This window comes from Patagioenas fasciata, chromosome 4 (assembly GCF_037038585.1).
Source record: "Patagioenas fasciata isolate bPatFas1 chromosome 4, bPatFas1.hap1, whole genome shotgun sequence".
Taxonomy (NCBI): Eukaryota; Metazoa; Chordata; class Aves; order Columbiformes; family Columbidae; genus Patagioenas; species Patagioenas fasciata.
The window spans coordinates 4,550,030-5,703,462 of NC_092523.1; the positions used below are offsets into that span (position 1 = coordinate 4,550,030).

Consider the following 1,153,433-nt stretch of genomic DNA (forward strand, 5'->3'; position numbering starts at 1 on the left):
GGCCACTCGCATCCTACGTTAAGACCGCGCTGATAAGATAATGGATATTGAAACAGCCGCGGCACTGCTGACGACTATTCTCTCTAAGAGAGGTATTGAATCGTCACAGGAAAAGCTAATCACATTGATTTTTTTAGCTCAGAAGTGGGGACACTTTGGGGAAGTTCCACTTTTGTTTTCCCCAACGGAATGGAGATCAGTGGGGGACACTATGTGGGACAAAACTATCAGAGGGGAAGAAGAGAAAGAAATTAAAGCTGTGAGAGAATTGTGGAAAACCGTATTAGAATCATTAGAAGTTTTGAAATCGGAACAACGTGCCGTCCTAAGAGCCGCGGAGGCGCTTGTTCCAGAACAAACCTGGACTGATAAAACTTGTCGTCCAAAAGAAAAGAGGGGCCTGTGGGCTACTCTGTGGGGTCTGCCTGCCGTTCGGGGTGGTCGCGGGGTCCCGGCTCAGCCAATACTTTCACAATCCGATCTGCAACGCGGATTAGAAACTGCGCGGTTCGTAAACAAAGAACCGGAAGTTTCCCCCTCCGAGTCTCTGGGGCAATGTCCCAAGAAGGCGGAAGTGCAACTAGTCGACTGTCCGGATGTGGGAGGCCCTGAGTGCCGCCCTCCTCCTACCGCTCCGCCTCTGCCCTGCCCCGAGCCGGACGCCCCCCCTACCTCCGAGAAAAGCGTGGGGGCCGGGCCCGGACCGGCCCGGCCCGGACCGGCCGCGGCGCAGCCGCCGGGGCCGGGGCCGCCTCAAACTTTGCCTCCGCAAGCACCCGCGGAAGTTTTTTGTGAGCCTCCTCCTACATCATTGGGCTCACCCCAAGCAGTAGAGCAGTTACTGCAAGTTATTACCAACAAGCTTGAACAACTTAACTTAAGAGTGTCAAATGTAGAGAAAAATAAGGAACAAATTGAGTTTCAAAAACCAGCTTGCCCTTCACAAACAATGCAATCAAAGGTGCCTATAGACTCTACTGACCAGCCGCAGCCCCGACGTAGCAGATGGTCAGGGGTCATCAAAGATGCCATTCTAGAAGGTGATTGGTCTCCAGCAAAATTAGCCCTACCGGTAATTCAAAATATGAACACTCAGACAACGGTATGGGAACCACACGATTGGAAAATTTTGCAGCAAGCAAAACAAACAACCACAAGCTATGGTATACGTTCAGCAGCTACCAGACACAAAGAACATCTCCGAACCTGTATCACAATCAGCGACCAACCGTGAACCAGGCTTCTTTCACCTCAACAAGCCAAGCACCGCAGGAAGCCTCGGAGTTGATGTGGAGACAGCAGTAGATATAACATTGACCAATACTGCAATTCATAGAATACCAACTAATGCTAAAGGACCTTTATTTAGACAAGATAGTCTCATTGGAGGCCTATTGATTGGCCGTTCTTCTGCTAGTATCAAAGGTCTTATAGTAATACCAGGTATAATTGATGCAGATTTCACAGCAACTGTTCAAATCCTGGCCTACACTCTGCATCCGCCAATTTTTATTCCTTCTGGGAGTAGAATAGCTCAGGTAGTAGCACTGGAAAACTGCCTACCAATGCTTCCAGGAGTCCCTCCAGCATCCTCAACAGAAAGGCGTGATAAAGGATTTGGATCGACAGGTCCTGCAGTTTGCTTCACCTCATCAATGACTCAGCGTGCCATGTTACGTGTGCAACTATTTCAGTCTGATTCTACTGTTGTTGTAGAGGTAAATGCAATGCTTGATACTGGAGCTGATGTCTCCATCATTAGTCAATTCAAATGGCCACGAAATTGGAAACTTCAAAAATCAATCTCTTCCACTGTAGCTGGAGTAGGGGGTCAAACTACTCCAAATATAAGTGTTGATCCCATTTCGATTAGTTTCCCTGAAGGTCAATGTGTTACCCTTAGGGTGTATGTAATGGAATTGCCAAGCAGCCTTGAGGCGCTTATTGGCCGTGACGTCTTGGGGCAACTTGGTGCCGTGTTAACTACTTCACCTTTTCCTTAGTGGTCACTGGAAAGCAGTTGCCCAACCCTCCATTGACCTGGTTAACAGATAGCCCAGTTTGGGTTGACCAGTGGCCATTAACAGAAGAGCGACTGCAAAAGGCACGTGAATTAGTAGAAGAGCAATTAGTTGCAGGCCATATCAAGCCTTCTACTAGTCCATGGAATACCCCAATTTTTGTAATACCAAAAAAGAGTGGAAAGTGGCGATTATTACATGACTTGCGAAAGGTAAATGATCAAATGCAAGCCATGGGTGCTTTACAACCTGGATTACCATCACCTGTAATGTTACCAGAAAATTGGCATATTCTAATTATAGATTTAAAGGATTGTTTCTTTACCATTCCTTTACATGAGCAAGATACACAGCGTTTTGCATTTACACTGCCTTCAGTAAACAAAGCGGAACCAGCTAAAAGGTATGAGTGGGTAGTGCTACCGCAAGGTATGAAAAATTCTCCTACACTGTGCCAAATGTATGTTGCATGGGCACTTCAACCTATTCGTGCATCATGGAAACAAACAATTATTTATCATTATATGGATGATATTCTGTTCTGTCAACAAGCTGAGTTCACAGAAAGTTCCATAGTCCAAATTACAATCAAACTCAAAGAAAAGGGGTTGGTCATAGCTCCAGAGAAAGTTCAAAAGTCTGCACCTTGGAAATACCTTGGTTGGTCCATTTGTGATGCACAGATTCGTCCACAAAAAATTGAATTACATACTGATTTACAAACATTAAATGATGTCCAAAAATTGTTAGGGGACATACAATGGATTAGAAATTGCGTAGGCATTACTAACAATGATATAGCACCTCTTACTTCACTTCTAAAAGGAGGTGATCCAGCTAAGAAAATAAGCTTAGAGTCCGTGCATCTCAAATGTCTTTCTGATATTACACAAAAAGTACAGACAAATTGGTCTAGCCGAAGACTTTCTGATCGACCAATTTCCCTCCTTATTAGCAATCTAGAACATCCGTGTGCAATCATCTGCCAGTGGCAAAACAAAAACGGGGAATTCCCCATAGATCTTGCTACAGATTCTTCCTTTTGTGCCACTGTCAGATCAAAACCAGAAAATGATTTACGATTATTAGAGTGGATTTTTCTCAGTGTCCAACCAAAATTCAGTATTCAAACGAGACCAGAAGCAATTGGAGAATTGATTCGAAAAGGAAGATCTCGAATATTAGAAATTAGCGGTCAGGAACCAGATGACATCAGTATTCCGATAAATGGAGCCGATTTAGAATGGTGGCTGAGACATTCGATGCCTATACAGAATGCATTATTAGGATTTATAGGCAAGGTACATTCACGACAACCAAAAGGTAAACTATGGCAATTCCTTAGAACAAATCAGTGGTTAGAGAGAAGCAAAGTAAAAGCAAAACCTGTTGAAGGCCTTACAGTATATACAGATGCAGGAAAACGAAGACACCAGGCAGCATGTGTCTGGCAAGAGAATAGTCAATGGAAACAGCATTTAATTGAAGGTTCAAAAGAGGATTCATTGCAGACTTTAGAGCTCACGGCAGTAATATGGGCCTTAAATAATTGGCTGAAATCTGCTTTAAATGTTGTCACAGATTCTTTGTATGTAGCAGGTGTAATACCCAGAATGGAAAATGCCCTGTTAAGACAATCGAATAATCCTCGATTAGGAAAATTGTTTGTACAATTGAGAGCTATTTTAAATCAAAGAAAAGAACCCTGTTGTGTGATTCACATCCGCAGTCATCAATGGAATCTTGGTCTAGGTGAAGGAAATCAAATTGCAGATAGTTTAGTAAGTTCAGTACAGCACATGCCTCCAACAGATAAATTCCAACAAGCGAGACAAAGTCATGAGAGCTTTCATCAGAATGCCAGAGGTCTCCAAAGACAATTCGATTTAACTTTAAATGAAGCAAGAAGTATTGTACAGGCATGTCCTCAGTGTGGAAGCCAGATGTTAGGTATAGGAATCGGTGTCAATCCTCGAGGTTTAAAAGCCTTAGAAGTATGGCAAATGGATGTGACACATGTGCCAGAATTCGGAAGACTTAAATATGTGCATGTCACAATTGATACTTTTTCAAAAATGATATGGGCTACTGCTTTACCAGGGGAAAAAGCACTACATGTATGTAAACATCTTACAGCTTGTTTTGCTGTAATGGGTGTCCCAGAAAAGATTAAGACAGACAATGGCCCTGCCTATGTTAGCCAGAAAGTTAGAACTTTTCTAATGAAATGGGGAGTGAAACACGTTACAGGTATACCTCATTCCCCAACAGGTCAAGGAATCATCGAGAGAGCACATCAAATGATTAAAGGGTATTTGAGCAAACAGAAGCAGGAAGAGTCAGATTGTCAACAGCGTTTAGCAAAGGTGTTGTTTACCTTGAATTATTTATGTCTAACTGGAGATCATGAGGAGCCTCCTGTGATCATTCATCATTATCAGATCAGACTAGGAAGGAAAAACACTTTACCGGAATTCATGGTGAGATATCGTGATCCCACCACTGGACTGTGGAAGGGACCAGTACCTGTTATTTTTAATGGTAGAGGGTATATGTGTCTCTCCACAGATCAAGGTCCATTGTGGGTTCCAAGCCGAGCAGTAAAGCCGGAGTTGAAACAAACTCAACCAAGTCAACTCCCTGCAGCAGAACCTTCGGAGGTCACAGAGTGAGGTGTAACCTTTGCATTGATTTAGCTGTGACATGTATGCGTACTATAGTTATATAAGTAGATCTTTAAACACCACTACCTCTTGAGTAAGTTTATCAACACCCAGCACATCGTTTGTTATAAGTTGAGTATCTTTAAACCAAAGTTCTTGGAATTTGTTTAATCAATCCATTGCGATATTTAAATGGCAATGGAATACCTCAGGTTTATTGCAAAGTGCACTGTTTACGTTGATTGTTGTTGTTATTTATATGTTATGTATAAGTTGTTTTTTATCACATATCAAAAAAGGATTAGAACACACAGCTAATCAATCCTGGCTTGTCCAAAAAGAAAAAAAAAAAGGAGGAATTGTGGAGAGTCTCTGGCTGTGTGCTGTGAACAAGCCAGGGCTTGATCCAGCTGTGCTACACGGAAGGATTTCCCTGAGACACCAGAGACAAAAGGAATGTAAACAGAAGCCGCTCTGCTCTCGACCCAGGCTGCAGGAGGGGCGTTGCCGCTGCGCATGAACAGTCTGTGAACAGTGCCCTGCAGCCAATCACCATAGTGGGGGGGATGAGTGACTGTGAGTGTAACCAATTGTAGCCTGCACTTGCCGCATGGCCTTTTGGTATAGAGTATATAAGGCTTGGAAAAACGTGGTCTCGGGGACATTGATATTCAGTGTTGTTTAAGAGTTCATTAAAGAGTACGGATGGTAAATTCACATTGAATTAGACTCCTTACTCTCGCCCGGCCCGCCCGTTCGATCAAAGAGCTTATGCCGGCGTCTGGATTCGTCGAATTTGCTACCGCCACAGGCCACAACTGGACACAATATTCCAGGTGTGGTCTCCCCAGGGCAGAGTAGAGGGGCAGGAGAACCTCTCTGACCTACTGACCACCCCCTTCTAACCCACCCCAGGTACCATTGGCCTTCCTGGCCACAAGGGCCCAGTCCTGGCTCATGGTCACCCTGCTGTCCCCAGGACCCCCAGGTCCTTTTCCCCTACACTGCTCTCTAATAGGTCATTCCCCAACTTACACTGGAATCTGGGGTTGTTCCTACCCAGATTCAAGACTCTACCCTTGCTCTTGTTATATTTCATTAAATTTTTCCCTGCCCAATTCTCCAGCCTGTCCAAGTCTCTGGATGGCAGCACAGCTTCCAGAGTCACCACTCCTCCCAGCTTGGTGTCAATAACATTCAAACTTAGAAGTGAGTATGACTAAGAAGGGACATAACCAACCAAAAGGATCCCAGCCAAATGGCAAATAAGGACATTTGGGGGAAGCATCACCTCTGGCCAGGTTATTGAATATATTTCATATTCATTTAAGACATTTCTGGTTTTTGCATTGCAGGTTCTCCAATCTGCCTGGTATATCCTAGAGAATTTGATGCCATTTGCAGTGGATGCGTCACATGTGCAGAGTGATCATAGCCAGCACATGTAGAGGTACATTACTGGCAGAACATGCTAAAATTTTTTTGCATTATTAGATATTATACCCTAATACTATATTCCAGTGTTTTTTTCCTATTGCGAGATTGCTTCATTGTGCTATATTTTTTTGTGCTGCATTGCTTTAGAATAACCCACCGGAAGCAATGACTGGTGAATTAGCATTGCTCCACACCAATTTCTTGCAAGAGAATGCATCACGCCAAAATGTTAAAACAAAGATGTCAAAATAAGTGTTAAAATGCAACAAACTCCAAAAATAGAAGGAAAGGTAAAATGTAGAACAAAAGACTTGACATATGAGACTGAAGTTCATATCCTTCAGCAATCAAAAAGTATAAGAAAAAGGTTCAGTGAAGGAAAAGACGTATTAGCCAAATACAGCTTTGGGAATCATTTCCCTACCAAAAAAAACATTTTTAGGATCTGAAGCACAAAAATCTATTTTATGCTTCTCTGTGCAGTTGATCATGCATTCCTCCAGGCAGGCAAATCCTATTGACTAAACAAGATTTATGTGCAGAGAGCAATAATGGGATCAAAACTGAGGTAGCAGCCAGTTAATATCAGAGCAGGGCAAGAAACAGTTTTTTCCGCCTTTGCAAAAATGTGTACGATTTGAAGAATGGTACCTGTGTGTATAGAGACAAACTTCAAAACAACATTAAACATGAAAAATTCGAGAGGGAGAAAGAAATAAAGCTTTATCTCTGGCTAAGTCTGCTGGTTAGAAGACTGGAAAGGAACAGACTGAAAGATAAGTCCTAATAGGTTCTAACAAATATTCGCTCAGTTTTATGTAAAGTAAAATGCAAAATATTTCCATAAGAACTTATGATATCAACCCCTGAGCAGCCTCAAGGGGAGGTGGCTGGAGCTCAGGTTCCTCTTCAACTTGTAGCATGAAGGGCCTTAGCCTATTGTCTCAAGTAGCAAGTGATAGGACAAGAAGAAATGGCCTCATATTGCACCAGGGGAGGTTTAGCTTGGAGATTAGGAAAAACTTCCTTCCCCAAAGGGCTGTCAGGCACTGGAACAGGCTGCCCAGAGCAGTGGTGGAGTCACCATCCCTGGACGGGTTTAAAAGGCGTTTAGATGAGGTTCTTAGGGACATGGGTTAGTGCTGGAGTTGGGTTATGGTTGGACTCAATGATCCTCAGGGTCTCTTCCAACCAAAATGATTCTGTGATTCTCTGAACTCCCTTTCCAAACTGGTACAAACAAAAAATGTAGACAGAGGAAAGCAAGTGATGTTGTATGCTACTACTTTATACCACCCAGACAACCTACTTGTCTTATAAATACCAAATGGAGCACATGGTATCTTTTTATCACCAAACTAATGGCTCTTTGGAATAGCTGACAGTCTCTTTGTGCCTCTTCTCCCCATTCTTCTTCAGTTTGGCAAGAAATTCTGTCTGCACCCCAACGTCTTTTCTGAGAAAACTGATGTGTAGTTTGCTTCAGGGAAAAGGAAAAAAAAAAAAAAAAGTAAAGGTTTTGATGAAACTGCACTTTATCAAAGAAAAGGCAATTTCTTATAAATGTCCCAAACAGCCCTGGGTAATACTTTGTTTTCTTTCTTTAGAGAGACCTACCTTGCCTTAAAAATGTACACACCATAGAAATACACTGCTAGCCAGCTCTTCTTTCAGACACATAATCTCTCCATGTCCACATGGTAGATACTCTCGTAAATATAGCTAAGCAATAAAGCTATATTTTGGTGCATTCAGCAGTTATGAGACCATGTCCCTGCAAAAGGTACTGCCATGACCAACATAATCTATTTGGTACTATATACGTAGTGTTAAATATTAAAGCTACTCTGCAACTGTACTTAAATTAAGACTGAACTAAATTTATGAATGCTACTGTATAAAAACCTGATGCTAGTCCATTGGATGCTTGATTATTTACTGCAATTATTGTAGTGTTCATTTCCTGTTTTTCCAGTAGTATCTAGAAGCTCCAAGCTGGGTCAACAGTCTCTTCAGTTAAATATTGTTCGTATAGGTCGGTCCCTCAGAAATATTGCAAGTATTTAGGTTACTGTGGTTAACACAGTGCCATTCATCAGCTAAACTACACTCACTGGTCTTTCACGTGCTCTTATCCCATTGCAAATACAAAGTAAAATAAGTTAACTTAGAACACCTTGATTTAAATGAACACATTTTATTTCATACATGCAACAGATAAGAGCCTGAATATGGGAACACAGTGTGCTTGAAGGTCTTTTAAGAACTGAACAGACAAAGCATTGAGCAACCTGGTCTGATCTCTCAGTTGACCTTGCTCTGAGCAGGAGGATGGACTAGAGGTCTCCTGAGGTCTCCTCCAACCAGGGTAATTTTACTGGCAGTGATTGTGGTTGAGAGAATGGTCTGTAACTCATGGTAAAACACCTACAGGTGCTTTTTTACCAATACCTTGAGTTTGATTTTTTGGGGATGATTTTATTATGCATCAAGGAAAACTGATACAAATTGATGATCTCAAGAGCGAACCCAGACACATCAAGAAGTTGACTAGTTCAAATAAACTTAGTAGCATCACAGTCAAAGTACTACTTTCTGAGAAGCTTATTCAGACACAGCTTTGTGGCATTGAGTTTGGTGCTCACCTCTCAGAACACAGTGTAAAGAACACAGCACTTTCTGGTTGGTGGTATCTAAAAATGGGGGAGGGGGGGGGGGAGAAATATGAGGTTTTCTGATGTTTTCTTGTCCAACATCCATCTATCTTTCATGCTGTCTTTCAGCTCAAGATCAATGTGAGAGTGAAGTGGACACCACGATGTCATCCTGCACCCCAAAGCAGAAGCAGCTATTGACAGTGGGGGTTACCTCATCACTACATACAATGAGTCCTTAAAAGAGAACATAAATAACACATGGGACAACACCATTAAACAAGAAGTAAAGGTTTTATTCTGTAAGGATAGCTTCAAAGTTAGATGACTGGAAAACTAACCTTATACTATTTTGACAATATATGAGCCAAATAACATATGGACTATACTTTATTAACCTCTGCACCCTGTCTTTTCCCTCCTGTTCCGGAGATGTTTCTCTGCCCTCTGGTTTATTAGCGTGACAAAACAGACAATTGCCCTTAATTACACAGTTATCATCTCTTAATGCTGGTTTAGTGGGATTTGTTTTCTGTTACCTCTTGCCATATAAAAGGGAGAGGGTGGAAAGAATTAAGGCAATAAAGGAGGGTGTTAATCTGTTTATAGCTTGCATTTTCCTGATTGCAATTACTTTTTTTTTTTTTTTAAATCATTATGAATCATGAATATTGCTGTAAGTACTTAGATAAATGGAAAGATGAGTTTAAATTCTATCCACATGTATTATCCTATCTGGGTGGTGATAACTATTCACTTTTATTCACTAGTCACTGCACAGTAGTCCTGCTAGCTTAGAGAATAACCAACAAATTCATTATAGCAAGAGTAAGCAAGTTCCTTAAATTCTTAAACATATCCCTTTTTAACAGCAGGCATATCTTCCTGATCGAGTGATCAAGATAAATCACATTGTTTTTGAAAACAGCACTCACATCTTTGGCTTTAATTTCAAATTGACAAACTTACGCTAGCAGTCATCCATTTGTGAATGTCTCAGTACTTGCGCTTCAGATGTGATATGCACCAAGCTGCCACACAGCTATAATAACCTGGATGAGATGTATATCTGCTCCGTGAGGTGCTCAGAGTTGGCACAAGCACTGCATAATCAAAAGGGAATTATGTTACACTGTCTGTCTTGATTCAGCTGGAAAGCCACGCTCCCGTTCCCTTCTGAATCCACTTGCATCCTCTATATATTGAAATCCTATTTGGGCAACGCTATATGGATCTCTCTATAGAACTCAGTCACAGAGGTAAGACCACTGTTTTGAGGACAAATTAAATGTGTTTTAACTGCCTCTGACAAAGACTGGTTTAATTGTTTCTTTAAAGTATATAGTCATGAACAACCCATCTTCTACTTCTAGACCAATTTTTATCGGATATGTCATCATGCTCACATGGTTTCCTTCCTTCCTTCCTTCCTTCCTTCCTTCCTTCCTTCCTTCCTTCCTTCCTTCCTTCCCTCCTTCCTTCCCTCCTTCCCTCCTTCCCTCCTTCCTTCCCTCCTTCCTTCCCTCCTTCCTTCCCTCCTTCCTTCCCTCCTTCCTTCCCTCCTTCCTTCCCTCCTTCCTTCCCTCCTTCCCTCCTTCCTCCCTTCCTTCCCCACTACCTCCCCCCACCCCAGATTTTCTCATCAATTATGAATCAACCATCGTTTTGCAAACCGAATCAAGCCTCCAGGTTTTGGAGTTTTCCAGCCTCCAGTATTAGGAGTATAAATGCCATTACATTCCCCTCTGTTCTCTTTTTGACCATCCATCATGATGCAGACAGTGCACAATTTCAGTGTGTCCCCAAATCATTTTCACTGACTCGCTAAATCTCATCACATGCAAGGATGAGGCATGGCCAAAACACGACATAATCCACTTGCAAAGTGATTTTTTTGAAAAGAGAGCTTTCCCAAATGTTTGTGAGAGCAATCCCATTGAGACTGTTCTGGCACGCTCACAGTATCGGGGAAGCTTTTGTTTTCTGCCCACATTGTGATAAATATCAGTGCATTCACCTGAATGTTCTTGAACAAAACTGAGTTACAGATACCTCAGCAACCAACTGGTCAGCCTTTTATTCGCATAAATGTTCAAAATACTATTTTGCTATTTGTCCCGCTCTGTTGCACAGTGCTACAATTCATTATGCTTGCGTCAAAGTGCTCTAATGAAACTGTTCTAGAAATTAATGCATACAGTCATTGGCTTCATTTATTCTGTGTATTTCTCATGGCCATTTTTGTGTGGCAAAAATCTGATTTATTTCTTTGTAATTCTGAAGTGGGACATTACGTTTATATGTTTTTTTTCAGAACAGTAGAAAGCTGATATTTTTTGAGCTTGTTGGAAAAAAAAAAATGGAGAAAATGGGAGCATTTGCCCCTTGGAAGATAAAGCACGACTAAGCAAAAGCAATTCAGTATTACATTGCAATTTGATATAATAATGTTCCAGCACTGACCTGGTGAGCTGCCATAGAACTGTGTCTAGTACAATATCAGTTTCTTTCAGCATAAGAAATGTTAAGCAAATGGACACACTGAGAGCCAGCAAAATTTTACCAGCCACTTAAGCATGGTAAATGGGCAAAGTAATTATGCTACATGCACTGTATGGAAGAAGACAGATAACACAAAATAAAAAATAAACATGTCCATTGAAAACCATTTGGGAGTTATTCTGCAGGCATCAAAATTAAATTAAACTCACTGAGATTAAATCTGAGTACCCTTAAATACAGAGCACCTTTGACAAAAATGAGCAAGTGAACCATGAAACTCTTTCTTAGGGACAGGATATTCAACAGAAGTCTCCTATAGTCCTGAAAATTACAAAAATCTCTGGTTCCCATGTGTGAGTGTGCATCAGAGCTAAAGCATGAGGACATTAGAGGTGTTGCATGCACGGCTGAGGGTAGAGGAATCCCAGAATGTCAGGGATTGGAAGGGACCTGGAAAGCTCATCCAGTGCAATCCCCCCATGGAGCAGGAACACCCAGCTGAGGTTCCACAGGAAGGTGTCCAGGCGGGTTTGAATGTCTGCAGAGAAGGAGACTCCACAACCTCCCTGGGCAGCCTGGGCCAGGCTCTGACACCCTCACCATCAAGAAGTTTCTTCTCAAATTTGAGTGGAACCTCTTGTGTTCCAGTTTGAACCCATTGCCCCTTGTCCCATCATTGGTTGTCACTGAGAAGAGCCTGGCTCCATCCTCATGATACTCGCCCTATATACATTTGTAAGCCTTGAGGTCCCCCCTCAGTCTCCTCTTCTCCAAACTAAAGAGACCCAGCTCCCTCAGCCTTTCCTCACACGGGAGATGCTCCACTCCCTTCATCATCTTTGTTGCCCTGCACTGGACTCTCTCCAGCAGTTCCCTGTCCTTCTGGAACTGAGGGGCCCAGAACTGGACACAATATTCCAGGTGTGGTCTCCCCAGGGCAGAGTAGGGGGGCAGGAGAACCTCCTTAATGCGTTATTTGTCTGTCTGCAAACTGCTTAATGAATGATGAGCTAGTCCATGGTTGCATTTCTGCTACATTTTAAAAGTGCATTTGGTTCTCTCTAAAAGCTCTTCCATTGGTCCTTTCAATGTCGTCTTCACATTCTGACATCTCCGACCAGTTCAGCCTTCGGGAGTGGGTACCATTCATTTAGCAAGGTGCCTTGGTTTGTAAGGGTTTGTTGGGAGACAGAGTAAAATTGATGCATTGAAGGATTACTCACTGTACAAATGCGAGAGCTAAATGCATATGCCTTGCATTAGGAATGGACAAATATTTAACCTGTCCTTGTGCAAGACGAGTCTACCAAATAACCTCCCTCCGTTTGAAAAATATGATCAGACTTCACTGCTGTCTTTTAAAACTGTGCTGTGGCTCAGCTCACTTTTCGCGTTGTTTAGTGGTGGCTGAAGAACTCAACATGAAAGCAAAAGACATAGCTCGCTACCCCTTTCATTCAGAAAGGGTTTCAGCCCACATCTTTCACCTTACAGAAGAGAAGTTCAATATTCTTTCAACTTTGGGCTACTCTGGCTACTTTGTACTTCACTTCTTCATGCTACTACTCAATACATGTGTAAAGGAGAGAAAAATGGCAATAAATGCATCTTTCTAACCTGGTGATTCATGTGAAATCGAAAGGCCTGGTTCGCAGTTGCTTCCTGGAACAGTTTCTGTAATTTTACAGTTATCATGTAATATAATTGAACTGTCCAGATAAGATGGTTTATCTCCCAGAGAACCCAGAATTACCTTTTATTTTTGTTTGTCAACAAAAATTTGTAGTCACTTCTTTTTTACATCATTAACTTTGCTGTCCTCTTGACTTCTGCATTCTTCGCTGGCAAGAGTAGCAGCTTCAAAATAACACAGGTAAGTACCTCACCTGTAGAATTCCTGCATGACTCCATATATGATCAATACATGTCAGCCATTGATTGTTGTTTTCTTCTGCAAGGTGGAACAGATGAAATTGAAAGCTCTCAGGCTGAGAACAGACTTTAGCTCAGGACTCACGCCTCTCTGATGAATGTAGTGTTCATCAATTTACAATATTTTAAGGCAAAGATCACAATCATATCTATCCTTTGGAATCCCATGAAGGTGTTTGTTAGTCAGGGGCCTTCAATTTTCCTTGATTCTTAAGTCTGAGACTGATGTTAAAATTCTTGTTACAAGACAGATGGATCTGTATGAGGACATGCACGTTCAAGATGTTTTTAGGCAGAGTTAGAAACAGATCCAGGGATTCTATGGGTCATATTTTGTAAGCTATATTCTTTAATTTTACATAAATTCTTCTCTGAGTTTCCATCCTTCCCTGGGACCTGCCCTCCATCATCTACATCAGGAGTCATCACCACCAAAGTCTCCAGGCTCTTGTGCCAATCACTAAATATTGGATGTGGGTTTTGCCAAAGGGCAGTAGCGATGGATTAATTGAAATGCCTGAAGTAGGAAGGGCTTCAATGACATTTCTGTAGCATATCTATGATTTTATTTTTTTCTGTATGTATCTGTGTATATTTAAGATTCACAGATTTTCTTTTTATCTGCAAGTCAAATCAAGCACCAGCTAATACTTCCGACTTTAAATACCTGTAAGAGCACTTTCTTTAGCCTTTCATATTCTGTTAGCTACTTTAGGGGGTTTATTATCTCTTCTTGAACATGCTTGTTGTCTCACCATTTATATCCAGGACTATTAAAAATGAGCAATTCACAAGTGTTGTTTTCATTTGGATAATTTTAATATTGTACAAGCATCAGATTTTGCCTGATCTCAATTGCTTCTATTCCTTCATTACATAGCCTGGCATCCCAGGCTTCTGATTAGACTTTTTGACTCCAAAAATACGTCAGAACTTCTATGTTACAATTGTTTGAAATAGCTAAGCATAACAGGTAGAAACACAGGGAGGTTATTTTCCTGAAAATTGAAATGGTTTCCATTTTATTCTGTGAAATAAACACATACTTTTATTTTTTAATTCTCGCATCCTTCTGTGTTTGCAGTGCCATGTATTTTTGCTGTAGTAAATTACTCTTTCATTTGCACTAAAAATATTTGCACTAAAAATATAAGCCACATAGCAAAAGTCAATTATTTCAAAGGGCATTTTTTTTCTCAGAAGCATTTTTTTAAAACCAATCATTTTTCAACAAATATGTTATATCCACAAGGGAATAAAAGAATACAAACTAAATATGTTGTAAAGCTTTTGTAATCTCCTGCATTAAAATTCTGGAACATTGCTTTTTGGAAGGCATAGTCAGTCCGTTTTCCTTTTTTAATTTTTTTTTTTTTTGCTATGCTTTATTTCTTCTAGTTTTGGTCTCTACTTTTCAGAGAGGGCTCATCCTGCTGAGCAGCTGTGATAACAGGCTGATGGACACTGGACAGGCTCAGGGGAATCTGAGAAAAGAGATCGTTCTTGATGTGTGTGAGGTTTTGCCATGGCTTTATTTTCTTTTTCTCTTTTTCCTTTTTTTTTTCTTTTCTTTCTTCTTTCTATTTTTTCTTTTCTTCTTTTCTTTTCTTTTCTTTTCTTTTCTTTTCTTTTCTTTTCTTTTCTTTTCTTTTCTTTTCTTTTCTTTTCTTTTCTTTTCTTTTCTTTTCTTTTCTTTTCTTTTCTTTTCTTTTCTTTTCTTCTTTTCTTTTCTTTTTTCTCTTCCCTTCCCTTCCCTTCCCTTCCCTTCCCTTCCCTTCCCTTCCCTTCCCTTCCCTTCCCTTCCCTTCCCTTCCCTTCCCTTCCCTTCCCTTCCCTTCCCTTCCCTTCCCTTCCCTTCCCTTCCCTTCCCTTCCCTTCCCCTCCCTTCCCCTCCCTTCCCCTCCCTTCCCCTCCCTTCCCTTCCCTTCCCTTCCCTTCCCTTCCCTTCCCTTCCCTTCCCTTCCCTTCCCTTCCCTTCCCTTCCCTTCCCTTCCCTTCCCTTCCCTTCCCTTCCCTTCCCTTCCCTTCCCTTCCCTTTTTTATTTCTTTTTCGTGAAAAACAGCTTTCAGATGAAAAAAATACTAGCAATGATCCAGGAACATGTAGCTGTGTCCCTCTGGAAACTGGAAACTGCTGATTGCTACAAATCTGCTTAAGGATGGAAAATCTGCAGCTGGCAGAGGCAGCACTGAGGTTTATGATGCTGTCCCTGAGGCTTTGCAACTACTGATGGAAAGATGCAGGATTTAAATGAGTGGGCATGTGCAGGTGTCATTTAGCCTCTTTTCCTCACACCGAGTAGTGGTTTATTCTGGAAATTGATCCCCTAAATTCAGCCACGAAACATAGGTAGTGATGGGAATGAGGGCAGCTAAATGAGGCTTGTAGAGAAGTGGCTAAAAAATACATGTTGCACCTGAAGGAAGCTTGACACAACGTAAAGATAAACCGCAAATATCAAATCAAACTCATAGATTGCCCTGAGTTGAGAGGTACCCACAAGAATCATCAAGTCCAACTCCTGTCCTTGTGTAGGACAACCCCAAATTCACACTGTTCTGAGGGTCTTGTCCAATTGCTTCTGGAACACTGTCAGGTTGGGGTTGTGACACCTCCCTGGGGAGCCTGTTCCAGTGTCCAGCACCCTCTGGGTGAAGAACCTTTTCCTAATGTCCAACCTGACCCTCCCTGACGCATCTTCCTGCCATTCCCTTGAGTTCTGTCATTGGTCTCTAGAGATAAGAGGTCAGAAGATATCAGCACAAACTCAAATTCATTTGTACAACTATGTTACGTTACATTACGTTACGTTAACTATGTTGTATTGTATTAATTTTTCATTACATGAATCATTGCTTCCCATACTCCACCTCTGCAAACACACAAAGGTTATAAAGTAGGGTGGAGGTTTTGATGGAGATGAACAGTTTTCAGCTGCTGGTAGGTGACCTGCAGCCAAGTTCGCCCATAGCATCCCACAAGGAGATGATGTAAGGCTGAATTAAAGAGGATAACGCAAGCAAATGTGACTGATCACGGGTTGCTAATGTGAGCTGCTGCCATCACGAGTGCTCGAGACAGTTCATGTTTCTGCGGCTGCCATTACTAGTGAACGTGGGACTTCACTGAGGAAAAAAAGCACTTTGCTTAATTTATTGCACTTGCTTTGAGAGCAAAATGCTTTGAGTTTAAGAGAATAAAAGGCAAAAAATACCGCTTATCCCAGACCTGGAAATTTCAGTCCTTCAGAGAGACGAAAAAGCACTAATGCTTAATGTCTGTGTGCACTTCCAGTAATTACTGAAGAATAAAGTCTGATATGAGTGGTACATGAAAGTTAGGTTGTGTTAAACTCGCATTAAATTGAGTTTTTTTGGGGAGAAGGATGTGCATTCATGGCTTCTTTTTCATTTGAAAAGTTTTACTACCACTAATGAAAATATGTCAGCTATCCTTTAAATAAAATGGAAAACGTGCCATTTCACTAGAAATACTCCAGAAGAATATTTTTCTGATTTAAAACAGGGAGTTTGCATTCTGGATTATTTTTCCTGCTTTATAATAACATCACTTCTGTATTTTCTTGACTAAATCATTAGATCTTTAAAATTCTAGAAAAAACATCCCTTTTGGTTCTGGATGCCGTGAAACACTGCCAAGGCTGCCAGTTTCCAGATGGACTCAATGCCAACAAATTTGGTTGAAATCCGTGAAATCTGCAGATATTCACAACACAGTAAAGGCAATACAACATTGAATAGAAGTACAAGGGGAAAAGGACTGAATCAGAGGAGCTACTCCACCAAATGTTGACAATTTCATCCGATAAATTCAGTATCTATGCAACATGTCAGCAATATTCTATTTATTTTTTTCATTACTTCAAATATTTGGCACTCTTGTAAGCACCTTTTGAGCGCTAATTAATTATTTTTGCATTCCCTTCACCTGAGGAGCATCTCCTGCTTCTACGTGGAGAATCAAGCTTTATAAAGGTGAGAACACAAGCCAGAAATGGGAGATTTGGGTTGTCTGATGTCTAACTTTGATTCTGGGAGTGGAACAATAGATTAGCGTCACAGGGGCACTCCTTGCTGCTTCGTTGTTTGTGTTTCACGGAATCAGAGAATCCCAGAATGTCAGGGATTGGAAGGGACCTGGAAAGCTCATCCAGTGCAGTCCCCCCGTGGAGCAGGAACACCCAGCTGAGGTTCCACAGGAAGGTGTCCAGGCGGGTTTGAATGTCTGCAGAGAAGGAGACTCCACAACCTCCCTGGGCAGCCTGGGCCAGGCTCTGACACCCTCACCATGAAGAAGTTTCTTCTCAAATTTAAGAGGAACCTCTTGTGTTCCAGTTTGCACCCATTGCCCCTTGTCCTACCATTAGTTGTTACCGAGAAGAGCCTGGCTCCATCCTCCTGACACTCACCCTTTCCATATTGATCCCCATGAATGAGGTCACCTCTCAGCCTCCTCTTCTCCAGCTCCAGAGTCCCAGCTCCCTCAGCCTTTCCTCACACGGGAGATGCTCCACTCCCTTCAGCATCTTGGTGGCTGCGCTGGACTCTCTCCAGCAGTTCCCTGGCCACAACTGGACACAATATTCCAGATGTGGTCTCACCAGGGCAGAGTAGAGGGGCAGGAGAACCTCTCTGACCTACTGACCCCCCCCTTCTAATCCACCCCAGGTACCATTGGCCTTCCTGGCCACAAGGGCCCAGTGCTGGCTCATGGTCACCCTGCTGTCCCCAGGACCCCCAGGTCCCTTTCCCCTACACTGCTCTCTAATAGGGTATTCCCCAACCTATACTGGAACCTGGGGCTGTTCCTACCCAGATACAAGACTCTACACTTGCCCTTGTTATATTTCATTAAATTTCTCCCTCCTGTGTGGTTTTTCTCTCTTCCCATCATTCAGTGGTGTTCAGGCATAAATTTTCTGTTCTGCCACTGCCAAAAGAGAAGCCTCTTGATGCGCTGAGGTGTGAAAGCGGTAAGAGCTGTTTATTTGAGTGTGTGGCAGGGTGCCAGGTGGGTGGGATGGAGGCAGAAGCTGCCTCACACACCAGATAAGAAATTTTGGGAGTGAAAAATCCAAACCTTTCTTGTGTCTGGCTGACCCTCTGGTTTAAAGATTAAATCAAAACCAACCCTCCCACGGCCCTCAGCACAACCAGATGCATAAAGAGATTGAGAACTTTTTTAGTATTTTGTCACAAGAAAACAAAATCCTGTGGCAGGATGGAGCTTCATTCTTTCTTTGAATTGCTCTGGTATTCAGTTAATTCTCTCAGGGAAGACAATGTGCTTTGTGAAGATGTCTATGACAGACATAAGAGAATTTATTATGTTCCCTTCATTTTCACTCTGCGAGGCGCAGTAGCAGAAGAACTTCAGAATGCCATGGAATCTCAGCGATTTGAAATTATTTTAAAACCACAAGACAAAAAACCAAACACCTCCTGAGCAAGTTAAAAATTAGAAATGCAAAAGAGTGAGAGGGGGAAATGATTCACCCTAAAGTCACACAGCAGCTCGGGGGCAACAGAGGTGAAAGAATGTGAAAATCCTTGTTTGTTGCCCCATCCTTCCTGGGCAGAATCACTAGAAAGTGGCTGGAGAATGAAATAGTCTCTCCCTCCCTGTTTCCTTGGAGATGGAGAGCAACGTCTGGAAGTTTCCTTCTTAAAAGGGAAGTTTCCTTCTTAAAAGCAGAGCTAGGTATCATCTGGCCCTCGGCTTGCTTGGATCCTTGTGAGCAAAATGTCCGTGGTGTATAAAAGCAGCTTCTTTCAAGTGAACCTGTAGGACACGGTGATGGGAGGTGAGGTTATTTCAGAGCAGGATGTAGGAAATCCAAAGTTAAAGTTACATCTTCCCCCAAAGCCTGTGCTTTCAAGTTGCTAGGAGTAAGGTGCATTGAATATGCAGGAGATTGGAAGAGGAAGGAGTTTGCCAAGTTATGTAATTCAATTGGATGTTCTTGCTTTAACTACTGACCTGGATCAAATCTGCTGCCAACTTGCTCAACAGAAGTCAGCATCTGGTTCTAGTACCGGCCTGGGACATGTTATTGCACGCATTTTCCACTGGAAAGTTTATTAGAGAAATCAGAAAATAATACATTATTTCACAGATTTTATATATATAGCTACTCATTAAAGCTAAAAAGATTTATTTTTATGCACCTCCATAGAGTTTCGAGACTATTGGCATTTTGTGCAAGCATCTGTGTTTGTTACAGGGTGTTTGGTGGATGAGTTTGAGTCTTGTGGTGTGACAGAAAGGGATGTGAGACTTTGCTGGGCTTAGGAATCTGTTGCCAGATCACTCGCGCTGGGGGGACCGGACGATGAGCACAGAGCATCTCTTCCAGAACTGCTTTCCGAAGAGCTCTTCTCATTAACCCCAGTGTGCTGTGGCCATGCGGTCAGAAAATATGCAGCTTTTATAAGGCATTACCTGACAGATTTCTATTGTGTATTGGTATCACTTTGCATTAAGCCATCTCAGATTTATGGCTCAAGGTAATTCAGCTCTGCACAGCAACATCCCAGTTTACCTGACCTGGCAGTTAACTTTTTTACCCAGTTTATCTGATCTATCAGTTAACTTTTTACCTTTTAGCTCCTTTGTTCATTTTTTTGCCCCCTCCCTTTGTTTTCTATTAATTTTCATTTACAAGAACAGATGTTTGCATAGACTGAAATCACTATTTTGGCTGGCTGGTCTACCCCTAACTCTGTTGTGAAATAACCACGCTTTGAAATGCCGGGAGGCTGAAATTTCTCCATCCTCCCACTACCTCCACAACTCAACTTCTCTCAGCCACCTCAGCTGCAACAGCAACACTGTTCTAATATCTTTGAATTGAAACCAAACTCATTGCTCATACTTGCAGGCAGACATAACAATCCCAAAGAATCATTGTTGTAGATAAAAGAGTAAATGAATTTATGACAGCCAGTTAAAGGACAATTAAGAATGAAATGGGGATGTGAATTCTCAACATGAATAGTGTTTTTTCTAGAAAGAATGCTGGCATTTAGCAGTGGAGTCTGTGGCTATTAAATAACACAGCACACCAAAGAAGTTGAGTCATTCCACTGAAGTTAAAGAAATATTACAGCCGAGTCTGATCCCTTTTACTCACCTTCCAAATAAAGTGCAGAGATTTTTAGATGATAAATCAGATGTGAAAAATAGGTAACACATTTTGGCGTGTTTTCAGCTTTGTGGCTGACCCAGTCTCTAACACAGATGTTGAATCTCTGTTGGATTAAGGTTTGGCATAGACTCACAAAAGGCTCATAAATGAAACAAAGAAATAAAGAAGGACAAAAAGGAACCTGCAATACAGTTATACTTTCCCTCTCCAAGCATTTGACTTAGGAAGGCAGATCTTTGTCCAAGACAGAAGGTTGCGTGTGGGGTTTTGGCTACCACAGGAGTAAGGAGGAAGGGAATACACTGCGGGTTATCAAGCACAGACTCCAAAAACCAAAACCCATGTTGCCCAGAAAAGAAATACAGATAGAGTGGGTATAACTGAGTCTCTGGTCACCAAGGAATACAGAAGTCATGAACATCCTCTTCCTGAACTTTTGTTATAGGAGCGAAACATTTACCGGTGACGTATTTTTTTCTTGTTTGCTCTTTCCCAAAGCTTCACATTTCAGCAGTTCTGCTGTTAGGTTGTTGTTACTCTCTCTGTTTTTCTGCCCCCTGTTTATTTTTTAACAGCTTCCCTTTTAAAATTCTAAAATAACTAGTTTTCTGTATGCAAGCCGTGTGAAAGCATAGTCTCCTACCTCAACCCAGGTGGTTAGAAAGTCTTTTTATTTAAACTGCTCTCTCACCCCCTACTTCTTTTCCGTACAAAACCAGCCCAAACAAAGAGGCTCTCTTGGAAAGCTGGCAATGGTTTTCAGAGCTCCCACTGTCATTTCTTCTTTAAAATCTTCAACTTGTTTGTTTAAACGTTCATGTCTTCAGGCCTTTCTTCCTGATTTTATTGTTGGAAACCACAAGAGCTGGTATTTGTTCCAGAAAGCAGATTTATTATTTCTTCTCTACCCCACCTATGACTTTCCTTCCATTTAAAGTTAAAAATTCAATTTACTCTCCCAATACACACTTCATCTCCTGTAATGTAGAGCCCCAAGCTGTTGAACAGCACATCTTTGGTGGGTTGTTGCAATTGAAATTCAAGGGTGGAAGACACTTCATAAGATTTAGGTGATGCGTGGCCACAAACAGCTGCGATCTCATCAGTTCCATGGTATGGTCTGATGATGGGAGTCAATATGCCATAATAACATTTATATATATATAAATATATATATATATATATATGCATTTTGCATTACGTGATATCAAACCTCATCAGAATGGAGCTCAACACGATACTCTGGCTTAGCAGAGAGAAGAACGTGCGCACTAAAGAAAAAGGGGCACCTTCACACACACCGCTACAAAACTTGAAATAATTTGTCCAAATGGAAACTTTCCCAAGGAGTGCATGTACTTTGGTGAAAAAATTACTCCATACAAACCAATATTTTCTTAGTATTCTGCAAGAAAAAGCCCAGTGTCGGATAAGAACAGAACAATCCACAAGACTCTGAGAAGGTGAATGCCAAGAATCAGTTATTTCTATTCCATGTGAGCAGACAAATTCGTATCCAGTCATCCCACACTGGAGGGATGGGATGTAAGGTTCTAGACACCAGCAAGAGGTCAAACTTTATAACATTTCCACATTTGCAACTTTTTTAATAATAAATTCTAAACTTTAAAGGTGACTAGGCAGGAGCAGGGTTCTAGACATCAGCCTGTCAGTGTATTCTAGGAAAGGCAAGGGGTTGTTTTGTATATGTAGCTGAAAATACATTTGCAAAACTTCAGTTCTGTTCTGCATCAGACTGGAAAATATATTTTGAAAGCTGAATTAAACTAAACACAATTCCAGACTTCTTGCCATTCTACTTCAGACATCAGCATCTAAAATTGCACAGTGGTCTTTTGATTACCTACAGAGCCTTGGTTCATCTATATATGTTAAAAAGGTAGTTGAGGTCATTGAGTTGTAAATAAAAAGATGATTTCTGGCAGGCACTGAAATGCATGTGGGAATTTATTTATTTTCTACACTGAATGAAGTTCTTCAAGCTAACCATTCCTGCCTCAAACACAATCACAGTGGCAGCTGAGCATTCACCATGCTGCTCTTTTGAGACACATAACCATCATGATAAAGAAGAATTAGTGATAAGAAAGCCTTGGTTAAAATGGGTTCTGTGCTGATTGCATTTAAAGATTTCCAAAATCAAATTGAAATTGCTAAAAAGCTCATGATGAAAGAAATCCAGCTTTTAATGAAAGCTGAGCTGTGCACAATCACTTTGAAAAGAATAAGCATAAGGCAAATAATCTGAAATGTTTAAGGATGTCTATGAGCATATAGTACTACAGATCGCAATATCAAAGTGTTGGAACTTCTAGTGGCTTCTTACACTCTTCATGATTTTTCTTTTTCCTGTGAATATTTATGTTAATATAAAAACTCAAAGCAACAAGCCCATTTTTTCCAGCTGTTTGTTTTGGGGTAACCTTGGTATTGTTATAATTTTACAAGGTATCAGCAATTCTGTGAGTGTCTCGCATGGCAAGAGGGGATCAATAAGAGAGTGAAATTGGTAGAACGTGGAGATGGTCACATTTTATCCACACATTGCACAACAATGAATGACTTTCAAGAAAATAAGGAATGTGGGCCAGCATATTTGCAAGTGTATATATGCACGTGTGTTTGTGGATTTTCCTTCTGTCACTTTGCATCTCCTGATTTTCCCATGGGAGAATGTTTGTGTTATGATGAGTCACTTAGATCAGGATTTCTTCCTACAACAGGGTATTTTCTGCAGTTTGGTGTTTCCCATTTTGTTCATCTTCTAGATTTTTTTATCTCGTCTCACTAGCCGCTATGGAAATGGCACACATTCGTTGAACATTGTCGAGGGTTAAGATTGCGGGGTGACAATCAAACCCTGGCAGATGTATTGTTGACCTCCTCTCCCCCCAACTTCCCCCTTTTGCCCCTTCCTCTCCCCCCTTCCCACTCAGGACAGGCGATCGGGAGGGAAAGAAGGACAGAGAGAAGAGAGTTGGAAAAGTTAAAGATGTTTTACTAATGCTACTAATAAGAATAGAGAAAATAATACAAAATATACAAAACCAATCTTGTAAGTCTCAGCAACTGCAGAGCCAGCACCCAAAGTCCTGGATTAGACTCTGCAGCCAACCGGAGCTGGATTCAGTCTGTCACTGGCCTCAGTTCGCAGGGACGACCAGCAAGGTCCTCTCCTAATGCTGGCCATAAGCAGAACGGAAGGAAAAAGGGACGAGATCCTCGTGATCTCCCACTTTTATATGAAGTATTCACGTGAATGGAATGTTATACACCGTTGGTCAGTCTCTCGGTCATCAGTTTCTCGTTGCCCCTCTCGCGAGATGTCCATCCATGCTTATCAATAAGTTTGCATTCCATTGCTAGGTTTAACCAAAACATGTGTTGGGTTCTCCAGGAAAATGCAGCTAATATGAAGGCTTTAGCTGACAGGCAAATTCACTAAAAGAGAAACTTGTTTTTAACAAAACCAGGACAAACATTAACTGATACTACTATTAAATTTTATCTGCAGATAAAAATGCCTTTTGACCAGATTGGCACATAGGTGTCTGATCTTCTTGTAGGTCTGTGATTTGTCTTCTCAGGTATCTGACAACAGTAGAAGTCACATCTTGCTCTCACATAGTGTTAACACAGCTTAGAACCAGTCAAACTGAAAAGGCAGGAACGCAACCAAACTACAAGGAAAACGAGCAAGAAAAAATGGCAAAGCGTATTGATTTTCCCTTGTTGTGTGTCTTTTGCAGTTGTTACACTGAAAGGAATACAGAAGAGAAGGAATCTCTAGCAAATTGGGAGGATGACGTTCTCTTTTCCAAGCGGGATGTGAAGACTACCTACAAAACTATAGTCTGAGCTGAAACTCATCTCTCTCACTTACTTATACAAGTAGAAGGACACAATCGCATCATGGTTATTTACAAGAAGAAACTTTAAAGGTTTATAGGTTCTACCATTACGTTTATTGTAATAGAAAACCACTTAACTAGTGCAAGAGAACTCTATACACAGGAAACCTCAAGCGTTCTCCATGAGGCAAATGAAGACTGTACAATTTCTTGCTTATGTCCTTGCAAGTCAGATTATGTTCCTCGGTACTGACTTCTATCTTTACTGTGTTTAAACAGATTGTAAAATGTACGTGTGCTAACAGAGTAAATTGTACAAGGACAAATCAAACATCTTTACTGTCCGTCACAGATGTAGACAGCTGGACATGAGGCAGTTGGAACTAAAGCAAAGACGTGAAGAAAATACAGGAAAGTGATTCAGTCAAACTCGTGACTCCAGACTCATCGGGATCTTCCCTATAAATAACTATTATGTTGTTTTCATTTCTTTTTCTGGAGTTTGACTCGACTCCCACAGGCCCGTATGTGTATTTCCCACAGTGTCTCAGTGGAAAAAAGTCTGATTTTAATGTGAAGAAAACTGGTGCGTGCCAGCAGCTCCAGTCGCACTCAATTCAAGCTACCCAGTAAGGAGCCATTAATCAGAATTCAGTCATTCCCATCAAGGTGAGGAGTGATACCTGGGTATGGACTGAATGGGGTGAGGAAGAAAAAGATCTATGTCTTCTCCTTTCCTTTTGTCCATGTAATTTCACTAGAAAAAGAATTCTATTCAGCTTCTGTTTATTTGCCTTGCCTGTACCCAAACCATTAGTGGGTGAAGGTCTGTTTTCTATCTCATATTCACTGTTATAAAATTTACAAACGAGTCTGCTATTTCAGTATGCTCTGCCTCTGCGTTTTGATCCCTGAATCTGAAGAAACTAGGACCATACGGTTGAAAACATCAGCAACTGCAGTTGATTTTTGTTGCTTTAAAAGTTGTTTTAAGGCTCATAACATGCCATGGGCAATAAGCGAATATAGTTTCAATAGAGCCTGTCTGAGGCAACCAACCAATACCATCCTATAAGTGGATCCCTGCCTAAAAAAGTAAATAAAACTGCATTAAGTCTGGCGAGAAGGAAGAAGAGCTTAAGTTAAGAAGCTGTTTCTTCTTTGCAGTGGTTTTATTGCGTATCATCTTACAGTGTAAAACTCATGTCTTCTTCTGAGATCACCAGTGTGGGATTCACCCACAGTTGACAGAGGCAAAAAGCAAAAAAACACACTTTGTATTTCATTTAAGAATTGCCATGTGACAGGATATTTCATAATCCATCAGACTCAGAAAGGAGTTGCATGTCTAGTTTGGATAAGCACTTGATTTGGGGTTGAACTATGTCCACTTAGCACATATTAGTTCACATCACTTGCTTTGGAGTAGCCACTGCACATGATGTTTGGAGAACTAGTACCTGAAACATATAGATCATGGACACTGGGTGATCAGCACCAAATGTATCACCCTATAGATCTGTTCATTTACTATCACCTTACTTGGCAATGCATTAGTGGCCACAGACCATCACAAAAAGCCACCGTTGTAGAGAACCCATTGTCTTTTCATCAGCAAAGTCACCTCTAGAAGGGCGGTAGCCACACAAGGACCTGAACGTTGAAATCCTGAATGCCATTTCTTATTCTTAACAAGTACAATGGGTCCTCACCAATTCTTCTTAAAAAGCGGGATGTTAATTGAATTTTTTCCCCTCATTCTTAGTGGGATCACAGTTTGCAATTGTCCTCCCGTTGCATGCCTCACTGCAATTTTACTTTATCTCACACACCGTGATTATGAAAACTGGCTGTGTCGCGTACAGTGAATCATGCTGTGATTTACTTTGGAGAGGTCAGCTTACAAAATTTCCTGAGAGGAATTTTATTAGATGCGAACCGCACCACAACTGAATTAAAATGCAGCCTAAGTATTCTTATATCCATTTCATCAATACCATTTTATTTCACTCTCTGTTTCACCATTATAAACTGATTGGAGGTGTTTTGGTTTTTTTTCTTCAAAGTGGATGGGTCAAAAAAAGCTTTCTAAAAACACAAGGTCAAATGTGTTCCACTGAAAAGGATAATAAATGGCTCAAAGCCTCAGTTACTCTCTTTGATAAGTGGACAAGATGGGCAAAGAGTGTAATGGAAGGGCAGGTGTGGAAAAGTATAATTTAGGAATCACTCAGCCCAGAGGTTTGCAAGCGTTTTAACAACTGGCATTTCTCTCTTTCGTTCGAGCCTGACCCTCTTGAGTCACAGGTCTGCGCATGTCTTTCCCAGCTAAATAGAATAAATCAAAAGTATTAATGTAACACATGGTACAAAAGTAGCGATCAGTGCTCCACTAAGCTATGGCTGTTGTACCTGATCTCATCAACCACCTTCCCCTCGAAGACAAGACCCTTACCCAGAATTTTTGGATCAATTCTGTAGTGTCTGTGTGACATGTGTGATGCTGTAGATAAATGTAAGTGTTTAATTCAAACGTAGTATAAGAATCCCTGCTCCATGTCTAGGGCAGCTGGGAAAGACAATAATAATAAATAGATAAGTAAATAAAAAAGGTATAAGTAAATAGATAAGGTATATCTAAATGATGCAAAAAACAGTGCAGTAGGTATTTTTGGTTTGTCATTCAATTTGCTGTTCTGTACCAGGAATGGATGCCTTTTGCCAGCCTACATATGCTCTTCACAACCTTATTTTTTATTGTTACTAAGGATACTGCAGAGCTATTAAACAACAAAAACGTATCTGCAGTTTTGGCTGAACTGCCATTTTTAATCGCATCACTCCAAAATGGTTTATGTACATCAAAATTTTACTTGAAGCATCCATTAATCTCTACTTGTTGGGATTGAGATGGTCAGTGGAAATGCAGCATTTCCTGGCATGGCTTATCATGCTGGCAACGAGCCTGCAGATCTGGCAGCATGGAGACAAAGACACCTGCCAGTAGGAGAGAATTATGAGGTATTTTTAGGATTGATGCATTTCTGCTTTGAATGTAACGGTGGTAATACTGTAAGGAGTAAAAACTTCTGTACATACATGCATTTTGACATGTCCTAATTCTATACGTGCCACCAACACGCAGAAAATACTTTGATAACTACTAGTACAATAATAAGAAAATGTTTTAAAAATATATTTTGTGAATTCTACAGATTTCTGTTTCTTGAATTATCCATGTTGTGATTTATTTTTTAAAACATTTTTTGTATCCATACCTGTATATTTTCTATGGCTCATTAGTCAATGTTTGATTGTAATGATTCTGAATTCAAAGACACAGTGATACTCAAAGAAGCCATTTGATATGCTTAAAATTGCTTTTTGGATGACTATAACTCATAGAATTAGCTTTACAATAAGGCCGTAAGTAATTTCTAAGTTGACTTCCAAGACTCTGCTCTTTCAGTTGTCTGTAAGAATCAGAATTATTGAAAATACCACACTGATTTAAAAGCACTTAAAACATTCATGCAAACTTCCCCTGATACTTTTTGTCCAACATAATTAAGAAGTCCCAGCTTTCATTTTTTTTTATTATTTGCAATTCTTAAGCCAATGAATTTCAAGGTATATGATTAATTGATTTTAGCTTAGTTAATATCTGTACTAAACCAGAGCTTTATGTCAGAAAGGCAGCACTAAAAGTTAAGGAATCATTGTCATTTGAATCTCTTTAAAGATGTAATTGCATATCATCTGCATATAATTAGAAGCAGGTGCACTCTCGGGCAACAAAGAGGTAATACTAAAAATTCAGTAAAACAGAAGTCTGAGATATGCATAGCACTTACAGAAGATAATTAATCAGCCTGGGATAAATTAAATGGTGTATCTGATATAAAATGTTTAGAAAGTTCATTTATAAATTTTCCCAAGTGACGTAAATAAAAACTGTCAAAACGTCAGGAATGAAGTTGATATATTAAATGACATGCTACATATAGTAAACTGGAGGTGGCTGGAGAATTTAGCCGTGTGAAAATGCAAAGTTTACGGGTCACTGCTTCATACTCCTCAAAGTGTTTGCAGGATGCCAGTCCCTCCGCTTTGACACCTATTTGGAGTTGTGTTGAGAAAACTGAGGCTTATGCAACTACCAACGAGAGCCCAGTCATGAACGGGTTTTACCTTCTCTAACACTTGTTTCCCGTACAACTAATTCTTTTCATTTTACATTTCATTATTTCCTTTCTTGACCCTAAGTCCATTCATATCAAAGGGAATTTTTCCACTGACATTCAATGGGCACTGGATGATATCCTGATTTACCCATTCCCAAGAAAGTGCGTCTAGAGCTGCCCAACCGCTGTAAAATCAGCATTCAGAAACATTCATTTAGCCTCAGAATGGATTTTCAATTCAGCCAAGCCTCCATCCTTTTTTATTACTAAAAACTATATAATCAGGTATTTGCCCAATGAACAGCTGTTGTGTGCCTATATTCTTATGTGCACAATATTATATTATTGCTGCTTGTCATTCATTATTCATTACCCTCCTATGAGACATCACTATTTTTTTCTTCCTTTACAAAACCACCATTTCTCGAAGAGTCTTATTTTTCACTTTCCCCAGCATTTTGCAACTATAGTTTTTCTGAATTGAAATATAAAGACACACTAATACTTTTGGTGATTGTCTTCTTTATTTTTCCCTATCTTCCCTTTCCCTATGACTTCTAACAGGTAATAGGGAAGGAAAATGAGAACCTGAATACATTTTATTTGGTTAATAAACAAAATGAGTGTTTCAAATGAATTCTGATAATTTCCGTTTGAAACATCCCCATCTTGAATTTTTCAGGCAACTATTCAAATGCAGAAGAGTGGTGTGTCTCATTCAGAAATGGAAAAAAAAAGACCCTGAAATCTAAATAAATAGTGCATGAACCCGTCATGAGCTGAATTGAATTAGTCATTGAACAATTGCAAACAAGAAATAAGTATGCAAGGAAATCAACGTGATTTGCAAAGTATTTGTGAGCAGAAAAAGAGCAAATGAATACAGCAGGTAACTGATTAATTATAATTAGAATGTGGACTGCTGATCATGCATAGCAAATTTCTTACCGATCTGATTTCAGTGAAAATCAGTTTTGGTCCATGCTGATGAATTTTGTCCTCAAATTGACTGATTTCATTTCTCCCAATGGAAGTATTTTATTCACTTCCGCAATAAAACCTGTCCCCGTTACTTAAAAGGCTTCATAAAAATTATCTGTTATTTCAGTAAGAAATTGTCACATATAGAAGAAGTGAGAAAAATAGAGAAGATGGTTCTCCAGGACCTGTTGATGTGTGTTTGACAAAGGTGTTTGGGTCTCCGGTAGCACAACACAGATGGGCATGACAACATCAAATGCTCCAAATCAGCGCATACCAAGGGATTTATTTTATTTACCCAAACGTTTTGCACCCACATCCTCAAAGGTGTGTGTTTATAACTACCTCTTTCTCCATTAGTAGAGCAAACCAGCAGCAGCATTTGATTTTTCTAGAAAATTTATAAGTTTTATGCATTGCTTGATAGATTCAGCATTTCATTTGGAGAACTGGACTCCGAGTCCTGTTCCAAATGAAGTTGTCAAGAGTTTTTCTCCTGATCTCAAAGAGATCAGGAATAGCAGGGATGTCTACATTGCCCGCAAATGATGGATATATTAGTTCCTTCAAGACCAGAACCACTGGCAATTTGCACAAATGTGTAGGAATTGCAATGAAGTAGTGATGAAGAGAAACTAACCTAAATTCACCAAAGTTCCAATGTTTCTCTTCAAACAGCAAATTCAGTAATATTTCCATCTTTTTATTGCGTCACTGCTCATGTGAGAGTTTGGGTATGAATTCTGGGGTGCAGATTGGTAAATGAGACTACTGCTCATAGGTCTGAAAGGAGGAACACAGGAAATCACCAACGTTAAATCTGAGGTTAAAAATTACTTTTGCTTCCTGCTGTGTGTGAATGCAAATTAAATAAGCAGAAAGAAGCCAAAGGAAATGCTGCTCAGGTAGAAGCAGAAAGTCCTTGATTTTCCAGCTCTAAAAATGAAACCTTTTTTCTGTAACAAATTAGAGGTAGAATATTTCCACAATTCTGATATATGAATTGTCCAAGTGTTATAAGACAACTCCTGAAGCACAGAATTCATCCAGGTAATAATTAGTCCAGGAATTGAGTCTGACACCAGTTTAACCATGAATTAACACTGAGGATTTGCAGTGGCACGGAGGGAGAACCCAGAACTGGGAGAGCTGGTGGAGTTCTCACAAAAAGTACAAAAGGGAAAAGCGCATTATGAAAACAAATTAACTCCAATAATTTTGGAGAGGAAAAAAATTGTGTGGATAAAAGCGAAATGTACTGAAGCAATATACTGCAGAGCACAAAATTGCAGAGCTCTGATGAGCAACAGAGACAGACTTATAGTAAATAAATGTTATTACACTGCTACAATTACAGCGTCTTCCTGTTTTCAGGCTGGGTGAGCCATCTGGCATGGGCATCCGGATTAAAGTTACGCAATTATTAAAACAAGCTAAATTAAATTAATTTAAATTAATCACAGCGTATGAAAATAACTGACCAGAAGCATCACATCATGGTTGTTTTGAACATGATGACCTATTTTTCCAGTTTTGCTGGGCTTTCTCTAATTATTGGATAACATGCTGTCTTCAAAACCAGTGGCAAAAGTCCAGTTGAGTGAAAAGAAAGATTTGCCCAGAGTAGTTTCCCTTGTACACTAGCAGTGATGCACTTCATTAAACAATATGCACACACAGCACCTAATGAAGGATACAGATACGTTTTAATTACTGTGTCTTAGCCTGTCATGTAGGATGCGAAGTTACTCCATTGCTTCAAAACGTTTCCCACACTATTTTGGGAAGATCCAAGAGACTTTTTCACTCACTTAAATGTGATGAAAATTTTGTGTCCTTCAAACTATTAAAAAACTGTTGTTGTTGTTGTTGTTTATTTATACATGTACAAAATTGTCTAAATGCTCAACTTGCCACAAATGTAGATTTTCTGCTATGCATTCAGTCCATATTTTGGTGACAATGTGTTTAAAAAACAGTGTAGAAGATGACTAACTGAAAATGGCTTGTTTTAAAGTGCTGAAGAAAACGAGAAGGCGTTCAACTAACAACCTCCCAGAGCTGCTTGGAATCAAAGCAGCTGAGAAGGAGAATCCCAAGAAGGAGAATCCTAAAGAATCTCTTTCTATATTTACCAAACCCGCTTGCCAGCACATGGATGGGAAAAGCAGCATCTTGCCTTCTGCTTGATCTGAGGCAGCCTGGCTCCATGTTTAGGAAATTATTTGTGTCTTAATGATACAACTGTATGTCCTGGTATATTTTTTTAGGCTCCCGATACATACCTGAAACCCAGCAGTGGATGCGCTGAGGATGAAAGGATATCAGCTCAAGTCATGAGCATCCCCAGCTTTAGCTAACGCCCCCAAAAATGCTTTCCTGCGTCTTAATGACCCATTAAAAAGAAATAATTAAAATTAAAAATTTAATGAAATATAACAAGGGAAAGTGTAGAGTAACAAAATAGAACAAGGGCAAATGTAGAGTCTTGCATCTGGGCAGGAACAACCCCAGGTTCCAGTGTAAGTTGGGGAATGAGCTATTAGAGAGCAGTGTAGGGGAAAGGGACCTGGGGGTCCTGGGGACAGCAGGGTGACCATGAGCCAGCACTGGGCCCTTGTGGCCAGGAAGCCAATGGTACCTGGGGTGGGTTAGAAGGGAGGTGGTCAGTAGGTCAGAGAGGTTCTCCTGCCCCTCTGCTCTGCCCTGGGGAGACCACACCTGGAATATTGTGTCCAGTTGTGGCCCCTCAGCTCCAGAAGGCCAGGGAACTGCTGGAGAGAGTCCAGCGCAGCCACCAAGATGCTGAAGGGAGTGGAGCATCTCCCGTGTGAGGAAAGGCTGAGGGAGCTGGGGCTCTGGAGCTTGGAGAAGAGGAGACTGAGGGGTAACCTCATTCATGGGGATCAATATGAAAAGGGTGAGTGCCAGGAGGATGAAGCCAGGTTCTTCTTGGTGACAACCAATGACAGGACAAGGGGTAATGGGTACAAACTGGAACACAGGAGGTTCCACTTAAATATGAGAAGAAACTTCATCTCAGTGAGGGTGGCAGAGCCTGGCCCAGGCTGCCCGGGGGGTTGTGGAGTCTCCTTCTCTGCAGACATTCAAACCCGCCTGGACACCTTCCTGTGGAACCTCAGCTGGGTGTTCCTGCTCCATGGGGGGATTGCACTGGATGAGCTTCCCAGGTCCCTTCCAACCCCTGACATTCTGGGATTCTGTGATTAAAAGCCACCCAGCAAGGATGTCCTTATCCTACAGCACAGACAAAAGCTCCCTGTGAACTCTATTTGGCTTTCAGCTTTTTCCTTCTCTTTTGCCATGTTTTTCACAATTACATCGGATTTAGGTAAACCCTTTACCAGAAGTCCTTCAAATCTATAATTGCATTGCATAAGGACTGATTGGAATCCAAGCAGCAGATAAAATATGCTGGTTATTTGTTTTTATGCTCCTGATGTGATGCTCCCTACCATGTGTCACATATTAAAGGGGATTTTGTGGGATGCAGGGAAAATCTGTGCTAGATATTGACGGGGAGGAGGTCAAAGCTGTTTTAAAGCAAATCATTTCTCCTAAGTGAGATCTCTGCTTCTCAGAATAAAGCACAGGCAGGAATATGTGTCACTGGCTTGTTTTTTCGGTCTTAAATAGGAAATGGTAAAAATGCATTCAGCATAAGGTTCTATTCAAAAACCTGGCCTAGACTTGCCGTTCGTCACTTACCTGGCAAAATCCAAATGCAGAGGTGCTAATAGATACAGAGGAACCCTGGTGTGGAACATGCGACTTGGACCAATATGAAATAAAATATTAAGCAGAGGGGACTCTCTAACTGTAATTAGATTTTAAGCTTAAGTAGTTGCAATTTTCCAAATTTCCCCCCATTTCCAAAGTGCAAAGAAACTCTTTTGAGTATAGCTGATAATCAGCATACTTTGAGTCTAAGGAAATTAAAATGAATAAATTTTTAACCCAGAATGACACAGGCATTTACAATGAGAGTCTTATCTCTAATAGCATTGTTATTACCATTATAATTGTTACAATAATTTTCTTTTTAAAATCTCATACGCTTGTTTCTCACACGTGCATTTAATTCAGGTTCCTTTTCAAATAAACATCACGCTTATTATATCTAGGCCTCGGTAGACTTGCTTGAAATCTTTTATTTCAGAAGTTCTCACCTTCTGAGAATGTTATAGATCCTTAAAGGTAATGTGGTTATCTATCCAGGAGATGGAGAAACAGAATAACAGCCCATATGTACCTTCTCCGCTTACATCAGTGAGTTTTGCAGAAGGAATGGATTTAATGTAAGACTAACTCATTTTTTACCAATAAGGCTTCAGATCTTGAGCTGAAGGCCCCTAGAAGCATTAATTATTTTTATTCCAATATCTACGTATAAAGCATCTGCTGAACAATCAAGTACTGCAGGCTTTTGTATTTTATTGTGTGGTTAGTTCCGCTAGGATTACAGTTATTTCAAAATATACATGAAAGACAGTAGCTATTAGCAAAAGCCTTGGAGATTCATAGCATCATTTTAGTTGGGAGAGACCCTCAGGATCACTGAGTCCAACCATAACCCAACTCTGGCACTAAACCGTGTCCCTAAAAACCTCATCTAAATGCCTTTTAAACAGGGATGGTGACTCCACCACTGCCCTGGGCAGCCTGTTCCAATTCGTATTGACAACAAGGACCGGAGGGTTAAATTCAGCAATTTGGCAATGTCCGTATATAAAAATACCCACCAGACACATCAGGCACTCAGGTGTGCATGCAATGGAGAATCATGTCAGCTACCTGTATTTGTAAGCTAATAAAACCCATGCACAAATACCTGATTTATATGGATACCTTGGGGTTTGCACACATAGAGAATGGCAAGGGCAAGTATCTGTGAACAATTGCATTTGCCTCACTTTGAAAAATCTGCCCATTAAGATCAGTCTGTATATTTTGAGCAATAACCCATCTCCCTCCTTCCTTTATTATTGTCATGACCATGGTAGCTGGGAAGCAAAGTGAAAACAGGTGAATGTTTAGAAGGGGGTAAGAGAGAAGAGTTCCCATCATATGATTAATCACACAAACGAGGTATTTGGAGAGAACTGTTTGCATGCAGCTGAGTTTTCAGAAATGTTAGGAAGTAATTGCATTATGAAAATAATCAGCTGCTCTGCATTCTGATCATTAGAAGCTGATGATATAATTGTGTTATAATGAAAAGCACTCTGGTGATTATTCCATAGAGAACTTTACTGCAGATAACATTCAAATTCACTTTATTTTGGCATCATTTCAAAGAAGCTGAAAGCACAATGCAAACAGCTGGACTGTGAGGTAATATTATTATAACTCCTGAAGTATGTCTCTTTTTTTAAACTATTATCTTGAAAAAGTTCTTTGAATTTATCTGCATAATGCTAACTGAACTTGTTTATGCTTTATGGTGGCTCATTAAATAACTTTGTTCTGTATTTCAAATGGGACCCAGCAGTTTTATTCTTCTTTTATTTTTTTTTCTGAATAACTAGTTAGAAAGCATTCCAAAGCTAGAAAGAATCAATAATACTGTAATTCTCTCATACGCTCAATGGTGTTTTGTCACATACTCTACTGATACTCTATGCCAAATCTTAACTGCACGTACTACTTCGATTTGTGGAATTTTGCAGGGTATAGCACAAGACATCTTTTTTTTTCCCTTTGTATTCGCTATTTGTTTAAAATAAGCATTTCCTCAAGTTAATCATCAATCTCAAAACTGGGCATCTGGTATATAAACCCTTCATATTGCAGACAACGATTGACTGCCAAAGACAATTTAATCCACTGGGTTTTGATGGGACAAACAACTCAGTGGAAGAATCTGCTTTCCTACTGAATATCTGGCAAACTGTGGGGAAATTAATCTCCCAGACAAATAAGAAAACTAAGTTATTCTGCTGTCTGGTTAAAAGCTGTGTATTTTCTGCTGCTGCTGCAGTATTTGAATGCGCCTTGAACAGTAAACCAAAGTTTTATGCTCTGCTGACTGTATTGCTTGCAGGGAGACGTCTGGGCTACAACTTGGGCTAATCTTTGACTTGGAACAAGCTTTCCACTCACAGTTTCTTTATTATCCTTCCCCAGATAAATATGTAACCACAGTCCTGTTTGATGAGGAGTAGGAGTGAGAAAGCGAGAGGTGAACGTTGTTCTACACACTAAAAGACATTAGTTTCCCTTTGTTACAAACGAGCATTTCCAGTCGCGGAATTTCCCAGCTGATTTAAATCCCCTCCCTACCTTTTTATCCATGATACACATGGCTGTGTTTTGAATTTGTTGTTCAGTGCAAAGAAGAAAATTGCCAATTCAGTACGTAGTGGAGCCAGCCAAGTCTAGTAGTAGCAATGCTAATTGGGGGAAGAAATAGATATAGTAACTGTTGGACAGAGGGTGCAGAGATCTTGACCAATAATGTCCCTATGATGTGCTGAATCAAGTGAGAAGGTTGGGAAAACAAAAAAATGTTTCATTTGATAATGTTTTTACAAGTAAAAGCCCACACCTCTCATTGACTCTAATTACAACAGCACGTAATTGGCAGTGCTGCAAATAAAGCCACTAACACAGATGTTCCTCGTCATCTTGGAAATTTAAAAGAATTGGAATTTGAAAGGGATCTGTAAGCTTCTGAAAGGTATTTAGTTGCCTAATTCCAAGTTGCTTTAGTAAAACTTAAGCACCTAAATATGCTTAAAGCCATGTACACCTATTTGTCTATGATCACTTAAGACAATAAGTAGATCTTAGACCTTTAGAGCCAGAACTCCATTTCCTGCTTTAATTCCTGAGTGCCGTTGCCAGATGGAAAGAGGCAGAAAAAAGCCAACAGGATATAAAAATGTTGTTTTCCTCCCGCCTCTGCAGTTCAGCCAACAAAGAACTTCTGCGAGTCCGAACTCACTAAAGCTGCAGTTGATGTATCGCAGTCCATCACCCTATGAGGTTGATTGCTGACTTGCCCTTTCTTACTTTCATCCTGGAAGGGTTTCCAAATGCCATTGGAATAATAAAGTGCTGTAAGAAGGAGTAACAACTGTGACTCCCTAGTTATTATGTTTTTTTACAGGGAGCTGGATTTTTCATGTAACTGCGATGGTTTTGAGATGCTGCTTTTTCAGTGCTTTTTATTTTACTGCTGTAATCAAAGAGAAAAATCATTTCTCTGACATGTTATACGAATCCAGCAGAGCACTGGGAATTGCTAGCTGCATATTCTACTGACAACAAAAAGGAAGGATTGGGGTAATTCCTGCACCTTCAATGGGACTTGTGCCATTTCCAGATCTCAGTGAATCATTAAGGCCATAGAACTTCCACCTGGAGCTCATAAAAACTTTGGGGGCGAGCAGCATTTCTGTCCATAATTTACCACACTGAAGCGTGTATTGGATCAACTTTTTAGTTCCCTTTTTTAAAATGGAGAAAATCACCAGATATACCTACAAGGTCTTTTCTCACTGCCACCCCCAAGTACATCTAGAGACATAAATGGAAGCTCTGGATATGCAGTTCTTCTGGAAAAAAAATAATAATATTTTGAAACTTTGTATTAGTTTATAAATTTATTTACCAAATACCATAGCACAAAAGAACTCTTAGTCCCTTATTGGGTCTCCTTGATTTCACTAAACAACAACAGGACTAGATCTGTGAATGTCAAAGTGAGATAGTAAGAGAAATCATGGACACAATTATGCTGTGGGAAAAGCCTTGGAAACCATTGGTGCTGCTGTTACTAGACATGGTATATTAATACAATTAGACAGACAGGTTACACCTCTATTATCAATTACACCTATGAGTAAGGTCCTTGGAGAAACTATAGAAGAACATCTCTCTATTCTAAAACCACGTCTCTGCTAACAGTCTCGCTAATCTATACCTATGGTTGATTATCTTAATATTATTACGTGTACTATTATGACACGTCATGCTGTTAATATTAAAACATGCATTTCAGCAGCACCTACACATTGGCCAAGCTAGATTTTCCTTCCTCCTATGTCTACTGCACTAAGCAAATGACAGGTATAATTAAAAAAATATAAAATAAATCCTACAGCTCTTACCCCTAAGCCACACAGTTATTGCACATTATGCATAGCAGGGTGTTAGTAACAGATGGACAATTACAGTGTATGCCATGAATACCTAGTAAGAATTGACTATAATATTTATCAATATTGTGGTTGGGAAATAAAACACCTCATGATGAGTATTTGTGAGCAAGTGGTATAGTCTGATGGTTTTAACTGGGGGGGTTGTGAGGAATAACAAAAGCCAGCATTACATTTAATGGAATAACTACCTGCACCAGCTCTGTTGACACAGGCAGTCAATTCTAATTAGTAAATAGCACACAAGTTCAATCAAAGGAAACATCCATGGTTCATACATTGAAACTTTGCACAAGAAATTTTTGATGTATGGCGAAATTTTGCAGCCTATTTAAAAAAAGTATTAATGGAAGTTTTGAAAGACCTTTAGTTCAGATAATATAGTTTAAGGGAAGCCTTTGCAATTCATGCTGATTTCTTTCTCATAAACGCATCATACATATCCTCAATATCTGCCATAATGTTATCATTTCCTCTGGAAATTATAACTTCTGTGTAATCAGTCTACATGTCTATAAAGCTTAATATTTCACATCCCATTTTATTCTCCCTTGATAACGGCAGTTTGCTGCTACCATTGGCTCTTCGTTATACAGCCCACCATTACTGAATATGGTTTGTAGGAGCCCATTTCCCTATTCCTAACTTAAAAGCAACTATTTTTTAATGTTTGTAATACGCATGTCACTTCAAGGTGAAACATTTTGCTTATGGCCAAATTCTGGTCTTCAGTGCCAGGAAAACTCCTGTTTGCATCAATGAAGGTTGGACATAAGGAACAATTTCTTTCCCAAAGGGCTGTTGGGCACTGGAATCCCTAGAGGGTTGAACAGACGGAGATGAGGTTCTTAGGACATGGGGTAGTGCCAGGGGTGGGGAAATGGTTGTAATCCATGATCTTGATGGTCTTTCCAACCAAAATGATAAAATGATTCTAAGGCAGGATTTGTCCACAGCTGTTTGGAAAAGTGGGCTTGGGTTTGTGCTCAGTGGCTTCGGTGTGTCCTTCCAAGAAGCCGATAACCTTGCTGCAGATGCCCTTTCTGAGCGGAAACAATCAGCAGAACGAGAATTAAAATGAGTTGAAGCAGAAAATTAATCAACCAGGAGGTGCTAATGGATTAACTGCTTTCCAGGTAGCGTCCTTTCCACCACCCTTCCACCTTCCCAAGGACAGGTTGAGCATCACAACTGTCCCCTAACCTGGAGATCTGCCTGGCAGGAGACTGGCTCAGCTGCTCAGAAAAGTGTGCACCTTTTGCTTAAGAAATGATCATTTAATCGCTGATTAATCAGGAAACTTGTGCGAGTGCTAAATTCACCCCCAATATTTCTTCCTCTGACACGTGCAACAAAGTGCTGAAAAGGCTTAGGTCCTTTGGGCTTTTCTCATGCAGTTCTTGTTGTTCTTATTGTTCTCGTTGTTCAAGTTTTATTATATTTTTGCATTAAAATCAAAGAAGGCCACCTGATTAAATTATACAATAGAGTATCTGACTCACCCTTATAAATATCTTTCAGATTTTTGCAAAACCCAGGACTGCTGATGTTTAAATCAACAAGAAACAAAATTAGTTCTAACACTCTTTTCTTAAGGAACTCAGACATTCAAAAAGAAAATCACATGGCAAAATTGCCACCCACTCTTAAATCGCGGGCTGTGTCATGAGCTAAATAATTCTAAATTTGCGTAAAGTCTATCTGTTTCTGAAGGAGGTAATCTATCAGCTTGTATTTTATTTGCAGGTTAAATATTCATTAATGCCTTATTAGCACATATAATGTAGACGATCAGCTTTGATTAATGCCCAAGTTCTACAGAGTTTCTCATATTTAATAAATATTTTCGGTACTTCCTTATTGCTTTATCAACATAAATTATAATAACTGTCTAACAATTGCAAATCAATATAAACGCTGCAGTAAATCATTCTGAAGCAGGGAGCTGTTAAGAAATGAAATGCTAGTCCAAACTTCTCTTTCTCTGCTTTATTATACTTTCTTTGCTGATTTTATATTATTTTAATGAACCCCAACAATACTCCAACAGTATATTGGTTGAATCACCTCACATGAAACTTTTTATCTCAATTCATTGAGATTAGGACCACGTTCTTATTTTCGCCATAGGCTGAAGAGGCAAGTGTGGTTCTTGATGTCTTGTGGTTAGAAGAATTTTTTCTTATATCTAATCTAAATCAATCTTCTTTCATTTTAAAGCCATTAACCTAATTTTACTTCGGCTCTCTACTTTTTCTTCTTTTTAGTTATTTTAATTGAACCTTGTGCGTGGACTGAAACTAATGCACCCTGAAAAGGTACATTTCACCTCTGAAAAGGTACATTTGAATCCTCAGAGATCTTTCTAGTGGGACCTTTGTTTTCATTTCAATAAAGAGTCCTTTGTAATGGATATTTGCTAGAAATTTCTCCTGCAAGTACTAAGAGTCTTCTGTAGTGCAAACTGGAAGTATATTATGCATCTATCCATTTTTACCTGTCTGTGAGAGCCTTGTTGGCAGAGATTAATTTAAGGAAAGTTCTCCATCCACAACCTTACTGTTTTCACAAATTGATTATACCATTTTCTTCAGCACTCCACAGAGGCAGTGCAGGTTGTGCAGGCACTGAGGAGTGAGAATTTACCCTGGCTTTATATCTAAAGGCTCACCCACATAAGGAAACGTAACCGACTGCTTATGGAGTAACAGCAAGTTTTTGACAATTTCCTCTATTATTTAAGCATTATTCACATTTTTACCTATTCTGCCTATTAGCATCATGGACTGAAACTAATGCACCGTTGAACAGATTGAACCCCTCATCCTTGGCTTCAACAGCATGAACCTCAAGAGGAAACTTCTTGTTTAGATTTAAATTGGAAGATGGGGTTTTCCAGTGGCTTCTCCCTCGGGTGTCCTCCACCAGCTACGAGGAGGAAAGCCTTTCTAAAGAGCAATTCCCAAAGCAGCCGTCTAAAGCAGGCGGGATACACTGTCCTCCACAAGCGACAAAAAAGGAATGACTAATTGGGATTCAACACCTTCCTTTAGGACAGCTAAAGTTAAGGAGGATGAATCATACCACCAGTGTACTGGTCTCCCTCCTCTTTATAGAACAAGAATTTTTGGATTTAATTCTGTCTTTATGTAGTCCTTGCCCAAAATGGTTTTACTGGTTTTACAGTCTTCCAAAACCATATTTTACAGAATCGTGCTATTGAGTTTCAATCACAGGCTGGAGTCTCGGCACATGGAGACCAAAAGCCACCACGTTTAGCTGCAGGATATGTTACTCAGTGAATAGGCTTTCGATAAATTTTAATACGGTTATTTGCCCTAGGTTGGTCAATCCGTTTAATGCTTCCTCCTCTTTCAAAGTGAGCTGTTAAGTCTGGGGTGATTTCAGGTACTCAAAATCCTAATTGTGAGCAAAAGTACTTGTAACAACAGGAGTTTTACTGTGTTGGGCTGAGTCAGCCCCTGCCAGCTTGTCAAAATTACTGCCAGTTCCTGCATTATTTGTGAAAAATCACTTCTTGCCCATTCTATTTACTAGCACTGATGCACCCTCTCTGAAGATTTCTGCCACCAAACCTCTTCCTTATAGCTGAATATCTACATTTTCTTTTCTGTATGGAAACAGCCTATTTTTCTAAATGAAATGAAACAATTATAAACTACCGATATTAGCAAACCCTGTTAAATTCCTGCCTGCTGCTCAATGAACCGAACTGTCAATATATTTCTTCTTAGCGCTGTCCTCTGATAATCCCACAAAGATTTCTCCTGCTTGAGACTTTTAAAATCGTATCCACAACTTCAGCTGCAGGCAATAGGTGCAAAGATGAAGCAACATATCGCTGAAATGAAGCTTTTACGGTGCAGTTTGTCTGTAGGAAGTTTTCTTAAAAATATTAGGGACGAGGATCAAAAAAATAAAGAAGAAAAAAAAGAAAACAATATTAAGTGTGTAAGAGAATGAAGGACATAAGAGATCAATTCCTAAAGTCAGTGAGCTGTAGTGCACAAAATGAAGCCTAGGAACATATGCCACATGTTTGAAGTGCTGAATGACCCCAGCTCTCCTTTTCAGCAGGCACAAACAAGCCAGGTAGATTAGAAGATGCCATGAAATTAAAAGGAATAGAAAACAATAGAATTATCTACTTTGATTTTCCCCAAAGGACAGTGTAACTTACCACAGAAGCTACAGATGTGCATAAACCATGGCCTAATATTGAAGATTTATAACGTACAAACTCAGAAGACTGCATTATGTTCATCTAGTCCAACCTTTGCTGTAGTTCATCATAGATACTTTCAATAAGCACTTTTTGCATCAAGGCTATAACTTTTGGCAGCATTAGGACACTTCTCCTAGAAAAACATCCCAATATAGAGGCTTAAAAAGATGGCGAATCAATAACATACTTTAGTAATTTGTTACACAGAACCATCGCAGTTTATAAATGTGCTTTACTTCCAACATGATTTAAATGATTGTGTCCATTGGTTCTTGCAATACTTCTGTCAGCTAGATTAAAGAGCTTTCCATTATCAGAAGTCTTCTCTCCATGTTCCTACTTATAGATTAGAGGTGACTTAATCATAATCTTGTCTCAGATAAACTAAATGAATCGATCTTGTTTACTCTGACTGTAAATAAGGCTTTCCACACCTCTATAAATCCCAACACTCTTCTGGACGCTTCGCTTTGCAAGCTGCACTTTTATATCTGAAATATCTGACGTATTTTCTGCTTCTACTTGTATGACTTTTCCTGGTTTTATTGGAATGTATGTAGCTTAAATCAGGTCACCTCATCAAGTGATTGAGAATGCTCTGTGAAATCATCCATCCATTGCAATTATTTCTTATAACTCCAAGCTCTCATTGATAATTAATGTGGGGATGCTATCTGATCAGTTAACCCCAGATCTACAAGAGTGGTACATTTTATTTGGGTTTTTAGAGTTTTCTGATGGACTATATTCACATTATGTTTGCAAAGGCTCCTCTCAGAAACATAGAAAACTATTCTTTGCATTTATTTTTAACACAGTTCCATATACTGGTCCAGCTTTTTACCTCTGGATGGTTGTGTCCTATCCAGCTTCTGCTGACAAAACTTGGAAAACACTATGATTTGATTCACTTATTTGCTTTTAATTAAACAGATTGTGTGGTCTTGGTCTAGTTTTAGCAAGCAAATATCCACCTCTAAGATTTACCATAATAATTAATACAGAGGAGCACACACCCAACATTAATATTATCACCTGCTGTCCTGGAAGGTGGGAATAAGGTGATTTGGCTTCAGCTTGTCTTGCTCAAGACTTAGGGAGCACTTGCTAATAGGAAGGTGATTTACTACTATATGATAGTTTCTGTAAGTACATATTAGTTAGACATTGCCATTAATGCCATTGATTACCATCACCGTAATTAGACTAAGAATCGAGATTTTCTGGTAGAATTTTCTCAGTTAATCTCTAGTCTGGCAGGCAAATACAAACAGACAAGTATTTCTTCAATATGCTATGTAAGCATCTAAAAAACTCCCAAATCACAATTATCCCAATGACGTGACAAGCATCAACTATCCTCTCAAGCAGGCTCCCAGATATCTAAAAATTTACCTGTGTGGCGTATGACAAAGTTGTGATTAGAAGAAAACTAACATATTCAAACTCTGTTTTACAGCCATGATCTGGATCCAAAATGTTTAGTGCTTCCTTTTTAATAGTGAGGCAAATTTGGATAAGAGTTCTTCCCCAAATTCAGACAAATTTATAGCAATGACTGCTGAAGCCCAGCAGTTCTGCACACTAAGGTTTTTACCTTTGGAGACTCTGGGTCTCATTCTACTTTATTTGCACATATGACAGATGCCAACGGTATTTGTGACAACACGCGGCTTAGTTTGACATCATTTCTAAAATATTTCCAAGCTATCTCATACAGGGAGTAGTCAGAGATATTTTGACTGGGTTGCTCTGTCACATATACGAGTCAAGGCTTTTGTAGCTCTAAGTCTAAAAGAGACAATGTAGGGATGTCTTACTATATCACCAATTATTTTTTTCCAACTTTTCTTCTCATCTACATGTGTTTCAACAGTTTTACAGAAGGTGGTAGCAGCTACCCTAAAGAATGCTCTTCCTCCTATAGGAAATACATGGCTTTTTTTCCCTTGAAGTGCACTTTGCTCTTTAATCTGATATGTTTTTTTATGTAGGGAACAGTTGAAGTAATTCTCCTCAAGTGAAAATATGTGAAGGAATTGGAACACTTCATGTGCTCTTCATGTGCTTATGGCCAAAAAAGTCAAATTTAAATCAGAATCTCAGCACTGTAATCTTCTAGCAAATGTTACCAGCTGTTCATTTCCACATTTTCTGCCTTCTAAAAGCAAAGAAGAAAGTGAAAATCCATCGTATCAGTCAGCCGGTGGTTGTTAGTGCCCTCACCTTGACGGACGACCCATCAGAGCGCCTGTCTTTCTGCAGATTTGAGTTTTAATGGGCTGGGATCCATCTTCCTGCAAATACTAAAATAAAAATATGCATTGAGTCATTTATATATACTTGAGCCTATAGTTAAATAGACTGAGTTTCAAAATGTTTTTCTGAGAAACAGTACTTAATTTTTCTTCCGTGTCTATTATGCTTGATCACATTTTTCTTCATGGAAAGGGCCAATGGAAGTAACATGGCTGCTCTAATGTCTTGGTACCCTTCCAAATGCAAAGAAATGTGAGAATATTAAAAAATTAGTAGAGATGTATAATAGGTAGAAAAATTCTGAGAAATCTACCAAAAAATTAATTTAAGGTGGAAAAAAAATCCTCATAAAATATAGAACTAAAAAAATACCCAAAGAAAGTATTTTCTAAGCGTAACAGTCAATGGAATCCTAGAAAAAAACCCTTCTTCTTCATACTACTATAATTCTAAATTTTAGATGTATATAATCATATAAATATAGTGTTCCCTATATTCCATATTACCTAGACTGCATTCTTCTCTCATAGCTGTGCACAGCCCTGCATGATATAGATGCTAAACAGGATGTTAGATGCCACTGCAGTAAATATCAATATATACATTTACTGTAATAAAGGCAAATAAACTATCTGGGGGTGGATGTTGTTTTTAAATACTGTAATATTTGTCTACACAACAGCAAAATGCTGTTTAAATAGCTAAAATACACTAGGTAAAATAGCCTCTAATCTCATCTTTTGGCCAGATAGGTGTGACCTCAGTGGCAATGAGAAATAGCATATATGTCACTGGGATTTTGGCAGCAAAACTGGAGTACGTGAGCAAAACAAACATTTAAATCCAGAAATTTAGTATTTTCATTTCTTATATAGGGGAATAACTCAAATGCAAGCTTCATTTGTGAATCTATATCAAATAATAACTTCTTGTCTTTTAAGTCAATCCCCTTTGTCACCCAACTGTTTGACCCATTAACCTGTCAGGACACTGACCTTTCCCAATATTCTCTGAATTTACCGTCCAGTTGTCAGCTTATCCTGTACATCCACACATTCCCTTGTACTTCTCTTCAAACACAGGAAAAGGTCCACACTAAAATTGAAACATGCGTTACCTTTCTTCAAATCCTGATTTAAAGCTCATCTCTCCCATGTAACTCACGTCTTATTTTTTTGCTACTTATTTACTTCCAACCTCTACACTTGCGTTAGCGGCAACAAAAATACTAGAAATGCGTGAATACTTGATTTCATTTTTGTTATTGTCCGCTGACTGAAATGAAAAAATGAATCAATATTTGCTTTCAGTGATTCATTTTACTTTGATTTATAGTCCGTCTGGCAAAAATGAAAAGAAATACAAAATTATTTTGTATTTGTACTCTAAAAAAAGTAATTAAAATAGTTTCTTATGCTCCTTAGTTTATGATAAAGGAATTGATTTTTTGAAAGATTATTTTTAAAACATTTTCCTTAGCTTTTTCTGGTATTTTTTTTTCATATAGCATGCACATATTTTGGTTGACATGATTAAGCTTCTTGTTGTTCTCATGAAACAGATTCAACGTGAAAAAAATCCCCATACACAGAGACATGAAGGGAGTAGAAAACATTGCACTATTTCTTTGCTATTTTAACTTAGGTGCAAACTCAACCTCTGTGTCTTGTTTCATGTGTTCGTGTCTTGATGTGTAAAGTTTGCTGGGAGATGATGTCTCCATTTAGTGTTTTTTGTAACACCTGCCACAAAAAAAGCCTGAACCTTAGTACAGTCCTTTTATTTATAGTTCAAACCAAATGCCGACAAGGGATGGAAATCACTTACCTTTCCAGATTTAAACTTAGATCAGGTGTCTCACAACAAATACACTGAACAGAAATACTCACACGAATCAAATAATTGTATTTACATTTACAAGTGGGAGCACTTGAGGTTGTTTAATGTGTAGGTACAATACTAATAACAAGAGCATAAATTTTGCCAAGAATGTTGGCAAGAGATTATGGATTTGTCTCTCCCGTTAGTTTAAACCTTTAGCAAGATAACATCAGAGAATTGAGTTAAGGTGTCTGCTTCAAGCTCTGAAAAATGCTGGAGAAGCTTTGGACAGGAAAATTCACCTTTTTGGTGCATTTTAAATGGCTTTCAAAGGCAAATCCTGTTGGGCACAATGTGCAATGACTTGGGTAGTATTGAGTTGACTGCACATGGCTGCTGTTGGGAAATGTGTGTAGAAGAGAAAACATCCAGTCAAGGAGCAACCCATTATCTATCTAGGTATCTGGTGCAGTTAGATAAAAAATGGGGACGGTACATATCGATATTATTATTATTATTATTGGCAATTAGATAGGCAATATTCCTGTTGCGTCTGGACTTGCTCTCACAGGTCGCGTTTATCTAAAGCCATCAGTGCTCTGCACTCACTCCATAAAATGACTATACTAATTATAGCTGAATTATGGAATGAAGTGATCCTGTTCTTTTTTTTTTTTAAATTAATTTATTTTTTCCTCCCTCTCTCGTCCTCCTCTGATCTTGCAGCACTTTGCAGGTTTAGGACTATAATCAGCAATTCTATGTGAAAACTTATCATCTGATTAAGGTTCCAGCTGATAGGAAGGATTGCCTAAAAATAAGGAATCGATTGGGAGCCAAGTGTTGTAATTTTAAAACCGCTACTTAAAAGGTATACAGTAATGTAATTAGTCGGGGATGTAATTAGAAACATTTTGATGATGGCTTGAGTGAATGACATTTCTTGCTTATCTGTGCATTTTGGAAATGTTAGAACCTGATTCAAGTTCTCAATTTTTGTCTTGAACTCCGTAAATTGTAGAAGTGGAGAAAATAATTGGCAATTCCTTCGAGGTGATGCTCTTCTGACGCTCCCCCCAAATTTCTTTGCTCTTGTATCACAACCTTTATTCAGATCAAAAAGCAATTTCAAGCAACCCAGCTTGGTGTCAGATTGAGCTAAAACTAATCAGACTTTCAATCTGGAAGATGCTCTTTAGGGAAGCCTGTGATACAGACACATTTAGCACATGGTCTGCTGATTAGCTTTCCATTTCTCAAGCCATCCAGTAAGGCTTCGTGGCAAAAATACCGACTTTTCAGCATGTAACCGCATCTGACAGAGTTGTGGTTTGCTGTCCTGTTGTGCACCCATTGTAAATACAAGTTAATTTGACTCAAGCCATTCTCCAATGAAAGAGAATCAAACTTACCTGCAGTGACTTGCTGTTCTCACAGGGCAAGGGCACTCACATGGAATCATAGAATCATTTCAGTTGGAAGAGACCCTCAGGATCATAAAGTCCAACCCTAACCCAACCCTGGCACTAAACCATGTCCCTGAGAACCTCATCTCCGTCTGCCCAACGCTCCAGGGATGGTGACTCCAGCACTGCCCTGGGCAGCCTGTTCCAATGCCCCACAGCCCTTTGGGGAAGAAATTGTTCCCCACATCCAACCTCAACCTCCCCTGGCGCAACTTGAGGCCGTTTCCTCTGCTCCTGGCGCTTGTTCCTGGGGAGCAGAGCCCGACCCCCCTGGCTCCAAGCTCCTTTCAGGCAGTTCAGAGATCAGAAGGTCTCCCCTCAGCTCCTGTTCTCCAGCTGAACCCCCCAGGTCCCCCAGCTGCTCCCATCACACTTGTGCTCCAGCCCATCACCAGTTTTGTTGCCTCCTCTGCACTCTCACCAGCACCTCAATGTTCTTGTTACAATGAGGGGCCCAAAACTGACCCCAGGATTTGAGGATTCACCAGAAATGTCATGAAGAAATGTCACACTGTAACTCATAAGACTCAATACTTTCCTTTTGAATCTAAACACCAGGATACAGATTAGACACAGAAAGTAATACTTGGGCTTGGACTATTTGGCTGAAATTCAAATATCTGGCTGCGGGATAAGCTTTAAATTCAGGATTGTTGCTCTTTTGCGAATGAGACTCATAACTTAGAAAAATTAGGTGGTACTTTGTAGTAGCGGAGGTTATGTTGCCAGATGTCATAATCTTATTGCTTTGATGGAAACTAGTAAAGAAAGATGATTTTGAAAATAACTTATTCTTTTAAAAGAAGTTAATAAATGTGAACAGAGCAATATGAAATGGATAAGGATAGGAAACACTTCACTGAGGGTCAGAGTGTAATGGATGGTTCTGCATGAAGACTAGGAAGGAAAAACAGACTGGGACAAAAGTTGCAATTAGAACCATAAGAACAGGTTCAAGTTTGGTAACGTAGTTCTACAGCCCTTCATATGGAGGGATCTGAATCTGTAGGTTTATCTTTAATTAAATTCTTAAAATTAAACCATATTTTCTTGGTATGTTTGAAAACCGTTCCTTCTAGGAGAAAACAATTTATATTTTTAATGATTAGTTGTTCAGAAACAGCCTAGTGTACAAAAAAAACTACAGAGCATTTTGTTTCTGTGTACACAAAAGAAAAATTGGATATTTTCAAGGTTGTCTAACCTGTTCCTTTTGTTTTCTTCTATAAAAGCTGGATGGTAGGCCTCTATACAATTTGCTGAATCTAATGTTCTTTCCCATAACCAGTGATGGATGGAATGTACAGATGTTTCATCATCTTTTACGACTGAGTAACCCCCTCTCCAGAGTCTCTCCAGATCTCCTTATCTCTCCTATACTACCCTGTATAAAACTATGACTGATTTTTCCCATCCTAAACCCTTTCCACAGAGTGACTTTCTTTAGCAGTATGTCATTGATTATTTTTTTCCAATGGCATTCTGTTTTCAATTCTTTAATGGTCTTTCCATATTCAGTGGGAATGTTGGATATGGTGAATTATTTCAAGGATAAGCCAATCTTTCAATGGAAGGTAGTATCAGTTAAAATAATCTTCTGTTTGCTCCAGACTTTGTATTTATCGTGGTGCAGCCGAGCATAGGAAAATATTAAACAGCTGTTTTATGGCAACTCTTTGGCACAAGGCAGTAAATGCACAAGTCAGATGGCACCACTGTCACTATGAGAGGGACAGTAACAGACTGATTAAACACCAATGCCTTGGAGGAAAGCTTTGCCTTATTTTTCTTGCTTGTGACATCTTTTTTTGTTGTTTAACATGTACATAATTTCGTAGATACAGTACTCACAGGCTTTAATCAGCAGTAGGGATAAAACAGTATTGCTTTTGTTGCCCTGCTAAAGCTCTTTTTGTGTCATGTCACTAGATGCTCAATGGCCACATTTATTCTGGATGCCTTGTAGAGCCACAGGAGCAAGGAGGTTTTTCACTTTTTTTCCTAAAATAAACACTTTCAACACATTTTCTACCCCAGGTTTAGGAACCACAGTTAATCCTGACATAATGTTTGGCCTTGTTCATCCCATAGCTGCACACAACCCCCCAAAATGTCAGGGCATGACTCCCCCACTATTCCAGAATCCTCTCACTTTGCTGATGGTTCTGATTTGGCTAAAAATTCCCCAAATCTGAAGGGTGGAGGAGGAGGTCAAACTGATCCCCGAGAAGACAGTTCTGACAAAATTAGGTTTTCCTTTCAAACCTGGAGGCGTATCATAGACCAGAACAAGTCCCAGGTATATATAGATCTCTTTTTAGTTGAGTGGAGTAACGCAGCTTTGTCCCATCTGATGATTTGACCCTTCATTCCTCATTAGTAATTAATAAATATAGCATTTTATAGACAGAAAATAAAAAACCCAACACATTAGCTCTGAAGACTGTTCATCAATTCTTGTGTAACACCCTTTGGATAAAGTTGGGCAAACTTATCTAAAAAGAAAATAATTTCTCATTAAAATTAAGTGCAGTATATGTGTCTGGCCCTCTTATGTCTATTTACTTTCTGCATTATTGTAAATTATATAAAGAAGAGACAATGAGTGGACCAAAATGACACTGTGCTGGGGTCAAAATATACTGGGGTCAAAAACCCATTTACTGTAAGAGCTGGGGATGTTTTAAGATTTTGAGGAGCACGTATTGAAATTATAGGACAGAAATCCACAGAAAGTCTTTTGATACTCTTCATGGAAGAGCTTATTGTACCTTATGCATGAATAACTGAATATTTCAGTCCTTTTTATAGAATCATGGAATTGTTTCAGTTGGAAGAGACCCTCAGGATCATCAAGTCCAACCATAACCCAACTCCAGCACTAACCAATGTCCCTAAGAACGCCTTTTAAACAGCAATGGTGACTCCACCACCGCCCTGGGCAGCCTGTTCCAATGCAAAACCCCTTTGAAAACCCTTTCCATTAAGCATTTTTTCCCTAATATCCAATCTAAACCTCCCCTGGCGCAACTTGAGACCATTTCCTCTTGTCCTAAACATGAGCTTTCCTAAAAACGCTGCAATACTTTGCCTGTCTTTGGGTCTCTCTTAGTTATATAATTTTGAGTTGATTTTTATACATATGGAAAAGTCTATGGCTGAAAACTTTTTCTTCCATTTAAATTTGCAGCTCAAGAAATATTCCCCATTCACATTAGTACAGGTTTTTCTCTGGGAAAGGGTTTTTGCCCCTATAGGACCATGAAGAATTTGGCAAGGGAAGAGGTGATAAGGAATTTGGGTGCATTAGGACAGTAAACCCAGGAAAGGGGCTTATCTCTTGGTTCCAGATAGGTTGCACCTTATTTTTAATTTCCTCTGTCCTATCATGATGCAACTTTCCACGCGTACATCATTTACTTCAGTAATTTGGACTGACTCATTAAATTACTTCCTTTTTGTCTTTACAGACCCACTGCATTTAATGGCAATATCACATAATACACATCTACCAGGGCTACTCTGAACTTCAGTTTAGTTCTGTCCTACCACATCCATCTAAGCATCCAAGTCTCATTTCGAAGATGCCAAATGTTCTTTCAATTATTACTCTGGTCACTTTTTATTATAATTTATAATGATACAGTTTTCAGAGTGAAAGTGGAGATGGAACAGATTAGGCAATTTTTCAATGTCCACTGTCACCTTATAAAGAAAGATTGTTGTAAAATAAGTCCCCGGTATATTAGAACATACTGGAATAACTGTTTGCTTACTAAGAAAACACTCTTCTCGGAACATACTTTTTGGAAATAACGCTACCAAAAACCAGGAGAAGTGAGATGTGTAATACAGTAGTATTAAAACTTATTTCCTCAATATTTTACTTATACAGTTTGACCTTAAATCTCATGTCCATGCAGCCATAACCCATCAAGCTACCTTGTACTCTACACCTTTATAATCATAACTGATAAAAGGTACAACATTTAAGGTCTTCAACAAGCAACTGGACAACACATGGTGTGAATTTTGGGGTTGTCCTGTGCAGGGACAGGAGATGGACTCAATGATCCTTGTGGGTCCTTTCCAATTCAGGATATTCTATGATTCTATGGCTGGGATTTATTTTTTAAGGATATTCATGTTGTAAAGGGAGGCTACTTTTGGGAAAGGGGTGGTATTACACACTACCTAAAAGGCCCTTAAGAATTTTTTGGCCACTCAATAAATAATGAAAACATATATTCAATGCTTTAATGCAGCATACTAATGGGTCAAGGCACCACACACACTTTTTAAATCATGATAATCTTTTATGATTGTTTGCATGTCTTTTTCTTACATCATTAGTATGATTTTAATATGTTTATGGAGTTAAGTGAATTTGAACTACTCCGACAGCATTTACTATTACATTGAGAAAGTACTGGTAATGTATAGCTTGAGCACCTTTCATGGGGTGGCCATTATTGCCCATCTACTTCTGGAAATTCAAATACTGACTGGTAAGATGTCATTATTTTTTTCCTTTCAACATACTTCTGAACATTGTTATATTTTTTTCATAATGATGGGTATATTTCTGTGGTTGAGCTCCCTCAAAAATGTTCATAGCAAATGCACTAATTATAGATATTTTTAGTTCTAACATCATTTTTACAGCTACATAAATTTACACCTGTTAGGTTAAACAAATTGTCCCGGAGCCAAATGTCCTTTAACAGAGTCAGAGCCCTCACATGAAGCACTTGTTTTTTCATCAGCTTTATACAAATAACTGATTTCCCAGGAGCACTTTCCCTTTGACTTCCTATGACTCCAGGTTCTCCCAAACCATGTGCTAACAGGACAAAAACATTGAAGCATTAAAACAAAAGCATTAAATAAAGGCATCTGTTCTTGCAAGTCAACTGCAAAAGTGTTATTAATGTCAACATGTATAGGGGGGAAGAAAAGAGTGAAGGTTGCTAGAGTTTTGAACATTAAAACAAAATAAAAATCAGGGTTTTCTCTTAAAATTCCACATGCTCTCTGGTTATTTTGTTTCTTGCTTTGGGACAATTCCTTTTTCTTCTTTCTCGGCAGCTTCAGAGCACCAGGAATAAGCTGCCATTAATCAAATCATCTCTAATTTCCTCGACAGAACTCAAGCACATATTGCTGCTGTGGTCTGGTTCTCGGGTCACATTTTGAGAGACTGCAGCATAAACCAACACTGTTAGGAGATACAATCGACAACCCAAAAAATCCCCTTGATTTAAACCCCACGATTAACCCGTGTGTATAGGATGTCTCGGTTAATTTCTAGAAGGCATATCTATGAATTCTAATCACAGAAATATCTTTAATGATAATTTATCAACCTTATTGCTCCACACTGGTGAGCTCTATGTTTGGCAGCTCCTTCTCCAAAGTGTAGTTCTTATATTTTAATGCCCAAAAATGTAAAACCTGAAAATACTCAGTCCTTTCTACACCTCTGAACGTGAAGACTCAACTCCCAAAGTGGTAAATACTATACGTAACCTTACTTACTATTTTATTACTATTACTTATTATACTACTAAGTATACTTGCTTACTCTTGACTAACACAGTGAGTTTCTTATTTCCAAAGGACTAGATGCAGTTCCCTGTATCCACTTAAGATTTCACTTGGCATTTGGGAACAAAACCGGGACTGTTCCCAATTTCTGACAATAGCTCTTATCTATACCATTGACTTCCACTTCAGAAACCACTAGAAATGGCTTAGCCCATGTTAAATGTCATTTTTCAATCATTTGTTATAGAGAGCAGTAAACAAAGTCAATTAAATTAACAATACTGTATCTAATGACATTATTCATTTATAAGACTAAAGCTATGCTCTTGTGGGTTTAGGATTACGCAGATATGAGAGCATTTGAAATAACCTTCATCTTGACTTTGGTGAGTACTGAAAATTAAGGCATTTAAAAAATGCCTGGAAAAATTTCCCATGAGGAAAAAAATCTGTTTTGACAGAAACGGCTTCATCTTGACATATTTATAATACAAAACAAGGCTAAAATAGAAATATTTGTAGGAACTGTCATAGCAACCTGTTTTAATTTAATTTGCCAAAATACTGTTATGGAAAGCATTCACTTTTTTTTTTTTTTTAAAAAAAAGGTATTTTATGCAGTTTGCATGAAGAATTCATGAAGTGGAATGGATCTTAGCACTTGGACAGAAATTTCCAAAACAAGATAGTAGTAGTTTTATTTCACCCCACAACTTCTTATTGCAAGTCATCACAGTTTGCTTCAATATTTTGAGCAGGATTATTAATTCAATGAAAAATCGCTCTCTGTTTTCTTTTCTTTCTTCTTCTGTTGTCACTGAAACCTGAAGAATACTTTGAAGGTGTAAATATTCCTGCAGTGTCATTCCCAGTTGAGTTGTGTTTTACGCAAGGCCTCGTGTAACTCTTGACCCAATCGATCAAGAGGTTCAATCATTTTTTGAGAAGCAACAAGCTGCATAATTAAATTCCACTATGCATTTTTGCTGTTGAAAGCAAGATTTTTTAATGTAAAGGTGGCATGCTTGTTTTCCATGGAGAACTTTTCACAATTAACGGGTCCATGTGGATTTTCGGAATGTCATTTTCTTTCTGTTTGAAGCTAAATTCATCTCCAAACTGGAAGCGGATGAGCTTGCTGCTACATAATTGCGCATCGTCATAAGCCTGTGTGATTATTCACATTGGTCACGCCAAATTCTTTATATCATTAACTGTCAGAGAAAAGTGAGGACAGGGCAAAGGGGTATGAAGTAATGTGATCATAATCAACCCCCCTGGATTTTATCTTGCTGTATTGCTATTGCAGCTGATGAAAAATTTCCTATTGAAGTACACGACCTTGAGCAGAAGAAGAGGTTCGACCTTTCTAAAAAAAGTTAATTAACGAGATGGTCAAATGTCCATTAAGATAGAAACCTCCAGTTTGCAACAGATTGGTCACAATCAGTAGTAGCTCTTGCCATCAGCTTTCTTTTTTTTTTTGTATTCTTGATTTTCCTCCTCTTTTTTACTTACAGTTGCTGTTCCTTTAGAAAAGTCAATATTCTGTCCTGATTCAGCAAGGCCTGAAGGAAAAGACCAGAGTCATTTATAGTCTTTCATTTGTGACGCAGACTACTAACAACCTCATTAACTTTCTTCAGGCCATGTTTTAGTTAGAAGTCTTGTGTGTGTTTTTACAGATGTAAATGGAAAGATGCATCCTCCTCTGTCAATAGAAAAAAACAAAAGGAAATTAGAAATGTTACATACTTCAAAATGTGGCAGATAATTTCCAAAACCATTATTGTGTCTAAACCAAATCTTGATTCTACCTCACCACTACTTTGCACCCACAAGTTAGAAAATATATTTAAGTGACAGCATTTCTTCTGCTTAAAAATGTTTAGCAAGTGATATATCACAAATATCTGGTTTAAATCTTAAGGACAGATAGTCTTTAATGTAATGCAAACCAGAAGTGATAAACAAAAGAAAGGTTAATAAAAACAAGTTTAGTTTTCTTGTAGACCAAAAGTTGTACAGCTGGTTACCTCTAGATCACCGAGATGCAATGTCAGATACGGATATTCCTTGCCATGTTTTGTCTACTAAAAACCCCATTAAGACAACAGGAGCTTGTATAATAAGGCCTGAAAAAGGATCAAAGTTTAACGCAATACACTGAAATCACATTGCAGAGAAGTGCTATGATTCAGTGAAGGAATCCAGCAATTTTTATGTGGATGAGCACGTACCAGACACTTTCCACCCTACTTCATATGTACAGAAAACACAACTGGATGCAATAATCAAAGAAGCAGAAGGTTAAGGACTGTAATTTCCCTGAGTGAAGCAAATCCATTGGCTGTTTTCTTCAAGAGAAGGATAATGAATGACCTGCATTTGGAACTATGGCCTCAGAGAAACCCCTTCTGTTCCTTAGACTGAAAATTTTAAAGAGAATTGTTCTTACTCTGTGATAGTTATTAGCATCTGGAATATTGTGTCCAGTTGTGGGCCTCAGTTCCAGGAGCACAGGGAACTGCTGGAGAGAGTCCAGCGCAGCCACCCAGATGCTGAAGGGAGTGGAGCATCTCCCGTGTGAGGAGAGGCTGAGGGAGCTGGGGCTCTGGAGCTGGAGAAGAGGAGACTGAGGGGGGACTCATTCATGGGGATCAATATGGAAAGGCGGAGTGTCAGGAGGATGGAGCCAGGCTCTTCTCAGTGACAACCAATGATAGGACAAGGGGCAATGGGTTCAAACTGGAACACAAGAGGTTCCACTTAAATTTGAGAAGAAACTTCTCAGTGAGGGTGGCAGAGCCTGGCCCAGGCTGCCCAGGGAGGTTGTGGAGTCTCCTTCTCTGCAGACATTCAAACCCGCCTGGACACCTTCCTGTGGAACCTCAGCTGGGTGTTACCACACTATCGATTGTGACTACTTACATTTGTTATATGGCCTAACACGCATATGCCATGATGAATCTGATCAGATTTAAACGAGTTCTTGCCTAAGAAATTGTTTCCCCTGTTTCAAACTCTCCCCTGGACTCTGTGCCTTGATAAAGCAAATTAAGGTTCTGATTCAGCTCCCTTCCTTATTTGTTTTTTGTAAGAATGAATGTAGATCTTGACATTATTTTTTCTCAGGCTGTGGAAGAGATAAGAAAAAGACAGATACCTGTACTACTAACATCATTCCCTTATAGCCTGAGGGAAGGCAATTGTTTTGGCAAGTCCCCTCTGAGCCTAAAACAGACAAGAAAAGGTAGAAGCATGTGAAGACTCATCCTCCTCCCCTCGTTTTTGCCTGCGAGTTTACACAGAAGCTGATGGAGCAGATGGATGGCAGAAGAAGTGCAAAGGATGCACAGAACAGCACGTCGTCGGGATTCGCGCTGCCTCGAAATGGCAAAGTCTCTTCAACGACACCTACTGCACAGGGATCCTCTGTCACTGCGGCTTCAGGCTCAGGGATTTTGGAGCAGGACGGTGGCAGCATGTTCCATCTGAAAGAAACAGCAGGAAAAGGTGCTGCAGCGTGGCAAAAAACCCCAATCCTTAGTCACAGTAAGATAAGTGATAGAAGTGAAATGACAGGAAGAAAAAGAAAAGTGCAAGGCTTTGCAGAGTGGGACAAAACCTGACATTCAGTACAGAGGCTGTAGGGCTCTACGGCAAGTAACAAGAAAGCTGTAAGTGAAGTTTTCATAGTTTAACAGAAGAGGAGAAACAAAGGTTTTGCAAATGGTCCGTATGGTACATTCATGGAGCAATCGCCTGCCCCCAGCGTGGTATCTGGAGCAGCACAAGAGACTGTTACACAAACAAATCATAGAATCATTCAGGTTGGAAGACACTCAGGATCATTGAGTCCAATCATAACCCAACTCTCGGACTAAACTGTGTCCCTGAGAACGTTGTCTAAACGCCTTTTAAACCCCTGCAGGGATGGTGACTCCAGCACTGCCCTGAGCAGCCTGTTCCAATGCCCCACAGCCCTTTGGGGAAGAAATTGTTCCCCACATCCAACCTCAACCTCCCCTGGTGCAACTTGAGGCCGTTTCCTCTGCTCCTGGCGCTTGTTCCTGGGGAGCAGAGCCCGACCCCCCCTGGCTCCAAGCTCCTTTCAGGCAGTTCAGAGATCAGAAGGTCTCCCCTCAGCTCCTGTTCTCCAGATGAACCCCCCAGGTCCCTCAGCCGCTCCCATCACACTTGTGCTCCAGCCCCTCACCAGCTTTGTTGCCTCCTCTGCACTCTCTCCAGCACCTCAATGATCTTGTTACGATGAGGGGCCCAAAACTGACCCCAGGATCCGAGGTGCCGACTCACTTCACGATCACTTCTCCCGTCCCGCTGCCCGCTGACATCTCTGTCCCTTTGCGGCCGCGCTGCGCTTGCGAACAGCCCGACGCGGCAGCGGTCTCTGTGCGGCCTTTCCGTAGCCCCCCCGGGCTCCCACCCGCACACACCGAACCCCCGGCCCCGCTGCGCTGCCCGTGCTCTCACCTCCGCTCTTCACCTGCCGCCGTGCTCCGGGCCCTCCCGTCCCATCCAGCACCCTCCCGGTTGCTCTGCTCCCTCCCTCCCCAGCCCCGCGGCTCCCCCGCACCGCCCCCTCCGTGCATCCCTCCCCCGGCCGCCTGGTAACGCCGTTTCCACACTCACAGCCACTCCGCGCTGCGGCGGCCCCGCCGCGGCCTGGAACCGCTGCACCGGGGCGGGCTGCGCGGCCCCCCCAGCACGGCGCACCCGCGGCCCGCAGCGGCGCAGGCGCGCTGCCTCCTCCCCTAGTGGCTGCCGCGGGGAGCCCGGCGGCGGCGGCGGCTCCCGGGCGTCCGTACAGCCGAGCGGACGCGGGTCGGGCCGGTAGCGGCGTGGGCGGGGGCCGGGAGCGGAGCCGCACCGCACCGCACCGCACCGCACCGCACCGCACCGCACCGCACCGCCAGTTCCCCGCGCTGCCGGGGAGGAGGAGGAGGAGGAGGAGGAGGCGGCAGCAGAGGAGGCGGCGGCGAGAGATTCTCCCACCCCCACCCAGCGAGCCGAGGTGAGGCCAGGGCACAGCATCCTCCTTTCTTCCCCTCATCCCGTTCGTTCCTTCCCTCCCCCTTCTCCGAGCTCCTTCCTTCCATCCTGCTTTCCTCATCCTCCTTCCCCTTCATCCTCCTTCCCTTCATCCTTCCCCGGGCTTCCTGCTCCTCCGTTCCTTTCTTCTCAGCCACCTTTCTCCACTCCTCCCCATCCCCCAGACTCCTTCCTCCTGCACCCACCAGAAATAATAACCGTGCTTTTCTTATTTTTACCCCTTATCCCCCTTTTTTTAAATGCAATTTTATTTCTCACGCGGTGAAGGAGGTAGAGTCGCTCACACACAGAGATAATCCCCCTTCCTTGAAAGAATGGATTTGAATTAACGGTCGTTTTATGGTGTGTGTGTATTACGAGAAGACAGGGATTATATGTGGGGAAGAAAAGAAGGGGTCAAAGGCGTGGCGTTTCGCTTATTCATCTATTTACCTAGCGTTGCTTCGGGGTGAAACCTAGTGTTTCGTTGTCTCTTTTTTTGTTGTTTTAATTATTTTCCTTTCTTCAAGCATCAGAGGTTTCTTCCTCCCTTTTCTCCATCCACCGCGCGTGTCTGTAATTCAGTCGCTGCTGCTCCGATTGTCTCGGCCGGAGCCGGCGGGGAGCGGAGCTGTGCCCTGGGGAGGGGGAAAAGGAGCAAAAAGGAGCTTTTTCAAATCCTTGCCTTTAGGCCTCTGCCAGGGTCTGAACCCTTTTGAATCACCCGCTTCTCATCCCACCCCAAAATCCAGCCCTAAAGGTGCCAGCTCCCGTCTTAGGGATTTGCTCCGGTGGCAAAGAGCGAAAGTTTAAAGTGTGGCTTTGTCTCGCCGTGGGGATGGTGAGAAGCGGCGCGGTTGTTGGCCGGAGGACGATGGCCAAAGCGTCTCGTTGCGTGGCTCGCAAATTGGAAGAAGTTTTGCTTGGACGCGGTGGGAAGCGGCGTGGCGAGGCTTCCCTGCTTGCCTCATCCCTTTGGGAATCGGGGCTGTGGATGTGTGTGCGAGAAGCGCTCGGGAAGGGAACTTGTACGCACTTACAATGGGGTGTAATGCGAGGAGTAGGTGACACGCACCTGCTTCTCTGCAGATTGGAGGGGCGAAGGTGCTTCTCGCCGGTTGTGTGCGATGCTTTTCTTTTCAAGGTGATGCTCCATCGGTTGAAATGACGGGTTGGTGGTCGCGTTTCTGTCCTTCGTGCTGTGTAGTGGCAGAATGGTTATTTCAGCCTCTTTTCAGCTTCCCTTTGCTGGATTGGAAGTTTCTTTATACTTTACTATCAGGGTAGGGATGTTGCAAAACCCCTGTTCTTGCCCACAGCTACAGCAAAACTCCATCAGCCTGATTAATACTAAAACACGCATTATATGCTATTTTGGCATGTATTGCCTAAGAAATTTAGATTCTGCAGGCTTGTCAAAGATCACAGTGAATATTGTGTGTTTTGGAGGACAAGGTAGATATGTAACATCAATAATAGTCTTAAATGATATTGATGTGAACAGATCTCACAGGCTTTGCAGCTGTTACGATGCTGCTGGTTTCCCTTTTTACCAAGCTGTGATTGATACTACGCATTGTATCAGGCTCTTTGTACTAGAATTCTTTCTAGAGGAGAAAAAGTACTGACGTGAAGGCTGAACTTTGCCACTCCATTGTGTAAATCATGGTTTACAGAAACAAGGCAGCTGTAATTCCATTAACGGGCTGTGTTGATGGTAAAAAGCCCCACCAGGAGAACCCCAGTGTCGCTTGAGTCCTTACATGGCCATGCAACCCTCATTTATGCAGAATTAATATTAATATGCATATTAACATCGAGCATTTATTGCACTACTGCAGTGCCTTTGAACCACTGAAAACCAGGAGTATTTGTAGACTGAGACTTGAAAGCCAAAATAAGCAATTAGATCTTCTACTCTGACCCCTTTATTATAGCCAGTTGGATTTTATCCAGTCACTTTTTGAGTGCAACAACTTGCATTTGGCTGAAATCCGTTTTTCCAGAAAAATTGGCTTTTTGGTCAGTAAGAGGTGGAGAATCTGCTGTTTATTAAGTTCTTTGGCCTCAGCTTCCAGTTGCTGGTTCCTGATGTGCTTTTCTCCCCTATGCTGGAGAACTCAAAGTGTTTTCTTATTATGAGAATATTTACCTGCTCTAACTTAGTATTCCCTCCCCTTTCTATTTGAAAAAACCACAAGTGGACTAAAATACTTTACATTTGTCACTGTTTGTGAGTTTAAATATTACCTCTCCGGTGCTGCTCTTCCCTTTATATGTTGCATTTCCATATTAACCCTTGATCTGCAGCACTGCATTTGGATTTTGCATTTTGCAGGGCTGTTTCTGTCCACAAGAGTTCATCGTTCTGTCGGCTACCGTGTGTTTCGGGATTATTGTGGCTTTATAACTTTGTACATGGCTTTTTTTTTTTTTAATTTTAAAGAATGTTTTGTTTCTAGCATAGCTTGAATATATTAAATGCTCGGGATTGCTTTTTGTAACTGATTTATCTCAGTTATGTAGCATTCTGTCAATCTATAACTTGCACAAATTTTGTCACGATTGAACGTGTAGGCTTGCAAATAATTATCATTTTGTGATAGTAGTTCCACCTTTGGGCAACTCCATGTTAATCTGAGTTATGTTGTGATGTGTTCTTCTCAAAAACTGTTTTTTTTCCCTTTCTGAGATATCACTTAACTCATTCCGAACCTATTTGGTGCCACTTTGTCAGGGTGTCATAGGATACCACACCAAGTTCCATGCAAGTTTATACATATATACAGATATTTTTACTGATTTGAATTATCAGTTGTATCAAAGAATAAAACCAGATTCATTTAAGATCTATTTTAATTAATTTTACTTCCTATTTTTTTGTAATATAGCACTTATCAGTAGAATCTCATTTATATTTTTAAAATGATTATTTTGCTACCACTCCAATCTTCCTATAGCCACACACACTCCCACCAGCTCTTTTAAACTATGCTGCTGATCAAAAATGTTCATTGCCAAATAATATTGTTTCTAACATCGTACTTGCAGTAGACTGAAGGAGTAATTCATCATTCTCATAAGGGACCAGCAAATGTTCTCACTTATTTACTAATTAATTAAGAATTAATTATTGAATGCATCTGGTGGCTTGCACTATCAGTGTGGATCAGAGTCCCTGTTCAGTAGCACAGCTGGGAGAGGGTTAAGAATGATTTGGTCCTTACAAATCCCCCCTCTTTTCTTCCTGTTGCTTATAAGTATCTTAATCCTCACCTATCAGTTTTTTAGACTTGCACTGATTCAAAACCTCTAGAATTTGTTATCTCTTAATACTTTCTTCTCAATATATATGGGTTCTTCCTTCTAATAATACTATTTATTGAAACCTGCTTTGTTGTCAAATTGCAGTAGTTATGGCAATGCCTTCCAGGTGTTACAATTTGTCTGAACATCAGTATGAGATTCTCCTTTTTATTTTTTCTATGTATAATGACACAGCCATACAATTAATTACATTTCAAACATTTTGCTTTTAATATGGCATGTTTCAAAGCCTGGCTGAAGAAAGCTAAACTCTTCCTTTATTTCCTCTGTACTTTGTTGATAGGCAGTACAACGCATAGAACATACTTTGCTTTTAGATATAATACCAAATGGTATTGGGAATACGAAGGGCAAGTATACAGAAATAATACAATATGTAGTTGGGAATGGGAAGGATAATCATACAGAATAACAGCATTAACCTGGTAGTAATTACAGCGACATGCCTGGGTCATAAATTAATTGGAGTTTTTGTGGCTCAGCTCTGTAGGAATCGTTCCTCTACGGCTAATTTGAGGTAGAGATGCAAGGAGAAGATGTAAAAAGAGCAGAATTGAAAGAAGATGAAAAGAAAGCTGGATTTTGGAGGCGAACTAAGAGCTTCTTCTTGTCTAAAATAAACTTGCTTGGTCTATATAAATGTAACGTTTCTTAGGATCAACTTTCCTGAGGAATTAGATAAAGACTGAAGCGGATGCGTTGAGCAGGGAGAACTTTCCCAAGGGGCGGGGGCTTGGACCAGATCAGCTTTGAAGGTCCTTTCTGACCCAAATTATTCTGATTCTCAGATATGGGAAGCACAAGTGGCTGAGAAACTCTGGTTCCTCCATAGATACCGTTCTGGATGGGTAAGATCCTCCAGCTGTATCTACACCACCCTGAACCCGACTGCGGTCAAGCTGCTTCTAAGTCTATCACACCTTGAACACCATTGGACAAATAATAGTGTTTGTATTTTAATGTGAAAGAGGAAAAAGTGATAAGACTTCCATAGCTAGTAAGTTGAGGATGTGACAATAAAGATCAGAAACCAGGTTTTGGCCCATTGAAAGAAGTGGTTAATAATTGTTATTCTTGTATTCCAGCTTCTTGCTGTTTCATGGAAATTAATATCAATACATCTAAGTATCGAGTGATAATGCTGTTGTCTTGAGTCTTCAGCAGTACGGGTGTAAATGAATTTGGGGTCAGGTTTCTCTCTACATTTCAGTTTTCTAGATGGTTTCCTCAACATCCGATGTGAGCCATTGCAAGAGTACTAGGAAGTCTGGCTCCAAGCAATGGTTGTGTACAAGGAAGCTTTCAAACAGTAAGACATGAACTTGTGGTGAGCATCATTCACCATTACAGCGGGTTGAAAAACCAGGATTTGCACCTTATGGAAAATCATTACTTTAGGAATAGTGTTTTATTTTTGGTTGTAACAAGGTGTTGAGGTTTAACATTTCTAGCAAAATGAAAGTTATTTCCCCAGGTAGGAATATCACCACCCCCACCAAACGCTGCTACACATATTTTGTTTCAAATTCCATCTCTTTTGGGCTATTTTTTTGGCTAGCTGCACTTTTCGGTCACATCACCCCTTGCATCACTATTCTAGGACTGAGAACAGAGAAGCAAATTTGAACATTGCTGCAGAGACTGCCCAAGTCTTCAGGCTCCTTAAGTAATGGGAATTATTCAGTGAAGTGAAACCAAATCCTTTAACAGCCAGAACATCTCACAGGGTTTGAATTTGAGAGATAAAAAAGTAGTAGATTTTGCGGTTACCCTAAAGAATCTCTGTATTTCAAAGCTATTTTTATAGATATTTCAACCTGTTATCCCCGGTGTTATAATAATTATGACGTGACATTTCTCCTGTGTACTTGGTCCTTTTCTTTGCAGTTATGTATTTTAAAAACAAGTATCTGTTACATCATGCTTAAAGTCAACAAGAATATGAGAACAGAAGACAATTTGGATATCAAACTTAAATTCTGAATAGATTTCATAAGCAGAAAGTGGAAGCGGTTTGGGTCTGGTGAGGCTCCCAGGTGACTTCTGCAAATGGGACTTAAGCTTTTAAGTGACTTAAGGCTTCTTGTAAATGGATTAATCAGTTTGGCCTTTTCTACAACTAATCAACTTTAATTTTTAATGCTCTATTATTTACTAATAGCCACCATTGAGTCTGTCTTTATGGAAATTCTCTATTAAAGCCCAACCAGCACAGCACGGACAGTTAAATCTCTCAGTTCACTAAGTTTTACTTACAAGAAATTGATCGATTGGAAATATTTTATTCCTTATATTTTAAATGCATAAACTCTGCTCCTCTCGTGCAGACCTGAGAAAACCGTTTATCAGTTCTCTTAGTCTTTTCAGACATCAATAGAAAGTCCAAAGGACCTTTCCGTAAGGATTTAACTTTCAAGTTAGATTATGGAGTAAAATACTATGACAAAATTCTCGTAACACCAGTTAGGTTTCTATTGCAGTATCATGCTGTCAGTAGCAATAGTTGTATCCTTTCCAAAGGAAACACCTTAACAAATGTGAATAAAGCTTCTTGAAAAGTGACGTAAAGATATTTACAGTTTTAATTTGCTCAAAATATATTGCAGCTATATTTGTCCGATGAGTTTTGTTTTTTTAATTGCTCCTACATTCCCTCTGGAAAAACATCTTGGTTTTCACTCCTTGGTCTATTAAGATGTTCTGTTTAGTGTCCTGTAACTTTTGAGTCAATTTAGAGATTTTTGTAAATAATTAAATAGAAAACAAGTTAATGAACATAGAGAATAGAGGTGATATCCTCTGTCACTAAATATTATCTTCCTTGAACTTTGATTGGGCGATCTCTCTTTCTGGTATAAAATCCGATCAGCTGTGCTAAGTTACCCATGGCTAATTCTTCATATCTGAATCCCTACAAATCCCCCACCAGACGCAATATCGCATTTGTAAGCAAGATAGGGTGAATGCATGGGGTGAAATTTCTTTATGGCCAGTGTTGTGGAATAGAACATCTGATTATTTGTTAGATAAAAGAAACATAATACATATTTCCTATTAAAATGATTAAATCTTGTGCTTAAACTCCTGGAAGCAAAAGCTGCAGTCGCTTTGATATAGACCACCATATGTATTGAGAAACTTTGAATATAGAGGCTAATTATTTCTGTTTTTGCCCTGTATATCTGTTAAAAATCATATCATGCAAATGGTTATTTCAATTTTTACCCAAATAGAAAAGAATCCATTTATAACTTTTAAAAATTGCGCCACAATATCTCAGTAAAATCGATTATATCATCTGTGCTTGATTTTGATAAAGAATTTACCAAAACTCTTACTAAATGGTTATCCACTATCACTCATCAGCATTAACAGTCTTATTCAAAATAATTTAGCAGATTCAATCTGGGAGTAGAAGAATAGTTCTTCCATTTGTAAAATACAGGAAAGCTGGTTAATTTTAATCCTCGCAATTAAAATCTGCAGGTGAATCTTTACAATGAAGTTACGGGATTGCAAAGAAACAACTACCGTTCGTCACCAGTTAGAAAGAAACGAGTGCCGTTTATTATTGTCAAAGTGAGAGAGATACGTATGTTTTTTTGTGAACTCATTTCTAGTTCTTACACAAATAGTCCTGAGTGCTTACTATAATCAAGTCGGAAATGCAAATGCAGAATTACAGCTGCTCAGTCTAATTTTAAACGGATCTGTTATCTTTGTAATCTACATTTCCAGAGCTCAGATACTGTGTGGAAATACTTCGAAGAAAAAGAAATGGTCAGGAAGTCCGTGAATGAAGGAGAATGAGGCTGTGGAGGGGTAGAATAGGAATAAATAGATTCAAACAAATATTCCAGTTCACTGGGAGCACTGGTCGGAGGCCACACCAGTGTGCAAAGCTACCACTTGTACTGGGATGGGCCTCGTCTTGCGCCGTCACCCATCGTCTTGCACCGTCACCTTTCCCTAGAATTCAAGCCTGTTTCATTCATCTGACATAACATTTTGGACTTTTGCTAAATATCATTTCTGGGTCATGTCTGTTATCTAGCAAGAAGAGGAACACTAAAAAAATATAGAAGAGAAGAACTGTTGCTATCTTATGATTTAATTTAACTTGCATGGCGTAGGGAGAATTCAATGTATGGCTAAGAGAGCTGGAATACTGGATGCTTTAATCCGCTCTAAAATGTGTTCAGGTGACTTGCATCCTTGGACAAAGTTTTTTCTTTTCTATTCAAATTCAAAGCTTTATATTCAGGCTCAAGCCCAGGGAATGTTTGGTCTGTACAGGTCAGAATCATGGAGCTGTACAGGTGTTTTCTATATGGTGTGAACTGTGGGGTTGTCATATGCAGGGACAGGAGTTGGACTCGATGATCCTTGTGGGTCCCTTCCGACTTGGGACGTTCTGTGATTCTATGACATTGCCATGAGTCTCGAGCAGAATTGTCTTCTAATCATATTCTGTTTTCTTTTAAAAACCAGCATCAAATGTCATATAAATTTCATCGTTCCCCTGCATTTTTTTCCTCATCTTCTAAATAACTTGAGTGCATTTCCAGAGCATTTTCTATAGCAAATACTTTTTGACTCATTTTGTTCTAATTCTGCGTTTAGAACCAGCAGTAATTTTGATTACAAATGCAGCCTAAGAACCAGAAAATGTATGGGGTAACCATGTTCGATATTGACCTCCAGCTGTCAGAGTAAGAAACCCTATTTTACTGTTAATTTTAATTATATTTAATAAATTATAATTTCATTAATGTGACTAGAGACACTATCAGCTCGCTTTTTGCGGAGTCTTCTTGGAGGTATTCCATGGTCCCAGGTGACCTCAAATGCTGTAGCGTAACCTAATTTATATGACAGAGTAATATGGAAGCATACATTTTATGCAAACATAGCCAAAAAGCCTTCAGAATTAATGTCGTCAAGTAGTAGAGAAAGCTGTGTGATGGTAGTAGCCATGGTGACTTTATTTTTAAGTAGAAACATCACTGATTTGTAGCCTTGATGTGAGCGTTTTGCCGGGTATCCATTCAGATTCAACACATGAAAAGCAGAGTGGTTTGAATGCAAAAATAGGCTTGCGAACAAAATTAGGTTGCCACAAATAAAGCTGCTTTTTTGAGGCTCCGCGCTCTGTGTTCCACTCGGTTTCGACAATTTTAGGGCTTGATGGGCACTGAAGTTGAAGCCTTTAGCTCAGGTGTTTCACAATTTCAGATTGACAGACCCTTCCTAAGTTGGTTGCAACCAAAGTGTGGAGTCGGCTTAACTTTGTTTTAATTGTTTTATGGCTTTTGGGTTCGTGAGAATGATGTTGAGATGCACTGAGTTTATTATTGATGGGGGGTTGACCATCAGCCAAAAGAAATGGAAAGAAAATATTATATAGCACAAGAAGAGCTTCCTGGCTTTTTTGCTATAAAAAGATCAATCAGGAAGAAGGGGAAACACTAGAGGTAACTACTTCTTCTTCATCTTCTTCTTCTTCTTATTATTATTATTTTTCTTTTTAAATCACTTTTCTGTAATGATTTAAAAATTGGGATCTTTTATTTTTCCTCTTTCTGCACCATAAGATGGTGTGAGATTCATTCTGTTGCCGCGATTTGTTGTACCCTAAGGATGCTGCAGCACTTGGGATGGCCAAAGCCTTTCCAGATCAACCCCTGGGTGCTAATCCACAATAATTAAGCATTTATTGAAACAGAGCATGAATGAGTTGGAGTCTGTAATGATCAGGACATGGGTGGGTCAGAGCAATTAGTATTTCCGTATAAAAAAGCAACAACTTCAAAGGACGGACCAAAAGCCACGTTTCCCAAGGAAATAAGATGTAGTTTGAACACTTCATCAGGTGTGCTTGAAATTAATGGTCTGAATGGGGAGTTAGAACCTGGATCTCCGAGATTTTGAGTGACTTTGGCCACTCAGCCCTTGGTGATGTTGGTTGAGATGTTTGTCTTTCATTGCTGTTCTTCATCACGTTGTGGTTTTCTTTCATTGGGTTGAAACCAAGATCATGTGAGGAAAAAATTTTGAAATAATTATTTTAAAAAATATGTTTTTTAGTCATTTCCACCTAGTTTTAATGAGAAATGGCTACTAAATGGTTAGAATTGAAGTCACCTCTTGGTTACAAGAAGACTTTGAACAGCTTCAAGCACTGAGCTCTTTAAATGAGAGGGAAGTATGTAAATACAATAAAAAATACTGTAATGTCAGTAGATGAACTTCCCTTCTGCATTTAAAAAAAAGAGCACCCATATTGACTCTTAGCTACATTCACATAATACTCCTTTTGGGATAAATTGCCCTGAAACTGAAATATGTTTCTCTGATCTCAAGAAATGTGCAAAATATGAGAAAAACTTCACAATGAATAAGTAGGAAGGTTTATTTTAGTGGGAGCCTCTTCCAGCATTGCAGGTGTGTTTCTAGGTATTTTAGATAAGGGGTTGCTTTGGGTATTTAGAGGATGTGAGATTAAACTCTCGGTCCTTTAACAGTAATTACGGAATTTCCATTTCAATAGCTCGTGTCTTTTTTTTTTAAGTAGCAGCATGTCCAGTACATCAGCTCTTGTTTGCCTCCAATTTATCTTCTGCTACAAATATTTGATACATATCGCTCAAACTTTTATTTTAATGAGCTATTTTTTTGTTCCTATTTTGAACTCTTTTGAAGCGAGAAACTCATTGTGTTGCGTTGGGGCACAACAAAACACTACAGATGGACTCGGTTACCTAAATGTGAGCTTGTAGGACATTATTGCAGACACCTGATGGTGTTGAGCTTGCTCTTCATTCAGGTCATTGGTCTTGTGTAGGTCCTGGGTTGTATCTGTATAATGTTCTGGGTTATAGCAGCTCAAGGTGAAGAGTTTCATTGTATTTGAAGGGCACAAATGTGCTGGGGTGCAGTGGCAGTTGTTTTCCCCTAGAATGAACTGTTTTCAAACATACCAAGAAAATGTGTTTTAATTTTAAGAATTTAATTAAAGACAAACCTGCAGATTCAGATTCCTCCATATGAAGGGCTGCAGATTTATGTTACCAAACTTGAACCTGTTCTTATGGTTCTAATTGCAACTTCTGTCCCAATCTATTTCTCCTTCCTAATGTTCATGCAGAACCATCCATCACTCTGACCCTCAGTGAAGTGTTTCCTATCCTTATCCATTTCATATTGCTCTGTTCACATTTATTAACTTTATAAAAAAACCCACTCAAACAGTGATAATGTAGGGGGAAGAACATCTTGGAAGAAACCACAACTCTTGATTAGTCTTTATTTAATGTGCCTTGCCACAATAATTATGAAACTTGGTGAGAATACCGACATTTCCGAGATCCGTTGGGAAAATGGAAATAGGGAGAGTTATGAATGTTGCCTTAAAATTATGGGTATTGTAGGTGTGTGTATCTCATACACAGAGTATCCTGTATAAAGAATTGGAATTCATTGTGGGCTCATGTTTCTAAATCTGGAGAGTGCTATGGAAAATATTCAACGGGGAGATGCGGGATGTGCCAAGGATGATGATCAGAGTCAATATGTTTGAAAGGTTTCATTATTTGTTCTTCCAGGGACATTTTGGTGTCTGAAGAGCGACAATTACATTTTCATTTTTGGTTTCCATTAAATAAAATTGATGATTTGGATGAAGTTGTGTAATTTGTTAGGTTTCTTCTGTTACCATAGGGAAACTACCATGTGCAGCTGTTGCACGTGTTTAATCACCACTAAAGTAACTGTTGTTTGTCAGTCGTATTTATCAAGGTCATCTCATTTGAAAGCGCAAAATGAAACAAAACTCCACCACATTTTACATCCATTAAAGAAAATATTTGTCTATTGTAAATCCTAAACGTCAGCCCAAACTTCAGTCTGAGAAGTCTATGTCTAGGAAAGAAAATTATACGTTGCTGGTGTTTTTAAAGTTAAAAACATTGGAATGTATTAAAATTGAGTTGTCAGGATACTGTGGAAAAGATGAAAAATAGACAAACTTATTTTTTTATTATAATAAGTTACACTTCAGGTGTTTTCTGAATATCTTATGTGTTAACATCATGAACGGTTCCAATGCTAAACATTTTATACTAAGTTATGTTCTTCAGCCGAAAGAAAATGATAGTTTTTAAGAGTTGTATTTGTCTTGTCATTGAAGTGGAGCCTCAGTAAAGTGTGATTGATTATTTGTCACGTTTTATTTCAAGGCAGCTGAATGTAAGGAGCTGCTTTTTTGCTTCACCCTTGCTCAGAGTTGCTACCGTCCAATATTTGCGTCCCGTTGCTGTTTTTCTTTCTGCTTTTTGGGGAAAGTCTTGTGATTTCATTAACGGTTATTTGAAAACTCGGAGAACCTGACAGAGGGCTAACAGAAAGTAATTCTGTTTCCCATTTAGATAAGCACAGAAATACATGAATAAAAATTGAGGTGGCCCCGCTCTCCTCCCCGCTGCGCGAATCACCTTTACGAACCTTTGGGAAACGGGCCATGTTATCTTCAGTTTTGTAAATCATTAACATTCTCTTCATGGTTCTTTTAATCAAGAGCATTGGACACAGTCTCCCACAGCATCCTTGCTGCTAAACTGAGCGAGTGCGGTCTGGATGATGGGGTAGTGAGGTGGACTGGGAACTGGCTGAAGGGAAGAAGCCAGAGAGTCATGGTCAATGGGGCAGAGTCCAGTTGAGGCCTGGATCCAGTGCAGTGCCTCAGGGGTCAGTGCTGGGGCCGGTATTGTTCAATATATTCATCAATGATTTGGATGAGGGAATAGAGTGACTGTCAGCAAGTTTGCTGGTGACACCAAGCTGGGAGGAGTGGTGACGCTGGAAGCTGTGCTGCCATCCAGAGACCTGGACAGGCTGGAGAGCTGGGCGGGGAGAAATTTAATGAAATAGAACAAGGGCAAGTGTAAAGTCTTGAATTTGGGCAGGAACAACCCCAGGTTCCAGTATAAGTTGGGGAATGACCTATTAGAGAGCAGTGCAGGGGAAAGGGACCTGGGGGTCCTGGGGACAGCAGGGTGACCATGAGCCAGCACTGGGCCCTTGTGGCCAGGAAGGCCAATGGTACCTGGGGTGGGTTAGAAGGGGGTGGTCAGTAGGTCAGAGAGGTTCTCCTGCCCCTCTGCTCTGCCCTGGGGAGACCACACCTGGAATATTGTGTCCGGTTGTGGCCCCTCAGTTCCAGAAGGACAGGGAACTGCTGGAGAGAGTCCAGCTCAGGGCAACAAAGATGCTGAAGGGAGTGGAGCATCTCCCGTGTGAGGAAAGGCTGAGGGAGCTGGGGCTCTGGAGCTTGGAGGAGACTGAGGGGGGACTCATTCATGGTGATCAATATGGAAAGGGTGAGTGTCAGGAGGATGGAGCCAGACTCTTCTCGGTGACAACCAGTGACAGGACAAGGGGTAATGGGTACAAACTGGAACACAGGAGGTTCTACTTAAATATGAGAAGAAACTTGTTCCTGGTGAGGGTGTCAGAGCCTGGCCCAGGCTGCCCAGGGAGGTTGTGGAGTCTCCTTCTCTGCAGACATTCAAACCCGCCTGGACACCTTCCTGTGGAACCTCAGCTGGGTGTTCCTGCTCCATGGGGGGATTGCACTGGATGAGCTTTCCAGGTCCCTTCCAATCCCTGACATTCTGGGATTCTGTGATAATAATAGTCGTAGTTATTAGAAGGTTTTTATTTTTAAGTTGGTTTTGACTATATTTGTGGCATAAGAGAATAGGATCTTCTTCCATTAGCCACCGGTGGGAAGCCATGTGATCACTGTCACATCTGGACCTTCTCTACCTTAAGTGCCATGTGGTGGTACTTCTTGTATTAATTTAGTATGATTTGTTTAATATAAGAAAGCAAGCCCGTACTACATTTATTTTGAAACCAAGATTAAAAAAAAATTGACTTTCTCTGCAATGACTACAATGAGCTGTTTATTACCACAAGCTGTCGGTTCTATTTTCTTTTAGTCAGAAAGCAGTGATTTGTCGGAAATTTTTGAGTGGTTTTTAAGTGAATAATGATCTAAGAGCCTTCTTACTTGAGGCTTCTTAGAAATGCAGTTATTTATATGAGGAAAAATTGCTCAAGTAGGGATTATTTATGCAGGGGAGAAAACTGGCTCTGGATTAATATAATTTTTCTTTCCCATCTTCTCTGAGTTAATTTGTTTTCTCTGTGCAGCGAGTGCCCGATATTCTTGCAATTTTGTTTTAGACACTTTAGGAGCTCCTGGTGCCATTTCCCTTCAGAAAATGATCTGATTCAGACCTCACCTTCTGTTCAAGTAAAACGTGATCGCCTTATGGCTTCATATAAAAGTGTTAGAGCCTTTTCTCTTGTGTCTTGAGCAGACCTGGTTTCATCATATGTTTAAAAAGTAGAACAGACTTTTTTTTCCTTGATCTAGTGACATTGCTTGTTCTTAATTTTTGTATTTTTGTTTCTTTTCCTCTTCAACAACTGAGAAATGGATGAAAAGATTCATGGCACTTTTGCCCTGCTCTTTTAATTTCTCTTTTGATTTAGTCCCCTCCTAAGATGGTCCAGCCTATGCCTGGAGCTTCGGCTCAGCCTAAAAACTGCAATGTGAATCCACTCTGTTCATCCACCAGGTTGGTTCAAAGTTGATCATTCTGCCCTTGGGAATGCGCAGTATTGATAAATAGAGCATCCGAGCAGCTTTCCTTAAAGCATTGTTAATTTTTGACAGCAAACATAAAAAGAAGGCGTAGAGAATTTTATATCTATAAAGATCTACCTAGAGCCAAGAATGACCTATTTTTGTATTGTTTTTTTAAAATACACCAGCAGGATCTGTCTGTAAACAGTTTCTAAGCAACAGCTGCTTGTCCTCTAGAAAAAATGTCACTTTTTATCCACGACTTTACAGCCCTTCTGCCCAAATCAGTGCCCTCGATTACGGAAAGGTTGAAATGCTCTTGTCAGCACTGATAATTCTCCCTTTTTTCTTATTTTCTAGTAGCAACCACCTGCGGTTCCCTGAGGTGTGTTTGAAATTAAATCACAGTCTCCTTTATTGTTGGTTTCCCAGCTTTGCTGTTGCAGTCCAGCGCTGTGGGTTATTTCTGTGTGGTTTCACAAACAGTCTGTATTTCTAATTCCATTTAAATCCGAGAAGTGACAAAAAAGAAATGCTTAAATAATATATATATATTTTTTCAATGATTGCATGGTTCGAACTGGTTTTAAGGCAAAACCTGAATTTTCTTCACAGCACAGCAGGTCTCCTTCTTCATTAAGGGTTGTGTAGCATCTATCTCAAAGACGGGGATAATTCAGAGAAAACAAGAGCCCTTTGGGATGGGATTTTTATGACCTGGGAGCCTGTAGCTTAAGTGACCAGCACTGTTGAATAATTTGCTTTGAGAGGTCAAGCAGTAACTACCACCTTTTCCATGGTAATATAGTGGTAAATAGGAGAAAAAAAGGGAAAATAGAGAGACAACAACCTCAGTGGACATTTGAAGTTCTTGTGATCAATTTTAAACCGATATAACTTGAAATAGCAGTAATTTTCTTTTAACCAAAGATAAGATGAAGGATATAAAAACAATTTTCAGAGTGGTTTTGTTGTGGTTTAATATGGGTAACTTTTAAAAGAATGTCAACCTGGGCACTGTGGAGATCAAGTAATGGGTTCAGGCTGTTCGAACTACTAATAGTCGCAAATGTCAAGTTCTCTGTTTTGCAGCTGATCTACCATGTCTTGCCTTAGCCGAGACTGATTTTCAGAGAATCTCAGCCTGGTTGTGGTTGAAGGGACCTCTGGAGATCACCCAGCCCAACCCACCTGCTCACGCAGGGTCACCAGAGCAGATCACACAGGGTCGTGTCCAGGTGGGTTTGAATGTCTCAGAGAAGGAGACTCCACAGCCTCTCTGGGCAGCCTGGGCCAGGCTCTGGCACCTCACAGGAAAGAAGTTTCTCCTCATATTCAGATGGAACCTCCTGTGTTTCAGTCTGTGCCCGTTGCCCCTCATCCTGTCATTGGGCACCACTGAACAGAGTCTGGTCCATCCTCTTGACACCCACCCTGGAGATATTTATCAGCATTGATAAGATTCCTCTCAGCTTCTCCAGGCTGAACAGCCCCAGCTCTCTCAGTCTCTCCTCATAAGAAAGATGCTCCAGACCCCTCCGCATCTTTGTAGCCCTTGCTGGACTCCCTCCAGCAATTCCTCATCCTTCTTAAACTGGGGAGCCCAAAACTGAACACAGTTCTCCAGATGTGGCTTCAGCAGGGCAGAGGAGCAGGACCTGCTGGGTGGGGAAAGGTAGAACTTGTAGAAAACAGATTTTGCACCCAAGGACATCAGAATGGAATATCATAAATTCACTCAGCAAGAAGTGGCGAAGGGTCAGCTGGACCAATGGTAGGACCTACCAATGATAGGACAAGGGGTAATAGGCTCAAACTGGAACACAGGAGGTTCCACTTAAATTTGAGAAGAAACTTCTTCATGGTAAGGGTGGCAGAGCCTAAACCAGGCTGCCCAGGGAGGTTGTGGAGTCTCCTTCTCTGCAGACATTCAAACCCGCCTGGACACCTTCCTGTGGAACCTCAGCTGGGTGTTCCTGCTCCATGGGGGGATTGCACTGGATGAGCTTTCCAGGTCCCTTCCAATCCCTGACATTTTGGGATTCTGTGGTCTGTCTCCCATTATATTCCAAGTTTGACTAGAAAAACCTCTCTCAAGAAAATACGGTGGAGGTTGCTTATAGAAAAAGAGTGAATTTTAACATACATCCCATCTGTGAGTTGTTTGTGCCAACTATGTCAGCCAGCCTGAGTGAACTTCCAGTTTATTGAAGATTTGGGCGAAACAAGAGTAGCCTCATCAGTTAACACAGGTTGGTAGGAACGGGTAAGCGTATGGACCATTTTACTTACTTATTTTTAATTCACTTGTCTGCTCCTTAATGGTATTTCAGTTTGAAAAATGATTGTAGTACTTTTACTAACAGCACCTGAAGAGAAAGGCTGTTACTTTGATTTGAGTAATAGTTATGATTGATAATATAGGCTGTATCTCATGGCATGATTTAAGGGAATTGTAGGATTGATTTTGGCCTCAGAAGGGGTAAAATCATAGGTATTTGAGTTCTTTTGAGAAAAACAGGGATCTCTGTAGATGTTTCCTTCGTTAACGCAAGGAGCTGTCTCGTTTCTTACAACTGTATATTGTTTGATTTGAAATTTAGAGCTTTCTGCTGGGAGCAGAATAGGGAGTTAGAAAGTAATTGAGGCTTTTTTCTGGCTTGCATTGAGAAACAAAAATGAGTAGAAGGAATTCTGACTTATGGAAGAGAGCTTGGATGTGATTATGTGCGACTGGGAAACACAATGAGAAAGGCAGTTGAAAATACCTGTGTGCTTAAAAAGCTAACGTTAAGGAAATGTTGAGTAAGGAGACGTATGAAACATGAGCTTTTATAGAACTTTCTATGAAAAGGGCAATAAAACTGAGATTTGTGACATTCTTGCTTTTTAGGAGCTGCTAGGGTGGCTTCAGGTCAAATAACATAACATTAAACTGTAGTGAAAGACTGAGAGTGAATTCTGGTTTTGACTTTTTCAGCATGCTCGCCTTCTCCATTACATTTTGGCAAAGAGTAGTGCATGGTTATAAAATCCAGACTAGAAGTAATTTTTGTGGCTTTATTTCTGTTCATTGCTTACGTAAATTAAATGGTCATCTTGGTCGATCTCTATCAATAATTGGTTGATATTTCCCTCCAGATTTGGGCCCAACTTACTTGATAATTTTTCTTTCATGTAGTAATAATTCCTCGTTAATTTTATTTCTCTGTTATCCTGTAGATAGAATTCTCCCATCTTTTGCAAGATCTCAGTTTATTTAAAAAAACCCTCTTTTTGTAAGCAAACTATTGTAGCTCTATTTCCTGCATACATTAACAAAATATTTGAAGACTGAAGGGAGCGAACATACAATGAGTCATCTTGTGTTGAGAATAGAACCTGATGCATTTGTGAATGAAATCCGGCTTTGGGAAGTAGAGCATGTAGTTTGTTATTATTGTGTTTTGGAGGATTTATTTTGGTGTATTTTTGCTTTTAACAGATGTGCAATTTAGGGAAGTTTTAATTAGACTTGGAAAGCGCTGCTCATGTATTTGTAAATCTGCTAATACTGGTCTTAGTAGGACTTTACTCTGACTATAAATATGTGCCTAAGGTGTTATGAATAATTTTGGAGGTGCCTGTGTTGCCAATATTTAAGGAATTAAACCCAAACACAAATACTAGGATGCCTAAAAAGTTTGGAAACGCAGTGTGAATCCCAAAAAGCTTGATGAAGCTCTTTGGCTATTGAGTAGTTTGTCAAAGCATTAGAACACGTTTAAGGTTTTAGCAGAGATTTCAGTTGGTCTGATGACACCATGAAATGAGAAATTCTGTGGTGTCCAATGACTTTTGCAGTTCTTTTTGATTAATATTAAACACGATGATTACAGGCAAAGTTAATAACAAAATCTGGTATTCTTTCTATATTTGAAAACAAAGAGGATGTGTATGGGTTGATTCATCCATGGTTATTCCGTCCCGATTCTTTATGGAGTTCTGGAGCCTCAGGGTAGCAACTGGACAATAGTTTTTAATTGCGGGCAGATGTTTTATTGTTCCAGAATTTTTCTTGTTAATATTCTCTTCACTTCTGAAACATCCTGCTGCAGTTGGTTCCACAAATTTGAGGGAAGAAATAACACTATTTGCTGCTTAGAAACCCGATGACTGAAGAATTCGAGGTGCGTTTCTTAGGTCTGGAGGTCTATTTCTTATAGGAAATATTATGAGTTCTATTCATGTCCATGCTGGCTGTCTTTACATTGTTTTGATCATATTTCTTCTCTGTGATTTATATTGAAAATCGAAGTGTGTTTGTGCGGGTTTTCAGAGACTTCCAACACCAGGATCAGTTGCAAACTTCAAACCAGTTGTTTTACGTGTAAAGTTAGGGTTGCTTTTCCCATGTTTTCCCCATATTTGGCACTGGTGGAAAATGCATCTTCATCTGCCATCTTTGCCCCTGGCCACCGAGCTTGATAAGATCTGTAATTTGGTATAGTGAGATTTATTTTGCAGTATTCTACTTTGATTATTCTTATGTTTTGATCATTGGGAAATAGTCACTTCATTCTCCATCTCTATTTTTTTCAAGGGGTGGCAGGAATTCCCTCCGTGGATTAGTGATACTCTACGAATTACATTGGGAAGATGTGCTTTACCTTCCAGAAAGCTTCAAATGCAGTTAGATAAAACAAATTAACTAGTTTAGTAAGCACTTGAGTTAAATTATTAAGGGCTTAGTCTCTATGATGAGGTGGGAAAAGCTCATTGATGATGAGGCAGAAGTTTTCTGTTTGAAGAGCTGTAGTCAAGGGTCACAGAAGAGAAAGACTTGGTTTTGAATGAGAAAATATATATATATACACACACATATATATACATATATATATTTATGAGCATATATATTTTGGTTCAAAGTCTTGTAGGAGGTGGGGGAAAAATCAAATTCACTATAGTAGTGTTTAATATCCAAAAGGAACTACGTATAGAGGGAGGCACGCTTAAAAGACAAATAAAAAGAACACTAAAACTTATTATTCTTGGTGGGGTTTTTTGCTGAAGGAATTTCAAGGCAGTAAAGAAAACCAACAATATTCATTAAAACAGAAAATGAAGACAAGACAATGAGAAATCAAGACCAGTTATGAATCTCCTTGAAATCCTTTGGAAGCCAGTAGAGATGGGAGGTAGAGAAAGTGGGATGGAAGAGCATGAGGTCCAGCATATAATAATGGAATAAATAAAATAAAAAAATGGAATAATTCCATAAAATAATGGAATTATTCTTTTTTTTTAGATTGCCATGTATTCATTTGCTGATTGATTCCATACTTGCTCACTGTGTCTCAGATCCATTGACCGGTTGAAGTGCCGGGTTTTGTGCACAATAAGCATTGATTAGTTTCATCTTTTATAATTCCTGGCTTGATGTTGTCTGAATTTTGCCAATTTTTATTAACGCTTAATGCATTATTTTGTTTGCAAAGGTGTATAAAGTGACAGTTTCACCTTGGTGTGTTTTTGATTTTGTATTTTATCTTTAAACCAATTCACTTTCTCTCCTAATCCTATATGAAAACTATTTGTATTCCATTGAGATGCCCATAGTAGTTTATTTACCTGGTGACCTGAAGTTTCATTGCCATTTTCAAGTTCATCTCGGTTCCTTTGTTCTCTTGATCTTTACAGAGATTATTTTTTCAGACACACTGATCAAAGATTCGCTATCAAGACAGAGACTGTGTATGAAAAGTTCTGCCATGGAAAAATGAACCTGACATGAGCTGAACTGCTTCTTTTGAAGAACTAGCACTTTGTTGTCACCTGGTTACTTTGTGCATTTCCTCCTGCCCGCAAAGACCATTCGCTTGTTAATTAATCTCATCGTAATTTGCAGATTTTTATGCATTTATGCAAGAAGTTTCTTCATGTTTTAACGGCATTGAGGAAGAAAATGCATTGTCTTCCTGTCTTCTGGTCTGTCTTCCTGTCTTCTGGTCTGTCAGTCGATTGGACTTCCTGTCGGTTGGTCGGTCTTCTGATCAGTTGGTCAGTCTGTCTTCTGGTCGATCAGTCGGTTGGTCTTCCTGTCAGTCGGTTGGTCTTCCTGTCAGTCGGTTGGTCTTCCTGTCAGTCGGTTGGTCTTCCTGTCAGTCGGTTGGTCTTCCTGTCAGTCGGTTGGTCTGTCTCTCTTCCTCTCTTCCTCTCTTCCTCTCTTCCTCTCTTCCTCTCTTCCTCTCTTCCTCTCTTCCTCTCTTCCTCTCTTCCTCTCTTCCTCTCTTCCTCTCTTCCTCTCTTCCTCTCTTCCTCTCTTCCTCTCTTCCTCTCTTCCTCTCTTCCTCTCTTCCTCTCTGTCCATCTATTCCCATCCGTATTGCTTCTCCAGATCCATTAGTGGTGAAATGAGTTTCCTTCTGAGCAGAGCACCACAGCACCAGTGAAAAACATGCTTTTAATTTTTTAAAATGGCCTCATGTAGGATCTCGTGCAATAAAGTTTGCATTTTTATGGTTGAATTTCCAGTTTTCTGGAGAATATTAACTTTGAAATGGCTACGTACAGAACTCGGCAGCGTAAAACCACAAGCAGCTCAGATTTAAGTGATCTGACCATGTGGGTATGGCCGTTACTTTCCCAGATAAAGCAATTTTGAGGATTCTCAGTGAAATATCTGACAATATCTCTCTCTCACTGGAACCATTTAGCCCGTATCCATGCGTCTTTGTATAAGTCTGCTGGTTCAAATAGTACAGTTGTAGAATGATGGATATTTTAAGGATCAAACACTCTTCTTCAGACCTTTTTAGGTGATACAGAAGGATGCTCTAATTAAATGCTACTTGTTTTCTGGAGTAATGGATTTTTCTGAATTTTTAAAACGGTCAACCAGTTTTTGGGTTTGTTTTTCCCTCTTCTTTACTCATTTAGGACAAAACCGATGAAGCTGAGCATCTTTCGTATGTTTATCTGCTACCCCTTTGCTCCATCCTCCTCAAGAGCAGGCATTTATATCTGGAAAGAGAAATATATTCTCTCAACCATTTCTTAGGTGCTTTTACCAGACAAGTGCTGGTACAAATGGATGCAATCAAGGCAGTTTCTAGCCCACGATTATTACAGGTGTCTTTGAAATCAATGGGTATTCTGAGCATCCTCTTGCAGGCTCAGCAGAGGGGATGTTCGAGCAGCTTTTGAAGTGGTGTAGGCTCCTCACCAACTCCTATCTGTTTAAAATTCATGTGCTGCTGGCTTCTTAAAGCTGATCTTTATTTTCTCCCTCTGTGTTCATGATTCTTCCACCTTCAGTCAATAGTGGGAAATCCTGTGCGGATTGAAGAGCCGCCAGTAGTTGATCCCTGTCCTAGAGGGTTCCCTCAAGTCGGTTGTTTTCAAAAGGGAAAGGAATTGCTCATTCTAAATATATTTAATAAAATTGCACCGCTCATTGAGTTTGGTTTGCCTGGGGGTGTGGATAAAAGCACGACGGACTTCAACACAGCATCACGTTTTCAACATTACTCTAAGAAGCATATTAGGCTTTTCATTACAGTCTTTCCGTTTTCAGAGTTTTACATCACCCGCTAATTTACCTATTATAAGAACATTACATGGAAGGTCTATGTCAAACCAAGCAAATTTTATTCTCAGAAAAATGCTCTTCAAACAGTTTTTTCCACCTGCTCAGGAAGACAGAAGAGTTTGCAAAAATTATATTAAAGCATCCAGACCTATTTGTTCAGAGAGAGGGAAACATCAGATTAGGGTTCTCTGTAGGATGAGAATAAGAATAGTTAAACTTACGGACTAAATTCAGTAATTATTTTTCTTTTAATTCTATCCATATGCTCCAAGTTCAGTATACAGTGATATACATATATTTCTTGATTATTTTTTTTTTTTAAAGCTCAATCTAAGTTAAGTAATAGTTACTAATCCCTGAAAAGGCTATTTTTCTCTATTTTTCATTATTATCCGTTCACTTATTTTGCTTCCTATATCTGCGTCCATATAGCAAAATCTGCGTCCCTAATGCATAACATGATGCTAGTGCTTCCAGATTGAATCACCCTTTTAAAAAGGGGAGGAAGCAAGAGAACCTTGGCTTTGTAGTTGTATAGATGGTTTTTATGGTTCTTCGAGGATGGTTTTCATATTTTAGTAGTTTCGGTTTTGAGTCTTAAACAGAGTGTGCGAAGTGCTATGGATATACCAGACTCAGTTTCTCTGCTCAGAAAGACAGATGAGAGCTGGATTAGGACAGATGGAGCTCAGACACGGACTGAGTTAGAACTGATCAGCAAGGCAAGGTTTAGTGACAACAACCCACCCCAACCCAACCGCCATTGAGTTTCTCTGTGTAGCACGGCCAAGAAAAGTATCACAGAATCCCAGAATGCCAGGGGTTGGAAGGGCCCTGGAAAGCTCATCCAGTGCAATCCCCCCATGGAGCAGGAACACCCAGCTGAGGTTCCACAGGAAGGTGTCCAGGCGGGTTTGAATGTCTGCAGAGAAGGAGACTCCACAACCTCCCTGGGCAGCCTGGGCCAGGCTCTGACACCCTCACCAGGAACAAGTTTCTTCTCAAATTTAAGTGGAACCTCTTGTGTTCCAGTTTGAACCCATTACCCCTTGTCCTATCATTGGTTGTCACTGAGAAGAGCCTGGCTCCATCCTCCTGACACTGCCCCTTTCCATATTGATCCCCATGAATGAGTCACCCCTCAGTCTCCTCTTCTCCAGGCTCAAGAGACCCATTTCCTATAGCACACCACACAGATCCCATATGTAGAAAGAAGTTCCTCCTTTCTGGTTGGTTGAGCTGCTATGCTATGGCAAGCCCACACCAGTAGTGTAATTACCAGTAGCGAGTGGGAGCTGCCTGCAGGCTCCTCAGTTACAGCACCCCTGTGCCGTTAGACCCGTGCAGCATAACGCAGGCCTGAAGGGCCACATCGGACATGCAGCACAGCACAGTCCTGCACCTGCTCAGGGCAGCTGTGATGTGGGTCTCTGACTTCTCAATGTGCAGTGGTCTCCTGGTCAGGATCAGTACATTCCACCCCTTGATCCACATGCACGTTACCTTTCCCAAGGATACTAGAGATTACATTCATAACGTATGGGCTTCTCTGGCCCAAAATGTAAGCCCCAATAGAACGGACATGGTCTGTTCAAGTTCCCTGACTCCTCGCATATTGTCTTCCACAAGTCTCCCCATAGAGGTTGTCAGGTCCCTGCCTCACATGCTGCTGGGGTAGAAAGTTGAGTCAAAACCAACTGCCACCACATCCCCTCTTGCAGTAGATGGACGTAGAGAGTGCGCATGCATTTGAGACGCTTCCTTCCTCTTCTTTTTCCCTTTTTTCCTCCACCTTGACACAGACTATTTTTGTTTCTTGCCACAGAGTCTTTTAGCCAACCAGCTTTTTCTTTGTGAAGCTGTCATGTTGCAGAGCTTACCTAGACACATGAATTGTGTCTCAGGAGTAGTTAACCAAGGAAACTTCTCTAGCCAAGTGTCAACTCCATGTCACACCCAAGAGAGGAGACCCCTGGTCTCTGAGTCCAGTGCTAAGTCTGCTGGTGCCCAAATGAGCATTAACCAAAAGGTTTTCCATTAGTTGAAAATGGCAATGAGATCTCTTGAGGCGAAAGAAGCATACAGACATTTGAAATATTTTGATGCAGTAGATATAAAAAAACAAGTAAAACAAATTAAAAATACAAATCCAGTGCCACGTAAGTGTCAAAAGAATAACTCATGAGAGTTGGGTTTGTGCTTTACATGGGTCAAGCCGCACCAGGAGCGTTAAGATCCTTTCCATGGAGCTCCAGCCTTTGAGGTCAATGTAAAGCTGGGAAGAGATGGTGTTTAGGTTGTTATCATCCTCTCTGGACATTTTGGGCAGAATTTCCATGATTTACATTACTGTGGAGAAATGTAGCTTGGAGACCCGTTTCACTAAATAGGGAAAATAAAGGTGAGGATTTGGAGAAATCATCTGTACCTTTCTGTTTAGTAAAAGATGCCAAGTTTCCCATCCTTATTCCAGTAAATGAAAGAGCTTAAATAAACTGAAATTTGGTAGGAGAACCTTTCTTTGAAGTTAGAAATGTGCCTTGTGTGGAACTCGGTTTTCAGACCCAAGAATATTACTTACCCCCTAACTGAATCTAGTGGCTTGTGGAAATTCTGCCCACGGGACATCTTCCCTACCCAAAGCATTTTTGGACATGGAATTATTGAATCCCTAATTATTGGAACTTAGATGGATGTGTCTCTATTTCCTTCCCCTGGGGCTGTGTGTTAGAAATCCACTGAATCAATCCTGTTTAAAAAATCTGTCTCTCAGAAAATACAGATGCAAACCAACCACGATCAACATGAGGCAGAGCTGATGTCGTTCCAACGGGCCAAGCTCAACTTTATAAGAGCCTGAAATTAAAGGCCAATAGTGAGGTATTTTATCCCACCTTTGATTTGGAGATACTACACATGAGAAAGATGTTTAACCACTTTGATTGAATTTATTGCTTATCTCTGTTTCAACTAGGTTTTCCAATATGTTCTGTTACAGCTAAATTTTAAAATCCAGAATGACTTCAAATCACTGCTTTAAATCGACATTTACGACGACGTAAAATATTTCTTTATTTTCTTGAAGAAGATAAAGGTCGAAAGTAGCTTAAAACACTAGTCTGAACTGTAGAATAATGTTTGGAATTAGTGCAAATAAATAATGAACGCAATAATTTACTTAAAAATCCGTAAGTTTCATTCAGCAGAGATATTCCTAGGTAGTTAAAGAATAATAAAGACTTACTCTATCTGAAAATAGTTGTGCCATCATTATGATTTAACTGTATATATTTTTATCACTACGTATTTTATATAGAAAATATGTATATATTTCTATATAGAGTGTATACAGCTTTATAATTTTACTTTGATTAGCAGTATTCTTGCAGCTATGGGGGAGTTGTTCCATATTTGATATGGAACTCAATGGCATTATGTAAAAAGATAAATAATATAGCTCTAATTTTGTGTTTTCCTTTTCTTATTTCTTATTCATTTTAAAGAATTAGAATTTAAAAAACCCCACAAACTTCTTTTTTTATTATTTTTTTCTCCTTATCAGTTACTTTTCTAAGAGGCAAATCATTGTTCTGGATCAGTGACCTTTAAAACTAGTTGATTTACATTTAAATACAGTCATTCATTTACATTCCTAATAAAAATAAAACCAGGAAGCTCCACGGTATTCATAGTTAAACATTAATTTTTGTCTATCACCATAAATACAATTTATTCTAAACATCATAGCTATGGAAAATACTACCATTAAAATTAATTTTAATGAGACTTATTTTTCATGCAGAAGACAAACTGATCCAATATATTTATCTTCTAAATTTCCTCTCTGGTCTTTCACTTTGGCTGTTTGCTTCTGTGCTCTGTATATTCTTTGTCGTATTTTTTAAAATAATTTACATTTAAAGAGTGCTCAATAATGTTATCTAATAGATTGATATTTTTTGTTGAACCTTTGAATTGTAATTAAAATGCAGGAAATTGACATTGAAATATTTCTCATTTTAATAAAATACACGTGTAGGATGAATGCCTTATTTTTTTTTTAAACTTGATTTATACTTCTTTAAATGGTACCTGTAGTTATAAATTTGTTTTGTGGGTGTGTTCGTGGTAGATTTGTGGTAGATTTGTGGTAGATTTGTGGTAGATTTCCGGTTATTATACCGATGTTTATTCATTATATTTTTATTTAATGGCCCAACCAACTGGTGATCTGAACTTTGAATGGAAAAGATGTTGAGTTAGACTAAATAGGTGGACTGAAAGAAATAAAGGCAGTTTTATCATTGCAACAGCTGTGATTTAGGGTATATGTACAGTTTAATTCGCATGAGGTAATAAGTATACTGAAGCTTGGCTTAAAATTTAATCTTGTATTAATGGCAAAAAAAAAAATCCCAAAAAATAAAATATGATTTTGAAAAGTATTCCTGGAAAAAATAAGGAAATAGAGATTTAATTTTTTTTCAGTAAATAATTTTCTGAATCTGCCTTTTTTCTCCCATTTATTCATTTCCTTGGGCTGACAGTTTTCCATCTCTTTCCCAAATCATCGATTGAATTTTTAGAATGAAGTGTTCTACAACCGCTAGCTAAATGGATGGACTCGCAAATTTCAATTAGCTTTGCTCATTAATTTTCATCTTAACGAGGTAGAAGCGCGTTGTATTGATCAGAAGCTCTGTGATTAAAAACCGCAAGGACTAATGTGACGACACAAACCCGCGTCGATCTCTGAATTCTATTGCAAAATACAACAGAATCTCGTTAATTGCCTCAGATGGATGATATCTACGCAGGTTGAATAATGTACAGGTATCAAGGAAATGGAGTAACACATCAAATCGTGTTAATTTTAATTTTGGAGGCTCAATTTACCATAATATTGATAGCTTGGTAGTAAATGCTTCTTTTTAAGTTAATTTAAAATCATCTATTGGGAACGCGAGGTCAAGTTTCACTCCAGAACTGTGTTACGTAAAATTGAAGAAGGTGGAACAAATACATTTGCTTATAGGGAGATATATTTTTGTCTGTATATCCAACTTTGAGTATGAAAGGCATAACCAGAAGGTTTTGATTTATTTTCCTTACTGTAGCTGCCATTATGGCCATAAGCAGCTTCTCCTATGCAGAATACAGGCAAAAATACTATTTTCTCCCAAAATATGATGGATATTCTATACATTGCAAAGCTTGATCGCAAATACTGATGCTCTATTTTATGTGGAGCAGCGGAAAAATGATTTTACCTCCAATCCTCCTTTAGCAACTACCTGCTGACAAACCATCTGTTCGGTTTCTTGCTCATTGTAGCAGGTTTTGGGGAAAAAACACACTTTTCAAACCTTGGAACAAGAGCATCGCAGAATAAAAGGTGTTGAAACATGTTTGAGAGGTAATAATTGAGAGCAAGCCACATGGGTTTTGAAGCATATAAATGTCCATGTTAGGTTAAAATACACATTTCTGTATTGAAAACATGGCAGAAAGCTGAAGAGCAGCAAGTTTTAAAGGTATTTTGTTGGGTAAGGTTGGAAAAGCTTTTATTTGGTCCTGCCATCGACTCTTTTAATTATTTGATGTTTTATCCGTTCTGTTTTATTTTTGAGTGACCTCTCACTCTAGAGTAACCAACTGATTGCTTGATTAAATTTAGATGTTTTACATAATCAAATGAGCTTTTTGGCCCTTCTTACCAAGGCCGGTAGGATTGTGTTTGACATGCATTGATGCATTCCTGGAACCGATTCTTTTCGAGAGGTTGACGTGATTAAAGAGAATATAAACTGTGGTTTGTATACTTAGCCTTTTCACGTTCTACCTTTTCCTTATTTTCTTTTTTCGTTACGTCAGAGTTATATATAGACTTTTAATGCGAATAATTCACAGTTCAAAGCCTTTGGATTTAATACCTTGGGATATATTTGGATATCCTGGTTCTGTGATTTTTTTTTAGGATCATCCTCTTCAAGTTCCTTGATTTCTCCCTCTACTCTTTGTAAAGCTTCTGTTGTAATTTCCCTTTTCTTTTTGCCATGACTTTGTGGTCCTCCTCAGATCAACACATTGCAAACTCTCCTTTTCTCCTTTCTACCGCAACTTCTTGCTTTAATCTTTCTCTTGAAGTTTATATGAATTTATCATGTTTGACACGTTTCATTTAAACGAAATAAAACTATTTTGTTGTGATGTGGCAGCCGAAAGCAAAGGCTGAGATGTCTGTAGTCATTTCTCTATCCCTACCAGTACTTAAGGTAATAACCAGTATTATTTATGAAATTGTAAATGGATTCACCTCTGTGCTTTTAATCAAACAATTAATAGTTTCTGTGGTCACTGAGTTATAAGAACACACTTTGTCTTGGTTTTAATTGAAGGCTTTGCTTTCAGCATTAGCTAATTGTTTCTTTAGATGTTGCTGGAACATTAGACACTTCGATATCTCTAAGTGTCATTATCTATTAATGAATGTAATGAAAAAACCACCCACCACTATAGTGTCTTAACACCAGAAATTCCTCAGACTGTTCTGAATTTTGAGGTAGTTTCAATCACATTGTTTACATATCCTCCATCATAATTAATTTTACTGATTAGGGGGTTTTAATCACTTTTTCAAGAAGTTGTGCTCTCAGTAGCACACGTGCAAAAGGCAAGTCAGGGAGTGTTACCACTGTAAGGACAAAAAGACCAGGAAAATGTAGAAGAAATGAGGCACTGGTGTCTTGCTTAGGACATTTTTCTCAGGAATAAAAACTCGAGGCTGAAGAAATTATCAGAGGTAGATTTGTCCCAGTCTGTACAAAGACTTGTAACCCTGAGCTGACTGATGAGATGCAGGGACTGCTGCTTATGTCTCTAACTTCAGAGTGAATGTCACTCTGGACGGGGTGGGATTAGTGCCCGTTCTGGATCATGATGTGCAGCACTGTCTGGAGCTGAGTCCTAAAGCCCTGAAGAGAAAGTTTGCTCAAGATATAAACTATTTTTGTTTCCAAATGGCTATTGCAGGAGTCAAATCCAGTTATCGACCGGTCACGAGTGGTGTTCCCAGAATTCAATATTGGGGCCAGTTGAGTTTAATCTCTTTCTCAATGATGTGGATGAGGGGATTGAGTGGACTCTCAGTAGGTTTGCAGATAATGCCGAACTGGGTGGACTGTTGACCTGCTGAAGGGTGGGAAGGATGTACAGAGGGATCTGGACCGGCTGGATCATTGGGAGCAGTCCAATCCCCCCACCAGAGCAGGAACACCCAGCTGAGGTTCCACAGGAAGGCGTCCAGGCGGGTTTGAATGTCTGCAGAGAAGGAGACTCCACAACCTCCCTGGGCATTGATGAATATATTGAATAATACCGGCCCCAGCACTGACCCCCGAGGCACTGCACTAGATCCAGGCCTCCAACTGGACTCTGCCCCGTTGACCACGGCTCTCTGGCTTCTTCCCTTCACCCAGTTCATAGGCAACCTCACTACCTGATCGTCCAGACCACACTCCCTCAGTTCAGCTGTGAGGATGCTGTGGGAGACTGTGTCAAATGCCTTACTCAAGTCAAGGTAGATCACGTCCACCGCTTTGCCATCATCCATCCACCTTGTTATGTCCTCATAAAAGTCAATGAGGTTGGTCAAGCACGACTTCCCCTTGGTGAAGCCGTGTTGACTGCCTCTAATGACCCTCTTATCCCTGATATGTCTTGAGATGGCACCAAGGATTAATTGTTCCATCAGTTTCCCAGGGATGGAGGTGAGGCTGACCGGTCTGTAGTTACCCGGGTCCTCCTTCTTGTCCTTTTTGAAGACTGGAGTGACATTTGCTTTCCTCCAGTCCTCAGGCACCTCTCCCGTTTCTCAAGACTTGGCAAAGACGATGGAGAGCGGTCCAGCAATGACCTCAGCCAGCTCCCTCAGCACCCGCGGGTGCATCCCGTCCGGACCCGTGGATTTATGGATGTCCAGATTGCCTAACTGCTCCCTAACCCAGTCCTCATCAACCGAGGCAAACTCCTCCATTGTCCTGCCTTCCTCTGGGGCCTCAGTGGTACGGGGCTCCTCAGGACAGCCCCCGGCAGAGGAGACAGGGACAAAGAAGCATTCAGTAACTCTGACTTCTCTGTATCGTTTGTCACCAGGCACCCACCTCGTTCATCAGTGGGCCTACGTTGCCTCTGGTGTTAGTTTTATCTACCATGTTAAAAAGCTCTTCCTGTTGTCCTTGACCACTCTTGCTAGGTTTAATTTTAAGGAGGCCTTAGCTTTCCTAGTTGTCTCCCTACACCCTCTGACAACAGCCTGTGCTGAGCTCTGGGGAGGCCAAACCGTGAATCCTGGGGGCAGTTCTGGGCCACTCACCCCAAGAAAGTCCTTGAGGTGCTGGAGCGAGTTGAGAGAAGGGAACGGAGCTGGTGAGGGGCTGGAGCACAAGTGTGATGGGAGTGGCTGAGGGACCTGGGGGGTTCAGCTGGAGAACAGGAGGGGAGACCTTCTGATCTCTGAACTGCCTGAAAGGAGCTTGGAGCCGGGGGGGGTCGGGCTCTGCTCCCCAGGAACAAGCGCCAGGAGCAGAGGAAACGGCCTCAAGTTGTGCCAGGGGAGGTTGAAGTTGGATCTGGGGAACAATTTCTTCCCCAAAGGGCTGTGGGGTATTGGAACAGGCTGCCCAGGGCAGTGCTGGAGTCACCATCCCTGGAGGGTTGGACAGATGCACAAATTAGGTTCTCAGGGACATGGTTTAGTGCTAGAGTTGGGTTATGGTTGGACTCGATGATCTCGAGGATGTCTTTTTTTCCTTCAGAAAACTTCAATATTGCAACAAAGAATGACATGAGACTTTATTTGGTAATAAGGAAGTTTTCCACAGATTCTCTAGTGATTCTGGTGGCTTCAACAGAAGAACACGCAGGTCTTGTAAAAACAAATTAACAATTGAATGTGAGGTGTCTACAGTTCTGTGTTTCTGATCTCCATCCTGGTTTACCAACTTAGTATGAATTTTCATGTGAAAGAGAAGGTAAAATGTTCTTCCTAAATTAGGGGAAAGCCCTAGCAGGGAAAATCAATGGTATTTTGTGGTATGGATTGGATACTACACTTTTTTTTTTTAATCAAGAAAACCATAAATATCTTTTTAATAATACAGCCATGTACATTTTAAGTAAATAATCTCACTCAGATGAAGTAATTTAGGAATGTCATATATGTTGTGAACTAGACTGTCGTGAACCTTATATATCCCCTATTCTGAGACTAAGATTATACTAAAGATCTTTCTGGTCACATTACAATCGAAATCTGTTCTGAGGTGTTTGAGGCTGCTAATTTAATAATTCTTTATATTGGTTTATCTAAAAGAACACTACATAGCACACTGGCATTTGTATGTTGCCATGAGAGAGCAAAAGGATAGTATATAAATCCCCAAAGGATTTGCAAAACAAACCTACCCCAAACCTAAAAAAAAATTCTAGATGGCAAAATAACTTAAAAAAACTTTGCACTCAGTCTAAATATAGATTCTGGCTTCTTAATCAGAAGCTTTGCTTCTCTTTTTGCTGCGGATAATTTGTGTTTTATATACAAATCCGTAGTAGTTCTCTTTGTATTTTTATGTGATGTCACTGTAGACGTTTCAATTATCAAAGCAAATTCTTGCTTGAAATGTCTTTACAATCCCCTTGGAGTTTTGGAAATCCTCAGCTTTGGAAGGTTGACATGACTGTTTCTCTCGGGATCATAGAACATTCTTCTGGATAAAGTTTAGTTTTTAATCAAGTGCTAATAGGAAACTCTTCATGACCAACGTTAGTATTTCCACTTGAACACAGATAAAGGAATCCATCTAAATAAAGAAAAGCATTGGTCAAAGTACATAAATTTTTATGGTATGAATTGCTGAACTGTATTCCTTGCAATAGTTGCTATGGAAATTCTCTTTTTTTGGCTGACTCTCTGTTTTGTATGCAGCGAAGCATTTAAATAACAGAAGAAATTACAAATAAAGGCTAAAAAATAGAAGTAAATCTTTTAGGGGGAGTATTTAGAGTAATAGTCAAATTCTACATTGCGTGGGACTGTCCCGTTCCTTTTTGCTTTATCTATTCTGTTCACAAATTGACTTTGGTGTCAGTGGTATAATAGGTTATTTTACAGGACCATTTGGCTAAATAGAATAAACAGGCCAAATTAGCTATGAGCTTTATAACTTGTGTTTTTATTTCTGTCTCTATGAAACTGGGAAGAATAAAATTGTTATTGACCCAGCACAAATAGGACAAAGGGCACCACTCAAGCTCAGGACACCATCAGCTTCATATGATAAAAGGGAACGAGAATGAATCAAAATCCACCTTCCTTTTCTTTGTTTTTTGGTATGTACAGAATTAACTTTATTTTCAAACATTTAAATACGCCGTGTTCAACGTACAAATGACTTTAAACCAAAGAATTTGCAATGATGATAATCAGAAACTGTCAACAGAAAGCAACTTATATCTGTTAAATACAGTGTTGGTGAGAAAAGGTTTTAGACAAGTTTTTGAGAGCTACTAAGAGAGAGAAGAATTGGGACAAGTCATCTGAAAACCCAAATTTAGAAGTATTTTCCAAAGATTGTGCAATGGGTTGTGTGTGTGATAGGAAGGGAATAGGAAACAGGGAACATATGAAAAGAAAACAAGAAAAAAAGAGAATTGATTGTCTTCAAAAAGATTAAGGGGTAATTTTTGGTGCTTTAGTCACCGTGTAGTCATCATCAATCTCACCTGATAGGAGCTCAAATCCTGTTGAAGACAATAGTGAAAATTACTAATGGTTTGGAGCCCGTATCATCCTCTCTAAAAGGAGAAAATATTCCCACTCTCGTAAGATCTCTTTGTGTTTGACACACTCTTTTGAATTGCCAAACTACTGATGAATCTGTCATAATCTGAGGCATTTGGGTCATAATTATAACTTAAAGGTGGTGGATTGGCTGTAGCAGCACCAACCTTAGTGTAAAAGTAAAACCGAAGTTATTTCAAATAATCTGAAGAATTATAAAGTGTCATTTGAGACTTGAGTCTTGGGTTTGTCATTAGGCTTGTGATAAAACTCTGAAAATAATGCAATTAAAAGTCTGGTTAGTCTTTGAAATATATATGGTATGTAAAGGGCCAGATATTTTGAATTATACTTGGCCAAGGTTTTTGATGAATCTACTGAGCATGGGTCAGAGGATTAAAAAATCGTATGCGTTGTTTCAGTTATTGCCAGTAAATTGGTGTTTTATTAAAAAATGATACATTTAAAGGAGTAAGGAAGTATCCCAGAGCAAATACAGGTTCCAATTTTCTGATACTTTTATTTTACTAATGGAGTGTTATCAGACAAGTGATGGGTGCCAGATTTTGTTGTTGTGAAAGAAAAACAGTGAATATTAGACAAGTTGTGTTATACAAAGATTTACATGTCTGAAATATAATGGAAAATGATCCTACTACAGCCCTCCTTTAGTTTCTGGATGAATGAGATGCTGTCACTTTAGGTGACCAGGTCCACTTACTTTGAGTACGTAAAAGCTTCATTGTATGTTTCTGTTTTCCAATAAAAATTAATAGAAGTTAGAAGACAATAGAAATAGAAGAACAGAAATTAATAGAAAAACTAAATTGTATGTTTCTATTTTCTTGCATAATACAATACCTGTCTAACTAGAATGGTTCAGACATCATAATGTTGAATGTCTCACAATCACAAAATAGTTTTTTGCAGTATTTTGGTGAACTGGAGGAAACACTGTGTTTATTGCAATGAAAGAGAATTGCGTGACTGAGGTGATATATTGAAGTTTGGAAAAAAATACAAAGCTGGTGAATCATAGAACAGTTTGGGTTGAAGGGACCTTCAAAGTTCATCCAGTGCCACCCCTGCCATGAGCAGGGACATCTTCACCAGCTCAGGTTGCTCAGAGCCCCGTCCAGCCTGGCCTGGGATGTCTCCAGGGATGGTTCATCCGCCACCCCTCTGTCCAACCTGGGCCAGACTCTCACCACCCTCAGGGGCAACAATTTCTTCCTCATGTCCAACATGAATCTCCCTCCTTTACGTAGAATCCCAGAATGTTAGGTATTGGAAGGGACCTCAAAAGCTCATCCAGTCCAATCCTCCCACTGGAGCAGAAGCACCCAGCTGAGGTTCCACAGGAAGGTGTCCAGGCGGGTTTGAATGTCTGCAGAGAAGGAGACTCCACAACCTCCCTGGGCAGCCTGGGCCAGGCTCTGCCACCCTCACCATGAAGAAGTTTCTTCTCAAATTTAAGTGAAACCTCCTGTGTTCCAGTTTGAACCCATTGCCCCTTGTCCTATCATTGGTTGTCACCGAGAAGAGCCTGGCTCCATCCTCCTGACACTCCCCCTTTCCATACTGATCCCCATGAATGAGTCCCCCCTCAGTCTCCTCTTCTCCAGCTCCAGAGCCCCAGCTCCCTCAGCCTTTCCTCACACGGGAGATGCTCCACTCCCTTCAGCATCTTGGTGGCTGCGCTGGGCTCTCTCCAGCAGTTCCCTGTCCTTCTGGAACTGAGGGGCCACAACTGGACACAATATTCCAGGTGTGGTCTCCCCAGGGCAGAGCAGAGGGGCAGGAGAACCTCTCTGACCTACTGACCACCCCCTTCTAACCCACCCCAGGTACCATTGGCCTTCCTGGCCACAAGGGCCCAGTGCTGGCTCATGCTCACCCTGCTGTCCCCAGGACCCCCAGCTCCCTTTCCCCTACACTGCTCTCTAATAGGTCATTCCTCAACTTATACTGGAAGCTGGGATAGTTCCTACCCAGATGCAAGACTCTACAGAAGAGTGGAGTTATTTTCTTGGACACAGTCACTGCTGTTATTGCAAGATTCTGTGTTAAACGACTCAATTTAGTGAATTGCATCGCTAGTATCCCAAAGTGTCACTTTCTTCAGGCTCATTGGTGTCATCTGTAGGACGGACACTTCGAGTGATGGGCCCTGAAGGATTTTCTAGCTAACTGTGTCTCCCCTGGGAGGTGATACCTGTGACTGGGATTAGAGGTAGAATTCCAAGTTATGTGTTTATGTGGAGGTTCTGCAGTGAAAGAAACGTTCCTGAGAGGTCAAATTGAATGTACGCTGTCAGGTCTGGCCCCGTTCCCAGCTTTTATGAATGAACACATATTATTAGGCTTGTAAAATCCTACCCTTTCTCGTTGAGCGGAAAGTAGCCCTTTTAGCGTAATTCCTTTAGAATTTGCTTGTGTAATCTGGTGTGAAAACCGAGATGCTTTGCTGTTCTGTTCCCTTGGGTACAAGATTGTCTCCTGTGCGGTCCTTATTTCAGATGATTGCTTCTTTTGTGTGCATAGCGAATGCCGGTAAAACACTTTGGCATGACTGAGCATGACAGATACTGAAATTCTTTCCATCCAAGAACTTGCTTGGATGTCTCCTTGATACCCAAGGCTTAGGTTTCTGTAGTTAGCAAAGGAGAGCAAAAAAATAATAATAATTAAATTGTATTGTATTGTATTGGGAAAATTTAATGCATTTTGCCGCAGTACAAGAAAACGACTCAGTAGTTTCTGCAGGAGTTACACAGCACAAGGCAAAGCTGAAGCGCTTTATAGTACTGAAGTCATAAGTGAAACATATATATATTTAACCTTGGTTTGTTCTGCTTATTACTTGATGAAACTTTATGAAACTTTCCTTTAGATCGGTCATAAAAAATCTGAAAAATAATAATGTGGCCGTCTATGGGAACTTGGCTTTTCATTCGACCTTTCTGGAGTCACTGGTGTATTTTAGCTAATTTTCCCTTTGCATTATCCATATGAATAGACATTAGAGAACCTGCCTCAATATTTTACTTATAATCTTGTTTTGGACATGGTATCGTATACAAACTACCCGAATTATGCGTGGAGTCAATACCCAGGGTATAAAATAAGTACCCACAAAATCAAGCTATGGCTTGATTTGATTAATGGTGGAACCATTGGGTTCCACCATTAATCAAATATAATTCCTTATTTTCTTGATAGGGATGGAAATTATTAAGGTAATATGTCTGATGGTTCTGTCTGGAAAACCAGTAGATACTGGAAAGCTGAAAGAAGATGATGAATGGAACCTCCCAAAACATCTTTGTTAGAATTCAAACAACTTCAAAATTTTGAGCGGAACTCGTAGGGAATTTCTGATTTTGGGCACAAAAATGAAATTGTGGGTGAAAAGTTTTCAATGTGCTTTTAAAGCTGTTGTACGATTTGATTTATAGACACTTGAGTAATTACCATATTTGAGGAGGAGGTGTTAGAAAGGAGATAAACGCTCGGTAAATAAATTAGTGCTCTTTCTTGTTTACCAATGAAAGGCACAAAAGTGTGGGATTGTCTTTAATATTAGGAAGTTGGGTTTGTACAGTTTTCTAGTCCTAATCGAACCCGTTCTGTGGTGAATGCGGAAATGAGGAGTAACTCGTCAAATTGATCTTATTAATTTCAGGAAGAACTATACATGTTTTATTTTCTGGAAATAATAACTTGAATTTCCTATTTTAAAATACACACTGTTTGTTCATTCTTTGTTTTGTATCTTGTGGGGAGTGGGAATAGGAGTCCGAATAAAGATGAGAAAATATTTCCTAAAAGAGCAATAATCAGTCACAGATCAATATTCATAGTATCTCGCAAGAAGGTGAATGAAATCTTTAATATATAACTATATTTCCTATTTTAAGTTGTAATTTTAACCTGTAGTTACAGGGTATGGATTTTATCTGGCCAAGATAAGCTGAGCTACTTTTCATTCCTTTCTTACTTTTCGATTATTTTAAGACATTCTAAGAGAATGGAACGGTGAATGATGGATAGATAAGTCTCAATGGCAGCAAGACACAGCAGTGGTGATTCAGACATCAATTGAATCCAGAACATTTAAGAAATTGTCATTTTTCCCCCTTAGACACTTGTCTCACTAACAACAGAATCAAAATTAATCCCACGAAATCATCTCTTCTGATTTCACGCTTTCTTCTCAGGCGTGAATGTTGTGTTTCTAAATAAAATATGCGGCATCTTGAAAAATATTAATGAAAAGCGATAAGTTTGTGGCTCCCAATCTGAAGAGCATTGTGTAGAAATTGTAAAAGGTGACATTGCAACTCTAAAAGTGAAGATGAAGAGGTATTTACCGTGATGACGTTGTTTGATCATCTTCTTGAACTCAGGCTTTGAATGGGATCTTTCAGTGGCAACAGAAATAAAATGTCGAGCTTTTCTTCTTTGTAATTTTTATTTTTTATTATTATTTTGGTAGAAAAACCAGAATAAGTTGAGTTGTCTAATTCTATTTAAACTAATGCATGCATATGTATTTCTGGGATATACTTGGCGAAAGCATCTGACCCATAAATCTTATTTCCAATATTCTAATTTTTAGCAAGTACTGCTTTAAATTACCCCATGTATATAAATTTCAAATGTGTGTTTCTATAAACCAATTTTCTATGGAGAGGTAGGCAAGATAACGGTAGATTTTGGGCATTAACCTTTCATATGACTCAATACTATATTGTATAATATGCCTTGAATTTCGCGTATGTTGAAAGGTTAGATTACTTTACGGATTTGATTAAATGTGCTCTTTGTTGTGATGCGTTATATTGCAAGGCTTGCATGGCAAAGATTTAACTTCACTTAATATTTAAGTATTTTAGTATTTTAATTTATTCTGCTTACTTGCAATAAACTAGTGAAGTTACGTAGAACTATATTTTAATTCCAAAAATGCATCGATGGTTACCAAACCTTCCTAAAAAGGTTCCTATGATGCTAAATGTGTTCTGATGTTCCCAAAATCCTACCTGGATTCCAAGAAATCCCAAGTAATGGAAGATTCAGTATTTCAAATTCCCCATGAACTTCGAGGAGAAGCTGAAGAAGTGGCTTTAATGGAACGATATAAAAACCAAAATGGGTTAAAACCCAGTACATTTCTGATGCTTACGGCTCTTGGAAAGTTTTAATGTCACCAGAGAGAACTTAAGGGAGAGCTAAGTAAAAAGAAATGAATGGATGGATTTATTTGGTTGTAATTTTTGGGGTATTTTGCACAAGCTATTTTTTCTTTGGAGCAATTAAACATGTAATCACTTCAACAGAAGGAAAAAAAAATGGGAAATCTGGGGATAATTTGTTGGGATTTCATAATGTGACCTCATAGATGATTAATTTCCCCCCCACTGTGAGAGTTTAAAAATGTGTGGGAGTTGTGTTTTGGTCTTTTTTATTTATAATGTATTTTATGTGTAAATTGTAGGAAAAAGTGGCATAGATTTTGAAACAGTTTATTAAAAGGAAATCAGAGGGTTAATTTGATTATAATTTGTATTTTGAGAAGAGCAATGAGCTTTATAGTAGGTGACAAATGAAAGACAACTGCAAGAGTCATGCAAAAATGGAATATTTATTGCTAAGGATTCTGTTTGGTTTGTCAGGTTATATTATTTTCAGTTTTCTAGTGGGATAATTCTCTATTTGTGACACATAGAAATGCAAAAAGAAAAAGTTTCAGAAGACAAGTATTTTCTTCTGGTTTCCGAAGAGTTTGCCCTTATTACACTAAAAAAATGAATTGCTGGTATGAATGTTTGAGTTCCTTTCTGTGATCTAAGCAATTAAATACTGCTAAATAGAATTCTACTTCTTGAAATGACTTTCTTTTGAATTTTCTCATTAGCTGCTATCTTACCGTTAAGTAGTTGTGCAAGATCATGATGGTGTGGAAGTAGAATAGAGGATTTAAATCTATATTGCTGCTTTTGAGAATGAGCGAGCTATTGAGACTCCTTTAAAAGCTGGGACCAGAGGAGGGAAGAAATGCAGAAAATAATGTGAATATTTGCCTGAAGATGATGTTTTACTGTCAAACTGAACGGCTAGGAAGGATCAGATCATCCTGAAATGGTCTAGCAACTCATTTTGTTGCTGAGATGAGATGTAGTTGGAGAAGGTCACGTTCATTACATCTATGGGCAAGAGAAAGAAAAGGGTCCTCATTTTGGTTAGTAATTCATGTATACATCTACACATCTTACATATATGTAGTGTCTGATGTGTTTTCTCTCTCTTTTGGCACCAATAACCCATAGAGCATCCTCTGAACAGAATCCCAGAATGCCAGGGGTTGGAAGGGCCCTGGAAAGCTCATCCAGTGCAATCCCCCCATGGAGCAGGAACACCCAGCTGAGGTTCCACAGGAAGGTGTCCAGGCGGGTTTGAATGTCTGCAGAGAAGGAGACTCCACAACCTCCCTGGGCAGCCTGGGCCAGGCTCTGTCACCCTCACTGGGAAGAAGCTTCTTCTCATATTTAAATGGCACCCCCAGGTCCCTTTCCCCTACACTGCTCTCTAATAGGTCATTCCCCAACTTACACTGGAACCTGGGGTTGTTCCTACCCAGATGCAAGACTCTACATTTGCCCTTGTTATATTTCTGAAGTCAAGGTAGACCACGTCCACTGCTCTGCCATCATCCGTCCACCTTGTTATGTCCTCATAAAAGTCAATGAGGTTGGTCAAGCGCGACTTCCCCTTGGTGAAGCCGTGTTGACTGCCACTAATGACCCTCTTATCCCTGGTATGCCTTGAGATGGCACCAAGGATAAGTTGTTCCATCGCTTTCCTGGGGATGGAGGTGAGGCTGTCATCTCTATATTTACCCTCCCTATCTGCTGCATTCTTTCATTTCTGATCTGCCTTGTCAGGGCAAAGTTTTCCATGCTGCAATAGCTTGGCGCCATGTGTCCCGGTTATTTTGTCACACAAGGAGAGAGAAGAGAGGAGATTTATCTTACTCCAAAATGTTGGCCCAATCATTTATTCCCTTACAGTCACCTTAAATTCCTGAAGGTTGTCTCCAAGTGATTTCTCTTTATACCATGGTAGACTATAGGCCAGTGTGTCAAGAGTTTAAAAGTCCATTTAACGACATGAAACAGTTGATTCATCAAAGTCCAGCGAAAGCAGCTGGTGATGTTCTACTGGACTTGAAGAACACGCTCAGGAGGTTCAGGTCAATCTGTTGGGTTTTTCTTGTTAGTTCTGTGGTTTTTCCCCCCTCCCTTTCCCTTTCATTAGTGCATTGAGTTCATTTATGAGCCAATGCAAACTTCTAGTACTCGGAATTCCAAAACCTTTGCTGATAACTTAACATGCAGATTTTTTGACACTTCTTTTTCCATAAGATTTTTTCACTTTATCCATGATATTCCAGGTTTTCCAGGCCATATTATATTCCCCCTCAGTGTCTTTTTCTGCATAATGAAGATTTTTAATCTATTTAATTATTTTTTGAAGTCCTTGATTGTATTTGTTGCCACCACGTATTTCTCAGTTCTGCAGTTTTTCTTTGTAGAACAGTGATGGCCAAATAGAATTCATGCTGTGGATTTATAATGGGATTTTCTGTTTTATTCTATTTCCTTGCCGGAATAATTCCTCCCTTTATTTTTGGCTGCTACTCTGCGTTAAGCCGACATTTCCATAAAGCTATTATAATTTACAGATTAATAACTCATTATATTAATAATCAATCCCAGAGTGTATTGTTGTGCATGTAATCAGGATCCTGGTCATTTTTCCTGCTTTTCTATCACTTTTAAAAATCAAAATTAAATTTCAACTGTCTTTTTCATAACCATTTTAAGAATTTTGAAGCAATTCTGTTCTATGGTTCTTGGTTGGAAGGGAGAGGGGAAAGACAATGGGATTATGTGGGTTGGAATTCTGCACTTCAATAGATGTTGTATTTAGTCCTGAGATCAGTTAATTTATTGTCAGTAACTAAGGAAAAGTAAAAGAAAATAACAAAAAGAAAAATAGAAAGTAGGAAAGAAAATAATAAAATAATAAAGCTTGAGCTATTTATGTTTTGTTTAAATTAGAAGAGTATAGTGGATCAGGGAGGCAACGTGAGACACAGAATCAAGTCAGGAACGTGTAGCATTACCAGAAATCTGATGCCTTAATAAGTAATGAATAGACAGCCAAGATGATTTGTTATAACACTGTTGGAAATGGACTTTTTCAGGCTATCAAAGACATAGTAAAACGTTGTCCTACCCAACAAGCCCCAACAAAGCATTAGACCTGAGAGCAAGACTAAAGTAAGAGATCTAAGAGATCTACACTGGAAGAAATGGTACAAAGGAGAGAAATTGCTATAAATCTGTTTTGTTTCTATCTTTCCAAAATTTTATTTGTAACGGCCAAGCTGCGTTCTAGGAAAATCTCATTTTTACTGATTCGGAGCCCTCGTGGTGTTTTTGGTTTGCTTAATTGAAAGAAAAACCACAAGTAGATGCGTCTTGAAGGGGTGGTTGACGTGGGACCCAGTTGCAATCACAGTGATGAAGGTGAGAAATTCTGTCCACCTGTCGGGAATTGCACATGTAGCCACTAATTTCACTGGAACTGTGGCCACCTGTGCTCATAGCACAGATATCAGCGGCAAATTTAAAAGAAGTTTCTAAAGGGTTCTAGAACAGTGAGTACATGAGTTCTAGCTAGTATAGATAAAATGTCCATATGTCCTTCCTGGATGCCTGGGTCCTTCCCAGGCTCCTGGGTCCTTCCTGGACACCTGGGTTCTAGATCAGTGAATATAAAAGTTCTAACTAGTATAGATAACATGTCCATATGTCCTTCCCAAACTCTTGGGTCCATCCCGAACATCTGGGTCCTTCCCGGACTCCTGGGTCCCTCCCGAACGCCTTCGTCTCCCATGGACGCCTGGGTCCCTCTCGAACTCCTGGGTCCTTCCCAGACGCCTGGGTCCCCCCTGATCTCCTGGGTCCCCCCCAAACGCTTGGGTCCTTCCCGGACACCTGGGTCCCTCCCGGACTCCTGGGTCCCAGACTGCTGATAATCTGTTAGATACGATGTGCAGACTGGAAGCTGCCACATCTATTCTGCTCTCGGACATTACAAATCTGCAGCTGCAGCGATAAGAATTATTAAAATAAAAATACATATATGGCACAGTGGAATGATGTGAAGACAAACAGGGAATTTAAAGAATGGGGTGTAATAAATAATGTAATAAAAAGGAACTGAACAGCACCAAAATAGGCACAAGGGCCAAGCTTAGAGCGCGTTGCAGGTTGCAGCAGAACAAGTGACAGGATACTGTGGCTTAGCGAGAACAGCAGAAGGATGAGATATTTGAATGTACAAACCTCAAAACAACTCCGGCTTAAAGAACCAACGCACCATGAGCAGGGATAAATGACAATATTGGATACTTTCCAAGTGAAACAATAATGATATTTGCCGTGGTTGAATTCTCTTGGTTTTATTCAATTCTCCAGTCAGGACCCCGATAAAACCCAAGAAGGTTCGAGCATCGTTGTGCTGGTTGGTGACACAAACTTAGCTTATTGAAACTGAGCACGTGAGCCAAATAACATCAACCTGTGTCTTGAAAACAGGCTAATTGCATAGTGTGTATAAAGATAGAAACTTTAACGTAGAGATTTGATTAAGAAATTGGCTACAATGAGAGTAAATTCTTATTCTACTGCTCTGTATGTGTAATGCAAATATGAATGGTCATTAGGTTGTTATCTTTCCATCTCTGGCTTTGGTAACTTGTCCATTTACGTAAAGAGGGAAAAATTGCTGGAAACAAACCAACCCTCCCATGTTCAGTCTTCACAGCGACTAATTTGTTGTGTTTTATGGGGAGTTTTGAAGAAATAGTGGATGGTGCCGTCAGTGCTGATGGATTCAGCCATACGGGTGATACTGCCATGGGGCGCAAATCTCTGAGTGGCACTGACCTGGCTGGAGCTTGGAATTAGAGGGAGCTCTGAAATCTAAATGGGTCAATATGGGTCCCTCCCAGACTCCTGGGTCATTCCCAAACTCCTGGGTCCCTCCTGGACACCTGGGTCCTTCCTAGACACCTGGGTCATTCCCAAACTCCTGGGTCCTTCCTAGACACCTGGGTCCTTCCCGAACTCCTGGGTCCTTACTGAAGACCTGGGTCCCTCCTGAACTACTGGGACCCTTCCGAACTCCTAGGTCCCTCCTGGACACACAGATTGTTCCTGAAGTCCTGGGTCCTTCTCAGATGCCTGGGTCACTCCTGAACTCCTGGGTTCTTCCCGAACACCTGGGTCCCTCCTGGATGCCTGGGTCCTTCCCGAACTCTTGGGTCCTTCTCAGACACCTGTGTCCTTCCCAATCTCCTCTGTCCTTCCCGAACATCTGGGTCCCTTCCAGATGCCTGGGTCCTTTCTGAACTCCTGGGCCACTTCCTGGACATCTGGGTCCCTCCTGAACTCCTGGGTCCCTCCTGAACCTCTGGATCCTTCTCAGACATCTGGGTCTCTCCTGAACTCCTGCGTCCCTCCCGGACACATGCATCATTCCCAAACTCCTGAGTCCTTCCCGGACACCTTGGTCCCTCCGGGACACCTTGATCCCTCCTGAACTCCTGGCTCCCTCCTGAACTCCTGGGTCCTTCCCGAACTGGGTCCCCCCATAACTCTTGGGACCCTCCTGAACTCCTGGGTCCCCCTCGGACACATGGATTGGTCCCGGACGCCTGGGTCCCTCCCGAACTCCTGGGTCCCTCCCGAACTCCTGGCTCCCTCCCAAACTCCTGGCTTCCTCTCGAACTCCTGGGTCCTTCCTAGACAACTGGTTCCCTCCCGAACTCCTGGGTCCCTCCTGAACAATTGGGTCCTTCCAGAACTCCTGGGTCCTTTCCTGACACCCGGGTCCTTCCCAAACTCCTGGGTTCCTCCCAGACACATGGATTGTTCCCAAACTCCTGGGTCCATCCGATACTCCTGGGTCCTTCCCGAACTCCTGTCCTCCCCCTTTTCCTTCTCCCATCTTGGGGTTTGCAGATTCGTCGCTCCCACTTTCTCTTCTTCATACTTCTAGGCAACGTTTTTTGCTTTCATAAATGTGTTTTCCCAGAAGCGTCACCAGCATCAGGTGCCTCCTGTGATGGGTCCATGCTGTGCCAACATGGGGCAGTCCCTGGCCCACAAAATCTTGCCTTGTACACCCAATACAGCATGTGTGCAGCATGATATGGTATCTGTTCTTAAGTGGTATATGATGGCAACAAATTCTGAATATAAATGTTTAAGCACTCAGTGGGCATGACTGTGATGCACCTGGGAACTCTCAGGAGCCGACAAACTCTAGCAAGATTATGGAGAACATTGTATATGTGAACGGGAATGGTGTATATACTATTCTCTAAACAAATTACGGGGAGTATTTGGGTATTACACTCATAATTTTAATGGACTTTGTGTAACTTTGTCTGTTGTAGGGAGTATGACTTCGGCAACGTCACCCATCATTTTGAAATGGGACCCCAAAAGTTTGGAAATCAGGACTCTCACAGTAGAGAGGCTGTTGGAGCCACTCGTTACCCAGGCAAGTATCTCTGGTTTGTTTTCCTTCTTTTAATCTGAAGCTATATTTGCTCATTTTACATTAATTAACTTCATAACCTTCGATAATAAAAACTTGAACAGTTTTTGTTTGTGATCGCGGGTGGAAAGCTCTGTTCAAACAAGTTTAGTTGTTCTTGCTCTGAATAATTTATAGTCTCAAAGTATGAGCACAAATACAGCAGCAACAACTATTTACTTACGTTCGTCTTAAAAGCAGCTTAGAAATGTATGAAGCAGTCAATTTAAGACAGGGATCTGAGTCCACACTCTTGCCTTGTTATATATTCAAAATGAACAAACTCAACCAAATTAAATAAACTGTTAAAACTTGTTTCATTTTATGCTGCCTTGGATTAGGAGCATATGCTCAACCAGTTGTCTTTCAATTGAGTAAAGTTTGCTAATAGAAGCTAAAACTTTTGTTCAGTGGTCTAAAAAGGGCCAAATTAAAGTGATTCTTGTTAATGTGTCTAATGTGATATTAGCGCCGTTGTTTCGAATACACACACAAGTCATTTTTCTTCTAGGAATGCTCATTATATTAAAAATGAATGCCAGCTAAGCCCATCTGTTACTAACGATTTTCTAGTACGCGTTGTGGATCTTGAGGCTGCTCTGCTGGATGGAGATGTAGGATTTCTTTTGAGTGCGAGACCAGATTTGGTGTTCTTGTTTTTGGAATAAAACAGAAAATAAAATCGCTACTTCTTTAATTCCCCAATATGTTGTCGCTGTATGGTTCCTGTGCTCCTTACAGTGAGTCACTTTCCAATGAAATTACATCTACTATTTTAATTTGTTTTTTCAAAAAATATATACATTGTCCTTCTACAAATTGTTCTGGATATGAAATCCTCTAACAACATACCCAACTTTACACGCTCAAAAACAAAGAGAGAGGAGTTTCTGTTCACGTAGCGGCTGCTAACATGGGAATAAACTTTCATTATAAACCTTGATAATTTTGTTGATGATATGGAAGATGAACTAAAATCCCAAACTCATTGTGGTGCCAACTGGAAATTATGTTACGAGCTCTCTGTTATTCCGATCCTGGTGTTGGCGTAGGAAGCAAAGCTGCTGTGAACCATCATTTATTGTGAAAAGAGCAAATTCCTGAGTTTTCTGTGAGTGAATTTCTTGTTTTGCTCTGTTTTCTTTTTCCAACACCTTACCCAAGAAAGAGAATATATTGGCCAAGAAGTGGAACTACAACTGTTGATTCTCAAGTGGTTTGAGATCACTTTTGGTTCAGCTAGATTTGTGTTTGATAGCACGTCTCAAGAAATGTACATAAAGAAATACAAATTGAACTACAGGACGTGGATTATTTCAGTGGTGGAAACTAAGGTGCCCAAGTTCCTTACCTTTGTATTTTTGATGAGGAGCAATGCAATTCTGGTTTAGCGGAAAAAATGCTACCCAGGAGGGGCAGAAAAAGTTGGGCTATTGCTTTATTCAATGTTTATGAATATTTCCATTCTGGTTTCTTTATTTTATAGGTTTCTAGATGAGTTGGACATAAATACATATATATATATATATAAAGCAAACCACAAAACAAAAAAATCCATAAACCACAAACAAACAAAACCCACAACTTTTTGAACATGTAATTGAATTTCTTGTATTGGAGAAATAAGTAGTTTTACTTCATTTCCTCTTCTTTGAATCCAGTGAAGAGAGAATTCTAAATTGCAGTGCATATTGTTTGTTTGTTTTCCCCAATAAATTGAAGATGCCCATTTCAGTAAGTTAGAATGGAACAATATTATGTCATAAGGCAGATAAATAATTGATTAAGGATTTTACATTTTTTTGTATATAGTATCACTCAGTAAAATTACATCCCTATATCTATAAAATAAAAATCATTAGATAGAATTCCAAATAGTTTTAATTAGTGCAAGTTATTTAGTAAATTGTAATAATTATGGTTAATGTTATAGCTCATGGTCTTGTGCTTATCTAATCCCTTGTGCAGCGTATTTGGAAAATGGACCAATTTCTATATTGCCATGAGAAAAACAAATCTATTCCCAACCATTCCAGTTAGTTGGATATAATTTATATTTAGTGAACCTTGGTTTTATTGCATTTGAACCCTTAATCTGGTGTGCTAACTAAGCTCTGTAGGAAATACAGTATTGATTTCTATTGTCAGGGAGCTACATCTGGACCACACTGGACCACTTGACAAGCAAGTTGGACCTAAGGGAAGCTGAATTATAAAGATTTATTTTTGGATCATTCGAGCTCAGTTCAGCTGCATGATAAGGTTATTTTTTTCTTCTGGAACAGGACTATTTTCCTGATTGTGCAGTTAATATCTGTTTAAGCTCTTCTTCTATCAGAACACTCACAGATCTGTGGTGTTTCTGAGAGTGCAGAAGGTTGGACTGTGCACAACTAATTAACTGATGGCCATTTACACCAGGGAGGTGAAACCAAATCCTATTAGAAGATGAATATGGAATTTTTCTAACTGAAAATGAACTTTAAACGATATTTATGAAGTCATTCTTTTGGATAGGAACAGAGTAATAGAATCATAGAATGTCCTGAGTTGGAAGGACCCACAAGCATCATTGAGTCCAATTTCTGTCCATGCATAGGACAACTCCACAGGTCACCCTGTGTGTCTGAGGGCGTTATCCAGTCTCTTCTTGAACACTGTCAGGCTTGGCATTGTGATTACCTCCTTTCTCCAATGTTATGCTAGGTATCACTTAATAATAATAATACATTAAATTCTGCAAGAAACATCCGCTGCATTCTGGCCATCGTCATTTCTTTATGCCACTAACATCTGCAGCATTCTGCCAGCACTAGCTGGGATCTCCTTAGTACAGAGACTTTTTGTGCTGTTAGCTACTTTTAGCTAAGTTTTATCTTTTCTATTTTTGAAAATAGAAAGCTGCAGATTATTTATAGCATGCAGTGCCCTGTAAGGTCTGGACCTTGTCAGTCTGTGCCTCCTGGTGATTTTATTCCCTGTTTTAAAGTGTTTATGTATGTTTGTACTTCAGAGTTTATGCATATGCACGTTAGCATTTGGTGGGGACAGAGTGAAGACTCAGAGGGCTTTAGATCTCATCCATTATTCCCGTGTTCTGTTTTTATTCAATAACAGTGCTTAAATTCAGAGCAATGCAATACAGTGGCTACTTTTTTTTCTCTTCTGCCACACAAGATATATGGAGAGATGGTGAGATAATTTGTTATTGGTGTATCATAGCTGGAAATGCAAGTTATGCTGAGAGTGTCATACCTGTGCTGTAAATGGTGACTGAAAAAGCTTATGGTCAGAATGAACTTACTCTAGTGTGTAATTCTTTGGATTAGATTTTCTGTCCCTTGAGGAACTCTTCCATCTTGTTCATCATTAGCAAATTATTGGTCATTTAGGGTTACCAGAAGGTACTGCTGGAGTAACGCCACATCCATTTTGAGCACTTGAGATTGGTTTTGTATATTTTGTATATATTCTCTATTTATTAGTAGCATTAGTAAAACCACTTAAAACTCTTCAAGTTGAAGTCTAAGTCTCCCTTCCTTTCCCCTTATCTTTCTTATCATCTTTCCGATCTAAAGAAAGGGGTGGTGGGGATAACAGGGAGCGTCAGCCACAGTTTATTGCCACCTTGCCTTGAACCATAACAATGTGGCATGGACGAAACATTTTTCTCATAGTTTAACTTAAATAAAACATTTAGTGCTTTGACTCTTCAGTCGGACAGGTAGCCTGACCTTACGAAGCAGGTTTGCTGTGTTTGGTATGAGTCTATCCAAGTGCGATGAGTAAATCCTGAGAAGAAATTTGCTGGATGCCTTTGCAAACATGGTGAATATATAAACGATCCAACTCGCTGCAGTTGTGTACGTTGTGTCATGGCCTTGGCTCTTATATGAGCAGAACAAAGATGCTCTTTGCCATTTACATAGCTGATCTCACGGATTGAGATCACAAACTGATTGGGGTTGAAGGGACCTCTGGAGATCATCCAGTCCAACCCACCTGCTAACGCAGGGTCACCTGGAGTAGGTGGGCTCTGCATTCAGGCTTCTAGCATCTTCTCATCAAAGCCAAACCAAGAGAAGAAACTGTCTTCATCCTGTCTAATGAAATAGTATAACCTGGAGTTCTGAAACTTGTCTGACCATTTTCCTAACCATATTATTTTCTCACATATGGTTTTCTCGCAACTGATCCATGAAAGAGTTTTCGGAAAATTAGAATCACAGAATTCCAGCCTGGTTGGGGTTGGAAGTGACCTCTGGAGATCACCCAGTCCAACCCACCTGCTCACGCAGGGTCACCGGAGCAGATCACACAGGGTCGTGTCCAGGCGGGTTTGAATGTCTCAGAGAAGGAGACTCCACAGCCTCTCTGGGCAGCCTGGGCCAGGCTCTGGCACCTCACAGGAAAGAAGTTTCTCCTCATATTCAGATGGAACCTCCTGTGTTTCAGTCTGTGCCCGTTGCCCCTCACCCTGTCACTGAGCACCACTGAACAGAGTCTGGTCCATCCTCTGACACCCACCCTGGAGATATTTATCAGCATAAACAAGATCCCCCCTCAGCTTCTCTTCTCCAAGCTGATGTTATTGCTTGGGATTTCCAAACTCTAAGCAAGAAAATCAAACTAATATGAATAATTATCATAATATCTTTTATCTGCTTGTGTCCTTGAAGTTACATAGCAAGACGCAGCAAAGCAGACCTGAGACTTTTCTGTTCTCAAACATACAGCTCAGCATGTTCTTAAGAATCTTGTTGATTTAATTGGAGTCATCGCTGTAGAAGGGGAACATCTAAAAGTTTTGAAGGAAAATTGGCTTTGGTTGCATTTTTAGTTGGTTGTTTTCAATTTGCTCGATAAGCAGTTGTTTATATGTGGCTTTTTTTTTAAAGTGTGTGTGGGTTTTTATTATTATCTTGTGAGATACATGTCACTCCCAAAAGTTCTCGCAGTCAACAGATACATTAGCAAATCACAGTCTCTTTTATGTCAAAAATGCTAATTAAAGCAGGATAGGTTTATCAGCTTATGTTGTGAAAGCTGATTGCGCAGTTAATAGATGGTGGCCTTGTTACAAAAGTAGTAATGGATATTCATTTTGGTTGTCTTGTTTTGTAAACTTGTACTCACTAAAAGCATTTGACACTTATTTTTTTGTCCCAGTGGTTAAAATAAAAAACTTCAAAATTATTGCAGCAGATATAACTGCTAATATAATGATTTGTGTAACCAGAATAATTCGAAGTCTAGGATAATTTTCCATTGTAATTCAGTGCTTTAACTTGGAAAAATAAAATTAATATCACTAAATGTGAATCCAATGCATTGTTACGGGTTTTTAAGCAGCAACTTCGAATCCAGCTGAATGGGAGCTCATAGTAGCAAAAGATAATATGATCCTTAAGTGGATCAACTGTGGGTATAAAGTAAATTTAGTAAGGCGGTATTATTGTTATAGCATTGAAGAGATTATTATTGGAAGGATTCCCCATTCTTAAAAAAGATGTTGATAAATTGGAAGGAGTTCAGAGAAGAATTATACAAATGCTTTGTCTTTTAATGGCAGACTGAAGACTTTGGATGTATTTCATTCATGTGCAGGCTTATCAATAAAAGGAAATTGCCTTAAATTAACTAGCAGTATAGATTTTAAGGCTATTTCTGCTAGCACTTCAGTGTAAATAATATTCTGGAATTAATTTAAACTAAATTCAAATGTAAGAATCACAAGCTGGAACTAAAACATCTCAATGTCAACTGATACTCAGCTGGAATTTTGGAGTAAGTGCTACGGGAGTTGTAATTTAAGAGGTATTATGTTCTTAACCGGTGTACATCGATGTATCAGCAAAAAAGGTTTCTTGAAGTGAAGGATTTTTTTAATCCGACAAAATCCTCCGACTGGAAACTGAAAAGATAAGTAAATACAATCTATAAATAAAGTGTCAATAACACATGAGCTGGAAAAGTTCTTCTAGAATGGTGAGCAACCCAGTGCTACCAGAATCTTTGGTTAGGAACTGGATATATTTTTGAAGGATTTGGCAGAAAAAAAGAGAAAATAGATACACAACCTCTGTGATTCAATATGTACGTTTCTAATGACTTCAGGAGCAATTTAGTTATTAAAGCTTATAATCCATCTTAGCTTCATTTTTCAGAGTGATGTTACTTCAGATGATCTTACTCACATTTGTATTTTCCACTAAATTTGCTCTATGTCACCAATCCAAAAAAGTTAGAAATGCTACTAAATAATATTACAAAATAATACGCTAATTACAAGATTTTGCTTTGAGGTGTGAATTAACCTAATTACAATAGATCCCTGTTCTGAAAAGCAATGACAATTTTGGTTCCATTTCCCTTCAATACATATTCCTGAAGACTGACTGATTTATTTGCAGTTCAAAGAATTCAGGCCATGGATATGTGAATATTTTTTTCTTTTTTTATTTATTATCCCTATGTTATTTTCTTTGAAATATTAATTCTATTGCTTATGCACCTTTTAATGGATCCGAACAAATGTTTTAGCAATCCTTGCATGTTTTTATAAAATGTAATAGTATGGAACTAGAGAGAGCTGAGCTCCTGGTGTATTTTAAACAAAGCATTGATTTTCAGCCGAAGAAATGTAGAAATACATTGCAGTTTTGCCTTAAGCACGCGGTCAAAATGACCGTATTTAGTTTCCTGTTCGGTAAATTAAGTTTTAGTATCTCTTCCCACATCCTCAGAAGCGGTTGGTGTTCTTGAATATTATGTGTTTGAGCAGCAAGTGCTCAGATTGTGAAGAAATGTCCTCTTCTTTTTGTCTCTTCAATGAGGTGATTAATATTTTCCCCTTGATTTATTGAACATTCTCTCTTATACAGTGTATTTCTATGTGCTGCTGTAGTCATTCATGCTCACTGATGAGACTTCTCAAACCTTTTACTACCATATAATGGGGTTATTAAGCATATGGAACTCATGCTTAGTGTATTCAACACAGATGCGTTCAATGTAGTGCAGGTGACCTTTGAAGAATACACAAGCAATATTGCTCTGCTGAGGAGAGTTCTTCCTTTCTGTACATACCTGTTCTTTAGAATAATCCTAAATTAAGTCAGTACTGGAATTTTCATTCTCATTTAGTTCGTTGGGTCAGTGTGGAGCAAGGGACTAGTTGCTCGAATTTTCACTTGTGGCCAATAGCAAGCTCATAGATAACAAGTGATAGGACACAAAGTGATGGTTTTAAACTAAAGGAGGGGAGATTCAGGCTGACCCTGAGGGTGGTGAGATCCTGGCTGTCCTGGTTTTGTTAAAAGTAAGTTTGTCTTTTAGTGAATTTGCCTGTCAGCTAAAGCTTCATATTAGCTGCATTTTCCTGGAGAACCAGATACATGTTTTGGTGAACATAGCAATGGAGTGCAGGGTTATTGATAAGCATGGATGGACATCTCGCGAGAGGGGCAACGAGAAACAGGTGACCAAGAGACTGACCAACAGAGTATAACATCCCATTCACGTGAATAGTTCATATAAAAGTGGGAGATCATGAGGATCTCGTCCCCTTTTCCTTATGGCCGACATTAGGAGAGCACCTTGCCAGTCGTCCCTGCGAACTGAGGCCCAGTGACAGACTGAATCCAGCTCCAGTTGGCTGCAGAGTCCAGTCCAGGACTTCGGGTGCTGGCTCTGCAGTTGCTGAGACTTTCAAGATTGGTTTTGTATATTTTGTATTATTTTCTCTATTCTTATCAGTAGCATTAAAAAAACATTTTAAATTTTTCCAACTCTCTTCCCTCTGTCCTTCTCTCCCTCCCGATCCCCTGTCCTGAGTGGGAAGGGGGTAGAGACGGTTAACAATACATCTGCCACGGGTTTATTGTCACCTCGCAATCAAAACCACGACACTGGCCCAGGTTGGGCAGAGAGGTGGTGGATGAACCATCCCTGGAGACATCCCAGGCCAGGCTGGACGGGGCTCTGAGCAACCTGAGCTGGTGAAGATGTCCCTGCTCATGGCAGGGGTGGCACTGGGTGAGATTTGAAGGTCCCTTCCAACCCAAACTGTTCTATGATTCTGTAAAAAGGTATTTAGCAAAAAAAGTGTAATAATAACAGAGTAGCTATGACATCTTATTTTATGTTGTTTTGTGTTTTTTTTCTTTAGAAATTAATTTTAAAGATGAAAATAGATTTAATTGCTTACGCATAGGCTTTCAAACCGAGAAATATAGCTTAAGTTTGGTTTAATAAACTCATCGTGTGGAAGAATATAAACCAAAAATAAATATGCTAAAAGTTACTGCAGATGTGACTCTTCAGATTGCACTCAGTCTGCTCTCCTTTTCCAAATCACCCACAGCAGCACTGGTGTTTGCGGTGGGTGCCATGTCCTGTGCTCTGGGCAGTGTCTGGTGTGCTGGATCCTGGAGCAGAAGAGCTTTGCAGAGCTCTGGGCTGTACCCAAGCCAGGCTGGTGCCTCTTGCGTGCCCATTCATAGAATCATAGAGAAGTCTGGGTTGAAGGGACCTTCAAAGCTCCCCCAGTGCCACCCCTACCCTGAGCAGGGACATCTTCACCAGCTCAGGTTGCTCAGAGCCCCGTCCAGCCTGGCCTGGGATGTCTCCAGGGATGGTTCATCCACCACCTCTCTGCCCAACCTGGGCCAGGCTCTCACCACCCTCAGGGACAACAATTTCTTCCTCATGTCCAGCCTGAATCTCCCCTCTTCTAGGAGAGGCAACAGCCAAAGACACTTGGTTGTTGACCTGGCATCTTGCATGACTTTCACATAACCTGACTTCTTTGAACACTTCTCTTATCCCACATGCATCTCATGTTCCAGCGTTTGAAGATTTTTCCACCTTTTGCCCCACCTTGAAAACTCTTGACAACATATGGTGTATTCAGCCCATTTCATTTTTCTATGTGTTTGTCTTTGCCCCCTCCTGCCTATTAGGATGAATTTGAGGTGGAGGGGTGGGCAACAGATGGATCCTTGACTCTTGTCTTCCTGGTCATATGTTTTCTCTGGCTTTACCAGGGAGCACTTGTTGCACCAAGCCCAGGTTTAGTGCAATTCCCTTCTCAACGCAACCATCAGCTTGCGAGTCAGTCAGTCTTTCAGAGTTAGTTCACGATCTTTAGGATGTACAGCGATAAACTGACCTTTCAAATTGTGGAATTACAAACTAGCCCCGTGCTTGTGAGCATCATATTATAAGTCATGCACTTTCTTGTTTTAAAACCTTATCTGCTTGTACAAATGGTTGAACTGCAGGTTTTCAAAGAGGGATTTTGGAGAAATGAGATTTACAACAGGAATTTATTTTTGGGATTCATTTCATTTTGCTCTATAGTATTGAAAGTGTATTGTATCTGCTTATGCTAATAGTAAATTCTTTTATTAGAAGGTATTCATGCAAAAGCATAATGTTCAGTGTACTGAACAGCTGCTGAATATTGGGTTGTTTCCAAGGGATACGTATTAACCTATTCAATTTTTCCCAGCGAGTTACACATATCTGCATTCTGTAGTGCAGAACAATTCAGCTTTTACTACTCTGCTTGAAATACTTTAATTGCGAGGTAGATTTTTACTTTTCTGAAAAAGCAATTGGCTCCAAAAATTGTGAGAAATGCATTCGTGAGGCACAACATATATATATATATATTTTCATTCTCATCTTCTCTTCAGTTCATATTTAAATCTGCTTCATTTGTATGTTCCCACGACATCAGATCTTTTGAATGCTCCCATGGACCTATAATAGTTATACTTTATATTGCTTTTTATACTGAGGGACTCAGTGTTTCCGTATCATATTGTTGCCTGTAGGAATGCGATGGATTGATAACGTTTGTGATAGTGTTTTTATCCTTTATTAAAAAAGGAATGGGCTTTATTTGAGAAGTTCTTGTCTGACACAACTGAAGTAACTGAAAACATCCAGGTGTACTCTTGGTGTAGTACTGATTATGATCAGTTAGTTCATTTTATAGTGGGGTCCATGCCCTGTATGAGCCCCCATGTGAAGAATGAATTCACTGTCAAATAGATATCTTTATTTGGGAGTTTCTGAATTCAGCAGCGTTCTAGCTTGTTTCTTCAAGATGTAACCTGGTTACGCCATTTATTTCCAACCAGAAATGAATGTAATTTAACAAATATGCCTTCTCATCCAGAGCATATTTTTAATCGTATTATTGCAAGAATTCAGGGAAGGTAATTTAATAGTGTGTTTGGACATGGAACAGGAAAGTCCAGGCTGTGGACTGTGTCTGTCCGCTTCCCGATGTCGCAGACACGTCCAGACACAAAAGTTTCTATTAATACTTCATTGATAGTTTGCTTGGCGAAGTAAGAAGGAGTTAGGAACATTATTATATTTCATATTTTCATATGTTTGTTGGTATGTCATCGTGGTGCCATACGGAGAGCGAAAAGTTGGTTTTCTGTTCTCCATCAAGTTAAATTTAAAAGCCTCAGCACTATATCTAATGTAATTTATCATCATCATTCCTTGGACGTTGTTAATTCGGATCATTACTTGAAAATGAAACGGCCAGACCTGGTTTTTGAAGTACGTGTACCTGATAACATGACAGGCCAAGCATTTATTTTTATTAATTATACCCTGTTACAGAAATATTCTAAATAAAATGGGCAGGATGACTGAAGTTGTACTTTTGACTTGATAGATGCATACCAGTAGTATAATGTACAGAAAGGACTGATGCAGCTCAAAGCTGTTTCTTTTTCTCTCTCAAAGGGCATCATGTGAGTGCTTATCTTTATTTATGTTTTACGTTTGTTTTGAATATTATGTAGAAAGAAGTGAGAGATTTTTGTTAAAGAACAAGTCTGTGACCCTCATAGAATTGCAGCCATTGTGTTGGTCTTTACGAAAATTGACTTTCTTCTTGTAGCTGACAAACTGCAAGAGTGGAAATTGTTATTGAATTCATCACCCTTGAGGTTTTTCAGGCGTTTAAATTTTACTGAGCAAAAGTTACTAAGTGCTTTGAAACTGAAGACTGAAATTCTGAGCTCAGCGTAGTAGTCACTGCGCAGTCTTTTCTACATCTCTAATGAGAGCTTAGTAATGCATAGGTTCTTTACATCTCTCATCCTTTTTCAATGAACTAAAAATATTCCAAGAGTAAAACTGTTATAATCAAGTTACACAATTATGTTTTATTTTCAAGTGTATTGCTCTGCATTTTTCTCTTTAGACTTAGGACAGTGTCCTCAATTAATGTGAGGGATTTTGCCTTTTGTGACCATTTTGGTTTTACAATCCAACAATAGCCCTTTAGGCTGGGTGAACCAGAAAGGCCATTAAACATCCATAGAGCATTCATTTTACATCTCATGGAAATGAGATAGGAAGCCCAGAGTATCAGTTCAAAATGCGCAGTGCGGGTTTAGTGTATAATCAAATAGTTAGAACGGTGTATTGTTATACGTGTTTTTGTCAGAAGAGAAATTCAAACCCAATTATGTCACAAACTATGTCAGAATAAGTTAAGATGCTTAGGTGATGGTTCACTATTAATTGTGATGCCCCTAAAACTGAATTGCCTTGAAGCAACGGTTGCATCCAGTTTGAGGTTATGGACTCAGCCAATATAAAGGCATGTAAAGAGAGGCCACTAGAATACATCTAATGGCCACAATGTGTGGTTTTGAGCATCCTTACAAAAATAATCAAACCCTTTCATTTTTGGGTAGTGGTATCCTCTGAACTCCCAATTCTGGAGAACCATTTGGCTCGCTAAAATGTTTTAAAAGTGCAAAATCTTGGTGCTTTTCTGGAATCTGTATTCTAAGAGCAGAGAAGTAATTTTACAGAGAGAAGTTCTCTGTCTCATTAGAATCAACTGCAGAGCTGCTATGAAGGACAAAACTTTGACCCAAAGGGATTATCTGCTGCTGCTTCTGCTGACCTGCAGCTTTTGGCTTCCTCTGGACTTCATACCAAATGTTAAGCTTTGGCAGAGAAGCCAAAGGTTCTGTAAGTTTATGTAATATAATGTAATCCTCTCATCTCCTTGTCCTCCTGGCTGCCCCATCCAACCCTTCCCTTTTGCCAATTGCTCAGTTTTGTCCCCAAGCACCATTCTGTTCCAAAACACCGATAAAACTTATGAATTGCACGTCAAGAAAGTGTAATTAAATACTTTTGAACTGGAAGGAGAACTACTGAAAATATTTAAGCTCTCATTCTTTATGGAGTGGAAATTCAGTACAAAGATGCACTTTTAGAACTTTGGGCTTGATGGCTTTAGAAGTTTAATTTCAGTTTTTAGCTTCCTGTAGTAATTTTAAACAGGACTGGCTTACTACTCCCATTTAACCAGACCGTTTCTGTCTACTCCTTCAAATGCTTCCCTTAGCCACAAAATTTCTAGTTATTACATTGTTATGTCCTGTGATAATTTCTTCTCCTTTTCTTCCTTCTGTTCTTCCTGGTTAGAACATCTGGATACTCTATATTGTTTTAAAAGTATTGCCTTAAAAAAAATCACTGCTCCTTGTCACCTAGAAATTCTTGTGCTTTTCTTCAAGCCGCACTCTTTGGTGGTCCATGTTTTTCTCTGCCAAACTCTTAGTACGTCTTTGATTTTATGGTAAGAATGTCATTAGTTCGTTAAGGGTCCCATGGTGACATCTGGTTCCTAAGTACTTTACTCTTCGCTGTGACACATTTGAGCTCATGTGTTTTTATTACAGAACAGGGCAGGAATCAGCAGGGTTGTTGCATTTTTTGGTTTCGAATTTCCTGGTTTAGAGAAAATTATTCTAGGTTAACAGGCTGAATTCACCGGCTTGTTATATATTGAGTTTCGTAAGTCTCATTTAAAGAAATCCCCTTCATTCATTGGCAAACCAGTCACGTTACAAACGTTCTGCATACTTGGCAGTCCAAACTGCAAATTTAATTACAAATTTTCTATTGAACTGCTGGCAAATACTTAGGTAATGTATACTCTCCATAGAGTCAATTTTATTTCGGCGAACCGCCTGCTCTTCTAACATTTGTGTCTTTCACTGGTGTGGCCATCAGAAAGCAAGGGGTTCAAAAGCCATATATTGAGATATATATTGGAACTTAACATATCATTCTTTACATATCCTCTTCCTCTATCGCACTACCCAGCACTATAGAGAACATTATCTTCATTGACTTCCTTAGCGGTGGCTGCTGTGTTTATGGTTTATCTTTTGATGTGATATTATTTGCTTTGTACTGTCACTGTGCACTCTCTATAGGAGGTGATATATTTGTCACCACAATATCTGAACACTCTGCAATAAGCTTATTTAACCAGAAAATGAATAGATGTAATCAGCATCTGATTTCACAAAAGTCCAACAGGGAAGGTTACGCTAGGTTCTTGCATTTCCATTTATATAGGTTTGAACTCGTATCAAAAAGCTAATTGTTTCATCAAAATGGGCCTTATGCTGGATTCATTAAGTTCTGCGTTTGTCCACTGAGAGTGTGTGGGCAACTTGATATTCATGAAGTCTCTATTAACATTTATAATGACATTTTATACTACTGCATAACTCATTTTTACTCTTCATGAGATCTTTATGATGTTGCCTGTCCTTGTAAATTTATTTGCTGTGGTCTTAATTTAGTCAATCTTATACAAGACACTGAAGAGCTTTACATATCTAACATGTTTGGAGGGTTTTTTATTGAGTTTTATTCTTGTTTGACATGCTTTCTTTTTAAGTAACTACATCTATATATTTCTAGTGTTTCTGAGACTTAGTTGAGATCTAGGTTTAATAGATTACGGGTTTAGTAAAGATTAGCTGAATATAAGGTGCATATATGAAAAACCACAAGTATTTTCCATTGTGTTTTCCATATTGATCAAGTCAATGTTCTGTTGACCATATTGATCAGTTCCGATTTACTGCCTTAGCCTTGAATATTGAATTACTTTTATGGCACATTACTCAAATGTTTTCCATTTTAAGGAAGGCCTTTTAGAGGGCTGTCATCCGTCATCATCATTCCTGCACTAACAAACCAAAACAACAGTTTTACTTCGTCATTTGGAAAATGTCTTTTGTGTATTTTTCTCCCCCATGTAAGACTTCATATTATATTGTATCCACCAGCACAATTTATATTCTAAAATTGGTTCTACATAGAAATGAAGCGCATGTGTTAGTTCATTATCTATCGCTTCATTTTTTACAAGACATTTCACACAGGAAAACATAAGCCAGCAGATCAATTCCCATGCAAGCGATAGCGAGCCAGTCAGCCCATCTGCAGCTGGAGGGATGTAAACTGGGCATACTGGGAAGCAATGGGGAGCTGGGAAAATGCATCAGTTTAGAGACTAAGGAGCTCATAGAACTGGTGCTCACAGAACAGCCTTGTCTTACTTATTCTGAGCACTTCCTCCAAAACAGTCTACCTTGACTTGAGGAAGGCATTGGACACAGTGTCCCACAGCATCCTTACGGCTGAACAGGGGGAGTGCAGACTGGACGATTGGGTAGTGAGGTGGACTGTGAACTGGCTGAAGGGAAGAAGCCAGAGGGTCGTGGTCAATGGGGCAGAGTCCAGTTGAGGCCTGGATCTAGTGCAGTGCCTCAGGTGTCAGTACTGGGCCGATATTATTCAATATATTCATCAATGATTTGGATGAGGGAATAGTGACTGTCAGCAAGTTTGCTGGTGACACCAAGCTGGGAGGAGTGGTGACACTGGAAGCTGTGCTGCCATCCAGAGACCTGGACAGGCTGGAGAGCTGGGCAGGGAGAAATTTAATGAAATAGAACAAGGGCAAGTGTAGAGTCTTGAATCTGGGCAGGAACAACCCCAGATTCCAGTGTAAGTTGGGGAATGAGCTATTAGAGAGCAGTGTAGGGGAAAGGGACCTGGGGGTCCTGGGGACAGCAGGGTGAGCATGAGCCAGCACTGGGCCCTTGTGGCCAAGGTGATTTTAGTGACATTTGGAGCCCTGAGGTGATTCAGGTGCCGCCATTTTGAGGCAGCTTGAGGGTCACTCCCTTGTCCTTCTCCCCTCTACTCTGCCCTGGCGAGACCACACCTGGAATATTGTGTCCAGTTGTGGCCCCTCAGTTCCAGAAGGACAGGGAACTGCTGGAGAGAGTCCAGCGCAGCCACCAAGATGCTGAAGGGAGTGGAGCATCTCCCGTGGGAGGAAAGGCTGAGGGAGCTGGGGCTCTGGAGCTGGAGAAAAGGAGACTGAGGGGGGACTCATTCATGGGGATCAATATGGAAAGGGTGAGTGTCAGGAGGATGGAGCCAGGCTCTTCTTGGAGACAACCAATGACAGGACAAGGGGTAATGGGTGCAAACTGGAACACAGGAGGTTTCACTTAAATTTGAGAAGAAACTTCTTCATGGTGAGGGTGTCAGAGCCTGGCCCAGGCTGCCCAGGGAGGTTGTGGAGTCTCCTTCTCTGCAGACATTCAAACCCGCCTGGACACCTTCCTGTGGAACCTCAGCTGGGTGTTCCTGCTCCATGGGGGGATTGCACTGGATGAGCTTTCTAGGTCCCTTCCAACCCCTCACATTCTGTGAAACTTTAAGACTTAACCTCCCAAAATAAATTTTTATGACAACGACGTTGTCCCTGAGTGTCTTACCAGACTTGGATAAAAGATTAGCATAATCTAGTGATAATGAAAATATGACCTCCTTTCGCCTTGCTTCCTAAACAGCTGTTGGCGGAAAAAATCATGCCTAGATGAGATGGATGAAAAGTCTTCTAACTTCTTGAAAGGATAAAAAAACTAACAAAAACCTAAGTGTTTGGACACTGCCATAGGCAAACTGAAATTTTTAGAGCTTAAAAGAGAGATATTGGTATTTTGTCAGGTCTTTTTTGAGGTGCTACTGCAATGATGATGTACCAATACGCTTTGAAATACACTTTCTGTAAAATATCAGTGTTTGTTTCATAGGTTCTTACCAGTTGTTTGTTTTGTTCTGTTTCTCTTCCTGTATGGCTGCCAGCTGTGGGATACAACTATGACCCATATTTTTCATCCAAATTTTATCAGCTAACGCAAAATCAGAATACTTTCCAAGCATTACTTTGCTATGACCTGCGCAAAAGAGCGTGGTTTAGTATCTTCATTACTTAAATTTGGTACAGTCTGATATAGGAGAGTAGAGCAAAATTATTTTTTGAAGTACGGGTGAAACACTAAGAAGTTAGGAAAAGGTCCTGTGAGTTTTGAATTGTTCCTGTTTATTGTTCGTTTTGAGATTTCCACAGTAAAGAGACGTGGAAATCACTTGGCCGTGTTTTAGAAAAGATGCAAGAGATGGGGACACTGGGTCTGCTCAACAAAGGGGCTGTGGGATCTTGGCAAAATAATGCATTTTGAGTAATATTGGTCCAGAAATAGTAAAACCATCATTGACAATCCTTTTCACAAAAATGTGGTGTAATATTTACATCCAGAGTGGGAAACTGGAGCAAGGAGAAAGATATAATTTCATGGAAATCTATAAATATTAATAGTATTAATAGTAGATTGTCTCAAGTCTGATCCTAATCACTTATTTGTTTATGAGCTGAGAGTAATTCAAATGTATGCTTTCTAGTTCTTACAAGCTTGTATTGTTAGAAATATTGTGGTTACGAAGCTATCTTTCTCATTTACAACATGGTTTCTTGTAATTCTGTTACATGATTCTGGGATTTACTGCAAGCGATGCGCTTGTTCATTTTCGTTCACTTGATTTATGAAAACAATTGAAATTCGTACTAATTCTACTGTAAGTACTTGTTCAATGCTAAGTACATACTTAAGTATTTCCTTCCGATGGCTTCCTGATAAGAACTTGAACTTTCAGTCCCCTGTTTCTTCTGAGCTCTGGTTTGTTAAGTGCCAGTTAAAAAGAACAAAAAATAAAGAGAGAGAGAAAAAAAACCCACAAAGTCAGAATTCAATTCATTTTACCTCATGACTGGAAATCAATAGGGCTGTCTTGCATTGATTTTTGTACCTCTACTAAATAAATAGACATTTTTCTTAAGTGATACAGTCTTAACTTTTTATAGTTGTGTGACATCATTTGAAACATTGACATTCACTTTGTTGTTAACAAGTGACCATATTTTATTATTTTTTTTCAAATTAGAACTGATCAAAGTTTAACTTGTAGATACTACAGTTATCCCTAGATTTATTTTAAATCACACACGCCCTTAGAAATTGAATCCTAAGTGTATGTGTAAAATTAGTTTATTCAAAGATTGAGTAAATGCAAGTGGTTTTTTAGTGAAGGAAAGTTATAGATAAAAACCTTTTAAAAAAATTCTGTATATTACAAAAAGAGATATTCAAGTTTAAAAATTCTAGATGTTAGAATAAAAATACATGGTATGTCCATAACTATGCAGAGCCTCAAAAAGGTAATTAAAAAACGATGCGGCAGAAGAGGCATTTGTTGCCATACCTTGCCACTGCAGGGATGTGTAATGTTTTTTATCACTCATTCAGCTACTCTAAACTGTCTTTGCTTTCGTCACCGTCAAGTGCAATAGTAGACCTGGGCAGATTTATTACCATTTGTTAACATATCAGTGGAGCTGAATGACCCAGTTGCTAGGCAATTTTAAAACAGATTTTTCAGGTAGGACCAAAGATATATATGCATATATATATATATATATATATATATATATATATATAATTTTTTTTCATGGCAAAAACCAGCAAAAAAACACTTAAAGACAGATGCTTTGATCAGCACTTGATTCTTGTAAGAGCTGCCAGGTATCACAAAGGTGTGTGTGCGGGAAGGAAGGTTTACTCTCTCTGGTCACTCTTCTTATTTGGTTTCTTGTTCCAGTTCTACTGGACCTTGTTTTGAAGGAGTAATTTGAATTTCAGCTCATAGACAACGATAGTTTTTGTTGAGTTTGTGCAAGGGTACAAGAAACACAGATTCTTGCAATTATCTCCTGTACCAGGGACTAGACTTGACTGAGTAGAACTTGGTACCATCTGCCTTGACTTTTAATAGTGCTTGAAATGGAAGCCATTATTTAGGTGAAACTTCTACGTAATGAGATTTACCCCAAGGTTTCAGTGTCAGGATAGATGAGTCAACTGAATGGTAATCTGATTTTTTCAATATTTTAACTAATGGTCCAGATGATGGAATGGAGAACACCTACAACCTTTGCAGAGAACACCCAGCTGGGGTTGAGGCTGTAAGAACAATGGTAGGCAGAATTAAGAGTCAACATAACCTTGGCAAATTGCAGAAGGGAATCTGAAAATATAGAATGTAATTCAGTACAGTCTAGATACGACGAAGTAACGTAATGAACGTTATGTTACGTTGATCAGTAACGAAGATCAGGCGTCTAGAAAACATGACATTCTGAGAAAGACTGGACAAATTGGCGCTGTTATTCTAAGGAAAGAACACTGAAGTGGAATGTAAGAGTTCTCAAATACATGAAGAGGGAATGGGCCAATTTGTTCTCCATCCCTGTAGTGGATGGGATGAGAAGTAACGGGGTTAAATTGCAAAGGGGAAGATTCCAGATTGACATCAGAAAAAGCTTTCTCATAGTAAGGCTAGTGAAGCATTGCGATAGATTTCCCCGCAAAGTCATCCAACGGATGGCATTCCAGGTCTGTAAAACTGGAATGCACAACGGTTCTGCAAACCACCGCTGGGAATGGCAGAGGTAGCGGTGAGTCTGGTTTGGGTGAGATAATCTAGACTGTTTTTTACAGGTCTTTTCTGAATTTCTTTCCTGTTATGTCTTTGACTTTTGGACCAACACGAGTAGTAACATTTAGCACGCAATGAGTTAGTCGCAACATCTCTTTGATCTCTTCTGCATAGGGATAGCTTCCTATATAACCTTGTTTTTTCCACATTCTGCATACCTTATATTTTCAGTATTAAAGTTTATCTACCATTTTCATACTAAATGCAGCAAGTGTCCTGCATGCTTGTGGTCAGCTTGAGTTCTGACTAATTTCTTTAACATAATATTATAATTTATGCTTGTTGTGTCATGTTTCTTTTCCATTTATTCACATATCAAACGCAAGAATTGCTCTTGAATTCTCCAGTGTCTTTCCTACATCTTTTGCTACATTTGAAGGTTGAAGTATTTCAGTTAAAAATCTTGATCACAGGCCTAAGAGAAAATGATGGAGACCTTTGATGATCAGAGATATTCTGTGTGTAAGATCTCAGGTCAGGGAGATGTCAGGCCACATTTTAATTACTTTTGTTATTGAGTTATATTATTCTGAGGCTTGTGAAAGGTTATGGCTCCAATCTGAGCGATTTCCTGATAAAAAGGCTGTGAACAAACAGAAATAATATTAAGATTTGTGTCACAGAAAAAAACAGGAAAGTTCACAATGCTTTTTTTGACCTTTCCTTTCAATTCTCGAGACATTTTTCTTCAAGGAGAAAAAGATTGACAGATATTACTGTTCTAAGAAAGCTGTAAGATTTTATTAAGTGTTGGGATCAGGATCAACGACTGGGTCAAGAATAAACAACCGCAAGGTTTGTCCTCATGCAGAGAATGATAATCAGAAATAACAAGTAAATTTTAACCAAATATTGTGGGAGTCTTCATGGTGTTTTGCCTTTTTTCTGTGAAAATTCTCTGCTATGTCTTGAAATAACAATTCTTTGTATCAAAAATAAGCAGGCAATGTGATCCCAGAGTGTGTGTGTGTATGAGTAGGTGTCATGGTTTCTCTTATCTCATCCCCATACACTCTTTGTCTCTGTATGATCTCGTTTCTCCTGTATGGTCTCGTTGCTCCCCACATGGTCTCGATCCCCGTACGGGCCACCAATTAAATCTGTTATGGCTTAAAGCAAGGCGGCAATAAACCGTGGCAGACACTCCCTGTTATCACCTCACTTCCCACCACCCCTTCCTTTGAATCGGAAAGATGATAAGAAAGATAAGGGGAAAGGAAGAGAGACTTAGACTTCAAGTTGGAGAGTTTTAAAGGGTTTTACTAATGCTGCTAATAAATAGAGAATACATATACAAAATACACAAAGCCAATGTCAAGTGCTGGATGTGCAGCTGCGTCACTCAGCAGCAGAGCTGGGTGTGCGGAGCCGGCGGCTCCAGCAGCTGCAGCTCAGGGCCCGGGAGTCACGGGCGGGACTGCACAGCAACCGGAACCTGGGTGCAGGATGCAGGGCCTGAGGCCTGTGGGTCACAGACAGACAGACAGACAGGGGCCTCTCCAGATGGTCGAAGAGAGCGTGACCCTCGTGATCACCCTCTTATATAGGGGTATGACGATTATGGGATGGAATACTTCCGTTGGTCAGCTCCAGTCACCTGTTCCATCCACCCCTCCTCAAACACACCCCCTCACAACGGAACATGGGAAAACTTATCAGTCTTTCTTGGCTTCCATAGTAATAAATCTAAACACGAGCTTCTTCAGCATCCCGTTGGTCTCTGATCAGCACCGAGTGCAGCATCCGAGGAGAAATATGCAGCTAAAACTCAGAGAAGTGCAGCCACCTAGAAGAACTGAGCTGGAAGAAAAATCACTAAAACAGAACTGGTCTTGTTTTTAACAAAACCAGGACAGTAGGTTTTCATTTTTAATACTTTTAGAGGCTCTTTCCAGGAGTCTTTTCCTTGCTTGCTCTATGCTGTTTTCCTGTATCCTTAGTTCTTTGTACATTTATCTTTTAAATTCAGCACAGGGAATTTTTGTACGGCTCTTCAAGAGTGGATTGTTGGAAACAAAAGGCCAAACCGTTCCTGAAATTACAAATTATCTTTTCAAAGACACCAAAATGGGGGAAAACATCCTTCAGAGCATCCGTGCTTAAATAGGAGATGTTTTCGTTTGAAAAGGTAATGGGTGTGAAAGCTTTGCTTGTACGATCAAACATCACATTTAATCAATTTTCCATTCATAACCAATTATATTAATGGGATCATAAATACTTAACTACTTGAATTAGTATTCTGACCAAAAATATTTAGCGACTGTAAAGTGGATTTCTAGGGGTTGGTGATTTTCTAAAGTTGTCTCACTTGATGTCTTTTCTGCGACTTCAGTTTCATTTATAAAATCAAAGCAAATATTGAAGCCTCTTGAACACCTTACTTCCACCTGTGTTTGTCTATGTAGAATTTCTTTAGATTTAGGCTTCAAGTTTGGTTGGTTGTGTCAGATAATAGAAATATTGAAGATCTGTGTGTAAATTCTGTTTGGTGAAAAGAAAAAGACATTTTGAGGCAAATCCATTCTTATTTAGAGGCAAGGTTTGTTGATTGCCACTTTTTTCATGCTATACTATCAATTTTTATTTGATGTGTATCACAGTATCACAGTATGTTTGGGATTGGAAGGGACCTCAAAAGCTCATCCAGTCCAATCCCCCTACTGGAGCAGGAACACCTAAGTGAGGTTGCACAGGAACATGTTCAGGCGGGTTTGAATGTCTGCAGAGAAGGAGACTCCACAACCTCCCTGGGTAGCCTGTTCCAGTGCTCTGTCACCCTCACTGAGAAGTTTTTTCTCAAATTTAAGTGGAGCCTCTTGTGTTCCACCTTGATCCCATTACCCCTTGTCCTATCATTGTTTCCACTGAGAAGAGCCTGACTCCATCCTCGTGGCACTCACCCTTTATATATTTATAAACATTAATAAGGTCACCCCTCAGTCTCCTCCAAACTAAAGAGACCCAGCTCCCTCAGCCTTTCTTCATAAGGAAGATGGTCCCGTCCCTTAATCATCTTTGTTGCCCTATGCTGGACCCTCTCCAGCAGTTCCCTGTCCTTCTGGAACTGAGGGGCCCAGATCTGGACAAAATATTCCAGATGGGGTCTCACCAGGGTGGAGTAGAGGTGAAGGAGGACCTCTCTCGATCTACTGACCACCCCCCTTGTAATACACCCGAGGATGCCATTGGCCTTCCTGGCCACAAGGGCCCAGCGCTGGCTCATGGTCATCCTGTTGTCCACCAGGACCCCCAGGTCCCTTTCCCCTACACTGCTCTCTAATAGGTCATTCCCCAACCTATACTGGAACCTGGGGTTGTTCCTGCCCAGATGCATCTACTTCATAATCAGTGTAATTTTTTAAAAAACAGAAAACTTTCTGTGAATTTTGAATTCCGGAACAATTCTTTAGGAGAGAATAAACATACCCTTATCTATTCCAGTACTGAGTAGTATCCAGTAGTATGAACAGAAACAGTCTCTGTCTAATACTGCAGAATATCTCTGCATTCTAATTTAGGCTGATTTTGTTACTTAAGAGTGGAACGTTTCTTGCTGATTGTATTTTAATTAATCAATTTCCACACGGTTTGTATTCACAGTCATGGGTGCAAATTTTTCCAATTATTAAAAGCAACAATAACAACAAACCTTGAATATATAGAGAGCTATTAGATAAGAGAGAATGACACCCAGGGAATGTAAATCTTCCTAATTATTCCTAAACGGCACGCCAATCTGTTTATCTTCCTGAAGAGAAACATTTCCTGCTATTCAATGTGTATAATCCCTTTCTCAATTTCATATAAATACTTCCAAGAAAGACATTCGTTCTCTTTAAACTCATCTTTCTTAACTGCTGATGTTGTCGAGATGTTGAAGGTGCTCATGAGGCTTTACAGAATTTCCTGTTAGCTAACGACCCAGTAGTTGAAGCAAAAATCTCTTACTCTTTCCTCAAAAAATAATAACTCAATAATTTTGTTAATATATTTCTGAATTTAACCTCTGTGTTGCAGACCTGTGTGACATTTATTCTTCTTCCAAGTTCCTCTTGAAGTTGTAGATTAACTCTCAACAATTCACCATAAATTAAGGTAATTTTTTTGTTGCTGGAGCTTGTTTTCCTACTTAAGAAGCAACTTGACCAACCAGCTGAAAAAACTTACTTAGCGGACTTGAAGGACTTTGTATTGTAATGCAGGTTCTTTGTTTTCGTGGCAAAACAGGGATATTTCAGGAATCTCTTAATTTCTGGCGTTTCAGAACACTAAGAATTTCATTTGGCTGAAATATATGCCCCGAGATTTCTCTTTCTTCTTTCTTAGGGGTCATGAGCTGAGATATTTATTTGGCCTAGAATTCAATGGAAAACTAGTTCAATTAACAAAGGCATTTTTGATACTAAATGGTTTATTTAATAAATAATACCGACTAAGTATAATTTGTAAGGCTGATATTTAGTCTTTAATCTTTAATGCTGCTACTCAGGAAACAACTTTTAGTCAGTGCTCTTTCATGAAAAATTGTGTGTACAGAAGAGATTTGCATGGTTTTCTTATTAGAGAACTTGATAACAAAGCAAAAAAGAAACTGGAATAAAAGAGTAAAATCATCTTGCAGTAGGATCCTCCTTGAACTTTTAAATGTAATGTTATAATGGATAAAAAGAGAGTCTGATTGCTTTGACTTGCACTAAATATAAGAAAGTTCATTTGCTCCTTGTGCCATTATTAGATTTTACAATGTGAAGGTGACCAGAGAAAATTACCTTGAAGAAGTCTAAGATTTACCTATTGAATGGAAAAAGTTCAAGATCATAATTTTTATTAGCTAGATCCTGAGCAGTATCTTAACATTGAGTAATATAATCTGTCTTGGCATAAGGGCTCTTAGATATGCTGACTAATGTTACATTATTAGGTTGGTGCAAAAGTAATTGCGGTTTTGGACCGTGAATTTTAAATCATAACGAGACTCGAACACATCTTTATTAATCAAAATAGGGACCGTTATAGTCAACACACTTTTGCCAATGAGAAATCGATTTGTTTGTTCCTGTAGCATAAAAATCCGTGCTTTGGGATTCGATGAACTCTTGGGAAAGCATTTTAAGAACATATTCCAATGTCAAATGTTGAATTTCAACAATTCAAAAATTGCAATTCCTTTTGCACCAACTTAATCATATTTATTTTAAACCATTTCTGGCCGGGAAAAACCATAAGGCAAAATATTTTTGATTTTTGAATTCACAATAATTGGCCATAGTGGGCTCTTGTGCTCGTTTAACTCAATTTGTAAATAAGACAATTTCAAGAGTGTACTTAGGTTAATCTATATATTACTGTATATAAATGTAATTCCCTTTACATTTATAAGGGAATGTTCTGTGCAGTAACTCAGTGCTTCATAAAAAAACAGAAGGAAAATGAGTTTTGTTCCTTCCTTGATAATGACGTTCATATAGTTTACAACAAATAGCAAAAATGAGAGGTTACCTAGAGACAGTGGGGCAGATGCATTCCTATTGAAACGCAACTCTAATCAATTAACATGATTAATTAGAGAAAAAGAAATTCACTGTATGTTAGAGAATTTTAGCATTGTAAAAAGGCTTTTCTTTTCATAATTAAAGGAAACGCACTTAGGAGGTGCTTGGTAGGAAGCTGACTGGGGAAATAAATATAGTTTCTAAGGTTTTTTTTAGCAGTAACAGCCTACTGAGATAATTGGTATAAAAATGTAATATGGAATTATATATTGTTAAGGATGGCAACTTTGTTAAATAGCTTATTGTTAAAAATTCAGCCCGAAGTCTATATTCTTTAATGTTAATTGATACATTCAGTCTTTAATTAAAAAAAAAAGCTTATTTTGTGTGCCTTTGCTTGTACCGGCATGAGTTGAAAAGCAGATTAACGTCACTTTCTGTGTTTCAGGTGTAACACCTTCCCTTTGGCACCTGCTGTTCTGCCAATTGCCACTTACTGCTGGCAATATATAGATGAGATTCTTTTCTTTTACATCTCTAAGACTTTTATTGGCTGTCACTGCCAGTTGGGGTTATTTCCCTCTAACTTGTAATTTCGTTCTTTCCTTCTCCATATGGTTAAATTTAATCCAAAGTTATTGTTATTGCATTACTATAGGGAAAATTGATGGTGACAGTAGTAATGGTAAGAGACAGTGGGTTGGGAAGGACTATTTCATTTGTAGCCAGAGGGGAAAACAATCTGTTCTCTTTAACACGGGGGGGAAAACACAACCCCAAATTCAGTTACCAGGTAGACAGACAAATGCCTAGTACTGTGGTGATTAGAAAGGTTTAGGTACCATATGCAAGCGGGATAATTAGATGTATTACTCATGGTTTTGTTGAAACAAACAATGAAAATATTGTTGATGTCTTCTCAACTAGATCAGTCTGTGCAACGTGCGGGACAGAAGTAGCTGTTAGATCTGTGTGGGATGATGTTGCTGTTCTTCTGATAAAATATCAAGATCAGCAGGAGAATGGTTTCTGCTTCTGGCAAATCCTGGGAGAAAATCGGTGCTTGACCAAAGGTGGTTTCTGGGAATTTTCTCTTTTGCCATGTCCAGAATTATGTCTTTGAATAAACTGTTTGAATTAGAGAGCTGTACTACTGTGGCTGGTCTCCGGTGATGAACTTCTAAAAATAAAATCAAATATATTTGTGTGCCAGCATAGCAGAATACACTACTAGCCTATGAGAAGGATGGGGATGGACTTTTTGGAAGGGCATGTTACAAGAGGATAATGGGTGATGGTTTTAAACTAAAGGAGGGAGATTCAGGCTGGACATGAGGAAGAAATTGTTGTCCCTGAGGGTGGTGAGAGCCTGGCCCAGGTTGGGCAGAGAGGTGGTGGATGAACCATCCCTGAGACATCCCAGGCCAGGCTGGACGGGGCTCTGAGCAACCTGAGCTGGTGAAGATGTCCCTGCTCATGGCAGGGGTGGCACTGGATGGGCTTTGGATGTCCCTTCCAACCCAAACTATTCTATGATTATATGATTCTATTATTTAATAACTTTTAATGCATGGAATATTATCTGCTGAAGAGTTATTTTCCCCCCAGCCCAAGTGGATGGAGTGGTTGTCCTCTAGTGGCAGATACGCCACATATATGACCATTAGAAGACAGCATTGATTCTCCTTTTAGTTGAATAGTAGTGAGTTAAAAACTCAGTCAGTTGTTACATAGAAAAAAACCAAACTCCTTCAAGTTTCTCACACAATTGGTTTGTCATAACACAATTGTATATATGTATATATTTTAGCATAGCTTTCTTTCCTGTAGTGCTGTGCAGAAGGTACACAATAGAGAGAAACCCTGCTTTGTCAGGGGAACGGTTCTTGATAGCAGATGAAATACAGGCCTTGCCTTCTCAGCGTCTGTTCAGTGTGTACGGCCAGGTGGACACCAAGTAGGTCAAAAACTGGCCAGACTCCAAGAGTAATGGTCAAAGATTGACCAGCTATTGCCATGGGTGTTCTACAGGGTTTGCTGTTGAGCTGGTATTGTTGATGTCTTGCCATTGATTTGGGCAATGGGATGAAATGCACTCAATGGATTTCCAGACATCATCAATTTTGGAAAGAAGGTCGATATTGTCAAAAGCTATGACTGTTCTCAGTTTTGGGCCCCTCATCATAAGAAGGACATTGAGGTGCTGGAGCGAGTTGAGAGAAGGGAACGGAGCTGGTGAGGGGCTGGAGCACAAGTGTGATGGGAGCGGCTGAGGGACCTGGGGGGTTCAGCTGGAGAACAGGAGCTGAGGGGAGACCTTCTGATCTCTGAACTGCCTGAAAGGAGCTTGGAGCCAGGGGGGTCGGGCTCTGCTCCCCAGGAACAAGCGCCAGGAGCAGAGGAAATGGCCTCAAGTTGCGCCAGGGGAGGTTTAGATTAGATATTAGGAACAAATTCTTCATGGAAAGGGTTGTCGGGCATTGGAACAGGCTGCCCAGGGCAGTGGTGGAGTCACCATCCCCCTGGAGGGGTTTAAAAGGCATTTAGACGAGGTTCTTAGGGACATGGTTTAGTGCCAGAGTTGGGTTATGGTTGGATTCGATGATCCTGAGGGTAATTCCTGCTGTGATGATTCTATGATTTTATGAAATGAGCTGACAGAACCCTAATGAAGCTCAACAAAATCCAATACAAAGTCTTGTGGTGGGATGGAGTTATCTGGTGACGTTGTATGTGCGGGGGACAGGCTGTCTGGACGCTGCTCTGCAGAAAAAAAACCTGAGAGACCTAGTGAACAACAAATTGAACACGAGACTGGAGTATGACAGTGTGGGAAAGAAGAAACTTCTCTTCTTTGAGGTGCCAGAGCCTGGCCCAGGCTGCCCAGAGAGGTTGTGGAGTCTCCTTCTCTGAGACATTCAAACCCGCCTGGACACGACCCTGTGTGATCTGCTCTGGTGACCCTGCGTGAGCAGGTGGGTTGGACTGGATGATCTCCAGAGGTTCCTTCAACCCCTGCCAGTCGGGGATTCACCTCAAATCAGTAGTTGCAAGACCACATTTGCAACACTGAATCCTGTTTGGGGCTCACGACCAAACTAGACTTTGCTTTACTGGAATGAGTCATTATCTCACATGGAATTTGGCCCTGTGTTGATGAGGGGCTGGGCTAGAGAGTTCCACAGATCCCTTCCTGTCCAGATTAACTTATGATTGTGTATAGATAACAACATGATTTTTGAATTTTAAGTTGGTGAATGTGTTTTTATACAGTGTATGAAATGTGCAAAATAAGCAGTTTTAAAAAGCCCTGTTCAGGGAATATTCAGTTTTTAGTATTTCTAGGTGCTCTACATTTCCAATCTCTGCAATGTTTTCTTTGCTGTTCAGAATGTTATCATGACTGCAGCTGAAAAGTGGAGGTATGACTATTGGTGCTGGTTGAGATTCTTTCAAGGCTGCATTTCAAATTATTTTGGAACTGAAATTAGCAAATTAAAATGGAAAACTTGGGATTGACTGATGTCTGCCTGTGTCCTTGAAATGGGTGGCTGATGGTGAAATGGGCCAGCATCTCAACATTCATGGTTAGAAATGTTATTTTGTTCAAGCTCTGCAATTCAAGTCATTCTTTATCCAAACTGGATACCTGTGTGTGCTTATTGCTTGATTACAGGTAATAAAGGGGTGGGGAAAGAGAATAAAAAGTATAATAGTCTGGTCTCATCTGGCCTGTCTCGGATCATATAATTTTAAATAGGTCTGATTTCATTTAAATAACTTTGTTATGAGTAAGGATTGAAATAACATGGTAGTAATACTGGCTTTAACTTGTCCACATTTTGCCTTAAATGAGTTTATCTGATCTTGGAAAAAAAAAATCTTCATGTTCTTGGCAGTAATTTGAAATAATTTTCCTCATTTCCCCCAGTCGTTAGTTATTTAAAAAGGAAAAAAAAATTGTGTAGAATAAGTTAATTCCATTATTTTTTATATTATTGGAAACAGAACTCGCAGAAAATTAAATAATATCCATTTTGGGGGCATTTTGATTTAATCTGTTATGTAAGTAGAATGGAAGACTGTTTGCTTCTGTTTGTTGTTGTTTTATATGGGAAAGGTTTTCATTAAAGAAAAGATGTATTACTTGTTAGAGAGAAACCAGAGTACTAAGTCGCTGCATATGTCTGAAATATTTTACTTCCTTCATTTCCAGTATTTTACATTAACTGAAACTGAAACTCCTGGGAATCTTTTCCCTTAGGTTTTTGGTGATGTAGAAGATTGTTTTAAATGCTGTTTAGGATAGCGTTTAAAGGATACTCAGCATTACCTGTGTTTCTGCAGAGAAGTACTTGGGAGTTCTGGTCAACAACAGGTTGACCACGAGTCAACAATGTGTCCTTGTGGCCAAGAAGGTCGATGATATCATGGGGAGCATTAAGAAGAGTGTGACCAGCAGGTCGAGGGAGGTTGTTCCTCCCCCTCTGCTCTGCCCTGGTGAGGCCACATCTGGAGAACTGTGTCCAGTTCTGGGCTTCACAGTTTAAGAAGAACAAGGAATTACTGGAGAGAGTCCAGCAGTGGGCTATGAAGGTGCTGAGGGGTCTGGAGCATCTTTCTTATGAGGAGAGACTGAGAGAGCTGGGGCTGTTCGGCTTGGAGGAGAAGCTGAGAGGGGATCTCATCAATGTTTATAAATATCTCCAGGGTGGGTGTCAAGAGAATGGACCAGACTCCTTTCAGTGGTGCCCAATGACAGGATGAGGGGCAACGGGCACAGACTGAAACACAGGAGGTTCCATCTGAATATAAGGAGAAACTTCTTTCCTGTGAGGTGCCAGAGCCTGGCCCAGGCTGCCCAGAGAGGCTGTGGAGTCTCCTTCTCTGAGACATTCAAACCCGCCTGGACACGACCCTGTGTGATCTGCTCTGGTGACACTGGGTAGGCAGGTGGGTTGGACTGGATGATCTCCAGAGGTGTCTTCGACTCCAATCCGTCTGGGGTTCTGTGATAGTTGACAACCGGTAGGTGATGGAGAGCACTTCTGAGGGTGTCACCTTCTCTTCTTTGGCCATTGGAAGCCTGGGGAGATCATCCTACCAGTGAGAAACTTCAACGTAGTGCTATCTGCCTTTCTAGCTGCCTGCTATTTTGGTTTACTCTCCAGTTAACGATTATTTAAATCCTCTTATGTTGTTTCCTCTAATACAATGTCACAGTCATTGGGGGATAAAAAATAAAGGCTAACAAAACTAGATAATATTAAAGCATCTGGTCTAGATACAATATTGGTAAAATTAGGAATTAAAACTTTATTTTTGTAATTTCTCTTCAACATAAATAACCCCAGAATTAGTTAGAAGAAGCTGTAGAACTTTACTAAGGAAATTACCATCTCTCTTTTGTCCCCACATCCCCCTTTTTTTTTCCTCCAAGCCAGTACAACCGTTGCCTGCTTTTTGGTTCAGTTCCTTTGAGACCTAATCTGAAGTAGTGCTACCTTGAAGACTGTGAACAGATTTTTAAACCAAAAAGTGTTAAGAAAATGATAGGTTAAACGTCAACTAAGAATTTCACTTTGTCAAGTGTGCGCTGTTTACAGTGCCAAGTCTCATACAGATGCAATAGTACAGCACAAAGTACAATAAATCCAGGGATTGCACAAGGCGTGTTTGACTGTTACTCTAGTTTGGTGTGCCCTCATGTGGCTAAATGAATATCTGTCTTAAATGAGTCAGCCTATTAAATAACTGAGAGAAATAACGACACTTTGCTAAATAGGGGATACTTTGATATTAAGAATGTGTGCTGTGTTTTTTTTTAAATTTTATTTATTGTGTTTTGGGTTTTTTTTTGATGTACAGTTCTCAAACAACTTGGTATTTGGAGATGACTATGAAAATGCTAGCTTTTGGTTCCGATTCAACAGGAGATGTGTACATATTGCTTGTCATCTTGTTGAGATTTTGAGGCTCTACTTATCAATCACACAGTATCACAGTATCACAGTATGTTTGGGATTGGAAGGGACCTCAAAAGATCATCTAGTCCAATCCCCCTGCTGGAGCAGGAACGCCTAGGTGAGGTCGCACAGGAAGGTGTCCAGGCGGGCTTTGAATGTCTCCAGGGAAGGAGACTCCACAACCTCCCTGGGTAGCCTGTTCCAGTGCTCTGTTACCCTCACTGAGAAGAAGTTCTTTCTCAAATTTAAGTGGAACCTCTTGTGTTCCAGCTTGATCCCATTGCCCCTTGTCCTATCATTGTTTGCCACTGAGAAGAGCCTGACTCCATCCTCATGGCACTCACCCTTTATATATTTATAAACATTAATAAGGTCACTCCTCAGTCAATATTTAAGACAAAGTGGCTTCACTTCCCATTGGTTAATCCTGATAACTCTTAATTGTGGAAATGGAAACTTGTTTGTTGACTTTCTCCTGCATAATATAGAATGCTCCTAATAATTTACTTCTTATACCGGGGTGTCAAACTCATTTTCAGTAGGGGCCACATCAGCCTCATGGTTGCCTTCAACGGAACGAACGTTATTTTAGGACCGTATAAATGTAATTACGGCACCCCTGTCTTATACCATTTGTGATAATAATACCTAGCTGGCTACTCTACATATCTCACATCATGGACGTTACGTGTTTGTAAGCTAGACTATTAGCTCTGTACTCATTTTTGGGAGGAATTAGACTTAATGAGCTGTTATTTTTTTTGTTTTTCCTAATTCACATAGGTTGCTAGCAGCTTTTCTTGAGGGCTTCATATCCTCACAGCAAATTGCATGTGATAAGGAAGTTTTCTCGTACTTATGGAAGTAGTGTAACGAAGTTTTGCCTTGAATTAAAAACTGGTAAAATTGGAGAAAAGGAAGAATTTGAGCAAAACAGGAGAATACACTTACAGTGACGTTTACTGTTACTGACTTACTAGCTTTCTGATCATTTTTAGCTGAGGTAAGAGAAACCTCATGTTTTGCTGTTGAAGGGAACGTTTTTTTTGCGTTCTAGGCTATTAACCTCTGGTGAGTTGCAGAGAGATGATATTTAGGAGCTAACTTGCCTTTACTGTTTCAACATTTTAAGCTCCCACATGGATATATGATGTTGTCTCACTAGGACAAGGGTAAAAAGAAGGAAGATGGTCACAAGATCACAAGCAAGAAGGATTGGTATCTCCAGATGTTGCTCCAATTCAAATTCAATCTATGCTATACGAAACACGTAAGCATCCTTGATTTAGAAGTTTGGAAGACTCAAACGTATGGAGATGCCAGGTCCTTTTCGGCACCCAGCTCCTGGAGTATAAGTCATAATTTGAAATTATATGATTAGATTCCCTGTGCAACGCAGAGACAAGAGCGATGCTTAGGAGTGAAATTTATAAGATGCCAAGTGGGAGAGATGGCAAAGGAAGTGGAGATTTTGAAATTCCACCCCTTCTGAAACTTATATGCTTAATTCTGCGCTCAGAGAGGGGACCCTCTGTTTTATAGTGATTAGTTTGCTTGGAGTTAGTCTAAGTCCTCCATTAAGATGGAAAAAAATGGCTTATTCTTCGATTTTCGAACATCAGTGTTGCTGCCCACCTTCTTATATAATATTCTAAATATTAAGGTATTCATCCATGAAGAAGAAGACTTGATTCTCTTATCTCCTGAGCTTGAGGTGTACTTCAAACCCACATTTCTCACCTCCTCAAGACAATGCAGCACCCATCAGTTCACAACCTGGTCTCTAAAGTTGTATAAGCTCATCCTGCTAAAATGATGCCATTATGAGGGGAGGAGTTCTAGTTCATCTATCCAGTTTAGTCATCAGTTATTCTTATCCATAACAAAGAAACACATGACAGAAAATGCATGTTTAAGACTAATCACAGGCTTGAAGTTTTGAAATGGTACGGTCTGACTTGCTTGGTCCAGCCTAAAGAACTGAAATAACGGGAGTTTGTGTATTTTGTACAGTCCTTTGCAGTTGCATGGAAATAGGCGCAAGAACCCTTCTGCAATTAAAAGAATCACAGTGAAAGAGAAATAGAGAGGAATATCTTAAAATTTGACTTCTATATTTTACTTATATTACAGATGTTGAGCGGATTTTTTTAGGACTCAGATTGAGCTGCTGGTTTTGTTGAAGACTCTTCTCAAAAGCAATAGTAACCCATTGTGGAATTGGTCCAGTTAAACACCTACTTAAGCTTTCCTAGCTTGACGAAAGCTGGAATTATCAGAATTCCTGACAAGAGAATAGAAACCTCTATCCAGGAAGGGGATTATTTAGTTCTTAAAAGAGAGGGTTTGGAACAGCACAGAGAGGGTGTCTTGTAATTAATGTCGCTGTTTGCACTGCCAGTTCCATGAGATGATCTTGGTCCCAACGATGTTACCGGTTGACAAATGTCCACTCCACGGTGCGGCGCGACCATAAATGGCATTAATTGGCATTCTTCTTGTCACACTTTACATGGAGGATGAGTGAGCAATTGAACAAATTGAACAAATACTTAGTTATTTTTAGAACTTTTCCGAGGTCACATTCAAGGCGAATTTTCTGGGTGGTGTGAGGAAGCTCAATCCATGTACATGAGCAAGTGGATCCGTAGCAAACTTCATGAATATAAACCTGCTTAACTTTCATGAATAGAACATTAACATAACCTGTTTTTCCTGTCTACCAGGTTACCTTATGTGATGGAATAAGAAAAGGCGCTGAAATTCATATTAACCCTCTAAATAGCATCACAATAGTTTAGTGCCAATCAACAGTAGAATTTTATCACAGAAGGACAATTGAAATATTTTTTTCTCCTAATTTAGTACAAATTGGAGGCAAATTGGAGCAATATTTTATTAGCTTAACTTACAGAATGCCAGAATGTCAGGGGTTGGAAGGGCCCTGGAAAGCTCATGCAGTGCAATCCCCCCATGGAGCAGGAACACCCAGCTGAGGTTCCACAGGAAGGTGTCCAGGCGGGTTTGAATGTCTGCAGAGAAGGAGACTCCACAACCTCCCTGGGCAGCCTGGGCCAGGCTCTGCCACCCTCACCAGGAAGAAGTTTCTTCTCAAATTTAACTGGAACCTCCTGTGTTCCAGTTTGTACCCATTACCCCTTGTCCTACCATTGGCTGTCACCGAGAAGAGCCTGGCTCCATCCTCCTGACACTCACCCTTTATATATCTGTAAACATGAATGAGGTCACCCCTCAGTCTCCTCTTCTCCAAGCTCAAGAGCCCCAGCTCCCTCAGCCTTTCCTCACACGGGAGATGCTCCAGTCCCTTAATAACTGAGTATAGTACTCACTTAGTAATTGAGTATAGTAACTTATAATGATTCTTTTTTCAGTTGTGGGAGAGTCAATGAAAACATATTGCAGGTTTGTATGTGTGTTGAGAATTTTTTAGGCAGATTTGTAGGATGGAAATAGGTGTGATGGGGTTTTTAAATTGTTTTTCCTTCTTTTTGTTGACAGAATAAGTAGTAGGAGATTCCACAGAGAATGCATATTTACTGGAGGACTTTAAGATACTTTCTGAAGAACTTTAAGATACTAGCTGAAGAACTTTAGGAATGACTTGCATGATATCCATTAACGTTGGTTAAGCCTCTTCCCATGGTGTGAACACTGATAAGAAGAATATAAATGAGCAGTAACGGTGTTGCTATCTCTAAATTACATCCTAAAGGGTACAGCATGAAGACAGAACAGAAAAATGCAAATTTGTGCAGGAATTTGTATTTGGCAGCGGAAAGGTGAATCAGAGCAGCCAACTGTCCTCCAACTGAATTGAATGGAAATATATTGACTCTAATCAGTGTTACCTGGGTTATATATGTGCTTTACATCCAAAAAGTAGGTGTATCGCTGGCAGTTGTTAACATCTTAGCTGATAATTTATACATCAGGGAGAATAGTTTGCTTATTTATGAATTCTTCTAACCAGCAAGTGTTTGCAAACACTGAATGGTACTGGAGAAAATATGAGACAACTGTGTTAAAACACTGGAATTCAATATGGATGGTGAAAGTTCTATTTGTCAATGAAAATTCAAATATCTATATGGAATAGAAAAGGAATTAAAGTTTTATGAATTAGGTAGACAGCTGGTGCTAATTATGCAGAGATAATTACAAGAGTTAATGATGTAAGCTGTTAGGAGAAAACTAACTTACGATTTATTGGCTAAGGACAGTGGCAAATTACTGAAGTTGATACAGAAAATTGAAGAACAATTATTATTAAAAAAAAGGAGTTATATTAAAGACTGAGTCGTGCTCAGCAGAACATCTTTGTTCAGAATAACATTGGTGGAACAAGGAAAAAGACCAAGTTTTTTATGTAGTACTAGAGAACAAGCACAAATATGAAAACCAAACAAAACAGCCCCAAAAACCTTCAGTAGCTGCTTCTCTGATTTGTATGTGAATAGAGAAGTAGTTTGTTTAAAGTCTTTTCGATGGTATTTTGTTTGATAGTTGGATTAGGATTACCCAATGATCTACTGCCATGAGCCGTACCATAAGGTAAGTTTATGTTGTGCAAAGTAGGAATATATAAAGCAAAGTCCCGTGTGTTTTTCCTCTGGTTCTGCCTGGTCAAACTGAAGGTCCCAAACACAGTATTCAGGTCTGTTCTCTACTTGGTTTTGAGCAAGGAATTGAATCTGACCTTTGGGCAGCTGTGCCGCTGCTTTAACCCTAAACACAATGTATTTCTTTCACAAAATATTCTGAAAAGTCCCCGTTTTACCTTCTGCCCAAAGAAAACCAAAAACAAAAAGAGAAAACCAAACCATGAGACAGTTTGGAAAATAAAATTCTCATTTTCTTGCGTATTTAATTTTTTTTCCTTCTTTTGGAAAAAAGGTTTTGGAAAACAATGCTCAGGGGGATGCCATTAGTGTAACCAGCGAGGCAATAAGATAGTGCATTCAAGTGGAAGCGTAGCTTTATACCTAGGAGCAAAAGGGCCTTTACTCTAAAATGTCAGGGCTGTCTTTTTTCAGGTCATTGAGTGTTTCCAGTGTTGGTGATATATGGGTGTACAAGAAGAGAGGAATGACTTGTAGCTGTTCACATTCAAGAAATGCCACTGGGAAGAGCAAGGAATATTTATTTGAAAATAGATGGGGCAGAAGACAATAGTGAAATTTCTTGCAAATAATTAATGATCTTACAGACAACCCCCTTTGCATTCATTTATTTTGTTGCAGCCAAACCGAAAAGTATTTGTGTGAATGGTTTCCATAATGTGCATGTTTGCGTAGCCATACATGAGGGACCCCAATGTCAGTTTGGGGGTGGGCAAACAAGGTCCAAACCAGACTTTTCTTCTGGCCAGAAAAGTCAGGCAAAACAACCGACTAGAAATAGGGTTTATACAATTAGTTAGCACTCTGGTAACATAAAATACAGGTTCAGATATCAGCTGAGGAAATTATTGGGGTGAAACAAATAAGAATAATGGAGATCCACAGCATGTGTGCATGCACTCACAAGAAACAAAGGCAGAGCTCTCTGACTCCAGGGTACTACACTCGCCTGAATTAGGCAAGGAATGGCTTATATAGCTTATATAGCAAGGAATACACTTGCTTGTCTAGCAGGGAGCACACTTACCTGAGTTCGGCAAGGAATTATTCAAGGGTATATTTAGTAAGTTATCACTCACCGAAATGAGGAGGTGAGGAGCTCCCAGTCCTGGGAAGTTTCCTTAGACGGTGTTCCAGCCTAAGGGGAGAGCTCCGGCACAGACCCGCTGCTCCGAGAAGACCACACAAAGGGGATCCTCGTCGGGAACCCCGTTTTATAGTCTGATCAGATCTGGCTGTGGGTGCCCCAGAAGCTTCTGGGTTTCTCCGCACCCCACACTGACTATGGGTGTTCAGAAGCTTCTCGGCTTCTCTGCACCCCACCTCCTCCCCTCTCCCCTCTCCCCTCTCCCCTCTCCCCTCTCCCCTCTTCTCCTCTCCCCTCTTCTCCTCTCTCTCTCCTCTTGGGGGGAGAGTGTAACTGCCACAAGGTCCATGTGTGTCCTGTGCTGAGGACTCGGAGCTGGACCAGCACTGCAGGGGGTTCTCATCAGAGTGACGTAGAATCACCTCCCTCCACCTCCTGGCTGCACTTTTGATGCAACCCAGGGTACAGTTGGCTTTCTAGGTTGCAAGTGCCCCTTGCTGGCTCATATATCATTTTTCATCCACTGGTACCCCCAAGTCCTTCTCCACAGGGCTGCTCTCAGTTCCTTCATCCCCCAGTCTGTACTGGGAAAGATAATAACGAGGCATCAGTCCTAGGTGAGTCAGCAGTGATAAACTATGAGGATTAGCAGTATAACAAAGAGAAAGTGCGTATCAATAGTGTCCTCAAAAAAATGTCAATATATTTTGTAATGTGGTTATGGAAAATCTTGAGGAACTAACGCAATTCAAGCAGCTATTGGGGAGGAGGGGGAAGTATTACAATTCTTAAACTTTTGGCCCCTGTATTTAAGAAATCAGTTCAATTCGTGGAGCTGCTGACTGGAGCTTAATTTGATGAGTATGTGATCGAGCACTATCCCCTTTCACTTCTGGCACCGCTGCCCACACATGACCCCTGCAATAGGGAAATCCACACTAAAAGAATTTTCTGCTTTAGCAAAGACATCCTCACCTTTCTTTTGTGCTGCTGGAGCTGTGTAAGGAAGACTTAATTTGAGATGGGACCCAACTATTAATTAGTGAAGTTCTGTTTTTCCAACAGAGATCTGTGCTGGAACTGTGTGGAGCTGCTGTAATAAAAGAAGAGAGCAGGTTCCCTAGTGTGCTCACAAAGTCAGGATTATTATAGGGTTGCCAAATGAGCTTATGGTAATTATCAAGTGATATATTTGATAATTGTACAACATTTTGGGTGAGGTCTGCATTAAGTAGTAACAGATAGAGACACTCTTTTGTTTGTACCAACTTAAATGGGATATTTAAAATAAACCAGTTAGCTTTAAAGCCTTGCTAGAAAATAGAGATACCTTCTTTTATTTCTAACATAGATGTTGTTAAAATCTGGGTAGAGACATCAGAAAAACCCAATCATGGTGTTAATAAGATAAAAGGGGTTTTGAATTTTTACTCAAGCACAGTGTTAGTAAGATAAAAGGGTTTTTAAATTTTTATTATTTATTATATAACTCACATTATGTTATAGGTGGCTGCATGGCTTTGTTTAAAAGGGAAAGTAGCTAATGCATTGTGGTTTCTTCTTTTACCTATGCCAGAAGTTTTCCTCCTCCCTTTCCTTTCCCCAATACAGCTGACTTTTCTGAAGGGTGCTTCTAATTTTGGAAGACACTTCCTTTCTTAGCATTTCAAGCTGATAATTTAATGTAATTTAAAAAAAAAGCTGATAGAAGGTTGGCAAAATTGCAAGATTCCAGTTTTTGTGAGTGATTTTCTGCCTGTGAGCACTCTGAACTTTGCAGAATCCAACCTCTTAGTGCAAGGCCTGGAATCCAGAATTGCCATTTCCCAACCCCAGACTGGAGAACCATTTCTTTTCTTGTGTGCTACCTTTTAATCTTATGAATCATAGAATAGTTTGGGTTGGAAAGGACCTTTAGAGGTCCAACCCCTTGCAATGAGTAGGGTCATTGTCAACAAGATGAGTTTTCTATCTGTTGCTGTGTGATGGTCACATTCAGTTCACTGATTCCAATCCTTCCTCCTTCGCATCAGCAGGGTCCAGAGTTCTGCTTTCTTTTCATCTTTTAATTGGACCATCATAGCAAAGTTTACAGAATATTTTAGGGGTCCTTAAGTAAAATCTGCCTTATAAATGAAAATCATGTGTTTTCTTGATGTCCTCAGCCCTGTCTAATTGCCAGAGGTTCCTTCTTTATCATTGCAGGACTTTGCACTTGTCCTCATTGACTTTTTTAGGGTTCCTATGAGAGACAACCCTGCCCTGAAGCACATCGAGGGGTCCCCCAATCCATCATATGCAGCTTAATGAGGGTGCGCTCCATTGTTGGCACCGGATCATCTTTGTCCATAATATGGAGATTAAAAATAGATAAGGGGCAACCAAATACGTATCACTATAAAATTATTTCAGTAGTACAATAAGTTCTTGAATAATAATTTTAACGGAAAACTAATAAAGAAAAGGTTATTTCTAAGTATAAATAGGGGGAAAAACAAATCACAGTCAAGCAAAAACTAACAAAAAACCCCAAACAAAGAAACCAACCAACCAACAAGATAATGGAAGAATATTGCCTTTCTGGAACCAGGCAGATTCCTTTCTGAAAGAAGGCTCTGGAATACGTTTTTTCACCCAATACATCCGTTCATCCATGCATATCATATGGTATTTTCAAGCCCTTATTCTTTTGATTCTTCATAACAAAAAGAGCGTGACACAAAGCTCCTCGCTCACCACTGTACCAAACACCTTCTCATGATTCTTATCATATGGATGGGATGACAGTGAATTTTTATACTTGATTTTGAAATGTTTTGCTTTGTAGCGTGCGCTGTCTTTTTAGCAAAGGTTTTTACTTATTTTCTTACCGTTAATTTCTAGATTAACACAGGGATAAGTCACTTCAGCTGCCCTGGTGTGTGTTGTGGTGTGGATGAATTGCATCCGTGAGCATAATGGATCCATTGCAATTTATTTATGAGTTGAATACCTGATGCTACTCAATTAAATATTGCTGTTTTACAGAAGTGCAACTTTTTACTGGTAAATTGATATAGAGCTTCTCTTTGGTCCAGCAAAAATCTGTGGTACACACTGTACTGTCCTGCTAAGCTTTGTGGTTAAAGTTTCTAATCAATTTATTAACAGCTCAGTAAGGAATTCCTTTAGGAGATTCTACAAACATGGAAACAGATCTTCTTCCTTTTTAAAGACTGGGGAGAAAGTGGGATCATTTAATTATCTGCTCTTGTCTTATGCCAATATGTTAGAAATATACTGGAGCAATACTACTCGTTCCTTAATGCCTGGAAAACAGCCACAGTGTTTTTGTCACCACCTGAATGTGACGGTACTTATCACAAGAAATTGCTTTTTGAATGGTTTCTGACCCACACATGTTAGATTTTCATTAAAAAAAAGATGAAAAGCAGTGAGAAAAATGATGTTTTAGCACCAAACCCCTTCCATATCGGTTTCTTATCATTTTTTCTTTCACTGCTTGACCGTGATTTGCTTCACCCAGATAGAGGTTGAAAGGAAAAAACCTTTTTTGAGGTCCGTGATGCCGTGCTTTGGATTTTAAAACTTATATGTTTGATACATGTGACTTACATCATTTCAAGGGTGAAGAAAATAGTGGCGTTATTGAGCCAGGTCAATTTGTGCAATTGAAGAGTCAAAAACCCTTGTTTTTCTTGTCCAAAGGTAACAACGCTTGTGAACACAAGCAATAAAGGGCCATCTGGAAAAAAGAAAGGGCGCTCTAAGAAGGCTCATGTGTTGGCAGCTTCGGTGGAACAGGCCACTCAGAACTTCTTGGAGAAAGGGGATCAAATCGCTAAAGAGAGCCAGGATCTCAAGGAGGAATTGGTGGCTGCTGTAGAGGATGTCCGCAAACAAGGTATGTGGAACTAAATGCTTAACTGGGGAACTGTTTTATTTGATGATTTCCAAGATTTCTTCCAAAACACATGTATCAGCTGCTCTGATAATGTAATTAAAGCGATGTCCTACAGTATAGCTGTAGTATGATGTAGAAGTATTAAAATACCTGTATCTTTGGAAATGGCAATGGGTATAAAGAATCACAGAATCCCAGAATGTCAGGGGTTGAAGGGACCTGGAAAGCTCATCCAGTGCAATCCCCCCATGGAGCAGGAACACCCAGCTGAGGTTCCACAGGAAGGTGTCCAGGCGGGTTTGAATGTCTGCAGAGAAGGAGACTCCACAACCTCCCTAGGCAGCCTGAGCCAGGCTCTGCCACCCTCACTGAGAAGTTTCTTCTCAAATTTAAGTGGAACCTCTTGTGTTCCAGTTTGTACCCATTGTCCCTTGTCCTACCATTGGCTGTCACCGAGAAGAGCCTGGCTCCATCCTCCTGACACTCGCCCTTTCCATATTGATCCCCATGAACGAGTCCCCCCTCAGTCTCCTCTTGTCCAGCTCCAGAGCCCCAGCTCCGTCAGCCTTTCCTCACACGGGAGATGCTCCACTCCCTTCAGCATCTTGGTGGCTGCGCTGGACTCTCTCCAGCAGTTCCCTGTCCTTCTGGAACTGAGGGGCCACAACTGGACACAATATTCCAGGTGTGGTCTCCCCAGGGCAGAGCAGAGGGGAGGAGAACAAGGGAGTGACCCCCAAGCTGCCTCAAAATGGCGGTACCTGAATCATCTCAGGGCTCAAAATGGCGGCAGCAGAATCACTTCAGGGCTCTAAATGTCACTAAAATCACCTTGGCCACAAGGGCCCAGTGCTGGCTCCTGTTCATCCTGCTGCCCACCAGGTCCCTTTCCCCTGCACTGTTCTCTAATAGGTCGTTCCCCAACTTACACTGGAATCTGGGGTTGTTCCTGCCCAGATTCAAGACTTTACACTTGCCCTTGTTCTATTTCATTACATTTTTCCTGCCCAACTCTCCAGCCTGTCCAGGTCTCTGGATGGCAGCACAGCTTCCAGTGTCACCACTCCTCCCAGCTTGGTGTCACCAGCAAACTTGCTGACAGTCACTCTATTCCCTCGTCCAAATCATTGATGAATATATTGAATAATACCGGCCCCAGCACTGACCCCTGAGGCACTGCACTGGATCCAGGCCTCAACTGGACTCTGCCCCATTGACCATGATCCTCTGGCTTCTTCCCTTCAGACATTTTCTAACTTTGATTAAAAGAATGTATTTGTTGTTTTCTTTTGTTTTTCCTTTCAGCTATTTTGTCACCAATTAATGAACTCAAATATATCTCAGCATCCATGCTGCCCAGTGCCAAAGCTTACTGTTGCATTTTCAACTTGCTTTTTATTCTGCTGGGACATGATGTTTTACCTTGTTAAATTTGAGTGGTGGTTTAAAGCCTTTGGATGCAAACTTAGAATTAGGATTGTGACCCGTGTACTTGTGAACAATGTAACAATTCTCAACCAAACAGTACAGCAATATAGAATTACTTGTGTTTTCAAGTCTATAGTGAAATATGTACAGAGATTATAAAAGTCTGAAAATATTGAAGTATGTACAAGGTTATAAACGTCTGAAAATATACAGATAATAGCAGTATTTAGTAAAATCTAGGTGTGGATGATAATAAGATAAATGTTAAAATTAGTTTGCATACTGTGAAGATTAAACAACAAGTTTCAAGATACACAGTGTTACAAAAAAATTGTATATCAGATGCTTTCTAATTTATGTGTGTGGTAGGGGAAAAATAAGATTTGAATATATGCCCATAACAAAACTTTTCCCTTTTATCATCTTTGATTGTAATTATTTTTATTGTAGCAGATTTAAATACCTTTCCACTCTAAATCCTATAATCTAAAGGTACCATCTGTCAGTATTGGTTTTAACACAAGACTGGCACATCTCTGGGTGAGCTTTTAAAAAGAACTTAAAGGACTTAGGTATAAAATACTGAGTTTTCAGTGTGTTAGACCCACAGCACTTATATGATGTCTTTTTAGTTTGGCAAAATTGGACTCAAATGATCATATGAGCAGGCAGGGTTAAAATTTTGTGTACATGAACGCTGGTTTGTAAATATTCCAGTCTGTTCTGTCCTGGGGCTGTTTTTCCCTCCTAACCACTATTTGGATATTTGATTTCACTGTTTTACTATTCTTATTTTTTTCCTGTTTTGTTTTCTTTTTAATATTCAGTTGCCTGTACATCAGAATAAGTCAAGCGATAGAATCATTTTGGTTGGATCATTGAGTCCAACCATAACCTGATAACTTTTATAACTGATGTTTGAGATAAGCTTCAGTTTCAAAGGGTGGATATTTTCCAGCAAGCCACGTTTTCTTAACAAAGTTTATCAAAAATTCCCAACGAGCTCTGAGAACAGAAGGAGCAGCAAGTTACTCAAGTAGAATCATAGAATCATTTCAGTTGGAAGAGACTCTAAGGATCATTGAGTCCAACCATAACCCAACTCTGGCACTAAACCATGTCCCTAAGAACGTCATTTAAATGCCTTTTAAACGCCTTCAGAGGTGGTGTCTCCAGTATTTGCTTTATGCTCTATGTATGGTGTTATCCCGGTATTCTGGTGGGGGTTTTTTGTTTGAGTTTTTCTGTGAGTTTTTCCAGCTTCTCCCAAGGGAACCTTCTCCAAATTCAGAGCACCAGCCTAACCTGTTACATGCTCTTCGATCTCAACAAATGTACCCTATTCATTAGCATGGTATCACAGCTCCTTATTATCTCTCATATTATCCTTACAGCTTTGTATTAGTTAACAGTGATTTCATTGGAGATTCGTGCTTTGTAAAGCTAGAGGCATCTGAGAGGATTTGCTGTGGAGAGTTTTGATTTTCTTCTTGACTGAATTTCTGACTTTTTAATTGTTAATAAGCCAATTCTTCTTTCTGCGGCTTCTTCTTCTACGGCTGCTTCTGCTGCGGCTTCTGCTGCTGCTTCTTCGGCTTCTTTTTGTGCTGCTGCTTCTGCTGCTGCTGCTTCTGCTTCTTCTACTTCGCTGGATTAATGAACTGAGGCTGTGTTTTGACAGAGTATTGCTAGTTCATTTTCTGGCAACATTTCAGCTTGGATAATTACACCGTCAACCTAAAAATGCAGTTACAGCTGGCTCGGGTGTGCTCCTCGTTTCCTGCCCTATAGTGCTGGATATATATATTCTATGTATATGCTACTCTAGACAGTTGTTGCCATTCATCCTGGAGAGAGTTGCTTTCCATTGATAGGTATTGAATAATACACTGCATTATTTGCAGAAATGTCAAAACAGGAAAAGAAGCCTCGGTTCAAGTGAAATTAATACAATTGCTATGGTGTGGAATACTTTGCTCGGTGGGTATTTATTCCCATGTTGGCAAAGCTGTGTAAAAGATCTCGCAGTCAGGGGATAAATGAGACCTAAGAAATGCTGATGTTTGTCATTCATATCGTCTTACATTAGAGGGATAGCAGACAGTCTCCTGCAGATGGAAGTTTTGAGAAGAGTGAGATTTTTGCGTATTTTTTTAGTTACAATAACCCTAAACCCTGAAACTACAAAGCCTGAAAGTTGCCGGGAAATGAGGAAGAACTCAGAAATAAGAAATACAGTCTATGGAGGGGAATGGTGTCGTGGTCCATTCGGTGATGGACTCGTGATGGTTCGTTTACTTTGATCTCGAAGCACAAAATTAAGGCAACCAAAATACCAAGGGGTTATTCAATCAAACAGTGTTACTTCATTATTTTGCCCGTAAAACGGCATGTGATAGAGAGAGAGTAGAGAGAAAGGGAAAGAAAAAGACGAAGGGGGGGAAAAGAGGATTTGGTTACCACCAACGAGTTCCAAAGGTGTCCCTCTGGTCTGCGGTCCCATAGAGTCCTGCTGGTCCTGTGTCGTGATCCAGGATCCTCTGGTGGGAAGATCTCAATGATGTCCAGTCGAGAGTCATCTTTTATGCTTCTTCATGCCCCCTCACTCCCATTGTTTGAGGCCAATCTCCGCCTTTGTTCTGCAATTCAGGCTTAACTGCGCAGGCCCAAAAGGTCCCCGCTTTGCTTGCCAGGACACATCTGTACCTGCATGGCCTCATGGTCAGGGGTCTCTTTCTGGTCCATTGGGTGACCTCAGGACCCTTGGAGAGCTTCTGGGCACGCTCTTCTTCGTTGGCCTTTGTTTCAGGGACGAGGTGGGGGGTCAGGTGTGACCAAGGTAGCAGGTGAGAATCCATCTTCTGGGCAGCAGCTGTTGTCCCCGGGTCAGAGAGACCTGTGCAACACAATTCTTCTCTCCATGCTTCTCTCCAAGTCATTGTCCAATTCTTTCTATCAGGACATCTGTTCCCTGATGGTGATGGTCAGGCAGATGCTGTTCAGACTGGCTCTTACAAACCATTGGGCATATTCTCATAGCATCAGTGTCTAAGTGCAACTGGTCCCCTATTGGTAACTAAAGAAGAAGGAATTTCCTGGTGGAGAAGACTTTCAAGTTGTGATTCACATAAAGTCTACAAAGAATTGCTGGTCTGTTGGGCTCAGGTCTAATTTATTAAAAAATAGTCTAGGATGCCAAGAAAAGCAAGATAAGGGAATAGATTATATTTATGTAAATTTATTCTATCTATCAAATGACTTCAGCAATGTCTATCTTGTAGATATGTTCTAGTGACTGCTTGATTGTAATATGATTTTCCTAGAAGTTTTCTGGCATATAGCTAAAACTCCCATTAAAAACATGATTTAGTCTTGCAGCTGGTTAATGAGTTTTAGATGGTTGCTTTTCAAGCAGAGCAGGTACAACTTCACACCATAATCTGAAATTTATACTTCAATCAAGGGTTGGAAAATAGATGCTGATGTTTTTTGTGTTTGAAGACAATGTAAACTTGAGGTAGGTTTAGTTCTTTGTTCCTATAGATTTATGTATGTTGCGTTAACATAATACGATCCATGTACTCCATGACTGTCAGTAATCCTGAAAGTGTATATCAACACTTGACACACCAAAATGACTTTAACTTTCTTGATAACATTTTTCCTCTGTGATGGACCATACTGAAAAGTAGTATTTTTAATTCTTTACTTTAATACTCTTAAATACCTAGTTTTAAAAAGTTTTTTTATACAATCCCTACAGATTCTGTGTTGGTGTGTGTAATCTCACGTGTAAGTGTCCCAGAGACTGCCGAACCCTTAGCCAAAGGCACGACAATCTTTGAGTCTTAAACCAGTACCCCAGTTCAACCATCAGTTTGTATTATAAGAGACCTTTCCTAATTGTACGATTTTATTTCAGTTACAGCATCTTAGCCCAACAGTTCTTCTGCAAATCCCATCCCCACAGTTGGGCGTTATCCCAAGTCTTTAAGACTTGTTGCCTGGAAGTCCTGACTTTCCCAACCTGTGCTGCTCTCCTCTATAGTTTCCCTCAATTTTTCTCTCCTTTTCCTTGCTTTTGGTGGTCATACACTTATTTGTTTCTTCCTTGCAATTCAGGGCCTGAAATTTCACTTATCACATGGTCTCTTTAGATCTCCCATTCCCTGTTAACCCGTCTTACTGCCACCTCCTTCTCTTACTCTACTTCTGTATTCTCATAAAGTCCTTCTGCTTATCTCTCATGTTCTCACGGAAAAGCTGAATACATTATATTTTGTTTCATTTGGTTAATAAGAATCCAACTAATGGATGTAGACTTGCTCTCTCTTCCTCTCTGCTGGTTCTTTCACCATTTTTCTTCGTTTACAAATGTATGGAAGTGGAATTATTAACGAGGGTGTTTCTGTAGAAGCCATTAGAAGCCTTGTTGCAATGCAAAGGATGATGTATTGTCTGATTTCTGCATCTGTTTTCAACTCTGAGTCCCAGTGGCAGGATTCAAAATGAAGAGTTGGTTTGCGATTTAATATATTTTAAGGTATCTTATAGTAATAACTGAACACTGATTACTTCAGGGCTTTTTTTTGGCATTTTTCTGCCTCTTTCTGGCTTATTGTTTTTCTCAAAGCGTGAGCTGAATGAAAGAACTGTAGGATATTGGGTTTGAATCTGGCAAGTATGAAGGAGGAAGAATAGATTCTTGAAAAGAAAATAATAAATCTGATAATATTGTTTTTTGCTTAGATTTTTTTCTACATAACCTTTTCCTTACCTGGCTTAGGGGCTAGAAAAATCTTTTTTAGAAAAGAAATTATCTGGTCTTTTCACTTAAACCTCTGTTCTCTGTGTGTTTATAATGCTCTTCACTGAAGTGTGTAAGAATTTCTTTCTTTTTTTTCTTTTTACTTATAGAAGTTAGTGGCTGCTATTTCTATATAGAGGAAAAGTCTCTGTGTGTGTTGAAAGAAGTTACTGTAAAGCAGTTATTTGAGACAATGGACTTTCTATCCATTTCTGAAAGATGATGTGAGGCCTGTGATCCATTCTCCTTGATGGGAGGTTGAGTCTTGGTCTGCGCTTTGGAAGAACCTGTGTGTATAATAAACATATTTTCTATTTTGCCAAGAAGCATATCCTCTATTTTACCAATATTGCAGCTTACTTTTTTCTGATCTCACCAATGGCCAATCTCACACCTGCCCAACAGGCAACTTTGATCATGGAGAGATAAAAACTTACATTCAGCAAGTCACTGAAGCTGTGGCCTGAAAACTCTTATCTTGCTCTTCAAGAATATTCATAATCTGTTGTAAATTGCTTGTTACATTTGGAAGCTCCCTCAATTGTTATTCATGTTTGCGGTGCACATCTTAAGAAATATGGCATGCTAAATGTCATTCTATGCAAATCCTCTTTGAGAACCTTTTCAAATCTGTTAATTATCTTTCAGCTCTCAGACAATTTAGCTTCTGAGTGATATTAAAGTTCCTTTTCTAAAATGATTTAAAACACTTCTGATGGAAGAGCAGACATTGTACGGAATCTCCAAGAGCTGTTGTACAGATGAGTAGTATCAGGGGTTCCCAAATCCAATAGCGGGGCCCCAGGTCCAAGCAGCAGTGAGGCTGAGCGTGGATTCCCACGTGCACACAAACACACGTATGCAGCTCACATATCATAAAATCCTTTGCTTAGAAAAAACCTTTAATATCATTGAGTCCAACTATTAATCTAACACAGTCTATTCTTAAGCTTGCTTAAGTGAGTCAAATATTGCTTCATTGGCCTTATTGTCTTTGTTTGGAGGTTGGTAGCAGATGCCTACTGTAATACTTCCCTTGGAGATGACCCAGAGGTGTTTCACAGGGCTTCCACAATCACTGTAGTTGACTTCTAAATATCCCAGGTTCTTCTCAACACAGGGTGCAATGCCTGCTCCTCTTTTTCAAGACCTGTCTTTATCTAACAGCCTATAGCCATCCAACACAATCCTACAGTCACGTGAGTTGTCCCACCAAAGAATCATAGAATCATTTCATCTGGAAGAGACCCTCAGGATCATCGAGTCCAACCATAAGTTGACTTAAATCTAGCACTAACCCATGTCCCTAAGAACCTCATCTATGTGTCTTTTAAGCTCCTCCAGGATGGTGACTCCACCACTGCCCCAGGCAGCCTGTTCCAATGCCCGACAGCCTTTTGGGGAAGAAATTATTCCCAATATCCAATCTAAATTTCCCCTGGCACAATTTGAAGCCATTTCCTCTTGTCCTATCTCTCTTGGGACACACATAAACATGGCTGACCACACACGTCAACCGCTTGGCCCTCACACAGGCCCAACAGCACCAAGTGTCTTATCCTCTTCACCTTTCAGGCTGCTGAGGCTTGAAGGTTCATTGATGGGAAGTACCTATATTTGTATCTATCATGTGGATCCCTCCAGTTGCTGGATTTAGCTTCTCAGTCTATCCCATAGCTGGCGCCTTGGTCCTTGTCTCTCCAGTTGCCTCACTTCCAAGGACACACTTGACAGCGAACACATGGAAGCGAATGTGTCAATCAACCTCCAGATGCCATGGTCTTTCCAGCAGCTGGAAATCAGAAAATCTGGCCCAAGGCATGGCCAGACACGTGCTCTGACCAGCCATTTATTTACATGCAACCAGACCCTTTTATCCTCTTGTCCCTCCATTTTCCCACGCTTGTTCCTTCCCAAATCATCTCCATCCTTCCTTTTCCCCACCTTGAATTCCTCCCCTAAACACCGCACTACAAGCCTTGTCCTAAAACATTCTTCCCTTGCATCCCATAGTGAGTCTGTATAATGAGCAGGAAGCTAAAACATAGAGAAAAATGAAATGCATATATTTGATTTTCCATAACACGTCCTTAATGGTTCAGGCAGCTGGGGAGGTCTTGAACGGATGATAATACCAGTGCTTGGTAAAGCCGGCTTGGTAAAGCCCATACTTATTCTCTGCACCATTTTCAAGATTTATTTCTGTTACAACCTTGGTTGGAGCTTTTCTACTATTCATTTCTCTTTTGAATATTTTGTTAGTTTAGATTTATAAAAGCAGCTTATGTCTCTGAGGAATGTTTTTTATAAAGGGTGGTTGACATCGGATGTATTGCCCAAATATGACAGTCTGAGACAGATTTTACGAAAGCACAATGGTATATGTTTGAAAAATAATATAAATGAATATATTAGGTGATTTTTCCTTTTTCATACTATTTATTTATATTGTATTTCTTGAAGATTTTATTACTACTGTGGCTCTATAGCAGGGAAGAAAGAAATTTTGACTTCGGACAGCTGCTAAAAATTAAATTATACTCACAAATTTCAAGTCATAGAAAGAGTGTTTCTTCCAGCAATATTTGACTTGAATTCTAAAAATCAGATCCTGAAATTCCTACTTGTTCTTTTAGGAGCAACATTTCACTTAAGCAAGGGTTTATTTGAGAAAGGATTACAGAAATACACCACAATTAAAAAAGATAAAATGAAGGGATGGTAAATAGGGCACGTTTTTCAGTAAACATTTTACTCCATCATCGTGTAGCGTTAGTATGCATGAAACTTCTGAATTCCGGTAAAATTTGGAAAATGCTTTCACTAGGATTTTTATATATATATATGTATATATATAAAATAAATAGGGTCTTACAAATTGGAAGAGGCACCATGGGCTGTAATTCCGAAACCAAGTAGGCTTAGTCCACAGTCAGTAATCCCCAGCAGTATTAAATGTACAGCCTTTTCAGTTAACTTTTGTGTGAACCGTAAACAATGTTTTGCAAGAAGATTTTCCAGCGTGCAAGAAGTCGGGATTTAAGTCCTCTCTGTGCATAATTTAATGTAGAGGTTTGAATCGAAGCCTCTGAACGCTGTTACTGTGAAGCTATAGAGCACCATGGGATGAGCATCTCGACCTCTCCTTTTGAAGCTGCTCTGATTTTATGTGCCAGTGAAACATCATCTGGATCACAACTGATTCCTCGAATAGAAATTCTGAACTGAATTTCTTTTTGTTCAAAACCAAGTTTGATTCACTCTTTGAACTGGAAAAATCAGTTATTTCTGTGCGTCGGATGGTAAGTGTTTGGACAGAGATCTGTTTTGGATTGGCAATGGAGTGACCTAAGAAGATTGTGTGTAAGTTTTAAAGGGAGCAAAGGTAAAATTTCACCAGCTGGCTGATGTAGCGATGGACAGGGTTAGGGACACTGGTCTGAGGGACATCTGGAGGGGTGCAGGGACACTATCTTGGAGATTGGGAAGTAGTCAACCCAAGAAGGTGAGCTTGTGATTCTTCCTGCATCACCACCGTTATCCTGTCCCGTTGCCTCCTCTTGAGTCCTTCCTCCTCACTTTGCTGAATGATGAACACGGGATTTTCAGTCCTTCAAAAACTGTCACTAGAAAATTTCATGAGTGAGGTTTAGATTGGATATTGGGAAAATATTCTTCATGGAAATGGCTGTCAGGCATTGGAAGAGGCTGCTCAGGGGTGTGGTGGAGTCACCGTCCTGGAGGGGTTTAAAAAGCATTTAGATGAGGTTCTTAGGGGCATGATTTAGTGCCAGAGTTGGGTTATGGTTGGACTCAGTGATCCTGAGGGTCTCTTCCAACCAAAATGATTCTACGATTCTATGATTTAGTAACAATTACATAGAAAAAAAGTTACCAACAAACCTATAATTCATTTTTTTCTGTTGAGTTGTAAATGATGTATTAAAATATATTTTTAATTTAGAAAAACGAGGGGATTTTTGGTTTGTTTTTCTTTTTTGTTCAGAATGTAATTGTAAATGACCTAACCGACCTAAAAAGTGGAAATCTTGAGTTCTGATCTGTGTTGTCAGCATTATTTCTGCTACTTACTCACGTTTAATGAGAAAAATATGAGCAGTCCTTGGAGCAATTAACTTTATCCAAGAATTTTCCTTATGCCCTCCTCATTTTTCCTCCTTGCCTAAAGAATGGTTCCTTCTGTGATCTTTATTTTTGGCTGCATTTTCGATGGCAGTCATCCAACTTTAAAAACAGTCGTGAAGAAGCTTCATTCTCCTATACAGGCTTTAATTTTGGATATGACTTCAGAAAGTGTTCGTTGATAAGAGAAGTAATAAAAATGATAGCATGAAAATGTGCAATACACTCCTTAATGTCTGAATCTTAAAAGTTGCTTACTCAATGTATAAAAGACTTAAATTTATTGATTTCCATTTTGCATTTTGAATACGCCTTTGCCTGCAGTACATTTTACCAATACTACAAAGGCCAGATATACTTTACAGATGGAGGGAATATAAAATGTTATAATGCCTAATTATGTTAAATGTCTTATGTTAAAATGTCTAATTATAATGTCATATATAACACAGAATCACAGAATCCCAGAATGTCAGGGGTTGGAAGGGACCTGGAAAGCTCATCCAGTGCAATCCCCCCATGGAGCAGGAACACCCAGCTGAGGTTCCACAGGAAGGTGTCCAGGCGGGTTTGAATGGCTGCAGAGAAGGAGACTCCACAACCTCCCTGGGCAGCCTGGGCCAGGCTCTGCCACCCTCACCATGAAGAAGTTTCTTCTCCAATTTAAGTGGAACTTTTTGTGTTCCACTTTGTAACAATTGCCCCTTGTCCTGCCATTGATTGTCACTGAGAAGAGCCTGGCTCCATCCTCCTGACACTCCCCCTTTCCATATTGATCCCCATGAATGAGTCCCCCCTCAGTGTCCTCTTCTCCAGCTCCAGAGCCCCAGCTCCCTCAGCCTTTCCTCCCACGGGAGATGCTCCACTCCCTTCAGCATCTTGGTGGCTGCGCTGGACTCTCCCCAGCAGTTCCCTGTCCTTCTGGAGCTGAGGGGCCACAACTGGACACAATATTCCAGGTGTGGTCTCCCCAGGGCAGAGCAGAGGGGCAGGAGAACCTCTCTGACCTACTGACCACCCCCTTCTTATCCACTCCAGGTACCATTGGCCTTCCTGGCGACAAAGGCCCAGTGCTGGCTCATGGTCACCCTGCTGTCCCCAGGATCCCCAGGTCCATTTCTTCTACGCTGCTCTCTAATAGGTCATTCCCCAACTTATACTGGAACCTGGGGTTAATATTGTATATATAATATATATATACACACACACATATATATAAAATATACAAAATATATAATATATAATATATTATATATATATAATGTCTAATTAAATGTCTTATGTTAAAATGTTTAATTATAATATTCTGATTGTCAACTATCTCTTTTTCAATTTAAGTCTTGATCAGAGGCAAAGACTTTCCAACTTCAAGTCTGTACATTCTTATGGGTGCTGTTTATGTATAAGGAAGCTGGAAAAGGAGGCTGTCCTCTAGTGCTTATGGAATTTAGAATTATTTTTGCAACTACTAAAAATAAAAATCTGGACACTCCACTGATTTTGATTTGTGATGTTGACAAATCTCATTCATGCATAATTGTTCCAAATTTGACTTTCAGAGCTGTTCTTGGCTTTTTTTGGTGTGTGTGTGTTTTAATTGCAGATAATTCAGTTTATATCCTCTGTTTATATTATTATATGATTTCTACAGTATTTGATGAAACATATGTTGCTTTTCTTAAGAAAACCATAATAACCGTATCTGCTGGTATTTTATGGGTAACTTGCTAGATAGGAGTCTGTATAGCAAATACAGAAAAATTACTGTTGGAGCAATAGGACTCTCCATTATAGACACCTGACCATACAGAAATTATGTTGATTTTATAGTATAAAATTGAAACAGAGGGAAATAGGTATAAATTAGCTCTTGCAGCTTTGAAACATTCATGCATTGTGTGCAGTTATATAACAGGCTATGTTATATTAACATCTGTATGATATATGAATTACAATTTCAATTAGCAATGAAATTTGAGGGTATTAATATGTTTCCCAGTCAAGTTTAGATGAACTATCATTATAATATATCAAGATCATTATTTTTTGAATGTAATTTCCAGTTTTGGAAGGATAGACTTAGTTTTCACCTAGGTTGATGTTGTGGGCATGATTTCAGAAATCCTTGGCAAGTTCTTTTATGGTGTGGAATTAAACTGCATTCGGTCTCAAATGTAGGTTATCGTAAATAATGTGCAGATAATGTGGACAGCTAGTAGAAATGAAATCACTTAATTCTTCAAAAGTTCTGTTGTACCTTCTATCTCTTGCTCTACCAAGCCTGCAAGTGTTCTGCTTTGTATTCTTTGTAGTCTTCTTTCTCTTTTACCATAAGGCTATAAATCCCATAGATTTTCCCCGTGCTAGTGACCCTCCTTGGTCTGCTTCTCTCCTTTCTGATTCTGTCTCATACTGGAGTACCTTTTCAATTTTGTATTTAATCTTTTTCTGTTCTTTTTCTGTCTTGACCCAAAACCACTCAGTTGTCCAACATTAACATGCCCGTTTTCTTAATCCCAGTGTTGCAGGAAGAGTTTTGTACTTTCAGCAGTGTTTGTTCCCCATGTTTTTAATAACAACGTTAAGAATATGCTACGAGTTCTTATCATTTTCACAGTTTGTCCACTTCCTTTATCTCAGGCTGATCAATCCACTGAACTGATCAATCGCAGCATCAATCTTACCCATCTCCTCATGGTGCTGCCCACGAGTTGATGTGTTGTTCTTCTCCCAAGTAGCAAGTGATTGAACGAGAGGAAACGGCCTCAAGTTGCGCCAGGGGATGTTGAGGTTGGATCTGGGGAACAATTTCTTCCCCAAAGGGCTGTGGGGCACTGGAACAGGCTGCCCAGGGCAGTGCTGGAGTCACCATCCCTGGAGGGTTGGACAGACGGAGATGAGGTTCTCAGGGACATGGGGTAGTGCCAGACTTGGGTTATGGTTGGACTCAATGATCCTTAGAGTCTCTTCCAACTGAAATGATGCTATGATTCTACTTGAGTAACTTGCTACTTCTTCTGTTCTCAGAGTTTGTTGGGAATTTTTGATGAACTTTGTTGAGAAAAAGTGGCTTGCTGGAAAATATCCACGCTTTGAAACTGAAGCTTATCTCAAGAAATATCAATTTCAACTCAGCTTTTCACCGTGCAATTTTTTATGTGATAATAAAGAATGATGGAACTGATTCTAATTATGATCTTGGACTTAGTTCTCAGTGCCTAGGGCACAGATTTAATCTACCCGCTAACTTGCTTGGCTCTATGGTATTTGGAAGCCTCTTCAAGCACCGGAATAGAAAGTAATATCCAGAATGATGGATTCTGTCTGCCTAATGGAGAAAGCTACAACAGTTTTCTTAGGGTGCTTCCTTTCCTTATCCTTTTAGAAAGTTGTGGGTGCTCTTCAAATGTTGTTCCTTCCAATACCTGATACATTTTGCTCAAATTTAATAATTATAATTCTCTTTATAATTCATAAATTTCTATGCAGAAAGCCGTTAAGTGATTGAAGACTTCAATTGCTAGGACCCAGAAAACAGAGTCTTTGTCACATTCATTTTAGTCTGCTTTCACAGTAGTTGTTTTATGAATTTATTACACACAAGTCACCAAAAAGATGGCAACTTTTCCTAGTAGTTACCACTGTAGTTACTTGAATAGTGTTGTCTTGGTTATGTGGTGAAATATTCTAGTTATTTTGAATATGCTTCTTGTCTCAGTTTTGCAGCTATCACGTAAAGAAGGAAACACTTGTTTTTTTCCTATTTTTAGTTAGAATTTTCAGTATCTGAACTACAAACAAACACACCCAGGTTTCCTTGGAAGAAATATTATTGGTTCAGTCCTGGATGTTTTAGCAATCAGAACACATAACCACGGGCGTAGTTATATGCGGTGCTTTATTCCAGCGCTGGGAAACCAGGGGTTCGCACCCAAAGCTGGCTTCACCAGTCAGTTTAAGTTACACAGTATTTATACAGTCCATTCACATACATATTCATATATTCAAGATACGTAACAGTTACTCAACATTGACTGCAACATCGATTGCAACATCTTGGAACTATTTTGATCATGCGCAGTGTCCTCTGGTGGTCGTTCAGGGGGTCTTCAGGATGAAGTAAGTAGTCTTCATCACTTCTGTCCTTTTCACCTTTGGGTACTGCACAGGCGTACTACTTCTATAGTTAGATAACTGCTGGCTTGCTCAGCCTCCGGAGTTACTGTATGTACTTCTTCTCACTCTATGCATGTTTGGGCTAAGATAAAAGCTAGGTTGATAAGAGTATACTTGAATCCCTTGTTAGGTAAAACACGATATGCTTGAACATCCTTTTAGGGACAGTTTACAAAACTGATTCATCCTTTCAGGAACATTTTGTAAAACTGATTCTGTTACTAACAGATGGAGTGAGAGTAAACTGCCCCATGTACGGCGTTGTGCAATCAGGTTTATCAGGCCATTGGGCAAAGCAAGGAGGGAGCTAATTTGACGATACAAATACTACTTTGGGATAAAACTATAGACATTTTCATTGTCTCCTGTAGAACGCTGAAGTTTGGCTGTGTGACTTTTGTTAGGATACAAATAAAGCCATGTTATAATTGAGTTACCTTTGGATTTTTCATGTTCCCTCGCACCAAGCTCAATGTGAAACATCTAAACCGCTCGTGTTGATGTTCCTGAGCTCTCTGGTTCAGTAAAGACTAATGAGTCGCTTGGTTTGTCCCTGAAGGTTGTTCAACTGTGAAGCAGCTGAGAGCTGCAAACAAAGAGGGATTAGAAATGGTAATGCGTCCCCGCATCCAAACCAATTTCCTTTGGAATTGAAAATTAATTAATGCTTTATTGTACTTAAGTGTATCACTGATGTGTCAAGTGCGCTCTTAATCTGGCTATTAATTAGAAAAGTTATTTCTAAAATGGAATGTTTGTGAAATAATTGGCTTAGATTGTCATAGATATGTGACTAAATGTCTTAAGGTTCTGCGTTCTTGGTATTTTACTGTCCCTTAGGAAAGAAGTAGTTGGGTTAATTAAAGTTATACATTTTAATGGTCTGAAGTGAATAAGATGTGTCTAAATGGAAGAAGGTGGATCTAAATGTGAATATTGAATGTAAAATACATACTAGTTTTAAGGATATCCATTCTGCTTGAAAATACATAGTGATTTCTCTTCCATCATTCTATGTAAATGTCAAACATAATGTGAGACAAATTGAAGTGAAGTAGATTTTCTGTATATTAAATTCCAGAGAGACCCAGCTCTAGTAGCTGAAAATAAATAGGAAAAGATCAGGCTGGATCATAAATGGCCTTTTCTGGCCTTGAAATCTGTTAATACAATGAGAACAGTGGAGATTCTTCCACAGACAGAGCAAAATCCCAAGTGCAAGTGAAAGGGGAAATGAGTTTAGGGGACATAGTAATAGAGATGGAGAAGAAAAGTGTTAGGAAAGGGGACATGAGGGTTTAACAGCCATTTGTGTGAAGCTTTGGGAATCCTGAATAGCATTTTTTAGGCGTATTTATATTTAGTAAATATACTGCATTATTCAATGTGAAAATACTCTACAATTTATTTCCCAAATAAAATATATATATATAATGTCAATAGAGATTACTATTGAAATGAACTATTTTCACTTATGAGAATAGATGTTAAAGTACTGTAAACAAAATAGGATGTTTTAAGATAAGGGGCAAATAATCCATATGATTATGAAGGCAGGAGGAATTTAGAGAGTGAGAAAAGAAGCATTGAAGAACAGATTTAGTTCATTCTTCCTACATGAGAAACTGGAATGGACAGTGGCTGGTTCTACACTATATTTGTTGTCCAGGACCGTGTCCAGACAGTGTTTGAAGATCTCCAAGGACGGAGCAACCTGTGCCAGAGCTCGGTCACCCTCACTGTTGAAAAGTGTTTCCTGATGTTCATGAGGACCCTCCTGTGCCTCATTTTGTGCCCGTTGCCCCTTGTCCTGTCACTGGGCACCAACAGAAAGACGCTCCATCCTCTCTGCACCCTCCCATCAGGTGTTTACTGGTAGTAGTACTACAGCAATCGTTAGAATTCAGGAATCAAGCTGAATTTGGCTGTTATGTTTTGTTGTTGTTGCTTTTTTGGGTGGCGCTTTTTGGTTGGTTTCGACTTTAGTTTGGTTTTTGTTTCTTAATGATAGGCATTTCCCATGTAGTTAATAGGGGCTTTCTCCACTGGAAGTTCTAGGTTGTTTTTTAGCTCACTTTCTAAACCAACTAAGACACTTCATTTACAAAATGTATGTTAAATACACACCTTTTTCTCAGAGCCAGGTAGTAAAGAATTTAGTACGTAGGTCTTAGCAAGACTCTGTCTCTAATGAAAAAGGTTCATGAATCCTGCAGGGTATCAGGTGAAGTATTTCTCATAGTGGCACTCCAGGCTGGGCACAGAGTGGCTGGAGAGCAGTCAGGCAGAAAGGGACCTGGGGGGACTCATGGACAGGAAGCTCAACGTGAGCCAACAGTGTGCCCAGATGGCCAAGAAGGCCAATGGTGTCCTGCCCTGTACCCAAAATAGCGTGGTCACCAGGACAAGGGCAGTGATCCTTCCCTGTACTCTGCATTGGGGAGGCCACACCTGGAGTATTGTGTTCAGTTCTGGGCCCCTCAGGTCAGGAAAGAGATTGAAGTGCTGGAGCGGGTCCAGAGAAGAGCAACAAGACTGGGGAAGGGACTTGAACAGAAGCCCCATGGGGAGAGGCTGAGGGAGCTGGGCTTGTTCAGTCTGGAGAAGAGGAGGCTTAGAGGTGAGCTCAGCACTCTCTAGAACGACCTGAAGGGCAGTTCTAGCCAGGGGGGATTGGGCTCTTCTCCCAGGCAGTCAGCAATAGGACAAGGGGGCATGGGCTTCAACTCTGCCAGGGGCAATTGAGGCTGGAGATGAGAAAGCAATTCTGTGCAGAGAGAGTGGTCAGCATTGGAATGGCTGCCCAGGGAGGTGCTGGACTCACCGGTCCTGGAGGTTTTGAAACTGAGATTGGCCATGGCACTTAGTGCCATGATCTGGTCAATGGGCTGGAGTTGGACCAAGGGTTGGACTGGATGATCTCTGAGGGCTTTTCCAACCCAGTCCATTCTGTGGATGACAAATCCTACAAAACTGCAGTTGTTATCACATGTATTCCAGAAACAGAATTGTTTTATAGGAATGACTGTAGGAATGGATATTCTGTGCAATAAGAGGAGGACTTTGCCTTTAATCTGTCATAGCTCATCGCAATTATTCATGAAGCAAACCAGGGATGATAGCGAACACAATGGCAGAATACTTACTTAAATTGAAGGACAAATGGGGCATGAAAAGAAATGGTAATAAATTACCTACAAATACAGTTGGTATGGAATTAAAATGCCTCTAATGAAAGAAAAAAACCTGTCAGATTCTGGAGTTCATTTTGAAATGAGTTTCCTATTTCCAGAAGGATTAATTGGGGTTAAATGTCTGAGCTGTTTTGAAGATGGCAGCTTGATAAGTCTGTGAGTGTAGTTATTATCATATTAAAATTAATATTAATTATATTATGACATGGCTGTCTGCAGTGGCAAGGAAGCAGACCTGATGACTCGAGATGTCTGTGTTTCTTGCGCTGACCTAATTTTCACTGCAAGTAATTTAATATAGATTACAGAGTAACTTGAGATGAACTTGGAAAGAACTGGAGAACTCAAAGTAGAGATGGCTTTTTCCAGATAAAAAGGTTTCTCTGAAAAATAATTTGAGTAGCTGTAGCTCCAACATTCCCTTTGGCCTGAGAGTGGTTTGATACCATTGCTGTACAAGGATAAAAATACGTGAATTGGCACTGAGATATAGACAATCCTTCCTCCCCAGTAATGGCTGGTTTTATAGGTTATTAGACTTGAAATTGTGAGCTATTAGTTCTTCATGAGGTTTAAACAACCCGCTATGAACTTCTACATTAATACTTTTATATTTACTTATTTATTTCCGCTTACTACTTTTTTTTTTTTTGAGATTTATTTCATTTGACTTCCGCTTTATAATGTTAAATAATTAATCCAAACTTTTTAATCTGTTGTTTTGACCCTCCATGTGTTTTCCTTCTGTCCACCAGTGTTGATTTCAAATATATTAGTAGTTGCTGCTTTTATCTCTTTGAATAGTCAAGCCCAAGAAGACAATTTTCTTGCTTGCTTGGCCGGTTACCAGATATCAACTCCTTCTTTCACGGTTCAGTATTAATATTTATCTGTAGCTACAGGCTGGTAATTTGGCTGAAAACTACCAAATCTCTTCAGTACCAAAATGGGAGTTACACGATTTATAGACATCTGATTCCAAAATGCAAAGTTTGCTTTGGCTGCCGTTTCATCTTGGATAGACCTCAAGTTTGAATACTTTCACATGAAAAACTTGTCTTGCTGGATGCTTCGAATCACTTTCAATTCATCTGAGTCCAACTTAGAGTTTAAATATCGGAAAGTCTTGCTGGGCTTTGAGTACCATTGTATGTGGTTTCACCACTTATGCTCTAAGAGCATGCTCTGGATACAAATTTCTATGAAAACCTGCAACAAATAATAAATAACCAAAGGGAAGATGATGCCTTCCCAAATTTTACACTTAGATGAATCCAGAAAGCCACAGTTTGGGTTCCAGGTTAGGAAATTCAAATCTAACCCTTTTACCCATGGATCCTAAGGGATTCTGCGGTCACTCTCAGCCTCTTCTTTTACAGGGAGTATTTTGTGTCGCTCACTCAAAACCAACAACAATAATAGTAAAATTTTTAAAAAATTGTGGAAATTGAATTCCCAATTTTTAGCACACTCCCAGCCAATAGTTGTTGATTATTGTTTCCAATAACTGATTGATTTAAAGTACATGTCAGATAAAATATAAACTCCTGTGGCCTCAGAGTTCCTTGCTCCTTGTTTCAGGGATTTTTTTGACACATGGGCATGATACAGGGAATTGACAATTAACTAATTAACACTTAAAAAACTAACACTTGACACTTAAAGAACTAACCCTACCCCACATTACTAAAGACACTCAGAGAGGTAACCCACATCACTGTTGCCTAGCCTTGCTTAGCTCTGTGTAACTTATTGTACGTGAAACAGGACTTCACTGACGCCTTGCAAAGATAATAATCCTTGGGTGCATCCTTGGTGCATCCTTGGTGCATCCTTGGGTGAACTAGAGAACAGAAACTTGGGCACAGGACAGGAGATACTCCAGTTCTAACCAACTTAGCAGTCTGAGACCTAACCAACTCATCACACTGAACCAGAGGTGACCGTGTACAGACATAGAGGACCTGGGTTCATGATCACTGCGCAGCTGCAACCAGGAGGAGCCAGAGGTGGACACTATGGAAATGGTCTCCTGAACTCATTCTAATAAGAACCGCCTTCTTGGGGACAGGTTATGAATATGTATAGGTGTTGCTAAATCTTTCATGAATATGTAACACTTTACTACATTTAACCAAGCTCACAGCTACTGTAATTTTATACACGTATTAGGTGAAATGATTCCTCGTGTGTCCGGTGTCGTAAATGAATACATCCCTTCCTTATAACCTCAAGGGTTATAAGGTCATTCTGCACCTCAGGCAAATGCATGGGATTGTTTCTCTGCAGAGACCAGGTACCCAGAACTTGGTGATGTTGAGCAACGATACATTTTAATATACATTAATAATACATTTGAACATGTTTAGAAATTTGTTTTGTTGTCTCTTAACCTGATAGCGATCGTTTGTTTCTTGTCTCTTAAGAAATCTTTTGAGAGTTTTGGCAACATCATAGGAATTCAATAAATGTATGCAGCTTTAGAAATGAGCCATTTGATTTTTCCGACTGAAATTATATATAATCAGCTTATCATCCAAGATATACTGCAGACAAATTACAATAAGAACATACAGTCCTAATGGTAATATAATAAGGATAATTTTTCTAATGGGAATTATTTACTGTGAGTGTCTCAAGTTTTTCACCCAGTATTTGTGTTGTCTTATGGGAACTTATGCCATCTGAGATTTTTTTTTTGGTGTTATTATAATGGTCTGAAAAGCAATATAAATATGCTTTGATTTCACATTAAGAAGTATTTTCTTTCCGAGTTTCTACCCTGGAGACAAACAGGATTTTTTTTTTCTGAAATAATAGGAAAATTTGAGTTAATATAAAATCTGATTTCCTTAAGAAACGAGGTTTGCGTGATTATTGATCTGTTGTTAACTCAAATTGTTGGTGAAAGTGTCATGGAGAAAATGCGATGGAGTAGGTTTAAGGCAATGAAGTAGCAAGGTAAGTGAAAATTGATATAAACGTATTAATTCAGCTGTACGGACATATTTTTTTTTATTGTATGAATAAATAACATTGAGATTTGAAAAGAAGGTCATTACCAATGAACTTAAATATAGAAACTGCTGAAAGTTTATGATGCATTTAGAGAATACAGAAGCTTTAAAAAACTAACTTGCATGTAGAGCTGTCTTGCAGCAACAGATAATGCTATAAAGAACGCTAAATCTGTTCATCATCTAAAAAAATCAGTTCTTGTTTGACAGAGAATTGCAGGCAATATATTGATGGGATTGTATTGCGTAGCTAGGCTGGCTGATTTTAAATGCTTTTAACAAATCTACACGGCAGAACACAATGCAGTGGTGGAGTCGCCATCCCTGGAGCAGTTTATAAGATGTGGACATGAGGTTCTTGGAGACATAGTTTAGAGGTGGACTTGGCAGAGTTGGGTTAACAGTTGGACACGATGATCTTAAAGGTCTTTTCCAACCAAAATGATTCTACAATTCTCTGTTAGGGCCAGGGTTTAGTGGTAGACTTGGCAATGTTGGACTCAATGATCTTCAAAGTCTTTTCCAAGTTTAAATGAATCACAGAATGTTAGGGATTGGAAGGGACCTCAGAAGATCATCTACTTCAATCCCCAATCTATGCACAGAGATTTTATCCATCCCCAGTTTCATCTTGGAGGCTCTTAATTCCCCTCTGGGTGTCTCCAAGAACCTGTACATCATTACATGCTCTCTACAATCACTGCCTGATTTTCCTTAGGACATAACTTTACTCCCTTTTTAATGGTTCTAGCAGGCTTCATTGTTCTTGTAACCAGCGGTTGGTTCTCAGCCATTGTGTGCTACAACTGTCTCACCTATTATTGACGATAATTTTACTTCCTTCTGATAAAGGTGGAGGGTGTTCACCAAAAAATAAAAAAGCACTTGATCCTAAATTTAAACTTTACTGTCTACAGTAGCATCTTACAATTTAGACGAGGTTCTTCGGGACATGGTTTATTACTGGGGTTAGGTTGGGTTGTAGTTGGACTCGAAGATCCTGAGGGTCTCTTCCAACTGAAATGATTCTATGATTCTATGACTGGGGAAAAAAAGAAATGCAAAATTCCCCTTTAATAGAAGCGATAAGTCTTCTAGGTGGGGGAGAGCAGAATAAGTGAGCAAGAAGGACTGGAAAGCAGGAGTGAAGGAGAAGGATGTAGTTTGAAGGCAGAATTGTAGAGAGATGCAATTGGGATGATGTTGTTGGGATGCTCTGTCCCGTCATCCGACCAGTGCAGGTGAGTTCCGTATTTCTCCAACAAGTGCTGGTTGGTCTCAGCATGTCTTGGTACTTTGATTTCCTTTTGAATTGTTACAGCTGACTGCTCTAGAAGAAGAACAGGTTGAGAATTAAGTATTGAATATTGAGACAGTTGCTATACATGTTAAAAGAAAATATTTCTCCGGAGCAATTCAATATTCAATAACTAAGCCATTCATTTTTTTCTTTACAGCAGTTAGTTTATGTAATGAGTTCTTTATACATTCTGGAAAAATCTAGAAGTGTAAAACTGATCTTTTTTGCTGTTATTCTAGGAGAAACAATGCGGATTGCCTCTTCGGAGTTTGCCGATGACCCGTGCTCCTCGGTGAAGCGTGGCACCATGGTGCGGGCCGCCCGCGCCTTGCTTTCCGCTGTCACCCGCTTGCTCATCCTGGCTGACATGGCCGATGTCATGAGGCTCCTGTCCCATCTGAAAATTGTATGTGTGTGCATTTTTAACCTTCTCTACTGGTTTTGCAACTTTTGTCCCTAGCAAAATTGGGAACAAATCACTAATAGGTTTCGCTGTTCACGTTTCTTGCCCTGTTTCACTGTGCTGATAAAGAGATAGGAGATAACACATTTCTGCATTAGTCTCATTCATTTTCTAATTTTTCAGAATTTTAGTTTTGGAGACAAAGTAAAAATTGTCAGATCTCTTCAACGACTGGACTAATAACGGCATTAAGCAGCTCTCTGATCTAAACAGATGCATTCACTCACATCTTATCCCCGTGCTTTGCAAACTCAGGACTTGTAAAGCATCGCTATCTTGTGGCAGACTTTAGGTACTACAGTAATTCTTCTTGTTCTAATCCTCTTCATGGCTTCTGGATGTGTCAGAAGATTGAATCTTTAATTGTGAGTGAGACAATAGTACAAGTGCCTAATCAGGCATCAAAGAGGAAGAAAAGAAGGCAGAGGAATTAAAGATTGTCGGATAGTTTGGTTTGGATTTGTAGACGCTTTTGGCTGCCGCCACTCACATTTTTATACAATGGTATTAAAAGACTTCACAGTTGAAACTGATGCATTAAAAAAACCCAAAACCCTGAAACAGCAAAAATTTCAAGAACTCAGATACAGAATATTTAAAGCCTGCAGAGTCTATGTGTTACTTTAGCAGAGGAGATGGAGAATTATTTAATAACGGCCCAAAAAGTTGGTGTTGTTTTGAGGGGTTTTTGTGTCTTTTTATAGTGTAATGGTACAACTATATTATATTCTGGATAAAACAATGAGAACTCTTCTTGCAAAATGTGCAGAGAAGCCAAATAGTTTGAAAACTGTTTTCATAATGAAAACATCCCGATTTTTCTGCCCAGCTCTGCCCTGATGAACAGAAAGCTGCTCCTGTAGTTGTCAGCACGTGGCTCTGATTCTGTGCAGTGTCAGCACTGTCTACGTTTAATTTTCCCCCACTATAACATTCCATGCAGCTGTAATTCAAAAAATCCTTTGCTCGTGAGACTAATACTTCAATATTATAAACAACAGATTTTTCGAAACATTACGATTAAAATTCCAATTTGAGCTCTTTCATATTGTTCTCACAGCTGAGATTTTTCCCTTCTCTTATGGCCGTGTACTATGTCATTTCAAACACAGATGCCTAACACTGTTTAGGACGTGGGTGTATTTATTGAGACATTTTGCACTCTAGATTTGCCAGGGCAGTGTATGGCAATGCGGTTTGTAATATCTACATTTGTCAGATATTATTATTGGGTCTGTTTCCAAGAAGCCAGAGATCTCTGGTGGTTTTTAACAAAATTTAACTTAAAGATTGGGGTTTTTTTAGGTTAAAAAGGGTACTTTATGTCTGAGGATTGACTGTGTATATATATTTTACTATTTTATAATGCAAACTAGTTTGACATGAATACAAATTGAAGTATTAGCATAAAAAAACCCCACTTAGAAAATTGCTGAAGGAACAGCTCTTGTATTTACTCAATGACAGCATTCAAAGAGTGGGGTGAGTTAAGCTTAAAATTAATAAGCCATAATCATTCTACATGTCAAAGCCATGAAGCCTGATTTATACTGAAATGTACTCGAATCAGTTTTCACTGGAAGCTTGTGAAAGGAGTGAGTCCTGCTTCAGACTTCAGGGGAAATAGTGCATTTTAGTTCACGTTTTAGAATGAATATATGGAGATGCTTTCTGGAAAGACAGTTGGTCATTTCTTGTAGACTATATCTTGCATTACTAAGATTAGTAACAGTGCTTGTTGCGCGGAATCTTGTTTAACACTCCTAAAATAGGATATGCTAATATATGTGATCACGCATATACAAAATTACGAGTCTATTGCAATTAATGCTTGTTAATCAATCAGAGGCACACATCTGCACAGCTGGCTGAAGTTGTGTTTTTCTGAGGACACTTCTTGCTCCAACGTGAAGTTGTAAAAGCAATTCTAATCAAACAGGGGGTTGTACTCATGTCCTTTGTGATGTTTCTCATAACCAGCATCTTCATTTTGGAATTTCGTGGGTTTGAGCCCCGATTGACATGAAAGAGTATGATGAACAGCTTTCAAAATCCGATTAGCGGAGTGCAATCTGTAACAAATTCTCTAGCAATTCTATTTAACAGAGAGCTGGCAGGACTTAAAAACCCGTGTATCAATTTGTCATACGTGTGCTTGGCCTTGCAAACAGATTAAAGATGAATATTTCAGGTAGTTTAATATAAACGCTTCTGGATATGAAAGGAAGATGTTCATATTTTACAAAGAATCCTGCGAGAATGAAATAGTTAATACAATGATGCTTTTGTAATTGGTATTAGTGGATAAGGCAGGCCGTTCAGCTCAAAAAAACGCTGCTCTTTTAAAGAGTAAATGAAGAGGTAATTGGATTCTGAATAAGGTAATTGGATTCTGAATAAGGTGGAGATTGGAACTCTCAGTATAAAATTTCCAACACAACAGCTATGGATTTATGCGCTTTAGTTATACGTTTTCCCATAGAAATGTATGGATTTACTACTCCTCTGCCCTGTAATTTCTGGATATTCTTAAATCTGCAGTAAGAAGGTAAAAGCTGACAATAAAAACATCCTCCCTCACTGTAGGAAAACACAGAGCAACACAAAGAAGTTGTATTTCCCTCCCTCCCAAGATAGAAATGCAATTACAAGCAAAAAGATTGAGAACTGAAACACTTGTATTGAACAATATTTCTAGAACCTATCGCTTCAGTTACGAGAATGTATGTAACAACAGATAAATTACAACTTTAATCTAATCACAGGAAAATTTCCTTTACTTCTTGTATAAAATCAGCGTTTTATCCCTTCAGATACTTGTTTCTTGCTGTACGTAAGGTAAAGTTTCATGGTATATTTGGTAGGTTAACTTGTTTCTGTTACTGATGGTTTATATCTCAACCACAGCATGATTGAGTAACCGCAGATATATTTTCTTTGGTAGATTCTTTTCTCAGTTTAAAAGTAACTGCAAGAGGAAAGCTGAGAAAATAATAACTATATTCTGAGTTGGATCTACCATTGCTTCATTTATTTCCCAAGGATACAGTATTTTGCGTATATCAGGGTAAATTCAAATTTTAACGCTAAGTTTGAGTTCCCTTTTCAAAAGTTATTTCTCATCCAGAATTAATAACTTCCTCTTGTTTTCCCATAAAACCTGCACCACGCATTAAGAATATATTCATCTATTTTGTTTTAAAACCCGCAGATATTAAACATCTCATCCAACAAGAGTGAGCGGGGTAATTAATATAGTTGTGCCTTTTACATTAGCTTTACGTGATACCAAAGTATAGTCAATGGAAAGTAATGCAGAATGACAATCACCCAGCTTCTCTATTAAGAAAACTAATTAAAGTTAGTGTAACTATCATAGCGCCACTGTACAGTGATGGACATAAAAACTAAATTGAGTGCATATAATAGAGAGTATTGGGCAGAATAGCTATGGACTTTGTCAAAGAGCGCACCCAGATTAAAATGCTAACGCACTCGATATATCATGTTCCAGGTGGAGGAAGCACTAGAAGCCGTGAAAAACGCAACAAACGAGCAAGATTTAGCAAATCGCTTCAAAGAGTTTGGAAAAGAGATGGTCAAACTGAACTATGTAGCAGCAAGACGACAACAGGTGAGTCCATTATAAAGCAGTGGTTAAGAAAGTTAATCTTGGTTCTAAAGATCTTGTACTTTATGGCTAAGTCTGATTTAACATGTGCGATTGCTGTGTCGTGGCCTATGATTTAATCACATTGATTATTTTGAATGTGATAATTTTTTTTTAAATGTAGTTTCTTTAAGAATATTTTCCAAGCGGTTTCAATTAATAACAGAATGAAGAGTGAAAAGGCAAGTGATTCAGGAGGTTAAGGATACTTTTCACTTGATGATTATTCCTATTCAATTCTAAGCCGTGCTGATTTGAGGTCACTCTTTGGCACTCTAATATAACTCAAATTCAGGAAGAACAGAAACCTACTTTGTGTTGAAAACCATCATTATTAATTTTCAGATGCTAAAAAAGACCAAGTACTCCGTTCATTACTAAGGCGGGTGAAATAAAGATCAGAAAGTCACGATAACATTTGTTCAGTGCCTGCAATTACCCAACTTTGCAATCAAGATAACTTTATCCTGGAAAAACGTTGTTTTTAAGAGTCCAGACAGTGCTGTCACTCTGGAGCTTTATAAGGTCTCTCTAAATTCAGATTTTTTGAACACCACTAATCATCCAGGAGTGTAGACTTTGTATAGCACAGCACACCAGATTTAGAAACCCGGCTTTCCAGATTTATGCTTCTATTTCTTTCTTTTCTATATTACAGTGTCGAGGGTTTTGATTGCGGGGTGACAATAAAACCCTGGCAGATGTATTGTTAACCCCTCTCCCCCCTTCCCACTGCAGACAGGCGATCGGGAGGGACAGAAGGACAGAGAGAAGAGAGTTGGAAAAATTAACAATGTTTTACTAATGCTACTGATAACAATAGAGAAAATAATATAAAATATACAAAACCAATCTCGAAAGTCTCAGCAACTGCAGAGGCGGCACCCAAAGTCCTGGACTGGACTCTGCAGCCAACCGGAGCTGGATTCAGTCTCTCACTGGCCTCAGTTCGCAGGGATGACTCGCAAGGTCCTCTCCTAATGTCGGCCACAAGCAGAAGGGACGAAAAAGGGAAAAAGGGACGCGATCCTCGTGATCTCCCACTTTTATCTGAAGTATTCACGTGAATGGGATGTTATACACCGTTGGTCAGTCTCTTGGTCACCTGTTTCTCGTTGCCCCTCTCGCAAGATGTCCATCCGTGCTTATCAATAACTTCACATTCCATTGCTATGTTTACCCAAACATGTATCTGGTTCTCCAGGAAAATGCAGCTAATATGAAGGCTTTAGCTGACAGGCAAATTCACTAAAAGAGAAACTTGTTTTTAACAAAACTGGGACATGCAGTAGTCACAATTAACTCCCGTATTTAATGAAATATAATATTTTCAGAATTAGACTGAAATTAAAGAAATTAAAGATGTAAAATCTGATCACTGCATGAACGGTGCTGTTATTTGTGGGCAGACACTTCCCTTGTGTAGCTATAAATATGGGAAAAAGAGAAAAACGTGAAAGCTACTGAAGATATATATGGCTCTTAAGTTCTTAAAGGAGGTATGGAAAGATAACAAAATATCTTAGTATAAACCTTTTAAAGTTGTTGGTCTTAAGGGTCATTTTTATAATGCCAGTGGGGTGTTCCATGTAATTCCAGAAAATCTTGGTAACGTGAAAAGTTACTACTTAGTTGTTCACAGATTTTTCCTTTCCTCTCTTCTGTTTTGTAGCCTGATAAAGTTTTTAGTAACTTAGTTCTCTCTGAATACCGGCAGTTCTGTGTGGTTGAAATTGGTCAATGGGTAAACACTTTAAATCTGGAATAATCTGATTTATTTTTTAATTTTTGCTGTAGATTCCATGTGTAAGTAAACTTAAAATCTCCAAACGTCTTTGTTAGTAGTTTTAAAACAGAAGTGATATTTTCTTCCTCTTTACGAATAGTGTCAGGATTAACTTAACTAATGTTTGAAAGGCTTCCATTGACAGTTTGATATATCCTGTAGATAAATAGATTCAGGGATTAAATAGCCATAATACAGTGGCATCTTATTCTGGTAACGTTGCACAGCATCCAATGCTTGTTGTCAGGGGAAACAAAAGTATATTTCATTAAAACAAATGCTACATGATAATGAGGAATAGGACAAAATATGAAGGCTAAAACCAAAAACAACCTATTTATTAGGGCTTAAAGAACTCAAAACATATTCATCATTGTGATTTTTTTATTTTGATTTTTAAAGGTCTACCTTACAATGATTTTGTGAGTGACACAGATGAGTACTTGCAAAGCTATGGCGCTTGCTGCAACAGGACTGTCGCACTCGTTTTGCCTTCATGTGATTGTCAGATTGAATCCGGGAAGAATAATTTTGAATATTTTCTATAAATTTTCTGACAGCCTTTGAATAAGGGAAGCGTAAAGGCTCGTTGATGAGAAGACACTGTGAGCAGAATGCAACCACTGTATCTACACAGCAGTAAAGGGCACGCGAAGAATTTCATTCTGTGATTTATAGTGGATTCTGTCATTGATTCCACCTCTGGACGGTATTGACGCAGGGACACTTAACTACATTCTAACATAAAAAAATCCATTACCAAGTATAAAAACTGTGTGTTTCTTGTGTAGGAACTGAAAGATCCTCACTGCAGGGATGAGATGGCAGCAGCTCGAGGTGCTCTGAAGAAGAACGCCACCATGCTCTACACCGCCTCCCAAGCCTTCCTCCGTCACCCCGACGTTGCAGCCACCAGGGCCAACAGGGACTACGTCTTCAAGCAAGTGCAAGAAGCAATTGCTGGGATCTCCAACGCTGCCCAGGCCACCTCACCTACTGATGAGAACAAGGGGCACACCGGCATAGGAGAGCTTGCCGCTGCATTAAATGAATTTGATGTAAGTATCAGAAGTGCTTGGAAAATGAAGTGTTTCTCCATGCGATTTACAGTGCTTTTAACTAAGTGGTTCTTGAACGGGATGCAGATTTCCCTTTTCGTTCAGGTCCATTTCCTTGGATTGCAGATTTGTTGTTTTTAATGAGGAATGGTCGTTTGCTGCTGATGGACTTGAATTGTAAGGAGTTATTTGTGGAACTGTGATAAAGAAGTCCTCTTTTGTCCCAATGTCCTTGCAAAATCTAGCCACGTGGTTCTAAATAATGAAAAGTCTGATTAATCTGGCAATCCAGTTCTGTGACCGAGACCTATAGTAGGTTGAATGGTAGAATCATGTTAGTCTGACAAGTCAGGAAGTCAGAACATAAAGATGGTGATGGAGCTGGGCAGCCTGGAAACATGAATGTTCAACTTATGGCATGAATTATATTAATCAAAGATATGGAAAAAGTGTCTTTCAAACACAGCTGGTGCCAGTCGCTTCATCTGCAGGCAAAGTGCTCCAGCCTCTATTCCAGCAGCAGCTACAGTCTTGATTAAGCAACTTTCTCATCAGTTAATTGTTTAACTGTTCATTTCATTGCCAGTCCTGTTATGATTATTCCCTATCTCATGCTTGAGAACTCTTTAGAAAGTGAAAAAATCGGGAAATATTTTCCTTTTTCATTCTGACTTTCGGTAAGGGTCTGTTAAAATTATCATTATTAGGAAAGAGTGTCCTTTTGACTTAGATTCATAGACACATGCTGGTTGGAAGAGACCCTCAAGATCATTGGGCCCAACCATAACCCAACTCCAGCACTAAACCATGTCCTTAAGTACCTCATCTAAACGCCTTTTAAACCCGTCCAGCGATGGTGACCCCACCACTGCCCCGGGCAGCCTGTTCCAGTGCTTCACAAAGCCTTTGATTATATACACCAGGTTACAATACAAGCATCTTTCACACACCATCAGGAACTATTCATTATTTAGGGCAACTCAATTTCCCTTTGATTGCTGTGGGCCTGTTGCTCTGCAGCTGAGATAGCTTAACTTTTCCCTCTGATGAAGAGATGAATGGATGCTTACAAGATCTTTGCTTATGGTTAGTACTCCTTAGTTTTATTCCCTGCACAGATGTCCCAGCAGAGCCTTTTCCATCAGTCTCCAACTTTTCCTGTCTGAACAGCATGAAATTTCTGAGAGGCAATCCCTCTTCTGCTCTTATTGAATAAGGAGATGTCTGTGTTGGTGTGGACATGGTAAGCAGGGTCCCTGCAGCTGGCAGCAGCCAGTTACAGTTGGGTTAACTTCACTTATAGATTTGGAAGGGACCCACAAGGATCATCGAGTCCAACTCGTGCCCCTGCACAGGACAACCCCACAGTTCACACCATGTGTCTGAGGTCGTTGTCCAGTCTCTTCTTGAACACTGTCAGGTGTGGGGCTGTGACACCTCCCTGGGGAGCCTATTCCAGTGTCCAGCACTCTCTGGGTGAAGAACCTTTTCCTGATGTCCAACCTAAACCTCCCCTGGCACATCTTCCTGCCATTCCCTGGGTTCTGTCATTGGTCACCAAAGAGAAGTGGTCCGCACCTGTCCCTCCTCTTCCCCTTGTTATGAAGCTGTAGCCACCATGAGGTTTCTCCTTAGTTTCTTTTTCTCTGGGCTGAACAAACCAAGTGACTTTAGCTACTCTTCATATGGCTTCCTCTCCAAACCCTTCACCAAATTTATGGCCCTAAAGTGGAGATGTAGTGTGGGTGGTTCATCTCACGTTGGGCTGGACTTGTCTTCTGCATCTACGGCTTGCTGTTGTTGGGTCTGCATTGGAGATGGTAGTAGAAAAGGTGAATTATACAGGATCAAGGGAAGCTCCAGGACTGAGTAAGATATTGAAAAAAGGCAGGGAATGAGTATACAATAATAACAAAAGGGAAATGGAGTTAGAGGTGGAAATGTGACCACAGGAAATGTGTGGATAAGTGTAGGAAGAAGCAAAAAAGAAGACTAAAACCATTCGGAGCTACTGCAGGACCCAGAGGTTGACTCCAGTTCCCTTGTACTTTTCAAGTAAATGAAACAGGACTACCTGCATCAACTATACTGATTTTATTTATTTCTTTTTAAATACATGTATTTCTAGATCTATAGTTTTTCATGTAAAATTCTTGTGAGTCAAGATTTCAGGAATTCTGCCTGGTTTTGAGGGCCTTGTCACTCACCGTCCCTCATTGGTAAAATACTGTGAAAAATATCCTTGTTTGGTCTGATTGCACTCTGGCTTTTGTTGGGGACTTTGCATGTTCTGGACAGCAGAGGTTTGACAAAAAATAACAGCAAACATGTGGCTTCTCAGTCCCAAACTGATGATGCTGCTGCTGCTCTCTGGAAAAAGCTGCGGTTCAATGCAAAGAGAGTCGTGCTGAGTGAATTTAGTGAAGACCGCACAGGACATCTGATAGAGTCCCCTGCCTCTTTGTGACTGTATTTGTTCGTCATTTTTCTCCTCAGGTAAAGACTTTTCTACTTTATGTGACGTTGCAGGCATCACGGATGACTATGGGAGATGTATATCCATAGTATTGTGTGCTATTCACAATTACATGTGGAAAAAAGTAGTTCTCCTTTTTGAGAATTTTCTCTTCCCAATTTTAAGAAACTCCATGGAAACTTTCTCCTCTTACTGAGGATGCAAAGATTGAAACTATTATTTTATCTGTGTTTTGCCTCACTGCTTAGCTGTTGAATGAGATTTATTCACACCAGATTTTGCAACAGAGATGACATTCCCTAAACTCCAGGGAAAGCCCAAATTTAAAGCTGCAATGATGGGTGATTGTGAATTTATCCTTAAATTACACAAGCAAGGAAAATGACCAGACTGGTAAAAGGTGGTGGAGAAAATCTTTAATGTTGATACTGGTAAATTATTACTGCAGCAAGAGAAAGGAAGTTTCTATTTTCTAGTTAAAATAATTTCACAGTATATTTACTTTACAGTATCAGTTATATTGATTGTGATCAGTTTGTATTTGGTATGAAGTGCATACTAAACCTTGTATCAGATGAAAAGAGAATTCCTCTATACCAAAATTAAGTTTACAGGTTTTATCCGTAATATTTAACACTTCTCAGCCTTCGTTATTTTTAACTTCAGAATCAGCTTTCTGTGGCTTAACGTGTCAAATGACAGCAGTGTAAATCTTCTGAATGCTTTCTCAATCCAAATATCATCACATAGAACAGAAATCGTTATTCTACTTGTTTTAAGCACTTCAGCTATTGTGTTTAAATAGGTGTCATGATAATGTCATACTCCATACAACGGTGACTTGCGGTGTAAAGTTATTAACAGCGAACTTTTGGAAAGAGTTGTCATTTATTGCTTCTCAGGGATAATTTATGTAGAAACGAGGAGAGTTCGCTGATCTGTTTCTTATTAGATTTGCTGCTTGAAATTACTCTTTGAAGTTGATTAATTGCAAAAGTAAGTGTTTAACAACTCACTTTTCATCCTTTGACTTAAATGTTCCTGCTTCAATTTTAGATCATTTAAATCCAAATATTCCGGGGTTTATTAGTCAAGTAATTTGTTAATAAAATTTGGTATGTATTTTATGCACATTAAATATTTCTGGGTTCTTATTGCAACTAAGGATGCAGCTTCTACCTCCCCTCATGACACTTTCCTAAGTTTATTCAAGTTACGTAGAGAAATTTGTTCAGATTTTAATGTGAATTTGGAGAACATTTTGGTTTCACTCAAGAAATGGCAGTTTTGCTCTGGCAAGACTGAATAGAAAAGGAAAAAAAAGGATTAGTGGGCACTTGGGGTTACTGATGAATAGGAGAGTGATTTCTCAGATTCTGGAAGAGTAGTTGTGTCAATGGGATGTGCTGACAACACTTTCCAAATGCTGATCACTGCCAAAATTCACATTCTAGGGGTTTCAAGCAGGGCACCCTAGGATATTTACCGTTTCCAACAATTCTGAATATTTTGCTTTAGATTTTGACACAAAAAATTAGGCTAATAATTCTTGTACAGAGGATGCTGCCATCCAGAGACCTGGACAGGTTGGAGAGTTGAGCGGGGAAAAATTTAATGAAATAGAACAAGGGCAAGTGTAGAGCCTTGAATCTGGGCAGGAACAACCCCAGGTTCCAGTATAAGCTGGGGAATGACCTATTAGAGAGCAGTGTAGGGGAAAGGGACCTGGGGGTCCTGGGGACAGCAGGGTGACCATGAGCCAGCACTGGGCCCTTGTGGCCAGGAAGGCCAATGGTACCTGGGGTGGGTTAGAAGGGGGTGGTCAGTAGGTCAGAGAGGTTCTCCTGCCCCTCTGCTCTGCCCTGGGGAGACCACACCTGGAATATTGTGTCCAGTTGTGGCCCCTCAGTTCCAGAAGGACAGGGAACTGCTGGAGAGAGTCCAGCGCAGCCACCAAGATGCTGAAGGGAGTGGAGCATCTCCCGTGTGAGGAAAGGCTGAGGGACCTGGGGCTCTGGAGCTGGAGAAGAGGAGACTGAGGGGTGACCTCATTAATGTTTACAGATATGTAAAGGGTGAGTGTCAGGAGGATAGAGCCAGGCTCTTCTCGGTGACAACCAATGGTAGGACAAGGGGTAATGGGTGCAAACTGGAACACAAAAGGTTCCACTTAAATATGAGAAGAAACTTGTTCCTGGTGAGGGTGTCAGAGCCTGGCCCAGGCTGCCCAGGGAGGTTGTGGAGTCTCCTTCTCTGCAGACATTCAAACCCGCCTGGACACCTTCCTGTGGAACCTCAGCTGGGTGTTCCTGCTCCATGGGGGGATTGCACTGGGTGAGCTTTCCAGGTCCCTTCCAACCCCTGACATTCTGGGATTCTGTGATTAAGTACAACAGTTTTGTAAATATGAAGATGTTTACGATGTGTCCACTATAGACTCATATAAAAGGAGTGTAATAATATCTATGAATGCAATAAACAAATATTGTGTTTAAATGTCTACATATAGTGCTTGCTTTTAATACATGATAATCTAGACACACCCTATACTTAATGATATTTTAATATTCCGGTGATTGTTTCTGTGTGTGCTCACACATTGATTTGTCTGTAAAGTTGCTCCATGTTACACCTGGAACTGCTGGGCCTCTGTGTCACCCCTTTATTCTCCAATATCAACATTGTGTTGAGTCTTGGTTGAGTATAAAAATATTTTGGTTTATAAAGGCATTGATATGACTGAGAACTGAAAGAGGTGCTTAAAATGATTTGTGGTACTTGAGGTGTTCCTATATTTGGGATAGGTCGCAGAGTATTGAAAATGGACCATTTTTTGTTACGAGAAGGACAGAGTAACTCAATCTTTAATATATTTTTGACCATTGCAAGTCTACAGTTTGGAAGATGGCTGTGTTTGATGAGAAACAAAGTGTTCGGTGACACTGGTCACCATCCTCCAGGCTGCAAAATGAAGTTCATACTTAATAAATGGACTATCGTGATGTATTTCTTGAAGATATTAATAATCCTTTAGGGATATTTTGCCGGGCTGGTGAATGCAGCGCTTGTTAAATGCAATGAAAGAGGTAGTAAGTGTGTAATGTAAAAATATATATATATATATATATGTATATAAACTGAAAAGACACACTATTTAGGTACAACAATAGCAAAGGATGCTTTTTTATAATAAAATTAATAGCAGTCAAAATGTGACATAAAGCAAACAGAAGAGATGCTTTATTGTTCAGTGATTACCTTTAAAGTGTTGTTGCTTTTTGGACAGATGACTGCACTGGGTGTTCAGTCCCAGAATGGATTTTGTAGAGTATTTCAATTTACTTGTAAATATGTTCTTCAGAGAAGTGATTTGTGATGCTTGAGATAAGGATTCAACGTGAGCTTCGGAATAAGAATTGAAAACGTGTTGGTTTCAGTATTGAAATCATAAGAAACAATTGCAAAAATATTACCGCGTGGCCTACATAGCGGTTTAAGACTAGACTTGTTGAGCTCTGGTGTTTAGGGAAGCACAACCAAATGGCAATTTCTGTATAGAGACACTTATATATTGAATTTAAATACACGTGTGTTAGTGTAGACTGGAGAAAGTGTGTTGTAAATTCAGGTGACATCATATATGACTTTAAGTTCTTCCCTCATGGAGCTCAAGCAACTTTTAAACTGGAATGGTGTCAAGTCCATCATTTAACCTGTGAAGTCAATAGAGCTGCAATGTCAATGCTTCAAAAGCTCCTACTCAGTAGCGAGACCCTTTGGCACTTTTTGCACTCCTTGGATGTTCCCCAAATGGGGAAAAAAATCACAGACTGGTCATCCCTCACATGTTAAGAAATTAGTGAACAACAGTGCAACGCTGTATTGCACAATGTGCCTAAAAACTTTACCTGTGTGCAAAAATTCTGTCATGCAGAATGGGAGTTTTAATTTTAGTAGTGGGCTTTATGACATACGGTGAACGTTTTATCTGTGCTTGTGTGCATGTGGGAATGTATGGATGGTATTATGGATATAGCAGCTCCGGAGTACCAGAGGCAGCACTGAAAATAAGAGGATTTTGGTATCAAATGTGCCCTTTAAAAAGTGAAGCATCCTTTCTTTTTGCACTTAGGATCATTCACCTTTATTCACCTTCATTCACTTTTAGCAGTGAGAATGGGGCTGCTACTCTCTATTTTCTGTATAACAGCACCATCTAGTGGGTTTCTTCATTTTCCTTTATTTTTCTTTTCTCTAAAATGCTCCTGTGTAGTACATTATTAGTGAGAAAGATTCAGCAATCGAAAATGCTGTTTCTAAGTTTAATCATACCACATTGCTACCAATTCTTTTGATGGTAGAAAAAGTCACACACCAAACACAGCAGGTGCTTTGTGTGTTTTACTGTCAAATACAGTTAATCTGTTTGCAGTAGGACAGTGACTGGTTTATTTACAAAGGAGTTTTCTAGCAAATAGTCATTCAAACAAATTTGTTAGAGATATTAGAAGCGCACAAAAGAAATGCACTTCAAACAACCCCTAATCAGTGTTTCTATAGAGAAGTGTGTTTTCTGTAGTAACACAATTGTTCCAGTATCGTTCCATTTATTACAGTTTGCTTATTTTGTCATTAATAATAAGCCTGAATATCTGAACTGTTAAATCAAAAATGTATTAACATTTTGTCAGGTTATGTAGAATAGCTCAAAAATAACACTTAGTGAAATTTTCCAATTAGACTGCACTTGGGACTAATTTGAGTATCGTTATTTAGAACCTCTGAGATACTTGTGTAACTCCTGTGTGCGATCACTGAACATCAGAAGTGTTTCTGGGAAACAATATCTCCCTTTGTGTTTAGAGAATGGAGTTAAGATGTGCTGGAGAGGGGCCAGAGGAGCCACAGAAATGACCCAAGGCTGGAACAGCTCTGCTGTGGGACAGGCTGAGAGAGTTGGGGTGTTCAGCTGGAGAAGAGAAGCTCCAGGGAGACCTTAGTGTGACCTTTCCAGACTTAAAAGGGGCTGATAAGAAAGATGGGACAGACTTTTGAGCAGGACCTGTTGTGACAGGAAAAGGGGTGATGGTTTTAAACTAAAGGAGGCTGGACATGAGGAAGAAATTGTTGGCCCTGAGGGTGGTGAGAGCCTGGCCCAGGTTGGGCAGAGAGGTGGTGGATGAACCATCCCTGGAGACATCCCAGGCCAGGCTGGACGGGGCTCTGAGCAACCTGAGCTGGTGAAGATGTCCCTGCTCATGGCAGGGGTGGCACTGGATGAACTCTAAATGTCCATTCAACCCAAACTATTCAACTATTCTAAGACTGTGGAGGGCTATGAAGCTGAGGGCTGTTGCTCCTGCTCTTGGCTCTGCCCTTCTATGTCATTGTAATATTAATCAAACCACGGAACGTTTTGAAAAGATGGCCCAAATTTCAGGTCACAGTTGTCTTCAAATTGGGTCCACCTCTTTTGAAAAACCCTGTGCTATGAATTTAGTCATCGCCCTTTCCCAGCAGGAAAGACAACCACTTATTGCTTTGAATTATTTCTCTTTTAACACGTCAGACCAGCAGATGGAAAGCTGCCGTGCTGCAGCGGAGTGAACAGGGGTGTGTTTTGGGGAGCTGGAAAAGGCAGAGGAAGGGGGACCCTCCTCTTCCTCCCTGGGGCATTGCACTGTCACATTTTCACAGTTATTCACACTGCAGCAGTACCGTTTGTCTGTGAAATGTAGCATAGGGACAGGTAGAAACATTTAATTTATCACGTAACAGCAGCTAAATAGCTTTGTTGGTACTTTGGGCGACATGGACAGCATCAAGGGTTGGACCAGTACTCTTCAATATATTCACCAATGACTTGGATGAGGGAATAGAGTGACTGTCAGCAAGTTTGCTGATGACACCAAGCTGGGAGCAGTGGTGACACTGGAAGCTGTGCTGCCATCGGAGACCTGGACAGGCTGGAGAGTTCGGCAGGCAAAAAATTTAATTAAATGTAACAAGGGCAAGTGTAGAGTCTTGCATCTGGGTAGGAACAACCCCAGGTTCCAGTATAAGTTGGGGAATGACCTGTTAGAGAGCAGTGTAGGGGAAAGGGACCTGGGGGTCCTGGGGACAACAGGATGAGCATGAGCCAGCACTGGGCCCTTGTGGCCAAGGTGATTTTAGTGACATTTGGAGCGCTGAGGTGATTCTACTGCCGCCATTTTGAGCCCTGAGGTGATTCAAGTGCCGCCATTTTGAGGCAGCTTGGGGGTCACTCTCTTGTCCTCCTCCCCTCTGCTCTGCCCTGGGGAGACCACACCTGGAATATTGTGTCCAGTTGTGGCCCCTCAGTTCCAGAAGGACAGGGAACTGCTGGAGAGAGTCCAGCGCAGCCACCAAGATGCTGAAGGGAGTGGAGCATCTCCCGTGTGAGGAAAGGCTGAGGGAGCTGGGGCTCTGGAGCTGGAGGAGAGGAGACTGATGGGTGACTCATTCATGGCGATCAATATGAAAAGGGTGAGTGTCAGGAGGATGGAGCCAGGCTCTTCTCGGTGACAGCCAGTGACAGGACAAGGGGCAATGGGTGCAAACTAGAACACAAGAGGTTCCACTCAAATTTGAGAAGAAACTTCATCCCGGTGAGGGTGTCAGAGCCTGGCCCAGGCTGCCCAGGGAGGTTGTGGAGTCTCCTTCTCTGCAGACATTCAAACCCGCCTGGACACCTTCCTGTGGAACCTCAGCTGGGTGTTCCTGCTCCATGGGGGGATTGCACTGGATGAGCTTTCCAGGGCCCTTCCAATCCCTCACAGTCTGGGATTCTGTGTTTCTGTGACAGATGTACATAGATCAAATCTATGAGCTCACTGCATCTTTTTTCACAGTGGCACAGGCTCTTCTGCTAAAGAAATACATTGAATACTCTTATTTTTACTGTCTAGTCTCCCACGTTGTTTTGAAAAACTCTCTCTCAATATATTACTCTCTCTTTTTACACAATGAGAGTTTTTCATACTGCTCTGTGGTTGTGACATTGTTTATCTAAGATATCTATGCCTTTCAGGTTTTAATGGGCATTTTTCACTTAGTTTTTGGTTCTCTCTTCTAATATGATTCACTCTGCAGTGGCATTTGCCTTAAAATCAGTGTTTTCATTGTGCTGAATGGCTGAGAAACCCATCATGAAACTTCAAGGTTTTCATGTTAAATAGATGAATTAATGGAGTATGAAAAGTGAAATAGAGAAAAGAAGGATTTGTCCAGAGTCACACAACGGATTAATACAGGAATGAATAAATGAACCCTAAAGCCCTAAATTCTAAATTCCATTAAGGTGTCTCTCCTGCTGTATTGTGCTGCTTTTCATGGTATGTGATACCTCACTTGACGTTACTGGGTTTGTCTTAGATGCAACGTTTTGGAAAACTATTATAATGAAGTTTTTAACTTGAAAGATACATTGGTTCTGTTTAGGATTATTGCTCTTTTAACATATATTTTTTTCTCAATTACAGGAGGAAATTACTTTTGTTTAATTGGGGGGTTTGTGTGTTTTAAAGACCAGAGCACAGTCAATTGTTTAAAGGGCCAAATAAAGGCCGTCATTGCATTTGTCGTCCTTTTGCGCCACAGAAAAATTAAAGAAGCACAAGGAAATATTGAATTCCTTCTTCTCTCAGTCAGCAGTTGGATGGGAGATAATTGAGTGGGGAATTATAGAAAGAAGTATATGTATGAGGGTAAGAATCTAACACACAAACGTAACTGTACAGACAAGAAAACTCTGCAAACCGGTTTCTTGCCTTATGGGTTTTTTTCTCTTGTATGAAAATATTGTTCCCAACTGGTATTGAACCTGCAGTTTATTAAATGTTGCCGGAGTGGTGAAGAATTATGGATAAACCCCATTTCCAGTTGGTTCTCCACTAAACAGATCTGGTCAGAATAAAGTCTGTTTGGAGCTTATTGCCGGCCTAAATTGATTTCTGGACTGCCTCCGTGACACTATTATTGAATTAAATACACTGTTGTGAAGATGAATGTAAAGTTGACTTGTGAAAATCCCAATGCTTATGAACAAAAGTGTGTCAATCAACTCTGTTCTTTAAAGTATTATGGTTTGATGGAAAAGCACAGCTATATCGATACGCATAAGCCCAGCTCCTGGAGAAGTCATTTCTGATTTAGATGTTTCTAAAACATAGACCCTGGAAGACACTTGTGAGATGTTATTCCAGATTCCGAGTAACGCTGAATTTATTTCTGTGGAGTCAACAGAAACAATATGGTATCTAATTAAAATACTTCTATTTCTCCTTTTTATTTAATAGTGAGTCTTCATAAATTTCCTGATGTTGTGTTTGTTACTATTTAACTGCTACAGATTCAGTTAAGTTATGGATGTCTCAGAGCTTGATCCTCTATGTATAGTAATGAGAGTTCTTGTTTTTGTGCGTGGAGTTAATTGGAAGTTTTATTGAGAAACAAGATCTTTTATAAAAGCTTTGTCCCACTAAATGAAAGAAAATATATTCACTTGCAATCAGAATTTAGCCTGGAATAAGTTCATTTGAGCATGTTCTACTTTGTAATAAATGGATACAATTTTCAACATTAAAGGCAGGTGTTGGTTATGTATCATATCCCCAAATCCTGATTTACATTTTAATACGCTGGGTTGTATTTTTTCAAATTAATTGCTTCATTTGGCTTGCACTTGTTGATTGCTCTTGGATATTAAAAGAAATAGACTAGTCATAATGTTATCAAAATGTTGTGAAAATTAAAATGGTTCATTAACAAAAATCAAATGTGCTTCAGAGTAGGTGTGATTATTAGAATACAGAATGCTTAAACTTTTCCAGATCTGCCTCTTGTATTCCTGTTTCTTCGTTTATTTTTTATTAAAGCTCAAATGAGAAGTGCGTGGCTTACAGAGCATTTTTATACAATATCCAATAATGAAACTGATTGGTATGATTGCAGCAAAAGGTTACTGAATTACACGGTATTGTTAATGTGCCTCTAAGTGGTACCAGGTGATTATTTCTTTTGTATTTGTTACCTTGAAATACAAAGGGACAAAACCAACTCAGAATATAATCTAGCGGTGACATAAACCTCATCATATCGCATATGTTTCTACACTAATAGGGTAGAATCTATGCGGTTTAGCTCTCAATATTTGGTAATAAGTTTGATATATAAAGTACACAAGTGTCTATCAGTGATCATAATTTAACAATGAAAATATCAGCAACAGAAAACAGTCGTCTAAAATCAGGAAAGAGTAACATTAGTTTACTTCAAGATTCAATATATATGTATAATATACGAAAACTGCAGTAGTTTGTGTTGAATTGTTTTTACTCATATGCTTCCCAAATACTGACTGTTGCTCTCAGCAGAAGTCTTTTATAACAATAGGTTGTGCATTATTTTTAATATTATTTATGTGTTGAGATTTTAGAGCAACCAGATACTTCCGTAATATTGATTTTCTTGGGAATCTGAAGAGAAGTTGCCAAATTCATGTATACTGTGATTAAGTTACAAAAGATGTACCTGTCATTAACCAATTGACATGGTCAATGCTTTCTGACCACCTGCAAAACAAGGGGATATTTTTCAAGTTTTAGATCCTTCTGCATGACGAGAGAGACAGAAGATTAAGTGATAAATTGTTTAGAAGCAGAGTACTTAGTTTATATTTAACTAATAATTGAGAGAAGTATTGTAAGTAAGAAACTAAACAATTGCAACTAACATCTTCAGTTAATTTTTAGTATAGATGTATCGTATGTCAAAATTTTCAATAGATTTATTGTAAGAACCTAAACAGTTATAACAAACACTATCAATTATTCTTAGTATAGATGTATGTCAAAATTTTTAAAAAATGTATGCATATGTAGTAATTATGTGAATACAGGCAATGCAAGAGCATCCGGTCACTGGAGCACTTATGGAGGTGTCAAGGTTTAAGGCAAGGTGGCAATAAACCATGGCAGATGCTCCCTGTTACCCTCTTACCTCCCGCCACCCCTTTTCCTTTAGATTGGAAAGATGATAGGGAAGATAAAAGAGAAGGAAGAGAGACTTAGACTTCAAGTTGGAAGGTTTTAAAGGGTTTTACTAATGCTACTAATAAATAGAGAATAGATACAAAATATATGGGCGGGACTTGACAGCGAACCGGAAACTGATTGCAGACATGCAGGGCCTGAGGCCTGTAGATCATGACAAGGCCCTCTCCAGATGCCGACCATGGTTGAAGAGAGCTTGACCCATGTGATCACCCTCTTATATAGGGGGTATGACAGTTATGGGATGGAATACTTAATTGATCCTCAGTTGGTCAGCTCTAGTCACCTGTTCCATCCCCCCCTCCTCAAACACGCCCCTCTTATGATGAAACATGGGAAAACTTATCAGTCTTTTCTGGCTACCGTAGTAATAAATCTAAATGCAAGCTTCTTCAGCATCCCGTTGGTCTCTTATCAGCACCGAGTACAGCATTTAAAGAAAAATATGCAGGCTAAAACGCAGATAAGTGCAGCCACCTAGAAGAACTGAGCTGAAAGAAAAATGACTATAAGAGAACTGGTCTTGTTTTTAACAAAACCAGGCCAGGAGGATGATCCCCAGTGTTTCCCAGCTCTGATAAAATAAGGAATGCCGCTTAACAGTATAACCGACTCTGCTGTTGTTTATTTCTCAGTTTCATGGTAGACAATTTTACTTATTTTATATGAAAGACTAACAAGCCCATGAAGCCGCTGAAACAAGAGACACTTAAAAAAATACCGAAGACCCGTGTGCTCTCCTAATTTAAATGTATACTGAATTTTTCCTAATTTCTCCTAATTTTTTTTTTTTGTTTAGAACAAAATTATCTTGGACCCGATGACGTTTAGCGAGGCCCGTTTCAGGCCATCCCTGGAGGAGCGGCTGGAGAGCATCATCAGCGGCGCGGCGCTCATGGCCGACTCCTCATGCACGCGTGACGATCGCCGCGAGAGAATCGTGGCCGAATGCAACGCCGTGAGACAGGCCCTGCAGGACCTGCTCAGCGAGTACATGAACAACGTAAGTCGTTCTCTCTTATTCCTGCCTTCTTTTTCAGTGAGTGATTCAACCACGCTAAGCCTAACGTTACGACTTGACCCAAAACGCCAATGCGTCTTTATACCTGGAGGAAATGTGCTGCTATTTGAATTATTTAGCTTGGTAATGGTAGTGCTGTTTGAATTATTGAACTTTTTAATGGTAATTGTTTTTGAATTATTTAGCTTTTTAATGTATTGCAAGCATTTGAGAGAAGTTGGGTACATTCAGAAGCTCATGGGAAGTGAGCTCCATGCTCCCCATAGCTTTGGGATTAAACTTTCTTCTTACGTAATTAACAGCCAACAAGTATTCCTTTTGAGGTAAAATACTCTTTTTAATGAAAACTGATGGCGAGCAATAGAAGTGGAAAATGACCTAAGAATTATTTTCTTAATGAAAGTGAATACCGTTAATTTCCAACACGATTTCCACCGTATGCTAGAGGTCGCTGTGTTTGTTAGCACATCACTCAGGTGAGATTGTGTGGGTTAAACCTCTGAAGCTCTTCACTTGCTGTTGGAGCTGTGAAAGACTCAGTTGCTGTGAAATTAGGGAGTTGAACCGCTCACACAAAGAAACGTAACCGCAGTATCTCAAATACAGCTGTGTGGGTTTCGAGAGGTGTTAAATTGTTCTACCTGTCGTGCATAATCTTTGTTCTGCACAGCTTAGCCCAGAAAATTCTCTCTGCCTAACATTGTGTATTAAAACTCATAAACATTGTCGCTGTGTCCTTTGGAGATGCGTGAAAAAGTCCTAAGCGACATCAACGACCTTTTTTAAAATGGAAATGTTTGCAAACAGGTGTCAACTGAGCATCTGATGCTTGGCTGTTTCTTGCCTGTCATTGATACTGAAGTATTGGGTGGCACCTTTTGATCCTATTTTCGTAGAATCATCGAAATGATACTGAAGAGACTGCTCAAGGATGAACCTTTAGCATTGTTATTTTCATTGATACTGTTACAGTCAGTCGGTAGAGTATCACTAGTGCAAAACTTCACTCCTTTTATTCAGTCATTTTATTGTGTAGTTCAAAATTGACTATTACATTTTTTTAAGGTATTATTCCATATACTAGAGTCAGCTCAAGGCGTAGCTGTTTCTGCTGGTGCACAATTGAAAAGCGTGTATTATTTGCTTTTTGATTTTTCTGAAGTGATAGTTGAAAGGTTCTTGTAGTGTGAATGAAAGCAAAGTCTGCTGTTGTGTTATGTGTTAGAAATTATCAAGAGAGAATTAAATAACAGGTGATGAGACTGGTGGAAGAGGACTTGCTGGATTGCTTCTTACATAATCTTGCTTTGTAGAACTATTACAATAAGGTGAAATCTTGAAAGGTGTTTCAAAAAAAACCATGGAGAACGAGTGGATTTTAGCTTCTTATTTTATTGCGGTGCCTCTTCTTAAGTACACAGGATTTTGGTAATGATGCAATTTGTCCTCAGACCAGAAACGTATTTGCAGAGAAAGAAGAGTTTTAAATGACCGTAGGCATTTATAATCACACTGGTCATAGCTAATAGAGCTTCATCATTTTTACCTAAACACATAATGGTATGAGCATCTCTTTTTATGGTTACCATCGTATGTCTACATTTTTTCTTGTATATAGTCTGGGCTGCACAATTCCAATCAATTTTGTTATTTCCTGCTTTGTATTGGAAAGTAAACACTTTAATCTGTTTTTTACAGCTATTTAGTAAACTTTATAAGTACCGAATGTATACTGAAGTTACATAAAGTGAAGTGCTTCTGATTCGAACACATCTGGAATGGTAGAATTTGAGAACGATATTGCATTAAATGTTGCTCAGAAGCATTTGGATCTGCCATGGGTCTTGTGTTGTATCTGTCAGCTCCATGTCCATGTCATGGATGTTCTAAGGAAGAACTCAAGACCAGACTCCTGCCTTTATCGAAACGTTTGAGCCTCAGTTGCTTAAACTCCTGTTATAATTGACGGGGATTGGTATCAATACTGGAGATGAGATCAATAGTGCCAAGGGAACCTGAAGAGCCATTTGGATGAGTCAGTGTTGTAATCTAATACGGGATAAGTCAAATAACTCTAGACACTTCTGACTATGTTAACTAAATCCCCATTAAGTAGGACAGAAGATTAAATACCTGGCTTGGAGGCAGCTGCTGTTTAGGCATCTATCTAGAGACTGAATTTCACCCATTTATTTGCCGTGGGAGAAATTTCATCTGATTCAACCATTTCAACCTCGGGGGATGGATTTTCTTGGTTTGCAGCAATGCTCCACATGTTCATTCTGACAAAATATTTCACTTGGAAAGAATTTTAGAAGCTTTGATAAGTTTTGAAAGGGTAAAACTGAAAAGCGTATAGCAAACATGACATGTTTATAGGTTTGATGAAGCACTGGCTGGACTGTCAGAGCACGTTACCTTTGAGATGACTTAATGAAGATGGACATCTTTAACATCTTCTGCCCATATTGCCTTAAACCAGCAACCTTGCTCTTGCTTTAAAGCTTTGAAATTAGTTGGATATTAATGTGGGTTTTGGGTTTTTTTTTTGCTGTTTGATATCTGGGAAATAATGGACCATTTTTTTGGCACACTGCTCGCCATGGGACGCAAAGAACATAGAACAAATTAAATATATTTTTTGATTGTATTTAAAATATACTGACAATGAAGTGCAGAGTATTGGCAATGTACTGTACAGTCAATGTTAGTTCAGTCCTTCTCTGGCTCAAAATTGTTTCACTCCAGTTATCTACTTCTATGATTTGGGTTCAGAGCGGTGTTTCTTTTTATATACATATCTATTTTTTGATTGTTAAGTAGATTCCATATTCCCTTATATCTGTTGGGTATTTGCACTGCAAAGTCCCGTGTAAATCAGTTGTGCTTTATGGTCTGTCTTGCATTAAATTCTCATAGAAGCTGAGTGAAATGTTGAGTGCAAGAGAACATACTCAGAATGGAGACGTCGTTTCCTGAAGCTTCATTGGTCTTTTTTTCTGGTGAATGGGCATGAATGGGAAACGGGGAGGTTTCCAGGCAGCTGTATGAACTACAAGGTTGGCTACGCAATTCTGCGTATTTTCTAGCATAGCGAACGCTGAATGTGACACAAGGAATAAAAAGGGTTTTCTCAGGTTTTGTGTGCAAGAAAAAGGAAATCGCTTCCACCTGAACAATGTAGGAACTTCTACCTTTCAAGTAGTATAAGATGTATTAAAAGAACCCTCCTCTACTTGCAGACCACCCCCTTGCACATCCCTTTCTTAGAAAGTTCCCCACGGAGATGCGTGTGTCTTATCTTCTGTGTTCCTGCTGGGCTTTTCAAGTACATCCATCCTACCTCATGGTGTATTCTCTGCACCTGAGATCTGTTTTGTCACTAGTTGTTCTATCAGACTTTACTGGATCAATACGTTCTGCTACATAAGAAGGGAAAATTTAATACATACGACAATGTTTTTCCCACTTGTCTACCCGATTTTTATGGATCCATCACAGACTAACAAGTAGATAATGATGTTCTTACAATTAGATATATGCCAGGAGTAAAATCTTTCTGTGTATTATCCGGAGTTTTACTGGGGAAAGTTAAAGCTGGTTTGCAATTCAGAGAAGTAGACAGAGAGATGCTGCAGATAATTTTCTCATTTGGTGATGAGAGGACAGATTTCAGTGCAGATGGATAACAAAGAATGCTGGTTTTGCAGTTGTGTTATTTTCTGTTACAAAGGTTTTAGGAAAAGTGACAGGAATGTATGTTGAGGATTGTGAAAAACCATGGTTGGAGAGGTGTCTTTTGGTTCCTCCTTCCTTCTCAGAGAATGCTGATTTCTTCCATTTCCTACATGTCAAGTAATATTGTTTTATCCAAGTTGTCTTCACAAATATTCAGAGTTCTGGTCCCAATTCAGAGGTTATTTAAGCAATAATCGTTCTGGGAGCTTTTTGAGTTATTATTGCTGCAGGAAAATTAGTCCTTAGGATCTTTACCTGTTCTATGAATAATTATGCATTTATATATTATATATTGCATTGACTGGAGTCTCACAGTGCATAAACCCTCTGCAAGAACTTTTATCGAGATATAAACAGTTTCATTAGTGTTTGTATATCTGGTAATATGTATTAGTTTCATTTATCAGTAACTGCCGTAATATTTTCTCAGCATGGTGTCTATTATTTCTATGCTGAACTCAACTGAACTTTAAAACCTTTTATTTCTGGGAAGGAAGGGCGGGAGAACTCAGTCATACGACTTTTGATTTTCTATCTCTTACAGAAAATTGGTGGGGATTTTTCAGACTCTTACGTACGTGCGATAAAACTCATCATTTATTTCAAAATAAAATTACATTTCTAGACTTCTGTCCTACAGCAATGAACTAAATCCAGCTCCACAGAAGCTGTTAATGCAGTCGCTTTCCATTTGTCCGAATGCAAAAGGAAAATCATGTAAAGGATGGTTAGCTCTGATTGTGGTCTGGTTTCCTGCTGCTTTACTCTCCTGGATCCTTCGTGATTTGTATTGCAGGCTGGCAGGGAACAAAAATCCCTGAAACCTGGCACTTCCAGCTTCTAAACTCAGACTCTTGGATCAGAAATACGCTGCCAAACACATCTAACCCAATGCTGGGCGGCCTTTCTAGCAAGCATCAGGGTGCTGCTGTGTTCATGTCTGATTAAGAAAGGAAGAAAATTATATCTTTGGAAAAGTACGGTTAAAAAAGGATGATTTGAATTCCCTCAGACATCATCGGTTTCAATGCCAAGAAGAGACAAACTGAATGTTGGGTGGCTGGGGTGTATCAAAGAGAAATTTGGAAAGCAGCTGCCAAGTGAATGAGCCATGGCTGTTTGAGACCTCTGGATGCTGCCTTGGCATTAATTCAAGTTCACATTGGAAAAGGCGTTTCCTATCTGGTTCAAATACACGGTTTTGCTCTCAAACCCTTGGACTCATCATTAAGCCAACCTTCATTCTCACACCTTCCATCTCCTCTCCCGCAGTTCTCCTGCTCCCAGCCTTTGCCAATGTTTCAGAACATCTCGTGTGTGTGTTTTGTTATTTATTTATTGGATTTTTATTTTTTTTAATTGTAATCGGGGTCTGAGGACAGAGAATATTTCTCTGTATCCCAATGGAATGAACAGTCCTTCATTTGAAGTCCTTGTATTACTACAGATGATTTAACGTATAGACATGAGGATGAGAGCACTGCAGATTAGGCTTTTTTGTTTTGTTTTGTTGATATTTTACTGATAATACCATAAAAATAACATTGCTTACTGGTTTTTATTTGTAATCTTTTTCTCTAAAGTTACTACCCATCCCTGATGTCTCTTCACTGTAGGTGAGATGCTATAGGCTCTAATTCCTGTTTCTTACAGAGAGGAAAATGTCATATCTTGATAATGCAAAATATAAGAACAAATGAGAAAACACAAGTCTACGGGCAGCTTTGCTTCACAAATATATCAATAAAAAATTCAAATTGCTCCAAGTAAAATTATAGTGCTGCAATACATGAGAATGAAGCGTCCTTAACAGGCAGCTGAAGTTATTGTGCTTGATTGGAGAATGAAGAACATGATAGCAAATGAAAATCTATAAACTCTCAAGAGACTGTCAGCTTCTGTATTTAACAGCTTCACCTAAATTCATATTTAAGAGAAAAGTAATAATTCTTGTGTACGTTGCAGTTCTGGTACTGACTTGCAGAAGGTTAATCTGGGCAACAGTAAATTCCAGTTACGAGACAGAGAAATGTCAGAATCTGTGTTGAGATGAATGATCAGGGATGAGCGACAGGATCGACTCACTTAGGACCAGCTCAGCAGGACAACTTTTCCATTGGTACCGTTGTTGAGTTCCCAGCTTTCTGAGTAATTTTAAAAAGAAAACGACTTGTTTAAAGCTTCCTACTCCGCTTCAAGCTGGAGAGAAGCTATTTTACTAGTCACTTTGCTCTTTTAGAAGTTATATGAACAGTTTTGGCTTTCCAAACTTGGAAGACACAAGTAGAAACACAGGAGTTATAACTGGAGGAATAGGATGTGTTCCCAAATGGGCAGATGTTTTACGATGTGTCACAGCGTTGCTTCTCAGGCAGGTTACTATTGCACAAGTGAGTTTTGATTTCTTTGTTCACTTACGTACGTATATATATTTAAGTCTGTGTTTGTTTGATTTTTCCTAGCAGAGCCAGAGAACCATGCTGATATTTTCCATGAGAAACAAATAGAAAAGCTCTGTGAGAAGCTAGGACTTTATGGCTTGGAAATGACAAATAAGCTAAAAATTTATCTTGACTACAGGTTCTGGTGGTTGTAAATTTACACAGCCCCGTGGTGCTTCATCTGTTTGGACCAGCGGATGTTTAAATTCACTGAATTAATATTGATGGGAGGAAATGCTGTTTCTGAATCACGGTACTGACAGCTTCTCTATGGGGGTGTCCACTGGAAACTGTTTTTTAGGTACTTCATTTAAGCTCTTTGTCTTTAAAAGCAGACCATGATATGTCATGAGAAAAGCTTTGTCTTTCTTGTTAAAATGTGTATAAATCACACAAGGATTTTGGAATCTAAAACTGAATTGCTATGATAGGTCAAGTGATGTTTCTGACAAGATATTTCCTTCTGGGTTAAGGTGGAAATTTTCAAGAATGCTGGTAAATCCAACCAAGTGCCTGCTTGTGAGGACTTATTTGTTTTTACTTTATTTTATATCTCTATACAACTAATTAAGCCCAGTGATTGATTTGAAGGGTTGGAAAAAAAAAAAAGGTCTAAGTCAGGCTACATTCCAATGCCTTGAAGAATTATCTTCCTTATTATCACTTCATTGTTATTTGATTATTAAGGAAATTGCACTTTTGAGGATCTGTTTAAATCTAAACATACCGAGTAGTACTTTGCAAAGCAAACCACCTGATGTAGATCTGAAAAGAAATGACGGAGCTTCTTCTTACAACATGTGTATTTATCCAGTCTATTCCACTTAATATTCCCGTTGCTTTGGATACTACGATTGGGACTGTTGTTAATACGTGTAGACTCATAAAATATTTAGGAGACCTGTGAGAAATAAAGTACAAGGAAAATGGAGATGGAATAAGATTACTGAAAGATGTCAATAGAATTGACACAGTTTTGTTCACACATAAGCAATATCTACGTTCTTTCTGTTGTCTTGTCCAGGTTCCACTGCAATGTATTTCAAGAAGTATTAAAGATAATTGTTGCATATTTATTTTCAGCTGCTATGAAACAGTTTGTAAGAAAGATTGAAAACAATATCCTTTCAGAAAATATTTATTGCTGTATATAGTAGTAAATATAACTTCGTAATGATAGTAAATTGTCATGTGACATAAGTTATGGGAGATTTAAAAAATATAGATGGACCAGATTTACAATTAAAGCAGAAATAATTGTCTTCACAACCGTGCTTTTCAGGTTGTTGGTGATGGGGTTTAATATTCTTCATCCTTTTTTGCTTCTCAGGTCCCAGTATAACCTATGCACATTTAAAATTAAGACTCTGTTAAGTTTCAGTGGGATTTAGTCACAAGTTTAAATGTTTTGCCCAAGAATATTATATTAAGAGTCCCATTTCCTTGGGGTCACAAGGGCTGACAACTTCCAGACCATCAGTTCAGCCTGAGATATTTTATCTTCCGTATCCCTTGTGACATCCATGTCAATTCACAGAAGAAAATCAAAGTTAATCCAGCATCAGCTCACTCAACTTCTAAGAATTATATTAAATAATATATATTTCTTGGTGTCTCATATAATCTTTTAAATCATTAATATGCCCAATATATTCTAAATGTCTATCAGATTCTTTTTTCTTAAGCTAGATATCCCACTTTTTTCCTCTCTTTGCTTTTAGAAGTACTGGACACCCAATCAGGAAACGCTGCTTTTTCCACATGTGAATTGAAATCTTTCAGTCTCATAAAGAATTGAAATATACAGGAGAATTCTATAAATTATATATGTTTCTTTCTTTGCTGTTTATCTTGGTAGGAAGGAATGACCAACAGTCAATCACAGACCTGAAAATGAAGTTATTTGCCCTTTATCACTCATGTGGTTTGTTCATATAATGCTCAGTCTTTCTGGGGATCTGTTACTCCAGCATTAAAATTGACATAATGTCAGTTTTAATTCATTAAAGAGCCTTGAAATTTCCACATAAAAACAAATTCTGTAATAATATTGCAGTATTTGAATAATTGTGGTATTTAACTGTTGGAGGGCGTGTATAATGTCTGTTTCTTTGAATACATAGGATTTCTCTCAATTTAGTTTCTTCTTTAAAGACTACCTGAATCTCCTTAGCAAGTGTATTGAATATTTGCTATAACTGGGCAAATAATGAATTCCTTTGGTTTGCCTGTTGAACTGAAAACTGGGAGAAGAATGACATGGGATGCAATAAAGTGGGCACAAGAGTAATGGGATCATGTGGGATTTCATTGTGATTATTTTGTTTGTTTCTAACAAACAACCCAAGCTGCTTTCCTATAAAATGTGATATGAATTTCCTACAAGATATCATTTGGAGTAAATGATCTATTAAGTGGACTCCAAGTTGTTCAATAACTTGCCTTCAGGAAACTCGCCTTTTCTGACAAATTTATATATTATTCCTGTTTGTTCTACCTCATATACATATGTATGCATACAAAATGCTTGGCAATACTTCTGATACTTTATTAGGCTATGTGCTCATTTTCAATTCACTGGATTCAGCCAAAAATATTTCCTAAATATATATATTGTATTTTCTTCCTGTGATTTTCATATTTTCACTCATTTTATTTTGCTTTGATTAGTTTAGTTTAGTTTTGTTTTATCTGAACTGTGTTCTTCCAGAAATAATGACTTCTGCATCAGTGCTCTTACTATGCTGGAAAGCATCACCTTCATCTTTGCAAGACTTAGGCTATCTGAAAAGAATGGTGTTAAAGCTATTTGTCACCTGTAGAAAAGTCCTTTATCAATCTTGTCTATACGGTGCGATTCATAACTTCTGGAATTGTTCCTTGTACTGAAGTTACCATTTATGGGTCATTAATTTGTTGTTTTTCCATGTCTGCAAGTCGATACCAGTATGAGAAAAGTTTTTCATGCATTTTATGCCATGCCAATAGCAATACAATTATTAGCTCTATGTTTACCTTCTTTTGGGGCAAGGGATTTTACTTTCAATATTTGCACAATGCAGAGAAACGATGTGCGTTATATCCTTTCAGATGCAAAGCAACATATTCCTAAAGCTTTGAGAGTTATTTGGAATGCATCAAAATAAAATAAACATGGACCTACTGCAATTAGGGAGCTTTCACAAATTAATGTCAAAAATCTGTGTCTCCTCGAGGCTCCACAACATTTTCTGTTCGCTTAAGGTTGTAGGGTTTTTTTTGATAAACATAATGTGTCCAAATTCTGGTAATCATGTGGAAAACCTGAAGGTAACAATGGAAACATAAAGGGTAAATTAACTATGCACACTTATTTCTCTGAAATATTATAAATCTGCAGGTGAGCAGAGGAGGGAGTAGCAGTAAGGGGCTTGGGCTTTATAGTTGTGCATCACCAATGCATGGCTGGGTGTGTTTGCCCTTGTTTAGGAAATAAATCTACGTAATACCTCTTTGACTTTTTAAAAATCTGTCACAGCCAACCGTATTAACATCATGAAATGTATTAAATCAGCTCTTAGCACTTTGTAGCAGTCTTTCTTCACTCTCGTCGTGATCCCAGTCTGGAACAGCTCTGCTGGGAGGACAGGCTGAGAGAGTTGGGGTGTTCAGCTGGAGAAGAGAAGCTCCAAGGAGACCTTAGTGCGGCCTTTCTGGACTTAAAATGGGATGATAAGAAAGATGGGGACAGACTTTTCAGCAGGGCCTGTTGTGATACAACAAGGGGTGGTGGTTTTAAACTGAAGGAGGGAGATTCGGGCTGGACATGAGGAAGAAATTGTTGCCCCTGAGGGTGCTGAGAGCCTGGCCCAGGTTGGGCAGAGAGGTGGTGGATGAACCATCCCTGGAGACATCCCAGACCAGGCTGGACGGGGCTCTGAGCAACCTGAGCTGGTGAAGATGTCCCTGCTCATGGCAGGGCTGGCACTGGGAGAGCTGGGAAGGTCCCTTCAACCAAGATTGTTATAAGATTCTATGATTCTTTAAAAGCTGGTAGGAAGTCACACTGAAATAAGGGAAGTTTGCTGATGACACTAAGCTGGGAGGAGTGGCTGACACGCCAGAAGGCTGTGCTGCCATCCAGCGGGACCTGGACAGGCTGGAGAGTTTGGCGGGGAATAACCTGATGAAATTTAACAAGGGAAAGTGTAGAGTCCTGCATCTGGGCAGGAACAACCCCGGGTTCCAGTATAGGTTGGGAAATTACATATTAGAGAGCGGTGTAGGGGAAAGGGACCTGGGGGTCCTGGTGGACAACAGGATGACCATGAGCCAGCACTGGGCCCTTGTGGCCGGAAAGGCCAATGGCATCCTCGGGTGTATTACAAGGGAGGTGGTCAGTAGATTGAGAGAGGTCCTCCTTCCCCTCTACTCCGCCCTGGTGAGACCCAATCTGGAATATTGTGTCCAGTTCTGGGCCCCTCAGTTCCAGAAGGACAGGGAACTGCTGGAGAGAGTCCAGTGCAGGGCAACAAGGATGCTGAAGGGAGTGGAGCATCTCCCGTGTGAGGAAAGGCTGAGGGAGCTGGGGCTCTGGAGCTGGAGAAGAGACTGAGGGGTGACCTTATTAATGTCTATAAATATATAAAGGGTGAGTGCCATGAGGATGGAGCCAGACTCTTCTCAGTGGCAAACAATGATAGGACAAGGGGTAATGGGATCAAGCTGGAACACAAGAAGTTCCACTTAAATTTGAGAAGAAACTTCTTCTCAGTGAGGGTGTCAGAGCCTGGCCCAGGCTGCCCAGGGAGGTTGTGGAGTCTCCTTCCCTGGAGACATTCAAAGCCCGCCTGGACACATTCCTGTGCGACCTCACCTAGGCGTTCCTGCTCCAGCAGGGGGATTGGACTGGATGAGCTTTTGAGGTCCCTTCCAATCCCAAACATACTGTGATACTGTGATACCGTGAAGAATAGAGAATGTGACGTGAAATTTGGCCCTTTTAGTACAATAGATCATCATTTTCATAGTCAAGGATACACTTTCCCACAGGCAAAAATCAAAACTCTTTTCATATTAGTAATGTCATTTCCAGCATTTACACTTCGATTAACAATCAAAGCTACAAAACTAGAATATTACATATGCTTGTAAATCATTGGTTTGAGTATCATGCACTGATTTGTATTATTTGTGGGGTTTGTCTTGTTCTGTTTACACAAAGAATGTTTTTACAAATAAGAACAAGACACTGTCAGTATTGGAAGAACTCAATATCATTTAGAGAGTTGTTATCTGAAATGATGGTATTTGATGTCCAGAAGAGGGCACGCTTGCACGCCAGAAGTGTGATGTGCATCACTAAAGATCCTCTGCCGATGTGGTATAGCTGTGATCAAAAATGTAATAACATAGAAAATGAAGGAGTTACCTTGTTAGTAGCTATGGAAAATTTAGAAAGAAATGCCTTGAAAGGTTATATGGGGAATACATATATATTTTGTAATCAAATTAAGTGCATGATTTAGGAAAGAGAAATGAGATCTGAATTTCTACGTGCATTTTTGAGAGATATTGATGTTTTTATGTCAATAAAGAATATAACAGGCAAGGGGCAAAAGCCTCTCCTACCATTTTGGAAATTATTTCGGAGGTAGATGTGTGATGCAGAGCTCAGGAACACATAGATCGTCATGCCTGCTCATTTACCAGTTGCTTTTTACAGCAATCACATTTATGATAATGCGAAATGAGATTTGACCTGGGAAATTCTCTTACAGGTTAGTAAATGCAGTAGAACTGCATGGACATCATGTCTTGTGGGAGCACGTGTGGTTTGTTTTTATAGTTTTATTTGAGAAATCAAAGAGAGAAAAAGCATCTCTACCATAATCGGTTCCCTAAAACTTCCTTAGTGAAATAGTAGGAGAGAGAGAATAGTTTAATTACTTTTAAGACGACTGAGTCAGAGGAAAAAGCAATTTTCATTTTTATTTGGATTCTTTTTTGAATCTTAAGAATTGATCCAATTTTAGTGACATTTAATAACATTTGGAAAGTTTGTCGGAACCCTTCCTTTAAACAGATATTGCAACCCTTTTAAAATATTTTAGCATGCGTTTGGCTTCAAGAATGAGAGAAAACATTTTGTGAAGTTAATTTGTCTGTAGTAAAACTTTAGCTTATCTGCATTATAAAGTAAGCTATGATTAAGTTAGGGTAGCATATTGACCACACATTTTCACAATACATACGTTATGTATTAGATTGACTACCATGTTGACCAATTATTTCCTTTTTTTAAGCAATTATTAAATCAAAACAGCACTAGGGGGTGACAACCGGGATGGATGCATTATAATTGTAATTAAGCATTAACATTACAATGAAAATTATACATTTCAATGTAGAATCTGATATCCTCAAAATAAAATTCTGTAGCTTTAAGTGGGGAATGACTGAGCTCTGACATAATCTAAAATACCTTGGGGCATGATGTGTAGTAATGTAGTTACTATAAGGCTGTCAAATGCATTGCCAGATAGTGTTTGAATCCTGGGATCAGATAAATTCGATTTTAATTGGGTTTTAAGGGTAAGCTGAAGAAGTAGATAAGGTAGAAATCACCAGAGACATATTAACGTAATGGAACCTTTGGTTCTCTTAAAGCCATTGTATTCAACACCACACAACCTCTTGTTGAAGAGGGACGGCGTGGTGGAGATGGATGGTTGATGAACAGTGGGATCTGACTTAATCATAGGAAAATGTACGGACATAATAACACCTGGAGCAGTGTTTGTATTTTATTAGAGCATTTGGAAGGGAAAAGTAAGGAAATCAGCAGCCCAAACCTGAGTTGTCCCAAGTTGGTGGGACCTTTCACCCAGGGAATTTCCTGAGGTCATTGAATGGTGTTTTCTGCTTCTTATAGAGCAGAAGAGAAGCTGGTGCGATGTGAAATGGCCAGCACACTTGTCTCTGTATTTCTTTTCTCTATGGAACACCTTGTGATGCTTTTGCTTAGTGGAATTTTTATTTTTTATTGCCTTTTATCGCCCATATAGGCACATTCAGATGATGAACATTTGTAAAAAATTACAGAATTAAAGTGCTTGAACTCGTTTGTCATTCCATTATTTAAGCTTTAAATAAATTTGTTATCATTTTAAGCAGAAAAACAATCACTAAAGGCCTTGTGATGCAAAGTTTAATGTAATTTATTACGTAAATAAAAAGAGGAGTCTATGGCATGAATAAGACTTCATAATTGTAGTTAAAAAAAAGAAGTTTTTTATTGTATTTTCTTTTTTAAAATTTTGAACATAAATAAGAAAAAACCAAATAAACTCAAAAGAAACTGAACCAAAACAACAAGAAAACTTGAAACCAATCAACCAAACCAAACAAACCAACCAAAGAGAAACCAGGGGAAAAAGAGCCATAAAGTGAGAGAAGCAATTGTTTGTTGTTGATGTCAGTCTTAAATACATTAGTTCATTACAAAATTACTCTCTGACTGGGTAGGTTAGGAGAAGCCCTTATCTGCATGCAGTATTTTTGATTTCTCCATATCAGATGAGGACTATAGAGCCAAATCCCATGGATGTCAGTGAAGGGTTGTTCACTGTTACACAAATGAGTAAGGGATTCAATCAGAATATAAAATGCCTGGTTTCCATTATATAGATATGCCCAGGAAAGGCAGTAAGGGTGACTCGCAAAATTCCAAGCTTTAATTATATACATTGTTCGATTTGGGTCTTGGGTTTTATGAGGGCTGGTTCATCCTGATGTGTTCTGCATGGATACCTATCACCCCATTAATCCAAATGTTCAACTGTAAGCATTTTTTTCAGTATGCATTTAAATTAAAGTTATGAAATCAGATGTTTAAAAAAATGAAGCATAAAGAAGTGAATGTTTTGGAATTTCATATTGTAGTTGAATCAGTGAGATGATTTTTTTATTGTCAGAAATTATTGAGGAACTTTGTGTTAAGGAAATCTGCCATCACCTTTGATGAACATAAATTTTCTCTCCTTTCAGTTTAAATATATACATAAGTGAATGAATAAATAAAAGGTGTGCCTGATTGTAAGTGCATAGGACTAGTTTAGATCTACATCCAGCCATTTGTATGTGCCGGACAATAAAACTTGAAGGCTCATTAGCTTGGAATGACCCAACAGTGTTTTATGCGTAGGGGTCATTTCTTTACTAATGAGCCACTAAGCCAGATGGTAACCCCATAGTAGTCTGAGCACATTAGTGTGAGATTTTTAGGCAAATTGCTTTTATTTTTATTTATTTATATTTTATTTTAGTATTTTTTTACAAAGAGGAGCTAGAGGGACATCACTGTGTAAAATGAAGTATTTTACCCTAACAGATCAATGGCTAAGGTGACTGTGTTCTTGGGGTTTTATCTCAATTTCTCATCTTTTGACTGGTTTCTAATGATCAGAGTCTGTTAGATGCAGTCTTCCCTGGAAACTGTTTGGGGTAGAAAGTTCTTTTGACCATCTTTATCTATATTAGATTTTGTTTCAATACATAATTAATCAAACCCATTCTTATTGCTTCATATCGGGGTATGTATAAAATATTTATGTGGAAAAATGCAAAAGAAGAATGGTTCTGCATGGATGGCAGTGCATGAATAATATTTGCTTTTTAATGTCTGTTTTCTGATGGAATGTTTGCTTGTCTTTATGAATTTAAGACGGTTCAAGTGATTAGGGTGAGGAATGGTTGCTTGTTTGGGCCCGGCTTCATATCTTTGAGGCTTGTAAGTGAGGAACCAGGTTGTTTTGGATGCCTCCAACTCAATTGAAAGAGCTTGATACCTTCAAAACACACATTGTGTTGAAGTGGCATGGATTATTGCCTGGAGATGCGTTTCTCTGACCGTCGACTAAATCATACACAAGGTAAGTTTGGAAATGACGGCAATCTATGAACGACAGTGTCACCGTTACGGTTCTGGAAGTGTGTTTTGAACAAATTCTGCAAATGAGCAACCATGACCCTTTCAGCAATCCTGTATTTGAATGAAATTTTGGTGTAGCAAATCGTTAGCGTCTCTTACTGTGAATAAATTCATATGGGGATTTGCTCGTATCTTATGGGAGTTTGTGACGATGATGTTAGATAATTTTATATAAGTTTTTTAGCGCTGAATATTGCTCTTAGCTTTAAAGAAGGCGGCTGCGTTTGGGGGAATAAGAACATAAATAGGCTGAGAATAAGGATTTACCTGGCCTAGTATATGATCTTTGATAATGGTCGCGGGGGATGGCGAAAGAAGAGTATGAGAAGCTGACAAACATACTGTGATTGCGATTCTTCTTTGCAAAATTTATTATCTTAGCCTCCAGCAATTTATGGTTCAGGGAGTTCTTGAACCAAAGGTGATATTTATTGTTTAAAAATGAATAATCTAGGATCCTTACTTACACAGCCTGTAGATATTAATATTTGAAAGGATTTACACAGGTCTCTAGAACAGATATTTTACATCATTTTGATCCTTTTTTTCTTTTTTAACCCTTTTTTCCCCCTCTTGAACTTTGCAAGATATTCAGTTCAGGATGAATTAGAAAGGGGAGAAACTGAGTCAGTCAGTAAAGATGTTAAAACTACTACACTTTGGTAGTTATATTTGTAGAGATCTCTAAACATTTCTAAACCACGTTTTGTAGACATTATCAACCTTAATCTGAAGTAATTTACATTTTGAACACCAAAACAAAACTGAACATGCTGAATCTTGTCTTTTAAATGTATCAAGCCTAATACACTAGATTTGCTTGTTTTATTTGCTAAAATAGCCGTGAAGATGTGGAGTGGGAGATGATCAGGAACCCTATAATTTTATTATGCATTTCTTGAACAAACCCTGTTGGAAGAAAACCTGATACGAAAAAATAGAAGAGCTGGTGCAGCATCTTCAGGGTGACATGGCCAATGCACTTTTCTTTGTCAGAAAATATTATAAAATGTTTATTAAAGCTTTACTTCAATAAAAGGGGTTTCGTCTAAGGATTCAAAGTCAGAATCAGGGCCAAAAAATGCACAGGACTACTTTCTCTTGAGAGGAAGAATAAAATAGTGTCAAAACATTAGAAAAGTAAATGAATTTAAGATGTGAAAGTGCAATAAAATGTTAAGACTGTTGTGAATTGTGAATCTGTCTACAAGAACTATGACTTGGGTCATTTTCTGATGGAGATACCAGTCACAGTGAAAAGGCTTTCTTCTGTTTTACTGTGATTTGAGCTCATATTTCTATGAATTCGCATTTCACGATGTATTGGGTGTGTGTGCATATCTCACATTTTTAACTTCTTAACCAAAGACAATAAACCTCTCACTGAATATCATTAGATCGAAAGTTTTGTTCAAGTCCATCGTTGCTTTTAAGATTTATTTGTGAAATGAAACTTCTACTTTCTAAGTGAGAATGTGAATCTGGTCTCCAAATCATACCTTAATTTATAGTCTGGGAATTGTAAGTGGTATTTTTTTCTTTACTTACTGTTACCAGGCTAACAGATCAACAATAATATAACTGGGGTTTTTTTGGCAAACCATGTAATTAAATGGCTATGAAAACTAAAGAGCATTTCATTCACCAAAGAGTGGCTACACTTTTACTGCCATGTAAGCAAAATTGTAATAGCAAAATGATAGAGTCACGTGCAGTGTGCATTTTTATTTGTTAGTAACAAATATGAAAGGATAAATACTTTTCCTGCTGTTAAATTCTCTCTGAAACTCTCGAGAATTTGGCAGCACTGTAAATGTAATCTGCAATTCTTTACAATTATAGTTTCAATAGACCAAGTCTAAAGGGAGTCTGCTTATTTGATTTCCAGATTTGCATCACTTAAAATCCAATCAGACCAACTGTTCGGATTTGTATTAGATATGAAATACACCGATGCCTTCAAGGCCACACTATGTGTATATATAGCAAATACATACATTGTATGGTATGTGGATCGTCTCACTTGTTACTTAGCATGTGGTTCAACCTTCAGCCCACAAAGCCAACTCACAGACTTCTCGAATTGTTACTATATTAATCCCTTCGATTTTCTGTAACTGGTGTTTTATAGGCCGGCAGATTGCATTTGATTTTGTGAATTTGCTGTAACATATTGAGTCGAATGGATTTATGCAGGAATGTAAAACAGAACTAATACAGCAGGCGCTCGGAATTTTAGAACACGAGGGCATTAGGCTTGCAGATGGCCGATACGGATAATGACGTGGAATAATTTAGTGTGGAAGGTAATCTGGTTGTGACAGCATACATTAACATTTAGGCAACGCGTGCAGGTGTTTGGGTAGTGATCTGATCTAAGGGGGACCAGAGTGACTGTGTGAAACGGAGCATTAAAATCTCACTGACTAGGCTTAGAAAAGGAAGATCTGTTCAGAACGTGCGAAAATTTGAAAGCCCCTCAGTACCACGGTCTTTCAAAGAATTTCTCACTGCGTGATGCCATTTTTAAATTTTGATCATGGGAGAAAAGGAGGAATGTTTATTCAATGCTTTGATTGTAATTATGTGTTCTTTACAGGGTGGACCTAAGAAAACAAGGAGGAAGAAAACATAGCAATTAATATAGGAGGTTTCTCTTCTGTTCATTTCTGTTATGTCAAACCATGGCGTGCACCTTTTCCATCAAATGCCTGAGGAGACATTCCAATCTTTTTGCCATGGCAACGTCTTTAAAATACAGTAGATGCAATGTTTGTCTTGGTAGTTGCAAATTAGAGAGAAACCATCAGACTAATACCCTACTCCCTGCATTGCACTTTCTCAGATGTGTATTCATTCCAGTAACGAGTTGTGTCATATTTTTGCAGATCTCCCTGCCATGCAAACGCACAGAGCATCCCCCGCCATGTTAGTTCATTTTATTTCAGTCTTGAAGTCACTTTACCATAATTATTACTTTTGTTAAATGTCTGGGAGAGTAACCAATTCTTCCCGACTCTTCAATGAAATATGTTTCTCTAAAATCTGCATTAATAAATGTAACAAATCTGTGCACAGAATCCCAGAATGTCAGGGGTTGGAAGGGACCTGGAAAGCTCATCCAGTGCAATCCCCCCATGGAGCAGGAAAACCCAGCTGAGGTTCCACAGGAAGGTGTCCAGGTGGGTTTGATTGTCTGCAGAGAAGGAGGCTCCACAACCTCCCTGGGCAGCCTGGGCCAGGCTTTGCCAGCCTCACTATGAACAAGTTTCTTCTCAAATTTAAGTGGAACCTCCTGTGTTCCAATGTGTACTCATTACCCCTTGTCCTACTATTGGTTGTCACCAAGAAGAGCCTGGCTCCATCCTCATGGCACTCACTCTTTCCATATTGATCACCATGAATGAGGTCACCCCTCAGTCTCCTCCAAGCTCCAGAGCCCCAGCTCCCTCAGCCTTTCCTCACACAGGAGATGCTGCACTCCCTTCAGCATCTTGGTGGCTGCGCTGGACTCTCTCCAGCAGTTCCCTGTCCTTCTGGAACTGAGGGGCCACAACTGGACACAATATTCCAGGTGTGGTCTCCCCAGGGCAGAGCAGAGGGGCAGGAGAACCTCTCTGACCTACTGACCACCCCCTTCTAATCCACCCCAGGTACCATTGGCCTTCCTGGCCACAAGGGCCCAGTGCTGGCTCATGGTCACCCTGCTGTCCCCAGGACCCCCAGGTCCCTTTCCCCTACACTGCTCTCTAATAGGTCATTCCCCAACTTACACTGAAACCTGGGGTTGTTCCTGCCCAGATTCAAGACTATACACTTGCCCTTCTTCTATTTCCAGCTCTCCAGCCTGTCCAGGTCTCTGGATGGCAGCACAGCTTCCAGTGTCACCACTCCTCCCAGCTTGGTGTCACCAGCAAACTTGCTGACAGTCACTCTATTCCCTCGTCCAAGTCATTGATGAATATATTGAATAATACCGGCCCCAGCACTGCCCCCTGAGGCACTGCGCTAGATCCAGGCCTCAACAGGACTCTGCCCCATTGACCACGACAGCATTCATTATGGCACTGAATAATGAGTAAGTGGCTTGAATCATGTACACCATCTTTATAAAATTTAATCTCAATGTTTATTGAGGCAAACCCTGAATAATTTTTTGTTTTGGTGGGAAAGAACCTACCAGTTTGAATATTTGGAGTTAAGGAGCAAACCAATATCTATGTCTAGTAAATGGTAACTTTTTGATCTTGTGCCATCCATCATCTCTTGCAAACCCGGGGACTGAGCTAATCTGAATTTCCAGCGTTCTGCAGAAACAAGCTTGATGAAGGAGACATTCAGGTTTGATTTCAGATGAAGCCTTGTGTTGGTTGGATCATTTTCCTGACCACTCACACGCTGTCAGATTATCAGCATTGAACCCAAATAAGAATCTGATGAAAGAAAGAGAGGGAACTTTCAGCAATGCATAATATAGGGGTTAAATTGAGTTAAACTTACTGTTTTCTGCATCTTTTGTCTTGCCTGTTGAAAAAGGCAATATCTATCAGATTCTCTGAAACTAACATCTTAGCCAAATGTGGAGACTTTTTTTTGAACAGCTGAAATATTTCAATATCATAAGAAACTGAAAACTAGAGGATATAAGGGAAAGAAACCTTAATACAGTTAACACTCACTATTTTTATAAAATAAACTATAAATATGAATGCCAAAATAGCCTAACCGTCGTATTGATTTTATAATGTTGTTCCTGACTCTGGTATTGCAGTGCAGTGACATTTCATTACACCCTTTGGAACGATAATAACTGAAGTGCAACACCAGCTGACTGGAATGGAATTAAATCTGTCTTCAGTAATAAAGGAGTGATGTCCACGAAGAATCGAATTCCAACCAGTTTTCTAGATTTATAATGTTCACTTACAACAAGCTATGAGTAAAAAGTAGGTATTTGTTGTAGAAATACTTTTGGTAGAGCAGCTAACAATCGGATAAACTAATTTCTCTTCAACTCCTCATTGTGTGAAATTTGTATTCTACTGAATATTTAACAAAGTTTCTTAAACATCTTCACTTTTGTGGTGACAGACACACACAAAAAACCTCCAGCTCTTTGTTGGGAAAATATAAATCTGGCCCTGTTTCACGCTTACACAGTTACAGTATCTGGAATTTTCAAGAGCTTCAAGTACTAAATATTTAAGCAACATCAACTATTACTTTGGATAGGAAATTCATCCTGTTAATTTCAACCACTGAGTGATAATTTGTTTAAAATAAATAAATTTTAAAAAACCTAAGAAGAAATATACACTCTATATATTTGTAGTGATAGGGTTGAAATATTACTACCTGTACAACTCTCAAGATACTGAGAGGAATTTGGGCTCTTAAAGCATTCATAATTCACATGTTGTCCTTGAATATATTATCTTGACGTTTTCCAATTTCTGCTTTAGTATTTAGTAGCGTCTTTAACAACCTGCTACTACATGAGCAGATAGTAGGATCCTATTTTCATATCCCATGCACATTTTGGCTTGCGTAAGAGGCCTAGTAATGAGAATGAAAGAAGGATAACTCGAAAAGAGATTTGAAGCTAGAAAGATAGGGAAAGATAAAGAGAAAAAACAAATATATTTATTTGGAGAGGAAAGTTAATTGATATTAGGCTAGAAATTAGGCACAAGACAGTTTTGTAAATAGCATGCAAAATTTCCATTGATTGTGGAGCTGGTTGGCATTGAGGCCTGTGAAAAGTGATGTTATTTGTTCATTGTCTTGAGGGCATTAATTTTTAGTTAATGAACTGAAAAACAACAAAAAACAGCCAAATATCCAACTAACCCCCATAAAATTAAGTTTATAGGCCCCCGTTTAAACCAAAGGACTTCAGCTCTTGTCAGGGAATGGTATTTTCCCACCATAACTGTCATGACTCTAGAAAATACAAATAATAATGGGTTGTAAAAGAAGCATGATGACTTCTTTAAAGCTCAAACTTAAGGCAGCAGCTTGACGTATGTTTGTATATATACATATATATATATATATATATATATATATCTCGTGTGTATGTGTGTGCTTTATGTGATTCAGATCATGGATATACAAGGAGTGGGCAGGGACAGAGGTATTAGATGAAGCTTCTGGAAACATTAGGCCTAAATTTAATACCTGATTTTAGTACTTGCCCAGGCTTCTACGACTTGGCTTCCTTATTGACCTTTTTATCTGAATATCAAGTGAAAGAAGTTTATTCTTTGATTCTGGACCTCCAAGTTGTCACTTGAGATTCCAATTTTGCTTTCATTGTTTTACTGGGTACCAAAGGCCTTTGCAAAGGTCTTGATTATGGTGCATCTGGTTCATGGCATTCGGCTAAGGGTTGTTATAACTAGATTTTGTGAGTCCCAAAAGGGGGAATCTTGGATCCTTTGTGGGGTCATCATAGGCTAATGCAAAAACAAAGAAGTACTACTGGACTACAAAGAGATTGGACTTCACAACAAATATACGCATGGTTTTAGTGCCCAGTTCTTTAGTTCATGTTGTCAGCATTTTTTTGCCTGGCTTTTTGTGAACTGTAAGTCCTCTAAGGCAAGAGGATAGATTTTTAATTTTGTGATATGTTACGGCAAAAGTAATTATACACTGTATGCACGTTGTACCATACACAGCAAATGATGCAAAAGGGTATATTTTAGCTAATTTAGTAAATTGTGGAAAAACAAAGTACTAAAAATTGTCTTTTTTTAGCTCATTCCATTCTCCTTTGTGGAGGAAGGACCTAAACTCAGAGCTGCAAAATGACCTTTAGAAAGAGTTATTAAGAATTCAGAACAATTCTTCCCATTTTCCTCTCGATCTTGATGTCTGTATTAGTCTTAGTAGAGTCATTTTCATTTCCCTGTCTCCTTTCAAAATTTCCTGACATATAACTGACAAGATCTACCTGGAACACAGGCGTGAAGGCCTCAGGAGTAGAAGCAACCTGACACTGGGATATGAAACGCAACCTTCGCCTGTCACATATTAAAGTATGTCTGGCACCTGTGAACACATTTCTCCAAGGGGGATGCTAATAAGTATAGAAATAAGTAATAAAGTGATCTTTTTTTTTGCTTTATAATGATACTTTTTCTGTTTGGTTGGGGTTTTTTTCGGTTGTTTTCCTCGTATCTTAAATTTTGTAGGTTTGTAAGACTATTTTCAATTTTTCTCCAGGTTCTAGAAAGAATATTTCACAGAATCCTAGAATGTCAGGGGTTGGAAGGGACCTGGAAAGCTCATCCAGTGCAATCCCCCCATGGAGCAGGAACACCCAGCTGAGGTTCCACAGGAAGGTGTCCAGGCGGGTTTGAATGTCTGCAGAGAAGGAGACTCCACAACCTCCCTGGGCAGCCTGGGCCAGGCTCTGACACCCTCACTGGGAAGAAGTTTCTTCTCAAATTTAAGTGGAACCTTTTGTGTTCCAGTTTGTACCCATTACCCCTTGTCCTGTCACTGGTTGTCACCGAGAAGAGCCTGGCTCCATCCTCCTGACACTCACCCTTTAGATATCTGTAAACATGAATGACGTCACCCCTCAGTCTCCTCTTCTCCAAGCTAAAGAGATCCTTCCTATCCTGGTATATTTACTTTCTTAAAGGGTCAGAAGTAAGTCATGGCTGTTGGGAAAACCTGCTTGCTTCCAGCTTTAAAACTTCAAAACATTTTGGAATCATAGATCATAGAATAGTTTGGGTTGGAAGGGACATTCAAAACTCATCCAGTGCCACCCTTGCCATGAGCAGGGACATATTCACCAGCTCAGGTTGCTCAGTGTTCTGATCCTATGCAATAGAACAATTCCAGTTTAAAATTAGTGGAGAGCTTTATTGAAAAAATATCCTATTTGTCATTCCCAAAGTATTTTCTGAAGGACTCAGGTGGCATTGGAAATTTGGGTTAAGAAACCAGTTCACATTTGGTTATTTTAAAGAATTTACTGAAATTAATTTAAAGGTAGTTTACTGTGAAATGGTCATGTTGTTAGACCGCCACCGATTTTAACTTCATAGTAAAGCCACAATAAACTTTAAATCACGGTGTTGGTGTTCACATATTTAAATTCTTTATTAACCGTATGTATTTAATTAGTAAAGGAGATAGTAGAAGTAATTAATTAAGTATGAATACTGTAAACATTCATTTAGGAACAGAAAAGTCTTGAGACATTCTTTAGATGTTGATCATGTGTTGGAGGTTGAACGAGCTGCATGTTCTGTGTAAGGATGAGAAGAATTAACACATTTTAAAATATATTCAAAGATGTATAGTAGAAATTATCCAGTCGTGCCTGCTTTTGTCGTGGGTAACAAGCCACACAGGTAAGATTTGACTGGAGCTGTGATGTTGAATAGAACATTTGATTTTCAAATATTGGTCAGGAATAGGAACTTTTTCATTCTGTGTTCAGAAATTCTGTTTTAATAATTTTTACTTTTCATTTCTCTTTTTGGTGAGGGCAATAGTGTGACTGAGGATTAGTAATGGCATTTCGTTGCTTTTCTACCACTTCAGCATGTGGCCAGGAGGGGGAAAAGTTATTTACATCCTCCGCTTGGAGAGGATTTGAATCCCAGTCTCCCTTCAGCATGTTAACCAGGGTTCTGGCTGGTTTTGGGGGGACTGAAAGCACCTTTGATCTCTATAATGAAACCAGTTGAATTCAGGAGAAATTTTGTTCACATTGTGCTTGTTTATGTCTTCTGTTCTTATATTTTCTTTTTCTGTATGTGTCGTGTTCTTAATTTTTATTAAAAGAAAAAAACCTACAGACTTTTAAAGGTCCAGAATAATAAAATGAAAAGTACGCTCTAGCTTCTGAAAGAGTCTTCAAATCCATATTCATTGTGCTAAAAGCAATCACAACTTCTCTGATCGCTCCTTTTCTTCCCTGGGCTTTGTGGAAAAAACAGGTTTCTTGTACGATCTCAACAGGCTTACAATACTTTTCACAATCATTGTTATCCAGTCTTCTAAGGCAGGCACTTCAGGTGAGTGTTTAAGGCATAACAATTATGTTATTCAGTGTGTAAATTGAAATATGGGAAAGGCAGAGGGATTGTTCCTTTGTTCTCTGCCTTCACCGAGGCAAAGCCAAGCAGTTCGTGACTGATCTGTTGCTCACAGCCTTGTCTTAATGCTCTACAAGTTTGGCAAAATCCACCTGTCTGTTAGAAATGTAGCGAGACATTAAGATCCTGCGTGTCTTTAATGAGCCGCTAACTCAATTTCTTAATGTGTAAGTAATTTATCTTATAGATCAGTGCAGAGATTAAAATACATACAAGCATTGAAGATGGTGGTTTTTTCCTTCAGGGCTGTAGCATGGAAATGTAATCACCCTGGAAGAGGTCTGGTTTCTCAGAAATGGGGTCACCTTGGCAACAAAATCTTCTATTATTTTCTGAAAGAAGCTAATCAGTGATTTAGCAGAGCAGGAGGATGATAAAAGGGATCTCTGAGCTGTTTCCTCTGGTTCGGGTCCTCTTCTGCTGTAGAAGACGATGGTGAGGTGCTTGTATCAGAAGCTGGAGGAGGCTTCTGTCTTTCCTGATTTCATACAGACTCTCGGGGCACCAAAGGGAATTATTGAACCCCCAAGAGGAATGGGAACTATTCAGATTTTTGTACTGATCTGTTTTATTCAATGACTGAAAACGCCAGAGTGTTCAGAATGATGTAAAACCTTTCTGTATGTTCCCCCGCACTTGTTCATTGTGTTGTGTTTGTCCCAGAGAACTGGACTGAAACCATCAGTTCCCCGTTTTTGGTGGGATTCTCAGAAGTGAATGAGGACATGTGGTGGGTATGTGAGGTCTGGTGAGTCTGGATTGATTCCTGGGGTTAGGTAGCTTGGCTGTTGCATTGCAGGATGGAGTCATGTACAGTACTATAGCATTCACAAATTTCAGATTTATTTTTAAGTTTTCCTTTGTTTTTTGAAAAAATGTTTACTTTTAACTCCGCTGTCAGAAACCTGCTTCGTTTTCCTGAAGTCTTAAAGCACTTCGATTGAGTCTTGTAGCAATAATGTATTTTTGGACCTGTGATGTATCTCCCAAAACATTTACAGAGGCAACTTTTAGAGATGAAAATATAATCGAATCTTCTCCAAACCTAGGTGGGCAGAGAAACTTGAAATGCTTGCTTTATTTGTTTGCTTTTGCCTTTCTCTCGTGCCCTTGTGCCAGTTCTCTGCCATTGCTGTTGTCAATGCCTTTTTTATTTTCTCTCTGTGATGTGCTTTGTTTGTTAGTTTGGGAGGATAAGACAAGAAGGATTTAAAATATTTAACCCAAGAGATTCTTTCTTTACATAGAATATTTGGATGAAATGTAATCGTGTGAGTCATGCTATGTCCTCTTTGGCTTCACTTTCTATTGATCTATGGATCAATCGCAACGCAGTATGTATGTACTTGTCTGAGTATCAGCACGTTTCCTCACCCAGAAAACAATTTCTGCTACTTGTCAATAGAGCTCACAGTTTACAATGGACTTCGTAATGATGTGGTTGTCGCGGTTGAGATGGATAAACGACATAGACCAAGTTCTTCCAGGATGAAAGCAGTAGATGCCTTTTATTGCCACAAGTGGATTTTTATATGGTTTTACGAATTCATGTGACTCCACTATTGGTTACAAGTTACAGCAGTAACATCTCATTGGCTATTTTTGCTATCATCAATGTTACTCTGTTACTCCCTTCTCTCTCACGGGTACATCCTCCACATCTCCAGATACTCCTTTACTCCCATCTTTCTCATGGGTAGGTCTTAATTTCTTCAAGGCTAATTTCTGTTCCCATGCCCTCCGTTAGGGAATCCATGGACCCACCGTAGTCCCACATGTGGTGGAAATAATTCAGGAACAACAAGCTCAATCTCGCCATGCACTTTCCCTTAGAAAAGAAATATTGAAGTTCAATCAGGTAAACAAGTTACTGTACCAAAAATCGCCATAGAACCTCTAGAATGAAATTCAGTGCCAAAAGAGGAATTTTGGAGTGCAGAACTATTTTCAGTGTTAGAGCTATTTTGTTGGATTTTCAGCCACTTCGGTGGCTGTGGTCAGAAAAGGCAATTAGAGCCTCTGGAAATGACCTTATCTGTTAATATATAGACTGGACATCATGTTGAGGGGTTAGACACCAAAAACATTAGTTTGTGGAGCAACTTGTTAAGAAATAAGCAAGAAGAGAGAGAACTGCTTATCTGGGCATTCTTAGGGACCAGACCTGCTTTAAGATATTGCGACTGGGTAGTTGATTCATAATGGTTGCCCAAATTTATTAGAAGGGATGAAAAGTGCCCCCCACCCCAATATTTTCATACAAAAATGAGTCATTAGACTCCATTGGGAAACATGTTTACAAATGGTACGGAGACATTTTAAATACACTGATAGACATGTAGTTATGTGCAAATCAGAAAACTCCCAAGAAATAGTCTTAATGAGCACACACCTGCGTGATTCAACAATGAAGAAAAGGTGTCTCAGAAATAGAAAGGCATTATTTAAAAAGTTGAAGTCAACGCTAATGAGGAAAATGGATAACTGCAAGGTAAATGGCATGGAAAATCACAAGAGAAGAGTAATATGTTGCTGAGGGCAAGCTGATTTCAAATATACAAGAAGAAGGGAATCTCTCTGAGATAGCAAATGAGTTATGGTATAAAAGAAGTCCTGTGTGCAGTTAAACTGATTTCTAATATTGTGTGTGGGAGCTGAGGGAGGTTTCCAAGCCGGAGCTATTCTTTACCATGGATAAACTGCTGAAAGTTCTTAAGTTGAAATGTCAGGAGGAGATCATATTGTATTAAGCAGTAATTTATCAAAGTAAGCCAGAAGCATGGAAATGTCTAAAAAGAGCCTACTTGTGAAATAGTTGCAGTATCAACTATGATTTTTTTACCTCTTGTCTAATTTGACATTGGCGCTAGCGGAGAGAAAGATGGTAAATACAACTCAGATTTAAAGAGAGACCTAAGGAGTAGGTGACAGAACCTAGAACTAGTAAGGCTGACTATGTAACACACTAAAAATGTATACATAAATAATTTAGAAAAGGTGCAAGTAATAATATAAGGAAGTTTTCAGGTGGTGGAGCATTGTTTAGAACAGTCAGGATGGCGTCAGAGAGGCTCAACAGAAGGGAATCAAGTATAGCTCAGTGGTAGCAAATTCAGCGTTGCAGAGACGCATCAGGAGGTTAAAGAGACAATTCCCAAATATCCTTTCGCAGTTCCACACTCTACATTAGCTGTTATCACTCAGGCCAAGGTAATGGAGAGGAAGAGAAGACTTGTAGTCATTTGGAATACTTCTGCAAAAACATCCGCACAGGGAGTTCTAAGAATTATTAGTGAAGGAAGAGAGAGCAAGGTGGTAAATGTCTTGTTCCCGCTGTATAAATTCATTGTACATTTGTATATTGAATAATAAATGTAGCACTATATATATTAAGCGGAATAGAGAAGGTTCAAGCAAGATTGACAATGATGATTAGAAATATAGAGGTGCTATGAAAAGGAAAGAGAAATTATTCTTCATCTTGCTTAAGGGATGATTGAAGCAAGACATTGTAGGAGATCTGATAAAACCAAGTATGTTATGGCAAAAGTAAATTGGGAATGATTATTCACTTTGTACTACGATAAAGAAAAGTTTAAGAAATCAGATTTAAAGCACACAAGACAGAAGTAATTTCTTTTGTGTATCAAATTTGTAGAATTCTTTGCCTTTAGGTGTTTTGAATGCAGGAGTTTAAAGGATTTCAAAGGAGGATTATATAAATCCAAGGACAATATTTGGTGGCCTCTAATCCTGCTGATCTCTGTGATCACCTCAAGAGTTTCCAACCTGTGGATTGCACGGAGGAAGAATTACAGCCAACAGGTCTTACGTTTCTTCCACTTTTATATCCAACGGTCATTGACTGAATTTAATTAATATTCCAAGGCACTGGTATGATCAGTGCATTCTTATTGGTTTCAAGTGTGTGTGTATGGTGTATGTTTATTATACCATTTTCTAATGAAGCTGGTAACAGGGTTGCATCCTATTTTTCTTCTATTTCATGCACTTAGATTGAAAAAAGATTGAAAAAAAAAAAGTAGGGAAAATGTAATTTACACGAGTCTTGCCACAGATAAGATTTCTGGTTTCTACTATGAAGAAATGTTTATTTTGAATTAATATTTTTGTTATTTATCTCTGAAAGATGCCTTGTGTGTTACTTGCAATCTTAACCTGCAAGTTCTTAGAATTGAGCTTGTAGGTGAAATCTTGACCTCATGCAATCAGTAATGAAAAGTCTTTTGAATTCCCTGACATTGAATCTAACTATGGGAAAGGCAAACACGCAGTGTAATTTGGCTACAGTTGTGTAATGATGAGGATTTCCCTCTGCTAGCCGTAGATAACATAAATAAATAATCAAGCATTTGCATGTTCTTATGAAAAGCAAATTAGGTAGAAGTCCCATTTCTTTACACTTGTTTTTGTGTCGCTATAACCAGCGGTAGTTACTGAAAAAAACCTGATGCTGATTGAAAGAGAAACTCTAAGCATAAAGTGGACATGAAATTCATTGCCCATTTTACCTTTTATTCCCATTTCCTCACTGGTTTAATCTTTTTCTGACTTCAAAACATTATATACACATTTCTGAATTCTTGAATTCCTTGTGTTAGGTTTAATTCGTTAGTAGACTGATGGCGTCTTTACAACAGATCTATATTCTATTTCATGGAGATATGAAGTGCTGCAGCTACACAAAATAAACCTTCATATTTTAACTCACTTGATGTGCTAAACAGGAAAGTTGACTGTGTCAGCCACACAACTACATAGAATTAATTGTGAAAGTAAGTCAAAACGGCTTTTATCAGTGAGAATCTAGAAAAGGTGTTTCCAAGGGGAATATACATTTTTACAAATAAACATATATATTTTTTTGTAGAAATTTGCAGGTCAGAATCCTTAGATATGCACATGATCTTTTTCTATTTATCCTATTCAGCCAACTATGTTTTCACATATTTTTATAGAGATAGATAGATAGATAGATAGATACATACATACATACATAGATAATTTGACAGGCTTATTTTGATCAGTGATGTGGACTTACTTTGATCAGTGTTGCAATTAATGGTCTTTAAGTTATGAGTTAATTGAAATAATATTAACTTCCATGCATTCAAGGTGTAGTTTGTAATATACATATTTTTCCTATTTTGTTTTAATATTTATTTGTCATTTTCCTTCTCTTGCATTGTATGGATATCTATATCTATATCTATATCTATATCTGTATCTGTATCTGTATCTATATCTATATCTATATCTATATATCTATTAGCTTTCTTGGGATATTGCAAAGTAGAATAAGGTATCGTAATACTGAGCGTTAAGTCAGGATTAGTTTTATCTTTTGCTTCAGTCCTCTTGTTCTAACAAGAAGTCTTTTCTTTAGATGAATTCACAAGGCTGAAACCTGTATCTGACCCCTTAAGTGTCTTATCTTCAGTTTTCCTCAAGCATTATTGATATTTAATTTTGCCTCCCGTCCTCTGTTTCTCTCTTTGGGCTCTTCAGATGTGACACAAGGACTACCCTGAACAAAAGATTATTAAATACTCAAATTAATATGGACTGGCAAGGCACTGAGCCTGATAGTTCTCTGCGATTATTAAATCAGTTAAAAAATATTGCATTAAATGTTGAAGCCCATAACAAAGCACAAGACTTTATCTATTCAGAGCAGGAAATTAATTATTTTCTGCACACAGGTAACATGTCCTTTTATTTTCACCCACTTTTTGGTTATAGCACTGGAAGTACTTATCTCTTCACCCTCCAAGCCATTAACTCATTAAGGTGCTAATTTTTGGCTACCCTATTCCATTAGAGTTGTTCTCACCACAACAGAAGTCTCACTCTTGAAAACCCTTTTCTATTAAAGATACAAACAATCACAGTGGGATTGAGAGGATAATGATCAGAGAAAAGGTTGCAAATTGCAATTTGTTCATTAAAATATTGTAGGTCTTGGAATTTTCAATCAGCCTTGCAAAAGGTGGATTTTTATTCCAGCTTTTAAAAATTGTTTTTATCATAGCAAAAATATATTTAAAGGGTGCTTATAGTGTTGAGCATTAGGGCATTTTTAACAACATAGCAAAAATCTTGACTTGAAATAACGCATTACCTAAACAGAGAAAAAAATTCTAAAAAATATATCAACTCATTCTTATAGTTTGAATTTTAGTAAGTTGCAAACTTGTGATAGAAGTTTCTTATTAACTTCATGAATTACAATTTTCTTAATAATTTAGAAGCAGCTTAATAACACTGGGCATGCCAGAAAAAAATGTGTGTGCATTAGTCTGCTTTAAATTTGTTTTTATTATAGTTTATCTCTATCTATAACTATATCTACCTATACCCCCCTGCAGCGCTCCAGGCTGGGCACAGAGTGACTGGAGAGCAGTCAGGCAGAAAGGGACCTGGGGATATTGATTGACAGGGAGCTCAACATGAGCCAACAGTGTGTCCAGGTGGCCAAGAAGGCCAATGGTGTCCTGTCCTGTATCCAAACCAGCGTGGTCAGCAGGACAAGGGCAGTGATCCTTCCCCTGTGCTCTGCATTGGGGAGGCCACACCTGGAGTATTGTGTTCAGTTCTGGGCCCCTCAGGTCAGGAAAGAGATTGAAGTGCTGGAGCGGGTCCAGAGAAGAGCAACAAGACTGGGGAAGGGACTTGAGCACAAGAGCTATGGGGAGAGGCTGAGGGAGCTGGGCTTGTTCAATCTGGAGAAGAGGAGGCTTAGAGGTGAGCTCAGCACTCTCTAGAATGACCTGAAGGGCAGTTCTAGCCAGGGGGATTTTGGGCTCTTCTCTCAGGCAGTCAGCAATAGGACAAGGGGGCATGGGCTTCAACTCTGCCAGGGGAAACTGAGGCTGGAGATGAGAAAGCAATTCTGTGCAGAGAGAGTGGTCAGCACTGGAATGGCTGCCCAGGGAGGTGCTGGACTCACCGGCCCTGGAGGTTTTTAAACTGAGATTGGCCATGGCACTTAGTGCCATGATCTGGTCAATGGGCTGGAGTTGGACCAAGGGTTGGACTGGATGATCTCTGAGGTCTTTTCCAACCCAGTCGATTCTGTGATTCTGTGATCTATATCATCTGTATCTGTATCTATATCTATTTATTTATATATCTATATGCTTACATATCTATATATTTATATATCTATATCAGCCTTTCTACAGGTTCAAACCTCAATGGTCCTGACTGCCCTATTTTAATACCGGCCTTCACCACCAGTTTCTGCAGCTTTTTACTAAATCTCGACTGTACTTAGCAATAACACAAATCATGGCTATACTGTGAAAAAGTCAGATTCATTTGACCCAATTTCTCTTGTGATAGTTAAGATATATGAAATCGTAAAATGTACCATAGGGAAGGTGGGTGATGAGGAAGATCACTGGATGGAAAGTGCCACCTAATGTGAATAGCTAGTTGAAAAAAAATGTGTATTTTTAATGTGAATATTCTATTTGAGACATGAATTTACACTGTTTATTGTTTTTTTTAATAGTATTGTATTTGGGAACATGATAGATGATCCAAGGTGGGACAGTTTTGAGTTTAGTATAGACACAATCTATTCTCAGTTTTATTACAGGACATCACTGTGTATTAGTGCTTGGAGGTGTAGATTAGCAACAGTTTAGATCACTTTAACCCAAAATACAGGTGATCCTACTGGAAGTAGGAAAATAATACACCCTCGGTAGGGACAATGTCACAACAACCTGCATAGTGCCCAGTAATCTGTATGAGAAAATGGGTTTTTCTGAAGAAGGCAGCTGATTTTATAAGTGGTACTTGTCAAAATCTGAATGAACAGGCTTTTCTTATCTAGTACCATCTTTTACCGTCAGTGATTCAAGGCAATCTCTCTTCTTTTGTTGGTTTGGTTTAAATTATTTTTTTAATAGCCAATGCAAAATTAAACACTTAAAACTTGCAAAAATTGAGGACCTAATTTTTTCTGGTATCTTAGTGTGTAAATCTACTTTCTTCTATGAAAAGTAAATTGTACATGTAGGGGGCACAGGAATGGGACGACTCATACACAGTCTTATTTGATTAATCTATTTTTTGTTGGCGTTTTATAAGGTGTGATACTTTGATGTCATTGAATTCCTTCATAATATTTCCACTGATTTCCACATGCCTACCCCAGAAATTCTTTAGTTTTAATCAGTATTTGTGCTCTAGTTTCTTGTTGGTGTCATAGGGAATCTACATAAGTAATTACAAAGGGAATGTTTTATTCACATATTCAGTATAGTGTCAATATCAATATCAAACTTTCATGGTAGTCAGTGAGGCAAAGATTTCACCTTTTGTAACTGGTTTCTATAGAACTAAATGTGGCCTTTTTGCCATGACGAGTCTGAAATTTATTGCACCCAATGTAGTGCATATATTGCAGTGATAATGTGGATTTATTAGAAGTAATTAAAGTAATAGCTGCTATGATTGTCATTGGTAGACCTTTGACATCTTTTATTACACTTGAATATTTTCTTGATGTTTACATCACGCTGAGGATTGTCTTGTTTCTTTTGGCTTAGAAATAGCTCGAATTCCATCTTAATGGTGGTGACTATATGAGCATAAGCTGGAAACAAAAGACAGCTTTTGCAAGTAAATCTCAAATTTCCATTGAACTTTATTAGACTTTCATATGAATATAAAGTAATTTTCCTTCACACAGGAATAACTATCTCTCAAAGATGAAAAAGAAAACAAGGCCATCTTTATTTCATTTAAAAAATATAAACTACTTATAAGTATTTCCATTAAATATGAACTACTGTGATTCATTTTCTCAAGACTGCAATAACAGATGAAACTAGGAATTAGAGAATGTTAGAAAAAACTGAAATAATTTATTATGGTATTTGTATTTTTGATCTGTTGACGTTCTCCAGTGAAAAAATCAGCGCAACCCTGAAAAAAATACAGATGACTTTAAGACTTATTTTTTTAAGTATTATTATTCAGACAAAATTACTTGTAAAACATACATGTATTCTCCTTTCTTTTTTATTTTTTGGTTCTCACAAGATTTACGTATTGAAAATTGGCCAAAAAACCCAGGATGAGTTTACTTTACATCTATTATTATTATCCATGTTCCCAGACTATAAGACGTAATAATTTTCTATAAGCAAAGTTGCAAACTCTGGCTCTACTGAAGCCCCACGTGAAAATTGCTTGAAGGATCTACTGGAATTTTTTGCTTGCTACCATCTGGTATTCAAACTAATATGATAAGAGGACAGTAAACATTTCAATGCCTTACCATGCTTGTTTAATAATAAGCAGCATTTGTTTGTTAGCTATGGAAAAATAAACATTTTAGGGACCCTCTTCTTAAGAGATAGTAGTGCCCTGTTGAAAACAGAACGACAGACATAGGAGTTCTAACAGATATCCTGGAATCACAGGGATGCTGAGCTATGGAATGATGGGAGGGATATTCATGAAATGAGGGGAACAGGATCCGGAATGTTCATTGACTTCTTGAAAAATTCAAAAGAAAAAAATAAACAAACAAGCTCCCTATCACGGTTTCTCTTATCACATCCCTGTACACACTCTCTCTCTCTGTATGGTCTCGTTTCTCTGTACGGTCCCGTTTCTTTCCCCATACGGGCCACCAATTAAATCTGTCAAGGTTTAAGGTAAGGCGGCAATAAACCATGGCAGACGCTCCCTGTTATTCCTTTACTTCCCGCCACCCCTTTCCTTTAGGTTGGAAAGATGATTGGAAAGATAAGGGGAAAGGAAGAGAGACTTAGACTTCAAGTTGGAGAGTTTTAAAGGGTTTTACTAATGCTACTAATAAATAGAGAATATCTATACAAAATATACAAAGCCAATGTCAAGTGCTGGCTGTGCAGTTGCGTCACTCAGCAGCAGAGCTGGGTGTGCGGAGCCGGCGGCTCCAGCAGCTGCAGCTCAGGGCCCGGGAGTCACGGGCGGGACTGCACAGCAACCGGAACCTGGGTGCAGGATGCAGGGCCTGAGGCCTGTGGGTCACAGACAGACAGACAGACAGGGGCCTCTCCAGATGGTCGAAGAGAGCATGACCCTCGTGATCACCCTCTTATATAGGGGTATGACGATTATGGGATGGAATACTTCCATTGGTCAGCTCTAGTCACCTGTTCCATCCACCCCTTCTCAAACACGCCCCTCACAATGAAACGTGGGAAAACTTATCAGTCTTTCTTGGCTTCCATTGTATTAAATCTAAACAGGAGCTTCTTCAGCATCCCGTTGGTCTCTGATCAGCACCAAGTGCAGCATCCGAGGAAAAATATGCAGCTAAAACTCAGAGAAGTGCAGCCACCTAGAAGAACTGAGCTGAAAGAAAAATCACTAAAAGAGAACCGGTCTTGTTTTTAACAAAACCAGGACTCCTCCCCTCCCAAAAAAAACCCAGAAAAACAAACAAAAACCTCAAAATTAAAGTTTTTCTACTTTCATTTCATTGCATGGTGGAATGCATAGAGAAGAAGGGTATGTTGTCAGCCTATATGCATTGGAATCATAGTGAAATAGTATTCTAAAATGTATGTAGAAATATAAACCAAAATTAGTAGATGCTGGATGTTATTCTTCAATCACTGAGCTGTTTTAACAACTGCCTGCAGAGGAAAATGTACAATTCGCCAATGAATACCGGTTCCAGATTGAAACCTTTATCCGTGCTTCACTCACTGGAATGTGATTTTGCTCACTGTTTTCAGGTATGCTGTAATTAATGGGTAGTTATACCTATTCATTCGTGAAATAAAGCCTCCAAGAACTTGTTATTTTTTTTTGTTGATCCTTTCGAATAATATCAAACAAATCATTTTGTTCTGTGAGGCACATTTAATGAGATACTAATGCACCCAGCAGATTAAAGAGGCAACAATTAGATTCTAACTCTTGTTTGATAATGAGGAAAGTGCTTCTCTAAGGTAGACAATATATTGGACCTGTAATAGTTAACTAATACTTTCAGTTAACACAACATTTTTAATTAAATCTGATTGTGCCTATAGTGGCAGAAAGAGCTCTTACCATGCTTCTCTCTGATTGCATCACTTGCTACATTAAGTTCATTAGAAACATTAAACAGTGAATAAAGGCCAAGGGAGATGAATCATTTTTAATGAATGATGAATGTTACTGAGAACATCTATTCAGAAAGGAGGAATAATAGTTACAAAGAATGTTTTTCTTCTCCAAGAGTCTATTAATATATATATATCTGCTCTGGTGAACCTGCTTTAATAGGTGGGTTGGAATAGATGATCTCCAGAGGTCCCTTCCAACCCCAACCCCCACTATTCTGTGATATACATTACAGGTGTTTTAGGGTTTTTTTTATTAATTCATTAAATGTCTTAGGAAAACAAAACAAAACTTAACAACCAGAGCTCAAAATCATCTAATATTTCATTTTAATTTCCTTCAAAGTTTTAACAATGCAAGGATAAACATCTATGAGAGCACTTCTATGACAGAAAAATCATGAGAGAACACAAGATTGCTTGTAAATATATCAGCCTCCTCTGAACAGAGTATCTTCGGGGAAACCTTAGAGAAGAGGGAGAACACAGGACCACGCAAGAAGGTCAGAGATCAGCTTTGGAAACCAAGGACTCTTCAGAAAATTCAGTGCTAGCAGCTTGGTTTCATGTATAGGGGAGAAATCCACCGTGAATGCCCAAGTAGGTCTTAACAACGTTGTCTCGACAGCGTAAAGGTGGAGGAAATCTATTGTAACCCCATTTTCAACACTTTTAGACTTTGCATGTTATCCTCAACATTCTCTGTTCAGAAGAACTCGTTTTAGGCCTCAGTGTACCCCAAATCTACTCAAAACCAAAAAAACCGCTCAAACCATCAAAGTTAGCTTTATAAGGATAAGATTGATTAATTCTTCATTCTTCTTGCCTACCACAGAAGTGTTGAGGTTGGAAGGTGCCTTTGGAGATCTAGTTCAGCCCCTCTGCTCAGAGCAGGACCAACTAGTCCAGCTTTCCCAGGTCCATGTCTAGTAGAGTTGTGAATGTCTCCAATATCTCCCAAATTGTTTCCTTCTGAACCCATTGTTGTACAATCCTCGTGTCGCTTAAATACAAATGTAATATGTTATTCCATTGTGAGACGAGGTTCACGCTGGTGGGTTATACGTAATATACACTTTTATTCCCGTTCTTCTTGACTCAGTCTTTTATAGAATTGTTCTGTCTTGCCTTCTTACTTCATTATCATTTCACCGCTCTACTTTTGCAATCATCTTTCTGCATATTGACAGTAATTTCAGTTGGTACAAGAGTCTGTGAATCTCTTTCCTTAGGCAAAATCAGGTAAGAAATGAAAAAATGCTAAGTAGAAGGGATAAATCATGTTTGCAGAAGCTATTGCTGGATGTAAGACTCCAAGAGCTTTGACATTTACTATTCCTGAGCTTGCTATTTACTATTACTGAAACAGATTTTTATAACAATATTGTTTAACAATATTTTATGAAGTAGTTTCTCAGTAACACAGCCATACCTATATCTGAGGGAGCGGGTTGCATTTTTAATAGCTTAAAAGGAAAAAAAGAATGATTAATAGTCTCTGAAACTATTTTTCTTACCTTGTATACAGTTTTGACTCTTGTCTCTAACCAGAATTTTAGCTGTGTAAGCAGGTTTAGGGAAGCCTATGACTTTAGTTGGGAAACATTTCAAGACAGGGAATCAGACTTTCCATACAAAATTTTGCCTTGTATACCTTGGGTACTGGTAAAGATAAAATCATTGCTACTTTTAATTGCAAACCACTAACATTGGAACTTTGTGTGCATTTAGGTTAGGTGAACATTGCAGCATTTAGGAAATCTTTTAGTTGAATTGGTAAATTTTCCCCAATTTACTACCCTTTTGAGCCCTGGTATGTGAAGATGCTGCTAAAATTCTACCATTGTTAAAACCATTTAAATTAAATAAATGACCCTTAAATACAAAGTTATAAGCTTTTCTGGATATGGAAGTCTCACATTGATTTCATAGTCAGGATTTTGGTGTGCACAAACTTCATGTTGCTTGATAACAGAATATTTAATGTTTCATTTAGGAATTGTACTTTGGAATTTTTCCCCAGCATTAACATTTGTCTTCAGCTGAGCTGTATTTCAATATTTTAATGTTTCTATACAGCTTGTGTGATTCAAAACTGGGAAACCCAGGAAAATGCATCTGCATATTTAAGAAAAAAATGATTTGCAATGACTGGCTGCTTATATTTCATTTTAAATTAATGGAGTGGAGAATGCATATGTATAAATGCATCCAGAATTAGTCTGATTTTTATAATTATTATATTGGCCTGTGTTGCTCACTTTTCTTTCCATGCTTCATTACATAAATAGTTTAGCGAGTCGTTAGAACACTACATGCAGAATAAAATACTTCAGGAACCGAACGAAGGTGTTGGACAGTGAGATATGTGGATGTCTACAGGGATTTCCAAAATTCCTGCTCTATCGTCTTCTGAAAGTACTGGAGATGACCAAGACAAGAATCTCAAAGCAGCAGTAAAATTCACAATATAAATTAAGGAAAAAAGTGAAAGGGAAGGGAAGGGGAGGGAAGGGAAGGGAAGGGAAGGGAAGGGAAGGGAAGGGAAGGGAAGGGAAGGGAAGGAAAGGAAAGGAAAGGAAAGGAAAGGAAAGGAAAGGAAAGGAAAGGAAAGGAAAGGAAAGGAAAGGAAAGGAAAGGAAAGGAAAGGAAAGGAAAGGAAAGGAAAGGAAAGGAAAGGAAAGGAAAGGAAAGGAAAAAGAAAGAGTCATTGAGGTTTTTCTGGTGACCTAGCAGTACCTCACTGGCAATGAAACAATTTCAGTTCTTTAAGAGTCTTTCTCCAACCTTACAAAATTTTAAAGTCAAAACACCTCCAACAGATACATACTTTTGATTTGTGCATTCAGATGATAATCTAATTACCTTCCTGTGCAGAGCATTTTGGCTATTTCGTGCTCAAACTGTTGCAGGTTTTGATCTCGAACGCCTGGTCTATCTGGCAATCAACTGCTTTTTGTTTTCAGGATGAGAGAAGCTTAAGAAATTCATCTTTTTATCCCCTCATAAGAAATCCAGAGCCTTTTATTAAAGACTGGTTTTCTGTCACTGAACCACATCCTTTGTGTCCTTTCTCTGGCCGTCAGCTTTCTGTCCCCTTGAAGGTTGCAATGCCGAAGTTATTACGGGCAAATACATCAAATGGCTTGTCCAATCATGCTGATTCCCGTTCTAATCTCAGTTCAAGCTTTCACCTCAGCAGAGGTCCAGTAAGGTTATGAAATGAAATTCAACAGTTAAAGGAAACTTCTTGCAAATACAGAAAAATCCGAGGTTCAGAGCCTGTTTTTTCCTGTGTGCTGAAAGACTGATTTGTTATCCCAAAGCGAGGGGGTGGAATGAAAATATTAAGCAGTACCAAATAATCAAATGCAACTTTTTTTTTCTACTTTCATTTGAATGCGTTTGCTTTCTAAGAGTAAAATATAAAAACTATGTTTAAAAATATATACATTACACTCCATGTCTTCTCTAGTCTTTTTGAGATTTTTGAAGAAAAATAAAATCCAGAGGTTTTAATTCTCAGCCTCTTACTAAATATTTTTGGTTTTCGACATAAATTCAGGGTAGAGAAAGTTCTGACGTCCTAATTATAAAATCTAACACTTTCTTCATTTTTCTGATCCTTTTCTCATTTTTTGCATTCAGTTTAGATAAGTAGTGTCAACTAATTACAAATAAAAGGATATTACTTTAATTATCTTCCACTATAGGTGTGAAAATAAACGAGCAGTTATCACAGCCATTACACCAAATGGTGCAACATTAAATTTCTGACCCTGCTACCAGCAGACAGAGCTGTTCAATTGTAATAGCGTCTTAGTATAGTTGAGTACTTCTAATTATTGTCTTCTTTGAATGCTCTATTTTGAACTTTGTACCCTGGACTATTTTGTTCACAACTAAGAAATAGCAAATGCCTTCATCAAAATGCAGTGAACTCTCTGATATTTTGAAATAACTGCTAGAAGCAGCTGGGGGATAGAAAATAATTGCCATTCAAATATTTCATTTTTTGGTGTGTTTTCCTTTTTGCTTCACCGGTTTCCTGTGCAGTGAAATTTAGTGAAGTTCCTAAACCGTACATAGGGACAAACATTTGGGAGGAAATCAATTCTGTTTAATTAGGTCCTTCTTGCAGGTAACGTCTCACTGAAACTTTATATACCTGGATGCGGATGGAGACGTTCGCTGTAAAACAGCAACTGTTCTTGTCTTTATTAGTGAAAGGTCTGTTCTCAAACATACCAAACCGTGTATTTTCCATTCCCCATCTTCCTCTGAAAGTCTGGGGAACGAGGAGAAATGTGACGTGTCTTGCCCACTTTGGGTAGTGTCAACCTAGAACCTTTTCTAAGGATCGGTGCCTTGATGGTAATGAGAGCCTTTATATAAATTCTACCTGTGCTTTTCAAAATGAAGTTGAGGGTTTCATATTGTATTTAAGTCTGGGGGAGAGAAAAAGGCAGAACGTGTAGTATTTCATCACATAAAAACATGCAGTTGTTGCCCTCAAAATACGTATCTTAGAAGTTAAATGTAAAGCTTTATAGCCTAGCAGGCTGGGAAATGGGTTCTCTGGACTGCAAGAGGAAACGGAAAATGTTCTTCGAGTGCTAAGAGCTGGGAAAATGAGGTTGCTAGGGAGAAAAAGGACATATTTTTCCATCTTGGGCAGGACAGGATGAGCTGTTATTGTAGCCTTTGTGAGGAATCATAGAGTAGTTTGGGTTGAAGGGACATCCAAAGCTCCCCCAGTGCCACCCCTGCCATGAGCAGGGACATCTTCACCAGCTCAGGTTGCTCAGAGCCCCGTCCAGCCTGGCCTGGGATGTCTCCAGGGATGGTTCATCCACCACCTCTCTGCCCAACCTGGGCCAGGCTCTCACCACCCTCAGGGCCAACAATTTCTTCCTCATGTCCAGCCTGAATCTCCCTCCTTTAGTTTAAAACCATCACCCCTTGCTTGTCCTATTGCAACAGGCCCTGCTGAAAAGTCTGCCCCCATACAATGAGATCCATGTATGGCTGTTATATATTTCATCAGCCCACACTCTGTGGTCTTGATTCAGAAGATGCACGTAAGTGTGAGTCCCATTGCTTTTGGTGAAGCATCTCGCACAGATGTAAATACATTTATCTTAAACTGAACCATAAGTGAACCACCTGGTGACCCTTTGTCCGGGTCTCAGGGCAAATTATGTGATGGTAAACTGCTTTAGCAATTATACAGCACAAAAATCTACTGAATTGCTTCATTTAGAGATACGTGTCGCTTGTTTCTGAAGTACGTTTGACTATCTGAAATAATATGTCAATAAATAGAAACAAGGCATATACATATTCTGATTTCTCTTCATTTCCTCTATCAGAGATTATAATCATGTTTAAAAACACTGAGTGGAATTTCACATCTGTTTTTTTTTTTTTAGACTTGAAGGCCAAAAAATGCGCTCAGAATTGCAGCTTCTGCTGTTAACGTCTTTAAACCTGGGCATAATTTCTAATACATGCAAAAGTTTTCACTTCATTCTTGTTAATTAACTGAGAAACTGACTTTTTTACCCTGTTCAATGAGAAATGGGAATTTTTTACTTTGCTCATTTTAAGAATAGTCGAGGTGTATTGTCTTTTTAGTCTTCATTATACTTCTCTGCATTAATGTAGGCTTCACCTGTATTTTAATATAGTCACAGGTTTGTTTAGTGCTGCTGTAAATAAGAAGTATACCAGCAATCCCCAGTGATTCAGAAACTTCTTGCTTGATTGCTCATATGCATTATTTTGACTTAATCTCACTGATATTTATTAATATGCACAATATGCACACATTCTGGAAATGGAAACATAGACATTCTAGTAACTTTGTTTTATCACCTGTCTCCGAAATACTCTTTATAATACTGTGGAAGTTTTATGGATGGCATGAAAATTTGGAAAGGCAGTCAATAATATTTTCCTTATGTTGTGTTTTCTCCTCACTAACGTGCAGACTGCCTCCTGTTTTAATTTCCTTTTATACATATTCTAACTTCTTATTTAACGGGCAAAGAATGTCTTTGCTCGATGAAATTTTAATCAAAAAGAACATTATTCTAAGTTTTAAGCTCAGCATGTACAGAAGATAAATGATTATGCTTGTGCTGGATAATCAGGAGTACATAGTTAATTGCATTCATTATTTAATATTATTATTGTTCCACTCTTTATGATTGGAGTGCGTCTTTTTGTGTTTCCTATATAGTCAGTGACAGATTTTACAGCAACTGAAATAGGTTTTGTGGTCAAGGGGGAAATGGCAACTTTTTGCAAAATGAAAGCAATCTGTTCTTGATGGGCCAATGATATAGAGTTTCTCTCTGGTCTAAACTTTCCTCTACATTAATATTTATGCTCCAGCATAAGTAGCAGCAGGGAAGGGAATGGGAGTCCCATCTATCGGTAGAAACAATCACTATTAGCAAAGACAGAAGTAGTGACAACAAGTAGGTGTTGGTTTGTTCCCAGACTATGGATCAAGAGAGAATGGAATGGAAACAAGATTTTCATTTTCTATATGCTAAGGGTGGCCGGGGGGTGAAAGACCTACAGGGGGATAAGGCCGGGCTTTGTCTGCATGGACTTCCAGCTGAAAAGTAACAAAACTCTTAAAATATAACACTCTGATAAGTGGTGCAAGATAGCTGGGTATTTCCCCCCTTTTACTGCCTATTTATCAGAAAGAAAAATATGAGTCTTTAATTAGATCTCATCTTCGTTTCATTATTCCACGTGGCTTGGAGAATCTAAAGGAACTTTACCATAAAAAGTGCTTTAAATCATCTCTTTTAAAGCAGTGAGCAAAACACAGGCCGGGATGTGTATCTGCCTTTTAACTGCCAATGCATGGCCCCAAGGAACACAGTTGTGGTTCATTGCTATGAGTTTTATTCTAAGTCCCATATAAATGTTCTTCCTCTGGAAACATAGTAACGAGGTGATTATGAAGTTGCTCTGAGGTTTTATGCCATCCACCAATTCATCTTGCGGAATGAAAACCTTTGAAGGCAATCTGTCCTAGTTGCTTCTAAGACTATAGCTTAGCTCATGTCTTCCTTTTCTTTCTTTTTTTGTGTGCTTTCATCTTGTTGCGATTAACAAAATCAGAATCAGGTGCTACAGTTCACTTGGATGAAAAAGCAAAATAAGCAAGCTTCATTTTTAATGCCATTCCATTTTACGTGGCGTTTTACAAATAAATGCTGATGGTAATGCAGAAATGAATTGAGAATATGAATTAAAGTTTCTCAGGTGATCTTCTAATTCATCCCTGTTTTCTCTGAATTACGAATAGACTAATTCTGACAAAGGAATCAGTGCATTTTCTAGTGTGTAAAAAAGACGTGGGAAGAGTTGTGAGTTTAAACTCAAGGAAAAAGCCAACAACTTCACTTTAATATACATAAATATGCTCTAGAGCTGCTTATTTTCATGTTCTCTTGTCCCTTTAAGGTTTCAAGAGACTCTTATGTAGAAATAGGGTTTAACCTCACTGTTCAAGATAATACTCCTCTGGAATATCCAAAGGTGATATAGACAATGCAGATATATTCATTGAAGGATTTCTTTTATAGACCAAATATGACCTTTCCATTTCTTTTGTCTAAAATTGTTGCCACATTTCTGTTTTATCTATTTGACTTTGAAAGCGAATTCACAAGGAAATCTATATTTAAGATTTTGGAATCTCGGTACATTTTAATAAGGTTTAAGTATAACATTCTGCTAAACAGTGTGGGAAGAGGCCAACTGAACTCACTAATTGCCAGCCCCTTTTTTTAGAATGGCAGAATTCTTTTTTGCCTGTAATAATCCTCAGTAGTTTGCTTCGCTATTGTCGGAACATGTTTGACTACCAGTTGTTAAATGAGCCTGTATCATTGGAGAGTGGGAGAAGAACACTGGAGAAAGGAATTGGAGTATATTTATTTTAAATAGGCAAATTAAACTGTCACACATACCATTTAGAATAATTTCTAATAGACAACCTTCACACAGTTTTTGAAATTAACAGTTTAAAAACCCTTGTGTGTGTTTTTCTTTTATAAATTCCTTTTGGAATGATATGGGCTTCTCTAAATGTCGGTTTTCCTTGCTTTTCTTAGTGTTTAGTCTATTGTTATATATTCCCAGCTCTGAGACTTATTTTTTCTTTTTAACCTCAATTAAATGTAAGAGAATGTACAATTCCGGACAATGTATTTGCAAGTGCCCTGATATTAAACCCCTTTTTATTGCAATGGGTTATTTCCCTGATTGAAAATTTCAATGGAAAATCATTCAGACTCTTAGAAATACGCTATGAACACGATGGACCAAACTGATACTTCCCACTCTTAGAGAGTTTCCTCTTAGCAGTTTTTCAGCCTTTCTGGGTTAAAATAATCCATGGTGATTATCCTACCTGGTGGACACATCCATCCTCATCACTGGTACCATCATGGTGGCTTTATAAGGTGTCAGGTAGGAATCGTATCCCATAAAGCTGCTCATACTCTGGGTTTCTAGGGCTGAGCCACACTGTTCTTGCTCTTAATAGGTATTTGACCTTCCCTCACTCCGAGCTGTTTCCGTCTTTTCTCATTTTGTTTGGGGTTTTTTGGCTTCCAGCTTATTTGAGAAATAATCCTAGTGTGCTGGAGTCTGTATTCCCAGCCCTAAAGACGTGCGTGCTCTTTGTCTCTTTGGAATTTCGTGCAATGACATGTTGGCAGGTGAGGAATAGTATTGCATTGTATCAGAAAATAGTTCTTTAAAACTAATGTTTAAATAAATGAGAAATGATGGACCCGCAGAAGTGAAGCATGGAGTGCCAAGGGAACAGAGAAAAATGAATATAAAAGCTATTGAGTAACCAGAAGAATAAAGGAAAGGGCTTGAGATTGGTCTGACTCCAGAGTAATTATTAGTTCCAGTTTTTACATGTATAAAACTTCAGATTTATCAATACAAGAAGCCCTATAAACAGTCTTGTCCAGAAAACACAGAACAACTGTGTTAGAAAGAAACATGTAGTGAGGCCACACCTGGAGTATTGTGTTCAGTTCTGGGCCCCTCAGGTCAGGAAAGAGATTGAAGTGCTGGAGCGAGTCCAGAGAAGAGCAACAAGATTGGGGAAGGGACTTGAGCACAAGCCCTATGGGGAGAGGCTGAGGGAGCTGGGCTTGTTCAGTCTGGAGAAGAGGAGGCTTAGAGGTGAGCTCAGCACTCTCTAGAACAACCTGGAGGGCAGTTCTAGCCAGGGGGGATTGGGCTCTTCTCCCAGGCAGTCAGCAATAGGACAAGGGGCATGGGCTTCAACTCTGCCAGGGGAAATTGAGGCTGGAGATGAGAAAGCAATTCTGTGCAGAGAGAGTGGTCAGCATTGGAATGGCTGCCCAGGGAGGTGCTGGACTCACTGGCCCTGGAGGTTTGTAAACTGAGATTGGCCATGGCACTTAGTGCCATGATCTGGTCAATGGACTGGAGTTGGACCAAGGATTGGACTGGATGAGCTCTGAGGTCTTTTCCAACCCAGTCGACTCTGTGATTCTCTGATCTTCCAAAGTGCCATGCTTGCCTTGCAATTAAATGCCGCTTTGTTTTTGGAAAGAACTGCTTCTGGAAGAAAACAGTCTTGTCTAGTGGAAATTTATTCTTTCATAGGTTTCTAGAGGAAAAACAAGCTTACAGGTTTCAATCCAAACTCCTTAATATGGCTTCTAATGTGAAGAATTCCAAGTAAGAGTGATAGAGCTGTGTAGTTTAATCTACAGAAAATTCTCATCAGAGGGCAAGGAGGCCTGAAACATTCAAAAATTAAGCTTACACCAGAAATTACACCTTCACAAACATTCAAAATGAAGAAAACAGAACACTAGGCCTAAAAAGAAACACAGATGTACTTTACTAAGAAAAATGTGTCGCGTCATATATTACTTTCTGAAATATAATTCAGTGTATCTTTATATCATCATTTTTTCGAAAAGTACCTATTGGCTAAGTGTTTACAGGGGGAAAACAATGAAATTACTCACAAAATATCTCTAAAGATGGATTACTCAAATGACAAGAACTCCATTATGAACATTAAATAGGTAGTTAGATATGCAATAACAAGCCAGTATGCGTATTTTTCTAGAGACAAATCAAGTAATAGATCATATTAGCTTTTAAACTCTTGGCACACGCATTGCGGATTTCTTATTAATAAGAAATCTTCATGTCAATAGGTTAATTGTGTAAGCAGTTGTAGACATGGGATGGAAATCAGTCGCTAGTAATGTCCGCTTTTCTAACATTTGTCATTTTCTTATAAAGGGCTGTTTGAACACGTCACCAGAATTTTAATATTAGAAAACTTGGGTTTCTTTGGCTGTTTGTATAAACTCCCTGTGGATCAAAATACAATTTAAGGGTTAATTATTGTTCAACATTGTATTTGAAGACCCAACTATACATAAGAATGATGTTAATTTTGTGGGCATCTTGATCATTTAAACAATCTCACACTTAATACAATTTGCAAGAGCGAAACATTGGAGCTTTTCGCATTGATTACAGTGGTGGTGGATCTTTTGTGGCCTAGAAGTAGAGAGGAAAAAATAGCCCAAAAGCTATGTGAACCTTTCAAATAAGACATATTCTGCATAGGCAGGAAATAATCAATTTTCTTATAATTTCAAACTAATTTGAATTTTTGAAAGATGGTATACAATTTGTTTAAATACAGTATGGAATAAATTAACAAGGTTTAAGGGAAATATTTCATCTAAATCATAGACTTGGAATTTCTAGGTTTACAACCTTCTATGTGAGTACATATACTTGATACCTGAACTCTCTGAGAAATAGTTCTCTAAATATCAGTGTACCAGCATTTATCAAATTATGAATACTGAAGCAAGAAATGGAAGGAGGAGGCTCACAGCAAATTTCTCAGTCTAAAAATGGGACCAAAGGACTTGAAAGCGAGAAGCAAAGCTTGAGGCAGAGTTGACTCAGCTTTGCTCTAAACCATTTCTAAATTAAATTTAAAAAGGGGGAAGTGTGATGTTTTGGATGGTTTTGTCCATTATAACACTAAAAAAATGTATTTTGTTTCGATGTTAAGTAATCTCATATAAATTCTAAAAAAAAATTGGAAAGTCCGGTTACCACTCTGGAATCTTTTCAAGTGAAATATAACCCTGAAACACAACCTTGTAACCATTTTCAAATAGTTTCTTGAATTGAGATTTTTGTTGTCTCACTGTTCTCAGACATACACACAAGAAAAGTCAACCTGACCCCCTTATTAATTCACTTTTACCTAATTCGACAATTATTTTGGATATCCCCCACCTTCCCTTTTCAGAGGAAATCTGTTCACCAAAATGAAGAGGCTGTGGTGCAAGGGGGAAGGAAAATTCAGATTTATTTCACTCCCACAGTTGGAAATGCAAAGGTATCATAGTTCGAGCTCCCCAAATAGCATGTTCTCTTCTTAAATTACGCTGGCATACGCACCCGTATGTACTTTTTTTAGCATTGTATCGAATAAATATAGTGTGTCTTTGTTAACATGAGAGAGTTGGGGATGTCTGCTATGGATCCATGGGTACTTCAGGAGAAGGATTTTAAAAAATGGAATGAATTCCTTCTAGTTAAATTCTAAATTATTTGTACAATGAACAGTGCTGGGTCCTGCACTTTGACCACAAGAACCCCCTGCAGCGCTCCAGGCTGGCACAGAGTGGCTGGAGAGCAGTCAGGGAGAAAGGGACCTGGGGGTGCTAATGGACAGGAAGCTCAACATGAGCCAACAGTGTGCCCAGGTGGCCAAGAAGGCCAATGGTGTCCTGTCCTGTATCCAAACCGGCGTGGTCAGCAGGACAAGGGCAGTGATCCTTCCCCTGTACTCTGCATTGGGGAGGCCACACCTGGAGTATTGTGTTCAGTTCTGGGCCCCTCAGGTCAGGAAAGAGATTGAAGTGCTGGAGCGGGTCCAGAGAAGAGCAACAAGACTGGGGAAGGGACTTGAACACAAGCCCTATGGGGAGAGGCTGAGGGAGCTGGGCTTGTTCAGTCTGGAGAAGAGGAGGCTTAGAGGTGAGCTCAGCACTCTCTAGAACGACCTGAAGGGCAGTTCTAGCCAGGGGGGATTGGGCTCTTCTCCCAGGCAGTCAGCAATAGGACAAGGGGGCATGGGCTTCAACTCTGCCAGGGGAAATTGAGGCTGGAGATGAGAAAGCAATTCTGTGCAGAGAGAGTGGTCAGCATTGGAATGGCTGCCCAGGGAGGTGCTGGACTCACCGGCCCTGGAGGTTTGTAAACTGAGATTGGCCATGGCACTTAGTGCCATGATCTGGTCAATGGGCTGGAGTTGGACCAAGGGTTGGACTGGATGATCTCTGAGGGCTTTTCCAACCCAGTCCATTCTGTGATTCTGTGTGATTCTGTTTCAGTTACATTTTTAGTGCATCTACCAGATTCTTAAGCTGTGGTGGTTCCAGAATTCCTTTTCAAACCAATAAGCTGTTAAAGAAAAACTCTGTCCTTTGAGAAGGGTTAAAAATGGAGATGTTGCATAGGCTTCTTCAAGAGAAATTCTTGATTTTTAATTTTAGATGCAAAACTACATCTATTCTTATATTGTAGATCCGCAAATTCTTGCCGCAATATCAAGACTTTAACAAAAAAACCGCAGAATACACTTTGGAGGTTATCCTGAAGCTACATAATAAACTCTAACACTTAAGAACTCTAGTTAAATAGTTTAACTTTTTCTCCCCATTGGATTATACTTTCTCACTTTCCCTCTATTTTTGTTTTTAACATGATATCTTTAGAACTGTTATTCTCAGTTTAAATGTTTATGAAGATGAGCTTACAAATAGCTGTTAGCTATTAAGTCTTCGTGATCACATAATGAGTTATTGTCCTGACTCTTGCATCATTCTCTGGGGGATAAGTGATACTATTTTTCTTTTTTTCTTTGTCGTCTTTCCAAATTTTCTGTAAAAAAGAAGGAAATACACAGAGGATATTTAATCTTTTCTTTTGCTGGCATTACCATGGAAACATTAAAAGTAAGAGGGACTGTAGGAAGAAGATGAAAAGGTAGAGACGAAGAAGGAGATACAGAACAGTGAAGAAAAAAGGCAGGCATGCAGCAGTTCATTAAGACAATCAATATTTGGATATGGTTTGGTTCAGAAATTCTGTAATATTTGTCAAAGCTGTACTTTTTAGACCTGAATTGCAGGTTAGTTTGATCAATTTGTATAAAAATAAGATATTTTTTCCATTCAGTAGAAACACTGAAAGACCCACTTCATGTATTTTTGGATGTTTTCATAGCATTATAAGTGATAATGATAGAGATTTATGGCTGAGTTGCATTATTCTAGGGTGAATGCTTCTGGGCTAGGATGTGCTTTCTGTTTGCACTTCTATCTCTTTTTCCATGTCTCGGACCATTGCCCAAACACTTTGGGCATAAAAAAGAAAAAGACCTTCCTGGTAAGTGTAGAGAAGTCACTGAAGTCTGGATCCTTAAACACAATTTGGTCTGAAGGACTCGGGCAGCGTATCATTGTTCTTTTCTCAGACGTGTGAATCTCATCCAGTTTTCTCTGGATGCATTTACTATAAATATCACGATTTCCCTTGCAACCAGCCACTCCCTCTTCTTTTTCTCCATGCAGCAGTCACTAATTCCTCTCTCCTCTCTTTATAGTTATATATTATCAAGTTCCAGTAGGTGGCAACCCTGCAGCATTGTTTGTAGCTTTGTGGGCTGAATAAAACTTACTGTGCATTGCAAATGGCTTCTTTTGCAAAACTCTGCAATAATCCTGAAGTTCTCACCCCTTTCATGCCTATGATTTATCACTTGGAGAGAATAACATCCTCAAATCTCCATTCTCTGTGTATTTTGTCCTATTAGGATGCTTGGTGTTATCTTGCATGGCAAAATACATGTCAGGTGTGTGGTTTTTTTGTCTTGCTTTTAGTTGTTATAGCTATGAATCTGTTCCTCAATCCCATGCCGTGGGTCAGCTCTAAAACACACGCAGCGCATTAAACTGATAAAGCCATACTGTGTAGAAAAACCCATTCTCTGTTTTATTTTTAATAAACGGGTGTTCCGTGACTTTTGGTTTTGGCAATCGATCTCCTGTTTGCATAGTCCAGTTTGGTGTGGGAATGGAGTGGGTTGTTGTGAGAAGACAGGCTGGCACAAACATCTCTGCATCACCTCTCCAGTCCCCTCTTCATGATCTGATATAGTAACAGGGCTCCCACTGCATCTATTTATTCCATCTGTTAAGCAAACCTTAACTTTATCCAGTTTTCAAGACGTTCTGGGGTTTCATAAGCACAAGACAGAACCTGGTAAAGCAATAATTTCTCTTACCAAAGGAGAAACAGTAAGTTTAGCGATCACCTTTTTTATTAGGACTGCGTTCTTAAGGATTTTAAAGTGCGTGTGGTCCGTGCAGCATTATTTTAGTCTTCGACATATTGAACCTATAGATGTTAAATGGGCTGTGGGATGAGAGGCTGCTCCTTTAGGGGAGGAAGGACACAAGGCAGAAGCACCCAACTCTCTGAATAAAGCCCTGGGTGAATGTCATGAAGCTGTTCTTTTCTGGACCTACTCATACATACGTTATTGTCACAGCCCTTTAAATAGCAGTGGTGTTGCTAAGCAATATTCAAATCATTTAAAGCTATTTTAAAAGCAATGAATACCTGTTAACAATCCTTTGGGCTATACTAGTTGATTTACTACTGAAAACTGCAAGAACTGAAAACAGTGAGTTAGAGGAGAGAACCAGAGGGGCAGAATTGGGGAGGAAGGTACACAAACGGGAATGCTCTGCTCATTAACACGTTTCCTGCTGTTCTGCTCCGTGAATTTGAGAAATTGAAGAAGTGGAGATAAGAATTTCCAGCCAGCGCGTTGTTGCCGGGCAGCCTCTAGAAATCACACCATGCTACATGAGGCTGCCCGACCTAAGAGAAATAGATATTTTTGCCCCTTTCTTCTTCCTATTTAGTCTTGAAAAAGCTGTTGGGATACTGCCTGCTTATATCGCTAAAGTTTTTTTCCAGCGAAAGAACAAATATAGATATAAATATATTTTTAATGCAATTAATGTTTCAGTTAAGGTAGTATATTTTTAAATTCTTACCTGGAAGCGAAAGCAGATGTTCTCATAAAGAAAGGCTTTGTTGCAATTTGTGATGGTAGTATGAGCTGCTACTAATTGTGAACAATATAAGAAACCTATGGATATTTTAGCTGTCTCTGTGTTGCATAGGTTGTATTTCTCTTTAGAACTAAGATGCGGTATTAGCATTTTTGCTTTAACTTCAAAATCACTGTAGTCTTCTCCTTTAAATGAATTAAATCTATGCAGTCAATCATCCTCTTTAAATCTTCTTAAATTTTAAATCAAACTCACACTAATAGCAAAACAGAGAAATTCTTACTTCAATATGCTGCATATGAATCTCCTGCATGTCAGTGCAGCTTGTTAAAGCAAGATTTAAAGAGATATCTCATTGAGTATATATGAATTCCTCTTCATATTAGCTACTTCTATTAAGGAGAGAAAAAACAAAACCGAGTTTTAAATTTGTGGGACTCGTTTATTAACTTACTGAACCTGTATCTTCTTTTTTTTTTTTCTTTCCTTGCTAATTGGATCTCGAAAAAAATAACTTCCCAAAGAGATGACAGTTTTAAAACCTGGTGTTTTACCAACGTGTTGTAAAACGTCTACACTGGGTCGCCGTTGCAAGTAATGATGATGACAGCAGAGTCTATTACAGAAGGAAGCGGGTACTGGCACCACGGTTCAGAGCTCGGTTATGTTGAGCGCCATACGTACTAATTGGCACAGTGTTTTTAGGAGGTGATTAATGAGTTTTCTGAGACAGCCTGGAGCACTTTAATGAATAGCAAGTTAAGGAACATTAGGGGAAATAGCTTCTGAGGAAAATATTTGAAAATCTAAAATAAACCTTATATATACAAAATATATTTAGGTTGCTCCTTGTTACATTTCAATGTAGTTTGCCTCAAAGAGTAGTTGCATCATGTTTTCTCCTACCAAAAGAGAAATAATATGTTGAGTGAGAAGCTATGATTTAATTTGTGAGTTCTCAGCTATTGTCTGACTTGGTTTTCTGTGTTTTAAAGTCTAAGATGTTTTATAATCAAAGCAGCTCAGGATAACAGCTCTGGATTGTGCTAATTTCTTTCCACCATTGATCTCTGTTTCTCCCTCTCTTCTCAGGTCAATTTTTTCACGAGTTGAAGCTTGTGCTGCCCAGTTGCAGAGCGTCTTGTGGTTTAATTGATGAGATCCTTTATCAAACTGCATTTCCTCTTTCATTTTTCTCATGGTATTTGCAAAAAATTGCAACACTTGTGTTTTTAACCTGGCCAAGTGCATGGTCAGATAATCTGGTCCTAAGCTTTTCGCTAAATATGTTTTGACAGACAACATTTGGAGATCCAGAGAATTCAGTAATGCCAAATGATAAATTTAGAAAGGCCAAATATCTCAATTGATACATTTGACTTTTTGGCACAAAATGATGATAATCCTGCCTTGAGGTAGTGTATTTAAATGCACATTTCTTTCATGAGCAACTGAGCTCATCAAATTGTATGTTTGGCTATTATCTTTCATCATGGCTTTTGTAATTTTTAACAAGCACACGAGATAACATCTTCAGCAGCAGTGGTCACCATGCGCCTTCTTGTAAGAGTCTAGAATCAATATCTATTTTTTCCCAGCATACAAATTCAAATCCAACTTTGGATTATGGATCTATACTCTTTGAGGGGTGAGTTTATATTTTTAAGGATGTTTTACATGGACAGTTCAAATCTCTGATCCATCTTCTAGTAAAGTTTGCCGGAGTCCCACCTATAAGTAATAAGCAGGCTGTGGGTTTTTTTGGATGTTAACAAAACCCAAAGAACTTATGTATCAGCAGAGTTTGATCTTACTAACTAGTCCTGTTGAAATCTTACATTTGTCTCAATTTCTCCTCTCACTATTACACTATGCTACTCACTCATGTAGACACAGCCAGTAATGAACCAAACTAACCAGAAAACCATCTCCCTCAAGAGAAACATGAATCTAATGTTTGATGGAAAAGATGGTTCTGGAAGAGCTCCTGTATGTTCAGTAACCACGCTTGAATAAATTGATTGGTTGGGGATTGAGGTCAATTCATGTCGTGAATCAGGGCTGTCACATGGCAAAACACAACTGTCCTTGTAATTAGGTAACTACTTAAGTAACAAACAAGGTAATTTCTTAAGGACAAGAGTTTGGCTGTTTTAAGAAGAGAAATAAGTGCTGCTGTTCAAATACTCAGGTGCTGGTATCCCAATCTCTGTAAATTCAGTTCTCTTCTTGACCCATGATTTTCCAAACTGTGTGGCTTCAGAGCATAATGCAGGTGGGGAAAGTATTGAAAAATCTTTGTCAATGAATGAGTCCCTGTCAGTGACTCAGTCTTTTGTGTCAGTGCTGTCAATGAATCCCATTCCTGTCTTTGAATTGCTAAAATTACCCAGCACTAGGTCCTCAGAGGAGCTTACTGATCTTATCCCATTGTAACTATTCCAGTGCTTATGTCACCCATACGTTCTGGATTGTCTTGCCAGACACGTCTATTATTTCATGCCAGTTGAGGAGGCAGTTACCTTCACAATACTGCCAGATATTCTGAGTGTATCACAGGTGATGAGGCTTTTCCTTTTATAGTCTTGTAGCAGGGCGAGAATACTGAGTCCTGACACTATTTTGGGATAAAAGAAGAGGATATTTTCTTCTTCTGCAGAACTCCTATCTATTTCAGTCAAGAAAAACATATTGCAGTACTTGTAACTATCAGTGCCAAAGAAACTTTCTGGTTTTTGTATATGCATCATAGATACTAATGAGCCATATAACACTGCACATTTGTTACTAACTTCGAGGTGATTGATCATTTTCATCATGTGTAGATAATTACTTCCCTAAATAGAATTCCTAATATCATGACAAGTCACACAGCCCCCTCAAACTGATTCACTCATGTAACTATGGCAGCTTCTTGTTGTACTGTGCGGCAAAGATTGTCTGATCAGTAAGAAATTATGATTTATTTAAATAATCAAACTAAATGTACTTAATTAACAAGGAAACTTAATGGTCTCTTAGAAGTTCTCACTGTGAATTATCTTCTCAATCGCATAATAACATTAGTTTTTTTTTTTCCCTCAACATTAGCACATGGAATTGAAGTTTATGAACAGCCATTACTGCACTAATACAGAATCAGAGAATAATTTTGGATGGATGGAACCAGCGGATGTTATCTGGTTCAAATCTGCTCAAAGCAAAGGTACCATCGGCATTACATTAGGTTGCTCAGGGCCTTGTCCTCTCACACTGTCTCTCGAAGGGTGGACACACCACGGTCTCTTTGGGCAACCTTTGGTTAGCAGTATCTAAGGCAGCAGGCTGGCCAACTTGGTGAGGTGGGCTTCAAAGTGTAGGACTCAAGGGACAAGGTGCAAAGTGGCAACACTCACACCATCGCAACGAACTAAGCAGCGACAAGTATTCCTTACCTGCCTCCCAAGATGAGAAGCAGAAGACCAACCACCTCAGGTGTATGTGCACTGATATACACAGCCTGGGGAACAAATAGGAGGAACTAAAGCTCCATGCCCAGAGAGTTATGATATCATAGGAATAACTGAAACAGGACTAGAGAAATGATTGTGCTGCTGTGCTTGGCAATGGGGAGGCTGCACCTTGAATCCTGTGTTCAGTTTTGGGCCCCTCATCATAAGAAGGACACTGAGGTACTGGAGAGAGTGCAGGGGAGGATGATGAAGCTGGTGAGGGAGCTGGAGCACAAGTGTGATGGGAGCGGTTGAGGGAATTGGGGCTGTTTAACCTGGAGAACAGGAGGCTGAGGGGAGACCTTATTGCTGTCTACAACTACCTGAAAGGAGATTGTAGCATGGAGGGTGTTGGTCTCTTCTCCCAAGTATCAAGTGATAGGACAAGAGGAAACGGCCTCAAGTTGTGCTGCGGGAGGTTTAGATTGGATATTAGGAAAAATATCTTCCTGAAAAGGGCTGTCGGGCATTGGAACAGACTGCCCAAGGCAGTGGTGGAGTCACCATCCTGGAGGGGTTTAAAAGACACATAGATGAGGTTCTCAGGGACATGGTTTAGCACTAGGTTTGGGCTAGGTTATAGTTGGACCTGATGATCCTGAGGGTGTTTTCCAACTGAAATGATTCTATGATTCTATGGTGGGACAACTCACGTGACTGTAGGATTGCGTTGGATGACTATAGGCTGTTTCATAAAGTCCGGCAGGGATGAAGAGGAGCAGGCATTGCACCCTGTGTTGAGAAGAACCTGGAATATATAGAAGTCAACTACAGTTTTGTGGAAGTCCTGTGAAATACCTCTGGGTCATCTCCAAGGGAAGTATTACACTAGGCATCTGCTACCAACCTCCAAACAAAGACAATAAAGCCAATGAAGCAATATTTGGCTCCCTTAAGCAAGCTTTGCATCAACAGAACCTGGTTCTTTATGCGTGATTTCAACTACCCAGACATTCAACAGAGGATCAGTACAGCAGTTCATGTCATCTGTCAAGTTCCCGGAATGCTTAGAGGACTTCTTCCTCACACGAATGTTAGGTGTGCCAACCAGGAATGAGGCACTACTGGACTTGCTACTCACAAACGGAGAAAACCTCAATTGTAATATCTCAGTGACAACGTTGGCTACAGTGATCAAAATACTGTGGAGTTTGGGATCCTGCTGAGTGCACCAATGGTTAGTACTAAGACAAATGTTTTAGATTTACGAAGAGCGAACTTCAACTCAGTTGGCATGGATTCCAAGGGAAGCTTCCCTGGAGGGTAAAGGAGCTGGTGAATGCAGGTGTTTTTCAATAACACTCTTCTGGAAGCACAAAACCGGTTAATCCCCTTTAAAAGCCAGGGAAGTATGCGGAGCAGGAGACCTCCTTGGTTCAACTGTGAACTTCTGAGTCTGCTCAAAACCAATAAAGAAGCATACTAGAGATGGAAAAGCAGGTGAATACCCATTGCAAACTACAAAGGCATTGCCAGGGCATCTAGGGATGCAGTTAGAAAAGCAAAAGCTCAGCTTGAATCGAAATTGACCAGAGATGTCAAAAACTAGAAGAATTCTTCAGGTACAGAAACATATGGAAAATATTCACAGAGGTGAAACAGTCACCAACAACACTGCAAAGGCAGAGGTTCTCAACAGTTTCTTCACCTCTGTCTTTACCAGCACTGTTGGTCCCCCAGACTGGGGAAGAAAAACCCAGGTTGATGCAAACACAAACCCACTGTCAATGAAGGAAGAGTTGGTATGTGGACTGTTACAGGAGCTCAACCCCTACAAATTGATGGGCCCTTACAATATCCACTTGAGGGTATTAAGAGAGCTGACATTGTGAGGCCACTCTCATAATCTTTTAAAAAGTCTTGGAGATAGAGGCATGGCCCAGATGGAGACTCCCCTTTTTCATAGAAAAGATGAGCGGCAATAGGTACAAGTTCCTCCTGGGTAGATTCTGACTGGATGCAAGAGGGAAATTTTTAACAATGAGAACAATCGGCTGTTGGAATCATCTTCCCAGGGAAGCAGTGGGTTCCACAACACTGGATGCTTTCAAGATGCAGCTGTGCAGTGCGCTGGGTCATCTTGTCTAGACCGTCCTTTTACCAAGAAAGGTTGGACCAGATGATGCTTGAGGTCCCTTCCAACCTGGTATTCTCTGATTTCATGAAAATATTTGTACCTAAACTGAAAGAGGTGTTTTGCCATAAGGCTGAACTAAGTCGTGCATAAATAGCAGACTCTGCTCCATCCAGGCTGGGTTTTGTATACCGACTATGGGTTAGCAATAGTAAACTGATAATACATTTGATTGCCATAATTAAAGGCGTTTGATTACATCAGCTTGGAACGTTTTCTATAATATGATTAAAATCTCACTGGAACACATTCAGCAGTTTTACACTTCAATAATATACAATATGGAATGAAAACCTGGCAGCAAAGTGATGAATTCAATGTTGCGTGCAGGAATACAGAGTAAGCACAATTACAGTGTTGCAGAAAGAGTGGACAAGAAATGCATTTCAACAAATTTTGCCTTTGTCTTTGCTTAGTCTTCAAAATGAAGCTTCAGCTTTCACAAGTGCAACTTGTAACTCATTCAAGGTTGTTTTAATAGTTATTTTTGAAACTGTTCGGAGATGAGGATACATGCTTTATTGTTTGTACATCACATTTCAAATGAAATGCTTAGCTGAGTTCTTTTCTTCACTGTAACGTTTTGTTTGCTTCCTTCTTTTCTCACGTGTTTTCAAAACCTGATCTATATTACTTATTTTTGAATTACTTTATTTTTTCTTCTTTTTTTTCTTTGAATCTCCAATTCTTGATCTCTTCCACTGATACTCTTGCATTCTCTGGTTTCCTCCCCAGTATAGAAAGCATCCATACTGGTATCACTAAAAGTATATTCTTTGAAAGTGCCTTTCTTCTAAGTTAAAGGTCCAAGGAAGACCTTTCTATCATTATGCAGTTTGATTCCTCTGCTTCCTTCAGTGCTATCAGGTTGTCTGTTTTCCTTTATTATGTCTAAATTTCCCCCAAAAATGGAGAAAGAATCAATGGGAAAGGACATGTTGAATTGAACCTTAAGGGTAATCAAAACTGAGACACCATGGAAAGGGAAAGAGGGTGTAGAAGATAAACTGAGTTGTCAGCAAGAAAATGGTAGAATGATGCAGAACTTCCCTGAAGGTAAAATCATATAATTTTTGCCTTATTTGCATGTCTCGATTTCCTAATAACGTAAAATTTGTGAAGCAGTGTGTATGTGTATATTTTATTGGTACTAAACACCGTACAATTATTTGCTGACCATTGGGGTAATAATTTAACACATTTTGGCAAATCTGTTACTCATATTTTCTAATATTCATCAGATAAATTCTAATGTATAGAATAAGGGTAAATTTTTTTGCATAGCTTTACTAGTATAGATCAACTTAAACCATACTGAAAGTGTAAGGTCTCAATGTGCTATCTTACCAATCTCAAGTTTTAGTCTGAAAAAATCACTGAGAAGATTGTATCCAAACCAAAGCATTCCCCTGTATCTTTGAAGTGATGGAGTCACAGCACCAAAAGGTGATAGAACAGGCTTCCCTTGGCAACAGTTTTAGCTTAGCAAACTGATTGCAGAATAACATTTGTGTTACTCTATGGTAAAGCAAAATTTTGGTGTCAAAGCTGAGAAAAGCTTGGTGGAAAGTTGTGTGATGGTGCTGAGGACCCGATGTCCACATGATACCCATTTAAGAAGGATTTGTGAGGACCTACGTCTAGTCTCAGCTCATGTTATGAGCTTCAGAATCATATCACCTGTTTAGTTTTATCTGGAATGGGTCCAACCCGTATACCTGAAGACCACATCATGATATGAAACGCAGTGCGGTAAATGGGACCCAAGGGAGACACAATCCTAAAATGCAGTTGTTGGGTCACTCTTGGTTCCCAAATTGTTTCTCTGTGGAGTTTTATCTATGACGAGACCTCTGTGCAGGTGAATCTCCATCCCACCCCAGCTTTGGAGTCACATATTGTAAGCCTGTTCCTCTGGTGGAACATTTTGTCTTTGCTGTGAAGTTATGAGTAGGAGTTTCCACTTGATGCTGTGAATTGATGAATTATTTTCAAAAGAATACCCAAATACTATGGAATTCCGAGTGCCAGGTGTTGTTTCTCAAATAACACAATTACATTTAAAAAGCTGTTGCTACAAAACTAACATCAAAAATGAAAATACTAAAATTGAAAAAAAAAAGGTGTTATTGTTCATAATTTGATTTACTGCATTTTATATCCCTTTTCTGGTAGGTGGTAATCTTCTCCAAAATTAAATTAAATACTCTACTTTGTCATGCAGATAAAAACCACACTTTCTTGGAACTGATGGATAATTCTTTTTCAGTCTTAACCAGGGAATTTAATCACACTAACAAAGTACTGAAATTTGATGATATTAAAAATTTACTTGTAGTGCTTTGAATTTTGATTGTTGTATTCTCTTCAAAAAAATGTTTAGTCATGAAGTAGTTTAATTCATTAAGTGAATATGATTTTGTGGGGACTTTTACCAGCACCATCAGCAGATATTGTTTGTATCCATTCAGACCTTCAAAAAGAAATTGCCATCTCACGTATTATAATCAAGACCTTGTGTGTCATTCTTGCTCACTGCAAATTTTAATTAAGCCGGAGTGAATTTAAGGTTCGCTTATTACTATAGGCTGCCCAATATTCAGTATATAAACAAAATGTAAATGACTTGGGATATAATTGGAGGGTAATAGAATTCTCTCACACAGACTTAAAAGTCATTATTGCTATTTATATTTGATACGTCAATATTTATTTATAGGGTGAAACGGTGGTGGTGATTGAATTTTAAAAAAATATTTTTAGAATTTGATCGGATTTTAATACTGCTCAATGAATGTAAAAGCGGTAGAAATTGTCAGAATCACTGTGAACTTAATGTCAAAGTTGGGAAAACAGCATAGACATGAGATAGCGTTGTAAAAGAGAATTAGAGTGGAAAATGCCGGTGGAATTTTTGAGCTTTGGTTGACTTTTCACTGTAATTCGTGGGAGAAATGTGACAAAACCCCAACTCGTGCCCCAAAAAAGAGTTTCTTATTGGTAACTTTATATTGTGTGTTGGTGACCCTTACTGTTGAAACCTTGGTTCAAACTTAGGAAGATCCTAAGAGTACTATGTGGAAAATGATAAAATCTATTTGCATACACCACCACATGAGCCACGGGTAAATAAACAAGCCCATTCTTGGAAATTGAGAACCATCACTGGGAAAGATTTCCGAGTGTATCCACATGTCAAATTAAGCAAAAGATGTTTGCTTATCAGCTAACTCTAAAGGTGAAAGAAAAGCCACTGACAAACAAGCATCATTTTTCTTTTAAGAGAGATAATAATGCAAAGTATTGTTTTCATTTCTTACCAGTTATTAGAAGACAAAGGGCTCAATATTTTCGTTTATTTTTAAAGGGAAAAAATACACAATGAAAATAAAAATACCATCCGAATCATTGTTTTAACAGCCAAAAATGGACCTATAATCCACTCATTTTTCGAGACTTATTGAAGCCACTCATGTGTAAGCTTCCCTGCAACAGTGAGTTTCTGAAATTAATTATATATTGTATGGAATAGTAATTATTGTTGTTCATTTTAAATGTCCTACCTGATTATCCTATTTTAGATCTCCTAATTTTTTTATTAGTGGTCAAGTTACAAAATAATGGTCTCTCCCTTAATGACCATTTTCTTTGTTTAAAACCCGGACTGCGGCATCTCCTAGTCTCTCAAGAAGACGCTAAGCCCTCAAATATGTATTTTGCTTTGACATTTTATTCTTAAAGAATACTCTGGTCTGACAATGTGTATATGATTATCTTTTTATCCTTTACTTTTTCATATCATGTTTAGTAACTTGGTGCTATTTAATAAATTGGTTTAAAAGATCTGGAGGCAGTGCTCATATTCAGTGGAATAATATCTTCAAAGAAAGAATTGATAACTCATTCACAGAATCCCAGACTGGTTGGGTTGAAGGGACCTCTGGAGATCATCCAGTCCAACCCAGCTGCTCACGCAGGGTCACCAGAGCAGATCACACAGGGTCGTGTCCAGGTGGGTTTGAATGTCTCAGAGAAGGAGACTCCACAGCCTCTCTGGGCAGCCTGGGCCAGGCTCTGGTACCTCAAAGGAAAGAAGTTTCTCCTCATATTCAGATGGAACCTCCTGTGTTTCAGTCTGTGCCCGTTGCCCCTCATCCTGTCATTGGGCACCACTGAAAGGAGTCTGGTCCATCCTCTGACACCCACCCTGAGATATTTATGAACATTGATGAGATCCCCTCTCAGCTTCTCTTCTCCAGGCTGAACAGACCCAGCTCTATCAGTCTCTCTTCATAAGAAAGGTGTTTTAAGCCCCTCATCATCTTCATAGCCACTGCCAGAATCCCTCCAGTAATTCCTTGTCCATCTTAAACTGGGGAGCCCAGAACTAGACACAGTTCTCCAGATGCAGCCTCACCAGGGCAGAGCAGAGGGGGAGGAACAACCTCCCTCGACCTGCTGGTCACACTCTTCTTAATGCTCCCCATGATACCATCGACCTTCTTGGCCACAAGGGCACCTTGTTAACTCATGGTCAGCCTCTTGTCAACAAGAACTCCCACGTCCTTCTCTGCAGAGCTGCTTCCCAGCAGTCAACCCCAACCTGTACTGGTGCCTGGGGTTGTTCCTCCCCAGTTACAGGACCCTACACTTGCCCTTGCTGAACTCCATCAGGTTCTTCTCTGCCCAGTCCAGCCTGTCCAGGTCTCTGGATGTCAGCGCAGCCTCTGCTGTGTCAGCCCTTCCTCCCACTTTGGCATCATCAGCAAACTTGCAGACAGTGCACTGTCCTTATCCAGCTGGATGATAACCTTAGGTGGACAGTTAGAGAATTGCTTTGCCTCTTCACAGAACTGAAAAGAATGAGGTCAAATTCAAATCTATACAGAGCTTGTTTTCAGTTATGCTATGTTTTTTTTAGCATTTTCTGTGCTGTTAGTAAGAAATTACTACTAGAATGGAATGATGAGTATCTAAGGAGGTTATCTGCTTTGGTGTTCACAGTCGCCAGCCTTGAAAAGCAACATGACAAGTTTATGCTGATGTTACACAGTTTCTGATCTTTGAGTGACCTTTGGCTGACAGTTACTACAGCTGAACAATATTGACAAATCGGGGTGGATCAGTTTAATTTGGTTTTACTACAATTCACTAATTACTCTTGAAATTAGATTTTTGGGAGGTTTCATCGTAATGTTGGAGAAGGATATTGAGGAAGGAATTTTAAACTTGCGGCAATAAGCACAATGCCTTAATTTTAGGCTATTTCTGTAAAACATTAGTGCCATTTTAACAACAAACAGGGGATCAAAATAAGAAGTAGATGCCTGGGAAAAAATGAGAGAGAGTAATAAAGTTATAGCTATCTGTTTAATGGGATGTGATGATGGGGAAAATAAGTGTATAGATTTGACATGTATTCTCTCCATTTTGCCTAGATTCATTTGCAGTGGTAAGCACGTTCCTTAGATTTTCTTAATCCATGTATATATTTTCAGAGGAAAAGTCTTTAATGTGAGCCATCATACATTAACTTGCAAAGTATTAAGGTGATTTGCTTTTGCTGGCATTCCAGGAATAATTATGGTAGTGTAAAATAAGTTGCTTGTTTCCCAAATTAATTGAAGAACACTGAGATTAATCATGAGAAGGAGGGAGTCCGACAGGGTTTTAATATGGAAGAGCAATATGGGATTGTGCGGAGCATCCCATCTGGGAAAGAGCTGAGGGGAGAGGTGTCCCAGGCATCAGTCTGTCCCTAATCCTCATGTGACAGCAATCTCCTCTCACCCATTGCCTTAAATAAGGCGAGAACCACTCATGACGTTGTCACTGATGTTTTAATTTGCACAAACAGACGTATATCCATACATTCTTCGTTCTTTCTGTGTGCTCAGGAGTATCTGGGTTTTCTTTACTTACAGCAAATTAACGTGATGGAAAAGTACATGGTGACTTAATAATTTTGGAAACTTAATTTTATTTCAAAAAAATAAACTGAGCTAATTAGATGGCTGAACTTCACAGAAATGTTTTGTCTAACCAAGGTCTTGGGCAACAGGGGATTTGCAGTAATGAGCAGGTCTTTTCTTGTTAAATATTGTCAAACTATGAGATGTCATATTGTATATTAAGCAAGACACTTGTCCAATCACAGCCATCACTTTGCCATTTTAAGTAATGCAAACAGAAAAGTTGTGAAAACTTAGAAATTAATTAGAAAGGCAATAGGTAAAGTAAGGTAAGTGGGAAGTTTGACTTTCCAATTAGTTGAACTTTTCTCATTAATGAGGTAAGTTAAGACCTGAAAAAAAAAGCTGTCATGGGCTGTTTGTTCTAGAACAGGATCTGCATAGAACAGACAGCATCCTGGGCTTTTCCTTAAACTACTTTTTTAAAGCATTATCATTTTCTTCTGATAGAGTTTATTGATAGGGTGAGCATGCAGCAATAAAACCTGGAGACTGACCCAATGTTTTGTATTTTGAGGCTGTGCCTTTTTAAAAAACAAAAACGAAATCAAACCAGCTTTGGACAAAGAAATCTGCTTTTGTTATTATAGTAGATATGGCATAACATTCTTAGACATTTTATTTTTAATCACAGCTACTTATGTTATTGTGGCATTGAATACTTTAGCAGCTTGGATGGTGAGATGTTAAGCAGCTCAAGAAATATCACAATAATTATGAAGTTCTCAGTTAATGATCTGCTTTAAAATTAACTTTTGAAGCTATGGGAAAGAAGTTAGACCCATGCAAGTGACATGAATGCTAACAGAAGAGGCAAGTTTTCTTTTGGAGCATTTCCCAATGCTCTAGACTAGCACCTCATTCGGGTTGTGTTCTATCAAGTGGTGGCTTCCTGAGATTTCCAGCGGTGTGTCACACGCTGTTACAGTTCCTATAACAAGTACATGTCAGACTGCTTTAAAGCAGCCTCAGAAAATAAATCAGATAGTTCCTAAATTGTCGAAGGATGTCAGGACTCTGGAATTGTTCTTTTTAGTACAACTGTGCTGGCCTGTCTCTTGCCCGAGGTTATTTATGGAGCATTCCCTAGGTGGTTTGTATTTGCCAAGAATACAGTTTTTATGCCCTAGACACCTGCGTCTGTCCCCACTTATGTCACAAAACATTACTTTTCTTCCACAAATGATGCTCGTTCCAGATACTGGGCATCTTTTAATTTCCCCTTTTGGGAGATGTTAGACAATGGTTCTTTTAGATGGTTTTGAGTCTCTTGTGCGTGTCGCTCTTTCTGTTCCACCTTGGGAAAACTGGGAAGTGTGTTCACACATCATTGTTCTAAATCAAGCCAGATTGTAAACTACCTGTTCATGCATAGGCTGTGAGATGAGGAGGGAGGCCGAGGTGGTAAGGAGAGCTCCAAGACAGACTCACAGACTCACCCAAATACAGTGAATCTGTATATCATAAAAGGGGGATGTATTGCTAGCGATAGGACCTTGCAGGAGATGCAAGAAGCACTTATGGCAAATCTGGTATTTCTGAAGTTACCTCTGTACGACAGAGGATGTTGGAATCGTGGAAGTAATTTTTAGGGTGCACAGAGGGTACATGCAAGATGCTGCTGTGGATACAGCTCTTGGAAGCAGTAGAACCAGCACCAGCTAAGACATATTTTGGATCTAAACTGCAGAGTCTAAAAAAGGACCTACTAACTTTTTATTTTTTACATTCGTTCTAAAACTACACGGTAAGTAAACTGGTTAGTTTGAATCACTGATCTTAAGCATATGAATTATTAGAAGATGTACATTAAAAAATAGTTACAACTAGGTATTAGCTGTTAACTACTAGGCCAGGTAGGAACTGAAAGTGCAGGGCTATGTGTTCTTCTTTGTGCGTGAAAATTGTTGATAACAGAAGCGCAAAAGTTCCTTGTTATTCTTTTCCCCACAGAATCATTTCCCAGAAATAGTGACAAATTTGTTCTGAAAAATACTGAATATTCTGGAACCTGAGCAGGAGCAATGTGTCTGTTATGTGGGGCTCTGTTCATCGCCGAACAGCTGGTCACACCAACACTGTGGTTTATGCTTTGATATAATTCATTTCCTTCCTTTCCTTCTTCTGTACTACAAACAGCCCATCTGTTAAAGTGGGGAGATTGTAGACAGCATTTTAACTCGCGGCATGTGAAGTATTTCTGATGTTTGCTGTAGAAATATGAAGCCCTCATAAATCTGCAATGTGCTGATTCACTGCGGTGAAGGGTATTTATTTATTTATTTGCAACTATGAGAGTTGAAAAAGTATAGATCAGTATAAATAATGATAAAGAGAATAAACAGCAACCATTGGCTTATTTCTGATTTTCTCCTTTTTGGAAAAAAAATTGCAAAACCCATGACAAGAGCTATCATAAACCATCTGCTGTTGCCAGGTGATCTTGATCTTTTTCATTTTGATTTCTTTTTGGTGAACATGGCAGACAAATTAGATTTTTTGGGTTGACTGAGTGTCTCCAGCGTGGTCTCACCTTCGATAGCTGATACTTTCATTACAGAGTTGTAATTAGACATTAGAATGGAAGCATCTCCTAACTCTTTATAAATGATGGTACTTGTTGCACAAATACACTATCAAATTTGACCATAATTTTAAATGTTAGCAACATCACTGAATAATATTTATATTTTACAAGTTTTATGGTATTTGTTTGATTGGTTAGGGTTTTTTTTTGTATTTAACCTCAAGACTGCTGGTTCACAAGCAAAGTTTACATCAAGTCTTTGGTGTAGGACTCCAGTAGGAGTAACTGGCAACATATGTCGGATACTTGAGACTGAATTAAGCATCAGCTTTTGCCTGGTTTATCCAATTTGCAGTAGTTCAGTTACATATTGGCTCAGTCCCAGTGAGGATCTTGGTACTTTAGGTTGTTGTGAATGTAGCTCTGTGAAAGCACCAAGGATGGAGGTTGAACGCATTCATAGACTTGAACACTTCATACCCACACCCCTTCTTTTGTACTACTGAATCACAGATTCATTTTGGTTGGAAAAGACCCTCAAGATCACCAAGTCCAACCATTAACCCACCCCTGACATTACCCCGTGTCCTGAGAACCTCGTCTCTGTCTGTTCAACCCCTCCAGGGATGGTGACTCCACCATTGCCTGTTCCAATGCCCAACAGCCCTTTGGGGAAGAAATGCTTCCGAATGTCCAACGTGAATGTTCCTTGGTACAAATTGAGGCCATTTCCTTTTATCCTATCGAAGTAAGATAAGATTTTATAAAGCCCAAGTAGAAATACGTGTTGTAAATATTTGTTTTGCTTCTGACTTCTCACAAATCTCTTTGTTTTTCAATCAAAAACCAAAATCCCTCAGTTTGTTGTAGGCGCCTGGGCATGGTCAGTTTGCCATCACGTAGATGATCAATTAGGAGCAGGATTAATAGTTTTATCACTTTTTTTTACACAGTAATATAATGGAATATCTGGTACTGAATCAGTCTTTATTATTACTATTTTCTTTAATAGTATATTTCTGAGGGGGTTTTTTAATTATTATTTTGAGTTAAGACTATCTTACTTTCAGACTGTATTATTTTCAGTTAAGACCACACCAGAGGGAAAATTTTTAAAATGTGGGTTTTTTTCACATAGCCATCAGCTTCCTTACAACATTGTGCAACCATTCTTAATTGTACTTTTCTGCTATATATTTTCAAGTTTCTTGGTACTGTGTTTTATGAAGATAAGAGTGAAATTTATAGCATTAACATTTCATCACATTGAATATCTTTATTAAGTCTTCCTTCAACAGTATTATTTTTGTTCACTATTGCTGGTTGTTCTTTCTATTGCTACTCTTGTTATTACAGTGATTGTCAGATCGTTGTTCTCAATTAAGCCAGATTGTAAACTACCTGGGGTAGTTACTGTAGGATGATATGTCTCTCAAAACTCTGTGTGTATTCTTGAATTACCAAAGGTAATTTACATTATGATCCTTGGAAAGGACAAGAAAATACGCAGTGAAAAATCTGATTTTGTATTTTGAATTTAGTCAGAGGGATTCAGTGCTGACCATCAATAGGTCTCCTTCGTATATTGGATGAGTTTTGTTGATTGTGAGATTGCCAAGTCTTTCTCTGAAGGTCACAGTCCTGAAGTTAGTGTGGGACTAAAACCCACACCTGTTTATAGTATTTTAAAGATGTTTCTTTTCCCAGTGTGAGTAAAAGACTCAATTGTCAATCTTCCTAACATGGTGAGATTTTCCTAGGAAGCTCTACATGATGCCATCTTGTGGAGCTCTTAGACTCCTGGAATAACAATCTACATGATAGATTAGCAAAATATTTAATTTTTGTTTTAAATTTCAATTTAATTCCTTCTATAATAAAAATTTAAATATATTAAACTTTCTTCTTTTTTTACTCTGTATTTTCTTTTACTTCTTTCATTCAGCAGTCGACAATTTTCTGCAAGGTTGATTTAGCAAACCAGCAGTCCATTAGAATTGTGTTGGGAAATTAAACCTCTAAATATAATGGTACTGCTTGGTATATGAAATATAAAAATTTGGAGTCTTCAAAATCTTGAAGAATACCTTATAAATAATAATGACTTAGAAGGAAAATAAAAATCAGAATAATTTAGAAAATGTGTGAAAACAGATTGAAGGAGGAGGACGATGATGATGATGATGATGACTATCCATGCTTATAATAATTAGAGGGAGCACTACCTATGCTTAAAAAAAATTATATATATATTTATACATGTTGATATATATACATTGAAAATTACCCAAAGTATTAAAACCCTTTTTGCATTGTTTTTATACTGACATCTATTTGGCTGTAGATGACAACCCAAAATGACTGTTGCTTATGACTGTAATAGGAACTCCTGCAAGAAGGAACATAATTAGAGTGCTATATGCAGTTTTTCAGTATCTGGTGTAGAAATTCAGTTACAATTTTGCAAGTTCTCCAGTAAGGTTGTCCAGAAAGTTCATCCTCCTTTCCCACACAATAATACATTGAACCAAGCAAAGTGAAGAGAATATGTTTATAGAGGCTTTAAGAAAAAGTGTTTAGTTATAACCATGAATTTTCTAAATAATCTTTTGTGTTTGCTGAAGAAGAGACACTTAGCTAGAAATCTGAGAAGTTGTATTTGTAACACGTAAAGAAGATGTAGATGACTACAAAATAAATGGGATAAATGGGATAAATCAGAAACTCATATAATGTAGATATTTATAGTGTGGCATATTTCACTTTAATATCACTACTTTAAAAACAGAGCATGGAAGCAAAAAAAACCCAATCTCTTCCTATTTTAGAACCTAGCAGTTGCAGAGGCTTAAGAATTGGAATCTTATTAAAATCATATTCCTAATTATACAACCCACAACAAACAGACTTCAAATTACTTTTTATTTAGCAATTTGGTTTTGGTATTTGCAGCAGAGAAGCTTCCTGTTGCATTTAATTTTCCCAGTTAGTAAGGACTGGGGAATAAATGCATCAGTTTGTAGCATCTCATAAACTAATGATTATTAAACTTTGATTTTTTAATTTTTTTCTCTTCTCTTTGGAAAGTTTTCATTGCTCTACCTTGCTGTAAGATATAAGGAAACACTGTAAGAGTTCACATAATTAAAATATATTCTTTTGATTTGCATACTTTTCTTCTTCTAGATATTCACATCTATTCCAAAAGTAATTCACATCTGTTCAGAATGGATGCTTGTACCACATTCATGTGATAAAAGTTAATTAAAACACTAAGACATATAAGGTGTATTAGAAAGGGCATGGTCAGCAGGTCAGAGAGGTTCTCCTGCCCCTCTACTCTGCCCTGGGGAGACCACACCTGGAATATTGTGTCCAGTTGTGGCCCCTCAGTTCCAGAAGGACAGGGAACTGCTGGAGAGAGTCCAGCGCAGCCACCAAGATGCTGAAGGGAGTGGAGCATCTCCCGTGGGAGGAAAGGCTGAGGGAGCTGGGGCTCTGGAGCTGGAGAAGAGGAGACTGAGGGGGGACTCATTCATGTTTACAGATATATGAAGGGTGAGTGTCAGGCGGATGGAGCCAGGTTTTTCTCAGTGACAACCAATGATAGGACAAGGGGCAATGAGCTCAAACTGGAACACAAAAGGTTCCACTTAAATTTGAGAAGAAACTTGTTCATGGTGAGGGTGGCAGAGCCTGGCCCAGGCTGCCCAGGGAGGTTGTGGAGTCTCCTTCTCTGCAGACATTCAAACCCGCCTGGACACCTTCCTGTGGAACCTCAGCTGGGTGTTCCTGCTCCATGGGGGGATTGCACTGGATGAGCTTTCCAGGTCCCTTCCAATCCCTGACATTCTGGGATTCTGTGATTCTGTGCATATCTTTTTTCCTAATAAAGTTATGTAGGGAGAGCTTTTTATGATTGAAATGATTTGAAAATATCCTTAAGAAAGTAGAGGATTTACTGATTTTCAGTCTAAAAATATGATTCCAATAGTGAACTTAAATTCATTTCTTACAGCAATAGCTGAATTTCATATAAAACTTAAAGGAAATATTAGTTTGCTATTTTCTGAACCTTCTACAACTACAAATGTCTGTGAAAGAACCTTTCCTAAATACTTTGCTTACTTTGTCGAAGGAGACATTGTGCATATTAAGCATCCAGAATATTGTTTAGAATTGCCTACACTTCAGCTTTGGGGTGCTCAGATGTTAAGGAGTCTTTCAATGTAGCTAGAAATTATTCAATAGTTAATTTACGTTATGTAATGGGATATCTTTTCTGGATTGGGAAGCTCCTGATGGTTTATCAGTATCTTCTGTAAAACAGATTCAGACATTATTTCAGATCCTTGTGACTTCAGTGTTCAAAGATGGGCTGAACATGGCAGGGGAGAACAACACAACTGGGGTCACGAGGCAAAACCAGGAGGAGAAGGGATGTGGGATCTTATAAAACTGACGGAGTTGAACTGGTTGGACAATCCAGTTAATGTCACCAAGCGTGTGTGAAATGTTATTTAATTATATTTCGTGATTCTTTCTCTGTTTGTGCAGGAAAGATTCTTCTTCTTCTTCTTCTTCTTCTTCTTCTTCTTCTTCTCCTTCTTCTCCTTCTTCTCCTTCTTCTCCTTCTTCTCCTTCTTCTCCTTCTCCTCCTTCTCCTCCTTCTCCTCCTTCTCCTTCTCTCTTCCTCTTCCTCTTCTTCTTCCTCTTCCTCTTCCTCTTCCTCTTCCTCTTCCTCTTCCTCTTCCTCTTCCTCTTCTTCCTCTTCCTCTTCCTCCTCTTCTTCCTCTCCCTCCTCTTCTTCCTCTTCTTCCTCTTCCTCCTCCTCCTCCTCTTCCTCCTCCTCCTCCTCTTCCTCTTCTTCCTCTTCCTCCTCTTCTTCTTGTTATTGTTATTATTATCATTATTATTATTATTGTCTCCCTCCAACTCTTGAGACAGTGTGTATATAATGAAGCCCTTGGATCATGGCAAAATAGAACTAAACATCTCCTGATATTTACAGTTTCTGTGCTGTGCTGCCTTTGTGATAGTTCTGGGAAAGCACAATTAGGAAAACCTTGTACATTTATAATATCAATCTTAGAAAATAAAAAGTACTCCCTTTGCCAGGGTTGTGTTTCACTCAGTGTCGCTGCTGATTCAAAGTTTTAGACAGAGCATAACAACAGAGATTTTTCTTCCTCTTCTAATCACTGTTTCTGACAAATTCCGACCTGATGGAATATGCCATTAAGAAAGAAAGAAAAGTTAAAAGAACAAGCAGAACCACTGCTTTGTGCCATTACGGATGTTTTTTTTTTTTTCAGTTGGGTAACATTTTACGGATAGGCTGCAATTATTTGTTGAATATTGTGCTTTTGCCTTGAAGGAGGAATAAATGTTCTCTCATTTTCTATTTTTCTCCATGTGCTGATGATAATATTTGGTACATGTTCTTTTGTTTCCCTTTTATAGCTTGTTATTTGTATACTGCTACATCCTATTTGATCAGCTAAGCCATTGCTTCTTATATTACCGCTTTAACCTACTTTTTCTGTGGAAATGTCTAACGTTCCTCACAAGTCCCTGTCTTCTTCCCACACTTTGCCATTTTTCCACTTTCTTGTTTTTGGAAATGTTTTAGTTCTGTTGATCCACATAAACAGCTTTTTTTACTATTTCCTTTAACAAAATTAAGACCATTTAGCCAACAGATATTTACCTGTGTCTTTCTACATCTATAGGAACTTTTTTGGTTTCTCTGCAAAAAGATACAAAATAAATCTTATCCCATTAATCTTCCCAGCCTTTCAGGCAAATGCAATAAATGGGCCTTGTAGCAGAGCTGGTAATAGGAGAACATTTCTAATGTAATATTACGCTATGAAATAGATTATTTCCTACCATAAGGTAGGTTTACCATTTATTATTTATTGGGACAGGCTGCCCAGGGCAGTGGTGGAGTCACCATCCCTGGAGGGGTTTAAAAGATGTGAAGAGGAGGCTCTTATGGATGTGGTTTAGCACTAGATTTAGGTTATGGTTGGACTCGATGATCTTTAAGGATCTCTTCCAACAAAAACGGTTTTATGATTCTATGATTCTAAGCTATGCAGACAGGTTATAAACCTAAGAAAGAACAGGAGAAAAAGTCTTGTGCTCCCTTTCATCATGTTAGTTATCTGGGAGATGGTGGGACTTATCTAATGTCATGTATAAGCCTCACTATGGTATAGCTGTTTTACAAAACGAGAGAAAAGAAAGGAAAAAAAAGTGTCAGATTATAAACCATTCTTTCTCTTCATTTGGGGCTTTATCCAGAAATGATTAAAATCCAGTTAAATCAGTGAAGTACAACATGCACGTTTAAAAATAGGAGAGGTGATGGGTGAGATCAGCAAAGCTACTTGAAGCTACATTTGCATTCTTCCATCAGGCTGAGAAAACACCAAGTTGCTTGTATCCACACAAACAGCTATTTCGATCTGTAGATAACATTGAAAGCCAAGCCCATGCTTAGGGAGGAGATTCTTGGTGAAATCACCCAATTAATTTTTTCTTTCAAGCAGAAAACGAACCCAAACCAAAAATGCCCCTTTCAGCAAGGATTTAGCATCTTAAAGAGAAATATCAAACTGGTTTAAGCTTTGCAAATCCATGCACCTTGCAAGTGCATTTTTGTTCATCTTTCTTCTCTGCTATGTTACTTCTCTGCTTGCAATTATTTGTACTATATATAATAACATAATTGTTTAATTTTACGGCGATGTTTATGTATTCAAAATTGTGCTCAAGTTTCTGCAGGAACTGGTACATTTGTAGCAGTAGGAGGTTATGGAAACATTTCTGACAAACACAGGGCAAAGCTATTGTTGTGCTTACTTGTAATATTTAGCAGGTTTTCTGTTGGTGTTGTTGCTCCTCTTCTGCCATTGAACAGGGTAGTTGCAGTGGAATGGCAGACAGATGTAATTTAATGAAAAAGAGCATGCTATGTTGAAAGTAACTTCAAAGCTATGATTAAATGTACTTAAAATAATTAGTTTCAAAGCATTCTAATTCCTAGCAGCGTTTGAAGAATTCAGCATCTAATGAAGTAAAATAAATTACACACCACTTTGTTCATTGAATAACCAATTTTCTTCTCCTAACCACCATTTATCAACAGAGCCTTTCACTTGAAAACTTCTCAGCTCTCCTTTAAATACACTCAGAGCCAACCACACTCCTCGTTCCCCATCACACAGACACAATGAGCTTGATTATAATACCTTAGTTGGATTATAATGTACAAAAACTAATAGTTCGCTCCAGATTAAGACTTTAATCAAGCAAAAAGAAATGTTCAGTGCAAGCTCTGCAATGCTTTGCTTTAAAGAACTGCTGTTAGTATTGATGAAAGCTGAAAAACTGCATTTCCAAAACTCTATTTTCTTATATTCTTAATACTAAATTGTGAAGCTCTATGTGCTGCATAATTTGAGTTGTGTTTTCTTGAGGAAACATTAACCTTTGTATTTGTCGTTGTTCATTTGCATCATGTCAATAGGTTAGTGTTCTGGATGACCGCAACTAAAAATACAGTATTTCTATATCCACAAACAATCTCAATGAAAGTAGTGAAAAATCTTTATACTCACGTTTTGACCAGAGGAGGTGAAGTCTCATGTAATTTCCTTCCCAGCAGCCCATGTCAGCAGCAACAGGAACATTTAAGAGAGAAATGGAGAAATCCCAGGTTCCAGTATAAGTTGGGGAATGACCTATTAGAGAGCAGTGTAGGGGAAAGGGACCTGGGGGTCCTGGGGACAGCAGGGTGACCATGAGCCAGCACTGGGCCCTTGTGGCCAGGAAGGCCAATGGTACCTGGGGTGGGTTAGAAGGGGGTGGTCAGTAGGTCAGAGAGGTTCTCCTGCCCCTCTGCTCTGCCCTGGGGAGACCACACCTGGAATATTGTGTCCAGTTGTGGCCCCTCAGCTCCAGAAGGACAGGGAACTGCTGGAGAGAGTCCAGCGCAGCCACCAAGATGCTGAAGGGAGTGGAGCATCTCCCGTGTGAGGAAAGGCTGAGGGAGCTGGGGCTCTGGAGCTTGGAGGAGACTGAGGGGGGACTCATTCATGGGGATCGGTATGGAAAGGGTGAGTGTCAGGAGGATGGAGCCAGGCTCTTCTCAGTGACAACCGATGACAGGACAAGGGGCAATGGGTACAAACTGGAACACCAAAGGTTGCACTTAAATTTGAGAAGAAACCTGTTCCTGGTGAGGGTGGCAGAGCCTGGCCCAGGCTGCCCAGGGAGGTTGTGGAGTCTCCTTCTCTGCAGACATTCAAACCCGCCTGGACACCTTCCTGTGGAACCTCAGCTGGGTGTTCCTGCTCCATGGGGGAATTGCACTGGATGAGCTTTCCAGGTCCCTTCCAACCCCTGACATTCTGGGATTCTGTGTTTCTGTGAAATTTCCATGTAACAGTGCAACAGGAAAAGGTCCAAGCTAGTGGTCATTCTGGCTTATTATATATTTCAAGTAGAATGAGAATGTAAGTTTACTTGAAGTGACTTTTGGACTATAAATGATTCGTGGAGTTTGCAGCATCTCTTGGCATCTGTACATCCTGAACACATAGGATCAAGAAAGGAAAATCACTGCTTTCTTCCTTCTCCAGTTTGACTTTTTCTTAGTAGGAAAATTGGTCCAGACCTTTACCCTCTCATTTATTTATTCATTCTTTTATTTTGTTTCTGTTTCTCTCTGTATATTTATGTCACAGTTCATATAGGGCCTAAGCTTAGATTTCATGTATTCATGAGCAATATAGCTAACCACTCCTAAGCCTATTAACTTGAATAATAGAAACTAAAAGGACTATTTTGTAAGGGTGATAAAGTTTGAGTAAGGGTTTACTGTATTAAACAGTCTGTTGAGATGCTAGAGTAATATTCAAAATGACAAAAACACCAGAAGATTAATTTAATAGTAATTTTGAGAAACAATATAACTTATTTATTGCTAAGGACCGTAACATATCAAAATGAGCTTGCTTGCACTTTTAAAATGTTAATCTTAAGCCCCTTGGAGAATAGAGATAATTTTTAAACAAGCTTCCTCATTAATTTTCCATTTATAATGAGTTTTTGTGCAGGAATGTTTAAAAACCCTTGGGAATAGTTTGTCACAGATTATCCTCGTGACGTAATATTTCATTTAGGTAAAGTAATGAATAAGCAGACATTTTAGATATATATATCATAAACTATATATAGATATCTCGGTAATTACGTTTTTATTACCAGATATAAGAAAGAAAGTAGAGCTAGCAGAACAATTATGATACAAACCAATGAAACTTCAGAGATTAAAAAATTAAAGGAAATATTTGGTCTGTGCCCTAGATCACTTACTGTCACGCTCTGTGGATTATTGTATCTGGATTATTTATTTGAAGAAATAGCAACAATAAAATAGGTAGTTGACACACTCTTCACTGCGGACATGAACGTTGTTTTCCAAAGTTTTAATGGATGGTTTTAGCAAACCTAGTTTTGATTTATTATCATTATCATCATCATCATTATAACTCTGTATAGGTATAAAATGTGATGTCGAATGTAAAAGAACGAAAGCACGGTGTTAAAGTTGTTCTTGTTTCACTTTGAAAGCTTTTGCAGAAATTTTAGGACTAGACTTGGCTATTCCGTGACCATATGGGCCAGGTTTTACTTTTATTTTGATTCTTTTTATTTCCTTTATAGAGAATACATTCTGTTCTGCTCGTACTGAATTACCAGACCTAAATATATATATATATATATATTTAAATACATTGCAGCCTTTGCACATGGAAGCTGCTGCCTTTAAAAGAAGCCTGTAGGACTAGACTTTTGCATTTGCCTTTTATTATTTAAAATTCTGGAATTCAATATGCCAAATGAATGGCATCGTTTCCTTGGAAAAAATAAAACTCTAATAAGATTCTTATGACTTTGTGAAAACATAGAACAGAATAAAATATCTCCATAGAACAAGTGGGGGCGATGGCTCCCTAGATTGCTTTCCCAGGCTGTGCTAAATCACAGCTTGTAAAGTAAGATGAGATTGAAACAGAAAACGCATTTGTTAAAAAGTTACGGGACAAGTTTTATTTCAAGTTATCTTTTTCTGTGCAGATCTGAAAAATGTGACTGTAATGCACATGGGTCTGAGCTGTTGTGGTTCACAGGCTACTGATATTCTTTGGTGTTTTGGTTTTTTTTTTTGGTAAGTAAATCCAAATTTGTATCAGGATGCATAAAACAGCATTTTCGCTTCAACCTGAATCTTTAAGGTGCTTCCATATATGTGTTTTTCAAAATGAAGATGTATATTCATGCTGACTTAATGTCATATTTAGAAAGTTCAAACACATTTAGATTTGTTTTTCCCGAAGCTTAAATTTCATTGTTGTCTCACCTTCTTTTATTTCGTAGAAAATATACCTTTATTGAAAGCCATAGGTTATCAAGATACAGAACTGTGCAATTAAAAGCGGTTTTGAATATCTTTACTCCCTTTGTTGCTTTTAGCCTATTCCCATGATTTTTTCCCTTTGCAAGAGTCAATGGATTCTTGTGTTTCATTGAGTTATCCAGCACCATCACACGTGTTATTAACAACTTAAAAAGTTAGCAGGAGAAATGAAAGGAAAAAAAAGCCTGGTATTTTTTGCTGTGTCTGATCCTGCTTTATGTACAGAAATGGGTGTTCGAGGTTTTAAGGCGTTCACGGTACTGAACTCCCCATTTCGCTATTGTATTTCTGTGTTTCAGTATCAAGGCTGATGTGAGCTGTGCCAGTTCACGCTCCACTGGAAGGTGCTAAATTAACCTTTTGTAGTAATTAAGATTGTGTGAGAGCACGCTCAGGAAAAGTAAGAAAAGACTCTTAGCTGCTGAATCTAAGCCATTTGTGCTCGGAAAATGAGAAATATCCAGATGCTCTTTACGCAGACAGAGTTCTTGCTCTGCCAGGTTTCATGTGTCCACAGCAGAGAATGCAGAACTTCGTATCAGTTTGATGGCCGGTACCAAATGTTCTGTATTTTCTAGATTTCTTTTGAAAACTACATTGAAAAAAATATATATTGTATGAGTTTCCTGAGATCTTGTAAGATAATTTTCCTCAGACATCAGGAAAAGCAGGTGAGATGGGACCCAACTGACGTATCAGGGATGATAAAACAATCTCACAGGTGATTTAAATGCATATAAATTAGCGCTTTCAACAGAAAACTGTGCTCAAGCTACGGGCAAGTTGTACTTTTTCTTGATCATATTCATAGGTCCATATTATGTGAAATGAACCCTTAATTTATTTTTTTCTACATAAGATATAAAATGTGGGAGATTTGAGGGACTTTCTTGAAGTTAATGGACATTGTATGGGACTGAACTGAACAGGCCTTTGAGGCCTACGTGTTCAGCAAGAGAGCAAGAGTCAAGCAGCCTTCGTGATTCTTGTGGCTTTGTAGAACCTTGACTAAAACAAAAGAAAGACTGACTAGTGAAGAAAAGAGTCAGCAGGTTAGCTATAATGTAGATACATTTTACTTCATGTTAGAGCTCGTGCAGAAATGTGCAATGCAATCATCTATTAGTTTGTGGCACATTAACAGTAGCTACTCTCCCATTATATGCACCTTTCCGGTGCATGGACAGCCTGTGAACAGTACATGTAACCAACCAGATACTTGCTATTAATTCAAAGAAAAACATAGAGTTTTGTGTTCAGGATTTTATTAATACAGTTTTTTTCTTGTTTTTTTTTTATTTTTTTTATTTATACAGTATTTTCTTGTATTGAAAAGTAATAACCTGTGAAGGTTACAGGCCCTCTTGTTACTGAAAATCAGATAGTTAACCTGTATTCCTGAATATGTACTGTGAATCACAGAAGCATAAATAAAATTACTTCCAGAGGTCATCCAAAAGGAATAACTGAAATAATGTATGTGTATATGCATGAAAAATATATTCTGTAGGGCAGGAGCATATATAGTGTCTCCAAACTGACTGCCTTGTGTATGTGACACCTTATGACACCAAGTTGGGAGGGAGTGTCAACCTGCTGGAAGGCAGGAGGGCTCTGCAGAGGGATCTGGATAGACTGGAAAAATGGGCTGATTCCAATGGGATGAAGTTCAACAAGGCCAAGTGCCGGGTCCTGCACTTTGGCCACAAGAACCCCCTGCAGCGCTCCAGGCTGGCACAGAGTGGTTGGAGAGCAGTCAGGGAGAAAGGGACCTGGGGGGACTAATGGACAGGAAACTCAACACGAGCCAACAGTGTGCCCAGGTGGCCAAGAAGGCCAATGGTGTCCTGTCCTGTATCCAAACAGCGTGGTCAGCAGGACAAGGGCAGTGATCCTTCCCCTGTGCTCTGCATTGGGGAGGCCACAGCTGGAGTATTGTGTTCAGTTCTGGGCCCCTCAGCTCAGGAAAGAGATTGAAGTGCTGGAGCGGGTCCAGAGAAGAGCAACAAGACTGGGGAAGGGACTTGAACACAAGCCCTATGGGGAGAGGCTGAGGGAGCTGGGCTTGTTCAGTCTGGAGCAGAGGAGGCTTAGAGCTGAGCTCAGCACTCTCTAGAACGACCTGAAGGGCAGTTCTAGCCAGGGGGGATTGGGCTCTTCTCCCAGGCACTCAGCAATAGGACAAGGGGGCATGGGCTTCAACTCTGCCAGGGGCAATTGAGGCTGGAGATTAGAAAGCAATTCTGTGCAGAGAGAGTGGTCAGCATTGGAATGGCTGCCCAGGGAGGTGCTGGACTCACCGGCCCTGGAGGTTTGTAAACTGAGCTTGGCCATGGCACTTAGTGCCATGATCTGGTCAATGGACTGGAGTTGGACCAAGGGTTGGACTGGATGATCTCTGAGGGCTTTTCCAACCCAGTCCATTCTGTGATTCTGTGTGATTCTGTGTGATAACTTTGCCCTCAGTGTACTATTCAGCTTAACCTTGGAAATCTGTATGATCACCAGGACTCAAAGTGTAGACAGTTTTGAATAATGCAGAGTTTAGTGATAAGAACCAATGTTTTTGTCTGTATATTACGGTGTGGCTCCTGTAACTCTTTGAACAGGTAAGGTGAAAGATGTGAAAAATCTGAAAAACAGTGCACCATAAATGGCAGTGAGACATTAATAATTAAACACATTACAAGCTACACAAAAAATAAAAAAATCTAGTACAACAATTCTTAATGATATCTTCCATGGACCATATATGTCAATGAATTTCAAGTTCAACCATTTGTGCTAAACAAGGTTCAAATGGCTAAAAGACTGACTATATTTTAACGTGCTCTGAAGGAACTAAAAGCCTCCAGCAGTCCAGAATATATCGTCCTTCAGTTCTGAATGCAATGCCCATTACCACAGAAAGATTTAGTCAATCATAGGGCAATAATTAACTCTGTTGGGCTGCTGTAATTGCAAATGTAATTGTGTAGCTGAGGTTTACCCACTTTTAATTCTGCTGTTGCCTGTTCCTTTAGCAAGAAATAAAGTTTCTTCATTCTCTAAAGAGGTACTATATTTTATGCTATTACATTTACTTCATTCATTTATATACAACTGAATTTTCTAATTACTGATGATGTGATGTCCAGTATTTAGTTCATTGAAAAGAAAATGCTACGTTCATTTGTTTTGCTCATCTACACATTTGCAAATAATTGCAATAAAAAGGGATTACTTTTAAATGTTTCATCCCATTATTGCGTTGACCTTTTGACTGTCAGGATTTTGCTGATACGTTATGTGGTGTTTTTACCGTGTCGCACTGGTTTAACACTCTCAGTTCACTAATGTATTTATCTGTCCTCTCAGAAGTAATTTAATCAGGTAAAACTCATCAGCAGCAATATAACCCATGTATTCGATTCCCTCTATGCTGAGAGGTTTGGGGTTTTTAAAAATTTTTGGAAATAAGTGCTTTAGAATTGGATTTGAAGCCTTGGATTCGGATGAGTTAACGTTTTCTGTCAAAGAGAGATCTACAATATCAGTTGGTGTCGCAACCATCACAAGGTAGAGGATGATGCACCGTCCTTCCCTTCCTCCCCTCTGATCCCAGCTCTTTCTCTTTTTTTCTTTGCAAGTCCAGTTCTTTCTAATTGTCTCTTTTTATCATCAGACACCGCCACATTAGACAAGCAGAAAAGAAAGGAGTTTTTTGTTGTTTTTTTTTTGCAAGTTCGTTATGAGCAACAGCAAATGGGGAGGAGGCAGCGTGAGAAAGGGAGAGAAGTTGCTTTTGTGTTTTGTTTTTAATTATATATAACATTATATCTTCTTTTTCAAATGACACTGTCTGCTTGGCATCTCCTTCTCGGCAGCAGCAGAAGCACTGCAGCTGTCAGGCTTAGGAGGCAGCTATGGCATTGATATTCCTGCTTTCATGTTTGAGCAGTTATCTTTGCAACTATAAATGACAGAACCTCTTTTTAATATCGTTTAAAATAAAAGCTAGAGTTCTGTAGACATTGATGGGAATCATGTGGGAAGTATTGCTACTTACCGTGGAAATATGGCTTTGTTAAGCTTAGGGTAAAAAGTGTATGAGATATTTTGAGAAGAAAAAATGAGATTTATTTCCTTTTTTTTTTTACAAAAAAATAATGAGTATGATTTAATAAGCACAATCAGTTTTGAAATGGTTGATCCTCTGCTCCTGATACAGGAGGCTTTACATAGAATGAAGCTTTACATGAAGAATAAAAGAGAAAATAATGTATAGTAAAGAGAAAAAGGTCATAGCTGGGTATTAGAACCTGTGGATGACCAAGTAGGGTGCACAGCATGTGCATTTTCTTACAGCACGATGAGGATTGGAGCCGTGCAGCAATGCTTGCTGTGCCAAACCAAGGAGGCAGGACTGAGTATTTTACCAAACGATACTAAATTGAGAGATAATGACCTTAAAGACATTGTAAAGGTGACAAGAACCAAGAAGAGAAAGACAAACTGCACATTTGAGAAGCACAGATAGACAGGAGGACTTTGGGAAAGTAGGTACTCTTTATTAGTCGAGTATAAAAATAATGAATGAACCAAATTTTTATTACATGCATGATGTGTGCTTGCATCTGTTGAGGAAGAAATATGGAAGAATAAATTACAAACACATGGAATCTAGACCAGATTTTTTCTTTTCACAAGGTGAAAATAAAGCTACAGTTGAGTGCATCCTAAAACTAAGAGCAGAAGGAGAGTGGGAACAGAAGAACATGATTAATCTTTAACAGTAAACTTTTTGCTTGTCACTCTGAATGTCTTGAATCGGAGGCAACCATGCGTCAGATGTTGAGTTCGCGCTAAATAAATGATAGAAATGCATGATTTGATGAAGTCAGTGAAAACTACCGATTACTGATATCTGCTCTCACAAAAATTTCTCTTGTCTTTTATTTTGAGTTCTTAACCCCTTCCGTGATTCTCATAGCTAACTTCTGATTTATTTATTTGTTTTTTAATTACTTGGTTTTACAAGGGAAAGGGAAGAGATATTTTTGAATCACATGGCTTTAAAGGTAGTCTAGATACCATGGACTAGTATACTGTGTTGCTCGAGTTATATCTTGGATTTTGCCGTTGAGGAACAATCTTAGAGTAGCTGTAACTTCATTCCTGCCTGAAAACTGTAAAATCAATTGACAATCACCTATTAGCACAGGTTAAATTGTTAGTGCCACCAGAAACAGAAGTAGAGCAAAGAGCCTCTGCAGAGACATGGAGTCGTCCAGGAGCTTTAGTTCCATGTTGCAGTGATTTAGGAATTGATTTGCTTTGCGTGAGAATGTCTTTGCATCTCCTTGACCTACTCCAGATGGGAATATTTTCCTACATGCAGTGAGATTTGTGTTTCTGGGCAGTCACACTGTTCTCCGTGCAGTTGCCACCAGGCAACACTGTCAGACCAAATGCCATGAACTGATGACACCACTGAGAAAACACACTAGGAAATTATAGAAATATACTGGTCTTTCTGGTCTCATTCAAGGGCTGAACTGGGATAATTCCTCCCCCTGCAGTGCTGGTCCAGCTCTGGGTCCTCAGCACAGGACACACATGGAGCTGCTGGAGAGGGGCCAGAGGAGCCACAGGAATGATCCGAGGCTGGAACAGCTCTGCTGGGAGGACAGGCTGAGAGAGTTGGGGTGTTCAGCTGGAGAACAGAAGCTCCAGGGAGACCTTAATGCAGCCTTTCTGGACTTAAAAGGGGCTGATAAGAAAGATGGGGACAGACTTTTGAGCAGGGCCTGTTGTGATAGGACAAGGGGTGATGGTTTTAAACTGAAGGAGGGAGTTTCAGGCTGGACATGAGGAAGAAATTGTTGTCCCTGAGGGTGGTGAGAGCCTGGCCCAGGTTGACCAGAGAGGTGGTGGATGAACCATCCCTGGAGACATCCCAGGCCAGGCTGGACGGGGCTCTGAGCAACCTGAGCTGGTGAAGATGTCCCTGCTCATGGCAGGGGTGGCACTGGGGGAGCTGGGAACGTCCCTCATTCTATGAATGCCAACAGGAGGTAAAGCTCTCTGATATAAAAATGTGCATTTCTAAAATAGTACCTGAAAGCTGAAGATTTTAGTTTGGCTCTTTTATATACTGCAAGACATATTGAATGTTTAGCTTGTGACAGTATCTCATGCTGCCGCATGTTAAGGCTTATAAACAAAAGCTGTGTTATATTTTTATGTGATAAAGGTTTGTTGGGGAAGCGGGGGGGGAAGTGATATTGCTCTCTCTCATAATGACCTCTGTCTCCCCATGAGCCAAGAGAAATGTGAGGGAAAAGGACAAAAGCACCCACCAACAAAACCCTACCTGCGGAGTCTGAGTGACAAAAATGAAACATAATTATATGTGTGAATTGAACGAAATTGAATTGCATGTTGAGGGCTGAAACCCATCTATAGCGCTAGAGCAAATTAATTCCAGCCTTGTCTCTTCTTTCTGCATTACCGAGTACTTCAGAGTCAGCGCCGAAAGCTATGTCGGCCCAGTAAAATATTTTTGTGTATTTCAAAGCCAACACAAAATTATACTGCCAATTTTTGGTCTCCAAATTCATGGAGATATACTTAGAAATAGTGTTTTGCCCAAGAGGTTAACAGCATGCTGCGAGAATCTATATTCTTGCTGAAGTTGCCAGAAATTTGTTTTGTAAGAAGAAAATGAGCCACAGCACGTGCTCTGAGTTTCCTGTCTTGGTGTGGAGAGAGAGTGAAATCAGGATAAATCCTCTCACATACTTATAAAGTGCATTGTGGAAGAAAAAATTGTGGATACGCCGTGAAGTAGAAATGAGATTTAATGTACTACAGAAAAGGTCTTGACTGTAGTGCGTATCTCTTCTGTTTTCTTCAATTACTTTTATATGATATTCATTATTATCTTAATAGATTAATGTATGTAAGAAAATTGGCTTAATGAGCAGCAGGTAGGGATCTGCCCTTTGTTTTTGGTTGCAGCTGGAAGCGCATATCACAATACAAACAGCAATTAAAAATATCTCTACTACCATATTCTGCATTCCGGATGATTTATTCACTTTTTCCTCTTAATAGTAGATTTTTAACCATCTACTGTATTACTGCTTTTTGCTAGATGCCATCTTTCCACTAAACAACAGCAGGAAAGGGTTAAAAATACAAATAGTGTCTGTACATATGTATCATGTGTTCTCTTCAAGTTTCACGCAAATTTCTTAACTAAATCAAACCACAACAAGGAATGGGAGAAAGAGCTGTAGCTAAAGCACTTATGCACTGGGACAAGTTTCTTCCTACTTTTGAGATAATAGGCTATAAGTAAATAATAATCTGTATTTTAATTGGTTTAAATGAATGAAAGAAGCCACCATGTTCTTTATTTGGTAGGTAAATCTCTTCTTCCAAGGTCTTGAAGGTCTTCTTCCAAGTTGTTTGAAGGTCTTTCTGGTGAGCCCTGTGACCATGTAAAGAGGAAAGGGAGCATCAGGGATTGAGTAGAAGGAGTGTGTGCCAAGTAGGGTTCTCTCCTTTAAGTAGTAATTGCAAGGGGTTCTTATTTCACATCAATATGAGCTTTTAATTTGCTTACACCAGGCATATGCCTACAGACAGTGTAGATTGGCAAAGCCCCCTGTGCATGGCCAAGCATCTGTGGTCTTCTGCAGCCCTTGGGGTGCTGTCAGCCAACTGTAACATCAGGAATGTGATGGGTTGCAAGGTCCAACATAGAACCATAGGATCACTTCGGTTGGAAGAGACCCTTAAGGTCATTGAGTCCAACCATAACCTAAGTCTAGCACTAACCCATGTCACTAAGAACCTCATCTATACATCTTTTAAACACCTCCTGGGATGGTGACTCCACCACCGCCCTGGCCAGCCTATTCCAATGCTTTACAACCCTTTCCATGAAGAGTTTTTTCCTAATATCCAATCTGAACCTTTCCTGGCACAACTTGAGGCCCTTTCCTCTCGTCCTAAATGTGAAATGTGTCCTAGTGTCTTCTGGTAGGTCTTCTTTCCAACTTTCTGTAGAACAAACAGCTGTTGTGTCCCTGCAGCGCTGGGAGGTGCTGATCAGTGACCATTGTGTAGGACTTGAAATAGTGATGATTGAACTCACACAAGTTTATTGTGTTTGCACTGTTTTATGAACTCTCATGACTTTGCCATCTCTGACCCCTATTTTCCTACCTGTGTAAATAAGTAGCTGTTTTGCTTCTTAACTGGAGGTCTATTTTCTTTGCATACAATAAGCTCAGCCCTTTTCTCTCCACACTACGAAAATGTTTCCAGTTCCCTTCAAAATCATAACAGTGGTGTCATCTGTGGTGGCATCATCACAGCTGACTAAAGAAACTGAAAATATTTTTGAAAGACGGGCAAAAATGATGCTTTTTCTCCATCGTAGCTTAAAGAAAACTCATTATTGTCAAAAGGATTGCCGAAGGACGGTTGCATTAATAGTATAAAGCGATGTGGTGGATGAGTTTCCTTCAGCTGGTGCCTGCTATATAGTGACATTTTGTTTTTTTAGTCAGACTTCTCTCCTAGGTCACGATTTTAGTTGTTTTAAGTGGTGTGATACTTGCTGAATCAGCTCGTGGAGTGATGGATGCGAGTGTAACGTGTCTGCACTTTAGCACTGGGAAAACAAACCTGTTTGTTAGGATGGGAATTAGAATTCAGAAGTACAACCTCTCTCCAAAAAACTAGGTGTATGTGGAGGTGTGAAGGGGAATGTAAAAACAGAATCACAAAACTACAGAATGTCAGGGGTTGGAAGGGACCTGGAAAGCTCATCCAGTGCAATCCCCCCATGGAGCAGGAACACCCAGCTGAGGTTCCACAGGAAGGTGTCCAGGCGGGTTTGAATGTCTGCAGAGAAGGAGACTCCACAACCTCCCTGGGCAGCCTGGGCCAGGCTCTGACACCCTCACCATGAAGAAGTTTCTTCTCAAATTTAAGTGGAACCTTTTGTGTTCCAGTTTGAACCCATTACCCCTTGTCCTATCATTGGTTGTCACCAAGAAGAGCCTGGCTCCATCCTCCTGACACTCACCCTTTATATATCTGTAAACATGAATGAGTCCCCCCTCAGTCTCCTCTTCTCCAGCTCCAGAGCCCCAGCTCCCTCAGCCTTTCCTCCCACGGGAGATGCTCCACTCCCTTCAGCATCTTGGTGGCTGCGCTGGACTCTCTCCAGCAGTTCCCTGTCCTTCTGGAACTGAGGGGCCCAGAACTGGACACAATATTCCAGGTGTGGTCTCCCAGAGCAGAGGGGCAGGAGAACCTCTCTGACCTACTGACCACCCCCTTCTAATCCACCCGAGGATGCAAAATATCTCTATTTTATGCTTTAGCATTTAATATAGTAAAGATATTTAGCACATTCAATCTGGTAACTATCAAATTTTCTATATATTTATTGATGAATACTTGTTTTCTAGTCTGTCTTTTAACTAGAGGTTGTGAAAGGAGGGCAAAATCCCACCCAGATATCCCCCAACTGCTGAATTATTTGTAAATATAAGAAGGCAAAACCAGCCACTGTTATCTCCATATTTCACATGCATATTGCCCCTATTTTCATGAGCAAGAGAATTTTAGTATTCTCTTTATTGTCTTCACTTCCTGCCCCCCCACCCCAAGGCAGAAAAAAACAAACTCAAGTTTTTATTTTTTCATCTGCTTCTCAGTATCTCTCAACCAGCTTTTTACACCTTCAGGTAGATTTATTTCACGTACCTTTACCACCTTTGATCTTCTATAAAGTAAGGTGGTCATTAGTGATAATTGGAGGGTGACCATAGCTGTGCAGTGGAAATGAGCTGTTAGTTGTTGCTGCAGTCGAGTAGACCAGGGAAAGCGAGGCAAAGGTTTAATGTGGATTTATTTAAGTAGCTCACAATACAGGAATTGGGACACATGTCCACAAAGTTATTTAAAAACTCAAGCAAGCAGAGGTAGATGAGTAAATTAGATATACTGAAATTACTTGGTAGATCTGGCCTTTTCTTCATGACAACAAGTTTTTGATGGAAGACCTGAAGACTAACTGGCATCAATATAATTTCATTTACCATTCATATTTGCAGTTATAATTTGATCACATGTTTATTTTATCATCATTCCCCATCACTCTGTGCTTTAGCATTAAACTATATTACTGTCCTTTTCAACATGAGCATTAATGTACAATAAAGATGAATCCACCGGGAGACAATTCTGTATTTTAAGATATATGAATTGTCCATCCCAAATTTTCATGCTCTATACCAGAGTTGCTTATTCCTAAGATTTTTATTGCTAGATAGGCACTGCCAACAACCAAGTGTAACCATGCATTTTGATACCATAATAAATATGTTTATCTGAGAGATCCCTATTCCCCTTTGCAATCAGCAGGAGCAAGAGCTGGGATGTGGTTAGTGCACAGCGAGCGGAATGTCGAATTGTCAACGGCATCTTGCACTCAAAAGCAGCAAAACAGGTGATTCGTGGCTAAACTAAACCAGGAGAGCAAGAAGGAAATGCCAACATAAGTTGAATTTTCAGACAGTGAGTGTCAGAGCTCTAGATCATTAAACAAAGGGTTGCTTTGGAAACCTGACAGCATTCAAATCCTCCCTTTGCATTCTACTTTCATTCACTATTTTAGACCTTACTCCGAAATTCATCTTGTGGGGTATTTTGTTTATTTGTTTTGGAAATTCAAGGTTTTGTTTCCAACATTAATTCTTCCAAAGGAGGATCTTCAATTCTGTGACTCATTGTGCTTTTGTTCTTATCGCAAGCATCATTATTCAGCTTAAAAATATATTGTATTTTAATTTCTTTTCTAAAGTGTAGTTATTTTCTTTCTCCTACCTATTTTTTTTTCCTCATTCTCTGCATGTTTTTGATAAAATGAGTAAGAAGTTGTGCCCTGCCTGCTGGGTGAGAAGGGTTTGCTAGAGAAAAGGGGACAGGGAGAAGGAAAGGGGGGTGGATAGATTAAAGAAATGTAAATGTTTCAATGAAATAAAGTAAGATAGAAAAAGGGAAGTGAGGAAGGAGAATAAAAGGAGGGGGAATAGGCGAGAAGAATGCCATGTACACTGTTCGTAAATCTTAAGCTCTGGCAGCTTTTTCTTTCAAGTATGGGGGAAAAAATCAATACACAGAATATTGCTCAAAACTAAGCTTATTAGCAAGCAGAAAAGATACTGTTGGTTCCTGCTTTTCCATAATAAGACTGTATAAATCTATGAAAATATATTTTAGAGACCTAAGCATAATATAATCTCCCTACGTACCAGAAAACAGCGCTAAAAGCCGCACAAATGAAAGCAACCCCGAAAACGATTGTACCCCAGATACAATAGGTGGGAAAAAAGCTTCAAGACAATACCAGCACCGTACTAGTAAGAAGAAATATTTACATTCAACTTCCCAAAGAAATGCATTTTTGTGTATTTTTGAGAGTACACATGCGGCACAAGTTAGAATCTGTATTACTTTCTGTGCAAGTCCAAGGTGTGTCATTAAGATATTGTACATCTCCTAATTATCAGATAGGTCACCATATATAATTAGGTTCCTCTATTTTTATATCTTTCTGTATGTCTTATAACGCTATTATTTAGTGTACCATTGAATATCGCATCAAGTTAAAGAGAACTTTACCCTTCATTATTTCAGTTAAAGATTTATGAACAAATTGATTTTTTTCCCCCCAAATTAAGGCTGCTTTTACTGTAGTTGATACTGAATAATAGTAAATGCATCATAGCCTTTGCACAATAGGTTTCTTTAACTACATAAAGGTTACTTTGCTGTCATTGGTATAGACTCCAGCACAGCACAAGCAAAATTCCCCAAGATTTTAATTCATTCTACCTCAGTGAATTCTCTTTCATTCTCACCCTCCTTCAGAAGCTCATAAATACAATTCCTAGCAAAAGACAGACACAGATTTACAGGCAGTGAATCAGGGAGGGATCATTTTCATCATCGCTTTTGACCTCTGCATAACACAGAACAAAGAATTTCCTTCATTAAATTCCCATTCAGCGTAGAGCGTATCTTCCAGAAATAAATCCTATCTTCATTTTTAAGTGGCCCATTATGAAGAATTGAGCATAATCATTAGCAGGCTTTTCTAATGATCAATTATTCTCATTGTTAAAAAAAAAAATATATACTTATTTCTTGTCTGAATTTGATAGGTTCAACATTCAGTAATTGTTTATTCTCATATTTTCCCTGTTATTTTACCTGCTTCCCTCTTCTGAGGCCAGAAATTGAGCAGGAGGTGTTGAGGGTTTTGATTGTGGGGTGACAATAAAACCCTGGCAGATGTATTGTTAACCACATCTCCCTCTCCCCCCTTCCCACTCAGGACAGGCGATCAGGAGAGAAGGAAGGACAGAGAGAAGAGAGTTGGAAAAATTAAACATGTTTTACTAATGCTACTAATAATAATAGAGAAAATAATGCAAAATATACAAAACCAATCTTGAAAGTCCCAGCAACTGCAGAGCGGGCACCCGAAGTCCCGAACTGGACTCTGCAGCCAACCGGAGCTGGATTCAGTCTCTCACTGGCCTCGGTTCACAGGGATGACTCGCAAGGTCCTCTCCTAATGTCGGCCATAAGGAAAAAAGGGACGAGATCCTTGTGATCTCCCACTTTTATATGACGTATTCACGTGAATGGGATGTTATACACAGTTGGTCAGTTTCTTGGTCACCTGTTTCTCATTGTCCCTCTTGCGAGATGTCCATCCATGCTTATCAATAACTTCACATTCCATTGCTATGTTTACCCAAACATGTATCTGGTTCTCCAGGAAAATGCAGCTAATATGAAGCTTTAGCTGACAGGCAAATTCACTAAAAGAGAAACTTGTTTTTAACAAGACCAGGCTAGAGGAGCAGGTAGCTCAAGTGGTTGATAACTCTCAATGTCTGCAGATGATTTTGGAGCCTTTCTGAGGGGCTCTCTAGAGAAAACAGAGGATACCCAAGCAATCCTTGTCAACTCGCAGCTTGGAGAACTGATTAAACAAAGTCCGTCTTCCTTAATATTTTCTTTTTATCTGTTGTTTTTAGGAGCGGGAAAAGGTATCATTTGTCAAAAGGGTCCTATGTGACTGTCACATTTTGAACACTCTGTGGTAACTAACCAGTGCTTGGCCAGCTTTCATTTCTTTTGGTTCTAGTAGCTTGGAGGCTGATTCCAAACTCATTATCTGTTGTGGTTGACAGGGTGATGCTGTACTTGCTCTTTATCAAAACTAGGGTTTTTTTTTCCCGGTACTGCTCATACAGCTTGTTCTTGAGGTTCCTTGTGTTTGCATCTCCAGGAGGGTTGTTGTGAGACAAAGCATCAGAGTGGTTATGGAGTGATTACTGCCTTGGCAGCAGGAAAAACTAAGGCTAATTATTCCGAATGGAAAACATAATGGTCGCTGATGTAGCTGTTGAGTGTGGAAATTCAAGTTTCTCTTTCTGGAATGGTTGATACAGGCGTTGCATCCACATTTTATCAAATTTGGTCTCTGTGCAAGAAACACCGATACAGGGCAAAGAGCCACCGAGCCATCACCTACCTGACAGAAGGCAGAGGAATCTAAAGAAACAACATGAAAGGCCAGGACAGGTTTGTGGAGTGGGAAGATTGTAGAGGTGGGGTAAGAAAACCAGAAGAACTCAATCAAATCAGAGCTTTAAGGAAAAACGAAAGATTCCCAAAAAGCAGAGGACATTTCTGTACCCTCTGAAGAGTACACAGGACACAGTCAAATATGTTGGTGTTGTGAGGCTGCAGAAGTATCACTTACTTTGGCTTTTCTAAAGTGAAATTTGACAGTCTTGACCTTTTCCAAGAGTGTCAGCAGAACCCAATTGCCCACTGAGGCTTGTTTCGGGTTTTGTTGTTTCTTTACAAAGTGGCACTTTAACACAAACCTGTTACTATTTTTATGGAACAAACACATCATGAAACACATGAATGTTCCAAGGGATTTCAAGTCTAAAAAGACAAGTGTCTGGTTTTACTTCAAGTTCTTGAATAGTATACAGAGGTAAGTTGACATGGTCTTCATCACAAGGACCAGTTAGGGCTCACCCATATCTAGACATTTTATTCGGAGCTAGGTGCAAATAATCTGAAATCACAGTTTTTCAGCGATCTTGCAATTAAACAGAGAATAAGAGAATGTGATTCGAGGTCAGTAGGTCATTATTTTTACTAGTGGATTTGACTGTATGTTGTTATGTGGCTTATTTTCATTAGGAATATGGAAACTACCACTTTGGATTAGACTAATTGTCTTTCAGTTCCTTTGTGCTCTTACAACTTGTGTTACTTACAGCTTTTTAAATATATCTCTGTCTCTATCTCTGTCTCTATCTCTGTCTCTATCTCTATCTCTATCTCTATCTCTATCTCTATCTCTATCTCTATCTCTATCTCTGTCTCTGTCTCTGTCTCTGTCTCTATCTCTATCTCTATCTATCTCTATCTCTATATCTATATCTATATCTATATATCTATATCTACCTCTACCTCTACCTCTACATCTACATCTATCTCCATCTCTATCTATATCTATATCTCTATTTATATATCTCTATCTATATATTTTTATATATATATATATGTATATATCTCTATCTCTATCACTATCTATATCTCTATGTATCTCTATCTATATATCTCCTCATATATTAATCCGTTGTTGTTAGAATCGCCTATAAAACTGATGATCACCTCCAGCTCACGTTTCAGTACTTTAATTAGTGTTAATTTGTGATCTAAATGAAGAAACATTCCCTGTAATCTCATTGCTTTTTTGCCAAGTCCTTTACATCTGAAGGTTAAAAAATAACTGACTGGTACCTCAATAGGTGGATGTGCTCCTGTCCAAATTGATCAGACAGCTAGATGGAAGAAACTGTAATTTATCTAATGTATTTGTCAATCTGCAAAAAAACATTTCAGTTAATTAGAGCAGCAGTTTAGTAAAGGCACCGTTCCCACATCTCACAGAGATGAATGTAAATGGATTATGTGTTGCTGAAAGTCAGCTGAAAGCAAACACAAATTAAGAGCATGAGAGGAAGTCCAGAAAGGTGTTGGATTGATTGAATTTTTTAAGGAAAACATTCGCAACTCTTACTGTTAATATCTGATTGTAGAAGTAATTTTGCAGCTGGAAAAGGGTACACACAAAACTAAAAGGAGGCAGATTTGTTGTGTGCCCATACGCAGAGCTTTCAAAGTTTAAATAGGCATTTTGGTGGGAATCAGGGCCCTTGGACTGCATTCTCACCATAATTTAGAGATTCATTTACTTAGATAGGGCACTTAATCTCACTGGGTCTGTTTCTCTATGGTACAACAGAAATAATAAACCTCAGCAGTCTAATTATGGGTGTCTTGTTAAGCTTAATTAATTTATAAGGAATGTTAATATCCCCACGTGAAAATCGGCATGTGTTGTGAAGTTTGTGTGTGTGTAATTACATTTAATACACACCCCCATCCTCCTTGTTGTTGGAAGAGAGCTGTTAGGCTTGCAAGGCCAACCAGTCAGAAAGAAATAGGAGTTTTGCATATGGACACTCCCTTGTGACTCCTCATTATGGTAAATATTTAATTATGCTATCATATGCTGTCAGCCCAGCAGGAAGCCCATCTCATTCACTTCACATCAGCTGCAGATCTTCACCTCTTTTAGCAAACCCTCCTGGTACCGCTCAGTTTTGCCATCCAATCTTCCTTCTTTCTCCTTTCTGATCCTATTTCCAGGTGTCTTCCCCATCTCTCTCATGTCCTTTGGAAGCTCCTGATGAAATAGTTATACCACGCTATTATTTCTTGGTGTCTCAGGAACAGTTCCTTGGCATTCAACAGACTGATGCTCATGTGAAAACAGTGTCTTCCTGATTACAGATACATTTAATGAACCTGTTTCTAACTTGGCTTGTGGAAATTTAGGACTAATTTTGACCCAAAGTTTTGCTCGGTTGGGATGTGCATTGGTGCAACACAGCTTCAGATACCTGGGCTTGAATGTTGTAGTGCGAGTACAACAGATGCACATTGACTTTGGAAAAGATCATAAATGGACCCATTTTGTGTAGGTCGAAGAACAATAAGACACCGATTTTTTGCAACAATTCCTATTACTTTCCAGTAATCTATGAACCAGGAATTCCGTGCCAATGCTCATTGTTTTTTTATGGTTTCCTCTAAGACAGAATAACTCTCTCTAGTACATGTTGGGGGGTTGACATCCATATTTCACACTCCTAGGAATGACTCTTTTCTATTCAAGAAACTGATGAATGAGACAATTGTTTTTTAAAACGAGGAAATAGGTGGAAAAAATCCCTGAGCTAAGGAAAATGGAATTACACAATATATTATTGGGGACCTTAAATTGCATTTCCCCAAGCTGTATGGGTTCACTGGCTCTTTTCAAATATTCTTTCTAAAGACTACGGCGTTTTTTGGTGTTTTGTTTTTTGGTGTGGTTTGGTTTTTTTTTTAGTGTATTTTTTTTTAATAATTTGAAATTGAGGCTTTCAAATATAGCTAATCAATTATGCTCTGCAGCTAGCTAAAATATATGTATTTGCACTGTTTAGATGTGCTGTATGATGCTGTTGCAATGGTGCTGCTCTATGGTGCTCAAATGGTTGAGGTTCATTGACTAAAACCTGTTTCACTCAGCTGGGAGAAAGGGTTATGAAGGTAATAGAAATGCCATCATTAACACCTATTGTACTTCAATAGAAGGGAACCGTGCTCATTGCTTTTCAGAAAATAGAGGTCTTGTTGTTTTTTTTCTTTTTTTTCCAGGACAGAAATTACAACTTTCTTTTCTCTTTGCTTTAAAACTATTCATTATTTTGAAAATAACAAGGAAAATACAGTGGGTGAAATGTCATATTTCTCATAGACTAAAACTTCTCTGAAAGCCAGAATTTTTGAAGAGGAAGAGAATTGTTACATTAAATTGAAACTATTGCTAGTTTTACGTCATGATGGAGACCAACTCCTGTAGGCTATTTAAAACTTCTTATTCTAATAGTAACTTGTTCTTAAGATCCAGCCTGCATTTTAACTCCCCATTCAAGGTGCACATAGGACTCTAGGGAAGCAATAATAAATGACAGAAAAAAATACAGAAGACTTAAAGATATATCTGAACAGAAGGATGCAGGCGTGTTTCCAGCCCTTAGATCCACATAGAGCTCTGCATTACTTATGCATCAGGATGAGCTTCGAGCACTTTCTGCCCCAGCTTCATGTCACCACCTGAATGAATTTGGTCCTGTGTTGCAGACTGGAGTGTAAAACCATCCCCAAAGCATCTTTGATGTGGATCTTGCCATGAATTTAGGGGATCTACTGATTCCGTAGAGTTAAAAGGATGCTGCCATGTTCTGTTACTGCAGCTCTGTGCTGGTAATCTAAATGTGCATCACTCCCTTGGTTTGGGAACTGTATCACCATTACTTCCTGCACTCTTCAGATGAATTATGCACGTTCAATAGGAAAAACAAACGTTGGTAACTCTAGGTTTCTCTTTCTTAAATTGCTACATAGAAAAATAGCTGAATAATCCATCTGCCATATAGATCACATGGGCAGTAATGCTGGGTGGCATCCTTCAGACTTGAATTCTCACATGAAAAAGGACTATAGAATATGTTCCTTAGAAAAATAACTTTAAAACAACCAACAACAATGACAACCAACCTCCCGCTCAAGAAAACCTACCAACCAACCAACCAACCAACCAACCAACCAACCAACCAACCAACCAACCAAGAATAAAAACCAGACCAACACAAACAAAACAAACCAACAAACAAACAGAAAAAGAAAAAACCAAAGCAACAAAGGAGACAGCATTTAATGAACTACACAATACGCCAGCTTATTGTTTGATTTTGCAACCAGAGATAATAATGACTTCAAAGGCATTGTAGCCAAGAACATCGCTGCTAACTTTGGGATATTAATGAAATCTGTAGAAGTATCTTTGAACAATGGGAAAGGTGAATTATATTGTTGGCTACTGTCATAAGTATTTAGAGTTGTCTAACTGCATTGCCTGTTCTCTGTGCAAATAGCTCTAGGACTAAGACTTCAAATAATTGCAAATGATCTAAAATGTCAAAACCGTAATGATCATTTTCGAACTGACCTTTAAAAGGTATTTCTAGTCACTTTGTACTCAGATCATTTTGAACAATCAAGCTTCTATTTTAAATTCTAAATCTAGTCAAATAAGAAGGCAGACCCTGTGTTAATACGGTGATAAACAGACACTAAACTTTAGTTATACATTTTTAAAATACCTGAAAACCGCTAACATCTATATGCTAACAACTTATGAGCAATTTAGAAGTATAATTCTCCCAGGTACTGAACAATTGCAAAGTAATTCTAATGTATTTCTCTGAGTCAACTGGGTCTTTAATGCTATGAAGTAATTGCAGGTGCATGGGATGTGGTTTGAGAGATGAGAGAGGTTTTTCAGAATCACTGAGCTGGAGGCTCAAACGCTGCAAGGTCCACGAGGGATCCTGTCTAATCTTGAATGTGCAGATGGTGAGGATTAGGTGCGAAAGGATGTAAAACCCAAGTGCAGCCGGGGACATTAAAGTTCATTGTAAATCTGTTGAGTATTTTCAGCTGCTAGGTGAGAGCTGTGTGAAATACACAGCAAGAGATGGCATTTAATTGATTCAGTATATGTATTATTAAAAAAAAAATATCACTTAAAAGCAAAAAACTATTTGATGATCATCTGCAGCACCATAAAGCTTGAATGTATTTGTTAAAGTTAAACCGGTTGAGTTCACCATGGAACCACTCCTTGAGTTTCCTGGATCTTGGAGATTGAGTATAAACTTTAAACTCAGTGAGAAACACTATAACCCCTATAACTCCTACCAAATCTCTTTAACTCCCTCCTACTCCACAAGCAAATGCAGAATGAAGAGTGGGACAAAAATAAATTAGAAAGTCTGAGGAGTCAATGGTGGAAAAAAAAAATCTCATTTCAGCTGCAGACTTCAAATGACTTTATAAAAGATTGAGTATTAATAACTCCATTTTAGATGGCAAACTGAAGGACAGAAAGGTGGTACGACCTGTACAGCATCATTCAACAGCAAATGGCAGAACTGGGAATAGGGTCCCTGTATCCTGAGTTACACTCCTGCTAACGTTTCCTGGGGTAATCTGGTGTTATTGATCCGCTTCAGCAGTGATTTACCAGTGGAGAAAGTCCCTTTTACTGGTTAATTCAATGCTACTGATTTGGTGAAGCAAGAAAATGAAGCAGGTGGATGGAAGAGAAAGAAGAAACCAGGGCTGGTATACAGGGTAGTTACTTGAACAATGGAGACAAGAATCAGTGCAGCACTCAGTTCCTTTGCTAAACTGGCTTTTCTCCAGCAAAATAATGTTCATTGCTCCAAGACTTTGGTTTTATGGGGTCTGACATTTTCAGCATTTCAGTGGCACTGCCTGACAAAAAATGAAGGGCTGTTATGAGTGCAGTTACTAGTCACCGAGGGAGAGACCTAGGAAACAAATATATGAAAAAGAGACATCCAAGTATTAGGTCAAATCATGCATGTGGAGCAAAATAAGAAAGACTCATGTTATGTTAAGATGTATATTAAATGGGCCTGTAATGTTTTCTTCAGGAGACAGAAGCTTAGAATTTGGAGGCTAAAAAAAAAAAAAGGTGCCTAAAAATATTTCCATTAAATTTAAAATTGGTTCTGTCATGGTCATAAAAAACCACTCATCTTCTCCCTAATATCTGAAACTCTCCACTAATACTGGTGAAGAATATCCTCCTCACAAAGCTGTCCGAGCACTGAGACTCAAGCACATTATGGAAGAGCAATCTTCATCACAGAATCATAGGATGTCCTGAGTTGGAAGGGACCCACAAGGATCATCGAGTCCAACTCCTGTCCTTGCATGTGACAAGCCCACAGTTCACACCGTGTGTCTGAGGACCTTGTCCAGTCTCTTCTTGAACACTGTCAGGCTTGGGGCTGTGACACCTCCCTGGGGAGCCTGTTCCAGTGTCCAGCACCCTCTGGGTGAAGAACCTTTTCCTCATGTCCAACCTAAACCTCCCCTGGCACGTCTTCCTGCCATTCCCTTGGGTTCTGTCATTAGTCAACAGAGAGAAGAGTTTGTTCCCTGTCCCTCCTGCTCCCCTTGTGATGAAGCTGTAACCACCATGAGGTGGCTACCTCTCAGTGTCCTCCAGGCTGAACAAACCAAGTGACTTTGGCTGCTCTTCATACAGCTTCCCCTGCAAACCCTTCACCAGCTTCGTAGCCTCTGCTGGACACTCACAAGCAGCTTTGTGTCTTTTTTATCCTGTGGCACCCAGAACCACACACAGTGCTCCAGGTGAGGCTGCACCAGTACAGAACAGAGCGGGACTATCACTCAGTGCTGGGCAATCATTCATCAGTTCTATACATTGTCTTTGGCAAGAAAAATGGGACAGAAAAACACTCCCTGTGCATTCATGAAGGTGCACCTCTACACGCCATTCTGCATGACATCCCTCTCCCCTGCAATGATTCTCACCTTAGTCTCACTCTGTAAATGAAGAAAAAGGTGAGTTTTCTTAAGGAGAAAACTGCCTCATGACTTCACAGAATCCCAGAATGTCAGGGATCAGAAGGGCCCTGGAAAGCTCATCCAGTGCAATCCCCCCATGGAGCAGGAACACCCAGCTGAGGTTCCACAGGAAGGTGTCCAGGCGGGTTTGAATGTCTGCAGAGAAGGAGACTCCACAACCTCCCTGGGCAGCCTGGGCCAGGCTCTGCCACCCTCACCATGAACAAGTTTCTCCTCAAATTTAAGTGGAACCTTTTGTGTTCCAGTTTGAACCCATTACCCTTTGTCCTACCATTGGTTGTCACTGAGAAGAGCCTGGCTCCATCCTCCTGACACTGCCCCTTTCCATATTGATCACCATGAATGAGTCCCCCCTCAGTGTCCTCTTCTCCAGCTCCAGAGCCCCAGCTCCCTCAGCCTTTCCTCCCACGGGAGATGCTCCACTCCCTTCAGCATCTTGGTGGCTGCGCTGGACTCTCTCCAGCAGTTCCCTGTCCTTCTGGAACTGAGGGGCCCAGAATTGGACTTCTCTTAGAGACATTTTTGAGAAACAAATATCGTAGCCTGGAAGTTTAGGTTTCTTCTTATTGACTATAAAGACACTTCAGACAGCTTGTGCTGCTATAGACATCATGTGCTTGTCTTGGAGACATGTCTGTTTGGTTAGAGAAGTCCCACCCTCTGTCAAGATACAGCCATAAAATTGAGAATACGCTGAGCTGGTGAGAGCTGACTGATAACTACACCATGTACAGTGATTTTCTGTTGAATAAATTCCCTTCTCATGTATTCCTAGGAAAGTGGAAGGGAATGTTTTAGAAGTGCTGTTGATGTCTCTTGTATCAGTACACTTGCAGTTCAGATCGGCACTGCTATTACTGAATCTGATTGTTCACAACTTTATATTATTTCCATAAAACTCCTCTTTAAAATAGAACTTGACATAAAGTTTTGACAAAAGAGAACTTTTCTTTTGCTTTTTTTTTTTTTTTTTTTTTGCAAATTGGTTTGGTCCAGGGCTGAAAATGCAACTTTTTTAAACCATGAAATAATGTCACTTTTTTAAAGCTTTTGAAAATAATGCAAATACTTTGGCTAATAATACCTAGTTTTTTGAGCAATGTGTTGGTCACTGAAGGTAACAAATTGACAGTCCTGCTAAATAGCAACCTCCATTAACAAATGAAAGCAATAGATACAGTGGATTGTGATGCTAATTTCCGTATTTTGAGCTTTAAAATTGCTCAGAACATACTATTTGAGCACAAAAGGTTTCTTCAGACAAAGCTGGTGCTATGAAATTTTCATTCTTTCCACCTTTAGCTTGAAATGGCGACTTAAAATTGGTTCTCCTGCCAAACTTCTCTTTGTAGATGTATCTCTGCTGAAGATTCATGCTGTGATTCTCATACATTATCTAAAGACGTTTGTTATTCTTCTTTTTCCCAGCTTTATGTATTTTCATGTATAACTGTTGACTTTAATGGGGCTGTTCCCAGTGTTCCCTGCACGTCTAGCATGTATTTTATTTTCGCTTTGACTTAGGCAGTATTGTGAAATGAGAAGAAAGCCACCAGGTTTTCTTTGCAAGTATCCAACATTATTCCTATTAGAGGCATGAAAACTATGAGATAAATGGAGACTATGTAAGGAGAATTCTCATTTTACTGATACATAGAATATAGCCATTTGGGAAATGTTTCCTCTCATTTTGGGGATCAGTTTGATTGTTGTTAAATATATAAATGGAAGATGATTCATGTTTTCTTCTTTTAGTATGTTAATAAGTATATATTGTTGTGCGTAAAACTGATTTTTTGGTGGTGGTGTTCTTTTGAGAACTCCGAGCTAAATTATGAACTTTGTATCTCTTCTTCTCTAATTTATGAAAGAAAAAACAACAGAGAAAAAAACCAAAAGACTGTGAAGTAAGACCTATTACAAATGGTTAATTTTCAAAGCAGAGTGGTTTTAGCTATATAAACCCTATGCGTAAAGAAGAGCTATATAAAACCTCAGACCGTATGTTGAAAATAACAGCAAAATGTCTGCCTCGTTTCCGACCTATAGGCACTGCACAGCACTTGTGTCAAGGCTATAGGTAAGCAGTTTGTATTTTGTTAGTTGATCCGTATTATAAACTATGCGGATGCTCTGAAAGACTCTCAAGTCCCAGAGCCTGTTCTTCGTGAGGTCAACACCAGAAATAACCTTGTTGGCAGCAGGACAGGGTGGCATCACTCAAATACATCCCAGCTGCTATTTTAATTGAATGAGAATTTTAATGAGCAATGGGAGGTTAATGTATGGTCCCAGCTTTCCAGCCAATTAGATTGACAGTGTTTCATTTTACTGTCAGAGTTATCAAAATGCGTTTCTTCTTCCCTGTGATATTCCCTTACTCTAAGTTTTGAGGTAGTAGGGGAATGCAATTGATACGCAGTCAAATTGTTGCTGACAGAGAGATTTTAAAAGCTTTTAGAGTGGATGTAAAGGAGGAAATTTTGTCTTTGCCGAGTCCGCTTAGCCCATCTATCTGCATTAAGTGTCTAACAGTTACATTGAACAGAAATGACATCTTAAAGAAGACTAAGTGCTGCTTAACTTTTTAATGTCATTCTTGGGAGATCTGGAGTTGATGGTTTTTTCCTGCTTGCTGTATCACTCCATCATAGCATTTTATGAAAATAAACCAGCACCTGTGTTCCCAATAGTGGACTTTTTATTCTTCATGGAGAAAGGAGTTTGTATCTCAGTAGAGGGAGCGAAAGCACCACCCTCATAAACAGTGGATGCATGCATATATATGGATTTGTAAGAGAAGAAATACAAGCCAAAAAAGAAGCCTCTTACGTTTCTTATTACCAGACCCACACTACTGCAACATGTCTTTTAATCCTGCTTGTGAATCCATGAAGATTCTCATTAAAGGTAAGGGTTAGTTTTGCACCAATACTTCCTGAAGGGCTCTTTCAGAACCCCAGCCTTGTTATTGTCAGTAACTTAGTATTTTCTGGATTGTATTTATTCCTGGCCAATTCATACATCATTAATTTTCCGCCAACAGTGTCCTTCATCTTAAAAAAAGTCTTACTCTGTACAGTTGTGTTTCACATTATCTTTCAGCAGAGCAGTCCTACAGTGTCCTTTTGCAGCCTTCCTTTTCCTAAAACTACACAATCCCAACTTTTCCAGCCTTTTTCAGCAATACCACCCTAGCACAGTCTCCTCACCCCTTTCTTTTCTGCTTTGTTCATTTAAATCCCTCTTTTTTAACAGAAGTGATGAGAAGTGCACAGTGTTCCAGATGAAAACTCACCACTGCCTTATGCAATATCGTCAATATTTCCTATCTCCACTCACCCAACACTCCTAGTATTGCATTTGGCTTATTCACAGGCACATTATACTGCTATATTACACTTATTTACAGTAATAACTCTTCCCTCCTTTACCATTTGCACCTGATGATCATCTGACTTAAAACAAATTCTTATCAATAACCCCTAGTGTAAGAAGTTGAGCTTCAAACTCTTAAATTCTAAGCTGCTTTTTACGTTTAAACCTCCTGGTAATACAGTTCTTCACAGTGTTAGTCATTCAAATCTGTACTGAAGATACCTTTGCTTTTTTCTGCGTAATCAAATTTCACAACTGCCGGCATGTATGTCTGAGGGTGCTATATGCTCAATATCATCTACATTAAGTTGAGGTATATGATGCTAAAAAAGAGTTTTTTCTCCATAGTTATTTAGTTAAATCAAAATTTAAAATATCCTATGCCAAACAACTTTTTATAAAAATAGTCATGCCAGCAGCCTGGATCAGATAATAACACATTCTCTGTATGTCCATCTCCTGCTCATAGTGTTTGGCAATAAGTTCACTTCTCCACTGCACTGATTTTTCTACTTCTCCCTTGCCCAAGCTCTGCCCTGCTGTTTCGTCCTTGGGCATTGTCCTGGTTTTGTTAAAAACAAGTTTCTCTTTTAGTGAATTTGCCTGTCAGCTAAAGCTTTCATATTAGCTGCATTTTCCTGGAAAACCAGATATATGTTTTGGTAAACGTAGCAATGGAATGCAAAGTTATTGATAAGCATGGATGGACATCTCGTGAGAGGGACAACAAGAAACAGGTGACCAAGAAACTGACCAACTGTGTATAACATCCCATTCACGTGAATACTTCAGATAAAAGTGGGAGATCACGAGGCTCTTGTCCCTTTTTTCCTTTTTTGCTTATGGCCGACATTAGGAGAGCACCTTGCAAGTTGTCCCTGCGAACTGAGGCCTAGTGACAGACTGAATCCAGCTCCGGTTGGCTGCAGAGTCCAGTCCAGGACTTCGGGTGCCGGCTCTGCAGTTGCTGGGACTTTCAAGATTGGCTTTGTATATTTTGTATTATTTTCTCTATTCTTATTATTAGCATTAGTAAAACATTTTTAATTTTCCCAACTCTCTTCTCTCTGTCCTTCTTTCCCTCCTGATCACCTGTCTGCAGTGGGAAGCGGGGAGAGGAGGTTAACAATACATCTACCACAATTTTGTTGTCACTCCGCAATCAAAACCCTCAACAGTCATATTGCAGCACCCTGCAGATAGGAGCCAGTGATCGCCTGCCTCCTAACCCTGTCACTAATGTTTTGTGCTCAGATTTCCCATTTTTGCCTTATTCCTGCCCCTGTTGCCTTTGGATGAGCAAAGTGAAGATGTGCTCCCTCACCGGCTCCTTTGCACAGACTGAAATGTGCGTTTCTACTTCTCTAATTCCTGTCTTCAGTCTTTAGCCCATCAAGGCACAAATATATGGGATGAGCCAGAGGAAGCTCTGAGAAGACTGGTCTGATCTCTTGTAGCCGACCCTTCTTTGAGCAGGATCTTGGACCAGAGACCTCCTGAGGGCTCTTCCAACCTCAGTGTTACTACGATCCAGGGGCTGCTTATTTTGAACTCCCTCCTTTTGTCTTCTCCCTCTTTTCTTTAATCACATTTCTGCCTGGACTCAGGTTATTTAAACATGTGAGTAGCCTTCCTGAACATTTTTTTTATTAAGAAATAACTCTAAAATGGAATATTTCCTAAAGTGTTTCTTTGTATTTAATATTACATACAAAGGCTTCATCTAAACTGATATTTCTGCCCCCGAGTTACACTTACAAGATGTACAGGAAAGGTCTATGATTGCTTAATGTGCGATAGATATTGCAGCTAAGAATAGTCCAAGGAAGTTTTACATTGGAGAAAGATTTATTTGAGGGAAAAAAGTACTTAGCTATTCACATGAGCTAGGTCATATAAGTATGAAAGTTATTTTCAACATTGTGCTGAATTCAAGGTTAAAAGCTCATTCAACTCTTTTATATTAAAGGTAATATTTATAGTATTGGTTACATTGCATTGTGCTGCTCGAGACATTTTAATATTAACAATGTAAATGGTGCAACAATGGTACCTCTGAGAAATATGTAATATATGTATGTGCTACTAATACTTTTCTTATTACCATTATCTACTTTATCTCATTTCCATTAAAGTGATGGATATTAAGCAGTATGAAATAGAAATGGCCATTTTCGCTATTTTCTGCTTTGCTAGCTGGCAGTACGTAACTGATGAAAAGTCTCACTTTATCAGGCACCTTTTATATCCCGAAACCGGACTGCAGTGAGTGAATAGCAGAAATAATACTAACAATGAGTTTGGTCATTAGTAGATAGAGATATTTATGAGTTGTGCTAAGGGTATTCAGTAACTTGCTTGAGAAACATGGTAATTCTTGTAGCCATACATAATTTATTTCTTTTTCTATTTGTAGTTGTGTAACAATTATATAGGAAATAATGATTTATGTAACTTAGAAATGAAAGGTGATTAACTTCTGTAGAACTTAAAAACCCAGATGAAATAGTTTAAGGCTTCTTTCAGTCTCAGATTTGCCTTTTCATCTTCTTTTTAAAGAATCATAGAATTGCCTACAAGACACCTGAAGAAAACACCCTGTTCCTTCTTCTCATTTGAGGAGTTATAACTCCAAGAGATGTTATTTTAAGGTCTTCTGGAGGTTGTAATTATTCACGCTGTACTTGACTAATGTGTAATTACCTATCCTATTTTTTATCTTAAGAGTAAACAAAGAATCTTCTCTCACAGGACACTGCCTGCATCTCTTCAACATGCTTGTGGTTCCTCTTTGTACATCCCCCAAGAAGTCTGCAGTTCTTTTAAGAAACGGTGCCCTAAATGGTGCTTTATCCGTTCAGTGTATTCATCAACTAGTTGGATGAGGGAATAGAGTGACTGTCAGCAAGTTTGCTGGTGACACCAAGCTGGGAGGAGTGGTGACACTGGAAGCTGTGCTGCCATCCAGAGACCTGGACAGGCTGGAGAGTTGGGCGGGGAAAAATTTAATGAAATAGAACAAGGGCAAGTGTAGAGTCTTGAATCTGGGCAGGAACAACCCCAGGTTCCAGTGTAAGATGGGGAATGAGCTATGAGAGAGCAGTGTAGGGGAAAGGGACCTGGGGGTCCTGGGGACAGCAGGGTGACCATGAGCCAGCACTGGGCCCTTGTGGCCAGGAAGGCCAATGGTACCTGGGGTGGGTTAGAAGGGGATGCTCAGTAGGTCAGAGAGGTTCTCCTGCCCCTCTGCTCTGCCCTGGGGAGACCACACCTGGAATATTGTGTCCAGTTGTGGCCCCTCAGTTCCAGAAGGACAGGGAACTGCTGGAGAGAGTCCAGCGCAGCCACCAAGATGCTGAAGGGAGTGGAGCATCTCCCGTGTGAGGAAAGGCTGAGGGAGCTGGGGCTCTGGAGCTGGAGAAGAGGAGACTGAGGGGTGACCTCATTCATGTTTACAGATATATAAAGGGTGAGTGTCAGGAGGATGGAGCCAGGCTCTTCTCAGTGACAACCAATGATGGGACAAGGGGCAATGGGGATAAACTGGAACACAGGAGGCTCCATTTAAATATGAGAAGAAACCTCTTCCCGGTGAGGGTGTCAGAGCCTGGCCCAAGCTGCCCAGGGAGGTTGTGGAGTCTCCTTCTCTGCAGACATTCAAACCCGCCTGGACACCTTCCTGTGGAACCTCAGCTGGGTGTTCCTGCTCCATGGGGGGATTGCACTGGATGAGCTTTCCAGGTCCCTTCCAACCCCTCACATTCTGAGATTCTTTGGTTCTCTTCCCCAGCCACTGTCACCTTTATTTTAGTCTGATTTTATTGTTGACTCTGCTAATTCTGGAAAATATTTGAATATTTCCCTACAGTACTGCTTTTGGCCATGTCATGCATGGGTGTGCACATGTGGGGCTCTCTTAAAAGCAAGGAAACAATGATCCTTATAAAATTCATAACTACTTATTTCCAATAGCCACTGAAAAAGAGTGCTGCAATTTATGTAATTATCATGTTGCACAGAATATTTCTAAGGAAAAAAAAAGAAAAGGAATATGAGCCATTAGTATGCAAAGCTGTAACTGAATACAGTAAAAAGAATTTATGGGCTTGTGGTTATATTCAATACAGTTAATTGACTCCCACTTCTTTATTATTTACAAACTGTGACTAAAATTTGAGAAAGGCGCACACACACATACACACACATGGATTTTATTAGTCAATGTCGTGGTTTAACCCCAAGCAATAACTAAGCTCCACACAGCCACTTGTTCATTCCATTCTGATGGGATGGGGGAGAGAATTGGAAGAGTAAAAGTGAGGTTGAGGTGAAAACAGTTTAATAGGTAAAGCAAAACCCGTATTTGCAAGCAAAGCAAAACAAGGGATTCATTCACCACTTTCCATCGCTAGGTAGGTGTTGCCGTTTCCAGGAAAACCGGACTCCATCATACGTAACAGTGACTTGGGAAGACAAAGGCCATCACTCCCAACATCACCCCTTCCTTCTTCTCCCCCCAGCTTTAGATGCTGAACATGACATTGTATGGCGTGGAATATCCTTGGGGTCAGCTGTCCCAGCTGTGTCCCCTCCCAATTTTTGTCCCCCCCAAGCCCACTCGCTGGTGGGGGGTGTGAGGAGCAGAAAAGGCCTCGACTCTATGTGAGCACTGCTCAGCGATAACTCAAATACCCCTGTGCTATCAACGATTTCCAGCACAAATCCAACACATAGCCCCATACTAGCTACTAGGAACAAAATTAACTCTATCCCAGCCAAACCCAACACAATAACTTCGTTTTGTCTTCCAGTTAAACCCTAAAATAAATAGATCCAGGAATGAAATGATATATTTAGTTCCTCAGTTTCCTGTTGCTGTCACCAGCACAGCAAAAACTTGGGATGACCAAGAGCCCCATGACCACCCCACACACTATTTTTTCACTTTTGCTCACATGCAAAACCCTTAACAGATTTCTTTGTGTGTGTGTTTGTGTGTGTCACTTGCTTGTGGTGTTTCATTGCTGATCTATGATGCAAAGGACTGCAAGAAGTAACAAGCCCAGGGTGACCAAGATTGCTTAATATAAAGCCTTAGTAAATATAGCGTCGAAAATTGTAATCAACTTATGTAGTTATATCCCTAATTTTCAGAACATTTTTGTGTTAATCCCTAGCCAAAATTTGAAATCCATTCTTCTGGGTTGCTTGCATGTTGTGAAGACAGGATATTAAAATCCTTTGGATTATTCCCTTGCCAGATTATGTACTATGAAGATGAAACTGTACAAATATAATGTGCTGGGACAATTCAACCCTAAGCACAGCAGCCACCCTGCTATTTGAATGCTGGATAGCTCTCAAATAAAAATAATTAATTTCATATCACATTATTTTGAATAATTTGAAGAAATAGGGAAAAGCAACAAGACATTAATTATACAGCCCCAGAAAACTCTGCAACTTTGAACGAAGTGTTTTAACGCTCCTTTGCAAGACTTGGTATTGAAATGGTGCCAAAATCTATATGTACCTTGTGGGTGCAGCTGGGTGCCATCAATCTGGAAAGTGCTTCAGGATCAGCAGTGACACAGAAAAAAAATCAAAATATTTTACTTATTTATTAGTCCCCCAGCTTTACAATCCCATCACGTTCCAAACTTTGCTGAAGACTGATGTGCACAAATGCACTGAAGGCTAAACTGAGGGATATGGACAGAAAGTAATATGCCTAGATGAATTCTTTCTCAGCTTCTCCCTCTGTTCTAACTGAGGTCTTCTTCTGAAACCTGATTTGAAACAAGATCCTTTGCAGTATTTCCTTTATGCCTGCTTTGTTATTCACCTCGAATGCTTAGAATTAAAAGCTGCTTTTTCCCCCCTTATTTTTTCTTTATATATTTTGGGGTTTTTTTCCTCCATTGCCACATCTGAAGTGCAAAATTTAGTTATTGGTCAGATGTGAATGAAGAATTTCCTTACATTGTGTTTCAGCAAAATCTGGGCTAAGATTGGGTGAGTCTAGTTCTTAGAAAATATAATTCTATGTCTCCCCAATTAGTGAAGAGATCTTTTCTGGGAAAGCTGTCAAATTCTAGGAAGGGCTTTAAATACTGCTTCACTAAGCCACTCTGCAGGCTTACTATAAACCAAGTTGTGCTTAAGGTTCCCTGCGGTGAGATAGGTGGTACAGGTGTGTTTCTAAATCCAGAGTCTAATTTAGTGAGAGGAGAGCCCTTGACCTATTTAACAGTCCCCGACAAGGGTCTGAAAAGGATGTAGGAACTCTTGAATGTTGTTTATACAACACAGTTCCCAAGAGGACAGATCACAGAGTGCATCCTGGTGGATCTGCATCCCGCTCCTCCTGCCCTTCCCTGTCAGGCTGTGTGCAGGCAGACAAAAGCAAGGCCGGCCTTGCGCTTTGACTTTCAGACCATACAACTATTTTGTCTCTTTTTATGGTTCTCATCGTTATTCCTTGGCTACTTCAGTTCGATGGGACTTCAGGCAAACAAGAGTGGGAGAGATGTGTGTCTCGGCTGACCGTGAAAGCTGCTTTTGTTGCGTGGTTTCAAGCGCTCTCTGCAATCTTGCCGACATCAACTGGTTTCAGGATGTCTAAGACTTTGAGTCATGGTCTACTTTGGGTTACCGTAGATTCAGAGGGCAGGGTGAAGCCCTTACCCCACCTCAGTTTGGTGTCAGTTCACCTCTTTAACATATGTATAGGAAAACTCAGCTGAGGGTTTGGGGAATGTTTGTACCCAGCAATTACTTTCAATCTTTATAGATGCCGAGCCAGAAAAGATTGCAATTTCTAAAAAGGCTGGCATTGATCTACATTATGTGTAACCACATAGGAACCTTTTTGTTTGGTTGGTTGGTTTGTTTTGGTCTTTTTCATGTTGTTCTTTGGGGGGTTTAAGTAGAGAGGGTGAAACAGCCTTGCACTGGAGAAACAACCTCCATTCTTCTCACGTTGTGTAGTGCTTGAAAATATCTCACCCAAGGACTGAAACGGTGAGCGAACAAATGTCAATGTTACTATAGCATCCATTGAAGAACTGCTAGAAATGCTGATGGATTTGAGCTGATTATTTTTGTGTGTGTGTTTACTTGCAAGTTTTTATGCTGCAAGAGCTCTTGCATCTCCTTTTTCCTACGAGTACTATGTTGTCAAATTGTGTTTTCTGGACGTGCACTGAGAGATTCTCAAATCCAAACCATGTTCTTTTCACCAGAAGGGGCAAAGTGGGAAAACCACATTCAAATATCAAGAAAGATTAAAAAATAATAATTTAGAGAAAATCAGTGCAAAAATTCCTTGGATGTGTTAGAAACTACCAAATGAAGTGAATGCTCAGGTGAGCCTCAGAGATTATGCTGCTGATTTTAGTAAGTTATATCTACTATGATATAGAAAGCTATGCACTGCCAAGTAATTGTGATAACCCATCTCAAATCCTGCGAATCATTGTTGGGCTCTGGTTATTTGGATCAACGTATTTCAGGAAATTCAGAGAACAATAGAGAAAAAAGGCAATTATGTTGTGTTTTTAAGTAAGAATGAAAAGATGAGATGGGTAGAATTAGAAGAGTTTGGGTTTTAAAATATCTGAAGGATACAGAGATAGGCAAAATAATGTTTGCTTGTTTGTTTTTTCTTGTAGCCCCTTTTGCGTTGCACAACAAGAAGGGAAACAAAACACTCTGGCATTGTGTAAAGATTTCAGGACCTTTTTTTTTACATAGGTAAAACTTCAGTCTCTTCCAATCAAAGATCCTGACCTCTACTTATAAACAAGACCCTAAAAAAATGCAGAAAAATGTCTGCTTTTACATATTTGCGCATTAGTTAAACCATTTATCTTAAATTTGACTCAACTACCAAAACCTCTACCTTTTTTTTTTTTTTTTTAGATGGAGAAAAAAATCAATCTAGAGTCAATTAATTTTGTTTAGATTTCCACAGGAACAGGTAGACAGCTGTGTTGAACTTAATTAGCAGCAGAGAGGTTGCACATGTCAGTACATCCCACTGCCTCAAAGCTAAGAGCTTAAAGACTCTTGTAGCGATGGCGGTAAACGGACCACACATCCTTTAATTAAAAAAAAAGGGACATTAAAGAAAGTGATTGATGTCATGGCTTAGTGTGGTGTGTGGGAGCCTTTGAGACTGATGTGCCTTTGGCTGTTTTCTCCGCTCGCGATTTGCGAAACCTTTGTCAGATTCAGCTCCCTGCAGGGGAGCCCGACAGCTGTGATGAGCACCGAGCCCCCACTGCTGCACAACGCTCCTTCCAATCGGCTCGGATCCAGCGGTCACGGAAAAAAGGGTGTTTAATGGAATAAGGGAATCCCGTTCAAAACGCTGAATAAGTGCCGTGGTTTATTCAGATCAGCAGAAAATGTTGCTACGCGGTTGCAAAATGGTGGGGAAGAACGAGCGGTACCATGGTTGGGTCACTGAAAAGGAGGGGAGCAGGTTATAAAGGGAAGTTTTAAAAACAACCACAAGCCTCTAAAGTCTAGGAAGGAGTTTTTAATGTGTTCTTTTGGTAACCTAGAGCCACTGTAGATATTTAGAGTGAAGCTTTGGAATAAATTCACTTAAACAAGGTGGTGTTGACTGAATATTTCCTCTATGCATACCAGCTCATCGTACAGCCAGTTGACTGCCCAAGTGTGTGTTCGAACAATTGTGGTAAGTCGTGGGCAAAAATGTACAGAGATAACCAAGTATTTAACCTTAAAATTTGCTGTCACTGTAGTCTAAATGTGGGCGGCTTTGTTTTGGTTTTCTCTTTGAGTAGAGTCCCGTATAGGATGAGCTTATTAATGAAAGAATTGGGGGTATGAGCTGGTCTCATTCCTTGTCAAAGAACGTATTTACTGGGTTTTAGAAAGCACTAACCATTCAGTGCTCTATTTCCCACCTATAGTTTTTACTGAATTCTACATCATGGAAATTTTGCCTCAGTAAGAATGGGGGAGGAGGAAGAGATCCAGAGGGGACAAATTTGGGAACGCACTAAAGACACTGTCTAAGCAACCATGGTTGTGATGTTAATAGGAAAACAAGACAGTGCCTCTGAGCCCCATACTTGGGTGTGAAGAGCATTTACTAAAAGCCTGGTGGGTATTAAGGTGTAATTTGAAGTGAGAAACCAAATCTGACATTTAAAAAAAAGGAAACTTTGACATAGTTAATAGAAATGATTAGAATTGTAATCTCCCTGAGACACATTAATTGAAATAACACAACAAATGGTGCCTCAGTGCCGAGTTTGACATGCACTGTGGCTTTAAGTTGTTTTTAATAAACATAGCAGACAGTAATATCAATTTAGGAAAAAAAGATAAGCAAGAATAAAATTCAAATTTAAATGCAAAGGTTAGGGTAGAACAGATGAGTCATGCTTTATCTATATTGAAGTAATTATACAGTGAGAACTCAGAATACTGGCTTTGGACTTATAAAGAGCAAATCACCATAGTGAGATTTATCTTCTAGCTAATTTTATGGGCAATACAAAAGTTTCTAAAAACTGCTACTTGAAGGATGAATACAAAAGGTCATTGCTTCTTCAATTTCCCCTTTTTCCCATTGAAGGACTTAACAATTATTCATGTTTACCAAATCGCTTCACTTTTTTCCTGAAATTTCCTATGGAGGCTGTTGATTGTTTTTTTTCTCTGCGTCTCTAAACTTTTCAAATTACATTAACGTCTTTGCATGTGATCCCCTAGAAGTGGTTGCCAATACGTTTATAGTGGAAGTCTGCAGGCATGGTGATAAACAACACATTCTCCAAGGAGATTTGCTAGATTACTGTGCTTTTTATTGCGCCTTAACTCACCTGTGAGCATCTTGAGTGCTTGCTGGGACTGGTGGCTGTGCTTTCACAAATGTTTGATCATAGAACAGAACAAAGACATTTTAGTTGGGAGGATTATACAGATCTCGATTGAAGCATTTTTAAAGCCTGATGCCAATAGATGTCAACGTGCAGTGCGTTAGGAAAGTCAGAGGAGTGGGAGGCTATAAGGTGGTTTGCAGATGGCTGAAATGCTGCATCAAAACATTAAAAGAAATGATTTATAGAGTTTATTTTCCCCTCAATCACAGTTTCTCATTTTAAATGGATTTCTCTTTTTTCCCCCTCAAAATCAAGGTTAAAAAATTACTGATGTCTAACCTATTTTCTCTCTGCATTCATAAAAAAAAACACCTAGTTATTAAATGCTATTATTAAATGCTTTGCAGATCAGATTCTGCCTTATTTGGCAAAAGGAAGAACAGATTCATTTATTCTGTGGTATAGAGTAAGTTTTCGCCATTCTAGGGCAACAGTTCAGGAATGCAGGTGGAAAGATAAATTTTGGGGAGATGTAAAGAGACCATCCTCCTTCCTTGTGGTTTCTTCTTACATCCAGTTGCAGACCTGGGTGAAGTGCAATGAAACTGGGTGATGGCTGGTGAGGACATGAGGATTTAATACTGTTCTGGGCAATTAGGATGAGGTTTGGTCTCCAATATCTGCCACCTGTGTGCTGTAGAAAAAGTTACTATGAAAATACTTGAAGTAGTTATAAGGGAAACACGTGCAAGCATCTCTTCCAACCAAAATGATTCTATGACTCTATAATATGGTTCTGTGATCTAACCTAATACCTTATGTCATATTTACTGGCTTGGAAATAATTGACTCCTTTGAACAGTATTAAGTATTTATCTACTGCTGTCTGTCTTCAGATTCCTAAGACACATTTGTCAGGCTTTTAATCCGCTAACCAGACTGTTTCCTCCCTCTAGCCACTCATGAAATTTTATCAGTTTTCTTGGTAAATTGCCTTTCACATTAAATTTTCAGTTTACTCCTCTGTTTTCTATAAAGCTGAACAGAACTCACTTTGCTCAGTGGTGTGCTGGGGTGTCATTCATAAACAGTTTCCATTTTCACTTTACCTAAGAGTCCATTTAGCGTGTCGCGGTGGGAAGACGTGGGCAGCTTCCCTCTTGGTGAGCATCACCAATCTGTCTGCAGTTCTGCCTGCAACAAGTGGAGTAAATCACTAAAAGACGGAATACATGGGCTAGAGGAAGGGCGGAACAATTTTCTTGATGGATTAATCCGTAGGCCTGGATGTGTCGAAGAAATCAGTTGGTTTCTTCACAGTTTTGTGACATTAAATTACGATTGTTCCTAGCATTTCTATAGGGTTTGGGTTTTTTTGACACTTCAGGAGGAAAGAATGGAATAATTTTGAAACATTGTTTAGAAACCTGAGTTTTCAAAATGAAATGATGCTTTTGTACATATATAAAAATATATACATTAGACTATATATATAGTGTATATATATAGGTTCTTAGGGACATGGTTTAGAGCTAGAGTTAGGTTAGGTTCAAGACAGTGCCTCTGAGCCCCATACTTGGACACAATGATCCTGAGGGTCTTTTCCAACCAAAATGATTCTATATATTCAGACACACACACAATACAATATCCTTGACATTTTAGCATTTTTAGCTGTATTGTTAAATAATTCACACACTGGAATATGGAGAGTGTTCTTGTGATTCAATGCAAGACTGACACTGGTTCCTCTTACATTGCAAAAGACTTGGTTGGCTTTTTTCTCAACAAAGCTCCTACTTATATAATTTAGGATTATGCATCTTTGCATTGTACTGTCTGAAGGTTCCACCTTCGTTCCACACTAGCTCAGATGTTGTTGCACTGTGTTTTTATCCAGGGCAGATATACAGTATGTGTCATTTTACCTTATGCTGAGGCGCCATAACCAACGGAGTGAAGAACTTTCTGTTAGATAATTTGGCTGGTACCTCAGGCAAAGTTTTTCTTGTCAAGATGGTGGGTAAAAGCAAGAAAACAAAGCATTTTGGGACTCTGAGTCTAGTGTGGCCAGCAGAAAAGTACTGCAGAGAGGTAGCTCTTGATTTATTGTATATCGGTTAATAAACCGGACTGCAAGAAGTCCTTGGGATAGCACTCTTTATTCCTGGAGTGGGGAGACATAAGAGAAGCTTTCCTCCATCTTAGCCTCACAACAGGTTGTTCTCTTCAATATCTTTCTTTTACAAAAGCAATAACTGTATTTTTATTTCTTTTAGAGGACTCCTGCATCTACCATAAGCAAATCACCAGAGCCAGAACATAAAATGTTAGAGATGCTGAGATTCTCTTGAAAGGTTTCTTGTTTAGCGTTTGGACTTTTAAGGGAAGAATTACAGTAATACACACCTTTACTAAAGTTAATAACTTTTGGTTTTCAGGACTACAGTGTCAAGTGATGCTGGAACCCCAATGCAGTTAGATGCATATAATAGCTTGAAGGTGCTTTGTTGCATGTGACATAATCCTTGAGTTTGAAGATGAAAACATAAACATGTGGAAAAAGAACCAAACAGAACCTGCAGTCTCCTGTAGTATCAGGAGATTTTGGTAGGTAATGTTAACAGTGCACTCAACCACAATAATTAGTTGCGTTTCACAAGATTTACCTATTGCTAGAATCAATATAAAACTCGTTAGGCATTTTAGATCTTCTGTTCCACCTTCCCTACGACTTTACCCAATGAGTCAATTTATCCATTAAAAAATAAAATGAAATCCTTAGATGATACAACCTTTCACATTCCGTCTTGTTTTCTTTGGAAGGTCATTAATGTAATTTTAAATGGAGTTTTGACACATGGGCTCAAAGGCAGATCTGGTTCTGTGGATGTTCAGGTAGTTGCTATGACACCATGAGCCCTGAAATGTTGGTGGGAGGTTGATTTTGGAGAAAACACTTGGCATGCATAAGCTATTACCTGTACTATGCCATTAATAGTCTTTTTGGAGATCTGACAGTGAAATGATAACTTGGAAAAGATGCACATTCTTTTAATAAAAATACCCCTACAAACATGAAAATGTTGCGAAGGACAGGAAACCTGTTCTAAAAATTATCCTGCTGCCAATGTGTTTCTGGGGTCCTGTCTTAAGCAAGGAAGGATACAGGTACACAAAACCAACTAGTCCTGGACTTGAAGTGTCAAACAGATAGGAGTCATCATTCTTTTAAATTGTTTTAAAGGTCAGTTTTGAAAGGTTGCTGCTCAGGGACGGAGTGCAGCTCCATCCCTTTGCCTGCCCCTCTCAGGTGACTTCACAATGAAATCCTGTTTGGCATCTTGAAAGCGAGATTGCTTCATGATGTTGTGTTAAATGTTGATTTTCTGGAACTTTTGGAAACAATAATTTAATCATTCACTATCATTTTAATCGACATTTTTGGTATTGAAAAGAGTTGAAATGAATGGCAGATATAAGACATTGTTTGCACGAGAGCAAGGAATTCAAGAGACCAGTATGTGCAAATAAATCTATTAATTATGCAAAATAACCAAAAATCTTTGGAGGCATAGGAATGTGAGGTACTTATGCCACGTCAGTGGAAGGACAGTTTCACTAAGGTCTCACAGAATCACAGAATCCCAGAATGTGAGGGGTTGAAAGGGACCTGGAAAGTTCATCCAGTGCAATCCCCCCATGGAGCAGGAACACCCAGCTGAGGTTCCACAGGAAGGTGTCCAGGCGGGTTTGAATGTCTGCAGAGAAGGAGACTCCACAACCTCCCTGGGCAGCCTGGGCCAGGCTCTGACACCCTCACCATGAACAAGTTTCTTCTCAAATTTAAGTGGAACCTCTTGTGTTCCAGTTTGCACCCATTGCCCCTTGTCCTATCATTGGTTGTCACCGAGAAGAGCCTGGTTCCATCTTCCTAACACTCAGCCTTTCTATATCTGTAAACATTAATGAGTCCCCCCTCAGTGTCCTCTTCTCCAGCTCCAGAGCCCCAGCTCCCTCAGCCTTTCCTCACACGGGAGATGCTCCACTCCCTTCAGCATCTTTGCTGCCCTGCACTGAACTCTCTCCAGCTCTCCTGTGTGGGGTGTTATCAGGAAGGGGTAAGCAGCAGAAAACCATTTTCAGATGTGACAGTGTCCACACTTTGTTTTGTCCCTTTTCTGAAGTAGTAGATTAAACAGAGAAATACGTGAAGATGTTTTTTTATCAATATGCCTGCATGTCAGCTACACTCCATGGGCTCAGTTTTGCCGAATTTCTAGGGACAGTGATATCTGGCAGAGGGATGGGGTGGGCAGCTGGAGAACAGGAACATCTTAAATCGCTACAGCTGTTGGCTTCAGTGCGGCTGAGCCAGAACGTCAGTCAATTCCCCATTAACTCGAACTGCAACAAGATAAATTGAAATAAAGCAAGGTTGCATTTAACTAAATCAAATTGTGAACGGGTAAATTGAAACAGTGTTCTCAGGTAGATGAATCCTATGACACATTAGAAAGATAATTTAGAATAGAGTTAACTGCAGGAGGACTTCATTTAGGAGTCTGGATTAAGAAAAACAACAAAAATAATCTGTTTTTGAATGAGATTTTTATTATGTGGAATGGTGAAAGAGTATGCTTTGGAAAACAGCTTCATCATAATTTAAACAACTTCTAAGGAAAAATGAAACATGAATCTAGCCTTTTATTCTTGGTAACCGGTGTCTGAATCGCCAACATGAAGTAAATGCTTGGTAGCCAGGTAGAATAAGCTGTTTACTTCAGTAAAGTCCATCTGAATTCTGGTTTGGGGATTGGTATGAAGGGTCAGCTTCTGTGTTGAAGTAAATGGTCTTGTCCTATGCACAGCTATGCCATTGAAATTCTGGATTCAGGTATAAGGGACAGCATAGAAAACCAGACCAAAGGACTGTGAACTGGCTGAAGGGAAGAAGCTGGAGAGTCATGGTCAATGGGGCAGAGTCCAGTTGAGGCCTGGATCCAGTGCAGTGCCTCAGGGGTCAGTGCTGGGGCTGGTATTATTCAATATATTCATCAATGATTTGGACGAGGGAATAGAGTGACTGTCAGCAAGTTTGCTGGTGACACCAAGCTGGGAGGAGTGGTGACACTGGAAGCTGTGCTGCCATCCAGAGACCTGGACAGGCTGGAGAGCTGGGTGGGGAGAAATTTAATGAAATAGAACAAGGGCAAGTGTAAAGTCTTGCATCTGGGCAGGAACAACCCCAGGTTCCAGTATAAGTTGGGGAATGAGCTATTAGAGAGCAGTGTAGGGGAAAGGGACCTGGGGGTCCTGGGGACAGCAGGGTGACCATGAGCCAGCACTGGGCCCTTGTGGCCAGGAAGGCCAATGGTACCTGGGGTGGGTTAGAAGGGGGTGGTCAGTAGGTCAGAGAGGTTCTCCTGCCCCTCTGCTCTGCCCTGGGGAGACCACACCTGGAATATTGTGTCCAGTTGTGGCCCCTCAGTTCCAGAAGGACAGGGAACTGCTGGAGAGAGTCCAGCGCAGCCACCAAGATGCTGAAGGAAGTGGAGCATCTCCCGTGTGAGGAAAGGCTGAGGGAGCTGGGGCTCTGGAGCTGGAGAAGAGGACACTGAGGGGGGACTCATTCATGTTTACAGATATATAAAGGGGGAGTGTCAGGAGGATGGAGCCAGGCTCTTCTTGGTGACAACCAATGGTAGGACAAGGGGCAATGGGCTCAAACTGGAACACAAAAGGTTCCACTTAAATTTGAGAAGAAACTTGTTCCTGGTGAGGGTGTCAGAGCCTGGCCCAGGCTGCCCAGGGAGGTTGTGGAGTCTCCTCTGCAGACATTCAAACCCGCCTGGACACCTTCCTGTGGAACCTCAGCTGGGTGTTCCTGCTCCATGGGGGGATTGCACTGGATGAGCTTTCCAGGGCCCTTCCAATCCCTGACATTCTGGGATTCTGTGACAGTAAGAAGTGCAGATCGAACAGGTTCACAGCTCAGCTTAACCAAACTCAGATGGAGTCAGCCACTGATTATTATTATTATTATTATTATTATTATTAATAATAATAATAATAATAATAATAATAACAACAACTTTTCAGTAAGGTGTTAAAAAAAAAGAAATCAAAGTGATGGTAGTGAAGGTGAAATGACAGTAGAGAGATGTCAGTGCTTCATTCCAGTTGCTGTGATTTGTTCTTTCCAGAGTCAGAACATTTTTTTCTCAGATTTTCTTTTTCATGTAATGCATGGCATAAGCAGATTTTTTCCAATCAGTTTGTTATACTTCTGACATTTGCAATACTTTGCTGCAGATCACGTCGATGTGTTGTTTTTGTTGTTTGTATTTTTCTTTTCCCAAATGTTAAATCTTTGTAGCTCTGTTGCATTTGGGAATTTTGCAGCCAATGTCCTAATGGATAACTTTTATTTTAGTTTAAATTATACACATGGAGTCGAATTCACATATCAGTCATTTTAAAAGATACATATGTGGAAATCCCTAAATTTTCTTGCCCTCATGCTTATCATCTTCTTCTTCTTCCATCTCACTGCCACTGTGGAGGAGTGTTTTCCAGCAATGTATATTTAGTGATATGTCAAAGAGCTATGAACTGTTTATGCTTCTCAGAATATAAATACTTTTGTTCATAAGATAGGCATCGCATTTTTAAGGTTTAATTTTCTCCACTGTCTTCTTTAGATCTGCTTCCTCATCTTCCTATAGATATAGCTTTATTTTTTTGTCTCTACGTACCTGTATCATCTTTATATATCCTTTAGTCTTCTCTATATTTTTCATAGAGCATAGACATTTGTGGGTTTTTCCGGTGGTTATTATTTTTCCCCCTATAGTTTCCAGCTGAGCAATAAAAACCGTCTCCTGCAGTGAGGAGTTTTACCTTTGTCAGAGGAATGAAGGACAAGTTTGCTGTTTTCCCTGCATCCTGCATGGCTGAGAAACCAATGCCGTTCACTACGCCGCTCTCTTCTAGCCAGAGCTTCCAGGAGGGTGATGGCATCTTGCCCAGCAGGAAGGGAGAAAGATGCTTGCAGGTTTTATAAAGGAAAAATATCCTTTAAGTTCCTGAGCTAATGTCTATCTGAGGTTTTAAGCTGTATAACTCACTGGAAAATTAATTCTATTCAAGTTTAATTAGATAGACTTTTGTTATTGCTTTAAGATACTTGTTTTGATTCACTTAAAATTATAGGTAATAATTGAAAGTCAAAGCGTGTTGGATGGCGGGGAAGAGCTGATAGCAGTTTGAGGTGTTCCAGTCGGTTAGCATGGGCACAGGGCTGAATTACACATTACATTGTTTTATTTTGACCTAGAAAAGTGTTATTCTGGTAGAGGATCATTGCTCGTGGCTGGCAAAAGGCCAGTCCTTAGTCATTGTGGACTATTTGCCATTGCTAGACGAGTCTCGCTGGGAAATTTAAACATTATTAATCATAAAGTAAAGCATGTGTGTTAAGGATCATAATCAGAGGATTGAAACGAACTGAGGGAGGTGATTTTGTAGACCAGATGTATGTTTTGATAGGGAATACTAGATTTCACTGTCAAATAAACATTTATTTAAAGGCATGCATATGTAGCATCTTGTGCTGAGTATGAGAAGATTTCTTTCATGGCACAAGAATAGTGAAGTAAATGTATCTGTAAAGTTAAAGTATCTGGTTGACATTTGAGAAGATTTGAGGCAGTTAATCCCACCTTCAGGTGAACTGTTATTAAAATTTCCAAAAAAATCTCTATAGTCATGGACGAGGTGAATTTTTGACCCTTTTTGAATCAAGGGAAGATCAGCTTGAGGGAGAAGAGACACTAATTAAAATGAAGTCTCCAGGCCCGCTCATCTCTCTGCAGATCTTGAAAAATGACTTTCTGCTGTCTGGCCAAATGCTGGTTAGTTGCTTGGCTGGATGATAAAACCATCCATGACCTTCAGCAATGTAGAAGGCTACGAATCTTTTGTGGCAGAAAAAAATGCAGAAGCAGTAAGAGGACATCCTTACAATTTCTGAAGTGGAAATTCTCAAATCCTTTTTTTTATACTTATGTAAAAGCATTGTCAAAGTGTAGTCTGTAGGGAGAAAAATGCTATGGAAAAGTCCAGGACAGGTTTATGTCTAAAGCATAATTTCATATAGTTTTATTTTAATAAGCTTAACATCTTTGGGGTTTTAATATTTAGATTTATGTAGATACATAGCCTATTACCTCTTGAAGTTGTATGGCAGTATATTAGAAATTGGTAAATAGGCACTGAGTACAGATAATTGGCCAAATGCAGATAATGTGGAGCACCAAGCAATTAAAATATTATAATAAAACTATAAAAGTACAAAGTTCTGGCTTTATAGTAGCACTGTCTGGGTTTGCTAGTACTGTGATTCAGCTTTTTTTCCTGTTCAAACTCTCTAGTGGTTGCCAGGGCAAGTGATGTCAAAACCTCTTTCTGACCTTAAAATAAAGCTGTGCCAATTACTGATTATTGTGGCAGTCCACAAAATTGTTCCGATGTAGGGACTTGCATTGTTTTCCCTTGGTAATTGTCTTTGTTTTCTGTTTTGGTATAATAAAGCTACATCCAGTGAGTAGTGCAGCTACATATACCTTTTCTTACGAAAAGACTTTCCGGTCTCTCACAACGGTGTAGATGCTTTTCTGATGATGATGGTGATGATGCTGAAGAACAAGGGCTCATCAATTGTCTTTATTTGGGTCATACTGCCACTAGTAGCAGCAACAGTATTGTTTGTCTGTACATTAAATTCAGGGAAAGATATAACATGAGTCAGCAGGGCTGCCCTTGAAGTCAAAAAGCTACAACTTTTTCTAGGGCTGCATCAGCAAGAGAGCAGCCAGGAGACCAGGGCATGGTTATTGTGCTGCTCAGCACTTGTTAGGCCACAGCTGAAACAGAATGCAAGAATTACTTCTGCATATGCATGTAATATTAAATATCATTGCATCGCGTATACATAGATATCTGGAATATTGGTATATGGAATTTGGTACTTATGCGGAGAGATTTCATGATTTAATCCTGCTGTGTGTGAGTGTGTCCCCTTACAATGTATTGATGAGCTCAGTACATATGGGAATGAGTTACCCAAAAGCTCTGAGGTATGACTATTTGCTATGATCGTGTTGGCAGTGGTATAATTAAAAACAGCAGAATGGGGTTTCCAGAGCTTTCCTGGCTGCTCTGCAAAGATGTAGAGGGAAAGGATGAGGCATTCGGGACCATCACACCCTGGTAATGGTGCAAGCACTGGTGTTCAACTCTAGAAGCAAGTTATTTAACCCCATGATCAGTACAGCCTTGGGGCAGCAACCAGAGGCACAAGTTGTGTCCTCGCTTGCACTGGGGCAACTGGGAGCACTGGGAAGCTCAGACATCCGATACTGATGCACTTACACCTTGGGTTGTCACCTTCTCGGTCCTTGTATCGGTAACTTGACTGTACCTAGTAAATAAAATCATCACTAGGCTCCTTTCAGCCTAAAATAGCTTCAACTTAACCATTCTAATTCAAAATAATCAGTGTCGTTTCCTGTAGCCCTTTATCATCAGCAGAATGCATCCTTTCAGATATATGATGGAAAATGTGATCGGAATATAAATGTCGAATTAATTTTAAATGCATTAGTTTTAATATAGAGATGTCTCTATAATGGTTCAAAATATTGGAGAGAAGAAAACAACATATGTTATTGCTGCAGAACAAATATTGGCTTTAGCCAGATTAGCAGTATTAAAATGTCTTTGTTATTTTGAGTAGCTGAACTGTATAGAGAGAATTATTTATATCAGCTTTTCAGCTCGAAAGGGAAGACAACTCTAAGCATGGATAATTACATATATTTGTAAATGAGTGGAAAAGTATATTTTATTTATAAGGGAGCTTATGTGCACTTTAGTATGCAGGTTTTATATCCAGATAATTCACTTGAACACTTTCTGTTATTTTCTTTCTCTGAAGGCAGTTGATACTAAATAATGAGGGGCTTCATATAGGTACCTCAGTACCTGTCTCTGTGCGGATGGATTATTTAAGATTTTAAAAGGTTAAGTAGAATTCATGAAGTCATCGAGAAAAATGGAATGTGTTTTGTTGTTGTTTTGTTTGTTTATTTATTTGTTTTAAACTTAATTGAAAACAATGCGATAGAAAATATTAAGACAGTTTAAGATTCACTAACAAATAATTATATCAAACTTATTTTATACCCTTGATGATAAGAAAGTAACAGAAAACAGTGATTCCACAGACATCAATTGAACAGTGATCAATAGCTCCTCTAGACACCTGCAAGTAATAATCCATAGCCAAAAAAACCTATTGGTGATAAACTCTTAGAATGCACAGATCAAGACCCTACATTATAGTCTCCTGTATGCTTTTATTCCCTTCCAATTGAAAATTTGATTGTGTAACACACCAGCAATAAAATTCATCTCCTCGTGTCATCACTGTAATGATACTGAAAAAGTAAAGAACATTCACACTTCCATTTTTTTAATGTGTTTAGCTTCAAAATTGCATACTATAAGCACCATGCACTTTGGAGTTTATAGCCCAAAAGCTGTGAGATTGCACCCCAAATCCTGATTTTCGGAGTTTATAGGGTTCTTCTCATTTTATGCAGCTGTATAAAGGTTGTGCACCTACTGTAAGAAAATCATCTTTTTGTAGTCAATGGAAACATACACAAAGGAGGAAAAAAAACCCCATAGACTATTTAAGACACCTATTTGTGATGGGATTAATTATCCCTTGGAACTGTCAAGTATAATGTTCTTTTATTCTTTCTTTTTCTGAAATAATCCCACTTAGCATAATGTAAAGTTGGATTTTGAAACTCCCTGTAACTAACTACTCAGGCCTAGAAAGTTGTGTGGATGAATATAATTACATTCATCACAAATAAAGAATTTAGTGTTACTTAACTGCCTTTATGCCTTCAATCTAGAGACGTCAAAACACATGACAAAGGATAATATCACTATTGAATTGTGCACGTAGGGAAACTAAGTACTGTCTGTTATTTTACTCAAAGTCATGGAAGACTATGATCATATCCCGAGTTATTTTACCATGTCTAATGCCTTGTCCATTGGAACATGCTGCTTCCAATAAGTTTTCAGCCTAAATTGGATTTCCATTATCACTTGTAATAGGTTGAATGACGTATAAATTCCATAGCGCTGTTTAAAAGAAGTAATAAACTCTAAATGGCTTTCTCATTCATGGGGTCACATTCAGATTGATACTTTTCAGAATTACCATTTCTTACTTTTTTTCAGGGAAAGAAAGATTCAGCTTGTAGCACCCTCTCCTCTTTCTTGGCCTTTTGCTGCTCCTAGGAGGTTTTTCTCTTATTCCTTTAATAGTGAAATTTATATTGGTACTTCATTACAACTAAAGGTGCTTTGTGTAATAGCCGTAGGCTTCTTTCCTCTTTTTCTCATGCCTTTAATAAATATCTTTTGTATTTAATTCTTTCTCTTAACTCTTTTTCTTTCTTCTGTTATTCTGCAGCCCAAGGGCAAATACTACATTAAGCAGGACTTCCTAGAAAATACTTTACAAAGGCATTTTGATATTAAAATGGGAAGGCATTTCTAAAACAGAACAGAAACACAAGACACATTTGTAGTCACATTCATGCTTAGTATTTATTGCAGTCCCCATAGCAAATATTCATGTTTTGATACTTATCAAGGAAATCATCATGATTTTACGACATCTTGTAGGGGTTTTTTTCCCAAAAAAAATCTTTACTGTGAACATTAGAGACTTTTGTACAAAATTTAATATTGAATCTTTTCTCAACGTGTATTTGTATGCATCACCCAACCAAGCCTTGATGTCAAGTTATATCGTCTTTTTTCTTATAGAAAAATCCTTATCCATGAGGCTTTTTCATGTTTCCCAATCACGATTGTCGAGTGCTTTGTGAATTGTTAGGAACATCCATGGAATTCAAACATTCAATAGTTTTCAAAGACCAAGAACTACAGTTTAACGACAACAACAAAGTTTTCCAGTTGCTACCAATTTTACAGCCTAATGAGGCTCGTGTGTTATTTTTCACTACTCACAGGTCTTAGTTATAGTGAGAACTGGATCAGAGCCTCATCTGAAGAGCATCCTCTGAAACACAGGTTTTATTTCAAACTGAGGGAGGGACATGGTCATGTTGCACCAAAAATTAAAATACATCAATATTTTAATAAAATAATAACATTTTTTAAGTGTCTGAATTTTACAACAAGAGCAAAAAAAAAACATTTGAAAGTTGGGTTGCTGTCTTTCAATAGGTAGCAAAACACAGGTGTATCTAAATGTGTGTCTTCATGTGAGGAGACTTATAGCCTATATAAATATATATACAAAAAGCACAAATATACATGTATATATGAAATAGAAAACCAGAGTGGTTGGCAGCAAAGCTGAGTATTTACTGCTTAAGGTGCTTTCCAGCATTATCAGAAAGCAGCGTAAATATTGCATCTGTTGTCCCTGGAAAATGCCGGAAAATATTGCTGCTTTATTATGTGGGAGGAAGGGAGTGAAAAGAAGATACGGTGCTGAAAAATTGTACATTGTAGGAGAAAGAATTGACTAAACAATAATTTGTAAAGTTTTACACTTGCTGTATAAAACCTCCCTCCACTGATTTGGATTTTGAGTTTATAAATCGTCCGTCTCTTCTCTATGTATGTGCTGTACGGGAATGGACTGTTGGGTTTTTTTGTTGGGTTTTGCTGTATTTTTAGGGTTTTTTTCCTAATGGAAAGGATGAAACTATTTAGCTGGTATAGAGTCCTCCTAAGAGAAATCAGTGCTAAAGCTATGATGTCCCATTTTCCCTTTCTAATACTTTATTTTACACATGATGTCTTTGCCTTTAGCCTAAAATACTGATGTCTGTTTTGTCTGTTTTGTGAGTTTAGGAGTTAACTGGCAGTTTTTTCAGTTCTCTCCTCAGTTTTACAGTGTCTAAAATTGCATTTAATTGTCTTCTCTTGCAAACTGCCCTGTTAAGCTTTAAGAGTATACGCTAAACAGAATAAACCAAAAATCTTTGATTTTCAATAATAAAATACTTCTGCTTTTTATGATTTTAAACCAGTGTCCTGGGGGTCTTATAACACAATTTTGTTAAAGAGATAACGTTAAGAAATTCGATTACTATGAAAAATAAGCTGGAAAGATCTTAGGATCTCAGTCCACTAACAACATTCAGATACATAGATCTGGTTGTTAAAAATACATATAACGAAAGATTAAATAGGGGAAGGGACCCCAAAATTAAACATAGAAAACTCCTGAAGTGAATGGCTGAATATTAAGGGTGATTTTCAGCTCCCAGGTTAATTGGCAGGGATTAGCCTTAGCATGACTTGTCTTTTAGTTAAATAGTTAAGAATATAGTCATAACTACAGACCAGTCACTTTTGTTTTGAGATCAATTTGTATTATGTAATGAATGAGGCTGCTTCTGAAGGCTTCCTCCTTCGTTAACTGTATGAGTTGAATAGTTGGAAACAGGAATAGTCAGCGAGAAGTCAAAAGAAAATGATAAGAAGCCTTGTGGGTAGAGCCTCGGGGTCCTGCCTTCAGTTTTGATGCTAAATAATTGCTTAATTTTTTCTTGCCTGGTACTTGTCGAGGTGTGCAGCCTTTTCCCAGTGCCCAGACTCAGCTCATTTGCTCCTGACAACTGCTTTGAAAATGATAATATATGGGAATGTGAGTTAGGGCTGATGTTGATGTATGTTCTGAAGGAAACACGACTTCTGGGTCTGTCTCCCCTTTGATTTGCAGTGTGGTCGAGCTCTCTGAAAACAGGAAAAATGAAGCTGATTGAAAATTTTCCAGTATAACATATTTTCCATTGGAAATATTGAGATGGAAAATCTCCATTTTGTCTAAATTCGGATCATGAAAGATCCCTTTTCACTTTTTCAATGCTTGCTCATGGCGTGGATACTCCAGACAGCTCTAGGAGACTGAAAATATTTGATAACTGAATGTTAGCCTGAGTTTTCCTAAAAACCAGGCATTTCCACCTGATGAGAAATGTGGTATTTGTTCAAAAATACTCTCCTCTGCATCTCCAGGGATTTTTTGCTCTGAAATGGCATTTCCAGTTTCCACACAACTAGAGCATCTCTGGGTTGGATGAGACACTGTTCCCATATTAGAAATAAAGTTCTGTTCCCAGTTTGTGGAATTAGGGGCAATGGTCCCCCAATAAGTATTTTGGCAAACAAAGTCTAATCAAATCAAGTTAGTTGGAAATTATGGAGCTTATGATAAACTTGAAAGGTTTTAACGGCATGTTTCTGGCAAGCCCTTGCAGTCACGGCAAACAGCGCAAATAATGCTTTCCTGAAACTTATAATTTAGCCAAGTACAAACAGGTTAGCTTGAGGACATCTCCTTGATGGCTGCTAACTCTTGGATACATTTCAAAGTGCTATTGCAAATTATAAATGTATTAGAGTTATTAAGAAAACAGCTGGGGAAATGAACATCATGAGAATTCTTAAATGACCTTAATAAAGGGATTGCTACTGTTTCCTCCTATCTCTGACAATTCTCAAGAGGACCTGGGCAAGAAATTGAAGTCATCATGCAGAACTGAGGTTGTAATATTAAATTGTGAGGACATATATTTCAAAACCAGAAAAGCTTAAGATTCCCACCCCCCCCCCAAAAAAAAAAGGAAAAGGGAAGCTGATAGCAGGTAGTTTAGCAAAAATTGAGTCAAAATTATGCTGCTTTTCAAAGTGATGTTTGGAGATTCAAGTATTTTCCTTCCACTTTCAGTCACCTTCATGATATTTACATCATTTAACTTTCTCTTTGTTATTGTCTTCTTCTCCTTTCCCCCTTTTTTTGTGTCTTTCCCTCTCTCTTTTCTTCTTCTTAGGTTTAAAACAGCAGCAGAAGAATAACTCCATGTGCCTCTTAAGATGTACTTCTTTTCATTTTTTTTATAATAATGATGAGCTATATACATCCCTTTTTCCTTCCAAGCATACAAAACATTTCACTTGCACAAATCTTTTTGCTATTACCACAATGCAGTCATTAAAATATAGTAGCAGCTTCAAAAAAGATACAACAGCCTTTGGAAAATATGGAAGTATTGCAGAATATGAATTATGGTAAAAGTATGGATAGAGAAAAATAATTAAACAAATTAGAATGTGGTGAAAATATAGATTTTTATTGGAATTACCAGAAGAAGCTTGGAGGCCCATGGAAGTAAACATCACAAGATCCTAAAAAAAAATAGAATTGTGCTCTTAAGAACATGCACTCTAAGCATAGAATGAATAAAGGATATTTTATCAGTCTAACTGTGCAGAGCTGGGCTACAGGAAAGAAGACTCTGCTGATAGATAGTCCCATGAAATAGCTCCTTACTATGCAAGCAGATCCATCAGTTAACTTGGACATCATCATCTTTGTTTCAGAAAGCTAATGACATTTCCCAAGTCATGCAAGACATCTGTTCATCAGCAGAGCGTCTTAATTACACCATGATTTCTGACTTTTTTTTCTTGCCAACACTTACCTTGCCATCTTCATTGACCTCAAGCTGTCCAGATTATATTTGATTTGATGTAATTTGATAATAGTATGTGTAATAGCTCACCACTGTCTCAGGTTGTCCTAAGTCTTCAGTTTACTATTGGCATGGCCCAGTTGCAATCTCGCATCAACACCACCAGTTTCTGCAACGCCCTTGATGGCTCTTGAAGGCTTTTCTATGTAAGTACTGACTGCTACTGGGCTGCTCCATGCATGCACATAGTCTCACTCTTACCTTTGCTGTAGGCAGTAGTTGAAGGCATGGTAGTGAATACGTTCCTTCCTGTACGCTCAAGCATTTAAATAATAGAGAATCATAGAATCATTTTGGTTGGAAAAGACCTTTAAGATCATCACGTCCAATTGTTAACCCAACTCTGTCAAGTCCACCTGTAAACTCTGTCTCCAGGAACCTCATCTCTGCATCTTTTAAACCCCTCCAGGGATGGTGACTCCATCACTGCCCTGGGCAACCTGTTCCAATGCGTGACAACCCTTTTTGGGAAGAATTTTTTCCTAATTTCCAATCTAAACCTCCCCTGGCACAACTTGAGGCCATTCCCCCTCATCCTATTGTTTGTTATTACGGAGAAGAGACCAACACCCTTCATGCTACAACCTCCTGGAGGTGCCATTCTGTGCCGATTGAGAAAGCCTGAGATTGTATTTAACATTGCTGCACTATGAGAAGTGAGCAGAGAGCTGAGCTTAGGCAAAGTTCCTGAGTGCTACAGCAACCTGGAGGATCACACAAAACTCTGAGATAGTCTTGAAACAGTATTCTTCAGCTGTGTTACACCATTTTAAGTTCTGTATTACTAATTTGGCTGATTTTTATTTTTGAAATCTGCTCATTGACAAGAAGGTTGAGGCGCTTTCTCCAGAAATACACTTTGCTAAAATAAGTTATATTACTCTCTGTAGAATGGAGACTGCAACCATTACTAAGATGGTTTCTGTTTTCAGTAGGTGTTGTAGGTGGTGATGAATTTGCTTATAGCAATAGTTAACCTGTTTTACTCCCAGCAGAAGACAGGTGAGACTAGCATGCAGAACAGAAGAGGAATCAGGAGAAATTCTCACAATAGGGACAGAATACATAGAAATAGGCTTTGAAAATAGAAGACCCATAGGGAATTATTGGCGTGTGTTTACAGAGGACAACGGGGATGACAAGATGAACTCAACACAGTCAAAGCTCAGGGCATAACAGGAGAAACGCAAGACATTTTCGTGGACAATTTCAATCATATGAAGGTATCAAGGTGAGGTAACAGGTGAAATAGTGTGACGAGGGGAGACGTGGATGTGGTAGAGGAACATTTGGTCCATCTCATGTCTCTCATGTCTCTCTAGTACTAGTTGACTCAGGAAATCTCCAGTTGTGGGTGGGCTTGTGAAGTAACAGAAAGAGATTGTAAAATAAAATACAGACGAAAGACTGTTACGTAAGTTCAAGATTAAGAGACTGAACTTGGAGAAAAGAAGAAAATGGGAGGAAAAACAAAAAAAAAAAAGTCAGAATAGTGCTAGAAAATTGATATAAAGGGAGAGGTAACATAGAACTTGCCTTTTGTAGCCCCAGGGAAGCATGTGTTTTTATAGATACTGTGAAGACTCTGTTTGATGGGGGATTTTTCCTCAAGCAAGAAAGGAAACAAAGTTCATGTAACGTTATTTTTGACATTCTTTCTTCAAGTTTGCCTTTACTGCCCAGAGTATCCCTTATTTTTTTCAGAATCAGAGTATACATGTCATATACTTTAAAGTATCCGAGAGAATATTGTAGATGTTCAAGAACAGATAGAATCCTTTTTTCTCTTGAGCTTACCCTTATTCCGCTTCACTTCAGTAACTCACTGACTTAGACATTATTATTTCTGTGTTATTTTCTATAACACATGTTCTACTTTATGGTTGCTTGTTAGTGGATGAAATTACATGAATTAATATAATGAAAATCAACAGTTTTTGAGCATTTTCTTCTGCAACACAAGATCCTAATGAATTTTTGATAACTGAAAGTACTCGATATAGTCTTCATAATTTCCTAAAAGAAAGTAATAACAGATTATCCGGTATTGTATTTTTCAAAAAAAGGAAATGGCAAGATTTTCGGATTTATGTTAGTGTTTTACATCTCCACCACAATTCCATTTGTTAATCTTTCTATCAAGTCCCAGCTGCCTCATATATAACACGACTGTAGACGTTGCTGGTATAGAAGGTCAGTTTGCAGGACTCTTTGTTTTGAATTATTTATTATGACACTTTATGCTGATTAATTAGATGAGTCATATACCTACTACAGAGTTTCATAGAGTTTCTCTTTACAAATAGACATGAAAGAATTATTCAAAGGTGACAAGGTAGAAATCTAAATAGAAGCAGTCTTCTAAATGCGTGATGCTAAAATGCTGGGAACTATTAAAAACAAACCTAACCAACCAGCAAAAAACCTTCAACAACAATAAAGCGAGAAAGAATAGACTTTAGAAATGTGTAATAGAAGCAAAAATATAAGGGAAGAAAAAATATGTATGCATTCATATAGATGCCATGATGAATCATCTGTTATGTAAATAGAATTCTTACATCAGTTTTAAACATAATTAATAACATATATAAGAATTACTTTCAAACTATTACAGTTTTAAAATTAATAGAACAACTTTCATGGAATCATTCTCAAAAATGGAGAAATATCAAGTCACAAGCATTAAAAATTAGATGATATTGTGCAGTTATGCTGAATTAAGAGACTTTGCATTTACTTATCTTTGTATATCCTACTATTAGTAGAAGAATTAAAGAATAATCATTATATTTTGTGAAATATAGTGGAAAAAAAAAAAACAAGCAAAGAGTATTAATAACTGAATATTATACTGGAAACATTTCTGCTTTTAGCAATATGCAATGCATCTACCCAAAGGGAAGAGGTTTTGAAAGAATAATAAATCTAGATTGGAAGTTGATTAATCCTAGTGGATAGAACCTCGATTCTTCTGGGAGGGATGATATAGATGGATTTATTATTACTTCTTAAAATGGAGTAGGTTGTAGCCGAGGAAGGGATAAGTCTGCGTCAATGTTTGTGTACCTTTGGAGAAGAGAAGGGGATTTAATTGATTAAACCTCCAACCACTTTTTCTGTAAAAGGTAGGAAAAGGAACACAATTTTTTGTTACAGAACTTGATTCTTCCATCTTGAGATATTTATCACAATGCCAAATACAGCTGGCGTTTGCTTTTTACAACTTGTGAGAACTAAATGTTTCCGAATTGGTTTGTGTGCTGTACGAGAGGCGGCAAAGTCAAGGCCAGAACAGTGGATGGACAGGACAGTGTGGCTTTCCGAGCTGGGTAGAATAAGATGTTCCATTTAACGCAACCGAGCTGACAAACCAGGTCTGTTTTCTTACATCTGCTCAGCATCACCAGATCTTGCTAATTCAAAAAGCGTATTTGTAAAGAGCGTGGTGAGAGAGCTGTAATATGTGGAAGCTTCTGTTTTGTCCTTGACCTTTACATTTCAGCACTTGCACGGTTTGCTGGAGGCTGTTGTTAAATGCCAGCCTGGAGTTATGAAGGCACGAAGGATTATCAGTTATAAAAAGAATTGCCTTTCAAATGAGGATCAATACAAATCCTCATATTGAGGTGAACAGAGATACACGCAAAAGCATTCAGATGTGGGAACGCAGGGAAGTATTTGTATTTTGACAGCAGGGTGAAGGAGGCCACTTGCTACTCTAAGTCTACATGAAGAGCATTGCAACCTGTTGGGAGACCGACATTCAACACAATGCTTGTAGTTTCTAGCTCTGCAAACAGGGGAGGGATATTGGGATATGATGGTGACATAAGCCGTCTATCAAGGGTTTTAATGCACCTATAGCAGTGAAGGTCACCTATCAAGTGTCAGTGGATGTGTAGGAGGATGCTTGGCTCCAAAGTAGATAATGGTTCATGTGGCCTTCCAAAAGGCCACAGCCAACAGTCCTTTGCAAGAGCAGTAGGCGCCATCTCACCACACTTTCAGCTTTCACAGTGTGGAATCCTTCATCTGAGCTGGCTATGATCCTCTAGTAATTAATGGGAAAACTGGGAATTTTAGCAGGTGATTCATCTCATGTGTTCCACACATCTATTTGCAGATGCGTTCACAGGGCCCTCAAAGTGCTGTCCTATTCACTATATAAGGAATTTAGACATCTATCAGAGTAGAAATCTATATTGTAACTGTATTTCTGTTCTCAGATTAAAGTATTTGTATTTTCAACAATCACTATGTTTCCCCACAATTGTATTTTATTACAGTCCTCCTAGTTCACTGCTCTTCAAGCTGATGTTTAGTGTGAGAAAAAAATCCGCATTGACAGACATGGAAATTCACATTGACAGACGTGGAGTTCAGTTGTGGATTTATTTGTGGAAAAATAAACCTCAAATGATGGTAGCATGCACACCACTTAAAACCTTTGAATATACAATCTGTGCTCCAGATCATGTTATATGCAAGAGTCTTTGCAGTTAAAGATCATATTTTGCACTCCAAATGGAGCTATATGCAGCCTCGATCCAATTTACACTGGAAATAAAGGTTCTTCAAGAATTTTAGGGTATAGAAAATGCTCCATAACTACTGTGAAGTAACATAACTAATAATAAATATTACTTCAGAATGAGAAGGATTTAGGAAATTTGGAAGAGAGAGTGAAGGCACGAGATATTTTCACAGAGATGCTGACTCTCTCATCAGGTGAAAATGTTAAAATGTTAAAACAAGATTTTAACTTTTTGAGAAGTATTTTTCACAGGTGGCTTTGAAGTTTTTTTGGGTGGTTTTTTAGTTTGTTTTGCATTGTTTTAAATTTTAGCCTTAGCATTTTGCCACTTGAGATCCTCCCTCTTACCCAAGTACCTGCAGACAAACTTGGGAGTGCAAACATCTATCAGGGTTTAGGAGCCCATACTCATTGCATATATTGAATATATTGTCTAGTGTTGATTAAGAAAAAAAAGGAAATATATGTTTTCAGAGAAAACTCCTGTATTCTGAGGACAGACGTATATTCAAATACAATGAAAGCACGATTTCAGTTTGTGAATCTTCTAATTAAGCTTGTAGCATAATCTTTTAATAGAAAAAAGTTGGCACATTAGCTGTGATTTAGAATTGGTAGACTAACTAATATTTTAATATTATTTTCACAAAGCTTTTCTAATGCTTTACAATGCTTACAAGAAAATTATATGATCCAGCATAGGCTGTCCATAAGTCGTGAATACATGAAATTTCATCTTTAGTAACTATTTGTTCTTCTATTTATTGAAGACATGGAAATGTCCAACAAAAATTAGAAGACTGTATTGAAGACAAGAAAAGTTATCACAATTGAAGAAATCACCTGAGTTTTCTTTTCTGACCTGCAAATTACTGCTTGTAATAAAATGTGGCAATAGAACAAAACATATGAGGGAAGGTTTAATTATCTTCAAAACCCTCCAAAACAAAGGTTTCTATTAGAAGGCTGCCTGGTATGATTTTTTTTAAGCACTTTGGCAAATTGCATCAGAGATGAGATAAATGCAGCTGCACGTTTAAATTAAGATTATCTTTAGGCTAGTAATCTCATTTACTGTTCAGCAATTTCCATTCAAGTCAAGACAGTGCAATTAGTGTCATCATCCGGCGGGTATTTCTCATTGCTTTGTAGCTGTATTTACTGTTGTTAAGACAAGACAACTCATATAAAGTATAAGTCAAGATAATACATTATTAAAGGGAGGATACGTGAGCAAGCGTTTCTGGTGCAGCCTGATGAGCAACACTTCTCTTCAGACGTCGATTCTTTGTTAGCTCGAAGAAGAAGGGCTCATTAAAACACTTGGCAAACTTAATGAATTTCCATTTTAACATGGAAATAAATTTATTTCAAATGACATTCTGACAAGTATTTTTTTTTCCTTTTCTCTTAATTGCCAGCTTAAAATTATGGTTGTTTTGAATATATTATGGATAGTAAAACTGTTAAGAACCTTTTTCTGTATGATGGATTTGATGCCCCCTAATAAGAGGAGATTTTGTTGGTGCTTGGCTGGTCAGTGTTTAGGAAGGTGCTGGTTTGGAATATCAGCTATCATAGGTATAGAAAATGGACAGTAACTCTGAACATACTTTGCCTTCCCAACTAGCATATGTTTGGGGGCTTTTTACTAGTAGTATTCTTTATTTTCAAAGTCTATTATACATTAGTGGGTCTCAGAGGAAACCAGATTTTCTTGGGTGGGTGATTTTATTCAAGCCTGCAGCGTTAATTACATTTTTGAATTTGGAATCTTGGCAGTCTAATTTTTTTTTTTTTTTTTTTTTTAATAAACATGTTATTTGTTATGAATGATTTTGTATGTGATCTGGCAAGATACGGTGCTTCCACTTGTTTTCAGTAGCCGTGTATTCCCCGAGCCCCACTAGTGATGTATCCTTTGCAAAGAACTGTGCAGTCGCTGTGAGATGCCCATTCCAGGAAGAGTAAAGAAGGACTGGTTTGTCCTGGTGATGCTTCTCTGAACATATTGTTGTTATACTCAATAATTTCACAACAGCGAAGTTGAGATCTCACCACTGTACAATCTACTAAGTCAGATAGAGTGTGAGCATGAGTGTTTAACAACGAAGACACATCAGGGAATGAATCAAAAGCATAGGAAGGACACTTTAAACAAAAGCAGGATACTTTAGGTTACATTTGCACGTTTAATGCATAGTTTAGTGTCAAAGTTATAAATGTACATGTCATTTAAAAATAGGTAGAGAGATGCAAGATCAGGACTGTATATATTGTTGTGCAGCAGGAGATGTAAACTGTGCCAAAAATATGTTGCGCCAGAAGTGGTTTTAGTTGCTTACCACTCGAGTTTCTTACCAGAAAGGTGCTTAATATATACCCGTCTGTAAACTTACGAGGAATGGGATTCGAGTGGACTATCCATGTCTACCTGACTGCTACCGAATACCTTACAGCTTCAGCAAACAAAAGCATATGGTGCTATTAAGACCTTGAAGTGCACTCAGCGCCAAGTGATAGTGTGTACTATACACACATCTATCTCTCTCTGTATATCTATATATTTATATATGTTTTCACAATTATGGAATTTATTAGAGAAAGACTTCCCTGCTCTTGTATTGATTCTCCTCTATGTGTATTTTTGAATCAACCCTGCATAAATGACTTTTATCCTGGCTAATAAATGTGCTTTTCAACAGTTTTCTTGATTTGCATTTTCTTCTTTTTGGAATATGTAGTATTTGGCTTAATAGAGGGTATTCGGGGAAAAGAGGGAAATGATGAAAGGGTAATTCCGTGCAGCATGGAGAATGTCACTATATTGCACGGGCACTCATGCCTCCTTTCTCTGTGAATTATTGAGTGTATTTTGTACCATTCATAAGATAATGCTCTGGTATTTTAAATCTAATAATCCTCTTCTGTAGCAGGAAAAACTGTTGGAAAGTGGCAGGATTTAGCAGATTGAGCAGAAAATCAAAGATAAACCAGTTCCTAATTGGTTGACTAGAGAGGTTCTTGCAAACATTTTAAACCAGAATCACCTGTTGGTTGTTTATATTCTAATATACTAAATTGGTTTACTGCTCCTTGCCCTGATTATAATTCAAACCACATGAATTTTGGTCTTGTTCTTTGTATAACTGAATGGCTTGAGCAACAACTTGTTGAGAGTGAAAAGCATCAGCAGAACTTCAGGTTAGTTAAGTCTGATTCAAAATGTACCCAATGAGTTTTGGACCAGGCAAAGTCACTCAAGAAAAGGGATCACAAATTAATTAAGGAAGTCATTTAAGAACCTCCTCTCACTCTACAAAAATTAATCAGATAAAAGCAGCAATTGCAAGAGCCATTCGGAGTTATGAGCAGGATCAGTTCTACTGCGAAGCTGGGAAGAAAGAAGAGAAAATATCCACTGAAGGTACTGAAGTATTAAAATGTTTATTCTTTGGGTGTTAGTTCAGTGTTTAACCACTTTTTGTAATATCAGTAGTGACAGAGGAGGAAAATATGGTGGTTAGTGAGATTTGATTCTTCATAAAGGAACCTAAATATCAGCATTTCAGTTGAGATTAGTGGGAACTGGACCAAACCCAATACTAAAAGCTCAGTTTTTCAGGGAACCATCATTGGGCAGACAAGATTTCATCTCCAAATGCAAAATTCATTAGCTAAGTTGAACTTAAAAGATTTATGCCACTCAGTTTAAGTCAACTAGTGTATATGTTGTCTTCTCTTAAATCTAGTAAATTAGTAAATAATTAGTTGTGATAAACAAGTTGATTGAAAGCATTGGGATTTACTGGAAAAGGCGCTTGTTTGGCCAGACATGTTTATCAGCCAGATTTACATGGTGCTAAATGCTCTATACTGAAAGCAAACTGCATTTTCTGCACTAAAGCAACAGTTTCATTTATGTCTTTTCGTAAGCAGAATTTTGGATGCAACTTGCTGCTGTTGCATTTTTCACTTTTTAATCAAACACTAGGATTTATTTTACAGTTACTTATGCAGTAGAATTAGATGAATTATAGAAAGTTGTCATAAGATAGCTAAGATCATGACTTTATTTTTTTGCATTGTGGAAGTGGTTGCCTGTGTAGACAATGGGAAATTCTTCATTAGTAACAGTTTGTAAATATTTAGTTCTAGTGACAGGTCCAATGCACAAAAACTTCTCATCCCGGTCAGAGGTCCAAATAGTCCCAGTTTTTCTCAAACTATGCCATTTGTATCTCATTTCTGTGATTAATGAAACAAGCCATTAAGGTAGGAAAAAGCTGAATAAAACCAGTTTATTTTCACTCCAGTTTGTCAATGTTTCATAAGGGATTTGCAGAGTAAGGTGTTTCAACAAGGGATGGAAATGCAGGCGTTAGCAGGTATTACCCCCAGGTCCCCCTTATGGGTTAAGTAGTGCAGAGTTCACTATTCAATATCACATTAGTTTTTCGGAGCAATATACTCTAAGCAGACACAAGTTATGTTGGTTTGCAGATAGCTCAATATGCATAAGTTTGCATAGGTCATAGAGAATTTCATTTTTTCCCTGCCCACAATTAAGAAAATAAAAGTTACTGAAGTATAGGAAAAAATAAATACTAAATTCTGTTTGACACCACCTTCTGTAGTCATCGGGAAAATATCTCTGTGTGTTCTTAGAATATGCAAGTTAATAGGACTTTATGCAGTGAATGCCAGAATGTGGATCACTCAGGTTGTGGTCTCCATGTACAACGTAAAAGTAAGTAATAAATCTAGAGAATGTGCTGGTATTATGATTTGGAAAGGAACTGTTTTAGCTGGAAGGAATTGTTCTCATCTGAAATGATTTTGGGTTTTTATCACTGCTGTCCCTGTAGATTTCCTTTCCGAGGTTTTCTGAATATGCATGGAATGAATTCACCGTTTATACGCTGTTCCTATATGTCAAACTATTTGCAAAGACTGTATTATCACCTGGACTTTAGTTTTAAAACCTGGGTACATAATTTTTTCCTTGATACATTGTTCTGCTTTTGACAAACACAGTCTGTAGTGAAAAGTGTTAAATGGGTACAAATGCATTCCTCAGTTATATTACCTGTGCTCTAAGTATGGCATACATTATTTATTTTGACAGACTGAATTAAACACAAATCCATGCCAAGTGATCACCTGACCTATTTTTCATATTTCAGTTAACATGATGCTTAGACCAACTTTGAAAGAGTGACAGTGGAGTAGAGTTCATACCAGATACACTTAGGAAAACCTGCCACGGTGTTTTGCTGTATTTATTTTCTGTTATGCATGATCAAAAGAATGACAACCACATATGTTTGGGGGATTGAACTAGATGATCTTTTGAGGTCCCTTCCAATCCCAAACATACTGTGATACTGTGATATTTCACCTGGAAAAGGAACAACCTGTAATTGTGCTATTTCTGGGGCAAGGTACGAATGATTTTATCTGTGTTGCTCTTTCTATGCATGGGGAAAATCAATTGAAGTCTTACTTGGAGACTGTTCATCGAAATTTCCATCCAGTGCTGGTTTGGCTGAGCTGGGCTGTTGCAGGTACAAATTCAAAGCTCTGCCCTTTCTCCACTTCACCTTCTCCTTAGACAATTAAAATTAAGCATCTCCGTGTTTTCCGTATTGTCAGCAAAAGGAGGATAATTTGATGCACTGCCTTAGGATAGGAAGAATCAGCCTCTGAATATGCATTTCTCTTTCTTGACTATGTAGTTTATAGGTACAACTTTAGGGTGGCTCACATCAGGTAAGATAAATGTTGTGCTTCTTTCCTTTCCCTGCTTTTGATGCTCTCTTTTGTGGGAATGTCCATCCCAAGTTGATGTGACAACTTCTTATTCACTTACAGAGGACCATTACTGATTTGGGCAATAATTTTGCTCTATCTCTTGAAAATGTTTTCACACGATGAATAAAAAGCCAGGTTAGCTTATTCATTCCATTTTCCTACAAAATCTGGCTGTGATGTTCTAAAATCTACCAATTAAAGATCCTCTACCACTAATTCTGGGAGTATATTCCACTTCCAATCAGACATCACTTGGCAGAGCTTGGAAATATTTAGGTTTCTTTTTGACTTGGATTCAACCAGTATTATGGTTACAATCACAACTGATGTTACAGTATTATCTGTAGAGCATTCTTAATTGTATATTTTAAAAGGCAATATAATATGGCTCATTGATATTTACATTTTGCTTTACTATTGTCACAATTGTTTTCCTCTCAAGTATAAGTTTACCTGTGATGAAGAATCTCGTGTTCCATCTTGTGCATGTTACACTTTCATTTTATTAATTATATTTTAGTTCTATAAAATGTGTCCAGAAATCTTGTTTTGCAGTTAAAAGAACTCAAAATAGTAACCGATTTTATTTGCACTGTGGATATGCCACCTGTATTATTGTATCTGTATGAACTACAGGAAGTTTCAAAAAGATGGACCCAGTTTCAAAGCAGTACAGATTTAAATGGGCTCTATCTTTTTGAAACACCCTGTAGTGTTAACTAATATTTGTGCAGCAATATTTATAGATAAATGCCATTTCCAATGGAAATTTGCTTACAGATCCTCTATTACGATATAAAACTGACTTCTGTAGAATGTTTAATCAGTCTCACATATTGGCTTCTGGTCTTCCCTACAATTTATGTCTGTTTCATTTTAAATCAAGCCCTTTATAACAGGGTTTTGTTAAAGCAAAATCTCTCTAACACTAATTTACGTTTCCCAGAAATCAGTGTGCCAAATATTGGCAATGTTAGATATACAAAGAGCAAGCGATTTTCCTTTAAACTTCTATACAACTTCTTGTTCAATACTCACATGGCAATGTTAGATTACTTTTTGTTTTTATAAATTTATGAGTAACCCCTCTTTTCTGCCCGTAAGTAAATAAATACATGAAGTTAAGTCATCAATAGAATTACTTGATAATTTGCACTCCTGTATTTAAAAGAAGAATAAATTCTACACAACCTGCATTATAATTCTGGCACTAAGTTAAGCTAAGTATCCCTATGTTTTTATGCCTGCCACCTAAGGGATAATTAAAGCATCATGCTAAGCTTGATATGGAAAAAGCAAATGTATTTTACATCTGACACAGGCATTGACTGTCTGAAAAACCTTATAAACGTCCCTGTGGGCGGAGAACCAGTAGTGCTGATGTTGAGATTTGCTTCCTGCACTCGCATTGACACGGCTTGGCACAAATGTCAGTCTTTGAAAAAGGTTTAAACACACCACAAACTTTATTTATAACAGGTTGAAGCTTCAGTGCATGTCATTTCATGATCTTTCCTGTATAGAATTGGTGCTCTGTCAAAACCTGGAAGATTTTGTTGTCTTCTTATGTTAGATTTGATAGGAATTTTATCAGTTTACATATCTATTGTAGTCTCAGATAGAATCATAGAATAGATGTCTATTATTCAGACTTCTCTCAAGGACTGGGAGTCCTTTGGTCGCTAGGACAATGTGGACAGTCTCCAAGAGTTATCATTGTCCTGGGTTACTCCAAATAACTTAAAGGGAAATAATTTGATGTAGAACCACAGAATCATAGAATAGTTTGGGTTGGATGGACCTTCCAAGCTTATGCAGTCCAACCCCTGCCATGAGCAGGGACATTTTCACTGAGGCTGGGCTTAGTCTATGCACGCAATAAAGTGCTTTGGTAGGACTGGGGCTAAAATGCATGCCTTGGTAAGAACTGATTGCTTCTGCTTTCTGTAGCTATTTACAACATTTCTTATTTGTACTGTGCCTTGTTTTATGTGAATTATAATAGCAGAGCTAATAAAAAAGTGCAATAAATACTGATATCGGTGACATCAGATCAGCAAAGGACATTAATATTCATTGCGAAAAATTTCTGCAAGATAAATTATTGGAGGAAGGATAGGCATTTTACATTATTCTATTGAGACACAAGAAATTAAAATGCAGTGCAATATTGACATTAAGTTATGCTCTTCTTTATTTGATTTGTTCAGTAACACAATCAGTGATTGTTTGGTGTATTTTTCACACTTAGAATATAATAACTTTGGTCAAGTTAAAAACCAAAGCAACAGTCCCCCCTCCAAAACCAGCCCCAATTCTGATGCTTAAATACTTATTTACAAATCCTTTTCCACTGAAATATTTCTACTCCTGCCTATCAATTCAATCTGGCATGCTGACATTATTGATCAAGCTATGAGTTGCTCTCAGAACCCTGTTACCCCTCGAGTCTTTCCACAGGGCTTGCTTTGCTGCCTTTAGCAGCAAAAATACAGATCCCACTGTGATCTGCAGGCGTGTGTCAGCTCACCAGCTGAAAGATGTTTAACCTACGTCTGAAAAAACTTAATCTTAAGCCTAGGAGGAATTAGGCTTAGGGTAAGATGATTTTTTGTTTGTGTTTTAATTTGAGGAAAGGGAAAGAGTAGGTTGTTGGGTGTGGGTATATCACAGAATCCCAGAATGTGAGGGGTTGGAAGGGACTTGGAAAGCTCATCCAGTGCAATCCCCCCATGGAGCAGGAACACCCAGCTGAGGTTCCACAGGAAGGTGTCCAGGCGGGTTTGAATGGCTGCAGAGAAGGAGACTCCACAACCTCCCTGGGCAGCCTGGGCCAGGCTCTGCCACCCTCACTGAGAAGAAGTTTCTTCTCATATTTAAGTGGAACCTCCTGTGTTCCAGTCTGAACCCATTACCCAATGTCCTATCATTGGTTGTTACCGAGAAGAGCCTGGCTCCATCTTCCTGACACTCACTCTTTCCATATTGATCCCCAGGAATGAGTCCCCCCTCAGTCTCCTCTTCTCCAGCTCCAGAGCCCCAGCTCCCTCAGCCTTTCCTCACACGGGAGATGCTCCACTCCCTTCAGCATCTTGGTGGCTGCGCTGGACTCTCTCCAGCAGTTCCCTGTCCTTCTGGAGCTGAGGGGCCACAACTGGACACAATATTCCAGGTGTGGTCTCCCCAGGGCAGAGCAGAGGGGCAGGAGAACCTCTCTGACCTACTGACCACCCCCTTCTAACCCACCCCAGGTACCATTGGCCTTCCTGGCCACAAGGGCCCAGTGCTGGCTCATGGTCACCCTGCTGTCCCCAGGTCCCTTTCCCCTACACTGCTTTGGGTTTTCTTCAGGCTTCTGTATGGATCCTCCCAACATTAGTCTTTCCGTGAGCCCCTGTTCTGGAGGTGATCTGTCATCTGAGGGATTCCCTTGGGCTATGGTAGTTTTCTGCGTGTTTTGCTCAGGAAGGAGGGAGCGTTCTGCTTGGGAGACAGGGAAATGAAGCGAATCTCATTTAGAGAAGCTGTGCTGGTGCCTAATTTCTGTATTGTTAAAGCACAAAATTAAATTTTTGGTAGCTATGCGGTTTTGTATAATTACCGCCATTTTTCACCGAGCAAGGGGAGCAGGAAAAAAAAAAAAGACAAACAAACAGAAAAAACCAAACCAACAAACCAAACAAAACCAACAAGAAATAATCAACTCTGTTCACATTAAGAACCATGCAATGACACTGCAGAAGTGGTTGAGGTTCAGGTCCTCTAGAATTACAAATATTGATGAGTTCGCACCCTCTTGCCCTTCATCTTTTATTCCTGCAGTCTTTCATCTCTCGACAACGTTCTACTCTGAAATTCATGATGTCTTGCACTGGATCGCAAACCAGCTACCGCATCCCAATTCCAGCAGCCGTAAGAAAAGATGATGTTCAGATTCAAGATTCATGATCCTAGCTGACCCGACATTTGTGAGGGAATGAGATTTCACTGCTGTTTCTTCTCTGATGAAAAAAAAAATCCCATGTTTCCTATCACAGCATTCCTGTAGTTTTAATCAAGTATTGTAAACGTGCTCACCAGTTCTTCCCTGGCGTGTTTTGAAAGTGCAAGCTATGAAATCACTCATAATCCCTAGAGGAACATACTGCATTTTGGATTAGGTTTTTTCAATCTGTTTGTAGGTAAAGGTTTCCACCTTAAAGCACAACCACTTCTATCAAAATATTTCTCTTAGCTGCAGTAAGAAAGTTCCTCAAAGAATTTCAGTACTGTTGATTTGGATGCCTCTCAGCCCCAGTTAAGCAGTGGCATCTGAAAAACTGATTTATCCCCTAAAGAAAAGAACACGTGCTCCCAAGTATATTCTGTTGAGAAGCTGAGAGCTGCATTGATAGATTATTCCTCAAATCACTGCAAGAAATAAACAGCCTTGCAAATTTAATCAAACAGGGATCAGCAGCGGTATAAAGCTCTTTAAATGTTTCAAACCGGAGAAAAGGGATATGGGAGTTAAATAAGGAGAAGAAGAGGATATGAAATTGTTACTTAACTACCAGTTTCTGAAGGGAAATATGTTTAGGGAGTGCATTTTGTCTTGTATGTATTGAAAAGCAGACAGCATTATGAGAAGACTTTTACACCTACTGGGACTTTTATGTTGTTGTAGACAGGAATAGAAGAGCAGAATTGATGCTCTGCGTGTAGGAAGCGCATCCATTTCAAAATTTCCCTCGATTTAGCAGCGTAACCTGTTCTTTCCCCTTTAACATTTGCAAACTTTCTTTTTTGCTGGAATTCATTGCAGTGCCAGTACAAAAATACATTGAGCTATAATACAAACCTTGGGCTTGATCCAGTATGATGATGTCCGTAGGAGTCTTCCTACTGACTCTGGATGAGACTTTTGATCGTTCTCCCAACAATTATTTATGCCTTCTGGAAAAGAAGCATTTTTAACACACAAGCCTAACCCATCCACAAGCTTGTTGTGGAGTTCTCAAGGTTTTTTTTAAGCCTTTCTAAGATAAGATGCAACAGTACAGAAACCATTGAATATCAGTGTACTATTTTTTTTTTTTTAAGCTGACAGAAAGGAAATAATTTCCTATTATATCCGTTTTTAGACATTTGAATAAATCGCCTGATTGTTAAAGATACTAAGCATTCACACTTCAGAAGAGCATTTTGTGTTAGTAAATGACGCAGGATGTTTTTTGCCCCCTAAACAGAGCACTGAAAAGAGAAGCAAATGTTCTGAAAATTAGTCACCATAACCTATTCTGCCTGGAAACGAGCTATACCTGGAGTTTTTATCTGTCCTCCTTTTTGACTTCCAGAGTCTTTTTTTTTCAATAACGTCTTTCTACCTGGGGAAATCATTGGATTTTGGGTTTTGTGAGAGCGAGTGCAAGAAAGAGGTTCTCCTTCCCCTCTACTCTGCCCTGGGGAGACCACACCTGGAATATTGTGTCCAGTTGTGGCCCCTCAGTTCCAGAAGGACAGGGAACTGCTGGAGAGAGTCCAGCGCAGCCACCAAGATGCTGAAGGGAGTGGAGCATCTCCCGTGTGAGGAAAGGCTGAGGGAGCTGGGGCTCTGGAGCTGGAGAAGAGGACACTGAGGGGTGACTCATTCATGGGGATCAATATGGAAAGGGTGAGTGTCAGGAGGATGGAGCCAGGCTCTTCTCGGTGACAACCAATGATAGGACAAGGGGTAATAGGTTCAAACTGAAACACAGGAGGTTCCACTTAAATTTGAGAAGAAACTTCTTCCCAGTGAGGGTACCAGACACTGGCCCAGGCTGCCCAGGGGGGTTGTGGAGTCTCCTTCTCTGCAGACATTCAAACCCGCCTGGACACCTTCCTGTGGAACCTCAGCTGGGTGTTCCTGCTCCGGCGGGGGGATTGGACTGGATGAGCTTTCCAGGGCCCTTCCAATCCCGAACGTTCTGTGATTGTGCAAAGAGCTCAAGGTTGTATGTGGAAGGGTTTGGGATGGATGGTTTCCGTCACAGGCTGAGAAGTTTGAATGGGAAGAGATGTTGTGAATGACTTAGGGAGTATCTAGGGACAGCATGGAGTGATGGGTCCTTTGTGGAGAGCAAGCTGAGATGTTGCATTGACGCAACAATGATATGTTGGGGACTCGTATTAAGGAATGTCAGAGCAGAGAGAAGTTACCCAAACTTCATTTGCAATAAAGAAAGAAAGTAGTTATATCTGCAGTGGTAGAGAGACCAGAGATCTCCAGGTTTAACCTGTTTCTGAGAGTAATTTCTACCAGCTGCTTAAGCAAACAGCAAAAGAAGACAAGTGCTGAGTGATCCTTCTGGTTTGGATTCAAGGAATTTTGGAGATAAAGGTTGCATCTGGGACCTCTTGTGTAATAATTCTTGAATTTGTTTTACTGCTTTTTGAGTCCTTTTATATATGGCTCCAAGATATCTATGACAAATGTTTGTAAGTGAGAAAGTATTTATTTTCTTCTGTCTAATCATTCAGAGCAGTTGTCCCTGAGGTCTTGTATAATGAGAGCAATGAATAATTACCTTCCAGTCACCTTTTCCATTAAGTTTATAAATGCGTATGTCTGCCTTTTTATTCTGTTCTCCACAAGGCTCATTTTAAATGGAAGAATTTTTACACCTATATTAATCTCATCCGTATTTTCTATTCTTTGGTTCATCTGTGGCGTTGCAGGCACAGGCACATCTCACATCTAAATAGTTTCATGGCAATTGTTGTTCTCTGTTCCTTCCAGAATAGTTCCTTCTCTTTGTGTTCTTGATCATCCAACAACATTATAGCTGTGCTTTTGGAGAACAATTTCAACTGGCACAAGATTTCCTTCCTGAGTTTAAGTAGGAAATATTGCTGTAAGTGTGATGTTTGGATGCCTCAAGCACTTAAATACTGAATTTCAGATGGATGTTTTTGTTTCCAAGCTCCTTGCAGCCTTTCACACTGTTGATTAATTTTGACTACGCTGAATATTTTGGTATCACAAGCAGATTTCACTACCTCACCAGCTCTAGGTCAACTACGGACATAAAGACGAGCCAAGACCCTATTTGGATCCCTGTGGGATTCCACTATTAACTTCCCCTCAGTGGGAAAATTTCCCGTCTTTGATCTTTTAACAGATACAAATCTATGTAGGAATTCTACTTTGCACTGAGGAGTTTCTTGTAGAGCTTCTGTTAAGGACTCAATCACAAAATCCTACTCACGTGGTGATACTGTTCAACTGCCTTAAGAAGCAGAATTATACCTTGCTCATCTACACTTGCCTGGTGACATATCTGTGTATGGTGGAAGGATCTTAAAATCTCTAACTTAAGACACTAGATATGGAGAGACGAACAGACTAAAAAACTTATTGGTACAATTAAATAAGAGAATTTTTATAGTAAGTGGAAGGGGAAAGATGGTGAATTTAATGAAAATTTGGGGATGATTGTAACAAAATACTTTACCCATTTCTAGCCGTGATTATGATGATAAGAATAGAAAGGCTTTTTATTTCCAGAGAAAGTTTATATTGAAAAAATGTTCTGAAATACGTAAGATTTGTAGCGTGTTTATACTGTATTCATCTCCCAATCCAAAGATTTTCATGGTTATCAAGGCTTTACTCTTCTTCCTACTTGGGTTTCATCATTTTTCTGTGTCTTCTTGACTTGTGAGGAGCTATTGGAGAATCTCACCTACAGATGTGTTACAGACAGGATTGTGCTACTAAGTTCTGTAAAAATTCACAAGATTTGGGGTCAGTGAGATTTTTTTCTCTCTTAGAAAACATTAACAAAGATTTTTGGGACTAAGTTTTCTGGTCTACATTTTGGAACCACTTTGTTTCATGGAAACCATATGGTTGAAGGAAGTGAGGACAATGGTGATGGTTGTGAGCTGCCGTGTTCTCTTCCTGCTCTTGGGTTTATGTGTAACTTTTGCATTCGGAGTTTAAGCTTTAACTTTATTGTAGTTTTATTTTGGGAGGATTTTGCTTGTTTTTTAAGTGTTTTGTAATCCCAGAAGCAACTGTTGCGGGCTCCCTAATGATCCAGTTCAATTCTAAGTTTTCATGTTCTTCTGAGAGTCCAAATTGTTTTTATAGTAACTTTTATAGTAATTTCTTAGTCGTCTTCAGATATTACTGAAAAATGAAATTATATTAACAATACTTCAGAGAAAATTGTAGCTGTAAGGTCTGGCTTCCACTATCCACTGAACATCTCTACCCTTCACAGCCAATATGAAATAATAATTTCTCTTGTGGTTTATTATTTTGTTTCAGTTATGTCAGTGTATTAATAAAAATGTCAGTGTATGACTAAAGTACATCGTTCTGTTTTGTCAATGGAGAATTTCTGCCTTAAAAAAAAAAATGCAGAGAGAAAAAGAGCCTGTTTTATTGTTCTGAAAGGAAAATAATAATATTTAAATATAAATCATGAAGATGCCAAAACATGAAGCATTTATAGTACATGTTTTAAGAAAAATATGTTCCCTGATTCTATTGTGATGTATCTATTTTACCAGTAAATTCCAGCGCTGTACACAGTTATATCTCATTCCTGCTTATTTAGGTGCACGCATCTGGCAAATCCCAGTGAAAACATCCAAATGGAATGGGGTAAAATATTACAACATTGTCAGACAGCCTTTATTTTAAAAGGATGTAAATCTGAGGTTATTCAGCTTTCCCCACACACACTCTACTGAGTTATTATGTTTATTAAAGCTCTTGTTTGCGTTATTTCCAGACACAAGTCAAAACCCAATATTCTATACAGATAAAATATATTGGTTTGTTGGGAAATGGAAGAATTTTATATCATCTGTCTCTTGAGACAGTATTAATATTTATTGGGTTAAAAAGTCATTTTTTAAGAAGTGTCAGCAAGTACAGGACAGCTTGGGATGAATTTCTCTGATGCACGGTACAGACCATGTTCTCAGCTTTATGTACCTGATAAATGTTGTTCAGATTCTGTCAATGTCATAGGAGCCATTAGCAGATCGCTTCAAAAAGTTCAGTCATTTAAAAATGAACTGAGCGGTTCTTTATGGACAGCCATTATGAAAAAGAAATATAACAGAGTTGTCATGAATGACTTTCATCTCTCATCAATTCCCCATCCATGTAACTGCATTGCCTGCAAGGGAGCTGTTCCTAATCCATAACCGTTATAGATTTTAAAGTCAAAAGGACCATTCTGATTATGTGTAATCTGACCTTTGGCATAACATTTGACATAAATTTCCACCTGCATTAGGTGTGATGATTAAGCCCATGCTTCTTGGAAGGGTGATGAATAATGTATCTCACCCAACTTCATCTCTCAAGCAAAATACTCATATAGACTCAGCTTTCTTAAGCAAGTGGAAAAAAGAAAGATTCATCCCATGAGTTCAGTTATTTAAAACATAATAAATTGATCTGCCCACTGGGGATCTTGTCTAGCCCCACTGCCTGTGCTCTGGTTTAGGTTGGCCTTATACTTTAACTACCTCAAATGACTTGATATGAATCCTTCCCATGCAGCTTTGATCTTAAATTTTACTGAGCCTTGATCAGTTTTCCTCTGGTTTTATTATTCTCACTTAAAAGTTTATTGGTGTTCTGAATTTTAGCTCCAGTAACCAGGTATTGAATCTTGTCAATACATATTAGCCATTGCAGGTAGAGTCAGAATCATTTCCCTCCTATAGAGAGGAGTAAAACTGAAGATGAAACTGGATCAGAAAGATTGAAACACTATTTGTGTTTCATCTCAAGTCTGCAGGCTATCAGGGATGAGTTAATCCATAGACAGGCTCCTGCTTTTGAGTCAATTCGTCAAAATAAAAACACATTTTGCAACATTCAGTTGGAATATTTTGTCTCATAGAAAGCACTCGGCTTATCAGTGCCTCAATTCTACTTAGTGTATTCAGTGAAGCCATTTTTTAATATTTTATATAAAAATTAAAATTATTATTAAATATAAAGATTATTTTTATATATTTTTATCCTTATGTGCTACTGTTAACTTGTTTCCCTTCAGAAATCAATAACCAAGCGTTATTTAAACAAATCATATAAATCAAAGAAAATCATTACAGAGTTATCACTTTCTCTCTTCTTGGGGTTTTACATTTTGGTATTGAATTGTGGGGTTTTTTTTCCAAATCATTTTGCATTGATGTTGATAGGAGCAGGACTGCAATTTTGGCAGCAAGCAGTCCCTAAGTGCAGTTGTCCTATGTAAGAGACATGCTCAAAACATGTTCAGAGCTGCTATTAGTGAAACTAAGACTAGTAAATTCTTCTTAGTTACTGATTGCTGCTGGTATAATAATGGAGCCTTCTCTATCAAGGCTTTTCTAATCAATGCATCTGATAATGCATTTTAAAATCAATATACTTATGTTTGTGGGTTGTTTGTTTGTTGGTTATTTTGGGGGTTTGGTTGGTTGGTTGTTGGTTGGTTGGCTGTTGGTTTGGGGGTTGGTTTGTTTTTTCTCCCAGTGTATCTTGATGCTAAATTTTCTGGCGTTTATTCCAACTGACCTCAATTTGGGCATCTTCCCTGTGATTATGGCCAACTCCCAGCCTGGTCAATGGAAAGGACTTTCACATTTGGGACTGTTATTTTCAGTTATTATCTTAAATAACGCTGTTAAGAGATAATGAATCGACTAAAGGAGCCTATTAGAAAAAAAATATATATATGTATATATATATGAACCACATAAACCTGGCTTTTTTGAGATTCTTCTTATTTGTAGTCTTTCTGCAGAAGCAGCCAGGCTAGATGGCCACTCATGTTCCTTTACTCTCTGATATTTTGGAGCATAGGATCGGGTGACTGTCCCATCCCAACAGATGGGATGAGGGATGAGTTAAATCTGAAGGCGACACGTGCCCTGACCCAACAAGTGAGACCAGGTGTGAGTTAACTCCGGGTAATTCTGAATGGCAGACAATCACTCTGGGGGTCCAATTATGAATTTACTAAAAGCACATGGTGGTATACAAATTACAGTGATCAGTGACTCGGCAAAAGTATGTTATAGTACCACAAAAGTTATCAATACATTGACAGCAAAAGCCCTTCTGAAAATGGTGGATTGGCAACAATTAGTAACTGTAATGCAAAGCTTAACAATACTTTAGCAGCAGAACTTGCAATGATATTACTTTATATGTTTAAGAAAGAGAGAGAGAAGGAAAACTAAGATATCAGGAAGAGAAAGGGAGAAAGAAAGAGAGAGGGAGAGTAAGATATCACCACTCCACAGGTACATCGGTCCCATGACGACCTCTGGATGGGGGGACACATTGAAGATTTACACGCCGCCAACCCGTATCATACGCAAGGTTGTTTTATAATCCGGTTCATTTACATGCAAGATAGGAGAAGGCGGTACATCTCCTCCCTCTGCTCACTCTTCGTGGTAATTAGGAAGACTCTTCTGGAAATGGGTCTGGGGTCTTCAAACTAGGGGAAAGTTCACAGTACTGACCAGAAGTGAGTTGTCTTGCCTGTCAGGGATAGCTGTTGGTTCGTGGCTTCTTCTCATAGTTGGTTATCCAACAGATGGTTCATCTCTATCATCCCAATTAGGCCATAAGACCTTTCACAACAATACTGTTAATTGCCCCTATCTTACAAGGTGTGTACCTCCATGGCCATAAAACTTTGGAAAGATAAGATGAGGTGTCATCTATCTTTTCCTCCCAAGTAGCAAAAACCAGATGTTTAAGGCATAACAAGGTCTTTGTTCTGCTAAGGATGGGAGTTATGCTTCAAGGTTGTCACAGTGACCCGGGAAAATCTGCAGGGCAATGAAGGGGTATGAAAGCTGACAAGCCCAAACAGAACTGAAATCGCCTTGATCTACAGGATTTCACTGTGTCTGTGGTCCAACAGGTGATTATAGAAACAAAAAAACCCTTAGCAGGGAGCAGTTTTATTTGGAGAACTGTTAAAACACAGCCCTGGATGAGAAGAGATATAGATGTGCTACAACTTATTTCATTTACTATATTATACAAGTGGTTTTATTTATTAACTGAGAGTGGAATTCTGCTGGTAACCGAGTGTAGACAGTTTCTGTGACTGCCAGAGCTTTGTGCAGGGGGCAAATTAAACCCCACATTGTTTTTATTATTTGCATCAGTAGCATTTAAAGAAACCTTTTCCAAATATTGCCAAAACAATGATGTTGTTGCTTGTTTTAAATTAGAAAAAAATAGTAAGATAGTTAGGAAGCAGGCTCCTGATTTGCTTCTGAAAGGCTCTAGAGACAGATACCATCACCTGTGGAATGAGAATTACTGAATAGTTGTCGAGCTACGATATGAGTCTACGAAAGAGCTCCATAAATTGCTTTATTAACAGATATTAGCCCTGCACAATCCAACAGAATTGTTACATGGTATGATTAAAGTAGGTACTTGTATACATCAGAGGATTTTCTAGTTGCTCTATTGTTCCCCGGTGTAAGCGCTAAAATTGGTAAAGCAAGTCAAAGGCACAGTGTAGTGGTAGGCAATTTTTCTTACATTTAGGTCTTTTCAGTGCTACCACCACATATCTCAAAGTCAGTTTTTTGCTCCTGTATCCCCTTTGGCAGTGCAGCTTGGCCACCGCTTTGCTGTGCACATACAGCATCAGGCTCCAGCCACAGCCATAGGGGCTTCAACCACCTTACAGCATCTTCCCACTGTATCCTTTAAACCCCCTCGATTCAGCCAGCATGAGTTTTTCTTATTAATAAGGCCAGGCGAGTAGTGATGACCTTATTATTCCTGCCTTATAATAAACTTGTTAAATGCTTGCTTGTAGATAGCAACTGGATCACAGCTTTATTAACATCTTTCCGTGCCGTCCATCGGGTCACATCAGCGCTGTGCTCTGCAATCAGAATATCTTGCTAAGGACAGCTCGGATCATGCGGTACTGGTAAAAAGAACAAATGATTTTGTGAAGGTAGGGAGAGAACAGGGTGTCTTCGGGTGCTCAGTGAAGCTGTTTAATGTAACAGTGGTTTAATACGCTGCTTTATGTCTGTTCACGGACCACGGCGAGGCGACGCTGCCTACAGGTCATTTGTTAATTGAAGTTTCAAAGTGTTCAGCTGATGTATATTTTCTGGCAGCGGGTATATTGGAAAGAACCTGTTTTATTCAGGAGGCACGGGTGAAACTTCAGAGCGACGTGAATATAACTCTGCATCTCTCCTTCACAGTGAGTGGGCAGTCTGCACTGAGAAGGGAATAATGCAGGATAAAGAAAACTGCAAGAGAAACTTTATCTATTTGTTTGAACTTTAATAAGAAATGCGTCTCGACTCAGAGAGCCAGCCCCAGCCACTTTGTATCTTTTAATGAAGAATTATATTTAATTGACATAGTCTCTGACTTCAAATCTGAGAGGCTGCATGTAAGGCTTTCGGTTCTTCTCTAAGAGATATTAGTCCTTTTTCACAGCAAATGAGAAAGAACTCCTAATGACACCAATTAAGAGATGTGAAGGTCTCGTTCCGCTCTTTATGGTCTGATAGGTCAGTCGAAATGAGGCAACAAAACATACGGTGCAGGCGGGAACAATTTGGGCTCTTTGTGGGAAGATGAATGTCCGTGACTTAACTAGTGGGAGGAAGAATGAGCTTGCACAGCCCAACCAATTACAGTCTCTCTCTCTCAAGAAAATGAGATAATTTGGAAACTTTGCAAATGTTGCTGTGTATTTACGTACAAAGATAAAATGGCCATTTTCGTGTGAGTGGGAGCGAGGAGGTCTGGAATCTCTTTAACTAATCTGTAGCTTTTTCTGGACCAAAACTGCCATTATCTCGCTATTATTATAAAGAATAAGCCCCGTAAGTAATGCCTGTTTGAACTGCTTATCTGAGTAAAGCTGGTAGGACTTTGAGGGGGATAGTTACAATGTTGATGGAGTCATCTCTTCAGTGCAAGTCAAAAATTTAGCAGTTTTTTCCTGCCATTGCATATGTCAAGTGTTAATGAGAAATCAGAAGCACCATTAGATTCCCCTTGTAATTACACACCTGTGGTTTAATGTTTTAAAGACACGCTTATTTTTAAATTACAAAAATAACTATTATTCTTTTTCTCTTTTTTGTTAGCCTGTTGTTGTAGGTGTCTGCACTAGTCTCACTTTTGTAATGAAGGATTTGGGTTCAAAGAGGAAGGGGTTATAAATAATTCTTGCACCTTGATAATTACATTGGTAGACAGTGTATGGTGTGTATGGAAAATCAACCACAAGCAGGTCTTCCCCATGCAAGATTAATGTTTCACCTTAATATAATATTCTGTTCTGGTAAAGTTCCATTTTTGATGTCTCGTGTTAGAAAAACCCATCACCCGGTTCGTGGCCTCGGTTTTGTTTGTTAAAATGTCACGGGATCTGGTTCACATGAGGGTTTCTGGAAACATTTCTTCATTAAAACTGTTCTTCAAGTTGTACTTTCTCTTCCATTTTCCAACCAATCCATATTATTTAGTGCTAGATTTTTTTTTTTAGTTGATTTTATTTTTCTGGATGTAGAACTTCGTACAAAAGTGCATGGTCTCAATCATGGTTATGATGTGAATCCTTCTGTACTTGAGGGGCAGGTCATGAAAAGCCAACTTGCAAACAGAACAAATCTTTCCTTATACTTTAATCGGGGAGCCTTAGATTCATCTTGCAATTTGAATTTTCACCAGTTTGCTCAAATCTGTTAGAGATTCCTGTGTGCTCTTGCAGTCCTTTTGGAAGCTGTGCTCTTCACGCTTCAGAATAACAAGATGTTTAGTAAGTTGGGATGTTTCTGGTTAATACTAATAGTGAGTTAATTGAGTGAGGAAAGGGGGAACATGACAAGACCAGCTCTTATTAGGATGTGGGTTCCCCATCCTGAGGGGATGGGGATGTGGCTTTTAGGACAGACCTACTGAAATTATGGGTAACTGTTATTTTATTGAAAGGGAAGTGCTTTCAACAGCCCTACTTCTGCATCTTTTGTAACGTACTACTTATATGGAAATAATACAAATAAATGTACATGAGAGGTGAGCTTTCCATAGTACTAGGAATTTAAGCTGATTCAGATACTTTGGTGTATGTGGGCTATATAAATCTTGTCAGTAAGTAACTGTTGAGAGAAGCCATTTGAAAAGTCATGTGCAAATTTAACATAGGAAATTTGAAGTATAAATATATGGTGTGCCACTGTATTATTTGTTCAATGCCCCGATATTTTACAGGCGTTCTTAATACAAACACCCGAATGAAGGAAATTGTTGCTAAAAAATGGTAAAGAGAAACTATAGGAATAGAGGTACAATAGAGATGCATTTGGGAAGTGACCCAGGGAGCAGTATCTTTGTTAATAATAAAGGAAATATTTTCCATTGAGTTAAAAATTGATGGTCTTAAAAGTCATTTGTGACCTAAACAGTTCTATTATTCTAGTCTATGATTCCAGTGTGTAGCATGAAGTCTACTCAAAAGAAGATAACTACTAATTTTATAGCATTTAAAATAAACATTCTAAAACCAGTAGGTCTGGGATTATAAGCATGTTATGATATTGCTGCGACATCTAGTTACTAACATAGTATACTTAAATATAAGTTATAGTGTTGTATATATAAATATAAAGAATTAATTAAAATATCTTAGAGCCCCACTGGTAGCTGCTCACACATGAGTTCTTAATAATGTCATAAGAAGGAATGAAAATGATTTTTGACTAGTACCCTCTGGTTCCTTATCACGTAAATGATTGCTCCATTATAGTGTGGGGTTCCATTGAGGTAAAGAATACATGAAATGTTTTGAGAGACTAAAATATTTAAGCATAAAAAAAAATAAAATGAAATATAATTTGTGATATACATGAATTTCGTGGCTTATGTCAACCATGAGTATAAGAAACTATGATGAACAGAGGAATGTTCACCTTAAAAATAGTTGGCCGGCTACTGTTCCCAACTGAGAAGACATTTCAGAAACCTTTAATATTTTAATGTTTATTTATCTCTTGTGAATGAACCTAAGTTAATTGATCTAGTTGTTCTTGGGCCAGAATTGTCATCTAGCTTGACTCAGTCTTTGCTGCTTCTCTCTTCTAGAGCTATTGGCTGTTCATAATATTATATTCTTCTGGTTTTACTTGCTTTTCTAAAGACAGCAAGTTCCTCAGGGTCCCATTCCTTGCCTAGACCTGTGCTTCTGAGTGCTCTGACAGCAATTTTATTTCTGTACTTATATTTGATGTTTATATGTCTTGAATGGGAACAATGGAATTTCTTCTCATGTTTCGGTACCAACGCCTTGCACAGCAGCAATTATACCTTTCTGTACTGGCTAATACATAAACTCCATCGCACATCTGAAAACCGTATTTATCTTGTGGTTTCAAATCTCAGCAGAACATTTGATTTGCATTAATTATGACCAGATTCAAATTATATGGGGTTGGGGGTTGTAAAGATTGTATTAACGTGCTGGAAGTCAGAATGCTAAAGGTACATAGTTTAGTATGCCTGGACTAATGTGGGATTTGCACTATCCCGCTCCAGCTACTTCTAAAACAAATATCAGCCTCTCAGCAACACAATTTTAATGGTGCTGCCAGAAATATACATCGAATTACATGCCCTGAGCACCATCCAGGGTCGTATTATTACAAGACTGAAATAATTTCTAGCTGTATCTCAGAAATGATGTGTTCATCCAGAAACAGCACTGTTGGAGCATAAGGAACGTCATGTAAAAAGGTGTGGAACAGGTTTTGTTTTCTTTTGGAGTCTGCGTGGATTTTTCTTTCCTGAAAATGCAACAGCTTCCCATACTTTCAAGAAGGTACATTTTCTTTACAAAATAAGCTTAATTAAAGTAATAATTGTGGTTTTAATAATAAGAGATGCGCAAAAGTAATGTATAGAATGAGGGTTTATGGATACATCCTGAGAAATGAACACAAGGAATGACTAATATATAGAAATATTAACATGAGACAGTTTGAAGCCAGCGTCTCGATGTTCTCTGTAGAAACACAGTGGTAGATGACACCTAGTGGGATTCGGCATTAACTACAGGAATGAACCTAAGCCTACAAAACTGTTCATGATTGAAGTTAAAAGAAAAATAATTTATTCTTGGAGCTCTAAAATTCACCATTCAATATTTATTTTATTAATACAGTTACCTTTACATGAGAATTATTATACTAAACTATACTATAGAAGGAAAGAAAAGCATTTTCCTGACAAAGAATGGAGCACCTGTTGTATTTGGCTGTTATCACAGTCTTTCTCAAGGTGTAGTGTCATTACACAAAGGGATAACTAATGAATTATACTGGGCTTCACCTCACCAAATAACTCAGTTATTCTTTAGTCTGAGGAGGTGTTTTATAGGGGTTCTTTTGAGTCGTCCATTTATGAGGATCCTTTAGCATTGTTTTACCGGTAGGTCAAAACACCTGGAAATAAAAATATGGAATATGTTTTCCTTCTTCCTCGAGTTAGATCAATGTTAAGGAAACAAATGTATTTGTCAGACTTCATTGCCCAATAAAAATATAGTTCAATTATAAAAATACAGTTTATTTCTTAATCTTATTAAAGTAAATGAAAAGAATAAATTACTAGAAGCACCATTTGCAATGTCAGGTGCTCACCATGCATGTACTTGGCTGAGAGCTCAGTGGATACGCGTTGATTTCTGTTTACAAGACGATTTGGGTTCATGTTGAAAATTATACTCTTTTGGGATGTTACTCCATTTATTTCTTTCATTTATTTAGTTTAGGTGTTACTCATGTCTCTTGTACTCATTTGCTTATGGGCCTCACTGAAGAATTATCAAGAACTTACGTGTTGGGTCTGATCATCAAGCGAGCAGGTGTGTGCCACAAAGTTTTGCGTAGATTTAGGTAAGTTTCTACTTCTTAACGGGATAGACATGGGATGGCAGTCACATCAGTGAACAGAGTTATGATACATCCAAGGTTGTTTGTGGGAATGGTGGATCAGGAAGATTTATCCCAGCAAGAGGCAGCTGATGCATCACTGTGTCTTTTATATCTTTTTATATCTCTGGAGAAACTTCATTTAATAACCCAAGTCCCCTGAAAGCACCGGTGGTTGATGTTCCTCCATGGCAGATGTGCTAAACTGGCCAGAGTCCATTTTAATCTCTCATTTACTGGTTCTGCTAATGAAGCCTTGACCTCTCAGCAGATGGGACATGCAAAGCAGTTCTGCCTACTGGGCCAAGCTGTGCCTGAGCATGTGGCTTTTGTATCCAGTGGAGTGGCCTGTTGGGTCAGGGACTGCAGGGTGCTGAAGTCAGAATAACTCATGGAATTGTTAAATAAACACATGCATGTGCACCACAGCAAAATGACAACAGTAGTCTCTGCTTTGCTGTGGTCTAACCACGTATTATTGTATTTACTGTGTTCAGTACAAACCTGAGCTTCCAAAACTGCACAAAAACCATTTAGATCAGTAGGCAACTCGAGAGAGCAGTCCAAGTTTGCATACTATATCTTCTTATGGGGTGATTAAAGATGTACTGTAGCTTTGATATGATGAATTTTAACAAGAATATTGTATCAATTTGCAAACGGAAAATGTGGCAGTGGGAAAGTGGTGGTGTTTGCACATCTGTATCCTCTGCTTAAGTTTCTTGGAAGAGTTGATTTAAAATGCATGCTTAGGAAATAAAAAAAAGTAATTCTGATGCAGTAGAAGGGAAAGAATTTAATATATCCATTGATTTGCATTCATTATAGTGTGTTTAATTTACTCTATAGGAAGTTCTGTTATTTCATCAAAATGCAGACCGCAAATTAAGATACCCAAGACTAAACCCCATTGAACCTACAGGCAGAGTGTATCCTCAGGCAGCTATGGGGACTCCAGCTGCTGTCACTGTGTGGCACTTGCTCTATTGCCATGCGATGCACTCGTGGCCATCTGTGGTGTCCATCCCTCAGGAATACGGGTGACTGTGCTGGTACTCCACAGAACTGGGTTTGTACTGTGACCACATCACAGATGTAATTTATTCAGACCCCAAATTAACATAGTGCCGGGTGCGAACGCAGAGCAGATGGGCTGTGTTGGGATTATAACACACTTGGACACCGCAGAGGCAGCGTCTCTTACATTCAGAGGCACAAAAGTTGCATTGCACAAAAATATTCATGGAGAGCACCAAGGAATAGTCATACTAAGTTCCACATCTACCTTGGGAAAACTTAGAGCACCTGTGGCAGACAATAATTTGATTTCTGCTCTGAATGGCCTTCTGATAGCACCTATCTTCCTCCATTAACTACATGAGGAACTCAAGCTATCTTGTATGCCTGAAGTAGGTTGGCAAGTAAGTTTTCCTTCTATGTTCCATGCAAGGGTTTGGTAATACAGACCATATGTAGTTAGCACTGATAAAAGATGATAGCACTTTCAAAGTTCTCTGGTGAGTAATTTCTGGAACTGTTTGCTTACTCCATCTCTCCTGAAGAAAAGAGAGCAATGAGTGTTAGTTTCATTACAACTTGGCTGATTTGGAAGTTGTCACATCCTTAAAGCAGTTGCCTATAATGCCATGGTGTACAAACATGATTTCTGTAGTATTTCGCATCATGATTTCTGTAGTATTTTGCATTTGGGTGGGTGTATGTGTGTGTGTCGTACCCAGCTGAAGCGGGGGTGAGTTTGGTGTTTGACATCAGGTGGAGGAGGCAACCTCATTGTCCCAGGGGCTGGGTCCATAAGGCAAAATCTAAAATTAGGGGTTTGCATTCAGTCCTCACAAGTCTTCCCAACTTCAGTAACATCAGGGTCGTATTCTTGAGGTTTTTACGCCGTCTCAATGTCACATTACCCGGTAGGTGATGCTGCCATCAGAGTTACTGAGATATGGCTCTGCAAACCCATTTGCAGACCCTCTCCTGGCTGGACACACAGACAGGCAAGGTCACTCTGCTGACCCTAAAACCTCAACAACTTAAATTCCAAATTCACCCAACGTGCTGACACAGCTGTCACCACCAGGAGTAAATCTGAGCCCCAACAGTGAGATCTGTATTTATTTAGTGTGTGCTAAGGACAGATTTGCCTTGAGTCAGCGCTTTGGGCTCAATGCATAGTGAATGTATGTAGAAGAAAAAGGTGTAAGTTCTGCCCTGTCCACCAGGTCACAAAAGCCTTGATATGAAAAGGAAAACTGAAAAGCGAGCTTCCTGCCCTGGTGCTGGCCGTGATAATATAGAGTGAAAGTAAATCAAAGACCTTTTTGCGCTGCTAAAGATTTTCAAAAATTAATCTTGCAACAGCCCACAAAGCGCTGAGGGCTTAAATACTTTATTGACCAAATTAGCGTTCCGAGTCTGTAGGAAGGGCTTGCATCAGTTTATCTTTCCCACGTAATACCCTTTCAGTCATGAATCTTCAGGCAGGGCTGGTTCTTTGAGCGTTGATATTAAGCTGCCGATCTGCATTTACTTTTGTTTGATACGAGTGAGATAAAAACAGGTGCTCAGAAGTGAAATGTTTGCTGTGGCACTCAGGTAATATGGGGGGCGATTTTACCGTGTGCTCCACGTTTTGTAAAATAAACTGTGGACTTCAGAGTAATCCCAGCAGATGGGCCAGGGTAACAGGAGACCTGTGTAGGGTGGGCCAGAAGGGTAAAATCACATTGTTATCTGTCAGGGAAAAGAAAAGAGAGAGGAGAGAATGGAATGAGAGGCAGAAGAGTGAAAAATGGTGTATGGGGAGAGGCACAGAACAGATTTGAGAAAAATGAGTTTGAAAAAGCAAAATGGAGGAGGCCGGTATGTGAGAAGTCCAACAGTAATACAGAAAAATCATATGAAAACAGATGTTGGTTCTTATTTGTAAGCACCAAGTGTATTTATTTTTTAATCTATATTTCCCTACATTTTTCCTTTCTTTATCTTTCATAATAGTTGTGAGTGGTTTTTAGTAGATGAAGTTATGCTTTGTCTTGAGAATCTTAAAGCTGAAGTCTCCTCATGAATGCCTTTAAGTCAGGAATGTTTTGCAATCATAGTTTTCATAGTTTAATTTCATTTGGGAAGATTTAACTTCACTTGACTACTTCAGAAATACTCTTCTTAAACTACCTTACCATGCAGCTGAGCACCACTTTTATTGCTCTGAATTTGTGTTGTATCTTTTGTTGATGCATGGAAAACTAAGGTTTTCAGTTGTGATTTTCCTCTTGCTGTTAAATATTGGTGAAAAGAGACATTACTTCACTTGCTACTTGTAACGTGAACCTGAAGTATAAAGCTACAACTCCATAGTAAGATAGTGAAAGTAGCAACTCCGTTACAGGATTTGCCTTCTTGAATATTTTAGGGTATTAAGAAAATATCAGGGGAAAATAATCCAGCGCAGTTAATTAGATATACTGCTGAATGATCTATAAGAAATTAAAGTGGGATAAATCAGTTGTAGTTGAATATATTTTTAATTGAACATATTCAAAACGTGCTTTTAGCGTATAAATTGCGGAACAATTTATAAGCTAAAGTTGTAAGTTCCTCTAACACAAAAACTACTATTATAATACGAAAGAATCAAGTCCCATAAAAATCAGTTCAACCCTTCTCACAGGTAGGTGGGGTTTTGGTCAAACCATACGGTTTTGGCATTGCAATCTTTGTAGCATTATACAGATGAAGAATTTCAGGAGAGTTCTGAGAGATTCTAACTTCTGCAACTGTATATCTATATTTTAATAAAAGAACAACTGTGGCCATACTGGTGATTCATTCTGGTTTACTTGAGAATTTCCTTTAGTGTAAAGCTTCACGTTCCTCTTTCTCTGGTTAAAAAATAAATGAGATTCAAGAATTTCAATTAGCCTCAATTGCTCATTTTCACCCTCATGCCACACAAAGCCTGCCCCCCAGTTGCACTTTTCAATGACATTGAGACTGCATTAAGACCTTGATCAATGGAAACAGCCAAATTAAGAGAGAGACCATCCTGAAGGAGTCTTTTTTCTTCTTAATTCAAATATTCTAAAGCTAAATGTGAGGTTGTGGAGTCTCCTTCTCTGTAGACATTCAAACCCGCCTGGACACCTTCCTGTGGAACCTCAGCTGGGTGTTCCTGCTCCATGGGGGGATTGCACTGGATGAGCTTTCCAGGTCCCTTCCAACCCCTCACATTCTGGGATTCTGTGATTCTGTATTTGTGAATCTCTGCTCCCCAACATTCCGTGTGCAAACTATTTGCATCTTTTAAATTATGTGTTTACACTGGTCTATTTTAAAGCTGGAGAAATGGTCAGGTGTAGGAAATAAAGGTTTGGAGGAGATGAAGGGAAGTCCTGAAGGCAACCTGACAAAGTAGAGAGTTTCACTGTACTGGTACGGAGTATCTTAAATGTTACCTGAAACAAGCTAAAGGGAGTGATCACTGTCTTGTTAATCCCAAAATGAGAAAGGAAGTGTGATTGACAAGCAAAAAAATTCCAGGAGTGTTGCTACCAGGGTCATTGGGCATGACCAGCACAAAAACACTGAGTGTGTAGAGGCAACAAAAAGGACAAGTTCAGAATTAAGAATTTTCTACATTTCTGAAGAGAAAATAGGATGGGAAATTATAGAGGTACTAAAGTAAGGAGTTATGTGTGTTTTGATGACTCTTGCCCTCAATGGGTTGGGATCATTGGTCATGAGCTCTCTACATTTTTCTCTTGCGTGGAATAAAAGTGTGAACGAGTAGACACTGCAGTGTTAGAACTGTGATATCTGGGAATAGCCTGGAAAATGTTATCAAATCTTTAATTAGAAGCGGAGCGTTCATGGGAGTTGTGAATCATTTGCTGAGAAAAGCAGATCTGAGCAAATGAAATGCCTCCAAATAGCAAGGACAGAGAGCTATACATGGAAATGGAGTGCAGGATGACTTCATCTCCATAGCCACAAAGTAACAAAAAGGCGTTGGTGGCGAAGGAAAAAAAAGAGTAAGCAAGATTTCAATACAAAAGAAACCAAGTCAAGAAAAAATAGAATGAAGTTGGGTAGCGCTGTACAGATTTTAGGGATAATACCCCGTGCTGAGACAGAATGGACAGCCCAGATTCCGCTTCCTGTTCAGTTGGACATTGTGTGGTTAGACATGCAATCACAGAATAGTTAGGTTGGGAGGAACCCATGAAGGTGTTTGGTCTAAGCCGTTGTCATCTTAGATCAAATTACTAAAGGTCTTATTTAGGTGAGTTTTGAATATCTTTAAGGATGGGAATTCCAGAGCAACAAAGAAAGAGCAATACCAGAATAACAGAAATATAGAAAATAGACATAATAAAAAGGAGACAGAACCTACTAAGAGATAATGAGGTTGTGTTGGCAGCACAGTACAGCAAAGAGGACAAGAAGCTGAGATGGATGATATAGGTTGATGGTCCAGTTCTCAAAATGTCGCAGATGTTGGGAGAGACAGCAGCTGAGGCTGTGATGAGCCTGAAACCGTATGCAACAACTATAGACCTAAAACAGCAGAGCAGATGAAGCCAAAGGAGATTGGAAGTGTAGTAGAAAACTCTAGAAGTATAGTAGTATGGTAGTAAAAGAGGGGCCAGCAATAGAGACAGGCAGGTATAGAAAAACTTGGTGCAAGTAAGTCAAATAAAACTGAACATAAGTAGTTCGGAGACCTTCTAGGCTGCGGTCTGGTGGAGAAAAATCATCAGTGTCAAGTCAAGTCTCATCCAACCATGAAAAAATAAACCAGAATTAATTCTTATTTGAGAAGCACTTGAGTGCACTTGAAAGCAAATAAATTAAAATATGCTGGCAGTCAATACCACGTCTTTGTGATGAACTCTGTACCAATAACCCTGTGACCCTGCAGGCCAGGGAATGCATGTGTGGAAGGAATATGAACAGTGCAAACAGATAGAATAGGGCAAAATGGCATGCATGGTGCTAAGAGAAAGGAACATGGGTTGCAAGTGACTAGGATATGAAAAAGAAACAAGAAAATGTATATACACACTGTGATGCATATAATTGCAATTTAGCTGTTGATACAGCATTTCAGTATATACTGCATTATATACTTACAGCATGTGCACCAATATTTGTGTCAGTAATGAACCAGTCTAGTTGTACAATCAAGAAATTACCCAGTGTAAGGTGTATAATTATTAATTATCAACAATACATGTTTTACAGTAAAAGTGGAAAGAAGGGATTTACAGTTTATTGCTACAAAATGTAAATTTTGCTTCTGTCCAGTGAAGCTGATGCTTGCTGTGAAATGGCAAAAATGCCTACAGTATATTGAAGCAACAGAAGTTCATGGCCAGCATTTTCAGTAGGAATGAACGTTTTCAATGCCTTTCTTTTTTCTTCCTTTGGATTGTTTTTCTTTCTAATCTCAGCGCAACTTCAGTCAAGTCATTTGGGACCACTGAGGTGCTCCAGATCTCTAGAAATCCAGGGCTTAAACTTTCCTAGCAGCATTTGAAGCATTTTGGTATTCATATATTCCTTTGGGCCCGTGTGAGCTTGGGCAACGGTGGGATGTGGAGTTTTCTGCCTGTCATTTCGGTCCTCTAGGATTTTCCCAGAAGGAAAATTATGTCAATGAGAGGAGTCTCGCTGTATCCTACAGCTTAGCTACCTCGCAATTCAAGTATATTCCAGCTCCTGCAAAAATACATGAGAAGCACAGAGTAACAAAGAAACCAGATTGCTATCATGAGTACATTTCCAATTTATTTTCTGTTTGTTATGTGTTTGGGTATATTACCAGTTTTTCTTATTTTATTTTTTTCTTCAAAAGCAAATGGAAAATTAAAATCTGAACGATATTCCACACCACTGACAAATCTTTTCTTCCTGACTTTCTCTTCTGAATTCATTATCAGAGGAGATTGTTTAGGTTTCAAGACCTGCCACACTCCATACAAAGAATAGCTTATGCCACCTCCTTCCTTTAACTCAGTGTGAATATTAGTCACACGATAGCTGACACAGAGGTGTGATATTGTCAGCATCATTTAGCTTTTTGCTCTTAATTTACCTCATTAACATTTTGATTGAGTTTTGTTACTATTATATATTGAGAAAATAGAGTTTTAAAGTCATCCAGTTTGGGCTGAGCATCTATATATGGCTCAGGGACGTCAACATGCTTTCATTGTCGCATTAAATTGAATTAAATAGTTAAGCTTTCCAGTTGCTCCAGTACCGTCCAGTTGGCAACGTGTGAAATAATCTACAACTCAAGGTTTTCAAGTTTTCGAGATGACGTTTCTACAATCTGACCAAATAATGTGCTAGAAAGAAAAATGGTGCATTGACCACAGGGCCGGGATTTGATTTCAAGCCCTGATGCACCAATACTTCAGTAGGAAATGATCTTGGTAGGATGGCAGTTTGCAATCTATCCTCAAACAGCATGAAGGTTGTGAATTACCCTACCTGGTGTTTACCGTTGTTTCTTACTGGTAATGGGTGGGATTTTTGGTGTGCATTTATGATATTATATTGATAGTTACTGAAGGTCAAACACACAAAAATGTAATTTCTTCTACAGTGAAGTTGTAAATTTTAATAAGCTTTTTAAAGTATGTTGGCTTAATATCTCTGATTCTGATAAACATATTTGATCATCCAAATTTCAAAAGAACTTGATCTCTTACATTTTTGGGAGTTCTTGGAAATGCTTTCAGCAAGTTGTTTTTTTGGTTGGTTGGTTATTTGTTTGTTTGTTGTTTCTTATTTTGTTTGTTTGGTCTGTTGGGGTTTGGTTTGGTTGCATTTGGCTTTTTCTGGGGGGCAATGTTAATGTTATCTGGATTTTAGGAGCATGTAATTTCACTGAAGGTCATGGCATTTGTTTCAAATTCTCTTTTCCTTTTAATTTTCAGAATGGGCTTTGTGACTGAATGTCATGACTTTTTAATGATAGAAATTATACAGGACACCAAAAAAACCCTTTTTTGTAGAGTTCCTAACAGTTTGTAACTTTACAGTAGGAAGCCGAATTTAGCCTTTAAAACTGAGTTTATGTGAAGTGGTCAAACCAGTTTTTTAGGTTAGTAATCTCAGATTATTTAATATATAACTAGTGTCCTCTAGATAAATAAATAAAATAACGACATTCACTTTGGAAACCAAATCATTAGGAAAAGGATATTGTAAAATAAAACATTGTTATGAGGCTTCTGCAGTGAAAAGATGTTTCAAAATTCTTTAAAAAAAAAAAAAAACAAAAAAAGAATCTTTGTAGAAATTTTACTAGGGAATTTTCCTTTTGATTCTTTTACTGATTAGGACTGATTAATATTGTATTTTCTAGTCTAGTGATTGTTTATTGGGCTGCTTAACCTGACCGTGACTACCAGTGTCTCTGCTTTATTAGGGCTTAATTAAACAATTGTGGAAACCTGAGTACAGATAGGGGACCTCCCTCTGTAACCTCCAATACAACCCTTAGAACTTTTTTCAATTTGTTTTAAGAATATCATTGATATATCATTTCTGTGCTTGAGCATCTTTCTCAACAGCCATCAGAATCGGCATCCAGGTTTATTTTTCCCTAAATCGCTGTTTATTCATACAGAGAATACGGATTTCTCTGCATTGCATCCACATCCAGTTATCACTGCTGTGCTTAGAATTAGACTTTAATTCATCCTGAATCAATTATTTCTAACAGGTGCAAAACCATAATCCCTTTGGTACCTGGCATCAAGCAGAGTTAAATGGACAAGAGATGTGTAGGTTGGAGGAAAGTTAAGAGTATTTTAAATCAACTAGATCTGGTTTGGTTACACATAATCTCAGTTGAGGTACCATGTGAGAGCTTTTTCTTTTACTGCTTGTTTTTAGCATTAAAATGTCTCAATTGCATGATTTGCTGTCTCAACACAAGAGATTTCAGCCTCGATGGTCTGCAGTAGTTTATTGAAAGGATCCAAGAGGAGCTTCCTGCTTGATGAATAATTAAGCATTGCAGTTATTTAGGCTTAAATTAATATAAGTAGAGTGTTATTTCGTTTTTATCAAATCACAATTCAATAGGTTGCTCTTTGTGATTTTCACTTACGCCTTTCATTTATGTGGTGCCTGTTGTTTTATCTACATGTATATATACGTGTGTGTGTTTGTTTGTCTGTATACAAGAAAAGAAAATGCTAAAAATGAAGGTAAAAAAACCCCATTCTTTATCCCGTGAAGCTTTCTTGTCACATGCAAAAGGTATTTTGAAACACAGACCCATATTACTCTTTGAACACAGAATAAATGAGTGATGTGGGAAACAGTTTGCTGTACCAGAACTGATACAGGAATTTGAGCCTGGCAATCGAAACATTTTCCAGGACCGTAAGACTGTGGAATTAGTGTCTCCCATTGCACCTTTCAGTTTGTGTACACAATTAAAGATTCATTGGTCTGCATAGAGAGGAATTATTCTGCCCTTTGTCTGTCTGAATGATTTTATGTCTGTCTTCCCGCTTGCAGAGAGTACATTCAGGAGACTGAAGAGAAGCCTTGGCAAAATTGTCAAATCCCGATGAATCAGGATTTTCTAATCAAATAAATAAATAAAAATCCCGAACATTTACTTTAGGCGATATATAGTGTTTATTTGCTGTTTGCAAATCATTTACAGAGACAAAGAGCTCCCTTTTTCTTTCCGTTGTGGAAGATCACAGCATCTTTTGAGATCACATTAGAAAAACGTGCAGGTGGAAGAGTTATTGAGTTGTGTGATTTATGTAGGAGTTCTCGGCACCGTTGTTTATGGGGCTTTTGGAGGGAGAGGATTAGTGTGGGAAAAAAAGTGTGTCTGTAGCTCAGTTTATCTTCCTAGATGAGCCCTGTTGTCACCTGGTAGCTTGAGAGATGGAGCATCGTGGACAGGTGGTGAAAAAGTAAATAACAATGCTACTAAGTAAGCTGAGAATGGGGGTTTGTGTCATAAATATCTTGCCCGTTTTAATGAATTAATTAAAGTAATTAATTTACCTGAATTAATTCCCACGCACATGCCTTTGCAGGGTAAACTCTGAAAGGTTTTGAATCTACGGAATATTTTGTAACGCTGCAAAAATGCGAAGGAGCCGCTGCTTTTTCCTCACAGTCCTGATTTCAATTTATCTTCAAAGCCATGGTCATTATGCTCAGAGGACTTTCACATCACGTTCGCTGCTGTTTCTCACATTTCAGATGCGCTGCGTTTATTTTCTGGCTTTGTTTTCATTTTATTTTGCCACTGTTTTTCATGTTCTTATTGGAACTATTTATTCCATAGAAAGAAATAGAAATATCTTCTTGACAAACACAAATATGAGGCGTGTGAAGGTTTGCAGAAGTGATGAGCACAGGGAATCAGGACTGTAGCAGGTATTGTTCTGGGGTCTCTCATAAAGCATCTGCTGTTGAGCACCCACATCAACAATGTTAGTAAGCATATTATTACATACTTATATAAAATACTCATTTTTAACCCATTCTAAGACCTCAAGATGAGAAAGCAGGGAGCAGGAAAGATCTCCTCGATTTACAGAAACACGCGACATTTTATAACATCCTTAGATATCAGCTTATACCAACTCTTTCCTAAGTAGACCATGTTTCATCTTGAATGTCCAAATTCCACTCCCTCATGCTAGGATGTATTTTTCATTTATTTTGTCCACTTGTTGGTATGTACTATCAACTGAAATATTTTGATATATATAGAAAACCTTTCCTTAACAGCAAAGACCTCCTTATCTCATAGCATGGAAGGAAGGGAGAAATGCAATGTTTTTGACAGATCTTAATGACTTCGTAATTCAGGGATGATAAGAACAAAGCTTGTGTATGTGTAAATTTGGCATTCATTAATGGATAATGCTACATCTATGCTGTAACTGGCCAAGGTTGGCTGGATGAATTACCTGAGAAATGTCAGTGAAATTCCATGCTGTTCCCTTTACACTGAATTTTATGTAGGTATTTTGAAGTCAAAGATCCGCAGACACAAAAAACTTCAGGCTTTTGATTAGCAGCAATGGCTTTTTCATCTTGGAGTGACCCTGAGAGCTGAAAACAAATTTCTCTTTGCAAAATGCGAAAAGAGACATCTAAGGCGTCTGAAAGGCAGCAATAATAACCGGTATGTAGAAATCCCACTTACAGCCAAAGGGAAGATGTGAGGAGAAGAGTTAACTGTATGCGATTGTACAATAACGCTTTATATCTGCTGTATTTTTGTCAGATTTAAATAGGTTTTGTCACTTTGATATGCTCTTCCAAAAAAGTGGAGTATATGGCTAACTAGCATTGGACTTCTGTATGAAAATCAGCACAGTCAGACTCTGGAAAGTCATTTAAGAAGGAAGATATTCCTTTTTTTAATTCTCCTGATGATCAATTTTTTCCTGTTTTTAATATATTATTTAAAAAAATAAAATAAAATAAAATAAATGAAAAAAAAAAAACAAAACAGAAACAACACTTTCTCTCAACCGAGTTTGAAATTATCCACAGGAGGAGAAGGCATAGGCCACCTACTCACAGAACTGCGCTTGAACGCCCTCTAAGAAATTTCGATTCATTAGGGAAAGTCCAAAAGCTACAGGTACAATGTACTATGAAAAATTGGTCCAAGACCTTTGCGAAAAGGGAACATTAGTTGAAAATGATTCCCAAATACGCAGGGAAAGCAGACCAGCTGATCCATCTTTAAGTGAAGGATTATAAAGCGACCTGGCAGGATTGTTTCTTCAGAGTGGTGCCCAGCTATCTGTGCCATGTTTTTTCCATTTGAATGAAAGATCTGTTGCCTTGTAGACTTATTGTTCTCTACATCTTGCACTGTTGTAGATGTGGGAAGGTTTGAAAGTTGCAGCACAAGATGGAAGACAAAATAGCGCTCATAAGATAAAATGGAGTTGTTAGTCGGCGTAAATACAGCAAGTACTTACCAAGCTGCTGCAAAATGTTGACAGGGGCTCTGATTTTTCTCTGGAATGGTGGGATTTTGGCTGGGATTGGGTTGTCCTTGTGGTGGCATAAGACTGTGGGTCACCAGTTCTATCACTAGTAAAAACGTTAGGAAATTTTAGATGAGAAAAGCCCTAGTTGGTTGCCTATGTATCCCTTTCTACGCTGCTTTTGTCTGGGCATCTTTTGCTGTGTACGACTCTGCAAACAGTATACACACGATTTAAGAGTAGAAAGCTAATATTCATTGGTTACTACACAGAGTGGATTTCTAAGCTAAATACTATTCGTTTGAACATTAATATAGTCACTGGCCCAGTGCTGGCTTGGAGGATTTCATCCAAGTGTGGACGGGTTCTCCTTCATTGCCCTTTGGAACAGGCACCCAGTTCCTTGTTGCTGTGATTTTTCTTTTCCTTAGGATTGTAGCAAGCTTTCCACAGCACTCGTTTTCTGCCTGAGTCTTTGAGCTGTGCCTTTGACTCCCAGAGACGAGATGAAATCTTGAAAGAGTGATGGGGAGAGGAGCAGGTAGGGAGGTTGAAGGGCAGAACTGATGATGGAGATTTCCATGGGGGGAAATGAATGGATGTGGGCTTGACAGCGCCAGAAATGGAAGCTGAAATATAAAAATAGTAACAATGAAGCTAAGAGATTATTTTTTTTCCCTGGTAAATTGAAGAGCGAGCACAATGATTAATTTTTACGCATGCCATCAGGATGCAGATCAAAGCAAAACCAAGATCAAAAACTCCACAATAGTATTATTTTTTTCTATAAAGTATTGGTTTATAGGGGTTTGGGCCATTAACATTTTTCAGTTATGCATCAGGTTTCTGTATTAGTGTGATGGAAATAAGCACAGCTCCTCAGAAGTTAATGACATTCAGCAGCTCACATAAAGTGTGAATTTTGCCCTCTAGATCTGATCTGTGTATCGACACCAACACACTTCTGTGGGCTTCAGGGGTGTTAATCCTACCGCAGGCTTATAAGAACTTCACTGCTTATTTCAGAAGAAAGTATTTCTGAGGACATTAACCCAACTTGTAACTCTGGACAGTCACTCACTCTCCTAATTTTAGTAATTGCTTCCTAAAATTGTCCAATTTTAAAACCCTGACAACGTTTTGTAACTACTGTATATACACATCACTTCTGTGCAGAACTGACAATATCAGTGGATCAGGGAGATGGGAAATTGGATCATTTTGGGCTCTTTAGTGTTTTTAAACTGCTGATTCGTCTTTGCAGCTGCCTTGCACTTTATAGGTGCACTAAATTTGATGACTGTGAAGGGTTGTTAAACAATATACTCTGATAAAAATAGTTCCCTTTGCTGACTTTACATGTTTAGCTTAGTTTTGTTTTCTAAACTAGCTCCATAAATGACATCGACCAAAGGTATTTGTGCTTTTAAATATTTGTCAAGAATTTGAGACAGGTAAACTAACACATCTCTGTAGGACCAAGAGCAAAAAGAAACACATAAAAATAACAGACCAAGCCCTGCAGTAGTTACTAATACTAAATATCCTCATTCTTGCAAGTGCTGTTATTTAAAGATATTGCACTTTTCCACACAGTTGTTACTGGACCATATACCCAAGAAACTCTTACACAATATCCTTCTTACAAGGCTTTTGTAGAGCTTGACATCTGAATACAATTAACAAATTCCTGTATGTATTTCAGGCTAAATGAAGTTATAGGATGCTTGACAAGTGAATTGAAAGCATTAACTGACCCTGGTATTTCTGAGGAAATTTCATATACTGACAGTTATAGAAGCTGCATATATTATACATAGCATGAAATAAGACTGATATTAAAATAAGTCTTTAAATAGTATCATTTAAATAAGAGATAAGCAGTCAATTACCTCAATCTAATACCTTGATCTTGGTCAAAGATTTAGCACTTTGGGAGATGCTGACAGTTTCAATAGAAGAGAAGTGATGGAGAGAATGTATTCTCCTGAGTCAAGAAAGAAATTACAATAGAGAGAACAGTATTTAGAGGAGAGTTAATGTGGGGAAGCTGATAATAAGCTATATCATAACACAAAAGGTCATTTGAAGAAACAACGGCTTGATTATTCAGCTAATCAAAAGAATCAGGTAGGCACTTTTACCTTCTGTCATTTCCCAACTTCATACAAGGACATATATTGCCTACTAATAAAAGTATTGTAATTACAAGTCTTCCAACTCTTCGTATTGAAGGGATGAGGTCAAAAAGATTGTATAAATTGTAGGAGATAATGGAAGGACAGACAAGAAGAACAGAGTGGTATGGTTTATTTTGAGAAGTTAAATGCTGGGATTTTGCGAAGTTTGGGAAGAAGTTCAGAGGTTCAGTGAGATTTCACTGTCTAAAAAGTAGTTCTAAAAATTCCAGCCTGAAAATAACTATGTTACAGAATTCCCCTTTCCCCTTCTGTTTAGTTCAATTTCCGAAGTTCATTTCAGAGGGCCACTCTTCTTTGGATGCTTGTTCCTCTTACATCCCAGAGCACTGACTAGTATATTAATTAATGATCCAACCACTCATTTGCTTTTCATAAGAATCCTTTTATTTGGATAGAACAGGAATAAATTATCACAATCCCTCTGAAAACAAAGCCAAAACCAACCAACCAAAACTAAAAAGCAAGAACCTACATATGGTAGAAGACTGGACTTTTGGATTCAGAATGACTTTTCATACCTGTTGTGCTTTACTTGGTCCTAACGAGCAATCCTAGTGAAGTTACTCATGGTAGTATTGTCTTTGGAGTGAGAAAGCAAAGAATGGTCCTGTCTTACTTTTGCTTTCTCATTACTTCCTAGTGTTATAATAGTTGAGTTATAGCACCCAGGCAAAATCTGTTGAGTTTCAAAAGCCAGTTATGGATTTACACAATTTGATAGTGTTTCTTGAAATGTTGCCATTTGTTCTGAGTGAAAAAAAAACTGCCTCAACTTGTATAAACAACGTGGGGAGGGGTAAAAAGTTGACAAGATGAGCTCATAAATCAATGATGATGAAAGGAAATCTGTCATCAGCTCAGCTGAATTATAAATTGAAAATAGTAGTTTCACAGTTGTCAAAAGAGTAAAACTATGTCAGATTTATGCTTGTGTGGCCTGCCTTGATTTTTCCATATTATTTTCTTAAGATGTGTATATAAAAAATGCTTTGGCGATATATTACAGCAATTTTTAAAATAAATCCATTTTATTTTCATAATTTTGTTTTCCTCTTCCTGTAATAGCATGTATTTATGAATCATCCACCTTGGCAATGCTTGTTAAAGTGCATTTAATTCAAAAATTAAAGACAATTTGAAGCTTCCTATTTATTTTTCAAGAGCCCATGAAAAACTCCTGTGAACAGCACCATCGTATCATCTCCATTATGTTTGTGAAGGAAAAGGAAAGTAGACCATGTGTTATTTGTCAAGAGCTTCTTTGCTTTTCTCTTGGCTTCATAACCTCTTCTGATCCAATGAGGAAAATTGAAAATCATTTTCATATAAGCCCTTACTGCAATAGACTGTTGCTCCCTTCAGAATAAAGAAGCAGAAACAATCCTTACAGAAAAAGGGAGGTTAAAAAGCTGTTCTCAGAAATGTAGGTAACTGCCACTGAATCAATCCCTTCCTACAATCAGCTCTCAACTGATTGCTATATAATGGTTGGGAAGATGCTTGAATGTTCCATTTGGCAATCCTTGACTTTGTTTAAGGCTCAATAATACTTGACATTGACATACTGTCATGAAGAATTAGCTAAAACATTGGATCTAGAGCAACTAAGGAGGATGTGATATATATGTAGGTGTTTGAAAAGTGTGGATATGAAAAAAAAAAGATAAATTGTTGAAGCTGATTATGTAACTGTTACTGGTGTGTAAGTTGGTGAGAAGAAATGAGATGAATCCAAGAAGGCTTTAGGCTGAAGATCAATAATGTCTTGATTAGTAAGATCAAAACAAATATGGAATTAGTCCAGGCTGGTTCAGTAAATATAATGAGTGAACATCCCTTGAGCGGTTTACTTATAGGTAAAAATAATTTCCTGGTAATGGAATTAATACACCTGCTGAAATCAGTAAGAACGTACCGTTGCCTTCTCTGAGAGTTGTATAAGGACCAGATGACTTTGCAGATATCTCCTGGTTCATTTTTTTTAATGCATCTGTGAAAATTAGCTGCTTTAGTCAGGTTTCCCTCACTAGAAGAAATCTCTTGCAAAGGAACAGTCTTTACCAATCTTTTTCTATTAATTTCTTGGAGTGAAAATTTACTGACTGAAGAAAACTCAAATTGCTTAAAAGTCTGAGATTCAGAAACAAAAAAAATCCTATGGCTGGCATAGGGTCATGAAGCAACGGCCAATGAGAAATGGAGACACTAAATGCTCTCCAAAGGTCTAATGTACATCTGTTTTCTTTGATTCTCTAATTGCATCAACTAATTAATGATACTTAAGTCTCTCCAGATATGCGGTTGGTCCGGAGTCTTTCTTCTAAAGTTAAAAACAGTAAAGCGGTGGATTATTATCTGATAAGATTGCGGATCTCTTTGGGATCTTCACCAAATTTTGACTGGTAACCACTGGGAGGCCTTCACTAAAGATTATGTTTGGAAAAGGCAAAACAATAGCATCAGTTAAAGAAAAAGAGATAATAATGAGGAACTAAATGAAGTATTGTCTCTGTCCTTATAATAAAGACTCCTCCTAAAGGCTTGCTCTCTTCAATGCATCTGTGTTTTTAACAGGATGAGCAGACTCTTCAATTTGCTGGTAAAATTAATTCCAAGAACTCCAAAGAAAGGTGAAAAATATTAACTCCTTGATAATATTAAATTGCTGTAAACAAAATACGAGTAATTGAAAAGAATCAGTGATATTATAATGAATTCACTATAATGAATTATAGTGAATAGAATGTTTGGAACAGGAATATCGGTCAGCATGAATTGATATCCATCTCACTCTCTCTGTATATTGGTATATATAAGCTTATATATGGACAGAGAAAGAGGTGGTGGGGAGAGATTAGATGTGTTACCCTGCCTGTGCTAAGCCAAATAGTGAAGTTTGAAGGCCAGGCTGTGAATTCATTAATTCAGCTGGTGACTGCATTGGTGCTAAGAGATGAACTGCTGCTTTTAGCAGTCTTGGAGTGCCTATGTGAAATATAAGCACAGTTTATACAAATTACTCATGTGACCTCCCAAATAAATTGATTGAATTCAAACTCTTGGCAGTCCTTGCTCTGAAGTCTGAAAATGAGGCGGTTAAAAAATAATGTTCATGAAAAATATATTTAATCCTGAATATACAAAATAAAATTTCTAATGTGTGGTAATCAGCATTTCTGTCTGCTTCCACACAGTAATCATTTTTAGGAATAACTGTAATGAAAAAGCAGTAAGTCAGGAAGTACCAGGCTATGGTTACTTGTACACACATGTACAAAAAAAAAGTATATCCAATCAGATAGATTTTGGCATTAAATTACATATATATATATATGAACAAGAATACTTATATATATATAATGTGCCTCTAGATTATTTCTCTGGATTCATTTACGTAACGGAAAATTTCCAATGTTCACAGACCTTAGTATTACGTCAATCTGAATTTAGTGAGGGATTTCATTAAATCCAGTCAAATTTTGCCTGAGTTAGGACTAAATATAAACTTTCTATAGACTTTTCTAGATCGTAGCTATGATACGGCTTTAATGCTAAAGCCACAAATGACAAGAGAAAACCTCCACATTTTTTAAAAGATAATTTATCAAATGTTATGTACAGAATGCAAATAAAGACACAAAGTATGTCCCAAAGAAATTACAACCCCAATAGAAACTGGAGAAAACCTGATTGCACAGCTACACTTAGAAAGGTGATAAATTTGGAAGTCATTTTAGCTTAATATATGCATCGAGTAACAGTGAGCCTCGAGAACGCAATGCATTTGCAGGAAACATATGCAGCGGCTTAGCAAAAAGAGGAGGAAGAGGAAGAGTTGTAGTAAAGGAAAATGATAAAATGGAGATGTGGTTACATATGGGAAATTAGTGTTAAAAATCAGATCTGTAGGCAAGGGAGATACACAGTGAGAGATCTTTTCTAGAGAGCATGCGTGAAGATGTTTTGGCTGGTAATAATGTGAAAGAGTGTCAAGGTTTAAGGCAAGGCGGCAATAAACCGTGGGAGACGCTCCCTGTTATCCACTCAGTTCCCACAACCCCTTCCTTTAGATTGGAAAGATGATTGGAAAGATAAGAGGAAAAGAAGAGAGACTTAGACTTCAAGTTGGAGAGTTTTAAAGGGTTTTACTAATGCTGCTAATAAATAGAGAATATCTATACAAAATACACAAAGCCAATGTCAAGTGCTGGCTGTGGAGCTGGCGTCACTCAGCAGCAGAGCTGGGTGTGCGGAGCCGGCGGCTCCAGCAGCTGCAGCTCAGGGCCCGGGAGTCACGGGCGGGACTGCACAGCAACCGGAACCTGGGTGCAGGATGCAGGGCCTGAGGCCTGTGGGTCACAGACAGACAGACAGACAGGGGCCTCTCCAGATGGTCGAAGAGAGCGTGACCCTCGTGGTCACCCTCTTATATAGGGGTATGACGATTATGGGATGGAATACTTCCATTGATCCTCAGCTGGTCAGTTCTAGTGCACTGTTCCATCCACCCCTCCTCAAACACACCCCCTCACAATGGAACATGGGAAAACTTATCAGTCTTTCTTGGCTACCATAGTAATAAATATAAACATGAGCTTCAGCATCCCGTTGGTCTCTGATCAGCAGCGAGTGCAGCATCCGAGGAGAAATATGCAGCTAAAACTCAGAGAAGTGCAGCCACCTAGAAGAACTGAGCTGGAAGAAAAATCACTAAAAGAGAACCGGTCTTGTTTTTAACAAAACCGGGACGAAGAGGACAGAGCTGGAGATGAGGAAGAGATGCTGGTGCCAGGTGTGAAAATGCACAGGAAGGTGGAAACAAAATTTTTCCACAGGTGGAAAAAAATTCAACCAAGGAAAATGTGGTGAAATGAAAGGTGTTTAAATGGGAAGGTATGTAAGAATGGTGGAGAGCCCAAAGTCTCTATCTCTTGGAGACAGAGAAAAGGGCAGGTTTGTGTGTGCACACAGCAATTTCAAGGCAGCAGGAAAAGAAAAATACAGAGAATTAGTGACAAAAATCAGAAGTCTGTGTGAGGTACCTTTGTATTTATTGACTGTTGAGTCTTTCTTGTTTCAATGGGCTTTGAGTCAGGATGTTAAAGGACTTTATCAGGCTCACCTGTTAAACACATTTGTATCTCCCCTCCGAATATTCATATTCTCATTAAAGCTTTATGTATGGACTTACAACAAAGATCAGAGCTGAGAGCTACATTTACGGTGTAATTTAACCCCAAAGTGTGTTATGCAATACTGAATTACATGAAGTTGTTGGAGATACTCTGAACACAGCTTTGATTTTTTCATAATAATTAATATAGTTCCTCTCAGCTCTGTAATGTCTCTCAAATGTCACCTCACTTGGGTCAGGTCCAGAAGCAGCACTGCAGTGCTGTCAGGAGAGCTGCCATTGGGATAAGAAAATTAAATCCCTGCCTTTGTAAAATGGAAAAAAATTCTTAATATATTTTTTAAAAAATTGTTTTGTAGTGTCTTGTCCAATATTTCTTCGTTCCGATGACTGAATTATTTTCTGAAATAAAATGATTGTCTTAAAATAATTTTTAAAAGTTCTTTCCAATGCAACGTATATCCAGACTGTGGTTTGCAAGAGCAGGGTTTATTATTTTATATCGAATGATTGACTTGTTCCCAGTTTGAGGTCCTTGTAAAGTCCATCTCCAGTTAAGGATATGGTTCAATGCCTGGCTGAAATAGGTAAATTAACAGCTCTGCTTGTGCTAATGTATTTATGCGTGGTCAAATTAGGCATATGAGCTGTTTCATTAAAAGAAAAGTCGTTCTTTAAAATAATGTAGTTTGGTGTATGCAGAGTGTTGAGAGAACTGAACTTTATAAATTTACCTGAGGTTTTATGTAAACTGAACACAGACTGTAGTGGGAGAAAAAAAAAATGTATTTTTAATTTTAAGCATAAATATGCGTAGTTTCAATATTTATACATAACATAGCAAAATTCTAAACGTTTCCTTGATCTACTTATCATCCCTAAATCTCTTTACATAACAAAATATGCATCTTAGAAAAAGAAGCAACTAATTAAGGAAGCAGAGATTCTGTAGGAAAGGATGTAGGTGAGTTACAGCACATCCCAATCTGTTCATAGCTCAGCCACCTATAAGCGGGATTTATTACCCGACGGCATTTGTAAGACCTTTCCTGAACTACTGTGTCAATTTGGGGTGCAGACTGCAAGAGAAGTGAAGTCAGATGGAAAAGGAAAGGAAAAATAATGATCAAAGAGCTAGAAAAATACAGCTGATGAGAGAATATTGAATGAACTAGTGGTGTTTCATCTAGAAAAATGAAAATTGCTGCGATTTTTTTCCTCTAGGCCCTGAACTATGTAAAACTCTGCTGCAAAGCGAAATAGAATAAACAGGTTTCATTTTCTTGCTGGACAGGAGAAATAGTTGTGGAATAACATTGCAGCAGGGAAGGTTCAGATTAGAATTAGGGAAAATGTGTTTGGAGTAAAGATTGTTCAGCACGGAAGAAATTGCCTGAGGATGCTGCAAAATCCTTATCAGTGCAGGGTTTTGATAATAGCCCAACATTTGTCGGGAATGATACAATTGGTTTTACCTTGTTGCGGGAAAGTGAGCTAAATAGCTCCTTAAAATGCTTTCAATTATACATTTTTTTCTATCATTTTAGCAGCTGAATAAAAATATTTAATACACTTGTATGCAATATTATAGAAAATGGAAGTCTAAAGACATATTTGCATTAAAATGTACCTTATCCCTGTTGTAGAACCCATCTGGAACTGCTAGACTTCTAGTCCTGTTCTGAATATGAAACATCTGAGTTAGTGATAGCCGTTCTTTCTCCTGGCAATCTTTCTCCTTTAAACTACTGAAAAAGGACAGAAATTCTTAGAAGAAAAAGGGAATGAAAAATACAGGGATCGAAACGAGTCTGATTTATAAACTAGTAGCTGCATAAAATAAAACGAGGGTTTTATACCTCTGCTCTACTTTACCTTTATGTTATGTATAAAATAAGCAAATAGAGTAAAGCTAATATCATAAGTACTTGTTTCTGTCTCAAACTTGCACTTTATTTTTAAAATCACTAAGTGGTGATGTGACTGTGCTGCCGAGTGTACAGGAATTTCCATTAACCTGAAGATCAGTAGTGTTAAGTCTATCCTGAATATCTAAAAAGAACTGTATTGTGTTAGTGACAATATGTGGATGTATTTACAATGAAGACTCTGAGTTTATGCTTGTATGAGTGATACCACTTTTTAGATCAAACATTTTTATATTCTCATTAAAGCTTCCTACTGCCCTGGTGGCCACTCAGGAATTTTGCCGTTCAAAATCGTTCCAATATACATCCCAATCCAAATGTATGGATTTCTACGCGCTAGCTTTAAAGTAAAGGTTAGTGGTTCACTGCAAATTACCTTAATTCAATTTAATGATTTCATTACATTTCAGTTTGCATGCTGTCAAAATCTTACAAATACACATGCATGTATATGTATTTTTCTTAAATATTTGTGTGTATAGGTAAGTTTGAATTAGGAAAATCAATGAGGCAGGAGTAAGTGAAAAAGGCCTTCATTTGCAAAGCAAAATACAAAGTGTACTTCTTGTTCCTAAAAAGCAATATAATACTGACGGTTATTTGGAAGAGTCCTCCTACAGTTCAGTTGCAATAAAGAATAAAAATGCCGAAATTCTTGGCACAAGTAGAAGTTATCTCAACTTCTGTACTGAACTGTATTGTCAGTTAGAAAATGCTTTCTAATACATAACCCAAATCTCTTTTGTTGCAATTTGAGCTGATTACTTCTTATCAAACCCTGTATAGACGTACAGGGCAATTGAACAGTTTCCCTTACAAAAGAATTGTGGTTTTAATTTTCAGAGCCCCTTTTGTCTAGAACAGAGTTTCTTATCCGGTGAATATCATCTGACGCTGTTCTGCTGGCTGTTCAGACTACTCTAAACCTGAAGTTTTCAGTTAGCTATAATGCAACCATTTGATGTGCTGATGGTGATACCTTATTACAAGGAATTATTTTTCTTTTCTGACATTAACCAAATCTAGATTTCCAATCTCTTTAAAAATCTCTTTATGCTACAACCAACCTCTTTCATAGTGTTCTAGAAGAATGGTCTAAACATCCATGCTGCCGAGCAGTGTCTAACAAAGGCAGCCACTGACAGTGAAATGAAACAAGGTCATTTAGGAGCTCTGTATTGGTAGATGAGAAGTAGAGATTAGTATGAGATTTAACCAAGCCCTTGATGGAGTGATGTGTCTAAGGAAGAACAGAACTTTCTCTGGATCCATCCAGACGTGCTCCAGTTTAATCAGCAGCATCAATGCGAGGCTCCCATCTGTAGAAGTGACGCTCACTCCCACCAGAGAGGAGAAGGGAAAAAAGCTTCGTCACCGAAGAGGTCTGGTTTCTTTTTAAATTCCTGTGACAAAATCAGACTTTGAAATGAACTGAGCTGAGCTACCAGTTTCTCAGGACAGGTCTAGAAATAAGCTGTTGGCTATGACAGCCTACACTGAATTAGGAAGATTTGTAATCGAGCTCCTGTTATGCGCAATTAGCTTGGCTTCCAGCCAGGCTCCTGTAGGCAGGAATGTAACCAGCTCACCTAGAGACATTGTGATTTCGGATGTTAATGCCACAGGATTTCTAGGCCAACCTTGATTCCCTGGGAAAACGCAGCACTTGATCCGTGTTTGGGTAGGGAGACGTCCTACTGGTCACATTAGGTGGAAACTGCTGATGGCAACTTCTCAGCGATGACTTTGGGGTTTTGTTATAACAAAAAAATTTTGAAATAACAGTGGCAGAACCAGTCCAGAAATATGTTCCACCAATTTTCAAAAATACCTACAAACTTGGACATTTTGCTTTAAATTCAGGTGTAGACAGTGCTCTATTAACAACCACCAATATAGTATTTAAAATCTTGTGCATAAAACCGGGATTCTTGCCTGTGAATACTCCTACTCCTTGGCAAAGCTCGAGAGTCAAGACTATGTATCTTGATATAGGTTGGTGGCAAATGCCAAATGTGTTCCTGCCTGGTTTGTCATGTCAGCTGCCATTCTGCCTGAAGAGCTGTTGAGGAAATGAGGCAGATTTCAGTTGCGAAATACTGAAGTATTAATTCGGTTATCATGCCAGCAGAGGTATCCTTGTAAGATAAGGTTAAGATAAGATTATTTGAGATATAAAGAAATGAAGAAGACTGATATTTATTTCAAAGAACGCATAACCTTTTGCACGCATTTATTTTTGTTCACTTATATTAAGATGCTTTCAGTAAAAGGCACTGAACTTGCACATATAGGTGCATTGCAGAACATAGACTCTTCCCATTCCCATTTTCTTGCTTCTTGATTCAGTCTTGTAGTGAATCGTGTGCAAGAAATTTTAGGTTTTCACCAACTGTCTCAAATGATTTGTAAGTTTTGCATAAAAGTTGTTTGCCTGTTTTACTGTTGGCATTTTGACCAGCTTTCCAGTGATCTTTCTGGCTTCTGCTGGTCTCCATAGGTCCCTCAAGTGGTGACAGACTAGTCTGTAGCATATTTTATTGTCCTAGATTACCTAGGAGGTATCGTTTAATAGTTATGTGATTATGTTTCCAAGTGCACAACTGTCAGTAGCTGTTCTGTATGGGAATTAAATATTTTAGACCTTGTAATATGCAGTTTCCTTAATTTTGTGTTTTTCTTTAACATATCACTTCGCACTTAACTATAAATAATAAACTACTTAGCTCATACATATCAATAAGAAAGTCTGTTAGAAATGAGGGATTGCTTGTTCTATACCAACAAGTACTTTGGAGAACATCAAATCCCCTGACAGATGAGTGTTGCCACAAGGATTTATTTTATTCAGGCTTTAACTAAAATAGCTTCAGTTGCATTCTGCTATTTAAGGAGATTGAAGTAGAAGGTTATAGCAAAATGATTTATAGATAGTAATTGCATTTCCCAGCTTACCTGTTTCCATAAATGAAATCACAGATTCAATTTGTACTTGATCTTGAGCACAACAATGTCAATATTTGTATATTCATCAGTTTAACTAGAAAATAGTTTTATTTTGTTCCTCCCCAAAATATTTAGAAGTTCTAGGACACATGCTAGTGTTGATTTTCTTTTTCTCCTCATAAGATACACAGAAATGTGTTTAATTAACAGATTGTTAATTAAAAGAAGCGCCTGAATTTTAAAGCGGTGAGGGAAACATAGCGCAGGTACGTGTTCTTAAAATGTATTTTTATATGCTATATAATCAGCATCCTACGTGAGGGGAATCAGAAAAAATATTGAGTCCTGTCTTGTATCTTCAAGTTTAATCTTAGTTAACTCATGTTTAGTTGCAGAGATAACAGACAATCAAATCTGTTATTTCACTAATTTGATCGGACAAAAACGTGCTCAATTCAAGGAACAGGAACCATCTTATTTTGGCCATTTAGTGTAGAATAAATGCTCACAGTGAATATCACAGCACTCTGGTGTAGGGTGAGCAACTCCATTCATTTTCTGGTAGAGAAATTCTGTGCTTTAGGTACAGCTCCAATCCAGGACAAGGAAATTACCGGGCAACTTCAAAAGCTGAACATGGAGCTTAGCACTTCAGTGAATATAAGCATTTCCCATCCTGTGCTAGAGATAGACGAGTGTATGGTACATAAAATGACAGATTTACTCCAAATAAAAAGTTTCTTATGAAGACCAGGGACAAAGGGAGGTGTTACGGCAGGATGGAATTTCCTAAGTCTTTTAAAACATTCTGCGATGTCCTCCTTGCTAATGTCACTACTAAAAGAGAATTTTCCTGGATCTCTTTCCCTCCCATTGCTTCATGGCTCTCTTTTTACTGTGTAAGTTGTTCCTTTGTTATCTCCCCAGGTTGTCCATACTTGAAACTGCAACCAGACCAACAGACCAGTCTGGGAGTTCTTGCTACTTATGCTTGCTGTCACAGCTGTTTAGATACTTGAAATTTCTTTCAATTACCCGGTTTTATCGGGATCTGTTCCTATGGCCTGCTAGCCAAAACAAGGACTTCACTAAAAAAATAACAAATTGCTGGCTAATATTATTTGCATGGTAATTGCTTTGCAGTGCCTATTAAATCAGTGTTTCTGGCACAGCTTTCTGATAGGAGAAGTAGGGATATTAATATACTACGACAAAAAGCTGTTCTCTTTTTTTTTTTTTTAATTAATTACTGTTTTCCCGTGGGGGGGAAATATATCCATTGTTACCCTCAGCTTTGTGGGATTCCGATGAGGGTCATTGCATTGGCTGGAAAACTGGTGATAAGCATCCGACGTTTAGGAAAATGTTTAATGGGACAAGGTCAGCTCTGCTGTAGGCTTCTTGTACCATTGTAGCCCCGCTGATCTGCACAGCAACAGAAAATCCAGCCTGTTTCCAGCATGAAAATGATGGATGACATGTGCCATTCATCAATCTGAAATGTCCACCGTGCATCCTCAGCACAATTAATCTGCATGTGTGCTGAGACATCTGGATGAAATGGACTCTCTGGCCATACCCTGGATGACAAAAACGTCCGTATTTCCATCTGGGATTTACAGGCAGGAAATACATGAGCCTTGGATAATTCCTAATTCAGGATATATGAACCAACGGCTGTCTCATTATTTGATCTCGGTTTGATTTCTCCCTCCAGAGCATTAGTGGTGATTATATAGAATATATGTTGCCTGGGAAGAGTCTTCTGAACCTGACAGCATTTGTTAGGTCTGGTCACAACTCTTAGCTGTTTTTAGTAAACATTTGGAGAAGTTTGGAATTGCAAAACATAATCTTATAGGAATATTTTTTAATGTTGTGTAACGTATCCTACTTTAAGCATCTCTAAGATGCTTCATACCAAAGCTCTTTTGTCTGCAGTGCATCATTGCAGACTTATTTTTAGCTTCCATGATTTAAAAATGTTACTGTAAAGACACCACCACACATTTTCTATACGATTTTTTTTCCTCTCTTAAGTACTCACAGGACTCAGTGCAATTTGTAGCTAGAGTTTAATTAATTATTAGGCATATGTAACTGTCAATCAATAATTTAGATACTTCTGGCTCGCAGGTTTTGGAATGAAGCTTGGTTTTTGAAGAGTGAACAAATATACCATCCCATCTGTTAGCCAAAGCCACCTGGCACAGAATCATTTGGGGCATAATTATGTAGTTGGCAAGAGTTTCAAAAAAATGTGATTTCTAGAGTTTTAATCCCAATTGATGCTTTACTTTGTAGTGATGGAAACCTGACTAATGCATCAAGGCTCAGTTCTTTTTTTCACACCTCTGAATGAAACAACTTGTGTTCACCTTGCAAAAACAACCCAACATCAATGAACACAGGAACCACAAGACAGACATGAAATAATCCTGAGAGCATAATCGCAGGACTGGAGCTGAAGCTGCTCTGTTGTTATAAGCAGTTGAAAGGAGTCACGTAGGAGTTGCATCATTGTCCTTTTAATCTCTGTAGGAAGAGACTTGGGGCAATTTGGGAAATTATTTCGCCTTCTTGATGGAAGTGCAAATGCTTTGCTGAACTCTAACTCTGGGTTTTACAAGACTGCTGCATCTGCAAATCTATTTTCCTATTCTTTCCCTGATACAATTTCTCTTTAATTCTCTGGAAGCACAGAATACACACACATAAGAGACTTAGCAAATTGTATTTGAAATAGGAAGAAACTTTCTCTTCTTAACTCCTAGAAGGGGGAAAAATATAAAAAATAAAAACTTCTACAAGTTTAACTATATGTTAGGTAAAACCTCTGAAGAAGAAGCAAATAGATAAACTACTTAAAAAGAAATTGTTCCAACTACGTATTTACTGCTGGTTGTAAATAGTGTGTAAGTGTACAGTTGAAGATCATGCAGAAGTTGCACAAGATGTATATATTGTAAAGCTGCAACGAGCAGTGGTTTTAAGACACACCAGGAGGTTCAAGCAGGTATTTAGCTTAAAACTTAGTCCTTTTTGACTAAAATCAGTTCTGGACATTGCTTTGAATTTGTGCTGTTGGCTCTTCTGCAGAGCACCTGAACATCTTGTTGTTCTGTGTGCTACAGAAAGACACAGGCAAAAATGTGCCCTTGAAAATGCAGAGAAGTGAGGCTATTGAAGAGAGGCCTGGTTTATGAATAAGAAACACCTGCTCCGAATAGTTTGCTTTATTAAGGTTTTTATCCTTGTGGTAAATCATTGCCACGTGATATTTTAGTGTCTGGGTAGAGAGCATCCATAGTGTGCTTAAAGTCATTCAGTTATCATTTATACAGTTATTATTAGTTTAATTAAATGGCTTTTTAGATTTAATTTTAGTGAAGGGAAAAATGATCTGGCGTTAAGATGATGGTTGAATGTTTTCTGAGTATTTTGTTTTAATTGTGGCAGATCTTGGGGAAGAGCCTTTGAGATAACTTTAGCAATAAAAGATGCTTCTGGTACTCTGCAATGTGTGCTATCTGTAGTGAAAAATTAAGTGTCGATATTATTAATTAATAAGTGATGAATTAGTCTGGAACCTGACAATTTACCCTAGTAATGGCATTCAAGGGAAAATCACAGATGACACTGGGCTCTCAATCTGAAGAAGCCCTTTTTCTGCAGTTTGTAGAAACTTTTGGTTCTTCAGCTGAAAACTCGGGATGCGCGTTTTGTCTGTTGTGAGGGAAAAACTAGGAAAAATAAATATTGATGATTTTGACAGAGTGACATTGAGAAGAGTAAGTTCTATGTATGAAATATGCATTTCCTGGATGAAACTCAGCATATTATTGCACTTAAGAAACAGGTAAAGAATTCCCACACAGCGTTAGGTGCTCAGACAAACACTGTAATACATATTGTACTGTACAATACATACTGTAATTGCCAGAAATATGTGTATGCCTATATATGTACGTATTGGTGGAAAAAAATTATCCTTATTGGATCAGTATGGATGTCTTTCCATATTGAGCAAATAATCCATTTTCTTTAGGTTTCTCTGTAAGATTTTCCTTCTACTTGCACCCATACCCGTAGTATTCAAGTACCTTTTTTGTTTTTAAATTGTCTGTACAGTTCATTATATTCTTATCACAGAATCACAGGATGGACTGGGTTGGAAAAGCCCTCAGAGATCATCCAGTCCAACCCTTGGTCCAACTCCAGCCCATTGACCAGATCATGGCACTAAGTGCCATGGCCAATCTCAGTTTACAAACCTCCAGGGCCGGTGAGTCCAGCACCTCCCTGGGCAGCCATTCCAATGCTGACCACTCTCTCTGCACAGAATTGCTTTCTCATCTCCAGCCTCAATTGCCCCTGGCAGAGTTGAAGCCCATGCCCCTTGTCCTATTGCTGACTGCCTGGGAGAAGAGCCCAATCCCCCCTGGCTAGAACTGCCCTTCAGGTCGTTCTAGAGAGTGCTGAGCTCACCTCTAAGCCTCCTCTGCTCCAGACTGAACAAGCCCAGCTCCCTCAGCCTCTCCCCATAGGGCTTGTGCTCAAGTCCCTTCCCCAGTCTTGTTGCTCTTCTCTGGACCCGCTCCAGCACTTCAATCTCTTTCCTGACCTGAGGGGCCCAGAACTGAACACAACACTCCAGGTGTGGCCTCCCCAGTGCAGAGCACAGGGGAAGGATCACTGCCCTTGTCCTGCTGACCACGTTAGTTTGGATACAGGGATCCCTCTTGAATCTCTCTTGAATCTCTCTTGACAGCAGGTATTACGAGTACAAGAGTTGTCTGAAATCGCATCAGTAAGGGATAAAGTATCAAAGCGGCTCTGACTGTGGATAGTAATGAATTAATTTTACGCAGGAAGAGCAAACTGCTTACGTTAATATATAGAAATCACTTGAATAGCCTTTTTTCAAAATATTTTTAATTGGGTAAAATTATTAAGACACCGTGGAAATGGGTTCATTTTTAAAGTTTCGACATGAGAATTCAAACTGCTTTGTTGTGTTATTCTTTAGTTTCAGTTGAACAAATTCACAACAACATATTAAAATTAATGTTAAAGTAATAGGTCTTAACTCCATCTAAACTAGCAAGCAGTCCTCACCAAAAGCCAGCGGCAAGGCGCGTTCTTAGGTGGTTAACAGGTAATCTCAGAATAATCTATAGAAGGGCAGTACCACACTATTTAACCTTGCTTTAATTATTCAAATGCATAGTGTGTTACAAGCCTTAATTAGAAGCACATTCTTGGGCAATTTCTTAGCAAATGACTTGTAGGGTTCCTTAATTTGTCTATATGATATGTAAATTATCCTACATCTATAAAAATACACTAGTAAGGATGATATTTGAAGAAGAGGCTGATAAACTGAAGTGATGGAAAGATTTTGTAAGAGAAAAACATAATCACTTGTTACTGCTCATCTTCCCTATACCTATATATGTATATATTTAGGGTTTTTTTGGTAGATAACAGGAACTTAACCAAAACATATAGTCCTGATAAAGTGTTTGGTGTTATTTCAACCAAACAGAGTACAGCTCCTTTTCAGTCTTCAGCAGCATCCCAACTCCTTTGGACCACAAAACGTTCTAGGGTAGGATTGTGAAAAGACAGGAACAGTTACATTATGCTGTTACATTATGCACAGAAGTTGGTAAAAATGGGGTTTCTTCCAATTTTAGCACCTGTCCTACAGCTGATGGAAGAAGTAACTGACCAAGGAGAACCTGTGTGTTTCAAACATGGGGATGCAAAGGGTTCATCTGGCCTCAGTTTCTCCAGGTGACTGAGGCTGTGCAGGTTGGGAACGCTGGAATTCATTGAGTGGTCCATGAATAGGAAATTAAAAAGACGGTTTCCACCCCATGGTGTGCCTTCTCTTCCCAAAAAGCACCGTTTTTACTCTAAAATGTGTTTTACAAAATTAATTTGGTTGTTCCCATTTCTGTACAACTGCGCCTTTTTGAGCGCCTATTTTTTGCATCACTGGTGTCTTGTACAGTGAGTTCCAAAGTTTGCTTTTCCAATTTGTGATTATTCCTGATGCTCGAGTTTGGACGGGCCCCTGTTACACTCCATATCCTCTTTTTGCGTGTAGATACAAGCATATCGCACAAAACAATTTATCTCTGCTGTAAAACACCTTTGACGCTAAGTAATGACAAGAAACAACCCAGGAATGCAGCAGGCAGCTTAGTGAGGAACAGCAAATAATAATAATATAAAATGAAGCAGCATAAAGTTGTGAGGGGAATAAAAAAGCAGGGAGTGTATGCTTGTTTTAAAATCAATGGCCAGTGCATTGCTTTTGCTGTTTGTGATTCTATTTTTGCAATGGCCCTATGTGGACTGGCCGCTAGAGGGGGAATGGATCCACGATTTGCGCTTGTGCTGCAATTTTAGGTCTGGATTCTTTGCCTGTTTCTTTACGTACAAACTTTCCCAAATCATTTATTATTTACTTGTTGGTAGCTTCGCTTTATCCAACAGTTTCATCCTTTCCTAACTTACCCTTAACAAAACTGGGGACTGTTTTTTCTCTGAAAGCATAGCAGTGATTTATATCAAGCTATTTCATTTCTTGAGAGCTGTTCTCTTACATATACATTTGAGATGTTATTTCACTTTTTTCCTCCTCCTTTTTCTTTGCACGCTGAGCAGGGATTTTCAATGCAATATCCAGAAAAACAGCTGTCCAATGTTACGTATAACTTACCTCTCCAAGGCATGGATAAACAGTTTTCCTTACATCTTGTCTTTTGCTTTGTATTTGACAATTCAGAATTTCATCCATCAAAGCTTAGATAATCTTCAGCCTTTGGAAGTCGCTTTGCACACCCTCATGATTTTCATTACTTTTTGTGATAGCAATAATCTGTCACTTGAAAAATGCCATTTATTTCCTGATTGTGGCTTGGATGATTCAGCATCCCTGGCCTTGGGGCCACACTTTAGCCTTTTTATTTCTGGACTGAGCAAAAGACCGCTGTATTTTTGGGTGTTCAGCTAATTTTCCATGACCATAGACCTTATCTTCTGGGAAACAATATTTTTAAAAGATATTTTGTCAAAAACTATTTACAAGTCCAAATCCAAAATTCCTTTTTTTTTATAGAACACTTTTTAAAATATTATCATGGTATTTCAGGACCGCAGGTTATTATGGAAACAGGATGTTACCCCACAGACTACCAGTTCATTTATCCCTGTTGTGTGGTATTACACACTTTCATAAATCTTAAAATGAACTTAACAGCTATTGAGATAAGACTTACCAGTCCATTATGGTCATCTCTAATCAGCTTTAAATTAGTGGAACTGCAGCATATTTAGGTTTTGGTGTAACAGTAGCTATTGCAAGAAATCTATCTTCATTTTTTACCAGCTCCCCCACCTCGTTTTACACCATTTTTAAAAAAATTGTTGATAAATACTATTTGGACCTACTGACTTGTTGTTTTAAATGCCCTGTTTGCTTTAAACACTCTCATTGTTATTTCCCAACATCTCTATTACTTAGAAACAATAGATTTGAGATAGATTTTAGTGTTTGTTTCAAGTTTGATTTTGCAGGACTTAGTCATCAAATCCTCATTAAGAGTTATCATTAACAACCATAGCTTGACTCCTTTGCTAATGAAAAGTGACAGATTGGGGCCAGATTATGGTACAGAATGTGAAAACATAACCAGGGAAAAAAAAGGATATAAAAAGTTTTCAACTCCCTTTTTTATAAAAGATACACACTATAAATTCATAAAACTACTTAGGGGAACTTTGTGGTAAGATCTTCTTTCCACCCACTAGAATAACCTCGTTTAATCCTGAATGGTTGCTGGAATCAGTGCAATGCATTCACAAAGCCAATACAATAGGGCTTCCTTCAGCATAGAAGTGCCACCCATTTAAAGAGAAAAACCAACAAAACAATTACTGGTTTAGCATATAAAGTGCACAATCTGCAAGGGTCCAGTTCTGTGCATAACAGCGATAAATAGTTAAGATTTTTTAAAAAATATACAAAAAAGCTCATTACAACAGGGCAAGGATGGACAGAGGAATAAGCTCAGGGTTCAGCTCCAAGGCAATGCATGTCTGGCTGTTTCCCCCACTGCAAATACACCTTTCCAGTGACTCATTTGCCCATCAAATACCACCTCAGTGCTTTGTTGTCCCCTGATGAGTTTCTCCTATGTTGGCTACCACCTAATTCTGATTAATCTGCTATGGGTGCCATCCCCCTTTCCAATTTCCCCCTTTATTTTTTGGCAGTGATTTTCTCTGTCCCGTGTAATTCACCTGTTTGCAGGTGATGCTCAGTGCCCTCCACCTTCTGCAACGCAAACTTGGTTTTGTTTTCGGGGGTGTTTTCCCCACAGAGAATATGTCAGCTACGTTTCTTCTACTGCTTTCTTGTCTCCAGGATTTCTTTGTCTTTCAGGCCGTAGGATTCACATTCGATTTATTAGACTCCAGCAATTCCATGATAAATTCATTACATCCAGTTGTTGTTTGGGAATTGGATCTGACAGTAGCAGTGGGGTTCTGGGTTGTTTGTAAAGGTAGTTAAGGGAAGGTTTGCGAAGATGGAGGCAGCTGCAAAGAAATACAGAACATCCAATATGGAGTGACATTTACATGAAATTAAGGCAAACATTTGACATGCGGTGGCCTCTTTAGCATGGGGATTGCAAACCTTTTAGCAGCAGCCACAGATTTCTGTTTGCCGTTGAAAAATTGCTTGGGGAAATAAACTGGATCAGGGAAGTAAATTTTCTGTCAAGATAAACTTTAGTACGGAGCCAAGTTTAAAAAATAGAGGGAGGAGAATAAATCCCTCGGTAGTTTATTTCATTATTATTATTATTATTAACATTCTTTAATATTTACTAGGCTCTCTAAGTAAGGTAGAGTGTCAGGAGAGGCGCTGAACTAGAGACAGATGAAGGTTTACTCCTGGTAGGTGACTTTACCTCTTGTCTTGCACAGATGTTTGACAGCAGATGCTTTTCAAAGCACTGGCTGTTATTAAAAGAATCAAAACCTCTGCAACTCAATAGCTGTGGAGCGTTCTTGCAGTTTAGTTCGGGATTTTCAAGGTTTCCCTCCCCACCCCCTCTTTGATTCACTCGACCTGTGAGCTTCTGAGAATGAAAAATGGGAAAGCGGGTAAGAAGACGTAAAAACTAGAGGGAAATAGGTTTTAAAGCGTTTTAAAGTTGGAGTCACCCAGCTCTTAGGAGGATATTTGCTCATTCCGTGTTGTAACCACTAGAGTACAGAGGTGTGCTGCGTCAGGGAGATTTGGGATATAGAAGCTGCATTGCCTTCATTGGATAAACCCTTAAATCAATTTGATATGTCCGTGCATATTTTTTTTTAATCTCAGATTTTACTGAAAATACGATTTTTAGTCCTCTCTCCGGTGTCGCGCTCTGGTTTGCTATTAGAAGAAAGGTACATCGTGAAAAAGCCAGGACAAAGTTGGCAATAAATGAATGACTGAGCTTAGTGTCTAAACCACGTCAGCCAGAGGAATCTGCTGTGCTGAAAACACTAATTCAGTGATGAAGGAGATTTGTATCCTTACCTACTACCTCGGAAATCTTGGATTTCATGTTTGTTAGCTCAAAATGGAAGGGAATCGGTCGTGTTCCCATAGCGCCCATATGGAAAGGCATCATTCTGGTGGCGGTTACTGTGTCTGGTGGGGATGTGAAGAACATGAGAGCAGCAAAATGGTTTAAAATAAAAAGTGCCTTAGCAGAATAGCATGTGCTGTTTGCCAAGCACAGCCACACATTACCTTATCCTTTAAGCCACTGCTGGTTATCTCTAATTTCTATAAGTGATATACGTATGTGGATTTTTAGGAAGAGGAGAAGTGGAGGGAAAGGTGAAATGCTGATTATTTTAAGCTGTTCTTTTCACTCTTGCAATGCAAATCTGGCTACTTTGACCTCAACCTCCTTTCAGTGCCGCCTGTTACATTTGACTGTCTCACCAAACTACCGCACCAGCAAACAACACTAATCGCTTTAAAGGCTCAATAATTGTGTCTGAATGCCAACAAGTGACGTTAGCGTTATAACAAAAAACAATTGCCCTGTTCTCAGGGAAATACAGATTTCATTGCAAATACGTTCCCTTCGAAGCAGACACACTGCAATAAAATTACAGTGCTCTGCAGCATTCATCTCAGATCTTCACAGCCACCCACCCAATTACAGGCTGTGTCTTGCCAGCAGAAGATTGTTGCTTGGTTTCTGTAATATTTTTGTAGCCTTGCTTTCCTCTACATAACTTTAGAGATAGACTGAGCTTAGTCTTTTCCTTTAACCAGGTTTTCTGCGGTAAAACAAAAAGGCTGATATGGAAAGTCTTGCATGGCTCTAAATGTTTGGTTTGTTGTGGTTTTTTATTTATTCACGTGGAATATACTCTGAATAGTTCTAATACCTTAATAGCTCTGCTTTATGTCAGTAATTATATGAAAGGTTAATCTTTAAATCACCAGCATTTCCTAAATTCCTAATCAACTTCATGCTTGGAAAGGAACCCATATAAACGCTCAATTTGTTAATATTAGACTGGGTCGAGCAGGTCAAGGAAAAGTATAACCTTGGTGCATAATGATAAACTGAACACAGCAAAAATAGCTCAGATCTGTTTGTCATAATAACTGTGAACATGAAAGCTGAATGTGAGGGAGTATGAGTGTGGGTATAATTAGCACGAGAATTTGCTATAGCTCAGAATCACCCCTGTCTCTAAATTGGGGTTTGTAAAGGGATGGGATGTGGGGGGGAATAGAAAAGTCTGATTATGTAGGGAGTCTGTAGTAAACTGTGACTAGGATAGCAAAGAAGTCCAGCTGAAATAATTAGTGGATGAGACATGGTGCTGGAGTTCAGTGAACAAAATGATGGATGAGGGGACGTTGTGCCCCTGGGAGCAGGAGGTGGCAGAGGAAGTGACGGGGGAACGTGCATGCGTGTGTTTGGGAAAACGTGTCCGGATGCGCCTCTAAACGAGAGCGCGTGTGACTGAGAGTTTGGGAAGATGGGCAGAAAGAGAGCGCGAGATGCTGGGTATCCTCCTGAAATCTCTGCTGTTGTGCTTGCCGCAGTTTCAACGTGGGAGGTGGAAAAAAGTCTCATGTTCCATGTGTGCACAGCAGTCCCCTTGACTTCTCACTGGTTCTCATCTTCCCTTTCGTCCTGTCCCCTCAGCTTTTCCTTTTCTTTTTTCTTGCTCAATGAAGCTATTTAGTTGTTGTACCCTCCTTTGCAGAAGCTGTTTCATCCCTGCTTGCAGAGTTTTTAAAACTGATTTCTCCACCCACCTTCAGTCTTGGTTTTGCATCTGTGCTAGTCCTTTAGATTTACCAGCTTTAAAAAAGAAAAGGCAAAGGGAGCCAGCAACAACCTGATTTAGTTGTCATTACTCCGGTCTTTCATCTTTTGTCTCCTCTTAAATTATTTTATTATTATAACTGTTGTTATTATTATTATAGCACTAGAAATAAGCTTCCTAATTAAATACTCCTTCTATTTGCCATTCTGAATACCATTGGAGAAGCCGGAGGGAAGAGGAGGGGTATTCACAGCATTCTGCTATTAATGCAGAATGAGACACATACAAGAAGCAAATTCCGTCCATCTCGGAAGCGAATGAGGGACTTTTTATCAGAACCAAAGAAAATGGTCCATAAAAACTTACAGAATATATTATAACATACAAAAATATCCTTAGGTATCATCGACCATCTGCCTATTGCTGTGCACTTGGAGGAACAGATCATCCCCTCAGTCTAACCCCCTGCAGTACTCAAACAGCATGGTAAAGGAGGGAATTTGCAGCTTTAACACAGAATTTCTTTGCATTTTACATATTCAGGCCAGAAACAGAATGTGACACATTAGCATTGATTCTGTGGTTTCATATGACTTTTTAAAGTAGTACAGAAAGGAAAAGAAATCGTCCTTTATATACATTCAAGGCATACACAGCAACAGTTCCTTCATCACTGGGTGCACTGTGAGTGTGCATTGATGTTAGCAGCAAGAGATTGCATATTAGAGATCTATGACACTGGTAGTGTTAACCGTCATCAAAAAAGGTTCTTTTACTTGCCTCTCATCCTGCCTTGTATGTTAAAAGCCACTTAAATTAAAAAAAAAAAAAATGTTAATTATCTAAGTATAAAAGGGAGATATTAAGTGGAACATTAACAGGAGAATATTCAAAATATTTTCATTCCTTCAGTATTCCCCAAGCATCTCCCGAACAAAAAACTGTCACAGTTAACCCCAAAAGCATTCCTTTTGCTTCTCATTTTATTTTGGAGCCAGCACAAGGCCATCAAAAGAGAGGGAATGACCTATCTCTGGACAGTTGGAGAGCATGAAATTTGGAGAAAGAGTTAAGGCAAATCTGTCCCTGCAGCAGCTATAAATGCAGTGCAAATATAATAACTCTCATATATACCAATGCAAGCAGCCTGGAGCAGGGTGAGTAACTGGATTTGCAGTAGCCGGATTGAAATGAAATGCTTGCTCCTTTATTCCTTTACAATCCATATATTTTTCATGTAAACTTTCAGAATAGATGTGGTTACCCTGTGTTGCACCTTCCTGCCATGGAATAGCAGTGATAATACCTCTCCTTCTACCAGGAGATATTCAGAGGGTATCCAGATCTCCAGATATCCTCTGGAGAATATGAGGAGGTTGCCTCTGGAAGATATGGACCTTAGGAAAGATTTCTATGTGAAGATTTGAAAATATATGGTTTCCTGAAGTTTAGTGAGTGCTGTGCTCTACATGGTGGATCCATCTATCATCCTGCTAAGGATGGCAAAGCATCAGTGGTCATTACCTCTCTTTGGGAGAAATGGCAACAGGCAATAGTGAAATCAGCGTTCGCTTAGGAAATCACTGCACCTTTAAAGAAAAATGCTCTGTTTGGTTTACTTGAGCTGTCAATGCAAGATGCATGAAGCACAGGGGTGAATAAATTCCAGAGGCGGAATTGCTCACGTCTTTGCAAATGTAGCTTGAGGTTGCTAACACCAATAAACAGCAGGAATAATTCCAGAGGGGTGCAATCAGTAATGTGTTTAAAATACAACCCACAAATGTGCTAAAAATACATAGAAATACAACCATGGGATGATTGTTTGTCGGTATCAGTCTTGCATCAGATTTACAGGGGCAAAACCAAGACTGCACTATATTCCTTATAGCAACAGGAGGTCACTATAGAAATAATGTTAATTCATATATATATATGTATATTTATTTATTTTACGATATGCAGACAATGTTTTAACAATCTTGGTTGGTTTTGGAAGCTTCCTGGCAAGTAGCTGTAATCAGTTCTGGTTGCAGTGCTGCATGTTGACTTGAGGAAAATATAATATAATCCTAAGTCGGAGAGCCAATTTTTCACAGTTAAATTCCCTTTACATTTCAGAGAAGGGTTTAACGGGGAAAATATATGTATTTTGGCCCTCAGTTAGCATGGCATAATGTATTTTCACTTAAAATGGGAGCAGGCACCCCAAGAGACACTCTGCCCTCGCTGGTGGGTTCATACATGGCCACTCAAGCCTTCAGATCTCTTGGGAGATTCAGGATGGATCAGGCCCTTCTGGGTCTGAGGCACAGAAATGTGCATTAGTTTAAAGAGAGAAAAGCCAAGTTTTAACAGCCGTAGCTTGTTTCAAAGATGTGGGTGAATTTTCAGTGGCTTTAGTAAAAATGCTGTTGATTTTCATGAGATTTTCTATGAGAAAAGTCCTCTCCTAATACAAAATCTCGTTGCTTTCACAGATGACGTTATAGTCTCACTAAATAAAAAATGTGATTTAGAAGCTATCACCCTGTTTAATATTAAACAAGGTAAGATTTACCAAATAGAGGAAGTTCTGACTCCTAAAAAATAGTGTTAGTCAGAAAAAAAGAAAGGATATTCTTTACATTCGAAATAAATAGATAAAATTTGCTGTGCAGGGAAATAAATGGGTTATTCGGTGCCTGTGCTCTGCATTGTAAGTCTGCTGAAGCTTTTAAAGAGTAGGTGGCAAGGTGGCACTTCGATGCTATAAAATCAGAGGAAAAACCTGTATTAAAATACGTGTTAGATTCCTCTATTGATGGTAACCTAAGAATAGCGAAATATTACATAGAAGTGTTAGCCAATTCATTATCATTAGCATTTTATTAGTGTGTAATACTGTATGAAGAAAATTTCAAGATGCTCTGCCTGCTGTTACAAAACTACCTCATCTTCATTAGTACGAGAGGGGTTGTTGTAAAGATCAATCGGTAGGTTGTTCACATGCTGGAATGAAAAATCCAAAATACAAGGAAAGGAAGCCTTTATTTAAGGGCAGTCAAATAAAACAGCTGTGTGATTCTACATGATTAAATCACTGCTTATAGCCATCAAATGCATTTATCACTCTTAAATAAGGAGGGTTCATGTACTTTCAGCCTCTGCAGAGATTTTGCGAGTTGTTTTGGTAGTGAAGGCGGGTGGGGAAAGGGGGGGACACGAGACAGGCTTTGCTAGCAGTTTACTATAGACCCAGTAACCCAGCATTGAGTAACTCTCTGTCTTACTCTGACAGTGTTACAGCTGAGGTTTTGCTCTTAAAAGACACCCGGATTTCACCGCTGAGAACAGAACAGCTTTTGCTCTCTTCCCTTCACCACAGTGCACAACACAAGGGTAAACTCAAGCATAAAAGTGGGGAATACTAGTAAAATCCCTTAAATTTGGATCTGTAGATATATATATATTTGTCTTTTTATCTTAAAGGATATTACGATGAGCACATTTGGGCAGTGTTTCAGTTGAGTTTTGTTATTTGTTGTGGTTTTTTGGTTTTCTAGTGAGACTTTGCAACAACAGTTTTGATATAAAATACTTTTAGGGCTTCCGATGCAGTTTTTTATGGATCTTACAGCAAGTAACAAGTGAGCTGTAGTTAAAAATACTCAGAAACCCTGTCCCAGGGACACGGTCAGAACTTCAGCCTTTCTGAGGTGCACTGGCTCCTTGGACTGACATCCAATTACAGGTAGCACATTAACAGAAATATAATTCCAGTGTCATGCTTCATATTTCCAGCAACACGATGTAAGTGAATGTGTACTAATTACAATGTGAAGCCATCTGGTTCATTTTAAGCTTTCTAGTTTACGTGGCTTCTTTGCTTCTCGACTTTCACTCAGTATGAAGAGAAAAAAAAAAAGAGGTTAAACTGTTGCATTTTGTATACAGGGAACAATTCATGTAACATACACCAGGCTGTAAAAACTGTAAATGCTATTTTTTTTATTTTAAACAGTTTTCTTAGTTTACAAAAGATCTATAATTGGTACCTTTTTACACTCTCGGATTCCTGAATATTGACAGATCTTCAAAGGGAGTATTAGCATATGAAATCTTAAGATTGACTGTCCTGAAGGTTTTTAAGACACCATAAAGCTAAAATGTCGAGTCTTTTAGACAGCCCCTCTTAGCAATTTTGGCGGAGGGGCTTGTCAGAAACCACCAGCAAAGCCCAGCAAACCCCCCTCCCGGTGCCACTGTCTGCCTGCACGCTGTTATTTGGTTGCACACTGTTTAAATCCCCCAAGGAAAATCACACCTCGCATTCCCTCGCTGGCTGCTGGTGACAGGAACAAGATCCGTACTCATTAATGATCACCAGGGCTCCCTCAATGTGGTTGGGTTTATAATCAACGTAATATTCCTGGGCTGACATGGCAGCCATTTGATGCATGGTCTGTTTTTGCTTCTGCTTTCTGCGCTGTGTTACAAAGCACTGTCTTAGTTGCCTTAAGCTGGCTGGAAAGCACTTCCAGGAGACGTACAACACTAAAACCACGATAAGGAAGGAAAAAATCAGTGCCATGGTCCCCGTCACCACTTTGTGGATCTGAACGGCGTTCTCCGAGTTCTCGCCGGGCATGGTCACGGTGATGCCGTACGTCGTTTGGTCCTCGTCGCCGTCCTGCACGTCGTACGTGGCGGTGGCAGAGCCGTAGCTGAACGTTTGGTCGCTGTTGTTGGTTACCGGGGAGAGGGTGTTAACGCTCGTGGGGTCTGCCTCGTCTTCGCACAAGTGGAAAGCGTACACGGCGTCCAAAACATCCTCGCCCTGCGCGTAGTCAGGGGTGGCACAGAGCAGGTTGCTGTCGTAGCGCCCCTTGAAGTTGCTGAGCCACGAGGCCAGGGCGCAAACGTTGCGGCTGCAATCCCAGGAGTTTGCAGAAAGGCTGATGCTAGTGAGGGACTTCCAGGAGTCGAGCACCCGGGAGTCGATGTAGGTCAACCGGTTGGAATCCAGCTGCAGGGATTTGAGGTGAGGTACGCTCTCGAAAACGTGAGGTTCGATGTATTCGATTTCGTTGCCGGAGAGGTCCATTCTTTCAAGTTGCCATATCCAGTCCAAAGTGTTGACTACAATGGTAACTTTATTCCTTCGCAACCAGAGGGAGTGCAGGGAGATGAGCCTGGGAAAATGAGCTAAATTCACCTTCACCAAGTCATTGTGCTCAAGGTGCAGCTCAGTGAGTTTGAACAAGCCTGCAAAAGAGTTTCGAGCCAGGCTCTTTAACTGATTGTATCCTATGTCTAGAAACTTCAGGCTGCGGCAGTCCTGAAAAATTCTCACTGGCACGAACTTGATGGCGTTGGACCGCATGTGCAGAGTTGTCAGTTTTCTCAGCCCGTGGAACAGGTCGGGCTCCAAAGCCTGTAGGTTGTTGTATGATAAATCCACACTGCGCAAGTTTGGCATGGGTCGGAAAGTGGTGTTGGGCAGTTGGGTGATTTTGTTGGAACTCAGGGTGAGCTCTTTAACTCGCCGCAATTTTTGAAAGGCATTCCCCTCCACTGAGCAAATGTGATTGTGATCCAGATAGAGCCACGTGAGCTGCATTAACCCTGTGAACTGTCCATCATGCAGCTCTGAAAGGCTGTTGTACCGCAGAGACAAGCCCATCATGCCCGACAGGTTGCGAGGCATCTCTGTGAGATTCAGTGATTCACAGTACAAAAGCCTGCCCTCACACCGGCAGAGCTGTGGACACCCACTATTCACGGCTGGAAGCATTTTAGAAAAGATACCCAGCGTACACAAAATCAACCCCGGGGGCTTCCTCAGCAGCCAGTTTAAACAGAGACCAATAAGAAGGAAATCCATTAGCAAGAATATTTCCAAATAGGCTTGAGAATGTCCATTGAATCTTTTCAAATTCTACATCATATTTTATTTAAGGAAAAAAAAAAATATAAATAAAAAAAAAAAAAGCCAGAAAACCAAAGCAAAACAGCAAACAGAACAAACACAGAGGCAAATATTTCACTTTACAGCATGCAGAGCTGTGCAGCATTAAAGTTCACAGACATTCAAAGGTAAAATGATAGTGATTTTGTTCATGTTAAATGCTGCAGCAAAGGAAAAAAAAATCTTTCTTCACGAAAGAATTTAATTAAAAAGTGTCTTACCCACCCTTTTCCAGAGAGTGACAACCTCCATTCAGTTGCTTCCTTTGTGTTTGGACTAATTATATGCAGAGCTAAAAAAGACCCCTCTGTGCTACAAATTCAGTCCCTTTCAATTTTGTGCAGGGCTGGCAAGCTCACAATGTCTCACTTCGCTTCTGCTCAAAGAGCGAAAGGCTTGTCCAGCTTAGCTTTTGAGCTGACTCCTAGGACCTGCAAGTTTCAGAACTATGTACATGAGCTTGATCTTCTCCTTCTCCCTCTGTCCTTTTTCTCTGCGGTTAACACTGTGGCGTGAAAAAAACTCCAAACTCTTTACTAACGCCTCCACGGGATTTGGCAATCTCTTTAATGTCCGTCATTTGCAACGACCATTGACCGGCACAACCTTTGCTCCGCAGAGAGGTTACCGTTCAGTCACTGACCGGCTAAGGGTAGCTTTATTTCCCATTCTTTGTTCGCTTTGCTTGTTAGGTGATGCTTAGAGCAGAGAGAGACAGCAAGAATCCCTTCCCTTCAGCTGAGCAGTGTGTTGCTAGAGCATGCAGAGGCACCTAGTGTTCACTGAGTGTCGTAAGCTGCTCATGGTTGTACGCCTGCACTCCGCATCTCAGACATGGGCAGATTGAAAAGGGGCTGGGCGTAGAAAAGGGGAAAAAAAAAAAGAGAGAGAGAGAGAGAAACCCAACATTCGAGCGAATCCAGGAAAGTAATATATGCTCTTTGATGAAATGGAAAATACTTTAAGCCTATCTCGCCATTTCTCAACCAGGCACGCACACACAGCCGCACAAATCATCAAGAGCGAGGCAGTGCTAAGTAGGAAGCTTGAGAATTAGGATTTTTTGATTTGGTTTTTTGCTTTTGTTTAAAGTCTGAATTTATAAGCTATTAGCCGGGAGAGGGAGATACTTGATTTCCTGGTTTGCGAAGGAATATATAAACCAATATCTCCGGATTGCTTTTTCTCGCTAATTCTGATGAGGAGATTTGCCTCTTGGAGTCTTGGGGTGGGGGAGTGGGGGGGAATGTGGTTTTATTCTGACATTGTCTAAATAGAGCATGATTTGAAATTCTGTGTGTTCTTTCTCATAGAAATGCAGCCAGAGCTCTGCAAATAGGAATGTCTGGTTTCATATAAGCTTTAATTACATTTGGTCTTTTTCCATCCTGCATATTTCGTGTGTGTTCAGCACATGCCTTTCCTAAAGGCTTTTTTTTCTTTGCAGTGTATGCTACGCCACACAAAAGTATAATTTTTGCAGCATAAAGATTACTGTGCTTTTGGAATAAGATCAATGTATAGGTTACTCTGACCATGTCGGCAGCATGCAAAGAAGGGGTTTGAAACCCAATTAGTTAATAAGTTCTGCAGATTGTGCTGGTTTTTGTTCCGTGCACCAAAAAAGAATCCTTGCCTGCTAATTTGCAGTCCCCATTATCTATGGGAAATGCATCGACAATGAGATCTCTCTGTAATATTTACTGACTGGAAAATATATGATACTTCTGTCAGGAAAACGCTGGCCATCTTTTGCTATTATGAGATAGAGTCTAAAGGCTGAGTGCTGGTGAACGCGATCAGAACTGACAGCTCACAATTCTGCATGAATCCGCTGTGAAGAAGTTTCACATGGAAATCCAAGTAACGCCGAAGATTGTGCTGATTTTAAAGCAGCCTCGGTTGCGAAACGCTGGAGGCAGGGCAAAACCGTTCCGTTTGCTTTCTCTTTCACAACTGTATTAATTGGAAAAAAGATCTTCTTTTTGAAGTATCCGTTGCAGAGCTGGTGGTTGTGTCTGCGTGTGGCTGGGTGCTGGGGCTGCGTGCTGGTAGACATCAAGGAATGCAGTAATTTGATGCAGTAAAAGTTGTTTTACAGGAGTCCTGGAAAACTGAAGCTCTCGTGCATAAAAATGCGTGAAGGAGATTCATTACATATGTATTTACCAAAAAGAAAAGTCTTAAATAAATTACCGATACAAACCACTCCGTGATTTCAGAACCTGGGAATCAATGTGCTTTTATGCTCCTAATTCAGTTTATTTACAGTTTGCTGCTATTCATAGCCCTTGCGTTTCGGTGGTCTCTAAGCACAAATGTGATGTTTTAATAGTGTATGAAACTCTTGTATGTTTTAGCATTTGGGCAGGAAAGCTGAGCGTGTTTTTCCTCTCCCAGGATCATGCAGGTTTATTCAAAGCAGGCTGTTTATGCAACAGTCCACTGGTTGCAGTGCACCTTCATTCTTTTTCTCAGTACACAAAAGTAGCAGCTAAAGCAACGACAGAACCAAAGGGAAGAGCATTGACGAAGGAGAAAAGACTAAAAAAATGTTGTCCAAGAATATATTTCAGGTTACATTTCTGAATATCTTGATGCAATTAGCAGGGAAAAAAAAGATAGAAAGATGACCTGAACTTTACAGATACTGAAAAGCAATAAGGCTGTATCCCTTAAAAGACAGCTACCCTATCTATGAGTCTTCATGGGGTAGGGCTTAATGCCTTCTCCCATATAACAATTTGGGGAGAGATCTGCAACAGTACCCCTCAAAATTTCAACTATTTCTTTCTTCAAGGAAAGCTGACGTTTTCTGCAAATCAGATGACGATAATGATCACTTGGTTACCACCTAAATGCTGTGTATAAAGTGAAGAATTCCTCTAGAGGAGATGAAACTCATCGATAAATCACTGTGGAGAGCTGAATACTTTTATTTTTGTTTCACTCGTTCTTCCAATCACCTGGGATACAACCTGGGTCCCAACCAATCTACCTATTCCCACAGTGCCATATAATCTATTACCATTTGTTTCCATAGGTAGAAATTAGAGCAGACAGTAGCAAACCTATACAGCATGAGCTGCAAGACTGAGAACTGGAATTAGAGACCCAGAATTAATGGCCCTAAGCACACTATCGTGTAGCTTTGTCAGAGCTCTATTGCATGGGAGACTTTGCTCTTACTTGTCCAAAATTTGTTTGTAAAAAAGAATCCAGGTAGCCTTAAAATGAGAGACCTCAATGTATGTTTGGGGCTGTGATGCTGAGGCAGAACAGTGACTGAATTCAAGAACTGTGGCACATGGATCCGAAAAGACAAACTTGGGTGAATAAACGGCGTAGCCCTGAAATATCTTCTGTAAATTTGTTTTTCTTCTGTAGTTTTGAAGTGTACTTTTTTTGCCATAAAACTAGGAATCCAATTTGAAGATGATTGTAATGCAAAGGGCTTAATTTCCACTGTCTGAGCTGTTATCACAGCCAAACTGTTAAGTTTACACATTTTCTGAAGTTTCAAAGCCTCTGGCAAATCTCTATAAATTAGCGGATTTAAATTAGCTTTATTAAATGTGCTATTATAAAACATTTGAAGAAGTGCAAACTAAGTTTATATGTGTTTAAGGGGGATCGATTAAATCAACATAAAGTAGGTTACAGAAGGCAACATGAGTAAAGTTTTAGGAAGTTTAGCTGAGGAGCAATTTCTTGGAGTCTAATTCACTGGCATCACCCTGCAGTGATTGTCAAAATTGTTCAGGTTGAAGAAGGAAAACATTTTTCAATGTATTTAGCCTACATATTTTTAATATTGTATTTGGATTAATGTCATATGCCATTTAACTAGCCTCAGAATCATTTCATACTTACTAATTTCACATATTCCATGGCATTACAGTTTGTGCCTGGGTATTTAACCTGTATTTGCAATACAGTACAGCTGGGGTTGGAACGGAGTGAATAACATCAGAATCTGTCCACTAATATCTAGCTACGCATTTATACATCTTTTAATAAATTAACCAACAAAATACGGAAAGAAAAAAATCAGTATATTAAATACTGAGTATATTTCTTCCTTCTGGTATTTTCTGAGTGGTTTCTATCAGCATAATAAAAAGTGGTACTTCTAGCGGTGATTTTAATTTCCTTTCATGAATGGACAGACTCAAACCTTGATCTTACATGGTAGTCTTTAATTTTCAAGTGCACTGAACCATGGCCTTTTCTAGAAAGGAAACATTTAAAAACAGAAAAGGGAAGAAGAAAAAAAAAAAAAACATGACTCCAAGTTAAAGCAAATTAAATCTGGTATTTCTCAGGTATTTATATCTTGGTCATCCCTGGCATTTGGCTGGATGTCCCTTCTGTACAGAACTTAGGGTTTTTGCTGATAAGAAGTCCATCGCCTATAGAGCATACATCTTTCAGTATATATAAAAATGCCCTATATTAATCACGCTTTTGACCAAAATACCCCGGTGATTCAAGATGTCAGAGTAATAATGAGAACTAGCATTACATACTAGCAGTGCAAAACAGATCCATTGGATTTCTTACTACCTTTAAATAATAGATATTCTTATGTAAATCACCTTATTGTTTTTGACAATGTGAGAAACACTTTTCCGTCTCATTACAGTCACTCCATTCTCATCATCAGCTGCATTCAATAGCAGGTCATCATGTATAGCTCTATGAAGACCTGTGTTCAGGACTGTCAATGCAGTGCAGAAATGTCAATTTTTACGAAGATATATCATTGGAAGTGTCTCTCTCCTCTGTTCATTACTTGTTGACTACTTGAATAAGCTAAAGAGTTACTGACGCTCTTAAGTAGCTGTGAAATTGCCTATGGATTTCTGGATGTGCTGTCAAAGCTCTCACTGGTGGTTTTGGTTGTGGATGTCCAGGTATAAGGGAAAAGTGATGACAAGTGAAAACCCTCCTTTCGTGATTAATAAACACGTTGCTGAAGATCACGTAGCATCCAGATTAAGCAAAGACTGGTGTGTTAGAGTAAAGTTACTGGATTGTTGGAACTCCTGGTTTATAGAGAAAGTGGAAATTGAAACCTTATTTTTTAATTAACTCTTGCTAATTGACATCTCTGAAAATGTCTTGGGAGGTCTTGGAGGAAGCATGTGTAGAGTACAATGATTACTAATTGTAAAGGTGTTAGTCATATTTAGCTGGAAATCAATTAGTTCCACCTTCAGAAATGCTAAGCTAGGCACTCCAGAAAGGTTCATATCAAGACCTTCCCCAGCATTTCTGGAGGTGTCAGAGAATGAAGTGTAACTGATTTCCAATGAGCTTAAGAGCAAAGAGGACCACAGCTTATCCATACACTTGAATACATCTACTTTGCCCTCTTCTGCTGTTGAGAGTTCATCTGCAAGGATTATTTTTTAATAAACTGTAATGCTAAATGGTCTTATTTGTGTTTTATGACTCCTTTTTACGGAAAGGATTCTGTTCTTCCGTGGATGTAGCTAATCCAAGATGACTGTTAATGTCATTGCATCTCATACTGGTTGGTTGGTTGGTTGGTTGGTTGGTTGGTTGGTTGGTTGGTTGGTTGGTTGGTTGATCGATCTTGGTGTTTACTCAAATTCATCAAACCTATGAGAGGTTGGATGATGATGGAACCATGAATCCACTACGAAGTGACAGAAGAGGAGAGTTGGTTCAAACCCTGAAAAATCTCCCCTGTAGCCGTATCGATTATGGCCCTAAACCCATCATTTGTCCATGACTTACTGGAATTATGTGTCCATCTCTGGAAGAACTTCTGTTGGTCAGCAAGATGGCAAATCCCACCTAGGGATGCAGGCATAACCATGCAACAAACTCCTGCTGTAGAGAAGTAATTCATGTTATGTTAGTAGAACCTTCCTGATGCAAATCAGTTCACTCTTTTTATCAACAACATCACTTTGGTGGCACTAAACACTTCTCAGACTTTCAGGTTGCAGAAAGTAGAGTGAATTTATGAAATCAGTTATAAAAAGCTAGGATGAACAAGTTAAAAGCTGTTCCTGGCTGTCTCCTGGAAAGTTTTTACAAATGGATAAACTGCTTTTGGAAACTTTTCCCAGAGTAGGAAAACTGTACTTCTCAGTATTGGACAATCAGTTGCCCTTAATCTGTTTCTTTTGCTCCTTTCCCGTTTTCAAGCACAGTCAGAAAAGATGACAAACCTTATGCTGGCCTTTGTAGATACATTATTTAAAGAAATAAGGTCAATGATAAATTTGGTGCTAAGCTAGTATTTTGAAATCGAATAAAGACTTTTCTTCAACTCTCTTCCGTCACAGAGGGTACCGTTTGAATTGACTCCAGAGGGAGTTTTACAGTTAAACTTCACTTTTGGATAATATTATCTGGAAATTGTATCATCTGATATACTCTTAGATCTGATTCCTGGAATTGCTGAAGACCCGAACAATATGAACAGGATTGTGTAGTCATGGAAATAGATGTTGGACTCTAGCAGAGTGCCTATAGCAAAGAGGCAATTGGATCTTGGGCAGACTGTATTATTCTCTGTTGTATGTGCTTCTTGGTGTATTTTGGCAAATAGAGAAGAGAGGATTTTTATGTTTTCATCCTTCTGCTCAGACAATATCCATAATCTGAAGGGAAAACTCAGCATAAAATTGGTGCAAATCATGGTTGGTTGTGTATGGCATCTTATGGGGAGATTAGCAGGAATCTGAATGATTAGCTCACCCACCGAAGCAATAGTGCAGGAACCAGGTTGAAGACTTAAATTTCAGATAGAAGCCATTGTGATTTTCTGCAAACTTGAAGAGGTTTTGTTGACTACCTGAGATATTTATGGCTTCATTACGTATTATTTGCAACTGATGTAATGTCTAAGAGAAATAATCATGGGTCAGGAGTCTCAGGAGGACATATTTAAAGGCATAACAAAAGATAGTCATGTCTTCTAAAATAAGAGAATAACCTAACCTTTTTCTTAAAAAACAGCTTAAAAATATTGAAGCAATAGCAAAGATGTTCATACGATGGGGGTGGTTGGTGTGTGGTGTGTGTGTAATCTCAGAAAATCCAGCTTTGCTCAACAGCTAATTCAATTTTGTGAGCTCCAATGACAGTATTTGAAATGTGCCTCCCTGACTCTTGTTTGGTTTTGTTTCAACGTATTTACGTGTCTGTGCTAAATACTTTTTATATCTTCTAAGGAAGAAGCATACAATGTAATCAAACCTTTGTGTTGCTTCTTTACTCTCAATAAGTGTATAGAGAGGTGTAGTAAATTCTAATAGCGTATCCAAAGATCCTGAATTTACCTGCGATGATATAGAAAGCATACGTGAACTACATTCTCAACTTACATAGAATAATAGGAATGTAAATTACCTTCAAATTTTATAAGTTTTTTAAAGGTGAAACAGCAGATTTGGGGGGCAAATAGTAACAAGTCTGTAGCGCTTGCTTCAGATACGTGTCAGAATCATATTTCCTCTCCTACTGTTGTAGTTTTGAAACTTCAATATCAATGTAAAATGAAGAGCTTATTGTTTCTTCAGACTCAATTTATATTTTCAATGCGTGGAAATATGCATAATCAACTTGAAAAGACGGGAAAAGATCTGCCTGTTTTTCAAGATATAGGACATTTTACTGTGTGTTTTGAATTCTAGAGACCATTTTTAAAGAACACTTGGCTTCCTTCTGCTCTTTTTTTTGTAGTGCAAATTAATTATAATTTGACAAGAGAGTGCTTGATTTTCTTCTTCAGATTTGGTGCAGAGCCAAGCTTTATTAGTTAGAGCCTCTAAATCAAAATCAAAGGTCAGTATCTGTGAAATGCCCGTGGCTCAAGATATATTGTAGTTCTTTGCCCATTATTCGGAGATTTTTGTCTGTGCAAAGGTGTTTATGTGTTTAAGCGGATGCTGTATGGCTGCAGAAAAAACCAAAACGGAACATTTTTCATTGTTATATTTTTAAAGCAATCCTAAATATATGGGAAATCGTTGGTATGAATCTCCTGAACTCTGCACTTCCTTAGTGTAGTCTATAAATGCTGACTGAGGGTTCATGTCCCACCGTACCTTGTACCCAGTCATTCCCCTTCTCCCCCCAGCCCTGTGGATGATGAGCAGAGAAGCGGCTCCCAAATGTCCCCCAGCATCATCCTCCAGCCCCCAGAATCTGTACTGGATCCACCTTGTAGGTTGCTCAACGGGGCCCATTAGGGGAATCAGCAGGTAGGGGACAAAAGGTGATTAAGCAGCTACGGTAACAATTGCCAAATATTGCAAGAGAGATCAGAAAGGGAGTGAGAATAGCAAATTGGCATCATTTATGCACTTAAACAACTGGGTCTCGCAGTTTCTGAGCAGGAAGACATAAAGATACCGAGCCTTAAAAAACAACAGCAAACAAAATAATCCTAGAAGCAGTACTATGTGTCCTGATCTTCACCCTGCTTCTTTTAATTGTGTATCATTTTTTGGTGTGTTCTATACCTTTGTTCTTCCTGCATCTAGGGTTGTTGTGGTTGGTTGGTTGGTTTTGGTTTTCTGTTTCCATCTCTTAATTTTAGGGATTGTCTCGTTGTATGTCCCTGCGTAATGCCCAGCATGGGTTATCTTTCGCTATGTCCTAATGAACATAAAAATAATCAACAGAGCTTGGGTGTTCAAATCAACAATTTTGTACAAGAATTAGTGGATTACAGTGCTCCCAGATGTGTAATCTGTACAAGTGAGGTTTGGTCACGTTGTCTTTCTCCAGCTGAGCTTGGACCATGCACTGATAGAAGCAGCCACTTCTGGCTGTTTTCATGGCCATGAGGGCCACAAAGGCAACGAGCATCGGAAGACACTGAAGATGTAGTGGGAAGAAACTTCCCTAGTGCCAGATGAAGTTGGGAGGTAATTCTGCCCAAAGAAAATTACATTTACAGCAGTTATGAAAACATCTATTGGGAAAACAAATCAAAACAACCCAAAAAACCAAACAAATATGATGTTTTTTCTTGGGCCGTGGAGCCTGTTGGATGCATCTGCAGGACTGCAAAGTAATGCTGACCTTGGGATACTTCCCTGAAACACATTGAGCTCTGAGGCTTTTGAGATGTGCTCTCTGACTTTCTGGATTTGCTGGCACCATTCTATCCATTAAATACTGATTAGATTTAAGGAATGCAAGAGACCAAATAATGCGATCATCTGTTCCCTACTTATCTTAATAATATTGCCAGTAATATTCCAATATATCAGTTCTAGGATATTCTATACCTAACCCAGTGCATGAAAAATAGGGACAGCATGTTTTTTTGTTGAAGAAGCAGAACAAAACCAGTTTATTTATTGATTGGATCTTGCAACATTGCCTAGAGATGAGGGTAAAAAGAGAATAGCTACTTTCAAGGACCGTTAGAGAAATACATCATTTCTCATAATGTTTGATGAATTGCTTACACTAGTTGTTTTACTTAAAACTGCAATTAAAGATCGCCCTCTAGTCAAAAGAAAAATGTGATAAAAATGTGACTTGAAACCGGGTAGAAAATTTTCTAAAGCCCTTTGGGATTAATTCCAGTAATTATTCAATCTGACATTTTCTAGAGAAATAACCCTTTATGTATGAACTCCATTAATCATAATGACATAGTTCACATGTCAGATACTTCTGACCAGTCACTTCATCCTCTGCATTTAGTGAGAGACTAATAAGCATCCTCACTAAATTTGAGACAATATTAAACTGTTTCCAAAAAATCCCAGTGCATGTGTGTGGTTTTTAACTGGGTTTTGGTCTTGTGAGGTGGGACATGTTGTGCTCATGTCTACAAACGCACTGAATTTCTAGGCTGTACCTGTCATCAACATGATGTCTCCTGCTAATTTTGTGTAATTTAACGACTTTAAGGACTTTTTCACCCTTGTGTTCTCCTCTGAACTTCCCTGGAGAGATCTGGTTTGTCTGTCCAGTTGTAAACACTTATTTTATTCATTTGCTTATGGGAATAATTGGTCTTTTGCAAAGAAATAAAACCTCTGCTTTAGATCATCTAGAAACATAAAAGTGAATGCTCTTTTTTTTCCTTGCATATGAACTTATTACATATTATTGCAACTGCACAGTGAATATTGAGTAACTTTCTTTGACGATAAGCAGCTCTCAGAAGATTTTTGTTATATTTGTCAGTGTTTCATCAGCTGGAGATGTTCCATAGTGGTATCTTGTGTTACAAAGTGGTGGTTTAAAAATGCAATGATTAGGCGCTCGTATTTGACGAATTTACCATTCTTTTCAGATTCTGACATTGTTTTTTGCTTTTGAAGCTCCAAAGCGGGAATTATCTGTGTTCTGATGAGAAGTGATAAATATAATCATTTGCTGAATGTGGGTGAAAGGTGCAAGCAAATGAGATTTGTTTTAACGCAGTCTCCTCATGCATCTTCCGACTTCTCAAAAGCTAAGAGTGGGGAATAACTCCTTTTCTTTGGAGATTTCATATGTATTTTTATGTTACTTATGGAGCTATAGACGACGTACTTAGACTCTTATTGTGACTAATGCTTTCGGCTCAGGATTTTTGCATGTCACTTGTCATTCTTTGCACACTCCAGTAGATGGCAACTCCAGTCTTCCTGACATTTCATCTCCATTCCAACTAGAAACGTTTTCTAGACTCTCCCCCCACATCTCATCTATATAAGTAGCGAAGAGTTTCACAGAAAGGTGATTCAATTTTACTTTCCTTGAAATCACTGCGTAGTATTTGATTTGAACTGAAATGGCGCCAAAAAAAGGGAAAAAAATTAACAAAAGAGTCCTGTAAGCACCAATCGTCCTGAATCATAAAACACACACTGATTCCCCTGTAACTTTTAAAAATATTCCAGGAGTTTTCATAAAAAGGATTAGTACCCAAAACTTCTTTTTATGTGAAATAAATGAATGGGTTGGCTGCAAACACAGCATACTGGCTTTAAGTTTGCTGGGCTGACTGTAAAGCGTATAGCCCATACCTCCCCATCAATAATGTTAAAGCATTTATTTTTGCTGTGCACGGTAAACACTTCCTCAGGCTTTTAAAACGTTTAAAATTATATGTCTTGGTGAAGTTGATAATGATGTATCTAGATGTGGCTTATCTTGGGTGAGGGCAAGAGCAGGACCAGGGGTTTACTGCATCCTATTAGATATTAGATGTTAGATGCCCCTCTTGCTCAAAGCACTGCTATATCCAGCCTGTCTTCTTCCTGCTTTTATTCCATCCCATCAATTGTATTAGCAAAGCATCAATGCAGAGGAGTCTACTTCTCCGTTTCCCTCTGCTGACTTTCACAACTTAAATAGTTGCCTGTAGAATTTGAAGGCATAAAACAAAGCGTCTCTCTGTGAGTGAATGCCAGACACCAACAACAGGCACAAAAGATTGTGATTGCTCTGCCTGGGATGGAGAGTAATGATCATAACAGCCACACAAAAGATTCTTTCTCTGTATCAAGACTGTAGTTTAATTTTAAAATCACTTCCACTGTGTTTAGCAAAGTTCTCTTTTGTGGTTGATGGTTAAAAAGAGGCAGAGCGAGGCATAGCTAATTTTTATCATTTTTTTAAATAAATACATATCTAACTTCAGAAGAATATATACTGCTTATCAGGTTTTGTTGTTTACCTGCTTCGTCCTTAGAGAATTTTCAGTAATTACATAAGAAACTTTCAAGCCACCACAGTCTGTAGCATCAATGATGCTATTTGCTTATGGTCACGGATAAAAACATTTATTGTTCTAAGTAAAAGTCCTAAAGCAGAGTGATGTTTAAGGCCAGATTTAGATATTCACATTTTCACTGGTTTAGTAAAAACCTTGGGTTTCAACCCAGGCTTGATTACTCCGTGGACATTTTTACTCCACAGAAACAGTAGTAAAATAAATTATGCTTATATAGGACAAGCAGAATATTGGTCCATTTAAGCCTGACTGATTTTTATGTAACAAATTAGTGAGCAAGGTAATTAAATCTCTTTTGGATGCCTGTTTCATCTCTGGAAAGAATCCCAAGAACCTCAGAAAACTGGCTTTTGGGTTATATACAGGTCCTGGGTCTACTGCAGCTAAGTGGCTTGTTTCTCATTATTGCATTTAGTGCTACAGAAACTACTCCACCAGAGTCTTTATTAAAAGTTGCTTAAGGCTAGCATTTTCCCTTGGGTCAATAATGACTTTAGAGGAATGGATGTAGAAGCTGGATTTGTTCTAGCTACTGGAATGAATTATGTCTCACTGGGGCCCTCAGGCTAGTATTTCAAATTCGCCACCAGGCACTTTGTCAAAAACTGTATTCCAGTATTGAAAAGACCTTGTGCTCCTATTAGTAAATGAAGAGCATACATTTAAAGATCTTCCCCTCCACCCAAACTATATGACTGTATATTTTGCTCCACTAAGAACCCATTGAATTGCCACACGCATCAGTGAAGAGTGAGGTTTACAAAAGTATCCTGAAGACCTCACGCATCAGGGAGGAGGTTGTCAGCTATTTCCAGTTAAACCATGGAGCAAAAGCAAAGCATTAATCTAACTTCCATGGTGCTCCTACTGGTAAAAGCCATCAAAATCCTACAGCTCATATTCCTGATGTGAGTATCCTATTTATGAGAGGGACAGCGTGGAAATACCATTTCATCATCCTTGTTCACAGGTAATCCAGTCAAGATCAGCATTGCTTCTTCTCTTACAATGTCACAGAATCATAGAATCATAGGATAGTTTGGGTGGGAAAGGACCTTCAAAGCTCCCCCAGTGCCACCCCTGCCATGAGCAGGGACATCTTCACCAGCTCAGGTTGCTCAGAGCCCCGTCCAGCCTGGCCTGGGATGTCTCCAGGGATGGTTCATCCACCACCTCTCTGCCCAACCTGGGCCAGGGTTTCACAACCATCATCATAAAAAATTATTCCTTAAAATTTCTGTTCTACTCCTATAAGTAGAGAGCAAGTATTTCTGAAATGTGGTTTCTCAACAAGTAAAAACAACTGGGTTTATTTTGAGGGTTGTTCTGTTTCTTTTTTTCTAGTTTGGAAAATGTGCTCATGTTTATCATAAGATAAAATATTGACTTAGGAAAGACGTTGAATTTATGATCCCAAAATCAAATTGCTAGATTTCCCATTACCGGTCTGGCTTTTCAAAATGATCATGTGAAGTTTACAAAATGTAGATGTATAGAAGCATTTGTTCTTTTTCAGTGTTTCTGCAGTCTGAAGTTTCTGTTGAAATGCAGAGGTGTTTGATATTAAAAAGAGATTGGTAATGGATAACAGCAGACAGGTGTTCATCTTTTCTTTGTGCTTATCAAAGTCTTCCAGTGCATTACTTGAACAGCTCACAAGCGCATTCACATTCTCATCTTATTTTTTCTTTTTGACTGAAATTTTCTTGAGTGCTACGTTCAGAGATTTCAAATGCAACGTTACCTAAGAGTTGCCATTAAAATCGGAATCAAACAGCCAATGTTCCGATGGATATTGCACTTTCACTGCTGTCTGTAGCCCAACATTAAATATAAATAATTATTTTTATATATGCAGTGAAATTTCCCCTGTAGCTATTTCTACAGTCTGTTTATAGCCTAACAATAGCAGGAATTAATTAATTTTGCTACATACCATAATTCTTCTCCTTTTGCTCTATACCATAATTCTTCTCCTTTCGTTCTGTACCATACACCACACTCCTTACTTTTCATTCCAAAGTAGATTTTCCAGATGTCTGTCTAAAAAACATAATAGACTGGTATAAACACTACAGAAGACTCTAAAAATGTGTTTACTCTGTTGCAATGTGTTTATTCTTTATAGGAATTTTAAATAATACATTTTTAGACAACGGCATGGCGAGGCTAATTGAGTAAATTCTGTGTATGGGTAAGCTTTTCTTGACAATTTATAAGGCTGAAAAACATTTCACATGGTAGGAAGAAACAACTATCTGTATATGCAATTTGCTATCCAGTCAGCTTAATCAAAATATCAAGAAATAGAAAAACTATGTGTAGATGCAATATATATAGAATCACAGAATCGTTGTGTTTGGAAAAGACCTTTACGATCACCAAGTCCAACCATAAACCTACTTAACACTGCCAAGTCCACCACTAAACCATGATCCGTTTCTCTTATGATGGAAAGAAATGCAGAGTATTAGTCAAGATATGAGACATCACCTTTTTTGTGGACTTTCTTAATTTACTTTCTGCTTTAAGCAGTAGTGGTCCAATACAATAGTGGCACTTGTTTTAAGTGCTTATTTTATTTTTATATTTTTTAAATCTTTGAATCAAAAATAAATTAGACTCCAGTGGGGTTTGGGGTGTTTTTTGTTTGGTTTGTGTTTCTGGGGTAGGGTTGGTTTGTTTGTTTTTGTAATATGGAGAATAGACACGTTCTGATCTTCTGAAGATCCTCTGGAGCTGAAATGGATTCTCACCAAAATCATGGGATATGGATTTCTGAAGCAACTTGAAAGCTTTGAGTCTCAGCCTTGATAGTAGTTTGGAGCCTTCCTGTAAATCATCTTTTACTTGTAGTTTCGCATCTAACCCAGTCTTCTCAATGAAATATAAACCACTGTGAATAAGAGTGAAGAAGCTCCTCTGCTCTAATGTGTTTCTTTCTTTAGATTGTAGATGGACAAGTCATTGCAACATAAAGGCACTTAGTTCATATAAGTGCAGTGGATTTAAGAAATCACCTAGTCCATCTTTTTGCTGTAATGCAGTCTTAGTTTTGTCATTTCTGACAGATCAGCTCTTCCTGTAAACTCCAGAACTCAAGATTTCTCAAGGGAATCTATTCCAATGCTTCACTTTTCAAGTTCTGAGAGTTTAACAAGCCCAGTGTGTCCAAGCTTTTAGTAGTTGGGGGTTTTATGCTGATCTTTGGTAACTTCTTTTGAGCTCTTTGGGACCCATTCTAAATGGTCCACATTTCCTTGATACACGGTGCCAAATACATCACATCGTATTTGAGCTGAGATCTTGTTAATACAGAGACCAGTTGGCTGCAGTTGGTTTGTTCTGCCTTATACTGGTGTTTGCTGTTTCTGCAGGTGGGTGATACTGGTGACACCTGTTCACTCCATGATGCACAAAATCCCCTGAATTTCTACATAGCTACTACTCATTCTGTATTTTATAGCTGGTTGTTCCTGACTGAGTGAACATGTTGCACATGACCCTACTGGATAACATCTGTCTTTTTTCTTCTCTTTTAGGAAATAAGTGAAATTTTTCAGAATCATTTTGAATTTTTATTCTGCCCTCCGGGGCACTTTCAGTGCTTCTCAGCTTTGTATCACCTCCAAATTTAATAAGTGTATTCCGTGTTCTATCACCTAGGTCATTAATGACAACATGAAACATTGATGGACCCAGAAAAGACATTTCTCTGCCATTTCTAAGTGAGTCAAAGAATTGCTTTTAGGTAGCAAACTCATCATATACCATGGCTAATTATATTATATTAATGAAACTGTGTAACATAAGGAAGTATCCACATCTAACAATGATGTTGGAAGAACTCAGCTACACCAAGATTTCCTTTTCCCCTCTTGATTTTTGCCTGAGCTGAGGTTGTCTGACTGTTCTTCATTACCATCCAAGCTCACAGGCAGGACACAGCAAGAACAAAATAGATTTTCTCCTTCTCACTCTAGGGCAGAGCTGGAAATTTAGACTCTTGTAATGAGAAAGAAAGAGCACTTTGGTAACATTCATAAGCAATGTAAGACATGTTTCATTCCTGCCTGCCCAGAAAGATGGCAGAGTAAGAATAAACTCTTCAATTTAAACAAGGAAACCTGCAGGGACTTAACAATAAAAGGGCTTTTCTTCCTATTTTCTCTGGTCACAGGGATGCTTACACAACTGCAGTCCGCATCCTCACCATTCCCATCCTGTAACACCTTCTCCCACAGAGCTCGGTGATCCTGAGCATTCACTTACATGCACAAATTGCTCTGTGCTGAATTATGTATTTTCCTAACTTTTATTTTAATACGAAATAAGCTTCTAAAAAATATTTCCAATGTTCTACTATGGAAGTAGATACATCTCATTTCTAGCTGTAAAGTTGCTGTGAGAAGCCGTACTGCATTCATATATCCTGTCTCTATGAGCTCGACATAACATTTGAATTACTGATTACCCACATTATGTGTAAAAATTCATGAAGCTGGACAGCTATGCCCTTGAGGACTCTCAAAGGCATTAACTATTTCATTGAAGTCCTGGAATATGTTATATCCATTAATTTGCATGGACATTTGCCTGCCTTAAACTGTAACACCTCAATGTCACCCCAGTTAGTGACCATCATATATGCAGAATATGTTCGCCTAGCAGACTCTTTAACAGCTTTGGTTTGCTGAGTTGAAATAAAGCTTCTGTTATTTTTTTTCAGCAGCATTATACTCCTGGGAATATACTAAACGAGTTTTGTTTTGCTTTTTTGGGATGATTATTTACAAGCCCACACACGCACAAAGTGAATGACAAGCTGATATGATTTTTGTTATCTAAACAGCATTTTCATGAAACTTTGGCTCATGCGGAGTAATCTATGATATTATTACTTTCAATTTGTTTGACACCTGCCCAATACTATAGACACTTTTAGCTATCTAAAGTACATCTGCAGCTTCCCGTGCAATAGTATTTCTGCGTTTTGAGTATTTTTCTTTATGTCGTTTATCTTCAAAATACCTGTGTGAAGTATTCCTGCTTATAAATAGATAGGGAAGGTAGACAGAGACTAAACTAACAGAACAGACACCGCACAGGAATCCTATGCTGAAGCAGAGATTTTGTGCTTCAGAGGCCAAAACCGGCACCCCAGGCATCCAGCCCTTTTCTTCTGTGGCTTGTTGCATAAAACTCATCGTGCTCAGCTCATCCCCATGTAACAATTTGGTTTTTGTGATTATAGGGTCATAATAACTTGATCAGACATGTAAAGAAAGAAAAGAGCAGCTTGTCCAGACCTGGCTTATTCTTTTTTATTTCTCATTATTTTATTTTTGTCTCGGGTTTTCTTTCGTTGTATCCTGTCTCTCAGAAGAGGTCGGCTGTCTCACAAGGGCTATTTAATGACTCTCCGGCATCCGGACACTCACAGTCCTCATCCCTTCAGCCCTTGGTAGACCAGAAATGTCCTGCTGACTTCTAGGCAAATGTTTCCACTGTGGGGCCTGCGAAGGGCTGGCAGCACACAGACTCTGAGCTATTCTGCTCAATCCTTTTGATATCAGAGTCTTAAAATCTCTATAGAAGTATTCTGCTAAATCATGGTACAGTTTTTAAATGTTCTGGATAATATGAAATTTTCCCCAGTGCAGCTTCAAATCTCATGTCTCTTACTAAATGCTGAGGAGATTTTTTTTTTCCCCAGTGTGGTAAAATCCATCATTTCTATCACTAATTATGATTTTCTTCTAATTTAATCTTGCTGCTACTCCTTCCCGTAGGCCATGAGACAATCCTACTGATTTGTTTTGGGCATTGCAGAAGGAGGCAGCTATATGCCAATGACAACACAGATTTGAGGTGGGTTTTGTTCTGCACCAGAGCATCACCCATGCAGAAGCATTTGCTAGAACAATCCCAAAGGTAGATCACAAAAGCAATTCCAGTGCCTTTGGGCTTTGCGTACCTCTAGAAACAGGTAAAGCAGAGTGTGTCTTATGTCGCACCGTATCATAGAATCACACAGAATCACAGAATGTTAGGGAGTATCATAGAATCATAGGATAGTTTGGGTAGGAAGGGACCTTCAAAGCTCATCCAGTGCCACCCCTGCCATGAGCAGGGACATCTTCACCAGCTCAGGTTGCTCAGAGCCCCGTCCAACCTGGCCTGGGATGTCTGCACCACCACCTCTCTGGCCAACCTATTCCAGTCTTGGTTGACTGGCCTAGGAAAGGGAGTTAGACCAACTTCTGGATGGCAGCTGAATATTTTCAGATGCACCACATCTTGTAATCACTCAGTGTCACAAATTACAGGTTAGGGAGCAGATCTCTGCACCATCTTTTGTTTCCTTGGTCCTACCTGTGTCACAGACATGGGGAACACTTGGCCAGGTGGAGTTTTGCCACCGCTGCCTCTGAAAGGATCATTTTGCCCTACAGATGAGTATGTATTTTGGGTCTGAACTTCTCCCTTATGGATTACATGTTCCCTCTCAGTACTTTATCTAAGCTCCCTTTTCTGTGCCCCGTAGTTTTTTTTCCCCCAAGTCAGGAGCTCCTTTTCCTGCCCAGAATGAAATCTCAGAGCTGGAACTGGACAAAACACCTATAAACTGGCAATTTTAAGGCAGACACCACCAACACTTCTTAACTATTTCTCCTCTCTCTGGCAAATCTGCATTTGTATGGCCAAACTAAGCCTGAACTTGTCCTTCATTCTTTATGAGGAGCTGGGTTAAATCACAGCTTATAAATTGAGGGTCAGAAATAACAGCTGGCTTTGAAAGGCAGGAAAGTAAGGGCTGCAAATTTGTGAGGTCAAGATTGTGAGCAATGAGAGAAGAGAGAAAATAGGGGCAGAATAGATTCAGAATTGATTTAAAGCAGAAAGTTATTGATATCGAGACAATATGGGACAATAGCATGAAAAAAACCCATAAATTTAAAGGTATTGCGAGAAAGCTGCAGGAATTTGATAGGACTGGTAGAAACAGTTTAATTTTGAAGACAAGAGTTATATTAATATAGTGTTTGTAATTTTGGGAGAAAAACGTGCTGCTACCTTGGTGTGTTGCCTAATAATTTGGGACTGACAGAGCAGTCAGCATCAGGTCCCTGTGAGTGCTGGGGGATGCCCCTGTAGAACAAGCACTTGATTTAAGTGGGGTAAATGAGTTAAATATGGGTTCGTGTCTGTAGATGCAGAAAGCCAAGCTGAAAGTCCATTTCTCTTCCTCATGGCAAAGCTTCATCCAGTTGATTCAGTGTGAGCACCCCAGAGCCGAGGAGAAACTCATACAAGCGGAAAAGGTCACATAATGCCCCAAATAAATTGCTCTAAACTGTGTAATCAATAGGGACGATAAGGAAGATACAGATTTTTTTGTTTTTTCTCCCTCCAGAAATTCACCCTATATTTCTGCTTTGAACAGATCTCTTAAAATAGTGTGAGGGAAATTTCCAGGAAAGTCTCATATGCTTGAATTTTATTCTGCTTCTCAAGTGCAATAATGATTTCAGAGATGACTGATGCTATTATTTTGTTTGGCTTGCAACATTTTGTGTTTCGATTCTCTTTATTTGCACAAATACAAATAACTGTAATGCTAATCACTGTACTAAATTGCTGAAAAAAAGAGAAAGAATATATATAATTTCAAATTTTAAATAATATTTTCCTAGGCTTGTGAAATGTTGCCATACATTTTTTGCTCCCTTCCCAGATTTAAGTGATGTTCATGTCTATGAGGGCAGTCATTCTAGTCATTAAAAAGCATTCAGGCCTGCTGTTCAAAATAAACCTTTGTCTTTATCTTGTACAGCAGACGAGACTGAAGGCTGAATAGCCAATTGGTCCAAATATTGGGGGCAGCACTGAAGCAAAGAAATGGAAGTGATGAAGCAAAGGAGAAGTTTTAACTGGGGTATTTTGAGGGACGGCATTTTCAGCAGAAAAGCTTAACAAACAAGGGGGTGTCTCCATTGAAGCCTCGTAAGCTCTTGAAGTGTTGTCACAAATCCAGAAACTATTTAATGTATGAAAGAGGATGACTTGGTGAGCGAGGAGGCATAAGAAAGCATGTTGACCCATGGCAGCATCTTAACTCAAGGAACAGAAACACACTGTGGTGGAACTGAAGCAAATTGTTGAACACCTTCACATAGGCGTTCTGCAGAATATTGACTGTCTAATGGACAAAATGTATGAAAAAGGGGAAATGAAATTATGAAAAACACCATGAAGATAGTTCTGATTCAGTCGAAAGAGAAATTACTCATAACACTAGCTAAGCAATCAACTTAAGATTGTTTCTATGGAAAGAAATTAGACAGGAAACAATAGAAATTTCACTAACAGGAGTAAACCTTGAATCATATGACTGATGTGGGCAAGAAAAAGTAGGAGAGATGCAAGAGCCTAGGAACTGAAGAGACAAACGACTAAATTACCAAGCTCTCCTGCCTGTAATTAGACTTTGTGACAATATTATTATTATTAATCTGCCTTCACCCTGCCCTTCCCTACATCCCAGACTCTTTGGGATGGGAGCAACGAGTCTGAAGACACCGACCTCAATGGAGGGATTTGAGTTTTATTCTGGAGGTGTGTCTTTGTGCTTATACATAGGGATAAGCATTTGCATATGTTTGTGTAACAGAAGATAAATGTTAGATAGCATTTACAAGCTTCGCTGAAGTGATTTAGCGGGAGTAGGTGGTTACTGCCCCAGAATGTGGAAGGGGTTTGGTGACATGAGAGAGTAGGAGGATAATTAAGATTGCAAATATTATTTATGTCTTGTAGTTACTGTAGCTAACTCTTCTGTTTCTGGATCTCCAAATCTTTAAGTTCACTCTACATTTCCTTATCTTCGTTTCATGCAAAAGGTTCTTAATTTCATTTTAGTAAAAGAAACTTCTAACCAATGGGCGTACGTAGAGATATTTGAAACAGTTCCTTAAAACATAAAGCCAAAAGACAAATAAAGAGAACACAAAGTATTATTTGTTTAAAACTTGTGTATTTTAAACAGTGTATATTTTCATAGTGTATATTATGATTTTAAATTGCCATTATTAAGTCTAGGGGTTATGTCTTTCTCATTTTCATCACAATATGCTGAAGGGATATGAAGAGGGGAGTGACTCTACAAGGGTGCTCAGAAAGGAATTTTGAAAGGTATTAAAAATCAAAATGTGTTGAAATTTTGGTATAATATTTATAACATGTTCCAGGAATCAGTAGAGGAGATTCTTCCCCTTCCCCTGCTTTACTAGTTCAATGCAAATCCTACAGCTGGATCAAATGCGAAGTATTTTATAGATACACCGTTGCGGTCATAGAACATTTATCATAACAAGCTAGTGAAAGCATCGTTTAGCTGTATGAATGCTCTCTGATGCTATAGTAATTGACATTTAAAAGAAAGACTTATGTAGAAGAATGTTTAGGTTGTTGGCTTTTTAAAATAAATATTGCAGATCATCATTACGAAACAGAATATTTCACCCCCTGTTTATGAAGCAGTAAACAGATCTGTTCATTTTCATTGCACTTTTAAAAAGATTATTTTGTCTGAATACTGGTTTTACAGTGTTCAATTAAATACATTGCATTACTTTCAAAGTTAATAATTTTTTACGGGGTGTATCTACGCAGAAAATCACAAAGTGGCTGTTCTTATTTATTACAGTTTAAGTGAAAACGTGTCTCTTGTTTACTGGTAAGAAGTACAATATGTGCCCAAAGTCTCAGTCCAATTCACTGAATTACCCAGTTGATCCTGCCACTGTTGTGCATGGTTTCCCAGCAGAGCTCAGCTGGGATCTCACAGCTCCTACACAAATACCCCATACAGTAGGTGAGAATTCAGAGGAGAAATAGGTGCCGTTTTCAGAAATGGAAATTTTGTTCCTTAGACTGGTGGATTAATTCTCATTTTGATAGTACAGAGGTCAGAATTTGATTCATTTTAATTATTCTGATTAGGGAAAAAAAAAAAAAAAAAGGAATAAAACATATATACCAAAATCACAATGAATCATAGAATTATTTGGGTCAGAAGGTACATTTAAAGTTCATCTGGTCCAACTCCCCTGCCATGAGCAGGGACATCTTTCTCTAGATCAGGTTGATTAAAGCTCTGCCCAATGTGACCTTGAATGTTTCCAGGGAGACGCTTCCACCTTCAAAATTTGAACTTCGAAATTCCTGAAATGCTTGTGGGGGGCGGGAAAAAAATCTCCATTTGCTCACAGTTTCTTTATTTATATCAGTGTGTCCTCTGGGGAATAACACAACCTATAAAATCCATGCAGTTAGAGCAGCACGAAAGGCAATAGGAGTATTTTTCTGTTATTCTTACTAATATGCTTTATTTATTTATGTATTTGCTAATAACTGTGATGTATAAAATGGTTTATGATCTCATTCAATGACCTCTGAAGTCAGTGAGCTTCTCCATTCACCGCCAAAAACTTATTGTGAGGCATAGGAGATTAGATGCAATCACGAATTCTCGTCCCAGAAACTGAAAATTGGTCTATATTCATGAACGTGCTATAGAATAGTCTGATATAAATCCAGTTGGGTTATTAGGTTTTATTTCCAAAGGGAAAAATAATGGTCACATTTAATGCCCTGGATTCAAGGTTTACAAAAATAACCAGTTATTATAATACTTCTCCTGATAGCAAAACCAGTTAAGTCAATATAATTCAAAAGTCAATTTAGTTCACAAGTCGTAAGGATACCAAACCAAAACCTTTTGTGATATTCTATATTCAGAAGGAAACATTTTTCCAGACCAGTTTTTGCTGTGCTACAGCATTTCACTGCAGATATTTAGTAGTGAATTAATTTAATGAATTTTAGATACCTTCTTGATACACAGAATCCCAGAATGTCAGGGGTTGGAAGGGACCTGGAAAGCTCATCCAGTGCAATCCCCCCATGGAGCAGGAACACCCAGCTGAGGTTCCACAGGAAGGTGTCCAGGCGGGTTTGAATGTCTGCAGAGAAGGAGACTCCACAACCTCCCTGGGCAGCCTGGGCCAGGCTCTGCCACCCTCACCAGGAACAGGTTTCTTCTCAAATTTAAGTGGAACCTTTTGTGTTCCATTTTGAACCCATTACCCCTTGTCCTATCATTGGTTGTCACCGAGAAGAGCCTGGCTCCATCCTCCTGACACTCACCCTTTCTATATTGATAAACATGAATGAGTCCCCCCTCAGTCTCCTCTTCTCCAGCTCCAGAGCCCCAGCTCCCTCAGCCTTTCCTTACACAGGAGATGCTCCACTCCCTTCAGCATCTTCGTTGCCCCGTGCTGGACTCTCTCCAGCAGTTCCCTGTCCTTCTGGAACTGAGGGGCCACAACTGGACACAATATTCCAGGTGTGGTCTCCCCAGAGCAGAGCAGAGGGGCAGGAGAACCTCTCTGACCTACTGACCACTGTGCTTCTGATCCACCCCAGGTACCATTGGCCGTCCTGAGTGCTGGCTCTTGGTCATCCTGCTGTCCACCAGGACCCCCAGGTCCCTTTCCCCAGTTCAGTCCAACATCACTGCAGCTCAGCTCTCCCCCCATCACTCCTGGGGAGCATGGGGAGCAATGGAGAACAAATCCCATATTAATGCCAACTTGAACAATAACATTTTGCTTATAGGAACATTCTCTCTGATAAATCAAAAGAAAAATCTCTGCTCTGCCATGCCTGTAATCTTAAATACTATGTTTTCTGCAGCTAAATTGTGGTTTTATAAGAAACTGTTGAAATATCTAGCAACATTTTTAGACTACTACATTAATATGTGTTAATTTTGCAAACAACATATTTTTGCTGTATAAACAACTGAGCAACAAATGAGGCTCATCTATCGTATGCACATTAGCAGAGTTCCTGTGGAAAAATTAAGATCTGAGCATATAATTGAGGAGCGTAAAATAACATGTGGAGAAAAAACGGGGAAATTCTAGTTGAACAGGCAGCTGTGATACTAATATTTTATTTTCAAGTGTGTGGTTCTGCAATTTGAACAAGTTTTTTCATAAAAAAGAAGTGGCAGTTGAAATAAGATATTTAACATAGTGCCTGATATTGGACATTGCCTGTCTTAGCAGTGAAATTATTAAATATAACAGTCAAGAAATCATTGTCTATTTTGAATTCTGATTTATTTTGATTGTGTGAAGGTAAAAATACAGTGAATTTGAATGATAAAATTGTAATACACACGCACAAATGCATAAATATGTGTCATCCAGATTTATTTTTGTCTTGTTAAAATTTGAAGTTACGTGGAATATTTGAAATAGCTTTCTGAGGGAGCAGCTCATTCTTCTGTGTCTTGTTACAGTTTGTTTCTGATGTAAAAAACGTGTATATTTGGAGAGCAGAATGATATTGGAAATAGAGAATTTTACTAGGAGATTATATTTGTTGTAATAATCTACTCTGGAATTTATCAGTCAAAATTAATGCTGGCATATGCAGCCATTCTGCTAGCTTCATTTATCCAGAATTTCTACTCTTTAAGTATAGCAGATGATTGATGGACATTCTCATCCTGATTTAGGAATTTATCTGAGAGATGAAGTTTTATCCTTGAGTATACAAATATCTGCAAATGTGTGCACACACTTGTGTGTTTAAAGCAATTTTGTAAGGGAAAAGAAATTAATCTAAAGAGAAGCACGTGAAATATTAATTTCTCAAACACGGCCTCTTTTGTTTTGTGTGGGCATGTGACATTAGAAAAACAGGCTCATCAGAAATGTTTATAAGTACCATGCGTGATGTTGTCGTGAATTTCAAGTTGTCCACTCCCCATCTTGTCCAGGTATATCAAGGCTACATCCATCGGTGGGTGAACGTGATGGCCAGAATAACCATCCTGCTATAGTATTGTTACCTTTGCCTAATTTTCTTACATTATTGAGAAGCTTCCAAAATCACTTGGCATTGCCCAACGCTTAGCCCTAAGTACAGACTAACCCCATCTTATAATTATTGTATTAGAAAGTATACAAATTTCTAAAATTCTTAAAAATATAAAATTAAACTGTTACAATATTACGTTATTAAATGCTAAAGTATTAACAATTTCAAATTATAAAATCTCAAAGCTCTGCATTGAAACTGGATGATCCTTTGAGGTCCCTTCCAATCCCTAACATTCTGTGATTCTTTGAAATTATTGTGTTCTATCCATTCCTCTTCTGGAGGTAACACTTTGTGATCCCAGAAAACAAGGTATTAACATATAGATATTTCAGCAGAGAAGAGAGCTCTTGATATATTTAGAGGCTTGTTCTGCATCTTTCCAGAATACTTTGCAACACTGACTTGTTAAATGCTTTCCTGTGGCCAACCCCGGTCAACCCATCTGTGTTATGTGAAGTTCTTCTGAAGGTCAAACCTCCAAAACAGTTTTAGGACCGAGGCCAAAATGAATTTCCACTTTGCAGATACGCTTTTGCTCTTTCTACTGAACAGGTCACTAAATGGCTCTGCGTGTGTTCCAAAATTTTGCCCTCACAGAGTCTAAATCTGATATCCATATGATATTTAATCTGACAAAATATAACCATTTCTGATCTTTTTGAAATGAATCTCCTATGTATATGAACAAAAGAAAACAAAAGCCTGTATTGCCTGTTGTTGAAACAGCTTATTAAGGGAAGATATTTTCTGTAAATTGTGCTCGTCAGTCATTAAACCCAGACTAATACTCTCTTATTTAATCTCTACTACCTCTTGATTTTGATCTAGATGAACTCTGCATAAATATTTTAATGTATGTGTAATTATGCTTTAAATGGACAGCCATTTTAGCCAGCTAATATACACCATTCATTACTACCAATTTGTGTCACCTTTTGTCTTAGCGAAAGCTCTTATTTTGATTCTTATATGGTTTTCCACTTTCTTTTCAGTCCCTGCAACTTTTAGTAACAGTTTTCAAAAAAAAACCAAAGCAGAACAAGTAAAACAATAGGAGAAAAAATCATATTTTCTTCCTGTTGAAATAGCCTGTTGTTATGCATCTAGGTATTAATTAATTGCGAGAATCCCCTCTGTTCTCTCAGAAGCATCAAAAGGGTATTTTCGTAACCCATGCTGTGATCACAACTTTTTCATTAAAATGACCTTTTACTACTGGTTTTCAAGACTGAAATGGGTGTGCAGCGTGATATACTTGCAAAACACACTTAAAGGCAAGTTGTGTTCTGTGTTGTTTCACAAATTAAATCTTAACTGAGGTGTAACTCTTAACACTCCCAAAAATGCCGGTCTTCAACATGGGGAATCACGTCTCCATCATGCGTTCCCTAAATAGGTAGCATTAGCCAAATATATTTATAATTTACTGGGCATTTCCTGAGAGCTCATGAAAATCTATAAGATTCTTCCAGAGACGTGAGTGCGGCACACAAGTTTTCACAAGTTGACTCTTTACACTTCTCTCCCACATAAAAGATCGTTAGAAAATAAAGTTCTCATTCTTGCGCTTGCTCTTGCAGGATAAAGAAAATGTGAAATATAAAGACTGTTCACTTTTGACTGGAGAGGTAATATGCATCATGGTCCTACTTTAAGATGAGATGCTTCCTACCCATTTCACACTTTAGAAATAATTGCTTAACACAGTGCAGCCTATTTTATTCACAGTAACTTTTTCTTGGTAATTTACTTAGTAGTTTTGAAGTGAAAAGCATCATGCGGTGTGGAAAGCCACAGAGCTTCTCCTGCTGGGCTTTAGTTTATTTTTTTAAAATTTCTTTAGGCGTTTGATCATCATGGAATTGACTCACCCTTAATGCTAATTGCCATACTAAAGAAAACTTTGCTAAAATATAGTCTATTAGAGGCAGAACTGGACTGGGAATAGGAAGTAGGGTCTAGTTCCCATAGACTGTAGATTCAGTTGTTATCTTGTTGACGTACATCATGACCATGTGTAACATGCAGATTCTCTACAATTGTTCCTGTTTTACTGCAATAATTGGTTTTTATAGGAAACTTTTATCCAATTCTCATTTTATAGACAAAGCCAGGGAAATGTATAGGGTATTGCATCTAGGCAATAAATAGGAAGTGTGGAATGCTACATGGTGTTACTACTGAAATTGCTATTGAAGTTACCGCAGACCCAACTTAGTGAATTATTAGAATGATACTATTTAAAATAGTTTATAACCTTATATATTAAAAACAGGTTTAATTTGGAACGTCAAAGTTTAAGTTATAAAGGAGGGAAAGAAGAAAACGAGATGTAGAGGTCAGTTGGCACTTTTACCACTTGCAATTATTTTCTGTATGTGTCTGTCATTAAAAGGTATTCCAAAGAGCTGTAGGTGTTTGTGGATAACATTTAGTAGTCCTTAATTTGTAATGAGACTTGTAAACTACCACATTTGTCTTGGTACAAACCACGAACTCTTCCCCAGTAGAAAATCTCCTGTAGTGAATTACGTGGTGCAACCTCAGATTGGTAGTTCGCCTCCAAAGCCGAAGCCAATGTTATCAATTGATAACACAGGCATATCCAGGATAATTTAAGAATTTGACTTCCACAGACTTCCACCCCTTTTGAAAACATACACACTTGTCTCATTGGATGAATTTTCAAAAGCATCTAAATAACTAAGCAGGATATAAATAACTTTGGAGCTGACAAACCAAATGTCCTTTGGATGACTGGTCTGCCTTTGGCACCTTTAAAGGCTTGTTCAGTTTCATTTATGAACATCAGAATGAAGGTGGTGCCAATTAGCATCTGTTTCAAAGTTATTTCAGGTCTTACACTGGAACCACAGGTTTCAGTCTGTTGTGATTGCATTCAACATTCTTTATTTTTCTTTTTCCACTTAATTTCCTACAAGAAGTCTTTGTGGCAATCTGCCAAAAGAACTGTCTTGCTTTTAACCCTTTTGTAATATTCTGGGAGTTGTAGCTGTGACAGAAGTTGAAAATGTATTAAGGAAATTTGAATAATAGGATTAATTTATTATCATTATTATTATTAAAGACTAAGCGGAGTGTAAATACTATAGTGGTTTTGTGTTGCATATTCATATCCTTTCATTTCCGTTAGCTATTAGATATGCTCCAATGGCACTTACCTTAACAGTTTCAATGCCATCATTATCAACATAACAGGGTTAACTCTTCATATTGCATATTCAAAGTAATAGCTCTTTTTGGAGGCATTTATATGGATGTACAGAGCTATTCATTCAATTACCTTGTGAACCAGGTAGGGATGGTCAAATTAATTACTGTCTCATTAATATAGAAGATAAAGGGTCAAATCCAATTAAAGACCTCGGAGTCTATAAGCTTCGAATTACAAGAAGAACATTTTAAGTGATTTTTTTACCGCAGGGTACCAGGACCTGGACTATGCATTGTGACTCTTGAAGAACTGAAGTCACCTCAATCCGGGAGATTAACTGTGCTGAGCACAGGCTGGGCTCCAGTGCCATCTGGATCTTAAGAAGCAAGTTAGGGCTGGAAGAAGGCTTTTTCCAGCTCATGGTCTGTCCTGGGAATGGGTATTGAGAGTTATTCCTTTGAAACGTCTAAGTGAGCTTCCTTTGTATCTAAATCACCCAGAGGTCATTCTACCAACTATATTATTTTTTTAATAGTTGAGTACCACTCAGGTAATGAGAGGGCTTATCTAATTCCCTGTTGTGGGGATTCACGAATCTTTATTGCCTTTATACCTCCAGACTGGGTGTATATTAATATTTTTACCGATCCTGCTGTGGTGCAGCTTGGGACCAAAGGGCCGGAGGGATTCGAGGAACCCACCCTGTCCTATCCCACCTGGGGACACCAGACAGGGCTTTGGGGACGGGTTTGCATTGGTTTGTCCTTTTGAATCCATCAGTCTTGCATCTCTGCCTTCGGGGCAGAGAAGGAGTCAACCCTTCCTTTCCTTGCTCCCATTTCATCCACTGAATCCAAGTCATCTCTTTGATGATTGCAAAAATATCACTTTTATTCAGTGGGAATTTGGAGTGTCTGCAAAAAGTGAATGTTCCAATCATTCAGTGGAAATAATGGTAAAACTCCTGCTGACTTGAGAGGGAGCACAGAGAGGCTTTGTAAATGCACCAGTTACTGTTTCAGTAAAGGTCTTTGTGCATTTAGGTTTTTTGCTGAGAACAGAAGAAAAGCCAAAAAAGATTCTGCTATCTACATGAAGAAATAAGGACTCTAATCAGTTTATAGATTTAAAGCATTATTCTATGCCTAATTAGTTTGTAATAACATTTACAAAGGGTTGGGGCGCTTTTTTTTTTCTGTAAAAAGACTTGATGAAAATGTCATAGAGTTATTTTCAACAGGCCTTGGCTTCAGATATCCCACATGGTCATTCTTTTATTTTGTGGTGGCTTTTACACTAATGCCCTGTAATTGTGTTTCACTTCCTCTGATTAAACTGACGAGTAATTTGAATGGATGTCACTTAGCACATTGATCTGAAGTGGCGACAGGAACAGACCATGGCTTTGCTCTGTAAAAATAGAAGGATGCTTGGGATTTTAAGGAGGATGCTTGAATGTCTGCTTGGGGTTTAAATAGTTCTATTAATTTTATTTCATTTTGTTTTATTCCATCACCAATGCCTCATGGTTGTGATGTCCTACAAAGGAATGTGTGGACACAAAGAAGCCAGTACTCGAAGTGAATGATTAATTACTGTAATGAGGATTGAGTTATTTTCTTTCCCAGGGTTTCCTCTATCTCCCTTCAAAATGGTAACTTAAATTACAGTGTGTGTTCAATTAAACCTCATGTGCATAGTTTGCTTACAGGTCAGACTGAAAAATCTTGCTACCAGACACACGTCACAGCAATGATGAATTTGAAAAAGCTTTTAATTCTCTAAGTACAAATATTGAGTTAGCATTGACTTCCAGCTGCATATATCGATGAACAGATTTTTGATAGGAAATAAAATCTCATTTCCTTGTGGATCATCCAAGCAGTATAAGCATGATACAGTTAAAAAGAAAGAAATGCAGATATAATACTTCATATATATTTCGCGAAGAGCTCGATTATGTAGTGACTGATGCAAACAACTAGTTGAAATACGATCTTCCAGTGATATTTGATAATCAAAGCACTGTAAACACAGTCAAGACAATCCTACAGACAGGCCAGGTTTGAGGGTTTTGAACTCTAAGGTTATACAACTGTCTTTGTGCCACTAAGATCAACTCTACATCCAAAGAGAATGGTGTATTTGGAACTCAAATATGTTCATTAAAAATGTTCATTTAATACCTGTAAAGGTTGTGATGTCTTTCTTGTACTTCCAACAGTCACTACATTTGTCAGAGATGTCTGTTTGTATAAACAACCCCTCCGCACTACACAAGTCAACCTAATGGTCAAATATTGGCATCAAATGGAGCCTTTTCTTAAATGTGTAAACAAATAGGAAAGTCTTTTCTTGCAACCAAATAGCATGATGCGCTTTTCCCATTCTACTGAAGAGCGATGCCTGAAAAATACTGAAAGCGTGTTTTCTAGGGATGCTTAGATGTCTGTGTTTAATTCAGTGAATAACACTCATCCCTGTGACTCATAATTGAAGAATTATTGTCAAGCCAACTAGGAAGAGTTTGGCTACAAGGGCTTTCTAGTGAATGAGTCATAAAACTGAGGCCAGTGGTCATACCAGGCACCAATATCACTTCCATTAAGAGTTCTAACAAGTATTGCCACTAATCTGTAACAGAGACATAAAAAAGATTTACTCAATAGATTTTCTGAATTTAGGTGCCTGTGATATTGTTCGTTACTTATCGTAGGATGTCCTGTACTTCTCTACCACTCCTCTCCTCTTAGTTGCTGGTATAAACATTTTAATAGAAAAAATATTAATGGAAAATATGATAGAATGCTTTATTAAATATTTCATTAGTTAGCAACATTAATTATTATACTTGTAATGATAGAATAAACTTTTCTCAAGACCTTGTATTAAAGTGGATAAATTTTACCACTTTTTATTTGCACAGTCCTTAACTATGGGCTTCCCATAGTTGTATTATCTCTTTTTCCTCCAGTTATTTTAGATTAAGAGAAACCATCCAGAAGTGATTTAAAAGCATATTGCAATTTACAGCTGAAAAGCAGCTGGTGGTTAAATGAGGAGATTGTAGTGGACCGTTTGCAAATGGATATCTGTGAAAAAAATTAGAATAATCTCAAATTCTGGGGTAAACATTTCTGACCTTCTAAATGGAAGTATCTGCAAGATTTCATTTAACTGATGAGTGGGGAGATTGTCAGCAGGTGTAAATTAGCGTGGCTTCAGTGAAGCTGATGGTTTTGTAACAGTTTACACCATCCAAATTTCTGTCCTCTGCAATTCTATTTTTTATATGCATTTAAGTGTAACAGCATCGATTATGTGTACTGACATCTGAATAATGTGCAGTTTATTCTATGAAAACCCTGATGTTTTTTTCCCTTTGAGTCCTGTGACGTCCATCGCAAAGGAAAAAATATCTTTAATTAAAAAATACTCTGCAGATCAGTGTTCTAATACAAATTGTTAAAACAAGAATGGAGTGAAGAGAAGCTTTGGAGGCATCAGTTCTCAAGGATTTTAGGACAAAAATCTGGATCAGAAGTACACTGGGATGCTAACGCTCCCGTTACCTGCATTTGCAGTGATATAGATCACATTATACATGACTTGGAGTGGTTTATTCAAGACTTATCAGAAAACCTGTCTCAGATTGTCAGTCTTGGCTCCTCCAACTGCATTTCCTTGTTTTCTTCTATTATCAACAAACTCCTGTTCCAAATTAGGTGAGTGTTGTCATATGTCTTTATCTGAGAAAGCTCAGATTAGAGAAATCCAGCTATAACTGGGGGTTTTTTTTGTTGTCTTCTGCATTAGGTTGTGATGTTTCGGTGACCAGCAACTGTCTCTTGCAATCACACCTATAATTACAAAGATAAGAAACAGTTTTTACACAGCATTGTCCCAAGGCCATTGGTAGTGATGCCCAAAATATTGAAGTGGTGTATGAGTGTTTTAAGGGTTTTGAAGGATGAAAATGAGCGTTGAGAAGCAAGATTGTTAAGATCCAATGCCTAATCTAATATTTATGAAGTGTACCTCTTTTAGACAGTGGGAAGAAAGTGAATTATTTACAGGACCTCAAAATATCATGACCTGAAAGTACAGGAATGTCTTTTGGGGGAGCTTGTTGGTAGCCTTTATGGTGCTAATATTTTTTAATTCTCTGGAAGAAAATAATGAAATTTGTCCAAGATGCTGTCTCTAACCTGGTCTTTAGGAGGGCTACAATCTTTATAGTTATTCAGAAGGTGTTTTATCTCGTAAAATTAGCTCTTTAATAATTGATCATCTAGTACCACAAAACCCCCATCCACTGTCGATACAGAGAAGCCACCTCAGGTGGTGATATATATCCCATATTAAAATAAATCTTCAAGACAGATTGGTGCTCTAAAAATGTGTGTTACTATGCATCGAATACAGAAGCATAGAATTAGTAAGATAACTAGATTTTATTCAATATTTCTAGATGGTAAAATTATATTAGACGGTCATACCCTGAAAACTATGGCTGTTTTATTGAATGGCAGTGCACTGCATTATGATCTGAATTTAATTAAATGACACAACTCTTAAATGATGGCAGGATATTCTTGCTGTTAGGAAGAACTTCTACGAGGTGCACAATGTGTATGGTTTACCTACTAAAAATCAATGAGATTTATATGTTACACTTGCCTTGTGATTTAGTAAAGTCCCACTAGTTGCCCTTTCTGCATTTGTGGTACCTCAGAATGCTGTTAAATCCAGTCTTAGCTAGCAGCTATTATAGAAGAGGAGAACTGTATCCTCACCACAGTGATCTCGGAAACTATAGTTCAAAAATTCACAGAAATATTCAATGTATTTCCATAAATGTAAAGAAAGAAAAAAAAAATCATCAAAATCAACACATTGCTGCCTCATTCTCAAGAATGAAAAAATTCTCAATTTTTGGTAACCTCTAATACCCCATTATAAATATAAAATCTTTGGGGAAGTTTAGATGCCAGTACGTGATTATGGGTAAATATCAGTTAATAGTAGCAGCTACCACTTGGGAAGTAGTAAGATCGAGCCCTGATCATAAATCATCTTTGAAATCAAACTGCTGTCATTGATAACGCTTATTGCCAAAAGACAAGAAGTAGTTACTCAGAGAGTTATGCAAAACAAGAAAAGCAATAGCCACAAACCAGCCAAAGTAAAACACACACAAGTTGTCCCTCTGGTGAGAAGATAAAAGAATAAACCACACATGGTTGATATTAAACACACAGTTTAAATCACCAGTTCACCACTTGAAGGCATTTAGACTGCTTAAAAACATACATAAAATAGAAAAAGAGTCTTCTGCAACCATTGACACCTCCAGTTTTCATAATCTCTTTATTTCATTACATACTTAGTTTTAATTGTCTGCAGAGCTAGATAAAAATTGCTTGGATCCAGGCCATGTTCAAGATTTGTGCACCTGAGGTATTGATATCATGTCCAGCTCATGGTTCATTTATATCTTATTGGGTTTATTTACTATCTGGGATTGCAGGGATGTGGCTTACCCAGTTTTCTGCATAGTTGCAATTATTTATGCTACACTGGAACCAATTACACTCGCTGTGATCTGGTCACAAATTTGTAAGGTAATTAAAAGCTGCTGAAAGCAATTGTTTTGTTTCAGGAGAACTTGTCTGTAGCACACATTTATGAGCAGGTTATTTAGTGAATGGCATTCTAGAACTGAGTAATATTGTGGAAGCACTGTGAAGAAAGCCTATAATTCAGTGTTTTATTGCAAAGTGCAATAATATACATACTGGGATCTTTCTGTCTTGCCCTTCCTCTGTTGTGACTGAAGCTTTTTCCTTCACAACTGCATAAATAAAAGCTGAAAGACCCAAGTAGAAAAAGGATATCTAAGCAATCTGTTTCTCCCCTGTATATACAAAATTATCATCTTCCTTTTTTCTTTTTCCTTAAGAAAAAAGTGATTGACTAAGAGGAAAAGGAAACACAAGTTTTCATTCCATATGAGCTGATTCTCTAGATCTAGTCACTTAGAATAAATGCTAAAAAAACGCCAAAATTGTCTACAGGAATAAACATAAAGAAGGGATAAAATTGCTAAGTTGAGTACAACAGTAATTCGTGTTCCTAAGAGCTTTCCTCACCATGCCATTTTATTTTATCCATTGAGAGACCACATAGATTCAAAATATATGTTTTTCTGAGCCATCTCTTAGCTATTAGTTGGAATTTTCAGTTTCCAATGAAAATTAGTCTCTGTTCATTTCTGCTAGAGTATATAGTTTAGCCTTTTTTTGACCCAAAATTAGTCTTCTTAACCTCTCAGAAGGAGACTATGTATAGGTATGTTTAAACCTACTTTTCTGGTTAAAAGCACTGATGCGGCTTATGTCTGTTGTTCAAAATGTTTTTCCTCTTAGTACTAAGCTTCCCTTCATCACTTTTAAAAGGGTTATTGAACATGAGCATAGTTTTTAAAGAGTGATGTTGTCCAGCGTTTAAAATAAAATATTAGGACAGATATATTTTTGAGCTGCTATTTACACCTTAATAAAACATTGTGTTATCAAAGTTCCAAATAAACTGTAAATAATAGAACCATCTACCTAGGGGATGATGAAAATATAGAAGTATATCAAGGTTTGGAGGCTTTTGGATCAATAGATAATCTTTCCACCTGTCTCCTAGAGGCTAAATTACCCGATTAATGGCAGTGAAGATGTCTTGGACATGCAACACCTAATATGTTAGGAGACTGAGCTCTCCCAGCTATTTTGGCTTATATCTACAGCTGCAGATAAGACAGGGGAATGGGTGAAAGCACCGGTCCCAAAAATTCTTACACAGCTTTAGGCTATTACTGTAATTATTATTACTGGTAAATTGGATGACTGAGCTTCTAAATTATACACTCTAATGACAAAGGACAATAGTTCTCTCTAACGTCTCTCATTTAATTGCCATACACGTTGAGTCCTTGTCTATGCCATCATGTTGTAGGTCTGCAGTTGCTGTACTTTTTGTGGGGCTTTTTGGCACTCCATCCCCTTCTTTAATAGGCTACTATTGTCAGCCATGTTCATCTGACATTGCTTATATATATATGTATTTTTTTTTAAATATGCTCGAAGTAGTGGGTTTGCATCTCACACAACTGTAAGTAAACCAAGCTTGTAAATACAAAGATATTCCTTACCATAATGAAACTCTTCTCCCAAGTAGCAAGTGATAGGACAAGAGGAAATGGCCTCAAGTTGCACCAGGGGAGGTTTAGATGTGTTCAGTCAGGAGATTATGATCTGGTGGCAATTACAGATACATGGTGGGACAGCTCACATGACTGGAATGTGGTCATGGATGGCTACGTCCTTCTCAGGAAAGACAGGCCAGCCAGGCGTGGTGGTGGAGTTGCTCTTTAGGTGAGAGAGCAGCTACAATGTATTAAGTATTGTCCAGGCACAGATGAGGGGCCAGTTGAGAGTCTACCTGTGAGAATTTTAGCTTCCCTAATGTTTTGTGGAAGGACTGCTCAGCCAGCCACAGTCCAGGAGGTTCCTCCAGTGCAGTGCATTGACGATAACTTTCTGATGCAAAGGGTGGAGGAGCCGACCAGGAGAGGTGCACTGCTGGACCTCATCCTCACTAACAAGGAGGGTCTGGTTGAAGCGGTAAAGGTTGAGTGCTGCCTTGGTTGCAGTGACCATGAAATGGTGGAGTTCAGGATCTCATGTGGCAGGAACAGGATAACAAGCAGAATTGCAATCCTGGACTTCAACAGGGCAAACTTTGGCCTTTTCAGGCAATTGCTAAGGGAAATCCCATGGGCAAGGTTGCTTGAAGGTAAAGGGGCCCAAGATAGTTGGTTAGTGTTCAGGGACTGTGTCTATCGGGCACAAGATCAGAGCATCCCGACACGTAGGAAGTCAAGGAAGGGAGCCAGGAGACCTGCGTGGTTAAACAGGGAACTGCTGGGTATGCTCAAGTGCAAGAGGAGAGTTCATAGATCATGGAAGGAGGGGCTGGCCACTTGGGGAGAATATAAAGCCATTGTCAGAGGGTGTAGGGAGGCAACTAGGAAAGCCAAGGCCTCCTTAGAACTAAACCTGGCAAGAGGGGTCAAGGACAACAGGAAGAGCTTTTTCAAATACGTGGCAGATAAAACTAACCCCAGAGGCAATGTAGGCCCACTGATGAACGAGGTGGGTGCCCTGGTGACAGAAGATACAGAGATGGCAGTTACTGAAAGCTTCTTTGTCTCCACTGTCCTGAAGAGCCCCGTACCACTGAGGCCCCAGATGAAGTCAGGACAATGGTTGATGAGGACTGGGTTAGGGAGCAATTAGGCAATCTGGACATCCACAGATCCATGGGTCCACATGGGATGCACCCGCGGGTGCACTCTTGACTCTGTGATATTTTCAAAGGGTTAGAAAAGAGTCTCCAGTTACGTACCTCATGCTGATCAAAACAATTCTGTAATGCGCAAGTTGTGGGATATAAATATCCTTAATAGTTGTGAAAAATGTTTTGGGGGATTTTTGTTTTGCTTCAGCAGTACAAACTGTGAACAGCTCATGAAAAGAAGGAAAGGAGGGAGAGAAAAAAGTCCTTTTTCAAAAGGAAAAATGGCGCTATGTCTTAGCAGAGATCATTGTAGCAGATGCTGAAATTTCTTAACATCTTTAAGTGCTTTTTGATATTATTTTATTTATCTTCCTAATTGAATGAAGTTGAAGATCCCGGTCTAAGTAAGTGTTTACTATTATATTATTCATTTTTAACTGTGAAGCTTTTTGCACTTTGCTTAATATAAGGAAGGTGACGTTTGTGTTCTGTATTTGTTCTATTGTTGAAGTAATATTGTTGGCAGTGGTTGTGACTGTTGGCATTTTCTAGAGTATAAATATAAGACCGCGATTTCTTCTGCCATCTGGACAGGTGACAAATCGGTCTTAAAAATTCTTGAGAAATGTATTCAGAGAGCTGGATTTTACATGACCTGAGCTGGGAGGGAGACTGCAGCCCTGGGTGAGAAGTGCATTGGAAAACCCATTCCTGACCTTTGCAGACAGCACAGCCCTTGGTTGAGAACCCATGGAAATTATCTCAACATGATCAACTGAGAATCAATCCAACAGGCAGGGAAAAGCTTTGAGGAAATTAGGATGAGAGTAACAAAGATTGAGGGAATAAGTTGAAAATATCATGGTTAAAACCAGTATGCAAATGCTGTTAATGGTCACTAGGAATCAGAGACCTGATTAATACATTCTTCTGGAGCGAAGTTCTCCTCATTACACCATGAAGAGATGTAATTATGTCCACAGGAACACTGAATACCAGTATTTTGGCACTCAGGGAATTCTGTGCATTTCTCCTTTTTCTCTTTTTAACCCAATGCCAGCAGCAATTTTTACTTCCTTTTTATCCCATTTCTAAGGTATCTTTCTCCTCTTTACAGAAAAAGATTAACAGGGAAGCGCTATAAGGTGCAATACCAAAAAATGTATGTTGGGGTTTTTTTTCAGAAACACAGGAAACCACTAAATTCCTTTCTATCCCTTCTAGGAATGAAGGCCAAAAAATTATCACAGAACAACATTAATACAAGAGTATTTAAGGACTTAAATAAATAAACTTTAATAAACTTATATTTTCAGCACATAGCAGATGGTGTTTGACAGACCTGCCTGAAGCTATGTAACATCACATGCCACGCTGTTTATTTTTCAATAATGTGATTTACTAAACAAATTTCTCCTTCTTTGAAATCATGCGGTGAGGAAAGGGTTTTGTATCCGGATGAAAAGGCAGTAGTCATTCTATAACAGGTGAAGAACACTTAAAATTCCTGGCTAACTAAAAGCTGTGCAGAACATACAAAGTGTCTCGGACTTCATCTGTATATGTATGTGTTAATAAAACATTGCCATTGAGAGACCTCAAGTGGATCTCTGTCCGCTTGGTCCGACCACTTGTTTTCCAGGAGAGACTGGTTCTTGCTATTTAACATCTTAGACAGTATGTGGACATGATTCAAGCAATTGCACAGAGCAGGGAGGTTTTCGGGAAGTGACACAGAACAGGCCTTACTCTGTTTTGGAAGGAGAAGGGGTTGGCCAGATGGATGTCAACAGTTTGTGTTGTGTAGCCTAAGGGTCACAGAAGGGTCCCCAGTTGTCTTGCATTTCACAATAGGATGTACCTTAAGGGCCACTGTTTATTTAATTTAAAACTGGGCTAAAAAAGTTACAGGATAAATTTGAAGAGAGGCTTAGGAGAAGTGTGAGATGTAGGCTACTACAAACCTAGTCTCAGTTTCCTCCTATGAGCAATACAAACCACTCAAGTTAGGAACCTAAATTACAAACTTTTAAAGCAATATGAAAATGTCTACATTTTTCACATGACCCTTTAAGGAATTTCAGGAGCCTTCGCTCCTAAATGGAGCAAAAACCTAATTTATTCAGTATCATTGTGTCCTGTAGCTGACAACCCTGCAATTCCCAAGTTGCCATTCAGGACAATTTTCTGACCGCTTAAATAGGTGCCAAGCAGCAAGTGCTTGATCTCCCACATCGGAAGGGAAAACAAAATAGCATCTGCCCTGCATGAGATCAGTGAAGAAGAATTGTTAGCTACTTGTTTTGCTTGAGAGCTGTAAAATACCATTCCAACGTAGCCTTAAGTGTCAATATTGATTATTCACATTGTGTTAATATTCACTATAATTTGCACAGTTTAGCAAATTATTCCCTGGTTTTATGGAAGAAAAACAGGTTTTCTTTACCCCAGCAAAAAATGTCTTCATACATTTTGTGTGGTTATGTATCTTTCTAAGCCAATACGTTAAAGCTGAAACAATGAGAAGGAAGAGAATAATTTAAACAATATTACAGAAATTTAATTATTTGACTGGGAAAATAAAGCATCCCAGAACACTACTGTCACCAAGGATATGTGGTTCAGCCAGTACATAGCTGGAATAATTAAAAACCTTCTTAAAAAATAGCTTTGTAGTCTAAGAAAATAGGAACCTGGCTGAGACCAGCTCGGCCGGCACTCCCCAGTGCATCATTTCAACAGGTAGGAGCGTCTTCCTGTACCAAACTTATTAGCCTCATTTTACTTGAGAAATTTTAGCTAGAAGAACTATAGGTTGTGTACACAAATGCCAGCTGCTCTCTTGGACAAAATACCAGGAACTGAATTCAGGGCATCTACAACTAAAAGCATGTGCTGAAATTGCCTAAGCTAAAGAGCTGTAGTTCTTTAGCTGGGGACCAGAAGAAGTCAGGGAAAGGATGAACACGAGAAAAATGAGAGAAAAATATCAGCAGGTTACACAGATGCCTCCTCTTGTATCATAGCAAATGCTTTCTCTCTATTTCTTGGTGTGAATTTGTGTTCTTTGTGGAAACCTAAGAGGGAAATTTATGTTTTACATTAAAGTCTCATGGTGGTGCTTGATATTTTTGTGGTTGAATTTCTAAACAAAAAAAGCAAATGGGTTTTGCAGACATCTAAATGGTCGTAGATACATTGGCCTCATATCATAATTAGAATTACAGACAATAGTAGAAAGCAGGCGTTCCCTCGAATGAATGCTTAAAGCAGAAGACTGGAACACAGGCCACTTACCAACGTGGCCTTGTAGAGCTGATAACAGCACTGTGCATTTGAGGGTTCATTATTGAAAGGGAATGTTTAATCCTCATCCAACCCCAAAAGTGACTTCTCAATAGTTACCAGAAACATGTGCTATTAGGCTCAGCTGGAAATAGAAAATCCCTCTTAAGCATATGCAAGAAACAATTCAAAATAGGAGTATTTGAAAACAGTGTTGGGAAGGAGAAAGTGCGGCCAGAAAGAATGGAAGATCGTTTTGACTCCTGATGAAAAGCTACCAAACGGAGTTCAATGTGATGAGAGATGTGACAAATCTTTAGAGAAGCAGTTTTCTCTTAAGAGAAAGGTAGTACAGCTGACAAATTCGCTTAATGTTTTTTTGTAGCATTGAACCTACAAAAAAATTCTTTTTCATTGGTTATAAGCCACAAAAAGCTTTTTTCCACCTTTTTAATCTTCATGAGGGTTTTTGCTTTGAGACTTCCTGCAGGAAAGTGTTTTAAGTGGAATTCGTCTTTATACTGCACCTAATGTCTGCCAATATGATTCCTGTTACAGGCATAGGGACCATTTTCCTTCTGTCCTCAAGCTGTGTTGCTGCTTATTATCATGTTTAACATTCCCGCTGCCTGGCAGGATGGAGATTAGAAACTCTTAATATTCGTTTTATAGTGAAAGGTCTTGCCAGATTTTGGGAGTATAGGCTATAATATATGCACATTATTTATTGGTGGAAAAGTTCTGAAGTCTCCAGTGAGTCACCTTAATCTTTCTTCTTCTCTTTTTAGGATTGTTTTAAAATAATCTGGTATGTCCTCGCATGTAAACATGTTAAAATAAACACTACAGTGGAAATAACAACTTGATGGAAGCAAACAAAAAGATATGCACAGATTTCCTTTGATAAATCAGTACTTTTTTTTAGAAAAACGTCTATATTTTCTGGACTATTTTTCTCTAACTCCAACATTCATTTTTAACAGACTGGAAGGAAAGAGAAGGGGGACCCACTCAACATCGCTATTGACAAGATGACCAAGAAAACACGAGACCTTCGAAGACAGGTAATCTGTGCTTTTTATAACGCTTCTTGATTTTCAAAGGAAGCCATTGCTTTTTACCTTCAGATTGGTTTTGCCACTTGTAGAGGCATAAAGAATATGTGTCCTTATTTAGATATGACACTACATTACACATGGCATTAAGCAAAAGAGTAGTATTTCCTGAGCCAAAAAGAAAAAATGGGAGACTGAAGCATATTCCAAGTGTAACTCTCAATGGCCTTAACATGTGGGAGGGTAGGCAGATCGGCCAGACGTTCACTGCCTTTGCAGCCCAGCAACCACAGTCATAAAAACACTGGCATATGTGCGTATTTGTATTTATTTGAATGCTCTAATTGAAATAACAGGAATGATGAGCAGATTATGAAAAAGTTTATAAGAGCGGAATGTTTTCAAAGAAAACTTCTGGGGTATGGTGTTTAAGAAAGATCCTATGAAAATATAGAGAAGGCTGATAAATAACAGGTTGGCCAGAGAGGTGGTGGCTGAACCATCCCTGGAGACATCCCAGGCCAGGCTGGACGGGGCTCTGAGCAACCTGAGCTGGTGAAGATGTCCCTGCTCATGGCAGGGGTGGCACTGGGGGAGCTTTGAAGGTCCCTTCCAACCCAAACCATTATATGATCCTACGAATAACTCTAAAGCATAGTTTCAACCATAGAGATCAACTTTCTTATATTACATTTATCATTGCATGTGATAATAAATCTGAAAGATTTGTTCAAAAAGCTTGAGATGGAAAAGAATAGAAGGGAGATGAGTAAACAAAAGGTTTCTCTTTACGTTTTTAAAGTTAAGGCACGAGGGATTGCCTCTTTTTACCTCTTTTTTTTCTGCTTTTGGTATGATCCCAATTTTGTAATTTCTGTAAAAAATTATTTAAAAAAATCTACAATTAAAATAATTATTCAAAATTATTCAAAGTCCACAAATCTACAAGACTAACCAAGGACTTAAATATAGCTTCAAATACCTATTTGCAACATGATAGTTTCAGAGTGGCCCCTACAGACGTTTTGAAATCAGTGCTCTGCACTGCTAAAACTCAGCTCATATCATCTCCTGCTTTAAGTCTCAGCAAATGTGTTTGAGGATCATATTCTCAGAGCTTATTTCTCCAAATTAAAAAAAGAAATATTGCAGTGGACTTGGAGACAATATGAATCATTGAGTGTCCTGTATAAACCTCCCATCACATCTGTTGATCAGCTAATGAGAGAAGAAAGATTTCCATTGTCCTGACCTCCTAATTTCTGGGATCCCAGGTTCTGCAGTGGAGCTTGTACCATGTGTTGCCTCCCACCTCTGTTCTTCTTGCTTGAAGGAAGTAGCAGACTAACACATGAGTTGCTGTTCTGTGTGAGGTTCTCAGCAGTTGCCTGAATTACTCATCTCTAAAGCCAAATTTACTCCGAAACGTGATATAAAAGTGGCACCTTTCTTAATAAACTGTCTGCTTCTCATGTAGATTCAGCCCCATGGGTGTTGAATTCAACCTCAGAAAGGATGGAACTCTGTATGTGGGTAAAGTGGAGCGCATATATAAATATTTTCGCACTTGGAGATGAAGCTTTTAATATAGTTTCTGATATTTATGAAGGTTAATCATGTAGGTATTATGTTTATTAAATTTTGGCAGTTGCTAGTAAACTAATCAAGATTAGATCATAATTGTGCTAGGTTTTGCATGGCATAGAGGAAGATGGAGTCTGCTTTCAACAATGTATATTCCGACTATACATCATTATGTTTTAGAAGCATAATCAATGTTCTGCTTCATCACATGTATAATCAACAGGATACATGTGTGTGTCTACCCAGACCTGCCTATATACCCTCTGCTAAATTTCAGAAGACGAGGATATCACTGAGGGCTTAGTTTAACGGCTGGGAAGAGGAGCTTGAGGATTAAGAAGAAATGAACCACAGCTGAGATTGCAGTTTTATACCATTTCAGTCTGTTTTGGGCTAAATCATGGGAGAGACAACCACCTTTCAATACCATAATGCCTTTTGGTTTTAATGAATCGCTTTTAAAGCAGCCTTGCTTGTCAGATTTATGAAGCTTAATGTTACCACAGTAAAACTGGACAATCTACAAAATACGTTTCGGTAATGAAGAAGGTACATATATTTCATTTGGTAGGCAGGCTCCCTTGCAAGACTTCAGTAGTCAGCTATCTAAGACTGATTTTAGTTTCTCTGTCCAGGTTACTTAGCTTTTTATTTCTGAGATTTTATTTCATTATCTACAGAACATGCAGACGTGAAATGATTGTGTTTGGGATACAGGGTGCTAAAATTCCATCTCACAATTTACAGTCACATTGATATTTCCTATTCTGATGGGATTACATCTTTTATCCTCTTCTGGGCATTGGAAAACTATTATGGAGATCTAATTATATCTTAATATAAACTGCCTGTGAGAACATCAACCTAAGTCAGACTGCACAAGCTGTTGGAGGCAGACAAGTCTCACCAACCCATAGCTTGCCACTGCCATTTCTTACTTGATTGTGAACAATGTGGGAAAAAAAAGCATGGAATTCTGTGTCCGATAAGAAGTTGTGCCAATTGGCAGGATTTGGGGTCTGTTTCCCCACTGGCACGCAAGTCTGTTGTCAAAAATAAAATAAAAATAAAAAAAAAGAAGAAAAAAGTATCTTTCGTCGTGTAGTACAGCAAGCTAGAACAGCAGTGGGGTGCTTGTTGATGCCGGTTATTTTGTTTGCTTGTTTGCATAGGGAGAAAAAATAATGCTAACCTATAGTTTCAATGCTACCACTGATCATAAAGCAACATGCACATGTGGCGTTACAACCACTGCAACCCTAGGATGACCTTGAAACAAAGATAAGCAAGAAGGACTCACCAAAGTGTTTGGCTGAGATGCACACTGGGTGCCTGGCGAGGACCAACACGCTCTATAGATCATTTGGAGTTGTCCGTGGAGGGCACCAGCTGTTCTGCTCTCACCACCCCTGGTGTCCCACCTGTCGGTGACGTTATCTCCTGCCCTGCTGCCATCAGCTCTTCTCCTTGGGTCCTGCTCCGGTTCAGCTTGTTCGCTCTGTATGAGCCCATTGGTTTCGCCGCAATGTAGAATAACCAAACCCATTAGTTTTCTCTTAAAGAGCAGATATCTGTACTGCTATTAATTTTAACGGAGCAGCCTGTCCGCAGTATTCTATGCAGTAGATTGAAATCAAATAATTCTTCATTTTTGTCCATTCAAGCCAGGCTAATACTTTGTATGCCTCCAAGCGGAAGGAACTGTAAAGAAATAGGAAGACTTTTTACCAGCAATTCTCAGTTTATCCTGGAAATGATGCTGTCATGTACCTGTTAAGGAGAATTCATCCACCTCCTACAAAATAAGCTTCATTTCATTACTGAAGCTAGGTAGAAATACTTTATGAAATTAATACTTTACAGAAAATTTTCACATCAGAAATTATCCAGAAATTTGATGTTGAAAATTAAAAGAAAAACCCAGTGGTGTTGAAAAGTCCCATTTGCATTTTTTTCAGTAGTTTTGAACTTTCATTTTCAAGTCGGCAGATTAATTTAGCTTAGCGTTGTAAATATAAATATATATGTGTAAATAATTATTGAAAATTAAAAACACATTTTCAGAATTTTGAAGACAGTTTTCCATTGCTTTAAGATGTTTTAATCATTTTCAAGTTTTCAGATTTCATTCCAAAGTTGAATGAAACAAAAATTTCAAAGTACTATATTTTTCTTAGTGTTGGATTTCTGGTTCTCCTTGCAGTTTTAGGCAACAAAACTTTATTAAAATTATATTAGTAGGAACTGTGAATTGGAAAGGCCAGAAATCACCCCATTACTGGTTGCATTTCAATGACTGCATTTTGTATTTTGAACGTTTAGACTGGTTTAGTTGTCACATGCAGGGACAGGAGTTGGAGTCGATGATCCTTGTGGGTCCCTTCCAACTCAGGACATTCTATGATTCTATGATTTCCAGGTTTGTTTTCTCTAATGGAACAAATATCTAATAGAAGTTAATGCTATTGTTAGGTATCTGTGACCCTGTGTGCAGTATCAAAATGTATTTTTTGCCTTCTGATTATTATTTAGTGACCTTAGATTATGTGGTTTTGAGTGCAATCTAGTTCAACCTGCCAGGCAGATACCACAAAAAGCAAAATAATGTCAACAGTGTATTAGTAGCTACGTACAGTTAGTAGCGAGGATGGTGATTTGGGATATAGAAAGCTGTCATCATTTCTGGACTCAAAATACCTGTGCTTGTTCTCATGGCTAAGTGAATTTTTCACACCACTTTATGGGGTAAAACATTTTGATTTAGCATTTATTTTTATCAAAAATGCCCTCTTCTCAGTATTTTGAGACAACATCTTACAAACCTTTGAGGAATACGTATTGTGTGGACACAGGACTCAAAAACAAGATTGTCAACAGCTGAATTAATTATTTAGCGTCTTTTCTGTTTGTAGATGGTTTTAAACTTGGCCAATAAATAAAATGTATTTGAAAAAAAATGGATAGACATGTAGTAATGAAACTCATTTCCTCAGTCTAGAAACGAAAGTCTTTAGGGTAAAAGCTATGATCCTGTTCTGCTTTCTCTCTTATCTGCAAAAACACTGCAAGTTTTCAAAAGTATATTTAATTTTAGGACCTGCTACTGTGCTGCTTAGCTAGTAATATTGGCATTGTGTAACTATAGCATATTATTATCTGTAAATAAACCCTTCAATATGATTTCTACAGCAACCTGTAGCTCGTTTTCACCTCTGATTTTCCAAGAATGAGTTTCACATGTGGCTGTGAATTGACATTTGAAAATTCGTTATTTAATCTCAAGCTACTGTGTAGGCTCAAAGCTGAAAGCCAAGCACTTCTACAGTCTCTATATTGGGTTGGATGAGCTGTCTCCCTCTTTCTTAGGAATACTGATGAAGGTTTGGATATTGATTGTTTCTTCTGAGTCTGCTTTTCCCAGTAACCACCCTAGGAATGGTGTCACACTTTTAGGGATCAGTTTTAGTAATTTAGACATAAACTAATATTTTAATAATAGTGACTGTCCTATGGTGTCTTTCTATCAGCCACACACTCAGACGTGTTCAATCACATACTTTGCAGCAGTCTAAATTAATATATATATATATCTATCTCCAAGTCATGGCTGCCTTTTCTATACCTCTAATCAATTCTTTATGCATCATGTAATTAATCTATCCTTTCACACAACCCTCATGTATTTTTGATTGCTCTTTTACATTATTCTTGTGCTAAGCTTTATAATCACAAATACCTTTCTAAGACACTCGGTGGGCTGCAGACATGGTATTTATTAGTCTGTTTTCAGCCGTATTCTCCAGAATATCTCCCTTTGAATTCCTCCCTTCTATTGCATAGCCTCAATTATTTTACTCTTTATCTTTCAGTCCTTGATGATATTCTTTCAGTAGCTATATTGGGCTACATGTCAAACTTTTAAAAGGTTAAAGGTTGATGAGAAAAATCCCTCCTGTAATTTATTAATGCAAGCGGTGTAAATCCAAGATCCTGGGGAGAACTTCTTGGTCATACTCAGTTTTTACCTACTTCAGAGGTCTCTGAAAGTATTCACAATTCAGTGTAGTTTCTTTAATATGGGTTACAACAGTTTGAATTAGATAGGAGGCTTCATAATATTCTTAAATTTATTTGTCTTTTTTTTTTTACTAGCTCTTTGCGGCAGTGTACTCCATTTGCTTTTATGTCAGTCACTTCCACTTCAATTAAGTTGTATCACTACTATTTGTGAATGATATTTGCTATTTAAAAAAAAATGTTTAGCACATTCAAACCTGTCAAAAATTGATGTAGACTCTAGGGAGACTCTCAGAATAAAAAAATAAAAGCCATGAATACTAACTCATACAATTAGACTGAAGGGACACCAAAAATGGAAAGAATGTGTTCCGTTGGAACAGATTTTATCACATCTAACCTGTACAATGCGAATTGTATTATGAATAGACACATAAAATGCTTTTGGTCTGTGGACTTAAATCTCTCTTCAAGCATAGCTTGGTTCTTTACAGTGTGTAAACTGTTGAAGAAAACACAGAATCCCCTACAAAAGTGGAAGTTTTGTCATAATTTAGCAGCCAAGATATTGTCTTCTGTGGAGGTAAAGCTGCCTCAGCTTACATATTCTGTGTTGTACCAGCTTGAAAAAGTACATAGCATCTGTACGTTAAGATACGAACCCAAGAGAAGCATGAGTGCTCAGAAAGCAAAATAAGATTCAAAACTGCCAAAAAAAACTGTGAACCCAATTCTAATCAAAATTATTAGATAACCAATTCCTTTCAGCTCCTTTGAGAAGCTGAGCAGCACACCCAAGGAAATAAATGGACCTTACCTAGCTCACGTAACACTGAGAATTTGCAAGAGAGTTAATACAGCATTTTGAAGATGCAAAACTTCACAAAAGAGTCAAGCAGTAGCAGAATAGCCAAGAAGGTTGTAACTTCAAAATTTAGTCTGGCATTAATGCTTTCTAAAGAGTTATTTTGCAAAGACAAACTTGAAGCAAGGTCATACTTGAATAGATGATCCACAGGAGACTTGCTAAGGTTGTGCTGTATTACCAAAGAGGAGATACCAGTTGTTCCCAAGGGAAAGCGCAGTGGAATTGGTGATATTGCTTCATCCTGTTGCATAAAAATGCTTCTTGACAAAATGTTGGCATTTTTCAAAGGAAGCCAGCCATAACTCAATCTAAATGTCTTTGAACCTGTGTCACAGAATCACAGAATGTTAGGGATTGGAAGGGAGAGTCTTGCATCTGTGTAGGAACAACCCCAGGTTCCAGTATAAGTTGGGGAATGACCTATTAGAGAGCAGTGTAGGGGAAAGGGACCTGGGGGTCCTGGGCACAGCAGGGTGACCATGAGCCAGCACTGGGCCCTTGTGGCCAGGAAGGCCAATGGTACCTGGGGTGGGTTAGAAGGGGGTGCTCAGTAGGTCAGGGAGGTTCTCCTGCCCCTCTGCTCTGCCCTGGGGAGACCACACCTGGAATATTGTGTCCAGTTGTGGCCCCTCAGTTCCAGAAGGACAGGGAACTGCTGCAGAGAGTCCAGCGCAGCCACCAAGATGCTGAAGGGAGTGGAGCATCTCCCGTGTGAGGAAAGGCTGAGGGAGCTGGGGCTCTGGAGCTTGGAGAAGAGGAGACTGAGGGGTGATCTTATTAATGTTTACAAATATAGAAAGGGTGAGTGTCAGGAGGATGGAGCCAGGCTCTTCTTGGTGACAACCAACAGTAGGACAAGGGGTAATGGGTTCAAAGTGGAAAACAGGAGGTTCCACTTAAATTTGAGAAGAAACTTCTTCCACCTGAAGCATCAACCCTTGCTCGTTAGAAACTCATCACCTTTTCCTTGTTTTTGCCTCATTTTCACCTGTGGTGACCCTAGCACTCTTGATTATGGAACTCTGGAAGCTGGCTTTCTGAAAGTGGTTTATCAAATGTTAATGCGGTTTTATTTCTGTGCTACCACTATGTATTGGTGGCACTTTTGTTTTCTTGAGTTCATTTAATATGGGTGCACCGCATTGTATGTACATCAGCGCTTCTTTACTGGGTTTCTCAAGCGGTTTATACAAAGGTATCAGGAGTCTTGTGTAATACTGGGTTATAAAGCAGAGATAGTAATGCTCCACTTGATAAAGTCTTTTGCTCTCTCAGCTTCCACCGAATTTGTAGGCACTGCTTAAAGCCACAGAAGCAGGCAAACTCAGAATTTCACCAGCTTGGACTGAAAGAACTGTAAACCCCTGGAATGCTGTTCAATAGCGCATTCCACTTTTTGTCTGATCCCATTTGATAGAATAACTGGCGTATTTACTTTAGGAAAGAAGTTTTAGAAAAATGTCTAAAATCTGATCTAGAAAGTTAGAGGCAGTGGACTGTTATTTAAATTGCACCGAATTGTGATTTTTGAGTGCGCATGTCTTTGTCTCCCTCAAAATGCGTTTCTTCTAGATGTTTATCACTGTGACATTGGGGTTTTTATGGTGCTCTGAAGTGCTTCAGAGGAAATGGAGAGTGTTTTAATACTGCTGATTTACTCTTCAGGTCTGCAGTAATTTCCTTACTGCCTAATTATAAGGCAGGGTTTAATTTACTCTACACATAATGTTTACTGATGCACATATGGCACCATATTTCAGGACAATATACCCATATCAGGTAGTTTTGTGTAAGGCTACACGCAGCGTGTAACATTCTCATTAAATGAAGGCAAGGTTGATCTGCAACATAATAGTAATGATGGCTTATTTTTGCCTGGCAATACCCAAAGAGTGTAGTAGCTATAGATGCTTTTGCTTTTTGAGATAGAGATTTGTTTGTTTTTTATTTTATTCTTTTTTACCTGAGTGAAGTTGTGAGCACAGAGGGTTGATCTTTCAAAGTGGCTTGTGAGGAATTATTGGGCAAAATTCAGTGACAGCTATATTGCCTTAGAGCAGATTATTGCACATAGTTTGTCTATTAGCCCACAAATAATGAGTGAAAGCTCACATATTTCAACAGATCTTTGTCCTCACTCCAGGAACTCCATAAGATGTTTAGCTCTGTAATCACTGCAGATAAATAAGTACGGAGATTGCAAAACTCATTTTAATGAGAGACACTGTATGTGCAAGAAGTTTAACAGAAGCGTATAATGTAGATACTCAAAAAGAAAGAAAAAGGTATTCCAAGAAATTTCTATTGATGATAGTTTTATGCAAAAAAGATCTTGCTGTTCTGTGGTGTCAACCAGAGAATGACCTGTAATAACATCACCTAAAGAAACTTATAGAAGCTTGGATTCATCAAGACAGCTTCGAATTTTGATATTCATTATGAATAATGCAGTAGCATGAGGTAGGGAGCTCTATCAATGTAAAGGAAAGCATAGTCCTTTCCCAAAGACTTCTGTAATTCTGTCCTCCTAATGGATTTATGAGCAATGGCAAAGTACATAGAATTTAATTTCCAAATGGGATCTCAACATTGTATTTGTTTCTCAGCTGACATTAATTTTGTTCAGTAATGCTTTCTAAAGTATTATAAAATATATTTAATGTTACTTGTTAAGCAATCAGAAATACAAAAAGTTTCGGTTTTGGTTTTTGCTTTATAGAAATTACTAAAAAGGAAAAAACAAACAAAACCACAAATAATAAGACAACGATAAAAACTGACAAAAACCTCAATAGAACAAACTCAAGAAAAAACCCCAAGCTGTGATCAGCCTTTTCGAAAGGTACAGCTGATAATTGATAGTATCAGATATCAATCATCTTTGTCCATGGGGCAGGATCAGTTTCTTAAAGTCACTCTTGGAAAAGATGATGAAGAACCCATTTTTGCAGAACAGAATCAATTCTTAATCTCATTTCAGGCATTGTCTGCAACTCCAGTAGATAGGTCTACCAAAGACAGTTGTCAGCAGTTTTCAGTGGGGCTAAATCTCTGGGTCTTAGAGAAGCTGATGACAATATTCAATGTGCCAGCCTGCTCATGGCGCTGAGGTAGCTGGGAATGCAAGTGTGACACATCTAGTACGTATAATAGAAAACCTTTAAAATGTATTGGATCTAACTGCTTTTAAATGATGTTACTATGCCTGCTTATCACAGTGACAATAATTTCATGAAGGGCTTTCATAGACAACTTCTTTCCCATTTGTGACTGAGAAGCTATTTAACCTATTTACCATATATATACATATATATATGTATGTAAATCATAAAGCTCCAAAGCCAAATACCATTTCAACAAAGCCTGAGACAATGCACGGAGATACACACCTGTGTTGTGGTTCTCTGTTAATCTGTGGATGTTTAATCCATGATTTTTATTCTTCATTACTCTCCTCTTTGTCACACCTCTCTTCTTTTGCATCAGACCCTCTGGGCTTGCAGTGTTCGGGACATTTTTGATACTTCACAGCCCTCAGTTTTCACAAGGGTATTTTTCAAAGTCTTATCCCTTTTCTTCTCTGCTGGGTTCACCTCCTATGGTCTTTCCTTTATTTCTACGTGCAGTGTCTCATTCTGCACCTTCATCCTCCCATATTCTCCTTGTCACAACTCTGCACCCCCCAGGTCATACAGAATATGAAGGTTAATCACTGTCTTTCACTTCTGCATTATTTTGACTTCACTGTTCAGTCACTGCTTGTATTTCTGTCCTCCTGTTTTTACATTTTTCAGTAGTAATCTCCATACTGTCCTCTACCTTTTCAAAGCCCTGTATCATCCTTTACTGTTAGAAATAATAACTATTTGGTACTATCCCAGCACTCCAGTCAGCATTAGGATTTTATTGTTCTGTCCAGACATGAAACAAGACAGAGTTCTTGCCCTGATAATACTCATATATTGGAGGATATGTGAACATCTTCTGTCCTCTTAGCTTATATACTTTTCTCTGCTTTTATGTAACTGTCTAAATGTTGTTAGCAAGCCTGAAGCTTGCTCTTAACCAATAAATAGTTTTTGAGAAGACAGTATAAAATTTCAAAGTCACAAAAATTTGTAAACATTCCCTCCTTAATATGTGTATATATATATATAAATAGATAAATATATATGCACCATATACCAGTTTGAGGAATTCTTTGTACTAACCTACAACTAGGAGGAACTTTTTGTGTGTCTTACTGTCTTTCCAAATTCTGGTCAAAACTTGTTGTTTTATGTCCCTTTACTTGATAAATTCATGCACAGTCTCTCCCTGACTAAGGGAGTTTCTCTTTAGGGAGAAGAAAGCTTGCCCACAAAAAAATACATGAAGGATTATGATGAGTTGTCGTAATATAATTTCTTCCTGAGTTTTAATCTTAGGCTCAAATCTTAAATATTTGTATGTAGTATATTCCAGAAATCTGTAGTCTGGGTATCCAAGTGTGATACATGCATTAAATGTTAATCTTTTTGTTGTTTAATCTATCAAGACACAATTCATGGCTTTAGTGTCCACATTCCCAAATACACCATTTTTGAGTCACATCTTCAGGGGTTGTATTGTGCAGAATTGACTGAGACTTTCTCTTTAGTGTGACATTGTAGCAGCTTCTAATGATCTTATGGTCTTATTTTCCAGAGCTCAAATTCCTAATATATTAGAGGAGACATTAACTGCAATGGGGAAGTCTTTAGTTTCATCTCTTTCAATTAAATTAATACTTGTTTGGGAGTGCTCAGCAGCTGCAAAAACTGAGGTTGGGTTCAGCTTGTAATGCACATTAAATAGAAAATGGTGAATAAGGTATTCCTTGGTAAACTTTTGTTACAGATAGCTTTATACTGCCAGTATTTATAAAGTTTAACAATCTGTTAGAGTCATTAATCTCCTGCTGTGACTTTACTTTCCAGTGTCAGGATTAGACATTTAATTCTCTGCTAGACTGTAAGTAGCACTGAGACATTTTGGTTCTAAAATTGTTATATAGCCATGGAAAACATCATTTCAGGGGGCAGTTTAACCTCTTTGAGCTCAATTATAGCTGTGAACTGGCAATGATAAAACAGCCCAAAATAGTGCTTAGAACAGTAGAACATGATGCTATCAAAACCAGCAACTGACTCTGCGCCATAAACTGACTTAATTGACTGAACTGGAAAGACATAAAATCTGCTTTGTGGTTCACCATTCATACTTGCAGGTCTTGGTGTTTTCCTTTTGTATCTTTGTGCTGGGCTGGCAAACTTATTGTTCTTTTAACTATATGTTAATTAATAAAGTTTTCTCCATGACAAAATGAATTAAGCAAGACCTTTATTTAATGTGCCTTCTCCTCTAACGAATGCAGTTTCATGTAGTGAAAACTATCCACACTTGGAAGTCACCTCTAACTTAAAAATTCAGTGGGGAAAGAATCCTAGAGCATTGTCTTATGAGTAATAATTGGTGTCATAATAATTACATCAGAATGTGAGGTAAATTAAGGCATTGCGAAGACATTTATTAACGCACATATTAGTGGAAGATCTCATGCTGGTTTTAGAATAAAACTTGATGTGTTTTTGCCGCATGTTTTATGACCATTTAAATTCAAGTCACAGACTTCTCCCATTCCCTCCTGAACTGATGTCAGTTGTAGGAAACAGTAAAATCTCTGGATGCATAAGTCATCACTTTGGCTGGACTTTGCTGCTGTACGCAGAGGAACATACAAGATTAGTTTTCCAGTAGTTATTTACCTTGATGAATAGCCCTAATTGGATCAAATAGACTGGCAATGCTCAGCTAATACTATCAAATGTCTTGCCTTACGCAATTAATATTACCTTGTCATGTATCCGTTTCAGCTGTTGGATGAATGTCTAATGTTCATACTCCTGTCACATTTAACAAATTATTTTGTCAAGTCATTCTTTATAGCTTGTGATGATGGATAGAAAAATTTGTGGTCTCCTGCATATATAAAAACCGTTAACTACACCTTTCAACCTCAATGCACGGGTGTCCTAAAATTCAGATAACCAATTTCTAAAAAAATTATAATATGTTTTTACATGAGGGGTCAAAAATATGCTGCTGACGTCTATGATTAACACAGCATGGGAAAATAGAATTTGATAATTCTATATTTATCAAACCTGTGACAGTCAGAACTCAGGGTTTTTTTTGCTTTTCAGTTGCTGCAATTCTGAACTGCAGAAGGCAGCATATAGTGGCCATTAGAAACAAGATATCAGTTTTTTCATTCATTCATTTTTATTCAGATATAACTCTACTATATATTTATATAGTTAATCCCAAATTGCTGGTGAGCTGATGCTCTTACTGTCCTTATGGATTTCTAGTATGTGATTGAAGACTGAAGGTATTTAATACCAATGAAAACAAGCTGTGTACTTCAACATCTTGAGACATTTCTTACAGTTCCATGGGGCGTATTGTTATAATCAGGTCTATAATATTAATAACACATTTACCTTGATTAAAAATTGAATTCCTAATTCATTCAACATAACACTTTGAAACAGGTGTGTAATTATGGACAGAAAAACAGAAAAATCTTGGTGTTCCTTTAACAATTGAAGTATTTTTTTTTTTCAGTGCAGTGGGTGGATGGTTTTATTGGTAATGACACTGAACTTGAGCTAGTGGATTTTTTTAAGGGTTTTCCCTGAGAATGAAATGGAAACCACATCGGATTTTTAACACCTTGGTGTGTTCATTTGGAAACACTACCATTTGGCATATTTTGGTCCAGTGGACTTCAAAAAGTCTGAACTGTAGGTACCCAAGTGAGGCATCTCACTTGGGAGCAGAGCTTCTCAGCAAGTGTTGGGAGATGAGCAGCAAGAGAGGGTGCTTAAGCAAATGTGAGACAAACCTTTTAGAATCATGGAATCATTTTGCTTGAGAGAGACCCACAAGATCATTGAGTTCAACCATTAACTAAACCACGTCCCTTAGAACCTCATCAATACATCTTTTAAACCCCTCCAGGGATGGTGACTCAACCACTTCCCTGGGCAGCCTGTTCCAGTGCTTGGCAACCCTTTCAGTGAAGAAATTTTTCCTGATATCCAATCTGAAACTCCTGTATAAATATATATAAACCCATCATTTAATAGGGAAGAATTGATATAAATTGTGATTGGAAGCCTGTCAGCCATCTAATGCAGAATCCTATGCTGGTGGCGCTTAACATCTTACTGTATCTTTTCTTTTTTTTGGAATATTTATTCAATATATTCATCAATGATTTGGACAAGGGAATAGAGTGTCAGCAAGTTTGCTGATGACACCAAGCTGGGAGGAGTGGTGACACTGGAAGCTGTGCTGCCATCCAGAGACCTGGACAGGCTGGAGAGTTGGGTGGGGAAAATTTAATGAACTATAACAAGGGCAAGTGTAGAGTCTTGAATCTGGGCAGGAACAACCCCAGGTTCCAGTATAAGTTGGGGAATGACCTATTAGAGAGCAGTGTAGGGGAAAGGGAGCTGGAGGTCCTGTGGGCAGCAGGGTAACCATGAGCCAGCACTGGGCCCTTGTGGCCAGGAAGTCCAGTGGTACCTGGGGTGGGTTAGAAGGGGGTGGTCAGTAGGTCAGAGAGGTTCTCCTGCCCCTCTACTCTGCTCTGGGGAGACCACACCTGGAATATTGTGTCCAGTTGTGGCCCCTCAGTTCCAGAAGGACAGGGAACTGCTGCAGAGAGTCCAGCGCAGGGCAACAAAGATGCTGAAGGGAGTGGAGCATCTCCCATGTGAGGAAAGGCTGAGGGAGCTGGGGCTCTGGAGCTTGGAGAAGAGGAGACTGAGGGGTGACCTCATTCATGGTTATCAATATAGAAAGGGTGAGTGTCAGGAGAATGGAACCAGGCTCTTCCCGGTGACAACCAATGATAGGACATTGGGTAATGGGTTCAAACTGGAACACAGGAGGTTCCACTTAAATTTGAGAAGAAACTTCTTCATGGTGAGGGTGTCAGAGCCTGGCCCAGGCTGCCCAGGGAGGTTGTGGAGTCTCCTTCTCTGCAGCCATTCAAACCCGCCTGGACACCTTCCTGTGGAACCTCAGCTGGGTGTTCCTGCTCCATGGGGGGATTGCACTGGATGAGCTTTCGAAGCCCCTTCCAATCCCTAATGTTCTGTGATTCTGTGTGCTTTGATATATTTAAAGCAATATTTGTGTCCAGCTTTGTGTTGAGATGGTACCTGTGATAACTGTTCGTGGCTCAGGATCTCATTGTAGATGCTGTGCAAACAGATTCAAAGGAAGGTCTGAAAGAGCTTTCAATATAAGAATAAAATTCAAGTCAGTGAGTGGATATCAGCAGATTGATGAGAGGAAAAAAAGAAAGACTACAATGTGACAATGTGATAGGTAGTAGCAACCACACACCAGCTTCCTAATTGTTGGCAGGTCTCTTTGATGTATTCTTTTTTCTTTTTGGTCTTTTGTTTCCCCCTTTTTCATATGTATTACTGTGTAAGCTATTCCGAGTGCCTTTAATCACTTTGGAAGCATAATAATACTTTCCAGGTAGAATCCGAGTAGAATTAATTTTTAAGGGGAGTTAAAAATTGCTGTTCTTAATATGTTGGCTGCTTTATAACAGAAATAAAAGGAATACCTCATACAAACACACATATGCTGTTTTGCTTTGCTTGTTTTTACTGCAACACTTGAATGGAAATACTCAAATCTAACTTTCTCCTTAAGCAAATAGAGGTGGCAAGAGCTGCTGTCAAACAGCAAACACCCCTTGGATCACGTATTTACAGTGCCTATCATATTGTTATACCAGTTTTCAGTTTGACTGGGTGTTTTTATGCCACATTGTCTATGTAGAGCTTTCTTTTCTGGCCTGCAAACCACAGAAAATTACCTTTCCTAATGTTTCATCTGACTCAAAAAGCATGATTTAAGGAGACTAATGGCCAGCCAGACCTCCAGGCTGAATAGCTCCCAGTTTGTGTTCGAGTCCACAGTTTCTCGTTCTTAATAACCAAAATGCTGGAGAAAATGTGGTAAAAATGTTTTGGATCCATACTCCTATAGAGCAATTAAGCTTCCAGGAAGAATTACTGAAGATTTCAGTCATCTTTCTAACTCTCTTTCAAATTTTAGTGAAGTTTGACATTAATTAGTAGTTATTAGCAAGGCAGAGAAAAGTTAGCCATCGTTCTTACAGTATTATTGTTTCAAACAGATGTCTTTAAGAAATAACAGATGTTCAATCTTCAGTAACTTGTAAGGTGGTGTGTTGACTGTTTTATTGTGTTTTTGTTTTTTGTTTTGTTTTTTTTTTTTGTTTGGTCGGTTGGTTGGTTGTTTTCTTTATTTTCCTTTGGAATAAATTGTAATATGTTTTCTACTCTGCCTGGTAAATGATCAAAAAGGTTTTCTGTTTATGCCTGTTGGAGGTATTTGAAGGAGAATACAAAGCCCAAGCCGTGTGCTAAACTAAATACTCATTATTGCTCAGAATACTATTCAGTGCTTGAATTAGAAAAGGCTTGGAAATATTCCGGCTAATATTGTTAATGGTTGCTCGAAGTTCATCTCTTTAATCCATATTTGGCTTCTAAGTGAGCGGAACTGTTTTTTAAAGAAGTGTGCAGCTCTCAGGTCTCATCAATTTGCAATGTATTACGTGGGTATTCACCATCATCCTATATAGATCCATTCAGTCCAGTAGGATTAGATGTATGTCAGCACAAATCTCAGCAGTGTTTTGTAGAGCCTAGGCCACTAAGTGCTTGATATTCAGTATATAACTTGGAGGAAAGAAAGAGAAAAGCCCAGCCTCCCATGCAGTACTGTGAGATGCAACACATCAATGCTTAAATATAAGTAGCCAACAAATACAGTGAGAATGTATATTGATAGTTCTCCTTTTATTTACTGGTCCGCTTTCTTTTGTCACAGCTACGGAAGGCAGTAATGGATCATATATCGGATTCATTCCTGGAGACCAATGTCCCATTACTGGTTCTCATCGAAGCTGCAAAAAGCGGTAATGAGAAGGAAGTGAAGGAGTATGCTCAGGTCTTCCGTGAACACGCCAACAAGTTAGTTGAGGTAAGTGATCTTATTGCCATGGCTAGATTTCCATCCTGCCTCTCTTGAAGAGGCAAGGAAAATGATATACAGCTGAAATGTTAGAGGTAGCATTTCTGTAATGCAGGTTTCAGGAGTTTTGACCAGCTTTATCCCTCTGATTGCACAGCAAATGTCTGGATGACTGCCAGGGAAGAGCATGCGCTGTATTTCGGTAGTTAATTAAAGCAATTAAGCATGTTTAAAATTGTATTTCCAGTATTTTGTCGAAAGTAGTGGGCAACAGTAAGTAAACTTCAGCTCAACTTTATGAACAGTAGAATAGATCTTAATCTCTATTAAGTAAAGACCCAAATAGGTGCTTCACAATACTGTATCTGGTACTGGCTCTAAACTTAAGAGCTTGTCGTGCTGAACTAAAATAGGGAAAAAGGCACTTAAAGAAGGCACAGCCTTAAGACCGTGTTTACTCTTGAAAGGTCCATATTACAGATATATACATATAGTATCTTCTCTTCTTAAGAGACTTACTGTGCAAAGTCAAATGATAATTGCAGATCTTTAGGGTCTTGATTGCAATGGCTCTATACTAGCATGAGAGGTATAAAACATAATGATTGAAACCTGGATACTCATTGAATGGGCTTTTAATAAAATAATAATAAAGTTCATGTCAGTTTGCCTTTAACAGATCAAGAACTATGAAAAATACTTGTATTTCTTGAAGAAAAATAACCGAATGATTTGCTTGATATTATGTGGCGTTATTGGCTTCTCTATACTAGCATTATTTTGAAGAATATGGAGCCCCTTTGCAACATCCTTTCTCTGTAGCAGTACTATGTGTTCTTTACAAAGGAAAATACGATTAGGGAGCTGCTGATTTGATAAATATTGAACTGTAGTTTTGCGTGGGTTTTGTTGTTTAAACAGGCATTGTCCTAATTCTCTGGTACTTGAGATGTAGCAAGGAGTGTTTCTTGGTTACTATTGACCAGAGCTACACAGTTCCCTGACAAATGTGTGTGGGATGTATTTTTATTGAGAGTAAGATGCTGTTCTGGAGCATCTTGCTCTTCCCATGTATGAAACAAGGAAACAAGGTACCTCACTTAGGGTCTGGGAGTCAGGTCTTTGCTATAGTACTTAACTTGTAGGTACTTAAAGGTAGGTCCTGGGTTTTAAAAGCTCTTTGTGAATTCTGTATAATGCAGTGTATAATAAGGTTTACTACTGTTATCCGAAAGAGGAGCACAGGACTGTCACCAGCTTCCAGTCCTGATGCCTCTGCATTATGCAAAGATTTGCTACTGTCACCTGGTGACTGGAGCTGTGGAAATGAAAAAGCAAATAGTCAGTAGGTACATAAAGAGAGAAAAAACAAACAGGAAACCCCTGTGCAACAGTCACATTTATATTGTAGTGGCAGTCAGAGTTGTAGCCCGATACATCATATGCAATGAATGTATGTGGTTAATATTATAGCCGTCCCCTCTTCCACAGACTTGCAACAAAGCATTGCAATTATGGGTCTAATAGAACTATTAACAAGTTAAAAATAATTAAGAAGATGTTTTTTAGAAAGAAAATACGAGGTAGTGACATAAAAAGAGGAAAAATACCTATTAAATGCTATAGTTAAAAAAAACCAGCCACCCCAATTAAAAACAAAAGAGCCAAACCAAAACAACCAAACCAATCAAACAAACAAATAAAAACAAAACCAAAAACATAAAACACTTTCAACTGAGAGAGTCATTATAGTTATAGCTTTGGTTTTACAAGCCTAACATTAATTAGACTTGTCCTCAAGACCAAAGTAGAGTTTGGTTACTGTTTTTGAACATTATGTGGTCATCTTTAGGCAGTCCACCAACAAAAGAATGATGATAGTAACGATAGGTGTCTTAGCCCTAATGCCTGATATTTTTATTCCATTTAGGTTTTTCCAGACTGTTAGAAGCAGATCTTTAATTGGTTCTTGTATGTCTCTGACATCTGATATGAACCTGTGGGTCCACTATTACTCTTTTCCAAGGATGGGTCCTTTTAGTTGTATCTTTGACTTTTATTTATAAAAATTCTTTCGGGTTTGGGTAATAAGGTATCTTGAAGAAATGATTTTCGATTGCAAGTGGAATTTTGAAACCTACATTTCAGTTTCGTAAAACTGCACAAGAAAATAAATATTTGGAATAGATTTACGTCCCTTGTTCTCTAGATTTTGCACTTAAAACAGTTTCAGCATTTTTACTGAACAATGCCTAATGGTATCTTAGCAGATGGGCTTCTATGGTTTTTTGTGGGTCAAGTATTTTGGAAATAGTAGAATGTGGTTTGAAGATGAGACATAATCAAGTGACTGTGGAATGTAAGATCCTTTCTCAGGCACGGGGCCAGAATTGCTTGCTGATGTATGCAAACGCGGTTCCGCTGAAGTACGGGGAGTTACACTTGCTTATGCTAGAAGAATTTGGAACTGCAGATCCAATACTGTGAAAACTCTGTAACATTAATCATTAATTTTAAAATCAGAATCTGAATTTCTTTCCAAGCTCAATAGAAAGTCTATCAAAAGGTCAGGAAAAATAACCCATGTTTCTGTAATTCTTTATATAAAAGCTGTGTTTTACCTTTCTGAGAGAAAAAAATACATTTCTTGATATTTGATGAATACAAATGACAAAATTTTCTTTTCACAGCCAATACACTTTCTAAAGTATGTTCTGTAAGAATGAGGCTTATGGAACCTAACTTTCTTTTATAGTTCACATTGCAGAACACTTCAATCTTCTCTTAAGAGCTGTTTTAATTATTTATGTATTTTCCCTGCCTCTTATGGTAACTTTTTTGTCTTTTGCTTTTCACCTGACTTGCTGTGATGTGCCTCGTTTGAGAATTACAACTGCAAAGAGGAATTCTCATTTTTCTAACCGTTGACTGACAACCAGTTTTGTCAATGGGTTGTGTTGGAAACTCCGAGTTAGGTGTCACCTCATGAAACCTGAGGCACTTGGTCTGTTATAGTTATGTGTAGAAGCCTTCCTGGCTCAGGCTCCCTCCAGAGTCCAAGAAGACAGAGCATCCTGAGAATGAGACCCAGCTTAACTGTGACGTAAATAACCCAGAATGACTCAAGTTGTCTTACAGTTATTTGGGGTAAAAAACAATAATCAAATAAAACAGAATTTAGATGGTACCACTCCAGGCTTGGCTGGCTAATTCCTTTCCTTCAAATCATATTTCAGCAGTCCTTTCTCAACTTTTCTGCCTTTTGAAACTGAAGTTAGAGAAATGATGGTGCCTTTCCAGGTCATGATCTTTACCTCATGAATCCCTTTAATGCCTTTTCAAAAAAATTATCTCTAATGATTGAAAGTCAGTAAATGCCTGAGTTGTGTTGCCAGCTTCAAATGTGACCTTGGGAAGTCATTTAACTTCTGTATCCTGGCACCTTCATTTGTAGCATAAGGTTAATGACAGATAATTCTAATACCTACTACACAAAAGCACTTGACTGATAAATCAGCTCAGATTTATTCAATGCATCTATCAAAGCACTATATGGCAGCTAATTAATTATATTTTTATTATTCCTTTTAGCGAAGCTTCCATAGTTTAACTGTTGGACCTCTGGAATCTTTTTTGCAAAATTCAGGTATTAAATCCAACCATTTTTCCTGGGAGATGAAATTCAGCAGCCAGTAAACTCTTGATAGCATGATAGTCATGATAGCAAGCTGCCTACTTCCTTTCTATAGGAAACATCAACATATTTGACATTTAATTAAGATCTGTGAAACTTCAGGTTACAGGGCCTTTTGGTTAAGTTAGTGAATTGGATCAGAGTTTCCATCCTCACAAAGATGGAGAAAAGTCCGAGAGAGCCTTCCTGTGGAACCTCAGCTGGGTGTTTCTGCTCCATGGGGGATTGCACTGGATGAGCTTTCAAGGTCCCTTCCAACTCCTGACATTCTGGGATTCTGTGTGATTTAAGTTGTGAGTTTTTAAAAACTATTTTATGGAAGGACTTAAACATTTAGTGATCAGTGAACATTTACAACAGTTAAGTCCAGCTGCTTTATTCTTACTTGAAACTTATTTCCAACAAAACTGGATTGAAGGGGATGTTTGTTCTTTAGCATGAACTGATGCAGCACCAAAGCTGAAATGGCTACAAATAATCTTTTTAAAAACAAAACGAAACAAAAAACAGTGCCTTACCAATTTTGTATGAATTAATTTTTATGAATAATTTTGTGAGACCTACATGTGTTTATCAGCTTCATCTCATACAAACTTAAGACTTCTGGAGACAAAACAATCAAAGCTACCTTCTAAGAACACTTGGCTAGTGGAAGGACTGTGTTAGGCAGTGGTTTATGGTGATTAAAATTTGATACAGTGCAAGCAAATCATTAGAATCACAAGGCTGGATAGTAATTTGTAGCAGATGAAACCTTACAGCAGAGTTTCCGTTTTGTAGTCTTTTTGTTCATTACACTTGTAAGAGTCTTTAGTAACTTTTTCCTGACCATGTAATCACTACTTCGAACAGGATACTGAGGTTACTTTGGGGAGTTTACGGATTGGGTTTTTTGCTCTTAAAATGTCAAGGGAGAAAAAAAAATGTTGATATTTGAACTCTTTATAAGACACAGTGTGAACTGCCCTTCATTTTCCATAGACTGTATTGTAGCTCCTTAATTCTGACTGATTGTATGTTTTCCCATCATAAATGTGGAAAGAGGCTTGCACACTGAACACAGGAGGAATAAAACCAAACACAGTTAGTGTGCACAGCACACAAAATAAGCAATTGGACCTGCTCAATGTGTACTTGATTCGGTAATGTGTGCGTGGAGCGGAAAAGACATGAAATAAATTTAACTATGGTGGTCAACAGTGAATTTAATCTCTCAGAAATCATGGAGAGCATTTGGCGTCTAAGAAACACAAAGTTAGGCTTTCTCCTAGGCAGTAAAGATCTTCTGTGTAAATCTGCAACACGCTTGAGATCGATAGAGCTCTGACAGTTTACACTGTGCAACTCTATCTCACATTCAGATAACAATATTTTGTTTGTGCTTTTGTAAGTGTTGTATAAGCTTATGAACTGAGGTGGATTTTCATTTAAGATAGGCAAAACTCAGAGTAGCAAGCCTAAGAGGAAAGAATTTGGCTTATTTTTCTCTGCAACTTTGGTTTGAGGAACAACGAGTGTTCCTACTGGCATATCTCACAAATACTGTCCAAACTTGAAATTTTCTATTTTTTTTCTTTTATTTCAGTGCACATCAATACATTATCAGAGTATACAGCTAGTTCTTCTGATAATGAAGAAAAAGTGTCAATATTCTTTCATAGGTTCTGTATCCAGCTTCCATCATGAAAAATGTATATGTATGTGGATTTCCTCTTATAGACTGATCAACCTTTGTTCTTGCGTTTTTCTTTTAGTTGACATTAAGCTAGGTAAGAAATAATATTCAGAAGATGGTAATTCTCAGTTCTAATCAAGGACTGTTAAAAAGTCATAGATGAGCTTAATTCAAGCCATTCAAGTTGTGAGATTTTATTTGAAGCTGTGGGCTACCTCCGTGTTCTCGTGTTTCATCTGCTCACTTTAATTTCCATCTCAGGCCTCTCTTCCCTGCATGGGCAACAGACGTTCTCAATTCCTAGTAAGTGTCATGAGTATATTGATGATAACTAAAAACCACAAGTCCAATTATCTTCAACAAGAACATGAAAAGCTTGAACTGTTTGCAACTGCTGCAACCAGATCTAGTCTGTCCATCTCCCCATCTTGGAGGCGTAAATGTCTTTGAGGCAAAGTGAACTCAAAGTTTTCAGAATAAAGCTTTCTGGTAATGCTATGTCATTGGTGAACTCTTTATGCTGGCTTTCTTACTCACATTAGCCACTAGATATTGGTAGCCCACTGGGATCTATGCCAGTTTCATCTTCTGCTTTCTAGATTAACAGTAAAAATGAAATCAAATTGCCTTGGAGAAAAAGTGGGGCAAAGAAATAACTGTTGCTTTGTGACTTTTTGAGCCTCTTGTGTACCTGTCCATGAAGAAGGTAATTTATTAAAGGAGTTAAATAATCAATGTCTGCATTTTCAAGATGGCTTTCAGCCAAGCCACCTCTGCCTTCAAGCAATATAGATCCATCTCTGAGGCTTACAAAGTCAGCTGTAGGAGGAAATAGTTGCAGAACCTGCCTGTGATCTGCAGACTTCACTGTTAACATGGAAACATGGTGAAATTAAACAATTTGGCAATAGAGAACTTGGCTATAGTAGATACCAAAGGACCTGGATGCTGATCCTTCAACACTTGCCCTTGGCAAATTTCTGGTAAAAGCCAGGAATCCAGGATGGCTGAAAAGGGAGGGAGATGCTTATCTCACAGCTACTTTGGCAATATAGTTCTGTTTCAAAAATTCCTTCCCACTAATAAACACCCAGGTAAACAAGCACACCAGAACCTGAGAGACCATTAGTATTATTTTGAGTAATCATCTTTTATTCATTCGTTCCTTTCCTTTATTCTCAGATTGTTCTGTTTCTGTGTCTCATAGCAACACCAGAAGACTTGAAGGATAATTTTGTTTGTTCACACATCTTTCTGTAATGTACATAATAAGCAAATGTTACGTAAAGGTAGCAACCTGTGGGTAATGATGGTTCTTTTTTCCTTCCCAGGAGAGTACAAGATTAAAAAGCAAATGAAAAAAAAAAGAGTGGTAAAAAAATATGATGAGAGGAAATGGCCTCAAGCTGCGGCCAGGAGAGGTTTAGATGTAGATTAGGACAGAAAGGGTTGTGAGGTGTTGGAACAGGCTGCCCAGAGCAGTGGTGAAGTCACCATCCCTGGAGGGGTTTAAAAGATGCAGAGATGAGGTTCCTAGGGACATGGTTTAGCGCCACAGTTAGGTTATGGTTGGACTTGATGATCTTGAGCGTCTCTTCCAACCAAAATGGTTGTATGACTCTATGATTCTAAATAGCTGCAGAATCTGTCATCTTGAATGCGTATCCAGCTTTAGGATGTAGACATAAGGCTGTACTGTGATGGTCTGTCATCTGGTTTCCTATAGGTCATCATTCATTGGCAAATGACTGTATTATGCATTTTTACTCATTGGAAAAACAAACAAAACAGCAACAAAACCAAACACAGAATCCCAGAATGTGAGGGGTTGGAAGGGCCCTGGAAAGCTCATCCAGTGCAATCCCCCCATGGAGCAGGAACACCCAGCTGAGGTTCCACAGGAAGGTGTCCAGGCGGGTTTGAATGTCTGCAGAGAAGGAGACTCCACAACCTCCCTGGGCAGCCTGGGCCAGGCTCTGACACCCTCACTGAGAAGAAGTTTCTTCTCATATTTAAGCTGAACCTCCTGTGTTCCAGTTTGAACCCATTACAAAACAAAACAACATACTGGAAGATTTTATACAAATGAAAATGTATTTTTGCTATTTCACTTTTTTTGCTGTAATTCTTTAACATATCTTTGTATACTCATTATTTGGATGAGAAATACCTGGTTTTCTTCTTTCAAAAATATTCTTTGTAATTTCCCAGTATTTTCCAGGTAGCTGATTTTTTTTTTTTCTTAAAGATGATTAACTTTTAACCATGCTTCTTTATGGCCTCTGTAAAAGAGATTAAGTCTGATTACTCCCTTTTTAATCACTAAGTTATTCTTTAAAACATATTTTTCTAGTGAATAACACCTGGTTAGCCAGGGACTCACCTCTCCAGTCCGATCATGCTGCTCTGCTGTGTGATTCATGTGGCACATTTTCCCAAAATAAAATTACATCTACAAACTCTAATATCCATTTGTGTCTACCATCTCATACGATCCAACCATAGCAGTCTTTGTGATTTAAAACTTGTTAAAGGTACAATAAAGAGCTCTTGGTACAGTTTAAATTAATTGATTACATAAATCATGGGTTTAGCTCCTCCTAACCAGTTGTTTGAATTCGTACCCTCAGTGTACCAACATGCCATACAACATCTAGGCTGGAAATCGTCCCCTAACTCTTCATAGGAAGGACTGCTTTGAAAGGAGTGAATCTATGTGAATTATTAGTGGTAAGCACCCTCTGGTACCTAAATGTCCTTTTCGTTTGAACTTAAACACTTCTGATGGACATGATTTTTATTTAGATGTCATCTCTTCCGTCATGGAAGAGATGAAAGCAAGCGAAAGCTCTTGAGACAGATACAAGCCTTCATTAATTACACCGTCATCAATGAGTGAAGTGAAACGAACTGTTAGCAGAGGCGTTGCTCTTGAATTGTCAGGATGAATCCATGGCATCTGTGTGATGACACTGTAAAATTCCCAGCTGTATGAGTGCTCAGCTCACTGTTTGGCAGCTAGAAATCAATACTGGCAGGTGTGTAATTTATCTACCTTCAGTTTCTCTTAGGTTTGGAGGGTTTTTTTCATATATATTTCTTTTTGCTAGGCAGCAAATGCGAACGCCTCTTCACTTAGCAGATGACATTTATTACCGGTATTTTGCACTGACCAAACTATTACTTTTTTGCCAACATGGAAGAAAATGATCTCTTACCCCCAAAAATGGATTGTGATTGGAAGTGGGAAGTTCATCAAGTGGTATTATCCTTTGAGAGAGGTTAATAAAAGAAGATGGTAACTGTCTGTTTTTCTGATAGTCATATGACGTACCTTGCTTTATTCGTATGTCAGCAGGGCATCACTCATGAGACAACCTCTTCCTCTCCCATTGACTGTTCTTTCTAGCAACTGGAAGAAGGATTTCTTAGAGCAGGTAGGGTAGTCTGTAATAAGCTACACAGCTGGAGTTAAAAGAGACAAAGATTAATCTGAGCAAGCCTATCTCTTTGGAATGGCATGGTAAGGATCTATCAGGTAGAAATGCAATTAATGCCACAACTGACTTCTGCTGGCTTCTTTGTCTTTCAACCTGTTTCAGATGCAATAAGGTTGTTTTCAAAAGGAACCCTGAGCAAGGCTCTTTTATTACTGTTGACTTCAAGACATGTGGTTTTAAAGTTCAGAATGGCTTCTATCTATTAACTTCTTAATCTCTTAATTTCTTTTGACTGTCTTCAACGTGTTGTGTAATACAGACGTGTGTCCAGTTGCCAGTTGTGGGGATATCAAGGGAATACCTGCTCTTGAAGATAAGGAGAATGAGATTCTTGGCATGTTAGTTATTCAAGTGTGGTATTTTCTAGGCAGCCCTACTTACCTACCCCCATTCTTTATTCTCATATCCTATTTTATAAGTTTTATTTGTATCTCTGGTAACAAGCCCTAACCATAATTGATGCTTTTTCCCAGTGTTTCTTTAAAAAGGGAATTTAAGTTTATACTCTAGAAGCTGTACGTTTGTATTAATTTTTGCTACTCAAGACAGGTTAACACTTTAATACTACATAAAATGTTTAGCATCTTGGCCTTTTTTCTGTGATATATTAGCGTGGTTATATTTCAGTCAGTTTATATTAAGAACTGTGCTTTTACATGTGCATCTTAGGCTTCACTGTAAGAAGGAAGAGTTTAATCAAATAACCTGTCTTAGAGCATGAAATTTAAGAGAAGTAAGGGTAATGGTAGGCAATAAAATAAAGCATGAAATACAAGAAGCTATGCTGGTATTCCAAACTCACGATAAAGTAGGAAGTAAACAAACAGCATATATTACTATAGAGAAAGGGAGTTTATCATCCAGGACTGAGCCATTCCCACCATACAGGACAGATATAGAGGGGCTAGAAATATTTAGGAAGCCAAAAAGTTCAGTACGAGCAGAAAGTACTTCGGAAAACAACATTCATAAGAAAATAATGAGTCTGAAATAAAGATGAGCATTCAGACATGCTCAAAAAAATCAGCAGAAGATGCACAAGGAAAAGCTATGTCAAAGACTTGAGGACAGAATGGCATGGTTAATGATGGAGTTTTGAACTGATGTAAAAGAATAAATTGTAATCAGGAAATCTTATGATTTTGAGCAAAAGTCATAGCAACTTTCATTTTTTTTTTAAATATCGCAATTGAGATATATATATAGTAAAATTTCAAATGTAGACCCTTGAGTTATAAAGTTTATTAATCCAAAACAGGGAATGCAAATGCAAAAATCATCATCTCCAAATACTAGTATGGTAGGTACACTAGAATTGTACAGGTGTCTCTGTGTTGCTTTAGCTTAGGCAATGTGTGGGTCATGGTTTTTCTTTTGTATCCTCTTAGCTATATTCTAACAAGTGTAGTGGTTATGATGATGCACCCATTCTACTGCATTTTTACTGGTTTTACTACAGTGACAAGACTGCACTTGTTTAACTGGTAATGCGTGAATATCAAAATAATCCTTATCACATAAATGTTCCCCATCAGTGATGCTGTTTCTGTTGGCTTTTCAAAGTCCCTGTGATGCATGGGTACACTGGAAACTTTGCAATAAACTGTGTTTAGTGGCACCCACATCTATTTCTCTTGGTATATATACAATATCTTGGTGTATTTATTGTTTACGAAAGCCAAAACTCCACCATCACAAATTTTGATAAGAAACATTCCACTTATACCAAATCCATAATCATAGTAACTTCAGCAGTGAATTCCCTTCAGTACTAATTAATCTATCTGTAATCTCAAGTATTTCATAGTTTTTAGCCCTTACAGTTTGTTCCACATCTTATCTGCACTTTTGCTAAGAAGGACTTTTCTTATAATAAATCTGTTCGCCACATGGATACTTGCAACTTTTGATCCAACAGCACACAAGGTCCTTTGGTGTTCTTCCTGTAAGTCATTTCTTTCTTTTTGTAAATAAGTCTAATTACCTCTGCGACTTACCTCTACACCACCTGTTTCTTCAGCAATTTCACTAGTATGTCTACAAAATGTCCTACTTAGCTTTACTAAATAGAAGTAACACCTGTAGGCATGGTGTCTTGGCTTTACCTGACTGAAAAAAATACGTCACATCAATACATTGTGTGCCTTTTCCTGGAACTCCAGGTGTTTTCAGTACTGAAATGCACCTTTTGTCGTTTTCAATCAGTTCAAGAAGTGTTGTTATTGTGTTTTCACACCTATAGTCTAAGCCTTGGATGGCCTGTGTAGCTTTCAAATATGTTTTCTGTCAGAATAGATCCTTAAGATAACCAGCAGAGGCAGATGGACCATGTTTTTGTTTCCCCCAGGACAGTTGTTATTCGAACAAAATCTGTAGAATTGCATGAGGGAAATAGCATCACTCTGATTTCTGTTACTACGAATGGATGCAGAGCAGGCTGTGAGAAATAAGGGTCAGGGGGTGGGCTGTTGGGGGAAGAGAAGGTTTTAGGGTGAATTTTCAGTGAAGTTATTTATATGTGCTTGTAATACTGCTCCTGAATGGCAAGTATGTATGGGACTAGATTTTTTTTTTTATGTAGTTTACTCTTTTCTTCTTTTTCTTATTGACAACCCAGCAAGAAAATTCAACGCTTCATGTAGATATGGATCCAGAAAGCAAATATCTTCAGTCACAATTTTCCTAGGTAAAACCTTGAGCTCAGTTGTGAAGGAGAAGAGACACTGAAAAATCCATGGTGCTACAACCCTGTTATACCTCATTGGGTAAATACAATAGTAAGATAATTCAGAAAATAACTAGATATCACTGAGTAAAATACCATAATCCTAATAGCAAGTTTCCAGTGTTTGAAAAATGTATTTTATACCTTAATTTGGAGATAGATTTCCAAAGAAAACACAGCCACCTCACTACTCCATTAGAACAACATTGTAACAAATGTGTGGATCACGTTTCAATAATAATTCCTTTATGAGATAATGATGACAATAAAGGAAGGCATAGATTACTGTGAAATACTTAGATCAGTGTGAAACGTGATTCATTTTATTGCTTTATTTCCAAGCCTGGATTTCTGAAAATCAAATAAATAATTAAGTGCATTTTCTTCAAAGTTTCGCAAAAGTTTATCCTGTGGCCTCAGAGCGAGCATGAGGAACTTCAGCCTAAGTACACAACCTCTTAAGAAACTTATAAGTAGCCAAGAAAATGATCTTAGCGTGAAAGTGTAATCTCAAGAGTAAGCTTAGTTTCACAGTACACAGATTATAAAACTGGTATGTTTTTTGATCCTGAAGTGCTTCCAAGACTTCAGCAGTTCAGGAGAAGAGGTTCTGTAAGCCTTAATCTCTTTACAATATGTTGTGCTTGAGAAGCATAAGATAGAGAAGGGAGGAAAAGTTCAGATTTTATCATTGTCTGTACTTCTTGCAGTCAAAAGGATTGTAGGATAGAGGCTCTGCTTCTAAAAGTTGAGTGGCTTACTGGTTAAGTGAGAAAGTCATCGCTAAATTATCAGAAACTTTTATCATAGGGCCCAAAATGGTGGTGTTACATCTCCTTGTAGTGCACAATTCCATAGTTGCACCCTTTGTGTTACCAATTAAATGACTCAAGTTTTATTTGTAATAAAAATGAGTACGATTCTTATCCACAGATATACAGTGTGTAGCAGATGAGCTGTTACCTTTCCAACACACAATGTGTATTCTTCTATAGTTTAAAGGGATTTGTAAATTTGACCCTGCCCCAGGAAACAGTTAAGACCAGCCATAAGATCTTAAACCACTGTTTGTGACGTGGCTGAAAAGTCCCATGGATATGTTTTTGTTGCAAAAATTGCTATTGCCATAGTGTCAGAAAGAAGATGAAGGCACTCAGCAATGAATATTAACAAAAGAACAAGGAGATTACATACAGAAATTTTTAGATAGGTGAGAGGGAAATGAGAAAGAAGCAATAGCTTATTTGACTCAGAGTGTAACTTCCACAGCAGGATAATAGTTCTTGCTGGGATGCCAATATAGCTGAGTAAAGTTTATGTAGGAGAGGAAAAGAGCTCAGGCTTTGTGCTATCCCTCTTAGAAAACAACCATATCAAAGGTAATCCCTTTTAGCAAAATAATGTTTGGTATTTTTGTTGGTTTAAGTTATAAAAATTGACATGTCTACAAGAAATGGTAGGAATAGCTGCTATTGATCACTGTTCTTACAATATTGTATAATTTTAAACCTCTGATCGTAAATAGTATTGGAATCCATTACTGAGTTACCTGGACATCCACTGGTTTAAAGAAAGTCAGACACTGAGATAACACAAGTAGGAAGCGGTAACATTTCACAATCAGTCTGTGTAAGAAAAAGCAAGAGGAGATGAAATTCTGTACCTTGGGTTGCATACAAATACCTCAACATTACTGTCAACTTGGCCCATTTCATTGAGTAATGGTAAATAGATGGGATGACTAGCTCACTGGCAACCTTATACAAAAGGTTCTACATCAATGCAAAATATTAATTATACTAATTTGTGACACATGATTTTCAAAAGCTTAATAGATAAAAAGCATTAAGAGCATAAATCATTAATTTAATCTGATTATTTTTGATCAGCCTTTTATTTACTGTCTACTCAATTAAAAACCGAGGTTAATGAATCTTTAAAATGTACTATAATAGTATAATATTCGTTATTTCCCCTCTCCACTCCAGGTAAAAATATCTTTTTTTCTCCTCTCCATCCCTTTTTGGATTAGAGAGGAATTTCTGATTCACACCATATATTTTCATTTCTGAAAGTCGCTGATAGCAGTTTTCCCATTTGAAGTGGTGTGCGGAGAATGAGATGGCAAAAAGCCAGAAAGCAGTAGGAGCTCTGGAGTGCAATGTGCAAATACAGTTTTACCTTAAGGTCTTCCCTTACATCTTTCTGTCTTTGCCATTTCTGCAAAAGTTTCCTTCTTTCTCATCCATCTCATGGCCAAAAATCGTCTTTTACTTAATGAGAAACATGCATCTCTCTCCCCATTTTTGAATTTGCTGATTTGCCAATGGATGAGATGTTATCTAAATATACCGAAATTTGGTGGCAATCATTAGAATGATTCATCATTTTTATGCATTAGAGTTACAAATACAAAAACTTCTTCCTCAATATTTTTGCTGCATACAATCCTATTCCTTGTCTTTACTTGTCTTTTTTTTTTTATCTTCATATAGAGTTTCTCTTTTAAAGATTAATGATTTCTCACATCTTCAAAGCAGGAGAATAGCAAGTTTTATTCCTTCTCATTTTGTAATGTTTAACACAATGATGTTTGGCATTTTGCAAGCCACAAGTAAACATGTAAAACCAGATGCTTGGTAGGTGTAAAATGATAAGTCTTTCTCCATTTCACAGATGTAACATCAGTCTCCACCAAACAGGTTTAAGTCCAAATTTTCCAACTTGACCGAACTTATAACTACATCATCTCAGGTTATTTTAGAATTTGGGTGATGCTTCTTGCCTCATACACCTTGTAATGCTCAAAAGCACCAAAAATCTGTCTTACATCAGGTATTTTTTTTGGTTGAACTCCAAATGCTTTTTAAATTTAATCATCAATATTATCTACACTTTGTAGGTAACATCCTAGAAAGCAAAATGATTTTCCCAGGGTATTAGTGAACCTGTGGCAAATCTAGGAAATTAATCTGATCACTGTGATTTGTGTCAGTGGTTTATCATTGAGGATTTCACACTGTTTGTTCCAATTTCTAGATTTTAACCATAGTGTGTTTTGAATTTTAGTTAACTTGTTATTTACGTAGCCCTTAAAATAGTAAACTAGATACAAGTGAGCAAAAAGCTTCAGGCATTTAGAAGCCATTAGATACAACCTACGCTTTACTATATATAAACCAGTAAAAGTAAATATAGTATACTTCCAGGATTAATTTTAAATACACAGAATCTTTCTAGCATACAAGATGAAATTAAATTTGCCTACCTTTTGCTTTAAACTAATCTTTTAACCTTTTAGATGGCTACTGTTTACAGCCTATGGGTCATTGCTGTAGAGAAGGCCAATTCTAATAGGTGTCGCCATCCCAGTGTAGGGCACTCAGTCAAAATACATGGAATGCATTGACTCTAAAGATACCTTTCTCTCTTGTGCAACTTTGTTAGGTATACTAGACAACCAGGTGGCAATAAATGCCTTTTAGCTAATGTTGACTTATGTATGGTGAACCTCTGTCTGTAATGAGAAAAGTCATATCTGTGGTAGAAAAAGGTTTACCAGAGTAATCCCTGTTATTACACGTGATATACTTCTAATTCTGCCCTCAGTTATTTGCAGTGAGGACATTGTGTTCTTGTAATTGCCTTCTCATGAAGCCCAGAATGCTTCATTTGCGTCAGGTTCTTCCCTTGTAATAACATTATAATATCAAGTGTCTTTGAAAGTAAGACCACCAGTGTGTCTAAAAGCACCGTCAACACTTCCCACCTCATGCAGGCTGAAGATCTGATTCTCTAATATATTCTTTTAAGCTGCAGCAAAATAATAATATCCTGCAGCCACTGCCTGTGGTCGGCTGAATCTTAACCTGTTTGAGTTCTCTGAGCTTATTTTAGTCTGCAGTGTCTATCAAAGATGCTCCTCTTTCCATCTTACGTGTGTTGAACACTATCTTGGCATGCAACTTTAACACAACAGATGGGACACAGTGCAGCTTGGCTGACCTCTACTTTCAGCATTTAAATAACTAAACTGATTACCATAGAATAAACTTCCAAGAACTTCTCACGATGTAGACCAAGCTAACAAATGCCAATTGCAATCCTCTATCTGCAGTAGATGAAGAGGTCACTTTTCATAATGGTTTTATGGGACTGCAACGTAATTCCATTGACCTTAATGAGAACCACAGGGATGAAATACCTGGAAAACTTATGTTTCCTTCTGACTAAGACAAGGAAGCCAAAATAACGGTGGAAGTAGTGCACACAGACTTCATTAATGCGTTTCCAAGTCATACTCTTATTTTTCAATATCATTGAAAAGGGACTGAGGACAAACAGGACTTGCATCTTTGGGAGATGAAAAATTGTGCTAAAATTGGTCAACACTCGAGACTATCACTTTCTTGGGAAGGTTTTCTTTTAGTATCATTGTTCTGTTATTTTCAGTTCCTAATACCCCCTTTTCTCCTATTAATTAGCCTTAATTTGGGCCAAATTGTAACACTATTGCCTACCAGCTCTTAAATCTTTAGCAAGCCAGATTTTATTTTCTGCCCAAGATTTCCTGGAGGAACTCAAGAATACCATTGCAAAACACGACAATACTGTTCCCTCAAGAAAAATAAACACTATAAGTTTATGTGTCTATTACAATGTGAAGAGCACAAGAGAGTAATTATTAAAAAGCAGTTAAAAAGGACTCCATAAACCTTGGCTTTTGACAGAGGGATAAATGTCTCATTAGAAATTTTTACCCTTTGTCAACTTATTTTTATCTTTAAAGCTGATTATTATTATACGTTCTCATGTCGAGATTCATTTTTCGTACATGAATTTAGGCTCCATCCTTCCAGCTCCTATTCTCTTTGTTGAACTGAGGTGCAGTTGCCTTTGAATTAACTCACACTTTGGCAAATACTGATTGAAGTTTCAAATATTGCAGAAAAAAAAATAAAGTAAATAAAAGCACAAGCCTGACATAGTCAAATCAATGAGCATATGTTCAAAAATGTGTGACACATTTTTTACAAAGGTGCAATATTTATAGAAAACTTGATTAAAAAAAATCTGAGTGACTGAGATAACAGAGCCACATATTTGAATACTTGCTTTCGTTGGGCTGTTGTGAATACATCATGTGCTTTTAGACCTTTGTGTCTGATTTTTTCAGTTATACTGACTACAAATGTTATACACATAGTTACACATGTAATTGTAGCTGTATGACTATCTAACAACACAGACACAGTAAAAATGAGCTTCCTTTACCAAATATGAGCACACCCTCTAAGTCTAGTTCTAGATGGCTTTTTTTTTTACCAGTGTTTTCATAGAAAAAGGAAAAAACTATACAATTTAATAATAAAGGTATCTTTGACAGGTTCCAGTGTAAGTTGGGGAATGACCTATTAGAGAGCAGTGTAGGGGAAAGGGACCTGGGGGTCCTGGGGACAGCAGGGTGAGCATGAGCCAGCACTGGGCCCTTGTGGCCAGGAAGGCCAATGGTACCTGGGGTGGGTTAGAAGGGGGTGCTCAGTAGGTCAGAGAGGTTCTCCTGCCCCTCTGCTCTGCCCTGGGGAGACCACAGCTGGAATATTGTGTCCAGTTGTGGCCCCTCAGTTCCAGAAGGACAGGGAACTGCTGGAGAGAGTCCAGTGCAGCCACCAAGATGCTGAAGGGAGTGGAGCATCTCCCGTGGGAGGAAAGGCTGAGGGAGCTGGGGCTCTGGAGCTTGGAGAAGAGGAGACTGAAGGGTGATCTTATTAATGTTTACAAATATATAAAGGGTGAGTGTCAGGAGGATGGAGCCAGGCTCTTCTTGGTGACAACCAACAGTAGGACAAGGGGTAATGGGTACAAACTGGAACACAGGAGGTTCCACTTAAATTTGAGAAGAAACTTCTTCATGGTGAGGGTGTCAGAGCCTGGCCCAGGCTGCCCAGGGAGGTTGTGGAGTCTCCTTCTCTGCAGACATTCAAACCCGCCTGGACACCTTCCTGTGGAACCTCAGCTGGGTGTTCCTGCTCCATGGGGGGATTGCACTGGATGAGCTTTCCAGGTCCCTTCCAATCCCTGACATTCTGGGATTCTGGGATTCTGTGAAAGCCGTTATTACAGTCAGGAGGCAGAAATCCATATTTTTATTCACTGTTTGTGTTCTCTACAGGTTTTCCTGCACAGGTTTTTGTACTTGTTCTCATTCTTCCTGCTTGCTTTTTTTTCTTCAGTAATATAATAAATAAAAACAAGCTCTTGTGTGTTCTTCTTCATATCCTATGCTGTAATTATGGCATTTTTGTTGTAATATTTTTTGGGGGAAAAAAAAAAGAAAAAAAGCCTATCTCCATTTCTGCATAAAGTAATGAAAATCTGAATCTTACAAGAGGGAGTTATCTAATCTTCATTGAGATGACTTGTAGAAGCATCATAGGAGAGAAAAATCAAGGAAGAGTATTGTGATTTGTTCTTGCAACCCAATTAAATTTCATGTTTGTTCCTCATTCTGCATCTCTGTCATACTTACATGATAATTATCATTATTAGTTTTTCATCTCTATATCTGTTCAAGAGAGCCTTTCTTTGTGTTAGAAGACATTGAGGGCCGAATTTTCTGAAGTTCTTCTCATAGAACATGTGGGATCTGGCACTTACCAGGAAAGCAGAATAGTTGCTCTGAAGGTGCTGCCTGTAAAGACAAACGCAGAAATAAACAACAACAAACGTTGAAAATCCTGCTTCTATACTGAATGTTATAGAAATGAAGTACAAGAAAGACCATAAAAAAATGATAAATCATCAGAGAAATTCTCTAGATGTCCCATAATCTAATTTCTGGTTCCAGTATGATTTCTAATCTGTAGATTCCAGAAACCTTCAAGCTCTATGTCAAAGAGCTATTTGGAAGGCGATTCCAGAATTGCATTCCCATGTTAATCACAGATCTTCAAAATTTCATTTTGAAAATCTTACCAGAGTAAGAAGCTCTGGTTATTTTTCCCTTCCAAGCACTTACCTTGAATGTATTTTTTGAAAACTATTGATTGTAGTTTCTTCTAATGTCCTGTGTCCCCAGCCATCCTAGAAACTCTTTGTACTTGTGTGGTTCACATTGCTGTTTTCACTCATGTAACCTTTCTAAATGAAGTTTTGCAATTGTTTGTACTGAAAATTTAATTTGGATTTATATTTTTTTCTTCAAAATTTTTATCTGCTCCTATGTCTTTGGATGCTTTATCTCTGATCGGGGCTATTTAGTCTTTAAAACTGATGACACAAGTACGGCTCTTTTGAAAGAGTATCATCTGTGCTTGTAACCTCTCAGAGTTGTTATTAATAGAATTTCTCATGATTGATCAGGCAATATAATTTCTATTTCTGCTTAATCTTTTGCAGTTTCTTGGTCTGATGGACACTGCGGTAATCCACGTTATTTTGGCAGTTCCTCAGAGACTTATGGCCAAGCCTTTTGGCCTTGTAGATACATATATAACTCTGAATAAAAGAGCATCAGAGGCCTAGTGCAAGAGCGGGATCATTTAGTGGAATTATTATATTTAACAATATAGACGTAGCATAACATCTCTTAAAGCAACATTTTATATCCGTCGCTACATGAGTTACATTTTAAGACAAGAAGGATCTGTCAGGAGATATCTAAAGGGATAAAAAGACAATGTCTAATTGTTCGTGGCAATTACTTCAAGATTGTGAGTCTGTCCTTCTTGAAAAGAAAGACTCCTTCCCAGAAGTCCACATAAACAGAATGATAATGATATTGGTAGCAGCAAGTGGTACATAATTCGACTTTTGGCTGTGCGGTTTCAATTATTTTACAACATATTGGCATATATTCTGTCATGTCAGAACCCTGAAAAATCTCAGGAATTCATAAAATGCCTGTGAAGCCTCAAGTCTCAGGTAATTGATAATAATTGTTTGATAAATATACTTGCGTCTACAGCGTGTGACTATAAAAGGCTGAAAAATGGCAGGATGGTGCAGGGAAATGTCAGTTCTGTGAAAAATCCATAGAAATTTTCAATGAAAGGGCTCTCTGTTGAAAAATAAGACAGCTCATTAAATTTTGCAGGCATTGTCAGACACTAATCAAAACATTAAGAGAATACTCTTGATATTGAAGGGTAAAGCTTGTAGGTGGCAGGTAAAAAATAGGGAATTTATTTGCATGGTAACAGGTGGAGCCATTCTGAAGCTGATGTGATGAATCCATACAGCTGAACACCAAGCCCTCTAAACAAATATAAATCAGGGATGATAAATACAGAGATACATCTTGTATAATTACACGTTTGACTTATTCCAGGAAAACCTGGAAGAGAGAAGCTGTGTGAAATTTCTCATGTGAATGCTTTCCCAAAAGAAATGTAGTTTTAGGTCAATGTAAACTATTTGTGAAAGTTTACTGAATGCGCACAGCAGAAATATACTCGATGTCTACCTGAGACAATTTTTTGTGATTATTTTTCATTGCAGCTATTAAACAGGAAAAAAATGTTATTTAAACAGCTCTATTTTTTGGCATGTATTTCACATACAGATAGCTTGTCTGGCACAGTTTCTGTGTTTTTATTCTCTCTTTATGAAAGAACTTTCCTGAATGTGTTATATATGTTCATAATAAAGCTAACCCTCACTCATTAATATATTCTGCTTAACTAACGATAAAGATCTGGAGGAAAGACACAAGGATAAATTGATGTATTAATAGTATATTTGAAAGTGTGGGGGAATTCTCACATATTTTATAAACTTGGTCATGTTTCCTGCAGTATTGTGCAATATCAAACATAATGCCCTGACTAATTCCTGTTTTACTCAAGCTCTCTCATTTCTGTTTAGTTAATATATCCTTCATTTCCTTCTTTAAGCCAAAATATGAAATTTCCAGGGTTTTTTTGTAAAGATCTGATTTATTCCAGTATAAAAGCCACTAGACTTTTCTGGAAAGACAAATCAGGATTAGCTGTGAGTGTGATGAAAAGTAGCATATAGATATTAAAGAAAATAAACTTGATCTCGAGACTGTATTTAATGCATATCTTAGAAGAAAAAAATACCATAGCAGAACTATATGGTCTTGGTTATTTCTTGATGTAACCTTGTTTTTTTAAGGTGTCCAGTGAGTCACCGTTGATCAGAACCAAAGAAAACATTACAAGGAAAAAGATTGTATTTAATTTTCTGTTTTTGTCTTTCTTTTTACTTGTAAGTCAATGGACTGAGATACGTGATCTGTACTTTGATGTAGAAAGGTAATAATATAAAGATGTATTTTACTTCAGTTGATGGAAGGGATTCTTTTTTTTTTTAAGTAAACTAATGTTACAGTGATCAGAAAATGTATATATGTCAGTATTTTTAAACGCTGTAGCAGTTTAATGCGGGTTCATATACTCTAGAAATAAAGTATGTGTAATTACTGTCTTTAATTAAACTCAGAGTCTCTAACTATTGGAGAAATACACCAATAGACAAATGCTGATATTTTTTTCTTTTTGAGGCATGAATGAATGGGTAGGATGGCTTTGATTTTCAAGAACTAGAATTTCCTTGCATTGGCAGTTTTAACTGCTTTAGCCAGAGTTTTACTGTGTTTTATTTAAATCTCATTTGACCGAGGTTCTGAATTACATGTAGTTGATTGTATTTGGGTTCAGAACAAAACCTTATCTTGATTTTTGCTGAATCTTGAAGGTTTTTATGCATACTGTTAAAACTTTGTTATGAAGGCAGCAAGGATAAGTGCTCCGTAGCCTGGTGGTTTGGACATTATCCACTGATATTAAAGCTGTGGGTATAAGCATGTTCAGGCAAAGGATAGAAGTAATTCTAGATGTCTAAAAATTAAGTAGTTGTATGAAGTTAAGGATATATTAACTCTTCTTCCCAACATATTTCAAAATCAAGGAGACACCACTTGTGTTGGGGAAAGGAAATAGGAGAGAATCTAAATTCTCACCTCCTGGAAATTGTTGTCAGCTGTCACTCTTTGGTACAGAAGGTTTTTGCCTTGGTTCACTCATCTCTGCTATGAGAGCAAAACCAGCTCGAGGTTCTGTGAAGCTGCTTTCTTACAAATTGCGCTGAGATCTTGAAGCTCCTTTTCACCACTTATGCTGAATGAAAAACCTTAATGTTCCTTTGGCTATAGAAAGCAACAGTAGCTTATTTGAGATCACACAGAATCACAGAATGGACTGGGTTGGAAAAGACCTCAGAGATCATCCAGTCCAAGCCTTGGTCCAACTCCAGTCCATTGACCAGATCACGGCACTAAGTGCCATGGCCAATCTCAGTTTACAAACCTCCAGGGCCGGTGAGTCCAGCACCTCCCTGGGCAGCCATTCCAATGCTGACCACTCTCTCTGCACAGAATTGCTTTATCATCTCCAGCCTCAATTGCCCCTGGCAGAGTTGAAGTCCATGCCCCCTTGTCCTATTGCTGACTGCCTGGGAGAAGAGCCCAATCCCCCCTGGCTAGAACTGCCCTTCAGGTTGTTCTAGAGAGTGCTGAGCTCACCTCTAAGCCTCCTCTTCTCCAGACTGAACAAGCCCAGCTCCCTCAGCCTCTCCCCCATAGGTCTTGTGTTCAAGTCCCTTCAGGAGATCTGAGAGCCTGAGTAAGAATAACTGTATAGATTTTGTTACGTATATTGATAAAGCTGGAGACAAATTAGTATCTTTTGGGTGCCCACATTTTTAATCAGCCATAGCAACTGAATTTCAAATTTTGAACATTATAGACAGAAGTTGAGCCCTCTATGCTCCTCCCTTCCAAAGTTGCATAGCCCTTCATAACCACCATGACATGTTGAACTAACTTGGAAACAATAATGTAGCAGCAAAAATCACGGTACTTGTTGTCTCTGATCCATCTTTGTCAGCACTTTTTATTTTTATTGCAGACAAAAGATAAATTCCCTGTAAAGCGGAGTGGAAACATCACTGAGAAGTTAAAATGCTCTCTGAATTCAGACTAGTTAATTATACATTGTCTACCTTTTTACAGTGGACTTGAGGCTTTAGCTTGTTAGAGAAGGAAACTGCTTGATAGCAGCAGCTGTGCCATCAGTGAATATTAAGGAAGATTATTATCTTAGTTAATTTGAAAACAGCCTGTGTGCTAACAATCTAGAGAAGAAACATCGAGTCCCACAAATCCTCCCAAATTGTTCTCAAGTTTGATAGAGTAGTTATTATTTGGGTTGGGTGGGAATTCTTTTCTAATTGGCCTGTCCACTGTAGAAAAGAAAGAGTTTCCCCCAGAATTAGAGTGGAGAAAATAAGACAGTTGGTGTAGTTATTTAATAAATAAAGAGCTTCAATTCTGCCAAATAGATGCTAGACAGCTTATGAAAGACAGACTCTCAAGGAGCTGCTTGAAGCTTGTGATGATAGTATTTGTTCTTCACCCACATTTGAGGAGATTCATGGGAAGCCTATGGTCTGATATTAGCTTTTGTCTGGAAAGCAAGCTCATCACTCTGTGTATGCTCATTAGCTTGGTTTTGTGAGTGATTAGCTTTTGTTTCTTCCACTTTCATACCAGCATGGCAGGGACTAACTACTCTGACCTAGACATCCAGGCAAACACAAGGGTCTCACTGAGCTGGGACCACAGATGGGCAAGTCAGGACTGTTGGCTTTTACTTTTATATGGTCTCCTTGCATATACTGAGATTAATATCAAGACAGCTGGAAAGCAGAGACTGCTATCCTTTGAAAAACAGACATTTATTAACAAAAAAAAGGAAAAGCAGTACTTCCCTGTAGGTGATTTGGGAATAGAAGAGTGCAGTTCAAATGTGCAGAACAGCTCACTAAAGCCAACAAGTGATTCTGAAAACGGATAAAAATGCTTCAAAATACTTCAGTTTTTTATGGTAATACTGCAAGCTTGCACTGGCATATTTGGGCATCTTAATTCCAATTTGCATTATGTTTCTGAGGAGAAAGAATTGTCACTTGACCACTCTCAGAAGCATATTTGGCATTGGTCTGAAGACTGAAAGGCAGGCTTCAGTTACACTGCATAAATCCAGGGTAAGAACATGAATTCAGTCCAGTATGTCTAATTATATCTGTATAGATGAATGCAGTATCTGCCCTATTTTACATTTAGGATTTTTCAAAAGAGGATTTATTCTTAGCTGGAATGTAAGTTTGAATGTCAGTGTTGAATGTCAGCTGGAGTGTTAAAAGTTAGTTTGGAGTGTTGTTTGAATTTGGGTTCCTTTAGTCCATGTAGATGAAACTAGCACTTCTCAGCCTGTCGAAACAGTGTAGGCTTTTTCCCTCCCATAAATCATGTGAATTCAAGTAGAACATTAAGACTTTCAACTTGACTATGTTTGCATTTAAGCCGTTCTCTTGAAATGAGATCGAGATACTAAATGTAAATGACCTCTGTGCTCCCTTCTCAAACTGAATGCTTGCCTAAACTGGGAATAACACAACATGAAAATCAGCTGCTCTGTGAACTTCTAAAATGAGTAAAGCTGATCTTAAGTACACCAGTGTTTGCTCAACATATGTTCTATTAGAATACCCTCAGCAAAATCCATTTACCATTGTTTATATGGGGTTTTGACAGCTACGAAAAGAAAATTTAGGAATTTTGGTTCTGATTGCTACATCGAACAATATTTCTTTCTTCTTCTTTCTTTCAGAATCAAAGAATCCTTAAGAATTACATGAATATCCTGTGTCTGTGTGTGTGATGTTACTTTTTGTCAGTTTGACCAAACAGGTGAACAAGCATTGCAGCAACATATTCACAACCTAATTTGAATGTCAGTCTTGTGTTACCACACATTTCTGTATGATTTTACATTGTTTCTTGATGTGTTTTTTAAGACTGCAGTGTAATATTAGCATAATAGGTAGCAAGTAATAGCTTGCAAACTATTGACTCTTAGAAAATGTAATTTCTCAGATGGGAACAGCCTAAGGTAGGTTATGTTTCTATTGACTCACGAATTGGTTTCCTTGTGTTATGCAAATAAATGCCTTCAACATCTAATATCCTCAAACTACTGAGCTCATTTCTGCCACTCACAGTGATGTAAATGAGGATTAATTCTACTGAATCTGATGGCCAAATAACACTAAATACAGGGAAAGAAGAGAATCAAAGATTTGATAGCAATCTGTAATTTTTGAAAAGAGTTGCAACACATTTTGTTGCCATTTGGGAATCATCTCTGGGACAAAACCCTGTTTTGTGCTTGATTCAGCCAAAAACTGTCAGGCACATTCCTCTACCTCACCCTTTTAGCTGTCATCCTGGTAGATGCCAAGGGGTTTAAAGAGCTACAAAAGAAATTGTAATGGAAAGAAAGTAAGGATTTAAAAATAAGAACAGTAAGAAAAAAAAGCATCAGCTTCCCAACAGTGAAAAGAAAAAATGTGTATATAACAACTGAAGCAAGAAATACTCACCTGACTCCTTGGCTTATTGTTATTCTGGCTTCATTCTAATGCAGTTTCTTCCTGTTCAATATCAGTTTATAAAACTGTGTTACATGTTCACTGACCCCCGATAACTAAACAAATCCCAGTGTGCAGCTAGATGAATAAATTCCAGTTTGTAGTAGTGCAAATATATGCTGATGGTTGTTCAGTGAATTCATAATGAATTAGCCATTAAAAATATGCAGGTTAGAAGAAAAAAGGGATACAGGAACAGTGTGCTCTTGTAAAACAACACTCATTATTTCTGGAGTCCTCAATAGAGAAAAGACATGGACCCATTGGAGCAAGTCCAGAGGAGCCCTAGAAATGACCTGAGGCTGGAACAGCTCTTCTGGGAGGACAAGCTGAGAGAGTTGGGGTGTTCAGCTGGAGAAGAGAAGCTCCAAGGAGACCTTAGTGCGGCCTTTCTGGACTTAAAAGGGGCCCGTAATAAAGATGGGGACAGACTTTTCAGCAGGGCCTGTTGTGATAGGACAAGGGGTGATGATTTTAAACTAAAGGAGGGAAATTCAGGCTGGACATGAGGAAGAAATTGTTGGCCCTGAGGGTGGTGAGAGCCTGGCCCAGGTTGCCCAGAGAGGTGGTGGATGAACCATCCCTGGAGACATCCCAGGCCAGGCTGGACGGGGCTCTGAGCAACCTGAGCTGGTGAAGATGTCCCTGCTCATGGCAGGGGTGGCACTGGGGGAGCTGGGAAGGTCCTGTCCAACTCAAACTATTCTATGATTTTGTGATTATCTCTGGTAGAAATGATATATACCTTTGTTTTTATAGACCACGACACATTCTTTCATCAACCAATCATGATTTTTTCATGCCTGTGAAAGAAAACCTTTCGTGATCATCTGACACATTTAGAAAATCCTATTTTATTTACCTCTTTCTGTACATGGACTGGCACTACAGAGAGAGACACTTGTACATGGAGTTCCATAAACGTTCAGGAATGCCATTGTACATATTGAGAAGTGAAAACAGAGTAGCATTTACTACATTTGTGTATCACTGGTGGAGTGACTGTGGAATTCATCTCTACCTTGGTTTGGCAAAGCTACAGTTTATTGACCGAAGAGCGTGTTATATGAGCCAAGGCTGGTGTCACAAAGATACTGTAGATCTGTTGGGGATCTTCAGCTTTGTCTCATCGGATGCATTATATGAAGAGGCTTCATCATTTTATGTTAGAGTTGGTGAGTTTTGTAGTTCTACTTTAGTATTAAGTTATTGAGTAAAATGTTGAACATGATCTGCCGTTCTTTATTGCGCAAGTGCTTAATTGCTTTTGTTTATAGCTGCACTTGAACTCCCTTTGTCTGTTAGTCTCACATGCACAATTTAAAGAATGTATATTTAAAATTATATATTTGCATTATTTGGAAAGTCAAAGATCCTACAGACATCTGAGTAGAGACAGCAATAACAATGCGTTAATCAGATCAGAGGACTCACCATGTCGCCTGTTCTGAAGATAACTTGTCAGAGAAAGAAAAATCCATCAAAGATATGTTTTAATACTTTTTCCTTTGGTCTTCCAAGTGCATAAAGATATCATAAGAACCTGGGTAACGTGTGGAAACTTAATTTACAAGGTAAGTTGTTTAGACTCAACCAATAATCTTTTGTAGTGGTTTATCAAGCACAGAAATTCAGATGCAAAAAAAAAGACAGTATGAAGACATGTCAACATTTATATTAACTAAAAATATCATACTGATGCATGAAGCTCCTTGGTAGATCCCATTTTAAGAGGATTTTTGTTTCTGTTTTTGTAAGGTGCTAAAGTTCTGTGGATTTATTATATGCATGTAAAGATAGTCCTAATGGATGCAAATAGCCTTACTGCTGTGCAGTGTTCTCTTCAATCACAAAGTCTAATAGCTCAGATCCAGATTGTAGCCAAGAGTGAGCCTGCAAAGGAGAAATACGCAGAGGAAAGAAAAATAGATTTGTGTTGTTTGTTAGTTTTTTGTATTTTCCTGTCACTACTCAATCTCTTAATATGCATTTGAATGGGCCCTGAGCACAGATTAGCACACGCACATTGCAATTGGTCTAGTAAATCTGACCTTGTCACACAGTCTTGGTATTTGTTTTCCCTAATTAAATGTTTCATTTACAGGAATAGAAATCCATAGAACTGGTATCAGTGCAGACTCATGAGACTAAGTGAAACAAACGTCTGCCAGGAATGGTTTAGGTACAGCTGATCCTGCCTTCAGACAGGAGCATCATCTGTCAAATTTCCCTTCAGCTCCGATTTCCGTGACTTGTAGTAACATTATATTAATATTGGTGTAGTGAAACAACTGTTCCTGTGGTATCTACTCTCCTAACAAAACTAATCAGATTTGGCTAGAATGTTCCTAATATTAAAAGAAAATTGATTTTGCTGCCCCTAAATAAAGGACATAGGGAGGTGTTATTCTTCACTTGCTCCGCAGATGGGTAATCTATGGGTTAAAAAAATACTGTTTTCATTCATCACTTTATCTGGATATATTCATGGGTGCAATTACTGCCGCTCAAAACAGCATGGAATGAGCCTGAGAGGAGACTTAAGAATGGCCTATTTTATTTTATGTGTCCTTGTATTTCCTGGTTTTTAGTTTTCTCCTGTTCCAGAATGATGCCTCAGAAATCATCTAATCTGAAAACAGATCCTGATGACTTGTGATTTGATGCAGGATAACTACCTAATCAACACAGGGGTAAAATCTACTCTCATAATTCATTTACTCATTCACCTGTGGATAATTTTAAAGGTGATTTACTGAGAAGTTCTTACAGAAACAAGAAACCAAAGTGCCAGAGCAATTCCTCAGCCTAATTTAGGGTTATATGCCCACAGTGATATTAAAAGCGTTAGTTTCAACATATCACAGAGGTCACGAGTCCCTTATAAAAGCATGGTAAAACATCTTCTTACTGCAAACCTGTTTTCCCATAACCAGCGTGTAACCTCTCAGGAACACAGTAACTCTCCTGCTTCCTATTTAAAAGTGTTTTTTCCAATGTGCAACTCCTGCTGTATTTTGTAGGAAGAAGCTTGTCTTTTATTAAACAAGCAGTTCAGTAAATGCTGCTCAGTATGAATCCTGGTTTCTTAGAGATCTGTATTTTGTGGTCAAGAGGCATATCCAGCCAAAACTTTTCCCAGGGTATTTATGAAATCTCTCACCTACGCAGATTCCTCAGTTTAAACTCATTCCTCAAAGAGGTATTAAGAGGTTAATAAGGTTTGTGTCCTCAAAACTGTTTCCTATTTTCATTGAATTTTCAAGAATTTAATATTCACTGGGAAACTGAGACTTACCTGTTAGTTTGAATCAAATTAATTAAAAGTTTAAAAAACTATTGAGGTAGACTGGTGGAGAGACTCTCTGCAGTCTTACCATGGACCTACTGGCCACAGGCTGCAAAGGAGCCCAAACACATACAGATAATTGCCATTAAGTCTGATAGCAAAGACAATGGACTTATCATACTGATCACTACATGCCAAGAAGGCCTTAAATCAGAGCACAGTGAATTAAAGATCTCTGCAGTCTTATTTAGAATTTTGACATCATTTTTGACTTCTTAGTTGTATGTTTTTTCCTGTTTAATGCTAAAAGTCACATGAAGAACTCTTGATATAAAAACTCATTATTAAAAACTATTTATGTGTAGGGGAAAGGGACCTGGGGGTCCTGGTGGATGGCAGGATGACCATGAGCCAGCACTGGGCGCTTGTGGCCAGGAAGGCCAATGGTACCTGGGGTGGGTTAGAAGGGGGTGGTCAGTAGGTCAGAGAGGTTCTCCTGCCCCTCTGCTCTGCCCTGGGGAGACCACACCTGGAATATTGTGTCCAGTTGTGGCCCCTCAGTTCCAGAAGGACAGGGAACTGCTGGAGGGAGTCCAGCGCAGCCACCAAGATGCTGAAGGGAGTGGAGCATCTCCCGTGTGAGGAAAGGCTGAGGGAGCTGGGGCTCTTTAGTTTGGAGGAGACTGAGGGGTAACCTCATTAATGTTTACAGATATATAAAGGGTGAGTGTCATGAGGATGGAGCCAGGCTCTTCTTGGTGACAAGCAATGGTAGGACAAGGGATTATGGGTTCAAACTGGAACACAGGAGGTTCCACTTAAATTTGAGAAGAAACATGTTCTCAGTGAGGGTGGCAGAGCCTGGCCCAGGCTGCCCAGGGAGGTTGTGGAGTCTCCTTCTCTGCAGACATTCAAACCCGCCTGGACACCTTCCTGTGGAACCTCAGCTGGGTGTTCCTGCTCCATGGGGGGATTGCACTGCATGAACTTTCCAGGTCCCTTCCAATCCCTGACATTCTGGGATTCTGTGATATGACTTTTTTTTTTTTTTTGGTTTGAGGAGTGAAAGAAAAAGCCAGAAACAACGCTCTAATACACAATAAATAATCCTGGTTTTGTTGAAATGGTTTTGGATATGAATGGGCTAATGATGTTCCTTTGAAAAAGATAATCAGCTTTTAAGCATAGAATAGCTAATGTGTGACAATTGGGATAAAATGTAAGATTGAGCCAAAATGTAACAGCTTTTAATCAAATGAACAGCATGATTGAGTTTACAACTAAGGTGAAAATTTCTACATTCTTATTAGTACTGTAACAAACCCCAAAATTCTAAGAAAAAAGAAAAGCCAACAGAAGAATGCAGTCTTAAGAGAAAATATAATTTGAGGATATGAATTCCAAGACATTGAATAAATAATACTGATTTGTTTGTTGTGGTTTTTTTTAATGTATTCTCCTTTACTGACTTGTTAGATCAAGATGTGAGGTTTCTCAGTGCCATCTCTTTTGCCCACATCTTTTTAATAGATATCAGAGAGACTGTGTGTTATATGGATGAGGTAGTTTAGGCTGAAACTCAGCTAAGGATGATATTTACAGGTGAAAAAGTTGGATGTGTGTAAGTGCTCAGGTCTATGCCTTGGTTGTGGTTAGCTTACTGGTATAACTAGATGCTGTTAAACAAATATATGTAAGTCATCTCTGTTTCTGATCATGTAAGAAGTATGACTATACAGTGATAGGACAAAAAGGGAGGAATAATTGACTTACTAGCTTTTTATAATACAGAAATGGGAAAACACCGCTTAAATCCATATATTGTTTATTCTGTTAAATAACCTGGGTCTTTATTTCTTTGTGTCAGATACTCATACTGTAAAGATAATTATCATAAATATGAATTTTACAAGAGAAAATGAGATGCATTAGCAAGAAAAAGGGCTACTAAGCAGATGAGTAAAAAGTAAATGATGTTTCGAGCCAATATGAGCTCTCTTCATGCCAAGGTTAAAACATACTGACAGGAGGAATGGAAATGGGAACATCTAGTTCTGTTTCCTTGTCTGTTCTGGGCAGATGACATCATTTTGCATTACTGTTGAACCATTACTAAATTATTGTAAAAAACATTTTGTAGACTATTACTGCACAAAAATTGGATACATGTAAAATCAATCTTTCTCTCAATGTGACTTTGTAAGGCTTTAAAATATTGATCCAAACAGAAATCCATTCACTCCATGAAGACAATCATGGTATTTTACAAGGTTTTGTCTATGAGCAAGAGAGCTAATATATTTTCTTAAAAAAAAAAAAAATTAAAAATTGCATTTTATATGCTCTCTAACACGATAATCTCTGATTTGTTTCACACAAACAATCTTACTTCTCATGCAATACCTGTAGTTTTTCCTCCAGTCCTTGTGATGGTGAATCACATTTCTACTTCTGTATTGTCTCTAGTTTCCATTTATGCCCATATTATTTCATCCCCATTAATTTCACAAAATCCCAGAATGTCAGGGATTGGAAGGGCCCTGTAAAGCTCATCCAGTGCAATCCCCCCATGGAGCAGGAACACCCAGCTGAGGTTCCACAGGAAGGTGTCCAGGCGGGTTTGAATGTCTGCAGAGAAGGAGACTCCACAACCTCCCTGGGCAACCTGGGCCAGGCTCTGGCACCCTCACCATGAAGAAGTTTCTTCTCAAATTTAAGTGGAACCTCTTGTGTTCCAGTGTGAACCCATTACCCCTTGTGCTATCATTGGTTGTTACCGAGAAGAGCCTGGCTCCATCCTCCTGACACTCACCCTTTATGTATCTGTAAACATGAATGAGGTCACCCCTCAGTTTCCTCTTCTCCAAGCTAAAGAGCCCCAGCTCCCCCAGCCTTTCCTCACATGGGAGATGCTCCACTCCCGTAATCATTTCCTCACGTTCTAAGGCCCTTTCCGTGTTTCCTATCTATGTTTCCTTTGGTGGCTGGACAAACGCATCATGAGCTGTGGCTGAATAAGTGGTGGTGCTGACCAGTGCTTCCAGACTGTCAAGAAGACCAGATAAAGCAAAAAAAAAAATGTGTCTTCTCCCTCAGTGGGACACTTGTCTCAATACAGGTGTGGACTTTCATGTACTTTAGGTGGCCATCACAGTTTTCTAGTCAATGCTCATCAGCTTTCTTTGACCTTCCTTTTCAGGGTAATATACCTGTAGAAGTCTTCCTTCTTAGTCTTTGCATCCTTCGCCAAGTTCAGCTCCATCTGCGTTGGTCAGCTAACTAAAATTGGTTCTATATAATTTGCAAGTTATGCTTCTTTAGAGATCAGTAATTATAATTTGTAATCTGTTTATACCCTGGGGTGTCTGATATCACACTGTGTTAATATCTTCAAAGCTTCTGTTACTATCATGAGCTTTTTCAAGTTCCTACTACAATCCCCTGTTTTTCTTCAGCAGCTGTCAAAATATAGCTTCTTGATAATATAATGTTTAATTATCACAGCCTGGTCAAGCATGCATCCCTGTTGTAGGGTGACTGAATGGTTTGCCAAAAGTAGTGGACTGTTATTAGATAGGTAGATTGCTTTGGTAACTACTTGCTAATAATATCTATCTATTAATTACAGAACTGCCAGGGCTACATTGTCAAAATTGCTTTATGGGATCAACTCATACACATTGCAGTCCTGTAAATCTTGTTTCCATGGGACACTAACTACCCTCTCACCCCTTGAGGATTTCAGCAAACGTTGTTCCTTACTCATTATGAGTTTTAGTAGCAATGGCCTTGATTGAAGATTGACCAGAAAGGATTAATACAAAAACACCCTGAATTTCCTCCGCATTTGTTGGTAAACCGAACAATAAATTCTTTTGTCCATTTTTCATGCTTTGGACTATAACAGTTACTATTGGCTAAAGGTTCTGTGGCTTGACATTTCAGAGGTGCTGCTATAGTTTTTGGTTTACCTCTGTGTTCTTTGTCCATTGTGTTTTTCAGTGTGAATAGGCCAGGTGTAGAAGAATGGTGTAAGAAAGCCTTTACCTGTTGTCAAATTAAATAGAAATGTAACCTGATCCTGCTAACAGAGGTGAAAGAGCACCGAGATGGGTCACTGGTCTCCAACTCGTGCAGGAAGAATTCCTGTAGCAGGACATTTTACATTTGCTTTCTGTGAAAGGAAGAAAATAAATATGTAGTATTGCAATGCAAAATGCATTTATACCCTTAACTAAGAAAATCAGTAAATCAAATTAATCAGTTCCAGGTATACTACTTAGACTTTGCAGTCTATGTGGTTTGGAATAGGATATCAGCTTCATGTCCCACCTGAATGGATGAACAATACAGAACAGATCCCCTACAGCTTTATAAGCTGCTTTCTGGTAGGAGAAAGATTAGCTGCATTTCATCAGTGTAATGCTATGTTGCTCAAGACCTATTAAAATTAAAGTAGGAATGTGGTCTTAACTGTTCTTGAGACTAAGTCCTGCTCTTCTGCCTGGTTTACTGCAGCTGTTTGCTGTTGATTTCCTCAGCAATGGATACACATGTGGACAGAGAAAATTCAGAAATTACATCAACATAGTGAGCAAATCATTGAAGGGAGAGATCCTGTATATGTGAAGCTGAGTTTCTATTGATTTCAACTCTTGGAATCAACATCTGCACCCCGTTTTCTAAGGTCCTTGGATTTCTAGCTATTAAGAGATATGTTGGAGCACAGAAGCCCTAACAGATGTATGCCTAGACTATTATTTGCGGGATCAGGTCTTCATCTATGGCAATTGGAGCACCTCTGAGCTGTTTTTCTATCTGAGAATGCAGGGTGATGGTTCTGGACAGTGCTCCGCTCTAAGTGCCCAACAGCATTGCTTGAATAATTTTACAAATGAAACTGAAGAGGTTTACAGGGTTATTTTCTTCAGTGCAAATTGGGAAAATGCTCTGAAATGATCACCTGCCTTTTCTGTAATCGATTTGCTTTCCTCTGTTTTTCATGGTGAATGCTTGGGCTGATCCTACTGAGAAATCAGAATGACCTGGACAGTGGGTCTGAAATCACAGATACACATCAGCGTTGTACCCCTCTTCTTTTAGGAGGTCTTTGAACCACAGTAGGGGGTTTCTTGCATTTGTAATCAGCCATGTGGTGTAGAAATTTGCCCTGTTTCAGGAGGAGAGTTGGATGGTCAAATACCATCTAAAAAGAGAAAGAGGGGGGGGAAGCAGCAGTATTTACTCCTAGTGAATATCCTTTTGCATTTTGAGTTGAGCTTGTAGTACACGTGAGGCTTCTAACACGCTGAAGTTTCTTTCAAAAATCTCAGTCTAAGACCCACTGACTTTATTGAAATCAGAGTTACTTCGAACTTTACCAAAAGCAGCAATCTCTTAAAGCTCTTTCAACAAAATTTGATATGGGGGAAGTCTGAAGGGAGTTTGAGTGAGTAGAAAAGCCTTATTCCTGTAGTGAATATGAGTGAATATGCTGTTGACCTTTTGAGAAGAAAAGAGTTTTTCATGAGTTCAGTGGGCAGCATATAAGACATGAAATAAAAGATTTAACTGTTGTGCTTAAAATTCTCTGTAGCTTTCTAACATCCTGCTGTTACCATCCTGCTTAGGTTTGTACAGAGTATCGTAAATGTCTGAGAAGTTTATATTAAATAATATATTGTGTGTATATGGGTGTGGTATTAAAAAAAAATGTGGTGGAAATATTAAACCTCGGAGCATTAGTAATTTACAGAACAAATGCCTTTTTTACTGCTGTGTGTGCAATTAGATTGTTTTTAATATATGTGAATGTATGTACATACAAACAGCTTAAAAATACAGGTCTTATTTTCAATAAAACTATGTGACTGGTTAATATAAATGAGGGACAATTGGCAATGTTATCCAGTATGAGGTTCCCCCCATGCCATATGGAATAGATATTGGGAAAGAGACCACAGTCTAATATTTTCTTGGTAGTACAAATTGGCACCGCAGTGCATGAAGAGGAAGAGGAATCTGCTGCAATATGTACTCTCAGTGACATTTTGGGTTTTGGCACTTGTTTGTGTATGTGCAAAAATGTCCCATCTAGTGACAAATAGAGTTTTGCTCATAATATAATGCTTGAGTGAATAGAAAGAGGATAAATAAGCTGAAGATCTTGGGTAACTTAGCTTCAATTCTGTGCTCTCCTTTAGAAAAAAAATCTATTTGTTCCATGAATATCACTGGGTTGCCTACAGCACTACCAACATTAATATATGTCACAATTTTGAAGGGTTCTGAGATTGTAGCAATATCTGGATAATTTACTCAGTGGATGGATAAATAATTGCAAATAGTCAAGATATCACAGTTCAGCAAGTTACCGCTCATCAGCTGGAACACAGTAACTGGTTATTTGCTTGGGTTTAGTTTGCCACAAATATTATAGAAGTCTCTTACTTAAATCACCTTCAACTCAAGCCGAATAACTCAAAAAGTTTCAATCTCTCAAATGTGTGGTGTAGACAGGCAATTCCAATGGTGTCTTGAGGTTTTTTTAAGTTATTCCATGCTTCTCTAAAAAAAACCCACAACCTAGCTGTAAATTTTCTTATTCCTAATATTACGATCTGTTAATTACAGTGAAAATGACATAAATAAGAAATATGTATATAACAAAAATTAAAAACAAATAATTACAAAGAATAGACAAAACTGAGATATAAATAGATTATATTCTCTACCTTAGAATGGTTAAATGGTTGGGGAATCTGAATAAAGTTTTTTGTACCCTTTCTACTAAGCAAGCTATGGTAGAAAGCAAAATAATAGAATACTTACATTAGCTACAACATTCTACAGCCTTTATTATGATATTGTTCCTTTGCTATAGCATATGCTGCTCCCCTTTTTTATATTTTTGCTCCAAATGATGAATTTAGTTTTTGGAACTTTCCACATATATTAAATTCCAAGTGGCCACAATAAATCCTTGGATTTAAGTTTGAACCAGAGGTCAATATATCTTGATTGTCATAATTACCTTTAATAATGCAAAGAGCACAAGGCAAAATTGGAAATAGTCTAGTTCAGAAGCACAACGAAAGGTAACTACACCTGATTTTCATCAGTGTAAAAATAAAGTAAATTGGTATGAAAGATACTTGATTACTTTTGAAAGTTGGGGTGAAGTTTTAAGGCAGTTTTCCTGTCCTAGGTAGTTTGCGTGGCAAATGCAATGAAAAAGCACTAATCCAAAGAAAGAAACAGCTTGAGGCTGAAATACAACCAAACACATGCAAATACATTTTATTGGGACTGATCCTGCATATACTTCAAATAATTGGAGCTATTTGCATGATCAAAGATCCATACCTAGCAAACTGCAGTTATATCTTGGGCTATTTGTACTAATGATAGACAATTAATTTGAAGGAGTTAGTACCAAGTTTTTGACCTCCCCAGTTCTAGAACTGGTTCAGTGGCTTTAGTGATTTTAGAGAAATACAGCATCGCTGGAGCTGGAGTGTATAATTTCTTGCTCATTACTTTTCCATGCTCTTGCAGGACACGTTTAAGGTATCTAGCAATTGTTTTGATAGTACAAGAGTAGCTTAGCAGACCTGAAATTCTGAACAATAATCTTTATCTACCCAGCAGTTTCACTGTTATTAGGTTCCCCATGCATTTCAAGGATGATTCACAGTTCATTGATTTAGGTATTTAAAATGTATTCATTCATATAAATACTCTTCAGATAGTTCACATTGATCTTAATACAAACTTAAGTTCTGTTTAGGCAATCAGTGAACTCAATATGCTCAAGGAAATTAGCAAAAAGAAAGAAAGAAAGAAATCCAGTTAATTCCACAGCCTCACATGAAATCTCCTCTTCAATGCTTTAGTGGAGACAGAGCACTTGAAGTGAAAGGCTGTCAAATCAAAGTTTTGGCAGATTAGCAGCCATGATAACATACAGCCTTTTTATTATCCTTTCTATTTCATCTGCTCCATCCAACTCAGGAGTGGTGTATTAAGCAAATTCCCAAACTTAGAGAGTCTTGAGTTCTTCACAAAACATTTGTATTAAATACACAAATACAAAACAAGTTATAATGCAGCATTAAAACCTCTCTTATTTCAGTAATACCTTTGTCAACAACCATCAGAGCCAGCTATAATCCAAGTTTAAATAATAAACTAGATATATATAGAGGATGAGATAGTCAACCAAAGATCTGAAACAGTCTCTGGAACCTCCTTTTCTCTTTTTGTCCGTTATCCAAAGTGATCAGTTTGGCACCTATACAAAATATCTCAGCTACATGGGGTGGAATTGGGACTAAGCTTTTTTTGTTCATAGTTTTAAGTAGGAAAACTCTCTGAAGTTGTTGAATTTATAGTAGGCTAGAACATGTTGAATTATCTCATGCTTTATGTGCATGCATATGGATGTTGCAGCACCAAAAACTTAATTGATAGTAATTTGATGGTGTACTTGATAAGAAAGTCAGTCAAAATAATTAAATAGTGTTGTATCTGGTGATTGAGCGCACTTAGAACTTGTGCTATTTCGCAGATCCATGCTTACCCAACAACACCGACCGAGAGGCTTTTGCAAGTAATGTCTATTTCTTGCCCTGCTTTTAAAATCAGTTTTGGGTAAAGTCGTAGTTTTTCTGATTCGTAATGCTAAATTCAATTTTATCCAGATTGCATCTACCTTTGTAGGATTTGCTTATCTGTATGCTCATTTGACATAATCAGATCTTCCCATGGTATAGGCTGATACTCCCTGCTGAATTGTGAAAATCATATTGCTTTCTGACTGCTGATGATACAGGACTTGAAACACACCACAGAAACTATTTAGATTAAGATTATTCACTATATGCATAATTACTGTTTTTAAACAGATAACTGTAATGCTCTTTTGATGCCTACTTAATGTAACTGTAGATTACGTTTGCTCTTTCTGTATTGATGGTAACATCCAAACAACGTAATAATTTTTATTTTATGGTTGTGGGATATTTGTTGTTGTTTGTGTGGTTTTTGTTATGGGCTGTTGTTGTTGGTTGGTTGTCTTTTTTCTGTGAAGATGTCTTCCAAGAGAACTCAAAGACCTGCTTAAGGGTTTGATTGCCACTTCGTGACACCCAGCCCCTTTCAGTCACATCTCTCACTGCTATCTGAGAAAAAGTAAGAAATATGGTGCATCTGGAGCCTCAGGATAGAGTTTCATCATGATAATCACAAAACAAATGGGCGATCTGAAAAAAATACAGAAGATAACTTTGCCCAACTTAATACCATTTGTGAGTTTTTAAGGCCTGTAATTTCCACTCGTGTTACTGCATTCTAATTATTATCCTGCTTAGGTTTTGTTCCTGGTGAAGATTAAAGTGGTTTGTTTGATGTGATACAGAAGTGATCCAGAAAATGGTAAATTAATTAAAATATGTCAGCTTAGGAGAACATTTTTGACATGAGCGCTGTAAGGCTATTAACAAACAGACTAACTCATTTGTCTCATCAGGAAATGAAAATAAAAACCACAACATTATGATAAAATCTTGACTAGGAAATGCCTGCAAGACTCTTTGAAGCCTTGGGTTCTTTTCTTGCCTGGGCATTGGCACTGTGATATATGCGAACCACGTTCTACATAACTGTGAAGTGAGATAGGTTCTATGCAGAACAGATGGACCAGCGCTAATGTGGCGATGCACACTGGAAACGAGAACAGATTAATACCACAAAGGGAGACTGGAGGAAAATTGGAAAGATGGGGGTATTTGAACTAATTTATGGATCATTTCCAACTTATAGTTATGCCTTCAGGCACAATGAATCAAGGAAGCATACGTAAAATTTTATAAGTTTATTGGAGTGAGGAGCCATATTTTTGGATGATTGAAAAAGCACATTCTTGTGTTCTCCTCTCCTAGAGTGTACACTTGTGATTTTAATATCACTGATTATCTTAGTTATGTGCACTGTGACATGAAAGGAGGTTGTAGCATGGAGGGTGTTGGTCTCTTCTCCCAAGTAGCAAGTGATAGGACAAGAAGAAATGGCCTCAAGTTGCACCAGGGGAGGGTTAGATTGCATATTAGGAAAAAATTCTTCACAGAAAGGGTTGTCAGGCATTGGAACAGGCTGCCCAGGGCAGTGGTGGAGTCACCATCCCTGGTAGGCTTTAAAAGGCATTCAGACGAGGTTTTAGGGATATGATTTAGTGCTACAGTTAGGTTAGCTTAAGTTATGGTTGGACTCGACGATCCTGAGGATCTCTTCCAACCGAAATGATTCTGTTATTCTATTCTATGATTGTATGAATTGCTGTTTGGAAAACCCATGGTAGAATCATGGACTTCACATAAAGCTTTTGGGAATGGATTTGGTTTTTTTTGCAAGAAGCACTGTATGAACTGGGAGAACATGATCTCATGATCTGCATACTTTGCCACTTGCATCCAAGCTACAGGCATGCAGCTCTGTGGTGTCTGAAGTTGTGGCCTGATTTATAGATCTCATTCAAGTCCCTCTCTAAATCTCCCCTGTCTTCATCTTATCCAAACAACCTTGAGTCTTGTGAGGTTCAGAGATCCCAAAACTGTGCCAGAGCAAGCACATGTAGATACCTACATCTTTGATTGAGATTTTCGGGCATACATTCCAGAATAAGGCTTTCAGCTGAGACATTTCACATTATCGAGTTGTGATACTTTTGGTAGTGAACATTTACTCTAGGGTAGACAATCACATAGAAATAAACAAGTCCACCTGAGAATTAAAACAATTTCAACATGCATGAAACCATCAAGATCCAAAACAACAAAGATACTTGAGAAATATGTAGCTTCCTAGTATCAGTGATAGTACCATAAATTTGTTCACTGGTGGAAAAGCACAATTGCATGTGTTAGAACATGAAAGATTCTACATTTTGCAAAGCTGAGAGTATATGGATGAGCCTGATTGCTGTTATTCATAGTAAACATGGTTCATAAAAAGAAAAAGAAACTCTGATGAAAGAAGAGACTTGAACACAAGAGATTGAAGTGCTGAGTGGGTCCAGAGAAGAGCAACAAGGCTGGAGAAGGGACTTGAACACAAGCCCTATGGGGAGAGGCTGAGGGAGCTGGGCTTGTTCAGTCTGGAGCAGAGGAGGCTTAGAGGTGAGCTCAGCACTCTCTAGAACGACCTGAAGGGCAGTTCTAGCCAGGGGGGATTGGGCTCTTCTCCCAGGCAGTCAGCAATAGGACAAGGGGGCATGGGCTTCAACTCTGCCAGGGGAAATTGAGGCTGGAGATGAGAAAGCAATTCTGTGCAGAGAGAGTGGTCAGCATCGGAATGGCTGCCCAGGGAGGTGCTGGACTCACCGGCCCTGGAGGTTTGTAAACTGAGACTGGACATGGCACTTAGTGCCATGATCTGGTCAGTGGACTGGAGTTGGACCAAGGGTTGGACTGGATGATCTCTGAGGTCTTTTCCAACCCAGTCCATTCTGTGATTCTTTGTGTGAAAATGTATAGATATTTGTCTGGACATTCTACATTCTCTAGATGAATTCTCAAGAAAATATTTTCAAGCTATAGAGGAGCTTGCGAAATACTTGACAGCAATGGAAGATTTTGAGAAAAATCTAATGAAAATGGTAATTCAGTTTGCTAGTAAAAAATAATCTATAAGGATTTCTGTTCACCAACACAGAAGATGCTGTATCGTTCCTCTTGTATACAATTCTTTCACTCTAGGCAAGGCTCAATAAGAAGAGAGAAAGGTATAAAATGGCCTGCTTGCCTAAAACTTAATTCTCATTCTGCTGATTTCATTGCAGGTTGCAAATCTGGCCTGCTCAATCTCAAATAATGAAGAAGGTGTGAAGTTAGTCCGTATGGCAGCAACACAGATTGATAGTCTCTGCCCACAGGTAAGAAAGATGCCTGCTAAAAAGTACTCTTTTGGCATTAGAAAGCATCAGTTAGCTGAGAAAACAGCGTAGATGAAGATTATTGCCTTGTCTTTGTCATTACGTTGTTGCCTGCTTTCCAGGAACTGTGAAAAATACATTTGTATCTTGAGAACTGCCTATCAGATGGGGTGTAGCACTATATTTTTAACACCATCCATAATCTATTTGTTCTTTCCCTTGTGAAAAAACTTTTGCCACTTCTCGTAACAAATGATTTTGAACAACAGGTAATAAATGCTGCGCTCACATTGGCTGCCAGACCCCAAAGCAAAGTTGCACAGGACAACATGGATGTCTTTAAAGATCAGTGGGAGAAACAAGTGCGAGTTCTCACTGAAGCTGTTGACGACATCACTTCGGTGGACGATTTCCTCTCAGTTTCAGGTATCGGGATAAGGGACTCTTCTAAAAATGTACTCCTAAATCAAAGTAATGAGTCAGAGCAGAGAAAAGCTATAATTACTGGAGCATCATTAGTCCATTAGACCATTCCTATTGGAATGCTGATCTTCTGCACTCAGTAGGAGCAACCATACCATGCCAATTAATCCCTCGTAGCAACGGTTGGCTTTTCATCTACCAGAAAATAGCATCTTGTTTGAGCTTCTATTTCTAGGGAAGTTTTGTTTTAACTCAGGCACAAAGTAGGATTTTGACCACCTTTTAAAAATGTGTTCCAGACCTGGTTGACTGTATTTATAAAAATTGTCAGACTCCTTGTGCAGTTGGAGGCAACGGGAGGAAAGAAGAACTTTCCTTCATTTTGTCACTTGGGTCAGATAAGTTGTGTCTAAACAGTGGGGCAGATGTACCATATAGTCCTGGCCCCCTGATCATCCATACGAGTTCATGATGCCATGAAGAGGGATAAAAAGAAGGGAAATAGGCAGATGCTGCATATGAATCCCGTCTAGGTATGTTTTCAGGATATGACCAATGTCTACATTTCCAGAAAGCTGGGAAGCACTTGTGTGTCCATGAGTTATTGATGTAGCAATGCAACCAGAGATAAGTAAAGCAGCATAAGAAACAGTGAATTTTTGCACCTCTCTGACCTTGCTGGGAAGGATTACAATGCAAAGCAAGCTCTTCTACAAAAACAAAGTACCTTAGTCCTTACATAACAAAGGGGTGGAGAAGGATGTTGAGTCATAATCTTTTCTCCATCCTCCTTGTAAAGTGCTACAACTTGTAGCAGAGTGTTTTGTTATAATATGGTCATACACAATGAGTACTGTAATTGCCAAGTGCTGCATGTCTTGGGTTAATTGTCTGCCACAGAAAACTCGTTTTCCTATTATGATCTGAAAGAGGTGTATTTCATTGTTGTGAATAAGGATGCAGAATGTGCCCAGTGTGCTTAGCTTACTCTAAACTTAACATCACAGAAGAGGCAATCTTCAGGATATAGCTTGGCCTTAATATTCTGTTTCATTCTACATTCTTTTCTTTGACGTTTCCTAAGTTTTCTAATAAAAGTTTAAGATCTTTGGAGGAAAAAAAATATTTATCCTTTAAAAATAAATCTTTGTTTGTTTGTTTGTTTAGTTGTACTATTATTAGTAACAGAGGATTGTTTGCTTTAGCATAATTAACACTCAACTATTCAAACATCACTGCTGGAGTGTTTACTGCAAGCCATGACAAGAAAATGAAAATGAGCTCTCAGAATAAAAAGGTGCTTCACAATTGGTAGCACTTAATTTTTTTATTCAAAATTTGAAGGTGCAAAGCACTTCACAACAGACCTCGTTCTACAAGGAAAGGGCAGACCAAGCTGTAAACTGTAGACCCAGTCCACAAACCTAAGAGATGGCAAACATGCTTAAATGGCCATTTGGTTATTTGTTTGAGGATTTTATTCACTCCTAACACTTGTATCCACAAAATCAGAAGTTATTTGAATGAACGACTTTGTTTTGTTTGTTTTTCGCACATCAGACATAGTCTTGACTTAGATCCAAACTTCACAAGGCAGATGAGAAGTAGTATTTCTGTTGGGTTTAGATTTTTTTCTAATACTATCCACAGACATCTTTATCTATTAAAAGTGAGAAAATGTGTCATGTGTCCAGAAAGCCTGTTGCTGCCAGCTGTAAGCTTGGAAGGCTCAGCTTACTCCGAGTACTTTTATTTTTGGATGTTAAACCATTGAAGCATTCAAAACGAGCTGCTGTCTGGTTAGAGATACCTCATGAAATGACACCTCTTCCTCTTCATATGAAGCATCACACTTGATGGCATGTTTTATCAATACGGTGGCTACCAAAAGAAGGTTGACCATAATTTTAAGTTGGTTACTTTATATTCCAAATGCTGCATCTGTTCATATGCAGAAAGTGCTTCTTGTTTGTCAAAATTTGGCTATGCCATGGTAAAGATGAATGGCAATGGTGAGTAGAAAATAGTGAAGAAATATTTTAGCAAAACAACATTTTTTAGATATGGATAGAGAGTTTTTTAAGTGAAGAATTTAGACTTGTAAGTTATTATGACTCACAGCTCAGGACACTTCCGGTTTTCATTCGCAGTCGTTACGGTTTAAAATTCAACATAATGTAAATCATTTCTGAAACCCTCAAATGATCCAACCTTGGGATTTTTAACAGTGAAGATTAGTGTATCATTCTATTTTAGTGGGCAAGAATAACGATCAAAAAGCAGTCGGTGCACTGATTGATTCTGTTTTATTTATTTCTACTAAAAGAACAGCATTTCATTTTTAGTTTAGTGGCGTCTGTGGCAGAAAAGTGAGTTGTTTAGAGTCACTGAGCTTCTCAGAGTGAGTTTGCTCACATCTGAAATTCAGTCATGATTTTATTATTGAAATGATTTTTAACTGTACTGGCTGTGGGGAAATTATATCTGACCTAGTCAAAATCTGCTTGATCCTTTCAGATTATCTGTGTGTGAGAATACTACAAAAACTATGATAGTGCAGCACGTGAGAGTAGATGGTGTGATTCTGAGCCAAGAAAAAACAATGCAGGTCCCCAGATTTCAGTAAACCTACTTAAAATTACATCATCTGAGCAGACTCAGTGGTGTCAACTCTTACTTCAGAACATGGACAGTTATACTGTGTCATATTTAGGCACAAATGCACCAAAAATATTGAGTGTTTATAAGAATGTGAAAATTCATCTTCAAGAAATTGGCCACCTGTTTAATAGAGCATCTGCATAATATTTGACTGCTTTCCTTTTTGAATTGATTTTTATTACACTTTCACTACAATAAAATTCAGTGTGATGTGTGAAATCAATGTGACTTTGTCATAGAATTACAGGTTGGTACTCACAATATAGGTGGAAAGATATAGCCCAATCTGCTTTAAAGATAAATATCACTCTTGGGATTTTTACTCTTATGTGGCATAGTATCACAGAATGCTATTTGTTTTGCAGACCTGCATAAGGACAGATATCAATTTTTTAACATACTGCCATTTGCCATTACCCCAAATCAGTGGGCTTTGCTATGAGGAAGAATGAAATTAAACGAGCCGTATTATTTTTTCCCCCTACGTCCCAGAAAACCACATTCTGGAAGACGTGAACAAGTGTGTGATTGCTCTCCAAGAGGGGGATGTCGATACGCTGGACAGAACCGCGGGCGCCATCCGAGGCCGTGCAGCCAGAGTGATTCACATCATCAACGCAGAGATGGAAAACTACGAAACCGGAGTTTATACTGAGAAGGTGCTGGAAGCTACAAAACTGCTCTCTGAAACTGGTAAGCTTACTTGAAATATCATTTAATATTAAGTCACTCGCAACTTTCAGTTAGTTCTCTGAAATCTGCAACTCAGAGGGAAACCTGTGCTTGAAAGCAAGATACAAACAAACAAGTTAATGACCATGATTTGATTTTATTTAATTATCTACTCAATGTTACTGTAGAAGTCATATTGACAAGAGCCACATAAAAGAAGAGATTCAGTACCCCATCAAGGCTAGTCTACTTCATAAAAGTTTCAACAATTTGAGTAAATATACACAGCCTTTTCTTCAAGTTCTTTCTGAGTTGGTGGATTATGTATGATGTGTCTCTAGAAAATCATTACACATGTTGCTCTCTGACCTGTGCAGGTGAATGTTCTTGTTGGTGACTGAAGTTGTGTTTCTAACCAAAACAATTTTTCCATTGCATATACATTTGGGCAAATGAAAATATGTTACCTGATTGAAAAGATATAAAACTCTGCTAGATTATATAAAAGATATAGATTATATAAAATAAATTGATTAAATTGATTATCTAAGAATATAAAAGTCTACTAGAAGGGTAGACTGGGTGAAAACACTCCTTTTTTTAATCTGGTTTTGCCTTCACAGGCAACACAACATATTTTCAGGCTTTTTATCCAGCTAAAATTTCTGACCTAATGTTTCGTAAATTGTTTTATTAATAATTTTTAAACAGAGTAACCAACTGTTATAAAGTACAGTTATATAGATCTATAATAGACACAGTAAATAGATTCCATATTTAATGCGTTTTTTGATATAATTTGAATTATAACTAAGTGCTAGAAGCTTTGGACTAAGTGCACCTTAACAACATCCATTTGTTAATGCTGAGATCCAATACTTAAGACTGTGTCTCTGCTCTTCAAAGTTTTTACTTATCTTGTGTTTTGTAAAACCTAAGTAAACTTATAAGTAATAAAAAAAAAATTTTAAATGTTACGAATTGTATATCATGTAAAAATTGCGCAACATAAGCTCAGAAGATAGAATGTGCCCAAATTCAATGGAGCCAGTGAAGATAAAATGATTTATGCCAGACGTGAATGTGGATCGTGGATATTATAGCTCAACTTCTATCCGCAGCTTTTCATGCTGTTTACAAGGGCGTTGATTATTATTTCTCTATGATTGTTCATTAAAAAAGTAGAATTTACTGACTCATTTTGTCATCCTAGAATAGTGCTATTTAGATCGCCCTACCCCATTCTGTGCTCTGCCCTTTTATGCCCTGCCCTCTCCCCCAAAACTACTGTCTGTCTACATATACATCTGTATAGCTATGGATGTAGAGATTTGAGTATCTGTGAATACATGCATATATTTATATATTAATTCTATTCATCACCTTGAGATCCTGTGCAGATTTTATCGAACACTCAAGAATGATGAGGGTTATCAGGTTCCACCCCCAGGTGCACATATCAAAATCTCTATGAGACACAAAATTGTGAACACTTTATTTTATTCATCTGTGTTCCTTCTTATTTTGAACAGAACATTTATTTTTAAATGAAGTGTTTTTAAAGATGGGAAAAAAATATTTTAATGAGAAAGGAAGGGAAATAAGCACATTACATTTCTCTTACAATTATTATTTACTTTTAACTATCAGCTCAGGAAAAGAAAACCTCTGTTAAGACTCTTTTTCCAGGGATTTCAAATTATTATATGAGTGCTGGGTTTGATCCACAGAAATATGGATTCACTGTTTTGGAAAGAGAAACACCTTGCTAATGTTGGGAGGGGGAGAAAATTAATCTTTAATGAAAGCAGTACTGGTAAGTTTTGAGAACTTGCCACTGTGCAAACCTTAGTTTAATAACTGGTTTCACATTAAAATTGTATTTGTTTGTTGTTTTACTTTACAGCCTTTGGAATACATAGGGTGGGTTTGTTTAGTGTTTTAGTGCTTTCTTTCTCACTTTTGACTAAGCCACGGCCTTTATAGTCAAGCACTTGGTAGAGGACAGATTTTTATCTCTGACAGAAGGATTAGGGAGTGACATATTGCTAAATGTCTTCTTAAAAATGCATACTTTTATTTTCCTTTAAAACCAAAATAAACACTTGGCTCTCACTTGCTGACTTTCTTATAAATCCGAAACTAAACCTCTAAAACCACAGAGACTACAGGGCTGGCTAGGAGCAAACACAAAACTCAAAGAATTAGTGAACGTTAATTATGTGCAGGAATAAACCAGAGCTTCAGGGTCTAATTTTGTTGGTTGGTTTTTTTTGTGGGTTGTGCGTTTTGGGATTTTGGTTTTGGTTGTTGGTTGTTTGGTTGTTTTTTGGTGTGTGTATATGCGTGTGGTTTTTCGGGGCTGGGGGAGACTTTGGAGTTTTACTAGTATCTTTGCCTTCATTTCCTAAAGGGTAAGGGCCAGGGTCTCCCTGGGGGCAGCCCCGGGCCTGGGCATCTCCATGGTGAAGTAGATAAAGGTGGAAAGGAAAAGAGGGGAGAAAAAAAAGGCAAAGAACAAGGTGGTGAAAAGCAAGGGAAAGGAATAAGACAAAACAGAGAACACAATTTCTATTTGAATATTGAGATCATTCATGCGGCTCGGCACCCTGTCCCAACTAAGAGCAGAATCATAGAATATTTGGGTTGGAAGGGACCTTCAGAGGTCACTTCATCCTACTCCCCTGCAATGAGCAGGGACATCTTCAACATAGAAAACACAGAACGTTCCATTGACTTTAAGAAGAAGGAGATAGAAGTCCAGTCAGCAGTTGCTTGAGAAGTTGTAACAACTGAAAAGAAGCAGCATGAGTTTCTGAACAGGTAAAAAGAATTGTCCATAGAAATAAATCAAGTAACAGGCAATAAGGTTGAATATTATTTTTGAAGAATTCTGAGGTGCAGGGAGGAGAAGCAACTGTGACATTCTTTAAAGGTCAGAAGGTTCAATTAAAGTTAGGAACTAGAGTAGACTTTGCAGGACTTTAATGAAAGGGGGTGAATGGGAAATGAAGGAGAAAAGGTGAAACAAATGAAACAAGAACTGGTTGGGAGGGGCTGTAAAAGCTTTCCAATATTTTTTTTGTTCTCCTTCATTTAGTGTTGTGGTGTCTGAAAACCATCCTGGAAGAGCCACTACTGTAGCACTTGGGTTACTCAGTCCTGGGAAGAACAGTGGAAATCTGGAATTGTCTGATTCAGATCAGAAATTAGAGTTTCAGTTCTTAGCATGTTTTTAAAAATATCCTAGTAATTTCGTAACTAGCTGGTTTTAAGTAGGCCAGTCTCTGACTTCTGTTTAGACTCAATCTTTTTTATTTTGTCTTTATCAGAGTGAACTAAAGCTCGAATTCAGCACTACTGACAATTCAGCAATAAGCCTGCGAGAGTTTTATCGGTGTGACTAGGAGAAACTTGAAAGGTATCTATCACTAGGAAAAGGCAGCTCAATGATATTATCAAAGCTAATACTAAAATGTGGTAAAGATGGATTTTTCAGCAGTGATATGAAATCAAACAAAATGTAGAAGCAAAGAGATGAATTTAAGCATAGCTGTAATAAAAAAGAGCATATTAAATCTGAGGGAGAGCTAGAAATTGCAAAACGGAACCTATTTTAAAAATAAATTATGTTAAATTCATGTTTTATGGGTGTTTGAGGTACTTACAGTACAACTTCTGGGTGCCATCATCCCGAGAACATGAGATCGTTTATCCAGGGGTTTTGATGAAATTATGACTTTTATTCTGCAAAGCGCTGTAGAATTTTCATTCAAGTTTTGCTAAACTGAAATCCAGAGGTCAAGGTATCACCAGCAAAACATATTTAATGGATTATTTTAAAAAGATGTTTTACAAAAGGACCGGAGAATGCCCAATAGTGTGTTCCACCAGCGCTTAGTTTGATCCAAGCGATTTTTAAACAGAGACACTGCCTTCAGTGGGTAGAGGAATACATTAAGAAGCCACGTAAAATACATTGTAAACCAATTAAATGCAACACATAAGAGATGAATGAACCTCCATGGTGTCTAAAGGCTTAAACACTATTTCTTTTTCTCCCTACTTTCAGAGTTTAAAAATAGAACGTAGCTCTAAAGGAGAATATAACGTAATTGATTTAGGTTTTTCAAAGGCTGTTCATGAAGTCCTGCACGCACAGCTGTTTGGAAAATGGGTAACCATGGAGTGAATGTTAAAGCCTTTGATGGATTAAGAAGTGGTGACAAGGCACTAGCAAAGCATAAATGACCATTTCTCAGCAGGCAGAAAGATAAATCCTGTGATGCTTCAGGGGTCAGCACTGTGGCTGGTGTTGTATAATGTATTAATTAACAGGTGAATAGACAGAAGCAAAATTTGCCAAAAGGAAAATGACGCCTTGGCCGGTGGGAATAGGGGAGTTTCCTCATCAGAAAGAGGACAATAAGAGATAATTTTATTTAATTTCTCTAGGTAAATGGAACAACTTAAACTACATTATCTACACTGACAGGCTCTGAGCTAATTCATCCTCTCAGAAAAATATACGGTATCATTATGGGCAACTGGGCAATGATACCTTTTCTGTGCAGAACAGTCCTCAAATCAGTGCTTAAAATGTTAGACTGTACTTCAAAGAGGATATTCACTGAGCGCCCCAAATAGTTGTTTCAGCTTTGATCTCCATGACCTAAAGATCTTCCAGAAATGGAAAAAGGTCAAGATATAAGGATGACAAAATTAAAGAAATATGGAGATTTGGAGGCAAATTAACTCTAGGAGAGTTTTAAAAGACTAGGATTATCTATTTTGGATGTGCCCAGATATCTTTGATAATGAATGGTAGGTTAGTATAACAAAAGTGACCATTTTTGTAAACCATTATCTAGTTGCTGTTCAAATCTTTTTTCAAAAACATCTTGTGTTCTTAAGAGCCATTTCTTAAAGTAAGGAGGATGCTTGTGGAGGTAGAAAAAATATATACCAAGTCTAGAAAATATAGGTGAAAAATGCAGTGAATATTGACTAGCTCCAACAGAATATTTTGCGAATGTAAGTGTGAATTGTACAATAATATTTTAAAATGAAAACACTGGCATTCCATGCATCCCCTTGCCTACACACTCCTACGAACAGATATACACAAACTTATAGCTAAAGGCAGAAAGAGTGTTTTGCTTGGGTTATATAAGCCATTTTTTGTCGAACAGAACACAACTGTTTTCTTGAAGGGATTTTTCAAAGAACTGCAGCTATCTTTTATCTGAAGTATTAAGTAGAAGGGAGTTCCATTTAGTAGCAGTAATGTTTTGGGGGTACTCACTGTATGTGGTTTTTATTTGTACAAGTAGGCAGGAGAATGAGTGAGACATATGAAATTGGTGAGGCACATACGTCCCTGCAGCCGTCATTAGTTGTCCTCTTTGTATGCGTTGAAATGTACTCCTTCATTATATGATTGTCTACCATCTCTATACTGCATAGTGACATATACCCACAGATTAAATAGGAACCTTCTGTGAATTCTCGTAAGATTTACTTAAGACGTATGGGCCAGAAGGTCGGGTCTTGGCCATAAATTCAAGGCACCTTGAGAACATTGGTTTTATGGTCTGCAGCTAAGCCAGTGGTGCAGTTTGTTGGCAGTGAAGGCTGGTTCTTCCTGAAAGTCCTGTGTTTACTGCAAAGTGCAGTAAAGAAGTTTCATTATTTTACATTTATACTTTAACCATTTCATTATGGGAAAAAGTAACTGGTAAAGAGCAAGAAGAGAAAAGATGACCTTGTGCTTCGGACAGTAATGTTTCATCCTTTTCTATGCCATCACACTTAAACCACCATGCTGTACATTTTGCCTTTATTTTTGCATTTCCTCTTTCCTGAATGATTGATGAGAGATGCAGAGTTTGATATACAGGGAAGGGATTCTCCTGCTCTACTCTGCTCTGGTACATCCTCACCTTGAGCACTGTGTGAGGTTCTGGGCACCATAATATAAAAAGGATGTAAAGCTACTGGAGAATGCCCAGAAGAGGCTATGAAGCTGGTGAAGAGTTTGGAGGGGAAGCCATATGAGGAGAGGCTAAAGTCACTTGGTTTGTTCAGCCTGGAGAAGAGGACACCAAGAGGAGACTTCATTGCAGTTACGGCTTCATCACAAGGGGAGGAGGAGGGACAGGTGCCGACCTCTTCTCTTCTCTTTAGTGACCAATGACAGAACCCGAGGGAATGGCAGGAAGATGTGCCATGGGTTATTTAGGTTGGACATGAGCAAAAGGTTCTTCACGCAGAGGGTGCTGGGCACCAGAACAGGCTCCCCAAGGAGGTGTCACAGCCCCAACCTGACAGTGTTCAAGAAGAGACTGAACGAAGTCCTCAGACACACCGTGTGAACTGTGGGCTTGTCATATAAGAGTTGAGCTCGATGATCCTCGTTGGTCCCTTCCAACTCAGGACGTTCTATGATTTTATGATTCTATGACCTGATGATCAGGATTCACATTTGTATTGAGTATTTAGCTGTAACAGAAGGCAGAAACCGCTTTTCTGAGCTCAGAACAATAAACACTCTGAAAACCCAATCCAGTGACGTAGAACACAGATACAATTATACATGGGCATTTCTTCATCCATGACAACCCAAATAGTATTTTTATATATATATATATGTATGCATGATATGTCTATGCACAGTATGTTCTACAAAGATACGTGGATGGAAGCATACATTAGCCCAAGCCACAAAATATTTAAATCTGCTTTTCAGAAAACCGGTTAGTCTAATAGTGTTATATATTGTATACTATTTCAATACAGCTTTATAAGCATTTTTGTTTTTAATTAGTATATTAATAATGGCTGAAATCTTAAAAATTATGATATGATATGAGAGCAAGAATTAATAAACATTTTATTAAACATGTAGAATCTTCTGATAAGGAATTTATGATTCTTCTAGAAACAGACTTTGACAAACACTTTAAGCGAAATGAGATGTCATCTTTTACATCTTTCAAGCTAAATTGAGAAACTGCGCTCTCTTTGACAGAATATCAGATATTCCACAGGAATTATGTTTTAAATAGCTGTATAAAATACTTAAACTTCCCAGTAGTAAACCATGTAATGGTTTAATAAAGAAATAAATAACCAAACTAGAGGAAATTTTATTCAAAACTCTGAATTTTTAAGGTATACCTTTGTGGATGCCCTGTACTAAAACCTCTTAAATCTACATAATGGCTGGGCTTTTTTCCTATCAGAACTTGTTTATTTGCTTGGGTTTTTTTTTGTAGCGTGGTGTGGCCTGCATGGATTTTTGCTTTATTAGTGTCCCCTGATAACTCTTAGCTTACAACACTGCCAATCATCCTGGATACTTTTGTTGATTTACTTGACATACATGACAGCAATGTTTATTTAGAAGCACAGCTTCCCTGAGTGAGATTTTCAAGGATCCTTCCTTCAAATTTTAGCAGTTTAGCGGCCCAAACCTTTAGACTGCCGTGTCATTCTTGAATAATCTCACCCAAATCAGACCAGTTTTTTACAACCACCTAAGGGCTCTTTCAACCAGGTGATGGGCACCTAAAATTATGGAATGAGTAAGATGAAACCAAGCCAATGTTTGCAACTCCCGCTGATACCACTAGAAATTAGAAACCTGTACACCTGAAGGGACTTTGACCTTGATTGCATTTCTCCATTTCTAGGGCACTAACATTCATATCTACATAAGTTTGTGAGGAATTTGCATACCTAAGTAATAAGGCCATAAAAGTGCATTAAATTAGCTAAGCATTCATTTAATCTTGCTTGTAATGAAACTTAATATTCTAATGCTGTAAACAATAAAGCCTAAACACCTTTGTCTTTAATCTCAATAATGTTATTACGTAACCCAACTTTTCCCTTTTATCAAGTGAATTTATTGTTCACATGTCACTAAACAAAATTTGTGGCTATGTTTTTAAGTACAGACATTGCAATACAAACTGATTACCGTAGGAGAAAAAAATCCATAGAAAATCTATTTTTAGAAAAAATTGGTAATTGCTCGATAACTTGAATGTGTAGGAAATAGGGCTGTGGTAGGAGAAAAACAAGAAAGCTTTTGAGAAAGTATTATCGGTGTGGAGCAGGATGGTTCAAAAGAAAATGCAGGTTGTTAGCAAGATATGAATTCATCCATTGTGATATGTTATTTTTCTATTATGCTGATATTAAAAAATAATAATCAAAAGCCTAAATGGAAGTAATTTTAACTTTGTTGTTTCCCAGTTTTCCTCCAGCAGCCGTTCAGCCTGGATTGTTGGCAGTGGTCTTACTTTCAGTACCATTGGAAACTCATCTACAGAAATGCTTTAAAAATCTTTATTTGTTAGCATGACAAAGTCAGTAAATTAGAAATGTTGCTATTAACTTGGGACCTTATTCTGTCAACATTTATGCAGGTGCCTAATTAATTCATGTAGTTAGATTGAGAGATGGTAATGGATCACATTTTTCAGGCGAAGCGTGGAACTGTTTTCAAGACCACAGCTCAAACTAAGAAAACAATATTTAATTTTTTCACCCAAGTATTGATTTGCTTCCAAATCTGAAACTCATAGCCAAGGTCTCTATACATAATAAATGACTCATCCTCTGTCAGATGCATTTACAAGTTTCAACACCAGATTTTATGCCTTTGATTGTAGCTCTTTCACTGTCAGCGTAAGAATATCCTTCTTTGTGCAGTAAATGACAGATAAGAGAGACTGGAGGTTTTGTAGGTGCAACTGAGAAAGGTATTTCCCCATCCATCACTGTCATGGAGCTCCTCAAGTGTGGCCTGATAACCTTAACTGGAGAATAATGCAGTTCTTGATTCAATTTCTAAAATCTTTACTGCATTAAATGGCAACATGTGCTTAGAGAAACTGTAAGTAATAGGATCTTATTAGTTTTAAGGTATTTTTTTCTTGCTTGTCTAATCAAAACTGAGCACTGATGTAAAAATGCAATTGGCAAGCCAGCATATAGTTTAATAGCTATTTCCATTTTAAAATAGCAGATAATGTCCATGTGTAATAATGTAAATTAAGGACTAAACTCTGGCCAGGTCCACAAGGTCAAAATTCTTAGAATCGTAGAATCGTTCCAGTTGGAAGAGACTCTCAAGTACATAGAGTCCAACCGCAACCTAACTCTAGCACTAAACCATGTCCCTAAGAACCTCGTTGAAAGAAGCTTTCACATTCAGTGAGCAGTCCCCTTGGCTACACGTGTGGTCAAGAATGAGTACTTCACGTTCACCAAAATGAATGAAATTTAACTTCATCTCCTTTCTCATGGGCTCATACTTATGAATCTACGAGAGCTGCTGCCTGAACGGAGGAATGGAATCGTGTCTGTTGGCATCTTTTCAGTGGCATAGTGAGAAAAACTCCCTGTGGGGCTTCAATTCGGAACATTATTGGCCTAAGGCTTCATTGACTGAGATGAAGGACTTGAAAATTTAAGTAGGAGGAGAAAAATTCCCATACAGAGAGAATATGAAAAAATATGGAAGATCCTGTCATTCTTTGACAATTGAGTTCCGCTTTGACCTTTACCTGTTTGTTCCTCTTGCACATCCATTTGGAGAAAAGCCTGCACGTAAGTCCAATAGCATTGTATTAGTAAAATAATATATGACTTTAAATCATTTCTCACAAATTAAAGGTTCATTTCTGGTGAGGAATGTTTCTTATAGTTGCACATTTTGCAGGATCTTGTGCTGAACAAAGACCCTATAGCTGCCTATTAAACACTCTGACTGCATATTAAACACTATCTGATTTTCAGATACCAGGGGGAGTTCTGATTTAGCAAGTAAATAATTACTTTTAATAATTAGTAGATTAATTATCCTTTAAAAAAAAAGAATTGTAGCCCAAATAAAATGCTTAGATGCTAATTGTGAATTACAGGATATATTGCAAGAAGAGAAATTAATTGCAATAGCCAAGTAAAACAAGCATCTTTATGTTCTTTCTCTGGGAAACAACATCTGAGCAGTGAACTCTATCAGTCTCTGAGCAATGTCCTTGAGGGGTTGGTGGAAATTCCTTCGAGTCTTTTAAACAAATATCTTCTAGATAAAGAATATGTAAGCATTTACATTATTTGGATTAAATTATGCTGTCAAACATAGAAATATATGTCTGGATGCAACCATAGAGTATATTGTGGGTTTTTTAAGGAAAAAAAAATCATATCTTTCTTGTGTGCACACTTTTAGTCGGGTACTTATAAAAATGGGCATTGTACTCCAACCAGGGCTTCACTGTGCAACTTCACAATATCTTCTCTGAAGTGTTTTTTATATATTGTAATAATTCTAGATTGACATTTGCCATTTTGTACCATAACATCACCTTGTTGGACACATTGCGAGAAGACACTTGACATATCTTCCTGGTTTGACAATGTACCGGAGGGAATTCTTCCTGGAGATGCTTTTTCTAATGAGTTCCATGTCCACCATACAGTAATTTAATTTATGCTTCTCTTGTTTTCCTTCTAAGAATGTCATGTGTGGCCATGTCAAAAATCTTACCAAAATCAAGCTGCATCACATCTCCTGCTTCCTCCTACCCACTAGTTAGCTGCCCTGTCAAGAGAAATACCATAACACCTCAATGCAACCTATTTTGACAAATCTGTTGCCTGTCCAACATCTGCTCATTATTTACAAGATAATTAAACATTAATTGCTTTATGTCATGTTTCATTTTCTTTCTGGATATTGAAATTAGGCTGAATATTCTATAATTTTTCCTTCTTCTCATCTTTTGTATAAATAAATATGTGCTTTTTCTCCTATTCCTAAATCCTTTCACTGTTATTGCTTTTCTTGAGTTCTGAAAGGTGGTTCAGAAATTCCTTTGATTATTTTCTTAAGAACTGCAGGGTAAATTTTATAATGGTCTGTCAACTTGAAGACATATTTAGTAGATACATTTCCCTGTGTTTATGTCGATGTTTTACAAACTTCTATTGTGTAATCCACATTTGCTGTATTTCTTGTTAATTATATTATACACCTGACCACCTCTGCTATTTAGGAAATTCTAGACAGAAATTTTAGGGCCCTAAATATTCAGGTTCTTCACCTCCTTTTTTATTGTCATTTTTCCATCTCCAGCTTTACTTGTTTTTATCCCTATGACCCTAAAAAATATCTCTTTTATTCTTTATGTTTTCATTGTATTTTTAATGATTGCTTTTTGATTTTCAGGCTAAAGACTTCCTTATGCAATCCTATTAGTCTCCTACTAAACTTTCAAGTGTTCCGTTAATTAAGATAATTTCATATATGCATTTATTAATACTCGTTCCAAACCTTCCAGCTCTCTCGAAGTCCTTTTCTAATGAAAATGTTTCCCCTCTGCCTAGCAATGTTTTGTTAATATTTGCTTTTTTAAAGTCCATTGTTGCTGTCACTTTTTCCTCATGTCTCCAATATATCCCAAGCACTTATTGCACTTACTGAACATTATCTACGTGAAAGATACCATTCTGTTCTCTCATCTGTGTACATGAACAAAATATGCGTATATACATAGGATAAACAAGATTTGAATAGCTATATCCCTTTAAAGGGTTCCCCTTTAGCATCCAATGGATAATAGTTTAATGTCAAAAATAGAAAAGTGGCGATCTTAGTTGCTGCCACTTGTTCTTCAAAATGTAGATTAGTCTTGAATCATGTTTTTTGGTGTTTTTACTTTAAATCAGGTAGTAAGATGCATAATACATAGTTTTCATTATGAGTAAAATATATATAAGGACACTCGGTCAAGAAGAACATATGTGAAACTTTATTTCCTAGGAAAGGTTTTCACTGCTCTTGATCAAAATGGCACTGGAAATTCCAGTTAGGATCAGGTTACCAATAAGTGCATTAGAAATACGGTGTAAGGAAAAGATGACAGAGAAAGATAATATTATAAGAAAAAAAGGCAATTGAGATAGGAATAATCTCTCCCTGTTCTTTCACTTATAGTGTCAAAATAATAAAACCACTAGAGCATGATTTGCATGCCTAGGTGCTGGAAGAAGGCAAATGATAATAATGATGTAAATGTAATGAAAAGATGGCTATCTGTAAATCTTTAACTTGACCCAAGTTCCTGAAATTTGTTAGAATTAATCCCAGTAGATTTTTTTAATCCAGATTTCTGATAGAGCATTGATTCTGTTTGTCTTGCAGTATATAAGATCCCAATCCTCCAATATTAATGTTAAAATATTGAAGGAGAAATAAAGTACAGTAGTATAGGTAAATTACAGTTAGTGAAGCCAAATAGTCATGTTCCCATTTTTGTAATTTGGGTTTGAGTTGTTAGAGAACTAAACTGGGGAACATTTATCTTTCTGGATATATGATATGAAATAAAAAGCGATTATGCCTTCAAAGGAATCCTGTATAAAATTTGAAGAAAAGCCTCTTATTACTGCAAGGAATGCCTCTAACTATTTACATAAGTAAATAATTGCTTAAAGATATGTATTTAAAAAGCTCATACACAGTTTATAATACTGTTAGCTCATATCTATGGCTATTTTCTGTGTTATATACATGAGGATAGTGAAGAAACAGAGTGTTCGCTTATGCGCCTTCACAAAAGTAATTTGCTAGATTTTGCATTTTGTTCCTTATGCAATTATTATTATTCAATATGAGCTAGACTGCCGTTAGTTTTCTAAATTAGCAGGCATAATGGCTGCATTTTGCTTTGATCATTTGGCATGAATATGTACTGTGTTCATTCCAAGTTGTAATGGTTTTAAATATACTTTCCTGACAGCTCAGATCTCTCGCAGTCTTTTAAAACTCAGTAAATCATGCTTTTTAAAGGAGGTTTTGCATCCTTTGTTGTGCAATTGGAGGAGAAAATATGAAGATCACTATTTTCATGCTGTCAGAAAATGTACCAGAGCTCTGCGTGTGTGGAGCCGGTACAAACCCACCTCATGAGCCTTCCTGGGTCTTGAATCGTAACAACAATATGCACCATGTCTACTGGAAAGGATTTATGCCCAAGGGCAGGGGAAAAGATGTTTGTGAAAGAAAGTGTCTAATCTTACCGCCTTTCATTTTGCTTAATCTAGTTATGCCACGTTTTGCCGAACAAGTTGAAGTTGCCATTGAAGCTTTGAGTGCGAATGTCCCACAGCCATTTGAAGAAAATGAGTTCATAGATGCCTCCCGCTTGGTTTATGATGGAGTTCGTGACATCAGGAAAGCTGTTCTGATGATAAGGGTATGTAAGACACCTGGGAAATAAAAGTTGGGACTAGAAGGGAAGTATTAGATTGGATGCAAGGAATATAAAAGCTTCTTGGAATCAACTTTGTTTCATAATAAGGCAGAAAAGCTTGAGATTGAAACAAATTTGAAACAAAAGTTTGTGCAGTAAAAAAAGAATTTGTGAGTAAAGAGATGAGGGTCTATTAGGAGATGAACCACAACTGATTTATTAATCACCGAGGAGAAGATATGATCACAACTGCCAAGAGATGCAAACTTCATTTCTGTTTCTGTAGTCATAGCATTAATTTGCTTAGATCTTCAGAGCTTGTGCAGATGTTGTTGTTTGTGATGGTTTTGGTGTTTGGTTTTTGTTTTGGTTTTTCCGAATGTGTATGTGCTGCCCAGGATATGATGGAAGCCTGGTTAAAATCCAAATGAATCAATAAATTACCTTGCTGCTCCAGCGAGCCTCGGCAGAGGTGGTTTAGGATGTTTACTGAGGTAAAGAAGTTGTGATTTCAGCATTGCCTAACCAGTTGATTGGATTTGTTTAGGCATCTTAAAACAAACAAACAAAAAACAACAAACAGAACAACGTAATTATGGTGAGAGTAGATGTGTGTCTTGCTTTTCAGTGTAATCTAAAGTCAAAGATTAAAAAGCAACCAAAAAAACCCAACAAACAAAACCAACCAAACAAAACCAACCAACCAACACCACCTGTTTGGACATCTTTTCAGCAATTGAACCTCTGATTTGAAATCCAAATTACCTTCAATCTGTCCCAGTGGAAGCCATGTAGAAATAAAGCTACAGTGATAATTGCAGCAAAACATATGAAGTAAATAACAGTACTAAAGAGCTCATCCCTTTGAGCAAACAGGTAACATACACTCGTGGTTGTCAGTATATTGTGGCACTGATGTAAGACTTCAGGCAGTTGGAGACTTCAGAATATCTTCATTTTAGTCATCTGTCACTATGCATTAACATTTACAGAAAAAGCTTTTGACAGGCTTAATTTTAGAACTGTGAAACGTAAATTCCATTCCCGTACCCAGTGCTAATCTCAGGTAGCCTGAGTTATGGGAATGACTAATGATGGGGGAAACCAGTCCTGTTTTCTGGATGTGCAACATGGGGGTGATTGCAGCTCTTCTGGACTGGGATGGAAAGATCTACAGAGTGAAGGATCTCCCTTTTTTTCTTTGATTATCCAATTTCTTAGCCTGTATCAGCAGTTTCCAAACTTCTCTCAGGACAAGAATCACTTCTAAGCACATTGTACTCTTTTATAGTCTCTCACAAGTCATTTTAAATTGCTTCATGAGACACGATCATCAGGTGGGATCTGTTACAGACCCACGCTTTCCCATCCCCTCTGCAGAGTTCTGGCTTCCAACACCCCCCTGTATATCAGAGTTGTCCCAGGGAGGTTCCAGTGAGACTTTCCAAACTGGGTGAGATGTTTCTTTTTGGCACAACGCACCATTTTAAATTCTGGAGGCACGATCACTTATTTCATTGCTGTCTTATTTAAGCACTAGCTCAGAAAGCTGATCAGCATGCAGGCTTTGCTGACTGCTCAGGAACACCCCAGGTTACTTTTGCAATTGTATCGCTACTACTTTCCGTTCCTTGTATGATAGGAGTTAATGAATTCTGCTTACCCAGATTAGGAAGATGTACTTTTGCATTCAGACAATTAATTTATTCATGGAGCTAAACGTAGTGCTCCTTACCCAGGCAGAGAACTAAAGCACATAAATGGACTCATTATCCTTGTGAGTTAACGGGGAAAATCCACGTATATAAACTTACACAGATCAGAGTTTGCTGAATCAGAACCTTATTTGCTGTAGAAAAGAAAATTAGTTTCAGTTTGACACACTCTTTAGCATTCCCATCTGAACATCTCACATTGAAATGGAATGTATAATTAAAGGGTGAGGCATTAAGCTATAAAAGACCATCTTTAGAATATTTTATCTAATAATCCATCAAATCTCATGCACTCCTTTAATTCAGGATGTAAAACTTCTTGCAGAAGTATTAAAAAAAGAATCCCAAACCGCAAACACCAAACAGAAAACAACTTGAAAACTTTTTAGAGCAACTGATACAGTGATTTTCAGGCAGTAATTTTTCATGTGCATGCCATGAAAGACTGAATTTATCTGAGATGATTCCCCCGTTCCATATAAGAAATAAAGCCACTTTTAAAATAATATTGTTGGTGTTATTACTTTTAGTAGGCTGAAGGCAAGTGGGATAAGCTCTGTTCTTCTCTTTTTTGCTTTAAAAGGGGAGATTTCATTGTCCTTTTGGAGGAAAAAGGAGACTCATTTTTTACACTAAGGACTATTATTATGATCTATACAGACGACAAAAAAAATTCAATGACTTAAGAAGTGGTAAAAATAAATTTAGGAGGACAATTATAGCACCTAAATTAAGATAGAAAATAATAACTTAGTTCCAACATATTTTCTATTACTGCATAGGGAACAAATTACTTTATTTTTCTTTTTTTTTTAATAGCTACTTTACGAAGTTACACAGAATCACAGAATCGACTGGGTTGGAAAAGCCCTCAGAGATCATCCAGTCCAACCCTTGGTCCAACTCCAGTCCATTGACCAGATCATGGCACTAAGTGCCATGGCCAATCTCAGTTTACAAACCTCCAGGGCCGGTGAGTCCAGCACCTCCCTGGGCAGCCATTCCAATGCTGACCACTCTCTCTGCACAGAATTGCTTTCTCATCTCCAGCCTCAGTTTCCCCTGGCAGAGTTGAAGCCCATGCCCCCTTGTCCTATTGCTGACTGCCTGGGAGAAGAGCCCAATCCCCCCTGGCTAGAACTGCCCTTCAGGTCGTTCTAGAGAGTGCTGAGCTCACCTCTAAGCCTCCTCTTCTCCAGACTGAACAAGCCCAGCTCCCTCAGCCTCTCCCCATAGCTCTTGTTTTCAAGTCCCTTCCCCAGTCTTGTTGCTCTTCTCTGGACCCGCTCCAGCACTTCAACCTCTTTCCTGAACTGCGGGGCCCAGAACTGAACACAATACTCCAGGTGTGGCCTCACCACAGTGAGGCCACAGCATATTATAAAGGCACTTTTTCTCCTTAGCTTTTAGAATTAGTGGGTGTTCTCATGGTAAAAAGTTCCCTGAGTTATTAAACAAAAACCCTCTCTACAGTTGGGAAGAATCACAGTGGCACCTTTTCTCTTTCTTAAGTATCTCCAAGGCCAGTCTTCTCTTTCCACATGTGGCCTTTGCTGTTGACAACCTTGATGTTAGTTGCATTCATGTTGGCCTTAGTGTTACATTTGTTTGAATCAGAAGTGCACTTTTGGAGCAATCTCCAGTTGTTCCATCTTGCTGTGGTTTAGTTCATGTTAGAAAGTAGTCTTAGGGCATATAAACTTGATTCTTTGTGGTGTTCCTGGAAGATGTGCTCTAGGAGCATCTTAAATGCATTTCTATTCTATTCTGTTACTGAGAGACTTTCAGTCAGTGGGAGAAGACTGCAGGGAGTCTGAATAAAAATGAAATGAGGGTGGTGTAAATGTGGAGTCCTTAGCCCCAGTTGTTTGGATATATGAATCACAGAATGGTTTGAGTTGAAAGGGACCTAAAAGATCATCTAGTTCCAACCCCCCTGCCATGGGTAGGGACACCTTCCACTAGACCAAGTTGCTCAAAGCCTCATCTAACCTGGCCTGTTATATGTATATAAGTTATATATATATGTGTATGTTGATATCTATAAAACAGACAGGAGGCTGGCTCAAGCAGTGAGCTGTGGACATCTCCATCAGCCTGCAAGCTCAACATGTACCACACCACACTGAGCGACTGCTCAGCCTGTGAAGACCAGAGTTTGGCAAGAACCACACCACCAGACGCTATGTGAAAGGCATAAAAAGACCTTTTTTGGGTTACCTTTGTTTTTAAAATGAGGCTTTTCGGTAAGATCTGTTTAGAGAGTGAAGGGTTATCTATAGATAGCTACTTGGCAATGACTGCTTCTTCTACTCTTCCACACTTGTCAGTGTAGGCTTAGCCGTGATCACCTATGGTGAAATCCAAGTGCTGCTACATCTCAGATCATCTGGAAAACTAAAGTTGGTGCAGAATCCCATCATCTTTTTAAATAGTGTATCTCCAAAGAGTGCTATGGGATCTACACTGACTACCTCTTGCTTCCCAGGTTGAATTTAGAGTGTTGTCTTTTACTGTAAGTCATTAAACAGCTGAAGACCTTCTGTGAGAGAGGTTCTCTGCCTTTGCCACTGCTGCACCTGAGTCACTTTGGGAAAGAACAAATATACAGAATAGTGTGGAGCTGAATAGAAGAGCATATTATAAAGGCACTTTTCTCCTTAGCTTTTAGAATTAGAGGGTGTTCTCATGGTGAAAAGTAGGGGAATATCTTTTCAGTCTTTCTTTCATTACAAGGTTAGCTTGACTTGGTGTTTACAGTGCTGAATGGCTTATAATTGCATCTCACAATTTTTAAGTGCCTACAGTACTATAGCATAGTGGGGTTTCTAGCTTCATCAAGTATATTTCAATCAATGAAAAAGTAAGCAAGTAACATTTATAAATCTGCATGAATATGCTATTTTACGATTTATACAGGCATAATACACATTTTTTATGCTGCAATTATGAAAGATAAAACAAAATTGTATTGATCAAAGATATTTACAGCAAGATCTTCAGTCTAGAAGCCAGAGAGATATTTAAAACAAAATCAAAAACAAACTGGAAGCTGAAAGTCACCAAATGCATATTAGAAATATAGTATGCATCTTAAAAGAGAAAGTATGTATTTACTGGGTGATTTATCTGGGGTTCTGAAAGATTCTTTTACACTGAGAGAATTCATCTGAATTAGATGAATGAAGAATGTGGTCTATGTGTGAAAGAGATACTACGTTTGAAAAAAATTAGTTCTGGGAAGTCTTACAGCCTGTGCTACAGAACAGATAGACATTATCAAAATGGTCTATTTTTCTGCTGAAATCAATGAGGTCCTAAAATCTGTTGTTCTGAAGTTATTCTAGCTCTTCCGGCCACTGGTGGTTGTCAGAGGTTTTTTTTGGAGTCTCAATTCCATGTTTCCTACGTCTACGTGACCACAGGTACAGGTGTCTGCAAGACTGATTCAGTCCTCCTGTCTTCCAACTCAGATAAATTAAGTTCCCGACTTTGTTGTCTTGGAAACTGTGTTTTAAATACCAAGGTCCTGTTATTTGTGCGCTAAAATTAGAGTTGTTATGGTATGTTTAGAAGGCCGTGCTAAGAACAACTTCTTCAAGTCAAAGTACTTCAAGATAATATTTCTCTTTTCACCTTTATGTCTAAACAAATAGGGGAGCCTATTATATACAGGCTACATCTCCAAGAAATCAGATAAAACAGAACAATGGTGCAAGAGTGAAAAGCATGCAACCATTTTGAAGTTGCAGCACATAGATAACAGTTAACTACTATTCTTCATCTTAATGAAAAATGTAGCTATTTTTGGAAGAAAATGAGGGGTGAATGTGAACTTGAGTGAATGTGAACGTTAGTTCTGAACTAGATCTCAGTGGTACAGAGAGGAAATGCTGACATTTCTTGCATTTGTAGTTTACTATTAACAGTTGCATTAACTTACATTAACTGTGTCTGAAAAACATGCTGCCAAATTCAAAAACGTGCAGTTACTTAGAAGAACTTTGATGAAAGGAAAATTCACTAAAAGAGAACTGGTCTTGTTTTACACAAAACCAGGACAGGTTTGAACTACATTTTCTCCAAGTTCAACATCTATACCCATTAAGTTTCTTGTAAAGACCGTAAATCTTAAGATTATGAATGCAAGGTAGGAGCAACAATTCATTTTTTCCAATTGTTTCTTTAAGAATAAATTCTCAAAACATGGAATTTTCAGAATATTTTAGCTTTTTAAGACTCACCCTCATGTCCTTACTGCTTACAGTGTTGAGATGTAATATTTTGAGTATTAGAACCTTACTTTACTGCAACTCTGACTATGAGAGTCTGGGAAAAGGCTGCACATTATCTTTTATAGTCTTATCTATAAAAGTGGAAACAGAATGAACTAGAAAGAGTATATCTGAAGGGGAAAGGGTGCCGGTTTTACAGTGACCAGTGCAACTGGCTAGTTGAATGGACTTGGAAGATGGGGGAAGAGTCAGCTGGTTTATGAAGAATGGGCTGAAACTCTCCATCCTGCTCCTAATCTGTACATTAAAACCGAAGCAGATGAAAAGCTGAGCCCTATAATAGGAAATTATCTCTTTTGCACAGGGAATCTTACGGTCCTCTTAGTAGCTGGTTTGCTTATGGCAGATTTTAAAGTCCCGTCCTGCCCTCAAGCAGCTGAACAGAGAGAATGAAGTGATGAAAGCTGATTGGAAAGCAAGTCCATTGGACATTACAATGATGAGTCTTTCTTTTTCTTTTTTTTTCTTTTTCCTGCGGCAGAAAAGACAAATTCATTTTTTCACCTAAATTTCATCCCCTGTCTACCCTGTTATAGACACTATTTGTACGTGCATCTCTTCAGAGATGCAGCCTGAGGTTCATTACCATACTGTCATACTTGGTTATTTCTTCCTCCAGCGCTCAGCATCAAAACACATATTTAATTCATACTCTTTAAGCCAAATGATGATGGCTGCGTTTTACTCTCCCCATCATGTGCGCTCCACCATGCAGCTGATTTTTCCGTTGCAAACAGTGATGTGCACTTCATGCTGGAAACCAGGCTGTAATATAAATATCGCCAAAAGACTTCTCTGTATTATGTTAGAGGGTTTGGACCAGTTCCTAGTGACTGAGCATCTTCTAGACAGAACTGTAATGACAACTGGCAATGATTAGCACCTCTGCTAGCAAACTTGACGTTGCCTCCAAGCATGAAATGCCAGCATGGATGATTTCTTCCGTAGTGGTTGCCCGTCTAGGTTAACACCGAGGCATATGGGTATCCAGTAAGGTGAGGATTTCTCTGCACAGTCACCGTAATCTTCTTTTTCTATTGCCGCTATCACATATTCTACCAGCCGAAGTTACTCGTGGCCAAGTTGTTGTACTAGATGCTACTCCAGCACAAAATGGACCATCATCTTCCTTCTAACACCTAATTCAGGTTTTGCACCATCCATATTAAATATAGTACTAAATAGTGATTTAAAATACGCTCTTTGGCTCTCTGTATATACATATGGATTTTTTTTTCTCCTAATTTTTTGCGAGAAGATGAAAATAACAGATAAACAGACCCTTCAGTTATCTTTTCTCTCCATCTCTCCAATATTTTAAACAACCTGAAGACAGCACATACCCTGTTTCCCTGAAAATAAGACCTACCCCAAAAATAAACTCTAGTATGGTTTTTCAGGATTTTGGAGGATGCTCACAATATAAACTCTACCCCAAAAATAAACCCTAGTTACAGTTCACAAAAAAAAAAAAAAAAGTCTATTTAAGTAGTGTCCAGGCAGAAATACATGTAAAAAAGTAGTAAGCAAAAATTAATGTAAGACCCTGTCTTATTTTCGGGGAAACAGGGTAGCTAGATTTAATCAATCTTCTCAGAGACCCTGGCACCATTCATAGCACCAACAATGGAGTTAATGTGGTTTCAGTTTAGGGGATGAGACAAATTCCACAAGTCTGTATCTGAAAAGACCCGTGTGACCCAACAAGCTAAAACAGTTTATAAACTACATTTGTTTCAAAACCAGTTGACATAATTTATGTTTTCTTTCAAGGGGAAATCTCTTATTTGTTCTGATAACTTTTTCTTCCAGGGCATTAGTTACTTTTTCCCAGGTATTTAGTTTCCTTTTTGAAGATTATGTGGAGATTCCAGTAATATAATAGTATTAGTATCCATTTATACATGAAATAACATTATTTTGAAATACTGCACTCCCATTGTTAGTGCTTCCAAAGGATATTTCTTCCTGGAACCATATTCATCATATTAACAGAGTTAAGAAAAGCTGAAGCAAGGTAATGATAAATTCCATTTGTAAAGAAAACTAGAGTTGAAACAACTTAATTTTTAAGACAATTCAATTTCAGTTCTTGGCTGCTTGGGCAGACAAGTTAATTTAGAAAGAAAGAGAAACAGCATTTCCTGGGCAGGTAGTCGATGAAATAAGAGCTTACTGTACATAAGACTTTGTCTGTATCCTTTATAAGCTTGTCATCTCCTCTGTTTTGCTTTCTCCCCCTGTCTCCTCTCTAGACCCCTGAAGAGCTGGAGGATGATTCGGACTTTGAGCAGGAAGATTATGATGTTCGCAGCCGAACGAGTGTTCAGACTGAAGATGACCAGCTTATTGCTGGCCAGAGTGCAAGGGTGAGTATAAAGACCACATGCTACATGAAGTGTCTGTATATTAATAGCTACACATTAAAATCTGTGCCTCAGAAAGCAAATGCAGTGATTTCAAAACTTCAGGGTCACTTAAGAAAGGACGGGAGTAAGTTAGCCTAGCTGTTTAAAGGTTTTTCGTGTCTCACCTGTTCAAAAAATACTGACTTATTGCATGATCTTCCCTAGGCTTATATGATGCCTTGTGTCAGCCGTTCACTCCAGCCAGTGCTGTAGGAAAAGGCCTTTGAGGCTTCACAGAGTCAGAACTGTTTAGGTTGGAAAAGACCTTTAAAACCATTGACCCCAACTGCACAACTGGTCTTACTCTTAAAGACTGGGGCAAAGAAGGAATTAAGTACATAGGCCTTTTCCTCATCCTTTGCCACTATAATTCTCTCACATCCAACAAAGGATGGAGATTGTCCTTAGCCCTTCTTTTGTTGCTCATGTATTTATATTAAAATAAATACTTTTTTCATTCTATTTTTACAGCAGTAGACAGACTAAGTTCTAGTTGTTCTTTAGCCCTTCTAATTTTCTCCCTGCACAAGTCCACGGCATCCTTGTAGACCTCCTGAGTTGCCTGCCCCTTCTTCCAGAGCTCATAAATTCTGCTCTTATTCCTGAGTTCCAGCCAAAGCTCTCTATTCAACCACACTGGTCTTCTTTCCCTCTGGCTTGTCTTTCGGCACATAGGCACAATCTGCTCTTGCACCGCTAAGATATCCTTCTTGAAGAGCGACCACCCTTCCTGGGCTCCTTTAAGAGCTGCCTCTTAAAGGACTCTGCCAACCAGCCTCCTAAACAGATCACGGTCTGCCCTTCGGAAGTCCAAAATAGCAGTTCTGCTGACCACCCTCCTTACTTCTCCAAGAATAGAAAACTTGATCATTTCATGCTCGCCATGCCCAAGATGGCCATGGAATGTGCTGTAACCATGGGAGTAGTCAGCTAATTTAAAAAAATATCCCATCAGGGCACCATGTGCTTTCTCCAGAGAAATCTTACATTAGTCATCCTTCCCAGTGTGCAAACCTGTCAAGAAGATCTGTTTAAGCTACCGAGTAGTCCCTGTAATTTAATTGTAATTGAAGACATTTGTTACTGAGTCAGTGTAATTTTACCAGGGTAATTACATCATGATAAACTGGAGTAGTTGTGATTTGTGACCTTAGCTTGCGCATGGGGATTGCAAATTAAGCTGATGAGTGTTTCAGGGGTCACAGGTGCTGGAGAAGTGAAGTTTGTTAACACTCAGGATTATGCCACCCTCTGATGAATGTTTAGCTTTTACTAAATAGGCTGCTCAGTTTATTTATCAAGAAAAAAATAAAAGCAGAATATAATATTGGGGGCAAATGACATCATGAAAATGTAGTTGATTGGAAAGACAGTTTAAAAAAAAGGCCTTAAAATTTTCCAGCAGAGAAGCAGTGGGGAACTGGGAATCACCCAAATGGTTTTTATGGCTGCATTTTCTTCTGGTAAGTGCTGAAAGTAGAAGTAATGGACTAAATGAGAAGCATCCTCCCCGCACACACTCAAACACTGTAACCAAAGCTGGTAAACAGAATGGTGACTTCATACCTTGAATTTTGGAAGAGAATTTACAAGGCTGAAAACCTGAAGACCAAAAGGCAACAAAGCCTTGAAAGATTGATTCAGAGGACCAGGAAGGAGGAATTTTCAGCTCCCCTAGGAAGAACCACGGTATTTAAGGCCTTAGCACAATCATTTTACACCCTGAAAAGAAAAGGTAGAGTAGTGCAAACCTAAATGAGGCTTGCTTGGAGGAATGCGGGGCACAGACACAGTTGGATGCGCAGAGATTTCTTAAACTTTATTTCCTTGAGTATTGAATACAGATGGTAAACAAACCATACTTTGTTTCAGGAAAGCTGGTTTTCTATCGCTGCATCCCAAGGACAGAAAATTTTGTCCTTGTATATCAAGGACATACCATATATATCATGATCACCTAAATGAAGAGCAGATAGATTGTAGGTCCCATCCTAGAGAGAACCTGGAGGCGTTTTTATGTTTTAAAGAGTCAAGTTTGATATATTCAAAGAACTGTCTACTAAAGTCTCAGTTACAAAAAGTATTGAGATACAGCACAGTTACTACAAAGTATTTGTTGTTTTCTTACATCTAGGATTGGTTAGCATATCATCTTGTTCTCAAAAACAAATAAAGACTGCAGTAATATTTTTACTAAGAGTCTGGTTCACCTAGGGACTGAGGAGTCTTAAATTCTATTACATTTATTGTGGTTATTGCCACTGCCGCACTTAAAACCTTCTGCTTTGATCAGCTACACACTGTCTAAATATAATATATTATAAAGACAGTCCCATTTCTGAATAACAGAGAATGCAATATGCCAGAAGAAGCAAAAAACAATGAAAACCTGAAATGAAAAACAAAACCAAAAGCATGCTAATCAGAAGCTGCCCAGTCTACAGTCTTGAGTGACTCATTGAAATGAGACTTCTAAGCGGAATAGTATCATATTTGAACCTTTTCTGTAGAAAATCTGGATGTTATTTCTGGAATTTGTTTAATATACTGACTCCATAAAGCTATTAGTATTTCAGCAGAAATACTTGCGTTGATCTTCAGTAGAAATAAAACTTCAATAAATGAGCTGCATTTGCTATAGGATATGCCGCCTCTGAAAACACATCAGCAGCTGGAATAGAAATGTTAAAACACTGTATGCCAGTTTGAAGAGTGTGCAGGTGAAGCTCCCCATAGACAGAAACCACACACAAGACATACAGATTGGCTTTCCAAATTTTACTCCTCCTATCACATTCTCTTCATTTCACTTAATTCACCTGTTCTAGTGTTGTATGTGTATTTTATATATGTATTTGTTAGCTTGACTTACACTGTTTTTTTCTATGGGAAGACTAATATGCTAACATCTGAAACTGCTGACTTACATTGATAAGGGCTAATTAAAACTCATGTGTTGAATTTTTATTTGATTAACTTGCAGATTTCTTATTTTCTGATCCCCCGTTTATAACCTTTTTTAATTTCAGTTTTGGAAAAGGTCAATTATGAATTTTTAAAAGCCAAGAGCATTTTAAGAAAATGTAGAGAAAGACTTCAACTGATTGAAAGTGACATAAACAAAAAAAAAATGTAATGACACTTAAATATGTGTCACACCCCATTAAATGCATAATGTGGTCTTTAGAACCCCTAAAGCCATACAGTAGCTCAACTTGGAAATCAATCAAAGTGGCCATTTCATCTTCAAGAGTGATTATTATAATTTTGTACAGTTTTCATTTTTACGTTGTTTGGGGGGCAGAGATCCTTCTGCTTTGTTGATAATGTCGAGGCAGATTAGTATCAACCTGTTTAGTGCATTTTTGCATATCTTCCAAGAGACAATTAGACCACTAAATATTATTGAAAGGTACATTCATTACAATTCACTTCAAATACATTACCTTGTTTGTCATATTCTAGTGCTGGGTTAAGTAGAAAACCTCTGTTTCTGACAGAGAATGAGTCTAGGGGAGATACTGGCAACTCAGTCTGCCTTTTCCTGTAGATTTCATTCATTTGTTCTTCCTAAAAGTCAAGATTTAACCGGGATTTTCTTTAGACTGGTGAATAATCTGTAGATCATGACATGACATATATAATTTTTAAATTCTTGAAGGTGTGGGAAGAGCTATGAACATCCTGTGAATTTGTTTTTGACTGTCCTAACAGAAATGAAATGTCTACTGGATTTTACTTGGCATCTTCCACTCCCATAAAAAGAAACTATTAGAAGTTGGTCATGCTGTTTGAACCACTGGAAATGTATATAGTTTCTATCTTCCTTTTTTTATGCCCAACCTCTCCCATTTCTTTATTTTATTTATTTTTTGAAATCCAGGCTATCATGGCTCAGCTTCCTCAGGAGGAGAAGGCTAAGATCGCTGAGCAGGTCGAGATATTCCACCAAGAAAAGAGCAAACTGGATGCGGAGGTGGCCAAGTGGGATGACAGCGGTAACGACATCATTGTGTTGGCCAAGCAGATGTGCATGATTATGATGGAAATGACAGACTTTACCAGGTAAGACGAAATAACCTTTGCTGAGAACTTCTTCAGACATCCCGTATCTTTTCTTTTTTGTTGCGATTTATAGCCTGCTGAGATGATGGGCTCTCTTTGTGGGCATGCAAAGCCAGGTAACACATCATACATAATGGCTTGAGTTGTACATTTCTCTACACAGGGCTGCTCTGGATATTTCACCAAATGGGATTGATCACATGAAATTTTGGTCCTATTTGTAAATCTCTTTTATTTGCAGATCATCTTGAATTTCAGCAGCAAATATAGTCTGTGACCTTACAGACACTCAACTGACATTTTGTTTAGTATCCATCTAAATGCATGTGCCTGCCTGAATTTACAGCATTTCAACACAATTTGTGTCAATCAAAAATAATGACAAAACTATTTTGAACAGTGAACTTCTTTCCAAGAAAGTCCCAAATGAAATGAAACTGTTGTGATCTAACACTTTATTGGAGATTGTCAGTAATGATTTTTTTTTCTTTCATTTCTTTTTTCTATTGATGTCTCATTCTTTTCTAATTGCAAAGCACCGAAACACCATTCATTAATGATATCATAGAAACAGAATTATTTTGTTTAAATATAGACATATTGGTAATCACACCAGGGAGAACATTTTACAACATTCTTTGAATAATAGATCACTGTAATAAATTAAAGGTTTTTTCAGTGTTTATTTTTAATGGGAATTGAAAAGTTTAAATGGTATTTATCAAAATGTGATTAGCCAAAGCTGGACAAAAATCTTCATGTTTTTCTTCAGAATTAAAATAAGACATATATTATTCATCTCCCTGAGATGCTTAAATAGATTTCTTAATCTCCAGCTAATCACATGCCTTGTATCTGGAGCCTTCAACCTGTTTTAGAGCAGGCCAGCTCTGCATTGGCAATATAGGGTTTGCACATACCAGATAGATGGATGGATGGATGGATGGATGGATGGATGGATGGATGGATTGATGGGCGGGGTGTATAAATACCATTAATTTGCAAATAACTTGAACATTTGCACTTCATAGGGTTTTTAGTTGGTAACAGGAAACAGCAAACATTTTTAACCGTTTAAAATTTAAATGTGCATATAGAAAGTTTGCTTACTTTAATAGCTGACTACTGTACTCCTTTCCAAGTAATAATTCTCTCAGCTTATTTGTTTTCTCTCAGTTTGTGCTTTTACAACTATTGTTTTTGCAGTAGACTCACCACTCGTGTGGCAAATGACAGTGCAGAACCTCCTGTGAAGGGTGATAGAGTAATAAGGATAAGAGGAATACTAATAATTTTGTATTGTCTTTGGGTTTCTCATTCTTCTGCCTAAAACCAGAGTGAAAAACTCTCCATACAGTGCCATCATGTCATGGAAGGAAGAAATAATACTCTAAGGCAACAGCCCAGAATATGAACACGTTCTGCAGCCTCTCAGACAACCTTTGATACACTGAACATCAAATTGAAAGTTCTGTAATCACATTTTTTACCATCAAAAGTCAGAACTAGTATGAGAATGAGAGAAAACTACTGTGACAAATTAAGTAAATTAAAAAAATCCCAGACCTCAAAGTGCAACTCTGTCTACATCAGATTCAGTAACAAACTTGTTTAATGTATTCCATTAAAACAGAACAAAGCCTTTCACACCTTTGTGCTTGACTGTAACCTCAACAGTGCTAAAATAAACCAAATTTTTCAAATGTATGGAGTTTGTGACAGTCAGATATACTGCTGTAATTAATGTAGAAGCATATGAGGTCAATAAGAAGGATTCCTGTGACAGTTTAAGTTCAAAACCAGTGGAATACTTTTTGTATTTCAAATCTGCTTAAGGTGGAAAAGGAAGCAGGGAAAGAAGATGAAAATGGAAACATGTTTCAGTATGTTATTCTTGGCATTATAGATTAAAAAATGTAAAGATATTATAATGTTGTGTTTAGAAAAAAATGCCTTCAGTTTTAGTTTAAAAAAAATAAGTTTTATCATATTCTGATTTTCTGTCCATCTTATCTAAACCTATATTTTTCCACATTGTATAAAAAAAAAAAAAAAGAGAGAAAAATCAGCTCACTTCCAACTGAGCCATTCCCAGGAGCAGTTACAAATTGATTACAAACAGGATTAATGTTTTGAGTATAAAGCAAATTCAGAATAGTCTTCAGTGACTTTTTACTTTTTGTCTATATGCATTTTAGTAACTTTAAGGACTAAAATCAGAGGTTTGTCCATCATCTGAAGAGTCTAGTGAAAGATCAGTCTTAAAACTAATTATGTTTTAAGTGTAGCATTTTAGTGTAACATAAGGATTATGCCCCAAGTATCTTCATTTTCTGACAAAAATCTACCAGAAAAGGTTTTCTAAAATGTGACAGTCTTGATCTAGACATGACAGGCTTAATATTTAGCACTGCCTTGGGAATAACATAATTTTGAAATAGTTGTGTATTCCAGAATGAATGTGGGCTTAATGAGCACTTAAAAATGCCTATACTATTAAATGTAGTTCATGTGCTTGAAGGTGCCATCAGACTAAATTGCTAGTGAGCCATTTTGTGAGAGAGAGGAAATATAGCAGAGCGATTTCTTAATCAAGCTGTACCATAAAGTAGTTAAAAGATGAAGTTGTAATAAATTAAGAAGTCATTCACATTACTATTTTAAAATCAAACACTAAACAAGGTCACTAAAACTGTTGTCTTTCGTGATTTATTGAGATTGTGCATAACTGTATTGTGTTTCACAGGGGTAAAGGCCCCCTGAAGAATACATCAGATGTCATTAATGCGGCCAAGAAGATTGCAGAGGCAGGATCGAGGATGGACAAATTGGCACGGGCGGTAGCTGATCAGGTAACAGCAAACAATGAGCAGAAATATAATGTAACCTCTATCAATGAGTTGCCTTTTGCAGGAAAAGGTTATCTTGCCAGAAAATTACCTGTTGGAAGTCACTCCCTGGATACTGCTCTACTAATTGAATAGAAGTTTTTCTATACCAACCAACTTGGGTTTTGCAGTACAGAAAATTCATAAATGAGTCTCTCTAAACCTCAGAAATGCCTGAATTGTTCCCTTCTGGACCCAGGTGATTGTATTAGAATTAGACTAATATATTTACTGTCATGAAAGCAGTAGAAACTTGGATGCTCGGTTACCCTTGCCATATGCCTAGGAATCCTTATATTATTTTCAGCTCTTTCTTCCAGCAACTTCCCTTAATATCACACTCTTCTCTTTCAAGATTCACTGATTCTTTTGCTTTGCATCAGGATACTGTGGTTTCACTTTGCAGCCCCCTGCTCTGTGTTCTATGGTTTGTGTCCTCAGTCCATTTTTCCAAATTCATGTCACAAATAGAAAGATGAACTTGCTATATTCAACCTCTTTCCCATGGGACTATATATCCATATGGACGACAAGAAGAAACACCCTATTAAAAGTAAAGAGCCAAATTTCAAACTCAGGTTCTAAGGTAGCTAATTTAAATGTAGGCAAGTTAAATTTGACTATTTTTTCCCTTGTAATCTTCTTACAGTTTCTTTCTTTTCGTTGTCATCAGAACGAACTTTACTGGAAGTAGGAGCTATAACTTCCTTGTCTCTAGTTTTTCTCTTTAAAATAAGTATTTATTTTTCTTCTTCAAGTAAGCTTGTAATAATGTGTAACACGTCAGGGAATATGGACCAGAGTGGCAGGAAACCTGAATTTGCCCATTTTCCTAGAACCTCAGAAAGGTTGAGCTTAAGTTTTTTTCATTATCAACAAGCATTTTTTCCTGCATTTAACCCATTCCAGTCCTTGAGATGTAGCATCTGTTCATTTTAGCATAAAAAAGAAGAAATCCATCTGTCGGCTTGTGAAATCCCTAGTCTACAAGATCTGCAGAGGTGGAATATTTTAAAGAAACACGAAGAGACTTGCTATGCTTCGAGTGTATTGGCTTGAGTCAGATTTTAAATTTCAGAAGACTGCAATATGCACACTTTAATAATGAAGAATAAAATCACTATGAGAATGAAGTGTTTGTTTTAATGCTTATGCTTTAATGATATTTTACAGAACTTTGGAGACACGCAATATAAACTTTTTATGGACAGTTGCGTTTTTAATTACTGCTTCAATGAGATCTTGCGTTTTCATTCGCTCCAAAGTACTTGTGTTTAAAGCCTTGTCAGCTCTCTAGACATATTGCTTTAAAGTTCATTTCTTTCGGGTCATGGACTTGATGAGTAGGGTAAATATTTCTATATTAAATTGTCACCAGCAGGGAGAATAGGTCTCTCAGGGATTCTGCCTTGGAAAGAGAGATTGTAGCACTGGTGTAAGTATGAAGCAGAGTAAACCTAACAGCCACGGTGAACCTTCAGCTTTGTTTATTGTTGACTTTAAAGTGAGAGAAAAAAAGGAAAATGGCTGCTTTCAGAGTTATAGACAACAGTACATGCAACTACTTCACTTCAAACACATCACTTCCAGGCATCAGCTGCTGGGGCCAGAGCGATCATCTCAAGTCAGAGGTTGTGATGCTGTTGACTTGTCTGTATTTAATTCTATCAGTTTTTGTTGAAGTCCTCTGATAATATTTCAGAAAAACTGAACATAAACTTTGTAAGATGCTAAAAAAGACTTGTCCAGAAATCCCTAAATCTTTTTTCCCCAAGCTATACATTCAAAGAACATTGTCAGTCACACTATTTTGGGTACCCCCAAAGCGTATTTATTGGAGAAATGCTGTTAGCAATGGACCCCTTAGGAATGTTTCATTAGAGTGAACTACTGGGGTCTCTTTTCTTGGGGCAAAACTTTGAATATTAACTATGAGAGTGTTGTTTATTATGCTGATATTGTGGGGGATGATGCAGCTTCTCTTAAAGTGCCAAAGACTATGAATAAACTGTTCTTGGGCCTTTTCTAGTTATATTGATTTAAAGCCTTCACTGAGTCTGCCACATCTGATCTAATTTAATTTGTATCATTTTAGAGGCACAGTATCCAAAATTATACAGGACTGTGGATAAACTTCACTTTGGTTTGAAGAGTTATCCCTTAGACTTGTAGAGGGACCAACGTACCTTCTTGAGAAGGGCTGCAAGGCTGATGTCATCTCCTGGGAGACTCTGTGATATGTCACAATCTAGTAAATAATTTCCTTTTGCCACAGATTAAGGTATTTATGCATTAACGAGAAGCTTGCCAAAGCTGTCAGTACCAAAACCAAGCAGCTTCACTTCTGCCTTTTGAGTCCAAATCTGAAGCGAAGGTGTGTCCTCTGAAAGTCTCCGCAAATGCAAGGGAATCTGGCAACTCAATCAGGAGTTGATGTTAGAGTGGATGTACCCAGTCAGAACTGGGTTTATCTGGACTTCAACTCATATATGTTGTATCTTAACCTGGACACCCAGCTGACAACCTGGAGTTCAGGTCGAACTTGGTCTTTGGCTGCACAGTAGATTCTTCTGTTCTGTACAAATGGATATTACAAGTGAACCTGCCCCACAAACATGGCAATAGTATTATTTTCATTGTCTTTTATTAGTGGCAGACAGAGAGGTTTCTTCTTTTTTACAGAATTGTATAGTGCATCTTCAGGTTCCAATTCATAAGTCTTGAGTTGAATGAAAGGTATAGCTCAAATTTTCATGTTTCATCAAGTATCCAATGTAAAGATAAAGTGGATCCATCTAATATACACAAATTGCCACTATCTCCTATGATTGCCTGTCTATAATTATACAAACTCATCTGCATCTAATCAAATCTCCTTTTGTCTGTAGTGCCCTGACTCCGCCTGCAAACAGGATCTGCTGGCCTACCTGCAGCGCATTGCCCTCTACTGCCACCAGCTCAATATCTGCAGCAAAGTGAAGGCAGAAGTTCAGAACCTGGGAGGAGAACTTATTGTTTCAGGGGTAAGTTGGTATTTGTATTTAACCATTTATGCTTCCCACATAGCACTTGAAAGAGAGCGGTTTTGATGGCAATAGTGTACAAAACAAAAATACAGTGATTCATAAGCAAGCTTTTTAAAATGCTATCACCATTATTCCAGACCTTACAATAACTTGCGTAGAGCAATTTGATTTTCCAATTACCCTTTGTTTATACAAACCTTGTAAAATCTTCATTCTTCCAAAAAAAAAAAAGTAATTTCATAGCCTAGAAAGTCATTGCCAAGCTGTGAATATTATAATTATTTAGAGCTTTTGTATATTTGCTCATTATAAACCTTCTTTCCTTTGTTAGTACTAGTAATTTCATTCCTCTGTGCACAAGCCAGCTCTGTATGTAGTGCATATTGTTAAGATGGTATTGACTAATGGGATTTCATTCATTCAGGTTCCAATGCACACTAGGTTTAGCAAAAACTCTGGAAGGCCAGCAAAATATTTTAATGTTTGATGCACGTGCTGTTTTGAAATACTATTGGCAAGCACAATGATTATACACTCTAATTCCCATCCAGTTATTTCAGTTATTTTCAATGAATGCTACAAACTTTTTACGATCTTTTTTAGAAATAAAGACAAGAATGAGCAGCAGTAGTAACATTATAAACAATGAACTTTCTACATATTTAAACTGTTTTTTTCTTTAGTTCTCCTGATGTTGTACTCTGTGCCTCTGGGAGATTACTAGAACCAAGCAGTAGGAATTGCTGCTCCTCATTATTTTCTTGTTTAGTTCTTTCAAATAATCACCCTAGTATTAGCCCTATGACACCTTTGTTATCTTCTAACTCAAACACAGACCATATGTATGTAAATGTATAATATGTTTCACTCTCCTTAGTCTGTTTTCAAAATGATGGAGATTTGTGAGACCCAAGGTACTTGAAATTAGATTGTTTTCAGATGCAGTTTTGAAAAAGCACCCTTTAAATGTTTAAGCCCAATCAAGTATGAAGATTGTTAGATAACTAACTTATGCCCTTCATTTCATCCATAATATTCCCCAGTGAAATCACTGGCCTTCCTCAAACATGTCAGAAGTCAGAGCAAATATTCTCAACCACGTAACATTCTGATTTTTTGCAAAGCACTATAGAAGGTCTTAAACATTTGCCAGCCTTTCTTGGATCAAACATTCTGAGGTCATATATGCAATCCTAAAAGGAGCTGCTTAAATGTTCCTGTGTCTGTCCTGCAATTGATCTTCACTTCTTGATGTATGTACATATGTAATTTTAATACCTTGATCTTCCCACAGCGGTGAAAAGATCCTCTTCCATTTTCCTGATATTAATGGAGTGATCTGTCCTTGTTTCGCTGCCAGCTATGCTGCATCGTAAATGCTATGATCTTTTCTTACCTACTGCCATCTGGGTCCAGCTTTTCATACTCATTGAGTTGTCATATTCATCTATCTATAACAGTTACCCAAATCAGTGCTTCTACCAGCTTGGCTTTTGTGGTTTTGTGTGTTTCTTTTTCAAGTCTCTTTATTCAGTGTGTGTGGATGCTGAATAAGCCATTGTGAATCTCTAGCATCTATTCGTTATTGGAACATCATCATCCGTTGTGAAATTTAAGTGGCCAAACTGCTTGACTTCATCATTTCCAGTCTGGCATTGTTAGCATCTGCTGCTTACCAGGCTTCATCACCATTATGTTTCTGTTTGGTTGGGTTTTTGCGATCTGTTGCAGATAAAGACAAAAGAAGCTTCAACCACAGAAATTATTTTGGTCTGCTCCAAAGACTCAGTAGTGCTGACATAGAGAAAAGTTGGATTGGCCAGTTGCTTCTTCTGCTGTTGCAGGAGGTGATATAGAGAGCTGAACTCCTGTCCATCCCTTTTGGAGAGCATTGTCTTGTTGTCTGGTCTAATACAGTTAGTACAGTGCTTTCCTGATAGTGTTTTATCTTCGAGGTGCTGGGTACTGTATGCTCCTTTGCTATCCAGAGATCTGGTATCCAAGTGCACATCTACATCTGCTTGTCTACTTGCTGCTTCTGCTTCCATCTTCTTCTTCATTTTCTCTTGGATAGCCGTTTACAAATAAACAGTATTTTATTTACATTAAAATGAAATACCATTATTTGCAACTCGCATACAGTACAATGTTAGAAGCATAAGAGAAATCCAGAATTCAAGACTCCCAACCTATGACTGTAAAAGTTTAAGTGAATGTGCTATATTTAAGTGTTTTGATGTAAATATGAAGCACCAGGATAATTATTACAATATTGTAATTTACTACTGTGTTTTAAAAGAACCATAATATAATTCAGACCAATCTAAAAGATGAGTTATGATTCAGAATCATTATGGGGAGTAGACTTGCTGCTTGAATTTTTTACATCATTAAGAATATTAATCAATATTTATAAATTAAATTAATGTATGCATATGTATATATGAATCTGTGTGTGGGCATATGTATATTTGTGTAAAAAGAAAAGAGACATAAAACCAATTAAAACCTAACAGACAGATGAAAGCCACCCCACAGTTCTTATAGCTCTGTTAGAGAAAAATGTGTTGCAACAACTTCAAAAATACTGTGTACATAACATATAATGTGCTATATATCTTTTGCTGAAACTTCTATTTTTTTTCCCAGAAGATTCAGTAGTTCAGTATGGTTTATCTCTTAAAATAAGGATAAAGCTGATCTTGTTTGCTTTTTCCTCTATAGATTGATATGATACTAGCATAGCATATGAAGTGGTTCTTTTTGGCATCACTGACTTTGCTGCAAATAGAAAAACAGATCAAAAAGTAAGAAAATGTCAAACTCCTGAAGTGTAAATTATTTCAGTAAAGAACCCACTGTTTTTTCCCCTTTCTTTCTTCTATTCCTTTTCCCCCAGCTCTTTCTCTCCTTTGATCTTTCCCATCAAATTCCCTGCATGCAGATAGCAAAATTATGTTCACCAGATAAGTAAGATCTGGCAATTGAGAGTTAGCACACATCAGCCTAACCTCATTAATATCAATGGAGCAAGGCCAATTTAGACTATCTGTTGACTTGGCCCTTTATATTATAAGGTGAGACTCTTAATTCCTGATTCCAATTGAATTTTGAAATGTAAAATAAGGAAAAAAAAAATGTGATACCTGTTCTCCAGTGAGAAATTGAGTAAACTTGAAGAAGATTATGGGGAAGAAAGTAGAGAAAAGGGGTGAAGTGGAAGTTAAATAAAATAAAAAGGAATTAATATTCAAAAAATGCAAAATATTTTAAAAAAATTATAATCTGTGCAGATCATATTCTTGTTTCTAATAAAAGTCTCTTTGACCTTGGTCCATGAACAGATCTATGTTTCTGTTATTTGAAATTTGAATATTCGATTTCCAATTCCCCTCTAAGAATAAACAACCTCCCTTAATAAAATCACAGACTAAAAGCACTTCAAAATCATTTTCTTTGTTTCTTGCCTTAGTTTACTTAATGTAATGCATATTTGCTTCATAATGACTTGCACCATGGTATTGGAATGAATCCTTTGAGGTGCTGAGCATATGCTACTGTCAGTGAAGTAAATACATTTACATATACTTAGGTCATGCTGATAGATAGCCTTATGTGATATTTTGGTGAATAGAGCTAGTTTTAACCATGGTGTTTCTTATTTGGATAAAAATTCAGACTTCTTCTAACTCTAGGGCTGTTTTATTTTTTTAGTACTCCCATCTGACTCTTGTTAGCTAGACCATTACAATAAAACAGATCTATGTATTCATTTCTTACCCTAGGATAAATATCCACTTGTTCTGTTTACTGCTGTTCCAAAGCCGATCAGCTCATTTACCTACTCTCCGTTTAGGCTACGAGCTTACATTTTAAAAAATTCTTGTTTATGTTTGTAGCTTTGTTACAGTCTTTCCTGCAGGATTATATTGAACAGAACCTAAGCAAATCCCTTATCCAAGGCAGCCCCCTATTGTGTTCAGGTTTGATTTAGAACTCTACAGAAATAATCAGCTGTATTATCAGAAAATTTGCCCAAAGAGTCTGAAACTTCTGAGCCAGATAGATCTGCAGTGTCATACAGAGTAACAGCCACGTACCTTTGAACACTGTCCAAAAATACTGAATCAATAGCCAAAGCACACTCCAAACATACACTTTAGCTGCCTCCAATTTCCAATTATTTCAAGGGCCCATTTATCTTAGCATAATAGGCTCAGCTACAATAACAAGAGAAGGATTCTTATAACATTTTGAAGATGCCAGACTAGTTAAGACTTTATTTAGGAGTTCTTGCTTGGTAAAGTTAAGTGAGGACTTTGGGGGAAAAAAGGAAGGTCAAAGGGTTGAAGCCATTTCATTAAATTTGGGTAGGACATGATGAAAATTCCTGTAACAGCTGGACTGGGAGGTTGGATACATAAAAATATTAACAGACATAAGATACACTGCAAAATAACTATGTTTATTCTTGATCAGTGATAAGAATAAGGTAACCAGGAATAGATAGTTCTCATCAAAAAAGAATGAATCTCTTATGTATCACAGAATAACATTGTCCATCCAGCAATTACCTAAGTGAGCCGGCAAAGTTTCCCTCTCACTTTACATCTATTAAACCAAAATGTTTTAAAGCTCTTACCTTTCCTTCATTTGAGGCCGGATCACCCTAAACTACCTCATGCTGTAAAAACAAGTTCTTTTGCTTATGTGCAGTGAAGTTTCAAGTTGCTCGTTATAAATTCTATAGACTCAAAGAAAAATGTCAGGTAATTTGAAGTTCACCTGCTGTTAAAAGTGAGTGAGGCCACCTTGCAGTGAATTTGAGTTAACAGCCTGTGCATAAGCAGTTACTTAAGAGCCACTGATGTGGTATTTCATTTCCCCACATCAGAAAGTCTTTCTGGGGTTTTTCCTTTGTTTGTTTTCAAGTAGGGCAATCAGAGGGAAACTTTGCATTTAAAATGGTGAAGAGGATGGAGAAAATGTTGGTTTGGAGTTTGGTACATAAAGCAATTTAATTCCTCCTGAATCAGGCAAGAATTTAGCATTATGTAAAAGAAAATCTGCTGAAGGAAGAGTTGGCAAACTGACAAAACAAATTCCTTTTCTTCGAGATTCTCAGGAGTGCAAAAAGGTTACTCCTATTACTTAGCTAGCAACAAAATAAGTTTTAATTTTAATTTCTGACAGAAATGGAAGAGTGCTTCATGAAGTATACTCACAGAAACAGTCTGATAATCCAGGCTTTGTAGGTATTTCTCGGATGGGTTGCTTGGACTGGCAAGCTGTCGCTGTTCTCAGCAGAAAACACCTGAGCTAAGACCAGGCTGATCTTAGTGATTAACAGATACTGCTAATAGAAAGTTTGTAGTTTGTCTGCTAGTGTTTCACTTTACTTGGAGCTGAGTGTAAGCAGTTATTCCTAAATAATTGCTCTGTTCGTGTTCGGACAGTGGTCAAAGAATTATACACCACAAAGAAGAGATGTAGTCCTGTGTCTAACCTGACATGATTGCAAGACTAGGGTTTGGGTTGTGGTAATACATGACAAAAGGATATAACATATATTAATATACTCAAATTGGTGAAGGGAAGTAGAAGATGGACCTCGGGACCATTAAATAATTGGTAGATTGCTTAAGAATATAATTCCACTTCCGTGATTTTGTTTTTTTAATTTAGCTCCTCTCCTCTCCTCTCCTCTCCTCTCCTCTCCTCTCCTCTCCTCTCCTCTCCTCTCCTCTCCTCTCCTCTCCTCTCCTCTCCTCTCCTCTCCCCTCCTCTCCCCTCCTCTCCCCTCCTCTCCTCTCCTCTCCCCTCCTCTCCCCTCCTCTCCCCTCCTCTCCCCTCCTCTCCCCTCCTCTCCCCTCCTCTCCCCTCCCCTCCCCTCCTCTCCCCTCCCCTCCCCTCCCCTCCCCTCCCCTCCCCTCCCCTCCCCTCCCCTCCTCTCCCCTCCCCTCCCCTCCCCTCCCCTCCCCTCCTCTCCCCTCTCCCCTCCCTCCCCTCCCCTCCCCTCCCCTCTCCCCTCCCCTCCCCTCTCCCTTCCCTTCCCTTCCCTTCCCTTCCCTTCCCTTCCCTTCCCTTCCCTTCCCTTCCCTTCCCTTCCCTTCCCTTCCCTTCCCTTCCCTTCCCTTCCCTTCCCTTCCCTTCCCTTCCCTTCCCATTTTTTTAAGTTGCTTTTCATGTTTACCCACTGTTTCACCACAAGATTGGGGTAAGAAGTTATAATGGCAGAAACGGGAGTTTGCAAATATGAACAGTGTATCGTATGTACCAATACTGTGGAAATAATGTGAGACAGGACTCACGGAATTATGTTTGTTTTGGGTGGTGTTGATGCGAAGGAGTTCAGTTTTGAGATTTGGAATGAAAACAGCGGATAAAGGGAAGGACTTTGGAAATAATAAAGTAAACAAAAGAATTTAAATTGCGAGATATGAAATGGTCAGGGGAAGAAAAAAACAAACCAAAAGCAAGATAGGAATATGAATTCAAAGCATTTCAATTGTGGGAAAGGACTGAGATACAGTTGGGACCAGAAAGTTGGTTGGACTCCACAATAATCTCTACTCTCCTAGTAGAACAAGCAAGGAGAGAAAATAAAAACTTAGGGTCTTTACTGCAGCTCTGAAGTTACCACTGTAGAAATACAGCTTCCAGGATGGGATGGCTGGGACTAGATGGGGAAAGTGAGAGGCCTGGATTTATTAGTACTTTCTATTCAACTATCTCGTGTCATCTGCTTTGGAAGAAATGAAAAACACAGGGAGATGTTTCAGTTGTGACTTTTGGTATTGAGATATTTAAGTATCCTCTGCATATGTGTTTGAATGTAAGAAGATATATTGGTAGATCAGAGGGTGAAATAAAGCCATAGTAAGTATATTCTGTTCCAAAATATATAGCTATCTGAAGCACATGATACTTATAAATATACAGGTTTGGATAAGCCTTTATCTAGAACAAATTGTCTGAGCTATTCTATTTGTGACTAATACAGGAGTCTCGAAGTCCTGCTGGCACAGGCTGTGTCCCTCAATACACTGTCCAAGAAAGGGACTACCTGATGATGTGGATAACATAAAAATTTTATGATCCTGACACTGAGTCAATTTACTACTCCTAAAGGATGAAGACATCAGTGAGTTATGCAGCTTAATCAAAATGAGTGCTGATAAAAATCCTAATGGTCATATATTCATTATATATTATGTGTTTTATGGAAACACTGTCTTAGGGTTTTCTGAAAGTTAAAACAGTGAAGAATTCCCAGTTATCCTATGAAACAGCTCAAACACAAATAGGAAAAAAAAAAAAAAGACATAAATAGATGTATCTATAGTGTCTTTAAAGCCATTTACAATACCTTTTCTAAATATGTAACAATAATAAAATTTAACTCATTAGATGAAGTGTACCTATTGCTTCCCAGTAAAGGCAGTGCAGACCAGGAGCCCAGAGAATTTAAGCAATTGGCATCCTTGAAGGGGTTCAAATCCCAGGCAGACAGTGCAGCAGCTGAGCAGATCTAATGTTGATAATCAACTCATTTCAAGTCAAAAGTTGTACAAGAGACCTCCAGAGGTCTTTTTCAAGTGATATTTGTACAGCGTTTTGATTCAGCTCAGTGAAAGTTCCCATAGGATCTTATTTCTACATCGGTGAGTTCACATGGTTTGCCGTTATAACCGTTGCTGGATTGGACAATATAGTATTAATCAGTATATACCCTGAGCTTTGGGAACCTGGGGATCATAAGTATGATCCACCTAAAGAAAAGCACAAGACTTTGGAGAGGTTGATTTATTTTTATTAGTGTTATGATTGTTTCTTTGAAGCAGATGAGTGAAGGTGGATTGGTGGTGGGCTGAGTTTACATTATGTAAGGAAAAATAGTTAAATGAAGCTTACGAAATAACTGAAAAATTCAACAATATTTTTTATGAAATAATCTCAGTTCTTTTGAAGCTACAATGTTCTGGCTATTTTAAGGACTAAGAAAAGATCTTGTTATATATAAATGCCCATATAAACACACACATAAATATGAAACAATATATCCTGCATAAATGGAAAGATGTTATCTAGAATTTCATTTGCAAAGGAAAATCACACTGCAGTTGTCTCATTAGAATATATTCATGGAGACAAGAAGCACACACACCATCTATTTGTCTGCATTTAGAAGGTTAAAATTTAGACAGGTCAGACTTTTATCCTTATTAACACGCATTTTGGCTACATGTTCTTGTGCTTTATCAGGTAACAAATATTCATGAATTTCTGAATCTTACATTTATTGACATTTCTCATTAGAAGAGTCTTCTGCAAAGAAAAGCATTTCTGATACCAAATAATGTTAAGCCATTTAATTCCGTGAGAACAAAGCAAAGTGTTACAGGTTCAAGATTAAGGCTTGAAACAAATATCAAGATAGAAAAAGATTAGAGAATTGAAGGAAATATTAATATATAAGCTTCATTACATACTGCATTTGTTTTAATAATAGTGACCACTCTGAAATCCAAAACGCCCCTGCTACAGCAGTTATGGCTTCAATCCAGCTTGTTTTCCTATATTATGGCTTTCTGATACACAAACTACACCAGCCCTGCAATAATTAGCAAGGCTTAGAGACCATTCTAATGTACCCCAATTAGTATGAGGGAAGAGAGGACTTCAGTGCTATCTCATGTTTAGCTTCTTTTCCTGTCTTACTGCCTGTAAAGGAGGTGATTTGGGACGAAGCTTCACCATTTTGTATTAAATAAGAATTTATTTCCCCTGGGGTCTTTGAGTTGGCCTTCTTAGATTTGCAGATAGGTACATCCTGTGGTTTCAAAGCAAAATTAGTTTTCTTGCACATGAGAGAACTGAATTTACATAATGACAGATTTAACACAAAATAGGAGTTATTGGACTGCGTTTCTTATATAAAAGTACATCTTTCAGTTCTTGCAATTATTTACCGTCCTGATCTGGATAGTGATGAGACTTAATCTGACTTCTAAAGTTCTATCAGATGATAGTACTAAAGTACTATCAGATGATGCTTCTGCAGATACTAAAAGAATAACAATTTCAATTCAGACTCATTCATTTCTTTCACTTTAATTACAATTCTTGACAACCTGAGTTGCAGATGAGTAGCATACACATGGAAACACAGACAAGAAGATATACCCTCAAGGGAAAACATCAACAGGTTTTCCCAGCCTGAGCAGAAGCAATTGCAAATACTGAACAAAACAGTTTACGACAAAGTGCTTAATGTCACTCACAATAGGAATGTATTTCCATTGCATGTAGGAAGTCGTAGCCTTCAGGAAGAGATCAGACCGAGTGAGGAACATTGAAAGTTGCCTTATATCTTTAACTCTGAGATATTTTATTCACACTTGGAAATTATTAGTATTAGTATTAGTATTGTTATATTTACCTCATAGGAGAAACAGAAAAATATTTCTAAGCAACAGCATGAAAAAAAAAAAGGTTTCTTTTGTATATTTTAATCAAGGCATTGATATGAAGTCATCAAGACATATGGAGTCAAAGGTGTCCAGTATCAGAAAAAACAATCCTAACCTCTTACTGTTAGATACTCTCCAATGCTTTCTTTAAATATCAATTGTTTCTAATTTTGACTGAGACATCATCAATATACCTCATGAGCTAGGTTACCAGGTAGGTAATAGTATCATTAGAAAATGAGGTGAAACATACAAGTGATTTGTCCTAAATCTCATCAAAGACCAAATTAAAGCTGTATAAAACTGGATTATAGCAGCACTATCTGATGCAAAAGATGGCAGAAACATTTTCATCCTTCTTTATACCTGCAGCTAGATTCAGTGTTCCCATTGTCAAAAAATTAGAGAAGTTACATTTTTACTCAGATATATCCATTCTTGCCTTCTGTAGTTATACCAATATGATGTTTCTGTGCAGTTGGAATTCCTCAGCTTTTCACAGTTTTGTTATACTCAAACTTTATAAGCAGCCACTGGCAATTTAGTGGTGATTGCCCATTCCCATCATCCGTCCATCTTTTTAAGCAAGACAGAAAGTACTTTGATGTTTTCTCTGACAAATCTTTGATGTCAAACTGAACATGGACTTTTTTTCTTCTTGATTTCTAGTGGTGGGATACAAATGGTTAAATCAATGACTCTATTTGCATTTACATAGTTCCCTATGCTTTATGCTGAGCTTACAACACTTAAGAAAATACTTTGAAGTCTTCATTTACTGTCTTTGCATTTCCATGCATCCTAGATGTATTCCTTGGAATACTTGGAAGATTCCCCTCCTTTCTTGAATGTATATACATTTTTAACATGTTTTCACTTAGGTATATTCTCTCTCTGCTCTTGTTCACTATTTAGGTGAGTAATGTGTGCTAGTGTGTGTTCACAAATGTCATATCTTTTTTGCTCTTCCCTTAATTTTTTCTTTATCAACTACAGATATCATCCTGAACAGTTCAAAACAAGATTTCAGATTTGAGCAGTGCTAGCCCAAAATACCATCTGGGGTATTATCCGTTACCTTATCTATCAAACTGCTCATATTACATTGCCATGATGGAAGCTACCATATTTCTCATCATGTGGTGTTACTGGAGAATCTTTGTGGCCATCCTCAGTCTTCTGGAATTCAATTGTGCTACTGTTTCTATTCCAATAAAAGACTTTTTAGGAGATCTTAGAACTGGTACTACCAGTGTAATATTTCTTATGTTTAAGGATATATCATCTGAACATCCTTCTTGCTCAAAATGAGCAAGCTTGCTTAGGCTTCATGAAGTCTGGTGGTCACAGGGGATCAAAATATATTCCTACTTTATTTGGCAAAAACAATTGTGGTGCAATAGTCAAGTCATAGGTTACCTAAGCTATGATTTAACTGACTTCTACTTGGTACTTTTTACCATAAAAGCCTTTAAAAGTTCAATTTCTCTTTTGTCTTTGGTGGACTAGTAGACACAAATGTTAATACCAGAGGTGTTTTTCCTCCCCTCTGTCTTCATATATGGAAGTATCTTGAAATCAAGATGATGTAATGAGAAATCAGATAGACATATATTTAATTCAATTATGAACTGAAATTCACAGCACTATCATCGCTTTACGTTACTCAGATGCAACCTAGTTTTGCATTGTGTTCCTGAAGTTATATATCATCTCTAACAGTCACAATAGCTCTTCACTTAATCAACTGGACTAGCTGATTTGTTGAGTTTTTAAATCCACAAATACGCTGGTTTAAAGTAGCATCTGCAGATACTGCAGGATTAGATCATGTTAAAAGTTTTGAAGGTTAAGAAGAAAAAGACGTGCCTTCTCTTCTTAGATGAAGTGACTGGTACTAGACATTAGTCACACACTTTCTGTTTTAAATAGAAGGAAAGAAAAGAAAATCAAAGACCAAACAAACAGAGCAGGGAATACACATTAATCATTACGAGGACTGAAAAAATAATAATGACTAGATTACAGTTTACATGATCCTTGTAGCAACAAAAAACCTAAGGGAAAATGTTGATATTAACTCGGTGCTGTTAACACTCTTAAAAGAGATTTAAGGAGCACTCATTTTTCTTCTTCCAAAAGGCAGGATCTTTTGCTAGCATTCTTTACTGGCACTGAAGAGTCCCCCATTCTCTGTGCAGTTTTATTTAATGGAGTTAGGTTTGTCAGCATATACTATTTTTTTCAATTTTAGTATACAGCTAGGTTATTAAGACAATCCCAGTGGATAACATAAGCAATTATGTTTACTCTCAGACTTTCTTTTCCAGAATTTGGATGATAAAAATTCCATTTACAATAAATTAGAATGAATATCCCATTTTAAGCCCTCCAGTTTCAGTTCTTAGGAAGTTGTTTAAAAAAAAAAAGTGCTTCCGCATGTAAGGTCGTCACTGTCTAAAAACGTACAGTCTTTAAAAACATCACAATTCTTTACAATTTTGTTGATATTTTCTGGAACTTTAAAGTGTGCTCTGTAAATAAATGTATGCCCAAAATTTGTATACTTCCCTCACTTGTTCTTTCAGCACAGTTTGTCAGTTCTCGTTTTCAATGCAACAAACCCACAAGTCTTTCCTGACCTCCTTCCTATAGTGGTTTTGGTGGTCTACCCTTTGGCTTAACTCTACTCAAGGGTTAGCCCAGAGGGCTGGAATGTGTATTTTTTATTCAGAATTGGTGGATGCAAGTGTAATTACAGTTGTATTCACTGGAATTTCAGCTGCTTCCATCATTGTTTATGGTTTTGTGCAGCTCGGCTGTTCAAAACCATATATAAAATAATGTTATTGGAAGTCTGTTAACCAAATTAATACCTGATCTGATGCCAACCAGATTTAATGGAGATATAGCTTTCTATCCTTTTTGGTTTTCACCAAAAAAGGTGCCAAAATATCTCCCCTTTCCCATTCAACCTACCCTGTAGGTCTTGCATGCTAAACCTGTGCTATGGGAGCAAGTGAGAGGAACCACCAGACAGCGGGGTTACTCATCGTGGAAGAGTCCCTGTTTCCTTGACCAAGCATAGCTCCTTCAGCACACGTTGTCCCCTCTCCTCATCTCTACGCTACGGCACAATATTTCTCTTGCTCTCTCTCTCACTATCTCTTTTCTGTATCTCTCGGAAATCAGACTGGAGTTCAGAGCACTTTCACTACCTTTTATGAGGTAGAGTGTGATGTCATAGATGGGGGCAGGGCTAGTCAACTTTCTACCCACCCACCCACCTGTGCTGAGGGAGCTACGCTTGAGGCCGGAACCGGTGACTCCTCGACGGTGAGTAACCTCCTGTCTCATCTCTATCTTTAACTGTCTCTATAGATCTGGGGGAGGAGGGAGAAAATATGAGAATATGGGTTTTGGGGGGCTTTTGTTAGCTTTTTAATTGTTAAGCATAGGGCTCACAGAATAAGTTGCATGTGTTGTCTTAGTCACCTGTGAAAAATGATTTCCTTACTGTTCTCAAGTCATGGAGTTAATGTCACCTGTAAAGCAATGATCACATCTTGTTGCAGAGGTGGTCTATTTACTGGTTCTTAAACTGATCCTTCAGCATTTATCATATCACACTGTGAAAAGGGCAGACTCTGGTCCCCTTGAACTCAGCTGATAAACTTTCATTAATTTAATGACAGTAGTGCTGGGCCATCGTTTTCCTGAAGTACTCTGTAATTAAAGATAGATGGTGTTATTTATGTATTTATCCTTGTTAACTGTGGACAATGCCCATTTATACAGGACAGGGTTTTTATTTTCTATATTCTCTGCTGCTGTTTTTATTTGTTTTATCCAGAGTGTTTATGAAGTTGTGCATTGACAATAGGCCAATTATAAGTTCTATTCTATAGATGAAATAAAATTCAAACGTAAATTGTGGAAGATGTAAAATTAAGCAGGAAATCAAATCCCAGGAGTTGTAACTGAGATTTAACCTTTGAAATTATAAATCAAAGCATTTGATTTTTTTTTTCTGTGACAAGAACTTGAGATGGGCAGGGATATTGATAACTGAATTTCTTGGTGGGTTTTTTTTGTCTCAATACCTAAAGATTACTATTTTTCCTTAAAGCACTGTCTTGTTACCTGTTTCCCTTGGCCCCAAGTGTTATTGCTTCACTGTTTTAATATCCCTCAGCATTTTAAAAAAGACAAGATGGACTATGAAGACCTTCCTTTCTTGTTCTGCCTCTTGGGTATCTATTAAAGTTGTCAAGATGTCAGAGCTCTCATACTAAAGGGCAGAAGAAGGATCATATGAAGATTTTGGCCCTTAGGGATAACACAAATCTTGCTGTTCTGGTTAATTTAAAAGCTCTTTACCAGCTCTGTGTGGGGTCTTGTCATATCTCAGCGAAAGGCACTGAAAGGCAGCAATGCATACTCTATAAATCAAAGGCAACAGGAGTGCAATCTCTGCGTTTTCAGCAGAGGTAGCCCATGGTCTGATTGATGAAGTGCTTCTATTCTCAGGTGACTGGGTGGCTTTGAGGAATTGGGTAGAGGATGCAGACCATTCCATCTTCTGCTCACTGGCATGTATTGGGGATTGATCAGTTGTGATGGATAGATATTCCTCCCTGATGACTCAGTGATGCTCTTTGTATCATTGCATAGGAGAGCTGAATGAAATTCTGGGAGGATGAAAGCCTTGTTTACAAAGCTACCAAAACTTTCACTAATGACCGTTTCCCTTCCTGTCAGAGAGAAAAATAAGGACAAAGAACAAAAAATGTGTTCCCTGGCAGGTGGGAGCTTTTCTAGCTTTGAATAATGTGTGCAAGGAGTTATATTACTACTGCTTATTCCTTTGGTGAACCAGACATTGGGGTCTTCAAATCTTCCTTTGTAAGGCCAAGAACTTATGTAGCAAATTTAGCTTTCCTAGGAAACTTTAATCTTTTCAGTAGGAAAGGAAAAGCAGGTTAGCCAACCTCTAATGTTTCCTTGGGAAAACTTTATAGGCACTACTGCTGTTAAAGATGATTTGAGGTTTGTTCTTTTCAGCAGCAAATGCTTTGAGGTAAAATTTAATTTAGATCCTAAGCACATCCTTTGCTGATGAGTTTACAAAATTGTCTTTGCGCATAATTATTCTTGCATGATGCAGGACACTTTAATTTTTGCACAGAATAGGTAAAACATAAAGACCAACTGTACCGTGCCCCTAATCTCACTTCAATGACATGAAAGCATTTTAGTGGCATAAAGAGGGAAACTATTTTTAAAACTGATATAAGGATTGGGAACAGGAAATCAGAATTGGTATCATTCAGTAATTAAGATGAATTAGAGATAGTGATCAGCACTGAGGGGGTATTGTGGAACAGAGGTTCAGTGGACTACTTGAAATCCTGAGAAATTTGTTGTCTCCATTTTTCGTGTAAAATGAGCAAATTAGCAGCTGGCTGACTTATGTATAGGAGGCAATTTGTGAAGGGAATGATATTCAGAATGACATAAACTGTTGCAAGAATTAACCTGGAATCTGCCTGTGCCAAATCCAATAACAATTTCGTATTCATGCAACCCCAGGATGTGAGTTTGCCTGAGTAACCTAACTCTTATAGAATAAATAGCCTAATTTTACATTTACTGAGCTAATTCCCCTGTTAAATTATTTTACTGGCAGCTATGATTAAAATAAAATTAAAACATCTAAAGTGCACAGATTTCTGTATTTTACAACTTTGGCTTAAATGTATATTCAGTCAATTGCAATGTTTAACTATATATTATTTACACATACATAAAGTAAAATATAAGAAGGCCTAGATTTCAGCTGATTTTACTTAGCATGTAATATGAAACTTTTAAAGCAAATATCTGAGCAACTTCTTCCAATAAATGCTGATGTAAATTATTTAAGTCTTCATAAGCATTTTGCACACTGAAAGTTACTTTATGTAAAGGCATTCTTAAAAATTGTGTTGGTTTACATTTGCAAGTATACTTTGTATTACTGACTCAAAGCAAAACCAGTAACTAATATGTTTATATCTATATATTTAAGGAGGTCAGCATTTAAGTTACAGATATGTTCTTCAGTCATACTGGCAAGGGGTGTGCGCTACTTTAATGATGCCAGATCATACACAGGAATTGAACATTTTTTTTCAGTATGATTAAGATGGCGATGTAAAATTCCCAAATTTTCTGTATTTGCCAAGCTGATTTCTCTTACAAGTTGAATTAAAACTTTGTGGGTTGGTTCTTACCTTCTTTTTCTATATGAGAAGTGAGGGAGAGCTGTGAAATGCACCATCTGTTCGCAAACCGTGTCAGCTGGCAGAGAGCTGCTCATCACCTGCCCTCTCTTGCTGCAGTTTTAGGCTGGTATAACACCATTGACTCAAAATGAATTGCTTTTGCTTTAATCTTGTTTAAGCAAAAGAAGTCACAGCGTTCTAGAGGACACTTTATGTTGATTTAAATTGCAATTTCGACCTCAGCTCATTTGAATTGTCAACAAAAATGCTCAGTAGCACTTGGACTGAGTGTAGTGGTTGGGGGAAACAAGAACTGCCTGAATGGCTCAGACTTTCTGCGACAGTCACATCTTGACATGCAACATGATTCTGTTCAGTCATAATCCTTTGGATTTTTATCAGTCCCATCTGAGTGTCTCAAGGGCAAACATCATGGTGTACCTTTGTATAACCGAAAACAGAAGCAAATATTGTCATTATTTCCCTTCTGCAAATGAGTATTGAGCTATGCTCAAGCTAGAAAAGACCTGTAGCATCAGGATGAGTTTCGAATGCTACATCCTCCTTCAAGACCAGCATTTCTCTGTCTTCCGTTCTATGTTTCAGTTTCCACTCTGGATGGCCAAATGAAAATAAAAACCAGGAGAAAGAGTTCACTGTAGTTAAGTAGCATGGTTTAAGAAAGAGTTTTAAAGAAATCTTGCACTAACAGGGTGAGACTAACCCACTCAAGTTGTGCAAAAGATGAGAGTAGGTGAAATGAAGACTGAATATTTTATTATTCAGAAAGATTATACTTGAATTATGCAGAGTTTTTGCCTATTATCTCCATTGTTATGTTGAGAGTGATTCATCTAGCCAATTGTAAACAGCTGCATATGAGATGTTCACTCCAGGCTCCCTTTGTAATTAGTGGAGATCAATAGCCATTTCTAGAAAACATACTCTCATTTCAGTAGATGCTGAGAACCAGTTAGATTACTAATACCTTCAAAAAAAAAGACAGAGAAGCATGGGCAGGTGTATTAAACCATATATTCAGAAAAACATAGAGATGGTGAAAAAGGAAACTGCCTAGTTTTCTTCTGGACAGAAATATTTAAATTATTTTGAAAGGAGAATTTACCTATATAAAGTATCTCTCTTGGCACCCAAATCTCCTTAGTTTCGGTAGTTTGGAGAGATTTTGTGTATTTTATAATTTGCGGTTTTCCCCCCACTTTTGGGGATCAAAAGAGAAGTATTAAGGAAAACAGTCTTAAAAATATTCATTAAGTTTGTTTGAATTCTTGGACTACTGGGTCAAATCCAAAGACAATTGTTTTGCAGACTCCCCAGATTCACTATACTGTCTTTAGGATCTAATGCAATTTAGGATCTCTAATTATAATTTAAAAGGTGGGGTACTTTGGCCCATCTCCATAAAAAACAAACCCATGGAAGATCTCAAGTGCTCCATAGTTCCAGGTCTTCTCCACCAAGCAGACAAGGAGCCTGTAACACCTTGGTCCAGAGCCTGGAATTAGGTAGGATGAGGTAGGCTAAGACTTCTTTTATAAAAACGGAGACTCTGCAAACCTTGCCCCAAACACATCATCTCAATGATTTTTATGAGCAGCACTACTTTCCCTGTCTGCATTCCTAGAGAAATTGTTCATTTACAGACATCTGAAAAATGCTTCTGGGGGTTCTATTGTCACCAGCTACGAACCGTTCTTGGTTCCTGACGTATCTTAAAAGACATTCAGTCGCAATTGTTCTGATGCCAAGTAAGTGCAGACGAGTCTATAGATAATCATGACTAACATACAATATTTAAGTCAGGAAAAAGCTTTATAAGAAAAGAGACAGTGCAGATGCTTTTTCACTTGAACATTCTTCTAAATAACAGAAGAGTTTATACCTTCATCTCCTTTACATAAATTCTGAATTAGAGGGAAAATTTGGAGATGTGGATGAATGAATTTATTTTTGTGTGGGGAAGACTGTCCTGAGGTAAAAAGCACAGAAACCATTTGGGTTACGTGAATCATTGAGGCCATAGGTACTTCTGCATTTGTTGTTCAGGGAAAACACCATCTAAAACACTGTGTCACAAACAGAACAGAGACCAAGTAAATTAGGATTTCCCAGCATGATTATGAAAATGAGATTGCCAATATAATTTACATTACTTTTAGATACATCTGCATGTATATGGAAGAGAAGTCTAAGGGATATTGTTGCCTGCAACTACCTAATATTAGGTTCTAGAAGAGCCAGATCCAGACTTGTCGGAGATGCATAGTGACAGGAAATGGGGCAACAGACATGAGTCTTAACATGGGAAGTACCAACTAAATGTAAGGAAAAAAAGTTTCACCTCAAGGGCAATGAAATTCAAGTCCAGGGTGGAGTTCTGTAGTCCAGAGATGTGGGACACTATCCATCCTTGGACATACTCTGAGTTTAAGCAAAATCCTGAGCAACCTCATCTAGTTCAGTTTGTTTTAAACAGGGCATTGGAGTAGGTGACCTCAAAAGGTTCTTTTCATCCTAAAGTATTCCATGATTATATGAATATTTGCATGATAAAATGAGTAATAAAAATGAGCCTTTACAATTCAGAGCAAGATTTTACCCATTCCAATTTATTCCTAATTTGCTTGTCACCTGTACTTGTTCTTTCCATGTCAACTGCAACAGCCTTTAAAATTGTTTCTGTTTTGTTCTGCTTTCATTTGTTTGCAGTACCTAGTAATTCTCACCTGTTTTGTTGGTTTTTAATAACATTTAGTCCAAGCTAAATTTAGAAATGTAATGAACAAATGCACTCACAAATTGTATATTCGGTAGCTGACCAGGGAAAAAGCCTTCTAGTAAGGAACACTCACTGAATGTTATTTAACTATTGATTGAGTTGGTCAGACAAATAGAACAGTTAATTGTAAATTGTGTGTTTGGAATATAATGTTAGATTTTCCTTTACAGATTATTTGCCATATATTATTAGGCTAGCTCTTTCAGTGCTGGGACTTTTCTGGAAAGCTGAAATGGGGGGGTCTGTCTTGAAGACTACTGTGGATATTCAATTATTTTTCTTTATTTCATTGCATACTGTTGTAAGGTCCTGGAAAGTGCCCAGGGAATCAAACAGAGAAAGTTTTCACTGACTGAGTTGAGCAGCACTGCAAGGACCCTCAGCCCCAACGAAGTAAAAGCCTTTTAGCACCTCAGAAATGATCAATATATTGAATGATCAAGCCCTTTTATCTGCTTCCATGAGACATAAAATACACATGAACAGCAGCAGGCAAACGTTAGGAAATGAGGAACAATTGTCCTGGTACTATCTTCCCTTCTACAAGTGGATTTTGTTTCATCCATTTGGACTGTGATGTATTGTTTTCAAGCCCTTTTCTGAGGAAAGCCAGCTTCACTTGTAGAGCAGCTGTCTTCAAAGTGTCTTTGTGCTGACCTGGGCAAGCATAACTTTAGAGACATTAAGCTATCGGAAGGAGCAAATTTGCCTCAAGATGAGAGAGATCCTCACAGTTGAAGCCATAGAGATAACTTGCATATGACGCTATTCCAATTCATCTGACCAATTTTTCAGATTAAAAGAGAAGTTGGGTAAACATCACATTTCTCAGCATTGCTGTCTGAAATCCTGCATTATGCTGCTTTTCTTTTTGTTTTCATTGTGACAAAGTCAGGAGGAATAGCAGGAGATAACACATTATCATGTAAAGAATGCAGTGTTTCTGTGTTTTATTGATTATTTTTATCCAAAGTCTCCTGCATTTTATCACTGAGAGTACACTTCCCAGCCAACCAGACACGATTTGGACTCCCTTCAGGTAAGACTGTATGAAAGACATGCTTTTCTTGTTATTATACCTGTTCTCTAGATAAAGAACAAAAGGTTTGCTTCCAAAACTCCGTTTGAAAGAGCGCTTGATTACTTTGGGCTTTAAAAAAAGATACCTATCTTCAAATTGCGTACAAACCAGAACTCAGGAGGAGGGAGATCAGTAGCACAGACTGTTTAGATATCCTATATTTCCTCTTTCAGATTAACTGCAGTTGGATATGAAAGTGGAAATTCATAGTGAGATGCTTTTGACAGAGTCCTGTCTGCGTTTTTCTGTCTGTGACATCAGATTCAATGTCGTTAACTTCTGGCCTATGAACCCCTGTGTAAACCGGTGTATACAATCGTGGTGATACACAGACCACTTACATAGAGTTTTGCATTAATGACTTTTTTAATTGGGCCTGATACTGAGTTTTGATAGACTTCTTACTCTGATTTTCTTCACTAAGCCTCCTGGCAATAACAAAAACTCTCATTTATAATTTGAGTTAGCCTATCCTGTCCAATTTAGTTCAGGCTTCATTGTTGCACACATTTTATCTTCACCTGGAAGATTAGGTAGGAGCCTGTCTTCAGACGAGCCATATAAAAGTCCTTTTAAGCATCCAAGAATTCAGATCAAAGCATTCCATGGGACAGAACGATTTTAAAGTTGTCAATGTGATTGTACTATTTTGCTACAATTACTAATGCAACTGTGGTGGACATTCGATAATAATATTTTAGGTGGTATTAGGTATATTTGGGTATATTTTTCCTATACTTTACAGAGTTAGTATTCTTATTTTATCATAAACTTAGATTACTTCTTCATTTAGTGAATGAAGTATAACACCCCCAATTTTAGTGATATCCGGTGTTGAATTGTATTTTATGATTATACTTATACCTATATATTGGTTTTAGTTTCATACTAAGTATTCTCCTCAAAGCAAATTGTGATATCATTTTGTCTTTTAGCCTGTTTTCCTTTTAAAATAGCCTGGAATAAGTAAATCAACCATATAAATGCATCTCTACAAATTCTCCGTATTATGTTTGTTTATCTTTCATTGGGAATGCCGGTATTGGGAGTATTTTTATATGCTTATGTTTTTTCAAACTGGCATAAAGCAGTTAGTATCCTGTTGACCTTGTAAATTAAACATCTGTTTTTAAATGGCAATAGTCCAGAGAGGACAGAAGATACCCTAAGAGATGGCAGCCTTTGTTAAATACAACTAAGTGCGTTTCTTACCTTTAATTGAAAAAATGCAGATAAGTATAGTTAGTCAGTGGACTGGCCACCTATAAAACACAACTACCCCCAAAATGAATTAAATATTCAACAGGTATGAAGGAGTAAATTAAATGGAATCAAATGTGAAAATAAGTATCTAGGAAAAGAGAAATGTAGTACTATTTTCTCTGTGTAGCCCCAGATCTCTTTCTGACACCATGACAGCCACCTTACATTCCCAACAATGACATTTAGTTTGTTTTATTATTTCAAATGCATAGGGTAGTTTTCTCACAATGGATCCATCTGTAGCAAAAATGTTATGTGCGTTTTCAAGTGACTGACTTAAATATGACTTCGGCCATTGCATAGAAGTGCTGACAAATAGCAGACGTCTCCTATCACAGGGATGAGAGCATTTACATAGCAAATCGGCCATTCTTGCATGGGCTGTCGCTAATAATATCATGTTTTATGCATGAAATGTGCCACAAAAATGTAAGACAGAATTATTATGAATAAGATTTCTTACATATATATTATCTTACATACATATGTAGGACTGGTTTTACTATTAAGCACAGCTGAGAGGAAAATATTCTGTTGCATAAGAATGTAATCTGGGAAAATGATACTCCTGATTTATCCTCCAGACTCATAATTGCTTCATGGAACCTTTAGTTGCTTAAGCAGCTGTTAATTGACTTTTGATTTGTGATTTTTTGTTTGTGACCTGTCCACAAAAGTAAGAACTTGCTTAGAAAAGCAGGACAAGCGGGGAGCGCACCCCAGTTTCACAGATAGCCCTAAGGGATTGGCAATGCCTAAATTACCTCCTGAAGGACACAAATCAATTCTCAGCCAAGAGTATTCAAAGGGTTACAGGTTCTTTTCCAACCTTTTAAACAAATGACAATTTCTCCTCCCAATCTGTGCAAAGTAAACCAGACTAAACTCTATTTATCATTAATTACTATTTTTTGCATTCATACAAGATCAATATAGGTAATTGTTAGCATCTGCGCTGTCTTTCTGCATAACTAATACATAGGCTTCTGAATTAATGAGCATTAAAAATGTCCAATAGTTCTGTTGAAACTAGAGTGTACATATTAAGCAAAAACATTCAATATTGATTTCACAATTTCTAGAAATAGAATCACTGTCTTTCATGAGTTCTTCTGATTAATTAATATCACTGCTAAAAATTTTCAGCTAATTAATAGCTAAAATGACCTGCTTCACTTTTCAACCAGTAAGTTGTTACATATTTGTCTAATCTGTTGAACCTGCAATATTATTAGCCTTCTGTTACTATGGACTTCCTGACTTTGATCAACTCATTTTTTAATCATGTACTTCATTAATGGACAAAACAGATCTGACTGAATCCCATATAAGATGGTTTTTGTTCTTGAGGTTCATTATATTTTTGTTTCCATTTCCTTGGTGTTCAGGTTCCACGTTTTTAACAGAAATATGAATATTTTAAAGCTGGAAAATGGTTTCTCCAAGGGTCCACTGCAAAAAGTCACTGTTTAGCAATATTTTTTTTGGTGTGTATACATGCTTTTGGAAACTCCGCTATTAGAGAATTTGGAATCATTCTGTGTGTGCCTTGTTAATTTTGTATCACAGAATCCCAGAATGTGAGGGGTTGGAAGGGACCTGGAAAGCTCATCCAGTGCAATCCCCCCATGGAGCAGGAACACCCAGCTGAGGTTCCACAGGAAGGGGTCCAGGCGGGTTTGAATGTCTGCACAGAAGGAGACGAGTTTTTAATTGAACTGTCATGTGATACCAAGCAAAACACCTTCCAAAGGTCCAGTTATATCAACAGCATTGTTTTAAGCAATCCTAAGTTTAATCACATCAAAGTATGATGTAGGTTACTTTGAAAATATTTTTACCCACAAAACCATTGGGTTACCATGAACCGTATTTCTTTCTTCCCTATATTTATGGATTCTATCATAGACATTAAGTTATTTGGAAGTGCCGTTAGCTGAACTGGCCTATAATTTCACAGGTCGTTCTATTTGCACTGCTCAAAAATTTCCAGACTAGGAATTATAGCCAATTCTTTTGATGTCTTCCCCCACTTGTTGAGGCTTATTAAAGTAAAAATTAGTAATATAGAATCTGCTTAAATAATATTCTCTTTAAAGCTACCTATATTGTATGCTTACTCACTGAAATTACAGGGTTTTTTTCTCTATTTCCATTTTTGTGGTATTATTTCTTGTTATAAAAATGAAGATATCTCCGGAAATTAAATTTTCCCCTTTCTAAACACTGCGGTGTAGTCCTTCCCCATCACAGTGGTGTGACAACGCAGGGAGAACATCTCTTTTCATTTGCGTTACTGTTAAGGACAAAATTTTCCAGCTTCATTCTCTCCCGCTTCTTCAGCTATTTTGGTATTGTAATTGCTGGTTATTTTACTTAGATTATGTGTCTATGTAAAAGAAGCAAAAAATCATGATTGTCACAAGATTCTGGAAAATTCCACATATAGTGTAGGAAAAATGCAGCACAGCTTATAAGCAGATCAAAAACTCCTCGAAGCCTTATAGATTTTTTGGGGAAAAAAAGCCCTGAAATTATCTTCTTGGCAGATATTGCGCTCTGCAGCTCAAGTGTTCTACCCTTGCATTCACTAATTGCAAAGTTAGCTTGTAGCAGAATCTTATATATATATATATATGTTTTCTGAATGATTTATGCCATCCCTGGGCAGATGGCAGTTTTAACCTGGATAAGCGACCATGTCCATTGTAGTGATTCTTAAGTTCTTTATGAATTCTGAATTTTCTCTAGCATTCTCTGTTCTTGGACTTTTATGGACTGATAACCTACATTTATCTTTTATGTTTAGGAGGGTTTTTTCTCCTAAATGGAGGCAAATATATTTGTAAAGAGATCTAAGTACCAGAACACTATTACTTTGTGTAGCAAGTCAAAGGCTCTGTTAGCACAGAAAGCTGTCGTTCTATTCACAATTCCCTGAACCATACTAGGGAGTGAAGTTTTCCTTCTGTACTGCGCAATAATTTCCTAGTGGTACTTTCATTTGAAATGTTAATTTTCCTTCTTATTTGTTGTTATTATTATTATTAACATTATCTGTTTGGGAAAACGCATCTGCTTCTATGCCCAAATTTTTTAAGGATTTAATGCACTAAGGGCTTGATTCACTGCTGCCTCCTTCCCGCTTTATGCCACCGTAGTTTTGCTGATTACAAAGCACAGCTTAAAAACAAAGTAACACGGTGGCGTGGTAGGATCTAAATGTTAATGGGAATGATGTTCATTCAGTTTAATTCTTCTTTACTGAGCCATAATACAAGCAAGGAGCTGGAGGCAATAAGAAAATCACTGGAAGTGCTTAGGTAGCCAAATTGGATACATGGGATGGCTACCAGCAGATTCTGGAGAACACTCATAGCCTAATACTGTTATGGGGGTTTTATGTCTCTTTTCTAATTCCAGAACTTGAAAGCATTTTACAATATTAATGGATATTAAGGGCAAGGACTAAGTATCTGCATGGGAAAATGTGATTAATAATGGTGAAAATAAGAGGCTGTTATCTACTTTAACAGCAGATTGAAACTAGGGATAATTAAAATGGCATCAGAATATGTTAACGTGGTTTTGTAGAAGACATTGCAATCCGCATCTGATCTTGCAGAAGCACGTGCTTCTGCTCACCCTTATTGATCTACTCCATAAAATTATGAATGTGTTTAAAGATGTAGATTGCATCTTTTTGTATGGTTTTAAGCATCTAATTTACGTGCCTCCTCATTTCAAAATGCTTCCTTTAATCGTTCTGTTCCTTTATATACGGCCCATGTAAAACAGCTACCAGAACTCTTTTCATAAAGAAACGCTGGAAAATGTGAGGCTATTAGAAACCTTCAATAAATAGAATTCATTCAGGAGTGTGTAATATAGGCTTGATCCAGTCAGTTTATCCACATTGATTATAAAGTAAATACTATTTGACGCCATCACTTTATATTCAATATCAATCCACCAACGTTTCCAAAAGAAACATTTAACAATGAATAATGCTTGATTGTAGATCTCTGCAGTAAATTAGAATATCCTAATATAATAGAGTATGATCTGTTATTTCCCAACAAACATACAGATTGCTTTATAAATCATGCAGTAGTGTGGTTATAGAATAAAACTATACTGAATTATATTTCATTACTCCCTATTGAACAGTCATGTTTCTGCCATTTAATGTAATTTTCCATCTTTTAACTTAGTTTCTTTCACTAACAGAAAATATAAATCAGTCCTGAGGAAAAATATTTACTGGGGGCAGGCAATTAACTGAGCATTTCAGGGAATGGCACCAAGTACGTGAAAATCATTGAAATGCTTTCTTGTTTTTCACCTCACTGTATGTACCTGTTTGTGTATTTAATGAATCATAATGAGTTGAACACCACAGCTGAGGATATAAAAAATAATAGGTAAGTCTATAGATTAATGTGGTTCCAGACACAGACTTTCTGTAACATGTATTATTGTTCACGTCAGCCACTGACACTTCAGAAAGAGGTTTCTCCTGAGCTCTTCTTCTGTTAATGATTCAAAATACTCAAGGTGAAGTATAATATGGTCTTTTTTTATTGCCTTATGAGTATTTATCCTGGTTACCATGCTTAGAATTTATGATAAGGAATTGTATTTTCCCAAAGTATGGAGCAGGAAAGTTTTGGAGGGAGACAGTCCTTTCATACTAATTCAAAATAGCTAAAAACTTACTAAGCACGTGGGGTAGAATTAAAGAGTTAAAGTAATATTACATACAAAATCATTCCTACAAGCTGGAAAAGACAAATAAGGCAGCTTCCATGGAAGAACTGAAAGGGTTTGTCACAAAGAGTATATCCCACTTTTTCAGTATTTGCAAAAGGGATAAGTGAACATCCTAAACAGTAGCCTGGGTTGCTACAGTACTTAAGAGCATATTTTTAGCACCTACTAATTTGAGGATGTCCGGTTGGATTTGGGAAGTGCCTAATCTGCATTTTGGAACATTGAGACATTGCTTTGGAAGTCCCATCATACGCTTAAAGCCTTTTGAAAGATTTGGCCGTGGATAAAGGCTTGATCTCAGGCTTGTTGTCTGGAAGTCCCAAAGGTTTGAAGTTCGACAATTCTTAAGGCCTCTCACATTTGGAGGACTCGGGAAGCTCAGGCAGGTTAGTAAATGGGAGAAATGCATAGTCATAAAGTAAGATGCCTTGTGAACACAAGTAGCTCAAATATTACAGTAGCTACACAAGCCTGCAGTTAACTGTTTAATCTTTTTATTTCTTTAGGGGTTTCAAAATCTCCTTTCATCTTTTCAGATGGGATTCTCTAACAAGCTCAGCACTGGCCTCACACTGTTCCTGTAGACGTCATTGGGGGTGTTATCCTGGGCTTAATAGGAATAATTAGAACAAACCTGAATACTTGGAAAAAAACCCTGTTGACCTGTTTTGCAGTTTTTGACATGTAAAAGTATTTTTTTAAAGGTTTAAGTGAGAAGTCTTGTGTTTTTGTGAAAAAAAGAGGCAACTACTTCACCCATACAAAAAGAATAATAATTAAAAAAAAGGACAACACAAGCTTTTCCTTTGAATTATTACAAAAATTTAACATGAGTTAACACAGTCTTACCTTTACAGTTTGGTGCATATTGTTGCTGGTGCTTGTTACTTCAAGCTGCTTGATTAATCCTGAGGGATAGGATTAATTTCATTTTTAACGAGATCTGAGAGCATCCCAACTTCACTCAGGAAATGGTCCAGTGATTCAGTTGTGGACTAACATTGCTGTATTTCATTTTCTTTTCTATCCGTAGCTGGACAGTGCCACTTCTCTCATCCAGGCAGCTAAAAATCTGATGAACGCTGTGGTCCTTACAGTGAAAGCTTCATATGTGGCTTCTACTAAATATCAGAAGGTCTATGGTACCGCTGCAGTGAACTCACCGGTTGTATCTTGGAAGATGAAGGCCCCTGAGAAGAAACCTCTAGTAAAGAGAGAAAAACCAGAGGAATATCAGACAAGAGTGAGAAGAGGATCCCAGAAGAAACATATTTCCCCTGTACAGGCCTTAAGTGAATTTAAAGCGATGGATTCATTCTAAACCACTAAGCTTTACCAGGAGGGTTTTATATTCTTTTTTTGTATGCATACCTGCCGACTTGTATGCGTCTGGCATGGGGTGGGGGGAAGCAGTGTCGATTTGCATGCAACCTGAGACTCTATCGAAGTGATTAACTTTCTGCAATGCCAAAATTTAGGGCATTCTCTTCTAATGTTAAATGGACTTATTCCAAGCTTACTTTTTAAACTTATCTATAGCGTTGAATTGGCCAAAGAATTTGCATCACAGGGGTACGTGTGGATTAAATAATAAGTCTAAACCCAGAAATTTTTGTGCATGCAAGAAACATTAGGTTGGCAGGTATATTACGTGAAAAAAAAAATGGAATTGTAATGGTAGACCATAAAGCTTGTATTGCTTCTGTTCCAGTGCAAAAATGTACTAGCCAATATGCTTAAATGTGTGGCCCAATAATGAAATGATATAACTTTTAAGTCATCTTCATTATAGTATGTGAATTTTTAAATCTGATACAAAGTAATTCATCTTAAAAAATACTTCTTTTAAACCATATTTTGTTCTTTATATTCTAGTAGTGTTATGATTGCTCACATTTCAACTAAACCCATTAATATGACCAGAGGTTTACTTTTGCCAATTGAATTCCTTATGGTGGAGTATGAAGCACAATATGGTGATTGACATTGCCTTTTATATTATGATTATTATTATTATTATTATATTAGTAATAGAAGACCTGGTGATGGAATGTTTAGAGACACAGAAACTGCCAGTGTGAGAATTTAGAGGCAAATATGTAGGTGTAGCTTGGATTACAGGTATCTGACATACCATTGTAACCACTAACTCAATAAACTCATTTAATCTTGGAATCCTCAATATGACTCATCTCTTTTAATGCAGAAATATCTTCTGAATCATAATTGATGTAAACAGTGATTCATTTTGCCTCATGCTTCGTTTCTTTTTTCTTTTTTTTGGAGGGGGGTTGTTTATTGGGTTGTTTTTTTGTTTATTTGGGGTTAATTTGGTTGATTTTGTGAAGGTAAAACAACATTACATTCATTTTCTCATTTTTTATAATCAGGATAGCCAAACATGGTCAGTGCGTCAGAACCAGAGTTTAAATCTGAGACAACTTTAAGCCTCGGTATATATGAGACATATGTGTCAAGTGCGAATTGAAGTTATTTATTTAAATACAACACCTCAGAAACGTCATACAGAAAGTTCAATTTATTAAGCTTATAAGGCTGAGATCTCAGAATCTTGGAAATCATCTCTTGTGTCACACTGTATAGACCTCTATTAAAAGCACTGTGAGAAGAAATGCAACTTAAGAGAACATTCATCACATCATAAGGGATTTGAAACACTGTGATAAACAAACACATGTACCATAAGAGACAGGTATATCCCATATTGTGTTCTTGGGAGATATTTGCTTCTCTCAGATACGCTGATTGTTCCTTACAACAGCAATGTAGCAAATTTTGTTCTATTGCCCTCCTACAAAATCTATATAAAGAAATTCACTCTCAGAGACCTTTTAGGAAATTACTATTTTTGCCTTGTTTACTTGTACTGTTTAGTAAAAAGATTCCCTAATCAGAACTGGAGATGGTACATATGATCAAAATACATTAGAAGTTGTGGGGAAGTCCGTGAAGAGCTTTCACTATAATGCCCTAATGTCTCACATAGGCTGGCATTATTCGTGTACCAATAAAATACCTAAAAGTAATCGGGATATTTACCAGCAAAATTAGAGGGGCAAAAGACAGATACTGAGTTTAAAGAAAAAACAGCAAATAGCAGACAAATAAATATGTCCTAGTATGGTGCATGGAGAAAGAAAACAGACAATTGTGCACAAATAAAAGTATTAATACATGGAAATATGAGAAAGATTAGCAAGTCTGGAATTGCTTTCATATATGGAGAGGCTAAATAAGGTAAGAGTGAGGCTATGAGATTAGTAAATAAGGAACAAGTTCAGCAAGTTGAATATCCATTGTCATAATGATAGCAATTCCATTGCCTACTCCAAACAATAATTCATCCCAGAGACTTTCCATCTTGAAATCTTACAGATCTGAAAGATCAAGCAAATTTTTCGGTCTAATATGAAGTGTAGGAATAAAAGAATGCGTGTGAATTTTGGAAAGGTTCACCTCATCCAGTCCTCCAGTGTCAACAGGGAACTCCTGTCACCAGCATAGTGTAATGAAGAACTACTGGACCTCCACAGAACTTTCGATCAGAAAGTTGCATCTGTTTCTCGTGAGTATCATCTTGGTTCACAAACCAAATATATGGATAACATACATATTACTGTATACATACAACCTTGAAAAATTTCTCCTTGAATTGTACCTAGAGAAACAATTACATTGCTGTTTCTAGAAAAGACAATTGTATGTTTCTTGATGACTACTTCTTTTTTTTGCTTCCAGCAGATGAACATACAGCAAATGACTGGTTTGAAGGTCAGTGTAGAGGTCAGGTGGGCACCTTTGAGCTTGGGGTAGTTTCCATCCTAGTGTGGGTTTCCATGCTGTGGTCACTGTTCTTGTTATTTCTTGATGAGAAACCTGAACCTAAGTTACAAGAGTGAGTTAAATGCTTCTTCCAGAAATGACTGTATCTTTTGACCTGTGGCCACGAGAAGTAGGCTAGAGAAAGGGATTTGGCTTATAACTCATCTTAATAAAATGTGGAAAAAGCAACAGCGGAATATTTCAGTTTATAGTAAACTTCTTCATCAAGAACAACAGCCAATTTCTGAATTAAGAAGTTAAAGCACATAACCTGAGAACTTTTAAGTATCTTTCAAAATATTTTTCCTAATAGTATTCTTTTTTCCTTATTTGTTTATTTATTGAATTAATAATTTGAAAGTGAGAAGAAGAGTTCAAATAGCTAAATATGTATTTTAGGTCAAGGAGCTCCTAAGCAAGGCATGTTACTATAATCCAGAGGAATGAGTTTTGGATGGGCCAAAGAGATGAAATCTGAGTGTAGTAAAATAAATTAGTACATTATTCATACATAGCACTTTCTTATCCTTAATCCCCAGTGATCTCAATTACATCATTAAATTTATACATGAGTTTAAGTGCTTGGCTGCATATAAATGATAGTATTCATATGCTTAAAGTTGAACAAATGCTTTGATAATAAGGAAGCAGGGGATAAAGCTCAGTGCAGATTCGCTTTGATCCAGTATTTTCTCTCTACTGTGTCCTTAGAGTGTGAAATACCAATCAATACTTCAGTTCTTTTACATTTTAAAAAGAGGTGGACCAAGGTATGGGAATGTAGTGGGAAGTAATTCCAAAAAAGGCAAAACTACTGGGTATTTTTTAATCTAGCACATTGTTTTGTATTTCCACATGAAAGCTGGCCAAAACAAGTTTTTTGTGTCTCTATGAAAACTGAGTTTAATAAAGAGGATGTATATTTACAGGCTTAAAATTACATTTCTGCATATAAAAATGTATATTTCAATGGAATCTTTAAGAAAAAACAAGTGCTTTGTTTTGTTTTGTTTTAAATGATACCCGCACCCCGCAGTAGGAATCTAAATTAAAGGCTTATATTGGAAATTAGGCAATGCATCTCGTTTCACTCTGTAAATATGCCTTCAAACAATCTTTCAGATCAGACTTGGTTGTTCAGTTATTTTTGCAACGCAGAGGATGAATCCATATGTGGTGAAGGTAGGAAGCTGGAAGAGAGAAAGCGGGATTATTTTGTTTGAACCTTATCGGTAGTTTGTCCAGAAGAGAAAGGTCACAGCTGAAGCTGTGTCCAAAACCAGTTTATCCCGTGTCATTGTAGCAGTGAATTCAAACATTTGTTGGGAAGTTCAGCACGTACTGAGCTTGCTGCTGACTTGTACCTGCAGAGATCTGGAATAGTCAATAATTTTTCTGGTTTCTCACTGAATGACCAAGTGCATCCTCACGCGAGGGTTCACACCTTTCTCCTGCTTTAGATATTTTTCCCTTTATGACTCAGTTAACACCAAGCTACGGAGAACTTGACAGCTTGATAAAAGCTGTGGGAGGTAGAAATGCATTTTCAAGCTCTAGTTATACTTTTAAAGGAATATTTAATTACTTCAGCAATGATATTTCCTTTTTTTGATAATGTCAGGTGAGATGTCATAGGTGAGTAGCTGCTACCCAACATCAGCCTCTCCCTTTAGGTGAAGCTGTAAAGTTCCAGTGTTGTTTAGTAATTACTACATAATAATGCACTTCTCATGCAATACCTATAGTTTTTCCTCCAGTCCTTGTGATGGTGAATCACATTTCTACTTCTGTATTGTCTCTAGTTTCCATTTATGCCCATATTATTTCATCCCCATTAATTTCACAGAATCCCAGAATGTTAGAGATTGGAAGAGACCTGGAAAGCTCATCCAGTGCAATCCCCCCATGGAGCAGGAGCACCCAGCTGAGGTTCCACAGGAAGGTGTCCAGGCGGGTTTGAATGTCTGCAGAGAAGGAGACTCCACAACCTCCCTGGGCAGCCTGGGCCAGGCTCTGACACCCTCACTGAGAAGTTTCTTCTCAAATTTAAGTGCAACCTTTGTGTTCCAGTTTGTACCCATTACCCCTTGTCCTATCATTGGTTGTCACCGAGAAGAGCCTGGCTCCATCCTCGTGGCACTCACCCTTTCTATATCTGTAAACATTAATGAGGTCACCCCTCAGTCTCCTCCAAGCTCAAGAGCCCCAGCTCCCTCAGCCTTTCCTCACATGGGAGATGCTCCAGTCCCCCAGCTGCGCTGGACTCTCTCCAGCAGTTCCTTGTCCTTCTGGCACTGAGGGGCCACAACTGGACACAATATTCCAGGTGTGGTCTCCCCAGGGCAGAGCAGAGGGGCAGGAGAACCTCTCTGACCTACTGACCACCCCCTTCTAACCCACCCCAGGTACCATTGGCCTTCCTGGCCACAAGGGCCCAGTGCTGGCTCATGGTCACCCTGCTGTTCCCAGGACCCCCAGGTCCCTTTCCCCTACACTGCTCTCAATAGGTCATTCCCCAACTTACACTGGAACCTGGGGTTGTTCCTGCCCAGATGAATCTTTGCAGACTGTGAAATGTTTATATTTACCTGCTTTGTCCCAGGTCACCAAAAATTACATACAAGGAGGAAAGAAAGATAAGGAATGTTTCTAAAGCCTCCTATAATATTCAGAAGTAATGAGTTTGCTAGAAGGATGTATTTGATTTATTACTCTTTTTTTTTTTTTTTTTCTGAAATGTTTCATGCAGGAATTATGAAAGGTTCTTTGGCCTGCATTTCCAGGAGGTCAGATTAAATTGTGTTAATGCCTCTGTCTCCTCACTGAACCACAGAAATGGCTGTTAACAGGGGGATAAATGGAAAACAAACAAACAAACTTTTTTAAAAAAAATCTTAATTTTTCTTGATATATTTGATGATTTTTAACAGTGTCTGTCTATGTACTTTGTATGTGTGCACACACACAGAAAATATATATATATATGCACACAAAAAATTCCCAGGCTACACAGAGATTTAGATGGCCAAATATCTACCAAGTAGCAACGTACTCCCCAGGAAACAGGTGTGGTGCCTTTATTTAGCTGGAATATCACAAATATGTCACAAGACCTTCTGCATGGGGTGTATTGAGTTTTTTAAGATCTCTGAAGATCCCAAGGCCTGACTTTTCAAAAAATATATATATATATTTATATATATATATGCATATATATCTGTATATATATATATATATACACGTGGGTTGGGTGGGGCTTTTTGGCTATGTGGAAGTCAAGCTTGGTTCAATTAAACTATAGGCCCCTTGTTTTCGTTAGCTCATCAGCAGTGTTACTGCCCAGCATTAGTCAGAATTATGCAGCCCGGTTTATGGAACCTGCAGGAGATAACAGAGACCCTGCTAATTGTCATATACAATTTTCATTATTAATTATGCCCTGATCTACAACTGAGACTGCAAGGAAGATCCATTATGTGGGCTATAATTGTGGAATAAATTAAGATCACTAGACTTTGTCATATAGCTATGTGAAGCCTACGTGCCTCTTAGTTTAATTTGTCCCTTAAGAGTCCCTTAAGACAGGGTTTTAAATCTGCAGTCTGCACAACTAAGAGCTTGGAGAAGCTCTGTGATATTTCGGTGAACCATTTATTCGTGCTGTGAAGAAAAGCTCCTTCAGTTTTCACTGCTCTAAGCTGATTTGGGTGCTCACACAATTGTGTATGTTGGGGGCAATGATATCTCAAAATTCACATTAGCTGGATATTGCACTCCATGGGAGATCCCTTTCACTGGGAACCATTTAAACTACAGATGTATATTTGTGTGAACTGGTAGAAACATTCCCTGCCTGAGATGATGGGTTGTGCTACACCTATCTTATACACCAGCTATATTGCACATTGAATATTAGTCATCATTCCATACGCAAAGGTTTATCATCTCTCAGTGTGTGCATCTTCAGGTGCTTCTATTGCTCATAGAAATCATGTTTATTTTTCTTTCATCTACAACAGTGACTTCTCAGATGATTAAGTGGGGAAAAAAACCTGTATCTCAGCACCTATTTTGCTTGTACACAATATGAAAGAAATATCTATAGGAAGGGGAGTGAGTGATATAAGTTTGAAACTCATAGGTATTTTCTCGAGTCACAAAACCAATGCTAGAGAAGATCCTGCTCATTTCTTTTTCTTTTTCTTTCTTCATAATTGTCTTCCCTGCTTTGATTCATTTCTACCCATTCATTCTCTTTGGCAGGTAAACTTTCATCACTTCAGCATGAAGAAGCTGTAGCACGTGAGTAAATAAAAGTGTTATGGACAGGAGAGCTCATCTAAAGGACTAGAATGGTGCTGAGTCTCCTGATTGAAGGAGAATTGGATAACAGTTTCACGTATTAAAATTTTAGGGCTGGTATTCGAGTTGTGTACAATCAAAGCAAGCATTTTTCTAATTTCTTTACTTTTAAAAGAGTAATGAAAAGGGTTTTATATTCCATATCTGTATGACGGCCTTTTTGTGAACGTCATTATACTTTGTACCTTGAAAATTTTCAAATGAGTATGTTTGGAAGGATGAAAAGTGTTTTGGTTTAGCATCTCCAGAAAGACACTCTGGAATGAAGTCTGAAAAAAACAAATCCTGAGATAAAATAGGAAAATGGGCAGCTGTAGAAATCTCAAAGCTGTGTCAGGTTCATGTAAAAAATGCCTATTTCCTTGAAAATGAGTGAAGGAGAAAGTTAAATAACTTTAACGGATTATTTATTTGAATGCAGCTTATTTGATATTATATTTTAAGGAGAGGTACAGGTGTAGAGAGGATTTATAATTTAAAATTTAATAAACCTTAAGGGGGAAACACAAGATTTGGATCAATATTCAATGGCTCTCTCCACCCCTTCTCATTGTCTAAAGGACTGGTCATGGTGGCATCAGCATTCAGATGAGCACATCAAGCTTGCCCAGACTAATGCAATGTTTCCCATCCAACTTTGTTCAAATCACAGAATCCCAGACTGGTTGGGGTTGAAGGGACCTCTGGAGATCATCCAGTCCAACCCACCTGCTAGAGCAGGTTCACCAGAGCAGATCACACAGGGTCGTGTCCAGACAGGTTTGAATGTCTCCAGAGAAAGAGACTCCACAACCTCTCTGGGCAGCCTGTTTTAGTGCTCTGGCACCCTCAGAGTAAAGAAGTTTCTCCTCATATTCAGATGGAACCTCCTGTGTTTCAGTCTGTACCCATTGCCCCTCATCCTTTCGTTGGGCACCACTGAAAGGAGTCGGGTCCCATTCTATTGGCATCCATCCTTAAGATATTTACAAATATTGATAAGATCTCTCTCAGCTTCTCTTCTCCAAATACCATGTGTCCACAGGTCAATGTATGAAAAGGTTCCAGAATCATTACTGCAAAGGTCATCTGTAGGAGTTTGGAGCTGGACCAACCTGATCAATGTAGACATCAGCAGCCTTGACTCCTATGGCTGCCATACGGCTGTGCAGGTTCAGGACAAGGTAAGCAGAGACCTGGGCCCAAGCAGGCATGGCATTGCTTAATCTGTGATCCACCAACAGGGCAAATACATTTTACTGAATATTCAAGAAGAAAACACAAATAAAAGTTAAAAAAAAAAAACAAACCAAACAACAAATTCTTTAAAGGTTTTATATAAATTCTCAGACTAAAAAAAGTCCTAAACCATCATGAGTGCTGTCTCCTCTGAGTGAAAAGTAGATAATGGAGACTCCCACTTAACTCTTTTAACCCGATTGGTGGTAAGAAAAACAAAACTGAATGTCAGGTTTTAATCTAGGTCTACACCCACACAGATACTCACATGGGAACTCATAATCTGTCTTAATTTGTTAAATATATTTCATCAGGGATGAAAGAACACGCTGATGTGAATTTAGTTGTCTCTTGATTCTTCCAGACACCAGATCTACTGGTATTATATCACAAACCAAACACACAGCACCTGCAATTCACCTCCTTAAAGGGCTACACTCTGTAGTCACCATCTTTAAAGGGAACCTATTTTAAATTTCCAGATACAAATTTTGTGGATTATGGGAAATTTTAATGTTGAGGATTGAAATTATGTGATACATGTAAACTAACTTCATGGATACAGATTTTCATGTTATTTATTGTATTTACCAGGCTAAATCTAGGTGAAAATATAAATCAGAGGAAAAAAATGGCCTGGCTCATGTTCCCATGTTATGTAGTTGTGTACTGAATGTTTTTTAAGTTTTTTTCTGTCAGCTACAGAAATATAAAGCAGAAAGTTGCTTCCAGACTCAAATATAACTAACTGTAAAAGACTGACATTTGTCTCCATTTCAGAAGCTACTGCCTTGGTTTAATGAAGATGTGAAGAAATCACTCCCTAAATTACTTTTTTTTCCCCTTAATCTTCTCAAATGTGTTTCAGACTTAGAGAAAAGGAAAATTACTAGGGCAGTTCAAAAGCCTGTTAATTTATACTGTTCTTACTACCAAAAATGTCTGACTGAGAATATAGTTTGTTAATTGACCTTATAATTGACCTGTGGAGCATCATGTGTTTGGCATACTAAGTTGTCTCATGATAATGCCCTTCTCATCAAGGCTTATTGCTTTAGTGCAGCTCATTAGGAAATGAGGACATAAATTAAACTTGAAAAGAGGAATAGAAATGCTGAAGTTGATGTGGGAATGTCTCTGAGATTCTTGTGTGCTGCAGAGGGTAAGCGAGCCTTTGCTTATTGATGCCTTGGCTAAGAGATGGATTTATTTAGGAGTTATGCCTCCCATTAAATTTAATTGCTTCCCCTGAGGGTCTCCTGTTAAAAGCCTGCTTAGTCAAATTAAAGGTATTTCCTGTATGAGAACATATGGTAAAGATATGGCCATTGGCAAGGGACAGTTTCATGTTGATCTGTTTGGACCTTCTTGCTGCAAAGGTGATGGTAGGGACTTGAAAGATTTGTAGTCAGATTGTTAGATATAGCTCAGCTGGAAAACTGAAAGCATCTTTTGTGATAAGACAAATATTGCTTGTGGTGGGTATCCTGTATTCACAGCGTTTCTACAGGAAAAAAATGAGCTACCAGAACTAATTCAAAAGTGGATTTCATTTCTTATTGATGAACTATTTCTGATTGCAGAAAAGTTTTATGTTTTCTTTCAGGATTGGTGTTTCTTATTTGGGAAGCGTTTTCTACATTATTAATTTAATCATGCAGAGCACCTTGCTTTTTAGTGTTTTGTTTTCAGATTCTTCTCACAACTGCCAAAGCCATAGGATTTCATGGTTTCAGTTAAACTACTGAAACCTCTGTTCTTGCTTAAATAAACACTTGATTACTGATGATTTTTAGTTCCCCTCTCAGCTCAGGTTTAGTGCTAGATTTAGGTTATGGTTGGACTCTATGATCTTAAGGGTCTCTTCCAACCAAAAAGTTTCTGTGATTCTATGATTTAGTGTTCAGGAGGAAGCATCTTTTCATTAACCTAATTGGGTGGGCATCTTATCATACCCACCTGTGACACAATCAGGAAGCTTTTCCAGTAGCCTGGGATGCCGGACAAGTTGTTGTCAAATATTTTTATCCTTTAACACACATTTCTTCAAGAGAAAGCTTAGACCAAGTACTTTCACAGCACGAAGATTTAAAAGATACAGGAAATTCTCACACATCTTCATCTTGCACCATCCAGGTGGGTCCAGGTTCTAGCTTAGTTTATCTTTATTTTCTGTGATGTTTTTTGAGATTGTGGCTATTTTGTGCCACAAAGCATGACTTGGAGATAACCAAACTACTTGTCCCTGAGTTACATCTAAAACCAGAAGCAGTATAACTGCATCACAGCCGTTTTCTGTGCAAGTAAATCCCAATAAGGAGCATTATTACATTGGTTGAAAAAAGCCCAAGATATTCAAGGCTTTAACACAGAAAATGCATCTTTTATCCGTAGTAATCCTTCCAAAGGAGATCAAAACAACTGTAAATGTCAAGATTCATTAGAATATATGCCACTAATAATTCTTAACATAACTAAATTGCAAAAAGGTCTTGAGCAAAGAGCAATATAAACAACTTCAACTTTGTTTACTGCAATATTGTAGCTTGTTCCTTGCATTCAGGCTCAGTCTCCATCAATCATCGCATTTGTGACTGGCAGCAAACAGAGTGCTCAGAGACTCTCCCTTCCCATCTCCTTCAGTGCTTGGACTGCCTGCATCACACAGATGCTCTTCTCCGAACGTCGTGCTCCATGTTCTCTTGTCTTTCTCATTTCTTCTGGACCCATTCTGCAACCTGATTTCCACCTTTCTCCAGGGAGGACCTACCTCTCCCCACAACATTTCCCAGCATTTCTCTGCCTACTCAAAGCTGGCATCACCATCTCTGCCCCATGCTCTGTTGTAGGGTGAAGATGTGCTTTCTGTGGCAGGTATGTGAATTACGATTGTCCAAAGCAGGGCTATCCCCGATCACCTTCAAAACATTATTTGTCAGAAGCAAAATGTTCCTTCTGGATTTTATACTCACTCTGCAGTGATTACATTGAGAAGGAGGCTAGTAGGTCTCTGTATTATTGTAATAATGCACTCAGCAGTGATTCTTAGGGTTCTCTTTGCTAAACCATCTTGTTCAGCTTGTTGCTAACTTGGTTGAGATACCCCAGGGAAATACCTGAAGGGCTCCCCACTGTGGGCCAGCAGCATAAAGTTAAAAGAACGGAGCCTATTCTTTCTCTGCAGTAATTCCATAATCTTCTGGGACACCCTTAATTTCCCAGCTACTTCAAGCTTGAAACTGGGCTGTGTTTTCCCCTCACTTTTGCTCTGTTGGGTTTTTTGGGGCATGGATTTTTTATTTTTGCACATGGTTGGTGTCCTGTGAAGGTGCAATTTCTTTAGAGAAGGCTTTGACGGCAGAGGATAGTTTCTATGTTTTATGTGACAGGGACATGTATGTCCTATTGAACTGAAATCGTGCCTTGCATGGCGCAACTCTTATCGTGTGCACCAACTACTCAGCATTGGCCCTCTAAACAAGAGTTTCCTTTGCCTGTAAGGTTTTTGTTTGTTTGTTTCCCTAGGCTTTTGATCTCTCATGAGGACAGGCAGGCCCTGAAGTGCTCATATATATATATATATGTATATATATTTTATAGTCATTTGACTGGCTCCATTTCTAGGCTAGTGCCTTTATAAGACTCACAAAACAAGCCTGCAGTCTGAAGCACGGAGACGTTTATGTTGAATAACAATAAACTGTTGGATTGTTTTCTGCAAGTAGGGCATAAAAGACAGTATTGGGGCATCTAATGTAATTATTTGAGTTAGGTTGGACTTGATTGTGTAGCTAAGCTTTTAGGTGGAGTCCTAAAGTGTCAGATTGCTTAAAAAATATACGGAAGTCTGACAGACATGGGAACTAGTGGCGGAGGTAGCAAAGATATCCAAACAAGCATTGAAAATTAGGGGTGAGAAGTGAGTTTATCTGATATCTTCAAAATGCTCCGAACTCCTGTTCTAAATGGACGTGTTTGGGTTGCTTTCTGTGATCAAATTTGGAGTTGAAATTCTTGCTGCCTGGTCTTTGTGCTCAGAATAAATCCAGAGAGCGTTAGCGTTGGCTGAGCAGTTCGGGTACCAAAAGCAGGCTGTGTGTAATAGCATGAATCCCGGTGAAGGTTTGTTTAACCTGTTTTCTTTGCTGCTTTTTTGTGTTTTCTCACTTCTGTCTGCCTGTCTCATTAACCTGCATGATCTGGCTGCATGTCTGTATGAGGCCACTTGAGCACAGAAGTTCTCTGCCTGAGGAAGCTTCAGAAACCAATTTAAATTTGACAATAAGTGACCAAGAAATTACAAAAGAGCCACTTCTGAAGTCATACATGTATCAAGGTGAAAAAAAAAAAAATCACAAAATGAATAGGAACTTCAGAAATATGTTATGCAAAATCTTCTATCCACAATTAATTCTATAAAATCCATACATTGGCAGATTAGACGCCAGTGAAGAATGGCTAATACTAAAGCAATGAGTCATATCAGTAATGCTGCTGCCCCTGGTGAAGAACTTTATCAGGAGATTATATTAATCTTATTTGAAATTGTCGCAAACATCCTTTATTCTAATTATCTTTGCCTGAGGTTCTGTTAAGAAACCATGTATCATTTTGCAATATAAATGCTTCATAACTGTGGATTCTTGTCCTGTACAGTAACATTAAAGTGACTTTATATCCCTTATGTATACAAATTAAACAGAAGAAAATTCAAAATACCTTCTCTTTAGCATAAATTTCCTATAATTATTTTGTCACAAAGATGCATCAGTCATAAATTAGCTTAGCTTATAATATGCTGATACTGAATAAAGATCTTGTTCTTATACACATGTTTTCTCTATCAGTAGTGATTTAACCCAGATTTAAATTTGCACTAGCAAAGACTTATTTTCCACAAGCACCGTTTTGTTTGTTTTATTTTAAGGAATGGAATGTTTCTTTACGTTAATCAATTTAATATCAATCAATGGCAGCTCACTACCTTTTTGGAATCCTATTGCAGTTTTAATGGATTTTATTTTTTATAAGATATAAAATGCTCAAGCAGGTTTTTCTTTAACATCTTTCACTGGCAGCACTGGGAATGCTTGGCTACTTGAGCTTGGCTGCTTGCTCTTACTCATCAGAGAACTGTGCCATAAGTTTAAGTAACCTGGTGACTAACCCGTATTATGCAAGCCAAAGAAGCACCAGAGTAAGGAGGTGGGAAGCTGTTGGGTAGGAGTAGTTAAAGGACTGTTTTACACCATGGCAGACATCCCTGGCATGCAGAGCATGATCAAAATGCTTGCCCTACCTTTTTTTTTTCATTCCTGGAAAACTATTCAATGACTCTTTTTAAAGAGATCACCAGCTCCATGAGTCCTATGCCTTTTGAATTCTCCATATGTAAAACAACTTGAGAAATTACTTAGCCCTGTTGTTGTGCCCCTCTCCAGCAGAAAAGGCTGATTACTGATATTTATCTAGACTAATGCAGCATCAACCCAGATTCTTCTATCCTATGTATTTTTTTTACCTGTACATCTATACACATTTCTGAGACTTCCTTTGATCCAAGTAGGAGCAGATTACAGTCCCACATTTAGACAATCTTTGGTTTTAGCTGCAGCCTATTTGAGTCAGTGAGTTCAGATAAGCTAAAAAGAAGACCCCCAACATTAAACAACCTAAAGCTGCTGGTGAACTTCTAAGGTATTCAAACTGCAGGAAACTGTATATATTTGATGAAGTCTCACTAAGAATTCTAAATAATAAGATCCTTACAAGCAATCCTCTGCAAGCACAAGGAGAACTTTTCATCAATAATTAATATCTGTGAGTTTAATGTTGACTACAGCTGTCCTGGTGCATGTATCTTTTTATTATTGCACTGTGATTTCACCAAGACTTCTGGTTTTATTCAAGTATTTAAAACTAATCTCACAAGTTTACCACAAATACAAGGCACAGCACTGTCTGATCATAAAACTGAGAAGAAAATGGGAGAACTGTGTTGCTAATGAGAATGTGTCTATGTGAAAGTTGGAGTATTGAAGAATAACTCCTGAAACATCAGCACCTTGACATCAACAGAGTTAAACGTCAAGTAGGGGAAATGCACAAGTAAGGAGAGGAAATGAAGTCTGAAAACAATTTGGTTTCTGTATTTTATAACATTGCAAAGCAAGCTGAGGAGCCTCTTGCTGCTCTTTGTGTTTCCAGGACAGTTAGAGAATATTTTTATTGCTCCATGCACGAAAGAGCCATTGGCAGTTCTGGTGTCTGTCTAACAATCTCCGGCCCATACTGAGCAGAGCCTGAATATTCCTTTTTTTTTTTCTGGAGGAGAACAAGAAATAAGATATTATTTAAATGATGCACCATATTAACACTTCTGCCATAGGAAAGAAGAAAAATTTTGCAATAAGACTGTGAAAGCTACTGGTGAAGGTTTTAGTTCATAGAATATATGAAAGGCTTGAAATATTTTCTTGCTCCTTGTAGGAAGGGCAATACTATAACTGAGAGTAAACCTCTTCACTTTGATACTGTATCCTGAAGCAAAATTCTCCCTCTCTCCTGTCAGTTCCACCTTAAAATAAATATAGGAAAAGACAAACATTTAAAAAATATCACTTGCTTTGAATTGCATCATTTTCAAGCAGACCTGGCTAGGAAACTGTCAGTATTTACTTTGAGGAGAAAAAATATTTATTACATTAGTTCATAAATATTTTCTAAGCATTTCATTTGTGGGAAAAAAAATCCAATAACCATAGTTTCCCAGAATACCAAATCTCAGTAAGAAAAATCTATACTGAGGCATTGAAGGATTACAGTGAACAACTGATCTTCCTGCTGTCAAATTTTAAATCAAACAAACCTTTCCATAAAATAAAACAAAACAACTTTTTCCTGTGGAAGACAAATTTAACAATATATTTCCAACTAGTTGTGGTTTGAAGACAATAAGAGACCCTTCCAAAGCAGATCTTCATCTGATTTAAGCCAGAATAGCCACACTGACATCTGAAGTTAATCTTTTTAAAGTCTTGTAAGTTATTACCCAGCAGGATTTTAACAACATGAGGCTTTACTGTATTCAGTTCTATTACAGGCAAGATTCACAAGGTCTGCATACTGGAACAATTATTTGATCCTTGCCTGTAAAAAAATCCACTTTTTGGATGCCATTTTACCAATGTGTATCCTTTAGGACTGACATTTTCTACACTGTATATTTAGGAAACAGCTGGGAAAAAAAAAAATCACCTGGACCAATTCTGTCCCATACGAGGATGAGGGTAGAAAAAAATGCATTGCTTTGCTCTATGTAAACATAAATAATATCAGTCTCCCTGGAGAACTGAACCCACCACTTCTGGTCCTGCTTTGCTTGTGACCACTGCCCAGTGTGAACCTCATTCCCTCCGCTGTGTAAATAGAGCATCGCAATATGCCATTGGTGTCATTAACTCAAATGGCTTCTAGAGTAAGTTTACGCAGCACAATGTAGCTTTTGTAGAGATGCTCACGTTGACTCTGAGGAAATTATCATTGGTTATGAGAAACAAGAGCAGCTTTCTATTAGGGTACATCCTTGCAGTGATGATTCTTCATGTACAGTTGCATTTCCGTACAGAGATACACTATTGGCTAGCTGTTTTTCAACATGTTAAATATTCTTCCTGAGAGTTATACATTTTTCTGGTGGGTTTTTTTGGTTTTTTGTTTTGTTTTTTTTTTGTTTTTTCAACCCCAATGGTATGCGATGCCCTGAAAAATGCCTTGTAGAAATCTCAGTATGCAAAACTGACACCATAAACTTTGACAATCAATCAAATGTGCAATTTCATGAAAGAAGGTATCAAATGAGCTTGATAGGATCTGCTTTCAGAAAAAAAATATGAATAAATATGAATTATGCTGCCTTCTTTTAGGTCTTTATCTGCTATATCCCATATCAAATATTATTTTCCTCAGAACCAGTGTCAGGCTGCTGTGCCTGTAATTACTCGCTATATCTAATACTAACACAATCTCCATTTGAAGAATATGGATACAGGGTATAGAGGATTGCTCTGTTTTCAGATATATATTTTTTTAAAGATTGGAAATTGCACATATTCATCTGGCCTAATGTGGATGTGTAAATCTTGCAGTCAAAGATGACACTGCGAGGTACAACTCAGCTCCAGTCCATTATATCCTAACGTATAATAAAGAAATACGTGAGATTAGCTGAATCCTTGGAAATGCCTATTTCTCACTATTAGTTATGAAGACCATTTAGGATGATTTGCTCATAGATGTCCACACTGTCAACTCCTCAAATTAAATATTGTTCAAAGAAAGTAAATAAGACTGGAACAAAAGATGCTGAAGGGAGTGGAGCACCTCCCTTATGAGGAAAGGCTGAGGGAGCTGGGGCTCTGGAGCTGGAGAAGAGGAGACTGAGGGGTGACCTCATTCATGTTTACAGATATATAAAGGGTGAGTGTCAGGAGGATGGAGCCAGGCTCTTCTCAGTGACAACCATTGATAGGACAAGGGGTAATGGGTTCAAAATGGAACACAAAAGTTTCCACTTAAATTGGAGAAGAAACTTGTTCCTGGTGAGGGTGTCAGAGCCTGGCCCAGGCTGCCCAGGGAGGTTGTGGAGTCTCCTTCTCTGCAGACATTCAAACCCGCCTGGACACCTTCCTGTGTAACCTCAGCTGGGTGTTCCTGCTCCATGGGGGGATTGCACTGGATGAGCTTTCCAGGTCCCTTCCAATCCCTGACATTCTGTGATTCTGTGAATGAAACCAAAGCCTGTCAGCCAAGCAATATTTCTTAGGGAAGTGTAGCACGGTTAGTGAGTGCCAAGGTGGAAATTGCAATGCACAGATGTGTGCATACAACACACAGCTAAGAGAGCATCTTCAACAACGCAAAATTAGGCAAAACTCAAGATGTCTGACTATTTGCTACCTGCAGAGCCCCATTTCTATTCCCTGGTTGGTCTAGACTCTGATATGATCTTTAGTTGCTTAAGCACAGACAATTTTTTTGGCACAAGATCCTGTCTTATTCCACATGTATGATGGACTTCTGTGGATATATCATGGCTGCATAGTAGAGGAGTCTGTCTGTCAGACACTGTCTTCACTTTCTGTCAGGAACTGTACCAAGCAAGCCAAAAGATCGCAGAAAGAGGAGACAGCTTCATGGTGAGGTTGCTGTGTGCTCCTCTGGGGAGATAATTATATTTCAACCTCTGCCTTCAACTTGTGTGATGCACAGCAAGTCACTTAAACTGAACTTTGCACAAATTGTCATTAATTGAGTGTTCATCTTTTCCCGGTCTCTCACCTTGAGACCTTAGGTGATGACTGGCAGGAGGATGAGGTCCTGCAGTAGCAGCCAAAGTCATTGAGTACTGAGCTTGCAAAAAACATGATATAAGGATACATAAGCTGGAAAAATAACTTTCCAAGTGTGTCACGTTGGACTCTCCCAATTAGTGTATACAGTTTATTTTAGATCTCTTTGTGCTTTGGCTGCCCCTCAGTAGAATGGATATATTGTTACCTCCCAGCAAGGGTAAGTTAATTATTATTTATTAAGTACTTGGTTTCTATAGTGATGAGCACCCTAGAAGGTTCAGGAAGAAATTAGTAATTATGTTTTTGTAGCTGGAATTGAGTAAATAAAGGAAGAGCCAATGAATTAAGAGCTGAGAGTATCAAGTGGCAGCTGATTATGGGAGAATTGTCTTTACTGTTCTGAGGGTGAGGTGTGAAACAACCTCTCTGTCTGTCCTGACCCACGCCAAATCAGATATGTTTAAAATTGGACCACTTTTTCTATGGAATTCTAATGTAAAAGTTTTTTTTAGAACATGTTCTTATCCTGTGGAAATAATTACTTTTTTCTTCATTTGAAAATATTCAGAATTGTCTTTTTTCAACTGGAAAAGAAGGAAAAAAATGAGCATTTTGCTGCAGAAAATATGCTTAAAACTTTTTGAACACTGGAAAGAGACAATGAAATCTTAAAGCAGAACATCAATGCAGACACACACTTTATGTATTAATATCTGTGTAAAGCTGACCACCTGAATTTCTGTCATTAAGAAATACAAGGTTTTTTTTGTCAGGTCATTCTCATGATGTGGCACGGAGCAAGGCTGGGTCAGCTAATAATGGAAGCATAAGATTTATTTTATGATAAACTACTGTAACTTACATTGAGGGATGCTATGAAGAAAGACGTACTTTGAATCCCCAACCTTTCACGTGCTTGTGAAACTAATTCTATTCTGCAATAATTGTAAATAATCATTATGATATTTTTAAACTAAAATTCAATTGTACTGAAAGTGCTTCAGGGGTAAGAAATTTGATTCTCATATAACACTTCTCATCAGTGGAATTTTAATTTTAAAAAAGGGGGAAAAAAAAAGATGAGGAAAAAATTACACAACCATGGCGTCTGTTTTACAGGTAGAGAAATTGAGGTCAATTGCGTTAAAGACAACAGAAAGTCACGTATCATAAAATGTCATATCCATGGTATTGTGCATGATAAAGGTAAAGAAATTAATGTTCACTGCTGAAAAAAATAATCCAGCAGATGTTAAAATATACAATAGATCAGACATTCTCCTTCTGCAAGACAGGTCATCATTCTTCAGTGCAATATCTACCTGCAATAAAAAAAGACTAGCATGTTGTGATCATACTTTATAGTATTGTTTGAAAATGTTCCATTGGGCATTTCGTTTTAAAGATGGGTTTTTTTCAGCAATCTGGCAAAAAAGGGGGTTTGGGGTGTGTTTGGTTGTTCAGGTTTTTTTTTGGTAGTGACAGTTATCAATGTGTTTTTTTTCAGCTTTCAGAAATAAATCTGCGTATTAGGAGAAGCCACATCTAAAGTAGTTAAAGTGGAAAAGTACTAATTTATTATTTCCCTTTCCCTGAAAATATTTTATTTTTTTAAGTCCTGGTTATAAACAAAATAATTTCACAGGATCCCAGAATGTCAGGGATTGGAAGGGACCTGGAAAGCTCATCCAGTGCAATCCCCCCATGGAGCAGGAACACCCAGCTGAGGTTCCACAGGAAGGTGTCCAGGCGGGTTTGAATGTCTGCAGAGAAGGAGACTCCACAACCTCCCTGGGCAGCCTGGGCCAGGCTCTGACACCCTCACTGAGAAGAAGTTTCTTCTCAAATTTAAGTGGAACCTTTTGTGTTCCAGTTTGTACCCATTACCCCTTGTCCTATCAGTGGTTGTCACTGAGAAGAGCCTGGCTCCATCCTCCTGACACTCACCCTTTATATATCTGTAAACATGAATGAGGTCACCCCTCAGTCTCCTCTTCTCCAGCTCCCTCAGCCTTTCCTCACACGGGAGATGCTCCACTCCCTTCAGCATCTTTCTTTGCCCTGTGCTGGACTCTCTCCAGCAGTTCCCTGTCCTTCTGGAACTGAGGGACCACAACTGGACGCAATATTCCAGGTGTGGTCTCACCAGGGCAGAGTAGAGGGGAAAGAGAACCTCTCTCAACCTACTAAGCACCCCCCTTCTAATCCACCCCAGGATGCCATTGGCCTTCCTGGCCACAAGGGCCCAGTGCTGGCTCATGGTCATCCTGGTGGACAGCAGGATTTGTTTCAGCTATCAACACTGAGATATAATTTTCCTATTGACTATGGAGAGCACCATGTACCAAAGTAATCTTTTCTTCTTTTTTTGACCTTAAGTCTATGTGAATGACTTATATATGGCAAAATGTTGAGGACAGATTCAATCATCTTCACCCTGAGAAGCACAAGGCATTATCTGAGGGGGTAAAAACATTGCTCAGTAGGAGCAGAGGTTGAAGCATCTGCGCACTAGCAGGGATACCCCTGAAGAGCTGTGACTAATTGGAAAAGCTACTCTGAAATTAGCATTTGCTGAATGATTTAATAAAATCAGTGTGGTATGAAAAAAAAAAAATAACGGCGATTACTGTGTTACATAACTCCCAGGAAATATCTATCAGACATCACAGACTAGCTGAAGATGTATAATTTAGCATTCCCTTTCCTCGGAACTGCTTGTTCTTGCTCAAGATGGTCTCTTTCCACCCTATCCCCCATCTGCTCCACCCCCGCTTCCTCTCCTGTCTGGTTGCTTTTACACTTTTTTTATTATTATTTTTTATTACTGGTATTCATTTTAGGGAATCAATATCAGTTCTGCAGTTGAATCTTCAAACTGCTGAAGGCCTCTGCCAGTTAAAGTTATTCCAACTCCCTTTAGCTTCAAGTCGTTGATTTCAATTTAATCTATCAGTTTACCTGTCCAGGCTCTGATATTGTCTAGCAGCGTTCAGATTGCAATTGTGTGTTTTCAGGAAAATTTCACTGAGGAATCCCTTCTCAGTAGTGCTGCTTTTAATTTCCCATGTACAGTGCTGACTCTTTATTCATTTGTGATGATGGGAGTAAATATCACAGTTCAGAAACACAGAAGGAGAATGCCTGGAAGACACCAGGTTAAATCTACCCTCATGTAGAATAATTCTGATTTACTTCTTTTTTATGTCTTTTTAATGTTTTATTTTCCTTCTTGGGCTGTGCTAATTTCAATCAGTGGTGTTTATGGCCAGAATCTGGAAGAGTTTGACAACTGAAGAAAATTTATGAAGACTTTACTAAGACTTCAACACTTTGGGTCATAACTCATCACCACTGTCAAGGGCTTCAGGTGGTATTTTCATGAGGATAAACAGTATAAAACTCCCATATCCAACACCATTTCAGTTACACATGTGGGCAGGTAATGCAAAGCAAAGGGTACAGTGGTCAAATCCCTGATTCCCAGCAATGTGTCCCTTAACTCCGATAGTGCCAAGTCCTCTGACTCCCCTTAGTCTTTCATATTCTTCCAATACCTCTTCTACATTTCATGACTCCTGTCTCTGACTATTGAAGGTCATTTGACCTGCACACAAACTATCTAAAATTTAATTTCAAGGAATAGTGCTTATAAAGATGTATAAATCACCTAAGATGTTGAAGTTTGAAGATTTAGTAATAGTTTTGCTGGCTTGAAGAGAAAATAGATCTTTTAGATCAGATTTTGATGGAATTATCCGGTGAATTTAGATACTTTTAGAGGTGTTCAGGTTTTTTTCTAATGGCAACTGACAATCTGTGAGCATATAAAAAAATCCTTGCATAGCTTCCGAGGTCGCTGCTACCAACATTTCTGATTTGAAAGTACACCTCTCCCAGACCACACAGCCTCCTCTTTAAATGTCAGCGACTTATCATCAGTTTCCAGCTTGTACAGCAAACCCCTTTTACAGTGCATGGATACAGCATGTGATAAAACACACGAAAGCTTATAACTGCCTGTTTTTATTTTATTGATGTTTCTGATGTGTGTAAAATTACTGTAATACAGAGTGAGTTAACCACAGTCCATAGCTGAGAGAGTGCTAAACCAGTGACTGAAAATGAGTGGCTCTCTAATAATCACAAACAATTAAAATAACACCAAAAAAAAATGAAAGGGTAGGAATCGTACTTGCCTAATAAATAGGGCAGTAGAGAAAAGTTGATAAGAGGGGAAAAAAATCAATGACTCTGACATGAGTGGAAAAGCAGAAAAAAGTGAGGACTACATTTTCAAACCTGCTCTGACAACATCACTTCCCTTGCTGGTGTCATAATTGTTTGTGCAATTTTGTGTGACAATAAAATTCTGGTTACGCTGAAAGAAGTTTTGTGACCTGCTATTACAGCTTAAAGTTTCCATTAAGTAGTCACTCCTTGAATTCTCCTGCAATTTGTAGCTCATATTTTGATCACAGAAAGACCTCTTTTTGTTGTCTTGTGTTCCCCTTCTACCCAAACATGAAAATCTTACACTTGTCAGTAGCTATGAAACAAGATCCAGCCTTGAGGAGACAAGGAGTACACAGAAAATCTGAATTCTCTAAGGCGAAAAAAAAATGAAAGAAAATACCGTATTTTTACAGATAGGTTCGTAGACATGTACCACATGAGGGGTGGTTTTTGTGGAAAGAAATGGAAATAGATTGTATGCCTATGTAAAGCCATTTGGCGAAACTACACCCTTTATAAAGGTGCTGTACAATGAGGAGTAGCAAATAACATATTGGAAAAAATAAGAGGCTATAAAGAGAACAGCCTCGCTGTGTTGTGCTCATGGGTAACACTATGAACAAGGTGTTGATTTGTCCTTTTGTGAAAAGGTTTGGCTATTCTTGTGTGCTGTGGGAATGTGGCTCATGGTCTCGTGTTCCTTGGGGAGATGAACAGGTGTTTGTATCACTGGGATTTATTGTGCAGAGAGCTTCTGTCATGTGAAAGTCCTGTGGTATTTTGGGGAAAGGAAGCTATTGATAGTTTCGAAATTCTCCACATTTTTTGTATTACCTGGGCATTTAAGTCAAAGTGATTGAAAATACAAGGATTCATATTCAACAGGCATTGCACAGAAGGCATGGTGTAGAACAGTGATGTTCTCAGAGGAAGCCTAAATGATCAGAGAAGATTAAATGCTCAGACTTTAATTGGCTAAAAATGCCTTGTATGAGTTGATATCAGGAATAAAGTTTGTCTGACTGAAGACACTACTGTGAAGATATTTAAATTATTACAATGAGTCACTGCAGTAAAAGAAAACAAGCAAGCAACTGTAGCATGTTGTTAATGCATCCTAAAGCAGACATCTACCTTTGATCAAGAAAATGACACTCTAAGATAACTATTTTTGTCCTTTGACAATAAAAGGGAACCTGAGGTGACTTGCTCAGGAGTTTTATGGAATTGGGAGATTTGAATCCTAATCTTAGTGCACTAGAACGGGGAGCGTTAGCGAATACACAGGCAAGTGAGGGACTATTTTGTTAATTAAAATAAAGAGACAATCAAAATGCCTTATCTTAAATAAAATATAAGAGAATTTTAAAAATGTCTTTATTGTGGTTCTTCCTCACTGCCAAGGTTGTTTTGAGATGAAAATGAACTTTGTATCAACCCTTCCACTGAGGGATAAATTAAGCCTGATGAGCACATAGATGAGTAAACTATGTTTCATCTTGTGAGAAAAGTTTAGCTTTCTGAAGCCTTTCCACAGCTAAGGGTGCCAGGATTAGTACCAGTGCAGTGTTTTTTTTAAGTCCAGCATTTCCTAGTGCAGTATTTTCTAAAATATGAGAGGAGTGTGAAAATGAAAAATAAGAGATCTCTATGACAGCATTTAAATAGCTGTTTACTTTACCCCTTGGAAACAACGTATGGTCCCTGGTATGTTTTCTGGGTTTTTTATAAGACAAATATGTCTCAGTCTGCAGTCTAAGTTGATATAGCTTTTCTCTTCCTTTTTGTATCTATTCTTCTTTAACCTTCAAAGATTAGGAAGATAAATATATCATGTTATATGTAACAAATACAAATAAAAATATTTTCTTGTTCACTGTACTATTCAGTAGAATAACAGTCTATCAAAGGAAAGTCAGACAGTACTGAGATACCATTTGAAGATTAGTTATTGTTACTGGAAGATCTTTCTGGTCATATGGAGGAGAAGAAGAGCATATCTTAAGAAATTATGCCATAGCAGAATATTAGTAGGCAGATATTCTAATTGAGGGATAACATCAGCTATAAGGTTCTGCTTTATCTGTATAGCAGGTTTGAGGCTGAAATTAGCCATATGTCTCAGAAAATACCACAGAGTTGTGAGGAACTGTCTGAAGATTTAAACTAGATATATACATCTTTCATTGTTCTCTTTATTCTTTCCTCCAGAAACCAGTGAGCCATCTGAGAGGTTAGGAGGTAAAATTAAGAGAAAAATTCTGTAATTTGGCTGTTGTTTATAACTTAGTTTTCTCTTTCTGTCGGCACCTGAACACCTGACTACTGATGTCTTCTGAATGAAACAGTTACTATATAAAACACGGTAAAAACATCGTATAAAATACAGCAAAATCCTTGGAGTGGAAAAAACAAATCAGAGCTTTTCCAGATTAAGCCACCAACCACGAGCCTCTCTCTAATGAATCTTTAATTGCATTATATGAAATGAAACAGACCCAAAAGGAAGGGGTCAAGGGTTCTCCTCCTGGTCTTCATCCTGGAGGAGCTGTGGTCTGGTGGTTAGTGCATTCTCCTGGAGAGAGATGTAGTTTTGTATCCTCTCAGGGAAAGAGTAAATCAGGCATATGTTCCACATCTTGGCTGAATGCACTAAGTTCTGAACGGTTAAAGAAAATTGAGGCAATTTTCTCAGGAAGAGCAAGAACTGAAGACTAAACTCAGCATCAAAGAGAGTTGTGGCCTGGAAGAGACCTCTGGGGGTCATGGAGACCTCCTTGGTACTTAGACCAGCGCACTGAAGTTGCATCTGGCTTTCAAATTGGACCGATTATTCAGGGCCTGGTCCTTGGATTTCTCCAGGGATGGATATTCCACAATTTCTCTGTGCAACATATTCCAGTGTTTGAATATCCTCATGATGAAAATGTTTTCTCTAATATCTGATTGGAATTTCTCCTGCTGCAATGTATTATCATCACACTCCATCTGTAGTTTTGAATATACTTATACTGACCAATGGGATAATTTCTAATTTACAATATTAGACTTCAAATCAGTAACAATCTTCCTAATTTATTCTCCAAACACTGACTAATACATTCTCGCAGATGTTGTGGTCTGATGAGGAGATATCCAGTTCATACCTGAAGATAGACAAGCAGTCATTGCCTACAAAATTCATGTAATGAAGGTATACTTGGCCATAGGAACATTTCTGTCCAAGAGTATGGGGCTTGTTTAAGTTAAACAAAGTACTTCTGTGAAATCTGAGGAAACATTGAATATATCAATATAACACCTAAAGCATTTAGTAGTCTTCTATCATGAAGAATTAATCTATGAAGAATGCTTTCACAATCAACATGTTTAACTGGTCTGGGCTAGTTTCATGAAGTTAGTTAAAAAGAGTAAATATTTTCTTATGATAAAATCTGGTCCCCATAGTTATTGTGCTCTATGGATAATTAATGATATGGTGGCTTCTAAACATGCAAAAATTAAAGGTTTAATCAGTATCAATAATCTCACAGCTGCAAATCTTTGTATAATCAATAATATGGTAGAGGACATAAACAGAGCATGTCCAGAAAATTATGAAGATCTGGGATGCATTTATAGATCATAAGAAATACATTTTGTCATTCTGCTCCATTTTCAATGCCTTTTGTTTTGTATTAGAAAGCTGTGGGGACAGTCTTCGCAATCTGTGAAGTACCTGTCATCACTCCTCTGGTCTGATTGAGGACTTCAGGTGCAACTTGCAACATAATTAAAAACATAAAAACAACATCAAAAGAGGATCAAAAAAAAGCAATAAGAAGGTGGGACAAACCAGAAACAGATTTTATACTTTCCAAAATGAAAATTAATAGAAGGAAGAAATAAAAAAAAGAAAAGCAAAAAAGAAAAAGATGAAGCACAAATGCCCCTCGGAAAGAAATAAAATAATCTTGTTTAATCCTAAATCATTGTTGCAATCAATTCAATTTTGTAGGTAAGCTCCCATGACACATCTATTCCAAGAGCTAACAAGAGACAGAACTGAAATACCCACAACCCCAACAGGAGACCAAATTTTCTCTTATGATGAAAATCTCTGCTTGGAGGGGTTTCAGATCTGTGTGATCAGTGTGAAATTGGAATTACTCCAAGTGATTTTGATGAGTGACTGTCTTCACAGCCGAACTGTTTGATGTTAATGCAAGAAAGGAAACAGAATGATGTGAGAGTAAATGAAAGCTCTGGGGGGGGGGGAAAGGATGAAACATTCTGATGGTGTGTTTTGTTGTGATGGAATTAAAATTAAAAAAGAAGAAAAAAAGAAAAAAAAGAAATAAGACTAAAAAGGTGAGCAGAGCTAGGCAGATATGTGGGGGTTTTATTTGCACAACAAAAGAAGAAATGAACAACAGCAAAAGATAATGTTCAACAGCATATCAATAGCTGAAATATGTGTGTATCAACTGAATCCTTCATTTGGAATTAAAGGAGTATTATATTAAAATAAAAGGGGTCTCCTGCACTTTCTGTAACTTAGAGTTTCCTATTTTAGTAGGGATGAGATCTTTTAATTTCACAAGGCATTCATACTGACAAATAAGCCAACCCATTTACATCAGCCAACTTGTTAATCTCCTCCTCAATTCACGTCACCAGCAGCACTGACTGAAATAGGACCACTCTGAAATCAGGAGCTGGTGTTGCACAAGGTGACACATGGTCCTACTTTCCTCCTGCTGTGAATAATAATACCTATTGTTCTGTGATTAACCCTTCCGTCTCTTCCATAGTAGTCTGACTTCTCACTGGGTAGATTAACATTTTAGTGCAAAACCTGCTGGATTTGATGTATAAGGAAACTTCTTTCTCACCTTCTGAAAGTAGGTGCAGGTATTATTTATGTGAGGTGGGTTTCCTAGGATTACACTTGAGCTTTTGTAAGATTGAAGCATTTCCGTTTTCAGAGCTGTTATTTACCACCATAGCACATTGCATTGTCTCTAGTCTTTAGAATGTAAGGTCGGAGTGTTGGAAACTTGCGGTAAGTCTTCTAGTGTTTCTGTATCATTTTCATCTCGATTCAGCAATATAATACATATTCTTTCTCTAAGGTGGTGTTGCCTACTGGGTTGTAAAAGTACAAAATGCCTTTAAATACTCCTAACCAAACTACAAAGACAGCCAATGGAAATGATTTTAGACCTTACTGAGGGGCTATGCAGATTTTTGTTGCCTAGCAAGCAGAGCTGCATCCAAATTGTGAACTCTAGGGGTTCAAAAACTTGGTCCTTCCTTCATCCTTGCTCTAGAGGGTAGGAAACAAAGCCAGCTTTCTACTTGGCATGGCTTAGTTCTTCTTACATGCTCACTCAGATTGGCTTAGCTCCACTAGCTGATGTATTGGCAAGATGAAATCAACACTCTATGTGCTTGTTTTTTGCTTTTTTTTAAGATATTTTTGTTATATTACTGTGCAATTAGCTTGGAAAGAAACCCTTACCTATTCTCATAAGGCCTGGAGCAAAACTGCTGTGCAACTGAAGTCACACAGTAGAAATGCACTTGAGTTGGTCTGGGACAAGTTTGGGGTTTTTTGACTGAATTTGGGAAAGTTAGCTATTGGTTTGCAAAATGGATGGTCAGAACAAATCTGAAAGAGTATTCTTGCTTGCAAGAAAATCCTAGGTCTGGTTCTTCAGGTTATGGATCTTGTATGACTCATTCCAAAGCAGTTTACCTTCAACGTTGCTTGTGTTTAGTATGGCATATAGTATAATTATAAAATAATGATGTCATCTTCTACTTTGAAGATAATTTGTGGTAGGAGGAAGGTTGTTGTGTTTCTTTTTTCTTCTTTGAGTCAGAAAGCAATATAAATTGTAAGTGCTACATCCCAGGTTAAGCATGACAGCATTGTTTATGTTCTCATTGGCCTGGGCAAATTAAAAATGAGGGTGAATAGAAACTAGGTCTGTGCATAGTATTGTTATAACACAAAGTGGTATTATCTATTACATCATTTTCTACTTGCAATAGCAAAGGACCAGAATTTTGAACATGTTTGGGTGCCTGAAGATGCAAATAGGGATCTAGAAAGACGACCAAAAGCAGTAGGTGTCCATGTTTGTCAGGAACTGTAATATTATTCCTTCTATTAAGTCATACAGCAAGAGGCAGATACTTCCGAAAAGTCTCTTTAGCTACGAACATGCTTCATTAGACAAATGTCTTAAAAAAAACTGGTAAAAAATGCCACATTGAGCTTCATGCCATTCAAAGACAAGGAAATAAGGAATTATAGGAAATTCATTATACTGGTGCTATGGAACAGGCATTATAAATTGATGGAGAACTCTGTGAAATAAGAGACAACAGGACTGGTTTTCAGATGTTCTCAGCACACTCAGCTCTTCTCCTTGAAGACACTGTGGTTTCTATTTGGCTTATATTCTCCTTATGATGCTTGTTGAAGCATTTAATGTCACAATGTATGGATATTTCTCCCAGGAAGGAGAGGATTTTTTCCAGATTTCTCTAGTGCCAGGTGTCTTTAAAGTAGATTTCAGTTATTAAAGGAATTAGTAGAAAGTAAAGCAAAGGGAGTAGATGTCCGTTGAGAAGGCTGAGCATTCATATTTTAGATCTCCTATGTCCTGTGGGTAAATAATCTAATTCTAGGATGTTGTTTGTTTGTTTCTTTATTTTTTAATTAGAAAAAATATTATTTAAAAAATAGATATATTGTTTAAAAATTAGTTATATTTATATGGTTTCTTTTATTCAAATAGTGTAAAAATGTCCACCAATTTCATCTCATCATGGAAGTCATTCACACTCAGTTAATGGAGAACTGTGGGCTGAAGCATCCAATGTTAAGAATAGAAACCATCGCCTGGATGTGTAGGAAATTTAGTATGTGTTTTTGGTTTTTTTTCTAATATGGGTGCAAAGAAAACCAGTAGCCATCTGATCTTCCTAAAACATGATGCATAAACCAGAGAATATTTGAATATGTAAGTTTTTCTTTAAAAATTGCCTTTGAATCGAGACTTACCCATTCAGTGTGGAGTGACTTTCAGGGCTATGTTATCTCCAGGATAGCATCCATAACTACTGGTAGATTTTCCAAGAAGGCTAAATGGCACATACTGAGTGAATCCTTGTTTTCTACTTACTGGTCTCCTTAGTAGTAGTGGAATCAAGAGATTATTGAGATAAATTACTGAATCAGTACGTGCTGAATCAGTGACTGGCTTTTTTACTCAGGGTAAATCAAATAATCCTTCTGTTGGCTGCAGTTGGAAAAACGTTGCAATACATTTTTCATTCTCTTAGATGTACTTACAAGGCCACCTAGCTTAACTTGCGAGTGGTAATGACAGCCTGGGACAGTTTGGCTGCCTGCACCTTGTCAGCCTCCATGGGACAATTAGGTTCATCAGAAGAGAATCCTGTTGCTAAAAGCACAATCCAAATCTCTTTGAAAGAACAGGAAAAGCTGTCACAGGTTTTTAGATCAGACCCCCTAGTGCAAGCTGGATGCAAGAAAAGCTGCTAAATTCAGTTGGTATTCTTTTCATCCAGATAAAAGATAAGCTCTTACTCAAGCTGTGAACTCCCAGGGGGAGAAAAATGAATAGAAGAGTTGTTCAAACACAACAGGCTTGATTGTGCCTGACCCTGTGTGGGTGCTTGGGAAATGGGAGCCTGAGCACAAACAAGATTTCCAGCTCCCTCTGGAGAGACTTCTCCAGGCAAGACATGGTTTTGCTCCCTGAGATCACAGAGCCCAGGGGCCAGCACAGGAGATAATGCCTGGAGCAAGGAAGAGGGAAGGGATGTCAGGATGCAAAGCCGTTTACCCCCATTGGCATATTATGAATCCTGTTGCCACATGCTGGGTGAGATGCTGGCATCGATAAATCAGTTCAAATTAGCACGTGCCAGGGGTTGCACATAAACTGATCTGCTTAAGGAGGTTTCTCTCTGTGCTCCCAGGAAACCTTGCTGGGTTGGTACATCTTGGAACTGTGCTTTCTACACAGTGTTAACACTGAAAAGGGATCAAGCAGTTGTATAAAAGACCCAAAACAACTGGTAAAAGCTCTGCAACACATTTAAAAAAGAAGTACAATCCCACTTGGCCTAGCAATATACATATACTGCTGTTCTGTGAGGTAATACCAGCTTCTCAAGTAAAGGGCAAGGAGGCCAAATTAAATGAGCTCAAAATATTAAGAAAGACGACGTACAGTTAATATTTACCATACCAGTGATTCTCAGCTTGTCAGACTGGGTAATAAGGCATGCCAAGGTTAAAGTGGAAGTGTGGAGATGCAGTTGGCAAATCCAGGCAGGAGGACAGAGAGTGTAAGGACTAAGAGTCAGTTCCAGAAATCTGGACTAGAAGCATTATGGTGGTTGAGGTAGTGGTGTGGTGGTAGTGGCAAAAACGAGGGGAATTCTCCAGCTTTGAGGCTGTTTAAAAAGCCCGGACTCCAGTGTGCACTTGGTATCCTCCCTACTGCTGTGCCATAGGAAAAACCCATGATTTGTTCTCCAGCTACCGTCCGTTCCCCTTGTAGAAGGACAGGATGATCATTTGTGCCTCGTCTGGTGCAAGCAGCAAGAGGCCATCACAGATGTTCAGAGAGGACCTAGGGAAACTACACGTGCACAGTGGCAATTCAGACTGGGCTGCCTGTTGCTGCATTTCTGTACCAATGTATGGAAACAAGTCCTGGATGTTTTATTGATCCAAAGGGTTGAATTAAGGCCCTCAAATTTGTAGTTGTATTTGTAGCAATAAATGAATCAGCATCATCAATATATCATTATAGTAATTGGGTAAATAAGGCCAAAGAAAAGGTGGTTAGGGCACCTTGCTGAGAGTGTTATGCAAACTAAAGCAAAGTGTTCAGTGCCAGTGATAGTTCATAGGCTTTTTAGCAAAGGTAGTTTTTTGCTGTCCATTTGCTGTATTTTTCCTTTGGATTTTGGCCTTTATAAGCAACAGAAAGAAGCCGTCAATTCTGCCTCTAACTGAAAGAACATTTCCCTTCATCACTGAAAGGGAGAAGACAATGGGCCGTTTTTTTTCTGACCTGGCATAGCTTCACTAAGGGATATTTTTCCAGTGAATTCAAGACCTGTGATGATTGATTCACCCATTTAGTGACAAAGCAGTCAAGTACTGCATAGATGATGGCAGTAAAAGCTTCTGTATACTGCAGGAATGATCTGGAAGGACCATGATGAGAAGGTTGTTATTTCATTCTCCATTTGAATTTCTTTCTCCTGCTGAGCCTGTTCCTCCATGGCAGCTGAATGTGAAACCCATACCTGGAGCTGTGCACAAAAAAGTGTTTTGCTTTGGTTCCAGCTGACCTCCTCAAAAATTCTGGTTGTGTGCAACCTCTTTTAAATTGTTTCATGCTGACTGTGAGTGTAGTGGAAAGGAATATTGTTTCAACACATAAAATTGAGTAAGTTTGCTTTGAATATATAAAACCAAGATCTTTTGGCCTTTCTGAAATGTACCTTTTTTTCCTACTGAAATTAAATGAGAAATGCGATATAACTGTTCAAAGTGCTGGAGTCAAACATAATGAGGGGTTTTTTTGAGATCATACCATTTGACTCATTATTTAGGATAAATCATTTAAAATAATTAGAAAAAATTCAGTGAACTAAAATGAGTTTAAACCTTTATCCTGATAAGAAGATTAATCTTGTTACTGATTGACTCACTCCTTTCTCTGCCTAATGTATAGTGCTATGATGTATTTGCCAATGCTATCAGGACCTCTTTTTTCCCCTAATCTCAAGCCAGGGCTTAGTCTGCAACCAGAGTAATTTGCCTTCAGTCCCAACCTTAAAAACGCAAGGAATAAAGGTTAAATACTGAAAAACTCCTTCTGACTCCAGCACAGCCAGATTTTTCACTCTGAAATGTTGGAGCTTTGTGCAAACAGAAGACTCAGTCACATTTTGCTGTGTCACTAAATCCATGCAAGCAGAAGTAACTTTTGCCAAAGTGAAGAATATGAAGCTGTTACACACAGTTAAGCTTTAAGGGTTATGCCAGAACAATTCCTTGAGTCTTTCTAAATCCAGCTGAAGGTGGCATCAGATTTTTACACCTAGGCCTTATCCAGGAGGATAAGACTAAAATGTCAAATCTGTCTCTGCACCAAGTCTCTATTTAGTAACCGATACTCCGGCTATCTGTACAAAGTGTTTTATACACATACATACATGTGCATATATATATCTTCTTTGAAGTTAATGGGAGTTTTGTGATTAATTTAATCATGTATAGATGGATTATCCATCACAGGTTATTGAATAAATGGTTATTGAATAAATGGTTCAGCATACATATTTCATTTCCTATGTAAGAATTCATAACTATACAAAAGATTAGATGTCTTAAAACAAACTATTGCAGCTTCAGCAATCACAGCTCCTTGATTAATTTAGGCTACAGTGATATAATTTAATAATTAGACTGTTTTTGTTGCTACTTATTATCTGTTATCCCAGATAAATACTCCTTTAAATGTAGTTTATTTGTCATTCCTCTTTAGAACATTCAGGCGATACAGCATTCAAGTTATTCGAGGAACTCTGGTTATGTGCTGTACACCCATTATTTTTTAGAAAAATATCAAAATTTGGGGGGGTTACCTGTATTTCAGAATTTCCTCTTATACCCCTTGTTTTCCCGATTATTGTACTGTTTGTGTAATTTTTGCTGTAACTTGAGATAACACTTTTATGTTTACTTATACTTAGCTCTCAATATGCACTCATTATGTTCACAGTGAATATCATTTTTCTGTGTGGGAATGGCATAAAATAGAAGTAGAACAAGTTAACTGAAGACTTTGAAGAGGAGCACAGTCCACCGGGTATTTCTCTTGCTACACCAGTTGCCTCTTTTATACCTTCCCCTCCTCCTTGTCCCCTTTGAGCCCAGTCCTGTGCACAACGACTTGTACACAGGGTCCCCTTGAAGCTCAAACACAGACGTGCATTCCTCACCTACAAACCCTTAGGGAATAGTGTCTTTTCATGCATACTGCAAAAAGCCTAGTTGTTCTGTGGCACTACATAAGACTTTGAAGGTTGTAAATGGTGTCAGATATTGAAACGATCTATCAGCACTGTTGGTAAGCATATAGATAGGTAGCTATTCTACTCAGACAATGCACAGAGAATTTATCAAATAGCATATGAAACAGATTCCTCCTTCCATTTTCCATGGAGGTTGGGCTGTAGCAACATATTCTTGGGACATCCTTGGCTGTTCTGGACATTTGTTGAGGGAATACACTATTTATGTCAGCTGTAATTTGTGCTGTGACTTCTCCTTGGAGGTACCTACCTCTCGCTATTGACTGCAAGGAAAGAGAACACACAACATTTATTTTAGAAAACCCACAAGAATAGTTTAGAAATATAGTTGGGTGGTTTGCTGGTTCATTAGTTCATTTAGTTTGGAGTGGGGTTTTGTGTGTGTTTTATGGTTTGTTTCTTTGGTTGGTTGGTTGTGGGGGGTGAGGTTGTTTGTCATTCATTTTTAATTAATATTATAAATAAGCATTCAGCAACTAAAGTATTTTGAGTTCAGACTGAAATTGAGTAATTTTAACCAAAATAATTTTCTAAAAGACTTTAAAAATCCCCAAATACTGGTTTGGCATAGGCATTAGAATAAACTAATATTAATAATTAACAACTAATTTTAAGAGGAAATTTAAGATATGGAAAGTGGGCATATAAAATAATCTTTAGTTACACGACCACAAAACAAATCTATTCTATTCAGTCTGCAAGTGGTTGAGTCACAACACTAGAAAACTCTTTATTTTCCTAGTTCAGACAAGGTGTCTTTATTTGTGAGTTACCTTTTCATTCATAATTGATAGCTGCAGTTCTTAGATCTCAAATTTCACTCCAATGTCATTTAGGTTTTTTGAAATATACTTTGATTTAATAAATGTGTTCATACATCTTGCAGTAACTCAATTTGGTCAAATATATTAGGTTCCTATGTGAGACGTGAAAGATTTTGTTTAGCTCAGACAATCAAGAATTCTGTCTGAGGTTATGAAGACGCCAGTTTTTGACCTATGTGTATTGAAGTATTCAAGAGTTTTAAAAGCAGTACTATAAGATGCAAAAATTTGCTTACAAGATCTATAAGGCTTTCTTGTCCTTACATTATTGCTTACTGATGGGTGGTGATCTCCCTCATCATATTTTTATCAAATGACTACATAGTCTCGTGCTTCCCATCAAGGAGAAATAGATTATGAGTGGTTATACCTGCAGATCATTGAGTTTCTAGTGCTTCATCTGGGATGTAAATCTAGCTCCATCTCCTAATCTGTTACAGAGGTCATATGTGAGTCGTACATGTGCCCAAGTAATTAAAAATTGTCACATTCAGTGGTTTGAAATAGACATTTTCATAAAAATTACACCTGGGATTGTTTTGCTGGCTTTGACTTATCAATTCCTGATGCAGGCTTTGGAATAAATAAAACATAACTTGGTATTGCTTAATATCATTTCATACAATTGGTGAAAACTAATTTGATGATCTTGTAAAGGGATTTCTTATTTCCCAAAAGAGCCAACAAATGGCATCTATCTAATTTGCCAGTTAAAATTCGTACATGTAGCTCATATGAGAAAATTGATTGGAACTTGCTTGAATATTGAATAAGATTCACAGCAGTAAATATAGTGACTGCATTAGTATTAACTAAACTTCCTGAAACCACAAAATACATTTCGTCTCATTTCATTTGTAGAAGAATGGTACAATGATTTTATGAATAATCATCTCAATGTAGTCAGAATCATTAAAATAATTAAAATTGCACAATTCTGTTTATATTATTTGAATGGAATAATTATTTCTTAAGATTAAACTAGATCTCTCTTTTTATCTCCCAACCTTCAGAAAACAAGATTATGTTAAAATCACATCTAAGCTCTAAACTTCTGTTCAATCTTCATCTGGTTTGGCCCCCAATGGCAGAATATATATACTTGAATACTCATGACTGCAATTCACAGATGATATTATTTGTGTTGCTGTTTGTGGAAGAGACCTTCCCATTAGACTATTCATGGAAAAAGTGGCATTGCCATCAGGTTACTATTAAAGTTTCATTTAATTTAGCACCTTGTCCTTGTTGGTGTCTGACAGATAATGCACAATACTGTACGGCAGGCAGTTATTTTATGCGTGGCATCAAGGAAAGCTCCTTAGGATATGTGAAGGATTTATATATATTCCCTAATCCTTATATATATTCACCGTTTAGATCTCTTAATTCTAAAGGCTTAAATATTTGCTTTCTGTTCTTAAATGCACTTTGATCCACTTATGACTTTTGGTACTTAACTGCTGTGTTGGTCCTACATCCTATGCTTCAGTAGGAAATTAGGTCTGTGGAATTCCTGCTCAGCTGCAGAATTCAATAGAGATACTTTCCTTGTGTCCCCAGCCTGAAGGAGGAGGGTTTTCTTTGTATTCCTTTTGCTTCATCCATGTTTCTGTGCAGCATCTAAACAGGGCAAAATACAGAAATGACATACATATGTCTTCTCTCCTTCAGCTTTTGGAGACCTTCTTCCTTTTCCTTTACCCATGAATGGTGTTCTCTGCCAAACACCAGAACTGATATTTCACCTCTCCATATGCAAACCAAGAACAGGCTCTCTGCCAAGCCCAATCCTTTATAAAACTTTAGCAGATCTGACACATATGGGTTGATGAATCTTCTGATGTCTTCTGCTGTCACTTTTCACAACAGCAACAGGACAAGATGATTGTCTCAAACTCCCCAGTTTCAGCTCACACAGCTATTAAAGAAATTTCCTGCCCCAAAATAGTGTAGTGGGCAAATTGACATTATATTGAGATTTGTTTGTAAATGTTGATATTGAAATATATATGAAGTAACTAAAAGGGCACCACAGCAAGTAATCTGAATAATCCCCTGTTCTCTATTCCGGACATAGCTCTGGCCACTGCACAAAACCCTAAATGGGAGTAGTGTTCAGTTATTTGTAACAGAACTGTGAAGACATTTTATACAAGGACAAAACATCACTGCAGAAGGAATGAATACCTGCCACTTGATGAAAATGCTAGGCATAATACTGGATTATAAAAAAAAATAGACCTACCTTGAGAAAGTGCTGTTTTCTGCCTCAGTAATCTCAGTGCCTCTCTAGGTACAACTCACAGCTTAGTAATAAAAAAGCTGCAGGGTACACTAATAGTCTATGATACCACAGAGCCTTTTTTCCTATGCATATGTATTCCATTTCTGCATATATGTTTGCACAATTAACTAATTTACAAAGGCACGTTAGAGGAGAAAGAAAATTAAATATATTATTATCCTCAGCTTCACTGTATGATACTGCAAGAAAAAAAACTCATAATAGCTAAGACATTAAATAGTCTTATGAGGTTCTCTATGGCTGGTCATCTGTTTTATGAAAGATTGGAAGGCTAGTGTGTAAAGTATCCAAACATCTGTAGTACATTAAAAGAAACATCCAGCAGTACTGCATAATCAATTAGTACTTCATTAAAGCGTTTATTGTCTAGTAATTTATATTTGAAGCATAGTCTTGTGGTTTGAACACTGCGGCTGTTTCAATTATTTGGAACTTTCAAGTATGATGATACGCTCTTCTTCCTGCATCTCAATCCTCTCTATTAAATGGGAATAATCAAGTCCGTCTGTCACAAAAGGGGTTTTGAAAATGCAACCATAGAATACATATATTACATCAACATGGTAGAAAGACATTCTGTTTCATTACAATTTTTATCCAGTGGAAACTTCACTGAGTCTCCATGTGATTTCCAAAACTTTGTCTTTTCAGTGAAGCTGTGACCCTGAAGCCTGCAAAGATTCAAGCGTTTGCAGTATTGTCACATATTTCTGAGGATTTCCAAGAAAGCAAATGGGTTAAGCCTGTGTTTCTCTAGGGTCTATCTTTGCTCAGTAGAAGAGGTAATATTTTTATGTGATCGTGGCCAGTCTAAAAAATGAAAATAATATATGATCTTCCTGCACGCATTTATTGCTGTCCTAAATAATGCCACAAATTCCATTCTTAATTTATTTTAAAGACTGAACAAGCCTGAGGGCTTTTCTTCTAGGACTGTTCTTATTTTCAATCCTGAAGTAATCCTTTTATGGCTTGGGTATTTTGTTGTGTTATACTTGCATTTGCCATTAAAAATACAGCAATTAGTGTTAAATTTTGTGCAAACCCAGAAACATTGACAAAATGTGTACGTAAGGACTGTCACCTAAATATACAAGATGGGCAGGGGTTATGTTCCCTGGAACTTGAACTAATTGAGTGAATAGTAAATAACATATTAAAGCTCTGATTGTGGCAAATAGTAAAGGCCTAAGGTTCAATAACGGTGTTTATGCAAGAGGAATAACTTCAAGGAAAAGGAAATAACATGAACTGAGCAGGATCCCATGAGGAGTAGCTTCAGTGAAAAAGGATTGAGAGGCAATGGTGTAGACAAGGAAGGAAGAAAGGAAGGAAAATTCTGCCAACCCCATAGGCACAACTCTGTAAAGGAATAAAATATTTGCATACCTTTAATTACTTTTATGCTCATTTTTCTACCAGGTGCAAGCTCTTTTTGCTCCTTCATGTTTTTGTTCACATGTGACAATGCAGGAAGAAAAGATGCCATAGAGGCTCTACTGTTTAATAAGGCACATGTTCCACAGTTTGGGGTATAAGAATCCAGAAAGGGATTTTACTCTGTATTCCTCTCCTCTTACTGCAATATCTATTTTACTTGGTCCTGTTTCTTAGGCTCTCATCAGCATTTAATTAGTCTGTTGGCATTACTACTCAAAACCACGAGCTTGTCGTCAGCATTTTGAGAAAATATTGAGGATCTCATCAACACTTTCTGCTTCAGTTGCTAAATTCTACCAGTTTGTTTGCACAGACATTGCCTGCATGACCCAGCTCTATGCTTTAAATGAAGTGTTAAAGTAGGTAGAATTGTTCTTTATGTCATAATGAAATTGGTAGATGGGATGTTGCAAGGATTAGGAGTTGCCATGGTGAATGTGGGCCTGCTGGAAGTTGACATGGTCGTGCCAAAGAAATGTATTAAATAGTAGCTAGGAAGTTACTGGAAAGATCCAGAAAGAAAAAAAAAACATCTAAACAGGAAAATACTTGAGCTATCTCTGCTTATTGTAACTGTACTTTCAATCTGGCATCAGCATAATTTTGAAAAAATTACGTGAGTGTGTCTGTTAGGATATGGGCCCCCAAAACCAAGATTATTTGGCTATCGCTGTTGCTATAAATAGCGAAATTGGAAGTTCGTGATAGCTAATCTCTTGCTGTTTCTGAGGGTTTCTTTAGTGATTTGGACTCAATGGGGCTAATTTGATGAAGTAGTTTGCTGCCTGCCAAATGGCTGGAGTTGCATGGCACTGGGATCCAGCTACCTGCAAAGCCTGGCTTAGCTGAAAAAAGCACAGCACGGAAGCTTGCTTTCTGCAGGGGTTGCTGGCTTTGAAACTCTGACCCTAGGCTGGAAACCTGGCTCTGATAGGGGTCTATTAAAGTCCTTGAATTACTTGGTGTAACACCAACTCTTTTTATTTCAGCTGTGATGTCTGGCAAGACAAAGTTCCTTAGCCCTTAAAATTCCACCTAGAGAATCCAAGCTTTAGGCAAAAGCTCATACCCAAAAGCTTCTTTTTAACTTTGAAGCTCAGCTGGCACAAAATTCCATCCTAATTTAGAGTAATTGTAACCTAACTGGGGAACAGATTACTACAAAGCTGCTGTAGCTACACGCCTTGTGAATTGAACTTCTGTCTATATTGGACGCCAATTTTTAGGTACCTATTTTTGAGATTTTTTTTTTTTCCCCTCTTTCTAAAACTTTTGTGTGTCTTTGGTCTTTTCCTTCTTCACATTAGCTGAGCCTATGACTTCCAATTCCAGTGTGATAAATTGCTATGACAAGTTGATATTCCAGTGCCGATATGGTTTGAAAGTAATAACCACATTTCTACATCTGGGATTCAACAATCTAGGGCAAAAATGGCAGACCGTCCTCTATTTTGTTTTGCTGTAGAATGTATGGTTCTCACACTGGGTCCCTGTGCTGTGGATTGAACAAGAAGTTCACTTCAATACACAAGGCAGAGACAGAGCAGGATAGAAATTGGTTTAGTCACATGAGGAATGCACTATAATACCCTCTTCAAATTTGTTAAGTGCATAGTTTGCACTTTTTTATGAGTTAAAGCTGTCTATTCTTGCTGAATTTTCTGTGCTGAATTTTTTAAAATGAGTTTTGGAGAAAGAAGGACACTCGCAGAAGTCTCTGACATTTTTCCCTACAAAATGTAGACATGTTAATTTAGAGAAAACTATCTGGTAAAAATTCCTTAATAGGATTACAGCCTGAGGTTTAGGGATCACTAGATTAGCAGATCCTGTGAACTGGAGAGCAGGTAAGGAAAATTAAAGATCTGGGACTGATTAGTATTAGACTGGGGACTGATGATTTGGACCAAGAAGGGAGACTAGTATCTCCTGAAGAGCTTAAGAGAGGCACTAGAAAGCAGGAGTTGGTTGGAGGGAAGATAATCAGTGAAGTAAGATGAAAGAAAAAACAAAAATGGGAAAAATCGGAATGGATGGTCTGATTTCTGAACAGGGTATCAAGAAACATCCAAAAATATTCAATGAAAAGGAGATAATAGAAAAATAAGAACTCAAGTCTGGGAAAAAAACACATTTGTATCCAGGGGTGTAAGACATCTTACAGGTCAGCTTGATTCAAGTCTCATTTGAGGAAAGAGTTCTGTTTTCAGCAAATATCTGAGAAACGCACTGTGTTCATTCTGCTCTTCTGTTGATTCCTGTAAAGGATGAATATCCCCTAGGGCTATCAGTAACTTTGCTGGCTTACTTAGCAGAGAGTCGTGTGATGGAAATGAGTCACCAAGCACACTTGTGAACCATGTGGATGTCAGTACAATTTGTTATACCGGGGTTGGATGTATTTTTTGTTGACAGTTAGTTGTAAACACTAGAAAACTGCAAATTTTGTTTATTATTTTAACATAGGTATTCTGTGTCTTAATTCAAGCAAAACGTCAGAAGCTGTGAGAACAGTGGGTTGATTTGTTATATTGGGGTTGGATGCATTTTTGTTGACAGTTACTTGTAAATTATAGACAACAGCAAATTTTGTTTATTATTTTAAAATAGGTATTCTGTATCTTAATTCAAGCACAAATGTCAGAAGCTGTGAGAACAGTGGTTGTTTCTGCAATCCTGATTTAGTTTCAGTGCATTTATGCACCACAGTTACAACAAGTGAAGGCCGGAGACACTCCACTTTGTACCTTCTTAGGACTATTACTTTATTCACTGTGCAAAAAAGTCTTACTTATGAACTGCTAAATTAACTCAAAAGTGTTCCTGGATGGATTTACTGAATGAAACATGGAGCTCACTATATTGTTTCATGATTAACAAAGATTGGGAACTCCTTGGAGATGGATTCTCCTCAAGAAGATCTTAAGAGCTCCTCAGGTAATGCTAGGAGAGTTTACCTGCTGCCACCTCTGTGAGTGCTGGTTCTGTTCTGGGACCATCCGTTCTTTGGTAGTCTATATGTTATCTGCAAAAATACTAAACTAAAGATGGAGAGAGCTGTTCTTTGAAAAGACAAATGTAAATAACCTTAAAACATGATACAGAGGTGTTTCGAAAGGGTGATCCAAGCAGAGCAGTCTTCATTGCCCTCTGCCTCAGTATCCTATTCAACAAAATAAGCACAATAGTATTTTTCACAAAATCAGAGAATGGTTGAGATTGGAGGGGACCTCTGGAGATCTTCTGGTCCAAACCCTCTGGTCCAGCAGGGCCACCTAGAGCCAGTTACCCAGGGCTGTATTCAGACGGCTTTAATTCCACAGAAATGTTTTGAAAATTAAGTAATGTTTTTTTCAGCATTTGGTTGCTATACAAATAAACATTATTGAAAAACTGAAGAGGATACTGAGCACTACCCACTCTGTGAAAAGCAACAAAAAAGAATTAGCACGAGCTCATGGAATTAGAAAATAGATTACAAAATAGGCTGATTTTTGTGGTTTTGATTCTGTGACCTTAGTAATCCTTTGTCGCAATTTCTGTTTTTGTTTTATAAGTGGTTAAACAGCCAAGCTGGCTAGTCCTAACTATAATATATTTTCTTTATTATGCAAGTGATTAAGCTATCTTATATTAAGGTTTTGAGAGAATTTTTGGAGTGCCTATGCATAAATAGGAGACAATAATATACTGATTTCCCTAACATCTTATTTCTTATGTGTTTAGAATAAGTGTTGGTCAAGTGAATCAATAAACATTGAATAGATTAGCTGTTGTATGAAGAATATGAATCTAGTAACCATTTCTATTGTATAATCTGAGATTTCACCCACTTCAAATCATTCCCTTTCTCTTTTGTTTGGCAGTATATTTCTGTGACAGCTGATGAACTTTGTCCTGAAGATGTGACGGAAAAGTACTTAATTAAGATCAAAATATACATTGTACCCTACTTACCTTCACAGCTTTCATTCATTCAGTGAAAATAAAAAATCTTCCTGCTATTTTAGCAGTGTTCTGTGAATGAACATAGGGATAGTAATACTTCCTAATATAAATTAGGAAGGAATATAAAACCTGAACTTTTAGCACTGTGCCCTCTCAGACATTGTTCTTGCTTGCTGCTTCTAGCTGTATTTCTGGATTTCCAGGTCCGGATTTTTACATCCCCACCTCCACTTTATGCATTTAGGAAACAGTGATCTGAATTTGGTTTTCTGACTCTGAACTGAATCCTTACTCAGCTATAATAGTTCTCTAAGAGAGAGCTTTGTCCATTCTCTCTGGCATTATACATTTATTTGGTTTAGTAGGTCATATTGGTAGAATTGCTTTAACATTTTGAAGATGAAAAAGTTAAACCAAGTAGGACTGTATCCACCTCCATTTTTTCACAGGTTTGTTCCACTTCTCTACATTTGCTGGAATATCTTGATGGATCAGGAAGACGACAGAATAAAAGAAACACATTTAGTTGTGGCTCATGGGGAACTGAGAGGCAAAGGGTCAATGACTGGTATACGAGAAATGACACTTTTTTGTGCAGGTGACATTTATTTTCTGTGTGGGGTTTTAAGTTTTTTATAGACTCAGAGTATCATCAGATTGCACTTGAAGTTACAGTCTCGGTCATTACATCAGGGCAAGGTACATGACTATGTTAAAGAGATGATGCTTTTTCTTCACTTTTAACTAACAGTGTAAAAGGGTAATGGTCAGTGCAGGTGGATGGTCACTTAATGGGAATCCCAAACGAAGCATAAAATTGAGGGGTCTGGGTTAATTTACAGTCTTTTTCTAGGCACTGAGGCAATCAAAAGAAGAGTTGCAGAATCTCATGGTCACGTTTTCTTCATACAGCTCTACCCTGTTTAAGCACCAGAATAAAAAATCTCTCTGGTACTCTGAAAAATCTGGCTGTAGCTTTCACTCAGCAGCCATCCATCTAGGAGATGTACAGCTCATATCACCTCTTTATCTCCATGCCTCGCATCCTTAATGTATTGACCCACCCAGAATTCCTGAGAGGCAGAAAAATGCTATTAGCCCTGTTTTAGAAATAGGCAACTGAGGCATAAGAGATAAGGGCTTCAAGTCATAGAGGAAGTCTCTTAAGGAGCAGAGAACTTAACCTATCTTAAAAGTTGTAATTCAAAGCCCAAACCATCTTCCACGTCTCCTAAACAAACTTATAACTTCTACTACGGTAAAGACTCAGTTGTGGTTTTTATCATTTGCTATTCTTCAAGAAGGCTTTAGGTAAAATAAAAAGAGTTAACTTGTAAATCTTCACACCCTTTTCTAGCAGCTGAATAAAGATATTCTTGTTTTCCACGTTTCAGAAGCAGATCAGAAAATCTTGCACATGCCTTTGCAGGTTTTTGACTTTTGTGTGTGGATATTATTTCAGAGCTCCTTCACAAACTAGCTTCCACTGACACAGATTAACTGCTCACCATTTCCAAAGCAGACAGAATCTTGATGATACAGAATGCAATCAAAACATTTTCCTTTTAATTTGGTAATCTGTCTTGAGACCGTATTCATTCAAAATAGCATGTAACAGGTTTTACACCATTCTAATTTCTTCATTACACCCCATTGTTTGAATGCCTACATAAATTACAATCAATTTATTGTAGTCTTAGTACTCAGGGAGATAAAGCAGTCAGTCAGCTGTATTTGTTTAAAAGCTTAAAACGCAGTTCTTCATGTGACTTTGAGATAGTATAGACTTACTGGGAGTCTTGTTTTAGAAGACAGGTCAGCCAGCCTGTGGAAGGCAGCTCCTGTCCATGGAGATTCTAGTTTGATAAAAACTGTCAGTTAATTTATGGTTAAAGTTAGAGGAATTGTTAAATTAATCAGGAATAACTAACAAAGACTGGCATTTTCTTCAGGTTATTATTTTTGCTCTGGACTGTACAATTATCTTTTCTGGTGAATTAGTTGAGGTATGTTAGATTTAGACTCATGTAAATGAGAGATGGATTTACACTTTTGAAATGAAAGATGGAATATCTTCCATACTATGTAGCCCAGTTTTACTTTCAATGCATGATAGTTTGCTACAGCACCAGTACTTTCATCTGGGGTTTCTAAAAGTGATTGAAGCAACCAGCTTTCTGCAATTCTCTTTGTGCTATTTACTCACTGTTTTTACATGTTATGTATTTTTTCTTGATAGTCAGATTTGTTGTCAGATATTTGGTGGTGGCGCTTGTTCTATTTTGAGTTGCAGCTACTTCAGGCTTTCTTGGAGGAAGGAAAACTCTAAAGATTAGGTCCAGGTCTAGCTCCAGTCATTTATGAAGACACCTTGCAGAAATTAGGGCAGAACTTTGGTCTCATCAACACTTCATGGTAATCCAAGTCTCATCCAGCTAATGCATTTATGTCTGGACAACACTTAAAACACTTAAAATAGTGAAACAGCAGGAGCAGGTGAACTGCATTTTTTGGATGCTCAGAGCTCTATTGTAAGACAGGAGAGCCTTTTGAGACCTGCACTGTTGTGTTGGCATGACACAGTACTGTTTGAGTTAGTGTGTGTATTTTTGCACCATGATCGCCTTTTCCAGGATTAAGATCTCCCAGGGCTGTCCCAGGAGAGCTGTCAGTCCTGTTGGCCAGGATGACATCCATCATGACAAGTCAACAGCAGAGGCCTTCCAGATCACCTTACAGACTCAGAAGGCTTACATGAGACACTTTATGAGTTTGCACAAGACTTATTATGGGCTGTTTAGGGGAAGAAGCAGAGGCAGGGAAAAACAGAGGTCAAGCTGGTTTGAGGAGAAACCCTGTAATTCCTGCAATTAGCGGATAAAAGGAGCTGGTCATGTGTGAGTGGATTGCTGGATACTGTGCTGATCTGGCCATTATCGGTGCAATCTGGCTTGTTTCCTCATTAAACTCTATTTCTATTTTACTGAGTGAGAGGGTGTCTGTTCTGTGTGCATGTGTGTGTCCAGGAGTCTCATTTATAGTGTACTAGCTTCTTTTAGCAGGCAGTATATGATCAACAGTCCAAATTCAGTTTGTTTAATTAAAAAATTTAATCTGGTGTTCGTAATTAGGAATCTATATTCTCCATGCTCCTTTCTTTGACACTGGCTCGTAATTTGGCCATTTTATGTAACAGTTCTCCATTCCTAAGAAAACCCTCTATGAAAGGTACATCATGAAGTTATTGATGTCATCTCTTTTCCTCTCTCTCTTTCCCTGTTTCTCTCTCTGTCCTACACCGTAGGTTTCTAGACTATAAATGTAGTAGTTCTATATTAAGTTAGAGGGGAAGTATTCAGTCTAAATCTTTGTATTCCAATCCTTACTCAAAAAGCATTTTGCTATTCTGCAATATACTCAGGGCTGATTAACTTCAATGGGACTGGCACCAGACAAAAAGCAAACAAATAATGTGCCTTATTGAGTTAGGTCCGTAACCTTTTTTTCTTCCACTAATGCAATTCCAGCAAGTTAAACTGATTTCTGACAATTGGAAGGAGAGTAGAATCAGTGTCAAGATCCCACACTGGTTTCCACAGCTGATAATTTACATGAGCACTGACACAAAATCTACCAATACCATGAAGTTCTTCTGAGGTCATGGTCTAAAAATGAAATGACACTTCCCATGGATGACTAATGTGTATGACTTATGGAATTAAACCTGGTGGTGGCGATGAAGTCTGTTCATGAGCAGACTGGCGTTGTTTGGGCGAATCACATCTGCAGTAGACTATCCCAGGAAAGACATAGTCAGGCTGTCTCATTTTCCACTCGTGTTTTCAAGATGACTTATGGTAAGGACCCAAGAGATTAAGCAGTTGTTTCAGAAAACAGAGTACATGCATTATTTTGTTTTGTGGGAAAGGGACTAAAGTTTTGACTTCTTTCTATCTCACATCTTTGCAGAAGTTATGAAAGGAGTCCCAGAAGGAAAGAAAGTAACCACGAGACAGCAGAATAAGTCTGTTTCAGCTTATAGAAAGGAGAGCTGGAAGAGCATAGAAGTATTTTGGAAATAAATTTGCACTGATAGAAGGAAAAATTATGGAAAATAATGAACTTTTGAGAAAAGTTTGATTACAGAAAGAAATATATGTGGGTAGCGTATAGATAAGAAGATGGTGCCATTAAAGAAACTCAGTAGTAACAACATACTTATCTGAATGTGTATATATATATATATATGTATATATAAAAATATTTAATTGATTCAGTTGAAGAGAAGGTGTTACTAGGAACAGGACTCAGTCTTCGGTGTCATTATTTATCCAATAGTCCTTCAAGTGGTTGCTTTTCTTTTCCCCTTCTTAATTAGGTTGAGAAGACTAAAATTTTCTTGCAATTAGTTGGATTCTGTCATGGTGTTGTTGGAAAGGTCAGCTAAATTTGGCTGAGATCAAAGCAAAGAGTGCAATATGACTGGTAAAATAGTAGCTGAGATCTTAAGCTGCCGTTCTTTATGTCACATGAGTTCAAAGATGGCACAAGTCAAGACACTGGTCATGACATAAATTATGCTAAAAGAACTGTGGAAAAAACATCCTCTTTCACTGTTACACAAGCTAAAAATAAAAACAAATTTGCAGATTTAGGATTTAAGCATTTCATAAATTCTCTTTTATATTCTTGCCCTACTGGATGTTTTTAGCCCTTCTAAGCTTGATATATTTCAGCAGCATTAACAAGGTGAGTTTTTTTCTTTTTTTCCTTTCTTCTTTTGAGATTATGTAATGACGATATTTAATACAGCTGACTGAGTTAAAAGGAAAACATAACACCTAGTTTTAAAATGTTTATTTACCCTCCCTTTTTTTTTTCTGAAATTTGAAAGCCATCTGAAAGATCTATAAGTAGCTGAAAAGAACACAAGGAAGAAAATTTTACAAAAGTATCATCATATTCTTTCCTGCCAGTTGAAACGAATGATTTTTAGCAGTGAAATTTCATCAGCACTTGAAAATATTGAGTAATTATAACATCCAGCATAACCCAGATTTTAGAGTGTTGTGGTAAAGTCTTTACTTCTACTGCTGCACTCCTGTTTAATATGTTCTTATTTTCCCTCTTTTCTCAGATTACGTGGCATGGATGCACATGCTAGTGTGTAGGCTGTAAATAAAATTTCAAGAGGTATTACCTCAGACTTTCTTCTGGTAAAGTCCAATGGGGATGTGAGATACAAAATAGAAAACCATGAATCTCTATATCCTAGTTCGTGAACCATAATTTATCCTTTTTTTTTTTTCAAATGAGTTCAATAATGTTTTAATAATGATCACTTAGAAAAATTTAGTGAAATGACTCCTAGAGAAGAGAGGCTGTCATCGTCATTTGTAGCACAGAGGGAGAGCAATTCTAGATTTCACTGTGCTAAGTCCTGGGTAAAACAAAAGCAAAAGATGTTCCCTTTGCTTGAAGATAAGTATAGGAGCATATAAAATAAAATCTGTGTTACCAAATGTTTGAATCTCACTATTTTTAAGGAAGACTTCAAGGAGAATAGTTTCAAGGGTTTGTGTTTTTTTTTTTTCTTTTTACAATATCAGCCTATAGGGCTCCATTTTATTTTTGGTTTGTTTATGTCCTTCTAATAAAACAAAAGTAACATTTTGTGTGAATTTGTTCTCCGGAGCCTGGTCATTTGTGCTGTCTCTGTTACAGCAGGTACAAAGTGTCACACTGAAGGTAGGTATTGATGGGAATATAATAAGCTTTTTAAAAAGAACTGTCATAGATGTTAGCAAGGGAGAGGTGCAAGACAGATGAGATAAGGACAAAAAGTCACTACAGAAACTTCATAGGAAAGGAAAAAGATTTCCAAAATGTTATGGATGGGTTTGCCTTGGTCTAGAAACGGAGATCAGCGGGTTAAAGATGAGTGGGGAGAGTTGCCTTTTCGGCATATAAGAAATATATATTAAAAAAAAAATCAAACTCTAACTGTTAGGAGGAGATAGGAACTGAAGTTATCCACAATGCAGGAAACTGAGTGGACACTCTTCTGCTATAGCATAGCCCTTTGTGAAATACATACTCCCATCTCTGATTAAGAACTTCTACATTCAGGTTGGGAAATGTTTAATTAGGGCAGTAATTGAAAGATTATTGCCATCAGGAAAAGCTCATTTTCTGCCCCTTCCACAATCATCGCAGTATTTCTGACTCAGTACTCCCAAGGACCTGGCATCCTTCAGTGCTTTCATTTTTGTTCTCCGTTATGAACCTATTACCCTATGGAGAGAAGGCAGAAGAGATTGTATAAATTTGCCAAAAGGATGGAACATTGGCTCATTTGTTACAACAGGTGCAATATATTGCACATTACTGCAGTATGTAACACCCACATGGTAGCCAGGAGAAAATAGCTACTTAAGCAATCAGCATGGGCAGGCCTGTAAATAACCCATTCTGTCCCCTAGTTAAAAGAAGGCAAGAAGTTGGTGGGTGTTATGCTGAGAAAGGTCTATGCAAGGAAGGACAGAAGAAAGGTAGGGTTTGTTATTCTACTGTTAAATCAAAGATACAGGTAATTAAGCTTTAATAGTTTTGTTTTTCACTGAACTGCTTGTTGAAGTTATATGTTGTGTTTGTATTTAAACTGTAAAATTTATTCTATAACTAAGACTGTAGATGAAAGGTTGGACCTCTTAATTTTCAGAAGATGCTTACAGCTTTATTGTCAGAAATAAAATCCTGTGCAGCAAGGGGAAGGTCTAATTACAAAGAAGTTGAAGTTCTTCTTTTACTTAGATGTCCTTGCATATGTTCAAGTTACTTCTATTAACTCACTGGCTATGTGTGGTCCCCTGTGCTTGACTCCCCATATTAGTGCTTCTGTATGTGGAGAATATATATGATATCAGGTATTCTGTTTAATGTTAAATGTCAGATTGGAAAGCTCTGTGTGTGTCTATGACTCAAAGTAAGGAATATGTTTTTTCAAGTGATGGTTGTTAAACAGTCGTGGTGTTTTTTTCTCAGGGCTGGTTGGGTTTTCACAAGTCTTATGAGGAGTGGTTGAGTGAACTGGGGGCTGTTTAGTCTGGAGAACAGGAGGCTGAGGGGAGATATTATTGCTGTCTACAACTGCCTGAAAGGAGGTTGGAGCATGGAGGGTGTTGGTATCCTTTCCCAAACACCAAGTGACAGTACAAGAGGAAATGGCCTCAAGTTGTGCCAGGGGAAGTTTAGATTGGATATTAGGAAAAAATTCTTCGTGGAAAGGGTTGTCGGGCATTGGAACAGGCTGCCCAGGGCAGTGGTGGAGTCACCATCCCTAGAGGTGTTTAAAAGGTGTTTAGACAAGATTCTCAGTGACATGGTTTAGTGCTGAAGTTAGGTTATGGTTGGACTCAATGATCCTGAGGGCCTCTTCCAACCAAAATGTTTCTATGGTTACCCACACAGACCTGTGAAGATGCCTTTACTTCTCTGTAATTAGTGTCTGAGGTACTGACCTTGAGGAACACATAGAACTGTGTGCTGATTGTGTTCTTCTAATGCTTATTGTCCTAGTACGGGTAGGAAATGTGCAGTGCGAATCCCTTCACTGAAGACAAATTCTTGCAAGGCCTTGAAGGTGTGGTTCACATCAAGACAGCACTTACGCATCTTTTTTTCCAATGTTCCATGACTACTTGACCCCCAAACCCCGTAAGGGCAAGTAATTGAATTTCTGAAATTGAACTCCTAGTGGTAAACTTTCCCTAAAGTAAAGGGACATCCCAGTGACCAGGGACTAGTTTAGAAAAAATGTAAGCTCTATTTTGTCTCAAGAGTCATGTCAGATCTGTGGCAAGGTGTTGGTGGGGTGGATGAGGAAGAAGTAGCATCAATATATCACTGTACTGCTGGTGACAGAGCCCCATTTCGAAGGCAGTAAGGAAAGCAATACATCATGAGCTGACTCTTGAATTTTCTCTGTGTCTTTAGTGTTATATTGCCTGACCCTCAAAGCTGCTGATGTATGCTCTCCTGAGATGCTGTTTTCTTCGCCAGTTGACCTGCTTCCCACTAGCACTTTAAAAGTGGGGAGTAGTTCAGATTTAATCAGAGCTTGAAACTCGAGCAGAGAGGTTTAGAAGCCTGGGCTGACAATACTACAGTCTATTCCCACTAAGCTTTTTTCTGAAGGTTGATGTGGTAACAGTACAGGTGACAAAGAAAAATGTCATCTAAAGCTAATTCAAATAGACTCATGTTTCAGTCTTGAAACTAGTACTGCAGGTTACAGTTTACAACTCAACTAGTAATGCTAAACCTAAATACAACAAGAAATAACAACACCCAATTATCAGGGAAAAAAAAAATCTAAGGATCTAATTTCTAGGATCATTTAAATAGAAAGTAATCACTGTAGTGACACCAAAAGAGGACAAATAGATAAAGGAGAAAAAGAATGCCAGAAGTTATGAGGGAGTTGAAAAAAGAAAAACAAAAAAACAACCCAAACCACTACACATAGAGAAGATGGGAATGGCTGCTGCTGTAGGATTTAAGAAGCCACAAATATCAGCACTGCAAAATCAATCAAGAAGCCAGAGTGTCACTCTCTTAAATCTTTCACCCATAATTGTCTTTAGCAGCAGGACTTGAAATGTTAATGAATATGCCCTCATACAGTAACCCTGGGAATTGCTGCCATGACCAAATTAAAGGTGGAGAAAATGAGGCAGAGAGACACTGGTCCTGTAACTTTATGCATCTAGTGTAACCTTGTCATCTACCTTCCATCTATAGTTCCTGGAGAGACAGCAGCACTTGCAGAGGGCAATTCAATTTTCCTCTGTTGACTTCCTAGAGCCATTGAAAAGCTTGACTATCAGTCAGGTTTCAATGAATCCTACTTGAAGTGATGCTTTCAAGGACATGTAAACCTTCTATGGCTATTTGGGGAATTGAATGCAAATTTTTTTCTTAAGCAACTTGGCAAAGCATATCATTTTTCAAAATGATGCCATAGATATCAGAAAGTACCAGCACCAACCTCTGAAAGCCACTGAGGGTTTTGATGGAAATGAGGTAGAGAGGTGCAAAGCACCTGTACAGTTTACATAGGCTCTCAAATTCTTGCAGTTCAGCATACAGATGAAAGCAATGCCCACATGGTGAATAAATTTCCCAAAACCGGAAAAAAAAAATCATTTCAATGGAGGAGAAAAATTCCATCTATATATTAAATCCATGTATTTAATGTGACTTATTTTCATTCTGGTGACTGGAACAAAAAGCTGTTATTTGTCTCTTTGATTCAGTTCCACCAACTAAAATAAATAAGTATATAGATTGCTATTCTTCTGTGGTCATGGACTACTTTGATCAGTTTAAATGTTCCTTAGCATCTACAATCTTCCTAGTGACAGTTTTGTCTCTGGTTTATTGTGGGACTTAATGTTGTAAACACTAACTTAAACTGGTTAGGATCAGTAGATGTTGTCTGACATAGTCATCTCTCTGCTTGAAACCTTTGCTCTGTATTGTAACTGATCAAAGCTTTCAAAAGTCAATATAATTAAGAGCAAGGCAGTTCTAATAGACAAACTGCAAGCTGTCTGAACTGCATCTAAATAAAGCAACCAGCTAACGTAATCATTTCCTTGATAAAATAGAAAGTATTTGACCCTTTTCTTCTCCATCTTGCCTCCAAAATGTTGTGTGTCTGTGTGCTCCCACTAGACATTGTTCCCCCTTCTTAATGTTTAGAGAGAAAATGAAATGGTGAAGTGCTGAATCACTAGGTAAAATGACCTTGCTGGAAAAATGAAATCTGAAAACTAACCATCTTGCCACTTGTGACTGCAGAGAATAAAACCTGCTATTTGTGAACCTCTCAGGATGAGAAGTACTTCAGCAGGAATGGTTTTAGCAGACTGCGGTGTTTCTTAAGAAGAGAGGAAAAAACATTGTTCTGTTTTGATGACTTGTTTTTCTACTGCAGCGATGCATTCAGCTCAGCAGTCACTCTTACATTAATAAACTTAATGCAAGTGAACTTTACTCTTGAAGTGTTATTGTGGTGAGCTGGTAGTTGAAATCTGTATGAGGATCAGTAACATATCTGACATGGTTTCTTCCAGCTGAAAGAATGTCAGCCATTAACCACTTGATAGATCTCTGTTGCAGGATTTGGGGACTGAAGTGAGGAAAAAGCAAGATATGAAAAAGAAAGCTAATTGGGTGAAAGCTAGTAATTAAACTTCATTGAATTTGGCAGGAAATTATGGTTACTGTGTGTGCTTCAAGATGCTTGGTGTTCTCTGGTTTTTGTTTTAATTGGTTTGCCTTGTTTTGCTTTCCTTGAGCTTGCTTTGAGTGACCAGCTCCATCTTTGATCGCTATCCCCTCCTATAAATATCCAGGTTCTATTGTGTCTCCTCTACCATAGCATGGCATCCCATGTCAGATGACACACTGTGTTCAAAGGCATGGCCATGATATGAAGCTTTTAGTCACAGGTAGGACGTGCTGTGGTGCAGGGTTCTCCATGTGGTTCCTGATAGTCAGGACCCACAGCACCTGGCTGGAAGATGCTGCCCAATTTACATCACTGTATGTTTTCTATGGCAGGTGGCTCTAGTCAAAACTAAGGCAGGGTTGATTCAGCCCAGGTAAATGATGGTGCCCTGGCTGGTATTTTATGCCTCTGTGACACTGTATTTTTTTATGTATGTCTAAAGATGAGCTCTCCCAGCAAAATGAAGCAAAACGGATCATTCTACACTATTCTGAAGTTCAAACATATTTGGAATCCATTTAAATCAGATCTGTATCTCTTCTGTACTGGAAGTAATGCAATAATCTTCCAATAAGACCTTCAATAAACTGATTTTGGCTACTTTATTCCTACTACTGATTTTGATCTTTTCAACTTGCATAACTGCACATAGAGAAAAGCTGTTCAGTTATATCTTATTTTTATGTTTCTCTATCTTATCAATGCACTCATGCACACAGACAGAAACTAAAAATATTTGAAGTACGAAGTTACATTCTGTGCTATAATGTGATCATAGAGTCAGTTTTTCAAAGAAGACTATGGGACTATATTTTTATTGCCTTTGGCATTTATTTCCATTATATGGTGTGGTACAAGTCTGGTAAAACTTCATGGGACGTACTGAGGCTTTTAGATGCTGCTGTGAAATGTTAACCTCACTTGGAGATCCAAATAAATCCCACAATTCACTTACTTGCTCTGTATTGACAACAATAATTAGCAGTAAATATTAATGTGAATGCAGAGATGTGTGAATCCATTAGATACGGTATCAGTGAAGCCTTTATGCTGTTTAAAGCTCCAGAACGTGACAATTGTCAGCTGCATATACAGAAAGAACTACAGGAAGATCACTCTTGATGTGGATGACACTTGTAAATTTTCTGACAGATGAAGACAAATCACTAATGACTATGTACCAGTTTTCATATAAATCTCTTAAGAAGTATGTGACCAAGCTGAAACAGGAATAGGACACATTAAATCATATTATGTTTCAATATTTAATTACTGAAAGCTGGAATAATTGTGTGCTTTACCCCCTCTCCCACCTTTAAACACAAGCCCGATAATTAACTCTTCATTTAAAACTGAGTGACTTGGTTGCAGAATTTTTTGCCTGGGAGTTGCTGACTGACAGCTGGAGGATGCAGCCTCAGTTATACAATTGTTCCTCAAACACCATTCCCTCTTCTTCTTCACCTTACCACCCCCAACCCCTCCCAAAAAAAAGAGTGACAGCCTCAATATAGACATAGTATGACCTGAAAAATATTAAGGGAAGTTGCTGCTTTTTTTTTACTGATGACAGCAAAAAAGTGTCCTCAACTCTTGGGAAATAAATAAGCAATGAATGTGGAAGCAGAGCAACGATATGATATTATAGATTCACTTTTCTTTCTAGCTCACTTTTCTAGTATAAAGGGACTTTTTCTTGAGAACTGCAAAAAAAAGTAAAAAGAACGTACCACAGACCAGCTCTTTTATTCTTAAGTTCATTAGACAGAGTCCAGATTGCTCTCTGCTTCGTCTGACTATCCAGAACACCAGCAGCAACGCACAAATGTTTGGAAATCATCAAATATCCAAATGATCAACACTAGTGCCATGTGGACTCTTTCTACATGCAAAGTAGTGGTAATTCCTGTGTCAACCCTCAGTTGCTCAACTGCTTTTGCTTTGTCCAAGGCAGCTGTGCTGGAAGCTGAGGGAGCAGCAAACAGTGATGGGTGAGATTAGGAAAGCTCTGCCAACAGCTACTGGTGATGCTCTGCTGGTTCTGTGTGATTGAAGGTGCTTGTCAATATTGGGTGGCTCAGAATTGATTTCCTGAGTATCGCCTTTGACACGGCCAACCGTAAAGTGTTCTGCTCTTGCAGCTGTAGGCAGGAGAGCACAGCATGGAATAATAAGTAATGGGTTGCAAAAGAGGTGTAAAGGTGATCCTAGGAGAAAACTAGGGACTCAGACTATGACAGGTACCTTTCCTAGTAGGGTTCAGCTAGACAACTTCTCCTTTGTCAAAGGAGAGGGAACTTAAAATTTAAGCAATAATTATCATGGAACCTCATCCCCATTAAAAATGTGTCATCTGCAAGCACAAACTGTTTTGAGTTTCTCAGTAAACACAAGGTCAAGATTTCATTGTCCTATGATTTGTGTTCCCTAGAGTACTATTTCCAACAATCTTGGAAGAACATAAGGGTAATTTTAATTCCATATTATTAAAGCTTATTGTTTTTCTTAATAGCAAAAGAATATTTGCTTTGGGAGATGAGGGTGAGTTAAGTAGGTATCATTAACTGGCTACAAGGCTTCTACAGTTAAAGAAAATCTGCATCTCTTGCAGCACTTGCTAGAAGCAAATTGTTTTCCTTTGTAGAGGTGGGCAAAGGAAGTTGAGGGAAGAGGCAAAGTAGCTGCCCAAGGCCACCCTGCAGAGCAAAAGGTAAAACTTGACTCTTGGGTCTTGACTCAACAGCCTGTTCACTGGCAAAGCAGCTATTTTGTGATTTCAGAATATTATCTACTGTACCTCCAGTGGTTTTGTCCAATTAGTTATGGTACAATATAGCTAAAATTTGTGCTTTGAAATGCTTGGAACCCTATTTGACTGCTGGAACAGAATGAATGTGCAGGAATAGGATAGAATCAAGTTTTCCTAAATTCATCCAGAAAAAAGAAATGGAGAATATATTACATAGTGAATAGAATAATATCAAGCATTAGAAAGAAGGCCTGGCATATTCCTTTCTTTCCATCCTCATACCCTCCACCATCATGTTAACATTACATGAAACTTTGCCCATTTTCATTTTCCAGTCAGCCCCATGGCTTCATTAGCATATTTAATGGCTGTTAGCAATTGCCTTCTCTGCTGTGCACATGCTGAGAGGACTGATTTCCTACACAGTTGCATAGTCCCTTTGGTATGTGCACTGGGCTGAGCATCTACAAGGCAAAATCTGCTCCCTGGCAGTACCCTGAGTGCATCCCCTCTCCCCAGACCAATGACTGTGCCTGATAACAAGAAACGCAATTTTTACCAGTTTCACTTGTTTATGATAATCCCAATAGTTTTCAGGCTCCTTTCACAAACCAAGTCACTGGTAGGGATGATTAGACCTTGTGTTTTCTTCCCTCCCCTGCCTGTCAGTCAGCGTATGCATCTGGGATGGCTAATTTGGTTCTCACAGGTAAGGAACCATTAGGATATATGTGATCAATTTGGTTTCCAATTCAGGGAACCAGCTCTTTTCCCCCATACTTATTTAGAGTAGTATTTTAAATGTTCCTGATTCTTTTTTCCCCCTCTATTTACATTGCATTATAAGATTTTAAAATAAATCTTAGTACCAAAATACTTATAAATCATTCTCAGGACTTCTGTAAGTCCAAAACATATCTTCGGCAGTGTGTCAGACAGATTTATTGATTAAAAACATGTTTCTTTGACTCACCTAGGGATGTGAGAAAATTGGCTGCTTTAAGTTGTCCTGGCTGGTCATCCTGATGTGCAACTTGCAATATATTTTCTATGTTCTGGTCCATTTTTTTATAAGATGTGTTTCAATATTTTTTCTTCAAAAAAAGCACTGAACATAATATAGCAGAATAGATTAATATTGAACAATGGAAATAATTTGGATTATGAACAGAGTCATTACTGTATCCTGAAATGTGAAGAGGAAAAGTAGAACCTCTGAATTCAAGGAAAGGGTGGTTTTGGTTAGGAGCATGTTAGGATGGCATGTGCAGGGATTAGCCCGCACGAAATTGTAAATATGGAGAAAGATTTAGGGTTTTCATTGTATATTTATGGTTGATGTAACATGACCACAGTACTGACAAACTAAGTGTTGTGTGGACTCTCAGTTTTGGATGCTTAGTTTTCACTGTACAGCCTATTCATTAAGACGCAACTGAAATTTGTACCAGGCTTCATTTTGAAGCTTTGTCTCTGCTCAGGTCTCGCAGAAATCATCAGTTCTTTGCTTAGAAGATTCTTTAGATCATTTAGGATTACTTGAGTAAAAGTTACCTTCACTTCCAGGAGATACGGATCAGTGCAAATCGGTGCAGGCAGTTATTTAGTTCTTTGCTTGTTTATGGAAGACACCTAAACAAAGAGCTTTCTAACCTTTCTGTAGCAGAACTGTCACTTCTCTTAGTGCTGTCTGCTGAGTGGCAGATATCTCATTCTGGTTTTCCAATGGCAAATACCTACCTCAAAATACTATGGGAACTGATAATAGTGAGTGCTTGTGCTCATTTTTCTACCAGAGATGTCAAGGTATGGATGACCACGAACACCAAAGAACATCATAGCTCCAGAAATTATCCATGTGACTCACAGTTCAGTATCTTATGAGCATCCAGAAATGCTATAGGAGTTGTCAGAAATTTAATAAGTGATACATTTCAAAAAGATGTTGAACACATCACCTGCCACTAAAATAAACTGATTTCTTACACCAAAGCCTGAAATATATTGACTTTACCTGTTCTTTGCTGTCTGTGAGAAAATCAGTAAGGTAATCAAATTCTTCTTGAATGATTTGGAAATTTTATTAAACAGATATCACCGTGGAGCATCTTAAGATTGTTTTAATCTCTTATAATACTGAAGTGACAGACACTTGCTTTCAGTCAGTCTTTAGGACTACAGTCCTGTCTCACTGCCATACAGCTTATGGTTTGCACACAAATTGGTATCTATCTTTTTTTTTTTCTTATTCCAAAGTGTGAATTGTTTCCTGCCACTCTACAGGATTTTTCTTCCTTAATGATATGGAGGGAGATAACTACTCATAGTGCTGACAGAGGTAAGAGTACTGGAATAAGTAATACTTCAGATGCAGAATGATATACTGCTTCTGGGAGTAAACGGAACAAAGATTCATATCCCAAAACACTAGTTAGTCTATCAGCACTTCTGCCATTATCTCTCAGGCCACAAATCTGAGAGAAAGTTTCAAGGTCAGCTGTAACTCTATTGAAAATCTGTAGAAAAGGCCAGTGAATAAACAGCCTTTTTCTTCCTGGATTTCGTTTCTGATGTGAGGCCACTTAGATGCGTCCATTTGGCTAGATCAGTGTAATAGGATAAGGGTAAATACAAAAGCCTACACAAAAGAAGATATATTTTGGAAAGCCAGAAGCTGTATTTGACAAAATCATGAGGTATTTAATCCCAAAGAAATATGAGGTCAGAAAGCATTTTATGCTGAAGTTGCCTGTGTACATAAGCACACACTATTAATGCTGGCACTATGCTAATTTGTCCAGAACAAAGACTGATTGAATCAGATCATGTAAACTTGCTTTTAAATGTCTCAAACCCTTTTTTTTTTTTAAAAAAAAAAAAAAAAAAAGAAAAAAAGAAGACAAGTTGTAACTTATGAGCTGCTTACCTCTCAGGGATATTAAGCTTTCAGTTCCTACGTAACTAAATTAAAATGATTATTCAGATAGAAAAGAACTGTTTCACATTGCTCATTTGTAGTCCATTGCTACTGGATTTTCACTGACTGACGTGAAAAACATTTGCCATCCCAATCTCTAGTGGAAGTTTTCTCCACCCTTCCCCTTCAGTTCTTGGCATTGGCCATTATTCCAAACAAGAGTACAATCTACCCAAAGCTGTGGAAGGACAGAAAGTGTAATAGAGATAAAATTAAGTAATTACTAAAGCAATGGAAAGCTCACAGGTGTTGTTTAAGGGAGGAAAAGAAAATATTTTTTTAAAAAGTGGAATCTGGTCTTGTTGATTTAGGACAGATTGTAAGGGTAGACCTGGAAACATCCAAGCCTAAAGGAGAGGCATTTTGTGATCTTTGGGTGTGGTAACAAGATAATTTTCTTGAGTGGTTCATGACTAGGAATAGGAAAAAATGAACGAAGCTGCTGTTCCACAGTTGAGGGAAGAGGAAATGCTATCTGCACATAAGGGAGGAAAAGGCTTAAAGGTCTGATGCTTTTAAGCATCTGTCATTCTGGGAATTAAAACTGCAATTAGATCAGTTAGCATCTGCAACAGTAAGTTCTCCTCCTGTGAGAGAGATATGAGGCAAAAAATACACGTGTATTTGGATTAGCTGAGTTTGAACTTAGGCTGCTGTGTGCCTCATTTTCTAATTTTTTTTTTTTTTCATTTAGAGAAGGTATCAGCAGGAAGAATCAGCAATATTTCATACAAAATATTCTCATAAACAAGCCTGATCCAGTCACTACCAGAACTGGTGCCATCCAGCACCATTACTTCTACCAGTACTGTCTTTCTGGACCCCACACTTATACCCAGGGGAAATAATAATGTAGTAGGACCTGTTGCAAGAAAAGGGGTGATGGTTTTATGCTTTTAGACAATAGAAGGTAGATTCACACTAAATATAAGGAAGATTTTTACACTGAGGGTGGTGAAACACTGTCCCAGGTTGCCCAGAGAGGTGGTGGATGCCCCATCCCTGGAGACATCCCAGGCCAGGCTGTACGGGGCTCTGAGCAACCTGAGCTGGTGAAGATGTCCCTGCTCATGGCAGGGGTGGCACTGGGGAAGCTGGGAAGGCCCCTTCCAGCCCAAGCTATTCTATGATAATAAAAACCAAGCTTGTGAATCCCTGGTGCACAGAAAATTACTACTGTGGGGTGCAAGGCTGGTTAAAGATCTGTTTTCAGAGAGTACTTAGAATGAGTCACAGACAGAAAAGGAAGCATGAATCAAGTGAGGCTCTTCAGGGATATGTCCTAGGATGGTGCTAGTAAACACTTTCATTAACATCCAGATGATGGAATGGAAACTTTATTTATTGAAATTCAGGCTGCACTGAGCTTGGAGAAAATGCGTGTACATGGGATGACAGGATGAGAGTTCAGAATGATCCTGATAAATTTGAGATATGGGTTGGTATTTATCAGAGATAAGTTCAAAATTTTACACTTAGATAGAAATAGTCAACTTTAATGTGGACCAACTGAAGAAAGCAGTAAGAATGATAAGGAATCTAGAAGTGTTGCCTCTGAAGAAAACTGGAGGAATCTGGGTTACCTCTTGCAGAAATGAGAAGACATAACGAGTAATGTAAGTGCTACTGCAGAGAGGAAAGAATAGGGTAATGGATGGAAAGCTAGTGACAAACACAGGGTTACAGCTGATTTGTTGGCCAGATTTTCACTGTGAGCTCGCATATGGACAATCTTGCAAATTCAGTGCTTTATTGACTGCATGGTGTAAACCTGTTTAAAATAAATTTCCCCCTGGTATCAAACCCTAAGTCTCTCAGCATCTTTTGTTTCTCTGCAATCTAGTACCATAAGGCTGGCACTAATGCTTTTTCCTACACATGAGATCAGGAACTGTGAAGATACTGTTCTTCTATTTGTATCCATCAATGAATTTGGAACTGAAGTGTACATGCTTAAAGTAGGCTTTAAACTTAATTTTTTGAGCAGCTTTTTATATTAACATGTTCTAGCTGTCTCATAGTCTTATATTACTATCTGAATTTAAGACTGAAAGTACATCTAACTTCAGCAATTCCTTGTCACTCACCTGTTGAAATCTACATTTATATTGCTAATTACACTGAACAATTTCTTTTCCTTAGCACTATGCCTACCCGATTACCTACCATTTACCTGAATTTTCAGAAAACATGTTGCATAATGGGTCAAGAGAACGCCAGAATAATACCCTTTCTGCTAATGCAAAAAGTACTTTTTTCTTTAAAACTGTAATAGTTCCAATACTTTCTCCTTTTTGTGTTTGTTCGTGCTCCCTGGAGCTTGGTTTTAGATGAAATAGAAGCACATTGGATGGATGCCTTTCTTCTTATGACCTGAAATCGGCTTCTAACAGCCTTCTAGGAGCAATTCTTGCTCAGTCTTATAAAACTTTAAAAACCATATGTGATTATGTGCTCATGCAACTCCTCAGACTAATAATTTATACCGTGTATTATCACCTTCCGAAGTGGCTCTTTGGAGTTACTGCCGTACAGAGCACACAAAATACTGTATTTTCTTAAATATAATTTGTCAGGCATTGTATGACTGTAATGAAAACAGCGTGTCTTCTTTGAAATTAACTAAATTTTGCACCTATTCATAGGATGCTGTCCTGGTGTTGTTAGATTGTCTGATAAGTGTTGATTTGGAGCGAGGTGTTTTTAGGCTATCTTGCTGCATGAAGTATAATACGGCAATGTAAGCAAAGCAGTGAGTTAAGATAACTACAAAAATTGTAATTTTTTTTTTTATGGTAGTTCATAAAGAATTTGAGATGAAGTGGGTTTTGTCTTATTTTAGGTCCCAAAATGTGCTTTTTAGGTTGGCTGTAGAGTAAAAAGGGTCAGGCTGCTCAGAGTTGTGGATGCCCCATATTGGAAGTGTTCAAGGTCAGGTTGGACGGGGCTTTGAGCCACCTGATCTGGTGAAAGATGTTTCTGCGCATGGCAGATGAGTTGAACTAGATGATGATCAAAGGTCCCTTCCAACTCAAACCATACTATTAATGTATCTTCATGGGATGACTGATTTGAACTTGATTTGGTGTTTCAAGTACAGGGCCTGAATGAACATCCAGGAGATTACTTCTCTGCCAAATTTTGCCACCGTGTTACTTTGTAGAAGTCCTTTTGATTTCATATTTGTAGCTTTTTAACACCGCGTATTGGCATAAAGCAACTTATCTCTCTAAAGAGACTGATCCATTTGGCATTTATATGAAATGGGAGAATCTTGATATCTGCCTTAAGCTCTCTATTTTTGGTGAATTTTGAATGACACAAACAGTAGCTGGAAAAGGTATGGATTTGTTATTTGCTGCAGGGCTGAGACTGCAGTCTTCTAGGCTTGGACAATCCTTGTAGGCAGTAGACTTGTCCTAGAGTTGCGGGTAGAGCTGGACATCTAGCACAGATTGCAGTGTCTGGGATTTTCTTTGAGGACCTAAAAATCAGAGACTAGAAAAATAATAATTTTAATTTTCTTTCCACTTAGACCTAAGTAGTATATTTGGATAGCAGCTGACATATGGAAAGCTGGGGGGGAAACAAAAAAGTGCTTTGAAATGTAAGTAATGTTTGTCAGAAATAGAAACCATGTCATGATATGACAATAACCAAAACAGTTTGCATGGCCCCATAACTATGTTATTTGTTTTGATCTGACTGCAACAGAAAGTACCCATCCACAGAGTTTGCCTGGATTGCTAGTTATTTAAAATCACAAATCCTAAATCAATGCCATCAGTTCTTTCTTTCTGCTAAATAACAACAGCACAATGAAATACTACCACCTGCAGACACAGGCCTGTATCTCAGTCCATTTCTGCTGAAGACAATGAGCAAGAATGATCTACGGAGTTAACTAAATTTGCACATAGTTAATCCCAATGTTCGTTGGAATCTGTAAATAATCTATGTACTGTAATCATCTAAAAATTAGGTTATGAAGGACCTCAAGAGGTCTGTAGTCCAACCTCCTGCTCAAAACCCACTAACTTCAAAATCAGAGGATGTTTCTCAGGACTTTGTTCAGCTGAGTCATGAAAATCTCCAAGGATGAGGATTCAAACCACTCCTTTGGACCTCTGTGGTACATAAGCAGTCTCATTGGAAAAAGCTTTTTGATGCCTTGTCCTGTTGTGTGAATCTCTCCAGTTTCTCCATCTGTCTTATACAGGGACAGGAGCACAAAGCTACACAAAGTACTGCAGATATCGTCTCACAAATGCTGGAAAGAAGAGAATAATGATTTACTTTGACTGATCACTCTTTCAAATGCACTCAACTATATGTTTAACAATCACAGTGGTTAAGGCACACACTGACTCATTCAGTTTCTCTACAGGGATAGTCAAGCCCTTTTTGACTCTCAGTCAGCCCCCAGCCTGTGCTGTGGCATGGATTTACTTCGTCCAAGGCTCACATCTGGCTATTTTCTACTTTGCAGCTACCATATTTCTCTAACCTAACCCACCATCTAGCAAAGAAGGCCACCAGCATCTTAGCTTGTATCAGCACTAAGGTGGCCAGCAGGACCAGGATAGGGATTGTCCTCCTGCACACAGCACTGGTGAGCCCCAGTCTCAAATCCTGTGTTGTTTTGGGCCCTGACTGCAAGAAAAACCTTAAGGTGCTGGAGCAAGAAGGGCAACAGAGCTGATGAAGGGTCTGGAGCACAAGTGTGATTGGGGAGCAGCTGAGGGACTTGGGCTGTTTAACCTGGAGAACAGGAGGTTGACGGGAGACCTCACTGTCTACAACTTCTTGAAAGGAGGTTGTAGTGAGGTGGGGTTCAGTCTCTTTTCCCAAGTAGCAAGTTATAGGAAACAGCCTCACGTTGCACCAGAGGAGGCTTAGATTAGATAGTAAGAAATATTTCTTCACCAGAAGGGTGATCAAGCATTGGAACAGGCTGCCCAGGGAAGTGGTTGAGTCACCACGCCTGGGGGTATTTGAAAGATATGGCACTTAGGGACATTGTTTAGTGGTGCACTTGGCAGTGTCAGATTAATGGTTAGACTCAGTTATCTTAAAGGTCTTTTCCAATCTAAATAACTCTATGAACGTAATAATCTTTTCCCAATTTTATTTCATTTCATCCCAGTGCTTGTTCAGAGTTTCTGCAGTCCCTGGGAGCATGAGATAAAACTTCTCCCTATAACTCCTCCATTCCTGGAGAGGTGGGAAACTGGAAAAGAGTCAAACAAATTGCTATAGCTACAATGGTAACTGAAAGGCACATGTGGCAGACTTGGGGTGGAAGTGAAATAATTTTTGTGTTGAAACATTGGTAGCTGACTGTTAATGAGCATCGTATCAAGAGAAAGGTGGAATTCAAATGCACTGCAAAGCTAACTACATGGTTGAAAAACTACCTGGAGGTGATGCCTGTGGAAATGATTAAAAGAACAGCTATGAAGGAAAAGCAACCAATTTGGGATGGAAGCTGTACTCAAAGACACCATGTCCTGGTAACTCATACCATGATTCTCCCTGCTTCAGATCCAAGGATCTATATCTGAGATACAACAAAAGTGGCATTTATTTGGAGAAAGGGAGATGTATTTTAAAAAAAAAAGGTAAATATGTTTAAGATTATATATTTATATATTTGGAACAAACTTTCTGCAGAAGCTGAGAAAGCAATGGCTTTACCTTATAGATCCTCCCAAAGGAACTATGGCTCAGAGCGGTATCATACTTGTCTTCATCTTTACAAAAAGGCAATCCTGGAAGCAGATAAAGTGCACAGAATAGACACATAGAAGAAAGGCATAAGTTTACCAGTGAAAAATAGCATTCATTCAAAGCCAGAGAGAGTTGTTTCGGGGGGGATTCTTTGCTTTATTTTGTTAAACTTCAGTCCGATTGCAGCTCAAGCTCAGCAGTTTAAAAGCTATGACTGCACAAACCCAGTCATTCTATTGTTCAGCTTATGTCAGCTTATTTTGATTCAATAGGAGCATTAGAGCCAGGCCTGGGTACTGCTGTATGCACTACATGGATGCAGTTTAGGGCTCAGCCTTCCTTTACAATGCCCAGACTTAGGAGATTCTAATATGAATAAATTAAAATAATAACAAAAACCCCAAACACAAACTAGCTGAAGGGAAGGCAAGGAGGAGATGGGGGGGAAACCACAACATTTTCAGTTGTTTTGTGAATCCATATGATTTCTGAGGTAAAAACATGCAGCGGTCACGGTAGTTCATTTTGATTTCTTAAGAAAAAGGTCACCCTGTTGGATTGATTACATGGTTAGATACAAAGCAAGTGGCTTGCAGACACCTTGTTTAATGACTTTCTGTTATATACTCTGATGGGGGCAAAAAACTCAAGTTCAGGGCTGGTAATTAAGGGCTCTCTTAGCTGAAGAAATACTGTCACTGTGGTCCCCATGTAGGTTAATTCCTAAACCCAAAGCTCTGAGGTGTTTTCAAAAGTGGGTTTTCACAGGAGGGCAGACTTTCCAAGGTTGCTTCGGCACCCAAAGCTGCAAGAAACTCCCTGTTCACTTTCCAGTGCACTAGAAAAGATTTTCTAACTATTGTTGAAATCATTAGCAGTTATGTGCCTCCCCTTTGCTACCTCTAGGATCGAGAATACAGGTTACATCTACATGCTGATCTGGACCCTAATTCACTAACAAACTTTATGTGAAGCAAATTCAGAGCATGATTTAGAGTCAGGACATTGTTGAGGTCATTCGCAACAGTTTCCAATCAGCTATAATTTTCAGACCCCACAGTGACATATCCTTTCTAATACAGTTAGCTTTTGGGGCTGAGTTAGCAGGAATGCTGAATTTAGGATATAGCTATAACCATAGCCTCTTTGATTATATCCGCGGCTCAGGAGAGAAGCCTGTAAGTATTTGTAGACATTTTTTTGACTGGGAATCAGACTATGAATGCTTTCTGCAAATTTCAGCTTGCTGTATGTTTGTTGGCAAAGCCTCTTTAAACATTTGACACATCAGATGGATGATTGTGAAGTCTAAAAAATATGAGTAGTACCTGGTGGTTTGAAGCCACAGAATAATGAACAGACTTCTGAAAGAAACAGAAGGTCAGAAAATGCTCACTGATATCTGATGTTTTATACATGCAAAACCACAGGCATAACAGAATTAATCTATCTGGGCAGCAAGGCAAGGAGCAAAGGAAAGATCAGCTTAGATGGGAAAAGGGTGAGCTGTGAAAGCAGCAAGTGTAGAGGGGGGAAAAAAAAGATATTGTCACGGGAAAGGTGTTAATTTTAATGATTAAAAGAAAAAGCATATAATTAATACATTTGAATACGTTGCAAAAGAGTGCTGGTCCTGCTGCAGAGCACTAAACCACTTTTCTGATTAAAAGCTGATTCTTAAGGCTAAAATCCCCTAACCAAAAAAATTTTTTTTAAAAAAATTACACATTTCAATTATTTAGGTTGTAGAAATTACATAGGCAATGGTCACTGGCCAACAAAATGTTGTGTGCAGAGTTACCTGCAGAAATTTATCTCTGTCCTCCTGTACATGCATTACAATGGAAACTTAACTGGCATTTCCTCTTGAGCCCTGGTTATATAAGTATTTCTTTCTTATACAAAAAAATGTCAGAGCTTCACATTCAGCAGGGAGCAGAAAATTAAGGATGCAGCCCGTGTAACGTTCTCCTCTGTTTTGATCGTACCTTAAATTCCACGGTTACTAAATGAAGGGAAGAAAATGAAGGCTCTGCATGTCCCCAGTTGTTTGAATCCATGATCAGTGGGATCTCTCATATCAAATTCAGCAGCACAATGTTAACCAAGGTCAGCATCTCTTCTTCTGCAGTGATTAAGGGTCACGTCAGAGAAGACATATTTCTTTGATTATTTATGTTATTCACATCTGATAGGGATTGAAATCACTCATGACCAGTTAGCCCTTCCAGCCTGAGGCAGTTTAAATGGACGTGGTGACTTCAGCAATGGTTAGAGTTCAATGTCTGCTGCATATACATATTTTGTGATATTTTCTGTGAGAGACACTGGAGTTTTGAGGATTGAATGTTGCCAGTGGGCACATTTCCTTGATTTGTCTGGTTTGATCTTCCCTGTCTGAAACACTTCAAAATCAGTTTGAGGCTGAGAAACAGAGTTTTCCAGGTGCCCTTTTCTCTACCTGGCCTTTATGGAAGGTCTCTGTTATGCAAGTTTGCTGAGAGGGAGCAAAAATAGGGTTGGTAATCGCATAAGACGTTTGTTATTCACACTTCACAGATATTGTCAGCAGCACACCAATGGACAGCAATGTATTTTAACTGCTACTGAGGGGTCTCTGGGACCTTGTAGAGTCCCCCAGAGCTAAGACACTGGTGCGAGTACAGCAGGAAGGGTTTGGGTGTCAAGAATAGGACAGTTGTGGATGGGATGAAAGAAGTTGCCAGGTCAAGAGTAAAAGGCCAAAAATTTCAGCAATCCAAACTCCAACTGGATATTAGGAATTTCTCTTTTTTCCCCCCCATCACAGCATTTACACACAGAAAATAGGGGCCCAGCAAGGGGGTGAGTGGAATCGCAGTTGCTGCAGGTTTTCCAAACTCAGCTCCACAATTTCTGGAGGAGCCTGATTTATCTTTGAAGTTGCTCCTGCTTTGAGGAGGAGTTTGCACAATGGACCTCCAGAGGTTGCTTCCAGACACAACTGTTGGCCAATTCTGTGATTCTTGTGTGTAATCTCTCCTGGGGAAAAGGGCATCCCCACTAAAATACAAAATAGCACTGGAGAAGCAGTGAATGCAATGGTTTCTAATTATGAGGATGAGCTCAAAGGGCTTTTGTCAGCTCAGTTCAGAGTAGTTATATACGACACAGTACAAAAGTCAAGAAAACAAAAGTTGCAGGGATCTATAAATATTCTGGTGATCTCAAGGGGCCTTCCAAAGTATATATATCTTGCATTAATAAACCAAGTATTTCTATTTAGTGTAAGTGACCACAAAACTCTAACCAAAGAGCATAAATTAGAGAAAGCATAGACAAATTTAATGATTCTAGAAGTTATTACCTGCCTACACGAAGTCGGACAGAAGGCAAGTAGTGACTGAATTATGTGAATTGAATGAGAAGTCTGGTGGTTTCGTGCCAAGTGGAGGAATGTGGGGTGAGGGGAGGGTGAAATAGAGGGAAAGCTTTGGTTTGTGACAGAGAAACTCATTTACCCCAGATCTGAAATCCATATGCTTGTTAACTAGGAACTGGCTACATCCCAACATGAAAAATGAGGTTTACATTGTGTGTGTGAACCAGCAATTTGCATTGATTTGCACATGATTTGTGTCTAATTTGCTAATCGTTAAACTCTGTGTGATATGTAAATAGATAGAAAGTTAAAACCAAGGTTTTAAATTCATTCACTTTGACAACTTAATCTTGTTGGCAGGAGTTGCTTTCTCTCACACAGTCTGAGCACATTGAAGTTCACCCTTCATGAAAGGCTTGCAGGAAGGTCTTTCATATTGTTTCCTTCTATTACTACTGTCCAAAGGTAGATTGAACTGCTTTAGCAACGATCTGTTTTAAAATATTTTTGAGATACTTAGATTATTCCACAGTCAGTTATTTATATGACTTGTAGTCCATCTACAGGTGAGACTGACCGGTACAGCTAATTATCACTTTGAGGTACCTGAAATACAGACAGGATGCAAAGCAGCAAGTGTAGGAATGACAGAAGTAAAAATATCTTCCTGCAAGACACTGCAAGTTTGGTGTTAATGCGAGCAGGATCAGGCTGAAAATCTGCAAGCAGACCTGCTAATATTTCAGATAAATATATGTTGGTTTACTTTTAAATAGGTTTAAATTCAAAAGGACAATCACCATATTGCAGCATTTACAAAAATGCAATAGTGACTTGGTCTTTTTTCATGGTAATATTAATGAGGTGTGACTGAAGCAGGATGTCTGATATTATCAGTGCCTCAGCTATCTTGGGTGATTGAGGAGCCATAAGAGAGGTGTTGTTATCAAAGCTGTAACAGACAAAAATGAACAAGTTTCAAAGACCAAATGGGGTTTAACCTCCTGTTTAGAAAGGTCTTGTCAGAAACGCATGCACTGCTAATACTTTTCATTGACTGTAGGAACATGTTACATTTTCCTGATGTCCTACGAGACAAAAATGGTACGTAAATGAAGTTGTGTTGTGTATGGCTTGTTTGTTTAGTTTTTCTTTGCAAAAATTAGTCAAATAAAACAATTCACAAGTCAGTGTGACTCAGTGAATGGAATGCTAGATTATTAAAAAAAAAATAGATTCTCTCTGACTTGCTTTGTAACCAAGTCAAGACACAGTAAAGAGGTAAAGGAAAACAAAATTATTTTACCTGAAGAATGTAAAGACAGGAGAGGGCTTATGTTGTGTGACACATATATGGATGCTAGAGCCTGGGGGTCTGTACTTGTTAGAAACAACAAAGGTCAGTGGTGATGTGTAGGCAGATACTGGACAGGATGAAGTGTAAGAGAAATGTCTATTTTGTATTGAACACACTTATATTTTATTTGGGCTTGTATTGAATATGCAGCAGGTAAACACATCTTCAGATAAAATTGATACGAAAACAGCCTGAAAAATTAATCCAGAGCATGAAGTAGCTTAAGTTTATTCTTTCAAGTCTGTCGTCAGCTGTAAATTTTGAGGTTTTTCTCTGAAATGCTGATTCAGAGAATGATGCAAAATGTATAAGGCACCTCAGTTAGGAGAAGATGCTCTTCAGGGTCAGCTCACATAGCAGGACTCTTCCAAAAAGTGCTGAGGCCAATTGACCACATTACTATAAATCCTGGTTGGAGAAGTGCCACAGCGAGAAACTGAACTGAAACTCTTGTAGTTTTCTCCCATTTCCCCTTAGTTGACAGAATATCCTTGCTGTCATCCAGTCCCGAGTTGCAGCATAGCAGATTTTACATCCAAGCTGTGAAAGATCTTGTTTCGGTTCCAATAGCAGCTTTCCAAAACCTGTTTTCTTTTGTTCAAAGAGCAGCTGCAGGTTCTAGCTGTCTTCAGTAGAGTTAATTGGGTCAGATGTTCCCTTAACCTGCTCCTCAAGAATAGTTTGTCTTTCTTCAGCAAACATTACTTATCATAAATATATTATTGCAATCATTATTCCAGTGCCATATATGAACATCTCTAAAATGGTTTGTTAAGGTAGCATCTAGTAGAGCAATTTTTGGCATATTTCTAATTAACTTCTACTTCAAATTGCCAAAATATGGAAATCAAAACACAAAGGATTAAGTATGAAAGGCTGATCAGACTGTCTCCCTTGATATTATGAAGTTTAACATGCTCCCCATCCATACAATAGACATTTCCTGTTAAATATAAATAAGCAATGAGGATTTTCCATAAGGTTGCAACAGTTACAAGCAAAGGTCCTGCTTTTTTCACTGTCTTTGAAAATCAGACTTAATTATTTATGCCTCTGTAACATTTTGAATTGAATTAATTTAGGCCAAAGCAGAATATTTCTCAGGTAGGTATGGATGTTTCCACAGGAAAAAGTCATTACCAACCATTTGTATTTATTTCATCATGTAACCCAACCATTTGTATTTATTTCATTATTCAACTTTTAAAAAATCTTTAGTAGAAACCTTAAAGATAATTTGAAGATGTTGTAGGTTTGTTTGTTTGCTTGTGTTTTCGTTTTTAAATGATAGAGAATCTGCTTTGCATAACAAACTTAAACATGCAACTCCACTTGCAATCAAGAAAGTTGAGAGGACACTTTTATAAATCCTTTCTTATTCATAACACCTCTTTTCTCAGTTGTAGCTGACATGGGTTTTGTTACGTAGGGCAGAAATCACTGAAGAATACAATTTGATAAATTTTTCAGCATGGGGGAAAAGGATTGCTTATTTCTTTTGAATACGGTGATATCTTTTTTTTTTGTCTCCTGTTTGATGTCACAATTTCCGTTCACCTGAAGTAATCACTTTTTTCACAATGCAAGATGGAAATATAGAGGTCAGTCTTTATAATGAGGAAAAAGTATCTTCAAAGCAGTTCTTTCTCTCTCTGCTGTGCTCAGTTTATGGCGCTTTTTTATTTGTTTATTTTTGCTTGGTTTTCTTTGGTTGCAGCTTGGTTTGTTTGTTTGTTTGTTTTAAGGTGTGGCAGAATGCAAACCCCCCTCTCTCCCCCCACCCTTCCCTCCTTCAGTATGGAGGGAGTAGGCACATCTCCCTCTCTCTGCTACTTGAGGCGAACAGCTTCTTTTGTTTGGCCCAGAGCACCCTGGCCAGGGCCATTAGGAGAAGGGAGTGCCGAGGCGCCAGTGAGCCGCTGGGCACCTGTGACCAGTGTGGGGGATGTTTGGAGGCTTCAGGGGCGCCCCACACACGGTGTGGGGGTGCAGAGAAGCTTCTGGAATGCCCACAGTCAGGTCTGATCAGCCAGTATAAAAACGGGACTCTCTCGTCGAGACGGAGCCCATTGTCGCCAGTCTCTCGGAGCTGCGAGTTGAAGATGCTGCCGCCGAGACCCCCCCCTCCCCGGGATGGAGACTCCGCTTGCCTTGCTGCCACGGGTGTGAGTAAAACCCCTCGCAGGATTGCGAGTATATTTATCCTTTCCGTGCACATATGCAGGTGTGACTTACCGTGCTTAATACAAGCACGTATAACTTTATTTCCTCGCACAATCGCGAGTGTAACTTTTATTTCCTCGCACAATTGCGAGTGTATTTTCCTCCCGTGCCTCCACATAAGCACGTGTAGTATTCCGTGCACATTCACACGTGTAAGTACATTTACCCTCGCGGAATCGCGAGCGTACGCTTTACCTGTATCTCTTTAAGAATAATCCCGCACCGTGTTCAGGCAAGCGTGTACTCCTCTGGGACTCGGGGGTGGTTCCGGCATTGTTTTGGGTGAAGCCACGTGCATGCACTCTGTGGACCGCCTGTTGTACGAGTTGCTGCCCCTTAATAATTTTCCTCAACTGATACCCGAACCTATATTTAAGTCACTTTTGGAGTGCTAAAACCCTGTTTCTCACCGGTTTAATAAAAGTTGGTTTGGACCCTGTTGTCCCTTAAATTAGCCTCGGGGTGCCTCCGTGACAAAGGCCATATTTCTCATTTTCAATAAGGATTATTATTTTTGAAAACTGTTGAATGGCCCAATCAGTTTATGTATTTCTCCTTTTTTCCAAAAGCATGACGTTAGGAAGGCAGAAGGATTTTAGTGTGCCTGTCATGGGTGGGGGTGATTCTCCTTGAATCAAAATGATCACAAACGTGATTGTAGAGTGATTATTACTGGAAAAAAAAACCAGTTCTCTGGACCAGTAGAAAATCTAAGATGCAAAACCAAAAAGCATTAACAACTTCAAAATCATTGTTCAGTTGCCAATGATTAACTCAATTTTTCCTGGCTGCAACAGTAGTTTATCAATTTAACTTCATATTTAGTTGTTACCTACAGTGCCAAGTGGAATAGGATGGTAAAGAAATGTGAATGAAAACCATTACTTTGGTTGCTGAGGATTTTTTGTCTTGTCTTTTTTTGAAAGACAAATGTCTTATAGGTGAAGAGCTTAACATGTATCAATACCCCATAACATTATTTCAGATGTTTTTCACATCTAAGTATTGGGGCTGCCTAGAAGTAGTGTCAAGGTCACCTAAAATGCAAACTTGGTGGTTTCTGTTTGTGTGTATTGGAATAAAATGTCCCTTCGGATATGATGCCTGTACGTGGAAAAAACACCAGCTTTGATTTCTTCAAAGTCAAGGGTAAAACAATTGCCCACTTGTATTTACTCTGGGACTATGTGAGCAAAAAACTTCTAGACAGAGGGGTGAAAAAAACAGGGAACTACCCATGCTAAATAATCATTCTGAAACATCCTCAGAGTGTGGAAAGTGGCAGTTGATTTGAAGAAAATAAATAAAAATAAAAATTAAAATGAAATAAAAATCCCCACACTTCTAGGTCAAATTTGAGACAGAGGGGCTACAGGAATTTCGTTCAACAAGCTAGAATCTATGTGCAAAAATTGTCCTTGTGGTGCTAAAGGACCGAAGAGAGCTTAGCATTTGTTTTGAAAGGAGTCAAGAACATGTCATACACTTACCTGTTTATAAATAAAATTGCAAATATAAGCATCAAGCTAAGGTTTGAAAAACCAATGCAATTTTCTCATTTCACCCTTCCTGTTATCATAATCACAGTGGACTAAGATGTGTATCCTATACAGTATTCTAACCAGTAAACTAAGAAATACAGGGGATCATGACGTTTCAGCTGAGATTTAAAAAAAAACCACCCACACTGATTGTATTGGAAACAATTCAGATGTGAGGCCAAAGGGAGATAAAACATTGGCAAGTGCTGTGGAGATCAGAATTTTCTGCCTTTTCGTTGCAAGTTCACAGGTTTTCACTGGCTGATGAGCCATCCCATCCAGTTTGCAGGACAAAATGAGCTGGGTCTATGCAATTGCTTAGCCTCTCAAACAAAGGCATATTTTGTCAAAGCCATATGTGGCTTCAATTTTTGTAGATCACTTGTTTTCCTTATAGAAAGGACAGTCCTGGGAACTGCTTCTCTAAAACCATTTGTTGTGGTCTGTAAAACAGGGAATTAATGAAGTGGCTGACATGAGGAACAGGACATCTAGAAAAATTAAAGCAGTGATATTGTATGGAGGGAACCTGTAGATCTTGGTTTCTGGTTTCTACTGGGACAGTTTATTATGTTGTATCAGGTTGCTGGCTCTTCTTTCTCAATTCAGCCTGATAGTTAAGGCAGCTGGCTACTAGCAAAGTGGCTGCAAACAGTAAATTAGAAGAGACTTCTCCTTATTTCAGGGAATGAAACCATGTGCCAAGTTCTTTTGTTACACTGCACCTCCCCTATTAGCTATTCCCATTCACAAATGAAACAAAACAAGCAACTGCTACGAGAGCTGGACCTTTAATTATCTTTACATAACTCCACAGACTGAATAGAAGTACTTTTGTATGATAAAGCAGAACAAGAGGTCTGAAAGAGGATTCTGCTCAGCTGATGAACATCAGTCAATAGGTAACATGTCAACAGACCTAATCCTGCACCAGTAAATTCATCCGGAGCATTTGTCTCCACAGGGCTGTGACACCAGACCTCTGAGCCTGAGGTCAACCGGAATCTTGCCAGCAAGCCCTAATGAGTCCTATATCTGTCCTTTCATTTCACTGCGCTATGCCTTGCAGTCATTGAATATTGGACTATTTAATTGATTTAACACTATTTTGATAGTCTTACAATGCAAATGCTGACCTTGATAAGGGAAGGGTTTTATTTTTTCTCTTTTTTTTCAGTTGTCAGCATAGCAATTAATGCATACCTAATAGAATCCAAAATCAGTCACTCCTGAAAGTAATTATGTGTTAATTATGCAATTATTTTATTTTATATAGGCAGTGAAAAAATTTAAAGTACTTCAATTACAGGGTTTTTTCAAAAAATCAAGTCAACTACTACTTGAATTAAATAGTAATTTCTGAAATAATTTGTCACTTGACATTTTAAGACTTTGGGTATTTTTCCAGCATTGTTATTGTGTACGTAACAAAACTGCTTTTACTTTATCTGCTTGTTTTGTTTGACTTTTTTTTTTTCTCCAGTATTAGAAATTTGACATAGTTTTACCTTACACATTTATCTGAAATTAGCACATTGTATGTTTACGTAAATGAATTATTAGCAGATTGCAATATATTTATCTGACTCTTAACAGTTTGGGTTGAATTTGAAATCAGTCTTTTAAAAGTAAGATTTGAAGAAGGGGGCTAAAATAATTTTGTATGTAAATTACGCCAATCAGAACAACCTCTTTGTGTATCTAATGCTTTATTTCCTCTCCATGCTTTTTGAATCTGTTGGCCATTATTGCTCCATTTGTCAGAACCGTCAGTATGTCCTGACAGATAAAGACCAGAATGTTTTGTGAGAATTCTGACTGAATGGGCAAACAACCTAAGCTAGTGCTGATTGATGTATAGGTAACTTAAAACCAGGCACACCTCCCAAGGGAATAGTCTAAATCTATGACAAGGCAGATGGAGACTCGCTGTGGCTTTCCCTTTACTCGGTATTTCAACAGGAAAAAGGTTTTGGGAACAGATGATGGGGGGAAAGCAGTAGGAGACAGAACTCAAATCCATAGAAAACAAGCTTCTTTAGTTCAGCTGCTTATGAGTTATTTTAATTCTCCTGTAAAAGATGTCTCTGCAGTGCTTTATCTTCATAATGATAGTGTTCAAGACAGTATCTGCGGCACTCAGAGGGAAACTCATTTGTATACAGGAAACAAATAACGTCAATCAAATGGCACTCATGACCCTTTCTGCATAATGCCACAATAATGTGGTTCTGATTTACTGTTACTCGGACTATACTGGTAATCAGGAGCTCAAATGAATTTGGAGTCTTATTATTGTAAACAATATAGGAAGACATTCATAGTAGATTTGCAAAATAATGTTATGTTGTTTGATAGTAGGGAATCTAAGGCAGAGAGAGGTAAGTTATAAACTTGAGATTTTAAGTCCTTGTTGACTCTAGCACTTAATCTTTGGCATTAAATGATTTTTTTTTATCAGTATCAAAAATCAAGTAATATTAAGGAGTTCACATTTGCTCACAAGGATTTTTCCAAAACCTTTATAGATCCTGGGTAGAAAAGCAGGATTGAAACTCCAAACCATCTTTACAAAAAGAATGTTTGTCTTCTCTCTTTCCCAAGGAAGACTTTTGTTTATGACCCTCTTGAGATATGGTTAGTTGCTAACTACTACTTGCTTTGGATATGGTCACTCTTTGGGGAGTTTTAGCACAAAAATGTTATGCCATTTTTGACAGTAAATGCATGATTGGAAAGAAAGGGGAGGTGTTCTAGGGGTCCTTGATCCCATCCAGCAGCTGTGGGTCTAGACAATGCTCCCTGAGGTGCTGTCTCCTATAACTCATCATTACTTGTGGCTCTTTCCTACAGGAGTTGGTAGCTGGGGAGGGAGAGCATCTCAACTGAGCTTTAAATTGAAGTAAAAAGGCTATAGGGATTGAATCTTTATCAGGTACTGCATAAAGAGTTATATTGCAAGGAGTGTAATTATACTGCTGAATACAAAAATATTCTCTGCCATCTATCTTTTCCTTCAATGACTTCTGTAATCAGCTCCCTTATTCTGTTTTTACCTCACTAACTCAGACTGCTGTGATTGACGGGCCGATAGAGACCGCAGCTTTGTCAATTTACATTTGCAATCAACAGAGCACTTAGATTTCCAGTGACATTATTAACATACATTTAATAAACAACAAAGTTAACTTTCAGCTGACATTTATGAGTAGGTATTGAAGCAGAAACACTTAATGTGATTACACAGAACCCTTCCTGGATGCAACTGTATTATATACCTCTGCTTTCCACTTTCCTTCTCAGACACCATTCAGGAGTCCTGTTGAAAGGCTGCAAAATGTTTTGTCTGACATCACCAAATATATGTACATTATTTTAATCTAGAGCTAGTTATCAAAAAAAACAAGCTTGAATATACACAGACATAAGGACATGGTGTAATTTCCCTAGTTTGTATCACCTGGGAACTTTATAACTTTATTTTCAAATAAGCTTGCCTTGCAAAACCACTTTAAGTCATCACCATCCAGATTTGAGAAGCAGGGTTAAGCCAGCGTGTTGCTGAGCACTTACACTGTGAGGGTGAGTTACTGGGTTACACACAAGGAATTTGCCCTTAGTCTTGTGTTAAGCAATAATGGTGGTGTGAACCTCCAAAGTCAGTCTGTTGGGTCTAAAAAGTTGAGATGATCTGCCATGCAAGTCTAACAGAAGACAGCATGTTTTTCTATGTGACTGTCTTGGATGTGCCTCCTTGATAGGAGATGGATCAGAAAAGAATGTGCATGGTCATATGAACACAAGGAGAAAAAAGAACATAACTGGAGAGCTATCAAAGCAAGGGACTAATTTTCTCTCATTTCAGAGTGGGCATTCTATTGCTTTGAACTACAGCAAACTGTCGCAAATTCAAGCCTCTAGGTAGGCCAAGTCTATGAAATCACAAATGCAGGCTGAAGGCTGTGCCTGATCACTGGAGGTGAAAGACCTGTGAACAGTTGAGGGTGAGACTCAAGATACGTACAAGAAATCCTTCACAAAGCTCTGCAGTGAAAATACAGCTTTTCTTTAACACCAGGGGGAATGGAGGGTGGGGGAAAGAACAAAAGAAATGCCAACAGGCAAAAGATCACAGGATACATGTCTGCTTTGTTACAGATTGCAGAAGCTGTGAGGAATGAGTGGACGGTGCAGTCAGCACAGGACTTTGCAGAAGTCAAGCATTGACTTGCATGGTAGCTATTGTGGCCTTGTGGCTTCATACACCCCTTTTATACTTAGCCTCATGTAATCTGCCACTATATGGAATTAATATAATGTTTGTGCTAGAAAGTCAGTGGAAACCTGAAAGCTAAGTGGGCATACACAAGTTGAATAGGCACTAAGTTATGCCTTGTTTTGTAGATAATATTTATCTGTTTCTATGTGTTTTTCTTTGGTTTGGTTTGGGTTTGGTTTGGTTTTTTTTTTGGGAGTGGAGAAGCAAGATTTCCCAGGAAGATTATTTAAGAAGCTAAAAACTTGGAGGGTTTGGCAATTGAGGAATAGTTGAGGTAGCTGGGGCTGTTCAGCCTGGAGAAAAGGAGGCTGAGGGGAGACCTTATCACTGCCTACAACTACCTGAAAGGAGGTTGTAGCATGGAGGGTGTTGGTCTCTTCTCCCAAGCAGCAAGTGGTAAAACAAGAGAAAATGACCTCAAGTTGCACCAGGGGAATTTTAGGTTGGGCATTGGAATAGGCTGCCCAAGGCAGTGCTGGAGTCACCATCCCTGGAGGTATTCAAAAGGCAATTAGATGAGGTTCTTAGGGACACGGTTTTGTGCTAGAGTTAGGTTAGGTTATGATTGGACTTGATGATCCTGAGGGTCTCTTCTAACAAAAATGAATCTATGATTTGGGATTGCTTGCTTGTGAGGGATATTAGAAGAAAGTGTGGGATGCAATATGCTTACTAGCTCTAATGAAAATATGACCAAATAAACAACTAAGTCCAACAACATGGACTTTTTTTTTTTAAGTTCAGCATTTACCTGTAAACTTCAGAATCATAGAATTTGGAAGGGACCAATGACAGAGACCTTAAAACCTCTCTGGGCAACCTATTCCAGTGTTCAATCACCTTTGCAACCAACTAGGTTTTTCTTATGTTCAAATGGAATTTGCTGTAATTGACTTAGTGCTAACTGCCTTTTGTCCGTTCACTGACCACGACTGAGAAGAGCTAGGCTCTCTTTCCTTCATTACTGCCCATCAGGTGCTTATACATCTTGATAAGATCTCCCTGAGTCTTCTCCAGGCTGAGCAATGCAAGTGATCTCACCTTTTCTTTTCATAAGACAGATGCTCCAATCTCTTAATCATCATTGCGGTCCTTTGCTGGACTCAGTCCAGCATATCTATGAGTCTCCCTAGTGCTACATAAAGGGAAAGGATCAAATGTTTGATCATCGGTGTCTCCAAGGTGTGTTTTCAGGCTTTTTTTGCATCTTTGGCAAGACAATTTCAGTTATCCTTTATTTCATGTTTTTCTATTTCTTTTTATTTTGAAAGCATAAGGAAAAAAAAAAATTGTATGTAAGCAGCCATGGAAGCAAGGATATGGTGGGAGGTGAAGCTTCAACTCTAGTTTAGCAAATTTAAATCCCCATCCTGGAAAGGAAAAGAGTCTATTTTTGTAGCAGAAAGAGGATTTCAAGGTTGCCAAGGCTTGGGGAGCTCTTGTGTGTTTAAATACTTAAACTTTTACTTCTTATAAAGGTGTAAAACCAAACAAACCTGTGGAAAAAACACTTAAGAATGTGAAACTTCTTTTTTTGTTTTATTGGGAGCATCAGAAGAAAGTTTTAAAATCTGAAAAAAGAATCCAAAGAACATGCAAATTTAGTGGCATATGTTTGAAAAAGATTGTTTCCCTTTTATAGAAGTAAATACATACAGATGGACTGTGTATATTCATTTATTTTGAAGTTTGTTATTTTAGGGTTGTGAGTTACTCTCTGCGGAGAAGGACTTTAAGAAATTATGGATGTATGTTGGAAATATCACAACAATGTTCAGTACTAAGTACATTTAATTAAGAACAAAACAGATTTTCATGTTAATTCCTGCTGGTGTTATTTTCCTTATGTAAAAGTTTTTATACCAGGTAGACCAGGATTTGAACTATGTTACAGTAGAAATAAGTAAATATGCTGTTCATTAAATAGGTTTATTTTATTTGCTGGTATTAATCATTCAGACATGAAATCAAACATGCCACCTGCTATTCCTGTTAAGATATCTGGCCTTTCTTTACAATTAGAATTTCATGCAAAAATATCCCTTGTATCCTTTAGATCTTGTATCATCTTAATGCTAATAATTAGGAGAGTAAAAAGTTCATTCCTAGGTTTCACAGTTTGAAAATGAAAATACGTATTGGTTTTGTTAACATACAGCAAAGGACAGGGAAAGGAAGGCAAAATTGTACCTTGACAAAGTAGGAGCCTAATCTTAAATGTATTGAAAGAGAAATCAGAGTATACCTTCAGAGTACACTTAATTTTGTGTTAGAAAGTTACGTGCTTTCATAGTAAGAGTTTATGGTAGGTTCAAAGATCTGGCCATCTGAGCAGGATGCACACTATTATTATTATTGACATTTTGCGGACGGAAATGGTGTCATGGAGTAATTAGATTGGCCCAAGGTCTCTGAAGAAGTTGGCAATAACCTCACCTTTGCTGAATGTTTGTCCAGTTTCCCAGCTGCAAAATCATCTTTCATCTCAAGACTGAAGAAATTGCATCTTTCCATAGAAAGAAAAACAAAGACATATTGAAATGTGTGAGGGAAAAGCAGCTCCTTTTTGATACAAAAAATAGGTTTTGTCCCCATGATCAGCTGATCTCTGAACCTTCTTTTTTTCTTTTCCCCCACTGTTTTTTTAAAATAAAATATGGAGATTTAAAATCCATTGTAATACATGGTCTTCTACTTTCACTGAAAAAAGAGACAGGGTCTCATCCTTAGAAATTGTTCTCTCCGAAGAGCTAAAAAGAACGCGTGCTTTTACGATGAATGATAATCTTCAAGGTGTGCGTTCGTTCTGCTGAGTGACTTTTGATTTCTTTAGTTTGGTCTCTTAATCTGTTTTTTACTGAATATTGATTTCAGTTCACTGCTTTTCTGGAAGTACTGTACCAAAGATTATCTTTCAATAGAGTCCAAGCATGAGTGGCTTAGTAAAAGTCTCTCCTCTTATTAGAGGTTTCTATTCTTACAGCAGGTGCTCTTTCTCTTGTAACACATAGCCCAGTAGTGCAGACAGGTATATTTACAGATCTTTAACTCTTTAGGTAACTGCTAGCAATGCCATTGAAACCTGCACATTTTTAAAAGAGGAAAGATGGATAATAACTTCATGTTCATATTTTGCTTCAAATTTTGTATGGAAGTTTTCATTAAGACTATTTCTATCTGGACAGTTTTGGAAAAGATTTTATGCAATTTGTATTTGAAGTCTTCTGGCAAGGTGTGAGGAGATTTTTTTTGTTTGTTTGTTTTTGTTTTGTGGGGGTTTTGGTGTTGGTTTTTTGGTTTTATTATTTTTTTTCCAGAGTAAAATGGGGTGGTGGACAATGCAAAATTAATTGATTCCATTAACTAATCAGGTGATGTGTGATTAAACGTAGTGTCCTGGAAAGCATTCTAATTATAATAAGGTATTTGTTTAATCCCAGCTAAATCTAATTAATTTTGGCTGACTTCAGTCTCTGTCATATTTCAGTTTTGTGTTAGAGTGACTGTATGATAACAAGTCCTAGACTGGTGACAGGGACACAACTTCTCCATGTCAAGTTACCAGAGATAAGTATTTGAATTGGTGGTAAAGGTAAAATCCATGGGAGCATCAAGGTGCTTGATGTGCATTTTGCTGCTTAAGTCTAACTGTGAACTTCAAAATTTATAACCAATTTACTAGGATTTGTGGGTCAATGCATTATTTCAGAGAGATGCCTGACATATCTGTGAATCACGGTTCAGTGCTGGAGTCAGGTTATGGTTGGACTCGATGATCCTGAGGGTCTCTTCCAATCAAAATGATTCTATGATCAGTTAATGCCAGGACTAGAAGCAACATGTGTGTTAGACTAGCACTATCCTTGTCTGACGGACTATTGGAGAACAGAGTTAAATATCTTGGGTCAGTCTGCACAGTTTGCATTTTTCCATGTCCATAACTGTTCCACTGTTCTTATGTATAGCTGGTACTAACCCCTCTTGGTGGGGCTGAAGATATCAGTGCTTGAGCCTCTGTGACATTCCTGCTAAGTCTCTTGTGTCGTTTAATCTTGTCCCTCTAAGCCTGCCTAAAACAGTGCTGGAGTAAGCACTGTACACCTACCCCATAGCCCACCTTAGCCACTTACAACTTAGAAAGACTAAGACTAAATATTTCATTGAATCCAAGTAAACCAGAGCAGTGTCCCTATGCAAAAGGGGTTTTAAGGTTCTTTAAAGGGCTCAAAGCATGATTTTGTTTCCTTGGGACAGGGGAAAAACCTGAATTCAAACATTCTTCCAGGAATGTTTTTCCTGTGTTTTATAGAAAAGGTCATCACTGGGCTTCTTATATGGTGACTTAGTGCAAAGATGCTTTTCTCTGGCTCCCAGATGGCTTGGAAATTCTATATCTTATCTGTACAAACAGGAAGGTTTTCTTCTGTGAGCTGCAACTTTTCCATTGCTGAACTGCCCAAACTCCAAGAAGCAGCAACTCTCACCAGGGAAAGGTTGGACATCATTGTGGGACAATGTTTCTGAGAGCATCACCTAGATTGTAGGCTTCCATTTTGCCATGTGGGCACTTGAGTCCCAGAGGCAGAAAAATTAATACATATCAATTGTTATATCTGTCTCTCTGCTCAATATGGAAGGTATTAAAAATCCTGAAGAGAGGCAATTTATAATTAGGAGACAGTGACAAAGCATCTGCACTAGTATTAGTGTTCAGTAGTCTGCATATCTGGATGTCCCACACAGCCTTTACATTGTTCTTATTTCCATTTATGAAAATTTTTAGAGCGGACGTGAGGATTTCCTGCGTTGGTTTGAAATATTTGGAAGCCTGTCTTAACAGAGCAAAGGCTACAGGAGTGTGACAACTGTGAATCAAGAAACTTCAGAACATTAACTGTCATGATTAAGCAAATCTGATAAGGAAGACAGAAACCACTGTTCACCTGTAGTAAAGTTCAGACATAAATGTTAAACAAGGTCACTACATGTATACTGTGTATGATGTCTTGGACAAGTATTTTTGTTCCAGAAATCCCAGGAGTGGTGTAGGTATTTGCTCTGATTTACAGTTGCATAAGCCTGTGCAATGATAACTCCGCTGAAAGACCTTGGAGGATGTTAAGAGGGATTAAATTTATTTCGTTTTGCCTATACGCCTTTTGTTGAGTAAGAGGCTGGATTCTAGCGACAATACAACTGTATAGCAATAAGCCCCCTTTGCAATGCAACTGTTGTGAAAGACTTTTGGGAATGGCTTATTAAGAAATAAGAATATACATTTCTTGAGAAGGAATAAAATACAGTTTAACTGCTTGAAAACCCAACTGCTTGGGGGGAAAAAAAGAGAACACCTAAGGGTTTATTCAGAATTCATACGGTTATTCTTCCTTCTCACAGCCCTCCTCCTCCATAGAATTAAGGCAAACATTGGAGAGGAAAATCCCCATTTTTAATTTGAACTTCACAAAGTGCTGACAGATCCATCTTTATTCTTTGTGGGGGAAAAAAAAATACACACTAATTTTTCTCACTTCATTAATCATTAAAAACCAAATTATCTGAATTCTACCACATTATGGGATAGAATACACAAAGGATTTCTACATATACTGCATATACTGTCTTACTCTTAGTTAATATTCCTGTCTTTTGTGGAATTCCACCAGACGTGAATTTCACCCTTTGCCAGTTTTGGTTATGTTTCGTAATTTATAGTTTAATTTTATTTACCTTGTTTACTGGATTATTTTATGTTTTCAACATAAACTGATTACATTTAACAGTCAGATTTTAGTAAGGGTCTCTATTAAAATCGGAAAAATGGTGCCTAAATGAAATATGCCCATCGTATCAAGAATCAACCATGGTTCTTAAAATTTTTTAACAAACCCCTAGCTTTGATGTCATGTTCCTGAAAGATTATTGAACTCTTATTAAATATAACTATGGAGATTTAGAATGAGACCAACCTCGATTAAACTGAGGTTCTCACTCTGCTGTAATCTGGAAACACTATGATAAGAAAGTAAACAATTGTGGGTTATGTTTCTGATTTTGGATATGGTAATTTCTCATTTTGGAAGATCGAAGATAAGAGTTAGGTTTGGTTTTGTTTGTAGTTTTCTGGTTGGGAAAGATGACAGTACAAGAAGGAAACAAAGCACATGGTTTCTTATCTCCTGCCAGCTAAGCCTATTGCAATACCTATTAAAGGAAAAAAAAAATCAGTCATATCATAGGAGAGGAAAAGGAATGTGCTTCCAAGCTTAATCACGTTCTCCACACAGATTCACACTTGTACTAAAGCTGATTGAAAATTGCAAGTAGTATTCACAAACTTCATTATCTGGAATCTCTATTACCACAATCTCCTCTTTGCATGCCCTGGACAACATTTGCTTTACCCCAACAATTTACTTCAAAGCCTCCTGTAAGATGTTCTTCCCATCTCATTGCTCTGATCATATTACCCTTTTGTTCTCAGATGTCCATGGGTACTTCTTTTCTACATTTATCAGAATTTACTTTTTTTGTTTTAAGGTACTTTCTGATTTAGCTTCTATTTAGCTTCTTAATTTTTTTAATATGGTGTGAAGTAGTAATTCTGGTCTAATTAATTTCCCCATTTCTTCTTTTTTAGTTCTTATGCACAGATAATTTGAAAACAGAAAGCCAAATGTGCAGAGAAAATGTACTGTGGACTGTTCACTCAGCTCTAAATCATCTCCAAGCTAATCCACATAGTGTTCGTACCTGTTCATTTTTTTGTCAACTAAGTCTTATTTAGTGAACATAATGTTCTAAAGGTTCAATATTTTAAAGAAGTTCAGATATTTTATGTTCTTGATCATATTCCATATTCCCTATCCTCTGGATTGCTCATAAATCCAGGCTGGTTGGTTGCCATTTTCTCAGTGTTTCACTCCAGTATTTTCTGTAGCCTTTGTGGGACAAAACTGGAGAGTTCATCACATTTCCAGTCCATTTGAATGTAACATCTGTCACCGAACATAAGACTGTTTACTGTCCTCAGTTGAATAAGACATTCATAACGAGGGGAAAAAAGAAGTTTTCTTGAAGCTGAAGGAACTGTTTTTTTTTAGTTAATCACGTTAATCATAGGCTTGATTTTGATTTCCTGATGGACTGAGCCACCCTAGGGAGTAATAGCATCATCTCTTTCCCCTTTACTTCTGCTTTTTGGAGGGAGAAAGAGGGGGAGGAGAGGGAAATAACAGCATTAAGTCATGCCTGTCTCTAACAATAGTCCGAGTATGGGAAAAAGAAACAGTGAATGAAAATGCTTTACTGCCCTTGATAAAGAGAACAGGGCATTTACTGAAACTCTGCCCCAGCTCTTCTCCATGCTGCCCTGTGGTATGTGGAGATACATATGCTGCATCCAAGAAGAGATAGTTAGCTGATTGTTTTCAACTTCCATTGCTTTTGAGGCTCTGTTCGTGGAAGGTTTTCTTCATTTGGTGTGTCCGTGGGATATGAGGCAGGTAGAGATTTCCTGGGATGTTGCACCAAGCCGTCTTTGTACGCAGACAAACATAAAATTAGCAAATTCTATTGTGGAGTTAGTGAAATGCTTTATCCATGCCCTGTTTCACTTCATGCTCAAATCTATTTTATTTTAGGTTTCACTTCAGCATAGCTTTTTATGCTATTTATTGCATTTAAAAGCATATTTTTTTATACTAGAATATAGCTATACAGCCCTCAATGTGGCTTTAGCACAGTTAATAGAAAGATTATATGTCTACCTTGGTGGTGACAACTGCTATGTAAACTCTTATTTTACTGTTTTCATTTCTAAACCACTTACTTAAACCTATTTCAAAATTGTGTCTAAAGACACCTGAAATTCACACATTTTTGTGTAAGGAAAATGTTGTTATGGTTTTCTAATGTGATATTTTTCATATCATAGTCTGTGAACCCCTACATGGTAACAGCTGAATCTCATCCATACAAGAGTAGCAGGAGAAATTATCATTTCCACTGCCCAAAGTCTGACCTTTCTCTTGGCACAGCTGTCCATTATGTCTAAGATGTATCCAGGAAATCTGCTTACCATACTCAACAGATACTCCTTTGAGTTCCTCTCAAATACTTTTTTATTGTTGAGTTTTCAACAGCCTAAATCACAGAGATTTCACAATAACTTTGAGGAGTTTAGTCTGCAGACTAATAGCCATTTTTGTCTTTACCGAATTTCCAGCTTAGTGAGTTTTTTTTTAATTATATTTTTCGAAATGACGCCTGTTTTCCTTTTGCCTTAAAAATTAAAACCCTTTCTTTTATTTGTGCTTAGTTTTCAAATACACAGAGATAGTTATCTTTTCTCTCCCTCCAGCCATCATTCAACTATGCTGTACATAATTAGTTCTTTTAATCTTTGCTAATAACGCATCATTTGATTAAAAGCTATCAAGGCATTTATTAGAAAGTGAACTTTCATAGCTCTGCTTGTTGAAAAAGGATAGAAAATCTGGGCAAAGAGAATGAACCCTAATAAGGTGCATGGTCTCCTCTCTTTTTTCAGATAAAATGAACATATCACCAGGTTTGGTGGTATTTATAGTATGAAGTTTAAAACTACATGAGCTTTTTTTGGCCTTAGGTATTTCCTCATGCTTCTTGGCAGAAACACACACTATGCCATGTTGTATCTGTTTTCATGGATGAGTTTAATGTGTCACTGCAAGACATGTGCAGTACCTTTCTGCATACACATAGGATGTTCATGTAAAAAAAGGAAAATTGTATTTGGAATTCACTGTACTTATATTCAGGGAAAAAAACTAGGAGGTATTGTAGAGACAGATTAGTTGTAAGATTGAATGAATTACTTCTATAGGTGGACAAAAAAGATAATTCTATTAACTCTCAAAATATACGTATGCATTCTTAACTCCTTATTTTGTTCAGTATCAGTACTAAAACAGCTTGTGAGGTTCAGCATAAAAGCATAGGATCACAGAACAGCCCATAGAACAGATTGGAAAGGACCTTGAAAAATTATCTGGTCCAACCTTTTGTGGGAAAGGGAGCCTAGATGAGACTATCTAGCATCCTGCCCAGTCACATCTTTAAAACTTTCAGAGACGGGGACCCTGCTATGTTGTTCCACTGACTGATTGTTCTCGCTGTAAAAAAAATCTTTTTCTTATAGCAAGATGAATCCTCTTCTGGTACAACTTCCCCAGGGAGCAGGCACAGCTTCAAGCCTGGCAGTGTTCAAAAAGAAAATGGACAACTCCCTCAGACACATGGGGTGAACTGTGGGGTTGTCATATATAGAGTAAGGAGTTGGACTCTATGATCCTTGTGGGTCCCTTCCAACTCAGGACATTCTATGATTCTATGATAAACTTGTGCCTGTTGCCTCTTGTCTTCTCCATGTGACTCCTTGTGAAGAGAGAACTTCCACCCTCTTTGTAGCCACGGTTTTAGTACTGGAATACTGTAACAAAGTCCTCTGGAACCTTCTCTTTTTCATGGAGAAAATGTCCAACTTCTTCATTCTTTCCTCTTAGGGCAGGTTGTCCCACACTTTGATCATTTTTGTGGCCCTCCTTTGGACTCTCTCCAATCTGTCCACATCTTTCTTGAATTGCGAGAACTGGAACTGAACACAGTACTCCATGTGTGGCCTGGAAAGCACTGAGTAGAGTGGGATGATCACAACTCTACCTCTTTTAGAAATGCCCCTGTGGATACAGCCCGGGATCTGATTTGCCTTTGTTGCTGTGGTGGCACTGGTGGCACATTGTTGACCCACGTTCTGGTTGTTGTTGAGCAGGACCCCCAGTTCCCTTTCAGAGAGGTCCTTCTCTAGTCACACAGATGATAACCTGTACTGGTGTCTCTAGTTATTTCATCCCAGGTGCAGGACTTTGCATTTGTCTTTGTTAAACTCGATACTGTTCTTGCTAGGATGCTCTTCCAGCACGTTCAGGTACTGTACCATATATTTCCCTTCTCTCTTTTTGACAGTAGAATACACAACAAATTGCTCTTTCTTATCCTAGGTGCATTAAAAAACAGTTTGTGTTTCTTGATGAAAAGAATATATAGGGTGATAGTATTGCAGACCAAATAAGATGGATTTTCTCACAAGATTTTTAAGTTTTGTTGTGTGTGGGTTGTGGTGTTTTGTTTTTTTTTCTTTTTTTGGGTTTGGTTTGGTTTTACTCAGCATCATTAATCTGTGTTAGTGGTTACTGTGTTTTATTATTTTAAAAAGGAAGCTTCTCTGTTGGCTTCTTCAAACTTTTTTGTCCCCAGGGAACTATCCGGTTTCTGTGTTTTTCTAGCCTGCTGCTAAGTGGAATATAAGACTATAAAGTCTCTGTGGAAATTTTGCCTTGTTCATTATTCATTATCCCTGCCATTACTGATCGTGACAAATGTCATTATTTTAATGACCATCGTTACCAATTGTCATAATTAAGGGAGATCATTTAATGAAACTGAATATAACATTGCTTAATGCATCAAATTAAGAAAAGATGTCATGACTAGGTACACAACATCACCCATCATTTTTAAAGATGAATCAATAAATTAAACAGTTTTTTACTTATTAATATGCAACACCATCTTTCTAAAGGTTCACAGGGGCAATGAAACAAAGGTTCCAGATTGTCTTTTTCTCCTTATTTTCTCCCAGTTCAGTGATGACATGGGAAGCTGGATTTCTCCACCACTTTTTAGGGCTTAACCAAGAATGTTTTTTGGTTGCCATTTGATGCCTGGCTTGTATATGGCTGTACCTCTCCAAACAGCCCATTAGACACATCATCCTCAAGTAGTTGCAACTCAATATTGCAGTAGCTAACAAAGGTGTCTTTAAGTGACAAGCATCAGTATCTCTGTAACATGTGGCCATGAGCTCTGTATCAGGGTTCGCTGTGGGTGGTCTGGCATATGTTTCAGAGGGATGAAGCAGTCTCTGTATTGCTTTTTCTTTTTTCCTGGAAGCCATGCTAGATGAAGTGCCAGTGGTCCATAATAGGAACATCAGTTATCTTGGATAACACAGAAAGCTAATGAAGGTCCAATCATGTTGTCAGCTCCTTCCATTCCAACAAGTGCAGTGGACAACTGAGAAAGCTGATACACCTTTGCTGGGCAGATGTACAAGATGTGCAGGACACCATTTGGGCTCTGTACTGATGGCCCAGCCAATCTTGGAGATCCTCTAGGCCATCTGTGCCGACACAGCAAGGAATATGTGCTGATCATTGGAGTCTGGATTTCATTTGGGTGGTAGGATCAGGAAGAACACAACATATGGTAAGTGGGCACAGACGAAGAGAAATTTAGAGACAGAACAGAAAAAAAAGGAAGAGATAGAAAGGGAGGGAATGAAAAGATTCATACTGCGTGGGTCAACATGTGAGGAAAAGCATTTGGCAGGCATGTGGGAAGGAGGTTTAGCCATAGATGACTGTGGTTTTGCAATAGATTAAGGATCTCTAGTGTCATTTGTACAGTCTACCTTTTTTCTACACAACCGAGAAGTCACCTCATCTACTTGCAAAAAAGAGAAGACTTTTCCTTCTCAAATGGGGTGAGGTTTAGCCAGCAGTGAATATGTGATATCCAGACCTTATCACACACTGAGAAAGAGTAGAAGAATGGGTGAGAGAGAGCAATTAAGAGGATGATGTACTCTAGTACAGCTCTTAACAGAGGAATACCTTACCTTAGAACTAAAATAATTATTAAAACTATGTTGTAGGCAATTCATATACTTGTGTGTGTTAGTAAGCCAGACATCTTCTGTCTAAATGTTAACAGGTACTGACTTTATTTAGCTTATTAATCCAGTGAAATCAGACTAGTAGCAGAGCTGCAAACAAATTAGCTACCTTGTAATCACATTTACTAATGCACGAGAAAATATCTGCAGGTTTGCAGTTCTAATTTAAGACTGAACCTCGATGCTCACAGTGAGGAATACACCAGAGTTTAAAGTATTAAAAAGTATGCCCTTCAGGACTGAAAAATTCTGAGCAGTTTTTTCTTTTCATGACATGCAGTCACTTAAAAATTTATTAAGGGTTGTCAGTAAATCAGTGGACAGTTAGCCCCACTGATTGGGATTGATAAACTCTAAAAAGTGTTGCAGTCTCTAGGGACTATTTTTTCCGCTTTTAGTAATAGAACAACTCTTTGAGAATGCTTTCAGCCTCAAGGACAGAATATATAATTGTGTTCATGAGGTACATCTACCACAATGGGGAAAATAATTCCCTTGTAGATATTAGATGTGAGATACAGGGAGGGGAAAGGAAAAAAAAATTACAGTCTTTACATTTCTGCTTTCACTATAACTTACATCAGAAAGCTGGATAATGGGCGATCTGTGTAATTGTGTGCATTTCTGGTGCCCAATAGGAAAGTATGGATCTCATTTGGAAAAAGGAAAATAACTTCAAACAAACATAAAAGGACAAACTAAAACCTCCCCCAAAGTATTTATTTCTCAAGAAACCCATCCCTCATTTTCACTCTCTTCTTTCTGAAACTGAGGAATAGGTTAATATTAATAATATTAATAGCCATCAATTGACAGTCAGCCTTAGCCAGTTCTGAGTTATGCGCTGTTCTCACCTAAAATAGCACAAGGAAATAAGAAGCACTAGATCAATCTCATTCCATTCATGAATGCATACTCTCTGTTAAATTATCTGTCCAATGAGCAGCTTAGAGGAAATAAAACAAAAACAGCAAGCAACAACAACAACAAGCAAACAAGAAAACACCAACAAAAAAACCACTACCAAAACAAAACAACCACCATTGCCGACCAATGAAAAAATCCCTTTGGGGGCTACATATATTACATACATGAAAATGTTACTAGTATTTTAACCATCACTGAGCGTAAGTCCTGTTGTCAGTGTTAAAATTCCAGTTATAGAGATGGGCATGAAGGCTTTGTAACTGCAAAATGCACAGAGGCTGTCCCTTTCCTGAACAGCTACTATCTCATTAAACAAAACAGTCTAATACTGATAGAAAAATAAGGGTCCAAGATTTATTCGTGTTTCCACCACATTTGCAATCAGCCACCACCAAGCCACATTTAACTTACTATTGTCCAAAGGGTACCATATTCAATCTTCTTCAGTGAAATTCTTCCTTCTTGGGTTGCACTCTCAGTACCTGAAAGTCAATGCAAGGATTTTGTCCAAATTCTGTTCCATTACACTGAGATAATACAAAGGAGTTTCAACCAAATAAGTACAAATATTGTATCTCAGTTTCATTCCATTTCAGTGAAGTTAATAATTTCATTTTCTCATTTTATTTGGGAGACTCTTTGATAAAGACAATATCATCCTGTGACACTGAACGTTCGATCAACCTCCTCACTGATATGAGAGTTGAAATCAATCAGATTTGGAAGTGCACATTAGTACAAATTTGGGATATAACTGGTTCTGGATACTTGTTTTTCAGCAAGATTCTCAGGGTTATCTGAATTCAACTTCACAGCAAACTCGTTTATGTGAATCTGCATTGAAAAGTGCAATTTAAGATGAGACATTTGATGGGATGGGGTATATACCTCTTCAGTTCTGAGAACTGTAACGCTTAACTGACTGTTTAGAACAGAGAAGGGACAGCAAGAAATAAAATCAATTAATGCAAACCGTTTATTTTTGTAGTTTAATAAACTACATGAATGTGTCTTGTCAGAGCTCCCAGGGTGTCTCTGAGTACTTGCTTTTACACACAACTTAGGACGTTTTTATTCAGAACTGCAGGGAAGGTGTTAGATGTGTGAAATTCTTTTCACATTTTCAGTGCTGAGTTGGCTTTTAATTTCAGTGTAACACTTTTTAAAGTGGCAACTCATGATAATTCACCTCTCAGGAGTGCTGTAAGATTTCATAAATATTTTTAAGAGTTTTGAGATCCTTGGTTGAAGTGTGTGATAAAGTGAAAACAAACAAACAAAAAAAAATGTAGAGAGTTCAAGTGTGCTTCATTGCTTATATTTGGTTTTTTTCATGGCTGTTTAGCCAAGTTTATCCAGTATTCTGCCTGGTTTGTATACTGGAACCCACTGCAACTAAAATACCCACTTGAGTTTACTGTCTAGTGAGTCTGTAATTCCCCTCCCAAGAGAACACAAAATGTGTATAGGAATAATGTTTTACTGTTTATGAGTGGAATCCCTATATGACCAAGAAAAAGGGGAAATGATGTGAATGGTTGGGAACTGAATGTTGGTAACCGATAGAAGTGCGAAGATTCTTATCTCCTGTAAGTTGCTCTGGTGAGAAGACAAGTTCAACCTGCAGACTTTGGAAGCTGGGTGTTAGTTACTTGCCCTAGGATTTGAAGTGGTACAAATTTCAAATGTGTTGCATGTACAATGCCACTGTGGTAAATAAAAAAAAAAAAATCATAAATTCTCTTATTTGATGTATAAGAAAAATTAATATGTTACATAGTCCATAGCAGAAGTTGCAAATTGCATTTCCTTGTCCTTATCCTTGTCTCTGCCACCTCAAATAAGGTGCTTAGGAGTTACTCCATGCCAGTCCAGTAGTGGTTGGAGTGAGCTAAGACATGGGAAAGAGGACCTTTTTTTACTTGTTTATTAGGTAGATCACTACATTTTCCAGTGTTTAACTTGTCCAGCCCTGGGAATATACTTCCTGAGTTTGCCTTTCAGTTGCTCTTACATTAAATGGAGATAAGATTCCACTAAGCTTTGTTGTTTGGTATTTTGTTTTGTTAGGCTTGGTTTGTGTTTTTTTGATATTTAGATGTCCAACCTTTATATTCTTCCTACATGCTGGTTTTCCTGATGAAGCAGTGTTCATCTGGTGTACATCAGGCTGCTGCCACAAGACAAAATTTGTTTTTGTTTTTCCTGGTTTCATCATAAAAATTGTTGGAAAACGTTAACTAATCAACCCAGGCAGTAAGAAAAATTTGTCTGGTAGCTTGGAATATTTCCTTTTTTCCTGAGTTATATTCCAAAATTTATATATACACATATATTCACAGGAACATCCACATCTACTTAATTTTTAATGGATGGAGGATTCAGATGTATTGTCTTAATTTTTCTGTCTAGGTATTTACAGTCCTGTCAGCATAAGGAACCTACCTGAGAAGGTAGTGCCAACATTTGTATCTTGATACATCTACCTGCAGGCTTGTGGGTGTTCTGCTTTGGAGTTCTTGCATATGGTCTCCCCTTGACTTTTATTTTTTTTAACCTCTTTTCCAGGTTTGAATAGTTTAACTTGACACCAACTTTGTAATATAATTTATCTTTAACGCCAGATAAATTTACTCTTGAGTGCTAAGAGTGTGATCTTTAAACACTCTGAATGACAGACCTGAGAAATGCAGTTAGAGTGGTTCTGTCACTAAATGTGAAATTGTGAATAATAGGTTGCTCTTAGCACTTAAAAGTAGGGTACATGTCCAGTGATATTTGTGTTTGAAGCGTGACTGTGAACCAATGATTAGAAAGCTGGCTTCTCTCTGAGTAGGTCCTTCAGATTTATAACATGAGTGTTTAAAATTTCAAGAGTGATACCCTGGATTAGAAGAAATATTTTTTGGAGGGTACTGTATTTATTGTGATCCTAATGGTATAAAATTCACTGCAGTTTCTAATTTTACACAGCTGTTTTAGTTCTTTCTCAGCTATATGTATGTATATATAAAAAGTCGGTGGCATACTTGAGACAATTCAGTTTAGCACAGCATAAATAATGTTAAAAGCTGGCTTGACACTGAACCTCAAAAGGCAATTTTAAAGAAAGTGACATGTTTTCATGTCTTAGTAATGGTCTATCCATTGCGGTACTCCAGTAACTAGTTATAAATCCTGTTCTATCTATATCTTTTAAGATAATATAACCTGAAATTGTAATTTTTATAGTATCCAAACATAATATAACTGCAGGTTTGGAGATTTCAAGAAGGAGATACAGGAATTTCTCAAAAGCTTGGAGAGTTTTATAAAATCAGAATAATTAGCTGTATAAGACAAAGCACAAGTGACTTTCTTGAGAGATTCCACTATTCAATTATCACTTGTTGAAGCTGGTTCTGAAACGGGATAGACTCTGAAACCTGTACTATTCAGTTATTAATTTTTGACTGTCTACTTTGAATTTCTGCATAAAAAGACCTTCAAAGTCTGAATGAAACAGATGTCTATTGAGTCATGGACTCTGATGGATTTCTGAGCAATCTAAAAAAAGCATTTGAAGGTTATTTTCCTATCATTAGAGACACAAGCAGGTACAATGACACAGTGCAAAATATGATTTCGAGTTGAGCTAAATTGGTTAACTATGGCAAAATCCAATCTTTGTTTCCTCCTCCAGATTTTCGTAATTTTAATATTTTCTTCATTAAAACATAGTTTAAAAATACAAAAATAGTTTCGGCTTTTTTCAATTCACTCTGATAACAACATCTCTAATATTTAAATGAAAACAGTGTTGCTTCACACAGAACGCTGTTCTGGTTTTGTGCACCAAATGTAGAAAGTAAACTTAAAAATGAAGGTTCACCTGCAAATTTAGCTTGAATCATATTTGGTAGATTATACCTAATTCTGAAAAAGTAGTTTGTGGTAACAGGCATAAGGCAGAGCTACCAAGAAGCTTTGTGTAGCTTTAAAAGGGAAACTAAGGACAGCATGGTCCTCAAGTTACAATATGGCATACACTACAAGCCAGGAAAAAGTGTTTTATTAATGTCTAGTACTGCAAATACCATTTTCTTTAGCTATTTCCCACTGCAAAGCATCAGGGAAATAGCTCTTTCTTCTACCTTGTTGTCTGTAAATTGTCACACTATAGCCATTTCAGGTGGAATTACGCTTCAAGATTTAGACACCTAAACTAGTTGCCAACGTGGGCACATCTACCAGTTCAGTTCATATGACAGTAGCAGGAGATTTAATCAACACCATCAGTGCAGGTACTGAGGTCTCCCACAACAGATGTACATTGGGTGAGCTCTGTAGCTTTCTAGATTTCAGACTGTGTTGGCCAAGGTCTTAATTCAGTTTTCCACATGTTGGTTCCTAGTGTCACTAGAAATACCCTGAGATGTCCAGTCTGATCTCCAATTATTGGACATGAGTCTTTCCCATATCCTGCATCTTATCAGCCAACCCTACCACAAAGCTGAGTTTTGAGCACATTAGTCTGTGAACTAAATTTCACCTTTCGTTTCCTTAATTTGGTGTTTACATAAATTTTTCTATTGTTCTACACTAGGGAACTTCAGAAAACTTATTTCAAACTGTGATATGATACAGGAAGGAGTGGGTTAGAGGAAAGATGTATATTCTTACAAAACATTTATTGTCTTTGTATAAGATAAACAATAAGGTTTAGAGGATGAAGTCAACATTAAATTAGCAAATACAATGCTGCGTGTAAAATCAAGGCAATACCGACTAGCAGTGCAAAAGTATTATTGCTCATAGATAAAGTATTAAAGTATGAACACTGCTGAATTCAAAATAAATTAAAAAAACACAATATTTCTCTGGAAAATCAGTCTAAGAGTGATAAATGAATAAATATTTAAAACATTCAAGCATTTAACTTATCAAATGAAGGTTAAGAGAGGACCTACTGATATTCTATGTAAATTCATCCACATGAAGATCAGACTTCTGAAAGGGCATGTTAGTCCATCAGAAAATACAAAAAGTACAAGAAGCTGCAAAATGCACAGTTTGAACAATTAGTATCATTAGTCATTATAACAAGTCTATCATTTCTCTTATTTGAATTGAAAATTAATGACTTTCTAAAAGACATTCTAGGTCAAGTACAAGTTTTTGATTTGATGTAGGAATAGCTTGGAGAAAATTTCTGGTAAAATATTCAAAACACTGAGTTAATGAAGTGTCTAAAATGTGATAATTTACAGATAAAAGAGTGAGAAAATATATTTTTATTGTCAAATAGTCAGATGATCTCCTCTGCCTGGATCAACACATGACATAAATAGCATTTTTTTAATACTTTTTAAGATCTAGATAAGATTTTACTTATTGCCAGTATATATATTTGTGTACATATATATATATATATGTATACGTATATGTATTTTTGTTTTGTTTTCCTGTGTTTGGTGGGTTTTGTTTGTTGATAGAATTTACTTGGAAAAAATCTAAATGACAGAACGACCATTTAGTATTTCAGTTTGAAGTTGTTTAGAAGAAAAGATAAACTGCGACTTACCCACTTATCAAACCTAGAATCACATGGATAGCCTATAATTACACACATTCCTGCCTTTGAAATAATTTTTGGGTTAAAAGTAGGAGAGGGAGAGATTTACTATAACAATATTTTTACTGTGTGCATATGCATATATGCATTGACTACCAATGTATTACTTTGGTTACTAGCAATTACAACAGCTAATTAAAATATTTTAACTTATTCTTTGATAAAGACACAGTCAATTTGTACATTAAGAAAACTTAAGACTGACACCAAACTTATATGTATTGGAAGATTATTCTTACCAGTTTTCACCTGCCAGTTTGTAATTCAGTTTAGGAAAAATGCAAGGAAAGACTTAAGTAAAAGACTTTGTCCATATTTTTATTCCTGTATACAATAAATCACATATAGTGAAGCCTCTTACTTAAGACATAATTAAAACTGGAATTAAGAATTATGAAGTGCCACTTTAGAGAAGAAATGAGAATAGCTGGAAAAAGAGTGATTCATTAGTGTGATCCATAAGGGCAAGTGAAAAAAGAGAAGAAAATAAAGTCTCCACAGCTTCATCTGATACCAGATTATAAGAAGGCTGCTGACTAATGATGGTTTGTGGGACAGATGGATGGAATTCACTTCCTATATTTCTTGCAATTATTAAATGTCACAGGCATATATAAATAGTACATGTTTATTTTCCCTCCTGCTATATCTTTCCTTCATTCATAAACTCCAGCTCACCCCCACTTTTGACTATCTGAAACCAAAACTGCAGTCCTTAAAAACCCTCCATTCAGCTGCCACTTTTACCCCAGATGCTCTTACACTCTAGTTTTCAGTGTTATTTTCCAAAGCGCCTGAAATTCTGCATCTTGGCATGACCAGCCTCCCAAAGCTCTCATGTCATCAACAACATAAATGCATGATAAATCGCACCTCTGGGATACTGTCCCCCTCTAGAAAATAATGCTGCTGGCACTACTTTACCTTTTATGTTTGAATGTATCTTAAAGAGGAACATTGGGTTAATGGTCATGAATCCTTTTCAATATTGGCTGCAGAGAATACAGCCTCTCTGATGAACCTATACTTGATAATATCTTCCTTCCCATCCTTTCTGTTGAATGTCTCACTCAACAGGATGTATTTAAGCCTTAGGAGGAACCATAAATTAGATGTCGATTCATTTATGTCACTGCAGGGGTTAGCTGCCTGAGTTAGTGGCCAAAAAAAGAATACACATGTTCATCACCTAAAAGGGTGAGAGCTCTTGTTTCTCTAGAGCAGAGTGGGCGGATATCTTAACCCTACAGGTGAATATCTTGGCAGATTGAAGAGGAAAGGTGCCATTTACTCAAGCTTTACTTAATCCATGAGAGATGAAATAGCTGCAATAAGAGGGGTGGGAACTCTCCTCACTCCCTATACAGCAGTTACAAGCTCCTCTCTAAGCTTTTATTTAAAATGAGATTTTTCTTACCTTTTTTTTTTATTATTATTTTCTTTAAAAGAAAGGCATATCTGCTGCTGTGATATTGAAAGAAAGATTACAAAGGTCCACCTTTAGTAAAGGGTTTATGCTGTTGGTGCCTGGTGATAAATTTAAGTCCTGAAGAGTGCTTAGATTTAAAAGGCATCCTTTTTTCCTAAAGTAACCCTCTCATAGAGCTGGCAGGCAAAGAACCAGGCAGAATAGCTTACACAGTGACAAAGCATAACTTACATAATCTGACTGCTGCTACCTAAACCAGTGTATGGGTCTTGAGAAATTCGGAGGAAAACAAAAAACGAAACAAAGAAAATCAAAATGTACCAAACAAAACACAGACACACACACACACACACAAAAAGGTGATATGACAGTCAAAATCACAAAAAGTGAGAAAGGTAAATGCCTCTATTCCAACAGAGAAATTTGTTTCACAGTTACAACTAGGTACCTATAACAAATTAATAGTTAAGAGGAGAAAATAGGAAATAGAAGGAAGGAGGTTTTGACCTAATAACATCAAGAAATAACACATGAACCTTCAGTCCCCTGTGGTGATGCATAACATTGGAAGTATCTCAGTTATAGTTCTCTTAATTCATAGTAATTGCTAAATAAAAATATTGTATCCTGCAGTCTTTGATAATGAAATAGTGTGGGAATGGTATGCTACTCTATTTGTACTTCAGATTCTCACAGTAAGCTGAAGCAGGGGTTTACCCACATTGTTGAGAATGCCCTACTTGCTTTCTTTGAGTTCTCTGTGGTGAACATATCAAAAGTGGTCTCTCAACTGGCAGCCCAGGTAGGTTCCTTGTGTGGATAATGAAGGTGAAGTCCCCAAGAATTAGGTATTCTAATATTGAGTATGATGGTACATAAATCCTTGTCTGCATTTGAGATTTCATCTTCCAAGACAAGAATTTTTGCAGTAGTTGTGTACTAATTTTGGAGTCACTTCGGATACACCCCAGACTCATACTTGATAGCAGAATTTGATTGCCAGTAGTATAAGCTTAACAGTAGGAGTTATGAATGGAAAGTGCAATTATATCATGGAGCAGAATTGTTCCCACTGGTCTCTCCTCATTTAAAATCAGATTAATTTAAGATGAAGATATGCCTCATTGTTCTTCAGATAGTCTCAAGAGGGTCTGGCAGCTGGACTAAGCAGAAATTCATTCTGATGATAACATAGTGATTGAGGCATTCTGGAATGACTGCATAGTTACCAAATGTATTTCTACGAAGCATTCTGCACATATTTTTATAACTAGCAGAAATGTGCTGGCAATTAAAAACTGGAAGCCTGTTACTGGAACTTATTTTTGCAAACTGTACTTATCCAGGGGCACTAACACATTTTAACATCTGCTGTTACCTTGCTGAAGCGTATGGATGTAGCTGTTACTAGGAACTTTATAAGCCCACTGCCTTCATCAGCTGCTTTCTAAGTCAGTGTATCAAATGATGAATTCTTCAGGGAATCAAAGCCATGGCATGTCATAATACATTTAGCAAATGGCAAATGCAAACACATTGAAATATGTGCACAGGGAAGGAAAAAATACATCTCCTGGGCTGGATATTTATTGGACTGTGAAAATAGTCTAAAAATCAAATAAAGACCTAGAAAGTATCAGGTATAAAAAAGCCCAGCAACTCTGTCTGTGAAAGCAGATGACTAGATGATGGTTATACAATACATACAGAAATGGGCTAGATGACTGAGTCAAAGCATCTAAAGAATAATAGTATTCCTAACAATTTGTTTCTGTGCAAATAGTGGTTTGTTCCTTGGGTTGTATTGTCCATCACAAAAGGTCTGCAGTTTTGCTCTTCTATAAATAATGTCTGGTAACAGCAAATAAAGGCAAACAAGTTTCACTTAATGCTTAAGCTAATTATCGCAATTTTTTTCTGAGAAAGATTTTCCTGGATTTTGGACCTAGATGCACCCCATTAGTGCCACATTAAGACGAGTCTTAGGAGACCTTCTGTTTTGTTGTAAGGGGGTCTTGGTTCTCATGTTCTTGCATCTGAGCACTGTGATTTATGTTTTCTCTTACGTCTTATAGAACTGTCTGTCCTCTGTTTCCTTCATGTCTCCTATGTCACACCAGCCATTTTTAGCAGATATATCAAGAATAAGCAGAGTTAATTTAATGCAGAGACTTTATCACATTCTCTGTGGACTGTTAGCTATTGTTTTATGTTTCTTCCACTTGCTGCAGTTTTCAATATAGTTTACATTAACACTGAGTTACTTAAATGCAGCTAACACATTCTTTATTACAAAGTCATCTTCTCCTCGTGTCCTCGCTTGGCAGCAATCAGCCTGGGCTCTTTTGGGGACTGCGTGACCAAGACTCCTCTCACTGATTATACAAAGAGCATCTGCAATGCTTTCAAGGAAACTCATCTACAATAACTTTTACAAATAGCTCATTAGTAATGTAGAATGCATGTTTTCACCTTGTCTTCCATTGCCTGTCTGTCTTGTATTAACTTCTAAATTCAGCTCCTGAATCTTGAAAATCTACCTGTTTACAGTAGACTTTTAAAGAGAGATTTTAGGGCAGAGGATCTACTCTCTTTTCTGTTAGGCCCTAAATACACCTTCTATCAGAACTCTATCTTAGCATCTTTTCTGCTCATTGCAGCAATTCTGTTATCCTGCAGTTACAAAGAGACTACTGTGGAGGTCTTTTCAAGAGGAAAAGAATGAGAATTGTCCTCTAAACCTTGACCCGTTGCTGCTTTCAAGACCAGCTTTCTGTTGGTTTGGAAGAACATCAGAGGAATAGAAAATTCAAAGGAGAGAAAAAAAACAATTGGCTCCAACCTGCTCAGTTTGCTTAGTGTGCTTGGGCTGGTCTCCCTTGGATATGCACCTTCTGAATGAGTCTGGGAGAAAAATATGTGACATGTAGGACTGTGCTGAACTATATATCAACCCAGGCAGAACAAGTTTCATTATGGAAGCTCCTGAAAAGTAACAGGAAACAAGTCTGCATATGAATTACAAAATAATGACATAGGTAATAATGGAAGTTTACTGCTGTACTGCAAGGATAAGTGTGAAATAGTAGCTGTAGCATACTATGCACACACTTATAGAAGAATGTGGCTATGGCTCTAAATACAGGCTGAAGTAGCTCCCAAATATTTACCAATGCTCATAAGTCTATGGTGGCATTTCATAAAGGGTGTTACATTGTCCTTCAAAATAGAGCGTCATTCATTATCTTCTGCATTTCAGTTCCCTGAAGAGCCACAGTTGTTACTGATTTATGACCGACTTGATTTCCTTCATATAAGTAATCAGCAAACTGTTTCTAGGTTACTGAATTTACACTTCTGACAGTTTATATTCCTAAACTTCACTCTTTCCTTGAAAGATACGAATGTGTTGTAACTGTTTTAACTGACTGTAATTGTTGTAACTGACACTTTACTCTTCCAATTATCTCCCCATCATACTGATGGGGAGTGAGCGAGCAGTTGCGTGGTACTTAGTTGCTGGCTGGAGTTAAATAATGAGAGAGATTTAGGATGTGTAGCAGGAAGAAGTTAAATGTTTCAAGAGCCAGGTATAATGCAAAGCTCTCTGCTCAACGTGTTAAACATTCTAATGAACTTTAACCTACATTCATCTTTGCTAGCTTTTAAGTTGAAATAGACAAATGTGAAATTACCTGAATTTTTTGAATATTTGAATATCCCTTTTTTGAATAACCCTTTTCAGCACGAAGTTTTGGAGGTCACAGGCTGTAGCAAAGGAATTGGAATCCTGTAAAGCAAAGACAAATAAAATAATTTTAATAAGACTTCTAGGAAGCTGGGATTAGTATCAAATCAAAGTCAAGTTTATCTATTAGTCCTCAGAGAGAGCAGAGAGGCAAAAAAAGAGAGTCTCTATCTCATAGATACAGAAATAGATTTAATTTAATTAGGAATGGACATTTTCAGCTTGGCAATGGGAATTAGTATATGGGTGCAAACAACTGTGTGAATGATAATTCACATAAACAAGCAACTGAGGGCTAACTAACCCATAGGTCAAGTCTAACTCAAAAATGAGTTTTGGGGCAACCTTTATTTTTCAGAAGAAGGTCTAGGAAGGCAACCTCTCTGAAAACCTTAAGTATACATCTAGTCCTCCGTATCAGGTTTCTGGGGGTGCACTTTGACATAGCTTACCCAGCTACTCAGACCAGCAAGTTATAGATGGAAACCTACTCCTCCCTTTCCATTTCCTATTGCTAAATGTATGAGGCTACCACATTTTCCAGGAGTGTCTGCAACATTACACAACAGCTGCAGGAAGACAAATGCTGTCACCTTACTACCTACTCTCTTTCGCCCCTTCACATTAACTTACTAGAGGTCAACAACATTGCCGAATCTGAAGTGACAAACCTGATCACCTTGTCCATCCTGAACACTATACTCTGTGCTGTCATCAGGTTGGGCCCTGATTGACTGTGTCTTTGTTTCATGATTAATCATTTCATGTGACTTCTGGATGTTTGGCATCCGAGCTTGAGTGCTGACGCCTGTCAATGCTCTTGCAAAAGAAAAGACCACAGGTCTTCCCAGCATTGCCTGCAAGTCCCTGCACCAGTGCACATTTTTGCTCAGCACAGTGAGACTTAAACTTGAAAGCACATTGATGTGACAAGTCCTCTTGTAAGATTAGCACCAAAGACATGGATTTTAATATCGGCATATGTGGGGGAAAGGACATAATTAACTCCAAGTGAATCACGGTTGCAAGTTTACCCAGCTGGTTTAAAATATGTTGTAATCCTTTGTCATAGATCATGAATCTAGTAGCAATTTGATATGTCTTCAGATATGCTTAATTCAGAGTGACAAGTGACTATTGTGAAAAGAACGATGTTGTACATGCCTGAACAATTTTTTATCTAGGAAATAATACCTGGATTGGTTAGAAAAATAAATTAATTATAGAGTTTGTTCATTGTCTGAAAGTGTTGACTTTTACAGAGGTTAAAATCAACTTGAATTCGAAATGTTTCGGTTAGTTAAATATTAATAGCATAAAGTAATTATTGTAGTAATAGACACTGGTCTCAATAAAGTAATGTTTTGCCAGAAACTGAGAAACCAACTTCTGCTGTGATATTTTTAACAGAATTTCTGTGATTTAAGGATCAAAATATTTAGTTTTGAAGTTGCTGAGGTTCCAAAGTAATTTAGATGGATTAGATAATATGAGCATTCAAATTTGCATGTTGGGTCTATTGGGCCACATAATCTGATTATGGGCAAGCAAATAAAAGAAGGTTGATCAAGTTGAACAAAACTGAACAAATTAACATCCATGGAAAAGCTTTTGACCAGATCAACAGACCCCTAATTACTGTAAAAGATAATGAGAAACAGAGTCTCAAAGATAAACATTCCCCCTCCCTCCACACTTATAAACCATAAGCAAGGAGCTTGTATTATTATTGTCTGGTAAAAGTCAAAAAGAGCTACATTATACATAATTGTATGACAATTAATATATCAAAAAACTAAAGAATGGTTGGTGCTTATACTTTCACAGATATGGTAGTAATATACTTTCCAGAAGGTTTTAATTAAATCATATGATAAAATCATAATACATGTACACAAAACAGTCAATGACAGTCACTCAGCATTTTCCTTGTTCTTGCATTTCTATGTCTTAGCAAATATAATGAGGTTTTTAGAATTTTCATTGATTCTGTAGTTGTATCTAATTAGGAAGATCACAGTTAAGAATTTTACCAATGCTTTTAGTTAATTAATCTATTTAATAAATTCACAAATCTATTTAAATGGAATTTGATGGACAGTGTCCCAGATACTTTAGAGATTTTTCATGTCATCCACTCATTTCTGAATTTGAAGAGTTCTGAATGTAAATAATTTCATAAATATCTCCAGTTTCAAGGGAAAAGGTATTCTTCCGTCTGTTTGACCTACACAATAACTGTAAATGAAAGGAGGGAAGGAAAAAAATGAATATAAACATAACTATGTTGGAACGTGTCAATATTGATTTTGCATATGTTATGATCCTATTCAGTCAAAACACTATTGCAATGAAAACCTGTATTGACATTTACATGTTAAAAATGTTTTTTCCTGTCAAGGTTAGCATCCCAAATAGGTTGTTACAGTGTTACATTTCACAAAGATATCATAGGTCTGCATCTCAATACACTTTGACATTAAACTCAGTTTCAGAACCAATGTAGATGACCCCTTCCCTTCTTAAACATCTTAGGCACAATCCTGACAATGTAGCTAATAAACAGTGAGTTTCCCAAAAAAAATGTTCTGCTCCATTGACCTTGGTACAAATAATAAAATAAATAAAACGTAGCGTTTCTTTCTGTTTGTTATTTATACTGAAAATTCACTCCTTCATGGATAAGCTTGATTATTTTTTTTTTAAATCAATGTCTCTTGTAACTTTAGAATGAGAATGGTTGTGTGCATGCACATTTTACGTTTGGTGTGCAGATAATCATCCACTGAACTGATGAGGGAAGGAGGATGCTTATTTAGTTTGACTACTTGATTAACAGCTGGAACATATTGCCTCCACTTTCTGCTTTATCTCAAGTTTTTAATGTGACTTTTGCACAGTTTCTTCTGTCTGTTCATCATTTAAAATCGGGAGAGTGTGGCTTGATTTCTTTCACTTTTTTTATGTCTTGCGTATTTAAAACCTGATCTTGTTATATTTACCTCACTGAAGCTCTAGTGTTATTTTCTATTGCAAGGTAAATGAAAAATATTATTTACATTGTGTGGGAAATATGACATAAAATAATGGATTATGTACGCTTTCAAACCACCATACTGTAGCTACAACTCTATTTTTATTTCACCTTTGTTCCCTTTGCAAAAGCTTAAAAAGGTTTACCTTGGAAATTGGCAGGATGAATAATATGAAGAATGGGCTATTAGATGGACCTTCAAATCAGGGATAACATTAAGCATATTGAGTTATTTTCTTTCATTACAGCACATTACTAAAGAATCAATTATTAATTCTGCTACTTGATTTATTCTAACATTAGAGATCAATGTATTTAAGGTTTTTTTTTTATTATTATTATTATTTCAAGCAGAAATTAGGTTCTCAGAGGCTAAGTAGATTATAATAGATCCTGGCTTCTGAGCCCATGCACCAGTATGTTGGTAGGATTTATTCTAACTCATATCTTCAGAGAATAAGAATTACATGTAATTTTCTCTTTTAGGTAATGAGACTATATGATGTTCAATAGGTATTTTCAGTGTGATTTTGATAGTGAATTCTTACTGAGAAATCCAGGCCTTGGCTGCATCAGTATGGCTTCTTAATTTCTGATCACTTATTTGTACCTTTCAAATTTAAAATCATACTCAGAGTTTAATATGCATTGCTTGTGAGAATATTAATATGTACAGGTCTAGTGAAAGCTTATCAAGCAGATAAGCGACAGTTTGAGAAATATGAATTTTAAGAGTTAAACAGGTGAATTATATACCATAAAAGGGAAAGGAAGGGAAACCATCACTTGCACTGCTGAGACAGAAGCTCAGTGTGTAAATGAACCTGAGAGTATCTGTTAATAGAACAGGTTGTTACAGAATGTATTGTTTATTAAATCAGACTTTTGTAACCTTAAAGGATTTTTAACCTCCTGATTACATTAAGGTGTTATGATAAAGAAAGATTAAGATAATTTAACTTATTAACTGTTTTACTATTTACTTTAAAACTGAACTTATATGGTTATATACTGAAATATCTGGAGGTTTTTTCCTTAATTTAAGCAAGCACAAGCCGAAGTAGCTGCAGAATCCATCAGAAAATTATATGACTGATGCAACCACAAGAAGGATCAGACTGTTCCTGTGTCTTGTTTAGTATGAAGTGGAGATAATGCAATAGCAAAGAAAAATGATAGAGCTTTTTCACCTGCAAGTTGGGAAGCTATTTACTTTTTCTTTCCCACAACATTTACCATCCTTACTGTCACTGAAGACCCAAATAAATTCGCTTTCTAACTTATGTGCAAAAAATTTTGGTAGATAATGTATCACAGTATCACAGTGTGTTTGGGATTGGAAGGGACCTCAAAAGATCATCTAGTCCAATCCCCCTGCTGGAGCAGGAACGCCTAGGTGAGGTTGCACAGGAACATGTCCAGGCGGGTTTTGAGTGTCTTCAGGGAAGGAAACTCCACAACCTCCCTTGGCAGCCTGTTCCAGTGCTCTGTCACCCTCACTGAGAAGAAGTTTTTTTCTCAAATGTAAGTGGAACCTCTTGTGTTCCAGCTTGATCCCATTGCCCCTTGTCCTATCATTGTTTGCCACTGAGAAGAGCCTGACTCCATCCTCGTGGCACTCGCCCTTTATATATTTATAAACATGAATAAGGTCACCCCTCAGTCTCCTCTTCTCCAAACTAAAGAGACCCAGCTCCCTCAGCCTTTCTTCATAAGGGAGATGCTCCACTCCCTTCAGCATCTTTGTTGCCCTATGCTGGACCCTCTCCAGCAGTTCCCTGTCCTTCTTGAACTGAGGGGCCCAGAACTGGACACAATATTCCAGATGGGGTCTCACCAGGGCGGAGTAGAGGGGAAGGAGAACCTCTCTCGACCTACTAACCACCCCCCTTCTAATACATCACAGGTACCATTGGCTTTCCCGGCCACAAGGGCCCAGTGCTGGCTCATGGTCATCCTGTTGTCCACCAGGACCCTCAGCTCCCTTTCCCCTAAACTGCTCTCTAATATGTAATTTCCCAACCTATACTGGAACCTGGGCTTGTTCCTGCACAGATGCAGGACTCTACACTTTCCCTTGTTAAATTTCATCAGGTTATTCCCCGCCCATGTTCCTGCAAGTGTAAATGGTAAATCTCATTCTGGTTATTTTTGGGAAACAAAGAATTTGTAAAGTTCTCCTGGGTTCCTCCTTAGGCAGGTCATTGGAGTAGGGGATACAGAGAGAAGTAGAAAACTAATAAAAAGATCTGTTCAAGATGACCCAAGTTGGAAACACTGAAGTGCTGATTTGTGTTTGAGGCTGAGTTTCTTGGAAAAGAGGCAGATCTTGAGGACCTGAGTAGGAGACGGTTTTATTTTTTGGTGGTTTGTTTGTTTGTTCGTTTGTTTTTAATTCTGGCTGTTTAGTCTTCACATAGACTCTGGTATTGTGATTTTTATAATTTTTGAACCACTCAGTGCAATTTTTTTTTGTTTTTCATATTTGTTTTTACTTTCAATGAGAAATTTTCCCAATCGTTTTCCCAGATACAGATATATTATCAGAAAAATAATCAGTATGTTCTTGGAAAGGCATGTAGAGTTCAACTGCCAGAAGGAGGATTACTGCAAATATATAGCATAAAAAAAAAATCCCTCATGACAGATTTAATTGAATTTATTCCCTGGAGACAGCTGTCTCAGATTGTCTCAATTCAGTAACAAATGAGATCTTCCTTTGGAACTTCTGATTATACCTTTACAATTTAACTTTAGCCCTGGAATAAAATTACATGAAATCTAGGAATCTCAGAGGTCCATCTTCCTTATGAGATTAAATTATTTTTATCCTGCAGTTGTTTGAGGTACTGTATTTTTCCACACAAATATTTCTTTGTAGGGAAGAAAGAAATCTATTCTGACAAAATAAGTAGGTTTCTTACTATGTTGGATTTGAGATCTACTAAAACTGTAGGGTAGATCCTCATCTAGTGCTATCTAGTCTTAACTTCTGAGGAGAAAGAAATCTTAAATTGCACCAGGATCTTTCTTCAGGGTAAGATTAGTATCTTATAAGCATCCAAAACACTTCAGTTTTAATGTTGTAATGTGCTTCAAATGGAAATTTTATCATGTAACTGGGATCTGCAAAGGAAAATGCAGGTTGCTACTTGGCAATTTCACGAATAATTTAGGTAATTAGTTATTGCTGTACAAGTTAATGTCAAGATTGTTTGGTGAATAAAGTGGTTTCTTGTGTTGTTAGCAGCTTGTGTCGCAGTTGTCAGCTTAAGCAAAGTCCTGGGGTAATGGTGGTGTTCTTATTATCAATAGTTGCACCACGAGTGGTGCACAACATAAGTCATGGCAGGTTTTCCCCAGTAAGACTTGGATGAACTCATTAGATAAAGCTTTACTGAGCCAGAAATTCAAAATGAGAAAGGAAAATGGAAAAAGAGAGGAAAGGCATAGTCTATAAAATCGTTTATTCACAGTCTAATTAGTATATATGGACAGGTGAAGAAGTTATATCTGGGCCTGAATAGGGGTCTGATATAATCACAGGTGATGAAGAGGTGAGACGAAGGAACAAAGAGGATTAAGTAGGGTAGTGATGCTTCTTCCCTGTGTCCTGAATTGGCTGGTGTGCTGCAACATGATGTCCTCATTAGCTATTCATTAAAAAAAAAAAAGTTGCTTCAGTTTATAGGAACCAAAAGAAAATAAAAATACTTCCACTGGTGTGTGATAGAAAAGAATTAGAGCCCTAATTCATCTGCATATTGGTGGTGATTTAGCTTTTTCATTGCTGTATTTCCTGCAGATAATATTAAGACTGAACTCTTGGATTCATGGTTGAAAGCTTTTGGGAACAAAGTTCCCCAGAAGCATTGTTTGGAGTAATCATCAGCGTCTATTATCAGAACTCTTTAAAAATGAATGCCTGTGCCTCATACAATTTTGAGTTATTTTCATGGAGGATTTATTATTGAAAAAGGTTGTGAAATGAAAATCTTATTCTGATATAATTTCTGAATGATGGTGACTTTATTACATGGATGTAATGCAAATTAACTAAAACCATATATTTTTGAACTTGTATGACTGCAGAATGCCTTGTATGTGCAATTCTCAAATAGCATTGCTTGTCATATTCCCCATGAAGATAAATCTTGTGTCTAGAAGTAAGACAGGCCATCAGAAAAGCTATAATTATTAGGAGGATTTTTTTATCCATTTTCTTGGGAAAATAAAAACTGAATTTCCAGTCATTTAGAGTAGAATTTCTTCTAACTTCTTCTTCTTCCAACTAACAATCCAAAAAATGTGACTATCAGACTCTACTTCCCTCACAGAAGTGGGTAAGTGCTGCCAGAGTTCATAGTGTTTAAAGAAAGGAGATTTTTTTTTAAGGGAGGACTGGCCACAGCATTTTTGAAGGCAATTGTGAGTTTATTTTCAAAAGGCCCCAGGGAAGCTCGCAAAGGACCTTATAATAATTCACATGGCAAAAATGCATCCAAAGAGCTTAAAGTCAATAAAGCCTCTAGCTCTTTATAGTACTTTATGACTGAGTCTTAGTATATTAATTCAGGCTCTTAGAGGCAAAGGCACCATATTCCCAATCTGCTTGGGTGCAAATGTGAGATACCATATGGGACTTAGCCTCAAGAAGGGGGACACAATAAACCCACAGTCAGAAAGCTAAAATAAGAAGCGGGGATGGTTTCTTTAACATAAATAACATATTTGCTACCCTACATTTTATGAGCCTACATTTCTGATGTGAATAATTCTGAGTAGAAAAAAAGTGTGATAGAGTAGAAATCTGTGTGGATGGAAGATAAATTTAGGTCTGAAATGCGGGACAGTTTGAATTATGTGCCCAGTGCATCAGCTGTTAGACATTTTTCTTTGCTGCACTAAATGCAGAAGTTTCAAAATGTTTTCCACCCAACACTATTTCTTTCACTTCCTAGGGATGTTGTGGGTTTCTTAAAAAGAAAGAAATCTGCAAATAATGTAAAAAGCTTTCATCAGAGCCCATGATTGGTTTTCTACAGCCTATATTCAAGGGTAATGAAATCCAGCTCTGACTAAGCAGTTGTTTATATTAAAAATATAACCCTTCAGCATATGCAAAGAATGTACAAAACCAATTTATTAACATAATTGAAAACAATTACTCTTATTTGGGTCAAAATTAATATCCAATTTTGTTCATTTTAACAAGCTTTTTCAAATTTATTAAGAAATTATGTAACATTCTGATTAATTTGAAATCTAATCAGATGATATGGAGCCTGTTTACCCATGGTTTTCACCATTCTATCTGCATGATCTTGCTAAGATAGAGACACCAGATCTTTAAAAACAGGTGTAAGGTTTTTTATGCTACCACTGTTGATGTCAATCATTCAGTTACCACCAAATTTTAGGAGAAAAGACCAAACCCCAAGACAGCACTAAGAATTAGGATGTGGAAAGTGTGACCACTGTTTGTCTTTTAAGTTACTGCTTTCTGTTACAGAATTTCTTAACAGAATGTACATGTTCAAAGCGGAAGCAAGTAAAATATTGTCATGGTTAAATAAATAAAGGCCTTCAAGAAAGAAGGGAGGAATAAATTTCATATGCAGTTTTGGGGAAAAAAACTCTTCTGCCTCAGTCCATAAATCTATAACAAGAAGTTAATAATTATCCCACTTGCAGGGATGACTGGCTCAGGTCAACTGACATTTTCAGGAGTGCAAAGGTCTTAACTGAATCCTATTCAACTCTTGCTATTAAAGTCCTATTGATACTGCAATGATCTCAGTTGTCTAAACTGTGGTGTTTTAAAAAAACATCCAAACCAAAACAAAGCAAAATACAACCCACAACAACAGCAAAGAAAAACAACAAAAAACAAATGCACAAACAAAACCAAAACCAAACCAAACAAACAAAACCAAACAAGCCACAAAGGAAAAAACCACCATCAGTGATTTGACCCCTACTTTCTTGGTTTGAGTCCTGATCCCGTAAAAGGTAGCATCAGAGTATAGACAAATTCCCTTTTAAAGGAATTATTTTTCCTGCTATAGAGAAATTCCTTTTTAAAGCCTGTCAGTGCTGCTTCTTAAGCAGCTGGGAATATTTTTATCATGTTAGGATGGAAATATAAGCTCAGACCTGAGATATGCAGTACACAATGTAGTGTCCTACAGTGCATAGTACTAGATATCCCAGAAAGAGATGTAAGAATTTCACATTAGACATAAGTGTAATAATCTGTTATTTACATTATGTCTTCTGCTAATCTCTAATATTCAAAATTTGTATGAAAACTGAAGGATGGTGCTTAATAACCTTCCAGAACTTACATTAATTACTATAGCTCTACATATTTTTGTAGACTTACCAATGTCCAGTTTTTCTTTCAATCTGTTAAACTTTGTGACCTGGAAGTGGTTTTTGTTTGTAATGCTCTGAAATTTGATGCTTTGTGTTGATTGGAGCTGAAGTGTGCTACTCTTGTGCTTGCAGAAAGTGCTATGCTTCATCTTTCAAGTGACTGTTATCCAACACCCCCTTCATATAATCCCTTTTAATAAATAATAACATCTTTTAATAAATAACAACATCTTTTAATAATGGGGAAAATTAATATACTTTGCATCAGGTTCTGCTATCCTTGTGTCCTACATTCTGATTCATACCAATGTGGGAAGGGAGAGAAGAGAAAGTCTGAGAATAAGGACTGTATTTTCTTCTACCTTTTCATTGAGCAGTGCAGGGAAGATGTTAAAAGCAAAAGAACTATGAATATCAGAAGCCCCACAATCTTATTCTTCTGTCCTTTAACTTCAGTGTGAATGTAACATACTGATGGGTCAGGTCTTCAACTCAGCTGCCAACAGAGGGTATGAAAGCTGGGACATGGCATGTTCAGAAGTTGTCACTGGAAATGAAAGACTCCTCTGTCTGCTTGACAGGTGAATTTGGAAAGCTCTGTCCATCCATCCACCCACCCACCCATCCATTCAGATCTCCTTATGGTGCCAGCAGATGCTGAACTGAGTCACAGCCCATTTCCCCCTCCAAAGGCACAGTTGTGTTAGAAAAGAGCTCCTGGCAGAGAGGTCTTAAATGGTTGACACAGGCAAAACAGCCCAACTCAAACAGAAGTTTAGATACAACAGAGTATCCATAACTGGCAATTCCAGAGAGAATACTAAGAGAAGTGGACAGGATTTGGTGTAAAGTTGTGAGGATATCAAGTCAATTTTTTGCTTTTGGGAATGAAGGCAAACACAATGACTCAGGGATCAGCGAGACTGTAGGACTGAAAACTGAGCCTGCCTTTGGCTCCATCTGTATTGAGCTCAGTGACACAGCATCTGGCGCTGTTCCTCAGAGTCTAGAAAGCTTGAATGATCTGAATAGAAAGATGAAAGTTAAAAATATCCAGGCTGTCCATGAATTACCCAGAAAATCAACTATTCTGCGGTATATAGAGGAAAGGAGCCAGGTGATACTAAAATGAGGTGTTGAAGTGACACCAGACTGACAGTTTTGACTGAAGAATATTGGGTCAAGTATAGGGAGAGTAGGTTGGTTTAATGTGGTAGCCTTCATCTAAATCTTTTAATGGTCAAGAGACCTTTAAGCAAATAAGAGAGAGAAGGCTAAAAATGGACCAGTCATTTCTGAATACTCAGACATGAAACCTGAGCTGGAAAACCTTTATATCTGACAAAGTCAACTGCAAATTGTCTGTTAAGAATAAATATACATGTACTGTTGCCAGCACCATACTCAGAAAGGAAATGTGATGGAGCTGGTGATTCTCAAGAATCAGAATGCAAGGAGAATTGCTGGGGTCAATATCAGATGCTTATAATTGGAGACCACTGAGAATTACAGGACTCTAAATACTAATTCATTAAAGTTGCATGTAATGAAATTGCTGGGCAGGAATTTATTATAGACTACCTAATCTCTCTAAAGAATGACCTAGACTGCATCAAAAATTGTGTTACACTGAGCAATTTTAGCTGGGGAATATTAATTAGATGTTGCAACAAAACCCACTTAATTCTCAGAACATCAGAAACACAGTGAAGTCCTGTAGCAAGGGATAATTTTTATATTCTCAGTAAAACATTAATCACTAATTTAAAATACAGCAACTCTGCAACTAATCCATGATTATTGCCTGGTCAGGCTTGCTTTGTGCAGAGAATTTGTGGCCAAACCCGAAATGTGGTAAGGCTACAAGTGAAATCTAAGAAAGAGGCGAATTGCAACAGGCATTAGCATTAATAAAACTGTGAAACGGGACATCTTAAAACCAGATTTGTCTTCCCCCAAGTGTGGGGATAAGAGGAAAGGGATAACTGCTTGTGTTGGTTTAGAAAGTAAAGAGGAGACAACCTCTAATGCAGAAGGTGAGGGAGCAGCTTATGTCAAATGCCAATGGACTGCAAATGATGATGTCAAATGAGACATCTCTGTTTGGGAAGGGGTGGTCTACCTGTCCAGGCACAGCCTGAGAGGTGGAAGTGGGAAAACAGATGTCGTTGCTTAGGTAGGTAGAGTGGATTGCTGCTTATTAATGATGGAGGCATATACTGATACCACCTTAAATAATGGGATAAAGAAAAATAGACTGCAGTTCCATTGTCAAGTGTCAGCTTCAAGCTGTTTATCCCTGCTGCAAAGGATGATGGAGCTTTCTCTGGTCTTGTAGATGGAATAGAAAACTTGAAAATCCTAATAAATTAGCAAGCCAAGGTAACTTATAAGCATTAAAGGAACCCTGTGAATCATGAATGTTTGTTAATAACCAAGTTTGGAACATTACTAAATTCAATATTGAAAAGGGCTAAAATAAAGTAAGGAAATATATTGCATCAATCAGTTGATTTATTCTAGACAAATTAACATAGCTAGTAAAATATAAAAGCAAATTTGAGCAGCAAAGGACTAGATGAAAAAAATCAGATTCATGGTGTTAGCATAATTTCAAAGAGAATTTTTTGTAAATGAAAGCAGGTTTTACTTGATAGAATTTCAGGTCAAGCTGAAAAGGTCTGTTTGTGATCAAGAATCTTTGGTTTTCTCTAAAGCATTTGGCATATGACTGTCTGACATTTGAATAAAAGAAACTTTCTGTACATAGAGTGAGCAAAGAACATTAGATGGATTAATAACTTTATAACAGACAGATCTCAAACAAGTTCTTCATGGGGAGATGTCACTAAAGAAATTGTTTTTCATGGGTTCCAGTCCTATATCCAATAACCTATATCTTGTCAAATCATGGGCACAACAGACAGATTATTGGCATATAAATAATGTTGGCATGATCTGAGATGCCTGGAAAAATGGTCACAATTCACCAAAACATATTATGATGTATTTTTGAATACAGCAATATATTTGGGAAACCAAAACTCAGCTTTTCCTGCAGGAGAGGGGAGTCTCCTGAAGTACAAGGGCCTAGAGAATACTTAAGAGTTATCCCAAACAGTCATTTCAATATTCATTGACTGATGCGTTGAAAACATTGCAACAGCTCTCCTCTTCTGTTTTTTGTTACTCAGGAGAACTTTTCAATTATCAATGAGTTCTTAAGACTTTAGGGTTTGTATTTCATTATCCAGACAATGTTTTAAACAAGTTTTGTGGACTGAATCTTTCAAATGTTTGAGCATTGAAAACTTCTCAAAAGGGAATTCTTTGCAACATTAGTTCTCTTCCTTTCTATTGTTGTGCTCTGGGGTATTTTATTAAATTAGTTATTTGTGTGTACAAGAGAGGAAGGGAAGACCAGCTTGACAGTGTTTTACAGCTAAAAAGAAGCACAACTGAATTATTTCTCCTGTGTTACTCTTTATGCAAAATGGGACTGATGAAGGAACAGCAATTTGGCAGCCTGTTATGGCAATATATATGAACCATGTTGAAATAATGACCAATCAAATCGCTTGAATTGCACTACTCTTTCCACAGAGAGGTGACTGCTTTATTCCCTACCATGCATAAATAATAACCTACATACTCACTTAAAATAAAAAGAAAAAAAGGAAAGAAAGAAAAAGAAAGCCTGTATGTCATGCAAGAAGAAATAATACTGACTGTCAGAAAAATCAAACAGGAGACACCAAGCGTAGCTAAACCCAAGGTGGATAGGAAAGCTTTTTGGCTGGCAGGTGAGCTTGACTCATATCTACTTCCTAAGGGAAATGGTATTTATACTCCATCAGTCCCTTCAGGTGTTCTGGTAGACTTGTTCCAATTATTCTACCATTATAATAAATGTGGTGAAATCCCGTTGTGTCCCATCTTTCTTGCTGAGAGGTGCAGAATGGAATAGTTATTGCTGAATGGTGAGCTACCAACTGGATCTCTATTATAGTTAGAAGAAATGTTTTTTCCATCTTCCTATATTTGTCCATGAAGACTGAGAGATTCAAATGAATATGAGTGAGCTCTTCAGCTTGCAAACCTGTGGGAGTGAAAGGGGATCATTTTTGCTATTAAAGACTTGTCTTTTTAGGATATCTAAATGTATATCCCAATGGGGACATTATTAATAAGATATCCTGAAAGACAAGAGCCTCCAAAGGTGTTTTACACTTATAACCTGCCAGTCCCACTTTTGATTGCTTCTGTTCAGTCTTATGCTGAAGCTTGTCCAGCGAAACCACATCAAAACCTATGAAGATGTCTATTCTTTAACCTGTGAATTTGCTCAAAGCATCTAATAAAGCAATGCTGCTCTCATGCGGGCACAAATTTGAAGCACCTTTATGGATTGTAAGTGCTCCAAGTTTAAACTTGGACAACTAATTTTCATTTTGCTAATACTAGAACAGTACGGGTCAGAATCTCATTTTAAATTCTGTGGGCTTGAGGGATTTATGTTTTTTTTCTGATTGATTTCCGTGATGGTGCTTTACCTTGCACAGTAGGTAGCAGGTACCAATACTAGAACAGAACAAATAAAAATCAGTGGAGCTTTGATTTGAAACCAGCAACACGCACTGATGCTGTCAGGTCTGTGAACACAAAAGCTATAAAACACTCATTAAAAAAAAAAAAAAAAAAGGCAAGCTTTTAGAAAGCTTCAAACATTTGTTGATGTTTATGAAAGAAACTGAGAGGGGAAAGCTTCAATATTGTGTACAATGTCACCTGATTTTGCCAATATCTTTGAGCTTAATTCAGTGTTTAACTCTATTTCTTTGACAGTGCAATGCTGTAGAAAATAATGAGATTGCCAAAGGTAAAATTAGAGGTAGAGTTTTTATCCTCTTTGTCTTTCAAAAGGACCAGTGTCAACTGACTGCAAATGTCTTTGCTACTCAATGCAGAATACTAATTAAGGATGCTGACTTACCTTTTCTTAACTGTTTCTTTATTCAAACATTGAAAACAGTGCTAATTAGTCTGACTATATAAAACCAACAGTCACCAACTGGTTTAGTTACTGCTTCATTTATTCCCCATACAAAGATTGCTTTCTTGCCTTGTTTTTAGTGTGTACCTGTGCATATATGTGGTTTCACTTCCAAGCGATTGTTCTAATGGCAGAAATGTTCCGTCTAGTAATCCCCAGAGAAGATTATTTCCACTCACTATGTTGTTTTTTTTTTAAATAACCTGAAATTATCTTATTTAGGGATACCATGCTGTACAGTTTTTTATTCAGCTTCTTGCCAGAGGCACCTCAGGGCTGGAAGCTCTCTCTGAAATACTTTCTGTGAGCATCTTGACTGTTTTCAACAGCCATGGGTAAGTGTGAGGACCAAACATACTGAGGAAAGATTTCTTCCTCTCTTCTCCTTACTGTGTAAGATTAGGGCAATAGTGAGAGCCTTGCTTTACTTATCCTTTATAAAATTAAGTGGTGGACATGGCTGACACAGTTTAACAATGGATGAGCGGAGTCAGCTGAAATTCTAGGCAAGTGGTGCTGCATTTCTGTCTGCAGTTGCCCAAAAGCCACATTGGCTTTTGAGGATCAGTATCTTTTGAGGATCAGTATCTTTTGAGGATCAGTATCCTTTGAGGATACTCATGATAGATTCAAGAGACCTGGCAATGTGACCGTAGTGACTCATACTTCCCCTATCACACCTAATAAAAATCTTTATTACAATCACTTAACATTTTAGGGTTGTCTTTAATGGAGGTTTGGCAGTCAGTATTCAGTGGTCCTCAAGCCTTTCATTGTTAACTGCTCTTTTATACTATTGGGCATTTTTTTAAGATGTAAGATTCCTTCTTCTTTTCCTCCAGGTTTGTTGCTCGAACATGACATTTAGTTTGAGCTTTTTTTTTTTTTAATTTTTTTTTTTATTCCTACAAATAAATTAGTTCAGGACACTTTTAATGTTATTATTATTATTATTCACTGTATGCCAGGTGCTATATTAACTCTAGCTTCTGGCACCATCCTGCTTTTATGGAGCCCTTTTCGTCACCTATCTAACATTACAGTTTAATTAGTTTCCAGCTCGCTGCACATCTCTCGCTCACATGCACACACAAACACAGGCACCGACACATGCACAGCGCTTCCCTCATGCTCAGGGTGCAGAATGTAAGAAATCAAAGCCTGCAGCAAGGCCGAGCCTGTACGAACCACTGGGTCTGCCCTGTGGTATATTGATCTTCTACACCTTCCCGGGCGGTAACAACAAACATTTTATCATTGACTGTACTGTGTGTTCTTCTTAAGTCACTTCTGCACATTGTGGTCCAGATAGGCTCCTTGCTTAGCATGGTACTGCATACTGTGTTTTCATTTTCAACATGCAGTATCTTAGCTGGAGTCTGAAGAATAATGCCTACTTCTTCTGGAAATACCACAGAGAATTTGTAAAATACATTTTTCATGGTTCCTACTTGCAATCCACTGTTGCACTACATGACTTTATTTATAATCTTTATTGTAGTTATCCTCAGAATTTTTGTGATGTAGGACATCACCTTCATTCTCAAACTTACAAAACAAAGGTCTGTATCTTCAAAGTTACACAAGAATCTGATTTCAGTGGGAAATCCCATTTACCTTTACACATTAAGATCTGGGATTAAATTATATGTTCAAGGGCAAAATAATTGCCTGTAGTTGCAAGTTTAAAGCTATAGCTAACAAACCTTATTTTGAGTCTTCTGCCTTGTGAGTGTCTTAAAGTTGCATTTCTACAGAACAGCAAGTTTCTAAAAAATTTAGCTTAAAATCACTGATGTCATTACACTCCCAACTTTTCTCACATATGTTGGGTCCTCACCCTGTATGGAGTTGAAATGCTTTTTAGCATTTAGCATTAGGGAATGGGAAGGCTGCTTTGTTCCTTTGCGGTACCATCATTCATCCTTTACTTTTGCAAGCCAAATATTAGCACATCTATTATGTTCCAAAATTATTATGAAAAGGCTGCAATAATTGTTATTAATAAATCCATTAAAAGTAATGGGGCATGATATCTATTACCTTAATGATGAGGTTTACTGTCAAAGAGTCCATCCGTATTGCTTTTATGTGTTGAAGTCCACATTCTTGTTTAGTGGCAGTCTTGGCTGGAAACAAAATCCTTTGCCAGGAGATGAATTCACTCTGAGAGGTGACTGCATTAACCCTGATTTATTTTAATAAACACATGGAACAATAACTGAGAACAAACTTTTTTTTGTAGCAAATGTAATTACCCAGCAGAGTTTGTCACAGAGAGTAGTTGCCTTTCATTTATGGCAAAGTGAAAACACTGAGGAAATTTTCATGATGGATTTTTAAAAGGTCAGGGTGTCTCTTCCCTCAGCCATGTGTGTAAATACAAAGAAGCCAGAAGAGGAGAGATGGTCAAGACATTGTGTTACTACTCAGGGACAGCCAAATCCTTGCTCTGTGCCTTGTGGTGGGGATGTTCCTGGTTCCTCTTTGTCTCAATGATTTATCTGTAAAGCTGAGGAAGGTGGACACTTTCCTATAATACTGACATAGTGCGAAGTTTAGTTCATTAACACCCATTATGAGAACTCAGATAATGATGTGGAACAATGGACATACACGAATGTGGACAGACCCTTGTGCAGAGCTGTTATTTTTGAAGGGCAAATTTTCCTCTACCCAGCAGTTGATGAGCACACATTTCTTCTCCCTTAGGTGTTGTCAGGGTAATAAAGCCAGACAGTCAGTTGCTGTCAGTTGTGATGCAACAGAAGTTTCCTGAGCATTCTTTGAGGTTGTTTTAAGGAGTATTTCTGCATTTAGAAGTGCTATTAAACAGGTGACCATCATCCTGCCAGGTGATACGTGAGAGAGTCTTTCATAACCATGGCAGGGCGTAATTACGAACTCTGAAAGGCCACGCAGAGCCTACTGGGGTTACAGTTAACTCTTGAACTCTTTTTTTAGGATAATGGTATTTTGTCCCTTGCAACTTCAATAGTTAGACTCTGATAAGAAGATACTTCAGACAGCTATTGTTAATGGTGCAATTGTACATACGTTTTCTCCAGGTCCTGATGTAAAGAACTGAGAGATGTGGTTTGTTTTTCCCTTAAGCAAACTGTTTAGTCAACTTCACAAAGACCTAACTTTATCTTTTTACTTCCACTTCTGTCTCAACCAACACCCACTAACGAGCTACAAGCATCAATTCCACTGATATATGCTTAAGACTTTACATGTTAATATGAAATATAAGGTTCAGTGTTTAGAAAAAGCTTCCCGAAGAGATTTACTCATTGTCTGTCCAAGTAGGGGAGAGCTGTTAATATTTTTCTAATGTCTACTCAAGTGCAAGAGATAGCACCAATTTTTCTGAAGGGCCATTATCATTTCCAAGGCAGTAAGAGCAGTCAATACCTGAAAGAAGGAGTGCTGAAACTGCCTCCTAAATAAATCAAGGATCAATAATGTTTGGTGGGAGGAAGGAGGATTTTAATCTAAATGAAACCCCAGGGAGATTTAAGAAAAGGATTGAACATAAAAACTAACACACTTTGCCAAGTAAAGCCTGCTCTCTGCTATAGCAACCTGAGCACGTAGAGAACATGTCACTGGCCTTGAGAGGAAAGCAAATGTCGACAATATGTCAGACACAAAGAAGGAAAGAGAAAGCTTTTGGGTGTGATCTTAAGATAACTAGATTAAGCATTCTTAGTTGTCTTTATTTTCTTCTACCCCCTCCCCACCATATCTCCTACTCATGCCTTCAATAATCTTTGTTGCTGTGTTACTGGTTTGATGCTGGAGATAATTTTTAATTTCTTTTACCAAAAAGGACTCCAGGTGGGTCAGAAGTGGAGATTTTTATGGTCAGGAAAGTGATGTGAGTGCTCTCTCACACAAAGCCCAGCACTCTGTCCCCCTTCTAGAGGTTGCTCAGTGTATGTCCAACCAACCTATGCTGGCTCAAAAGAGACTTAGAGAGAGAGCTGAAGGTGGATATGGCTTCTCATGACCAGCATCTATCAAAACAAGCTTCCTGGGTTTGAGAACACATTACAGAGCATGGTTGTGACCTATAGATCTTAACTGAGTCTATAACATTCCATTGGAAAACTGAGATGCAGAGAATATAAATATACATTCTCACACATCTCTACAAAGAAAATGGCCTTGAAATTACAGTCAGTTTTCATCTTCCTTGTGGATAAAGTGGTCAACATCAGTAGGAATACTGCTGAGGTAGGTGGCAACGCAACAGATACAAACAAGTCACTGGAGAAAAATCAAACTTCATATATTTTGTGCCCACACTCTGAATCCTGAAATCTACCCATTCCATGAAGCTGTGGGATTAATAAAGGAATTCATAGAAATCATTACATAAATATAATCTAATCTAATATTTAAGAATAAATTTTACGAGCATTTGGATCAAACTTGAGCATGTGCATATTTTAATGAACTTCTATTATGCATACATACTTTCTTGAATTTGACATTTTAAATTGCATCTATTAAAGTGAAAATCTAAGATGGCTTTTTTTGTACTTAAAGTCACAATCACTTTCCTTGCAAGGTTTCTCTGAAGTCATTTAATCTTTACGTATTTTAACATGTCTAAATTAAGAAAATAGTGTCTTGATCTGCCAGATATTTCTTCTTTTCTGCAAAAAAGAACCCTGTGTCATTTGGATTTTTTTTTTTTCATAACTAAACAATAGTAAAAAATGCACTTATTACAGAATACCAGTTAGAACTGTGCTGGTAACAGATTAGTTTTAATGTTAATTTAAATGACTAGTCAGGGTTGTGGTTTCTTGGTTTGTTGTTTGTTGTTTTTTTTTTTTTTTAATAACCTATTTAAGCAGAACATTAAGGTTTAAATAAACATTTTCTTTCGCCATTTGAAAAAGGCATTTCACTCATTCATTTATAAAATATCTAATACTTTGTACTCAGATAAAAACTGGGACAAAAAATGTGCGATGATAGAGAAATGACACTGTTGGGTTAAAAAGTCAGAATTCAACTTTTGAAAAGCAATGCAAAAATGATTTTAACTTATCAGTTCATCAGTCACTAATAAGAGTTGAATTAATCCAAACTTCAATTTTCCCCTTAAAACCTTGACCAGAAGTTTATACCCAATTTTGTCAGGTTTTTTTTTTGTTTTGTTTTTTTTTTTTTTAAATTTTATTTTATCCTTTTGTTGGTCTAGGGAGGGTACAAGTATCCAAAGCAAAGCGGAAAATGGTACAAAGAAAGCATTTTTAATCACTCTTTGCAAATGTAACAATACTATTTGGGCAAGCATCCATCTCCTCCCATCTAGAAAATTGAAGAAATTAAAAGGGAGATTAGCAGATCAAGGGCAACAGTTCTTATACAGGCTCCATATAAGAGAAAATCCTTAAGACCATTGAGTTAAACAATCCTACAACTTTCCTTCAATGCCCTTTTATAAGTAGTCTGATTGAGCCAATGAATAGTAACATAGCAAGAAAAATTCTCATGACCAGTTGGAGTCATTGTAGAAAACCAGAAACTAAACAAAGGAGACCTCTTAGTACCTTTCTGGAAATCTGACCTAACACTAAATTGTGCGTTTCATGAGCCTAATAAGTAAATTTTCCTGCGTGATTCCCCTTAGCATGGAAGTAAAAATTTTAACATGAGTGTTTCCACCTTTATTTTTTTTTAAATACACAGTTCTGTGTAACACAAAAATCATGCAGTAAAAAATAATCACACTCTTGACTTCACACTGACATGTATTCTGACAAGATGCTAAGATTTCTACCAAACACTTTCCTATCAGAAATCACAAGTGTTGCCAGTAGTATTCAAAATGAGAAACTTATTAGGTTACAATATCAGAGATCATTATTTTTGCCAGAACACTTCCATCCCATGCAAAACTAATGCAGAAGTTGCATTAAATCTCTTTCTTCCAGTTCCTTAGTTATGTATCAAGCTCTTCTTCAGTTTAAAAAGTTAGAGGAGAAAGACACTGTTTCTGCAATCTGCAACTGTCACTTTTCTGGAAATTATGATTAATTAGTATAGCATAGTATATTATAATATAGTATAATATTTATTTTAGTGAGGCACGCGATTTTTTTCATCTGTTCTTGTGACATTCTTATATACCTTGATATTGCAAAAAGCAGGGTAGATTCTCAAAGGAAGTCAGGTATCTTAAGGTGTAAATATATGTATTTACGCAATATAAATAGGATGTTCTGTGTGTCTTCAGGTATCAAATTAGGTGCTTCATTTCCACTGAAAGCAAATGAAGGCACAGCTTAAAATGTTGCAGTTTGTTGAGTAGTAACTTTTTTTATATGGGGTTTGCATGCATTTGGGAAGGAAGGGGTAAAGAAGGGCACATTGTAATGTGTCTCTATAGCTTAGTGGTTAATGTAGAATGAGTAGATAGGAGTTCGAGGCTGTGACCTGAGGGTTTTGTACACAGTTAGAATGTGTGATTGATGTCTAAAATGCACAGATAACTTATAGAGCGTGAACTGCAATATGGAAATCTCCTGTCCAAAGGCAGTTCTGCAGTCATGGGGTTTAAGAATCTGGCTCACATTTGCAAACTGTTGGATTTTCTCTTCCTTCACCCTTCTTTCTTTTTGGCCTAAGAATTGTAGATGTCCTGTTCAGAATAGATTATTCCATCTCCAGTGCCAAACACTGATGGTTGAATCCTCTCCCACGGGGTGAGAGCTGCAGTTATGAGTCTCCGATGGGCAGTGGGAGACATGGGATGCAGCTCTTTCATGTTGTGGTCATGACCAGACAGCATTCTCTGGACAATGGACATGTTCTCCAGTCCTGAGACAAGGTGACCTCCAGAGGTCACTTCCAACTTCAGCCATTCTGTGATTCCTTGGAGAGAGAAATCCATGTCTTGCACTTGAACATTAGCATTGTAAGCAACTTTCAGAAAAGCTGATAGGGTTTTGAATCTTCAGTGAATGGAAATGGCAGATTAGGTGGGTTTTTTTGTTTGTTTGTTTTGGGTTTTTTTTTTTTTCTTGTTTGGTTGGTTGTTTTTTTTTCCAGGACTTGCTTCTTTTCAGTTTTTGTTTTCCTGTTTGTTATCTTAAGATTATCTGATGGTACTGCACCTTCTTTCCTTGTAAAAGAAAGACAGCTATGACTGATTTCTGTACATGGACTAGAATTTAGGTATTATAATACTGGATATTCATAATAAGAGTGCCCAATTTCTTCTTCTCTCTCCCTAAGCATCCACTGTTGCACACCATTGCGAACAGCACAATAATCTATTTGTACCTTTGGTCTGACATGTCATGGACTCTCTTGTTTTCTCACTACATTAGCACCTCATGTCTTCTGGTACACTTGAGTTTTAGTTTAAGATGCCACAAAAATTACAGTTTCTTAGTGTAAGGTAGGAGAATGTGTCTAAGTATTGGAAATACAATCCTGGGAGTCTTTTAAGTGAAATAAAATATTATATTACTAAAAACCAATTGATTTTTAATTTAATTGCCAGCTATATTAGAACATCTAATGACATACCTATGTTTCCCTTCAGAAATGGCCTATGAGAAGTAAGTTAAACTAGCAGTAATCTGTAGTAATCACTAAGTTAATGTTAAGCCAATAAAATGATTATAATGAACCCAGCTTTGAAATCAAATGTAGTTTATAAATTTTATTTGAAATAAAATGGATGTCACTATTAATGGACTATCTTTTAATTATGCATTATGAGGAAAGAATTTAGCTTTGTAATAACATGGTCTGGTTTTCCAATGAGGACTAGCTGCTCTGTTGTCTGCTATTTAAAAAACACAGTCTGATCAAGAAGAAATAGTGACTAATACAACCAAGAGATCTGCTAACCCAGAGTAATAACGCAATACAGAATAAGCAGTGGTCTCTGAAGTACATGACATTTCAAAAAGATGTTAGGTCAGTTTACTTCTAATTCTGTAATTTATAATTCTTAATCATTGTGGGTCAGTGATAAGTCAAAATAATTTTTTACTGTTCTGTAGGTTTCCATACAGAGCCCCAGAATTTAATACAAGTTTGGTGAAAAACTCCCTATGCATCAAAGCAGCACAATTAGAGATTCACTGTATTATTTAGTGGTATTCCCTTTTATCCATCATAAACTTGTGCAGCAGATGGAAGAGGAAAAATTTAAAAAGGTTAGATATGGTTATCCTTTTCCAAAATATTATGTTGTTTTGAATGATCAAAATTAAAATCCAGGTATATATTTCTGAAGTCACTAATAAAGGAGTTCCAACTTATAGAAAATGTATTGGTGTCGGTTTCTTTCTTCCTAAACAAAACAAAAGAGGCAGAGTTATATATCAAATTCTAACTTTAAGAAGTAGAAAAGAAGAATACCCTATTTTTGTTAGGTATTAACCAAAAAAAGGTAAATTTTATTCTCATTCTCCAAAGGAACTTGCTTTTATTTTAGAGTTATCACATCCAAAAAAGATTGACGAAATCTTCATAAATACCCGCTTAACATGTACAGCCTTCAAGGTGAAACATAATGTCTACAGTTCCTCTCCCCACCCACCCCAGGATCTAGAATAAATCATTTAACTCACTGTAGAGATAATTCAGGCATATAGAGCTCAGTTATACATTGGAGTCCTGTAGCATCAATGTGAAATATTTTTATGAAATACTTGGCGGTTTTGTCCTTGACAACTTTACAGTTGTCAGTCTTCACATATCCTATTCGTATACAGCAGTAGAGCAAAATCCCTTTATGAAAATTTCTTAATCTTTTCATGTTACTGCTTCTCATTTAGACCTGCCCAGACGAGATCATATCAACTGACTGACCAGTCCTGCTCTTTAAATCTTCTGGAACCTTTCACACCTCATTCTTTCTACTTAATAAAGGAAAATGACCTGTCCTCATAGTATAAAGACTGAGACTCAATACTCTTCATTCTGGGCAAAACCAAAACGAATAACTCATCGTGGATCTCGCCCTATAAATCTTTACGGTGATGCTAGTCCCATTTACTTGAACAGGGACAAACTGAGAAACCTCAGTTGCCACGACTGAGGAGTTGCAGATGAAGGTTTGCTGTCATTATCCTGATGCTGAGGTGGTATCGATTTCCTTCATGAGTCTACTTCAGTTTGCAGGTAATGAGGGTTCTGATTAGCTACTGTATTTCTTACATCCCTGCTTAGTCGATCATCTCCTACCAATCAAGTGTAAAACATTATTCAGGTGACATAAATACATTATGTAATTTGTATTTAATATCCTAGTCTGTTAGTTCAGAACAGTCCATTTCAGTTTACAAACACTCTCTTCTGTGCTGATGTCTCTCATTATATCGATAAAAGCTCAATACATATTGTATATTTGCATTTGCAAAATATCTGGGGAAGTATTATCTTCTTTAATGTGCACTTCAGTGTCTTGCTGAACTGTTAGTGTGAGATTAAAAAAAAATTCAAGTTCTGCTTCTGTCCCTGTCCATGATTTACAAACCAAGCTAGCTTTGATTACACTTCGATGACATACTTTTCTTTCAGTGTTCATTAGCATGGGAAAAGAGGAACACCATTATTGGAACCTAGAAACAATTAATTGTTTTCCATCATATTCCAAGCTTTTGCACAATTTTAAGAATTCAGAACTTTTATTTCTGTCTAATTGCTAAGTGATATATTTTTTTATTATGAGTACAACAATTAGGTTTATAAATTTCTTCCCTGTCAACTTGATAAACTGCTTTTCTGCACTAAGCAAGCAAAATTACAGCAGTAATTAAACAGAATTGTTTTGCTTCCCCCTTACCTTTTGAACAAAAAAAAATCCAAAGTGTTTTCTATAAGTATCAATTACTCCTAAACAAAGTTGTCTCTTCTTTATTTGGAAAAAGAAAATAAAGAACTTAAATTAAAAAGGCATTGTACCTTGAATTTGCCCTGTAATTGACTAATGCAGTAGAGAAAGCTGGAAAATGAAAAGACACTTTGGTGTGTTATTTAGTATAGTTGGTGTGACTTGGTATCCACAGTTTCTATTCCCATTTCTGCCAGAACCTGCCCTATGGACTTGGACAAGTAATTCTTTTATATATTTCAGCCTCCTGATCTGAAAAGCTGAAATTTCCTGGGCAGCAGGAACATAAAGGTGTCATTGCATGGACATGAAATCGGATTGCCCAGTGTTTCTGTCAATGGAAACAGGGCACAGCAGTCCATCCATCCCAAATTAAGATGCTGTTGCTTTATCTTTAGTAGTAGACCATGTTAACAGAAAGAAAATGCTCCCTAAGGAATAAAATAGCATGTTAGTCCTTGTCTTTTTTTTATTATAGAATCTGTGGTATTTAGAGGAGTGTGATGACGATCTAAGACTAGGATTTGCAGGCACTGTGACAGCCACAAATATTAACAGTAATAACTATATCATATTATACAGAAGATAACTTTTTATGCCCTGAGTCCCTTCAGGTTATCATCTGTTTCCTTCTGCCCTCCTTCTACCTTGGCGCACCGCCAGATTTGGAATCAGCACTACTAGAAAGCAACTAGGATTAAGTGCTCAATTATTTCACAGTCAGGTGAAATGGAGCCAACCTCTTCAGCTTCAAACACAATAAAAGATCAACATTAGCATGGCTGGAGAACTTCACTCATGCAATTCTTTGTGGCCCTAGATAAATCCTCTGGCATCTTTTGGGGGAAATAAATAATTAGAAGTTTTTGCATTCTTACAATATTTTCTGAATTTGTATACTTCTGGTGGATTGAAAGAACTACCCACCACTTGGCAAGAACAGATTCCATAGGAACTTACTGTTGTTTTTACTACTTCACCTTTTGCAGGCAGAGGACAAGGAATCCTTGCTGTCTTAGCTGCAGGGTCCAGAAAGGTTCAGTTTATATATGGGAATCAAACCTCCAAAACTTTTGAATGGGTGGGAAAATTATTTTCTGTTGGGAGAGAGCTGACCATGAAAGCATACATGGTTTGGGCATCTGCTTTCAAGCAACAGGAGTCTTTCTTTTTGCAATACTAGTCCAGAATTTTGTACTCTCAGTCAAATTGTATTACTCGGCCTGCTTGCTGTGATCAGAAATAGAGATATCCATGCACAGAAGGAAAAAAACCCTTCAGTAAATCTTTGTTAAAGCTAGAACACACTAAAAAGAACTTCTGCAGGCTGCTCTATGTGATCCTACTGGTATGGGGCCAATAATTATTTATGAGGTAGGACATGGTGCATTGTGAGCAAGCTTTTCTGAAACTGTTTTTATCTGGAAGTCACCTTCTATCGCTCATCAGACATATAAAAGTTAATTTGTATTTGGCAGAAAATTAAACAATTAATGGCAGGAGAAAGAAGAGAGAACTGGGCAAATGAATGATGACCTTTTAATTGAGTAATGGGCCATCCAGGAACCTCTTTAGCAGTTCTTGCTGTTAAGAAATAGTCCTGCTGGCCATGTTCAATGAAGAAAAACCCACGTTTTCTCTGCTGGAATTAAGCATGGAGAAAGAAGTTCAACAAGCTACTTACTCAGCCCTGCAGTATGATTAATTAACTCGTCTTCATACAGTCCCCTGCTAAAGAGGTTTAGATCCAGTGTCGTACACATAATAGTGGCCTTCTACCAGTGGAAGACTGCAGAGGCACAATGATGAGAAATTGTCACCTGACTCAGTCTGTGAGCTTTTGGGGTCTTCTGTGGCCTTGATAATCTTCCCATTAAAATATAGAAATATCAAATGCATATTCTGATAGTCAGAACACAGATACATGAATGAGACATTCTGTATTCTGTTCCTGTTTAACTTTCTATATATTATTTGATCTTGCATAAATCATTCACTGTCAATATCCCATTTTCTCCACCTGTAAAATAAGAAATATGATACTGTAAACTCCACAAAAGCTGCTGTTTAAAGCACACAGTTACTTTTATTTGATGCTACAGAGTTCATGAAATACCCACGTACACCTGAGCCATCTCATGGAACCTTGTCAAGTAATAATTTATGATCATAGACACTAGAAGTCTTAGTCACAGTTTTAGGGGAGAAGACAGAAGGATTATTTATTATCAACCGTCTACTTCCGTATCACCAGAGCAGCAGCATATTGTGCATACCACATAGGTCCCATTGCATTTTCCTAAAATCTCCCTTTAGGTAGGGGCAGGCTGTACTTGGAAAACCTCAGAATTAAGGGGCAGAAGATACATAAGGAGGCTCCTGTGAATTAATTCCCTCTGAGGGAGAATGATTAAAAATGGATGGTTTTCTCTCCTGTGTATTTAATTGTAGCAAAGAGAAGCATGTGAAATAAAACACGTAGGGCTTCTCTAAAGCTGTAGTTGGTGTCCAAGCAGAAGAGAACTGAGAATGGTTTTAGATATAAGCATTACAGTGAGCAAAGGAGAGGAAAGAAAAGCTACTTTGGCAAATAGTATTTCTTAGTTTATTCTAATACATTTATAGTTTATCAGTAGGATAAAGTTGCTTTTCCTCTTATCATATGACATATAGCACCTGATTTGTGTGCAGAGAACATTTAGGCTTATTCAGTGCTTTGTCAGTGGGCTTCTGCTGATTTGGTATTCAAATTTATTTTGAACCAAGTGATACCCTTCCACAAATATTTATCAGATTTCTCTCATAGCATCAACAATGAAACAGAAATAACTTTGACAAAAGAAATTTAGAACACTAGATGTCCAAAGCTAACTCTTACTGCTTCCTTCTCCCCTTCAGCTCCCACCAAATCATCTCCAATTCTCCACCCATCTGCAGTTAGGGAGAACATTGCTTTCTCTCTTATTTGATATTTTACTATTAACTACTTTGCTTCATCTTAAGCAAGGGTTCATAGCTAACATTACTCAAAAAAACATGAAAATCTAAAGAGACAACTGGTATTTCTGTCTCTTAAATTACACTTTCTTTTTCTGCTTGCAGATCATGTTTGAAATATGAAATATTTCAGTTGTTTTGTCAAGGACTAAGCAGCCATAAGTGAGGTGGCATAACTGAGAACAAACAGGACTCATTCTCTCCTTTATATGCAGATATAACATCTCTTGTTATATCTGCATGTGTTTCAATATCGGATAGAATTTATGATGTGCTGTGATTTGTCGTTCACCAGGCTGCTTCGAGAGTAGCTCATAAGGTCAGATCTGTGACTTGTACTTGCATGGAGGGTTGTGTCTATGATTCAAATAGCAGTGACTGGAAAATCCCACTTCAACACTCATACTTTACTAGGCCTATAGAAAATATTAATTAAAAATAAAAAAAGTGAGACCAGGCTAATCTTTAAAGCGTGCAGCCCATGGCAGATGAAAAGCAGCAGATGTTACTCTTGCTGAAATGTCTATACTTATACAGAACAAGGTGATAGTAAAGGTAGTTCATTGAAACTCCATTGAAAACAACTGATCAGCTCTTTATCATCTAAAGCACTCTGTCTTCCAAATAAAAGTGGAAAGGATCCAGTTAAGAGTAGGGGAGTCTCTGCTGAGCTTTCTTTAGTAACTTTATGGTAGAAGGAAGCAACATATGGAGTTGCAGTCTATTGCCAAAGAAGAAAAATAGCAGAAAAGAACAAAAATTCAGATGTCTTGAAGATCTTGGAAAACAGACCAAAATATACCCTTTAGGAACTCATTTGGTGGGTTATAAAACATGGTCAGGCATAGGATCCTGCCTTAGAACAGAAAGAAAGATTAACTGATCACCTGAAGTTCAGTTCAACCTTATCTTTTTCCTGGTCACAAGTCTTCAGATCAGTATTGATTAGCTAGAGAAATGCTCCATTGCCATCATGGTACTTCAATGGCTGCACCAAATTGTATCATGCTCTTGAATGAGCATAAAAGAACATGATTTGGTTTACTCCATTATGGTGAGCGAACACATGACTCGGAAGCTTCAAAAGGTTCTTTTCCTGGTCAGGTAGCCTCTGGTTTTAGCAGAAAATGTCAAAGATTCGATTAACCTGTTTCCCTGAAAATAAGACCTACCCCAAAAATAAACCCTAAAATGATTTTTCAGGATTTTTCAGGATGCTTGAAATATAAGCCCTACTCCAAAAATAAGTCCTAGTTACAGTTCATCTAAAAAGTCAATTTAAATAGTGTCCAGGCAGCTATACATGTAAAAATGTAAGCAGCATTTGGAGCAAAATTAGTACCAACCCTGTCTGATTTTGGGGGAAAGAGGGTAATAAAGACTATCGGGATACGGACCTCATAGTGAGAGAAAAGGATTGAGTTGAAACTGAAACACCAGCCTGGACCACCTTGTTAACCTCAGCCAGAATGATAATCGGGTAGGGATGTACCAGTGGGAAGCAAGGAAGGATGTAAAGTGGGGAAGGTATGATCATTAAATATTGGGATTAAACATTTGAATTATCTGGGTTATCTATCTGAACCCGCCATTGGTTAGACCTGCTGTACAGGGAGGGAAAACCGATATAACCTGCCTCAGTTTTCCTCTCTGGAAAGTAGGGATGAAATTATTTTCTTAAGCATTCTTTTGCTCAGAAAATTAACTTTTAAATCTATACTTAAAAACATAACAAAGCAACCAGCCTGCCAACAACCCTAGGCTGCACAGATTTATTATCTGTCTAAAGAATCTGATGAGCAAAACAGGAAAACAAAAACAACAAAAAAACACAACCCTAACAAAGAATAGTGTTATTAATGGGGCTTCTGAAAGTATATTTTCTTGGCAATATAGGTATGCCAATAAAGGTTAATTAAAATAGCAGGCAATCATGATCGGATTAAATGGGGTGTACACTACTCTCATGCACTCGCGTGAGAACCTAAAAAGCATATGACTTGAGGATGACAACTGAAAGAGTATTTTTAGCTAGAATCAATACAACTTTCTTCCACTCAATTAATTTCTGCATAATATGGAGATGAAACATTTACTTCTCTTCCCATCATTTCTACAGGCATAATAACAACATTTTTGCAAAAAAATACATGTACAAACATTGAAGAGCATTTCAGGAAACAGAAATGCACTTATGAAAGATCCAGTGAAGTGTTAGTAATTTGTGTGTGTGCGCAGGACACAATACCTATGAATATATATCTATACCTCTTTGCGTGCATGAGTGTGTGAACAGTGTACACGTGTGTGTATGCACAAACACACTTGCAGTCCCCGTCAAGAAAAGCAGAAGGAAAACATACGGGAAAAAATGATGGAAGACTGTTCAGTCAGTGTTGTGCTGTACTCTGGTCTTCTGTCCAGCAATAAAAATCAGACTTCATTTGCTATTTAAATTTTAGTGTTACAAGAAATTACACAATTATATATATATATATATATATATAATATATATATATAATAATCATGTGTCATGCATACTGTCTATTTTGGGCACATTCTCCTTAGCTGAAACGAAATCTGCCTTACAAAGTGCAGATCTGGCTGTACGTTAGAAGCTCTTTATGATGATATATATTACATTTTGGATACTCCACTAGATAGCTGAGCATGACTTCTTGCCCTGGCCGGTACAGAATGATTTTCTTCTCCCTTTGACACCACTGACAGTCTAACCATTGATTTCATTATGCTTAGAGCATCATGCACAGCCACTTGAATGTCTTTTTGGGAGTGCAGGGGTATCTCTGGCATCTTTTACTAAACAAGTTCTGGTAAGACTTCTGTCCTCTTCTGTATCTGTATCTAAGAAGTGCTCAGTTGCTAAGGGGAGCAAAGAAAGGTTTGGAATAAAGACCTAGACAGACAGATTGGTTTCTATTAAATTGTGAAATGCTAGTCCTAGTCACTCATTAAAACAAACAAACAAATCCCCAAATGAAAAGCTTTCAGTCCTCATCCTTGATGCAGAGAATCTAAGAACAGTTCTAGAGAAGAGGAAAATGTATTTTTCTTATCTGATCATTTCACTCTTTGAAGACTGTCTATAATAATCCACTGAGAGCACGACGTGCTTGGTAAGGATGGGAAATTATAGTTTCTAACATCTGAAGTTCAAACCATTATAACTTTATGAATAAGCATGCGAAGCTGGGACTTTTCAGACATATTCTTCATATTCCAACTGTCTTGACAATAAATTAACAGCAGGTTTCAAACAGATTCAGATACTCCATCTCCACCTGTTGGGAAGGAAGAACTACATCTAATGGTATAAAATGACTTGAAGGGAAATGGTTGAGATAAGGAAACTTAGAGGATGCTGTTTGGCCTTTTTTTTTTAGTTTTCCCCTCACCATAATTATTTCCACAAGCTAAGTACTGATAACTCAAAATACCTGAGAACCTGCAAGGAGGGAAATGCAAATGAACTACCATGAAAACTGTTGTTTTATCACATTAAGCTAATGCATTATAAAGATGTGGTAGTATTTACCATAAAGCACGACTTTGTTTTAATTTATAGACTTCCTTACATCCATACTCCTCTATCTCTAAGGGCCATAAAGCAAAACAAGAACAGCAAATACGAAATGAATAAAATATATCTTGGCCTCATTTGTGTCAAAATCACAATAAAATGAGGAACATAATCATCTTAGATGCTGTTTTGATTTTATTTATAAAGGTTACTGTTTCAGTCCATTTTAATTATCATCATAGTTGTTGCTAAACTGTGGCAGGTGTATCCCACCCTGACAGACAAATTAGTATCTGATTCTAAATAAAGGACGTATTTTAAAACTACTTCTAGATATCATTCCCGAAGTCCATGTTTTTTGTGTCCTCATTCCATCATTATTTTTTGACAAGTGCATTTTCCTTTCATTTCCCAGGTCTTGGTGGATAATTCTTTGCAGCTGGATGAAAGGAACTGAGAATTTCATGTGCAATGCTGTATAAGGCCAACCAGTTTTACTTCTATATGAATGGTATATGGAGCTGTGTCTTCCCTAGGGCAGAGCAAAATATCTTGAACCAGATTCAATTGCAGAAAACAGTAACATCCATTTTTATCAACAAAATTGGTCCAGAATAGGAAAACGGAGAGGGAGTACCAGAAAGCATCCAAAACAATGCTGATATTTTTATTTTATCACCACAGCACATCTATGACTTTCACAGTTAAAAAAAAAAAAATAAAATCAGTGAAACAAACAAACCAGTGTCTTTTAATACCGGAATTTCTCTTTCTATAAATCTCTTAAGGACCATACAAATCTTGTTACCATTTGATTCAATGGCCATAGTTTGGTGCATTGTAATGTGCTCATAGGTTTACAGTATGAGGTTTATTGCTGCTTGCCGTGTTTCTGTGAAACAATGTCCAGCAAACAAAAATACATTACATCCTCATAAATTCTGGCTGAAGAAAGTAAATAGCATACTGAGACTTCCAATGTTACACAGTGGAAAATGCTTTGTAATCAGGGCAGAGCTGCAGAGCTGCAGCTTCTCAAAAAAATTATTAAAGAAGTAAAAGACATAAAGTTATAAAAAGCCTTTTTGTGCTTTTATTTAACAAATCAACCCTTGTGGTATGTAGGGGTGATGGCTGAAGAAGCTCTATGATTGTTTAGCACTAGCTGAATGGATTAATTAATGATACATTAATAATTGCTAGTATATATTACTTACTGAAATGGATGTTTTATAGCATAAAACTATTGAGGTTACTAAATCTGTGGTTTTGTTTGTTCTTTATTTTGGAGGTTTTTTATCGCAGGTAAAGTAAATGCCTCTTCCTGGCCCCCAACTGAACTATGTTTTCTTCCTTTAAATATATTAACTAGTAAGGGACTGTGTTATATCCTAAGCATAGATAAATTTGATCAGTTATTCAAGGAGGAAAATAACAGTGTGTGCTTTACAAATCACAAACTAAAAGACAAATTCAGTTATGTCAAGGCACTCAATTTGCTCAGCTTTGATTCAAAGGGTGAAGGTACGGATGAATTTAACTAGAATAATTTTCCAAATTTTAAGCCTAGTATTGCTGTGCTGTACTGGTTTGGAGAATATAATGTGTTTTTGTTGTTGTTGTCGCTGTTGTTGTTTTTAATCATTTAACTGATGTAGTGCGGATCTGGGAATGAAAACTCCACTTTTCCTGAGCGTCAGACCAAGTGGCAGACAACACAGAAGCTCTAATGCCTTATGTTTATAGATCAGCAAGCACAAAGAAGGAGAAATCTCACATTCAAGTATACATCAGAAAGTTTACTTAACAGAATGTTTTCTTTTCCTTGCATTATGTTTGTGTACAGCGAGTACTAGAATATTTCCATTTGCATTGCCAATTTAGAGGAATTCACTTCTATCACAAAAGACTCCTTTAAGAGCAAGGAATCAACTGTTCCGCCACTAAAATGTTATTTTTTTTTTTTAAACCTGACTGGTTTAGCATAGTCAGACAGACTTTCAAACTTCTAAACTTTACCTAGCAGTCTGTTGGATATATAAACTCACGAGAAATTTCTCATAAGAAATATGTTACGTGTGTTCATTGATCTGAAATGACCTATAGGATTTGTAGAAATGTATTGCAACTTGCAGGGTGGTTTGCTTCTGAATCATTTTGTTTCTTTCTATAATAGAAAGAATCGGAAACATTTGAGTGTACAGTGCAGATGTAACACTGACATTTACCAATCTCTCCTTAATCAAAGGATTACTTAGTGCTTAGGAACGGCCTAGTGAACTACCTCAAATCTCAGCTGGGCTGCACACAGGGGATTTAAGATAGCAAGGAAAATTTTATAGGATCTAAAATATGCCTAGAACCATGAAAAGTCAAATGCATCTGATCCTGTATCAACATCTGTTAGTGTTAGTTGAATCTCTTCATGTCAGCTTTTAAAGTCATTTCACATTTCACCTCTGATCTCTTGCAGGCGAGAAATGCATAATAGTCCTTTGTGCTGTATGACACTCATTGCATATCTCTGTTAGATTCGCTTGAGGTCCTGTCCTTGATTATTACATTGCTATAATCAAATAGCTTTAATGGGAAGCAGAATGATACACATAAAGTCTTTCATAACTATGAATTTGCTGTGGTTTTGTTCATACTTCATTCATAGTACAAGAAATGAGAGCACAAAAGCAGAGAGAAGGGTAACTTATGGAACTCCCTGCTGTAAAGCATTATACCACAAAATTTCAACAGGTCTAAGCACTGAAATACAGGTATCCATTTCTTATAAGATTTCTTTCATATATTTATAATCGTTATTTAATAACGCAAATAATACTATAGGACAAAGCCCTAATACTGTTTTTCCTGGCACTGGTTAGAATCATAGAATCATGGAATGTCCTGAGTTGAAAGGGACTCACAAGGATAATCGAGTCCAACTCCTGTCCCTGCATATGACAACCCCACAGTTCACACCACGTGTCTGAGGGACTTGTTGTGCAATCACTCCTTGAATATCGACAGGCTTGGGGGGCTGTGACACCTCCCTGGAGAGCCCAGCTTTCCTAGCATTAATGATATTCCTGTCACAGTGCTGAAGGGAGTATATTTTATTTTTATTTTACAAATACAGAAAACAAAGGGACAGAGTATGATGCTGCTTTAAACCGAGTATCCTCAAGCCCTGCTGATTTCAAGAGGGAAGACTGCAGAATTTGGCTCGAAGAATCTAAGTTGCAAAAGTCCTCTAGGCTGGATTTTTTCCAAGTGTTTATAGCCTTCCATTTACAAAGCACTTTTGAGTGTCTGTCCCCAGTTGTTGGTAATAAAGCACTTTCAGAACGTTTCATTTAAAGGATTTGCCTATAGGAATGTGGCCAGCTTTTAATGAAGGGGAAACTGAAGCTGAATCTTTCAGTTGCTTTTTGTGCTTTTAGCCACAATAGCATCTTTTTATGTTTTCTTTTTTTTTCCTCACCAAGTCAGACCTTTTGCATGACCCTAGAAAAACACCTACAAAGAGGTGATCGAAGAACAGTGAGAATAAGAGCATGTGTGGTTTGTTTGTTGGTTGGTTTTTAATTCCATGTCTGCATGCTGCTTTCAAAACAATGTGAAAACTTGTTTCAACAAAATCCGTCTGATGGGAGAAATAAGTAGCATAAAATGGATGGATAAGATGTCTATTCATCAAGAGGTTGATGAGAAGATTTTTTCTTTTCTTTTTTTTTCCATTGAGGAATCCTTGATTTCTAAAATTGAAAAATAAGGAGATGAAGCTGTTATTGATGGAGATCGTACTCCTGTCTTTAACTGATTGACTGTTCTTGATGGTTTTGCAGATATGAATTTTACTAGACCTATGAGACCCTGGAAGCTAAAATTCTTTCTATAATATTTAAGTATAGTACTTAGTTGCGTGTATCTAATGCTGCTTAAATTAAGATTTCAGACTTTCACAATTCTCCAATATTATGGGGCAGGTAAAGCAAACACCTCTAGATTTCCAACTCTTCCTCAAATCACATGCATTATTTTTTAAGCTGATCAAATAATAGTCTGTATACAGTTTTGACTTCCTTCATGTATTCTCCCCCTTCAGTTTGCGTTGTTCCAGAAGATCGTTTAATTTTAAATATTTATAATGTATTATGATACTACCGAGAAGCCCAGCTGGGGCAAGATCCCCCATAGTCAGGATTGCATGACATATTCCTGTTTGGCCAAATTTTAGATTAATTCAAAATTACAGGGTTTCTTTTTCCCATTTAGAAAGTTATTGCTTTTTTTTTTTCCAGTTAAATGTTCCTAGTTTTCCTTGGTTTGTTTTTCATGAGCTATTTCCCTTTTATTTCACAGTGACGTGCTGAAGTAAATTCACTGTCAAAATAGTCAGTACCTTAAGTAACACTCCTCACTGTTGACTGAAACTGGAAAATAATAGCACAAAACAGCAAGGTGAGAATAAAGGGTATGAATGTAAGGGGAAGGGGTCAAAGTTTGCCATGTGGTCCATTAACAGCACTGCATGTGGGCATGTTACTCAATAGTAGAGAAAGGAAAGATATTTTTCTTTTCCCTGAAAATTAGTGATATCTTAAAATCAAAAGTCATTTCTACATTGAGATGAAGAACTTTAATGGTTTAACAGAAAGAAATATGTAAAAACATGTACCATCCAAGATCAGCTTATCTGGATATTTGTCCTGGAATAGATAGGTCTAATTTAGAACAAGTTTCGAAAAGCAGTTTTCATAGTACATGATTTTAGTATGCAAAATACCAAATTACTGATTAGTTAGGTTTGTTTCTTTTTCTCTACATATATTTTTATGACATTTTGATACATTTATACCTATGTATATGATATATAGTTCTATCCATGAAAATATTTGTATAAGCAATGAACATTTCACAAAAAAAAATAGATCTCAGCCTGAAATGGTTTTCTTAGTAAGGTTTAAAGGAAGCTGCTATTTTCTTGTAAAATGTCTACTTTCTCTTAAATAATTACAAAGAATTGTAAATGAGGGTGGATTTTTTTGCCAAACTTATCTCAGAGACATGACCTAAGTTCATAAAAAACAGAAGAATACATAGGCAGGAGGCATAAGTACATGGCAAATGCAGCAGAACTTCAACTTGTTTGCATAGACATATTAATGAGCAATAAGCAATTAGGAAGAAAAAAACATCTATTTGGAAACCAGAAATCTTACAAGGGCTCAATCACTGTGCCTTCCAACTGCAATTGTAATCTGTTCTTATGCAAATAATTTAGAGAGACATCATCTGCTGACTGAGGACATGATGTACCAGAAGAGGTCTCAATATGTGGGATCTTAAAACCAAATGAAACGTGAAGAATACTCACTACCAAGAAGCTTGCATTCACTATGATCTGATGATGTGGAATTGAAAAGCATATGCCTTTCCTGGAAGAAAATAATTACAATATTTATATTAAAAGCCTCGTAATATTTATAACTGACTGATCGGGTGCCTTATGGTGTTACAGAAGAAGGCAGCTTAGTATGAGGCTAATCAGAGACAAAATGCCAGTGGTCTGACATATCTGCCACTGAAAGCATTTATCATACAGTTTGTAGACAGGGATATAGTCAAGTACAGCATTCAGATTTTTGTCATTTAAGGCATATATACAGTCCATGATGAAAAAATACTGACCAAGTTTGAATACATCAAAGACAGTCAATGTGGACATCTTACCTGTTCACTGAAGATTTGGATATTTCTGGTCCAGATAGGTTTGATTTTTGGGTTGTTTTTTATTGTTGTTGTTTTGTTTTGTTTTATCTTGCCCCTCCTACGTGCTGTTGTAAACTGTCTCTCTTAATTTATTTCATCTGTTCTTTCTGCTGGAAGCATTTTCTCGCCCCCAAGTCTCGCATTCTGTCTGCTTTCTGCCTGTGCCTTGGTCAACCCAGAAAGAGATAAAGGATTTACAGCATTGTTCATTTTGGAGGGCATGGGGAGATGGTATTAATAACAGTAGTTTATTCAAATATCCATCAAATCTTGTATTGGTATTAAAGGTATTTTATCTAATAAGAGAGGTGATCATCTCATCTTTGTCACAAAGCAACTCAGTATGAACTCTGACATGTGAAACTTTCTTGGCTCTATGTTGATTTATCAATAACTAGCATATAGAATGTCCTGATTTGGAAGGGACCCACAACGATCATGGAGTCCAACTCCTGCCCTGCATGTGACAACCCCACAGTTCACACCGTGTGTCTGAGGTCGTTGTCCAGTCTCTTCTTGAACACTGTCAGGCTTGGGGCTGTGACACCTCCCTGGGGAGCCTGTTCCAGTGTCCACCACTCTAGGTGAAGAACCTTTTCCTAATGTCCAACCTAAACCTCCTCTGGCACGTCTTCCTGCCATTCCCTCGGGTTCTGCCATTGGTCACTAAAGAGAAAAAATCAGCACCTCCTCCTCCCCTTGTGATGAAGCAGTAATCGTGATGAGGTCTCCTCTCCGTGTCCTCTTCTCCAGGCTGAACAAACCAAGTGACTTTAACCGCTCCTCATACAGCTTCCCCTCCAAACCCTTCACCAACTTTGTAGCCTCTTCTGGACACACTCTTGTAGCTTAATATCTTTTTAATCCTGTGTCCCCAGCCCTGCACACAGTGAATGCTCCAGGTGAGGCCACCCCAGCGCAGAGCAGAGCGGGACGATCCCCTCCCTGCCCGGCTGGCCATGCTGCGCTGGATGCACCCACGACACGGGTCCTTCTTGGCTGCCAGGGACACTGAAAGGTGAATATTTGAAAGGTCCTAGGGAACTGCTTTAATCAACCACTTTGTTCCCTAGCCTTATTCCTAACGTTTGGCTATGATATAGTTATAACAGCTCCATCCAATTTCTTCTTTGTAGTGATAAGAAACTTTTGATTCTGGTTTTATTCTGGCCCCACAGAACTTAGACTTTAAGACTTAAACTCTTGGGGCCTAAACTCCCAGGTCATGCTTGTAACTAGTAAAAGCACGTGCCTAGCGACACAGTTTTCTTCTTGTAGGTATGCTCAGAATACCTTTAACAAGGACTTTCTTGTCTGGATATTTTAAGTTTAAAAGTTCATGGTTACCAATATCTGCATTGTATACAGAGAAGTCAGATGGAGCCGGGACTCATCCAAAATATTTCTTTTGCAGTTAACAGAGGGGAATTGCTTTTCAGGTGGTATTCATCAGGTCCCTGGAACTTGTTCTTGTCTACAAATTCTTCGTGCTGCATTGTATAGCTCTTCTTCAAAACATTAAAGGTCTTGATTTGCATTTGCATGAGTTGATTGAATCCTTCTTCTTGTTGGCATGCATAACAGTTTCATTCTATCCTCCATTTTTTTCATTGTAGTTCTTAGTTCATGTTTCTCTCAGAGACGTTGTTATATGTGCTTAATTTTCAAGTCATTTTACTTGAATTTTCCATAACATCTTTTTTTCTATTGTCACTGTGAGTTGTGATGAAAATGTTAGCTGCATTTGCTTTCCTTCTCATTTTGTACTCTGCTCACCTTTTGAAATTTCCAGTTGCAACTTCTGATGGAGGCTGAATGAAACCCTGTCTTAATTTAGAAAATTATTCCATGCAGCAGCTATGTCAAAAAAAGAAAAGAAAATCAAAGAAACTCACATTTTTATCATCATGTTCGCAAAATCTTCAATGATACCATTATACTGATCTTTGTGGCAGATTTCAGAAAAAAAGGGTCCTCATTTTTAGTTAAAGAGCCATTTTCTGTTCTCCAGTTTGCCAGCCTCCTTAGAAACCAATGAAATTATTTAAATAGATACATTTTAGGAATAACTCATATTTTGATAGAGTATTTCTCATGTTTATTTTTATAAACTGGAGATTTTACTGTGCTGACTTGTTGAAATAAGACTTAATAGAAGGTTTAAGGGTGAAGTGGGAGAAGATACTTAGGTCCTCCATCCACATGCATACATATGAAAGTTTTATGGTAGAATAATTAAGGCTTTTTTTGTGGGTACTTAAATCACCATTCCATGCTCAGACAACAAAACTAAAACACCTCTTGGCAAGTTGCCAATGTCACTTCACGTATTTTTGCTCTTGGAGGCATTAAGTGCTAACTATTCTTACTGATAATTCCCCTCTGAAACGTAGGCCTTTTGTGCCAGCACTTAATGCAGGTATAATTGCAGATTTTGGTATCAGTTCAGAGTAAACACTGGGGATTTATGAATAGGTCTTTGTACCATCCACCCCCTCTGAACATGTTAGAAACTAGGAGCATCACTATCCTAGTCTGTCTCCACAAACACCAAACGTGGTCAGGAAACCAGTCACATCGTAAGTGAACTGAACTCTACCATGCAGGCACCACTTCTCCAAAATCTACCATCTACAAACAGCCTGTGATTACAAACATCTTAATTTGTTCCTTACACTTAGGGGTGGATGGGAATTCAAGACCGTGAGCATCAAGCTGACTCCGTATGAGACAAACCTGGACTTTGAATCATTTTGCACAGATGATCAAGATGGCTCATTCTGATTTAGAACTAGTTTGGAAGCAATCTCATCACATTCAGGTGATGCTGTGCCAGACAAACATAGCTCTCTTTTGGACTGGACTACGTTGGACTGTTATCAACATCTGTAATTCATCATTAAATGAATTCTCAATGTAAAGGTCAGTGTTGAAACTACCTCTGGTCCCCAAAACTCTATATCTTACTGCTACTCCTCCGTACATTACCTTCCTCTACCTATCCTTTCATTTAATGAGACTGCAAAGCAAGAGGGAAGATAAATTCTCTTCAATGGCTTATATATTGAAAATACAGGCCTTGTATAAAAATTACGGTGGATGTATATGTGATTGATTAGAGCATGTTGTCTGTATTGTATTTGGAAATGAAAATGCAGGAAGGAGGGAATTTCAATAGCAAAGTGGAAATGGTTGTCATCAGGATTAATGTTAAATGATCATTCATGTCTGCCTTATCTCACACTACGTTTTCTTTAGTGGAATTTTAATAATGTAGAGTTTATTGTTCGTTATGGTGATAAGATCCTGCCAATGTTTAGTTGAGCTGGTTAATTTACAGGAGCTAATTGAAAAGGTAGCTATTGTATTAAGGAATCTATCCTGTTGGATTGATAACCCAGTTTTTAGCACACTATTTCCACAGGAAACGGATTTTCATCTTTTCTTCTCATCTGTGCCATTGCTCTCCAGTTTCTAATTATTGAAGCGTGAAGGGAATTTCTTTTGTTTGTAGACACAAACATCTTCACCATACGATTGATGAGGTTGTCTGTAAAGCGAACTTATTCTTCTGGCTTGTAAGTATTTCTATAGAATTTTGTAATATATTGCATTAGCATGTTGGGATAAATATAAACTCTATCTGATATAATCCTGCCTTAGAGAGAGATTTTTTGCCTGCAAACATTTAATGTATTTATTCACAAGTTTTATCATCAGATATAATCATTCAGCATACAACTCATGCATGCTTATAACACTTCACAAGCACTTTTCTCACCACTGAAATTGAACCACTGAAGTTGAATGTGGCAGCTATTTAACAATTCTCATCTGTGCAATGTGAGAGTTTAAACATAAAATGGCCTTATTGCTTTCCAACTTTAATGAATATTCAAATATTTTCCATCAGCTGTCATCTAGTTTAATAAATTCCTTTGTGTGAGGCTCTGACTGCCACCTCTGTTCTCACTCTGAACTGAACTCTGCTATCTTCTTGAAAGATTTTATTCTATATTGGCCTTCATACACTTCTCATCACTCAAGTATTTAGAGAAATTTCAAACAATCCATTGAAAAATGTGACTGGGAAAATTTAATTCTCTGGTTGATTCTTGTAGCCAACTCTCAGCTGTTCATTACCCACAGTGAAAGATGTAAATAACATTTAGCAGTTTCATACACTCACATGTCTTTTCTGCTCATTTTCTGCACACATCCACACAATAAAGTTTTACTGCCACAAATATTCATAGCAAATGAAGCTCAAAGCCTCATATGAGCATCTGCAGAAGGTGAGAAATTAATCTGAACAGGAAGGCATCCTGTGGGAAGTCCTTCTGTGTTCTTCCACTCAAAGAACAGGAAGATGGGAAACACAGCATATTTTCTAATCGAAAGTGATGAGCAACGCATGTTGAATCTCAAGTATTTGCACTCAGTCCCCAGGGTAAAATACTGAAAGATGACAATGGTGAAATAGATTCATACAGCATCCAATCTAATTCTCATTAAAATAAATTAAAAGACAGTTTGAAATTGAACTAGGTCTATAGGTCCCAGTCTAGTAAGGTACTTAAGCATGTGAGAAGTCTTATTGTCTTTAAGGAGACTAAGCATGTATTTAAAGTTATGCACATATTTAAATGGCAGGTTGCTTTGGGGGCAGAATAAATTAAATTAAGGAAACAGTGACTTGCCCTCTGGGAAAAAAAAAAAAAAGTCTAAATTTCCTCGATACATTTTAAATGTTTAACAAAAAATATCCTCCAGTTTAATAGAGATATTAAAATAAAGTTTTCTGCAGAGTTTTCATTGACAGAATGTTAAACGGTTCATCTTTTTGAAGTGGCAGAATACTAGATGCTATCAGATAATTTATCCCAATCCTTTGGGTTTTGGTTGGTTGGTTGGTTTTGTTTGTTTGTTTTTGCAAATGATTTTTCTATATTGCTCAAGAATGCTTTTGTGAAAAGATGAGCATTATAAACCTTGCTTTTCTTCTTTTCTCTTAGAAACGCAAAGTAAAACATTTCAACAGAAGTCCGCCTTAACAAATATACTTAAAACTTTGATACTGCACAGCTCCATGCTCTGCACTGGATTCTGAAGGTAAAACCTATTCTGAATAAGTCCTCCGTATTTTTTTTCCAGTCTTCTATGTTTTTTGGTTTTGTTTTGTTTTTTCTTAATACTATTTATTAAAATATTAAACAAATCTGACAGTCTTGTTTCCCTAAGTTATTCAGAGCTACATGTTATGGCTATAGATAAATTTTGCTGTCCTTTTTAGGCTAAATGTGACTTTACTTTGAATACAATTCTACCAATGCTAAGCGTAATTACTGGTACTGCAAACATCAGTAGTTGTGATGTTATTCGTACATACTTTAGGAAGACAGATTATTCAAAAACATTTCAGAGGAGCTTTTTGTCTGAGGAATATCAAAACCTGGTTGTGTCTGGAATATACTGCTGAACCTGTGCTTCAAATTACGCAAACATGAATGAAAATTGCATATACAAAACCGATAGGAAATGGAATAACATACACAGAATAGACAGAGGCAATGGACCATATTATTATTGTAATTTTAATTTCAAGTTCTAGTCTTCCCTGATTGGAAATCATTGCTTACTTTAGTACTTTAATATGAAGTATGCCGGTTTTCAGGTTTCTCATTAAAGAAATCATATTTTTTCTCTGAAATATGGGATGGGCATTATTGGAATGTTATATTTTGCTTTGTTATCAACTTTCTCATGGAATGAAAGAAATTCAATATCAGATTGTATTCAAACCAGACATTAATGATATTTTGTCTGTTATTGCCACAACAGTTAAAAGATCTTTCCATATTTCAATTCTGAAATCCTTAAATTTGATATCTTACTTCTCAGACGTTTCATAAAAAACAAATTCTTAATGAACTTAAAGTTGAAAAATAACATCATGAATCTCAGCCCATTAAGTTTAACATACTTGCTTTGTAACTTATCACTCTGTGGACGTGCACATCCAAACATTATAAATCAGATTTCATACCTGTATAAAGCACCGAAGTAAATGGCTTTATACTGGCGTAAAAATTCAGTGATAAACTGGGCTCTGATCCTGCTTATTTTTTCTCTTGGGAAATAAGAAAGGAAGACAAAGACAAGTAAAACATCAAGAAGATCAAATGTGAGGCAACATAAATGGCCTGAAATTGATTCTTTTTACTTTGGTGACATTTCATTAACTTCAGTGAAGTTTTGGAGGATTTTTATAGAAAGGCAAGTGAGAAGAGAATAGGGAGAAATAAAAGAAAGACTTATTGCAGACCCCAATAGCCTGATTTGCTGAAGTGTGATTTTATACAAGAAAGAGCAACACACTCCTTTCAACTCTCCAAAATAACCTTGTCTCTCATCTCTTTATTCACATGTGACTTTGCAGGTCATTTGTATCAAGAATTTCTGGGGAAGATCCTGTCCTTGCAGCAGTCCAGAAAAAAAGGCTCATGCATAAAGCTGCTAATCGCGACTCTGGTCATTTTAAAGGCAAGTTCTCTGCAGCATTCCTACTACTCACAATAACAGTCTGTGAGCACTCGATTATTCCAAAATGTTCCAGGAAGATGGTCCCTCTAAGGAAAGCAAATATATTGTGTTTCCCGTCTACTGGTGACTATTTTTTTAGTTACTTAAATCAGAACAAAACGTACAGGCACTGTGAAGTTTCTTAATTAAGATGAAGCACCGAATAGCAGCATGTATTTGAAACATCCCGTTCCAAATATTCAGAGGGAACAAGTGAATACTATAACATTTCCTGACTTCAAAATCGGGCTGCAACAAGAATTAGCCCAAAATTTAATGTTATTTTTATCACTGTACAGTTTAGTAGTTCTCCTGGTTTAGCAGAAACATGAAAATTTGAGGTGGGCATCAGCTTATAGGTTCTGATATTACATCTAAATGTAAATGCCTGTATGTGAGAGTCCTGAATCAGTTGCTGAAAACCAGCCACCTGGAGCCACTGCAAACATGGTAGTAGATCTGTGGCATCTCTAGAAGTTTGGAAGGTGTGACACATGAGGGGTGAAAAATATGTGTCCTCTGGACTGGAAGTTGTAGGCTATGTGGGATGTCCTGGAGTGTCTCAAACGACAATAGATGCTTTTGGTGAATGAACTGAATGCAAAGCTCCCATGGTAGCTAATGGAGCTCAGATAAAGAACAGTTCAGCAGACACCTTCAGCAAATAGGCTCTGTTAAGTCTACAGCCAGGGTAGATCTAATCAGTATTGTAATGACCTGCATATACCAAGGTAAATTCAGGTGTTCTAGCCTCAGTTCTGGACCCCATCTTTTACTGGAAAAAACAGTGTCATGGCAGTCAAGAGAACCACTCCACTGTAGCAAATTTAGAATTGCTCTGTGACTGTAGAACAGCTGATAACAAAACACGAGCAAGTCACTGTGTCTTGAAAACAAACCAATAAAATGCCTCGTAACTCAGGCTTTGTACAGTGTACTGCGTTTAAGAACTTGTCTGATCTCAATATTTTACATACAGCTGGTGGTCTTGTCCTTTAAAACGTCAAATTTATTTTCTTTTTAAAATAAATTTTAAAACCCCTTCGTGCCAGTCAGTCAGCATTGGTATGGAAGCAAGTTTTATAGCCAACTAAAAAACCACAAAAATCCGTATTCCATATAGAAACATTGACGCAGCTGCTGGTGCGAACAGCAGTGCCCTAAGGTATGCCTATATTATTCTGCGAATGATGCATGCTGTGAAGGGTGGCTGAGCACAAAGCTGTCAGATGCTCTCTGTGACTTGCATATTTGTAGGTCATTTGTGCATTCTGATGGCTGAGGTGTAAATGATAAAATTATGGAAAAAGAGAAAAATATCAGGCCTGAAAGTTGCCTCATGATTGCAATGATAACACTGTTAGATTAACTTTTATTATGATTAAATTTTAATACAGAACAATTGGACTTGTGTCATGATTCCACCTGTTGTCTGCTGCTGCTAATGCAGTTTTCTCTCCCAAGCTTTCAAAGGTTGCAATTGTGAAACAAATGAGTTAATATGTATTTACTGATCTCATGCATAACTTCCAGTTTTATTCATCCAGGAAGGATGTTGATTGTTTTGGTTTTGAGATGAGTGCTATGTGGAAAGGTGGTATCCAGACACCTCACCGAATGTTTAATCTCTTGTGCTATTCTCCTGTCAAAGTAGTGCAGAACTCCTGAAGGTTTTTGGTTAAATTCACAGTTTAAAAGATTGAGGTGAAGGGAAACATGGAGATGGAAATGTTTGCAGTGAATAATCCTGTATGATATGGAATATTCTGATCATTCATCCAGAGACCGATGTGAAATTACTCCTCATAGAACTGGGAGATGACCCAAAAAATTGTGTTTTATTAAATAAATAGGGGGTGCAGCAATCACATGAAGAAGTTTGTTCTGCTTGGTAACTTTGGATCTCTTGAACAAAGTATGTGTCTGCACAGCTGAGTAAAGCATTAGAGATGGTGGAACGACAAATGCCAGTCATGCCAAATGGGAGACTGTGTGCTGGAAATTTATAAGGCGTTAAAAGGATTTAAGAGTTATAGTAGCCAAGCAAATAGCTTTTTGTGCAATGACATGACTGTAATTCCTGATGTACAAAGCAGGGAGTAGTTTGTTAAAAATGGAAGTCACTAGTTGCATCTGTGAGACCAGTTATTGGAATATTGTGTTCTCAGTGAGTGCCCAGTGATTTTAGTGGGATATTAAAAACATGAAAAATGCACAGACTGGAGGCACAAATAGTTTTGAAGACTCAAGAAATGCCATAGAGTGATAAATGTATTAAGATCAGTATGTTTAGGTTTTCACAAGGAGATTGAGAGATGACTTCGTTACAGAACATAAATACTGTCACTGAAGAAAATGCCAAGTATTAAAGGCCCTTTATCAAGTATAATGGTTGCAATTTAGAAATTGATTCATATAAATTCAAAACAAAGCACAAATCCTTAACATGGAAAATAAACGCTGCAAACTAAAAAACCAGTGATGACTTCTCAGTCTCCTGAAATTCTCAAAACTGCACAAATGTATGGAATAAACACTGACTGCTCTCACTTAAATAATTCGATGTTGTTAAGTGGTCTGTGGTATATAGGCATCTGACCGGCCGATTTTATCAGTCAAAACTTTGAAGGCCATGAAAAGAGTTTGAGTCGGATCTTCCAGGATACTATGAAGCAGAAGAATAAGGAAATCTGAACAAGAAGGCATCTTGTGCTAAGAAATATGGAAGATGTCAGGGTAGACTGCAGAGAAAACTGGTAGCAAAACCAAAGTTTGAAGCAGGCTGAGACAAGCATGTAGAGTCCCAAGACCACAAAAGCAGCTTTGAACATGATCCCAAAGCCAAAGTGCTGCTATATGAGTATTAGAAAGTGTTGCTGAATACTCACACTCATTTTATGGCTAAGACTATTCACCCCACCAGTTTCTTTGCTTTCTCTGGGCGTATCACTCCTAGCAGTCTTAATCTGATTTTCTTTCAGGAGCAAAGACAGGCTCAAGAAAACAGAGCAGATGATTCTCTGAGACTTAGATGACATTTATGTAGCTTTATGTCATGCATCTGTAATAATACCAGGAGGAGGAATACAGTTTCCATGTACAAATACAATAGTCTATTAGTATATGTCAGAAAAAAAAAAAAAATACTCTTCTTGAAGTACTAAGTTCAAAAAGAAAATACATTTTAGACTTGAATATTAAGGATGAGAATTATAATAAATAGACCATGGCAACATATATTAGGAAACCAACATCTGAAGCTCTCATGTGATAGCTTGTCGTGATTCCAACCCACTTCATGGATCAGATAGTTATGGATTGGTTCAAATAGGTTCAAATGCTTTGCATGCTAGTATCAGTAAACCTTCAAACCTTCTCAAATTCATTTATATCATTAATCAATGATAAACAAATATGAAAAGCCACAGCCTACTCATTCTGAGTGTATTCAAATATGCATTCAGATTAATTTTTGGTTAATTTATCGTTATTTCTATAGCTTATGAGTACTTACTTATGAATTGTAAAAGAAAGATAGCACAGTGAGGTTAATGCTGTCTTTCCAAAGAGAAGAGATCATTTAGGCAAATATTTGGCAAGAGCTACGTAACATTTTATGTTTGCAATTAGCTTTTGGGGTCATTTTCTGTATCAGTGGGAGTCTTGTTTGACGACTCATCCACTATAGTTAAGTCATTTTTCTTCTATTTATAGACTCTAAAGCCAGAGTGCTCCGCTCATAATATTTTATTCAGTGATGCCTATATTAATTTCCAAAAAAATTCTGGTTAAATCAGCTAATATCACTTAAAAAGGCTTCTAATATTGATTTGGGAGACTTCAGCTGATGGAACTGGTCATGTTCTTAGATAAACTTTTGAAATGGTTAATTAACCTTCTTCTTTAAATGTGCAACTCATTTCTTACGTAAATTTGTCTATCTTTGCGCCCCAGAGATATTTTGTTTGCTCAGTGCTTTCTATTGTCAATGTAGACATTTCCCCTTCATCCATATGGTGCATATCCATAAAACGTGATCAGACTGAGATCACTCAGTGTTTCCCTGTAGGATATTTATGTGTAGACCATAATCCCGAATAAAACAGAGGATTTTTAAGGCTTGGTTCTTGTCTTTAGGATAATTTATTATTTTTTTGTATTGTTGCTTCTGCAGTAATACTGTTCACTATGGTAGCCGAGGTAATGATTATCTCTGATGATGAAAATTTTGCTTAAAATCCCTTGTTTCATAAGCTTTCCCATGCATTTGATGGCACTCCTTATCAACCATTAAAAGAGCTCAACTTCCAAGATTCAGCCTTTCCTTTCCCTTGTCACTACATTTGAAAGTTGTCTGCAGTAGATATTGCCTTAAATATCATATGCCAATGCTCCCTTACTTTTGCAGCTAAACCAGGCTCTCTCTATATATACATGTATTTATTTTTTCAGATTGATCCCACAGTACCACCAGGGAGCTCAAAACCTACCTGTGTCATGCCTCTAGTCAATAAACCATATCGATGTATGGAAGATCTTACTTTCTTCATGGTCTTAATACTTTTTGGCAAACACATTCTTAATTGTTAGGTAAAAATGTTCAAAGTCAGTGGCACTCTTAAGACATTCTCATTTCAATGTGATGTTCTGGTTGAACACAGTGTAATGGGGAGAAGACATTTCTTCCTGTCCTTCCAGAAGCTAAAATGGTAGTCTTGACTCTTGTGCGTTTACACCAATGTGGGTACAAGCATAAGAATAAATATACTTTTGTACTTGTTAATGTTACAAGTGTGTATTTATATAGAGCAAAGACAAGTAGGCCGGCATTATATAACAGGGGATAGGAAGGATTTTTCCTTATGGCTCCACCACAGTCCTTTAGTTAGAGGAACTAAATAAAATCAGAGACTTCAGGTCAGAAGAAAACTTGATTAAGTTTGAGAATGCCATAAGCTAAAACATACCCAAGTCAGCACAGTCCATGCCTGCAGCCTTCCACTTGCTTTTATATTATCTAAACCATGAAATGTTTTGAAATAGAAATATTTCAAATTATAAATTCCACTAATTTCAGCTTAGCTGCCTACCAGGGTTAACCCAAAACAATTACTTATATATGTTTTTAAAAAGACTTGCTCTTTGTTTCCCCGTTGAAATAACCTAATACTCTCTGTACAGCAGAATATATTTTTCCTTCAGAAATATCAGTGAGAAGACATATTTTCTTCACTTGTGGGGGGCTTAATTTCTCATTCTTCTTTTTTTGCCAACAATCTTAAAATGTACACCTCGATTCCCAACTGCTCCTCTTATTGGGCATATCTATCTACATTGCAGACCAAGAAGTGTTTCTCAGCTCCTGGTTACCTGGGCCAGCTCATCCCTTATATGTCCTATGTACATCCCAGGATGTCACACAGGGATGCACCATTATGTGTCTTCCCAGTGCATAACAGGTAGGAAGTGGCCTCTATGATAAAGTCTGTAGACTACTGACTAACAAAAAAACAAACTCTAATGGCTAGGAAGAAAGCAAAAAGTGAGTAAGGCAAAAGGGGAACCCTTGACTTCGTTTTACTCGCGTTGATGGAAATTATATTTTTTTCCAGATGTCATCGTTCTTCTAGCTGCAAGAAACGCCTCCACTTGTAGAATGAAGAACAATTATCTCAGCACAGTGATGGAAGTTATACAAGGATAAGAGGTATCACACATTTTTCCTCTGTAGACCTTTTAGTGTCAAATTATTGGTTTTGATTATTTTGACTCATAAAGTAGTTAATAATTTACACAGTACCTATTTACACAGAAATGTGCTTCCTGCAATTCCTAACTGCATGATATATTTAATTCTAAGATTAAAAATCATGGTGGTGAATGATTTTATGCAAATGTAGAATTAATTCGCATTGTTAAATTGATTCCTTTTCCTACCAAAACAGAACAAATAAAAATGAACTATAGCTTATAATTCCATTAATGGATATTTACAGACTGCAGGGTTCTGCCGTTTCTCACTAAAGATTATTGTTATTTTTATAATTCAAATAAAAGTAAAGAAGTCATTTGCTTTAAGCTTTATAAAATAAGTATCCTACTAATGCCTAAGCCATGAATTTTGGTCCTGGTCTTTTGCTGCACAATTTATTACATGTGTTTATTGCATCCTTATGGAATTACTTTTCATTTGTGTAGCAAAGACATTTTTAGCTACCTGGACTTTGTTTCTTATCTGCTTGTAATAATGAGAAAATATCTCAGGAATAATTTTTGTTTTCTGAGGGAACAGATGGGAACATTTACAGAAAAAAAAAAAAATCAGTTTATACTGGATGTCAGTTCATCTGCTCCGAGGGTCAGAAGGGTAAAAAGCAGAAAGCTTTAGACAGAAGAACTAGAATAACATCTACTATATCCGTTGAACACCAGTATCAGTCAGGGTCTGTGTTTTAGACAAAAACAACAGCAAATATATTGTTGGAGACAATCTAGTGTAGGCAGGGGCAAGATTTGAGCTTTTTGTGCATTTCTTCAGTTTCTCTGTTTTATGCTTTTTGGCATTAGAATAATTGATTGTACAGAGCTGTGGTCCAGGAGGTTAAAGAAAAGTAGTATATTGGTTTTTTTAGGTCTTAGGTAAGAAATTATCCGTCTATCCTTTGCTGATTGGAATGTTTTCAATTTGCACACTCAAACTGTCAACATTAAGATGGTTTAAATTACACTGAAAAATATCAGTGTACCAGAAATACAAGAGGACCTGTTTCTCCCCATCCCTGAAAGCATCTTTGTTTGGCACCAAAAATCAGAGTCACTCCCAGAATACCTGTGAAAATCTAATTATTGTTACGATTAGTTCTTTAATTTCACATCTTATCTGTTTATCATGGGATGAAATCATTGACAATTTCTGTTCACAGTCCTTAAACATGCACCTAATTTCTGTTAATTCCACTCTTTAAAGCCTGCTTTGTTCAATGTCTTCCTGCAGATCTTCAAAAATCTGTTTCTATCAACCCTTCAATATTTCTTCTTCCATTTTCTTTGGATAGAAAGTGTATTAATAATACTATTCCCAAAAGAGATTTTCTATCAACTTCAATCCTGATGGGCCATGTGAAAATAAAAAAACACATTGAAACATGATTGAATGTTCTTTTCTGGGAAATTTTGTAAAATACATTTGAAGGTTTTATATACTGTTTTCACAGTGACAATTTTTGCCATGTTAAATAGATTTTTGTGAATTTAGTTAAATAATCACCCACAGTTTCAAACTTTAAAAACATAGGTATCTTCATGTGATTATTATCATTATCACGTTCCTGTGAAATGGTTTTATGTTTATGGTGAAATGGTAAAACTTGAAGTGTTATCATCAAAAGATTCCTTTGAGATATCTTAACCAAGCCTGGCAAAGAACATCAATAAGTAAAGTTAAAACTCTGGTTTCCTAACAAAATCCAAACACACTTTATCACACTGAGAAGTTGTTCCCCAAAACTCCTTCTAGATTAAATCATGTATTATTGTTGTTACTCACTTTGCTCCTATTTCTGTGTACCTAGACAAAGGTTTAGCATTCCCTAGGAGACAAGAAACTGTGCAGTAACTACCATCATCAATTACAGCTTGAAGGTATGAAATTAATTGATCATTCTTGATCAGTGTCTGATAGATCCAAACCACCAAGAGAAAAGCAGAAAACAGCTGCATACTTTGCCCTTACTGAGACATTCTTAGGCCAGATCAAATGCCCAGTGATGGAGAAAAACTTGCACTTTTCTAGTCCTAGCATCCTTTCCACAGACAACTTCTTTCAGAACTGTCAATCCGGTAGCTCCAGCCAGAATTTAGCTCACTTAGAAGAGATACATATTATTCACTTCTAATTCATTATCTTACACTTCAGCTATGAGCTTTCAGACTGCTTCACTGTACTTCGATTACTTCTTTTTCCTTCTAGTATCTCACTCCCCCAGCTATTCACCCACCGCCAGTTTCATTTCTTTCTAATGCCATAGGTGAGCTGTTGTCATCTACAGCGTTCTTAAGAACATTAGTTTGCAAAAGGCAGAATTATACAGACAAAAAAGAAGTCAGAAGCACTTACAGGAAGAAGAGATTACACTAGATGTCTTCATCCCGACACTTAAATGGAGTGTGACATTCTTAAAATTTTAGTAGAACATGGGGTGCCAAGAAAGTAGTAAAATATTTGTGTTCTGTGAAGAAAAAAAGAGGTGTAGAAGCATAAAGGAGGATTCAAAACCAGAAGTGACAGGGTGGGTTAGGAAAAAAAAAGAATCTAGTAAGTAATACTATCATGTGGAGAAAACAGTATTGTATTGTGTAACAGATGAAAGCTTCTGTCTATTCTATGAAAGAGATAAAATAGAAAAGCAATAAATACTGCATAATCTGAACTCATTGTTCAAGCCATACACTGCTCATTCTCTGGCAGCAGTCCAAGGAAAAACATCAGTGGTATGTATGTAAGGGCTTCTTTCGTAAATATTTAAAAAATACCATACTGAGTCAGTACAGTAAATAATAGAATTTTTTAAAATAAATAGAATATGTGAAATCAGGTCACTTGCTAGCAGAAAAAATAGAGGCATCCTGTTCAACCCTGGGATTGATAGACTCATTTTTTTCCCAAAGAAAAATTAACTGAAATACGTAAAGAGGAAACAGTTCAAGCCTGTGACCCTCTCATGTACTTCTTCTGGTACAATAATAGTTCACAGGGGCAACTAAGAAACAAAGGAAAACAAAAATCCTTCCCAAAATAATCACTTCTCCATTTGGTCCTAATCTGTTTCTTGTCATGTTTAGGGAATGTTGAAAACTTCTTTTTCTCTGTGACACATGAAGCACTTACCAGGTAGGTAAGTAAATAAAGCATAATGTGTTGTCTTTTGAGATACTCAACCTGCCTTCAGCAACTTTTAATGTTTTCTTACCCTGATGAAAATGCATGTCTTTGTACTTGTGGGGAAATTGTCTTCAGGTAGGGTTAAATTGTCCGTTTTTGATGGAAACTGTGGGATTTCTTTCCCATTGGCTAGTATTACAGTGCAAAAGTAGAGAGAACGTAAGAAAGGATAAACATTTATTAAAAAAAAAAAGTTTCTGATTAATTTTCTTCTGTGCGTAACATCACAGACCGCAAATGAAAATGTTGCATGCTGAGATTATTCAAGTGTTCTGTGGGAAGATGAGCAGAGGGCCTTCAGAGGCAAAGAATTTCATCAGTTAACTATTCATTTAGAAAAAAAATCCAATTTTTCAGTGTGACTCTCTGGAACGATATCCACGCTTAATTACGGCAGGTTACATTTGTCGTATTTACAAATGTCCTACGTCTCAAACCTATCCTACTAACTAGTTACTCTCTCCTGGAAACAGAAAATACATCCTCTAAGGTTTATGTATCAATCACCATCACCAGTACTAAACGTCAGTTACTATTTTAGGTGTCACGGAACAATGCTCTGTGTACAGATAATTATAACCTTTACCACAGCTCCTTAATTTAACTACTGATGATGAAATATCTTCAATAGACTTAGCCCTTCTTCTATAGACCAAGGGAAAAAAATTGTCAGTTGTTCTCATCATAATAAGCAGAATATACAAAGAAAAATGTGTTTCATTAGTAAGAGGATACTGTATCTATAAACAGACCTCTAACAGGTACTCAACATCTGCCCATTTTTTTTCCCTCCCTGCCAGGTTGATTCCTGTATGAAGCTCATAACAACTTGTAGGTGTACTAATGCTCTTCTTCTAGAAAGTGACTGATTCCAAAATGTCAAGTGAAGAAAAATCCCCTGTGCTCCGAAGTATAATGTTCCAATGGTTAATTACATTCATCGTTAAAAATGTTTCCCTTATTTTTGTTCTGAATATGTCTTACCTTCAGCTTCCAGCCAAAGCATTTCATTACACTTTTGTCTGTTAGATCAAAGAGGCCTCTTCCCTCAGAAATCTTTTTATGTTAATGCTGATCATCCATAATTCTATAAGTTGAATTTTGACAGTATTGAAGTTGATTTGATTCTTCATAACCTTTTTGTCTCGTACACTGCATGAATACAAAAATGTGAAGCTGAAATGCCTGATGTATCTGATATTGCTTTGGTTTAGCCTTTGAATCTGTTTGACAATCTGAATGACTACTAAAAGTTTTGAGGATTTTTAAGTATTATGGTCAGAATAGTTGTTTTTCTAATATGTTTTCCAAAACCTGCAAGATCTTGGAGACTTTTTCAATTGCAATAGCCAACGATCTTGTCATGAGATACTGTTTAAAATCATTCTTTTTCTGCCTACAGTGATACTATACTCTGAGAAAGGGATGCACTTTGGAAAAAATAAAAATCAATCCTTGAGACTCGGTATATAAGATACGGAAAACATTTTTAAGTTAAATCAGATTATGAAATTTAGCTAGTCAGTATAATTTTAAGAAACTGCCTTAAAGCAACCTCACGCTGACCAAGTCTTTTCTTGTCATTTCTTCAATAAAAATTGATAATACATTCTTGTCCTTGCAGAATTGCTGTATCGACAGAGGAAATCCAGCTCCATGTGTGATTAATGACTAAGGTAGCACCCTATCAAACATGCAACATGCATTGGGATATTTGATGCATCTGACAACCCAAGAATGATTATCCTGGGAAGGAATGGAAAGCAGACCGTGACAAAATTACAGTTGCCGATGTATCCGGCTGCATCAATAAAATGGCACGCCACAACAAATGGGACTCTTGACCTCATCACTTACAGCAGAGCAGATCATTTGTATAAACAAGTTATTTAGGTGCTTAGACTGTTTTCTTTAATGTACTTTGTGGTTGATTAATAAGGCCTCCCTCCACCTTTTACAGCAAAGATGTTACAGAGTGAGAAGGGAGAGAAGCAATACACTGGAAATTCTGATTCTACGCAGAGCTTTTCTACAGATATTTAGTTTTAAATTGTGCAAATTACCACCTCAAGAAAGCACCATGCATGAGTACACCTGTGGGTAGTCTGTATAAACATAGAAACAGCCCAGAAATGCCAACTCCATTTTCATAGCTGACCTTTTGTACATGTTATTGTGAGACTTGTGCCAAGCAGCATATCATCTTCACTTTAAAACCAACACAGCCGGTATTTTTTTCTCCTGACTACAGATAACTGTTCTTCTAGCAGACTGTTACATAGCTTTCATCATATTTAAGGTAATTTTTCTCTTTTCTGCATCTTCTTTTGGAATTTGAAAACATGGGAGAAAACAGAGACATTTCTGTTACAGCCAGAGAGCTTTTCTGGAACGTTATGCTGTGTGTATTCACTGGAACATGAAGAGTCACTATAAAAGCAATGTTTTATTGAAGTATTAGTTTAAAGTAATGTTTTCCAAAATAGCAAGTTTTCTATGCCCATCCATTTAACTTGCAAGGAATGAATTTTTCAAAGGTCATTCCAGGCATCCTAGTATTTCAAGTTGCCATCAGTTTTTGAACTATAATGCAGGGAAATTATTCAAATGCAGGGCTGACTGACTTCTGGGTTATTATTTCCATTATGCAGGAAAAGTCTCCAACTCCAGAGGAGCTAGTTACAGAGTCTCCATGCATCAAGCAGCCTGAATCTCTTTTCCTGTAAATAAAAAACCCTTGAATTTATTTTACTTTTCTAAAGCAACTTTTAGTTTATGTTTGGGTCTTTGTTTAGAAATTTTGAGTCTATGTTTTAATTTAGAGCAAACCTATTTAAGTAATTTCTCATTTTGTCTACCAAAAAATACAGCAATAATGGGCTAAATAAGACTATTTACTTTACAGGCTTTATTTCTGTCCTTTGCTTTAGTCATAGATTTAAGAAAGTCTGGTTAATTCTCTTGCTTTTGTCTTTCTTCTTCTTTCTTGGCACCACTCAAAGTCAAAAGAGGACACTGCTGATCAAAACAATAAAATCTTTGCTTAAACTTCAGTTTCAGTTTGAGACAGACAGAGCTTAGAAATCTGTCAAGAATATCTGTTCTTGTCTATAAAAAAACCAGGATCATTTGGCTAAACAGTCCAAGGCATGTTGAGAGGCTCTTCAGATCCACATCTCTTGAAAGAGCTGTAAGAACAAGTAGACTGTATTCTCCGGTCATATATTATTATTTTATATATTTATTTTCCTAGGTTTTACTTATTTTCATAGCAGTCCATTCTTCTCCACTAAAGTCTGTCCATATTTCCCCACTGGAACAAAGCAAACTCTCTTTCCTCCTAAGAGCACAAGATACCTTGAACCTACAGCTAATGAGATCATAATGAACTTACCAATTACAGTGGTTGGCATAGCTGTGGAAATAAAAAGTATTGCCCTTTACAACCCCTTTGCTCTGTATTAAACTCTTTGAGTCTTATGCATTGATCTTTGCTTCATGACAAATATCTATATTCTATAAAACAGTAGCACCACCTGCTTAGCACAGTTCTTTGTCTTTTCTTATAGTCATGTTTCCTCACTGCACTGCAGCTAAATCATGACAGAATCTAAATGTTATGACTGCTATTTGTATGATCAATATTCACTTGCACAGTCAATATTCATTGTACTACTGGCGTTACGGATCAGTACTGTCATCCCTGCCTTACACAGTTTGCAGCACAGGAGGGGTGTTGTTTTCCTGGAATTGTCATTATTCTTGTCTATAATCTTCTTCTCATCAAGAAACTGCTGTGTTTCGTATGTTCCTGGTGATGTAAGAGGAAATCAGACCAATACCTAGATGAAAACACAGCTTGATTTCACAGCTAATAATATGATTGTTACTGAATCCAGTAGCTCGTACTCTTTAAACCCTAACCCTAGCTCCTTTTTTAGATAAATCTTTCTATTACAGTATGAGAAAATCTGGTAATTCAGTTGCCACAGCAAACAGGAGATATCTGTCACTACAGATGAGTTACTCCAGTACCCACCCATTTTAACTAAGAACATACAAATTAATATTTCTAACTCAGTTATGCTATCGTTGTTGACAAGTGCTGTCTCTTCTGTCATGAATATTATAACACCTGTCTTGAAAAAGGAGGACCTGTCTATGCAGGGATGTAGTGAACATAATCTTGCATATACTGTAATGAGATACGACTGATTCACTGTGAGTACAGGAAAATCAGAATTATCGATACTACACTAAAAGTATTTGCATCTGAAGTATAGTCTTATCCCTCTCACAGCCATAGAGAACAATTAGTTTATAAAACAGTCATAAAGGTTTGTTGGCAGCATCATGTGCTTTGGTACGGGAAAAAATCTGAGCTGCACTGGAGGTCCTTCCATAGACAAAAATATGTAGTTTTTTCCTGTTGGAAAAAGGAAAAAAAAAAATCTAGCAATCTTTCAAAATCTTGCAGTGCAATTTCAGCATGTACTGTGCTCACAAGCATCTTGGTGGTTTGCTGCTAAAGTGGTATTCTGCTGTCTCCAGAAGCTTCTTGGTGAAACCGTTCCTAAAGACAGGGTGAAATGACATTTCTATCCTGTGATACTTGGCTGCTTGTCTCTGGCCCTGGAATGACTGATACATGTACCAGTGTGAGATGTCATGACCACACCGCCCTAAATCCCACAAATCAAGTGATAAAATTTGTTTCTCCATCATGACCCTGCATTATGACAATTTCCTCTTGCTGAACCTTCATTTTTTCCAGAGATGAGGACACACAGTGTTTTTGAGGTCATGACCACCAGGTTCAATAATTGTTTCATCTCTCTGGCTTATTTCCGCAGTGTTCTCATTCAGTTTCATTAACCTGGTAATGAGGGAATAAAGTAAGACAAGTTTTAGAGTAGACCAGCGAGTTTCAGGGTGAGACAGGCAATTATATTTCTAACTCAAACCCCCATGTAACGTCTTGTATTACAAAGTTCATGTGACTTGAGTTACATGGAGGAATTTGTTGTGCCACAATAACTTTTGTTCAGCTTCTTTGGGATTGTATGCACAAACTGACATTTTATTCTGTATTCCCACAGGAAGGGTTGCAGACACACTGAGATCTCACAGCACTTCGGGAACTAAAAGCAGCAGGTGAAGAGACTCGGCATAGGGTAACGGATAAAAAAAAATAAACTCAGATGGAGAAATAAATTAAGCATTGTAGTCATGTCACCAAAACCAAGAGAGCAAATAAATGAGAATCACACACAATGTTTTTTCATGTTGAATAAGAGGCACATCTTACAGTGGCAATTTTGACATCTATATGCCAAAGATGTCAATAACATTATTTCTCATAGATACAGGAAAAAAAAGAGAAAGAACTGCCCTTGGGTCTGGTCTATCCGAAGATACATTTTAGATATTTACAGTACTTACTCATAGTCCAGTGTTATTTATAGACCACAGCCATCACAGAATCACACCCTGGGGCGGCTAATTCAGCAAAGAAAAAAGGTAATTATCTCTATTCTGTCTTTTCAAAAGGTAGGACAAGAGTAGCAAGTTTAACGTATAACAAGGAAAATCCAAGTTACATATTAGGAGAAAAAAGATGATGATCAGAGCTGTGATACACTGACTTGACCAGGCAAGCCATGGAGCTGCCAGCATTGGAGATCATTATGAACAACTTATAGAAACATCTCTTAAGAGTAACTGAACCTGCTTTAAAGTGGGCTGAACAATTGTATGAGTTTTGGCCATTTCAACTATACAGTTCTATATTTCTAGGTCATCTGGGATACTTTCCTTACCTGCATCTTGTATTTATCCTCAGCTGTCAGCCAAACTCCTTCACCATCCAGGACCATCACAGTCCACCTCCATGAAGAGCCTCTCTGCCTCATTTCCTGCTGAGAAGGAAAACATTTAAAGAGACGATCTGTTCTCCAACATTCCTACAAAGGGAACACAAAATCCATACAACTGTGAGGCTTCTGGCGTCTTCCTACTGTCTTGGCTTTTAGCATCTTCCTACTGTCTTGGCTTTTAGTCAATTATCTTTTTCTTAATGTAGAAACATGTCTTTTTTTTTTTTTGTTCCTGTTGAAAGTCTGGAAAATATAGACGCTGTATTCATGACTTCATTTTTCTAACCATTTTTCCTTTAGTGTTATCATTTGTGTGTGTGTGTGTGTGAGAGAGAGAGAGAGAACAGATTCCTCATTTCTTTTGAATCTTGGTCACTCTGTTCATCCACATTAGCAAACCTTAGGTGCTCTGCATTGCAGTATTCGCCTCTCTCTTGGTTAACTGCATAGTGAATGCAGGATCTAAACTTCTGTACTTTGCAATATATTTAAATAAATGGTCTATAGTATATGGTGCTATCATTAGTGTGGTTAAGTGTATATAAGAGAATTATCACCTAGCACAGTTTTTGGTTTTTGGTTTTGGTTTTTTTTTTTTTTTAAGAGTTTTATGTGTTGATTTAAGTTACCACTGTAAAACTAAGTATTTAAAAAAATAACTATTGGACATGCAGTTCTACATTTGTCAGCTCAATATGCCTATGCTCCCCAAAACACTGCTTCTCTAATGTTATTATTGCCTTTCACAGAACTACCTCAATGAGCAAAAATTTCTCACATGAGCAACTTCTATGTCCCAGATGGTATTCAGCCATACCTGCAGTCTTCACAGCTTTCCAATTATTCTCTTGGCAGCACTGCTGGAATTCACTATCTGCATTACATGTTTTTAAACTGAAAAAGTATGGGGTTGGGATTTTGCAGTTCTGGATTCTCTAACCACCTCTGCCCCAGTCTTCTATGGTTTCAGGAAAGATTTGCTTCTCAGTTTCTGCATTTATACAGCAATGACAATAGCATTGATATAGCACAGTTCTATGGTAAAAATACACCTACAAAATACTCCCTGGTCTTAGGATGGCAGATAACAGATCAAGTTTAAGTCATTCATTAGAGATGAGTTAGAAGGTGAAAATTAAATTAATATAAAAGTTGGTTTTTATCGCAATTTGTGAAATTGTATGTACCTTCATGGATCCAGATTCACTGCAATTGTTAACAGCAGTGCATAAACTTCGAAACGCACTTAGTGTTCACAAACTGGGGGAGCATATGGTACATCATGCCAACACTTACACCCTTTTACTGCAGCGCTTTCAGGCCAGGACCTAGTTATATTTCATGGGAGGAAAAAAAGACTTGTAATTCCATCACAATTCAAGTAATACAGTCGTACTGTAATAGTCATCGAAGGGATATTGACTCTGTACTTAATGGTATCAGCCTTAAATCACTGTCTGCATGACTGATAAGGGGACAATACCCGTGGGCTGTATTGTAAAGAAATGGCATGCTTGACTGCACATCAGTAAACATATGGAATCAATGCCTAGTCTGGATATTTTACCACTAGTTCAGAAAGACAACAATCTACAGAAGGAGTTCAGGCTTGAGAGTGGGCAGTTGCCTGATCAGTTTGTTAATATCAACAATAAGTGAAGAGAATACTACTTTTGTTGTCAGGATATTTTGTTTGGGTTTGTTTTCTTTTTACCTGCTTTATATACCAGCAAATCTTTTGTGATTGCATCCCTTCTATGAAGCCATTCTTCCCTGCAAACATTCTCTATCTGGGTACTTGCAGATATTGTTGTGAACAATTCATCAAGGAAAAAATGTCAAACAAATGTGAGTTTGCAGCTAAAGCCGTGTGAAAGTCAGCAGGTTTTGTTCAATGGGATGTGTGCATGCACTATATTGGTTTTGGTTTGCATGGATTTATGCCTTCTGAGCTACAGGTTCAGACAAGTCAACAAAACCCACTCCAAATTTCCTCATTTATTCTGGCTTCATGCTGAAACCACAGTAAACACTCATCTCTTATATTTGAAAATAAAAAGGCATGACTCACCCCTACTTTTTATCCAGCTTTATGCCATTTCTAACTCCACTGATTTCAGCGTTGGCTTGATTTTGGAGAAGTTAAACTGACATAAACTTAAAATGATAAAACATTGAATCAGATCCCTCAGGCTTAAAAGATGTATTGCAACGATATCTGTTCACTGACCTTTGTGAAATGAATATGGAGATTTCAGTTCAGTTCCTATTTGCCGCACACGGTCAGCACTGAAGCCACCATCATTAATACATCTCCTCTCTGCAGTGCGAGAGCTCTGCAGAAATATAGTACTTTGCTCCATTAGGACAAGTCTAAGAGACGGTGTCATATATCTTAGGAGGAGAGAACATCTCTGGGGTCATCAAACACTGCAGTCTGCATCCATATCGCGCACACACAAAAATCTCTCTTATGCATTGAAAACCTTTCTCTTAAAGAGGCATTTTTTTGTTCCTTCTCCTTGCTTGATAATAATCCTCTTCAGCAATCACAATGGTCAGTGAAAAAGCTTCTGCCAGGACCTTAGTGAATGGCTTTAGTTTGGTCTTTTCACCTTTCAGCTCCCTGACATGGAATAATGAAATAATATTCTGACTTTAAATAAAGAAACAGTATTTCACAAACTGCAGGGTAACCCTGCCACTAGAACAGTCCATGGTTTGGGAGATACATGAGCATCTAAAGACTGAGGTGATTTTACCGTTTCAATAGTTTACTTCTAAAAAATTTATTCCCCTCTTACCCATGGGACAAGATAGTGAACTTACTTTATCCTCTCCAGGCAGTTTTGTGACCTGGACACATTCCCTTTATCTTTCCCTACATTAATCACTGCGATCTGCAGTCAGGGAATATCTATACATTTAAAGCTTGCAATTACAACCATATATCAATAGTTTCAAATACAAGTTATTTCCATGTAATTTTGCTGGATGAACAGCAATTTAAAAGTAGTAGTAAAGAAATTGCAAATTCCTTCTCAAACAACATTTCAGGCAATTGTGGTACCCGTACCAACACAAAACATCACAATATATAAAACTGAAATAGTGTTTGTATTTTCTGTGAAAACACATGCCTGATGTCTGGGAAAATTGGTGGAAATCAAATTGGTTTATTCTTCTTTCTTATGCAAAACCTGATGAAAACATGTTTTAGCTGGAATTTTTCCAAGCGTTTCTAAAGATTACCTGCTTTGAAAAATACTTTGAAGTTTGCTGATGAAAAGCACTCTAGGTAGTAGCTGAATATTATTATAAAAACATCAGACAGGAAATCTGAAAAACTTTCATTGTTATTTCGTGACTTATGGTGAAGTACACCACACATTTCTGTTTTCATTTACCTTTTATTGCTTGAAAATGTCAAATCACTGTTAATAGTGAAAATGTGCAGTTTAATAGTTTTCTTACCTATATATTTATGTTGGCAGACCACAGAGAACCTTGATTATATTCACTGTCTCTAGCCCAAGAAAATTGTCACCTTTTTTTCTTGATTTACACACAGAGCTCTAATCATAAACCATCTTAAAAAGAAAATGTGTGAGGCTGTCTGCCAGAGCTTTCAGAAAGAGTCTGTCATAACTCAAGAGCCATTCCAAAAGTAATTTCCAAAAACTTAATTTTGTTGGCTTTAAAGATATTCATAAAATGTAACTATTAGTTCCACATCTGTGTTCTTGAAAAGAAAAAAATGCATAGTATATGCTTTCTTACTCTTCTCCAAAAACAAACAAAATCCCAACAAAGCAAACAAACAAACAACATTTTAAATATTTCTTTCATATGCAAATGCTAATGAAAAAGTACTTAACTGCAATGTGCTTGAGCTACAAACCATGGGATGTTACGGTGCTATGGCTGCAATTTTATTTCATAAAGACAACGGGCGTGAATGGGTTTATCTATTGAAAACAAGATTACATACAGTAAAAGCTATTATATATTTCTTATCTAAGACCTTTTTCTTGATAAGTGATAAAAATATATTACCTATATTTTATATACACATATTTATTTATACATATATATATATACACACGCATATATACGCACAGTCACACATCCAGCTGCCCTACGCAGGGACAGGAGTTGGACTCTATGATCCTTCTGAGTCTGTATATCTATCTATCTATACACACCATTCTCGCATGTGTGCATGTGTATTCAGGTAGGCAGAGCTATATCTAAGAACAGTGAAGCTAACTTGAAATGAATGAAAATTATTAATTCTTCCATGGTAGTTTTGAAGAATCCTTAAGATGTGATCACAATACAGGTGGAGCACATTTCTGCTTCACAAGCTTTGTTACACAATAACTTATTCTCTCTAGAAGCGATTCCCTCATTGGGCAAGGAGCTGATGTTGTCAGGAAACATTTAGTTGACACATCCTATCTCCCCAATGTCCCAAATTTTCTTTACAAGTATGTTGCCACTTATGCTGCTATCATTTTCTGACCTTTACCTGACTTTTAGTCCAAAAAAGCTGCAGACACACACAGGACTCACTCTTATCTGATCTCTCTTTTCACACGAAGTCAAAACGTATCAAATTATCAGTGAAGAAACTTTCCTTATATTCTTAGTTTTGCCATTAAGTCCTCAAAGTTATGTTTTGCAAATAGGGGAATTTTGTGCTAAGCACCTCTCATGAAATATCTACTGATATAAGAATCTGATAGTAACAACAAATAGTACATAAGCTATGGATTTCTGCCTCTCGGTTGCTAATGAGTTTTTGATCTTCAACAGAAGAGTAAATTGATAGAATGATCTCTACTTTAATGCTGTATACAAATGCTGAGATAAACCAGTATTTTAGGAACTGGTCACTAAAATTATGACACTTCTTGATAATTCAAAAGGGATCAAAATCTTTCCATCCTTCCCACAGGAAGTGTAGGAGTAATGAAATCTTGACCAAGCATAAGATTGAAAGGAGTATCTGTAGCTACAAAACTTTACTGAAGTGAATTCTTTGTTCATGACTATTGCATAGAGAGAATGAGACAATACAAACAACTGGGATAAGACCTACTCAAATTCCCAAAATTAACCAGATGTCCTAAGAGCTGGACAACACCTGTTGCTGTAAATTTAATAAAATGCCTGGACAGTAAAACATAAGACTTCACCCTCAGGCTAACACAATTATTTGTGTTGGATTCTTCATCTCCCTGCCTAGTCATGGCTTCCAGTTTTTACTCCAAAAGGATTTTCTCTTTTATATGTGTCTAACCTTCTTGGCTGACCAATAGGGAATCAACAAAATATCCTGCAGAATTTAAGATTTACAGTTCTAAAGATTAAGATCTGTAACTACAAGCTTTTGCAGATTTTCTCCACTGGATGGTGAGAGTCTGAGAGAATATATGTAATTAATTCTGAGCAGTAGATTATGCAGAGTTCTTTGAAATCAATGGAACTTCAATCCAATTACACTACCACACAAATTACTATTGTTTAATCAACGTGTCAGTACATGTACAGGTTACAGCATTACCTCATCTTGGCTAAATGGCGTATTTTCAGTGTTGGTGATGCAGTTTCAGTGTCCAAGTTCAGTTTCAGATATTAGGTAGGATTTAGAAGTATCTAGAAAGGATTGGACATTTTTCACACATTCCCATCTGCTGACCTATCATACACACTTAAGATGGGTGCATGTCCCTGAGCCACCCAACTCCATTGACTTTTTCCATGGGAAATTCTCAGTATTACCTATGACTAAGCTCTCGACATTTGGACAAAATGAAGGTAGGTGTGAGCATCCTCAGTTTTACATAAATAGCCAGTAATTTCATCTTTTTGAACAGTGCTTTAATATAATCTCATTTGGAAATCCCAAAAAACATGAATTAGTCGTTCAGCATTATCAAAGAGGCACCCCAAAAGTCAAGTTAGGCAGGCAACAAGCTTCAAATACACCTTATTCTAACCAAAACTGTTTAGCAGAAAACCAACTACAAACAGGGTTTACCTAAAATGATTCTGCACTCCCACATAACACAGGTTTAGATACCAGTTAGGAGTTCAATTGCTACACAAACAACTCAAACTCAACATGATCAGATCCTCAAACTCTAGACCGATGATACAAAATGCACATCCTCCCATTCTATGTCAAAGTGAGAACTCTAAAGGGTACCCAGATCACTTACATGGTCAAAAAAGTATCTCAGGTCCTGAGGATGTTCCTTAAATTGCCAGTTCAAGGAGCGTCTTCAACTGCAGACCTACTGCTCCAAGGACGACCAACTCAATGTAGGTCTCCAATGGGGCTCATTCACATCCAGTTGAATTTGAGTGGTGGTCATTTATGGTAGTTCTCTAGAAACTTCTCTCAATTGAGGCGTCTCATTGGTCAAAGGCCCTGTCTGTCAACCAAGGGGGTGTGTGCATTACCATAGTGATCCATCAGCCTAGGAGTTTCTGGTAGGGGCAAAGGGGTGGGAAGTGCATTTGCCACATGGATTTTATGAATGGGCTGTTAACTGAGCTTTAGAAAAACAAAATTCTTGTTTTGCAACAGATTTGTTGTGTGAAACTAGAAAACGCAATTAATTGCTGTTATCAACAGGAATAAAGTTCCTGCATTGCTCCTGGCTGTGCTGTATCTTTTTAAAATGTATGAATGGAATTGTGTTTGTTCAAAGTTTAACACAGTGGGTTTTGACAGGCATCACAGCCATTACCATAGTGTTACCAGTTAATTGTGCATTCCAATTCACTTTTTGGGGTTGTGTCACAAGCTGTTTCAGATACTTCGCTATTCTTTCTCTCTGATATCCTTTGAGATTTCATAGAATTACAGAATCACAGAATAGTTTGGGTTGAAAGGGACCTTAGAAACTCATCCAGTGCCACCCCTGCCATGAGCAGGGACATCTTCACCAGCTCAGGTTGCTCAGAGCCCCGTCCAGCCTGGCCTGGGATGTTTCCAGGGATGGGGAATCTACCACATCTCTGGCCAGCCTGAGTCAGTGTTTTACCCCTTGTCCTATCACAACAGGCCCTGCTGAAAAGTCTGTCCCCATCTTTCTTATCAGCCCCTTTTAAATACTGAAAGGCAGCAATAAGTTCTCCCTGGAGCTTCTCTTCTCCAGCTGAACACCCCAACTCTCTCAGCCTGTCCTCCCAGCAGAGCTGCTCCAGCCTCAGATCATTTCTGTGGCTAATATTTGGAGATACTCATCTTGAAAATAAAGTTTTACTTCTGTCATTTTTCTTACAGTAAAATCCCACACTCTACCCCTCCAAACCAAAGATGTTAAACTGCAGACTCCTCCAAATTGCAATAAGCAGACCAAAAAAAGGTAGTTAGTTTTAATTTAGGGGGAACCTAGCAGAAGATTCTGCTGTCTAGGGAAAAACTAGCTCTAACAAGAGATTTGGTTAATGCCATATTCAAAACAAAAATATTTCAGAGTGGGTATATCAGAAAGAAACACATGTAGAAGGAGCACATCTGAGTGCTGGCAACATGAAACTTCTGTCATCCATCCAGTGCACTGAAATGTTAAGTTGTCACAATGCTCGTCTTATCTTGGATTAAGGTTTTGCTCAGCCTCAGGTCAGGACTGGCATTTGAAATAGTTTCAAAAGCTTTGTCTTCACAACCCTTTTGAAGCAGCCTGGACCATTTTGTTTTCTCCTCAGTGCTTTTAGATACATTTTTTTCCTCATCAGATAAGCCACAAGTACAGTCACTAACCAGATCATAGAAACACATATCCCATTTCAAACATTGATACAATAATCTCTGAAGACAGCAGTATTTCATAGCCTTTGTCACATGAATCTTAAGCCTTTGCAGATTTCTTACACTTCAAGTTTCCACTGTTCTAATTAATAATCCTTCCTTTTAAAAAAAAATCCATTCAGTATAAGTGGGCTAAGTGCTATTTATCTAAAAGCCTCTGGCAGCTGAAGTCTGGATTAATCTTCCGGCCCAAATCAAATCATGTCAGCTCAGATCAGCTTCCTTGTATAATCTGATTTTTGCAGGAAAGTCAGCTTCTCTCCCTTTATGTGACCTATGACAGCAATGTGAAGAGGGAAACTTGGCATTTCTATGTGAGGCAGATCCTGAGACAGTGGAATTCAGCACAGATTTCTTCCTTTTCCTAGAACTCTATCAATTTAAAGCACCTGAAGATATGGCTTGAACTCTTTAATACTTTTCATGGACCATAAATTTTTGAAAGTAATAAGTCCAAAAACTTATCTTCCTACCTTATTACTTTCTCTTGTGGTAAAGTTTGTGTGTGTCTATACGAAACTCTCAGCTACCCGACATAATTTTAAGAACGGCAACATAAATTCTCATACTTGTTCTCCATATGTATATTCTGAGATTTAGCTGTCCTGTTAGCTGCTATGTTCCTTTACAGCATTTATTTCACAAACTTTATGCATAAGAAAACCTATGCAAATCTCCGTTTATAAAAGGAAAAGTCTGTAAGAGGCCTGTGGAAATTACAGTAAACAGCAAATGTTCCTGCAGATAGATATTGAATTTACAGCGTGATTAAATTATCTCCATCTCCTCTCTCTCTTTCTGTTGTGCTTTTGAACTAGACTTCAGTCACTTGAGTTTAAATTCCCATTTTCAGAGTAATGCTGTCTAGCGGTGACAATTGCTGATGATAATTTTATACTCTAAGCAGGTTAATGTATTATTTTTTTCTTAAGCAAGATGCCAAGTACAGTACATCCAGAGGCAATTTACCTTCTGATTCTAGTTTAGCTTCTGTGGTATAAAAGTCTGTTTTTAACCTTTGTAAGTTTGTTATTCTGAACACAGAGCTGCTGATCCAATCTACATTCTGGCCTACAGACTCAAGGTCAGTGATGTTGGAATATCATTAGAGTAAATTGTAGGAACAAAAAAAAAAGTTCATGACGAAACACAGGTCTCATAAAAATATTGAAGTCTCTCTGAAATATCCAAAAATCCCAAGCGTAGGACTGGAGGGGTAAAATAATCACAGATAGGGGAGAATTTTGTCTAAGACAGTTATTTATGTATTTGTATTTATGTTTTTGTTTGTTTGTTTAATTCTGAAAGACAGTGCTAATTCTAAATCAGTAATAAACTAGCAATAAGTTGCTTCACTGCTGGCATTAATTTCATGTCATATTTGTAGTCTTTCTGGTAGGAAGCTAAATGGGCTTTTTCATTATAACTGAATATTTTTTCTCTTTTTTTTTTTTCTAATGTAATCAGAAACTTTGACAAGGAGGGATAGTCTTATCTGCAGATTAGTACCTGCACGCTATGTCAAATTGACTGCTTTGCAACAAGATTCCTGTGAGCAGAACAGCTTAATCATAAAAGGAACTTATTTACAATTGAATCTATAAAGGAAATTCAGGCGTCGAGTCTGATTCTTGCATTCAAGACATCAACCTCAAACTGAGCTATCCACACCTCTCCTGTGTTTCCTAAACTGAAGATCTGGCGACAACACGACTCATGATGCAGAGGTTCCCCCCAAGTCTAAGATTTCCCCTGGAATATTTCCAAAACCATCTTATTCTTGATAAAACTGATATTTTGCATCTGTTAGATGCTTAATCCCTCTCAGAATCACAAACTGATATTTATTACACCTGTCATTAGTGCCAGGAGTGACGGAAAGGAAATCTCATTTATTGATTTTTGACTGCTTAGGAAATTCAGTGCCATAAGTCCTACCACCTTCAGGTTTCTTCTAACCATCAGTAAATGAGCTATTCTTGTGCATCAGTAGGTAGATATCTTTGAATTTCCTTTGATGAACTACTTTGAATTTGTGCAGAATAATTAATGTTTCTTTAAGTTATCAAGCAAACAGTATTAATATAGTGTAGCCTAATAATTGAGGTATCTAGCTTGGAAAGGAAGATTAAGGGATGCACCAAGGTCCAGTGTCCTCTAAATTATTGTATTTAATATAATATTTGCTACAAAATAGACTTTTCAAATCTTTTGCTGTGATGAAGATGACACTTTAGGCGTAACATTCTGACTTGAAAGAACCTATTGACTGAGAAGCTATCTATATATTTTTAAAAATGAACAAATGATCCTCAGCAAGATCTCCATAATCTATTTAAAATGTCAGCTGTGAAAATTAGACTTAAAATTTTAAGAAGAGTGGAGTGATGTCTGTTCATTTTTGCAGAGACATGGGACTTTAGAACTTGGGTTATTTGGCATCAAAATTGAGAAATAGGTGGCAGTAACTGCTGTCCTTCAACACTTTGTCCTCTACAATGCCCTAAGTGCCTTTTAAACTCATGCATAAACCTTTTCTAAAATTTTATTTTAAAAAATATTTCAAGATCTCTCAAAGTAGAGATTCCAGATAATAGAGTGTATCATCAAATTCTTTAGATTATTCTACTGTGAGACAGGTGTGCTGGCAAAGCTGGAAATTACACTAACAGAAGCTACTGAAATCCCAGTGTAAGCATCTAAGCTCTTCTGTTCTGGTTCACTTGGTCTCTGGGAAATTTTAGCTGGAGCTGTGAATCTATGAAAACAATGTCTCCACCTTAGAGAACAGTCTGTACATACTCAGTTTAGCCATTAGTTTCCCTGGAAACTCAGCAGAGACACCAGAGCAAAGTGCCTTCTTGAGGATGTGCTGCTCAGGCGCTGAAATCCTGCTGGCTGAACCGTGCTTACCATCTGCAGGTTAGTACGTGTTTTCCTTTGGAAGCTCCATCTGCTTTTACTCCTTTCAGTGACTCATAACTACATAATACTCTGTATTTCTAACATTAAGGTTTCTACCTGGAGAGCATTGACTCAAGAAAAAAACAAAACAAAAAACCCCAAATAGTGATGACACATATATACATTACTGATTTATAAAAACAACCACGGCAAAGAACTGATGACCTACTTGGAGGAGAACAATCACCGCTTTGCTCAAACACTTCTGATCTGCCATCATTCCCAATTTGTCTACCTGCTTGCCATAGTCTTGAATCACAGAATGTCAGGGGTTGGAAGGGACCTGGAAAGCTCATCCAGTGCAATCCCCCCATGGAGCAGGAACACCCAGCTGAGGTTCCACAGGAAGGTGTCCAGGCGGGTTTGAATGTCTGCAGAGAAGGAGACTCCACAACCTCCCTGGGCAGCCTGGGCCAGGCTCTGCTTCTTCTCAAATTTAAGTGGAATCTCCTGTGTTCCAGTTTGTACCCATTGCACCTTGTCCTATCACTGGTTGTCACCAAGAAGAGCCTGGCTCCATCCTGCTGACACTCACCCTTTGCATATTTATAAACTTTAATAAGGTCACCCCTCAGTCTCCTCTTATCCAAGATCAAGAGCCCTACTTCCCTCAGCCTTTGCTCACATGGGAGATGCTCCACTCCCTTCAGCATCTTTGTTGCCCTGCGCTGGACTCTCTCCAGCAGTTCCCTGTCCTTCTGGAACTGAGGGGCCCACAACTGGACACAATATTCCAGGTGTGGTCTCCCCAGGGCAGAGTAGAGGGGCAGGAGAACCTCTCTGACCTACTGACCACCCGCCTTCTAATCCACCTCAGATACCATTGGCCTTCCTGGCCACAAGGGCCCAGTGCTGGCTCATGGTCATCCTGCTGTCCACCAGGACCCCCAGGTCCCTTTCCCCTACACTAATAGGTCATTCCCCAACTTATACTGGAACCTGGGGTTGTTCCTACCCAGATGCAAGACTCTACACTTGCCCCTCTCCTTCTATGTCTTTCTGAAGCAATTGACACCTACTTTCCCCTTTTCCACAGGGCTTCTGGCTTTCATTTTACGTCTTCTACTGTATTGCTTTATACAATAATTTACTTTCAGTGTCAACTCATACAATTTTTATCAACATTTCTGTTATTCCTTTTCTAGGCTTTGATTTGTTGATCTGTCTAGATTTAAGTTTGATCTTACTTGGGCACAATCGGTTACTGATATTAGGAAAACTTCTGGATAACACTGAGATCATGGCAAGAAGAGTAGTAAAGCTGATCTCAAATGAAGGCACCAAGACTACTGTTCTTCCAATTTTAATTTTAAAAATACCTACAGACTCACATGGGAATCAGAACTGAAGGCCTGTAGCCCGTAGGTCCACCAGAAAACCCTGGAATTTTAGCTTAGTTTTTTTTTTTTTTTTTCTTGTACATAAGCATAAAAGGCAAAAATTCCCACTGAAAACCATAAACATAGAGTGAAAGTATCTGCATTTAATAATAACAAGAATGAAAATGAGGTAACATTAATTGCTCAACCTTCTCCAGGTTTCTACCACAGCTATGGTTATTTTGGTTTTATTTATAGGTGGAAGCAATTGGGTCCCGTCTTATTAATCTTCGTAATTATTTGCCTCTTCAAATTTGTTGGAGTATCTGATGAAGCGGCACATACTCTACACAAATGTGAAGTGACCAGCGTGAACAGGTCTGGCTAGAACCTGGTGAGAAATGTAATCCCAGAAAAGCCCCCTAATCTATATAAATTAATGCAATTAAGGCTCATTGAACACTCCTCTGGACCCACTGTCAAAGCAGATAAACAACCATCCAGCAGTGTGTGAATGTGTAATCAGATAGAGTCTGGGATTCACTGAGACGTGTGGTTATGCTTTGGACACAATGTCAAAATCATTATTTTGCCTTAGACTTTTCTGTTTCTTATACCTCTGCCTCCAGCTCAATAATTTATCCATCACACATGTGGAAGAATAGAAGATAAACAGCAAAAACCTAGCACGTAGAAACTAGCACAGCTCTACACAATGGGAATTTAAACACTAAAATAAAATAAACTGTATTTAAAGGCTGGTAGGAAATATAACTGTGATTTGGTTGGACAGATATTATTAACTTAATGGAATATTAATAGGATATTCCATTTATATCTCCTGTTCTGTCCAAAAGTCTCGTGAGATATTATCCAATAAGTTTTTAATGATAATATAAAATGCAGCTACTTCTGGGATAAACATCCATCAGAAATTAGTAACAAATCCATCATTTCAAACCTGGGTAAGAAGAATTTGCACCCAAATCCGTAAACTGGAATATAACAAGAGCACCAGGAATGTTTCTAAACCTTCCCCCATGTAATTGTTCAAAATTCGTATAATATGCTAAAAGCACATTTTTTTTTTTATCTTTTCTTCTCATTGTAATTATTTTTCTCATTCTAACTTAAACATAGAGCAAAGTTTCATAGTCTAGAGCAGTACAGTATAGAGAAGTCTTCTCATCTGCTCACATTTTACTTTTCTGGTATTCTTTCTTTCACTAATTGATCAGCTTGCCTGAGCTCCATGAGGAAAGATGGTAGAAAAACATGAACTGATAGGATAGGCATATTAAAAATCAAAAAAGCATTTCTTTCTCTTTTGCATCCCTTTGAACATCCTTTTAGCCTATATTATTAACAAGCTTTCTTGCTTGTTATTTGGAAATACCAGAGAAAACTTACATTTTTTAGGGGTTAAACTGACAGGCTGCAAGGATGTCAAGGTGAGCTCTTGAATGTAGGACACAAATTTAAACTTGTTTTTGCTTTTTTAGAGCATGCAGATATGAACCTACTGGATGTAATGCATTACATTACATTTTCGCATTTAGCTGGTAAATGCAATGTGTCTTCTATGGATGTAGACCTCGTAACTTTCAGTAAAAATATTTTTATGTCATGTTCGTTTAAATCAGATAGATAACAATCAGTTAGGTTTTGATTTGAAACCTCGGGACTTCATATTCCTTTCTTTCTCTTCCACTTATTAAAAAACCTTGAAGAGTTTTAAACTACGTAAAGGAAGCCCATGAAGCGAGGGGAAGAACAGCCTTATTATTTTTTGCAATAGCAATACATGTGATTTTTTTACCAGCTTTAATGTGGTTTAATACAAGTGCCAAAGCCTGTTCCGCTTTCTCTTGGACTAACTAGAACAGCATACAAAACCTCTTTCAGAGGTGTCAGATGGCAGATCATAGAATGGTTTGGGTTGGAAGAGACCTTTAAAGATCATCTAGTCCAATTCCCATGCCATGGGCAAGAATATCTTTCACTCGATCAGGTTCCTCAAAGCCCTGTCCAACCTGATTTTTCAACTACCAGTATCCCCAAGTTGTCCTCCTCAGAGCTGCTCTCAATCCCTTCATCCTCCAGTCTGTAAGTGGTACTGAGGATTGCTCCAACCCAAGTGCAGGACCTTGCACTTGACCATGTAGAACTTCATGAAGGTCACATGAGTCCAATTCTCCAGCCTGCTAAGGTCACTCTGGATGGTAGCCCTCCTTCTAGAATATCAGAGGAAGGCCACCAAGATGCTAAGGGGGAGGACAAGCTAAGGGAGCTGGGGTTGTTCAGCCTGGAGAAGAGAAGGCTCCAGGGAAACCTTATTGTGGCCTTTCGATATTTAAAAAGGGCCAAAGAGAAAGATGGGGACAGACTTTTCAGCAGGGCCTGTTGTGATAGGACAAGGGGTGATGGTTTCAAACTAAAGGAGAGGAGATTCACCCTGGACAGGAGGAAGAATTTTTTTTTTTATTATAAGGGTGGTGAAACCCGGTCCCAGGTTGCCCAGAGATATGGTGGATGCCCCATCCCAGGCCAAGCTGGACAGGGCTCTGAGCAATCTGAGCTGGAGAAGATGTCCCTGCTCATGGCAGGGGTTGGACTGGATGAGCTTTGAAAGTCCTTCCACCCCAAACTATTCTATGATTCTATGATCAATGGCACCACTCAGCTTGGTATTGTCTGCAAACTTGCTGAGGGTGCATTCGATCCCACTTGTCTTTGCCACTAATGAAGATATTGAACAGTACCCGTCCCAATACAGATCCTCGAGAGGCACCACTTGTTACTGATCTCCATTTGGACATTACTGATATCCTGTTGGACGCTGATCTCCATTTGAACTGATATAATGACATACATTAACATGTAAAAATCAATAAATACTAGAGTCTGCTTGTCAAATGAAGCTCATTGTATACTCAGAAGATGACAGTGGAAAAGAAGTAGATCCATCTAAGTTGACAGTGAAGTGCAGGCATTTGGTATCAATTGTGAGATGAGTAAAGTTGGCAAAAAGAGTATGTACTTACTAATTATGAAAAGGATGACAGCAAGGAAAAAATAAATAAATTACATTCTTTTAGATATCTGCAAGCAGTGAGTGCTACAGTACTTTGGAAGGAGAGACTGAAAAAACATATGCAAAAGTAAAACTGCAAATAATACAATTTCCCTCAGTCCTTCTACCTCCTCCTTTAGCCTTAAAACACTAACTGATGTTATAGTCCAGGAGAAGACTATTGGACTGACAATCATGGAGAATAAAGTCCTTGTTTAGTTTGTACGGTTGGCAGAAAATAAGAAGTCAACAAAACCAGTAGTTTATTCTGAGAAGACAGACAGTGTTTATACAACACTGCACCTTAAAAATTTAAGTTGTGTTTATAATGCATTTGCAGAATAATGAACAGCAAGAGATAATTAGCTGTGGGTGTTTCAGCTCTCTCAGAGCTGAAGATACCAAATTGTGAAAATTAGGAATTACAATTAGACCTGATCCAGATGTTGGACTTTCTGATGTTACCCTTTAATTAAAACATTTATTACAAAGCTAGCAAAGGGCTACGGTGATATATTATCTTAAAGCGTGTCTCTTTAGTGACCTTAGCCTTCCTGGCTATGTACCAGATAATTTTAAAGAGGGACACACATGAATAATGTATACTGTAAAACAGAGTTCTTTTCATAACAGATGTCATTTCTCAGAGTTATCACTTGACCGCTGAGAATTAATACAATAATAACAATAATCATCCAGTCCTGCAGAAAAATTAATTTTCGTATTGTCATTTCCTACTTCCAGGGTAAATTACCTATTTAAAGTGAAACTAAACTCCTTTTTAGGGGAGTATAGTGGAAAAGCAAGGTTGTATATGATAAGGAACAGGATATGTAAGAGGTCAGTTACAAAGAAAAGGGATAAGTGTTCTTTACCCAGGTGTTTTGTGTCTTTGTATATACAATCACTCTAGATTTCCCTGCTGGGGATGCAAACAATAAAGGAAACAATAGAAAATCTAAGTAAGGATTTATATACAACATTAACAACTTTACTACAGAAATAAAAAAATGATACATGTTTTTCAGAATAACAGAAGATCAGACAATCAGAAGTATGAAGAAAGGAAACATTATTTATTCCCTCCTCTGGCCCCTGAAAAATTGTTTCCTAAGTGCATTCCTGACCACTTTCAGAAATAATTTTTTAAATTTCTATGTACTATTGTGTGCCTTCCTATGATTTCTCTTAGCAGACTGTAGTTCCCACAGTTAATGCAGCACTCAGGTCTGAGTGCCATGCAATGAAGCCTGGCTCTTAGCAGGCTCAAATAATTCTGTGGCGCAGACCCACTGACTGTCTTAATTCCACTTCCAGTGAGATTTCTGCAGGAATCTGAAAAGATGACAGCAGTGGAAACCAGACTGTGAAAGGACACAGTTCTTGAAACTAACCAGTGTGCGATGGATGCTTAATTTTTCAGTGCGTAACTTCAGAAAACTTTAATTAAGAAATTAATTTTTTCAGAAGGTTTTGTATTTTTTTGAATTGGACACTTACAAGCTTTTTGAATTTGTGCTCCCCAAAATCATGCAGCATTTGAAAAACTTGGCTACGATCATAGAATCATAGAGCATCAGAAGTTAGAAGGAACCCACAAGGATCATTGAGTCCAACTCCCTGTTCCTTGCAGGACTACTTAGAACTAAACCGTATGACGAAGAGCATTATTCAGACACTGAGATCTCTATGTCCTGCATCTCCTGCAAAGGGGAAATGTATAATACTTATTTTAGATGCATTCTGGAATTTGATGTTAGGAAAAGGTATAACTGTGGAAATAAGATACACAGACCATTATTTAAATCATCAATAGGAAGCATAACTATGCATCCTAACAGAACCTTGCATTCTGAGGTTGACCAAAATCATGTCTTCTTCAACTGAATTCAGGAATCAAATGCTAATGGCAAACAAAACCACCAAAAAGTTAACCAAAGAGCATAAAAAACTGAAGGTTCCAGGAGTTTAAAAAGCTGGTTTATGTTAGCTTTGAAAGGTCTCTAACATTCAATAATCTTTTGGAAATGTAGATTCATGTATCATTTACTCTGGTATAAATTAGGAGCAAATTATTGAAATCTGTGATGAGCAAACTTCTAACAAGTCTATGCACCTACACATAATATTATGATAGACTGAGAATTCATACTGATTCCTATTGAATGCCATTTAGTGAACTGCTAACCATACCTCTTATAGGACATAAATATTAATTGGATTAAATGCATTTTGGCATATGAAGCCATATGGAGTCATTCATCATAGGGATCCATCCATCAAAGGATCCAAACAACAACTCAAGAATGCTATTGCTCTTGAAGAGAACCTGGAAGGTGAACAACTTATTATACACCAAGGGTTTTCAATTTCACTGTTTCCACGTGCTAAGTCTACAAAATTTCTGTAATTCAGTGGAGATGACGGGGTCAACTTTTAAAGCTGAAGCACAAATCCTATTAAATCTTCCTGGGATTTCATGATCCATTCTTTTGAACAGAGTGCTTCTTAAAGTAAACAAACAAGCCCAGGAAAAGACCTCATCTGCTATTCAGAAAATCCAAAACTAACAGAGCCTAATCTTTCCAACATTTAGACATTTTAATGGTGTCAAGGGAAGCGTGCGTGTGTGTGTGTGTGTGTGTGTGAGAGTTCAGCTTTACTGAAGAGGAAGAAATTATAAATGTTAAATAGATACTTAGTGCTACTTGCAGGGAGGATTGGATAGAAAACAGCAATGCTGGAACTCACCACGCTGAATTCACATCAGTGGAAGCTGACAGATAACACATGGGTAACTTTAACTTAAACCTATTAAACTGAGTCATAAAACAATGTTATTGTTCGGTAAATTGATTCTGAAATGTGCACAGCTTTGCAGGGGTTTAAGGAGGCTTAGATCTCAAAATTCAAAACGTAGAATTCTAAACTCTCTGGATATCTGTGAAAACTCAATCTGCATGTATCAAAAAGTGACAATTCACTTTAACAGTGATGGAACCTTTTCTACACAAGATGCGTCCTTTGCATTTCTCCTTCATTCTCCCTTGAGTATCTTCCCTGAGACATTACAGGCACGTCCAAGCATTATGGGTTCACCCCTTGCCAAAGTGACATAGATCATCCCTGGCAGTATCTTTGTCTTTCTTTTCATGCTTGCTACTAGCCACAGGCAAACTGAATCTTTCTCTTTAATGAGAAAAATACCTCTGTTCTTAAGATATGAAGATAAGCCAGGGAGTGATTGTCTCTCTCTGCTGACTTATTTGAAATCTTCGCTTTTGCAGAAGTGCTCTACTGTGAGTGGGAAATGCACCTGTCTCCACTTTAAGCATTGTGTAAGCTTAAAGTACAAAGTAAATGGGTTTTGTTGAAAAAAATGGGAAAGATTACAGTTTTGTTTATAAAGTTGTAAACACATTTACATAAGGAACACATAAAACCAAATATTGTGTGCATACTGATATGATAGTCTGCTTTTAGCTGTGATTTTTTTTTTTCAGATGTGTCTAGCAGGAAGTTAAGAGCTCCGACTTGGTAGAGCTTTACTACCAAATAAAAAGATCAGTGTCTTTCAGGGTAATTTTCAATCTCTGACTTTCCATCCCATTTTTACTGTTATCTTGTCTGCTAAATATCAGAGCATGTCTCTCATTTTTCTACTAATATCAGGGATCTTTCTTATTGTGATTTTATGTTGTTGTGTAGTGTCTAACAGAATAATTAATGAAAACTATTAGTTATCTGAGAGTGAATCTCTTACAGAAGTAGAGAGAAACCTTAAAGAGCTTAGTCTTGCACATTTCATTTCACTCTTCTTTCAAATGAGGATGTTGAGTTATACTTTTACAGTGTAATTAGCATAAATCTTCATGCAAACAAGTCTGTTTAGCACACTGTACTTAATAAGAACTTTTGGTGTCATGCAACACTTTGTCTTTCCATTTAATAGAACTTTATATGTGATTATAGATGCCACTTAACCATATGATATCCATTTATACCATTTTATCCATTTGTAGAACTGTGACCATCTCATCCCAGCACAGACAAATATTCTCTATCAGTTATTTTGCATTTACTGGAATACACTCAGGTGTGTACCTGAACTTCACACACTACAGAGATGCCTTCAGGCTGTTGTAACTGATGGTTATGAGCAGATAGGTGCTGGGATGGGACCAAATTAGATTAGTACACCACAGGTGATAGCAGAACCGATTATACTTAGCTCTATTAGTGAAGAAATCTAGCAAGCACTGAAGGCAATTCAAATGGAAGTCCATGTTTCCAACAATGTTATGTGTAGTTAAATCACAAATGACTAAAAATAATGATTAAATGTTGAACTTGATATATTTCATCATCAGAATTTTCTTGAACACCTATTTAGTTCCTGAACTGTAGATAACTACCCAGATATTTTCTAGAGCTGTGAACTATGGAGCTGTCATATGCAGGGACAGGAGTTGGACTTGATGATGCTTGTGGGTCCACTCCAACTCAGGACATTCTATGATTCTAGAGAAACTTGTAAATCTCACTGATGATCATCCTAAACTGTACTTGTCCAGTGTCCCCTTTTTCATTGTTGGGACATGCTTGCCATGAGTGACTGCCAAAGAAGGAGACTCAGAGACTGATGCAAGTGCCTAAAACTATGGATCTAGCACCATTTTAAGTGTCTCTGTGGAAGAGAAATCTGCATGGGACTGGCTGGCAATATGACAAAGGGACTGTGGGAGAACCAAGATACCTGGATTTCTCCCTCCACATAAAATCATTTTGGTTAGAAGAAGCCCTCAAAATCATTGAGTCCAACCATAACCTAATCTAACTCTAGTGCTAAACCATGTCCCTAAGAACCTCATCTATGTGTCTGTTAAACACCTCCAGGGATGGTGACTCCACCACTGCCCTGGGCAGCCTGTTCCAGTGCTTCAACAGCCTTTCCGTGAAGAAATTTTTCCTAATATCCAATCTCAGCCTTCCCTGATGCGACTTGAGGCCATTTCCTCTCATCCTATCACTTGCTACTTGAGAGAAGAGACCAACACCCTCCATGCTGCAACCTCCTCTCAGGCAGTTGAGAGATCAGAAGGTCTCCCCTCAGCTCTTGTTCTCCAGGTTGAACCCCCCAGGTCCCTTAGCCACTCCCATCACACTTGTGCTCCAGCCCCTTCCCCAGCTCTGTTCTCTTGTCTGAACTCACTCCAGCTGTTCAAGGTCTTTCTTGTAGTGAGGGGCCCAAAACTGACCCCAGGATTCAAGGTTTGGTCTCACCAGTGCTGAGTACAGGGGACGGTCACTGCCCTGGTCCTGCTGGCCACACTATTCCTGATACAAGTCAGGATGCTGTTGGCCTTTTTGGTCACCTGAAAGCACGCTGCCTCATGTTCAGCATGCTGTCAGTCAACACCCCAGAGCCCTCTCTGCCAGGCACTTTCCAGCCACTCTTCCCCAAGCCCGTAACGCTGCCTGGGGTTGTTGTGACCCAAGTGCAGGATCCAGCACTTGGTCTGTTGAACCTCAGACAGTTGGCCTCAGCTATGTGACTACTGCATCACTGTGCAGTAGTTTTCACATGCAGAATTTAGTGAGAAACGTTTCAGAGGCAACAAAGAAATAGAGGGAAATGGCACTGGGAACATGAAGCTGAGGGAAAAATGGACAGAAATACATTGGGACTACCTGCTGGGATATATTGCTCTGAGGGAAGCAGACAGCACAATTTGTCTGAGGGATTGCACTTCTGAACTTGCTTGGGACAAGACATCAAAATTGAACTCACGTTATTTTTCCCTTAGTGAATCTTTTCTATGTGGTAGAGCTGAGATAAATTTGCATTTTTCATTAGTTCAGTGTCATGTAGTATCATGTACATAGGAATGACCTTCAAGTATAATATTCTCTATACAGGTAATTTCACTAAGACAAAAACCACTGTAGGCAGATAACATAAGCAGTAAAATTTTTGAGTACTGTGTCTTTTTTATCCAAGAACAACCTCATTGTGCCTGGTTTTGAAACTTCTGCACTGAGAACACATGCAGGAGATCACTCATGGTGTTAGGACCTCTGATAAAAAATATTTTCCTCTACATGGGTTATCCCTGCTCAAGTTTTAGATACATTTCTTTGATATTTATTATTTAGGTCCATGTCTTTAAGTAAAGTTAGTAGAATATAGCTGATAGAAACTCAGAAAGAGGGGACTCTGTGTCTGCTGAGATTGTGCAGACACAAAACTGGATACATTTTGGAAAACTTTGAGGTCTCTGTCCTAGTCTGAGGCTTGGTTTTCTTTTGTGCTGGTTTTGTTTGTTTGTTTTCTAATTAAATAAGCTGCAGTCTGAAGTAATTCTTTCTTAGCATATAGCACTTTCTGCATGGAGGACATGTGTTTTAATATATCTTTTGGAGAAGAAAGAGCGCAAACAAATGGATAAGCCTCAAAATTCTTTGGCTATGAGATCATTTTAAGCTCCATGTTTCTACAGTGTAAAGAGCTCCAGTTGTGAAAGACAGACTTAAACAGGGATAATATAAAATTAGGAAAAAAGTGAACAAATATAAATATTTTACAAACTGAATTCCAGAGTAATTGTTTCTCTTTACTCCCCCACAACCCGTTAAATTCAAAAACCATATCTTTAAAGGCATTTTAAACAGGAAATAAAATCTGTAGCAAACTCCTCCTCACACCATTACTTAAAGACTCTTCCTGATAAACAACATTTGTGTTGCCATATTTTAATATCAAAATAGCTTCATATGGCATACTGTCAGTGTCAGAACTCTTTTATCATCTAAATTATTTTATTACTTCCCATACAGAAAATCTTTTAGGCCTTTATTTTAAATACGCTCTTCCTATGTGTTAGTTCCCTATATCGTGTTGTGTGTGGGGTTTTGTTTGTTTGTTTTTTTCTTTAAGGGCTTCATGGTATTTTAAATGCAAGCTTTTCACTAGAATCTTTCTAATGGCTTCTGCTGAAGAGTGGGGCAGTCTGTGCATTAGGATGAGCCCTGTTCCCTTCAGTGGAAGCTCTTACTATTTTAAAGTAAAGGTTACTATTTGAAGTTCAGTATTTCTGCTGTCTACAACTGACCTCAATGGGATTTTGGTCAATTCCTAAAAGAAACACTAGTTACCCTGCATGTGTCCCCACTCCTTGGCATCTAGATTTTTCATACTGTAGAAGACTTGGCAGAGGAAAAATCTTCTTATGGACGTGTTAATAGTAAAACTTGCTATTTCTCAGAAGGCTTAAATCAGCGAACTACAAGGGAAAAACTCCATGAAACAAAGCTCAAAATTTTCTTGTGTGGTATTAAAAAAGAAACACAGGACTGAGGAAGATCCCCTGGATTATTAAATACAATCTTTTCATATAATATTCAATTAACAGTGTCTCTAAAGACATTGCATTCAAAGTACAAGACAAGAGAAATGATGTGGAAGAGCAGAAAAATTGACAGCACAGATAAACAAACAGAAAATGCTCATCAGGATATTTGACTCTAATGTCAGCACACTTTTGGCATTCTAGTGATTTTTTTTTATTGCAGATATCACAGCAAATTACTTCTCATGCTCCAGCCACAGGAGGGAGGAACTATTTTGTCTGTGCCTATGATATGATTGAGCTGACTATTATACCACTGTTAACTTTACTTTTTATATTGTTTTGAACTGTTAGGTTCACAGCTGATAAGGAATTACTGTGGTGGGTCTTGTTATCTGATCAGAGATACCATGTTACACATTACAAAGATTCAAATCAAATGAGGCCAACAAGATCCTGGGTATATTAAAAATAAAACCACCACCAAAAAAAAAATCCCATGTGCATCATTATAAAATCATCTGTCAAGCTGCCTCATTCAACTTTTAATAGGCAGAACAGAGCCTAGCAATTAATGTCACTATCTGTTATTTTCTTTGTAAATGATGTGTTTTTTTCTTCAAATAGTCCCTGCTTCGCACTAATCTACTTCAGTAATACCTAAATCCCTTTCCACTGGGATAAAGTTCAATTCAATTTCTTTGAGTGTTAAGAAATGTCATGAATATGTCCTGCATCTTGTAAGAAGAGAAGAACACACCAAGTTGTTTTCGTCACAAGTGCACTTAAAACTAGAGCTGTGCATGCAAATTAAACTGGTACCCTTTGTTAAAAAGCCTGACCTAAAATAGTTGTCTGAAGTGCAGCCTAATTTACCTCTCTAAGCTGTCACTATCAATATGCATTTCCTAATGCAAAGTTACTTTTTTTCTCTTCCCAACAAAATAAATAGTAGCTTTTACATTCTATTCAGTCAATTTAATGTGATTTTTATTTGTTTATGGAATGTGGAGAAAAGGTACAGCTCAGCTCAGCATTCATAACGTACACTTAAATGTAGAAGTAATTACATTTCTACAGTGCTAAAATTACATTTGGCCCTTTGAAGGCAACTGCAAGGCTGATGTGGGCCCTGCTGAAAATGAGTTTGACACCCCTGATCTAAGGAACCTGGATGTGCACAAGTCCATAGGACCTGATGGGATGCATCTGATGGTCCTGAGGGAAACAGCATATCAAGTTGCTACAGCCACTATCTATCCTATTTGAAAAGTCGTGGCAGACTGGTGAAGTTCCTACTGACTCAAAAAGAGGAAACATAACCCCTGTTTTTAGAAAGCAAATAGAGAATGCAGGTCGGACTCATCTCTGTGCCTGACAAGGTCATGGAGTAAATCTTCCTGGAAACTATGCTAAAGCACGTGGAAAACAGAGAGATGAAAGAAAGGCAAGATATAAATCGTGCTTATATGAGGCTCTTCTTTGGGACAGATGACGGTTTGGTTGAGAATCGGTTGTTCAGGGTAAAAGTGTTCTTAAAACAGCTCAAGGAAGGCACTAGATCACAGATCCTTGTTCTCATGGGAGTCTTTAAGCTCCCTGATGTCTGCTGGAAGGATGAAACAGCAGGACACAAGCAGTCAAGAAGATTGCTGGGAAAAGTTATGCACGACTTCCTAACACAGGTACTGAATGGGACAGCCAGGGGGGATGCATAGCTGGGTCTGCTATTAACTAAGAAGGAAAAATTGGGTGAGCATGAAGTGGCTTTGAAGCTACCTTAGTAAGACTGAATAAGAGAAACTGAGAGAACTGGCCTGTTCAGCCTGGAGAGGACAAGACTCTACAGTGACCTAACATCAGCCTTCCAGTACCAGTGAATAGTTTATTGAGAAGATACAGTGGCAGAATGGGAGATTATGCATGTAAGATTAAATAAGAAAGGCTTATACTGAAGGAGGATGTTGAACTAAAGACCTCCTGAGATTCCTTTCAACCTGCATCATTCTTTGATGCTGTAGTGAAGGACAAAGAGTTAGATACTGCTAAGGGTCAGGATAAAGACACAGGTTTTGTCTTCAATAAGAAGACATGTCAGTGTTTTAACACATATGGCTTCATTGCTGTATGTGTTCTGAATGCAAATGTTCTCCTCAAGGCTATCAAAAGAGACTTGTAAAATAGATACACCGTCTTCCAAAGTGCTAGATTTTTTGCTTGGATAAGTGAGTTTTGGTGAACATACATGGCTTAAGATATAGCCAGCTGCATCTATATTGGCTTCTTCAAGATCTGTCTGTTGGATTTGTTGAGTTCCTGATTAAGATGGTATATAAGTCTATAAATGGATAATTTTAACCCATGATAATTAAGCCTGAGAATTTAATGAGAACCTGATCTATTTCATCTCAGTACATGGTGGAGACTGAAATGAATGGCAGTTAAAACATTAGAGAAAGTGGGGATAACACAACGAATCAGAAGGAAGAATCAAAGGCAAAGTGAGGAGTTAATCTACTTCTGAACAACAATAGGAATAAGTATTATCTCCTGCATGTATTGAAAGTCTTTCTATGTTACATGTTAATCTAGTTACCAGAAGGACCGTTTTATTTTTCATTTTTAACCTGGCAGATTGTGACAATCTTCTTGTACTTGATACTCTGCTGTAGTGTGTTCTGCACACAATAGTTCAGACCTCAAATCATTTTAGAACTGAAACTACAGTAGACTGCATGTCAGCTTTCTTCCTAAATGTCTCATGGGTTCTGCCTATTTCAGAAAATCCTTTTCTCTGTGTTATAGTATAATTAGCAAAGCAGCTCATTATGAAATCTCTCATGGTTACGAACAAAAGCAGCTACATGGCAAGATATTTTGTACATCTCTGCTGCGGTCCAATAGCTCTTATTTCATCATATTATTACTCAGATTTTTGGCAAAGCAAAATGATGGATTTGTCGTTTGAAAGCTCTGATACATTGTTACGATAAGGTGTATCCTCTCAAAATGGTCCTTTCTTACTGACACTGTATCAATTGCCTTGACTTTGTGATACAGCTAATGTACTGAAAGCCCCTGGCAGACATTTTCTTAGTATTCCATTAAGATCGGGAAGGTCCATGACGACTATCTAAGCTGACATTCTGTGTACCACTGATTTTTGCACACAGTTATTCTAGACTAGATAAATACTTCCAAATTTAAGTAAACTATGAATAGGTATAGAACTTAGCTGTTTCAGAACCACATTAATTAATTCATCTCGTCTTGGACTGCACTTCTTCAGGACAATTATTTGTTACAGATCTAGAGAGCTGTGTATATAGAAATGTAGAAAAACTTTCCACCTGCTGGGAAATCGCTAGCTGAGTAAAGAGTTTGCAAATAGTAAGTGTGATAGGACTGCACTTAACATGCAGCTCTGGAAGTATGAAGCACCTGGCAGGCCTTGAAGTTCTGCTCATTGTGTGACTTGAACCATATATGTGCTGTCCAGTCCCATGGGAATAACTGAAATATAACCCTTACCTTAATTACTATTACTGAAGGCTACGATCTGAAGAGATCCCCGGGCCAGGAAACATTAACACAGCAAATCAACCCACAAGAGGTGCCCAACCCACATCAGCTTCCAAGCTACAAATAAGTGTCATTAGAGTAAACTCATTCTGCAAAGACGGGAGAGTGCTTATGCAAGCAAACTTACTGTTACTCTGTTGTCCAGGCTGCTTTAATCTGCTGCTGTGAAAGTGGAAGCTGGGAACAGAGGGCATGGCTAGAAACAATCACACTGTAAATATATGGCAAAGTGGTAAATAAGTCATTAAACACCTCCTCACACACATTCCTACCTATCTCCAAACACAGACTCAGCACCAGCTGTAACCCAATTAAACTCAACAGTTCACAGGTGTTCAGGAGAAAGATTACAACAGAAAACCACTTTTCTCTTTAGGCTTCCTTAACATCTTTATCGCTGTTAAAGTTTCATGCATTAAAAATAAAGAAAGAAAGAAATACCAGGAACTAAAACCCAAAATTGTACAAAATGAGGAAATGCTTCCACATACCCTTAAGGTTAATTAAAACATCTCTGTAAACTGTTAACAAACCTTCTATTATGTATTCAGCTTGAAGACTCACTATGAAAGTAGTGCATGTATTTAACAAAAGAAACATGGAATTTGGTCAAACAATATCACGGTAATTCAAAAGATTCTCCTGTAATACGATAGCATCCTCCCTCTGATAATCAGACTGTGCAACTGTAGATACTGGAGTCCCTTTCCTGCCATTCCACTCTTACAACTATTCAAGCAAACCCAAACTGTTCTGTGGATGCTTCTTTATGTGTAGCTTTTATTGTTTAGCGAGCTGTAGGCATGCATTTGTTAGGTAGCTACTTGCTTACTGAATTATTTGACCTCATATGTTGAACGTGTTCCTTCACATGTACATGGTAACATCTTCTACTTGATTATATGTTGTGATCAGTTTTGGAGCGTGACAGTATGAATCCTGCAGATTATTGTGGGATGATTTTGAATAACATATTATCTCTAAGTCTTGGGATTGAGATCTGAGCCAGGAGGGAGAGTTTTAATGGTGGGATCATATTACGGCTCCAGTTCCTGGTCCACAAATAGAAGCTGGGAGACTGCCTTGTAAAGCACAATCACTGGTAGGCGTGGGATTGGAAAAGGTGCAGCTGGCTGTGAAGCAGTAGCTTGACTTTTCTAGCTGTGTGTCCGGCCAACCATTGAGAATGTTATAACTGCATCCTAGCATGCCACCTTCAAAAGCTTTGCATGGCATAGGGAAATGGAGGAAAGAAAATCTACATTTCCTTTCCAGCTCTAACAAAGTTTCTGCAGAAAGCATTAAAGTGAGGAGAGATTGGAGAACCTTTCCACCCACCCTATCCTAGGAGCTGGTTTAACCTTGGGAATTCATTATCACATTTCAGTCAGTAGATGAAGATAATCAATAACCTTGCCATGGATGCAGAGGACAAAATGGTAAAAGTTCTTATTGGGAGGGATACATTTAACCTAATTTTAGACTACAAAAATTTAGTTATTCAAAGAAATGAATACTTTATTCCAAATAGCCCGGACAGCTATTTTCAAATAAGTGAACTTCACTAATTGTAAGAGGGAGCCTGTATTTGTGTAGCTTATACTAGATGCCTTTCTGACAGCTTACGTTGGAATCCAGGACTTTGAGATAATTTCTGTTGTACAGAGTATCTTTCTACAGATGTTCTAGTTTAACCTTGAGCCTTTGGAATCAGTACAGGATTCTCTCACTGGGATAAATGATTCAGCCCACATAGAAATGTCAGTCTAGATAATCATGATAGTACCTCTACCTTCTTTAGCTTTAAATTTTATGAAGATTTGTAAGTACGTGCCCTTTTTTTTTAAAATAGCCATTGAGTCACTGACTGTAATTATAGAAGACATCACAGTAAAGAGGATTTATGGACTTTCTCATCAAAGTTATTTTGCATACATTAAGATTTTATGTATTCCACAAGTATTACAAGAAATCCCCTAATAAATAACTGTTTTAACTACCTTTGGAAAATAGTGACGCCTTCAAATTAATTGCAAATGAATATGATCTCTGTTATCTGGGAGCACAGAATGCTCTTTTGTCTAGGATTTGGGCTGCAACTTGCACAATAAGAATCCTAGGTGGTACTAGAACACAAAATAAGTACAGATGATAGCATATCAACAGTACCAATTTTTCAGTCTTTTGTTTTTGCATGTCAGCACTCATTTAAATTCAGGTCTGTAAATCGATATGTTCCCACGTTGACTCTACTGTTTCATTTCATACTGTTCCCATCATCTTGTATTGTACTTACTATGAAAAAAGGAAAACTGTGCTTTTAAATTTTGGAAAATATACGCTTTTCAAAAATATGTTAGACTCATTGGGAAAAGAAAGGGGGAACAGGAAGTGAAAAATTAAGAAAACATTTTAGAATAAATTTTCAGGAGATCTAGGTGCTAACCTGCTTTTTGGCAATGTAGACATTTGACAAGAAGCTTTTTGTTGCTGATGTGCATCTAGATAATGATCCAGAACCTTTTATAAATTCTGTATTCAGAAGAATCCTGTTAAATAACACAAAACCTTTTTAAAAAAAAATTATACACCCACTTTAGACAGAGCTTTGCCAGCAGGTGATGGGACGTGATCCTTCCCCTCTATGAAGCACTGCTGAGATACACCTAAATTGCTGCATCCAGTGCTAAGCTTTCCAGTACAAGGGAGACACCGATATACTGGAATGAGTCCAGTGAGGCTCCACAAAGATGACTAAAGGATGATTAGTCTCACCATGCAGGAAAACCTACCATAAAAGGCAATTCGTAGGAGTGTAATCTAAAAGACTGAAACATTGCTTTTGGTTTGTTTCTAAAAACGAGTAAATGTCCCATTGTGTGTGCAGTATTTCCAAACAAACTCATGCTTTCTTCAGTTAAGTAGCAACAATATTATTCAGAATAAAAAAGAAAGATTTTTTTGCCAAATATATTTGGTCCTTTACAAGTTTACTTGATTTAAGGAAGGAAAGCAGCTCTGTTCAATAGCTGAAGGCATGGTTAGCAGGCACCACTGTTCAAATAATTGTAGCCTTGAGCCTGGTTTTACATCAGCTAAGCAATTACCCTTTACTTTTGCCTTCTCTAGCTTCAAAGAATTCTAAACAGTGGAGTGCAGAGATTTTATGCAAGGTGATCCATTTATTATAACATTGTGTGAATGCTGTGTAGGAGGGACGTTGCAGATGTCACAGCTCTGCAAACTTGCTCTATAAGGACCAGATGTTGGATCTGTAGCTTTTGTTGTAAAACTTAAAATCTGTTTTTTCCCCAGGAAAAAATAAATTTAAAAATAAAAAATAACAAAATTGACCATGTAAGTGATGTAGAAGTTTTCACTAATGGTAGTAATTTAACAACTGCAAAAATTAGCGTTATCATGGGAGTCAATAATGAAGGTTACTGATACAGAGGCACAGGGAAATTCCTGAGTATCAATTTGCAAAGGATTTTTTCCCTATTTTCAGCTAAGTTTAAATCCTTACCTGACAGATAAAATTTAGTTAAGGAACCAGCACAGAAATCTTGCATTTGTAGATCCCTCTCCCTAGCACTTTCCATTACTCCACTGCAAAGTTTCAAATCCCAGTCATGCTAATTTCTCACATAGACTCTGCTGTATGTATTTAGTAATTTGCTTCTTTCTTTTCTGTACATTTTTCTGTCCCATTTTACTTCATGGTTTTTGATATAAGGAAAAGTAGTATTCAAGATATGACCCCTCCTAAGGAGCTTCGCAGTGGCTTAATGACATTTTCTCTTTTATATTCTATTCATTTCCCAGTAACCTGGCATTGATTTACATTTTGCTTATTACTGAATATCAAGTAATATTTTCTGAGTTATCTCAAATAAATCTAAGGTGTCTCAGTGTTAATAAAACTCTAATTCGCATACTTTGGGCTAATTTTTTTCCTACATTTATCAACACCTGATTTCACTTTTTGAATCACTCAAAACTGTGACCTGCTTTTGCCATCCTTACAGTCAACTTACCCTTTTATTCTTTTGGCTAAATTAGAATAATCAGTAACATTTCTCAGCTCTCTATCCATATCCTTTTCTAGATTACCTGTGAACACATTGAAAGGTACGGGTTTTGGCACAGATCCTTTGGGATTATGTTGGCAGCTTCCTCTTCCTTGTGAAAACTGTAATTATTTTCTACCTCTTGTTGTTATTCATTAATCAGCAGTTAATCCATGGGAGGACTTTTCTTTTTATCCCATGACAACTTAGTTTCCTCTGAAGAGAAGGGTTTTCAAAGCTCTTTGAAAATCTAAGTATACTATTTACATATGAGTTTAAGAAGTATACTCTTAAAAAGATATTTTTTATGTATGGAAAAGTGACTTTAATGCCTTTTTTTTTTTTTTTTTGGTGGCTGTGATTACTTCTTTATGCTTTGTTTGACATTTTGATAATATTTCTATGAAACTTCATGAATATTTTAATGTTTGAGGAATAAAATGTCATTAATATTCTATGCAATATAATGAAATAGTTCATGATGTAGTTCAAGATAATTTCAGGGGGACCATTTTTGTGATCTTAAACTTATATTTTATTAAACTTGTGCTTGAAATACTTTCTTTAATCTTTATGTAATATTCCATCAAAATTTAAGAAGATATTTCCTGAGTATTTCATGAACTATTTCATAATTATCTTTATGTTTGTTGGGGTTTTTTTAATCTGTGAAAACCCACTTCTGTGTTTGGAAATATGCCTGTTTAAGACACTTTATTTGGGGCATTTGTAAAAGCATAACTGATCATATTTCAGCATAACCACTGTTTATTTTTTTAGTGAAAATATACAAATACTTAATATAAATTACTTTCCATCTCCAGCTCTAACTTTATGTGTTTTATCTTCCCATTAAGATTTAATGCATACTGCAAATAGGCAAATAATTCAACAAAATTTCAAAACCATTCATATTTTCATTTGTGCAGGCTTTCAGCACAGTTTCTCTTCTGGTAAGCTGTTGAAACGCTGCACTAGCAGGTTCATCCTTAAACTTGAGAACCTGAGTATGAATTCTAAGTTTGCTTATCTGCTGATATTGCTGGTCTTGTCATCAAGAGCAGATGACAACGGATAAGTTCTAAGTAAACAAATTGTGTCTTCCCCTTCGCTGAGTTCTCAGCAGCTCTGCTGCCAGATATTGCTTAGAGTTATTATGCTTCAGAGGGGAAAGACAGTACTGATTATCAAGAAAATCAGAGAATAAAAATGTGATCTTTTTTCCATCAGTTTTGAAATTCCACTTTTACAGCTTCTTATTCTTATTCTTCTTATTATTATTTTTCACCAGGAATGAGCTTAATTTGCCCCTGGGACACCTGGGCAGCCAGTAACTAAAATGGTCCTATATGGGATGCTCCCAGGATATAACTTTTCTATGTTAGAAAACCAGGCAAATCACTTGTGCTTTAGTGGAACACCCATTGTAAAGAACCATTGTCACTTTTATTGTATTTCATATTTCCTGCAGACAAACACGTGAAATATGTATTGCCAGAAGCACAGTGGTGAGCAGTGTTCTCAGATTTGTGCTCTACTGTATTTCTGTACTTTCACGTGTATTTAAGCTTATTCTCTGAAATATTTCCTTGGAAGAGTTTACCTGCTGCTAGAAACCTGCGCTTTGTACTGGATTAAATGTCCGCATAAATGGCTTTAAATGCATATGGTGAATGGTATGATGAAATGCTATAAAATATACCCCACACAGTGATCTGATGCAGTAATTTGAAATGTACCTTATCACACGCAAAGATAAAATACCGTGGATTACATCTCACACACTTCTGGGATATTCTTCTTTGAATAGCATCTAAAAAGGAATTCTATGAAAACTTGTTACCTCAAGCAAAACACTGATCGAATGACAAGGCAAATTCGTTTGAATGGGGTCTTTTTTTTTTTGTAGCACTTGGTAAAGGTGTTTTTGGTTCAGTTTTTATCACTAGAATTTGCAGGGATGGTGGAGGACTGGATAGCAGGATAGGAGAATGAGATTTGGATGCATGTGCAGTGGAGTGCATTAGCAGGAAGGAATTGTGAGGGGCTACTGAACTACTTATTCACAAAGTAGTATTAATAATATTATTTACAGCTGAGACACCCAGCATGTTTGTTTTGAGCATGTGGGTAGAATGGCATAAACAAGGTATTGAGAGTGTGTGTACAGCAACAGGAAAAATACAATGGCAACATACACTTTTGTATTATTTGTCTTTCTTCCAGGTAATATTAATATGACAGAAGGTAACTCTTTGAGCTGTGTTACTGCACCACTGCCCTCAAGTCTGCTCTCACTATATTGTACAGGTGAAACCAAAAATAGTCAATGATGTGCCAAGGTCATCTAGGTAAGGGGACTCCAGTAAGTGACCACATATCCAGATCCTCCTCTGTTTTTTTCTATCCAAGTGACACCAACAAATCTTGGGAGCACAAACAGTCATGAACCACTCCATAGAAATTTATCCTTGTCTTTTCATTATTACCCTGTAGAGACGGAGTTATCTCTTTGGCAGCAATCTGCATGCTGCTTACATATGATATTCCATTGGCTATCAATCAGTACTAATACAGTACTAAATTATGTGGACAGAATGATCACTGATAAGGAATACTTGCAAAAATGTATCTGTGAATGGATTAAAAGCACAAACTACCCAGAACATACACCAAACTAAATATTTTATATTTTATTTCAATAGTTGAAGTAATCACAATTAAACTCTGCCTATAGCTATTGGTTTTTGAATTAATCAATCATTTAGTGAAGTAAAATAAGAAAAAGATTTTTTTGTGTGTTCCTCTTAAGTTACTTACAACAGACATGGGTGAAAATAAAAAACAAACAAACAAACAAAAAACAAACAAAAAAACCCCTTCTCAGATCTGGACAGTAGGAATTTATAGAACATGAATATGCTATCCAGCATGAAGCTAAGAAAGAGGCGGTTTTAATCGTAAAACTAATTGTTAACTCAGTATCTGTCTTTTTTGCTTGACAGACTGAATCAAAAATAGCAACCTAACAGTGACAGCTAAGACCACTGTATTTTAGCACAGACTAGTGTGATTTTTGACATGAAAGATTCTTAGGTGCATTTAAGGTAAAACACCTTAGTTTTAAACTTCCACGTCAGAATGACATGACAACAGTGACTGCTCAGCTCTGTTTCTGAATAAAGGGGAGAGCAGATTTCTTATCCAGTATCCTGAACTCTATTCTTCAATATACACACTACACTTTAATTTTGAGACAGGCCAGTGAGACAGACGTATTTTGGCATTTTCAGAATGAATATTTATAGTCTCCAACCCAACTGTTTTCTGCGAGTCACTCCTGCAAAACAGAAATCTTGCTTTGGAATAGCAATCACTTAGCATGTAGAGAGAAATGCTAGTTTTGGAGTGAAGAATTGGATGTTATAATCTCATGGCTTGTGGACCAATGATGCTTACAGTCAACACAGACAACAACAGGTCACAGAACAAAGAGTTCTTGTTTTGTGTGGTTTTTTTGTGTGTTTTTTTTTTTTTTTTTTGGGTTGGTTGGTTGGTTTGTTTTCCAAAGCCATTGAGAGACATTGATTTATGTTGTTGCTTGCAGGGCAGCTTTTGTTAAACATAACTGCCTGTAAGTCCATCAATGTTGGGTACCATTGGCAGAGGGTTTCCTAAAGGCTCAGGAAACTTGACTAACTTCATGGAGGTGCCAACATTAGAAAAGCTTTTGATGGGTTTTTTCACCGTGACAGTGTATAAAACTTATCGTAAAAGTCCTTCTTGTTCCACTTTGCTCCTCTGGCAGTTGTCTCAGGACTCTTCATGCTGGGATGCTTGCAGTATCTCTTCTTTGTTTTTTATTGTGGCAAGCTGATTTTACTCCTGTTACTCATAAAAATGAGCACTCTTATCTCCTGATGATAGGGCCAGGGAAGAGTGAGGATCCATCACCATGCTGGTAGTTAAGTTAGAATAGAATCAGGTTTCAAATCAGAAAAGGCAGCACTGCCTTTCTGGACCAGAGCATCTCCACTGAGACTGTGACTTGGGGATTATAAAGAAACACCAGCTGAGGTGAACTAGGTTTTGTACCTTGGTGAGAAATCTTCCTGCATCTTCCTAGGTGTCTGCCACTTAATCAGATAACTGACTTAATCCTCTGCAAATTTCTTCAGTTTAATATTTTCTTCTGAATACTTCCAGTGAAAGCAATTTCATAAACTCCTCTAGCAGGTAATTTCACTGTCTAAGCTGAAATAAAATTGAGCTTTGAGAGACAGCTTTCTTCAGCTTCCAGATGAAATTCTGTCTTCTAAACTGAAACCACAGCATCACCTAAAAGGAGCTAATACAACCAGGACTACAGAGTGAAATGTAACACAAAACCAGAACATACCAATATGCCTTTCTCTCAAGTAAGACCTTTTATTCAGATATTATGTTTGCTGCATGCAGAAAATGTAAATACAGGAGTAAAGCACTGAAAGGTTTGAAGAATATACTCCCTTCGTACTGGTCTGCAAAAACTAAATAGTTATTAAAACATCAGCAAAAACAAAACCCACAAAACAAACCAAAAAGAAACAAAAAAATATAATGCTTGGAAATAAATAAGTTACATAGTTACCATCTAGACCCTTGCACTGAAATAGTTAATGAACAGGGAACAAAAGCAATGTGGTTTTTTTTGGGTTTTTTTGGGTTTTTTTTGCATAGCTGTGGACCAGAAAAGACTGTAAATGTAAATTAAATTGAATAAGCTCTTGCTTAATTTATTGGATTAATTTTAAAATACACCTCATAATGACTTTATCCTCTGAGAAGTTTCAGAAGCTTTTAATGCTTAAAAGACCAGATGCTGTACCGTGCTCTGTATATTCAGGCATAGCAGGTCTTACCAGACGAAGAAATAACATCCTTTAAGGATGAAGTTTTTGTGCCTCAGAAATGCACACACGGATAATTTGCCTGACATTTTAAAAATTTAATTTAGGGTTCTTAGGAAAGAGACATAATCATCAAATAACAGCTCACTTTCCATCCATGGAAATTCCTTAATGCTTCTAAATATGATGCGTTGTCTGAAAAATTACTTGACTCACAACCATGAACTTTTAACACAATTAATTTAATTTGTAAATTGAACAATGTGCATCATTAATGACTCACAACTTCCAATTTGCTGAACGGTTTCTGCCTCATGTCTCAGTCATTTCGGTCAAGCCATTTTCTGCAGCTTTATGTTGCCTTTAGGTTTTGTGCAACTTTCCTACCTTAACTCCATAATGTCCAGTTTGCATTTTACTGGTAACTACTCTTGGTGAAGGCAGAAGACTTGGTCAACAGCTGTTCACACAGACTGAGTCCTATATTCTTCTATATCCTTCAAGGTAAAGTGTTGGTTAATGTCTTAACTAGCAAATTGTTCCTTGGCTGCAGCAACTGGCTACACAAATGCGTTTTCACACAAGGAAATAATTTTTACAATCAGGGTTGTAAAACACTGGCCCAGGTTGCCCAGAGAGGTGGTGGATGCCCCATCCCTGGAGACATCCCAGGCCAGGCTGAACGGGACTGGTTCTGTGATTCTAAGATGATACCAATGCAAACTGCACCCAAGGGTAATTAAAATTTTTGTATTAATACAATGTATATGGACTTGTGGCCTGCTCCACCACTGAATTCTCACTACATTTGGGACTGCTGTTTGAGGTTTTCCTTTGAGCAAGAAGTAAAACAGGCTTGGTGAGATTTTGAAAAGCCTCTGAGAATGCAAAGAGTCTATGAAATAAAGGAATCAAATGACTACAAGCTTCTGTAATTTCTAAGACATTAGTCAAAATTGCCTAAATATGCCAAGGATTTCAGTCAGGTAAGAAAGGAAAGTGGATTGTGGAATGATCACGATGGAACATGCTGCTGAAAAGCCCAGCAATTATAATTTCCCTGTGCACAAGGGGTGGTTACTTTTGTGCCCCAAGAAGGTAACAATTGATGCCAATGTGGTCATGTTTGGACCATGATCACAGGCTGCAAGACCCAGCTGTTTGTGAAAAGGGGAAAGTTGCTGCACAATGCTTGAAGATAAAAACAAGTCTGTTAGGAACCTCTGTGGGGGCTTTACTCTTAAATGATCATGATGAACCATGAGAATGATAAAACTATCCTTTAGAAAAAACAAACAAACAAACAAACAGAAAACAGTGATAGGACAATAAATTCTGACTCCCTTTAAGAATGACACACCACAGCACTGTGCAACATTCTGAAGTTTTGAATGGGGGCTGATGTTCTTTGAACATACCGTGGTATGGGTTGTTTCAACAAAATGAGGCAGATGGTGCAACATGCCTGAGAGATTTTGATAACTGAGATTGTTTATGAGGCAGTTTGGGATGAAAGTCATGTGCCCATTCTGAAGTCCAGGAGGAGATGAACAGAAAAGTTTTCCATTCAACAGCGATGCAGGTGATGCTGGATCACATAATTCAGCTCTTTAACATTTCGGGGTGATGGACCAGCAGGATTAACTATTCTAGGATTTTTTTCCCCAGTCTCTGAACTAAATATCAATAGTACATCAGTGGGGTGATGCTTAGTTTTATAGTCATGTAGCCTTCATAGGACTAGACACAGCCCAAAAAAAGTCATTTCTGTCTCAACTCACATGAAATGTGAATTATTAAGTAGTTTGTAGGACGGAGGTATATGGGTGTATGTGGTGACATCTGAGTTATGTGCTTAGCCATTATAATACAGCCATTCTATGTGTCTTTTGTATTTTACATAACATGAAAAAGCATGAGAAAGACAGATCCAACAGACTGAAGATTGAAAAGAGAGCAGGACTTGCTGCAAACTATGCTCGGCTGTAGATAATTACCTGAGCGTGACTTAAATCAACTCCTCTTCTCATAAAGAGCCCACGTGTGAAAGTTGAATGCACATGATTATAACATGCATGTAAAGATTTAAGAATTTGCATTGCTGAGGGGTATTTGACCCAAAAGTAAGTGACAACTGATAGTTCCTCCTGAAAACCTGGGAATGAAAAATAACCTTTGCTTGGACATGATTTATTTTTTTTTCACTAAAATGACTACAGATTTTAAATTTATGAGACAATTATCAGATGTTTAATGTAGTAAAAAACTCAGTTTCAGTAATACTTAAACACATCTTACAAGTTTTGAACTAAGCAAAAGAAACAAAAAAACACTGCAATTTTTTGCTTTTTTAAAATCCAAAATGTTGTAGCAGTTAATGACCATGACAACTTTCTTTGCTTATGACCAACTAGTTTTTCTCTCTGTTGTTTAATTTTTTGAAGAAATTATTTATCCACACAGCATTCTCTAATGAGAGACTCTGTATAGACTTTAATTGGGGCACTGGTGCAGTAATAATGTAAGAAGTTGAGCAGACAGGTTTTTTTGAGCTGCATTTAGGTTTAATTTACTGATCAAGTAAGGTATTTTTATTTTAAAATGTTTTTATTTTAGCATTTGTATATAAATTGTATAAGGCAGGTACTTTGTGAAAAAATTAATAGAGGATATATTGATATTGAAATAAAGTGTGCTTGATGGAGTCTACACAGAAATAATTAATCATGATAAATGATATAAATGCAAACCAGATGTAGGCTGACTGGGCTAAGTAACCTGATGCATTACATATTATGTCAAGAAAAAAGAATTATAATGTGAGAGGGTGGGAAATTTATCCACTTGTGGTTTCAAATCTATATCGGCAAATATCTCCCAGTTACATAGGAGCTTATGTCAACACTCCTTTGATATCAACTTGCTTTAAATACGTTTAACCACTGCAAAGTTCACCACTGTACTTATTTGCACTTGGCATCCCCTCACCAAAACCAAAGACACAAGAGGAGGTACAGGGTGTATTTCACTCAACCTGTGTATGATTTTTTTGGTATATAATAATTTCTTGTGCAAGGTGATTGAAATTCTCAGACGCCCATAGTGTGAAACCCTTCATATTTGAAGTTGAACCAAAATGGATATACTGATTAAAATTCACTGAAGCTTTTACTGTAAACTTTTTGGGGAAGTCCTGCTTATGTTTTGCTTGTTGTTATTGTTGATACATCACATATACACTTTCATCTATGTAGAACAATATAGTCACTGGTTTGCAAACAGGTAAGAAGACAATATATGACAGACCTAACAACCTTACCATTTAATGGAACAAATCCCTATGTATTTGTCCTGTGTTCCTCACGGCTATATAATAATTTAGAAAAATTGAAACTAATAGCCTATCTTCATTCATGTGCAAACATGCCTACTTGTTACATTTGGGTCTTCACTCAAGGCAACATGCTTCTTTGTCTGTCTCAATCACTGCAGTTCTATACACAGCTCTCTTGCTTTGATTAATTTCTTTAAAACTGTTCTTGTTCGTAAAAAAACCAACTAATTTTGTAATTATCCTACCCCAATGTGTGAAAATGATAATGTCACTAAATACGAGTGAAAAGGTCAGAGGAAATAAATAATTACAACTGCTATTATATTTGGCATTCAATGGGATAACACTGTAAGCGTTTAAAGTTACATGAAAAACAAAGTGTAATTTCTTTTATTTCTTATTAAGAGAAGTCCACATTTCAGCGTTTTTGTTGTACAATAATCTGTGGCCCATCATCTGTCTTTTCTTGTCCTTTCTCTGAAGATAGGAGGATCTTATTGTGGAAAAAAAATCAATTGGCCCCTTTCAAAATGTACTATGGCTCTGGAAAATGTACTCTAAATATCCCAAGTGCAATGTCTTTTTATTTAAGAAAACCTTTCAGAATTCTAGAGCAGAGCTATTATTTCCATTAGCATATTATATAGAGTGGTTAGGGTAAGAAAGTTCATCAGTCTTATTATATTAGTTGGACTTTGCTGTATCTATACACGGTCTATATATGGATATATATATATGGAGGGGTTGTGTGCATCTGCAGATGTTAGGTCAAATTTTGGGTAACTTCAGTATTTAACATACCCACATGGATCACAGATCTTTTACTTTGTTTCTGTACAGCTTTAAAATCCTTCTTGTTTATGAATTCTATGCACACTGCACTGCTGAAAGCTTATTCCATCCAGAATACTTCTGTTTAGTTTTGAATAGGTTATACAACAGTAAGGCAAAGTGGATTGCATTATTTATTCTTACTATTTATTGTTGTTTCAGCCCATTAAACCTATACTTCTCTAGTCCCATAGGACATACGAATTCTGTTAGAAACGTATTTTATTTTCAAATATGAGAATGTATATCGAACTTTTGAAGTACATTCATGTTAATTAGAAAAGAGAGACTGGTAAACAGAAATAGCACAGTTCAGCCCTCTGTTTTACAGATACAATGCACGTTGAAAAGAGGAAATTTCTCAAAGACAGCAGTGCTTTTTAATTCTTCTCCTTCTGTCAAATATACAAACAAGAACTATGTACTCAATTTATATGAAATTTAACTTAAATGATTAGCACAATTTGTATTTGAGTTTTGAGATCTGCATCAATTCAGAAACAGTTAATGTATCTTCACTTTCAAGGCTGTGAGCAAGGAAAACCTTTGCCTCATACATGTCTGAAATTGAAATTGAATGGACTACGCTAAAATTAAATTAACAAGAGAAAAGAAAAAGCATGAAGTCACACTGAAATCTATTATGTTGGGCTTGACTAATAATACAGCACAGAATCATTCCCAGACCATGTTATTACCAAAGTTTTATCTGCTTTAAAAGGCTTTTCATACTCTTTACCAAACCTGGTCTAAATTTAAGCCGAATAGATGCATTTACTGTAATTTCTGCTTTGTGTTGAGAGCTTTCATATTTCAGTGTAGAAAGATGAAAAATAGCTCCAACTTTCACTACCTGCAAAAAAAAGCCAACTGGTTTTGAGTGGTATTTGCAATCTAGACCTGGTTTAAATTCTGGGGGCACCAACTAGACTCATGTAAGAAAGGAACATCACCTCTCTTTTAGTCAGTAATCTGTGGTTTCAGACACTCAAACAAGAGGTAAGGTAGGGAATTCAATTTTCTTCTCTACCTGTGGAGATTCAATCCCAGATCTCTCATTACTCACAGGTGTATCCCGGTTCACTTGCAATATGCGATTACTCTGTGCCTTTCTCTGAAGTTATCCCACTGACAGTATTCCACTTGCTTTCACGGTGCTTACATGTTCATTGAAATTAGGACTCAAATCCTGGCATTCTAGATTTGTTCCCAATCCCTAATTTCTGGAGCTGTTTTCCCTTGTGCTTTCACCTTGTCTTAATAAGCAGCACTGACTGGAAAGACTGTGAGTGCCCTATAGTAAAATATGCTTCACTATATGAACAAAGCATTCTCAGCAGGAAGAGAATATTAAACCTTAATCTCCCACTCCCAGGTGAGTGCCTGAATGGTGGTGCTATGCAATAAAGAGTAGTTGGACAGTATTACTTCATTTTCCATTTTGGGATAAATGCCCATGACAAGCCCTTTATTGTTTGGCTAGAGAGGTACAAACAATAGAGCATGAAACAACTCTCTATATTCTTATTGTGAAAATGATTAATCACTGGAAGAAAAAATACCTGGATATTCTTTGAAGAGAGGATATTGTCTTACTTAAAGATATATATATATATATTATTTGAGCAACTAATTGTTGATTCTATGCAGGAGTCAGGAGATGAAATGTCATCTCAGGGCAGCTGAGATGACGATATTTGTCCCTTTTGTGCCTAAAATCTATGAATCTACGAAAAATGCTGCCTTGTGGTTATTGTATGTGGTTATTTATTGTCCACTCTTTTTGTCTCTTGCTTTATGATTCTGGAAAAACTCACAATTTTGTTAAGTGAAACACATATTTAAGGTCTGTGCCACATAATGTATTATTGTAATTAACTTTTCAATGTTTGTTAACACAATGCCACTTACAGTATTGGGAAATGCAAACTATTACTGTTAAGAGTTATACAGCTTCTGTATTTGATTAAAATATTCTGCAAAGAGCTGTGGCACAACACTAAACAAGAGAATGAAAAGGTCAAAAAAAATTTCCTGCTTGGTTCAATAAGTTAAAATTAGCATCTTTCAATAGAGAGAGTTGGAGGGAAATCAAAATCCTATAAAGTTGCTTTGCCATCAATAGATTAAAACATATTAACTAAATAATGCATTAATGGACAATACAAATAGAATGTGTTTCACATTGAGATTTCTAATTAATATTCAGTATACAATACTTTATGTGGTCTACTAGAGGTAAGGTAGGCATGGGAAATAGGACCTATGACAAGCCCATGTGTAGGTAGATAGAACAGCAGTGCCTTGTGCTGCCCACTGAGCACTTGTCACACCACCAACAGTCACAGGCATGTTTTCTTTTTTAAAATGCTGTATCCACTCTCGAATACAGAAAGACCATGCCGAAGAAATAATGACATAGCTAAAAAAATCAGAAAAAGATTATAATGGAATCACAGAATGATTTGGTTTGTAAGGGACCTGTGAAGGTGTCTCATTCAACCTCATTGAAAGCAAGTCTCAATGCTGCATGTGACCTTGTCCAATTTGAGTTTTGAATGTCTCAAAGGATGGAAACTGTCATGGAGAAAAAAATGTTTTGTCATATTTAAGTGGAATTTCCTGGATTTCAATTTGTGTCTGTTGTCCCTTCTCTTTATTCTGTGCCCGTCCAAGACAAGTCTGGCTCTGTCACCTCTATATTCTCCCAGCAATATGAAGTTGAAGACAGCAATATGATCTCTTGCTGGTCTTACATTCTTAAGGCAAAACAAATCCACTTCTCTCAGTCTCATGTACTATGTCCTCCAAAGCAAGGTGTATTTTTGTTTCACAGGGCTATAAGATTTGCATCTTCTAGTCACTGCAGCTATAAAGCTGGGACAAGTTTTGCAAGAGAATGGCTGTTGTTCTGGAAGAAACTCAGATATATTCACCCAATCATGGAGAATTAGAATGGCTGTTACTCTGGAAGAGTCTCAGATATATTCACCCATGTGTCACAGAATAGGGGAGAAAATTCCCATTTCTCCCCCACCATGATGAATTGAGAGTTAAGACTGCATGTTAATGATTTCTGGTCAATCTTCTGAAGCTGTTAATATGGGCCTGTTATAATCTTGATACATCTATGTGAGTACGTGCCAAATACTGTTGATAATGGCTGTGCTGTGTTATTGTCAAACTAGTGGCTGGTCACTAAATCTTAACTGGTCATTTACTGCAACTGAAACAAGGCAGGAATACTAAATTTTTCTTACCTGCCTGAAAGGAAGGGACTAGAGATCCAGAAATACTTCAAGTAGGACAGAGGAATTGAGGTGATATGTGAAGAGTTTCAGGGTTCGAAGAAGGATTTTAAAAGGAAAAAAAAATAAAGACACCACAGGGAGCTCTAGGCAGGAGGTAGAAAGACAGAGACAGGCTTTTGTAGTGGGAAATACTGCTGTAGTGGCAAGACTATCCAAGGTTAGTGAAAGTACAGTAGAAGAATTCCTTGGTAAAAAAAAAGAAACTGTGACCTTGGAGCATTTCTGCATTTAATTATGGCATACAAGCCAAAATAATTCTATAGCAAAAGCCTCCTTTAGATTAGGACCTCACGCAACCTTATAGGAAGTATCTGACAGAAGAAACTTGACTGGATTTGTTACAATTAATCCTACCTGTACTAATGGGTGATAATCAATGCCTGTAAAGTAGGGAGGAAGGAAACTAATGCACCAGACCACTTGTCTGTTACTACCCTGCTCTTTATTCCACCAGAAAAAGGGATATGAGGATTCAGTGGGTGAAAACTGAAGCTTGACAAGTTCAAGCAAAAGCACATATTTCAACCATGACAGTAAATAACCACTGGGACAGTTTATCAAGGAATGTGACTCTGTCACTTGAAGTCTTTACATCAAGACTGGACATATTTTTAAAATATATACTGTAATTCCATACACAACTAGTGTGGAATTGCTGAAATTGAATGGTCTGTTTGAGGTATGACTAGGCTATGGCAATGGATGTTCTTAGTCTGAAACTTACTACATGAAACTTTCTGGTTTAAGTTAAAGTGAATTTTCCTTTGACTTCTCTAGGCAATGATTTCACCAGGTACCTACAAAAATTTATTCCTGAAAACTCTGTGCTGATTTTTGTCATAAGCAGAAACTATGATGAAATTAAAGGAAAGCAAGTCCTCATCAAAGCAGATGACTTTACTGTTGACTGCTTGCTCAAAAGAGCTTTGAAATAAACAGTCCTTAATGACAGAGACTGGAAGGCAAGTCACAGTGTGAGGAGAGATTATTCTTTAAAACAAGCCAGAAGAGAGCCACATAAATCTGAAAGAACCACAATACAGAAATGCATTTGTTCCAGTAACAGATCTTACATAGGTATTAAATAAAATATTGTAGCTTTATTAATAAAAAAGGCTATTTTAATGCATGTCAAGCCAACACTATTTAATGTTTCCTGCAAATTCATAATGACTTTATAAATATTTATTGATTTGAGGTGATAGTTTATTAAACTAAAGGCAACTAAAAAACCAACCAAACAAAAAACCAACAAAGTCTAAACTGATGTTGGGTAGAACACTATTATAAAGCTTAGTCAGTTAATTTGTCTCAACTATGACTCCATCAAATTATGTAAGTCTAATGCAGAACCCAATGCTTTCAATTATAAGGAGGAAGTATCTTTTTTAGAACATAATACATACCTTTTTTTTTTTTTTTTTCCAGTGCATGCAGATATTTAGAATGAACGGGCAAGAAGGAATTTAGAAAGAATGGTTTAACACTTCATTGTAAGTGCTGTTTCACCACAATTTTGGGAAGGCTCAAGCTGACCTGAAATCAAAGATCTATTTTCTGGTTCAGAAGAAACACTCCCTACATATGGGCCACTTCATACCAGGTCATGACAGGGCTTTAATTGTTGTCAAATTTTTGTCTACTATGGTACCACTGAATTGTGTGTTTCCGGACCAAAAAATATGAAAGATTCATACCATATAATCTGAACTTCTGGTTTGTTATATATAGTAAAAGTTGACTATTACTGAGAAAAATCTGGCTGGTGGTGTCATTACAGCCAAATAACCAAGTTATATACATACTGAAAATCTGAAACGACACAAAGTACCAAAGCAATTAAAATTTTGGATCTTATACAATCAAATTGAATGTGTTTTGGTGGTGGTGTTTTGTCCTTCCTTCCTTCCTTCCTTCCTTCCTTCCTTCCTTCCTTCCTTCCTTCCTTCCTTCCTTCCTTCCTTCCTTCCTTCCTTCCTTCCTTCCTTCCTTCCTTCCTTTTCCTCATTTAATCATGGCTTCAGTGATATCCAACAGCTATGACCAGCTTTCAACACTAACTATATTGTGTATTATTTGCCCCTTTGAATGAAAATTGTAGTATGAGTCCCACTCCTGAACAGTGTTAAAAACTAATGATCAAGTTCTTGGTGTCACAAGCACAACAGCCTTTAAAAAATAATGTAGTCTACCAGTCTTAACTTACTCTTCCCATGTTCCCAGCCATATGACAATTAGCATAGATAAAATGGTATTGAACAGTTGTTTTGAGTCCCGTTTTATTCTGTTATGAAGCTTGTACCAGAAAGTGGACAGCTGACAGGTTTGTACATAAAATAAACCAGTCTGTTTGACAGTTTAATCTGTGCACTGGACCAGTGTTAAGGGTTACTTCCTCAAAGTGCCCAAAAATTGTTGAGATATAATAAAAAAAACCCATACCCTTTAGTGAATTCAGTATCTCTCTAGCTTTCTGCTTTCTTTCAGCTTTTAGTATATATCCATTTCCCTAAGGTAAGCTAATGCATTTCTCAATTCCTAGATTGCTTTAACAACAAGAATCGAAGACGATAACAAAATGAATTCCCAAACCCATTCTGAAGCACACGAGCTTTGAATTTTAAGTATTTTGTTGTTTGAAGGTAGGAGTTATAAGCAGTATCTTTTGAATCTAATAGAAAAGCTTTGACTTGTGATGTCTCTGTCTTCTCAGCCACCAGTCAAATGTTTTTATACTTGTGTCACAAAGAGGAAATACATTATGATACCTTTCAGAAAATTAATTAATAGAAAAGAATGCTGAAAAGCCACTAGCTATTTTGGATGGGGCATAATATCAGGGAGCTTTCAATTTTTAAATGTGAAAAAGCCTTTAAAGAACACCAGTGAGAAGAAGTATTTATGATTCCTTCTGTCAAATATGTCAGATTCCTGTCAAATCTTTCTGTGATATTTTAAAAACACCGAAATTGGAAAGCAAATAGTAAATGGCTGACTCATTTGTCAGTTTAATGTCAGTTTAATGACAAGGCTTGGTGTCTTGGTAATGCAGATGGTATTACACTTTTTCAGATTTTGAACTCTGAAATATTTCCCAAGGAAGTTGTAGTGCCTTGTATGAGTTTACAGACATGAGGCTTGATTTGCTTAACCTGTCATAGACCCTGAAAAAGCTCCTGTGTTTTACAGGTGGCAAAGTAAAAAACGCTGATGTGCTGTAAAAAAATGCATGAATTGAAATGACTGGTCTGCCTGGGGTGACCGCTGGCATTCCTCTGACTTTAGGTGGATAAAATTTAGAATCTACTATAATTTAGTCATCTAGGCTTCTTCTAGTGTCAAGAAAAAGAGATGTTAAGATATTTCCAATGAAACTGTCCTCTTTAGTTTCCTAAATTGGACATTTCAAAGCTTTTACTAAGACACCATCACATTTAGATGGCTAAAGCAAGTGATGCAAATCTCATTGTTTAAGTCCCTTCACAAAACTGCTCATGATCTACAAAATCAGAATGAATTTACACCAGAGTTCAAAAGCTTTTCATCTGAGTAAAAGCCTTGAGCTGCTTTGAATTCAAAGGTATCACAAAGAAAAACAGAAATTGCTCGGGTCCTGCTTTATCTGTTTACCTGTAGGGTAATATTTGCTTTGAAAAAAAACCTCTTACTGCTTCTGGGAGATGAAAAAGGCACTAAAATTTTTGATAGGAACACAAAGGGCATAGTATCTAAAAATGACTAGAAGAGACCCCAGCTTGTACTTTGAACAAACCCTTGCACTATTTCTGTGAGCCCAATGTAAATAAGCATAGCTATTTGTGCTTGTAATAAAATCTTGTATTCTTTAAAGACTTTCTTATTCAGGGTAAACAAAGGTTTGTGGAATAATATCATGTGCTACAGCACAGTACCCAATTCTTACAGCTGACGAGGCTTTATGCTTATTGGAGACAGACATAGAAAACATGGAAAGGTGAGTTCATACACGTCTACTCTAACAGCAAGAATCAATTGGTTTTTAAGAGTAAAACCACAACGTGCTAGGGAGAAATATAATTTATTAAGATGCTAGAACAGCATAGAAACCAGGATTCCATTCCCATGGCACATCTATTTTTTCAGTCAGTTTCCCATTATTTTGAAGACACTACCAAGAAAAAAAAAAAAAAAAGAGAGAAGGAAAACATCACTGTGGAGATACATTCTGAGATACTTCAGTTAACATTAGAATTTTTAACCTTACCATACAGAAATAAAAATTCGGACCTGTAATGTTCACCTGACATCATAAGAAAAAAGCACACAGAACCAAAAGAGATCTGTGGCTCCATCAAATCAAGCACTTTTTTGTTTTTATTGGAGACATCTATACTATGCAATTTCTATCCTAAACTTAAGAAATTTTATCTGAAAATGAGTTATGTTGTTTGCCTCTATATACCTCAGTAAAAGCTGGAAACTGTTGATTGTTAGAAGCATTCCTGTTTGTAGTCCAAATTATTTATAGCAAGTTTATGTCCTGCCAATATTGCCTTATTCCTCCTAGGGCTGTACATCCCGCTCAGCAATTTGGGCTCTGAGTTAGGCCTGTAGGCTGGCTTTCTTTAGAATAAAGACCTAGTTCTTAATCTGATGAAGTTAGAAAAAGAACTAGCATTTTTTTTTGTAAAGTTAGGTCTTTTGGAAGGTTAGATAGAAGTATATATATATTCATATATATATATATGTATATACTTTTTTTGTATAAAGATCAGATACTGAAGAAAGATACTTAATATAATATGATTTATTGTCAGTATCTGAGACTGATTTTTTTTCTGTTTGCTTAGATTGATTAAATTGACACAAACTTTGTAAAAACTGCAAAAAGGGGTAGATATGCTGCTAAGATTGTTAGAATGATGTTACTGAATGAAGCAGAGTTTAGTCAAATGTCTGCACTTCCAGGCTATTTCCAAACATCCATGCTACTGAGATCACATTGACAGGCCACTAAAAACCTCAGTAATTTTTTTCCTCATGGCTTTATAGGGATTATATGTGCCAGTCTTCATTTATATGAAACTATCCCTTGTTAATTAGAAAACTCCTTGCCAGCAGACTTGCAGTTTCATTTCTTTTTTTTTTTTTTAATCATGATGCAGGTTATCACATCTCCCCTCTTGACCACATTAAACACTTTCAGTTGACAGGATATAACAATCTATTATTCTGCACAGAGCGTAACTCCCTCTCATTTCTGTTGTGTCAATCCTTTAACAAGGTAATAAAAATCAGTCAGACTCATGTGGGTTTGCTCAGGGCTGCCTGTTTGATGTCCCTGATTATGGACTTGGGCTCTGCCTTTGCTTGGGGTTCAGTTCTCAGCAGCACAGAGGACCAGAGTTGTAAGAGCAGCACCTCCATCAGGGGAGATGGAGAGATCACATGTAGCAAAAACAAGAGAATAGAAAGTGTAGATGAAAGAGGAAATGCCCAAACTTCTTAAAATAAATAAACAGCGACAAAGAAACAAACAAGAAAGGAATATATTAAAAAAAATACAACTCAGAACATAAAAATTGGTAGGTCTTTCTTTTTTTTTTTTAACAACAACTTCAGAAATCTGCAGAATTTAGGAAAGAGAGCAACAGTTGCATAGATCTTGTGTCTCTTAACTTGTTCTTCATCATAGACTGAAATGTGAGGAGAAATGGACAGATACTGTAACCCAGCTGAATTCTCCTTTCTAAATGATTTAGGATTCACCACCAACTGAGCAGCAAAACTGCAAAAACCAAGTCCATCTTGACCACAAGCAGTGCATTAGCTTATACTATCTTCATGAGCCACTATGATAATACAGTCATTAGGGTTCTTTTTATGTATTGGGTAAACTAGAAAAGGCTGTTGGCTCACTTAGGTGACTTGAATAACTCAACTGCTTGCAATTATTTCTCCTTATCCACACTGAAGGACCTGTGAAAGACTTGAAGAAGAGATGTTGAACAAAAAGAGAGGTAAGGGAGGGTGTAAATAAAGTGAATCAATCTTAATGAGAATAAATGTCTTAAAGTTGGTTGTTGGGAAGTTCATATAGCATTTAACTTGATGGTTTGGAAGGAAGTCCTAAAGTAGTAAACAGTAAATGATGAGTTAAAAAATATGAAATAGCAAACTATGTAATGATTTCCTTCCAAGCATATGTCTTGTGACTAAAATAGCATGGAAGCTTATTGGGAGACCACCATAATATGAGCACTCCAGCAGGTTAAATGAAATCCAGCTGTCAGTTTTGGCATTCAGTAAGTTTTATGTGCCCAGATTTGCAGTTTTAGAGAATGTCTTGTGGAATAGTTTTTAATCATGAAATATCTGAAGGGTTTTTTTGTGTTATTGCATCAGAGGGCATCAAAATGTTTCCGATTGAGGCCATTGTACAGACCGGAGACTTCCGATACATAGAGCAAACATCTGTTGCTTCAACTGTCTCAGTGGCAGACAGCTATTGGATGTCGTTTCCTTTTACATGGCAAATTATTAGAAAAAAAAGAAGAAAAAATATACCTTGGTAGTGGTATTTACTGATGTTGGCTGATAAAAAAGGAAGGCTATGAAAAAGAAATCTGGGGGCTTTCCAAATGCAATAGTTCTTATTGCATTGTGTTTATACTTTTTCCTGGTCTCTCTTCTTCCATTGCCATGCTCTTCAATACCTTTTTCAGGCTACACCTGTTCTTATTACATTTCTTTTTAATAATTTTGTATGTTATTGTAACTTTGTTATCTTTCTCACTGTTTTCTGGTTTTGCTTCACTCTTATTTTCTGTGTACCTCCATACAACCCTGTTCATCCTTTTGTTCCTCACCTCTGAGTAAGCCAGTCAATGTTCTTTTCTTTTTTCCCTCCATACTTCTTGAGTATATAATACATTGCAAATGAACTATGAATTCTGAATGTCAGTGGTTCTTGTGATGAAGAGTAGCTGTAACAGAAGTAATCTTTGGACTGACAGAAACTCTCAGTTTTGTAATAAGGTGGTAGATAGAATGAATTGTAGCTCATCAGTTTCTACATGATGTAAGTTGTTATCCAGAGTAGAAAGAATGGTTTGTATCAAGAAGCTTACTCCAAATACGTACAATCCTTAACTTTCAAATATGTGTTTATATATATATATATATATATGTATTTACAAAATTATAAAGATCTTTACCAGTGCCCTTGCTGACTGAACACCTTTCAAACTCCTGGTTCTATTTCAAAGACTGGAAGCACTTGCATTTCTGTCTGATTGGACGGTAACCACTTAAAATGAAACGAAGCCAAACCAAAAAACTTCCACTCCTCTCAATCCTTTAACTGGAGAAGGCTGAACTGTATGTCTGAAACATTCAAAACCACATGTACTGTGAAGCAAACATCTGACAGAGGATACATTATCCTGAATAGTTTAAGCCTTAGAAAATCATAAGCCTGTTTTGAAGTCTTACAAGTGGAAGTATTAACCTACATTGTTCACCAAGAAACCCCATAACAACCAGTTGTGTGTTTTGCTTTTTTCCTCTACAATATCCACCTCTAAGGAACGCAGACAATATGTTGCAACTGATACACTATGCTCAAGCAGTTCAAGTAATCCCAAGAGAACCGACTCCTGTTTGCTTCCTTGTTGATAAACCATTCAAACGTTTCAATACCTGTGTATCTTTTCAAATTTCTAAGGCAGACCAAGTGACACGTTTTGTTCTACACCAGAAACGTAAGTTATTGTTTTTAGTCAACTTTTTACATCTTGTTCTTTAATAAATCTAGTGAAACCAGTCATCATCTTCTATACCTCAGAGAAACTATTTATCTTCCACACAACTGTGAAAGCAGCCTCCAGAAATTCTATTTGAAGGCTGCAATGAGTCAGATCGTGCTTTTTTAAGGAAGAATATGATTTAGGTTCTGTTCACGGTACAGACAAACGTTTTTTAGGAGGACTTGCTCTTCTTAAATGGAACGCCTAGGCATTTTCATGTAAATTACTCACCAAGTTGACAAACAGAGCAGAGGCAATAAACTCTGGTTGGGACTCTGTGCAGTTGTAATGACACCCAGTAGATTAATGAACAAGCAGAGTGAGTGGAGTATTTCCTCTCCGGAACATGCAGGCTAGTGATTCATCTTCTAGAAAACAGAGCAGGATTTTAACTCATCTTCTCTCCAGGAGACAGAAAAAAATATTTGCAGGCATGACTATGTTAACAAGAAGGTACGAACTGACAACACCAGAAACAATAGCCCTTTTCCCCCAGGCCTCGGAAACAGAGTCTGTGTTTCATCACAAACTCAACTTAAGAAAAAAAAAATATATATTTTTAAGCTAGAATCATGAAAGCCAATGGTATCCTGGGTTGCATTAAGAACAGTGTGACCAGCAGGTCAAGGGAGGTTCTCCTCCCCCTCTGCTCTGCCCTGGTGAGGCCACATCTGGAGAGCTGCATCCAGTTCTGGGCTCCCCAGTTTAGGAAGGACAAGGAATTACGGGAGGGAGTCCAGTGGAGGGCTACGAAGGTGATGAGGGCCTAGAGCATCTTCCTTATGAGTAAAAACTGAGAGAGCAGGGGCTGTTCAGCCTGGAGAAGAGAAGCTGAGGGGTGTCTCATCAATGCTGAAAATATCTGAAGGGTGGGTGTCAATAGAATGGACCAGACTCCTTTCAGTGGTGCCCAACTGAATGGATGAGGGGCAGTGGGCACGGACTGAAGCACCAGAGAAACTTCCTTACTCTGAGGTGCCAAAGCCTGGGCCAGGCTGCCCAGGGGGGCTGTGAAGTCTTCTTCTCTGGAGACATTCAAACCCACCTGGACCGACCCTGTGTGATCTGCTCTGGTGAACCTGCTTTAGCAGGTGGGTTGGACTGGATGATCTCCAGAGGTCCCTTCCAACCCCAACCACTCTGTGATTCTGTGAACTGCTTATTTCTGATTTCTGTCCAAGAGCAGCAGGATTTCTTTCTTGGTACTGCCAATAATATTTCAATAAGGTTGAGCAGCTTTGTATATAAGGCTAGGGATTAAAATCTTTATAGAGGGATCTGGCAACTCCCATGAACCTGACACCCACTGACAGCAATAATCAGTAGAAATTAATTAGTTGACTGGGTGTCCATGGCAAGATGTTGGCAGGGTGAGGCTTCAGAAAAGTCTCTGTGAGGAAAACTGTGGGGCTGCCCTGAGCTGGAGACGGCTGGTTCCAGCCAATTCCAACCAGTGCCTGCCAGTTCCACAACAACCTCACTGCAGGACACAGACAAGCTGATGGCACCAATGGGAAAATGTATTGAAGAATGAGCAGAAAATACTGGTCAGACAGAGGAGGAGAGGGAAAAAAGTGAAAAACAACCTGCAGACTCCAAGGTCAGAGATGGAGACGGAGCAGGAGATGCTTGAGGAGCTGAAGCAGAGATTCTCCTGCTGCCCATGGAGGAGACATTGGTGGAGCAGGAAACTCCCTGCAGCCCTAGCAGGTATGCCTCTTTTCTCTTGTTACGAAATTTTAATTGGCAATAAATAAAATTAATTTTCCGCAAGTTGAGCTGGTTTTGCCTATCACAATAATTGGTAAATGATCTCCCTGTCTCTATGTTGACCCACAGTCTTTCTTGTTCCTGTTTCTTATTTTATTTTCTTCCTCTACTCCACCAGAGAGAGGGAGTGACTGAGCAGCTGGGTGGGGGTATGGAGTAGGGAGTAGGTAGGCAGTAGATACAAGACAGGCTGTAGTTCTTAATTAACTTCAAGCAAAATCAAATGCAGCTGTAACCTTCCATGTTCAAATTTTATCCAAACTTGGCAAAATGTAATAATAGGAATCTTTATGTTTCCCAGCAGTCCTCCAAAGGTGAATAACAATATTCTTTGACTGCTCTGGCTAGTTTTTGAACATTCATCCAGACATGTTTCTCTAACTTTACTCCTTCTGATCTTACTGTGAGTCCGAAGTGTGACTCTCATGGTGTAGCATGAAGATGTGATACACATTCTGCTTTGTTTAATATAAGCATACATGGCATAATTAAAAGCTCTTGTAAGTGAGGAGTTGTATCTTGGCTGTCCTATATTTTTTAGCCTCAAGCAGAATCTGAACAGTATTTCACTGCATAAAAAAAATATCAAAATCCAAACCCTGCTAAGATTTACACATAGTTGTTAATTTTTCACAGACATGATTGATTGGCCATTGCAAACCATTGAAATCCAACTGATTATGCATTTAGATAGTCAATGGCATAATGATCGGCAGCAGATGATGAGGAACCAATAAAATGCATAAGCTTAGAAACAAATGACTTGTAAAGACTCTAACTCATCCATATCAGGCAACTTAATCATAAGGAGTGCAAACTGTGACCTCTGAGTGGGATGTGGTCATGTGGCAATCAAGAAGGTAGCAGAGGTGTGTTGTATTGGTCTTGGCTTGCTGGACCACCAAGAACTGATGAGACTGTGTATATTGCTGTACCTTGAAGTACAATGTGCCTTAACTCTTTTATTGTTTCAGATTTCAGCACATCTCTCTATCATATGCCTATTGTCCTAAGAAATGTATAGAATTTGTAAAACTACATGCCATATTATAGAATAATATCCCACAAAACCTGTTAAGTTTTCTCTTAACCACTCTTTCTTTTTCCTCCTTCTTTTCAAAAGATGTGCCTGAACCTATCCCAGCAATTAAGAACTATTTCAATACTTAGAATGGAATTTGAGTGAGGTTAAAAAGTCTGTAAGACTGGTGGATCTCAAGACTGGGAAGAGCTTCACATTTATATGCAAAGATAAAAATAATTTTCCTCTCAACAATTAGTGAAAGAAACAGAAGATAGATTGTTGCATTTCAGTTTTTGAAATGAGCAGTTTGTCTTTGCAAAAAGCTTTCCAGCAGTAATCAGAGACATTACTGAAACAAGAAGCAAAGCCAAACACTTTCTTTCCAGCTCAACAGAGAAGCAATCAAATCTGGTTTTCATCATAAAAAAATCTGCAAATATTGGATGCTACTGCTTGAGATGTCTAAGCAACACATCAGGCTGAGGCTAAACCTGTGGGGTTGGCTTCCATTTCACCTCCTAGACACAGCCAACACAAATGCTTCAACAACCACAAAGTATGAAGTCAAGAGAGGCAAAAAAGCAATTCTTGCTCATTGTCTCCTACCCAAGACTGTCGGACCTTGGCTTTTTACAGACTCTGTGAGGAGAAACAGCCAGGAGAGCTCAGCTGGTGGCAGCTGTAGGTCATTTACCAAATTACTCACTACTGGAACTTTAACTTCTAGGCAGGCAGGATGCCGTTCTCCTGAACCAGAAATGGTTTGAAATATTCCTTGTTTTCTCACCATCAGAATCTACAGTAGAAATGATAACTGAGTTGTGGGTGAATGTTGCCCAAAAGGTCTTTTTTTATGAGAGATGCAGGAGCCAGGTTTTGTGTGTAGGCTGTTACTGTTGGTATCAAACATCCAAGAAATCCTGAACATGATTTTGGAAGGAAATAAAAAGATGCACTTTTTTTTGACATTGAATTTGTTGAAGTGGCAGATTTGGAGATTTCTGAGAGAGAAAGCTTTGTGACACTTGTGTACACCTATGTGTATATGTTCGTATATCTATATAAAAGGGAGAGAGAGGTTATAGTTCACAGGTATAAATAGGTAAAGTTTTATATTTCCTACTCATTCTGCTCATTTCTAGTCAGTAGCTACTAGACCTTCCTATTAATACTAACCAATACAATGGGGCAGATGAAGGTAAAATTAATGACATTCATTGACCCTTATATTTTTGCCCTTTAATTTTTTATGACAGGATTTCATGGTCATAAAATTTAACACTGTTTTTCATTACAGATTTCTTCTACCTAATTTGTCAGCTACAATAAATAAGACTTTGGTGGATTAATATTGGTATGCTCATGAACGGCAACCACAGCGAGTCATGTCGGACTATAAATTACCCTACTTTTACTAGAAAAGGGAAATCCAAGCACTACGAAGAGACTTATTAAGAAAAGCAGTCAAATAAAAAGTATGACCAATGGTGTCAATTCCTTACAGTGACCATCTTTGCTCCAATCATTTGAAAACTGAAAGTTGTTCAGATTCCTCTGGAATAAAAACATTTTCTTCCTCTATTATATGTCAGCCTTGGGTTAGTTATTGCATTCAGCTCAAGTCTAATAGCAAGTGTGGTGCTGAGCAGAATCAATGTTTTACTGTATATAGTGATTGCACAAGTTAATTGCTTTTTAAAATGAAATATATTTCTTTACAGTAAATACACTGCGAAGCAAAGATGATTAGACAGCTACTTTTATAAACATGACTGTGGTGTCTACTGATTACTTCACATCACCAGTGGTCTTTCAATAAAAACAAAAAAAGCCAAAACCACAAACTTTGCTTTCTTCTTTTTTTTTTTTATATATATATATATAAAAGACAGAATGAGACTATAATTTAGTTTAAAGCAATATACATAATGTATGAAACATCAGCTACATTTTAGGAAGCCATTCCTACTCAGTTGTTTGGCAATACCCCATATTCATTTGTGCCTGGAAGACACTTCACCAACTTTTAAAGAACATATTTTCTTTTGCACCAAAGTGAACAAATGAAAGGTTTACTTGCTGGTCAGATAAGGAGGTTGGAACATAGCTGAGTGTTAAAAATTGTTTAGAATGTGTCAGATGTTTTGCAAGTAGAACTAACCCATGACTGTTGCATTGGAAATAGAAGGCTTAATCCACCTTTTCCAGAATGTAGAGGTTAAGGGTAATTTTATGCACCTTTCATATAGCACATCTCATATACTGACCTTGAAGCAGCCCAAGTGAAGATCCATATGTTCATGTCTACATGGTGAGAGCAGTCATGCTCATTAAAGGCTTAGTCCAGAGAAAAGGGCCCATAACGGTTCACACCAGTCCCCTCCTAACTTATACACCTGTGGTGCCCGCTGAGGACTCAGCTCCCAACAGAACAGACAGCCCGTGTTTACAGTGTTCTGTGTATGGGAAATGAAGCAAAGCAAATACAGTGACTTTCCCCAGGCTTGGGAAAAGACTGGAACACAAGTGTCCTACCTCTCAGCAATGCTGCCGTCTGCCTTCCCGAGCTCATGTTTGATTCATAGCAACTGGACCTGTCTATTTTCATGTCTCTTGTGTTGAGAGCTTTTTTAAGAAACACTGGCTGCTTTGCACTCTTTCAGTTATTAAAAGTGAATTAAACATTTGCTTGTGTTATCTATTGTATCATGTTAATTGGGGTTTTGTGGAGCAAGCAGAATATTCTGAACAAGGTACTCCTAAGTGCTTGCATCATTTTCATCAGCATGTAATCACAAACATAGAAAAACTTCATTTAGACCATAATACTGATACTGATTGTCCTGAAATTTCGACTTATATAGGGAGTTTAATTTCTATATCACAGATCCAGATCTAAAAAAATCCACATGTCCCTGGAAAACTATGTATTCATAACTAAATTTGGCAGTCAGGATGTTTGTTTTATCTACTTAAACTACTTTTGAAAGTTAATTTAAGTGTCTTTCAGAAGACACAAGCTCCTTGAATACTTAATGGAAAGAGATAAGCTTAAAGCCACCTAAAACAGCTTTCATGAATAATTCTGCCTGACCTCAACCCATAAGGGATATAAACATGAACATATACAGAATAATATTTGCATGCAGAACTGGTTTATCCATGGAAACAGTTGTGTCTATATGCATGAATACTGTGAGTAAAATTGCTGCCTTTGCTGAGTTGTAAAGGACAGTGTACGCAAAATTACAGGATCATTGATCATCTTGATAAGAGGTATTGAAGTTTAAAGTAAGCTAGTAATTTTCAAAATTGAGTGTGGGTTTGTGATATGCAGCCTAAAATTTCTTTCCGTTAATTCAGGTTGCCTGTTGGCTTCACATATCCTTGCAAACTATATTAAATTTCAAAATGCATTATAAAGACAAATATTGAACCTTTCTGCATGTGGCATTATCAGTTAGTGGATAATTTATAGAAAACTTGTATAAAACTTTCCAAACTTTAGATTTATAGGAAAAATAATGGTCTTTCCTCTCTCCATCACCTGCATTCTGACAGATTGTAAATATAAGAAAACCTAAGTCATTTTATATATATCCAAGTCTCTGCTGAAATGTGGCTGGAAGACTTATAGAGCTTCTGTGTTTCAGATAGAGTTGACCATCAGATGAAATTAGTGTTAACATAATAAGCTAGTTATTGCTGGTACTAAAAATAATAAGAAAAAAAAATTATAATAGGGCAAATACAGTAGGAGTTCAAAAGCTGCAGAGTAGCACTGAAAGAGCAATAGTGGCCTGAAGCAAGAATCCAAGTAATTACATCTCTCGCAGGAAGTGGCGAGCGGCAGAGTTAGATTTAGCTGAAAGGAACGTCACCAGTTCACTTAACCTGTTTGCAAGACACATGCCTTCTTCTACTTACATGGAGAAATTCCAACCACGACCCTTCCTCTTCCAACCCCAAATAGCACCACGTTTAGGTGGCCAGTATTCAAACAGTGGTTTAAATTGCCCATACAGAAAGCAAAATGCAAATGCATGATAGGCACTGAGTACAGCATACTCATCTCCATACATTGCTGAATTCTATACAGCAGCACCAAAGTTGCATGTTGTGCACATGAGGAGGGAGGGAAGGACTTCAGGACCTCTGTACTGCCATGGCATTACTGCTTATGACTAAATCACAGAATCCCAGACTGGCTGGGGTTGGAAGGGACCTCTGGAGATCATCCAGTCCAACACACCTGCTAAAGCAGGTTCACCTAGATTAGATTGCACAGGAGTGTGTCCAGGTGGATTTTGAATGTCTTCAGAGAAGGAGACTCCAGAGCCTCTCTGGGCAGCCTGGTGCAGGCTCTGGCACCTCAAAGTAAAGAAGTTTCTCTTCATATTCAGATGGAACCTCCTGTGTTTCAGTCTGTACCCATTGCCCCTTATGCTTTTGCTGAGCACCACTGAAAGGAGTCTGGTCCATCCTCTTGAAACCCACCGTGAGATATTTATAAACATTGATGAGATCCCCAATCAGCTTCTCTTCTCCAGGCTGAACAGACCCAGCTCTCTGAGTCTCTCCTCATAAGAGAGATACTCCAGACTCCTCATCATATTCATAGCCTGCTACCTGACTCCCTCCAGTAATTCTTTATCCTTCTTAAACAGGGGAGCACAGATTTGTATGCATTAGTGTAAGCCTAATCATTAGTATAATCTAATCAGCCATATGTGAGGTGAGTCCAAGATTTCAGTGGGTACTCACAGGAGTGGAGCAGGAAGCAGGACATGTCTGCAGACAACATCAGCTAGGCATTACTGAAATATCATGTCCAGTTCTGGTGTATAACATTTTAAAAAACAGAGATATTTCTGAGAAGTTGTATAAAGCTGTCCTGTATTCTTGAACATATGTCTCATGGACAGAGATCACACAAGCTCAATCTACTTAATCTGCTTCAGGAAAAGACAGGAAAACAATTCATGATTATCTGTAATTCTAACGCAGGGAAAGGCCTCTTGTACTAAACGTTTCCGCAGTATAAAAAAACATTGGCATAACAAAATCCAGTACTTGTTAAGCGGAACTGGAAGGAATAGTGGGGGTTCTGTGTGAGGAGGCAGATGGTTCCTCCACACCTGGCAAAACCTGGGATCTACATGATGAATAAAACCAATCCACATTATGTTTAACAGGCTCATGCAGGCATTTCAGCATGGCCAGTGTCACTACCTGAAATTAATATCTCATGAAAAAAACAGAAAACAGATCAACTTCTCACAACCAGAGGGCTCATTTTTACAAGCTGGAATCACTGCTTGGAATAATTTTCCCTTATCCCATAAGTTCCTATCTTGCTGTTGGAGGTACCTCAATGGCTCAGATTGCACTTATAAGATTCATCTCACTAGGGTTTTTTTTAAAGCTCCTTGTGAGGTCTAATTTTTGCTGCTATAGGCTTTGGTATTTGCTTTCCAGAGGCGTAGTTTTCCAAAGGTCAGTAACACCCCAAGTCACTGTTTTCCCTACAACATCCCTCCCTGACTGACATTGCTTAAGGCAATCCTCTCCCCCAGGGACTCGTGCCAAGAGAAGGGAGAAAAGGAATCCACACTGAGAAGTTCTTCCAGCTGTGATAGAAAAATACCTACTGAATGGTCTTAGGAAAGCAAACAAAAAAACCCCAGTGAAACACCCCATTGTGGATATTTTGGAAATTACTTAGAAATTTCTATGACTTTATGAGAAGAACAGAAGAAAACGCAGAACCTAATAATTCCTGTAAAATCAAAGTCTAAAATTCTGATCTTGTCTTCCACCCTTTGTGCCCTTCAGGCTATCACCTTCCAGCTGGGAACAGCGGAAAAGATGGGATTACCAGAGTAATAAGAAAATAATGTCAGGAATTTGCAGCTTTCAAGTGTTGTACGGTCACTGAGGGAACCATAGCCTGTGACATAATTCAGACCACGTAGAAGCCTGCAATAATAATTTCCTCATTTCCAGAGATTGGTCAAAACATAATTTTGAAAATGAATGATTGATAGTTGGCTCCTTGTCAGCCTTCCTTCTCACTCCCTGTAGTAAATGACAGGAAGAAGAAAAGAAATCCAGCCAAAAACACATGACCCTGTTCGGTAGCACTCCTATATATCGGAAGACGGTGATTGTTTCAGAGAAATGAAGAAAGAATTTTGCTAGGGAATAGGACATTAAGGAGTTGCTGTAGCAAAATATTGATCATTGTATTTTTTTCCATGAAAAATGTATTAAAATGGGATTAAATGTGTATCAAAAAGGGTTTAAAGAGTTAAAACATTGTATTTGTACAGAATGAGAGATTTCAGTATATGTTAAATCTTCTGAGGTTTATGTACTTGGAATGATTCAGTTTTTATTGTGTGAAGTACATGTATTTTTTTCTTTCAGCTTTTTTGCTAAGTAGAGATCACCTCTCTATGACTACAATCTCATCTTTCAGAAATACTACCAAGTTTATTTTTATTTAATCTTTAAGTATGTCTTTTCCTTTTTTGGGTTGGTGTGGTTTTTTTTGTTTGTTTGTTTGTTTTTTGTCTATTTACTGTTTTCTGTTTTCTTCAGGAGTAATCCTCCATAGAAAATACTTATTGATATAAATATAATATATATATATATATGGATGTGGATATGAATTGCTTTCCAGTGGAGGTTGCTGGAAATTCTAGAGTGAGACAGAAGTACAAAAAAAATTCAAGAAAGCACTTAATATGTAAGCACACAAAAATAAATGAACAAAGAAAAAGCCATTAAGTTTTAAACTTATGCAACCACTTGCACACTGGAATTTTAAAGCCTTGACTGCCAGCAGTAACAATTTAGCTACATTAAAATATTGCATTTCTGCTCTACGTTTATTAGTAGTGTTGGTAGGTTAATGTGCATCTGAAATGAGCCACTTAAGTTGCAACTATGGATAGGTAAAATCTCTTTGCATGTGAAAGAGAAGATTATTTTGCTTCTAACATTGGGCCAAGTACAAGAAAGTTGGAAGGTTATGGTCCTGCTGCTGGGTCATTATGAAAGGAGCACCAAATTCAGTTCATTGACAGATGGTACGTGGGCACCTTCAAGGATAAGGGCTTTAATAACTGGGCAAGAATATGCAATAAGTGTGATGGCAGAATGTGAGTAAACAGCAGATAAATGAGAAGTACATAATAGAAGTCAAATAGATTGTAGGATAATGCGAGGTGCAATTTTAGGTCAAATTCATTGGTATAGAAAGAACCAGAACTCACTCTGGATTTCAGCTACCGAACAGGTGGATCGCTGCATGATCAACAATACATAATTTTACACTTACTGCCAGAACAGTAAAGGATTCTGAGTAATGAACCCAACACAGAGTGAAACTCTATGTCTCAGCAAGACAGAGTAAATAAGCATCTTTAAGAGATTAAGTCAGAAACAGAGTTTGGAGCAGATAATTGTAATTAGTGGAGAAATAGATGCATGAGACAATGGGAGCAAATTCCTGGAATGACATCCGTGGCCATTCAGGCAGAAAGATCCTGGGAAACAGAAGACAATCCTGGGTTTTTTGTTTGTTACTCCTTGTTTGTGAGTGTAGCTGACTGCCATAAAGCGAAAGGAGAAGCAATGGAGTATAATAAGTACGTAATTCAAACTGAGCTAGGTAACTGTGGCACTTCAAGAGCAAAGAAGATGCAAAATGAAGTCACTAAGTTAGCACAACCAATGAAAAAGATATAATCTGTAAAGTGAGCACTGGAATGGGAAATGTTAAATGGTTCCATATAATCAGAACGCTTCCCATAGTCAGGCTTGTCTTACAGAAGCTATCATTTTATTATATTTTAATTAGACTATTTTAATTTATTCATGATTGTTATTAAATTTACAATACTTTTCAGTTCTTAAATAATTCCTGTATTTTATCCTGAGGCAAAATCTCTTTAGCCTCTGGCACTTAAACTCAAAGACTTCTCACTTATCTGCAATAACTACACTATCTGACTTGAAACAAAAGAATAAATATAAGGCATCATGCAGGGCAGATTTCCAACAGTGTTATAATTTAATACATTAGCCACTCATGTCAGGAAAATTGAATAATAGTTTGTGCCATTCATCAGCGAGGAAGTTTTACTTCCTGCTGTCACTGGGGCATGTTTGTACTACCCAGAGACATCCAGCTCAAAGTCATGTTTGGGAACCAGTTCCTTGTGCTTCTGCCCATTGAGACAGGTTCTTTTACAGAGCATTCCAAAGCAAAAATCTATTTTAAGTGCTTTGAATCACACACCTTAAAAAGCCCTTCTCTGTTCTTTGATTAGTGAGGAGGGCTTAAAGGTTGTAGCAAAATTTTCCTTTTTTTTTTATTTTCTTTCTAAAGTAGCATTAGTCTAGTTAAACCCTTGGATTAAGAATCAAGAATTAGCAATATGAATAAAATGTATCATTTGCAGCTCATTTTTTTTCTCATTTCTCAGGAAAAATGCACATGCATTGTGGAATGTTCTGTTTCCTAATGTTCAGTTTAAAGACAACTATTTCTGTTTCTTTTCTTCTTCATTTCTTTTTCTCTTAGAAAAGATTTAGTCTGTTATGTTGGTGAAAACAGTCCAAGGCAAAAACTTAGTATAAAGCACAAGGTGATAATGACTTTGATGGCCCTTAGTTTGCAGAAGAAGCTCTGTCTGGTGCCTAAACAAAGGTTATTGATTTGAGAGAAAACTTTTTTGCTTTATAAGAAAAACGTTAGAGATCACAGATCTCCTGCTATAGCTTCAGGTGTTCATTTTGGTTTTGTAGATCTAACCCACTCATGCCAAAATAATACTTCTCAATTTTTCACAGGAAATCCCTGAAGAACAGAAAAAGAAGGAAATTTTCTCATTATGAGAATTTAAATAGGAGTGGCAGGGGAGAAAAATGACAGCTTGGAACTGTTTAAAGCGTTTATGACAAAACTGGTCCATGAGCAGTCACCATGGCACAGAAGTAAGGGCATAAATGCCCAGGGACAACCCAGGGGCTCCAACTATGAGGTTCAGAGCAGTTTGCAATCACACGTTTGAGGTCTATTGCTCTGCAGAAGAGAGTGCCTGGGTGGAATTCAGTTCCAGATTAATGAAGCCAAAATTTAAATACCTGCATGCCAATGTCTGCAGGCACTGTGGCTGTCTAAGCTCCCGTTTATATTCTGTGGAGATCTAATCAATAGAGTCAGCAGCATCTTGAAATTTATTCAGCTTACCTTGAGCTAGTAACCTGAATTCAATCAGTTGAGTTACCCTCCAGCTTCCGTTCACTATATTGCCTAGATCTCATTTGATTTTTGCCTAGATTGTTTCTGCTAAACAGAGTTTTACTTGTTTTTTTCCAGCTCAAACACATAGGACAATGTGAGGGCTGTGCCACAGTCTGCCTAATTGAGGATACAAGACCTTTTAGGACAGTAAAATATATTTTTATTTTAAGTACAGCAGAAATCCTAAGTGCTCTATGTGAGTACTGTACTCAGCTTTCATTTTGTAAGGAACTGGTTGGCTCATTGCAAAAGAAATTCTAGTAACAAAGTAAAATACATTTTGCGTGGACAGTCAGGGGATTTAGCAGTGAACCAGACATATATGTTGCTTACTGTGAGAAATCACACCATGGCTTTTCAGGACAACAAATAAAAATAAAAAAATTTAAGCATATTTCTATGAATGTGAAATTATTTCGCATTATCTACTGGCTTTGTTCTTCTGTATCTACAGTTTACTTTTTTTCCATACTGTGTTCGTTAATATATGATCTGTACAAAGATATTTTATCTTTGAGGATGGAATCGAAAAGGTAGAAGAGTAAATTTTCCTTTTCAAGATTTTTTTCTATTGTTGTGGCTTCATTTCTTAGAAAAAGTACACTGAATTCCTGAATATTGCCTTTCTGCAAAGTATTATGCCTATCTAAACAGTGAGAACAGAAGGAACAGTTGGTTCTTTTTCATCTTTCTTTGGCAGATGTTGTTTCATCCCATGCTCTTCATTAAAAGCAAAAGCATATTTTCTACACCATTATTGTATTTACTTATTTGCCAAATGCTTCCCATGGAACACCCTTTGGTAAAGGTTGCAGCCCATGTCACTTGATGTAGCTTTAGGATGAACATGTGTTTTCTCTGCATTATGTACAAAAAGAAGATGACTGCTCAGTTGGTGTCAGAGAGCTGGGCTCAATCTCCTTTTCTAGCAAGGTTGCTTGGGTATTATTGGGCAAGCTATGCCAGACTAGACCCTCAAAATGCCTCAAAAGCACCCAAAATTTCTGGTTGGGATTGAAATACCGGACCTAATTATTTATGTTCTTTATCCTGTACCTCAGAAGAATCAAGTTCCTTTGCATAAGGATGGATTTAGTGATACCTGCTGCACTCAGGCTATGGAGGTGTGTGATTTAGGAAACTCTGGACGATGAGGTGGTTCTGTGACATTGTCTCTTGCCAGACTCTTTGCGTTTATCTATAACCCTTAAGTTTCAGGATCAAATGGAAGCTTATGACTGTAAATTTTCCCACCACATGTAAACTTCTAAGAGGCACACTTTTAGACAAAACTGACTCATTTAGGGTTGATTTTGGGGTTTCCTTTACATATGACTGTATGATTTGGTATCATTTAGAGACTGGAGTATGAATATAGGAACAGGAGCCATTTGTTCCAACCTTTCTTCAGCTGCAGAGTTTTCAAATTTCCAGCATTCTCTCACCTCAGAAGCATTCTCATGAGAAGATTTGTGCTACTACCACCATTCACTTTGAATCAACTGGAAAGAATTTTTCTCCCTTGGGAAATTTCACACCCCCCCCAAAACAAAACAAAACAAAAAAGTATATAAAAATATGAATAAGTTATAACACAATTTTATAATGTAAAACTATTTCCAAGCAGTTCTACTGATGACTCTGTTAGCTGAATGCTTCATGAGCTTCGGTGAATTCTATCCTCACATGATCTTTGTGATGTAAAACACTCAAAACTAGTTTTTCTGTTGGAGCACTGTGTGAGACAGACTCATGTTTTACTTGACATCACAAACAAAGTGAGCTTAGAAATATACAGTTCTTCTGAGTCTTTGAATGTCCCTGTTCACTTGTGGATCCTTCCCCTTAATATGTTCCTGGAAACAATATTCTCAACACTCAAGGGTCAAGAGATCAGAGAAGGGAAGGGATAGACAGGTTTCAAGAAGGTCAGGCTAGGTTAAGTGCTTGTTCTACACACTTTGATTGAGTTCTTTTAAATTTGCTATTGGAAACAATGTGGTAACAGAAATGAAACTTTTTATTTGCTTTCCAAGGACTCTCCATTAGTCATTTGTCAATTGGCTTTTCATGCCTCTGAGGTTTTTCTTTTTCTCCTTTTCCTTTTCCTTTTCTCTCTCTTTCTCTTTCTCTCTCTCTTTCTCTTTGTCTCTCTTTTTCTCTTCCTCTTTTTCTTTCTCTCTCTCTTTTTCTCTTCATTCTCCTTCTCTTTTTTCTCTTTCTTCTCCTTCTCTTTCCTCCTCTTTTTTTTCTTGTACTTCTTTTTCTTCTACCTCTTCTTTTTCTTTTTCCTCTTCTTTCCCTCTTCTGCTCTTACAATAACACTTCTTAGAAACCAGAGATATAAAGTTCCACCAGTAGAAAAGAAGCAATTTCCTGTGGGCAATGTCACTGCTAATATGAGATGTCCAAAAGCAGATGTTGGTTGCTTCAGGCTGCCCTATAATATTCTTTTAATCCTTGACAGGGCACCATGGGTACTGAGTAAGCTCTACTCATGCAGATACAGTTATTGAACATTTGAAGTTGGTAACAATATTGCAAAATTCATGCTCTTCTGAATAAACTACACAATAATAGCCTTACCCTCTGCACAAGGCTTTCTACAGGGCTCCAGTTGAAAGAGACAACTAATGCAGAACAGATGAAGCATAAAGAAGCATAAATATTGTACAATGGCTCCAAAAATGATCATGCATGACTGCCCACGTCCTAATTGTCCTTTGTTTGTATGTAGATTTAACAGCGCAAACACCAGTGCTGTACCATTAGCACTACCAGCATACATTTATAAACTAACCTCAGGAAATAGTGTAGGAAAATGACATTTGATCATTAGTGCATGATTTAGACCCAGAAAGGACTACTGCAAGGCTACCCAAGTGTTCATCTGGCAACACACCAGGGTCATTATCTGTATTAAAGTCATTATTTCTGTAGGGAAAAAAAAAAAATATATATATATATATATAAGGTGTTTAAAAGCAGGAGGTAAAGAACACATGGGCTGCACATATGCAATGCATAAGACAGTGCTGCAGTGAGGGTTGCTATGGAGACTGCTGGATGGCACAAAAAATGCAATAGGATCTGAAACTGCGGTGCTGGGAAGATCCCATACGAACCCTCAGCTCCCACTGAAGTTGAAGCAAGTTGAGATCTGTCCCTGTTTATTGCTGAAGCAGTTTAGCACTGGGCAAGACAGGACTTAGATGGGCAGCACTAGTTCATGGCACAGGAGCTGCCAGGAGCTATTGCCTTCATAGGAGCTGTTCCCCAAGAAGCTGCCATCCCAGGAAGAAAAGGATTTTAATTATTGCTTAGGAAGAATGCTGCCTGTGTAACAGCTCTCCTTTTTGAGAGTAAGGAGCAAATTACTTAGCTTTAAAAAAAGAAAAAAACAAAACACAACAAAATCTTACCATTTTTGCTTTTGAATTTTAGTATTTTTTTTTTCCTTTCAAATACATCTCATTATCTCTCATGTGTCTTATTCCTGCATTTCCTAGCAAGGGAAATTAACTGTCTTCCTTCATACTGGACCATGGGAATTAAATGACATGTCTATAGTATAATAGTCTAGTAGCTAGAACCCTGGATGTGAACAGGGAGTGAACCAGTTTATCAGTATAGATACCACAGTAGGTTTCAGTGGTGGCAAAATTATGTTGCCACTAGTTGCTTTTTAAACCAATTCTAAAAAAAACGGGAATTGCAATACAGCTTAGTTTGCAAAGCAGTTGCATGGTTTACAGTCCTTGAGAAATTATCTCTCTGTAGAAGAACCTGAAAGCCACAAAAACGAGCAGAGGGTTGGAACAGCTCTGCTGGGAGGATAGGCTGAGAGAGCTGGGAGAAGAGAAGGCTTCAGGGAGAACTTCTTGTGGCCTTTCTGTACTTAAAAGGGACTTACAAAAAAGATGGGGACAGACTTTTCAGCAGAGCCTCTTGTGATAGGACAAGGGGTGATGGTTTTAAACAGACTAGACATGAGGAAGAAATTTTTTACAGTGAGGGCGGTGAGAGCCTGGCCCAGGTTGCCCAGAGAGGAGACATCCCAGGCCAGGCTGGACGGGGCTCTGAGTGACCTGAGCTGATGAAGATGTCCCTGCTCATGGCAGGGGTGGCACTGGATGAGCTTTGAAGGTCCCTTCAACTATTCTATGAAGTTTCTTCCACATGCAGAGCATGTTGTTTGGATCTACTTTGGAAACACTATTGAAAGAATTACCTCTTCTGAAATGCAAAAATTATTGAGACCACTTTTGACCCAAAATTCCAATGTGTAGTTGATTAATGAGGCATGTCCATGATGGGGAAAAAAATCTAAAACTGAAACCCTGAAACCTGAAAACTACTAAAAAAAACTACTAAAAAAAATAAAAATGCCTAAGACCAATTTTTCCTTTAACTGTTGAGATGGATGGGTTAGACCATTTATTACAGGCAAGAAGTTTATGTTTTTTTTTGTGTACGAAAGGTAAATAATTGAGAAAACTTATATGTAATTTATAAATCACTGAAATAGTTTCTTGTTGTGCGTATGGAAAAGCAATTCCTCTCCACATATTACTAAGTTTTGCTTTCATTTTAGTCATTCATTTATCAACATTTCTCTGAGTAATAGGATATTACTCTTTTCAAATCATCCTATCATGCACACATAAATAAAAGTTAGTAATTGCCTGCTTCCTGTAAATAGTTATGCTTATCAAACATTGGGGGTCTTCTAGTTTGTTCTTACTTTTAAGAATTCACATCTGGAATATCCATATCAGTAACATACACGACCCAACTCTTCTGTAGTTACATGCAGATATTTCTTGTGACAAAATTAAGGTGTTCTATGCAATCTAAACCCTACCTGTTTGCTCCTCTGTGTCTCCATATAGCATTTAATTATGTGGTGTGTTTTTTTTTTTTTGTTTGCTTTGTTGTGTTTTGTTTTTTTTCTCACTGTAAGAATTCAACCTTATTCAGTCAGAATTTTGGATGGTTATTGAGGAAAGATGAGCAAGAGATTTGGAGCTCTCACAAAAAAGTTGGACTGGCTTCTGAAAATCTCCTTGTGTTCAGTGATCTACACATGAAATGCAGAAGTTGACCTCAATGTTTTCTGTATTCATTAAATTATAATCCAGTAGTTTAATTACTTTTGGAAGTTTCCCTTTTCTCTTGGTGGAAATGAACCTGTTGAATCAGCATAGCTAAAGTAGTTGCTTCAGCAGTTCATAAACCCTAAAAATTATCAAGCTGTTGCTTCAGGGTTCACTCAATATTCCATTTCTTCCTGCTGCATCATGTACTGTGCTGCTTCAGAAAAGTCCTTATTTTGATGACACAGTTGATTGAGCCTATTTTCACCACTGGTAAATGGAATCAAGCATAATACAATTTCTGTAGAAGTTAATTACCCAAGTTCATGTAGTGGCTTGTGTTTTGTGGCTTAGATGGTCCTCCTTTTTGACCTCACACCACCTAATCATTACAAAAATACTTGTCATACACAGATGCTGTGAAAATCGAGAGCTTTGAATCTTAAGTCCTGCAAAACTAGCTAGACTCAGAATCATGACAGTGCCCTGTGAAGAAACACATATTTTTAAATAAGGGAATAACTCAGAATTTAGAAAATTCACACATTTTCTATTCATCAGGTTGTCATTCCCGTGTCAGACCTTAACAAATTTTGCTGGTATCTGACTACTATATCATCACTGAGAGTTGAAAATAAATCCACATTGAAGTGTGGTTGATTCTTCACCTTGATAGTAATGAACAGCCCAACCCACCAGAGATCTCAATCTATGAAGACATCACTGTTCAAGTTGTTGGTTTTGGCACCTTGCTTTGATTGCATCATTCCCTCCATGATGTGTGGTTTGATCTTTTTCATATCCAAAGCAAGCTTTCTGTGCTAGCCTTTAAAAAGTAATTTACTTCACCCTATTCCTGTAAGACTCATGATTTGAGCAAGACATCAGCCCTTAACTTTGCAAAATTATTGATCATCTGTTTTCCCTATTAACAGTTCTACTCTTTGCATCCTCTGCTGAAAATAATCTCTCTAAACATTTGTGAAGGAATTTTATTTTCAGTTTTAAATCCTTCTTTATAACACGTCTTGTCTCAGACTACCCCTCCCTCCAGTTTTGCACTGGCTACAGAAAAATATTTTTTACACAGATTCCTCAATGTCATTTTAAATTTGGCATCTGTGTCTTTATGCTGGGATAACTCACCAGCTACTCCTTTTTGATCTAACGACTACAAGCACCATAGGTAGACAATATGCTTTCCCTCCCTTGTACAGTCCCTTCCTGTGCACTGATCTTTGATTACAGCTCTTAAGGTTACGTGAGCAATCTAGACTTGTGCAAGGCAACTAAGACTAATATTGATAACAACATTGGTATAGTGGTTCTCTAACAGAAAATCCCAATTGTTTTGGTAGAAGACCTGTTACAGTAGATATTTAAACATCAACTGTTTCAAGGAGTGGAATAGCAACCCCAGGGAATAGCACGGTTGTTGATGAATAGACTGTATCACTTGCTAGATATACTTTTATCTTTTTCTATGATCTATGAAACCACAGCACCACTCCGTACAGCTCCGCAACTGTTGGAATGTAAAACCTGAGTTTCAGTATGAGTCCTGGCATCTATCCTCTGGAGGGCCTGACAATGCAAATGCCTTGCTGCAAGGGAGACTGCGTTCCTGAGTTTCAGTCTAGCAACCTCTCCTTGTGTAGCTGTGCAGCTGAGAATTGTCATGGGAACCTGTGATGTGATCAGCAGGGTATGACAAAAAACGGCAACTGGAAGAAGAAAAGAAGAAATGGACTAAGGCAAGCTGAGAACTGTCACTGGAAAGCATCCTGGTAGTAATGGGAACTGTCATGGAATCCCTTGGTGAAGCTGGGGGACATGTAACAGAAATATTTGGATTGTTTGCTTGAGACAATAAAGAAATAGATAGGTACGTAAGTAAAAGCACTGGGGAAGCTTTCTAAAGATGTGTGAATCAAAATCACTTCCAGATCCATGGGACGTGTTTGTCAAATAACAAAAGATCGCTGTTTCTTTCATATGAGGGAAAATATATGTTTCCTTCTGTAAGTTAAGAAAATGCAAAACAACTGTAGATTTCATGAAGCTGAAGCCAGACCAGAAACAACTGCCAGCTGGTCACTCAGGATTCCTCCAAATACCTCAGGCAAATACGTCATATTATATACCAGTTATTAGTGTCAGAGTATATATTTAGTTACCAAGTTTCTTTAATTGTTCTATAGGAAAAGTACATACTTTTACCTTAGTTATGTATTTTTCTTTTTCAGATGGAAAAATTCCCTTCTTCCTGAAGGAAAAAGGTGGGAGGAACAAGCATAAAGCTCTTTAAACATTGAAAATGGTAGAAGGTGCATGAGCCAAACTTAGCACAAATCGGTACTCACTCTTATCTGAAGGTGATTCAGGACACTTCCAACCTGCCCACTCAAATTAAAAATGCAACATTCAATAAACAAAATCACATTTCCCCTACACATTTCATTGACTACATAGTCCACAGAGCTCAAATGGGTTAAGAAGCAGGAGTAACATGTCACTGAAGAAAGAAAATTCCCAAACTAATTGTATTGATATGGGAATTACTAGAGTAATTCCAGTAGTTCACCACAGAACTTGTTATTTAAAGAAATTACGAATATGTTGAAAACACAGTGCTAACTCTGTCCTCAGTAGAGTACAGCTGCACTTGAGTTACCTTTAAATTAATATCGATCACAACTTAACTGTAGCACCAAGGAGACACTGAAGCTACAAAGTCCCCTGAACAACAAAGCAAACTATCCCATGCTATGCTCTCACACCTTTATGGATATGAACACCTGAAATCCATAACTCGTAAACATTTGTCCTAAATACTGTGTGTGCACTCAAGGCATACATTGCAAGTAGTGAAACTGCTCTCATAAGAAAATCAGATATTAGATAATTTACCGTGAGGAATGCATTTTTTTTTTCAGGATAAAACTCATCATTTTTTTCCCAATTAAATTGTTTCACAGATAAAGAGAGATATTCTACACCTTTCTATGTTGGGGAAGATCACATAGAAAATGGAATATGAGTGTAGCCCAGCAGAGAGTAGAAGGGTAACAGCTGAAGTTGGAACCCCTGACTCTTCAGAGAACTGCCTACATTTTTTGAGATTTTTTGTGTCCTGTGCTGAACAGCTGTTTTTCCTGATTCTTCCTGCTCTACCTCATCCAGTATTTTTGCCTTGAGATCATTTCCTTCCCGTTCTCCATCTTCTGCCTTTAAGCCCTTCACATGATTTCCGTTCTCTCTTCTCTCTCTCTTCTATCCCAATCTCCCCATCTTCTGATACCAAATAGGATGTTGGCTGACATCAGACTTTTATAACTTTACTTGCTTTAGCATCTCAAGCCTGTCTGGCCTCTGTCTGTAAGCCCTCTTGGGAAGAGAGAGTCCTACTTTGCATTGCAAAGCACAGGTCCATTCTGCTCCTTCAGCATGATGCTAATAGAGGATTCATAAGATAGACAATTAATCTCAATATGCATTACAAGAATGAATTAGCAGTGGTTGTAATGAAAATTTAGAATTTAGAAAACTACTAATTACTAGTGCTGCTGGCTATACACCTTGAATAGTATTGGAATTAATGTTTGATGACCAAGAAGTTCCAGTGTGTAATGCTGTCTTGTACTGGAGTGTTTCTGCCATCAGCAGCCTCCAGAGTACACTAAATCAATATCTTCTATTGACTGTGCAAAGCTATACATTTATGCCCGCTAGACATTGCTGCCTTGCTCAGTTTATCGCTTGCCTCCTCACGTTTGTCCCCATTGCTCCTCTGAGCCTTTCCTACCCTACCTGCAGGTTCCTTTTCTTGAGTGAGGCAGGGTATATCTCTATTCTGTGTCTGAATACATTTCTTTTTGGATCCTAACTGTATTTTATTGATTTATTCCATCTTCCTTTTCCTCCTAGACCTTTAGTCTAAATGCTAAACATAGTAGAAGTTCAAGCATCTGTTTCTGTGTCCTTTTGTGTAGCAGACATGGGCTTTTCAACAGGATACTCTACTTATATTTGATCTATTGCTGTACAAGAGCACAAGTCCTTCACAATCCAAACAAATCCAGCTGCAGTAAATCATGTTTTTCATTCAAAATATGCCTACATATATTCTCATTTTGTCAATCAATGTGGCAGCTCACATATCAAAGAAGTCAGATAGACTTTGACCTGACTTCAGCCTAAGTGTATGAATTGAAATAGAACTAGATAGTTCTCTGCTGATTGTAGACTGTACATCCCTGAACAGGGAGAAGGGTTTGTTTGCAATCTAAATATCAATTTTTCAGTTTCATCTCAATAATTGCCTAGTTTGGTTGATAATTTTTAAATGCATTTTTAAAAATGGAACTAATTGATTATTACAAACTTTGCACCTTTTTTTTTTCTTTTTTCACAGCTGCTAAGTGAAATTCATATGTTTTAAAGGCAGGATGATATTGATGCCAATTACTTTTTCAACTGTTATTATTTTTGTAGTGGGTCAGCAATGTCCACTGCATTAAGGGGTATGATATCAGATCACAGGAACTACAAACACGACAGTCAAAGGGATTTCTTCAGATGTCTTGATAGGAAGAGGGGAAGGTGTGAATATTAAAGGCAAAGGGCCAGAACAACATTTCATACAAGTCTTTTTATCATAGAATCAAATAATAATTTTGGTTGGAAGAGATGCTCAAGATCATCGAGTCCAACCATAACCTAACTCTGGCACTAAGCCATGTCCCTAAGAACCTTGTCGAAACACCTTTTAAACCCCTCCAGGAATGGTGACTCTGCTGCCCTGGGCAGCCTGTTCCGATGCCTGACAACCCTTTTTGGGAAGAATTTTTTCCTAATATCCAATCTAAACCTTCCCTGGCACAACCTGAGGCCATTTCCTCTTGTCCTGTCACTTGCTGCTTGGGAGAAGAGACTGTGCTGGAGACAGAATGCAGCTCAAGTGTGAGCTGTTTTGATGCTTAAGGTTTACTAAACTGATTTAATATATAAGAGTTAAACTTTGTGGTTTTGGTCCTTGGAATTGCACCTACTACGGGCGCAAAATTTTTACCTGAAGATTTTCTGTAGGTGGACATTAATTAGAATGAAGTAAAGATTACTTGAGTTTACCATTAGAGGCACATAAAAATGACTCTAAGCCACTGTCTTTCCCTCCATGACCTTCCTCTATGCACATCTCAAACTGCAGAGCTAACACCCGTTATTTTGTCTTTTGAGTTATTCTCAACTAAAAAGATGGTTTGCCAAGTATGCATCACTGACAGGTATTTTCAGAAAGCTTTTCACTAAAGGATAATGGGACTAATTCACTATTCAGTCACATAAAGGTACAGCCAGCCTGTGTCGTTGGAGTTATTCCATACATATGCTGGAAAAAAAAAAAAAAACAGAGAAGAATTTGCTCCATTATCTTTAGGATTAATGCTTCTATGACACAGCTACAATAGATCTGACAGCTTCTCCTGCTAATGTAATTATATTGCATTGTATTATGAGTATTATTAATTAACACTCTATTTGCAGGTGATCTAATCAGTTAATATACGTCTTTGAAAAATGTAATATTGCCTGACTGCAAATGGATATTTAAGCTGACTTGTACAAATCTATTTCCTTTCCTTTTCATTCCAATATTCCTGTTTTAACTTCATTGCTTCAACATCTGGCAGAGAACACTTAGACTATGTCAGGCATCCCATGATCTGTATCCATGGGCTAAAAATACTGGTAGAAACCAGTGTAAAACTGCAGGGTTTCTGCTGAAAGTATGAGCTCTCTGTTTGATCTCCCTCTCAAATGACATCTCTGTCAAAAAAATCCCCAAAAAACAAAAAAACAAAACAAACAAAATAAACCCCATAAACAAAAAACCCCCACATATAAATAAAGCAATAGACAATTTCACATCAATGCATTCATGTAAGCATAAGTGGGTTCTCATAAATTTTCATGGGACATGTATGTAGATGTGAATCAGGAAATAAAAGGAGTTGGGAGCAGAACATAATCCATTTACGAGAAGTTCTTCATTTATGCAAGAATAATAAAGAGTCTCAAATTCATGATTAATCATAAAAATTATGAGAGACCTTTTCTCCTCCTCTGCTAGTATTTCCGCACTTCTTGCTTTGTCTTAAGCTATAATTTGTTGATTAAATTAACATTTTCTATAGACATGTTCATGGAATGAGCAGCAAGGGTTATTATGGTTTTAAAGCAGTTTCCTTGGCATTTTACAAGGCAAGCATAAATCGCATTTTGTATTTCAGAGTTTCCACTTCCCTTGAGGGCCTTCAATAAGCAAAGTGCTAACTAAAGCAAAAAGAAAATTAAATGCCTGTATTTTTGGAGTGCTGTTGCAAGAGGAAAGTAACTATAGGTGGAAGGAATATTTTGAAAATAATAGCACGGACAATTTCACCCCAGCTGCATGGCCTAGAACTTTGTTATTTCTTTGGTAAGTATAGAAACATTGGAATAGCATTTCTTGCTGTACCAAATTATTTTCCTGGATGCTGTACCCATTGTTTAGAAAGAAGGTTGAATCATGTATAATTAAGGTTAAGGAAATGAATAAAATAACTACCTATCCAGAGTATAAATTTGTCAGCCCAGATATTCTCAAGCAGTTGGAACTTAATCAACAGCACATCACATTATCAGCTAAGTATTACAGTGTCATTTCTAGATCATTATCTGTATAAATATTCATATAGAGAAAGCAAAACTGTATAATCAGAATTGTTTGCTTACTAGAAAAGTAAGAAGGAAGTATCTTCAGTGAAAGAGGATAGTTATAGGTATGTGCAAGTTATGTTAATGTTGATGAAAAGCTTCGCATTCTAGACACAGACATTTTAATGGCACATACTTAACTACATAGTTAAAATGTATTTTATACTTCCATCATGGGGAAAACAATATCTGCATGAGGACACAACTGTAGGCATTTCGACTTCCCCAGTTATGAACATGCAGGACAATCTTATGCTATAGAATAAATTAAAATGTAAGGATCCTGAAGCTACAATGGCTTGAGATGATTGGCTGACACAGTACAACACAGTAGCACAAGGAGATACTAATCAACATTCCAAAGCACTAAATGCCAACCAGTGTCTGAGGTGACAAGCTCCGTTTCTCAGCATACATTAAAACAATGCCAAGAGTATGCAGATGCAGCTGCATTTCTAAATCAACCCATAAGCATTATCTTGGCTATCTCTGGCTCATTTTCAGTAATTCATATTTGTTTGCCAGTCACAACCTAATTTATTATGCTGCTTGAGTCCATCTATTCTCAACATGGAGCACATCTGAGACCATCATTAAGAGTTAAACTTGCTGTGCATGTAAACAGATGATTTGCAGCACCAAAACCTGATTTGGAGTGAGGGTCTAATGATTTATCCATAAGGCTGAAGTAAGATTGCAAGTTTAAATCTACTGCAACATCTTGTTTGTTTCCACTCTGGAATAAACAGCAGCACACAAGAAAAACTAAGTACTCTGAGACCAAGCTGCTCTCATCCCAGAACAGTCAGTCCTGGTTATTACTACACTTCTAGAGCATGCCATCTTCCAGAATGCAAGTGGAATTTATAGGCACTTTGAGTACCTTATCAGAAAAAGAGAAGAAAATATGCCTAGCGGGGCAAAGATTTGCCTTGCATAACCTAGTGATTTTTTCAGTCTACTATAAAAGCTGTTTGCACAACGCTGTTGGGTTGATGAGATACAGAACTGTTCTGGAAAACAAAATGAAAATGAAAAATCAAAGCTATGCTGAAAGAGAAGGTAGAGCTTGTCCCAGATAGGACAAATCTTATGTCAGTGGTTCACATAAATATTAAGAATATAATACCAGTTCCATACCCAGCTAGTTCTGCTGCAATAGCTTTCTCCTTTCAACCTTTTGGTGTGTATCTTACTATCTTAGTTGCTCTACATTTCTTTCAGCTTCATTGGGCCAAATACCAATTACCTGGAGAGGGAGAGTGGGATGGAAGGCTAAGAATATGTACAGAAATAGAACTTACATCTTGTTGGACCTAGCAACAGCTGCAGAAGCTTCATTCTGATAAAATATTATTCATCCTCATATTATGCATTCCCATTTTTAGAGAAACAAATGTGACAAGAAATGACTGGGATTAGTTGTGGCAAATTGTTAATGGTTAAGAGCGCCATCTTCCTATACGTCAGTGGATGTAACTAGGGATATTCAGCCTGGTCTTTTTTTTTTACATATGAAGGATATTTTCATTGTGTCAGTTTTGATCTTGTCTAAGAGACTTATTGTAAATTTAGAAAAAATTACATTGCTTGACATTCATTTCTTCATTACCAGAATAGTAGTACTTAAAAAAAGCTTTCACAGAGTGACTTCGTGAACGAGTGAAATAAGGAAAAAATAGCAACAATAAGAAACCTCAATATAATCAAAACAGATTATGTGTCACCAAAACTGATGACAAAAGCTCACTCCCCCTCATCACCATCCAAATCCTTAATCCCCCCAAAAGAATAGAACATTAAAAAGCTTCCTTAGAATTAACACACTACCAAATTTTTCCTTCCAAGCCTGTGCAGCCAGAAAATCCCAAGTACTGCAAAATTATTAGTGTTTATTCATTGGGAATTGCAACAGATTTATATCCGTGGATGAAAGAAACCACAAAAAACTGAGGTGAACTTTTCCACAATATTGACAACAAGAAATCCTTTTTGTAATAAAGATAAATAACTTCAGTAGCCAGTTCTGATAGTATAATTTTGCTAAGTGGTACCTAAGAGAACATGGTAACAGTCTGCAAAGGGTATGAGGACAGGAAAGTGAAATTCTATGTCCTTTAGGAGACCATAACTAAAAGTAAGGGAATGGAATTAAAACTAAAAAAAAATCAGTGGCCTGATTCTCTAAACACCCGCCAAGTGATATCACACTTTCTATTTTAAGACCCCCTAATTCATTCCTATCTTTTTCTTGATAACACTCGTCAGATATTTATAGAGTATGATCTCTTCCTTGCTAGTGCTAAGTGCAGCAATGTTAATGGACTAGTTTCAATAGCAAATGTGACTGAATACTGCACGTTTACAGAAATAAGTTATCAGGCTATCTAACAGCTTAAAAAGAACTGATTTTGAAACGTGTCATTTTGTGTGTTTAATCCTCCAAGTGAAGCATGAAAGCCCCAGAACTGAGACTTTTTGAAAGGACTTGCAGTGAAAAATATCAGTGCAATTGTTTTAAAAGGCCTCCAATTTGAATGTTTTTCTATAGGCCACTTGCAGACCACCAGGACAAATCATCCAATACCCAGAGCACTATTAAAACCTTTTTCTTGAGTGAAACTTCGGAAATGGCTACTGTTCTGTGTGTATTTTTCAGGCAGTGGCAACAGGTTATTCTGTGCCACCAGCTTTCTGAGCCACCCCACAGGGTGACAGATGCTCATGTGGAAATGACCCAGAGGAAAAGACAAAAGGATTCTTCCAGGTCCCTGGAAATGATGGGGTCCAGAAGCAGCATCAGGAAAATTAATCTATCCTAGGTCTGAGGAACATGCCTTGGACAGAGATCTCCAAAGATGAGCTTGCAAAATAAGCCACTCTAGCAGAAGTCTATTGCTGGGTGACATCTTTCCAGGCTCCTCTCTGATACAAAGAGAGAAGTGAACACAAGTTTCATGCAGTGTTTGAATTATCCATGTATGGTCAACTGTACTGGACGTGTACAATAGAAACTTTTTTGTGGATAGTAGTGGAATATTCTCAGATCAGAAGGATGTATGGGACCTGCTTTGTCAGATGTAGGCAGAGGATAGTTCAGGCTGTAGCCAAATAAAGAAAATCTCATCAGCGGCATTTTGCTGTGGAAACACCAGATCAGAGAACTCACATGAATTATAGAAATTAGAGATTAGATGTTAAAAAAATCTTTGGCTTTTAATGAAACCTCAGCCTTTGATTTAAGTCTTCCTCAAAATAGCATAGTTTTTAATCTGAATTATTGCAACTAAAAATAGAGTGAGATAGGTGTGTGGTTCTCAGCTGCAGAAAGCCGGGGACTACTCGCTTTCTTTTGGGAAGTTTTAACTTTCTTTTTTCTATTGTACTTCATCTTCCTTTTTCCTCTTCACATATATTAGCTCATACCTAAATCCTTCACACTGCATTTAGAACCAAATAAAGCATTAATATGTTCATCTGTGTGAAATGTTCTCTTAACTATTACCTCGGGCAGTCATTTAGTTGAATCTGATAGGCAAATGCATTGACATTGTTAAGGTTAATGACCCAGTGATTAACAATACACATTTTGCAGCTCAGTGCTTCCAGCCACTGTTTCACAGAGTAATGTGAACAATGACATGTATATTATGCTACAATGTCTGGAATGGAGTCTTTCTTTCTACATAATAGGTGATGTAAAAGAAATCACCCTATGCTCAAATTAGTAGTTCTAAAAGATGGACAAAGTTTTATACTTATCAAAGAACGTGAGGAACTTCACTGAGCTCATAGATGATATTAAATTAATCCCGATTAGCTCATAAAGTCAGTCAGCTTATAATTTGTGTCCCACTGCATTTAGCTAAATCATCCACAATTTAAAAAATATAGTTTTTATGCTCATATTTATGTCTTACTGAAGCTGTAGTGCTGCAGCACACGTATGATCTGAACTGATGATCCACACGATCACATTTCTGTCCAGAGCATACAATAAGACTTCTACACTGACCATGGACTGTATTTGGTGTCAAGGCAGACCAGTAGGGAAGGGCAACACTGCCTCACATGAAGTCATCTGAAAGTGGGATCTGTCCCTAAGTACAACAATTGCATCTGAAATAGGGATCCTTCTTCTTGAATGCCATATTCTGTGGATATTTTTGACCCTCAGTATTGTGGAGTTGACAAGAGAAATCTCACTCGAATGTAGTAGTAGTAGTAGTAGTAGTAGTAGTAGTAGTAGTAGTAATAATAATAATAATAATAATAATAATAATAATAATAATTTCCTCACACTGATATCTAAAGCCAACATAACTGCAAGAAACATTATTATGATTATTTCAGCAATGCGATCCCCATTTGAGTAGTGCAAAATAATTTATAAGCATTAAGTGATTTACTGAGTTTCACAGCACCCCACTTTTGTCATCAGAATTGCATAAGCATTTTCAAGTATTTCACAGGACCCAAATATATCCTTGGACTTGCTTGTATTAAATAATTTTCATGTTAATTGTAGACGTAAGATAATAAACTAAGCAAATAAATAGTAAAGTGGCAAGTTTTGCTAAGGAGGGACAGGAACAAAATCGTATGGTTAGTCATATCTGTCATGAAAGCATTTTAACAGATTACTGAATGCAGGTGAGTTGAGACATAATCAACTTACAACATATCAGTGATATTTAGTTTCTAAATTTAGCCACTGGAGTGTTCTGATTTTCAGAAGTCCTTTTCAAGAACATGTTCTGTTTAATTAGTGGAAGAGGCAAGTGTTCACAGCCTCTGAAACTTTTAACAGCTATTTAGGGGATTAATCATGGACTGAAGAAACTTTCTTAATTATTTAGTTAAAATTGTGGAACTGTGGGCCAGATCCTCATTTGTATTTATATGTTAGATCTGTGCAGCAAAATGTATAGACTATAAAATATACAGCAGATGCAAATGCATCAAAGTATTAGTCCTGGAGAAAAAATAGCAAGGAGAGGAGTCCATCTCAGAGAGGTATTGCAATGAAGAAGTTACATCTGTTTTCTCAGCCATTTACATGAGCTGATAGACAGCCAGTATATTGAAGCATCCAAAAGCTATCAGAATACATTACAGCACCATGAAAGTTCATTTACTCCGTGTTAGATGTAGAAGGTATGTGTTAGTCCATGCCAGCCACTCATACCAAGAGGAGGAAATTTCATAAAAATAAATAACTTTCTTTCATAAGAAAATCAGGATGAAAGGTTGCGACTTGAAGCTATGGATCAAAGAAGAAGAAGAAGAAGTAGGAGGCAAATTCTCTCTGCCATGTTTCACAGATGTGGCAGATGCAGCCAAGACAATGGCAGCAAAACATAAATCCCTTTTAATTGCCCTTGGTTTCTACTCCTTCCTTCTATAACCTTATGGAAAAAGACAACCCTCCCTGATTGATTCTAGACTGGTTTTGAAATGATATCTTAACAACTTTTTTACTGGCTCGGTACTTTCTCAATATTTGTAACACTTTCTGCTCATTAATATGTACCTTGTGTAATGTATACAAAGATTATCCTTGTTCTCAGGATGGGAAATTTTGAGTGTATTTTTAAAGATTGTGTTCTAAGTGAGCTATGAATTAAGAAATCTCTTGCATCATCAGGTTCTTTCTATCATAGACAAATTCATCCTGAAGTGCTTTAACCAGATCTATTTCTTTCTTAAATTAACTAAATTTTTACTTCTGCTGGTCCGTTGGAAAACTGTTACAAACTCTTATCACTCCGATGGTTACAAGCAGTCTTCTCTCACGTGTTGTTTTCTTGCATCATTTCAGCCTAAATAGTTTTTTCCTATTCATCATTACAGGACGATGCATCTGAATCCTACATCTCACTTTTGGATGGCAAAAGTTATATGAGATTAGTTCTGTCCCAAAAGAAAGACATTGCACTTGGCTCCTTTTCATTTAATTATGTATCATATATATAGAAAATATATTATATATTATTTATAATATTTTACTTATTGCTCACCTGTCTTTTAAATTAATAACCAAATAAAATCAGTTCAAGGTGTTTCTTTGGAAACTGCACCACTCTCCTAGGCTACTGTATCCTCTTTCAAATTATTCTGGCATTCATTCCAACAGATGACACAAAATTCTGTTTTCATCAATGTCTACTGAGTTCAAAACCTTTCAAAGAATTCCAAACACTGTCTCTTTAAACAAACAAACAAAACCTTTTTGACTGTCAAATCGTGGATGTTTTTTTGTTTTCGTTTTTTGTTTTTCCCCCAACTTCTTCTTCTTAAGGTCTTTAAAGTAAGGAGAGAATAAAACAAAATCACTTGCCTTAAAATGAGGCAGATATATCTATCCAATTTGCGTATTTTAAGGGAAAGGTCTCTTTGCTCTAACTGCAGAATTTTTTCTGTCTGCAAAAGTTCTAGTAGGCATGTCCTAAAATTTTAAAGGTAGAAAGACTCAAGTCCCACTGCTCAGAAATATTCTCTGTCACTGTCTAATTTACTACTATAGACAAGGTGTCTGTCTCTGATGAAGTCAGTGATAATGTGCTGCCAGACACATTTCTTCAATTAATAGCCGTATCTTGAATACTCAGAGAGCTTTTTTATATTACTTTATTGTTCAAGTGACCTTCTTGGTCAGTGTATAAGTCAGATTGCTTTCATGTAAGAAAACGTTAGGAAGATATTATTATTAAATAATGATATGTGATTGAAATTACATTTTATAAAAGAAGTTTGTAATCTCAAACAATCAACACCAGACACTGTACACCACAGAGGAAATGTGAGTCCAGGAACATTCTTGTGTGGAACTTCTGAATAAATCATTTTTTTTTTAGCTTCTGAGAGTGTTTACAGAGTTGCAGACACAGTTCTCACCAAAACAGGTGAGATGAATATTCCTTCACACAAACTCACATTAACGAACAAGGAAGTACATATTCTGTCAAATATGGCAGAAACCAGTGGTTGGGCTGTAAAGGAAAGTGTTTTCAATAATAATGTCCACCACACCTTTTTAAGTGAAAATTTCTTTGTGAAAATTCAAGAAACCTTACTTCACAGGTTTTATAACAATCTCTGCAATTGCCCTTTCCTCATTTTTACTATTTTAATTTCTTTGGAACATCCAACAACTCTTGATATTCACACCAAACCAGTGTCTCATAGTCATTGGTTTTGGACAACACAGTTGCCTACCTATTTGACTGTTGATCCAATATTTATCTGTATTCACAATCCTGTTCTTGTGGGATCTGTTGAAGTTACCAAAGTCTGCAATGATATAAGGAGGTAACTTATTATACCTTCTCTCATGATCTTTTGTTTTGTTTTGTTTTGGGTCAGTATTGAGATGTTAGTCTGACACCAGTCACAAAAAATATTTCAAATATTTATTTTTAATACTGTGCTATCTTGCAGGCACTGTTTAATTTTAATGCCAGAACGATGAAAATAATATTCAGATTAATTCTGGGTAAAAATTAATATCTATATATGGCTCCTCATAAATTGAACTAAAAAAAAAAAATACTTCCTATAAATTTTGCCAGAAGAAGAGACAAAACCAATTATAAACTAGAATTTCTTCTCTAGTGCAGGATTAAAACAATTAACAGAAAAGACATCACCATAATTCTATAGCTCCATAAGAAGTACAGCTTTTCAGTGTTAAACACCTGTCTGCCCCAGCACAATGGCAGCTCTGTGGTATGTAATCCCAGTTCCCTTCCAGTCTGAATGTTGGTTTGCAAAGAATTTTTGGTGATCTTGCTGTTAAAATTGCTCTCAGAATACATTAATACAGAATATTAACAAAAAGTGTTTTAAACCTTAGCTGTCAGTATTAAAAAAGAAAAAAAAAAGTGGTATCAATGATATTTACTTATGATCTTTCCTTCTTTATCCAATAATATAAATGTATAGTTGGAATATAGGCCAAGTTTTACCTTTTTTTTTTTTTATATCAAAGTTACTTTTTAATATTGAAACTACATATTATTTTACCTACTGGGGGATCTTCTTAGACCCTCACTTTGTAAAAGCTAAATATATCTTTAAATGTATTTAACTAATATTTATGATTCAGTACTATATGCCACTATGATATCAGTAAAACCCTTGCAGTATTTCAGATGAGCTAACTCTTTGTTTAACGGAGTCTTAGCAGAAGGATGTGAAAAGCAGGGATCGTTCACAGAAATACATACATCAGACACGGCTGGTGGCAGTTATTTAAACAACAGTGTGTCTGTAAGTCAATCTCCCATCACATCAGCTACATGATACACTTCACTGTGCTTACGGAAAGGTTTAACTCTTAAAAAAACATATATAGCTTTAAACACCACGTAACATGTATAAAAAAATGTGTTTTATGGTCATGCCACTGCCCAATAGAAGAAAATGGAAATTCAAATTTTAGAGTTTGAGTTTCTTTCCTCTTTTTCTTTGCTTTCAAAGTACGAAGTACATTTTACAGCTAATTTTAATCTTTGTTAAAATCTCACTGTGATGCAGAAGATACTGTGTATAAACTGGAGGTCATGGTTCTACAGTCTCCAGAGATTTGCACTATTTAGTCAAAGGCTGTTGGCCACACTTAATTGTCACTGAAAGTTAATAAAAACATTAACAACAGCTACCTGAAGCTTGCATTAAAATGACCTGCTTATTGCTGATGTTCCACCTCCGCTGATGAACTGAAAGAATCAGGCTTTCTAGACGCAAAATTATTTACTCCTTTAAAATTATATCTCCTTCAAGTGAAACTGAGGCACCTTCCCGTTTGTTTCACAATAGCCATTAGGCGATCAGAAGGAAAGTATGTTCAATCAGATCAAACTCCTGCTCCACCAGGCATTCAGGTACCTATAATACTCAACAAACACGACTTCTTTGAAATCAGAGCTCAGCATGGAGAACTTCTGTCCTGCTGACTCATTGCACTGGACAGACCCAAAAGTCCTGGTTCAGGACCAGGGGAGTAGAGTCATGGGTGCAGGAAAGATTATAGTGAAAAACTGTGGGAACAACTTTGCTGATAGTCAGTATACATACCAAAATACCACATTTCCAATTCAATTCTGACTCCTGGCAATATTGAGGGGGTACAGAGTATTTTCTTAAGCTATAGTAGAACCAACCACCATCAGTAGTGGCTGAAAGTTCCAGGGTTTTGCTAATTGCTTGGCTGAGCTGAGTGAGCCATTGGAACAGCTCCACAGCTGCCACTGATGGAGGAAGTGAAAACACACAGTGAAGATCAATTTAATAAAAATCTGTCCAGAACTGAAGTGTTTCACCGAGGTAGCATGATAAAAGTTTACCATCATCCTAATGAGGACCCTTGTATAGATGGATAATGTGCAACAAATCTTACACTCCTGCTCTACGATGCCTTAGATGCTCCACTATTAAATCTTTTGCTCAAGGGTTGAGCTCTTCCACCAAAGATTTTGCTTTTTGAACAGATAAGGCAGACAAAGGATGTTGAAGGTATGAAAGAGAGAGCTGACTTGATCCATGAAGATATACTGCAAGGTACAGTGAGGAGAAATCTTCACCAACAATATTCATAGCTTATTTCATGGCCAATGGTGACTACTGCTCATTTTGAAAGGACAGTGGCTAACACATCAGCCCCACCAATTATTAGAACAAAACACAAAAAAACCTTCAAAGCAGAAGATAAGAACTCAATATTTGGAAGCACTGTCATGTGAGTACAGACAGTGGGGCTTTTATTCTTAATTCTGTTTTTAAAGATCCTCTATTACAGGCAAAAAAGCTGAAGACCAGTGAATATCTCTAAGAAGCAGAAATGCTAATCATAGAGAAATTAATTCCGTCTTCATCAGAGCAAGTAAAATGCCACTTTTATTTTAACAAGGCTGCACAAACAAATTAATTCTAAACAAGGTAGCATCATCCTGCCAGTTCTCTCACAGAGCTCAGTTCTACCTTCTGCTGCTTTTCTTACCCTCTTTGGAAATTTCCTTTCAGGAACGAATGGAAGATTTCCACTGTGTAAAAACACCACATAGTAAAACACATATGAAAAGGAGATGGAAACCACATTGTCCTGAATATATCTATTCAACTTCAGAGAATTAACTCAGGCACCTAGGTTTGGCACCTATTTACTCTATACTTTCACTAAAGATTTTCAAAAGAAAGTAAAATGGGCATTTCTGAAGTGTGAACTAGATCTAGAGATATATCCACAGAGTACAGAAGGAACCTGTGTTTCCAAGGCACTGCAAAGGCCTGGAGTTAGATGGGGTAAAGGTAGGTCCTCCTGAATTTGAAGCACAGCCTTCAAGTGTGTCAATAGAATGGAATTGTGCCATAGCTCAACATCAAGAACTGTAAGATGCTTTGCGTCATCAAAGTGAGGAAGTCAGTAAGGTGTGACAATCCTTATTTTACTATTATTTTCCCTGCTATCATTGCAGCAAAGAGATACTGAGATGTGATTCAGTGCTTATTAAGACGCTTTTGTAGTCTAAACTGACAAGGCAGAAATAAGAGGCATTATCCCTGTTTTAGAGGAATAAAACTTGAATGGAAGATTAAACATTCTGCCTTAGGTGACCCAAAGTAATAATTGGTTAGCAGGGAATACCTAACAGACCTGAATCCCTCAGATCCCTCAACCACATGAACTCCTATTTCTCAAATTGTTCAATCATTTGGTCATGCACTACAAGCTGGAGGTGATTGGACAAGGTGAAGAAAAGGAGTGGAGGGCAAGAGAGGAGATTTCTTCCATTTCTGCCTCTTGCCTTCACACAGCTAAAGAAAGAGAAAAAGCTTTTCCTGCTTTTAATTTTCAAATCACAGTCTATGACTTCCCTCTTTTTTTCTAAGAACGTCTTTCTTTTTTTACCTCCCTCTCACCTTCATCTTTCCCTGCTCCCTTTCTTTTTATGGTTCATTCACAGTTGCGTAGCAACAACATATTCTTTAAAAAAGAGGCTTGCTAGATAGAAAAGATTGAATGAAAAAGTGTGTTGTACAAGGTCTTAAAGACGCCATAAAACAACCATATTTTCTGACTGGTTCTTTCCAAAGAAGTAACTATGGAGGTGTGTGGACTGAGAGGAGGTGAGAATCAAAAAGAATCAGCATTTTTTACACTCATTTCTAACTGTCTTTTCCTAAGCCTCTCAGCAGGGTCCTCTGTAGCTTCCTGTATGGTTGGAAAGACCAACAAAGAGTGTATGATAAAAGAAGGAGTAAGAGTTTAAGGCCCAAACAACCAGTAAGAAACCCATACCAAGGAAACAAGGGAAAGAAAAAAAAAACACCTGCTATTTTTGCTCACAGCCATGCTTAACTCCTGTAAAAGCTCTAACTGTAAAGCTAGCTCTTTAACTTTGAAGTGTTCTTCCCCAACGGCAAGCTGATTTGTTCAAGGATACGTGCGAGCAAAAGCAAGTCTTAAGCTCAAAAGTTATTGATTCTTCTCAAAATATAAAACAGGCACTGGAGAACTCATTGTGATACCTTACATACTACTGTAGTTTAGCCGCATTTATCATAGACAATACTGAGTCAAGTAGGATACTCTAACAAAGGCCAGGCTTAAGAAAGTCAAGCAACTTACACATATATAATGGAAGCCAGATATTTGACAGCATGTTGTTGAAGCACAGCAGAGAAAGATCAATGTTATACAGCAGGTTAATATTGAGGATCAAAATAACCTTCTCCAACTTAAAAAAAAATATTGTTCTGAGGCTGAAATCTAGTCCCATGGCACATCAAATTGTTGCAAATAACAGAAGCTTACCATGCAAAAGTTGACATAATTTCTTCAATCCATAAGCAATTCCTTGCTTGCAACCCTTCAGCATGTGAAGTGTCGTCTCCTCCATTTAGAACCATCACTTCTTTCACTCAGTCTGGAGAAGGTGCAGTAAGAGCATGAGAAAGGCCAGATTTCTGAATTAGGATAGATCTGACTCTTCAATGAGGTGATCATGTGTCAACATAGTCAATATCCCTGGCTTTGACCTGTTTGGCCTGAATCATTGCTCAAGCTCTCATCATTCAGAGGAAGACCTTTGTGCATAATGACAGAAGCAATGAAATGAACATTATGTCAGGAAAAGGCTCAAAAGCAGCTCTTTGATGACATGAGTAGCAGCAGCCACAGTAGCTGTGCTTAGATTTAATATGTCTTGCAATGCAACTAACAGATGCATGTCAGAATGCAACGGGGTGTCTGTCCTGACCATAAAGCTACGACAGATATAGCTAAATACTGAGAGTTCATTGCAAATCTTGGACAACCTGATTTTTTCATCTTGATTTTATCTTGATTTATTAATTCCGCTGATGAATCCTTTACTGTAAAGCAGAAATAGTCGAGTTCTATTTCAGGGAAGTTGTGTGATGAACATTTATAAAAATCTATGAGGATAAAAGCCAGTTTCAAATACTATTAAATTAACGGGATGAATTAAGATGAAGTCTAGAGAGGTCCATACCCCATCCTTTTCTTCCACTATTGGGAAATTTGCCTACATCTCCATTTGAATTTGCAGTGACTAGCAGTCAGATATTAGACCTGAGCTACAGACTAGCATTTTTTTTTCCTTTGAAATTTTCCAGAAGTGAAAAGGTTTGGTTCCTTTCTATATTTATGGAAAAATGAGACAACAGAACATTTATAAAATGGAAGCATTTTTAATTGCATAAATGAAGTCCAAAGAAGATGTGACTTGGAGTTCAGAATGGACTGGAGTGGGTGACACGTGAGAAAAAGAGCTGTGTGGGAAGGGATGAAGAACTCAAAAGTCATAGATTCATAATGAATCTTTCAGTAATCATGATCCCACATCATTAGAAATGAATACAGAAGAGCAGATTAAATAATTTGCGGGGGCTTTAGGATTAATGAATACATGGAAAGACTGATGAATAGGACTGGTACAAGGCAGCTGACCAGAAGTTATTAGGAAAAGGGATTAGTTGTCTGTAACATGATGGAGTCGGGTAAAGTGAAAAGGTTTTTAGGTGAAGGATACTGAATGTAATTGATTGTGTCTGCTCCTAAAAGCAGAGTACTGTTCCCACACCATGTTTTCCTAGGAAAACATCTGGAAATCCCAAATGTACAGGCATGGAAGAAAAGAATTATAGCTAAAAATTAATCACTGAAGACACATGAGCTAATAGGCTTCATTAGCATTTTGCTAATCTGATATGCAAAACCAAAACTGTAAAAAAGATTGAGATTTGGTAAGGAAGTTGTGATCCCTTGATAGCCCTAGGAATCAGTGATATTTGATGTAGACCAGAAAAGAAATGTAACATGATAGAAGGCTTGCAGGAGTCAAGTGTGGTAAGTTTGAGCAAACTGAGACTGCAATAGCTGAAGTTTTCTTTGGTGTGTGGGTGGAAATTGTTTTTAGAGTTTCACAAGAAATTGACACACGCAGACATCAGAACATATTAGAAAGTTTCTGAAGACATTTAAAGCTAAGACAATAAAGGCAATAAAATCTCAATTAAAGGTGCTCATAAGCAGGCTAAACTACCTCTCTATATGACTGATAATGATTATAAGAAGCAGAAAATGCAGATATTTTGCTGCATCTCAACCTAAACATCCTCGCCTCCTTCACCTCCTCTCCAAAAATCACCTGCTAGATGGATTTTTTATCAATCTAATCCAGATACATACGGTATTTACGAAGTGCACATTCTTCTCTGAAATGCAGTTCACTTATTAGATACCCACAACCACTTTTACATCTGACGAGCAATGCCAGCTTTCAGTAACTACTCTGTTAAATAAAGTCCTTCAAATATTGTTTTGTGGGTAAATGTGATGCTAGTACTGGGGAAATTACAACACTGATAAATTAATCTCTCTAGCTACCATGGACACTGATTAACCTACCTGCAGTACCTGTCGAGAACTGTATACAGGACTACAGCTCTCTTTTAAGAGCAAGAAGAACCGATCTCTCCTGATCTGTATCTTCTAGCAACAGTGAAATATTTCATTTATTCACTTTGCCCTGTCTTTTCATCTAATCTGAGGCTGTCAGCAAATGTTATGTTGGTTTGTGAATACAGAATACTGCATGAAATTGCATTAGAGACACTAATTCATATCAGTAGACTACTGAATAACCGTAAGATAGGAAACCTAATTTCAGAGTGACATTCACCTCCTGAGACAAAATTGATCCATTCTCAATATTTATGATGGGTGATATGAATTACTTTCTGGAAGTGACTAATGTTCTTCATTGACTGCAAAGAAAGTATACAAAACTACCTTAAACTATATACTGAAATTCTAGTTGTCTTGAATACATCCTAAATTACTTTCTGTTCAGTCTGTGATTTTGCAATGATTACTTGTTCATCCCATCACCAGCTCTGTGAGCCATCTAATCTTTTAATGTTATAAATGCTTTTGCATGAATTATTTGCCATATCCAGTATGATACTCAAAAAAAAAATCTAGCGGAACTCAAATCTGTAAGTGAAGCACTGAACATTAAGATAGCTCATGAATAAATAGCAATAAAGCGCATTTTTCATAAATTCAGTGACATTTCTGTTTCTTCTATGTTCTGATACATAAGAAAGCAGTTTCACTGTAATGGATCATATCATAACATTTACTCTGGTGTTTGATTTAATGAGTCATGTTTATTCTCAGACATGAGCTCTGGAGAATCTTCTGTGGCAACTTAACACATAAGAGCCCTCAGCTCTCTGTGCACCCATCTGTTGGAATTTATCACAACCTTAAGAGTCTAAGAGAATACATCCCAATATATGTGCTGCTACAGTTAATTGATCAGCAGCTAGATTTCAGTAGCTAAACTTTCACAGTGAAAAAGAATTTGCATTAATGTGGTGGTCTGTGAAGTGGAGCAAACTGTCAGATATCCACTCCTCTATGCAAAAAAAATTGTATTTGTCACAGATAAACACCTAAGGCAATGGAGGTAGTATGAACTGTTCTTTCCCATCAGTTCAAATGGTTCATTTAGAGCCATGAGGATGTGGGGAAACAACTGGAACAGCTACCACAGACCAGAGAGATTAGATCTGGACAATAAACTCCAGGGCATACATGACCACAGGACTAATCACAGCGAACAACCATCTCTAGTAGTGCAGAGAATTTTAGTTAAGAGAGTGAGCTGATGTTGTAACAAATTAGCATAGCCAGGAGAATTGCAGAATATAACACACAGAAGCATTAGTGATGCACATGATGTGTGCACTTGGGCCTTAATTAGTGATTGGCTGTAGGTCTGAATGCAAAAATAGACCTGTGCACTACCCACTGGGGAGACCTCTAGAGCTGTGGATCCCAGTGCTGGGAGGTGCAGGTTAAAGGGGGAAGATCCTGCTTCCTTGCAGGCTGCAGAAGTGCCTGGTTATGTCTTCCATGTGTCTAGCCAATTTTTGTCTGTCCAGCCATCAGTAAAGTCATTGCAGCATGTGTGAGAGCATTTGCTCGCTCTCTCAGTGCTGACAGTAGCAATGAGATTAATTTCAAGTTCATCTGGTGTTCTGGATAGTGACTAGGACAAGTAATCAGATCTAGACAGTACTGGACCATCGCAATTTTATTGCTACTGCTGGCGGGGATGGGACTACTTGATGAATACCCACACGCATTAAAGTGTGCACACACCCTAGGTGACACTGAATAGGAAAGAATTCATCCCTGTTTGGAGGTCATGAAAATCACAAGGTCAAGGGAGGAGACTAAATTATGACTCAGAGAATGAAAAACAAAAGATGCTCTCTGCTCAGGAGGTACCAGTCTGATCTGTGAGAATCCTCATGTGAAGTGAAATCAATCTACCCTGGCACCTGATTCTTCTGGAATAACCATTAGAATAACAAGTGGAGAGGCTAGAATGGAATGGAACCAAAGAGTCATTTCTGTTTCAAGTAACTGCCAAAATACCTATTTACCACTGAGACCAGAACAACTCGGAAGCAGCTGTTGTGCTCTTCTGGGTAAATAATATGTGTTAAAAAATGTATAAACATTTATACATGTTTACTTTTGAGACATTGGCTTCTCAGAAGCAGACATTTCCCTTGTTGCATACATAATACATGCTTTGTTTGAAAAACTGCCTAAATTCATAAAGGCAGAAAAACCTGTAGGGCACTGGATATGTACAGTGTTGTTATCTTGTGTAAATACAGAACTAGTGGAGTCTAAGCATATAATACAGCCTTATATTCTGTTTTCAGAGTCTTCTGCAAGATGCTCAAAGCATTCCTGTAAGTTTGGCAAATACTGTTATCTACTAGTTTCTAAGAAAAGCCAGGATTTTGAAAACTAGTCACCAAACTGCAGGCCTTCTTTTGCCTAAGTTCAGTGTAAGCCATGGGAAAGAAAACGTGAAAACCTCCTCAACCAGTGGTGGTCCATAAGGGTTTCACTTTATCCAACACCACTAGCATCAGGCCTCTAGTCTCAGCTAATGGCTGAAGCTCCCTCCACAGTCCACAAAGAGCAAGAAATACACTGTGTGCAGAGCTAATATAGAAATAATTCATCACAAATATAATCACTAGCCAATGTATGCGTCCAGACACAAGCTTGACCCTTGTTGCTGACTACTGAGCACTACACCAGTTGATCATAACATAAAAGGGTTTCTGATCCTCCAGATAGCAACTCACTCCTTCAGTATGGAAAATTGCACAGCACTACCTATTTCAGATGAGAAACCTTGACTAAAATGTATCTTTGTGTCTCATTGCAGTCCTGCTTAAGATCTACAAGTGTAAACAACTGCTATATAAAACTTACATAGAGATATATAATTCAGTTTTCCTCTGCATCAGCTTACCCACTCTCCAAACCCTGATTAGTAAACATCCATAAAATTAGTCATGTTTGCTAGAGGAATCTATGAATCCCCTTGTGGAAGTTAGAGTTGTTCATGCAATGCAACATTGCCTCTGATTGATTAGACAAAGGTAAACAACTTGATAATATGGTATATGGGTTTCTATTCCTGGTAAGAAATATATCCGTTTATCTGTCAATTTTTCTATCTACTTACCTGATTTATATATATATATATAATTTTTTTTTTTTTTTTTAGTGCTATCTGTTGGTACTCATTTTATGTTCCCAAATTCGATATTTAAAAATAACCCTTCTACTGTTCAATGAAAATTAATTTGCTTGATTGTCCATACTGGAAGCCTTCCAGTCATAACTTGGAATTTCATATGCAAATTTGAAATAAATATTTGGTCCACAGTAGCAAAGGAGTTAAAAAGCATGGCAAAGGGGGAAAAAAAAAATTACAAACTTTTTAAATCAGAAACCTACTTACTGAGGAAGAACTAAAACCACATCTGTTATTCTCACTATTTCATCTCAAGGCACCAAGGCTAGGTCACAGTTTACCAGATGGGTTCTTTGCAATTATGCTGTATCTTGTTTTCTTGTTCTAATCCACTTTCACAATTTCAACAATTTGATCAAACATTATTCCCATCTAGCATTCCTCTCCATGTCAAGGTGTCATTGTACTCTGCAGAAAGACCTAATAGAGTTTCCAGTTTATAATTAATGGATCTTTAATTATTAATTGACATATTATTGATAAAATCATTATGAGAGGTCATGGCTTTTGTACCATTAGTAGCAGGGGAATCCTATGGTACATTTTAGCACATCTTTATCTGGGAGGCCTTTTTCTTTTCTAATATGTATTGGATTAGTTAAGGGATACTCTTCATAAATTAGTATTATTCCAACTGCATGATAACACTACTATAAAATGAAATTATCTATATACTCATCAGTGCATGACAGTAATTCTATTCAATAAATCTTGATTTTCAGAACAGCAGAACATGGACAACTCCTGCTGGAAATCAGCTGAACCTACTGATTCCCATCACCTCCACAAATCACTGAGTGAGTCGTTGTTTGTGCGTCAGACAGGTTTCAATATGACATACCAACTAAAAACAACAAGGTGAAAACATTGAAGAAAGTTTAAAGAAAGCTTTAAAGAAAGTAAAGCTTTATTATAGTTCCAAAAACTAAATCTGTTTCCAAGGAATGCTGGTAATAGCCCAGTTTTGAAATCTTCAAGGGAAAGATTAATTTGAATCATCAAAAAAGAATAGAAATTATACAGAAGTTCAAGAATATGAAATTAAAAATGAAGCAACTGTCAAATTAAGAATTTATCTTTAACTTCATACAAAGCAGCTAAAGGGAAAAAAAATAACAACTTTCTTTCTGAGGATGTAGTAAATTCATTTTCCAATGAGTTAATAAGAAATAAACAAATTATTCCAATACTGAAACAGGTTCAGTGAATTGCTAACAACTTTTGAAGTTGGCATAAAAATTTCATATTATGCCAAAGTTTTGGACCATTCTAGTCTTTGAAGAAATGAAAACTCTAGAAACTTTTTGCAGCTGATTTTTCTTATTTTTTTTGTTAGTTTTATTGGTGTTACTTTGTAATACATAAAAACAGTTTGTTGAGTGTCAGAGGAGACCAAGCAGTGGGCATATTCTGAGTCTGGTCAGAGGAGCAATGGGAAACCTCCACGCTGCTGAGATGCTGGCCAAAATTTTTCGTTTAGCAGCTACTGCTTCCAGTGGTCAGACATGTCAGCTGCATGTTGTGGAAGATGAAGGAAATTATTCACTCCAGAATTATGGAAAGGAAGAATTTCCTGACTATAAATACTAACAGCTAATCTCATTCTATTCCAGATTTTTTCCCCAGCATTCTTTGCTGATAATCTTTCCTTAAATCTCTCTCCTTCAGAAGCCAAGTAAGACTGATTTTTTGTAGCAGCTCATCTCTGGTAGTGCACAGGAGCTATAAAGATGCATTTACATTCAAACTTGGCATTGTGTTTGAAAGACAGAATATTAATAGGATATCCAGGCTAATGGGAATGCAAATAACCATTCCCATTGAGTACTCTCTTATTATAGTCATATTTAATATTTTCCTAGAGCCAAAGCCAACCTCATGAGAGCAGGGGTAGGAGAAGAGAAGGTAAGGTAGAAGGAGCCAACAATTAGCCAGGTACCATGCTAAACTGGCTGGAGAAGCTGGGGAATATATAAAGTGGCATTTCCCCAAGGCACCTGTGTGTGCACACTCCTTACATGTTTAGAAAGTTGACTTTCACCTCTGAAATAAACTTGCATCTTAAGGGAATGATTCTATCTCTGAAGACAAAATCCCTTCACTCATACTAATGCAGCATGATTACACTGAGCTACATCGTGGGCTAGGTAATTGTTGAGTTTACTGAGAACATCTGCTAAACATGCTGAGAAATAGCCACAAATAATGAATGTGTCCTCATACAGTCTTTGCAAGAAGTGGGGATACCCTCTGAATTAAATCTATAGACAACTTCCATAAGGAGTACATAATGTTTTAACCTGCTTACACACGTTACATCTCTGTTAGGGACAAGAACTTGATTGGATATACATAATTTAGCTGGAGGCAATAATGAGTCTTTAATAAAAAGCAAATATTAGTTCTTCTTCCAGTCTTATTCTGTGGGTCTTTAGCAGTGGAACTGCGCTTTTGTATTAATTTAGGAGATAATTGAAAGTGTGTTTAATAAGATTCATTACCCTTAAGCAGTACATTAGTTGTTATCACTAATAAATAATCTAAAAAGAAAAAAGAACTCAAAGAATTTATCCAGTTTTATATTCAACCTCTTTCCTTAAATGAAAATGCTATTAGTGTAATCTAAGATAGCAGAAAGTACATGATACAAATCAGCTCTAAATATACAAATTTGGACATTTTACAAGGTTGGTTTGGCTTCAAAATGCCCACTTGAACACTGCAAGTGCAAATTGCAGCCCTTATAATTTAAAATCCGAGTCACGCTGATGGAGGTGAGTAGCTCTGCAGTGCAGGCTAAATGTTTTTGAGAGCAGTCATACTGTGGCTGGAGTCATGATATTGTTTCTTCCCCACCCTTTAGGATGATAGGAGTGGGAAAGATGCCTGTACTGTATCAGGTGTTATTTTCATACCTGTTATTTTAGGTACCAAAAAATCTCAGCATCTGATGATGAGACATCCTCTGGCTTCCAAAAAACATCAAAAGCATTCATCTATGGTAAACCTAAAAGCGACAATAAATCTCTATAGTATATGCCACTAAGACTTTCTTTTTTTTAAATCTTTCATTTTATCTTGGAAAAAGAAAATTAATCTGTCCTTTTCCACCAGAAAACCCTTTCCTTACCAGAAAGATAAGCATCCTAAATTTTACTGTTTAGTAGCTAGAATTCAAATTCTTCCTCAATTGCCTTACTTCGTTCCAAGTCAAAGTTCTTCCTCCATCACTTCTATGCTAATCTCCTCTCTCAGTATGTCTTCATAGTCTTTTGTTTTCTAATTAGTTTCTTCCCTATACAATACAGCAACATCAATCTCTTTTTTTCCTTTTTCAGGATTTTATGTCTCTTAGCAATCTGTCTCCTGAGGGCTGTTAAGCAGGAATCATAAGCTCAGCATAAGGTCAGTTTTCATGCAAGAGGCACAAAAACTTTTGCCCTGTGTGATTCATCCAGCAAGTTAAACACAGAATCAGTATTCTGCATGGATGAGCAGATGAGAGACCTTTTGATAAATCACTGCAGAAGCTGTGAAGGTGACAGCAAAGCACAACAAAGTAAATAAGTAAGGAAAAAGAAAGAAGAATAATTAAATTGCATTTGCCAGAAACATTAAAATGTCCAATGACTCCACATGTTCTTAAGAATTATGTGTAATGGAGACATGTATTCAGATGTCTCATCTAATCTACACATGTCTTCAACATAAAATACTTATTTTATATTAAGGTGTGTTTGTTTGGTTTTTGTTTGTGTTTTGTTTTGGTTTTCTGTTGGGCTTTTTTGGTTGGTTGCTTGGTTTGGGTTTTTTGGTTTGGGTTGTTTGGTTTGGGGTTTTTTTTTGTTGTTGGTTAGGTTTGGGTTTTTGGTTGGTTGGTTGGTTTGGTTTGGTTTTGTTTCATTAATTTTGAATGATTTCCTAAAAAAGTGTAACAAATTCACCAGAAAGGAAAGAGGCTCTTCCTTTCATTTCTTTCAATGAACACACTTGAAAGATGGAAGAATTCAATGACCTCCAATGGGAAGACTCAAACCTAAAACACCTCTAGTTTTGGTGTGTGTCTCCCTGAAAGAAAGGGATCCTTATCTGATGCTGTTCTCTCCTTCTGTAGTTGTTTTTTTGAAAGGTGACCCAGATCTGCACAGGTTCCACAGGACATGTCTAAAGTGTTTACTTCCAGTAAATTTATGCTGTGGTGCCTAAATATATTTCACTGGAAGATAAACACAAAAATACTCTCTCACCATAGATTAAAATCATAAATTTGGGCTATTAGTTTTGTACTGTTTTACAGGGTATGATGAGGATAGTTGCATTGAAAAGCATTACATGCTCCAATGCTACAACAGCAGACACCTAGTAAGTTCTAAAGAAAATAAAGGTTCAAAGCTTTGGATTCTACCAGAAAAAAAAACAAAAACAAAAAACAAAACAAACAATAAACAAAACCAACCAAACAAACAACGAAGTTTAGGGGGATAGATTTTAACTATGATTAGGAAATGCAAAAACTGTGTCATGAACTGCCTCTTATAAACATAGAAAATTCACATGTATTTGTAAAAGAAATTGTGAGTCCCCAAAAGTTTATCCATTACAATGTCTCCATTTATATTTACCAATCAATATAGACGGCAGCCTGTACTTAAGGTGCAGGCATATGAAAAACAGTTTCATGTGTGATACGATTATGCAGCTGTCTTATTGTTGACACTGGTTTCTGACATAGACACCTGAGGTGAAAAATGAGATGCGATTTCAAAGACATTAATAAATTCTGATTGTGAATTATTCCATTTACTTGCACAGAGGAAAGAGCTATGTGAAGAGGATATCTTTTGAAAATCCATCTCCCTGGCTTTGCTGTGACAAAATAAATATATTTATATATTTTTTGAGATTTGAACAATTTCTGCACTTTCAATTAAACAATGATCTAATTAAATTTCACCTGGATTGTTTCAGGGAAAACAAATTTCTGAAAAAGTTGAACTCCAAAATGTAAATAATTTAAATGAGAATCTTTTGTATTTTCTCAGAGTTATAGGACATTTTTCAGAGGAATTATTTGTCTAGTCTGCTGGTTATAAATCTATTAAACTAACAAGGTCAAGAAAAAAAAAAACCCTTCCCCTACCATATTAAGAAAATATAATAACTCACACTCATTCCTCTGTAGCACCACCTACGAGACACTGAATTTTGAAAGTATCAAGAATATATTCAAATAGTAAATACAGAAACTGAATTATAGCAAAATAGAGAAAGGAGCTTTAGGAAGCTAGAGAGTCTTTTCTTCAGCAAGTCTGGCATTTGCAGTTTTAAATAGTAGCTACCCAGTTTCAGTTAGTCTACAACTACTTTAGAATGAGAAACTGCAAGACCTGGTAGTGTGAGTACCCCAAATTGATACCGGTAAGAATATAACACATTCGGACCAGAAGGATCATCAGCTTGTTGAAAATTCACGGGCAGTAGCACTTTAGGCCCTGGTTTTATAAAGGGATACGGAAATAGCAAAAGTGTTCATTAGGTGTAAAAAAATCAGTCTAAGCAAAGAAGAACCCTGGGCTGAGCACTTTGAAATACATAAAAGCAGAAGATTGTGAAAAGTAAATACGATACAGTGATGATGAGTAAAGCCAGGATTTGAGCAAAGGACAGGTGAAGCACCATGTTGTGTCCAGGTGATCTCTGGTGCGCTGGGGGACAGCCATGCCACCCAAGCTCAGCTTTTCTCTGGAATGCATCAGCTGTACTGCATGTCAGAGTATGAGCCACTCACCTCTGTCTCGTACAATGTTAGCCCAATTTACCCTTCTTTATGGTCCGAATCACAGAATTATTTTAGTTGAAAAAGGCCTTTAAGGTCATCGAGTCCAACTGTAAACCCAACACTGTCACTAAACCATGTCACTAACAACCTCAGCTACACGTCTTTCAAACCCCTCCAGGGATGGTGACTCCACCACTGCCCTTGGGCAGCCTGTTCCAATGCCTGACAAAAAGTACCAGATTCAGCGAGATTCTGTGTATTTGAAGTAGGGAGCTGCAATTAGAGCCCGGTGGATTATAAAGGTGGCTCTGCACTCAGCTTAAATATGCAGTTTCCCAAGAACTGCAAGTTCGTAGGGTCTGTCTGTGGAGTGAAGAGCAGGCGCCAAGGCCTATGCTTTGGTCTTCAGGAATAGTAACACAGGATGAGTGGACGGGTGGATTGATGGATGGATATAGATAAATTTTCTTCTTCTTAAATATGGTGGCTTCACGCATAAGAGCTTATCAGGCCAGGCTATTGCACAAGTCATGAGAGGGCATTTGCTGGCAAAACGCTAGTTGGCAAATGTCAAAATTGTCACGGAGCATGATAACTAAACATGCTCCACAGCAATTCCCCAAAAGACAGCAAAAAGGATCTTCCTCACTGCCAAAAATAGTTGGGTCTTGTCTCAGGATTAGGATTTGCAGGTGCCAGTGAAATACATGCATCTTTTTAACAAACAAGAAAATGGTTTAGCAAATCATTCTCGCTATGTGTCAAATATTTATAATAGAACGTTCTTCTCCGGAAGAAATCTCTAGCTTCTTCTTGCTCCCAAAGAAACAAAACCAACAGCTACAAAATCTACAAAGGAAATACACTTCAATTCCCTGCAGCAGTGCAAAGTTACGCCTACGCACTCTAAAAGCTAAAGGAAACGATATAAAATAAACTTTCTTATATAAAAAAGAATAGAAATGAGTACTTTCTGAATAGGTATATTTTGTATCTGTTTTTGTAAGGAAATTCCCAAGAAACAGCACAGTGTTATTAATAAACCAGTGCAGAACCACACATTTTAATACATAAGGAGTCTGAATATGATACTTAAACAAAATAGAGAGACAAAGATGAAACACTGTATTTAAATCACAAAAATCTTACTGTATGACTACACAGGGGAATATTTTGTATCATCCACAGCCTCAGAACTGTTTATTTTCATGCATAAAATTCTGAATGCAATATGTCTCATTTCAATGATTGACATTTTGTATGCTGTTCTAAATTCAAATGCATACTGTTCTATTTACTTTAACAAATGACAGGTTTTTTGAACAGTGATTTTATATCAGAAAATCCTAAGCAAATTCATTTATAAGGGAATTAATGCCTGGTACAACTCACTAATAATATTAACTGACACACCTGTGAAGTAAACCGAGAAAATTTTTTCCACCGTGTCAAAATATGTCCTATCTCTTTAAATCAAGAATCTGAAACATTTCCAAATGACTCAAAGCTGTCTCCACTGATTTATAAGTCTTCTCATCCAGGCCATAGAATTAAGTCTGAACTGAATTCTGAACTTGGATTAAGTTGGACCAGTTCTCCTGATGCTTTTATGTGCAGCTCCTTGAGACTGGGAAAGGGACTCAGGGAGGACATCCCTCCTTGCTTTTAACTCATGTTGACATTATAAGTTATCTATTTTCTCTTTACTGCAGCAAGAAATATCAATGTAGCACTTCACTCTTTTAAGAAATATGTTGCAGTCATCACGAGCAGAAGCTCTGACAAAGAGCACCAGAAGATTTTTAAGGAGAAGAAAAAAAGAAGATCCTTTTGTTCAAGGAGTGGCTTTCCCTTTCTTGTACACTAGATCATTACGATTGCCAAGTTTAAATTCTAGGATTTTGCTCTAGTAGTTACTTCTAGTTGGGCTTCTGAGTTTGAAGATTAACGAGTACTTCAGGTAGAGTCACTCTCATCATGCTTCCCATCATTCTACTGGAGAGAATCCAGATGCAAGTGATAAATACATCATAATTATTGTATAGACAACCTCTTACTGTTCTAACACATTTGCACCACTGTACCTTCTCATTGCTGAGTAAATAGCATGACTTCTGCTATAGCATCAAAAAAACCAAATCAACATTTTCAGCAAATGGAAGACATGCATCAGAGGTGTTAATATAAGGGCCAGAGTCTTTTATGAAGAGCTTAGGAATTTCACACCTAGCAAGTATTGGCTTTAGCTGTTTCTGTCTGTCAGGTAGTTTTGTAGAGATTAATGATTCTAGGAACTGTTTCTGGGGGTGGGGGAATGGCTTGGATGTTCCTGTTTGCTTATTTTCCCTCCCATGCTATGTTCTTCGCAGCTGTTTGAATCATCCCAGTCAAACCCTACAAACTCCTGTATTCATGCTATGCCCTTGTTTGTGCTCTTGCCTCTCTTCAGGATTTTGACAAGCAACTATTCTGAAGTCTCAGAGGATTAAAACTACTGCACTTCCATAATCCCAGTGTCAGATATCTGAAAGTCAGCTTTCGTTTACTACTGTGGCAATTCATCTGTTTCATCACCTTGGCTCTTTCCTCTTTGCCAGCAATAAATAAATTTGATTTATATTGAATAAATAATGAATTAAAACAATAAATGTTTTTTATTTCTGTCAGGTCAACGTTAACATCTGTTTACTTGGGCATCTTCCTCAAAAGTCTGTTTTTTCACATGAGTTTTTGCTTAACAAAGACCTTCCATAAGAATAGTTGCTGCTATCAAAGATTTCTTACCAGAGTGTTTGAATCTAAAAGCAAAGGTCAGTTGTTGAATATGAATCCAGTATGTTAGAGATGCTACAATCTGGTTTGGTATTATAAAACTAGCTGAATACGTGAAGACCAGGCCTTTTGCAAGTCCTTGTGCCTTTCTGAGCAGCGTATACGTTGGAACACAACATGATTTTATTTCTGCGGATATTGTTTATTTGAATATAACAGGGTGTGCTTTTTGTCTCCAGACAGGTTTTCTTTGATGAGGAGATTTATATATATATATATATCTATACATACATATAAACAAGTGTGCATCCCTTGTCTTTGCTTCTGAATGATAGCTACAATAAAGAATTTGTGCTAAAGAGCTATGTGTATCCATACTCCTTTAATTATATTAAATGGCTTTGTTACATGCTTTCCAAATCTAGTCCTTTTGACCATTGCAACATTGCCACATACACAAACTTTGCTGGGCTTTTTCTGGAACTGCAGAAATGTGATGGTTCACTAGAACTTCTTTTTTTCTAAATATTAAGCAGCACATGTTTTATCTGTTCCTTTTCACAGGTAGTAGCCTCATTCAGAGCACAGTTGAAAGTATCTCAAAATTAATCATGCTCAGTTTTATTTCTGTCATAAACCAACACATCTTCTGCATGGTAAAGGATGCCAAGCAACCCTGGCACCATCTGAGATTTCCTTTTCAGAAATTTTCTGTTGCTAGAGTGATGCTGACTGGGAGCCAGCTGACACAGTCCCTTCCAAATATAATGATGAATACAGTTAATGCTTAGATTCTTTATGAAAAAGACAGGGAGGAGAAAGGCCAAGAGGACTTTCAAAGTATATAACTTTGAGAATATTTGGTTTATGGTAAACAAGTTAATGTAAGCTGCTTGGTTTTTTTTTCCACGTACATATGGTAATTTTCTGCTGAGCTTTGGGATTTTAACTGCATGAGTCCTTAAGTACTTTTATCTGTTAAATACCTCTAATATCTTCCATTCTTTTTTCTTCTTTTCTTACCTTTTCTAGTAAGAAAATACAGAGGTCAAAGACTGTTGTTAGAATTGTTGATGTCACAAGTTTTATATTCTCTTGGAAACTCTTCTATTCCCACAAAGCCATGCGGCTACATCTCTTCAGTGATTTGGCTTTTTGCTACTGATGCATCCTTGATCTTGTTTTGCTGGCCACCTAACGGGAAAGCATCAGTCTTTGCATTATGTTTTTCCAAGGACTATAGTTTTCTCCAGTTTGTCTGGATACTGACTACAAACATCCTATGCTGCATTACATGCAACTACTCCTGTATATATTTTCATTTGCTTTTACAAATATCCGTTATTAGATTGACTACAAATTATTCTTGAAATTATGGTGACCACTTTTGGTTAAGAATTTCAACATTCTGTTCATGCTGGGTTTTTTTTTTGTATTATAATATAAGTAAGAATTCGCTAATACCTAAAGCTAAAATTCCTTGGATCATTTTTATTATTCTGGCAAACTGGCATGTTGCTGTACAATGCTCTGCCTTCTGGTTTGAACTATATCTTCTTTCTTCTGCTAAACACGGTTGTCAGCTGTAGTTTCTGTGTTACTATATCTTCCCCAGATTTTCCATCTCCCTGCTCTACTGAAATTTTTTGGTCTTTCAATTCTTAGTGTAGTAAATTCAATAGAACTCTTTCCTTATTTGTGTCTTCATTCTTTATTCAATCAATATTGTCTGAGGTTATCTTCCTTTCTGCTACTTAAAAAAAAAAAAAGGAGTTATATTACTATTTTTTCTTTTTTTTTTTTTTTTTGTGCTGAGGGAGATCTTGATGTAACTGCAATTGTGCCCATAGATCAGTGTCTCTGATAGCAGCAATTACCCTCCTCCCTAGTAGGTCTCCTTTTACCTTTTCATAATTGCAATGTTCAGTTAGACTGACCATAGTAATAAAAGTTACTTCCTCTTGGACCTGATACCTTCTTTTACATTTGACCTTTTCACATATTTTATAATTTCTGCCTATGAAATAAGCATCGAAAGCTTCTCTTTGTTGCAATTTGTTTCTGTGTCTGGCAGTTTTAGAGCATATAGCTTATCACTGTAACCACAATTCTGACAAAAAGCATAATCTGCTACAATTGGGTTGATCCCCTTTGAAGTAGAAACCTTCTTCTACCTTCTGTCTAGACCTAGCAAGCGCAGATGTCAGAAATACCAAATTGCTTGAGGAGCCATTTCCCATCTCTGTTCCAATACTGAAATGACCACTTTGTTAATAAAATTTTCATGGAAATTTCTCCTCAATTTTTCCCTTACTTTATATTCTCATGTTTCTGGTTGCTCTTAAAGTGTATTTTTTATTTTGTTTCTTGGATGATAAGACAAAAGACACAGCCATTGACTTGCCCTTCATGAACTACATATTCTTAGAGGCACCAGTAAATTAATTGACTGTAAAGATACTAGGCAAAGCAAAGAACCCCTGGAATCTTACAGAAGCACTGATCTCGCTTCACCAACCACACAGGCAACTTGTGCTGCTGATTTCAGATGACTGGTTTCCTTCCTGTGTCCTCTGCTAAGAAAGTAATAATTAATTTGCCTTAGGTTCCTAAAGTAATTGCCAAGGATCAGAGCCTCTGTTTGTATATTTATACATTTACTGTCCTCAAAGGATATAGTTTCAGGAATTATCTAATCAATTCCTTTACTTTTTACTGATGGGTTCACTCAGTGGCAACTCAAGAAACTTGTTTAACTTCAAGTGGGTTTGGCTAGAGAATAAAAATGTTAAAAGCAAACCTTAGCCACAGTCTAACTAGAATCCTACTTTGATCTCTCAGTTCATTCAATACTTTAGATTATTCATATAATTAATTTTATATGCCTTTTTATTTTAAACTTAAGTATGACTTAAGTCATACATATGGAATAGATATTATGAATCTGTAGTAATGTTTGACATAATCTAAAGAGAGATGTTATCCTTTTTTCTCATCTGCATACATATGCATCTTCACACCCTATGTGTTATGTCAATAAAAAGAAAGATTAATCCAAGATATACTGCCTTTTGCTTCCAATGATATATTATTCCATATTTTAACAATATAAGGTTTCATGGATTATATTACATGCTTATGAACACAAGAAAGTTTTTGGCTTTTTTTGCCTGTTAGACAATCTTTCCCCTTTCGTTTTCTTTTTCCTTTTCCCTTTCCCCTTCTCTTTTCCTTTCCTGCTTTAGTCTGTGATTTTTCTAGTTCTTGATCTTGAGAATCTTAGTTCTTAAGTATTCTGATGTATACATTCACTTTTTTTTTTTTTTTCTGGAAAAGACCTCTGAGTTTTCTTGGCCCTATGCACAAAATTGCCCCATTGTAAAATATAACCACAAATGCCACTTGCATGTGGCCTTTACTTACTTTCCCTTTTTTTTTAAATTATTTTTTCCTCCCAGTTTTCCATATAATCCTTCTGTATATGTACAATTCAAATGCTTTGTATGCAGGACACGGTGGGTTGGGCTCACAGTTGTGTACTACACTAGAAGTATTTGGATTGAGTCCCCATTTTGCTGCCTGTAATTTAGGGGTTTGCTAATAGGATCTCATTTCAAGACTCTAATTAGAAATGGGATGGAAAAATAAAGTACTCCAGGGCTAATCGCGAGATATAGCTTGTTCTGCTGCCGATAATGCCATAATTCACCTCCTCCTTTGATGCTTGTAAAATGTTAACCTGTCACGCCTGTTAATTTTTTTTTTATTTTTAATGTACTATAAAATTATATCTTCCTCAATATTTTATGCTTTTATTTGTATTTTATGGCTGCAAATAATGCTTGTAAAGCATTACAGGAAGCGAATTTCTATTTACGTGGCACAGAAGTGTGCTGTACATGCAGTAACAACCACAAAGTGTTTCAGAGAAAAGAGGTGTAAACTTTGTGAAGCTCAAAGATTTTTTCTGGTAGCATCCACGACCTGATTGATCAGCTCTTTTGTCTCTTGGTGCTGACATCTCAGCCTGTGTAAAACCAGCATAAAAACTCATCCTACCTTGTCAACAGCAAACCAGCAAAAAAAAAAGTCATTTTTTTCACCTTCCTGCCAGCCATCATTTACGTGTCTAACACTCAGAATAACCAACTTGAAGTGAGTGCCTAAATATCATTACAAAACTGAATCCCAGACACTGTTTCAATGACCATGATAGAAAACTGCACAGAATGGAACAGACAGGTCCAACCTTGAATTATCAAGCCCATTGATTTATTTTTTTTCTGAAACCAGTTTAGGTCATATACAGCTCTAAGCAGATACCACTATGTACCATGCTTTACAGTGCATTACACAACCAGCTCCTGATTCTCTTTGGGGCTTCAGGTTGTGACTGTAATTATTTTAATTGTGGGACAGTCACTGTTGACTTGAGATAATTATGCTGACCTTTGAAAAGCCATAAAAGAGGAAAAGTAATAATTTGTATATTATCTGTTTAGTTTATGGAGTTCCAAGTGCAATAATGTAGAGGTTATGAACTGATACTTAGACAGTTTCCCCAGCTGTCTTTTCTGTCATCAACACATGGCTGAAAATTTTTTCCACAATTTTGTAATTATGAGGAAAAAAATTATTGTTTGAAATGCATATTTCATTTAAAAAATGAAAATTCTTTTTGAAATTAATTTTTTAAAGGCTATATTAATCATTGTTTAATACATCAATGTAGACATCCCATTTATAACTCACAATTTTCTAAATTATCGGGATTCAAAACCAAAGTCCAAACGAAGAGCAGACATTTCCAAAACTGATTCTGAATTCTCTATGAAAAGTTCCCATGCAAATACTTCTGTTTTCCTCATTGACTTTGATGAAAGGATCTTTGAAACCAATTAGAAGGCTCACAAATCAGGACCAGAGATTAATTTTCATCTCATTTACCTCAGAGATTCGGTTTAGTGCATATCTATTTGCAAAACTGCAACTATAAACTAATGCAATGCTTGCCCCTCACACCATATCCCTTGCTTATTACAGTTTGAAACCCAAATCATCATGGTTTAGTCCTATGTACCCTGTTTAGTCATGTCCTATAATTTGGATGAACTACTTCCGTCAAGCTTCATCTGGAATTAAAGGATCTGTCCTACAGTATTGTAGAAGATTATTTAAAACAAAAAAGCAGTCATTTGGGATAAAATGGGATCACACAATCATAAGAATAAATACTGAATATATTTATATATTCAGGATACTATAATATAAATCAGACTTTAGCTGTAACTGTGTTTTACTTTGATAAATATCATTCAAAGAGAAAGGAAAAGTTTATGCTTAAATGCTGTTGAATGGCTGCAGGAGTTGGCAAAACTGATGAGCTAAATCCTGCAAGTGACGTGAGGACACTGAATTTGCCGCCATAAGAGCCCAGCTAACTTTAGGAACAGAGCTGTTGCCATTAGCAACAGGCCCATCATTTATCGAGGGAGTGATGCTTATCACTCAGTGTTGCTCTGAATTTTTAGTGCTTTGCTCGGAGTTTAAAATAAATAAATAAATAAGGATGCTGCAGTGTTTATTTTGTATCTGCTCTGGTGCTGGCTGGGAACTAATTTACTGTCTAGCGCAAAGCGCAGTTTGTATAGAGCCACACACCTGTATTTGCTGCTGAACGTATTTACTTTGCCAGTGTTTGATTTCAGAGCTGGGAAGGGAGTTTACTTTGATTCTGCATCACCTTACACAGGTTCCTATACACTCTTCTCCCTATAAAGTCTCAGAAACCCATTTCTTAATCCCTCTTATACAAATATGGACAATTTTAAGTGAATAGTAGTATAAATTTTTATCTGACTTATTTTGACAATACATACTCTCCATCCTGCTTCTTTTGTTATTCCTGCATGTACTATGATGTTTGCTCCAGTTCCCTCAGCAGAGCTGTCTCCGGTCAGTAGATCCTCTATTTCTTTTTTCTCCTGTTTTTAGTGTTTGAAGGATTCTGGCTATGAGCTCTTTTTTTCTTCCCTGACACTGACTTTATTTGTTAAAACAACTGAAATATTATCCTACATCTCCTGCTTTTGTATCCTTCCCCAATATCATTTTCACCAGGGGCCATATCAGCTTCACAGTTACCTTCAAAGGGTGGAATGTAGTTTTAGGACTCTATAAATGTAGGAGTAGTTACATTTATATTACTACTCCTCCTACATTTATACAGTCCTAAAATTCCATTTGGCTGATGTGGTTCCCTGTGAAAATGAGCTTGGCACCCCTGTCCTATATCATCAAAATCACCTTGATCACGGGGCCTCGTATTCTGGGTGTTATTATCCCCTTAACATCTCCACACATAATTTTCCATGGTTCTCAATCTGTTCATTAGCAGCTCCTGTCTTGATTCTTGCAACATTTTCCCCTCTCCTATTACTTGACATCACAGATGTGTCTGCTGAGATACATGTAGGCAAGAAATGCTAAAATGACCATGAAACAGAGTCTGAGATATAAACAGAATTTGCTTTGTTTGCTTTAGTAGAATACAGGTTTTCTGTAAAACTCAGTTTACAAAACCACAAACTGTAAAAAATATGGAAAGAAATTAAACAACAATGTTGGCACAGAAATTAATAAACTGATGGTGACTGCATTCACTTTGAAACAAAAACCTTTCTAGTCACTGAAGCTGTGAGTTCCCAGAGAAGTCCCACAGCAGAAGTATTTGATTTTAAAATGTAAATAATTTAAAAGGAAACTTCATGTACTTATTAACAAGATTATGTAATAACATTATAGGCAAGTGGATACAGAGGCAAGGGAAGTTTGTTTCAGGACATTCATTATACAATGAATTCTCTCCACTAATGTCGGTAGGATAATCTCACGCTTGAGGACTAAACTGAATACGAGCCTCTTGTACATTGTTCCCTTGTCATTTCCTCGTCTGTCTTACAACTCACTGCTGTAAAATAAGTCAACTGCATAGCTGCTGATACAAAAAAATGTAAACACATAATTCTTTGCATAACTGGAACATGAAGCTCCTTGGTCCATGGTCCAGGAGAAATGGATAATAGTATTAACACTAATAAATCTTCAGGGAAGTATAAATGATAGTGGGCAGTGTTAATGCTGAGAGAACAATGAAGACCTAAATACTATTTTATTTGAAATGTTATATTTATAAAAGATGACTCTTGATTATTTTCTGGTTTGTTTGTTTGTTTGCTTCTTTCTTTCTTACAATATGGTATACAGTTCAAACAGAAAGAGAGCTCCAGTCAGGAAGGCACAGCACAAAGCAGACTAAAAATTACTCCAATTTGCAATATAAAAAAACCATGAACTGTATAGATGTGGATGCTACAGCCTGGAATTTGTGTGCGTACTGATTATATAGGTAGAATAATTAACTTCTGAAAAACTGTATGAGAGAAGATGAAAACCATTAGAAGATCATGACACATTGTATGAGAAAGTAATTCAATACATATTAAAAAAGAGTCATGGTTTGGATCATTCAGCTTCAAGCTGGCAGACAATTTTTCCTATTCTGTTCTGTTTGATCAGTGTTGCACAGTGGCCACATCTGCAATAGAAAATTTAACATCCTTGGGACTCGTCTTTGGTTATTCAGAGCAATAGTCATGGTACAGTCCATGTCTGTGCTCGTGAATTCTTCGTACTCCAAATCAAAGTAGCAGCATCCCAACTGCCTGTTGAAAGTGTTCTCTGGCCCTTTCTAAGGGTTACACTCTTCTGGAAGTCATTTGGAAGACTATTCAGCTGCCAGAACTAAAAATATATGTGACAGTTTAAAAATATGAACAGTCTAGTTTTAGTAAGTAGTTGAGTAGGTAAGCAAATCAGTACTACAGTGTTAGTAGAGAGCTGGGATACTTCAAGAACTACAGGTCCCTAAAGTGTCAGTAAGCCAAAGGTGTATCAGTAGTGCAGGGACCTTCCTTAATTTACAGCCTGAGGTACGCAAGAGGCCTGAAATTACATTAACTGCTCTGTAGCACAATCCAAGTAGTCTTTCCTCCTTGGAAACCTCTAGAGTCAGCCTCCAATATTATGTCTTGAAGCCAGGACAATACTGTTTTGCAGATGACAAAAGACAGAAGCATAGAAGGTTCCGTCTGAATATGAGGAGAAACTTCTTTACTCTGAGATGCCAGAGCCCTGGAACAGGCTGCCCAGAGAGGCTGTGGAGTCTCCTTCTCTGAGACATTCAAACTCACCTGGACACCTTCCTGTGTGATCTGCTCTGGTGAACCTGCTTTAGCAGGTGGGTTGGACTGGATGATCTCCAGAGGTCCCTTCAACCCAAACCAGTCTGTGATTCTGTGATCTCTGTCACTTCACATGGCCAGGTACAAGGGACAGAAACACTTTTGGGAGAGATGACAATCAGAATGCTAGTGCAGTCAGAACCATGTGTTTCCTTCAGTCTGAGAACCATCTGGAAAAGAGGGCAACACAGAACGGGATGAGCAACCAGCTTTGCTAGCAGCAGTCTTCCTTGCTTGTTATTATTCCTGGAAATTTTTTGCCCAAGCAGGGTTGTGGACAGACCTACCATGAATGTGATCAGACAGTCTGAGTATGTACAGTTACTCTAGAGATTCCTGAATGCGTGAATCTTCTGAATATGCAAAGGTTGTCACTGGCATGCCTGATTAGGGTGACAAAGCTGGTGAGGGGTCTGGAGCACAAGTCTGATGAGGAACAGTTGTGGGAACTAGGGCTGTTCAGCCTGGAGAAAAGGAGGCTGAGGAGAGACCTTATCACTGTCTACAACTACCTGAAAGGAGCTTGGGGCGTGGAGGGTGTTGGTCTCTTCTCCCAAGTAGCAAGTGATGGGACAAGAGGAAATGGCCTCAAGTTGCACCAGGAGAGGTTTAGATTGGATATTAGGAAAAACTTCCCAGACAGGGTTATCAGGCATTGGAACAGGCTGCTCAGGGAAGTGGTAAGTCAGCGTCCCTAGAGGGGTTTAAAAGGCATTTAGATGCAGTTCTTAGGGACATGGTTCAGTGCTAGAGTCAGGTTAGGTTATGGTTGGACTCGATGATCCTGAGGGTCTCTTCCAACTGAAAAGATTCTATGATTCTGTGATTCTATAATTTTGATAACTGTGTATGATCCTTCCCAGTCACTAAGAAAGGGCTCGGTAAGGGACCGCTTCGGTAAGAAGACTAGGGTAAAATACACAATTTGTAGAACACACTCTTCAAAATAAGGAACCCTTTTCAAATTGGTATTTCTGACAATGCTGAAGATGATGGTCTAACTTAATACACGGTGATAATCAAATCAAAATTGTACCACGTATCTTTAGAGCTGATAGTGTGTAAGACTAGCTCTCTGAACTCAGATTGGATCCGTCAAGTTCAAATCCAAAGAAAAGTTCAGAAAAAAATTATAATTAATGTTATTATGGAATAAATGTATAAAGGCATAATTCCTCTTCCTCCTATCTCTTGGTGGTTTACACCAAAAAGTCTGAGACTTTCATACCCTGAAATAGCTTTTTGCTGACAGCTATAACTGTTACTTACTTTTCTAGGATCTTGCTAATCCAAACTATTCTATGATTCTAATCTTTTGGCCTTAATAATATAGCCTGAAAATCTGTTCCTCAGAAATTTACTTTTTAGTGGCTTTATGTTTATTTATTAATTTCTGCTATTTTAAAGCAGAAAAAAAGAATTAACATAGGAAAATATTTGCAAGCATTCCTCTCCTTAACCTTTTCAACCATAGAGATTATCCACCCTCTTCTCTGCTTTTTGACTGACAGTCTGAAAACACGAATTTTTAAAACATTAATGTAATATCAAGCACACTTAAGGTTAAGTGTTTAACTTACATTTAATAGAAATCTTTCTAAATACATTTTTGTCTCATCAGCTTGGATTAAGAACTCCAGTATATCTATATTTAGTAAGTCTTTCATATAGACACTAAATTATTTCCATGTGTGTGTTCTGTATGTGTTCACACTTGCATAAAAATGAAGAGTGTCCTGATTGTGTTAACCAAATATTTTTCCTCTCTGAAAGAAACTGCCATTATAGAGAGAAGTATATTCATATTGATTAACTTCCTATCATCCCAGGTTTATAACTCTGATCAAAAACTGTTAAAATGTTCTCTAAATTAACTGTATTAAAAAGCAAATAGAGAAGCAGTAGGCTCCTTCATTTTTTTAGACTTCTTCAGGCTTATCAGCATGGTGCAGCTGGAAGAGACAGACTTCTGACATGCAGATGAGCTCCACAATAGATAATGTACTTGTTTGGGGTCTGCCCTTTTTTGAAGTTGCTTCAAATGCTGTTCAGTCTCAGAACCAACTTTTACTGTAGTTTTAATGGCTTAAGGTATGTTGCGTTGTTCCTTAAATATTTAACACATGGTATAAAGGTGGTCTATAGCTGATTTCTTGTTTGCTCTGACACCATAGAAATTCAGACCTTGTATGAATGGTACACCTAGTCTGAAAGATCCTGGGTGAAAGTAGAGAGAAAAAGTAAGGTTGAATACTTACTAGCTACATGTATATTGGTAAGTAAAATGAGTGCCTTTTCTATCTGTTCTCTGGCCCTAACAGGGAGAGTCACAGTATGAACACAGCTGAACATTCGTTCCCTCCAGAAGAGGTTCCTTTAGCAGGTCTGTGCTACCCACCTGACTGACAATATTCAAGAAGCGTTTGGACAATGCCCTCAGATACACGCTGGGAATTTTGGGGTGGTCCTATGCAGGGACAGGAGTCAGACTCAATGGTCCTTCTAGGTCCCTTCCCATTCAGGCCATTCTATGATTCTGTGACTGCGATCACATGCAGTTTGGGAGAATGAGCCTAAACTATGTCAGAGAGAGTATTAATAATCAAGCAGTTAGTACAACACACCAATATGTAAGTCCACACATGGGACCAGTTTAGACACTAGGAGAGATAGACACAGCTATTAAATATTCAAGAGATATCACTTTCCTCTATTTGCCTATACATGCTCATTTACATATGCACAGGAGCTCTTTACAAAATTATGGATGCAGAATTCATTTTTTTCATAGAGAAGTGTGTTCCTGAACACAGGATAGCCTGATATTCAGAAGTGTTACACCATTCAAGAGGAATGTGCATTTTTCATTAATTTGGAATGAGGACTCTAAGTCTCAGTATGGTATATGATATTGTTTAAAGATTAAACCATGTCAAATTAGGCATTTTCATGTAAACATCTACATGTAAAATACTTTTTTATGCTCCCGCTAGAGTCAAAGAGGATGTAATCTAGGGACTCTGAGGATCTAGTGACTTAACTCCATTTGACCGCAATGGGAACTTAGATGTCTAGCTCACATGTAGACACCTACATAGAGCCGCCTATCTGTAATCTATAGACTTAATCCAATCCACAATGATCATCCTGTGCATTGCTGGACCAACTGTAGATAGATAGATAAATAAATAAATAATAAAAATTGGTAAGGCTAGTTTAAAATTAGGATTTTCCAATACATGCCATCTTTCACTTCCAAAACTATTTGTCCACAGGAGTTTCAATTTTTTTCCAATGTGATATGACAAAATTGCTGTGAAGTCTATAGCACACACACATTATCTCTAATCACATCCACATAGAAAGTGTCAGGTATCTTGTACATGTACTATAGCACAAATGTTCATATGCTTCTGTCCGTGCCACCCATTGGTCTACTGGTGCTCAAGGCTTGAATTATTTTTTTGCATCAGTCTTTTCTGAAATAGATATTGAATGGTACCTTATCTACATACAGATGCACTGGCTGCTTAGCAGCGGATATGATGCAGCCACAGCTTGATAGCGTATTTCCATTTGTATTAAAGGTATTTCTAATGACAATGAACATTCCCCAAACACAGGAATTTATACAGTTTCTTCCCATAAATAACAGTTCTTTGAATACCCCATTCTTTGGATCCCACAAGCTGAGGTAAGAAGGTAGATGTGCTGAGACCACAGGACAGAAGTCAGCGTCAAGGTTGTAAATGGTCTGTGTTTACTTATATTTTAAGGTTTTGACTAAGGAAAAAAAAAATTGAAGCACAGGATTTTATAATATCCACATCTTAGATGGTGAGCTGTCTTGGACTGACAACTGGTGGTGACAGAATGGGAATTACTAGATTTGTATTTTGACACTTCTTCCACTAGATTCCACACATTTTCCACTAGAAAGTAACTTCATGTAAAGATATTTATAAGCCTTGAAGGAGTCCAGATTCTTAAAACTTTAACTTTATATGAAGAGCTTAAATATTGAGAGGGACAGGGGAAAAGTGTCATATTAAGAAGGAAAGGCTGGATTTTCTGTCTTGTTTTAAATCTCCATTAGAGAAGCCTTTCATTGGATTAGCAAAACCTGATTTCATCCACACAGTACTAATTATTATTTTTTCCAACTCAGGATGGCAATTTTGTTGTATTTTTCCGCTTTTCAAAGAGAAATCAAACTAATCTATTTGGCTTAAAAAATTGAATGGAGAGCAATTGCCACGTGTAGCATTTTTTCAGCAACCCACTAAAAAAATCTAAAGGAAACACGTGTATCTTTTAATTGCTAGCCTACGTACCAAATAGAGGAAGACAATGTCAGAGATAAGGTTTGCAATTTTAAAATATGCACAAAGTCAATTAAGACTTCCAGTAAGTATAATTGTTTGATTAGTTTTTCTAAGGACCAATTCCGTTGTGATTTTGTTTGAATTTGAAGTGTAGCCTGTGTCTGAGCATTTAATTTTTGTTCTTTTCTGTATTTTCATTCTCTTAATCTATAATTGAAGTTTTTCCATATGAAAGCATGCTGTGCATATATGGAAAACCCACCCAGCAAAATATAAGATATTTTTATATTTGGAAATTTTCTTGCTACTAATAAGTGAGAATGTTACTCTGTCCTGCTGCAAAGTGAGGAACCTAAGACTTCCAAGAGGTGGAAATTTACTTAAAAATTATTCTAAAATATTTTTTTGCAACAATCAGTGTTATCAGTAATAGCTACCTGTAAGAGTGAATGGTCACAGGGCACATCAGTATCGTTGTATGTTGATAATATGGACTGGACCAGCAACCAATCTAGTTTTAAAACTGTAAGAAGTATATTAATGTGGGTATTTGCGGAAATCTTTTGTTCCTTTTTGGTCTTGCACTACCATGTGGAGATACTAGACAGTCTGGAACTGAGACCTCTCTCCATTATATGCCCTCACTCACTGTAGGCAAGCTAACCTTGGTCTTAGTTACCAGTCCTTGGCTTTTACATCATTTGGCCTCTTCCCAGTCTTCATAAACCGTGTGGTTCAGGGCTACAAGGCTATGATGACAGTTTATTTGGACCCTCCTTTATGTGAGAACACAGAGATCTGAACTCCACAGTCCATAAAGTTGTGGGTTTTTTTTAACAGTAAGAGAGATGTGAGATAAAATGACATAGTTACTCTAACTATTCCAAGATGAGGAACACGTCATCTTTTACATTGCAACCCTTTGACTATGGAAATTACTTTTATTTTACATTGCAACACATCTAAAGTGAATACTATAGAATCCAACAGGTGCTTACATTTTTATCTGTAGGACAAGACTCCATAGTATTTTTGATCCCTTTGTATCATTTATAATAAAAAGAAACTAATTATAACCAGTGGAAATTAATTCATCAAAAATCATCCAACAATCTAAATGAAAACTATGTACATGAATGTATGTGAATATATATGAATTGAGTACATACCACATTCAATCAGCATATACAAAGTAACATCTGATAGTATTATTTCAACATGTGCTTTTCATCTACGCTTTATTTACATGATGGAATCCCATGTCTGGATTTGAACAGGAGGATTAATTACAACCTACACTTGCCTATTTGTCTCCATCATCTCTAAAAGAAGCTAAGAGTACATCATGAAAATGAGTCACAAGGTTGGACTCGATTGGAGTCTTGACTTCATATTCAAATTGTACACTAATAGATCATATCTCTGTCTTGGGTGTACCCAGTATCTCACGCACCAAACTCACAAATAATATGAAATCTGTGCATAAGCAATAGATTTTAAATTGACACACTGAAAAGCAGTCTATTTTTTCATATGTAGGGTTTATTTTCTCAGTTCAGAACTCTTTAAAGTTCTTTTATTATTCATCAGAACCAGTCAGGAAAATAACACAAAAACTAGTAGTACACTGGATGCTACAGAAGTTCATACAGTGAGCTCTCTACTGATAGAGCTAATTGTAATTCTTGTTGCTTAGTGCTGACAATTTTTTAACCTTATATCTGTGAATGCAATTATGTGAAGAATTAATCCCCCAGACATCAGCTTTACCTGCATTATTTTAAGTACCATAGCTACTGCACAACACATATAGAGATGGAAAACATGAGGCAGACAGGTAAACAAGCATATGAGCAAATACTATTTTGGGGTGGCACTTAAAAGCAAGCTGTACACTTCCTAAAATAGAGATAGACAAAACTCATTTCTGAAATCTATGCAATCTGTTAGAGAGAAAGATGAATTGATCTTGCAAAGTATCACATACAGCATTAGCAGCACATCACAGCCAACTGATAGTTGAAACATAATCTGCACAGCTGAAGGAAAAGGTTTCCTGTTGTAAAATTTGTCTCATAGATATAAGCTGGTGAAACTTGAAAACGGCAGCCCATTAAGTCTCAGGGAATGAGGGCATTGAGCTGAAAAGGTGGGCGTAATATCTCAGAAGAGATTTGCTGATGTCTCCCACCTTGGATGTTGCTGCTGTGGATTTTCAAGGACAGGAAGCAACAGGCAGCAAGAATGGGAGATTTGGTTATTCACTGGACAGACAGCTGCGTTGGTGGCCTGTGAGAGAACCACACGGCAACTTAACTGCTGTTGCATGGAAAAGGTGGAATTTTAGACCTCAGAAGATAAGTTGTACAGATATGCAGTGTAGAAGCCTGTGTCTGAAGTCTGTGTTGGCACCAGTTGCAGAAAAAAAGATTAATTTAGTTCTGAGACCTATATTCAAGCCACTATTATCTCCACAATAGCATTCTCCATAATACTGTCAAACATGAAACCTCAGGGCAGGCAGAGATCCAGAATCTTAAGGCAGCAATGAGGTGCAGGTGCAGAGAAGATAAATTTAAATTTGCTAGGAACTAGGGAACTTTCTGGGATTTTAAGAACCTGTACCAGAAAGAAAAGTTACATGTAATCCAAATGGACCCATGCAAGGTCATGGAATAATATTTAAACTAGGAAATGGGGGAAAGGGTTCCAACAAAAACAAGTGCTGAAAATGGTTTTGTTCAACTAAACAAACTCACTGATAGAGAGAAATATACAGAAAATTAAATGTTTACGTCTTCAGATGCTTCTAATCTCTTCCTGGTAACCAAAAGTCTCACTGAGGGTCAGGGACTACAAAAAGACCTCATAAAACGGAGTGAATCATGAGAAAATCACAGGAGTGCTCTAACATAGGTAGAAGTAAATAAATTAATCTACAGAACAATAATGTAAACCATGCATACATGATGCCAAACTCTGAACAGAAGTTTTCTAAAACAGCTGGATCCATGTGTAAAAGTACCCAAAGAAGCCAATGAAACGTGGAGTACTATCAAGAACAATATTAAGAACTAGGCAAAGGTGTCATTTTTCCAAGGTCCAAAAAAGCAGAATTTGTCTTCCTGCTTTGAAGTATTTATCTAGAAGTTTAGATATTTCTCCTTTGGCAGTACAACATAAGTAACCAAGATCCTCCTATATACTTAATCTGGCTCAGTTGTTGCTTGATAAAGATGGATAAAAGAAGCAGCTCAAAACGTGTAGAGAAGACTGAAAGATGTACCCTGGTTTCCCCAATGAACACTCCTCCTTAGTTTACAAGCTGTTCTTCATCTTTTCTTATTATGATTCTGCTGCCAAATTTCTCAAGGCATGACAGTAAAAGAAGAAAGTGAGTATGTCCATCAACCTGCAGGAGCAGCCTGCCTAAAAGGTTCTCCAAATATCATTATCTTAAGAATGTTTCTTAAATAATACAAGAGGTGGACCAAGAACTTTGGAAATGTTAATCAAACAAACCTTTTGTGCCCAACTGGGAACTGAGCCCTGTATGGATTTATTCCAGAAGTGCTGAAAGCTATCAGTTCAGTTTAGCAAAATAAAACATTACAGACTGTTTTTTCTAAATAATAAATGAATGGATAGAGCTATGATGTGAGTTTGAAGCCTCATCTAAGAATTTCCTTGGTTGCATTCCAGTTCACACTTAGAGACTAGTTAGTGTCACACTTTGCCTGACACTGAGTCTGATGTTGACAGTTAAAAATGTAATATACTGTAGAGAGCAATTCTCTGTTGGCAGGAGTTTGAAAGACAAGTTATGAAATTATTTCCAACTCTAGCTATTAAATTTAAGCATTGTTTCTAGAGCCTAGCCCTTTAAAAACAAACAAACAAACAAACAAACAAACAAAAACCATCTGTCTTTTAAGAGTAGCTGTGCAAGATACCTATCCCAAAAGCTGATCACAAGGTCCCTGGATGGGTTATGAGTTGTAAAATGTCTCAAATTTAAGTATTGGTTAAAATCAGAATTCACAACCCTGACTAAGGTGCATACAAGAAAACCATGTGATCAGGCCCAATTAACACGGGTTTATGAAAGGCAGGTCCTCTTTGACCAACCTCATCTCCTTCTATGAAAAGGTGACCCAACTAGTAGATGAGGGGAAGGTTGTAAATGTTCTCCTGGAGAAGCTGGCAGTTCATGGCCTGGATGGGTATAATCTATGATAGATAAAGAACTGGCTGGATGGCTGGACCCAAAGAGTTGTGGTGAACGGAGCCAAATCCAGTTGGTGGCCAGTCACGAGTGGTGTTCCCTAGAGCTCGGTATTGGGGCCAGTTCTGTTTAATCTCTTTATCAATGATCTGGACTAAGGGACTGAGTGCACCCTCAGTAAGTTTGCAGACAACACCAAATTGGGTGGGAGTGTTGATCTGCTGGAGGGTAGGAAGGTTCTACAGAAGGATCTGGACCAGCTGGATTGTTGAGCTGAGGCCAATTTTATGAGGTTCAACAAGGCCAAGTGCCGGGTTCTGCACTTGGGTCATGACACCCCAGACAGTGCTACAGGCTCAGGGAAGAGTGGCTGGAAAGTGCCTGGAAGAGAGGGTTCTGGGGGTGTTGACTGGCAGCATGCTGAACATGAGCCAGTGTGTGCCCAGGTGGTCAAAAAGATCAACAGCATCCTGGCTTGTATCAGGAATAGTGTGGCCAGCAGGACTAGAGGAGTGATTGTGCCACTCTACTCAGCACTGGGGAGGCCCCACCTTGAATCCTGTGTTCAGTTTTAGGCCCCTCATCATAAGAATGACATTGAGGTACTAGAGAGAGTGCAGAGGAGGCAGTGAAGCTGGTGAGGGGTCTGGAGCACAAGTGTGATGAAGAGCAGTTGAGGGAACTGGGGCTGCTTAGCCTGGGGAAAAGAAGGTCGAGGGGCAGACTTTATTGCTGTCTACAACTACCTGAAAGAAGGCTGTAGCATGGAGGGTGTTGGTCTCTTCTCCCACGTAGCAAGTGATAGGACAAGACAAAATGGCCTCAAGTTGCACCAGGAGAGGTTTAGGTTGGATGTTAGGAAAAAAAATTATTCATGGAAAGAGATGTCAGGCATTGGAACACGCTGTCCAGGGCAGTGGTGAAGTCACCATCTATGGAGAGGTTTAAAAGGTATTTAGACAAGGTTCTCAGGGACATGGTTTAGTGCTAGAGTTAGGTTATGGTGAGAACTGATGATCCTGAGGGTCTCTTCCAACCAAAATGATTCTATAAAGTGGCACACAGTTTAAATTCTGAGTCTTTTCTTGAATTTTGACCTAACATTTCAAAGAGATGCCTGTGACATGGTCAGAGAAACCCTTGCAGTGAAAAGCAGAGACAACCAATACAGATTCTAAAAGTAGCTCTCATCCAGCTAATAATGTGGGGGTGGTATTTCACAATCAGCCTCTACTGAGCCATCCTGGACTTCAGAATTGCTTTCTAAACTGAACTAAAATCTGTGCTGCTGTAACTAAACTGATAAATTTAACCTACCCAGCATTGAGCTCAGATGTCTCACTCCTCTATGGTCGTTGGTTCTGTGGGTTCTGGTTTATGTTTGCATTTTGTTGCCTGAAGTGGTTATCAACACTAGCTGCCCTACTCAGACAAAAGCTGGAAAGAGTCTATCCTTCCTAGAAAAACCATGCTATAAACCACAACTTACTTCCTGAGTAACATATACCGCAATAAGTGCATGGCATTACGAATGTCGTTCCATGCAACACAGTGAGCCAGTGTAGTAACTTTGTCACCACAACTGGAAGTTCCTTCTTATCGATCCCTCTACCCACTCCCCTCTTGCTCCCAGCAGGTATTGGTACACTTTGAAACCTTCTGTGAGCTGCTTTGTGTTTTATACCACTAATTTAGCAGAAACTAAATCCAGGGAAAAGAAAAGAAAACAAAACAAACAACTGAATTGTTTTCTCGTATGCTAACAATTTCATGGAAGGATCCAACACTGAAGTTGCAGCAAGGCAGTCAATAGAGTTGGGAGATCAGCAGCGAGTCAGAGAGAAGCAGAAATTGGGAAGATCAAGGGAGACATCCCCCTCTTATGGTGGAAGAGGTACCTATCAGAAAGACAGAGCTATCTATGAAATTCTGCCTCAGGACAGTGGGATAGAGGCTGGAACACCTCTCCTATGTGGAAAGGCTGAAAGAGTTGGGGTGTCCAGCCTGGAGAAGAGAAGCTCCAGGGAGACCTTTTTATGACCTTTCCATACTTAAAAGGGACCAATAAGAAAGATGGGGACAGACTTCTGAGCAAGGCCTTTTTGTGATAGGACGAGGGGTGATGGTTTTAAACTAAAAATGGGGACATTCAGGTTGGATATGAGGAAGAAAATTTTTACACTGAGGTTGGTGGAACCCTGGCCCAGGTTGCCCAGAGAGATGGTGGGTGCCCCATCCCTGGAGACATCCCAGGCCAGGCTGGACGGGGCTCTGAGCAACCTGAACTGGTGAAGATGTCCCTGCTCATGGCAGGGGTGGGACTGGATGAGTTTTGAAGGTCCCTTCCAACCCAAATTATTCTGTGATTTGATGACTTTATGATACAAACCACAGTGACCCAAGATTTGTTACACCTCCATTTCCAACATTTGTGCTTCAGATATGACCCTTCATTACAGCTGCTGAAGTCTGTAGCTGTCTGCCTGTGACCATAGAAACCCCCCCGGCAGTGTGCAGAAGAGCACTGATACAGCACCACAGATGTTTGCTCGGTGTTGCGTTTGGACATCATGTCAGACAATTAACACTCACAACTCTGCGTGGAACAGGCATCACTATATTCAAGGCTGGATCTATATTTAGGCACAGTGGGTAACATCAGAGGAATCTAAGTTGCTGCAATTTGCTCTTCCTCCAGGCCCCATTAAAACAGAAGTTACAGCAACTTGTGCTCCCTTAGGCTACTCATGAAATAAAGATCTCTCTGTATGTGCCTCTATCAATCTGCCAACACTATTTTCAATGTATAGCACTGTTTCTTTTCAGATGTTCTGTTAGACTGAAATTTTCAAGGTTGCATGAAGACTGACAGATGAGATTTGTTAAATCAGATCCTCTAAACCACAAAAACAATCTTAAAACCAAGCACAGAATCTTAAACTAGGGGTCTGGTACCCCCGTAGGAGGAACTGTTCATCAAAACAGTGGTGGGTTTTGGCTAGGATAGAGTTAATTTTCCATATAAGTAGCTCATACTCTGACTACAAAATAATTCACTATTATCTTTGATGCTTTTAGGGTCCAAACTGAAAATTGATTTCTATGTTTTTTAATCACCTACCCTCACCAGTTCAAATCATTGAATTTGCTGGGGACCTGATTGGGCTCTAACAGATTTTTCAGGGGCTCCCACAACACTGTTCACCAAAGAACATTGTGGTCAGGTACTGAAGAAAAAAAAAAGCCATTCTTTTCCTGTTTATCATAATTTCTGTCAATTATATGTAATACTTTAGCAAATCTGCCTTGGGAGAGTTAAACTCCAGCAAAAGTCAGGCTGCTCAAGTAGTTGGAGTTCAGGGGTTAAGCACTGTTGGTGCTGTAGAGGTGACCCAGTTGAAATGTGAATTCTCACTTCGTAGACAGAGGTGACTAAAAAAGTATACCCAAAAATGGCTGCAAAATGCAGTTGGTATCCACATTGCAGCCAGCTAAGGGCCAGAGAATTTCACCAGTTGGGCTCAACTAGTGGAGGGAAAACATTTAGTCCACTTACCCTCCTCAAAGGAGGTTGGCAGGATGTTCTCTTTTACAGGGGCTATTACAGATTGCCACACCACTTCAAAGTACAAATAATGGTACTGATTGTGTCATTTAAGGTGTGACTTTATTATCAAAACCTACAGGTTATGTCCAATTAGCTCTACGCCTACAAATCACCTAAGTTACAGCTAGGAGAGTTTTAATCAGATCTCATAGATCTATTAATACATAGGAAAGTTTGTATTCTAGTCATTCTTGGGTACTTGTGCTGTCCTCACTCATGTTAGGCTGGAAATTATTTTTGCAGATCTTTTCTTCCCCTGCTCTCCATCCCATGAGTCACTCTTTTATAACCTCTTCTTAGTCAAAAATATTTTTTTATGCCTTTTCAGGCACTTCAAAATATCTGCCAGAGACTGTTGATGCCCTCTTTCTGCAGTAATCTTCAGATATTTTTTTTTAAATCCTCTATGCTATTGGTAAATAAGGTTCAACCATATTCTCTGTTACAAGGTCAACTGCTCATTAGTTCCTTTCTTGTAACCCTATCTGACCTAATTTCTTGGGGAACCCATGAATACTATCTGAATGGTAATGTTTCCCATGAATTTTGTACAGGTATTACTAATGTAGGAAGCTCTATCAATACCTATATCTCACAGTCTAGACCTATACCTAGACTGAGGAGATTAAATGACACTAAGATCTGTAAATCAAGACTCAAAATTCATGCTGAGCCACATCACTGATGCTCTCAAATAAGGAAGAAAAAAAAAAGAAAAGAAAAATCCACTAAGGAAAAATATTAGTAACCAGTTAAGAAAAATGTATTTGCTGTACATTTGATTTTATTATGGTTTTCTTGTTTTGACTGATTTGATTTTATAATATTTATGCTCACTGACTGAGGCTTTTTTATTCTCAAGTTTTTGATTGATTTGGGAATAAGCAGAGATGACACCTGAAACATTAGCTCATAAACAGTTACAAGCAAAACAGGTGCAGCAGTAATAATAATAAAAACACAAATCACTAACATTTTTTTAGAAAAACGTATAGCAACAAATTTATATTGAATGCACTGTTTCTCTGAAATAAATTTTTAGCCCTTTAGTGCTCCTATTTTCTCCAAGATTCTGACAAAAGGTGATTATTTCCTGTTATCTCCCATGGGGAGGAAAGGAAGAACAGATATTATTAATAGATGGATTCTCTAACATACAGCCAGTAGGAATAGGAAAAAAAAAAAAAAAGAGTGAGACTTTTTAAATATAAAAACTTTCATTTAAAAGCCCCATGCAAGGCTTTCTCTACACCAATGATATTTAAACCTCTTCAAAGCTGAAGTAACATTAACAATTTATTTTAAATTCAGGTAATAAAAAAAGATCAAAACATTTATTTCTAATCTGCTTTTCACAGTGCCTCAAGTTCAGGCTTATACTGAAAGTAATACATGATCTATAAAATATCTTGTTTGTTTGTTTGTTTGTTTTAAACCCCAGGATTGACATAGTATTAAACTTGAAAAGCTCAGTGATAAATCTCACAGCAGCCACATTTTTTTCCCAAAGCGTTTCCTTAGGTTCTACCTGCTAAATCCTTGAAAGCAAAAGATTTACGGTTTTCTAAAATAATGTAACTTTGTTTGAAGACCAGTTAAACACAAAGTCTAACTGGATGCCTTGGCATTTTGAGTGAGTGGAGTGAGAAATAGGCCCATTCTAAGATGTTTTTCAGCCCAGATAAGATGTATTGCCTTCTGGAGCTGTTTATCTGCTTCCATTCCCTCAACAGGATACCTAGACAGTTACTTTAGATGAGACACCTAAATTTCAGACAGCTGAATTTTAAGATAAATGAATCACCCCCTTAGTCTCCACCCTTAGCTGCTGTTAGACTAAGTTATGAAAACAAAAATCTCTTTGTTCTTAATATGAAAGAAGCAGGGTCAGAAATTTTTCTGACCAACCTTGAAAGTTTTTCATCAGAACAATTTGTACCATGGACTTCCTGTCACTTCAGAGCAGCAAATTCAGGAAAAAGAAATGTCAACAAAATGCGTGTTTGAAGCAACAATCAGCTTTTCTATTGCTAATGAAGGTAATTATATGTTCATTCTTTTCAAGGATAAGAGGCTGGAATGGGCACATGAAAATTAAGGCGTTCAGAGCATCCTTCCAACATGTACCAAAATCTATTGAAGAATCAGTCAAAAAATGCTCTAAATCTCAGACAGAAGAGAACAAATTATCCCTGATCGTATGTAATATTATTTTACTCATAAAAATTAAACGTATTCATTAATATTTTTTCTTCTTTTGATAAAGAAAAAAAATGGAGTAAGAAGTTACAGTCAGTTATTAAGAAAATTCTTCTCATCTTTCCTACCTATTTCAGCTGGAAAATGATGAGATAAATTCTAAGAAACAAGCAAATAACTTTGTATATATACAAACTCCTTGTAATCCACATGTTGCTCTGCATTTAGCTAACGGCTATGGCTGAATGCCCGTAGCAGCTGAAGTGTCTGATGAACTAAGCTGTGTAATGTGACTCCTCTACTTTTGTGAGTCATTTATAAGTGGCCTGGAATATATTGTATTCATAGAATATTTTGATAGTTACACCTATCAAAATCAAAGCATATTAATCACACAATGTAGCAGAAAAGCTTGAGCCATACAGCAAGAGCCAGACTCAAAGATCTTGGCCATGTGCTCAAGACCAAGACTTTCCATTTGAAATTTTAACGATTCTATGATTCTATTTCTTCACCACCTCAATATTCATTCATAGCAAACTTGCCTGAGTGCCAGTAAATATCTGTTTTACCTGACTCTCTTTAGAAACTTTGTCCAGTGTACATTTATTTTTGTGGTTTCTTGCTTTACTCCTAGATTGGGTTTTATTTAGAACATTGTGAAGCTTCTCCTTTTAGGGGGAATCTAAACAATCATCTTAATCTAGATGTTTAAACTAGTTCTGAAGACTCCCACCCTTGCTGCTGCAAGTGTCCTGTTGTTTGCACAGGGAGAAGCAATCTCCTTGGTTCAGACTTGTTGTGTTCTCAGCGTGACACAGAGAATACTAAATAAGTGAGTGATGTCCTGTTCATTATATCTGTAGCTGCCCCATTACTTTACAGGATAATGTGGTTCAGTTTCAGTTCATAAAAATTCGCTCCTTTGCCATAAAGAACTGGATGTATTACAGCTCATATAAAAGTGGGATTTTGAAGTGAGCATCTGATTTATTCACCATAAAATACTAAATAACATTATGACCTCTAACTGATCTATGGTGCACCAATCATTCCCGAGGAATTTCAATTTTCCTTCAATCTATACAAGCCATGTTCATGTGCCCATTATAAGAAGACTAATGCAAACTACCCAGTTGTACCAATAATACATGGAACATGGCAATAGCTTCTTTTATTTATGTGAGGATACCATGATTTTACTTAGCATAATCTCACTTAGCTGAACAAAGTAAATTCAAGTTTTCTCTGACAGTTCAAAATAGTAAGGGAAAAAAAAAAAATAATTAGATATGATTTGCAAGACAAAAAAGAAGGCAATATTAAAATACAGATGAAAGGTTAGAGTAAAACAATTTTCTAAGTGAAAATATCTGTTTGCTTTTTTTTCTCCTTTTATGCCCAAAGCAATTATTCTGTTCAATACAAATGCAAGTCCTTGTATGTTCAACCAATAAATATGGACTTCTGAATTTTGGTCCTTGTAATGGCACACAGAGCAGAATGACGGAAATCACTGTAACTGAAATTATTAATTTTCAGCCATGATTTAAATAAAAAATCATTATCTGAATCCAAAGGAGAAATGGAGGAATGTTTTACTCGGTTAAAACAAATGGCCATTTGTCTTGTATCCAGTGACAGATAGCAGATGTCTAGGGACAGAGTATAAAACAGGACACATATGGAGATACCTCCTTGTGTATCCTCCCAGATTTTAATCTAAGGTTTAAAAAATGAGATTTATTTTTGCTTTGCATTTTATAATATTCAGCTACCATTACAAAGAGATTATTAGTCATCAGTTCCTTTAATTTGGGACACCTTTTTATGCTCAGTCGGATTAGTTCTGAGATATACATGGATATTTATATGGGGATGAGCATTGCTATTTCTGATCTTTCCTGATGGATGGATCAAAGTGCTTCTGCATTTTACATGGCTTCTACTACCTCTGTACCATGACACACAAGTTTCACTGAAATCACGTCCTTACATAGATTTATATTGCTTTTAGTTTCCTTTTTGTATGGAGCCAGATCTCTGAAGGTCAGAAAATAAGCTGCCTGATTGCCACAATGCATCGAACAAAGCAAACTGCTGCAGCTTTCTGCCTCAGAACTTGTGGGGCATTTTACAATAAATAAGGTATCTCTCCAGCTTGCTGTACCTCACTTTTCAATGCTTGCTTATGAAAGGATGTTTTTTCACAGAAGATGCATGAAGACTTTTAGAATTCTTTAGGTTCCCCAAAAGGAAAGAGAAACTGAATCCCTCTTTCTCATCTCTAGACAGACAGAGTCCACGCAAACACGTTCAGGTTCTTGCTGTACCAGTGAATAGTTAATTCTCACTTACTTTGCATTCAGCATTGCTACCAGCACCACTGCAAGATGACTGAGCCTAAAGCAGATGTCAAAGTTTATCAAATCAGAAAGTACCTTCCTTTTTCATATATATATATATATATATATATTTTTTTTTTTTTTTTCTTCAGGAGTGCACTGCCTTTTTCATAAACATTTTTTCACATTGCACCTTGCTGCAATTAAGGACTGGATTTTTGCCACTGACTTCAATGAGGGAAGAATTTAAGTTATTGCACAGTCCACATAATAAGGGCCGTGACCTACTCTTCATGATTTCAACTTCTTGTAACCATTTCCCTGGTCGTTAAGTGCTTGCTCTCTCCCTGTCAAGTCTTTCTTTGTATTGTTGTCCATGCTTAAATTGTACAGTAAAATGCTCTAGTTTAGGGAGTAGCAGTTAATTATTATTTATCTCTAAATGTTTGGAATGCCTCTCTGTGCTGGGAAAATGGAATCAGGACTAATGTAAACCTGTCAAGGATTATTGTAAGAAAAGGCTGATATCAGTCAGGTAGCCATTGTTGCTCAGGATGGGAGAGAACTTAAAAAACAGTGTGGTTCTAAGAAACTTCCAAATGATGGGTCTTTCAGAAAAAGAAAAGGCACATTTCAAAGGCTTTAGAAAATACGAATTATGCAATGATTAAGGAAAGGACTGGACTATTTTGAAGAACTAGTTCAGCTGAAAAGAGCTAGCTGTCCTCTGGAATGTTAATATTAGTTTGTGTATGGGAGAAACTTTTGGTAGAAAAATTGCTCATTGGGAAAGAAAAAAAGAGCATTTTCTTCTTGATATAACTGACCAGTGATCTTTGCGTTGTTTAACTCATACATAAAAGGAACCTAGGAAAAGTACACTTTTGCTTCACTGCATGCTGATATGACCAATATATAGTGCACCCAAACAGCACTATAACATTGCATGTTGTAGAGTTGCACCTGCTTTATTGGCTATCAGTCATAGCTCTAAGGGAAACATCTCTGTGACTTGAAATACTGATGTGAAGGCAGAACAAAATATAAGCAAGGTAAGGAAACTTAGAACTATGCTGAAGAATTGCCTCCTAATGAGGAAATCTCAGCTACAAAGCAAAGGGCAAAAAGGGTAAAAAACAAACAAACAAACAAACAACACAGAAAAGACTGTGATTGGGCTTGGGGCAAGGCTGTTCTTTTGCAGGGCCCTTCCATTGTGCAACTCCTGTCAACAGAAAGTCACAGTTAACAATGGGGCCCTGCTGTCAGATTGATTGTGCTTCATTGCTCTGAAGCACACAACTGATTGCTGGTCTTGCCTTCATCATATAAGTGCTCTCTGTATTCACATCCCTCTGCTATCTGCAGCTGCAAGTCATCTCTGCTGCTGGAATTGGATTTTTCCATTGCCAATTCACGGATGTGTTATAATTAAGTGCACTTGAAATATCTACCGTGTGCACCACTGACATTTAGAAGTTCACAGAAGTTTTTGTTGTTGTTTCTTGGATTCTTTTAAAATTCCTGCATCCTGACAATTACTGTGTGGTTTCTCTGGGTTTTACTGGCTTTTCCTCATTTGAATCACAGAATCATAGAATGGTTTGGGTTGCAAGGAGTCTTCAAAGCTCATCTTGTCCAAGCCCCTGCCATGAGCAGGGACATCTTCACCCAGATCAGGCTGTTCAGAGCCCCATTCAGCCTGGCCTTGATCATTTCCAGGACTAGGTAAGTCAATTCACTGTGCTCTAACAGGGAGAGGAGCAGAACAATGTGTTCGATATTTATTGAGACTTCATCTTCTAGCAACATAGGTTCTTGATATCCCTAGTGTTTGCCCCCTGAACCATTGCACAGTTTGCTTTTAATGTACTGGAATTGTGGCTCTTCATCTTCATTTTAGTCCTGTTGGCTTGATTTGCCATCTGAATGCAACGGAGTGTCCCCTGGTACTATCAGAGAGTGCAAGAGGATCTGGGCATTTGAAAGAAAGGAGATACACAACACTCAGCATTAAGCAGTTGTATCCCAGTCAAACTGGGTAAATGGTTAACGTGGTGGAACAAAACCAGCTGAACTCACTGCAAGAACTGAAGAGGAGAGCCAGGCAGTCACAGCTCTGAGTATGGGGTCTGGTGACAACGGTGAGGAAAGTCCCAAAAGGGTTGTTGGAATGAATCCCCAGCTGGTATAAATGACACTGGCTCCAGCAGAGCTCCAGGGCTGGCAGAGGGCAATGTTGAAAGTTTTTACAGAAGCCGTTTGTGTTGAGAAGGGTGAAATTGAAGGGAAGACACTAAGCTTTGAAAAGTGGGAAAAAGAAATCGATGACTATTTTAAGTGGTAAAATTACTGACATCTAATTTTCCTTCATGATCCCAGGGCTGTATCAGGGATATATTAAGCTTAATTCAATACAGATTTGGAAGTCGACTGTCTATTGCATTGTGTCATTTTTGTCATTTTTAAAAGTATTACAAACTACCACTGGTTAATTTGTTTTCATCTTGCAGAGGTGAAAAACACTACAAAAGACAAAATGCAATGACAAATCTGACTTTTTATAAACAACACAGAATGCCGTCTGTCTTTCCAACGTTTCAATTTTTCAGAAACTAAGTTACTCAATTTCTAATAGTGAGTCTGACATAAAATTCAGATTAGACCGCTGTGCCAGGTTTGATATCCAGGGAGATCTATTGATTGCAGCAGCCATTTGAATAGCAGATTTATCCCATATTAAACATTCTGTATATATTACTTTTGTCCATAAACAAGTCACTGACATTTCAACTTCACTGTGAGATATTATTTTAAAAGCAGAAAAAAATATGAGTATGTGTCTTGGAATATTTCTCCCCTAGAAAGATTATAAAAAACTTCCTTGATTTGTTTAATGTTGACAGAGAAACAGAAGGTAAATTTACTAGAACTTGATTCTCAGCCACTGCAAAACGATCCAGGAATAATTATCCAACAACGAAGAAGATGCCTTGATAAATGTTTTACAGTCCTATTAACAAAGTAGATTCTGTTTTGAAGTAAGGAAATAAAATGTAAATAAGTATGCTGGGTGTACCAAGGAACTGTCCAAGACACATTCATTAGTTAGAACTTTGGATAAACTTAGAATCAAATGAAACTTTATCTGGTGCCACAAGACAAGAGTCAGGTGCCGCAATGGAATTGTAAAGCATCAAAATGATGTTTGCATCCTGTAAAAGCAGTTTTGCAGGCATATATGTGGCTTTTTAAATAAACGGTTACAGCTTCTACAATCTGCATTTAATTTTACTGTTTTCCCAATTTTTCTCCAATTTTACTTTCGATCAAATACAGCATCAGTTATGTAAAATAAAAATAATTATACTGATCACCTCTGAGAGAATTCTTGCCCTTGTCTTGGGAAGGAAAAGATCAAGTCTACATTTGAGTCCTGAGTTTTTGGGGAACCATAGAGTCCAATGCCCTCCATTTCAGGAGGATACAGAAATTCTCTTTTTGACTGTGTAACAACAATTCCTTCCAAATAAATTAAGATGCCTTATAAAATGGTGGATAATCTGATTTTGCCTCAGCACAGTCTCAGAATAGATAAAGTATGCTCTCAGGAACCAGAAGTGAAGGACACAACGCAGAACATACACTGTCCTGTAGTCATAAACAAAGAAAATTGCGTGACAAATTATTCAACACACCTGCCTGAAATTGAGATGACAAATGGCAGTTGATAATAGACACAGTTCTTAGGCTTTGATCTCATTTGTATTTCTGCCACCAGTGTTTGCAGCTCAGTAAGCCTTCAAGATGATTCAGGATGATAGACCCGATCTTATTTTTAAGCAAGAACAAGTTCCACTGAGAGAGAATATGGTTTTCCTTGTCTACACAAGTCGTTTGCTCTAACACAAATGTACCAATGACTGAAATCAAGGACTTATTCTCATTTAGTGACAAGCTGACAGTTAAAAGGAATAGGCAAAAAAAAGAGGAGAACAGTTTAATAGCTACTTGCATCACCAATTTTTAGAACAGAGAATGACTCTGACACAAAAATCCTAAATATGGCTCAGTGACAGGAAAGGTTTTCCTAGATTTGTGTGAAAACCTGTTTTTAGTTTTGCTCTGGAAAAGAGGCTAACCTGTTGCCAAAAACAATCTGCTTATGTAATGCTCATTGAAGTGAACAAGAGAACAGTCACATGTACTCGAATCCTTATCATGGTCCTATGGAGAAACAGAAACCTGAAGACAACAGTATTATGCTAACGGAGCATTACAGTGGTGGGCACAATATAGACGTCTAGATGAGCTACATCATCCAGAGTATGAAAACTAAAGAGTTGATTTAGAAATCCTAAGACCAGAAGAGAACAGAAATTATGAAAAGTAAATTGGTTGAGGTCTGTTCTTTGTATTTCTGTGTTCCAGGGAGTTAGCAATAACAGTGCCAGTGACAGAAACTGGACTATGGGTCATTGGATGGGCCTGCAACTTGGTTCCTCAGCTTGTCTTTCTGTGATTGTCAGTAGAGCTTGTTACCAGCACCCTGTGTTCAGATGCTGTGGGGCTGCACCTTGGTCGGTGAAGGCACTGCCTGGGCTGTGATCACTCTTGGCTTGTCTCTTCTCATGTAGCACTCCTGCTTGTGCTGTGCCTGACACAGATAACACTAGAATCTATAGGTAGATATATTATCCCAACTGTATCTCCTTTAAGTACATCTGCATATGGGGGGGGGAGGGGGAGGAGCAGAGGGGGAAAAGGCTTGTTCAGTAGCATCCTTCCTGCAATTATTGTTAAGATCCTTAGCACTTAATACACAGCAATGGTAAATAACTAATGCACTTCTGATCTTACTCATTGTGTGAAACTCCTCTTTCTTCCACACAAACTCCTCTAAAAATGCCTTTGACTAACATAGGAAACTCGTTCATCAAAATCCACAGATATTGACCACAGTTGAGTTTTGTTCAGACCCATCCAGCCAGATTTTTCCATCAGCTCCCAGCTCCACAGACCAGTGCAGTTTGCAAACACAAATATGCTGCAGGAGCCACATTTGCATTTTTTTGTTCTGTTTACTGCTTGTGACTGCAGAACACTGGGATGAAGGAGAGAAAGCTTATGTTTCATAGGCAGAGTAATAGAGTACAGATATATTTACACACGCAGAATTTATTGCCATGCCATTAGGTATTAATACTATGTAGTTAATGAAGGGAAGGGGGAAGCACTGGCTATCCTGAGCCCATGAAAGAAGGAAGATTGTTGCTAAGGGTAGATACACTAATGAAGAGAAATCAATGGGCAAATACTTGCAGGCAGACAACCCAAGAAAATACATTATTACTGAGGTAATGATGTTACATGCTATAACCCTTTCAAAGAAGATTGTTACTGACAATAGGTCCTGGCAGTCTGAAATTACAAAGTGTTAATGGGATGCAGGAGGAGGTCTGTGGTGTCACAGTTTTGAGTAAATTTGCTCAGGCAACATGACCAGGAGCATATCACAGAATCACAATGTTAGGGATTGGAAGGGACCTTGAAAGCTCATCCAGCCCAATCCCCCCCGCCAGAGCAGGAACACCCAGCTGAGGTTCCACAGGAAGGTGTCCAGGCGAGTTTGAATGTCTGCGGAGAAGGAGACTCCACAATCCCCCTGGGCAGCCTGGTCCAGGCTCTGGCACCCTCACATGAAGAAGTTCCATCTCATATTTAAGTGGAACCTCCTGTGTTCCAGTTTGCACCCATTGCCCCTTGTCCTATCACTGATTGTCACCGAGAAGAGCCTGGCTCCATCCTCCTGACACTCACCCTTTCCATATTGATCACCATGAATGAGTCACCCCTCAGTCTCTTCTTCTCCAAGCTCCAGAGCCCCAGCTCCCTCAGCCTTTCCTCACACGGGAGATGCTCCACTCCCTTCAGCATCTTGGTGGCTGCGCTGGACTCTCTCCAGCAGTTCCCTGTCCTTCTGGAACTGAGGGGCCCAGAAATGGACACAATATTCCAGGTGTGGTCTCACCAGGGCAGAGTAAACGGGGAGGAGAACCTCTCTCATGAAATATCTTCCTCTTCATAGAGGACAGGCAGAAATGCAGGTAGGCATGATGTAGGTAGGTTTTCAAAGTGCAGTGCAGCAGCATAACAGTCCCACAATGTAGTGCAGTCATGCTGACTCATGTATTGTGTCATCATAGGTGGATGACTTTTAGATATGTAGCAGCATGTAATTAGTAACACGGTTTCTAGTTATTTGAATATGAGAGTAAGGAAAGTCACTTGAGTAAAAAAGACTAGTTAAAGAAGGAAATTTCCCTGGAAAGGATGGAAATTTTATAGAATAGCAGTTGGGTATTGCCATTTCAATGTGCAGTACAAACACAATCACACAAGAGTTACAGAATCACAGAATGGTTGGGGTTGGAAGGGAGCTCTGGAGATCACCCAGTCCAACCCACCTGCTAAAGCAGGTTCACCAGAGCAGATCACACAGGAAGGTGTCCAGGCAGGTTTGAATGTCTCCAAAGAAGGAGACTCCACAACCTCTCTGGGCAGCCTGTTCTAGTGCTCTAGCACCCTCAGAGTAAGGAAGTTTTTCCTCATATTCAGATGGAACCTTCTATGTTTCAGTCTGTGCCTGTTCTCATACATAACACACTTACTACATTTCCTTCACACTTAGTACATAAGAGGAGTTTGAGATGCAGATCACTTCCAAGCAGATTTAAACCTAGTGAGTACAAGTCTTTTAGGATAGAAGCCTTTAATGTTATTTTTCTATTCCCATCCAAACCATTTCAGAGAAACTCATATCAGTCAAGAAAAAGGATCAGTTCCTGGCAGAACTAGTTTGTTCGAAGTTTCAGGTAATTTCTCTGGTATTCCCTACCTGAATATCCAAATTGTAACAGCAACGTTCTGCCATTTAAAAGTTGATAAGGACTTAAGATGGTTATTGTGTCAGACCAATGATCTGCCTAATTCAGCAACTTGTCTCTTGTCAGCGGCCAAAATGGATTCCTAATGGGAATCACTGCAAGAAAAGATACCAGTTTGCCGTGTGCTGTCTTCTAACTCAGAGACTTCCCGAGTTGTCTAATCTAATATTCTAAACCAGCTTTATAACTATGATAAGAACAGACATCTTCAGAGAACAATTTATCCACTCTGAGTGTGGGTCTCCAGGGAAGACAAGATGAAGTGCTCTTGGATTCCTCTTTTCCTCCTTTCAAATGCTTTGTTACTTGAAGTCCCATTTTGGTGTCATATTATGTCTTTTAAAGGGTGGCAAATTCATTGAGGACAGCAGGAAAATCCAAGGCAGAAATGAATTTGAAAACATGAAGAAATACAGAATCTAGTAGTAGCAAACACACCACAATTTTCCATTTTAATCAATAAATCTCATTTGAAAGCTACACATATTGTTGGGTCAGCTTGGCTCAAGATAGCCACAGGAAAGAAATATCCTTCACAGTCTTTCAGGCAGGTCAGGTGAATTGTCAAAGTCACTAAATGAGGTTTACATTGAAAAGTAGGACCTGAGTTTTCTCTCTCAGCCAGTGCTCTGAACATCAGCATTTACCTGCTCCCATCCTGCAAACTGTTCAACCATAGAATGTCCTGAGTTGGAAGGGACCCACAAGGATCCCCATATCCAACTCCTGTACCTGCATATGAAACCCTAATAGTTACCATTCAGATGGTAAGGAACAAGTCAAACAAATATCATAGTTATGCATGTCTGTTTTGTTTAAATATATTATATAAATATAATATGTGAATTCTGAGCAGACCTTAAGCTCTTGACAAATCCTAATCCAGCCCTCAGTGTTGTGAGGTTTGGGCTTCCCCACTGTTGATTAAGAAGTGTTCTTGATAGATCTATAAATATGGAACATTAATCTGATGAATGTGATAATTTGCTACTACAGAAATGTTTATTAATGTAAATTGATACTGTTATTCTTTTACATGACATTGTATGAGCACAGGGGAGCAAAATTAAATTAATATTGTCTTTGCCTGGGTACTGAGAATTCAGCATTTGAATGTTGGGTCCTTCATGGCTATAAACAAAGTGAAGATAAAGTCTGGGGCCAGGTTCAGACAGGAAAACTAGTCCTAGTCGTAGTTTCAATGTACAATACAGCAGTCACTGCTTCTTTGCAGACTCACTGAATTTGCACAGCTTCACCTATTATTCAGGCACTTGTGGGGAAGCTATATCACAAAAGGAGCACAGAAAAAAAGAAATTTGTTGTTTTCTGCAGGGTTGGAATGTGAATGTCATTGTTGCCAGTCATTGCAGGGAAATCAGTGCCATAGGAATGCGGTGCCAGCTCAAAATACACACAGACATTTTAAGAAATTTAATCTATCTGAAGAAATAGTAGTGTGGCCATCTATGAAGAATAATTGTACATATCAAATTCATCACAGAACATCTTTGGTAAGACAACGATATGGGAAGATGCTTGATAGGGAAACAGTGACGTAAGGCCTTGATAATTAATCTTTTCTATGTCAGTCATCCTTTGGTTTTTGTTCAGAGCAAGATGACAGGACTTTCACGTCTGTGGGATCTTTGGTTAGAAGAAGTAGTAGCAGATACAATGGTTTAAGGAGGGAGCTACTTATTAAAAAACTTAGTTCAGAACTGCCACTGTTCAAAAGTCCTCAGGGAGCACAGAGAAAATGAACCTCTGGCTGTGGAACAGTCTGGGCTTGAAACCAAGTCCCCTAAGTGCTTGGCTCTGCCTTCTCAGAAAATGGCAGATCACATGTAAATTCTGGAAGTAGGTAAAATCAATGCAAACATTTTTCTGCTTGGGGAAGAGGAGAGGGAGAAGAGAGATCATTAGGAAGTGAATATTTTAGTTGATTAGAAAATGAATATAAAACAACAGTGTCTGTCTGCTGCTAGAAAGAGAAACATTGTCTTAGGTTTTATGATCATGAATATTTGCATGAAAGGCAAATATCCCTTCCAGCCTTAAAGAACTGCTAAAATCTCACTCAGAGTATGACTTTCAATTCTGCTGACTGATTGTACTGCTGATGGAGAATTCAGAGCACCTCAATGAGAATAACTAGAAAACATGACCTAGGAAAGCTTTTACAGAATCCCTAAAGAAAAGAAAACTTTCAAGAGACACAGTATTGATTTTCAAATACAACAAACATGCAAAGAAGAGCTGCGAAGTTGGAAGGAATAAAATTGTTCATATCCACTGTGGGCAGAACAAGCAGTCATAGATTTTTTTTTTTCTCTATATCTTCAGGTAAGTAAAGTGCTGGTCTGATAGAGTTAAAAGGTGTGGAACAAGTGTAAGCATTTTGGATGCTGACTTGTTTAGGATAGTTCAGATGTTCTTGCAATCTGGCAGTCTTATTTTCTCCTATTCTTGGAGAATATCCAGCAATCAGTGGGTAATGTGATGTTATAAAGGTGTTTAACAGAGGGCATCCAATAAAGTTCCTGAATCTTCTTGTTAAATATTACATCTACATCACAGCCTGATACTAAGACACAAACAAATTAAATCAGATATATAACAATTATTTCTAAGCAACTAAACCCTCCACAACTTGGGAGACCTATTCTGCATTTTAGTACTATGTTAAGATATGTACATTATTATTTTTTCTTGTTTTAGGAAGGTCTCTTGTCTCATTTTAGCCCTGAACAGAAAAAAACTAAAAAGCCAAGCAAGAAAAAAAAAAAGTCATTAAAAACCCTAATTGATTTTTTTGTTGTTGTTTTTATGTGAGAATAATAATAATAAAAAAATCCTTACACTGTTCTTTTCCATCGTGGCTTTTTAAATAGTAAGACTTCTGCAGCTATATAAAAATACAGACAGGAAAGGATGGGGCAAGATTCTTCCTCCTTTTATCCTAGTGGAAATCGAGAGTAACCCCACTGACATCTGTGGAATTACAATGACGTAAAACTGCTGTATATGAGGGGAAAAAAAAAACATCCAGAGGAGTATACTTCATTGATTTCAATAAATTCTCTCCCTTTTTAACACCAGCTGTATAAAAACCTCCAATAAAATTTTATGTGCTAGGTCTGGTGCTGAAATGACCAGACTCTTTCTAATAACATAAAACTGCAGTAAGCAATTAGAATATTTCTGCTTAAATACGTTGTTCCAATTTGTTTAGTATCTCATCCTGGTGTAATTCTCCCACTTCATCTACTGTCTCCAGTATTATCAGCATGATTTTATCCCAGATATGGAGGAATATGATAGTGAAACTTAACATTTATGTCTACATCTTTCTGAATATATATTTCCCTAGATGCCCTATTCCAAAGCATTTCTCCTGAAGTTTTGCTGTTGCCTTGCTAACAATTATACTCAAAATCTGTATGGTTTGAGCTACTTTATACCCATCATGAGAGTATCAAACCATCTCTAGCACAAACAGTATGCAATCATGGAGACTTACAAATTCAAACATTACAGTGAACATTACTTAGTATTACAGTCTTGTATGAGTTCACTTAGCTTTTAACTTATCATCATATTTTGAATTTGGGTAGCAACATATGAAATTTTTACTATGAAAAGCTAGTCTTGCAAAGTGATTTGGCCAGAGTTTAGATGAAGTCAAAAAGTTCTTTAAATATACATTATTGTTATTAAATCTTCACATTTTCCCTTTCAGTTAATGAATACATATATTTCAGTGAAATTGTGTAAATGTGAAATCTATGGTCACCCACTTAAAGGTTGTCCTATTCCTCCTGTTATTGTGAGTAATCCGTTAGAAAGATCAAGACTGACTTTCTTCCTACAACTACCCTGGCTATTACATTGAGCAGAAATGGGTATTTGAAATGTTTCACTATTGATTAGCACAGGCAGCTAGTTCAAGTTCTAGAACATGAGCCAAGATTTGAAATGCCTGTGACATGCAAAACTGTAACGATCACCACAAGGTGATAGTCTGGTTACAACACAGCAGAGAGGTGTTTCAATGAGGGATTTCAGTGAGGAACTCTAGAAACAGTCTTTACATGGTGAGAACATGAAATTAAAGAGTGGGCATGAGGACTCATTTTCCAGTTTGATGACCCAATTTATAGGAAAAAAAAAAACAAAAACAAAAAACAAACAACAAACCAAAACCAAACCAAAACCACCACAACTTGTGTTGAACAAAAATATCACTTATGTACTTAGGCTAATATAAAGTATTATTCAGCTATCAAACAAATAGGATTATTTTTTCAACCTACTTCCATCACATGCACACTCTTAGACAAAGTCATTTGTTGCTTTTTTTTCCCCCCACCTTTTAAAAAATAAGTACATGTTAAAATGAAATCCATCTTTTGAAACTGCATCAAAATATTTCATTGAGAAAAATGTCATAGTTTTGCTTGCATTAACCTGAGCATCCCTACGTAGTCTTTGCTACACAGACATTTTGGTGACTGTGAACCTCCAAGATGTCTGATCCTGATTTTGTGGTTCACTGTCTCTCCTCTGCACATTCCTGTGTCCATGGAAGAGTCAGCTTACTTTAAGGATTGTGAAGCAGAGAATTTTGATGAATTAGAATGAGTATATTTTAAATGCAGGTACAACGGTAGCTCTACAACAGAGTGGAACCAGTTATACTGTTGGATGAGAAATATTCAAGTCTAAATGCAAAACTGCAAGCTGTGTATTTCTGGGACCATTTTTCAGGGCTAATTCTTCAGGGTGAAGAATTTTTTCCTCCCCATCAAAGCAGAAATCCTCTTGTTCCAGTGTGTGTTTTGCCATACACAGAAACATGCAGCATGTTGCAACAATACACAGCAACATGCATTCAGTCACTGAATTCTAGCGCTTATGCTGGAATTTGTGATTTGCACATATATTCTATTTATGTTTGGAAATATTACCTACATACATGCATAGAGTATAACCAATTTACATTTTATAGACCAATATTTAGGTGCAGAACAGTTAAATTGACTAAGGAAATTGCAGACAGCTGTATGAAAAGTATGATCTGAATTAAGAACTCCTGAATCCTTATTTAAACCAATGTTGCCTTTTGTCAAATTAAGAACTCAGTTTCCAGTAAAAATTAACAGAGCTTAACATCAAAAACACCTTCAACTCTTTTGTGTGCTTGTTATTGTTATAAATCTAGTTAGAAAGTGTGTCTCTGAAAGTGTATCTCCAGATCCGAAGAGTTTCAAAAGAAACAGAAATATGTAAGCATTTCAGCAAACCTCAATTAATGCCATGCAACTCCTCTTTCCAACTGAAAGTTAAAATAAAAATGAAAACAAGAATTGTATCAAATCATAGAATCATTTCAGTTGTAAGAGACCCTCAGGATCATCCAGTCCAACCATAACCTAACCTAACTCTAACACTAAACCGTGTCCCTAAGAACCTCATCTAAACGCCTTTTAAACACCTCCAGCGATAGTGACTCCACCACTGCCCTGGGCAGCCTGTTCCAACGCCTGACAACTCTTCCTGGGAAGAATTTTTTCCCAATATCTGATCTAAACCTCCCGTGGCACAGCTTGAGGCCATTTCCTCTCCTCCTATCACTTGCTACTTGGGAGAAGAGACCAACACCCTCCATGCTACAACCTTCTTTCAGGTAGTTGTAGACAGTGATAAGGTCTCCCCTCAGCCTCCTGTTCTCCAGGCTGAACAGCCCCAGTTCCCTCAAACGCTCCTCATCACACTTGTGCTCCAGACCCCTTCATTGCCTCCTCTGCACTCTCTCTAGCACCTCAACATCCTTCTTATGATGAGGGGCCCAAAACTGAACACAAGATTCAAGGTGGGGCCTCCCCAGTGCCGAGTACAGTGGCACAATCACTTCTCTAGTTCTGCTGGCCACACTATTCCTGATCAAGCCAGGATGCAGTTGGCCTTTGTGGCCACATGGGCACACGCTGGCTCACGTTCAGCCACTGTCAATCAACATCCCCAGATCCCTCTCCCACTTTCCAGCCACTCTTCCCCGAGCCTGTAGCACTGCCTGGTGTTCTTATGACTCAAGTACAGGACCCATCACTTGACCTTGTTGAACTTCATACAGTTGGCCTCAACCCAATGATCCAGCTGGTCCAGATCCCTCTGTAGAGCCTTCCTACCCTCCAGCAGATCAACACTCCCACCCAATTTGGTGTAATCTGCAAATTTAGTAAGATAAATGTGTGGAGTGGATCCAATACACTAATTACAATGAAAAAAGCATCTGTGGTTAGACCCCCAAAGATGCATACACAGTTTGGTGTTTCTAAAACAGATATGAGACAGCAAAATATTAATAATTCCAATAAGCCTGATTTTAAACACCCTATAAGTTTGTATTTCAGATGTCTATGTCACGTGCCTCCAGATACAGTTCGCCAGGATGCTCAGTAATCCTTTCTGTTTCAACTTGCTGAAGTTTTCTCCTGTTACGTGCAATGGCCACGTTTTCGGAAATTCATTTATCTTTCTTTTTTTTGGTTCCTCATCAGTATTATCGTCTTTCCCCCTTTCTTGGGTGAAACCATACAAAATAATTTTTTTCTCTTTTTGACTTCTTTTGAAGATGGTTGGTTTTCATTCTCATATTTCTGTACATTTTCACACATCTTGGCAAATAATCAGTAACTAATTTTTAACACTCCTACATTTTCATTGCATTTTGTTATCTTAGTTATGCAGAAAGAGACTGAGACACAAACAGGCCAAATGAATTTGTCTGAGGTTGTACAACACATAATCAATAACAGAAAGGCTCAGAACAGGATTAACAGTTTCTGACTTTCAGTGCTATGGTTAGACAAAGGAACAAGGCTCATTCTCAATTTACTTTAAATTGAAATAGTTCATTAGAGTTAAGGGAAACCAACAATTTGACTATTTCTTACTGTGCCTGTTGTTTACATTGCTGAGGTATTACAATCCATGTCTGTAAATGGTGTGAAAAGGACAGATTAGCTTACTGAGGTGGTCAACATAGAAGTAATAAATAAATGAGTCCATAAAACACAATTTCAAGATACAGGAAACCTCACAGCAGTATGTATCTGGTTATATGTCCTTATCACGGTAAAGAAAATATGCTGCTGGTCTTCTAGTCAAGTGAAAAGTGGCCATGGAGCTCATACAAGTCAGACAAAATAGAAATAGCAAAAAAGTAACAAATTTGAATACAAAGTAGACAACTATCACATATGGGAAAAATGTAGGAATCTCTAAATATGCCAAATGGCTGTTTGGTGCCTCAATAGTTCTAGAGACCATCCTGGAAGCCAGTCTTGACTTAATCCTCTATTGAATGCAAACACAGGTTCAAGCACAATTAAGCTACTAAGCAGAATTGATCAATATCAACATAATTAAGTTTTACCTCTTTCAGGGAATAAAGTTTCAAACGATGAATAGCCTAACAGTAAATTACAGTGAAGGAATTTCATGAAAATATCAGGAAATGAACACAAGCCATAGGAGATAAGCAAATATAAATAGTTCATTACCTTGCTACTACCCAAACCAACAGCATCAGTGCAGTGCCCTGGTACACATTCAGTGCTCATTTTCCCAAGCATTGATTGAATATAACATGTTAGCGTTTTCTTATCCTATGTCAATCAGTACTTTCATCCTCTTTAGAATTCCGTACCTATGTTCAGCTTGATCATTTGTACTCATGCAATATGTGACAGGATGCTAAAACGTAACCATTTAACATCTCTGCTCTTTCAGTAACGGCAAACATAAAGTCAGGCAGGTCCACTGGCCTGCCATGTCTGGCAAGAGAATATAGCATTTCTATTTCAGCTCCACTCCTGGCAGGACCTCTTTTGTTAAAGGTTTAGCCTGTTTGGAATTGTCATATTTGGAATTAGACTGTAGATCTTATAGGATCATACAATCATTTCAGTCGGAAGAGACTCTTGGGTTCATCGAGTCCAACCATAACCTAACTTAACTCTAGCACTAAACCATGTCCCTAAGAAGCTCATCTAAATGTCTTTTAAACACCTCCAGGGATGGTGACTCCACCATTGACCTGGGCAGCCTGTTCCAATGCCCAACAGCCCTTTCCATGAAGAATTTTTTTCCTAATATCCAATCTAAACTTTCCCTGGCACAACTTGAGGCCATTTTCTCTTGTCCTGTCACTTGCTGCTTGGGAGAGGAGACCAACACCCTCCATGCTACAACCTCCTTTCAGGTAGTTGTAGAGAGCAACAAGATCTCCCCTCAGCCTCCTTTTCTCCAGGCTAAACAGGAATCTTACTAGGAGTTTTGGCATCTGAGACTAGAGTTAAACTTTCAAAGCTGAACTTTGATGATGGCTCTTTGTAGGGATGCTTTGTGGTGGTTTTGTGAACTGAATTTGCATTTTTGTATTCAAAGACAGCTTTTATATTTGATACCTATAATTCAGAAAAAAATATTAAAACCCCGGTATATTCACCTTTGTGAATTTTTTATGTTACCCTGAAATCTTTTGGATGCTTGAGTTACCAACATGGTATCTGAGTGATTTCTGTGCCTTAGCACTGTGGTTAGAAAAAATCCTGTGTTGCTCAGACATGGCACTAAATATGTTACAGTGATCTTCTCAAGAGTAGCCTCAAGAGGGAAATGGGAGACAGAGAAATTCAGTTATCAGGCACCAGGACAGTGTTCTAAGGGTGGTATAGTCACACTGGTGAGTGTTCACAGCTACTGGAACAGGACTGGAATCATCCTTTTCAGCTTCAAAACTCCTTAAAACTGTGCTAGAAGCACTGTGCTAGACATAGATGCAGGTGATTAGCTAAGTACCTGAAATTAAAACAAGGGAGGAAGAGAAGACATTCTGCATATAAATATTTAATATAGCTACAAAGATATGAATTGTACTCTATGTATCTTTGTGACAGTGAAGTTAATGAGGGCATCTCATATGAGAAACAGAAAGTAACAAGGCTTGTAGTAATTTTTAAACTGTGACATCAAATTCTATTCCGTTTGACTTACAGTCAAAGAGATCTTGTTAGAAATCATGTTCTTTCAGCTGACTCTTAACCCCATATTAAAGAGGGTGATTACTAATTTCTATTTTTTCTTCTGTTCATGCAGAAGGAGAAGTGGTGGGGAGCTCTCTATAAATAAATCTATCAAGGAGGCACTTTGAGTTATGATACTTATGGAAAAGGAATATTCCATCCAATTTATGCATTTGTCTAAATGGTTTCTCTTGATGACGTGTGTAGGAATTAATACTTGAGAGACAGATGTCCAGAAAAGCACCGTTCAACTGCTTCTCAAAATAGTTCTAATTCTTACTGCTTTCAAGTAGATGTATATTACAGTAAACATCAAAGGTCATGTTCATATGTTCATTTCCATCAAAATAATTTCTAATTCACGACTGGTTAATTTGGTAACTTCAGTTAGTCACTCTCCATTTGAATTCTGATTTCTCAGATATTAAATAAATATAAATTAAAACAACCAAAACAATATGCTTCTCATGTGAACTAGCAAAGACGACATTTTAGCCTAGAGAAATTTTTAAAAACTAAGTTAAATATTCCTCAGTTATCAAATACTTGGCATAATTTAAAGTATTGACAGATTTTTATGCTTCGTACATACAAACTGGAGTTGTGGTGCTATTTTCCAGTCAGACATTATATGGCATATATCAGATGGAAATTTATAAATGCAGATGAGTGATAAGGGGGAACCCATCAAGTCTAAAAACATGAAAATATTGTAAACAATATGAAAAGCAATTGGTCAGTCAAGCAGACCCATTGAAAATGTAATCAATCTCGGTTAAACTGAAGGTAGAAACTGTGTAAAGAAGCTATTACTGATCAAATAAATCACCTTGAATTTATGAGTAAGCAGTGCAAACAGCATCTTATGAATTGCTGCAAGATACTTATATGGAAGCATATTCTGAGGTAAATGGAAAGATTTCATGGATGATTAATGCCTATATAGCAGAAGAGGTGAGAGCATAACTTCATTTAATGTAAACATGATTATGATCCTGATTCTGCATGAAATTCAAGTTCATGCCCATCTATTCTGGGTCTCTTTGAGAGTTTAAAGTTCGACACATTCTTTAACACACTACTGAACTGTGAAAATGGTCACTATGTGTGACAAATACTAACAGGAGTATGTGATGAAATACATTATAAAATACATTTTAAATATCTCATATATGAGAATTAAGTTTTTAATAGTTAGTTTATTACAAAAGGAAGTTTTGTGAAGAATGACAAAGAATCAGAGCATGAAGTTGAATTATGCAAAGGAAAGCAACAAGACACAATGTTTTATTTACCAATTTATAACCTCAAAAAGATGGAATTTATTCTGTATGAAAGTATTTGAAACAGGGATACAGATATTGTTTGGAGTTCCTATGTCTCCAGGGGTACACAGGACATAGGAAATAATTTTATAATTTATTTTAATCACTTATGTGTTACAAACAACTCTGTGCCTCTATTGAACTCAGTGCAGAAATGTTGCTTGGGTGTGTCTAAAATACATATCTGAATTCAATGAAATTTTAATAAAAAGATAAGTAGGACACAGAGAACCTGCTGTTTAAATTGGTAGTTTTTCCAAGGTTTAAATGTCTTCACTTTTAATCTGAATATGCTTCCATTTAAATTTTGCACTCTACCTATCAGATACAATGACAGAAAAGTAATGTAACTAATAATAAAGGTGATTGATATACCAAAAATATCAACAAGCAAAGCCAACTGGTAAATAGAATAACATTTTTCATAATAGGAAAGCTATCCTCAACAGGTTTCTTCTCAAAAAATTAATCTTAATTTCAATTGTAGTACAAGGTTTGTAGTCCTGCTGTTTCTGTGTGTTACAAGGAAAATAAATGGGGTTCATATTATGACCTTCAGCAGCCACTGAGGTTTTGGTTTGCTCATTGTTTTGGTCGTGAGACTTTGTGCATAAAATATTGCCTTATTTCATGGCATTGCTTATTTTCCTGTTCCTATAAAATCGATGTCTTTCCTGCCCCTGGAACTGTTTAAGGAAAATTCTGGGTCTTTGTATTAACAGTTATTTAAAATTCAGAAATGTTCTTGACATCTCCAGATTCTTGTATCACTCAAACGGCATATTTACATATTACTAGGATAAATAAACACAAAATGACATGGGACTGTTCTCTTTATGCATTTTCCCCATGTTTTTGTTGGTTTTGGTTTTTTGTTTGGTTGTTTATTTTCTTCTTCCTTTCGCCTTTGTTAGAAGCTGTAGGAGAAGTTGCTGCTGGTGCAGTCAGGTTTTTTTTCAACACCCTGTACATCAAAGCAACCATGAGGAGACTTAGGACAGCAAGCATTTGCCAGTTTTCGCCATCCACAGTTAGATCTGAGAGCAAGAATATGCCATGAAAAATCATAATCATCCCAGGGAACTCTCCCCTGGAGCATTGCTTCATTTTACAAGAGGCTTTGGTCTTAGTACTGAGAAAGGAACACATATCCCAGCATATTTCCTTGAGCAGAATTCAGTACCACTACACACTTGAATCTGCTGATAGCACTTTGTATTGGCGTTACCAACCAGTTGGGAATCAAAGTTTCTCAGGATGCTCCACTCCATATTTATGTGAATGTGACACCAGGAAAAATGGATATTTCTACAGTTAACAATTTCATTTCAGATATTGAAGTGATGATGTCATGGTGAATCCTTTGTTTTTATGGTTGCCATTTGAAACACAATAAAAGGTACACAAATAAAAAGCAATATGCTACTTGACCATCGCTGATATTTTTTCATTGTTCAACAAGTAAATCCAAAGAGTATTTCAATCTAGTTATGTTCTATGTGTTGCTATTCTCTTGTTATTTAGGGTCTCCAGTGAATCTGCAGAATCATAAAGATTTCTTTAAAAGTAGATGCAGTGGTGCTATGTACAGTAATGTTGCATATAAAAAGGGAGAAACATTAGAATGGAGTAGACTTGCCGAATATTGACCGAGAAGGTTTTGGCTAGGGAAGTGAAAAAGCACATTTATTCATCCATCCAACAGACTGCCTAAGTAGGACTGTTTTGGACCCGTATGAAAAGTTAAAACTACCACTTGGACCAGACAATTTATCTCACAAAAACCTTATCTTACACGCCTATTAGAATGTCATATACCATGCCAGAAGGTAATTTCTAAAGGAAACCCCATGCATGCAGAAGATGTACTATTCGGGTTAAGTTATATGCTAAGTATCAAAAGGAATTTCTACACTGCACAACAGAGAAACTCCCAAGGTTCCAAATGCTCAAACTGTTCTTTTTCACCAAGTACATTGCTGCAACGGGGAAGTTGTGTCTAGCATCTGTTAGCCACATTAACATGATACTGTATCTGGCACTTAGTCTCTCTGTTGAATCTGGTGTAATGTTGCAAATATAGAGATTTCACAGAAGCTTAGACATACCCACATTGTGGCTGTTGATGCCTCCTAGTCTTGGGCTAGCACATAATTAGGGATGTGAATGTCTCTGCTCCCATTGTACAGAGTAAGCTTCCTCAATGTAGCTGGGTTAAACTTTCTGGAAGGAACTAGTTTTAGGAATGTAGAACCTGGGAAATTCTTCCCAGGCCACAGAAAAGCCCATTCTTGGCTAAATTCCACAGTGATCAAATCATCCAATATGTGAGTAGAAGGAGAAGAGCCTTAAATTCCATACTATGTTCAGTTAAGGTTTCTTCTGGGATAAAAGCAATCACACAGGCTTAACCAGATATACCTTACACAGCCTTGGACCAGCACTAGTTAACCAGCACTAATCACCACTGTTGTAACTACCGACAGACAAAACCCAAGGGGAGATGCATTCATATGAGATGACACTTTTGTTTTTCTCTTTCCATCTCTATACTGCTTGTTGTTACTTTATCTCTGTGAACAGCCCACAAAAGATAAAGCCAACAAAAACGGGGACCCTTCACCTGTGATGCATCATCTGCCTGGGAGCAACGTGCTTGCCTTGAACATTTTAGCTGGGAATGTTCTCACAGTCTCTGAAGGCACCTCCCGTGTTGTCACTGTGACCCAAAATTCCCAACAGAATCTCTGACAACTCAGAAACAGAAGGTGAAGAGGGCTCTGACAATGCAAACTTTGAAGAAAAATATGCAGATTGATCCCTGGGGAATACCTTACAAACTGTTTCTCTTTAGTTGAGCATAGAGGATAGAATAAAATCCAATAACTGTGAGAAAGGACAGAAAAGGCAGAAGCAAAAGAAAAAAAACAGTAGAAAAAAAGGGGGGAAATTTGTGAAATATTACATGATGTTAGCAAGACAGTTGGGCACATAAACAGCTCTGAGAATCAAAGGATCTTCTTAAGGCAGAGGATTCTGAAAGACTTATAGTGGGAGGATCAGGGTAAGCAGTTTTCATCCTTACCCAGAGAATTAATGTGAATAAGGTTGCATGGAGAAAGATGTTTTAAATAATGGAGGAGGTGATCTCTGTTGTACAGCTGTAAGAAAAGGAGGAACAGGCTTACTCCGACATGCCCGCAGCTTTCTTCTTGCAGGAGCAGCAAAAAGTGAATGTATTTTAGATTGGAACTACAGCAGATCTGCTTTTAGCCAGTTCACACCTTTTCTGCCAAAAGAACAAGATTAGTTCAAAATCCTACAGTACTTCCCCCTTAGGTAACCTTTGCTAGGGAATGCTTCAAGATTCCATTCTTTTTGGGAGGTTGATTGCTGTATATGTAGCGTCAAGATCAATGATTTCCAGTTTCTGCAGTCTGATCACAGTGTCTGATAGGGACGACACAGAGAAACCCCCAGAAAATGTACAAAATCAGTAAATTCTGCCTTGGACATAATTGTGGAGGAAAAATAGAATGTAACTGAGGAAATTCTAAATAAGAGTGAAAGTGAGATGAGACCTGTATATAAAGATTCAATGCGATCCTCAGGATGCAATAAACCATATGAAGACAGTCATAAAATATTTCATATGATTTCCTTATTCCAGAGTCTCCCTTTTCAAACTAGACAGCCAGGGTGGTGTTCACCTTGACTATTTTAAATATTTGCTTTTATTTACATTCTCAGGCTCCTTCTATATGTGGGAAAATATATATGCCATTCCAGATGGAAATTCACCCCGGTTTAATATGAGGATGAGATTCTTCTCAATGGAACTTTACCCTCTATAAGTTAGGTGTGTTGTTTATGCTATTGATCAGGTCCATATGTATGTGATTATAATATCAAAGTCAACATACAGACTTTTTTGGATCAAGCTTCAGCCATCAAATCATCTACCTATCTGCTTTATACATTTATTTTACAATGGAATTAATTCTCCCTACCAATCCAAATAATGCCATCTCTGGAAACAGCTCTGAAAAGAGCCCAGATTGCTTTCCTACAAGTTAGATATCTAACTTGTACATAGAAAACCTGTATAAAATTAATGACAATATAACATCTGTTATAGAGGACTGTGATGAGAAAGGAAATAGAAGAATCCTTATCATCAGTGATACTTAGTACTGTCTTACTATAATGTGCAGATACTATAGTGTGCTAACAAAAAATCATAACCAGTTAGACACCTGTGTAAGGAATAGTCCCAGGAGTATATTTGTAATAAATGGGGATGTAAATTCAGATAAACAGAGAATAAAAATATGTTTATCAATGTATATGGCTCTAGTGCTAAGTATAGTACACTGTACTATAAAGCATGGTTTAAAGTAATTACAGTATATGCAGTACCTCCAAGTGAGCGAGGACTAAGGCTCAAGAGAAATCAGGTGGCTTTTATTTTTTTACTACGAACAAGTGCTACCAGACTTTGAGCACCTGATTTTCATCAGCCATTAAAGGATTACAATACTTATTTCCTACATAAATTACAGCAAGATCCTTTAAAGAAATTATCATGTAAATACTGAGTGCCACTGAACCAATACAGATCAGTTATGCTGCTGATGTCAGTGAAACATTATCTATCTTCTTTACTAGGGATATAAAAATTTTGAACATATTCTGCAGCAAAGCAAAGACCATATAGAAAGCTTTAAAAATAGCAGAGGCAGTAAGGAAGGAAACAAGTTGTTTGACAGACGGAGAAACTTATAATGTGGTCACATTAAGTACTGATCACATTTTGTGCTTCAGCATAGTCCCACAGGCTATGCTGACTGCAGCCACACCTGTGGGTAATTCCAGTTAAATAAAAACATGGTCAAGGGTGAGACTTTTCAAGAAACATCAATCCATAATTTGGAACACACTGAGCAGAATCACCACCTAGAGTACTTCCCTTGCTAAATTAGCAACTGATTTAACTCGGTAACAAACCACAGCAATATGTAACTTAGTCTTGCATGAACACCCCAATTTACATTTCTTCATTCAGTCAGGCTTCTGGATATTACCCTGTCAAGCCGTGACAAAAGCATGGCATTCTGCTTTAAAGGATTTGACCAAGGGCACAACTTATGGGACACAACCGAGAACACCTGGCTACCCTGTAATAAGGAGTCCTGCAGGTGAATGCTATTCTACTCACTTCTGAACACTTTTTTTGATAGAGGGAATTTCATAATGCTTTTTGCCCAAAGAAACAAATTCTGAACTCTGTGTTAACTAATGTGTTTGGGTGATTTACTGGTCTCAGCAAAGAATCTAGAGCAAAATATTTTGCATTAGCAATGTTTTCCAGCTGTAAGAGAAAAATGAGGCAAGGTTCAAATCTGTTCTCCCCTAAAAGATTTCCTCGCAGCTATGTGTGCACTGTCACTGGGAAAATTTACTCAACATTTCATTAATGAGTTCTGGTGTCCTGGTCACTTGAGTAGCTTAGATGGCAATTTTCTTGAGAAACCAGCTAATTTTCTCCAAGTGTAAACCTAGACAGAGCAAAGAAAATAGTTTTCCACACTTTGTGCTTCAGGAAGAGTATGGATATACGCTACAACAGGTTAGGTTGTCTCCAAAATCTACCCTTGTGCCTTAAAATGCTTCCAATTCCCTCATGCTACATGGTAGCCTTGATGTCACACATGAAAGCCCTGTGCTACTGAACAGCAATATACACTTAGTATGATCTTGGGCACTTGGATTAAAAACTCTTAAGGAAAGAAGCATGAAATCTTAGGGTCCGTGGGGCACCATATGGAACCCACAGGAAATTCAGCCCACACAATGCAGTCGTGGATTTGAAGGGTCAGTCAGTCTTCTCTACAGAGACTGGCCCTGAGCAATGGAAATGCAGAACACTCTCCTCCACTTTTCCTGTGGGCCAGCGATTATTTCTAGGGGCAGGTGGCACTTGGCATGTTAAATAAGCCTATGACAGACTCAGCAGCTGCTGTTGTATTCATCAGCTGCTGAACCTTTCTGCTGTTAATGTGTATGTATCATCATCCTGGCACCATCCTAAAGCACCAGTTCATGTGATATCCAAAGATGCCAGCACTAGTCATAGAACCGAAAACACTGTTGTAAGTTTACTTTAGTAGTACAGATTTAACCTGTTTGATCATGCTAACAGGCACAAAATGTTAATGTAGCTGTATATACATGTAAGAACTCACTGGCAGAAAACTATATCTGCTAGGTCAATTCAGAATATGCAAAATTTCTGACTTCATTTACATACAGTGATCAGTACAATTCTGTATTAACATTACACCTATAATTGGGCTGGGAAGTTCACAAAGGTCTATCTCATGGTCACTGGAACATCTGGTGTCCCATAGCTGTATATATCCCTTATTGTCTCCCTCTAGCTGTGGTTCTGCTCTCCTTGCTCATCTTAACTTGTTCAACTGTTGGTCACTATTTCCATGAGGTATACTTTGATTAACGTTTTAGCAAAAGCTTTATAGAAGTAAACATACTAATCAACACTCCAGCCAGGCCTAAGGCAACAACAAGCAAAATAAATACACCCAACTAAATAAGCTTTCAAACGTAACCTAAATAAAACTGTATGCAACTACTTTTCCAGCCTGTGACTTCATAGTCATCTAAGACGTATAAAACTACAAATGTAGTGTTGAAACACATGCACAAACACACACACACATGCATATAAATATGAAGTGAAGATCCTTGTCCATATAGCCAGTCATTTGATCACAGAAGCAGACCAGGTTAGCCAAGCCTGTGCTGTCCTTGGAAAATGTGTTTACTGCTTTCAATCAGCTTATTCTCTTCCATGTTTCTTTCTTGACTTTTAAAATAAAATGAATGCAACGTTAACATATTTTTCCTTCTCTGATTGCTATGTTTTTTTCATGAATGAGGGAGAGCTTTATCCCAAGCCCATTGACCAACTCTTTCAGCTCCCTACAGAGCTGAGCATGTTCATCTTCCTTTGTTAGTCCCTAATCTGTTTTCTCACTCCTGACTGCCACTTTTCCTAGTCTTACTGATATACAGAGATATCTTGAAGCAGGCTTTACCTGTAAGAACAACGCCAAAAAAAAGCTCTTAATTTCTGGCTTTTCCACATTGTGAATCACAGGACTGCCTCTCCCACCCATCAAGGGACCCACATTGTCCCTGAGCTGTTACAATCCATGAACCACTACTGTGAGTCTTTATCTCACCAACCTGCGACTCAGAAACAAGACCAGGCAAGAGAGATGACACTTTCTCATAAATGACAGCAGAGGAGGAACGCTCCCTGGGCAGCTCACATTCTTATTCTTGTCCTGCCTCAGCTGGTATAGTTGCCTGGGGACTCCTCCAAAGTATAAAATAAAAATTCCTGATCAGTGTCTACCACTGGACAGACTCAGGCAGCATTGTGCTATGGAAGATAATATTACAGTAGTTGTCCCACAGTGGTAGAAAGCAGCAGCAGCTTCTGTACTGTGCAGAAAGTAGAGTTTCTCTTCTGTATACATGAAAACAATGGTTGCCAGCAGAAGGGGGCCATTGTTTTCTTAAGAAGTGGAAATTTTGGCACAGCAGGGAACAGAGTAACAACTGAATAACATTACAGGCCCAGTTTAAAGATGAGATAGGGAAAGAGAAACATGAAGGAGTATGGAGAAAAAGGCAATATCCAAGGCAAAGACAAAGAAGAGAGAAAAGGGAGAAAAAACAGCAGTTGCACACAAAGAACAGACAATCAGTATGCAGAGAAATGAGAGGGCGAGGACAAAACAGATCAAGGGCTCTAACAAAATCTCTTCGTGTCAAACAGAGAAAAACACTGACTCACCAAACTCATTTAATTGAAGAGTAAGGTAAGGAGAAAGCATGAACCATACAGCCAAATCAAAGTCAGTCTCTCAATCTAAACTACACTCTGGGGTTAGATTTTGTGATTTTCATAGATGTCTCTGAAATCGTAATGACTGCTTCCTTTGGTCAATGACCACACAGTCTTTTGAAGAAAAATTAGCTGTGAGTTGCATAGCAGAGAGGAAAAGGTCCCTTAAGCTGAGTGTGGTGATAACAATTTATTGGTATAGAAAAAACTACATTATTCTGTTTTCTGCACTTTCAGGAATTTTGCAATGATCTGGGCTGCTCCGACTGAGTCACTGTTATCTCAAAATCTCGGAGTTTGTTCCAAGACTGCTGAACATATTGTACGTGTTCTGGGTAAGGACGTATCTCTATTCCTTTCCTCAGTAGCTTGGCTGTTTTCTAACCTATCTGCCTTTGTTTAATGAAGAAAAAAACTGTATGTAACTATCAGCAGTAAGCGCATCCCATCTGATACAGAGGGGACTTTTTCCATTTGCATATTGAAAACTGCTTTTTAAGAAATAAAGTTTCCTTTACAGAAGACTCCGTATCACTAAAGAGTAACTGCACACTATCATTGATTCCTGAAGGTTGATTACCACACTGCTATACAGAGTACTAATATGCCATTTTCATAATTAACAAAGTTTTCTAACTGTGTAAATACAAAATTGTAATTAATAAAAAACTTTGGTTGTGTTGAGCATAACAAATACATTTAAGTTGACTTTTAATATGTGTTCTGTATACTATAAAAATTCCACTTCCAGGTAGTATATTTTGGTCTCTTATTCAATTCTTCATAGTTAAATTGACATCAGAGACCATCTTTCATTTGGAGACCAAGAGGGAAAAGATGATTTTTATAAGTGCCAATTATGAACACAAAATCCTTCCTTCTAATCAACCTGGTAATTAAACCCTCAAGAAAAAGTACCACCAAACAAGAAAAAAGAAATTAAAGTATCCTGCTAAAGTCCTTTTCTTGCCACAATGCTTCTTTTCACTCAAGTTTCTTAAGTAAAGCTGCCTTCATCTAACGCACTTAGGTTTTCAATGTCTTTTTCTAAAGTGTCCCTGTTTTCTTTCTCTTTTCCTGTTCTTAAGGCTTGATTGTATTTACATCAATGAAAAATATGGAGGTTTCTGAAAAATGCTGTAATTAAGATCACTTTCTGAAAACCGGCGTGAATACATTTATTAATTCGTACTTGCAGAAGTGTTTGAAGGAGCCCCTTTTGCAGACTCCCTTTTTATAAGGAGCCCCATGGAAAAATGAGGGGTAATGGGTACAAGTTACTCCTGTAGATTCTGACTGGACACCAAGGGGAAATTTTTCACTATGAGAAAAATCAGCCATTGGAAGAATCTTCCCAGGTAAGTGGTGGATTCCCCAACATTGGACAGGGTTGGACCAGATGATCCTTGTGGTGCCTTCCAACCTGATATTATCTGACTGTCTGTGATAGATGAGGTACAAACAGTTCTTGAGACATAGTCCTCCTGTCATGTTTTTGTAATACAAAAAGAAAAGGGAGAAAGATTTGACTGATGTGAGGATTATTATTTCTGTATGTGAATGGATACTTGAAGTACCGGTAAATGAAGTGTCACTCTGAGACTGATGAAGCAGAACTGTGCCAGAATTAGAAATGCATCAGGTCTCCTGAGCCCCCACACTGGATTTCACCCATTAAACAATTTACACCTTTCCATATGCTTTCACCCTTCGCTGTCTTCCAAGAGGTTTACACTCTGAAGTTCTCAATCATATTCCAAACTGCAGGAATACATTATGGGTAAAATAAAGTTACAGAAGTAACCTTATCAACCTGACAGGCCATCTATCAGAATTTACCATACAAGTAAAACTAAATTCCATAAACAGATGACTGGTTTAATCCTATCAGCAGTGTTCTGTATTCAACCACTTCTTCAGTGTTTTCTTTATACTCCTCATTCCATATTCCCGTCTTGCACCCATCAATACTAATATTGGGTATTTCTTGCAGATCCAAAGGGGTCCAGGATCAAGCCCAAAACATGGTATTAAGTTCCTGGGCAACAACTTGAACTGGTTTTTCTGTTTAAGTCTACCTAGCAGACTTGAGGCACTTCCTGAAAGAAGAGTGTAAGTGAAGTTCTTGGCTATTATTTGTTCTAGTCAAATATTTTCACATCTATATAAACAAATAGTGATAATAGTGCTTCCTGGTTCAAATAAATTAACTGCCAGCTCTAACCAATTGTTAAGGGTTTTGTAAAGGTCATCATGAGTCTTTTAACTTACAGCAAACTGGGGTAAAATGACACAGACATGGCCCAAAAATTCCTGACATGCAGTGGTGACAGGAGAACCTAGGTCTCCAATGCACTATTTTTCACCTATCCACTGTACTCTTCACATTATGAGTTAAAATCAGCTTTATTGTAATCTGTTAATGCACAGAAGGTATTAGGATATTAGAAGCCTGTGGGACCTCTGAAATGTTTCCTATATAGGACAGGACGTTTCTCGTGGCATTTATGTATTACCCTTTTGTAGCCCTTAAGAGGTGGTGTTTCATTTATGATCTCAGAAATGTTAAATTTAAGTCTAGTTCAAACAGTTTTAATCTCAGGTCAGGACCCAATAATGAATAAGCATTTAGAAGTTTTCTGTTCCAACTCAATAGAGTTTCCAAAGAATATTTTTAAAACCAAATCTGTTAACAGTACTGTTTATATATGCATTATCAATATTAAATTTGTTTTAGTCAAGGTTTTATTTACTTATGTGTTTTTAAAATCTCCTAAATCTCACAGCAAGTTGATTTTCCTTGGCCTGACAATAAGATTTCAGCCTGTACAGTCAGGGGTAAACAACATTATAAAAATGAAATATTGCTCTTTGAACTAAATGTTTAAGACCTCAAAGCGGTAGCTGCCGGAGACTCATCAATTTCTCACTAGCCCCTAAACAAACAAGAGGAACACCAATTTTTCTATCATAACCTTAGAAGGTGAAAAATTATACCTAAACTGTTAAATTCACTCTGGTAGTGTTCACACAAGGGATTTGATACCATTTACTGAATTTAAAGCCAGAAGAGACCATTAGATAAGTGGATGTCATTTTCTGTGTAATAAAGGTGAAATATTTGCATCTGATTACCCTTGCAAGGATCCTAATAACTTGTATTTATCTACCTTTTTGGAGACTGTCATGACGTGAATACAGGAGCATGAACTAGGAAGGACCTGTAGCGTGGTTTTGCTGGAAGCAGCTCTCATCACAGAGATTTCAGGAGACTTCATAGCTGAGAACTTCATTATAGATGACCAGATGAAAAAAAAAAGGAACTTTGAAGAGTTCTGTTTCGTGCACACTAAATTATGTTGTCCTCTTGTATAATTACAGACAGCTTTGATAAATTTGGCATCAGCTATTTACTTATTTTCAAAGAGGAAGAGCATAACAATAATTGCTCACAATTATTTAGATTAAAGAATAGAAAACCAGAATGCCATAAAAACAGAAAAAAACCATCAGAACTATAGTTTGGGAGCATATTTTTCCACTGTTTGGAAAGAACAGAAGAAATGTAGGGAAATACAAAATGAGGGAAAAAACTAATACAAGAATTAGAAGTTTATAAGACACAAGGTGAGAAGGTAAGGAAGAAAAATTTATGGAGTCTGGAAGAGCAAAAGCTCAGGGGCAACATGATCTCTGTCTATAAATATCTTCAAGGTAAGGATATAAATAAAAGGAGGGAATTATTCAGTCTCAAATGACGAGCACTGGAAGAAAAGGCCTAGAGGTAAGAAGAGAGAAGTTTAGGTAAAAGTTTTTAGCTGTAGGAGGAGATAAAACAGCAAGCAGAGTGAAAATGTGACATTCAAGGTACTGCCCCTGAAATAGGGTGTTCACACCAATAGATTTCTTTCATTTGTGCATTTTCATCTAACATATTTCCTCTTACTAGAGGAACCTGAGCTGCCCTTGATTTCTCTTTGTCTCCTCTTCAGCAGAATTTAAGTCTCTGAGACTTTAGCACACTGTGCTACTGGTTTTAAGTCTGTCATAGTTTATATAGGAAGGGAAAGGTATTTGATGGCCTGAGATAAGTGTATCTCTTTGAGGTAGAAGGAGGAAGGTAGAAGAAACATTTTTATAGCTCTGTCTGGAGATGTTACCTAGATACCCGCTTTTGTGGATGATGTGAGTGCTCTTTTCCATAGCAACTTCCAAACATCACATCTATCCTTCTTCTTGATACAGACACTTCATGCAACAGACACTTCATTTTCCTTCCTAAGCTTAATATTTTGATTCACTGGAACATCTCCTTAAAAATACTACTACTTTATTCAAATGGCTTCAGACACTCTCTTCTACTGCTGCTCCTGCTCCTTCTATGACCCTGTCTTCAGTCTAAGCCTTGTTCACAACCACAGGCTTGCAAGAACATCCGAAGACACCTACACAAATCGCAAGTGTTCTAAAGAAGGAGTTCCCAAAGCTTTCTCTCCCCCACCTTCACCTCTCCTAGCATTATTTAAAGTATCAGGTAAGGTTAATCTCACCTTAGAAATAGTGATTTCCAAAAATGTGCCTGTCCTCTGCCAGCTCATATATGACCATAAACTGAAAATGTTGCACATCTTTGGAATTACTATATTCAGATGATAAAAATATTAAGGGCTGGATTGTGGTCCTGTTTATAAGCTTCCTAGAGACTGATGACACTTCTAAGCTACTATAAGCCTACCTGCACATTGTTTTTAGTGAAGAACTTAGCACTCATTTCTAAAAAGTTGATGGCAACTTGGTGTAAGTTTCTCTTATATTGTAGGGGAAGAAATTAGTTTCCAACCTCCAAGATCATGAACAAAGTATAATAGTTCCCTGAGAACCTGGATCTTGTATCTTTCTATGATTGCCCTAAGACAAAACAGTAGAGTACTGTCCCTCTTTTGAAGCAGGTGAAACTGAATTCAGTTCTTTGAAAACCAGATTTTACGTGTGTCCATTGAGCACAAACCATGTTTATAGGACATGAGACTTTTTCTTTGGCTAATTAAGTCAATTTAAGCACAGCACTACAACTCAAAAGGCTGATGTTAGCACCACATGCATTAAAAAATTGTAAGAATGAGAGACATATTCATTTGTAGATAAGAGAATCAAGTCTGCTGACTATCACTAACAATGGAAATATGGAGAGATTGCAAATAAGACCAGAATCACAATTACAAAATTAAGAACTTGACAAAAAGTTTATAGTACATGGAATTTAACTCTACCATATAAAAGCTGAACATTGTGGGCGGAAGAGCAGGTTCAGTCTTCAAGTACATCAGTCTACTGGAAGGAAAAAAGAACTAATCTGTTCTCCTTATTCACAATGCAAAGAACAACTAATAAGGGGCTTATAGTTCTGAAACAGAAATTCGATGTAGACCTCCAGAGAAAGTTTTCTAAAGATAAGTATAGTTAAGTACTGGGACAGATGTATTGGGGAGATTATGAAATCAGCTTCGTTGGAGTCTATCAAGAACAGTTTAGACAAACTCTAGTTAAGAATGGTTTATATAGAGTTAATCCTGCCCTGAAGCAAGGGAAACTTGTATTTTATTCTGCCAAGAAGCAGAAGGATGGACGAGACAATCTGTTGAAATCCCTTTGAAAGCATTTCCTACGATAAGGTCTAATGAATGAAAGTTGTAGCTAATTTCATTTAGGTAGGAATAAAATCTCTATTTTTAATATGGAAGATAATTTAATGGTGAACAACTGAAAAATTTGATTTATGCTATGGTGGATTCTTCATTCATTTTAAATGACTTTTTTTAAAGTAAGAGTGAACACAGAAATATAAAATAATAACCAATTTCAGTTGTAGCTAGTTGCCCAGAGAAATTAATTGCTTCCCAATTCCTATGGCCTGTGTTGTCCAGGATGTCACATTGGCTCTAACTAGTTTTATAGTCTAATAATTTAAAGTATTATTTTTTATTTATTTTGTTTGTTTGCTTTTTCCATTTGTCACATTTATTCATCAAACTGCTTCCTGGCTCTTAGTTTGTGACAGCATGTAAAATGCTTTAAAAATTTCTAGAGATAACAACTTATCCCATATACCCTTTCTAGTTGTTAACGCTTCCACATTTAGTGGTTTATCCACTATGGGTAGGGAAAACAATCCCCTTTTAATGACTGCAGACAGTAGCATAAAAATTCCACTAATGTGTTTGAGGCAAACATCCTTATACTAGTTTAGTTAATGAGGATGTGATTAATGGATATACAGATGAAAGGCATTCTCCACCTCAGTGGAAACATCCTTAATTAAGATAGATTTAGGTAGTAGGCATTAGCTTGCAAATGGAAGCAAGAACAACGAAGGTACTCAGAACAGTCGCTCTCCTTTCATGCAGCGTTTTGACATACTTAAAGAATTACTTGATTTACTCTCTTCTTTGCAAATATGGGGCTACATGCCTGAGCAAACCAAGAAACTGTACATTAGACAGAGTTGTATTCATCCCCACCTGCCATTGCCTTCCCTAAAGGACCGGGGTATCTACAGCACAGACCAAAGGCCAATTTGCCTTGATTAGTTTAAATGCAGCTCAAGGGCAGCTGGTCCACACAAAAGTAAGAGAAGAGAGGAAAGATGAGGTCCAGTTCCATAGGAATTTGAGTCACTGGGTAATTCAAACACAGCAGATTGTTTATGAAACCTTCTGAAAGAAAAGGTGAATTCCCACTAACTTTATGTGGGCACGACACCTTCCAAGAAAATATTAAGTGAATTGATACTTTCATTTAAAATATTTGCACAGGTTTATAGAAACTAGACTAAAGATTTGGGTTCCTGAGACCTGTTCAATGGACTTCTTTGTTTCACAGAGTTTGTCTTCATTCCTCTAAGACCTCTTACATGATTATCTCATTTCCCTTGGAGAAAGACATCTCCCTTTTTCCTTATGCTTCCTGCTTGCAATCTGTAAAGGATAGTAAGATAGTAACAATGAAAAATAGGGGGGATAAAAAAGTCTTGACAAGGCACATCAAAGGATTGCTGTATATGCAGCTGTTATGCAGGACAAGAATTACATCCATCTGTGGGTTAGGGGCCAAAAAAAAAAAGAGAAATTAATTCTTTTAGCCCATGTCTGGGTTTCTTCTAGGGGTTTTAGTCAGTCCAGATCCATTCTGCTACTTCTCTGCAATATCACTTTCACCCTGAGATAATAATGTACAGCAGAAAGTTGTTTCATCTGCACTTGAGCAACAATTTCAGTTAAATCACAGCATCACTTTTTAGGGCTGATTTAATTCAAGATGCAAACAAGAGTGAAGGTTTTAATACTGAGTAAGAGACATTCCATTTCCACCTGCAGTGATAACTAAAGGGGTGTCTGACAAACAATGGGGGAAAGGGGTTAAAAGCTCACTGCCAATTTTGATACAGACTTTTCATATCACAAGTACTAGCAAACCAAAGCAAGATGAATATTTGAACTGCTGGCAAACACAAATCAGGTTGAGCAGGGTAAGTGCATCTCCATTTATTATGCAGGGAGCTTAGAAAGGAAGAATATATTTATTGTTAATAGAAAATTCACCTCAAGATATATCAATATTGCTTTTGTTTTGATAAAATTTCTCCTTGGGGAGCCAAACACAAACTTCTGAGCTTTTGCAAAGAATGGTATGTATTTTCTGGTTAACTCAAAATGGCTCTCATTTGCCAGATGATTTTTATTCTGAAGGAGTTTCTGTATCTTTACAGGAATGAAACCACAAAAGCTGAGAACAGAAGCCTTCTACCTTCTTTTTGCACCTGTATAAATGATGCATGGAGCTGCAAGACATCATGGAGTCACACACAGTGCCCTTTTTTTGCCCCTCCTGTAAAAGAAAGTGACTTTCGAATTAAACATAAATTTCATCACAAGTCCAAACACATGCAAGTACAGGCAAGCAATGAGTTGCATCAGCCAGTAAAATTAAAAATAAATTCCATCACAAGAAATCCAAACAAATGCAAGTACTGGCAAGCAATTGGTCAGCTTTATGAATGAGAAATAGTGTAACAGCATTACACTTTTTCTCCATCTTCGAAACCTGGAATTTATTTCAATTCTGTGCCTGCACAGAAGGAAGGATAAAACGTGCAATAAACAACAAACCACATCATCAAATGCTGAATTTTGAAAGTACCCTGGCTCCAGGATAATGGGGATCCACGCTTTCTGATCAACAAGGCAAAAAGGTCACTTCTGACTCAAATCCAGACATGTAGGAACATACACTCATAAATATATTTATAGAAACACACATATATACATATCCTTTTGTTTCTTTTCTCACATGATTAATCTCCTAACATGGCATCACATACAACACAGTGGTAGACTTGATGGAAGAAGAATATAAAGGACAAAAATTAACTGTTAGTTTTACTGAATAACACAAACTGATAATGAGGACTACAAAGAAAAATACAATTTTTTTTTGCCAAATCTCAGTGGTCACAGGGAATTCTAAAGGATAAGTCAAGGATATTGAAAAAATCAAAGCTTCAGTGATTCTGATGAAATATGCTTGAAGCCATTTTAATATCTCTTGCAAAATGGGTTGAGGAGGAAAAACTGTATCATTCTGAAGCAATCTGAATGGATGAACTAACAAAATTACCACCTGGAAACACCTTGCATAGCCTTTATTACTGCGATAGCAGCAATAATAATATTAAATAAATACACAGTCGTCTATGGATATTCATATTTAAAAGAGTCAATATCCAGTACTTTTTTACCCTGCTCCATATCACTTTATTGCCATTTTAGTAGGATAGAAAAAAGCCTTAAGAACTGACTCCTGTTTGGATGACCAGTTTCAGATCATTATGAGCAACACAAATGAGAAGGCCATGACTAGAGAGCAAGTTTGCAGGAAAGGAGAGAATAAAATGTTATTCTCTGTCGTCTCTTCACTAGTCCTCTTAAACAAGTGATAAATTTAAGTTATATTCAGGAATACAAACTAAAGCCCTTAAATAAGATTTCATACAACACAAACTGGACATTTAGGACTTTGGATGCAGAGGAACAACATGAAATAAAGAAATAAACACATTCTGGAAAATGGAAAGTAATGCAAGAAAATCGGAACAGTACAATATACTTTTATGTTCTCAGAGATGATGGTTTGAGGGTAGAATCAATAAAAGGTGGTTTCAAAACAGATGTTACAGTCCAATCCAGTTCCATCAGGACTCCACATGCTTCAGTGGACAGAAACAAAAATGCTTTAGGATGAGATCATTCAAACCACCATGTTATTTTCACTTTTTTCACTTAGACCACTTATGTCATTAAGGTTTTGCTAAGCTTGCTAATAGTTCTGAATTCTGGACAGAGTGGAGAATCACCACAATGCCCTCTGAGATCCTGAAGGCAACAGCCTCAAATGAGACAGACATTATTTACTCCAAGTGGAATGAACTACAAAATACAGAAATAATTGACAGCTGTTTACCTTTCATTAGTATGCAACTACAGACAATACTTTCTGAGTGCTGCTTTCTTCACCTGACAAATTGTTCCAGTAGATTCTCCTTAGCATACCAAAAAACAGTAAATTAGCTCAAAGCAACCAAAAATCCTCCAGACAATCTTCTTGGAAGATACCCTGGCTGGTAAACAAAAGAAATACTGCATGAAAACACTGTTTTTTTCTAGAAATACATTATCACTGAACCACATTTTGGAAAAAAAAAAAAAAAAAGGTAATTTTGCAATTTAATGTTGTTTTACATTATATGCACACACATTTTACTTCCACAACATATAGACATAACAGTGTTGGCATGTAAGAAGATAAATCCAAGTACAGAAGCTACATCTTTGCCTAAATCTGGCCTGCATGGAATCCCAAAAGTTTAGGAAGGGTGGTAAGAAGAGGAGGAAGGTTGTTCTTGTGGGCTCAATTCTTAGTGACAAGCCTCTTAGATTTTTTTTTTAATGAGGATTTTATTTTTTTTATGATGATTTCTTTTTTATTAACCTAGAGTTAGGTGATCTTTTATGATGATGGTGCTAAAAGATAACATTTTCCTGTAATTAATTAGTTGAAACTGTTAACAGTTTTGGGCCCCTCATCATAAGAAAGACATTGAGGTACTGGAGAGAGTGCGGAGGAGGGTGACGAAGCTGATGAGGGCTCTGGAGCACAAGTCTGATGGGGAGCAGCTGAGGGAACTGGGGCTTTTTAGCCTGGAGAACAGGAGACTGAGGGGAGACCTTATCACTGCCTGCAACTGCCTGAAAGGAGGTTGTAGCATGGAGGGTGTTGGTCTCTTCTCCCAAGTGATAAGGACAAAAGGAAATGGCCTCAAGTTGCATCAGGGGAGGTTTAGATTGGTTATTAGGAAAAAATTATTTGTGGAAAGTGTTGTCGGGCATTGGAACAGGCTGCTCAGGTCAGTGGTGGAGTCACCATCCCTGAAGGGGTTTAAAAGGTGTTTAAATAAGGTTCTTAGGGACACGGTTTAGTACTAGAATTAGGTTAGGTTATGGTTGGACTCAATGATCCTGAGGGTCTCTTCCAACTGAAATGATTCTATGATTCTACGATAAAAGCGTTAACAGTCTGGTAAGAGGGATTCCAGTTCAAATGTGCATAAAGTGACTTAGGAGAGACTTTAGGTCCCTTTGCGTAAGGTTAGATCTGTAAGGTGATCATCCTCGTTTATATTTGGCTTGACAAACTGCAAAAACTGCATCTTTGTGATGGAGAGTACTTGAAGGATACAGTATGCAAATGATCTATTTCTAGGTTTCTGTGCTGTTAGCAGACTAGAGAAGGAGCAGCAGAGGCTAGAGGACCTGCAGTAGGGACTCCTTTGCTAAATGACTTGATTTCTGCAAAAGATGCAGATTTTGAGCCCCCAAGTCTGGAAGTTTTGCTGAAGGATGTATAGAACAGATAGATTCAGTGACAAGGGGGTATGTTTTCTTTTCGTTTCTTTCCCTTCCTCATTTAGACAAAAGATACTACAGTGATAAATCTGCAAAAATGCTGGAAGGATTTTTTTTTTCCTCCCTCCTTCCTTCTTGTTTGCTCCATTATTTATAGCTCTGTTCTGCAGAGCAGAAACCCAGCATTAAACTCTGGGTGAAATCTTCAGTCTGTACTATCCAGATGGATTTAAATTAGAAAATAAACAAAGAAAAAAAAAAAGATAACTTATTTTCTATTAAATAAGACTTCCATTTCCTCCTCTCAGACATCAGATCTCCAGTTCCAGATGCAGCTTTTGAGAACTAGTAAGTAGTAATCAAGAAATGGAAGAAAGAGTTACATACAGAGATACAGGGAGACAGAAGAGAACTAAATGTTTACTGATAGAGTATGACTGCAGAAAGTTTCGGGTTGAAGGAGCACGTAAGAAACAAGAAAAGATAATAAATAAGAAAACTGAGGAACCCCGTCCTGTACTTTTACAACAAAACTGCTATCTAAAGATGTGTGTCTATGCTACAATATCTACTCTGAGGTAAATTCTTAAAGAAGGTAAGACATTTCTTAACCCTGATGAATTTAAAGCAAGGAGATCAAGAAAGGTGACAGGGTTGATGTCAGCTAAATAGCTGAAGTAATACACAACAATGCCTGGTCTCCTCTATGAATATGGAGCATCTTGATGCAAAAAAGAAAATCTTAACCTGTTTTAAAGAGATAAAGCTCAAAATGAAGTCCTTTCAAAGACCTGTGCTACTAACTAGAGAGGTCAAGCAGTTTTTGAAAAGCAGGATCTTTTCTAAGTTAAAAGGACGTATAGATACTTCTCCACAGGAAATAATGGTTAATAAAATATCTAATTATTTGCATTACATACAAAAGGATGAACAGCTTGTTCATTACTTTTGAAAGAATAAGTCACAATATAAGCAATACCTAATGTGTCTAGCAGTCAGTCTGGAAAGGACATTTTTAGTATCTTATCACAGATTCTCAGCAATGATGAAGTATCCTGAAGACATTTACTTGTACAGGCAATAACCCAGGCAACAAGGAAAACAAACAGCAGACAAAAATTCAGAACTAAATTCACATCTGAAAAATGTGCTTACAATAATGAATGCTGTGCTTGAAGTAAATGAATTTGAAGGACTCCTGTACAGAGAACTGAAAATAAAACTTTAGAGGAATATTTCAAATCAGTAATGTTCAACAAAAAGATGCATATTTAGAAGATCTCATGTGGTAGTCATTAGGTAAGGATAGAAACTATTATATATGAGATATCCAACCATATGAAAGAGGTTGTGGAGTCTCCCTCCTTAGAGATTATCATAACAGGCAGGTAGGTTCCACTGCAATAGCCTTTGAAGCTTCTGTAGCTTTTAAGGTCTCGTATCTGTCCAAGCAATGTCAAAAGAAGCAAAGAAGAATCAAGCTGTACAGTGTAATTTTAACTTTTCAATCATGTACAGCAGGGTCATAGTCGTCAATTAAGTGTGCATAAAAGAGGTACTTGTCAGTATTGCTGACTCAAAATCATGGTGATCTTCTCAGAAGCCCATAATTTGATTAGTAGTTTTTTTTGTTTGTGGTTTTTTTTGTTTGTTTTTTTTTTTTTGTTTGTTTGTTTGTTTTTTTGTTTTTTTTTTTTTTTTTTTCATTTAGAAGCTGAGGATTGAACATATTTTAGGTCTGCTATTGACAAATCAACTTTTTCAGAAAAAGTCTGAAGTTATGCAACAATGTCATTGACAAAGTTTAAGCCACAGAAGAGAGCCACCAAAAGAAGACAAGCTGGAAAAGAAGGAAAGGAAAGGAAAGGAAAGGAAAGGAAAGGAAAGGAAAGGAAAGGAAAGGAAAGGAAAGGAAAGGAAAGGAAAGGAAAGGAAAGGAAAGGAAAGGAAAGGAAAGGAAAGGAAAGGAAAGGAAAGGAAAGGAAAGGAAAGGAAAGGAAAGGAAAGGAAAGGAAAGGAAAGGAAAGGAAAGGAAAGGAAAGGAAAGGAAAGGAAAGGAAGAATCCAGCTTAAAACTGAAGAAGGGCATTAAAATCTGTGTCCAGAACAAAGTAAAAAAGAAGAGCCTGGTTGGATACTTTAAGACAGAAAAGGCAAACCCTACAGCAGTTCGTAACAGACCATTCGATTCTGCCACATGTTATATCTTTGCCTGAATTATGGGACAGATTGTCAAAGTCAGGGGAAAAAAAAAAGCCACAACAAAATGCAAGAATTAATGCTCCAATTTTCAGTACATTTCAGAGCAGTGCTGATCATTTCCTTGCCACGAAGTGCTTCTGTTAGTACCCTCTAATTCTGTGATATCTACCTCACTATATTCCAAAGCACCATATAATATGCATTTTTTCATACATTCATATATATTCTATAATTTCATATAATGGATATGAGGTTAATTAAGGAATAGTCTCCTCTAATAAATCAGATCCATTAATTGCTATGGAACACAATCCAAAGCGCATACGTATTTCTGTTAAGGTTATAAAAAATCACTGAGAAAACTTGTCTAATCTATTCATTATGTATTAACAGTTTAGGAACTGCTTATAAAAATGTTTTCAAGCATTACATAAAACAAACAATTTCTTAGGGTAGCAAGGCACAGCATATCTGTGTACTATTTCAGATCCTTAAAAAAAAATTAATTAAGAAAAGGGATTGGGAGTCACTATTGGGGCAGAGTAGGATGGGGTGAAGTGATCCCAGATCTGAAGGATTCCTGGAAATTCTGTGAACTATAAGCTCTATCATCTAATGCTCTCCCCACTCCCTTGCCCTTTCGTTCCCCTTTTCCCTTCCAACAGAATTAAGAAACTGTTGATACTCTACTAGAGGCATGGAGGATACTTGCATATGATACTATGAGTGACTTGAAGATCAAATTCATCGTCTAGTCTCACAAAACTGTTTCCCTCAAAAACAAAACAGCTTCACACGCAGACATGTGCTCAGATACAATTAAACAAACAAACAAACAAAAACAAAACAAAAAATATTTGCTCATTCTCTGGAAAATTCTGAAAACTAATAAACGGTAAGCCAGAAACACCTTTTTCAAGCAAGATTTCATGACATACTTCTCAATAAAGTGAACATGAAATTTTTCTAGTCAGCAAAATACTATGAAAATATTCAAGCTAAGTATCTGAAATTGCAACAAATACTTGCAAACCCCACACTTAAAAAGCACATTCACTAACTCATGCATAGGATACCTTTCTTATATTACTATGTGAAAATAATACAATCTACATGACTTTGAAAAAGCATAGAATCTAGTAAGATATGAATACTAAATCTTACTTTGTCACCGTTTCTTGTAATACAGAATAGCGCTGCTTTCAGAAGAAAATGCAAAGACATAAAGTGCTATTTCTGACAAACAATGGTCTGGAGGTACTTTCAGATTAGTTTGCAGAGCTACGGCACACAGCTTTGAATTACATATATAGCAATTTAGTGCTTCAATTTAGTTGAGCTATAAAGCATAGTGATTCTATAGTCATTGTTTAACAACAAAAAAAAAGGAATTTTTTTTTTTTTTTATTATGGAAGAAAGGTGCATTGTGAACTCAATATCAACTCGAAGAAATACGCTGCCAAATTATAAATCATAACCAGGGACAGAAGAAGAACTGAAGGCATAGACACAAAATTCTCTCAAGATTCCTTCGTTTTTGTAGAGAATTGATTCAGCTTGCCTTGATAAATCCCTAATGTAGTGTGGAAATGGGTTTACTAGACATATAGTGCATCATCTGGTTACCTGCCAAGGAATTTAACTCACTGGGAATCCTATTCAGTGTCGATTTTGAAGTCCCAGTGAAACTAAACGCCTGTTAGCTTAAAGGGTCAAATAAGTGAGCGGTGTCAACAGGATTTCGGTTATTTTCACTCACTACCAAATTCTTTTTGTTTTGTCTGTGTGCCTGGGCCCGAAGAGAGGCACGGGTACTAGTTAATCCCTGCTAATTGTATGCTGGTAGGATAAGAAGCGTTTAACCTCTAGTTGTCAGCTCAAAGGATGTCTGGGTCGATAGGAGTCAGAAGTCCTTTAGTACCTGATGGCTGCTGGATGATGTGAATGAAATAACAATGTGTGCATCCTCTTTCTAAAGCACAAGCCAAGCTTATCACAGGAAGGGTAAAGAGGTTTATTTTAAAGAGCTCTACAGGGTCAGCTCCCCAGAGCACAGGGGTGCTTGGTAAACTTAAAGGTAGCAAAACATGCTTGTATCTGCTGTGCTTGTGTGAAACACAGCCATGCTCTCCAAATCTGTGTGCATCCTATAATGTTCTGCTGCACTGCTCTTTGTGGTAAGTTAGAGGGCATTTATTTGATATTAGGCATTAAAGCCACATCCTGATCATTTTGAGTGTGTTCAGAAGCCTCCCTGGTACAGAGGAGAAAAAGGACTGTCAGACAGGCAGGAATGACTAAAGCTCACCATCCACCTTTGCCATAGATTTCTTGTGTACATCATGGGAGTCTCATAGGGTTAGATTCATTTTTACACCTCTGATGTGTATTAACATCTACGTTTCAGGAATTTGCTTCCAGATGAAAGAGATAATAGAGCACGCATACTTCATGGCCATGACTCTCTAAAAATGGTGAGAGAAGAATCAGTCCTCTCAGAAATAACCAACAGGACCTTCTTTTGCTTGTATATATCTCAGTGATGGTTGCCAGGGCAAGTCTCCCTTTTATAAAGGAATTAGCCATGGTAGTGTGTAAAGCTGTGCCAACACCTCATAGGACTCACATGAGGAGCAGCTGAGGGAGCTGGGGCTGTTTAGCCTTAAGAAAATGAGACTGAGGGGAGACCTTATCGCTGTCTACAACTGCCTGAAAGGAGGCTGGAGCATGGAGGGTGTTGGTCTCTTCTCCCAAGTAGCAAGTGGTAAGACAATAAGAAACGGCCTCAAGCCTTGCCAGGGAGATTTAGGTAGGATATTAGGAAAAAATTATTCACAGAAAGGGTCATCAGGCACTGGAACAGGCTGCCCAGGGCAGTGGTGGAGTCACCATCTATGGAGATGTTTGAAAGGCACTTAGATGAGGTTCTTAGGGACATGGTTTAGTGCCAAAGTTCTGTTATGGGATGATCCAGAGGGTCTCTTCCAACCAAAATAATTCTATGATTCTGACTTAGGTGCCACCTCACTCAGAAATCTAGTGATATTTGACATATAAGAATGTGATTTGCATGCACTTACAGTTGTACTACATAGATTTTCAAATAGAGCACTGATTTATCTGATGAAAGAAAATGTGGGCGTGATGAAGTGGAATGACTTTATGCACGTGTTGCACCATTACACAATGCTGCACTTTAAAAACTTAGCTTGTGTGCTTACTTCATGTACTCATGTATACTTAGCTTGTGATTTTTTTAATGAGTACCCTTTTTTAAGGCTTATGGTTGTTGATACATTTTCTCTTGACCTCCACACATAACAGTCTAAACTGACTTCAGAACACTTGGAAAAATCAGCCGCTTAATTATTAAAACAACTCCCTTGTTTTTAACTGTTCTAGCCTCTCTAATGCTAAAGGCAAACCTCCCCTGTGCTTCCACAGGAGCAAAGTTAAAATTCAGAAGAGCACACTGGAAAAAATCCCACTCCTGCTGGGGGTTGTTCTACAATAACTTTGTCACATACCAAATGAATTTATCTTGTGTACAGCATGCATCATACAACCTCCATGTACAACAGGGTCACCAGTGATATAACTTGGGGGAAAAAAAAGGCCTAGGAAAGTCAGCAGGGAAAAAAAAAAAAAAAGATTCAAATCACATAATTCTAGGAAGCCTTTTACATAGTGGTAATTCATCTTCACACCAAAGCGTCTGGAAGAAAATAACTTCATTTTATCTGCTTTTAAGAGTGCTATTGATACAGCACATAACTGTTAATTTGCCTCCATGTCTGAGAACATTGTTCACGGGTGAGACAGTGAGATCCAGCATCTCTATGGGTGTCTCTACCAGTACCAACCAAGGAACAGGGCAAGCAGACAACACAGTATCTGATGACAGAGGAAGACAAAATATTGTCTAGTCTCACCTGATTGAGTAGTTGTCCAAAATACTAGTTGTAGCCCTCATCTACATCCAGAGGATTGATTCTTATCAATAAGAACAGCATGGTAACAGGTACTAAGTGCTGAACTTTAAGTTAGAAAGTTCAAGAAAGGTCAAGAGCTGAATGGGATATACAAAAAGAGCTTCCTCCCCCTCAGTTAATACATGTTCTCAGAGCTGTATGGGAAAGTCTATAACACAGCTACATGTCCTTTAACTAAGCTGCAAAATTCAGTATCTAAGAATAACAATATTTAACTCCTTTTCCTGACAGCAAAGCTGGAGCAGGTTCTAATATGTGGCTTGTACATTAGACTGGGAAATATCCTATAGATGCCTTAGAGTAAAAAGTTGGTTTTGTACAACTAACTGTATAAAAAAATAAAAGTTTCTCTTAAGGTCAATTTCCAGTAATTTCCATCTGATCATTTATATATTTTACATGGTGATAAGAACTAGACCTGTTATTCACACATTTGATGTTCAAATATGTAATGCGACCTGAAATTCTTTAATGCTGTTTGACATGTGACACCTTCTGAAGGAAATACGTGCATGTGCTGGGAGAAACAACAGAGATCAAAACACATTTGAATTTCTGTTTGGATTTATGAACCTTTGTCTACTAGGACAGCCCCTCTGGCACTTACTTATCCCTGGATAATGGAAAGAATCAAACAATATGTACAAGTGAAACAGGAATTTGCAGTGATTTTCAGCCACATACAAATATGGATTTCATTAATTGCTCCCTGCATATATCTCATGGGTAGAAGGAAAACTCAGCTTAAGAAAATCACTTCCTTTCTGCAGCTTTCACTTTTATTTTCAGAAAGACTGTGGCTGATAGGAAAATCACAGATTTATGTTAAAGAAAAAGAAAACTGTAATGTAATTATTAAAAAAAATAGCAGATGTCTTCTTTTACATTTTCTCTGCATAAGGAAAGTGATGAGAATTTGATAACAGATCTATGTTAGATTTTAAGTGTTGCAGTTGATGTCCTGACCAAATAGACTGTACTGCTGCTACTCATCCCCAGGGAAATAAGGGAAAGAAATGCCATGGTTTTCCACTGTGATACAGTGCCATGCACATGTGCATGTATCTTCTCTGCAGATGTTTGTCCTTCTGGGAAGAAAATCAGTAAGGTTCTGGCTCACCACCACAACCCTTTCCTGACATCTCTGTCAAGGACACCTGAAGAACATGAGGTTTGTTTTTATGCTTCCTTTGGACAGCATGTTCATAAGCTCATCTGTGATGGTTTGAAGATCATCTCAGCTATAATGGCAGTAATAACAGTCATGATTAATATGACGTAACTATCATCCTTGTGTGTCCCTTCCAACTTAGGATGTTCTGTGATTCTATGACTCAGATGTAGAGGGTTGCCTCCTCGCATGGTCAATATACTGCCAATATGAAAGCAGATTTAATTTCCTTCGTTGTTAACCTGAAGCAGAAGTTTCTAGAACAAAAGTATGAGTTGGAACTAGAACAGCCTCAGGGTTAGACTGGTCTCTAACTTCTACTAATTGTATCTGAGAGTAGCCTGTAAGTGCCAACAGAGTGCTTGTAAGCACAAAGCAAATACGATATTTAGGAATTCTGAAATAATCTGATTCCTGTTTCTCCAATAAGAATGTGTCTCCTGATTACAATGGTCATTGCAGTCATCTTGGCTTCCTTATTGACATCAAAGCAAAAGTCTCAAACTATTTTTCCCTCTGGTCAACTATGTTTTTTATAACCTCCTAATCATCACAATCAGTGAAATAATTGCTTCTCTCTTAAACCACTACAACATATTCCAAGGTGATTAATGATGGAGATGACCAGAAATCCCAATGTGTTGTCTGACAGGAAGATGAACAGATGACTGTTAAATTTACAGGTCACCCTCTAGTCTGCTGTCAGTCTAATTCTGATTAAAGTACAGTACAGAATATAGGACCCTATAAAACTATCCATAATCACTTAGTCCCTTTATAACTATGTGGGATTTAGCCTCATATATGCTTTGCAGCAAAAAACTTTCCATCTATTCTGATTGTACTTTGTGAGAGGAATTAAATACATTGAAATTGATTAGTGCCTGGTCTGTTTTGTACGTACATGCAGTCATAAGTTTGAAATGGGAAGAAATTATCTTCAATGTTGAGCCATTTAGTTAATGCTTTTTTTCACTGCTGGACTTTTCTTTTGCTGTAGAACTTCTTTATTTCTTCAGCAAAATTCTGAATTGGCTCAGCCATGTCCTTTCTATAATCACAGTTGTTCACTCAGTCCAGGAAGTCGATCGAACCTGAAAAATAACTCTTAAAATAGGAAGATTCAAAATACCTTTTACAATAGCTATCCAAATATAAGTCCCAAACACTTCACAAGTCTACACAAAGCATCATATTCCTGCATAATCTAGAACTGGGAAAAGTTCCACTACTTTGGAAATCTTTTAAAATAACAGGAAAACTAAACCCACATTATGCAATGATTACAGTCCTACAACCCATGAGTTAAGAACATCTTGCTCTAGGTTCCATAACTGCTCTGCTTATTCCCAAATGTCTTTAATTTTTCTTATTTTCCATTTTCTTCTGTCATTATATGACATACTTTATGTCATTTTATGCAATATCCAAATTTTTTTGCATGATGGTTGAAACCTTACAAGGAAGATTAGGTTTACATATACCTGAGCAGTTACCTCTGAGACTGAGAGGGTTTTATGTAAAACCAAGGAAAGCGTCTTTTTGAAAAGGATTCATATATTTAATGGTCTACAAATCTCCCAGCCTGCAAAATCATACTGTTAATTAAAAGATCTTTAGGATAAAACAGCAACCTCCCTCCTCTTTTTTTTTTTTTTTTTTTTAAGTTCATTTGTTATCTTGAACAATTGTAAAACCTTAAGAGAGCTTTGGGAAATACAACTTTAAGTACCTTGCAGCCAATGAGCTGAAAACGTTTTATGCAGTGGCCGCAAAAGTATCAACTCAGGCATGTAAATTGTCTAAAATACACATTAAACGAGTGCTCTAAGTAGCCATATCCAGAGTAAGAATTGCAAGTTGGCTGAATTCAGGCAGAATGTGTAAGATTATGGATAAAGCACTTTGTAAGGTGTACGAATCAACGAATTAAGCAGTTAATGTACTGTTGGCCTCATGAATATGAAGTCTGGTCAGAAGAGGATACGGGGAAGAGGGTGGATTAAATAAACTTGATGGAGAAATAAATTTGTGGCGAATTATATACTCGGATATATTGATCCATGGAAATCAATAACGTACTACCCTGGCAATGAAGACAACTGATAGAATACTAGCAAAAACCAGCTCTAATTGAGTAAGCATTTAAAAAAAAACCTCGTTGGAGAGAAATGAACGGCAGGAGGTAATAAGAAAAAGAAAAAAAAAAGCTAAAGGAGCAGTAAGGAGGTATAAGGCATTGTCTGGGCTGATTGTGAAACAGGGCTGAGTGATAAAAGGGTCATCTGGCATGCTGAGAAGGCAAAACGGGATTTGAGAATAGGAAGCTAATGAGTAGCGTAGATCACAGCCGATAAGAAGATAAATGGAGGGGTGATAACACAGGCAGCCAGGGAGAGCATTAGCATAAAGAGGTGATAATAGTATGCAATTGGGAAAGGAGACTGTAAAATTTTCAGGATAAATCTGATAATAAACAAGTACCCATCTACTTGACTGGAAAGAAAAGGAAGGAAAAATCTTTTCATGTGCACAGACCTCAAAGAATTTAAGTATTGTGTGAAGATCATTATGTTTCAAATTCAATACTGTAAACAGGTAAGTCAGGTCTTGATTTAAGCAGAAACGGGTCTTGCTACAAGCAGCATCTCTGTGCAAAGCCATAATGTCAGAAAGAATCCACAGCTGGTTGGTGTACTGGAACATTAAGACTCCTTTGAAGACTGGACCAGGTGTGATCTCAGCTGTTCTGCAGCCACCCCACGTATAACCCTGACCATTCTCCATTTTGACCGTGGTAGGTGAATATCAAATTGTACACTAAAAGACCAACTGGTTAAAACTGTTATTAAGTCCTTGCTATATTTTGAATGTTTGCAGCAAATTTGAGGTATACAATTATTTCATGGAATACTAAAAGCAAGATGTCTTACAGAAAAAGCACAAAATAAATCAAAATAAATTTTTAAAATTACACAACCCAACCATCTCCACATTCCAACACACAAATGTTGAATCCCACTCAGAAGATATATGAATGAATCATTAAAAAAAAAAAAAAAGATAAATAATAAAAAACCTCACACCAATGGAAATAGTCACTTAAGTCGGAAACAAACACTGAAATTTAGGAAGTTGTCTTATAAAGCGAAATTTCATTTTCTCACATAAGCATGCCACTTGAGCCTGACATTCAAGGATAAATGAACAAATTCCTGAACTACCACTATAATTACTGTCCCAGCTCCTAAAAACTTATTCTTGCAAACCAACCAATATCTGTGGGACGTATTAGCATTACTGGGATGAAATGATCCTTCCTGCTGCCATACCATTCAAAGAGATAAGTGATGTAAATTCAAACATTCTTCCCAAGACTAAATCCATTCCAGATCATTAAATTCACAAAAACTGATAAGGAAGTGCACATGAATTCAGGGGGGGAGTATTTCTGAGTTATCAGCACTGATTCTCCCCTCTTTTGACAACAGGTATAAGACCTTTGCCATTGAAATCACAGCAAAATTCCAAATAATTTTGAGGAAGGTAGGTCAAACACTGTGCATATTTGAAAGTATCCCTAATAAAAATGCTTTACTACACTATCATTTTGTGGATCATTATTTAAGCACATAACCATGCAGGTAAGAATATTTTGACATTTACAGAAAGAGCTTGATCACCTGTAGCCAGTGATTTGAAGAATAAAGGGAGTCACACTAAAGCAGGAGAGCTATATCAGCAATTACTCTGCTTCTCATTTTCTCAAATGTTCAGAGATCTCAGGTACAACTCCCATGCACTCTGACATCATTTGCTATTCACCAATTACCTACCTTTTCCAACAGTTGTAATTCAATCCAATGGTTATGTTTTCTTACATGTACGTTGAGATACCAAAGGTCAAACTTTGGCTTTGCAGCAAACATTGACGTTATCAAATACAAAGAATGTAATTTCATTAAACAAATATAGATGTATGTGAATGTGGACATACATATATATATATATACATATATATATATATATATATATAAGCTACCTCAAGATAAATTTAAAGATTGTTACATTTTGTATTACAGCAGCCTCGATGTGTTCAAAAAGAGATTTGAATCCAATTGCATCAGGCCTTTTTAAAGAAAGTGAACCTCCTCTGCCCTGGGTGATCTTCAAAATCTAAATAAAGACAAGTAAAAGGCGGAGAGAAAACACGGAGATTTTCAAATTCCTGGTGAGAGCACACAAGCAGGACTCCCCTGCTTTTATTTCACTGTGTAAAAACATGGTTTAAATTCAAAGTTACTATATCCTTCACAATCAATAGGTAGAGAAAAGCAAACCACATCTCAAATGTAGACGTCTTAGGACAAAGGAACTGTCCCCTTGAAGTACTCAGGGCAATCACTTCAGAGACATCTAATGTATAGATTCCTCTTCAGAAAAGATGAATTTAGCCCCAGATTCCCACCGCCTCAATCCAATGCCCTACCAGCTAGATAATTCAGCTTCTCCTCATGACATTTCTTTGATTTTATAAAGTTAGGGTAAGATGATAAGCGTTTTGGAAAAGTAAGTTCCCTCAGGTTGCTCCTTCGGGTATGAGCAAACTGTCTATATGTTTTATCCAATTATATTCAGTTAGTGCTGTGCTATGGACAATCTGCAAAGGCTACCACAGTTCTTGATTGATTACCTCGATAGACTGACAAAGGGTATTTCTCACCCTCAGACGGACCAATTCCACTGAACACACTCCAGTAATTTTCTGGAGAAATAAGGTTGGTGCATGAGGGCATTGGTATACTGTATTTTTCTTTATTAAACCCATATTTAATACTAGAAAATCCCAGCTGCTGGTGCATTCCACTTAATACACAGGATCATTTCCATTTGAGTGTTGAATCAGATATTACCCACCAAAGCTATTAAAATCTCATTGATATCACTATAATCAGCATTCCAGATTAGTAATGAGACTAGGGAACCAGCAAACAATTAGACCTTAAGGTACATGTGCCTCCCTGCATTTCAAATTATGTTTCTGGGCTTACTCTGCTGAAGGATACTCAATCAGACTGATCTTCACCATCACAGCTATAAGAATCAGATGATGAACAAGCAATAACGTGTCGGGAGGGGGGGCGGAATAGACAGCTTTGGGAATAGCTTTATGGGTCATTGACATGAAAACTATAGGCTGTGAGAGCAATGTGCTGATGGGTATTTTCCCATTTTCTGACTTGACAGAGAATATATTGCTTTGTTTTGATTTGTTTTGGTTGTGGTTTGTTTGTTTGGGGTTTAGTTTGTTTAGTGTTTTGGTTTGGTTTTTGGAGAGGGGTGTTTTTGTTTTAGCTGGAAATTTGGTATATTTTTCTGCTCTTAGAATATACACCAGTATGTGTCAGACAAGGCAAAAGAGGTAAAAAGATAATGACCTTGGAAGGCAGAATTTCAATTTAGAGGTAGCTCTTTTCCACTTTAATGACTTTTACAGAAAGTGCAGACAATGGGATTTAATCATTCAATGCTCTTACTCATATAAAAGTGATGGTGACTTCTAAAGCAGTTCACTTCATAATGAAGCAACAGGAAAATAATATTTGTATGCAAGAGAAGAAAGAGAAGCTGATGTAGTGCAGAAAAACTCAGAAGTCTTTTACTCTCCAGAGGTAAATTCATAAAGATTGCCCTTCAGTAAACAGTGCAGTAAAGTGCTCTAACTCTGCCAACTTTTCGCATTTGTGCTGTGAAACTGCAGAGATGTATTTGGTAATTAAGGATGCAATTTAAATTTTACTAGGTTTATGAGCATTTGATGTTAAATCCCCTAAACACTGGCAATGCCATGTCCTTCTGTGTGATTACACCATGAGTTTGAAGGCATCTTAAATCATCCACTATTCACCTACCACCTGGCCATATTTTATAGGTTTTTTTCCACTACTGAAAGCAAAATATTCCACAGGAAACCAGGGGCCACAAAAATAGTCCAGTTTCAAAGTGACTGCAATTACTAAGCTTACTTTCCTAAGCCAGATAGCCAGGGCTGGTCTGTTCATGCAGTGCATTTAGACTTTTGATTTTGACAGAAGAAAAAAAATAAATAAAATTAGGATTTTCAAGCCCTTCAAATAAGTAACTTTGAGGTTTTTTATATTAAGTGTCTCTAGGTGTTGTAAGAGAATTTTTTAAAGTTCAGACAGATATAAAGGTGAAGCTGTTTCAGGAAAACAGGTGAGTACAAGCAATGTATTTAAATCTGCACATTCCATCCATAAGTGATAGAAGAGCAGGAGTGTCATGCCATTTTCCTAAACCACTACTGATTTTCAATTTGTAGCTGTGGAAGTGCATTTAAATTGACGTATATAATTAATTGCATTAAAGCACAAAAGTGATAACTACTTATTGCAATGGGAGGCAATCATTTAGTCATTTTAGTAATTTTCTTTGTTAACAAGTGATAATCAATCCTTATTCTTGTGCTGGTGGGTACTGGGCAGAGGGAGAAGTGAAAAAAAAAAGTGGTTTTGCATGCAAGATTGTTACTGAGATTTCTTACTGAAAGTAAGAACAATCACTTCACTGGCAAAACCCCAGCTAAATTCAGTATGATCCTCAGATTCGTGGGCACTAAGACTTCCTTCAGGCATTGTCAATGAACATGAAATAGAATCACAGAATCATTTAGGTTGCGAAAGATCATAGAGTCCAACTGTTAAAGTCCACCTCTAAACCATGTCCCTAAGTACCACACCTACACCTCTTTTAAACCTCTCCAGGGATGGTGACTCCACCACTGCCCTGGGCAGCCTGTTCCAATACCTGACAACCTTTTCCATGAAAAACTTTTTCCTAATATCCAGTCTGAACCTCCCCTGACGCAACTTGAGGCTGTTTCCTCTTGTCCTGTCACTTGTTACTCAGGAGAAGAGACCAACACCTTCCATGCTCCAAGCTCCTTTCAGGCAGTTCAGAGATCAGAAGGTCTCACCTCAGCTCCTGTTCTCCAGGATGAACCCCCCAGGTCCCTCAGCTGCTCCCATCACACTTGTGCTCCAGCCCCTTCCCCAGCTTTCTTGCTCTTCTTTGGACACATTCAGGCACCTCAATGTCTCTGGCAAATTCCTGACAATCAAGCTAAAGGAGCAACTCCTATAGCTGATAAAATAAATAGATTGAAGAAATTGCGACCTATATATCAGAAGCACAGGAATCCTGACAGTCTCCAACCTAGAAATCCCTACCCCACTGAAAGGCATGCTGTGGTTATGCTGTGCTTGTTCTTTCTCTCATATTCCCTCCACGAGCAGGACTGCTGACTGTTGTGAGAAACATTGCATTACACTGTCAAGGTTGCTGAAAATGCTGATCTGATCCAGGAGGGCAAGTCTTCAAACACCGTTTTCTCATTTTTTGCTTCAAATTGTGGCTTTTTATGTGGGATTCAATTCATATTTATTAAAATGTTCACAACAGCTGTCGGCTCGATGTCAGGTCAGCTATTAAACTGTGAGGAGCTAATCAATACCGCTTTAGTATTACAGAGAAAAAGGCAATATCTGCTATGAATTTTCACTTATGTGATCCCAGTGAGACAGAACAAATTTAACTAAGGGTTAACCTTGATGCTTTCACCCTCTCTCCACTTTTTCTATTCCTTTCGATATGAAACTACTAGTCTCTTTTGTTTAAAGTTTAAGGCCAGAAACTACTCCCAGGAGTTGACCTCTGTCTGTCCTTTCTGTAACTTTGGGACACTCCAACCATTATGTCATCGTTTCTCTACTTCCTTTTCCACATGTACTTTACATTCTATTACATCATGGTTGGAAGACTTCTGTAGAGTAATGTGATTATTCCGATGAAGTCTACAGATTCTCCATTCAAAAATAATCTCTTTTGCAGGTGAACCATTCAAGTGCTAGTTGTGATATAATGCTAACCTTTCAGAAAACTATTTAAGCTGCTAGATCTACCCCTCCTCAGAACAAAATTATTATTTTAAATCATCCCATATGCCAGATGACACATTTCAGAGACCCAATAGAAACCTCTGGTTACCAAAAGTGTTTGGTTTGTCTTGTTCCTGATGTTTTTTCTTGGATGGGTCTGAACAACAAGACACACATCTGAAGCTAGTATTTTAAGTTTGGAAGCCAGACTTGAGACAGAAAGTGATGTTAGTAAATATAATTGGGGAAGAAAAAAAATAGGACATGCATTGAATGTATTGATTTTATTTATTTTACCACAAAAATAGCAAGGAAGAGGATGCAGCCTATGCACTTAGACATTTGACAGCTCTTTAAGATGGGAAGACTATACACTGGCAACATCAGTAAAACCAGCCTTCCAGTTAGACTGGGATTGGTGAACACCACATAGGTCAGAAATAACTGTATAAAAAGAAACCAGGTTTCTTCAGCACAAAACTAAAAAGTGAACTTATTCTGAGTTAGTTCAGGTTACTGGCAACTTTATTGGGAGCAACAACAATGTCTGACATTACTGTTTATATTTCTTAGCGTGACATATGGGATAAGAAGGACAACTCATAAAGTGATTGAGGTAACAGTTCAGCCAGATACCATTTTGTCAAACAGAACATGACACAACCCAGGAATATCTTCATCACAATTTGACCTAACAGGATTTGACATTTCACATTTGCTTCAGCACTTCTCAGTCCATTGTTATACAATGCAAGAGACTGTCACTGCGCTGCCCAGAGATTTGGGTTGGGTTGTCACAATCACAGGGCTAATTCCCTGCTACTGGGTACAAAAACAAAATGTTAACATTAAGCTGGACTTCACAGTGGTGATCAGAGCCAGTTCATCTATCCTGAATACTTACACAACTGGGGAAATAGAAAAAAGATCCTATAGGCTTTAGGGTTTGGACTTATGGGACTTTTGTGCTACTTGTTGCTTACACAATGTTAGCTCCAAAACAAGACGCTCACAAGTAACACAGCTTAGGTTTGTGGGTAGTAGGACTAAGTTTAAATCCTTTGAAATAGAGTAATACTAGTAACCTAAGACAAGTGTCTCCTAACATCAAACCTCACCTGATTTAAGCCAGCAGTAAGCTGAAGAGACCTGTTTCCCTCACAATGACATCCATAAGATTGTTTCCTTCTTTCACCTTAAAACATGACATTTATAGACAACATGTCCTTTGAGCTTGAATCCTGTAAGCTCTTTCTACAGCAAAGGCAGGAAAACTCTGTAATCCACAGTTTAAGGGATTTTTCACAGCCTTTGCCAGGTGAGGATACCATTCATAGGAAAATGCTGAACTCCACAAGAGAAAGCTCAATCTGTGTTCAGTTGCCTATTGAAAACAAAAGAAAGGGGATAATTTTGGCTACCGATCCTCTCTGTAAGCTAAGCTGACAATGGGCTTGTGGTTCTGCATGTTGGGAGGAAACAAGAACATTGCCAGCAAACCGCTGACAGCTCCTCTGCAGGGAACAGTCCTGCAGCGTGGGAAGGAACAGGCAATTCTGTCAGTAGGCATTTGCATTCTCCATTACTAATGTTTATGACTCTACCCCCACAGTGCATGGCTTCAGTCATTTATAAACAGCTTCATGAGAGAAAATCATACCCATATACATGAATACATGCACTTAAAATTGTGTTTTCTGATGAGGGTGAAAGCATTACAGAAGAAATTCCACTTCTTGCAGAGATGAAAATGACAGGTCACATCTACACTTCAGTTCCTCTTCCCTCTACCCCATTCATATTTTAATATTAATTCATAGGAATAAAGAAGCATATAATAAACCACTCTACGATGCACACTAGCTTCCACGCATTAACTTCTTTTTTATTAAGAGACTTACTAGCAGAAGTCGTAACATTCCTTATTCTTTGCTGCTGTGAGAAAAGCTGCTTACTTGCTTAGGGCCAAACTTTAAATCTTCTTCTCCTAGGAAATAAATTGCTCATCTACCTGATTGTTTTACTAGGTTGGGTTTTCTGCCTCACATCCCTTGAATAATTAATTGCATAAAATGAGCTGCTTGCATGTTCACTTCTCCAATGTGCACTTTTCAGTTCGCACTACAAAGTATCATTTCCCTGAATGATGGGAGAGAATTATAGAGAGGGAACACCACATAAAAAAAGAACAACAACAGACAAAACAAACAAAGCTTTTTAAAAAATCCCTGTAATTTATACTAGTGCAAATTCTATCTTATCTCCCAAATATTCAGAATAGTTTATCTGAATTCTGCACTGGAGGTGGCCACATAGGACTTAAATTTTGCACAAGATGAAAGAAAATGCCATCAGGGATCTTGATAATTTTTACTTTTTCAAGGGTTCTGTTTATTCACCTTGCCATGTGGTCCTTCAGTCCAGCTCTTCCCTTTGGCATGAATTTTCTCCTTAACTTCTGCATCATTTCCCTCTCTGCCAAAACCCAACAAAAAAGATCGCCTAACTGGAGGCACCAGCTATCAAGTGGATACAGAATAAGGCCTTATTCACAAAATTGAAGATTGGCTGGGGTTGAAGGGACATCTGGAGATCATCCAGTCAAACACACCTGCTAAAGCAGGTTCACTGAAACAGATCACACAGGAAGGTGTCCAGGTGGGTTTGAATGTCTCCAGAGAAGGAGACTCCACAGCCTCTCTGGGCAGCCTGTTCCAGGGCTCTGGCACCTCAGAGTAAAGAATTTTCTCCTCGTATTCAGATGGAACCTCCTGTGCTTCAGTCTGTGCCCATTGCACCTCATCCTGTCATTGGGCACTACTGAAAGGAGTCTAGTTCCATCCTCGTGAGATCCACCCTTGAGATATTTATGAACATCGATGAGATCTCCTCTCAGCTTCTCTTCTCCAGGCTGAACAGACCCAACTCTCTCAGTCTTTCTCTCATAAGAAAGATGCTCCAGACCCCTCCTCATCTTTGTAGCCCACCGCTGGACTCCCTCCAGTAATTCCTTGTCCTTCTTAAACTGCAGAGCCCAGAACTGGATGCAATTCTCCAGATGTGGCCTCACCAGGGCAGAGCAGAGGGGGAGGAGAACCTCCCTTGACCTGCTGGTCACACACTTCTTGATGTGCCCCAGCATACCGTTGGCCTTCTTGGCCACAGAGGCACATTGTTGACAAGTTGTTGTTCCCCTTGTTATAGACCACAGATTAAATTAATCTAAATTCAGTAATTTACAATGCAGCGTCAAAGCTGCTGTTATCATCAGATCTTGTGAGGGAGCAGGACTATCGTAGTTTACTGAGCTACTCAATAAGCTATAGGTCAGCTCATCACTTTAGGGTTTTTACTCTCTGAACTATATGTATTGACATTGTTGACTTGATCTCTGGTGGCTATAATACAAGCTTTGACACTGCATTGTATAGATCACTACTATATAGATCCCAATCTGCAAAGCAAAATCTGGTCCGTGCCTCAGTTCCAATTTATATGCTGTGCATGTAGCATTGTCACTTGGTGTCATTACCCTGTTGCAATGCAGTGAATAGCACCAATGCTATTTATGATTATGGTGATTGTATTTTCTTCTGAATGTATGCTAAAAAACAGAAAGCCATGTAACATTGCATTTTCAGTTGTTTTTTTCCCCCTCCATACAACATTTTTTTGCAAAAAGATGTTTGTGAAATAGAAACCAAATAAGAGAACTGAGAAAATGAAAAAAAAAGCAATAAGTACAGCTCATGTCCCTTCTATTGCTAGAAAATATAATAATTAAAAGAAAAAAAAATGTCAAAGGACTTAATTCTATAAGTATACCCAATTACTAGAATGAAACTGGTACCTACAGAGGGACTGCAAAACATGGCATTGTAAATGCACAGCCTAATGTTGGAAACACTGAAGCATCCATCTGAGTAATAACCTAAGAACAGAAGCTAAGTTATCAGTTGATGGCATGGATACTGCCATCATTCAAATCAATATGTGAAAAGTGGGAATCAACACAGGAGGTAGAAAAATCCTCATGAACCATAATGAAATGCATGATTCTTTGTCACCTATGTTGATGCAGAACTGTTAAAACATGTAAAGGAAAGATTGTCTCCTACTGAATTTTTTTTTCAGACACATGCACGCAGAGAAAATATGACACAGTCTAAATTTCACAGTTCAAAGATACAGAGGAAATAATTTTTCTTCCCATAGGATTCCAGGTGACATTAGGATTCCAGGCAGATATTGGTCTACTATTCATGAATAACTCATTTTGACAGTACTCGATGACGTACTGGTTCCAGCATACCACACCAACCCATCGCTATGAACAATCAATGGGTCAGCAGGACAAACAAATCTCCTTTAATAATTTAAAATGCAGCATGTTTTGATTCTGGATTCCTTAGCTGCTAATGTGTTTCTCACAGTGGGGTAGGATGGATATTCTCAGTTTGCTGAACTGTAAAATCAAATAGATTATGATATGTGTGTATGAAAAATTAGAGATATCAAAATTCGAATTTATGTGTGCAACGCAGAGTTTTATTACATTTTAGTAGACAAATGATACACTATGCTATCATATCTGAATATTAAGGTTGTTAAAGATTTTTTTCTAAAGGCTGGAAAATTTTGAATTCTTTACCACAACACTTCTTTTAAAATAAAAACAAACAAAGAAATAAAAACAATCAAACCCGCTCCCCATTCTTTTTAAAGTACTGGGTTTGGAAAATACATTTTGCAACAGTTTGAGATATAGTGAATTGAAAGTATTGTGGTAGGAGAAAAGGAGGTGGAGCAGGAAAGACCTCTGAATACCACTTTCTCTCCCATTAAAAGTCTCAATTCCTTTCAAATCTTTCAACACCATATACACCCTCCATAATTCCATTTCCAGAGGTAACATTTATGTTGAAAAGCTGAAAAAAGTGCTATTTCTGTAAGACTTCATCATCTAAGCAGAACTATAATTTTACTGTCAAAGTAGCTGTAGAGTACACGGTGCATCAAGAATAAAATATAAGGTTAAAGATTATATTTCTTCAGGCTGTTAAAAAACAGAAAATGGGTTAGGTGCCTCAGCTATTTCTACAAAGTAAGGGAGGACACGACCAATTTGTCTTATCTTACCCTTATTTTGTGCTTTTAGCAGATCTACATCTTCCTCAAATATTGTTTTTCGTTGTGGTCAGGATTTCCTCAATGTCACAGATCAGTTTATCTAAATTATTATCAGAAAGCTCAGTGTTCCCATAAAACTAGTGTTGGGTTGTAACATTAATAGAAAACTGTCTGCTGCTTACAATACAGCTGAATATTCACAGAAGACTCAGATTACCAGTTTCCCTTCCTCTGTGTTTCACAACCATGTTTTCATGTGAATTTGAATAGTTCTGTTGTGGTCTTTTCATGTATTATTTACAGATTTTATGTACCACTGGGAAAAAAATATATATATATTCCCATTTAAATATAAATATACAGCATTATTTTTCTACAGCTAGCTTAGTAACAACAAAATCTGTTTCTCTAACTTGTTTGATATCAGAGAGTTTGGTTTATTCCTAGAAGTAGAGAGTCCAAACCACAGAAGAGACCTGAAGTCACTTTTTGCCATGGATTAATAATGAAGACATCTGGACAGCCTTTATGTGTGTCTTTACTCATATCTACATTAAAATGGCGGAATAACTTATGCACTTTTATATTTTCATCAAAGCATAAAAGATAAAGGCTACTCAGCTCGACACGAGAAATTGGCACCAACTCATGTGTCTGAATCTTCTTAGAATAAGCTACTCTGCTGACAAAAGCAATAATAATAATAATAATAAAATGTTAGTGCAGTGCAAAAGCCTTCATCCAATAAGAAAAAATGGTGACAAATGAAATATTTAAATAGCCCGTAGATGACTGTAAGTTACAGTCATGGCTAGTCTTTGGTAGTTTATGGTACTTCCATCACCTGTGTGTTCTAACCCCTCCATTCCACTAAACAGCACTAAATACTCCATCCCGTAATATGTCTGAAAAGGTTCCCTTGAACATAATGAAATAGAATAAAGTCCATCTTCCTTGGAGTATGTAAAAAACCTGCAAACTTAATAGTAGCAGCTCCAACAGAGTAACATGACATTTCTATCATTGGCAGATAACACAGCGATACAAGTCCCCACATGGAGGTTAGCACCTGATTCATACTGATGCTCTGCAAACATAGAATCATAATGAAATAGAATAAAGTCCATCTTCCTTGGAGTATGCAAAAAACCTGCAAACTGAATAGGTTTAAGAAAAAAATATTTGTGTTTTGTATAGTGCTCCCCAGTAAATACACAAATCTCTGTATAAAAAGATTATAAAGAGATATGAACTGGTACTACTGAAAATCTCCACAGAAGGTTCACTGGTCATTTCCCTCTACCCCTCATGCCTCAGACACAAAGCAGCTGTAAAATAGTTATTTGGGAATGCCACACAGCATATAGAGGTTGAAATGAAAAATCTTAGAAACTTGATAGAGACAGATAGGCCAGTAGCAGCTCCAACAGAGTAACATGACATTTCTATCATTGGCAGATAACACAGCGATACAAGTCCCCACATGGACGTTAGTACCTGATTCATACTGATGTTCTGCAAACATAGAATCGTAGAATCGTTCCAGTAGGAAGAGACCCTCAGGATCATTGAGTCCAACCATAACCTAACTCTAGCACTAACTCTAACTCATGGCACTAAGAACCTTGTCTAAACAGTTTTTAAACCCCTCCAGGGATGGTGACTCCACCGGTGCCCTGGCCAGCCTGTCCCAATGCCTGACAACTCCTTCCGTGGAGAATTTCTTCCTAATATCCAATCTAAACCTCTCCTGGTGCAACTGGAGACCATCTCCCTTTATCCTATCACTTGCTACTTGGGAGAAGAAACCAACATGTATACAGATACTATGGTTTGTTAGCATGCCTTGTATAAGCAAGTTTTTGGTCTTCCCTCAAGAAAGATGAAAGTGATGGGAAGTGACAGTAACAGAAGTTTCTTCTGATCGGTGCTCAAAACTAGTGACTTTTTCTATTATACTTCCTACTGTACCAGTCTGGGTGATTTTCAGTGATCCTCTTGCTCTCTGGTCTCTCCAGTCTCATCTTGATAGTTAACACAATTCCCTTTGCTGTGTCACTGTGTCTGATCAATACCAAAACAGGTTAATAAAAACATGCTGATTTTGATTATTAATGTGCTTTTTCCTGGGCAGTTTGCATAGTTTAAAGATGCTCTCCTTAAGGGAGAGAGCAGCTGCTGAGAGACGCTACATATTGTGAACTGGTTGAACTTGATCTTAGATGAAATCTTCAGTCTGCAAAGGATGTTACCTCTAAAACACACTTTCTAAGAATAACCTGAGAAAAATCCCCAAGAGCAGCCTGTGGATTTGTATAGATTAAGAAATTTAAAATTTGTGCCACGGAGTTGTGGGAACTCCCACTGTAGCACACAGACAACTCAATGAATTGCTGCAGTGCTTAGATAGGGAATGAGCACTTGTGAAATGCTAACTCCTGACACATTTATTTAAAAAAACCTCAGCAAACAGTGTGCTGCATTTTGATAATCACATCTCAAATGTCACAGTGTGGGCAACTGTCCTGCAATACATCACTTTTCTGTTCAGTCAGAAAGTGATAAAAAGGGCACAGGAAAATAATAGATGATATGCTTCATTTTTAATGCTTCTTTATGGAGGAAAAAGAACCTGTAAGGCCTTCCAAGCCATCTGTTATGTGCACATGTCAGATTGTTACAGGTGAGAGACAGTTTAGTTTTTTAATACCACGAGAAATTTATAGGAATTCCTAGCAAAGTTCAGTTGAAAGCATATGGTAGTATCCATAATGCACCTGTTTTAATGTTCAGCACTCATTACTTTGTGGATTTAACAGTTTGTCCATTATTAGCCTTTTTAGCACAAGAGAATCATCAGATTGACTTTAACAAAATCTCTGCAAGTCAAAGTGATTCGTTTTTGAATGAAAACAAGTTACAAGTTTTACTTGACGAATGAAATGTGAATATTTTAGATAATATTTTGTAATAGTAGGATAGTACCATTTTCTTCAAGTGGCATACAATTCTTACTGAAAATGGAAATATATTTTATATGTAAATAATACACCTATATTACATATTCAGCAAAGCCAACACATTCAGCTTTTCTAATCTATTAACAAAATTACATTATTGTTTAAAAAACATATAGATGAGGTTTTTCAGGAACATGGTTTAGTGCTGGATTTAGGTTATGGTTGGACTCAATGATCTTAATGATCTCTTCCAACCAAAATGATTCTATGATTCTGTTACATACTTGCATCCAAGACTAGAATACAAGCACATTTAGAAACTATAAAACTTGAATTTAAGAAATACTGTAAATTTGAAACTCACATAACTAACTTTCAGACTAATTGTCTTGTTTGTAATTAATAGTTTATTTATTGAGTTTGTTTTCATTCAGTTTCTATTCACTGCTGTGTTGTTTTTATGTCTGGCTTCCAAGAGAGAAGATTTAAGTGTCACTGAAGGGTTTTTATGTATAACCAAAATGATCACAAACCTATCAGTCTTTGTTGTGGGTAGAGAGATCTGATAAGAGTTTAGAACTCAGGTGAATGTCATTCCCAGGCTGCTGGAGCCAGACTGGCGGAGCCTGAGAGTCAGGGGATTCCTCCCATCCCTGTCTGGTGGATGAGGCTCCTGGGGTCTGCATTTTCAGGTCTAGGCAGCGAAACTGAGTACATGCTCCAAAAATGCAACAACACACACATAAAATACACACGGCAAATGACACAGATTAACACAGACCAAGAACAGTGCTTTTACTGACACTCACCACAAGAAGGACAAGGAGTTACTGGATGGAGTCCAGCAATGTCTACAAAGATGTCTGAAGCATCTTTTTTATGAGGAGAGACTGAGAGAGCTGGGTCTGTTCAGCTTGGAGAAGAGAAGCTGAGAGGAGATCTCATCAATATTTATAAATGTCTCAACGGTGAGTGTCAAGAGGATGGACCAGACTCCTTTCAGTGGGGCCCAATGACAGGATGAGGTGCAATGGGCACAGAGTGAAGCACAGGAGGTTCCATCTGAATATGAGGAGAAACTTCTTTCCTGTGAGGTGTCAGAGCCTGGACCAGGCTGCCCAGAGAGGTTGTGGAGTCTCCTTCTCTGAGACACTCAAACCCGCCTGCCACATTCCTGTGTGATCTGCTCTGTGAACCTGCTTTAGCAGGTGGGTTTTACTGGATGATCTCCAGAGGTCCCTCCCAACCCCAGCCACTCTGATTCTGTGATCTCTTCCCAGCATTACTGAACAAGACAAAAAGATATGTTATACTTGCTTATCTATTAGAATTCTTCAAAAGGTTTCCAGTTTTTAATGTATCATTAAATAAGTTGTTTCTACAACTTAGATTAATGGGATTCTTAATTGCTTTTAGACCAAAATCAGGTTAATGTTATAAAATATTTTAAATTAAATGCAACACTTGGCATGGATATCAGGAAAAAAGTTTGTAATTGAAAACTATTACTGTGATGCTAACAAATCCTATTATCAGTGACTATCCCAACTTAACCCTATTTTAACCCAGGACAAGTTGTCCTCTAAAATATTATCTGTCCACTGATTGAACAGGGACTCCAGAAAACTAACTTTGTATTTTAACCTTTAGGTAGCTACTCTATTGTGTGGCAAGATTACTTCTGTCCTTAGAACAGAAAGTTGCCCTGTACCAATGCATTATCTATTCATACCTTCCTCTTCTTCGAGCACTTTCCTGCTCCTCACCTGTAATTATTTTGTCAAGTGTCTTTCTGACAAAAACCGCTACCAAACTTGTTCCTCACCTGTAAGCCCCCTCCACGTTGTCTCACATAAGTTACTGTGTTTTCTCCTTCTGCAAACTCTTTCAGCCCAGAAATCCACTTTTTACTTATAAAATCTCCAAGGATTTTATGCATACACATGCACTTAGAAATAATAAAAGCTTAAAAAGCTGAGTGTTGAAAAGGACCCCTGGTCCAACTCCTCACTCAAATGAGAGCCAGTTTTGAAGACTGATAATTAGGGAAGGTTTAAGAGGTGATCATTCATAAGAAAAAGCTCCCACAGACTTAGCAGAACTCCTTTATAACACTGTGATTTTAGGGTTCTGAATCTCTCCATCAGGTGTTCATTCTTTTGACAAAATGTTGTTAGCATCTACAATAGTTTCTCCTACTGGATGTAAAACACCGATTCAGCAGTTGCACAACAGAATCCTTTCCAGACTCTATGGTGTTCTAGAAACAGATTAAATGTTCTTTTTAACTGTTCCAGACAATGACTAATTCTCTGACCCTCCTTATAACATCCCTGCATATGGGAGCATGGACTGGAACCAGGCAAGCAGGTACAGACTTTCATGAACATTTAAGGTTAAAATTCCAATTTGACATCACCAGGTCAACTTTCTGCCTTTATTTTACATCATGGAAGGAGATGCTATATCAAATTTACCTTTTACACTAGATTAAAACTTAAAAATAAAAAATTTACAAATTATCCTGGAAAAAAATGTTAGAGCTGTATAAAACAGGTGGAGAAGCACAGAATATGTTACAATACCGCAATGTCTCGAAACCATCATGTTCCTGGACAAGAATGTTCACTAGCTATGCTTAGAAAAGAATAATAATAAACCAAATAATTGTGTCCTTCTGTTAGAAAGGAAAAAGACATGCATTCCATCACCTTGAACAATTTTGAAGGAGCAAGAAGGAATAGTTAGTAGTCCATTTCAGCATCATACATACTGGTTTCCATTACTTATATTGTTATTGCTCTCAGGAGATACATAACTGGTTGTCTAATTGGTTAGGCAATGTCTTGAAGAATTACTTATTAAGCAGAAAATATGCCAATAGTAATTATATGCTCACAAAAACACAATGTGAAAATGTTTTTAAAAAAGCAATCACATAAGTATCACCAAATTGCCATCATTAGTTATTCCCATCAGAAAGCTGGGTCTTTAATGAAAACAACAACAGCAAAAACAAACAAACAAAAAAGTGTTTGCACCTCAAATTACTGTGTATTAAATGGCAGTAGAATGCACGGTATCCAGTATCCAGTGTACATAACATAAACCATATAACCTTTAAGAAGACTTACTTACAAAGACCATTTGCGACCGACTTCTTTATTTTTTTTCAATCTTTCCTATCTAATCTTTGACCTCCAGCACAAGCCACAGAAACTCAGCAGTAAAATCCTTACATAAAGCTGTATCATCTCTGGTTAGATGAGATCAGGCATTTTGTGGAAACTAGACTCTCCTGATAATCTTGCTCACAGGGAGCATCATGAGTCCAATACTCTGCCCAGGTTCTTTTAGATATTCCACACATGAAGGATGTAATGTTTTTAATTTAATGTACTTATTTGAAGACAGTTGATGTTACATGAGATTTCCTGTTTAGCACATTGATACAAAATATACCAAAACTACAACATAAATATGTTGCAACTGCTATTTATTGCTAAGTGTAATAAGACAGTTCAATCATGATACCACAGTGGTTCCTATTATCAATCTCCAGAATATTCTCACCATCACAGTGCTGAGCATCCCTGATTACTGGAGAGGAATATGTGGCTTGAAGTCAGCTCAAGTCCATTGCTCTCTTTGAAATTATTTTGTTAGTTGTTCGGTTTTCCTACTTTATGTTGGGCTGAGACACATATTCACTCCCTCCATGCTGGTCTGGCTTACTCAGGGAGCCATTCATATGCTTTTAATGAGATCAGGGAGAAATATTTTTATCACCAGCTGATCCCCTCTGCTGTTGATGGCTGTTTATCTAAACCAAAGGCCACACTCCAAACCCCTTTGTGCTGAGATAACATCAGCTTCTTTGCAACAGCTGTGGTCAGTCTCATCTGCATTATTTGCTTGAACTTCACAGATCCATCACCTTTGTCCACCTCCTCTGAGCCTTCTTCCCTTGTAGGGTTTTATTGGTCAGTCACAGTGAGCTGGAGAGCATTTGGTAAAATCCTGCAATATTAGCTTTTCATTTAAAAAATGACAAATTATCTTTAAAAGTCCCTTTCCCCCACTTGACTTTTCTAGCCTCAGTTTCAAGTCAATAAATTGGTTACTTTTCCTGTTAAGAACCCTCTGGTACTCTATGTTCTATTTCAGTGCAAATATTTATACAGTGACCAGAGCTGTATATGCAAGCAACTAAGATAAATGTGCATTTGATATACAGCTTTGACACTGTCACTCAAATACCTTAGGGAGTACACACTGCAAGAGAAACAAAAGATTCATTAGCTATTTGGCACAAACCGCCATGGCCATAGCATACAAATGTTGGATATCTTAAATACTGTCAGAAAGCCCAAGCTAATTATACATGTTGAACATGGTGAAATGGTAGAGAAGTGCCTCTGGCACCTGATGCTGGAAGGGAGAAATTCTTCTATATGGCTTCAGCCCCATTCATTGTAGAGCTCCATCCACTGGAGGTCATGTCACCCACCACAAAGACACATAACATTTTCATAAATGGTGTCTCCATTAAATATAGAACTAGATGTATAGAAATACATATCTTTAATCACAAAAATTTAGTAGGTTTAATTTGGCCCAAGTAGTCAGTTTACATTGGAAGTGATGTTTCTTGGCTCTTCTTTTATGAAAGGTAAAAGAGGTACTTTAAGGGTACAAGTCACTCTGTCTTACACCAGTGTAGGAAAGCCCATTTCTGTCATTTAAAACAAATAGCACTTACAATGGCTACTCAAGTGTAGTTTCTACACGGTGAGTATCTGACAGTATCTGTGAATTGTACCCACCTCCAGTTTAGTGGATAAGGTGACAGCAGTGAAACAGGAGACCCAGGATCTTCCACCTTTAAATGAGTGTAAAATATGAGTTATAGTTCTGTTCTCTCTCATATACAAGGGTAAAAGTCTGATTCTCATACACCCCAGGCTAATGTGGCCATTTCACCAAAAGCTCCTGCAGCAGCTAAACGTCAGTATACTATTAAACTAAAATCTTTGGCAAGGGTTTTGTAATAAGAAGGGAATAGTTGGAGTGTTTCTCTCACAGTGAAGCATTCACTAACTTGAAAGATAGTTCTTGCCCTTTACGGGGACAATTTCTCTCATACTTGTTAAAAGATTTTAGATGAACTCATACCTTTTTGGATTAGGAAACTCATTCCAGTATTCCTCTCAGGCTTCTAAAAATTCATCTGTAGTTTCTATAAAGTATGAAAAAAAGCTTAATCCTATATTCTGTCAGGACTGTTTCTGAACTCTACTCAGACCATATTCATCACGCATCTTCTGTCTGATAGGTAAGGCTCTCCAGCTGTCCTTTGAAGACTTGGAAGAACCAAGACAAAGGTTTTTTTTCACCGTTTTCTTATGTATTTATCAAGGTTAGTAGAAAAAAAAAAAAGATTGGTAGACTTATCTGAAGAGTTCTTGCCCATCATCACTCCCAAAGAGTTGCTACACACTGGAAGGGTTTATTTGCTGAAGGTTTTGGTGGGGTTTGTGTGTTTGGGGTTTTTTTGTTTGTTTGTTTGGAGGGGGGAGAGAGAAGTTTGTTCTTGTTTGTTTTGGGGTTTGTATGTTTGTTTCGGTTGGGTTTTCTGTTGTTGTTTTCTGTTTGGTTTGGGGGTTGTGTTTTTTTTTGGAGGGGGGATAGGGGAGTTAGGCTATGAGTGAGGGTGGTGTCAAATTCATCCGGAAGCACGGTGTGTGAAAGATGCTAACTGCAATTCTATTTAACTAGAAAAACAAATGCTGCCTGAAACTATGAGCTTTTACCTGAGGGTTGACATGACCTGAAGACCCAAACTAAGCCAGTTGAGAACAACCCATGCCTACAACAAAGTAGAAGATTTAACCTTTGATGAGAGCAGGCGTATAACGATGGCCAGAGCTATAACCAACCAGAATCCAGGATAAACCCCCAGACCTCCACAGGACAGTGGTTTAGAACAATGAAGATTGAGATGCCCTTGGCCACACACCCATACAACCTGCACAGGACAAGCTGTACTGACCCTACGCACATAGCTAAAATATAAAGGAATAAAATCCTTTTGTAATTCTATGTTAAGCCTTCCTCCTCAGCTGGGGAAGAACTGACTTTTACCAGGCTCAGGTAAGGGAACAGAGATTACCTGTGTGCAATGTGGTATATATTTTGTTACTTCAGGTTAACTTTGTAACAGAAAACGCCCTACCACCTTCCTATGCCGTGTGGCTCACATTAGTGAGCTAAATACATTTGCCCCTCTCAGATGAGCCCTGGGCATATGAAGATTTGAAGCCCTGCAGAATTCAGAATGCAGGTATTTCTGGAAAGCCATTCTCCGGGTTTGCAAAACTTTTCCCAAGTATTTTTAATATTGTACAGACAGATCATTACAGCAGAAGAACATTTTAATCTAGCTGTTTGAAGATGTGAAAAATTCAGAAACTTATGAAATATTCTACTGAGAGGAAGGCCAGCAGTCTTCTTTCTGAAGTGTTATGACATTTCATACTCAAATATTTTTCCTGTCATATAATTTTACAGGTTACATCTGTATTTTAAATGCAACACCAGGGTACCTTCTGCTGAGTTTGCTGCAGATTGACTTACTTCCTCGAGACATTCCTTTTTACAGCGTTCATAATAAAGTGGTCAGTCCTAATTATTCTGGTCAGCAACAAGGGACTGAACTTTGTGATCATTCCTGCACAGTACAGAGATGGGATTGTCAACTTTCATCCTAAATGAAACCACATTGTATTACACTCCATTATGAAGCACAGCACAGTCTGATAGAAAATAAGGCAGTGATCACATAGTAACTATTATCTGAGCTATGACTATGATTTGATATTGAGTAACCTGTGGGATAAATATACCACCTAAGATAATACATTATAATAATTAAATAAACATGCTTTCCAAACACCAGACTGACTATCTAGTGCATGCATGATTGTCCCCACTACAAAGTTTTCCAAAGTAATTATTAATTTTTGTTCAAGAATTCCCTAACACATTGTGGTAGAAAGAGAAGGACATGCTGGATTTGTCGTGTGTGAACCACTGACATTCATCTTCAGCCTTCATTAATTTGATAACTCTACATACAGAAGCGGATCAAGCATGAGACATCTAAATATTTGCAAATAGCACAGAGAGATGTGCACAATGGTGGGGTTTTACTTGTTTGCTGGGGGGATAAGGGGCTGTTTAGTTTTGACAGGTTTTGTTTGAGTTTTTTCTTGTTCGGGTGTGTGGGGTTTTTGAGTGTTCTGTTTGTTTGGGGTGGAGAGTGTTTTGTTTAAGATCACAGGTCCAGCAGTAGATGTCTTGCATAGAACTGAGCAATCCTGATCTTCTAATCTATGCTGGTTTATCAATAGTAGACAAGATTCACATTCACAAAACTTTAAATAAATGCAAGCAAATGACAAAGGATGATTTAGTACAGTTATAAAATATGGTGTCACTGAGGCAGGCCAAAAATCAATTTAGGCAGGCGATAAGCTCCACATAGACTTTATTCTAACCAGACGACCAACTAGAATCTGAGTTTATCTAAAATTATTCAGCACTCCAGCAACATTTAATAAAATGAAGGTTTGATAGTTGGGGATATCATTACTGTATGACCACATAAGAATAATGAGGATCCACAACGTGCAGACTCTCATGAAAACCAGAGGCCGCTTTCACTCAAGGATACCCAGCAGAAATAATTGTTTGCCTGGGATGTGCAAGGACTCAATCATAGAGATTTCTAGAAGAAAAAAATCAGTCACCAAGGAGAGGGCTCTCAATCATGGGAAGCGTAAGGAACATTTAACGAAGAATTGTTATTTTTATATAACTGAGGACCTGGCACCTGACCCCAGCAGGGGGAAAGGACTGAGAGACTATGAATTCTTAATGTAATACACAGTCTCTTCCCAGAATATGTACTGACACCTGTATACATACTGATACCTGTATTGGTAAGTTAATTTAGGGGGAAGTGTAGCCAAAGTACCAGGAATCCATATCTTAAATAGATTGATAAGGTGAAGGGTATTGTGTGCATTGGGATAGTCTGTAAACCCTGAAGTACCCAACCAATGGGGAACAGGGGAGGGAGATTGCAGCCAGGATTTTGGGGAGATATAAGCAGGGGCTTTTTTGCCCTATTAGGTATGCCTACCTTTATGAAGAACACCCGGTCTTGCAAAATGGTTATTAAAATATGATTTGCCAAGAGATCCTGCCTAGGTCTATTATATTTGCAAAATAATTGTTTCCTACAGGAAGCCTCTTTAAATGGTGTCCCTGATCTCAGGTGGGGCTCTGTTCACAAACCCATTGCTCCCAGAAGATCAAACTCCAAGGGGGAATTAATTTGGGGTCACATTTTATAGTGGTCAGATCTGCTGTGCTCATCAAGAGCTGGTTCAGAAACTTCTCTGGTCCTGGGCACCTCCTGGGCTGATGACTCATCTATGGACTGGGGGTCCCGCCCCTCCTGCCCCCAACAAGCTGGGGAAGGTGAACTGAGGAGCCACCGTGTCCTGGGTGGAGGACAGGGACAATGGGGCACAAAAAGTGCTAAAGAGCCATCAACTGCCACATTGGCAGCTCCAGATCTCACCATGGGGTGTGCGACTGCCACATATGGCATGAAAAACGTGAAGGTAACGAATTCAGCAGCAAAACCCAGCAGAACGAGGGGAAATCCAGCAGGCAAACATTCACCTGAGCTGCAACTTTATGATGAGCCCTCCCAGGGGTCACAGCACTCTAATTGCCTATGAAAATTACTAAACTGTCTGTATTAAAATAAGCCAACTTTTAGCAGAGACAACAAAAGCTTTTGTCTCAGCTTTCATGTGAATTAGAGCAGGCCCTAGGCGAATATTTCCGTGTTTATTTCCTCTGCAGGTTTTATAATAAAATCCCTGCCTTCCAAAAGGCAAAAATATTATTTAATCTTTCGGGGCTATTAAAATTCAATGCAAACACCAAATTCACATTTGCACAGTTAAGAACCTACAGAACTAATCTGAAGTATTCTCCTGTTGACACTCCTATGCTGTGAGATTCTATAATGCACTAAAGTGTGTATTTTTTATACTCTAAGTGTTAACAGAGGTGTGAACCACTGACATTCATCTTCAGCCTTCATTATTGTTTGCCTTTGGCTCAGTAGAAATGTAAGTATAGACAGAAAGGAAATTCTCAGGGAAAAAGGAGAGAAATTTAATTGGGGTTCTTCTTAAATATTTAATCTATATGTGATGCACATTTTGGAAGAAAATGGGAATTTATGAGCAGAGTCTTACTGCCTGTATTACTCCAATAGAAGAGAGAGAGAATGCAGAACTTAACACTCCTAATTATTTTTATATTTCAAGGAGAATAGAAAGATATTATGTGTCAGATAGTTATAATGCTTAGATCTGACTGTAAAATTGCTTAGCCCTGAACGCTTCTCATTCTGAAAAGAAAGTTAATCAACAGAGCTTGATTTCAAACAACTCCACACTTTGGAAAAATTCAGCTATCCAGTTTGGTGTCAAAAGGGCAACAGAGCTCTTTGCCAATACTATTGCATGCTAACCAGAAACAGATTTGACAAGAGTTATCACTGAGTTATCACACTGAAAATCCCCTAAATTTTGCGGTTTTGATTACACTCTGATCTTTCTCTCAGAGGCTGAAATTCGTCACAAATTGATGGGATTGGAGGGACTCAAGAAATCTTTCTGTTCATCCTCCTGCAAAGCAGGATCAGCTATACCTGGAATTCTTCATAACAGATGCTTTTCAAACCTATGCTCAGAAGTCTCCAAAGTTGGTGACAAGGCTCTGTAACTTCTAGCAGTTCATTATACTAGCCCTTCATTTTTCAGTGGTTTCTCACCCTGCAATTGCCTAATATGAGTTTTCCTTGCCACCAGTTTAAGTCACTGCTTCCCAATCAACACCTCATGAGAAGGGGAAACATTCTTCTGCTATATAGCCACATACAGAAGACACTATATTTATTACACCTCACTAACTCTCTTTCTAGAGAATAGAAACACCTACATGACCAGATCAAACAGCCAACTACCATCATATTTTCTTTCCAATAGCGGTCAGTGACACATGGGTTAGAGAAATGCTATAAAAAATGGATATGGAAAGAGAGACCTCCCTCATATTATTCTTCAAAATTTCAGCAACCACAGTCCAGAGCTTCTGATATTACTTTCAAAATTCTTTTTTTTTTTTTTTTTTTTTAAAACCTGTTCATGGTTATGGCTTGCATAACATCCTGTAAAAGTTCCGCAGTTACTCACTACACGAAAAGAAAAAGTTGAACAGTCATCCTATAATCATATTTTCTTTACTATTGGTGATTTTATATCGTCTATCACATATTAATTACAACCACCTCAGGTGACTCTGTCCCTCCTCATAGTTAATGGTTTCCAGACCCCTATTCTTCCCCGGACTCAAGTGTTCTATGTTCTTCTTGAAATGCAACACCGCAAACCTGAATGTTGTTACACAGAATTAAATCTTATTGTTCTGTTGTCTGTTCCCTCTCTCATTTTTTTTTTTTATTCATTATCTGTGTCTCAAAGTAAAACCTTGCATTTTTCTGTAGTGAATGGTATCCACTCTACCTTTTCAGCCTGTATCTTAAAATTGGCAAACATCATTTGGACTTGTCTTCTTTCGATGTACATGCAGCCATGGAAATCTAATGACCATAGGCTATGATCTATCTTCTAAACAATTGACTACAGTATTTATTAACATCAAACCCAAGAACTCCAGGAAACTTCTCTTGATTTATTATTCTAATTTGTCAATAAATCTCAACTACTCTTCATATGTTTTTCATGACAGTTTTGTATCCATCTTGGTATATTTCAAATTATAGTTAGGGTATGGATCCCTGGGCTGTTTATGAGAACATCAGGTGAAAAGATTTACTGAAATTGTTATCATTACTTACTAAAAAGCGAGAATTGTTGCTAATATAACTGCTGTTTCAGACACTCTCCTATGCCTACAGCACTTGTTAGTGTGCTGTAGAAGGAAACTGGATCAATTGACCTAAATCCATAACTGTTATTCATCTCCTTGTTTTCTTGTTAGTGATACGAACTGCTTATTTTTCTTTTTTTTCTTTTTTTTTTCTTTTCTGAGAAGTAACCTGAAGTTGATCAATCTGCAACTCCCAAGATTTTCTCCCTCTCACCTTCTCTTTTTAAAGTCAAACACCAAATTCTCCCTTTACCAGTGCTCTGGTACCTCATTTATTCCCCAAACCTTAGCTTCTTTCCAGATCATTGTCACCTCTTAAGTACCTAGAATGAAGTTTATTGGGCACAGATGTTTAAAAGCCTCTAAATTACAATTAGAAAGTGCTAATGGATTATGTGCTGAGGGCTTGTGCATTTCTCAGTAGCTGACTATGTACAACAGCTCAACGATGTGTTGAGGTTTTTTCACTCCTAGACTCTGGATAAAGAAGGAAAAAAAAAAGGGGAAAATACTTCAACCAGAGCAACATATCGATCCATTATTTCGTCCCTCTTCTAAATATTAGTTAGATATTTTACTGGTCTTTCTCTTAACATTAGTCTGCTTGTTACTCTTACTAACTATGTTGCTTTTTGTGCTTTGGCTTTTCTTTGTTATTAAGCAAATTTTTATGCTTTCTCCTGAATGACTATGCATGTGTCCATGCTATATACTGATACATTTGTTATAGATTTCTTTGTGCCCCATTCCACAGACTAAGAATGTGTTGTGGGCCAGAAATTGCTTTGGATATTAAAAAACAACAACAAAAAAGTATTTCAGTTTTCAGAATAAAAGCTTTTTATATGTGTGTGTATGTGTGTATATATATATATATACACACACATATATATATATTCTGATACCTCAGGGGAGGGAAATAATTTTCAAACCTTACTGTTTAAATCTATTTTTATTTTATTCCCAGCTTTCTGTTACAGAATGACATATAACTTATCAATTTAATAATATTTAGAATCTTAAACAAAACATTTTGACATCATCAGAACAATTGGTTTGTTTAGGGTTGTTTTTTAAGCTACAATTACTATGTTGGTAGTAAATGTACCTTTGGAGGCCAAAAATATCCCCCATTCCTTCCTTCCTTCCTCCCAAAGCCTCAAACAGTACTGAAATAAAAAAAAAATAATTTAAAGAAGAGGTATATTTTAGGAAAAATTAAAATTAACTTTGATTAAAAAAAAATCTAGGTGAAGAATGAACTCTCTGACCTAAGCTTAAAACGTTATTAGTGTCTAGAGAAAATAAAGTGCAGAATCATCCAAAAAGGGAATAGTATTATGGCATTATATAAATCTAGAACTTACATTTATCTCCAAAATTATATGGGTCTGTCATCCCAGGGACAATACCAGAGGACTGGGAAAGTGCAAATAACAGTGAGGATGTATTAGAGGTCTGGTGTCATCATTACACTGCCCTATATTGGAAAAAGATAACTGAGGCAGTAAATGATTAAAAAGGTATAAAATCATGGGTGACAAGAAGAAGATTAATAGAGAAAGACTGATGTTGGCTCCTTCCACAGAAGCACTAATGACAGCAGATTAACCAAAATTAACAGGAAAAAGAAAAAAACAAAATAGAAAGATGCATATGTGTATTTACCCAAGTTGTGGAGTTCCTTCCCAAGAAGGGTTAGAAGCTTCCACAACTCCAACAGGGATTGTACAAGGTTTTGAACAAGAAGTTTGGTGAGTGATGTTACGACCACAGAAACCACTATGTTCTATTGAAGAATTTTATTTAAAGAATGGTTGCAAGCAGGGAGAACATTTAGAATTGCTACATATGACAGCTTTATTTCTCTGCTTTTCCTGCTTTTTTTCCGTTTTTCCCACTTTTTGATGAAACAGGATGCTGAGGTAGGTATTCAAATACCACACAACTTTCAAGCTGCTCTTTTTCTCTGAAAACACAGTTTTTTCAAGCACTTACACTATAACATTTAATCTCTTGCATATCATCCTTGGCTCCATGGAATAATCTTCCTTTAAGCCACCAATGCTGACACTATTTCAGTACTTTCCCCACTCTTTCAAATATATTAATATCAAGAATCATTTGTGGAATTTCTTTTCCTAATTTTGTATTCCAATATTGTATTTTCATATGATTAATGATCTTTAAAATCTAATTTATTACTGTCTCAATCATGAGAAAAGCTTATCTTATTTTTCACTACCATATTTCCTGATTTCTAATAAAGCAATTAGATAATCATATGACCTTTCTTGTAGTGAAGGCCATGAGCGTGGTCTCTGTCTGCTACATGGTTGCCTAGTTACATGAAGGCTGTAGGAACATCTTGCCTTTAACACCCATACTAAATTTGGTGGAAACAGGAAAAATTTAGAAGTCATTATTGCAAAGGGAGCATATAGGTATGTCTTGTTCCTTCAGGAAATCAAACAAAAACCCCACACATTAATTAGCTAAACACATATCAAATATCCATCTTCAATGCTGGTTAACTAGTTAAAAGTAAGATGGAAAGACTATGTTTATTCCATAAAAATATCCAGTAGCACATTCTGTGTGCAAAGTGAAATTTTTACTATGGAATTATTTAACAACTTTTTCTGTTATTGAAATATATATACATCTATATATACATATATATATATTTGTATCAATAAGCAACCTGTTCCTGCATAACTTCCTTTTTCTCCTAATTTTCTTTCTTGTCCTGATAAAACAGGAACACCAAAACCAATAAAAATAGTTTTATTCCCACACTTCCAGCATTTCCTGAAGCTTTACATCTCAAGTCAGACTGATGTAAAGAGAAAATTCACTGCACTGCTAAAACACATTTCAAACCCAAATTCTCCATCCAACAGCCTTCTGACTTTTACAGGAAGATGTCTATGATGAGAATAATTAAAACGTCCCATCACTTTTTGTGTCTCTTCACATCCACAAAAAAACCCCAAAAGAATCTCTGTTCTTTTCAACATTCTCTCACCAAAATCTACATGGCAAACTCTTCTATTTATTTCTGCAGTGCAGACTATCAGATAGAGGTGTTGATTTTCTTTTCTTTTTTCCTTTTTTTTTTTTTGTGGTAACTGCAGCGGAGTAGATTATTATGGATAGGGCTTCAAAACACATCAGATGGCACAGCTTTGCTTGCAGAGCAGGAAAGCCACAAACCCATCTTAAACAGCAGGGTTTCATTCTACCCATATTGTCACAACCTTAAATTCTTGTCTTCACAGTCTTAATAGACATTTCCTATTTACATAAGAGTGGATAAAAATAGTAAGGAGAAACTGAACATTTTCTCTAAAAAGAGAAAATCCTTCTCTTCCTAGGTCATCTCGCCATTTATTGCTCATTAAGAATTAGAATTTATGCCATATGCACGCTCACATTGCAATGACACACATCAAAATTATTGGGGAAAAAAAAAATATATGGTTAACGACTGCCAGCATACATCAAATGGCAGGCAATGAACAATGGGAAAAATATTTTAAGATGTTCAATGTGGCACCCCTTGAACTGAACCCCAGCAGAAGTGCTTTGTATAAGCTCAAACTCTCAAATGATTTGGATTAATCTAAGTGGAAAACACAGAAATAATAAGGAAAGATGCTTTCTGAAGATAACACTTCCACCTCATACCACCACAGAAGCAAGTTTCACAAGCTGCAAAAATGATTAAGTCTTTTTTTCCTTTGCCTGTGAAGGAGTCACTAGTGAATTGTCCTTGTGCAAGACCTGATGGAAATTGTGCGTGCTGTTAGTACCTTCACCAAATCTGTCCAAATCCTTTCCTCACTCTCCCTCCCTCCCCTATGTGGGTTTTTTACTAATACAAAGGGGAAAATGTCAGGTACGGTAATATAGATCTTAAGTGATCCCCATTGTATATTCAGCTTTTTAAAAAAAAGATTTTTCTTCAGAAAATATATAGATTTATTATTATTAGTAGTAATCATTTTCACTCTCCCACTATTGGCAGAAATAAGCCACCAAGCCCCAAAGTTATAGACAAGGAAACTGGGCATGCAGGCAGTGCATTCACACATAAAACACACAAAAGCAGTACTAATAATCTAATATAAAATGCAAGCCAGCATTTCTGCAACATGGCAGAACATTAAGTTACTGTCTAAAAAAACTTTTCTGGTTTAAAAACACTGAACTGGAAGGTAACATATCTGCATTCACTTAACAATACATCAATAGGGATTTCTTTTTCCCCTCCCTTTTCCCCTGACTAATCCAGTAAAAGTTAATTGGATTTAGATTGATTTAAAAAGCAGCATTCATTGACTTACTTGTCTACTGATCTTCCATTTTAAAATGTTTTGATCTAGAAAACATACATTAATATTTACTTCTTATCACATCATTAAGGGCCTGATTTTGCCGGATTTCAACTGAATAACATGACAAATATGAAAGCACTTTCAATTTAGGTCCCCATTAGTTTTAGATTTTATTTGTTCTGTCCTATGAAGACTAGTACTTCTATGTTCTAATCCATCCAATTAATAAGACAGCTTCCATCCTGCATCTCTTTTGTCAGTAAGTAATCCAAATAACTCACTTAATTACTTCAACAGCGATATGTCGAACTCTTACTCTCCTCCCAGAATTCCAGAAAACCATTTTGATGGAAATGATGCTTACAAAATGCATTCATAAACAAAGCTTTTCAGATCCTATTATATGTTTTATGTGTTAAATTCTGACATCTTGAAGAAAGTTCTGGATGCCTCTCACTGGAAAGAATTCTGATAGCTGTAACAGAGCCTGGAGAAGATCTAAGGATTTCAGATCTTCTTAAACATATGTATTATAGAGTTGTTTCTGATTTTTAGTGCTTAAGACTTTCAGTCTTAAATTTCTATAGCATGACACCTACCAAGGGATTAGAGGATCATGCTGAACATCTTTCACCCTTACTCCTGAAATAATAATAAAAAAATACATAAAAGGGAAACTTTGATTTTCCTGGTTGTATAGAAAACTGAGAAGGCTACAATACATCAATTGACTATACAAGATAGGGAAAAATTTAACTTCTCTCAGATTAAGGTTTATTATTACAAATTGTTTGAACAGGACATGTGTGCCAACAGCTTGATAAATGTTATTTCTTTCCCTGCTCATTCCCCCAGAAATTCTCAGCAGAAGTGAAGTTATTTGATGTCAGTACTGACTAATTCATTCAGGAAATGGACTAAGAAAAAAGTCCCAAACTTGCTCAATATTTTCCATTTCAGCTGTTTTCAAAGAGGGATGAAAAGGAAGTATTTTCTGTTCGTAGTAAGTTTTTGTTTTGAAATAAGTAAGAAATTGTGGTAAATACTGAGGGTTTTTTTTTGGTAACTTTTTGTAGGAAATGTTAACCTGAAATATATGTTGTGTTTTGTTTTTTTTTTTTTTTTTTTTTTGTGTTTTGTTTCTTTTTTTTCAATTTGCTGATTTGCAAAGTTGTGAAATATGGATTTTTTTTTTTTCCCCTCTGAGAAATGCATTAAACAAACAAGCATGGAATGGGAGCACTGTTTCTTATTCCTTGCTCATTTAGAAAACTACTCAGCTAAGTGTGATCCTTGCTTCAGAGTTCGTGCTTTCACATTTTATTTCAATTAGCATCAATGTTACTGTTGCATAATTTTGGGGAAGTAATTTAGCCCCTCTCTCAGTTCCCCTGCGTAAAATGAAAACAGATTTGTTTGTAAGACTTACTATTTCTTCTTTGTTAATATTATTTTTGGCGCAAGAAACATTCTCATTATGTCTTGAACAATCTGACTTTGGCTATTACACAGTACTCTAGTACACAAACTAAAAAACATGTTTTTGAATATTTATTTCAACATACATCATCTTGATAGTTTGCAGATTTAATCAGATTCTTAAAAATATTCCTGTGTCTTAAAATACTATTATACACAACTATATTTACATTGTTTTAGACTCCAGTTCCCCCTGACTCACTTAGTTTGGACAAGTTTGTAATCTTTGCAATTTGTCTATTCTTGCGCTTAATGCTTAGAAAATCTGCATCTGCTGAATCCCTGGTGAGTGTCGTAACAACTGCAAAATAGGTTGTTCTAGTACAAATCTGGAATGAGAGGTCATCTAGGGAGTTTTCCATCAAAACTGGTACATCTTTCTGGAAAGTTCCAGCTATCCAATGCTGCAAGCTGTTTAACAACGTGAGCTATTGTCAGAAAATGCCACACAGCCTTAGTGAATGTTCCTTAGAAGCCAACAGTTTTTTTCTTCCCCAAGTTAGTGGAGTCTTTACCTATTTGTTGTAATTAAAAGAATGTCAGAATCCTTGCCAGTGTTTAATAGATTTGATTCTCCCTTTAAAAATTGGGGTTAACATCCTTCTGACATTTTACAATGAGAGTAAACTCAACCATTAGACACAGAGAAAGAAGATTTGGTTACTAAAACTGAACTTCCCTTAAAAGACCAGTCAGGATGTTTCCTTCTGCCCTCACTTACTTTGCTCACTAATCTGGGGAAAGTACATATAGAGTTTCTCATCTGCAACATTCTTTTACCTGCAGCTTTGAGCTAAGATAGCTTTCACTTTTTTATTTTTCTTTTCTTTTTCCCCTTGACCTCCCTTTCTATTAGTGACACAATTTAAAAACAGTTAATGGAAGCTGGAGAAAGCCTGCCACTCAACATATTTAGCACCAATGAAAAACAAACTCTGCTAAAAGAACTGACTTGTTGTCTAGCTGTCTGCTTCTTGCCAGCTTTAAAATCCTTTTCTGTTTTGAGCCTAGTTCTTGAAAATTTCTCTCATGAAAGGGTATAAATTTAAGAGTAAGTGTTTTTTTCTAGCGCAACAGCTCACTCCTTTGAATTTTTGTGTTCTAGGTTCATTTATGAGAAGAAAGATGGCACTGCCAGCACTACCCATACTGAGCAGAATCAAATCTACTAACACAATAAATTCCAAAGGGGGAGGATTAGCTGGATTCCTGCCAAATAGTAGGAAGTTCTAAATTTAAAGGTTAAGGCATTTGGATTAGCCTTGCTCACCATGCTTGGAAACTCCAACCCACAGCAAATACTCAGATCATATTTTTCTAGTCAGAATGGAGAGACAGATTATTCAGATGTCTAGTTGGGTGACAAGAGATTATTCTAGGCCGTAAGCGTTTTCTTAGTCTGCAGAGAGGTAAATTTAAGGTCTAAGGTTGACATAAATGCCTATTTCAAAAGAGGCGCTTGAAGCATTTACCACAATGTGGGGGACATATTAATGCCCATTCTCAGCCTCATTTACTGGAGAGGCTTGAACAAGTCTCTGCTATCGCAGGTGACTGTTGTCACCACTAGGGCTCCAGAAAATTTTACGTGGCATTTACAGAATACCCTTAATAGCAGAGAGAAAGAATATTTGAGAGTGAAATTTCTTTCAAAACAGGAAGAAAGGCATACAGTTCAGCTATTTATTTGAAGCTGTCTGAAGGCACAATTACACTTGTTCCATCTATGGCCTACGTTTCAGAGTACTCAACAGTTTAGTGTTAAGGACACTCATCGGATTTTCAAAATTGAATAGTCTCTGGTCCAAATCAGCTACAGAAGTGTCTTCAGCCAAAGCAAATATCTGCATTTCAAACCAGCTTTTTATTCCAATACTTAATATCCCTCTTTCCCTTCATCTGAATAATTTTGCAGTTTGTTCCACTTCTCCACCCTCCCAGTTTTTGGGAAAAAGCAATCCACTGCAAGATTTTCAACTGCACCTAAGTACATTAATACACACAAAGATACAGTGCTCATAGCCAAGCATATGGCAGCCTCTGCTGAATAGCTGATGAGTAGAGAAGTGTCCTCTCCACTCTGAAGAGGCAGTACTGTTGCACTTCTTTGATTTTCAGAGATGAAATATGTTTCTTCACCTCTTGCTGTGCACCAAATCAGCTTGACAGTGTGTATAAAACCCCCCTCATAGCTGTAATACTTGAATTATACAACAGCTCCACATTTTCTTGCTCAAAATTGTGCCACAAGAGCACACATTAGCTAGAAGCATTTGAACTGCTAGGAACTATGTAGCAGTAAGACAGGCAAGAATCTACCTTATAATACTTCTAGGCTGGGATTTGGAAAATCCCCATAAGGTAACCTTAGGCAAGAGAGACTGAGGAGTTAGTGGTTCACAGAATCATTTTGGTTGGAAGAAACCCTCAGGATCATCAAATCCAACCATAACCTAACTCTAACACTAAACCATGACCGTAAGAACCTCGTTTCATCACTCACTCCACACATAAACACCACCACCACAGCCTTCTTGAACAGTGCTAATGCTCAGTGATGGATGCTGTTCCATATCCTGCATTTGTTTCATAGGAGGAACACTGATTGAAAATTGAGACTCTTCACTCACAACAAGCAGCTTAACTGTGTGGTAATTCTATCAGTCTGCTCAGCTTGATGCATTTGGAAAACCAGTTATATGGTAACATTGGAATGAACCCACCTCTGCAACAGAAATGAGAGAGTAGAGGGTAAGAGTCTTAAGAAATGGAGTATTTTGGGGAAACACTCGTTTTTATACAGAAGACTGTCACTGAAACATCATCACCTTGTTTCTTTTGCTTAACTCTTTCCAAAGACTGCAGAGCAGTTAACGCTTTGGTGCTTGACTAATTCCTAGCAGGAGGAACAAAGAATTTCTACTCAAATCTGGACATCTTAGAATCTGTTTTTAAGTTTAATTCTGAGGTTAGGGTGATACTGAATTCCAGACCAGCAATCCACATTAGCAGGGTATCTGCTCTTAAGAGAAAAGGATATATTGGACTTAACAGGGATCAGAAGTTATTACAGAGAAGTAGAATGATTTTTTAGTGTTTAATGTGAGTATTAACTGCTAGATTTCCTTTTTTATCTTCTCTGTTTCAGGTACCAAATGCACTGAGTCAATATGTTAAGAAGGTAGAGGCCAAGAAAAGGCACATATTATCCAACCCTGAGAACCACAACATCAGCTCTTTGACCCACAATAACTGTTGTCAAAGGAAAACTCCATTATTTCATAGGCACTAGAAGTTTTCTGAATCCTTTGACATGGAAGTATCATGAGACATAGCTGAGGTCTCCTTGACTCTTTCCCTGGTAGTGTCCAATACAGAAGCAGTGTGAGATTTAAAATAAAATAAAAATTACTAAAACAAACATGCTTTTCATAAATCAAGTCAGATCACTAATTACTTTACTCTTATCTCAGCAACAGTGGGACGTTCAACTACAGAACCACACAGGTAAATGAACAGTATGACTGGCAAAGAAAAAGTAAAAATGAAGATTGTAATTTAACAAGTGTGCAGCCTAGAAGATAGTGCTTGTAAGTGGACATATCTTGGAGTCAAGAGCCAAACACTTTTCTTACAGCTGGTGATTACAGAAAGTGAACATATGGAGCAAGTGAGGAGAAAAATACTGGTGGAATGAAGAACATTTGGAAAGCTAAATCACATCACAAGAAGTAATTTATCAAATTTTCAATCAGTGTGCCCTTCCTGCAATGACTTATGGATATGAATCTTGAAAACTTGCTAGAAAAGATGAAGAAGAAAAAAAAATGCAAAAACAGATAAAAGTTACTAGGGACTGAGAAGTACAAGAAAATAGAAACAGTACTTGCTGTCAAACCTAGGAGTAAGTGGTTATCATCCTGACCATCATTACATTTTTAAGACTTTAAAGGCAAATGCCACAATCCATTGCTTCCACTGTTTCTATGACTTCTGCTGACAAAGACTTTCTTTACTGAACAAAGCCACAACCTTTTATTAGTGGACACACACACTTAAACAATTCAGGATGTTATTCAAAAGAGAAAAGTGCTAAGTATTAAAAAAAGATCTTTGTATTCCTATAATTGAATTTTACAGTAAAGTGAATGTTATGTCCTCATTTTACACCAGACACAAGAAGTAGAGTGTCTTTCAGGAACAAATAAATAAAAAAGACAATAAACCAGATCAAACCTAATTTATCAGGACTGAATTTAAAAAGTATCAAACATGAAACAGATCATATACAGGCAAACAACAAATCAGTGTTTAATCACTTTTTCTAGCATTCTGGAAGAAATGATGTCATGCAGAGTGGCTCCCTAAGCTTCGTGTACCAAACAAATGTAAAGCAAGGTCAGTGCTCTGTATTATAGTACTCCAAGAAAGATAAAGTGGAAGGTCCTAAATTATACACAGCAGGTAGGAACATGCAAGCATCAATTACCACAAATCAGCTGGTGGAAGATAATTTGTTGCAGAAGAGAGCTGTTCTGGACAGGAACCCCAGGAGCAAAAGGACCCAAGCAATCATTTGGCTTGCCTGGCTACATTTATTTTTACCTCCAGCTGGTCCCAGAACTTCAAGAACTTGTTTGTATAACATGATTTTGAATTGAGCTAAGCACTCACTGTTCACACACATCTCTGTGAGAGCTACTGACTACAGAGAGAGGCTAAAAAACCAACAGAGAAATTGATATCTGTCTTCTACATGGGCTGCTTCATGAGATGCATTCTACCACTCATGTTCAGATGACCATCTATAAAGCAATGGTGCATCTAGATGCAAGATTGTGGAGTGATTTGCTGTAGATCTCTAGACAGACAAATATGAAGAAGCAGAAAGAACTGAGAAGAGTCTGCAGCAGACCTGGTATTTTGAATAACAGTCCTAAGAATCAGAAGCCAAGAAGTCAGTCTTCTTGCTATTACACTGAACATCTTCCCAATTAGAAGTAAGTATTTTACATGAATGACAGTATTTCCCAATATCTTTTCTAGACAGAGTTAAAAGTTCTAGATGGGCACCTATCAAAGACTATGAAAACAAATTTAGCTAGTATAGTGATAAAGAACCTGTAATTTATCCCTTCTGTCAATCACTGCAATTTGTGAATCAGCATGGCAAGTAGCAAAATATTGATTGCAAACAAGAGAACATCTCAAGTTCCCAGCACCACCTTTTTTGAAGCAGCTGAAGTTGGTCATCACTGAACTTTTATAGACTGAGATTCCAGGTAAAAAAAAAACAACAAAACAAACCATACAAAACAAAGTGTTAATTATTTTAATGAGAGTAACATTCTACTGCTATGTCACTGGAATAATACTTTTTTTTTTTTTTGGTTAAAGGACATAACAGTTCCAGTTAAGTGGAAAGCAGGCCTAGCAGCAGAATTAACCCATTCAAGCAATGAGAAAGTTTGCAAGCCATTTTACTAATACATAATTTAATATCTGCAGAGTATCTACAACTTTCAGGCCAAAAGGTCCAAAGAAAAGAAGGTGGGCATTTTCATAATGAAGGGAATCTGTATATCTGTATGGCATAGGAGTGCCTGGAGTCCAATAACTCATGAATGGAAATGATAACTGCTCTAAAGGGTACAATTAACATTGATATTCCCTCAACCTTAGAGCTGTGTATTTCTGTTTGCAGAATGTACATAGACATTTACAGAACTACTGGGAAACTCTAGAATATAGATTAAAGGCAGTACCTGATAGATGGGGACTGGATTTGAAGGTGGCAGAGATTTGATCTTTCAAGTTTGCTAACTCCTTTCAGTTCTGCAAATGTGGAACATGCATTAGAAGTCTGCATTTCACAGTCGTGCTTTGATACTTATAAATTAGTTGTTAAGTCTTATCTCCCTCCTCCACCAAAAAAAGAAAAATAAAAAAACCAATCCATATTTAAAAGCCAATAAAAGGAAAAAAGAGGACTCAAGGTATTAATTATAAACACAAGTATATTAAGCACAACAAATTGTTAGCGATGAGCATAAAAATCAATTTCTGCTTGTTATGAGATGAATCCTTAAAATTATCATGAAAGGCTTTCATGTAACTTTAAAACATTTGTTGGCTAAGGTAACATCAAGACAAAAATATTTTCATTAGGGCGAAAAATATGACTCCATCACTTAGTTATACAGCACTATCTGCTTGTTCATCATCTACAGATCTTTAGAGTGAAGAGTAGTCAGTTATCACTATGGTAACACAGATGTGACACGTTAAGTTTGCATAATTTTCACCTCTCAGTCCTCCTCTTTCATTGAGTTTAGTGAGTTTACAATCGAAGGAATCCAACAAGGGGACATCCCAAAGGGGAATGTGAGCACACAGGTAAAGAAGAAAAGGAGATGTAGTTATCCTAGATTAAAGAAAAAGAAGAAATTAGAGGCAGTTCTCAGAAGCGTTGCTTGGAAGCTTCTCATTTTAATTCAATCATTAATACTGAGTAATAGGTAGGGAATGTACCCACTATGACGGAAATGACAAATTTGAACGTATAAATAGAGGACAGCCATGGCTAATGGTATTCAGACAATGAAGTATACAAAAGAGAAGAAAGCTCACTATAAACAGATGTTATAGGCCAGGTTCTGCTTGCTTCATTCCCAAGAAGTCTCATTACACTTCTCTGATCCATTTGCATGAGTACAGCAGAAACCATTTTGCTTTAAATCAGTTCAAGACACACAAAATTACTTAATCCCACCCTGTAGGATCATATATGGCAATGATAGTGTGGTCCTTGTGAAATACTGGAGGATCTCTTTACTACCTCAAAAGAACAAAAAAAAATGCTGCATCATAATTTACACTTGTAGAAGATTTATTAGAAATGTGAACTGAAGTCAAGTCTTTTAGTGGTCCCTGTTTTCTGGTTGGTAAATCTAATGGCAGGATAGCCTTTCCAAATGCAGTAATATTGATCTGGGCAATGCAGCATCAGTAAATTAAAGTCAGCTTTTAAAAATTTTCTTCATGCCAACTACATAGGAGGTATATGCAACAAAAGACTTCAGAACAGATATTTAAAGCCACGCTTAGAATCAGGGCTACAAGAAGAAAGTACGATGGAACATGGCAAAGATTCAAAAGCTTATAAATGTTATTTGTTTCAAGTAAATAATTTCTCAAAATCCAAGACCAAATGTTCCAATATTATATTATTCACTTGTCAACTGAAAGTTATTAGGTGGTATTGTAGGCCCAAGGTCAACACCACTAACTAGATGTAGGTTATGGGATTTTACTGCAGAAGCAGCTAGCAAACACACAAAGTTGTTATTTATTTAGCTTGCAGTGTTTCATGATAAGAACTTTGCAATTCCACACATCCCTCCTTCATCCTGAGGGGACAAAGACCTTCTTGTTTTCTGTCTCAGAAGGGTTATTATTATCTGGCTGACAGCAAAGTAATGTTAACTTCAAATGTTGTTTTCTAGCCTGAAAAACTGTGAAGGAAGGAGTAGAGAGGTGTTGAAGAAGGGCGAAGCCATCTATTTCTAATTATAAGATTTTGGAAACAGGACTAAAAAAATTGGATCAATTAAATTTTTCCTGTTGTATCACAGATAGGAAATAGGAAAATACATATTTTACATAAGTGTGTGTATATATATATATATATATGTAACCTAGAATCTCCAAAATACATTCCTGGACACAGTGAAGAAAGAGAAACGTTGGCAAGATGTCTGCTTTGGGAGTCAAGCTAGTCCTTCAATTACTCAAAAAGCCTGGAGTTAATAGTTAAATCTAAAGGAAAGTACAGACACTCTTCATACATTTGTCACAAGTAAAATAGTCTCAGCTAGGGAGTTTCACTTTAATTTATTCCAAATCACCACATACTTTTGATTACCAAGTCTTGTATTGAGAAAAAAAAAAAAATAGAATTACACAGACATATAGGACAAGATCTTTTCCCCATACAACACCTCTGCTCTCCCCTTCTCATTTTCCACCTCATTTGTTCTGCTATGTCTCTCACTCAGTCCTGTCCTAATTCCTTTAGTGTGGCCGTGGGTACTTGAGGAGGTTGGGTTCAGTGCATAATGGTTGCTTTCTACTACTCTTCTTCTGACTTGTTTTCCTCCTAGAAAAGGAGGTGTGAGCACACGGCTTTACAGAAGACAAAAGCATAGACTTTACAAATATGCTAGCATAAAACAGGTTCCCTTCCTTCTGCTCTTGGTGTATACAATGGCTGTTTCTTAGGACAATCCTTTAAAGGTCTGGAATTGGGAACAAGCCAGATATGAAATTTGCTGTAAACCTTAAAACAGGTTCTATTAACTGAACATTAAAATGCAAACAGATATTGAAAATAGCCCAGAGGTATTTAGATTTGACCTTGGAAATCAATGAGCAAACTTTAATACTAACCTTGAGTTCTCAAAGCACCCGGATAATGGCAGAACCCTTTGCACTTTATAGTATTTAATAAACAGATTGTGCCATAAACAGCAATAGAATATAATCAAACAACTAATTTCCAGAACTTATGGATACTAATTTAAAATTGCTTCCATTCACTCCTCTCATAACATAATCTACTTTTCAAATTGCCTACCATCATCACGTATTCTGCTTACATTACAGAGTTAAGTAAACTTATCTTGGAAGGTCTTAAGGACAACTATTTCTGTGTTACACTGCTCTTTCCTAACCTGAATTCCTTCACAGGTACATGAGTACTATAATTTCACTGTTTAAGTGGCATTACGAAAAAAAATACATTATTTTTCTTTTGTTTTTATATTATTTCAGTATGCATAACACACAAAACCCACAAAACTCTCTCATCATAAAACCAAAATGGAGTAGCCTGGATATTTTTTAAAAAATAAAATAAATAAGTAGATGCCCCAGGGAAGAAGCAATCCAGAAAAAGCAGATATGAAAATGCTATACCATACTACAGTGTGTTTGAATGCTCTTTGAGAAAAAGTTAATCAGTGACAGACTGAAAATAGTAAGAATTAATATCTGGTTTGACAAAGGAAGACAGAAGGAAAATAAAAGGCTAGCCCTTAGAAGGATGAAAATAATCAAATTGGTACAGAGGGATCAACAAAAGATTTGTAAAAACACACGAACACTGAACAAATATGCGGTTGCAGGGAATTAGACACATGACTCTTCCCTGGGAAATGGCGGTATGTTTGTACAAAGTGCACCAGGCGTGAAAGACTAGAAGCCTTTGTGTTTGGTTGTTAATGTCACTTGTTCAAAATGCACACAGGGACATTCTCTGATAATTTGTAATTTCTGTGTAACTGGCTGTAGTCTGTAGAGCTTTCTTTTTTTTTTTTTTTTTTTTTGTTTTTTAAATCTCTCTCCATCTATTTTGCATTACTTCAGGGAAATCGTTCACACTGCTTCAGCCATTTTTGACAGATTTTTTTTTATTTGTCAGCTGTAGTCAGTATTCCACTCCATATTATCCCAAACCAGTCTGGAGACATCCACTAATCATTCAGTTTTCATCACCTTCCACTCCACATACAGGTACTTCAAACTGAAACAAAACATGATACTCCATTTCAAGCACTTTTCTCCATAAGAGAAGACAAGAGGTACACAATGGCAATTATGTTGCTTAAACTTTGATAAGATTAAATTACATATTAGGAAGAAATTCCCTGCTGCAAGGATGGTGAGGTACTGGAACAGGTTGCCCAGAGCAGCCATGGATGTCCCATCCCTGGAAGTGTTCAAGGCCAGTTTGGATGGGGCTCTGAGCAACCTGATCTAGTGGAAGGTGCCCCTGCCTATAGCAGGGGCATTGGAACTAGACAATCTTTAAGTTCCTTTCCAACCCAAACCATTCTGTGATAAGACACTTAGGTAAAAGATGTATCAGCATACTATATGAACTTATGCAAAAGAAAATCCAAGCTTAGAATTCATTATTCATTATTTACACCCGTTCCTGCTACTTATGCAGCAGAAAATGCCTTCAAAGTTTCTATAATCCTCTCATATATTAAGAACTAGACTGTTTACAGCCATCTAGTAACTATGTCATGGCTTCATTTCAAATAGGGATAGCATTATAACATACATAAAAAATACATACTATTCATACAGATACATGAATATTTTATATATCCGCCTATACAAATACACACCCACCCACTCCTCTGTGACTCTGTCCCAACAGCCCAGACCTCTCTACATCAGAGCATCTTGGTCAGGAACTCAATCAAACAAGCTCAGTTAAAGCCAAGTTTACGGAATATAGTCTGTGTGCAATATCTGAAAAGTCAATAAAAATGTTGACTCTTAAAAGTATGCATACACAGAACTATAGGTAGACACCTAGCTTTACATTTGAAAAGGTATTATTTGTGTTCAAACACAAGTATGCAATGATGTAGTGCCTGCAAAAAAGGTATCTCACCCAGTATATTCTCACTGAAACACTGTCTGAAGACAGAATGTGTTTTCACAGTAATGCAACCAGTTTATAAATAACACAAATTGAAGCTATTCTAGAAATCCTAAAAGAATATTTGGTATTAATGTAACTTTCTCTTTGAAGCAGACCTAACACTGGCCCAAGGAAAATATCACACACTTCCATGTCTGCCATGGTGGTCTTTGTTCTGACAGTGCCCTTCCTCTGCAGAATTGTGCTCACCAAGGTTCAAATCAGGATTCATCACCTCTACTGATCTCATTCCCTTCTGCAGCCCTATACAAGACTAAATGGAATAAAGTAGTTTTCCTCAAAGAATCCTGACACTATTGAAACTTGCAGCTTCTTTCCTACTCTTTAGGGGGAGTTCAGCACATTAAACATGGTTACCTATTGCTTTCATAGCTCAGAGAATATTACAAGATAACACCACCCTGAGGAACAAGACAGGTATAAACAGATTAAATAGAGTATGGTTTTCTGCTTGATCTTTTCATAGCAAGAAAGGAGTGGATATATTTTAACCTCTCTCCTCTTTTGACCATTTTTAAGTTCCCTTCCAGCATTTCCCCCTCCTCTTTTTTGCCCTTCTTGGAATATTTTTTTGGTGATGAAAGAGCTAAGAGAGACTGAAAACATCAGCTGAAACAAGCATTCAAATGGACCAAATGTTTATGCAAAAAACCAAAAAAAAGCCGCAGTGTTCCAGATCTCGATTCAGAACTCAACTTGCTCATTTTTTTTTTCTGATGTCAGGCTTTGTTCCAGGTTCATCTTTAATCCAAAACCTTCACAAACAAACCAAAAAAGCAGCTCACATATGGGCAGTTTTAGAATTGATTATAAGTGAATAGCAGGTATAAATAATTCTCAGTTGTGGAAATCTTTGCCACAAGCTATTGTTAACTGGATTTAAAAAATGATTCGGTATTCCTGTTATCCCTTTAACTGTCCAGAGTTATAAATATTAAAAAGAGATTACAGAAGTTCTGAGAAGATTATAAAATGACATGGGTTTGGGTTTAAGCTAATTTTAATGGAGATTTAGAAGAAACCCCCTCTGTGAACAGGTCAATTCATAGCACCTTTCTGAAGGTTTTCTTGTGCCTCTTTCTGAAAGCAGCTTATACTCAGCCATCTCGAGGACAGTTGTTTCATGGGAGACTTGTTGATTATATTACCAAATGGCAAGTTTGCTATATCAAAAAGAGAAATGTCTATGTCTATATCAGATGTCAGGGGTCACTTAACAGTAGACCATAAGCACGGGATGCCCATGCTGACATAAAGCAAAGATAATGAGCTATATCCACTTAGAAGTTTTCTACGCAAGCATTTAGAAGACATCTGTGGGAACCAACATGGGAGAAATAGCCTGGGTGGTGAAAGTTGGAGTTAGCAATAGGAATTGTAATATTTCTTTTAAATCTACAGTGAGAAGCTCTGTTTAGTCAATGAGCTAAAGAACAGATAAGGCCTGAGTCACAAAAATTTATCAGGAAACTAAGGTAGTCTAGACAGGGTAAACTAATTCAATTTGTTCAGGATTTCTGGTATTTGCAGCTTCTGGCTAGTCCACAAAAAGCTAAAACAGGACTAAACTACATGGACAGATGCAGAGGAGATGACTGCAAAGAAGATGGAAAACATGCAACAAAACTGCACTTCCCTTTCTGCCCTAATCCCGTTGATTTTGATTCTGCTTTTTCATGCACGCTCCTTCAGAAGGGAAGGCATCCCAGCAGGCGGTGTGACAGCCAGAGCCACAGCCACACGTCTCAAAACTCCCTCAGTCAGCTCATTCCCCTCCACCCCCCCGGGGATTTTTTCTTCTGGCAAGCACATTGGCACTTGCAAGGAAGCCAAGTCAGCCACCAGTGGAGATAACAAGGTCCCTTCAGAGGAAGGATGACAGCTCATACAATGGATGGACACAGAAACATAGCAAACAGTTAAAAAAAAGAGCCAGGAGAGGAAGCTGACAGTTACTTTGATTGAGGGTCCTTGCATTCTGGCTACATTATCAGGTAGGCATTTTTCCAGGGAACTTTCCTGGTCACGTAAGCATTCTCATTTCAATGCACAGTGGGATTTCCATTTAAATAAAAGTGACCAAGGTCGTGGTTTAATAAACAGAAACTCACCAGCTATGCCCTACATACAGGCTCTCCATAAGGTTAAAGTGCATGTGAAGCTGTGCTTCAGTCACAATCAAGAAAAAGCTTTTAAGTAACTACTTCAGGAGACAGTAACAGTCTAGATGCAAAACCAGACAACCTGCCACAGGTCACAAAAGCTATGATGGGACAGCATGTTAGACCGTAGAGAGTGCTAGGACTAAAATCAGTAAGTTTATCCTCTGGTAGCTAAACTGCCTCTAGTAATTTTGCCATGATGCCAATACTTGCTACTGATGTTAGAAAGAGAGTGGATTTAGATACAGATCTCATTGTGTGATTGCAGGACAGTAAGAACATATAAAGTGTACAGCAGCCACCAAAATGTCCTTTGAATCAACGAGCCAGGCAAAAAATTCACATCAAATTTATGTTTCTGGGCTTTTCCTGTGGCATATAATGTTTCTGCGTAAGTACAGAACCAGACTCCATCTTTATTTTTGTTATTTGTACATCAAAATGAAGTCTATTATGAAGCACTTCAGCTACGACTCATTCCGTAACTGCAGTGCCAAGGGCAAGCACCAGCTATTTACTCATAATGACCACAGTCATTTGAGGAAACAATAATACATATCTAGAAACATAAAGAGATTTTGCTTTCCCTTTCAGTGCATTTAATCAATTTAATTTCCAAGCAATGGTCCCAAAGCCTAGCCTAGTTCCTTCCCTATTTTTGTTTTATTCACAAGAAAATTATTTTTGAAAACCTGATTTAATCTCTGTAGTTGTTGCCAAGTGCCCCAGCGTCCTAATATTTAGATCTGGCCACAGTCTTGGCGATTACCTACAAAATATTTAAATAAGCAAAGTTAATTTTGCACAGAACGTCTAATATCCCTACTATCTAAAATTATTTTTTATAAGATAGCAACATTCAGTGAAGGTCAATTTTTTCTTTCTTTTTCCAGATGTCATTACAGACCTTTCCGTTATCCTACCAAACACTGTCAGATCCTTGGTGCAACAGGCTCTGTTCTGCTTCTATTTTTCTAGTGAAACAGAGTCCAATGCCATGACTGGTGACTCACAGACATTCCCACAAAACTGTCCAATGATACTGACCAATTTGTCAAAAATATCAGTTCTTCAAATATATCAGCATTATAACAGGACTTTAGGCAAATAGGGTCAGTCTTTCAAATGAGGTAAAGAACAGTTCATGTAGTTGCAAAAATATCCCATTTTTCCATTGAGCTAATATTTACTAGAAGTTTGAGGATCAAAAAAGAGGCTTTATATCATTAAAAAGTTAGATCAATAAAGCTGAAAAACTTGCAGTCAGCAGGAGATTAAATTAAATACTTAAATTTATCTCAGATTTTCTTAAGGCCATATTTTCTAATTGAAATTACTTGTCAGTGTTGACTTGGAAGTTGTGTTATTTCTTCATCAATTCAAAGTTTTGTTTTCTGCATAACATTTTTGGTTGAAAAATTCAGCCCAGATGTAAGGATTGATTAATTTAGCAATGAGAAAGACCTGACTCATATCTTAACTAATTGCTCAGTTTGCATTAGTCACTGTAATGAGTAGACTATCTTACTGATATATCCACAGCACAGTTGGTACAGGGTTGTTTCCTCTCTGCATAACATGCTGTACAAGAGGAAAGAAAAGGCATTTCTGAGTATTGTCACAAGGAAAATTTATGACTTCCAGAGTCAACGCAAAATATACTTTCTATGTGCGTCACTGGAAGACCTAGTTGGCTGAAAGTTCAGGCACGAGAACTGAGCACTGGAAAATGTTTGCCCAGAGACTTTGTGGAGTCTTCATCTTTTGGAGACAGCTTGACATGGCCCAGAAAAACTTGCTGTAGGTGACCTCACATTGAGCAGAGAGGCGGGACTACGCAATCTCAAAAGGTGTTTACCAACCTCAGCAGTTCTGCTTTTCTCATATACTAATATAGTTCCCTTAGAATAAAAATTTAACAGGTTTCAAATCTCAGGTTTTCCTCCTCCAGGGTATTTAACAGTTATGTTAGATAGCCTCTAGATTATGCTGGAACAAATACTGGATAACATACTATCACACTCAAAACTGAACAGTTAAACTCCTATAGAAGAGGATCATCATTCTACTTTTTGGTACTTTATGGCACAATGATCCTTGTACTGTTGTCTGCACAGCAATCCAGTGTGGAGGATATATCCAACCAATGTGTTCCCTAACATGCTGCTCTCCCACCTCCCTGTCAGATATTTAACCAACCAACTAGTATTTGAGAGATGAGCAGGACAACTTATATTTTCTGCTTACATGGGCATCTTATAGAGATGAGCTAGTTAGCTACAACCAAGAGGATTATTTAAATGTCTAGCTTTGGGAAGCAACTAAGTATCTTTGGATGTTTTGTTTTTGTTTTTGTTTTTTTTTTTTAATTAAAAACACAAACTTACCTCATGTACAATTTCATACTTAGTCATTTATGGTACACAAGTATTTCCCCACTCACCTGAATAAAGATCTATAGGCATTGTAAATCTCACTTAAAAGATAAACCAGGGACTTACACTGCTGAAAGTTAGTGGTCAACTTTTGCTTTTCAATAGGCAAAAAAAAAAAAAAAAAAAATCAAACCACCACACACTGAGGTATCTTTAATATATAATCTAATTAATGTCCATGCTGTTTAAATTTTTTACAGTGGTATTTACACTTAAGTCAATTTCATAGAGCTCAAACTGCCATTTAAAATCTTCTACAAATTGCACATGGTCACAGATGTGGCTTCTTTGATAAAAGAAAGGCAGATGTCACCTATTTTATTTGTTCTCCTGTTGTTCTGTTTTTTAAACAGAGATGGAGTCTGTACAGCCATACAGTTTGGATAGATTTTGTTTCTGTTCTGATCTCCCTCCACTGAAAAAAAAACTCAAAAAAACAAACGAATGCCACCAAATCCCAACTTACTTCTGCAGACAGTATTTATGAGCCGGGTTCACAAGTCAGTAGCTGTGACTGTTCTGGTAACAAACCTATCATTTCACCATGCTTATGACTCTTAGATTCTCTTGAATGGAAGCTCTTGGGATAGTCCAGCCCTTGTTCAGTCTCAATTATACATCTTCTACCACATTATGGTTGAAATACAGCTGTCAGATGTTATCACAGTTTACATATAGTCTGGAAACTCTACAAAAGGATATTTAGAGCTCTTCCAACATCAATTAATTTTCATGTAAAGGAAAAAAAAAAAAAAAAAAAGGAGTGAAGCACTTTTTGTCACAAAGCTCTGAAAAACATGGACTTTGCAAATAAGTGTCAATTTCAGCAAAAGTTTGTTTTAAAATAAAACTAGGTAACATTTAAATATATTGGAGTGGATCGTTTCAAATTCCCAGAAGTGAAACACGTGTTTTTGTTTTGATTTTTTAAAATTTCAGATTGTTAACATTATAGTATAAAGAGAGGAACTTAGATACCTCCCCTTACTGTAATATTTCAATAAATCCCAAGTAATTTATTTTGCCCTCTCTGAAAAAAAGCACTCTTATAAAGACTTCATGCTGGTAGATTGCTTCTAACAGTATCCTAATAATTTCAGACAAAATGCAGACAAACTTTCAAACCCCAAAGTCAGAGTATGAGACACCAGGTTTATATAGATATTTTCCATTTTTCATGTCCAAAACACAGATTTCTTCCCTGAGCAATTGCATTCCTGTCACTTTCTAAAGAGTCAGTGGTAGCATTTTGCATCTGGAAGAAGTGATTTGGCACTGGAGACAGAGCTAGATGAATTGAAGGTCAAAGACTTAAGCCTGTTGTATTGCAAAGTGTATTCCCATCTTTCTTATCACAACATTCCTCAGATTTTTATGTAGCTACTATGTGCTCAAATTAAATAATTTGCACGCCCTTACAGAAAGAAGAAAAACCAAACAGAACTGACAAAATAAAACGCTAAAGAAAACAACCAAAAAAACCAAAACCAACAAAACAAAAAGGCAAAAAGCAAAAGAGAAGCCTTTAATGTATCCAGAAGCTACATACACACAGCACTGGAAAACTTAGAGCATTCATGGAACACAAGAGATGAGTAAACCCCTTGCTGATAACTACATTAGCAGAAGCCTATTCCTGGAATGCCTTTGTCATTTCAAGAATAAAACATGATATAAGAATTATTGGTGCTAAAAATCCACTAAGAAACCTACATTCTTTAGAACCACTGACTGATACTGTGACAATTCACGTACGTGGAACTATCCCTCACTTACACACTTTTCTTTTAAACAGATCTCATGGAGGTTGTTTTCATCTACTTTCTCCTTTTACAGAAAGGTCAGTAATTGTAGTATCTTTCTATTCCCAGTCCAGTCACTTCTGCTCTGAGCATCCATGTCTCATCTTGTCTGCTTAGATTTCACACTCGTAAGTGCATGGTCTTTACCTCACTTTATATCAAATTTTAAAAGATTAAGATGCTGGTCTTCTCTAGGTGACTTGATAACTCGGTCTGTGATTGCTCTGAGCCACAAATTCCATATTAAAGATGTTCCAGCCAGACAAGGCAAAACTCAAATGAAACTAGTATATTTAATACTATGAGCTTGAGACAATTATGAAAACTGTACATAAAAAGTATTCTATTAATAGCAACATCCAGAGAGAAAGATATAGTAACCTGGAAAAAGACTGAGTTTAAATACTCAAATAAAGCCTGACACAGCAGCAAAATAGCAGCCAAATAAGCAATGAGCAAATAATTTGTTAGCCGTGCTTAGTCCACCAAAAGGATGACTGATGACAGGCAGCAATGTCAATTGCTTATGCTGCATATTGGGAGGAGTAAATTCTTGCAGCTAAGAAGTCTCAGTTTTGTTTTGTTTGGCTTTTTTTTTTTTTTAATAGTTTTATATACAAAGTGACACTTCAGACATATAGCTGAATGAAATAGTAAGTTTTTCTGCTCAGTTTGCAGTGCATCAGATAAATTATTCAGAAATCAGTTGTTATATGGGTACCATCTTTGGTCTTTGTTTTTTTTAAGAGCTGTGTCTGAACCTCAAGCACACAGATGAGTCTCAGACAGCCAGGAAAATCGCTGTTTCACTACTGTGGTTGGTCTTTGATTGCACCATCCATGACAGTCATTGGTGACAGAAGCATCTTACGATAAGAAGGAATATTAAGAACTATTAAACCACAATAAAGTTTACTTTAAGAGCAGAAATTTACCATCAAAATAAAAAACAAATATAGACTTCAAATAACTTCAGTTTATTCTGGGGAATTCATGCTTTCCATTCTCATAATTCGAGTATGTGGAAGTAAACCAGGTTATGCCCCTGTCATCTAGATTCTGTCCAAAAATCTTGAAGAAATCTGAACTCCTAACATCTCCATGAACTGCAGTGACATACACACTCCAAATCCTCCACAAGTTATGATGTCAGGTAAATGTGTCTCTCACTGCTCAGTTCTGCTGATTTTTGTCACATCTTTCTGTCTTTAGCTCATCTTTCTCCAGTTTGGCTACAAATGCCTTATTTGTAACAGTAAACTTTGTGCTCTCCTATGTCTTTATTAGCTAGTTCCTATATCTGGATGTCATTCCTCTCCAGACAGACCTTTGTAGCAACTTTCAAATCCTCTCAGCAGCTCCACTTTATCTATCTAGACAAAAATTTGTTTGTCCTTAAGATACTAGTATCATCTTGTTAATGGATGAACAGACAACCAGCTGTACGTGACGCTATTCTGTGCAGCTACATCCTTATTGAATCTCTGCCGGAATCCTGGTTTGATTTTTAAAGAAATAATTCTCCCTACTTTGCTGGGAAGTTGGACTTTCCTGAAATTATGATATTGCTTTCTGTTGCGAGGCAGGTTGTGATGGTGGGAGTAAGAAGTTCTGTAGTAAAAAGGTCAAAGAAAAAAAAAGAATTCTGAGCCAGAAGGAATAAAAGCAGCCTCTGAGCTCACATTATTAAGAGCCAAATGAAAAGCCAGACCAAGACTTCCTGCAATTTCAGCAGTTCCCTCAAATTCTTTAATTGAGAAAGAGCAGAGCAATCCCCCAGCTTGCTTCTTTGGATACAGCAGGGAGAAAGGGAGAGAGAACATGGACATTGTTGACTTAATGGACCAGGCTCAGACACTCTAGTGATAGGGGAATAAAGGTGGATAGATTATCTGAGAGCCTGTCAGTCCTAATCCATCAGCCATGGCAGAGTTATTGTTAGGAAAATAAATAATTACAGTACACACACTGGTGAGGTGAAATCATGACTTCAGCTTTCCTGTCCCTCTTTTCCAGAGCTCAGCATTGGTCTTAATCTGCTCACTTGCTTGAATTACTGCCAGTGTTCCAGCAGATCTGTTCTCTAATAATGGTTCTTGCATCTCTTTGTCAGTGTAAATGCTTGTTGTTCATCCTCACAGTAACTATACGGTGTATGTACAGAATTGAAGGTCTAAGTAGCTTTAAATTAATTTGCAGGTTAAATAAACTCCCTGGTCATAGATCTGCCGATGCTCTGTGGCAGGAATTTGTAGTTTACAACTCCCTGGAGAGTAAACCAGCACAGCTAATGAAACTCCCAGGCACCAAAAATTAGGTGAGAAGACAAGAAATAGCAAGTCAATAACCAAGATGACATTGTGAAGCATTTAATAGAGCTCACCATTTTGAAGGCTTCTGAGAGTACCCATGTTGATCCATGCACCTTTTTGAACAGCAAGATAAGTCTAAAGCTTCCACTGTTCCCAAGTTTCAAACTAGTTTTCACTGAAACCTGCCCATCAGCAGAGCAAGATCCTTCATTGATGAGTGTGCCATATTTTTATGTGAAAAGCAGCATTATTAATGAGATAAGCATTCATATTTTACTAGAAATTGTATTTTTACAAAAAACACAGCAAAAATAGTGTAAAATCTGATTACCAGTTGCATGGTACATTAAAGTTTCCTATAAACAAGCAAGTAAAACATACACTAGTACAATAAGAAGACTTCATACCTATACTTGCCAAAAACCGATAGAAAGAATCCAAAGAATTCTGAACAAACCAAACCAAAACAAACAAAACCACAACAAAACAACAACAACAAGGCCTTTATGTAAAGCACATTCCATCTAAAAACCCAGGGGATTACCTGAGATCCAAGACTTCATCTGAAATTTTAGCCCAGTTCTCTCAGATATATCAACTGCACACATAAAACAGTAAAGAGACATTTTCTGCTCTGATAACCTATCTAAAAGGTGGAAGACAGAGTTTTTCCCCAGGGGAAAAAAAACCAAAACAAAACACAAAAGTAACAGTGAATGGTCTAATAAAGTTAGACAATGAAAGAGTCTCCCTACCACAGCAAGGAAAAAATACAAGACCTGAAGCTTATGAATTTAATATTTAAAAAACCAACACCACAATTTAAGAAGATTCTCTTATCATATTTGTATTTTAAAAGATAAAACATACATATGCATTCTTTGCTCTGTCAAGAAGGCCCAAACATTGTCAGGGAAAAGTACATTTGTCCTCCTGAAAAGCTCCAGGAATTCCTTAGCTCAAGCTGCTTCCCCATGTCCCACCCTTAATCTGCCCTGTAGAAATGAGATGGAGTCTTGTGTGGAAAAATAAAAAAAATAATAATAATTAAAAAAAAAGTTATCAGAAAAAAAGGTTAAAGTTTTAACATTCAGAAAAATGTAATGCTGAACTGCTTACTAGAAAGGCAAGCATTTTTAGACATCATAAGCCTGACATTATAGGAACGTTAGTAAGAAAATAATCTGACATCTGTACAGAAATGTTGTATTCCGCAGAATTAAAATAAAATAAAATCAATAAGTAGATGAAATGCAATGACCAATGTTTGTTTAAGAAGCCTCTGCTAAACTTTGTCTCCAACACACTGATGTGTAACATCAGTATTAAATTTGCTGAGCTTTCACAGGTAAGGTATAAATCAGAGATTCCACACCCACTCATGAAGACAATATTTCTCCATTAACTTAAATGAATATTGAAGTCCAAAGTCTTATTTTATTTAGGTTTCCTTACTGAAAACTTCAGCTCTAATTTTTTTCCCTTGAGATGCTTTTCTCAGTCAAAAGTATAGAGGACAAACACTTTTTGAACATAGGCAATTCAACAATACTGTATTATCTTTTATAAAAGCCTGAAGCAGAAAGTTTAGCTCACAGGGCATGTAGGTGAACCTGAACTTCAAACGTTCAACTCATAACTCCTGCTCTTCAACTTTATGTTAATGTTTTTGAGTTTTCACTCTATGAAGTTTCATGCCTGTAGAAATGTTATATCCATATCGTTGTGCTGTAGCTTTCAGTCACTCCAGTAACTGTGCTGACAATACATCATGTCTGAGAGCAAAGAATGCCTCAAACCACAATACACTACCTTTGGAAATGGAATTTGAATATCTAAATATATGGCAGATTTTGACTGCTTACGAAATGCAGTAGTTTCAAAGGAATAAAGTTGTATCTTAAAAAAACCAAAAAAAACCAAAAAAAAACCAAACCAAACCAAAACATGCCACTCTGATAAAGTGACATGTGAATCAAAGCTACCCAGCTCCTCAATTCCAAGAGAAGCAAGAGACTGAACACAGCAAGCTGTGGAACAACAACATAAAGCATTATCCTCACTGTTGGTTCACAATAAGTCTGAAAAGTAGCTTTTCTGCTTGACTCTTAACTGCTGTTAAGGAATCCAAGTATAATCTTAGTATTTCTGTGTTTTGCAGGTACTCACAGACATAGCAAAGAGCTGATACAAATGAGAATGGTGCGAACACACCAAAAAAAACCCCAAATAACTCTACAGCTAAGACTTCAGTATAAGCATAAATCCAGCAGCTCCTACACCATTTAGGAAGGATGATTGTCTGAATTTTGAAAGATCGCCTCCACAATGTCCTGACCATATTCAGGATTTGGAGAACCCAAAACTTCTCTAAGAAATCCACAATAATTTTTATATGGACATAGGACAAAGGTGAAGGACATGCAAGAGTTTTCAGCAGGACCTGTTGTGATAGGACAAGGGGTGATGGTTTTAAACTAAAGGAGGGAGATTCAGGCTGGACATGAGGAAGAAATTTTTCACACTGAGGGTGGTGAGAGCCTGGCCCAGGTTGCCCAGAGAGGTGGTGGATGAACCATCCCTGAAGACATCCCAGGCCAGGCTGGACGGGGCTCTGAGCAACCTGAGCTGGGAAGGTCCCTTAAACCCAAACTGTTCTATGATTCAAAAATTGTTTGACAGAATTCAGAGAAGAGTTTTGAGACCAAACGCTACCATCATGCAGTATTTCTGTGAATCTGAGTGAAAACAAACTCCTTAGTTTTTCATGTAAAATATGAGCTTTTTCTTGTTTTCATTTGAGCCAGATATAAAAGTTGTTGAACTGTGGTTGTTTTTTTTTTTTTTTAATATGTCTTAATTTTTCTCATCTCCTAACAGTCCTTCAGCATTCCAAAAATTAAAATTTACTTCCAGTATATGCATATATATGAAACTGAGAGACAAAGTAAAAAAAAAAAAAGCAAAACCAAAGATCCTCCTCATGCCTTCCAGTGAACATAGATTTTATAAAAATAACACACAAAGCTTAACTTCCATATTTTATATTCAGAATTACGAGATGGAAAAACAGAATAATTTTTTTTCCCTTGCTACCATCTGACTCCATAAACCAGGAAACACAGTCATTTTCTGACAATGAAGTAATGAAATTTCTCATGGCGATAAAATGTTAACACTGTACAAAATTTTGCAAATGCACAAATTGCTCTGTGACCCAGCACTGATAGAGTCCCTAAGTACAGAACCTCAAGGGCCAAGTTGTTTTAGGTATTACACAGCAGGAAAAAAGAATTTAGCATGACCTATAGCAAGTTCCAATGTATTACTACTAACCTCTTTGAACCCCTTCTATCTAGTGTAAATTATAAATGACTTTTACACTGATCAGAATGACAACCTGGGAGCTTTATTATTCCCCACACAGTTTCCCACCTGGAAAATAATTTACCTAATAGCGTAGGAAAGAACTTGAAGGAAAAAATAATTTAACTCAGCCTATCCAGTAAGAAAGCTTTAAGCATAAGGCTGTAAGTATGTTAAATTTAACAGTCTAGCAGTGTTTCTCACCAGTTCTAAAAATCCAACACTAATTCAGTTTTTAATTTCAAATGACCATGTCAGACTGTATAATCAAATCATGCTAATACAGCACCATATCACAAATGACTATGTCAGACTTCATAACCACAATTAGAGCACTTTTTTTCCTTTTTGTGTCATAACAAAGATCCTAAATCAGAAAAAAAAATGCAGGTCAGCTAGCGTGACATCCACCAATTTGCAGGGTTCCACTAATCGCTACAAAATTATCCAGTCTAAGCCACTACTGAAGAAGCATAGAGATAGCAAGTCAACTGGCCCCTTTTATAATACAGGTCATACCCAAGTTGGTCAGTGGCAGCAACTATGCCAACTGATTTAAAAAAAACCAAACCAAACAACAATAAACCCACAAAAAACAAGCAAACAAACCAACAAAAAACCCACAAACCAGAAACCACAACATGCTATGCATACTAAAAACCCCACAAAACCGAATCAACCAGACCACACTCCACAAATACATCTCAGAAATTCAAATTTACGGTCAGCCTGACTGCAGTACCTCATACAAAATGTTCTGCTAGCTCTCTAAAATTAAGGAAAAGAGCTCATACAGCTGTGTGTTTTGGCACCAGTGAGGAGTGTTGGAAGTAGCTGCGACCAGGCAGTTTATGGACACCACACAGGTCACCCCACCTCCCTCTGCTACTGAAACCCTACGATATATACCAAATACATTCCACTCTTCTCCATGAGAACTATTTGAATATACAACCACAGCAAGCTCAACATTCAATATAATCGCAATATAAACATAGAAAAACTGTTTGTTACCTCTTTACACAGTGTTTGCACCTAGCAAATCCCAGCATGCCTGGTACTGGTCTTGCCCACACACCCCATCAGTGTGCAACACAGTCTTGACTCAAGGCATTTCACCTGTCTGACTACCAATAATACAAACTTTTGATTACCTATTTGGGTATTGAGAAAAAGCAATTAAAAAAAGAATAAAACAAAACAAAAAAAAACCACTTAAGGAAACACCATTCTTCCCTCATCCCCATGTTTAATCCCAGTCCAACAATTCTCCTTCCCACTCCTAATCTTACCTTGCCTTGTTTTCTCTCAGGCTTACACTCAGTCCATGCTCATCCCTTCTGTGAGGCAACAGGCAGAGCAGGATATTGATATCAGCAAATAATGATTTCCACCTGCTGCTCCTTGCTTCTTACTCCTTTTATCTTCCTGCTCCAGCACAGGCCAAGGACTCTTGCAGTTCCTTGCCACCAAAACAGTGCCATTTATGCCCAAGACACTTTCATACAATCCAGTGTGACAGTTTCACACATAACATAATGTTCTTTGGAACACTCAATAAAACTAATGAACAAATAAATGTTATAACTTACCAGGCAAGGAACAAGAAATTCCAGAAAGAGCAGCTAATTTTAAAATGGTATCCTTATAGCTGCTAGGGTCCCAGTGTTTTCCCAAACCACTAATCAATAAAAAAAATAGAAATATAGAAGAGTTTGCATAGGGGGAGGAACCTTAAGAGGTCATCTAGTCCAACTGCACTGCAAGGAGCAGGAACATCTTCACCCAGATCAGATTGCTCAGAGCCCCATGCAGCCTGGCCTGGGATGTCTCCAGGGACAGAACATCCACCACCTCTCTGGACAACCTGGGACAGTGTTTTGATTAAGCAATAACCTCTGAAATGACACTGCAGAACTTGTGCAGGTGGAGCTCCTTTCAGTGATTACGCTGGTGTGGTCACCAGGTGTGTGAAACAACCTCCCACCCACAAAAAAGTGGTCTACAAAGATATCCAATGGTGAAGCACAAGAAGTGGAACAGATTGTCCTACCAAGGCTTCATGGATGTGATTGCAGTACTATAATGAGGCTCAGGTATGTGTAATAAATTGTGCAGACATTATTACTCAAATGACAGCAACAAATGGTAGGATAGTTGTATTGGCTGGCTGTAGAAAGGTTTTGGCTTGGGGGGGAGCTGGTGAATCTGCTTTAGCAGGTGTGTTGGACTAGATGATCTCCAGAGGTCCCTTCAACACCAACCATTCTGTGATTCTGTGGGAGCAACAGGGAAGACTCTGTGAGGTGAGGCTGCCTTATGCTGGGATACAGCTGGTTCCACAGTGATCCCACCACAGGACACTGCTGCATCTATCAGTGATGCTGGTAGTGCCCCATGGGAAATAAAAACACTTAAGAATGGACAGAACATTCTGGACAGGCAGAGGAAAAGGGAAAAGAGTGAGGAACAACAGAAGGAATACCAAGGTAAGGGAAGGTGGAAGACGGTGCTCCATCTGAGAGAAGATATTTCTGGGCAGCCTGTGGGAGAGCCCATGCTGGGGCAGATGAATAATTCCTGAAGGAACTGCTGCTTATGGAGAACCTGTGCTGGAGCGAATCTCCTGCAAGACTGGAGCCTGGGGATAGTCCATGCTGGAGGAGGAACAAAGTGTCAGCAGCCACAAGGAGCTGTTAGGACAGACCATCCCTTTCCCATTCCCCCTCTGCTGCTTGGAGTGGGGCTAGAGTGAAGTTGAGCTTGGGAGAGGGGAAAGGAAAGGTGGTGGTTTAATATTTGTTTTTGTTTCTCACTGCCCAAATCTAGTCTAACTGGCAACAAATTAACTGTCCCCAAGTTGAGCCCATTTTGCCCGTGATGTAAGTGATGAATGATGTCCCTCTATTTATCTCAGCCCATGAGCTTTCTCCTCCTGTTTTCTTGCTAATTCTGCTGAGAAGGGAGGCATAAGTGAGCAGCTGGGTAGGAATTTGGCCCTTAACCATGGTTTGGTCACCACAAGAGGGCTTGTGATGGGCTACAGGAGTAGTCCATGACAAGAGGACCAGTTGAAAATGATAAAATTAAGAACACAAAGCACAGTGCTAGGCTGATGATTTGTTGTCTAATAAACAGACAAAGAAAATGTTCCTTGTGTGGATGAAATAGTTATTGGTACTTAAATTTATAAAGTACATCTATTTTGTGCAATCCTAAATATAACAAAATATTACAATGAAACTGTTCAATTTATAGAATCTAGATAGATTTTTGTGCCTCTGTTGTCTGGACTATTAAAACATATAACTATAATAAAATAATATCTATGTGGGCTAATATTCACAACAGAGATACCATTGCATTGCATCTTGAGAGCAGAAAACACATTGAAATTACATGATATTTAAATGCCACCTCCTCAGAAATAAAATTTGATCTTATTAATAAATAAGAGGGACAAAATCAAACAGAGCAAAAATGTTTGCTGAGACTTCTCTGCAGGGAACAGATGTATAATGTGAGAGAAAATATGGGGCTAATGCTGGACTTGGAAAATGTGAGTTTAAGTCTGTTCTGAGCCCTTTTGGTGATTTTGTGAAAGTCCTACAGGTTTGATTATTCCCATAACTGAGGATCATAACAAAAGCACCTACCCAGGGCACCTCTGCTCTCAGTCAATACGGACAAGCACCTCAGCTTTCTCCAGGTGACCTCTCACTGCCATGGGCACAAGTGACAAGGTTAATGTCACAGGGGCTGCAGTGGTGCTCTGTGTGGGAGAAAACCATGAGCTGCCTTGTGCTGATCACAACAATTGCTCAGGCAGGAACATCCCTGATGGACAACAGCCGTGGGTGACCCAGGCAGGGACAGCCCTGATGGGCTGCAGACAGTTGTCACACACTGGGGCATGGGCACTAAGGAATGGTGCAGCAGGAAAACCAGTAAGCAGTGCATGGAAAACCAGTAAGTGACAAAGAGCAGCTCATACAGGTCCTCTGCCTCATGTGTCACCCACCTTGCTGCAGAAATTTGGGTGGACTGAGTGTAACTTGCAGAAAAACTAAGGAAATCTGAAATTTGGGAGTCGCAAGAATTCATCTCACATTTTCCTTTAAAAATGTGTGCCCTTTTTCTCAATATGGGAGTCAGTGATCAGATGTTTGTGTTGATTAATGATAAATTAAGCAAAATTTAATGACTTGAGACCACTGTGCCTGCAGCGGTAACCCCCTAAGGAGGCCTGGATTAGCTCATTTTATGCTGCACAGTAAAAGAAATGGGGAAAGCATGTGAAAAATGAAACAGGTTTGAAGTCCTTCAGGAACAGACTTCTACATCAAATCACCACCTTGTAGCCTGTTTAAGGACGGGCAGTGAGAACCTGATTCCACTGGCTCAGCCTCTCCTCCATAAAGCAAAACAGAGCAATCTAATGTTTTTCATCACTTCCCTAGAAAATAACAGAATGTAGGGGTTTTTGACCTGTAACAAACATGTAAGTGTGCTCAAAACTATCATTCTTTTTCCCAGCACCCAGAACTGTGAGTTGTCTCAGCATCTTACTGGCACTGTTTCTCAGGCCCTTCCCATCCTGTGCCTGTGTTAAAGCTGCAACATATCTTGGACAGTTGTTGTCCCACCATTGCTTAAAGTCGCTGGGTACTTGTTGCTCATAGCATTGAATGTTGATGTTTTCTGTAGGTCATTTAACTGTGAAGCTAGTATATGTATTGGAGTGAACACTATTTTGTACGATTATCATTCATTTTCCATATACTACTCTTGCACAAAGTACCAGTAAGCTACTAATTGATTGATTATTACTGCTGATGAAAAAGATTGCTAGTAAGTTTTATAGGGGAAAAAAAAAAAGAGTTATTGGTAATAGTCATAGGACAAGAGAAAATGGCCTCAAGTTATGCCAGGGAGGTTTAGATAGGATATTAGGAAAGAATTCTTCACAGAAAGAGTTGTGTAGCACTGGAAGAGGCTGCCTAGGGAAGTGATGGAGTCATCATCCCTGGAGGTGTTTAAAATGCATTTAGATGAGTTTCTTAGGGACATGGTTTAGTACTAGAGTTAGGTTATGGTTGAACTTGATGATCCTGAGGGTCTCTTCCAAACACGATGATTCTGTGATTCTATCTTATTTGGTGTGGGGGAAGAGAAGAATATGGAAGACAGGACAGAAAGCACTGAGTCAGGAAATAAGACTCAAATCATCAGGCGGCAAGGACTCATCTACTGGAGTGAGTCCTGATGTTTTATTGATAGAAATAAAAATACTGGTTTACTGGCCTTTCCTATAGACAGAGAAAAAGCCTGTCTCAATCCACCCATAAAGAAAAGCGTGCTGTGCTCAGGGGTCTGTGGTCATCTAACAGTCTTTACAGAAAGGACTTTTGTCCCCTGCTGCTTCACAGAATACCTAGTGAGGAGCAGCAAGTAGGCTGCTGGCATCCTGAGACAAAATTCTGTCGGAAAGACAGGCAATGCTAAAAGAAATCTTTTTCTTGTCTTCCAAATTACCGTGCCCCTGTCAACATTTGTCCTCAGCCAAGAAAGAATCCTACGCAATTTTTTGCCCAGTTTTGTTGTAACCTAGGAATGAGGGCTTTCTGCCCAAGGACTGAGGCAGCTGGCCCGGGGAAAGCAGTAAAAGGCACTGACCACAAGCACACTCCTTAGCTATTTATCCCTGAACCTCATGCTTTTCTAATTATTGTCTCTAAGCCATAAGCTCTGGGTTCTGTCTGACCTTGACCTCTGCTGGAGCTGGCTTTGGAAAATGTCCAAAGCTGGTTTGGAAAAGTCTTGCTCAGGCAGATGTCTGTACTGAATACATAAATCATGCCAAAACACTGCATCTCCTTGAACTCTGATTCCAGAAAGGAGGGTTGGAGCCCTGATTCTTCTGAGAGTGGAAGACAGCTTTCATTTTACAAAAGCTTGAAATGATTTGTTTTGAAGGTTTAAGAAAAGTCACTCGTCCTCTATTTTTCTCATAGCTGCTCAAATGAATCTACAGGGTTTATGAGGGGGTAGACTGGAACTGGCTGATCTTAGTTGATTTGCTTACCCAACACAGTTGTACGAGGAAGGCAAGGAAAAAGCAGAGCAAACCTTGGCTTCCCTCAAATCTGCTGGTCTTTCATGTGACAGAGTTTTATATATTATGTATTTCTGAAACATTTTCATGTGTTATTTCTGAGACTGCCTAAGAGGAAATGAAACTTCAAGAAAGCCAATTTGTACTCTTCCCTTTGTTCTTGGTTAGCAGTGTTAGAAGTGGGGTACCAAGCTGAGAATGGGGCCAGAAAGGTGAGGGAAGCACTCTCCCTGGAAATCAAAGAGTTTTAGAGGTCCTGTGGCTCAGCTGTTTGTTGGGTTTACATTCCTATTCTCACAAAATAAACGTGTTAGGAAGTCTGGTCCGTCTCATCTGGTTATGCCCTTGTCATTAGAAAAAACACTGCAGATTCCTCCAGTCATGGATGAAAATCATGCACTACTATGGTTAAGTGAACAATTAATTTTCCTTCCCCAGTCATAATCATCCCATGGACACAGAAGCTGCTGATACGTATTTCAGGGAATGCCAGCAGAAAATGCTTTCTTGAAACAAGTGATGCAACCCTCCAGGTTCAGCAACAGGAGGAAAGTCCTATGTAATTTTTGTCACAGAAATTTTCTTTAACCATTGTCATCACTCTTTATTCATTTAATTGCTTTTTTTGGCATTGATTGTTGAACTTCTGTGATTTTTTTTTTTTCTTCTATACTAAGAAACCAAGCAAAAATCCAGGCAGTAAAATTACTAATTACAATAGTCTGATCCAAAATCCGTTTCAGCCAAGAGACACCTGAATGTCTTCTCTCTTTCCCATCTGATGACATATCATTCCTTCTTTTGGCTTCTGCTCACTTGAAATAGGTTCTGTGCAACTTGAAAATATTTTTTTCCTTTGAATGTCTATTCTATGAACCTTTTTTTTTGTTTTTCTTTGGAACTGTCTGCTTTTATTAGACAGAATAAAAACAAATAAAAGGAAAGTGGAATACAGGACAGAAGTTATAAGAGCAAAGCATGCAAGTAATCTTTCATTCTCTTTTTATTTTTTCTTTTCCCACTGGCCTAAGATCAGATCATGGTAGAACACCCTTGAATACAAAGATACATGGGATATAAATGTGTGTCACAGAGTTTGAAGAGTCATTTAGAAATATATTTGAAAAAGTTATCCAAATCAGGCCTAGATTTAGAAGCATTATAATATTTCAATATTGATATTCCTAGGTAGACATAGGTGGCAAGATGCTAAGAAATCTGCAGGTTTTGTTCTTTTTCCTGTTTTCAAGAAAATACTAAATCCAATTTTTCAATTTCAAGAATCTGAGTACAAAAATATATTAATTTCTGTTTTCACTTACATGACATAATGAAAAATCTCAGTATTTGTGGCCTTCATCTGGAAATGTAAAACACAGACATGATGTTGCATTATAAAGGTGCTGTAAACTGTGAAACAAAGCAGGTGACTGTGTAAGCTCTAGTTTTGAGAAAACAGACCAATTCTTAGTGATTCGATATGGGTATTGATGTTGATCTCATCTATCTTATCCAAGGCACTGAACTCAGAGCTTTGTCATCTTCTAGGTACAGGAAAGCTTTCCTCCTGTAGTCTAGTACAGAACCTAATCTAGACTGTTTTGATTGTTATCTGCTAATATCCTGTGCCTTCTCTTTATAACTTGTATTCTCTTCCCTATCAGCTCCTCATTGTCTTACATAGCAAGTTAGTTGAGGTAGAAATTTCCAGGCCTGGGACAAGATAGTGAGCCATGGTTGGAAACTTTCTGTGTAACTCAAATACAAATGGAAATGAATCATGCTATCAAAAATAGATTAACCACTTTAACCTAATTTGTTACCTTCACTGTGGTCTTCCCAGTGTCTTCCTAAAACATAAAATTCCAGTATTAGCAATCTTTCCAATTCTATTTTGTGGTTTTCCTCTTAACACATATTATGTGGCAGGTTTGTTTTTGTCTTGTTTTGTTTTAATTGCTCTAGACAGAATTCTGTTAAACACAGACAATTTTTGAAACAACAAAAGATAAACTTTGTGATAAATACAGATCCAATAAATAGAACTGAAGTTCCATTAAAATTTCATTGGTCTGTTCAGCCATACTCTTCACACTCCATTCCTTCCCTTTGTGGGCTAAATCAGACGTTAATGCACATATATTTTTGACAGTTTTGATAACTTTGCTGCTTTTTAGAGATTAAGTCTGACAAGCCAGCAGCCCCACTCTATGTCTGGGAATATGGAGATGGCAATAACAGGAATTATTTTAGGCAGGGGAAGCTGCATTAATAATGAAGAACAGTTTTCAAATAAAGAGAAATTAGTCAAGTGCATTAAGAAATTCTTTAAAGTCTCAAAGCATTGCCTCTTTTCCATTTCAATAAAATCATAGTAAATTTCTATGAAGAGCTTAATGACAGAACCATTTGCTGTTGCAGCAGCTGTAAAGAAAAATGACTTAATGAACATGAAGACATAACAAAAAGTTGCAACATTAGCTGTTAATATAAAACCCTGTTTTTCCCAAGGCAAGGAACATAAGTTTTGTTTACTAACAGTAGAATTTATAAACTCTTACACAACCTTATTACAAATAAATAATTACATTGCAGAACAATTCTATTAATTTCCTGAAATGAAGCTACAAAGCTGAGTGTATGAAAGCTAAGCAATATCTGAATTAACAGTGCCTCAAGTTTCATGCCTGTATTTCTCCTAGAGCTGTTTTTCACTAACTAAATTGAAAATAGTAATTGCATTGTGTGGAGAAACACTAATGTCCTCAGGAGTGGTCAGCAGAGCTAGAAGCTCTACAAGTCTCTGTTATTCCTTTGGCCATTTATTAGTCACTTAGCTCAAAAAGTCCTCACTTCTCCTTTCCTTCAGATTGTCTACCCAGGGCCCCAAACACTCTCTTTAAATATATATTCTTCCTTTCTCCTTCATACAGCCTATGGTCTCATTTTCAGTCATTACATTCAATTGGCTTCATTACTTCTTCTGACTCTCCTACCTTGGTCTTTATGAGCTTAATCTCCATACAGTCTTAATTCACAATCAACCTCTATTGTTTCTTTCTGTCCACCAGCTCCTTGACTTATCTAAGTATTGCTTTTGCCCAGTGCCCAGTGCCTTTCTCAAACTCCTTGCTCACCTGTATCAGTTTCCACTGCCAAATTCTGGGATTTTGGTGAGGGAAAGAAAAATCTTTTCCCACTCTCAAACTGTTTAACTCACTGACTTCCCTTCTTCCTGAATGACAAGAACATGAAAATCCAAGTCTATTTTTTTCACCTAATCAGTTCAATTTTCTTCTTTCCTCCAAGCTCCTTTCTTCTGAAGAAGTCTTTCTGAGTGCCCCAATTCTCAGATGGTTTAGGATTCATCTTATCTAGCTGCAGCTGTGTTAAATTTAAGTCTGTTCTAAAGTGGTATGTTTATCTCCATGAACTGTAAGTTTCCAGAGAGTTAGTTATCTTCCCCTCAATATCCTCAGGGTGAAATGTGCTTTGGTATTATTTCTGTCTTTTCATTGAGCTAAGAAACCTTAGAAAAAAATTAGACCAGACATTTAGTCTTCAAGTGATGAGGCAATTTATGAATTTTTCTGTACCTTAGTTATCTCATACAATTCTCCTCTCTTACAATTCTACTGTCTCAGTAGGATTTAAAGGAAATCTCTAGTCGTGATTTGAAACTCCCCAGGTATTCCTTTCTTAACAAAAGAAATGTATTTCCCTGGGTTTTTCTTTAGAAACACAGGACTGTTTTGGCTGAAATCTTCCAAAATATTTTTAGCTTAATGTGAATGGGAAAAAAACCCATCAGTCTGAGTGTTTTAGGTTTGTCAACCAAAGTTCCATGTGGCCAAAATTAAAGGTTGGTTTTAATAGATAACCTTGATAATACCACAGTTATGACATTGGGGAACAGGTCACATTGCAGAAGTTAGTAACAGACCTGGAGAAATCTAATTTCCCTACACAGTGTTCAGTAGTCATTAAAATTGCAGCCTTTTGTAACATTAATTTGCTAATGGTAAAAAGCAGAATTAATTACTGGCTAAGAGCTCTGTTATACACTTTTTAAAAGGTCTAATTGAAAGCACATCAAATTAAACAGCAAAGCTTGAAATTACTTTGCTGCACATTTGTAGAGAAAGAAAAGAGGCATGTCCCTGTACAGCCCAGGGAGAAAATACTGAACTCCTTAGCATAGATTAGCAATTAGGGGAAAAATGACTTTGTATTTCTGGTAAAACACCTTCTCCCGACCAATCCCATTTAGCAAGCAAAACTGGATGTTTCCTCAAGCGTGTCAGTGATACAAGTTGCAGTTTCCTAAAATCCCAGGTTTGAATCTGTACTAGGGAAGGATCTAAACCCCTAGCTATAGACCATTTCCTGAGAAGATTATTTCCATTTCTCCCCCGTTTCTTGTTCCCCATAAAGGAACTGGTGTATGTGACAGAGGGTATAGACAAACTTCTTTTCTCTCTGTCTACCTATGGATATTATTTAAGGAAAGGGGATAGTTCTTGAGGAGCAGATTCTATACTTTGATTTGTGTCAACTTCGCTGTCCTTGCTCCGTTGAGGGAGGTTTATTTCTCAATTTGGCTTTTCACAGCTGGCTCGTATTTCAACCTAGATAAACTGATCTGCTGCAAAGACAGTATCTAGAGGTAGCAAAATTTTCTGCTGACTCTTGCCCCAGATGTTCAGTTTCCAGCTGCTTACGATTGCTGAATAGGTTTTGATTCATAAACAGGCAGTATTGACAGTAATCCTTCACAAAACCGTTACTTCATATCAGACATTTGCAGCACATAAATCCTATTCTCCAAGGAAAATGCATTATGTTTTCCCCTTTCTATACTCAGAAACACTGTGTACAATACATAATATCATTCCCTCATAAAGAAATTTAATAAAACAAGAATATGTAGCTATAACCTGCTTCCATCAATGTGTGCAAATACATCTCACTTGCATATCACTGGGGATATGGACAAATAGAATGAACTCTTGCAATAATGACAAAAATTGCACTGAATGAATGGATTTAATTTTTTTTCTCCTGGATCAGCATTGTCTCTCCAGGAATTTTGCTGATTCTCCATAAGAGTTCAACATACAATTTATTAAGCCATTTCTGTAAATTCTGCTGGCTACTCAGTGGAAACCTGAAGCCTTCTTTGTAAATCAAGACATTGAGCTTCTAAATCACCGAGATTCCTTTGAAGTCTCGACCAGTCATCTAAAGAAAAAGGAATTGCACAGAGATTCAAAGATTAGAATAGGAAAAAGAGGTATCACTGATCAGATTAGCTGGTCAAATATAATGATGGACAATGAACCACAGGCAAACAGAAGTCTTTTCTATTGCACTGATGTGTTAATTTCAGACTTTGTTATACACTTTAACATAAAACATAGGTTGCAGGTATTATGAAAGAAACAGTATCTTTACTTGTAAAGATAGCACATAGAGTAAACAGCACATAGAACAGACAACAAATACTTGCACTAATGTAGAAAGTACTTGTCCTGAGAGACCATAATTAATGCACTAAAATAAAACATAATTTTGGCCAGTTGCTAACCACAGGTGATGAGTATGTGTTTTGTCTGCGTGGAGAATGAACAAAGGAAACAAGAAACAAACTGGAAATTTTAAAGAAAGAAAATATACTTTTCCATGTGGTACAAAGCCAAGAGTCTCATCTGTTTTCACAGCTCAAATAATTTTTACCCTCTTTCCTAAGGTGGCATGGGTTCATTCCTGTATAAATATTGAACAGAAGCATATGGAAGTCAAAAGCGAAGATTTGGTTGGCTACAGCTAACTCTGAAAAAGATACACAGATAAGATGATTTTGTACTATTTAGCATATATAGAGGAGAAGGAAACCTAAAGTATGTAGAACAAATATACCTTAAGCTTGGTCTAGTACTTCACTAGTCACTCCTAGTTTTGTAGGACTCCATCTCTTTGAGCAGGAATGCATCTTCAAACACTAGAGACTCAGACCACAGGATCATAAAGTGACAAGAAAGAGATAAGTGCAGGGATTTGAAGACAGCCCCTATACAACAAAGAACAGCTCACTGAAATAAATATTAATACTGGTGCTGCTAACAAGGCTGGTGTTCCCAACTAATAAACCGATCTCCTATTCATCACTTGAAGACCTCCAGAAATCTTATACAATAGACTACACAGATGCAAACCAACATATCACAATTATTTTAGTTGTTTTAAAGAAAAATAGATTGTTCATGAGATTCAGGTATACGAACAGTTAAGCAGTATCCTTTAGATGGACTCAGCAGGTAATCCGATGCTGAATCATATACTCTTGCAGTGATTGCCTGGTAACGTTTGCATTAGCAATCAGAAGGATTCATAAAACAAGCTCAGCAAGATCATGGAATCATGGAATCATGGAATCATTTAGGTTGGAAAAGACCTTCAAGATCATCGAGTCCAACCATAACCCACCTCTGGCACTGCCCCAGGTCCTGAGAAAAGATGTCTGAAAACATCACCAGTCTTGATGAAAGACATTGTATTTCATAGTTTGGACTCCAAAGAAAGCATAGTTTCAACAGTTTGTTTTTGTTTTGTTTTTTTTTGTTTGCGGTTTTTTTTTTTTTTTGGTTGGTTGTTGTTGGTTTTTTTATTTGTTTGTTTTGTTTTGTTTTTTAAGAGCTCATGTGGCAAAGTAATCTGTTTTCACATTTTGTGTTGTCTCAAACTTTTTGGATCATAATCAAAACATGTTCTGTTGGTTTGTTTTTAGAGTTGTTTTGTTTTCTGTGGTAGATATTTTGTCTCTCCATACTATCTCTTGCATGTTTCTTGCCCTCCCAATCTGCCCAGCCAGAAAAGCAGGATGCCATCTAATCGTGATAGCGCTTATCTTTTCAATTTTCCCAGTTACCCTTCTCATGTATTAGGCAGGATGTCCTGGCCTTTTGCAGTACCTTGTTCTTATCTTGTTCTTTGTTTCGCAGCTTTTTCATCATTTGAGTGCTTTCAATTTTTCTTCCTCTAGTCCGCACATTGTTTTGATGTTATAACAGTGTTGCAAGAAGTTATTTGTTGTTGGTTACACTGGTTTCACATGCATATATTTGGGTTCAAGGAAAGCTAACATTGTATCCTGAATAGCACATTTTTGATGTGCAAGTGTCATAGTCCTCTGCTTTTGCTATGCTAATCTTCCCTGTTTACAGTAAATAAAGTGTATATTAGATAACGCGGGAGATCTGAAGGAACACTTCCTCAAGGGAGTCACGTTCTACAAATTCTTTCAGTTTGAAGTTTGCACATCCTTTTCTGTGCATCATTAATGAAGTTAATGACTCAGCTACATTATCTTAAGAATAGCTTCTATAACTCGACATAAAGCCTGGATCTTTATTTGTAGAGTGTTTGCCTGCCCTCTAATACCTACCCTCACATTTTCTTACTCTCTCAAGAGTCTTTAGATTAACAGATGTTGCACTTTGTCTGTATTGGCTCTGGAGGTCAGGCTACAGAAGAGCATCTCTGCTAAGGAGAGATGAAAATAGCATAATCCAATCACTAGTGCTGCATTAGATTAACCAGGAGACATGGATTTTATTCCTGGCTCTATCACTGATAGTTTGTATTACTTTGAGCAAATAATTCTATTTGCTGCCCTTTCTGTTTTCTTTTTTTTTTTTTCTATAGATAAGAAAGGAAAAAAAAAGAGTTTTAGTAACATCCCTGAAATTAATGCATTGGAAATAATGTGGGACAGCTAAATATGGCCAACTATTCGGAGATTTATTTAAATTGACTGTCTTTCCTTTTTAATCCAGTGAGAAGAAAAAAAAACAACAAACCACCACCAAAACCTGCAGAATAAAACAAGGAAAGCATTAAGATTCAGTATTGCAGGACAGTTTTATTGCCAGCATTGGCTTTCCTGTTTTCCTATAGTTTGGATTTGAGGAAAATAAGCTCTTTTGTGTCCTGTAATTTTTCACTTAAACCTAATTGCTAAATTATTCTCCAATGGCTTGAAATTTTGGACCAAAAAGATCCTTTAGTTGTCATTGTAGCAAGAGATACACTCAAAAATAAGCATATATTTAGTACAAAAATTCAAATTAGAAATGTAGTTAGTTTTTATTTATGTATTTTAAAAATAAGGAGTTTACCTGACAAGAAAATCAAGGCCTATGTTATAATTGTGCCTAATTGTGTTTAGCTCTCTCTAGCTTCATGAATGGTGCCCCTATAGTTCACATTTCAATGCTTGTGGTAGGTTCAGGAATCCATAAGTAGAATTCTCTTGTAGGTACCAGGCAAAGGTTAGGCTTGATATTTTCTTTTGACATGATACAGTTGTTCTTTGAGTAGTAACTATTTTCAGGTTTATGAATTGCAGGAATGGAGATGTTCCAATGTCTGGAGTTGTCAGATCTCCCGCAGAGGCTTAAGGGTGAGGATTTCTGGGTCTGCAAAGCCTGAAGAGCAAGAAGAGAAAGAAAACTCCTAAGAAACAGAAGGTGAAGTTTGGGGCGGGGAGCCAGAAAGAACTGCAAGTTGAGCAAAGCAGGCCTCTGGATCAGTGATGAGAAGCAAACAAACAGGTAGATTCTGAGAGACAATATGAGAACTGAATATGATCCTAGCACATCTGTGAGCAAACCAGACTGATTTATCTCTTGTGCAGTCCTAATTCTGAGAGATCCCTTTGCACTCACAATAAATCAGAAGTAAAAACATGGCGTTGATGAATGTCCATGTATCAAAGAGACCTTCACAGGAAAACCAGGATATTTCCATAGATAAATAATTTTTATAGCATCTCTTAGCTGAGTGTAGACACTTCACAGCTATGTTATAGATAGCAAAGACTTGAAGTAGTCACAAAATCAAAGAAAAAGCAGAAGAAAGCAAATTGGAGAGCTAAATAATCAGGACCATGCATTAAGGAATTTAAAAAAGATGTATTGAGTGACATGGCTGAGTTGCTTGTACAAATATGCAATGATTCTCACTAAAGCCACAGGACCCAGTGATATCTAAAAAAGGCACTGAAGAATGGGGCCTATGTACTCCATTCCTATCTTGGGATCTCCATGGAAGGGGTTATGACTGCTTGATACACAGATTCTTATTGTGACTCCACGTTAACTTTTAGATTTAACGTTAAGCATCCCAGTCTAGTCTTTACTGTCTGTACTGTGATTTGAACATGACTGGTATTGTGTACTATCTAAATTGATTAACTGTAGAGTAGTTTTCTGCATTTAGATCACAGAACATCATTAATTAGGATTCTCTGAATTCAACCGAGTAGCTTAGGTTGTCAATGAAAGAAAACCTCTCAGGAGGTAAATATTGTAAATTCTGGATCTTGCAGGATATGAAGAGCAGTCACACAGTTTTGAGCTTCTACACTGGCTTGCTCAATGATCTTGCACAAATCTGCCACTGTGTTCCCGTATTCCATATCCCAGGACTTTTCCCTGCTTTAGTTTCAGTATTTTCTTATTCAAACAGAAATACTTTTCATTTTGACCACATGGAATAAATTTCCTAAATCGTTATCAGCTTTTCTGAAAATGTCAGTCTTGGTGATTAGATTCTATAAAGTAGATAAATATGTTCTTCTTGAGCTCCACAACCATCACAGTAAAACCAGTATTGTCATTACATACAAAGGGCTAACATTTATTCAACAACTCACCTGTGAAGAGCTCATGTTACAGCAGATGAGTGCTTCAGAAAAGGCCCAGATAATCCTTCTCAAAAATGATCAGTATTCTGAAAGCAGAGTGCTGGTGTATTTCTTGGACCACATTGTGGTGGATTCCTAGTCAGTCTTCAGAGGAGTTACATTCCTGTATCAGCTGAAGATTTGCCTCCTTTTTCCTCAAAGCCATTCAAGGATGGCTTTTGAACACTTCCAGGTGCCTTCCTCCCTATTTTTAGTGTTTTCACAGCAAATTTCTAGATGACGGAGTTCTTCTAGGCAAGATACTATGAAGTTGTGCTTGCTAGTGTTCCTATGGCTTTCATAAAACTTGAAATATGATGTGACTTTTGAATGCAATTGGCCAGCTCATGGGGAAATTAGACCTTATCATTTGTATTGCAAAATAATCTCCTCATTCAATAAACTCTGGCATAACAAATCAGACTTCTTCATGTTGTAATCTATTTATTTGATGATGAACACTAAAGTTATCACCAATTTCTTACAAAGAGTGCTATCAGCTTTACAGATCTTAATACAGGAGCTCATTCAAAGATTTCTACTAGCGGAGGTTTCCAATGAGCAATACCTTTCTTGACTGTAATTCAAACTTTGGGAGGAGGAGGATACATCCAAGAAAGAAAATAACTGTCATGTTTCTGAATTTACAGAAATGGTGTTTGGCTGTGTGAGAAAAACTTTGCTGGAGATGGTAGGCTAGCTGCAAAAGATTTTAGGGGAAGACCAGGGAAATCATGCTTGTTACTGTCACAAATTGTTAGTTATGCTATGAATAAGTCAATAGTAATCTGATATTAATGTGCAATGGAAGTCTCACTAATTTCAGTATGCCGCAGAGACTGTTCCTCTGATAAAAAGGGCTTAAAAGGGATAAAAACCTAGGGAAAGGCTTCACACACAAGTTCATTGAGCTTTAATTAATCTTCTGATTAAAACCTTTTAATGTACATGTCAAACATACATGCCACCTCATCAAGCCTATGCTGCATCGGTAAGACATACCCACAGATGTCTTAGAGAAACCATCTAGATGCTCAGCTCCACTAAAACCTCACACTTACAAAGTTGTTGGTCCTCCTCCCTCCTGTGACTGACTTGACAAAAGGTAAAATCATGAACAATTGCCTCCTTTGAGTTTTTCAGCATTTCCACTTCCAGCTGATACCTACAAAAAGTCAGAATTCAATGAAGTACGGGAGGAAAAAAATAAGTCATCTTGAGTTAGCAGATCTCCTAAAGTACCGAAGATGGCTGACTGTGCAGGAATCTCATGAAAAATATCTCATTCTTCTTTGGTAAGTTCCATTTCTTAAAAGGCTGGAGAAGAAAAATACAGTAAGGAACATGAAATACAACAGAAATTGTGAAATCCACTTCTTTCACTTCTTCGAGTATCTAGTGCTTTATACTGGACTGTAGCTCATGATGGCCAGCTGTAATGGATTTATATTACCAGACACTGATTCAACACATTAAATTATATCTTGGATTATAAATGACTAGAAATCAAATGCATAAGTGTAATCCAGATGGGAAATGGAATGTATCTTTTTCAATCCCCTTAAGGCAGTGACAGACAAGACTATTTGGGAGAAGAAAACCTTTATCTTAATTTTCAGTATTTGTGCCCTATAGTAATACTGGATGCAGATCCCTGTAGCTCCTTTTCATAGGGTCAGTGTTGTTCCTGTGGAGATTACATACATTCTGGTGTTGGTTCCAGTCAATCATTAGGCAAAGGACACTCTTGAAGTTTAGACATGGCTCTTCCTTGTTTCAGCAAATATCTTCTAAAAGGTTAAATGGATTAGACCTACATTATAAAACACAGCTTATTTTATGAGAAAGGATTTTAAAATCACAGATGTTAACACCATTTTTTGGTGTTGAATTGATTACAAACTTGATTAAAAACTGCACAGTGCTTACTGAGTAGAGAAGCATTATAGCACCCATAGAACATGGACTCTAGAAATTACATACTAATCTGCATAAACCCTGGACATACACGTGCTTGGCACTATAAGCCCAAGCTGTTCTGTTTAGGGCTTGACTGATTTTCAGAAATACTTAGAACCATCTCAGAGGCTACAAAATCACTTTTCTTGGCTAATGGAACTATGTCCCCCTCTTCAGTTGAACTGGGATATACTGTTTATCACAGGTAATCACCTGCAAAGTATATCCTACCTCCATTTAGAAGTAGGAGCCAATAGCATTGAGGAATTCTTATTTTAACGTGAAATATTCCTATTCTGAACTGTCAAGACAGCCACGGCAACTGAGGCAGAACTTTTTTTCTATTTTATTTTATTTATTTTTTTTTTTAAACTTGAAAATCCTAGAGGATTCTTGAGAACTGATGGACAGGCAGCTGAGATATACTCAAAAATCACATATTAGTGAGTGTATAAACCCACTCTTACATCACTGAAATAAGATGTGGAGGTTTTTCATTTGTTCAGGTCTAATGCATATGTTAGTATTAACTTCAAACGAATCTACTTTGCATAGGAGCTGTCCATTATATACAGATGATATTCTGGAAGTCAATGATTGGTTGAATTGTCTCCAGTGTTAACAGTCTTACAATTAGAGCCAATGCTACTCAACCATCTCTTCCCGTTTTCTTTAAATACTTTGTATATCATAAATGCCATGCCCCATAGCCAGACAAGCTTAGCTTGGAGAACTAAAACAAAAATCCCATTGTCCAAATGCTTGCTCAGAGGGTACTGCAAAAACCTTGAGCTAGAGATCATTGGTGCCAATTTGCTTAGTAAGTGAGGCGAGTTAATGTGTACTGAGTAAATCAGAAAGAGTCCAAACAGCTTATCTAAAGCCCAATAATCACTCAATTCAAGACAAACATTCTTGCAACTGTAAGCAGCAAATAGTATTTATTTCTGGTCCTTTCCTGCAAGGGTATGATGCAATTATAGAGGATAACCTGATGACAAAAGATAATTACACATCTGGACAGGAAAATACTGCTCCATCTTGAGACTGACTCTTACAGGATCATAAGGTGAAAAACATTCATAATAGCTAATAATAGAATGAATTAGCTTTCCACAGTAGAGCTGTGCCACTGGTGATTTCTCACTGACATTGACAGAGGTGGAATGGTCAAGTGTTGGCTGTACTATTTTTTTAATATTTTAAAAGGAAACATTATTCATAAAGAAGTAATTGCTTTGTGCGTCATTGTCAAGAACAATAGATTTCTTCAAGAAACCACTGAGAAGACTGTTGTGGATGTTATGAATTGCACCTCCAAGCTCATCTAAGCCTGAATGGAAAGGGCATTGATATTACTGTCAACTTTACCCCTTCTTTGATAGAATAAGTCTCACAATTCCAGGACAAATTCATTCATTTTCTCTGTTATCTCTGCCTGTCCTGTCATCATTTCTTCCTGAGTCCAAGGCGAAAGGTTTTTACTGGCAGGTGAGAGTGTGTTATTTAAACTCATCTCTGCTGTCATAGCTGCTGATCAAGGATCTTCCTCAGCAACCATGGATCCTTATGACTTGTCCTTAGCACCCATTATTACACTCAGAGCCACTCTTGAGTCACTCTGTAACCTGTAATACTTATGTGCATCTTACTATTTTCTCACATAAGTTTGCTATTACTGCCATGACTTCTGAGTCTTCCCCTGATATTGCAGACAAGTAGGTACCTTCGTTCAACTTGTCCTGAGTTTCCTGGTAGCACTGACAGTAGCTTTGTGCCACATCTGAGTCTTCTGCCTCCATGAACTGGCTAGACCATTAAAGACATTTTGGCACTGCTTTCTATTAGATCTTCTGAATTTATCACAAACATAAAATAAAGTCTGCCAGTCACTTGGCCCTGCACAATTTGACTAGCAATTGGAAATTTTAACTGCAGACACTTCTGAGTTCTAGAACTGCGACTTGGAGGGAAGAAAAGGGAAATGTCTATAGTTAGAGCCTGGTCTATTTCTGTTTTTTAGCTACTAAAATTTCTAAGTCCTTCAGACAGCAACTGAATCGCAATGACCTGTACAATGGATGGACCAGTCATTTTCTCTTTTACTCCTTTTGTTTGGTTGGTTTTGTTTAGTTACTTTTTGTTTGTTTGTTTGGTTGGTTGTTTTACAGGCAGAAAATAGTAACAATTTGTCACCCACTCTTAATCTGATTTGTTTTCTATTTTGTTTGTTATTTGGTAAATGACATATTACTGAAAATAAATGTTCAAGATGGATGTGCTACTAAAAGCACACGAAACCTGCTACACAATGAGATTACCCCCAAAACCCTAAAAGATTATAGACCTGGAAATGGGATTTATGTGAACTGCTACGAAGAGTGAGTGCAAAAGAGGAAACCCATGATCACCAAAACCCTCTAAAATTAAATAAATGAAGTCTTCAGGCTTTTTACACTTGATTGATGAAGCATTTTTAGAGTAGTAATATAGGAAATAATGCTGGCAGATTTTTTGAAAGATGGTGTATTTTTTGAGAGGAGTTGAATTCAAGTAGCAGTATAATGTCTCACCTTTCCTCTAATTTTTCTAATAGCCACTGATTTCTCTAATAGGCTCTACTCTTTAGTGTATTTGTCTTTTAAAATGATAGCCTGAGTGTCTGGCAAAAGTCTGAAGTATGATCTTAATTCTGAAAATATGGTTCTGAACTGTGAGTAGTTTTGGGTGAAGCCATGAGGCTTATTAGGAAAATTTTGCAACAGCTGCTGTATGAATGACTATGGTGAGAGATGTGTAGAAATAGATCCCTGGCTGTGTGCAATGGTTGAGTTCTAAGTGTTCATTGCTCTTTCTAAAAGATTTTAAATTATAAATCAGTGTGTGTAGCTCTGCTTTTTTCCTTGTATCCACTTGCCAAAAATGGTGTTCCTTTCACCTAGAAAACTTGGTGAATATTCCTAAATTATATGATTTTATTGTGTTGCAATAGGTTATCTTGTTTTGGTAGTTTCTTAACACAAATAGTGCTTCAGTGAATCTGGTGTTTGTGTATAATGACATAACATTTCTGAAACTACTCTGACTTACATGAAAAATAGGAACATATATTATCAGAATGGGGTCTGTCTCATAAAACTTGGTGTAGTTATGATTGTAGGGGGTGCTAGAATGGATCTGCTTTAAATGCCTCAGTAATAGCTGGGACAGTTGTCACTTAAATACAAACACCATTCATAAACACCATGGAAAAATATGTTGCATTGATTTAGCTGGTATTTCCATAAATTGTTCTTATTTCTGATGCAAATTCACCAAGGAAATGCTCGGGAAACTCATTCAAATACCTCATCTATCCTTAATAAATAGATGTATCTGATTCTGGACATCACTGAGGAAAAAGTGAAGAAACAGAACAGGTGCAGGAAAAGATGTTTGCAGACAGCTGGTTGTAGTGGTAAGTTTAGTGGCATCTGTCTTGTTTTTATTCTTGAGGAGACACATATTACTATGAGAACCCTTTACTTGCAGTAGAAAGATCTGTATCTCAAGATACTGGTCTAAGGAACAGGATGAGCACCTTACATATCAGATCTGAAAACACCGGAAAGTGGAGTTGGAGAGTAATCCTCCTGAAAGGTGGTTCCATCTCCATGTGGTTATGGCTATGCTGAATGTACATAGGTGTCTACATCAGCATTATTTTTTAACTCTGATTTAGTTGTACACAGTTTTCACATAAAGTTGCTTCTCTCTCCTCTAGAAAGAGAGAGTATCCATATGTTCCGATTATTTTAGCTGCTAAGGGGTTATCTGTATTGTTTGGGGTACAATCCTCAAAGCTTTTCAGGCCAGAACCTTAGGGGTCTAAAGAGAAATAGGATGCTGTATTGCTTATCTGTGAACTAAGCTGTGAACTTATTTTGTTATTTTGTTTTTTTAGAAAGGACTAATTGATATAGGAGGTCCCTACTGCTGCTTTTTCCATTCCTTCACTATTGCTCTATTTCTGTCAAATCAACCTATTATTTTCATTAAATATAGAATTAAATAAATTTATTATTTTAAATGGATTCTCAGGGCAAAGTCTTATCCATTGTAATAGTGTAAAGCCCTGTTAGTGGCAGGGTAAGCCTCTGGCTTACACAATTGGAATCCCATTAAAAGCAAGAAGCTTTGCAATGTTACTGTAAGGGATAAGAGATTTTCAGGAGTCCTCCACACAGACATTAAGTGTATCAGGGAAAGGTATAACATAAAAAAACCTCAGATTCTTTTTAGAGTATCCATGAGAGGTTTTACAGCTGCTTAAACTTGTTCACAGCCACTATGTGTACATTGTGCTCTTAAACAGGTGTGGCTGAGTGCCAGAGTGGTAGTTTGACTGTCTCCCTTCTGCTTCTAGAGTGTTTCCCAGTAGGGGAACCTTTTGAAGGAAGGTTGAGACTGCCTCTTCCCAGAAAGCAACTGGCCACACTTGGAGGAGGAGGTTTGTAGAGTGCAGAGGTGGACACATGAACAATATGAAATACATAACCTATAGCACAGCAGAGATCGGAAAATGGCTTTTATTTATGTTCTGCTTCTTCTTGAGTTTCTTTCACTTCAGAAAGTCTTTTTTTTTTTTTTTTAAGTCTGCTCATGGAGTTTTTATGTACTTTTCAAGAAGAAAGGTTCTAGTCGCTCTTGCATCCAAGTGCTGGTGCTCCTGGGATCCAATAGAATAGAACAGAATATTTCAGTTGGAGGATACCTGCAATGGTCATCTAGTCCATCTTTCTGACCAAGTTGTTAAGAGCATTGTCCAAATGCCTCTTCAACACTGACATGCTTAGGGCACTGACCACCTCTCTAGGAAGTCTGTTGTAATGTTTGACCAACTTCTTAGTAGAGAAATGTTTCCTAATGTCCAGTCTAAACCTCCCCTGGTGCAGCTTTGAACCATAGTTTGCATGTCTTTGGTGTGTAGAGCCATGAGAGAAATTCCAAATACCCTTTTTTTCTTTATTAGCCTTCACTTTAATGTATGAGGATTGGATAAACACTGTTCTTTCTACTTTTGCTCATGGATTTGGCTTAAGGTGGAGATGGTCATCTGCACATATATGCATATATGCTTAGAAGACAGGCCTATATATGGACTAACTGTGTGATGTTGCAGTCTTGGATAAACAGTACCTAGCAAAGCTTGCAAGGTGGACTTTGGAGTAGGACCTGCCTTTTCAATAATGTTTTTTTTTGGTGAATTCTTTTGCCTTTATTGTGTGTTTCCTTCAGATATTGTCATGTACCTTTATCTCCTAACGTGTCCTGTCACTGGATACCGGGGAGAAGAGATCAGCACCTCTTAAACTGGGGGGCCCAGAGCTGCACACTGTACCCCCAGATGAGACCACACCAATGCTGAGTACAGCGGGATAATCATATTTTTTGACCATCTGACTATGCTGTGTGTGATGAACCCCAAGATGCAGTTTGCTCTCCAGATCCCTTTCTGCAGGGCTGCTCTCCAGCCACTCCTCTCCCAATTTATACTGTTTCCTGTGCTACTCTGCATAGTATATGTTCCATTTCGGTCTTACAGATTCCCTATAACTGATATAAATCACTTTTTTGCTAGAAAAATTTGGAAACACTGCAGCTGTGCAGGATAAATCTGACTCAGAACTTGATCAGGTAAAATTACACTATTTCATAGCACCTATTCAATTACTGCTCTTCACAAGGACAAAAATGCCCACTTCTTATGTATTACTTTTTTTAATTTTTTTTTTTTTTTTTTCACTAGTATAGCATTATCTTGGGCAATTGATTACCCTTCAGCTTTCTGATGTCTTCTGCCCTAAGATTATGAATGTTCGGAAATTACATTTAATACCAGAGAAAAAAAGAATATGAAAAGCCTTTTCCTCTCAGGAAACACAAACTTACAGAGGAAGTCCATTACAAGGAGAAGAGTGGCTTATTTTACCTTTCTTTATTTTTCTTTTCCTATTCAATATTGTTAGCGTTGTATGCAGTTTATTACTCAACACCTCAACTTTTTGACCACACTGCAGTATAGTCTTTGGCTTCCACAACTGAGAATATGTTTCCTTAACCACATGTAAAGTGAGAATGGGATCCCATCACCAGGCAAATTCTGATACACATATGTGTATTTTATATTATATACATGCATGTAAATGTATATTCCTCTCTCTTCCCTTTTCCTTTTGATGTCATTATTGGGAATTCTGGTCAACAACAGGTTGATCATGAGTCAACAATATGCCCTTGTGGCCAAGAAGGCCAATGGATCCTGGGATGCATTAAGAAGAGTGCGACCAGCAGGTGGAAGGAGGTTCCTCCCCCTCTGCTCTGCCCCAGTGAGGCCACATCTGGAGAACTGCATCCAGTTCTGGGCTCCACAGTTTAAGAAGGACAAGGAATTACTGGAGGGAGTCCAGCAGAGGGCTACGAAGATGATGAGGGGTCTGGAGCATCTTTCTTATGAGGAGAGACTGAGAAGGGTCTGTTCAGCCTGGAGAAGAGAAGCTGAGAGGAGATCTCATAAATGTTTATAAATATTTCAAGGTGGGTGTCAAGAGGATGGACCAGACTCCTTTCAGTGGTGCCCAATGATAGGATGAGGGGCAATGGGCACAGACTGAAATACAGGAGGTTCCATCTGAATATGAGGAGAAACTTCTTTCCTTTGAGGTGCCAGAGCCCTGGATCAGGCTGCCCAGAGATATTGTGGAGTCTCCCTCTCTGGAGACATTCAAACCCACCTGGACATGACTCTGTGTGATCTGCTCTGGTGAACCTGTTTTAGCAGGTGGGTTGGACTGGATGATCTCCAGAGGTCCCTTCAACCCAAACCAGTCTGTGATTTTTGTGTGCTTCTTGTACAATAGTGTCCGTGAGGGAAGAAAGATGCTGTCACAGGAAGCTTGTTGCTTTCCAGGGGCAACCTGGGAAGCCACAGAGAGATTGCTGAGTCTTGTCCAGCATTTGGAACTTGTTTATCTGCACCAGTACCACCTACATTAGCACCAGTACCACAGGAGCAAATCAAGAAAGACTACAGAGCTCTAGGAGCAAAAGTGAAGGACATGGAAGCCCTGATGCTTTCTTCATAGTCCTGAGTTGGACTTGCTGTGATGGACAGTCTCCAACAGAAATGGATGCATCATATGAGTTATGTTATAGTACCTGGCTATGTGGCTGGTGTTTCAGGCAGCCTCTTGGCTTTTGTAACCATGGGTACGTTTTTGAAAAACAGAGCAAGAGACAGGATCCATCTACAAACTCATGTTGCATTTTGTCTCTCTGACTACAAAAATAGCTATATTTACTCTCTCTTTTCATTTGTTTCAAATTTAGAGGGGATGAAACCCAATTATAATCATATTAGAAAACTTATGGTAAAGTAATATGCATATATGTGTATTAATTTATGTGATTTTTTTTTATTTCAGAAAGTGGTGTTTGAACTTGGAAAAACTTAAATACTGCCCAAATTAGGACAGCTATACCACATCCTTAGAGGTTTTATCATAATATCTTTGCTTAATCCAAATAAAAGTGCCAAAATTAATGCTATTTTTATGAAATGTGTGCAGAGGGACTTACAGTAAGACCTATCAATTCCCTGACTCTTCTAGATGAAGTAAGAAAAAATATCTTTATGGATGATGATTAAATGTAAGACATACTTTCGGATTCAAAACAGTATAATCTTATGCTGGTCATTAAAGTGAACTGCTGCTTTCCTCTCATTTTTATGACAGAATTGAAGAGAAAAGCACTTGAAAAATACCGATCTTATAGGATGAAAGTATATAGTATGATCCTTTGCAAGTGGCAATTTGCAGAAATAAGTGCTGAGTTCATGGATGTACAGGGAGCAGGATTTATTTCATCTGATTTTAGACACCCAGAATGAGATGTCTGTAAGAAAGGTAGTAACTTCTATAGTCAATGGAGAGAAATAGGCAGTTCATGGAAATAGTTTAAGGCTGTTTTCCTTTTCAGGAAAGTATTCCCTGTATTAGAAAATCAGTCTGTTTTTAAAGAATTTGCTTTCTGTGCAGGCAAACACACAAAGCAAATCTGTGTTTTGGGATCAGTACACCTATTCCAATATGGGGACGCTAACAGAATAGAACCATAGAAAGTTTTAGGAAAAAAGACTTTCAGTGAACTACCTTTTTATAGAAGGTTTAACAAAGTTATATCCATTTGTTCAGAGCGTTATCCAGTCAAATTCTGAAAACGTTCAAGGACAGACATTTCCACAACCTTTTGGGATAATTTAATCCTTAACCACTACCACAACAGACTTTTTGTCTCTTATGTCCAATTAGAATTTCCATTCTTGCAATTTTCTGTTGCGGGAATCTTAAGATTCTGATCTCTCCTCAGTACCAAGTCTTCTTCATATTTGTTCTGTGCTACTTCTAGCACAGGATGTCTGTCAACAACATAAGCCTCATTTCAAGAGATGTGCAGGCTTCTTATTTGGTGCAATCAAGATGGGCTCATCTATTTCCTACTGGCTTTTTGGGAGCTTCATAGCTTTCCCATTTCCATCATTTGGAACTGTGAAGTTTATCTCTGTGCATGTTTTTTTCCAGGTGGATATCCACCTATACAGAGACTAGGTTATGATGTACCAAATATATACATAAATCTGTTTTTTTCTACACTCCAACAAAATACAACCAATATTAGTAATAGCATTAATCTATTTTTGTATTCCAGACATTTATTTTGAAGATGACTGTGCAAACCTATATCAGATGATGGGCAGCTGCAAAGTTCAGACAGCATCTGACTTACGGGAAGAATGGCAAAGAATCTAATTGTTTTGTTTGGTTATACACCAGGAAGAAGATGAGTATAGATGCCAAGGTTTAATGCAACAGAATAAGCTGGAACATTACTTTTAAAAATTATTTTGGTCACAACCATGAATGTTTGGAAAACTTCCTTGAAAATCCAATCAATTCTTCTCTCCTCCTCCCCCCTCATTTTGTTTCTCACCAATCCTAATTCATAAGAAAGATATTCAAACTGAGAGAAAATAAGTATAAGGCAAGTAATGTGAGGGTACTTGTATTTAGAAAATTCACTGTGTTCCTTTTTGTCATTCAAACTTCATTCTCGAATAGTTGTGAAGCACGCAGACTGGAGCTGTACTGGTGTTTACAGGCTCTGAGGCCAGATATACAAAGAAGATGTGTGAATGTTGGATGTGAAATTTCCTTCTGTGTATAGAATCCCTTTCCAAAGTTGATACTCCACTGATTTGGTTTTTCAGTGCTCTTGGTTTATTATTTAGATTGATGAACTTATGAATGCTCCTCAGATTCACTGAAAGCTGTATTCAGAGCTGTGGTTAAATCCTTTGGTTTCTTGTTGCATTAAGTGACCTTTACCTCTGATCACTCATATAAGTTTTCACCTCATTATCCAGCAAAGTGATGCTTCTGTGATGGCCTTAATGAAAATATTCTGTATTATCTAGAGTGACTGAAATAGCTGTTTTGTTTTCTATTTAAGATATTTCTATAGTTACTCTAGGAATCTCAGTTTTCTGCTGACAGCAGATTGAAACTTTCAGTGTTATGAGTTTATGTTGTGTGATTATTCTTATGGCCAGAATCAGGAGAAAATTATCACTTAGGAAGGATGACAATGGTATTAAAACAGTTCACAGCTTTAGACAATTTGTCACATCTTTCAGTTTTACAGAACCTGGACAAAATAGTATTTGACAGTAAGTCTGAAAATATTCAGATAGATTAATATTTGTCCTAGGTATAGTGTATGGAATTCTTATGAAGATCAAGTGGCTATATTCTATGCAATCCATTTTCTCCAAGTATGATTACTGTTTGACTACTTGTATAATATATTTCCCCCTCTTTTTTCTACCCTTTATTGTCCTGAACTAGTAATCTTAATAAAAGAAAGTGAAATATATGTTACATACTTGATTATAATTCAGTTGTGATGAGTTGGCCCTTAAAATCAGATGGTACTAAAAGTTTACAGATGACATTTCCTGTTAGAGATGAGCACCAGCTGTATAGTTTGGACACGGATTTCAAGACACAAGAATGTTCAAATCTGTGGGTTTGGTTTTCTTGTCTATCATCCTTCTATATTTAGAGATGTATTTTAGAGATGCCTCTCTAAAGCATGTTTTCTCTTTTGTAAATTGCATCCTATTTCTGTCCCCCTACACTCCCCTCATTCTGTACAATTAACTGTATTTTAATCTAGCTGTATGATGCATTCTGTTCTGAACAGGGACCATCATTTATTATAGTCATTTTCTGCAGTGTCTGTAAATTAGATAATTATCCTCACCAAGCTTTCCAAAGGAAAGAGTCAAGTTGGTTTTTGCTCGGCAATGTGTGCATTCTGAGTAATTCAACAGTGTCCAAATAATTATCTCTCTTTAGAGCCGTGAGGCAGTAGAACAATAGCTAAAAGCAACACTGAACATCTCGTCCCAGAAGGGCGTTACACAGAGATGCAGTCTAAAATCTGATGATGTTCTCCTGCTAGGTCTCATAAGCTTAGTAGGCTCTGGGTGTAACACAAAAAAAAAGGGAGATAGCTAACCCAGGATCTTTGAAAAACTTCATAGTCTTATACTGAGATCTGGCACTAACTCCTAAGCTGTTAGAAATCAGAATGTGAGCTTCTGCTTTTTGAACAGAATCATTGCTGGAAATCCCACACTTTAGATAAAAAACATCATTCATACTAGAGAGTTATTTCTAAATCTGGTCTTAAGCTTAAGTTGAGCATTGATCATCTTTGTTTCCTAACTTTCCCATTTTATGTGTCAGCATCTCCATGCAAGAGCAATTCTAGCTAATTTTCTTTTTAACTGACTCCCTCATAAAAAATCACCCATGCAGCTTTTTTTTTTTTTCTGTAAGACAAAAATAATTTCTATGTGCTTTTCAGTTGTTTGTTTCACTTTTATTTCTCTCTCTTTTTAATGGACAGTATTACCACTGCAGTGACTGCAGTGTAGGGTAGGGACTCTGTGATTCTCAGGTTAAACATGACTTAAGATTTTATATCCCCCTGCCTGTGGTAACAACAGGTTTACTACAGCAAAGAAGGCCATGTCTTTCCAACATCTCCCTGAATTGATTAAAAAATATCAGAGTCAGCTTAGGACTGTGAACGTATACTATATGACACAGACTCAGCAGGGTTATTTAGAAATAGAGCTGCACTCTGGAAGCATCCATCTGTTCATTTTTCTAAGCTCTCTTTCCTAACCTCCCAGAACCTCTTCAACATGTTTATCTCAATTGGGAAATTATGTCTTGGAAAGAAATCTCTCTTTATTATTGTTCCATAGAACTATGTCCAACAAGAGAGCAGAAATTAATGCTATCATTTCTGATTGATCATTCTTTTCCATTTTTTTTAAAAATCAAAACAATAGTACTTTCCAACTCTGCTACTTCATACCTCAGGAAACAACTTCAGTGTTGTAGGAGAGGTATAATCTGGCAGACTTGCATTTCTGAAAGAATATATGCAAAAAAAAAAATGTGGTGGAGAAGGTAAGCCAGTGAGACTCCTGTGCTCCAATCTGACAGAAATGTCTGTATTTCATCAGTGAAAACAAAGCTGAACTCTTCTCTCACCTTGCTATTAAATAGTTCAAAGCTGGTAGCTGAAGGTAAACAAGTAAGTACTTCAGATGATAAAGACAGATTATCAAGCTTATGCATTGTAATATCAGTCTCTTTTTCCTTGCAAACATTAGAGAGCATATACCAGGATAATGTATTAATAGCACATTCACAATATGCTTTCAGTTAAGGCTGTAGTAAAAACCTCTCTTAAGCACAACATGGAGGCATAATATTTTTACTGGGGCTCTGAACTCTGACTGGATTGGATGGCTCCACTTTAAAGGTGATACTAAGGTATATTCTGAAGATACAAATTTGCTTACGACACTTGGTCCAAGAAAATAAAGTGTTTTATTAGCTAGAAGGCTTTTAACACAATGTATTTAGCTTGCATAAACCTATATGCTGCCCTGCAGACAGAAGATGATGTAACATGATGTGAAACCCATCTGTTTGACTACTCTTGGACATCAGAGTTTGATTTGACTCCAAATTTACTCTTAGTACTACTATGAAACATTTATTCCTAAAACATAATACTTCCATGTTCCTTGCCCTGAGTCTTAGTGTTGGAACTTGGTGGAGAGACTAAATAGGGAGTAATTTATTGTGAAGAGGTTGATGGGAATCCACTGAAGAGCTCATATCAATGCCTGGTTGTGTTGAACAAGTGTCAGTCTGCTTCTTGAACAGATGCTTTCCTGGCTGTAGTCTTTTTAGAAAGTATGAGAAAGCAACAACCTTAACAACGCTTGATCTTTCTGCCAAATTACTTTTCCCTCTCACATTAAATGCTATTTATTGTTTGCTAATTCAGATGATTTAAACTATCATGATTGCATGGAAGGTTTTAAAATGTCCTTTTTTTTTTTTTTTTTTTTTTTAGCCAGGAAGAACGTGACTCTATTTATGAGTCGAACTAGGCTACATTTAATTGTCACTGAGCCCATGATTTATTTGGCAGGATTACTGGATTTTACTGATTTATCTGTTTATTTTGTTGCTGTCATACAATGCCCTTTACTTAGTGATGGACTAATACATTTGTTTTTGTTTGCTTGGTTTTTCCTCATTAGTAAACAGCTCCAGACTCTTTTAATTTGCTTAAGCCTTATACTTTCCAGAGGCTTTAGCCGTTCATCTAAGATAAGAGCCATGAAGCACAATGTGCTATGCACAGCTTACCTTTTGCTGTCCCAGGTGTATCAAGTATAATGGAGACCTTTTCTTTTCTCTTATTTTATAAAGAGTACTATTAATTTCTGTATATACATTTTTGCTGCAAATCTACCAACAGCTGAATCAGAAGCTGCTTGCCAGCAATGTGGGAGTGAGGAAGCCTGTGAACTGTTTTAACTCTTTACTGATCACTTCGAATTTTATGACAGCAGATTTTTTTGTGTGTGCTTTTAAAACAAACAAAACACCCCGAGCTCTTCTAAAATTGAATGCGTTGAAAATAGGAAGCTACAGATCCTTCTGGAAAAGCCTGGTAGAATTAGTAAGAATAAAACTAGAAACTTTTACAGAACAGTACATAAATTATAGAAATAGAAATACCAAGTTCCATAGAAATTACTCTAAAAACCTATAGAATTTAATAGGAAATGAGAGTCTTTCTAAAATTGCTTTTTTAACCATCATATAAATTGTTAAAATGAGGATATCATTCTCTATCAAACTCTTTAAAGAGGTTTTGAGAGTCTCTAATTCTCTATTCAGTTTCAAAGGAGTGACCTCAATTCTGCAGTCTTTTCCACATGATTGGATTCATTGACATCAGTACATTTGTTCAGAAAATTCAAAACATACGGTGTATATCATGCCACGTTGTAGGAAAGTTATCTAATATGAAACATTATCTTACTTTATAGTGCCAATCATTCAAACTGTAGAATTTGATATTCCTAGGGCAGAATTTATAGATTGGTTTGGTGAATGGCTACCATACTAGCCTGGACAGTTGAGTTCACGTCTAGAATTAAGGAAATATGTTTAGAGGCGACCTAATTGTTTCACTAGTGGAACAAAAAGGGTCCCAGGAAGCAATATGTCACCCTGGGAACACCTCCATGTGTCCAATTATTCTCTGAACTACTGGGTGTCTTCTTACTTGTAGATGTTGAAATGCCAAGGACTGGTATTCTCCTTGTTCCTATGTAATTGTCTAAAAGGAGGATGGTTGATGTAAGCCATTTTTCTTAGTGTTCTCTGTGATAAAGAGTGGGTGCAGATATGAAAAAGAGAGAGAGAGCTCAGTGTAATTAATCATGATATATTTTTTTTTACTATTTTTCCTAAAAGTAGTTGTCTAAATTAACTTTTGAAGATTTGGTCTCTTTTTAGGAAAAGCTGACTCATCTTCTGAAGGTGCCTATTTATCTCTTGGACAGTAACCTGTTTTGAGCACAGAGGCATAACTGGAGGTTATATCCATATTATAGAAAGATGTTAAGAATTACTGTCCAGACTTGCACCATAATCATATTCAAGAGTTTATCAGGTGAAATCTGGACACAAAATGGAAGAGTTATTTCACCAAACAGGACTTTGTCTCACCCTGTGTCAGTGTGAATGGTCGTTAGACTAGGGCTTTTTCTCACACCGATAGGTAAGGGAAGGCACAACCATAACTATTATCATTCACAATGATGGGAGAAAAAGACTAGATGGTCCTCACCATTCAGGATGTACAGTAAAATCATGAGCTACACAAAAGGAAAACCAGAGAGACTCTGCCTTTTTGCAATACTAAGTCCTAGCGTATGGTCCTCCCTACTACTGATTTTACTGTGAAGTTCACCATTGGTGTTTTATTTTAGGGCTCTTAATGGACAACTAAATGGAGACCTCTGATTTGTTTTTCATTTTGACCTATGCTTTATTTTGAATCTGAGTGATAAATGGTAGTGATCTCATTTTCTCAACCCATGACAGATACCTTGAATGCGTTTCCCAAGAACAAGCTCTTCATGCCTTCTTGTACATATCGTTTGTGAAGATCTTTTTTATTCTCCCCACCCCCAGATTCTGACCCAAATCCTTTATGCTTCAGAGCTGTATTGCAGTTATTTTGACTTCTTATTTTGAAGGGAAGCCTAACAGAGGCAGTACTCATGTTTTCTTTCCAGGCAGAGGACTATACTGTAATACAATATTCATATACTGCACATGAGATTTTAAAGCTCTTGTATACTGACTCTGTCTCTTGCTTTCTTTTTAGCTTTTGTAAGGATAGCATTCTTGAAAGCCTTCTGCTTTACAGAAGGTGAAAAAAAATACAACAGGTGTAACCAGCAATCTCTGTGTACCAGCACAAAGAATAGAAATGGCTTTGAGATTACAATGTAATTTTAGGCTCAGAAAATGTAATCAGTTTCATCCAGGAAGAAAGGGAAAAATGGAAAAGAGAAAGAATGGCTATTGAAATGTTTTCTTTCTGTCTCTTTTGGTTTTAGTTACTTCTCCCTGTGTGGGCCTGATTGCTTGTTAAAATGAAGTATATGTTTAGCATCGAAATGGTGAAAGTATAAGTTGTTTACCTGAAATAAGTTGCATTTAAAAGGGAGCAGTCATCTTTCCTCCCCCTCATCTTGATGTCTTCATACATTCTTTTGAACCACAGGATAAATCAGATGGAAGAAACTATATTCTAGAAGCAGATTTACATCAATGGTGAGTCTAATGGTGGTGACAGTCGTTAAACAAAGGTATTCTGAAAGATTACCAAGCAATGTACACACTTTCAAAAGCGATCAAGTTGTTGCTTTGACCACAGTTACTGATTCTGTGCGTGCTCTTAGGCTTCCCCAGCTGTGAAGTAAAACACTAACTTAAGCCACTTTAGCAAACAAACCTGATTTAGATTTTTTTTTTTTTTTCCTTTCATCTAGGGCTGTATTCATTAAGCCAGGGATACATAAAAAAATGCTGGAAAAACTTCATGATTCCTAGCAAGGGTCAATTTGAAATGGCATCATGCCTGACCATGGGATCAAATGTGCATCACTGCAGTCAGTGCACTGTCTTCTGCCTGTAGTACAATGATACTGTCACCCCTCAGTAGTTCCTGCAGGTTTGTGTTGGGGGTCCCACACAGCCACTCACTCACTCACTCCCCCACAGTGGGATGGGGGAGAGAATCAAAAGGGTAAAATTGCAAAAAATAGTGCGTTTGAGGTAAAGACAGTTTAATAGGTAAAGAAAAAGCTGCATGCACAAGGAAAACAAAATAAGGAATTAATTGACTGATTCCCATCGGCAGGTAGGTGTTTAGTTTCCTGTTCCAGGAAAGCAGGGCTTCATCACATGTAACGGTCACTCTGAACATCCCCCCTTCCTTCTTGCTTCAGCTTTCATTGCTGAGCACAATGTAATATGGTGTGGAATATCCCCTTGGTCAGCTGGGGACAGCTGTGTCCCTTCCCAGGCTCTTGTGCACTCCCAGCAATGTGAGAGGTAAAAAATACTTTGATGCTGTGTAAGCACTGCTCAGCAACAGCTAAAACATCACCTAAATAAAACATCAGCATTGTCTTGGTTACAAATCTAAAACATAGCAAAGTAGGAGCTATGCTGAAGAAAATTATCTTTGTCACAACCAAAACCAGTACAGTTGGGAGAGTAATCAGGCAATGTATGGCTGTTCCTCTTACCACCTCACGGGGATATTTGGGATCTGGTATTTAAAAGTTATGGTATCTCTATGGAACAACAATTTCTGAGAAGTATCAATGTGCAGGAGCTAAAAAAAAAAGACAAAAAATGGCACTTTACCCAAATTGTCATATTCGTGTGAAAGAATAGATAGAAATTTCTTTCTAATTTTTCCTCTTTGTTGCTGCCACACATATTTTTGTATTTGTGTGCTTTAATTTTAGGAAAATAAAATAAAACCTTGCTATAAACAACCATTCTACAGGCCATCCAAACTGACTCTTCAACCTTTCAAATAAGAGCAGGTAAAGGATTTGAAGACTGTCAAACTGACATTAATAAAGTCTGTTCAGATGAAGGAAAAGAGAAAAGAAACCCCAAACAAACAAAAGCAACCAAGCAAAAAAAAGAAACAAAGCCCCCAAACTAAGCAGATAAAATTGTTGAAAGCCTGAAGATTTAAAGGTAGCGAAAGTATTTTAAATATATTTTCCTCCTTTTTCATGTTTTTAACAATGTCAAAACATTATGAATTACAGTTGTTAAGAAGAAAGTCTCCAGGTATAAAGTGACAAACAAGATCCAATGAAGACATAGAAGTATAGAAATATATAGAAGGATTGCTGCAGACCCCTAAATTAACATTTCTCCATGATAAGTTAAGGAATAATGGATGTAAATTCTATCTGTGAAGACTTACATCAAACTGAAGGAAAATTGTTCTAGTGGCTCATGGTATGGATCATGAAATGGTTAATAGATTGCTTGAAATGATTATGTAATTTTGATAGCTGTAAATGTTTAAGGCCAGGGTAGATAAATATTGTTCAGAAATGTTAAATGTTTCATCAGTTTGGGTTTGAGTGAAAGACACAGTAGATTAGATAGCCACTTTATGTCATTTTCATCCTTTTCGTGTATTTATTGTTTATTGCTCTACAAATGACCATGGATTTCATCAACGAATTAGGTTCTATTTGGCTTATTAAACCACCATATAAACAGGGGGTCCCATTAAAAAAGGAACTGAAGTAAGTTCATTTTTTCCAATGAAAAGAAGTGCCTCAAGCTTAAGTAGATCAGATGAAATGAGCACTCAAAGTCCTGACTTCAACCCTTGACAATGGGAAGTTCCCATTGACTAGAATTAGACATCAATGCTGTCAATGTTTAAACTCAGCTGAAATGCATCTCCCACCCTGCCTAAATCCCTAAGGCCTGGCTTCAATAAAGACGCTCAGAGTCTACTGAAAACAAATCAGAAATGTGAAGATCTTCCCAATATGAAATGCTAGACATTTTCTTTTCAAATAACAAAACTTGAGAAGTGTGGCCATCTGTAAAAATGAAGATTTGATTGGATTCTCACCTTTTTCTAGAGAAGGTCCAAACATAGATCAATCTTTTCTCAGAAGACAACTCACCAAAAAGCAGAGTAAATTACATTCATATAAAAAATTTCAATATTTACAAAGGTTGTACATTGCAGCAATGTGCAATTTTTGGAAAATTGGAGGAGAAAATTTCAGGATGTCAGGCTTGAAGGGACAGGGGTAATTGTTGGCAGCTCTGATTTTGACACACAAATTCTGGAACAGAATGTATCTTTCCTGCTAGGAACGTTAAGTTGTTCCCTAGCTAAACGGAAGGATTTTTCAAGTTACTGTTTGGCACATGTTGCAGAATGCACATCGGTGTAGGGTCAGTGTTTTCTGTTCCATCCATGGATAAGTTTCAGGCATATAAGTATTTCATGAGAATTTGAGATGTGTGAAAATCCTGCCTCATGTCTCTTAAGGTAAAAAACCCCAACCAAATACAAGTTAAACAAATCACAAAAAATATTAAATATATCTTTAAACTTCTTGAAACAGCACTAAGACAAAAAGCTTGTTGTTCTGCTCCACTGTTTGCTTTTAATAATGTCACATTTGTTTATTTTTAGTCTAATTTGAGGGTTTAGGTTTTTTTTCTAATTAGCTAATAACATGCATTCATAAAAATGTGTGTGACTCTAATTGTCTGTATAGTGCCCTGAGTCGCTTGGCAAAAAGAAGGCTTATAAATATAACCCATTATATTACTGACATGCTTTTGTAATTTTCCATTTTCCTTTTAGAAATGCAATATTAAGATATTTGAAGTAATGAGTTGTAGGGGAAACGGGGAGGTGCATCTTTTTAATTAGTTTCCCAGAAAGAGAGAAATCTGTCTGAGATTGGGTCACTTTTGATTTTTACTTTAGATAAAGAATTCAGTAGCTACTTACCAGAGGTTGTACCAATATTTACCAACACGTGGTTGTCTTTAAGATACACCTGAACATTTACTCTCTTCAACAAAGTCCTCAAAGACCTGCAGTTGTATCCAATTCTGTCTTTGGTTACATCTGCTCGGTACCCACTTAAACTAGCTAGTTTGAATAAGGGTAACTGTAAGAAATGAGTGTAGGCCAAGATAAAGCAACCCTCTGCATGATTTTCTTGGGTAGGTTTTGAAATTAAAACCAAATTGTATACAGCTCATACTAGGCTGATATCTGAACCCAAACTAGCTAATTTGTGGGGATTTGCTTTGAAGGCAAATCTCAAATTTTTGAAGGTAAAAATTTGTGACTCTATTTCAAACAATGATATGTGGTTTGTGTCTTCCACTATAAGGAATTATCAAGTTTCTCAATGATATTAATACTTGGAACTTAATTCCTTCAAGCAACATCAGGATGCAAATAGTAATGCAGTTTGTAAAACTTAAGGTTCAATTAGTAGAAGCTGATATAAGGGGATATAGTTGTTACTTTCTCTCTGGACTCTACCTAAAACAAGATGGTTTTCTGTCCTAATTTTTGACCAGTGCAAAGCTGGTATGTTTCAGCAGGCAGCCAGATTCGTGATTCAGTTGAGTTTTGCTTTGTCCTTCTACATTTGGTTGAAGTTCATCTTTGGTCCTGAAACAAAAAGAAATATTGAATAGAGGTACGTTCAAACAAGGAATATATTGAGGAAGTCCTTATTTACAGAGTTCTAGGACACATTGCAGTAGTGAACAAGGTATGCATATTAATGCTTTGGATATGTTGAATATTAAACCCTAGGTTTGACTTCTTAAATGCATCACATTGATGGAATACCCTTTTCTCTAGATCAGTATTAAGCACTGTGTGAAAACTGATGTTTCCTGGGTCTGAATGTCACAAAAACATAACAATTGCTCATGACCCAGAACAAGAGCCCACCTAAACCAGAACCCTGTTTGCAGTAGCAGCTAAACCCAGATGCCTAGGGAAGAGAATAAGACCAGTTTATACTAAAAGCTTTATTCGAATGTACTTTCAGCCCCAGGTACTTGCATAGAAACTACTATTTTTCTTCCATTGACTGGTCCAGACTTGCCTTGAGCTCATCTAAATTTTTGCAATCCACCACATCCTTAGTTCACTAAAAAAATTAAAGACATTCTTTGGATATTTTGGGCTAATTTCTCCTACAAAGTGGGTTTTGTTGCAAGTGTGGAAAAAGTTGTGATATTATATAGAATTATTAATTTTGGAAAAAAAGTCTTCTAAAAACATGAAGAACTGAAAAATAGATTAGGTCTGTATTTTACACATTTTGTATCTTCTGCACGAGGCACTTTTTCTGCTTTTTCTGCTACTTTTCTGCTTTTAAGGATCAACAGTTATAATTGTTCTTTTGGTACCATGAGGAGTGAAGATATATATATACATATTTTAATACAAAACTGTCAACATGACACTGGGAACAGATAAGCTAATGAAGTTATAAAATATAATGAGACTAAGTGATGGCCTTTTAATATACCCATGATTTACATGAGATATCTTTTGAGGATTCGATAGACACTTCCATTTAATCAAAAATGTCCTTTCCCTAGTAAAAATATCCTCCACCATTTTCTTCACTGCTGCAAGAGCTACATGTGATTCAGCAAATTTGGAGCCTGGTTACATCATTTAGCATCTGTGTCTCTGTCTAGCTGGCAAGGTCAATTTGTTTCTGCAAATAGATTTCCCTCAGCTACAAGGGGCAATCAGTTCACGAATTCCCAGAGGTTCAGTTCTTCTTGCTCTCCATTCACTCTGACACAATTCCAATTGGGGATGGTATTAAGCATTATAAAGTTAACCTTCTGGTGTATACTGTTAGCAGCACTCAATTTCTATCCATCTTTTAGGTCCTTTGGTGCTGAAGTCCATGTCAGATTGTCTACATGATATTAAGTCCTTGGATGAGTTGTAACCTTTATTACTTTCAAGAAATGACTAATGAAAGGCTGACTGGTGTTTAAAACAGCTTGAGAATATTCATGTGAGTTAATCTTCATTGCAGGTCAGTCTTGCATTCCCTTTTCCTTTGGAGGAATTCAAAATTAATAGCCATCTCCTCTTTGTACTGATGGTTGCTTCTGTCTAGCCTAAGATCAGCCTGAAGCAGACACTGCTCCTGTACTCAGAAATATGGTTATATTCCAGAATTGTCTGCTTTTTGTCTCCTCCAATTGTTATATCTCTAGATTGACCGCTTAAGCTTGAATTTTATGAAACGCCGATGTGTTCAGACAACACCAGAGTTAGGTTAATGGTTGGACTCAATGGTCTTGAGGGCCTCTTCCAACCAAAATGATTCTATGAATATCTCCCTAAGAACCATGGTGTTTCACATAGTTATTTCATAGATCCACCATTGCTACTCTGAACAGGAGTTTGCCACTTGTATCAGCAGCAAATTGTCAGAAATCGGTTCCTCTGTCTCAGCTTTACGTGTGCACAAAAATTAAAACCTTGAGAAATGACAGCATTGAAAGATGAGCCTATCTTTGAGTTTGTTTACATGGTATGACAGAATGGAAGGTGAACATCTTCAAGCTGATATCAAATGACTCATCCATTTGTTTCCTCTTGTCCTGTTCTCAATGACCTGCTTTGGGGATAACAAGAGTAATTGCTTATTCCTTTATATTTTACATGTCAGTATCATGTGCAGTATGTAAACTGGTCTTTTACACTTCAGATGGAGGCTTCTATAGACCACAAAGAAATTCAATGTTTCAACAGCAAGTTCTTTCTTTTGTTTTATATCCATATTGACCCTTTAAAATAATATTTTCTTAACTGTTAGTGTTAAAGGAGAACTGCCAGATTGCTTGCTTCAGCATATTTCTTTTCTGCAGTTAAGACTGGCAATTACAAGAGGAATTTTGAACGTTTACTTTAGTTTATTGGTTCACTGTTTGTTCACTCTTCCCTCATGTGAAGTGTATTGTGGATCAAAACCATTTTAGTAAAAAAGTATTAATTTAGTATTGCAGCTTTAAAAAGGCAGTACAGGACAGGCATATTATATGAAAATTATAAATGGATTATTTCCATAGAAAACTAACAGTCTGTATAAGTCAATACCATATCAAATTAAAAATACTATGTCTAGTATTTTGTTTAGCAGGAACATTTTATTGAAACAGATGTCTTAGTTTTATAAGAAATGAGGAAGAAAAGCCATGTAACATTAATTTAATTCAGTGCCATTTGTTTTATCCCTTGTTAGAATTTATTCAAAATGAAATGGTATAAAATAACTGATTTCATATGTATATATAGGAATCACTCTTTTCTTCATTTTTTGTTCCAAGGAAACAGTTGGAATATGTCTTCTTAGAAAATCAGATGTAGAAATAGTATACAAGATGTTAACGAAAGATCAAGAGTAATATGAAATAAGTATTTGGCATTTAATCTTCTCCCTTGTAACCAGGTTTCCTGACATAACTCCACTGACTTCAATGAAACTACATCAAATTACAACAGTTGGCTCCAGGCAAGTGAACATAAAGCCTTTTCAGAGTTGGGCAATGGAAGTCCTCTCTGTCCCAAACATCAAACATCTAGTAAAACACAAGGAATAAATCTCCTGCCGCTTGGGTCCCATAACTCGTAGTGACAGCTCAGGTCAAAAAATAGCTCAGTCACATTAATGCAACAGTAATAAATCTTTAGAGTACCAAGAGCTTGGATGTTCAGTATGAAGAAAAAACACTCACAGAGCTGGGCAAAGGCATCTCAGGTCTGTCAGGCCAGCATTAGATAGGGTTAAGAAAACCCTTCAATTCCTGAGAGCATGGCATAGAGATATTCAAGTTAGTTCTGGTACCAGTAAGGCCGTGTCTACATCGGAGCTAATAAGTTTTGCCAGACTTCAACTGGCTTCCATGTGTTACCAGTGTTGTTTTAGTGCCAGCTGGATAACCCAACCCACCCGTGGCTAACAGAAAACTGACTGCACTTGCTTCTTCTCAGAGAATACTTTAACCTTCCTCTCTCTTGGCAATGCACAAAACAAACATAATAAAACAAACCTAAGAACATATGGATAGGAAGTAATGCCTTTAATTGGAAGCTTGCATATGGCTGCAAAAATTAATTAAAATCATGCTAATTCTGAAATAAAAATCCCTGCTACAAGGTAAAACACTGAGACAAGCACAGAGGAAGGTTAAGGTAGGGTGGTTACAGAAGTATTTCTGTGATCTTCACATTAGGAAATGGGCTTCAGTCTCCTGATTATCTTTTGAGTAATTTTCACAAAATCTCTTGAATACCTGTCTGATCAGAGTAATAAACATTTTTGTTAATTCACACATCTTTACTGCAAACTGAATCTTTATAATGTACATGGAACGTGGATAGTGTTATGTCTATACACTCCTAGAAAATGAGGAAGCTATGGAACATGAATTAAGATACTATTCCAGTAATATCTTCATTATATATGTATGCTTGTTCAAATAAACACAAACTTTTGCACAATGAAAATCCTCTACTCTAAGTCAGGTTGTCATGGGATCACTCTTCTGAAAAGCCACAATTTTCCACACTTGCTGAATTTCCAGAAAGTTCTGAGAAAGACAATATTTGGTAGGTGATATTGCCAATGAGATCTACAGAATATAGCTTTACAACAATGTAAATCTTCTGTGTAAATCAACTATGTCAAGCTTCTTGACCCTTTTTATAAGGGGGATGTGCTTGCTACTTCAGGACTTAAAAGTCTAGTTAAGAGAAAAACATCAAAAGACTTTATATATATATATATATATATAAAATTATTAATTTGGTTTAGAGGTTTACAAACACAAATCCACTCCAGGTTAGACGTGCTAGATGTATGGTTTGTGAGCAATCTATAGAATGAGAACACATGTTATCAAACGGTTTTCATTGTTCTTCTTGTTTTCCTTTGATCCTTATTTCAGTTGTGCTCCCTGCAGTGGATAGGAGTATGGGCAGGAAAGCTCTGAGAGCTCTGCTTGGAGTCTTTGAAGATGTTGGCTTCCCTGCTCTCTCCTTTGCTGCAGGCTCTCACCTCCCAGCAGAGGTGATGGAACAGCTGGATGTGGGATTCAGCAAAGCCGAGCAGTTTAGCTTGAACTCACCTTTGCTGGCCATTTAAACTAAGTCATCAGTCTTCACTAAAACAGGTGACAAATACACACATCTTGTTAAAACAGCTTTTCTGTGAAGGCTGAAACATCAGGTAGAAGAAAAACCTGGAGGGGTAAGGGAGAGTGCAGTAATGTTCGAAAATCTGACAACTCTTCCTGCTTTGTATGTATTCCTGCAACCTACGACTCCTCTTTGCCCATCCTGTCTGGTTCCATTTCATTAATTACATTTTATAGCGTGTCCAGTCTCCTACTTCTCTGAGGAGAAAGGAGATATTTTATTTTCTCTGTCTTTCCCTAGTGTGCTATGGTACAAGCATTACAGTGTGTGGGATCCTTCCAGTCCCCTCCTGAGCATCTCAGTCTGAACCTGTTGCTTAAGGAAAACTACGGACTGCTGTGGAGCCTGACTAATAAAAATCATGATGCTCTGAACCATGCCATGAACCACATCACTTCTCCCCACTCTTAAGCTTGATGTGCTTTAAAGGTATTCCAAAAGTAGAAGTGTATTTGACTTTCTACCCATACCCTGTGACTAATGGGAGATGCTTTGCTGTGGTATGGACATACCACAGCGTGTGATTAACACATCTGTCATATGGATGTACTGTTTATAATGTGGAGTGACTTTACAAAGCTCCTCATAAATATTACAAAACTAGAGGAGAAGAGAGTGCTGATACTCAAGGGGAAAGATTTAAGATATTTACCCTAATGGCTTTGTTCTTTGCGAAAGAATGTGATTTTCTATGCAAGGCATATGTGAACTTGAAAGTATACAGCATCTTGATATTTCTTCTTGAAGACCTCCAATCTGTCAGGTTTAGAGAACAGGAAGGTAGCTAAAATTTAGTGGGCACGGAATATGCCAAGTAGACAAAATCTTATTTGTGCTGTTCATAATTTTATTCTGAACTTTCTTTTGTTTCCTAAATTACACATTTGATAACAAAGTCCATTGAGACTTTCTGCATAGTGAAGGGAGATTTCATCGTGCTTTTTCCCTGAACGTGTTCCACATTTAGCTGAGATCCAAGGGCCATGAATTCTGAATCCAGATCCTAATGCAGAGTGCCTGAATAACACAAAATAACTTATTTTGTCCTTTTGTGCCTCAGTTTCTTACATTTGCTGGGAAAGTATTCTGACAAAATAAGAACACATCACAGTCTGGGTTTTTATTGGAGGTACAGGCAGCTGAAATATAGACCTCAGTCCTGATATCATCAGGATGTGTCAGAGCATTATCTGACATAATCACTGATGTGCTTCATAGTGTCATCACAGGTGGTTTAGAAACTTTTAAAAACACATTGGAAAGAAGTAGCTGGGATGATTAAAAGTAGGTTTATGTAAGCATGGTCCTAACCCCCACGTCATGATACAGACTTCTAGATCACATCTCCAGAACTTTCTGTTGTGCCACCTCAAGTCCAAATTGTTATAACTGAACAACAGGACCAAAAGTCTCTTTAGGATGCGTCACAACAATCCAGCATTTAAAAAACCGGAAAATAAGAGAGTCACAAGGAGATGAAATATAGATGAAATTTAGAGAGGAAAAAATATTGAATATAATCCCTTGCCATAAGACATTCAAGATGTATATAAAATCCTGTATGGATGGAAGAAAATCTGACTTCAAATTAACTTCTAACCACAACAAAATATTGGCCAAAAATATTGCATTTTCCTGGTGTTGATGGCGCATTTCTTATTATTATATTTGCACAGATCTCTAATACCCCTGAAATTACCTCTTATCCATCCTTTTATGCAGCTTCGGAGTTCATTTGCATTTCCTTCCATTACTGACCCTGTCACTTTGCTTTCATTCCAGACTCCGATTGCTCTGCTCAAACTATTTATATTCTAGTCCTTGGTTACACTTCAGTCCATGACTTATTTCTGAATTAGTTACAATCCCAGACACATTATTCAATCTACTCCTTTATTTTCTCAGCATCTTATCTGTCTATCAGAATTCATCCTCCTACTTAGATTTTCATCAGCCATGTAGGTCAAGGATGGCTAATCTTTATTCACAGTTCACAACCCAAAAATATGAAATAACACTTTGTTACCTGCTTTCCAAATTTTTTTAATTAATGTATGTTTTGTCTCCAATAATATTTCATAATAAGACACCATTAGTGTGTTCACAAATTACTCTAGATAGTCATGAAACTATCAGTCAGTTGTACCTTCAGCAGTTCTGCTTGCAGCTGATTGAAAAATGAGCAGAGATGTGTTTCACGGATACCTGTTGGATAGTTACTCCATTGGGTTTGCACCTCACCAACAGATACTCGTTTACTACATGATTCTGAAAAATTTTTGAGAAAGATTTTATTTCATCCCTCCTCTTTTCTCTGTCCCAAGCAATGACAAGATGGAATAAACTGTATCCTGTAGTCCTGATGGATGTATGTTGTGGGTCAAAATAATGTATCTTTCATATTTTCTAGGAACTACATTCCCAGAACAAGCCTTGAAAGGTTAGTGCATACATCCAGCACCTGATCTTTGGTAAAGCAGGGAGAACTAAGATGGCATACTGAGATTAGTAAGCTTTTGAACAGTGTTCAAAAAGACAAAACTAAGAATTATTTTAATACTGCATTTTGTAGCAACCTGCATCTAAACAGGTTTTGTTCTGCATGTTTTCCTTTAGCTGACCTTTATGTCTGTTTTTCAGACATTGTTTACTCTGTCTGTATTATGCTGTCTGGCATTATAAATAGATCTGTTGTGTGGTAAAGTATCATTTTTTCTTCTCAAATCTAGACAAATTATGCCCAATGCTTTCACCTTCAATAGGTTCAACAAAATCAATTCAGTTATATTGGTAATGTACTTTCCAACACTCAGCAGCCATCTAGGCCTGAATTTTAATGAACACAACACACTGTGAACAGGTTGCTGCATGAGTAGTAATAATACCTTGCACTTATATAATAATAATTCTATTTACTGGGCAAGAGACAAATGAAACATCCAGAATGTAATATTAAAAAAAAAAAAAATTAGAAGTCAAGATATTTTTTCAAGCACCGTTACACTTGAAAATACAGTGAACTGTAATGTTTTGTTTTTCCATTCTCCCTCCCCAGAACCCCTTAAGTAGGGAGCTACAAGAAGTTTAGCTACTCAGAACTGGTGCGAGCTGTTGTACTGAATGCATGATGACGTGTAACCAAGACAATCTCTAGGTACACTCTGTACTGTTTTGTGCACCACACAGCATATGGAAGAAAGTAAATGTGGAATTACCAGCCAGCTAGCAATGAAACAGCTAAGTCCTGGACCTTTTCCTACCACCTGTGCTAATACAACAGAGCTAATTCCAGTACGACAGTCTGGTCCCTCGTCTGTACCACTGTGTTACCTCCTACTGTCTGTGTTGCTGAGCCCAGAATCCTGAAATTACACCGGGTTCATGCAGCATTAGCAGGTCTGATATTTCGTTCTTCAGGTGCTAAAGTTGAAGGCTTGCAGGAAGCGTTTTCCCAAAAATCCAGCAACACAAGCTGTTGGATGCCTGGAAAAGATGGAGAACATCTCCACTTATGCTAAGGCAGTCTTTTATTGCTGAAAACAGTAATTTGCCACCAAAAATGGAAGTATTGGCAGGACAAAGAACATGTGTACTAAGTTGAACTAAGTACTTCTGAGAGGGTATTTATTTACCTATCCTCATTTTCTAGTCTTAATGTAACTATTGAAAAGGTCTGGTTACAATTTTTTATTTTACTTCATATGGTTTCAAAGAACCATATGTGATTAAGGGGAACTACCACATAGGATTGTAAGGACTCTGGACTCAAGGCATTGTGAAATGGTACCGTCTGCATCCTCCTGCTTTCTCTTGCCATTGCTGTTGCTATTGTGTTTGTTATGCCAGATTAGTTACTCACCCAGGACATTGGGCACCCTGTAGTCATGATAAATAGTCATTTTCCTTGTCCTCCCCTCTGCCAAAGCTTAATGAATGAAAACCCCCTTGTCCCTTAAGTTTTCTGATTAACAGTGCACGACTAAGAGGAAAACTCTCATAATTTCAGCTTGCAGTCAATACTACATGTTTAACTTATCATAGTGTGATGTCAGGCTGCTGCAAAATACCTTGAAATGATAGATCATAGCAAAGGATCCATGATTAGAACTATATCCCAAGAAATAGTATAAAATAAGCACATGTCCTACAAAACATTTCATCCTGATTCAGAACCGAGATTTTCCACACAACAGCTTTTCTTATGACACGAAAGTCTAAGTTTTATAGGTTTTAATTAATGTCTCTTAAAAAAACCCCACCATATTTGCAAAGTATGTATCATTTCCCCTCTGCAGGTGTTCCTAGAGTTCTAATTCTATTTCTGTTCTTCTTTGCCTGGCGTGTATACAACACAGAAGGGAGCTTGTGTGAATTGTCATAGTTTCAGTTGAATGAAGCTATAATAATTTGTTTCTTCTGTGACTTTGGTCAAGAGCCTCTGCTCACACTGTGGGAAAGCATCAAAAACACAAATTGGAGTTGAGTGCTCAATGACTCTTTGCAAAGCTCTCTCATCAAATATACTTTCTTCTTTATTAGTACTGTAAATGCTCTAAGTGTGGAATAATGATTTTGTACATTGCTACAGAAAAGCTAGCTTAAAAATATGCAAAACCTTCTCCAGTCAAAATAGAACAAAAATGCACCTTGTAATTATTCACGTTCAATTTGCAAGGACTCAGTTGAGAATCCATGTGGCCTGAATTTAGGGAACCAGAGCACTCATAGATTCATTGCAGTTGTAGCTGTGTGAAGGCCAGGAAATATACGTTTAAGAATCTTAATCATTGCTTACTCAAAGACAGGGCATACTACCAATACATGACAATAATGTACATGGGACTAATAAAGCCTAGCTTCATATTGCTTTCTGTCTGTGCTGCCCAGTAAGCTTCAAATTCCAGCTAAAGCTTCCTTTAGTTGGGCGTAATGTCACACATAAAAGTACATACTCTGTTGTCTAATAAGAACTGAGCTCAACTTAATTCTTACTGGAAGAATCGATTGGGTAGTTCCACTCTAAGGAAAAAAAAAAAAAAAGAAGTTATAGTATGCAATTTCATTTGGAAACTGTACCGTGTCTATTACATTTGGGTGGAACTGGTCAACAGGTTTAAAAGTTACTGAAGAAATAAGTTAGACATCCAGAAATGCATGTCTACAAATCAATGTGTTTTGTTGTTTACAAACCACATTACAAACTTGGAAATCAGCCAGTGTAAATCTGTTTACCAGCACTGCATCCATGAAATTATGCTCAGGTTTACCTGTTAAAATGTGAGATCTTTGATAATTTCTGTTAGAAATACCTGTTTTGTTTGATTTGTTGTACCTTAATCTATATTAATTTTTCCTTACATTCTCTAGGGATGTAGAGAAGGAGAAAGAAAAGAGGTAAATGAAGCATAGTTTCTGCAGCTCTGTTGAACACTTTTAAGAGAGGTTTTGGGCTGATTTCTTGGGTATTGAGTAACACTACAGAAAATATTCATCCTCCTTCAGTCCCAGATGGCAAGGTGTTTTCAGAGATCTGAAATCACAGTAACAACTGAGGACTTAAATTTACTGCAAATGAATTGTTACATCTAAGGATCAAGGGATAAAAGGAGGGAAAACACTATGTTCAAGAGATATCAAAAGTGGATAAAATCTGTAATGTCAAATGAACAGGTTGTGATAAATGAAGTGACTCTTAGAGACTATTTAGGAAATTATTGTTGTTATTCTTATTGAATACAGTTGCAAATTTCACGTGTTGGATGGCATTTTGAATAGAAAGTCAGGTTCCTCAACCTTGTAAACAGCCACATGTAATACCATTAACCATGTAATAAGTGACATTAAGAGGCAGTGCTTATTAGAATGAGATTATGTTGATTAAATTAGCTGAAGGTTTTGGAGGTAGTAGAGCAAGCTTAGAAAAAGAATATGCCATTATGTAAAATCAAATATTAAACTTCGGTGTGGATAACTGATACGTTTTTCAGTTAAATGAAAGCAAAACAGAGCTTTAAAAATCACAGAAAAGATCTGCAGTGTAGTTAGAATTTTATGTGAAGAAACAGGGGTAATATAAAGAGGCCATTGAAGGTACAAATGGGAATAATGAAGCAGTACTGTTGAAAAATATTAAGATAAACATCAGAGGTTCCTTAAATATGTTAGAAGACAAAAGCAGGAAAGAAAACATTGAAGGAGAAAATAAAACATTGCAGTGTGAGTAGCTGAAAATGAGCAGGCAAGTGAACCACATCTTTACTAAGAGATTATCATGAACATAGCTGTGCAGACACTGGATTTCCACCTGCTTTTGGAAACATACTGAACTAGTTAGAGCAGTAAAATAAGAAAAGGACACACCTCATAAGGATCCTGTCTGTAAAAGATTGCATTCGAGGGTGGAGAGTGAGCTCAGAGTTCGCTGTTTGGAGGTTTTTTTCAGACTAAGTCCACGATGGCTCTGAGTGGTCAACTTGATTTTACAGATTTAGACAGAGATGCTGAATGAAGGAAACAGAAATGGTGTGGAAAAAACATGAGGTTTATAGCTTTTTGGGCTAATTATAGGTGTTTTAATTGAAATCTGAGGATTTCTTATCAAGGTAAAGAATGATGTTTTACTCGATTCAGTCCCTTAAACTTTGGTTTGTATTTCTTGCATTTCCTTTTGAAGCAGCTGTTGTTGACCACTAGTGGATATTCAGTCCCATGAGATTTAAAATCAGAGTTTAACTCCAGAGATGTAAAAACTCTTTTACTGCAGACAGTAGTTGTGATCTTTTTGTTCTCTGATTTTCTGAGGGTATTGCTTCTTTTCTTAATGTGCTGTTTTTTTCTGGATGATGGAAGGAGGGGGAGGAGGCATGACATTTGCAAGTTATAATTATGCATACCTGGGTCCTTTCATTCTCATAATAGTGAATGATAAAACCAAAGCACGTTCTTTCCTCTTGATGCCTATTTTGTACAAAACACATCTGTATTATGTGATAATCAGCACATCTCCAACTTCATTATAATATACATAGCCAGGAGTTTCAGGGGTTCACATACTCTGTTATATTCAATTTATTGTCTCATGGAGCCCTCAGAAGTGTTGCAAAGCTTGGCCACTAGCACTCTTTGGAGTATATATTGCCATGAAATGGAGATGTGCTGACTATTCAGGAAAAAACCCAAACATTTAAAGGAAGAAAACATCATCACAGAAAACTGCAATAAAATAACTTTTAAGCATTTGATTGGGAGCCTCTAAAGCCAAAGAACTTTAGGAAAAACAGCAAGGGCAGCTAATAACCTTAATTCAGTAGTATCCTGGCAAATGTTTGCAATATACTTGATACTAAGGGAAATATGGTAGAAGATTGCTGAGTGAGCAAGCATGCTAATGGAGATATATAAACTACATTAACTGATGGGATTGCGGAGCATAAACCTGGCTAAATTTTTAATATACAAACTCTATTAATTACAAGTTTTAAGAAAAGATAATGTATTCAACTACTCTATTTCTCCCCTTTAGTTTCAGTGGGAGGAGGGGACAGCTTAGGATCTGGTGGTACGCTTGGATAGGAATCAAAAAGAGGCTTGAAAATTGTTTTGACATGTTTTCAGAGAAATCAATGTCTTTATTTTTGCAAAGCTTAGACAGAGTAATATACGAAAAAGCTTAGGTAAAGCAAACATTTCAGGGGTCAGAGATCTTTCAGAAAAGGTGATATGGCCCAACACAGAATCAATCAAGAAAAGGAAATCTAGATTTTATTTTTGTTTCTGCAACAACTGCCATGTCAGTACTGGCTTGTCACTTTGTCTGACTGCTCTCCCAAACAGCTGTTCTCAAAATGGGCTGCCAGTACTTCAAGGATGGGTTTGTTCTTACTATACATTTGCATTACGTATTGGCAATTCTGGGTATTGCCTGTGATTTTACATCTTCTGAAACATTTGCAGGCTGCATGAGACCAACCATTCATCGTAATGCCATTATTATTATTATTGTTGTAGTTATTGATATATTGTTACTCATAATAATACAAGTCATACTAGATTACACTGTATCATAAATGATGCTGATAAGTTATTTTGAGTAATACCATACAATACAAGTGGTCCCCCTGACACAGTGGCTCTATCAACATAGCTGATTACTGTCTACGATGAATAAAGTTATCAACATCTAATCTGCTATGTGCCTATGGTAAAAATAAGATTTTTTTAACATTACTCTTCCAAAGAGGTATGCAGATTAAATGAGATACATTAAGGAAAAACGACAACAAAAATTCACATATATCAGCAGACAGGGTGGCCAAGAATGCTTAGCTTTCAAACAAATAACACAAAAATTATATAAGCCTGAGACGGAAATGAAGTCCCATGTACAGGACCTATTCTTTTAACAATAATAAGTCTGTGTATCATAGCTGCAGAGAAATAGAAGAAAAAAGCAGATATCACAGGTAGGTCACAGACTTTAGTAAGCCAAAAAATTTTAAGGAAGTGCCTATAATCCTGCACTGAGCATGTAATTGCAGAGGAAACTGGACAGCAGACTCATCAGGGAAACTCTTCATCCTAACATGATAGAGTGTACAATGTGGGGATTTGGGGAGTGGGGCTTCAAAGTGAAGGGAACTTGGTGGCACATCCAGAAGTCAGAGAAAATGCATGCAGGTTACTAAAGCTGTAAATATTATACTTGATAAAGTTAGTGTCAAATCTTCCCGAAGTCTGAAAGAGGGGGAAATCAAAACTGTTGTTCAATTTACTTTCTCTACACTGTCCTAACCTGGTAAGCTTTGCTGTTAACCAACAGCTGGTCTGAACAAAAGTTCCTTTTCTCCCCCTTCTTTGGTACTTTCCTATTCGAATCCAGCCACTTCAGTCTGAGAAAAAAAGACTTTATTTTCACCAAACATTAAGGAATGACCCTGGCTTGGACAGGGGCAGCACAAGTTTATCTTAATACATACTCATGTCCCATCTCTGATATAAGAACACAGTGCAGAGCACAGAAGAACACCAAATTGTTCTTCACAGAGCCGTCCTGCTCATACCTCTGGTGTCAGATCTATCAGGAAAAACTAGTCTCAGGGCACAGCAGGAACTGATCAGGTTGCAAAAACATCATCAGCACCATAAACAAGACTCTGCCCATTCCTGCTGGCCTATATAGTTTGCAGTTTCACTTTAGTGCAGATCACAATAGCTGTGTTATAAAGACCGCTTTGATAAAGCTACTTTACTGGCACTGTGACAGCATCTGTACCTGGGGTTAAATATCACACGCAAACCATTTCAGGTAATTTTCTTAATGCTCAGTAATGTTTCTTCAAATGCTTGAGATCCAATCTAAAATTAAATGTTGGATATCCTGTTCCAGCCTTGTGGGAGATGGAATATTTTTTTTCTTGAAATCTGTGCTTATTAGTCACAGACATACTTTAAGCTTTACACGTGATATCATTGGATACATTCTAAAATTAGAGTATTGTGGAGAGAAACAGATTTATTTATTTTTTTCATGCAATGATGCAAGAAAACTCTAACCAACTACAGTATAAAGCTTAGAAAAAATAACAACTAAGGAAGAAATCTCCACCTCCATGAGGACAGAGAAATATTAAGCTACATCTTGCTAAGCACATAGCAAAAGCAAGAAAGAGAAAAAAGGTGATGTGATGAGATGACTCATTCTGGACACAGATATTGCAAACAGTGAGGAATTTAATTGCCTTTACAATTAAAGAGTGAAGGCACAGAGAGGGCGATACCTTCTATTCGGCAAGAAGAAAGCTCCACTACCAATGATTCACTTCTGAAACACAAAGACTTCTGAAATACTGTGATCATTTGTAGATGTCTGCAGGAGAATTAATATGTGAAAATAGCAAAATTCATGCAAGCTGTAACAATGACAGAGTCCCCTCAAAGGCTGACTTGAATGTCTACTGTACCACATGAAGGAGATAAGGTCTTCATATAAAAACTTACAGTGAATTCCAAAGCGTAGTTATTTTACCTTTGCAATTATATATGTGAGACTTAGACATCTACTGAATTAGTTTTCTTCCACCCCCCCTTTATTGGCAAAACAGAGAATTCTCCCCAGTGAATCCTAATAGCAAATATTGCTAAGTGAAATGTGATACATTTGAGGCCATTTTCCTGGTAATTTACTAACGAAGATATTCAAATAGAATCAGTGAGTTGCTAGAGATATAGCACACTCACAAAAACCACCTCTTTACTAAAATATGTATTTTGTTGACAAGGTAAGGAAGGAAATCAGAAGCTGGGGGGATGAAGAGATACTAGCTAGTATAGAAAGAATTAAAAGCCTACTTGTAATTCACAGAAGTTTCCCAGAGGATAGGGGGTATTACCATGAGAAAAAAATCCCAGTGAAAACTCCTTTTATAAAAATTGGCATTATTCCAGCATCCTCCTATAACAGATTAATAGGTATGCTGTCTAATCTCATGTTCCTTTCTATTGTCTTGGATTATCCAGGCATATTTGGTGATAATTAGGATTTTGCTGTACCATCATCTGAACTTTATTGCTGTGTATTAGTAACTTGGATCATTTACAGCCTAAGAAGAAGAGGGTGTGTGTTCATCCTCCTCAAAATTTACCTTGTATTTTTGCTGTTGAAGAATCCACCCTGCACTGTATAGCAAACTATTGGTGTCTGATTATCAAGGAGTGTGGGGGAATGTAGGCGTTTGTGTGAAACATAGCGATTCTCTCACTCTGTCACCCTGAAAGTTATCTCCCCTCTTCTACTTTTCAGTGTGTTGTTGTGTTTATGAAATAATATGGGCTCCCTCTGGTGACTAATTGAACACCTGCAAATTCCCAAAGCTTTTAATCAAAGACTGAAGCCTGATGGATCAAAGCACCTGCCTGTGTGCAGGACGGTACCACATCCTTCTACATTTCTATGTGTGTATAAATTCCATTTAAAAAGTGTGTAAACACCAAATACAAGAGACATTCACCTATTTTATTCAAAACTCCAGGCATGCAGTTGCTATTCTAATGTTTTCTAACCATTTCTAACTACCCACTGTAGGTAAGCAATGCAGGGCTGGAATTAGAGATTTCACATGAAGACAACGGTTTTTGCAAACCCATTTTCTATTTAAAAAACCTGAGCCAGAAATGGAAGAGGGAGTTGTCACTGCCATGTGAAAAACATGCTGTAGTTTTCTAGAATGTTTCAATATGAGTCATTTCAAAAGAAAAACAACACCAATTTTTAAGATGCTCAGCATGTTTAAAAAGAAGCAAGGCTTTTCTGAAGTTTCAGGGACTTTTGCGGCAGAATGGAGAAATTCATAGAAATCACCACTGATGGTGATCTCATCCCTCAGCATGGAATAAAGGTGGTTTTCAGCAGACATTTTGGATGCAGGAGTTAAATTTGTGTAAATAATAGTGTGCATACTGTTCTTTGTGAGATTGCCTTTGTGACTGAAAGCCCTCCTCACCATAACCATAGAAATAGTACTTCATAAGAGCTGTTACATATTGAATTTAGGGACATGGTTTGGTGGTAGAGTTAGGTTATGGCTGGACTCAACCATCTTGAATGTCTTTTCCAAGCAGAATGATTCTATGATGATTCTGTGAATTCAGGTAACCTTGCACAAAAGTAAACAAAAAATGCTATTTCAGATGAACAAAAAATAATTGGTTTTATTTAATGGAACGTCCTTTCAGACACATACTTTTCTCTATTTTCAGCCACGTGTAATGTTTCCATGTTGCAGGAGGACAGAGATGTCTGAGATGAAGGCAGAGCATGTTCTTTAGAATCTGTTAAGCCTTTTGAGGAGGAGCATATTGGCATCTGAGATCACTGGCAGTTCTTTGTGTCTTTTGGGTGGATAAGAAGGCAATTATAGGGAAAAAAAAAAAAACAACAAAAAAACCAGTGTCTTATTTTGAGAATCATTCCAGAAATATACAATTTTTCTTACTGTATCAGCATTGCTACAACCTTTAACACATTGTTTAAATGGCAATGGTTATCCACAGTCATGTTTCATTATACTTAGCAATTTCATCAAATCTTTCAAAAGCACAGTAAGAGTTAAATTTATTTTGGCTTTCAGCCTAAGGACTGTCAGTATGTTGCATCATTCTACAAGCTAGTGATTTTTTTATAGCATAAATATATTTTTTCTACTGTTGCATTTGAAATTGCAGTAGTACAGTACATTCTACAAGTATTATATCTCAGTCTCTCACACAACCAGTCTACATTAAAGCATTTGGTCAAATTAAACTGCTCAATATATTAATCATGTCCTCTAAAGGCAATACACTTTTATTGAAAGTAGTGACTCAGTTTTCTATAATCTAATATGTAAACAGTCATGTACTTTACAAAATCTGTAAAGTCACCTACTTGAGAGTACTTAAGTCCCTTACCAGTCCCTTCCATTTTCCTCCTCTGATAGGATCTCTTTTTAGATAAGATTTGCATCTCTGGCTATTTATGACCTTACTCTTAAATGAAAGTACATTGAATTCAGCCAATGTAAGCGGAATTGTTCAAATATTGAGATTGCATTACTAAGTTTCAGTATGCTGTGAGTGAAATATAATACAAATCTCAGCCTGTCAGCTTTGTCAGTTTTAAAGTAAAACAGGAGAATCCTAAGTGATGTACAAAATAAATTTTAGCACCTGAAGATCTATGTTCCTTATGTTCCTGTCAAAATAAACAGCTTTTAATGGCACACCTCAATGTTTGCATTATTCAAGCTTTAAGAATTCTGTTAGTATTTTAGCAAATATAAAGAATGAAAAATTTCTTTAAATTATCTTCAAGATACAATTATAATTATTTATGTTACTTTTGTATCTTTGCTTTTATTCCACTGTATTTTTTAATTTTGTAGCCAGGATGGTATCTTAAAGTTTAAGGTTTATTAGCTTTTTCTTTTTTTTTTTTTTTTAATTATCTACAAGTATTTTATTTTTATTAACTATGAAAGTTTATATACTGTCAACAGTTGTTTTTGGTTTGTTTTTTTTCCTGTTTTCCAAAATTTCCTTGTATGAGTTTATTGCTGTCTTAAAAACAAAGAAGCAGAAAATGGATTACTTCCACCTTAAGTGTGTGGAAGTGAAAAACTACTGGAAATACTTTTATATTCCTGTAACTTGAGACATCAGATATGAATCTTTCAAGAAAATCTTGAAGTGTTTTCATAGTCGAAAAAGAAGTTAACATATAAGAATTATACAAAGGTTTTTACTTGTGAAAGCTCTTGGAAAAGAACGCTACTTATATCTTTTTTAATAATCAAGTGATGTACAAGCATGCCTATGAACAGTACAACATTATGTTCTTATTACTTCTACAGCAGTTACCTTGTTCTTCAATTTGCTTAGCAACAGAAATAGAGAGTTTTGTTCTTAGAAATACTAGAATCATTTTATGATCCTTTCGATTTGCATACTGGTTTACATCTGACAGTCCATCTCAAGAAACTGAAAACATGTGTGTGCATAAAATACAGGAGGCTTTACAGAAATAATTGCTGTCTTTGCTATTTCAAGGAGAAAACCTGTCTCATTCTGAAAGATGCAACATTTAATCTGTTTGGAGAGAACAGATTGAACTGCTAAAGAGCTCTTTCCAATGCAGTCACTGTTACCACATGGAAAGTTGTCACTCAGTCATTTAAAAACACGTGAGATATTAGTTGTGGAATGTGAAGTCTCTTTCTCCTCTACATTTTCCTTCTGATGCTATAACAGAACCCAGACATTTTGTTCCACGTATCAGTCTTCAGTCAAATGTAAGTGTACAAATTATTTTATTAATTAAAAATTACCATTAGATCCCAAAAGAGTGAATATATAACACATGACAATCTTTGGCAGGATTTTTTTTTAGGTAGATTGAAGGTTTTGCTTGTTGTTTTCAGAAACACATTTTAAGCTTAACATTTTGCTTTTCAAAGGGGATTGATGTCATTTCTGTATGTCATGATGTAATTTAGGCATGTGGGACTTGATATTAATACAGCGAGATGTAATTTAGGCTTGTGCGGCTTGATACTAATACAGCGAGATGTAATTTAGGCTTGTGCGGCTTGATATTAATACAATAATGCAACTTGGTGACTTGGACAAAACTCCATCAAAAAGAGGACAGGTTCAGTCAAAGACTCTCCAAGCAGTACATATTCTTAGTAGAATCATAGAAGCATTTTGGTTGGACGGAATCCTCAAGATCATCGAGTCCAACCATAACCCAACAATGGCGCTAAACCATGTCCCTAAGAACCTCATCTCCAGATCTTTTCAAGCCCTCCAGGCCTGGTGCTTCTTTGCTCTTCCACTTTGACTAAGTTCTTCAGTTTTTAGGGCCCATCTCAGATATTTTGCACCCTGTTTTTAAGGGCAGCACTCAGGCTACATTTTGCTTCAGCAGCCTTGTTATCTGTTCCAAGCCCCCTTTGCTTTCCAGCCCCACTGTGTGAAGGAAATCCTTGCTCCCTGCAGTATTTTCAGCATCTCTGAATTCACCAGCAGTACAGCATAATGATGTCCTGTTGGAGCTTCTTTATCTCCAGTAGAAATTGGTAAAACCAATATGTAATAACTGTTAGATGCCTTCCGAGGAACTAGCTTGATCCTTGTACCAAAGTCTATTATGTATGATACCCACACAGGGCAAGGACTATTCAGACAATCACTAACAAATATTTCTAGATTTTTTTTTTTCTTTTTTTTTTTTTTTTTTATAATATTCATTTTCTCACAGGGGATTGCAAAAGCAGAAGCAAGTGCTTTTGGACAATATAGTTTTTTTACAAGCAAAATCCCAAGTAATATTGTTACTCCTGGCATGCAGTTCCATGTAGTTTAAAGGGAATAGCATTTTTTTTTTTTTACTTTTCTGGTTAATTTGCATTTCTGGGTACTCTGAGCTGTGAAAACAAGGTCACCTCTGCAATGGTTTGGTTGACTGAGTCTACTTTGATGTAATAAATGATGGAAGTAAAGGACAGAACAGTGCTTTAAAGGTCAAATCAAAGAAACCATGGATGTTACCTTGAAAATTTAATAAAGCAGGGCCTTTTCATGACTCAATTTTATTATTGCAAAACATGCAAGAAGCTATGTTTGCTACTGCCTAAGAGACTGTTCTTTCAATATAGGTTCTTCACCCTATATGAAACAGCAGTATAATGAAGGGGAAGCAGAACAATCACAGCAGTGTTAAATCCTTGTCTTATTGAGGAAAAAATAAAATGAGAAAGGAAAACTGAAACTAAGTATGAAAATGGTTTTCATCAGCTGCCATATTTTAATCTCTTTTTCTCTCAAACACATAGACACTCTTCATAGAATCATAGAATGTCCTGAGTTGAAAGAGACCCACAAGGACCATTAAGTCCAACTCATGCCCCTGCACAGGAAAATATTTAGTGAATATGAATACTGTTTTCTGATTAAAGTTAAGAGTTTCAAAATCAAAGTGAAAAAAACTCTATTTTGGACCACCACAGTTAATTCATACTACATACATTTGTTAAAATGGACAGATGGCTCATGGCTAGATATTTCCTGTTCTTTTAATGAGAGACGACCTAAAGAGTTAAAAATTAGGAAAAAAAAAAAGTGTGTCTTTAACTAAATATAATGAAATCCAAGAAAGCATAGAAATTAATTTGCTACACAGAATTCTTGCAAAAAAAAAAAAAAAAATCTTGAAACACACACTATATTGAATAGTAAGAATGTAAACATTCCTCATTTAACCAAGTTTAATATATTTTATTCTGTGGGACTACATATTCAAAACCATTTTGTTATTTAACGAGAGAAGCTGTTCCTGTTTAAAGCAAGAAATATCTCGTCAGGATCCCATCAAAATCAAACAAAACTGAATTAATTTGCGAAGGTTTTGGGTTTCTTTTAGGGGGAAAATCCCCATAACTTTGCGTGTCTTGTCTCTGATACTGGAGTTTTAATGATGACAAAAGATTGGAAAAAATGGCACACTGTTCTTTGGCTCTTTCATTTTGGTGCCACTTTGAGGATCCTCCATTCTTTGTATTCTGGTCACTGCTTCATTCCTTAAAAGAGCCAAGGGGATGAAGAGACTGAAAAATGACCAGAATAATACTGAAGTTTGGAGATGGAACTTACTTTTAGAGACTGAAGAAAAAGTATTAGCTGCTTTCATCTTTTTACTGGCATAATTCCTTTACGGATGGTGTCGGTAGTCTCATTAGCTTAAGAAATTTGTTAATGCAGGTGCTACTGTGGGATAGCCATCTTTATTCTTGTGAAAGGAAGCCCTGGAACATCATTAAAATTCAGAGATTTTACTCTTTCTTGTGTTATAAACAGGTTCTGGGATTTCTTTAAGTATAACAAAACTGGAAGGAGTTTAATATATATATTTTATATATACATTTTAGTTTTAGGGTATATTTTAAGCTTAATTGTGAGTAGCGTAGATATTGTTTTTTAAAGCATTGACCTTCTTACTTAACAATTCTTGAAGAGATCATGTGTTTCTTTGGAGTTCCTTGTTGCGTTTCACAATAAGCTCCATATAAGTTTTTTATAAGTATGTTAAACTGGCTGAATATTTTCTTTATGACTATCACCTTACTATATTGTGCCTAAATAATCTGCTGTTTAAATATCTGTGCTCTAATGAATCATTTTTTTAATCTTAAACATTTTCTTCAAAGTCACATTTAAACTTCAAGCTCTGTATGAAAGGGATTTGCTCGTGAAAGTGTTCAAATGTCCTATCATTAGCTTCAAACTGAAGGAGCTTTTCCCCCTTATTTGGAAAGGAATACAGAGAGGAAATTCCTGTTTCAGGAGAGAGGTGGCTGGTTTGGATAGGCTAGATTATGTATTTTTATATATATATATATAGATATATATATATAGTTAGTTAGTTAGTTATCTATATCTTCTTTTTCATGGATATCATGGAAAGTATTATCTTCATACTCTTTATCAAGAGGGATATCATGTTGTTTGGGAAGAAGAGAGAACCAGTTGCATTCTTTTCCTTGAATCAAAGCCCACTTCTCTGAAGAATGCAATCCACAGCAGCTCTGTTCACAGGAACACTGGTTTTGGCAGAGTTAATTTTCTTCATAGCAAACTGAAGGGTGTTATGGTTTGGATTTGTGACCAAACAGTGTGGATAATACAGAGATATTGTTGTTACTGCTAAGCAGTGCTTTCACAACACCAAGGTCTTTTCTGCTCCTCACACCAACCCACCTGCAAGTAAGCTGGGGATGTACAAGATGTTGGAGGGGACACAACTGGAACAGCTGACCAAAGGTATAGCCCATACCATATAGTGTCATGCTCAGAATGTTTTGCTTGTTTACTTAATTTAGGTGTACCCAGCTATTCTCCATATGTCCCAGTGATGATGTAGAAAGTCCAGGTTTTCAGTTAAGACACCTCAGATAAGTCAAATTAAACGAGCTTCTGCCGCTGTGGCTTGACAGTTCACATTGATGTTGGCATCTGTGAGAATGCTTAGCAGCAGTCAAACAGTTAAAAAAGAAAAAAAAGCCTAGAATGATGTGACTTGAGATTTCTCTTCTGCTTTTTCAGAATGAAAGCAGAATTTGGTATTCTAGCCTTTTGTCACAGTTACAATACAGGAAAACCTCTCATTCCTGCCTTAGACTCTTCTGAAACGCAGAAGGAGAAGCGGTGGCCTTTGGGAAGAGGACACCTGGAGACACAGGGCATCAAACTGGCTTCAGGAGTAAGACTCACTTCACCTAGTTTAGTCTTGCTCTAACATGAATATCAACAGATGAGTCACTTTGACTCTTTATAGGTATTTAGGAGAAATGGGCACCTCTGACCTATTTTAAATATCTGTGTTAGGGTGACATGATATGAAATATGTGTTTCCTCTCCACAGATGTAGAGGGGATTCCTCCAAGGCCGCAGACATATCACTTCATTTTTCCATGCCACAGCTTAATACGGTCATATTATCTTTCTTGCCCCTTGTTTTCTTCCCTTTCATAAGTAGGTTGTAGTATTTTCTGCTGTGGGGGCTGCTTGTCAATGCATTTTTCCTGTGCTTAAAACAACACTTCTCTGTAATATAAACAAAGGAGATGAAGGACGTTCCTTTCTGCTGCAAGGTTAAAATACTTCCAAACTTCACAAACCTCTGCTATTGATGGCACAGCAGAATTACACAGACCTTTCATGTTTCATTGTATTTTTTTCTAATATCTTTCTGATATTATGGGACCATTTCACAATATTATTTCAAAATGAAAGATGCTGAATCAAAAAATGGATGAGGGCGCTATTTCTATCTTTAAAAACAGCTACATGTATACTCAGATGTATAAAAATGTCAAACGTTCCAATGTTGAATATGTTTAAATATGTGGCTATAATTATCATTCTGAAATGATGCCTTTAGTTAAAAATCAATGCTCTAAAGTAGTGCTTTTAGATAGTATAATGGCCAGTTGAAAGTCTGTTCTTCTGGACAAGACCTTTACTCAACATCCAACATTCAAAAAAGATTTACATAAAGCTGATGTGTCTCTCATCTGCTCTGTTTTTATCACAAGGAATGAAGAGATATTTTTGTAACTTTTCCCACAAAAGCAGCCTAATTAAGGCATAGAGGTATCCATGGTAGTTGGGATTATTTAGTGCAAAGGACCTTTTTGTTTGTTTTTCTGAGATAAAATAACTGCTTTTGAGAAAACACTTTTTCAGTGTGTGATCTTAAGATCTAGCAGTTGGGTTGGAAAAATAATCCATGTTTTCTAATGAATCTGCACTGTTTTCTACAAAACAGTTTTCAGAATAAGGGAGAGATATAGTAAGAAAAAAAAAAAAGAACACAGCTTTTTAACCTTGTGCACAGAGTCTTTGCCTGGTTGGATGGGGATGCTTTGGATGACTTATTTCCAGGGTTCTTCCTCTGTAAATAATATAAACTTAAGACTTTTGGATCTAAAAGAAAAAAAAAAAATCATTGGATTTCCACATTTGTTGAAACTACTAAGCAAAAAAGTAAGTTATTCATCCCCTCATTGTGGCTGCCAGCCTAATATTTACAGTTCCCTGACAATTCCCTGAGGCTAAGGAAAGGAACGTGTCTTCAGCATGATGGTTGAGGTCCTGTTCCATCAAAGCTAGCTAATGGCACCACCCCCAAAATCACAGCTTTGCTGAAGACTGTCAAACAAAACAGTCGTGTTTGCCTGTCCTCAGAGGGGATTCCTGGCTTTACATGAGTGAGGCATCCCCCTTAAATCCTGACGGGTGACTAAAAGCATATTTTCATGAGGAGATATGTGTTTAACATCTGTATTGGCAGGTATTACATGTCTCCCCATTCAGAGAGTGCATGCCGGACACTCCTTCAGGGTGTTAGATTCCAGCCCAGGTATCTAAACAGTGCAATCGCAGACTTCGGGCATCTGATTTTTGAGTATGTGACCCCTAAGTCACCTCCTGGAATAACCAGCCTTTGTAAAGCAGTATTAACAGAAGAGAAGAAGTTAAGGTCCTTGTTCAAAGATGCACAACAAATTTCTGACAGAGCTGGAGAGAGAACCCTGTTGTCCTACATACCAGCCACCAGCTACGACCTGTTTCTCCTGCCTGATTATGCATTTATTTGTTAGCTGCTTGACAGAATAAGACCAGCTAAATATGTGAAAAGAAATCCAACATACCTAAAAGAAAATGCACTTAGGAGATTTGCAGCTTTTGCTTAGAAGGAAAACTGATAAGGAAATCATGGGGGTGGCACCATCTCCTCAAACCTCCAAGTTCCTGAAGCTTTTCAACACATGGCTGTACAATTCTTCCTGTTGTTTCTCGGTCAGCTTTAAACCTCATAATCTGTGTCTTTGTTCCCCAAGCTTTTCTTCTTTGCATGAGTGCTACTCTTTATTTGAAAACTATGAGGCTACATGGGGGAAAATAAGTGCAGGATCTGGTCCTTCAAGCTGCTACCTCACGTTGCCAAGTAACCGGAGAGGGAAGATGGTCTGTTTTCTAGGGAGGGAAGGGAGTATCAAAGTGCTTGTGTGAAAAGATCATAGGAAAGAATTCAGATGTGCATATTTAAAGGAAAAGCAGTTATCAAAATGAATGTTAAGAACGTGCAAGAAACTGACCTGAAGAAATATAATATGAAAGAGCTCCTTCTGCTTTCCCCTTCTAGCTTGTAACTCTTCAGTCAAATCAGAGATAACTTATGCTCTTGAATGTATGCATATGCATAGCCCCACTGAAATCCATGCCTTTGGCATCCTCATGTGTTATTTCTGGTATAATGATCTACCTGAACTTTAGTGAGGAGAAACATCTTCCACATCAAAGCAAATAATCAGAGGAAAAGGCTGAATCTACCCAGAACTGCACCTCTGCTTAAGATCAGCCCTGTGATTTTGCTATTTTCTTATGTATTGTTTTGCAGCTGAAATTCAGTCTTTTATTATGTGCTGCTGATGTAAACAATAACAATACTAGCATAAGTGAGTTGAAATTGAATATTTCTGTGTTCATTTTTCTTGTAGTCCCTTCTCCATAGAATAGCTGGATTTTTTTTATTATTTTTTTATTTTTTTAATTTTTTTTAAATAGCAAAATAACAGATAGAGTCCATTATATATATATACACACACATAGACATTTAACATTATTTTTCTTTAATAGCTAAATGCATTACTAGGCATATGGGAGCAACAATGGCAACCGACTGTACAGCCATAGCTACTTTCTCTGGAAGTACTTCGATCTGGGACCTGTCCTTTTGATGACTGCTTCTTTTTGTTGTTTTTCCTGTTGCAAAGCCTGAAGAAATGCGTGTTGTGCAGTGGAGAAACTGAACTCAACACAATACTGCCATTTAGAGGCATTCTGTACCCTAGGGCACACTTTCTCATATTTGCAAACTTCATAGCATCTGGAGCTGTGAAATGAAGCCCTGATCCAGTGTGACTGGCTTTGGCAGACCACGTTACCTTCTGTAGCTTCTCTTGACCATAAAGAACACTTAGGCACCTATTGTAGGTATGTAGAGTTGTTCTTTACTCACATGCAGAGATAAGAGCCTAAAGTGAAAGACCATTTTCCCTTATCCAAAAGGTGTCATGCAAAATTTTGCTTCTGTCCCTTTTGAAATGAGAACTAAGATTCTCCAAGTATACACACTGGTTTTATAAAATGCCCAAGGCATAATAAGGAATATGACAGAACAAGAATTGGTGACAAAAAGCTGCCTTTTTATTGCTGTACAGGAAGATCCTTAGGAAAGGGTTTGAGCCAAATTTATTGCCAGTCCACAGATCTTGGCTGTTGGAGCATTTTCACTGGGTTGGCTCACATGTACCTTTTCTTGGGATTTGAAGGACCTTCAGGTAGCCCATTCCTTGAGGGAATGCATACCTGCAAAGCTGGTGGATGATGTCCCCTGAGGACACCCCCATGTCTTCTGTCTATGTACTACCTTTGTGAACATGCCATGTGGTAAGTAACTCTGTATTTCTTGAGGAGCTGCAAAGATGAGTAAGGACTTGGAGCATCTCTCATATGAGGAGGGACTGAGAGAGCTGGGACTGCTCAGCCTGAAAGGGTGCAGAGGGATCTTAGTACCTGATGAGAGGAGAATAAATAAGACAGACTCTTTTCAGTGGTGCCCAGAGACAGGAAAAGAGGCAATGGGCACATTCTGAAATGCAGGAAATTCCATTTAAACATAAGAAGAATCTTTTTTACTGTGAAGATCATCAAACACTGCAGCAGGTTGGCCAGAGTGATTGTGGGGTCTCTATCCTTGCAGACACTCAAAATGCAATTGGCTGCAGCCCTGAGCAAATACGGTCTGGCTGTCCCTGCTATGAGCAGGGATGTTTAGACTAAACAATCCCCTGAAGGCATCCCTGTGATGTTGTTCTGGCATCTATGAGGGGTGATGAACTTTCAGGCAGCCTGAGCGTGGTATTAGGTGCCAAATGAAGAAATCAGCAAGAATCTATGAACATCAGATATGGAAAGAACTTTGGACCTCAGACTCATTCTGGAAAGTATAGACAGAGTGTCATGGCTACACACAGTCTGCTGTGAAATGCATGCAGGAAAGCAGTTAGAACTGAACAGGAATCTTCTTCTCTGCAAGTTAATTGGGTTCTGTAGTAACAACAGCAGACACATCTTTTTCCCTAAGAGATGTGACGTCCAGGTTTACCCTGTGCTTTTAAATAATTCTTTTCTCATTTTTATAAAATATTACAATTATAAGCTGTATATAAGGCTCCTCTTCCCTTCATACAAATGAGGTTTTATATCGAGCTTGAAAATCACATTGAAGTTCACACCAGTCAATGGAGTTCTCTAACAACAGGATGTCCATATTATTAAATAAAACAAGCCACCATATGAGCCAATGCTTAATGTGACTGAGCTGTCAACCACCAAGAGAAGGAAGCATATCCCATTCTTCTTGTTCAGAGAACCCCTTCCATGATTATATCCTTTGAGCCACATGGAAGGCAAATCACAGAAAGTTAGGGATTGGAATGGACCTCAAGAGATCATCTAGTCCAATCCCCCTGCCGGAGCTCGAACACCCAGATGAGGCTACACAGGAAGGTGTCCAGGTGGGTTTGAATGTCTCCAGAGTAGAAGACTCCACAATCTCCCTGGGGAGCCTGTTCCAGTGTTCTGTTACCCTTACTGAGAAGTTTCCTCTCAAATTTAAGTGGAACTTCTTGTGTTCCAGTTTGAACCCATTACCCCTTGTCCTAGTGTTGGCTGTCACTGAGAAGAGCCTGGCTCCATCCTCCTGACACTCACCCTTCATATATTAGTAAACATTAATAAGGTCACCCCTCAGTCTCCTCTTCTCCAAGCTCAAGAGCCCCAGCTCCCTCAGCCTTTCCTCACACGGGAGATGCTCCACTCCCTTCAGCATTTTCGTGGCTGGGCTGGACTCTCTCCAGCAGTTCCCTGTCCTTCTGGAACTGAGGGGCCCAGAACTGGACACAATATTCCAGGTGTGGTCTGATCAGGGCAGAGTAAAGGGAAAGGAGAACCTCTTTCAACCTACTAACCACCCTCCTTTTAATACACACCAGGGTGCCATCGGCCTTCCTGGCCACAAGGGCCCAGTGTTGGCTCGTGGTCAATCCTGCTGTCCACCAGGACCCTCAGGTCCCTTTCCCCTACGCTGCACTCTAATAGGTCATTTCCCAATTTATAATGGAAGCTGGGGTTGTTCTCACCCTGCAAGACTCTACACTTTCCCTTGTTATATTTCATTAAATTTTTCCCGCCCAGCTCTCCAGCCTGTCCAGGTCTCTGGATGGCAGCACAGCTTTCAGTGTCAGCCACTCCTCCCACCTTGGTGTCACCAGCAAACTTGCTGACAGTCACTCTATTCTCTTGTCCAAATTGTTGATGAATATATCAAATAATACAGGCCCCAGTATCGACCCTTGAGGTACTCCACTAGATCCAGGCCTCAACTGGACTCTGCCCCATTGACCATGACTCTCTGGCTTCTTCCCTTCAGCCAGTTCACAGTCCACCTCACTACTCGATGATCCAGACCACACTCCCTCAGTGTAGCTGTAAGGATGCTGTGGGAAAAAGCATCATTTGCTCCAGATAAAAAGTCTTCCCAGGAGCATGGCAATAGTTAAAGAAGCCTGGATGCTCATGAGCCTGATGCTCTGGCCTGTGTTTTGGTGCTGCCTATTTTACTAAGACAGATCTGAGGACAGATTGCCTCATGCAGATCCAACTTCAAGGTGAAGGGAAAAGAAGAAACCATCTCTGTAATGTCTCATTTTGAATTTTTTTGGAGGCTGTTGGATGTTAACAAGGCAAAGTAATTTGAAAACCCCCCTACATGTCCCTGGTACTACAAAATTTCCTTGCAAAAAATCAGCAAGAACTCCATGGAATTTCCTGTGCTCCGGGATTATTCTGGGATTTTTCAAAACAGAACCTGATAGAGCTCCACCAAGGTCAATGGATTAGCATTGGTTTAAACCAGATGAGGATCTACTTCTTTCTATATGTACAACTGCAAAAGGATAATTACAGAGAAACAGTAAATAAGCAAAGGACATTCATCATAAAAAGAATTTGAGAAGAAGGTTTCTTGGGATGTTTTGGGAGAATTTTCTATTTTTCGTTTGTCCTCCGCCTCCCTCCCTGCCCCCGGGTATTCCTTGTTCATTTATAGAGCTTAGGCACTTTCATCAAACACTTACTTTGTACTGCATTTATTCATAATTCTTTGCTTTTACTGTAATTAAGTCTTTATTGATTTGACACAAACCGACAGCTGCATTTCACTATGGAAGTCAACTGAAAAATATATGCCATCTACTACACATGGACAATATACTTGAGAGTGCAGATGACATGTATTAAACTCTCTTATCATTTTTGTACCTCTTCAAGCGCAGTATCAATTATATATACATACTCATAGCCAGAGCCTCTACTTGATAGGCTGAATATAAAGTCTTTGCTGTACAATGAACTATAAACAACTAGCTACATTTAGATCTGTTTTAAATAAGGTTTTGTATTAAGAGAAATCTTTGATGTGGAAATTATTTTTCATTTGAAATTCATCCTCTTATCTTGATTGGCTTGGTTTTAGGAAGTAATATATTTGTACTTTATTTAGCAGATTAATTTCACTGGAGTTCATAAACAGAGAAGTAACTCCTTCTGAACAGTATTATATTTTATTGAAATAGGGGCCTTAATGCACTCCAGAGCTGCAGAGTTCAGGAACTTTCAAAAAACTTTTGCACTTCAGGTATGGGATTGACTGTGCTATCTGCTCCTTCCGGGCTTTGGAGATACAGTTGATCACAGACACCTGTAATGAAGGGAACAGCAAATAACAGGACAAGTGTATTGGAGTGACCTGGGAAGGAAAATATAAGGAAAAGCTGGGTCATTGCCCAGATGTGGCCCAAGATGCAAAGATTTTACAGCATTCTCTGAACAAGTGAGTTCTCATAAGTGGGTGAAGTCTTTTGTATATGGATAAAATAAACCCCTGTACAAAGGATCAGGGATAGAAACATCCAGTTCCTGAGGCTGGAGGACCAGAGGCTACTTACCAACTGACAAGGGTATTTATCAAATAAGTTGGGTATTTATCAAATAAGTTGAGTATTTATCAAATGACTAGAAGAGATATCTGGAAATCTCAGATGACACTTGACAGACACGAAATGCATGCCTTCAAATGCATGTATAAAGAAAAAAGTAATAAGAAATTTTGAAATGCAGAACAGCTGTAGTGAGCACTGCTTTTGACCCACATCTTTCAGAAAATCTAACATGATGAAAATACCCATTTTTGCTTACAGAGTTTGCTGGGAGTTTGTCCACTGACTGACATGGTCATAGGTCATGTCCTGATCCGGCTGCAGTTACCATGATTATGTGTAACCAGGTAATGAATTGATCTTATACTGTAAATTTTGCACATTAGCATGTCTTAAATACGTATCTGGGCACATGAATGGCACACAATTGTTACATCACTTAACATCTGCCTAAGATTTGACCCTCCACAAAGGTATAAAATACCATTTGTTTACTTCATGCTGAATTTTGGATGCCCTGCTTTCATTTTTAAGCTTGCTAAAATATAATAGGACACTTTTTTTTTTTTCCTAACAGATTGTTTGCAAATATTCTCCACCTTTTCCAATTATGTTCATTCTTTCTAACAGCAAACCCACAAACATTTCAAGGCAACCTAAAGAGCACTCCTGCACAGTACAACAAAAGGAAAATAACAGTAGGGATATTGATTTACTTGTAGAAGGAAAGACTTCTGGATTTTAAGTTATTAAACCAAACATCACTTATCACTGTGGAAACAGTGAAAGAAGTATTTTTCCCTTCTCCATACTCTTTTTGTCTCACCTTCATTCAGGGAATGAATCTTCCCATTTAGGCATCATACCTGAATGCTCCTGCTAATAGAATAATTAGTTTCATAGGCATTGCTGATTAAGTTAAATACTTATAAATATTTATAACACTTTGCATAACATCCAGGTATTAAAAAAAAAAAAAAAGAGAGAGAAAATTAATGGTGAACTCCGTTCTAGAAGTTCAGTTTTTTTACACAATCCAACTAGTAACAGGAAGTTTTAAATGTAGTTGTCATAGTAACAGGGGATCATAACTTTTAACAACTGCAACTACTATATTATAATAATGGACTAATTTTCACAGCCTTTGATTTTTCTTTTTCATGTTGTGCTCGCACTAAATCTCATGCTGGCAAGACGCAAGGTGCGTTGTGCCTGTTTTCCACCCCCCTCCAAAGCTTCCTAAGAGGTTCACAGACAGATTCAGAACACCTAATTCAGATCCCTGAAATACACATTAGAGCTCTACAATCTACTCCCCACTTGAATGGTGTGTATTTCACCGAGGTACCAAGGCTCTTCATGTGATCCATGCTCAGCATCTCTCCAGGGTGATGTTGTGCCTCTGTTGCTGAGTGAGGAGTCACCTGCACAGTGGGAAATGCCAGGCAGAAGGATGAGCTTGAGCTCTCACCCCTCTTGAGACCACGGATCTACACATACAAAGCTGGATTCATCCCTGCAAACTACACGTATTTAGCAGAAGGAAAAAAGTTAAAAGCTAAACTGGTCCAGGCCCCTTGGAGAGCTAAGAAAGTACATAAAAGAATAAATTCAGCCGGTGTCTGGGCTGAATCACCTGTAGACCTGCTGTTTCTCATCAGTGAATACACAGAGCTCTTGAGGGAACTTGATTCCTAATTTGGGTGTTTTAGGTAGTCGCATGGATTAGGGGAAGAACTCTGGAGTACATCAGCTTCCCTTGAGAGGAGCTGCCTAAATCAGAACAGTTAAGCTTTTCAAAGTTTTGTTTATTTTTTTGATAAATCAGAAGACTTTTGGGGAGGCCATATGTTATAAAAATAGTAACAGCAATAGAGATAGGGGAAGAAGTAAGGTTCCATGGATGACTTAGGGAAAATGCATTTGGGAATTCAACTAGAAGAAAAAATCCTAAATCTTTCCTGCTTGGAATATCTCTAGCTATTGGGTGTGAAACACAAGTTCTTAAAAATGTGCCCAAAGAGCTGGCGACAGTCACATTTGCTGTTATCCACTGTCCTCACAACTTCAGATGAACTCCCAACACGCCTCTGGCACTCTGCAGTGTCCCTCAGCTGTTACCTGCCATCCTGAACCTTCTGCTTCAGTCCAACAGCTCTCCCGGCATGGAAAAAGGGGCTGAGAGATTTGCCCCAAGAACATTTCACATTTGTCCATCAAAAGGAGTAAAATGCTGGAACCCTGAGCTTAGGACCATGTAGAAATTTCACCCTGTATTTTAGTCTCTGTGTGCAGAATTGAAGGGAGAATGGGAAGCGGAAGGGAAGCTCCGAATCACACGTGAAATGCTAAACCAGGGGATGGAGAAAGGACTACAGCCTGAGGCAGTGTCTGGCTACTCTACAGTGATACAGGACCATCTGCCAAACAGCATCTTTCATGCTCGCCTCCAGCTTCAGTTGTGTCCTTAGGTGTAATGGGCAAACTTGAATGAACCATGCGTTACAGTGAAAGTTCCAAACCCTGGGTGTGCATTGGTTATAGAAGCCAAAGGAGTTACTGTGGATCTCTTGGAACCTTATAGTTAAGCAAGTCGGGATCATCAAGTCTCATAGCTGAATGGCGTGAATAAGATCACTGAAGCAGCCCTGGAAGAGCACTGTCCTTTAGTAAGGATTTATTTTCCTTTGAGGTCACACACCCAGTGAGATGAGTACTGCCAGGACATATTTCAGTTGTCTTCTGGGTGTCACACATGGGTTGACCTTGATGAGGACAGAATTAAAAAAGCATGAAAATTGAAAAGAAACTTCAAACTTTAACACGTATCAACAGGATTATAGTGTTTCAGAAGAAGTTTGAAAAAAAAAAATCTGATTTTTTTATATGTAAGGTATTTTGAACAGTGTATATATTGGTATATGTATATATACATACATACACATATAAGCATATGAATTCCATAATCAATCCTCAGAAAATAACATGTCTGGTTGTAGTATCATTTTGGTATAGGCATGAACCCTTTTTTTTTTTTTTTAATTTTAATGAAAGAACAGATCCATGAGGAATTATGCCTAAGTCACCTTATACCTGTATGTACTGGTGCTTCGCTAACTGGCAATCACTTGCAGTCAACAGTTTATAGTCAAAAAGCCATAAGAAAAACTAAACATAGCAAACAACCACACTGAACAAGAGACTTTTTTAAGCCTGCTGGGGTTTTTGAAAATTAGTGTTTTCCTCCTCCTCCTTAATATTCTCAGCCTTTCCATGAGCTGAATCCTGTTATTCTGTTATGTTTGGGTTCTTACTTCTAGGTCACTATAAATGATAAGTTCCCGAACTGTGCCCCATATAGCATCTGTGACACATAGTCTACCTCATAGGTTTGCATGCAAACTCTTGCAAAAAAAAGCATACATACAAAGTTTTAAAAACAAACAAAAATCAACAAAACAAATGAACACCCTCCCCCCCCGCCAAATAAACAAAAAACCCTACCCAGTCATTCAGAACAAACGAGAAGATAGAGAACTACTGTATCACAAATATAACTGCAAACTACATCTAATTTTATGGTTTTTCTTGATATTAAAGTAAAACTACTCTGCATTAATAAGTTCCCTTTGGGTTCAGCTTCTCAGAGCCTTTGTAACAACCCAATTCCAGAGAATTTAGAACAGGAGAGAGTGCTAGTCACTAGGGAAGGCAACCAATAAAGTGTCAGATTTGTTTTTTTAAATTGTTTGTCCACCATACATATAGCCTGATGGCTTTTTCATTTCTTAGCATCCTTTCTCCCTTCTTCTTTGCAGCATAGTTTGCTTTCACTATGTGATAAAAAGGAAAACAATTTCAAAGTTAGCCTTCTTTCTCATACAAGCACTGAGTGAAATAATCAAGAAGTATAAAGGTCCAGAAGTCAACACATCCAACGCACATCACAAATACTAGACAGGGGCTAGCTACAAACCTGGAAACTCCTGAGGTGTTCTTTGGAGTGTCTCAACTACATGCTGCATGTAGTAGTATTTCCACAGAGAATACTGTGCCTCTCCTGAATGAGCCAAGGCATCCAAATGAGCTTCTGATGGCAAGAAGCCACATGGGAACCTGGATCTAGTTGAAAATATTTCAAAATTGGTTTCATGGCAACTACCAAGTCCAATTATTCCCTGCTGCATGGAGGGTATGTAATGAAACGTAGGCAGTATGGGGATGGAGATTACTTCTTCACTTTCTATTGGTTGTAGAAACAGGGCAGCTGATGAGACAGTGCTTGTGGGGAGAACATACATACACACATATACATACACACATATGCATGCATAGCTCAAGTGACAGAATTCAGGCACCACAGAGCTGGAACTCCTGAGCTATTTACTGCAGATCATTGCACTGATCAGGACAGGTACATGCATTCATTTAATTGAAAGTGCATCTCAGCTTTCCAGGAAGGTCATAGTAAGGCCCTAATTATCTCATTAAGCAAATTGTTCTACTATCTGATCAGGCTTTGAGTTCAGTATTTCCATTACCTCCTTTAATATCTAAATGGATGGAGTGAAATTATCAGCTGGTATCAATCAGGCAAGTGCTACCTACAGTCAACAAAACTACAGCCACTTACAAATAAATTAGGGTCTAGCCTATCAGCTGCATTCTTGTGTCATTGCCCTTCTTGCATGCTTGTTCTATTGCAAATCTTTAAGTTTCACTCTATTGTGCAGGAAAGAAATTGAACAATTATATATACACAGTTATATTTACACAGTGGTTAAATAAAGTACATTTTACCAGGATGGGAGAGAAGCATAATTAGAAGAGGAGAAAACACCTAAGAACAAAGAATGAGAAGATACGTATTTATATATTGGTTTGTGTTATATGCTGGGATGAATGGCTTTGATTTCCACCTCTACTTTATGCTATTCAGGAGGCAGGATGCTACTCAATTTGACTTTGTGACTCAGAGCCACCTTTTTTTTTTAGTCATCAGATAATAAATTAAAACTTGACTTAGAGATAAAGACTTTCTTTGATATTGATGAATGCCAGTGCCTCCAGAGGATTTACGCTGCAGCTGGTGTTCACCAGTTTCCCTGCCACTCAGGTAGTATGTCAGGAAATGTGGGTGCATGGATACTGATAGGACAGATGGATGCCAGAAAAATGTTCTTGTGAGATCCCCACACGCTAAATTTATTCCTGTGGCAAGTTATTCCAGTTTTAGGGTGAGTTTGTGAAAATAATATGACAGAATGAAGAGGCAACAAAAAAGAAAATGTCTCATAATTCAATTAGATCAAAACCAACAAATAACCAGGAACAGTCTTCAAAACGATATGTTTAACTTGTGTTTGCTCTCCTAATAAACAGAAATCTTATAGAAACTACCACCCTACTGAGATCTTAAGAAACATCTCCACCTGAATTAACTTGTGTTCTAGTATCCAGTTGTTTGCGAGAAGACAGACTATGAGCTATTGATGCTGAGCAGCCTTGGCAAAGAAGGGAATTCAACATCTAAACTGCTAAAGCACATAATATAGGGTATATTCCTGATAGCCATGATTGGGGTGACATCTACTAGGGTATTTAGGTGTTTAACTCTTGCTGTTGGGAAGACCTAAATACTTGTATGGATCAGGGCTTTATTGCTTATACTGCAGATTTGGGCCCAAATAGCATAATACACAAAACCTAGAAAAATGACACTATTGTCCATTTTATAGCTATGAAGTGGAGACAGAGGAAAACAAAGGAATGTCATAGTGAATGAAACCAGCGGTTCATTCATTCCACTACCTTGTTTCTCACAATGATGAGTAAGATCAATTCAAGGCTGAGCGACTTACTTCCAATTAAATGTTTAACACAAGGAGATTCAATTCATAGGTCCTAGATGTCTACATGGTGTTGGTGGACATGACACAGGATCTGTTGGACACCCATGCCCTCTTAAAGGTTCAAGTAGAAGGCAGTCAATACTCATAGGACATCTAAGACAGCACTAACTTATGTTTAGATGAATGAATTGTACCCTTCAGAGTTTAGGGAGTTTTTAGTGGAAGTGTCAATGATGTGGAAGCTGAGTCCCCCTTCACATTTCAGTTATTGTACTGACTGCATTTGAATTAGATATAATGAAAGTACAGAAATGTATGTCAGCATTTACATTTTAGTGTCTTACTTTGCAAGTCCAGACCCATTCTGAAAAATATATAGGAAGTAGTTAAAAAGAAAAAAAAGTTCATATCCAGGGGTATTCTCCACACTATAGCCCCTCAGTAAGAACTCTGAGATTTTGGCCATCTGTAGACCAGGCTTTTCTGAGACAGATGTTGAATCCAAATATTCATGCTTAATAGGCCCTGAAGGACCTTCATTCCTGGTATTTTGTTATTCTCTTTCAAAAATCCATCTATATTTTTTGGCCTCTGTACCACTCTGTGTCAATTATTTCTACAGTTTTAGTGTCAATTTACTTAAAACTTACTGCTTGTTAATGTCTTTGGGCACTTCTTGCCTGTGTAAATGAACAGATATTTCCCTATTCCCTTTCTTTCATGTTCTTCACAGTTTTGTGAACCTCTTCCTCAAGTCTCTTTTTTTCAGGCTGAAGCATCCTATTCTATTTAATTTCTCATCTTGGAAAGCAACTATATATCTTCAGCCATTTTATTGCCTTTCTCTGTATCTTATTTGGACCACCCAGGCAAACAAATAACTTGGTCATGGTGAATATGTATGGCAGGTAAGTCATGCGTATGTCATTGTTCGGATGCTGAAAAACATTTCTGAGAGGCCTTTCTTTCCAGCTGTGTTTCATGTAGGGGAGCTTTGCCAGCTCGCTGAAGACCGTGGCTTCATTTATGGGCTGGATGCCTGTAAGTCCACCACTGTAGATAAGTCCCTTTCTGTTCCTGCTCCTAAAAAGCTACGCAGAAAATAGACAACAGATCCTTAAGCTCTCACTGCCTCCCTGACAACCTGACCATAGCTATACTCTTTTCTTACTAACAATATTTGAAAACAAGAAGACTAACAAACCAACCAAGACAACCAAAGCACATCAGCCAAACAGACAAAAAAAAACTAAACGAACAAAACCAAACCAAAACAAAAATCACACAACAACAAGAAAAACAACAGACAAAAAAGCAGATTATAAATGGTGCACAGGCTTCTGGAGCGGCCATTCACAAGGATGAAGAAGGGGTTAAGGAAAATATCCCGCTGGCTCTGTTGGCTGGGAGAACTGCTTAGCGAGCCAGAGAATCTCAGAGCACGTGTACCCATGGCAGAAAAGCAAGAAGCAAATAATCAATTGGGTGCTTTATCAGCACAGTATTCAATTAAATTTCAATTAAAAAGGGAAATAATGCAGCAGTCATTATCTAGGCTGTGGCCAGGTCCTTACACGAAATGTCAAGATACCCTTGTCAATTTGCAAACAGTTTAGATAAGGATGAAATTCTCCAGCATGCATGCTCTTCAGGAGGCCACTGTAGGCATTCATAATGGACTCTCTGCCCTAGCCTTGGAAACATGTTCAGTTTCTTATTTACCAAAGTTAATGCCTTTCTTTTGAAAGATAATTCAGTAAAACATTGTTGATTGGAAATTAAAAAGGAAAAGAAAAATTGAGATATCAGGAATATGTGATTGCAAAACAAGTATAATTCTGTCTTTATCATGATAGAAATCTAATTATTTTTCCACAGAAATTATTTCAAAGATGACAGCTTGGTAGCAAGTGCTACCAGTTTAACGAACACGGTTTAGTCACTACTCAAACAACCAAGCTCCAAGCAAGTAATTGCTCTCTATTTCCCAGTTTATCTGCGTTTGTGCATAAGGCATACAAAAAGACAAGCAGCTGAATGACTGATGTTATTTTGTTTGATTTAGCATTAAAATTAAGAGGTTCCTGAATCTCAGGCTCATTTAACGGACCTGCAGTAGAGTGTTGCTCATTGAAAGGACCATTTTACTTAATGTTGTCTTTCTTGGTGACAGTAGTAGTCCCACCAGAGCAGTAGAAGTTGAAAACTAATTTCAATTTATGACAAACAGCACCTAGCAACATGGATATGTTATATGTTATATGAAAAATAAACTAGAAAAGAGATATTCCAGTGACTGGAGAGACAAGAAACATAGAAATAAAGCAGATTTTTATCTCAGTCCCAAGGATGAAGTCTATTTGGCTTTCAATTGGGTAGCACAGCTTCTGGCCTTTGGCAGATCTTGTGCCTCTCACATCCCTACGTTTGAAGCACCACGGCTGGAGTGCCACAGATGTAAGCCTGCATTGCCTATGTGCTTCTTTCTCAATTGTATTGTAGTTTAAAATCTATTTCATTTTAGTTCTGAAAAGTCATCTCATAAAAAAAAAAAAAAGTGCTAGGAAGCAAACCTGAGTCAAGGATGATGCATTTTGCATGAATAGCGGCATGCTGTTACTCCTGTATTTAGAACCATGCCCATACTCACTTTAAAAAAAATTGCAGCTACGTGTGTTTTTCCTGACTATGATGCTTTCTGAATTGTTTTCCTGTTGAGAGCTCTAAGGATGCCACTCTTACTTGAATTTTTTTTATCCATATCTTTTTGTACCTAGACCAGATACACTTTTCTCTCTCTTTTTCTTGTTCTTACTTTTCATGGCTGTCACTTCCTTTTCACTTGCAAAGGAACATGTCTCTCTCCAGCTGTGCTTTCTCTTCTTTCAGCACTTTCCTTGGGTGATTACAATCCCGATGCCTTTGGCATATTGTCCTGTGTCAGCAATCTAGGGCATATTAGGTGCTGTTAAATATACAGAATTTATACCCAGGATTACTGGGTGTTTTGATATATGCTGTTCCTCTGTTCCAAGTGCCACAGGGATGGTTAGTGATTATTATTGGCTTATATATTTTATTCACTAGACAAATTAGGCCCTTTTTTCTAGATGCAGGTAACACCTACAGGCTACCTACTGTTTTTTGCCATGCCTCACTGCCAAGTTTGATTGCTTTTTGCTATTTTATACATGAAGTGAGGCACGCTGTGTCTCATTGAAGGTGCAGAAGTTAATCTAGACAGACACATGGCTTCAGGGATAGTTACACCCATGGTTTTGGGGAGCATCATTATTTTAAAACAAGAACAGAGGCCAGGGCAGTGTTGTTGCATCAGAAAGACAAGAGACTGGCAAAATGATGGAGCAAGATCTCCACTTGATGAAGTGAGATTTTTCCCTGCAGAATACAAACATTGGCAGCGCAGGCAGACTCCTTGGAGGGCTGCCTTTCCACTGGAGATATATTTGTTTTTAATTATTATATTGCTTTAGCCTTTGTCACATTGAAAAACACAAATTAGGGTTGACTAATATGACCTGGGTGGTAAATCAAGCTAGAAGAATAGAATATAAAACCAATCAAACCTACCAGTTCAAATCTACATGTTGTAATAATATTTGGGGCAGAATAAAAAAAAAATATATCCCCTTTTTTCTAACTGATATGCATCTGCATATCAGAGATTCTGTGACTCAGAACTGCTGTAACAGCCAGAGACAGATTTTTGTTGCATCGATGGCTCCATTAACTTCTTAAGTCTATGGGAGTTTTTCACCAAAATTCTGTGACAAGAAACTCCACAGGAAACCCAAAATGTCAGGTTTTTACCTTTTTCCATTTTCAACCACTCAGTTTCTCATTTCACTGCCTTCATTTTTAGGGGAGAAAATGGACAATTTTTGTCCTACTTATTTTCTTTTATTCTTCCATTGACACAATAGACTGAGTTTCAGAAACAATGTACAATACCAGCTATGTAGAACAACACCTCTTTGCAACATCATTGCAGACATCTCATTCGGTAAATTTATAATTTTTGAATCTTATGAGCCACAGATTAAATGGCATTAAATATGACTCTGAACATGGAGATGTTTGTAGAGCTTAACTAGGAGAAGGTGAACTGGTGATATGGAGTGGAAGAAAGAAGAGAGAGAGAAAAAAAAATAAAAAGGAATGAAACCTAAAAAACACATTTTGCAATTGTCTTGTTGCACACAGTGGAGATCTGGTTCAAAACTCCAGCTCCGAGCTCCCTGAACTTTGCTTTGCTGGATTGTCAAATGCATGTGGAGTCAAACACAATGGTTCAGGCTTCCTTCTGTTACTCTTCCCCTCAACACTTGGCACAAAAATTATAGCCCTCTTCCAAGGATCCTGGTGGTCTTCTCTAATGCCAGTTGTTCTGGACACTGCCCCTGCAGGGCATGTGTAAAAACACCTAATTTATAATCAGGCAGTTAATTGTGACTTGCTTAACTTAGCTCAGCAAGACAACATGGGAGCTCAGAACGGACCCTGTAAACCTTGTTCACTGTCTAGACGTAAAACCTCTTGCAGCTGTTACGATGAAGAAGCGATAGCACGAAGGAAAGTTGGGAGTGGAAGTGTAAACAGCATCTTTTACCTTTCCCTAAGAAAGCAATAAAAGAACTCCAGAATATTTCAATACCTTTGACAACCATACCCTGACTTTGCCAGAGCCCCAGTGAGCTCATTGTTTTCTTGAGTCTGGCCCCATATTTTGAAAACTTTTTCTTTTTGAAAAATACAAGCAAGCCTTTTCTTATCCTTCTCAAGGTCTTTTTGGTGCATGTACAGAAAATTAAATCATGTACAAGGGGGAGAGGGCACAAAAACTAGGTGTTCCTTGTGGCAGTAATTAACCAACCACCAGAACTGCTTGGGTGCTCTCTGCCCCTGATGGTCACTAGTGAGGGTACATAATAAGATGTGACTGTTGCAGGCCTAGGGAAAACATCTGAAACTAAAAAACAGACTGCAGAGACCAGCTGGAATGATAGTCTGCAAACTGCTATTTGATGTCTTTCCTTTATTTTCATATAGAAATGTAGGGCTTTTTTTAATGATCTTCCTTTTTTAGTGGGACATAGTATATTGTTTTTAATTGACTCGGTAACTACCACAGACACAGAATGACCCCAGTCTCTGACCGTCAAATCATTTTCAAGAATAACTTTCAGGAACATATGTTGGAAATTGACTCTGAAGGAAGCGAGAGAATAAGAGTTCAGAAAATAGGAGCAAGTCATGGTAGTGCTGTGGTAACACGCTTCATTTTTCATTTGTTCATTTGTAGGTTGTTTTTTTTGCTTGTTTGTTTGTTAGGTTTTTTTTAATTATTATTTTTCTTAGTGCTAAGAGATTTCACAGAAAGACCAAAGGAAATGAGTACTATTAATAGCTGCTGAGTCCTGAGTATTTTTGAAAGTCAGGTTATCATTTAGTTATTTAAATGTAAGCTTCTAGATATAGCTTAGTATGCTAGAAATGTACTGCAGGATCTTATATTTTGTTGTTCTTTGCAAGAAGTATCACTACTTAAAATGATGTGGAATTAATATTAATGGTATAGATCACTAGAGAGCTGAAAAAAAACCCAACTTTCACACTTTTTTTGAAAGGGAGGAAAGGAGGCTGGGAATAACTGAAATTGTGTATACAATTTGCCATGTGCACACTTTTGTTTGAAATAATGGAAGAACTCAAATCCAAAATTATTCTATATTTCCTGCCTCCTGGAGTGGTTGTCTACATGACTGTGATCATCCTGGTCTTCTTGAAACATTTTTAAACTGATGTATGGGATCTTCTTCATCTTTTATTTCCAAAGGGTGAGGAGAGAGTTGCAGCTATAAACCCAAATCAATCCTATATTTCCTTTCCTTGCACACACAACTGACTTGACACAGGTGCCGTGCTCTGCCTATATGGACTTTATGAATGGAGGGAAAGTTTTTTTCTTAGACATAGAAATATAGCATAGAAGATACGAAGGGATAGGTAATCATGTCTAGTTTCCTACCAACATAGGAACCTGTGTAATAGTACTATGTGAACCACCTGAAAGTGAAGGGTTCAGCTTCAGAAAAGAGGCCCAGGTACTTCTCTAAAAATCCAGAGACTCAGTAGGAACATTCCTCATGCCATTTCTCTTTCCATCATTCTCCTCTCTGCCACACAGGCTGACCATTATCTGTCTCCTCAGGCACTATAACAATTCAAATGCCATGAGGACAAAAGCCTTTGAACCTCAAAGCCTACAATTTGCCTGGGGCAGGCAGCATGAGTAGAAAAGGTCAAACTTTACAAGTAGTGTCTTGGTCCTGATGTCCCTTTGGCTTTAGTGAGCTTCCAGCCAATTGTAATATACTGCCTAGCCGAAAGGTGGTCAGGACCCAGTCCTTGGAGACTCTATGCTTCAGGCATAGCCTTTCCTTTTCTATTGCTTTGAAAGGTTAGCAACACAGCTCAGGCCAGGTGTAAGAAAGCACACTGCAGACATACATCCCACATGAATAAATCATTCTTTTCCCCTGTGTGACTTTAAAAAAAAAAAAAAAAAAAAAAGCTTTGCAATGAAGCAATCTCTCAGCATTTTTCCCATCTGTGCTACAGAAATTTCTTTTGATCTTGCTGAATGGCCCAGTTATCCATCATGTCAGAACTGAGCTATCTGTGAGGTGAGCACTGGGGACTGTCACCTCACCTGCCTGCCCCAGTGACTGCAAAACACAGCAGAAACTCAGCCGTAGCTATTTTTCATGACAGATACATTCCCTTCCCTGCTAGTCCTTAGACTTTCGCCTTCACTTTTTTTCCTACTGTTGATTCCTCATGGTTCAGTGGAAAAATGAAAGCAAGCACATATACAAGGCCTGTCTTACCTTTAGGTGAATCTCCGTAGCATTAATCTTGGTAGTAAAAAGAAAATCTCCATTCTACCACCTCTGTCCTTTCCCCATTCTTTCACAACATACATTCTTGCTTCAGACCTAAAGAGAAGCTGATTCATTCTTTCCTGCAAGCTTTACCTCACCAGGATATTCCACATTAACATTAACTGTCAGGCAACAAAAGAAACAGGTACAAGACGATGACTTAATCCAACATCTAAGTCTATAGCCACCTTTCCTTTAGATCAAGACCTAAATCCTTCTTCCTAAAAGCAGCTTCAACATCTAATCCTTGAAGGAAGAAAAGAAAGGGGTGAGTCAAGTACAATAAACCTCTGGCATTTTTTAATTTGAAGGTCATGTCAACCTGACAGCAAAAGCTCTGCTTGGTCTATGCAGTGGCTTTCCAAGGAAACCATTCCAGCTGTGGTGAAGAAGCAGAAGGAATTCCATCATGTTGGAGAGATAAACTGAGTCTGGACAAAGGTGAAAATAGATATCAATCTTCAGGAAAAATATAACAATGACAGAGGCGTGACCTAATAGTCCCCTTTCTTCTGATGTATTCATAATAGCTGTAGTAATTCCTCAATGAGTAAAGGCCTCTTATTTTTGTCTTAGTAGGATGGGTATTTAGCCTACCTGTTTCATGTAATGCTGTCATACCCATTACCTACACAAAACTGGCAACTCAGCCTGGAGCTGCAGATGTTTGCACAGCAGTGCATGCTGCAGGATGTCCTCAATGTAAAAACAAACCTTTAAAAAAGATATAACAAACATATATAGTAAAAAAACCTCTCTTACAACTCATTGTTAGGGCGGGAGATAGGCTGGCAGTGTTTCTCACTCATCTAACCTTCAGTTCTGTTCAATATTCAAGGTCAACTCCCTTTGTGCCTGCTGAGAGCCCCTGAGTTTGGCAGAAATTTTGCATGAATGCAGATATTTGCGAAATAGAGTTCTTTGGCAGGATCAGGACCTTTTGAATAAATCTGAAAGAGACAATGCAGCTGGAATGAAGAGCTTGACACATAATCTGTGTCTACACGCTAGTCATTGATCATTTTGGGCTTAACACAAAATGTCTGAGGTAATTTTCTGCATCCCTCTCATTATATACTGTAATATTATCTTCACTCAAAATCCAGTAGATATCCCAGTATTTTTCCTTAAAACCCTGGATTCTAGAGTCACGTTTATTTACGAGCTTCTCTGCTCCTCTTCTACAACTACACCTATAAGTAGACAGCTAGATGACTTCCAGATTTCAAAGCTTCTAGGAAAATAAAAGACACAAACACTGTAGCTTGAAAAACACAGAAAGTATAAGACTGTTTCCTGCTTTCCATAAATTATGTTAATAAATGTTGGCCTTCCATGTTTTTAGTGAGTCTTTTTTGTAGTGCAATATTTAAGCTGACAACCTTGAAACAGCTGGGGTCAGCACTATTAGAACCGATCTCACCTTGTGTGAAAGTTTACCAGCCTCTCGGGGCTGGCACTTAAAGTAGAACTCATGTCATATAATAATATTTATATAAAGGTAAGGTATCCACTCAAAGACAGTCATTTAAGTCCTCATTCCAACTATTTTAGACTTTCAGCTCAGTTAGGATGACCTACCTTCTGCAAATGAGTGTTGCTGCCCTTTGACTACAGCCAGTGCCTAAACAAGTTGCTCGCACTACTCACTTGCATTTGTGTGGATGAATGATTTCCATCCACAGAATATGACCACACTGAAGGCTAATGTAAAAATTATAACCTAACTTCAAACAAATGGGATTTATCAGTAATATTTTAGCTGATTACATCTACTGGGAGGTAGTATGAATTAGTCCATGCTCTGCTGTGCATGTTCCTGCTCCTGGTATTCCCACCAAGCCAACTCCCTCCACAGCACACGGACAAGACCAAGGAGACCTGGAAACATCTGTTGTCTTCACTCTTGAGATGGAACTTCTTCAGATCCAGAAAGAACTTTTTAAATCAAATATTTCAGGAGGAAAGAAACGGTAAAAGATTTTTGATTTTTCATGAAAGATAAAGTTTGCGAATGCTTTCTGTTGATGCATAAGTTGCCCTTTAATATATGATATTTCCTTTCAGGACAAAAAAAATAAAGAAGAGGAAGTTGGCCTCTCCTATGATATCTCACCAAAGCAAAATGCAGCTGGTTCATGTGAGTATTTAATGGGAATGTGAAGTCTTAGACAGAGGGACAAACTTCTTGTTTTGTATTTGTTCTGTTGTGTAAAACATTGGATTCTTAGTTCGTGACTGATTCCAGGTAGTATTACGTTAACAATATAGAGTCAGACTGTGTCTCTCCCTGTATAAAATTAACATGTTCATGGAAATGAGACACTGCCTGAATAGATAAGAGTGCCAGGCTTGTTACCATCTTCAGTGCTGTATACTTGAAATCAGGGAAGTCATCTCTGCCTTAGTTTTGTTTTTTATACAATTCACTTCTTCTGGAAAGTGACTTTAACTTTCTATTAGAAAAAATATTACGTAAATCTGATTCAGAGAATCTTAAAACTTGGAAGAAACAGCCCAATATTAACAGCTTATTAATTGTGCTGTCCTTCAGTACTGCTGAGGACTTTTCTAACAAAATTAAAAGCAGTCCTGTAGCCAAATGCCGGAAGCCTCTTTTCTGTTTGTCCATTCTCAGAAGTGACTCATCCTCTAAGCCCAGCCCAGGAGTGTGAGCTAAAACACAGCTCCTTCATTATTCAGATGACATTAATTGAGGACTTTCTGCTTTGCTAACAAAGGAGGAGATATAAATGTCTTTTCCTTTAAAATCTTCCCCCTACAATTGCTCCAGTATGTCTGAGTAGATATAATAAGCAGATTGTAGAAATTAATTGTGTTAACTTTTCACTTTTACCCTTGTTGAACCTTTTTGTTCCTTGGCCCTGCTTTTTATAAAACTGAAGTTGTCTCCCAAGGTGTATGGCTTTTAACGTGACTGCATACTGTATTTAGCTGCTATTGCACATCAAGCATGTGGAACATTTTAACGAGGAGTTTTTAATGAATCCCTGGGAAGCAAATACCCTCAAAAACAATACTTCAGTGCATAAGTACTTATATTCACTGCAGCAATAAAAACGCAACAAACGGCAAAGATTTTCTTCGCCTCTCTATGCTTTAAACAAACTTTAACCACAAACAAGGTCGCAGTCATTCGCCAAGAAGCACATTTGATTATAGTTCCTTTCTCCAAGGCTGTAAGTGAATTATTTCAGACTGATGATTTGCTAGAAAGATGTGTTAAATTGCTGGTAATTCAAACACCAGCAAGCAGTTTGCATACTCCTTGCATCTCCTCAATAAATGCCATCACCTATTCGATGTTGCCCTTGGCTTCTCACACTTGTGTCAGAAGGAAATGAGAGATTTTTAACACAGCCAATGAGTTCAGTACAAAGTGGAGAGGGGCAGAATTTCCCTCAGGTCTTAATCCCAATAAAGGTTCAGCGCACTGTGCAGTTGTAATCAGTCACTTGTCTTTCTGAATTACTTTATTCAAAAACATGGGCAGCTCTGTAATGTCTTCTTTTTCTACCATCAAATGAATACCATGTGGCAAGAAAACAAAACTAAAAAAGGAGCACAAAGGAAAATAAGGACACAGGACTGAGACCCAGATTTTCTGCTTGTAGGCCTTATTGCTAACTTTATTCAGTGAAATAGTCACCAGCATTACTTCTCTACAGCCTTGTCTCGAGTGCTTTAAGAATTAGATGGGCTGATGTTTGCAAAGCAGCTTCCTTGCAAAAAACATTGACAATTTTATGGAGTATTGAAGGCTGCAAATGGATTCCTGCTATGAAACTGATATTTCCCCTCTTCCAAACTCACAGGATTGCAGTAGCTCCAGAACTGATTGCACAACCACTCCTACCCTGGGTGATTCACCATCTCCCTCTCGTGGTTCCTTGCTCACAGAAAGAGGTTGAAGAAGAATCTGCTCTAGCTTTAGATAACAGACTTCAAGCTTTTAAGACGAGAGTGAAAACTGCTGGTTTCAGATGCAGTGGTCAAAGTGCCTTTTCTGCTGCTAATGATCTACCTGAGAGACAGTAAGTTATGTCTGCATTTCAGCCAGTTTTCCCAGGATTTTTAAGGTGAAATGGAAATCCCTAAGTTAGGAATAGTTGTAGTTACCCAAGTCTGAAAAAAACTTTTAACATTTTCAGAAGATTCTTTCAATGCTTTATAAGAGCCACACAGAAATCAGGACAAGAAGAAAAGTGCTAAGATCTATTAAAATCTCAATTTAGAAGAATGTTTAAGTCACTGAATACACAGAGAATAAAAAATGGACACTTCAGCTTCCGAAGAAGGGGTAAAAAGGTAAACCGTCTTACACAGCTCTAGGGATCTTCTGCTCAAGGCTGCTTTTCTCAAACAAGAAGTCTAAGACCCAGTAAGTGCAGAGTAATTTCAAATGCCACAAGGTTGATCTGTACGAGTTTCTATGCATGCACACACATACTACTCTGTATTTACTAAATCTGGACTTGGAGACAGTTTAGGGGACAAGATGTATTCTCTGAAGACAGTTAAAAACAACCATTCTCTATCAGGTTAAAGCTCCAAACTGTCCTTATATCCTTTCTCTGTCAATAAATGCTAGAGAATGCTTGTATGAGAGAAAGGTCAGAAAAGCATGAAATGATGCCATTTTTTCTCTTCAAGAGAAGTTTAGAACCAGAAATTGTATCTTTTATGGTCTTATCTACTATATATTTTACTTCTGACTAAGCCAAGCAGCCATCCCGAAACCATCTGGAATTTCTCCATACAAGCAGACTTTGTGGCAGCAGAAAAAAACCCTGAAAAACAAAGAGAACCAAAACAAGTCCCCACACTCAGTCTTTCCTCTTGGTCACCAAGAAAGGGCTGATTGTGAGCAGACTGCAGAGACATCCTAATAGCTCTTTCCTGGTTCCAGTCAGTATTTAAACATTTATACAACATGTATTTAAAGGAAGCTCACTAGGGTGAGCTAGTATAAACTGTGATCTTCTTTTGGAAGATGTGCATAAAAACTGTCCTGAAAGAGGATTTAAACACCATTTTCCTGCATTCTGATTTAGCTTTCCTCTGACAATCTAGCAAACATTTGCCTTCCCAGATCGGTGAACTGGATGAAAGATTTTTAGCTCTTTTTGGCTTATACCATTTAGCAAATCCAGTTTCAAATTTGAAGACAGTTTTGAGTTAGTCAAAACTGCAGTTTTAGGAAGATAATAGTTTGAATAATCTTGGCCACCACTCGAGCAGAGTCTAAGGTTCAGTTGATGCTATAGATTTATTTACTACTACTGACTTCCGAACTTTCCCCAGAGATCTCTGATGCTGACAGAATTTATATGGCCAGAGTAACTGCAGATTTAGGATACAGTCCAGCATCTATTAATTCAGTGGGAAAACTTTCATTCAGAAAGCACTGACTCAGGAACCTATTTTCCCTTATTTGGAACTGACGTTAGTGTAGCTCGTATGATTTTGAACCTCTAACTGTAGAAGATACAGGTTAGTATCCATCTATGCAAAGTATGACGGTGAAATTAAAAGAGTAAGAATATAATGTGAAAAAGGCATTTTTGTCATATTTTTTTCAGTTTCACCTTTATTGCCATAGGTCTGCCATTACATGAATTAAGGTAACTTCAAGCCCTTTGTCAGGTTGCAGGCACAGGATGACTGCACCCAGCCATCAGTTCACCTGTCTTGCTGATTGTAGCCAGATATAGATGAAGCGAGGAAGAATGGATGTTTAACAAATTGCACTGTTTATTTCATTTACATAGCCCTGACCTTGAGTGTTTCCATAAAACAGCTTCGGATACTACTAAAGGTACAGAAACCTGGATTTGTTTCCACCAGCAGGTTCACTTTCAGTGCTGCAGCCATGCTAGGTTCAGTATTGCTGCCACCTCAGCCTTATTTCCACAACAAGTTTTTAAGTAGAATCAAAGACATCTTCTTTGGATGACACTTGCTGATTCAAGACAGAATTGAACACATCCTTACTCTGTATCATAGAGTAGAACATTGATGTCCTCTTTACGCACCAACACAACCACTTGCACAGCTGCAAGAGGCATAAAGAAGACTGACCTTGATGTGCTCTCTAGCAGTTTGCAACTCAAAGGGTTTGGTACTAAATAGGAGATTAAGTTAGCAACTAGTGTGTTCTTTCATGGGAAAAAGCGTTATAAGGGAAAAAACAGAAGAACTAACCTGATCCTGTGGGGATCCTGTGGGGATATCACAGAATCACGGAATGTTAGGGATTGGAAGGCACCTCAAAAGCTCATCCAGTGCAATCCCCCTGCCGGAGCAGGAACACCCAGATGAGGTTCCACAGGAAGGTGTCCAGGCGGGTTTGAATGTTTGCAGAGAAGGAGACTTCACAACCTCCCTGGGCAGCCTGGGCCAGGTTCTGGCACCTTCACTGAGAAGAAGCTTCTTCTCAAATTTAAGTGGATCCTCTTGTGTTCCAGTTTGTATCCATTTCCCCTTGTCCTATCATTGGTTGTCACTGAGAAGAGCCTGGCTCCATCCTCCTGACACTCACCCTTTTTATAAACATTAATGAGGTCACCCCTCAGTCTCCTCTTCTCCAGCTCCAGAGCCCCAGCTCCCTCAGCCTTTCCTCATACGGGAGATGCTCCACTCCCTTCAGCATCTTGGTGGCTGCGCTGGACTCTCTCCAGCAGTTCCCTGTCCTTCTGGAACTGAGGGGCCACAACTGGACACAATATTCCAGGTGTGCTCTCACCATGGCAGAGTAGAGGGGCAGGAGAACCTCTCTGACCTACTGATCACCCCCCTTCTAACCCACCTCAGGTACCACTGACCTTCCTGGCCACAAGGGCTCAGTGCTGGCTCATGGTCACCCTGCTGCCCACAGGACTCCCAGGTCCCTTTCCCCTACACTGCTCTCTAATATGTCATTCCCCAACTTATTCTGGAACCTGAGGTTTTTCCTGCCCAGATTCCAGACTCTACACTTGTCCTTGTTCTATTTCATTAAATTTTTCCCCGCCCAACTCTCCAACCTGTCCAGGTCTCTGATGGCAGCACAGCTTCCAGTGTCAGCCACTCCTCCCAGTTTGGTGTCATCACCAAACTTGCTGACAGTCACTCTATTCCCTTGTCCAAATAGTTGATGAATATATTGAATAATACAGGCCCCAGTACTGACCCCTGAGGCACTCCACTAGATACAGGCCTCCAACTGGACTCTGCCCCATTGACCACGACTCTCTGGCTTCTTCCCTTCAGCCAGTTCGCAGTCCATCTCACTACCTGATCATTCAGTCCACACTTCCCCAGTTTAACTGTGATGATGCTGTAGGTGACTGTGTCAAATGCTTTACTGAAGTCAAGGTAGACAACATCCACCACTTTGCCATCTTCTATCCACCTGGTTATGTCCTCATAAAAGGCTATGAGGTTGGTCAAGCAGGACTTCCCCTTGGTGAAGCCATGCTGAGTGCTCCTAATCACCCTCTTATCCCTGATATGCCTTGAGATGGCACGAAGGACAAGGCGTTTTTCCATCACCTTCCCAGGGATGGGGGTGAGGCTGACCAGTCTATAGTTATCCAGGTCCTCCTTCCTGCCCTTTTTGAAGACTGGAGTGACATTTGCTTTCCTTCAGTCTCCAGGCACATCTCCCATTTCCCAAGACTTGGCAAAGATGATGGTCCAGCAATGACCTCAACCAGCTCCCTCAGCATTCGCAGATGCATCCCATCCAGACCCATAGATTTATGGATGTCCAGATTGCCTAACTGCTCCCTAACCCAGTCCTCATCAATCGAGGCAAACTCCTCCATTGTCCTGCCTTCCTCTGGGGCCTCATCAGTACGGGGCTCCTCAGCACAGCCTCCAGTAGCGCAGACAGAGACAAAGAAGGCATTCAGTGACGCTGCCTTCTCTGTATCTTCTGTCACCAGGGCACTCACCTCATTCACCAGTGGGCCTACATTGCCTCTGGTGTTGGTTTTATCTGCCATATATTTGAAGAAGCTCTTTCTGTTGTCCTTGATATTTGCAACTGTTTATTGCCTTGACAAAAGTTACTGATATAGTGTGATTTATCTGATCTGTTCCAGCTGATTTTTTTAGCATACCTCTTTCTCCCAAGGGTTTGTATTAAGGGTACACAGTGACTATCTCAGATACAGTTGTATAAACCTACGGTCTACACACAAACATACAGTTTGCACATATGCATTTGTCAAATGTATTTGGTCAAATTAACTCTGTTTCTGGTGTTTTCCAAGGACAATTCATAGTGCACATGAAGGGTTCAGATTTCTGAGCACTCATCATGGCTCTCTCAATGTTCCTCTGTCTCTCCATAGATTCTTTAGAAACAGTCCCAGGCTTCTAATAAAGTAGTGCAAATAACTACATGTAGAGTCCTTAACTGTAAGCCAATTTTGGTTTCCCGTTCCTAGTCATTGTAGGATGTTATCCAGAAGAACACCAATCACTCCCTAAAGATCAGCATGTCTTATTACAGAAAGGTGTTATCTTCTGTATGTGCTCTGGCATATCTTTCCGTTAGGTGTAGGAACTGTTCATATAACACAGCACAGCTTTGGTGTCTTGGATGTTTGAAAGTGTGACACAGCAAGACCAACTTCCAAGTGAACCAAAACTAGTAACAATAAACTCGGTTCTGGAGCATGATTTTTCCTGAAAACATTAAAGATGTTTCTGACATTTTCTGAACATCACAATTTAGTGAAGTTATCTTTACCAGTGGAACAAAATTAAAGTACTAGAACTGACACATGACATAATATTAGTTAGCCTGGAGCAGGCAGGGGAAATGCCTGGATGGAAGAACACTGCAGAATTTACTGTGGGTAGTAAAGTCAATGGAAAAATTGAGTTTATTCTGTAGGAAGGTCTATTACTTTGACAGCTGTTTTTATCTTAAAACTTTTTCTTTCCAGAGAATAAGCTAAAAATTGTTTGGCGATATCCCAGTGTCTAACAGCACCATAAAAGCAAGAAACAGCAGTTTATCAGTGAAAGCGCTGTCAAGTAGGGCAACAGAAGTCAAAGTGTGAAGTGTCAAAACTCCAGAATTATAATTTCAAAAAGTATGGAAAAGCCCAGGTAGAGGAAGAGATTAAATATTGACTTGAAATGAGTTCTTGGTTTTACATTTCCCATTCAAACATTTCAGTAAGACTTTTTTTTTTTCCCCAGTGGAGAAAATATTTCATATTATATTGTTTGACCAGTCTACAGGTTTAGAGAAACATTTTTCATCATTCTAACAATTTCTAAATGTCTCACATGTGTTCCAATGTGTGTTTGGTAATGTAGAAATCAATATCATGTACATCTTTTACATGAGATGATAAGATACTGAAATCTGCCACTGACCTAACCTGTAGATTTAATTTGTAAGAAAAGCATGTCATAGGCAAAAAAAAGGGCATAATCTAACTATTCTTCATTACATTTTTGTGAATTGATTGAATATTATTAACTTCGCTGCACAGACATTCAAAAAAAGTTGAAAGGTTAGGTGTTGTACCTCAATGACAAAATCTTTTCAGAAACAGGTGGTAATTATATGATCTTCTTTCTCTGGTAATGCTCATAGTTGAATGCAGAGGTGATGAGGCTGAATACAGGTAGAAGGAAAAACAGCCCTGTCTTTCATATGAAACTGAAATTTTCCTTTCCCAAGGAAAGAACCCCCCTTATGAAGAAATGAAAACTCCTACCCCTCTGAACTTCTCCTGAGAGGTGGCTGCTACCACCAAATCTGTCACAACTGCTGCAGTGGTATTCGCCTGTCAGTTAACTAGAGAATATAGGTTTGTAGGTTTGTAGCCATGTATTTTAATGTCTATAATGTAAATGCTTTTCTTAAAATAAAAGCAATATTTTGTTGTTGTTGTTCTTTTTTTCTTTCTTACAAATTATTTCAGTTTGGGAAGCTGTTTAGCACTTAAGTACAAAACAATTTTTGTTCCTAGTTCAAAGACACGATCTTGAGCAGGAATTTTCTCTCTTCAAAACATTAATTAAATGAAACAATTAAATTTAATAAATAAGTGCATCTACAAGTTCCTGGCCTCATGGAAGTGTCACCACAATATTTATTGTTTGCATGAATGAGTTTCTCATATAAACACTTTTCCTATTAAAAGATAGAAAGCTTATATTTCAAATTATAATAGCTATGGGGGAAAAATGGTGAGGGAGCAAACAGTATTTTTCAGATGAGGTCTGAAAATAGATGGAGAGTCAACAAAGTGGAAGAAGACAAGAAGATGGATGTATTTGAGGAGGATGAGCATTGGAAGGTATCTTGGCTAGAAGTGGGAAAACCAAGTGCAGTTACAGTCAAAGGTGAGTCCAACTATTATGGAAAGAAGTTTTAAGACGTAGAATTTATCTGTAGCTATCTTATAATTCCTTTCTCTTCTTTCCTCTATAATTTCCTTCCTCTGAAAGTCCACCTCGTGTTTGTTAACATGCGGTTTTCTGTTTGAAACCTGGCATAGCAGACACATCTACAGCCACAACAGAGAAACAACAGGATAAAAACCTTTCTGTATGTAATGATATCTCTTCCTGGAGTGGATGTTTCTTACTAAAGTATATTTACCCTCCAAAATGAAAAGCAACTAAACAAAAACCAGATAAAATAGAATGAAAACTCAAAAGGACACAGAGAGGAGGAACTACGCAAGGTAAATGGAGGAGAAGGCAGGAAAGGGTAAGAAAAGTATTTAAAAGATTGAAAGATAGAATTTTGAGATTAAAAGTTTGTAAATATGTTTTTTAGGTCCTTTCCAAAGGGAAAGAGCTGTGGCATTTACTGATCTGAACAGTTATCAAAAATCCTTTGACTGTCAAAAACTCCACTGACTTCACAGAGTTCAGTAAGAGATTATACATCTTGCACTTAGGTTAATACCTATATCTCTGTTCTTGGAATTTTTCAGCTAGCACTACTGATAGCATTTTTCCAGCTGGGCAAACACTCCAAGGATCCATGCCATGCTCCCAGGAACTGTCACTGGTGTCTAGTCACTAAGTACCACAGCCCTCCAAAGGACCTCCTTAGTGAGTCACCTTGTGCTATCACAGGCATTCAGCCACAGAAATTTCTTAAAAAGAGATGGTGTCTTAAAATGAGCTACTGCCTCTGCTTTTTGCCGTTCCCTCCTAACAAGTTATGTTTAGAACTTTTCTATGGATCTTTCATTAGTATTTGCATTGCTTTATTCTTTGTACTAATAGAAAGAAACTTTTTGACATATATATGCACTTCAGTGCAGAGAGAACCTTTAAGAGATATACGAAAACACTATTGTTAATATTTTTGTTAATATCTTCACTCATGTCCATCCTGGTCCATTATTATCACCTTTTGATAGGAACATGCACTGTAGTATATGCAATTCAACCCATATACAGCCATTTATGCATTATTTGTGAGAGTAGGAGGAAATAATATGGACAGCACACGTTCTCTAAGGCACAGACATTTTTGGGCTTTCCTGATGGCTTAGGGAGAGACATGAATATATCAGCGTGCTTCAGCAAGACAAAGGACAGATTTCTCACAGTGTTGTAGAGAGATGTTGTAACCACTCTGGTAACAAATTGCCATGATTTGAAGTTTACAGGATGAGAATCTCAAAGCCTTAATGGAGAGTATATGCAGTTGATGTAGGACCCAAATGCAGGGTCATCACAGCCTGACCTCACTTGCTACAGCATCAGTGGCTTTTGATTGCACGCTGAAAACTTCAGATGTTTTTTTCTCCCTCTCTTGCTCCCTGGCAGATTGGGATGCCAGAAATGGTGAATGTCACCACACGTTTCAGGTCCTGACAGTAGAAACCATGACAGCTAAGGACAGAAATGTGAAAAAGGAATGTAAAGCCGACTTCAAAATCTTTCTACAGGTGGAAAAAAGTAGTGGCTTAGTACGAGGAGAAGAAGTCCTACGCTCACCAGGGCTAGATGAGGTCCAGCATGTGTCATTAATGACTGCAGATCAGTAACGACAGATGGCTGCCCGGTGACCTGTTTGAAATGGCTGTTGGTCTCCATCCAGAATCTCATGAGAAGGTATCTGTATTGCAGCTGGTGCTAACTGGCATCTTCCTTAAAAGTCTCAGCACAGAAAACAAGGACTGAATGGCCTGCAGAGACTGAACTGTCTTCTCACCCTGCTGCAACAAGGTTGAAACATATTGGCATGAAAATCTTCCCTTATGCTACCTAAATTTGAACATACTTTGTATTCCCAATGTCTTCCCTGATAAACAGGCACTTCAGAAAATATGATGAATTTTACATTTCTGCAAAAGCTTCACAGACATTTAAACAATGTATATACACATATTTATTAAACAAATAGCAGAAAGATAAACATAGTTACAATTGGTTGAATTTTTCAATTAGCTCTCACTTCCACTTTTTATGTGCGAAAAAAACAAAACAAAACAAAACAGCATATCCTTCTCATTGTATTGATATGGTAAAAAAAAACAACACACACACAAACCCAACACAATTTAGTTTTATTTGAGTGCTCAGAAAGAATTTTCATACACTTTACCTTAATTCACCTTGTTACAAAGGAAAAGGGAGTAATGGAGAAATTTCACATTAAATGTCAGATTTTTTTAAATGCAGACAAAATCAATAGTGAAACAACACAGATTATTCTCTCTGCTACTGTAGCAGAGTGATGAGTAGGAGATGAGTAGCAGCCAAGATAGATTTGTCATGAACAAATCATGTCAAACCAATCTAAACTCCCTCTGTGACAAGGTAACAGATTTTGTGGATACAGAGAAGTAGTGGATGTCATGTATCTTGTCTTTAGAAAGGCTTTTGACATGATCTTAGGTGGAACTCTCATAAGCAAACTAGGTGTAGATAAAAAATACCTGGTACAAAAAAGTTGCGTAACTACACTCAAGGTATAGATGCTGATGAAAAGAGACACTGAAGGAGGATCTGCAATAGTCTCTTCTAGGTCAGTCTTTTTTCAATGTTTGTGTTAAATCTAATAATGACATAGACACAGGAAATATAATTTGGAGGACAGGCTTAGAATTCGAAGTAATTTTTACAGATCTGACAGAGAAAAATAAAAATTAATTCAACAGGGAAAATGCAAGGTTTTGCATGTAGGTGGGAGTAATTAGTTCCACAGATAGAAAACAGGGAACAATTAGCAGTTCTTCCAAAGAAGACCTTGGGATTATGGTTGATCACAGGTGGAGAACAAGGCAATGATGCCATGTTGTTGCAGGTGTACAGCTTAGAAGATGAGAAAAGTATCTTTCGTTTTTACTCAACAGCACTCACAAGGTTTAACCCGGGCTCATCTTTTCACACCACACTCCTGGAGAGAGGAGGAGCAATCAGAGGCTGTAGGAGATCAGTGGAAAACATGAGCTTGGAAGCAAGCTGACAGAAAAGGACCTAACGGGTTTTTTAGTGCAAAGAGATGATTGAGAGAAAACTTCAAAGTGCAAAAGAGGCTGATGTTTAATGAATTCTTCATGGGTATAAACTGTAGCAAAATGGATCCAAATTTGATAAAAATAACATAGCTCAAGCAAGAAAGGCAGCATACTTTTACTGCTTCTGTTCTGGATGTTATCGTGGTATCCTTTTGCACATCATCTTCAGTTGGCCTTCAGCTCATGAATGGCTCATTAAGAGCAGGTTGAGAAATGTATCTAGAGAATCCAATAAGGTATTGTAGATCTCTGTTTTTATAGAAGTCTTTGGATGAGCCAGATTTACCTGTAGACAGCATTTCTGCAGCAGAGTTCATATACCTTGAAGATCTTCTACAAGACAGAGCACCACTGATGTCAGTATGGTGATGCTCATGTATTTCAGGCTCCATCTAGGTGTTTCAGGACTAGGTTCTTTCCTTTTATCATAGAACTAATCCAATTCATACTGTGTGATATTAAAAAAAACCACTCAGTCCAAAACTTACCTTTATAGAATTTAGTCAATTATTTCAATTTGTAATTCTACTTTTATATCTGTATGGTCAGTTTTTCCCTTTACCTCAGTTGCTTTAGAGTACAAATATGTTGAATACTTTTACTCTCAAAGGCTGAAAGCATTACTTTGACTATTTTCTTTCCCTTTTGTTTCCATTGAAAGAAACAGGATAAAAGTGTCATAGTGACCCTGAATATAATTATATTCATTTAAAGTATAGATTTAAATTAAAAATTATACTTTTTCAATATTTTTCTGTCATGGCTATCCTTCTCCTCTTCTCCATTTAAAAAGTTTGTATATACACATGTACATATATTTATTTGTAAATATGTTTTTGTAAAATAGAAATACAAAAGGGAGCCATTTACAGCTTGAATCTGTATGGTTTATTCATATGCCTTTTAGCACAGTGGTGAAAGATTTTTTTTTCTCACTATTAATTCTGCACACTGAATCCTGCAAATATTGGTAAATACCAAAACAACTGCTAAGGGCTCTGCAGTCCTGCTCAATTTGCTATATATTACTACAGCACTTAGCACCTTCTAAGGCCTAAAATATCTCTAAAGGTACAAATGTTTCTTATTTATGAGCTACTGATATGAACTGAACACAGGTCTAAAAGTTTTTTTTAGCCTCCTGATATTGGTATTTATTTTAAAACTATGGCTTCCTTTATATCTTGCCTGTTTGAAATAGAATGTTTATTCTTTAAACGGTAACCACAATGGTGGTCAATTGTGTGGAGGTAGCAATGCTGCAACATTCTCAGTTTTAGTGCTTTTTCACCCATTTTGAGGGGGAAAGGGCAGAAAATCAATGCAAGATAGGCCCACTGTGCATTCTTACTATGAAACTGTACCCTCTGAGACTTAGGAAGTAACACTGAAAGAACAGCCAGAGAGGAAATTGGTAGAAAAGTTGCTATTTTTCATCTGATTCTAAGCTCTTTGCCTACTTAAAAATAAATGGCTCTGCCTTGCAACAAAAGTGCTTTTATTAAAAAAGAAAAAAAAAAAAAGGAGATCATTTTTCATTCTTAAAGTTTAACGGAGAGCAACAGCACATAAAAATAATAGTATAGTAAGTGCTGTCCTGACTGGATACTCTTAAATAGTCACGGAGGTCTATCACCATTATTATTTGGACCTTGGGAAAACAAGTTCATTTTTCAAATTATTTTTCAGTATGATTACCTTAGTTAAAGAACCATCATAAAAAAACCCAACAATCCTTATGTATACTAAATGGCAGCCAAGGTAAGCATGAAACCATGTACCCAAAGCTCTGTTATAATTTCTAAGGGAAAAATGCATACTTTGTTAGAGACAGATACAGATTCAAGTTCTAATGAGATATTAGCTGTTACTTAATGAATTGCTTTATAAATTAAATGTTACCTTACTGATTCTTTGACCATTTCTAGTAGTTTTATAGATGTCAGACGCCACTGACTGCAGTAGGTTGCCACTCACATTTGCCCCTGAAGGAGCAAAATACAAAATAATATGTATTCTTCCCTCCCTTTTTTTAGTTAGTGGAAATTGTCATAGCAGTTAAGTACTCCCAGGGAGGGGAAAAGTCTGCAGCTGCACCAAGATCAGGGACTGAGAACCATTCCTTTCACATGATCACACAGATTTCAAAGGGTTATCTATAAAAGCTGCAAGAGGCTGAATCTGACACCATCCCATCCATCGCAAAAAACTTGCCAGGTGTCCACAGTTTTTAAGCTGGGGTTTCCCCTCCTATTTCACCCTTTCTCCCTGAAAGAAACAAGTGACCCCAGTTTCAAAACAGGCTTTCAAATATGTTTTGATGTGAGTCTTTGCACTGACCTCTTTCAGAAGTCTTTCTGTGCAAGGGAAGCAGGACCCAGCCTCCTACCACATCTGCTCACAGAGAACAGGAGAAATTCCAGGACAGGGTTTTCCAGCTCCTTTCCTGGGTGACAACACAAATAATGTCAGGGATCTGCTGCAAACAGCTGCAAATTCACTATTGGTATGAAAATGCAAATTAAAACCTGTTAAACAAGAAACACACTGGTTAAATACATATCTATCTAATATTGTTATTCTACAAGACATGAAGTTGGTGAGGCAGTGGAACAGGCTGCCCAGAGAAGCTGTGGATGCCCCATCCCTGGAAGTGTTCAAGGCCAGGTTGGATGGGGCTTTGAACAACTTGTCTAGTGGAACGTGTCCCTGTCCATAGCAGGGGGGTTGGAACTGGGTGATCTACAAGGTCCCTTCCAACCCCAGCCATTCTGTGATTCTATGCCTCTATGAAGATAAAATAACTCTGGGCTGGTCAAAGAATCTCCAGAAGCAATTGCTTCTGTAAGCCTCTGCTATCATAGAACAAATTTCAGTCATCCTAAAAGCAGGAAACAAAAGATACTGCAACCAACCCTTGAAAGCGTTTCTTTGCTAAGAGCATCAGGGTCTGTCTGGCAGCTCAGTGTAGCTATATTTTTAATAATTTTACAGAAAAGATGGATGAGAGGTTACAAAATGTTTTTGTTTCAAGAAACCTATGTAATAGTCAGTGAACATTTATTTGCATTCTGGTGACACAGTTGAGGAGTTTCTCTATAAATCTCACTTTAGCTTTCCCTTTTAAACCTCACATTGCCTGCAAACCTTATCTCTGATATTTTTGTAAGGTAAACAAGTCAACACAGCAGATCAAAAACCCAGGGCAGGATCCTAAATTGGCAGGAAGATTCTGCTTACAAAATAGCTGGGTTATGAAACTACAAAGTTATTCCCTGTGTATTCAGAGCTTCTCCTTTGACATACAAATATAATTTAAATCTGAACCAATTAATATGTCATAGCATTCAGAGAACAAGTTCATAGTTGAGTTGATAATGAAGGTTCATTTGTTTTGTATATATCTACCTGATCAGTACTAAATTTACATTTGTGTATCTTTGCTAGGGGTACATTAAGAAGTTTGTCTAATGATTAAAATAGCTTGTTGGTCCTCAGGTTACTGCTGGTGAAAAAGAAAGTAAAAATTCTCTAGAGAGAAAGGGAGATAGCAAAGTCAAAGCAAATGATTTAGATAGGAAATTAAGATTAGGTGAAAAGGGTCACCAAAAGGTTTTACATTGATACCCTCAAATATTTAACATCATAGGACTGAATTTTAAAGAATTTCTGTTCCACAGAAAACAAGTCTCCTTTTGTGATAGAAAAACAATGGAGAAATCAGATAAACAAACATTCCATATCTTAGGCTGCATACAACTCCTCAGACCTAGATATTTCTTTTGCTACACCTTGTCTTAGTCAACACTAAGTGAGACCTGTTATAATTTCTCCTTGTTATTAGACCAAAGGAGATGCGTCCAGCTGGATAAGATGAGCAAGTCCTGACATGCAGTACTCTTCTCGCCTCCTTCCTAGTGCTGTGTAACCAAGTAACAGTAGAAGTATTCCACTTCGTGCTTAACTGAATGAGAGGAACTGCAGTAATGGAGGAAGTCGTAATAAGAGCACCAAAGTGTGAAACAGCTATACAATCTTAATGAAAGGATGGTTTTTGAGATAATTTGGGTACATGCTGAAATTAACTAACAGCGAATGGAATTTAGTAAAGTTATTACTGTTAAAAGTGAAAATCACAGTAAAACATGATGTTGATTCTTTAAAACAGCAAGAAATCTCTCCTATATCCTTAGCCAATATAAAACAAAATTTGAACATAATATGGAGGAATGTGACTACAGTTTAGGCATTCAGACTGCATTCGTCTGTCTATTACTGTGTTCTCTATTCCATGTAATAAATAAAAAAAAGGGAGCCTTCATAGTGCTGAGGTTGTCTGCTCCCTCTCCTGCTCAAGAGACATCAAGTTTGATAAAGCAAAGTTTTCAATGAGAAGTCTGCAAAATGTCTTCCATTTATTTTTTTTGCCGATCTACAGTTAAGTATTAGCACAGCTATATGTACAGAGAGGCAGAATTAGAGCCACATCCTCAGTGGAGTATATAAAATCATTAAAGACAAAGTCAAAAGAAATCCTGTGTTTTGGGGAAACACAGGAGCTTTTGTTCTATGGTGAAATACAAGACGGTTAGATTTTTGGGGACATGGTCTGGGTTTCACATAGCAAAAACTTAATCTGCAGTCTCATTGTACATGCCATTACATTATTTACAACAAGAGAAATTTTATAAGTTGTATATGACCTGTCAGTACTGAGAAAGCAATAAATATCACTCAGCCAAAAATACATAATAACTGATAGCTGCCTGGGGGGCTGAATTTTTAAAACAAATAAATAAATAAAATAAAACCAACTTGCATCACCTAAACAGCATATGACATCTCTGAGTTCTAATTGAAGTTTCCACTCAGGGCCCACGGAATGTAAATAAGGTTTGGACATTCCTTAGGCAGTCCAAAAGGCTTCCTATCAATTTATTAAATTAAGCTAATAAGTTTTGGGTTTTTTCTTTTTTTTTTTTTTAAAAAAAAAAGCTCTTAGGCTGTCTTGTCACTTTAGATTATTAGCAACACGCATTGTGTCCAAGTGCTGTGCAGTTTGATGATCTGCATTAAGTGGCTGGATGGCTGCTGGAAAGTCTTGATTGAAGCTTGTGGACAGAAAGACTGTACGAAATTGCCCTGGCAGTAGAATGAAGTTGGGAGGAATGTTAGTTGTCACTCAGTTCTTCATCACCATGCTTACCAGCTTATTTTTGTTGTGCCTCAAAGGTTTTTCTTTCGCAACAGAGATTTAAACAGAGCATGGAAAAAATATATAAATGCTTAGGAATATCCTTAGAAGTAACCTGTGAAGCTGTTGAGGCTCTGAGACACAATTCACCCTCTTTCATTCTCTCTTTGCCCGGGTTTACACTGAAACATCAGTGTGTATGAATAATATCCACATTGGAACATAATCTGGTGTCTCTCAAGTCCTGTTCCCTGAGTGTTGATGGTACCGTGCTGTAACTTTCTTTCCTGGTCAATGATCTGAGGAATGGGAGAAATCAGTATTTTTCCATTGGGAGTTACAGGAGGAGACTATTGGAAAACCAGCTGTTATAATAATTTAGCTTGCATTGTCCCTGCATGCTGTTATGACCCTTTTTTGTATTATTGAGCCACTGAACTTTCTATGGAAATGATTTAATTTAACTTTACATGTCTAAAATACAGCTAACATATGTGTTCCTTTGTCAGCGAATGGAATATTGAGGGTACCCTAAAAGTGTAAATTCACCACATTTTCACATTAGAGTCCAAGACAGTTGAATAAAATAAACTTCTGCATTTATTGTAGAGAGAGTATAGACAATGACTTTAGACATAATACCTGATTTTTTGATGTCTGGAGGTGCAGAGATTAACTCACGTCTCATTTCACTAAAGAAGAATGGGGGGAAATAAATAAAGGGAGTCACTTGGGTTTGAAAGCATTCATTATCAAGACCATAGAGTGATTTAGGTTAGAAAGGGACCTTTAGAGTCAACCACTCACCCTGGACTCAGGGCCTACCAGAGCATGTTTTTCTTGCATATTTTTTTCCTGCATAGATCTATGAGATCAGTTATTACTGATGAGAATTCTACTCAACAAAGCATTCAAGCTTCAATATTTGCTAAATTCACTAAAGTGGATTTCAGATAACATCATGGAAAATATGCAATTCCTACTGTGTTGTTTTGCTGTATAAATCAAACTGCTAAGGAACAGAAACAATGCTCTGTGCTTACAAATCTCATCAAAAAAGAGGAAAATGACAAATATCTGCTGAGAACTATTTGCAAAGCATCTGCAAACCGAGAATTATTCACTAAAGGCATTTGTGAATAATTTCACATAATGAATAAATATTCACAGAGCACCAACAGGAAAGACAGCAAAATTAATCAAATAAAATTGTTTGCTGCAAATCACCCATATAACTCCTGTCTTTATATGAAACTTCAAAAGCAGTTGCTGTACTGTATATCATTCAAGCAGCTTTAAATGATTGTTGATTCCATCCTAGTCCAAATTTTCTTAAATTTAAAGTGCCCCCTGGAAAACGCTCTGCAAGACAAAGCTATATTAAATTAAATTTATGTTCTGAACATCTCCTTTAGTTTCCATTAATAACCAGATTACTCATGATGCCCAGACAATTTAAAGTTTCGTGGGTTTATTTAGATATGCTCAAAAGAGATGAAAAGTTGAAACTGAGGTTGAAGACAATGGCAGGAAAAAACAACAATGGGAACAGCAGGACTCAGATTCATTGCTCCTAAACTAAGGTATGTAACCAAGAGTATTTTTCCCTTGTCCTTCTCTCATCAGTGAAGAGAGACAGAGACACTGCTAGAGACTGAATCAGATACTTAAGATCCACTTGTCTGCTGTGCACTGGTCTTCACCTTGTTTCACTAAATACAGAAAAGTGCATCAGATAATTGGTCTGTTAGATAAAACCAGGTACCTGCCTATGGTGAGACGACATCCATGGAGGCTTTGGAGCAAGGCAACCTCCTCAAATAGGGCTCCCTAATCAACAAAGCTATTTTGTTATTACAGAATCTCAGTATTTGGGGGCTGCACAGGTGGAGGTTGGAAGGGATCAGGAGTTGACCCTCCTTTCATGCAAGATGAGTTCTGAGATATGGGACTAGAACCCTGCTGCATCGTTTGGGACCAGAAACATCTCCACAACACTAGCCAAACTATCTTAGCCATGCAGAGCACTGAGACTAAATAGCTCATGCCAAAGCCTGTAGACTTTTGTATGTCCCACTTATGCAAAATAAGGATTTTCTTTTTTTCCCCCAAGAACACTGGCTCCACATAAAGCTGATGCATATGGCCTCAGCAGCAGTGCCAAGAAGATTTTGCTGGTTCTCACAATATACATGAATTTTCCCCTACCAGGAATTTGAAAGTTTTTCAGCACTGTTACCCTACCAGGGCAGCAATGGGCCTAAGAAGGTTCCAGGAAAATGGTAAAGATCATAATTATACATCTCATTTGAAAACAAGTCTAAAAAAATTCTATATTGTTCAGAAGAATGTAAATGGATGCAAATTTGATGAAAAATTACTGTAGCCACATTAGTTCTGATGAAAGTAAGCCAATGTACATCTGTTAGATTATTCTGAATGAGTTTTCCTCTACTTCTTCTTTTCAGAGTGCTGTTAAAATGTACTGATGGGGCTAAATGAGGAAAACCAGAGACACAAGATGTGGAAAATTTCCCCTTGGAAGCAGCCGGAATACAGCCTTTGATTCAGAGAAGGTAAGCTGAGAATGAGTGTCAAGAAAGGTATTCACTATTTTTGTCAAACCATTCTTGCTATATTTTCACCCCTAATTTGTGCATTTTCACTGCAAAGTCTGCATGCAGAATGACTACTCACGCGATGCACTTGACATGAAAAAAAAAGGTAAAAAAAAAAAAGAAAGAAAGACAGAGATCAGAGACCTGAAAACACACAGGGGGAAAAAGTAAGAAAATTGAAAAGGGAAAAAAAAAAATTATACCATCAAATAAAACACCCGACAGAGGTGGTGTTGGAATGTGACAAGAGATCATAAAAGAAAACAGTGTTCGATAGTTTCGTACACCATAAGGAGTAAGATCATCATCAGTATGTAGTTCGTTTGCGTGAGTGTCCTTCCTGCTTGACTTAACATTCAGTAGGTTAGTCCTGCGCACTTGAGCCACAGAGATGTTTGGTTAGGCTGGGAATTTGTTCCTGAGTAAGTAGGTGGAAAACATTTATCTGTACATATTCACATGTGCAGGTACAACAACAGGGACACACAGGTCTATATGTACAGATGTGTATAAAGTTCTTCTATGTCCTAATTAAATTTTAGCTGTTTTAATGACTTAGATGTAGCTGTTACAAAAGTCAATGGAACTACTAGAGTGTGTTTCTTCTGATTGATTGGTGTTGTTAATTAAATACTTTTTTTTGATCAGGTCCTGTGTAAGAAGTTTTATACATATTTTTGAAATTTCCGCTGAAAGTTGTATCTGTTTGCTAATTTACGGTTAAATATTTTTAGAGGAAACAGTAAATACTTTCTAAAAGTATGATATCAGCAAAATCTGGAATGCAATCAGTTGTGTGTTGTGGAGCTACAAAAAAGTGAACAGACAAATAAAACATAGATTTCCGATAAAATACTATATAAAATATTCCAATATGAAAAGGTAGTAGCAACCTTACTTTCCTAATATGCTTCAATCAGTATTTTTATATGACACCTTCCACTCAGAATCTCAATTAACCACAGAGACCTTTAACTCTATACTTACTATTCTAAAAACTGTAATCCCTGAGAAGTCTCAGATTTGGATTAACAATAACATTTAGTCCATCATTATATAAGAATACTATAATATTTCGGACCTAACTAGGAATACTCCTGGTAGCAATGAAGATTATGATCTGATCTTTAAATAAATAAGACCATTTACATTAAGGCTACGTAACTTTGATTATATCATGGCTTGGTCACAGATGCTAATGGCATATCACTCAAGGAATAATGGTGGCTAAATGTTCTGATCCATCAGTTCAAATGAGCTGTTGGTAATTTTAATAGCGATAGTTGTATGCCTAGTCTCAGTTCTTGGAAGACTATTAGGTTGTTTCTGAGTGAGAAGAAAGCTAGAAAGATTTTCATTGCCCTTATCTGAAAAATAACCATTGGAATAAATAATAAAACTTGGAATAAAATAAAGTGATGACATATGGTACTGAAGTTTGAGATATGGAGCATCATGTGAATATAAACCCCGATCTGCAATGATGTGCAGTTGTAGTTCATATTCATGGAAGCATTTCATGAAAAAGAAAATTCCTAGCCAAATAATATCTTTCAGAAATGGTACTTTGAGGGAAAGAGGGATGGAAAGTGAAAGAGGGAGAGAAGGAGAAGCTTGTCCTTGTTATGTGAAAGGGTGAAATGAACCCATGGAGTGGATTGTGTCTGTTCCCTGCCTTGCCCACAAACTATGAAATTGTAGTTATATTAAAGGATAGTGATTGAGTATTTCTGAATCACGGCATCTTTACAGCTCATCTTGCATCCAGCCCAGCCCGTTCCTCACAGCTGCAATGGACAGCCCAGCACTGTGTCCCCCACTCCCTTCTGCTTTTAGCCTTGCTGGAACTCAAATTGGCATGTTCCTCACAAACGAGAATGGCTGCGAGTTGCTTTATTTTTCCCAATAAACTGCTCTTGGCTGACAACTATCTTACAGCTAGATGGGATATTTAATAACAAAATCATGTTTCATAATGAAATGCTATATAAACCTTAGTTTCCCCGCAGTCTCAGCTGTAATAGTCTTTTCAATTCTCTGTATGATTGGTTTCCTTCCCCCCCATAAACAATGTGCAATTCCTGTAATATTATTTTTCTATTACTTTCATTCCCTTAAGGTTCCAAAACTATTTCCACATTTACCGTGTTAGTGACTGCAGCTTGTTCTCGCTATGTAGCCTTGAAAGCATATTTTAAAATCTCATTCCTGTGTTGGCTTAGTTTGTCAAGAGTGAAGGTCTGAACAGACAGGTTGAACAAAACAAGCTATTATTATTGTTGTTGTTGTGGTGGTGGTGTTGTTTTGTTGTTGTTTTGTTGTTGTTATTATCATTATCATTACCATTACTGCTTTTGTGCCTTTTTAAACTTGCACGCTCTTTTCACAGTAGCTAATGCAGTACACAGGTAGGAAAAGGCCCAGAAGCAGTGCAGAAATGGTTTTCCATCTTTGCTTACACTTCTCATTTCCTCACACCATCACATGACACCGTTCCTTTGACCCTTATCCTGCAGCAGTGGCAATTTCATGCTTCCCATTTCCCCACCTCTTTCCCTGACTTCCTCATGCCTACATAGCTCTCTAGCACAGAGTTCTAATTTGAAGAGTCAGCAGAGATGAACGGGCTATGAAGACGATGAGGGGTCTGGAGCATCTTTTTTATGAGGAGAGACTGAGAGTACACAGACTGAAACACAGGAGGTGCCATCTAAATATGAGGAGAAACTTCTTTACTCTGAGGTGCCAGAGCCTGGCCCAGGCTGCTCAGAGAGGCTGTGGAGTCTCCTTCTCTGGAGACATTCAAACCCGCCTGGACACGACCCTGTGTGATCTGCTCTGGTGAACCTGCTTGAGCAGGTGGGTTGGACTGGATGATCTCCAGAGGTCCCTTCCAACCCCAACCAGTCTGTGATTCTGTGATTCTGTGATTCTGAGCCACCCCAGGCTTTCCTCATAGTATGAACACAAATCACTACAGGTACATTTGTAGAGCATCTCTCTCTAGACATCTTCCAACAGTACAGTGCCTGTCTAAAGTACTGCAGTAAACCAAAAGAGTCTGGAAATACTTTTATTGATGTTTTCCACTTAGTAACAACTTTAGGACACATCATAGCCATCCCAGTAGGAGTTTACATCTTAAAGCATGTGTAGAATAATGTGTTTCCTGGAGGCGAAGTGATAATGTCTGCTAGCGATTGCAGCTGCTTTTTCACAATTCAGCTGCCTTGTGTCTCTCTCCTCAGTGGGTGCTATGGAAAGCCCTTTGGGATCCCAGCAACAATATTCTTTATCTGTGGTTTCAGCATCCGACATGTATTTCCATAATCAGATTTTATACCATTTATTGGGTCAGTGCTCAATTTCCAGACATTCACTTAAATGCCTGTCTCCTCTCTCCTTTTATTGCATCAGACCTGCATTATTTCTCCTTTTCACTTACAATTTCAGGATGCCATGGACTGCTTGACACGCACTATTATAATAGAGTAGTGTGTGAAAAGATTCATTATTTTGGCATTATTATAATAAGTTTTAGCCTTCTTCTACCAACTACTTCTTTTCTTTGGAGACCAGTGCTTTTAACAGCTTTATTGTGTTCACTTTACAAAGTGCAGCTTAATGCCTTCTTTTTTCTAAAGCAGTAGCCACATAACTCACTTTCACTTTACTGATACTGCCAATGACAATGTTGTGCTGTAAGCAAATATTTTCCCATATTCTTGCTTTGGACTGTAGTCTGCTTATGCCTCAGTGTCAATTTTGAATTATCTAGGTAATTCTCCTGCATACAGACTGTTACACAGCCTTAAGCACTATTGTTTTTATTATTCCACATTACTGCCTAAAAAGGAGGTTGCATTATTCCTGCTAAACTCCAAGCCTTAAAAGCATTTATGTGCTACTTGCAGTGTTCCTCTGCTACTTGTTTTGTATTTGATTTGGTTTTATGTTCAGCAAGCATCTCTTCTGCCATTGCATTGACCAACCTTACTGGTTTTATGAGCTGCAACCAAAAACCTTACCACAAGGCACATACATATCTCTTGGAGAGATAAAGGGAAAGGCATCACACAAACCAGTTCAGAAGCGGGAGGCAACAAAACCTTTCCAGGATTCCCACCAGGTTGATCTGAGTATGCTGCTAAATCTAAGGATGACTCAGCTCTATGAGTCTTAATATTTCCTGCAGTTTTACCTCACCTGGGTATCTGCATTATTCAGTAGCGTCTCCCTTTGTACCTGCTGTGTCCTGCAGAGATTGTTGCATAGCTGGAACATGGAAGATGTACTTGAACTGCCCTCAAGCTGCATGTGGTTCAAAGGCAGCAAGTCGCCCATCCTTCCTCCAGCATCTTATCCTACCCATGAGAACACAGGCCTGTGTAACAGCCATTATCTTCTCATCAGTAGGCCCCTGATTTATCTGACTAAATTCACTCTGTCTTTGATTCTTCTACTTATGGCAGCTACCCAAGCTGTCTTGGATCTTGCACAGCTCAGGTCCGTTAACTCTTTCCACTGAGCCTTGTTCTCCGCAATGCTTATGCTCATAAAGCTCAGCAGAGACATATTTCTTAATTATCTTTCATGAAGGTCATATTTTGCTTTTAGTTCAGCTGCCATATGTTTTCTTAACTGAGACTGTTCACAGGATAAGAGATCCACATAGATCAGACCTGTCATATTTCCATTAAGATTTTACTAGTTATGCGCTATAAAATTGATCTATGCATGTCCATAGTCTCTGGTATCTGCAGCTCAGCTGGACATGTTTGCCTATATGAGCTGCCAGATGCCTGGAAATCCCAGAAAACTAGCCAAAACACTTACATTTCTAGAGAGAAAAAGTTGGTACATACAGATCTTGTTGGACATATGGTAGCCCTACATGGGGTTGGATAGACAGGTTTGCTATTAATAAGGCATTATTAGCAAGACTAATCTCATAAACTCTGGTCAATCAAAATGCACACAGCCAGAACTGGTTCCCAAATTTACACTTTTTTCTTTTAAGAGATTATGTATTTGTTGCAGGAATATGATGGATTTCTTACGTCTTTCACATTGTAACCATTAAACGTTTGACCTTGTCCTTCTATATTGTGATTTACCACTGGATTTCTTGATATCAAACTCCCTGACTGTTCATATTGCCTTTACTTTTGGTAATACCATATTTTAAAACAAGTAACCTGTCTCAGTAAACAGGAAAACTTAAATATAGAGCTTTACTTAAAGCAAGGACTACATTGATGGCCATGGAAGTTCTTGAAGTTCTTCCGGCCAGCAGGAAATTTAGAGCATTATCTCTAGCCTTTTGGATTCACATGTTGTAACATGTACTATCCGCAGTGGATCTATGTTAGTGTTGCCATGGTTACTTTGAGTACAGTTTATTTTCTGATGCTAGCACATAGTTCTGTACAGAGTACATAAGGGAAAATGCAATATGCTTCAAGGTACACGAGTGTCACTGAGAAATCTCACCTCCAATGTGCCCAAGGTCCTACTGCTTAGTAGGTATTATCCAGATTTAGAATTGCTGGATAAGGTCAAAACCTCTTCTTCTACGAGTACCACCAACATTGCAAACCTGCAAGGTTCTCCTGCACTTTAACACAGGGATTCATACAGTGTCTCCTTCTTATTATAGAGGGGAGAGAAAGAAAACACTGACAGTATAGGGCACGTTTGGGGAGAATAAAGGAAAGATGACTTTGTCCTCAAAGCGGTAATACAATCTGGTTCACAGAGTTCTGCAAAATTATTTCTCAGAGTTCTGCACAATTTTGAGGAGTATTTTTTTCACTTCCATAGAAAAATAATATAAAAATAATAATGGAGGTTGTAAAGTAAAGCTTTGAGCAGTTTGAAAATGGCTTCTTGTACATCCCTAATTGCAGCTCTCTTGCATGGTTTTAGGAGCCTTTTTTATTTTTTATAATATCACCTTCTGTTTCTCAAATTATATAGTATATAATATCAGAGTTAGACTACTTTTATAACATCTCAAGGACAAGTGTGAACTTTATTCATATCACAAAGAATTAACTGGGCTTCTGAAAGCTAAAGAAAAGTTATTTCGTGTGCTTACAAATCAGGTGTTATTTTTATATTTTACCACTTCAAATAATATGTGCCATTTTTTTCTGATTAGAAAAACAGAGCACAGCTCAGCACAACCCCGTGCACACTTAATTGTGCATGTTATTCAGAGTCCTACCAATGCTGAAGCCACCAAAGGAGCAGACGCTAGAAAAGCTGAAGGACTTGCAGGCATTTTGTGACTGGCTGCAGGGCAAAGAACTGGTTCTGAGGCAACAGGGAGTCAGAAAGGGCAATAAGAGAGAAAATAAAAAGGAAATTAAAGGACTGCTAGCAGTCTAGGTATGACTTTCCTTTGTTCCTAACCAGAAAAATAAATCCAGCTGTAGCACAAGCATCTAATGGCTTTCTTCTCACCTTTTTCTTCATATTTTTTTTTTTTTTGGGGGGGGAGCATTATTTTGCTCTTAATCCTCCTTCATGAGATTTAATGGACTATTACACCCAAGGCATTTTGATGCATGGAATATGGAAGAATTTAAATTGAAACTCAAGGCAGGTTTCATTTCATGGAAGGTCCCTGACAAACACTTTTGAGGGTGCCACTAATTTTATCTGAAAGACTAAGTCAAGACTTGGTGAGATGAATAATGTCCTAAATAACCTATTTCTGTTAGCTAACTAAATAGGTGGCCTCGGATGGCTCCCTCAGCAGGATATGTCTATGATGTAAATGTCAGCCAGTTAGGCTAGGTTTGTCCTCACCTAGTTAAATTTAAAAATAAGTCAGCTGGATCCCAAACTGACTGACCGTAAACAATGAATGTATTGAAAACATCTATGCTTGACTCACAAATCATCTGTCTGTCATGTGTTACAATTCAAATTTTCCCTTCTAAATGTGGGGCCATTCTACACTATACAATATGTACAGTATTTTTATGAGATTCCCACCTAATTGCTCAGGAGGCTTTAAGGAACACTACAGATATCTTGAGATTTGGGATAAAATTTCTAGTTGACACAGTAAAGTGACAAAGAAAGCCGTGTCAAATCATGTTCAAAATGTATTTATTTCCTAGTTTGTATACTTCAGATATGGAAAAAAAATCCTTTCTATAAAGAATCAGATGTTATCAAAATTTAGCTATTATTTATTATTCTATTCTATTCTATTCTATTCTATTCTATTCTATTCTATTCTATTCTATTCTGTTATTTGAATAATTCTGAATTTGTAGGTTTAGGGTTATCTTGCCTGTAAATGTCCCAAGCCTCTGTCATCTTCTAATCAGCCTCAGTCATAACGCTGGCATGAAAAAGGAGATTAACAGATATTCCTTCTTGCCTACTAATCTCACAGCATTTCTGTGCCTTAGAGCCATACTTCTCAGGGGCGATGATTTCATCAGATCTCAAGCAGAAGCCCATCTGGATAACTTTGTAGTTTGATAGAAGAAGAAGAAAACCTCTGAGCCTGTTTGCAGTTCATCATGCAGCAGCCTCCCCTCTGTATCACTGCTGACCCTGGTAGTATGGAGTAATGCCTCTTGCATGACAGGCAAAATTATATTTCTAATCACTTCTGGTGATCAAAGGACACATGGTATGTTTTGCAAAGGGAAAATGATTAGCTTCGTTGTCCTGGCTAGCTTCCAGTCTGAAAAGCTTTGTTCACTGAATACAAATCTATTGGGTAATTTCAAGTATAGCTCTTTCTCCCCTTAAATGTCATGTAGTGTAGAACTCTGTGCTGTTGAACAGCTGCCATATTCCTCTGTGGAGATGGCTGTTGAAGAATATATAGCATCATTTTAAAGCTTTGGGGTATTAAATGAAAAAAGTACTAAGCTGTTATCTTTTTAGATGAAGAAGGAGAGGATAGAGAAGAACAGAAAGATTTCTGATTATGGGAGGAAAGAAATGGAAAATACATCAAATAGTGAATAAGACTAATAAAGTCTTCTATAGTGTAATGTTTGCTACAGTGATTTGAGTCAGCTGATTCCTCAAAATGTGTCCTTTTTTCCTTTTTTTCAAAAAATTTCTTTTTGAAATTAGATTAATTTTTTAAATATTTAAGAGTCAGCCATAAACATGACCCTCATCTGACTCACAGATTTATTAATATTTCTAACTCAAACCTTGAGAGAAAGAATGTCCTGTTTCTTTTGATGTGGTATCTTTGTGCTTATGGTAGTAGAAATCTGGATCGGACAAGGTGTGTCTTCAAGAGGATGAATAAAAATTGGAAAAGACCCAAATTCTAGAAAAAGAATGAATATCTGTGTATGATGGATGGACAGTTACATATGAAAAGCACTGCTTGAGAACAGGATTTGTCGAAGATGGGTGAATATAATAGAATAAGCTGTTTTAATTCTGCAAACTGAGCACCCCATCAGTGTGAAGGGGTGGTTGTAACTATCTCCAAACATCCCATGTCATCTATCTGAACCACTGATATCACTAAAGTGATCTTTACAACTGTGGCAGAAGCACTCCCTGCCCCCCTTACCAAAAGCAACAGAACCTTCCATGCCAATGGACCACTCTGGTCATGTACACGCCCCTTGGTTGACAGACAGGCCTCTTGACCAATGAGGTGCCTTGGTTGAGAGAAGCTTCTAGACCACTACTATAAAGGACCATAAGCTCAGCTTCAACCAGGGTATAAATGGAGCTCAGTGGAGGTTGTTCTCATGTTGTGTTTGTTTTCCTAGAAGCAGCAGCTGTCCGGTAGAAGACTCTGCTCCTTAGACTAGGTTGCTATTTAGGTAAAGTTTCTTGAGGATTGAGACACCTTGTATTATTGGTGAGTGATTATATCTTGGAGTTACCCTTGAGAGTCCTCACTTTTTTATGAATGGGGAGATGAACATTTTGAGTTATCATTCTAGAATTTTAGGATCCTTTGATTTTGGATTGGCTGTGTAGTAACTGAACTCTTAACTGGAATCTGAATCTGTGTTTTATAATGTTATTGGAGGACTCAGTAATTTTTGGATAAACCTGATTTCCAGTTGGTTTTCTGCTAAACAATTCTGGCCAAAATAAAGTTTGTTTGGAGCTTATCATTTGCTTAAATTCATTTCTGGGTTGTTTCCATGATACCAACCTTAGTTGGTATGCATACCTAGGCTGATGATGCCAACCATGATGATTGATACCATGATACCAACCTCAGTATACAAACCTGGGCTGATGGTAAAACATCATCCCAGTCCGTAGGGGTGTTGTAAAAATGGCTTAGACTAAATTATGGACACAGAGATGCTACTAGCAGATCTGAGGGATGTGAAGTGGTGAGACGTGTTATGCTGAGTAACTGCTTAGTTGCTAAGGATAGTAACCCTTTTGCATGGATCGTCTATAACCATATGATCACAGTCTCACAGTAGCCTAAAAAGCAAAATACTTGTATACAAGTGTCTAACAAACGATTCTGTGAACTCCTAAGTTCTTCTAATTTTACTTATGTTACTTAAGGAAAATATTATATGGCTGAAATATATTTTTATCAATTTTTTACTGGTTTTATTCTTTAAGATTTTGTGTTTTTTCTGCTGAAAGTTACTTGCCCTAAGTAAGCATCAGTTATTTTTAGCTTTGCATGAAAGAGAAGGGAATGAGGAAATTAACTTTGTGTAGTTACTCCAACCACAAGTATCCTCCAGAAGTTGAAGACTATAGTGGGCATGTGACGTATAACCGGCTTTGAATATTTTGGGTTTTTTTGTTAAATGTACTTACCTGTTTGAGCCAGATAAGGACTTTTATAGAATAGAGTTTAAAATACAGGACATCCAGAAGTTCGATCACATTTTTTTTCTGTTGAAAAACAAAACAACAGCAACAACAAAAAAACACACCTGAAGAAAACCCCACACAAAGCCCTGAGTTAATGCTTGATATTGAGTACAAGAAAAACAAAGCCATCAGAAATGTTGTCATTTGCAAGGGACAGGTTTTCTACTGAAGAACAGAATTTTTTTGTGTGTTGGCAGCCTGCTCTGATGATGAATACATAACATAATTTTCTTGCAAATACCTTGATGAAAGGTCATTTTTCTTCCATGCCTTTTTTTTTTTCTTTCCCCTCTGTTTGTCCACTGTAATGAAAATTTAGGTCTGGACATTCCAAATGTCTTTCAGTCAAATAATACTAATGGTAAAGACATCTCTCTCTTTCTGAACCAGTTTTTGCTCCGTTTGTTATACAAGGGCTGTCCATGGTCTTATACTTTTTGCATAAACCAGGGCTTGATTAAACCCACATAGAAAACAGAGTGCATAAGGCATGTGTATTCCAAATCCTTACCCAACTGCTCTGAATCCACCAGGACAAAACGAAGCACCTTGAATGAAGAGTTTCCAGAATTCTCAACCATGTGACTTGGTGCAGTAAATGGAAACCAGATACCAGACTGCTGGCAGTGATGTGAGTTTATTCAATAAAAGGGGTGCAACATGGGAGTATTTTGTCAGAAGAATAATGGGCTTTAAAATAATTAGAGCTTTCTTTGAGACAAGTGGGTTGTTACTGAAATGGTTGATTTATTTTCCTTTTTTTTTCCCCCCTCACAAAGCATCTACTGTATTCATTCCACACTGTCAGTGTCTGGAGATTGCTTGTGTGGATTCCCAATGTACAATCACAGTCTCCTTGGAGGCAAAAGTTTTATTTAGATTTCTTTCAGAAAGACTTGGATTCTAAGAGAAGTGCCAAAGGTACAAAATTGTGACATCTCACAGTGCAGTGGTTTTGGAAGATTAAAGAATAAATAAAATGCTTCATATCTATCACTTCAACAAAGCGTCAGTGTACTGAATGGAGTTTTACTGCAGATGTATGTAAAAATAACCTTTTTGCAGCATGTGTGTATATGCACGTATACATAAACCTACATACAAGTATGTAAGGATCAGGGAAGATTACAGAGTTTACAGTATTGTATTTTTAAGGAGGTAACTCAGTGGATGTAAATAGATGTAAAATCAGATGTGGAAGTTGTTTTTTTTTCTTTATTTCTGAACCACCTCTGTAAAAACCCAGCGCTTCTTCCAAGGGCTGGAGAGAGTGACGTGGGTACAATGAGTGTAATATCTCCACTCATGGTACTAAAACAAAAGCTTTCAGACTTGATGTGAGAGGATGTATGCAAAAATTACATCAGGAAGCTATCTCACAAATGTGTAATATGAAGGGGAATGTCTTGACTTGCTAGAATGAAACACAGTTTGTGGGAATGCAGTCGATTAGTACCATTTATTTCAGTCCGAGACAGTTGAGGCAGCTGAAGGCTTGGTTGAAGAACAAAGTGACTTAATATAGGGATTAGTTTAATAAATAGGCTACCTGAGGAAATCTAGGAGAAATAGGATAAACTGATGAAAAAGCATTGCTGTAAACTTTATATCAAAGATATTCCATGATATAGTCTAGTATTCCTTAGTTGTCCTGTAACCTTCTATCTCCTCTGCCACTTTCTTTTTTTTTAATATATGTATGTCACTTTCATGGCCAGTTCTTTATCTTATTATTGAAAATAAGTAAAATTCTTAAGTAACTTTATAATACTCAACTTTAATATACCTTCAAGTGCATGGATCACTTTTGAGTGACAGATGATAAGCTGCATGTCCGTTTTGTGTGAACAATTAGCTTGGGCAAATAAAGTCATTGCGTATGCCAGTTCTGACAGAACCATTTATTTTTTCCTCTCTGTGCAATCATGATGATTGTAAAGGCAATTGTAGGGCCAGTTGTGACTTGAGGCAGGGATTGTTTGCTATTTGTACTCTCTCTAAAATTAGAGAGCCCCATTTCAACGAGTCTCTCGCCACTGCCATGATTAAGACGATTAGATGGAATAAATTCATAGCATTTCGCTTAAGATGTAAACTACTGGTTCTTATGCAATTGTAATGTGCAATGCCATATACCCCCTAAAAAAACCAAAACAAAGCTGTTGTTAAATCTATTATATTTGTATTCTTAAAATAAGTGTATGTTATTGAAAATTATTCAGAATACATTTTTTAAAAAATTGAAGTGAGTTAATATGGAGAGAAGAGGGATTGGTTAGATGTTCTACTTTCAAATGTTGACTTTTTAGTTTTCCTTTTGAAATGGAAATCTGATGCTAGCAAGAGTTCTGTGGCTGGCAGTAAAGCTCTCCAATTTGTTGTGTACTTTGCTTCACAGAATGCATCTAGCAGAAGCAGTACTGTAATCATTACATTGCCATAGCTATGCTTCACAAATCCTACTTGCAAATATGAAAAGGTCCTCCTTTTTTAATGCCTATCTTTGACCTCTCTTCAGCAAAGGTGGTTTCCTAGAACTAGTTTTCAGCTAAGCCAAAAAATTTCCATAAAGATGAACTGTTTCTGCTCTGATACAGAGCAATCAGAGATGCTGTATGTTGCCCCGACCCCAACTGAGCAGAGACATCAAATTGCGTTTCCTACATAACAGGGAGTTCTCATCCACTTATTCTCCACTTCATACACACATATTCCCTTCTGAATAAAAGTGCTACTACTTTCTACTGCAAAAAAAATTGTTCCCTATGTGTGAAAACATTAGGAATGTTTGGTGTTTCGCTAGAGGTTGGCTCAAAAGCAAACAGAAATATTGGAAGTTTTTGTGGAAAAGAATTTTCATGTCTTGGTACATGGACACTTGTTGACTTGTGTCACATGTGAGGGTGTATATAATGTGGGCTTTGGGGCATATTCTGCTACTACAGCTTGTAGCCATCTAAAAGGCAACTGTCAGTTGATGTCAGTCACTTAAGCTTCTTCCCTCACTAATAATGGGGTACCTTCATACAGTGATTTACCCCATCCTGAGATAGCTGTCTAAAACGGATGGAAGAATTTGATCTCTGTATCTCCTTTTTCTTTACTGCAGATGACACCTAGAAAATGAGCTGTTATTTCTAAACTTTGGTGGGATGGATCACATCCTGGCTTTGTGTTTTTACAGACTGAATAAGCAAACAGGAAACTCAGGTTTTATGTTCTCCTACTGCTCTGCCACATAGCCTTGGGTAAACTTGTCCCAATGTATGTTCCACTATTTCATTCCTCACATTCTTGTTTGCTTTGTGCTATAAATGGACAGGTCAGTACTTGATCTTCACAGTCGCAGATTTTAAACTGGAAAGGACTAATGAATTGATTAAGAAGGAGCTACATAATTTTGTTCATTTAAATGTTTAGCAGCCAGTTATCCCTAATCACCTATGACCCTGCTATTAAGCATAGAGTGCCATGCAGCTTATGAAAACAATGCATGCCATCTATTACACATACCAGAAAAGCTAGGTGAAATTAATCCAACCTTAAAACATAAAAATCTGTCAGATTGACAGATTTTTGGTTTTAACACAATTGTTTTCATTGCTACTGTGGCATTAGTTTTCAGTCACTCCTTCTCCGATAAGTAGAAGTTACCTTCAGGATTCCAGAAGGTTAAAAATAATTATGAAATTACAAGAATTCCATTTAGGACACAAGAGAGAGTAAAATTAAAATACCTTTTTCCTACTGAGCCAGAACTTTTCTTCATAAACCAAACAGAAGCTCTGAAGATGCATTCAAGACAGACCATATCCCTTGGGTCTGACAAAGTAGAGGAAGAACAATTAGGATTAATGTGACTAATATGGATGCGTCAGTAAGAGCAGACAACCTGCTGCTGTGTCTGATACAAGTGTGCAAAGTTCCCCCATCAATAAAATGCAAGCTTCGCTATGGCACCATAAGGAATTTGTGTCCTTTGTCATGTCAGAGACTCCCAAGTTGACACCGCAGAATAGTTCACCTGAGCACACTTTTGCTATGAGTACTTGCTGGCTCACGGAGAGGAAAACTAACATATTCAGAACACAAAGATGTCCCAGTGGGCTGACAAGAAGAAGAATATTATTTCCCACTGGAGGTGAAAATGAACACAAACTTCATCACTGTCTGGTCCAAAAGCAAAAGTCATTCTTTCCTCCTTGTATAATAGTAATATATTAAAAGCCACACTGATAACACTGTAGAAAACTAAGCAGAATGAAAGACAGCCATTATATAGCTGAAAATTATAATACGGAAAAGGCAGAATGCAGTGCTAGTGAAGAGAATAAGCCAGTCTGACAAGACTTAAAGCATGAAAAAGAATTTGTCAGGAGGAAATAAAAATGTTTCAACTGTGATGAAATTGACTTCTTGCACAAAGAGTTGCAGGAATAGCTGTCCGTTATGTAGGGTCATGGTTTAACCCTAGCTAGCAACTGAGCACCACCACCCCCCCCATCTCCACCCCCCATGCGATGTGGGAAAGAATCAGAAGGGTAAAAGTGAGAAAACTTGTGGGTTGTGATACAGGCAGTTTAATAAGTGAAGCAAAACGAGGAATTCATTCGCCACTTCCCATTGGCAGGTGGGTGTTCAGCCATCTGCAGGATAGGTGGGCTCCATCACACATAATAGTTACCTGGGAAGACAAAGACCATCACTCTGAACATCCCCCCTTCCTTCTGCTTCCCCCACCTTTATGTGCTGAACATGATGTCGTATGATATGGAATGTCCCTTTGGTCAGTTGGTATCATCTGTCCTGGCTGTGTCTCCTCCCAGCCTTTTGTGCACTCCCCACCTTCTTCTTGTCAGACCAGTATGAGAAGCTGAAAAATCCTTGACTGCTTAGCACCAATTAAAACATCAGTGTGTTATTGACATCATTCTCATACTAAATCCAAAACACAGTGCTATACCAGCTACTACAAAGAAAATTAACTCTATTCCAGCTGTGAGACTACAGCGGGTCTGTGGATTCCCTGACGGAGGGCATGGAAACAGAAATTAGCCTTGAAGATATTAAGGCCTACCCGTGAGAAAGATGGGAGTAAAGGAGTATCCACAGATGTTAAGGATGTACCTGTGAGAGAGAAGGGAGTAAGAGAGTAGCACTGATGATAGCAAAATTAGCCAATAATATGTTACTGCTGTAACTTGTAACCAATACTGAAGAGACACATGAATTGGTAAAACTATAAAAATGCACTTGTGGCAACGGCATCTACTACTTTCATCCTTGAAGAACTTGGTCTGTGTTGTTTGTTCATCTCAACCGCGACACCCAGCCAAAACTAGAACACGTTACATGGTAGACATGCACAAGATGGATTTGTTTCTGGCTGAAGAATAACTGAGATAAATAGGGTCTGCTTAAATCAACACGGAGAACTTTCAGTACTAGGAAAAAAACAGACATTTCTACTTTTATCTTCACTTTTGCTATACAGCGTATTTTTGGGGGAGTGAATAAAACGTTGCATTTAGAAGAGTATCATAGAATAATCTGGGTTGGAAGGGACCTTCAAAGGTTATGTAGTAAAAAAAAAAAAAAAGTCCAAAAAATACTTACAGAAAGAAAATTAAATGAGTCATGCACTGGAGGCTGAAACACTTTATTAGGAAAAATAAGAGATGTCCTGTACCTGTTGTCCTCGTTGCTTGAAGATATCTCTGAATACATTTAATTTGCTGGTGTAGATGTAGCCATAGTGAAACTCATTCCCACACTTGGGCACATACATAGGCCAAAATCCTGTCTGGAAAAAAACTTCCTCAGAGGAAGGATGGCTCAGTATAGTGTTACATTTGAGATGACTTTATTACACTTGTATTTTTAAATCACAAAGTCTGGTTAAGTATTACATAAAGAAAAGCAATTTTTGCTCAGGTGATACAGTTTTGTTGTTTCCCTAAAATGGAAATTCATTTCTGGAAGATAACATAATTTGGAAGATACCACAGTACATGTAGATTTTACTTCCTCAGAGTTAAATACATTCTTCTGCCCAGCTTATTACACCAATAAAATAGAAACAAAGATCTTAAATGCTTGCTGAAAGGGACTAGAAATACAAATACAATGTTTGCATTTCACTTAGTGAATTTAATTAGGTTCACTTAGGTTTGTAAGGTGAATATAACAGCCTGGAAATACATATAGACAAAGCAGACAAAAAGAATAGATTGTGTTCAGCAGTTCTGAAAAAAACAGTCAAACAACTTTCCCAAAATAAATAGCCAGTTCTCTATATCAAGATCTCATGAGAGTAATTGCTGCAGCTGACTTGTATTCTATAAAAAACTTTTGCATCAAAATAATACCAGTAACTTTGGAGATTGCACAGGGAAAAGGAGCACCAACAGTCACTAATTTGAAAGTTTCTGTTTATATCATAGAAAATTGACTTTGCCCCCTGCTAGCCTTCAGTATTGACCACAGAGTGTTTTTTACAAAGTGAATGAAAATAATAAAAAAATATATAGATTGTTGAGGAGAAAATGTCTCAAGGGAAACTAAACTGTAAATAGATACATTTTCAAAAGTGCGTGAACCATCAAGATAAGATAGTCAAAGATCTGGAAGTATTCTGAGACATCCAGTAGAAGGTAATGATCTTCTGAAAGAAATAGGGTTGGAGTATTACACTTTTTCTTGTCATCGTGGTATTAAAAAGGATATTACATCACTTGAAAATGTGTGGGGAAGGCAACAAAACTTCAGGTTTTGTAGAAAGAGAATAAGGAGGACCTTATTATATTTATTTCCATGGGAGTCACTTAAGCAGGAGGAAAGAGAAAAGGGGGTTAAATATCAGAATCAATTGCTTTCTGGTGCATATGCCTGCGATGAAATATGTATCAGTTGTAAAGCCAAAGAACAGTCCAGATAACATTAGACAGGGAGAACAGGGCATGGAATGGAACCTCAATACAAATCAGAGGTCCAAGACACAAAATCACATTATGAATGTCAGCCTCCATTTTGACCATATAAATGTATGTATTTGCTGTTTAATGAATATCTCCAAAAAGACACTCAAAAACCTCATTTCCCAGTGTGTACTTTGTTATCATTTATTAATACCATTTGATCCACACACACTTCTGGATAAGAACGTGAAATGCCATAAAATGTTTTGCAATGCATATTCAGTAGACACAGGAGCTTGAACGAAAGCTTGCTGGAGGTGTGTTAGGTAAAGATTAATTCAATGCACAGTCCACTCTGAATTCATTGGCAAGAAACTTTCAGATGTTTCTCTTTTTATAAGATTCATGAAAAGCTTATAGGTACTTACGGTTGTTAGTCTCACTGTTGAAATATTTGAGGATTAGATGACCTGGCTTTTTGTCCATTCCCCATATGGATTCACAGTGTGGTTATTTACTGGCAGGATGACCTTTGAATACAATTTATTTGGGGAAGAGGGGATGGGAAGAAGAATCCTAAGCAAAGCAAAACTGGTCACGAACATACCTGTACAGTTGGCATTGCCAAAAACATTTATTTTGCAAACACTTTAATCTGCTCCCCAGATCAGGAGAGAATTAACAATGACCCTCATTTACTCGTAATTACTACTTAGTATGGTAGCCTTAATTTATGTCTTGTGAACCCTTCATGTGTACTCATAGGTAATGGAAGGGAAAAATGAGTGTTTCATGTAACAATATAGTATGGATTACCACCGTTATTAGCCCAGATGGAGAAAAAGAAAAAGCAGGACAAATCCTGATATTATTTTTTGCTCTTAGTAATATTTTGATCTACAGATCTCTTGACATTACTCGTGGGATACCACGATTAAAGACAACAAAACACTGTGTATTATTATTTATAAATTATTTAAGAAAGAAGACAACAAAAACCAAAAGGAAATGCAAACAACCTAGGCTTTTAGGTTCTCTTCATGAATGGCTTTCAGTTGAGATTAGTCCTTTGAGACACTGTCTTTTGTTGCTTTAATTTCTCAAAAGCAAATTTAAAGTATAATATTTTATTATTTATCTTTTCCTGAGATATAGAGTAATAAGAATATAGTTATATCCTTGACAACTGATTGCATTACGTAAATAGACAAATCACCCGTGTTACAGCATCTGAATATTTCTTAGTATATCATCAATATACAAGGTTGATTTTGAAAGAATATCACAATATCCTTGACAACTGATTGCATTACATAAATAGACAAAGAAATCACCTGTGTTACAGCATGTGAATGCTTCTTAGTATATCATCAGTACACAGGATTGATTTTGAAAGGGCAAGCTGTATTCACCAAGACGATAAAATGGAGAATACAGGTCCCCAAAATTCTAGAATTTTTCATCAAAATGTCATTGTTTTTCTCCTTGCTTCCAAACCAAAAATATACAAATATATGACTCAACACAGCATTAATGAAGCACCGTGTGGTTTATATGGAATGCACTGCTGCAGGTTCTATTCAGATTGCAGTTTCCAGCAGGTCTTGTAGAAGCTTGGATAAAATGAAAGCTGTCGCTACATGAAATAACTTTCATAACACACTAGTGAGGGTCAGCTTTTTAATCTTAACTTTTGTATAAAAAGATGACTGTCACTCGTCTATTTTTATTTAGTTTTGCGGCATTAAAAGGTTTTTTGTGATTCTTCTAGAGGTAGAAAAGGCAGAGAAATCAGATGTAAAGGTGAGCATTGAGTCAAGACTGCTGAGATCAGGGGTTCACCAGCTACTGGAGGATCCTGTGTGTGTTTATGTGTTTGTTGGGAATTCATGCTCGGGCTCTCTTCTGGCTGGACAAAGGGCAGGGAACTGCAGCAGTCTGGCTTTGTCGAGTAGCAGTGTGGGGACTCTCATTGTGCAGAAAGTCCACTGGATTTTGTCGCTGGTGGACAGGGAAGGAAAACTTCCCCCAGTCCTGAAGGCTTCCAGAGCTGGAGTCCCTTAAAACTCAGAAGCATAAAGTCACCACAGAATTTATTATAGGAAAATTCAGATTGTATATGCTGGTCTATAATCCAGTCTAAAAATATAACACTTGCATCTAGTTCCTCAAAACCGAGATACTTTCTCAACACTGGCATCCCTTATAAAATGAGCATTTTTATTTATTTGTATTTCCACTGTTTAAAGACAAGCATTTTTCATGAAAGATTCGAAACAAATAGAGCTCATCTTTCTCACTTTTCAATCCCAGTTGCTATATTTCGCAGTTGAACAATATAATTTATGTATATTCATTGACATGAGTCAAAGTTTCAGTTAAATGTCAAAATGGTAGCATTTTAAAATGCTTTGACAATTTTCCATTATCTTCTGTCATCTCACGAAAAAAGATTCAAAACAGGAATTCTGAGATGCACTATATGTATAACTCATGTATAAAATTGCTATATAAAGAATATAGACCAATAGGTCAAGATCTTGCTTAAAGTAAGTTTTATAATAATCCCTTACAACTTCAGCATCCCCTTCCCCAGGCTGAAGCTCCAGAATATTGGTGCCTTTTACATTTAATACAACCACCTGATGACCAGTGAGGTGTAACATTTTGGCTTCATGTCCTGTACATGCCTACTGTGGTCTGTTATTGCACCTCTGAAACTCATAGGGATCAAGTGATCTTTCTTTCGTAATTTTGCTATTTGGTAGCTTTGTGTCTTGGCAACTGCCTGGAGTAAATCTAAAGTCTTTCACCTTTGCGCTGTCTCAACTCAGCCACCAAAACTGAACATGTGCTGAAAGACTTAGTTCTTACTCTTGGCGATTTCTGCATTGATGGAGATGTCACAAAGAGAAACTCGTCTGTTGTTCATCACCCTTCATGGGATTTCTGTTGCAGTGCATTTCAGTATAAGAGTATAATGATGATTCTGTATAAATGTATAAAAGCACAATCAAACAAAATATATCAGAAATTAATAGTCTTTGAGTAGTCACGCGTACTGGTTACTCGGTATGACATTTGATAGTTTACACTTGCTTAGTACTATGTAGCTATTAAGCTCAGATGTGTCTTATTTAAGACTGCTCAATAGTTATAAGGTTATCAGAAAATGAATTTCTTTTATATGTTACATCCTTCAGTATTTGTGCTTGCCTGACCAGATTGCCTATCAGCTTCAGTAGTTCAACAGACTGAACCAGCAAGAGGATTTTACTGAGTTTTACTAGCAATAAAATTGTTTTCTAAGCATCTCTGAGTTCTTTCATCAGAATGTACAAGCTTGTCAGCTGCATTAAACCAAATATACTAAGTGTACCAAATGGATTTATTGAATTCAGACATCTTCTAAATGGACAGTCTTAAGATGAAGACCTGGTCAGTAGTGAATCAAGTAACATTTTTTTCTTTGCCTCAGTTTATGTTGCTGATCTGATATGCTTATGAAAGAATTGAAGATTTTCTTTCCTTGAAAAATACATCAGAATGTCACCTTTATTTAATGTATTTGCTCTTGAACATGGGAAGAGTATCAAAAAAAATGTGACCAGCAGGTCAGGGGAGCTGATTCTCCCCCTCTGCTCCACTCTTATGAGACCCCACCTGCAGTGCCATGTTCGGCTCTGGGGCCTCCAACATAAAAAGGTCATGGACCCATTGGAGAAAGTCCAGAGGATGTCACAAAGGTGATCAGAGGACTGGAGCACCTCTGCTATGGGGACAGGTTGAGGGAGTTGGGGTTGTTCAGCCTGAAGAAGAGAAGGCTTTTGAGAGACCTTATTGTGGCCTTTCCATACCTAAAGGAGACCTTCAAGAAAGCTGGAGAGGGACTTTTTACAAGGGCATGTAATGATAGGACAAGGCATAATGGCTTTGAACTGGAAGAGGGTAGATATAGATCGCATATAATAAATAAATTATTCACCCTGAGTATGGTGAGGCAGTGGAACAGGCTGCCCAGAGAAGCTGTGGGTGCCACATTTCTTCCAGAAGTGTTCAAGGGCAGACTGGGTGAGCTTTGAGCAGCCTGGTCTAGTTAAAGGTGTCCCTGCCTGTGGCAGGGGGGTTGCAATTAGATGATCTTTAAGGTCCCTTCCAACCCAAACTATTCTATGATTCTATGACATTTTGTTGCCTACTCTGGCCTCTAAGTTCCTTCTGAAATTCTTCACAGTCTGTCTTTTTCCTAAATGTCTCAAATAATGTTGGATCATCACCATTCATATCATTTTATCACCATACAGATCACCCTCCCTCTTTAGATTGTTTATTAATATGTTAAACAGAATGAGTTCCAGACAGACTCCTGTACAACTGGTCTGATGACCATACTGCATCATGAGAAATGACCTTTCACTGTTATCCTTGATTCCACATCTTTTAACCAAAGATTAATGCATGTTAGGTCTTACCCCTTATCCCATGATGGTTGATGTCCTTTTAGCCTGTGCGAAAGCCTTTGTTAAAATGTAGTAGGCAGTTAAATTACACAATGTATTTCCTGACATGTTAACCCATATATTAGTTGACCTCTTTAAACAATGTTTTTGACTGAAGGCATGATAAATATTTATAAATAAATAAATAAATACAGAAACCAACCAGGCATGTACTAATTCTATTATTTTATTTCTATAATTTCTTACTGTTACTATTAGTTTTTCCAGTGGAGGTCGTAGGTTTAAAGAACTGTTAGTCACTGAGCACATTTGGAAACTTTCTGAGCACTGGTGTGTTGTCCCCCATCTTTTTGTCTTCCGATACCGTGAAGTTTTAAGTAAGCCGTTATATACTACTATAAATAATGCATTTAATTCATGTATATGTTTCTATAGAACTCTGGAGGTAACACCATATGGTCCTGGTGATTTATTGATGTTCATTATGTCTATTTTTATTAAAATGTCTTCTACAGTTCCTTTCACAGATAGTAAATGCTACAGCGATTAGAGCAATTCAGTATAGCCTGGGAATCCCATGTTGAGTTCTGGTCCAGAAAAATTGCCCCTACCTATCTGGGTACCACACAGGAGATTTTTCTCAAAAAACATCACCATGGACTGGCACAAATACCACTGTGGACAGACTATTATTCTTCCTTTAGTTCAGTATCATAGTGGTGTTGCTGGTTGTGGGATACCTGGCTTTCATTTCATTCTTTGCTGGTCAGGGTTAAAGTGCAAACATCAAATATTTCAAAACTTATGCCTTAGGTATTCAAGAAGAGATTCCTTTTAAGTCTCCTGCTGAAACTACTAGACACTACAGAACAACTAAATATTCATTGGGCAAAAGACTCTCTGATCCTAGTGATTAGGGTATTCATGTGGCAGGGTAGACTTGAGTTCCTGACATCGTAATGAATATTTACATAATTTTGTATGAAGTATTCACAGGAGCAGAAACAGCAAGTTGTCTAATCACTTACCTATAGAATCATAATTTTTTCAACTTTCAGCTCAATTAATTTTTAATCGTGCTTCACAAAGAGGAACAGCCTCAAGAGGAGGAACTGTCTTCACAGAATGTCCTAGCATTTTCAGTGTTTACTTAATTTTCAAAGTCCCTTAAACGGTAAAGAAATTTGAACCTGTTGCTCACACTTTCACAGGGTACAGGACAAAGAGGGAACACTGCTGTCATCACCTCTCATTTTTTTTTCCTCTTGTCTTGATTTGTGGAAAGAGTTGTACTTTGTTAACAAAGTTTGTGAGAAGGTTCAGCATTTTGAATCACAAAGAGGCCATTAAAATCTCTGAGAGTACCACAGATCATTCCTCACTTTGCTAATGCTTTGATTCCTGTCCAGACATGGTGGTTTCCCATCTTGTTTGTTTCTAGTATTTCTGGTACAAATTTTTTGTTGTTTTGTGTACTTCTGCTCATTCTGTCCAGAAAAACAAACAACACCCCCCCAAAAGAACAAAAACACAAGAAGAGATTGCATCTGAGACTTTGTGGAGAGAAAAATTCAGTGGTTATAATTCGATTTGCTCTGAGATTCATTTTTCCCCATGAGAAACCGAGCAAGGCATCCTACACATGAATCAAAAGACCTCAGTCCCCAAGATTATATTAAGGCTGGTCTTTGGCCCGTAATTTCAAATTTTCAATCTTGAAAGGTACTGCTCTGCCTCAAGCTACATTCCAGCATATTTTGTATTTTAAGCATAACTTTTCCATTTGTCCACTCACTTCTGAAAGCAGTGAGCAGCCAGCACCTGACTTGTGCCCAAGCCTAAGCCGAGTTTCCAGAAGAGACTTTCCAAAAGAGACTTCTCAAGGAAACCCCATGTTGAAACTGTTGTAAACTCATGTATAAAATGTGCTTATCCATTTCCATGTGCCATGGAAAATGTGGTAGTGGCTGCTTCTCAGGGCAAACTTGGACACTGACATGATGGGAATGCTTTCATATAGCAGATTAACAGCCAGCAGAACTTTGGAAGATCTGTGCTAAGTTGTCTCCTCTACTCAACAGGACTTATCTCCATTTCTGTTATGTTTTGGGCAAGTTTATCCAACAAATTCAAGGCTACATGGAGGGGGATGCATCAGCAGTGCCAGATGAAAAGCCTTGCGGTGCACAGAGAAAGAATTCAGAATTCACAGCACTGGAAAGAGAACATGAAAGCAAGGACAGCTCTAGCAGAAAAGCCAGGGATGTCCTTTGGGAGGACAGGGAGGATTCAGCTCTGCTTCCAAGGGCTTTGTATGTGTTTTTCCCAGTTGTGATTTCATGTAAAATCCTCCTAGCAGCAGGGACTGGGACCTCAGTCTGCTTTTCCCCACAGTCATGGATGAGTGCTGTAAGGAGTAGGCTGATCTATCAAGCTGGAATTAACATGACCCTTGGGGCAGCTGGGGCAATCCTCCCTCTTAAAAGTTGGATTAGGCCCACTAATGTCTTCAGGTATTGAAAAAAGGACCATCAGTAAAAGTTCTCTCTTCTGCATTTGTTCTCCCCCTCAACACATTCTCCTTTTAACCAAGTCTTGGCAACAATATTATCCGTATTTATCATCTCCAGATTTTCTTTTTCCAAGGCACTCCAGCAGAATCTACAGAAGGTACATAGAGAAGGCACAGCTGGTATCTCAGCTGCCTGATTCCCAAATGGACTGAGCCAAAGACAGAGCAGCCTGCCAGCTCTCTGGAGCCAGCAATGCTTTCCTGTTCACAATCAGATTTATGCAAATATCCTGGCACTGGTCTAAAAATACCTGGATTTAGTCAGGAGGGCTCCTACCCTGCTCTCCCATCTCATTATATTCCCCTGCACCATGTGTCATAGCTGAAGCTGCATGGTTAAACCAGGGCTACATTATTCCCTGGGCACAGTCTTATTTTCTGTTGAAAAAAACCCCAACCAATCCAACAAAAATAAAACAACACACACACACACACAAAACAAGAAAACAAAACAAAATACCCAAACCAAACACCCCAACACAAACACAGGTGTTCTGTCAGAGAGAAAGAATTTCACTCTTTGCTTATTGCTCACAAGCATACCCTGAGCTTGTGACCGGAGTCAGTTGAAAAGGATCAATGAACTGATACAGAGTAGGAAACACACTGTGCTTGTGTTTCCTGAGAGATAATCAATAGTGCCAGATAGAAATACTGAGACGTGTACAGAAACTGAACTGTATCTCCTAGGAGATGAATGGCTCGCTATATCTCATCAGTCATAAATAATTTTAGTAAATAGACTGATAATTAGATTTAAATTATTAATTTTTGAGGGACATAAGGCATCAGACTGAAATATTGCTGTGTTTTGTTGGTATTTTTTTGTTAACTGTCTGGGGAAAAACGTGAAAACTGTTCCACAGAATGACACAAAGGGCTTAGCTTTGATCTTTCTATAAGCTGTGCGTTAGCTGCTGGCTTAGATGATACGCTTTGCGTGTTGTAATTAATCTGCACGTTTTCAGTCTTTTGCTGAATTTACAGGAAGGAAGTTCTAAAGCTTGTGTCTAATAATGATGTTTGTAATACTATATCAAATTCAATGTTTCTTTTTGCCAAAGAAGTGAAGTTAGGGTTAGCTTTTTTACCTCCATAAATTAGTAAACAGGTTGCAGGCCTATTAGGAGAAAACAAGATTATGTCCCACTCTGTATTCTCTACAAGAGGTGACCAAGAATGAGGGACAACATCTGTGTCTCTCTTTTGCTGACAATTTTATAAGTGGAGAGGGTCATGCTCAATACTGCAAGCAGCTCCCAAAAAATACTTCTGTACTTAAAATATAACCCAGGAACCTAGTTCCAAGCTACAGGTGAAGAAAAAATAACTGACCAAATGTTACAGGCTGCAGACCTCTACAATTCCATGGGTGAAATTATTTAGTTGTACAAACATACATTTGAAATTCACTTTCTGGGGTCCACTGTATCAAAATTCTCATTGAATTTCTTAAGTAATTCAAAACATATAAAATAATTGAATTCTTCATAAAGCACAATTACCATACTAATTTTAGGAGGTCAAGGGGGACATTTATTTTATAGAGTACATAACGGGTATTTAGATCTGAAACTTGTACTGGAGATTCCCTCCATGCAGAATACCCTCATTGCTTGACTATAAATATACAGTTCTGCAATCAAGCTGGACATTAATTACTATCTCATGACAGATGAGGGAGGAGCTGTGACCAGAAGAGCATTTCCAAACTTCAGCATCTGCCAAAGCAACTTCTCAGGCAATGAAATTGGGGGGTTGCCACAGATCCCCCTTTGCATTGACACTGAAAGCCAGCTCTACGTCACACATCTTCCAGCAAGTGTTATTTGGCTGCCTATCTAGAGTAAGCAAACCCTGCTACTTCCCATGGATTGCATCTCTCTAATTTTTACTGCTATCATGACAGTGTGGTGAGGGAGTCCATAAACTCCTATTTAAACTGCAAATGTCAGCTTTGCCTTTTCTGAACCTAATGACTATCTACAGCTCAACTGTAAATAAACAAAAGGTTAAGCGGGTACCTCTTTTATCCAGGCTCACCCCAAAACATTGGAGCTTGCCCTGAATGCAGTTTTCTGTACTGTTACCAAAGTAATACCATTTTTGCACCACAGGGTTTTGTCATTCCCCTGGAGTGGACCTATTGAGGCAATTTGCATAATCATCTGGATTTCTTTTCCTAGATGCAACACAGAAACCAGCATGTGTTTCTGTAAGATATATTGAAGGATTTCCTGCTGTTCTGTGAAGTAGTTTATTATTTCCAGAGCATCATAAGTGAATAGAAAGCCTTGCAAACACATGCAGGGACATAGTGCCTGCTGAGAGAAATTTACAGCGTAGCTCAGACAAGTGATAAGAAATCAGGTATTAGTACTCATGTTCTGTACACCAATAAAAACTCAACACTTTCTTTTTCTTTATTTTTTTTTTTTTTAATGGCACATTACGGTTCTGCCCTTCTTTTTTGTTTGCTACCTGATACTTTCTTTTCCTTTAGGAATATGATGGAATCTAATGAGAAAAAGAGACCCTTACATTTACATCACAAAACAAAACCCACCTCCTCTTGCCTTCTGTGCTGTAGATTTCATGACCTCTTCAGGGAAAAGGACTGTGAAAAGATACTTGGAAATGCTTTTACCCCATTTCTTTGTAGCAGAATTTCAGAACCTTTCATTTTGAAAGCTCTACAGCATCATGCCCTGCACATCCATGTCATCTCCATAAATTATCGAGCTATTTGGTTTATAGGATAGAAACTTTTTTTTTCCCCAAGTATGGACCCCAATCTATACTTCATAGTTCAAACTACCTGTAAACATACATACTTAAAAGATCTGAAAAACAAGGCCTCACTGAGTAAGTTTGGGAGTTCAGGCTTGGCAGGCGAAGGCCCCAACTCATACCCCAAATTCACATGATTATCAGCTCATGACTTCAATTAATTCATTGACCTCTGAAAAAAGATCTTGCAGGATCACCCTACAAAAATTCACATGAGACTGAGGAGGATCTGTTCCACTGGAAACACTTTTAAAAGTCCTTTTTGCTGGCTGTATGAACCTTTACTTATGGGAAACAATAGGAAGAGTTGGTGGGGCACCCACGACCTCCCTGTGCTCTTTGAGCCATTTTGGTGAGCATAGCAGAAGGCTTACGCTTTCAAGGCTAGAAGACCACATTTTCTTCTCACTGTTTTTCAGATGTATAATTACAGTTATTTCAATGAAGTAGCTCCTGGCTGATTTCTGAGTGGGTAAAAGAGAGAAGCAGCCTTGCCAAGTGACGAGAACACTGAAAATTTTCAAGGAGTGGATTGTATCATTGCCTGATCGAAGAGGCTGCTGAGTACCCTTGTGCAAGTCTTATCTTACTTCAATTTTAAAGAAAGGGATATCACACCTTTTTATAACGTGCTTTGAGACGTTCTGATGAAAACAGCTCTTTGAGAGCTAAGTGGCATAGCTATGATGTTACAAGTGGACCACATGCAGAAACAAATCCTGTTCTCTTGAATTTAAAAGGTCATAGTCAATCACCTTTTTTTTCTGTCTTGTCATGCTACGGATATTTTATGGTTTGCTTATTACAAGAGTAGAGCCATGCTGAGATTGTTTCCTGAAGAAATACTTCCCTGTTTGGAATACATCTAAGATATTTAAAGATACTCAGATATCTATCTACTTGTCCGCCTTTATAAGAATCACTGTCGCACCTGAAATCCGGCCTTTCTAACTGTATGTTGCTACTTATATCTGACTTTGCCTTTCAATGCAAAACCAAAATCCCAAAATGCCTCAAACAGGCTATTTCCATGGTTGCCACAGTACACACAGAAAATGAACTTAAATTGGAAATCAGCTATTTGGAGACTAACAGCTTAACTTCACCCTCAAAGTTCAGAAAAATTAGAGGATTTTATTTGGAGCTAGTCTGGATAAGCAAGAACTCCTTACCAGAATAGTCAGGGGTGCACACTGAGTCCAAAAAGTCTTCAGCAGATACTTTACCAGGTGACTGCACAGTGACAAATGTATATTCACAACATCGGTGGCCACAGCCTTTATCGTCATTTTGATAGAGAAACTGCAGTTGTAATATCCCTTAATGCTTCAGTTTAATTAACCTAAGTGGTACAACATGCTTTACATGGAGATGGTGGCATAATGGAATATTTTGCTCTAGAATCAAAACCTGCAAGATTTGATCACTCCATTATTAATGTCATTGAAAGCATTTAATAAGTTTCATATTTTCTCCCATTAAAACTTCAGCAGTTCTCTTATTCCTTACAAAACGCTAATCTTTTAGGTTTTTTTGCCCCCTTGCTTTTCTCTCTCCTTCTCAATTGCTGTATCATAATATTGGAAGTGAAATTATTTTATTCAGGGCCTGGATTAACAGCCATGCCTACAAAGAGGAGAAACAAAGCTGTCTCCCTAAATAAACAGGAAGATCTGGAACCATCTGCACATACAAATCCCAGGGAAACACAACAGTAGCAAGTGAAGGCTAATCTAATAAGAACAATATTGATTCTTGGATATTATTTCTATTATTATTAGATTAAAATTTGGGAAGAACTCCTCTCTTAACATTTCCCCAGAGTACTAAAAGCAGTGATCGCATTACACTGGAACTCATGCTTTAAAGAATTTGAAATTCAGCTAGAGCTGTTCCAGTGAGAGTATAAAAATCCATTTACTTCACATCCTCTTAAATCCTCTTAGTGCCTTAACAGATTAGTGTGTAAGAGGGAAGCAGCAGTTTGTATTTTAATTGAACTAGATGTTAGTTTTCTCAGCTAGGTTTGATGAAGAGGTGAGTTCTCAGGATGGAACGATGAGAGGTTTCATTCAATTGTAGCCACTCCTTTTAATGGTTCGACAAGTGCAGGGAAAGACACTTTAGTATCATGAATGCTACATTTTGCCAGCCTCCAAAATGAAGCTTGGGGAACTATATTAACATTGGCTCTGACATAGTGGTTATTTTGGCTGGGGAGAATTTGTGTACGGATTAACAGAGTGGCTCAGTTTGGAGAATGTTTGGTCTACAGGCACCATTGTCCCACCAGCATAGGAAAAACAGAAGCATTGGGAAAGTGTAGATGGCATCCCTGGAAATGCTTGTAAAACAAGCTGTGCCTGTGTCACTCGTGTCTCCCTTGGTGGGTCAAACATAAGCTCTGTGAATCTGAGGTTAGTGTTAACTGGTGGATGTGGTCAACCACTGGAGTTTCACACTAGATCATGAGAGGTTCACAGGACACAAGGTCCAGTGCTCAGCTTTTGGTAACAATAAAATACATTTCAATTTACATTGTTCATCTCTATCAGTGTAGAGCCCAAGAAACATTGTTTTCTGTGATGAAGAGACTGCTTCTTCTGTCCTTTACCACTGCTCATTGCAAAAGCCATATTTGACTCATTAAAATGTAAGCATAGACATCAAAGTCTCTGGAGTCAACAGAATAATAGAATCATCAAATCATCAAATCATTTCAGTTGGAAGAGACCCTCAGTGACATATCTTGCATTTTTTTCCTTTTTTTTTTTTTCCTTTTTAAAGAACTTATTAAGAATCGACTCATCTGAAAGAAACAGAACAAAAATTTCCAGTATTTAGGAAAGCATTTTTCCACAGAAATTCAATTCACTGTCTATTTCAATTGTAGTCTTTAGCTGTTTAGTTTCTCAACAATGTTTCTTACTGCTTTCTTGGGATCTGTGAAGCCAAGGTTCAAATATACTTGCTCATTTAGCATATTGTGTGAGACTTTCACACCTGCCTTCAGTAACACAAAAATTAATTGTTTAAAAACAATTTATCAGTAAACATGGCTTTCAAATGACTCAGGCTGCATGGGAAATTACCCTCTTATCCCCCCCTTAGTAAAACAGTTTTATTTCTTCATATTTCCATCTGAAAGAAATGCAAAATGCTGATTACTCTTCTGAATAATCTGGAATCCATGAAAAACAGAACTATGTTCCCTCAGTGTGTGCTTAGACTCAGTGTCTGCTTCTGGCATCACCTTGTCAAGAAATGTGCAAGTATCCCATCTTATCAAGATGTATTAAAATGAAATGTTTAAATCAATATTGCTATTTAGAACTTTAGGGAATGAAACATAAAGTACATCTCTATGTAGATAAGGACATTCAAATATAGCCTCTTTGCTATTGAAAGTGAAGAACAGGTACAATACAGAGGAAGGGTGCACCTTGTTGTTTTTTAAAGAAAGCCACAATTAAAAATGAAGGTAGCAAAAGCAGGAGTGTAAGCCCTCCTAACAGTTCAGGGAAGCCACAAAAAAAGTGTCAGCCCCCAGAAACCAATTAATTGAAAATTGGTTGACCTTTAGATTCCCTGCAGAGTGTTAAGAGGGTCTGTCTTACTGCCATGATTATGAGTCACTCCAGTCCTATTGGTATAATTACCGCTACCACCAGGCAAATAATCTCAAACATTTTACTGATCTCTTGCCTGAAACAATAATCCTCCAGCTGCCCACCAGCAGCAGATTTTGAGATGTGTATCACCAGCCTCCAGCTTTCATCTAAATTGGCTCTGTAGTTTGGTATCTGGCTGCAGCGTTCTCACCATCCCCTAGTGAACTGGAAACGACAGGCAATTTAAACCCCAGCAAATAAATTCCTTTTAACTAGATGAAAATTCAGCATTGTCACGACTCAGAGAAACGAAGACTCAGCAGTTCTGTAGGGAGATGTTGGCTATGGTGCCTTTTGCTCTAGGACATTTGCTATGGCAGTCAAATTTCCATTTGGCAAGACTGAAGGACTAAAAAATTCATCCTCACAGGACCACTGCACGTGTCCATCATTTGCCAACCATCCCTGCCTACAGGCAGAAATGCATGCTGTCACTAAGTCCACAGCTGGACAAGATTAATTGGTTCTGGGAATGGTTGCTATTTGCAGAAATGAAAAATAATCTGTATGTATCAGTAGATTTGGGAAAAAAAAAAATACACAATTGTTGACTGGCCTCTTCAATGATTATTTAGTGGCCTAATCTGCCCCTATATATTCACCTAAATTGTAATCTCGTTTGACTGTATCTTTGTGATACAGTTAAGGAGGGATAATTGAATAACAGTATTTAAATCTACTAGTTAAGTGGTAGATGTGAAACTTGCCTGTTGCTGCTCAAATGAATCTTGTATAAACAAGAAAAGCAGCAGGCATGAGAGGTGTCTCATCCTTCATGCCTCTCCAGGAAAGATCTGCCCAAAACTAAGAATCTCCAAGGTGCCACACTGCCTTAAATGATAGCTGTTGTTAACTGGTGAGTTATTTTAGGAGGAAGGAATGGCTACTTGAATATAACACAGTTAATACTGTCAATTTGCATATCAGTTCCAAATTTGACATTATATCTGTTTGATGGCTGAATTATTGCTAGTCATATCCACTGGTGAAAGGGGAACATAGTTGTCAGGAATACTCTGTGCCACAGGATGTAAACCCATTAGAATCTCATACAGAGCAAAGGGACTGAATTTCTATCCCATAGCATCAATGCTATTTCAATTCTCTTAATTCCAGCTGACTCAATTTTGCAGACTAAGGACTTAGATGTTTTCTAATTCTGTACATGCAAAATAATAATAATAAAAATAATCATAAACTTTTAGACTTTTGTGTCTAAAAGACAGGAAAATATTTTTTTATTGAAGTCTTGGAGATAAATCTTTGTCTCAAACAGTGAATCATTACCCCAGGTTATGATAAACAAACCACAAAGTCAGCAAAACCTGACCATTTAGCCTAATGAAAATGGTTTCATTTCTATTTTCAAACAGCAACAAACAGAATCAGAACAAAGGAAGCTTGTTTATGTGTGTGTGTGTGTGTAGAGCCTCTTGAATTCAGAAAGAAACAAGCCCAACGCTCTCAGGCTGCAGCATGTGCGATTTATTCTGCTTCTTCAACCATAAAGGGATCCTTTTCTGCCTTCCGGCTTGAAAAACCTCTGGTCATGAGTCTCGGCACATCTTCTTCAGTCCTGACATTTCCTGTTTTTGCCTGAGGAACTAAAGCAGGGTGAAGTCGTTTAGGCCAGAGAACCAGGTAAATGGGTACTTTCATTTGTTTTCTTCTAAACTGACAGGGACTTGAGGCTCTTCAAAGCAGACAGCGCTATTGCCAGGTAGTCACTTCTGACATTCTCGTTGTACCTGCCTATTTCTTTTCATCCAGCAATGTAATCTACTGTATGTTGTACCTCAGATTCACAGTGATTCACATATTTTAAGAAAGACTGAGGAGTTTGTTTGTTTTGGGGTGTAGAGAGAAGGGACTGTAGTAGATCACATCCTCTGAATGGAATTCTCTTATTTGATCTCCTCCTATACACACACACACATTCATGTACACCCACACGCATGCTAATCCACATTTAATTTAAAATAAGAACTGGGCATCTAAATTGCTTGTTTTAACATAATTTGAGAATAGCTGCCTAATTATCCATGGTGAGCATTTTCTGGAAATGGCACAAAAAATAAAGCACATAGCTAAAATGAAATATCTTTATACAATAATTTTTACATTTTGCTCAGAATAAACAAAAGTGATATATTTTGATATAGTGAAAAATATATGCACCATCAAAATTCTCAGAGACCTTGACTCTCTCTGTTCAGTTATTTCACCAAAACCAATCAGGATTAATTTCTTCTCATTCTGTCAGGGCCAGAGTGTGTAAACAATATATGACCAAGAGCATCTTGTACATACAGTATCTATTTTGCTGTTGGATTTCTTCTGGTAATGCAAACAACGCCATTTGCAAACAGTACTGCCTGGGGCATTGTTTTTCTGAAGCATAAACCAAATGAGCGATACCAGCAAATGGGTTACATGAGTGCAGGGGGAAATTCGCCTGCTCCTCTACCTGGTGATGTGGCCTAGAAAGCAAGAAATGGTGAGGCAGGAATATGTATAAACAGGACACTCAAAATTTCCTACATTTTTTTGGCCCCCAGACAGCTAACTCTAAAAGGGAAGACAACTATCAGCCATATTAAATAGAAAGTAAAACGTGGAATTATGAAGACATTTTTGGAAAAAAAAGGAAGAGTCAGGAGAAGTGGAATTCAAGATGGAGCAGCCTGTCCCAGCTCGTAGGGACCCCACTGGAGTGTGCAAATGTGACCCCCAAGGTGCTTTCTCACTGTTTAGAAATTTACAGGTATTCATTAACATTCTGTAAGTGCCTAAGGTTGTGGTTTATCTGCTGTATTGCTGATATTGATGCCAGATACATAATTTACTGATTGTCTGTTAATTATGCTTGGATAATCAATAAACTGTTTTGATCCTGAACTGATTGAATTAATACAAGAGAGCAGTTTTTCCTTGTGATGCTGATCCATAAAAGAAGGAATCATTGCATCTAAGTTTTAATATTTAGCTGGGATGCTTACTGAGAAAATTAGTCACTCTGGGCTCTCTCCCAGTAGTCAATGGGACATCACGCTTCTAGGTGGAGATTTGTGTCCTACACTGGCTATGACCATGGAAAGAGTCTACAGAAACCAAGACTTTAGGAAAGTGCCTAAAAGTATGTGGCTGAAGCAGTGCTGGAGTCTGTCTTAGGGTGGCCTTTTTTCTGGGATAGAGGAAGATGTTACTTTCTAATTGGAATCTGATTGAGGAAGATCATCTATTTGAAGACAACTATAGGCAGTCTTCATTTGTTGTATAGCTCGGGAGTTAGAAGCTTTGATTAGAATTTCAGGAAGCTTGGATCCCAAATCTACTTAAGAGCATTTAGACATTTTATTTTATGCAAATTATGCATATTATTTTATGCAAAAAACCCTCTGGAGTGCCCTGTAACTGGTAGACACTTTATTAACACCTATATTAATGATTTAAACAATGATTAGGATTATTCCTGACATTGTAACCTGGCTGTGTGTATACTTAGGTTCTTTGTCTCTGGCACTGTTTTGGTCCATAGGTAGCTTGTGTGGAAACATGCAGTCTGGGGGGGGTGAGAGGATTTATTAGCACACCTTATTGTGAGACAATAAACCCAGATACATTTAATTTGCTATCATGACATGCCCACAACCTCTCTGCCCAATCTGAGCTATCTCGTTTGTAAGGAATGATCAGTTGGTTGTTGGAATATGCTATGATGGACATTGTTTTGCATTGTGGAATACCATAAACCTACAAAATTATGGCTCCACTGAACAGATCAGTATTATATACAATATTTAGTGTCTCAGGCTCTGCATGTGTATATTCAGTTATACCAGATTACCTTCTTGAGCAAGCTAATGTTTACGCAAAAATAGTGAGACTTAGAAAATCCAGTAGTCTGTACAGAGGTAAAGCAGTGAATCAGATGTGATCACTGGTGTCAAAGCAACCTGATAGACACGTGTTCTATTGAGACTGTGAACAAAGAAAATACCTGCTAAACAGGTCTGTTGAGACCTAGAGCAACATAAATTTAGCATCATAACAGCACAAAAAAAGTAGTTAATCAGGGGCTAACACTAATTGATAATTCTACTCTGGTAAAGGCAACTTGTACTTATGAGTGATGTAGAAGATTTGGGGGTTTTTTGCTTAAAAGATTTCCTGCAATAAGCTTGGCAGTCTGTAGACTTACATGTAGAGTTTCCCAAGAAAGAGAAATACTAAGGGTCCAGGAGAAGAGCACACGTCAGCCAGATTAAAATCATGGAGATAGCCTGCAAACAGCATGGCAGCAGTGGGGCCCTGGAAATGAGAGTTAAACTCAAAGATCCACAACCTCCCCAAAAAAGTCAGCAGTGTATTTAGCACTAACTGGCAATGCTGCTGACATTTTACTGACCCACCCGTTGGGACCACATATGATTAGAACTGAATGTGCATGGTGACTAAACAATCCTTTTTCTTCTGGCAAATCAGCAGGGGACCGAAAAGAAAATTTGCCGACTGCTTGCTATTATCTGTAGCTAAATCCAGGGCTTCTCATGCTGCCTCCCTCCATGAACATAAATTCATTTGAAAAACAAACAAAATAGAAGAGAGAAAAATAGGCTCTTAATGCAAATTGCCTAGTACTAAGCAAATAAAGAGGCTAATAATAACTGATAACAATACAGACTCATGCCTTTGTCAACAAAAATGACAGTCTTATTTTGTATCATTCACAGTTACAAATTAAAGATACTATAGGAATTTCTCTTTTGTGTGACTGTGGATTATTAATCTTCTCTCTTTTATGTTCATTTTCAGGTGAGCAAATTCTTTCATCTTCTTTGGATATCATATAATAAGGTCATCTCCTGATTTGGAGCTTGTTGAAGTGTCTTATCTTCATCTGAGTTGCTTCTCACAGCCCCCATATCTTATGTCAAGAGTTCATGACTTGGGGTAAAATTGCTTTTAGCTTTAGGAAGTGAAAATCCCACTGAGGTTTCTGGGAGGTTCACCCTTGTAACACAGAACCTGTAACACAGATCCCATGGTGGACCTGAGAGGTCCTGTGTTGGTATTCCATCATACTATTAATCACAAGACACAAAATGCTCCTGTCTCACAAACATAAAAATGAGATAGAAAGCAGGCTTACAGTGATGACCAAATAACCACTATTCGATGAGTTACTATTCATCAGCAGAGCTCTGGTAAATGATTATGTGTATGTGTATTCTTAGGCCATGAAATATGTGAGATAATGTATATTATTTTGTGTTTTAGGAAACAAGAGCATCTTCAGTGCAGGTTACTGTAGCTTAGCAATGATAATTTACTGAATAGCAGTAATTCATTGGTTGCTATTAATCTGGTCTTAAGGTACCACAAAGACATACTTTGAAGAACATGGGGATTCACAAAGAAATAGTAGGCAGCCATGCATGGGAATTTGTAGAAGAGGTTCTGTGTTAGATATTGGGACAATCAGTATGTTAATACATTCAATCAATTTCTTACGTTAGGCACAGTATATCTGTATACTAATTGGATGATTTTGAAATTCTGTGAATAATGAGTAACGCTGAAAAGTACTGGTCAAAAATAATAAATCATTCCATACTTTTCTGTGCAATACTGTGTAAGTTAATGAACGAGACTTCATTTTGCTAAGGTCAGAAGTTAATACATTGCTGAGACACATGAGAATGGAGGTAAGCAGGACTAAAATTTACATTTGAAATCTGTTTTGCAACAACAACTATTTCTATACAGAAGCTGATTAACAGTTTTCTCCTTCTTGTCTACGAATAGCTACATTGGAGTCATAGTGCCCAGATGATCTGTTGGTCACACTCCACGTACATGAGAGAAAACATTTCTGTGTGATGATGTAATCCTAGCTGTGATTTGTCAGTAGTGGTGTTTTACTGAAAAAGCCGAAGGGCTATTTCAGAGAACAACATTTTCTCTTTCAAAGGTACCTCAATTCAGATACTTCAAGTAAGTGTAAACAAGCCAGAATTTCATAAAATCTTCCTGCCTCAAATCTGTTAAAAATTAATAGCGCTGAAGAAAATAGCTGAATCCCATCAGTGAGGCAGCTGGCAACAAACATGGCTTGTAAAGTGCTGAAGTTCTGTGGTCAGGCAAGTTTTTTCTGAAATGTGTAGTGGTTTATAGATTATATTCAGGTCTTGGACAGACTTTTGTAGAAATCTAATATTCAAATGGACATCACCGTAGGAAGTATAAGCAGGAACGCAAAGGAAATACAAACTTATATTTGCCATGCTAGCCCAGAGGAAAAAGGTATTTTTCCAACATGTATATTTGGGAATACTAAATGAGTAACCAATTTTTAATAAGAGTTTTAAGATGTTTTCTTGATTACGGGTAGAGACATCCCCATGACTATTCACATCTTCAGTTCCTTTCACTGTGTTTCACTGCAGCCTTCCATATATACTAAAACCTCACCTGAATTGTCTCAAGTAATCATTCTGAATGTAAATCCTATCTTCTAACAGACACCAGGTTATTTCATCTGCAGCATTGACAACGCTGGACATCATGGAAATATCTGAATGAATTTAATTTTCCGGTTATGGGCAGTGTAATGCATTGTTATATTCCAAATCATTATTTACTATGCCAGTGTGTAAAGGAACCACAATGCAAAATACAAAGTGCTGTCAAAAGTCCTCACAATCTAAATAATCAAAGCAGGTTTCAAGAAAGAAATAAGACAGACAAACTCAGGACAGAAAGTCTGGGTTATGCCAGTAAATTAAATGGGGCTTGGATGCGGGTTTGTGCCAATCATTCAGTCTATTTATTGTCGTAATCACAGGCAAGACTTTGGCCCATGACAACTACCACATTTTTGGAAATGCTTGGGATGGAACACAATTCCAGTGTGCTGTATGGACATGCCACCCTGAAGGGATTTGGGTTTCTTGGTTTTGGAGAGACAATGAGCGTTTAGCCAAGCAGGCATCACCTCAGCCACACTTCCTGGCATCAGAATCATGCAACACATCTAATTCCTTGCCAAACAAAGACACAGCTGCACACTCAAGCCAAAACTGCAGAAAATTCTGGGATGCTAAAAGGTCTTCACTTTCGCTGTGCTGTGGCTTCTTTTGCTGCTGTGGAAACTTTAAGGCAATTTTTCTTTCCAATTTTTCCCTCAAGGCTGCGTGATCTGAGAGAAGAGGCGCCATGAGGCCATTTTTGTCCTCATGCCGGCAAGTAGGACAGGGAAACAGTTGTTGGTCTTTATCTAGGTCTTGGATACCCCGATTATTGCAACTAATATGCAATCTGAAATCAGATTAAATGGAACTGAAGAGAGAAGCTGAAAACTTTGGTGATACAACTCCATGAATTAAGATCTGACCTTGAGGCGTGGCTGCTAATATCAGTCATATCTAAGGCAATGGCACGTGATTAATCCATTGGGAAGGATGAGTGTGCCTCCTTAAACACAACTGGCACACCATGCTCAGCCCAGGGAGCACTCACTGCCTCCATCAAGAGTGGCTGACTGCATAAAAAGAAACACTTCTCAGCACTAAAATGGAGAAAATAAGTCAGAGGTAGCCCAAGAAGAGAGCTGCCTTGCAGTGAAGAGGAGCTATTTCTGAAAGATTATTCTGCCAGTACTTTCTCAAGGTCCTGTTAACTTTGTGTTTCTTTTAATAGATATTCCTTCATGTACAAATAGGATATGGCTGAGTCCTTATGCTTTCGACAAACAGAGGTTTAAAAGTATGTTAGCGATTCACTTTATCAAAATTTGTTTTTCTATTATGCAGTCCATGCTTTATAATTAAAATCTGTATGGCACGTAGACTAATCTCTCAGAGGAAATAAAAAGTGGCTTGACCATAATGACCTACTATTTGCAACATTCATCCTTGAAATTCAAAGCTTGCTTTCTTTCCTTTATTGGAAAAACTGATGGTGTATTTGAAGATACCTCTAGATAATATTTGAATAGTGAAGAAATTATTAATAGCCCAATGCCTTTAATAACAAGAATCAGAATGTAGCGCTATCTGACATTAATTTCCAACTTAACTGATTAAAAGAAATCTTGCAAATGTTATGACTTTAAAACAAAACAGGCAAATTTTAATGAGGCATCTCCAGTAAATAGCTATGCATTTAAAACATATTAAAGAAGGAAGTAGTTCTGTAACAAAATTAAATTAATTTCCATTTAAAAATTAGATTGAGCTGACACAGACCTTTCTCCTGTGGTCTACTGAAACTTCAATAGACTGATGTTTCCTGACTGATATAATTGCAAACACCATCTTGACATGCAGCACTTGGATCATGAATGCTCAAGTCATCACTGCAGCTTTGGTCACGCTGATGCCAGTGGCAGCTCCCAAACCATGTAATACCTGGCCAGTATGTGTCAAATCTATAGGTAAGACTCTTCTTTAATATGGATTTTGCAGCGTTCTCATACAACTTACTTTTGTGCTTCAGTAACTATATTAGCAGAAATTTTATAATTTAATCTCTTTTCATGTTGCACAATTATTGCTTGCCCTATCTACTACAGTATGAAAAAAACAAATGATTTATGTTCCCTCTTTTCTCAAGATTCACAAACTACATTCTTTTCAGTCTTTCTTGTGGGTGGTATTTCCTAGACTTCTAGAATCATTTTTACTTCTCTGGCCTCCTTCCAGCTGTTCACAATCATTTTAAAGTATGTTGTGCAACACTGAGGAGCGCAGTTCAGCTAAAGCCACTGAGCAGATTAGAGGGATTACTAAAATTACTACATATGTCTTCCGAGATACAATTTTTCCTTTCATCTGACCTAAATTTATTTGGCTTTCATCCCTTCTTTTTCATTTTAGAGATGGAAAATTCAGATATGGATAGATTATGTGAATCACCCCATTTCACACAGGAAGTTCTGAGGTCTGAGAACTGAGTACACATCTTCTAAGTCTGGAATTCAGCTCACAGAGAAATTTTCTATTCCATAAGCCATTTTCAGGGTTTCACACAATAGTTCCATTGCTCTTTATACCCTTTCCACCACTGCCAGACACTTTCTCCATGTCTTGGCTTCAGCTCCACGATATCCCTTTTGCCTGCATTAGAATTCTCAGAAAGATCCATTTTTCTCACTGGTTATAAGAACATCACACAAAATACCATGACACGTGACCTGCTTGATCTCCTCCTTTAGCTTTTGAATATTTTAGGTGTTATTTTAAACACAGATTCTCCTTTTGAGATACGTGGGAATTATCTGCCATGTATTGAATGTTACTGCAAAGAGTAAAATATATTTCTCCATTTCATCAACATCATCTGCCCTTGTACAAGCGTTGTCTCTAGTGGAGTTACTTTTGCTTGACATCAATAGAAAAAATTTCAGGAAATATTATTTGTTGCTAAAAACAAAAGGGAGCATCTGCTAAACAATTTGCAATAAAAGGCAGGCATGAAAGGCAAATTTAGTAATTGTTGTTGATCTAATTATTTAGGTGCAAAAGCAAACAGAAAACGAGACTAAATTTGGGGTATTTTTTTGTCTTCAGGAATGTTTTCAGAATACTAGCAAGTGATGAAATTTCACAGCAAATAGGTATCTCAGTAAATTCTGATGAAAAGATACTCTGGAAAACATTTAAAAAATTGGTAATAAGATTAGGTCATAATAAAATTCCCTCAGTTGGTAACACAGGATCAGCCCAGAATGAGAGATCTGGGAAATTTGCTACAATACAGAGGTATTTTATCTGCTATTTCTGTTACGGAGGCCACAGGAGCACAGCACTGTTTATACAAACAGGGACCTGGCACCAGGCTTAACGAGTCATCAGTGATCAGAAAAAAAATGGTTTTAGAGAAAAGTCCTTCACCCTGCTCTGAAGTCTGATCTTCCAACATGAACACAGCTCTGATCCTAATTCAATGTTTTTTAAAACTGTGGAGTAGCTTTGAAACTGTTAGTCTCATTTGACTTCAGATTATTCTTATTCTAAACATGTAGCATTGCCATTTCTAGAGAGTTTTGTTCCTTAAAAGACAGTGACTTAACTAACCAGGTGGTTCTCAGTTAAGTGGGATTTTAGGACAAGAGAGACAACAATATGAAATATCTCAAATATTTATGGTTGGGGTCATTTGGTAAATATTCATATAAACAGAGTGCCAGCACTTGAAAAAAAATGAAATCTATTTTTCGTTTTCAGTCTAATAATGATAATTTGAAGTTAGCCTTCTTTCCCTTTGTATTTTCCTAGGATGTAATCCAATTTACGATTCTGTTATGGTACATGAAATGGATCATCTGCACTAGAACAGAGGCTGTAGTGATGAAGTGCTTTCCATTTTCCCCATAATGTTCTCATAGAAGACTGATGAATAAGATCCTCAGAACCAATTACAAAGAGGGAGATCCATCAACAGTCAAGATTGACCTTCTTTTTTTTCCCCTAGAAGTTTTTCTGGGTCAGTTTGACTTAATTTCTAGAGTTTTTAGCATTTTCTTTTATGGAAACTTATTTATAGAGGGTTTGGTAAAGCCAAATTATTCAAGACAGACAATTTTTAAGGCAGTTTTATACATGGATTAAAAAATGGCAAAATCCAGTCAGTGAGTCCTTAAATCTATCTTATCTTCATTACTGAAAAAAGGATAAATCCTTCTTATTTTACCAGAATGGAGTTGCCTCGTTTTTATGTGACAAAAAAAAATAATTTTGGAGGGCTGTTCTTTTTTGTAGAAGGGAAGTTTTAGGCTGCTTTATACCTCTGAGACTCTGCAAACCTTATTTTTGTAAGCAACTTTCTCTTCCAGAAGTACCAGAAGGTTTTGTCAAATTTATTTCCACAACTTCAAATGCAATCCTGCCAGCCAGACGGGAGTATGTGTTTTACAAAGTGTATTATAAGATGATATTGTTATTATTGTTGTTGTTATTTACATAATTGCATCCTTGTTTGCTCTTTTCTACCCACAACATATAAATAAGGCCAGGATTTTCTTTAGTTTCAATGATACATGGAAGAAGGAAATAACATATTGTGATATTCCTGTATTTGCACATGTGCCTCAAAGGAGGACAAATCCTAGTGAAGTAAGTGCAATATATTCTAATGATAATTATCTCACATCCATGTAATGCATGTAAGCAGTGCTATGATAATTATTATAAAATCTCTGTATTTCTTAGATTTTTCAGGAAAACAAACAAACAAACATAAAAACTACTAGAATATTTAGAAAAGATGGATCCAATTTCAGAGATATAGTCATTTCAAATTGGGTCCATCTTTTTGAAACACCCTATATGTTAAACCACATAACAATTTCCTCGTATGGCAGATGTTCAGATTCCCCTTTGGCAGTCTGGTAGATGGAAGTTCAAAATAAAGGAAATGTGGTGGAGTGATATAAGGATGTAAGTCAGAAAGGATTATTTTTTTCTTCAGCTCTATAATAAATCTTTTTCTCTAATGTAGGCTAAATTTGGATTTCTTCATTCAAGTGCTTGAAAAACAAACTAATGTCATGGGTCATGCCTTTTCCAAGTTTAGGGCTTCAGGTGATAGAACAAGAATACGTAGAAAACATTAATATAGCACAAATCTTCATTAATGTCATTGAGAATTGAGGAATAAAGTTCTTCAACAGTTTAATTTCACCTGGATTACAGAATGAGAACAAATTGTGTCTTTACTACTGATTTGTCTTTGGCCAAAACAACGATACTCTCTCCAAAATACTTGCCACTAGGAGTCAAGATTAGATTTTGTCTGACGGTTTTAATGAGCATTTTCTTACTGTGTGACATATTGTGATGAATCTCAGTCGAACACTGCCAAGAGCACTTATGACTTAAGGAAAGTGAGTCATTGTCAAGCTTGTAAATATAAAAATGCATGTATCTATGTGGATATATAAACACATTACCTCTTTTGGAACTAGTTCTCAATACAATAAGAACAGGTAGGGTGATCCACAGTAAATATTGAAACCTGGTTCAATAATGAACAAATATTATAGTTGCTATGAAATGAAAAAAATAAGTCAATTAAACAAGTTATGGTTAATACTTGTCCTGGTTTTGTTAAAAACAAGTTTCTCTTTTAGTGAATTTGCCTGTCAGCTAAAGCTTTCATATTAGCTGCATTTTCCTGGAAAAACAGATTTATGTTTTGGTAAACACAGCAACGGAATGCAAGGTTATTGATAAGGATGGGTAGGCATCTCACGAGAGGGACAACAAGAAACAGGTGACCAAGAAACTGACCAATGGAGTATAACATCCCATTCATGTGAATACTATGAAAGTGGGAGATCATGAGGATCTCATCCCTTTTCCTTGTGAAAAAGGACCCTCTCCTTATGACGTTAGGAGAGGACCTTGCTAGTCGTCCCTGCGAACTGAGGCCTAGTGAGAGACTGAATCCAGCTCCGGTTGGCTTCAGAGTCCAATCCAGGACTTCGGGTGCCAGCTCTGCAGTTGCTGGGACTTTCAAGATTGGTTTTGTGTATTTTGTATTATTTTCTCTATACTTATTAGTAGCATTAGTAAAACATTTTTAATTTTTCCAGTTCTCTTCTCTCTGTCCTTCTTTGCCTCCTGATCGCCTGTCCTTAGTGGGAAGAGAGGAGAGGGGATTAACAATACATCTGCCACGGTTTTATTGCCACCCCGCAATCAAAACCTCGACATACTGTACTTGACTGACTCGATTAATCTTCATGGATTTACTGACTACCCAGCTACAAGGTAATAACAAGACACAAAGCAAAGCTGCTGCTACCAGCAATAGAGTTGAGGTCTGTGATGCAGCATTTTGCCATGAGCTCAGGGTCATCAGGTTGGGAGAAGGTTGTTTCATTTCCAAGTGACTGATATCAAGTTTTGTCTTTCTGACATAAGCCAAGGTGATTGCTTATGTTACTTCAAGTCCTTAGAGAATGCAAAAGTGGGGGGTGGCAACAGATAACCATTTCCTCTGGAAGACTTTAACGTTTTTTAGAAAGACATCAATGGATAGCCTTCTTTCTGTTTCAGACATCTCGAATGATATTGTAACTACTTTTTCAGATGCTGTTTGCATCCAATGATGAAAAGACAGCAAAAGTAAAGTGTGACAACCTGGTTTATTTGTCTGTGTTAGGAGGAGAAGAAAGTATTTAAAAATCATTCTTCATTCTACTGTTTAGAAAGATAACCTAAATGAGTGTTTCAGAGATAGAAGTCCAGATGTCAGATGCCTAAAGTTAACTGCAGTAGAAACCGTATGAATTTCAATTCATTTAAAGTGCATCTGTATCTATCATGGTATTACTGAGGTAATTTCATTTGCTCCTTGAGGATAAAAAAATGGGAGCCTGATACTATATGGGAATAACAAAAAAGTCTCAACAGGAGCACAAATGTCTGCTGAGGTCCTGAGAGTCTAGAAGAAGGTCACCCTACTCTAACCTTGAAAAAAGCTAGAAATAAAATATGAACAACTTCTAGATATTTCTGGAACTCTTTGTGTGGCAATGTCTGTCATCCAAATCCTTCAAAGGGTTTGTCCACAGATCAGTTTTAGTTCGCTAGTCTTTGTGTGGTGATGCAGTTAAAACTCAAACCACAGTCTGGGTCTCACTGCAGCTTGAGCAAACTGGTCCCCAAATACCCATCCTGTTACTCCCTGTGACAGGTCATTAAATAGAAGTAACAGAGAAAGGATTCTTTTACAAGTAACAAAATTACTGAAGGAATACATCAGAGGATTCCCTGGGCAAGCATAGAGTAGTACATTTAGAACTGTTCTGCAAGAATTTTAAACTTATAATTGCTTAAAGCTGTTTCCATCTGCTAGACTAATGTTGGATCATCAGCACTAGCCCCTATCTTAGAACTGTGACCAGACTCAAAAAAGTATATTTTTTAATATCAGTCAGGTTCCCAGGAGGATAGTATGGAATCTAAATGAAGCTGAATCTTTCCCTCTCTGTGCTTAATTACCAAGTATAAATGCTTTGCAGCCTAAATTAAATACGTGTCTACTGTTGTCCACATGTTTCAGTCTAATACTCTGTGAATATTCCTCACATGTTCTCATATTGGTGTACCTCAGCTTCCAGGCAGGTCTTTCCAAAATTTAATGTTTCCTAGCACAGTTTTTTTCCTAAATATTAAAGATATTGATTGTGGCATGGCTAGGGCATGTGATCTCACATGAAGGTGAATCATTTAGTGTCTGAATGCAGAGGAGCCAGCAGACAAAACCTCCTTTGGCTCATGTTATCAGGACCAAAAACACTCTTAAAAACCAAGAAAATGAAGGCAAGACTTTGCACACAGGTATTCATAGGTCCCATGAAGACCTGTGCCTAAGTGAAATATGTTCATGTTTAGGTATTTTTGTGTAAAATGGGTTAATGCATTTCACATATTTTCATCAGATTCATAGAGGGAGATGTAATATAAGAAGCACCACAGCTCTCAGGAGAAGTCTGTAGTAGATCTAGATTAAATATAAGGAAGAAATTCTTCACCATGAGGGTGGTGAGGGACTGGAAGAGGTTACACAGAGAAGTTTTAGATGTCCCATCAATGGAAGTGTTCAAGGCCAGGTTGGATGGGGCTTTGAGCAACCTGGTCTAGTGGAAGGTGTCACTTGGCGGCGGGGTTGGAACTGGATGATCGTTATGGTCCATACCAAACCATTCTATGATTGTGTAGTAATTCCAGAGCTTCACAGCCCCAATAACAAGTCTGCAGGGAACTTTCACCTAAGAGAGTCTCCATACCTTTTAAGTATCTCAAAACCCACACCTAGGAAGAAAATGTGGCTTGTATTTGCAGGAATGTAGCTTAGCAGAAAGTACCCACTCATACACGATGGAAAGTCTATACCTGGAAACACACAAACAGAGCAAGCAGGGAATAAACACAGAAACAGGACTATTTTAATGTACTCATTTAAACAGCTAATTACTTCTGAAATGAGTGTGTCAGTTCCAAATACTGGGGTGGGACAATGCACCTACACAGTGAGAAAACTGCAGGGCAGCATCTGTGCCTCATAGACAGTAAATTTGTTACTATGAGGAGAATGTAGGCATGAGAATAGCTCATGAAAAATAACTGATGAATTGAGCACACAGCTATTTGTGACTCCTCTACAGTGCTTGATTTGTGATAGTGATCTTTCATCCAAATACAGATGTTATTCAGCCATGGTCGGTTAGTTCTGTAATTGACAAAATCCTATGCTAAAAGCAATCTCTTATCTGCTCTTGCTGTCCTTTATTTGTTTTGATAGAAGATATAAAGACAGGTTTTCTTTGGCTGTGTTCATTTACCTTTTCTTTGTATGCTGTGGTCTTCTTGGATTTGTACTGCTTCTGTTTAGCAGTTGCCCTACTTTAATGTAATTAATATCTACTTTCAAAATTGCAGACCTTTCAAATCAGGCTTTTGTGTGTCTGTGTCTGAATTTCCAGTACATGTGCTTGCATTTCTTACATTCTCAATTCTTAGTTTTCACACCTCTTCTAGTATCTACAGCCCTCAGAGTCACACAGAATCACAGAATCACAGAATGTCAGGGATTGGAAGGGACCTTGAAAGCTCATCCAGTCCAATCCCCCTGACAGAGCAGGAACACCCAGCTGAGGTTCCACAGGAAGGTGTCCAGGCGGGTTTGAATGTCTGCAGAGAAGGAGACTCCACAACCCCCCTGGGCAGCCTGGTCCAGGCTCTGGCACCCTCACTGAGGAGAAGTTTCTTCTCAAATTTAAGTGGAACCTCTTGTATTCCAGTTTGTACCCATTACCAGTTTGTACTTGTCCTACCGCTGGTTTTCACTGAGAAGAACCTCCTCCATCCTCCTGACACTCACCCTTTATGTATTTGTAAACATTAATAAGGTCACCCCTCAGTCTCCTCTAAACTCAAGATCCCCAGCTCTCTCAGCCTTTCCTCACACGGGAGATGCTCCACTCCCTTCAGCATCTTTGTTGCCCTGCGCTGGACTCTCTCCAGCAGTTCCCTGTCCTTCTGGAACTGAGGGGCCCAGAACTGGACACAATATTCCAAATGTGGTCTCACCAGGGCAGAGCAGAGGGGCAGGAGAACCTCTCTGACCTACTGACCACCCCCTTCTGATCCACCCCAGGTACCATTGGCCTTCCTGGCCACAAGGGCCCAGTGCTGGCTCATGGTCACCCTGCTGTCCACCAGGATCCCCAAGTCCCTTTCCCCTACACTGCTCTCTAATAGGTCATTCCCCAACCTGTACTGGAACATGGGGTTGTTCCTGCCCAGATGCAATACTCTACACTTTCCCTTGTTATATTTCATTATTTTTTTCCCCGCCCAGCTCTCCAGCCTGTCTAGGTCTCTGGATGGCAGCACAGCTTCCAGTGTCAGCCACTCCTCCCAGCTTGGTGTCACCACCAAACTTGCTAATAGTACACTCTATTCCCTTGTCCAAATCATTGATGAATGTATTGGATAAAGACAGAAACAATTCTATGTTTTTTTTTTTTTCTTTTAACCAAAAGACTTTACTATATTTTAAATTGGTTTCAATTTGAATTAATTAACTTCGTCTTGCCTTTGTGATTTCTACTAATGTCATTTAGACAACAAGTTAGTTACGTCCTCTGAAATACTGTAATTCCTGTGTTCATTACTTTTCAAAAAAACCAGGGTTTTTTTTTTTTTTTTTACATGCATTATTCCTGCTAATCACATAGGTGAATGAACTAGGTTTACTAGGCATGAATAAATTACTTGTAATTCTTGTGGGCATGGCTGAAAGAGGAACAGAAATGAGAAAACACTGCTGTAAGAATCCCAGAGCAGATCTTCCCAAACTTCTCAGTGACCACTGCCTTTGGGAAATAATATAATGAAACAGCACTTTCCACTTTCTTACCTTTATTCCAAAAGAGTCAAAGCACAGACTCGTTGGTAAGTTTATATGACTAATCTGCTTCTTTCAAGAGATTAGCAGAGAATAGTTTATCTTGAGATAAATTAGTCGACCTAGAGTATATTTAGTCTGGGCCTTGTAAGGTTCTTGACTACCAGAACACTGAGGTTCTGGGAAAGTCTTCCCATCTGAATATCTGAAGCGGGGGGAAGCGGGCAGGGGCACCACTTAGTTGTTTTTAACACAGACCTCAGTAAATTTATGAATGGATTTTATGATGGGATTATGGTTGGATTTAGTGGCCCAGGAGCTCCTGTGTTAAGCACCAGAAAGAGCAGGTAAAACAAATCTCTCTGACTGATCCAAAAGTTTATCCAGTTCCTCAGACATCAAGGGTGATGGGCTGCCCAGTAATCACATCTTTCTAGCAACTAAAGTTTTTTTCTTATGGGTCAATTCTAAGACTGGATTCCCCTTACCTATGTTATTGTTTGCTTTGGATATTTGGTTTACAGTTTTACCCAAAGTTGTTGTGTGATTCACTTACTTAATATCAAGAAGCCTGAGCTAAAGTCCTTGGCTCAGGTCTTCAAACCATCCAGGATACTGAGAGTACAGCTAGTTCTATCTACCCTTTGGTTAAGACCCAAACCCAGCTGTGGGACAGTTGCTGATATCTGCTATGCTCTGCAAAGGACAGTTGCTTACTGCAACTCAATTTACATTTCCTGGATTATAGCACATGATTCAAAAAGTGTCAGTCATGGAATTGATGTATCTGTTACCATTTTAGTTTGGATCAGGACTGATCTTCTGAAGTGACTCAATCATTCCTACTTGATCCTATGTTTGATTGTCAGAGCACACAACAGATGGGCTTTCTATCAGATGAAAATAAACCGCAGAAACACTCCAGTATACCTGACATGGTCCCTCCAATAGTGGGCATTTTTCCCATAGCATTGGATTGATTATTCCAACAGACATTCCTGAAATGTTTGGCTGGATCCTCAATATTAAGGTTTCCTCTATAGGTGTTCTAGGGAGGCATTGCTTGCTCATACAATTACATGTAGCACAAGCAGAATTTAGATCAGGCTGTACAGGGCCAGAGCTTGATCAAGAACCATGTATTTCCAATGATGTCAGTACCTGTGCAGGAAAGCTCAACAGCTCAGATATAGATGGGCCAGAGAATATTAGCCCTTACCTTGTAAGTGTGACCAGACTCACATATCTTTCAATATCAGTCAGGTTCCCAAGAGGATAGTATTGAATCTAAATGAAGCTGAGTCTTTTCCACTCTGTGCTTAATTGCCAGGTATAACTGCATTGCAGCCCAAATTAAATACCTGTCTACTGTTGTCCATATATTTCAGTTTAATACTCTGCCTCTCATGCATACCTCGGCATACCTCAGCTTCTGGGCAGGTCTTTCCAAACTTTAATATTTCTTAACGTAGTTTTATCCTAACCAAGTCAATCCAAGTTCCCAAAGTTGCTAATGTACAGACACATGTGCAGCTGTAGTTTGGCTCTGGGACTGTAATTCGTACTGCTGAGTTGGTGCTTAGGTTAACTGCACATCGCTTGAGGAGAATTAAGGCTTTCAGGAGAGCTTACAGCATCTACACACAGAGCAGAAAACTGCCAAGAGTACCCCATGGGAAATGGTCACAAGGAGAGTAGGTTTTAAATCTTGTTTCTATCACTGCTACATTGGTTGACTTGCAACCAGGAGTAAGATGCTTGTGTGAAAACAGGAGTCACAGGTTTAAACTCCTATCTCTATTGAACACTCTTTTGGAGTGAGACAATGGGTCTGCCTGTAAAGCAGCTGGAGCAGGATGTGGTGAAAGCATTGTCCACTTTTGGCACACCAGCCGATGGGGGAAGCTCCCTAGGGATAGGTAGACCAAGACTCTGGGTGACAAAAGGATTCAAAGCAACAGTTGTTGCTAAAATAGTGACTTAATTCCGAGGAACTGATGGACCCTGGAAAAGCACCCTGGATCATTTCCCAACACTGTTTCTATATTGCTCTTGCAATTTCTCAAAATGTGACGCAATGAATCTTGTAGAACTTGATATTTATTCCTTCTGCTACTACCGCCTTCTACTGCTAATAACCAGGTCTTGAAATACAATATTAGTGGTTGTGCTTCAGAAATACTTCAACAAACACAGATTGATGTCTGTTTTTCAGTTGACTGTTGTCATGTAGGTCTGGCCAGTCACATCTGAAGAGACTTACCAGATATTTGGACGTCAGAAAAGAGAAAGGGGAAACAGGATAATGAAACAACAAAAACAAAACCTTCCAGAAGTTAGCAGGTTTATACTTTTAAAACAAATATTTGTCTGCATTTAACTGACAGTGTTCGCTATGAGAATACCATTCTTTTTGTAACTTCTACCATTAATAATCTCTTTGGTGTATTCCTGAAGTGAAAACAGTACAGGTTTCGTGGGAAGAACAATTGCTCTTTGTAGATGAAGGTTAAACTACCAGTGTAGAATTGCTTCCTACACAATGGGAGAGGTGAAAGACTATAAAATACGCTTCCCGTCAACAAGACAGCTTTAAAGCTTCTTGGCTCTAAATGAATCCCTTGAATTGATAGTTTGGGAGCATGGCTTGTGCTTCATAGGACTCAGTTCAGTTATAAAACAAGCAGATCCCTCTTATTTATGCAAAAATCTGGAGAATGCAATTTTTCAAGGCATTTCTGAACAAATGATGCCACACTTGTGATACATTGAAGCTTGATTTCGCAGGGTAGTAAATACTCATCCCAAAAGAGGATCCTTGTTTTGATTTGTTTATATTTCAGAACAGGTTGAAGGAGAAAAATAGTGAGGAAAAAAAAAAAAACCTCAGAACAACAGAAAAACTCTAATGTTTCAAGCCTGAATAGAAAAGTTAAAGGACTTATTTTTTGATTGCTATCACGTGAAATTAGCATAGTGACTCCTTGCCAGCATTTTTATTGATGTTACTGGAGTGTCTTCTCATTTCCACTGATCATATATTGTTGGTAGTTAGAAAACAAAAAAGAAACAAAATAAAACCGTATGTCACAAGGAAGTTTTAAATTATGTGTTCCTCATAATTTGAAATGAAGCCATTTCTTCTGGAAACATAAATATTTTTGAGATGAGACTTAATTAAACCTAATCTGAAGTCATTCCTGAATATATATTTTTAAAATATTATTACTTATTGCTTTAATCTGGGGAAAACTGAATCTACATATCCAGAACAACAGGAGTTAATTCTTCAGTTTTACATCTTCTGTGTCAGATATTGCTGAAAATTTAATATAGGGCCTGTACTTACAGCTTGATCTGAAAACCACCAAAGTCTACTGGAATTGCTACTGATTTTGATTATGTAGTTAGTGGATTCTCAGATCCTCACGTTGTGTCACCTTTTGCTTTGTTGTAAATCTGTAAAACTGTTTTATTATTATTATTATCATTATTATTATTTAGATTTTTTTATCAGTGCTACTGTGTAGGTCCAATTTTAAGTGAGAACCCTTTCTACAAGCCAGGCACATTATAAAATACTGTGCTTGCCCTGAAGATTTTACTGCATGGACGGAAGTAGTTAGTAGACCATGTGATGCATATGTTATTGAGCTCATTTTTGAAAGACACCGAGATCAAATTTAGTGATGCAAATCGCACATTCTTAAGGTAAGCTGGGGGGGGAAATGTAGTATTTGAGGGACAGACAAGAGAAACATTTCTTAAACTGATTGCTATGAATGCTTCAGTCTTTCTGAGGGTGGGGGTATCTCAAGGAAGTCTGCCTTTGGGACGTGTTGCAAGAACCATTACTCGAAGAGCAGATTGTTTTTTATTCTCCCCGTGTGTGCTGTGCTAAACATAATGAGGCTAAAGCTGCTAAGTCAAATTGTGTAAGCCATAAATAATACAAGTAATTAGGAGTGGATGCAGCCCGAGTCTATATGGAAGTGAGGGCTTCACCTTGCTAGTCTCAGCATTAAGAACAAAGCCAAAGTCCTACCCTCTGCAGTGCTGTCTATTCAATAAATCCCAGGATGCTCAGTGTAATGGAAATTCTCCAGAGCCTAAGCCACAGTGAAACTGAGTGCAGAAAACATCCTTCAAATAAAGCTGGTTCATAAAACAGAATAATCAGGCAACTGAGAGAACATCCTGCAATATGAGTTCATAGTGTTCTAGGACTTGATACTATAAAAAGATCTGTATCAGTGAATCCCTTCTTCCAGATAATTGGAGGGTTATAATACTGCACTACACTCCAAAACAGAGTTAATATATAGTACTACACTATGCATTTCTTTGAAACAGCAATTCTTGCTTGCTCACACCTCCATTAGTTTTATTTTTCCTTTTGAGTTTATCAGTATGTATTTTGTTGGATTCACATTTGTGTTTCAAAGTTTTCCAGTCGCTCAGTATTTATTGTATAGGTTTCTCTCGAAAGAAAACAAACCAAACCAAAACCCTCTTACTGATACATAAAAGTGTTCCTTAATACGTCCATTGAAAAGATTGTGATATGATTCTTCTATTAAATTACTAGATTATGTCTAGAGACTTCAGTGAAGTCCCTTATCTAGCTTGAGGAAGGAGTCTCAAAATAAAGCCCGGTACATTTAATAGTCAACGCATAGCCTTTATTCATAGCAGAATATGAAAAGAAATCAGAACAAGTTCTGACAGAGGGAGCATGATGAAAGCAGTGCTGTGTACAGATACTTGCTGCCTTTAGCTATCACAGTGATTCCTTTCTTCTAACCTGGATTGAAAACACACATGTTTGGCAGGCTTGTTCTGAATTTTTTGTTCCAGGAGTCCCAGCTGTGATTTCACTCTGGGTAATGAAATATAAAAATTACAGATAGAGATATTAGATAGGCAGCATTTGCCAACAGATGAAACAAGGAAAGGGAATTTGCCAGCATGGCCCATATGTTGCTGCTGTCTTCAGTCTCCATGAGACAGAAAATTACTTCCTTCTGCATCTGCACTATGGTCCGAGCAAGGCCATGAGCTCAAGCCTAAGGTCAAACTTCACAAGCATGCACAGGTCTGAAACTCAGAAAGCTCAGGTCTTGCAATGAAGCAACAACCTGCTGTCTTGGTTTGGTTGGGATTTTTTTGTTTTTGTTTTTTTGTTTTTGGTTTTTTTTTTTTTTTGTTTTTTGTTTTGTATTTTTTTGTTGTTGTAGTTAATGGACCACATAACCTCTCTAGAAGAGCTCTCATACTCTCTGCTGGAAGGATGGACAGGATCTGAAAGATGTTCACCTCATGCTCCCTGTAGAACACTGTGGGCCCTTATGTATCTCTTGTATAAAATAAACATGGATGCATAGAGATACATCATAGAGTGTGCTGAGCTTTTTTGCTTACCCCCATAAAGGAGGCACAGAGATTGGTCCTTCTTTCACATGTGGTTGCTGGAAATGTGCTTTCTACAGGTACTTACTTATACAGTGGCTGGCAGACTGAGGATTTAATGGGTTTTATTTTTCTGAATGATAATTACCTAAGTTGTAGGGGCACAACAGTTGCTGGTATTCCTTGTATATCTTTTCAGGTAGAGAGGGAAAAATAATTTTGGAAAAATCCATTTGGAAATTATTTCTTATTGATTTATACAGGAGTGGAGCTCTGTGCAGGAAACATAAGATTTACTTCTGTTTCTCTTTCCCTCATCCTTCCCAGCAACTGAAGAAACTAATTTTTCAGTGATAACCTTAATATCAATAAAGAAGATGTCCACAGGACAGATAAGTGTTGAATTATCCTTTAGATGTGATTTTGTCAGTCTTTTCAATGGCAATAGAAAATACAAACAAAAAGGCAAACAGGTATGAAAGAACAGCCAAGCAAAGCAATGAATTTTATCAATTCAAGATTCAAACTGAAATGTAGTGATCAGAAGATTCTGAGATGTTATGTGCTTTATGTGCTTTAGTGCATGAAAGTTAACCATAATAGCAATTAAACTTCAGCTACAATAAGATCAGTGACTTTTATGGCACATGGTGTTGACATTATGATCTCCTTAGACGTCTAGACTCACCTGTGACTCTTTGAAACCATCTTCATTTAGTATTACTTGGGTAATTGGTTGAACTTCAGTCCTGTGGAAATTCAAACACTAAGTGTGGAATAAATAAAGAGTACACACTCACAGCTGTTGTCTGGAGATGTAAATGAATTCAGAATATTAAGAAACTGTTTACCATAGTAATAATAAAATCTTGATAACGACAACCCAAAAGGACAAGGATTTTCAGCTGTTTTTCCTAATCCTGTTGCAACATCTCTGTACTATGTTGATGGGCTTTCTAAGATAGAGGATAGAGGATTTACTTCCTTACATTTTAGGAAAGGTACAAAATGGAACAAGGAAATATGGTAATGACTTGTACCTCATGTTTTAAACACACACCAACAATTTCCAAATTAATATCTTCATTCTTCCTTCTAACAGCTGGCAACCAACCTCACAGCCCTTTTTAGCCCGGTATTGCACTGCAAATAAGTCATTATCTTCTTGTGAACAGTAATGCTAAGGATTGGTAAAGTCCATTTCTAGAGATACCAAACTATTGGCATCTAGGTGTTTTGTATCTACCTGTAATCTCAGAAAATCATGTGACAATTTATATATAAAATTACTACCTAATCTTAACTGTTCTCCAGTAAGGCAGGCAAGAATTTTCATCCCGTCTGACAGATGGGGTAACAAACAAAGAAGAAGAGTGATGTGCACAGAATCTCCAAACTCTGTGACGAGAGTTACAACTCAAACTAATCCAGGCTGTTTCAAGCTACAAAATCAATTCACAAGGTGATACTAACAACCCAATGTCACAAAGGCCTGTCACTCCACACCATACTGCACTGCCACAAGTTTGACAACAGTTCTGTATTGTTACCTACCAGACAGCAACACTTGGATAGCTCCGTATTTTGTTATAAAATTTTTAGTAGTTATAAAGAAGAAATGTTTTTCTCCAGTTTGTACTAGGTGGGACATTGAGAATAGCAGGGTCACTAAGGTTAATTATATTTTATGTGTTCTTCCTGAAGGTAATTTAATTTGGAGTTACCTAAAGGAAATAAGAAAGAGAAAACAGGCAGCATAGATAAGATTATTTGGCTCTTTATTCTGCATATTGAAAGCTCATTTGGTCTGTGAGAAATCACATTTCTCTGTGACCCAAAGCACATCAGGTTAGCTCCTATTGTCAAATAACTGTCACAAGAATAGAGGGGAGAGAATCCAAGATAGAAGGATTTTTTTACAATTTCTGATGTTGCTTTTGTCCAGATGCATTCAATAATAGCAATATAATATATGAGAAGTTTATAGTTTATTTAAAACAGCTGAGGAAATGCAGTTTGCTTTAAATTTAGAGAATTGAACCATCTCTTTTGCCATGAGTGAATGCAGAGAAAGGATGCACACAGCCACCTTCCTCTATACTAAAGAGTTAACATTGTCAAAGTTAATTTTGTGCTTTTCAGATTGCAGGGATGTAAAGCCGGAGCTAGGAAGGACAGACAATTTTTATGCCAAATTAAGGATGACTCTAAAACCTAGTGACCTTTAAATGGGATGTGAAAATGAAGGATAATTGAGTGACATGTCTGCTAATTATTTAAAGGAATTAATAATTCAGAAACGGAGAACTAGCTCTGACCTGGTCTACAACTTGAGGGGCATATATCTGGTTTTGAGAATCCGTCATCTGCCTTGTGACCTCTGCTTGAGGTTTTCTAAATTAAGCCTAAGATATATGGGATAAATTAGAGTACTGGAAAATATAGCAAAGGTCAACTTGTAATTTTGTTTCCGGTGAGACAGAGAAACTCAAAGCTGTCACTGCACCAGTAGACATTAAGTAATTTGAGACAGGGAAGATAACTGCTTCAGGTACCCTGATTACAGAATGATGGGGTGGTTGGACATCTCTGGGGGCATCCTAGTGACTGCCCGTAATTGCAGTTTGCTTGTTAACACTGGTCCAGGTTTCTGTCTACAGGTAGGTGTGAAATATGAGGATGAGGTAGGGCTATGCTGATGGGTGGGGGATTCATGTGAGAAGATTTCTCTCTGTACATACAGACAGATACAGATGCCTGTTGGTATATGCATACATGTGAGGTTGACATTCCAGCTCCTTTTATAAGCAATAAAGGGGTCATTCTGTGCACAATTAACATGATAGATGTAGAAATAGTTCAGATTAATTAATCAAAGCCAGTGCAAATTTATAGGTGTAAAACAAACAAACAAAAACCAAACAAAACCAAACCAGCAAAACCAAACAAAAAACAAAACCAAACAATAAACCCAACCAAATGAAAACAAACAACCAAACAAAACCCCAAAACTTGAGGTCATCAGTATTATGAAGATATTTAACTGCGGATGAGATTAATCTTACAGAAGGCACGGAGATCTTATAAGGAACTTGTTAACATGCATAGAGATTTTCCTGGGGCATGCATAAAAAATTCTGCAAACTACAGAAAAAACTAACCCTTCCCTGACTTTTCCATGTCAAACATAGCATTTTGCTAATCTTCTATGTGTTAGCGTGGGGATTGAATAAAATGGTTTTGAAATGTCCAAGCAAGCTCACTCTTTAACAAACCTTGAATAATGTAGTGCACGTGATTCTTTTTCAGTCATCTTCATGATCAAAGTAACCTTTGGAAAAGTCAGCCAAGATGTTACAGAAACATAAAACAGTAGGCATCAATTTCAAAGCGTTTTACACCAATAATATTTAACGTGTCTTGAAAGCTAGGAGATGATTTTTTGAATGGGATATTCCTTGAAGAAAGAGATTTTCCAGTTGTAGCCTTGAAGAGGTCTACCAAGCATGATGAATTATCTGGGCTGAGTAGCGGCATTAGCATAGCTACGTAGTAGAGATATTTACAGAATCACAGAATCACAGAATGTCAGGGATTGGAAGGAACCATCCAGTCCAATCCCCCTGCCGGAGCAGGAACACCCAGATGAGGTTCCACAGGAAGGTGTCCAGGCGGGTTTGAATGTCTGCAGAGAAGGAGACTCCACAAACTCCCTGGGCAGCCTGGGCCAGGCTCTGGCATCCTCACCATGAAGAAGTTTCTTCTCAAATTTAAGTGGAACCTTTTGTGTTCCAGTTTGAACCCATTACCCCTTGTCCTACCGTTGGTTGTCACTGAGAAGAGCCTGGCTTCATCCTTGTGACACTCACCCTTTATATATTTATAAACATTAATGAGGTCACCCCTCAGTCTCCTCCAAGCTCAAGAGCCCCAGCTCCCTCAACCTTTCCTCACACGGGAGATGCTCCACTCCCTTCAGCATCTTGGTGGCTGCGCTGGACTCTCTCCAGCAGTTCCCTGTCCTTCTGGAACTAAGGGGCCACAACTGGACACAATATTCCAGATGTGGTCTCACCAGGGCAGAGCAGAGGGGCAGGAGAACCTCTCTGACCTACTGACCACCCCACTTCTAATCCACCCCAGGTACCATTGGCCTTCCTGGCCACAAGGGCCCAATGCTGGCTCATGGTCACCCTGCTGTCCACCAGGATCCCCAAGTCCCTTTCCCCTACACTGCTCTCTAATAGGTCATTTCCCAACCTGTACTGGAACGTGGGGTTGCTCCTGCCCAGATGCAAGACTCTACACTTTCACTTGTTATATTTCATTATTTTTTTCCCCGCCCAACTCTCCAGCCTGTTCAGGTCTCTGGATGGCAGCACAGCTTCCAGTGACAACCACTCCTCCCAGCTTGGTGTCATCAGCAAACTTGCTTAGGCTAATTAATTTTGGTATTTCTGCACAGCACTGCCCCATGTCACGTATACATGTCCTGTGAGACATGCTAATTTGGTGGGATTTAACTCACAGATGAAAAATTCTGAAAGTAGGTATCTACTTGTAGGTGCCTCTGTGTGGACTATGTTATCTTAGCTGTTCCACGTGGTAGAGATCTAGTCAATACAGTGGAATTTAAGGAAGTATTGTAGACAGTGTAGATGCTTCCATTTGATCATCTGAACAGTTCGTACACTCATCTGTTTGTACTGGGCTACTATTTAGACACATCACATGCATTATGACACCTACATTTAAATGAATGAGACTGAGAGAGCTGGGTCTGTTCAGCCTGGAGAAGAGAAGCTGACGGGGGTCTCATCGATGTTTATAAGTATTTCAAGGGTGGGTGTCAGGAGAATGGACCAGATTTCAGTGATGCCCAATGACAGGATGAGGGGCAACAGGCACAGACTAAAGCACAGGAGATTCCATGTGAATATGAGGAGAAGCTTCTTTCCTTTGAGGTGCCAGAGCCTGGACCAGGCTGCCCAGAGAGGCTGTGGAGTCTCCTTCTCTGGAGACATTCAAACCCGCCTGGACACCTTCCTGTGTGATCTGCTCTGTGAACCTGCTTTAGCAGGTGGGTTGGACTGGATGATCTCCAGAGGTCCCTTCCAACCCCAACCAGTCTGTGATTCTGTGATCTGAAAGTTGAACTGCATCCATGATGTGCATGTGCCTTAGTTTATCCACCTGAAAAAACAGTCAACACTATTTTTTGTCCTTACAAACACATACAAAAGAGAGGAGAAGGAATGCGTATGTTCCCTAAGAAGAGGGGAGCTATGTAACATTAATATTTACAAGCCCACACAAAATCTCACTGCATATTCATTAAAATTGCAACATCTTCTACCAGTCTAAAGCTATCCACATATCACAGACATGTGACACAAAATCTAAAGTGTTTGTGTGTCTCAGAATACTTCTTCATGCCTGTTAAGATGGTGGATCCCTCTGGGGGACCATATGAAGCAACTTGTATGCTCCAGGAAGGTGGTAGGTTGCAGGGAAGTCACACAGCATGAAGCGATGTACAAAACTCATACTGAAATTCGATCCCCGTGCCCAGAGCACAAAAAATCAATATGCACACTGTATAGAAAGGTTACAAGTCTCTTTCATCTAATACTAGCAAACCTTTCTCTCCATAAAAACAAAACACACAACACCAAAGAGCTTTAATGAATAACTGCAGTGTGGATCTGTCTTTTGTTATCAGCTACTGTCACAGAGGATTGTAGTATTTTTTTTTCTCTCTCCAAGGCCCTAAAGTCATATTTCAGTTTGGAGTTTCTTTTATCGTTAAGCTTCCAAGTAGATATATATGATTCATAAATTCATTCTGAAAAGACTTCTGTTGGCTCATGCTTCAGTAGCCGTATGTGTTATTTGTTCAGCAGGAACAAATAGTTCTCCCAGACTGAAATTCAGTGACTCTCCATAAGGACTTTACAGAAAAATATTGAAGTTAGATTGAGGAATTGTTGGACATGAGGTGGGATTAGTCTGCCTCTGCTCATATACAGCATTTTGTTGCTCTAACTGCTGCAGGCACGCAGTGGATGCGAAGCGGGCATGAGAACACTAAAGAGAAGAGAAGAGAACTGGCAGGAATAAATCTGTTGTGATGAGATTCACAACTGTTGTATGGCTGTGCCACGGGGAATGCACTGCTGTTGTTATTGCTGCCCTCTGTCCTTTCTCTGATTTTGAACGAGAGATCAGTTTTGTTATAAATGATAGGTTAGATTTGCTGCTACCCCTCTCTACTCCATCCTTCTGAACCAGTTCCAAAGATGTATTTATCAGTGAATTAAAATTGCTTAATGACTCTTGCAGGTGGAAGCAAGCACTAGGAGTAGGTCAAACACAGAGTTGTCTTCTATTTGGTGCAGTATGCCCATACCATGGCCAGGTCAGATAAAGGCATATAAATGCCTCGTTCTTTGTCCCAGACAAGACGTCCCTAAGCCCCTCACTCCACGAAATTTGCTAAATCCCTGGGATATGCAGCTCATGTGTTTTGAGTCATTAACATCAGCATATCAACAATTCCTCTTTTTGGAATGACAGAAGCACATCTCAGTGGGTAAGGATAGGACAGAACAATTTTAAGGATGTATAGCGGGAACTGCTGTGCTGGCTTCACCCCTGAAGAAACACGATTATGTAATGGGCACAGATCTTTTCTTAGCTGAAATCTCTCCATAAGGTGGTTGTGGTGGGTTTATTATTATTACTACTACTATTATTATTATTATTATTGTTATTATTATCCATATGAGACATAGAGAACTATTTATTCCCTTGCCTACTTAAAGATAGTTATCAAAAACTTAATTGCATATTTCAGATTCCCCTGAACATTCACTCACTTTTTGTTTTTAATATTCTAATTTGCATTTTTAGTATCGTTGAAAAGAAAACTTTTTTTTTTAAGTTATTCTGGATTTAGTTGTATTTGAGCAACCTCTGAAGAAGCTGAGGAAGGCAATCCTTAAAGGACTTCATTTTGCAGGTGGTAAAATGTGTTCCAGTATTAAAATTGTCACAATGATAATTAACATGATAAAATGTTTTAATGAAAGTTAAAAAAAAATAATAACTGTGCTACAAAATACTGCCGCAACAAGACAGCTATTGCTGATATTGTCAAGGATTTGTTTTATAATGCTGATCTGTGTGTCGTCTTTCATTAGCAAAATAAATAAATAGTGTTTTAAAAAGATAAATGCTCTCCAATAGTTTTTCGTATAAGACAGCATCAACTTAAAGAAATAAATGTAATTTGGGTCTAATTTATTGAAGCACACTGAAAAAGGGGATGATTGGTCCCCAGGGATCTGTTAGAGGTCTTTTTCAAAATTTGGGTTGTGCACTGGTTGGCCATGTAACACCAGTAGTCTTTTCCTTTTGGAATTTCTTCTCTTTCTGTGCTGATCTATTATGAGAGAAGGATATTTTTTTTTTTTTACTCCGCTGCTTGACCATATGGTCTATAAATTATATTGTAGCAGGACTTTCATCATACAAGTTCTATATTTAATATAGCAGGGTTAATAACTACAAATATGTCTGAACATTCAACTTTGCAATGGGAATATTTTTCAGAATGTGAATATCAGCACTGAAAATCAAGGTTCACAGGTATTATTTTATTCTTCATGTGTGCGAGTGTAATAATTTACCTTTAGTGTGTTATCTTCCCTGAATGGTGGGAATCATTTTCAAATTATCTGAATCTTTAAATTATTCATGGGAATAATTCCTGCAACAAAATGCGTTTTTGAAACAGTGTTGGGAGCTTGGGCCAGGAGAGCAATGAGATCCTGAAATAAGAGTGCACTGAGTACATTCTGTCTGACCAGATTAGACACGGGTCTAAATGAGTACATCCTATGTTCCACTTAGGAGGGAAACAGATGTTCTTAGGGTGCAAATCATCCTTCCCCAAAAGAGACACTTATAATAGCACTCCAAAAATTCCTATGTATCTGTCTTTTCAAAAAGAAACCATTGAGTGACAAGTTCAAATGTAAATGTGGGTATTGTATGCTTTTTGGCCAGGTGAGCGCTATTCCAAATGACAACTGCAGGCCTGTGTCAGTGGACAAGGCAAACAATGTTTATTGGAAAGAGATTTTTCTCTCCTTTGTAAAAACTAAAAGCACCTCTGAAGTTCAACAAAAATAATTGAAAGTCTAAATAAAGCTGAAAAGCTAAAAACCATCATAAACAACTACATTTTAGTAGTAAATTTAAGTTGGGACAAATCATAAATGTGTTTGGATTAAAAAAAAAATGAAAATAAATGTTGCTTAAAAAAGGTGATGTATTAATCAAAATAAAAAGTAAGAAGACCTGCAGTAGCAAACTAGAGAACGTGATCTGGAGGGAAAAATGAGAGTGATATCATCTAGGTCATAATATTAATCTAGATAATAGAGAATTTAAACAGCTAAAAGAGGAACCTTGAATGTGATCTATACTTAATTCAAAACCATCGAAGCAAGTGAAGTGCATGGGTAATGTAGCAGTAATGATGTCTGGAATGTGCAAAGACACTAATTGCAGTATTCTTTGCTAATTAAAGAACCTATAATTATCACACAAGGATGTTGAAAACTATCTTGTTACAGCACAAAGACAATGTCATGTAAATTACTTCTTCCACGCACACAAATGTGGAACTTCGTTTCCACATGCACCAATCATGGATGTCAGGCCCTTTACTAATTAAAAAAGCAGACATACAAGCTGGTGATCAAATGAATTTATACAGACGAAGACAGGAACAGATTTTATCACTTCTCCATTCCTGAAAGTTCAGCCCTGTGGTCCCTGGCTCACGGATACATGTCTGTAGCTTTTTTTCCCTTTCTATGTATAACATGTATTTGTATCTGAATTGCTGTAGAAAAAGGATGAGGAACTTGTATCAGTCCTTGCAAATTTTCGTATATTTTCTCATTGTTTCTTTCTCAAGTCCTTTTTCTTCACATAGTGAGCCATGCCTCAACTGCTTCCTTCTATGTTGCTGGAATTAAATCAGCATAGTGTGCTTTTTCAGTTGATTGTTAGTATCAGCAGAATCATCCAGAAAAACTAAGTTTGGGGAAAAAATAATCATTCTTACTTTCACACGAGGCTCTGTGTTTAGCTCAATATGTTGAATCTATATGATTGACATGAGATATGCTCAGATCCCTTATAATTAGTCGATGAGGCCAGGTGATGTGAAGGTCACTTGTGGGACATAGCATTAATGTCATTCTCTCCTTTGAACTGAACGACAAACAATTATCTCCATGCTAGGATTTAACTGGATTGATATCTAGTGTTCCAGCACTGACAGCTGCCCCCAGGATGAATATTTTTTGCTATATGCAATTACATGCCGTCATGAGATTGTTAGTGATTAATGTCAACCCTTCAGAACCCAGAAAAGGAAATAAAGGCAGAAACTAGTCTTCAGACCTGAAAAGAGAATGATGACGCTGGAGTCTTTAATGTGGTTCTTTTATAAAAATGTGGTTTTGTGAACTACCTTAGGGCAATGGTGGTGTAGATTTGAAAGGAGCCTGTTTTTCAGAGTTTGATTATGTGTCCGTTTGTTACATGAGTAATCTCACTAGGAAGCACCTACCTCCTTTTGGAAAAGATGTCAGAGGAACTAAAGAGAAGTAAATGAGAACTTAATTGGACACATGAGAGTCACTTATAAGCTTAGCAATGAAAGAAAGATAATCGTATCCAGCAAGAGAAATGCCTCATGTCTCCAGAGTTGGCATAAGATAGGTTAATAGCAATGGTGGGTATCATTAACTAATGATGTGCAACCACATTGCAATGAGCAGTTGGTTACCTTGGTCAGAAATGTGATCTGTGCCACAGATCAATCAATGCCAATCTTTTAAAAGGATCAATGTAAAGACTTAATTTCAGAAAAATACCAATGATCGCCATGGGAGTGGCGTTTGCCCACATGATACCTACAGATAGGCCTGTTTGGTTTGTACTTCTGTTGGCCAGAGAAGAATGTAGTTTCTCTTTTGCTTTGGTATCTGGCATGTACTGAGTACAAGTTCACACTTTGCCATCCTTAGAAATAGAGGATATGTCCCAAAAACCTGAGGAATGCACAACTTCCAGGAGATACCCTCTCCTCTTATACCATCCTCTTTTTTTCTCTTCTGTGGGAGACAACCACAACAGCAGATCCCTATCATGTTTTTTTTTGCAGGTTGAGGAAAACATATTTAGCTGTATGGATTAAATTTAATGCTGGTACTGCTATTATTCCTTCCTCCAGGTGAAAGGTGGATGTATTCCATGAATCAGGTGTGGTTTTCCAGTTACCGAATAGAGTGTTAAAGTCTCTTGTTATCATGTTCTGCATTTTCACTTGAGTTCTATGAGACTGTGTTCATGCAACTGTTCATTCTTTCTTTTCATAATAATTCAAATATATGGAACTACCTGTGTTCTTCACTGTGTTCTCTAACTCTTCCATTAATTCTCAATGCTGTTCTCTGAGTTCTCAGTTTTTCACTATATTTTCAGCTGTTAATTGAAGATTGGAAGCCAGAATTGTATAAAAGTTCTTGTTAATACAAGGAGTAGTAGTATGATCTCTCTCTTCTCAGTTGTCCCTTCTTTGTAAATCTGAAGTTTATATTAACTCATGTGATTGGTGGAACTTCATGTTTCTCTGATGGTTTAAAATGATCCTTAATTCTTTTTTAGAATGAATTTCTCAGAATCCTGTAGGAATGGCTAACAACCATGTAACAAGTGACTTTACATTTGGCCATATTAAAATGTGTTTTCTTAACCACTGATACAGATGCAAGTATCTCTGTAGAAGTGATCTGTCTCTTTGTTATTTATCATTTTGCTGAAAAGTCTGCTTTCACTTGGAATCAAATGAAATATGCATCCGCTGTGTATGAGTCGTCTTTCACACTCACCTTATGAAACCTGAGGGGTAATAAATGCTCTAAGTTTTTATTTATGTTTAAAATGTATGCTACAAATTGAAATGTCTAATTGCAGTGCTGCCATTTTCTTCATTAGCCAAACATTTTCATCTTGTTAGTCAAGATACTGAGTTAGGTTGACAACCTTTTCTCAGTGTTGTTTGACGTTAATTATTATACCTTTCTTCATTTTTTTATTAATTAAACCCCTTGCCAGCTGCTCTGTTACTTTGCGCAGGGTCAGCATAAGGCCAGCAAGAATATAATTACCTGTGTCCTTTATAATTTTTTTAAATGTTGGTACCTTCAATTCTTTGTAGTCTACAACTCTGTCCCCATGTTAAGAAAAACATCCATCTGTTAGCAATATTCTTTATATCATTATTTGATACATCATGTCAGAAAGACACTGAAGATCATGTCACTACTGGAGTAGGGGGACAAAGTTACATTGAAAAACTATTTTTTTTTTTTTAAATTTTGAGTAAGCCCTGTACCTTTTACAAAAGTGAAACAAAGCAAACTGTATGTTCCACACTACCAGTTTCTGTTGCATCAAGTGAGATCATGAAGAAGACTGTTGGAGTGATAAAGGACTCAGCATTCCGATTCAATATGTGAATCACGCAAAGCCATTTATTACAGAAACAAGCCTCTTTATATACGCAACTATTCTCTAATCACGCGTCCACGCTCCAAGCATGGATTCGCTAAATGAGTATCATGGGCAGTCCACATGCTGGAGCCCCACCGATGATAGGTCCGACGCCTCACGCCATGCTGAGGCCCTGTTAATGAAGAAACGCCCCTCTTTCTCACAGCAGATTCTGTTCTCAGCTTCTCGAAGTGGCCTTGAGATTCCTTTGGGCCTGACTAATTCAACAACATATCTCCTTCTAACGAAACCCCTCCACAGAAGACAGCAAATTTTTATAAACACTCAAGAAATTTCTAGTTTTCTGTTTTGCTAAGATATCCAATGAATCATTATACAACACAAACAATGAACGAATACCAACTGAAGGGTTAGGTGATAAAAACCACTCACAAACAAACAATTAGACTAAATTATGGTTCAATTAAACATTCGAGCTCTTTCAAATCAGAAATGCATTTAATAAGAGACAAATGCCATTTGTGCACCCTTTTCAAATGAAAGAAACAAAGTTTTGCAAAGAAATTTAAAATGAGCAGTTTGCCCAACACTAATCAAACTCACCATGAGTAAACTCATTTATGTTAGTCAGTAAGCACTCTGAGCCAAGAAAGCTGATAGAAATATGCCTCATTGATTGTCTGTATTCTAATTAATCATCATTGTGTGACACAATCCTGTTGGCATAACAAAACAGCTGGTGCTTGCTTTCTTTAAATTGTTGAAGGTACCAGTCTCCACTGGAATGAGAAGAGTAAGTTTTGGGTCCTTTTATTATTGGAGGTGAACAACTACTGGTATGATCTAAATCTCTGAAATACATGAGGTACCTCAGGCTGTTGATGGTTGTGAGGGTATAACCTGACATGCTGCAGAGAGAAAATTACTTTCAGTGCTATATAACTTACTTTTATTCCTTTATGTATAAGAAGCCAAGGACAGTCACATTTCAATGTGTTCCAAAAATTTACTGCACACTATAAATCCTGGGAATTAGCATACCTAAATCATGTAGCAGATGTCCTGGAAATTTTTCAGATGTCGTCTAATCTTCAACACGTCTATTCAGCATTCTCTTGTCTACAGTATTAGAGCAAAAGATCTAATATTCTTCTACAAAAGTTAAAAGACAGACTGGTTTCCTACCATTTGAAACCACAGTGTGATTCAGATTCTTATTTCCAAATAAAAGATGGCTCTTCAAATATAAAATTAGTTATTTTAATTTTATTTTTTTTTACTGTTATATTTTTATTTGCTTTTTAGAATGAGATAGAGACAGGAAATACAGGAATTATAATCTACAGTTCACAATCTCATTATTTATTAATTACTCTTGTAAAGATATTCAGTATAATATATACATAGTAGCTAAGTAATTTGGCTACACAATTATTTGTTTATGGAGTCAGCTTAGCTGGACAATAACGTTGCATTATTAAGGTTTCCATTCTTAATACCGTGTTACTAGGAAGATACATCACTATGTAAACAACACTGAGTGTAATTATTTTGACCGCAATTCACAGATTTCTTACAGTCTATCACAGCCACAGACTAACTGCAGATTAAGGTGTGTAAGTAGAAAAGTGTATGGAGTGAAATGCATTTAATGCGTCAGGATAAGAAATAGCAAGGCAGGTTCCTTGCTGTCCATTCTGGCCTATAACTGCATACAGTACTAGATTAGCAATTATGGTGGACCTCATCACCTCACCATGGGAAAGTAACCAGAGTGCACCTTTCTCTTCAGCTTGCTGTTAATTTTCATATGAAATCTATTTTTTTCCTTTCCACACAGATTTATCTCAAGATGTCTGTAATCACTGCCGAAGAAATCATTGGGAGCTATACTTTTCTAGTTGGAGACAAGACAGAAACCCTGTCTTTTACTTGTAGTTGATGGAATTTCAAGTTTTCTGATACTGTTTCTGCATATATTTACAGCTTAGGCTGCAAAAGTTATTTGCAGTAAGGTTTGGTTTGTATGAGTAAGACAAGAAGTCAGAGAATCACGTTGTTTTCCAGAAAACACAGACATTCAAATAGATCTTACTAGTTTTCACTGTCAAAGGACCTCACCTATTAGTAATGATATCTGTATGCATAAGGTACCTGGTTTTCCTTGAATATTTATAGTGAGGCAAGATGTTCTCATCCATTTTTAGATACTGGAAAAAAATAAATCCCTCAAGGGGAGAGAAAGAATTATGAACTCAAATTGTGTAATTATACCTAATCGCTTCAACTTAAAGTTAGCTACATTGATTCACACAAGCTCAAGACCTATCCAATAATTTTGATGTTAACTTGTCTAGCACAGACCCTGAGGATTTTTTGTAGTATTTGCCAGTATTTCAAGGTGTTTGCTTGAAATTTAATGCTTATTAAAATCGGGTATTAATAATAATATCTAGAGCTAGCTACTATTCTGAGAGGTACCGTTGATACTTTTAATCCACCATTCTACTGATGTACAAAAGTCACCTCAATTTACCCCTTCTTAGTCAATGTTTTGCATATTATTGACAATATAATGACATTTGTATTGACAATATATATCTGGGGCTTTCTGCCATCTTTATATTGTACATCTTCTGCTCACTGCTCATAATTTACTTTATAAGTGTGTGTGCAAGAGGGAAGCATGCACTCTTCACACTAGTAAAACACATATCTCTTTAGTAACCAGAATAAATTATGATTTAAAAAATCTCTACATACTTGCAGACTAAGCTTTATCAACAGTTTTTAATGTATGTGTTCTTAATTTACCTTGTAGCCATTTCTTTCTTTGTGCTTCAGTTGTTCTCAGGTTGGTTCTACATTTTTTCCTCACTTAGAGGCACAGCGTCCCACTGGTTAAACTTTTCCATCTCAAAACAACATCTGAAAGAAAGAATTGTTAAATTAGGTAATAAAGTGATACAAAAGTAAGAACAGTTCATCCAATAATATGCTCCTTTTTTTCTCCTGGATAAATGACATGAATTATGACATGAAAGCTATAAAATGGAGGAAACTCCTTGTTTTCCTAATTAACAATGTTTGAGTGGCCTTCTTCACATATAGAAGAATAAGCTTTACTAACCAGGTCTCAGTGACTCAAATCCATACCTCTATGGCCTATAGAAAGGTTTGTATCGCAGTCTTTTCCCCTTGCGTCCTGCAGGTTTACTTCTACTGGCAATGAAAATGCCTAATGTATAACAACAGACAGTATGTGGGATGTTGAAATAATGTGACCCTCAGGAGAAAAAAGAATAACCAGAAACAGACTGAACAAATTGTTTTGCATTGCCTGTGAGCACTGTCCATTAGTATCAGCCAGGAGAATGAGGTGCCAGTGGAAGGACCATGATTTGAGTAGGCAGACTGAGCATGGGAACCTTAATTGTGCAAAACCAATGCAGCAAGTCGTATCAGCACTACATGGCAAGGTTTTGGGATGGGAAGGGTGGCTGCCCTCTCAACTCATGAGTTTTTTCATTTTATTTTCTCCCTTGTCCTGTTGAAGAGGGAGAGTGAGGCTGGCTGAGTCTTAACCATACAAATTAAGCTAGGTGGCAGATGAAAAGCTTCTGAATTTTTCTGGGAACATCAGTTATGTGATGCTTCAGTACTCATTCAGAAGGAGAGCACCTCCTCTTCACTCTTGAGAATGAAAGCATGGTTCCAAAAAAGAAAATAATGCTAATGTCACAGCCCTGCTGGATGGACAGGACAGGACAGGACAGGACAGGACAGGACAGGACAGGACAGGACAGGACAGGACAGGATAGGATAGGATAGGATAGGATAGGATAGGATAGGATAGGATAGGATAGGATAGGATAGGAAGACAGTCATTCAAGAATTAAGAGGTCTGTATTTGAATTTGAATTAAGCAAAGGCTAGCTTTGAGTTTGGATTTTCTTCTTGTCAGATGATACCTAATATGGAATCAAGTGCCCCAAATTCTTCAGTTCTATATCTTAATCTGTAAATATTGAACCTGAGGACAATTCATCAAAGCTGACTTCATTTTGAAATTATTTCAAGATAATCAGCAACCAAAGTCAGCTATTGTGCCCAGCTCTCCCTACATTTTCCAAATCTTTCCAATCTTTGTTTCCCAAACTGAAATCTTTGTGTTGTGGATATCTGAAACATTGTTCAAAATTTGCTCTTCTCAGTCCTTGATTACTTGTATTTCAAGCCAGAAACCAGATCTCAAAAGACATCACCATAGCGTATATATACAGGCAACAATATATGAAAGTTTAATTTATGGGTAGGCTGGTCTTACAGTTTAAGAACTTTAGTTCATTCACATCAGGGTAATGTCACTGACTTCAGTGCAGGCATTTTAATATATACCACAGAACATTTCTCTTAGATCTGATCCTGAAGTTTTCCATAGCTGCAAGAATCACAGAATCACAGAATGTTAGGGATTGGAAGGGACCTCAAGAGCTCATCCAGTCCAGTCCCCCTGCTGGAACAGGAACACCCAGATGAGGTTCCACAGGAAGGTGTCCAGGCGGGTTTGAATGTCTGCAGAGAAGGAGACTCCACAATTCCCCTGGGCAGCCTGGGCCAGGCTCTGTCACCCTCACATGAAGAAGTTTCTTCTCAAATTTAAGTGGAAACACCTGTGTTCCAGTTTGTACCCATTGTCACTTTTCCTATCATTGGTTGTCGCTGAGAAAAGCCTGGCTCCATCCTCGTGAGACTCACCCTTAGTACCTGAATGTGTTAACAGCCATACCTAACTTCAGCAGTAATACCTTTTGGGCTGAGGTGGTTCCTATGCCCTATGGAAAGATTCCATAGACTATGTCAAGTTAAAAGTTTGTTTGTTTGTTTGCTTTCCATAAAATCAATTTATTTATAAATGCAAATAAACAGCAGAAAATGAGTGAAGTAAGGGTGACAATGCAGATATTTATTTGTGAATTTTTCTGTGATAAATCACATTTTCCAAATAATATTTCTCTGTACATCTACCTGAAGAGCATAGATGCTACACTGTCCAAATTTCTGGTCAAGTTGATTTAATGACTAAGGCAGTCAAACATCAAAATTAAAGGTGATTTCAAAATACAGAATGTTCATATAATAAAATCCATAATTTCTCCCTCTTCTGTTGTTAACACAAGGCAGCACTAAAAAATAAAATGTTATTTGATTGTTCTCTGGCTTTACTTAGGCTGTAAATTGTGTGCCTGAAGATACTTATTACTTACAGGATCAGCTTAACCAAGAACAAGAAAAGAGTTGGTTTTTCTTTGGCAAAAGGAATAAAAGTTAAACTTTATAAGGATTTTGGAGCTGCACGGTGCAGTGTATTGGGTATTTTGCCTAAGACTGTGAAGAAATTTATTATTATCTCTCACAAAGCTTTCCAGGAGAATTAACTTGTAGCTTGTGACTGCAAATATACATGAAAGTAGGAAATAAAAATAGCACTGACATTTCAAACATGAATTCTACTTCAGAGAGGAACTGGGAAGGAAAAAAAAAAGGCAAATAAAAGTCAGGATTTGTATATATTTATTTTTCAGCTGGTAAGTCTTTACAGTAAATATATGACAGCTATTATTATTTCTTACAGGATGAGATCTAGATTTTGCCCGAGCTACTGTAAAGGTGGAATGAGCCTTTGGAGCAGACAGAAGTTTGTTAATGATGAGTCGAAAGCTGGATAACATCCTAAAGTAATGAAGAACCCATTAAAACTTTCAAGTGTAAGCTGCAATATTTCAATCTTGGTATTCCTAAAGAGAGAAAAAGAAAACAAAACAAAACAACTAATTCAGCAATTACCAGTCTACAATTAAAATAAGCAAGCACTTAAATGAACCCTCCTTGAGGGAGGATAACCAAAGAATAAAACTAAATAGACAAGGAAGAAAGGGAATGGAAGGAAAAAAGAAAAGGAAGAGAAGGAGGAAGGGAGGAAGACAGGGAAGGAGGAAGGGAAGGAGGCAGGTAGGAAGAAAGGGAGAGAGGAAGAAAGAGAGGGAGGGAGGGAGGGAGGGAGGGAGGGAGGGAGGGAGGAAGGAAGGGAAGAAGGAAAGAAGGGAGGGAGGGAGGGAGGGAGGGAGGGAGGGAGGAAGGAAGGAAGGAAGGGAGGAAGGGAGGAAGGGAGGGAGGGAGGGAGAGAGGGAGGGAGGGAGGGAGGAAGGAAGGAAGGAAGGGAGGAAGGGAGGAAGGGAGGGAGGGAGGGAGGGAGGGAGGGAGGGAGGAAGGAAGGAAGGAAGGGAGGAAGGGAGGAAGGGAGGGAGGGAGGGAGGGAGGGAGGGAGGGAGGGAGGGAGGGAGGAAGGAAGGACGGAAGGAAGGAAGGAAGGAAGGAAGGAAGGAAGGAAGGAAGGAAGGAGGAAAGGAAATCTCTGTGATGTAGTGAAGACTTTGAATATATTTATCTTAATCTCATGGAGGGCTAATGAACTTGAATAAAACAGCATGATAAAGCATTTACTGATGTAATCTGTCATTGGATTAAATTTTAATATTCTTCTTCAGCAGATTCTCGTTCATGTACAAATAAGGCATTTTGTTGTTGTTGCTGTTGTTATTTGCCTCCATTTTCCACATTCAAAAAACACTGCTTGGTTTGGCTTACCTAGAAGTCTCTGTGTTGAAGCCAGTTTACTGATGAATTCAAACACTTTTTCTTATTCCTTTATTGCTCCATCTGTCATTCACAGTGTCATGCAAGACTGAGATGGATCTCTTAGATCATCCAGTCCATCTGGAAATGCTTCAGGCTTTGTACAAGACAACTATGTCCTCATACCTCTTTTTGGTGTATTAGGGTCTACCACTCAGTGGCTTTTCTCATCAAGACATCTAAAAAAACAAAGAAATGATGCAATGATTTTAAATTGAATAAATATCTTAATAATGAAAGTTTATGAAAATACTTGACATGTAAGTCTTCAACCAGGTGTCAGAAAACAACAGAAATATGGCATGAAATGCAGATAAAATGATGAACAACCCCCAAAATGATTCCTATCCTTCCAAAGAAACATGTTTGCTCTTTCTCTTTATATTTCATGTTTACTAGGGCAGATTGCTAAAAGAAAGTAGATTGAAATACTAATGGAAACTGAAGTTTCCATTTAAATCTGAATTGAGGTTTTATATTAGATATCTGGTTCCTAGAAGCTTGTTGATCAAAGCAGAGGATACTAAAATGTATTAGTGCTCATCAATGTAGGTACAATTGAGTGTCAGTGACTTCAAATTTAGATCTTTTAGTCTTCCTATAGGCACAGAAATGAGAACGCTTTGTGCTAGTTTATGTCAGTGTTCAGATTGTTGACCAGCTGAAGAACATAAACCTATTCTTCAGGTACCTTATTGACTAGTGAACTGAGATAGATAAGTCCCAGTATCACAAATCTGAAAACCATAAAAGAGCTGAAAGGTATGAGATATTCAATATAGTATATTTGAAGTAGTTTTTATTTGTGTTCTTTTTTTTTTTTTTATTTTTAGCACTACAAATTTTCTTTTCTTTCCCTCTATAAATGGAAAAAAAATCTGCAATTAAAAGTAAATAAATTCAAGAGCTTCTTTTATTTGTATTACTCTACCTACTATCGCAGACTTTAACAACACTGCATCTAAAATATAAGGAGTATTCTAACATTTGAGTGACATGGTAAAATGTGAGGTACAGACATGGGAGTGGAAAGGGGGAAAAAACCCAAAGGAAAATCATAGCTCCTGGATAGCAGCAACATACCTGTTTGTTAAAGGAGGATGAGTGAACATAAAGATATGCTGAGCAGCACAGTCTGATGTAGGAGAGGTGGGTTAACTCTGATCAATCCAGCTGTGGAATGAAAAGTAATATATTTGTGTTAGTGTGGACAGACTAATTATCCCTGCTGAAGGGGAAGATTTATTAGCTCAAGGAGAGCAACGTTTCTGTGATTATACTGTTTTTAGGACACGAGAACATAAGAATGACTGTATTTAGGTGTAGCAAAAGCTTGTCTGTTCACAACATTTTAGATTACTTAGAAGTAGATTTTATTTAGAGTATATACCAAACTGACAATTTGCTGGGAAAATGTTCTGTACTAACAGATGGTGGGATGGCTTTTGTTGCTATCCCCCCTCCTTTCAGGCTCTGTATTGAGCATGACAGACATTTCAAGGCCAAAACCCCAAAGGTTTCACAAGCTTATATGAAATAATAGCATGAAATAGAATTAAGTAGGACCCAAAACTGCTGTCACTCTCCTAACTCTACTTGACTAAGCAGAGCCCTGATCTGGAAGGTGCCCAGTGAAACAACAACAGTATAAATGAATTCTTATATCAAGTAAGGTTGGTTTTCTGTGAACACCTTGTGGAGTTTCCAGAGCAGGTTTGAGCAGGTGTTGCTTCCCCATTAACTTCTGGGACGAATTCCACAGCAAAAATAATTGCAAGAGCAATTTCCTCCCTCCCCACACTGCCACTGCATTTGGCCTGATACCCTCCGTGGGAGTTGCGCCTGCCTTGGCCAGATTTAAATCTGCCCTTGGCCTTGCTGTATTTTTTGCACCATCTGCATGGATTCCTTTTAGCATCAGTGTGGCTGTACCAGGGCTCTCTGCATCCACAAGGCTTTTGGAAATGCCCTCCTGAGCACTGGGGAACACCACTGAAGCTAAAAGATGGGTGAATTTGCTTTCCTCCTCTCCCCACAACCCCTTCATGGAATAATGATGTCAGGAAGAGAATGGTGTTCATCTACCTATTGTATATTTGTGCTTTCTGCCAGTCCTATGTAGTATTTCCTTTCTATATTTACAGATGTAATCGATTTAATTTTCTAAATCTCTCCTTGTGTAGAGGGTATGTAACAATAAATAAACTCTTCAGTTTTGCGTAATCTGAATTGGATCTGTCACATCTGGAGAACTGTAGTTTACTGCATTTTTGAAGAGCATATTTTTGTCTATGGAGATGCATAAAGTAATAGAAAAACAAGTGTGAATGACGAATGGCAAAGCGCCTGGTCTGATTAAGACAGACCAACTGCATAGAAATTGCCCTGACAAAACACAGCCAAGAGATTCACAATTCAGTGAAGCTAGGGAATATAAAAGCTCTTAACACTCTATAATGCTGTGGAAAGCAATCAGTCTTTGTCAATACAGAAACACTTATTTAAGTAACCAGAATATTCAAAGGAAGCAGTTTTTGCTCCTTTCTCGTTTAAAGAGGAAACATCAAAACAGGAATTCTTTAATAATCATCATCTTGCTGAATAGTGTGCCTTAACTGGGAATAAAGCTAGTAGAAAGTACAAGAGTAGCAAAGAGACTTATACAAGTGAAAATAAGATGGAAAATAAAATAATCAAATTCATCAGGAGATATGTATGAAACATGCTACAGAAACAGTGTTTCACACAGATCTTTTTAATTTATTCTCTGTACACGTCTGTATAGTGGTAACTTTTATTTTCCATCTGGTCTTTCCAGAAATTGTAGTTTTAGATCTGCAAAGATCAGACAACTGTAGCTTAAAACTTGCTATTTTACAATTAATTGGACTTCTATTTTTTTATTTTTCTGACTGGTGAATTTTACTCTGTCATTTCCATTCCTGTGGGTTTTGGTTGCTTTGTTCTGATATTGGTTTTCTTTTGCCTTTCAAGATTAAAATTTCATGTGGGTTAGTGTTTGCTCTCATCTCAGTAGTCTACACATTTCCCATGCTGTGGACAGGAAGGCTATGAAAGAATGGGTGGATAACATTACTTTACAAGAAACATTACAAAGGACAGTCATGTTGACTCTCTTCTCTAAGAGCCTGATCCATCCGTGGTGCTTTTTTGACAGCAAGAATTTCTCTATAGCTCTCAATTAGCTTTAGATCACAGGCCAAGTCCATGCAGTGATTTCCATAATCATGAGTACTGTGACAGCTGCACATCCCCCTGAGATCCAGAACCTTCAATAGGGCAGTTGGTGGCTCCTTAGCACCTTTTGTGTCCCATTGTGCCTTTCCCAAGGTACACAACTGGGGTGGCCCAAGGTCCCCTACTCTGGGGCAAGGTGACTTCACCTCCACCAGCTGCAGGGGCAGGAGGGGTGAGGCCCTCAGTCAATTGACAGGGTCCTCAACAAACAATGTGCCCAGAGGAGCTGAGAAGCTTCTGGACTATGTTGTAATGCCCACAGCAGATCTGACCAGGCTATAAAACAGGGTCCCCGTTGAAGACCCCCTTGGAGTGACCTTCTCAGAGCAGCAGGTCTGTGAACTGGAGCCCTCCCCTTAGATTGGGATGCCATCTAAGGAGACTTCCCGGGACTGAGAGCGCCTCACCTCTTCGTTTGGGTGAGTGGTATTTACTAGATATATCCTTGAATGAGCCCTTGTCTAACCCAGGCAAGTGATTATTTCTTGTGGGTGCCCTGGAGTGACAGGCTACTGGTTTTTGTTTCTTGTGAGTGAGTGTGTGCACATTGTGGATCCCCATTATTCTTATGTTGTTGTTCCCCAATTATTTCCTCAACTTATATCCAAACCTATATTTTATGTTGTTGTTGGAGTGCTAAATAATTGTATAAACCCTGTTCTTAGTTGGTTTATTGGCTACACTTTTCCGTCTAGAATAAAGTCTGTTTTCGAACTTATTCTCAGTCTAAAATTGACTTTGGGGTGCCTCCATGAAAAATATAAATAGATGTAACTATTTATGACAGTTTGACAAGTCACTTCATACATAGTGAATAAAAATATAGGTCAAATTAAACAAGCCAACAACAACAAACAAAAAACCTGCTATCTAATAGTAATAGTGTTCAGTCCTTTTAGTCTTCAATCTGCCATGTGCATATTGGCTGATATTTTTCAAAATGCTCACATGAAATAGGAAAATAGTGCCCAAGTGTTTTAGAGGTACAGGTGGCTGAATGGGGAAATGACTCCTAGTGAGTCAGTGGCAGAGCACAGATAAATAGTCTGGAATTCCTAATTTATACCTTTCCTGGTTACTTTAAACCACACTACTTCAGTAAGTTATTTTTAGCATTCAAACTGAATTACAAAAGAAGAACTTCTGGCACAAACCAGTAATTTAACTGAGTAAAATAAAGGGTTTTCTGCATTCCAGGGAGACTGCACACTACACAAAATAGGCAATGGGGAGGTCATGTTAATTTGCCAATTAGAGCTAATGATTTCACTATCTGTAAAAAGAGAAATCCTAAGATCTAATGGGAGAAAAAACTCAACAGTTTAGTCAGAAGAAAAAAGTTTGTGAAGAAGCAGACTTAACTCTTTCTATCAATTGTATAGTGCAATTTGCTAACTTAATCCTCTTTTCTAAAAATTTGTGTGCTATCACAGAATCACAGAATGTCAGGGATTGGAAGGGAGCTCGAAAGATCATTCAGTCCAATCCCCCTGCCGGAGCAGGAACACCCAGATGAGGTTCCACAGGAAGGTGTCCAGGCGGGTTTGAATGTCTGCAGAGAAGGAGACTCCACAACCTCCCTGGGCAGCCTGTTCCAGTGTTGTGTTACCCTCACTGAGAAGTTTCTTCTCAAATTTAAGTGGAACCTCTTGTATTCCAGGTTGCACCCATTGCCCCTTGTCCTATCATTGGTTGTCACTGAGAAGAGCCTGGCTCCATCCTCCTGACACTCACCCTTTCCATATTGATCACCATGAATGAGGTCACCCCTCAGTCTCCTCTTCTCCAAGCTCAAGAGCCCCAGCTCCCTCAGCCTTTCCTCCCACGGGAGATGCTCCACTCCCTTCAGCATCTTGGTGGCTGCGCTGGACTCTCTCCAGCAGTTCCCTGTCCTTCTGGAACTGAGGGGCCACAACTGGACACAATATTCAAGATGTGGTCTCCACAGGGCAGAGCAGAGGCGCAGGAGAACCTCTCTGACCTACTGACCACCCGCCTTCTAATCCACCCCAGGTACCATTGGCCTTCCTGGCCACAAGGGCCCAGTGCTGGCTCATGCTTATCCTGCTGTCCCCAGGACCCCCAGGTCCCTTTCCCCTACGCTACTCTCTAATAGGTCATTCCTCAGCTTATACTGGAACCTGGGGTTGTTCCTACCCAGATGCAATATTCTACACTTGTTCTATTTCATTAATTTTTTCCCCACCCAACTCTCCAGCCTGTCCAGGTCTCTGGATGGCAGCACAGCTTCCAGTGTCAGCCACTCCTCCCAGCTTGATGTCATCAGCAAACTTGCTGACAGTCACTCTATTCCCTTGTCCAAATTGTTGATGAATATATCGAATAATACAGGCCCCAGTACTGACCCTTGAGGGACTCCACTAGGTACAGGCCTCCAACTGGACTCTGCCCCATTGACCACGACTCTCTGGCTTCTTCCCTTCAGCCAGTTCGCAGTCCACCTCACTACCCAATCATCCAGACCACACTCACTCAGTTTAGCAGCAAGGATGCTGTGGGAGTGTTATCTCATTGACAAAAACCCAATACTTGTTTGGAGTCTTTGGATTTTCCAAATGGACTGATTAGGTTTATAACTGCTCATTTATCGTTTGACAGATTATTTCCTAAGTTACTGTAGAAAGAGAAATACTTGCTAAATGTGGAAAAAGCTTGTCAAGCATCACGTGCAAGAATTGTTCGAAGCTTTAGGTGAGATGGTCTTATTAGATCTGTCAAAAATTAAAACGATATGGCTAATATTGTAATGTTCTTTTACTCTTTAAGATGCCTTTGGAAACTCTGGAAAAAAGGACCAAACTGCATTCTGTGCTGGAGTTCAAGGCTAAGTTTGCAGATCTGAGCACATGAAGACAGTTGAATCACTGCTTCTTGCATGACACAATACTTGTCCTCTGTTGTTTGACTGCCTGACATCACACTTGGTTTTTAAGCAATTAGAGTCAGGCAGGAGACTACAAATGCACAGTGTCAGTACAAGGAATTAAGATGGCATGTTGTCAAAGAGCATCGGTATTGATTGTGGACCTGAACACAGAAAGGTAAAAATTAATGCGTACATTGGACCATCTATTTATATACTCCCAGCACTTGGATTTAGTCAATGCTGTTCCATAGAAAATACTAGGAAAACATACAGACTTAAGCAAGTTACACTCTTTTCTCTATTAAATTTGTAAAACATCCTAGACCAGAGAAATTATTTTATGGCCATGTGGTCAGTCAAATGAGAAACCAATCTGCTCTAAACTAACCCCATATTGCATATTTTGTATAGAGGTGACTGGGGACTCCTTCTCTGCTTGTGCATGGACACCAAAATTAAGTTTTCTCTTTCCAAGTGACTATTCTTGCTACTAGTGTAGAATATTTATGATGCTTTCTATACTTGACCCAACTTAGGCTCCCTTGTGTGACTCTTGGATTATGGCATTCGCAGAGAAATCTGGTTACAGAATTAAGAGCTTAGTTCTGTGAAGTGCTTCCTGCTATTGTTGCCAAGCATGCTCAGCTTTTATTATCTCAATGGCAACATACAGCACTTAGTATTTGGATGAATCTCTCTGTACTTGGAAAGTCTGATTGCCAATTTGGTTTTGCTGTACCAATATACTTGCACTCTATAAGAGCTTAAAATACGATACAGTTTAATTGAAGATACCAGTTCAATGTGCCCTGAAATTAATGAGTACTTTAGCAGTGATTTCATTGGTCATCGAATCAGGCCTTTTGAGTTAGGACTGATGAGTATGGAACAACACTTACTTGTCATCTCTTGGACGTGTTACTGATTTGACAGATCTCCAGGGAAGGCAGCACAGTGGGCAATTGGCACTGTTTCATATGAAACCTGGATTACAGAGAACATTACCATTTTCCTTTGATTATTGAATCTGCAGTTCCATCATGTGTGTTTATTTGTGTCTGTGTAGCAAATCAGCTGTTGATAAAATAACTACTAAAGCTAGAGAAAAGAGAATAAAAGAAGTTCCTCACAGAAAATGTACATAAAATGCCTAGAAAGCACTGTGGGCTAAGAATAAAGGCTCAGATGAGAGATACATATTTATCATATCAAAAAAACAGATGGGACAAGAGAATGCATGCACATTCCTCTATGAAATTCATAGATTTGTTGAAACGTATTTCATAGAATCACCCCCAAAATGAACCATTTACCTACAAGATGGCATGGAAATTTGGGTGAAGAGCAGGGCACTAAAGCCTGTGGAAGAGAAAAGAAACTACTTATGGTAATTAAATCCAAAGTAGACCAAAAAGGAAGACCAAAAATTGTTTAAAAACAGAAAAGTCATATCCATGATAACTAACATTTAATAAAAATAATAGTAATCTTTAAAAAATTACTGTAGTTCCTTTATGAAAATATTGGTTTAAATGGAAATAATTTTCTCAGTATATGGGTCCGTACTTTTAAATTCATCAGAAAACACCTTTTTTTTTTTTTTTCCCCTCTGTTTGTGGTATTTTGCTATACATATCTAGAAAGAGTTTTAACCCAGGCAAACACTACCAAGTGTTGGTAACTTCGTGTTTATATTTGAGGAGGAACAAATTTATATAATACAGTCACTAAAAGTATGCGTACATTTAGAGTTACTTGTAGTTTTTTGGTTGTTTGTTTTTCTCTCCTCCTTCTTTTTACTGTTCAAAGAAGAACTAAGCCTGTGTAGAAGTTCTCCAACTTTATCATGACCCCCCACATTAATTAATATTCCCTGGAGAAAATAATGGGATCCCAGGCTGGAATCTTGCAGTGCAATTGTTAGTTAATACAACTAGTGACTAGGGCTGATTTGAGAGAGGGGATTTGTAAAGCTTCACAACCATCTATTTAAACTTAGCTTGTAAAACAAGTAATGGTAAGAAAATAAAAGATCATCAGGAAAACTCAGCTGTAAGAGTAACCCAGAGAATAGTCTTGTAAGGGATTGGATCCAATGTCAAAATATTGCACATCATTTGAGGCACCTTAACTGTCTCTGCATGTTTTTTAGCTTGTAGCTAATCTGAGATAATTGGACTAAAGCTGAATTTAATTAGCTTGTGATGGTCTAATAGGACACACATGGACAGTCACTGTGGCTCACCTAACCTAACAACTGGTTAAGCTGAGATGATTTGTTCATCTTTGTGAGCCCTGGGAAGTAAGTGTCAACCTTGGTGACCCTTCAAACTAGAAAAGGCTTAAATCTATTCCACGAGCAATCCTGCACTTTCTGAGGAATGGACTGGATGATTTAATTTGACTTCAACATTTCTTGACTGAGAGAATTTTCTGCGAATGGCTTCCCTCTAGCCACCATCGTAAATCAGTGTGAGAGTACAGTCCTAGATGTTTTATTAGAAGGGTTTTACAGGTTTTATAGCCTACATTCGAGCAACTTGAGCGTGTGCTTTTTCTGTCATAATAGCCAACTACTGTGGCATCCAATGACATTTTTTTATGCCTGACTAACAGATGTGATAAACAGACAGAGGGGACTCAAAAGAAAAGAGACAGATTGGAAGCCAGAGGCTTTTGTGTATTACTTAGCAATACAGCTTACATCTGTGACGGGCTTGCGTTGAGACACTTATTGCGAGCAGAAGTGCTGAAATTCATATTAATAGTTATTTAGGACAAGTATCCCTTTTTAGGAAAATAAAGAATCGTACAACTCTTGAATACCAGGTTGGAAGGCACCACAAGAAGGAAACTCAGAAGCCTGCTAGAGATGCTACGGCTCCTGGATTTACGCACACTGGTCTTTCAATAGGAAGTTTTCCAAGAAGTTTCTCAGAGGCTGGCAGAGTGTATGGGAGCCTGTTTCCGCCTCCTGTTGTAATGCCAGAGCAGAAACATTTCCTAACTCAAAAGGTAAAATCAGCTATAATGGTAGCAAATCACATTGTTTGTCCATGGCTTTTCCAAACTTCAGCTTAAAAATTGCTTAGAGTTTTTGTCCTTTGTGTTTTGACTCAATGTTTCTAGAAATTACTTCATCCAAAGGTTGGATGTCATAATTTTGGTTACAGATTCCACTTTATCCATGACTATCTTTGCTTCCTTTTCAGGTACTGCTATTTCATATTCCAAAAGACAACTTTGCAGGGTGCATCTGAAGATATATGTGCTTTTCAACATCCTGCTTAATAAGTAGAGTATTAAATCAGTTGGGGTAAGAAGCACAGAGGGTTTGCTTCGCTAGTAAGGAGGCAGTATAAATGTTAAGCATCCTGTACAAAACTATTTTCTATCATCTTGGGGTTTTTTTGTTATGACCAGTAATCTCTTTGGACTTGTAGACTGAAATTTTTTTCTACCAGTAATGTACTCATGAAAAGAGAGTAAAGAGCATCAAAGGAATCACAGAATCATTTCAGTTGGAGGAGATCCTCAGGATCATTGAGTCCAACCATAACCTAACTCTGGCACTAAACCATGTCCCTAAGAGCCTTGTCTAAACATCTTTTAACACACAGGTTGTTACTTCAATAATGGAGGAAAAATGCTGGTGAAAAATAAAAATAAATCTATATTTTGCAACACTGCCAGCTGATACAGCAAAATCGTGGCATGAATTAGATCTGATTTATGGGATAGGAACTCCTTTGCCTAAAGTTATCAGACCAACAGACTGATATCCAGTCCTGCTTGAAACAGTAGCAAGAGGCATCACCAAAAGAGGTCCCAATTGTCTTAAACATCTATCTCTGCACTGGATGAATCAGCCCCTGGAGGTGTTTTTCTCTCTCAAATGATAAGCAGGGAGCCTATGTCTCCTTTTGGCTACACATGTAGGATTTGGAAAGCTAAAACTGCAGCAAAACCCAACTGAAAGAGTTAATATTTTCCTGTACCAGCCTTCTCAGTTGTCAATATTTGGATCTTAAATGGCTTAGATTGATGCCCCCAGCTCTTGGTTTCCCTGGGAATGTTACAGTATTAACAGGGTAGCTTAGATCCTACAAGATTATTTGTATTTTCCACTGAGCCCTTTCTTACATAATATATTATCATATTGGGAGCAAGTGTGGAAATTATCATCCTGTGCTTTTTGCCCAAGAGCACTGCAAGGGAATTTATGCCGCTGCTCAAAGTTCTGCTGAAAAAAACCCTCTTTTTATATTGCAGACAAGAGGAAACCCCTGAGTAAGACTTTTATAGCCCTCTGCTGGAGATTTGCCACTAATCTGCTCTAGTATTACAATCCTATGCCAGAAATATCTGCCATTCTGATTTTTTTTTTTCTTTTCTAATTCTATCTAAATCAAATAAAAGAAAAAACCTGTGCTGGATTACAGTAGAAAAAAATGTTTGATTTTAATTATTCATAATGTAATTTCACACCAACTATATCATGCGTTTGCTCAATTTTTTACTGCTTTTAACATGATGTAAAATGGAGACAAGGATATTATAGGTACATGTGCTGGTGGTGTCTCTGCAGACAGGATGGGACTGGGAGGGATAGGCTGAATCTGTGTTCCTGGAAATAATTGCTTCATTACTTGAATGAGTTACACTGAACTGAGCTGATGTGATTGTCCATCTGTTTCTGTTCACTTATTGAGCTGGTGCAATTGGACAGTTAAATAAATAAGAGCTGTACGCAGTTGGTGCGAGAAACTCAAGGAAATCAGAGTCTGAAAGTGCTGAGGAGGCTGCAGCTTCTCCTGCTTCAGTCAGACAAAGGCAGATTCGATGGGCAAAGTTTTATATTCTTGATGTGTGAGCTCAATTTTCAGCGCTACCTCAGACTTGCTACAAAGCTTCAGGAACCATGTAACTGCTCCAGGCCTTCAAACTACAGGTGTAAAGTGGGAATTGTAAAGGTGGTGATTGGTTTCCATCTCACACACTTACCTGGTTTAGTTTCTGGGATTAAGAATTTCCCCTTTGTTCACATGTGTAGCCTTACATAGACATATGTAAACACCTCACCCAAGGAGGTGTCAGTATTGTCAGTATTTGCAGGTAGCATTTATTTAATTAAGATTATTATTAAGTATTTTTTAAGTATAACATCCTTTCTATCTTATGCAAGCCTTATGGATTTTTAGTAAGACAACTATTTCAGGTCTCATAAATAGAAACAGATCTAGATGGAACTCTGCTTGTTTTTTTTTTTACAGTAAAACATTTGAAATGTCATCTTAATTGGTGCTTTCCCTATTGCCTCAGTCTAGCTGTTTGGGTATAGTCTTGTTCCAAAATTACTAAGAAAAAAGTGACAATTCCACTCCCTTTCAAAGAATGGTTAACATCTTTTATTAAGCCATCTGATCTAACTGAAAGAAACATATGAGATCTAAGACATGTAGGTCCTTCCTCAATTCTGCAGCGTCTCTTATTTGCAATGCTGAGAGCTTCTCAGAAGGTTTGCAAGCATTTTCTATTAAGTAATTAATAATTAATCTATGAATCATATTTCTGTGCAGTACTGTTAGCTCATTATATTGTATCAAACTTGGGTCTGACTTTTAAAAAGCATATACATTGCATTTTTTGTATCTCGAATAACTGTGAGGGTCAAAAGGGAGCCAACTATGTTATTGTTAGTGAGAAGCAGAAACGAAACTGAAAACTGTAATTAGTCACATTAATCTGGTATGTAAATGGCATGATTTTGGCAGGACCAGAAGATAATGAATCAATGGTAAACAAATGTAAAGAATGAGAACCTCACTGAGTAGATTCACCTGTGCTATGTCATAAGACAAATTTTACAAAATACACATATTAATACATTTTTACAGTCTTATATACCTGGTATAATATTTATAAATAGCAGTAACTTTTTAACAATAGATGAAGCTAGAATGCTGACCATTTGAAAAAGAGCTAATGTGACCAACATTTCAGAAATATAATGTAGGTTCTATTGATATGATACTGTGAAAACACTAGAGTAAGAACTAGAGCTGATTTGTTTCTGTGTTAAGTAAAATAATGCTGAAATCTCAGGATTATTGCTTCCAAACCACTGGATAGTATGTTATCTAAGAGACTACCTTCCCTAAAACAGCACGCTGTGTTATAGAGCTCTGTAAATTTTCCTAGGTCATTAACCAAATCTAAATTAAAGGGCAAAGCAAACACCGAAGAGCATTTCTTCCCTGCTGCTGATTTAATGCCCTTTCGTCCCTAAAGCTCCTCATGGAGGCCAGGGGACAAAGGCAGCTGTCACTGAGGAATGGCATGGGTACCATCCTCACCCTCTGAAGCCAATGGGTTGTTTTCCATGTAATTCACCTGCTGGGCTCAGCATCCTTTGCCTCTCCTCTTTGCTGAGTTATTAAAAGCTAAAGAAGAGCAGCTGCTGCAGTAGACATAGAAATTGACAAACTTACAATAGGTGATGCCACCTGTGCCTGCCTAATTTAATCACAGCCCAAACAATCTGCCGTCCATTCACACTGGAGATAATGTTCAAGAGCATCTGAAAGTGACTTAGAAGCAGGAGGATGGGGGGGAGGAAGCAGCATGGGGACAGTTTGCTCAAACATCCTCTCAGCTACAAAGATGATGGCTAGTGGACATGAAAAACCCTTTCCCTGCTTTTATGTTGAGAGAGAAAAAAATCTGTTAAGCAGCTAACAAACACCGTATCGAACGCTTCCATGCCAGATGGATTCAGCTGTACAGTATTATATCAGCTACTGCTGATCCATCTGTAGTGAGTGCTCCTCGCCAGTTGCTTGGCTTAGAGTGCTTGGGAGGACATGCCAAGGGAGGAAGAAGCCTGTTTGTTGTACAGGCACAAGTGTCTTTTCTGCTGATCTCTTATTGCCTCACCTACAATAGTCTCTTCTTTTACATAATTCTGTTAGTGTAACTCTGGATGTTGCACAGTTAACCGTTGTGATTCCTAATGAACACTGCGCTTCCAAATTCCAAATATCCACTTCACGTGCTATTAAATTTATAAGTTTACAAGCTTTCTCATTAACTGTCCAATTCAACTATAATAAAAACACTGCATGGGCCAAAAGAGATGGCTAAGAGCACTGAGTTTCTTAAAGTAGTTAACTTCTTCCAGTAGAAAGGCAGCTGGATTCTGAATCACCCTTAAGATCTAGGATGAGTTGATATAACTTGCTGCTGTGAATGGTGAGTCTTATTCTTGGGTAAAGCTCTCTGCCATCTGATGTGTCTCCAAAATAAGAGAGTTCACAGATACAGAACTTATTCAATGAGCAGGTGTATGTATGTCCATCTTCCGAAAACTTTAATTCAGTGTTGACTGTCTTGACAAATGTGTTAACACTCATAAAGAAAGTCTGAGACACAAGAGCAAGATCTATCTTATTGTTAAAACCACATTTATCTTATATAAACCCTATTGTGTCCTCATTAGCAATATAACGTCAAAACTTTCTTCTGTGTCTTTATCACACAAATGGAAGCACAAGGGCTATATACTGATTTTCACACCCTTCAGTGATATCTGGAGCTGGTCTCTTCAGTACTACTACAGCCAGTGGCTATTCCTAACCAAAAGGAAATAGGCTTTAAAACATCTTTAAAAGATCTGGTCTTTTTAGGTCTTCACTTCCTCTACATCTTTTTCTGAACCTTTCCCTCACATTCTTTTCTTCCTTTCTCCCTGCCATTATAATAACCCACTCCCACCAGTAAGGAAGGGTTTCCCCTGAACTTTCACTCCTGAAGTCTAAAGGAAATCAAAATCATGTTATCCATATTTCTGAGTTGGTTACTGAGGTAAATTTGGTATTTAAATGTGCAAAAGTACTACTCAAACTCTGAAAGCAGTTAAATTATGCAACATTTAGCCTTTGTACATGCTAAACAGTAGTATTTCCGAATAACAACCATGTACTCTAGGCAATTACATGTTAGCAGAGATTATATTCTGTACAACAGTCTAGACTGTCACTAAGCACATCTACTCCCTTTAGAAAATATTTAAAGAATGACCAAAGCACACAAAAGCTACTGAAATCTGAAAGGCTTCAAGAACACTGATTGGAAGGTATTAACATGAAGGGATCTCTAAGATATTTGGAGCTTTATAGATAAATATATTTCAAAGTATCTCTTTTAACTATTACCAACTTTTAAAATTCCTTTTATTGGTTTACATTAAAGTATTATTTGTTAACCCTTAAAAATATATGTTTATTTTATTTTATTCTTTGTATAGACAAAAACAAGACCCAGAGCTTGGAGTCAGCCAAATTTAGAAGCCTATGTGCACAGAAAGATTGTCTTCTACTCAGGAGCAATGTAGTCAATGTGGTCAACTGAATCTGGAGAATGACTCACCTTACCCAGATTAGATCTAACAGGATTCAGCTGCCTAAAGATTTGTGATTTTTAACAGCTGTCAGAACTTTCTCTTGAAAAATTAAACCATATTTAGGCAAAAGTAAAAAGGAGGAAAGAGGAGCGATGTATACAACTCTGAAATAACTACTTGTCTAGAAGAATATTGTTTATACCTTTTTAGACCTTAGGACATCCATAGCATCAAGTGGATGCTTTCAAGCTTTGCTTGCTGTACAGTTTCGGAAAACTAATTGTTACTTATGGATAGATATGGTCAGAATATTCGTTCATTTTTTAACGATGGAAAAATATTTTGTCAAACAAGCCAATATTGCAACAAATTTTCAGCTGAAATGTAGACATCTAAATAGGAGTCCTCTAAAACAGTAATCCTTACTAGGTAAAATAAATGACTATTATTACACATGAAATTGTAATTGAAAACCAAAGTTAAAATATTTGAGGAACAACACCTCAGCCAAATCTAGATATATGTTTCTTTTTCTTGCAAAGTATCTTTCTATGTAAGCAAAAGTTGCAGGGTTTTTTTTTGGGTGCTGGTTGTTTTGTTTGGTTTTTGTCCAATGAACCAAGTGTTGTCATAGAGCAAAGTAAAGGGGATTTGTTTCTCCCAGAAAACATAGTTACTCTGTCTTTACATCTGGAATAATATTTTGTGCATGATAGTCAAAAAATTCTCTTATCTACTTTATACTACTTTTATTTGGTGTGGAACTTGTATAAAAGTAACATTACAGAGTGATTAGTAGTTTTATAATTTCTTTGTTGTAACTAGAATTAAGCAGCTTTGACTAGATATAAGAGATGCTTATTAGCAACTAATGAAGTTATTTTTAAGAGACTCAATTTTAGGAAACTTTAGTATAAATTGTTAAGGAATATACTTTTTAAAAATTAAATATGTTTCTGGAAGCATTTAGGGGTTTGTTTGTATGTTTTTTGCATTTTTTATTTCATGATTGCTTATTCTTATAATTTAAACTGCTGGTTCTGCATTGGTTCAAGAATTAAATCAGTGTTTTTGCTTCAACCTGTATTTTATATATCACTTATGAGGTAACAGAGAAGTAAACAAACACAAAAATAATTTTTGGACTATTGTATGATCATTATTACCTGTAACTATTCGAAGTTTGTGGAATCTTCTGAAACCAATGATGGATTTTTTTTACACTGTTTTAGATGAAACTGGATCTGACCCAGACGGGAAAATCTGTCAATATGTTTTTGAATGCTATTTTAAAACTGGTCACACTTCAAGGCTAAAACTCATAAAGATTATTCTCAGTAACCTAAAAAGGTAAGACAAAATGTGCATCACCTTGATTAATCTATAAGTGATGTTATACTTCTCAGCACTATTTCAATATTTCCCTTTAGTAATCTGGTCATATAACTCACAAAATTATTCTAATATATGGGTTGTATTACAAAAGAATCCTCCTTCTTTGAAAGTCCTCTTTCAGTATTTCAGTTACTCCTGCTGGCCCTGAATCATATTCCTAATGAATGAACAAACTAATTGAAGCAACTTCTTAATTCATTCCGTGGTATCTTTCTTCAGGGGATATGATTGTAAATGAACAGATCTAACTCTAAGAAAAAAAGAAAGAATCACTAAAGTTCGACTTCAAAGGCCATTTACATCCCTCTGTGTATTTTTATGCTAATGTCTCTTTTCTTTCCTTTTTTTCTGTTCCCACTGAAAGCTAAAAAAACTAAACTAAACTAAATGTTTTAAAAATCTTAAGAGGAAAACATGGCAAAGCATCAAAAACTTTTGCAAAGGTTTTTGAAATACAAAACAAAAATCTGAAAGAAAGACTAAAGCTTCACTTTCATTAAAATGGCCATTTAGTACCATTTAGTGATAGTAGCAGGTGATGCAGAGGAAGGCTGGTGCGTGTATATTCTTAATATACATGTATATATATATACATATATACTCTCTGATATGGATATTGAACTGGACAATTCAACCAATCATTGTAGGAATACTTAGAAAATCAGTTGAGGAGAAAGACAGGACCTATGTGTAAGGTCAGATATTAAAAACACATTTATTATTGTTTTTAATTTGCACATGGTGATGACAGCCTGGAGTTTAATGAGGCTTTTTGAATATTATATTCTGTAAATATATATTTGGGGAAATGGGAAATACAAAACAATCTATAAGTCAATATCCAATTAATTCACTATTGTTTTAATCAATAGAGAGGAGAAAAAATGAAAAGGGGAATATTTTATTCCAACTTTTTCAAATTAAAGTAAGTGCCTTTTCTCGATGTGAATATTTTGCAGGCTACATTTGATTAAATCCACTATAATATGAGAAAGGTAAAAAGAACCGAAAGTGGAAAAAAGAAAAATACCACTTATGGAATGCACATTTTTAGACTTTTCTGGTGTGTTTTTGCCAGTTAGAAAAATGTAAATCTCACTTTCTGTAATCCTATTTTAGTTAGAAGCTGAAATCTCTTTGTTTTTAAGTATCAAAATAAATTGAAATACTACTTCAGGTTTTTTTTTTTTTTTTTTTGTGGTTCAACCTGATGTTCCTTCTTTAAATGCACATTAATTTACAATACACATCTCATGTATCTGGGATTTAAGTATGTGGTATAGGGAGGTATGTGTAGTCTTCAAACCTCAGACACTCTTCATTCGCAGAATCACAGAATCATAGAATGTCATGGATTGGAAGGGACCTTGAAAGCTCATCCAGTCCAATCCCCCCACTGGAGCAGGAACACCCAGATGAGGTTACACAGGAAGGTGTCCACGCGGGTTTGAATGTCTGCAGAAAAGGAGACTCCACAACCTCCATGGGCAACCTGGGCCAGTGTTCTGTCACCCTTACTGAGAAGAAATTTCTTCTCAAATTTAAGTGGAACCTCTTGTGTTCCAGTTTCAACCCATTACCCCTTGTCCTATCATTGGTTGTCACCAAGAAGAGCCTGACACTCACCCTTTATATATCTGTAAACATTAATGAGGTCACCCCTCAGTCTCCTCTTCTCCAGCTCCAGAGCCCCAGCTCCCTCAGCCTTTCCTCCCACGGGAGATGCTCCACTCCCTTCATCATCTTCGTTGCCCTGTGCTGGACTGGGTATATTCCAGGTATAATGACTCTGCCCTTAATTTCCAAGTCAGTCACAGATCATAGTTACAAAGTAGGAGCAAGGCAAAATCGTCAAATGCTTCCTAACAATATTTATCATTAACTTAGCTTGGAAGGGTGCAGTACACGTGGTGGCACGGGCTCAGATGAGAAATAGTAGTTTTCATTTCATGTACAGTTGAAGATGCACTGAAATTGTTTTGGTTGTTTTTAGTTTTTGTTTTTGGTTTTGTAATTTTGTTTTGGTTTGGTTTTGCTTGTTTGTTTGTTTTTGGGTGGGTTTCTTTAGTGCTGTGGATTTGTTTTTTTTTTTTTAATTTTATCTTTTTTAACCTTTGAGCAACATAAAAGCTGTGCAGCTACCGCGATTAAGCCTAGCAGTAAGCTAAGGCTATACACCCTTCTTTGCGCAATCCAGGTCCTGGCATATTGCACAGGCTAATGAGAAAAATAGCAGAAACTTCACAATGATTTCCTTTCTCTCTCAGCTGCTGACTGGAAGCAGAGTTAATTGTTATTCTTTCTCCAGGGTAACTGTCAGGCCTTAACTCCCTCCTGTAGTTGCTGCTTTCTGAGATAATGAAAACAAACAGGTACCAGAGCACAGAGAAATTTATATTTGTCAAGCGCTCGTAGGCATTTCACCTGGTGTCTTCCAGGGACAGAGAGCTGGGGGAAGAGGCTGTTATGTTACACTCATTTTCTCTGCTGACGGAGTGCAAGCATGTGTTTTAAAAAATAAAGAGCTGTCAGGCATTCAGTACTCACACGTCTATAATATAGCTGCCACAAGACCTTTGTCTGTATTTTAATGGCCACTGTCGGTTTATTCCATTATCCGGGTTGAGGCTCTGCAGGATGTCAGATCATATAGGCCCTGCAGGCTGTTAGAAGCTTAAAATTCAAGAATCCCTCCAAATACCCTCATAGGTCTGTTTGCTCATAGCAGAGAAAACAGCAAAACCATTCAGAACTGTGCTCTGGATTAATCCTACTGAATTTCAGGCTCATAACCTGATCTTCTGGTTGCCCTTGTCTGTCCTGTATCTAGTGGAGTGCCTCAGGGGTCAGTACTGGGACCTATATTATTCAATGTATTCATCAATGATTTGGATGAGGGAATAGAGTGACTGTCAGCAAGTTTGCTGATGACACCAAGCTGGGAGGAGTGGCTGACACTGGAAGCTGTGCTGCCATCCAGAGACCTGGACAGACTGGAGAGTTAGATAGGGAAAAATTTAATTAAATGTAACAAGGGAAAGTGCAGAGTCTTGCATCTGGGCAGGAACAACCCCAGGTTCCAGTATAAGTTGGGGAATGACCTATTAGAGAGTAGCGTAGGAGAAAGGGACCTGGGGGTCCTGGTGGACAGCAGGATGACCACGAGCCAGCATTGGGCCCTTGTGGCCAGGAAGGCCAATGGTACCTGGGGTGGATTAGAAGGGGGGTGGTCAGTAGGTCAGGGAGGTTCTCCTGCCCCTCTACTCTGCCCTGGTGAGACCACACCTGGAATATTGTGTCCAGTTCTGGGCCCCTCAGTTCCAGAAGGACAGGGAACTGCTGGAGAGAGTCCAGCGCAGGGCAACAAAGATGCTGAAGGGAGTGGAGCATCTCCTGTGTGAGGAAAGGCTGAGGGAGCTGGGGCTCTGGAGCTTGGAGAAGAGGAGACTGAGGGGTGACCTCATTCATGTTTACAAATATATAAAAGGTGAGTTTCACGAGGAAGGAACCAGGCTCTTCTCAGTGACAACCAATGGTAGGACAAGGGTCAATTGGTTCAAACTGGAACACAAGAGGTTCCACTTAAATTTGAGAAGAAACTTCTTCTCAGTGAGGGTAACACACGCTGGAACAGGCTGCCCAGGGAGGTTGTGGAGTCTCCTTCTCTGCAGACATTCAAACCCACCTGGGCACCTTTCTGTGGAACCTCAGCTGAGTGTTCCTGCTCCGGTGGATGATTGGACTGGATGAGCTTTTGAGGTCCCTTCCAACCCCTGACATTCTGTGATTCGGTGATTCTATGTCATTGTAGGTAATGAAAGGAGCAAAAATCTCCATAGGGAAAAAAAAAAATAAATCTTGTGTTAACTGTCATATGTCTTTCTTCTTGTCTCCTGATAGCATTGTATAACCTTGCATTAGAAGTGTCATCATCATTACAGAGTGGTTGTGGGACTGAATTTTCTGAGATTAAGAATTTTTTTCTTTTATTTCTCTTCTTGATCTCTAAGGAACGCTGATTACCATTTCCATGGTAAATACTTTTGATAATCTACACTGCCTAATGATTCACAAAAATACACAATCCATACATGTATACCTAAACAAACAGTTTTCCAGTCAGCTCTATTCTGACCAAAACAACTTTAATGTTCGAGCATGACGTGTTGTTTTATTATTTCAATTCAGATTACAATTACACTGATAATTTCAACATATCTTCCTAGCTGTGCCTCTTTGAAGATCTACTGAAAGCAATTTACAGGGTAAAAAACGGTTTCCAAACTCAGATTTATAATTTGCATAAAGTAGAAATCATTAAAATAATTATTATGTGTAAATAAGTGTTCAAAGACACCAGAGGAAATTTGATCTCAAATTTAACACAACATTATGACCACCTGGTACCGCTTTCTTGGAACTGATGGAGGAGAAGAGAGTGTAGGAAGAATAAGCACTCATCACATATTCAAGCCCTGTTTAAAACCAGTCTTTCCTACCGCCCAGCTGTGCCTCTTGAAACTTTCCCAATACTCACCGCACAGTTCTTTAGCTCTTCTGTAGTCTCAGCAAAAACCACAGACAACCAGGAACTTTAGATACCAGCTGGGAGGTGACCACCATTTTCTACTCGAAGTTTCCAGCTGTGACCCTGAACTATAATATGCACTTGTGCAGAGTTCAAGACAAGGAAATGCTCTCCTCAGTTTGGTGTTTTTCTCAGCTCACACTGGGGCTAAGCATATTTTCTTTTCAATATAAATACAAATTGGATATGAAATGCTGTCTTTTCATGGATTGCAGGAAGAGCTCCGAAACCTTGACCATCTTACAGTGACATTTTCAGCAGAGCTGAACACCAGAATCTTTTAGATCTGACTGACTATAATTTTGCATTCAAGTGTACATGTGCTCTGACATAACAGATAAATAACTCTTGACCGTTCTCTGTGAAAATAGTAACTTATGCAGTGACCTTAATCCTCATAATTTATTCGGCTCCTGAGAAGTGTCTCAGTCAAATTTCCCATTTTTTTCTGGCTACTACATGTGCAATGTTCTCTACTAGCCACTGCATACTTTTTATAAGCCTGTTGTGTCATAAAAATATTTCAGGTTTGTCTGCAGATGTGCTGCTTTCCCTACACAAAAAAGCAGCCTTACTTAACTGAAACACTGTTTATAACAGAAAGGAAATGCCATTAGGGGTGTTCTATGCATAAGCCATGAATCTTAAGACTCTAGGTCTTCAACACATAAATTTTAATAGGCTTATATGTCTTGTGTTGCCAAGAACTTTCTGCAGATATAAAGATCAACATTTTTAAACTCAGAACCTGTCCCCAAATGTAAAAACATTATTTGAGTGTAGTGTTTAGAATCTAAAATACAAACAAATAAAATGCTACCATAAAACTTCAAAAGAGCCAAATCCTTTTATTGTATGGATGTCCTTTTTGTTATGTAACTACATGGTACCTGAAACATGCCAGACAAAGCAGGAACATTAAATGATACAAGATAATGATAATAAAGATACTGATAAATGATATGATAAAGTAAATGCTAAATTATTAAAAAAAAACAATCAATGATAAAATATATATATTTTTTTTAAATTACACTATAAGGAAAAAAAATAGTGAATTTCCATAAGTAAATGCACAGGTTAACATTTCCAAAGGGAAAACTTTAAAATATATTAGATGTTCATACTCACAGGTGGATTAACTGCTATGAATAGAAAATGTCAGCTCTGCTCCAAATCTGTAATAACAAGAATATTGAACAATACATATTCTCCCTTAACACAGAAAGAAACATGAAAGCGTCAATTTTAGCAAGAACTTAAACAGCTAACAGAGCTCAGAGGGTAATTAATGGGAAAAAGAGGATCATCCAAATACTCACTCTGTGTGCCAAGGAAAGATGAGAGAAGAGTTTCCACGGGCTATGTCCGGTTCAAAAAAGAACCTCTTTGGGAAGCAGAGAGGTCTGTTATATTTGAGCAGTCTATACAGACAAAAGCAGATGGAGATAATGTTCCAGCATGTTCCCAGAGAAGGAAACCTTGGATAAAAGTCCTCACTAATTCCTCCCAGGCTTCACTGTTTAAGTTCTCCAATGTATGAGTTTGTCTGGAGAAAGAAGTAGAAAGAAGGGACAAGCATAGAGGTAAGGCAGTAAGAAAAATCAGAATTCACAGCTGAAGGAAGCAAGATATAATACATACCCTACCAAATCCTGACATCTCTCCCTTTCAGAGTTAATGTAGAGATGATTATGTATGTCTTTGCCATCTTCTTTGCCAAGCACAACTGCAATGTGAGATTCTTAGAGCTTTGGAGAAAACATTGCTTTCCAGAGATTTTTCTGCAGATTCAACAGTTCCGAGAATTAATCATCTGATCCAGTCTGTTAAATTTTATTCAAAGAATACCATCAAGAATTTATTTTTCACTGTGTAATTTATTAAGAGATAATTCAGGCTCAAATGTCCCATTCTCCTTAAAAAGGCTTAGACTAAAAATAGCAGCCATGGAATATGCTAGTTATACTTTGGCTCTTAACTCTATAAAGTAAACTCTCTGATTAGCCATATCTATTCTCTGCTTATTCGTCTGATAACTAGTTCTTGAATCTGGTTCTTTCAGTGGCATTTCTATGCTGATTTATGGGCTACCTCAGTTTGACACAGTTATTGGAATTTATGAAGAAAGGAGATACAGAACTGAAATATTACTATTTCTGTCAGGAGGAAGACCCTGAGAAAATGTATGAAACTTAAAAAGAAACTTATAGTCTATATTTTTACTTTGTTTTCTGGTTTCTTGAGCTTTAAAGGATCAAATTTCAAGATTTTATTTGAACTGCATATTTACACGGTTACAGAAGCTATGGCTTTTATTTGTGAGAATCACAATAAAAATCACAAAACACAGCAACCTTAAAAATAGATTCACTTTCCTTCCACAAATTTGTGTGGTTCAGTGGAGGTAGGAAGGAAGAAATGAGTTTTCATTTGATTCAAGTAACAGTTTAACAACTTGTGAAAATAGGCTGAAGCTGGTGGAGAATTCATGAACACAAAACGTAGAGAATTTTTGTATCATAAGAATTGCTGCATATCACACGATATGAAATCCTTTGTCCCAGCAGACATCAGTCTGATTATGTAAGGCACTCAAGATGACAAGGATGATAGTAGTACCTCTCAAGACAAATTAGCAATTGGAATAATATATCAGCTAGTTTCTAATAGTAAAGCTGCAGAAGTTAATTACAGATGCACATATGTACATTAGATGTACCATTAGTGTTACTTTCACTGACTTCCCTATTTGAATCACATGAGTCCCTCTGACATCACTGTATGCAATATAGTTGAACGCAGAAACAGAAAAATAATCAGAAGAACAGTTTCCTGAAATCCCATTTTATTCCTTAATTGCACAAATTCAATGAGAGGAAGCTGAGCTAAGGTTTCTGGACTAAACATAGTGAGCCCCTTCAAGGCAGTAAGCAGCGAAGCATTTGAAGTTGGTGGTGTCTGTAGACCAATATGACTTCACTTTTATTTCATAGGACATAGAACGGTTTGGGTCAGAAGAGACCTTCAAACATCGCCGACTGGGGCAGGGATAACTTCCAATAGACCAGGTTTCTCCAAGCCCCGTCCAGCCTGGCCTTGAACACTTCCAGGGATGAGCATCCACAGCTTCTCTAGGCAGCCAGTTCAAGGGTCTCAAGTGCACCACTCAGCTTGGATTCACCTGCAAGCTTGCTGAGGGTGCACTGAATCCTGCTGTCTACGTTATTAATAAAGATATTTAATAGTACCAGTTGTGATATGAACTCTTGAGGGACACCACTTACTACTGATCTGCATTTGAACATTGAGCTTTTGACTGTAACTGTTTGGATGCAGTCACCTAGCCAACTCCTTCTCCATCTAACAGTCCATCCATTAAATGCATTTCTTTCCAATTTAGAGCAAGAATTTTGTGGGGGACTGTGTCAAAGGCTTTACAGCAGTCAAAGTAGATGACATCAGTTGCTCTTCCGCTATCCACCAATGCAGTCTCTCTATTGTAGAAGGCCACCAGATAAATCAGGCACGATCCGCCTTTTGTGAAACCACGTTGGTTTTCTCGAATCACCTCCTTGTCACCTATGTTCCTTGTCATATCTTCCAGGGGGATCTGTTCCATGGTCTTACCAGGCACAGAGGTGAGGCTGCCTGGTCAATAGCTCCCAGGGTCCTACTTTCAACCCTTTTTGAAAAATGTATGTCATATTTCCCTTTTTTTCAGTCACTGAGGACTTGGACTGACTTCCGTGACTTTTCAGATATGAGGGAGAGCGGCTTAGTGACTTCATCTGCCAGTTCCTTCAGGACCCTGGAATTCACCGCATCTGGTTGCATGGAGTTGTATGCATTCAATTTCCTCAGAAGATCTTGAACCTTATCTTCTCCTGCGATGGGAGTGACTTCATTCCCCCATTTCCTGCACTGAGATTGAGGGCCTGGAGAGATGTAGGAAGAGGAATTGACATTGAAAACTGAAGCAAAAAAATTACCCAGTACTTCAGCCTTCTCCATGTCAGTGGTCACCAGATCCCCCATCTCATTTATTGGCAGGTGGAGAGGTGGGAGTACAATGCCTTTTTTTCTTCCTTTTCTGATGAATGTACTTGTAAGGCATATAGATACACTTTGGGGTGTAGGCTTTTAAGTATTTGAGTACATTGGAAAATAATTTAGCTTTCTGGTTTGGTCCCAGATCCCAATTCCTTGACCTTTCATTCACCACATGTCACCTCATCTGGTTTTGAGTAAATCAATTAATTTCCCCTGGTACTAAGTACGTGTGCTCTTGATGGTAGCTACAGTTGTAAAATTTGAATTATTCTAAGGGACCTCAGGAGGTCGTTAATCTAATGTGCTACTCAAGAAGGGCTAACTCCAAATTGGATAATTTACTCAGGGCCTTACCTAGCAGAACTCTGAAAATCACGGTGGATGGAGATCTCGCATCACTTTAGGCAACTTGTTCCCATTCTCAACTGCTGTCATAGAGAAGAATTTACTCCTAAATCAAATGAGTGTGTCCCTTATTGCAGCTTGTCACTCTTGCTGCTTGTTTCTCAGCTGTGATGAGAGGACCCTGGATTGGCCTTCTCTAGACATTCTCACTACTGAAACACAGTACTTAGATTCCCCTTTAGCCTTTTCAGCTCTGAAACCCAAGTCCCTCTCCTTCCCTTTATACGCCATGTACTCCACCGCTCTTTCCATCCTAGTGACAATCTGCTCAATTTACTCCAGTTCAACATGTTAGTTCTTGTACTGGGGTGGACACAGTATGCCAGAGGCACACTTGCAAATGGTAGATAGAGAGAAATAATCAGCTTTGTCTATGTACTGACTGCACTGCACTGCCCTAAGTATGGTTGGCCTGGGGGTCCTGGGGACAGCAGGATGACCATGAGCCAGCACTGGGCCCCTGTGGCCAGGAAGGCCAATGGTACCTGGGGTAGATTAGAAGCGGGGGTGGTCAGTAGCTCAGGGAGGTTCTCCTTTCCCTCTACTCTGCCCTAGTGAGACCACACCTGGAATATTGTGTCCAGTTCTGGGCCCCTCAGTTCCAGAAGGACAGGGAATTGCTGGAGAGAGTCCAGCACAGGGCAACAAAGATGCTGAAGGGAGTGGAGCATCTCCCGTGTGAGGAAAGGCTGAGAGAGCTGGGGCTCTGGAGCTTGGAGAAGAGGAGACGGTGTTTACAAATATATAAAGGGTGAATGTCAGGAGGATGGAGCCAGGCTCTTCTCGGTGACAACCAATGGTAACGCAAGGGGTAATGGGTACAAACTGGAACACAAGAGGTTCCACTTAAATTTGAGAAGAAACTTCTTCTCAGTAAGAGTGACAGAACACTGGAACAGGCTGCCCAGGGAGGTTGTGGAGTTTCCTTCTCTGGAGACATTCAAACCCGCCTGGACACCTTCCTGTGGAACCTCAGCTGGGTGTTCCTGCTCCAGCGGGGGGTTTGCACTGGATGAGCTTTTGAGGTCCCTTCCAACCCCTGACATTCTGTGATTCTGTGATTCTGTGATACTGACAGCAGGAGCACACAGCCAACATGGTCAACCTTTCAACCAGCACCTTCAAGCCCTCTTCTGCCAAGTTGTTCTGTGATCATTCAGTTCTGAGTCTGTGAATCTGCATTGGATGGTGTCAATCCCAAACTTTTCTCTTTTTCAAATGGAAATCATGATGTTCCCATTCGCCTATTCCTCAAGCTCAATGATGTTCCTCTGATTGTGTTTTCCTTAGACTTTCCCTGGACTGCTTGGTATTCTCAGTTTTCATGACAACTACTTGAAAAAGAAAGTGGAGGGCACAAATGTGTTCTCTGTTTCCTATTGTGTAAAACACTGAGGATAATAAGGAATTTCAAGAGAGGAGAGTCAATCACTGTCAGGGGGCAGTGAGGACTTCAAGTTCCCCTGGGGGAAGGGTCTTGGGGACTTCAGAGACTTCTTGGGCCATTAGAGTAGCCAGTGTCCATCTCACTGTTCCCAACGGGAGAGCTGGGTATGCTTCAGAGAAGAGGAACCATTTCTGTACTGACTTCAACATCTCACAGCTAGCAATTTTGCTTAAGAGACCAAGCCCTATACACTCTCTTCATATCAGTATCATTATTGTTCCGAAGGATAATGAGTAATTACAATTGATGTTTTGTCATATAAAGCAACCCACACTGAGTGGTATGATAGACACAGCGATGTGATTTAACTTATAACAGAACACAACACGTTCAGATCCAGATGGTCACTGATAAAGAAAAGATTTTAAATATAGCCAGTAAAACCCAGCCTCACCTACATGAAGATGTACTTTAAGTGGCTGATTTCCGAACTCTCATGGAACAATGGAAAGAAGAACAAAACACTGTGAATATCCTTATCATTTTTCATTAGCAGCAAGAATCTAATAGCCAGAACCCCACTATAGCATACATCCTACAGTGATTGTAATTCTGATGGTGGAACTTATTAGCTAAAAAAAAAAAAAAAAAAGAAAAGATTGTTCCCCTAGAGACAGCTAATCAAAATGTACCACCAACAAATTTATGATAATTTATGACCAACTAATAGTTACAAAGAACATTTTGCAGTTAATGGATGGTACTAAATGGAAAATAGAAAGTAAAGACTCAGAGGTATTACATTTCAGAAAACAAACTGCAAAACTCATGCTGTCCCCATTCATGTTGATTTTAAGAATTAACAGTGATATCCATTGCTGTGAAGTTATATAGATGATCAGCAGCTATTTAGAAAGCCAATCGAGGAAGCCACAAGCATCCTTTAACTCCAGCTAAATATCATTTCAGTAATTGCCAGTTGTTAATAATATAGACTAATGTTCTTTTTACTTGTGAGCAGCCAGAGAAATATCATGATAGATTACACAAGTTTTGAGAAAAAAAAGCATACTTGTTCTGGCTTTAGTGTTACAGCAGTTCAAATCACAAGCTAGCATCAGTATTTTTTCTCACAGAGTCTGAAGGCACATAAATATTAAAATGCAATTTGAGAGCTTTGGCCAGGTCCCAGAACAGTATTGTTTATGCAGTGTTTGACAGTGCTATTCAAATAAATCAACTAACAAATGTGTCATGATTACTGTTAAAGTGGAAACTGCAACACTAACAACTATTAAGATAAATGATACCACGGGTGGAAAATATAAAAATATTTTATGGGTGCTCTGTCTCTTTGTGTATGGGATTGCGTGCATGCACAATCAGCTGTCTCTCAGGAAAATTAAAACCGCATCCAGGGATGAATATTGCAAACACCGAGCTCTGTAAACAACCAGCAATGACAGCATATTCACTTGCTGTGCATGGGATAAAATGGTCTTCTGCTTTGATTTTTCACTAAATCTTTGCCGGATGTGGGGTAAGCGTGCTTTTTTAATTTTTTTTTTTTTTCTTTACAGACTGAAAGATTTTTGGCAGCAATCAAGGAAATACAAGGACTTACTTGTTCGCCCGTAGTCAGCCGTCTGTTTCTTTTTGTAGCAGCATGTTGTTGAGGGATATTAAATTGTAATCAAAAGTAGAGTATAAGCTCCAGCAAAAAGAAGGCTGGAATCAGAGGTTTAGTGAGGGTCTCATCACATTTTAGACCCCATTTCCAAACACAATATGGACATTGACAGCTGAGCTATTCAGTTCTCTATATTGTAATGTGAAAGAAACAGGTGTTTTTAGAGCAGTTGTCTGACCTATTCGAGACATTTAAATTTAGTCAATGTCACTGTGGCATATACACTGAGCATTGCTGAGTATCTATAGGCAATGTTTGCAGTGATGTCACTTATATCTCCATACAAGATCCAGACCATTGTGCGTTTTTCTGTTGTCTGTGGCTATATGAAGCCAGGGTGACATAGGAATACTTATCTTAGCTGTACAGGGAGCACGGAAAAATGTGGTTAGTTGTCCTCACTTTCTGATGCTAGTGGTAGCATGTTTGGAACCAGCTGGGTGTAAATTAACGCACATTTTAACTTGTGAGCATCCCTAAAATGGAGGAGGGAAGTATGTGGTTATTTGTTTTATGTCTGACATGTCAGGAAAAACAGAAAGTTGATGTGGATCATAGACCAGTAAATACAAACACATTTTTTTTACTCTTGGTGGTAGAAAACATCAAGCATTGTACTGAGCTGACAGTGCAGTGTCTCAGAACCTGCCTGAGCTCAGCTTGGCTTACTCTCAATTGGGGCTGTTTCTCTGTAGTAACAATTACCTAGCCACAAGATGATGAATGAGGAATTGTGGTTTATTTAGCTTTGGTTTGTAAAGATGACAAGTACAAGTAACATCAGAGTAAAGAGGCAGTATAGATAAAGAAGGTCTTTGTATAACAATTTTAACTGTAGTATTAATTAGGCTTTCCTGTAATTATGCACATAATTACATAATTTAGATTTGATAAACTGTTAAAACTTTAATTGGACTAACATAGCTCCATATGTATAATGTGCTCAAATTTGGCCATAGCAAGACCTTTAGTATACAAGATACTAATGAGCTTGAATGATTAGAGATCAGCAGCAGGTTTAAAACCAGAGCAATTGCAACCTATTGTGGTGTATCTCTGCTTTCAGCTTTGTAAATAACAATGACAACAGCATTCTCACCAGAAAATTGTTTAGTGTATATGAAGTCCATTGGCATTCGGACATCTACGATGCAGTACATTGGTTAAAGAACTCTCTATGAGCTTCCCACTGGTGTATAGTCCTAGTAAAGTGCCTTTGGTCAAAAAGGTGAGACTTATAGTTTGAAACTGCTTTTCTAACCTAAGAGAACAGGGCCCTGGTTGGTGGGAGGAAGACATTGCCATCACATCCAACTGGGGACCTCAGATGACAGTGATATGCTGTGGGAATAACATAACCCTTATACTTATAGATTAAATTTCTGTTAAAGGCATGTTTTAGTAAAAGAAGACAGGACAAATGAATGCACAGCTCATCCTTGGTGTCTCTGGCTGCTACCATGGATCTACCCACACAGAAAAAAGTCATAATCACTCTTAGTGGAATTACCACATGTTCCATCAGCCGAGGTCAAACCAACCGTAGACAAACCAGTGGAGTATGCAGTGGGGTGCAGGGGGCAGGGAAGACTCATATGACCTTTCTGAAGAGTTTGAGTGCTGGGTGTGTAAATAAAACTGCAGTACAACTTCGCAGCTGAATGCACCTATTAAGATTTTAATTAAAGTTGATGGAGCATGTACAGAAAAAGTGAAAGAAAATTAGGACTGCAAGAAACGTTCAAAAATTTAAGCAGGCATTTGAGGCCAGAGGGAAGAGTAGAGAAGGCCCATGCCAATAGTCCTGACAGTCCAGCAGAAATAGGTGAAATTGGCCCACTTAGAAAACTCATTTGTCCAAGACTTCTATATTGGTGGGAATTTGAACCCAGCTGTGGTGTAAGATGCCACAGGCCTCAGCGTGAATTTTCTCTGCACTGTACACTGGATAATTCCGGAAATGCTGTTTGTGACCTCTATATGCTTTAGCTAATGTGATGTTATATCCTGTTTTAGACATGTAACCTAATTAATCCTGAAATGCTTTCAAGACTCTTGTTCATGATAGAACACATATAATTTGGAATTTGCATCCTATTAACAATTAATTTTTTTTTTAATGTTAAAAAAGCCAGTTATTTATTGGGTAAATTGGAGTAAATGGCTCCTTAGTATGCATTTGAGTGAAAAACTGTGAGTTTATTGACGAAATTTCCCTTAATCTTAAAGGTAAGTACATATTTCGTTGAGGTGATGGAAACAAATGTGGCATAGGACAAATAAACATATTTTAAAATGAATACAGTTAGTTTCACATTTAAATTGTGTTTCTGAGCCACCAATAAGGCCAAACAAGAGAAAAAAATCTGATTTTAAAGATGATCACATAATTTTTGCTCTCTGAAATCAGTTGCTGAGACCACTGATGTTGCTTATGTTTTGGGGTAATGGTAATTCAGAATACTTTAAAGGCAGATGGGTAATTAAGTGTTTGTAATGAGCTTAGTTCTTGGTCCCCATTTTACAGGGCCCTGTAAGGGGATTGGTTATAGTTCACTGTAGCTGACCATTGGAAGTTAGCATTGCTGTAAGTTTTCGACTACCTAATCAGCAAAACTATGTAGGAAGCAAGTAAAATCATACGCCAACTATGTTTCATTATTAAATGAAAAATAATTTTTCATCTTGGCTGAGTGCTTATTTTTTATGCATGCATACACAAAATAGAAAATCAGACATAACATTGTGTCATCATCTCTGCTCCTCAACCTATTCTGAACTGTTTTCATTTTTTTATGCTAGAGCAAAATTTAAATCAGTATAATATTTTCCTTTATGTCTATTGAACTTCAGTTTTCTGCTCCTTTAAATGGCTTTTTCATCCTCAGACTCATGAAACAGTATAGGACAATTATTTGTAAATCTTACTCAGTTCTCTTTTCCTACCCCTCAATGGTTTATCTCAGAATATTATAGTTTCTTGCCTCCCTTTTTTGCTGTTTATGACATAGCACAAAATTTAAACATGGCCTTTAATTTCTTACCAGCAGACACCATCAAGCAAAAGAGACATCTTCCAATTTGTGTCTGCTTAGTGTTTGCATAGGAAGCCCGGAATTTTTAAATTCTTTTTGTTTATTTGTTTGTTTTGTTTTAAACACATAAGCTCTTATGTGTTGACCTGTTTATGAAGAGAAAACTGTACTGTCTTTTGCTCAGGGACACCTGTGAAGTACAGTAGCCCCATATATGACCATATGGGGCTCTAAAGGTCCCTTCCAACCCAAAATATTCTATGATTCTATATCCCTATAAAAAAAGGAGAAGTGATTTTCCGCTAATTCAAAGCCTGAGGATAAACAGAATTTTCTCATTTGTGAAAAAAAAATTGCACTCGTTTATGTACCTTCTAATGCCTGCTGTTACAAAGCCAGAAATGTGTGCAGCAAAGCTTTTTGTGCACAGATATAAAATGTGCTTTCCTGAATTATTAATTGACATACCCATGAACTGCTGTGCTTCAAACATGCAAATACTCATGGACAGGCACAGCAAAAGGGCTGTGAGCCATAAAGTGACATTACGGAATGATACTTAACCGAACCATAGTCAGTACCCACTGAAAATATTTCAGACCTGTTAGAGTAATATGCCAATAATAAACATTTTTTGAAAATATAGCTTCCTTTGCTTTCACTTGTGAAATAGAAGTTTCCTCTGTAAGTTACTGAAAATAGCCCTTGTTTCTCATTGTGCATTTCTATTATCAGCCCTGACAACAGAAGTTCTCAAGATCAACGTTTTTAGATCCCAATATAGGCATAATTCAGACCAGAGTCCTCCTATGATGAACATATTCACACAGGTGAAGCAGGTTAGTTATCCAATTAGCTCACACAAAGGACCATATGTACATGAATCATACCTATTTTCATCCACTGATCATTAAAGGGAGTCCAGTGTGACCAGCTCATAGACATCCGCAACTGATAAGAAAAATCCTCCCAGGACCAGGGATGACACCAAAGCGTGATCCTTAAATTTTCTTTCCAGAGGTTTCATGGTCCCACAGACACTCATTTTTCACCTATGAAGCAAATGAGATGCTTAAAACCCTCTCACAAAGCTCCAGAAAATGTCTATCTGGTCTGCTCATACCCATTCTGATTGCAGTCAAAACCAGTCTCCGGCTATGACCTCTGCAGGGCCTGCTCAACATTATGAACATGCTTAGGAAACACTCTCCAGTTCAATTTTGCATGCAGTGTGAGTTGCCACTGTGTCTCAGTGGAGGAGACGTTTCTCTTTCTAGTGGCTATCTGCAATTCCCTTCTGGAAAGGAATCTTTTGTTTGACCCTCATCTCCATCCAAACTATCCCAAGTTATGATAAAACAAGTATGGTAAGACCAAGCTGTTGGCTTTTCTGAGGTGGAGAAGACTTTTTCTGCCTTTTCTCCACTTGGTATCTAGGAGTATCCTTAGGATCACACAGAACCAAGACTTTTCTCTTGGAAGAGTTGAGTCTTGGATTTTCCTCCAAGGACTCAAATCGTGCCGATAGTGAGAGTCAAATTTACTTTAGTGTGGTCCTGCATATCCTGGTCTACCAGATAGCTAGATGAGGAAATACATTGAAACACACAGCACTTTTCCTCTGCCTGAAGCCAGAATATGTGTGCAAGGACCAGATAAGCATTTAACCCTCAGTTTTAAGCACTGTTGAAGTTTTTGCCCGTGCTTTGGATTTATTACGGACACAGTGTGGGAAATAAACAGTTGGATGTGCCCAGCTACTTAAGAAAGTAAATACACAATCATTTGCAACTTCAATACATACAGCTTCTTTGTGTTTCAAGAGGGACACTTTCAGTAATTCAAATTCAAGGATGAAGCTGGTTGTGTTCAGCTTCTCAGTCTGACCAGTAAGTGGTCATGGAGAATGTAAGAAAGACAAATCCTCAACTCAAGCAAGTCCTTGCATCTTGGAATGAGGAATTACAATATAAACGTCTTGTCTACCCAAGGAAAGCTCTGTCCAACTGTTTGGATAAGATTCAATAAATAATTTGGTTGTATACGCCTTGTAGCACAGCCTACAGGACTTGCATTAGCCGCATATGCAGTTCTTTTTTTATATAGGTAGCTTTATTCAGTTCATGCAGAAAAGATTAAGTTGATGTATTGCAGGTGACAAATTGTTATTACATGAAACATTACTGACAGGAAAAAGGTAAAGACAATAGTGTAGCTTGTAAATATTGCAAAGTTAGAAGACTAGAGTCTGAAAACCTTGTGTTGAAGGTTAATGTCATGCCTTAATGAATTTTTTTTGAAGTTTATGACTAAAAAATCCAGATGGTAAAGCAGCAGCTCAGGTGAAGGAATGAGCCCACCTCATATCCCATAATAAGCACGATGTATAATTTAAAATGGCACACAAATGGGTTTCCATTTCCATCTCCCTCATAATTCTACATAATTAAAGGTTTGATAATGTATAAAAGCTATTAAATGCAATGCTGAAATCCTCAGAGAGTAATATTTTTACTACGATATTTGAAAGTATCTGTGGTGTATTATATGTGGTTTTGTAAATTATATACATTTTTCATAGCTGCTTTCATTAGCAATTTTCTTCTTCTAATGCCTGTATAATTAAACCATAATGGGATATTTAGGCTTATGTATATTCATGGAGAAGTAGTTACAACAAAACAAACTATAATTAACTATGACCCCCCAAAAACATTTTAGTTTATACACCAAGTTTTATTTTCTACGGTCCTTATTTTTTCCTGCAGAGAATATTGACAAAACGTATAGGATACGGACTTTCAAATCCACATGAGGTCTTCGTGGCTACAGGTTTGTTTTCAAAATAGTTTGTACTAACTCTGGCTAGAGTAATATCTAGGACTTGGACTTGTGTACTGTTTCAGTTGTCACAGTACACATAAGGGGGCACATTATGTCTAGTCCAAATATACACAGTGGAAGAACTCCAAGTGATTTATATGGTACTTCATTTACTTAGCCCATGGTGCAAAATTAGCTTCTTCTGTATCTTTCCTAGCGTACTGAATTTAAAATAGTATCCACTTAAATTTTAAGCTGTTCTCTCACGATAGTATTTTGTGGTCTACCAGCTCTCGTAACATCCAGATCTGTAGAAAAAGGGACACTTCGTGTTTCCACTCCTTCTCACTGCACTGCGAAGAGGCATGAGCTCTGCATATAAATGGGAATTCGTGACCTCCTGACTGTCATGCATGTAAAATATTGAAGTGATTAAATTCAGGAGAATTTTGTCATTCATTTCAGAACTTCCATTGACTTGTGTAGTGCCAGGATTTAATTCTCTCTCTTTTTTTCATGTCCATATCCAAGTTTGTAGATAAATCCTTGAATTTCAAATACATTTTTATATCAAATCAATAGTCACAGATTTTAGACATTAGCAGGACAAATTAACAACCTGAGTAATTAATTCAATTTATTCCTTGGCATTTATTCCTTTTGTGGTAGGCTTTTACTTAGTGTTTTTGTTTGTTTTGTTTTGTTTTGTTTTGGGTTTTTGTTTGGTTGGTTGGTTTTGGTTTTGGTTTGATTTGGGTTTTTTGGTTTTGTTTTTTATTTTTAAATAACTAATAACTATAATGATTTAAAATTCACCATCCAAAACCACAATTACCACCAATCTAATACTTCAGAATGCTTGTTTTTATTGAGTTTTTCCTAGTGTTCAGCGTGTCAATAATAATACTACGCATCAGAATGATAATTAGTGGTAAGAACTCCTTCTCTTTGATGGTTCATAGAATATAAGGACTTCCTAACTGTGCTATTCAGCCAGACAAGAAAGTGATATAAAAGGCCTTTTACTCCTTGAAGAGCATCCATCCATCCATCCATCCATCCATCCATCCATCCATCCATCCATCCATTCACAGATAGTTCTTCAAATTATGTCCACTGTTCTGTGTGACAGAGATAAATTCTTGAACCAGTGCAGGAATCCAAACTAGCACCAAATTTTATCAGGGAAAAGGAGGCGTTAGTTCTGACTGAGGTGAGTTTGTTGCAAAGTAAGAATGTTTTTTTCATTGATACCATTGGCTCATGCTGCCTTAAGATGACTATGGAATTATGGCGTTGTTCTCCATGGCCACACACCTATTAATTATTCCAACTTGACTACCGCACAGAATAATATATTCAGCCAGCACAAGCAGATATAGACCCATTTCCCACACCTTAGTCTGAATTGCTACTCTCTTGAAACTTCATATGAGGAATCGCATTCTGTGATTCTGTGAATCTTACAGCCTTCATAGAAAAACATCCACCCAATGAGAAATTTGTAAGCACAATTTGTGGACATCAAAGATTAACATAAGGTTGTAAACATGAGAGGTGATTAGGTTTTGGAAGCGTCTATTTTTTGAGACTTACCAGAATGCTGTTTCTAGAGTATATTTTCTAGAAAGAAAGGCTTAAAGTGAAGGAAAGATGCACTTCTGTGATACTTCTTCAATATTTCTTGTCTGACTTGATGTTCACCTAGACAGATTGGAACTTTTCAGCTGAGGAAAGGACAGGAGACTTGACAAAATGATGTAGGAAAAGCCAATGATATGACATATGACAGACTTGTTATGAGAGGTGTGGTGTAAGGGAACAGACAACAATTGTTCACTGACTTTCCTGAAATAACAACAAGAACATAAAACAAAAGTTGAAGGTGAGAAGTTCAGACCAGATGAGAAAAGTTACTATCTTCATTCCACTTGTATTTAAAGCTGTGGAACTTGCTGCTTCTACTTCTTATGGATGTTTACAGGGGCTCAAAAATGCACTGATTTTTTCTTTTTTCCAGAAATGCAGCCTTTTCAAAGTTTTTCAGTGAAATTACGTTTTGCATCAGCACTGAATATTGGCATGCATGGATGGGATTATGGCCGTTCTTCTATTCTCGTATTTTTAGATGCTTGTAAAATCTACATTTATGCTCAGAAAGGTGACTGAGAACACAAGGTTTTGTTTTGGCTCATTACTTTTTTCTGACATATGTCTAGGTTGTGATTTTCCGAAATAATGGATGAATGAAACTCCAGCTGACTTTAAGGAGTCTTACATATATTCTTGAATCAAGATGAGGTTCTACACTGATAATAATGTATTGATGTTGAATTTTTGATTGTTTGGCAGTTACTTTGTATTTTCTTTTTAATGCTAGGCAGGTTGTCCAACAATATTCAGTCAAAAATGTTTTTACCCAGCTATACTGGTTAAAAAAAAAGGGGGCGGATTTCAGATATTTATACATCCAATATTTTTAAAAAGTGAGGCTGGAAATTTATTGCTTTAATCACACTGAAAACTAGAGTATTCTGGTTCTCAAATTTCTCTCTGGTATCCCACAGGACTTGCAGGTAGCCTGAGATGTGAACTTTTGCTTCTATAGCCAAGGCCCCTCAGGCCGACTTCTGTTATCACAGAAACACAGAATGCCAGGGACCGGAAGGGACCTCGAAAGCTCATCCAGTCCAATCCCACCACCAGAGCAGAAACACCCAGATGAGGTTACACAGGAAGGTGTCCAGGCGGGTTTGAGTGTCTCCAGAGAAGGAGACTCCACAATCTCCCTGGGCAGCCTGTTCCAGTGTTCTGTCACCCTCACTGAGAAGTTTCTTCTCAAATTTAAGTGGAACCTCTTGTGTTCCAATTTGAACCTGTTACCCTTTTTCCTACTGTTGGTTGTCACTGAGAAGAGCCTCACTCCATCCTCCTGACATTCACCCTTTCCATATTGATCCCCATTAATGAGGTCACCCCTCAGTTTCCTCTTCTCCAAGCCCCAGAGCCCCAGCTCCCTCAGCCTTTCCTCACACGGGAGATGCTCCACTCCCTTCAGCATCTTTGTTGCCCTGCGCTGGACTCTCTCCAGCAGTTCCCTGTCCTTCTGGAACTGAGGGGCCAGAACTGGACACAATATTCCAGGTGTGGTCTCCCCAGGGCAGAGCAGAGGGGCAGGAGAACCTCCCTGACCTACTGACCACCCTCCTTCTAATCTACCCCAGGTACCATTGGCCTTCCTGGCCACAAGGGCCCAGTGTTGGCTCATGGTCACCCTGCTGTCCCCAGGACCCCCATGTCCCTTCTCCTACATTGCTCTCCTACATAGCTCTCTGGTCATTCCCCAACTTATACTGGGACCTGTGGTTGTTCCTACCTAGGCTTCTGTCTGCCATGATAAATCTTTTCCATGAACTGTGAGGTGAGACTGCGGTGAACTTTGGGATAGAAAGTTCAGTGAGTGTCTTGTTTAGAAGAGGTTGCTTTATGGAATAGGTTCATTGCAACTCCTGCAGTTTAGCTTAGTGGCTTAAGGAAAGCAAAATCCAGTAAGGTGAATGCAATCCTTGGATGATAGACAGCCTTTCTTCAGATTTTATCAAACTGTCCTTTAAAACGTAGAGAATTCATGCATGTACTATTATTCCCTAAAACACTAGATATAGTCACAATAATATAATGTCCTACTGCATTTAATTCAGTAGACCTGAGAGCAGAACTTATTAGCTCCTTTAGCCAGCTTTCTGCTATTGTGAGGTGATTGTTTTTTCCTCTCGTTTTTAATATCAATACCTTAAGAACACGAGGTTTATTAAAGGTGAAAGCAATATCAGGAGCCCACAAAACCAAAACAACATGTGAAATCAAATGTGATAAATTGTAACAAAAAGGCTACGTTAGTAGTCTCTAACTCAGAAAAACTGAATTCTCAGAGAAGATGATGCAAATAAAGTTCTTTGTATTGTACAAATCTGAAAAGCTAAAAGAAAAGATCACATCTGAAAAACGTATGTTCACAATACAGATAAGTTAATCCGAAACTAACACTTAAATTACCCCCATAAAGTATAATGTGGCACATATATAAGTAAATATGGAATTATCTATGTATGAATTTTTTATATATATTTATCTCTTTGAGATTGGCAGTGTGGTTTAGAACAAATATTTCCAATGATATTTTTAATTAAGCACAGAATTACCCCCTCCATCTAATACTATTGGTTGTCTTTTCCTCTGAAATAGTTCCTCATAGCAGATCTCCTTTTAAACAAGTGCTTATTTAGTCAAATAGTAATAACTTATATGAATGGTAGTCAATCAATAGTAAATAAGGCACCAATTTTCACAGAGATTATATTAATAATCTTTGTCTCTAGCTATAATATTAACTGACTGCTATGTGTGGATGAAATTACATGCTTATTTACAGAGAAATTGGAGAAATTACTCTTGACCTTAGGAACATGTTGGCAAAAATTACATTTCAAATCTGTGGAGCATTTTCATAGCGTTTTTTAATCAAAGGGTTGATGATATAACATCCTATGTATTGCAATTTAGGAGACCTGATTTGGTAAGAGTCCACTAGACAGCATTAGAAGAAATTGTGCTTTAGAAGAAGAGTCATATAGCAAAGTCAGTTCTATTACTTCCACAGAGTATTTAAATAAATGTTAGCAAGCTGACGGTTCACGTCTTTCCCCAAACTTCAGAATGTCTATTGATATCAATAGCATTTAGTGCAATAAAACAGCTTTGCTCTTCTTTCACATGAAGAAGAATAACAGCAAGCTCCTGAATTATCATCAGTCTAATGAGAGTCACTTTTGAGGCTGCACGTGGAGAATTATACTCATGTTTTAGACTTTCCAGCACTGAACTGAGTCCAGTGGAGGGCCACTACAATATTTAGGGAACCCAAGCACATGGCATCTAAGATGAAGCCAAGTGTGCTGGTTGTTTTTTCAGCTTGGAGAAGGCTGATAAGAGTCTTCAATGGCTTTATCCATTGAAGTGGGAACCAGACTCTTCCCAGAGGTCCACAGTGAAAAGCTGCAGTAGGGGAGCAGGTATAAGGGGGAAAAGGAAAAAAAAACTGCAGAAGTTGTTACATTTGGGGCCATTTACCTGACAAAGTGGTAAAATCAACATATGCATAAATTTTCAGATTTGGATAGGTTGAGGCCATAAGTTACATTATCTAACTTTAAAGTTAGGTTTTGAGCAGAGATTAAACTTGCTGATATCCAGAAGTTTGTTCCAAACTATATATATATGATTATACTATGAGTCTCAGCAGTATGCCACGTAGCTACTTAATTTTAGTCCTGATATTCAATCAGATAGTTAACTTTCTCTTCAATAAGACAAATCTATTAGTGGACACGTGAGAAAAAGCTTTTCCAAGCATATTTTGGGTTTGGATTTCACTGCAAACTTCACTTTATTTTAGTAGCCATGACCAACTTTTTCTACAGATTTCAAAAAGCTTTTTTAAGACAAGATGATGGGGACTGTGAAGGTTGCATCAGGAATAAGGAAGTTTTCTAAGCAGAAATATTCGTCTATGAAAACAGAGAATCTGTGCTTGTTTACACTTGTTTCGAACTTTGGAAAGAAATATCTGCATTGGAATGAATAGGAAGGTTAAGCTCTAACCTGCGAGGAATTTTTCAGTGAACTAGTGAAAATATAGATCAGCTATTCAATATTTCTTTTGTGCTGCAGAGATACACATCAAATTGTGCATAGAGCTATAAAACCAGCATACTGCATCAAACGCTAGTTACCAGTGTCATAAGATAAGAACATCATAAATCTGAGTTTGAAAGGTGATGAAATGGCATGAGTGATACACCACTTAAACTGTTTCAGCACTGTGAAGAACATGAAAAAAATGACTGGCAGAAGAATTGAAGGTTAGATAATGCACTCAAATGAACAACTAGAGTTGCAGTGAAGTATTCGCAGTAGTGAAGAAGGGCTGTGCTGAATAAAACTGAGCGACCGACACTGGATGAGATCTTAGAGATTCGCAGCTCCATTCTCAGCTCAGCCACTGCCTTGTGGTGGGACTGGGACAAGTCACTTTACTTCTCCAGTGTCATCTCATCATCTATAGTGTGAAACTTTTGAAATTACTTTCCTTCTAGACCTGCCTACAGAAATGTCAGTAGAACTGTACGCCAGCGAATTCAAAGCATATCAGAAATTGTTGAGAAATAGTATGTTTATTTGAGGAAAGCCAAGGAAGAAAAATTTAAAAAACCTGGCCATATCTATTCCTGCTGATTCTCATTTTGTTTTTTTTTTTTTGCATCCTGATTAAATATTTGAATTTTTTTCAAAATTTTTAAGCATATGAAGTAATTTTTAATGTTTTGGGTAGTGTCAATATGTTTGTCCTGTGCTTATGGTTTCCTATTTTAAGCCTCTTTAGAATCAGGACAAGAAACAAATGGACTATTGACATGACCTTCATGGCCACTCTCACATTACTGTCATTAAAGATTTATTTACCTGGAAACTTCATCCACCACCAACACCAGGTGAAAGAAAGCACAGTCTCCTTTTTTTCTTCTTTTTTTTTTCTTTTTTTTTAGCATAACAAAATTAAAAATATATATATAACTTTGTGGAATGGTATTATTTTATAGGTTTCCAGGCTTTTTATTTAAAGGCCTAAGAGAAGAATGTACTAAGTGCCACTGTACTCAACTGCACAATCAGATCCTTTGTACCAATAATTATCTTAATATATAACTCGAGTAGCCAGAAACCTGAAGAGATGAGAGGTAGCAAATTTCATCCTTTCCTGCAAGACTGCAATCTCAAAATTTGAACTCTTAAAGTATTCTCCATTCAAATTTCAAGCTGAACTGCATATTTCTTATGGCATTTTCATTGCTTGTGTTGTCTATGTAGACTGTCAACTTGCTGATACCTGGAGCATAAGCTATGTCTGAAAAATAGACATTAAGATTTACTAGACATTTCTACCTACATTATTTTTCATACATCAAAATTTCTTCAGCAGGCACTGAACAAATGATGTTCTTCTGGAGAGAATTTCACACAGTATTTTCTTTACAGGTGAGAAGAACCAGGAAATAGATCAAACAGGAAATTCAGAGTCAAGGCTAAAGAAAATGCAATCCAGTTATCTAAACCAGTGATTTTTAACCAAACACAGAATGACCTGTAGAAAGAATGGATCACTCTGAAGGGCTGTGCAAGAAATAGGTAACAAAAGGGAATCTGTTGTGTAATACCTAGAATTTACTATATGGAGATACACATCTTAAAAAATACTAGGGGAGCACAAATTGCTATGATTAAAATGTAAAGAATTAATATAAGAGCCTTAAAACAATCTTGAATCTGTGTGATAGTGATAGAAGAATCCAGATGCACATGTATTACTTTGAGTTTATAGAATGGAACTTATTTTGACCACACAAATTAATGAATGTTTATTTTCAAAATTAGCATTTGTGTCACTGCATGGTGACTTTGCACTTTGTATTTTCTCCTGAGAACAGTGGGATTCTAAAATTGGTTCATCATTTAATACACATTTTTGTATTTTTTTTTTTAAGACCTCTAGTTAAAGGTGTGCATGCCTTTTTTTTGTTTTTAAACTTATATGAAATTGTTAAGTGTGCAGTACCTAATGACAGAACTGTCTCTAAGGAACTGGGACAAATGCAACATTGGTAACAGATCAGAACTGCATTATCTGACAAGTTACATTCCCAGAGAGTTAATAGCCTGGAAGAGTTGTGTGGTATCAGAGTTATTTTAAAAACGTCAAGGTCCTGCTTTAATTTCAGACTAATATCTAGAGAGTATTTTAAGTCAGAAATAAACAAACCTGAGCGCTGCTGGAAATAGATCTCTGATTGTCTTGAAAATTCATTCAGAATTCTGTGTTGTTTTACTGGTCCTTGGAATACAGCTTCTTCTACCTTAATGAAATTATTATTTTCAGTGCAGAGAAAAAAGAAGCAACTTCTAAAACCTACTCAAAGGTAAATCTTTAAAAACACTAAATTGTGGTGTTTTCTTTCCTGGTTGCAAGCTGACAGCTCCCATTGGCACTAACAAATGCTGCAGCTGAGAGAGCAGAGCTGTCTATCCAGGCAAACGCTCTGGAGGTGTGTTAGAACCAGGATATCTTTAAGGTAAACCTGTGCTAAGAGCTTCACAGACAATTAATTAACCATGAACTGAAAAAGAATCAAGTACCTGAAGACCTGGAGATAAGCGGGACCTAAAACTCAGGAGATTTCCATCTAATCTCTTACAAGTTCAACTCTGAGTGCTCGTGGTGCAAAGGTTCACATCATCATATGCTTCAGATGTGAAATGTTTTGTTTGAGCAAGAGAAAGGATGTGAATATAAAATAACAAAAATAATGACTTTCTCAAGACAGCTAGTCCATTCCCTGGCTCTTCTAAGCTTGCCACTTGCACTGTAAATTCTCTAGACTTATCTTTTCATTAAAGATGAGAGGATTGTTTTCCAGTCAGACCATTTGAGAATTTAAGATAATCCATGTTAAATTACCATGAAAATTTAAAAGTAGCCACTAAACAATTCACGCCGGCACTCCATGATCTCTTTATACCTTTGTGCTCACTCTCATTTTCCAGTCGTGTGTTCTGATTTATATGTGTGGACTTTCATGTTAACAGCTCAGTTTCCGTATTCAAAATATATGTGTTTTGTATAAGTATAATGCCTTCAGCAACATTGATCTCTCCAATGGTTATCCTAGTCCTATATCAGGTTTCCAGTGCCTTGGGTTCTGGATTTGTCTCTCTTTTACTATTGACCGTGGATAGTAAATTCTAGCTTAAACTAGGAGCTTTGCTTTAGAAATCTTAAGTTTGGTGAAATGGCATGATCAACTATTTTAACTGGCAGTTTTTAAGAGTATATATAAAAAAATATCTACGTTTCCATTGTCTGAAAATTGTGGCCCTAATTTTACAAATAAGTACGAAGTTTGTAAGAAGTATTTAGAACTAGATAAAAGGTTGTACTCACATCTGTACTTGTGAAGGAGTGGGCAATATACAAAACATATTTATGCTGAACAGCTCAAGGCCTTTACGGTAGGAAGCATTTTACCTTATTTTAGAAACCGACAATGCAGAGGTCTCTATCTGAGCTAGCTGTCCATTTCCCTGTTATAGTCAATATATCTAACCAAATCCAATTAGCTAAGATTATGTGAGTTGAATCCTGCCCTTAATTTGGCTAGATTTAATTTTTAAACATATCCCAGAGCTATCTTTTAATATGAAAAATAAGGGATCTTCTGCCTCACCTAGGTGCTTAGAAGAAGAGCCGGAAGTCTGCCCATGGCCATGTTTGAAGTCATTCTCCACTTTCATGCCCCCAGAAGCCACATCATGGAAACATGGGAAGGATCTTTCACCCTTCAAAACTCTTCAGCAAAAAAATCTAATTTTCTTTTCCAACAACCTAAGAATTTCTATACTAAAGGTTCTTTCTAATCCAATCTACTGACAGCACACTGAAGGAGATACTTGAAATAGAAGCAATAAGAATGCACAGAGTGTTTGATTCAAGCTGGCATGTCTTTGCCTTTTTTACAAAAAAAAAAAAACAGATTCACTGTGTTTGTTTCAGTTTGGGACAGAAGAAGTTTGGAATCTCAAAAATACCCATGAGACAGGAAGTTCAATTTGTTTCTGGCATAATCCTGTCCTGAATTCTATTAGGACCTCCTGAAAAGATTTCCTTTAATTGACTCTTTTTTGACAAGTCACATCATTTTAAATTACCATACTGCTCTCATGTTGCTCATTATATAGGAGATATGAAGATAAAGTAGATGTAGCTAATTAGTAATGAATACATTATTTATGGCTTCTTGAAAAGATGAGTGACCTGTAAGTTAACATTGTTGGGGAATTAGTTTTTAATTGGATGTGGTCTTACTGCTCTTCGCATTTCACCTCAAAAATTTTAAATAGCTGTTTCTTAGTTCAAAGATCTAAAGTTCATCTGTCAGAAGTGGTAAAACAGGGCAAAATTAGGGTACGCTTCTATAAACTGTCACTGCTGTGATCACTGGAACCTGTTAGACTTCTGCAATATATTATTTGCGGAATAAAATCCAAAAGTACCAAATCAGCAAATAACTTAATTGTATGCACAACCTTGGTTTGAGACAGATTTACAAAGATAATAAAGTGCTGAGATACTTAAATCTCGTTTTCTCTCTGTAATGTCCAAAGAATTGCAATACTGAGACAGACTGAAGTTTTTTCCTTATCCAATGTACCACTTGACAACAGGAGATACTTGGATTACAAAAGAAACAGACATATGCAGACAGGTTCTTCTCTGGGGAGGTTCTCTTTTCAATAAACAGTTCATGGATGTTCTGAGATACCGGGTTTTGCATGTGGTTGTGTTTAACAGTCAAAAGAATGGACCAATTTTACATGAATTTTCAGAATTTCTTTCTAATCCATTCAAATATTTATGGGAACTTCCTGGTAATTTACTGTTTTTTTCTATGTACATTTTTCTAGAATTTGATCTAAAAATAGCCTATTTGTTAAACAATACATACAGCTCATTCTCCATAAAAAGAAGATGGAGATATACTGTGCTTTCTTATGTAGTGGCTAATGATATCTAATGACCAATGATTAATTTTGTTCCCTGATGTGGCCTTATGGCCTTGCTGTTTCTTCTAAATTGTCAATAGTTGTGTTCACATTTATAATACATTAGAAATGATACTGAATATTCACAATATCCACTTCAATATTTTATAAAGTAGGCACATACTTTTTACTTACGGACACACAAAACCACATATACTTTTATATATATATATATTTGTATTAGTTCTGTTTACCAAACTCAATTACGTCTTTACCTGGTTATTCCAGTAACATCAAATACAAGAAGATCAATTTCACTCAAGTATCTTTGAATGCTATCAATCTTTTGTACTTTCTGTGGGATGTGATAACATCACCATTAGTTTTAAACAGACTTTAAAATCATTATATAGAAGTTCTGTATAGCAAATATAATGCGAGGACCATGTGATTTCTCAGTAACTGCAATGTTTCGATTTTATCAGTTCAGCATCACAAAAAAGAACATACTGTAAATATGTTTATTTTTCATTTGAATTAAATTCCTGTTGCTATTAATATTTTAGACATGTCATAAATATTTTAGGAAGTAAGTTTTCTTTATGTTTATAGACTATGGCAGCTTATGCATAATTTAGGGAGAAAAAATATAAATATACAGGTATTTATTAGAAACACATAGTCTTAGCCTCAGAGAATGTCCATGTGCTTTTTCTGTGAAGATTACTCCATATGAAGTTTATCTTTTCTCATTTACTCATTTACCTTACTTGATTTAATAATTAAAGTTGATGGGAAAAATCTTTGGCAAATCTGAGCTTTGAAATATTTATTAGAAGTGAATCAAAATATCACAAGAGACAAATAAGTGAAACGGAGAGACCAGTTTACTCACTGTAGTCATGTTTGCACAGTTCCTAACAGAAGGAGGAATCTTTCCTCCTTAAATAAACTGTGTTTTCACTAGAACCTTCCTTATGGAATGCCTCTTATACTACACATTATTTTTTTTTCCTTCTTACCACAACAAAATTGCAATGGGTAAAAGGTTAAGACATAGGGAGACCTTCTGCTTGTTTATGAAGCCAAGTCTGAACATACTCTCCAAGCCATGATTTGGCTGTCAGCTGCTCAAACAGCCTATAGTTTTTACTTTCAAAATGTTTCAGAAATTAAAATATTTCCAGACTAATCACTGCCTTAGCCTTTACAAAGACAGGAAGTAAAAAGACTCCTAGAATTTCTAATTGGCTGTCCAGTCTAGCCAGATTTGACTTACGATTGTGTTTCTTTGTCTCCTACTTTCTTTTGTTGCTGTTTTCTTAATGTAATTGGGATTATTGCGACCTCCGAGTTCTAGTATGGCTGTGGTCTTTCCATCTGCTTAGGGATTAATTGTTTTCTTCGCCTGATTATGATATTAAGAGTTCTAAAAGGGAGATGCATTAAACCAGTTCTTCAATTTCTCTTTTTTCTAGGCCCATCTAAACATTGTTGTCAGAAATATAACCATGGGCTTGAAAAAGGAGGCCCCTTTCTGCCTGTCATCCATTTTTTAAGCGCCACCACTTAAACATCTTTATCTGTCCATCCCATCTTTCTGTGTCCATTCTGTACATCCAGAGAAACAGCTTTAAGTATTATCACCCTGACCTTATTAATATTGCCTCTGATCTACTTAAGTGGAAGCATCAACATTTTTCCCTAATACCGTAATAGGTTTGGTATGACCAGAATTAGTAACTGTCAAAGATTGCTTTCTCATTTAATGTTTCTTCTGTACCCAATGGTAGATGATTTCCATCTAAACTCTGTAGATAACTGCACAAATACTGTACCTAGAAATACAGCAGGCTCTATATGAATAGTTGAGTCCATCTGAATGCCTGTAAAATGCAAAAGGAATTTGCCTTATGACACATTGGTGAGAAAGGGAAACACTCCCATTCCCATTTTTTTAACTGGGAAAAAGTTGCAGAGAGTGACTTAACCATTGGATAGCACAGAAGGAGTGAACCCACTCATCAGCTTCCAGTAGGATGACAGATTTTTCCAAGATGTGTAAAAATACTACATTGCACACCAACCTTAGTGGTTTGAATTGAGAAATAAGCATTTTAGAAGTATTTTTTGGCAGAATAACTTTGAGCTTAATGTAGAGAAAGTAGAAAAGTTTGGGTAAACCAAAAGCAAAAAAAAATAAAGCCAACAAAAAGAAGCAAAATCAAAGCCCACTGACAACTATAAGAATGTTCAGCCTTGTCAATATAATTTTCTTAAAATGACACTACATTTTCTTTGGAAAATTAAACATTACACCTTTATTTTATATTACTTTGAACACACGTTAGAATAGTATTGTCTTTAACTCACTTGAAAGTTTACTCTGAGTCAATTAAACAGCATGCCACTTTTCCATGTGGTACCATGTTAGAGATGTAGTAAAATTGATTTGAATTTCTCCAAAGCGCTATAGGCTGGAAACAGATGGCATTTCCCATCATGTAGTGCACCTGTCCTCTGATGAAATTATGTGATACATCACATCTGCAGATCTAGTATGTGAAATAAATTTTTATTCCCAAATCTGAGATGAGAACAAAACCTGAAAGCACTTGAAATTCAAGCCTCCGTATATTACCTTCCTTTTAATACCACATTACTGCACAATGTCAACACTCTTTGGAAATAAGTGATTGCTTCAGTCCAACACACCAAGTTTTTCTCCTAATGTTTTATTTTCTTTACTGCTTAATATCTGATTTCACTCTATAAATAATGCCAAAACAAATCCCTCGATTCCATTAAACAGATATTCAGAATTTATTAATACGTTAAAATATGTTGATTTCTTGTAGACAGAAATTTATTCTTTTAACTGACTTCTAAATCTGACTTTTTGTAAGATGCATGAAAATAGTATGAACATTATGTTAGGTACAAGCAAGGAAAAAAATGATAACTGCATTACCTGTACATAAATAAATCAGTGCTTTCCTCTGACTTACAATTCTATAGATTTTAAAAGGATTGCCCTTGGACATAAATCAACTCACCCAAGCTACTTTTTGCATTAGATATTTAGAATTATTTCTTTTTTTTTTTATTATTTTTCCTTCACACCATACTTGTATTTCTTCACCATATGGCAAAGAAAATGAGCGTAGGATCTGATTACTTTCTTTATTTTTCATTGTCTTTTAAAAAAGTATTTACCTCTGGCAATGCAAAGTGAATCTGCTAATTTTTTAAACCGATTGTTCAATTCAGGGTCAATTACTGGAAAGCAAAATAAGACTAAACTTATCGGAGCTGCAGGGCTGTTTTACATTTTGTGTTTTCTAGCTCACTGCCAGAAGTACATAATACTGGGGAAAAAAAATAAAAATTTTATTATTTTCTCATAACAAACTTTTATTTCTATTGTATATTAGCTGCAAACCTTAAAATTTATTACAACATCTTACTTCATTCCATTGCAATAAGGAGTTTAATCATCTGCTTGGATGCAACATTTCTGCTTCTTGCACATTATGCTTTTTCTCAAAAGCACAAAGTTCTTCTTTTATTCAAAGTTATTTTTCTGTGTTCCCAGTATGCAGCTAAATTCATGTGTGTATTTTTCCTTCGATCATTCCCTTCAGATGGGCAGAACATGAAAAAACTGTCAGGTTCCTATGGAAGATTTATCTCTAACATCATAAGAATTCAAGATTAACTTCTGGATTGAGTCTCTTGGCAGGATCTGTCACTCAGTAGATTGCATTTGTTTGTAGAGGAAGAAAAGTCTCTGTGAAGGAAGAGACCACACTCCTCGATGAGATCAATGTTTAGATTGCAATCAACCATTGATTGTCCATTGTGGACTACACACGAGGTGATCAATATCATCTCACTAAGTATCTTTGGAGAATACTTAACAATCTTTTCACAAGTATCTGTTGCTATAAAAGCAAATAAAAAGTATTATAGAAAAAAGACAGCATAGAAGAACATCAGATTTGATGCATCTGGAGTACGTTCCTAAACAGAAATATCTGCAATTTCCATCTGTGAGGACCTTTTAATTTGAGGCAATATTTGAATATATCCTGGTGGGAAGTGGGGTTGGAAATGCATTATAACTCTCATTATCAAAAGCAAATGGCCTCTAGATGCAACTTTAAGGATTTTTTTTCAGTTCAGACTCAAAATCTCATGAGGTATGGAAATTATAGCAATAAGTCACCACAGTTAATGATCATAAGCAAGGGTAAAACCTGGGATTTTGAAGACTGAAATCAGATGAAAAATGTTCTCTGCATGACACATGCTCAAATAAATTGCATTTACTTAGAAAACTAATTGAAAACAAAAAGACAGTTGATGCTGCCTCATGAAACATTCTTTACAAGTTAAACCTGATCTGTTTCCAATATAAAAACAGAGAAGGCTTTTCAATATTACATGCCACTTAAAATCTACTCTGGAAAGAATGAGAAAGGGCAGCCCTTGTTTGTCTCTTCATCTTTTGCCTCTTGTTCTCTGTTGATTGAATTCTATTATTGGTTATGTTTAAATGGAAAATAACTTTATTTGTTTGTCTTTCCCCATAGAAGTAAGCCATGACTCTAAGTTGGTCTCTCAGAACAAACTGAATGTATCCATATACTTCTGTTTTCTCTAATTTTTCTTTCCTATTTTTTTTTTTCCTTTAAGGTTATGCTCAGACATATATTTGTTTACTACAGTAACCATTTCAAAGCATTGCTTGGAGAGCTTCACAAGTTTCTTAGCTTGTCTCAGATTAACTTCTGGGACAGCAAGTCAGGAGCATAACAAGGAAATTGAAATGGGGTTTTGTTCAGTGATATGTATTCAGAAACACCGTGAGACACGGTCACACAGTTAAGACATGAGCCAGCCTTTTCATCCCTGCAGACATAAGCAAATCCAGGGAAAGTCGATTTGAGTTTGAGCGCTTCAGCTTCATCCTTTGTGGATGTTCATCCAGATCACAGGAGCCAAATGGAATTTGGTTCAATTGAGTGGAAAGGCAGGAATAACAGACATCAAGAAGCTCAGCTAAAATGCATTGGCAGCAGTATCTGGGGAGTGTGTAAGACATCTGCACTGTCCTTTAGCAAGACTTTATTGTCAGCCTTTCAGTCTATTCAAACCTAAAGCCTCATCAAATCAACAACTGAAAGAAGTTTCCAGGCTAGGAAAATGAAGAAAAAAAAAAATTAAGATGGCAACAATACTTTCCTAACCAGCAAAGAACAATTGGTGGGGGGGAAGCAAAGCTATTTTTATAATTATGTACTCAGAAAACAAACAGAAAAGAGTAGGGGGAAGAAAAGCCTTAAAAAATTGCTGAATACACACTCTCAATGAAAGTAGCCAGACCAGGCTGGCTCATGGGAATTTTCATTAGTTCTGAAATTAGAAACAGGGCACTAGGGTTGGGGAGAGGGGGAGTGTCTCAAACCAGCTGCAGCTCATTTTAATTAAAGGCTAATTAGCAAGTAAAGCCTGCTGGAAGAGGGAGAAGTCTATGTCCCTATATAATACCAAGCAACTCACTGAAGCAGCGTTTGAGAGTTTGGGGGTACTGGCAGTGAGGAGAGGAAGTGTGATAAAGTTTGGAAGTGCTCTGGCAGTTCTGTAGGTATTTTCTTCCCAAAATTTCTGTATTTGCTTAGAAGTTCCTGGGATAAAATGCACTTATAGGAGAAAAAGGTTAAAAGCAAAGGTCAGTTGGTGTCAGATATAGAAATGCAGCCTTCTAAATCTGTTATTTGTTGAAGATGATGAGTTTCCCCCCCTGCCCTGTTTTTTTCTTAGCTCTAGGTTTACAAGTTCTGCTTTGATCTTGGCTTATCTAAATCTATTTTTTTTTAATATATAAGGTCTTAATATAACAGGTGCCTAGGTAATATTTCCTTCTACTCTGATTTCAATTTATTATAGGCATGAAAAGGGGTAAGAAAAACTAACTAGCAAAAACCCCACCTGCTTGTGTAGTCTTTTGAGGTTCACCAGAGAATAATTAGCTGCTTCTCTGAATAATAATAGCAGAGGTATTCCCTGTCTAGGGATGACAGTGTGATACTCATGTCTTTAGTTCTGCGTGTGTATTTAGAAAGAGCGTGCTCGCTTGGGTCTAACTGTTCTTTATTGCTCCCTAAACTCTATTAATCTGGGAGTGGTGTACATCAGAAAAGGTTGCATTATTGAACTACATAGGCAGTGAATAAGAATTTTTAACCTTAATGTTATCTGGCCTATCAGCAGTGCAGCTAGATGGAGTGACATGAGCTTCTAAGGAATCTTTTGATGGGAAAAATTCTCATGTAGGAAACTTAAATCCCTCAAGTCTGCGCTGTGAATGTGCTTCCTGGTGTTCAATAATATTAGGAACCAACTCATGGGGAGGTTTGTAATGCTTGAAAAGTAACAGATGTTGTGCTGTTCTTGTCAGAGGCTGGGGGAAAGATCGGGGGATCAGGAGAGAACGTGAAGGGAAATCTATTACATTTCAGTTCCTTGGAAAATTGCATAAAAAAAACTCTTGGAAGTTATTTTCAGGTACATGAGCACATAGGTGGTGACTGCTAATGAGCAGTGTTGACTGAACAAGAGTAAGCTGATGTTTGTGGATTTATGGCATGGAATATAATAGTATTCCGAAGTGTGATATATTTACTACTAGTATGCACATATATTCAAAGTAATATCAAAAAAAAAAAAGCAAAACTGCAAAGTGAAGTAGCAACTACCATTTGGAATAGCATGATTCACAGTGGGATTCTTACAAGTAAAATTAATCTGAAATCCTTGTCTAATGCCATGGAAGTGATCTGGTACTTGCGTTTGGAAAGCAGATGAATCTGAATATAGAAGTTGTATATAGAATGTATATATGTATATAGTCCTGGCAGGACTTCAGAACTTTTCATTGTACTTTTTTCTTTTTGCCTGGAAGGAAAAGGGGTTCTTATTTTTCTAAAGCTGTGAAACCGTCAGTTTCAGAAGATGTTCCTTCTCATTAATGTGAACTTTATGTGCTGTAATGAAGTGTTGGCTTCTGGCTATGTTCAATTTAATTATAATTATTTTCCTCCTAACACCTTTGTATCTGATGATTCTTGTCTTATCAAATCTGAGAACAGACACAGAATGAAAAGTGCATCTAATGTTTAATTCGTGGTAATTTGCTCAGTTTTTCATGATTTGAGTAAAAAAACCTATGTGAGATAATGTATTTGATCGTTTTTTTTTTTTTTTTGTCCTGGTTTAATATGTTTGTTAGAAAACATCAAGTAACTACAAAACCCTATTTAGATTCACATTATTACAACAAAGAAGTTCTTATTTGCATTGCTAATTCAGGCAACCAAAAAAAGAAACACAGAGTTGCATTTGACATTGTTGAGTATGTGGAATGTCCTAATTTTCTGCTGTAAATTATTTGGAAATACTTCTGATTGTAATAGGGTGAAGCAAATGTAAAACTATGTTAAGGTCTCGAAGCATCTTTGCAGATATTAGTATGTTGAAGTTAATACTAAGATTGCTAGTAATTAATCTTATTTGACCTCTTGTTGTTATAGACTAACTCTAAGGCCAGTACCATTAGCTCATCTAAATTGTACAGAAAAATTTTCATCATTCTTATTAGCATTTGTCAACTGTGAATCACCAGCTGATGGGTTCTATGGTTAGGATATAAAGAAGCCTGGACCTCTGGAGTTCAAACACACTGAAAGGTGGTATTAGTATTTCCAGCAAAATAATTTCTTTTTCCAGTTTATAGCTATTATTTTGTTTACTTTAGTCTGGTTTGGACATATTCAGAACTACAGAAATGAGAAAGCCCAACTTTCCTACCAGTTTGATTGTTAATGCATTGAGTAGAATTTGGACCTCGAGCTTTGTGTCCCCTTGTTCTTCTAGCACAGGGCTACAATAGGTGACCTGTACCTGCTTGTAGCTGTGCTGCTGTTGCATTAATTAGCAGGTGATAGATATTTCATTATTTTTATGACCTTTGGAAATTTGTAGCAAGTCTCGGGAATAAGTTTCCATTTGAAGATGTTACTTCATGAAGTTTTATGAGGAGGTAATATACACATGCTACTAATGAGACAGGTGACTTTGATAATCTGGATACAAATTAGGTCTAGTTATCTTGAGATCTGTGACTAGCCGAGTTCATGATTGCCAAAAAGTGGGGAACATCAGGTATTTAGAGCTCAACCCTGATGGCTGTTTTGGGTTGGACCATGCTCAGCTGCTGGAACTAGAAGTCTTTGACCTGTGCTCTCAAGCTGTGATGAGACCCTCATTGGTGCCTTTTTTTTTCTCATTTCATCTACACAAAAAGTCTGAAAGTATCTTTATTAAAAAAGTATTAAAGGAATAACTCTCTAGTTCAAAAAAAGCTTCCTAGAGAGACATAGTAGTAAGTGCAGAATGGCAGCTTAGAGTTGCTGGCAAGTTCCATTACTGGTTCAAAGCAGAAGGAAACTCTTCTATCCAAGCAGGGTACATCAATCATAATGTGATTTCTTGGTTCTCTTAAGGTGTGTTACTCAATATATTCATCAATGATTTGGGTGAGGGAATAGAGTGACTGTCAGCCAGTTTGCTGATGACACCAAGCTGGGAGGAGTGGCTGACACTGGAAGCTGTGCTGCCATCCAGAGACCTGGACAGGCTGGAGAGTTGGGTGGGGAAAAATTTAATGAAATAGAACAAGGGTAAATGTAAAGTCTTGTATCTGCTTGTATCTGTTATTAAGTATAAATTCAAACAGCCATTTAGCAGAGCCAGACCTGCTCTTGGAGAGGAGTTCTTCAAGAGACATGGGAACCTTGGGGGTAAAACCATTCAGTAAAGTCAGTATATTCATGTATGTGGTATATTCATATTAATAGTAGTATATGTCTTACAAACATGCTGTGAAAATAAACTTGGGTACTTGCAGCTAAATGCTACTTGTGTAAACATAAAACAGCCGTATTCAAAGAAGCCTGGCTATGGATAGGCGATTTTTTTTTTTTTTTTTTTTTAACTTTTCAAAGCACCCCACTTACTCTGAATCTCTTGAAATAATAAGCTGGTATATGGCAAAAGGTTTGACAAGTGCACTTTCTCTTCAGGCAGACATTATGGTGTTCATTAGTTTCCCTTAACCTTATACAGTTCTAGCTATAAAACTGTTTTTTCTGGTGTTGTCAATATTTAGCATCTTATTTCATGCACTTGGTGACACCTGTAGAGATAAAATGCAAAAAATTAAGTTCAGGACACTGGGTTGCAGCTTAGTTTAGCTAAAGGTAACTCTATCTTCTTTAGAAGTGAACCCAGGAAAGCAAGGGAAGTAGATAATTTCTTCTGATGTGATACGTGGTGCATAAAAATGCTGTACAAAATCTATTGCTGTATTTATTTACTCCTACTTTTATGTCATAGGATTTTGGTTCTTCACAGCTCAGGAAATAACTTCTTAATTTGTATCTGCAAGCAATTATGCCAACACATCACATAAAAAATTTTATTGCAAAGTATTAAAATTAGTATTTGGAAAACACTGCAGAAGTCCCAGGCGCCTGTCAACTTACATTAGCTGGAAGTTTTAATGTGTAAAACTGCTGAAATGTTAATCCAATGTTTAACAACCTTTTTTGTAGCTTGCTTTGATATCAAAAGTTCACATCCTCCACCTCCAGCTGGACAGAGAAGTCAGATTCCACCTCAAAAGTATCCCAGCTAGCACTAATTTTATTTCATTGTTATGCTAATGAAACACCGCACAATGAGACTTTGGTGTTCAGTAAGAACATTGACTGTGAAGTGCTATGTCCTGCTATTGAGCCAATGAAGATTTCGGAGTTTTACTAGTGTCTTAAATAGAATGCTTTCTTTCTGTCTGGAATACTTCTGGTGTATCCCTTCATCTAAACTATGGTCCCTATTCTCAGAAATGAGCCTTCCAAACTGAATTCTGAATTTGATTCTGAAGGAGAGTTTCTGATGGGAATTGCATTGACCATCAAAATCCTTTAAGCACCTTGGAAAACTGTGGTGAACAGATGTTGTCTTTTATGAATGCACTACATGTGATATTCAAGGCAGGAATGAGTTTGCAGTGACTTGAGACTAATCAGACTAGTGTTGACTTCTCTAGTTTTTACTCTCTCTCTCTAGGTCTTAACAATTGCTTTAACCTCTATGCTGATTTTTAGCAGTGATTAGAATAAGGGAAAACCTGATTACAGTTTTTCAAGGTGCCGTAGGAACTCTCCCCATGTGCCGTCTGTTGTCTACTTGGAGTAGACATGTGCCATGCCTCATTTCTAACACCAAAGTCAGTACTACAGCCAGGATCATGGTTTCAGGCATAAATTTAGGACATCTCATTAAATTAAGTACATACAAGCAAATTTTGTGATTTATAAAAACTGAACTCCAAGATGATCGTATTTTGAGTATAAAATTGAAATAATCCCATACTGGTATGTTACTGTATTTGAGAAAAATTTGATCACAACTGAATTTAAGACAAAAGTTTAGGGCAGTTTGAGGTTTTGTTCAAAATATGTGCAAAAAAGGCTTACCTCTAGGTTTAAACAGTTTGAAAATCTCTGCTTTTTCAAAGAAAGTCCAGGCAGAGCATTTTAGGGAAGATTAATGCATCCTATTGATGATTTTTATATTAGTTCATTCTTCTTTCCTACTATCTGCAGTGGTGTCAGTTGCTCTTGTTTTCAACCAGTAAATCAAGCTAAAATTGTAGGTTGCTAAATATAGGTAACTTGCCACATCATTTACTTTGACAGCTTATTTGTAATGGAGACCCCAAAGCAAAATCCAAAATGTTAATTGGAGCAGAAATGGAATATAGCAATAATTTTTACTCTTTTCTTCTTAATTATGAATTATTATAAAGCCCAACAATAACTGAAATGACTGTGGTTAACTCACAGGAAGGTTTATTTCTCACTGAATACCATTTAAGAGGCAAGGGTCAGAATTTCAAGGTAAAACATTCTGCAGCGCAACGGTCTTTTTCAATAAAAGGTAAATAAAACTGAATTCCCCTTTTATAGACAGATTAAATCAGGTTTAGCCTGATGCAAATAATGCATGTTTCATAACCCTAAGTTGACTTCAGCAGCCTTCCAATTGAGGTTATTTGTGAAGGGATTTCTTTAGTTCTCTAGGAATTAGAAATCTGCATAGGAACTTGTTTTATGTTTGTGTATTTATGCACAGCATGAATACAAAAAGATGGAGATTTGCTATCCAACTGAAAAGGTTGTGGGGTTATATAAAATGTGAAAGAAATGTAGTCATGTTGCATTGATCTTGAGATGCAATCAAACTGGGAATTGTGGAAGTTTTGAAAGAAATATTGCAGAAAAAATTCATTTGTGTACCTTGAAGTCAAATTTATGTGACTTAGCAGTTAAGACACTAGCTCAGTCTTTGTTATAAGGGATTTTTGTAAATATCCATGATATGTGATCTAATCATCAGGTAAATCTCACTGGTAAAGGGTTAGGTTCCCAGGACTTTGCCATGCAGCTGAGCAATTTAGCCTCCAGATTACACAATCATGACTTTTTTCATAAAAAATCCAAGCCCTCTTTTACTCCTGTTTGAAAGTAAATAATGGGGGGCGGGGCGGGGGGGGGGGGGGGGTTGGAAAGTGGTAGCAATGGTAGATTATCACAGGGATCCTAAAAGGAAATGTTAATTGGGGGAGTTGTGGTGAAACAGCAAGACTTTCTGTATGCAATTGTCCTGATGTGTTGATATAAAAATTATTCAACAGAAGCAAAACTAAGACTGTCCTAAAAGCAGGAAGATCTTACATTGTTAATGGCCAGTTAATGTAATGACTGAGATTAGCACAGAATGCCAATTAAATTCCACTTACCCTTCATATTTGCATCTGGTGCATCAGCCAGTACATTCCTTTCTTGGTTGTTGTCTTTTCGAAGAACATTTTCATTTATGTTGCAGCTTCAATCATGTCAAATAAGACCCTTCTTTACTATTAAACCTACAATAGACACTTTTACTGTAGCTTATTTTTCAGAAATATTCTTAGAATCTCTATCTTAAACTTCTACTTATGGACTATTTCAGACACTGACTTATTTTTTTACTTTGCACACATGAGTAACAGGAATTACGACAAAATCATGGGTATATGTGCAGATACTCACCTGAACCGTGGACACCCCATAAGTTTCATTAACAGCTACCAAACCTGGGAATATGCCATCTTGCCTCATTCATTTATGCTTCTTCAGCTGACAATACTAGTCACAAGAACTCTTTAAACCACCTTCCCTCAGAAAGTCATATAACCAGTTTTAAGATCAGTAGAGAAATATTGTTGCTGCTCAGCTGGTATGTTTTGAGGATGCTATGATGAGGTAAATCAGCTCAAGGCAAGACTTTTTGCCTTTCTTGGAATGCAGTACTATATTTATAAGTTCCTTTTATAGAGAAATGCTTCTTTTCCTCCTGGAGAGACTTTAAAAGCTTCAGGGTCAGAGGATGGCAATGAACATCCTTGGTTATGTGTAGCAAAGATACTAACATAAGTTATAGCAAGGCCATTTGCAATAAAGGGACAGCCTTTTGCAATGAAAGCAAAGAATGGAGAACAGGTGGAATTCTTCATTGTATTCAAAATGTTTTATCTATTTCTATAATAAAATTACATCAAATTATTGATAATGTCATTACTAACAAAATATTTTACACTACCTATAGAAACTCCACTGAAAAAGCTAAATGTAATTTTTCAATCCAGCTATTGACTATTTTGCACTGTATTAACCAAACCTGAATGCATATTCTTCACATTAACTGATGTTCTGGATCCTGACATAATTATAAATGTAAACACATCCCATGCAGTAAGGCATTATATAAACATTAATTATACTGTCAGTATAGTTCCCCTTAATCCATAAGCATCTGTAATGAATGCTAAGGGGGTTGTGACTTCAACTTTGGTGCAAGTATCCATCCACTAAGAACTGACATGACTGATCCTTGCATGTTTTATGAAAGTGGAAAATAAAGTTTTTATCCAGGGACACACAAGTTTGAAGTTCGGTGTTTTGGGAGGCAAAAACTGGCCATATGACTTTTTTTGTTCTGTGTTTTTATGCAGACGCTTCAACTTTGAATGAGGCTCTCATCACTCCACAACTACTAAATAAAGATTAATTACATGAGCAAGAGGAGAAATTGCAGGTAAATGAGGGAGGAGAGTTATGAGAGATTATTCCACAGCCTCTGAAATATTTGGCCTTCCTAGCAGCAACACAGGTAAGTTAGTTTATGGTAGTTCCTTTCACTACTGTAATGCTGAAAAATGTTGTAGGCAGCCATGTGGGCCTAAGCTTTGTCTTTACAGGGTAGTTAGAAGAAAAAAAATGTCCTTCTAATCACAGTTCTTTGAGATCGTTTAAGTCAGACACATGCAAACATTAATTTTCAAAGAGTGGGTCTATCATGTCTGGTGTCTCCAATTTATATGAGTCTGAAGAGCAAGCTTTGAGTTGATAGCTGGGCAGTTCATAAATTCAAAGATCTTCTTCAAGCCAAAGGGTAGCTTGTGATGATTTATCTTCCTGCAGTTTGGCTCATGGAACTTTGACTAATGCTTCTTTATTAGGTTCAATAATTTTGTCATTTACTGGTGCACATTCTGAATATGTGACATTGAGAACACCTTGGAGGCATATTCGCAGCAATTTAGTATGTAATTTGCTCTTACTTTCTGTAGCTGGACACCTATTCAAGCAACTTACTCTACAGAGCAATGGAGATGGGAAAATTTATTTTTTGTCCTAGTTGGGGAAGATTTTCTCTGATATTGTCACATGACAATAAGACATATTGAGTATGATGTCATCACTGCTGAATTCCTGGGGTAATAACAGAATCCTTCAGCCAAAATCTCCAGGTTTTCCAGGGTCCTGGTACCCTCTTTATAGCAGAATTAATCTAGTCTGTGTACAGTCACATCATATATAGATGATTCTTTTTAAGACGCAAGGGATACTATGACTTGTGATCCAACTTTTTCTACAACAAGGTGAGAGTAGTTCTACTGGTTATCTATTTTGAATCCTGAAGAACTTAGTTTAGTTGAAGATTATCCACTTGAAACACACACAGTTCTGACACTGAGCAATGGATCTTGCAGCAGAGTTTGTGTGTTACAGGTGATAGTTATTTAATTTACATTCATAGGGAAAAAAAAAAGTGTATTGCCATGCAGTGACTGTGCCTTCAGCTTAGCAATTATTCAAATTCCACCTGACTTGCATGCAACAAAATAATATAGCCAGACAGTGGCTGGGCTTTAAACTGTGAAGAAAAACTGACTTGATAATAAAAAAATACAAAAAATATTTAAAAAGGGCTTATGTGTAACCTCACCAAATATTAACATACTCTAGGTTTAGCCACTGAAGAGAACTGGGGAAAGAACAAGTGAAAATAACCAAAAGGAGTAATAGGTAGTGTGATTTGGCCTGTACTTCTCGCCTCATATGTTGGTTAAAGAGAAATTTGACCTCAGAGGTCTGTAAATGAAAAATAGGAGGGTTTGGGCTCTTTTCAATGAGGCATGAGATCTACTTGATCTCAATTAGTTATAATTTTGCTTACTGTTAGCAAATTCGAAGTGAATTTCTGAATGTATTCTGTCTCTTTTGAAAATAGTGACATACTGGGGCAGCTAAGGATGGTGTTTCATTCTGTACTTTTAGTTTTTAATCATGAACCAGACTACCTATTCAATCTTGTTTTGGGGATTTGAGGGAATGGAATGTGCTATCAGCAAGTTTGCTGATGACACCAAGCTGGGAGGAGTGGCTGACACTGGGAGCTGTGCTGCCATCCAGAGACCTGGACAGGCTGGAGAGTTGGGCAGGGAAAAATTTAATGAAATAGAACAAGGGCAAGTGCAGAGTCTTGCATCTGGGCAGGAACAACCCCAGGTTCCAGTGTAAGTTGGGGAATGAGCTATTAGAGAGCAGTGTAGGGGAAAGAGACCTGGGGGTCCTGGGGACAACAGGATGGCCATGAGCCAGCACTGGGCCCTTGTGGCCAGGAAGGCCAATGGTACCTGGGGTGGGTTAGAAGGGGGGTGGTCAGTAGGTCAGAGGGGTTCTCCTGCCCCTCTACTCTGCCCTGGGGAGACCACACCTGGAATATTGTGTCCAGTTGTGGCCCCTCAGTTCCAGAAGGACAGGGAACTGCTGGAGAGAGTCCAGCGCAGCCACCAAGATGCTGAAGGGAGTGGAGCATCCTCCCGTGTGAGGAAAGGCTGAGGGAGCTGGGGCTCTTGATCTGGAGAAGAGGAGACTGAGGGGTGACCCCATTCATGGTGATCAATATGGAAAGGGTGAGTGTCAGGAGGATGGAGCCAGGCTCTTCTCAGTGACAACCAATGATAGGACAAGGGGCAATTGGTACAAACTTGAACACAGAAGGTTCCACTTAAATATAAGAAACTTCTTCATGTGAGGGTGACAGAGCCTGGCCCAGGCTGCCCAGAGGGCTTGTGGAGTCTCCTTTTCTGCAGACATTCAAACCCACCTGGACACCTTCCTGTGTAACCTCAACTGGGTGTTCCTGCTCTGGTGGAGGGATTGGACTGGATGAGCTTTCGAGGTCCCTTCCAATCCCTGACATTCTGTGGTTCTGTGATTCCCTTTCAAAATGTTTTAATTGATAATGGATAACAGGACCAAAAGTATTCTCTCAATCTGCTTTGTCTAGTTTCTGAATGGTAGCAGCCCTCAACTAGTTTATGACAACAAACCTGTTGTTACAGTGACATTTGATGGTTCCCTTTGGTAGTGATCTCCAATGTATACAGTGATAACACCCATCCGTTTCTAAAGGCAGAAAATAGGAAACTTATTTTGATTTTGCCATCCCCTGGGATTAGGCTTTGATGTCATCACAATGGAAAAGAAACTCTAGCTGGAGATTAACTACTTTACAAGACCATCATCAAGATTTTGAAATCCCTCTCTTCCCAGCATTAAGAGTCTATATTACCAGGTCCCAAACAACATGGTTTTTTTTAGCTGTGCAAAGTGTCTGGTCAGATTTCTTCATACAGAGTCTATACAAGGATAGATATAGGAAAATGAATGTGTTCTTGTTTATCAATGTTTATGCTTCAATACTATTCTATTCTCCAAGTGAGGTTGGAAGGCATTCAGAAAAGACTATTCCTGACATGAACATATGGTTATTTTTC

General features: G+C 38.0%; 2 protein-coding genes and 1 long non-coding RNA gene across 6 annotated transcripts; 1 reads left to right on the forward strand and 2 right to left on the reverse strand.

The window, feature by feature from the left end:
* Window positions 1-10,126: 10,126 nt before the first annotated feature.
* CTNNA2 (catenin alpha 2) lies at window positions 10,127-540,013 on the forward strand. Of its 4 annotated transcripts, XM_065836058.2 has the most exons (19): window positions 57,840-57,972; window positions 101,917-102,023; window positions 141,727-141,922; window positions 164,227-164,393; window positions 167,965-168,084; window positions 170,698-170,964; window positions 184,313-184,516; window positions 419,768-419,848; window positions 436,281-436,433; window positions 476,659-476,751; window positions 477,021-477,177; window positions 480,328-480,528; window positions 493,630-493,781; window positions 502,044-502,157; window positions 506,080-506,261; window positions 509,008-509,113; window positions 512,038-512,172; window positions 524,841-524,984; window positions 538,865-540,013. In XM_065836058.2, the coding sequence occupies exons 2-19, from the start codon at window positions 101,922-101,924 to the stop codon at window positions 539,150-539,152; spliced, it is 2,862 nt and encodes a 953-aa protein (XP_065692130.1). In that variant the 5' UTR covers window positions 57,840-57,972; window positions 101,917-101,921; the 3' UTR covers window positions 539,153-540,013. The 4 variants fall into 4 exon arrangements, with proteins under 4 accessions (XP_071664552.1, XP_065692130.1, XP_065692131.1 ...); XM_065836059.2 differs by lacking the exon at window positions 524,841-524,984; XM_071808451.1 differs by lacking the exons at window positions 57,840-57,972; window positions 101,917-102,023; window positions 141,727-141,922; ... (2 more) ...; window positions 170,698-170,964; window positions 184,313-184,516 and adding an exon at window positions 10,127-10,131.
* Window positions 376,343-380,116, reverse strand: LRRTM1 (leucine rich repeat transmembrane neuronal 1). The gene has a single exon (XM_065836064.2). The coding sequence runs from the start codon at window positions 379,195-379,197 to the stop codon at window positions 377,632-377,634; it is 1,566 nt and encodes a 521-aa protein (XP_065692136.1). The 5' UTR covers window positions 379,198-380,116; the 3' UTR covers window positions 376,343-377,631.
* A 574,407-nt stretch (window positions 540,014-1,114,420) lies between the features above and the next one.
* LOC139827889 (uncharacterized) lies at window positions 1,114,421-1,120,691 on the reverse strand. The gene is made up of 3 exons (XR_011739012.1): window positions 1,120,560-1,120,691; window positions 1,114,735-1,114,874; window positions 1,114,421-1,114,639 (listed from the first exon to the last, which is right to left on the reverse strand). It is a non-coding gene; the product is annotated as an uncharacterized lncRNA (long non-coding RNA).
* Window positions 1,120,692-1,153,433: the final 32,742 nt, after the last annotated feature.

Coding starts and splice junctions, on each gene's coding strand:
- CTNNA2 (XM_065836058.2), top strand. CDS start 101,922: ATGACTTCGGCAACGTCACCCATCATTTTGAAATGGGACCCCAAAAGT. Junction 102,024..141,726: donor TGGAGCCACTCGTTACCCAG/GCAAGTATCTCT, acceptor TCTTGTCCAAAG/GTAACAACGCTTGTGAACAC. Junction 509,114..512,037: donor CACGGGCGGTAGCTGATCAG/GTAACAGCAAAC, acceptor TTTTGTCTGTAG/TGCCCTGACTCCGCCTGCAA.
- LRRTM1 (XM_065836064.2), bottom strand. CDS start 379,197: ATGGATTTCCTTCTTATTGGTCTCTGTTTAAACTGGCTGCTGAGGAAG.